At 42.9% G+C, this 1038987-nt stretch overlaps 271 protein-coding genes across 377 annotated transcripts; 118 read left to right on the forward strand and 153 right to left on the reverse strand.

Annotated features, from left to right (window-relative positions):
* Window positions 1–2446: 2446 nt before the first annotated feature.
* BCIN_08g01270 (hypothetical protein) lies at window positions 2447–12454 on the forward strand (the record flags this gene model as incomplete). Of its 6 annotated transcripts, XM_024694382.1 has the most annotated exons (12): window positions 2447–3949; window positions 4021–4071; window positions 4185–4311; window positions 4778–5113; window positions 5374–5478; window positions 5966–6020; window positions 6609–6713; window positions 6901–6969; window positions 9147–9417; window positions 9483–10601; window positions 10890–11570; window positions 11635–11780. In XM_024694382.1, exons 8-12 carry the CDS (start codon window positions 6916–6918, stop codon window positions 11778–11780), a joined length of 2271 nt encoding a protein of 756 aa, XP_024550169.1. In that variant the 5' UTR covers window positions 2447–3949; window positions 4021–4071; window positions 4185–4311; window positions 4778–5113; window positions 5374–5478; window positions 5966–6020; window positions 6609–6713; window positions 6901–6915. The 6 variants fall into 6 exon arrangements, with proteins under 6 accessions (XP_024550169.1, XP_024550168.1, XP_024550171.1 ...); XM_024694383.1 differs by lacking the exons at window positions 9147–9417; window positions 9483–10601; window positions 10890–11570; window positions 11635–11780 and having other exon boundaries at window positions 2447–2980; window positions 3042–3949; window positions 6901–7079; XM_024694381.1 differs by lacking the exons at window positions 2447–3949; window positions 4021–4071; window positions 4185–4311; ... (3 more) ...; window positions 6609–6713; window positions 6901–6969 and adding an exon at window positions 8194–9073 and having other exon boundaries at window positions 11635–12454.
* A 1480-nt stretch (window positions 12455–13934) lies between these two features.
* Window positions 13935–16286, forward strand: BCIN_08g01280 (hypothetical protein). The gene is made up of 2 exons (XM_001548674.2): window positions 13935–14965; window positions 15027–16286. Exons 1-2 carry the CDS (start codon window positions 14323–14325, stop codon window positions 16241–16243), a joined length of 1860 nt encoding a protein of 619 aa, XP_001548724.2. The 5' UTR covers window positions 13935–14322; the 3' UTR covers window positions 16244–16286.
* A 1595-nt stretch (window positions 16287–17881) lies between these two features.
* BCIN_08g01290 (hypothetical protein) lies at window positions 17882–19532 on the forward strand. Its single transcript, XM_024694384.1, has one exon. The coding sequence runs from the start codon at window positions 18267–18269 to the stop codon at window positions 19320–19322; it is 1056 nt and encodes a 351-aa protein (XP_024550173.1). The 5' UTR covers window positions 17882–18266; the 3' UTR covers window positions 19323–19532.
* Window positions 19533–22002: 2470 nt separating this feature from the next.
* Window positions 22003–23543, forward strand: BCIN_08g01300 (hypothetical protein). The gene has a single exon (XM_001548670.2). It carries the CDS (start codon window positions 22052–22054, stop codon window positions 23486–23488), a length of 1437 nt encoding a protein of 478 aa, XP_001548720.1. The 5' UTR covers window positions 22003–22051; the 3' UTR covers window positions 23489–23543.
* Window positions 23544–24473: 930 nt separating this feature from the next.
* On the reverse strand, window positions 24474–26596 carry BCIN_08g01310 (hypothetical protein). Its single transcript, XM_001548669.2, has 2 exons — window positions 25525–26596; window positions 24474–25430 (listed from the first exon to the last, which is right to left on the reverse strand). Exons 1-2 carry the CDS (start codon window positions 26415–26417, stop codon window positions 24839–24841), a joined length of 1485 nt encoding a protein of 494 aa, XP_001548719.1. The 5' UTR covers window positions 26418–26596; the 3' UTR covers window positions 24474–24838.
* Window positions 26597–26606: 10 nt separating this feature from the next.
* Window positions 26607–27763, forward strand: BCIN_08g01320 (hypothetical protein). The gene has a single exon (XM_001548668.2). The coding sequence runs from the start codon at window positions 26864–26866 to the stop codon at window positions 27677–27679; it is 816 nt and encodes a 271-aa protein (XP_001548718.1). The 5' UTR covers window positions 26607–26863; the 3' UTR covers window positions 27680–27763.
* A 6-nt stretch (window positions 27764–27769) lies between these two features.
* Window positions 27770–29117, reverse strand: Bciba57. Its single transcript, XM_001548667.2, has one exon. The coding sequence runs from the start codon at window positions 29051–29053 to the stop codon at window positions 27818–27820; it is 1236 nt and encodes a 411-aa protein (XP_001548717.2). The 5' UTR covers window positions 29054–29117; the 3' UTR covers window positions 27770–27817.
* Window positions 29118–29291: 174 nt separating this feature from the next.
* Bcdcp2 lies at window positions 29292–32967 on the reverse strand. Its single transcript, XM_024694385.1, has 2 exons — window positions 32463–32967; window positions 29292–32312 (listed from the first exon to the last, which is right to left on the reverse strand). The coding sequence occupies exons 1-2, from the start codon at window positions 32491–32493 to the stop codon at window positions 29512–29514; spliced, it is 2832 nt and encodes a 943-aa protein (XP_024550174.1). The 5' UTR covers window positions 32494–32967; the 3' UTR covers window positions 29292–29511.
* An 11-nt stretch (window positions 32968–32978) lies between these two features.
* On the forward strand, window positions 32979–35051 carry BCIN_08g01350 (hypothetical protein). The gene is made up of 3 exons (XM_024694386.1): window positions 32979–33526; window positions 33589–33806; window positions 33853–35051. Exons 1-3 carry the CDS (start codon window positions 33452–33454, stop codon window positions 34541–34543), a joined length of 984 nt encoding a protein of 327 aa, XP_024550175.1. The 5' UTR covers window positions 32979–33451; the 3' UTR covers window positions 34544–35051.
* A 40-nt stretch (window positions 35052–35091) lies between these two features.
* On the forward strand, window positions 35092–37104 carry BCIN_08g01360 (hypothetical protein). The gene is made up of 4 exons (XM_001548662.2): window positions 35092–35350; window positions 35443–35682; window positions 35745–36078; window positions 36135–37104. The coding sequence occupies exons 1-4, from the start codon at window positions 35321–35323 to the stop codon at window positions 36752–36754; spliced, it is 1224 nt and encodes a 407-aa protein (XP_001548712.1). The 5' UTR covers window positions 35092–35320; the 3' UTR covers window positions 36755–37104.
* A 13-nt stretch (window positions 37105–37117) lies between these two features.
* On the reverse strand, window positions 37118–38252 carry BCIN_08g01370 (hypothetical protein). Its single transcript, XM_024694387.1, has 2 exons — window positions 38024–38252; window positions 37118–37949 (listed from the first exon to the last, which is right to left on the reverse strand). Exons 1-2 carry the CDS (start codon window positions 38093–38095, stop codon window positions 37509–37511), a joined length of 513 nt encoding a protein of 170 aa, XP_024550176.1. The 5' UTR covers window positions 38096–38252; the 3' UTR covers window positions 37118–37508.
* A 744-nt stretch (window positions 38253–38996) lies between these two features.
* BCIN_08g01380 (hypothetical protein) lies at window positions 38997–41107 on the forward strand. The gene is made up of 3 exons (XM_001548660.2): window positions 38997–39459; window positions 39506–39853; window positions 39925–41107. Exons 1-3 carry the CDS (start codon window positions 39210–39212, stop codon window positions 40854–40856), a joined length of 1530 nt encoding a protein of 509 aa, XP_001548710.1. The 5' UTR covers window positions 38997–39209; the 3' UTR covers window positions 40857–41107.
* A 54-nt stretch (window positions 41108–41161) lies between these two features.
* Window positions 41162–44935, reverse strand: BCIN_08g01390 (hypothetical protein). Of its 4 annotated transcripts, none has more exons than XM_024694389.1 (2): window positions 44505–44935; window positions 41162–44256 (listed from the first exon to the last, which is right to left on the reverse strand). In XM_024694389.1, exon 2 carries the CDS (start codon window positions 44144–44146, stop codon window positions 41636–41638), a length of 2511 nt encoding a protein of 836 aa, XP_024550180.1. In that variant the 5' UTR covers window positions 44147–44256; window positions 44505–44935; the 3' UTR covers window positions 41162–41635. The 4 variants fall into 4 exon arrangements, with proteins under 4 accessions (XP_024550180.1, XP_024550178.1, XP_024550179.1 ...); XM_024694390.1 differs by having other exon boundaries at window positions 41162–44273; XM_024694391.1 differs by having other exon boundaries at window positions 41162–44281.
* A 1744-nt stretch (window positions 44936–46679) lies between these two features.
* On the forward strand, window positions 46680–49796 carry BCIN_08g01400 (hypothetical protein). Of its 3 annotated transcripts, none has more exons than XM_024694393.1 (4): window positions 46680–47888; window positions 47958–48715; window positions 48773–48990; window positions 49041–49796. In XM_024694393.1, the coding sequence occupies exons 1-3, from the start codon at window positions 46812–46814 to the stop codon at window positions 48798–48800; spliced, it is 1863 nt and encodes a 620-aa protein (XP_024550183.1). In that variant the 5' UTR covers window positions 46680–46811; the 3' UTR covers window positions 48801–48990; window positions 49041–49796. The 3 variants fall into 3 exon arrangements, with proteins under 3 accessions (XP_024550183.1, XP_024550182.1, XP_024550181.1); XM_024694392.1 differs by having other exon boundaries at window positions 47958–48711; XM_024694394.1 differs by having other exon boundaries at window positions 47958–48711; window positions 49183–49796.
* A 5787-nt stretch (window positions 49797–55583) lies between these two features.
* Window positions 55584–57832, reverse strand: BcphnA. The gene is made up of 2 exons (XM_001548654.2): window positions 56494–57832; window positions 55584–56432 (listed from the first exon to the last, which is right to left on the reverse strand). The coding sequence occupies exons 1-2, from the start codon at window positions 57115–57117 to the stop codon at window positions 56184–56186; spliced, it is 873 nt and encodes a 290-aa protein (XP_001548704.2). The 5' UTR covers window positions 57118–57832; the 3' UTR covers window positions 55584–56183.
* A 3548-nt stretch (window positions 57833–61380) lies between these two features.
* Bcgb1 lies at window positions 61381–64408 on the reverse strand. Of its 2 annotated transcripts, none has more exons than XM_024694396.1 (5): window positions 63737–64408; window positions 62919–63637; window positions 62779–62868; window positions 62601–62720; window positions 61381–62480 (listed from the first exon to the last, which is right to left on the reverse strand). In XM_024694396.1, the coding sequence occupies exons 1-5, from the start codon at window positions 63861–63863 to the stop codon at window positions 62460–62462; spliced, it is 1077 nt and encodes a 358-aa protein (XP_024550184.1). In that variant the 5' UTR covers window positions 63864–64408; the 3' UTR covers window positions 61381–62459. The 2 variants fall into 2 exon arrangements, with proteins under 2 accessions (XP_024550184.1, XP_024550185.1); XM_024694395.1 differs by having other exon boundaries at window positions 61381–62527.
* Window positions 64409–65945: 1537 nt separating this feature from the next.
* Window positions 65946–69492, forward strand: BCIN_08g01430 (hypothetical protein). The gene is made up of 4 exons (XM_001553461.2): window positions 65946–67434; window positions 67581–67720; window positions 68135–68798; window positions 69022–69492. The coding sequence occupies exons 1-4, from the start codon at window positions 67381–67383 to the stop codon at window positions 69193–69195; spliced, it is 1032 nt and encodes a 343-aa protein (XP_001553511.1). The 5' UTR covers window positions 65946–67380; the 3' UTR covers window positions 69196–69492.
* Window positions 69493–69503: 11 nt separating this feature from the next.
* On the reverse strand, window positions 69504–71276 carry BCIN_08g01440 (hypothetical protein). The gene is made up of 2 exons (XM_024694397.1): window positions 70915–71276; window positions 69504–70558 (listed from the first exon to the last, which is right to left on the reverse strand). Exons 1-2 carry the CDS (start codon window positions 71103–71105, stop codon window positions 69622–69624), a joined length of 1128 nt encoding a protein of 375 aa, XP_024550186.1. The 5' UTR covers window positions 71106–71276; the 3' UTR covers window positions 69504–69621.
* Window positions 71277–71436: 160 nt separating this feature from the next.
* On the forward strand, window positions 71437–72987 carry BCIN_08g01450 (hypothetical protein). The gene is made up of 2 exons (XM_001553458.2): window positions 71437–71690; window positions 71785–72987. Exons 1-2 carry the CDS (start codon window positions 71640–71642, stop codon window positions 72775–72777), a joined length of 1044 nt encoding a protein of 347 aa, XP_001553508.1. The 5' UTR covers window positions 71437–71639; the 3' UTR covers window positions 72778–72987.
* Window positions 72988–74711: 1724 nt separating this feature from the next.
* Window positions 74712–78915, reverse strand: Bcgcv2. The gene is made up of 2 exons (XM_001553457.2): window positions 75400–78915; window positions 74712–75349 (listed from the first exon to the last, which is right to left on the reverse strand). Exons 1-2 carry the CDS (start codon window positions 78518–78520, stop codon window positions 75249–75251), a joined length of 3222 nt encoding a protein of 1073 aa, XP_001553507.2. The 5' UTR covers window positions 78521–78915; the 3' UTR covers window positions 74712–75248.
* Window positions 78916–79758: 843 nt separating this feature from the next.
* BCIN_08g01470 (hypothetical protein) lies at window positions 79759–80750 on the reverse strand. The gene has a single exon (XM_001553454.2). The coding sequence runs from the start codon at window positions 80577–80579 to the stop codon at window positions 79830–79832; it is 750 nt and encodes a 249-aa protein (XP_001553504.1). The 5' UTR covers window positions 80580–80750; the 3' UTR covers window positions 79759–79829.
* A 47-nt stretch (window positions 80751–80797) lies between these two features.
* Bcnup57 lies at window positions 80798–82622 on the reverse strand. Its single transcript, XM_001553453.2, has 3 exons — window positions 81816–82622; window positions 81123–81766; window positions 80798–81068 (listed from the first exon to the last, which is right to left on the reverse strand). Exons 1-3 carry the CDS (start codon window positions 82315–82317, stop codon window positions 80940–80942), a joined length of 1275 nt encoding a protein of 424 aa, XP_001553503.1. The 5' UTR covers window positions 82318–82622; the 3' UTR covers window positions 80798–80939.
* Window positions 82623–82651: 29 nt separating this feature from the next.
* On the forward strand, window positions 82652–83692 carry BCIN_08g01490 (hypothetical protein). The gene is made up of 5 exons (XM_001553452.2): window positions 82652–82836; window positions 82895–83122; window positions 83255–83302; window positions 83365–83449; window positions 83511–83692. The coding sequence occupies exons 1-5, from the start codon at window positions 82817–82819 to the stop codon at window positions 83598–83600; spliced, it is 471 nt and encodes a 156-aa protein (XP_001553502.1). The 5' UTR covers window positions 82652–82816; the 3' UTR covers window positions 83601–83692.
* Window positions 83693–84011: 319 nt separating this feature from the next.
* BCIN_08g01500 (hypothetical protein) lies at window positions 84012–88307 on the forward strand. Of its 2 annotated transcripts, none has more exons than XM_001553451.2 (7): window positions 84012–84749; window positions 84811–85556; window positions 85616–85952; window positions 86017–86600; window positions 86656–86885; window positions 86933–87276; window positions 87342–88307. In XM_001553451.2, exons 1-7 carry the CDS (start codon window positions 84398–84400, stop codon window positions 87824–87826), a joined length of 3078 nt encoding a protein of 1025 aa, XP_001553501.1. In that variant the 5' UTR covers window positions 84012–84397; the 3' UTR covers window positions 87827–88307. The 2 variants fall into 2 exon arrangements, with proteins under 2 accessions (XP_001553501.1, XP_024550187.1); XM_024694398.1 differs by having other exon boundaries at window positions 86020–86600.
* A 358-nt stretch (window positions 88308–88665) lies between these two features.
* Window positions 88666–90411, reverse strand: Bczuo1. The gene is made up of 2 exons (XM_001553450.2): window positions 89856–90411; window positions 88666–89800 (listed from the first exon to the last, which is right to left on the reverse strand). Exons 1-2 carry the CDS (start codon window positions 90147–90149, stop codon window positions 88754–88756), a joined length of 1341 nt encoding a protein of 446 aa, XP_001553500.1. The 5' UTR covers window positions 90150–90411; the 3' UTR covers window positions 88666–88753.
* Window positions 90412–90600: 189 nt separating this feature from the next.
* Window positions 90601–92856, forward strand: Bcmzm1. The gene is made up of 4 exons (XM_024694399.1): window positions 90601–90964; window positions 92147–92221; window positions 92289–92468; window positions 92525–92856. Exons 2-4 carry the CDS (start codon window positions 92167–92169, stop codon window positions 92623–92625), a joined length of 336 nt encoding a protein of 111 aa, XP_024550188.1. The 5' UTR covers window positions 90601–90964; window positions 92147–92166; the 3' UTR covers window positions 92626–92856.
* Window positions 92857–92870: 14 nt separating this feature from the next.
* Bcecm2 lies at window positions 92871–94334 on the reverse strand. Its single transcript, XM_001553447.2, has one exon. It carries the CDS (start codon window positions 94070–94072, stop codon window positions 92924–92926), a length of 1149 nt encoding a protein of 382 aa, XP_001553497.1. The 5' UTR covers window positions 94073–94334; the 3' UTR covers window positions 92871–92923.
* Window positions 94335–94608: 274 nt separating this feature from the next.
* BCIN_08g01540 (hypothetical protein) lies at window positions 94609–96526 on the forward strand. Its single transcript, XM_001553446.2, has 3 exons — window positions 94609–95088; window positions 95140–95461; window positions 95662–96526. The coding sequence occupies exons 1-3, from the start codon at window positions 94850–94852 to the stop codon at window positions 96235–96237; spliced, it is 1137 nt and encodes a 378-aa protein (XP_001553496.1). The 5' UTR covers window positions 94609–94849; the 3' UTR covers window positions 96238–96526.
* A 2440-nt stretch (window positions 96527–98966) lies between these two features.
* On the reverse strand, window positions 98967–100843 carry BCIN_08g01550 (hypothetical protein). Its single transcript, XM_001553444.2, has 4 exons — window positions 100119–100843; window positions 99870–100048; window positions 99359–99561; window positions 98967–99255 (listed from the first exon to the last, which is right to left on the reverse strand). The coding sequence occupies exons 1-4, from the start codon at window positions 100180–100182 to the stop codon at window positions 99207–99209; spliced, it is 495 nt and encodes a 164-aa protein (XP_001553494.1). The 5' UTR covers window positions 100183–100843; the 3' UTR covers window positions 98967–99206.
* Window positions 100844–100849: 6 nt separating this feature from the next.
* BCIN_08g01560 (hypothetical protein) lies at window positions 100850–103824 on the reverse strand. The gene is made up of 3 exons (XM_024694400.1): window positions 102795–103824; window positions 101574–102740; window positions 100850–101502 (listed from the first exon to the last, which is right to left on the reverse strand). Exons 1-3 carry the CDS (start codon window positions 103341–103343, stop codon window positions 101413–101415), a joined length of 1806 nt encoding a protein of 601 aa, XP_024550189.1. The 5' UTR covers window positions 103344–103824; the 3' UTR covers window positions 100850–101412.
* A 201-nt stretch (window positions 103825–104025) lies between these two features.
* Window positions 104026–107491, reverse strand: BCIN_08g01570 (hypothetical protein). 2 transcript variants are annotated; one of them, XM_024694401.1, is made up of 2 exons: window positions 106147–107491; window positions 104026–106089 (listed from the first exon to the last, which is right to left on the reverse strand). In XM_024694401.1, the coding sequence occupies exons 1-2, from the start codon at window positions 107293–107295 to the stop codon at window positions 104467–104469; spliced, it is 2772 nt and encodes a 923-aa protein (XP_024550190.1). In that variant the 5' UTR covers window positions 107296–107491; the 3' UTR covers window positions 104026–104466. The 2 variants fall into 2 exon arrangements, with proteins under 2 accessions (XP_024550190.1, XP_001553491.1); XM_001553441.2 differs by having other exon boundaries at window positions 104026–107491.
* Window positions 107492–107603: 112 nt separating this feature from the next.
* BCIN_08g01580 (hypothetical protein) lies at window positions 107604–109409 on the forward strand. Its single transcript, XM_001553440.2, has 3 exons — window positions 107604–108365; window positions 108413–108595; window positions 108678–109409. Exons 1-3 carry the CDS (start codon window positions 108021–108023, stop codon window positions 108861–108863), a joined length of 714 nt encoding a protein of 237 aa, XP_001553490.1. The 5' UTR covers window positions 107604–108020; the 3' UTR covers window positions 108864–109409.
* A 205-nt stretch (window positions 109410–109614) lies between these two features.
* Window positions 109615–111979, forward strand: Bcrvs161. The gene is made up of 3 exons (XM_024694402.1): window positions 109615–110053; window positions 110120–110551; window positions 110731–111979. Exons 1-3 carry the CDS (start codon window positions 109940–109942, stop codon window positions 111676–111678), a joined length of 1494 nt encoding a protein of 497 aa, XP_024550191.1. The 5' UTR covers window positions 109615–109939; the 3' UTR covers window positions 111679–111979.
* Window positions 111980–112032: 53 nt separating this feature from the next.
* On the reverse strand, window positions 112033–115016 carry BCIN_08g01600 (hypothetical protein). The gene has a single exon (XM_001553438.2). The coding sequence runs from the start codon at window positions 114278–114280 to the stop codon at window positions 112688–112690; it is 1593 nt and encodes a 530-aa protein (XP_001553488.1). The 5' UTR covers window positions 114281–115016; the 3' UTR covers window positions 112033–112687.
* A 1676-nt stretch (window positions 115017–116692) lies between these two features.
* BCIN_08g01610 (hypothetical protein) lies at window positions 116693–118445 on the forward strand. Its single transcript, XM_001553435.2, has one exon. The coding sequence runs from the start codon at window positions 117073–117075 to the stop codon at window positions 118021–118023; it is 951 nt and encodes a 316-aa protein (XP_001553485.1). The 5' UTR covers window positions 116693–117072; the 3' UTR covers window positions 118024–118445.
* A 21-nt stretch (window positions 118446–118466) lies between these two features.
* On the reverse strand, window positions 118467–119463 carry BCIN_08g01620 (hypothetical protein). The gene has a single exon (XM_024694403.1). It carries the CDS (start codon window positions 119218–119220, stop codon window positions 118708–118710), a length of 513 nt encoding a protein of 170 aa, XP_024550192.1. The 5' UTR covers window positions 119221–119463; the 3' UTR covers window positions 118467–118707.
* Window positions 119464–123101: 3638 nt separating this feature from the next.
* BCIN_08g01630 (hypothetical protein) lies at window positions 123102–124928 on the reverse strand. 2 transcript variants are annotated; one of them, XM_024694404.1, is made up of 2 exons: window positions 124521–124928; window positions 123102–124217 (listed from the first exon to the last, which is right to left on the reverse strand). In XM_024694404.1, coding segments are annotated over exons 1-2 (219 nt in total). In that variant the 5' UTR covers window positions 124523–124928; the 3' UTR covers window positions 123102–124000. The 2 variants fall into 2 exon arrangements, with proteins under 2 accessions (XP_024550193.1, XP_024550194.1); XM_024694405.1 differs by having other exon boundaries at window positions 123102–124464.
* Window positions 124929–126099: 1171 nt separating this feature from the next.
* BCIN_08g01640 (hypothetical protein) lies at window positions 126100–130850 on the forward strand. 6 transcript variants are annotated; one of them, XM_024694408.1, is made up of 3 exons: window positions 126100–126941; window positions 127010–129373; window positions 129429–130850. In XM_024694408.1, exons 2-3 carry the CDS (start codon window positions 127687–127689, stop codon window positions 129917–129919), a joined length of 2178 nt encoding a protein of 725 aa, XP_024550199.1. In that variant the 5' UTR covers window positions 126100–126941; window positions 127010–127686; the 3' UTR covers window positions 129920–130850. The 6 variants fall into 6 exon arrangements, with proteins under 6 accessions (XP_024550199.1, XP_024550195.1, XP_024550197.1 ...); XM_024694409.1 differs by having other exon boundaries at window positions 127017–129373; XM_024694410.1 differs by having other exon boundaries at window positions 127084–129373.
* Window positions 130851–130954: 104 nt separating this feature from the next.
* Bcvms1 lies at window positions 130955–133665 on the reverse strand. Its single transcript, XM_001553431.2, has 2 exons — window positions 133352–133665; window positions 130955–133303 (listed from the first exon to the last, which is right to left on the reverse strand). The coding sequence occupies exons 1-2, from the start codon at window positions 133392–133394 to the stop codon at window positions 131337–131339; spliced, it is 2010 nt and encodes a 669-aa protein (XP_001553481.1). The 5' UTR covers window positions 133395–133665; the 3' UTR covers window positions 130955–131336.
* A 100-nt stretch (window positions 133666–133765) lies between these two features.
* Window positions 133766–136776, forward strand: BCIN_08g01660 (hypothetical protein). Its single transcript, XM_001553430.2, has 3 exons — window positions 133766–134521; window positions 134573–135980; window positions 136034–136776. Exons 1-3 carry the CDS (start codon window positions 134098–134100, stop codon window positions 136449–136451), a joined length of 2250 nt encoding a protein of 749 aa, XP_001553480.1. The 5' UTR covers window positions 133766–134097; the 3' UTR covers window positions 136452–136776.
* Window positions 136777–136933: 157 nt separating this feature from the next.
* Window positions 136934–137779, reverse strand: BCIN_08g01670 (hypothetical protein). Its single transcript, XM_001553429.2, has one exon. The coding sequence runs from the start codon at window positions 137370–137372 to the stop codon at window positions 137037–137039; it is 336 nt and encodes a 111-aa protein (XP_001553479.1). The 5' UTR covers window positions 137373–137779; the 3' UTR covers window positions 136934–137036.
* Window positions 137780–137864: 85 nt separating this feature from the next.
* On the reverse strand, window positions 137865–139082 carry BCIN_08g01680 (hypothetical protein). 2 transcript variants are annotated; one of them, XM_024694412.1, is made up of 3 exons: window positions 138597–139082; window positions 138460–138542; window positions 137865–138394 (listed from the first exon to the last, which is right to left on the reverse strand). In XM_024694412.1, the coding sequence occupies exon 3, from the start codon at window positions 138340–138342 to the stop codon at window positions 138046–138048; it is 297 nt and encodes a 98-aa protein (XP_024550200.1). In that variant the 5' UTR covers window positions 138343–138394; window positions 138460–138542; window positions 138597–139082; the 3' UTR covers window positions 137865–138045. The 2 variants fall into 2 exon arrangements, with proteins under 2 accessions (XP_024550200.1, XP_024550201.1); XM_024694411.1 differs by having other exon boundaries at window positions 137865–138404.
* Window positions 139083–139314: 232 nt separating this feature from the next.
* Window positions 139315–142281, reverse strand: Bcltf5. Of its 3 annotated transcripts, none has more exons than XM_024694414.1 (4): window positions 141880–142281; window positions 141015–141805; window positions 140571–140951; window positions 139315–140519 (listed from the first exon to the last, which is right to left on the reverse strand). In XM_024694414.1, exons 1-4 carry the CDS (start codon window positions 142060–142062, stop codon window positions 139868–139870), a joined length of 2007 nt encoding a protein of 668 aa, XP_024550204.1. In that variant the 5' UTR covers window positions 142063–142281; the 3' UTR covers window positions 139315–139867. The 3 variants fall into 3 exon arrangements, with proteins under 3 accessions (XP_024550204.1, XP_024550202.1, XP_024550203.1); XM_024694413.1 differs by having other exon boundaries at window positions 140571–140957; XM_024694415.1 differs by having other exon boundaries at window positions 141015–141815.
* A 160-nt stretch (window positions 142282–142441) lies between these two features.
* BCIN_08g01700 (hypothetical protein) lies at window positions 142442–143691 on the forward strand. Its single transcript, XM_024694416.1, has one exon. It carries the CDS (start codon window positions 142696–142698, stop codon window positions 143320–143322), a length of 627 nt encoding a protein of 208 aa, XP_024550205.1. The 5' UTR covers window positions 142442–142695; the 3' UTR covers window positions 143323–143691.
* Window positions 143692–147075: 3384 nt separating this feature from the next.
* Window positions 147076–152654, reverse strand: BCIN_08g01710 (hypothetical protein). Of its 3 annotated transcripts, none has more exons than XM_024694419.1 (5): window positions 152192–152654; window positions 151085–151852; window positions 150965–151036; window positions 150699–150917; window positions 147076–150649 (listed from the first exon to the last, which is right to left on the reverse strand). In XM_024694419.1, the coding sequence occupies exons 2-5, from the start codon at window positions 151638–151640 to the stop codon at window positions 148200–148202; spliced, it is 3297 nt and encodes a 1098-aa protein (XP_024550207.1). In that variant the 5' UTR covers window positions 151641–151852; window positions 152192–152654; the 3' UTR covers window positions 147076–148199. The 3 variants fall into 3 exon arrangements, with proteins under 3 accessions (XP_024550207.1, XP_024550208.1, XP_024550206.1); XM_024694418.1 differs by having other exon boundaries at window positions 152054–152654; XM_024694417.1 differs by having other exon boundaries at window positions 151085–152654.
* Window positions 152655–157067: 4413 nt separating this feature from the next.
* On the forward strand, window positions 157068–159815 carry BCIN_08g01720 (hypothetical protein). The gene is made up of 3 exons (XM_001553419.2): window positions 157068–158355; window positions 158462–158648; window positions 158785–159815. Exons 1-3 carry the CDS (start codon window positions 158336–158338, stop codon window positions 159406–159408), a joined length of 831 nt encoding a protein of 276 aa, XP_001553469.1. The 5' UTR covers window positions 157068–158335; the 3' UTR covers window positions 159409–159815.
* A 4014-nt stretch (window positions 159816–163829) lies between these two features.
* BCIN_08g01730 (hypothetical protein) lies at window positions 163830–168193 on the forward strand. 6 transcript variants are annotated; one of them, XM_024694423.1, is made up of 6 exons: window positions 163830–164937; window positions 165187–165412; window positions 165469–165525; window positions 165706–165825; window positions 165886–166110; window positions 166333–168193. In XM_024694423.1, exons 2-6 carry the CDS (start codon window positions 165334–165336, stop codon window positions 167091–167093), a joined length of 1242 nt encoding a protein of 413 aa, XP_024550210.1. In that variant the 5' UTR covers window positions 163830–164937; window positions 165187–165333; the 3' UTR covers window positions 167094–168193. The 6 variants fall into 6 exon arrangements, with proteins under 6 accessions (XP_024550210.1, XP_024550211.1, XP_024550209.1 ...); XM_024694422.1 differs by having other exon boundaries at window positions 165210–165412; XM_024694424.1 differs by having other exon boundaries at window positions 165222–165412.
* Window positions 168194–169888: 1695 nt separating this feature from the next.
* On the forward strand, window positions 169889–173805 carry Brrg1. 2 transcript variants are annotated; one of them, XM_024694425.1, is made up of 3 exons: window positions 169889–172104; window positions 172156–172769; window positions 172842–173805. In XM_024694425.1, the coding sequence occupies exons 1-3, from the start codon at window positions 170502–170504 to the stop codon at window positions 173133–173135; spliced, it is 2511 nt and encodes an 836-aa protein (XP_024550214.1). In that variant the 5' UTR covers window positions 169889–170501; the 3' UTR covers window positions 173136–173805. The 2 variants fall into 2 exon arrangements, with proteins under 2 accessions (XP_024550214.1, XP_001553463.2); XM_001553413.2 differs by having other exon boundaries at window positions 169889–172769.
* Window positions 173806–175672: 1867 nt separating this feature from the next.
* On the forward strand, window positions 175673–176478 carry BCIN_08g01750 (hypothetical protein). The gene has a single exon (XM_001553412.2). The coding sequence runs from the start codon at window positions 175978–175980 to the stop codon at window positions 176428–176430; it is 453 nt and encodes a 150-aa protein (XP_001553462.1). The 5' UTR covers window positions 175673–175977; the 3' UTR covers window positions 176431–176478.
* A 1883-nt stretch (window positions 176479–178361) lies between these two features.
* BCIN_08g01760 (hypothetical protein) lies at window positions 178362–180525 on the reverse strand. The gene is made up of 3 exons (XM_024694426.1): window positions 179910–180525; window positions 179575–179823; window positions 178362–179498 (listed from the first exon to the last, which is right to left on the reverse strand). The coding sequence occupies exons 1-3, from the start codon at window positions 180261–180263 to the stop codon at window positions 178596–178598; spliced, it is 1506 nt and encodes a 501-aa protein (XP_024550215.1). The 5' UTR covers window positions 180264–180525; the 3' UTR covers window positions 178362–178595.
* A 1417-nt stretch (window positions 180526–181942) lies between these two features.
* Window positions 181943–183439, reverse strand: BCIN_08g01770 (hypothetical protein). The gene is made up of 2 exons (XM_024694427.1): window positions 183248–183439; window positions 181943–183187 (listed from the first exon to the last, which is right to left on the reverse strand). Exons 1-2 carry the CDS (start codon window positions 183321–183323, stop codon window positions 182352–182354), a joined length of 912 nt encoding a protein of 303 aa, XP_024550216.1. The 5' UTR covers window positions 183324–183439; the 3' UTR covers window positions 181943–182351.
* Window positions 183440–191923: 8484 nt separating this feature from the next.
* Window positions 191924–194294, forward strand: BCIN_08g01780 (hypothetical protein). Its single transcript, XM_024694428.1, has 4 exons — window positions 191924–192380; window positions 192434–193441; window positions 193496–193669; window positions 193714–194294. Exons 1-4 carry the CDS (start codon window positions 192284–192286, stop codon window positions 193800–193802), a joined length of 1368 nt encoding a protein of 455 aa, XP_024550217.1. The 5' UTR covers window positions 191924–192283; the 3' UTR covers window positions 193803–194294.
* Window positions 194295–194665: 371 nt separating this feature from the next.
* BCIN_08g01790 (hypothetical protein) lies at window positions 194666–196726 on the reverse strand. 2 transcript variants are annotated; one of them, XM_024694429.1, is made up of 3 exons: window positions 196314–196726; window positions 196017–196250; window positions 194666–195957 (listed from the first exon to the last, which is right to left on the reverse strand). In XM_024694429.1, exons 1-3 carry the CDS (start codon window positions 196493–196495, stop codon window positions 194982–194984), a joined length of 1392 nt encoding a protein of 463 aa, XP_024550218.1. In that variant the 5' UTR covers window positions 196496–196726; the 3' UTR covers window positions 194666–194981. The 2 variants fall into 2 exon arrangements, with proteins under 2 accessions (XP_024550218.1, XP_024550219.1); XM_024694430.1 differs by having other exon boundaries at window positions 196304–196726.
* A 2061-nt stretch (window positions 196727–198787) lies between these two features.
* BCIN_08g01800 (hypothetical protein) lies at window positions 198788–201011 on the forward strand. Of its 2 annotated transcripts, XM_024694431.1 has the most exons (3): window positions 198788–199125; window positions 199228–199512; window positions 199567–201011. In XM_024694431.1, exons 2-3 carry the CDS (start codon window positions 199242–199244, stop codon window positions 200619–200621), a joined length of 1326 nt encoding a protein of 441 aa, XP_024550220.1. In that variant the 5' UTR covers window positions 198788–199125; window positions 199228–199241; the 3' UTR covers window positions 200622–201011. The 2 variants fall into 2 exon arrangements, with proteins under 2 accessions (XP_024550220.1, XP_001553457.1); XM_001553407.2 differs by having other exon boundaries at window positions 198788–199512.
* Window positions 201012–202974: 1963 nt separating this feature from the next.
* On the forward strand, window positions 202975–206678 carry BCIN_08g01810 (hypothetical protein). The gene is made up of 3 exons (XM_024694432.1): window positions 202975–203817; window positions 203872–205890; window positions 205963–206678. Exons 1-3 carry the CDS (start codon window positions 203230–203232, stop codon window positions 206041–206043), a joined length of 2688 nt encoding a protein of 895 aa, XP_024550221.1. The 5' UTR covers window positions 202975–203229; the 3' UTR covers window positions 206044–206678.
* Window positions 206679–207129: 451 nt separating this feature from the next.
* BCIN_08g01820 (hypothetical protein) lies at window positions 207130–209467 on the reverse strand. 5 transcript variants are annotated; one of them, XM_024694434.1, is made up of 3 exons: window positions 208080–209467; window positions 207804–208008; window positions 207130–207749 (listed from the first exon to the last, which is right to left on the reverse strand). In XM_024694434.1, the coding sequence occupies exons 1-2, from the start codon at window positions 209291–209293 to the stop codon at window positions 207966–207968; spliced, it is 1257 nt and encodes a 418-aa protein (XP_024550224.1). In that variant the 5' UTR covers window positions 209294–209467; the 3' UTR covers window positions 207130–207749; window positions 207804–207965. The 5 variants fall into 4 exon arrangements, with proteins under 5 accessions (XP_024550224.1, XP_024550222.1, XP_024550225.1 ...); XM_024694433.1 differs by having other exon boundaries at window positions 207804–209467; XM_024694435.1 differs by having other exon boundaries at window positions 207130–208008.
* Window positions 209468–209739: 272 nt separating this feature from the next.
* BCIN_08g01830 (hypothetical protein) lies at window positions 209740–212022 on the reverse strand. Its single transcript, XM_024694438.1, has 7 exons — window positions 211458–212022; window positions 210987–211410; window positions 210784–210935; window positions 210665–210728; window positions 210425–210611; window positions 210306–210372; window positions 209740–210254 (listed from the first exon to the last, which is right to left on the reverse strand). The coding sequence occupies exons 1-7, from the start codon at window positions 211651–211653 to the stop codon at window positions 209890–209892; spliced, it is 1455 nt and encodes a 484-aa protein (XP_024550227.1). The 5' UTR covers window positions 211654–212022; the 3' UTR covers window positions 209740–209889.
* Window positions 212023–212040: 18 nt separating this feature from the next.
* Window positions 212041–214751, reverse strand: BCIN_08g01840 (hypothetical protein). The gene is made up of 5 exons (XM_024694439.1): window positions 214501–214751; window positions 214419–214443; window positions 214276–214358; window positions 212942–214213; window positions 212041–212895 (listed from the first exon to the last, which is right to left on the reverse strand). The coding sequence occupies exons 1-5, from the start codon at window positions 214548–214550 to the stop codon at window positions 212322–212324; spliced, it is 2004 nt and encodes a 667-aa protein (XP_024550228.1). The 5' UTR covers window positions 214551–214751; the 3' UTR covers window positions 212041–212321.
* Window positions 214752–215038: 287 nt separating this feature from the next.
* On the reverse strand, window positions 215039–216334 carry BCIN_08g01850 (hypothetical protein). The gene has a single exon (XM_001553402.2). The coding sequence runs from the start codon at window positions 216099–216101 to the stop codon at window positions 215259–215261; it is 843 nt and encodes a 280-aa protein (XP_001553452.1). The 5' UTR covers window positions 216102–216334; the 3' UTR covers window positions 215039–215258.
* A 1372-nt stretch (window positions 216335–217706) lies between these two features.
* BCIN_08g01860 (hypothetical protein) lies at window positions 217707–220737 on the reverse strand. Its single transcript, XM_001553400.2, has one exon. It carries the CDS (start codon window positions 220260–220262, stop codon window positions 218046–218048), a length of 2217 nt encoding a protein of 738 aa, XP_001553450.1. The 5' UTR covers window positions 220263–220737; the 3' UTR covers window positions 217707–218045.
* A 611-nt stretch (window positions 220738–221348) lies between these two features.
* Window positions 221349–224235, reverse strand: Bcaqp4. The gene is made up of 2 exons (XM_001553399.2): window positions 222485–224235; window positions 221349–222430 (listed from the first exon to the last, which is right to left on the reverse strand). Exons 1-2 carry the CDS (start codon window positions 223799–223801, stop codon window positions 221573–221575), a joined length of 2175 nt encoding a protein of 724 aa, XP_001553449.2. The 5' UTR covers window positions 223802–224235; the 3' UTR covers window positions 221349–221572.
* A 182-nt stretch (window positions 224236–224417) lies between these two features.
* On the reverse strand, window positions 224418–226074 carry Bcprx5. Its single transcript, XM_001553397.2, has 2 exons — window positions 225434–226074; window positions 224418–225323 (listed from the first exon to the last, which is right to left on the reverse strand). Exons 1-2 carry the CDS (start codon window positions 225777–225779, stop codon window positions 224908–224910), a joined length of 762 nt encoding a protein of 253 aa, XP_001553447.1. The 5' UTR covers window positions 225780–226074; the 3' UTR covers window positions 224418–224907.
* A 658-nt stretch (window positions 226075–226732) lies between these two features.
* Window positions 226733–229617, forward strand: BCIN_08g01890 (hypothetical protein). The gene is made up of 2 exons (XM_024694440.1): window positions 226733–227476; window positions 227542–229617. Exons 1-2 carry the CDS (start codon window positions 227096–227098, stop codon window positions 228343–228345), a joined length of 1185 nt encoding a protein of 394 aa, XP_024550229.1. The 5' UTR covers window positions 226733–227095; the 3' UTR covers window positions 228346–229617.
* Window positions 229618–229725: 108 nt separating this feature from the next.
* On the reverse strand, window positions 229726–231211 carry BCIN_08g01900 (hypothetical protein). Its single transcript, XM_024694441.1, has 2 exons — window positions 230516–231211; window positions 229726–230461 (listed from the first exon to the last, which is right to left on the reverse strand). Exons 1-2 carry the CDS (start codon window positions 230915–230917, stop codon window positions 229895–229897), a joined length of 969 nt encoding a protein of 322 aa, XP_024550230.1. The 5' UTR covers window positions 230918–231211; the 3' UTR covers window positions 229726–229894.
* An 857-nt stretch (window positions 231212–232068) lies between these two features.
* On the forward strand, window positions 232069–233358 carry Bcysa1. Of its 2 annotated transcripts, XM_024694442.1 has the most exons (5): window positions 232069–232445; window positions 232510–232544; window positions 232612–232733; window positions 232804–232980; window positions 233040–233358. In XM_024694442.1, exons 1-5 carry the CDS (start codon window positions 232185–232187, stop codon window positions 233285–233287), a joined length of 843 nt encoding a protein of 280 aa, XP_024550232.1. In that variant the 5' UTR covers window positions 232069–232184; the 3' UTR covers window positions 233288–233358. The 2 variants fall into 2 exon arrangements, with proteins under 2 accessions (XP_024550232.1, XP_024550231.1); XM_024694443.1 differs by having other exon boundaries at window positions 232510–232733.
* Window positions 233359–233368: 10 nt separating this feature from the next.
* BCIN_08g01920 (hypothetical protein) lies at window positions 233369–234538 on the reverse strand. The gene is made up of 2 exons (XM_024694444.1): window positions 234235–234538; window positions 233369–234165 (listed from the first exon to the last, which is right to left on the reverse strand). Exons 1-2 carry the CDS (start codon window positions 234325–234327, stop codon window positions 233440–233442), a joined length of 819 nt encoding a protein of 272 aa, XP_024550233.1. The 5' UTR covers window positions 234328–234538; the 3' UTR covers window positions 233369–233439.
* Window positions 234539–234666: 128 nt separating this feature from the next.
* BCIN_08g01930 (hypothetical protein) lies at window positions 234667–237076 on the forward strand. 2 transcript variants are annotated; one of them, XM_001553392.2, is made up of 2 exons: window positions 234667–236566; window positions 236625–237076. In XM_001553392.2, exons 1-2 carry the CDS (start codon window positions 235294–235296, stop codon window positions 237011–237013), a joined length of 1662 nt encoding a protein of 553 aa, XP_001553442.1. In that variant the 5' UTR covers window positions 234667–235293; the 3' UTR covers window positions 237014–237076. The 2 variants fall into 2 exon arrangements, with proteins under 2 accessions (XP_001553442.1, XP_024550234.1); XM_024694445.1 differs by having other exon boundaries at window positions 234667–237076.
* A 76-nt stretch (window positions 237077–237152) lies between these two features.
* On the reverse strand, window positions 237153–237952 carry BCIN_08g01940 (hypothetical protein). Its single transcript, XM_001553391.2, has one exon. It carries the CDS (start codon window positions 237903–237905, stop codon window positions 237345–237347), a length of 561 nt encoding a protein of 186 aa, XP_001553441.2. The 5' UTR covers window positions 237906–237952; the 3' UTR covers window positions 237153–237344.
* A 456-nt stretch (window positions 237953–238408) lies between these two features.
* Window positions 238409–238808, forward strand: BCIN_08g01950 (hypothetical protein; the record flags this gene model as incomplete). 2 transcript variants are annotated; one of them, XM_024698301.1, is made up of 2 exons in its annotated part: window positions 238409–238685; window positions 238762–238808. In XM_024698301.1, 2 exons carry the CDS (start codon window positions 238409–238411, stop codon window positions 238806–238808), a joined length of 324 nt encoding a protein of 107 aa, XP_024550235.1. The 2 variants fall into 2 exon arrangements, with proteins under 2 accessions (XP_024550235.1, XP_001553440.1); XM_001553390.2 differs by having other exon boundaries at window positions 238409–238808.
* A 6949-nt stretch (window positions 238809–245757) lies between these two features.
* On the forward strand, window positions 245758–247765 carry BCIN_08g01960 (hypothetical protein). 2 transcript variants are annotated; one of them, XM_024694446.1, is made up of 3 exons: window positions 245758–246255; window positions 246442–246978; window positions 247040–247765. In XM_024694446.1, the coding sequence occupies exons 2-3, from the start codon at window positions 246553–246555 to the stop codon at window positions 247622–247624; spliced, it is 1011 nt and encodes a 336-aa protein (XP_024550236.1). In that variant the 5' UTR covers window positions 245758–246255; window positions 246442–246552; the 3' UTR covers window positions 247625–247765. The 2 variants fall into 2 exon arrangements, with proteins under 2 accessions (XP_024550236.1, XP_001553435.2); XM_001553385.2 differs by having other exon boundaries at window positions 245758–246978.
* A 360-nt stretch (window positions 247766–248125) lies between these two features.
* Window positions 248126–250685, forward strand: BCIN_08g01970 (hypothetical protein). Of its 2 annotated transcripts, XM_024694447.1 has the most exons (3): window positions 248126–248813; window positions 248870–250078; window positions 250142–250685. In XM_024694447.1, exons 1-3 carry the CDS (start codon window positions 248296–248298, stop codon window positions 250392–250394), a joined length of 1980 nt encoding a protein of 659 aa, XP_024550237.1. In that variant the 5' UTR covers window positions 248126–248295; the 3' UTR covers window positions 250395–250685. The 2 variants fall into 2 exon arrangements, with proteins under 2 accessions (XP_024550237.1, XP_001553434.2); XM_001553384.2 differs by having other exon boundaries at window positions 248870–250685.
* A 21-nt stretch (window positions 250686–250706) lies between these two features.
* On the reverse strand, window positions 250707–253724 carry Bcdao10. Its single transcript, XM_001553383.2, has 2 exons — window positions 252566–253724; window positions 250707–252515 (listed from the first exon to the last, which is right to left on the reverse strand). Exons 1-2 carry the CDS (start codon window positions 253163–253165, stop codon window positions 251664–251666), a joined length of 1452 nt encoding a protein of 483 aa, XP_001553433.1. The 5' UTR covers window positions 253166–253724; the 3' UTR covers window positions 250707–251663.
* Window positions 253725–253821: 97 nt separating this feature from the next.
* On the forward strand, window positions 253822–256470 carry BCIN_08g01990 (hypothetical protein). 2 transcript variants are annotated; one of them, XM_024694448.1, is made up of 2 exons: window positions 253822–254174; window positions 254244–256470. In XM_024694448.1, exon 2 carries the CDS (start codon window positions 254711–254713, stop codon window positions 256373–256375), a length of 1665 nt encoding a protein of 554 aa, XP_024550238.1. In that variant the 5' UTR covers window positions 253822–254174; window positions 254244–254710; the 3' UTR covers window positions 256376–256470. The 2 variants fall into 2 exon arrangements, with proteins under 2 accessions (XP_024550238.1, XP_001553432.1); XM_001553382.2 differs by having other exon boundaries at window positions 253822–256470.
* Window positions 256471–257302: 832 nt separating this feature from the next.
* On the forward strand, window positions 257303–258505 carry BCIN_08g02000 (hypothetical protein). The gene has a single exon (XM_001553381.2). The coding sequence runs from the start codon at window positions 257596–257598 to the stop codon at window positions 258319–258321; it is 726 nt and encodes a 241-aa protein (XP_001553431.1). The 5' UTR covers window positions 257303–257595; the 3' UTR covers window positions 258322–258505.
* A 75-nt stretch (window positions 258506–258580) lies between these two features.
* BCIN_08g02010 (hypothetical protein) lies at window positions 258581–263164 on the reverse strand. Its single transcript, XM_024694449.1, has 2 exons — window positions 262138–263164; window positions 258581–262085 (listed from the first exon to the last, which is right to left on the reverse strand). The coding sequence occupies exons 1-2, from the start codon at window positions 262566–262568 to the stop codon at window positions 259166–259168; spliced, it is 3351 nt and encodes a 1116-aa protein (XP_024550239.1). The 5' UTR covers window positions 262569–263164; the 3' UTR covers window positions 258581–259165.
* Window positions 263165–266892: 3728 nt separating this feature from the next.
* Window positions 266893–271072, forward strand: BCIN_08g02020 (hypothetical protein). The gene is made up of 4 exons (XM_024694450.1): window positions 266893–267571; window positions 267683–267859; window positions 267907–270030; window positions 270228–271072. Exons 1-4 carry the CDS (start codon window positions 267391–267393, stop codon window positions 270239–270241), a joined length of 2496 nt encoding a protein of 831 aa, XP_024550240.1. The 5' UTR covers window positions 266893–267390; the 3' UTR covers window positions 270242–271072.
* Window positions 271073–275919: 4847 nt separating this feature from the next.
* Window positions 275920–278200, reverse strand: BCIN_08g02030 (hypothetical protein). The gene is made up of 2 exons (XM_001553373.2): window positions 277584–278200; window positions 275920–277434 (listed from the first exon to the last, which is right to left on the reverse strand). Exons 1-2 carry the CDS (start codon window positions 278024–278026, stop codon window positions 276618–276620), a joined length of 1260 nt encoding a protein of 419 aa, XP_001553423.1. The 5' UTR covers window positions 278027–278200; the 3' UTR covers window positions 275920–276617.
* Window positions 278201–280046: 1846 nt separating this feature from the next.
* BCIN_08g02040 (hypothetical protein) lies at window positions 280047–281485 on the forward strand. 2 transcript variants are annotated; one of them, XM_024694451.1, is made up of 2 exons: window positions 280047–280622; window positions 280675–281485. In XM_024694451.1, the coding sequence occupies exons 1-2, from the start codon at window positions 280288–280290 to the stop codon at window positions 281267–281269; spliced, it is 930 nt and encodes a 309-aa protein (XP_024550242.1). In that variant the 5' UTR covers window positions 280047–280287; the 3' UTR covers window positions 281270–281485. The 2 variants fall into 2 exon arrangements, with proteins under 2 accessions (XP_024550242.1, XP_024550241.1); XM_024694452.1 differs by having other exon boundaries at window positions 280047–281485.
* A 208-nt stretch (window positions 281486–281693) lies between these two features.
* Window positions 281694–283352, forward strand: BCIN_08g02050 (hypothetical protein). Of its 2 annotated transcripts, XM_024694453.1 has the most exons (2): window positions 281694–282152; window positions 282207–283352. In XM_024694453.1, exons 1-2 carry the CDS (start codon window positions 281773–281775, stop codon window positions 283243–283245), a joined length of 1419 nt encoding a protein of 472 aa, XP_024550243.1. In that variant the 5' UTR covers window positions 281694–281772; the 3' UTR covers window positions 283246–283352. The 2 variants fall into 2 exon arrangements, with proteins under 2 accessions (XP_024550243.1, XP_001553419.1); XM_001553369.2 differs by having other exon boundaries at window positions 281694–283352.
* A 23-nt stretch (window positions 283353–283375) lies between these two features.
* Window positions 283376–284927, reverse strand: BCIN_08g02060 (hypothetical protein). Its single transcript, XM_024694454.1, has 4 exons — window positions 284145–284927; window positions 283680–283996; window positions 283560–283630; window positions 283376–283508 (listed from the first exon to the last, which is right to left on the reverse strand). Exons 2-4 carry the CDS (start codon window positions 283945–283947, stop codon window positions 283494–283496), a joined length of 354 nt encoding a protein of 117 aa, XP_024550244.1. The 5' UTR covers window positions 283948–283996; window positions 284145–284927; the 3' UTR covers window positions 283376–283493.
* Window positions 284928–284994: 67 nt separating this feature from the next.
* BCIN_08g02070 (hypothetical protein) lies at window positions 284995–287414 on the reverse strand. The gene is made up of 4 exons (XM_001553367.2): window positions 286949–287414; window positions 286097–286892; window positions 285819–285900; window positions 284995–285760 (listed from the first exon to the last, which is right to left on the reverse strand). Exons 1-4 carry the CDS (start codon window positions 287069–287071, stop codon window positions 285295–285297), a joined length of 1467 nt encoding a protein of 488 aa, XP_001553417.1. The 5' UTR covers window positions 287072–287414; the 3' UTR covers window positions 284995–285294.
* A 327-nt stretch (window positions 287415–287741) lies between these two features.
* BCIN_08g02080 (hypothetical protein) lies at window positions 287742–289049 on the reverse strand. Its single transcript, XM_001553366.2, has 3 exons — window positions 288513–289049; window positions 288292–288419; window positions 287742–288194 (listed from the first exon to the last, which is right to left on the reverse strand). Exons 1-3 carry the CDS (start codon window positions 288567–288569, stop codon window positions 288050–288052), a joined length of 330 nt encoding a protein of 109 aa, XP_001553416.1. The 5' UTR covers window positions 288570–289049; the 3' UTR covers window positions 287742–288049.
* A 440-nt stretch (window positions 289050–289489) lies between these two features.
* Window positions 289490–292248, reverse strand: BCIN_08g02090 (hypothetical protein). 2 transcript variants are annotated; one of them, XM_001553365.2, is made up of 2 exons: window positions 291044–292248; window positions 289490–290874 (listed from the first exon to the last, which is right to left on the reverse strand). In XM_001553365.2, the coding sequence occupies exons 1-2, from the start codon at window positions 291563–291565 to the stop codon at window positions 289729–289731; spliced, it is 1668 nt and encodes a 555-aa protein (XP_001553415.1). In that variant the 5' UTR covers window positions 291566–292248; the 3' UTR covers window positions 289490–289728. The 2 variants fall into 2 exon arrangements, with proteins under 2 accessions (XP_001553415.1, XP_024550245.1); XM_024694455.1 differs by having other exon boundaries at window positions 289490–292248.
* Window positions 292249–292471: 223 nt separating this feature from the next.
* On the forward strand, window positions 292472–294403 carry BCIN_08g02100 (hypothetical protein). Of its 2 annotated transcripts, none has more exons than XM_024694456.1 (4): window positions 292472–292504; window positions 292694–293283; window positions 293336–293748; window positions 293803–294403. In XM_024694456.1, exons 3-4 carry the CDS (start codon window positions 293440–293442, stop codon window positions 293953–293955), a joined length of 462 nt encoding a protein of 153 aa, XP_024550247.1. In that variant the 5' UTR covers window positions 292472–292504; window positions 292694–293283; window positions 293336–293439; the 3' UTR covers window positions 293956–294403. The 2 variants fall into 2 exon arrangements, with proteins under 2 accessions (XP_024550247.1, XP_024550246.1); XM_024694457.1 differs by having other exon boundaries at window positions 292694–293025.
* A 2678-nt stretch (window positions 294404–297081) lies between these two features.
* BCIN_08g02110 (hypothetical protein) lies at window positions 297082–299541 on the forward strand. The gene is made up of 5 exons (XM_024694458.1): window positions 297082–297225; window positions 297286–297354; window positions 297411–297776; window positions 297839–299250; window positions 299327–299541. The coding sequence occupies exons 1-5, from the start codon at window positions 297147–297149 to the stop codon at window positions 299375–299377; spliced, it is 1977 nt and encodes a 658-aa protein (XP_024550248.1). The 5' UTR covers window positions 297082–297146; the 3' UTR covers window positions 299378–299541.
* Window positions 299542–299549: 8 nt separating this feature from the next.
* On the reverse strand, window positions 299550–302290 carry BCIN_08g02120 (hypothetical protein). Its single transcript, XM_024694459.1, has 5 exons — window positions 301798–302290; window positions 301439–301740; window positions 301259–301315; window positions 300411–301206; window positions 299550–300347 (listed from the first exon to the last, which is right to left on the reverse strand). The coding sequence occupies exons 1-5, from the start codon at window positions 301923–301925 to the stop codon at window positions 299630–299632; spliced, it is 2001 nt and encodes a 666-aa protein (XP_024550249.1). The 5' UTR covers window positions 301926–302290; the 3' UTR covers window positions 299550–299629.
* Window positions 302291–303263: 973 nt separating this feature from the next.
* BCIN_08g02130 (hypothetical protein) lies at window positions 303264–306625 on the reverse strand. The gene is made up of 5 exons (XM_001553361.2): window positions 305478–306625; window positions 305177–305335; window positions 304845–305106; window positions 303890–304707; window positions 303264–303828 (listed from the first exon to the last, which is right to left on the reverse strand). Exons 1-5 carry the CDS (start codon window positions 305751–305753, stop codon window positions 303658–303660), a joined length of 1686 nt encoding a protein of 561 aa, XP_001553411.1. The 5' UTR covers window positions 305754–306625; the 3' UTR covers window positions 303264–303657.
* Window positions 306626–309406: 2781 nt separating this feature from the next.
* On the forward strand, window positions 309407–317865 carry BCIN_08g02140 (hypothetical protein). Its single transcript, XM_001553358.2, has 3 exons — window positions 309407–310062; window positions 310157–313013; window positions 313064–317865. Exons 1-3 carry the CDS (start codon window positions 309913–309915, stop codon window positions 317458–317460), a joined length of 7404 nt encoding a protein of 2467 aa, XP_001553408.1. The 5' UTR covers window positions 309407–309912; the 3' UTR covers window positions 317461–317865.
* A 1-nt stretch (window position 317866) lies between these two features.
* On the reverse strand, window positions 317867–319355 carry BCIN_08g02150 (hypothetical protein). Its single transcript, XM_001553357.2, has 2 exons — window positions 318670–319355; window positions 317867–318591 (listed from the first exon to the last, which is right to left on the reverse strand). The coding sequence occupies exons 1-2, from the start codon at window positions 318747–318749 to the stop codon at window positions 318171–318173; spliced, it is 501 nt and encodes a 166-aa protein (XP_001553407.1). The 5' UTR covers window positions 318750–319355; the 3' UTR covers window positions 317867–318170.
* A 1193-nt stretch (window positions 319356–320548) lies between these two features.
* Window positions 320549–324517, reverse strand: BCIN_08g02160 (hypothetical protein). 2 transcript variants are annotated; one of them, XM_024694461.1, is made up of 5 exons: window positions 323482–324517; window positions 323115–323153; window positions 322847–322900; window positions 322489–322612; window positions 320549–321894 (listed from the first exon to the last, which is right to left on the reverse strand). In XM_024694461.1, exons 1-5 carry the CDS (start codon window positions 323644–323646, stop codon window positions 321800–321802), a joined length of 477 nt encoding a protein of 158 aa, XP_024550250.1. In that variant the 5' UTR covers window positions 323647–324517; the 3' UTR covers window positions 320549–321799. The 2 variants fall into 2 exon arrangements, with proteins under 2 accessions (XP_024550250.1, XP_024550251.1); XM_024694460.1 differs by having other exon boundaries at window positions 320549–322612.
* Window positions 324518–325975: 1458 nt separating this feature from the next.
* On the reverse strand, window positions 325976–328266 carry BCIN_08g02170 (hypothetical protein). Its single transcript, XM_024694462.1, has one exon. The coding sequence runs from the start codon at window positions 327550–327552 to the stop codon at window positions 326602–326604; it is 951 nt and encodes a 316-aa protein (XP_024550252.1). The 5' UTR covers window positions 327553–328266; the 3' UTR covers window positions 325976–326601.
* A 5602-nt stretch (window positions 328267–333868) lies between these two features.
* Window positions 333869–335198, reverse strand: BCIN_08g02180 (hypothetical protein). Of its 3 annotated transcripts, none has more exons than XM_024694464.1 (2): window positions 334965–335198; window positions 333869–334854 (listed from the first exon to the last, which is right to left on the reverse strand). In XM_024694464.1, the coding sequence occupies exon 2, from the start codon at window positions 334697–334699 to the stop codon at window positions 334085–334087; it is 615 nt and encodes a 204-aa protein (XP_024550254.1). In that variant the 5' UTR covers window positions 334700–334854; window positions 334965–335198; the 3' UTR covers window positions 333869–334084. The 3 variants fall into 3 exon arrangements, with proteins under 3 accessions (XP_024550254.1, XP_024550253.1, XP_024550255.1); XM_024694465.1 differs by having other exon boundaries at window positions 333869–334709; window positions 334773–335198; XM_024694463.1 differs by having other exon boundaries at window positions 333869–335198.
* Window positions 335199–360651: 25453 nt separating this feature from the next.
* BCIN_08g02190 (hypothetical protein) lies at window positions 360652–362508 on the reverse strand. Its single transcript, XM_001551876.2, has one exon. The coding sequence runs from the start codon at window positions 362434–362436 to the stop codon at window positions 361210–361212; it is 1227 nt and encodes a 408-aa protein (XP_001551926.1). The 5' UTR covers window positions 362437–362508; the 3' UTR covers window positions 360652–361209.
* A 1059-nt stretch (window positions 362509–363567) lies between these two features.
* BCIN_08g02200 (hypothetical protein) lies at window positions 363568–365282 on the forward strand. Of its 2 annotated transcripts, XM_024694466.1 has the most exons (8): window positions 363568–363816; window positions 363938–364018; window positions 364097–364193; window positions 364241–364337; window positions 364384–364497; window positions 364556–364706; window positions 364776–364881; window positions 364932–365282. In XM_024694466.1, exons 1-8 carry the CDS (start codon window positions 363639–363641, stop codon window positions 365119–365121), a joined length of 1014 nt encoding a protein of 337 aa, XP_024550256.1. In that variant the 5' UTR covers window positions 363568–363638; the 3' UTR covers window positions 365122–365282. The 2 variants fall into 2 exon arrangements, with proteins under 2 accessions (XP_024550256.1, XP_024550257.1); XM_024694467.1 differs by having other exon boundaries at window positions 364556–364881.
* A 2319-nt stretch (window positions 365283–367601) lies between these two features.
* On the reverse strand, window positions 367602–369722 carry BCIN_08g02210 (hypothetical protein). Its single transcript, XM_001551879.2, has 3 exons — window positions 369255–369722; window positions 368718–369176; window positions 367602–368667 (listed from the first exon to the last, which is right to left on the reverse strand). Exons 1-3 carry the CDS (start codon window positions 369428–369430, stop codon window positions 367797–367799), a joined length of 1506 nt encoding a protein of 501 aa, XP_001551929.1. The 5' UTR covers window positions 369431–369722; the 3' UTR covers window positions 367602–367796.
* A 2246-nt stretch (window positions 369723–371968) lies between these two features.
* On the reverse strand, window positions 371969–377708 carry Bcrprd. Of its 2 annotated transcripts, XM_024694468.1 has the most exons (3): window positions 376520–377708; window positions 375663–376450; window positions 371969–375596 (listed from the first exon to the last, which is right to left on the reverse strand). In XM_024694468.1, exons 1-3 carry the CDS (start codon window positions 376780–376782, stop codon window positions 372637–372639), a joined length of 4011 nt encoding a protein of 1336 aa, XP_024550259.1. In that variant the 5' UTR covers window positions 376783–377708; the 3' UTR covers window positions 371969–372636. The 2 variants fall into 2 exon arrangements, with proteins under 2 accessions (XP_024550259.1, XP_024550258.1); XM_024694469.1 differs by having other exon boundaries at window positions 375663–377708.
* A 385-nt stretch (window positions 377709–378093) lies between these two features.
* BCIN_08g02230 (hypothetical protein) lies at window positions 378094–388481 on the reverse strand. Its single transcript, XM_024694470.1, has one exon. The coding sequence runs from the start codon at window positions 387473–387475 to the stop codon at window positions 378497–378499; it is 8979 nt and encodes a 2992-aa protein (XP_024550260.1). The 5' UTR covers window positions 387476–388481; the 3' UTR covers window positions 378094–378496.
* A 338-nt stretch (window positions 388482–388819) lies between these two features.
* Window positions 388820–391620, forward strand: BCIN_08g02240 (hypothetical protein). Of its 6 annotated transcripts, none has more exons than XM_024694472.1 (5): window positions 388820–389085; window positions 389262–389581; window positions 389642–389724; window positions 390003–390428; window positions 390502–391620. In XM_024694472.1, the coding sequence occupies exons 2-5, from the start codon at window positions 389481–389483 to the stop codon at window positions 391410–391412; spliced, it is 1521 nt and encodes a 506-aa protein (XP_024550261.1). In that variant the 5' UTR covers window positions 388820–389085; window positions 389262–389480; the 3' UTR covers window positions 391413–391620. The 6 variants fall into 6 exon arrangements, with proteins under 6 accessions (XP_024550261.1, XP_024550265.1, XP_024550262.1 ...); XM_024694473.1 differs by having other exon boundaries at window positions 389433–389581; XM_024694476.1 differs by having other exon boundaries at window positions 388820–389581; window positions 389642–389951.
* Window positions 391621–391623: 3 nt separating this feature from the next.
* BCIN_08g02250 (hypothetical protein) lies at window positions 391624–393726 on the reverse strand (the record flags this gene model as incomplete). Its single annotated transcript, XM_024694477.1, has 4 exons — window positions 391624–392703; window positions 392758–392868; window positions 392920–392969; window positions 393021–393726. 4 exons carry the CDS (start codon window positions 393724–393726, stop codon window positions 391705–391707), a joined length of 1866 nt encoding a protein of 621 aa, XP_024550267.1. The 3' UTR covers window positions 391624–391704.
* Window positions 393727–396240: 2514 nt separating this feature from the next.
* BCIN_08g02260 (hypothetical protein) lies at window positions 396241–399004 on the forward strand. The gene has a single exon (XM_001551885.2). It carries the CDS (start codon window positions 396893–396895, stop codon window positions 398282–398284), a length of 1392 nt encoding a protein of 463 aa, XP_001551935.2. The 5' UTR covers window positions 396241–396892; the 3' UTR covers window positions 398285–399004.
* An 18-nt stretch (window positions 399005–399022) lies between these two features.
* On the forward strand, window positions 399023–401578 carry BCIN_08g02270 (hypothetical protein). The gene has a single exon (XM_001551886.2). The coding sequence runs from the start codon at window positions 399290–399292 to the stop codon at window positions 400208–400210; it is 921 nt and encodes a 306-aa protein (XP_001551936.1). The 5' UTR covers window positions 399023–399289; the 3' UTR covers window positions 400211–401578.
* Window positions 401579–401959: 381 nt separating this feature from the next.
* Window positions 401960–404041, reverse strand: BCIN_08g02280 (hypothetical protein). The gene has a single exon (XM_001551887.2). It carries the CDS (start codon window positions 403565–403567, stop codon window positions 402344–402346), a length of 1224 nt encoding a protein of 407 aa, XP_001551937.2. The 5' UTR covers window positions 403568–404041; the 3' UTR covers window positions 401960–402343.
* A 37-nt stretch (window positions 404042–404078) lies between these two features.
* BCIN_08g02290 (hypothetical protein) lies at window positions 404079–406981 on the reverse strand. Of its 4 annotated transcripts, none has more exons than XM_024694480.1 (4): window positions 406468–406981; window positions 405179–406405; window positions 404827–405102; window positions 404079–404773 (listed from the first exon to the last, which is right to left on the reverse strand). In XM_024694480.1, exons 2-4 carry the CDS (start codon window positions 405365–405367, stop codon window positions 404393–404395), a joined length of 846 nt encoding a protein of 281 aa, XP_024550269.1. In that variant the 5' UTR covers window positions 405368–406405; window positions 406468–406981; the 3' UTR covers window positions 404079–404392. The 4 variants fall into 4 exon arrangements, with proteins under 4 accessions (XP_024550269.1, XP_024550270.1, XP_024550268.1 ...); XM_024694478.1 differs by having other exon boundaries at window positions 405179–405402; window positions 405755–406981; XM_024694479.1 differs by having other exon boundaries at window positions 405179–405402; window positions 405713–406981.
* Window positions 406982–408582: 1601 nt separating this feature from the next.
* On the forward strand, window positions 408583–411290 carry BCIN_08g02300 (hypothetical protein). Its single transcript, XM_001551890.2, has 4 exons — window positions 408583–409327; window positions 409387–409560; window positions 409616–409987; window positions 410051–411290. The coding sequence occupies exons 1-4, from the start codon at window positions 408995–408997 to the stop codon at window positions 410624–410626; spliced, it is 1455 nt and encodes a 484-aa protein (XP_001551940.2). The 5' UTR covers window positions 408583–408994; the 3' UTR covers window positions 410627–411290.
* A 1021-nt stretch (window positions 411291–412311) lies between these two features.
* BCIN_08g02310 (hypothetical protein) lies at window positions 412312–414598 on the reverse strand. Its single transcript, XM_001551891.2, has 2 exons — window positions 413822–414598; window positions 412312–413767 (listed from the first exon to the last, which is right to left on the reverse strand). Exons 1-2 carry the CDS (start codon window positions 414074–414076, stop codon window positions 412727–412729), a joined length of 1296 nt encoding a protein of 431 aa, XP_001551941.2. The 5' UTR covers window positions 414077–414598; the 3' UTR covers window positions 412312–412726.
* Window positions 414599–415892: 1294 nt separating this feature from the next.
* BCIN_08g02320 (hypothetical protein) lies at window positions 415893–417129 on the reverse strand. 2 transcript variants are annotated; one of them, XM_024694481.1, is made up of 4 exons: window positions 416628–417129; window positions 416457–416569; window positions 416200–416346; window positions 415893–416140 (listed from the first exon to the last, which is right to left on the reverse strand). In XM_024694481.1, exons 1-3 carry the CDS (start codon window positions 416701–416703, stop codon window positions 416227–416229), a joined length of 309 nt encoding a protein of 102 aa, XP_024550272.1. In that variant the 5' UTR covers window positions 416704–417129; the 3' UTR covers window positions 415893–416140; window positions 416200–416226. The 2 variants fall into 2 exon arrangements, with proteins under 2 accessions (XP_024550272.1, XP_024550271.1); XM_024694482.1 differs by having other exon boundaries at window positions 416200–416569.
* Window positions 417130–418243: 1114 nt separating this feature from the next.
* Bcria1 lies at window positions 418244–422204 on the forward strand. The gene is made up of 6 exons (XM_024694483.1): window positions 418244–418593; window positions 418657–418677; window positions 418730–419664; window positions 419752–421251; window positions 421302–421633; window positions 421707–422204. The coding sequence occupies exons 1-6, from the start codon at window positions 418531–418533 to the stop codon at window positions 422087–422089; spliced, it is 3234 nt and encodes a 1077-aa protein (XP_024550273.1). The 5' UTR covers window positions 418244–418530; the 3' UTR covers window positions 422090–422204.
* Window positions 422205–423315: 1111 nt separating this feature from the next.
* Window positions 423316–424537, reverse strand: BCIN_08g02340 (hypothetical protein). Of its 2 annotated transcripts, XM_024694485.1 has the most exons (3): window positions 423716–424537; window positions 423594–423655; window positions 423316–423513 (listed from the first exon to the last, which is right to left on the reverse strand). In XM_024694485.1, exons 1-2 carry the CDS (start codon window positions 424273–424275, stop codon window positions 423607–423609), a joined length of 609 nt encoding a protein of 202 aa, XP_024550274.1. In that variant the 5' UTR covers window positions 424276–424537; the 3' UTR covers window positions 423316–423513; window positions 423594–423606. The 2 variants fall into 2 exon arrangements, with proteins under 2 accessions (XP_024550274.1, XP_024550275.1); XM_024694484.1 differs by having other exon boundaries at window positions 423594–424537.
* Window positions 424538–424777: 240 nt separating this feature from the next.
* Window positions 424778–426529, reverse strand: Bcstc2. The gene has a single exon (XM_001551898.2). It carries the CDS (start codon window positions 426253–426255, stop codon window positions 425266–425268), a length of 990 nt encoding a protein of 329 aa, XP_001551948.1. The 5' UTR covers window positions 426256–426529; the 3' UTR covers window positions 424778–425265.
* A 160-nt stretch (window positions 426530–426689) lies between these two features.
* Window positions 426690–429894, reverse strand: Bctul1. Its single transcript, XM_024694486.1, has one exon. The coding sequence runs from the start codon at window positions 429780–429782 to the stop codon at window positions 427095–427097; it is 2688 nt and encodes an 895-aa protein (XP_024550276.1). The 5' UTR covers window positions 429783–429894; the 3' UTR covers window positions 426690–427094.
* A 91-nt stretch (window positions 429895–429985) lies between these two features.
* On the forward strand, window positions 429986–430695 carry BCIN_08g02370 (hypothetical protein). The gene is made up of 3 exons (XM_001551900.2): window positions 429986–430233; window positions 430319–430427; window positions 430522–430695. Exons 1-3 carry the CDS (start codon window positions 430171–430173, stop codon window positions 430617–430619), a joined length of 270 nt encoding a protein of 89 aa, XP_001551950.2. The 5' UTR covers window positions 429986–430170; the 3' UTR covers window positions 430620–430695.
* Window positions 430696–430771: 76 nt separating this feature from the next.
* On the reverse strand, window positions 430772–432206 carry BCIN_08g02380 (hypothetical protein). The gene is made up of 3 exons (XM_024694487.1): window positions 432180–432206; window positions 431579–432104; window positions 430772–431517 (listed from the first exon to the last, which is right to left on the reverse strand). Exons 2-3 carry the CDS (start codon window positions 432087–432089, stop codon window positions 430928–430930), a joined length of 1101 nt encoding a protein of 366 aa, XP_024550277.1. The 5' UTR covers window positions 432090–432104; window positions 432180–432206; the 3' UTR covers window positions 430772–430927.
* A 193-nt stretch (window positions 432207–432399) lies between these two features.
* BCIN_08g02390 (hypothetical protein) lies at window positions 432400–434768 on the reverse strand. The gene is made up of 7 exons (XM_001551902.2): window positions 434194–434768; window positions 434026–434143; window positions 433438–433976; window positions 433282–433384; window positions 433075–433228; window positions 432826–433023; window positions 432400–432777 (listed from the first exon to the last, which is right to left on the reverse strand). The coding sequence occupies exons 1-7, from the start codon at window positions 434449–434451 to the stop codon at window positions 432513–432515; spliced, it is 1635 nt and encodes a 544-aa protein (XP_001551952.1). The 5' UTR covers window positions 434452–434768; the 3' UTR covers window positions 432400–432512.
* Window positions 434769–435649: 881 nt separating this feature from the next.
* On the forward strand, window positions 435650–437528 carry BCIN_08g02400 (hypothetical protein). 2 transcript variants are annotated; one of them, XM_024694489.1, is made up of 3 exons: window positions 435650–436247; window positions 436376–436407; window positions 436454–437528. In XM_024694489.1, exons 1-3 carry the CDS (start codon window positions 435768–435770, stop codon window positions 437391–437393), a joined length of 1452 nt encoding a protein of 483 aa, XP_024550279.1. In that variant the 5' UTR covers window positions 435650–435767; the 3' UTR covers window positions 437394–437528. The 2 variants fall into 2 exon arrangements, with proteins under 2 accessions (XP_024550279.1, XP_024550278.1); XM_024694488.1 differs by having other exon boundaries at window positions 435650–436407.
* Window positions 437529–437573: 45 nt separating this feature from the next.
* On the reverse strand, window positions 437574–439497 carry BCIN_08g02410 (hypothetical protein). Of its 2 annotated transcripts, XM_001551905.2 has the most exons (2): window positions 438633–439497; window positions 437574–438579 (listed from the first exon to the last, which is right to left on the reverse strand). In XM_001551905.2, exons 1-2 carry the CDS (start codon window positions 439391–439393, stop codon window positions 437643–437645), a joined length of 1698 nt encoding a protein of 565 aa, XP_001551955.2. In that variant the 5' UTR covers window positions 439394–439497; the 3' UTR covers window positions 437574–437642. The 2 variants fall into 2 exon arrangements, with proteins under 2 accessions (XP_001551955.2, XP_024550280.1); XM_024694490.1 differs by having other exon boundaries at window positions 437574–439497.
* Window positions 439498–440315: 818 nt separating this feature from the next.
* On the reverse strand, window positions 440316–442332 carry BCIN_08g02420 (hypothetical protein). Its single transcript, XM_001551906.2, has one exon. It carries the CDS (start codon window positions 442223–442225, stop codon window positions 440543–440545), a length of 1683 nt encoding a protein of 560 aa, XP_001551956.1. The 5' UTR covers window positions 442226–442332; the 3' UTR covers window positions 440316–440542.
* Window positions 442333–442411: 79 nt separating this feature from the next.
* BCIN_08g02430 (hypothetical protein) lies at window positions 442412–443560 on the forward strand. Its single transcript, XM_001551907.2, has 2 exons — window positions 442412–442818; window positions 442925–443560. Exons 1-2 carry the CDS (start codon window positions 442636–442638, stop codon window positions 443444–443446), a joined length of 705 nt encoding a protein of 234 aa, XP_001551957.1. The 5' UTR covers window positions 442412–442635; the 3' UTR covers window positions 443447–443560.
* Window positions 443561–443583: 23 nt separating this feature from the next.
* On the reverse strand, window positions 443584–444107 carry BCIN_08g02440 (hypothetical protein). The gene has a single exon (XM_024694491.1). The coding sequence runs from the start codon at window positions 444070–444072 to the stop codon at window positions 443731–443733; it is 342 nt and encodes a 113-aa protein (XP_024550281.1). The 5' UTR covers window positions 444073–444107; the 3' UTR covers window positions 443584–443730.
* Window positions 444108–444118: 11 nt separating this feature from the next.
* Window positions 444119–445531, reverse strand: BCIN_08g02450 (hypothetical protein). Its single transcript, XM_024694492.1, has 2 exons — window positions 444824–445531; window positions 444119–444771 (listed from the first exon to the last, which is right to left on the reverse strand). The coding sequence occupies exons 1-2, from the start codon at window positions 444972–444974 to the stop codon at window positions 444254–444256; spliced, it is 669 nt and encodes a 222-aa protein (XP_024550282.1). The 5' UTR covers window positions 444975–445531; the 3' UTR covers window positions 444119–444253.
* Window positions 445532–445852: 321 nt separating this feature from the next.
* Window positions 445853–447133, reverse strand: BCIN_08g02460 (hypothetical protein). Of its 2 annotated transcripts, XM_024694493.1 has the most exons (2): window positions 446959–447133; window positions 445853–446888 (listed from the first exon to the last, which is right to left on the reverse strand). In XM_024694493.1, the coding sequence occupies exon 2, from the start codon at window positions 446832–446834 to the stop codon at window positions 446091–446093; it is 744 nt and encodes a 247-aa protein (XP_024550283.1). In that variant the 5' UTR covers window positions 446835–446888; window positions 446959–447133; the 3' UTR covers window positions 445853–446090. The 2 variants fall into 2 exon arrangements, with proteins under 2 accessions (XP_024550283.1, XP_001551959.1); XM_001551909.2 differs by having other exon boundaries at window positions 445853–447133.
* Window positions 447134–448104: 971 nt separating this feature from the next.
* BCIN_08g02470 (hypothetical protein) lies at window positions 448105–450244 on the reverse strand. Of its 4 annotated transcripts, XM_024694494.1 has the most exons (4): window positions 449713–450244; window positions 449493–449631; window positions 448899–449431; window positions 448105–448812 (listed from the first exon to the last, which is right to left on the reverse strand). In XM_024694494.1, exons 1-4 carry the CDS (start codon window positions 449849–449851, stop codon window positions 448199–448201), a joined length of 1425 nt encoding a protein of 474 aa, XP_024550287.1. In that variant the 5' UTR covers window positions 449852–450244; the 3' UTR covers window positions 448105–448198. The 4 variants fall into 4 exon arrangements, with proteins under 4 accessions (XP_024550287.1, XP_024550286.1, XP_024550284.1 ...); XM_024694495.1 differs by having other exon boundaries at window positions 448105–449431; XM_024694496.1 differs by having other exon boundaries at window positions 448899–449631.
* Window positions 450245–450450: 206 nt separating this feature from the next.
* BCIN_08g02480 (hypothetical protein) lies at window positions 450451–452803 on the forward strand. The gene is made up of 2 exons (XM_024694498.1): window positions 450451–450706; window positions 450760–452803. Exons 1-2 carry the CDS (start codon window positions 450629–450631, stop codon window positions 452476–452478), a joined length of 1797 nt encoding a protein of 598 aa, XP_024550288.1. The 5' UTR covers window positions 450451–450628; the 3' UTR covers window positions 452479–452803.
* Window positions 452804–453616: 813 nt separating this feature from the next.
* Window positions 453617–455021, reverse strand: Bcrpl32. The gene is made up of 5 exons (XM_024694499.1): window positions 454966–455021; window positions 454853–454892; window positions 454585–454709; window positions 454345–454466; window positions 453617–454290 (listed from the first exon to the last, which is right to left on the reverse strand). The coding sequence occupies exons 2-5, from the start codon at window positions 454890–454892 to the stop codon at window positions 454182–454184; spliced, it is 396 nt and encodes a 131-aa protein (XP_024550289.1). The 5' UTR covers window positions 454966–455021; the 3' UTR covers window positions 453617–454181.
* Window positions 455022–455153: 132 nt separating this feature from the next.
* Window positions 455154–457228, reverse strand: Bcxdj1. Its single transcript, XM_001551913.2, has 4 exons — window positions 456994–457228; window positions 456882–456940; window positions 455732–456829; window positions 455154–455678 (listed from the first exon to the last, which is right to left on the reverse strand). The coding sequence occupies exons 1-4, from the start codon at window positions 457031–457033 to the stop codon at window positions 455589–455591; spliced, it is 1287 nt and encodes a 428-aa protein (XP_001551963.1). The 5' UTR covers window positions 457034–457228; the 3' UTR covers window positions 455154–455588.
* Window positions 457229–457383: 155 nt separating this feature from the next.
* Bcmse1 lies at window positions 457384–459690 on the forward strand. Its single transcript, XM_001551914.2, has 6 exons — window positions 457384–457752; window positions 457805–457877; window positions 457930–457967; window positions 458023–458436; window positions 458487–458741; window positions 458794–459690. The coding sequence occupies exons 1-6, from the start codon at window positions 457471–457473 to the stop codon at window positions 459568–459570; spliced, it is 1839 nt and encodes a 612-aa protein (XP_001551964.1). The 5' UTR covers window positions 457384–457470; the 3' UTR covers window positions 459571–459690.
* Window positions 459691–459698: 8 nt separating this feature from the next.
* On the reverse strand, window positions 459699–461378 carry Bcrri1. 3 transcript variants are annotated; one of them, XM_024694501.1, is made up of 3 exons: window positions 461317–461378; window positions 461035–461245; window positions 459699–460898 (listed from the first exon to the last, which is right to left on the reverse strand). In XM_024694501.1, exons 2-3 carry the CDS (start codon window positions 461057–461059, stop codon window positions 459862–459864), a joined length of 1062 nt encoding a protein of 353 aa, XP_024550291.1. In that variant the 5' UTR covers window positions 461060–461245; window positions 461317–461378; the 3' UTR covers window positions 459699–459861. The 3 variants fall into 3 exon arrangements, with proteins under 3 accessions (XP_024550291.1, XP_024550290.1, XP_001551965.1); XM_024694500.1 differs by having other exon boundaries at window positions 459699–459782; window positions 459836–460898; window positions 461035–461378; XM_001551915.2 differs by having other exon boundaries at window positions 461035–461378.
* Window positions 461379–461572: 194 nt separating this feature from the next.
* Bcase1 lies at window positions 461573–464984 on the forward strand. The gene is made up of 3 exons (XM_001551916.2): window positions 461573–462164; window positions 462222–462489; window positions 462544–464984. The coding sequence occupies exons 1-3, from the start codon at window positions 462054–462056 to the stop codon at window positions 464496–464498; spliced, it is 2334 nt and encodes a 777-aa protein (XP_001551966.1). The 5' UTR covers window positions 461573–462053; the 3' UTR covers window positions 464499–464984.
* Window positions 464985–465686: 702 nt separating this feature from the next.
* On the reverse strand, window positions 465687–469138 carry Bcdnl4. The gene is made up of 4 exons (XM_024694502.1): window positions 468967–469138; window positions 468259–468910; window positions 467255–468209; window positions 465687–467200 (listed from the first exon to the last, which is right to left on the reverse strand). The coding sequence occupies exons 1-4, from the start codon at window positions 469074–469076 to the stop codon at window positions 465897–465899; spliced, it is 3021 nt and encodes a 1006-aa protein (XP_024550292.1). The 5' UTR covers window positions 469077–469138; the 3' UTR covers window positions 465687–465896.
* A 350-nt stretch (window positions 469139–469488) lies between these two features.
* On the reverse strand, window positions 469489–471480 carry BCIN_08g02550 (hypothetical protein). 3 transcript variants are annotated; one of them, XM_024694503.1, is made up of 3 exons: window positions 470321–471480; window positions 470168–470225; window positions 469489–470027 (listed from the first exon to the last, which is right to left on the reverse strand). In XM_024694503.1, the coding sequence occupies exons 1-3, from the start codon at window positions 470842–470844 to the stop codon at window positions 469671–469673; spliced, it is 939 nt and encodes a 312-aa protein (XP_024550295.1). In that variant the 5' UTR covers window positions 470845–471480; the 3' UTR covers window positions 469489–469670. The 3 variants fall into 3 exon arrangements, with proteins under 3 accessions (XP_024550295.1, XP_024550294.1, XP_024550293.1); XM_024694504.1 differs by having other exon boundaries at window positions 469489–470225; XM_024694505.1 differs by having other exon boundaries at window positions 470168–471480.
* Window positions 471481–472280: 800 nt separating this feature from the next.
* BCIN_08g02560 (hypothetical protein) lies at window positions 472281–474316 on the forward strand. Of its 2 annotated transcripts, XM_024694506.1 has the most exons (7): window positions 472281–472856; window positions 472911–473018; window positions 473068–473278; window positions 473386–473405; window positions 473461–473535; window positions 473596–473933; window positions 473992–474316. In XM_024694506.1, exons 1-7 carry the CDS (start codon window positions 472572–472574, stop codon window positions 474239–474241), a joined length of 1287 nt encoding a protein of 428 aa, XP_024550297.1. In that variant the 5' UTR covers window positions 472281–472571; the 3' UTR covers window positions 474242–474316. The 2 variants fall into 2 exon arrangements, with proteins under 2 accessions (XP_024550297.1, XP_024550296.1); XM_024694507.1 differs by having other exon boundaries at window positions 472281–473405; window positions 473461–473933.
* Window positions 474317–474324: 8 nt separating this feature from the next.
* On the forward strand, window positions 474325–475762 carry BCIN_08g02570 (hypothetical protein). Of its 3 annotated transcripts, none has more exons than XM_024694508.1 (2): window positions 474325–474526; window positions 474582–475762. In XM_024694508.1, exons 1-2 carry the CDS (start codon window positions 474347–474349, stop codon window positions 475044–475046), a joined length of 645 nt encoding a protein of 214 aa, XP_024550300.1. In that variant the 5' UTR covers window positions 474325–474346; the 3' UTR covers window positions 475047–475762. The 3 variants fall into 3 exon arrangements, with proteins under 3 accessions (XP_024550300.1, XP_024550298.1, XP_024550299.1); XM_024694509.1 differs by having other exon boundaries at window positions 474625–475762; XM_024694510.1 differs by having other exon boundaries at window positions 474632–475762.
* A 5353-nt stretch (window positions 475763–481115) lies between these two features.
* On the forward strand, window positions 481116–484807 carry BCIN_08g02580 (hypothetical protein). The gene has a single exon (XM_001551921.2). It carries the CDS (start codon window positions 482077–482079, stop codon window positions 483562–483564), a length of 1488 nt encoding a protein of 495 aa, XP_001551971.1. The 5' UTR covers window positions 481116–482076; the 3' UTR covers window positions 483565–484807.
* A 638-nt stretch (window positions 484808–485445) lies between these two features.
* BCIN_08g02590 (hypothetical protein) lies at window positions 485446–489468 on the forward strand. The gene has a single exon (XM_001551922.2). It carries the CDS (start codon window positions 486246–486248, stop codon window positions 488901–488903), a length of 2658 nt encoding a protein of 885 aa, XP_001551972.1. The 5' UTR covers window positions 485446–486245; the 3' UTR covers window positions 488904–489468.
* A 1708-nt stretch (window positions 489469–491176) lies between these two features.
* Bcedc3 lies at window positions 491177–494099 on the reverse strand. The gene is made up of 2 exons (XM_024694511.1): window positions 493623–494099; window positions 491177–493558 (listed from the first exon to the last, which is right to left on the reverse strand). Exons 1-2 carry the CDS (start codon window positions 493738–493740, stop codon window positions 491541–491543), a joined length of 2136 nt encoding a protein of 711 aa, XP_024550301.1. The 5' UTR covers window positions 493741–494099; the 3' UTR covers window positions 491177–491540.
* Window positions 494100–494394: 295 nt separating this feature from the next.
* Window positions 494395–497622, reverse strand: BCIN_08g02610 (hypothetical protein). The gene is made up of 3 exons (XM_024694512.1): window positions 495791–497622; window positions 495626–495743; window positions 494395–495573 (listed from the first exon to the last, which is right to left on the reverse strand). The coding sequence occupies exons 1-3, from the start codon at window positions 497517–497519 to the stop codon at window positions 494676–494678; spliced, it is 2745 nt and encodes a 914-aa protein (XP_024550302.1). The 5' UTR covers window positions 497520–497622; the 3' UTR covers window positions 494395–494675.
* A 506-nt stretch (window positions 497623–498128) lies between these two features.
* Bcpub1 lies at window positions 498129–501473 on the reverse strand. 4 transcript variants are annotated; one of them, XM_024694514.1, is made up of 4 exons: window positions 500185–501473; window positions 499932–500021; window positions 499235–499882; window positions 498129–499187 (listed from the first exon to the last, which is right to left on the reverse strand). In XM_024694514.1, the coding sequence occupies exons 1-4, from the start codon at window positions 500557–500559 to the stop codon at window positions 498801–498803; spliced, it is 1500 nt and encodes a 499-aa protein (XP_024550304.1). In that variant the 5' UTR covers window positions 500560–501473; the 3' UTR covers window positions 498129–498800. The 4 variants fall into 4 exon arrangements, with proteins under 4 accessions (XP_024550304.1, XP_024550303.1, XP_024550306.1 ...); XM_024694513.1 differs by having other exon boundaries at window positions 499932–500027; XM_024694516.1 differs by having other exon boundaries at window positions 500176–501473.
* A 1345-nt stretch (window positions 501474–502818) lies between these two features.
* On the forward strand, window positions 502819–505432 carry BCIN_08g02630 (hypothetical protein). 3 transcript variants are annotated; one of them, XM_024694518.1, is made up of 4 exons: window positions 502819–503400; window positions 503480–503915; window positions 503966–504109; window positions 504166–505432. In XM_024694518.1, exons 2-4 carry the CDS (start codon window positions 503853–503855, stop codon window positions 505063–505065), a joined length of 1107 nt encoding a protein of 368 aa, XP_024550308.1. In that variant the 5' UTR covers window positions 502819–503400; window positions 503480–503852; the 3' UTR covers window positions 505066–505432. The 3 variants fall into 3 exon arrangements, with proteins under 3 accessions (XP_024550308.1, XP_024550307.1, XP_001551977.1); XM_024694517.1 differs by having other exon boundaries at window positions 502819–502944; window positions 503025–503915; XM_001551927.2 differs by having other exon boundaries at window positions 502819–503915.
* Window positions 505433–505455: 23 nt separating this feature from the next.
* BCIN_08g02640 (hypothetical protein) lies at window positions 505456–506426 on the reverse strand. Its single transcript, XM_001551928.2, has one exon. The coding sequence runs from the start codon at window positions 506245–506247 to the stop codon at window positions 505660–505662; it is 588 nt and encodes a 195-aa protein (XP_001551978.1). The 5' UTR covers window positions 506248–506426; the 3' UTR covers window positions 505456–505659.
* Window positions 506427–506559: 133 nt separating this feature from the next.
* Window positions 506560–507758, forward strand: BCIN_08g02650 (hypothetical protein). The gene has a single exon (XM_001551929.2). The coding sequence runs from the start codon at window positions 506715–506717 to the stop codon at window positions 507558–507560; it is 846 nt and encodes a 281-aa protein (XP_001551979.1). The 5' UTR covers window positions 506560–506714; the 3' UTR covers window positions 507561–507758.
* Window positions 507759–509819: 2061 nt separating this feature from the next.
* BCIN_08g02660 (hypothetical protein) lies at window positions 509820–512686 on the forward strand. Its single transcript, XM_024694519.1, has 5 exons — window positions 509820–510412; window positions 510604–510634; window positions 510690–511035; window positions 511082–511166; window positions 511214–512686. The coding sequence occupies exons 1-5, from the start codon at window positions 510324–510326 to the stop codon at window positions 512259–512261; spliced, it is 1599 nt and encodes a 532-aa protein (XP_024550309.1). The 5' UTR covers window positions 509820–510323; the 3' UTR covers window positions 512262–512686.
* A 615-nt stretch (window positions 512687–513301) lies between these two features.
* BCIN_08g02670 (hypothetical protein) lies at window positions 513302–516619 on the reverse strand. Its single transcript, XM_024694520.1, has 3 exons — window positions 515926–516619; window positions 514368–515861; window positions 513302–514317 (listed from the first exon to the last, which is right to left on the reverse strand). The coding sequence occupies exons 1-3, from the start codon at window positions 516194–516196 to the stop codon at window positions 513596–513598; spliced, it is 2487 nt and encodes an 828-aa protein (XP_024550310.1). The 5' UTR covers window positions 516197–516619; the 3' UTR covers window positions 513302–513595.
* Window positions 516620–516677: 58 nt separating this feature from the next.
* BCIN_08g02680 (hypothetical protein) lies at window positions 516678–520338 on the reverse strand. Of its 2 annotated transcripts, none has more exons than XM_024694521.1 (4): window positions 519722–520338; window positions 519270–519565; window positions 517709–519087; window positions 516678–517659 (listed from the first exon to the last, which is right to left on the reverse strand). In XM_024694521.1, the coding sequence occupies exons 3-4, from the start codon at window positions 518323–518325 to the stop codon at window positions 517314–517316; spliced, it is 963 nt and encodes a 320-aa protein (XP_024550311.1). In that variant the 5' UTR covers window positions 518326–519087; window positions 519270–519565; window positions 519722–520338; the 3' UTR covers window positions 516678–517313. The 2 variants fall into 2 exon arrangements, with proteins under 2 accessions (XP_024550311.1, XP_024550312.1); XM_024694522.1 differs by having other exon boundaries at window positions 519270–519570.
* A 3560-nt stretch (window positions 520339–523898) lies between these two features.
* BCIN_08g02690 (hypothetical protein) lies at window positions 523899–528974 on the reverse strand. 2 transcript variants are annotated; one of them, XM_024694523.1, is made up of 9 exons: window positions 528705–528974; window positions 527618–528653; window positions 527171–527570; window positions 526505–527120; window positions 526275–526437; window positions 525635–526217; window positions 524900–525583; window positions 524769–524849; window positions 523899–524712 (listed from the first exon to the last, which is right to left on the reverse strand). In XM_024694523.1, the coding sequence occupies exons 1-9, from the start codon at window positions 528921–528923 to the stop codon at window positions 524082–524084; spliced, it is 4413 nt and encodes a 1470-aa protein (XP_024550314.1). In that variant the 5' UTR covers window positions 528924–528974; the 3' UTR covers window positions 523899–524081. The 2 variants fall into 2 exon arrangements, with proteins under 2 accessions (XP_024550314.1, XP_024550313.1); XM_024694524.1 differs by having other exon boundaries at window positions 523899–524849.
* A 403-nt stretch (window positions 528975–529377) lies between these two features.
* Window positions 529378–531092, forward strand: BCIN_08g02700 (hypothetical protein). Its single transcript, XM_001551936.2, has one exon. The coding sequence runs from the start codon at window positions 529653–529655 to the stop codon at window positions 530589–530591; it is 939 nt and encodes a 312-aa protein (XP_001551986.1). The 5' UTR covers window positions 529378–529652; the 3' UTR covers window positions 530592–531092.
* A 2012-nt stretch (window positions 531093–533104) lies between these two features.
* BCIN_08g02710 (hypothetical protein) lies at window positions 533105–534559 on the forward strand. The gene is made up of 4 exons (XM_001551938.2): window positions 533105–533518; window positions 533570–533749; window positions 533819–533938; window positions 533989–534559. The coding sequence occupies exons 1-4, from the start codon at window positions 533405–533407 to the stop codon at window positions 534235–534237; spliced, it is 663 nt and encodes a 220-aa protein (XP_001551988.1). The 5' UTR covers window positions 533105–533404; the 3' UTR covers window positions 534238–534559.
* A 402-nt stretch (window positions 534560–534961) lies between these two features.
* Window positions 534962–535842, reverse strand: Bcpet191. The gene is made up of 2 exons (XM_024694525.1): window positions 535550–535842; window positions 534962–535501 (listed from the first exon to the last, which is right to left on the reverse strand). The coding sequence occupies exons 1-2, from the start codon at window positions 535572–535574 to the stop codon at window positions 535146–535148; spliced, it is 381 nt and encodes a 126-aa protein (XP_024550315.1). The 5' UTR covers window positions 535575–535842; the 3' UTR covers window positions 534962–535145.
* A 442-nt stretch (window positions 535843–536284) lies between these two features.
* On the forward strand, window positions 536285–539045 carry Bctgl1. 2 transcript variants are annotated; one of them, XM_024694526.1, is made up of 5 exons: window positions 536285–536337; window positions 536390–536469; window positions 536526–536621; window positions 536673–536968; window positions 537022–539045. In XM_024694526.1, the coding sequence occupies exons 1-5, from the start codon at window positions 536306–536308 to the stop codon at window positions 538678–538680; spliced, it is 2163 nt and encodes a 720-aa protein (XP_024550316.1). In that variant the 5' UTR covers window positions 536285–536305; the 3' UTR covers window positions 538681–539045. The 2 variants fall into 2 exon arrangements, with proteins under 2 accessions (XP_024550316.1, XP_024550317.1); XM_024694527.1 differs by having other exon boundaries at window positions 536526–536968.
* Window positions 539046–539321: 276 nt separating this feature from the next.
* On the reverse strand, window positions 539322–541735 carry BCIN_08g02740 (hypothetical protein). Its single transcript, XM_024694528.1, has 5 exons — window positions 541282–541735; window positions 541214–541218; window positions 541096–541146; window positions 540885–541043; window positions 539322–540824 (listed from the first exon to the last, which is right to left on the reverse strand). Exons 1-5 carry the CDS (start codon window positions 541354–541356, stop codon window positions 539678–539680), a joined length of 1437 nt encoding a protein of 478 aa, XP_024550318.1. The 5' UTR covers window positions 541357–541735; the 3' UTR covers window positions 539322–539677.
* A 554-nt stretch (window positions 541736–542289) lies between these two features.
* Window positions 542290–544849, reverse strand: BCIN_08g02750 (hypothetical protein). The gene is made up of 4 exons (XM_001551942.2): window positions 544254–544849; window positions 543883–544196; window positions 543543–543830; window positions 542290–543486 (listed from the first exon to the last, which is right to left on the reverse strand). The coding sequence occupies exons 1-4, from the start codon at window positions 544471–544473 to the stop codon at window positions 542851–542853; spliced, it is 1458 nt and encodes a 485-aa protein (XP_001551992.1). The 5' UTR covers window positions 544474–544849; the 3' UTR covers window positions 542290–542850.
* An 803-nt stretch (window positions 544850–545652) lies between these two features.
* Bcbxi1 lies at window positions 545653–547367 on the reverse strand. Its single transcript, XM_001551943.2, has 5 exons — window positions 546921–547367; window positions 546820–546864; window positions 546737–546762; window positions 546579–546681; window positions 545653–546530 (listed from the first exon to the last, which is right to left on the reverse strand). Exons 1-5 carry the CDS (start codon window positions 547089–547091, stop codon window positions 546039–546041), a joined length of 837 nt encoding a protein of 278 aa, XP_001551993.1. The 5' UTR covers window positions 547092–547367; the 3' UTR covers window positions 545653–546038.
* An 88-nt stretch (window positions 547368–547455) lies between these two features.
* On the reverse strand, window positions 547456–549548 carry BCIN_08g02770 (hypothetical protein). 2 transcript variants are annotated; one of them, XM_024694529.1, is made up of 7 exons: window positions 549325–549548; window positions 549108–549177; window positions 548934–549050; window positions 548785–548872; window positions 548597–548734; window positions 548076–548543; window positions 547456–548024 (listed from the first exon to the last, which is right to left on the reverse strand). In XM_024694529.1, exons 1-7 carry the CDS (start codon window positions 549343–549345, stop codon window positions 547775–547777), a joined length of 1152 nt encoding a protein of 383 aa, XP_024550319.1. In that variant the 5' UTR covers window positions 549346–549548; the 3' UTR covers window positions 547456–547774. The 2 variants fall into 2 exon arrangements, with proteins under 2 accessions (XP_024550319.1, XP_001551994.1); XM_001551944.2 differs by having other exon boundaries at window positions 549108–549183.
* Window positions 549549–549645: 97 nt separating this feature from the next.
* Window positions 549646–551897, forward strand: Bchsv2. Its single transcript, XM_024694530.1, has 5 exons — window positions 549646–550436; window positions 550490–550528; window positions 550581–550678; window positions 550736–551092; window positions 551154–551897. The coding sequence occupies exons 1-5, from the start codon at window positions 550328–550330 to the stop codon at window positions 551721–551723; spliced, it is 1173 nt and encodes a 390-aa protein (XP_024550320.1). The 5' UTR covers window positions 549646–550327; the 3' UTR covers window positions 551724–551897.
* A 6-nt stretch (window positions 551898–551903) lies between these two features.
* On the reverse strand, window positions 551904–552994 carry BCIN_08g02790 (hypothetical protein). The gene is made up of 2 exons (XM_024694531.1): window positions 552901–552994; window positions 551904–552851 (listed from the first exon to the last, which is right to left on the reverse strand). The coding sequence occupies exons 1-2, from the start codon at window positions 552954–552956 to the stop codon at window positions 551930–551932; spliced, it is 978 nt and encodes a 325-aa protein (XP_024550321.1). The 5' UTR covers window positions 552957–552994; the 3' UTR covers window positions 551904–551929.
* Window positions 552995–553074: 80 nt separating this feature from the next.
* BCIN_08g02800 (hypothetical protein) lies at window positions 553075–555501 on the forward strand. The gene is made up of 6 exons (XM_024694532.1): window positions 553075–553453; window positions 553509–553664; window positions 553719–554095; window positions 554145–554238; window positions 554285–554919; window positions 554971–555501. The coding sequence occupies exons 1-6, from the start codon at window positions 553315–553317 to the stop codon at window positions 555133–555135; spliced, it is 1566 nt and encodes a 521-aa protein (XP_024550322.1). The 5' UTR covers window positions 553075–553314; the 3' UTR covers window positions 555136–555501.
* A 24-nt stretch (window positions 555502–555525) lies between these two features.
* On the reverse strand, window positions 555526–557124 carry BCIN_08g02810 (hypothetical protein). The gene is made up of 4 exons (XM_001551948.2): window positions 556691–557124; window positions 556253–556414; window positions 555811–556193; window positions 555526–555751 (listed from the first exon to the last, which is right to left on the reverse strand). Exons 1-4 carry the CDS (start codon window positions 556874–556876, stop codon window positions 555715–555717), a joined length of 768 nt encoding a protein of 255 aa, XP_001551998.1. The 5' UTR covers window positions 556877–557124; the 3' UTR covers window positions 555526–555714.
* Window positions 557125–557179: 55 nt separating this feature from the next.
* Bctda3 lies at window positions 557180–558777 on the forward strand. The gene is made up of 2 exons (XM_001551949.2): window positions 557180–557824; window positions 557878–558777. Exons 1-2 carry the CDS (start codon window positions 557322–557324, stop codon window positions 558644–558646), a joined length of 1272 nt encoding a protein of 423 aa, XP_001551999.1. The 5' UTR covers window positions 557180–557321; the 3' UTR covers window positions 558647–558777.
* Window positions 558778–559759: 982 nt separating this feature from the next.
* BCIN_08g02830 (hypothetical protein) lies at window positions 559760–560622 on the reverse strand. The gene is made up of 3 exons (XM_024694533.1): window positions 560549–560622; window positions 560281–560475; window positions 559760–560208 (listed from the first exon to the last, which is right to left on the reverse strand). The coding sequence occupies exons 2-3, from the start codon at window positions 560468–560470 to the stop codon at window positions 560162–560164; spliced, it is 237 nt and encodes a 78-aa protein (XP_024550323.1). The 5' UTR covers window positions 560471–560475; window positions 560549–560622; the 3' UTR covers window positions 559760–560161.
* Window positions 560623–560721: 99 nt separating this feature from the next.
* Window positions 560722–562611, forward strand: Bcwbp1. Its single transcript, XM_024694534.1, has 4 exons — window positions 560722–560919; window positions 560993–561103; window positions 561150–561889; window positions 561938–562611. Exons 1-4 carry the CDS (start codon window positions 560778–560780, stop codon window positions 562367–562369), a joined length of 1425 nt encoding a protein of 474 aa, XP_024550324.1. The 5' UTR covers window positions 560722–560777; the 3' UTR covers window positions 562370–562611.
* Window positions 562612–562637: 26 nt separating this feature from the next.
* BCIN_08g02850 (hypothetical protein) lies at window positions 562638–564250 on the reverse strand. 2 transcript variants are annotated; one of them, XM_024694535.1, is made up of 2 exons: window positions 563513–564250; window positions 562638–563434 (listed from the first exon to the last, which is right to left on the reverse strand). In XM_024694535.1, exons 1-2 carry the CDS (start codon window positions 564150–564152, stop codon window positions 562977–562979), a joined length of 1098 nt encoding a protein of 365 aa, XP_024550326.1. In that variant the 5' UTR covers window positions 564153–564250; the 3' UTR covers window positions 562638–562976. The 2 variants fall into 2 exon arrangements, with proteins under 2 accessions (XP_024550326.1, XP_024550325.1); XM_024694536.1 differs by having other exon boundaries at window positions 562638–563458.
* Window positions 564251–564461: 211 nt separating this feature from the next.
* Window positions 564462–566375, forward strand: BCIN_08g02860 (hypothetical protein). The gene has a single exon (XM_001551953.2). The coding sequence runs from the start codon at window positions 564570–564572 to the stop codon at window positions 566142–566144; it is 1575 nt and encodes a 524-aa protein (XP_001552003.1). The 5' UTR covers window positions 564462–564569; the 3' UTR covers window positions 566145–566375.
* A 188-nt stretch (window positions 566376–566563) lies between these two features.
* BCIN_08g02870 (hypothetical protein) lies at window positions 566564–568764 on the forward strand. The gene is made up of 3 exons (XM_001551954.2): window positions 566564–567290; window positions 567500–567753; window positions 567810–568764. The coding sequence occupies exons 1-3, from the start codon at window positions 567034–567036 to the stop codon at window positions 568562–568564; spliced, it is 1266 nt and encodes a 421-aa protein (XP_001552004.2). The 5' UTR covers window positions 566564–567033; the 3' UTR covers window positions 568565–568764.
* An 807-nt stretch (window positions 568765–569571) lies between these two features.
* Window positions 569572–572750, reverse strand: BCIN_08g02880 (hypothetical protein). The gene has a single exon (XM_024694537.1). The coding sequence runs from the start codon at window positions 571523–571525 to the stop codon at window positions 570575–570577; it is 951 nt and encodes a 316-aa protein (XP_024550327.1). The 5' UTR covers window positions 571526–572750; the 3' UTR covers window positions 569572–570574.
* A 7049-nt stretch (window positions 572751–579799) lies between these two features.
* Window positions 579800–582112, reverse strand: BCIN_08g02890 (hypothetical protein). Its single transcript, XM_024694538.1, has one exon. It carries the CDS (start codon window positions 581987–581989, stop codon window positions 580178–580180), a length of 1812 nt encoding a protein of 603 aa, XP_024550328.1. The 5' UTR covers window positions 581990–582112; the 3' UTR covers window positions 579800–580177.
* A 73-nt stretch (window positions 582113–582185) lies between these two features.
* BCIN_08g02900 (hypothetical protein) lies at window positions 582186–584351 on the forward strand. Its single transcript, XM_001551961.2, has one exon. The coding sequence runs from the start codon at window positions 582364–582366 to the stop codon at window positions 583471–583473; it is 1110 nt and encodes a 369-aa protein (XP_001552011.1). The 5' UTR covers window positions 582186–582363; the 3' UTR covers window positions 583474–584351.
* Window positions 584352–586968: 2617 nt separating this feature from the next.
* BCIN_08g02910 (hypothetical protein) lies at window positions 586969–590729 on the reverse strand. Its single transcript, XM_024694539.1, has one exon. It carries the CDS (start codon window positions 589412–589414, stop codon window positions 587777–587779), a length of 1638 nt encoding a protein of 545 aa, XP_024550329.1. The 5' UTR covers window positions 589415–590729; the 3' UTR covers window positions 586969–587776.
* A 6045-nt stretch (window positions 590730–596774) lies between these two features.
* Window positions 596775–600450, reverse strand: Bcrsr1. 2 transcript variants are annotated; one of them, XM_024694540.1, is made up of 9 exons: window positions 598701–600450; window positions 598452–598483; window positions 598286–598312; window positions 597998–598077; window positions 597889–597911; window positions 597800–597828; window positions 597719–597728; window positions 597389–597639; window positions 596775–597224 (listed from the first exon to the last, which is right to left on the reverse strand). In XM_024694540.1, exons 1-9 carry the CDS (start codon window positions 598718–598720, stop codon window positions 597073–597075), a joined length of 624 nt encoding a protein of 207 aa, XP_024550330.1. In that variant the 5' UTR covers window positions 598721–600450; the 3' UTR covers window positions 596775–597072. The 2 variants fall into 2 exon arrangements, with proteins under 2 accessions (XP_024550330.1, XP_024550331.1); XM_024694541.1 differs by having other exon boundaries at window positions 597389–597728.
* A 2132-nt stretch (window positions 600451–602582) lies between these two features.
* On the reverse strand, window positions 602583–605207 carry BCIN_08g02930 (hypothetical protein). The gene is made up of 2 exons (XM_001554654.2): window positions 603929–605207; window positions 602583–603842 (listed from the first exon to the last, which is right to left on the reverse strand). The coding sequence occupies exons 1-2, from the start codon at window positions 604334–604336 to the stop codon at window positions 602934–602936; spliced, it is 1317 nt and encodes a 438-aa protein (XP_001554704.1). The 5' UTR covers window positions 604337–605207; the 3' UTR covers window positions 602583–602933.
* A 42-nt stretch (window positions 605208–605249) lies between these two features.
* BCIN_08g02940 (hypothetical protein) lies at window positions 605250–609430 on the reverse strand. 2 transcript variants are annotated; one of them, XM_024694542.1, is made up of 4 exons: window positions 608010–609430; window positions 607397–607723; window positions 607147–607343; window positions 605250–607093 (listed from the first exon to the last, which is right to left on the reverse strand). In XM_024694542.1, the coding sequence occupies exons 2-4, from the start codon at window positions 607509–607511 to the stop codon at window positions 605873–605875; spliced, it is 1533 nt and encodes a 510-aa protein (XP_024550332.1). In that variant the 5' UTR covers window positions 607512–607723; window positions 608010–609430; the 3' UTR covers window positions 605250–605872. The 2 variants fall into 2 exon arrangements, with proteins under 2 accessions (XP_024550332.1, XP_001554703.1); XM_001554653.2 differs by having other exon boundaries at window positions 607397–609430.
* A 3875-nt stretch (window positions 609431–613305) lies between these two features.
* Window positions 613306–616080, reverse strand: BCIN_08g02950 (hypothetical protein). Its single transcript, XM_001554651.2, has 5 exons — window positions 615267–616080; window positions 615146–615215; window positions 614664–615089; window positions 614439–614581; window positions 613306–614381 (listed from the first exon to the last, which is right to left on the reverse strand). Exons 1-5 carry the CDS (start codon window positions 615649–615651, stop codon window positions 614344–614346), a joined length of 1062 nt encoding a protein of 353 aa, XP_001554701.1. The 5' UTR covers window positions 615652–616080; the 3' UTR covers window positions 613306–614343.
* A 514-nt stretch (window positions 616081–616594) lies between these two features.
* Window positions 616595–618676, forward strand: BCIN_08g02960 (hypothetical protein). Its single transcript, XM_001554650.2, has one exon. It carries the CDS (start codon window positions 617010–617012, stop codon window positions 618144–618146), a length of 1137 nt encoding a protein of 378 aa, XP_001554700.1. The 5' UTR covers window positions 616595–617009; the 3' UTR covers window positions 618147–618676.
* Window positions 618677–621912: 3236 nt separating this feature from the next.
* On the forward strand, window positions 621913–623912 carry Bcpme1. The gene is made up of 3 exons (XM_024694543.1): window positions 621913–623008; window positions 623142–623559; window positions 623608–623912. Exons 1-3 carry the CDS (start codon window positions 622531–622533, stop codon window positions 623750–623752), a joined length of 1041 nt encoding a protein of 346 aa, XP_024550333.1. The 5' UTR covers window positions 621913–622530; the 3' UTR covers window positions 623753–623912.
* A 969-nt stretch (window positions 623913–624881) lies between these two features.
* On the reverse strand, window positions 624882–633847 carry Bcbph1. Its single transcript, XM_024694544.1, has 5 exons — window positions 630801–633847; window positions 630345–630748; window positions 629814–630294; window positions 625402–629762; window positions 624882–625335 (listed from the first exon to the last, which is right to left on the reverse strand). The coding sequence occupies exons 1-5, from the start codon at window positions 633439–633441 to the stop codon at window positions 625303–625305; spliced, it is 7920 nt and encodes a 2639-aa protein (XP_024550334.1). The 5' UTR covers window positions 633442–633847; the 3' UTR covers window positions 624882–625302.
* A 1002-nt stretch (window positions 633848–634849) lies between these two features.
* Window positions 634850–638117, forward strand: Bcser2. Of its 5 annotated transcripts, none has more exons than XM_024694547.1 (3): window positions 634850–635686; window positions 635737–636379; window positions 636631–638117. In XM_024694547.1, exons 2-3 carry the CDS (start codon window positions 636008–636010, stop codon window positions 637822–637824), a joined length of 1566 nt encoding a protein of 521 aa, XP_024550338.1. In that variant the 5' UTR covers window positions 634850–635686; window positions 635737–636007; the 3' UTR covers window positions 637825–638117. The 5 variants fall into 5 exon arrangements, with proteins under 5 accessions (XP_024550338.1, XP_024550335.1, XP_024550337.1 ...); XM_024694546.1 differs by having other exon boundaries at window positions 634850–635405; window positions 635568–636379; XM_024694545.1 differs by having other exon boundaries at window positions 634850–635405.
* Window positions 638118–638226: 109 nt separating this feature from the next.
* BCIN_08g03000 (hypothetical protein) lies at window positions 638227–642313 on the forward strand. The gene has a single exon (XM_024694549.1). The coding sequence runs from the start codon at window positions 638404–638406 to the stop codon at window positions 641971–641973; it is 3570 nt and encodes a 1189-aa protein (XP_024550339.1). The 5' UTR covers window positions 638227–638403; the 3' UTR covers window positions 641974–642313.
* A 5928-nt stretch (window positions 642314–648241) lies between these two features.
* On the forward strand, window positions 648242–650670 carry BCIN_08g03010 (hypothetical protein). Its single transcript, XM_024694550.1, has one exon. It carries the CDS (start codon window positions 649557–649559, stop codon window positions 650622–650624), a length of 1068 nt encoding a protein of 355 aa, XP_024550340.1. The 5' UTR covers window positions 648242–649556; the 3' UTR covers window positions 650625–650670.
* A 22-nt stretch (window positions 650671–650692) lies between these two features.
* Window positions 650693–652451, reverse strand: BCIN_08g03020 (hypothetical protein). The gene is made up of 3 exons (XM_024694551.1): window positions 652081–652451; window positions 651780–652015; window positions 650693–651724 (listed from the first exon to the last, which is right to left on the reverse strand). The coding sequence occupies exons 1-3, from the start codon at window positions 652102–652104 to the stop codon at window positions 650824–650826; spliced, it is 1161 nt and encodes a 386-aa protein (XP_024550341.1). The 5' UTR covers window positions 652105–652451; the 3' UTR covers window positions 650693–650823.
* Window positions 652452–652944: 493 nt separating this feature from the next.
* On the forward strand, window positions 652945–657351 carry Bcimh1. The gene is made up of 4 exons (XM_001554636.2): window positions 652945–653177; window positions 653241–653655; window positions 653708–657020; window positions 657113–657351. The coding sequence occupies exons 1-4, from the start codon at window positions 653169–653171 to the stop codon at window positions 657156–657158; spliced, it is 3783 nt and encodes a 1260-aa protein (XP_001554686.2). The 5' UTR covers window positions 652945–653168; the 3' UTR covers window positions 657159–657351.
* Window positions 657352–657490: 139 nt separating this feature from the next.
* BCIN_08g03040 (hypothetical protein) lies at window positions 657491–660525 on the reverse strand. Its single transcript, XM_024694552.1, has one exon. It carries the CDS (start codon window positions 658857–658859, stop codon window positions 657636–657638), a length of 1224 nt encoding a protein of 407 aa, XP_024550342.1. The 5' UTR covers window positions 658860–660525; the 3' UTR covers window positions 657491–657635.
* Window positions 660526–661579: 1054 nt separating this feature from the next.
* Window positions 661580–665166, forward strand: BCIN_08g03050 (hypothetical protein). The gene is made up of 5 exons (XM_001554630.2): window positions 661580–662654; window positions 662848–663644; window positions 663706–663778; window positions 663829–664069; window positions 664126–665166. The coding sequence occupies exons 1-5, from the start codon at window positions 662482–662484 to the stop codon at window positions 664564–664566; spliced, it is 1725 nt and encodes a 574-aa protein (XP_001554680.2). The 5' UTR covers window positions 661580–662481; the 3' UTR covers window positions 664567–665166.
* A 16-nt stretch (window positions 665167–665182) lies between these two features.
* BCIN_08g03060 (hypothetical protein) lies at window positions 665183–667257 on the reverse strand. The gene is made up of 3 exons (XM_001554629.2): window positions 667020–667257; window positions 666076–666956; window positions 665183–666010 (listed from the first exon to the last, which is right to left on the reverse strand). Exons 1-3 carry the CDS (start codon window positions 667141–667143, stop codon window positions 665639–665641), a joined length of 1377 nt encoding a protein of 458 aa, XP_001554679.1. The 5' UTR covers window positions 667144–667257; the 3' UTR covers window positions 665183–665638.
* A 53-nt stretch (window positions 667258–667310) lies between these two features.
* Window positions 667311–669515, forward strand: Bcspn1. Its single transcript, XM_024694553.1, has 3 exons — window positions 667311–668164; window positions 668216–668694; window positions 668745–669515. The coding sequence occupies exons 1-3, from the start codon at window positions 667547–667549 to the stop codon at window positions 669028–669030; spliced, it is 1383 nt and encodes a 460-aa protein (XP_024550343.1). The 5' UTR covers window positions 667311–667546; the 3' UTR covers window positions 669031–669515.
* A 1062-nt stretch (window positions 669516–670577) lies between these two features.
* On the reverse strand, window positions 670578–673686 carry BCIN_08g03080 (hypothetical protein). 2 transcript variants are annotated; one of them, XM_024694555.1, is made up of 4 exons: window positions 673393–673686; window positions 672403–673254; window positions 671184–672200; window positions 670578–671127 (listed from the first exon to the last, which is right to left on the reverse strand). In XM_024694555.1, exons 2-4 carry the CDS (start codon window positions 672466–672468, stop codon window positions 670939–670941), a joined length of 1272 nt encoding a protein of 423 aa, XP_024550344.1. In that variant the 5' UTR covers window positions 672469–673254; window positions 673393–673686; the 3' UTR covers window positions 670578–670938. The 2 variants fall into 2 exon arrangements, with proteins under 2 accessions (XP_024550344.1, XP_024550345.1); XM_024694554.1 differs by having other exon boundaries at window positions 672403–673686.
* A 7414-nt stretch (window positions 673687–681100) lies between these two features.
* Bcdid2 lies at window positions 681101–682533 on the reverse strand. The gene is made up of 4 exons (XM_001554624.2): window positions 682363–682533; window positions 682182–682259; window positions 681901–682116; window positions 681101–681812 (listed from the first exon to the last, which is right to left on the reverse strand). The coding sequence occupies exons 1-4, from the start codon at window positions 682396–682398 to the stop codon at window positions 681546–681548; spliced, it is 597 nt and encodes a 198-aa protein (XP_001554674.1). The 5' UTR covers window positions 682399–682533; the 3' UTR covers window positions 681101–681545.
* Window positions 682534–682647: 114 nt separating this feature from the next.
* On the forward strand, window positions 682648–683485 carry BCIN_08g03100 (hypothetical protein). Its single transcript, XM_001554623.2, has 2 exons — window positions 682648–682907; window positions 682975–683485. The coding sequence occupies exons 1-2, from the start codon at window positions 682757–682759 to the stop codon at window positions 683367–683369; spliced, it is 546 nt and encodes a 181-aa protein (XP_001554673.1). The 5' UTR covers window positions 682648–682756; the 3' UTR covers window positions 683370–683485.
* Window positions 683486–683949: 464 nt separating this feature from the next.
* Window positions 683950–687501, reverse strand: CND17. The gene is made up of 2 exons (XM_001554622.2): window positions 685980–687501; window positions 683950–685927 (listed from the first exon to the last, which is right to left on the reverse strand). Exons 1-2 carry the CDS (start codon window positions 687152–687154, stop codon window positions 684301–684303), a joined length of 2802 nt encoding a protein of 933 aa, XP_001554672.1. The 5' UTR covers window positions 687155–687501; the 3' UTR covers window positions 683950–684300.
* A 16344-nt stretch (window positions 687502–703845) lies between these two features.
* On the forward strand, window positions 703846–708090 carry BCIN_08g03120 (hypothetical protein). Its single transcript, XM_024694556.1, has 4 exons — window positions 703846–704174; window positions 704271–704502; window positions 704611–707529; window positions 707589–708090. Exons 2-3 carry the CDS (start codon window positions 704273–704275, stop codon window positions 706979–706981), a joined length of 2601 nt encoding a protein of 866 aa, XP_024550346.1. The 5' UTR covers window positions 703846–704174; window positions 704271–704272; the 3' UTR covers window positions 706982–707529; window positions 707589–708090.
* A 2942-nt stretch (window positions 708091–711032) lies between these two features.
* Window positions 711033–715061, forward strand: BCIN_08g03130 (hypothetical protein). The gene is made up of 14 exons (XM_024694557.1): window positions 711033–711427; window positions 711571–711695; window positions 711827–712071; window positions 712206–712343; window positions 712483–712568; window positions 712627–712816; window positions 712908–713155; window positions 713220–713265; window positions 713345–713446; window positions 713523–713767; window positions 713857–714022; window positions 714090–714444; window positions 714512–714607; window positions 714685–715061. Exons 1-14 carry the CDS (start codon window positions 711103–711105, stop codon window positions 714787–714789), a joined length of 2472 nt encoding a protein of 823 aa, XP_024550347.1. The 5' UTR covers window positions 711033–711102; the 3' UTR covers window positions 714790–715061.
* A 983-nt stretch (window positions 715062–716044) lies between these two features.
* Bccsl4 lies at window positions 716045–717095 on the reverse strand. Its single transcript, XM_001554612.2, has 2 exons — window positions 716535–717095; window positions 716045–716466 (listed from the first exon to the last, which is right to left on the reverse strand). The coding sequence occupies exons 1-2, from the start codon at window positions 716991–716993 to the stop codon at window positions 716296–716298; spliced, it is 630 nt and encodes a 209-aa protein (XP_001554662.1). The 5' UTR covers window positions 716994–717095; the 3' UTR covers window positions 716045–716295.
* A 107-nt stretch (window positions 717096–717202) lies between these two features.
* BCIN_08g03150 (hypothetical protein) lies at window positions 717203–719551 on the forward strand. The gene is made up of 2 exons (XM_001554611.2): window positions 717203–718809; window positions 718859–719551. Exons 1-2 carry the CDS (start codon window positions 717534–717536, stop codon window positions 719353–719355), a joined length of 1773 nt encoding a protein of 590 aa, XP_001554661.1. The 5' UTR covers window positions 717203–717533; the 3' UTR covers window positions 719356–719551.
* A 193-nt stretch (window positions 719552–719744) lies between these two features.
* Bcsmd2 lies at window positions 719745–720801 on the reverse strand. The gene is made up of 4 exons (XM_024694558.1): window positions 720674–720801; window positions 720585–720617; window positions 720268–720525; window positions 719745–720115 (listed from the first exon to the last, which is right to left on the reverse strand). The coding sequence occupies exons 1-4, from the start codon at window positions 720694–720696 to the stop codon at window positions 720073–720075; spliced, it is 357 nt and encodes a 118-aa protein (XP_024550348.1). The 5' UTR covers window positions 720697–720801; the 3' UTR covers window positions 719745–720072.
* Window positions 720802–720866: 65 nt separating this feature from the next.
* Bcehd3 lies at window positions 720867–722902 on the forward strand. The gene is made up of 2 exons (XM_001554609.2): window positions 720867–721067; window positions 721119–722902. Exons 1-2 carry the CDS (start codon window positions 720948–720950, stop codon window positions 722574–722576), a joined length of 1578 nt encoding a protein of 525 aa, XP_001554659.2. The 5' UTR covers window positions 720867–720947; the 3' UTR covers window positions 722577–722902.
* Window positions 722903–723173: 271 nt separating this feature from the next.
* On the forward strand, window positions 723174–727624 carry BCIN_08g03180 (hypothetical protein). Its single transcript, XM_001554608.2, has 3 exons — window positions 723174–723676; window positions 723738–726047; window positions 726095–727624. The coding sequence occupies exons 1-3, from the start codon at window positions 723547–723549 to the stop codon at window positions 727300–727302; spliced, it is 3648 nt and encodes a 1215-aa protein (XP_001554658.1). The 5' UTR covers window positions 723174–723546; the 3' UTR covers window positions 727303–727624.
* A 57-nt stretch (window positions 727625–727681) lies between these two features.
* Window positions 727682–728965, reverse strand: BCIN_08g03190 (hypothetical protein). Its single transcript, XM_001554607.2, has 3 exons — window positions 728504–728965; window positions 728253–728355; window positions 727682–728137 (listed from the first exon to the last, which is right to left on the reverse strand). Exons 1-3 carry the CDS (start codon window positions 728654–728656, stop codon window positions 728067–728069), a joined length of 327 nt encoding a protein of 108 aa, XP_001554657.1. The 5' UTR covers window positions 728657–728965; the 3' UTR covers window positions 727682–728066.
* A 3177-nt stretch (window positions 728966–732142) lies between these two features.
* On the reverse strand, window positions 732143–733555 carry Bcyml6. Of its 2 annotated transcripts, XM_024694560.1 has the most exons (4): window positions 733435–733555; window positions 733260–733383; window positions 732524–733210; window positions 732143–732462 (listed from the first exon to the last, which is right to left on the reverse strand). In XM_024694560.1, exons 1-3 carry the CDS (start codon window positions 733516–733518, stop codon window positions 732537–732539), a joined length of 882 nt encoding a protein of 293 aa, XP_024550349.1. In that variant the 5' UTR covers window positions 733519–733555; the 3' UTR covers window positions 732143–732462; window positions 732524–732536. The 2 variants fall into 2 exon arrangements, with proteins under 2 accessions (XP_024550349.1, XP_024550350.1); XM_024694559.1 differs by having other exon boundaries at window positions 732143–733210.
* Window positions 733556–733635: 80 nt separating this feature from the next.
* On the forward strand, window positions 733636–735231 carry Bcmrpl35. Its single transcript, XM_001554604.2, has 2 exons — window positions 733636–734208; window positions 734259–735231. The coding sequence occupies exons 1-2, from the start codon at window positions 733689–733691 to the stop codon at window positions 735014–735016; spliced, it is 1278 nt and encodes a 425-aa protein (XP_001554654.1). The 5' UTR covers window positions 733636–733688; the 3' UTR covers window positions 735017–735231.
* A 557-nt stretch (window positions 735232–735788) lies between these two features.
* BCIN_08g03220 (hypothetical protein) lies at window positions 735789–738632 on the reverse strand. Its single transcript, XM_024694561.1, has 3 exons — window positions 737548–738632; window positions 737191–737494; window positions 735789–737138 (listed from the first exon to the last, which is right to left on the reverse strand). Exons 1-3 carry the CDS (start codon window positions 737898–737900, stop codon window positions 736077–736079), a joined length of 1719 nt encoding a protein of 572 aa, XP_024550351.1. The 5' UTR covers window positions 737901–738632; the 3' UTR covers window positions 735789–736076.
* A 219-nt stretch (window positions 738633–738851) lies between these two features.
* Window positions 738852–740727, forward strand: BCIN_08g03230 (hypothetical protein). Of its 2 annotated transcripts, XM_024694562.1 has the most exons (5): window positions 738852–739199; window positions 739438–739923; window positions 739985–740174; window positions 740226–740395; window positions 740444–740727. In XM_024694562.1, the coding sequence occupies exons 2-5, from the start codon at window positions 739903–739905 to the stop codon at window positions 740522–740524; spliced, it is 462 nt and encodes a 153-aa protein (XP_024550352.1). In that variant the 5' UTR covers window positions 738852–739199; window positions 739438–739902; the 3' UTR covers window positions 740525–740727. The 2 variants fall into 2 exon arrangements, with proteins under 2 accessions (XP_024550352.1, XP_024550353.1); XM_024694563.1 differs by having other exon boundaries at window positions 738852–739923.
* A 230-nt stretch (window positions 740728–740957) lies between these two features.
* BCIN_08g03240 (hypothetical protein) lies at window positions 740958–742682 on the reverse strand. The gene is made up of 2 exons (XM_001554601.2): window positions 741917–742682; window positions 740958–741762 (listed from the first exon to the last, which is right to left on the reverse strand). The coding sequence occupies exons 1-2, from the start codon at window positions 742215–742217 to the stop codon at window positions 741188–741190; spliced, it is 876 nt and encodes a 291-aa protein (XP_001554651.1). The 5' UTR covers window positions 742218–742682; the 3' UTR covers window positions 740958–741187.
* A 357-nt stretch (window positions 742683–743039) lies between these two features.
* Window positions 743040–747793, reverse strand: BCIN_08g03250 (hypothetical protein). The gene is made up of 4 exons (XM_024694564.1): window positions 747182–747793; window positions 747087–747131; window positions 746729–747035; window positions 743040–746672 (listed from the first exon to the last, which is right to left on the reverse strand). Exons 1-4 carry the CDS (start codon window positions 747548–747550, stop codon window positions 743341–743343), a joined length of 4053 nt encoding a protein of 1350 aa, XP_024550354.1. The 5' UTR covers window positions 747551–747793; the 3' UTR covers window positions 743040–743340.
* A 64-nt stretch (window positions 747794–747857) lies between these two features.
* On the reverse strand, window positions 747858–750047 carry Bcsnf4. Its single transcript, XM_024694565.1, has 4 exons — window positions 749562–750047; window positions 749318–749441; window positions 749108–749257; window positions 747858–749057 (listed from the first exon to the last, which is right to left on the reverse strand). Exons 1-4 carry the CDS (start codon window positions 749790–749792, stop codon window positions 748411–748413), a joined length of 1152 nt encoding a protein of 383 aa, XP_024550355.1. The 5' UTR covers window positions 749793–750047; the 3' UTR covers window positions 747858–748410.
* Window positions 750048–752738: 2691 nt separating this feature from the next.
* Window positions 752739–755552, forward strand: Bcvac8. Its single transcript, XM_024694566.1, has 7 exons — window positions 752739–753157; window positions 753219–753304; window positions 753355–753475; window positions 753653–753766; window positions 753815–754060; window positions 754112–754861; window positions 754916–755552. Exons 1-7 carry the CDS (start codon window positions 753127–753129, stop codon window positions 755245–755247), a joined length of 1680 nt encoding a protein of 559 aa, XP_024550356.1. The 5' UTR covers window positions 752739–753126; the 3' UTR covers window positions 755248–755552.
* Window positions 755553–755569: 17 nt separating this feature from the next.
* On the reverse strand, window positions 755570–756425 carry Bcimp1. The gene is made up of 2 exons (XM_024694567.1): window positions 755893–756425; window positions 755570–755827 (listed from the first exon to the last, which is right to left on the reverse strand). The coding sequence occupies exons 1-2, from the start codon at window positions 756274–756276 to the stop codon at window positions 755651–755653; spliced, it is 561 nt and encodes a 186-aa protein (XP_024550357.1). The 5' UTR covers window positions 756277–756425; the 3' UTR covers window positions 755570–755650.
* Window positions 756426–756440: 15 nt separating this feature from the next.
* Window positions 756441–757807, forward strand: BCIN_08g03290 (hypothetical protein). The gene has a single exon (XM_001554595.2). The coding sequence runs from the start codon at window positions 756590–756592 to the stop codon at window positions 757391–757393; it is 804 nt and encodes a 267-aa protein (XP_001554645.1). The 5' UTR covers window positions 756441–756589; the 3' UTR covers window positions 757394–757807.
* A 713-nt stretch (window positions 757808–758520) lies between these two features.
* BCIN_08g03300 (hypothetical protein) lies at window positions 758521–762027 on the reverse strand. The gene is made up of 3 exons (XM_024694568.1): window positions 760482–762027; window positions 760235–760358; window positions 758521–760121 (listed from the first exon to the last, which is right to left on the reverse strand). Exons 1-3 carry the CDS (start codon window positions 760717–760719, stop codon window positions 759416–759418), a joined length of 1068 nt encoding a protein of 355 aa, XP_024550358.1. The 5' UTR covers window positions 760720–762027; the 3' UTR covers window positions 758521–759415.
* A 5644-nt stretch (window positions 762028–767671) lies between these two features.
* On the forward strand, window positions 767672–769275 carry BCIN_08g03310 (hypothetical protein). Its single transcript, XM_001554591.2, has 2 exons — window positions 767672–768437; window positions 768508–769275. Exons 1-2 carry the CDS (start codon window positions 768273–768275, stop codon window positions 768838–768840), a joined length of 498 nt encoding a protein of 165 aa, XP_001554641.1. The 5' UTR covers window positions 767672–768272; the 3' UTR covers window positions 768841–769275.
* A 6419-nt stretch (window positions 769276–775694) lies between these two features.
* On the reverse strand, window positions 775695–777168 carry BCIN_08g03320 (hypothetical protein). 2 transcript variants are annotated; one of them, XM_001554587.2, is made up of 2 exons: window positions 776388–777168; window positions 775695–776249 (listed from the first exon to the last, which is right to left on the reverse strand). In XM_001554587.2, the coding sequence occupies exons 1-2, from the start codon at window positions 776770–776772 to the stop codon at window positions 775999–776001; spliced, it is 636 nt and encodes a 211-aa protein (XP_001554637.1). In that variant the 5' UTR covers window positions 776773–777168; the 3' UTR covers window positions 775695–775998. The 2 variants fall into 2 exon arrangements, with proteins under 2 accessions (XP_001554637.1, XP_024550359.1); XM_024694569.1 differs by having other exon boundaries at window positions 775695–777168.
* Window positions 777169–779917: 2749 nt separating this feature from the next.
* On the reverse strand, window positions 779918–782900 carry BCIN_08g03330 (hypothetical protein). The gene is made up of 3 exons (XM_001554586.2): window positions 781939–782900; window positions 781810–781881; window positions 779918–781759 (listed from the first exon to the last, which is right to left on the reverse strand). Exons 1-3 carry the CDS (start codon window positions 781977–781979, stop codon window positions 780244–780246), a joined length of 1629 nt encoding a protein of 542 aa, XP_001554636.2. The 5' UTR covers window positions 781980–782900; the 3' UTR covers window positions 779918–780243.
* A 2541-nt stretch (window positions 782901–785441) lies between these two features.
* On the forward strand, window positions 785442–786931 carry BCIN_08g03340 (hypothetical protein). The gene is made up of 2 exons (XM_001554584.2): window positions 785442–786644; window positions 786697–786931. Exons 1-2 carry the CDS (start codon window positions 785651–785653, stop codon window positions 786873–786875), a joined length of 1173 nt encoding a protein of 390 aa, XP_001554634.2. The 5' UTR covers window positions 785442–785650; the 3' UTR covers window positions 786876–786931.
* A 42-nt stretch (window positions 786932–786973) lies between these two features.
* Window positions 786974–787965, reverse strand: BCIN_08g03350 (hypothetical protein). Its single transcript, XM_024694570.1, has one exon. The coding sequence runs from the start codon at window positions 787912–787914 to the stop codon at window positions 787420–787422; it is 495 nt and encodes a 164-aa protein (XP_024550360.1). The 5' UTR covers window positions 787915–787965; the 3' UTR covers window positions 786974–787419.
* A 772-nt stretch (window positions 787966–788737) lies between these two features.
* On the reverse strand, window positions 788738–792044 carry BCIN_08g03360 (hypothetical protein). Its single transcript, XM_001554582.2, has 4 exons — window positions 791338–792044; window positions 790966–791158; window positions 789005–790904; window positions 788738–788940 (listed from the first exon to the last, which is right to left on the reverse strand). Exons 1-4 carry the CDS (start codon window positions 791556–791558, stop codon window positions 788879–788881), a joined length of 2376 nt encoding a protein of 791 aa, XP_001554632.2. The 5' UTR covers window positions 791559–792044; the 3' UTR covers window positions 788738–788878.
* Window positions 792045–792201: 157 nt separating this feature from the next.
* On the reverse strand, window positions 792202–798207 carry Bcnup192. The gene is made up of 7 exons (XM_024694571.1): window positions 797832–798207; window positions 797130–797765; window positions 796804–797037; window positions 793222–796749; window positions 793018–793173; window positions 792699–792967; window positions 792202–792640 (listed from the first exon to the last, which is right to left on the reverse strand). Exons 1-7 carry the CDS (start codon window positions 798019–798021, stop codon window positions 792590–792592), a joined length of 5064 nt encoding a protein of 1687 aa, XP_024550361.1. The 5' UTR covers window positions 798022–798207; the 3' UTR covers window positions 792202–792589.
* Window positions 798208–798295: 88 nt separating this feature from the next.
* On the forward strand, window positions 798296–808043 carry BCIN_08g03380 (hypothetical protein). The gene is made up of 9 exons (XM_024694572.1): window positions 798296–798601; window positions 798656–798700; window positions 798768–798807; window positions 798861–800258; window positions 800314–800651; window positions 800700–805197; window positions 805247–806702; window positions 806752–807712; window positions 807808–808043. The coding sequence occupies exons 1-9, from the start codon at window positions 798568–798570 to the stop codon at window positions 807825–807827; spliced, it is 8790 nt and encodes a 2929-aa protein (XP_024550362.1). The 5' UTR covers window positions 798296–798567; the 3' UTR covers window positions 807828–808043.
* Window positions 808044–809971: 1928 nt separating this feature from the next.
* Window positions 809972–811695, forward strand: BCIN_08g03390 (hypothetical protein). The gene is made up of 6 exons (XM_024694573.1): window positions 809972–810204; window positions 810257–810400; window positions 810464–810520; window positions 810568–810641; window positions 810710–811051; window positions 811114–811695. Exons 1-6 carry the CDS (start codon window positions 810192–810194, stop codon window positions 811345–811347), a joined length of 864 nt encoding a protein of 287 aa, XP_024550363.1. The 5' UTR covers window positions 809972–810191; the 3' UTR covers window positions 811348–811695.
* A 402-nt stretch (window positions 811696–812097) lies between these two features.
* BCIN_08g03400 (hypothetical protein) lies at window positions 812098–813250 on the reverse strand. Its single transcript, XM_024694574.1, has 2 exons — window positions 813027–813250; window positions 812098–812963 (listed from the first exon to the last, which is right to left on the reverse strand). Exons 1-2 carry the CDS (start codon window positions 813051–813053, stop codon window positions 812718–812720), a joined length of 273 nt encoding a protein of 90 aa, XP_024550364.1. The 5' UTR covers window positions 813054–813250; the 3' UTR covers window positions 812098–812717.
* A 1646-nt stretch (window positions 813251–814896) lies between these two features.
* Window positions 814897–817092, reverse strand: BCIN_08g03410 (hypothetical protein). The gene has a single exon (XM_001554576.2). The coding sequence runs from the start codon at window positions 816653–816655 to the stop codon at window positions 815027–815029; it is 1629 nt and encodes a 542-aa protein (XP_001554626.1). The 5' UTR covers window positions 816656–817092; the 3' UTR covers window positions 814897–815026.
* Window positions 817093–818758: 1666 nt separating this feature from the next.
* Window positions 818759–820671, reverse strand: BCIN_08g03420 (hypothetical protein). 2 transcript variants are annotated; one of them, XM_024694575.1, is made up of 3 exons: window positions 820322–820671; window positions 820145–820247; window positions 818759–820094 (listed from the first exon to the last, which is right to left on the reverse strand). In XM_024694575.1, exons 1-3 carry the CDS (start codon window positions 820502–820504, stop codon window positions 818863–818865), a joined length of 1518 nt encoding a protein of 505 aa, XP_024550366.1. In that variant the 5' UTR covers window positions 820505–820671; the 3' UTR covers window positions 818759–818862. The 2 variants fall into 2 exon arrangements, with proteins under 2 accessions (XP_024550366.1, XP_024550365.1); XM_024694576.1 differs by having other exon boundaries at window positions 820145–820252.
* A 154-nt stretch (window positions 820672–820825) lies between these two features.
* On the forward strand, window positions 820826–821727 carry BCIN_08g03430 (hypothetical protein). Its single transcript, XM_024694577.1, has 3 exons — window positions 820826–821224; window positions 821285–821505; window positions 821559–821727. Exons 1-3 carry the CDS (start codon window positions 820958–820960, stop codon window positions 821575–821577), a joined length of 507 nt encoding a protein of 168 aa, XP_024550367.1. The 5' UTR covers window positions 820826–820957; the 3' UTR covers window positions 821578–821727.
* A 9-nt stretch (window positions 821728–821736) lies between these two features.
* On the reverse strand, window positions 821737–824653 carry BCIN_08g03440 (hypothetical protein). The gene is made up of 3 exons (XM_024694578.1): window positions 824329–824653; window positions 824009–824264; window positions 821737–823920 (listed from the first exon to the last, which is right to left on the reverse strand). The coding sequence occupies exons 1-3, from the start codon at window positions 824485–824487 to the stop codon at window positions 821771–821773; spliced, it is 2565 nt and encodes an 854-aa protein (XP_024550368.1). The 5' UTR covers window positions 824488–824653; the 3' UTR covers window positions 821737–821770.
* Window positions 824654–824751: 98 nt separating this feature from the next.
* Window positions 824752–826474, forward strand: BCIN_08g03450 (hypothetical protein). The gene is made up of 3 exons (XM_024694579.1): window positions 824752–825176; window positions 825236–825310; window positions 825362–826474. Exons 1-3 carry the CDS (start codon window positions 825112–825114, stop codon window positions 826419–826421), a joined length of 1200 nt encoding a protein of 399 aa, XP_024550369.1. The 5' UTR covers window positions 824752–825111; the 3' UTR covers window positions 826422–826474.
* Window positions 826475–826506: 32 nt separating this feature from the next.
* On the reverse strand, window positions 826507–827574 carry BCIN_08g03460 (hypothetical protein). Its single transcript, XM_001554572.2, has one exon. It carries the CDS (start codon window positions 827298–827300, stop codon window positions 826536–826538), a length of 765 nt encoding a protein of 254 aa, XP_001554622.1. The 5' UTR covers window positions 827301–827574; the 3' UTR covers window positions 826507–826535.
* Window positions 827575–827737: 163 nt separating this feature from the next.
* On the reverse strand, window positions 827738–831063 carry Bcemc1. Its single transcript, XM_001554571.2, has 2 exons — window positions 828149–831063; window positions 827738–828092 (listed from the first exon to the last, which is right to left on the reverse strand). The coding sequence occupies exons 1-2, from the start codon at window positions 831029–831031 to the stop codon at window positions 828051–828053; spliced, it is 2925 nt and encodes a 974-aa protein (XP_001554621.1). The 5' UTR covers window positions 831032–831063; the 3' UTR covers window positions 827738–828050.
* A 1535-nt stretch (window positions 831064–832598) lies between these two features.
* On the forward strand, window positions 832599–835562 carry BCIN_08g03480 (hypothetical protein). The gene is made up of 2 exons (XM_024694580.1): window positions 832599–834154; window positions 834215–835562. Exons 1-2 carry the CDS (start codon window positions 832846–832848, stop codon window positions 835453–835455), a joined length of 2550 nt encoding a protein of 849 aa, XP_024550370.1. The 5' UTR covers window positions 832599–832845; the 3' UTR covers window positions 835456–835562.
* A 5642-nt stretch (window positions 835563–841204) lies between these two features.
* On the forward strand, window positions 841205–843710 carry Bcldb19. The gene is made up of 2 exons (XM_001554567.2): window positions 841205–842320; window positions 842375–843710. Exons 1-2 carry the CDS (start codon window positions 841807–841809, stop codon window positions 843274–843276), a joined length of 1416 nt encoding a protein of 471 aa, XP_001554617.2. The 5' UTR covers window positions 841205–841806; the 3' UTR covers window positions 843277–843710.
* Window positions 843711–843908: 198 nt separating this feature from the next.
* On the reverse strand, window positions 843909–848094 carry BCIN_08g03500 (hypothetical protein). The gene is made up of 3 exons (XM_001554566.2): window positions 845908–848094; window positions 844483–845809; window positions 843909–844422 (listed from the first exon to the last, which is right to left on the reverse strand). The coding sequence occupies exons 1-3, from the start codon at window positions 847928–847930 to the stop codon at window positions 844344–844346; spliced, it is 3429 nt and encodes a 1142-aa protein (XP_001554616.1). The 5' UTR covers window positions 847931–848094; the 3' UTR covers window positions 843909–844343.
* A 33-nt stretch (window positions 848095–848127) lies between these two features.
* On the forward strand, window positions 848128–849478 carry BCIN_08g03510 (hypothetical protein). Its single transcript, XM_024694581.1, has 2 exons — window positions 848128–848389; window positions 848446–849478. Exons 1-2 carry the CDS (start codon window positions 848223–848225, stop codon window positions 849440–849442), a joined length of 1164 nt encoding a protein of 387 aa, XP_024550371.1. The 5' UTR covers window positions 848128–848222; the 3' UTR covers window positions 849443–849478.
* A 1303-nt stretch (window positions 849479–850781) lies between these two features.
* Window positions 850782–853095, reverse strand: Bcpho8. Its single transcript, XM_001554564.2, has 4 exons — window positions 852197–853095; window positions 851644–852143; window positions 851453–851588; window positions 850782–851399 (listed from the first exon to the last, which is right to left on the reverse strand). Exons 1-4 carry the CDS (start codon window positions 852750–852752, stop codon window positions 850867–850869), a joined length of 1725 nt encoding a protein of 574 aa, XP_001554614.1. The 5' UTR covers window positions 852753–853095; the 3' UTR covers window positions 850782–850866.
* A 45-nt stretch (window positions 853096–853140) lies between these two features.
* On the reverse strand, window positions 853141–854509 carry BCIN_08g03530 (hypothetical protein). Its single transcript, XM_001554563.2, has 3 exons — window positions 854374–854509; window positions 854197–854320; window positions 853141–853966 (listed from the first exon to the last, which is right to left on the reverse strand). Exons 1-3 carry the CDS (start codon window positions 854409–854411, stop codon window positions 853784–853786), a joined length of 345 nt encoding a protein of 114 aa, XP_001554613.1. The 5' UTR covers window positions 854412–854509; the 3' UTR covers window positions 853141–853783.
* A 146-nt stretch (window positions 854510–854655) lies between these two features.
* On the forward strand, window positions 854656–865073 carry Bcprp8. Its single transcript, XM_024694582.1, has 4 exons — window positions 854656–861926; window positions 861989–862076; window positions 862398–862528; window positions 862582–865073. The coding sequence occupies exons 1-4, from the start codon at window positions 854800–854802 to the stop codon at window positions 864839–864841; spliced, it is 9606 nt and encodes a 3201-aa protein (XP_024550372.1). The 5' UTR covers window positions 854656–854799; the 3' UTR covers window positions 864842–865073.
* Window positions 865074–868377: 3304 nt separating this feature from the next.
* BCIN_08g03550 (hypothetical protein) lies at window positions 868378–871771 on the forward strand. The gene is made up of 3 exons (XM_001554559.2): window positions 868378–870036; window positions 870091–870207; window positions 870543–871771. The coding sequence occupies exons 1-3, from the start codon at window positions 869269–869271 to the stop codon at window positions 870609–870611; spliced, it is 954 nt and encodes a 317-aa protein (XP_001554609.1). The 5' UTR covers window positions 868378–869268; the 3' UTR covers window positions 870612–871771.
* Window positions 871772–872728: 957 nt separating this feature from the next.
* On the reverse strand, window positions 872729–876126 carry Bcdtc3. 2 transcript variants are annotated; one of them, XM_024694583.1, is made up of 4 exons: window positions 875706–876126; window positions 875515–875635; window positions 875301–875467; window positions 872729–875121 (listed from the first exon to the last, which is right to left on the reverse strand). In XM_024694583.1, the coding sequence occupies exons 3-4, from the start codon at window positions 875379–875381 to the stop codon at window positions 873481–873483; spliced, it is 1722 nt and encodes a 573-aa protein (XP_024550374.1). In that variant the 5' UTR covers window positions 875382–875467; window positions 875515–875635; window positions 875706–876126; the 3' UTR covers window positions 872729–873480. The 2 variants fall into 2 exon arrangements, with proteins under 2 accessions (XP_024550374.1, XP_024550373.1); XM_024694584.1 differs by having other exon boundaries at window positions 872729–875467.
* A 743-nt stretch (window positions 876127–876869) lies between these two features.
* Window positions 876870–878891, forward strand: BCIN_08g03570 (hypothetical protein). The gene is made up of 6 exons (XM_024694585.1): window positions 876870–877193; window positions 877248–877458; window positions 877512–877589; window positions 877653–877782; window positions 877835–878298; window positions 878357–878891. Exons 1-6 carry the CDS (start codon window positions 877005–877007, stop codon window positions 878770–878772), a joined length of 1488 nt encoding a protein of 495 aa, XP_024550375.1. The 5' UTR covers window positions 876870–877004; the 3' UTR covers window positions 878773–878891.
* A 65-nt stretch (window positions 878892–878956) lies between these two features.
* Window positions 878957–879895, reverse strand: BCIN_08g03580 (hypothetical protein). The gene is made up of 7 exons (XM_024694586.1): window positions 879839–879895; window positions 879758–879784; window positions 879564–879650; window positions 879426–879508; window positions 879264–879377; window positions 879154–879211; window positions 878957–879072 (listed from the first exon to the last, which is right to left on the reverse strand). The coding sequence occupies exons 1-7, from the start codon at window positions 879851–879853 to the stop codon at window positions 879061–879063; spliced, it is 396 nt and encodes a 131-aa protein (XP_024550376.1). The 5' UTR covers window positions 879854–879895; the 3' UTR covers window positions 878957–879060.
* Window positions 879896–882114: 2219 nt separating this feature from the next.
* BCIN_08g03590 (hypothetical protein) lies at window positions 882115–883514 on the forward strand. The gene is made up of 2 exons (XM_024694587.1): window positions 882115–882716; window positions 882765–883514. Exons 1-2 carry the CDS (start codon window positions 882224–882226, stop codon window positions 883187–883189), a joined length of 918 nt encoding a protein of 305 aa, XP_024550377.1. The 5' UTR covers window positions 882115–882223; the 3' UTR covers window positions 883190–883514.
* Window positions 883515–884551: 1037 nt separating this feature from the next.
* On the reverse strand, window positions 884552–885237 carry BCIN_08g03600 (hypothetical protein). Its single transcript, XM_024694588.1, has 3 exons — window positions 885180–885237; window positions 885077–885122; window positions 884552–885023 (listed from the first exon to the last, which is right to left on the reverse strand). Exons 2-3 carry the CDS (start codon window positions 885080–885082, stop codon window positions 884739–884741), a joined length of 291 nt encoding a protein of 96 aa, XP_024550378.1. The 5' UTR covers window positions 885083–885122; window positions 885180–885237; the 3' UTR covers window positions 884552–884738.
* A 3029-nt stretch (window positions 885238–888266) lies between these two features.
* On the forward strand, window positions 888267–889534 carry Bccox4. The gene is made up of 5 exons (XM_001554550.2): window positions 888267–888441; window positions 888578–888631; window positions 888722–888880; window positions 889011–889111; window positions 889179–889534. The coding sequence occupies exons 1-5, from the start codon at window positions 888351–888353 to the stop codon at window positions 889353–889355; spliced, it is 582 nt and encodes a 193-aa protein (XP_001554600.1). The 5' UTR covers window positions 888267–888350; the 3' UTR covers window positions 889356–889534.
* A 609-nt stretch (window positions 889535–890143) lies between these two features.
* BCIN_08g03620 (hypothetical protein) lies at window positions 890144–895231 on the reverse strand. Of its 2 annotated transcripts, XM_024694589.1 has the most exons (4): window positions 893875–895231; window positions 892990–893623; window positions 890718–892924; window positions 890144–890660 (listed from the first exon to the last, which is right to left on the reverse strand). In XM_024694589.1, the coding sequence occupies exons 2-4, from the start codon at window positions 893398–893400 to the stop codon at window positions 890159–890161; spliced, it is 3120 nt and encodes a 1039-aa protein (XP_024550379.1). In that variant the 5' UTR covers window positions 893401–893623; window positions 893875–895231; the 3' UTR covers window positions 890144–890158. The 2 variants fall into 2 exon arrangements, with proteins under 2 accessions (XP_024550379.1, XP_024550380.1); XM_024694590.1 differs by having other exon boundaries at window positions 892990–895231.
* Window positions 895232–902423: 7192 nt separating this feature from the next.
* Window positions 902424–904877, reverse strand: BCIN_08g03630 (hypothetical protein). Its single transcript, XM_024694591.1, has 3 exons — window positions 904417–904877; window positions 903610–904344; window positions 902424–903551 (listed from the first exon to the last, which is right to left on the reverse strand). The coding sequence occupies exons 1-3, from the start codon at window positions 904621–904623 to the stop codon at window positions 903030–903032; spliced, it is 1464 nt and encodes a 487-aa protein (XP_024550381.1). The 5' UTR covers window positions 904624–904877; the 3' UTR covers window positions 902424–903029.
* Window positions 904878–905349: 472 nt separating this feature from the next.
* Bcrim21 lies at window positions 905350–908592 on the reverse strand. The gene has a single exon (XM_001553891.2). The coding sequence runs from the start codon at window positions 907871–907873 to the stop codon at window positions 905639–905641; it is 2235 nt and encodes a 744-aa protein (XP_001553941.2). The 5' UTR covers window positions 907874–908592; the 3' UTR covers window positions 905350–905638.
* Window positions 908593–911558: 2966 nt separating this feature from the next.
* Window positions 911559–915989, forward strand: Bcbud14. 2 transcript variants are annotated; one of them, XM_024694592.1, is made up of 6 exons: window positions 911559–912382; window positions 912435–912842; window positions 913413–913565; window positions 913623–913696; window positions 913743–915374; window positions 915429–915989. In XM_024694592.1, the coding sequence occupies exons 1-6, from the start codon at window positions 912355–912357 to the stop codon at window positions 915489–915491; spliced, it is 2358 nt and encodes a 785-aa protein (XP_024550383.1). In that variant the 5' UTR covers window positions 911559–912354; the 3' UTR covers window positions 915492–915989. The 2 variants fall into 2 exon arrangements, with proteins under 2 accessions (XP_024550383.1, XP_024550382.1); XM_024694593.1 differs by having other exon boundaries at window positions 912435–913565.
* Window positions 915990–916287: 298 nt separating this feature from the next.
* Bcste50 lies at window positions 916288–919258 on the forward strand. The gene is made up of 3 exons (XM_001553895.2): window positions 916288–917108; window positions 917166–917327; window positions 917380–919258. The coding sequence occupies exons 1-3, from the start codon at window positions 916844–916846 to the stop codon at window positions 918456–918458; spliced, it is 1506 nt and encodes a 501-aa protein (XP_001553945.1). The 5' UTR covers window positions 916288–916843; the 3' UTR covers window positions 918459–919258.
* Window positions 919259–919532: 274 nt separating this feature from the next.
* On the forward strand, window positions 919533–921784 carry BCIN_08g03670 (hypothetical protein). The gene has a single exon (XM_001553896.2). The coding sequence runs from the start codon at window positions 919814–919816 to the stop codon at window positions 921281–921283; it is 1470 nt and encodes a 489-aa protein (XP_001553946.1). The 5' UTR covers window positions 919533–919813; the 3' UTR covers window positions 921284–921784.
* Window positions 921785–922543: 759 nt separating this feature from the next.
* BCIN_08g03680 (hypothetical protein) lies at window positions 922544–924076 on the reverse strand. The gene has a single exon (XM_024694594.1). It carries the CDS (start codon window positions 924035–924037, stop codon window positions 923066–923068), a length of 972 nt encoding a protein of 323 aa, XP_024550384.1. The 5' UTR covers window positions 924038–924076; the 3' UTR covers window positions 922544–923065.
* A 1242-nt stretch (window positions 924077–925318) lies between these two features.
* BCIN_08g03690 (hypothetical protein) lies at window positions 925319–926882 on the forward strand. The gene is made up of 2 exons (XM_001553899.2): window positions 925319–925861; window positions 925957–926882. The coding sequence occupies exons 1-2, from the start codon at window positions 925734–925736 to the stop codon at window positions 926324–926326; spliced, it is 498 nt and encodes a 165-aa protein (XP_001553949.2). The 5' UTR covers window positions 925319–925733; the 3' UTR covers window positions 926327–926882.
* A 35-nt stretch (window positions 926883–926917) lies between these two features.
* On the reverse strand, window positions 926918–930538 carry Bccdc48. The gene is made up of 6 exons (XM_001553900.2): window positions 929916–930538; window positions 929823–929850; window positions 929689–929744; window positions 929375–929624; window positions 927832–929323; window positions 926918–927778 (listed from the first exon to the last, which is right to left on the reverse strand). The coding sequence occupies exons 1-6, from the start codon at window positions 929963–929965 to the stop codon at window positions 927183–927185; spliced, it is 2472 nt and encodes an 823-aa protein (XP_001553950.1). The 5' UTR covers window positions 929966–930538; the 3' UTR covers window positions 926918–927182.
* A 1083-nt stretch (window positions 930539–931621) lies between these two features.
* Window positions 931622–934101, reverse strand: Bcnde2. Its single transcript, XM_001553902.2, has 3 exons — window positions 933483–934101; window positions 932122–933426; window positions 931622–932067 (listed from the first exon to the last, which is right to left on the reverse strand). Exons 1-3 carry the CDS (start codon window positions 933817–933819, stop codon window positions 931994–931996), a joined length of 1716 nt encoding a protein of 571 aa, XP_001553952.1. The 5' UTR covers window positions 933820–934101; the 3' UTR covers window positions 931622–931993.
* A 549-nt stretch (window positions 934102–934650) lies between these two features.
* Window positions 934651–936372, reverse strand: BCIN_08g03720 (hypothetical protein). Its single transcript, XM_024694595.1, has 3 exons — window positions 936121–936372; window positions 935742–935981; window positions 934651–935315 (listed from the first exon to the last, which is right to left on the reverse strand). The coding sequence occupies exons 1-3, from the start codon at window positions 936235–936237 to the stop codon at window positions 934974–934976; spliced, it is 699 nt and encodes a 232-aa protein (XP_024550385.1). The 5' UTR covers window positions 936238–936372; the 3' UTR covers window positions 934651–934973.
* A 511-nt stretch (window positions 936373–936883) lies between these two features.
* Window positions 936884–940385, forward strand: BCIN_08g03730 (hypothetical protein). 2 transcript variants are annotated; one of them, XM_024694596.1, is made up of 4 exons: window positions 936884–938380; window positions 938431–938737; window positions 938791–939751; window positions 939830–940385. In XM_024694596.1, the coding sequence occupies exons 1-3, from the start codon at window positions 938012–938014 to the stop codon at window positions 939717–939719; spliced, it is 1605 nt and encodes a 534-aa protein (XP_024550386.1). In that variant the 5' UTR covers window positions 936884–938011; the 3' UTR covers window positions 939720–939751; window positions 939830–940385. The 2 variants fall into 2 exon arrangements, with proteins under 2 accessions (XP_024550386.1, XP_001553955.1); XM_001553905.2 differs by having other exon boundaries at window positions 938791–940385.
* Window positions 940386–944007: 3622 nt separating this feature from the next.
* BCIN_08g03740 (hypothetical protein) lies at window positions 944008–945682 on the reverse strand. 2 transcript variants are annotated; one of them, XM_024694597.1, is made up of 3 exons: window positions 945630–945682; window positions 945027–945519; window positions 944008–944967 (listed from the first exon to the last, which is right to left on the reverse strand). In XM_024694597.1, the coding sequence occupies exons 2-3, from the start codon at window positions 945157–945159 to the stop codon at window positions 944270–944272; spliced, it is 831 nt and encodes a 276-aa protein (XP_024550387.1). In that variant the 5' UTR covers window positions 945160–945519; window positions 945630–945682; the 3' UTR covers window positions 944008–944269. The 2 variants fall into 2 exon arrangements, with proteins under 2 accessions (XP_024550387.1, XP_001553958.1); XM_001553908.2 differs by having other exon boundaries at window positions 945027–945682.
* Window positions 945683–946127: 445 nt separating this feature from the next.
* On the reverse strand, window positions 946128–949065 carry BCIN_08g03750 (hypothetical protein). Its single transcript, XM_001553910.2, has 2 exons — window positions 948694–949065; window positions 946128–948631 (listed from the first exon to the last, which is right to left on the reverse strand). The coding sequence occupies exons 1-2, from the start codon at window positions 948792–948794 to the stop codon at window positions 946651–946653; spliced, it is 2082 nt and encodes a 693-aa protein (XP_001553960.1). The 5' UTR covers window positions 948795–949065; the 3' UTR covers window positions 946128–946650.
* Window positions 949066–950653: 1588 nt separating this feature from the next.
* On the reverse strand, window positions 950654–952583 carry Bcap10. Its single transcript, XM_001553911.2, has 4 exons — window positions 951966–952583; window positions 951789–951839; window positions 951499–951728; window positions 950654–951430 (listed from the first exon to the last, which is right to left on the reverse strand). The coding sequence occupies exons 1-4, from the start codon at window positions 952304–952306 to the stop codon at window positions 950841–950843; spliced, it is 1212 nt and encodes a 403-aa protein (XP_001553961.1). The 5' UTR covers window positions 952307–952583; the 3' UTR covers window positions 950654–950840.
* A 1847-nt stretch (window positions 952584–954430) lies between these two features.
* On the reverse strand, window positions 954431–955959 carry Bcvma11. The gene is made up of 6 exons (XM_024694598.1): window positions 955636–955959; window positions 955547–955577; window positions 955408–955490; window positions 955234–955346; window positions 955012–955182; window positions 954431–954945 (listed from the first exon to the last, which is right to left on the reverse strand). Exons 1-6 carry the CDS (start codon window positions 955681–955683, stop codon window positions 954903–954905), a joined length of 489 nt encoding a protein of 162 aa, XP_024550388.1. The 5' UTR covers window positions 955684–955959; the 3' UTR covers window positions 954431–954902.
* A 502-nt stretch (window positions 955960–956461) lies between these two features.
* On the forward strand, window positions 956462–961205 carry BCIN_08g03780 (hypothetical protein). The gene is made up of 2 exons (XM_001553914.2): window positions 956462–960517; window positions 960575–961205. The coding sequence occupies exons 1-2, from the start codon at window positions 956975–956977 to the stop codon at window positions 960722–960724; spliced, it is 3693 nt and encodes a 1230-aa protein (XP_001553964.2). The 5' UTR covers window positions 956462–956974; the 3' UTR covers window positions 960725–961205.
* Window positions 961206–961245: 40 nt separating this feature from the next.
* On the reverse strand, window positions 961246–962467 carry Bcphs1. Its single transcript, XM_001553915.2, has 3 exons — window positions 962121–962467; window positions 961697–962050; window positions 961246–961644 (listed from the first exon to the last, which is right to left on the reverse strand). The coding sequence occupies exons 1-3, from the start codon at window positions 962368–962370 to the stop codon at window positions 961562–961564; spliced, it is 687 nt and encodes a 228-aa protein (XP_001553965.1). The 5' UTR covers window positions 962371–962467; the 3' UTR covers window positions 961246–961561.
* A 2196-nt stretch (window positions 962468–964663) lies between these two features.
* On the forward strand, window positions 964664–965542 carry BCIN_08g03800 (hypothetical protein). Its single transcript, XM_001553916.2, has one exon. The coding sequence runs from the start codon at window positions 965018–965020 to the stop codon at window positions 965408–965410; it is 393 nt and encodes a 130-aa protein (XP_001553966.2). The 5' UTR covers window positions 964664–965017; the 3' UTR covers window positions 965411–965542.
* A 351-nt stretch (window positions 965543–965893) lies between these two features.
* On the forward strand, window positions 965894–967315 carry BCIN_08g03810 (hypothetical protein). The gene has a single exon (XM_024694599.1). It carries the CDS (start codon window positions 966033–966035, stop codon window positions 967209–967211), a length of 1179 nt encoding a protein of 392 aa, XP_024550389.1. The 5' UTR covers window positions 965894–966032; the 3' UTR covers window positions 967212–967315.
* A 94-nt stretch (window positions 967316–967409) lies between these two features.
* On the reverse strand, window positions 967410–969151 carry BCIN_08g03820 (hypothetical protein). Its single transcript, XM_001553917.2, has 3 exons — window positions 968283–969151; window positions 968054–968222; window positions 967410–967999 (listed from the first exon to the last, which is right to left on the reverse strand). Exons 1-3 carry the CDS (start codon window positions 968877–968879, stop codon window positions 967599–967601), a joined length of 1167 nt encoding a protein of 388 aa, XP_001553967.1. The 5' UTR covers window positions 968880–969151; the 3' UTR covers window positions 967410–967598.
* A 2837-nt stretch (window positions 969152–971988) lies between these two features.
* Window positions 971989–973040, reverse strand: Bcaba4. Its single transcript, XM_001553919.2, has 2 exons — window positions 972415–973040; window positions 971989–972349 (listed from the first exon to the last, which is right to left on the reverse strand). Exons 1-2 carry the CDS (start codon window positions 972981–972983, stop codon window positions 972142–972144), a joined length of 777 nt encoding a protein of 258 aa, XP_001553969.2. The 5' UTR covers window positions 972984–973040; the 3' UTR covers window positions 971989–972141.
* A 256-nt stretch (window positions 973041–973296) lies between these two features.
* Bcaba2 lies at window positions 973297–975458 on the reverse strand. The gene is made up of 5 exons (XM_024694600.1): window positions 975204–975458; window positions 974991–975153; window positions 974848–974924; window positions 974551–974797; window positions 973297–974490 (listed from the first exon to the last, which is right to left on the reverse strand). The coding sequence occupies exons 1-5, from the start codon at window positions 975294–975296 to the stop codon at window positions 973487–973489; spliced, it is 1584 nt and encodes a 527-aa protein (XP_024550390.1). The 5' UTR covers window positions 975297–975458; the 3' UTR covers window positions 973297–973486.
* A 1877-nt stretch (window positions 975459–977335) lies between these two features.
* Window positions 977336–979533, reverse strand: Bcaba1. The gene is made up of 5 exons (XM_024694601.1): window positions 978454–979533; window positions 978342–978405; window positions 978059–978292; window positions 977655–977975; window positions 977336–977595 (listed from the first exon to the last, which is right to left on the reverse strand). Exons 1-5 carry the CDS (start codon window positions 979233–979235, stop codon window positions 977467–977469), a joined length of 1530 nt encoding a protein of 509 aa, XP_024550391.1. The 5' UTR covers window positions 979236–979533; the 3' UTR covers window positions 977336–977466.
* Window positions 979534–989005: 9472 nt separating this feature from the next.
* On the forward strand, window positions 989006–991544 carry Bcaba3. Its single transcript, XM_024694602.1, has one exon. The coding sequence runs from the start codon at window positions 990098–990100 to the stop codon at window positions 991418–991420; it is 1323 nt and encodes a 440-aa protein (XP_024550392.1). The 5' UTR covers window positions 989006–990097; the 3' UTR covers window positions 991421–991544.
* A 5284-nt stretch (window positions 991545–996828) lies between these two features.
* Window positions 996829–998229, forward strand: BCIN_08g03890 (hypothetical protein). Of its 2 annotated transcripts, none has more exons than XM_024694604.1 (4): window positions 996829–997083; window positions 997194–997402; window positions 997524–997614; window positions 997860–998229. In XM_024694604.1, the coding sequence occupies exons 1-3, from the start codon at window positions 996947–996949 to the stop codon at window positions 997598–997600; spliced, it is 423 nt and encodes a 140-aa protein (XP_024550394.1). In that variant the 5' UTR covers window positions 996829–996946; the 3' UTR covers window positions 997601–997614; window positions 997860–998229. The 2 variants fall into 2 exon arrangements, with proteins under 2 accessions (XP_024550394.1, XP_024550393.1); XM_024694603.1 differs by having other exon boundaries at window positions 997866–998229.
* Window positions 998230–999400: 1171 nt separating this feature from the next.
* Window positions 999401–1001753, reverse strand: BCIN_08g03900 (hypothetical protein). Its single transcript, XM_024694605.1, has 4 exons — window positions 1001454–1001753; window positions 1001100–1001231; window positions 999919–1000945; window positions 999401–999869 (listed from the first exon to the last, which is right to left on the reverse strand). The coding sequence occupies exons 1-4, from the start codon at window positions 1001640–1001642 to the stop codon at window positions 999670–999672; spliced, it is 1548 nt and encodes a 515-aa protein (XP_024550395.1). The 5' UTR covers window positions 1001643–1001753; the 3' UTR covers window positions 999401–999669.
* A 35-nt stretch (window positions 1001754–1001788) lies between these two features.
* Window positions 1001789–1004469, reverse strand: Bcpka2. The gene is made up of 7 exons (XM_024694606.1): window positions 1003685–1004469; window positions 1003579–1003594; window positions 1003439–1003518; window positions 1003261–1003385; window positions 1002920–1003145; window positions 1002698–1002866; window positions 1001789–1002630 (listed from the first exon to the last, which is right to left on the reverse strand). The coding sequence occupies exons 1-7, from the start codon at window positions 1003860–1003862 to the stop codon at window positions 1002303–1002305; spliced, it is 1122 nt and encodes a 373-aa protein (XP_024550396.1). The 5' UTR covers window positions 1003863–1004469; the 3' UTR covers window positions 1001789–1002302.
* A 3108-nt stretch (window positions 1004470–1007577) lies between these two features.
* BCIN_08g03920 (hypothetical protein) lies at window positions 1007578–1008674 on the forward strand. Its single transcript, XM_024694607.1, has one exon. It carries the CDS (start codon window positions 1008044–1008046, stop codon window positions 1008323–1008325), a length of 282 nt encoding a protein of 93 aa, XP_024550397.1. The 5' UTR covers window positions 1007578–1008043; the 3' UTR covers window positions 1008326–1008674.
* Window positions 1008675–1012605: 3931 nt separating this feature from the next.
* Window positions 1012606–1015109, forward strand: Bcpfa5. Its single transcript, XM_024694608.1, has 5 exons — window positions 1012606–1013059; window positions 1013118–1013529; window positions 1013578–1013704; window positions 1013828–1013868; window positions 1013918–1015109. Exons 1-5 carry the CDS (start codon window positions 1012936–1012938, stop codon window positions 1014834–1014836), a joined length of 1623 nt encoding a protein of 540 aa, XP_024550398.1. The 5' UTR covers window positions 1012606–1012935; the 3' UTR covers window positions 1014837–1015109.
* A 2554-nt stretch (window positions 1015110–1017663) lies between these two features.
* On the reverse strand, window positions 1017664–1019026 carry BCIN_08g03940 (hypothetical protein). The gene is made up of 3 exons (XM_001553940.2): window positions 1018693–1019026; window positions 1018105–1018193; window positions 1017664–1018046 (listed from the first exon to the last, which is right to left on the reverse strand). Exons 1-3 carry the CDS (start codon window positions 1018819–1018821, stop codon window positions 1018001–1018003), a joined length of 264 nt encoding a protein of 87 aa, XP_001553990.1. The 5' UTR covers window positions 1018822–1019026; the 3' UTR covers window positions 1017664–1018000.
* Window positions 1019027–1019067: 41 nt separating this feature from the next.
* Window positions 1019068–1022398, forward strand: Bcrad30. Of its 3 annotated transcripts, XM_024694609.1 has the most exons (3): window positions 1019068–1019183; window positions 1019345–1019676; window positions 1019753–1022398. In XM_024694609.1, the coding sequence occupies exons 2-3, from the start codon at window positions 1019453–1019455 to the stop codon at window positions 1021533–1021535; spliced, it is 2007 nt and encodes a 668-aa protein (XP_024550399.1). In that variant the 5' UTR covers window positions 1019068–1019183; window positions 1019345–1019452; the 3' UTR covers window positions 1021536–1022398. The 3 variants fall into 3 exon arrangements, with proteins under 3 accessions (XP_024550399.1, XP_024550400.1, XP_001553991.1); XM_024694610.1 differs by having other exon boundaries at window positions 1019068–1019696; XM_001553941.2 differs by having other exon boundaries at window positions 1019068–1019676.
* Window positions 1022399–1023334: 936 nt separating this feature from the next.
* On the forward strand, window positions 1023335–1028550 carry BCIN_08g03960 (hypothetical protein). 4 transcript variants are annotated; one of them, XM_024694613.1, is made up of 5 exons: window positions 1023335–1025096; window positions 1025161–1025223; window positions 1025277–1025361; window positions 1025416–1025889; window positions 1025963–1028550. In XM_024694613.1, exons 1-5 carry the CDS (start codon window positions 1024920–1024922, stop codon window positions 1026208–1026210), a joined length of 1047 nt encoding a protein of 348 aa, XP_024550402.1. In that variant the 5' UTR covers window positions 1023335–1024919; the 3' UTR covers window positions 1026211–1028550. The 4 variants fall into 4 exon arrangements, with proteins under 4 accessions (XP_024550402.1, XP_024550403.1, XP_024550404.1 ...); XM_024694614.1 differs by having other exon boundaries at window positions 1025975–1028550; XM_024694611.1 differs by having other exon boundaries at window positions 1025277–1025889.
* A 153-nt stretch (window positions 1028551–1028703) lies between these two features.
* On the forward strand, window positions 1028704–1031791 carry BCIN_08g03970 (hypothetical protein). Its single transcript, XM_024694615.1, has one exon. The coding sequence runs from the start codon at window positions 1028781–1028783 to the stop codon at window positions 1030479–1030481; it is 1701 nt and encodes a 566-aa protein (XP_024550405.1). The 5' UTR covers window positions 1028704–1028780; the 3' UTR covers window positions 1030482–1031791.
* A 1320-nt stretch (window positions 1031792–1033111) lies between these two features.
* On the reverse strand, window positions 1033112–1035788 carry BCIN_08g03980 (hypothetical protein). Its single transcript, XM_001553947.2, has 3 exons — window positions 1035370–1035788; window positions 1035030–1035284; window positions 1033112–1034944 (listed from the first exon to the last, which is right to left on the reverse strand). The coding sequence occupies exons 1-3, from the start codon at window positions 1035622–1035624 to the stop codon at window positions 1033343–1033345; spliced, it is 2112 nt and encodes a 703-aa protein (XP_001553997.1). The 5' UTR covers window positions 1035625–1035788; the 3' UTR covers window positions 1033112–1033342.
* A 197-nt stretch (window positions 1035789–1035985) lies between these two features.
* BCIN_08g03990 (hypothetical protein) lies at window positions 1035986–1038498 on the reverse strand. The gene is made up of 2 exons (XM_001553948.2): window positions 1036706–1038498; window positions 1035986–1036651 (listed from the first exon to the last, which is right to left on the reverse strand). Exons 1-2 carry the CDS (start codon window positions 1037793–1037795, stop codon window positions 1036608–1036610), a joined length of 1134 nt encoding a protein of 377 aa, XP_001553998.2. The 5' UTR covers window positions 1037796–1038498; the 3' UTR covers window positions 1035986–1036607.
* Window positions 1038499–1038987: the final 489 nt, after the last annotated feature.

Here is a 1038987-nt window from a genome sequence, read left to right on the forward strand (position 1 = left end):
ATATCCGTACGTGAGGGTTTATGCCGCGAATCATGCGGTCGTTGAGAGCTAGTTTGGCCGGTCTCGAGGGCGCTTTACTTTAGGCTCTTTCAAACGTCGTCAGAGTCTCTCTTCTTTTTGGTTTCGCGACATATCCCGATCTGGCGCTGATCGCAATCTATTTGCCTTTGTGCTCCTGTGGAGTTTGGGACGAAAGACTCGAAACGATTATCCCGCAACTTGGACTGGAGCTGTTTGATCTTCAATCAATCTATTAACCATTTCCAAAACACCAAAAATAGCTTCGTGTTTAGACGTGTTCCAAGTTATGTTCTACGGCTAAAAGTGCTAATGCAACATGATACGATGTTTCCCAAATGGCCATACTCTATTGAGGTATATTCCGTTAGATAAGTCATCGTGTTGCTCATCTCGGTCTCTCTTTATCAGAGATTGAAGGACTTCGGAAGCACTAAGTAAGAGGATAAGAAAAGAGACATGTTGCAAATGCTATGCCGAGTAATGCATTGAGGTAACCAAGAGTCTATTCGCCACGGGACTTGCCATGAATTCATAATTCCTACTTCGTCACTCGGGTCTCGTGGCGACCCGACTTTTCGTTTGCACGGCTGGATACAGAATGTGTTTCCCGTGGCCCAGGTAGTAGGTTACTTGTACTTGGGAAACTCCCATTGATCGTTATCGCAACTCCAAACTCAAAATGGGATGGAAAATTCACATGATTTTTGCTCGCTGTAAGGTACAAGTGTGTCCCATCGTCCCATGCATATTTGCCATGAGGTTGATATTGACATTTTCCCATGTGGGAACTAATCTAAGTGCAAGCAAGCATTAATGTCGACAAGGAATTGCGAGCTGTCAAACAGGGGCTGGTAGGCAAAAAACGAAAGTGTGCAACGGTTTGTTTTTGGGTGTCTTAACACGCATAGCAGGGGGGGATGGATTCAAGGAAAGTTTTCAGGGTGTTGTGGCGTCTTCCACCAACAGGCCCAGCAGCTTCCTCAATCCTTGTGATAAATTTCCCATGCAAGCGCACAAACCAAATCGTCGTTTAATCGTGCAATGGAGTAGGGATATGCAACCAGAATGGGCGTTGAAGAAATGACGGGATGTTTTTCTTCTTAGCAGGAACTTTTGCCGTTGAGTTTCGGGCATTGCGCGACTTTTTTGCCTGATTGATTTATTGCTATTGGTTCTACGGTCAATGGAGTCAAAACGTTACTTCGTGTGATTACGTGCCACCAGGGCGCATGCGAAATTTACCTCGGTGGCATGATGGCATCGGACCGGAGTCCCAAAAGCTCACAAGAAATGGCTGATCACGAAGAGGCTATCAGCGTAGTTGCGGCGAGAATGTTTAGTTCATACCCGACAGAAAAAATACAAGCTATGAAAGTGATTGTGTAGAGGATGCTTGAAAATCAAGATCCAAGATCGCCATTCCCCCCTTCCCTCCCGCTCTGACATGTCATGTTGGTGTGAGATGACAATCCTCGAGGGGAGCTCATTCTTACCGCGGTCTAATTCTCCGAGGCAGCAGGGCAAAAGGACAGCGTGCAAGGCTTTTCAAGGACCTTGAGGGTCTACAACCCCAACGCAAGCACCCCACGAGTGGTTCACGATGCCGGTACTGGGCTCTTCAGCCTGGGAATCTACCATGGATTAGAATAAACTTAATGGCTCTCAAGATCCATCTTTCCAACGTCACTTGGTGTGAGCCTCAACATCTATCACTTATGCCGTGTCGTGAACTCGGCTCATCTGACGAGCCCGCGTTCAGACTTTCAAAATCAAGTGAAGGAGGGAGAAGAGGTTATTTTGCGCTGTCCGGGTAAAACGGTTGCGACTAGGATCTTGATTGGTCACGAAGGTAGTCCGGAAGCTGGAAGGCATCTCCACACGAACTTGAAAAAGAGCGTCCAAGAGGGAAAGAAAAGGAGACGTTGGAGTGGGTGCAAATGCGAGGAGATAGCGAACGAATCGAATGGCCGGTCTTATTGGTAGACGGCGAGACCGAATTTTGTGATGAAATTGCACTCACCCTTCATCAATCCTCTCTTAACTTTCGGCATTTCAATGAGCGGGTGAGAGCTAGACGTTGCATGATTACTGTACCATCTCACCGTCATTTTGAACACGCGGAATTTTCCTTCGCTCCTTTCTTTTCCGTTTGCACAATGACGGAATTTGACAATGAATTGATTGAGGTGAAGACGGATACCGGTCTCCGGACTTTTTAGGTGCTGGAAAGTAACGGTCGAGGAATAGTAGCTTCTCTGGCTAGTCGTAGATTAAACCCTTTCCGGTCTACGTGATGTTTTGGCAAAATCTTAATCAGAGCTAAGGCTTTAGTGCAGAGGACGCTAGCCTCGATGGAAAATTATGAAAGATAAAAATCGACAGTTCTCACTGCTCGCCGTTTTTCCTTTTCACTGTGACTTTTTACGACTCGCCTAAAAAGAGCAAACCATCGGCACAACGAATCATCACATGCTCCCAAGCGATTGTTTCGTGATTCATACGTGCGAATATCATCATGAAACTTATTTCCAAAGGCTCGCCCTCACGAACCGAAACAGACCAAATGTCACCACGATATGCCAAGGACGCAATTCCAGCATTTTCATGCCATCTCGTACCACTCTCTCCACCACGATTAGCCTTTCAATCCTACCGGTGCTGATCACGTCTCTCGAATGACCGAATAGGGAATATCTCCGATGCAAAGTTGCGCGGCCTTTTGCTGGAAGAATCGAGCCGCTTGCCAATCAACACAACTGTTTCGGATACTGATATTGTGGCTTTTTTGTAATTGGAGTCTGCAGTCCACACTGGAATCGTTCATGCTTATTACCGGTTTTATTTCGAGGAGACTTTGCGCTTCTTCTGATGGTCGAGTGATCGAAACACTCGGATTGATACTCTAAGAGGCTTAGACTTGGATGCCGGTGTCATGCACTCATGCTAACACATGTACTCGGTAGAAACTCTATCGAAACGCTTTTCCTTTCTCACGGGCTAATAGATTGCGGTGGTAATAGATTTTCATCCAAGCCCACCATTGATTGGATGTCGGCTGTCGACTTTGCAAGAGCAGCAGGACTCGATTTCAGATAGATCGATTGTGTCGGCAGACTTTGATTTCAAAGATTCTTACCGTCTTTTGTCTCTTGTCTCTCGAGTCTCGTTCGCCAGGACAAGTTTATTCGACATACCGTAGATGGTAGTGGTAACGCTAATGGGAAAGAGTAAGAACTTGGGAAAAAGTTTACGTTGTAGCAATTTATGAGCGTGTTGATACCGAACTGCCCCCTGATGCCTTTTCTTTGCAATGTGCTGGATGTGACTTTCTTTGCCCTTTTGCAGCCCTTTTGCACTCACTCCCTTCTTGATTCCACTCCCCTTGTCAACCAATTTCTTCCAAAGCTTATTACCACCCATGATCCTGACACCGTTCATCTCCATTTTCATTCAAGGTTGAAGCTGCAAACACTCCACAGTCTTACACCGTCACGTCTAGTGAAGCGAACACTTCTTCATCGTCTCTGTCCATCCCTACGTCTTCCCCTCAATTTTCAGCCCTCTTTGCTTTGAGCCCTTGACCTTGCTGGCCTTATAACTCTAAACCCAAATATCTGGACAACAATCGATCATCCCAGTTTCTCAGCAGAAGCCCTGCACTGCACTTGTCATTTGTTGACAGCTACAACAACCCAGCCGTGGAGGTCAAGCTTTTTCTGCAATCGACGACAAGGATCTCCATAACAAACGGGTGTAATTGCAATCCTTGCTTCCGCAGAGAACCATTTGGCAGAAAAATAAATTATTGATCACCGCCTTTGCGAGATAGCAAAATTGAAGCTATTCGGAACAGTTTGATATTGAGAATCTGCTCTGTTGCGATTGTCCGAAGGTGTAGAACTTCATGTATCGGAAAGAAGTTTGAACTGTGAGTAACTTAAACCATTCCTTACGAATACGACCACACTAGCCCTCCAGTGTAAACTAACCGTAATTCAGTACGTTGCGAAGTGCCTGCACAATCGAAATCGTACCTTCTAGATTCTTGATGTAAGTTCCCCATCCGATGAGAGGCTGCAAACCCGTTAAAGCAACATTTTCCAACACCGATGGCAATCACGACAACAACTACTACAACCAGCAATATTCTAACTTGCTATTAGGCCAAAGAGAGTGAGGTTGCTGCACCCTGTACTTTGACACAGATATCAATACATTTTATTCACACACGGCCTCGGTCTCGGTCCTCGAATCATTGCCGTACGCCGGTTTTATCAATTATATCAACAGGTGAGATGCAATTATTTGTTCCTATTCTCCTGCCGAACCTCTGGAATTCTTCAAGTGCAGTGAATTTGTCGAACGCCTCCACATTTGGTAAGAAGCGCGTCGCGGGCACATACAGCTTTTTTTTTGGATTTAGCGATTCTTACCGGCAAACTTCTTGTATCCCATCACCTCGACCTCGCGATATTTTCATCCTTGTGCAATGTGCTCGGGTTACAAAAGAGTCACCAGCTGTACAACTCATCAACGTGGTATCTCGCACAAAAGAGAAGACGCGCCGTTTTGAGCCAGAGCGCAGAGGTGACTTTTCTTGACCGCAATTTATCAAGCAAGAATCCCATTCAACAAAAACAAGCTCTTCAACAAAACACCTTTCCAGCCCGAATTTTGCGATCGTTGGTACCAATACTTCCAGCCAGCTAGCTGCATGCGACCCTTCACACAAATGCTAACCCTCTGTGCTACCCAGACTCGATCTACCAATATTCCCAAAGATTAAGATACCCCAGTCGACTACTACATACCCGCCCACGATCTTCAGCGGCAGCCATCCACCCCCGAGATACTCGACGAGCATAAACTGTAACCATTCACCTGGAACTTCGGTCTGCGTCTGCGTCTGCAAGCTCGGTTAGAAATTCGATTTCATTGGAACCTTGCCCAACACAAATCGAAAATATCGAGAGTAGGAAATCGGAAACCGCAAGATCGAGAATATAAAAATAATCCTTGGGAAGAGCTAAACGTGGGAATCATTGCACGGCGCATTGCACACGCACACCTACCCACATCCGCAATTAATCCCGTAAGTCGATTTCAATTTACCTTCCATCAAGGCATCCATTTAAAGTACAAGCCGACATTGAATTGCCATCGCGATTTCATCGTTCCATTCGAAGATCTCTCTCTTGCCGCCACCAATCAATATTCAATATTTCACAGCTATTTGGAGGACCAGTTTGCGATAAGGAAATCCATCGAATGCTTATCGGTGAAGGAGCAGGGCTTCTCTCCAAGGACGCTCATCATTTTACATGGGATAGCTATCTAACTAAAATCCTACAGCAAAAAGGAACCCAACCATCCGCCATCTGCAACTTTACGCCCCAGCGGTGGACATCGGCCGGACCTTCACAGTAGCCAGAATTCTTTCGATAGGAAATCCTACAGGTAAGTGTTCTAGATTGAACTCTTTTCATTTTCTCCACCCCTCGATGTACTGTTATTGAACCATTACTGCGAGGTGCTGCGAGGTGCTTCTCATCCTTGCCTCTCTCTCCACCACCACACATTTAGGCGAAGTGTCATCCGCTTGCAAGGCTTGTTGCAGATGACCAGCTTTACTGCCCTTGTATGGGCTGCAACCTTTTCCATATTTCTAATCACGATGTTGAATCTGCTCGTCTTTTGTTTACCAATCGATCTACCCATGTTTCTATAATATATCTGTCCATCCGCCCGCTCTTGGAAGACCTGGTATTTTGCCACGGTCATCGCTGTGCCTTGTTCTTCCGCTATCAGCCTCACTCATATTGTTGCGTCATTATCAGATCTCTGGTTCATCCGTACATTGTGTTGTGTTGTGTGCATGTAATTCTTCTGTTCGCAGGCTTTCTACTATCAGCACCCTTTGAAATATAACTAACATGAGAATCAGAACTTTAAATTCATCATCGAGTTTTACTGTCTTAACTTCGCTCTTCATTAACATTGTAAGTTCCAAACATAGCCTTTATGTTCCCAACATCCAACGATCTCTCCTATGGTCCAGTGACTACTAGCTGGATAAGGCCCCTCGCGTACCCCAGGAAGCGTACCCTGCCAGGAAAATGTCTAAGTTGCGCCACCAAACCCTGCCCCGTCTGAATCCTCTATCCACATCAGCGATCTTGGGACGGACATCGTCGGTCCGGCCCATATCGTATTACAGAACAGGCGCATCAGCTGCTCAAATATATTTGGGGCTTCTATCGAATTGCCTATTGCTCGCCAGCCTTGCCAGCTCCAAAGACTCGACAGGAACAGGAAATCAATTGATTCCATTCAATCCCTAATCGGAAGGTCAATTGAATCAATTATTGGTACCCACATGTACTGGTCGTATCATCCTTTTCTGCATCGGTACCCTATTAGGTTCATCACAACTGGATCTGCGTACTCGGGGAATTCACAATGCGGAAACTTGACGTTTTCCTTCCTTGCATAGCCTCGCACTATGGACGCATTCTCTTTCGACGATCGCATTGAAGTGGCATGAGACAGTTTGAAATAAGGAGAAAAGCTAATATAGAATCTCGCAGAAATAGCGATCTACACCATACACGGAACTCGTTTCATATCCCACCCGTCGAACGCGTCAACAAACCTTCGAGACTCCAACCCGAATCGTCCGTTACCCGTTAACTGTAAGTTGGACCCTCCTTCACTATGTTGCAATCTTGCACCAAGCACGGATGTTGCAAGGCATCGCATGGCATGAATACATTGTTATTCCTTGCTTTACATGAACAACCATTTCCTAGTATTATTTTTCAACGGCTGTCTTTAGGTGGCTGGTATCTTTGACTAAGGATCAAGTGCTAATTGAAATAGACACCAACCGCCAAAATGTCCCATCGTCAATATAAGGAAGAACCTGGCAATGCAGTGAACAATGAACACGTAAGTACACAATTTATTGTGACTTTGACATCGTATTGCATACCCGATGATCGATCATATTAAAGTTAAGATTTATGCGCTGCCTTGTTTTCTCGTCTTGATATCTTTCTAGATTTCGCAAGTTGCACTTCTTTGGATAAGATTACAGGGATAAGCCTCCTCGCTCATAAAAGCAAGCAAGGAAGTACGGCTTCCATAATTTTTCCAGAACATAAATTTAGCAAGACTCGAGTAAATTGTGGATTTGTAGGCTCGTTTCACAATGAACAAGGGATCTTGTTTTCAGCCACCCAATCCCACGCGAAGAAGGCGAAAAACATCTAGTTGGTGGTCGAGTCTGTGTACATTCTCTGCACGGCCTTTAAGCCATTCGCTTGACGGTTAAGATCATCAAGAGACAAGGTGGTTTTAATCTCTGACTGATTATTTTGGGCTTGTGGGTGGAGCCAATCAAGCCTTCATTTTTGATTGGTCGACCTACTTCAAATGGAGATTGTAATGTTGCGCACGTATGCAGCTAAAAATTTATGTAGATCAAAAGATTGGTGTGTACAAGCGGCACCTGATGGTTTCTGAAATTCTCTAGTGTGATCTTTCATCAGCCTCTGGAGTCAATTCTGAAGATGGTTGCATGATTGATTGGATACGAGGAATTGTCTTCTTCATCTCTTGTATTGTATTGGTTCAAGTTGGCCGATTCAAAAACAATTATCAGAAAGATTATGAAAGCATAAGCAGGATATTCATACTAGGCTGCAGTAAGTCTTGAGGAGAGTTTGGTATAGTGGCTTGCCAAGATTACAACGCCGCATCAACAATGGATGGTGTCTTTTTATGCTTCCCTCTTCCATTCCACCTTAAACCTTCTAGTAATATTCTGACACACGGACTAAGAAAGGAAAGTGCCTTTTAGCTTTTTAGCCCCTTGGTCGTGAGTCGTAATCTTTATTATTATTCGGCATTAAATTTTTATTCTTTTCATTTCCTCTATGCAATTTGCGCATACCATACACACATACTATACATAATAACTTTCCCTGCGCTACTCGCCTCGTTCTCCTAAATGAGTCAAGTAAACTGGTTTTGAAGAATTATTATTATTTATTTTCGTATAGTACTACGCAAGTTCATGTGGCTTGCCCCACTTTCAATTCTCAAGCTCAAGCCCAACATCCTTTGAAAATAGACTAGTTGCCTCCACTTATACACACCGCTGTCTTTTCAGGGCCAAACGAACCGAACCTGGCCCGGACCATTTTTATTTCAATTTTTTTTCTTTCCTTGTGCACTTAAAAAAAGATGTTATAAACTGTAAACATCATTCCCCCCACCTCCTTGCCCCTGGCTACTTTCTCTTCCCTAAATTCTATACCCCATCTGGTCTCAAAACCTTGCAACGTCCGCGCACCTTTTTACCTTTTCATGCGATATAACCCTTGTCACGTTTATACCATGCGTTGTCCTTGGTTCCACTGAATAACTTACATTTCCATTCCCCTTGCCCTCTTCCACATTTCTTTTGATCATTATCAAATCCATCTCATCCATCCATTCGAAGCCCTTGTTCTTCAAGCTTAATCTTCCCCATTTCAGACCACTCAAATTACCCTGCCTATCTCCGGTCCTGCTTGTTACAATCATCTACCTCATCAAAAGCTACTTACCCTCGTACGTTATCCTCGCTCAGATCAATCTTCTACCTACCCCATTCTGTTATTATTCTCCGGCTCCTTCGAGTCTTTATTCTTGCTCATCTCATAAGCTTTCCACCCTCGTCAGATCCACTACTTAAAAACTGGATCCTCGGACATTGCCTTCATCGCTTGTGGTCCTTGTCCACTCATCTGAAAAATTTCGTAATAGAAGCAAGGCATCTGTTATACTGAGGTACACCCTCGTTCTATTCCCTTGTCCCAGTCCCGCATCTAAAGATTTCTTGCTGTTTTTCTACCACTATTACTTTGCGCCGCCTGTCCTGTCAGAAGATCTCATTCCAGGTACCGCGCTGCTGCACTTGACCCTCGTCATCAAGGATCGACCACCACTTTTCATACATCTAAAGCCTCAAAAAATACATCGCGACGCGACTGGTTTTTTCTCAATGGTCTCTACATTTTTGACGTTACAAATATCATAAAAGTTGAAGAAACCATAACTAACAAATGGCATCAATGCAGCATCATCCCCACCACGCGTCGCAAGGTCAAGGTCCTCCACCTTCGCACCATCTTCAGCAACAACCGCGACCTTCGAGTATTGTGCACCAGCACCATCAACAAGCTCCTCCACCACCACAACATCCCAACGCGTATCCTTCTGGACACGCTTTACCTCAATATCCACAAACTGCGACAGGACCAGGTGGTCAACATCAGGAACTCCCATATTACCCAACTCACGCAAGTCCTTACAGTACTCCAAGCGCATCGGGTACATATTCATCCGCAGGTGCGTAAACGCGCTTTTTGACGCGTTATACTTCAATTTTAGACTGAACACTAATTTTCGCATAGGTCCAGAAACTCCAGACATCATGGCGGCCACTCAACATATGACTCGGGCTCCATATCCACCAATTTACCAAACCCCCCAATCCAACTCCCCAGCCTCCGTTGCATCGCCTGCACATGAAGGCAGAATGTATGCGTCATCTTCACAATTGCAGCAAAGCCAGCAGATGTATTATCCGCCACCTCAGCAGCAATATCCTCCTCCTATGGCTCCTGGAGGACCATCTCCGTATGCGCAACCGCCCCCGCCCCCGCAGCAGCAGCAGCATCATCATCAGCAATCCATGACTTCACAGCCAACATTGCTCATGTCACACCAGACAAATCAGCACCAGATGCAACCACATCCTAATCAGCATCAACAGCCTGGTATGACAGGCAGTCCACGAACAAAGATGGAGCCACACGTTCCACAAATTGCTAGACCAAATCCACCTTTAGGGGCTCAGCATTCCGCGAACGGTACACCTCAAATGCAGCCCAACAATCCGCCTGGAAGTGGCGGCAGCGGTGTTAATCCCAATGCTGCACCGGGTCCAATTCCAGCAACTACCCCACTTGTTGTGCGACAAGATAATAACGGTGTTCAATGGATTGCATTCGAATATTCGCGCGATCGTGTTAAGATGGAATATACAATCAGATGTGATGTCGAGTCTATAAACGTTGAAAACCTAGGCCCGGAATTTAAAACGGAGAATTGTGTTTACCCGAGGGCGTGCTGCAGCAAGGATCAATACAGGGGAAATCGATTGGTATACGAAACGGAGTGCAACACTGTCGGGTGGGCCTTGGCAGAATTGAATCCTTGCCTACGTGGCAAACGTGGATTAATACAAAGGGCGGTCGATAGTTGGAGAAACAGTAACCAAGATCCAAGATTGAGAAGTCGACGAGTTCGAAGAATGGCCAAAATCAACAATCGTAAAGCGGTTCAAGCGGCTACAAGTCATAATCCTCACATGACTGGTCCAAGCCCAACAGGGATGCCACCTTCTGCGAACATGGGCCCTGGCGGTGCGGGAAGCATGGGCAAACCTAACCTTAGTGGTATGGGTGGTCCCCAGCTTCATCACCACCACGCCCATCCTGATGGAAGTAACCAAGGAGGAGAAGAAGTCGGTATGTTTCACCAGATGTGATGTGCGATTATTATTATTTTGTTATGATACCATTCTTGCGAATATACCTATTGATTGGGGGAAATTTGGGGCCTTAAAGTGACTAGTCACAAAAGCACTTTCATGTATAATACAACATTGCACTTTGCTTTCTGCCTTCTGCGATACCTACCCATTACCCCGCGTTATGTCTTTGTATTACTGTATTGCTCCACATTGCTTGCTTTGTATTGTTATTGCTTTGCTTCCCGGATAAACCTGAGAGGCTAATCAATAAACCCATGTGTAGGTGACGACGAATATATGGATGAGAACACTCACCATCATCATCAAGCTCCGGTTGGGCAATCTGCCAATTCGGGAGACGATGTACGACAAAACCAAACATTCCCCGGTTTCAACAATAACTACCCTTCAAGTTCAGTAGGCGGAGCTTCCATGGTTCCTGGTGCTCACGATGCACGTCCTTTGCCCCGCGGGTCCCACCCAATTGCCACACAATCTAGAGATGATGAGGATGGTGTTGATGTTTTCGGTAATGTTCCAGAAGCAAAGAAGCGCAAGTTCATCTTGGTTGAGGACCCAGTCAAGCAAAGTCGTGTTCGTGTCCGCGTTACTTTGGATACGGTCGATATCAATGAGATTCCAGATTCATACCGAAAGATTAACTCTGTTTACTCACGGTCTTGGTTCCCTCTGCAAATGCAATCGCCCCCTCCATTGGCAAACGGCAGCGACTTCTTTCAAGACGATGATAGCGATGATGAAGTTGAAGGTCGAGGTCGATCTCGACGTGGCAGAAAAATGTTTCCTGTACATTTGCCAAATGGTGATGAGGCCGAGATCCCTATTCCAAGAATGCGCAAGTCTCAGAGAGCGTTGGAAGTCAAGCTTAATGATTTAGGTTACAGAATGACTTGGCACCAAAGCAGAACCTTCGCAAACAAGTCTGTCTTCTTACAAAAAGCTCGTGAGTCATATATCTGTCCTTCACACCGGTCGGTGGAGAAATGCATACTAATTAATTACAACAGTTGATGCATGGCGCAACAAAGTCAAGGAAAACATCGGTAATGCAGGTAGAGATGTTACTTCTATTCCTCATTTTGATACTCGTTCTGGAAAGAGACGCTGGTTGGAGAGCACCAAGAAGCGTGAGCAACAAGAGACCGACCCTTAAACGAGTAGCTACAGGGTTCTAAATCCTCAGCTGTACATTGTACAATTTCAATTCATGACCCCTCGATAAAAAAACGGTTGAGGAAAATATCTTCAAAAAAATCAAGACTCTTCTCAAAGCAATCCGCAACTGCCCTTTTGTGGCGGAGTAGGTTCTTTAATACACGCATTGCTTTGGGGTGTGAATTTTTTGCGTTGCTTTTCGTTACTAGTTATTTGATTTTTGCTTTTTGCTTTTTCGTACCGCCAATGAAATGAGTCAGTGAATGGCTGGGTGGATGGATGGGTGGTTGTTTGTTTTTTGTTTCGGAATCCGGAAAATCGGCAGTAAAATGAATATATTGGTTTGATTGCCGCTGGGTGGAATGAATGATTTGGGAAGGAAGGAAATGATTGGTGCACGCATTACTTTTATGACATTGGTATTTTGTTTGGGAGCCGTGGGTACATAGATGGGATGGAACGGCTGGCTTGGGGAGATGCGAGACAGATTGCGAAAATGATGGATGGGACAAGGGCGGAGAAGGGCCTTGTAATTATGCACATTGAGTACACACTTAGATTAGGAATGAGCACTCTCATTATATCGGGGCAGCTCGGTGAGAGTGTTCGCTTGTTTGTAAAATTGACGAAAAACAAACTGAAAAATTCAGAAAAACACATTAAAAGATATTAAAACATTCTTTTTTGGGGGTGTATGAAGTCTGTGTGTGTGGGATGTAGGTGTGTGTAATGTGTCATGTTTGAAGTGTGTGAGTGAGTGTATAAGAAAGACTTTAATTATGGAAGATCAACCAGTGTGCTACCTGAATTTGGGTGGAAGAATAGTTAAATATGCGCCTTGGCTTTGAGGATTTGAGGGTTTGGGGGAATGGGGGAAAGAGATGAAGCGAAGTGAAGTGAAGTGGACTGGAGCGGAGTTGATGGTATGGAGCTTAAGATGGTGGGTAGAAGGGAAAGAGGGAAATACAGTGTGGGGTGAGGGATCAGTAAGGGTGGTGAAAGAGTGAGCGATATGGAGATAAAGAGGTGAAGGGAAGAGAAGGGAAATGGTAGATTAACAGATGTGGTGTGAGTATAAGGTTGAATTTGAAGTGGTGGATAGATCACGGGGATGTCTGCTTGCTTGCTTGCTTGTTTGTTTGTATGTAGAGGCTTGGTTGGAGGATGGAGGATGGGGGATGGTGAGAAGTATATTTGAGGTTATTAGTTTGAGGATGCACATTGAGAGGGAGAGGAAGACATGGGAAGGAATGGGCTGAAATCAAAGGAAGTACTGCGTGAGTCTGAGAGGATGCGATATGACTAGGTGGGATCAATCCTTCTTTGAAAAGATAGACGAATGCGAAAATTGAGAAGTAAGGGTAAGATGGGTGAGCTGGGCGGATGATAAAAGGATGTTCAGTATGATGTGGAAACAGCATAATGTCTTTGTGGTTTGGCAATCTAACTGATTTGATTCTGGAGAGTTTGCAAAATAGCGAATGTGGTATGCTATAGTAGCATCAAGTTGTGCAAAGCGCTTTCAGTGGGGTCAAATCTGGCTTTGAGCTGAGATTGTTGGTATGATTCATGTTGGCATGTTGGCGTGAGGGGGGGTGAAATGATTGTTCTTGAGAAGTTGGACAGGTTTTTGCTTGACTTGTGATTATCATACAATTGTTTTTAGTATCGCTTAGTGCAATTGTCTAGACGATTGGCGTGTCATGATGTCATGTAGTGGTGTTTTAACTAGTAACTTTACATGGTGGCTCTGGCTGAAATTTTTATATTTACTTAGATGAAAACAATATTAGCAAAGAACGAGATTGTACAGTAGAACAAATAAAGACTAGGTAACAATATGTAACTAAGGCTTATAGTATGCTGGTCCTCACCTGCCAGCTGTTTGTTCTCTTGTTAATCTCGGTAGGTCAATCTCAAGGTGGATTGCTTCTAGATACTTGAATCAAGCGGCTGGTTTGCTAGAATGGTCATTTGTATCTGATTTTTGAAGTCAAACCAGATCATGGTCCCCTCATGTCATATGTCTGATCAGATCACACTAGCAAACAAAGTGAGACCGATACAGATATATCAAACTACAATACAGCTCCCTTTCGTGAGACTTCTTGGTATATAAAAATCACTTCTTTTTCAGATTTCATGAATCAATGATAGATTCACTTTTTATATATAAATACCTGTGCAATAAACATCATAAACCAGAAACATTCAATACTTTCGGATATGGACTGGCCGAGACGGCCGAGCTGTATAGAAGACATCTTTACAAGCTGTCAAATTAAAATTGGTGAATAGATGGCCGCCTCGCTTCGGAAGTCATGCTCAAATTATCAAAGGTACAGAAAGTGAATACTCGGGTCGGTCAACAAAGTAACAATCCGGTACAGCAACTGTCGGCAATATAGTTGAAGAAAGGCTCTTCTCAATCCACAAAGTTCCCAAAAATTCCTACTCTTTCGACATCTGCAATCATCAAATCTTCTAGACCATCTATCTACCTTTGTAGCATCAAACAAAGCGATAACAAGATCCCAATAATGTCTTCTTCAGTTGAATTCAATTATTCCTCACCACTCCGGAGAAGCGATGGCCATGTTTACCACATGCCAAACTTCACAAACGAATTATGGCTCGCAAGAGCCAGAAATGCAGAAGTCCCGGTGCTTATCAATGATGCAATTGGGTACCTAACGGCAGAGGAAGATCGATCGATTCAGATGAATCGAATTCCACCGAATCAAAAAGTCTTCATCAACCAGAATGAGAATGCTGTCTTTACAGCTCAACAGGTTGACTCGAAGGCGATCAAAGAGGAACTACCTAGCTTCGTTATGGAAGGTATCTTGAAGCTGCGAAAGATGTTTCTCCGCCGCGGAGAAGGAAAAGACTCTGACAAAAATAGGTTCGAACAGATTCTTAGATCTGGAAGAGGAGGAAAGAGTCGGACGTACACTATGGGATGGTCTATTCCACCTAACGCGGATAGTGGCGGAGTTGCAACAGCAACGAAAGGTCACATCAAGCATTGTGATGAACTTGCAGAAGCCACCCAATTGATCGCCAAGATTTCACAAGCGATCATACGACACGCCACTCCTGCAGAAGAACTCAGAGTACTTGAGCTACAATCTGAAATCGATGCAGCGTATACAGTTGGCGATGAGGAAAATAGAAATTTCTGTAAGTTCTGATCCAGCAACTTCATGTTTTGAGCCACTTGCCATTCTAACACATGTTTCAGCAACCATTCAGGTTAACTACTCCAATGTGAACACGGTCTCCCTGTCCGTCGAGATGGGAAAGTCTGGATCGCTACACATAGACGCGAAGGACGACCCAGCACGAATGTCGGTGCTCCTGAATCTATCCAATCTTGTTGAAGGTTGCTGGCCTGGAACATTCACTCTAATGTCACTTCGTGACTATTGGGTGTTTGCACCGTGTGATGCCCTAGTCTTCAGAGCAAGACATCCTCATTTTGGTATTCCTCCAAGAATGATGGGAGACTCGCCGAGGGAACCATACGTTGCACCATTTCCTCAATTGGCTTGGATGGACCCACAACTATACAATTACTCGAGATTGGTCCTCGTTTCCTACCCACAGAAGTATTTGATGAATATTGCGCCGGCTTTGAAACGATACAAGATGCCCGTTCATTATCAACAAGAGAATCCAATGGCCACTACCTTTCCTCAAGGAGAGGCTTTCGCACTTGCAGCATGGGGAGCCCTAAGACATCAGCACGAGAAACTGGCAATGCAAGACGCTTGGCATCTTGCTCGCCGCCACAGCAGTGGGTCGTTAGCTGTATTGCCGTCGGCTAAATCAATCGCTAAGCGCGAAGCGTGGAAAGACGAAGACGGAAATCTTGTTATACCTCGAGTAGCAAGAATCCAGGTGGTTTTGGATGGAAATTCCGCACAGTCTCGAGACTCTGATCAAGCTAAAGCATTCGCCAGGCTTAGGAAGATAGCAAAAGCATCACTCTCCCAAGACTACTTCGAGAAACGTTCGACACACACCGATGCTCAATATGTTAGTGTGCTAGGTTCCTCACTCATTAAACCTCCAGATGTTGCACCCGAGAGAAAACTCACAAAAGCTGCCACTCATGCAATGTTTGGAGAGAAACCATATCAGTGTCCACTTTGTGACAGAAGAGTTCCGGATTCCTTTTCTTTAAAAGCCCACTACAAGACTTTCCACAAGAATGACGGTATTGAAGGTCTTAAAAATGTCGAGCCGACAAGAGATCCAAATCATCTCAGGCATCTACAAGATGCAGGGTTTTCAAGTGTACCAGAGAACTCCGAGAAGTATGGCAAACGCCGAAGAATTTCTGACTCGCCGAGTGATGAGCCACCAGCTCGGAAGATCAAGGCCGAGAACCCGGATGACGCTATCGTGATCTCTGATGACGAGGATGATGAGAACGTTGCGGCTGCTTCCACATGACTTAGGCAAATATAGCGAAGTCTTCGGGAATTTGAGTAGTATAAAATGGCTTATTTCAAGAGAACATAGATATCGTATAAGTCGTAGATTGTTCAAGTAGATAGTACATCAAGTCAATCGGATTTCTCTCTTCAACCTATCTATTCTTTTGCGAGGTAAATGTGAGGAACTTTTGCAGAACCTATGGTGACTCCCACTTCCCTGGAGTTCTTATTAATTAGAACTTGTGAGGATTGATTGAATGTGTGCCAACGTATGTAGCGAAGAAAATTCTAAAGTCCTCCTTGGCTGGTAGTCATTTTCCACCAGTAAGCAGTTCGAAAACTATCTTACAACATCACTCATAGCTATTATAGAATTGAAACACATTGGTGCACTTAGGCAGGCTATGTAACGGGTACCCGCGGGGCGGATAATTCAAAGTCTGTGTGGGTAACCCACGGGTGATCTGCGGATCATCTGTGAATCATCTGTTTGAATCCACTTTCACTTAATCTTGAAGCTATTCCCAGATTGTAATGCAGATATCCTCTCCATCATGCTAGGTGATAATCGCACCCAAATGCTCTGTTGTTGTAATTCATCTGCAGATTTTCGAGGAACCCAATGTCCACCAATCTGGCATGATTCGGCGTACAGATATGCCCCTCACTGACACCATCTCACTTCTAAACAGCTATAGCTGCGAGATAAGGACAGGTTTGATGCATACCAGAACATGTTGAACGAACTTGCTCAACTTGTACGTCCTTACAGTAGCGTCTGTTGCATGGCTGTGTGTGAGTAAGTATATCTTATCAAGTATTTTTCACATAAAATGACAGGCACAATTCGCCCTTATCCGATTGTAATGTCAGCATGGAGCTGAAATCTGAAATCTTGACCGTGCTTACAGCCTTGCAAAAATTTCACTTTCTATTCGCTTCTTCTTTACCATGATCCTTCAAATCATCACCAAGAGATGTGATGCTACTGAAGCCCTTCGCAGTATGGTATGATTGTGTGGATTGGGTATGATTTTTCCGATTACCGGGGAAGAACTTTGATGGCGCCAAAGTATTTCAGTACGCCGCACACGTGCCCTATGTATGGTGTCTTTTTGGGACAAAAAGTGACAAAAACTAGCTTTTTAGTGTAGATTGCTAGGTAGTTTTTTAATATAAATCGCTAATTTTAGATATATATTACTAATTTCAATCGCACAATCGCATAATCGCACTGATAATTCTTTTAGAAATTTTAAAAAACTAGCAATCTACACTAAAAAGCTAGTTTTTGTCACTTTTTGTCCCAAAAAGACACCATACTACTATGTAAAATATCAAATTCCTGTACGACCGCAAAGAATGTCTCTTTTCGTGGAACTCTGCATTGTGGTTTGAGCCGGTGTGTTGTTCACTTCCGCTGGTAATATCGAATGTGGCTGGCTGAAATATCAACATGTACCTACGATTCAAACCTCGATGTGCTATGCCAAACGTGGCTGGCTGAAATGCGAACATGTCCCCTCAACAGAGTTTAGTTAACGGTCACAGTATGCTAAATGATTGAGACTAAGAATTCTTTACAGCTGTTTACAGGGCAGCATCATCATATCCCCACTGCTCCAGACCTGCTTGTGGTTATTACCCCTCACCTGGAGCGCCTACTATCACAAAGATTGAAGACAGTAACGTCCAAGAGATTCATGTCCCATGATGGTTGTTTTCACAAGATGAGATACAAAGGCCTGTATAAGATGGTGGATTAATATGCGGGACGACCCGAGTGCAGACTAGATAAGACAATCTATGAAAGCGACTAAAGCATATCTAGAATAAGTTGCAGGTAATGAGCAGATTAGAGGTTGTTCGAATGTGTCAGTACCAGCTAGGTTGGGCAATACATGCAGTGAAACAAGATCAGATTCAAGTATAAAAGGAACCGAAAGGTTGTCAACCCCACAAAGAAAGGAGAAGGTTATAAAACATCAAGATTTGAAACCATCACGCAAAACGCATGCAAACTAGCATCAGTACTTATCATGCGGTATATTTCTCTCAATTCGGCTATTTTCCTATCCGCAAGCCTATATAGGCATGTCTTTGGGCAGGATAAAAAGGAGCAAACAGGCTACATGGAGGCATATGAGCCTGGAATGCCAATGAACCAATTTCATTTTGGGCAGGCCGAGACGCAAGAGACACTTGATATCGCAGCGGCATATCGACTTGGCGTGACTACTGACCAACGCGTTTTTCTGGATGACGAGACGAAACAAGAACCCGAGGCGACTTTGTATGAGACGGGTATCCCTAATGGTGACCTCAAGAACTCGGACGCCTCATCCAACATGAGTGACACCCTTGGCAGCTCCGGAATGTGGGAGGCTTTGGTTTCAGCGTCGTGGCCCAGGGAAGAAGTTGCAGCTTATGAATATAGAGCAAATGGAAGACCATATAAGCTTTTGATAAATGAAGTAAAGCTCAAAATGAAGGTTATCAAGTTATGCGGTGGCTTGTTCTATGCACGCAACATCTTCTGGAAGGGCGGTATATCAGGAAATCACTTGCACCAAGACAACTACTTCAACCAAGCACAGTTCGTTGCGGGCTTGACACAGGCGACCGCTGACACCTCTTTTGGTGCTGTTGTCCGCGATAAGCCCATCGAGATTATGACTGATCGAACGAGCAGTGCATGCAGTGTAGTCTCTTCTTGGACAGACAACGGAAACTGGGGGAAGTTGGGGGACATTATGGACCATTTCATAGGGCTTTGGAGTGCACCGAAAGAAACCTGCGCTATGAGCCCGTCACATGGTAGTGGCAACGGATTGCAATGTGCTCTGCCGTGCGACCCAATCAGTCCGATATGGCTTGAGTCGACTGACAAATACCTGAGACAGGATTTTATTGCTTTTCCTGAAACAGAAAAAGCATACTCAGTATTATATAAATTACGTGGTCGATTCAATAGTGGAGACGGTAATGGGGGGCTTAAAGCACCGACTTGGCTGAATGCCCAATGTGACGGTGATAACTTGTACTTTAAGGAAACTCCAGATGATCCGACATGGGTGGTATTCTGGAAAGAATGAGGGATGGAAGAAATTGAAGATCAACTGATTGATAGTAAGCTTTGATTTATCGATTGGCCAAGGTGAAGTAAGTTCGCTACAGAAGTACAATCTGTATGTTGCTGGAACAGATTATTGTCATTGTATGGAGTCCTCCGCTGAAGAAGTTTCAGCTCGGCTTACAATTACATGGCGGGTTTATATAATTATTATGCTTAGTAACCGTAGTAACCTTAGCAATTTATGACTACTTATTTTCATATCACATAGAGTGTAAGCCAGCGACGTTGCGTGCGAGTTAATCCAGATCTAATGCCTAACATCCAGTCTTCTGGAATCACGACGTGATGATGTTTTTTCGGTAGTAAAATTGAGATGTAATGCACCTCATAATGAGCCAGGTCATATAGTGAAATGAATCACAAAATCTTAGTTTTCTATATATGATATCATTCTACAAGCTACAAATATTTGTCTGATTTCATTTCTGAATTGCTTGAACTATCCTTTAATCTTTTTTTTTTTCAATATTCTTTTTCTTTTCTATTTGTTTATTCCATCAAATGTTTATATGATTGTGGCGATTGAATTTTAGGCATAGTAATAATAATGATATTGAATTGAAATTTATAATCTAAACTAAAGAATATCAGGTTGAAGAATCAAATATAGGAAAGAAGTAAAGAACTTGATCTATCTTTTATACTTCTTGTTAGCAGAGCCTAACTCAAATGATACGTGTAATTGATTTTTTTTCTTTGATTCGTTATAGTAGTCATGTTATAAATTCTTCTTTGTTTTTTCTTCTTTTTCTTAGGTCTTGTCTTTACTTTGTAAATGGTTTTAATACTTCCTTGATATTGAAAAGATTCCTCTTTAATTACTTGAAGCTCTTGAAAAGTTTAGCCGAAAAAATTTGCCCCGCTTAATTTAATCCGATGATACTTTTCTGAAAAATTCATATCCACTTCCAAAATATCCTTTTGATCTCAAACATTTTGATATTTCAGAAGAGGTTGAACACTAGTTTTATAGTTACTGCCTTTCTCAGACTATATATAGACTTCTATAATTTTTGACTCTACTTCGTAAAGAACATTCTAATGGGTTTAAAGCTTTGTAATGCTTCAGAATGATACGAACCAAACGAATATATCAACTGGTCCTATCAGATCGTAACGTATAAATGCTTGCATCTGGGTCCACTAGACCAAACTTAATAATCTAATTGAATAATTTCAAGATAAAGATCTTGTAATGAAACAAGATAACTGAATGAAAAATGTATATTTTCAGCAATTTCACCATGTGAGCACTACGAAACTCACTCGACTAGCCATTGGATAGCCCTAGTTATTGAATAAGGGAGAGCTATAGTCTCAGACCTACCTAGAATGTTACGAAATGCGTTCCGTGTTTAGAGATGCGTGAACCTTTTACAGATCATGTCAGGAATGATGGTTCAGAGTACACATCACCTCTAATTCCAAGCACTTGCTGAGCTAGAGTTTTATTAACCAAACGCTCTTCAGCCTGAGGCAATTATTTGCTAAGGAGTTTCATAGTTCCAAAAACTTTTCAGATTTCGAGAAAGAAGGAAAAATTCTGCTTCGTTCGCTAAAAATCAGGAGTCGTTACCTCATCCGAGTTTTCAAGATATCTGATTTACAAATCTTCACAGATTCATAAGAGAACTACTCAGTGTCGTGCTATTTGTGGAATTTCACACTTCAGTCTCATTCTCAAGAATGATAAATCTCATGTCCGAGTCGTTCGAGTAGGAATTGAGTGTATATTGACCATTTGTCATCACATTTCGACAAATTGACCGCGTCTAGTTCACGTGGATCCATTAAACATTATGTTTGTAAGCAAAACAACCTAAACTTTCGTCTTGACTGTATACGCTCCACGCTAATAGATCTAACACAAGATGTTAGTAAGCAAAACAGCCTAGCTCTGTCTAGTAACTCGCGATTAACTAGAAGTCACTGATCAATAAGCGAGAAAATTACCGTATTGCAGAATTTGACCGTTTAAGCCTGCTGCCTAGTAATGGAATAAACCGTATCAGTGAGCAAAATAGTCGCCTTGCTTTGAGCACTCACGATATCTCACACTAATGGGTTAGATACAAGATGTTAGTAAGCAAAACAGCCTAGTCTCTCGCTTGTAGCCGTATTGAATCTCGGTTAGCTTGTATTGGAAAGTATACGGCATCGCTACTGTACTTCCGCGCTTATTCATTCTGACGCGCGGTAAATCACCGTGACAAGAAATAAACAGCTTTGCTACCGTATTTTACAGATTAAACCCACCAAAAGTCACGCTAAAACTTGAAAAATGGAAGAAACACATGAGAAACCATGACCGTAAACCAAATATACCTAGAACTGATTATCTAAGCTTGAAACCGTAAACAGTCACGTACGGCGCCGCGACTGTTCTGATTTCGCGAGCAGGAAATTGCACATTTCTCATTTGCTTATAAGGGTTTTTTGTGCCCACTGAAATTCTCTTTCCTTTTTACTCGTTACCAAACACTCTCGAGAAGTTGAAACTTTACAAGTACCAACGACTCCTCTCAAACTTTCTCTCAAAAACTCTCACAAACTCTCACAAACTCTCAATTGACATCGACTTTGAATTCAACCAAAACAATTCAAACTCCACCAATCAAAACAATTACAATTCCATCAACGGAAGCACCTACGAACCATCCAAGAAACATCCACGAATCATCATCCAAGATGTCAGGTTCCTTCGCTGTTGATAACGCCACCGCTCAATTCACCTTCCAATTGAAGCCACCCGCTGCCAACAATAACAGCGCTCCAGGCAATGTCGCTGGATCTGCAAAGCCAATTTTCAACTTCACCGACCCCCTATCCAACCAACTAAGACATCTGCATTTGGATTTAGGGGAACATCTTTCCAAAGAACTCGGAGATTTGAATTTTGCTGGAGAGCAACCAGCTTTCATGGCTGGCACAAAGTCGAGCATCAACTCTCATGATGCTAACGAATTCGACCAAGATTTCGAAGCAGCCTGGGGGGAGCAAGCTTCCCAAAAAACCGCTCCCCAGTTTGACATTCAACTTGCAATGCAGCAAGGTATGACAGTCAAGTGTGTGAAGTGCAGAACTATGAACACACATGGAGTTTCGCAAGTTTGGTTGCCCAATTCCAGCCAGCCACGACTCATCGCTCCAAATTCAGCGAACACAAAGAGTCATTTGCACATCGGTGCATGCGCCAAGTGCAATTTCGGAACTTGCTTGGCTTGTGGTGTAGCTCCTCATTTGAAGGAATGCACCTTCTCCGATTCTCGGGCAGCTTGGGAGGCCTTATGTTCTGTCGACGAGGCTATAATCAACTTCCATACCGAGTCGCCACATCTACCAATAAACCACGCAACCAGAGAAATCCTTCCCGCTCTCTTGCAATGTCTAAAGACCCTCAACACCACGGTTGCTAGAAACGGAGCACTAACTTTTGGATTCGACCAACTTCTCCGAAAGAGCATGCTTCTAGATGTTGTTGCGGATTTCATGCGAGACATGACTGTGCAAAACATGGAACTGACTCCACTCCTAATCCAAATCCTGGAGTTCTTGCACATGTTGGCGGAAAACATTACAACCCGCAATTTGTTCTTCGAAAGGCGACAAGTCCTAAAGGCGGCATCACCAGGTCTTCGAACATTGGCCTTTCCTTTGGTCCTTCTTCCCGTCCAGCAAGTATCTTCATACAACTGGAACGATCAAAACGCCAAAAGCTTCACCCTTTGGCCAGTATTGCAAAGATGCCTGAAGGTCGCCCAGCAATACATGCATGAAAACAACGATGATGTTTGGTCTGGGGCTCTAGTTGCTCTCGCTCAGAGAGTTCCTGATGTGTATGCGTTGGTGGCAAGCTCGGTGCCACAAAAGCCCTTGAAGCTCATGTACACACACTATACTCAACATGAGTTAGGATACGCCATCGGTTTGAGAGAACTGTTCGCGGTTGCGGTGGCTAAGAAAGCTGAAGCTAAGAAAGTAGCTGTCCAAGAAGACACCAGCAGCATGGAAACTGAACCACCACTCAAGAAGCGTGGTCGTGCTCGTGCTTGGACTGAAGTCCAGGGCAGCAATGGGGGTGATGCAGGCTGGACAGGAAAGAGAAGAACTGCCGGCAAGAGATAGATGATCTTGCAGGATGGAGGCAGGGGGGTGGAGAAAGATGGCTGGCCACATAGCAGTGTGTGGTGGTAGTCATAGGAATCGTTAGAAACATTATTATCTATGTGTTCGGATAAGGGTAGCTCATCAAGAAATGACTGCCGGGGATATACTTATTACTACTCATCATTATGAATGAATGATATAATATGTCTGGAGACTATGTAGGAATTTACAACAAAAACTTCTCAAAATATTATAGATGCAAATGAATGTGACCAAGTGAACGTGATAAAACAAACTGCTGATATCCTGAATGAGTAGAAATGAATTAAAAATGCTGTGAAGTGAAAATGCTATGAATTGAAATCTTGATATTATTTTGAGGATGAAGTGAAGTTTGCCTAATATTAAAAAAGAGATTTCTTGTATCGCGTGAATGCATAACATAGAGCTTTTTCAGAAGCGAATTCCGTATCTTTGGAATCCCTGGAACTACTAACCTAGCAAAGTTTAATCAGGAGAATACCATAATTTCTCTAAAGAAAAGTGGGGTATGTACCCTTCCTCTTTCCAAATTCTTATAAGGTACTACTAAAAGATTTCTCCTTATACTTCGGCAGTGGCTTTTGATCGCTAAAGCCATCAGACTACCGAAATTTTCCCATTATTTCAAGTAATGTGGAAGTAAAAACCTTGGTGGTTCTTCGCTATGCATCATAACAAAAAAAAAGCGAGGACAGGACAGGCGCTATCTCGTGCAGTAATGTGAACCAAAAACATTTCAAGATTCGACCTCCATGAACCATACCAAACCAGACTTGTCCGTTGCTCTTTTAAGCGAGTGATACATTCCGCCAAAAGGGGTCTAGTAACTACATTTGATTTATGTACATTTCAACAGCTTAATAGCACAAGTAAAACACAATTTTGCGCTATTGTCCGCAAGAAAATTAGCGCAAATAGAGAATGAACAAATATTAAAGTAAACATGATGATATAATTGATTTGATCTCGGAAAATGATTGTAATTATCGCCTTGGTATTTAAGAATGATGTTCTTCGCTTAGCTCCCCGGAAGTCGTTGGAAATCCGAAACGGTTATCTCCTGAGCGAATGATTTCAACTGCACTTGCCATTTTAACTACCGCGCCAAGGGCACAGCTCGAAGAAAATTGAAAGACTGGATTTCGTTGTTCTCTAGGGCGACTGAAGACAATAAGTGCAACAAACAGGTAAAATTGTGGAAGAAAAGCCGATCATTATGCAATCACTGCACACTTTCTTGCTTCTAGCGCTGACTCATAAATGCAAAATTCAGGAACTAGATTTCAATTAATAAGTACGAGTTAAATACCCGAATCTATGATTAAATTATTCTTTGACTCCCCGCCGCTGTTTTTCTTTTCCCACAAGAGATCGTGCCATTGGAGACAGCCAGATGTATGGCCCCTGAACGTCCATAGAACCTCTGTTTGCTTCAATCGTAGCCTCGATTTCTTTAGCAACAACACGATTGCTGCTAATTGTTGTCAATCCAGACGCCCAACCGTACAAAAATACGGACTGATTGACACCAGTCAGAACTTTTGAGACGTTATTAACGACATCAGGAAGCTCGGACTTGATATTGGATACATCCACATCAACTATGGCAATTGGTAATTGCCATTCCAAAGGAATGCTGTACTCGGAAAGCTTTTGAAATTCCTCTGCTAGCTGATCTCTTGTCGACTCATGATTGAATCCAAAAATCAATTCCATTCTTTTCCTTTCGGTGTCTGTTCCAATTGTATCTATGATCTCTTGGGCTCTTGCGACTGCCTCACGAGTACATATGAGCTTTCTGGCACCGCATGCGGGCCAAACAATACTAGGTAAGAGCTTGTCTTCGCTTTCCATTTCCATTTGCTTAATCAAAAACCGGTGATGCCAGTCTTTTGATTCAACTTGGCCATGTGAAAGACTGGATATTGCGTAATTAGCAAAGAAGTAAATGGCTGACCGTTCTGGGAGGAAAATGGGTGCACCCATCACGGGACACAACATCTTTTACTTACTCACTAATAAATGCGAAGATCATTGTACAATCAACGTTGAGGGTTTCGGAGAATTTCTCAAATGGGTCTACTACCATACGCTGGAGTACTGTCGATATCTCAAGGCTTCTAGGGATATCTTCAAATAGCTGCACAGTAACTCCCAATGCCCGAATACCTTGTAAAACACTTGCCACTTGTTTGGGACAGTCTCTTGTGAGTCTAGGAAGTACCATACGGACTGATGGATACCGGTATTTGGTTCTGGCCAACTTAGAAGCTTCTACGAGCAACTTGGCCTGCTTTAAAAGGCCTTCTGACTCATCGTCTGAGTCTAATCGAGCAAAATCTTCACCCTCATCATCAGTTGAATCGTCTTCGGCCCAGCCGGCCTTGGCTAGATCAAATATCATCCTCCGAGCAGTAATTGTATTGACTTTGACCCATTCAAGATCTTCTCCAGCCACAACATCGACTTCCACACTTTTGATATTCCTCTGCGCCGAGAGATCACCCCGTTTAGATTTGAGCAAATTTTGACCAGTGGTCCAAAAGAAACGTTTTCTCAAAGCTGTAATACCTTTACAACCCTTTGCTGTATTCCAAACAGCGGAATAGAATGGAAAGTTCGAAGAGCTAACTGTATGGGCCACCTTTTCATCTTCCGGGTCTAAGTTTGCAAGTTTTGTTAAAGATTTGATCTCAGATTGGAGATTCGTTGAGAAGTGTCTCAGTTCAACTGTCTTGTCCTGCCTTCGCTCTTTCAGAAGAGCCTTGAATTGTTCGAGTTCCGCCATCAGATCTTGAGATTTCTGAAGTAAATCTTTCACTGATCTCTCCGAGTTGGGCTCAGGATCCGATAACTTCATAGCGGCCATACTTTCGGCGATAGTATTACCATTAAATGTAGCCATGGTGGTAAGATCTTCTGTGAGAAAGGTGCTTACAGACGAAGGCAATTTCTAAAGAGTGTCACGTGCACTAGCTTCATGAAATCTTGAGAGTAAGAGGCGTACGATAGAATGGAGTGAATTTGCAAGTCTGAATTCCCTTGTCCAAAGGTCTGTATTGCAGTATTGCAGTATATTTATTCATGACCTCCCGGTGAATGACTCTTCCAAAAAAGATATTGTCAAGACTAGCGGCTAAGTATCGGGTAAATTGTCCTTGTAGTCTCGCTCTAGCCTTACCAAATCTCCAAAAAGTCCATCATCAAATCTACAAAAATTACAACCACAATTTCTACAATTACAAAATCCACCAATACTTTTCCCATTTACCCTTCCCAATCGCAGAAAAATACAGTGCAACGCCATATTAGGACCAATCATAATTTTTCTCTTCAGCAACAATAATCGCGATGCCCTCCGACGACTTGACGAAATGGATAACCTCCGAAGTCGACTTTTACACGCTCCTAGGCATCACCCCCGAATCTTTCAGCGTCTCAGAACTCCGTCGCGCATATCGTAAAACAGCCTTACTCTACCATCCGGACAAGCTAGGAGACGCCTTTGACCCAGATAAATACGAGCAATTCCAGGCCGCGCATGATGTACTCGCGGAACCAGAACTAAAACAGAAGTACGACAACTATCGCAATGCGCGCGTGCAGAAACAAAAAGCTGCTGCGTTATTTGAGGGGAAGAGAAGGAGTATGAAGGAGGACTTGGAGGCGAGGGAACGAGGGGGAAGCCTGGGGAAGAGGAGTAGAGAGGATGAAGAAATGGATGCAGAAATTAAAAGGTTGGCTGAGGAGGGCAGGAAGAGGAGGGCGAAGAGGCAAAGTATGCCTTTGCAGAGGGAGAGTACGCCTCCGCAGAAGGAGAGTATTCCCAAAGAATCAGATGATGATAAAATAGCACGCCTCGAACAACAAATTGCCGCCGCCAAAGCAAAACGTAAAGCCGAGAAAAAAGTCAAATGCTCGACACCAAATAAGACATTCAATGACAAGAAATCTGGCGATTTTGAATATTCGACTCCACAACCGAAATTCAGAGACTCTAAGTCAACATCTACTCCATCTACAGCTCCACCTAAGTATTCCTTTTCGTCCGTTGGGTCAAAAAAGGTGGGAAATGATTTCTCGTCTACCATGGAGATGTTAAGAGAAGCGGGGAAGAAGGGAGTGGAGGCACCCAAATCAGATATACAGTCCACTCTGGACATTTAATCGACTTCCAACATTCTATGAGGTTCTGATATCTAGTGGCGTTCAGATATCCCAGGGCGGATGATGCACATTTTAAATTTAGCATGGCGTTGAGGATAATTATATAGTAATGATAATAAAGTAATGCCTATGATGCATCTACGTCTCAATCCAAGCAGGTGGAAAAGCTCTGACACTGATATTTCTCGAATCTCCCTCCTCCTCATTCTTCGCCTCTACCACAAATTCCTCCCCGGCATCCCCCTCCTTCTCATGTCCCTCCAACATCCACTTACCCATCTCATCCAACCTTGCCAACCCCAAACCTACATTGCCCACTCCACTCAACCATTTTCCTACCGGTCTCTTTCCACCCACCTTCTTGATATTTTCACTTCCCCTCAAACAACTCGCCAAGTCACCTCCTTTATACTCCAGTTCTCCTAATCCAGGCATTGTTTCCCCTTCGGGAACCAACATCATAGGTATAATCCTCTTCCTAATCACTCCTGTGTGATGCGTCCTAATCGTCAATTCCTGACCTACATAGCAACCCTTCCCATAGTCAATACCTCCCATAGCATCCATATTACTTTCTTGCGGCAGCGCACTCTCCCTCAGTATCTCATCCTGGCCTTCGGGAACCCCAATCAGATATCTCCGAACTCTATATATTTCCTCCTCTTGCACCTTCACTTCCTCATCTATATTCTTCAAATCCCTTTGTAAATCCCATTCCCTATCCGCCACAATTCTCTTTCCCATCTCGGGTGCCCTATGATCCGCCACCATAATACCAGTCCCTTCTTTCATTTCAACCCCCTCTTCAACGCCCCAACAACTATAAATTCCCATCTCTTCCTCGCCCACAACTTCAACCTCGAATTTCGCACGCATCCTATATCTCTTAATATGTTTCGCCAATACTTCGACTTCCTTCGCATCAACTTCGATCAACCAATTTTCTCCCTCTTTTCCCTTTCCGCCATATTTCCCTCTATCCGCATACAGATCCTTATAGATCCAAACATCATTTAATACCCTTCCCTTCGCATTCAAAAACGCAGAATAGAACCCCTTCTTATCCGAATTTAACCCCTCTTTATAAATATCATTCGTGATGACTCCCTGCAGATATTTCATCGAATCTGGCCCTCTCAAGGAAATAAGTCTACGACTCGAAAGACGCGTGATGCCTTTCTTGGCTAAGTTATGGAATCCAGATTGGACCTGAGATTTAGTTGACGCGGTCAAGGAGCTTGCAGATGAGGTAGGAGTAGAAGAGTATTTGCGAATCCTCGGTACCGCATGGGCGGAGCAGAAGTTACATATATATGCTGTTGCAGGAACAGTAATTGGTCTTTTTGACATGATTTTTGATATTGGCTTCATCATGAACTTTCGTAGGATTTCCTTTTCAAATTATTGAGGTACAGCTTGGAGTTTGGTAATAATTTTCTGTGGATTGGAAATAATGTTGTGAAGCTTCAATTTATCGTTGATGTTGATGACGTAATAAAGAGTTATCTATACGCTGGTGGTGATTGGCTGAAACTTACGGCATAATATGTGGTTAGGTGAGGGGCAATTATCTGCATAATCAATGTCATTATATCACAACCAAACATTACAGTAAAGTCGTCCAATCACTTCATATTCAGATATTTAGGTGACGTGTAAAAACTGTTTATGATTTTACTACTAAAGCAAGCAACCACATAGCTTCGGCAAATCTGGGTATTTGGATATCACCGAACGAATGCTCCGAATGCTACCAAATCCAAACTCCCAATGAAATGCCAAAACCATGTAAAACAAAAGGAAAAAAACGATACAACCTAAAATATCCTCCTTCAATAGCCTCTGCTAGCAACTGCGTCTAAGTAATTCAATAAGAAGCCTTTGTCGGCTGGAGATATTGGTGCTTGACTCCCACGGCGTGACGAGCCCTCGCCGTTTCCTGATGCCAAACTTCCAACTCTAGATCTAGATGCGGCACTTCTCGTGGCATCTATTAGATGATTAGAAGAAGGTCCATCATGCGAAGATGTTCTAGACATTGAACTAGAAGCTGCCATTGGTGATTTCCCGAATGCCGAACTGGTAGCGGGGGTAGGCGATTTCCCGAATAATGACAATAGAGCATGCTTTTGTTCGGTTGATTGGGGAGCTTGGGAGGTAAAGGATAATGGAGATGCCGATGGGCCAGCCAGATTAGATGGTGCAAGACTCGGCGAATAAGCAGCAATTGTGGAAGCTCCAAGAAGTGGGGAAGCCTTAACTGTATTCGCCTGTGGTCTTTTGAGGATTTGTGGCTGAAATGATTTCTCCGGAGACCTCTTGCTACTGTTGGGCATCTCTGATCTAGTGACCGGTTTCTTGGACAGACTCCCATATGATTTGGTATCTTTGTTTCCATTAGTTGGACGAGCGAGGATCGACGTGGCTCGAAATGGAAGGTTTAATTCAGGGTTCATTTCTGAAATCTCGTGACTAGCTCCACCAATTGGAGCATTTTCTTTGGTAGCTTTTTGTCGTGGAACTTCGGGCGGCGAAACAACTTCTACTGCGCTCAATTCTACCGCTGAAGGTGATTTGGATGGTAAGGCTACAGTAGCTGTTGCCGCTGCCAGCGTTGCCGGTTGAGCTGCAGGACTTTTGAACATACCCAATAACATTGATCGTTGGTTTGCACTGATGGGGGGACGAGCTACTTGGCTTTGACTGGCTGTACCAGAAACACCTCCGTTGATACTAGGAAGAGACTCTGACGATTGGGCAGTCTCTGTAGGAACAGGAACAGGAATAGATCGAGAACTTTCCCCTGGAAGCTCAAGAGCTTCCGGCAGCGTAGTATTCGAGTGCGGCTGAGTCGGGCCTTTAGAAATCGAAGAGTTTGAAGTAATGTTTACATTGACTTCCTCGCGAGTTTTGAACGCGTTTAAAAGTAGCAATGAATGACTAGTGAGTGCAGCAGCCGGCGCCTCCTTTGGCTGCGGCGGAACCATATTAGAATGTACATTGGAAAATTGGGGAGGAGGCACAGGGCCAGAAGTCGTAAAATTAGGGTGCGGAGGTTGTTGCTGGATATGCTGTGGTACCATTGTTGAATGTACCGGACCTCCAGTAAACAAAACTTTCTGGGCATTGGGTGGGAGTGGCTGAGGATGAATCAAAGTGGGTTGATATGGATGACGTTCTCGCTGCTGTGGAAGCTGTGGCTGCATATGCTGCGGGATTTGCTGAGACATATGCTGCGAGGCTTGCTGTAACATGTGCTGTGGCAGTTGCTGGGAGATCTGCGCTGAGAATTGTTGTGGCATTTGAGGCAACATTTGAGCTGGCATCCGTTGCGGTATTTGCTGTGGTATTTGCTGCGGTATTTGATGGCGATATTGCATATTGGGAATAGACCTTGGATCGGGACGAACCTGAAGATCGGGTTGCTGGTAGGAATAATTCTGCATTGGACGTTGCTGTTGTTGCAGTGAGAAAGTAGGTGGAGGTGGTGGATTTGAGATGTGTGAAGGGTAAGGTGCCTGATGATGAGGGGTTTCAGGAAAAGGTATTTGGGTAATGGTATTGTCTATAGGTGTTTGCGGATATGGTTGAGTTGGCTGTGGCTGATCCGCGGGAGGTTTACTGTGTAAAAGAGCCAGCAATTGCTGCCCTGAGCTATGCGAAGCTTGTGATTGCGCAGGGTTAATGGCATTGGGTTGCAGTCCCTGAGTTGATGGTTGAACTTGCATTATAGCAGAAAGAGCCAGGTCGGCAGCATTCCGTCTAGTTCGTTCAGCATCATGCGAGACAGGTGCATTATAATTTATGCTTGGCTCAACCATTTGATCATCCTCAGTGATACCTTCATCGTGACTAATATTTCCTGCAGTTTCCAAATGCTGATTGTTAGCTGCCGTCCTTGCATCCTTTTTCTTTTGATCTAAAATCCATTTCTTAAGTGGAGGTAGGAATGGTGCCACCATGTAAAATTTGTTGGCATTGGCGGCAGCCTCGGGTTGATTTTGTTGCTGCCCTTTCTTCCGATAAGCTGGAAGATCAGACAACCTCCACCAATCAATTTTACTGATTTCTTTGCGAGTTTGTGCCTCAAAATAGGTCTCCCTAGGAACGTTCCTGAAAACGTATAACCTGATCTGTTGACCATGTCCTGTAACATCGATACCTTTAACTAGACTTCGGTCTTTGGGAACAAGCCCTGACTGCTCAAGGTCATACCCAGTCTCTTCGTATGCTTCTCGAATAGCACATGTAAGATCGTCTTCATCTTTATTAATTTTCCCACGGGGAAAGCTCCAATTTGCACCTTTCTTCCAACCTTTTACAAGAACGACTTCATCCATGTCCGCACTCAACAGAATCACACCCCTCACTGGAACTCGGGTCTTGTATAGAAGGAACTCCTCAAAAGCTCGCATGTGTATGCTTTCTGAAAAATTTGAAAGTAAAGGGCAATGTAAAAATATTTTGAGGCAAAAGTTACGCAGGGTCATCGAGGGTAGGCTTGGGTCCAGAGGCCGGATAAAATCTTCGTAGTACCATTGCGCTTCTTCGACTTGAAAGCATATTCGAGGAACGTGTGATAGATCAGCCGCAGGAATATTGATTATGAATCGAACACAAAGGTCGTCCAGCCCTGGAGATTTGGTATGTGGTCAGTCAAAGTACTTGGAAGCGGCTATGAGCATTGTTGAGGATGGACTTGAACGAGGCAAGAGGGCTCTCGAATAAGACAGATAGGGAAAGATAGAAGAGTCTACTTGGTAAAGCCATCTTCAATACTTACAGTCTTCTAGCTGCAATTTTCTGTCTGTCATGTTGTCTTCGCGTCACAAGCATATCCACGACTCGAGTTTCTTTTCGGGGCGGGGGACGCGCAGGAACGCTTAGGCCAAAACAACCTAAAACCAAAATGATACAAATATGAAGACTTTGTGGCAAATACAGAGTAAACGGAATGATTTATCTGATAGGAAAGCTTGCGAATCTTATTCTGGTAGACACGGCGATCACAAACTAATGTGAGTTTACTGCTGTTGTTGAAGGCCGTGAAATGTGGAGTTATGTGTGGATGAGTTGGTTGTTGATACGGTTGGGGATAAATAATGAGGCTGAGTCAAGAGCTTGTCTTCAAGCTTGAAACCCACATAGGGAGCAGTAAAGCCACATTTTCATTTGTACCCAACGCCACAGATCCTCAGCCACTATGCACGTGATTCCATTCACCAGACCTGAGGAAGCTAGATCAAAACAAGTAAAGTCTGCAACCCGGCAAAATAAGCTTTACTCTTCACTCTTCACCGGTGGTCCCTCAGATCTGCAGTTCCAGGTGTCGGATGACGTTTTTTGATACAGGGGCGCAGTCGAATCTTGGACAAAAAAGTTGCCAGCATGAAAGATAAATGCAAATCAAGCTTTATTGCACGCTTTTAAGAAAGGGTTTATGGGTAAATAATTTAAAGGATCAGTACTTTTCTTCAAAACATTTTCTATTTCTATTTTCTATTCATCGAAACCCAAAGACATTCACATTTATGCGTCAAACTGGGACAATCCAAAAATAGTTGATGTCAAGCGCTTTCTGAAACCACTCATAATAAACAACCACCAACGAAGCGAAGAGCAAACAAAGTTTACAGAGAACCCTTAATACAGCCGATAAGACGTTTAACGACTCTCAGTTTTGGAATAACTTCTTAAAGAGAAGAATTTCCTTCTCGAAAATCAATTAACTCTGCATTATACCCACGCTTACTCACACAATACAATATAATTATGACTTCACTCGTAGCAAAGTTCATCAGTAAAAAGTTTCTGGGAGAATCAGTCTCGAACAAGTTTGGATCAGAGGTAAAACACCAATTCACATAACGTCCATCTCTGGAAGAAATAATTTACTAACAGTTTTTCAGGACTTGTACTTTGAAACTGTTCCTGCTTCTCGCTTGGATGGTGTCCCATCGAAGAAGAAGACACAAAGGAGAAGAAAAGCTATACCTGCTGGCATATCAGAAAAAGATGCAAAGATTCTTACCAAAGTCAAGCGCCGAGCTTATAGACTGGACATGAGTCTATTTAATTGTTGTGGGATTAGATTTGGATGGAGTAGCGTCATCGGTCTCGTTCCTGCGTACGTTCTTTGCCTCCCCGTGAAAAGCTTTACTGACATAGAATAGCATTGGAGATTTTGTTGACTTGTTCATGGCGCTTATGGTACTTCGAACATGCAGTCAGGTCGATGGCGGACTTCCGAACGGCGTCAGATCGAAAATGATGTTCAATATCGTCCTCGATTTTGCCGTTGGTCTCATACCATTCGCAGGAGATCTTGTCGATGCAGTCTTCCGCGCCAATACCAGAAATGCGCTCGAGCTTGAAAGACATTTGCGTGACAAAGGTGCGAAAATTTTGAAGGCAAGAGGCGAAAGATTACCTGCCGTTGATGTTACCGATCCGCATGAATTCGATCTTTATGATCAGGAACTCTCAGATGAAGAACCTCCACGATATACATCCAGAGCAAACACGGAGACTGTCAGTCCTCGTGAGCCAGGTGGACGTAATCGTCACAGTTGGTTCGGGTATGGCAGTAGCGCACCCGCAAAGCGAACAAAACAACCCGATCCTGAACAAGGACGTCGCGTTGATAGATCAGAGCGAACAAGACAACCTGATCCTGAACACGGACGTCGCGTTGATAGATCAGAGCGAACAAGACAACCTGATCCTGAACACGGACGTCGCGTTGATAGATCAGAGCGAACAAGACAACCTGATGTCGATCAAAGTCGTCGCGATAGAACAAACGCGGAAGAGTCTCCACTTCCAGCTCGCCCTAAGAAGGTTAGGAAGAGTGGTAGACGTTAGAGGAATTATGATTGCTATTGAGGGTTTGAAGGATGTTCCAGGAATGTTCCATATTTGAAGGGCCCCGGAAAGGTTCTAGGGATGATCGATGTTTTAATGCCGACACGGTTTCCTTTGTTGGTTCCGTAATTGATGACGCCTTGGTTTATAATAAGTAACAAGAAAACAGCTTTGGTTTAGGCGCGGGGGCTTTAGATGTAATATAAGATACCATACCATAGATGCAAATTAATGAAAGTGGAATTCCATTCCTTCAATCTGATAAACACTCTAATCTCCACATCGTATTCCATTGAAGCCTACTCGAATCCAGATGTAGCGATTTTCTGAATCATCATGACTGATTTTACTCCACCCATTATCAAGACTTTCACCAATACTTCACGCGTTACCGTGGTTTCCTATTGATCTTCAAGGATTAAGATCTGATAAGTTTGCTTGGCATTGAGTGGAACTCAATTGAATGAGCTGAATGGTTGATTAAGTGGAATAAGTGGTTCGTGGATCAGTGTACATTGCGTTGCAAATTTCCCAGCCTTTTTTTCAACGCGAACGCGAAACTTAGCGCGTTAATTATTCAGACACGTGACGCGTACCGAAAAGCTCTTAAGAACGCGGTTTCTCTTGTTCATCCTTGGACTCATTCAGACATACACATACATCCTTTCTATTCAATACAACACTCAAAGTCAAACAACTTCTCGACTTCTTTCTCCTGTATATTCCGCATACCAATAATCAAATCTTTCTTCTTTACGTTCAATTTATTAAACCACAATGAGTCTCCAGGAAACTCCCTCAAAGACTGTACGTTTTCGCGCGCCACCCCTCCTTTTATTATTTCCCCTCATTCTATTTATTTTACGCGTTAATATCATACTGACTCGGAACTTGTACAGGCTGCCTCTGGCATCGAAAACATGAAGATGGAATCACCCGTCAAGAAGATCAACTTTGCTGGAAAAGAGAATTCAGCATTTGATGCCGACGCGCCAATCGTCGAAGAAGTCAAGAAGCCAATTGTCGAGGAACAAAAGATTGTTGCAGTTGCTCCAGGAATTAAACCAGAAGAGGCAGACGAACCTCTTCTCCAAGAAAACCCAAATCGTTTCGTCCTCTTCCCCATCAAGTACCATGAGGTAAGTCGCGTCTATCTCTTCACGTGTCTACGCGTATAGTGCTAACACATAATTGCGAACAGATCTGGCAAATGTACAAGAAGGCAGAGGCATCTTTCTGGACCGCAGAAGAGATTGATTTGTCTAAGGATCTTCACGACTGGAATGAGAGACTCAATGACGACGAGCGTTACTTCATTTCCCACGTCCTCGCATTCTTCGCAGCATCCGATGGAATTGTCAACGAGAACTTGGTTGAGAGATTCAGTGGTGAAGTTCAAATTCCAGAGGCTAGATGCTTTTATGGTTTCCAAATCATGATGGAGAACATCCACTCCGAAACATACTCCCTTCTCATCGATACATATATTAAGGAGCAATCCCAAAAGACATACCTTTTCAATGCTATTGATACCAGTAAGTTACAATCATTCCCACTTCACACGCGGCACTCCATCTAACGCCCTCAATAGTTCCTTGTATCAAGAAGAAGGCCGACTGGGCTGTCAAATGGATTCAAGACAAGAACTCCACCTTTGCTCAACGTCTCGTCGCTTTCGCTGCTGTTGAAGGTATCTTCTTCTCTGGATCTTTCGCTTCCATCTTCTGGCTTAAGAAGCGTGGTCTCATGGCCGGTCTCACCTTCTCCAACGAACTCATCTCCCGTGATGAAGGTCTTCACACCGATTTCGCATGCCTCCTTTTCTCCCACCTTAAGCACCGCCCATCCAAGCAAGCCGTTCAGGACGTCATCACCGAAGCTGTAGAGATTGAACAAGAGTTTTTGACCGAGGCTCTTCCTTGTGCTCTCTTGGGCATGAACTCCAACCTTATGAAGCAATACATCGAGTTCGTTGCTGATCGTCTCCTCCTTTCTTTGGGTAACGATAAGTACTACAAATCCGCCAACCCATTCGACTTCATGGAGAACATCTCCTTGGCTGGAAAGACCAACTTCTTCGAGAAGAGAGTTGGTGATTACCAAAAGGCTGGTGTTATGGCCGGTACTCAAAAGAAACACGAGGATACCGAGGCACAAACCGAAGCCAAGGCAGAGAACGGAGGTGACTTCAACTTTGACGAAGACTTCTAGATGTTGTCTTTAAAGTTACCTCTACTTCTCTTTTTGTTTTTATGCCAGGATGATTGGCGTGGCGTTTACCTTTGTACAACTCTTCACTTCTACATGGGGCTTACATAGATGTGTTGCGGGTTGGTGGTCTGTACAAATAGTTCTTTAGCTTGGGGGAGTTGTGGTGTTGGGAAAACTTTGGGTTGGCGACGGCTATGAATATAAATTTTCACAATAAATGTCATTTGGACACAGATGATGGAATGATAGGGATATCGTGGTGGGGGTATACCATGATGGAATGGATGGGTAGGATAATTGATGATATTACTAGTTAGCGTTAACGAACACACTTTTCATATACATGAGGATTTTCTTCGCGCTTGTTTTGATTGAACTGTGATGCAACTGACTAGTTTTGTCATGATTTTCCTGGATAACTTTTGGTATATCTTCTATGACCATAACTCCACTGCCGTCCTCTCCATGCAAACATCCATAGTATACCTACCTACTGCCCGCACGAGCACAATTCAAATCCATATTATATACAGGTTTTCACCCCAACCCTCTAAATTTCGCCAAATAGCAAGGGAGGATCCATTGACGATCTGGCAACTTTTGCGATGCAATACATGATTTTAATCTCTGACGAGGAGAGTTTTGCCGAATGCGCAGATCTTTTACTGAGTCCGCCAATTAAACCCAGATCTTCTTTCTCTTCCTCTGCTTCTTCTTTAACCCCCCTGAACGATGTAATCCCTCAGTCAACAATTCATTTCTTACCCTTCTTCTTCTTTCCCTTTCCACCTTGTGGTTGCGTCTGTGTTTGCGCTTGTCCCTTTCCAACATCCTTCTTCTCATCGACTTCCTCCTCCACCGGCGCCTCAGCCATATTAATCTCGCCTAGTCCCTCTTTCTCCTCCGTCTCGGGTAATCCGCACATGAGCTTTCCGAGTCGTCCCATGATTTGTATGAGGCGCGATACTTCTGCCGCTTTGTTGGTGGTGTACTTGAGGTTTACGCCGGAGTGGGGGTTGAAAGTTGTGAGAGTGAGGGTGCCGCGGGGTTGGGATTCTGGTTTTACGGCGGTGGGGGCTTGAGGGGTGGAGCTCGGTTTGGGTAGGCGCGGTTTGGTGGCTGTGGAATGGGTGGTGGAGGGGGCGTGGGTGGAGGTTGCTGCGTGCAGGAGGGTGTATTTGGTTGTTATGCGAGTCTGTGGGAGAGGGCGAGGGTTAGCTTGGTTGGTTTGATTGGGCGGGGAGGAGCTGAGAGGAGGGGGACACGTACGGTGCTAGGATGTGCTTTTAACAACATCGAAGATTGTGTGAGCCATTCTTGGGCAGTATCTAGATGTGGCATTTTGTTTTTTCTGTGCGCTTGATGGACGCTGAGATGGGATGTATGTATATGTGGTTGGTTAAGTAGATTGGTGGGCGGGTGATGAGCCTTGGTGGATTGGCGCAAGTAGTAACAAAACCGTGGGAGCTTGAAATTAATGAGCGAATCTTAACTGATCAGAAGTTAATAAGTTTAGTTCAGTTCAGGTGTTCCTTAGCGTGAATGCGGGGTCAAGCGAGGATGTGAGGCTCTGCGGGCCGGAGTTTTGCCGATCTCATTCTAAACTTTGGTGTGTGTGCATGTTTTATGAGACTTCACTCAAATATATCTTCACGTTTGCAATATGGGCTGTTGACATGGAAAATATATTACACCAGTATTTCTAAGCAGGCATTGTAGGTATACGAAGTTGTTCGAACTACGAGCAAACATACGAAGCAATCTTCACGTTAACCTTGTGCCACAATTTCAACTTGCCAGTTCAATTGCTTGATGAAGCCATGAGAGGGACACGGGAAGTACCCAGATAGTTTCTATATAGATCTTCTAGTAGATCTCAGAGTAGAAAGTCGTAGTGTTGGCATCAAGACACATCCTTATGTGTACAGAAGTAGCTCTTCAAAGTGTCTCGATGTGCATACTAATAACTTCTGCCATATGCAGAACCTTTTTTTATTTCATTCCTGAACACTCAGTCAAACACACAATATATAAATAAAGTAAAAGAAAGAAATAGTTTACCAATTCCAATATATCTCATTACCGACTAAACGCTGGGTTTCCCTCCGCAAATTCTCATTCCAAAAATCATGGGGAACTCCTTCCTGCTTGAGGATGTAATGCTCTTTCCCGATATGACCAGGACAGTCAAAGCATTTCTATCTTCGCACTTTTTATTCCACCTCACCACTTCCATATCCATGCATTGTTTCTTCTCTTTATCTATTCGCATTCTTCTCTTTTGCAAATACTTTACAGAATCACAAATAGTACGACGTTGGGCGGATTATTCTCCTGTTCATACTGCGAAATCATCACTTACTCAACGCATCATTTCGATAACACTTGAGTCCCAATCAATATTCACTCCTTTCAAGTATCTGTTCTCAATTTATAATTTCCAGCTGTTACGGACATGTCTGCCGCAAAGAAATCAAAAATTCCGAAGTTGAATGGTGAGGAGAAGCCGGAAGTTGGCGTCCCAAAAGGCAACAAAACGACGCGGAAAGCACAGGATGCCAGCTCTGCCATTGAACATAGTGTACAGACGGACGTACTTGCTGCACCTTCTGCAGCACATCAAACCACTCAGCACTTTTCTGAAGAACAGCTTGCATTGGCATTGTCAATCTCCAATGCAAAGCCAGATGAGATGTCCATAAAAGGTACGATCAGCAACTTTCTATCACTGATTAAGCTAAATCAATTTAGACTATTGCAATGAGATCAAAGAATCGATTAAACCTGGGGAGTCAGGAAGTAATCGTGTAGTGGATCCAGAAGAGTTTTGGAGACGACGATTCTATAAACTACAGGAGAGATTGCAAAGTTGTTGTATGCATTGTATGGGATCTTTATCTGGCGATTGTAGAGGAGAGGAAGTTCCGAATATCAACGAGCGTTCCTCGGAGTCTCATGACCAACATTTGGAGCCCGCCCAAGAGAAGAAGAGAAGAAGATATGAGAGTCTGGATACTATTCCGAATGAAGACGATGAAATGGGAACCGATGCATTAGCCCTTGCAAATAATCACGATCATTTGATGGTTGCTAATTATTGTAAGTCGCAATGCTTTCTCTTCTCGCTTTGTTGTATCAGATTTTCTTGTTATTTACACATATTCCTGCAGTATACAGAATCAATAAATTGCGACGATCTCTCCACGCCGAGTCAACATCCGCCTCTTGCCGCGAGCTTATAGAATTAAGTTGGAAGGCAATCTCCGACTGCATTACCAAGTATGTTCATGTCAGAGAAGCAAATGGCCACACAAAAGACGTAAAGTGCCTGGCGCATCTTGTGAGCGAGATCATTGAGTGCCACAAAATCTGCGTCGAGGTTTCAACGGAACATTACAAAACTATCGCTGGGAGAGAATTGGTGAGGAAATCGAATATCATATATTCTTTGTGTTCTTTCTTCGACAAAGCGTTAAGCGAATTGCTTAGGCTATGCATTACGGTATCAGATCGGGTGGAAATTTCTGCCGATAATGATGAGCCCATGATGATGATACGTTACGTTGCCAACCTTTTAATCGGCATCATTCGAAAAATCAGATGGCAAAAGACGAATGACCTGCATAAACAAATATTTGAAGGCATGCTAGCGATTATACTCGATCACATGGGTAGATTAATTTCCATCACTACGTTCAACGAAGATGTTGCCGCTTCAAAATTGCCAGGACACATTAGTTCTGGGAAATTCGTTTATCTATCTCCAAACGAGTATGCATTAAAGTCCAAATATCTTGTTCACTTACTCGAGATAGCACTTAAAGTTCAAAAGGAAAACATGAGTACTGAACCAACCGAAGAACTTCTAAAGAAGGCCCAAAGAAAAATCCGAAACACACTTATGAATAGCACTGTTGGAGCAAGCTTAATGGGGCTGAAGATGCCAGAAATGTTTTCGGAGGAACCAGTTGATATCCCGGGATTGGAAGGGTTGAAGATGTATGGAGAATTGTGGACTTTGCAATGTGTATTCACGATGATCGATATGGATGACGATGAAGATAGTGAGGCAACAGGAGGTAATGGGGAGGTAGTAGTTTGAGATGGTGCAGAGTGAGATGTTGAGGTTGGGGGCTGAATTTGCCGAGATATAGATAAAGAAATAGCAGGAGCTGTGGAATAGGAAGATAGGAGAGTATCCAAATTGCACAAATTGCAAGAGCTGTATTTAGAAATGAACGTTTGACTTGCGGGTCTGTGCTGAGCTATATAAAGGTTGAGTCTAATGTATCACACAGAGAATTATGAATTATATCTTGCTAATACAATGAAACAATTTTGAAGGGATGATAATCTAGTTCATGATAGTCTGACGAAACATTTGCGAGATTTGTCACTGGTTTTAGATGAATATGGTGTAATGCTGTGCTGTGATATTTTCGTGTGCAATGTACGAATGAGTATATATTGCACGGCATCAAGTGCAAGAAGATTGAATTGATTGAATAGTAAATAATAGATAAATAGAGAGCCATATGCGTATTTATCTGAAGAATGAGCTGGAAAAAATCCCCCTGAAACCCAACCTACTCCCCAGCACTCCTAAGTTCATCTAAACCCCATTACGTAGCGCATGCCCCATCCAACCCAGCCATAACCTATCCAGCAGAGTCCATTGCGTTGCCGTGTATTGCATTTCCCCTTGAAATCCGAAAGTCCCTAGAATTCGTCGATGCGTGTCATGTCATATCATATCATATTACGCAATAAACAAAATTCATTCCGATCTGGTCCATCCTATCCATCCCATGTCCCTACCCATTCTGGTATACCTCAGCCCAATCCATGTCCATTGTATCCTAACTCCTCAAAAGAAACGCCTCAATTCCCAGTCCACCCAGCTCTCTTAGCGGCATCTCTAGCTTCCTTCTTTGCTATCCTAGCAGCTTGTCTAGCTTCTTTCTTTGCAGCTTTCTCCTCCTTTCTCGTGACCATTTTTTCCTTCCACGCCTGAATCTTTGTCTTCTCTGATTTCTGCGCAAATTTGGCGTCAGGTTTTTGTGTTACTGCAGCCTTCTTACTCATAGCCAATGCAGCTCTACGTTCATAATCCTCTGCCTCTCCACTCTTTCCTTGCATCTTCAACCATAAAGACTTAGATCTGATTTGTGCCTTTAGAAGTCCCTCATCTATTGGGTTTCCAATGTTTTGTAATGAGTGCAATTGGTCTGCAATAATCTTCTCGACACCTGAAAATTGCGAACCGAGTTCAACGGTAATGCGAGCACTGCGTTTGGCGGCCTCAAGAGTCATATCTCTTGCTGAATTAGTAAGCTGGGCAGTGATTGATGACGCTCGCTCGAGAGCTAGACGTTTGGCTTCGTCGATATTGGCTAGTTTTGACTGGGAGGATTGGCGTACATCCTTAAGAACCTTCTCAGCAGAGGCGCGAACATCTGCGAGAGTTTGACCATCAGCGATAATCGTATCCTCCTTAAAGAATGTGTAAAATCTATCCAAAAGATCTTGCATGGCTTGAATAGAATTGGTTCCGAAATCAACTTGAAAGGTCTCGTTGATGCGTGGCTTCTTGGTTGTAATAATCGAAATATTGAGAATACCATAAGCCTCCTTCTTGGGAAGTAATAATACAATCCCATCGCTTGAACTAAAGGCACGTTCTGTATCAACTGTAGTATTACCCCTAGTGATATTGATCGACATTGCCAGCTTGGTGAGCCAGTTGAGCTTCATTGCCCGTGGAATCCGAATCAAAACCTCTCTGTCTCCCATGATTTCCGCCACACAGGAACTGCACTTGCTTTCTGATTTGGACTTTTGTTGTTGGCCGTGTGTAGGTTTTGAAAAGTCAACTTGAGGTTTTGAGAGTTCGTGCGGAGGCGACGATTGTACAACGGAAGGTGTTGAAGTAAGGGTAGCTTGAGTTGCAGAAAGATTGGTCGCAAATGGTACCGATGTTGGAGTTATCGGGCCTGCTGACATGGTTTTGCTGTTTATAGAGATTGCTGGTTGGTTATAAAATGGATAGGGCGAAAGGATGGACGTGAAAATAGCAAATAGTACGCTCAGGACGACCAAGCCAAATGGAAGTAAGGATCTCCACTCCGCTACATAACGGGACCATTCTGTTCTAACTGGCTTTTCTCGATTTTCAGGGATTGCATAGGAACTGGGATTCTTGATAACATTAGAGGAACTTGCAGGTTCATGAAGACCGGTCAAGTATGCAAGATTTCTGTTCATCTGCCTAGCATCGATGTTCAAGAAAGACGTAAGATCTATGGGTAAACGTTGGTGAATGATGCTTCCTCTGCCATCTGTCTCCCGGGATTCTAAGCACATATGAATAGAATGCTGATCTAAAGACATGGGTTGAGCTTTGTTGAGTAATTGCTTGTGCGAAATAACAATTGATGGTATGGTATGACGACTCATGAACTTTCTGGCAATAGTTCTTGTGCGCCGTGCTTGTAGATCGTCGCTATCGGAACAGTAGAATATTGCCACATGAGGCAACTCCCACTCCGGCTCAACAATAAAATGATCTCTCTCGGGGACGGAATGGTAGCTGTAGTGATCCTCGAGATTTAACTTAATGACATCTGGCTTTTGTGGTTGGTCCTCGAATTCAAGGGTTTGGGCAGACAAACAATCATCAACCTTGATTTGATAACCCGATGAGTGCATGAGTTCGATTTCCGGTGTTTTCTCCGAGCCAAAAGCAGATACAGGCACAACATTGTATATTTGAGATGAGTTTCGACTTGAACGCTCCTGGCCTTCGACAGAAGCAGTGACAGAGCTTGCAATCTTGTGTATGATATCTTGTTTTGCCGAATGGCTGCCTACATAGAGGATGCGGAGTGGGTCTTTGGTCGATAAACCATGCTTGGTCATCGTTTGTCGAATTGTGAGAACTAACTGACTTGGCGGATTGTGCATGTTCAAATCTCTTGCGGAAGCAGCACTTTGCTCTTCAGTGAACTCTGCCACTGTGTGTCTGACTGATACATTCTCGGCCCCAAGGCTGCCAAATGGCTCTTCAAATTCGATAGATTGTGAGAGCGGGGTATCGGAATCGTCATGCAAGACAGCAGAATTTCGACCGATGGTAGGATTATTAAAGGAATTGTTAATCGAGTTATCCAAACCAAAAGCGGGAATGGAGGAATCGTGTGTGTATTGACCTCCACTTTCATCACTATTCTCCGTATCTGCAAGGCTCTGCATATCGTCAGGACGCCCAAATTCCACTGAAGCTATCGATTCGGTAGCATTCTCATCATGGCTCTCATCATCTGTATCGACAAACTCATAAGTCGATTCGGAGAGGTGGCTCTCATCGGATGGAGACTCGCTGAGGGTCGACATATTGTTGTTGGAAGATTGGGTTTCGACCCAAGTAGTTATTCTTGTATCGATGGACGGGGCTGGAAATCGAAAATCGTTGGAATGTTCTTGAGGATTTTGAGATGTCAAATCTAGAGGCGGGAGTCCGCTGGATGACTCCATGTCATTAGCTTTTACGATATTATACCGGAACACCAATCTCGACCAAATGGTAATGCGAAAGAAGTGAAATGTGAATGGAGGTGAGGGAGGTCGAACGAGTAGCTTTCAAGATCACGGGTAAATAACAAAATCAATGAGAAGAGGGGGAAGAGGAGGAAGAGGATGCGGGAGAAAGGAAGAAAGGAAGAAAGGAAGAAAGAAAGAGGGAATCTCCTACTTCTTATTAATCTGACCTTGATCAAGGTAAAAGATGCCGGAATTCAGATTTCTATGGAGAACGTAGACCGAGTGCCGCAGAAGAATAATGGGGGAGCAAGAAAGTGGGAGGAGTTAATTAACTTAGTTCTTGCCGAATCGTCTGCCTATTGGCAAATCGAGGTATCCCGGGCTTTTTGGTTGACCGTAGAGATAGGCACCTTGTAGTTTGGAGTCTGTGAATGCTATCAATATTGAATCCAGATATACTCTTTGATCATCAAGTAAAGTGCAGGAGTTCAGGAAGATGCTTGCGTTGCCCCTCGTACCCAATACGCAAGATGTCTTTTGGAAGGAGTCCTTTTGGGCTGCAACGGTGGTTGTGTTGAATCCACGTTCGAAGGCGGCAGGTTTATCTCGCTGTGTTGGGTTTTGGACTGATTAGGTGAGACCCACTAGTGTCAATGCGGGGTACCCTTATATCCTTATTACGGCTGTGTTATATATATGTGTGTCCGAGCGCTTGGGGTGGTTATCGTGCATTGGGTTACGATGAGGAGGATTTACGACAACTACGCGTATAACATGATTATCTCAACGGTAAATCGTAAATTATACTCAGAGAAGGATATATGTGTATTTACCGTTGTGTCTCTCTTGACTCATCTCCACCCACAATATGTTACAGTCTCCATCACAGGACAGACACACGCCATCTAGCTATCGATATCTAGGTAACGATGTTTTATATGCTATATCTCATATGCACATCCATCTACTGTTAATTCAAAATAGCTCACACAAATTTTACCTCTATAATGGAAGGATAAAAGGATAATTACAGTATCAATGATTATGTAGATATAAAATACCCGTACCTACCTACGGACAGGTACGTCTCCCCTACCAAGACGTCAGCATAAATCCCATCTTCCAAGGGGGTCACTCTCTCTTTCTCAACTAACCTCCTTCAGCTCCCCAGAATCATTCTCAACCACTACCTCCTAGTCTTCTACATATCAGTGGGTCTCTCGGAACTTACATGAACTCATCTTCATCATCTGATTCATATCCCAGCCCCGGTGTTGATTGATCCATATATTACGCATCTATCGTCCTCTCATAAGGATCTCAAGAATCGATCAATTTCTTATCGTCCGAACTTGACGACCATGCCATGCATCAGCCCCACCATACCAGTACATCACATAATGACCGTTGCACGGGCCCAAGTCTGACCATATCCAAGGTGATCATGCAATTTAGCATTCTTTCCATTCGTTCCAAAGCTACCTAGGTAGACATTCTCTAAGACAATAACTGTTTGTCCCTCCACATCTATCTCCATTCTTCTCATTCTCCTCGCTCACTATCCATAGAATGTTTGAAATGTTTTGACTATTCAAAGAGATGATGTAGCTCGCTAGATTATCTGCAATTCTATCTGCCTGCTCGCAAATCTATTACATCATATTACTATAGCAGTCTCCATCATCGAACATACACATAGTTATTCAGCATGTGGCCTATATCACTATATGGCCCACTTCAAAATTATATCAAAATCTACTTTTTTTTAATATTCGTACTTTCATAATTAATTAATATTTTTTTTAGATTAAAAAAGTTTGGTACGCTAATACCAGCGCACCAGAGTAGAGTACCCTAGGTACATATAAATAGCTTCTACATAGTACAATGAGAACTTCGTCTTTCTTTCACACTTTCTTCTTTACATGAGCCACATACTGAAATATGCCACATGCTGATAAACTATATTAAGATACTATTTCAAAAAAAATACTAACGTGGTTTATCACGGAGTGGGCTATATCACCAAGTGAGCCACTTTCACCTCAATTGACAGCTTCAATTTCAATACGCGTTTTATCAACCATTTGTTATACAATCTAATAATAAAGAAGCATATCTACTCTTAGACATTGAAGCTAACTTATTCAAAAAGATAAAAAACTAAGCGTTCGAAAGGCTTTTCAGCTATATAATATGTCTTATACAACAATCAATTATAGAACAAATGGGTCATTTTCTTGACCACTTGTCTCGAATATCTTCCATTGTGCCGAAACGTGATTATGAATTATAGCTGGCAATAGCAAGTCATAAATATAAGACTATCTCACGTGATTTTTTAATGATGGGAAAACAATCACGCTCTTGTACGAAGAGCGGGGTAGACGATAGTTCATATAGACGGAAAAACAAGAACCATTTTGACCTAGCATATAAGGATATTGAAGAAATTCCATGAAGTCATTCCTACACTTTTTCTTCAACATTTCTCGTACATAACGCTCAGCACTATCAAATGGAGCTAAAACAATCTCAGTCTTTTCAAAGATCCGAGACGACCAGGTTTCATCCATTACTATCACATATAAGTGATGATAGTCATGAGGATCCCAAGAGATCAAGTTCGCAGATTGAACAACAAGTCGATGCTTTCTTGAGTGCCCCTATATTCAGCGCAGCTGCCTATGATCTCGTCATTAGGTCTGCGAGCGCAAATTTAACTGTAATTCCAGACATAACGCCACAGTATGGATTACTCGGAATAGAAGTGGGAGAAGAAGAAGGTTGCAGTGTAGAAGCTGGGCAACGACTGCTTCTTGCCAACCTGAATATGCCTTGGTCCGCATTCATCTGCGGTTCACAAGGTGCTGGCAAGAGCCATACATTGTCTTGTTTGTTGGAATCATCCTTGTTAAAAGACAATTCAGCAGGCGAGCTTCCAAATCCTTTGGCTGGTTTAGTCATGCATTACGATGCTTTCACTAGCAGTAATACGAGTCAACTGTGCGAAGCCGTTTATCTGTGTTCATCCGGAATTCCTGTCACAATCATGGTATCACCATCGAATATATGGTCGATGAAAAGACTCTATGGGGAACTTTCATTACATAACAATGGTGGACTTCCCCCGCGTGTCGTTCCGCTCTATCTCGATGAAGACCAATTGGATAGTTCCAGAATTCTTAAACTCATGGCTTTCGATCCGAATTCCGACACCGTACCCCTGTATATGGGAGCTGTCATGAGCATTATTAGAGAGATAGCTATGTCTGGTGTTAAGTTCACGTATACGCTTTTTCGGCAACGGCTCGCGGGTGTACGCTGGACTTCAGGGCAGGAGATACCTCTCAACATGCGACTTCAAATGCTCGACACCTTTCTAGCGCCGTCTACGAAGACGAAGATCATGAAACCAGCCGCAGCTGAAGAAAACATATGGTCTTTCCAGCCGGGATCATTGACGATTGTTGATTTGAGTGATCCTTTCATGAGTACCGGCGATGCATGCTGTCTATTCTCCATCTGCCTCTCCATTTTCCTTGAAAAAAGGGGCGAATGCGGACAGGTTGTCGTATTAGACGAAGCACATAAAGTAAGTGCAGCAAAATATCCATGGATACTAAAGATACTTCGGGTGACGACATTAATATTGCAAAATTAGTTTCTACTTCAGTCGGGCGATGCTAAAGTACTTACAAATGAACTCAAGTCAGTCATTCGACAGCAGCGGCATACAGGAACTCGTGTTCTCATTGCAACACAAGAGCCGACTCTGTCACCTGACTTAATCGATTTGGCAAATGTGACGTTTGTTCACCGTTTTCAATCTCCTACTTGGTATAGCACTCTCAAAAAACATCTAGCAGGAGCAGATCGCGATGATCTGTTCCATGAAATCGTCGCACTTCGAACAGGAGAAGCATTCTTGTTTTGTCCCACGGCTAGGGTTGTGGTGGACGGAAATATAACAAAGTGCAAACAATTAGATAATCTCGGGGAAAAACGTCTGCGCATCAGAATGCGGCAGCGTATTACCGCCGATGGCGGCAAGAGTATTATGGCGAACGATCAGAAAAAGATTAGCTCTATGATTATGGAAACCGTTCGCATGCATGTTGTCACAGGCAAAAGTTCGCACGAAAACTCGGACAAGAAAGCGAGATCTAATATCCCCAATCCGTCTTCTGAATGCTCAAGCTCGAAACTCATTACACCTTCAAAAATCTCGAATGGTCAGAAGATTGAAACTAGCACCGGGCAGGATAAGGGTAAGAGAGCTACAGCAGCCCCCGCGACTGTTACGTCTTCCAATAATCAAGTTGGGAAACGTGATAAAAATGACCCTAGTACCATGGTGAACGGTAATGCTAGTCAAAGCAGTATTCAGCCTAGTGGCCAAAAGTCCAATCACGAATGTACGTACGTTTCTTCCCAAGAATGACACCACTTGTGGTAGTAACCTTTCAATCATATCAGTGAACAGCCACAAACTCATCCAAACTAAGGCTCAGCTTATTTCTTCCATTGAACAACATGTTTCAGTCGCGGTCACTGATCCAACACTCTTAACGACAATTGAAATGTCAAAGACTCAAAAAAAAAAGCTCTTTCGAATTTACCGACAGACTATTGAACTTTTACCTGAGCTTATAAGGATAGACCAAATGAGAGAGATTTTCTTTCAACGTTTTGAAGTAAGCCACCTTTCTTATTATCAACCAAATTTCTAAATGTATGTATGCAGGCAGCCTTAGTGAGAAAGAGAGCGAAGTGAGAAGAATACTCTGGTTGTTACACTGGCATCTAGCAATGAATTTTTTGATTTCGTGGAGGCTATATTCCAAAATAGATATGTACGGCTCAGTTAATGACTAGAAACGATCTAGTGCTCCAACTTCAATATATTCAGAGCAATATCCAAGATTCTTAATGGCTTTAATCAATTAATTCAATTGTTGGTGAATAATACATCTTTAAAGCTGTCAATTGAGGTAAAAGTGGCCCACTCGGCGATAAACTACGTTATATATAGAGTATTATTCTACATCTCAACACACATAAACTATCATCATCAACCATATTCATTTCGACAAGAGCAAAATTCCCATTATATTCACAAGTGTAGCGGAATAAGTCTTTGAAGAACTCTCATATCATGATTTATCAAATGGGTTATTGGGGATTGTATAGTATTTTAGCACTTGTTTGAATACGAAATTGTAAATCCGAGTTGGGTTGGTTACACACATGATTTGCTCTTTTGTAAAGCGGAATTTGGAATTTGGAATTCGTGTTTGGATGCCGAGTGAGATATCTTGTTTAATCACTTGTATGTGTATGATTTCACTGTCTTTCGTAATTGAAGGAAGGAGAGGCGACGATCCAGCGCTTTCATGTTAAGCGGTCTACTCTTTTCAGAAAAATTATTATAGAGAAAGGAGAGGGCAAATTGGAAACATGGAATGACAATATTTCTCATTCATTTCCACTGAACAACCCACTTTCTCTTTTTACAGACTATCATAAGCACAAATAGACTGAAGCTATGGATTCTTCAGCCTGAAAAGGTTCAAGTTGTATCTCCATAAGTGTGATTTGAAGCTCTCCCTAGAACCAAGTCCTCGCGCATTCTCCAAAGGCGTACATTAGCTTTGGTAGTGACCAGAGATCAGAAGTGACAAAATGCTAGCATCGTATACTCAGATTTCCTTGACTCTACTCTTCGCATTCACCACAGTACCCATTGCAACAGTCTCCCCGTCCCTCTAAAAAGAAAAAAACTACAGCCAATAACTTTCGTTCTCTTTTCTAATTCAATATCGATGTAATCGCTTTTCACTAGGGAGTCTCCGAGTAGTAGAGTCTCGCCAGCGACAATAAACTTGCCTCAAACATTTCCATATCCCGCATTGTTTTCCGGAGCCTTATTCTTAGAGAGGTTCGATCTACTTCTGTATCCGGATAATCAGGATTGATGATCGGGTCTAAAATAGTATTCGTATCAGCAATCTTTACTGTTCGATGATTTATGGACAAGAGAAGAACCACGGGAATTGGGATATGGAATCTGTCAAACGGTAACAGGAAAGCAGATTTTTCTCCAAGTTCTAACTACAGGAGCGTAAGGAATGAAGGATTCTACATGATAGCGAGGTCCACTGAGATAGCGGCTATTCGAATCTATCCTATGTACTTCGATGACTTTGACATTGTCGATATGACAAACCACCGAGTGGGATTTCCGTGGCAGTGTTCTGCCTAGTTTACTCAATAATGGGGAGTCTACGGCAAGACGCAACTCTAGGCTTTAAAGCATCTAGAATAATATTCTGGAAACGTAATCATGGAGTTCTCTTCCCACTAGCAAATCTGCTACAACGACAACAACAGGAACCCCAAAAGAACAAGGTTCTGCGGCTGTTCCGATGCCTGATAACATAAGTGCTTGAGCCGTTCGCAAAACACCGCAGCTGCCAATAACCTTTTTCGTTGCCTCGGAATCCTGTCATAAATCACCTAAGTTATCACCAATTTCTATATTATACTTTAGATCTACGATCACTTGAACCACCAGACTTTCCGTGAACACCTGTATCTTTAATAGATTATAACTTGACCTACTAACTGTCTCTGCAGATGTTGATTCAATTCCCCGAGGATGCTAACGGGTCTAGGGGTACATCATCATTTGCATCTAGAATCTAGAATCCACACATTCCCGAACTTTACCAAGACGGTTAGCATCCTGTCTCCAAGCGAGAAACGTCTGGCTCCAGCTGTAGTTTGGTTTAGATGGAATCATCAAAATCATACATCTCTGTATCGATATTGCGATTATAACTCATCTCAACTTCTCTTAAACTACCTCAGCATGCGCTTGTCACTCCAGCGACCGTTTCCAACTTTCTCGGCTCAGTAATTATAATCTGTCGAGTGTTCTCTAGATCTTGTCCACAACCCATAATTCACAGCGCTAAACCCGAAAGTACTTTTCCACCATACTGTACTGTGGCACGGCACATCCGTTGAGTCTATGCTGGATTGCATATTTATAATTCCATGAGATGGGAGTTTCATGTAGATGGGGAGTAGCTGCCATGCTCACAATTTGCAAAGAGTAAATTTCCATTTCCGGCCCGGCTTCGAGCAGAGCCATAGTTAACGTGTGTGTGACCGTCTTGAGATCTTCATAAACCATCACGTAGCCAACAACTTTCCCGCCAAATATCACATATTCGAAGTTGGAAGACAGGAGTACGATTTTAAATATCAGATCATTGTTGGTATAAGTAGGATACGAAAGTACCTACCTAGGTAAGTATTGTAGGTCCGAATTGTCTATGTTGTATTCTGTCAAAAGAGCTAGTTATATACGAGAAGTAATAGTTTATATAACTATAGACCTACTAATAAAAGAGCTAATCTCTTTCGCATTCGCTTAGAATTTTACTACAGTAACCATTAAATTGAAGTCATTCACTGCGTTCACACGGTCATATTTCCGGAGTTGATTTGTTGTTCGTCTGTTTATATGAAATAGGAATTTTCTCCGCTCAGCGTGTCAGTTTTCACTTCAATTGTTACTTTGGATGGATTTGTGATACTATTTCCGTTTTCATTATATTTACAATAGTAAGCGACATAATATTCTTGCACATTTATATATTTCATAAAAACCCACGATACGATGATACGCTTCGAGTAATTGTAGTCTCCTGATACCGCAATATCCATCTCGATACTCCGGATGCAAAACCACAATCTAGCAAAATGGAGAAGAGTGGGTTCTATGCACGAATCTCGGCTCAATATGCAGAATCTAGAACGGATATTCTCTTCTCTGAAATGACATATGCGGCAAGAATTACTCTCAGTAGAGATTGATAATTTCGGCAGAAAACGCGCGGCGGCTTGTATATGTGTATAGCTTCGCGTATATGGGAAGATAGATATGCATGCAGTAAGTACTACGACATAGTGGGCGCAGTGTAGATCCGAGGGTCTGGAACAGTTCGATTTCATATCATCAAATGATGTATTTGGAAAGACTATGATGAAAGAGACATACTCGGGAAAAATCACTCAACATTCATTCTCAGCTTCCCAACCAGGAATTTTTCTACGAAAGTTGTGGATACATCAGATTCTGTGTCATGTAAAATTAACACGCTACCGATATGATATTAGGATTCTTCAAGCCTTTTGCAGATCTATAATCAAAAGATAGAGAAAATGTATTATATCATATTCATCTCCCTACATCTTCATTTTAACAAGCTTTTACTTTCCGGTCCCGAATATTTCCTCCGACTCCATCTCCTCAAATAGAGTGCTATTTATGATTCTTCGAGGAGTATATATAAATTGAAGTCAACTGAGTTTTCTAGCTATAGCATTCCCAGTTCACTTCATTCCTCAGTTCTACAATTTATAGTAGACCTCTCGCTTAAAGGGACTGAGATTTTCAGCTCTCTGATCTTATCTGTATTGGTTTTGCGCTGATTTACCGTTCTGTTCTGTCTTCTATTCTGTATATGTATTGGTTAAAGTGATACATACATACACACTACAGCGAATAAGTAGGCTCGATAATCACTAACTTCTTGGGTAACGGTTGTAGGGAGAAGAAGAACAAATATGATATTTTAGATGAAGGCATAGAATTGTCAAATTCCACAACTGAAAAGAAACATGAGATGAGATACGAAGTTCGAACTTTGAGCTTCGTAGAGTACTACACATGGGTAGTTTGATCCCTATAGAGAAAGGACTCATGAATTTCAATCCAAAAACAAACTCCCTCTTCAATTTGATCATTATGTTAGTATCTCTGGCTCTCTTTTGAGTATGACGGGTCTTTTATTGGTTTCTCGCCCAACTGTGACCTGTCTGTCCTTTGGAATGTAAGAAATTATCAGGGAAACTTTCCAGCAAACACCAAGTTTCTCAGACAGAATGAGAAGATGAAAATGGTAGAGCTAAATTTCGAAATCATGTTATGTTGTATCGTCCCCAATCCCGGCTTGTATCAAGAAACTTCCAAAAAGCCAAGCATTCCCGATTATCCAAGGCTTGCGGTGTGAAAGGAAAGGATTCGATACTTTCATTTCATTTCATCGTCATTGTTAATACCAATTCTCGACTAGAGATTGTATATTCTTTTCCTCGCTTCCCTCTACAACTTCAACGACCACCTGCTAATGCTACCGAGTCTCCACGCTCTCGGCTTTCTTGTGGACATCTACTTCTAGGTATCCTCGCTCTGATTTATCATGAGTGAGATTATTAGGTTGTGTCTCCCATCATTCTGAGGATACGACGCTCAGTGAAGTATGCCAGAGACCGCTTCGAAAGGTTTCCCTTTTTACAAGTGATGTAGAAGAAGAGAGATACAAGACTCAGAAGGAGACTAAACCAAGGACGACTGCTAGCCAGCGTAGAGGATAACTGAAAATCTCTCTTACTGATGAAGTACATCATATCATATCCCAAATTCCTCTCCTTGGTCTTCGTCCAATATTTCAATACAGGAGGGAGCGATTGACAACTCAGATTGTCTTACTAATTGATTCAAATACCGAGTGAGATACGCTAAACAAATAATTATCTCCAACATTCCAAGAGACATGAGGTCAGAACAATCCGCGAGGTCGGATTCATTTTGCATTTGCACGTGAAGCAAATGTAGATAGAATAAGAAACCAGTCAAAGTTTATCAAGTTCCCGCCTAACATCAACGTCAACATCAACATCAACCCCGCAATAATACTAAATAAAAACAAAGCGTCCCGCCCCTTAGTCTATATTCCGCCCCGCCGGGTCATGAAGACGAACATACCATGCAACAAACGATGGATTCCTTATGCAAACTTACAATGTCGAATATCTGCATTGGGATAAATTTTCTATGCTAGATGTAGATGACAGCAGAGTTAGACTAAAGAATCAATTGGTAGTAATGTACATCAGGGTGACATATGTAACTTATTCTATTTTTGTATACAGATTTGTTTCTACACGCCATCGTGTCTTGACCTATCTAGCCAAGAACATTCAAATTCAATAAATATATTATGTCCGTCTCATCCTGCCACTCTGCCATCCACATCTCATTCACATCTCGTCATTCACCTCCTCACGACCTAAAAAAACAAAAAAAACAAAAAAAACAAAAACAAAAACAAAAACTTCTATTCCCACGCATCATAGTCCCTCCCACACACCGTCTTAGGCCGAAAAAAATGACAGCATCCCTTCCGCTCCCCTAAAATCCCCAATTCACACCCCCCAAAAGAGCAAAACGAGAATCACGGAGCAATTGAAGCTCCCTAGCCGGTTCGAACGACTGACCTGACGATAATAGCTATAACTGCAATCGTCCGCTCTACCACTGAGCTAAGGAAGCGATTCTTTTTCTTGGCATTTCGGGAATTTATTTAACTTTATAACTTACACAACACACACATATTACACCACACCTAGCAATCACACCCAGGAACCACACACGCGAATCCGAGAAATATTCTCCAATATTCTCAATGTGCTTTCATGCTATATCTAACACTATCCTATCCTCCAATCCCGAATACTATTTCCTTCCCGCCTAGGTGCGTGCCCCACTTCTTTCCTCTCAAGTCTCAAGAATCTTGAAAATAATTGAAAAGTTCCCTTTCTGTCCTTCTCCTCCACCATCACCACCATCTTAAACATGGATATGCATCTAACCCATCTATCTACATACCTCTAATCCGAAATGATCATGCTAAGTTGAAATTCCCACACTTTCCTCATTCCTCTCCATCCCAGCTTCCAAAACAGCTCGCGAACGAACCACTCCCCGTCTTCCCCCCCTCCACTCTCCATATTTGCTCTAGAGGAATGGTTGAGAAAGCGGAGGAATCTGGAAAGATACCGTCTCTTCCGTCTTTCTTTTCACACCCCATCCAGCATCCCTCATCCCCCTCCCCCATCCTGTTACGACACCTTCTCACCATCCAGCACATTCCTCTCCGAGATCCCGCTTCTTCGGTTATACATACACCACCCACTAGCACTTTCCTCCGCAATCTCAAAGTCCCACAATCTCACAATCCAGATGTCAGAGAAGAAACCTGAGTACTCATGTATAAAAAAAATCAATATCAACATACCGTAAGCATGACAAAGAGTGGGAGTCAAAGTAAGGATCAAAGGTAAAGTCCGAGTAGTAGTACACATAACATAACATCTATACAATAAGTATAAGTCGAAATCACCATCGAACAGAGACAGACATAGAGCATCGAGATAAAGATAAAGATAAAGATAGAATAGAATTCGTAAAGATATATATTCCACCATAAATGTAAATACAACTACAAATATAACATAAGGTGTCATACCATTTCTAGGTATATAAAAAAAATCAAAAAGGGGTTCGAGCTGCCAAGCGCAAGCAAGCCTAGCAAGCCCCATGAATTCTGACCACGCCAAGTCGATCAACCAGACCTCTAAGCCCCATGCACCAAACCGAATAGGCTAAAAGATAAAAGCAAACACACAAAGGAAGGAGTACGATGACTCCTTCCTCCCATCCAAACGCCATCCATCCGATTCCCTAACCCGAGTCCTCGTCCTATTCATACAGTGTAGGTATTCATCTCTTCTCTACTCTCAGAGCGAGATCATTTGACCCTTTTGAATCAATCCCGTGACGTCCGTCTATATATAACGTACAGAATGTAAGAATGTCTTTTTGCAATGCAATGATGCGATGCGATAATCGATGTCATGTATGCTAGCGATGCTAATACAACAAAAGATAACCTCTCTCGGAACCATAAACAGGTACAAGAAATGAAGTATCCTCAAACCATCTTTTCTCAGAATGACAACAGACAACCATCATTTAAAGGACCTGATGTCTAACCAAAACATCCTTCAAAGCTTTCGTATCAAAAATTGTATCATCCGGAATCTGATCAATGATATATGTCAAATTCGCAAAAAGGTCTCCTTGGTTTTTGTAAGCCAGTATGGCCGGTACACCTGCATTATCGAATTCGATATCTTCGTAATGGACGCGTACGAAGTGAACTGTTGGGTTTGCGGCAACGAGGGGGAGAAGTGCGGAGTTGATTACTTGAGAGACGTCGCACTATTGGATTGTTAGTATAAGTATGAAAGTAAAGATGGGACAATGATGTGGGAGAACAAACCTCAGGATCATAAACAAAGACGACAACGACGGTTTCTCTTCCGACCTTTTCAATGGCATCAAGATACCCAAGCGCATCCACCTCATCAAATCTTCCATAGCGACGCACACTAGGACTCGTTCTCCTGTTTCTGATGTCTTTGCCTTCACTCTGCATCTCAACTCGTCGTTGTTGTCTCCACCTCTCCAAGAATTCTTCATCGTCACTCAACCCCTCCTCACTCCCCGAACCGTCCTTAATGAACGTTGCCCTCTTATCCTCCTTTGTAATTGTATTTCCCCTCAACTTATTTCTCCAACCCCCCGTCTTCCTCGCCTCTTCAAAACTCCTCGCATCAGCAATGACCCCCTTGACCCCCGTCGTCCTCCCACTATCAAAGTCTCTATGCGGCAGCCTCAATGGTTCACTGAGTCCTCCCAATCCTCCCGAATTCGATCTGTCAAACAAAGGCATCTTCATTGTATCCTCTATATTGCGGTTATGATGCTCCTCTTCTTCGTCCACGTCACTGTTCCTATCAAAGCTATAATCTTTTTCGTCGTCCGGATGTTCGTGATTTTCGTTTGCAGAAGCTTTTGCAATGATATTGTCAAATTCTTCTTGCGCCGCCGTTTTGCCTGCCATCTTTCCGAAATTTATAATGAAGCAAGGGAGCCACGAGGTCTTGTAGCAATCGAGAAGCTTAGGGATGCTTAGGGCGCTTGAAGGATGTGCGAGGAGGATCGCGTGGAAAGGTAAGGCGTTGGGATGGATTAGACTTCTAGAAGCGGGTAGACCCTAGTAATTCCTAGCCAAGTATGAGACGGCAAGCTCGTGTTATTGGAAACACAGATGTTTTTTTTTTTTGCCTTCTCGCCTTTTTGGCGCTGATGTTGTAGGTTTGGTTAAGCTGAAATTGAATGGTGCGGTTGGCTTGTTAGAGATTCTTGTGCAAGGGCCTCGCGGTAGGGAAAGGCTGGAGAAGTATGACTGAGACCTGAGACTGTATTTTCGAAAATGGTTGCATCAGGCAGAGAAGATCATGTAAGGTCTAGTTTCAAAATAAATCTTACGATGATATGCTTTTTCTTTTTCCTTTTCTGGTATTTTCCGTTGCTGTCTGTGTTTGTGTCTGACCTCACTGCCGTTCTTAGCTGGGAAACTTTTTGGCTTACGTTGTTTCGAAGGATGCACGCCAGAAAGAGGGATAGAATAGACTCAAGATACTCTTTATAGAATCGCTAGTTGCCGAGTATACGTCGGGATATACTCGAACATTGTCTTTTCTTCTTCTGACTTCCATTCTCAGCACAGCCTCTCTTGCGCAAATGAATCATTGAACTGTATTTGATCAAATGCCAGGAAAGGGGCATATGATGGCTACTGCGCTGTTTCTAACAGTTTTCTTTTTCGGTGTTCGCGGCGATTGCAATGGCCACCATGATCGAATCTGGAAGTAGATATTCTTTGATAATGCTGGGATAAGGCATAGCAAGGCCCGTCCCCAGCAGAAACTAATGTGCGTCCCTAGTTCCCAGTACTGCTTCTGGCTGCTAGCTAGGTTGCGTGTGTCCCGACGAGTTTATGTGGGTCAGGGGTTTGGTACTGAACTGGCAAGGTCTCTCGACTCACCTATTGACTGGGCTGGGTTGATGCCGTCGTCTTTTCTTCTGCTGCATTATTCATAGGACAAAGTGCGGGAGGAGAGGAGCGGCCAGGAGCGGAGAGGGGAAAGAAGACAGGCTCGAGATAGGTCACATCTCAGATCATGGGCACAACACCCTTGAGCCTCGAATCCTACCTTACCGCCACCATACTCTCCTGGCCAAATGATTGTCGCCACGATAGCCTCATAGAGCAAGTGACGAGGTGAGTATTTCCTGTGTACATCCTATTAATAGCCATCCTCAAGGATTGCGTGTCTTAATGCCATGAGCTTCTTAGTAATATCGAGCAAACGGGAACATGCAACTCAATATACCAACCCAGCTTGACCCAACATATCAAGCATGAACATACTTCCTCGGGTTTTCTGGAAGTCAGTCCTCGTCCAGCATACCAATCCTCCTCAGCATGAATCTCCCTTCCTACCTCCCTTGGATTTTCTGGAAGCAAACATCGATCTAGCATATCAATCCTTCTCAACGTAATATAATGAACGAAACAAGAAACAAACTCGTGTCGGGTCCCCATCCCATCTCTCATGGTTCATACCTACAACTCTTGCATAGTCATGATCCACATGCTTAAGAAAATCAGACCGTTTCATATCTCCATACATTCGTAACGTCTGACCTTGATATTCCTCATAATCATCCACTGATGAATCATAACATCATCGTCTACTCATGCTTTTCCATCCTCCGAGTCGTCCTTTTCAAACCTTGGATCTCGAATATCAGATAGCAATCTACAGTCTACAGTCTACAGTCTACAGTCTAACCAACAATCGCCATACTCGAATTGCAAAACACACTTTACGCTGGTGTCCACAAAACTTAGTCCCAAGCTATTGTATCACCCACAAGCCTACAACACCAATGTAGTTTTCCCCAATGCATCTGATGCGTCGGCTCTTAGCAAGTCCAGCCTCCAGAAACCACCAAAGTTCGAGCTTTGACTGGCTTTAACCATACTTTGCAACTTTGACAGGTCTGATCTCTATCACATACATACACACACACACACATCAATTCTCAGCTCCAGCCACCTTCCAACATCCAACATGCGTCCATCTCATCCCATTCTCCCTCATCGGCGATCCTATTATCAAACTATGATGATAGTTGTATATTTCCAGACCAGCCTCCAGACTCTCGGACTCGTTCTCCGCAAATCGATATCAATGTCCACATCCACAACATACATCACACCTCACATTATTCGTTTCTTTTCTTTTCCTCGCGATTTCCATCTCCATTTCCTCTCCCCTGTGCATCAGACAACAATATATCCCAACATGCAATCCTCAAACCCATCTGCGAATCCCGACACTATCTATATTCAACCCGCGGAAAATGCCATAATTGCCATCTCCTGAACCTCCCAACAATTAGCCGCATACACACCAACCCAACCCGCCCCATAAATTCCATTTAGCCTACCCAGCCCATCGGTACCCCCTTCTCGCGCGCATAATCGATTCGGCATTGCCGATTACACTGCTGTCATGACATGACATGCCAACCTAGTAGTCAACTCTGCACTACGCTACTCTGCATCCATTGAATCTTCTCTTTTGCTAATCATCCAAATCACTCATTATCAAACACCAATCCAGCATCATCTTTTACTCATCTACACAAATCATCTCACATATTAATCCGGTATCACCAGTGTCACATTCCATCTGCATAAGGCTAACACACTTACCTGACATTCACCTGCTAGACAAACTCAAATACAATCCAATTTTCCTTCTATTTCTTCTGCCCATCACCAATGACTATAGATATCTGACGCACCTGGATCTTGAATCCTGCTCTCGCTCACCTACTAAACCCAGCCTATCCATCAATCGTCACGAATTCCATATGAAGATACCCTCCCTCTTCACGCAGACCACAGAAAAACAAACACATTAAATTCCAATCTCTATACTTTCGAACCCCTCCAATAAATCAAACCAACATCATGTCAAACTATGAACTAAATGCAAACATTCTTCATCTTATAATCTAAAGGAATTACATTCTCTTATGTCAAAATCGCATTCTCTTCTTATATATCATCATCATACAATCTCAACATAGTAGTAATCTTACAATCAAAAGAATAAGCCGGGGTTTTGGCCTCCATGTATCTATCTATCTGTTCTCTATCACTCACATTGTTTATATACATCGAAGCAAACTGTAGATTTCCCTCTTCTCTCCTGCTACTATATCATGTATTTGTTTACTTTTTACCTACCCCCTCACCTCACGCCTTTCAACTCTAGACTCGAAGACAAATATAAAGACAAAGACAAATATAAAGACAAAGACAAAGACAAAGACATCCGAAATCCAACATCCCATCCACCCATCCACCCATCCACCCACCCACCAACCAATCAAAAGCTCCATCCACCCCCCTCTCCCCCCAATCTTTCCTCCAAACCCCATCCACTCATCCATTCACCCGCCAAAAAGACCAAACTTTCCTCTCCTTCCCAATCCACCTTACCCAGCAAACCATTTCACAAATCCATCGACTCCTATATCTCTGCCATCCCCATTCCTCTCGATTCTCCCAGCGCCATCTAAATCCCTACGGTCCTCTTTCGAATTCCACCAAAACAGCCATCTTTTCATCTTCCCACCTCCTTCTCGCTGCCGCATCACACCGTATCAATTGACCACCATCCCCTCCAGAACCACATTCTATTCCCAAACGAATATCCCCATATCTTTCCTACAAGAGCATTTACACTCCCATCACCATCCATCCATCCATCCATCCATCCATCCATCCATCCCACCCTCTAAACTAAACTATAAAGAACCCTCCTACTAATAATCTCAACCTCAATCTCAAACACCCCCGCCCCTCCCCTTCAATCTAGTTCCTTCCCACCCATAATTGCAAATACAAAGATAAGCACATAACCCACTCACTCACTCACCCATTGTATCCATCTGCCTCCCTACCTCCCTATCTACCTCCCTCCCTCCCTATCCACATACATACCATACCCACCTATTCATCTACTAACTACTCAATCCATTTATCTACCTTCCCTTCAAACTCAACTAGAACAGTAAATCTCATCATCCACTAACTCACATACAAAACCTCCTCCCCTCACACCTCCACCAAATCGAAAGTCGAAAGTCACCCCTCCCCTCCTTCCTACTCTCCCCTTTCACCCAATCCCTCTCCCCAAAAGCAAAATCACAAAAAGTGAGAAAATTAACACTCCCAACATAGACTCTTAATAACCCTTATTATTATTGTAGTCAAGTCAATTCAACTCAATTCAATTCTTCACCTAACTTGCTATTCTACAAAAACTTTTTCAACAAAGACTCGATTAACATAACACCACATCAACAACCAACTCCCCTCTCAAGTTTCAGTTCGGTTCCATCCAGACTCCCTATTGCCCAATCCTACACCAAGCCCAGGCAAAAAGACACACTTCGTCACCATGCAAAGAAGAGAAAGAAAAAGTAATAAAAAAGACATATCTATCAAGGGCATTATTAGACTATAATACAAGCTTTGTATGGAACCGACGCCAGATTCAATAATTGTTAAACTTATGCTGCAGTGGTGCTTCACATGCCGATGCATTACAGAGCCTTAGTTATGAGTCCTGTCCCCCCTTGGAAAACTCCTCTCTTCATCCTCCATCTTGACCAACTTTCACAATTGCATATACTAAATGTATGATCTGGAGGTTCACTTTCGAGATGCCAACCCAGTTTGCCAGATACCACATACAAAATAGTTGTGAGAGACTTTCTGTCGACTTCGCTAATCATCACCCATCCCCTTGTATTTATTCTCCTCCTGTTCCCCCACCGCAATCATATAACTGCCCCTCGGAGATTTTGATAAAAGTAAAATAAAAAAAAGAAAAGACACGGAAGAAAATTGGAAGATGTCGTGTGTTGGAGAGTGTAAAGTTAAAAAAAAACAAGTGTCTCTGCAGGATATCGTCGCAAAGTCCCAGTGCTTAAGAACGCTGATGAAAAAGCAATGCAATAGGACCTCCCATAGAAACAAGAACGTCGAAATGAAGAATTATTGTGCACAGAATCTTATATGCGCAACTGGTTGGGCCCGCTATTTTACTGTATCGGAAGTAATCGATCGAGAAGGGCCATCTGTCGCTGAAGTATGATGGATACTGTTGTAAAGACTTCGACCAATCTATGCCGAAAGCCATGAATATTAAGAAGTCGTATTTGGGAGGGCGATTAAGTAAAAATGGGATTGCCAAATGAAAAATGACACCGCATGCGACGAAAATTCGTTATCGTCGAAATAATAGACCAGATCTACATGGCCCAAACCTTGAGCTGAAGTGGGAGTAAAATAGTGTAAGTTATGTGGACCAGAGTTTGAGCTGAAGGGAGAAATGGAAAAGTTAGTTTGAGGTAATGGGAAAAGAAAAAGAACAGAAAGCTATTGCCACTTACCAATGAATCCCACGATCCAGTGCACAAACTCATTCCATCATTACTAACACCCAAACAACTGACACGATTGTCATGTCCAACCAATGATCCGACCTTCTCAGCGCGAGTGATATCCCACACCTAGGCAAAAGGTTAACATCAGGCTTCTATTTGAATAGTTAGGTTGATAATAGCTTACCTTGCACTCGAAATCATCGTAACCAGCGAATAAAAGCCTGCCAGATACAGAGCAGGCCACAGATGTGATACCGCAGAGAATGGATTCATGCTAGATGTTGTTAGTGAGAAGTTCAGGAACTCGACAAGGTGAAAACGTACTCCGTATTGATTAAGTTCTCTATCGGCACGAATGTCAAAAAGCCTGCAGGTAGCATCATCGGAACCGGTGACAAAGGAGTGTCCGTCTGGGAAGAATTGAATGGCGTTGATGTCTGATTCATGTCCTGCGAAAGTTTGAACAGCCTTGCCTGCACGAACATCCCAAAGTTTCGCAAAGGCATCGCAAGCGCCTGAAACAAATGTATTTTGGTTAGTTGGATTAATACTGATGCTCATAACATCACCCAAATGATCTGCGAACTCGGTGACCTTTGATCCTGTCTCGACATCCCACTTCATACAAGTCATGTCTCCTGAAGATGTAAGGATACTTCGGTCATTGATGAATCGACAACAAGAAAGGTAACCAGAATGTCCAGACAGTTCCCGAGCTACTCTTGTAGGTCCGTCACGGTTTGAGTTTAAGTTGTAAATAGAACAAATGTTATCCAATCCACCACATGCGACGTAATTACCACTTGGTGCATAGGCACAGGTCATGACCCACGAAGATCGTAGAGGAATAGCATGGACTTTGTTGGTTGTGTATGCATCCCAAATAATTAATTTACCGTCTTGCGATGCTGATACCAAATGTCTTCTATCGGTTGACCAGTGCATTGCATAAATCTTTGCGAGATGTCCTTTTAATGTCTTTCGGGTCTTCATCATTTGATTCTTGGGTAAAGCTTCTTGTTGAGCCCTCGCAAGGTTCATCACTGCACCATTATTCATTAGTATGCAATCGCAGAGATCAACAACATCAAGGCGGTGGCATTGAATATTGTCGTGAGAGCTGAAAGACAATTGTTACTTACGCGTTGCATCTGCCAAATCATCCTTCTTGCGCTTTATCCTATCCTTTAATGACTCGGCTTCACGACGGGCTTGTTGAATACGCGACTGCATCGCCTCTGGCGATACATCGTTCGAGTTTGACGACATCTCGGTCGGATTGATGAATGTGTGGGTTATGAGATCAATTGAATCTCAGCTTGATGATTATCGTTAATGTTTCAATTGCTGATGAGGCTGTAGGGGGTTGCGACCAAATGGATGATAGCTTCCCGAAATTGATGGGTGACTGAAATTTGGAATTGGCTGAATGTAAGCAATTCAGCTATCGGAGGAGGTATTAAGGAATCTTTCGCTGGATTGGTTTGGTTTGGCTTGGGTTTGGGTTTGGGTTGGTATAGTGCAGTGTAGTGTAGTGTAGTGTAGTGTGGTATAGATCGAACGGTGCTGTTCCGAGAGAGTGAGTGTTTATGGCAATTGCCGGGTATTATTGTAAAGATCTTGCTCTTCTTTGTTGAAATGATTAAAAGGAAGTATATCAAAGTGTAATGAGACCAAGTCCGTCTTCTCCTTCTTCAATTGTGGAACGAGGCTTGTGTGGAAGAGTTTCCCGTTCGTTCAGATGTGATGAGTTGAAGAAAGTTGAGGCAATCTTGACGGAATGGAGAAGGATGATTGATTGATTTAGCAGGCACAGTAGTGCAGCGCAGTGCAAGTAACACCCAGTTATTTTGCGCTGCTGCTTTCTTTTTCTCGGTTAATTGGCCGAGATGGGATTAGCTCTACTGGGCTGTAGCTCTCTTTTAGGTCTGGGCTAAAATCCGAGGGGAGAAGGAAGCCGGTGGGAAATGGCAAGATTTGGGTTTAGTGGAAATCAAATTTAATAACGGGCTGAGGAAGGGGGAAAGAAGGTGGGAAGAGAGCGAGAGAGGGCACGAGAGAAAGAGACAGAGAGAGAGAATCTGAGGAATGTGTTACTATTAGTAATAGTAGTATTTTCGAGAAGGATGAAGAACAGTAGAGGAAGAGTATGTACGTAGGGATGAGTGCCCAGGGAGCTCGTAAGCACCCAGATAGGTATGAGGATGGGTGTGAGGCGCTCAAGTGATTATTATCAGTGATTGCCAGAGATTGTCAGTGAATATCGAAAATTAGCCCCCTCCCCCCCGTTTAATAATATTATGTGAAGAAAAGTAAGAGAAAAGCAAGCAGGTCAAGCCTCAACCTTCAAGATAAACCCAGATCATAGCAAAGGAAGTTAGTTGGTGATCTAACATCACAAGCTACCTATGAGTATACGAAGTAGGCGTTTAAGGATATCAGTTCAATTGCGGACTCTCAGATTCGTCCACGAGAATTTTTATATACATCGTGATTGGGACTCTGCATATCACGGCTACCCATTGGATAATGTATAAAAAGAAAAGGAGAATGGGGAAATTAAATCAACTTAATAATTATTCACTCTCAGTCAGTGTATATGTAGGTATGTTGATACAAAGTGGATTCATTGAATGGAGGATGATATAATTTGGAAATAAGCTGGAGCTACAAGAACGCCGAGGTAGGCAGGTACTAGGTGATACTAATAAGCATGATACTAATAAGTGTGATAATGAGTGTAGGACTAATAACCATAATAATACAAGTATAATAAATAATAGGTGATCCTAGGTAGGGACATATACCAAGTGTTATTATTCGGATGGCAAAGACGATGGTTCAATACGGACTACTGCCACTGCGTATATTGGTTTGATCGTACTGCACACCACCACTAGACTGCTTGGACTGACTTGTACCTGCTTTGCTTTCACTACCGTCCTATCTGCTTGCAGCGGCATTCCGTAAAAGAATAGCTGCAACTTGGATGATCCACCGCCGTACTTCTTATCATTATCTCGCTCTACCTACCTATCTCAAATATGGCACGCAACGTACCTGGGCCCCCTCCTCTTGGCCTTGGTCATTCTACACCACATAATCCGATTCAATAAGAGACGAGAAGAGAAGAGAGGAGAAGATGAAATCCAGATGAAGAAGGGGCAGAAGAAAGAGGAACCTGACTTTCTTTACCTTTGCGGTAACATCTTGCTTGCATCCTGCAGGTCGCAACATGGTTTCCATCGGTGGGACTTTGTCTTCTATATAAATTACAGATGCATATTGATCAGCAGGGCACCAAATGCTAAGGTAAATTGCTTCTGATGGTATGCACATGAGAACTGCGAAGAATCTATTTGCTGTCAATTAATAAGAAAGCTAATGAGAAAGCTTGACCTATAAGATTGAGATCGCACATGAGGAAGATGCATCATTTGTCATCTGATACTACACAATCCCATATTTCCCTTCTTTTCTTCTTTCTTGCAATTTCATCGATGTGTCGATTTCAATGATTCCAATGATTGGTAACAGGTGACTTGTCCCATGAGTTAGTTATAAGTTAGTCCGCAAGCCTGGCTCTCGATTGCGCACCAACTCCTCCGTACCAAGTTACCAAGTCAAGTCCATCCATCGTACAACCTCCTACCAGCGACCTGCGCCGTGGGGAATCCCTTTGGTTCCCGTTTCGTGAAATCTCGACCAGGATAAATATCGGGGACTTGATTTCAAAATGGGTCAAGCATCAGAAGAATCAGGGTCGGGTATTTTACTATTGGGATCGACGGGGGTTTGGATGGCAGGCTGAGGCAGATTCTACTCCGTCTTTAATAACACGCCCCTGCTTCTTTTCAAATGACCATCGATAGCTCGTCAAATTCTCTTCTCTTTTGGTCGTTTGCTAACTTTTAAGCGTTCTTCCCGATCCCCAAGATCCGATGGATCCCTTAGAAACACATAAGGGGACCCTTTCTGTTTGGCCCAAGAACAGGAAAGCCTTCCCGGCAATCTGATCCGTTACATTTCTCTCTATCTTTGTATCCATCTATCCATTTTTTCCATCTTTTGCATCAAATTTAACGGTACGATATCGCGCAATTGAGTCTGTTACCCCTTCATCTACCGCGAGACTGCACAGGGCCCACGACGTCCTCCAGGCCCAAGATCATTTCCAGACCCGGTTACTAAAGATTAATCAAGCTCTATCAAGCTCCTGCAGTGGGAAGCTCTGTGAAGCAAGCATGTTGCCATCGCCGCTCTTGAGTCCTACGATGTACGGACTCCCGAGGGGGTCTCTAGCTTTTGCCAGTAATTATTCGCCAAAGAACGGATGAAACGTTTTCTATCATTCCTATTGGCAGAGTGTCTAGCCCACAATTCTCTCACGATACCCATTTGGAGTACATTCCCATTATGCAAAGTGGAGTGGGGAGTCTATACGCACGAATTCAGCATCTACCGATTCTCAGATTGGAAGATCTCCCGAAGTTAAGTTTGACACTCGTTCATGGAACTTGATTCGTCAGAAGTAAGATTGGTCATCAAGAAGTGCTTTTACTTTCTGGGTTGGCACCAGTAAATTATTGCTGCACAAGAAAAGTGCGTGCAGCAAACAACTCTTCCGCATTTAAGGGAAAACAAACATCCGTAGGCCCCTTTCATCGAAGCCCACACATACACCTGATCGAAAAAGTTAAAACTGAATCTTAACGCGACGCAGGACGCTCTAGATTCAACTTCTTCGTTCATTTGAGACAGGCTATCAAGAAGCCCCTCTTGCGCAATGGACTCATCAAGCTCGGAAGTTATTGATTTTGTATCCTTGCCAAAACTTGAAGTAAGTTTCAGAGGTTACATGCATATTCTATTCATACTGTACATACATACACATATTTAATGTCCGTCAGAACCCCGCCGGATGTTGTTGTCCTAACGGCTGCATGAATGATATTGATATAAGGCTGAAAGATACTTCTTACATAGTTACATGCTCATCTAAGTGGAAGTATCAGTCGACAATGTCTTCATGAAGTATGGCTTCAGAAATGGGAGAGGGGCGAGACTACAATGCAAGACCCATTGGTCGAGATGCCAGTTGGCAAATTTGATTATGATTCTGAGACGTGAGTTGTTTTCTGTTCTACTTATAACTTCCCACCTCAAGTATATCGGGCCCAACAAACCATTGTTTTCATGAGCAATCAAGAATTCGTGGACACCATGCATGCAAGCCATAATAGCCTTACAGGTTGAAAATATTCTTGATTGCTCTCTAGCCGTGATTTCTGGCAGATCTTTCGCATTTGATTGGAGTTTCAAATCTTCCGAGGTGTTCAAATGATTCGAAGTGTTGAATCCATTTGCCTAGAGAAAACCATTCAGGTGACAAAATCGTTCTTGGAAATATCTAGCTTTTCAAGCACTCCGAGCTATCCAAACAACAAGAAAAATTGGATTTGGTCTATTGATTCGAGCCATGAGTATTTTACTTTTTGACCTCGTGCAACCCTTCCATATCTCATATCATGTCTTTCTAGATTCTTTCCATTATTCTCCAAATACATCTACGCTCTCGTCAACGACCTTGCCTCCTTGATCTATACCACGAACTCCGTTCTATCGGATTTTCAAGCAGATGGCGTTATCTATCTTGAACTCCGTACCACACCTCGAGCTATCCCTTCCGCAGGTATCACCAAAGAGATCTACGTTCAAACAATCCTCGACTGCATTGCCCAACACAACACCGCCAATGGTTCCATGAAAACAAATTTGATTCTCTCTATCGACCGCCGAAATGATGCTCAAACGGCTATAGATGTCGTGGAATTAGCATACAAATACCACGGCAAAGGAGTCGTAGGAATCGATCTCTGTGGCGACCCATCGGTAGGAGATGTATCCATCTTCGAACCCGCTTTTCTCCTAGCTCAAAAACGCAACCTCAGAATCACAATCCATTTCGCAGAAGTAGCGCAAGCGTCTACTAGCACGGAGCTAACAACACTTCTGTCGTATAAACCAGATAGGATAGGACATGTAATCCACGTACCCGAAAATCTCAAACCGGAAATTGAAAAGATGGGTGTAGGATTGGAACTTTGTTTGAGTTGTAATGTTCATGCGAAAATGATCGTGGGCACGTATGAAGATCATCATTTTGGGGAGTGGTGGGGGAAAGGCGCGAAAGTGGTTTTGTGTGTACGTATATTGTTCCTTTACTTCCTCTATCTCTATCTCTTTCGGTGGTTTTACTTTATTTCGAACGACGGTGTCTGGGATGGAGGGTAGAGAGCTGGATTATGTGGTATGGAATGAAATGAGATGAAACGAAATGAGAAATAATATATCAGAGACCTCGAGAAAAAAAAAAAAAGTACTCTATACTTCACGAGAAATCACTAACAAGAATACAACTCCACAGACCGACGACGTGGGAGTCTTTGGAAGCAAACTTTCAGATGAATACGCACTTGTAGCAAAATATTTCCATCTCGACAGAAGCGCGATTTGTAAGCTTGCGAGAAGTGGGATTGATTCTATTTTTGGTGGTGAGGGGGACAGAGAGAGGCTGAGGAGAGTTATGTGGATGGGGTAGTGGTGGATCTTGTGTTTGTGTTTGTGAGTGGGAGTGAGGTCAAGAGAAGATGCGGATTGACAAGGGAAGGGGATGAGAGAGATGATGTGGATATTGGGTTTTCGTGAGCTTGAGGTTGAGGTTGAGATTGAGATTGAGATAGAGATAGAAACATGGAATATCGTTTCATTTGTTGAATTGCTTCGTTTTTCTTACTTTGGGGAGTTGAACCCGAATATCTCGATACCACATCGGCTTATTCACATAGAAATGTATAGAATTTCTAGGAGCTTAGTAGAAAGACTGAGCTGTGGGGTAATTTTACGTTTTGGAAACTTCAAATTGCACTTTTATTTTGTATACTATGCTATGCTACGCTATGCTATGGGCTTTTGATATATGATGTATTGCTGTATGACATGCGATGTCCCTTCATGTCGAGGTATCCTACGCAGAAGCATCCAAATCCAACCCAAAAAGTCGAATCGCATTACCCCCCAAAATAGCCTTTTCCTCCTCACTCCCCGCGCCACACGCGCTACGTATAGCATCTTTATTCATGGAAACGCTTAGCCACTGCTTGGCATCTTCTCCCTTCCCCTCTTCCTCCTCATCCAAAGGTGGGAAAAACGGCGCATCGGTTCCGAACATTACTCTGTCCGCGCCACTCACTCCGACTGCTCCTCGAACTCCCACATCCCCGTAAACTACTGCGTCTAGCCAGATATTCTTCTTCAAGATTTCCCAGATGGTTTTCCTTCCCTCGGCCAATTTTCCTTCGGCTTTTAGATGCGCATCGTGCAACACGCAACTTTCTATTCTCCCTGCTAAAAATGGAAGGGTGCCACCGCTATGCGCGAGAATAACTTGTAGATCCGGTACGGAAGAGAATACCGAGGAGAGGATCATGCGGGTAACGGCGATGGTGGTCTCCATTGGGAAACCAAGAGCGAGAGGGAGAACATGCCCGTAATCATTTCCTCTGGGACCGAAGACCGAGGTGGGGAGTCCGTAGTGCGGATGCAGAAAGATGGGGAAATTGTTGGCGGCTAATTCTTTGAAGATGGGAAGGAGAGAGGGGTCGTCGAGACCGGAGCCGAGACCGCTTGTTCCGAGGATGATACCGCGGCAGTAGGGGAGGGTTTTGAGGTGAGCGATGCTCTCGAGGATGGAGGATGGAGAGGCGGATAGGGGGAGCGTGCCGAAGAAATAGAGACGGGTTGGGTGGAGAGCGCAGAGGGAGTTTATTTCGGTGTTGATCGATAGAGCGGTTTCGAGGGCGGTGGTGGGGGGAAGCCAATCGAGCCAGGGGTTTGCGAGGGAAATTATCGAGGTGCGGATGGAGTGGGTGTCCATGAAGGCAATTCTTTCGGAGATGTCATAGCTAGAGGTTTAGAGGATTAGTTGGGATATCGGAGAGCTTGATTTCGGGTGATGCTGAAAGGTAGGGAGAACAGGAGGCAGAGGAATTTTATGAGTCTTTCTCGTGTATATACTACTTAGAAATGGATCTAGAATCGATTGTTTGTCCAATATGAAGTTCAATACTCTGAAATTATATAGCTGGATATACTATCTGGGAGGCTGGTCACTTGACCCTCGACCTCTTGCCAGTCTTCTCCTCTACCACAACACACACATTCCTCGTCAATTCACCTCTTATTTCTCTCGTTTCTCCAAATTTACTGTTGAGATCCCTTAAAATAGCAAGACATATACGAACAGAAAGGTCGAACTTACTATTCAGACCCAATCGGTCGTCCCCTACTCGTACTCGGTGTGTCCTCCGCTGGCAAGATAACCAATCGATGTTCTGTCGCTGGGGGAAATTGCCTTATATAAGGGATTTCATCGCGCGTTTTAAGAAGCTCAATGTAAGATGGCGGGTAGACGTGAGTGTGAATATCCACTATCGGGACCGAGGAGGACATTTTGATGGTTGTTTTTGAGAAATTCACGGAGTAGAGAAAGCGGTAGAATAGGAGAAGGGGCGAGGAACAAGAACTTGTAGAAGACTTTAAACGTGAGAGAAGACAGTCTCATTCTTCATGAGAACACATATTTCAAAACCACTCGATCAATCATGCAATGGCAATCCAATCTAGTATGTAATAAAATGCATGACAATGTCAAGATAGCTATAGATTAAGCTACCCCGCACTAGTACTCCCCCGTCCAGCAACCCCACATCCGAATTAATCTTCCGATCACAACCCTATCTTATCATTCAATCATAAATGCTTATCATGGCTCTTCCCTTTTGGCTCATTTACCTGCCCTTTTTGGAGAGTAGCTGTATACTATCTTGCACCGGGCCGCATGCGGAGAACGGCTTTGGCCGCGTGCAGCGTTTCTGGTGAGGGCTTTGGGCAATATATACTTTCCTAGTGGAAACGGAATTTTGTCTGGTCGTGGTTTTGTTCACACCGTCGACATTGTGATATTGAAGAACAGCATCAGGCAAGATGTCGATAGAAGTGAAAAAGGCTGTGGATGTCGACAATCTCGTCATTCCTGTAAATTGCCCTCCAATTCAATCCGCTCTCCCTTCTCCTCCTCATCTCGACACACATATACACTTACCCTTATGCTAACAATATTCCGCCACAGATAATAAACTTCTCCCACTTCCTAAGTGGCACTCCCTCGCAGCGTATCCAAACCGCTCAATCCATTCTCCACGGTTTCCGCACCGCAGGATTTATCTACCTTTCCCACCACCCCATTCCCCCACCCATCCTATCCCACACCTTTTCCACATCCGCCAAATTCTTCGCTCGTCCCTCTTCTGAAAAAGATCCACTAGCCTGGACTACACCCCTCGCAAATCGCGGTTATGTAGCTCATGGTCGCGAGAAAACCACTACACTCACGGATAAAAAAGCGGTTGAGGAATTGAAAGCCCAAGCACCAGATTTGAAAGAGAGTTTTGAGATTGGGCGAGAAGGTCAAGAACAACTGCCCAATAATTGGCCTTCTATTACTCCCTCAGACCCTGATGCCAAAGAGTTCAAAGAGACGATGTTGAAGTTCCATGATTTGTGCAAGGAGCTTCACATAAATGTCATGCGCGCAATTGCTCTCGGAATGTCGCTCCCCGAATCTTATTTTGACGGATTCACAAGTGCGGGAGATAATACACTCCGTTTACTACATTATCCACCTGCGAAAGCAAGTGTGTTTAAGGAAAATAAATTGCAAGTTAGAGCTGGGGAGCATACAGATTATGGGAGTATCACACTTCTTTTCCAAGATGACAGAGGAGGACTCCAAGTAAAAAGTCCCAAAGGAACATTTGTTGATGCGACCCCGGTGCCGGGAACCGTGGTAGTCAATGCAGGAGATTTGTTGGCAAGGTGGAGTAATGATTTTATTAGGAGTACATTGCATAGGGTTGTGGAACCGCCTCCTAAGGAAGGGGAAGAGGTTCCGGAAGAGGGTGTCTATCCCGCGAGATACAGTCTTGCGTACTTTTGTAATCCAAACTTCGATCGGATGATTGAGGCAATTGAGGGGACGTATGGAGGGGAACTCGGGGACAGAAAATATGAAGGGATCAATTCGGGAGAGTATCTGGTACAGAGATTGGCTGCTACTTACTGAGTTCTACTTGGATTTATGTGGTTACATATCATATACGTTGTAAATTCAATAGTTGAGATTCCGTGTATTGGTTTTCTGTTTTTGGCAATTGTGTGTGGACAATAGAAGATCAGAAGAGAACATTCTTCAAAGTAGGCCCAGTGCCCATGCGGACAAGTCTATCTTACCGAGAGAAAAAAATCATGAGCAAAGGAACCCGTTAGGAGTCGAGTCTTGCTACTCACCAGAAGTCCTGGATATCTATCTGAAGTAACTTATTTTTTGCTCAGCGCTGCAAGGCAAGCACACTCTTCTCGCAAGTCTTATGCATGTTATCATGATGATTGACAGCAGGAGGATTATTTTATCGTCGGAAACAGGTAGCAACGGCAATTCCATGTTTGACAACATCAGCCATCTTCCGACCTTTTCTATTTTCCCAAATGATTATCCATCCCCATTGACAATCAGCATACTAATTCTAAGAATAGCAAGGCTTAATCCCAATTCCAAGGGAACATATGAATTGTTCACATCTCTTGCAGCTATCACTTGTACTTCTTGGTTAAAGTCTGAGATGAACTGTTTATAGTAAAGAAGTGAGATTTCCAGTTTGTGGAGCCATTGATTTCAAGCTGAGAAGACTTGAAAGTCACTGTTTGTGGCGTGGATGTATCAAGGAAATCTATCCAGCAAGGGTCTCATTATCGAATTCATTTGCTGTATTCGGATCTTTCGAAATAATGAACCATTCTGGGTCGAGCAGGAATGAAATCTCAGACGCCGCCGTTGCGCATTTGTAGTTGTTCTATCGAGTCGCCAAAAAAGTCCAACGAAGCGTTTCTGTCAAGCTGGCAGAAGTCTTCTGGGAACACTGCAGCCAAAGCATCGATCACCTTTCCGTATTTCTTCTTGAACTATCCACCTGGCTCTAAATGTACTGCTGGGAGCAGCGTAAATGGCGGAATTTATGGATGCGACACATTTAATAGTTTTATCCTGTCTTTGACTAAGCTAACTTGCCATCCGACTTTGGTAAGCCGATGCCCAGATCGATGAAAATACACCATTGCTGACTCCGTCGAGATCATCAGGCTCACAGGACTGTAGTTGGTCTACAGCAAGGCTACGCCATGATTCTTGTTAGTCAGGCCGAAGAAGATATGGATTAGCAGAGGAAATTTGAAGTCTCAATATCTACAAGCATCTCAATATCCGAATGTATCTCGGGGTATAGACACATCCCAACATTTGAAAGAAAGTCAATTTATCTGGGATCGAAAGCATTTCGCTGTCCCAATGCAACCGAGACTGTCGTAAGCTGTAGGAAATAAACTTACAAGCCTTGATATACGTTAGTATCATATAGGGATAGAATTTGTCTCATGAAGTCTTCGAGATTGGGATCTATTCATGCGGAATAATCTGATGGATCAAGTGTCTCAAGCATTACATACTTATCCTTCGCCAACACGGCGCCGCGTGTATTACATTCGTGAAAGACAGAGATATGATGACTCGATTTGCACAGCAATTATCGAATAGACAAGTCTTTCATGGTCATAGTTGGGGTCGTTAGTGAGTGAGAAAGCTAGCGGCGATAATGATAATGATGATTTGGAAGATGGGGATAAGAATGCAGTGAATCCAGATTCCAAATTAGAGAGAATAAATAACAGCGCAATCAAGTGATCCTTATAATGGCAGTCTGAATCTTTCAAGATTGTTGTCGCCGGTGCTCGATCAATGTCTCTTAGGGGCACATTGCCTACGGATTTCATCTACTCTATACTAAAAAGTTTTGAAGCATAGGAATTTGGATTTCGTACTTCACAGGCCACACCATGGAGCGATCTAAATGACAAGCCATCCCCCCCTTCCCCTAAAGGTACGATTTCTTTTGGGGTTTGCATGCGTGCAGGAGACACTCATCCCATGGTCATAGTGGCTGGGGATGTAATCTTTTTATTTCACTTTGGATCCTGAGATTCAGGCATCCCGTGTCTCAAAGCAGGATGAATCAATCATGACTACACTTTTATGTAAGGGCCAGAAATGTACGAGATATCATTGCTTATATATTTCGCAATTTCTATCTAAATCTTCCCCTTTTTATCCACACAATCAAGTGCTCCCTCAAAGCGATTGATCTATAAACGTCCAAGCAAAATGTAAAATGTCCTCCCATATGAATCATATGAGGAATCATCTATTGGTCCATCCATTCATGAGTCCCAATCCCCTCCTGGCGGTTGAAGCCAAAGAACCCTCTATATGTTTGTGTATTCTTAAACGCCTTATGCATCCCAAGTCATGATCACATCACATCATATCATAATACATGATTGATAGATACCCACAACTCCTCCCAATGTTGAATTATTCATGTTGAAATTCCTTTTGATATTAACCTTTCCTTTTCCACCCGAAAGAAAAGTTAACCATATGCTCGCTAAATGTTAAAATATGCAAAACAAAATGCTAAAATGCAATTATGTAGGTTGTGGAGCCGACACACCGGTGATGCCGTTTTCGGCATCTTCGGTGGCTTCCACGGGTCCGCAAGTACAGAAGAGATTCGTATCACCGTAGGCTGAAAAAATGTTAGCAGATTAAATGTCATCAGAATGTAGAGAAGCTTACCATCATCAAGTCTAGTAACGGATGGCCAGAATTTCTTCTCCTTGAGATAAGCCAATGGGTATGCGGCTTGCTCTCGAGTGTATGGACGATTCCATTCTCCAATGAGGAGATCTTTCTGAGTATGTGGCGAATTCTTCAAGACATTGCCTGCCTTTGGAATAGTGCCATCTTCCACGGCTTGGATTTCTTTGCGGATTGATATCAATGCATCAATGAATCGGTCAAGTTCTTCCTTACTTTCAGACTCGGTGGGCTCGATCATAAGGGTATTAGCAACTGGCCAACTCATAGTTGGTGCATGGAAACCATAATCCTGAAGACGCTTGGCAATATCAATAGCCTCGACACCTGCCGACTCTTTGAAACCACGAACATCTAGGATAAACTCGTGAGCACATCGCGAATTGGCGTTAGTGTACAGGATTTGGTAGTGAGGTCGGAGACGAGACATGATATAGTTGGCATTCAAAAGAGTGATCTTGGTAGCATGAGTCAATCCTCTACCGCCCATCATCTTTACATAAGCCCAACTAATTGGCAAGATACTCGCACTTCCGAAAGGAGCACCACTGACTGGGGCGATGGCATTCTCGCCACCAGTCTTCACTAGTGGATGGCCAGGTAGGAATGGTGCCAAATGAGATTTAACACCAATTGGACCAACACCTGGACCACCACCACCGTGAGGAATACAGAATGTCTTGTGAAGGTTAAGATGACATACATCGGCACCGATCTCTCCAGGTGAGCACAATCCAATTTGAGCATTCATGTTGGCACCGTCCATGTACACTTGACCTCCGTGTTGATGAACAATATCACATGCAGCCTTGATTTCTGGCTCAAAAACACCAAATGTACTTGGATATGTGATCATGATAGCTCCGAGTTCTTCACTATATTTCTCACATTTTGCTTTGAGATCTGCCATGTCGAGATTACCAGACTTGATGTCACACTTCACAGTAACAACGCGCATACCTGCCATGGCAGCTGATGCAGGGTTGGTACCATGGGCAGAAACGGGAATCAAGCAAATATCACGCTTCTTCCCAGGTTGCTGTTCTTGAAACTTGCGAATCACACGTAACCCAGTAAACTCTCCTTGTGCACCTGAATTTGGTTGCAAGGATACTGCATCAAATCCAGTGATAGTAGCTAGATCAGCCTCAAGCTCATCGATCATAGTCTTGTAACCAGTTGCCTGATTAGTAGGAACAAAGGGATGAATTGAGGAGAACTCCGGCCATGTAACTGGTGCCATTTCAGTAGTAGCATTGAGCTTCATGGTGCAGGAGCCCAGGGGTATCATGGAATGTGTAAGGGACAGATCCTTTGATTGAAGGTGATGAATGTAACGGAGAATCTCGGTTTCGGAGTGGTGTGTGTTGAAAACTGGATGAGTGAGGTATTGGGATGATCTCTTCAATTCCGCAGGAATCGAATCATCAAAAGAAGTTTGCAACTCAGTAGTTTTCTCGAAAGATCCCGATCCTGTCTTGGAAAACTTGGCGAACACAGATATAATGTCCTCGAGGTCCTTGATGTCAACCGTTTCGTCAATAGTGACACCAAGACGGCTGTCATCGAACTTTCTTAGATTGATCTTGAAAGTCTCGGTGGCATAGTTAAGGATTTCATCAGATTTACCCTGCCCAACATCAACCACGACGGTATCAAAGAGAACTTTTCCGTCGGAGCCCGTTCCTCTGGAGTTGGTCTCAAATCCAAGGCTCTTGAGTCCATCCTGAACAAATCGAGCTCCTTGAATAGCTCTCTCAGCAATAGCCTTGAGACCTTCTGGACCATGGTAGACTGCATAGAATGCACTCATGTTAGCCAATAATGCTTGAGCCGTGCACACATTGCTAGTAGCCTTTTCTCTGCGGATATGCTGTTCTCTAGTTTGCAAAGCCAATCTCATTGCCTTGTCCCCTAGTCTATCTTTCGATACACCAATGAGACGTCCTGGGATCTTTCTCTTATATTTGTCACTAACGGCGAAGAAAGCGGCATGTGGACCACCATAACCAAATGGAACACCAAAACGCTGAGCATTTCCGAAAGCAATATCAGCACCAAACTCACCAGGCGGTGTGAGAACAGTGAGAGCTAAAAGATCAGTAGCAACACTGAAAGTAGCGCCTTGAGCATGAATGACATCTGCTAGACCACGGAAGTCTTCTACGCCACCCTCGGTATCAGGGTATTGTACCAAAGCTCCGATGAGATCATTTCCAAGTTCCTTGAGACGAGCTCCGCCATCTGCAAGGACATCTCCAACTTCAATCTTTATATCAAATCCATCTGCTCGGCTTTGTAAAACTGCTAGTGTCTGTGGGTGGACTAAATGGCTAACAAAAAATGTCTTGTTCTTGTTCTTCTGTCTAGCAAGTGGAAGGGCATTCATTGACAAGGTCATGGCTTCGGCAGCGGCGGTGGATTCATCGAGTAGCGAGGCATTGGAAATTGGTAATGCCGTCAAATCGGAGACAAGTGTTTGGAAGTTTAAAAGCGATTCTAACCGACCTTGACTAATCTCGGGTTGATATGGCGTGTAGCTTGTGTACCATCCTGGACTTTCCAACACATTTCTCTTGATAACCTCGGGAACTCGAGTTCCGGCGTATCCACATCCAATATAACTTCTCATAATTGTATTTTCGGACGCAATAGACTTTAGTCTCGCAAGCAATTGAGATTCCGTGAACCCTTCTTGTGACGATTCTGATTCGGCGTCGATTTTGAGATCTTTAGAAGACAAAATGTCGCGAGGTAAAACTTGCTCTACAAACTCGTCCAAACTTTTGACTGGCGGATCCAAAGCTTTCAACATCTGTTCTGTAGATTCCGCATCGGGACCAATATGTCGGCGCGCGAAAGTATCCAAAGGGGCATAAACTCCTCTGGAACTTAAAGTCGAAGGCGAGTTGATTGTCTCATCCTTCGCAGAGCTTTTGTAGAAAGTTCGTCGTCCAATTGGCTTCAAAACAGTTGCAGAGCATGGCGATTGACCAGAACTCCATGGTCGTGTGATGGTTGAGCTTCTCAGAGAAGAACTTCTCGATTGAAGCGCCACTCGTGCAAATCTCGCACGAAGTGCAAGACTTGAGGCAACCATTGCTCGTGAGTTTGCAGAAATCCGCGAAGCTCTTGAACCTGAAGGCTGGTTGCAAAATTTAAGAAAGAGAGTCGGTGGATTTAGGAGTGAGCTGGTCGAGAAGTGAAATTCGGGGGAGGGGTCCGGAAGTATTAGGAACAGCTAGGATCGTGAGGGCACCGATTGTCACAAACCCCACATTCAGATAAGATGATAGAGATAGTATCAAATAGGAGTGAGATACGAGATTTATGAAACAATAAGGAAAGACGACAATGAGTATAGACAAATGGAAAGATGCGGGATGAGTCTATTATATATGATATCTAAAGGCGATTTCACTAGCAACTTTTTTTCCCAACATGATAGAACTAGAGGCGGGATAAGGATTTATGACAAGATAAGTTCAGTCAAGCCGGAAAAAAAAGATTCACTCAAAACAGTGATTGATGAGCCACGAACCCGTTTCCAGTTTAGTGCAACAAGAAACCTTAAATGTTCTAATTACGCACATGGAAGTAGTAAGCAAATGTGACGGGAAGAAAGATTAAAATTCATAATTGGAGTGTGTAAACGTCAACTCATCGTCGACCTCAATACTTCAACACATTCACAATTCCATACCACCAAAATGTTCGGAGGACGTAGGTGACATCTCGAATTCATATCGGCGAGCTTTTCTAACTCCAATTCTAGCACCACCACCACCATCCGCGGCCGAGCTGAAGGCTCAAGAGGAGGAAGCTTCCCTCACCGTGCAACGAGTCATTACATGGTCTATTCTTCTTTATCTTTGTATGTTTTACACTTTTCTATTAGTACCTTGTTTGTACTGACTTTACGATAGCACCTTTCGCCGTCAAGAGCATTCAAAACCTCATCTAGGATTGCAAACGAATAATGCATCATGACCTGTACAACATAAGCGCATGAGAAGATCGAGGAGGTGTACAATATGATGGGAATACACATGGATATAATGTACAAGAGCTGCATGTATGAATTGCTGGCAGTGGTACTTATATCTCTTTCGTGCTAGAGAGCAAAAATTTCGAGGATCGAGAGGGGATCATAAATATACTCTATTAAAGGCTCCAGAAGCGTAACTCTGCTCTTCAAGGCATCTTAGCCAAAGACGAGAGAGGCTATCAAAACGAATTCACACATGAACAAGAACGTTTCTTGTAATATCCCGAATACTGCTACTACCTACGTCATACAAGATCATGTTTCTGTGTATCCATCGAATCAAGTCTATATGGAACAGAAAATCTCTCCCTCCTATATATTCCCTTCTCCCACCAGATTCGCCCCGCCTCTCATAGACTTTCTAGTTTAACTTTCTCAGCAACTTCTCCCTGATCTCCTCCACCTTCTTTTTCTGCCCTCCCTCCTCATCAAAATTCTCCGCCTCCAACCACTCCACTAGCGCCTCCTTGACCACCTCCCATTCCTCCAAAATCACACTCCCGTACCAACTATCTCTCCTCCGTCCCCTCACAACCATATGTCTCCTAAAAAGCCCCTCCTCTACAAATCCCAACCTTAGCGCAGCCCTCTTACTCCCCATGTTCTCCGCATTGCATTTCCATTCCACCCTCTCATACCCTAGTTTGAAGCAATACTCCATCAAAACAAAACAAGCTTCCGTCGCCTCAGTAGTCCTCTGCAGTTTCTTCGAGAATAGCACATGGCCAACCTCTATTCTCCTCTGACTCGGTACAATATTCAGCAGGCTTATGATTCCCACTGCTTCTCCACTTGGTAAGATGATTGCCCAATTAACGAAGCCAGATTCAGGGTGATTAATGAGCCATGCGAGATATGCTGTGAAGTCTTCAATGGTACCAAAGGGTCCGCTGGGCATGTATTTGTAAAGCATGTATCTTTCCGCTCCGCCGACATGTTTCCAGAGGTCCGGGATGTGGTCTGCAGAGAGCGGGATGAGGGAGATGCGATTTGTGACGTGGGAAAGGGGGGTCAGAGAGGGGAAGGGAGGGGAATTAGGGGAGACGGCAGGGAAGGAGGTCTCGAAGTCGGCGGGGTAGAGGGAGACAGATGAAATTGGGGGTGGTGACATTTTGTGTGAAAAGTTTGCGTAAATCGATTGGTCGTTCGATACTACAGATGAAGGATTTTGAATTTCGGCATCAAATGAGATCTCTTATCTTTATAGGAGATTGGTCTTGAGCTATGAGTCACTTGGCCCCATTTACAGAAATGAAAGGGCGTAATTTTGACGTGTGCACAAACCTAACTTTCAAAATCAATACATTATAGGCAGTTGTTTGCGATCGATTTGAGGTGAAAGAGAAATTACTACTATTAGTCTGTAATTAAGCTTCCATATTATACAATGCCTATCCTTTTTTACATCCCAACCAACTCCATGAAGTCTAAAGCACTTCCGATCAAATTAACCATGGGTATTTCGCATCAATCATCGGCCGAATCTTGTCCTCGCTGCTATTTGTGGTGGCTGCTCTTTCTCCCATTCGACATAATCTTTATGTACCCTATCCAACTCCTTTTTCAAATGTGCTAATTGAGTTTGATAGTCTTCGAGAATCTAGTATGTGAGTCAGCATCATATCATTACTTCGGTAGAAACTATGACAATTACCTTCTTGCATCGCGCGGTCATGGTGTCGTCCAAAATCTCTCCATTTTCTTGCCCAACCTTCTCCAGTTCCGTCCTCAATAACCGACCTCGTTCTTGGACGTTGATCATTCGAGCCCAAATCTCTTCTGCTCTGGCACCCAGTGCCGGATCACTAGCCCCCTTTTCTATCTTGATAAGTTTAGCTTTCAGGTCCTCCTCGTCTCCACTAAGCGCATAGCCTCTGTTTCTTAAAACCTGCACTTTAGTCGCCAATGCAATGCATCTTTGTTTTAAGACCACATGTTTCCTTCTCGCATCCATTGCCCGTATACTTGTCCTCGTGTCGTGATTTTGAAGTAGGTTCGACAAACTAGCATTGATATTATGTAATCGAATGTTGAATGCTGCAAGATGATTTTGCTGAGCTTTGATCCTGTCGCCCATCATTTGGAAACCGATACATGAGACTGGAATATATCCAGGTCCTGGCTTTTTTGAAAGCGCTTCTTCCCAAGCTCTTGGGTCTTCGTTGGGTTGTGGTTGATAGAATGGTGCTTCGTCCACACCAACGTTATTATAGAAGAAATATTGGAAGGCACAGTCCTTGCTTCCTGTATCCCATTTACCCACAACCGTCTCAATCTGGTCTATCACACTCTTTTCTCCTACATCAAAATTAGTTCGCGCTGTGAATGATTCTCGATAGGTACGTACGAGGTCTCAGCCCATTTGTGTTTGTATTTGTGAACAAAGAATTTCCAAATTGTCCTTGTGACTGGCCCAAAGCTTGCGACGATTGCGTCTGCCCAAATAAACCAGTCTGTTGCTGCTGCTGCTGCTGCTGGGCCGCTTGCTGCTGCGCTCCCATAGTCTGTCCAGAGAATAATCCTCCCGTTTGTTGCTGCTGTGGCTGTTGTGCATTTGCTCCGAATAGTCCTCCCGCTTGAGGCTGGTTCTGTTGAGTGCTTGCTCCTAGTCCTCCACCGAATAGTCCACTAGCCTGTTGTTGATTTTGTTGAGTATTTTGCCCCGCGCCGCCGAAGAGCCCTCCTCCCTGATTTTGAGCTCCGGTAGTTGTAGTCGAGCCAAACAATCCTCCTGGCTTTTGCGCAGTATTTGTAGATCCAAATAAACCACCTGAAGGTTGTGCGGTGTTTGTTGACCCGAATAAACCTCCGCCAGCTGGCTGGCTTTGACCGAAAGTACTTCCAAACATAGCTGTCTCTGTATGCGTTCGGGGTTGTAGAATTGTCGAGATAGAATCACCGAAGGAAGATGCAAGTAATCTCGAGGGAACTTCAGTACAATGCAAAATTGCAGCTACTTAAGAAAATGTTGACTTTGCGAACGCGCTTGATAGTATATTATTGGGATTGTAAGATTTTCTCGGATATACGTTGCGACAATTCAAAATTTCTAAACTAAAACATGAACAATAGAAATTGATTGGCGAGAGGTACTGTTCAATGTTGAAGCTAGTAGAATAATTTTCACAGTGTGAAAGGTATAGAAAGTGAATTCTTATTTTGCTGGAACATAAATTCGTTGTCGGGACGAAGCTCTTTTGATCGGTCGCGACTGCTGAGAGGTCGGCTGATGAGCCAATCAACTTCCTCGTTTTTGACTTGACCTTAAAGCTTCATACTGCATTGAACCTCCAAAACACTCAATTACGGGCTTTGCGAACCCAGTATCTCCTCACAACATATTTCAAAATGGCCGCCCGTCAACCTAGGTATATTTTTATGCTTGTTCGTTCCCGTACTTCTACCTGATGCTGACCGCGATCACAGATTCAATCAGCAAGTCTTGATTGACACTACCCCATTACCTGCGGATATTCCACCCGTCACAGAGATTGGTAGCAGTTCGGCGCCATTATTGTCCGCAAGTTTCTTTATCGGTGCAAGATGCAGACCCTACAATGACGATTTCATGCAATGCAAGAACGACAACCCCGGAAAGGGAGAAATCGATTGTCTGAAAGAGGGCCGAAGAGTTACCAGGTGTGCGAGGAGCGTGTAAGTGCTACTCCTTATGAGGCTACGGATGTGCAACTTCGAACATCGATGAAGGGGTTTAGGATTTGGAGCGAACCCTGGCTGGATACTTGGATTTTACCAGTAGAACTCTAGGCTAATCGCCAATCATAGAATTGAAGATGTGAACAAACACTGTCTTGAGGAGTTCAGAAAACACTGGTAAGTTACACTCTTATGGAGTCCGGATGTGATGGAATTAGTCATATCTAATAATGTTGTAGGAAATGCCTGGACAATAACAACCAACAACTATGGCAATGTCGACCACAAGAGTGGAAGCTTAACAAATGTGTCTTTGACAATCTGGTATGACACGTCTCTAAACCCACGATGAAGAGCAGCCACTAATCATATGGCGTGTGCATAGAAAATCGAGAAGGTTATTCCAGATACCCCCGCAGGTGAAACCCCTGTGCACCTACGTAAAAGACAAATTTACGCACACTACGGCCCATGAGTTATTCATGTGGCATCGTGTTTCAGTGGAGGTGAGGCGCTATTAGGAGAATACATGTATATAGTGTTGAGAATCAAACTGCACTTCTTCCAATACCCATATTGTCTTTGATTGCTCTGTGTCTTGTTTCAATTGCGTGAAGCATATTTCAGTAGCTTGACGACATGGAGCGTCTCTTGCTATGGCAGCTTATGGTTGGACGAAATTTCTATACATGCTGCAACATCGTTGTCAAGTTACACTATCTATCTAGGGCTATTTCAACTGGAGGGATCAAAATGCACTTCACCAAAAATCTGAGCCCACGTGCTCATAAATTCCCCTTTATGTGCCTGCAAACTTTCTCATTAACACTTGTCTCCTCCGACTTTATACCTTCTCTCTCCTTCAACTCTCAACTATCTACCTTCTGCTATCTCAGAGCTTCTATTGATCTCCATGATAGCCCCTCTTCGGTTGCTTTCCAGAAGGTCAAGCTTACTGCTATCGATTTTTTTCTTCGCACCAGCGTCTTAGATCGATCGCCATTGCTTCATATTATTGCTCTCACTTTTGATTATTCAAACTCACCTTTTCGCATCTGAAATTAGACGCTAGTGCTAGCGCGCCAGTGTGGGCTTCTTCTTCTCACTTTGTCTTGCACCTCTTCCCCTTCAACTAACCTTCATTCAATATCTACAACCTCCGTTACAATCCTCGATGCTCAATCCTTTAACCTCTTTACTACAGTTGGTCAACCTATTCAAGCCTTCTTTACTGTCTTGCTCATATTCCGAGACAATCTTCGTGACCTCAAGATGGCAGACTTCGGTGTCAAACTTGAGGCTGAGCAGTCGCCTTCACCCAAGGACAGTCCAGTCTTCGTGGGCGACGATGAGAATGATACTCCACGTAGCTCATCTCCATTTACATTTACTGCTCACTCTCCCGGGCGCAATCACTCACCATCACCTACTCCCTCATTCGCAGACGAGGCTCCCAGCCATACTATTCCAACATGGCAGCGATGTGGCAATCTTGAAAGGTCGACACAAGTTGATATTAAGGAAGAAGCCGTTAAAAATGGTCTCACTACACTCAAAGAATTAGAAGCTGCTCTTCAGCACCACCCAGAATTTTGGAGTTCTACCAAGTGGCTGGAACGTATTGGTAAGCTATGGTTTTCTTTGTTTCTTCTCGTACAATGTGTTGTCGCTGACAATTTTCATAGCGGCAATACGTGCAGCTAAGAAAGAGTGCCGAGTTCTAATTGGGTTTCTCGGAGTTACTGGGGCTGGAAAATCCACCCTCATCAACTCCGTTCTCGGCCTTGAGGATCTCTTACCTGCCGATGATGAAAAAGCTTGCACCGCTGTCATCTGTGAAATTTCGTGGAACCCTAGAAATGACCCAGCTACTGCCTATGTGGCTATTATTGATCGCATCAGTAAGGAGGACTGGGAGTCTGAGCTAGAAAATCTTTTTCGGGACCTTGCAGATAAGATATCTAACAAGGATGGAGACATCGAAGAGCCAGATCTTGAGCGAGATGAGCGGATCAAAACTGCCTTCGGCAAAGTTAAGTGTGTCTATCCGTCCATCAAAAGCCTTGAGGCATTGCAGCGTCAAACTGTTACCACTCTCATGAACCATTGTAATGTTCGGGATATCCTGGGCCAAAGCAAGACTATTAGGAGCGATGATCTTCTAAAGTTTGCTGATAGTATCAAGCCTTACATTGATAGTAGCAATTTCAAGGAAGAGAATGGCACCTATGAATTCGCCCAGTGGCCTCTTGTCAAGCTTGTTCGCCTCCAAATCAAGGCTGAAGTTCTCAAGACTGGCATCGTTCTTGTCGATCTCCCAGGTTCAATGGATACCAACACAGCTCGTGGAGCCCTTGCCGCAACTTACACGAAAAACTTGACACTCAGCTGTGTTGTTTCGCCAACGAGCAGAGCAGCTTCAGACAAGCCAGTTAGTTACTTTCTCCCTCTACCCCTCCTGGTGTGCATATATGCTAATGATCTTTTAAGGCTCAAGATTTACTTGGATCTATCACAAAGCGTTACTTGCAGTTGGAGGATCAATTCTCAAGCGACCATCTCTGCTTTATCGTTACCAAGATTGATTCATCTATGAGTGTGGCCCGATACATCAGGACCCATCCGGAAGTCAGCAAACGACTCACAGATGTTTATGAGAAAGAAGCAACAAATCAAAAAGGCATTGAATTTATGAGTGGCATCGAGGCTAACTATAAGCAAAGTATAGAGGAGAGTAAGCAAGATTTTGCTGAACGCAATAACAAGATAAAAGAACTCGGAGCACGTATTAGGAATTTCAAGTCAAAGCGCAAGCGTGACGATCAATGTAAGTCCTCTTATGTCACATTAAAGGTTAGAACGATGCTAATTGCTGTGTTTTTCTATTTTAGCAGCTCCCATTGCGCCTGGATTAGCGGCGGAGCAGAATCAAAACAAGACGCAATATTTTGAACTCCAGAGGGATACTCAGGAGCTTCAGAATAAAATCAATGGTTATGAAAGCCGGCTCTATAAAGCTCAGAAAAAATTGGCAGAATTCCGTGATAAAGAGTGGATGCTTGAGTCAAGAAAGGTGAAAGCATGTATTCAAAACCGAAATGCAGTTTCCACTACAGCGTTACGAGATGATTTCGAGGCTGTTAGGAAGCAAATGGGAGAGAAGAAGGCAGAAAAGCCCTTGCAAGTCTTTTGTGTTTCTTCTACGGCATTTTTTGACCTTATGATGAGACAGAGATCGAAGCAGGGGTTTTTCATGAAGAAAGACACTGGAATTCCAGCTTTGATAGCATGGCTGATCGGTGCTACACTGGGTACTCGTAGCCGGAATGCTGAATCATTCCTAGCGGATATTGAAAGTCTAGAGACTTCGCTGCGATTATGGGCCGCTGATACCACTATTGAGTATAAACTGCCCGACGCTCAAAAAGATGAAATTGAAAACGCTTTTGATGAGCAAGTAGATGTTCTATGCAAGGTATGTATGGCTATTCTGATAATGCAATGACTGGTTACTGACTTTAGACTCATAGAAGTTAAAAGACCTTAACACACGCACAGTCGATCAGATTATGAAGCATTTCGAGAATGGTATCTTTAAGCATATGCCACTAACAGAGAAGAAGGCTGTTGTAAAGAGTGAGATCGCTGTTAGAGGTTGGGCCCAGCGACCAATGGCATGGGGAACACACCGAGCTTGTAATCGCAATCGGGGAGATTGGAAGAGCAATACTGGTACAGTACATCATTGGAATGATGATTTGTAAGTGATTTATTTCTGGATCATGTTGCTCTTCTAACTTCAAGCAGAGGTGCCTTGTACCTCGATGACTACATGATCAAGCACTGGCGCAAAACAGTTCACAAGACTTTGCCCGAATTTCATCAAAAGTACAACCACTCACTCGGCGTTGTCATCAACGGATTCGTTGATGATGTTGTGAGTGCAGCTACAACCATCTGTCCTCAAGTTGCCGAGCCTTTGGGCCTTTGGAAGCAGAGTGTCATGAAAGGTGCTAAGCCATTGAAGGATAACGCCGAAGAAATTTTCCAGACCAAAATCAAATCCACAGCTACTGATGCACATCAGCTCATCGTTCCAAAGATCCGAGAGATATGGTTACCAATCTACGAAAAATGCGGTGAAGAATTTGGTATGTTAAACATATTTTTATTGGCACCAATATTGAACGACGCTAACACAACGGCACTTTTTAAGGCAAAGGCCATTTCAAGCGCAACATGGAGACCCATGTTGAGTTTATTCAGAAACACGGTCGACCCGTGTATAAGAAATGTTCCAAGGTAGTTCGTGGGCTTTTTCAAAAGCTTGGTACCACGCTTCCAGACGAATTCTCCAAGAGTACTGATACAGCAACCGCTAAGATCAAGGAAGAGTTTTGCATGATGATGGATAATCATACAATAAAGGATACCAGCCCGACAGGCGGAGCCGGTGGAGTTTGTCCATCCAAGGTTAAGTTGCGGGATGCGCTCAACTTAAGTTTCGCGACTCTGCACTCTGCCTGGGGTGAAGAAGCTGCAGAAGCAGTTGTGGAGGAGGAAGAAGAAGAGGCCGAAGAAGAGGAGATCGACATATCCGAGTTTAAGGCAGAGGGCACTGAAGAAGACACCTTTGTGGTCTCCGATATCAGTGATGTCGAGGATGATGCAAAGGATGGCGATTACGTTCCAGGACCTTAGAATGTTTGCTCATTCCCCAGCCCTCAACCTCGCAGTTCACATCATATTTCCCATTTGTTCCTCTATTTTGCATCGTCCTGCATCAGACGAGCTTCCCTGCCAGCGAGTACAACTTCTTATCAGAAGATCGAAAACTGCCATCTTGCTCCGCTACGCATTCACGCGTGTTTATCAGCATTCAATTATCAAATATTCATTATCTCACGAAGTTACGAATTTACGGCCTTGCGAACAACAAATCCCAATATCAATATATTCTATTCCTAGAGCATTACGTTAGTTACCAGATCTTTGGATCAGGCATTCAACAGTGATATTAGACAGGAGACAACCCAATAGTCACAGTTTTACATCTACGTTTTTATTACCAGATCTGAGCTGTCAGATGACGACAGGCACGATCTCATATCATCCCCTTGCTACTTCTCTTTATTTCCTTAGTTCTTTAGTTATCTAGCTGCTAATTGAAAATTGATAAACATCAATCGTGCTGCCTACGTGAGATGGGATTCTGATATACTAGATGTGATATAATGTAAGGCGAGGTTGTGCATGATGTAAACGGCACTATATGAATGTGGAGAAAGTTCGAGAAGAGGAAAATGTGGTTTAGAAGCAAGTGATTTAATGAGAGTATTGTGCATATCGCACAGACTCAAAAAGGGGCAGGAAAGGGAATAATTCACAGGAATTCCATCCAAAATATCGGTGTAAGCTGGGACTACGATAATATGAGGATTCGGAGAAGTAGCTAGCTCGGTTGATTGGCCCCTGAGGGCACATTTGTGAAATGCATAATACGTAAGAGCACACACAGGCACACGAGATAAGTCGAGAATTGCTAGAAAGGTCATGAAGTTTCATTCTATATCTAATTATTTCTACCACTACGCCCCATCATGTACAAGTACAAGATGCACCCGAACTCTAAGCAAGGTTCTTGGCCTCACCCTCCTTGAGCTTACCAGCACCAACCAATCTCTTGACCTCCTCGCTCCAGACATTCTTAATTTCATCAGCGATCTTCAAGCCGTTGAGCTTGCCAGCTAAAGCAGCGCACTCATCAGGATCGATCTTGCCTTGAACCAACTCAACATCGTTCAAGACACCGTCAATAGCAGATGCTGGTGCATCTCCACTTCCGGCAAAGTAGTTGGCATCCTTGACACTTCCCTTCAAGATACGTCTGTTCTTCTTGACGGCTGCCTTGGCGGCTTCCTTGGCCTTCTTTCCTTGCTCCTTGTCGGCCTTAGCCTTCTCCTCAGCTTCCTTGGCCTCCTTCTCGGCGGCCAATTTTTGAGCTTCCTTCTCAGCCTTGGCCTTTGCCTCGGCTTCCTCTCTCTCGAACTTCTTCTTGTTCTTCTCCTTGCTTGCTTCTTGTCTGAAACGCTTGATACGCTCATCAGCAGCGGAAGCATCATCCAACAACTTTCTTAGACGAGCAGAATCTTCGGTCTTCTTCTTCTTACGTGCGTTGTTGTTCTTACGCTCCATGTGACGCTTTTGATCACGGTTCTCGTTGTCATCTGGAACATCCTCATCTTGGTATTCGAACGATCTCCATGAGTCGAAGTTGTAGAAGAAGTTGTAAAAGTTCTCGACGTCCTCCTTGGAGCTGTTGATATCACCAAACTTAGGGACTGGCTGGACCTTGGAGAAACGACCCTCGGCCTTGAAACATGAGTTCCACTTCTTGTAAAAGAGTTTCTGGTCCTTTTGGTCTTTCTTGGATGGTGGTGCAACATCGGCGGCTTCGTCAACGGAATCGAATTGGCGACGCTTGACGGGATCGAGGAGGAGATCGGTGGCCTTTTGAATGCACTTGAAGAAGTTGTCATCTTCGGTGGCACCTGTGGCAGCTCTCTTATCAGGGTGATGCTTCAAGACCTTCTTTCTGTGTGCCTTCTTGATTTGGTCTTCAGTAGCCTTGTATCTGTATTTGCTGAGACCGAGAACAGCATAGTGATCTTGGTTCTATTGGTCGAATATTAGCAAAAGTATAGTGGGGTTAGCAGATAATTGAATTTACCTTCCAGTCCTTAGCATCCCGGGACAACATCATTGGGTCCTCAGCTTCGCTGATCTCACCAAGGTCATCGTCTTCGACTTTCTTGACATTGTTCTGGGCTTCGAGACGGTCATCCTCAGAGAAGGTACGCTTGTGACGAGCTCTGCGGGCGTGAGCGAGAAAGTGAGGGCCAACAGGCTCAAGGCTTCGTTGAGTTGCAGCAGAAACGCTACCAACGGCGTTGAAATCCTTCTCGGCGGACCATCCTTCTGGAAGGACAGGGAGGGGTAAAGCGACTTGAGTATGGGACGCCATTTTTAATTATTGAATGTTTTATTTGCAAGTTGGAGGGGAGAAAGAAAAGGCTAGAATGCTGGGATCGAAAAAATTGTTCGCTAAATTCACCGCCCATGTTTTATGCCGCGCAGCCTCTTCTAGATAACACTTGCTTGCGACTCCAATCATGTAAGATCTTCACATTCGACATCCAAGTAGAACCTAGAATTCGATATTAAATCATTTCCATAAGATATTGGTGCCATTGTTTGAAACTTCATGCTTCACCAGCTTGCTATTCAATGTGTGAGAATTTTTTTTTTAATTCAATGCTCTGCATGTGCCAATGAAAATTTACAAATTCGGTGTACATTATTGGCTACGGCCAAGGGCGCTGCATATTACTATCAGATCTCAGGTTAAACAAGAATATGAAGAACTGACTTATTATAACTGCTTGTACTGTAAACCATGTACTCTGTTTAGACATGGCACTCTGTGTCGAATATTGAATGCGACTTCAAGAGGCCTGGTGGTTGACTAAAAGGATGCTTAGCTAAGCAGTCCAAAGTCTTTCAACAAGAGATATTTATTAATTTGCTTGAACGGAATTCCTTTGCTGTATTGAGATCACGCCGCATCACTTTCCTTGCGATTTCTAATAGAGATTTCAGTCTTTTTATCTTCCTCACAGTTTTCGAATTTGATCTCTCATTTTCATAGAAACTAATTCCTATTGAGGCCAATCTTTTGAGTCTCCTGCTAGTATTCGACCAAACTTCAGTCTTCTCCTCACTCTCGTTTGTAGCCGGCCGTAGGCTCTATATAACGAACTTTCGCCAAAGTTTTTAAAGGTGCGTAATATAGCTCAGATCTCTCCTCCTTCAGCTTTCATTCTCTCTTGTTATTTTCTCTCTCTTCAATTTTTTTGGAGACTCTGTTCACGGGGCGTTTCGTCGATACTTGCTAGGGGATTGTCGGAATGTGAAACATGGGAACATATCCCCAGTTGCAAACATATGTCTTCTTGCTGTGATGAGTATTCAAACAGCAAGACATAAGGAGCAGCTTTTCTGTCCAGTCGCATCCTCTTGATTCCATTGGTACGTTTTCGGCTGCGTTTTGGATGGACTTCTTCATCAAGGCCCGCCCAGATTATGGACAGTTGGTCTTGGGGCTCTCTGGTAACCTTAGTTGGACTGTATTTTTCAAGGCTTTTGGTTTCTGCTGAATAGCTTGGTCTTGTTTGACATTTCGCTGGGGAGCACGGTTTAGTTCCATTGTGTTCTTCAACGAATCCATGTCCTGCTGGAGAAGCTAGGCTTCTTGGATTCAAACTTGGACTTTCAGATGAAGAACTTGAGCAAGTTGTGCATTTATCTTCGTTTTTCTCGCGCCATGCCGTGGTGTGAGAGGCCCGAAAGACCGGGCTGGACGCTGTAGACGTGAAAACCTGCTCTTGAAGGTCGTTGGATATCCTCATGGGGCTCATATACTGTCTACGAAAAGCCCCAATCATAACCTGTTCCTAGACAGTCGGTGTTGTAGACGAGATATCTCTTGTACTCAAAGTCCGGCGGCTGCGTTACCTTCGATTCCCACTGTTTATAATGTCGTTCCATATCATGGGTTATGTAAAACGCCCTGTGGAACTTGCAGTCCCGTTGCAATCCTGATAATCTGGATACACCGATGTAGTCGGAAATGTTTTTCTTGTAATAATAATTTGGCCATGTATTTTGTATGTCTCCTTAAAAAATTCCAAACTTCGAAGGCTGCACTATAGTCTACATCTAGCAGTTCTATTGACCTCTTTGCATCTATGTTTTTTTGTTTTATTTTTTAAAATCCGTGAACAGAACTCACAAGATGCTTGCTTTCTGGCACAAGGCAGGGTGTGGCGCAGTTCCACTTAAAACTGGCCTTTGAGATAGTTATCACTGCCCAAAAGAACTGACAAATAGATGTATCAATGTCGTAGCGTCGTTCAATTTTCTCATAGGATAGAAGTATGCTGACCAAAATATGCTATATAGTTTTACAGACATCAAAAGCCATGGCGTTAGCAGCCTACAGACATCTTCTTCGCGCGACTCGAGTCGCCTTCAATGGTTCGTGGTCTCTTGCGCATCTCATAACGATACTTTCAAGAGCAGCCAGTATCTAACCCCCTAGTAGAAGATATTACGCTCCTCACTTCCGCGCGTAAACAAGCCCGTAGCACTTTCCTCGCCAATCGATCTCTCGCTCTCGAATCACCAGAATCTATAGCTGCCATTGCGCATGCAGAAGATGTTGCGCAATTCTTGAGGCGAAATGTGGTGCAGGGACAGAAAGTAGAGGGTGATGAGAAATACAGTAGGTCCCCAATCTTCGCAAGATGGAGAGATCAAAAGTTAGCTAACAGGTTACAGAGTTAAACATTCACGAACATACCGAACGAGGAGATAATGATACGATCAAGATGCCGAACGGGAAGAACGTTACCATTGATGGGAAGACGTGTAAGGACTAGGTTACCTGAGGATACATTGGTTTCCGAAGACAATGAGACTTAGGGATAGAAAAGTGGATTGGTAAATAGAGGACTTCGAAGTTGGTATTGAGAGGGTCAAAGGGGTAACATGCATAGCGAGGACATTTTACAGACAGATTGACACAGAGTAAGATGGGTATATGTCGTGACCATAGAGGCCACAATTGTCATTATATGCAATGTATTTCTAAACATACAAAGAGCATTCCACTTCCCAGACCCGTTGACTTCCCAACTCCCAAACACCCGAAAGAACAATTCCCATTCATCGGTCCCCTTAATTACCGGCCAAACTAGCATATTGCACGTCACCTGCACCAGGTGGAGCAGGAACTGCCGACATACTAGCCAAATCATCCCGAGGAGCTGCAACTTGTGAAGCACCACCCTCAGTCGTTCTTCTCTGTGAACCCGAACCCGAACCCGAAAATGCGGAACGTCCCTCCCTGCCGGTAGCTATGCGCTCATCCTTATCCATGGTACCAATGGGTCTGGGTCTTCCCCACTGCACTCTCAATGGGCAACCTGCAATTATAGCCTTCCCTTGTAAGGCTTCTGCTGCAGCTTCGGCTCCTTCCCTCGTCGCATAATTAATGAATGCGCAATGCGACATGTGCGAACAGACCAATGATCTTAATTTCCCATATGGCGAGAAGAAATCCCTAATCTTATATTCTGGCAAATCGTCTTCAACACCAGTAATAAAAAGCGAAGTTATTGATTTGTCGGAAGGTGGTAGGATGTCTTGAGGCCCTGGTGGTAATTGCGCCGCACTAGGGAAAGCTCTCCCTCCTCTGGCCCCGCCTCTACCACCCCGACCAGCACCCCTGCTCGGTTGCCCATCTCGTGTTCGTATCGGTCCTGGTCCTTTGGTTGCCAATGCTATTCCCTTCTCACTTTGACTTCCACTTGCAGCACCACTACCACTACCTTCTCCATCTGTGATCATCTTTCTCCCCTTTCTGAAATAAGGCTGACTGTTCGCCAACCTCCTCAAAAGTTCTCTAGCCTTCTCATCCGTCTTCTCATACTCTTCCATTCCCTTCCCCTCCTCGATTTCCTTCTCATGATTCTGCGCATAGTATTCCCTGTTGACCTCACTCTGCGGTCCCGGGGCAATCATCTTCAACGCCGCATCTCTAACCACTATCGGCAATCCGAAACTCAAATCTAACATACAGCATTGACAACAATTCTTCAGCCGCGCGCATGTGAGGCAGATATTGGTGCGTTTACTACGAGCTGTACGATCAGCTTTCCATTGAAAGACGGTAAAAGGTCGTGTGCAGAGTTTGCATTCTTCGCCGTGGTCTTGTTTAATCATTTGTACGAAAGGGTTATCGGGAAGACAATTTTCGCAGACGGAGGGGAAGTCGGTGGTTTCCCATCCGGAGCGATTGAGATCTTGTTTGATTTGTGGTGGCATAATTAAGGAACGCGTATGTTGTTATGAGGTTTGTAGGAAATGGTATCGATATTGTGTGATTCAGCGTGTCTTTTGCGACAAAGTGACGTTGATATTTTGATGACCTGATGATAGAAGCTAGGAAAGGCTGAAGAAGAGGCGAAGAAATTCGAAATCAGGAATTTGACTAATAAAGGTGGACATGATACACGTGATAAGGCTGATACACAGCCTTACCAATCAAAACAATAGACTTCTTTACCTCTTCCTACCCAGCGAATACAATCTTTTTACCTCTCTCAATCCTGATACCTTTCAATCTATTTCCCAGCCTTGTTACGAGTGAATGCTTTGAAGCATTCTGAGACCTCGGTCTACCCTTCATTCACCGTTTCTTTCCACTGCCTATGTGTTCCAAAATGCCAACGATTCTATTGCCCAGCCTTTCGAGTCTAATCTGCACAATTTGCTGTCCCGCCGCCTATCGAAAATTCCCCATTCATGGCTGAGGCTCAATGACCAATTGGAGGCTTGAGACCCCTTACATTTATCAATTCGGGCTTAGTACACGAATACGATTCGCTATACGACTAGGGGTAACTAAACTACCCTGGCCATAATTTCAATGTGTCGATAAATATCTATCAGAAATTCCCCTTTCTTCAATAACCTAAACTTTTAACCATTCCACTTAACTTTACTTTACCTTCATTTAATTCTTCAAAGTTCGATCAACTCGAATACCTCTTTCTTTTAATAATACGTCTTCTAATTCACGAATTCAATTAAGTATTTACAATGGCTCCCAGCAAACTTGAGAACGAGGATCACTCCCGCGATGCTGCTTTCAACAAAGCTATGCACAAGGATTCATCCAATGCCGAGGGTGGTTTCCGTGCCATGATGGGAAAGGACTCTTCAGCTCAAAAGGCCGCTGTTGATGAATACTTCAAGCATTGGGATGACAAGGCTGCTAAGAACGAGACCAAAGAAGACAGAGATGCTCGTGTTGCAGAATATGCTACTTTGACTAGACAGTGAGTTATCCCATGAGCCTCGAGCAAGACTCAATGCTAATATATGTATAGTTACTACAACCTCGCAACTGATCTTTACGAATATGGATGGGGACAATCTTTCCATTTCTGTCGTTTCGCATACGGTGAGCCCTTTTACCAAGCCATTGCCCGTCACGAGCATTACCTCGCAGCCAAGATTGGTATCAAGGACGGCGACAAAGTTTTGGATGTTGGATGCGGTGTTGGTGGACCAGCAAGAGAGATTGCCAAGTTCACTGGGGCACACATCACCGGTTTGAACAACAACGATTATCAAATTGAGCGTGCGACCCGATATGCGGCAAAGGAGGGTATGTCTGATCAATTGAAATTTGTCAAAGGAGATTTCATGGTATGTTCATCCTTTCTTAATTTCAAACAACGGAGATATGTGGAGTCTATATGATGCTACGCAATTTTAAAGTATTTGCTACTTCAGAGCTTGAGAAATCAAGCCATGAGACAATTTTCACCATATGCACTGATAAAGACTTCACATATCTTCATTGACACTGGCTTTTCTCTCTTGTGCCACAACTAACAGTTTGGTAGCAAATGTCTTTCCCAGAAAACTCTTTCGATGCTGTTTATGCAATTGAAGCAACTGTTCACGCCCCATCCCTCGAAGGTGTTTACTCCCAAATTTTCAAAGTTCTCAAGCCTGGTGGAACTTTCGGTGTCTACGAATGGCTCATGACCGATAACTACGATAATGAAAATGAACATCACCGTGAGATTCGTCTCGGTATTGAGCAAGGTGATGGAATCTCCAACATGGTCAAGATTTCCGAGGGTATCGCCGCTATCAAAGCTGCTGGTTTCGAACTCGTACTCAATGAGGATTTGGCCAAGAGACCAGATGCTACTCCATGGTATTATCCTTTGGCAGGTGAATTCAAGCATATGGGTACCATTGGAGATTTCTTCACCATTGCCCGTATGACCAAGGTTGGCCGAGGATTAGTGCACAAATTTGTTGGTGCTTTGGAGTACATTAAGTTAGCACCACATGGAACACAAAAGACAGCTGATTCGTTGGCTTTGGCTGCTGATTGTTTGGTTGCTGGTGCTAGAGAGGATTTGTTCACACCTATGTATTTGATGGTTGCAAGAAAGCCTTTGGCATAAGGTTTGGGCGTTTGTTTGGATTTGGGATGGGGTTGAGTGATCATGAACTAATGCTTCTGTGATCCCTCATACAATTCACTGGTCATATATATAAAACATATATTGGCTGAGGCTTTTCTCTTACTACGGCACTGGACTTGATGTTTGGGATGAGGATATCTTGATCCAAGATGAATGCTGGGATGATACCTAGCATATGCACATTATAGAACGATTGTAATACTTATGAAGAATATAAAGATAATAATGCAATACCAGATGATCTTTTCGAATTTGAATCCCGGCCCAGATATCCTGTGATACTCGATTTCTCTCGGCTCCTCAATAAGGTGGAGTGATTGGACAACCATGCGCAGAAGCATTGAATCGCTGGAGACTATGTGTTGGATATGATAGGGAGGGTATATATTGCATAGTGGTATTTTTTGATACATTTTCTTAAAGAGGGATGGGATATGTTCGTTTGTGCTTTTAATGGAGTGTATATTGTGCTTATTTTAGAGGGGGAGGAATGAGATTCGGGGATGGGGTTTAGAATTGAAGAGTAGATGATGGATACGGGAGCGTAGTTTTGTTGAGGGGTATTGGGATAGGGAATGAAGTGAGAGTTTGGAAGTCTGATTGGTAACTTTGTGGATTTGGGGAGATGTGGGAGGGGAAGAAGTAAAGAGGGAAAGAGGGGAAAAAATGGGATACATGATGTTATGATTTGATGTGCAGTTGGATAATGAGGGTGGGTTTGTAGAACCGAAATGGACTTGAGATATTGCATTTGAGTAAATGTAATGGTGTTTTTCATCACCAGTACCTCGTTTTGAGAATGCCAATTTAGAGCTCTGATTGGGCTCTCGTATGGTCTGAACGAGGTTGGAACTTGGAAGAGCTCCAGTGGCTTGTCTGCGTCGTAGATCTGGTACAGGGGCTCAGGTTCACGTCTTGCGATTCTTACGAACTTTTCTTGCAAAAGCAAAGATATAAAGGAGTTGAGCGGATCGCGACATGGGTGTGTCGAGAGATAAATAAAATGAAGAAGACTTTTCATCCTGTGGCCAGTTGAAAAGCTACTACAGAGTTTCCTGGGGGTGGTTGTAGGCTCGTTCCTAGAGATGTCAGTACATTCTCGCTTTGGGCACTAGCACTATGAGGCGAGAGATAGATTGTTCGGACATGTGAAGACTTGTCGTGAATGTGTCAGTCGGTGCTTTGAAATGTACGCATTAGAGAGATCTCCGCATACTTGAGTAGTTGCGACATAAGTGAGAACTCTGATGGTAATGGAAGGATGATTTGGATGCCATTTCCGAAAAAGCGCCGGGTGATGCAGTCCATCTGAGTTGGCCGATGAAGATATATAGTTGATGGGAAATAAAGGCTAAAGATAGGCAGAGGAAATTCATTTCTTCATCTGTGTGCAGGAGGATGCCATGAATGTACGGCGTCATGACATCACAAGGGAATGAGGATTCGGGAGATGATGAGGCATTCTCACACTCCGAAGTGTCAAATTAGCAAACAGGCTAGAAGTGGAAGCTCACGATCCTATGACCCTCTGAATACAGATTGATATCTCACTAAACTCAGAAATTTGTATTGACTGATGGATTCCATGAAATCTAATCATTCAAGAAGAGTGCGTGTTCCAAGGGAGTGAAGTCTTTCCCAACGAACTGGAGGTGCCAAATATGTTTAGGCATCAAGAACCACCCATTGTTGGACTTCAGCAAAGATTGTTGAGATCTCCGGAGAACATCGCGGGGGGGAGGAGTTCATTCTGTCAATCTCGTTTCGAATCTTGTATTCTCTCGTGTGGTAAGAGTATGGAGCTACAAAGCTGCAACAGATCTAGGTCGACACTAACCTTCACTTGCTTCACCCTGGAAACCACATTTGAACATTAAAATACCAGACTTCCAAATGTTATACAGCAAGGACCACAGCAACAAAAGGCAAATCTTGCAATGGTCCCAAGACAAGGAAGCGCTTGCTTGGAGTATGATGTCGATTTTGGATGCAAAAATAACAACAGATGTAAGAGAGTCATCATGCTCCTAGGAAGAGAAACTCTTGATTCTGCACGAACTCCTGATACAAAATCTTCTTTCCGAGATACAACGAGCTCGATGTTATTGCTCACATGCACTTCACACACCACACCTCTCATACCGATTGAGAAGTTTTCTCTCTCCTTGAACACCAAATCCCCTCCAAGGAGACTCCAATTTGAAATTAAAAAAGTCCCCCAGAACACACTATCATCCACAAACAAACAGGAGTGAATCTCAAACCATCCAAACTAAACCCTAGCCCCTCCAACAACCCTTTTGTTGCACATCTGCCCCATCTCGAAATTGACGTCATCCCATCCTTGCAGCCAATAGATTCCCGAGCGCAAAATAACAAACTCTCAATCTGAACTAAATACCAAACTTATATCACCTAGACACTAGTGAATAGGAATTAATATTCCCGAGCCCTGGTATAAGTGAATCCGGGCGGATTTAGATCCCATTCTATAGTATCAACCGCAGTTTGTTGCACATCTGAACGATCCCGAGATTGATATCATCGTGTTATGGGAACCAATGAAAACGCGAGCGCAAAGGATTTCTGAGGTTTCGAGGAAGCTAGTCATTAGTAGGGTGCGCTAGTATTGATTAGATGATACTAGTTATTGTTAAAGTGAATCATTGTTTTACTCTCAGCCTTAAGTAAAGAGTTAATGATGAGTATGACACGATGAATACTGAAGTTTCTCTAATTGCTTGAGCTAACATTTTTAAATTACGTGCCTGGTATGAGATGGGGAGACCGGAAAGCGCTCACAAGTATATGGCACATGTATAGAATTGTCTTAAGAACGGGTATTTTCATTGGCAATAGAGCTAGAAACTATGCCATCGGTGAATTACCAATCTCCATCATGGTAGTGAAACACCATTTTCATGCTTCCTCCTCTACAGCATTATCAATCATCTTCTTCCAAGGAAATCAAACTTTCCGACCGGTACGCCTTCCTTTCTATACACACATCCGTGTTAGCTTATCTTCGAAACTACTTCTCAAAATTCCTCCGCCTAGTCATCTTTCTATCTCCAGAGAAATAGATATATTAAAAACATACCTCAAAATATCATAAGCGGTAACGACATGGAAGTAGAAGTTTGGAGTCGCAAAATTAAGAACATAATCCTTGGCAGTGAATTTCAGGTCTCCACTTGGGAGCTGCAATACTACCTCCGAATCTTCCTTACCATCTGTACAGGTAGAGGGAAGGGATTCGAGAATCTCGATTGTGCTGTTGATGCGCTTATAGAGACCGGCGAACTGTAGAAGTTGTTAGAATGGTGGAATCTTGTATGATGGAGGGCTCGAGAGATGAGCGAGATAGGGAAAATGAAATGTGGCAGGCAAAAGGTAAGGAGCTTCGGGCTGTGAGTGGAGGCCATGTGCCTACACAAGCTCTTCTGCCCCGAACCTTAGACTTTGGCCGAATGCCATATCTCAATTGATGCACTTCTACACACATATAGGTGATTATAAAGATGCAAGCTCATCACTCGATGAACTTCTTTGTTTCCTGATAACCCTCATCTCTACTTGAGAAAAAATTAAAAATTTAAACTCAAACTCACATCCGTCTCATTGTCTGGCAAAGCAACGTTTTCCGCACCACCAACCCGGACTGCCAATCCCTTAGCAGAGTCGGAAACTCTTTGGACCTGGAAAATCAGATCTCCCATGTCATCAACCAATTTTGCGTTGATAATCTTAGATTCATCTTCAAAGTGTGCTTGTCCTTTTTCGAGCAGTTCTGGAGATGCTGTTAATAGATGTACGAAGTGAAATGGAGAGATAAAACGAATGAGATAGGCAAGACTGACTTGTTAATGTCTTGAGGCTCTTGATGAAAGGGACAATTGAGATATCGTAGAGTGTGAGAGCCATTTTAGATGAATGATTGAATGTACGTTTGTGAGTGCAAGTGCTTTGTGACTTTGAAGTAGGACTGTTTGTGAACGGCAAGAGATAAGTGAAGAAGACTGGTTAGTGAGTGTTTACATGTTGCATGTCGTCGAAGGTAGCTCATTCCTTTTATAGATACCAAGGTGGGTGGATGATAACACAGGTACAACAAGTATCTCCACATTTCTACCTGTGACTCGTCTCCAAGTCCGTCTCCGTCTCCAGTTCCCACTCGTATTTTACATTCCACCTTCTTCCATACCAATCAGATTATTACAAATATGTCCATGATGGCCAGGTGTTCACCCCTTTTCAGCCGCCAAAGCTGCAGCGTTGTGTTGAGTAAAAAGCTAAAACACTTGAATTTGTAATCAACACCCTCATCGCCCCACCGCGGGAGGGGTTATGATGTTGGCAATCACGTGTTACACAAGTACTCAGTGCATTGTAACTCCAAGAGTGGTTAGATTTCAGCAGCTGGATTGCTTTGAGTACTAGGTAGTCTGTTTGCATTTCAAATAAATCGAAACATCCAACGTCAGCTGCAGATCATAAATACTAAGATTGATGCACAATTCGGCGGAGTTGTGCGAGATGTGGGGGATGAGGAAGTAGCCATTGTGTAAATGAAATCAAACCCGCCGACAAGTCGGCGGGTTTTTTGTCGGCGGGTTTGATTCAAGTAAATGATTCGACAAAGAGGAGAGAAATATATCAAATGAAAACCCAAATAGTATAAATTTTACTGGCATAAAATCCTGCAATCGTATCTGTTCATTTATCCGTATCTTTCATGTCTTGTTTTATACTCCATGGTAACAGAGAAGTGGCCCTTTTCCCAATCCATGTACCGATCACGCAGCCGCATTTCCCATAAACCTGAGCAACGAAAGAAAGAAAGATGAGAAGTTCAGGTGAGTTGTACGCAAATGCTTTGCGCTTTGAGTGCGACACGTTTAACCCAATACAAAGCTGGGAAAGAAAGAGGACAATATACACCCATTCTATCGCATGCTAAACCCAAAATTATAGAACATAGGAAACATCATTGCGTCAAATTGCCTGAGAGGAGCGTATTTGCGAAGCGTAGTTGCGAAGGAGATTGGTGATGCGAGTCATTAGTCGTGATGATTGTTGTTCCCTAGGTAGGTCCTACGACTAATGATCACTTGCGTTGCGGGTAACATTCATCAAGGTACGTAGCCCGACAACTCATGAAACACTCGCATGTATCAAGACAGGACCTACTCTTTGGCCGTGTTGGGATTTTAAGGGTGCAAGAGTATGGAGGGGACATCGACGCTGTAAACACGACAATCGTTAGAGCCTTTTCTTCAAACTAAAGGGATGCCTAGGTAGTCATCAACACTTACCATTTTGCATCGTTTAGCTTTGCGAGTAGAATGAGCATGTCTCGTAGCCCAACTTGTAGCAAAAGATATCAGAAATCCTATGAATCCTAGAGTTGGGATACTAGGTAGAAACTGATCGATTTTCAAGATGGTAGACATAATCCAAGGGAAGAGTTGAAAGCCAGTAAAGATAAGTATTAAGGAAAGTAATAAATACATCAACATCTTTTGATGCTTCGGGGTTTGTCTGAACTTCATCACACGATAGGGTTCATGAGTTTCAGTAGCCTTGTTTGCTCCCAGAGTCAACGCCCATGCATATCCATTATATCGATTCCCACCTGGTTGTGTGGAATCATAATTGTAGGAATCATACGTGGAGGAATTAGGACTTGGGTACATATTGCTGCCATCACCATAAAAGATGTTGTTAGCGTCACTGCCGAAGTTCTGAGTCTCATTAATGTGAAAGCTGAGTCCTGGCCCGAAAGCTGTATCTGTATAAGAATCGTCTGAAAATATTGTGGGTATATCGAGTCCAGTATAGGAATAGGATGTTCTAGGCGGAGGTTCGGGTGGATATTGACCAGTTCGTATATAGTTTCCACATATGAATAATTTCACTATACCACCACAGCCACAAGTGTAAGAGGCAGTTACAGAGAAGCATCGAGTGCAAATACATCTAAAACAAGGATCAATGCGGGTGAACTCGAAGTGGCTGGCTTCAAAATGTGCTTGTAAAGATCTTTCATCAAAGTAGGAATGCTGACACTCGCCATCAAGGAAGTAGCATTTATAAGTCGAACGATCCCAGACGCCAAGAGGAAATTGACTACCATGTTGGAAGGGGGAATAGTGCATTGCAGCACGGGTCTCAAGACTCATGGGGTCCGGTAAGCTGTTTTCATTTTGGCTTTGCGTAGCCTCCAGATCAATTATGGGCGAAAGGATCAAATCGTGATCGAGGGATATATCGGGCGCAACATCAAACTTCTCACCAATACCCTGTAGTTCATATTGTACTTGTGAAGTGATTGGTGTAGCTTGTCCAGAAGGGGTGTTTGCAGTTTGAGAATCGTTAATAGGGGAAGTCGAGTTGTAACGCTGTGAGTTGAATTCTTGTTTGCAAGAACTTGATTGGAGGGCATGGTCTAGGCTTTCGATGTCATGATGTTCTAAAGGGCACTAGAAAGAACAATTAGACAAAGTATCAACAGGAAGGGGGCTGCTACCACATACTTTGACATTACGTTCTCTACATTTATCGCAAGCCCCTAAATGTCGGATTAAGGCCGTTTTGGCTTTCGCCACAGGGCCAAACCTTTTCCTTTTCCGTTGTGACACTGGGTTGCCTTGATAAGAGATTGCTTTGTTCTTTGCTACAGATTTGACCGAATGCTGACTGCCGGTCTCGAATGATATCACCGAAGACCAATCCGAAGGGGCTGCATCAAACGAATATGCAGTTTTAGAATGAGATGATCGAGAGGCATTGGTGAGAGGTCCAGGAGCACCGAATGACACATTGCTACTTGGCGATGCTGCGTTAGGTTCTGGGGAGCGTAGCGCCAATCCTTCTTTCATCCGGAACTTGCTATATAGCTTTAAAGCACTTTGGAATTTCTCCGGAGATATAGGCTTCTTTTCGACGCTGGCAGTATACGGAGATGAAGAGGAGGATGATGTCTGGCTTGATGAGGTGTTTACCGATATTCCTTGTCGACGAGATCGAGGCCCAGACGAAGGTGGCCGCAAATATGGATGTGATGATAATCTTCCATGAAACATGTTTGTAGGCTGATCTGGACTAAGTGTTTTCAACAGTTGGTTGTGACTCTTAGGTGGTAAATGTTGAATTGAAGTAAGACTGAAGCCTAAAAGATTGGATCGGAAAAGGTACAGAACAGAACAGAACAGGACACAAGGATATTCCTGTGCTAGTAACCCGTATATTATGAAGAAGTCACCAAACAATGAATGAAGAAATTGACAGAAGACAGTTGCCAATTGAAAAAAATATATCTTTACACGGCCGGTGATAGAAGGGGGAGGGGGTGCATGCTTGATATGTATTCGGCGTGAGATGAGGCTGGCCACAGTTTATCCAGCGCCCCAAGCATGCTAAACGAGCCTATCCACTGCAGGGATTTCGGTGAGGTATGTGACGTTAACGCCAGTAAGTGAAGAGTATATTGGCATTGAACATGAAGAAATTGACACGAATCAATCAAATGATGTTGATGTTTGGAAAACAATGGGACTAGCTGCCAAGGGACGGTGAAAGCTTGCTTCACAAATGAAGGCGGTGCAAGTGACGACTTGCTCGTTCTGATTACTAGCGAAATTGGAGTGGAGATAAGATGTTCTGGAAGTGTGGCTGATTCAACCTGTACTTTGAGAGACAAGGTATATTCTGCCATCATTGGAAACACGGTACTTATTTAATACACCAAAAAACCTCCTATTACAATTCAACCGTAAGATAGCTAATAAGTCTCAATCCGATTCCTAGGTACGAGGCAGGATCACGATACCCGATACATGTAGCGTTTATTCAAACGAAAAGCGGCGACAACTACTTGTGTGGCGAAGTAATTTGTTATTTTGTGGAGGAGACACGACTGTGCAGTTTGAAACGTAGAAGGCTGCCCTATCAACGCCCTTAAAGCAACAGTGCCCAAGAGTTCCCAGGTCATACGAGCTTTTGCTACCTCCTCGGTTCGTCACGCACTGGAGGTAACCTCGTGAATGCGGTTGGCAGATAGAAGCTCATAGCTTTAAAAAGAGTATTCTCATTTGACAATCGGCGTTTGACGTCAGGACGAAATGGCTACTCCATGGGTTCATTAGATAAGTAGATAGTCTTAAAAGTCTGGTGGGGCAAGAGATAAGGCACAGATAACACGGTTCTTCACGACTGCTGTATGGGAGGCCTCCACGACCCAAACAAATCAAAGGATTCTCTGCTCCATGGCCCTTTGACGCCTCTTTCATTCCCTGAATTCCCTGAACTGTCGTTCGTAGTGTTCCTCCCGCGGCCGTTCCTGGAGGCCTCGGAAGCGGGAGGACCCATTTGATTGACAGGTGGAGATAGTGCGTGTAGGGTTCTCTTGGCAGTCTTTTGAATTGACATTCCACGAGTTGCGGGGTTAATGAGTCTAGGCCGTGAAGGGCCCTGATCCCCAGAAGTGGAGGCCTCTGCAGTACGATTTTGTGTTTCTTTCTCTACTATCTGATTTGCCGATACGAATCCACTGGTTTCATCATTTCTTGTTTCTTCGACGGAAAAAATGGCTGGAATTGAGCTTGGTGATTGCTTGATTTCGACATTGGGAGATTGTGCCGCTGTAAGGAGAGCCGCAGTTTGGTCAATCAGGCTGGAATTCGTCTTGACCGGGGACCTCTCCACTTGATGCTGATTTTGTGTCGGTACTAGTTTGGTCATGAAGCGGCCAGTCGCATTGAAAGTAGAACCATTAGATGTCATGCCTACTAAAATCTTATCCGAGTCGATCACGTTCGAGCGCATTCCAAGTGCAACAGCAGCGTTTGGTGCCAAAACATTGGAATCATTTTTGCTCGTAATATCGGAATTGGGATGCGTCGCAGTTTCTGGAACCGCCAAGTTGTGTTGAAGGGCGCATGACGCAGAGGTTATCTTTTCTGCTGGGCGCGATGTTATAATAGAATCGTTATCGGGTGGATTAGGTTTGTAGATACAGTTAGAAATTGCTGTCGTATTATTTGCTGTAACTAAAGGTGACACATTGGATCCTAAACGCGTCTCGGCATTTTCAGTTATTGAGACTTGATCCAAAGCAGCGCCCTTATGCAGGCCAGTAGAATTTCTGGGTTGCTTCCGGGTAGTTTTTGACGTCTCGGGTAGATACTCGGGTGATGTTTGTAACATAGGTTCACGATCTTGAGTTGTCTGTTCGGTCACCCAAGAAATCTTCTTTTTCAAGGCCGAAAGATGCTCTAAGCCAGACTGTCCGGATGTCTCTTTGGTGTTCTTTGAGTGAGATTTTTGTTTAATTACTGAACATTCTCGATCTTCTCTCGTAGCTGACGCGACCATGGGTATAGATTTCTGAGCCTCTGGCGGACGAGTACGACACAGAATCGCATCTATTGTTGGATGATCGATGCCAATGTTTCCCGGAGAGAACGGAGGCTCTTCGAGATCACTAAATCTTAGACCACCCGGAAATTCTGACATTTGTGGTCCATCAATTCGATCTTCATTTACCGAATTGTTACCTGCATCAATATCAATCGACGGCCTGCGAGGCGAAGATGACCTCACTGCTGGCAAGACAGCGTCTAGCTCGGTGGATCTGGTGGCCTCTTTTTCTAGTGTCAATTGGACGGATTGGGTGCTAGAAGATGGTATCGCTGGATGAATCATGGAATCTAACTTTATTGATCCGCTGGCTCCCTGTAATGGAGAAGGCCGAGGGCTGAGTTGATCCATACACAGCAACATCTTATTGCGTGGGCGAGACTTGATACGTAGAGACGAGTGAGATCTTTCCTGTGGCTTGTTCAGTTGCGAAGCATTTTTATGAGACTCTTGCCTTGTACTTGGTACTTTTGCTACTGGTTTAGGTACTGGTGTGATTTCTGATGGCGGGGATGATAATCGCGCTGTCTGCTCAGATATTTTGGGTACAAATATCTTCTCCCGGGCAAATTCTCTCGGCTTTGTCACTATAACTGGGCGGTCATCTTCATCAGAGCTTGTATCCATTGACAAGTCGATTGTTTTCGGTTGGTTCTTCTGCATGACTACATTTCTTTCTATATTTCTGGGCGTAGCTTCGCGAAACGACGAAAGCGACAGAGATGCTCCAGTAAGGTTGCTAGCATATCCACTTTTTTCGGGCTTATCTCTCTTTCTTGCTTGTATTCGACTTTTAGAGGAATTCACATCCCTAGTGGTGTGGTCTGCCAAACCCTGTCTTCCGTTTGACAAGATGTCTTCATTATGGTCCCCGTTTTTTTTGGTATCGTTAATATCTGGTCGCTGGACTGTCTTTAGCTTTAAAGAATCATATCGTATAGGTCCCGTTCTCGATGGTGTTGGCGTGAATGACAAAGTAGCCCCCATAAGATTTTGCGCAAATCCATTTTTGGGTGGCGGCTCATTTGCCTTTCTTCTTTTTGTAGGCCTAGGGCTTTCGGCTTCGCTAGCATTTCTAGCGTTTAATATCTGCCGTTGTTCGAATGGAGATGTTTTTGACACAAGTGCCTTTCCATAATGACCGGAAGGTGTGCCGAGTATAGAGTTGAGTGGTTTCGGCTTTAGATGAGCTGCAGCAATAGTTTGCGACCGAATAACAGATGCTGAGGATCGTGCTGGTGATGAGTCTCCATTTCTTGCAATAAATCTCTCCTCCCTCTCTCTAACTCTCTTATCGATGAGTTCGGTAAGATCTTGGTCCTTCTTCTCTATGAATTCCGATACTTCGACTAATATTCCATTTCTTTCCAACTCCAACTCGGCCCCTTCATCAAGTGGTGCTTTTTCGCGCCAATGTGCATCTCCTACTAAATTTGATCTTTCGTCAAACACCATGACACGCTTATTGAAAGTGTGATATTTGAGTCGGCCATCTTGCCAACGCTTCTGTTTTCGACGGGTATCAGCTGTATAGAGGCAACGAAATTCGAGGACTGGAGCTGTATTTTGATCTTGGGGGACGTCCATAGACATGGCAATACTGGCGGAGGCCGTCATTTTTAAAGTATTGAGAATAATCGATATGACTCATAGCGCCGAGGGCATGTCAAGCGGCAGGCATATTTCAGGGGAAAAGTCGCTGTCGTGCCTGAAAATCAATCTTTGGATTTCGCTGTTTCCTTACGTGACGCGAAACCTAGCAATGATACTCTGATCTAACGCGCCGACTCCCCGCTAACACGTGCTGATAACCAGAATTCACGATAACGAATCCGCTAAATGGTGTCGGTCATTGAACCAAAATTTGTAGGTATTATGACTGGTCACTAGGCGGAAATCTCAAAAATTGGAATACGTTAATAATCGAATCGGGGATATTTTACCCTAATAGTAACAATCTAAGAAGGAGAAGAGTCTATTCTAAGCTATAGCCATATCGACATGATTAGATTGGGGGGGAACAGAAGGATGAGCAACATAAATGTTTATTAGATTTTCATCGTTCAAGATTGAATTGAATGATGAAGTCTGAGAATTTCAAACTTAGTTGAGCTCGGGGTGAAAGTCAGGGGCTTCCCCCTGATGATATCTTCATTTCGGGACCGAGTTCTCAGACCCTGCGGACTATCTACGCAATCATTATATTGCTACGCGTTTCAACATATCCAATGATTCATATCTTAACTGCAGGGGGGATGCTTAAGTCTATTTAAGCTGAGAATTGAACCGGATAGAGGTGTGGTTAGTTCCTCAAAATCCTATCGTTCATCTAAACTTTCATTATGTTGACCCCTTTTGCCTCGTCGCTTGTGCTGCTCTTGCCAGCTCTGGCAACCGCTCGCGTGGCACATCAATCTCGAGCTCTTGTCAATAGCACATCATGTGCTCCAATCCATTTGATTATCGCCCGTGGAACGACTGAGGGCTACCCTGGGACTCTCGAGAGCTTGGCCGGGTTGATAACTGATGCCAATCCAGGCACTGATTACGAAAGTGTCATCTATCCTGCTACGGACGAGACTTCCACGAACAGCTATGCTGAAGGGCTCGTGGCTGCTAAAGACCAGTTCACTGCTTATGCAGAGTCGTGTGAAGATTCGAAAATTGTCTTCCTTGCCTACTCTCAAGTACGTTGTCTTTCTAGAAGATGTTACATCTAGTCTAATTCGAATAGGGTGCTATGGTTGTTGGAGACATGCTAGCTGGTGGAGGCGGAGATGAGATTCTTGGTGCCGGAAATGGGTCACTTCCCATTAGTTCGAAAGTTGGGGACCGCATGACAGCTCTGGTTCTATATGGAGACCCAAGACACATCCCCAACGAGAGCTTTGATGTTGGGAACAACAATGTAACTGGCGTAAGTGAAGCAAACAGAGCCATGGCATATCATGACATAGGAGCCGGAAAAATGAGCGAAGAAAATACTGACCAATTCCTAGAAATATCCAAGAACTGCTTCACAAATTTCGATCCTTGAAAACCAATATGCCTCAAAGATTGCAGACTACTGCAATGTTGAGGATCCAGTATGTGCTAGCGGTACTAATCTTACAGCCCATCTTGTATATCCTCAAAATTGGGACACCACCGCTGCTGCTTGGGTTCAGACTATGCTAGAAGGATAATCGATGCCTTACTGCTTGTGTCGCGATATGCAAAACCCCAAGAAAAAACCAGAGCAAGGACGTTCGATGTAGCATATTCACTAAGCAGCCGACAAATAAACAGTCGTTGGATGGGGATAGATCCGAGAAATGGTACCCACTAGCTTATATAATGAGAACCCCCTAATCCACTAAACCATGGTTCAAAAGTATGGCGGGCCGTTCCAGACTACTTCGTAGTATTACAAGATAGTTCATATACCATGTGTTATGATCGCTTCACTATGTTTCAACCAAAATGTTGCGAGAGTTGTGACTTTCATATGGGATATCTATGGACTCATTTTAGACACATGTACCTTCTAGAAAAGGAAGGAAGGATCTTTAACAAACTGCTAGTTTCATGGGTCAATTGATATATCTGACGTGATCCAGAGACTCGTTGTCCTTGAAACAAGAAATATAGAAAGCCGCTTTTACATTCAACAGGGCTGAAATGGGGATTCTCGTTCAAAGTTTAATACGGATCAGGATACGGATTGAATATTAGTTTAGCAGTCTCAATCACTTTGGAAAAGATGCCCCTATAGACACGTACATATGTTGTTATTATCATAACGTAAACGTATCGTAATTGCATTCGTATGACTACCCAGCAGGTGAGTACTACCTGCGTACTATTATCTGGGCAGCCAAATTATGTCACTGGCGAAGTCGGGAGGCTGGTTTCCGTTTGGGGAGGCACAGGCCATTCATCTCAACCCCGCGAACCGGTTTGAGTTTCAGTACGTCTTTCTGGCGCTGCTTACCTGGGTAGTATTTCCAAATCAAATCCTACAATACAACCAACTCCCAGGAAAATCATTATTAGAAACACTCGCTCTACTAAACTTTCTTTAACGGGGCTGTGTTGTTTGAACTTTGGAGATCTTATCAATTGATTTATTGACAGCTGTCCCTACTACTGCGAGGTATCAACATTCAACATCTCAACCTGAAAACCAACTACGTGGAACTCATTCGTTTCTCTATCTTGTGGGGATAAGTGGCACATATTGACTGTTACTATCTAATTGACACATTCTTTCATAACCAAAATGAATTCTATGCACCGGCAGATTGGCAAGATCAGGCATAAAGGGCCTGGAGATACTGCTAAAGTATCTGTACTGCTGAGCGATTACGAAGATGCGAATAAGATGCTCAATATGGTAAATTGCCTGAACATCGCGCCATTTGCTACCGCCATAGAGGACATTACTGATATACCTAAACAGATAATAGAAGCTTCCAAAGCATGGAGAGACGCATGGGTGTCTATACTTTCCTCTCAATTAAATACAGCTTTAAGTTTCGAGGAGTTATATCAGCCCATTGTAGGCACCAGCGATGCTCATCGAGACAATCCGGCTGTTACCCCTCGCCTACAAATGGATCGAACTATCAAATTGAAGGATACATATACGGAACTAAAAACTGATTTATTGGAAGAAGTTATGATGATGGATACTCGAGTTACAAAACCGGCTACGGAAGCAAAGGACTTTCTACAACCCATTCGAAAGACGATCAAGAAGCGAGAAAACAAAAGGTTAGACTGGGAGAGATATATAGATAAGGTCAATAAAGGGTCTGCGAAGATGAAGAGGACTGATCGAGAGAACGCTGCTTTGGCAAAGGCTGAAGAGGAACAAGGCAGGGCAGCAGAGGTTGGTTCCTAAATACCCCTTTCATCGCCGGAGGGACAGCTTTTTTGAGGCTTCGAATCTGCATCTACACTACACCATTATAACATCAACACTTAAGAATGGATCCTCAAGAGAATTGTCCCTCCCGGCGGTGACAGGGACATCGTCAACAGATGAGAGTAGTACTAATTGATATCCAGGCATTCAAAGATGCAGACGCTCACCTCCGAGAAACATTACCGCCTGTGATCGCTGCAGCTTTCTCCATCCTCCCACATTTACTCGCCGTACAAATCATGATCCAGAATACGCTCCTCGCCCAATACTACACAGCGCTACACAACTACTGCGAAGATGTAGGCCTGCCTTCTCCTCCACCTCCAATGGAAGACGTCATCGCAGTCTGGAATCAAGACTATCAACCCATAAAACAAGAAGTCGAACTCATAGATTGTGTCCGCCGCGGCAAAGCCGTTCATCAACCCATGAACATCGGCGAAGAAAATGCAAATCCAAGCTCAAGTTCAAAATCTATAACTGGTCTCAATGTCCGTAATGGATTTTCCCGTCGTCCCTCGAACCAATCTATGAGCACAAACCGCGACCCCTCTCCAAATCCAAGCATCTCAACCACATATTCCGACGCGCGATCTCCTAGGCCCGATCGTCCACCTCCTATTCGCTCCGCTTCTCGTCCTCGTATTCCCTCAACCCAACACACAGTCCCCGTTTTCTCGCCCCCTACAACCTCGGATAACGACTACAACGAACCCCTTCAAACCCCCACTCCCAGCGACTATTCCAACCATCTCACACCTGTCTCCACGCATTCCTCCTCTTATGCTCCCGCAGGCCCAGCTCTGGATTATTTCCAGCGCGGGTCGACCAACGAAGGCGTAGCAGTCAATTCCGCAATCGGAAAGAAGAAACCTCCTCCCCCTCCCCCAAAGAGACTGGGTTCTTCTCATGGAGGCGTTTTTGTGGTAGCGCTCTATGATTTCGAGGGCCAAGGAGAAGGGGACTTGAGTTTCAAAGAGGGTGATAAGATTAGGGTTACAAAGAAAACAGGCAGTACGGACGATTGGTGGGATGGAGAGTTGAGGGGGGTGAAAGGGAGCTTTCCAGCCAATTATTGTAAGAATGCTTAGATGGCTTGAAAGGGAAAGGGGAGTAAATATTCGGGCTGAGTAGCTGGAGCGCGTGGGATTTATGGTGAGAACCGCCTGAAAGAACGGCGGTATGCTTGCTATATGCTATATTCTGAGAGAAGCAAGTATCTACCAACCTAGCTCAAAAATATACGGGCGGTGTTCGGTCTCCTGGATGGATGAAATGGATGGACAAATCGATTCAATAAACTTTTCTAAACTACCTACCTATATATACTATTAATGATCACTACACTTTGACGACAATGAATGAGAATGAATTTCGAGAGAGTTTACAATAGAATGGGACGTTTAGTCATCACATACATCTACATCCAAATGGTGAAGAAACCATGCTCCCGAAACAAGGCAGGAGGAAAAGAGTTTAATTCAAAGGGTATACTATGCTTTCGCTATGCTCATTCGTTCGCCATGCCTGCGATACCTGTAATGCCATGCTATGCCCAAATTCCCACAGGTATATCCGAATACGCTGCAGTACGCTACGCTATTTTATGCTATGCTATGCTATATCTATAATGTCTGCACCACCATTTAAATGTGAATGCGAGAACTGTCGAATCAAGTGTTTTGTGCCATTGACAAAAGAAATCTTGTAAAAGGGGGGTATCTTTCCATTCCATGCGATCATTCATATAAGTATCTTCCTGCTGCAACCATACTAGGCTTCCTGTCCACTCTGTACGGCCGTGCTGTATTATTCGTCATCTGCTGATGGGGCTTGAGAGTTGAGTTTGATGCGGTTTTTCCATCCGTCTAATCTTGGGGTTCTGGTTCGAGTTCGGACTCCATCAGATGAATCCCATGCAGCCGCCAAGACATCCAACTTCGCCAAATGAGAGAAATAAGGGGCAATTTCCAATTTTGAAGCTCCTGAAATCATACCATCTGACCATGCAAATGTAAATTCGATCTTAATATCTGATTCCAGTAGGAAGAGAAGAGCAAACAGAAATATCTTATCCACTGTTAAAATCCGACGATAAAATCATCTCTGTCCCATTGGTCTTCCAAAATTCATACTGGGCTTCATTTTCAACAGAACAGGTCCCGGTTCATCATCCTCATCATCCTCGGAATCATGTCCTTCTCCTTCCATACCCCTCCCGTCATCACCTCCACCACCAATCGATCTGTTGCGCGCTTTTTTCATTTCCAAGACCGGGCTCAAACTGCCTGCGCTACCGGTAGGACTAACTTCTTTACTACCCGGTCTTGAGTTTTTGACTTCTTCCAATTTCTCCGTAAGTGCTTCGAGGAACAATTCATCCCTGGCCGGAACATTCGTAAGACATAGTGGGCCTGTTAAAGGGCGATCATGGACTTCTTCATCTTCTTCGTCTGGTTGTAGTCTATCAAGCGCGATTCGTTCGTCCTCATCCGGAATTGGCGCGAGGGAACCCCGATGAACAAGTCCATCAAAACCTCTTGGTGTTTCATCCCCTTCCGCCTCTTGAGACTCTTTGACTAAATCGGAAAAGCGTGAAATGGAATGGTTAGGCGTGTGACCCGCATACATCGTCAATCTCTTATTTTCTGGTTCCAAATGTGGTTTTCCTAAACTCGAACCAACGTCTCTTGCTGGCGGCTTAACATTTGGACTCAATCTCGGACTGGCAGACCTGGGACTCAAAACATGTGCAACGAATACTGGATCCACAGCGCTGGCTTTGATGGGTACACCTTCGAGATGTGGAGCAATTTTTGATATATCTATACTATCAGCTCCTATAATATCACCATTGTTGCTTTCGGCCTTCTCCCAATGTACAGCAGAATGATGTGGATATAAGAGTTCCGGTGAAGTGTATTGAGAGGACCCAACAAAATCAGACGGAGTTAACTCCTGAATAACTTGAATTGGTGTTTGTCTGGGCGCATGAATATCTTCGACTCTCAGGGCTTCTGATTCTGCTGAAAATGTTCTCGTGGGGTTTTGTGGTGCTGGTGCGTAAAACGGAGATCCATCTGCATTTCTTCCTGTTTCTTGTTTGATTTCTGGGTGACCGTGCGATGATTTTTTCGATTCTGTACTTCCACTTCCTGGAGATGCCATTGCTTTTGTAGGCCCTTTAACGATCGGTACGCCAGTTGGACTCGTGAATACGTTTGCTGCTGGGCTGAAGCCTAAATTTGCCAATTCCAAATTGAAGATTCCAGCTGGTGACACAACATCCCCTTTCTCTTTCAATCTTGCTTCGAGTTCCCGAATTCGAGCGATTAATATTCCTCGTTCCTTATCCCATAATTCTCGTTCTTCTGCTATCACTTCGATTGCGCGCTGCCTGTCTGCCAAGATGTGCGCTCGTTCCCCTTCGAATTGTTCTCTCAAGCTGTGCGAATATCTTCTGAAGTCTTCGACTAACTCGGCGGCAGTATTTTCTGCAGAGGCGGATCGAGTATGAGGGGGAGAGATCGGACCACCGCTGGGAGACGAATGATATTTATATTGTGCTGGCGAAGAGGTGTTGGGAGGGAAAAAAGAGGTGGGAGCTTGACTGAGGTGGTGTAGATGGCCCGACATTGGCGAATTGACTGTCGAGCCGGAATGAGAGAGCGGTAATCGAATTAAATGTGCCATGTTTACAGCAGTTTTGGGAGAAGGAAGGAAGGAAGGAAAGAATTGGTAGGTTGTTTATGTATTTTGGGAAGGGTGGTGATGTAGGTGTGGTGATGTAGGTGTGGTGATGTAGGTGTGGTGAGGTATGATATGGTGAGGTATGGTATGGTATGGTATGGTATTGTGTAAGGTTATGAGATGGGTTACGAATAAGTCATACCCGGGAAATTTCTTGTGACGGAGATTCGTTTGAAAGAAGGGATTGAATGGATTGATGGAATGGATTGGATGGATTTCAAAAGAAGCAGAAGATCCAACGTAGTGGCTACCCAAGGACGGGGTATGGGTGGTTATAACTTGTTAGTTATAGGTCAATGTAAAACTTGTCGCAAGCTGATATCAAAATCCAATCTGGCTCAGGCTGATCGTTCTCTGGTGCAGATGGGTGTGGGTGTGGTATATGGTGTATGGTGTGTGGTGTGTGGTGTATGGGCATGGGCATGGGCAAGGGTATGGGTATGGGTATGGGTATGGGTGTATGTGAGAGAGCGTGTGAGTGTGAGTGTGAGCGTGTGTGTACTCATCAGAGTGTGTGTGTGACTTGAATAAGGTAGCAATTATCAATTAGCAGTTATCCTCGGGACGGGGTTATGACGGAAGAGCACGATCCACTTCCTCATCCAGTCAGGCAGGATGCGCAAAGGAGGAAAAATAAAAAGAAGCAAGAATTCTTTTCTTTCTTTCTTTTGTGTCTTTCTTATCTGATCAGCATCCTATCACCTGGGAACAAAGGCTCTTCTCTTCCTTGCTGCTCTGCGCTGCTCTCCTTCAAATATCGGTGTGCAAAGGAGGGAGCGCAATGAACAGATGGACAAATAGACAAATAATAGACAAATAAACAAACAAGCAAACAAACAAGTAGCTAGTCAATGTAATCTCTCAAAGTTCTTATACAATCTTCGACACTACCATGTACGGGATCTCGCTATCGATCTGCCCATCTATATACCTTGCATCTTGCCTCTCTGCCATGCCGCCCTTGCCTATATCTGTTCTGGTGTGTTGTCATTATACATCAGCTTTTCGTCGTCCTTCCTGCGTGCTGTCGCCCCGGCGGTTTATATTTCTTCGCGAGCATATGCAAATGCTGCTGGTGATGCATAAAATGCACTATTCCGGTACTCCATTCGGCTTGTGGCTATCAAATGCGTCGCGCGGATTGGCTCGCCGTCCCTTGGTCAGTCGAGGAAGAGCTGCTGGGGAGGGCCTCATACATCATGCCAATGGCGAATGGCGGATCGGTCCGTGGATGGCAATGGCTTGAATCAAGGGTCCACGGTCTTTAGGATATTCGGATGCTTGGATGCTTGGACATTTGGATAATTTCTCTTCTTTTTCCCGTCTTCTCTTCCTTTTTGCCCCCTTTCTCCCTTTCTCCCTTTCTCCATGCCCTTTCTCCATATTTCCCCTTTTTCTCCATGCTCCCCATGCTCCCCCTCCTTTTTCTTCTCGTCACAAGATCGATGCGTCCTCCGTATCAATGTCACTTTAATATATCTACCGGAAGATCTCCTTTTACCATCCACAAGAGTAGCCGTGTGTTTCCAGAGATCAGTCATCCAGTTCTCAATAATAAATCCGTCAATCCTACTTTCCCCATCTCGCCCATGCACATTTAACCCTTAAAGTCAGCAGCGGCCCAAAGAAGAAGAGAGGATTTTCAGGGCTCTGCCTTAGCTTCTCTTCACTCTTCACCACAACCCAAGGGATCCAAAGAATCCAAAGAAATTCCAAAGAAATCTCCCCTGAACACGTCACAGGCGATCCATCGATTTTCTGTCGAGGATCAGATTCGCCCGTCATCTCCACCACTTCTCCATTTTTCTCTCAGTAAGGCTGCGTGAGTGCCTGAGCACTTCCTCTTTTCCACACGGAATAGAGAGAAGAGCCGATAGGTACACAATTCTTTTCCTGCCCCCCAACTTTACGAACGTGTTGCCAATCGCTCCGAATGCTTTAACGTCCATATTTCACATCGTTCTGATTGAATGGCACTCGTACGGTGTACAGCCGTTCGATGGGCGAGAAATCTGCATCAAATGAGATCAAATGAGATCAAACGAGGCGCGAAAAATAAATTACTCTACATGCTCGCAACGTGAACAAGGTGGGTATGTTCATAAATGGAAAGGTCTAGGAGGGTCAAATTGCCAGCGAAGTCGCCAGTGAGAGAATGGAGTAATTGGGAGAAGGGGCCACAACAGTTTGGGCAGAGATACGCCTCCAAAGAACCAAACGAAACGAACGGTGAATAGTCACGTTTCCATGATGTTCTAAATAGAGCCTCAATGTCTTGCTTTTGGATCCTTCTTTCTTGAAAATTCGATAGAGATGATGGAGTTGTTACGATGGTAACATGGAGATTTCCAACTCGGTGGTCGTTTAGTATTATATGGGTTCTCGACTTTTAAAAGGTCCAGAAAGTTCTCCTTTCTCTGTTCAATCATTTTCGTTTTCGTGTTGCTTTGTATGTATCTGAATTGCTTAATTTTGGCCAATCCACATCTCTTGTATTAAGTGTTATACTTGCTTGTTACTTGCTCACTTGCCAACGTTTGATTTGACTTGCATATTTCCTATCTCTTTCATTCAATTTTCACTGCGCCGCCACTTCATCATACATTTTTTATTCAATCACATCTTTTGTTAAAGACCAATCCACACCGCAACAACGATCTTCCTTACATACAGCCATCACCTTTACAAGACAATCCATTCGATACCTCAGACATCCAGGCTTAAGCCAATCGCCAATGTCACCGCCACCATCACTTTATGTCTACCCAGAAGGTAAACGCGAACGTAGACGCACACGTACACAGACCCATCATGATTCTTCTACCCGCAGCCCGTCAACGGCATCCACCCTCCACTCTCCAATCTCCAATGATAGTGTCGATTCCTTAGCCAAACCTCGACTCGCTGATCAATCTCACCATCGATCACATCGATCCCGCCATGCCCGTCCTCCTTCCCACACCACAAACAATACATCCAATGAACGTGTATCGCGTTCCCGCTCCCCCGCCGCTTTCCCCTCGACCATAAACCTTCCCACCCCTCAAGCTTCAGCTCCTACCCGTCTCCCTCCTTCTCCTCCATATGCCATTTCATCCCCAGCAACTTTCTCAAGCGCTTCCACACTCCTTTCCACCCAAGCACCTCCTATTGCACTCGAATTCCTTAATTTTTTAGATGACCTAGGAATCTTGATGCTATGCAAACCGCTTCTAGAATTATGTAATGTGGAATGGATTTCATTGTTTGATGATATGGGAATTTTTTACTTGTGTGAGCCTATTGGGGCAATTAGGAGGGTGTTGCGTAAATTGAGAATTGGGAGGGTGGATAGGGAACGAGGGGGTGGAAGTTGTTTGGGGAGTAAGGAGAGGGATACAGCGTCGTGGATTTCGAGTTTAAGCAGTATCGCGAGTGAGGTGAGGAGTGTTAGTGAGAGGAGTAGAGAGAAAAGACATTCTGCTAGTAGCGGAAGAAGTAAAGGGAGTGAGGGGTTGAAGACAAGGAGTAAGAAGGAGAGTCCGAGGGGTATGAGAGAAACTGGGAAGCAAGCTGAGAGTATAAACGGGATTGGAAGTGGGAGTGAAAGGATTAGTGGTGCAAACCGAAGAAGAAGTGAGAGGGCGGCGAGTAGTATTGCCGCAAGCCATTTGGGACAGAGCTTGAGAGGGGCAGTGCCTAGATAGAAGGTCGTTGGTTGGAGAGAAAGACGATGGAAACGTATTATTTGCCATTCTGGAGAACTTGGAAACAGGATCTTTTCGCAAGACGAAAGTTTCGGAGAAATCTGAAAATCGAGTAGGAATTGATGGAAACGTCATTCTTCCTCTTTTTCATCGTCATCTCGAGAGATTCAATCGACGGGTTCTTTTCATTCGACGATTTCGATGTCGTTTTTCATTCATGCTCGTTTAATAGCGATATATATCGCGGTTATGAAATGGTTCAACTCGCAAGCTGAGAGAGAGAAAGAGAGAGTGTGTGTGCAGCGAAACCATCTCCAGGAACCTTTTTCCATTTTTCGACTCGGCTCAGACAGATATATATCACAGCTTCCTCTATACGATTCAATCAATGAATCCTGATTTTTTTTTTTTGATTTTTTTTACTGCATTCATTTATTCGTTTATTCATTTACTCGTTTATTCGTTATTTTTCATCTCTTTTCCTTCTTTTTGGTGTACATTGAGTGTATACTTGGTTGGAAATTTTGTTCGCGTTTATTGTTTGTTTGGTTGTTTATTTGAATGAGAGCTTGGATTTATTATGTTGTGTTTGTTTATTTTTTATTTTTTATTTTCAAAAAAAAAATTGGGTTTTGTGTTTTGGTGGAGATTGAGATCGAGAAAGAGAAAGAGAAAGGGATGCATTTAATATCTAATGAAGGGTTTCTGGTATTTTGTGTGTATGCATTGTTTATAGGGGATAGGGGGATGGCTTGGACGGTACAGTGTGTAGTGTGTGGTGTGTGGAAGAGAAAGGAGGAAAAAGGAAGTTTTAGCTGTGTTATTTGGGGGATGTGTGTTGGGCTTGAGTGTGAGGTTCTTTAAGCTTGAGTGGGAGCTTGAGTTTTGATTGTGGGGAGTGAAGAGAGGAAAGAGGAAAGAATTAATGGATGGATGAAGAGGGGGTGAATGAATAAGGGATCGAAGGGATCGAAGGGAATATGGGGGTATAATGATAATAGGATACAAATTCGCATGGGCGATGTAGGATTGATTCGGGTTTGGTTTTGGTTTTGGTTTTATATGGCTGTATGTATATATAGTTTCGAGGGCGTGAAGGTTGAGAAGGGGTTTGCTGAGTTGGAGATGGTGATGCAGATGCAGATGGTGATAAAGATGGAGATGGTGATGGAGATGGTGATGGAGATGGGCTTGCATCTGGCCCGGTCTGGTATGGTATGGTGTGGTATGATATGATGTGGGAATGGTTTGGGGATGATGTTTATGGATGATGTTTATGGATGATGTTTATGGATGATGTTTATGGATGATGTTTATGGATGATGTTTATGGATGATGTTTATGGATGATGTTTATGGGTGATGTTTATGGATGGTATATATAAATAAAATAGAATGAAATAGAATAAAATAGTATTTGTATATATGGATATGTATATGCGTATATATAGTTATATATATATTAGATATCTTTTTTTTATCATCATCATCATCATCATCATCTTCTTCTTCTTCTTCTTCTTCTTCTTCTTCTTCTTCTTCTTCTTCTTCTTCTTCTTCTTCTTCTTCTTCTCGTTCTCGTTCTCGTTCTCGTTCTCATTCTCATTCTCATTCTCATTCTCATTCTCATTCTCATTCTCATTCTTGAGATGTGATGTAATATAATGTGATAATATATATATATATATATAACCTCGAGAGAGATTTTGTCTTCTTGATGTTCCTCTTGATATTCTTCTATTTCTTCTATTTATATTTACATTTATACTTATATATTTATATCGAAAAAAAAGAGAGAAAAGAGAAGGGGGGGGGGGAGAGATATTTATCAAATTAATATAACTAACTAACTATACAATGATATTATTATTCAATCTAATAAGAAGAAGTAGAATATGGAATATAGAAGATAGAATATAGAAGATAGAATATAGAAGATAGAATATAAAAGATAGAATATAGAATATAGCTTCTATCGAATCGAATCGAATTGAGTTGAATTGAATTCAATCTAGTAGTAATAGTATTAGTAGTATTATTAGTAGTAGTAGTGTAAATCAAATCTCAAAATCTCCCAAGTCTTAAGTCTATATACTATAACATTAACATTAATATTAACATTAACATTTCTATCAATTTCTTATTTTATATTTCATATTTCATACATCTGTTTATTTATTTATCTATCTATCTATCTATCTATCTATCTATCTATCTATCTATCTAGCTATCTAGCTATCTATCTATCTATTTATCTATCTATCTATTTATACAAACAATCTATTAATTCATTAATTCATTCATTCATTCATCAAATTTATACTTTCCCTATCTTCTTCTCCTTTCTTTCTTTCTTCCTTCTCTCTCTCTCTCTCTATTCCATCCTCCTTCTAACTAACCTCTCAACTACTAACAATTCCCAACTCCCAACTCCCAACCTGGAGTAAATCACCATACTAATTCCCCTAATTCGCCTCCCTTCCTTCCACACTGATCAATCTATCAATTCATCAATTAGTCCATCAATCAACCACTCCTCTTACAAACCGTATAAAGAATCCCAATGAGAAAAAAAAAAAGAAAAATCCCAATCTCAATCTCAATCCCAATCCCAATCTCCAATAATCCTTCACATTTTCCACAAAAGAGTCCATATAGCTATCCCTTCTACTTATCAGTCGAGAATCCAAATATCATCTCACATAGATAGACTATCTCTTCATTTTTCATTTTCATTTTCAACGTCGATTTTCATCCCATCTTCATTATACACAAAATACACACATACCACAAAAACATATATCATTTCCCAGCCAGCCAGCCGGCCAGCCGAATACATATAGAAGTCTATACTCTGTACAGAGTACATTTCCCAGCACCTAGCCAACCACCAATAAGTGGGTCAAAAGGGGGGTGGGTGAGCGAGCGAGCGAACGAACAAGGTAATCCATCCCATCCCATCCCATCCCAACCAGTGCCAACCCAACCCCAAAATTCTCCGAACCGAACCGAAGCGAACTAAAACCCACCAAACCCACTACCAACAAAAAATTCTTTTACTCCATTCCTCCACTCCCACCACACACACCCACACCTCCAAATCTACAAAATATATTCCCACATAAATCTTCCCGCCGCAACAAATCATACCAAGGATAAATAGTCTTCGTGGCTCAGTTGGTTAGAGCGTTGGTCTCATATTCCTATATGAGGTAGTTGAAAACAATTACTGTGCCATCCAAAGGTCGAGAGTTCGAGTCTCTCCGAGGACAGGATTTGATTTCTTTTGATGAGGGGGTTTTTTTTTGTTTTGGTGAGAGAGGGGGGTTTGTATTTATGAAGAGAGGGGGAGGTTTTGTTTTATGATTTTGAGTGATTGAGTGAGTTGGTTGGCATTTATTTGGGGGTATCCGGTTCATTTTTCGCGAGTATTGAATGGATGAAATGTTTTGGGAATGAATGAATGGGCTTTGAGAGGTTTGGCATTTGGAAAGAAGGGATATGGATAGAAGAATGGATGCAAGATTTCCCTCGATGGGAAAAGGGAGAGACAGAGATTTCAGTATAAAAAGGAGATTTCGGGAGGTAGGAATGAAGAATCGAGAGGGAAAGGATCCATCCACATTATCTATTTCATTATTCTTTCCCAGGAATTAGTGAGCAATGTCTAGTACAAAACTAATACATGTAAAACTTTCCTTTTTAGTATAGTTGGATAAAAGGATGAAGAGTCAAAGGTCGATAGTACTTTTCCTTTTAGTAAGGTGAGGTTAGGCAAGGCAAGAAGAGAAAGGAATGGAAGGAAGAGAAGTGAGGTGCGGTATATTGCAGTAAATCTAGGAGGCATTAAACATTCTTTAGAACAGCAACATGCTAAATAGAATAAGGCAACCAATCATTTCATTCCGTTTTCATACCAAGTGTAATCAGAACGGTTGGCTACAATTATATATATAAACCGACGCTGTTGAATTCTGTATGGATCAGAGCGTAATGAGCTACTTTCATTCTTTCATGGCTACTGAAGATGGATCAAGCGTATTGTATTATCCAAACACTGTAGTGGTTATTATCATTGTGCTTAGCACATACTTCTAATAAATTTCAAGAATTCAAATACACAATGATCTCTTCGTCTCTCCTAAAGCGGTGGGTATCAACCGAAGGGAAGCTCGATAAACATAATGTAGCGTCATGAAGCTTTCAACCTATCTCCACTGCTATAGATAGATATTCAAAATGTAAAAGATAATTTGGTAAAGTATGAGGTGAATCAGGCGTAAAAGGCGAAAGAACTATACAAGTTAATGAATATTCAGATATGCGACAAGATTAATGATCGCTGACAATAACTTGAATATTGACTTCCTTATTAGTGAAGATATCAAAGCCTGGTGAATAAAACATAAGATAAGCAACAGAAGAACTGGTTTGAAAGCACATAATAAGTATTGATTTGGGTGATCGTGTGACTGAATAAGAAATTACCTCGTTTCAAGACCTCTTCAGAAGGAGACTCACCGACTATTTCAATCAGATGAGGAATGTTGTTGAATGTTGAGATGCGCATAAACATATAGGGGCATAAAAGAAACAATTAAAGACGCTGTACGTAGATACTGACACGGTGATAGATCAACAACACTTTGGTGAATATGAAAACCCGCAAGCAACAGAGCATCTCAATAACCCAAAACCCACTTTCACCCCCACGCATCAACCTGAGATGGATATTGCATCTCAAGCCCAGCCTGATCCATGTTTCACAAAACTGATAGTATACTGCAAAGAATAACGCATATAGATAGAAATGGCAAAAGCAGGTGCATATGCATCAAGCAATCACATATGAAATTATAAGCATAGGAACAACGACCCGAGGTCCGTTGGCAATCTCCACGAGTATCCTGCGATTGCCCGATCTCGGCTCAATGCAGATCATCTAGCAGAAAGGAACTTTCCATACCGATAGATTCCTCAAAATAGGTATAATGAGGGAGTGTAAAGGTAAGAGGCTCAATTTCCAAGCTTAATCAATATTTCCTCTCTGACAAAAAATAGTGAGAATATTTCACTGCATGAAAAGCCAATCAACCAAAATTTCCCTACATGTATTGTTGACCACAAGATCAGATGATCAATAGTTCGGTCATACCGAGCCACTCAGACATGATTTGGCACGCGGCTTATGCGCAAAGAATTGCATAAACTTTATGCATCTCTCTCTCGCACACCAGAAAAGGTGGAGTTCTAGGCTTAACAGCTTACCATCAGCCTGAGGCGTGTTAATTAGAGATCACCAATGGTGATGGATTAGATAATACGGGAAGGTATGGCTAGCAACATTGACTAGAAAATACGGTCGGCTTAAATGCCTCACGAAAGGACTTAGACACGCGTTATCCTTTCCTTTGTTGGATGTAGAGAGTTTTGCTTGCAACATTCGCGGCGTAGATGGAGGTTTCTAGGCCAGACTATTCCGGTTGACCGCTTCTTGATAACTTTCTAGAGGCTTTCAAACCGAGTACGGATGAAAGTGTCGTACAAATATTGGATAATTGGATAATGTAAAAGCCACTGTAAATTATCAGGCTGAGAAGTTGATAGATTGAGACCTTGATAATTCTAACATAAGTACTTGATCGTGATGCTAAGCCTAGACATTGAACATTGAAGATTATGACTGGACGTGAACTCGAATTGTGCTGGACTGTAGGCTTTGTTCAAAGAACTGAAAGATTGCCTAGAGAAGACGGATGCCCACGAGCTTCAATGATTGCTCCGGAATGAAAGCTGACAAGTCATAAGAAGAGGCGCGTGGTGCTCGAAGCGTCGAGTTGTGCGGCGATCAATCTATTGGATGACATATAGCGAAGGGTCCAAGGTTCTCCTCCAAGATCCAGCTCCATCTCGTCGTTGGTACGTGTCACCCAAAGGTCTTGAATTCCAAGCTCCATGTTTCCATTTGACGTTCCCTTTCACTCACTACAGTTGGTGGTGGGGTGTCGTCGATACCCCGCCATGGTACGTGCATCCTTTAGTGGGTTATCGGCAGTCCTCAAGGATGTTTGACAATCAACTAATCCTAATCGAGGTCTAAAGTCTAACTGTCGCCCCATCCCATTTGTGGGGAAGGGTCCTTCAGACTGAAGATGAACATTTGTGCAAGTATCGTGAGATCCGAAAACCTCGCGCCTTCCAAGACTCACTAGATTAGCACGACTACATATTGATCAAAGGGCCTGTCGAAAGGGTAAGGGGTAAGGGGCAAAATGATGACCGCCCGGCATAGAAGCATGTGGTGACACCGCACTTGACCGACTTGCAGGTCTTGGGATTTTGCCATCATCGCCAAAATGTGATCTGAAGTCAAATACATAACTGCAAGTAGCTGTCGTCTCTCATAGAAGTACCAAAACGTACTCTACATATGAGCGGCCGGCTTTTGCTTAATTTCAACCTTGATGGTCCCGTGTTGTGACAACGAAGGAGGCTTACATTTGAGCGATTTTCAGACCCACTAATGTTGTGGATCAGTTGTACCCGTTGTCTGTTGTAAAAACAGAGAAGGTTCAGGATTGCTGAAAAGAAGAGGGATTCCGGTATCACAATAACTATAACCGCTCCATGCGCAAAGTCTCTTGGGCGAATCTTAATTTGACAAGGTCAAGTAGCGACTTGTTGAGATATTTAAGAAGCGAACTACTTCAAGGGTGTTGATGCAGGCGTCAAGATATATCAATCGTAAAGACCGTGAAATATACAGTGGCCAAGTTTCTGCCTGCTCCTTATGCCTTATGAAAGTCGTTCAATGGGTGTGGTATTGTTCCATGCCTATCCGGACACGACTTTTCCATTTCTCCTAGAGTACAGGCGCTGGCTGACAAGTAAGCTCGGTAGTAACTCGTTGAGTTACTGTGATCCCACGACATTGTGAAGCACCTGTGACTCCTTCAAAAACCAAGAGATGAAAATGATCAACAGTCTATTTTCTTCTTCGGGTGACTCGGACCTAGAAGCAGGCATGGCGACGGACATCAAAAGGCTAGAAATCTATTGCATGCACATCATGCATGAAAAGACCCCTTCTTGGTTGTAGACGATAGAACAATTTGGTGACACCCAGATTTTCTAGCGTTCCTCATTTCTTCTAACCCATACACACAAGATCTTCTCGGCATAATATCTAATGTAGATAATTCTTCCGTATGGTTGGACTGTTTAGGGCGAAAGGTCTGGATGCACTCGATAACGTCTGAAAGTAACATTGGAAACCAGTTGCCAGGAAGATGGATAGACTGTTTGTTCAAAGTTCAGACAATAACCAATGTATCATCACTTGGTCAATTCTATCTGCAGAGACAGGCCCTTTTCGTGATGATATCGTCTGCTTCATTTCTGATATCCGGTTCGATGACAATGAGGCCTTGGCAAAGGTATACAAGGCGTCCCTCAATCCGCTGTTCATTCCGTGCAATGCAATACCGACGGCTATTTTTCCCTTGGCTTTCATATTAAGGAGCAGATTCGAGATCTATTATCGAAGATTGCCTGCCTTGGCGATTCAACAACTCAACGTCCAGCGAAATGTGAAAGTCAACTGTACCATCAGCTTCGAAAACGAGAAGTACCATTCGTGTACTGTACTATTGAGCGTTGTACTTTGGCTTGGCTCATACAATGTAGTATCGAGGTAATATTCTTTTCAATGTAACTAGCCTTGGAAGAAAGATAGGCGTACTCGGAAAGAAGGTCGGTGAGGTAAGTGACAGTGTTGTAAGAATCAGAAGCTGAAGGAGCCGTAGGACTTATTACGTGGGATATACACGAATTGATTGGAATAACTTCATACTTGACTTTAACAAGTTATGCGGGTTTGGAAGGATGAGATAAGATACTGGTAGTGCGCAGGCAATGTAACCACTAGATACTTTACTCCTGGTATGTACCTACACATTGAAGGGCGGAATTAAGGCGGAATGATAGGAAGGAAGCAAATAAGCGAAAAAGGGATCGAAAAAGGTCTCGATCCATCGATAACAATAACATATCAACATGAATATCAATATCATATCCAGACATCTTTCAGCTCAATCCAGTGCACTCTTTGACATTATCTGCATGCAGTATGTGTGTAGCATACAACCCCCCACTTCACGCCGGCAGAAAATGGGTAGAGAAATGAGAAGGGGAAAGCTTTTGAATCATTCCCCCTCCAAAGTCCAAGGGCCAGTCTCTCGGCAAGGGATTCCCGTTTTCTTGTCTCTTCTCAATGAAGAGCAATTGAATATCGCCATTCCATTATCGACCAATGACATTCAATCCACGGACACTTCCCTTTGTTCTTACTTCGGACATATGTTGATAAGAAAAGTAAAAACACAACTCAAGTAATTTCGACAATAGATCACGTCTTTCCGTCGCTGGATATCCGGTAGAGGCAGTGCGTAAGTAGAGTAGATATCTTTATACAGGTACACGTAAATTCAATACCAACATATCATGGAAAGCTAATACAGTGGAAGTCGACGGTGGAAGAATCAGAAAGCCAGAAAGCCAGAAAGCCAGAAAGCCAACCAAGAGTCATCATCGTCGGTATCTCGCACCCCCCATAGAACGCAAGCAAAAACTATATTGTTCGCAAAACAACATTCTTCTTGGATGACCCAGAGACAGCAAGCATTGCTATTTGCGACCAGCCCGCATATTTTAACGGCATTACTTATTATTATTACTATTTTGCACACACGCCCGCACATGCAAAGCTACCTATCCTTGCTTGCATTTGCCTCTGCCTCTGCCTTTGCATTTCCCTTTGAATCAAGGTACCACGAATCCATATTTCGCCATTCACCTCGTCCTGCGCCTTCTTCTCCACATCAGCCAACATCTTCTCCACACCTCTCTATTCGTTCAAATGTAAGATATATAGATACGTTTTTAAATGTTTCCCACCCCGCACCCTTCTTTTAATTCTCAACAACAAGTTTGCAGGTTTATTGCTTCTACCAAGCCTTCGGTGCATCAGCCCTCGTCTTCGCGATTGACAAGAACCTATTAGATCCATCTCCCTCCCCTCTTTTGACCACGGTCAACGACCTCTTCCCAAGAAGTCATCCAGTCCTTGGAGTTGGGTTTTCAATCGGATTCAAACTATATCATTGCCCCTTTTCTTTCTCATCAACGAGATCATTCTGATCCTTTTTATTATGTTTCTTTTATCTTAATTTATATTTAATCCCTCCCGGAGAGAAAGCGAAACCAGCCAATTCCATCGCATTGTTCATACTGTCGAGAAGACACACTTCACGAAGACACTACAATACAATTGAAGCAGGTTGGAAGTTCTAGATCGACAGAAGTACTAGTGAACGATTACAAGACCGTTAAACCGTCTTGCAGATACTGCCTTCTCTCATCGACCAGGCCAAAACCAGATCTAGCCTTTCCCAGAGAAACTTTATCCTACTTGCTACTCTCAACACGCTACTCGACTCAACTGGCTCACGAGTTCAATTAGTATTATATACTAGTGATTGAACTACCAGCAAAAGCTTTCAAATTTCAGAATTCAAAACCATCAAACTTCCACTCGTCATTCGCACTTTCCCAACTCTTTCGTGATTGTCTCAAAGGACAGTGTCAGCTCGCCAGATTAGCAATCATGGCGACCAGCACTTTACCACTTACTCACCCTACATTATCATTGTCTTCTACTTCTCCTAATATCTCGAATCAATTACACCATCTTCCTCATTTTGAATCAAACTCTGCTTCTGCAGAATCAAGTCGACCTTCCTCGATAGATTCTCGTCAAGTCGATTCCATTTCCGAAGAATACGAGTACGAGACCGGCAGTGAAGCTATCAATGAGCCGGTAACTCCCACAGAGTTCCAAAATCCTCACCAAAACCCCAAATTACTCACCGGCAGGGATATTTCTCATGATCTCATTCGCAAGCTTCCTCCATCTCCAACTCAGCTTCCTACAGTAGCCAATACCATTGCGACTCCTCCACCTCGATCGAACGAGCAGACACCATTCTCCTCTCCACAATCCATCAGAGGAAACATAGACCCACCTTCTATTCCAGGTATACTTTCGAAAAGACCAACTTTTCCTACAAAAGACTCGGGCTTGAGAGGCAAAGTTTCGAAGTTCTTCAAAAGGTCAAATTCTCAAATTGGAACCTCAAGTACAACTATCTTGAATGACCAGACCAATCTTAAAAATCCGACTACCCTGAAAAATAACAATGGTTCCGATCCAATGTTAGGCAAAGAGCATCGGCGTATGTCGATTGGACGAGCATCAACTTCTACTACAGCGCTTACCTCCCGTACGAATACACCACCTTCACCCAGCACTGCATCAGAAACTCTATCGTCGCAGGAAAACTTGTTCTCAAATATAAGACCAAACGAGAACCTCAATATGTCTAAGAAACAAAGATCTTCGACGGGTCTAAGCATGAACCTGATGAATGTATTTCAGAATCATGGACCCAAAATTGTCTTTGATACATCGGCATTAGAAGACCAATCCAAAGCTCCTCAACGTGCCACAAGCGTTGATTGGCATTTTAATAATGTCTTTGCAACAGAAGGTGTGCAGCAGATGTCACGAGAGCCTTGGGCAATGCCAGCTGAGACTGGAATTGGTTTGAAATCAAGACGTATGAGCATGAGTCTTCCAGATGACCTCCTCGTTGATGTCGTGGAATTGGATGAAGAATATCATCAGCAAACTACATTCATAGGACGTCGTGGAAAACAGATCGGTAAAGGTGCTACAGCTCATGTGAAACTTGTTGTCAAAAATGGCACAAGCGATGTATTCGCAGTGAAAGAATTCCGCGGTAAGTCTACGACGGAAAAAGAAGAAGACTATGAAAAGAAGGTCAAATCAGAATACTCGATCGCGAAAGCCGCCCGTCACCCAAACATTGTACAGACATTTCGACTTTGTACACATAACGGTCGGTGGAACCATGTGATGGAGTACTGCGAACAAGGAGATCTATTCAGTCTTATCAACCAGAAGTACCTCAACAAGGAGGACCACTTAAAGGATCGTCAATGTTTATTCAAGCAACTTGTTCAAGGCATTCAGTTTCTTCATAGCAACGGAATTGCTCATCGAGATATCAAGCCCGAGAATTTGTTGATCACGAAGGATAGCAAGCTCAAGATCACCGACTTTGGTGTCTCCGAAGTCTTTGCTGGTATTCATCCTGGTTTCAGAGCCGCCAGAGGTGAATGTGGAAAGGACATGACTGAAATCAGACTTTGTGCTCCTGGCATCTGTGGTAGCCCTCCCTATATTGCCCCAGAGGTTCTTGAGAAGCAAGGTACGTGAACACGTATCCTACTTTACAGTATCTCCAATATTAACATTCTTACTAGGTGAATATGATCCAAGACCTCTAGATGTATGGAGTGCTGCTATAGTTATGCTCTGTATGACCGCCAACGGCTGTCTTTGGGAAAGAGCCAAGCCCAACACTTCCCCCCTATACGACGAACTTGTACGGGGCTGGGACAAATGGAATGGTAAACATAACGACTGTTCTATAACAGACTCTGATTATCCTCACGTTTCCTTTTTCGACAAGCATGTTAATCCACCCGCTCTTCGTCGTATACTTCTCACAATGCTTAATCCCGATCCTAAACAAAGAGCGACTATTGCAGATGTTGCAAAGAATCGTTGGATGAAGAACGTTGAGTGCTGTCAGATTGATAGTTACGATGAACCCACCACAATCATCGATGCTAGTAAATGTTCAGGCTTAGGGAATAGGAGTTTGAATAGAGTGGTCGGCCATAATCATTTACCGCCTAAAGAACATCATGGGCATAAATTGGTTAGGTTACCTGGTAGTACAGATATGTAATGTGGCACTTGTATGTGCAAATGATCCAATGGAGTTGGGGAGTACTGAGAGACAGAATGAACGGCCAACGACTCTTGACACTTTAGCTGGATTACATGTCAAGGGGGTAGTTGCCAAGCGAATGTTTAAAGGGAAGAACTGCAAGTTGAGGAGCGGAAGCTGGGTACTCATTGCACAACTATACTTCGACGAATTTCTTATGTTATGCGGGGGATGGGATGGGTAGTGTCTCGTCGGGATGTTGTTTTTCACAAACATACTAATGAGTCGATGATAATGCGTTTCGAAGAAGCAGTGTTGAGGATGGTATAGGGAGGTTGATCTCATACGGAATTGGAGATTTGAGATCTGAGATTCGATAATTATGAAAGATGGCCGGAGTGGAATTCTGTCATTAGCGTGGTATGTGATGGAGTGGTTGCGTGTGTATATTTTGGTGGCTGAGATTTTGGTTGCGTGGGTTGGTCTTGTAGCTTGGATAGGATGGGTTGAGTTTATAGAGTGGCGTGGGCTGGATTCTTTTGGTGGGAGATTAAGTTTAAGATTACGATAGTCGAAGGGAAGGTGGAAGATACACTAGAAGAGAGCTGAGGTGGTAAATAAGGGATGGATAATGAAGAATGGGGAATCAGATTGTGCATATATTGCATTTTACGAGATGAAGCTAAATGAAACGGATTCGGTGCTCAGTCATTTTCATACGGGGAACTGATACTGGGAAAGAAGAGTGCCTTCGTTTGAGATGGAGGATATGGGAGAGAGCAGAGAAGGTCGAATCAGATTGAAATGGATTGAATTGAATTGAACTGAGAGATACATTAAGCCCTTTGTTGTGTTGATTACCTAGAACTATGTAGATCGTTGGTGATCACTGTATTGAGAGTGAGAATGAGAATGGGAATGAGAGAAGCCGTTATATTTACCCAGTTTAGTTTAGTATTTCTCCTTTCTCCTTCCTTTTTTCCTTAAGAGGAGGATTCTTTTTAGTGATGTGGTGTATATATATATATATATATATATGTGTGTGTGTGTGTGTGTGTGCTTGTTTAGTTGATAAATAGTGTAGTTAGATAGTTTCTCGAGGGGTGGGATGGTAGAATGATGGGATGGATGGTAGGGGAGTGATGGGTAGAATGTGAGTAAATGAATGGGTAAGTAAGTAAGTAAATAACCAAGGAGAAGAAAAAGATTAATGAATATAATTAAAATTTGATATGAGATTACAAAGGAGGAGAAAGAAAAAGAAAAAGGAAGGGAGGAAGAAGGCTAGACGAGGCCGTTTAGGTGAGAGATGTAGATATAGATTACGACTTCTATCTACCTAGCTATCTATCTCCATCCATCCATCCATCCATCCACATCAAACATCAAAATAAATATCTAACCTCTACCTATATAGCCAACAACTAAACAAAGCCTACCCCAACCTCTTCATTCTTTCCTCCGCAGCTCTTGCCCTCCTCTCTCTCTCAACCCTCATCTTCATTTCCGGCGTCATATCTCTCATTTCCTGTTCTCTCTTCTCCTGTCCACTAGCCTGTACGCCCGCCCCTACAATCTTTCCCTTTCCGCCTCTACTACTAAATTTTCCTCCTCCTTTAAGATTTCTCTCTCTCTCCCTCTCCTCCTCCTCTTTCGCTAACCTCTCATCGTCTAACCTCTTTTCTTCCATTTTCTTCTTATTTTCCTCTTCCTTTTCCCTCGCGTCTCTTTTTCCCGCTTCTACTCTACTCAGCCCTGAAGGAACGTTTGAGTTTTCCCAATTATATCCTTTAGGAGAAGGTAATTCGTATCTACAAACTCGGAAAGCATCCCTCGTACTTCTCTCCCCGCATAATTCGAAAGCCGTTTTCCCATCTCCATTTTTAATTGTCGGATTCGCATTTCCTTTTAGTAGTAGCCCCTCAACTAACAATTTTGAATTCAAGCTTGCGGCTAAATGTAAGGGGGTAGGAGCATGATAATTTTGTTCTTCGGGTTGAAATTGGAAGTTTGGAGATACGGAGTTTGTTTGGAGGTAAGATAATAGAGCGGGAAGCTTTGAACGACGGATTAGGGATTGCAATTGTGATGTATGTAGAAGTGCTGTTTCTTCTTCTTCGGTTAGTTTCTTGGGTTGAGGTTTTGATGCTGCTGCTGCTTCTTTTTTGGCGGCGAGGGATTGTTGTGCCGAAATAATGGCTGCACGTTTAGCCGCGAGGGCTTCTTCGTCTACTTCAAGAATTTTGACACGCGTGAGTTCGACGAAGGAGCGCATAAGTTCGTTTTGCGTGGCTCTTTTCGTGCTAAATGGGAATCCACGAATCCGAGGATCATTTTGTTTTAATACTTGGTCATCATATGGTCCAAATAGAGTACGCCGATTAGTGGTACCAGTGGCACGAATGAACAGCAATTCAGAAGTGTCTATCATGCCTTTCCATGAAGTGAGAAGTTGTCGTACTTCATCTTGTAGAGCTTGTTCGTTGTAACGACGGAGACTAGATCCAGCACTATGAGCGGCTCCTTTTGCGGAATCATTGGCAGACTGTGCTCCTCCTTGTTTGCGACGGGTAGTGTATCGATGAAAGGTTTTGTGAGCGAGTACCACTGCTTCTTTAGTCAATGGACCAGTTGTAGCCTGTGGGTTCTTGACTTGTTTAGGAGCAAGAGATACGACCATGGCAGCAAAATGACCACCTCCTATCATACACATGAAGATATGAGGACCTTTGTAGGATTCTGGTAACGGAACACCTTCACTATTGACTGGCACTTTGATCTGAGGTTTCGGAGAGAGTTGCTTTCGCTGAACAATTTCATGCATTGGGATTTCCTTTTCTAGCTCTTCATTTGTAAAAATCGCCCGGTATATCCCAAGGTAAGTGTTCTTGGGCATCGTAGGTGTTGTAAACCATATCATTGGAGCCTTTCCAGAGCCTCTCGTCCTTTTCCTTAACCCGGGATTGTCGTCAAATTCATTGCTCGTTGATGCTATAACAGCTTGCTTCTTGAGCAATGAGCTCAGTGTCGTTTCTTTGCGCCCCCCGTCTTCTTCATCTTCCTCCGTATCTGATGAATCAGACCCTGAAAGACTTTCGTCGAGGTCTCCTACCAACTTCTCGAACTCAATTTCCGTAACAGCTTTTGCCCCTCGAATCTTTTGCTTTAAATTATAGTTATGGAAATCCGATCGTACATGACTCTTTTGGTCCTCCACGGTATAAAAGTTTACACCGCACAACGAACAGGACTTTGATCCCACATCTCCGGGTTTAGTTTGTGTAACTCGCTCGATCGTGTCTGTAGGTGGATTGGCATCTGCTTGGTAGGTGTCGTCATTGGAGTCATTGGAATCGTCTTTGCGCGCGAGTGTTGCTAGAATATCTTGTGGAAGGTCATAGACTATTGCTTGTTAGCTTGGAAACTCGCACCAAGAGATCTACTTCCTACCATATAATGGTCTTCTAGTTATATCCTCCTTTCGTTGCTCCATGCTGACGATGCGAAAGCGGTTCGTTTGTATGGGTGGGGTGGATGGATGACTGATTGACGTTGAGATTGTGCGCTTTCTTCTTATTGCTGAATGGATATTTCGGTGTTGGCTGGCTTTATAAGTTTCTATGCCGCTCAAAAGCACAGAGACAAAACTTGAGAATATTGTTTTGGTGTGAGGATCTGTATCTACGGACAGCACGTATTCGAAAATTAAAAATGTTAGCTACTGCGTACAATCTCAATCTCATCCAGGCTGGCACCTTATCTCCACGTGACTGTATGATTATCACGGCCTTTAGTTTATCCTAGCGTCAACGATCCATGACATCAACCACCTTTGATGACGTACGTGCACTGTAGATTATTCTAGGCCCCAGCCTCAGTTGGCTGAGCAGAAGAGGCGTTATCGTCATTTATTGTCAAACCACCAAAACAACAAAAGCAAGGAAAGGTGTCTCGGGAGTCTTTGCTCCCTCAAGTTCTGACACATAATTATCAATTGAAGAAATACAAATCAAGTAGTAACCATTTCTAACCAATTGCAGTTATTGCATGACTGTGGAGTTGATCTACATTGTATGCAGCTTGATCCCGTCAACAATCCAATTCTTCAGATTCCCATATTATCCTCAGACTCCAGATCCCTTCAATCTCAATTCTCCACCTCCAATTCTCCACTATCACCATCATTATATCCCAAGATGTCTTCATGTTTTGGCTCGAGAAAGTCAAAAGGTGATGACACTCGTCCATTACTGCCTCAATATGAGGATGATACTTCATTACAGAGAACGGTGCATCAGAAATTGCACACGTATCAGATGATTAGAGCTTTATCCAAGGGATTCATGCCATCTACTGAACAAGCTATAATCAATATAAGAACTTTACTGGCATCAGATGTTTTGAACCCGGACAATCCAGAATTGACAGATAGTGGCAGGCGATTGATCAAATTCTCGAAGCAATGGCTTACGGAGTTCATTGAATTGTTACGAAATAAGAATGACGGAGATCAGATTCAAGACTTTATATGGTTTTTGATACACTCAAGAATCTCTGTCAATACATCAGATCTTATCGAAAGAGCCACAAGCACAAGAGCAAAGGCAGATGCCTCAGCTGGTAAGCATTGTCTATCATATATATAACCTCCCGATAGCTAACCAATGACAGCATATGCAAGTATCAAAACTGTCGGTAGTCTTCTATTGACAAACTCCGATTTTCGGATATTCCTCTCAGACCTCAATACCATTGGTCGACAGGTCTTTGCAGATACAGCGAAGACGGTATCAGATGTTGCAGACGATGCTGCGAATAAAATCGAGCCTTCGAATGTCGAAAATGAAGCAATGAAGAAGCCAGGAGAGGAGCGAAGCGAGCCTATTCCCAAAGAAGACCTCCAAGCTGAAGCAAGTGAGATAGGGGAGGTTGTCACGAATGGCTTGAAAAAGGCAGGTAGACAAGCAGGTGAAAGTTTGAAGGAAAACATTTCTGGGGAGCAGAGAGAGACTCTACGGTATCGTTTGAAAGAAGCGGTTACGAAATTGACAAAACGAAATGATTATTCAGATTCGGTCGACACAATTGGTCTTCTCATTCAAAGATACGCCAAAGCTTATTCCAGAGCTGTGGATGAATCAATCAGTGCTGTTCAGGATGACGTTGAACCAAACCCAGCCCTTGATCGTGCAGTGAAGAATGGTTGGTCTTTAATGAGTTCTTTTGGTGACAAAGATGCGTGGAAAGAACTTGAGAAGCGATTCAACAAAGTGATGGAGCACTCTCAAAAGGATCCCGAATTCGAAAACCTCATGGGAGAATTGGCAAAATCAATTCAACAAATGCTTTCCGATCCAGATTTCTTCGATGCTGCGGCCAATAAGGCCGATGAATTGAAAGAGAAGACCAAGGAAGTGGGCACCGAGTCACATCTTCGAAAAGATATTGATAACCTGCTCAAACAAGCACGCACAACATTTGATTCGGTAATGAATGACCAAGACGTCTCCAAACTGGTTCACACAACGTTGAAAATATGGAACATTCTCAACCCACTCAATAAAAATTCTAACACCGAACTCTTCACTGATTTGTCTACCGTCTTAATACCCATGTTCATCTCTGCCATCCAATATGTACCAATTCCTCGTCTCGAGATATCCGTCCCAGAAATTGATCTTCTTCTGGAGAACCTGATCCTCGAACCCGGTAGAACTATTAATCATACCAGTTTTCTACCTTATCGACTCAAGATCCAAACCTATAATGATCTCTCCATTCAAAAAGCTCGATTCCGTACTTTTTCAAAGGTTACTTCTATGGTAACAGTCAAAATTCAAGGGCTCTCAATCAGAGCAGATGAGGTTGGATTCTGGCTCCGAGCACACAAAAGTTTGTTTTGGCTAGCCGATGAAGGAATCGCTTCTTTCGAGCTTGACGACAGAGGTATTGACATCGAGTTCGATGTTGAAATTGGCCACAACAAACTTGAGAAAATACTCACTTTGAAAGATACACGTGTTAAGATCCATCATCTTTCATACACACTCAGCAAATCAAAATTCGCTTGTTTAGCCTGGTATGTCCCCTTTCATTTTTAATCCCTCATCAATATACTAATTCAGAACCCAGGATTTTCAAACCTCTCCTTCGCCCTATCCTCCGCAAAACTCTTGAATACCAACTATCCACTGCCTTGGCCGATTTCTTCCACGCTGCTAATCGCGAACTCCTCTATGCACGTGAACGTCTTCGTGCAACGAGAATATCCTCGCCAGATGATATTCAAACTTTTATTAAAGCAATTATCACGAGATTGAAGCCAGAAGAAGATCCGGATCTTTATCTAAATGTGGGAGTTCAAGGGGGCGCAGAGAGCAAAGGAAATGTTTTCAAGGGGGTTTATGCGCCAGGTAGTGTGGTTAAGCTCTGGGATAGGGAGGGCAGGGATGCGGGGGAGATCGTAGAGGCAGAGGCAGAAAACAATGGTGGTTGGAGAAATGCAGTATTTGATGTTGGAGGGCAGGGACAGGGGGTTATGGGCTGGTAGGAAGCTATGTGTGTTAGTACGGAACGGCGGTATACATGTCGCAAAGGCAAGTCAAAGCCAAGAAGGAATCAAATTGTAAGATAGATGATCGCAGTTCTCATGTGGATTTGGGTTTTAGCGATTAACCTTTCATTTTTCGCTTTTTTTGTCTTACTGACATCACACGCATCATGGGATTTAGACAGTGTGGAAAGTACACAATTGACATTAGTATGGTATGGTGTTATAGTACCGGGTTATTTATTTCAAACATAAAACATAATGAAAGTTAATTTCAACCATATTCCAAGTCTAGCCAAGGGAATATATGAATGTGGAAAGTGAACTAGTTAAGTAACCGCTCGCACACAAATCAATGGCTAACATATGACATGAAATCCAAATTGGGAATTGCCTGGTTCCATCACTTCAAATGGCAAATTATCCCCAGGCAGTTCTAGATAGATGCAATATCAAAGAACTCATGAATTGAATCTTTCCTTTCCAATACACAGACTGACTTCATTCGCTTCATCGCATATTTTGGAAACCATCTACCATGGTAGCAGTACCACGTTCTTAACTCTATATCCCACCTTCCAAACCCTATCTCAAAGCAGTTTTGAACCCATAAACCTGCACTTTATCCCAGTCCCACACACCACTCTTGGTATATTCATCCTGACGAAGTTGCTCCAAGACCTTTTCCTTGCTCTCCGCATAGGTTAGAAGCACTGTTCCTTTTACTCGGGGCGCCTCGCCATCTGGCGGTAGATCATCAAAGAACGCGCCTCCGAAAAGTATGGCTCCGGCTTCAGCGAGCGGCTTTACGCCGGCGAGATGCTTGGGACGGGCTTCGAGACGCTTTTCAAGCACGCCTGGGTGGTCGGGGAGAACGACCAGCCATTCGTGTTTGGCGGGGGATGAGGCGGGGGGTGTCATGGTTTTTTGGGATTGAATGCTGTGGGGTTTGGTTGTAGGGAAGGGGAAGAGAAATGCGAGGAGAGTGATCAAAGATGTAGAGGTTCATCTTGTACTCCTTCTGAATTTAGTGCAGGGGCTGTGGTACATGCGGCACAGAGATTTTATTTGTCATGTGTGCTTACCTGGCACATTATCTAATTGACTACATGCAATGCAATAGCAGAATTTAACCAAGATGGATGCGGATTGCAAATTGTGATGCTATCAGTGGGTATAAAAAGTGACGGGACACAGCAAAGATTTACTTGATAATTTCTCTTGAAGCCTTGGTTCGGATATCTTGGAACTGTTGCAATGGTCCCTTAAATATTGAATAGTGAAGAAATGGATTCTGATATTAAACAAATGAAGAACGAATTTGCTGCAAGTTTTGAAATGTGATGATAGTGGAAGAACATATTTCAAGCTGAGAGTCGTGCGAATCACAAATCTTGTTTACGGTGCTAAAAGTGGACTGACTCTCTTTTGTCTTCAGACTACCCATTGTGGTGTACATAACTCTTCATCTTTAATTCTTCCATCTTTCATCTCTCATCTCAGTGATATAAGAATATGTTGAACAGATATAAAGATTGCCATTATGACATGACGCCAATACAGTGTTCCATGCGGTATTGAACGGGTCGCAGATTTACCAACTATCCCCCCCTTGGTCTTCCCGAGTGAAATCTCTCTTCACTCTTACGGTTCCGGGAACAGCATGGAGTTCTTGTCGGGAGTTGATGCTTGAAGATCTCCTGGCCACTATTACTTCTCTCGTGCTAGCCAGTTTATAATTCACAAGAGAGAAATTAGCCGCATTGTCATCTTCAATTTTGGTTGTTCCTTTTCGACTAGCATTAGATGAACGAGTCCAAGACACCTCCATTAAGCTCACGTAATCCGGAATATGTCTCAAAGGCTTGACAAGTGGTGAATAGGTTGACATACATGCCACAAAACAGCCCACGGCAGAATCTATCACCGTTCATGAAAACTTGCTGATAAACCCTGTGGATCCAAGTCAGTGACAGCTAATTGATGGGCTTTCGGATCTGAAACTCACAAGTGATATCTGGCAAAGTTGGGCCATATTCCAATACTTCGCTCGAGACAACAGCAAGACGGATAACCGCGATGATTATAGTGCTTTATTAACGGTTAACTCAGATTACAAAGTATGTGAGAGATAAAGGGACTTACAATGCACCGACTGCAAAGATTGACATCATGTCCGTTCTGTTGCGAGGTGAAAGGTGAAGCATATAAATAGGGTTTATTAGGAGTGTTAAGATGCATATCCCGAAGGAAACGTTGAAAGCCTGAACACCCAAGACAAAGTCGGTAAAATGAGACATTCGCCTGGGCTATTTCGATTCAGATTTTCCGGATAGGCCTGCGCTGAGGCTCTCAAGATAACCCAAAGGATGATCAATGTGCCAAGGATAGTTGTGGAGACTCGGAAACTCCGTGTTATGAATATGCGACGGTACAAAGGGAGAATAGAAATCTTTGTAGCACCAACAGCAACACCAAAGGTTTGCCAGAGGACGAAATAGCCGTAGCATGACTGTAAAAATGGAGAGCGACTTCATATCTGATCCTTCAAACTACTCATCTGACTTGAATTGATCGGTCCTAAGAATATTATCACCCGCTCTCAATTATGAGGCGGCACACGAATTGGCCATTCAATCAGTGGTACAGACACTCTGAACTATGGATACTGAATCTAGTGGAAATTGTATCCACGTAGCTGTATGAGTCTGCTCCAATCAAAAAATTCTTGGTAGCGAGTTAAGCAGTGTGTTAATATTTTGTGCTAGTGACTCGGCTCCCCTTCTTGGAATGAGATAACCGAGTTTTCGCAACCTTTTCGGATTATCTCCACATGTATTGCAGTCATGGAAGAAAAAACAGGTGGCGCTTTTGTACTCAATATTAAAGGGAGAAATTCATAGGCCCCGGTATAAGATCTAGGTTTTATCGAGAGGGAATAAATTCCGTCTGCAACACGTGTATTAATATTTGTATTCCATACGACGGCGTTGCGCAACAATTTGAGCGAGAAATGGCCGCTTCTAACATTCTATTAGTACTAATAATGACTTCTGCCGAGGAATATTCGTGCCATGTAAACGGAGATAAGAATTGCTTTTCCTATTTTCTCATGCCGCGCAAGCCCTAATTTTTCTTTCTCGCCAAAACATAAAATACTATTGCAAAAATTTCCTTTCCTTTCCTAATCTCGTATTTGTAACCCAAATTGCTAACGAAACAGACAAGCCACATACATAGATTGCGATTCGTATAATTCGCTATATTTATTCTTCTTCTCTGTTCAATCCTTCAGGGTGATGTAAATTTTATCACCGGATGTACACATTCTTGCCCAGAAACCATATCAATCAGCTTTGTAATGTTCCTCCCTACAAATAGCTTAAACCCATGCTTTATGGTACTGAAAGATTATATCATGGCTTGCTTGATTCCTTGATTGGAAAATCAAGTATGTAATGAAGGCTTTGCATAACTCTTTTCTCGAGTGGCCGATGCAGTGTAGAAGCATTTTTAGAAGACCCTACAACGCCTAACCCGGAGGATAACATCGACCAGTTCGACTGTATACCTGTCGCAAATCTTTTTTGTATAGAACTGATCGGTTGAATATAGGTGGCTCTAGTACAAACATCAATGACTTCATCCAAAAGAGACCTTGATTTACTTCTCTGGTGATACATGAGATTATCCAGTTTGCTTGGCCAAGGAAATAAGATCTTCTTGGTGATTTCCCGAAACTTTTCTGTAAATATTGCAGCCACAGGGAAGCTTAACAGAGATTGCTCCAATACCTCTGTGGCAAGTTTAACAGCTTCTTCATCATTTTTTCCCAGTTCTCGGTTGATCTTGGGGAAAAACCGAACGATGACATCTGTCAGGTTTAGTATAGCGAACACTTGTAAAACGGGCTGATAGGCACAACTATAGTGAGCGCGATAGCTATCAACAACAGCAAGACCTTGCTGTGTATGTTGCCAAACGATTGAGCTTAGACAAGAGGTATCGAACAGTCCAAGGTCCAGGAGTGGATAGAGGAGCTGAACAACAGCCGTAGCGTACAACAAACTGGTCATTTAGTGAGTGTGCAGTTGTATTAAGAAGTTTTTGGAGCCTTACTGAAGCGAAAGCACGTGTGGCAATATCTGTACGTCTTTGCTATCTGTCTTGCTGATGATACTTGGCAGAAACTCACGCCAAGCTACCAATCTGCCATAGAGATTTAGAATGTCCGAGGCCGCTATTTGAGAACTGTCGGTATTATACATTAGAATATTAATGGTGCGAATTATAGCCATAAGATTCATTTTCTCTCGGTTGGTTGTTGCAACGAGGCAGTGGCGCTTCGCGACGCTATCATCATCCTTGGGGAATCTATACATTCCCCACATCATACCATCAACTTCGGCTTCGTTTTTCTGGATTTCCTCGATGGATTTCGTTGCAGGAACCTCTATAATGAGAGCCGCTGGCATTCTGAACGTTACCTGGGCCCACTCACTGAGGCTGTTAGTTATGTTAACATGCTCAATTGGGTAAATTGTTACAAGGCTATAAACTTACATGTTCAAATTATTAACGCCAACGACGGTGTCACGCCAAACTTGCCGGTACGCATCACTGCCAAGGCCGGTATGCTCAAAATTCATTAATGAGGTGCTTGCGACTTCCAAGTATGCTGAAGCATGCATTCCATGTCCTTGTGCACAGTCTATCAAAAAGAGAATTGCAAAAGCCTGTATAGTCATGAGACTAATGTCTTCGGCATCGATATTGTGCTTTACCACATCAGCAAATTTTTGACCTAGCTCTTTGTAATTCGTCTTGTCGCTTTCCAAGATCGTATGCAAATAGCAAGCCATAGTGCATATAGCATTGAACAAAAGGGACGAGCAAAATTCATTGGAATTATTATGCATGCTATTCACAAAATGCTGTTCGTTGAATAAAGAATGAGAAGGATGGACCCAAGTAAAGTATAAAGATAGTAAGTGATGGAGAACATCTTTGTCGGCTGTTACTGTTGTCCAATGGAAAGCTGATGTCTCTAGACCATCAACTTCATTGTCAATGATTCGTAACGTAGATTGCTGCTCTTTGACATCGACAGTGGTTCCTAGCCATTGTGCTATATCTTGAATAGAGTCCTTGTTTCTTATTCGATTGAGGACTTCGCGTTCATTTCCCGCTACTGCAAGGCTTTCAAACACCCTTTCTGCCATGCGATTGATTGCATGACTCTCATTGAGCGATTCGACTAGTTTCTCTTTTACAATTTTGGTATGAGTTCCATAGAAGCATTCTCCAGTTTGAATTCTTCTAATACAACGACTGCAAGGTCGTTCGCCATCACACTGAACGGAACTGTCAGTATACTTAAGCTTTGGTCTGTAGTGTTCTTGCTCTTCCGATGTTGGAGATTATGTACCTTTGATCGGGCTGTTTTACAACTGCTGCATGCATTTGTCGTTATCAAACATCCTCTTTTACGTTTAGAAATCTTCTTTCCCTCTCCATCGATACCATCGGATGGTTGTGGGTTGGCTAAGTTTTCATCCTGAATTTTGGATATGCCCTCGTCTTTTGATTGCGGAAGAGAGTTGCGAAGCATTGTCAGGATTTTGGAATATTGCTTTCAGTCGGAGTATGCGACAACCATCTGGCAATGATGCGAAAACATAGTTTGCTATCATTTCGGGTTTTAACATTTTTGAACAAGAATCTTTATGCAAGGTCGGGCTGCTCTGTGTAATCATCCGTTAATAATTGATGCCAACCATGAATCCGATTGCGAGCCTGCCAAATGAATGCACCTGTCAACTGAACGATCTAATCTGTCTAAGCGAGCACTCTAGTAGACTAGGTCACTACGAATACCCATCAGAACAGCGTTGTAAAAGCGGCGAGTGTTGTTCAACTGACAGGTGGTAGGTTACATGTCTATATCTATTGTTATTATGAAATACCAAAAGGTATGAAAATGTTATAATGTTTCGTATATGAGGTCCCTTGGTAACGGCTAAGTATCTAATAAACAAAGGTCGAAACGCAAGTCAGATGTTCATTTTACCGACTGAAGTCTGCTTTTTTATATTTCTATATATAAGATCACCATCGTGGAAAGAGCTTCCCAAGGCTCTAGTGTCCCCACTCATAAATATTATTTCCCACTTTACCAAGCACGATACAATACACAAAATTGAACCAACTACAATTTTGGGCATCTTTCATACTACAGCATATTATGATTGGAAAATTAGGAAAGCCTTCGTACGGCACGCTGTTTCAGTGCACTCGAAGCAGTGTCGTAGCTCTTGCCACGAAATCAACGGCCTTAAGCCACCGTCAAATTCACATGACACCCTCACCATCGCTCAACTCGTCATCGACGACACCGCCCACTCCCCTCGTTGGCCTTGGAGTATTTATCATCCATCCCACTCACCCACTTTCCACCCCCGAGAATCCTATGTATCTACTCGGTGAACGTATCAATTCGACTGCAGCCAACACGTGGGGTCTCCCAGGCGGCCACTTAGAATTCGGCGAGACTTTTGAAGAAGGTGCATCCAGGGAGGTGTTGGAAGAAACCGGGTTATGTATTCCACCCAAAGAACTCAAGTTTTTCCGCTGTAGGAATCTGGTCATGAAGGAGGAGAAAAGACATTTCGTGTCAATTTTTATGGTAGGAGTTTGGGATGGGAAGGGGGAAGGGCCAAGAGTGATGGAGGAGGAAAAGTGTAGAGGGTGGGAGTGGGTGAGCTGGGGAGAAACGAAAAAGTGGATTGAGCTGGAGAACGCTGAGAGAAAGCTATTTCCAGGGATGGGGGGTTTAATTAGAGAACTGAAGGGTGTGGCTCCTTCACTGTGACATGGATTTTATAGGGATCGTTTGGGCATCTGGGGAACCCGAAATCGTACAGGCCAGGCCGTATTCAAGCTTATGCAGCGATTTCAGGCATTTCCCGTGCGACGACCAAATGCGTAGTAGTGTACACAGCATATAGGGTCACATCGAGAAAGTCATGCCATTTCTACCCAGAGGCGATGGTGCCTTGAATCTCATGGTGCTCTTCGAAGTTGTCAGCAGCAGACTGTCCACTATCGATCAAAATCATTGCAAAGATTCTCGGAGTGATGAATAATCACTACCAAGATGTCTCCTTGTACCGACAAATTTCACTACGACGATCTGTGAGAGGCTGATTCAATTCGCCTTTTAATCCTCCACCTAGGCACATTAGGATCCCCAATTCAAAGCGATCCCGTTCACACAACATTGCATGGATGTCGCTGTGACACTCATGATAATTACACGGCTCTTTCTTATGTTTGGGGCGATGCAAGTGATACAACATACATTGTTGTTAATGGATTTCGATTTACTGTTACCGCGAATCTCGCCGCAGCTTTACATGATTTGTGCGACAAGAAGCGTCAGCCACGGTTATGGGCCGATGCTGTTTGCATCAACCAGACAAATAACGTTGAACGCAGCCAGCGAGTTGGCTTGATGGAGGAAATACATAGCTTTGCATAGAACACAGTGATTTATTTAGGAGCTTTGTTAGAACATACGAAGTGTTTATTTGAGCTCATGCAACAACGAGATCCAGATAGAAGTAAGCTTTCAGGAATGGCCGATGACGCACTTAATGATATCGTGTCACGACCATGGTTTACCAGGGTCTGGGTATATCAAGAACTAATTCTTTCCAACATTGTGTTTGTGCAACTTGGAAGAATGCGAGTTCATTGGGATGATCTCTGCGAGGTGTTTCTAGACCAAGATAGAGACCGGGGAGACCGAAATCTTTCTTCCAAGGACAGGATAATGTCACCACATCCTATGATATTGGATTTATGCGAGGATAATGAGCTGGAAACAGAATCAAGAACCTCCGAGTTGAGCTCGATGGATCCAGCTATGCGCGAGATACGACATGATCATGATACACAAAATTACAAGCCACTGTAAAGTATGTATGAAACGAGGACAAATTATCAGAATTGCTTAAGGTATGGAATTAGAGTGATCTCTCTCCTATGTGTTCTGGTTTCTCGGAGCTTCAGAGCATCGGATTTGAGAGACATAATATACGCCTATTTGGCTGTTGCGGACCTCCAGCTCAAACACGCATGAGGGAAATATCGGCTCCCCACCATGGCCATTAGTTCGCAACTGGAGCTTACAAGAGCATATTCTAGTTGTAGATTACAATAAGAGCGTGGAAGATGTTTTCCTTGAGGCCGTTTGTTTTGCTTCTTCTTTTCAGTCTGTAGATGAATTACTGAAGGTGTTGCATCATGATGACGTGAACGCATCATGAAATCGAAGAAGCGGTCTTCCATCTTGGGTACCAGATTGGACGGCAGATGAAAATAGCCTTCAGGGCTTTCCTTGGTTCTTTGGTAACACTGATACTCGGAGTACTCCTGAAATGACTCAAGTTGAAAGATGGCCATTATCATCAATAGATGGGGATTCGAAAATAATGTCTTCTATGAGTTCCATACCCGTGATACCCTTGTATCCGCATATTCTGTCTTTTATCTAGTGACGTGATGATTATCGACTAGAAGTTGTTGAAAAAGCAGTCTAAATAGTAGTGGTGGATGAGCTGGCATACATATCTGCTAGGCAGAGATTGTTTGACTCTGTCAAAAACATCTTCGAATTGACAGTCAAACAGAATTCGAGATTACCACCTGCTGAATCTAATGACATTTTTGGACTGATTAGCGCTCTTTGGAAAAACTTGGGAAAAACAGATATATACACCATTTTGCCCGAAGACTTTTTTTTTTTTTTTCGGGAATTCCTACATCAGAATGTGTACATAGCTTCATGCTAAAGTTGAGGGAGACTTCTGACCCTTCCGAAAGCCGCAGCAGGCAAGATCTAAAATTTCTTGTTAATATAAGTGTCATTGCCTTGAGATGTAGAACTAGCCTGGATATATTTCGTGGAATGAAATTTGCATGATTTCGCTCTGGTCGCGTCGGTGTCGTGCCTCTTGTAACGGAACGGGGTGATTTTGCCTTTACCGATCAAAGAAGCCGCCGGCCAGAATTGCTGCATATTTCGCACAAAAGAGGATCACGAAAATGAAGCATGCTATCAGGGTATCTGTGCAGAGATTGATGCGGGTGACAAAGTCATTCCTGTACAGCATTGCATATATCTTGGTAAGGCATGGGTTGAGAAGTCCCCATCATGGAGAACACCTGTTGAAGATGAGGAATTCTTCAATATACCCTTTGACATAGCATCAGATAAGCTAAAGATCATCGCTATTCATTGAAATAGATAAATGCCGATGTGTATATTTGCAATGCATCACACTCACATGGTACAACCAATGGTTCTATTTCCATGATAAGCGTATCGATTTGGATTTATTCGCTGTTCGCCTAATCTATGAACCCAAGGTTCCCAATTGATGCGCAAGATTTCATAACCTTCCCATCAACCATCATGTGTTCCTCAATATCACCTACTGACTCTTATTTACCTCTACAAACAAATCTATAAATACTTCAATAATCCTCCACTAAAAACTTTCTGCCTTCCACCACACCCACCAACTCTTCATTCCTCAGTATCACCTAGCAAGTCTCCGTCTCACTCCCCACACATTGAACTATGTGTCTCAACAATGATCAAGTGCACTTCTCAAAACCTTCGATCTTTAATCAAATATTCCGTGTCCGCCTCAACTCCCATCTTTACATATAGCTTTACACCATCATACATCTCCCCTCAGATCTCCAGCTACACCCCATTCCCCCATCTCATCTCACCCCTAGACCACCCATCCCTTCACCCCAGCCCAATCACCCAAGAGCTATCCTATGTCTGCACATCCATCCAACAACCAAATTACCCCGATACCATCGCCCGCTCTCGCTAAAGATCGATTCATAGTGAATTATAAGATTAATCGATATATGATTTCACCCTCTCCTCTCCTCTCCTTTCTCCTCTCTTCTCTCCTCTCCCCTCTTCTCTCGTTTCTCAATTCCAACCCCCCTTTCTCTCACTACATCATTACACTACACTGTACCATCAATCCAGATCTCCAATCTCCAATCTCGAATCTCGAATCCCCAATCATCAATATCAAATAAAAGTAAAGGAAAGCCAACCCAGCTCCCATAACTCAACAACTCACAGTAAACACAATCTCCCATATCTCATCTTCACCACCTTCACCACCTACACCACCTACACCACCTTCACCACCCCCCCCAACCCACTCACTCAACACCCATCTAACCATCTAGAAATACTTATAATGAATGAATTAATCATAATATATTATATTATAATACCATACCATATGATACAGTATAATCCATCTCCATACATATACACATATACACATATACACATATACACATATACTCGATAGATAGATAATCACTTGATTTACTTTTTATGAATATATATAATATATGATCCTAGAAAAATAAAGAAAGGAATGAATAAACAAACGATCACTAATAGTCTAAAGTTCCATAGTATTAATGGAGAGAAACTTTTAACTTTTAGAAATACTCAAGATAAAATGGCAATTACCACCACGACTATCACAATGATCGGTCTCCAATTCGGGCAACTTGCGTTCACATTCACATTTGTAAATCACCTCACCTTGCCTCACCCAATCCCATCCATTGAAATATCCTATTTTGACAATTTTTTTATTCTTTCATTTCATTTCATCTATCTTCCACTATGCATCGCTTGCTGTGTCGGTATCCGCTATGTTCCGCACATTCACTGGGTATGTAAAATTCCCCACCCAGTAGGTTATTCCCTCATTCACACTCTCATATTCATCGCTTGCTATGCTCGCCCAGTTCTTACGCATCCATACTATAAACATACACACGAGACCATTCCATTTCTTCCTTATCATACGCTGCTTGCCTTTCCTCGCTGGCCTCATTTACCATCCATTCATACCATCCCACCCAACCCGAATGACTTGAAAAAAAACAAAAACAAAAACAAAACCACAAACCCCACTCCCGCTGAATGCCTTGCTGACCGACCACCCCCATGTCGCCTCGCGCCATCAAAACAAGTACTTTGCATGAAGTATCGCATTTTTTGAGCTTTCCCTATGTGTATGCATGCCAATTGTATATCAAAGAACAACCCGACCAGTCGAAAACCCATTGTGCAAGTTTATGAACCCTCTGACCAAAACAATAGCAAAACTTAAAATTGAAAAGCACAGAAAGAATCGAAAACAATCCCAAACCAGAAAAAGTCGCCCGGACCGGAACCCAGAACCATATCGCTTTGCAAATGCGTAGATAGAAAACCATAACAAAGTATCCATCTGAATGAATGAGCTTTTCGAAAAAACTCTCTTTTAATTTTTCTTCTTTTCGCCTCCATTGGTTGACCACGTGTCGAAAGACATGAAGAGGAAATCTATAATAGTCGTAAAACACGCTTATTCGATAATAGCCAAGGAGATCTGATATGCAAACAAACTTTCCCTTGACCTGTCCTCCATTTTTTGTTGCAAATATCGCAAATTCATTTGCAGATGTGTGCAGCCTTTTAACTCCATTCAAGATGCGCAAGGTAAGCCGCTTGCCTTATAATACGTCCACAATTAGTTGAGAGAAGCCTTTCACTGGAACTTTGAGCACCTATCAATCCTCTAAGCAACTCTCAGCTCGGCTTTCACCTGATCAAGTAGATTGTTATCTCCAGCTACCAACAATTTACCCACCCTTACGTTCGCTTTCGTTGACAGGGAGCTTTTCGCCATGCGAATGACCACCATTAGCATTCTTAGCCTCAGCAGGAGCACGCCCCTTTTTACGCTGAGTTTGTTGCCATTTTCCAGAAGATACTCCGGGCCCACCACCCTCACTTTTAGCAGATCTAGTATGCCCATTTTGTTTCAAATTGGATGGAAATTGCTTGACCGGCTGCTCGATTCCTACTGACTGTTTTGGGATTGGCCTTGAATGATCAATTTTATTCTTTTCAATGACAGCAGGTCCATTCAACTTCAGATTCTCAAGTTTTTTATTGATGGTCGGTGAAGGTGTGTGCGTTTCGTAGACGGGTGAAAGATGCGAGAACTCATTTGAGGGGGTCTCATTATGACCGCTCGCAATGTTAAGGAGTGGGATGCCGCCATTTGGGACATTGCGGGCGAGCATATTCCTTGAATTAGGAGACAACCGTGAAAACCCATCAAGACCCTCTGCAGGTGACAATCCGTTTGTAGTGATTGATTGATGGTTATTGGTGCCATTTGGGGGAGTCGGATTAGGACTAGATCCATTAGCAACCAAAGGAGAAACCTCGCTTAGGCCACTTCGTGTAAATTTAGGTGTACGTTGCCCAGAAAGGTCTTCCCCTAATGAGATATCACTCTCAGTAAGAGAGGCTTGGGATATTGATCCAACAGACCCTCTTCCGTGGGAAATCTTATTTTCAAAGACTGGCCCTTCATTTATCGGAATAGAATTGGGGCCTGGCGCAGCAGAAGAACCGTTCACTACTAATGGACCATGGGTGTTCAAGTTACGAAGATTGGAACTTGACATCGTATGTTGACCTGGAGAAGATTGAGCCAGTGAGAAGCGTCTATCGTTACCGAGTGGAGATGGCGACCGTGAAGGATTACGCTTAATTCTGTCACGAATTGATTGTGGCAATTGATCAGTTGACAGTCGCCGTCTATTCCCAGACATGTCTCCGAACGAAGGTATTGCCAAGGGCAAATCTCTACGAGTGTACGTGTGAGTTGGCTCATTGACGTAATATCCAACATACTCCTTTGGCGTACTGAGCTCTGGTGGAGTAGTGGCCGTTCGCCTTGACTCATATCCTTGCTCAGTGGACTCGTCTGGAATGAAATTTGGGATAGGAACACCGTTGGCCTGTGGTCGCATGGGTTGGTATACCCCAAGTCCATTAGTGCCATGAGCAGGATGTCCATTTCCTTGCAACAGAAGAGGCGAAGGAGCGGTACGAGTCCCGGGTTGTGAATGTGACCTAATAGATCCATTCGATTGAGCCATGTTGGAACTCGAGCCATTTGTAACAGTGGACCGATGAATACCTCTCCTCAGCTCTGGGACAGCAGCACTCAATTGCGGTGATGAGGGATTTGTATTTGAGGTTGGATATGCATACATTGGTTGCCCATTGTATTGAAGAGGATAGAAATACATACCATCTGGTCGTATAGGCGCTGTTAGTGGCCCTTGATCAAATGAAGAAGTTCGATTTCGATCGGTGGCTTGTTGCTTGATTGGCATGCCACCGCCTTGTATGCGACCATGAGACTGTGCATACGCTTGAGCCTGAGCTTGAGCCTGAGCATGAGCCTGTTCCATATACGTTTGTTGGACCAATTGCATCCTTAGAGTGTTTTCTTGTGCCTGTAAGACCGAGTACGTGGCGTAGAGGTGGTTGTGCAATTGTGATTGCGCTTGCTGCTGGGCAGCCCATTGCTCTTGTGTAGAAACATTTGACGGTATCCCATGCTGTGGGTACATGTGGTTATCGTAATTGCTGTTTGAAGATTTGCGGCTGCCGTTGGACGAGTTGCGATTAGAATGGTTGTTACGACCGCCACGATGACCTCCTCTGCCATTTCTATGTGGCGGATGACTAGCAGTCAATGTTGGCTTTTTAGACGGGGGTGGCTTTTCCCAAACTCGCTCCTGCTCTTTTGGAAATATATATTCTTCGCAACACTCATCCAGTTTGCCGTCAGATATTAACTCGAATGCCCTCCTCATTTCCAAGTGAAGTCCACGAAAGGAGAAATCATCCGCGGTATTTCCAAGATTCCGTTCAGTATTGAAAGGTTCCTCCACGCATAACATGTTGTTCGTTGCTATTGCCCATTTCTTCTCCTCCTTCGAGATTTGCCTTCCCATCCGGACCGAAACTACCTGCTTGTCATAATCGAATTCGTGCCCGTAAAATCGAAAAAATTGAAACAAAAGTTCGCCCAAGGTTGATTTGTTCTTTTGACCAAACCCTCTCAAAGCGTCAATATCGTCTGCGAAGCTGCTTTCACCCCCTTCCTTCGTTGGTAACTTAAGGTGAGGCCGTTGATGTAGTGATGGTAACACGGGAGGCTCCCGACTCTGCAGAAAATTGATGATCATGCATATCCATGTATATGAGCTCAATGTGCCACCGACTATAAGATGTGAGCGAAAAGGGTCGTTTCAAGGAGTTCTTATTCTTACCAGCATCATTGATCGCCCTTGACTTTGTCCAATGCTTAATTATCATAGCCAAGGGCCTCACACGGGGATCAATCTCGATGTACGTTTTTATCATTCGGGTATTCTCTAGAGCCTGGGTATTGTTGACATTCATATCGCAAAGCAACTTGAGTTCCGGATCAAATATCTTGACGATCGGAACCTTAGCAGTCGATACACAAATTACCTTTTGCATACCATCTAAAAATGTCAGTTACGTTGTCGTTGGCTGGGCTCGGGACACTCACTCTTTGCGAGCAATTCCGCAATCATGCATACGCCCTCCATCACCTTCCAGTCAGTCGTTATGCAAATATCAACTAAAATTATCAGCAGAGTCTTCAGCCTTTAGCACCTATTCAACTTACCATCTGACGCATCAGTACAAAGCAAATTGCCTGATGAACCGAAAACATAAACCCGTATATCGTGCCCAGGCCATTCTTTGTTAAACATATCTTCCAGCTTCGACACCAGCCTCCTTCTTCTCTCGTCAGTTTCCGCCGTTGGCAATAAACCATCATATAACTCGCGCATATCTGTGGACAATTTTCTCTCTTCTTCATCTGACAGTTTGCTTTTCACATCAGAATCGTTCAATTGCTCCAATCGATCAGCCCCAAGACTATAAGGCATGCGCCGCCTTATGGAGGCCATGGCTGTTTCGTATTGACATCCTCTTCGTGGAGCAGGAGGTGGTCTCGAAGGTAAAGTTATATTTGATTCGGAGTATGCCGATCTAGGGGAATGGCTGCCAGGGGCATTCGGTGAAGGTTCTCTCGACTCGCCGAAGGAGAACTTCCTCGGATGCTGATGTGGTGTAGAAGGTACGGAATTCGATTCTCGAGACAATGTAGAGTTTTGATGTTGTGCAACTGGTCGTGGGGGGAGTTGAGCTGTTAACTCAAATTTCTTGCCCGGCATCGCTGTTGATGTCTCCTTCTCTGTTATGAGCGCGCGCTCGCTTTTATTAAATTTTCGTACGTCCCTATTCCCATGACCGCCCCTCGCAGCAGGTTTTGGTTTTCGTTCTGGGGTAACGCCACTGGAGCTGGATCTTTGTCCGGGCACAGCCTGAATGTGTTGTGCTGAAAGTAGTGGGGGAAGTGGTGCAGTTTGCAGTCTAGTGTTTCCGCCTGAAGAAATGAGCTTGTTGTACTGTTCAAGTTGTTGTTGGTGAAATAAGGGCTGTTGGGGGAGTAAAATGGGAATGAATTGGGTTGGAAGCTGAGGGAAACCAGGAATACTCGGCGAGGAGCTGGAATTTAAATCGGCGTGGGTGTTACGCCGCACGAGTCGCGACCACTGTGCAGATTGATATTGATATTTAGAATTACCTGTAGAAGGCTGGCCCTCCATCAAACTTATGAATTCCTTCTGTTGTGGGCGAGGGATTGTCGTTCTTCTTGACGATGTGTAGAGAATGTCTCGACTCTAAACGACAGACGGGGGAATCGAAGCAAAGACAAACGGACCTTGGTAAAAGAGTAAAGACGATGGAGGTAGCCACGCGACTATGAAAAAGGAAAGAGAATAAAAGAGGCTCCCCAACACAGGAAGTATATGTAATTGTGCTCTGGAAACAAACGTCGTGGGTGTGGTCGTAATTCGTGGATTCAAAGAAGGAGAGGTTGTCGGAGGTTGATTTTCCTTCTTTCGAGATTGCCCCCTTCTGATATTGAGTTGTGAGTGTGGTCCTATGTATTGGTCCCTCGCTATTTTTTTTAATTCCGGACCATAGAAATTCGTATCGAAATTGAAGAGTGGAGAAAAAAAGGGAACTCGTTGCTTTGGCAAAATCGAGGGTATCTTTTACGAGTTTCTGCTGTACTGTGTGCACATAAACATAAGAGGAGAATTGCGCCTCTCTGCTCTCTTTCTTGCGATTATTAGGAGAGAATGAAATTGAGCCAAAGTGGTCGTGAACGAGTGAGAAACGTAGTTTGGTTGGTAGAAAGAGAATGGGGGGGGGGGGGGGGGGGAAAGAAGATTTATTTTGGGAGGGCTTTGTTCTTCCCCAGGTGTATCACACGTCTACGCACTTTCACACAATAGAGTGTCGTTGATGCTGTCTGTACTCTATTACTTTGCTTGTATGGTATACGGACTAGGTCGTGGTAATTAAATGTACGGAGTAAAGCAGCACTTTGGGGGGCGTGGATGTGGTATGGACGTGTGTATTGGACTTTCCTCGATTCACACAGGAACGCTAAGCATGGTTATAGTCCCAGCAACGCAACAACAGGGTGAGGTGAGAGGCAAGAGGCAAGAGGCTGGAGGTTAGAGTCAGAAGTAGGAGGTAATCAAGAAGGGGAGGTCAAGAAGACGGACGAAAAGGAAGTAAATTGCTGCTTGACAGAAGAGAATTGCACTTTCCCTCATTCTCACTCAATATTCTCCTATCTCAACGGTCCCATATGATTCGCAACTACCTAGGTAGGCATAGGTAGGTCGGCAGGTAAACGCAGATGCTAGTTCGAACTGTATGGGATTGGTACTGATAGTGGCTTCATAAATAGAAATTATAATTGGAGAATCGAACTGGAAAACTCAAGAATTGAACGCCCAGGACCATTTTTTGGAGTTGCTATTCGTAGTATTGGAGGGAATGGCAAGCAACGGAGTGTGCCTACTTTTGTTCATATATTCATATTCATGTGTACAATCAATCCTCCATCCATTTCACACTTCCCTCACCCCTCTTTCATTATACGGACAATTCTCAGATTATTCAATGGCCTACCCACCTGCGACTTTATTACTTGTGCGAGTATCCATCTCAAGAAGTGCGTGATCAGCCATCTTAGGATTTGCTCATCAAACTACTCCTTGACTCCTGGTGAATTTGTTTAGAATACAACATGCGGTCGATCTAGCTGCAATTCCATGGACTTACTGGTCGTGCCTATGAGAGAACCTTGAGAGTCCCATGTGTGTGTATATATGATACGAGTACTAACAGTGGCCAAGTCCTCTCTACTCTCCTCTTGTTCCAAGTCCGCACGCAAACTTTACTTTTTGGCTCTATCCCTCGTGTCAGTAATCACTTCGGAAAATATAAATCCATTTCCTTTGTGAGCCTATTCCTTTCGCCCAACCGTCTAGCCATTCACATCTCATGCCATACCGAGTGTGACTGTGTGACCTCAATATAGTATGTGCCCACCCAAGTTGCATCACAAATCCCCAGTCGAGCATGGAATATCTCCGCATATTTAGATTTGGGCACAAAGAAGTTTCCCAGCCGTTCCAAGCTTTCTTCTTCGCTGGTACAATGCACTTTCATAGAGCACAGAATCACCACGGAGGCCAGGCAATTGGGGGAAAATGGTCATGAGTTTCAGCCCTGGAGAGAGTCTCATTCCTTTGAGGGGCAAGTGTATCTTCAGCTCCTGTATCTAAAAGCTTCGTCACAATTCCCCATCTCGTAGAATCTTCGACGTGACCGTGGCCCCTTGTACTGGTTATCCATGTGCATCCAATCCAGTGTGTGGTGTGGATTGCATAACGGGACAGTTTTAGGTCCTAGTCCGGTGCAGCGCAGCGCAGTGCAGTGAGCCTGTGCCTGTGCCTGTGCCTGTGGCATTCTTGCGCTGTGCGGGTACTTGTATGTACGATGCTGATCTTCGGAATCCTCATATCATCCATTTCATACTCTGTGCTCCTCCCTCTACGCCATCGCCAATCTGACACGAGGCGACATTTACAGCTTACCAGAAATGCAGCCCAGAATGAAGCCACGAAGCATATTCAAGTGGGTGGTAGGGAAACGTACAGAGCAGAGGGAGTCCAATACAATAGTACAAACACGGTCTGACCAAATCTATGTACACACATACGGAGCATGCAAGCTTTTGTGAACTGAGCTAGCCCCAAATCCAAGACGTTTTGTTTCCTTCTCGAATCGTTCATTCTAAAAAGAACCCCGCCTGCAGGGCTCAACCACAATCCTTAATACACCAAAGTCAAATTCCTATGTCTGAGACGAAGGGGTTCAAGCTTCGACCCTTCTACAGTCTAGTCTCTGAATCGTTCTTCGGCACCCCGATTCCTCGATTCGATCTATTGGTCTATGTTTCTCCCAAGGAATCACTTCACGAATGGATATCTATCCATAGATTATAACCACCCAGGAACTTGAGGTTGTTCATTAAATTGCCAGGATCCAGTAGGAACCGCCAAATCTCAATATCCATCTCAATATCACAGATGGTTCACTTGCTTACCCCTTAAATCCGCGACCAAACCTTGTGGACCTTGGCGAGCTCTGGAATAATCCAAAAGGCAAAGAAGAAACATGAGCATCAGGTTGATGAGCAGGTAGACGGTGTGTGTGCCTGGAACAGCATCTTCACTCAAGTAAACAGCTACTCTAGAAACGCAAAAGAAAGGAACAGGAAGAATTTCTCTGCAAGTCTCTGAATCAGACGATCCTGCGAAAGTGTATTTCCGGTTAATTGAGGTTGAGGGGTTCATCAGGGTCCTCCTCCTGTCGGTTTCTCCTTAAATGTCCAAGATTCCAGAATCCTTCCGACCGATACGATTGATCCAATATCCGACGTCTTCCCAGAGAACATTCATTGTTCCTCTCTCTCCGTGATCAACGCGCCGCCATGAATGAATCAATAATCAATCCTGCCATGCACTTCCCCCGATCCACCAATTCCACGAAAGAGAAACGTGGGGAAAGGCGGCACACCATTGCCATTCTTCCACATTTTCTCCCACTTACCAATTAATTCCATTGATGCATTCTTCATTTCTTCCTTTCCATCTGGATATCAGTGACATGTATTCTCCCTGCATTCGGCAATTTCGTCTCGTCGCCCTGCTGAACCGCTGAACCGCTGAGCCGCTGAGGTGTGAAGGGATCGGCAAGGACCTTGAGGTTCTGTCGTGTTTTGAGTTTTGGGGGTTGGGGGGTTGGGGGGTTGAAGAATCTTAGGGATCTTCCGCGGTACATAGATTTCATTTTCCCGACCGATCCCTTTTTGGGCTTTCTCTGCAATGGCAAATGCATCCACAGCCACCGCCACATCCACACCCACATCCGCATTCGCACCCTTTTCCTCGCCAACCTCAAAGTGCCGACATGTGCTAATGTCGATGTAGGGAAGCGCGATTCAAGATATCGACAAAGTAAGGTTGCCGGAGACTTTCTGTGACGTGCACTCAAGAGATTCCTCCAAAATGATATTAGCACTACGCTGCAACCTCTCAGACGACAGTCTTTAATTTTAATAGCTTTGAATCTAGAATTACTGTATGGTCATCATCTTCCTTTGGCTGTTCCGCACCATGCCACACCTCATTCTCATGTTCATTCTCATGTTCATTCTCGGTCGCTCTCCTCTTCGTCTTTTCCCTTGTCAGCGAAACAAAGACTCGGTTTATCCACTCTGTCCCATCCCGCCCGGTATCGTACCACTTATTGAATCATGCCAGGCGCCAGGGCACATTCAAAACAGTGTCTGCTCTGCCCAACTTCCAAATCATGAAGTCATCTTCTTGGCGCTTTGGGGGACTTTCTTTCTTTTTCTTTCCTCCCTCCTCCCTCCTCGCTGCTTACTGCTTACTGCTCGCTGCTCACTAATCCGCCTTTCTTGAATCTCGATCACGATTGCTTCTCCACCAGCCAATTTTTACTCCATAGTGCATCTCGATTTGTACGTCCGATGGCCCTTGGCATCCACATCATGAGGTAACATCTTCTCTCCAGCATCGCGCCTTGAATTGTCTAGAAGCCTCTTAGATCCGTCAGCTCAAGTCCTTCGTACACATGTCACATGGGGCTCGCCTACTCTTCCGCCTTAATTGCGGAGCCCAACTCCCTCTACGCTGTGCGCGCGAAGGACTCGTATAACAAAGCACCAACGCAACTCTGGTCTGGAACTCTTTTCGCCAGTCACCAGTGACAATTGAAGAAGGAAAAGAAAGGCATCAAGTTGTCCGCTTTGTTCGTCCCAGCACAGCTGTTCTTTCATTTCCATCCACTCTTACACATTCCACCCACAATCAGCATCATTGGATCGCTGTTCCCTTGTCCACGCTCCGAAAGACTCAGACTCACTCCCCGACATAAGGCTATTCCCAAGAAGCACCAACACCAACCCACTTAACCTTACTGCGACTCGATGATTCAATCATCTTTCGAAAAAATCCCTAAACTCCGAACTAAATCCTCTACCCGGCCCTTCCGCACTTTCCATCTCGTCGCTAAAAGGCCCTTTGTACCAAACCAAAATTCACAAGCAAGAAAATTCTTGACACTCTAACCCTCTAAACGCCTAGTACTCATCATCTAGCACCTGTCCAGAACCGCCTCGTCACATCCAATCGGCACACACTCCCGGGTGTTTATTGTAGATCTAGATAGAAAGCACCTGGTATCCATATCCTCCCGTCTTTGCCTCTAGGGCTTGAGGACTGGATGGAGGACGTCATTGGAAACCCGAATTAAGGTTTGAGAACTTATGCACCATTAGAAATCAACATCCAGCGTGTCGTATCGTACGTGCACACGATGATAGATTGATCCATCAATACTTGCACACAATCGCAGCATATATATTTCCGTGTCCTCTTCCTTTCTCTCATCATACCTTCTCGTCTGACCACCATCGATCTCATTATCGCCGTCTTCACCCAAACTCCCCTGGCACGCACAAACCGCAAAGCCGCAGAAATCCCAGCACCTACCCACCAGGTACCTAACAGCACATTCCCAGACCGGCTATCAACACAACCGGCATCCGTCTAGCCCAACTCCAACCCCTCACAGCTGTCTTTCGCTCTCGGAATCCACGGAAGTGTCACTTGTGTCCATTCTCCATTGCCAACCCATTTCAAAGCAGACAGACAAACAAGCCAAACCACATCTATTAAAAAGCAAAGAAGAGAAAGAAACTTATTTCCTTACTTACTACTACCTACACACTCTCCCAATTTCTTCATCTATTCATCCTCGCATTGCCACCATAAATCTGCAATAAATTACATAAATTACAAGAAATATAAATAAATTATCCAAAGCAATCGCTGTATTCTCTTATATCCGCTCTATCTCCTCATTACATATCTCACATCCAAGTATCGAATCAACTTGGAGGAAAAAGAAAGGAAAAAACAAAAACAAAAAAAGCGCCAGCCTGCGTGAAAACGGACTCTTGCATTTCTGATTTCGATTCTTCCCTTCGCAGAGGGGAAAGTGTGAGTCTGAGCATTGCATCGCTTTTCTTTGTTGTGTATCTGGAGATACATAGATAGGTATATATACTGAGCTACATACGTATATCCTTTACACATATATATACGACTACGACTACTACTCCTACCACCACCACCAAAGTAAATCTTCTTTGGCTAACGGCTTGGGATTGAGGTTCCTTCACATTTACATTGTTCTCTTCGAGATCGTTTCTGCAGTGCATTGGGAACGAAATCGATCTCGACATCAAATTCCGAATTGGGATTGAAATTGCAATTGAAACCGGATTGGGGATTTGGGGGATTGGGGAATTCGATTTTCTCGTCGACGGTATCGGCTGGGGATATCTTTATACTTTATTCTTATTTTTCTATTTCTGTTTTATTTGTTCATCGATTTATATATACCAGCAATGACACGATTACTATCAAGGTATGGATAATCTTTTCCTTTACCTTCCCTACTTCCCTGCTTTCCTCAACTCTAATGCATACTCCACCCCCCGCTCTAAATCTCTCCCATATCTAACACCCCTCAGGAGTTCTCTCACCTCATCCCGCTCCACGACCCTCCTAATCGCTTTCCTCTCTCTAACATCCAACACCCTCTCTTCCATCTTCTTCCACCAACTTCCCGACGAGCCATTCCACCTCGCCGTTAACTATGGATTGTATCTACATTTTGCAAATGTCATGAGTGTTTTTGGGGTCATTGGGGCTTTGAGGGTATGTATATTTCTTTCCACCTTTCTTCCTTATGCCTGGCCCGAATTTCCCTTTTTGAATTTCGAGAATCGATATCGAGATCTCTGGATATATTAAAGAATTATAAGAAAGAAAAATAAATTAACAACCCTCTCAGAAACACTCCCTCTCCATCCTCTGTTTCTCAAACTATCTCCTCCTCGACACGCTCCTCAGCGCCATCCCCCGTCTCCTCCTCCTAACTCTCCTCTCCAATTCCTCTTCTATCCTTTGCACGCCCTCCTCAACCACCTCTCTTGATTTCGCCACCGTCACCCAACCTCCACCCCTGTCGCAAGATTCGCAAGAAATAAGTCTCGCTTCCTACAGCATCTCTACCAGTATCCCCGCATCGTCGCATATGGCTTCGTTTGCGGATTTTGTCGGCAACACCGGAGGGGATGATGGATGGACCGAAAGTGGATGTAAGAGGATTATTACGTTGGGATATATAACGTTGATTGCGGGGGTGATGGTAGCCATGGGACTGCAGGTTTTGGGCGCGCTTTGTGTGAGAGATTACGCGAGGGTGTTGTTTGTGAATGAGGAGATGAGGAGTGATGGTGGAGAGTGGGAAAGGGAGATGGGGGATAGGGAAAGGGAAAGAGGGGACGTAGAGAGGGGGGAGAAGGTGAAGGTGGTGGAGAGGGAGGGGTTTAGACCACTCTTGGTATTGGAAAGGGAGAGGGGCGAAGACTTTAGGAGGATGACGCCGATTGTGGAGGAGAGGGAATACTTTTAAATGATGAAAGTGATTGAGGAAGTAGTGGCGGCAGGAGACGATGAGACGAGAATCTCTATTTACATACCCAAGGGGTACATCACCCGAGGATATGAATCATGCAGTCAAACGAGACAGGAAGACATGAACCCGAAATAGTGAAATTGTATTTTACGAAAGAAAGTAGAAGAAGCCTGCAGATGACGAACGACACACGAAGCGAGCTTTGGATTGCCATGATTGGGCCTGTATATATCATTGGAGGAAAACATATAGCATATAGCACGCATGAAAACACGAAGTATGAATATGGGGAGGGGATAGGGCGCTCATTTAGATACCATTATATTACTACCGTTACCATTGGGGAAGAAAGAAAGAAAGAAGAATAAGCGTAATAATGAATTAAGAATATGTACATGTATACATGGAAATTTTGTTTGCTACATGATATAAGTGAAGTTGTTGGATGGATAAAGAGTTCGTGTGTTTGGTTGAGTAATGAAATGAAATGAATTCAGTGTTTTTGTTGGAGGTTGGGACTTTGATGGGTAAATGTGTGTAAAAAATCGAATCATATCATGATGAGAGATGGAGATGGAGATGGGTACGTGCGTGCTCTTCCGCCTCCCCCCCTCCCCCCAAAACAAAACAAAACTGCCGGTCGTTTAGAACGGATGTAACTTAAGTATCTACCTGATTAATGAATGGTATTGATGGTTAATGTGATGAATGATATATACCTCTGTATCCTTGCTGGGCAATTGCTTGTTAGACTTTGATTTATCTCATCGATTTTTTTGAGGGGGGATGGTGTGGTGATGGTGGGGTGATGAGTGGAAAATCAATAGAAGATGGAATGAAGATAAAAGGAAAGGAAAGTAAGATGAAATGAATGATTCATATATACCTATTCTCTCGCTTCCTGCATGCACAGAGCAATCGATTATTGGGATAGATGGTGAAGTTTGTGAGTGGGTTTGAGTAGGAGATTTGAAATATATAATGCGTGAATGAGTAGATGAGATATATAGTGAATGAATGGAGGTTGAAAAGAACAGAGGGAGAAAGAAGTGTAAAGAGAGGGGAAGGATAGAAAAAATATGATAGATGACGAAGACGACAGCTATGATGAACCAATCTTACTTTCCTACCTAAATCCTCAACTCAACTTCTTTACACGCTCTAGGCTTGAACATCTTGTCTGGCTTGGGGCTGCGGCGTTGGATATTACGCGTTGCGCGTGTGTTTCAACTCCCCGAGTTGCTACTGCGTATAGTTTACTTCTTGTAGAACTTGGAAATTGGGGAATGGGGTTTCTTGGATATGGTCGTGTAGTATCGTAGTTTCGATGTGTTTTGGCTTGGGGTTGGGGCGTGCAAGCTCCAGAGAAGCCAGAATGATAGGTGAGACGAGCGAGAGTCGTGGATGCATGGGGCATAGTGACCAACGTAACTCCGTGAGGAAGAAAGGATATGATTCTCGATATCGTGTTTGAGCAGAATCCAAGCAACTCGGGAACCTCATATCGACGTCAGAGCAAGGTATTGGGACATCGTGATGAGGGATTCGCCGCTCGCAAACCCCACTGGATGGTTAAATTGATGGTGGGGTAATAGATAGTCCGATAAGTGAAGATTTTGTGTTTCCTCGTGATGATAAGAAGTGGTGAACTGATGAACTGGTGGGAGACGAATGTGGATAATATCCATCGTTGTCAAGAATTCAAGTATATGCCTCACTGGTAGGCACTGCGGAATCGATCCCGAACCTTCAATATTCATTTCAGACAAGAAATGATGCAAACTGATCATTTGAGAGGCACGTCGCCATCTTGACTCTACTTGCTTTTGTATATGAAGCTCTCGCATCTGATACGCGAGGAAGAATTGTTTCTTCTCTTCTGAAAGCATACTGCGTGTAAAAAGGCTGCATGGGACGCATGGTCACTCATCACCGATGGTGCACGATATCGGGCATTCGAAAGCTCCAGTATTTGTAGCCCATTCCAGTCCGAACTGACGGTTAGAAATAGCCTTTTATATGAACGACAAAAGTGTGACTACGATTTCCTGTGGGAAGAGCCGTGTGAATGAGGGGGATGTTGCATCAAAGTTTCCCTACATAGTACAACAAACCACACCAACCCGTTTCGACCAATGGTGGGGTGAATTTGGCGACGGTATTACAATCTGCAGATGCGTGGCGTGCACTGCATCAAGTAACCGGTATTGGCTGGGGTGTGATTTGAAGGCCCAGGTGTGGGATGCATATCTTCTGCAGTTTCGTTGGGCCACCTTACAGATTTTGTTGTTTGTTCCCCCTTCTGTGCTTCGGTTTCCGGCGGGAGTTTCCAATGCTAGTGGGGATTGCCAGGTGATGCTTTTGTTAGAAGCAGCATCTATCCGGTCTGCTGACATGGGAAATGTTTTACTATAGAATGGTTGGATTCCAGTACTGTACTCAAAGCTTGGCCACATTCAATAGGAGAACTGTTTCTCAAGAACAAGTTTTGCAACCACGGTAGTATGAAGTTTCTTGCATCTCTCCTCTTGTCTGTGCTTTGCTATGTCTCTCCATTTCGGCTCGGCTGTTGAACTTTGACGATGCATGTAAGAAAAGTGCTCGGAGTTGTGCGAATAATAAAGCAGCAAGACAGATAGGTGCGAGGATCCTGGTAAAAGGAGTGCCATATACAAAGTAGTGCGTGTGGTGCGTGGGTGCGGTGCGATAAGGAACAAGATATTTTTATTCTTTTTGGATATTCTATTGAAGGATGAGTGGTTCCCTGCAAATATTTGTTATATCAAGCAAGTCCTTCTCACTAAAGGATTTTCACCTCATCCGTCAATACCGGTGCGCGAAGACTCTGTCTCGCCATGGAATCGCATTCCAACCATTTTGAATAGGGGTAAAATGATGTATGAGATCTTCACGTCTCTTTCTCTCTTATGAATCAATCCCACGAGAAATCTCGGGACGAGACAACTTCATCCAGATAGCCCGAGACTTATTCAAAGGTTGTCTGTCGTCTGTGGCTTGATCATTGACATCTAGAAAATAAATTATACAAGGATTATCCGCATATCGCGCTCAGCGAAATTGTGTTCCCCCTGTTTGTTGCACGTCCATGGGAATTGGTGGTGGAGCGATTGAGTGATTCGATGGGTACATTCGTTAGATGCTTGATGAAGCATAGAAGGCAAGAGAACAACACCTCCTTCTGCGAATATGGCTTGCCAGTTAAAATCCAGAGGGTTCAGAGTGATACCTTGGGACTGTGTGAAATCAGAGACATAACGTGCACACTTTGGCGGGTTATCGTACGGTCTAGGGCTCTAGGTGTGTTCCATTACGGAAAGTTGTTCGATAGATGAGTGGAAACTCCCAGAGACCCAGAGAACAGTGGAGAGGCCACCAGATGGATGTGGGGTGTAGCGAAAGAAGCTATCGCTAAATATCGAATTTGATACACTTTGGAGCGTTGGATAGTCTGTTCTGTCCGTGTAGATTTGTGGAGGTCATTTTATAAAAGATTAGGGCCGAGTAGTAAAGATGGAAGAGGGAGGTGTGTTAGCATCAATCAGCCAATCTTGAAGCTCCGAGGACGGATTCATCACTTTGGGGGATAAATGGGATGAATGTCTGGGAACTTGGGAAGAGAAGGAACAACATCTAGAACCTGCGACCAAGACTGAACGATGAGGCTGAACAGAGACTATATCTCATGATGAACCAAGTGATACACTGTCACCACCGTCAATCTTGAATAAATGAAAATCAGCCTTACACACGGAAATGGATGAGCAAGGCAGGTCATAATGCTCCTTATCAACGGGTTTTCCTGCACAAACCCATCTTCATGTAGAGAGAGACGAGGGGTCAAAATTTGGTACAACCACCCCCTCTTGTCTTGATCCGATTCGTTTGATGAGCACGATGGCCAAAATAAAATCAAAGTTCCTGTCATCCCGAGTGGTGATGCAACTCTCCTATATCCATACCAAGCTCCATAACCGCGTACTGATATCAACGCTTGATAGGTGTCAAGAACACGATCGGGGAAATGAGTTGGAAATGAAGGATGAAAAAGGAAAGTAGATATGATACTTTCTGCTGAACTAATATAGTTCTTATGTTACGGAGAATACTTAGGGAGTGGTTTGGTGCCTTTCATATATCTGTAAAACTAGTACCACAAATAGTTAGAGAGGAAGCACTGACACAACGATAATACTTAGGAAGAAAATGCATGGGGGGACTGGGTCTACAGGAAGAGGGACAGCAAGAGAACCGTGACTGTACGATCCAAGTATTTGACGAATGTGTGGAAAGCGACATCAGCAGGCAGTGGTACACACCCTCCACAAGGCAGTTGTGCCGCGAGCAAAGAAAGATGGCCAGGAAGGGAGAAGATGCATGTGTATGTGTATGTATATATAGAGCAGCTTTATGTCGACAGAAAGGGTTGCGATAGAAACGGAACACAGTGCTCCAATCAATGACTGTCCATGAAGAAAAGACGACGAGGTACCGGGTAGGTCTGAGTGTGAATCTCTGCATCGGACCGGTGAACTTCTACGATGGATTGATTGGTAACGAGCAATCATTGCGCATTCACCTCCCTCTCTCCCTCTCTCCTCTCCTTCCCCTCTCCTCTTCCCTGGTCAGCAGAATACGCATCCACTCCTCATACACACACACTACTGCACCACCACCCGAAGTAATCAAATTATCGCCAGTTTTCCACCACTCCCAACTCACGGATCTGCCAAAAAGAGATTTCGCTAGTCGCAAGAGTTGGATCATCCTCGATTCCCTCATACCGGCTCTTCCCACCGAAAAGGGCAACCATTCGCCATTTTGGGTTGAACCGCCCGCCCATCAAGTGACCACGGGAATTCTTATTAGATGATTAGAAAGGCAGAGCGAGATTGTTGACCTGTCCATGGACCAGCTGGGGGCAAGGGAGCGCGAAGGGGAAGAGGATGTGAAGCTATAAACTCGAGTGGTAAACTTGTAATAAATCCCTTCTTGGCTATATTTCCTATTTCCCTCCACCCAGCCAGTTCGATTCAGTTACGATATCGTATTCTCTTGTACCCTAGATTACGATTCCAAATTTCATTACTTGACTACCCAGGTACTTATTACTACTAACCGTTAAACATACCTCCTACCTTAGTATCATCTATCGTACATCCACCAAGAAAAAAAAAAGATTAATCTCTTTCCATCCTTTTTTTCCTTCCCTCCCTCATTATCATCACTTGCCTAACAACACGATTTTGCACCTCTTTTCGACCTCTTTCCGACTGCTCAAGAACGCCTTGCCCCCCGACACCAACGAAAGAAATAACGATATTCATTAGCACAAGTGATCCAGCGATATTGCGTACACGTATACACATATATATATATAAATATTGGCCGGTCGGAGTAGTTTTGGTTGTTCCTTTCTCCTGCTCGAATCCGAAGACTTGTTGCTTGATTCCACCAGGTGTTCAGTCTCAGCCATTGTTGTTGTGCTTGCCGGGTTTTCATTTTTTGGTGAGTTGAACTTTTTTTCCCTCATGAAAAAAAAAAAAAATCCAGTAGTGAGACACAAATTTTCTCTTGCTTCGCCTTTTCTTTCCCCTCCTTCAAAACATCCACACGCCGCTTTCGCTGCTATTACAATATCAATTTTCAATCCTCGGCTACATACTTCAAAGCGTTTTTTTCTCCTTGTGTGCGCTCCAATCTTCGAGGGATTTTGCCTCCAAGCATCATATCGGGAGGTTATTGACTTTACTTCAGTCGATCATTACTAATAGCACGAGATCATTATACAGAATTCCATACTCACGACAATCTCAGTCGTATACGTTCCTTTCAATCAGATCGAGCACCCTGCTGGCCTTCAGTTCTTCCGAAGCATCTATTCGAATTGACGATATACCAAAAATGTCTTATTACGATAATCAGCAATGGTCTGCCTCCGGGCAACCTTCTTGGGAGCAACAAACCCCACCTGCTCGTTCTGGTATGTTTGGGAACTCTTGATGTTATCGCCAGAGTGTCGATTAACAGGTCTCACAGGCGCCAGCTCAGTAGTTCCGCGCGAGGACTCCACTGCTTTCAGCACACAAATCGAGGGTACGTTTAATGAAATACACTGGTCGTTGCAATTGGTCTATTCGCCTGTGTGTCTTGCGCAGGACAAGATTTTGGTGTTTGAGTCATGATGGGAATGATCTATATCCACACACACGGCCCCGATGATGAATGTGCTGGGAATTTCATGATCCAGAAGCTGATGAGTTTAAAAAAATATAGAGGTCGACCGTGCCATTGACAATCTGGTCAAGAGTGGAAAAATGTTCAACCTACCAGCTGGCGGTCGTCGTGATTCCATGCCAATGGTTGGTCCTTCGAGAACCTTCCCGGAACAATTCGGTATGCTTTATCTTCAGAGAGGACAACTTGAAACTCTTCAGCCCTAACCATTGATTCTAGATCCTCGAATGACTGCTGGTCCTCCACGACACCATTCGGTTAGCGATTTCGGTGATGCTCGGTCTTTCTCGGGATCCAATCTTCAGAATTTCTATGCCAACCAGCGACACCAACCATCGAGATGCGCAAATGAAGCCGAACAAGTGATGCAGGCGAAGAGGAGAATGGCGGCTCAGCGTGAGAGAGAATTGCGCAACTATCATCAAGAGCAGCAATATAATCGAAGTAGGCCACCCTCTTCCAATGTATAAAAGTCCTATTTGTCAAATACCCTGTACCCAGCGGCTCTTACCCAGTGGTTCGTTTTTATCAGTCAAAATTTTGTACATGACTTTTTTCATGATTCTTTTCATCTCGCCCACAACTGTCCAGTGTGAAATTGAAAGAAAAACTGTCTTTGTTATTCATCTCTGAGGTCTATTATGCACATTTACTGACTGGAATAAGGCGTTACAGCTGAGATCTTGGGAGGCAAACCAGACCGTATCGCAAGCCCAGGTAGCGGTATGAGCGAGGAAGAACGTCGTGAGTTGATTGCCCGTCAGCGAAGTGCTCTCTATGGAGAGGGACCAGCCTTCAATGCCGAAAATGGCAGCTTCGATGAAAATGGAACCCCACGCCCAACAAATCAGGGGTCCACCTCGCAAAACCTTAATGCTGCACCAGGTGCGATCAGAGGACACTCGCCTCTTGCCTTTGAGCACTTCAATTCTCAAGCTAGCCAGGCGGAAAACTCGAATCAGCAAAATGCTACCGAGTCCCAATCCGCTGCAGCAGCACAGGCTCCAGGTCAACAACGATCTCGCGCTAACAGCACATCCTCCCCATCATCCAATCCTACCAGCTTTAGCTTATTCGAATCTGCTGCTCAACAGTCTAGTCGAACTTCGACTTCCTCCCCCGGTGGGTCCCCACCACGCCAAGGAGGAAAGGCTCCCGCTAGCGGCGTGGCTCCAATTGGCACTAGACCCAGTGGTCAAGCTGCTAACCCAGCTTTAAATAAGCGATCCACTACCCCTTTGCCATCTCCACTAAGCTATGGCTTTGCTGCCAATGATTCAACTACTGAATCTAAGGATGCAAGAACGACTTCCGCTTCGTCAAACCCCAACCCACAAGGACAGACTGAAAGTGGACTAGGCTGGGGATCCAAGAGCGGTGTTTGGGGCAACAAGAATCTTGGTGTACAGGCTTCGGTATGGGGATAAATTTGGCATGGGAATATGAATGAACATAGAACACAGGCGCGAATGGACAGGGGTATGATTGATTGATATCTGCATATGTTTGCGCGTGGTGGGTGGGAATGGACAAAAAGAATATCGATAATAAGCTTGGCATGGCAGGCGTATGGAACCTTTGCAGAATTTATCGGCAGGCAGGTTCTGGACGGAGGGGAGCGAGTTTTTCACCACCTCGCTATCATGCTTTGCTTTCAGCACATATTGCGGGAGTCTAAATGAATCTCGGCAACGGCAACAAGGGAGGAGTCTTTTACTGTTTTTTTCACTCTCGGATGTTCAAATGGTAATAACGGGTAGGCATGGATTCTGCTGTTTTGTTTTTGTCTCCTGGCATTTACGGCGAAACAACAATCTGGGGGTCTTGAAGTGGGGTTCGATATCTTGCAAAGGTTTTGGTATGGGTGTTTGCTTTTCGTTTCCTACACATGGGGTGTTATGTTTCGAGGTGGGAAAACTATATCAAGGAGGGAGTAAAAATTAAACAACAAATGGAATAGTGGGATGAAATTTGACGATCTTGGGCATGGAATGGAATGGAATTAAAAGTCTCTTGAATCACTGGGGATGAGCGCTTTCACCTTTCGTTTTGTGTGTTGTGTGCGTGTGAGATTTCCTGAATTTACTTCGCTCGCTTGTGGTCCTGGTTTTGCGTGAGAGCGTTCTGCTGTGACGTCTCATGGGGTTAGGTCTGGGGTATGATGTGTGATGGTATGGGATTGGCATTGATGGGATCAGGATTCTCTTTTTTGTAGGGTTTATTGAGGGGGAGGGGTTTGTAATTAAGATGTTTGCGTCTTTGGGAAATGGGTAATGGTATTTTAGTGACTTGGGAGGGGGCGGGTCAAGAGGAGGGGGCAGGTCATCAGGCCGGGTACAATATTTGGATGGGTTATATACGGAATGGCAAATTAATTCGAATGGAACACAATTTGGTACATATACATAAGTTTGTTTTTGTTGTGGATGCAATTTAACGTTCAAATGGTTTGATCTGGGTGAAGTGAATGTATGCATGAGTATTGGTAATGTAATGCAATGAGATGGCCATTTGTAAATGTCCGGCAGACTTATATACGTTGAAGAGTTTGTGTCACGCTCAGAATTGGATTCTTCTACCGAGTACTTTAACCTCACTTCCTTTTTAACTTCTTTCTGTGAGAAGGAAGGGCCCATTGATTGATTTATATGATGCGTTTGCGATCGATCTTCTGCGCTGGATTCCGGTATGTGTACGTGTGTGTTGGGTACGTATATGGCACGTTTGGTCGAGAGATAGAGATCGAGATCGAGATACAATGCAGGGAGCTCTTCTTCATACTGCGCGTGCGCGCGGCTTGCTCGGGTTTGGCTTCAGTCTTCACATCATTTTTGGGTTTGATTTTGATTTTGATTTTGATTTTTGATTTTTGATTCTATTTTTATTAGGGGGGGGTGCAATATAATATGTAATATGGAATGACGAAATGTGAGTAGAATACTCGTAGGGTGGAAAGGTATGGGTGCCCAATGAAAAGTTAATTATGCGCGTCGTCCACGGGGGAGGGGCTGATTGAAGATGGGCGGAGGGAGGGAGGTGGTGGGTTTGAGTTTGGGTATGGGTATGGGTATCGGTATGGGGAGCGTTGATGTGATGTGATTTTGTGTGATGTGATGTTGTGTGATGTGAGTAAGTGAGTGAGTGAGTGAGTGAGTGAAACATTGATTCAGGAGGTACGGTACTTAATGAGAGGTGCTGGAGATGTGGTTGGGGAGGAGAAAGATTGAGAGACATCATACGATTTTTAAAGGAATGTCTGTTATGTCGTGTGTAGTGTGTGCAGGGTTGGGAGGTGTAGTGTAGTATAGTGTACGAAGTAGTGTACGAAGTAGTGTAGTGTAGTGTAGTAGTGTAGTGCAGCGTAGTGGAGGGGGAAATGGGATATCGTTGCCCGTGAGATAGGGCGTAGAGACCATAGAGAGCTTGGATATGATATGGTGTGCGTCTTCCACGTTTGGGGATCGTCGTTGCGCGAGGTTCTAGATGGTTGTGTGGTGCTTGGGGAGGAGGGATGAGTGGGTGAGGAGGGCTTGCTGGGTTGCGTGCTCGATCTGAGGGAGGAGTTGGGGCGTGCGAGGGGTTGGATGGGTGCTCTGTTGCTCTGCTGCTACTGCTGCTGCGGCGGCGGCGCTATGGGGTTGCTTAGCGCAGTGCAGTGCAGTGCAGTGCAGCACCGTGCAATGCAATACTTCCGCTTTCTGGTGTGGACAGAAAAGATCCTGGTTGTGGTTTCGCAGGGCTTGGTGAGTGAGGGCTGGACAGCTGATTGAGGGATTCGATTGGGAGAGAGATGGGGGGAGAAAGGCCTCCGAAAGCGAGCTGGGGAGTTGTAGATCTATGGCCAGAGATCGAGGTGGAGAAGCAGAAGCAGAAGCGGACGCGGAAGAGAGAGAGAGAGAGAGACTTTGGATTGGGGCACAACACCCGCAATAGGCAAAAAGGAAAAAAGAGCAGGGGAAATGATGTGCCATTGCTTCTTCTCCTTCGCCTTCTTCTTCTTCTGCCGGGGCCATGTTCTAGCTAGCTCGTCCGATTCGGTTCTTTTGCTTTTATGGAGTAAACAAATGGGCATAGACCAGTGAAATTAGATTTCTGATAATGTGCTGGCGTGGGAGAAAGGCGAGATTAGCAGTGATTAATCATTCGGTGCTTCTTGGGTGGTACGGAATATTGAGATTTGCATAGCAAGTTACGATGACGAAGATGGGAATGGGATGGAAATGGCAGGTAAGGTTGCTAAGGTAGATAGCTATATAATGCGTATTTACTACTCGCGGTCTATCGCTCCGTTCTGGTTCGTTGATGCTATTTACTCGGTCTGTATTTGGCTTTGGCTTTGGATTCTGGATTCTGGATTCTGGATTCTCCATTCTCCATTCGCCATTTGCGTTTTGCGTCTTGGACTGGACCTCTTTCCCTCTTTCCCTTCCCGATAATAAATAAGAAATAAATGTTTACACTGCGACGACAACTTTATTCACTGCATCCGCGATACCGAGCAGTTACATAACGCAGCCAACCCACGAAATCAGCGCCATTGCTGCACCTCCCCTTCTCCCCTTCGTCCCTTTTACCCTTCTACCCTTCTACCCTCTACCCTCTACCCTCTACCCTTCAGTCAAAACTTTCCGGGTGCCGCGTGTAATCATTGTACAGCATTATATTTGACCCTTCAACGACCTCACGCGCATCCAATAGCTTTCTCGAACAAGTTTCACTCATCACAAAAGTTCAATATTCCGTTCAATCTCAAAAACCAACGGAAGGATTTGACGGCTTTCCTTTCTCGCAAGGCTTTCAGGCCCGAGAAGAAGAACCATATTCAACGATTCCAGATGACGATAGGGGATTTCAAAACACGATTGAGAGCGAAATTCCATCGTCGGCATTCACATACTTCCTCGGTCGGATCCGCGAATAATGACGAGGAAAGGAATCCTGCTCGAGAGGGAGAGGAAGATAAGAACCATCCATCGATAAGTCGAAGTTTACGAGAAAGGGCGAGTTTCAGATTACATCGAACATCGATATATGGAGGGTCAACAAATGGGTCGTCCAGGAACGGCACGGGTACAGGTTCTGGTAATCGCAATAGCATGGTTGAAAGTCATAATCAAAGTCCAAAGGAAACATCAAGGTTTGAAGACATAATTCAAGTGGAGGCTCTCGATACTGATAATGATATTACTGGTATCGAGGGAGGCGGCGGGGACGGAGGGGGAAGAGGAAGAGAAGGCCGCCAACAGGGAGATGGAATTGGCGCCGAACTAAGGTTAAACTTTCGAAATAGCACGAGTAGCGATCTGCAACAACAACAACTTTATCAACATTCACATTCACATTCACAGACAACTTCGCCATCAACTCCCAATTTCAAACAACAGCCTTTCACCAATTCACAATTAATTATCGAGGAAGAGAACAATAAACACGATAGTTTTTCCACCTCGGCAGATTTTCCTACTCCAAATACAGATATACCGAGGGTTTTGGAAGAAGAAAACGAAGACGAGGAAGTCGAAGCAAAGGATGAAATTCAGGACGAGCCGCATCCAGAACCTAAAGACGTGAAACTTGGTAATTCGATACCACAAAGCCCTATCAGTTCGAACAATACTACTCATCAGCCTACACCCCGAAAACCTGAATTGTCGCGACGACAAAGTTTGCTTCCACATCAACAAACAAAATTAATCAAGACGTTACTAGAAGCAGAATTGCCCGCGCCACCTCAAGTCAACAACATACCCACGGGAGGAATTCTTGGTGCTGATTATTTTTCCAATCACGGAGCGTTAACGATAAGCGCAGCGATGGTTACTCGAAAGATATGGGTTAAAAGGCCTGGCGCCTCTGCGACATTGGTTACAATACATGAGGATGATTTGGTCGATGATGTGCGAGATATGATTTTGAAGAAATATGCCAATTCGCTGGGAAGAAGTTTCGATGCTCCGGATGTTACATTAAGGATTATCCCAAGGGAGCAGCAGAGGCAAGAAAGAATTTTAGGACCAGAAGAGCCGATGAGTCGAACACTCGACGCATATTTTCCGGGTGGTCAAACAGTGGATGAAGCGTTAGTAATTGATGTACCTGTTAGAAGAACGCCAAAACCATCTCCTAGGCCCAATGGACACCCGGTATACTATGAAGAAGGGCGGCCTACTGAAGCTGGATCTGATTACTTCCCACCAATGCCATTACCGGTTCCCTCTCCAGGCTTATCGCACAGTGTCCCAGTCCCTAATGGAAACCAGAATACGGCTCCCTTGATAGCACACGCTATGTCCGTACTCACAACTGGTCATGTACCAGCCTTACCTTCTCCGTCGGCTCAAAGGAGACATCATAGTTCGAGGCCAAGGATAGGACGAACTCATACTTCCTCTCCTACAGTTATCAGTGGACACAGCCAACCCCCTGTTACAAATAATGGTACGCAATTTCAACGTGGCCCAAGATCAAGAACTCACTCAAGTGCCTCAGAAAAATCCTCAATTCCCCCTCCCCCACCACTTCCAACACCACCCGCTCCGAACCAGGAACTTGCGCCACAACGAGTCGCTACACCTCCTCCCAGGGTATCATCTCCGCGACCACAAAAAAGAACTAGGAAGAAAGCTGGTGTCGATCATCCTTCTTTACCAGCAGGTATGCTCAATGGCGCCGTTCCCCCAATCAATGTCCTCATTGTCGAAGATAACATTATCAATTTAAAACTCCTGGAAGCTTTCATGAAACGTCTTAAAGTCCGTTGGCAAACAGCAATGAATGGTCGCGAAGCCGTGAACAAATGGAGAGGCGGTGGTTTCCATTTAGTACTAATGGATATCCAACTTCCCATCATGTCTGGACTGGAAGCCACCAAGGAAATCCGCAGACTGGAAAGACTCAACAGCATTGGAGTTTTCAGCAGTAGTGCAAGTAGTAGTGCACCTAGCGAAAAAATGTTGGCGGAAGAGGAGCCAGAGGAAGATGACAAATTGCCAAGTACGGTACTTTTCAAGAGTCCTGTTATCATTGTGGCTTTGACGGCTAGTTCGTTGCAGAGTGATAGACATGAGGCGTTGGCGGCGGGTTGTAATGATTTCTTGACAAAGGTTTGTTTATTCCATTGCACTTTATTTGCATATGTGATCTATTCAATGATGTACTAACACGCTTTTAAACAGCCTGTTAACTTCGTTTGGCTTGAACGTAAAGTCATGGAATGGGGATGCATGCAAGCATTGATCGATTTTGACGGTTGGCGCAAATGGAAAGATTTCAGTTCACAACAAGCCGCGGAAAAAGAGACCGCTGATTCAAAGAAGAAGGATGCTCAGAGCGTCGTGAAGACGAAGAAGAAGAACAGAAACTCGATGGGTAGTTTGGGGGCATTAGGGGGTCAGGGAGGAAGTAGTTCGAAATTGAGTTTGTTGGGTCAGGGAGGTGGAAGAGTAGAAGGGGAGGCTGTTGGTGGATGAGTCGAGAGGGTTGAAGAGATAATTTATGTATGAGGTTGAGGAACAGGTGGAAAGTTGGTTTTGACACAAACACGACACTAGCAATCTAGCACGGGTAGATTTTCTTTTGTTTCATTTTTCATTTGTAGTAGCATTACTTGGAGGGAGGAAGTTTCACTTTTTGTTTGTCCACTGAATTTTTGGGTTGAGGGTCGTGAATTAAGCGTTTTGGGTTCGGAACATAACGGGGTGGAGCTCAAAATATACATTTGTCGTGAGACAGTAGGACGACTGGCGTTTAAGGCGTGGGTAAAGTGTTGATTGAGCTTTCTCGATTAAATTTCTTGGGGGGTTTCTCCGTATTTTTGAGGGCGAGCTTTAGGTGGAATAGCGGTTGGAGAAAAGTAGCTTGATGGATGTCGAAGCGAGAACAGAAGCGAAAGTGGTTGAGTAAAGTGAAATGAGAAAGAGAAGAGCCGATGTAAATTCAGATGAGGAGATGGGAGGGGAGGTATGAAATAGGGAGAGTCGAAGTAAAGTGAAGTGGAGTACATATCAACTGTACGGATAGAAGAGCGAATTAATCAGCACTTGAATAATTATTGATCTGAAGGGGAAAGAAGGATGAGAAATGGAATAGGACGTGATGGGGTTGTAGATGAATATGAGGTTGAAATTCAGTATTTGATAATTTGTTTGATGATTGTGATGTTGTGATGTTGTGATTTCTCTGTTCTTTGCTCGGGTATTGTATTGATTTGCGAAGATCATGCGTGAATGTGAATGTGAATAGGATTAGATCGTAGGTGGTGCTCAAGCAACGCTTGTCGGATTGTGTATTGAGTGGGATATTATCTATCTACCACCGCATGGATGAATGGATATTAGATGGAGTGTAATTGTGACGAGAGTCTAGAGCTCGATTGGTTGAATAAATGAATGAGATGATGTACTGATGGATTTGGGAATGGGGGGATTACATGTGTTATTAATGAGAACTGGTTGGTTAGTTGACTGACTTCCACTTCAGGGAGTTTGGTTATGTTTTGAATAAGGATGGAAATGGTTTCTGGGGTGGGAAAGGGGGGAGGGGATGGGAAAGGGGAGAGGGGATGGGAAACGGGAGAGGGGATGGGGAGAGTGTGGAATTGGATAGTGATTTTGGAGGAGAATGGGGGGGGGAGAATGCGCGGATTGAGAAGGAGTGGGAAATTATGGAATGTTATGTGATGTGAAGTTATGTAATAATGTTAGTGAGTTGACTTAGGTAGTGGAGTGAGTGTATGTGATGAGATTAATCTTTTTTTTTTATGGGGGGGGGGGGGGGGGGGATTTCAAAGGAGGAGGATTTGGTTATTGAGAAGACTTTGAGTTTGGTAGGGAAGAGATTGCCCAGATGAAGAAGGGGGTGGGGAATCGTGGGAGTTCGAGATGGCTTCTTGACTTAGGAGTTGGACGTTGGAAAGGTGCGTTTGCTGTGGGAAAGGGGGAGGAGATGGGGGGAGAGGGTTGTAGGATATACTGCTGGGTGAAGGTTTGGGATGAGCATTGTAGAGCGATATATATAATAATATATATAATAAGAAAGTTGAATGATTGATAGCAAAATAATAATATTTGTTTAGACTATTTCATTTTATCAATTAATCACTACTTACTCTTTTATTTTCTATTCTATTTTAAAGAATAACTTTGTTTATATAGTTAAAGATAATTAATAAATTATTAGAAAGATGTAACACGTATATCTTGTGTATATATACAATATCTTCCTCTTGAGGATTTAGATTTAGATCACTATAGCAATTCTATATAGTCAATAATATATATATTCCACTAGTCTACTCTCTTAATTGTAAATATAAATTATATATATATATATATTACTCCTCATTAAGCTACTATAAATACTAAAGAAATTTCTATATTAAGATGAAAGCTTTTTAACTATTTAAAAGATCGAGATATGATATTATTATACACTTAATTATATCTAATATATTTGAATACTCTTTCGAGTTATTACTATAAATAATGTCTTATCTCCTCCTCTTTAAAGTATTTCAATTTAAAAAAAAAAAAAATTATTATGTTCTTTATTTATTAATCAATTGCTAACTAAATACTCATCGAATATATAGTTATTATATTTTTAATAATTACTGTTACTTTCTATATCTACTTACTATACTATTAAATATATATAAACAACGAAGACGATCTATTTAAAGATTAGAATTTACTAGAAAATTATTAATAAATATAACAAATATATTTCTGTGTTTTTTTTGTTTTTTTTTTTTTTTTTTTTTTTTTGAAAACATTATTAAATGATTTTAACAAGGTTATTATGTTTTACTTCTAAAATAAGAAATTCTCATATCAGAAATTCTCAGATTCCTGATGTTCTGATTGGTTGTAGATCCCTGTATAAGCGAGGTGTCCTCTGTTGGCAGTCTAGGGGATAATATCACGACTAGCAAACTATCCGCTGAACATGACAAAAATACGAGACCAATCGTGAATCATCGAATTGAATATGGCGATCATCTTTTCTTGCATGCAATACGGTACTATCAAGTAATTAACAATGAGCCAAGTTCCTCGAATATGCCTGGCTTTGCATTCAACAATAAATCTCGGGGAGACAGGGGAAACATGGTTATCAATTGCCACGGATTCTTCCCAGGAAATTGTACTACGAAGACATATAGATAATTCGAATTCTGGTCCTATCAATAACGACTACAAGCGCGAAGCCATCTGAGCTTTTCAACCATCAGACACCTGGACGCGTCGTTGTTTGAAAGAATCTTGAGCGCCCAAGTCAGTAGTACCCTCTCGTCTATTGGCAGGTTTATACATGGATGAAGAGCAGAAATTTGAAGTTGTTGAGGAATTTAGGGCCTTCTACTCGGAGTCAGAAAAGGATAAGAAGTTCCGTGGAAGTATAGGATCCAGGCATAAACGAGTATATCTTTTCCACGGAGTAGGTGGAACGGGAAAGTCAAGCCTTATTGTGGCTCTAGCCAACCATTACAACCTGAATATATGTTACGTCGACCTGAAGATGTCGGATCCGAATAATATGGAAGTGATTTTACTAGATCTTCCTAAGCCTCCGATAGTCGTTCACGAAAACATTAGGGCGAGTATGTTTCAAGGATTTAAATCCGAATCGAAAATAGAAGGATTGCTAATGAACAACCTTTTCAAATTGCTTGATAGTCTTACATCCCGCAGAGGTTTCATTAGTATCATGACAACCAACGATCTTCCAGAACGTCAAGGCTCTTCCTCCAGAGTTGATTTATGAAGGCAGGGTGGATAAGATGATCGAACTCGAATACATTACGGAAGAACAGGTAGCAAAAATGTTCTGTCGCATCACCGGCTCCACCAATCAAAATCTGTCCCCAGAACTTGCAGCCGACTTTGATCAGTTCTTCCACGGAAAAAAGATAATACATTAATATTCTGCAGCAAAGCTGTATCTTCTCGATAGGAAGAATGACTTAACAAGTGTATACGATCACGCTAAAAAAAAAGGATAGAAGATAATTTAGCTAAAGAAGCCAACAGAATCAGTAGTCAAGAAATATAAGAGTAAATGAAGTAGTGACTGAAGTGATGAGTGAGGTAGTAGGCGAGAATAAGTTAGTAAGCGAAAATAAGGTAGTAGGCGAGAGTGAGGTAACAGGCGAGAGTAAGGTGGTATGTGAAGAATTGAGTGGGGTAATAGGTGATTTAATAGTCAATGAGAATGAAATAGTAAATAAAGGTGAAATATTATTTGAAGTAGTGGGTAATGTAGTGGGGGAGTTAGTGAGTAAGTTAATAAGGTAATAGGTGTTCTGATAGCGAATAAGAGTGAGGTAGTAGACGAGAATGAGGCAGTAGGCGAGAGTAATGTAGTAGGTGAGAGTAAGGTGATATGTGAAGTGGTGGGTGAGGTTATGTAGTCGAAAGATGTCGGAATATGGCCGCAGAGTTGAGTTGAGGAAAGCCGAGGGTGCGATTGAAATTGAAGAAAACTAAACAGTATTGAATATCAATTGCTTTATTTCATATTCCTTTAACATAATGCCTATAAGATCTACACTGCCTACGAATTCTCCTCCATCGAGGCTACAGCTATTCCAATGCAATGCCTAACCAAGCTCGAGCTTTTGTCCGTTCCACCAGACCTTCGATACCATACTAGTACAAAGCAACATGCCCCCGAGCCCTTAGGTACTAAGGCAAAATACAACATGCACACTTTGCGATTAAGCGTCCTTGTAAATTTGCTCGTTAAACTTTCCAGAATGAAAATTTCATTCCGAACTATCAATCCATCCTTCATTATTCCTGAAGCAAAGCAAAACCATTCTTTTTCAATTCATTCTGCTTATACGTCAATAATGATTGTTCTTGCATTTGGAATAGCCAAAATAAAGGATTCTTATCCTCTAACATAGTTTCAATTCCTTTCATTATATCCACTGTCTCTGTACTCAAACGAAATTGATTGTAAGAACTAGAAGACAGGTAACACCAAATATCGAGACCAGTTTCAGCAATCAAGTCACCATCCTTTGGTATAGGGATTTTCCATTTCTTCGCCCAGTAAAGAAGGATATTTCAAGCACGACTAGTAAAACCATGACTGCCACTCATTTCTGTAAGATCAGAGACTTCCAGAGAAGGGTTCAATCATGCTAAAAGACAACTTGGCCGTTACATGTCGTAATGTACCTAACGTATTCAGACACCTCCTCTTCGTGAAAGTAGTATAGTGAGGATACCCCCAAACCTACATACTATGGATTCATGCCAGTGGTCACTACACGCAAGAAAACAAGATTACTCAACATTTCCTCTTGGCATCTGAGATTTCCAAATGTCCAATCCTCAGTGTCTCACTTTTATTTGTAGTAGTAGCGCACTGCCGCCACTACTGATACTTATGACTTCAGGAGAACCAAAAAGTGCAAAAATGATATCAAAAAAGAAAATGTAACAGTGGGAATTTGCTGCTTGTTAATGACCCAACTATTATACTACCGACTCAAAACCTTTGTCTTGCGTATCGGACGGCATGCTCAATTCTACTTGACATGGTCGTATGTGATAGTATTTGTTGTAAACATAGATAAATAACTCTGTCTTGTCGCTGATTATATAATCATATATAGTGTTGAAGTAATGAACTCTTACAGGGAATGTTGGGAAGGATAGGGTCAGAGGTCGAGGGCATTCAGACTGTTCCATTGTCACTAGAAAGTAAAGATTCTAAGTTGTATTGAGCTCACTTATACGAGTGAGCTCAACCACTCCCAATCGGGACTGGCTCCCCTTGCCGTAATACTACCAGACCCATACTCCAAACTTCGCCTCTCAACACACAGTGTTAATATACAATAAAAATCTTCGGCAAAAATTTAATTCAGTTCTGTTTTATAAGAGGTTTTATGTCTTAATACTATCTAAGTATACATCTTAGACTTCATTGTTGTTCATGACTGAGCATATCCAGGATCCTCCATGACTAACAGCACAGATTTTGTCCTGACTACTTCGCCATCCCCCGAGACCAAGCAATTTTCCATTGACTACAAAATAGGTTCCGATAAGAGGATACTGTACACGAACACCGGAAGATTTCAGAACGAGATTATACAGATGCGGAAGAATGCGCCGCTGAATTACACAGGCTTTGGAAACAGCCTGAGAATTCAGCTGAAATTTCAAGGCAGATATCCATTCTTCCGATTCGAGCTCGTCACCGAACACAATCCCAGCTCCTTTGCCACTTCGTATTGGCTTCAGAAGAAAATCGTACTGCAGTTTCGGGAACTGCTGTGAGAGGTAAACAAGTCGCTCTAGTTCTATTGATCCAGGAAGAATAGTATCAGCGATTCCTTGATCAAGGACTTGTGCCTGTGCAGTAGTGATCACCTTGCGTGAAACAAGTGATTCCAATTCCTGCTTCACAATACCGAGCATTCGTTTGTCATGTGTTAAGAGAATTGAGCGAAAGTCGTTGAAGCAGCGGAGACTGATCTGACGCAACATTTCAGGCTCTAGTGAAAGTAACTCTGATTGATGTAGTTCGAGGCCGACTTGGTGGATTTCCTCAACAAGCTCCCCTTCATCAGTTCGCCAGGCCAAAGGAGGAAGAGAAAAGTTTCCATTCTCCTTCACCACAGAGCAGAGTCTATGACCACTCCCGTGCTCGAGGGGCACGAGCCTAAGGTCTGCGGGCGTGATCAGTCTAGGTGTAATTCCGAACCGCTGCTGGATGATGTGCAGGAGCATATGGATATCCATTCCTTTCTCTCGGCCTTTGAGAAGGTGCAAAGGAGAATCCGCCCGGAATAGACCGATAGTACCATTGAGTAACTGCTGAATGTCAATAAATCGATCGCGAAAAACTTCGCGTCAATAAGTCCTTGTAGATGATTTCAGGAGCCCTCACCTCTACCGGATCTGTTGCGCATTTCAATCCATTGCTTCCCACCCCCATATCTTGAAGCCCCTCGTGTGCAATTGTTCCGAGAATAAAAGCGTTGAAAGAAAAACGGGCGTTGATCTCAGTGATGCGGTAGTTCTCTACTGACACACCCGTCTCGTCAAGCACATCCTCAACGAGGAAATCTGGTCTCCACGAGCCCCGACATTCACGGTAAATAGGAAGTTTCTTGCTGACAACTTGTGTTTCCATCCACTATCAGTGAATTTAGTCAAGTTTTAAATGATCAAAAAGAGCGCAAATCATAGCTCTACTCAGTAGCGAGGAGCTGGTAGACTCACCTGCAAAAGTTCTTCTTCTTGTTTCTCAAGAGGCATACGGTCCGGAAAGCACGCATCCTGATCTGTCCACCATCTTTCAACAATATCCGTAATAGCTGCTGTCAACGCATCGTGCAGGTCTCTCAGATGCTGCTGATGCCTTTCGTGAACGAGAATGGGCCGAGGACATGCTGTTTGGTAAGCTCCCCCAGGCCAAAGGTCCGCAGGACATCTCTGTAGAAGGCAATTTTGGAACTTCTCATGCTCTTCTATATAGACACTATTGTCAACCTTACACTCTGTGACAACCTGAGTGCTTCTGGGCCCCGGCCTGACGTGTACCTGCTGAAGTAGGTGAGAGGTGGGCTTATCCATTTCAAAGAGCCTAATTCGAAATTGCGGAGTAGCCTGATTAGAGAAATGCGTTGAAGATTGATCTGTGCCATCTACCTGCTTATAGCTTCCTCAAAATCTGCTAGAAATCGTGATTTGGCCGACCATATCTGAGCGACGATCAATCCGAAGGAATATGATTTGAGCCAGCCACAAATAGTCCACCTCGCAGTCTACATAATGCAATGCATCATGCAGCAAGGTAGTTCTCCGAAATTGCCACTAGACGGGATGTACGAAGATCTAGGAAGTGTTGTAATCACAAGATAAATCTCAGGGACATAGCAATCTTTTTCGCGTCTTGCGCCATAAGCGGACACTATATTTCCTCTTTTGTAATACGCCTTTTCTCTCCATTTAAATAACGTAATGAATGTATCATGCAGCAGCACTTTTCTGAAATTGCCACTAGACGGGATGTACGAAGATCTAGGAAGTGTTGTAATCACAAGATAAATCTCAGGGACATAGCAATCTTTTTCGCGTCTTGCACCATAAGCGGACACTATATTTCCTCTTTGGTAATGTGGCTTTTGTTGCAGTTTGTTCAACGTAAGTTCAGTAGAGCACGCGATTTAACAAAGTATTGAGTACTAAGTTCAGTACCCTACTTTTGGGCCACCTTTTTACATCAAAATTGATAATTTGATCTACTAATATATCCTTCAAAATTCGATATTTTTTCATGATATTAAATACATATATAATATTTATATTAGATATTAATTGATTTTGAAGCTTATAGATTTTTCATAATTCTTTCGATTGAAATTTAGAAGACTGAGATATTAATTTTTAGATTTGTATAGAATTCTCATACAAATCTGAAAATCAATATTTTAATCACTTCTTATTATAAAAATTACTAAAAATCTGCAATTCTCAGAATTAGCTTATATCTATATAAAGAATTCACAATCCAAATGCCATTCAATAATATCAATAAATAAGGAAATTAAAAATCGGGATTTTCGTTGTTTTTAGTGTAAAAAAGGTGGCCCAAAAGTGGGGTACCGATCTTAAGGTTACATCTTCCGAAACCCCGGGTTGAGGCTACCAATATGCAACGGGACAGAAGGGTGATATGCGGCGTTTCGGTTGCAGTAGTACAGCAAGGGGTTGAGATAGTTGTCTGCATGTCTCTTTTTACTCGATAGTTAGTTCTAAAATGACGTACGTACCTGGAAGTGGGTCATGTGTCATTAAACTCATATCTCTCTATTCGATCTCATTCTACATGCTATATGGTGATTTATAACTATTATAGACTCGCTCGAATTGTTACTACCCTTTCTCGTATCTTTTGCAAAAGCTGAATTCAATCAGATCGGCCTTCTGAGCATGATATGGCTTCATACGTCTATACACTACAACATATAATAAGTGAAGTAAATGGGAGCATGCGGTGTTAGGATAAGAATGTCTTCCTCGATACAGAAAGTAATTTTATTCCCTGTGATATGACTAGAATGGCCCATCTACAATCAATAATCGAGTTCCATTTCCCGATATTTTTCGCAATTCCGGCTTAAAACCCTCATACATCCATTCGAATCCATGGCTATTGGAAGTCCAGTCGCTACTCGATTTAAGAGTCTATAAATCCACAAGTAGTGTATATGAATCGATTGAAAGAACGCAGTGGTTTATAATGATACAATTGTAACATATCAGATTTAAATCGCCTGAGCTACTTCTCTCAATAATCCAGATATTACAGGATATCCAGTGGTCATTAGTTGTGAGATCCATTATACTAGAGTATTCTCTTCTGCATTCAAAAGATTCTAAGAAGATTTGTAAGATGAGGAGCATGATTATTTTCCAGTCATACGATTATGAAAAAAGACTTCGGTGTTTCAAAGTAACGGGCAGCACTTCGAATAGAAGTAAATTCTTTATTATATAGACTTTTTATAGCTCTTTCTACACTAACTTTTGATTGAGAACGGTTTGAGAGCCGTTGATTCATTTTGTATTGAATAAATGAAAGAATGGAAGGGAAGAATGCATAAATGCGTCGCAACCAAATCTCTCCCCTTACACAACACTTCAGCACACCAACTAGACTCATGGACTGTAGGCTCCGAATTGTGTGGCATCCCATCGAACTCGCCTAAGATGTCGCTCGGGGTCCTTGACCTCATTGCGTGAGTGCAGCCAACGTCGATTATCCATCATGATGATCGATCCTCGGGGAAGGATCTCGGGCCTCAAATGTATCGTCTCTGCTTGAACTATATCATTCTTCAGAACATCTTTTAACTCTGCCAACGCCTTGCTAGCATTCTGAGTTAAAGGAACCGTAATATCCTCCCGAAATCTCAGGTTACCAACATGCATTTCCTCTCCGCTCGCAGCGAGCAGATTTCCTACGATATGCCGCTCTCCGCCTTTTTTAACGAATTCGGGAGGAACAGTGATTTTGTATTCACGTTGGGACAGCCATTTCCGTGCAAATGGGGAGAGCAAGGTGAGAATTCGATCGACGTTCAGTACTGACAACGTCCCCCCATTATAACGATCTGGTTGAAGGACCTGAAGGGCGAAAAATCGAGGCGGGTCAGTTTCATAGCTACAATCAGTATGCCAGTCAAACAAGAGCATCGTTTCTGATCGAGCTTGGTGTGCATTGCTTTGGAAACTCGACGGTGAAGGTCGAACATCCCAAAACCACCCTCGCTCGGCGCTATGGGTTATCGGGAGACCATGATTATGGTTAAGGTGGAGATTGTAAATCAAGTCTCGAAGATACAGACTTTCATTATCATCAAAACCAAGTTGCAATTGAAGAACTCCTTTTCTTATCAGAGTCTCGTGGACGGCTCTCAAGTGAGAGGCGTGAGAGGCGAGACTCGGCTTGGCAACGTCTATCAAAGGAATAAGACTTGATATCCTACAATCTCCTTGTTTGAGTCAGTATCATACCCCCAAAGTGTAATAGAGATAACAGGGGCGAGCCATACTGATAGGTGCAGTTTGAGGGAAATGACTGGCAGCCACCGTTCTGGCCGTATGGCTACCACGAAAGATTCGATGCATTCTACGCAGCAATATACCACTGCATTTGTCGGTTATGTATGAGGTTTATGAACTAGTTAAAGGGCTGACTTGATATCCTTTGTAATGTATACTCCATTCAATATAAGAGTCTTAGCTAGTTAATATAATATACTCAATAATCAGATACATAGAAATAGATTATAAATTTATACTAAAATTAGTGGCTAAAATATATCAACGTTCTAGACTTGTAAACAGAAAACATGTTCAGCTGAGGTTGACCCAATATGGATCTCAGCTCCTTTCATCCCAGAATCATATTGCTATTAATGATTTTATGTTTCGACAATATGCAGCAAGGATTCTACGATGTCTTGGTACTGCTTCTAGCTCTTTAAACAATGCACGAAGGTGAGCTGTACTAATTCGTGTTACTATCTCTCGGCGCTTCGTGCGGGGCTAGCTGCAGAGGTGGCGCTACATCTACATGTGCGTTAGCTGAACAAGTTAAGCTAATCTCAGCGACACTGCACTAGGTAATCTGCAAGCTGATGGATGTAAAGATTTATCCGTAAACACAATTTGAATCTTCTTAAATTTTCAATATCTAATCGAAAATACAATACTAATTAAATTAACTGAATAGATTTCAGAGAAGAGAGTAATTCAAATAATTTTAATTTTAATTTCCTTTTCAAAACTCTTTAAATCATTTTAATCAAAGTTAATAAATCTCTCTATATTATGTTATAGTAGAGTTTATTATAATCTTTCGTCTTTTTTTAATATTTTAGAATTCTTTAATTTAACACGCGTTTATAACGATTCGATCTTAAGTCTTAATTAGGTACTTATTTATCTTATTAGATTGAGTAAATCATATTATCTAATCTTAATCCTATTCGATAGAATCTATAGAAGCCCTCTTTAGGCTTACTCTTTATTTAATGCGATTTATTAGTATATAACTCATGATACTATATGATCTATTTTCATCTTAATTTATAGTTTTCTCTTTTAATATATTTTATTAATAATCTATAATAAACTCGAATAATTAAGAAGCTTATAAACTTATTATTATTAAAGTTATTTAGAAAAATAAAAAAATTCGATATTTAAAAGATTATTAACATATATAATACTCTATATATAATATATAATATTAATATGAATTTTATAATCTTTTAGAGCTAGAAGAGGATATTATTATGTTACGACGGATTGGTAACAGGTCAACAGAAGTCACGGGACAACAGATCAATCTTGGAATTAAGAGGAATATAACTTTGCAAACTTCTCGCGAAGTTATATTTAGGATTAGAAATGTCCTAGGGGACTAATTTCAGGGATAAGAACGATAAGCTAAGACATTGGAACTCACATGACTTGGGCACGTGATGGAGCGTCAGGGAGCGCCAGCGCTCCTGGAGCGCAGTGCGATCCATTGCGATCCATCATGTTGAGAGTATTCGGGGATTAGCATACTGAGGACGAAGATCTATATAAGGGAATGGGTTTCATTATAATGTAGAGCTTCGTGCTCAAGAACAATCATTAGTTTCATTACTATAGTTACGAGAATTGCAACCCGTTACAACCTTATTGAATTCCTACTTGAAGTCTAGTCTAAAACCACCTCGAGAGATCTCTAGACACTTCCACGTGACCCTAGAGGCAGCTCCTGTAACACTTTGAGCACCATTTCTGCTTCAAGTACCGATTCGATAACCAACCGCTAATATGGCATCCAGAGCTACCGCCACAGGTCAGCCTACCGGAGATACCAACGACATCGAGATGACCGATGCCCCAAAGGAGATCACTATCAACGAAACCCTTAAGATCGCCTTACCAGACAAGTACCAAGGTAGTCGACAAGAGCTCGATACTTTCCTCTTACAACTTGAGATCTACTTTCGATTCAATGAGGACAAGTTCACTACCAAGGAATCCAAGAGTATATGGGCCGCATCATACCTTCGAGGTGAAGCAACCAAATGGATCCAACCATATTTGCGCGACTATTTCGAGCATGACGATAAGGATCGCATGCAACCCACCCGAACAATCTTCAATAGCTTTGAAGGATTTAAGACAGAGATTCGTAGAATCTTCGGAAATTCCAACGAGCTAGAGGTAGCGGAAGATAAGATCTTCAACCTCAAGCAGACAGGATCAGCATTGAAATATGCTACGGAATTTCGAAGATACGCTGGAACAACCAAGTGGGACGAAATCGCTATCATGAGTCACTACCGCAAGGGACTCAAACCAGAAGTCAGACTGGAATTAGAAAGATCTGCCGAGAGTACAGATCTGAACGATCTAATTCAGGACTCCATCGAATCAGATGATCGTCTCTACAGATATCGACAAAGCCAGAGATCATACAAACCCCAAGGAAATCAGAAGCAAGGGCGTTACCGCAAGAATGAGGGTAGACCACGTTACAATCCACAAAGATACGGAGACCCCATGGAACTAGACGCTACGCACTACACAAACGGGAACGATGACTCAGAAAAGAGACGAAGACGAGAAAACAACTTATGCTTTGAATGTGGAAAAGCAGGGCACCGAGCAGCAGACTGCCGAAGCAAGAAGACAGGAGGAAAAAGGGGCAACTTCAAACCTAAGTTCGGCAAAGGCCAACTTAACGCTACCTTTACAATCCCAGAAAACCCAACTAAATCCGAAAATACTGAGACTTTCACCGTTGAGGAATTCCAGCAATTACTAAAGGAATTACCACGAAATAAAGAGGGCATGAATGCAATAGACTTATGGGAACAAGAGTATTACAGAACCCCAACACCCTCTGTGACAGAAGAAAGTCACCAGGACGAGGCAGAAGCGGACCACGCCACGATGAGCTGGACAGCTTGCTATGATGAATTCTGCGGAATCCATCGATCAGATAAAGAAGCAACCGGATGGTTCCCCAAGAAAAGGAAGACGAAGAACCATCAGAATAATGTAACATGCACGGATTTAACTTCAAATATAACTTCGCGAAAAGTTCGCAAAGTTACCCAGCAGTTGAATGCTACGGGACAAGCAGGACAGATATACTGCAAGGTTCAGATAAATGGACACATACAATCAGCCATGATAGATTCAGGGGCTACAGGAAATTTTATTGCACCAGAAGCTGCAAAGTACTTGGAAATACCACTTCAGACGAAACAATACCCCTATCGATTGCAGTTAGTTGACGGACAGCTAGCAGGGTCTGACGGAAAGATTTCGCAGGAGACAATCCCAGTACGAATGGGCATAACCCAACATACAGAGGTTATACAGCTTGACGTTGTGCCATTGGGCCAACAACAGATCATCTTAGGAATGCCATGGTTGAAGGCACATAATCCGAAAATAGATTGGGCACAAGGAATTGTGACATTTGATCAGTGCAAAAGCGGTCACAGGGACACGCTAGAGGCGTCCGCGAGACGTAACACGCGCCAAGGAGAGTTGAACGCGAACAACACCGGCGACGTAGGACACCCAGTCCAGGGTCCTCCATTAAGAGCGAAGGCCAGTACACCTCCTCTACAAATGCAGAAGCCAACGACACGGCACGAAATCGCAATCGAGGCAAAAGAAAGGCCTACGATACCAGAACAGTACAAGAAATATGAACATGTTTTCAAAGAACCAGGGATCCATGAGGCTTTACCGGAACACAAGCCATGGGATCATGAGATAATATTGGAGGAAGGCAAGATGCCTGTGCACACCCCAATTTATTCAATGTCAGCCGATGAGTTAAAAAGGCTCAGAGAATACATCGACGACAATTTAGCCAAGGGATGGATCAGGGAATCCGCGTCCCAAGTGGCCAGTCCAACTATGTGGGTACCCAAGAAGGATGGACCCGATAGACTAGTTGTAGACTATAGAAAGCTTAACGCACTCACTAAGAAGGATCGATATCCACTTCCATTAGCTACGGAATTAAGAGATCGATTAGGCGGAGCTACGATATTCACCAAGATGGACCTACGTAATGGTTACCACTTGATCAGAATGAAGGAAGGCGAAGAATGGAAAACCGCTTTCAAAACAAGATACGGGCTATACGAGTACCAAGTTATGCCGTTCGGGCTAACCAACGCACCAGCTACTTTCATGAGGCTTATGAACAATGTGTTGTCACAATATTTGGATACTTGCTGTATATGCTACTTGGACGACATCCTAGTATATTCAAACAACAAGGTTCAACACATTAAGGACGTTAGCAGCATCCTCGAAAGTCTATCCAAAGCAGACTTGCTGTGCAAACCAAGCAAATGCGAATTCCATGTCACAGAAACAGAATTCTTGGGATTCACCGTATCAAGCCAAGGGCTCAAGATGAGCAAAGACAAGGTTAAGGCAGTGCTCGAATGGAAGCAGCCGACCACAATCAAGGAAGTACAATCCTTTCTAGGATTTGTCAACTTCTATAGAAGATTTATCAAGGGTTATTCAGGGATTACTACACCCTTGACCACGTTAACCAGAAAAGATCAAGGAAGCTTCGAATGGACTGCCAAAGCACAGGAGTCATTCGATACACTCAAACAAGCAGTGGCAGAAGAACCAATACTGTTGACTTTTGACCCAGAGAAAGAAATCATAGTGGAAACGGATTCCTCAGATTTCGCTATAGGAGCAGTTCTGAGCCAACCGGGCCAGAATGGAAAATACCAGCCAATCGCATTCTACTCCCGAAAACTATCACCAGCCGAGTTGAATTACGAGATATATGACAAAGAATTACTGGCGATAGTCGATGCATTTAGAGAATGGCGAGTATATTTGGAAGGATCGAAATACACAGTACAGGTGTATACAGATCATAAGAACTTGGTTTACTTCACCACAACGAAGCAGTTAAACAGACGACAGGTCAGATGGTCGGAGACCATGGCCAACTACAATTTCAGAATTTCATATGTCAAAGGATCAGAAAACGCTAGAGCCGACGCTCTTAGCCGAAAACCAGAATATCAAGAAAACAAAACGTACGAGTCATACGCTATATTCAAGAAAGACGGCGAATCACTGGTCTACAATGCACCACAGCTTGCAGCAACACACCTGTTGGAAGACAACCACCTCAGAAAACAGATTCAATCACACTACGACAAGGATGCTACTGCCACACGCATACGCAAGACAATAGAACCAGGATTCACTATAGAAAATGATACCATATACTTTCATGGAAAAGTATACATTCCGAGTCAAATGACCAAGGAATTTGTGACGGAACAACATGGGTTGCCGGCACATGGACACCAAGGAATTGCAAGGACATTTGCAAGAATACGGGAAATCAGTTACTTCCCACGAATGAGAACGATAGTTGAAGAAGTTGTTGGAAATTGTGACACCTGCATACGAAACAAGTCATCACGACATGCTCCGTATGGTCAGCTCCAGACCCCAGACATGCCTTCTCAGCCATGGAAGTCCATCACATGGGACTTTGTGGTCAAACTACCACTCTCAAAGGATCCTACTACAGGAATTGAGTACGACGCGATACTCAATATAGTAGACAGGCTAACGAAATTTGCATATATGATACCATTCAAGGAAACATGGGATGCTGAACAACTAGCATATGTGTTCCTAAGGATCATAGTAAGCATACACGGAGTACCAGATGAGATAATCTCGGATCGAGACAAGCTCTTTACCTCAAAATTCTGGACTACCTTATTAGCACTTATGGGTATCAAGAGAAAGCTATCGACATCTTTCCACCCACAAACAGATGGTCAAACAGAGAGGACCAATCAGACAATGGAAGCATATCTTAGATGCTATGTAAATTATCGACAAGACAATTGGGTAGAACTATTACCTATGGCACAATTCGCATATAATACATCGGAAACGGAAACCACGAAAATCACACCAGCACGAGCTAATTTTGGGTTTAATCCACAAGCGTATAAAATCCCGATACCACAAGAAGTTAATGCCGAATCAGCAATAGTACAAGTCGAACAGCTGAAAAATCTCCAAGAGCAACTGGCTCTTGATCTAAGATTCATATCTTCCAGAACAGCAGCGTACTACAATACGAAACGTAGTATGGAACCTACGCTTAAAGAGGGGGATAAAGTTTATTTGCTACGACGAAACATCGAAACCAAGAGACCAAGCAATAAACTCGACCACAGGAAACTAGGACCATTCAAGATTGATAAGGTAATAGGAACGGTTAATTATCGATTGAAATTACCAGACACAATGAATATCCACCCAGTATTCCACATATCCTTGCTCGAACCAGCACCACCAGGAGCGCCAAATGCGCCATTTACAGAAATTGAACCAGTCAACCCAAACGCCATATACGATGTCGAAACAATACTAGACTGCAAATACGTCAGAAACAAGGTCAAGTATTTGATCAAATGGTTAGACTACCCACATTCAGAAAACACATGGGAATTCAAGGAGGATCTCAGCTGCCCTGAGAAGCTACGGGCATTCCACCTGAAGTACCCACACCTGCCAGTAAAGCCTCAAGATCCGCTTCGGACAACTCAGGCAAAGAAGGATCGAAGAAGTCGAAGGAAGAAGAATCAATAGGAGTAGGCGCAGCATCAACGTTTGCTGTTTCTTCCTCAACACGCTCCTTTTCAATCTTTTCCTTTTCTAGTCTCTCCTTCTCCTCCGCCTCCACTAGCTCATCGAGAGTTCGTAAACCACGGCGAAGCATCTCAGACTCACGTTTCAACAGGAAACGTTTCTGCTTTCGCAATCGCAGGATTTTAGCCATTGCTTCCTGAGAAACACTAATCGCGCGTTCCTCCTCCTCATCCAATCTGGCCTTTTGACGATCCAGACTATCCCAATCACTCTCCACAGGACCACGAACGTCACATTTTCGCCCTTGACGGATACACTCGGCGCACCGCGAGGAATCTGAAGAAGAAACAATGCATTTACGCCCTTGGCGTTCACACAGAGAACAAGAAGACATTTCGAAACCACGGGATTCAACGAGACGAGCTAAACGTAATCTTTCCTTTCGTTTGTGAAAGTTGTCAGTCATATTGAATAAAGAAATACCATACAGCGACAAATATCCCAAGTGGGGTACTACGTTCTATATAGACGCTTGGGACAAGCGCTAGGCTAAGAAGGGGATAGTGTTACGACGGATTGGTAACAGGTCAACAGAAGTCACGGGACAACAGATCAATCTTGGAATTAAGAGGAATATAACTTTGCAAACTTCTCGCGAAGTTATATTTAGGATTAGAAATGTCCTAGGGGACTAATTTCAGGGATAAGAACGATAAGCTAAGACATTGGAACTCACATGACTTGGGCACGTGATGGAGCGTCAGGGAGCGCCAGCGCTCCTGGAGCGCAGTGCGATCCATTGCGATCCATCATGTTGAGAGTATTCGGGGATTAGCATACTGAGGACGAAGATCTATATAAGGGAATGGGTTTCATTATAATGTAGAGCTTCGTGCTCAAGAACAATCATTAGTTTCATTACTATAGTTACGAGAATTGCAACCCGTTACAACCTTATTGAATTCCTACTTGAAGTCTAGTCTAAAACCACCTCGAGAGATCTCTAGACACTTCCACGTGACCCTAGAGGCAGCTCCTGTAACATATTATCGATTATATTGTTATAACTGATTAGTAATAGACTAAAGAATCACGAGCATATAGGCTATAGTAGTTATAAGAATTATAATTAGTTGTAATTTTATTAAATTCCTATTTAAAATTTATTTTAAATTATCGTAAAAGATCTCTAGATACTTCTATCTGACCCTAGAGGTAGCTCTCGTAATAATAATCTATAATTTTTTTTTAAAAAAAAAAAAAATCTTTAAAGTCTATTATAAGTTCTTTATAATCTTAATAGAAATAACATTTCGAGATCGAATTAATAATTTAGTTCTATTAAAAGAATATCGATGAGTAAATTATAAATTACTATAACTAGAAAGAGAAGTTATTCTTTAATATATTCTCGATATTTATAGAATATATTTGTCAGGGAGTAAAACATAATAATAATAAATACAAGTTATTTCATCGTATACTACTAGTTTAATCAAGACTACTTTGAGGCAGAGGATATAACGTCATTTTCTTTTCTTTTTGAATTCATCGACGAGCAGATCGATCGATCTTGTGTTCGTAACTCTCAGCTGGCTAGCGGGAGATCCCATTGACGAATGAGGTAGGCCAATTCATAAATGGGCATATTTGTGGAAAAGGAATAACAGTACTAATATGCACTCGTCTGAATACAGTCATAATGGGCATCTGTTTCAACCCACTCGTTAATAAATCCCTGTGCGTGCATACACCGGCGTCCCCGCGTATAAAATTTTTAATCCTTGTGAAGATTTTGGCGGATCTATCCCCAGCTATAATGCGGCATTTCAAGGGTTTACTGGGTACAGGGGATAAGCACTAGTAAGTACTTCTGGCTAATAATCAGATGGAGCTATCATTTGCGATCTGGACAGGACATATGCCTCTATCAAGCTTATGGATATGCAATTCTTTTGGTGGTGCTGCTGAAAATGGCGATCGTAAGTATCATGCAGTCTTCTGCATCTGGATCTATTCGCGAAAATCGGAGGACGTCCGAGGTGGCCTTATTATTGGTGCATTTCCTCCTTTGAGCGGTGTATCCGGGTGATACTCAGGGTGACATTGAGCAAGATGATCTACACGCAAGGCTACCAAATTTGTAACGTAATGAAAACCTCTCAGTGACGAAATGTCACGGAAAGGGTCTCACGGTGTATGAGCACCATGGACACCCGACCACCATGCACTTTCACGCACAGAACAACCAGATCAGCTAGGAATGCATTATTCACGTCATACTCCCACATATACTAGAAGCGGTATCATATAGAAGGTGGTTATTAGAGCATGTGTGGGCATTTCTATGTACTGCGGCTTCCTGAATTTTCCTCAAAATCACAAAAAACTTTCTCACTATGGATGATTCCCACGAAGAGCCTTTACCCATAGGCTTTCGATGGCGTTCCTCAAAGTGGTTCGTTCTCTCGACCATCGCAGTCGCATTGTTTGCCGGTATGTCAGCCCTTCCTTCTAATCATGCTCAGCACCTAACTAAGAATACCAAGAGACTTTCCTCTATGGATTTCTGGTCCCCATCCTTGGTTACATGTTGCAAAAACGTCTGCATGTTGAGCCCTCTCAAACCCAGAAGTTGTTCTCCACTGCACTGGCCCTCCATGGCGCATTTGCTGTCATTTTCAGCCCCATAATCGGGCACTTCGCCGACAAGAGTACTGGCCGTAAAAAATCGCTGTTGTTATCACTTGGATGCTGTATAGTAGGCACCGTTATGGTTGCTGCCGCTGGCTCAGTAGCTATGCTACTATTGGGTCGTGTGCTGCAAGGTATTGCGGGGTCTGCGGTATGGATTATTGGCTTTGCCACTGTCTCAGATATCTTGAACGAAGACGATATAGGCTTTGGAATGGGTTTGATGATGTCATTTGCAAATGCGGGGACAATCACCGGACCTGCAGTCTCGGGTTTGCTTATAGAGGCTACAGGCTATTGGGTGACGTGGTCGATTCCGCTCATAGTCCTCACAATAGACCTTCTAGCTCGGGTAATCATGATCGATAACCCACACAAGATTTCCCTCTGTTCCGCAAATAGTGATACAGACGGCGCGAGTCCTGAAGATCTACAAAATGTGCCCGGTGCGGGCAATTTTTGGCGTGTCATGTTATGCGATGGTCGAGTTCTAACTTGTCTATTAATTACATTTACGAGCACATCTGTGACTACCAGTTTACAAGCGACGCTTCCTCTACAAGTTCACCACAAATTTGGATGGGGTCCCAGCACTGTCGGACTCCTCTTTGCTGGTCTCGTCATTCCTGGTGTTCTGATTGGTCCTCTCGCAGGTTGGGTACGCGACAAGATTTCGGCAAAAGGCCCAGCAATAGCCTGTTCTATTCTCCAGGCACTGGTTCTAGGGTTACTGGGCAACGCTGGCAGAGACGTTCTCTCGGAGAATATCCCAGCTACTGACGGTACATTATACATAGTATCCATCATTACAATAGGTAGCTTGCGGCCGTTTGTATCTGGTATCGCTCCGGTCGAATTAGCCGGTAAGTCCCGTCTCTTTATGCTATAGATATAACACTGACGAAAAGGTTATGCAGATGCAGCCAAAAAGCGGCAAGAAAAAGCCCCGGGCGTTTTTGGGCCTCAAAGCGGTTTATCACGAGTATTTTCTATGATGGATGCTGCGGCCTCCCTAGGAATGATGATTGGTCCGATCATGGGCGGTTCTTTGAAAGAGCTCATAGGCTATGAATGGATGAATTGGACATGGGGTAAGAAAATAGATTTCTATATTGTGTGTCACTAACATTGATAGGTCTTCTTTATCTTGCCCTTGCTGTCCTCATATTATGCTTTTTAGGCCCCAGAAGAGTTACTGGGGCTGCCCATACTGAAGACGCATAGTAACCAAATATACTATACATCTACGCATCTCTCGGGGCCGGGCGGTTGAGCTATCTAGCAGGAGTATATTTTGAGGTTGTTTGAAGCCTTATATGATGGTGGTCTCATTTCACGGGAATCAATCTGGGAGCTTTTAGATAGGACGCATCTCGTTTTTATTTAGCGTTCATTTTGTCTTCTCAACTATATTTCTATACAACACTGGATGAAAAGTTCGAAGAATCCAAGCAGCAGAAATAGTCATAATGATCATATCTTTAGATCAATCTTTCCAAAATATTGAACTTGTTTAAATAGTTTTGCTGATAGATGCTCATCAACTGCCCCACATTCTGTCCCCGAAAATCATACTACCGACTTCAATATGATCATATGCAATATATATTAGATTTTCCAGATGCATCTGGATCTTCTCCCGATCTACAGCCTTAATTTGAGCTTCTTTAATTGAACTTAGAATTTAGGCTTAATCTGACTTTGCGTCTGTTCCTAGCTAGTATGTCTGACTGTCTTCAGGTAGGGGTAGTGACTGGAGGTTTGGAACAGGGGGATGGGGCCCGGCATGCCGGTTGCAGGGACACACTCAATAAACGATATCCAACTTTAGATCTCCGCGTATAGAGCGGGCAGGCAGGGAGTAGCGGTGGACAAAATGTGGGGTAAGGGTGGCCACCTCATCAAAATTTGAATAGCATAACCACGATGCGTCAAATGTATATAAAAACTACTGATATCAAAAGTATAAGAGATATGAAAGAAACTGAAAACATACTAAAGCTAAATGATTATATGCAACGAAATAACACTCTGTGGTACTAAGACTAATGATACAGCTGATAAACAAATGGTTTCTATTTGGGAATTGCATATTACAGGTCATTTAAGAATGACGTTCACTGGAAAATACAGCGTCTACGGGTATATATATTTACTATTGGTAGGAATTAGCAATGATTGTGTATCAACTCTTGGTAAGAATAGAGCACAGTAACCACATGTAACTATTTGCTATTGTATATCCTGCTACTGGAATTGAGCGGCTGACAAGATCGATGATTCCAATATGAATCAGTATATTCGTGGCATATGATGATTGACATGTATTCTTCATAGTCTCAAACTTCCTCCGTTTTCTCGTGCATATAATTTGGAAAGACACCTGCAATACGCAAAGCCAACTCAATTCCACCGATCAACAAATTTGATAACTTTTCTGGAGGTACCGCTTCGCTCAAAGCCTTCCAGACTGTCTATGAACAGAATTCGTATCAGGTGTTCATTCTCTGGTAACACGACAAAAAAGAATTCCAGTGACTTCCTGAGAGCTTCGTCAGATACAACTCCACCTCGTGGAGGCGATCGTAGCAAGCGGATTTCCAAGGTTGACTGTGGCACGCCGATAAGTCGATCCAAAATTATTTGCCATTGCAAGATGCCATTTTGCTCTTCTTGCATAAAAGCGTCAATCTTCGGGAACTCAAAATAAGCACCATACCACTTGAAGCTAAAGCGATGGTCACGGCCATGCATGCGTAACACACGCAGATGCTCCCGATCGGCCTCAGGAATCATAGCATAGGCTGCATTCGAAAGAGGGTGAATGGACCCAACATCACCAGAGATGTAACGTACCAATGGATTACGCAATCTTTGGAGTGAGGTCTGTACGATAAGCCCTGTTTTTCCTTCAGAAAGCAGATGCATATCGAGCGAAGTTGCATCATCCATAACGGATGGGGAAAAGATCTCGATTATAATGCTTCTTGTGTCAAAGATGAAGTCGGTGCTATTGCTGTCAAGGCTTTGCTCCCCAGTAAGTTCGGGACTGCTGATTGCCCAAGGGCCCATCTCAGCACTGCCCATAATGGAAAATATTTTAATATCTTTTAGAACGGACTTGGTGAACACTCGTTGAGGACTAGTAAGAGGCTCCGAAGTGTAGATGATCTTATTCAAAACAATACGCTCACGATCCTCTTGAGGCAGCAAAGATATTTGATGAACGACCTGAATAACCTGACTCCCATCGCCGGTAAGTACGTTTATATGATAATTGGCCAGAGCCATGGCAACTTCAGCATGCGGCATGTAACTTCCGGCACTGAAAACAGTCGCCCCCGCATTTTCCATAATTTCTGTCGTGAGATCGAGTGACCTTGAAATTATTTGTTAGATGACCTGCATAACCTTTTCTTATAATTTATAATCAAATACCTGTAAAATCCTCCTGACGAATGAGTGGATAACACCACGTCTGTAGGATTAATAACACTGCACAGGCTGAGAAAATCACCCATCCGAGCTCGCTGTCGTCGATTCTCATGAACATCCACAGCAAACATCATAGGTATCCCGCCAGAGCCACCACCAGTGATGCTCATATATGAGGCTTGTCGATAGGTATTCTGCGGATTCACATCATGTGTGAGTCGTGCTATTGCATGGTACCTAGCGAACAGAAGTTAGTCCACATGCATCTCTATGTGATTAGGATGGCCGACATGTTCCTACAGTTTTTTCTTGTCAAGCAATGGCTGCTGCTGGAAGTTGAAATCTTTTTCTCGATCAATGGCCAACTCGCGATACTTCAATATTGCAGCTGAGCTGGGAGGGTACAAGATATCTTTGTTGTAAAAAGGGTGCACTTGAGCAACGGTCTGTACTTCTGTCAACGTGTAGATTTCTGGAGCCATGTCTGCAAAAATCCTGCTGAGCTCAAGAGAGAAAGTATCCTAGAGAGAATGCGACAGGAAATTAGGGTCCGATTCTTGCATACTTATTCAATTGAATCTATGAAAGCCATCTCGTTCGAACTTTGCCCTGTCACAACACAGCTACTAGCCCCCTCGTTGCTATGTTGCTCATAATGCAAATTGGGTAGTATGCAGAAGTAAGTTACATTATCCGGATGCAAGCGAGACATCAGATTGGCGATAGTGGGTAATGTGATCAATACTCCGTGGCACCATAATTTATGGAGCAACACACATCGAAATACCGTATTCTTTTGGAATATCCGTCCTGCGCTAACAAGGATTGAAAATTTGAGCTCGTTGTGGGCTAGGGTTGTGGCAAGCACTGGAGGTGATTGATTCGTTCATTCGTTAGATTATTCATCAAATGCCTTGAATTTCTGTTGGTTTATGCTTTTTTGAGGCGTTTTACTCCATTCAAAAGGAGGTCAATTGGCCCTAAAAGTGCTGATCCTTGCTAGCGCATGACGAGTCCTCCAGAAGAACATGGTATCGATTGCAGATTGCTAAAAAAGCTTAGCTCTCCCGCTTTACGATACCCACTGGGCCACCAACGCGAGCTGAAATGACAGTTCTCGGGGTTTTGTAATGCTATTGTGGATATCCATGGATTACCAGCCACCATCGTACTAAAGAAACTACGTGCAGGAGTAATAGGATATAGCGGCTAGCTGAAAACTCGGCCGTAGTTCCCGAGATGAACAGGGGATCTTAGTATAGTCGGGTAGTAATTTTCTAACAGTTGCTAATTGTATCATTTGGTTCTAGCGTGAGCATCGATAGAATAATCTTTTTACATCGAATCTTATAGTCGATTTGAACGTTATAGTAACTCTGTAGTAGTAGATTTAATATATTACGAAAGAATTATTTTGTAATCGTTATAAATTTTATTAACATGATTTATTAGTATACGAATTGTATTAAAAAGTATACGAGCTATTTATTTTATATAAAAAATTTGTTTATACAAAAGTATGTATTTTCTTTATTTATTAATAGAATTTTCTGAAAATTTAATATAAAATATCTAAATATATATGAATTATAAAAATCTAATTAGTTTTAAGAGATTTGAATTTATAAAGTATTTATCATAGAAATAGTCTTTTTGTAACGAAAATTATAATAATTTCTACTATTTTTTTAAGAATATAATAGGAACATTTATATAAAAAACTATATTATTATTATTATTTAAGACTCTCTTTTATATTTTAAAAGGCTTAATTTAAATAGTTTTTAAAATAACTTGCATAAAAATATATATAATCTAGTTCTCATATCTAACGAAGCTTATTTTAGTTGATAGGATATTAGTAATTTTCTTGATTTTTGAAAGCTTAATATAATCATTTAATCTAAGATAACTATTATCTATTAAGTAAAAACTTTTTATTTCTTTTGTTTTTTAATTTCTTTTAAAGAGAACAACATTTCTCTTATTGTTCTACTAGATAGAGTAAGATGTTTTTATTTGTTTTTTTATATAAATCTATTCGAATAGGACCTAGAAAAAACCTCTTAAAGATTACTTATCTTAATTCTGTATTATTATAGTCTTTGAATTCGATTAATAATCAGAATTCTTAAATATATAAGTTAGAACTATGTTGCGCTCTTATTTATATAATAAAAATTTACATGAGGATTTATATTAACTTTCTTTTCGTCTGAAATATTAGATTTATTACTACAGAGTAACCGGTAGAACTTTTTTCTCGTTTCCCCCTCAATTCTCCAACCTCTTAAGTCAATACCTAATTTCCCAATCACACCCAGGGATACCTACTCCTCTCTCTCTCTAGAAACCTAGTTTAAATCGTGTAAAGGGAAAGTGTCATCACAATCAAATCGCAGCTAGTTGAGTACATATAGACTATCCCTGAATCATCACACACCCCCGAGAGTGACTATCAGTCTTTAATCTAACTACGATTTACTCTCAATAGTAACATAAGCATAAATAGCCAGTCCAACTCTCGACCCGACCCTCGAGCGAGCCCACACAGGGAATCTACAGCTGAACCTAGGACTTAGTGGGTCCTGAGAAGCTCTTCAGCACTTCCTTGAAACCCCTACTAAAGATGTAAGCTGAAATCAGAAATGTTGCCATTGCACTAAACGCTACCGAGCTCACAATTTCGAAGAAAAAGTGATGTCACAATCAGATCGCCGCTATTTGAGTACATATAGACTATCCCTGAATCATCAAAAATCGCTCATAAATAAGACACGAAGATGTGTCTATGTTTGCTTTACCTTGCGTGAAAACATTGTCTTTTACCTCTCACCCCAAATCAAAGCAATCTACAATTCATCCCCAGTACCTATACCTCAAGCCAACATCATCACAGCACATATAGTCTTCACTGAGTCTGTTGTGTTGAGCGTTGCTCTGATAGGTAAACATCTCGCTTCCCCCCGCCCACTCGTGGAGAAACTTGTTGTACTTCAAGATCAACAAGAGTATTGTTCTCTTTCAATTTATAATTAGTTATTGTCTAATTCGAAGCGAGCCATCTACCGATACAGACCACCCTAATACACTACCGTCTTTTAAAGCACAAGTATGTCACTGTTTTTTCCATCTCTCACCTACGGTTTTCTTTTTAAATAGAGCGCCAGCACCCACCAGACAAATATAAAATTTCACAATAACAATCCTCAAGATACACAAGAGGATATGTCACCTACTGCCATCACTATCCTTGAACCGAATCCTACTTTTGAAAGTATCAATGCATCCTATGATAAAGGTTCTTACATTGAACTCAATGGCGCAAATATTTCAAAGAATGTTATTGGAAATGCTTTGAAGCAGAGGGTGGAGAGTATTGATCATAATATCTGCGAAGCTGGTGAAGAAGATTCATTCTTTGTAGTTGATCTGGGCGAGGTCTACAGGCAGCACATGAGATGGAAGAAGAATCTCCCTAGAGTTAAACCATTCTATGGTAAGTCTCGACTCACTCGCATTTAATCTTGTCAAGTTCTAACATTTGAGATAGCGGTGAAGTGCAACCCCGATCCTCAAGTTATCCGCCTTTTGGCAGAGCTGGGCACAGGCTTTGATTGCGCCTCGAAGGGTGAGATTGAGCAAGTCCTTAAGATGGGCATTGATCCCAACTACATCATTTACGCCCAACCATGTAAGACGAGCTCTTACATTCGCTATGCTGCAGACCAAGGTATCAAGCAAATGACATTTGACAATGGCGACGAATTATACAAGATCAAGAAATTATTCCCAGATGCTGAGCTATTCCTTCGCATTTCTACCGACGACTCCTCAAGCTTGTCCCCCTTGAGCTTGAAGTTTGGTGCTGCTATGAACGCGACCAATGATCTCCTTGCACTCGCTAAAAGTTTGGGTCTTAATATTGTTGGTGTCAGCTTCCACGTTGGATCTGGTGCTTCCGACCCTTTGGCTTTCCGAAAAGCCGTTCAGGATGCTCACTCCGTTTTCGAGCAAGCTCTCACTCACGGTTATCACCTACACACTCTTGATATTGGTGGGGGTTTCTGTACCGAAATATTCGAGCTTATGACTGATACTCTCAGCAAGGCACTAGACGAATTCATGCCTAGCCACATCAACATCATTGGAGAACCAGGACGTTATTACGTCTCCAAAGCATTCACACTTGCTTGCAACATTATCGCTCGTCGCACCATCAAAGATCCAGTTTCATCGGATAAGAGCTATATGCTTTACTTAAACGATGGCCTTTACGGCAATTTCTCTGGTATCGTATTTGATCATCGAAACCCTGTTGCCCGAGTTCTTCGAGCCGGCAGTTTTACCTGCTTTGACTCTTTGACTAACCAGGAAACCGTTGATGGTATCCAGTACTCAATTTGGGGTCCCACTTGCGATGGTATTGATCGTATTTCTGCCAACATTTGCTTCGATCACAACCTCGATGTTGGGGATTGGCTCTACTTTGAGGACATGGGCGCGTATACTAAGTGCTGTGTTACGAGATTCAATGGTTTCACTGATAATCATGATGTCATATATGTTTCTAGTGAGCCTGGTACTAGGGCCTTGCTCGGAATATAAATTTCTAAAGTCATCTTGTAGGAAGGTTTCAAGGAATCATAAAAGTTGTATGGACTTCAATCGTGTATCCAGGAGGGAGGTATGGAGGAAGAAGAAGCACATGCTGATTGGAGAGTTTTCATTTTCTTTGATAGATTTGAGTTTTAAGCTGCGTATAGAAATGAATCAAGTATATATGAGTTTATTCTTGTTCTAATATAATACGTAGGATTGTTAATTAGATCATAGCTTTTGTATTTACAATCATGACAGGCGTTGGGTATCGCTTTGTTCAGCTAATATAAAGATGAATATGACCTCCATCAGGCATTTCTACGCCAGATACGACTCCTCTCTCGAATTACAACAAGTCAATAATCCACAGCCGACCAGTAGGTACACAGACTCACAGGATGACGTAGCAATAAAGTACAATTTCACACTCAAATTTATCAACTTCAAGATTCAGTTGAAATTCAAAATCCAACTTAATATTACTAAAATTGATATATTATATTTTTCAGATATCAGAAAATGATGTATATAAAATTTATCGAAAAAAGAATATGAAATTTGAGTTCAAAAGTTTAATCATACATTCTTTTATTAAATGTTAAGAAATTTATTCAGATAGATTAGTATTTGAATATCACTAGTCGTCGGGGGAAAAGAATTTCCAGACTATGAATTCCTAGAATTTCTTTTTTCTTATTAATTATTATAATGACTTGTACGAATTATTTATATATATATATGTTCCAGTTCCAATTCTAATTTTATTATATAAGAGTTAGTTCTCAAACCCTTCATTCGCGCTAAGTTCGAGTTTAAATATTAATTTTATTAATTGATTTAAGTTATATAGACTTTTTCTTAAGTGTTCTTGTTCATTTAATTAGAACAGTTCTATTTTAGTATTAGTATATTATTTATAGCTAATTATATAAGGTTTTATAAGTAATTAATTATGAAAGTAGTTTGATTATATAGATATTGTAAAAGAGTAGAAGGTGGTAATGGTTACACAAGAAAAGCCTTCGCATATACCAGTCATAGAATAAGTGGCTACACATAGTAAATGGGGTGAATCGCTACATCGCGGCAGCGAGGTGAGGGGTACGGCTTAGAGTAGATCACTCAAACTTCAGGGGTCAACTTATTAGAAGGTGGGAAATTCGATATCATTTTTGGGTCTACAGAAGAGAAACTGTAAATACTAGATACTGATAGCACGTGACTTTAAGATCACGTTTTCCGCGCATGTTACAGAAAATCCTATATAGTTGATAATACATGCATTCCACTAGCCTACTCCCTTAATTGTGAACAGCTCATGTGATAAACTCAGAAAATGTCAGCTAAATATCTGATCGACTGAATAAGACTCTTCGAGGAAAACGTCCTTTGGAACAGAACATTGATTTGGCCCCTCATGATGAAACCTCCAGATATTGCTCAGCAAAATACGTATACGCTCCATGATACTGATCTTGAGCAACCTTCCCATTTTGATGAGTATCTTGTATGCATTTCTGGCGGTCATTCATATGCAAGTTAAGTATGGGAGTTTCGCATTGCAATCCAGGTCAAAACATGGTTGACGTTCGAATCGGAACATTCAGGGTCCTTATCGGTCTAGCCTTAACAAATATCCGGCTTCGGGTTGAACAACTAGGGCACCCGTCCCGCTCCATATACCTAGCCGATCAAGAAGCCTATTCCCCCCTATCTTGCTTCCTCGGGGCAATTCCCCAATAAGATGAATTGAGCAAAGAGTCATCTGTTCACTTCAAAATGATGCACCGAGTAGGAACGATGTGAAGCACATCAAATGATGTCAGCCTTGCCCCGTATATTAATTTTCCTACTCTCACTCGTACCGTCAAGAAGAGATCTAGAGTTTCAAAGGATTGCAGTTTCATTTGCAGAAGGCGCACGGAATGTGAGTCATCTGCCGTATAATACCAAATGATAAAACGATATTCTAGATCTGCAGGGAACTAGATCCGTTTGTGCGCCACTCTTGAGAGGTCTATATATATTAGCTAGCATGCCCGCCCTCGAAATTTCCGATATCATGTAGGGGAACTTGTGATGAGTGACGGATGAGTGACGGAGGAGTGATGAATAAATGCAATTGATCAATCATATCTGTCCATTAGAAAGTTCTGCCTGTCTGTCTGATTGTTACGAGAACAAAATCATGGGGAATGGAGGACGGCGCTTTTCCTGATTCTGTTGGCCGAAAAGGCTGTGCTAGTCAATCATGATGGGAACCAATTATGTTGACCTTATACGATCCACATTGACTCGCCGGTACAAAATAGGCTTAGCGGACTGACAGGGAGTCATTGGAGTCATTGCGACCTGCTTTGATTACTTTGAGTGAGATGAACCTCGAAAAAGTCATATTAGAGACAATTTTTTCCTCTAAGGCTTTCAAAACTTTTCGTCTTTCCCGTGAGATTCATCGATTCCAATTCCAATCGTCCAATACTCCTCGTCGTCCATTCTCTTCTGTGAGTTCAACGGCAAGTAGAGTCACTCCGGAACGAACACAATTACCAGCCCACACCTCTTACAAATCAACTAATCGATAAGGCTGTACGAAGTAGTCAATTGATCAACAATGTCCACAGGAAATCAAATGCCTACTTTCCACTCTTTCACAATTACTCAACCCTTCTTGGGTGCACCTCTTCAATTCCAGCCTGCTCTTGGATCAAAAGAGCTTGAGGAATTGATCGATGCCTACGTTGTTGGAGATGCTTGTAAACAAGATAAGCTTTCCACCGTGACAATCGATTTCTACAACCATGCAACCGTCGATATCAACACCGGTTCTCTAGTTCGTCGATACGATGTTATGCCATGGACTTTTGGGCAAAGTCCTTCCCAGTCACAATCTTCAGGATTGAGCCCTCCAATGTTCACTCCTAGCCCTGCCTCCTCAGCTACCTTTGCCGACTCTGCTTATAGCTCAATAAGCACCCCGCCAAATCGCACTAGGGGGTCACGAGTTGCAAAAAAGACGAAGAAGGATACCACCAAGAAGTCTGCAGAAGTCAGACTACCTGGCTTTTCAATCATGACTAAGGATGGTATCGATGTTACAAATTCCGCTGGCCGTGGAACTAAAACAAAAGAACAGAGAGAGCATGCACATCTGATGAGAATCATCAAAGCTTGCGATGGGTGCAAGCGAAAGAAGATCAGAGTGCGTGGCTCTCAATTTTACTCGACAGTCGAACTTTTGCTAATTGAACTATAGTGTGACCCATCTCATAGGCGTGCTTCTCACACAAACACACCCAGAGCGTCTACGTCAAGCGGGCCTTCTCCTCCACAGTCAAACCAAAGTCCTGCTGCATCAACACCTTCATTATCTAGAGAAACAACACACGGCTCTGAACAAAGCAGTCCTCCTGTTGATTCATTCTCAATTGAAGATTTTGTGCTTTTTCCAGAGGACGACCTCAACCAATGGAACCCGGAAATGTCTATCCCAGGTTTCGATACCCAACACCACGACTTTAGCATGACTAATTACGAAAATTTCTATGATTTCGATACTACCTTCTCCACACTGAATGATAATATGTTATTCGACTTCCCAACATACGATCAATCCTCATCTTTTAGTCCTCAGCAATTGAATAACACTAGCCAAATACTAAGTTATCACAACACACAACCATGCGGCTCTGCAGATGTCAACTCGCAATACATCTCTCCAACTCAACCACAACCCGGTCTAGATTTCTTCGAATCGTTTAGCGATATACCGAACTTTTCGCCAACTCATACTCAACAAGCTCATCCACAGGGCTTACCAAATGAAGATCCTGGGAAGATTGATAGTTATTATGTACATGCGCCAATTGCGAGATCTCAAGCTCACAACATCTCATCGGTATTACCAACCGCAAATACCCAGACCAGTGGTGCAAATACCCTAAATGACTTCTCTACGACATTCGGCTTCTCCCCAACTGATAGTTCTTACCAATCACAAGGCTCAGAAAACGGCTTCGTAAGCACCGGTCCAGATGATGCATATGATTGCGCTACTGGCTCGGGTGTCGATTCGGGCATTGAACAATCACCACGATCCGAATCAAGTGATAGCGGCCATGAGACGGTATTCAGTACCAAGAAGGCCCGCTGTCGCAGCCAATGCAACAGACACTCAGTACTTTTGGAACGTGAACGCCAGCGCATTGACGATCATGGCCGCCAGCTTATGAGCGCTCTCCTATCCAACAACGGCAAGTCACATGTTCCGGGTGGTACCACTGAACAACCAGTTTCAAGCCCGGGTGTTTCGCATGGCGGCGACGGCTTTGTAATTGCTACGAACCCCCCCAGGAGCTTTGTTTCTAGTAGTATGCCCATTCACGAAGAAACCCCATGGAGCTTTGAATCAACGCTCTCTTCATTGGCTAGATCTAGACCGGAAGTATCACAAAATGCGATGGAAAGCGACCACGCAGAAGCCGTATTTGTTGCTGCGAAACCACACGAAAACCCTGACGGCTTTGCAAGATCAGAGAACTCGACGATCATTGATGCCTCTCTAAGTAGTACTGTACGACTTGCTGGCGATAGTATCTCGTCTCGCCTTGCAAACTTTGCCACGAACAGCTCGGACAAAAAGACATCCAGTGCCAGCATCGACCGTGTATCTGCACATCTAGCTGCAAGATCGACAATGTCAAGTCTAAGATCCCAGGTTTTAGTAGAAAGCATGCCAACGGTAATATCTACTGTAGTTTCTGGAACTCTACTTGTACCGGACCAAGTCGGCGTTGTTTCTTCTCCTAGCATCTTACTTGCGAAACAGCTTTCAAAGACTTTGTCTACTTCTTCTAGCAACGTCAACAATGGCTCCTTGGATTACAATGGCGTTGAAACAATTGTTCAAATGGCCCAGAATGCTTCGGCTGCACAGCTATCAAGCCCAAGGTTGAGCCTCCACGCTTCCGGATACAACTCCACGCTTTTCAAGAATGGCACAGAAACTGTAACTACACCGGTAACAACCACCCTCGGCAATGTCTCAACGCTCGTAGCACTAGCAGCACTTGGCCTTGCTACTACCGTCGCAGTATCCAAATATGCTGAAACAGCCACGATGGTACTGGTAATTTGTCTACTTGCATCTGTATTCTGTAATCCCCGATCGGTTATTCCTGAGTCTAAAAAGTGCGTCACGAGCACCTCCCTCGTTGCATTGATGTGGAACTTTTGGTCCGATATGATACTCAAGATCGATTGCGGAAATCAACGTGTAAGTTTTCCTGTGCAAGAATCTCTACTTTATTAAGGTCGTGGAGAATATTTTCTAATAGGTCTGCAATAGGTATTGAAAAGAAAAAACAATGGATTATTTGGTGCGGCTGGAGAGATGATGAAGAAGTTTTCCTCGAGAATCTCAATCTAGATGTTGGCATTCATGCTGGGGATTAGGTTTCCGAGACACATATGATTAGAGGTTTGAGGAGACGACACTTCACCTTTTTTATGGATTAATTGCTATTTGGTGAATGGTATATCGGTTGCGACATGATGCCTTCTGTCTGGAATCGCACGTTCTTTAAGACGAGCAAGACAGGGAAACATCGGTGTGTAGAACTTGGTTAGACGAGGTTGAAAAGCACATTGGAGTATGGTTTATTTTCATGGCGCATGAATACAGCATGGCATATGTTTTTTTTATTTAATGAAACTACGTATGTATACGTGGGTATATCCTAGATGGCGATATAGAAATAATAATTCTTCTGCCACTTTTTACTTTTTTCTGATCATTGATTTGTGTTTTCTGACTTGGAAACTTTGTTCGGATGTTGATGTGATGGCTTCTGTATCTGTTCGTCTCCCCATCCATTCGTCCATCTTACTCATATCCCAATCATCTTATTCTTGCTTTACTGAAACCCCGAGTCGACTATTCCGTATCATCTATCTACTTCTCGTCTGTTCCATCTCATCTCAGCCTAGCTTATCAACTCCATCTCATCCATCCAGTTCTACTTAACATTCATCAGACTAGAAATCAAAATATAAAAGAATACATAAAAGAAGAAGAAAACAAGGAAAAAAATAAACAAATAAACAAATAACTAAATAAGTTAATTAACGAATGAATGAGTACAATACATTGTACGTTGTAACTCTAGTATACTCAAGTAATACTGCGAATGAAGTTTTTGAAATTCGTTATATTGCTTGATATATGGAAGGTATGGAAGGATATTTGGGAATGATGTGTAGAGATGAGATGATTTATAGGGGAGATGTGTCAGCAATGTGAGTAGAGGTATTGGAATATAAAGATATAGAAACAGAGGTGTAGGTATGTAAATGTGATATACATGATATTGTATATTAAGTGTATCATAAGATTTTTCTTTCCTTATTTTAAAGAAAGTAATGGAGAGAGAAAATCCTCTTGAGAACGTGAGGCGAAATATAAGGGAAATGTACAGGGAAAGGGACAGAGGGGACGCTCCAAATAGAGCACGGATGAGTATATGTGTAATCTTTAGGCAGACAATATAATTGTTCTATTAGAAATGGGTTGAAGTTAGAAATATCTCAGATTTTCTTTCATTTCAATTCTCGCTCTCTGTTGCGTGAAGTTTCAGACTACGTAGATAGGTATATGCATGCATATCTGTATGTTCCATCCATCATCAATCATGCCCAACAGGCAATTCATTTCTCATCCGCTGCTCTCCACCACCTTTCCCCAGCAATACCCCCGCGTTATCCAGAACGAGGAAGTATCAAAGTACCAATGGATAAAAAATATGCTTTCGATTTCGAAATTGCGATCAAGTAAAAGAAAATAGTACCTTGGATACTTAATAATACAAATACAAATGACAAGTTGACCAAGCGGTCCCATCCGTGAATACAAGCTCGCTTCCCAAGTAGACGAGTAGACACTGTAGTGTTTGGTGCCATTTTGCTCTAGTCATGGCGGAAGTAGAAATTTGCTAGTACTGCAGCATCAAGCAAGATAATGGAGATTGAGTGAAAAGAACAAGGGAGAAAATAATCAAAGATGATAATAGCACGTAGGAAGCATGGAAATCCGACCGCGTGGAAGGCCTCCTTGAGACGTTGAAACTTTAGGTACTGCTGTCACAGCATCAGTTTCGTATACATCAAGCGAAAAGATAAGATTTGACTTACAGATTCCCAAGTAGTCGGGAAATGGGTCGACGATGCATTTTGCGATCTCGTCTAAAAGAGGACGAAGAACCAGGAATTTGGTTTATGCAAACTATAGTCCAACGCACCAAGGAATTATGTTGTACCCATGGAATCCAGACGAAAAACCAAGCAAAAGCTTAATTAATCATTTATCGGTAAAGGAGTCTTTGAATAGCGTCCCGTTCTTTTGTAAAAAAAATCTCAGCAAATGTCCTTTTCTAATTGCGCATCGAAGAGCATGGTGGGTAGCCTCACAAATAGTCCCTCTCGAATTCCGCATCTAAATGAACGGGTACCCTATCATGATCCTCAGAGTCATTCCTCTTGTCTCGTTCTCTCTCTTTGTCCTTGTCTTCTGACTTGTTTGCCAATAATTGCAACAGCAATTTGTTATTTTGTGAGACGATAAATTCAATTTTGTCGACTTTGCTTTCTAACGCCCGCAGTCTTGAATCGTTGCCCATTATATCGCGCCAGTCTTCTTTGCTCAATTGACCTTCTACTACGACGCGTCGAGGTGGAGATTGGGGATGAGGAGGCGGGATTCGATATTCTGGGGCGTAGGGAACCATTGGTTCTTGGTGAACTTGAGGTGGTGGGTGGGGTTCGTTATTCGTGGTTCTTCTTCTTTTGTGAGGACGAAATCCGTTTGCATCGCCAAATTCTCCATTTGGGGCTGATTGGTATACCATTTCTTGACCAGGAGGAGGATGTTGAGATTGATTTTGTCCCATATCTGCGACTGGCTGTGGAGGGGCAGGACCCGCGACGATTCGCACACCTGGGCTTTGGCTTTGCATTGAGCTTTCCTGCGCGATTACTTGTTTCCTGGCTTCTTTCCTTGATTCTTCTACCCTTCTCCTAGCATCAACCTGTCGCTGTCTCTCGGCCTCCGCGTCCGAATCTTCCACCTTTAGAAACTCAATCCATTCATCCAATAATGTGTTCAATTCTCCACCTGGCTTATCAGGGATAACGCCATTTTCCCAATCGCATACTTGTCTCCTACGAGCTTCTACCAATCTTGCGACAGTCGCGCTCATTTGCGCCAGAACTTTATTAGTAGACTCGTGAAATTGTGCGTTAACTCCATTCCAAAATTGACTCTTTGTTCCTTCTTTGAAATTGTGTTTTTGAGCAATGCAAGCTTTCAATGCTTGAATTTGATCGCGCTCATCTAAATTCTGCCTGGGTTTGCGCGTCGCACTTCCACCCCCAATACTACTCGCGACGGAACTTTCTCTTAATTCTCTAGCTGGAGTCATCAAACTTCGTGGGATGCTAGGAGGATGCATGCGCGATTCACTGCTTGGAGTTGTCATGGTGGGAGTTTGAGTTTGTGGTTGTGTTGAAGCTGGGGTTGAAATATTGGGCGATGGACGCGAATTTGCTGGGGTGGATGGAGGTAGGATGGGAGCGGGATGCGGCGCGGATGATAGCGATTGTCGGGATGAAGCGTTTTGCGCCATTGCTGGAACGAGCTTGAATGTGTGAAACGCTGATGGCATAGGTAAGTTGAAGTTGAAGTTGGATCGATATCTGAAGATGTGGGAGAAGTTTTTGGATTTGGTGCAGGGCAGGGTGCGAATTTGAAGCCAGAGCGGATTCATGGTTCGAGATGAGGCTAATTTTAGAAACTAGTCTTGATACGGAATAGCTTACCTGCTACAGTTTGATCAATTGCAACTGGGTGGTAAACGACCCATAAAGACCATTTTTGGCTTATTTTGGTCAAATTTATTGATTGCTTGGTTCAAGATCTGGGAAAATTCCGAAAATGAATCAGTGATTTGTAAATTATCGAAGAGATAGTTATTTTAATGTTTAAAGAGCGTGTCCCTTTGCTTAATATACGTCTTTTCCCCCCTCGTATTTACTTTTAGCTTCCTGATTCACTATATTCAAGTCAAGGCGTTGTCTCCTTAAAATCTCAGGTAGCTAAGTGAAACATGTCCTGTTATGGAGTTTATTCGATTGCACTAAATAATACCTCATCAATTAGACAAACATTGGTAATAGGCTAAACATATCAAAGAGCCCTGCTCATTATTTCCTCCCCCAAACTCTAAATATGGTACTCAAAGTCCAACTCTCCATCCCCAGTCTTTACTTTCCTGTTATCCTCAATCTCTCCCTTGCCAATCTTCTCCTTCATTCTATTCTGACTCTTCACATACCAAACCTTTACTACAATTAGTACTTGCGCAAGACATAATGCTCCCAAAGAGAAACTATTTCCAAGAACATAAGGAGAGGTTCGATATATTTGGCCTGCTACAATTCCAGCCGTGTTGGCAATAGATTGCTGAACACCAATTGCTGTTGCGCGTCTATAGTGCGGTGCTACGTTGACATTTAGCCAGGTTATGTTAAGTCCAGGACCTGTATAGACGGCGATAGCACAGAGGAAGGTCGCGAAGAATTTTACTCCTAATAGTATTTAGTTTTCTGCTGATAAATGTTCTGAGAAGTTTAACCTACCTTCATGCTTCACTGTGAGCAGCAAAATATACCCAATTATTCCGAAGATGTTGGCGAAAAATAAAATCTAGAATCTTAGTTAATCTTCGCTTCAATTCAAGAATCTGAGATTGGCTTACAGGTCCACGCATACTAATCTTGTCCGATGCCCAAGCCAAGAACAAGAAACTAATCGCACCCCACATATACACTGGTATAGTAAGATAATTTGCTTGAAGTGTATTGTAGTTCATTGCTTTTAGAATGGAGGGCAAGAATGTGCTAAACCCATACAGCAAGCAGTCTTGCATAAATTGTATCGCAGCACTGGAATTCTGGTTAGCCTAAAGTTCAGTTAGACTTAGGACTTCTATTCGTACCTGATATAAAGCTTGGGGTCTTTGAGCTCGATTCGGAATTCTTCCCATGAGAACTTTTCGGACCCTGCGCATAAAGATGAGCTGAAAATTCGTAAATGTGACGAGAACCGGTTGCATACCCATATACTTCTGCCTCTGTATAGCCCTCAGTCTCATCATCTCCCTTTCTTCTGCGTTTAAAAACCATGCATTGCCAGGGTCTGTCGGAAGACCGAACCAAACGACTATAGCGACTACGACACTGAACAGCCCCTCGATAATATATACCCATCTGAAACTGTTAGCTCCTCTCAACTCAGTCTTTCATGAAATCAGAACAAACCTCCAGCCCGCAACTCCTGATACGCCATCCATTTGGAGAATTCCGTAAGCTAAAAGACCTCCAAAGGCACCGGATAAAGCAGCGCAGCTGAACAAATATCCAACTCGCTTAGCCTGCTCTTCTCGACGATACACCATCGTCAAATACAAATTTAGACAGGGAAATAAGCCTGCTTCACAGCATCCAAGAATCAATCTTGTGGCATAGAGACCTCCAATATTTTGAACAAATCCGGTAAAAATTGTAGTGAGTGACCACACGGCGCAAAGTGTAGATAAAATCACGCGAGGAGTGATCTTCTTCATCAATACCGCTGCTGGTGTCTCGAAGGTTACATAAGTTGCGTAGAAGATCGATACAGCGGTAGAAAACTGCTGGTCCGTAGCACCGATGTCTGTCAACATACCGGCCACTTTCACATTGCCTAATAATAGTAAGTTCCTAATCATTTCCATAACAAAGCATGCTTACCTATGTTGGAACGATCTAGGAAACATGACAAATATACCAACATTATCACTGGAGTGAAGGCAAGATCAAGTTTTGCGAGTAGTTTGACTTCTTTTGCTGGATCAATGTAGACGTCGATATCTGATTCATCTGTGTGGCCTAGAGCCCCGGGCTTCTCGTGAAGTGACTCCATCTTCTCACTATGGGGTTGTTCCATCCTGACTGATTTGTGTTGGGTGTCGCAAAAAGTGTTTAGATCAACTGAAGCACAAGGAACAGTCGATATTGACGTATATCGATGGCATCATAAATTTAGTCAACACCCTTATTATTATATATATAAACATAGTGTCGAAAATCGCCAGGGAAATATGATGCTACCCTGTTTACGGCCTTGCAGTCCCGCGCGCGGGGTTGTCCCGATAAGACACCTATCAAGAGGATTTGTGCAAGATCATCCTGCTATCTGTACTTATCTGTACCCATCCGTGCGAACAATAGTTAATCTTCGTAAACATAACCGTTCAGCTAGTGGCACGTATGCAAGGATTCAGAGTTACTTCGCGTGACCGATAATGCACCCGACGGTGGAGGAACTCCGCTATGCCATGCGGTCCCACATTTTACCAACCCCATAAATGATGTTTATCTTGTCGGGAAGATAACTGATTAATGTTAATACATGGAGACACTAATTCTAATGCTCATTAAAGCCCATACATTGACTTTCGATACGTTGATCGGGTTTTACATATGAATCCCAAATGAATCAAGTGGGTTTTCATAGACAGTAGCCGAATTCAAATAAATTTGAGGTCCTTGAGACTACGTAGTACCAAAAACAAGATACTCATGTAATGACTCGAATGTTGAGATAAAGCATATTCACATATGCGGGCCTAATCCAGCGGGCCATGTTGAATAATCAAGATCGCTGCCCATTAAGAGGTCGAAATTGATATCGTTCATAGCAAGACTATCCCAGTCAACATTGTCGGAAGAAACGGTGGTATCAGCTCCAGAATCAAGAAGGCCCATCATGAGATCAAAATTCCCCGGAGAGGTCTTTTGAAGATCCTCTGTCGATGGCTCTCTTATAGCGGCTGTAATCGCATCTCGGACTTGTTTTGCGCATGTCCACGTCAACGATACACCGTCGATAGCTTCTAATATTTGATCCAAGGGTCTTGAGATTGTAGGTTCTTTCCAAGAAGATCCTTCGATAGACCTTTTCATCAATAATATACTCGCGGCTGATGCGAGGGTATGAACAAATGTGATGGGAAGATGACTATAAGGGTAATTTTGAAGGTCATTGGAGTGCATCCGAAGAAGTTTCATGATGATATCCAATGACTCGTAGCATATCTGCATATCCTCGGTTTCTCCAATTCCTGGTTCTTTAAAAGCAGCTCTTGGTGGGCGGTGAAGAAGTATCATTGCTGTATGATACTGCATGCTTAATAGTGTTAGTAAATCTCAAAATCACAGACGTCTAAGCTTACTGTAGATGGAGTACAAAACGAGGCACATTGCCTGCAGTCCATCTTGTCCAGTGAAGTTTCGCTGGCAAGTTCTTTAGCCATTTTGTCAGGGCCACATCCACTTCTCTAATTGAGGTCTCCAAAATCGTTGAATCGGTATTAACATTTCTATTTTCGAATACTTTCGTAATCATAAGATGTAAGATTTTGCAAAGCTCGATTTGATGAACCCATGAAGCGACTAATGCAAGACCATCCTCATATGCAGTCTCAGAAGTGCCCTCCATTATGTATTTGTTGAGAAGAGATTTCCATTCTGGCGGATAAGGTATCCGCACAGTGTCATGAACATCTGATTCTGCAGGGTAAAGCGCGGGTGGTCTTCCAAAATAGAGACTCAGCTGCTTATCCGCTATAAAAGCAGCCCAATAAGCTCTCCGTAAGATTTCTCTGTCGATCCAGGAATCGTTAAAACCTTTCCAATTGGTAGGATCGAGATGCAATCCCATCTCATGAGCAATTCGAAAAGCCATGCCTGAAAATAGCCATCCCTTGGAAGTCTTTCCATGTCCAATTTCCCGGTGACCAAGAAGCAAAAGAGCTTGTAAAGTTGTAAGGTTGGGAGATTCAAGTGCAGTTCCATATAGGATTTCTTGAGCACGATTGGAAAATATATCGGATAGTTCTCTCTGCGTTGTACTCTCACTAGCGAGAGCACCCATCGAACAGACGGCATACATGAGAAGATCTGAGTAGTATGGCCCCGTACCAGCGTCGAAGTCTCTAAGAAAATATTCCCTGTACAAGCACATGTGATATTGGTATTGGTTTTGAAAGAATATCCTCATGAGACATTTGCAGATATCACTCCGAGGAGAAAAGACCAAATGCTCTTCCACCGAATCTCCAGTTGTATTGAGGATTTGGGTTGTAAATGACTGCTTGACTTCAAGCTGCGGTAGTATGGTAGATGGAGAAGCATCATCTAGATCCTCTGACGGACTAATCTGGAAAAAGCTAGTTGCGCCATAAAATTCGGCTGAATTACCATCTTTGAGTTTCCTGAGGTGACCAGCCCTTGATCGTACAGGAATTCTCTGGGTTTCCGGTGGGCTGGGTTCTGGGTAAGTAGAAGACTGTTTCGGCTGTAGACTTAGATGATTCGTGGAAGCACTGAAATCAGCTAACATTTCGTCTCGCTTGGAAGCATCTGCGGCAATAAGTTTGGTAATAAATAGTTCCAGAGAAGCTATTTGACCTTCGAGTGCTTGTACGTAACCTTTTGGCACAGGCCTAGACTCGAGTAAGGAAATGAGCAAGAGGCATTTTAGTCAATGACATGCATGTAAGCATACCTCGATTTTTCCGATTGAGGATAAACACAATCATGATTTCCTTTCCGACATGCAGGGCATGGCTGCGTACGATCACACTTGATCTAACTTGTATCGTCAAACACACACGCCTTCGTGAGGAGATATCCACTGAAATTACTTACCCGCCTATATCGGCATCTCTCACATCTGTAAAATAGACATTAGTACTTCCGTTTGTGTGACCAAATCGCCAATTAAACCTACGAAACTTTTGACGCTTTTTGTCCAGGCAATTTACCTCCTGAATGACTCATTGCGGAGATATATACTGCGACAGCTTGTGTCTTCTCGCAGGGCTGAGGTGTCGATGCAGCACAAGCGTGTAGACTAGGGTAATCACAAAGATCCGATATCACTGAACTCAAAAAGATAAAACGTGTTAGATTTTGTGGGAAACCGACATAAATGTATCAAAATTGTATATATAGATTTAACGCGTTATCGTATTCATATCCAGGTGAAGGTGGTGATGATGTGTGAGGATTAGCCTGGTTCTACTCAGCTTGAGCTCAGATACGTCCGTCTAAGCCCGAGCTAACGTTTAATATGTTTACCCCGTTTTGTGATAAGCAGCTCACTCTGCCATCCAACCGTCTAACATAGTCAACCATAAGAGAACCAGGTAGACATTATTCTTAATTGAAAGATTCACAATGCTTTTACTCGATTTACATATTCTTCAGACTTCACTTTGAACAATTTCGATGCCATTCGTAATCCAAACTGTCACTAGCTGTAAAGATGAGTACCGAAACACAAACTAGGAGTTCTATTTGGCTATCGATCTTCGACTCCTGGAAGTAGAACAAGGCCAAGTAGTTGGTTTGTGAAGTGAAAATTGGAACCATTAAAGAATGTTACTAGGTGTTTTAGCCCTGAGCATTGTTCGACTGAAATTTATATTGAGCCATTTAAGAGTCTTACGAGGATGCATTTCTAGTCTGACAAACCTCTATATCGACTCAATTCTTAATAAGATCGCCGTCTCTGCAGTCTAATACTAGCATATGGCCCGGTGCATGACCCATGACGGTTCCCTCCAAGCCAGCGCTGACAACAGCGTGCTGCGGGGTAACACCACATCCCCAAAACACCGGAACCATTTCGTCGTCTAAACTCAGCGGGCTCCCATTATCATTGACAGAAGCATCTCCCCAATCTGGTTTAGTAATGTCCCGAATTCCCAATTTCTCGACGGCATTCCATCCCCAAGCAATTGGCTCCCCGTGAGTGGCTATAAATGGTCTTGTGATTTCTCTAACTTTATCGATGACATCCTTTCTGTATGGCCTCATAGACACCACGTATGTACCCCGGTCAAAAACTCCAGCAGGACACAACGGTATGTTGGTCCTGTACATCGGCACATTTCTATGGTGTCTGATGTGTAGTGGCATCAATCCACCGCTAATGAGAGCACCTTCAAAACTGTAAGAACACCCGATTAAGAACGCTACATGATCTTCTGTCCAGTGCGCTTTTATATCATCAACATGGTCGCCCAACAGCTCGCCATTCTCGTAGACCATGTATTTTGGAATGTCGGTTCGGATATCTATGTTTGCAGCCAGATCTACATCTGCCACTCCCCCTATCCATGATTCGAGAGCACTATAAGATCCTACTGTGGCAGATTTGGCGATTAGAGGGCATGGTACTGGATTTCTCTTGCAGAATCGCTCAAAGTCGCAAGCATAGCGCGAAGGCAGAACAATAAGATTGGCCTGAAGATGGGAAGGCGCAAGAGCTGAGGTCTGTCCTATCTCGCATTTGCGTGCCGATTCTCGAACACTTGCGCCGGACATTGTTAATGTATAATGTTATGTGTAACGATTGAAGTTGCGTTAACGTGTGGAGTCTGATGGTCGGTGGACGTCGTATTTTCACTGATAGCTAGCAGAAACATGAAGAGAAGATAAAAAAAAGAGAGAACTGGAATATACCTACCTAAATACCCACCTAAATATTTGGTTTTGGTGACTTGCATCGAGCTGAGGGCATCACATCTATGAGACGGAGTTCAATCTGCGCTTCAAGCAAAAGAGAAAGATTCTGCCACATGTGAGGGAAGGCGGTGAGTTCGGCTGCCACTTTTCTTATCATTGGCTGCGTACTTTTCCTATTCCTGTACAATAATTGAAGATAAAGCTAACTTATTATATCCAGAAGAATGATTTTCGATTTGCACAATCAATTGATCACCATTAAATGATCCATCTATCTACAGTTAACAAAGGCTCCTTTTTCGAATTCATCAAGGACTCCTGATGGTTGATTCCTTGCAAGCATTTCAGATTTTGGATGGAGAGAATGCTCCTAGACTTTGTACCCAGTCCAGTCTCGGAAATCTACAAGCAGGTTTGTTTATCAAAACAAGGAGACACAGTGCATTCGTGTGCACTGCTACTATCTATCAGTTTAGCTGATGGTGCAGCAATTTTTATGTGAACGGTGAAGATGTCAACAAACACCACACGAGGTCCCGTATCGTTGGCTACTAAAGAGAGATGAAGTTTAGGTGACCAGAGGAACATAGTTAAAACGAGGTGCCCGTTGAATATATGTAGTCTGCATACAAACGAAAAGACGATTGGTTGAGGATACATATATATATACATGTATGTATTGCCTATCGACATACAAATATGTCTGCTGTTGACAACCGAAGACTAGTGGGCGTTTCTATTGTCTATTTAAAAGGATCTCCTGTTATAGTCAAGAAAAGGAACTCCCAACACTCTATCTTCCCGATTGCATCCTCTGGTTCGAATTTGATATCGAACAGCGACATAATGAATACTGTAGCAATTTTTGAGAAGCTGGTGGTCTTTTGAGGTATTCTTTGCCACTGTCGATAATCCTAAGCACCGGCGCCAGTTTATCGAATCTCTGCAAAAGTTTCAATTTCCGAAGCAGCCTTTTCATGATCTACAGGCTTGTTTTTCGTAGAGAGTTCCATCAATGAAGTTGCCGGGAATGGATTGCAAAGGCTTAACATCTTGTGGGTAGCCTCCTCAACATCTGCTATACAGCTATCTACTTTGCGTAAGACTGGCATCAGCAATCCGAAGGCGGACTTTCAGCATTGGGGTTGCTATTTGTCATTTTGTTCCATCGCAGATCTTTGGCCGGCTTTGATAGCGCAAGTTGTTCCTAAATATAAATATGGAAAGCCGATTGTTGGGGTGCTCCGTGTTGATTGTACAGCGGATACATTGAAATAATGGAGGGGCGTGGAACTTGGCGTTCTGAAGGTAGGGCAATGATCAAAATAAAGCTGTTCGTCCAAACTATAGTTTCTGAGGCCTTTGTCCTTATTGTTGATCATGAATCTTCGTTATGGACGAGTCCTCCTAGCATGGAGAGTGAAAGGCGTCGGTTGATGACATTGCCTACTCCCTAATTTTTGGTGGCCAAGTTCACAGATCAGGAGCATTCGAAAATACATCATGGTTTGCTTTTATTGTATTTGCTCCATATACCTGATCTATTCTACTCAGAATCTGAAACTCTCTACACTATATATATCCGAATCCAAACGCCATAACATTGTACAACACAACCGGTGTACAGCCTGTATCCAAAATTTCAAACACAAAGTCGGAAATTTTTGTAATTTTCCCTGGTAATTACCGTTCGCAGAAATCCTATTAAACACCAAAACTCCTTCCAAGGTATCACTCCAAGAAATAACCAATTGATTTCCGAACAGTCTACAAAAAAAGACCCAACAATTTACATCCCCCTCACTATCTATTCCACTCGCGAGGCTTCCACTCATCATCCATCGTAACTCCACTTCTAATCAACCCACACTCCAGCGTTCCCCATTTCTCGAGATATACTCCTCTTCCTAAGGTGATAGTCATTTGAACGGCCTTCTCAAAGCCATCTGCATTGCGATAGTAAGGTTCACCTTGACCTCCTGATTGCTGATGTTGCCATGTATTTCGACCATCGCCGCCTTGGGAGTACTTAGCTCCTACCATGTCGTTGGCAACTTGCAGCAGCTGGTAATAGGCTGAGGAACCGGGCTCGTCGGTGATCCATTCTGAGTCTGAAGATGTGGATGAAGAAGATGCGGTTGGATTTTCCGAGGCTGACTTTGAGGCAGCGTCATGATGAAGATCCTCTAATGATTTTGTTTGAGGATTTGCTGATGAACCTTCCAGATCTCGCTTTCTGTACTCGCCTACATTTGAGTAGGTAGTTGAAGAACTGGATTCTTTCTCCTCTCTTTCCTTTTCTTGTCGCAATTCTTGCTGTTTATCTGACGATTCCTTCAACTCAGCATTACTACTTTCATAGCCTGAACTGGCATAGGTGTTAGTTTTTGGATGATCCATAATATGACCTTCATTCTGGGCCTTTTCTTCTTCCTGTTTCTTGATCTCTTCTGCCTTATTATCAAGCGTAGCTTGCTCTCTCATCGCCTGGGCTTTCACCTGTTCTTGCATCGCCTTTGCATGCGCTTGGGCATTCTCGTCATCAATCGCAGCCTGTTTTTTGTTTTCTTCAGCCTTTCTCAGGGCCTCTTCTTGCTCTTGAGCTTCTTTTTCCATCCTCAGCTGTTCCTCGTTATGCTTGCGTGCGGCCTCAATATCTTCCGGTCTGGTCTGATCCGTAAAACTAGCTTCTACAGTATTCTTTTTCCGGTATAGAACGATCAAATCGTCAATGCTGTTCGCAACATCATAAATGTATCCACGTCCAGCTCGATCCAATCCGTCAAAATCATTCCCAACTGTTGTCATTAGATGGCGTGGCTCATTCATCTCATATCCAGCCATAGCCAATCGATCGTACATATCACAATCAGTATGATAGAAAGGAATAGTAGTATCGAATCCGCCGATCGATTCAAAAGCCGCTCTGTTTACCAAGGTTAAGTAATCAAAGGCAAAGAATCTCATCGCCCATGGCCTACTTCGATCCGAGGAATTCGGGTCCGGGCCAGGTGATTGAGCTGATTTAAGAACTTCGACAGCATGGTGATAGATAGTTTTATGCCCGGAGTAGTTATCGGATGCAGAGACGTCATCTTCGAAAGTGATAGGAACGATATCCATGTGACTCCAGAAATAAGTCTCGAGGTCCTTCTCGATAGCCGTCCAGAGGAAGAAATTCTGCAATTGGGCGAATGTGTAAAGGGTAGGTGTAACTATGACATTTACACCTAACATATGAAGTCGAGTATGATTTAGGAAAAAGGGATTTTGGAGGGAAAGGCGACCAAATTCGTTAGATCTCATCGTACCGGTGTTTTCAACGACATATATATCTTCGGCAGGCCAACCTGATGTTATCCAAGAGACGACAGTTTGCTGGAGTAATGGCCAGTTTCTGGTGAAAGCAATGAAGAGGGGCGTTTTCTCTTTTACGTGAGGAGTCGGAGGTTTGTTCCATGGGGGAATGGGAGGTAGGTCGGCGGCGGAGCGAGCGTTCATTGCTAATGGGAAATTATCTTTGATCATTGGATTGAATTCTTGCTGCTGTTGCGGCTGGTGCTCTTGAGATGAAGTACTATGCTGTTCATTACTTTCTGCTTTTGGAGCCTGTGTCTGCTCCGAGGAAAAATGTTGTCTTGATTCCGTGGCCTCATTTTGAGCCGGCTGGGGTTTGGATAGCTCGACTACTTCATGTTGCGTAAACGCTGGTGTTGGTGAAGGCGTCGATACCGTTTGTGAATCCGTCACTACCACAACTTCAGGTTTCGACGTTGTCTTCACTTCCTCAACCGTACTTGTCGTCGAAGTCGTGGTCACCCGTTCGCTCTCAGCCTCAACCTCATCATCGTGCAAAATCTCGTTGTTTTTCTTAACTTGTTCCCAAACATCCGGTGGTATCACCATCTCCCCTCCATAAACCACATTGTTTGAATTCCTCGGCAGGAAGAATTTCCATGTGTAACAAAACAACAAGATAAACCCAAACAACACCAAGGTCCTCAATCTTTGAACCACCATTTTCTCAAATCTTTCCTCCAAATCTCTCTACAAAAACACAACAAAAATAATTAGAAAAGTGTGAGAATGTTATGCAATCTGATGTAAAAACGAAGACATTAAAATTGGGATTGGAAGGCCACCATTCTATAAACCCCAAGGTTGGTTTCTTTTAATTCACAGCATAAGGTTGGAAAAGTCGACCCCGTACGTTTTGTGAGGAACAAAGCACCGGATCCACCAATGTCGGAGAGTGGAGCATTTGTGGTCGTACTACTTGTACGATATACAGACCACACAAGACAGACAGATTGCTCGCTGAAGTAATAAGCGCTATAAGCCCGTCTTTTCGTCATTGCCTAATCTGCTCCTACATAATCAAATTAGGATGAGTATCTAGGTAGCGATATCAAATCTGCGGTATGAGCAACGAGTAAATATTGCGCATCCAAGATTTACGTCATCAATAACTAGATAATTATGATAGACATCACCCAATAAAGTCTATCAGGACCTGCACATGCAAGATTCCGTTCCCAGAGAACCATTTACATCCAACTAGAGTTCTAGGTCCTTCCAGGCTAGCACCCTCCAAATTCTAGGTTGTCTCTTTGTGTCCTGGCGCTAAGCGAGCCACGCAATCGCAACTCGCAAGCCCCCTGGCGCCCCTCTAATTTTCAGGGTCACGAAACTGCCGCGAATATGTGGATACTGTACCTTAAGATCTGCTAAAAAACCAAGCCTATGACATGCGATGCCAGAACTTGTGACAGGCTTGGCACAATATATGTGAGAAGCAACTCACGCTACTTTGTACCAATGCAACAGATGAAAGTGAAAAAACAAGGTGAATCTCTGAAGATATGCTCCACCTCCAGGAAAATCTGAAGCTCAAATTAGATTTCTCCGATGTGCGACTCTGTGATATATGCTAGTGTGTGATCGTCACTGATTTGATTTTCATTGGTGTGTTGATCGATTGTTGAAATGAAACATAGTGTTTATTTGCGACAAGTGGATGGTTGCTGGAAGGGAAAAGATAGACTGATTACGACGTAGGTCTGTTTGTTCTAAACTGCAAAAGTAATTTTCGCGGGGATCATTCACTGAATTCTAGAAGTTTAATTATTTTTCCTCTCTTTTCCAGGATGGGGGAAATGGTATCGTTGCTACGCTATGTTATGATATTCTCTAATTTATCCCTTTCAAACTTTCTTCTCAGACTATACCTATATATACCCATCAACAACTTACAACTAAATATTAGTAGCTCTCAAACTCCACTGCACTATCAACTTCATACAAGATTCCTCTCTATTGCCATCTAAAAATTACTGACTCTCTTTCCACCTTCGATATGCCTCATCCTCACCCTTCTTCGCGGGCTTCATCTTCCTCAGCCTAACACCCCACTTCTTTCTCCACTTGTGACCGGCCCTCTTTATCCTCTTCCGTGGATAATTAACAGGACTTTCACCACCTGCAAAGATTGCAGCATCATATAAGAACGCTCCGAAAATAGCACCCAGAATCGGCGCACACCAATTTCCCCATATCCAATATACATCAGTGAAGAGATCTTTTCCATAGCCAAGTGCTGCGAGCGCAAGTCTTGGACCAAGATCTCGAGAGGGGTTTAAGGCAGCGCCAGTATTGTAACCAAAAGCCATACTGAGAACGGTAATCACGAGTCCCAATATAAAGGCTGACATACCAGCTCCTGGAGGTGCGTTCATGTCGTCTCCTAGTGCTAGGACTGCGACTGCTAGAATTGCGGTTCCGACAAATTCGGTGAAGAATGATGTACTAGCGTTGATCCAGGGATATCTGGGGTATGTAATAAAAGCTCCCATAGTATCGCTGGTTTTCAGGTCGGTCCCTCCATATTCGACAATGTTGGTTTGATAGAGACCGAATGAGATCAATGCTGCGATAAACGCTCCTAGTATCTGTGCAAGAACATACATTGGCACTTTACGAAGAGGGAAACCTCGATATATCCAGAGCATTATGGAAATGGCCGGGTTAAGATGAGCTCCGGAAATACCACCAGCAATGTAGATACCAAGCATTGATGCTAGACCCCAAGCCCAATCGGTAGTAGCTTCATTCCCTGCAGGTGATGCATTCTTGCCTGATGTTACCACCACTAGATCGGCACAAAATCCGAGTGTAAGTTGGCAAGTGACCTATAAACTTGTCAGCAGGGGGAAGAGTTTACTTTTCAATGAAAGAGGACTCACGGCCAATAACTCCGCAAGGGGTTCTCGAAATCGTAATCGTATAACGGACCAGTGCGTATGAAGATTGTGGATTTCGTCATCGTAATTGGGATCATACGCTACCAACGGTATCTCTTGGCCAATCCATTCTCCATCTAGGTCATCCGGGCCTGCAACTTCGGTTGCCACGGACTCTTGGTCATCATGGTCGGAAAGAGCAGGGAAAGGCTCATTTTGTGAGTTTTGTGAGGTCTGCGAGGGACGACCATCGAAAGAGAGGGGAGGGCGTGTTGGAGGACGTTCTGGAGATGTCGTATCTGTATTTGTGGGTTTATCGGCTAAATCCTCTTCTTCAATGACCTGTGACGGGGCGGTCAATGGCTCCTGCCGTGATGCCGTAGTTTGTAAATTTGTCGGCGAAACCAACCCATGTGCTTCCATGAGGTTATTTTCACGTTGTTGTCTAGCATTTTGAAGTGCGGTTGAGATTCTGGACAGTTTGAGGGTTGGTTCGATCCTACCTTGTTCTAAATCTACATCCGCCTGATTCTGAGGCTGCTGTTGCTGTTGCTGTTGCTGTTGTTGTGCCATGTTGATTTCCGTACGTGACGGAATCATACCTGGACGTACCACACGGGGTAAAGGCTTGGCCAAACCCCATACTGGCCTTACGTTCTCGGGTTGAACATAAGCAGGGTTTAGATGGGCGTATCCTGGATCAACGTAAGGCTGGTTCTGCGCCGAGGTTTCGATTGGTGCAGGTCCAGCCAACGTAAAGTTATCTCCGCCTCCAACATCGGCTCCTGAGGTTACAGCTTCTAATGCAACAGTTGGTCTTCTTCGGATGGAGGGTCCTCGTTGACGACTTGTCGTGCTCCTGCGTGGGCGAAGACCTGAAGCTTGAGTGCGGTCGGAGACGCCACTAGGACGAGATTCTCTCTCCGTGGTAGGAGGAACGGGTCCTCGTTCAGGAATGGAACGCATTCTATCTCCGCTTTCTCCAGAAAGGACTGAGGTCCCTCTCCTAAAAACTTGTCTCCTTGAAGATAGATCATTGTCTTGAGGCACCTGGCCAGTCAGAGTTCGTCCGCGTCTTCGGGTATCTGGTGAAAGTTGACTCCGCCGTGTTGGTAGTGTATCAAACCTTTTCAGAGGTTTGACCCCTTGTTCTCCTGTAGATTGTGCTCGACTGGATCCAGCTACAGGACTCAACTCACGAGGCGTTTCCTCTCTCGTACTAGGTAGATTTGGCAGACTAGTCATTCCATGCTCATGTTCATTGTTTTGTCCTCCACCAGCCTCAATGCTGCTCGTGGGCTTAATTTCTTCGTCCGCCATGGTCTATGACCAATCAAGCTCACTACCAGTGAAATTTCGACGTAGCAAATAATTGTGCTGTGGCACGTAACTAATGCCGTGAATCGCAAACAAAACAGAATATTATAACAATAACATTACTGATGACTGCAAAAGAGCAGAAAAAAAGAGGTAATCAGAAGAATGCAGATGTAGAGATTATACGAACCATATGATACTGCAATCTTGCACCGCGGGCAAGACTCTGGACCGGCATTTAAACTTTTCACCAAGCTTTCCTGACGCCTCAGCGAGGATCCGCCATAGATCCACAACTTTGTAGAACGAAAGGGCCGCGAGTGCAGTGAGAAAGGGGTCAAGCATCATCGCGAGCAATATTATTCCATGTGAAATTCCACTTTTCCGAGTATTTATGGAACGTTTATGAACGAAATATCGGGAGATTCAAGGAATACTGGTGTTGTGAGGTGGTATGTGGAGCTCTTATTTCGTCAGTTCATCAAAATCAAAACGATCTAGGCCATATACGGAATGGTGTTGTCAGGGGATTAGACAGAGATTGTCGAATCACGTGCTAGGATGTTATCTTTCTTAGAGATTTGATCGGGAATTCGGAACTTTTGTACGAAGTTAGGGCTCAAGGATTCAAGAAGCATCCGAAAGAAATTTTCAGATCTCAACGTCATTTTATTAGTGATGAGAGTACCATCTCGTTTCCATCTATTGTAGAGACGGGAGTACTCTTCTAGCTCTCATTGCCCCCCCCACCCGAAACGATATGTCTGACGCCGTCTTCTACAGACAAGTCCTTTGTCTCCGAACTGTCCGAACTGGCAAGCAACCGATTGGCTAGCGACTTGTTGGTGACCTAAATGCAGATTGTGCATGCTGTGAAACGTTGGACCTGCATCAAATAGCACATTCTCGATCCAATCCAAGGACAAATGCAATATCTCATTACTCGCAATCTGTGAGATCATCACTATATTTCCTCGTATTCCCGCCCGATGGAGGTCTTCTAGTCATCCCAACCGAGTCGCCGAATTTCCTCGACATTAATTGCGCCCCATAACTCCACGATCAAAATTCCATGGCTTACATCAATATCATGGATATCCTCCAAGTTTTCACGAAACACCCACACTCTTGCACGCCTCTACCAAATCGGGTATCTCGTCAGCACTCTTACTCGCACCACCCCATTTTATAGTTCCCATCTCATCTGTAGCCCAGCTTCCACCCACCACCCATCGATTACCACTCGGATCAACCTCTCTTCCCCAATTCCCCTCCTGTTTCCCCAGTTTCTGCCGTGCAATCTCGGTCCATGGGTTCAGCAAATGCCACGTAGTGCTCACTCCCAATCCCCAATTGGCATAGATTTCCCGATCTTCATCGACGACTACTTGAACTGACCATGCTCCCCCAACTTGCTGCACCCATTTATCCGTTGCTTCCTTGGAGTTGTGAGATATGGCGATGAAATTTAGATTCTGATGCTTATTGGCTAAGCGACGGAGTTCGATGAAGGTCTTCTCTGCAACTGAATGGGAAAAGGTTAGCCTTCAGACCAGCCTGATTCTCTGAATTTAAGTATTCCAGAACGGGTAACACGGCTCATGAAATCACAATACGACTAATCAAAAAACTTACAAGCACATCCACAGCATCTCAGAAAGACAAGCACGCAAGCCTTCCCATCCCCCATGGGCAATATCAATTTCCCCGTGTTTGGCGCCTTCGCTCCCACTATCGGTGCAGGGGCAACTTCTACTATCGGCGGTGGAGGATTTCCCCATGATTTCCAACTCTTTGGGACATTGACATCTGAGGTCATATTTGAGAAGGTTTCTCCCCATGTGGCATTGCTGTTTCCAGACTTAGGATTGATGGATTTCTGGTCGCCATTATCGAGGTTTGTGATTGAAAAATTGGAAAGAGTACTTGTTGGGAGACCTGCTTTTCGAAGCGCAATCTTGGTGGTGAGTTTGCTGAACATGGTTTAAATTGATGAAGGTGAAGATGAGGTTGTGGTTGGGTGTCATATAGTGGCAAATGACACTATCGTGGTGGTACAAAAATGATGCAAACTGAATTGGAAACTACAAATCAAGAGTTAAATGAAGTAGATATACATCCATACATACATCTCAACCAACTACAGACAAGTGCAAAGAACTCCTTCGTACAAGCTCTCAGGCTTGCATGAAACTCCAAATTGTCTCAAGTCCGCTCAGACCTGGGCGTGTTTGCGCTGCTATGATGTCACGTGAGACACTCATCTCTTTTCGTTCATTCAAACTTGTTCATGCTGACTTCGTTCATCCGAGGTTTAGAAATACTAGAAATTACTTTTCAAGCATTACTCACTCAATTAGTTGACTGTTTATTCTTACTCGTTTCGATTCATTATGCTTGACTAGTCACAAACCTACATATAGCAAGGGTTTCGACGAAAGGGGTTTTGTCAGACTCGAGAGAGATCGCTTAAGTCCTAATTAAGACCATTGTATGAAAAGCGATTTCTTTCCAATCCATAGAATAATCATTCTCAACAACAAACCTAGAGCGTGTGCTCTGCCTGTAAAGTTTGGAACAGAGAGCGGAGACTACAGAAGGTGTGATGATGACACCGTCAATATCAGAGAATGGATTTGAAGTTACGAGTAGTATGATACTGATTAGCTGGGAGAATGTGGCACGAGCGTGCCCCCCTCATCCCTAGAGTTCGAGGCAGCTTCATGATATCATACCATAGCTGCATGATGCAATGATACTCAAAAATATGACCACTACATCACATGTCAGAATAGAAATGGGTTCTTGATTGGTGTCCAGTGTCCAGAAATCCTTCACTGCCATTTGTGGCAGTTCGTACCTCAGTACCACAACAGTGATTCAGACTTATGGAATTTCTTGGTTTCAAAGTTTACTCTTGTCAAAATATCTTTCGATGTATGGACTGTTGTTTATGTATGGCCAGGCTGTGTAAATCGTGGGAGACTTTGAGCTGATATGCAGTGGAACGTGAATGAACAGGTGAACCCATATAAGGTGGCTTAACAGCGTGTGAGGTTTAGCAACAGAAAATAAGTATGTGAGTAGCCGCCCCCTCCTCGGGATTAGCTTTGCTATACATATAAGTAGGACAATTACCATTTTTGTAATGGTCAGAAACAGTGGTTATATAGAGGCTGGCGAAACCCTCAAATAGGTAACAGTTCTCACGCCTGGAATCTTCAATTTTACTTCCTTCTTTTATCTCTAAAAAAGATCAAAAGGACAGACGCTTCGCAATTTTGAGATCACGATCATATGGATGAAAATATGCCACATCCACCGGGTAGTGCTTATGTGTCTGGCTGCCTAAATCATAATGGCAACAATAATGTACGTGCGGAACTCGTTGCATCATCAAGATCACTAACAGCGGCACATCATCAAGCGCCTGTTTTTGAAATATCATCCAGAGCCTTTTTAGCACCAACTCCCTTGGACCTACCTAAATGGCCAACGGGTCCTCAAGCTGCAACTTCTTCCTCGCTAGCTACTATATTTGATTCATTATTAGATGTAATATTCTTAGCCTTGTCTACGTTGTTTCTTCTCTTTGGACTTAGAATTTACCACGAGGATCAAGTTCCTATCGCCAAGTTCCCGCGCGAGACAGCGGCTCTTCTCGAAGCGGCTAAATATGTAACAGAACCCAGTGACCAATGTGTCGCTTCGGACCTTGAATAATTTACTAATCATGGCTTTAGGGTCCAACTGTATTTCCCATTCTCTTTGCTTCTGTCATCGCTCGTGCCACCCATGCAATATTAATCTGGCGCTTGGAAAAAGGAGAGGATATTGGTGTACTCGACGTGCTTGCAGGTAGCACTTCACTGGCCAGCACCGTCATCTCGCAGTTGAAGTTACGTATTTTCAGCTTCGTTGGGATACCGTTGATAGTCATTTGGGCATTGTCACCAATCGGCGGCCAAGCTTCTTTCGGGCAACTGACCATAAGTAAGAAAATGCTTCTCGATTCGACGCAATCATATTATATGATTTCAACTGGCAGTATGCCTTTCCTGCAGTTTCTCCCAATTATATCGTGGTTTTCTATCGTGAACGCAATATTCATGTCATCCGTCATGGGTCCGCCAACCACCAAATCTAGTCCTTCTGATATATGGGGTAATGTCAAGATTCCTTATATCGAGAGGTATGAAAATGGCTCAACGCCTGACAGCAAAGGATGGTTTTCAGTCAACTCTACCAACAGCATATATTCATCACTGGTAGGAGTACCAATTTCTGGTCTAGATTCCTCATTTGCCGACTCAACGTACACTATGAACTTAGAATCAACATACCTATACCTTAAATGTCCAGTGCTATACGACTCATCCCAGAGGACACCTGATAATGTAGCGCGCTTTGTCAACAAAGGACCGGACGACAATGTTCCTTACCGAGGACTTCTCGGCCTTTACCTAATGGCGTCGATCCAATCGGGGCAACGGGGAGCGGCGCTTCAATTTGGTCCTTTGACAATAATACTGAGAGAGTCAATCTAGATCCGACTTCTCTTACGAACGTTCACTTATCTTTCATGGGGACCCACCGCTGGTTCCAACTGCACCATCACATCTACATACGTTGAAGTAGTCGTTACATGTCGCTCATCATCAACCTGTACGATCACCAAAATACGCCGCTCCAGACTCTCAAATCCGCCTGCCGCTTACTCGCTTCTCGAAACTAAGATGAAGCCGTTTCCCAACCCATATGGAGGGAACAACAACTGGTGGCTGTTCTCTGCCAATTTCGTCAACTCAATAAATGACTACGGAGCATCCGACACTACTGTCGTTCAAGGCTACCTTCTAAACCCGGACAATCCTCTGTCATCTTCCATGGGCATCAATGGAGTGCGTAATGACAAATCGACTGTAACCAACGATTTCTATGCAGAACGTCTTGGTCAACTAATGAACACTTACTGGACTTGTATGAATGGATTGCATGCGATTTCCGGTGGTATGACTACAGCAACTGCTTTCATGCCAGGTGCAAACTTGAGTGACGAGAACGTTGTCCGGGTCAACTCCTCCTCGACCAATGTCGTCCATAGCAGAAGTATTGAAGTGATCCAATGCCAAATCGTTTGGATGATAGCTCTATTAGCCACATCTACGGTTCTCATTTTAGCTTCTCTGGTGAACCCCATCATCAGATATTTCCTCGCCAAAGTCCCGGACATTGATTTGAATATTAGTAGTTTGGCAACAAGGAATAATCCATACATAACGCTACCTCCCAATGGGACATCTCTAGGCGCATCAGAGAGATCAAGGTTGTTGAAAGATGTGAGAGTTATGTTTGGGGATGTGAATGGCACTAGAGAAATAGGGAAGTTGGCGATAGCTACTTGCGAAAATGGGAGGCTGTATAGATGATCTGAAGTAAAAATAATCCTTGCTTTTTTTTATTCATTGTAATTCAGAAGGCTGAGTGCTGGAGCTATATGAGAATCGTGAAAGAACTGAGCTTGAAATATATCTAGCAAATCCCTAAGTTTTGACGGATGAGAAATGTGGGAAAAGGTCGTAGGAAACTTCCCTCTCTTATGGGAGCTTCAAGGATTAAGTAAATAGTACAAAGATGATTGTATAGGCAAATTTCATAGTGGGATGTGATCTAGTTGGCCTTTCTCTGGTGCATGTATATAATATCAAGACAGGGTTTACTCGACAAAGATTGTAATATTCAGAACCTCTCATGCGGCTCATCTTAATTGTGGCATACCAAATTGACTTCGATTCCTTTCTAAGATGAACTAAAGATCAACAGCATATCATTCAAGATTTAATTCTTTAATCTGCTATTTCAGTTTGAACAATTATAAATCACTAGTTGATTATAAATGCAGATTCATTTGGGTGTATTGTGAAAATTGTACATCGACTAAACGGAGCCGCGTAGCTTTATATTCTTTCTATGGAAAAACGATTTATGGTATTAACTAAATTACCCGTATATTTTAACCTTATATAATCTAAGTCTTTCTCCCCTAAAATAGAAAAAATAAATAAAAAACAAATAAAAAAATAAACAAAAAATAACTCAAACATTCAGTGCCTCTCGCAAATTTGCCATCCACATATATGGCTGAGAAAGCCCATCGCTACTCCCCGCATCAAAGTACTCCCATCCATTAACACCTCCAAAATTGGGATATTTGTTTCTCAAACTTTTGATCGTATTTTTAAGCGTACTGATTGGAACCCATCCACTCGCATCATTTGTTGCAGCCGAAGCTAGCATTACGACTCTCGAGGGATCCCAGCCAGCGCCGATAATAGCATCATAATCATTAGTGCCTCCTGCAGATCCCCAGCCATTGGTGAACTGAGCATTGTAGAACGATATCATCGGTGTGCCAGTATCTGGATCTCGTGCTTGGGCATCGAGATCAGAATAGGAGAACCCCGAGAGACTTCCGCCATGATATAGAGCTGAAGCTACTGGTGCCATCGTTATGTCAAAGTCGGGACCCATATCGGTGTAAAGCTGCTTGATTAGACGGAGAGCTACAGTGATATCCACGAATTGCTCAACGTCAATGTCTATACCATTAAGGTTATATTTTTTGATGAAATTATTGAGGAGAGGATCGTAGTATCGGTGGAACTTGAGAAAAATTAGCAATGCATATAAAACAGTGATTATGGAGTGTCAAGCTACATCATCGTCATCTCCGGTAAAATAGTTCCAGGTCCCAGGAGCAGCGCCACCCATCATACACGATACTCTTACTCCTGCTGACTGAAGAGCTTTTACCTGATCCCATAACTCATCGTACATCGGAGCATCAGGAGGATCGTCATTCAAATGAATAACTCCTGGTGTGCTCATGACATGCAAGGCCGCGAGGATGACGTGGGTTGGGAGAATGTCTTCACCTAACAGAGGTAAGAGAGATAGATTCGTGTCTTTATTGTATTCGTCGTGATACGTTTGAACGTAGACGGCGAGCCGTGGAGTTGTGGCTACATCACTGGTAGAGTTCTGAGCAGCTAGTGGCTCGATTGGAATCGCTTGAATTAGGGGCAAGAGTGAAACGGAAAGGAGATTAAGAAACTTCATCTTGAATGCTGGGTGATATCATATCAAGCCATTCAATTAATCGAGGAAATGTCCAACCTTTAAGAATGCCTTCATGTTTACCAAGTGATACTTCTTGCAAACATGTTGGTTTGATTCTGCAGTGGCATTGAGCAAGGCTCGTGAGTGACCCCTGTGACTGACACTATTTATTGGTATCTGTACATCGCCGGCTCTCTCGTTGTATAAGCGCGCAGAAAAATAGAAAGAAACCCATCTCCTCCACCGACAGAATGAAATTCTAAATATAAAAATCATCAAATGACTTCCATAGAATACTTCACACAGAATTTTTTTTTCGCACAAATGGAGATTTAAGTTGAGCCATGAGGAAGAAATGAGGTGTTACCAAGTCTTCCTTTGGTCATCAAAGGTTGCACCGACATCCAAATATCAAGGTTTAGATGCTGAATAAAGCATACAAATTGAACGGCATGACTGACTAAGCCGACCTGTTTCCACAAGATCCGCCGAAACTAATAAGCATGTGTGAGATAAGGTTGCATCTTCGGGGTTCTGGGCTCTGTTCAAGGCCAGCGCTTGCTAGATGGATACTACCTTGCCCCTCCTTACTCTTTTGGGACAGCATAGAAAGTTCGCGCTTGAGAGAAATGCACGAGAGTGCACAAACTAGTGTCATGCTTCTGTCGCATGTTGGTGGTCACTTGTTGGAAGAGACTGTTTTCGATAGGGCTTTGATAGTTGCACCGCCTGATATAATTTTAGGAAGAATGATCGCTTTTTCGGGATGCGCTAGCTAGAAAATGCTTGGCAAGGCGTTCATGTGTTGACTCTTGTTGCAGCGACACTAGGGCACAGATCCAGTTCAAGTAGTACAAAAACGAAGTGGTGGAAAGATTTACCACGTTGGTTTTGGGTATTAAGGTGCCAGAGCAAACGGTTGCCAGAATGGGAGAACTGGAGCTTGATGAGGGCAAAGTTGTCGACAGAGGGGTTTTCATTGGAGAGTTTTTCATCATCAGAACATTCAGAAACTGCAACCATCTGCCAATGTGATAGATGAATGAAGTCTATCTTGATTGCTTGAATGAAGCGTGAGTTAACAATGAAAAGTGCCAACACATTTCATCTTGTCTCGCATATACCATCCGATAAATGCTACAACCAACGGTGACAACACAACAAAAATGGTTCTTCTCATTGTACGAGTCTGCCATGAACAACTTCATAGATTCTCAGAAGAAGAAAAATTGCATAAGCGTGAGATTTCGTCCATTGATAGGTAAAAATGGTGAAGAGGAAGAAAAATAAAAAGAATGATCTCCATAAACTATCCAACGCTAAAGCTTCGACCAAGCATCCCGCATCACAGCTACAATCAACGACGTCAAGATCTACATTAGGACTTTTACATCAAAAAGTATTTGATCCAAGACAACCTCCCATCTCCGTTTTTGGACTTCTCAATTTTGCACATTTACCTTTAATTCCCGATTCCCATATCAGAATGTCAATTGACAGCGCAAAAGTCTTGAAAACAGAGCCATTGGTAGAGTATTCCTTTCATGCACTCCAAATGCCTAAAACCATTTGAAATACTGACTCCATAGCAGGACCCTGCCAAAGCAAAATGGACAAAACTCGTTTTGTACGTGTTGATCTGCTTAGTGTGAGCTGCCAGAATCATTGCAGCTGATGCCTTTGCGAACATTCAGATCAACGTATCGCGACCCTCGAGGAAAAGTTCGTGATTGGGAACACGCGGAACGATCTACTCGACCGAAGTCATCCGAGATAGATGGTGTTGGAATTGTTGCCGTAATCCAAAAAGCGACCGGTATGCAAAGACATGTGGATGAAACTACACTTAGGTAAAGAAAAACAATGTTAACACCAGTGAAACTCAGGCCCGGAATTAGTATTACAGAAGCAATACCGCCCACCATTAGATAGAATAGTGATTGAAGTGCCAGCCGGACTTATCGATGAGGGGGAAACTGCAGAGGAAGCAGCTCTAAGGGAGTTGAAAGAAGAGACTGGTTATGTCGGGGTCTTGAGCGAGAGTACGCCCATAATGTTTAATGGTAAACCCCTCTCTTGCGTTCACTTGCATAGAAATTTCCACTAATATATACCCTCACAGATCCAGGGTTTTGTAACACAAACCTCAAAATGGTGCATGTTACGGTTGATATGTCTAACCCAGCCAACCAAAATCTAGTGCCAGAACTCGAAGAGAACGAATTTATAGAAGTATTCACTTTACCTTTGAAGGATTTATGGGAGACATGTAAAAAATGGGAGAAAGAAGGATATGCAATAGATGCCCGAGTAGGAACTTTAGCTGAAGGCATTGAAGTTGCTAGGACGCTGAATTTATTCTCGAAATAAGGAACGAGCATGATGTTTCGATAAATAGATGAATATAATAAATAATGCACAATACACATCGAAAAGGTCTATATGTAGTAATGCGGCTTGGGTATTCAAGGTAATGTCATTCAATTGAGAAGCTATAATTTCGTGCATGTGATTCTAAAGTTTCATAGCTTTCCTGTTCGCTTCAGCCCGTCATAGAGAGCCCAAGCAGTCAAGGCCTTACTGTCCCTCCCGCCTTCCTTCCACAAATCCTCCAACTTCACGAGTTTGAGCGTGATCTTCTCACCCTGGTCCCTTAACCCCGTAAGCTTTCCTGTAGTCTCCTTCAACTCCTCCCTTGAAATCTTCTTCTCATGCAAGAAGATTTGGATATACTCATCGCAGCCCCCGGCACTAGGAAACATTGCTCTCGGCAATACTTCTCCCTCTTTGTTTGCCCCGCCACCAATAGCCAGCTCGCTCAAGTTAGTCAATTGGTCTGCCGGTATTGTCCAGCCCAGCTCCTCTTCAATTTCCTTTGCAGCTGCACCTTTGAATGTTCCATCATCAACCATACCGGCTGGTAACTCAATGAACGCCAAACTCCCTGAGGCAGGTCGAGGTTGAACAGTCATCACAACCCATCTTTCCTCATCAGGTTTCTCGGCGTCTTCAGGTTGAACAATGACCATCATTCCGACACTTGGGCCTCGGAGGAAGATATCCCCGGGCAGAGACTCGCCTGCTTCATTTGTGATTTTACTACTGATCTTGATGAAACCGATACGCTTGCCCCAGCGGTCGAGTGATTGAATTTTAACAGAGCGGAGCTGATAGGGATCGGAATGAAAGGGATGATCAGAGGTTTTGCCTTGTAGAGCGAGAGATTCGATCAGGCGATTATGCCATGACTGTGAAAGAGACAATGTTAGTAAATATCGCAAGGGGAGTAACGGAAAGAGGGGGGCAGTGATGTGTACTTTAAAGGCTGGAAAGCTCAGGAGTTCATCCTTGGTGATACCTTCACAAAGTGTGACTTCTACGTTACTATCTTTGATTTGGAAAGTAGACATTCTGGTAGCTGTAGTTTGGTATCCTCTATGATGGAATCTAGAGAACGTCGGGAATAGCCTTTTGAGGATGAGTGTTGTAATTGAAGACTTCAAGGTAATTTTATGCATACGGAGTACAACCTTTGTACTTTACGACTACTATTAGTCTGGAGACAAGCCGATCCATTACTACAACCTCTGCCGAACATATTGGATGAATGGAATTATTGTCAATGATGCCCAAGCAAGGAAAGAGGTAACCTTAGTAGAATTGTAGCCTCGCAGCCTCCCCATGCGCCACCGAGACTGTGGCTGTGCCGTAACCTAAAATGATCCTCTTCGATTCATCTTTTACCTTCCGAGTACCTATACACAATATCCATACCACATTTATTATACTATCTTGTGTCTCGGAGTGTCATCAAATTGATGCTAGAACTGAGAATATACAATAAAAATAGATACAATTATGATTGGAAAATCGTCGCCTCCCTCACACCTGCACCCGATGTGAAAATTCCGCAGCTTCTCAATGCGACCAACCACTGGGCCTTGCCGGGTCATGGTATGGCCAAGTCCAACGATGAAGGGGCGGCCTTCGCTTACATTACCTCAGTGCCATAGTTGGCCACTTGTTGGTTTGGTATTGCTGCTGCGTGGTCCAACATAAACTTCCTTTGTTATAGTAATTGCTTCGCTTTTTTGGAAGCCAATTTCGAGGGCTCAAGCGCGGAACCCAGATGATATGATGTAGTTCAGGTTTGATTTAGGACTGGAGGATTGGAATCTATGTGATTCGAGGCTGAAGCTCCCAACAAGACAACAGTTGCTGTTGTTGGTGTACCGCAATGCGAGTTTGAAGGCGGCATGGGCGGCGCAAGCTTCTCATCGTGTCATAAACACACCCTGGTCTTCCATTTGATTTCTTTCTTTCCTTGGGCTTGGTTTTTTATTTGTTTCATTCTAGCAAATTTGCTGTAATTCATAATGGTTGCACCAATATCGTTAAAGTCACGACCAATATCATTGATCTTAGCCCATTTTATTCCTCTTGCATCAGCAGGTTCTAATGCAATATCTCTTCAATGGTCAAACAGGACTTATGGCCCTGACGGACCATGGCAAGCAGTTTCTGTCGGTATCGGCACACCTACTCAAGCTATTGACCTTATTCCAGGTGGATCATGGACAGCTAATATCCTAAGTACTTCGATTTGTTCTAATTCCTCGGGTTGCCCGTCATTGAATGCTGGACTTTTTGATATTCATGCTTCCACTTCTTACACCCAAATCAACAATACTGGTGTCATTGCCAATACTACATTTGCAAACCGGGCCGGTACATTACCCGCTTCGACTGGTGCCGCTCAGGTAGGACTTGATACCTTGACAATTTCCAACGGAGCCGATAGCAATACCATCGAGAATTTTGAACTGCTTGTCATTGAGAATGCTGACCAAACTTTATCAAATGGAACAAAATACGCACCTCAAGTCGGGTCCCTTGTCCTAGGTGCCCCAAACATTAATCAGACATTCTCTCCAAATCTTACCGGGCAGTTTCTCTCCTCTGGCTTATACTCCCAGGCTAAGATCCCGTCAAATTCATTCGGCTTACATGTTGGTTCTGCTTCTATGGGTATTCGTGGAAGTTTGGTACTCGGAGGATACGATCAATCTCGAGTTTTGACGCCTGTCACTACGCAAAAAGGCTACAATGGTACATTCTTCGTGTCACTGGTTGACATGTCAATCGGTACTATTGATGGATATTCACCTTTAAACTTCAATACCACTAAATCTGGACTTCTCTTTAACAGTGCAACTTCCGCCGCGTCTAATGGCTTACTAGAAGTGGATGTCGATCCTTCAGTTCCATATCTTTACCTCCCAACATCAACTTGCGATATACTTGCCTCTCACCTCCCTATAACATACAACGAAAATCTAAACCTCTACCTCTGGAACACCTCATCCCCACTTTACCAGCCTATCATCTCTTCGCCTACCTACCTCGCCTTCACATTCTCTAATGCAGACTCAGACAATCAGAATACTCAAATCTCAATCAAAATTCCCTTTTCCCTCCTTTCACTTTCGTTAACATACCCCCTATCCAACACCTCCGATTCCGTCCCTTACTTTCCCTGCCAACCGTCCTCTCTCCCCTCCGGTTCTTGGGCTCTCGGTCGTGCATTTCTCCAAGCTGCTTTCTTAGGAACCATCTGGACTGATTCATCCAATATCACTTCTTCTCAAGGTACTTCATTTTTTCTTAGCTCAAGCGCCGGGTCCTGATGTGCCCGGTGAGAACTTAGTCAACCTCCAACCTGATTCTACTTCCCTCGATGCCTCAACCACCGTATGGAAAGATACATGGTCATCCCATTGGACACCCCTCATCACCCCTCTAGATCTTTCCTCGTCATCGTTCTCCTCGCCTCAGTCCCCTGTTCCATCCTCTTCATCTTCTTCTTCCAACACAGGCCTACCTACTGCGCAAATGGTAGGAATCTCTGTCGGTAGCGCCACAGCTTTTATTTCTCTCTTAGCAATGATTTTCTGGATTTGTAAACGCAAAGCCAACATGGCACGAGCAAACAAAGAAAAAGATAGGGAAGAAGCCATTTCACGGGAAATGGAAAAGAAGGAGAGGGAGAGACAGGGTATCGATTTGGGTTGGATTAAGTTGGAAGATGATCCTTGATTTATGTGATGAATTTGCGCGCCGGAATATAATGGAAAAGTAACAGGAGTTTTATGTTTAGCATTGAGATTATAACACTGTCACTACAATAAAGCTGATTTGTGTTTGACTACAGACCAAAACTTCTCGGCTGTTGAGTTGCGTGAAAAATAAAGTGTATGGTGCTAGGCAAAATAGAATTTATGGAATACAGAGGGGTTTGTTTACATGGTTCGCGATACGTTCCATCCTCAAAGTATTGTAATATTGCATTTTGTACATTCATCTTCCCATCCACGTCTTCATTCTCGATATTAGATAGAGCATTCCAGCTATGAATGCTTGATACAACCTACCATGGCACAGCTTTTGGTCCCGTAACATCCCGCCACTGCCCATCCGTCTTCACTTGCTCCTTCCTCGTCTCCCTGTCCTCCCTCTCAAGCCTATCTGCCTCCTCCTCCACTTTCCTCTCCCACCTTTTTCCCATTTTCGTCTTACTAAATCCCCATTTCCCTACCCACCACAGACTACTCATTCCCAAGACTCCTATGAGCCCCGTAGGCGCAACAACCCACCCTATCCCCGTCGCAAAACTTCCAATGGTAGTAGCAGATAGCGCTGCGACGATGGAACCCACAACTGCATACTTGGCATACCGGATAACACGCCAGAATATAAAGACAGTTATCGAGTGAAGGGTCCGAAGAAGAGCGCGGGTACGAAATCGAACGGGTTTTGGGGAGGTATGGGAACTGGGAGAGATAAGGTATTGGATGTTTTGGGTGATAGAGGTGAGAGCGCTGGAACTGCGGAGTTGAGCGGTTCGCTCAGTTGCAGTGAGGGACTGAGATTGGGGTGACGTAGATGAGGGTGTAGGTTCATCAGTTGTATTGCCCCTTGAGGGCGACATGCTTGCGGTTATAGTATACGGGTGTTTTGTTGGTGATTGTATCTTACATTGAAAATGCAGCCTTTTGTCGTACAAACAAATTATTTGTGCTACGTCATTGATGGTTAGGTTGATGGTCTGTGCGCTTGCGACTCCCATTCCAAACCTCACTTCAAATCCTTCTCACTCTACACACTCTCTGCGATGCAATATTTTATAATTACCAGGATCTATTATTGATCCTCGTGATATCGACGCCCCGACAATGGAAGCAAGACTGAATCTCACGTATCAATGCGGAGTACGGGCTGGAGCATTCTTCGAATCCGAGAGTAGATAGCTAGAAAGGCGAGACTTCCAGCTGCGATCAATGATGGAAATCGCGGGAATCTATTCAAACTACGTGGAGTGCAGGGTATTAAGTAAAGGGGGAAATGGCCGCTATCATGCTGTTTATGCTTCACTGCGAATGAAGGTTAGACCAGACCGGGCGGTTGACAAATCGCCATTCACTTGCCTCTTTGATGGGCTTTGAAGATCGCTGCATCAACTTCCTGTTGATTCTCGCAAACGTTACTGGGCTGCTATATGTCAATGTCCGAACCTCCAAATTCTACAAGGCTCCAGACCATTGTGAATCCTACACGATCGCATACATGAGACGAAAGAGGGCTGAGGGACAAGACATGCAGAATGCAGAGCACGGACGAGAAGAAGGCCGATGGGAGAACTTGATGGAATACAGACTCCGTACCTATCAAATATTGGAACAAATAATGAGAAATGGGCCATTACTACTGGGTATGAGACCCGAAGTTTGAGAAATTGAACCTCCCTTTATGCTCTCATTTCCGTCTGGTCTCACATATAGACACAGAATTGCCAGGAAACTATTCAAGGGTTGTAGTTGGACCGGGGCCATGACTGTATTCCCAACAATACGGTTAATAGTTAGCATCACGACCGTGATTTGCAGTACGGCTCATAACACCAAGGCTACATGATTACCTTTTTAACTTCTAGGACATCCTAGCTACAATCATATGCAAATTGCAGTGAAAGACGTTTGCATATCTAGCACAAGGATGTCTGAAGCCGGCCATTTAAAGCGCAGGCAACAGCAAACCTCAGAGCATACCAACAAAAATCCAGGCTCGAAAGTCTCACAAATTCCACCAAAGCATGGTAGCATACAGCGGCTAGCCCAAAGTTCACGACCAAGCGAACAATCCCTCTTGAGGTCCCTGGAGCATGAAGCCGAACAAACCCATGAGGAACACACGACTGGGTTCTTGTGCCTCATTCTCGCAAAATTTCCGCATCTCCACTGGTCAAAGTATTGATTTCTAGTTCTCTATTCATGCATTTGCTAAATTTAGTAAGAATAAAAGAGCGACGGCTGGCGGGGGATCAATTTGCATACGAAATCTGGCATAAACCACGGGAGGAACTCGATGAATCGCCTGAACAAAAGGGATGCCTGTGTTGTAGAAGTTTTTGCAAATGCCCTGGGGCATGGAGATGGTGGCTTGGATGGGGTGGCAATTAAGAGTCTCAGCTGGTTTTAGTACCTACTTGCACTATTTTCAATAGTATGGTAAATTACAGAGCAACTAATTGAGGTTGGTCTTTAGAGGCGGAGCGGCGGGGCGGAAAATCGTTCGTTACACGGAACAGCTACGTACTTAAGGATTAGTCTAAGCATACCCTCGGAAGAAATTGTCAAACATACATACAATGCTCGTCTAACTTGAGCGTTATGCATGGTGTGAATGCAGTTTATTACTAAATTTTAGCACACTCCTGCATGATAAATTGATAGTTGATTTCTATCAACTATCTGGAAAGAGATAATCGGATATCAGCTGTCAGGTGAACATAGTCAAAATAGTTTGAAACCTGTACCCTGTGCGTTGTTATTTGTACAGCATGCAAATAATTCATATTTCACTAAGAGCCAATTAACGGCTCGGCACCCAAGCTTCTCAACACTCTAGTCCAATCACCGTTTATCCACTGGGTCCCTTTCTTTAGCGAGTGGACCACGTATATAAACAGCATCCCCTTGCAAGAAAATCGTCTAGAAAACTGAAACTGTGCAACACGAATTCGACACAATGCATTCTTCTCAGCTATCCAAAACTCATCTCTCAAGTGTTAAATCATGACGAATACAACTCATAAATTCCACGATGTTCGCTCTCAGATCCAGAAGTGCGGGGAAAGAACACCTGACAGGCAAGGGATGCACGGAACTTACTCACATATTTTCCCCGCACATGATTCACCATCTTGACAATCCACTCATCCCATGGGCATGATTCCAGGAGTCAACCATTTCGCGACAGCACCGACGACGACGATATGGCAAAATCATGACAAGAGTATGGGATTTAAGGAGCTTCGGAGAGCATCGCCATGTTCATCGCTACGCCAGCTATACATCGAATCTCAGCACGGGAACTGCGGAGATAGGTACACACCAACTTTACGTCGTGTCAAGAGTTTTTACAATCCACCCAAAGACTTTGCGCTTGTTTTCGCAATGTCGTTTTTGAATCATAAAGATTCGATGGTCGAGGTAAAAATTGATACGTCAAATTTCGTGATTACAGTTGAAGTACCATTGCGTATACATAATCCTTACCAGTCAGTGCCGATGGGGAAAATTCTAGAAACGGAGGAATTGGAGTGTCCGGAATGCGGTAGAGAATTTATGGGGGAATACGGAGTAGAGGATCTGGCATGGCATTTCAATAATGTGCATTGGAAGAGGAGGGTTGAGAGAAAGAAATGCTTGAGTATGGGGTAGGGAAACTGGTGAAGCGAATTGACCACTACAAACAACTACGGAACTGTGGATTCTAGACTATCTTGGACTGAGATTACCATGGCTTTTTTAGCGGGTTTTTTATCATTTTTACTTTTTTGCTCCCCAAAGTCTTGACCCTGAGAGTCTACTTCTCGCCGTGAGAACGGAAGGCACAAATCTTCACCCTCCGCACCTATTCTCAGTGAAAGTTCGACCAGCTTCTATATGAAATGAACGGGAACCAGCTATTTCGCTACTTGAGAAAGAGCGTTTCTCACGGGGTCAGATAAGAAAGGCGCTTGTGTCCATTGATTATTTCCATACAATGTTGGAATGACTTCAGAAATAACCATCTTCCGCCCTAAATTCGTTCACTCTTACAACAGCTTACACACATACATATTGACTTCATTATTGAAATTCGAAGGGTTTGAGCTCGAATGTACTATTTAACATGTCAAATTCTGAACAGTGTATCCTTTCAACACAGGAATAATCTCTCAAAAGTCATGGATCTTGCAGAAGGTCGCCCATGTACGATGGTGGACGAGAATACCACATCTGCTTCTACCGCAAAATAATTGCAGGCTCAGTTAGGTTTTAGCGGCATGATGGATGATGGTACAGGTGAGGATGAGATTGATGAAGACGTCTGCAAAAGGCAGTATGGCCTTATAGCTTGTTCCAATCGGTTAAAACAAGGCGGTTTCAACTGCAAGGAATGCCAATTGCAGATGTATTGCGGTACGCATTTTCATGATCAGCCGCCACCGGAGCTGAACATTTTTAGGTCCCATATACGCAGAGAGACATTGGCTAGAACACAAACTTGCTTGCGAGCGCCTTAATTATGTTTCGAGCATTGATATATACCCCCGGATATATCACAAGATTCGGCCTGGTCGCATTATGTCCTGTCCAGCAAGCGCTACCTTTGAGGACTTTTACCAAGCACTCAGCCTCTCCTTACCTTGTTTTCGACCTATTTACCACTTTGACATTTATGAAAAGGGCCGGATATTTGAATGGGCGATCCGTTTTCCGCGGTCTGGAATGATTATCACAAGACCGAAAACATACACTGATGTATAAAACACTACCCTGAGTTACGACCATTACAAAAAGACAGTCACCAGGCATCCCTTGCTGACGTTTTATGCAAATTCCCATCTGGGCAGAGCCAAAAGATTATTCATTACACTTGTCGAGACGCCAGAGGTCGGAATTTCTGGCAGTATGTGATCTTATTCATGGAAAGAGCACCGGTTTCTCCATTTCTGATTTTGTGGAGTGGCGCCTCTCTATGTATGGAGAATTATGGCAAAGGCCAAAATTCTGTGACTTTGAGACTTGCATACGAAACCTCTGAACCAACAAAAGAACAGAGGGAATTGCTTCATTGGTAGGATTCACTCGAAACTTCAAAGGCTAGCAGAGAAAAAGCCAACCAAGCTGTGAGTCAGATCCGAACTTCTCTGCGCCCCGCCAATATCGGTTCTTCGCATAACGAAGCAGAAGGCTTTCCCTAGTTGGAGTTTATGGTTCAATCCGGAACAGAAAAAAGAAACATGCCAGCTTCATTTTCCTGTGGTGGAAAGAGCATGAGAGAAAGACTATGGAAATCCAACCTGGGATGGTACAACTTGAGCTGAGTACTTCATACATGCAATCCAATTTGGGTCGGTGAAATTACAATCCCAGCCACAACTGTTTGTTGTACAAGGTCTATGATGTATACATATAAAATATGCCAGCTTCAGAAGAATAGAGACATTCAGTATGAATCAATATACACAGCCCCATAGAATCATTGCATCCCATTATTACACCTTGCTCCAAATCTTGCCTCGATTAAGTGATAGAAGAGAGTGGATCGCTGGTTATTTGATTGTTTGATTGTCCAATTGGCAATTCCGCCTCGCCGAATTTTGACAGCTGTGAAGTGAGCTTGGTGAGGAAGGTGCATATCGTCAATTGAGAGCAAAATGAGACTTACTATAAAACCACGCCAACATCGAGTTCAACTTCAGTCCTACACACAGACATATAAAAATGCTTTGGTAGAATCACTGTTTGCATCCATGAATTATCATGAATTGATTACGGACCTCTGCTTCGTGCTCCCTGGGTTCGATGTGCACATTAACAGTAGTTGAAGAGCTCTGTACTTCAACCATTTCCGAGGTAACCTCGAATAGAGAGACGCGAATGACTGTTTGCATGGATTATTAAAGCAGTTGCTACAAGCTAGTGAGAGAACTATGTAACTTACATGAACTCATTCTTCCTGTAACTGGTGAGTATTCGTATCGCTGTAAAATTATGCATTGCTTAATGTCGTCACTAACTTGGGACCGGGTCTCAACTGCCTTGGTAAGAGCTTTGAAGACATTCTTCAAATCGCCATATCCACTGGCGGGTAAGACAACGAATCCATCTAGAATAGCATCCGCGAGAGCGGCGTGGAAAGTTTTAGAGGAGGCACTGATACTTTTGTTCTTGATCTCACTCTTGGAAAACGATATCCTAGTTGGTCAATAAGGACGGGTGCTTCACAGCAATGATCACTACAATTGGGGGTATTCTCATTAAGAAGTATTCTTCATATCAAATTATGCTACTTGAGCGGAGTAACCAACCCGCTTCGCAGCCGATGTTACGGATTCGTCCTGAGGCACACTGGTAGCGCCGTAGATGACATTCCATCATTTGAGACTGGCCCAGCTACGATAGGCCAACACAGCTTTCTCATAGTTGATCAAAGTCTTATGAGCTGACTCTGGGATATCCCGAGGAAAATCGATATATTGGACGGAAGTTCCAACTTCCCGATCTTTTTTTGGCTTTTTCGAGAGTCTGATCTGGGTTTCCATCCTTAGTAGGTGGCATATTACCAAGGTCTGAAGAAGTAACTGGTAGAACAATGGGATTATTTGCGGTAAAACCCGAAGAAATGATGCTGATGATGATGCTTGGGGCTGATGATGTTTGATTGACCTCTGAAGCAAAAACATAGGAGTGAGGCTATTAGATTATCACTTGCCTGCAAAGATCAATCTTCATGTTGGAAGTGCCACCATTTATATTCTACGTTTAACATACCATCCGATAAACCGAGAATTGTTGGTAGTCATCCACGTAGCTAGATGCTAGACTAGGAGTAGTGGCTGCGGTTCATAGCTAAAAAGTGCATTGCAAAAAGAAAAACTTGGTGTCAGGGCCTGTTTGGTTGTCAATCAAGCAATAAATGACAACGATATTTAATCTGTCTGCTTCGTCAACCATATTGTCAAAAGTCACAGAGAGCGCATGATAGATAACCCCAATGCAAATGGTCTTTGTGTCTCCATCGGAGTGGAAACACCGTAAACAAAAAGGTCAAAAAGAGCGGCTTGCCTCAGGGCGAATCAATAGACGCTGGGTTCGAACGAAGTTCACATTGAGCAAGTCTCTTTGAATTTTTACTTCCGAGCTTCTCGCGTTAAACCTTCGTGTTTGGATCGGGGAGAAATCCAAACTATTGAATCTTTTCGGATTTGTGAATGAAAGCGAGGAAAGACAATTGCTAAAATATCTCCTTGTGGCCAATTATCGTGAGGATGAAACGATTGTTCAAGAAGAGATCTATAAGGTTCTACCAAATTTCACTTATACGGACTGCGTACCGGCAAGATTGGAGGGAACTGCAGAGACTATTGCTGAGATCTTCACCATGACCAGGGAGTCAGGCCCTACTACTAAGAGGTTCTGGGATCACCTATGTGAGAGACAGCGATATTATCTTCGACCTAGTGCATTTTCAATCGGCATTCCTTACCCTCAACCGCTCCAACGGCTTCCAAGTTCTCAGAGCCTACCGGTTTCTGTTTGAGAAGGCTAAGGATTACAAGAATCGAGATCCTGTGTCGTTCAGATATACATTTTTATGCAGCCAATTTCAACGAGGATAATTTTTAACCCGTAAGATAAAGCATTGATCCCAAGTTAATTGGCCTTGGTCGAAGACTCGCGGATATCTACTTCCCACCATTGATTTGGCACTCGCACAGGAAGAACTGAGGTATAAACAGAAATTTATATTTCTAGTTATTTTTCTCGTGTATATGCAAAGCATATGCGTGTATGAGGATTTAGGGATCTCACGCGTACTTCGGTGATTTTGAGTCAATTTTGAATCATTTCTTTGGATGGCGGGGAAATTCCACGAAGGAACACTAGTAATTCAGAAAGTTTTATGAATGAAGATCTCTGACACTCAGGATGTTTCTGGAAGTACTAATCTTCAATTGTCTAAAAGATTCTCAAGTGTGATTTACAAAAGTTTCTGATAAAGTAAACGAGTGCCTTTCAAATTCAGAATTGCTAAATGAATGTATGTAATACTTGTATCACTGCTGCCATATGAACTAACATTTGTTATTGAGACGAAAGACTCACGAATTAAACCCTTGGACATTAAAAATGTTTGCCACTGACAAGCAGTACGCAGCAATGCCTCCAGATATATTCAGTTTCACTAACCATCCTTGTGGACTTGTCAAACATCAACAGGCGTCATCCAACATTGAATCGATCACAGGATCTTGAACAATAGACTGTGCAATATTGCAATCCAATTTAAACATAGAGTGAACGCGATTATTCGAAAGAAAAAGTGAACATCCAGTTTGAATGGATCCCGAAGCCTACAGATTCCCGTTCAGAATGGTTACGGAACAAGATGATACCCCACGGTGGTCAGATAGCGTGCCATAGTCATTGGCTAGAAAGAGAGAACTCTATGGATGAGATGATCTTATGGGTATTGGACGTGCTGAGAAATTTTACGAAAGTACAAAACTCCTAGAAGCTTTTTCAAGATCTAGGGTAGTTCTCAGAAGCAATGTATTGCGAAACATTATCGTTCATCAAAGCTTTTTTTTTCGCAGGCGAAAATCAAAAACAGGGACTCGGATACAACGAACTCCGGTTGGTTGGAAATACGAATCGTCAAACGAGGTCTAGCCAGCCACGTGCCAGCACAATTGTAAGCGACGTTCCGATCTCATCACGTGCTAACCAGAGTGGTTCGGATTCGTTTAGCGAGCTTGCTGATAGGTTGAGATAAGAGAAAGAACGGATACTTGGAACCGCTTAAATGTGAGAAATGAAATTTGCTGGCCGAGCTGGCTCGCAAGCCCGACAAGGCGAAACATGAAGTCTTTGTTTTGATTTCTGTCTTGTAGCGTCGTGTACCAGTTCATATTTGAGTGAGCGAAATAGCTTTAGAACAACTGATCATCAGCCTTAGGAAACTATTAAACGTTATTTTCGCTGAGATTTCCTTCAATTTTGAATCAGAGAAGATTCTATCACTCCAACAAACGGAGTAGATGCCTAGATGCCGCTATTCCCATTGCGCTAGTCAGTACTAAGTAAAACTTGACGATCAGACCCATGCTTGCTCCGAACGCCCATCTCATTCCTCCACTTACAAACATGGGCTTGTTCCCTCAGCAAAGCGACTGCAGTGCTGTCTACAATCCAGTTAATACGTAAAAAAATGCTGACAATTCCCACGTAAGTTTCTTTTCTCTTTTACCGTCTTTCTGGCAATTTAAGGGAAATTTATCTCTTTCCCATATCTGATATCATTTTTGCCTCCGAACGGGAACGGGAATCGTTTTCACGCCGTGTAAGATTTTACTTGTCACTTTCGCCGCACCCTTACGTCTTACTTTTTCCCTCGTATATTGATATTCTCAGCCTTTCACCTGTTGAGTCAGTCTCCGGACACTCTTTATTATCTGGCTTTCTATCATCCCATAAACTGAGGGACAACCTTCATCGATATTTCATTCTCGCACTATCGCCACCATGAATTTCCTTCTTATGCTTCTCCCTCGAAACAAACTCGATAGATTTGCGGATTGCACAGTTGACACATGCCCGATCTCTACATCATATTATTTTTATCGTGTATCAATAGGCGCAAACGCGGCTTTTCTCGCTCTTTTTAGCATTTCATTCCTTGGATTTGTCTTTACATATGCATTCACTCGTCGCGCAACCGCCTTCACATTCGCTATGTGCGCCGGTGTTATACTTGAAGTAATCGGCTATGCGGGTCGCATAATGAGTTGGGAGAATCAATGGAAACAAGATGGATTCTTAATGCAGATCGTTTGCCTAACAATCGCGCCGGCATTTATGGCGGGAGGAATTTATTTGTGCTTGAGAAGAATCGTATATGCTTTTGGACCGGAAAATTCAAGGATTAGTCCTGAAGCCTATACCAGAATTGTATGTTCTTGACACATCTTCACCATTCATCCTTCCATAGACAACGCTAATTATCCCATAGTTTATTCCATGTGATCTTATGTCACTTCTCCTGCAAGCTGCAGGTGGTGGTTTGGCATCCGCAGCCTCACACTCCGGCAAATCTCCAGATACCGGTGATAACATCATGGTAGCTGGTCTCGCGTTCCAAGTTTTCACGCTATTCATTTTCATGATCCTCTGTGTCGATTTCGCAATACGCACACGCTCCCGATACCGCTCCCTCGGTACCGCCGCATTCGATCAAAATCCCGCTTTCATAACACTTCGCTCTTCTAAAGGGTTTAAGGGGTTTTTGATCGCTCTTGCCCTTGCTACAATTTGTATCTTCTGGAGATCTGTATACAGAGTCGCGGAATTAGCGGAAGGATGGACTGGAAATCTTATCAAGAAACAAAATCTATTCATCGGATTCGAAGGGGTTATGGTTATTGTGGCCTGTTTCGCACTAAACCTATTTAACCCTGCCATTACCTTCAAGGAAGCAATGACTGGGTTGGGTGGTTTAGGTACGAAGAAGAAGATGAAGAAGTCAGGAGAAGGGACCAGTGAAGGGGTCAGTGGCAGCAACAGCGATCTTGAGGCTGTTAAGGTAGCCCCTGTTTAGATTGTCTGTGCGATTTGACTTAGCAACAGTTTGGGAATGTGTTTACGAATGACATCTCATACCATTTTACGAGCGTTCATAGTTTTCTTCTAGATAGCATACGTAGATTAGAAATATATTTATATTGATTGAGGGTTTGTAGCCCCTCGGGAATACATTGGTGATTCTGCATAACCGTGGTCTCAAGTGGACTGCTTGCATCAGGCTTTTCTTAGAAAGAAAAAAGAAAAAGTGTTGAAGAGTAGCTGGCATTCCTTTTTTTGTGCTCTTTCATACTGTCTGTTTACTCGCTCCATCTGAAATGAATGTTATTCAATGATTCTTTGTCCTTCAAAGAACCGTGAATATTCTCATTAGCCTATTTGCTTATCATTTGTTGATGTTATTCACTATGTTCGAGCTAGCTATTCTTTTTTTTTTCTTTGAGCGAAGATCACACAATTTGCTATCCTAAAGCAGAGTTACTACGATACAAATTCGGTAACTATCTTGTAAGGCAAAGAGACATACTAACTTAGAGCTTTATCGAATATATCTCTTGATGCTAAAAGAAGTGTGAGAATCTTCTTCCTCAGGAAATGCATCATTCTATCAACGCGCTTTGCTTCTTATAAGTCTTCTAACAAGATTTTCCTTTCCGAGCAATCCTTGATCAAAGCACTTGCCGTGAAATGCCTTCGGCGTCCCCTGAAGATATACACATGCTGGCCGTTTCGAAAAATGCCATGAACCCGAAGGGTATCCCTTACAAAGCCATGAATATCGGCTCTCATGAATTTTACTCCACCCCAGAAGCCGCAGTTACAGAGACTCGCGGATCCGTTCAACGAGGTGTTTCCTGGCACAAACAGCCTACCTATATGGTTCTCTTCGCCTTTCTAGGAATCGCGTTAGCATTCACCCATCACGGTTATTATTCACATCTGGATGGCAAACAAGGGACCAACAATTTTCAGAAACAGTTTTCAGTAACACTTGGAAGTCTCCTTGCTTTTTCTGTGGTCTCATCGTTTCTTGCAGCTAATTCTGCTGCTTATCCACAATACCTTTGGATGTCCATACGCAATAAGGCATTTACGTTAAGTACATTGGATAAGATGTTTGCGTTGACGTCGGATCCGATGGGATTTATGAGCGTAGAGATATTCAGACATGCACCAGTCGTGGCCCTTCTCGCATTGGTCTATTGGTAAATGATATGAAACTCCATCGTAATATACAAGCTCGCTGACTAACTGAATTTAGGGCAATGAGTCTTGCAGCAATACTGCCTCCTGGTACATTGATAATTGTTAATGGTCTTGCGGATAAGACCTCTAATGTTTCCGTGCCTACCATCAATTGGTCTATTGCCAACGCTTTTCAAGAGGATAATGTTTCAACTGTACCTGGCACTGTTATTATAAATATTGGCAGAAAAGCTGCCGAGAGCTCCGATATTGTTTCAATTGAAGGACCAGCGCCTAATTCATATTACTCTCTTGATATTAGAGGCCCTTATGTCCAATGCATGGCACCTAATGATACCGAGAAAATTTACTTTGATCAATATGTAGAGGATCTTGCTCAGAACAACATCTTTACTTCGACTAGCTGGACCACGCATTACCAAAATGCTTCTACCCTATCCGACTCTCTTGTTTCGCCTTGGCCGTCTATGGCCTATCTATCTGCTTTTGACCCGTGGATGTATCCCGGCAACGACAGCTTGGGATGGTTGAGAATCGGTGAATTGGACACTTCATCTCCCGATCAATCTAATAATTGGGATGTCAGTATCAGGCGAAATATATCAGCAGATCTCAGTAATACCAACAACAAATTCTTTTCGGTTCAACCCAAGCTATGGGTTTTGACGGCTAATGATAGTTTTGTGTACGGGCTAGTCAACGGCACAAGAAACGTCCATTTTAATTTTATCGATGGCACACAGCATATAAGCTACGGTGTTCTTTATGACGTGGAAGATGTCAACATGCTATGGACGAATGTTCCCGGCTACCCTGGAAGTTTGGGAAACACACGCCATCGCGACATCGCCCCCTATGTATCTCTCTATCAATCAATGATTTCAATGCTAAGTGGAAACATAACCGCCCAAATCGATACATCAGATATGAGTTCCTTGGCTCTGAACACTGTTAGATTCGGCCTACCAAGTTGTGTTCTTTCCACTGGTTTAGCGGGTTGTGATGACTTCCTTAACGCATATTGGAATGATAATCCTCTGGTAGGAAATGCAGACTGCTTGCCCGCTGTGAGGGGAACCACAGGGCATTGCGTGTGGCGTAATGCATACACGGCTTTCAACATCAGCCGGTTGACTAATATCTATAATTCGACAGAATTTTTCACAAAGCCTGCGTCAGCTTGTCGTAATCATAGTCTGGCGAGAGGCATCGAAGATTTGGCTGCGAATATTACCATCAGCTTATTCAGCGAACCTAAACTTCTGTAAGTTCACTGCGACGTCTAGGTCACATAATATCAAGGATCTCGGAGCTAACTTTACTTTAGCAAACAAAACGCAATGAATGTCCCAGTGACTTTCACGCATTCTATTAACGTCTTCTCGTATTCCCCAAGATATCTTTACCTCTTATACGGCATCGCAACTTTTTTTTCTTGTCTTGGTACAATCCTCGGTTTATACGCCTTCTACGCCAATGGTGTTGTTCATAGCACAGCACTGTCGGCTATCATAGCTACAACGAGGAACCGGATCTCGACATTCTTGCGGGTGAAAATTTTCTGGCTAAAACATCATTAAGTAAAGATATTGGAAATCTGAAGTTAAGGTTGGGCGTGATGAGAGGGGAAAGACCAGGGGAGGAGAGAGTGGTGTTGGGCAGACCCGAGGAAGTGGGGGAGTTGGAGAAGGGATGGCTTTGAGACCCGGATGGGCGACTTGCTTGAAATTTGTTATAGATGATGTTTCTTTACACTATACTGGTAGTTCTGGGCAACTAAGTTAAGCTTGCGTTTGAGTTTCGTTAAATGGAGATCTTTTGCGAAAGATAGACAAATTATCACCTGCAATTCGACTCATTCAGATGTTACACAACTTTAAGAAGTTTCCGAGTGAGCATGCATATTCCTCATTATAGGGCAGGCAAAGATGCTTGATTTAGCGATCGTTGTATAGTGCACTTATGTACTACAAATCAAAACACAACATAGGCCACACAGAAGGGGCGCAACCATATTTTACACAAATTCAAGTAAACATGAAAAGGAACTCAGTAGATCACCACTCACTGTATCATCTTTTGCCTTTCCTCTCAAATTGTTTCTCCAAATTCAAAACAATGTATGAATGCTCATTTCATTTGTGAATACCTCAATAAGCTATGAGCCAAAGTCTGGACTTGCTTGAATGAATGAAAAGTTCAAATGGGCTGGAGAAAATCGCCGTAATAGATTCGATGAGAAGGAATAGAAATTCGGCATATGGCAGTAGATTAATTTTTTCGTCAATTGTAAAATTATGCCGGCGATGATCATTGAGCTATCGGCAATACCAGTATGAAAAGGAAGAGACTAAATGTTCAATCTCACTTCAAAATTTGGCGATAGCTTGTGATACTTCAACATGATAGCAACAAATTATAGAACTTCAGGTAACAATGTTGTATTCTTTTTGTTTTCAGGTCATCAAGCGAGACTGTCTTGCAAATACTAAATTGTGCAATACATAAGATATCAAGGGTGGCCTCAAATTTAGAGAACCCGTAGTGCGTAGATGAAGAGTACACACGAGTAATAATTTTTGTCTCTACTCCATAACCCCATTCATCTCAAGTAGCGATATTGATGAAATGAAATACAGACTCAACATTCTTCAGCTGAGGACTGTGTTACCAGATAGTTCCAACAACTTAAGGACAATGCTAAGCTGGTAATTTGCTACTATAAGCTAGTTTCAGGAAGCAATGTGTTTTTATCCACCCATATTGCTTTAGCTAGCTATGTGCAGCCGCTCTCCATTGCAGTAGAGATGGAACAGTGTCAGAGAAGTAATGGAAAGTGAAAGGGTCTCTCATTGCTTTGTAGCTTTCTGATTTCCGGTACCAAGGATATCACCTTGCTCTTCGCTTCCATTCTTGGCCCGATCTATCCTCTCCTGAGTCGTCTTGAATAATCGTGGCACACCAGTTTTCTCGAACGGTACGTCTTCTGAGACCATCTTGGCAACTGCTTTACCCGAAAGCCAAATGACTGGCATACCATGACCGTTGAACCCGGCAACTACAAACTGATTGGGCTTTCCAGGTACCTCACCAACGTGAGGGTTTGAGTCGTAAGAATATCCCATAACTCCAGTCCAGATATTGTCAACTTTAGCACCAGAGTCCTCCCAGCCATTGTAGGTTTCCTGCATGTAGTTGTCATAATAATTTTTTGCTGACTCGATGAGAACACTGTCATCAACATTATTGTACCATTGATCTTTATGAGATTTGAATTTCGCTGCGGCACCACCGACGATGATGCTGCCATCTGCTCTGGGTATAAGATATGAAAGGGTGTTGTCTTCTGTTCGGTTGATATAAGTGTTGTTTAGAAGTGGTGCCGTCTTGCCTTCAGGTACAGTTATACGGCAACAGATACCTTTGCAAGGAACTATATTTTGATCGTATTCAGGAAGAAGCGCAGAAATATATGCATTGTTGGCATATATTATCTTGCTAGCATGCGTATTTCCTCTGCTTGTCCCGACAGTGAAGCCTCCATTGGCAGCACTAGTTATACTAGTTACTGGCGTGTTTGTCTGCAAGTTAACTTTTCCGGTTGGCAGGATTATTTCGAGAAGCCCCAGAATAAACTTGTAAGGCCACATACTTCCAGCTGTATATGAAGCACAAGCCTTGGCACCCTTGACTCCACAGATCTAAAAGAAAGTTAGAGATAGATCATTCTGATACACTGAATCTCACTTACGCCCTCAACTTCTTTACCTGTATAGAAGATGACATCATCCATGTACTCAAAATCGTTCTTTACCATCTGGTCATACACTGCCTTGGCTTTCTTTGCCATCTCCTCATTGCACCACACATCAACTGTCCGACAGAGACTAAAGTCGCAATCTATATTCTCTTTTTCGATAAGTTTTTTCATCTCCTTGACATGAGCAATTTCAAACTCGGCAATCTCAGCTCCTGCGCGTGGTCCTCCTCGCTCAACGTAAGTTGGAATATGGCCATACAAATCTGGTCTTAAATGCCCTCCATTTCTACCAGTTGCACCCGAACATGCGCCTCGTGCCTCTATAATAGTGATTGATTTGACCGAGTCGCCGCCCTCCTTAACAAGATGATATGCGGTGCTAACTCCAGCGTACCCCGCACCGACAATGACTACATCGCTGTGTGTTGGGAGATCCTCTGTAGAGCGGTGATCATGCAACCTATGCTTTTCAGATTGCCAGAAACAATCTCCTGGGTTAGAAACAGGTAGACACTTAGACACTGCTGAGTTTGATTTCGACGGCGCGACCGAAATCGAGAGGTCATTCAAGGTTTCGGAAACAGTCTTCATGGTGTTGATAGTAGATTTCGTTTCTCAACTTTGACTAGGGGCTCTAATGGAATACCAGTATGCGTATATAGAACCTTAAGTGATTCTTTTAATCGTTAGGTAGGATGGTAGTGTTGTATATTTTGGCTGTGTGTGATTCCGCAAGTGGTTGTCCCGGTACTATATACAAGTGAATTGTCGGGGCACTGTTCTGGTTAAACGGAAGTAATTGATTGACTGTGAAAGTAATTGACAGCTTGCAGTAATAGTCGAGGCAAGCTTATAGTATAGAGGAGATGTCTTGATGATGAAACGTGACATCTCCTGGTCTCTCCACGTTCTTATCAGATCTCAACGTCGCTCGGCCCCTGTCCTCCAACCTTATCAATCGTGCCACCAGGCCCTTCACAATCTTATCATCCCACTACCGATATTTATCTCAGCAATTTCACTTAGTCAATGAAGTCTTAAATCTTCTCAAATCAGGCTGATTTCAAGTTTCTTGACATTATGGCATTATTATGTGACACCTTTCATATCTAAATCAGATGTTTCTGGCATAAGGTTACGAAGTATGGCCAAGAATTTCGCGGCATTTGCAGACGGGATTGTAAATCTGCAAGCTTACGTAGTGAAGTGGCGGAAATAAATTAGCCGCCTCATTTTTAATATCTTCCGCCATCCAGAATGGGGATTCCGAAAGAGTATTTCTGTATTTGGTTCTTTTATCCAAATGAACTCACATACTACCCAGCTACCCTACAGACAGTATATTCGAGATCTGGCTGAGCTCAAAGCCATTGGTCAATCGCAAGCACGAGAGTTACGACGTATCCCACAATTTGCTTGTTTTTCGGATGGCTGTCCCATAATCTGACCTAGTACAGGTTGGAAAAACACGATCTCCATTTTCGTAACCTGGGATTGATCAACCCTCAAAGGAACTGGACAAGTCACTATCTAGCTAAGTTGACACTTGGATGAATTACGAGGAGGCTATACTACAAGGTATGAAGGAGGTGATTCTAATGTAAGTTTTAAATAATGCCAAACTTCCAACATATCATTCCATACAAAACATCATCTGAAGTATGTAAAGAGTGCGTACAACGGTTTCATGCTTATCAGCTCTGCGGGTAGAGGACCCCGGAAGCTTAGCACGCAATTGGATAGGACACAGCTTCAACGAGTTGGTTTGGCTGAAGCGATGTTATCATTATGTGGATTAAGCAGGGGACAGAGCCGAAGGGGCATTTGGGTATCATTGACTTAGCGGGGTAGCATCCAATTGCGGGTATACATACCCTTTCTCAGTTCTGGCAAAGCTATGATGCAAAGTGCTTCGAGATGAACGAGAGATAACTGTTATCATGATAAGAGACTCCTACTTGATACACTTTATCTACAGCTAGCTCGATGTGGCTTCCCTACCAATGCAAGGTAGAGGATTCTGTGATCTGGAAAGAGTACAAGATAGACCAGAAATACTCTGTGTCAAGATCCATTATTCTTACACAGGAAAATTTGTCCTTCATCCCTCTTAACTGATATTGGGATCTGTTAAAGATGTCCTCAGATCATAAATCAGACGACTACGAGCTCGGTCATGGAGGCTCCAAGAACGAGGCTATCGAACAAGGGGACATCGAAGTTCACTCTGGTCAATATGGGAATGGAATAGTAGTAGAGTTTCAGGAGGTGCAAGCTGTCAAACAAGGCCTTCATCAACGCCATATTCAGATGATCGCGCTTGCCGGAACAATTGGTACTGGTCTATTCCTTGGTTCTGGACGAGCAATTGCAAGATCCGGTCCTCTAGGTGCATTTCTGGGTTATTCGGTGGTTGGCCTCGCTGTTTCGAGCGTAGTGTTTGCTGTTGGAGAAATGGGAGCCTTGATTCCTCTCACTGGAGGACAAGTTCGTTATGCTCAGCACTTCTTCGACCCTGCCATGTCTTTCGCCAACGGCTGGAACCAAGTCTACTCATACATTGTCTCTATTCCCTCCGAGATTGTCGCCGCCGCAGTTTTGATAGAATTTTGGACGACCATCAATAATGCTGTCTGGATCACGGTTTTTGCCGTTCTCATGATTATGACCGCAGTCACTTTCGTTCGGGTCTATGGTGAATTGGAGTTTACATTTTCTATGTTGAAAATTATGCTTGTCATCGGAATCAATATCATGGCTCTCGTTATTACTTGTGGAGGAGGTCCGAACCATGAATCGATAGGCTTTCGTTACTGGAGGGACCCTGGAGCTTTCGTCCAGTACTTGGGTATTGGCGGTAGTTTGGGTCGCTTCCTTGGGTTCTGGACAACACTCAACAATGCTTTATATGCATATTCTGGAATCGAGAATATCACCGTAGCTGCTGCCGAGACGAAAAATCCAAGACGAGCAATCCCCATGGCCGCTAAGCGCATCTTTATCCGAATTCTTTTGTTCTACGTTCTGACAATCTTCATGGTCGGCCTTGTGGTTCCATCCAATGACCCCAGTCTTCTTCAATCTAGTGGTACTGCCTCAGAATCACCGTTTGTTATTGCTGCGAAGAATGCCGGTATCAAGGTTATCCCATCGATCATCAATGCTGTTGTACTTACCTCCGCTTGGTCTTCCGGAAACTCCAGTATGCTTGGCGGAACACGAATTCTCTTTGGTATGGCTATGCATGGACATGCTCCCAAAATCTTCACTAGAGTGAACCGTGCCGGTGTTCCTTATATTGCAGCTGCTTTGTATGCTCTTTTCATGTGCCTGGGTTACATGACCTTGTCGAGTACTGCTAGTACAGTTTTCACTTGGCTTCAAGATCTTGTCTCAATCGCAACGTTGGTTAATTGGATATCCATCTTGCTCGTATACCTCAGGTTTCAAGCTGGCTGCAAAAAGCAAGGAATTAATCGCCACACTGAACTTCCATGGGCCGCACCATTTCAGCCATACACGACGTGGGTCTCTCTGGCCCTCTTTGTCATTCTCCTCTTTACCGGAGGATACGTGACTTTCATTCATGGTGAATGGGACACTGAGACATTCATCTCGTCATATTTGAACATTCCCCTCTTCCTGATTCTGTTTTTTGGTTATAAATTTTATGCCAAGTCAAAAATGATCTCTTTGGAGGAAATGCCTATTCGAGGATTCATTGAGATTTACCAGCAAAACCCAGAGCCAGAGGAGGAGCCCAAGAAGGGGCTTGGAAGATTGAATATTTTGTGGTCTTGAGATCTTCTGCAGCAATTTTGTCACATAGCATGTTTAGCATTATTATTACATAGTTACTCGAACAAGATCATAATCAAAATTTTACGTTTTTTGCATTATAGATTTAGATTTCTGTTGAACCAGACAGGGATGTGATATGGCATGTATTTGTAGCAATATTGTTCATTCGCCCAATAAATCTGCAATCCTTTAACTCTGGTTTAGAACTTTGCCTATCATGATTTGAAAATCCCAATTTCAACGCAATTCTATATCGCCACCCACTCGACAATAGGCGACACAACTTCCAAAATTGGCAAGCACTGGCGACGACCATTCCGAATCATCCTCTCCATGGGCACTAAAATGATGGAATACTCAATCTTATTTTCAACAGATATGCAGATAACAAGATACCTGGATACAACGTAATGTAGAGTTTGCGGGAAAGGAACCCCGTAGATAAGTGCCATACCCGAAGCTTATCCGACACCAGCCCCTGAAGCCGACGCCTGTAGTCTCGCAAAGTTGCGATAAGAAGCGACCATACATATGTGAAGTATTATAAATAGGAGATGCTATAATAGGAAGATGCTGCAGATAAGAAGACATCTTGAGTGGGATAATCGTTCTCGGGGTTTCAACTCTAATGCTAGTTTAGAAGCCGAATATGGAGCAAAGAAGGAGGGGTGTGCATCAAAATGAAACCTACCAGATAAGCCGCCAACATAAGATAAACTTCAAGAACTATCTTCAGGAATCAGGAGATACTAGAACGAACTTCGGGCGAGATCGGACATGCTATTAGATTGCAGTCGTAGTGAGGTTACATACAATATGGAGACGGTGCCAATGCGGGGAACCTATTATTGCGAATCACATCATGTACATCATGGGGCTTCCCGCGATTAGGAACCCGTAGGTGGGATCAAACAAACATTGAGATAGGAGCTCTGTCGACAACTACATTGCATTTTGAATGACACATACAATTGTATCACAAAAGTAACAATTGAGTTGGAATCACATATCGCTGGAAGGTAGAGAGCAGGAGTCTAGTCGCTCAAAGTGCAAAGGAGATCCCACCAATTATTTCAATCTGTACCTAAGTCTCTAGATCAACAAATCCAATCTCTCTCTGCATTGTGACATTTGACCAAAGTAAACCGTCCGGTTTCCATGAGCCAGCAAGCAATTGAACACTGAAACAAAATAGCCAAATAACGAAATAAGCACGAACAATGGGCGGCCAAAAACAAGTCGTCTTCGACATCGTCGGCACCCTCGTCTCATTCGACGAATACCACGCGCAAATCGATCGAGCCATTGGCGAAAAACTGCGCGCCCACAATATCACCGCAAAATTCTTCGGCTACAGCTGGATGACCGCTGCCGAGCTCGAATTCACATTCCTATCCATTTCCGAGCGATATAAGCCCTACAAAGGTATCCTGGAGTCAACATTCTACCGCACATTGTGGTTCGCAGGAGTCGAAGACCCACGAGCTCTATGCACCGATGAAGAACTCAACGCGTGTGTTCAAGGGTACTCTGAGCTACGATTGAGACCAGGCGCCAAGGAGTGTTTTGAGATATTGCAGAAAGGTGGTTTTAAAGTGTGGTTATTGACCACGGCCGATTTGAAGCGCGTGCAGGGATATTTCTCAAAGGGAGGTGTTGAAATGCCTGCAGAAAACTTCATCTCGTGCGATAGCTCTGGAGTTGCCAAGCCGGCGTTGGCAGCGTATAGAACGGCCTTGGATAAGTTTGCTGCGGATGATGAGACGTGGTTTGCAGCGGCCCATATGTGGGATGTTTCGGCTGCAAAGAAGGTTGGATTCAAGGGTGCTTATTGCACAGAGTATGAGAAAGAACCGTGTTTGGATATCTTTGATACAGATATGGAGGTTATGGCTGATACCTTGCCGGAGATGGCTGAGAAGATTGTGAAAGCTGCTTCTTCATAGGGTACCGCCATATCATCAATATAATAATTTTTAGTGATAACATTGACATGAGCTTCCAAGTAATGAAAGAAGTTCAGTAGCAAGATCAACATCCAAGCAGCAACTCAAGACTATCAAAAACAATTTCCTTGTGATTCAGCCATCGTCCCCCAGTCACAGGTAATCATGAGAGTAAACGGCAGCAGAAACATAGATCACCACGAGCTAACTGAAATCCATTATTCACAATCAAATTCACCAAGAAAAAGTAGGCACAAAGTAAAAGTCACCGCCAAATCTATTTGCGTTACCTACTATCAATGATAGTAACCCGGTCTCTCGACCAGTAATATTTACAAGTATCTACACTCCTTGTCGATCAAATATGTACAATCTTTCTTTTCACTTCTTTTCCGAGGCCCTTTTCCTCCATCAATCATGTCCTGGTACATGCGCACCTTCTATTCCCGAATAATGCAATGCAATGCGACATAAAGCAAACCGATTCCACGCTCACTGTGCTGGGAAAAGGTAGCCTCCTCCAAAAAAAAAAAAAAAAAAAAAAAAAAAAGCAATGAGAAAGAAAAACCTGGGTATCCATCCGTCATCCAAATGTATTGTTTCCCCCAAACCCGCCAAAGCCCCCCGAAGCCCCAGATCCAAACGGATTTTCTTACAAAAGAAAAAGAAATCGTAGAAAATGTAATAAATGCCAAGTTAACGCCGTTCCGTGTTTATGTTTCGTTGCCGTCCCAGGTCCAATCTAATGTTAAAACTTGGTAACTTAAAAATATGTGTCGCTGTGTCGTATGAGGTGTTATTTGCTCCCCGCTAATGCCAATCAGGCGGAAAGTATGTTGCTCGTTTAGATACCAGCTCCAACTGGCACTCTCTGCATGACAACAGGCACGTCACTAAAATCCAGCCCCCACTGCTTGGACACGTCGACTCCCTTTCTTCCTCCATTATTCATCATCCCGCTGTTTCTCGTTCCCGCACTCCCGCCTAGACCGTAGCCGGGCTCAAATCCATATCCTAGACCTCCCGCATATCGGTCCAGTACTAACATATCCTGCGTTGAACGCCCCATCTCTGGAATTAGCTGAGGCTCTTCAAAAGACGAATTATCATATTCGCTGGCTAGAAATTCACCGGATAGATCGTGAAGATTAGTAGAAGAGCCATAGGTGTGATCATAAGCCCCGGCATGAATCTCCCACTCCTTTTCACTATAAAGACTCGCAGCTCTTGAATTATTCCCAGACTTTTCCTGAACATCGAAGCTAAAGTGATGAAGAGGGATAGGTCGATGGTATTGTGTAGCTGGTCTAGCGCTTTGAGATCTTATCTTGGACGGCCTTTCAGCATGACCAATTTGAAGTTGAGCAGGTATGACTTGCTCTTTTGAATCAAACCAAACTTCTTGTCCCGACACCATGGATCCCTGACTTGGTACCTCTCGGATGGGGGGAGAGGTCAAAGATCTTGGAGGTGGAGTGACTGATTTTTGATATGAGGAAGTCATTGTTTCCGGTGATAATGGCTGTGAAAGAGGAGATTGTGCCACTGGTGTAGATCTCAATTTTGGCAAAGCCAATTGCCCTGAAGCAGGAACTGGAACGGAAACAGATTTTCGCTGATTCTGGAAAGAGACAGGTGGGGGACTATTAACCCTATTGGTTCTTGCTATAGATAACCTCTTCACATCCTCCTCGGCCGTGCGTCTCTGCGATGGTAAATCCCGAAGAGTGAATGTGGAGCTTGATGAAGTAGCTCTTGAGCTTGGTCCAGTACTACTGAGGTCAAACGGGTTACCGCCCACAAGCTTATTGTAAGAGTCCTGGTCCTGGCGGCCATTGATATCCGGCCTTGATAGGGGAGGTTCCTCGGATTGAGATCGAATCAAATTGGTGTGCGTAGATTGAAGTTGCGCAGCCGCACTCTTCATCTTAGGAGCAGGTGCACCCCTTGGTGTAGCTCGTGGAGGCGTCTTTTCCATTGCCGTAAGTGCCAAATCATAGGGAGATCCTCCCAAGCTATTTTTGATATTGTCAAAAGATGTGAGATGGTTCTCAAAATCTGTTTGGTCCTCCTGTGGATATGCATTCAGAGAAGTCGGGGCGTGATACGGTTGTAGTGCATATCGATTCTTGGGTGTAGACGGAGTTGATGGAGCATACGAATGTCTTCGTGCGTTTGGTGGTTTCCAACCAGTATGGTAGTCCTCTTCTGGGATGGATGAAGGAATAGGAGGGATTGCATTGTGTAGCCTATTATATGTGGACTCTACTTCCCCAGGCTCCAGAGACGTTATGGTAGTTATGGTCTCTTTCGAACTAATCCTTCGCATTGCTTTGTATTCCATGATTTCATCCACACTGTCGATATTTTGAAATGAGGACGCAGAAGGTAGATGCATCTCACTCCGTGATCGAGATTGCGCTGTGAATCTTGGAGCGCCAGGGTAGAAAGATTGTGGGCGTTGTCTCTGTACTCCCCACTGTGAGCTTGAAGTGTCACCAGCACTGAAATTTTGAGGCTGGCGTGGAACCGCTGGCATGCTCTGTCTATAACACATGGGCTTTGACTGTTGGACTTGAGATTGATAACTCGAACTTGGCAGGGAGACATTGCTCAATCTGCTCATCTTTTGAGATTCTATGCTAACCATCGGAATCGCATGGTTGGCAAGAGGTGGCGCTTCTGTTGTCTTGAGGGATATTCTCGTCGGTGAGACTCGCGCTGTTGAATTCCTTCTGGATGTAGATGAGTTGTATCCACTGTCAGTTGTTGCCAGCTGTTTTGAGATAACGTCTTGTTGACTGTGGATCCGGCCTAAAGTTTGCTGTTCTGGTGTAGCAGGTGATGGGCCGTAGCCAGAGTCAAATGAACGATTATCATTACTGTAAGAAGAATCGAGCGTAGGTGTAGTCATTTCAGCCTCGAATAGTTCATCATCTACAGCAGTGTTCTTGCTCGTAGCTTCTAATGGGGACCCGACGGGACTTGCAACAAAAGAAAATGGACTTAATTGAGGAGGAAGAGTCAAAGAATGAGTGTTAGTAGGAGATAACGGCGAATTAAGTGGAGATGTAGTACTCGGGATTTTAATAGTAAGAGGATCGTGAGAATCATTTTCAATGGGAGATTGTGAGAGAGATGTTGGTGCCCAAGGACGTTTCATGGCTTCTGCGGGCACAGAAATGGTATAGCTTCGATTGGCAATACCTTGAATTCTGGAGCTTGCTTGCAAAGCAGCAATATGTTGATCGTTAGATGGGAGACTAGCTCTTCTTTCGTCGGCACTAGGCGTAGGACTTGCCGAACCATTTGTAATTCTCAGCGAACCAAGCTGAAATGAACCAATGTGGCCAAGATCATTAGGAGTAGAAGTACGTGCACCGTGATTTTCGTTATCCACATTTGTTCTTAATGTCAAAGGTGCCACAGACCATTTTCCAACATTGTGGTACGAAACTGGTATTTGATTTTGAAAAGATTGAGGATTTGATATGACGCTATGTCTTGTCGCTACACCGTGTTGAAGAAGAGATTTTCGACGAATAGGTGCATATATTGCAGGGTCTGATTGAGTTCTCTGGCAGAATGGGTCCGACAACTGCCAATCCATCTCTCCAACATGTTGTCCAGCCAAATGTGTTGCGATATTTATTGAATCTGGTCTCGGAGGGAGGCCTTCTGATACGAGGGAAAGGCGATTATTATTATTATTTGATGAAAACGGTACATGTGGAAGCGATTTTCGTGAACGGTGGAATGTTGGTCTGCCATTTAATGAGTACGAATTCTACATAGAGAGCATCTGAAGTGACTTACCTAGGACTTTGAGCACTCCATGACTTTTCCTCTGTCGCCTCAACAGCATCAGAATTCACAGAATTACTTCTTGTAAATCTGCCCGTATTTACTGGTGGAGAAACACTCGGCACAACGTCAACACTGGCATCCAATTGAGACTTCCCCATATCCTTCTTTGAGTTCCTTGACCTGAATATACTCATTCTCTTCTTCTTCGTGGGTGTTGGCTCTGGTACATGTTCAAGAGACTCAGTCTCAAGAACACTAACCAGTGTGCCATGGGGAAGAACCGAAGCTGCTGCAGTTACAATCCCCTTTCCAGTAACGGAGTTTCGACGACTCGGATTTGGGCTGTTGGAGGTCGATAGCGGTGGCCCGGTGGGCTTGGTTTTTGGTTTCGATAACTTCTTGCCTCGTCTTGGGCCCTGTGCCGATTGGCTGTTCCCCATATTTGATGCGGAAGAATGATAATCGAAAGACGAGAAGGCTGAAGCTTAATTATTATACATCTGGCGATGTATATTATATTGCTTCCATTTCGCTCCGATTATACTTTACCAAAATCTTGAATTAATGAAGATCTTATGGAAAGTATGTAATATAGGGCAGATTGGAGAACGAGGTTTAATGTCGGTATACCAGGAGGAGGTGGAGGAGGTCGAGAAGGTGGAGGAGGAAGGAGAGGAGGCCGAGAGTTTCGACATGAATGCTGATATGCCTCTTGTATATATCAACTCTCGATACGAAGGGAAGAGAAGGCGCGATGTTCATTGGAGAGTAGTACAGGGGCTTGATCAAGGATTAATGTTGGATAGCAGCCTTGACAAGGTTTCGTAGCTCATACCATGTAAATAGAAACGGGGTAGCTTTGAAAGAAATCAAGGATACGTGAGGAGGTTAGATGCTGCCGCTGCCAATTGGAAGGCAGGACACGGGGGACAATCAGGACAGAAACAGGAATGAATGTGAAAATTGCTCCTTTAGGATTAAGTGAATGTATGAATTATGCGCCATCCAACTTATGCATGGATTTTGTTCAAATGCGCTTGAAAAATGCGCTTGAGTGGTGTTTCAAAGGATGCAGAAAAAAAGATGCAACACAACTAATTTGTACGAAGGATGGGAATCTCTTGTACGAGTACCCGCAGCCCAGAACCATGAGGTGACACTTGCGGTATGTGAAAACTCAATTATTGATGGCTTGGTCTACATCACCAGAATGCGTCCAAGCTGACGACGATCGAGCAGCGGGATGAAAAATGAGTGCTATTGTGTATGGTATGATGTATCTCGCTTCTTGGGTTTGGAGTGGCTGGCGTGGGCAAAAAGAGTCCAGTCTAGGGATACGACGAGAGATGTCACGGCTCGCGAGAATACGTCCAAGTTTTACGAAATGCTTTCGTTATACGGATGAAACATTATTACACGATCCTTTCTGATATCCAACAAATGGACATTTACATCATCGTTTTTAATATCAGAGAAGCATGTACCATCCATTGGCGTTGCAGCGAGATATGCACGGCGATAGCGTAAGCTACATACCAAGTATCAAGCATATGTTATGTTAGATAGAAAGAAAGATACAGTGCCGTGCCGTACTGCCACTGAATGAAGCCATCACGCCATTTCCTCTCTCTCTTCTTTCTGTCTCTCTTCTTTCTGTCTCTCTTTTCACGATAGCTTTCAAATGGTGACTTGTTTGATCTCTATCGGTCTTCCCCAATATCACGAAATCTCCGTAGATCCACGACTCTCATTTGCTTTTTTACCATCCTCCCGTCGTCCTTCACCGTCGCCCCTTACCGTCGTCCTTGACCGTCGTCCTTGACCGTCGTCCTCCACCACCACCCTCACACCAACACAGCCAAACATCAAGCCTCGTTCTTGAGAGCGGCAAATACTTGGTTGTTGTTCTCAAGGATTCGAAGGCCACGACAGGCTATAGTGTGGTAATGTGGAGATACATCCAATTGGAATCTTCTAATCTCCAAACGGATAGAAAAGATCGGCTTGGCTGATGCATTTGCATTAGCGGGCGGCATAAGATTTGGTGGCATTTCCCTTCTTCAATAATAATGTTTAACTTTAATCCAAGGATTCGAGATAATTAAAGAGGTTGGCCCCGCTGGTAGTGGCTGAGGCTCTAATCATCCTCCATGGCGCGTCAAAAAATTATCAAGTGGAGTGTATAACTTGATCTTGAAATTGTAATCGTATGTGCGTGCACAAGTGGAAGTTTATTCATTCCACTTTCGAAAGCTTGAAGACGCTCATTGAAATTGTGATCAGATCCACTAATTTGCTATTTTCAGACTCCTTGATCACGATGAGATCCTTGTGGCGGAGCACCTATCTTGTTTGTCAAATATACTGTTACTGATTGACTGCCTGGGAATATTATATGCTCCTAATGCCCTTTTGTATTCTGTCGCGCGCATAGGATTGATTCTACTCTTATCGTCCCTAGATCATGATGGGTAAAGAAGAAGAAGAAGAAGAAGAAGAAGAAGTCACCCCTAACTAATTTCGATACTCACCGTGTAGAACACGAGATGAGACACAAATCGAGTCTCATCAAGAATCTGTTTGAACGCGAAACTCCATCTATCTTGATACGCATATCATAGCCAGATCTGACGTTCTTCAATAGTTCGGAGATCAACTCCGTAGTTGGTACCATAGCACTTGAGCCAGGCTCTATTTGAGACTACCAGTGACTACGCAAACTTTTGGGCATTTTCCGGGCCAAACGTGGTTCCATGGAACTATGAATGATATACACAATAGATCGACCGTGGCTGGCTGTCAAATGTCGTTCTATGGAACTATGAATGATACACACGATAGATCAACAGTGGTCTTTCTCGGCTGTCAAATGATATTCATGAACCTGAATCACTAAAGCTAGAAAGAACATATGAATACGCAATCAAGAGCGTGGTAATGCAAGCCGGCAACCAAATTTGTTTGAGATTAGATTATGAACCCCTTCATCCTCGTCCCAATCTGCATGAAACTAAGCGAAAACCAACACCTAGAGCTACATAGAATGTAAAAACAATAGCCCTCTCAACAATTATGAATTCATCTAGAGGCCATTTTTCTATCTACCCTCCCTGATCTTCTTGTACCTATGTTGAAATTGTACCATCAAACACTAGTGCAGATATCTAGCTTGGCTATCCTTAACTACGCTGAATCGACCATTTTGCGACATGAGACGAAAAGCTAGATCGTCGGGAAATTTTCTTCAGCCAGAATTAATTTTGATTCTTTGGCACATCTCAATCAACGCAGGCAAGGCATGGAATCATCAGCTTCCAAATAAATTAGAAAATTTATCGGAAACATTAACGTCACGATCTCCACAAGTGCGCACAGTGAAGCAACAGCTCAACGGTATTGCGGCGTTTCGAAACACAATCTCGAAATACCATCTCAAGAATGAGAACAGCCCACATCACGATTAACTGAATGGTGCCCCAATTTGAATTTCAGCTATGGTGAGAATGTTTGTCGTAGGAGCCGTCCTATTTCTAGAAACAACACGCCACGTTGTTTATGCCACCTATTTAAGCTCACGTTTGAACCAACATCATACTCGGTACCGACAACCATTCGACAACAGCGTGCCTGTTGGAGGATCTTGTCAAATCCTTACAACCTGCAGATCTAGCCAGCAGCCATCTTCCCCTGGAAATGGATTAAACCACCACGATTCCTTCTGCTTGTACAAGACTTCAGGCGCGCTCTACTAATCCGTCGTGCCCAAGGAAGTACAAAAATGACAATTCAGCTCACAAAAGGATGATCTGGCAGCGGAAAAATATTCACTTCTTGCATGCATAATCTCTACCCAGTATGGATTTGAGCACAGCACAATATAGAAGTACTGTCGAACCAAACCACGCGTTAAGTCACAAGATGTATATTGGCACTAGAAGCCTGCATGATTTCGACCAACCGAGGGCTTCTAGGCATTCGGTAACATAAATGCCTTCAATGCATGAGAACGCATTGCGCTGCAGCGGCACAATGCAACTTTCCCAGATTCCCAGCGTTTTCTACTCCAGGTTATCGCCAGCATTTGTAATCTCAGCTTCTCACGTTACAGTCAGGCGTCGTCTATCGTGTTACCACTACTAATCTTTGTGCATGTGCTGTCGAAGATACTGGTCCATCATAAGTATCGTTTCTCTCCGCTATATCTCCTCTAGTAGGCTCAATGCTTCACGATAACCTCATCTTTTCCGCCATTTGCTCTGACGCCTCACAATGTTCTATCATGCGTGTATGTCCACTTGGGAAGTTCCGGACGAAACCAATCCGTTCTACAGATAAACGTTCCAGAATCCAGCTTTTCCCACTAGCCACGATCACACGAACTCCCCTCCCACCGTTATCAACTTATCTATTCAACCCTCGGAAACTGCCCGCTGCATTAACCTATCAGACTTATCAGCATGACACTACAATACGGATCCCCGTTAGCCCTACACACTTCTTTTTCCAAATAAGAGATACACAAGTGAAGGTTATGTAACAGAAAAGAAGAGATTGGACGGTGGGTGTTGTGACAATGATGATGATGATGATGATGATGATGATGATGATGCTTCTGCTTCAATTGCCATAGATACGAGCGGGATAGAATTGTAAACCTTGAAAGAGTCCATAGAACGGAAAAGCATATGGGATTTACGGTTTCTCTATCAAAGCTCCGTACGAATCGAATGTGTGTATAGCATGTACCATGTTTGAGTGCGAGTAGATGAACCTTATTATTAATCAAGAAGCAATCATGTCAACTCTCGAAATGTTTCTTTTTTTCACCATGTCCCAAACTTCTTCTCCAATCATTGACGGCAATTCACGTCCGATGGTTACATCTACATCTTGGTTGGGTATCACTCGCTATCATATCATCTGCTATTTACCCCTGTAGTGATACGCTACTTCATCCTCTCGGGCGACTTCGCTCGGCTTCTCCACAAACTGACACATCTAACTCACCAATCAAAATGACAATTAATCTATGAATCCGAATCTCAGATTCTCCTCCTAGACTTCCGAATCAACCATGGAATGTATCTCCTGTCATATTTTTGAACAACACATCAAGAAGATCACCATCACCAGCAGCAAGATCAGTTGTGCGTGCAGCGAGCTTGATTCCAGATTCCAACTTGATCTCCGTGGGAAATTGTGAATCAATATTCCAAAATCGCTTTCACATCCACCGATGTATCTTCCTAAGAACTCTTTGAGATGGAGACGATAACAATACCTTCTCCATCGGCATTTCTTTCCTCTCCTGTTCTCAAGCCAGCACCAGAACCACCTCCACCACCCAAAAAACGGAAGCAATCTACTTCCAAGCCATCCGCTGCTCAATCTGCAAAGAAAGAACATAGTATCAACAAACCTAAGCAATCGAAAAGTCGGAATGGTAAGCTTTGGATGCCTTCATTTTCATATCTCTTATCTTCGTGGTTGATAAGAGCTTCTGTGCCCCGCAATAAGCTTCACATGCTGACTGAAACTTCTTACAACTTGTTAGGTTGCATAACTTGCAAAGCAAAACGATTAAAATGCGATGAAACAAAACCTTCTTGTCAGCAATGTCACAAGAGGGGCGTTTCCTGTGGAGGATATAAGAAAGACTTCAAATGGAGGCCATTCGAGGAGGCTACGTTTACAAACAAACCACCACCGCCACCGGCCGCTAAAAAAAGAGGTACTACAATGACTACAAACTCTATAGACTGGCTCTAATATTTCTAGGTTCAATAGCACTGGACAAAGCCCCGGATCACTCTACAGCTGCAAGTCCAGGGGCTTCTGATGGAACGGCTTCTACCCCCGGTGGAGAGGATACGCAGATGCAAGACTCGTTTTTCAATGCCGCAGTGCCTTCTCCGTCTACCTTTGATGTCTCGACTTCACTTCCGGAGCTTCATTCGGGATTTTCTCCTATGTTTGATATGAGCACGCCTACTTTTGGTCAGGATGACTCTCAGCGTTCCCGGATTGAGCCGGATTCGGTCACAAGCAGTCTAAGTAGCATGTTTGAAGACACTGGTCTAGTCACACCAACAAGATCGAATTTCTCTGGTCAGTCACCAAGATTGGCAGATCTATTACAACCTGGGTCGGATCTGAATACAAGGCCACCATCTATCTCCATGGCTTCGTCCATTTCTATGACATCAGCAATGATGGGTATGCCAATGTCAAGCCCTAATATGACTCGATTTCAAATGACAAATGATTCATCTCTTGAAGATGATATTGAGGAAATTATTCGAGAGCCTCCCATATCTGATGCTGATATGTGGTTGGCTATGAGTCCCTTTCAACCTCAGTCAAGATCTCCGAGTGTGTCTCCTAGGAGTTTTAGTCCAATGTATCGACAGCCAGATGTGCCAGCCGGTAGTCCAGAGATGCTAATGCTTAGATTTGATAAGCAGACATGTGGCATTTTGTCTGTCAAAGATGGTCCTACAGAGAATCCATGGAGAACATTAGTTTGGCCTCTCGCACGGGATTCCCCTGCATTGTATCATGCTATCGCATCCATGACCGCCTTTCATACATCCAAAGAGAAGCCCGCCCTTCGCGTCGACGGCATGGAACATATGCGTCGTAGTATTCGATCTCTCGCGACAGGGATTGAAAAAATGCGCACCGATACTGCACTCGCCACAACACTGGTCCTTGCATTTGCTGAATCTTGGGATCAGCATATCTCAACTGGGATCGAACATCTCAGAGGTGCAAAAATCTTGGTTAATCAAGCACTCATAAAGCACAATAAGAGGAGTCTTGTGGGTGATGATCTGGCCAGATTAAAATTTCTTTGCAATACTTGGGTTTACATGGATGTTATTGCTAGGTTGACATCGATTGATGATGAAGATTCTACAGATTTTGAGAATATTCTTTCGCCGCTTAATAATCTCTCTACCAATTCCTTTTCTTCTGCTTCTTCTTCTTCCGCCAACATCACTCAAATGTCAGAAATCGACCCACTAATGGGCAGCGCAGCAACACTATTTCCTTTGATTGGTCGCGCTGCAAATCTGTGTCGCAAAGTGCAAAAATCGAAATCAAATTCCATAGCCATAGTATCACAAGCCATGGAACTCAAGCAAGAAATCGAGCAATGGCAGCCTTCAACAGCATTCTCAACTCCTGAAGATCCGACTTCTGAAATCCAACACGCCCTTCAAACCGCCGAAGCCTATCGTTACGCTACTCTTCTTCATTTACATCAAGCTGTCCCTGAGATCCCATCTTTGACATGTGCAGAACTTGCCAAAAAAGTCTTAGTTTTCCTAGCTACGGTACCGCTTAGCAGCCGCCTCGTTATCGTTCAGATATATCCACTCCTAGCCGCAGGCTGTGAAGCGAAGGATGCCGAAGATAGGGCTTGGGTTGACGAACGATGGGCCAGTATGGGAAGAAGGATGTGGATTGGGAATATCGATCGATGTTGGGAAGTCATGCAAGAAGTGTGGAGAAGAAGAGACGAAGTTATCAGGAAAAAAGAACAGGAATTAATGAGGAAGAATGGTAGTAGAATGGGAATGTCCGGAATGCATGGCGGGCCTAGCGATAATATGAGAAGGTTCGAGGAAGGAATGGAGAATGGGATTGGTAATGAAGAGATTTCATATTCGGATTTGTTGAATCTCAATGAAATGGGAATTAGGGGGCAGAGCAGAAGGGCTTCACCTGTGGGAAACAGACAGAGACACAGCATTTCGGGGCCGTCTCAAGGATCATTTGGAGAGCTCATGGCCCAGAGACAAGCCGCAGGTCTTATTACGGAGGAGATGGACCAGGAGCTGACGGTTAGAGGGAAGTTGCATTGGGTGGGTGTCATGAAGGATTGGGAGTGGGAGAGTAAGTCTATATATTTTTTTCATTTGGTCTATTTAACTGTCTCCTATATTTCCGCCATCCTTTCCAACTGGGTATATCTTCATCAAATTCCCATCCATATTTTCTCGTCCCCTCCCACATCCATCTTGTAAGAAAGGAAATCGTTGTCGTTGTGATATTTATGATATAACGCTAATGAATGACATTAAAACAAACAGTCCTACTTGGCTAACCCACAATTCTGCAACCAACTTCTCGTTCCAGCAGCGTCTGATCTTCGGAAACCTTGCTGCCACTCGTCGTTTGCTTTACGCACAGCTCGCTTGTGTCTTTCCCGTCTATCCTCCTCTTCCAATGCATTCTGCATGAAGGCTTCGTAGGAATCGGGATGTGGGTGGTTGTTGGCTTGTTGGCTTCTGGATGGTTGTTGATATGAAGTTACTTCGTTAAGAAGTGTAGATGTGATGGACCAATTCGTCGCAGAGGAGTTGCGATGACGAGGACAATAACTATTTTGTTCCAAATTGGATTGCTGGTATTGTCGTTGAGGTTGGCGCGTTCGAGAGGAAGATTGATGACGCTTGTTGCTATTTGATGGGGTGTTCTGTCCTCTTTCTCTCCATGATGATGAGGAGGAAGCCGAGGATGAGGCAATCTTTCTTTTGATATTGGAAATCATTGTATGTGAATGAATAGGTGAGATTGAGGGTGTGAGGTTAAGTAGCTGATTTTGGTCTGGGATATTTTTAGGTCCGATTTCTGTGAGGGGATGTTTTGTACTCGGGTCCTATGTGGCTTGACCTGTGAATCGCAATGTGATTGATGAGAGGGCGTGAAAATGTATCCTTTAGCGAGGCGTCTGGGTGGCTTTTTGGTGGTCGAGGAGATAAATGGCGTTTTATTTGATGCTTTTAGAAGCCGTGACTTTGTCAATTGGTTTTCTCCTATATAGATATTGATGTTGGATTTATATGGTTGCTTTGGACCGATGTTGATGAAGTTTGAGATGAGATATCAGATTAACTTGATATTTACATATATAGAAAGAAATATCAGCCAAGTAAGATATAAAACCGATAGCTATCTTGCCACTGGAGCAAACAGACACGTAATGGCTTGTAATGCGTGTAACGAAAAATCTTGCTTGAATGGAGCAAAGACGTGAGAGAACGGTAATGTGAATAATATGTTGTAGGTGCTACAAAAGACAGAACCTGAAACGAGGTCTTGAATAACGAAAAAAAAAAAGATCGAGATTAAGCCGATAGGTCTGTTTTAATCGAAAGAGATTCTCGTGTTGCGATGATGCTCTCTCTGGAATTTCTGTGCAACGTAAAGACGGTATGGTATGATGCTCGACGATGCGAATAGGCGAGAATGTGATGTGCTGCGGGGAGAAAGACGTGATGAGATCTACAACCAGTGACTACTTGGCAGAATTCAAAAAGGTAGATAACACCTGAGGAACTTGCGTGTTACGACGATGGATTTCGATCTGATCTGATCGGTCGATGCAGAGCAAAGATGAGATGGAAACGGATTTTATTTTATATAGAGTGTTTAACGGTATCGTGTAACTTCTCGATGGCGACAGCTAGATTCTCTCGAGAAGCGTAGCAGGTCTCGATCGAGAACGGAGGGGTTTGGATTTCGTGGAGTTTCTGGATCGAAGATGGATGAGCGATGTGCGGGTATCCTATGCGTCGGGTGGTCAAGTTGGGGGTTGGGTGATGGGGGAGAATTGGATGGTCGAGTGCTACGGTGTGGGATCTGGGAGGGAGAGATCCGAGATCTGATGGATGACTAGGTAGGTAGGTGGGTAGCTGGATGAAATTGGAAATTGGGTGTCAGACTAGACTAGACTAGACTGTGCTGGTATTGCGTAAGATTTGCGTGGATGTGTGTGTGTGTGTGTGTGTGTGTATGCGAAACTGGAATGCAGAGATGGAGTCGGAGAATGTAAATGAGGATGTAGGACGGAGAGATGAGACTATTTATGTACAATCGAAATGAACAGTTATATAGATACTAAGTTTCACGTGGAGAATAAAGATGGGATAGGGCGGGTATTGTGTGGGAGTGGAGAATGGGACGGTGCTAGTCAGAGTGTATGTGTGTGTTTCTGATATAGATCTTGATGACCAGTCTCCCTATTGGATACTTGTATACACCGATTCCACCGTTTTGGTAAACTTGCTGATCGAATCACTGGATCCTTCATTCTTGTTCTCTACTCCCTTGGCTCTTGCGGTCTATGATGATATATTCTCTCGGTAAACGCTTCTTCGCGAGTAATTACCCCACCCCTTCCTAACACTCTGTTGAATAATCGAACATAGAATCATGAATGATCACCCCAGATCTGATGCAGATTTGCGCAGCCAGTCCCTGATCCGCCAAACCTTCTCGGGTTTCCTATAAACGTCCGGAAGCTAACTCCATTGAGTATCCCGAAACCTGGGGGATGACGATCTGGGGTCTAGAGAGAGAGCACGACATATGCCGGACTTCACCCGGCTGTGATTTTCCGGGGCATAATCGGAAAAGTGGATTCATGGTGGAGGCAAAGAGAAGAGCTTTTGAAATGTATGGTGGAGAATCTCTTGGAGGGGTGATAAGATAAGGATAAGGATATTAATGTCGAGTCAAGTACATTGGAGAGATTCATGTAAAGCCTTGTTGAAGGGAAGGGATCGGTGATGCCGACAACTTGGAGACGAAATGGTAGAATTGCGAATGTCTAATCTCAACCCATACGGTCGTCTAGTGTAACAAACTACATCGTTCTTGCACTCTGATGTACATGTCTTACCATTTCACCGCGCCAGTGTTAGCTGAGCTATCGTTTCAAAGTACCAAGAAACCTGTAGATAAGAACACGGAGCCCTGAGCCTTGCTCGTAATTCACACCTATGGGTTCACATAAATGCTCGTATGAACAACAACATGAGCAGTAAATCAGCCAAAAATAGAAAACAAAAACAAAAATGAAATGCTTAGAATGTACACTGCCTTTCGGCGAATGCCACTATACTGAACAGGTCTAATATGTCAATATATCCAAGTAGGAGGAACCAAATGTTAGCTTTTGATAGCCGATCGATCACTTTTTTCACTGGTGCCCAAGTGTGTTCTGTATACCTATTGATAGCAGTCAGCGAGAAAGTCGGTGGGTGAACATTACAGGTACTCAGATTATAAATTCCATGATAGATATGTATGTATGTCTTGCAGAAGCTGCAGTCGTTGAATGTTGCATATCAAGGCTATCAAATATATAAGCATAGGTACTCAGCAAGACATACTTATGCAAACCAATATAGTTACGTATGAATGAATGGGCTGAAGAAGCACGCAATATGCACAAGACATTCGACATATTCTGGGGCACAGAATACAGCAAATATATATAAGTTTAACTGATGTACGCGAAATGATAGATGTTGTATGTGATAAAATCAAACAGATCTAATTTTGGTTTGGTACGATGTATTGACCACAAAAATTCATTTACTAGAAATTACAAAAAGATATTCTTGATTCAGAATATCGAAAGACTTGACGCGAAAATATATCCTAGATCGCAACAATGTGGGAAATAACAAAAATCAAGCTATGGAAATGGTTCGAGGGTATCTACTGAGGTGAAAAGGGCGCTAGCTAAGGAAAGAGGAATATGGATATCTTGCGGTCGTAAAATAGCGTTATAGTATGCATTGTTCGTTGTGGATGCAGGTAAGTCGAGGAGGTAGAGCTTCAAGCTCGAATTTACACTCGGATGGGGATAATACGGGTTGTTGGTTGGATTCGAGGTTCGTGAAATCTTTCGCCTTTCTTAATCTCGTGTGAGACAAGCCCGCCGAGTTGTCCTTGCGTTGTTCATGCAACGGCCACATCTAGAAGTTGAGATTGGAGTGGCCAGAAGAGTTCGCGTTCTCCTTCCACATTGTGTCTTGTACTCTTCGAAATGTACTGAGGGATTTCTGGCAAGTTGCGCATATGCGTATTGTGTCTTCGTTTCCTCAATTTATTTGTATGTGATGTCGTGTCTTCGTGTATCAAGGGTTCCAAAAAGGCCGGCTTTCTTTTCCTCCATTCCGTAAACAGAGTGAGAATGTGAATCTACAATTCACCTTTCTTCTTTTTGTAACCTCACATCCTCCTAGCCCACGGACTTAGGTTAACCTCCTTCCTCTTTTCGGCCATCTTCTTCCTCTTTCTTTCTTCTACATCATCTGCCTTTCTACACTTTTCCAGATATTCTCTGAACTCTCGTCCTTCCAGGTTCTCGTCCGTCCTATTATTGATTTTGGATGCCTCTTTAACTTCTGCGCAAATGCTTGTTTTACGCGGAGACCTGTGGGAACCATTTGTAGAGATAGTTGTGGACGGCGACAGAGGGTTTTTGTGTTCAGAGTTAGGAGTTCTGGGTGACTTGAGATGTTGATGCTTTTTATCGTCCTCTGGAGGAGTCTTGGAGTTTAATTGAAAGCGAAGAGATCGAAGTTTCTGCAGAAACATCTTTTTCGGGCGTAAACCCTCGATCAGGCGGGCGTATGAGGGTTATATTTATAGAGAAATCGCTCGAAAAACTTGTTGCAGGATCGGGAGGATGAATCAGTAATGGCGACTTTGGCGCAGATTGCAAAGTTTCGAATACGGAGCTGTAGATATCCAAAGTCAGAGGTCGGGGGTCCGAGGACGACTTTGTTTCAATTGTTGAACAGACTGAGTGGATGCTTGGGGTGTTGTTGCTTTTGGGTTTTGATTTGGATGTGAGGATATCAAGGATACTAGCAGATTGAAAGTTTGTTTATCGAGATTCGTTGGAATGATCGAAAGGTCGGTTGATGGGTACTGTGGAAAGCTTCTTTGTTCGCAAAATCAATTCTCAGTAATGAATTGCAGTGTCTGAATGGTCTCGTGCCTCATCGAGTGGTGGCGCTTTTGGAATCACTGTCTTGATGTCAAATCAGTCACAAAATTGAATTGTGAGGAGGTGTAAATGTCGGTGTCGTGCGTACGATAAATACTGCTTATCGTTTGCAAATCTGGGAACATATGAGGATGACAGGGTCCGGTATTGGTGCTCCTATCATAATTTGATACCTTGAAGCTGGAAGGCCGTCCAATGCTCTCTTCACGCCAGTATATCAATCAGGGTGGTATCTGTCCAAAGTCTCGCTGGAAAGATATCGTCGATATGCTGAATTGCAGCAAAGATTGAAAATTTGGTTCCAAGATTCTTTGTTCTCCTTGGTCTATTGTCTTTGTGCGTGACAAAGAAGGAGCCAGTCTAATTCTCACAATCTCGGTTCCGATTTCCCCTTTGGCTTTAATTCGTTTCCCCTTTTCTCGTATCTGTGTGATGTTACAATTCAATCGTTTCTGTTGTTCTTGTTGTACAAATCACTTTGATCAAATGTAACCTCGAAGAATGCCCCTTCTTGGCAAAAGTCCCCCAGTCCACATTAACAATTTTGCATTGAACCATAAAAGGAAGCTAGAAGAAAGCTTGCATTCATTAGTCTAGCATAAATTCTCTCCGGATACTCCAGTCAGTTTCCACTTGCTGATTCGTGGTTAATCTACAAGTGGTCTGATTCTGACCCGTTCGGACCCGTCTAGTTGGTTTTGCGTTCCCTTTGAGTTCGATTCGACTTTTTTCAACGCACTAGAAAATGACTAGAGAAAGGCAAGGCCATCACAAGCCTGATACTCCGCAAATCAGTGGATTCGGGTGGGAATAGTGCACATGTCAGCTTTTTTAGCTCTGCAAACCTTTCGATTAGCACGATTCAAAGTTTTCACCAGGACAAAGTGGAAGGAAGGCCGGCCTAGAATTCAACAGAAGATTGAAATTTGATAGTCACACATGTGGCGATAGGGTGAGTGCAAGAAATATAAAGTGTAAGGTTAATGTAAGATTGAAAAGATAAGGACTTGAAGACGGGCTAAAAGCGGGGTAGGCTTTGCTATCATCACGTGTAGGGCGAGAGGGAGTTGGGATCAGTGAGGAGATTATGATGTCTTGTACATTTGCACGCACCTACTTCTTGACAGCGGCCACCAGGACTTGAGAGTGAGTTCAACGTTATGCCTTTTTAAGATCTCACAGTGGCAGGCTATACTCCTTCATTTACATATATGCTCATCTCTTCACTCTCGAAACAAGTGAGCTTGGAATTGCACGTGAGGTTATTAACCTGTCCTTTGAGTTTATAAACCCTAATTATTCGTCGTTTTGTATCATCTAATTGGCTAGGAAATCTGAGAGCTATATCATAGGATTACCCAACGAGGCAACTCCAAGAAGAAGACTCTGAGTAATCCTGAATAAATTCCGAGAATTACCTACGAATCCATTATCCATTATATTCGAAACCATGTCGAAACGAAACTGTGTGTCCATTTCCACCCAGCCATGAAATAGGCAGCCCTAGAAAACTCCAAATATGAACCTTCGAAAGACTCGACCCATTAACAAGCTCCAACTTCCTAAAAACTCCATATGTGCAGTGCAACCTTCAAAAAAACCACCCAAGGTAATCACCCCCTTCAATGGTCCCCAACTCCGCAGACGATGCATAGTCAAAATCACTTGACCTTTATGCTGGTAACTCTTTAGGTCCGATGGGATCGGCAGGCATCTCATGAATAACCTGATCAGCATGCATTTCGAACACAGGCTGATCAGCATAGGCGCTATGTATACTTGGTGCGTCACCCGGTACCATGAGACTCGGACTCATGCTTGGACTCATGGCGCTTGGAGTCAATATTCCACCGGTATGTATACTATCATCATCAATTTTCGGACTGGCAAGTGGACTATCCACATATCCCGTTGGGACATATGCTTGGTTAGGGCTTCCGGGAGGCTTCGACGACCTGATGGAGTGATGAACTGATCCCGCTTGAGTAGCACTCATTGCGTTGGGTGGGACATGGTCGTCGGAAGAAGAATGTCCAGGATCGAATGCAAGTGCTCTGCTGGCTCTTTTCTTCGACTCTCTTCGACGATGAAAGAACCAGGCAAGAACCCCCAAAATCGAGACAGCACCAATTCCACCGACAATTCCACCAATGATGGCACCCAAGGAATGATTACTATCTGAAGAATCTGTATTGACAGTGTTATCACCTTCGTCGCTTGGGCTTCCAATTGAGATGGTCAGTGTGCTTGAACTTTTTGATGGCAATGTAGATTCCGGCGTTGCTGACGTTTCTGAAGTTTCTGGCGTGGTTGACGTTGTTGAAGTGGTAGGAAAATTGGTAGCAAGATCTACAGAAATTGGTGTGACAAAAGTAGCGTCCCAAGTTTGCCAGCTTTGTTTATCACTACATGTGATGGATGTATAGACATATGTATCCGATACGAGATACCACATCGCGCAATAATCGTTTCCATCTTTGTGTTGGCCGCTGTTAGATTTAGATTGTCAGTATGGTTCGTTCTAGAGCCCATTCCAATCCTTGGATTCTTTCCCCTTTTATTCGACCTTCGGATTTACCAAGTTCGGTCGTGGATTTCGCAATTTTCAAAATAATAGACCTATAGAAAGCTCACATACCAAGTTGTAGCATCAATATTTGGAACTGTTGTTCTTCCACAACTACTTGTACAAGCATGGCTGTCGACGCAGACTCCTGGCCAACCACATTCAGTCGGATTTGACATATCAGCAAAGCAAACTCCAAACATTAATCCATTTTCGTCGACCTGACAAGTTTCTCCGTCATATAACTCGAGATCAAAATTTGGAATTTGGTAGTTCCCGCATGACTCTACCACTGTTATTCGTTTGGCGACTTGAAATTTTGGATAATCCAATTTTTTCGGAGGAGTGGTTGGCGCAGGTGCTCCTGTGGAGACTTTGATGCTTGTCGAAATGGAAGTTTTGGTTGGAGAAGAATTCTTAAGCTTGAAGCCAGTAAGCGCAATCTTTTTGGATGTGACGTTATTTGCAAAACAAATGGCAATGATGAAAACAAGGATCAAAATATTTCGAGACATGTCTTCAATCTGGGGTTGTGGTGTGGAGATGTTATTCGGACATCTTCAAAGGTCGAGGATGTTGACAAGTTGAAAGGAATGAAGACGCTACTGTGCGAAAAACAATATCTTGTAGTCGTAGTAACAATTATTCACTTCGGAGAGCTTTCTCATATGTTATTGTTATGGCTGACCAATAGGTAGATAGGGTTGAATACCAACAGTTGGTACAAAATGATCGGAAATTACATTACCGATGAAGACAAAGTTTGGACAACAGCATTCAAAGAGATATCTAGATGAGTAGTCAGTCTTTTCAAATCACCTAAAGAAATCTTCTTGGGCTTTCAATGATAATCACATTCAGAGCAGAGACTTTTGAACCAGATAAAACAGCTTCCTACTGATGTCAAATAACAAAGCACAAGCTAAGAAACGTTTCAGTACACAACCTACCATACTCTCTTCTACCAGCTCACTTCCTGTCTGCCTACATCTACTTGTTGCAGGGCAATGAAACTGTTCTTCTATTGTCAAGTAACATTTTACTCGAAGATGAAGTGCAATTTTCATCTCATCGTCATCATCAGATGGCTTTCGAGATTCACATTCTTGAATTCACTACTACCCGAAGCACAGAGAAACAAAATTTAAAAAAATTTAAAACTCTTGACCAAAGACTAATAATCAACGCTAAAACACACAAAGGGCCCGTGATGCAAAATTCTGAGCACAAAATCAAGAATCAAGATCTTATCCTCTATCTGAGATTCCCTTGGAAACCCCCCTCCCCCCAATTTTTCTTCCTACCAGCTACAACACCAAGAATAAAGAGTTTTCTCTCTTTTCTTCAAGGTCCACAATGACTCATGGACATACAGACCAGGTCCTACATACTTCCAAACTGACAACGAGTTTGAGAAACCCGAACGAACGTCCGCCTTGTTTCGTTTCTACCTGTACTACCTCCTCAAACAATCCTCCAAAGACAATAGGCGCTTTGTTCAAGCCATCTATCCAGCTCTTCTAGTTGCACTACTGATGCGTAATCTCGAATGTGTTCTCTACGAGCAGACAGAGATGGGTATTTCATTCACGAAGAAAACTGCCACGGTAGATTACAATTGAGATCTAAATCATAATCAGATGGATATGGGAGAACTTTGACAAGGTCCAAGTTTACTGTGTTTGCGAGTGAGCTAGCTGCATAATATCGGCGGAAATCGTATAGTAACCACAATACATGCGGACGAATTGTGGTACATACCTTTCTACCGACACATGTCCCTCTACGAATACACCCTCTAGTCTGCCGTCGCAGCGTTTTAGGTTCGTGCAGCGTCCGGCTGCTCCAAGTGGACTTTCCAGTTTCAGGAAGTGGAATGATGGACACTAGGTTGAACTTTTGACAGTAGCTGGTGAAATGTCTCGAGAATCGTAGGCATACGGTCTGAGTATTGACTCGCACTTGATCGGACGAGATATCGATATGCAATCAGGCACTGTGTGAGAACGATGATTAAGATAAAAACGGCGGCAACAAATCGCGATGGCTTGAGAAGCATTTTAGTGGCATCAAACTGGAGATGATAGTGCAGGAGTTTTGATAAATCCAGCCTGATATTTGTAGCTGAATTGAAGACAATTGGCGCTGAGCGTAGGGTGCGTGATAGAAGTTTGACGCATTGCATCGAATGGCGGCTACAGCTTGAAACCCATTTGCGCCGCTCGCAAGCGCAATCAACACGGGGTTATGCTTAAAATTCCATGGTGGTTTATATCTTGCAGTTCCCACTATCCAATGAATCTTATCCTAAATTAAGCTTCTGTGACGAGTTTGTCCCGGTAGTTTGGAACCGAGAATATGGGTGCGTCGTAGGCGCCAGGAGATGACTACTCAATTAAGCAATTTCTCCGGCCAAGATCGTGAAAATATATTTTTTGTTTCATGTGGCATCAGAAGATGAGAAAATGTGATGCCATGACGATTTCATCTTTTCAGAATCGATAATTGTTACTCTGAACTTGAATGTTGGCTCCCGGAAGGCTCAAGTATCTTCTTACCCAGAGTCAGCAATCCGTTGTTCCTACGGAAGCAAGCATTACATTACACGAAACGTGATCGAAAGATGTTTCAAATGTAACATCAACGGGCTCCCGCATGAATGAGAACACTCTCTCTTCATGTCTGTAGAACCAGGTCTCCTCCCTATGCTTCTTTTTTCTTTCGTCATGGTAACTTCTGAATTTGGATTGCACTCCCTGGCGGTCAACAGGCAAAAATGATTTCACTGGTTTTTTGGGCTCTGATTAATAGTATCAATGCTTCACTGGTCGTATTACCATCACCCATCCCAGCTAATACACTCAAAGTGCCAATCATACTGGAGAAACGCCAAGTAACCACTTCCGCAGAGACATGTGGGTACGCCAATGGAAACGCAATGTTTCCTCGATCCGCGGCACCTGGATACTTTTGCGGCAAAGACATTCAGAACAGCTTATGGGGCTTCTGTTCAGATGCTGTTACTGCTGATTGTGAACTATATGGGTACTGCTTTGATAAAGGGGCATGCTCTGCTGGTTGCGGGGTTTCCGGGTTGATTTCTACGACTTGGTATGTATTGCTCTAGCCCTAGCTATAGGATGACACTGAGTTATTCAACTAGCCAGCCTTATTGCTTTTCGGAACTGCTGGTGTCTAATTACCAGACCTATACGCACATTACGTGCGCAAATGCTCCTGGCTCGGCCATTTGGCTTGCCGTTCCCACTATAACATCTCCCTCACCAACAACTATATCTTCCTTATCACGAGCAGCAGTAAGCATATCAACTCTGGAAAGAACAGTAACTGTGTCTTCTTCGTCATTCGCCACGAATCCTAAAGTGTCAACTTCCGCACCTGCTACCATATCATCAACCACAGCCCTCGACCCAGCAGCTACATCTAATACTGGTATAGCCTCAGTCAGCACAGAATACTCATCAAGCAGCATGCCAGTAGGGGCTATCATTGGCGGGGCTCTCGGAGGTCTTAGTCTCATCCTTCTTACAGTCATCGCGCTTGTCATGTTGAAGAGACGACATATATCTACCCCAAAAATCGTAAAAAATGAGCCAGCTAGCGAGTTACCAGGCACGACAGCTAGAAATGAAATCTTTGAGATCCATGGTGGTCAAGTTGATAGGCACGCCTCTGTGCTTTGGAGCCCGAGTATGGTACGGGAAACGAGTACTGCTGCTTTTTCAGAAATTCATTGAAGAATGGTTGATTTGCTACTCCGTCGTTAAATCAGGATATCGATCTCGCATGATGAGCAATAGTTAAGATAGTGATGTTTAGAAGATGTAGAATAGTGTGATAAACTGCAGGACCTCGGAGTTCTTATTCAGTAGATTTAAGAGTAGATCGACAATTTGAGACGATTTCAGTAGTTAGAGGGTTCAGCTCCAGTTCCGAAATACTATTTGAAGGTAGTGGGTTGTAATTTTGGACCTGCATAATTAGTACCAACTGTTGGGCGGTTGGTGACTATTTTAGCCAAGCACCCAACTAGCCGGTACCACAACAATACCTCTAGCCCTATTAAAAACGCCACCTGTGTTACAGAACTGCGAGCGATTTTTTGATCTTTAATGTGGTAGCAATAGCCGCCGTTGTCGTAAATGATAATTATCATATTATGAGGGCTCCCTCGTTGCAATAAGTTCGATCTCGGCTTGAACTTTTCGGAATTTTCGCTGGTCGAAATGGACGACATAGCATGGTAGTGTGTGTAATTTGTCATTTGAAGATGGATTTGTACTTCTTAATTTTCTTTATTTGCATGGTTTCAGGTGCCGCACATATTATTACTCCCCGAACAATAATCTCAACTGGCTCCCCTACAGCTCTCGGGTTACAAGCTCGACAGACGACAGCATTTGCCACTTCCACTTGTGGCTTTCTGAATGGTAATGCAAATCAGCCAATAATTGCAAATAGTGGCTCAGAGTGTACCTTTGATCCAACTGCTACGCTATGGGGCATATGCAGAACCGGATTAGCACTCACAGATTGTGGGTTTGGTGGTTATTGCGTCGACGCTGGACTTTGTTCCACAGGATGCGGGCCAACGGGGATCGATGCAAACACATTGAGTTGGTACGTTCAGGAGCGCTAGATATGTTGTAATGTAGTCTCTAACGGAATCCTTAGTGCAAAACAAAAAGGCGCTAGCTTGTGTGTCTCAAGTCTCCTCCTTGTCGGCGCAGATCAAACATATACACACATGACTTGTGCGTCCCAAACGAATGCGAGCCCGCCTGTTTTTCTGTTTACAGCAACTACGACCGCTCCAATACCAGCGTCGACTTCTGAACAAACTTCGTCGGCTGCGAGAACAACAAGCGAATCGAACGTGCAATCGAATTCGGAGTCTACCACCCCATCCACACCAGGTTCGGCCACAAACACTGCTACTAAAGCATCAGTATCTGGGCCGGCTTCGAACTCGGTCTCGAACTCGGTCTCGAACTCGGTTTCAAACTCGGTTTCTTCTGGTACCATCGGATCTCAATCATCAGATACTACACCCTCAAGCGAACCATCCCTAAGAGAATCCATTTTCACTGTGTCCGGTTCGCTCGTCACCTCCTTCTTTGGTCAAACAAATACCGTGGGAGTTACAGTATCAATTACCACCACTGCCAGTGGAATCTCGTCGCCCAGCCCCTCCGATTCTACCGCTCCCGCACCTAAGAACCCCCCCAAATATAATCCTAAAACATTAATCGCCATCGTGCTCGGAGTTATCGTCTTCCTTCTCCTCCTAATCTTCACTCTCATCTGGATCGGAAAATACCGACGAGCGCAAAAGAGCAAATCGACTACCCCAGCAGCTGAAACTCCTACGAACTTCTTTTTCAGTAATCTCCCAGAAGTCATGGAGCCATTTGCAAAAACCGATGGCGTCCATGAGATGTATGATGATCACGGAGAGTTGAGGGAACTAGATATTGCAGGGGCGGTTGCTGGGAGGACAGGAAGAGTGAGTCTTAGGGAATTGGCTGCTACGCCTGTGGTGGGTGGAAGACGAAGTGGCAGAAGAAGCGCGAGAGAGATGGAGGGAGACATGGTTTGGGGGAGAGGGAGAATAAGTGTTAAAGAATTGGATGGAGGTGTATTTGTAAGGAATGGTCGGAGGGGTGACAGCATGACGCAGGTGTTTGAACTTGATGGACAATCGTACATATGATGAGATATGATTAACGCCATAGCACTTAATTAATGAGAAAACGACCAATGAAACAATCCAGAGAGTGATAGTCTTTAGTAATCTTCGGCACTAGCCAGAAAATAACATATCAAGGTCAAGTAGTATCAGATGAGATCGTCAAGTAGTGCATCATAATTCATGACATTGCCAATTGTATTTACAAACAGTAGGTAGACTCCATAATCCATTATCCCATTATCCAATTCCTGTCAACTGATATCCCGCTCTTATGCGGTTCCAGTCTATTAAATAGTTAGCCCTATTCAAATGCGTGAAGACCTAATGTAGCATACCTTTCTCTGTCCAACGAAGAATCCTAACCCGAAAGTTTCGGTAGTAAAGGTAATTTTGCTTCCCTTTGGAACTAATTTAAGTTAGACTATAGGCTTCCAAAGTATTCCTGCGCAACTTACAGTAGAAAACATCGCCCTTGGTGGCATGAACCTTCTGTCCAGTTTCGTCACTAATATCAAACTCTCCATCAACGATAATCTTCATCTCGTGGTATGTGTATTCGTAAATCAATGGCGTGCCCTTTTCTAATCTGTAGAAGCCAGCTGATAGTGGTGCAGCTTCGTCGGTAGATACGGACACATCGCCGAGGAATGCATTCTCGTTGGCAATGAGAGGAGGCTTGAACTCGGTTTGAGCATTGGCGTGGTATGTGAATGGAAGAGACATTTTTTCAGCTTTTGATGAGGATTTGGATGATTTGGATGATTTGGCTTTGCTGATTATAGAACCCATTGTTAGTCTTGATGAATAGATAAAGAGGGCGATGAGGGTGAAGCGGAGATGATGTAGTAGAATGCTATAGAGTTCATATGTGGTGATTTAGGAAATGGGAATAGTGAAAAGGATCATGTCCGTATTCATACCTTGAGTTCTTATCTTCTCGCAGTAACTTGCACAGTGTTTGAATAGAGCTGATTCGTGAATATGAAGTTATCACAAGGTATATCTTGTATTCTGCAGATGATAAGAAGAGTGTGTGTTGAGCTGGAAAGATTCGCTTTCTTCGTCCATGATGCCTTCATCTTATATATCCATCTCTACTGTTAGCTACCGATGATGCAAGACCACCAAGGTGTTGAGCCATCCCACTGTAGCAAGAACATTTGCCATATGAGGTATTCTCAATGTACTCCATGGACTGTATTGCTGAAATAGGAAATGCGCGGGGTATGATATTCCTTTCTGAGATCTAAGGAGGGGTACATCTGGAGCAGCTCGGGAACGACAAGAAAGGCATACGGGTGGATTTCGGATTCGAATCCAGATTGTGTTTACGATAGGTATCGAGATGTCTTAGCTATCGCTCCAGAGATTGTTTGGGGACATGGCTATCTGTAGATGGAGCGTGCATGGTCGGTATCTCTGCATCAGATATCTCAAGAGCTTGACCGGCTGATTGCCTTTAGCTCCCGTAGCTAATGGATTTCCATGCATCGAAAATGGCGAATGTTGAATGAAGGGGACGTCGTTGATCTGAGATAAGGAAGCGATGGAAATTTTGCCCGAATGTAGTTAAAATGAGGCTTCTTGTTAGTTGTGCCCCGCAATTGTCGGTTTGGTGCCTTTCTGTCAACTCGATTCTAATTCCAAACGCAGGAAACCTTTGCATCAGAACGCCGTTCACGCGCTTCAATCTCAGTACAAACGAAGGGAAGGGGATAATTATGAGAACGTCGTTGATCTCTCGTTCTTCCCGCAGTAATACAATACAGGTGGCCAATGAAACGGCTAATAAAATGACATGAAATTGTCGGCCCTCGCCCTTTTACTTTACCACCTGACGCCTCGGGCTTTCGCGCCCTTCGCCCTTTCCTTCGCCCTCTCGCCCTCTCGCCCTACGACGTGCAACAAAACTTGAATAGTCACATGGAACGGTTTCCATTGGCTGATCATTACGAACGTTAAGCTACTGATTGGTTTGGGCGATATCGACCCTGCAGTGTATTGCTGCAACATATTTCGGGCTTCGGACAAACGCTTATGTTTCAATTACAATCCCCCATCCACACTGCATCATGGATCCCAGGGGCCTTTCGCCCTAGAACCCGTCAGAATATCTGCTTCACCGTTCTCTCTCACGACAAAAACATCTTCGTGCCTCACCCCAAACTTCTCTTCAAGGTATACTCCAGGCTCTAATGTGAACGCCATGCCTGCATTTAGGGTTTCCTCGATATTTCCTTTGTTCAAATAAGGACTCTCGTGTGCCTTGATACCGATTCCATGGCCAACGCGATGTGTAAATGCTTTCTCGTAGCCGGCATCTGTGATGACAGTTCGAGCCGCTATATCTACGGAAGCGCATGATGAATGCGGTCTCAATGCATCCAGAGCTTTAGTTTGTGCCTCGAATACTACATCCCAGATCGCGATTTTGTGCTGGGCAATTCGTGAAAGAAGCGAAAAATCTTCCGGTTTCGAAAAGAAGGGTGGAAAGAATGTTCGGCAAATGTCTGAAGAATATCCATATAGATGAGAACTATTGAGATATCGCATCAGCTTAGATACATTCAAGAAGTGAAGTGCTTAGAGCTCACCCAACATCAATTAACACGAGGGTCTCTTCTTCCAGGATTTTGCTTCCATTTGGTCCACCATGTGGCATTGCAGCATTCTCATCTATTAGAAGATTAGTACTATCCTCTATTATGCTTCAAACTGCTTTCTGCCCAATTGAAAAATGTGAGGTAATTAGTAAATGCACACAATTGATGTGCGTCACAAGCCAGTTCCACACAGTGGAGGCAGGTGTAAGACAGGAAATACTCGCAGGCCATCTCCTGAAAGAACCTTTAAAAATCAACTATTGGCTTACCAAAGAGCACGATATCAAAGAATGGATCCATCCCGCCAGCTCGCATCGTACTGTCAAGTCCATCCATGACCTCATTTTCAGTTAAGCCCGCCACCATACACTTCCTCATAGCTCGCAATGCTTCGACAGTCCCTGTATTGACCGCCCTGAGGATATTTACCTCACCAACTGTTTTCGTTTGCTTCACTCGTTTCACACTGCCAGCAAGTCCCACCACTTCGAAGCCATTTTCACCAAGGCCTCTCTGTATGAAGTCTCTCATTTCTTCGTCGACCATCACCTTTGGCACTTGAGTGGGCCCTACATCTTTCTTGCCGATGGCAATATGCCAATTTTTCAAAAGCGTCAAATAAGGATTCCAGTGTTCCTCCCAAGTAACGATGTACAGGTCCTCTTCGAAAGGCATACCGAGCATTCTTACTCTCCCTTCCTCGAAATGGGGTGCCAGAAATGATGTTTTTGCAACAACTCTTCCCAAACCTTTGTCAAAATGAGGTGTAATGATCATGAGAAACGGTCGCTCTTCAGGCTCCCAAACTTCCCAGGCCTTTTGACTAACATTAGCATAATACTGAAATGTATATCCTGGCTCAACGATAAATGCATCTATTCCATCATTCTCAAGAGCGACAGCTAGATTATCCCTCCGCTGGACGAATTCTGAGAGTGCAATCGGTGACGCTGTTTCTAGCCATGGCAAGCCGGTCTCGAGAAATGTATTTACAGAGCATCTCTGAAACTTTTCATATTTGGACAAACCAATCTCTCCGGCAATCAATGGTGTCAGTTGCCAAGACTACTTGCTATAAATTAATAATGACTCTATCTTTGAGGCTTGTGGCGGACGCTTACCACGAAGTTTGGTAGAAGTTGTACGACGAAGATAAGGACAACGAATGCAGTGAAGCCAATGACGTGTCGCTTGGAGGGCTGTAGCCAGTTTTCCGGAGACTTGAAAGACTGAGAATTTTTCATTTTATGACGAGACACTTACTTCTTCAATGTTGTGTATTTGATTCATGCGAACGATGGACGCAATCTCGCGGTGCTGATAAGGAGTGTTCTTAATATGGCGGGGGCGGGGTCCGATGCTACTTCCACCCTGATAACAAAACTACCTCTCCTCAAGACTTTCTCAAATATTATACTATCCTCTTTTAATTATCCTGTCTATGCATTGCTGAGATATCTGAATTTAAAACAGCTTTTCCAAGAAGGCAGACAGGTCCCGAAGATATTGTTATCAATTTAGTACAGGTATTCCAAATGAGCTCAACATCTAAAATGATTTCAATGTTGAGAAGGGGATTGGATGTTCTAAAGATTTTGATTGTTGGTCTGCATTTCGGACTACTGGTACATGAAACCTAAACTTATTATGCTGGTGACCGCTTTTGGTGTAATTATCTTGGATTCAGGCCCTCCCTCCAAGCTCTTGTTGACACATTTCAACTTGCTTTTCCGATAAAGCAATCTCGAATCATTGGACGTCAGGAGTGAACTAATGAGTCATGTCCGATGAGAGTAGTTCTCTACCTGTCTTTAGGTATCGAGGCCATATTCAGATTATTCACATCATGGTTGTAGGAACAAAAATGACAACGAATTGCCGGTAGTCATAGTCTTTTGTCATCGTTGAGCTTCATGTTATATGTATCTCATGTCCAGATATGATTGTTTTTGCTGTCTGGTATTGAAGAAACATAAAGTCGATCACGATCATTCTACTCCCTGAGAAATATATGAGAACTGTTAGACTACGATTTTCTATTTAACAAGGTGGACTTATAATTGGGTTGACAACTCGTGAGTCTGTGATTCACGTGGAAGAATACTTTGAGAATAACCATTCACCGGAATATCAAAATGTATGCTGACAATATGCGCTTCATTAGATATCTAAACAATGCAATACAGATAAAGAGTTTAAGCCCCTCGTGCAAACCCCTTAAATTAAGTCCTGCTGAATCCTCCAGCAGGAGTGACAACTCTAACGTCAGGTGGCGACAGCAAAAACTCGGCTTCCTTGCTATCAGTCTTGTATGCTTGGACATAAGCACTCTCCTCGTGAGCCTTGAAAGCCTCCTCGTCTTTGAATCTGTAATATATGGTCAGCCCATAAATCAGGAACATATGAAAGGAGAGGAGAGAAGAGAAGAGAAGAGAAGAGAACGTGTGACGGGCAAGTTACTTACATCATAGCCATAACAATTTGCTCTGGGCCATCACCCGACAAAGGCTTGGTCTTCGATACTTTGTACATAATACAGCCTGGCTCAGCATCCTCAACCGCTTTGGCGAACTTAGCACTATGAGCGATAGCCTGTTAAAGTATTGCGTTAGAGAATGTATGTAGATATACGAAGACATTAAGAAGATGATTTGGAGATTGGATGGAAAGAATAGGTAAACTTACTTCCTCCATCTTTTCTGGCTTGGGAGTGAAGGTGACGACTCTGGAAATAGGGCTCATGATTGCGGTTATTTGAGATTTGGATTGTAAATTGGTAATGCTGAGGTGGTTGACTGGTTTGTAGTGATTTGGTTGTGTGTTGTAGAGCAATGAGGCTGGCTTTCTTGTCCTTTATATAACCCGAGGCGGCGAAGATCTCCGCATTAGACATCTCTCAATGTCATGCCCGTGATACTAATGCATTGACAACTTGTAAGTAAAAATAGCTTCGGATTACGCATTTTCGAAAGCTGTCCGAATTCAACAATTGCTTGAGAGTCCGAGGAGGTGGTGGAACAGACGTGGCACGGGTCATTGCATGAGCATTTTCCCCACAACTCAAGAAATCATAGCGGAAACTTCATGGATCGCCTTTGTTTCGATTCAACCCCTATACGATCACAACCTCCCATTTGTTGACAGCACAGCCATAGCATGATTTTCGTGTTGAGGTACTCAAACAGTATTCGATGACTGACTTGTTCTCAAGCACTTATGCTCGGAAGGAGATTGTGGGGTGCAACGCACGAGAAGATTGGATGGCGGATTTTAGTTTCATGTTTGAGCGAAAAAAAGCAGTAGTAGTCGGCTCTTAGAATGACCGAGTCGGCTCTTTAAATGGCCGACTTGTTACCACACTCGATCACTCAAGTAAGGCCATTGAAAACACTTATTATATCTCAGGAAAATATAATATATGTTCACAACAAAGAGAGCCGGCCAATGGAATGCATGCATTATTGACTATGGAGAGTTGAATGTAGTGTTTTAAATCTAAGTTAAGAAGGGCGAGAAAACTCAGACTAGTACGGGGGAAAAGTTGAGAATAGTCCGCCTCAACGACAGTGGCCCTCGGAGAGCCAGCGGAGCTAACACATGCATGATTCTATAAATCATACGATGTCTAGCTACCTTTCCTTTGTTTGTTGGTAGTTTCAGTCTTCCCTACTTCGCAACTGCTGAAGCTACTATTCTTCAAAAGAATCGATGGTTTCCTCAGAAAAGAGAATTTGAGGATTTAGTTTTCACCCTGATATGATTTTAAATAATGTGGCACTATCAAACGGTTTAGTTCACTTTTTTATTTATTTATCAGACAGTTCATCCACAAAATTTTATGGATTAAATGAACAGCCCGTATGCTGCCCCGAATTGGAAGCTACAGAGTCTGATTCACATGTCAATTTGTGTCCTTGGCCTCCTTTGCCATCGAAATCATCTCTGCTCCTAGATCCGCAATCGCGTATAGTGAAGCTTGAGGATGGCCCCCAAGTGGCGCTGGAAAAATACTTGCATCCACAACCCTGAGTCCTTGAACACCCTTTACGCGTAGCTCAGTGTCGAGTACCGTCCCAAGTGCACAAGTCCCTGCCATATGGTAATGTGGGCTTCCAATCGCACGAATCCGGTCTTCTATGTCCTTATCGCTGCTTTCCAATGTCAATGATGACAGACCAGGACCAGGGCTCATCTCGGATTCTACCACATCTTTCCCAGCCTGAGTGAAAGTAAGAGCCTGCAACAATCGACGAACACCATGAATCAACACTGCTCGGTCTACTGCTGTAGAGAAGTAGTTTGGTCGAATAATGGGTGGTTCGTTTGGTGAAGCAGACGCCAACTCTAGTGAGCCTCGAGATGTTGGCAGCGTGAGCATCACAGAAGTAGCGATGAAACTGCCATTGACAGGAACTCCGGGTGCAAGAGGGTTGTATACTACCATGGTCTCAACATGAGTCCTACTGGCATCATCCAATCCATGTGAATCCGATGGGTCCCCATCCTCAGTTAAAGCTTTCTTAAGCTGATCGGCTGGCAATGCTTCATTAACAATCCAATCAACAGGCATACCCTTGAAGAACGCTGGATCCGCAAGGGATGGGTGTCCAAGAGAAAGTCCGCGTTCCGGATCGCGTAGTTTATAAACTTGAAAGAGTGCAAAGTGATCAAAAAGGTTCTGGCCGACAGCTGGAGAATCATAGATTACTGGAATACCATGACGAGAAATCACGGAGGCGGGGCCTACTCCTGAGAGTTGTAGCAACTGTGGTGAGCGTACGGCACCAGCTGCGATTATGATCTCTTTGCGAGCTTTAATCTGACGGCCATCCGCAAGTAACACGCCTATGGCTCGCGGCTCTTGGTTCGGAACTTGCTCAAAATTTATGCGATGGACGAGAGCTTCAGTCTTTACTTGAACGCCAGATAGATCATATGCTAGATGGGATGGTTGGCGAACCCCATCATCAAAGTTTTCGAGAAACTCGGATAGACCAGCAAGCTTGCCAGCATTTGATGGAACCCGCTCTACCCCGATTTCTTTCCACTAGAAGATCGGAGTATCAGTAATTTTCTTTTTATGGTCTGCTATTGGGGAAAGGAGGGGGGAGCCAACTCTCTGTGGAAGTAGGGATAATGCAGTTGATGAAACTTGAGAGTAACAAATTGAGGTCGGGAAGAAAGAGCCTCCAAATTCAAAAGAGAGTAATCCTTACAGCTTTTAGTAACGGCTCACGTAGCGGATACTTTCTTTTCGGATCACTTCCACTGATACTTTTCACCTTCATTGGACCATTCGAGCCGTACTGCTCTGAGTTTGCTCCTGCATCATTGAATGCCTCGCTCCCTCTAAAATATGGCAGGAGACCATTATAACTCCAACGCTTATCATCTAGCATTCTTGTCCACGCATCGTAATCACTCGTATCGCCACGTGCCCAGCCACCATAATTCAAAATACTACTTCCACCCAGCGTTTTTCCAGCGTTGAGAGTAATAACGCGGTTCGAGATGCTAGAGATAGGTGTGGTTTTATAAGACCAGTCAAGTTCAGACCCAGCAAGGGCAAATCCGCCTCCTAGGCTTGCCGAATTGGGATTTGATGTAGGATCTGGACCAGCTTCGAGAACGAGGATGGATGCAGATGGGCCGAGGCGCTTGGATAGGTGGCTTGCAAGCGCACAGCCGGTGAGACCTCCACCAACGATTATATAATCTACTTCTATAGGAATCTGCATAATGTGCTATTTCTAATGAAGCAAGAAAGATCACTGTCGAAAGATGGAGGCAGTTGAGTATTAATTTATCTTGAAGTCTGGAGTAAGCAAGTAGGTTGGCATATGCTGTGCCGCACGCTGTCTATTTACGCAAATGTATGCCACCGCAAAGCGTAGAGACTAAGATTGCACTTCGAGATTATCTTTAAACTGATATCGTTCCGATTGGTAGTGTGCATTTAAGGGCTTATGTTTAATGAATGCTATTGATCGCATGGCATTGGGAAGCAATGCATGCGCGTAGTGTCTACGCATTTTCTTCCTGGAATGTAACCAATTTTTCTTTTATCTGAGCTAGCCCCTCCAGTATTGGACTAGCACATAAATATACAAAGTAATCATCGGCTTCTTTTTCTTTCTTGGCTATCCCTCTACAAGAGTTCGACTCACAATCTTAAAAAGAAAAAGAAAAGAATGTGGCCCCATTGACATTCCCTTGTTAGTCAACGAACACCAATTCTGCAGCGAGATCCCATTCAGATTGTGTGTTGTTGCAGTGAAGATGCCCCCGCGGGTGTGCTCCTGCATCTGGCAGCTATATTTCAAGAGTCAACATCATTTTCATTTGGTGTCTCGATTTTTTGGGTTGCGGAATCAGTGTTGGTGTTTGTGTTGGTTGTTTTTCCGTTAATTTGCAAGAGTCCATAAAAATATCACGTGGAGAAAATCTCTGCCAATGAATTACTTACATGAAGTAATTCCAACAATCTTACTGCATTTGCTTATGATGATTTTTTCAAGATCCTAGGAGTCAAGCCATAATGCTTGATTTGATTTGCCCAGACCATCTTGTATGCTGTGCATCTCCGGTTGCGATTGCGGCGTCCTACTAAAGAGTGACCAAGCTTTCCAAGGTTCTTTTTACATGCTTGTCAGATATTACTCTGGCCAACGTCCTTTGTAAGTCTTACAATTGTATCATTTTGTGACCTTTTCAATTTGATTGTTTTTTGATGACCCATGGGTTGCAATAGTACCACTGATTGAGCTTAGTTGATTGATGCAATTCCCAACTTTCTGGTTTTTCTGACTGTTGGGCTACGATTAAAGTCAAAGTAGTTAGAAGGGGGCTAATTCTCTAATTTCTAGGGTAAGATCGCCAATCGAAGGCCAATCGAAGGCTCACCTCGCTTCGTTCATGCTCTGTATAAATCATACTGATGATTCCTCCTCTTGGGCGAACAAATACATTCTTGCTTACTTGTCCGTTGATTGTCCAAACTAACCCAATCATGTCTTCAGCACACGATAGTGGTCTCTCTCTCCACGCGGCCAAGAAACTCTCCTTGTTGCCTCCACGCGCATATCTGGCTGCCCCAGAGCCTGGCCTTATCCATCTCAACCAAGCTGAGAATTATGTGATTCGACCAGAACTCTTGGGAATTTGTAAGACAGCGATTGACAAAGAATCAACCGAAGAGGTAAGGATTCCAATGTCACATTTGGGAGTTTGATGATCTGACCGACGATCCTAAAACGTTCTGCTATCCTCCCGGGTTTGGTGGTTCATCTCCCTTGCGTGCCGCAATAGCTTCTTTCACAAACACGTACTTTCAACCTTCGCTCCCAGTGACGGAAGACCACGTAGTGATTGGAAGAGGCTCAGGAAATAATAGATACACTACTTTGTGCTATTTGTGATCCTGGAGATGTTGTTTTGAGTCTCGCGCCCGTCTGGAGTTTGTACCTACTGTATACCCCAGGAAGATATGTGTTGACTTATCTTTGCAGGTGGATTCCATCTTTTAGCCTCAAGATCTTCCGGCTCCACGATTCTTCAAGTTCCTTCCCCGATATTTCAGGAATCTCTCTCCGTCGATTGCGTTCAGCGTTTGATGGCGACGTATGATGCGCATCCGGAGAAATTACGAATCAAAGCTTTGTTGATCGCAAATCCCCATAATCCGTGTGATAGCGTTCACGCGCCAGATACTATTCGCAAACTTATGAATTTCTGTCATGATAAGGGCCTTCATTACATCTCTGATGAGGTATCTGCTCTCACGGCATTTAACACTGATGCTGATACACCTTTTACATCGGCTTTGAGCTTGGTCAATGATGGTAAAGGCGGAATTCAAAAGAGTAGGGTACACGTGGTATCCAGCGCGAGTAAAGATCTTGGGAGTCCTGGAATGAGAATTGTAAGTATTTAATTCCTCATTGCAGTTGCAACTAGCTGAAATATCCGAAATTAGGGATGGTTGATATCACAAGCAAACTCGGACCTACTTTACAGCGTAGGCTGGAAAGCTGTATGGCAAGTTTCGAGCCTGAGTAGTCTATACATTACCGCAGTACTCAAGTCCGCCAAGCTTTCGGATCTGATAGTATTAAGCCATAACGGTTGAGAAGTGTATATAAGCTCTTGACATTCAGGTTGGAAGCATGGGGTGTAGAATATATACCTGTCAAAGCTGGAGTGGTCATACATCTACGTGTTGCTAAGAACGCTCAATCGTGGGAAGATGAGGCAGCGGTGTTGGCGAAAATCAAAGAACAAGGCGTTGTTATTGGGTCGGGGAGGGCTTATGGTATTGGAATGGGGTGGGGGAGAATGTTGTTTTCTGTGAAGGAGGAGTTGATGATGGAGGTTCTTGGGAAGCTTGAGAAGGTACTAGGATAAGGATAGATTTATGATCAAATCCATTGGGCATACTTCTCATACTCTCCCCTCGCTGCGTGCTAGCTCTATCTAATGCAGTACACTGGAGAATTGACGTCCTTGAAGTAATAATGTAGCTCTAGAAGTTTCACTTGAAATATGAGCTACTAATTTTGGAAAGTCACAATGCTACAGCACCCTCATTCTACACAATGACTGCGCCGGCTAGCCCTCTTATAAGATTATTGCTAGCAATTTCTTATAGTTGACCTTGTACGCTCCCATCCTCAATGATCGCTGCTTGATCACTCCAATTTCCTCCATCTGGAGTCTTTACTTTGCTTCTACAACCCTCTCGGGTATAGGTACCTGTTTCTCTTGATCAGTTTTAATCTTTCCGGCTTCAATACCAAGTTGTGTATTCAGTTCTGGTCGCAATAGGATATGTTTCTCCGCTCAAACTGCAAAAAGCTCTGTACATCCCAACGCACTAGCACCAACCCAGATGACCCTAAGGGGCCCACGATAGACAGAAATGAATTGTTGCTGAACAATCGGCTCCAAAGACTGGATATACCTGCCACTCACAGATTAATATGCACGTCCGCCTGACAGTTGTTGACGGAAAGTAGCGTCTGCAATGGGCGTGGAGTAGCGATCAAATTTCGAGTTGAAAATGATACTAGGAATTGTAATACTCTGAAGGAGCATCGAAGATATGAAGTGGATGTAGAAGCCTGCTACCGATGTTCGATTCCCGAAGGTATCGACACTTCTTTGCAAAACTTGGGCGGTCTCCATTCATACATATGAATGCCTACCCATCCGAGTGCACCCAGCACGATTGGAATGATTACTCGCCAGGAAGACCATGGAAATACGGTTCCGCCAAATATTAGGCCAATGATTAAAGAGCACAGATAGGTGATGAAGAGCGTATTTCCCACTCAGTCGATTCGCAGAAGTGCTCGTGTCCACGTGGATTCTTTCTCAAAATAAAAGTATCCGATAGTCCGGACTGCAGTCCAACAATATAAGGTTTTGAACATCCAAAGGAAATTGGAATTCTGAGAATGGTTCAATGTTCCAATCAAAGTCAACATCTCAAATGATTTAAATGTTCCGATCAGTTTGGAGATTTGATAATCTTCACTGTCGAATTGCAGTCTGGACTATATTGAACACTCTGCTCACAATGAAAACGATTAAATATAACTGTGATAATCACTAGAATATCGGAATTCAGTATTGCCTATTGGAGCAAGAATTGGAAAGAGAATGGGGAGATAGAGTTGTATTAAAAAGCAATAGACCAGTATATCTTGAAATGAAAAATTGGAGGTTGAGATCGGGTGGCAGGATTAAGTATCGAGAACAAACGGATAAGTAAGCAAATTGTAATGGCTAGTAAACCCCGAAATATGGAGATTCAAATAGAAAATCCATCTCTGATTAACATCCGCAAGAGCTTCTCCTATAAGCGGTCCCAAAATAGCAGCAACAGCCATTGAATACATGACAATAACCAAATATTTCCCTCTTTCCCTTAGCGGAATAATATCGTGCTGGACGACCAGATGTTTCACAAATCGTTCACGACCGAATTCGTTGATGAATATCACGAGATTGAGTGTTGCGAAGTCTATTAATACGGATGGACCAAGTGTGGAGTTGCATAGTGGATAAGCTGGGTGATGATAATAGGTGTTTGGTGTGCATTTTACCGGACGGGGTGGGAGGCATACAAAAATTCAATCGATCTTCACTATTCGCCCTGCCCCTCTTTCAATCAACTGGCAGAATGAAGATAAAATAGTAAGCCCACCCCCACCCATTTATCCCGCCAATCCTTCCCACCAACAAAAATTTCAAACTCCCACAACTCTCAACTCTTTCAAACTATATCAAGTGCAAAATGAAGTCTGAGCTACACAGGGATCGAACCTGTAATCTTTTGATAGAGAGAACTGTTATTTCTAACAGAAATCGAAGTCAAACGCGTTGCCATTGCGCCAGCAGCCCTGTTATTGGATGGGTCAGAGTGGATCTTTTTTGTATATATTTCTTTTTATTTGTGTGCTTGAAATTAGCCGAAGGATTACACCCCTTCCAATCCAAATGAAGATCTAACAGGAAGTTAGAAGCGAAGCTGCCAACTTAAGCGAAAAGAACTAGCTAATGTGGCTATCAAAGCCGATCACGTGCTTGCAGAGTCCGTGCGCTCTCACATCCTATTTCAATCCACAGCTCCACAACATACTGCTTCCATTTTCATTCACATTCGCTGAACTCTAAACTCAGTACAATGGATGGGCCAGATCGAATGTGCTGGTCTCAAGTGGAACCGCCGTATCTGGCTTGCTACATCCAAGCTGTAGCTATTCCCAAATTGCTTCCATGTTACTTTCTTAAATCTCACTCATGTATCACGAGAACAATCTTTTGGTTCCAATTTCTCCACATTCCGGGCCGCTGCTACCGACATATATCGGCAGTATTCTTGGCGGCAAATATCCCATATTGAAGATTCATTTTACCCACCCTATCATAACGATTCCCCTGACATTCGGCAATCTGCCTTAAACCTTTTTCAATGATATCTTCACTTCACTCCCGGGAGCCCCGTACATAATAACCCTTTAATTCACCTCGTGATATATCTTTCGAGCCATGAAGGGGCGGAAGATCTGTTACCGAGTGTGCGGAGGTTACATGCTGAAGTTTTTAGTATATGAAATTTTAATTTACGGACGGATCCCCTACTCAGTCTGGCGATTGAAGTGACTTCTATGGCCCGACGGGATTGTTATGGGATCATTTTCGATAGTAATGGCAATATGCGATAAAGTACTTAAGATGATATTGTCCCATTGATATTAATCTGTTAGAACCAGTTGTCTCTAATCTCCCTGTATTGATAGAGGTCTCATTGACGCCATGAAAACTGCTGCAATTTTCAGCGTGCTGTCCTTGGCAGTGGAGTTAGTATACTCCCAGGCTGCAGGATATACTCAGTGTAAATTTCCACCAACATATATTATCATTACTTGATACCTAGTTACTGATTTGAAGATAGGCGGTGGGAGTAGTTGGACTGGGGCAACTACCTGCGTTACTGGATATGTTTGTCAATATCAAAATACATGTAAGAATCCCATCAAGTTGTAGATTTATATGACGAAGAAACACTCATTTTTGTAGTTTACTCTCAGTGTATTCCGGGTACTGCTACCACTACAGTGCCAACAACTCTGACTACGACAACGAAGTCCAGTACTACATCCGCAACCTCCATACCAACAACATCTACGACCTCTAAGCCAATCACATCCACAACTTCATCCTCGAAAACTAGTTCGGCGGCAACCTCAACGGTCCAATCAGCCTGCACTGCTGCATTCACCCCAGTTACTGCTTCTGCCGCATTTGCTGCATTGAACCCAGGGTGGAATCTCGGGAATACGTTGGATGCTGTCCCAGATGAAGGATCCTGGAATAATCCTGCTGTCACTCCTGCTACCTTTTCGGCAGTGAAAGCTGAGGGGTTCAATAGCGTCAGAATACCAGGTAACGATTCACTTTAATTACATACTCATCTATGGTTTAAACAGCACTGACAAAATTCATAGTAACTTGGGCATACCACTTTGTGACTTCTTCCCCCAGCTGGACCGTCAATACCACTTGGATGGACCGAGTTGAAACGGTCGTAGATCAAGCCCTTGCTACTGGATTGTACGTCATTCTCAATGTCCATCATGATTCTTGGATTTGGGCAGATGTCTCTGCAGGTGGTGCCAATCTTACCATGATCGAAGAGAAATTCTCTGCCCTTTGGTCTCAAATCGCAACGAGAATGAAATGCAAATCTAGTAAATTACTTTTTGAAGCTATCAATGAGCCACCCGGAACAACACAAGAGAACGCGAACGAACTTAACAAACTCAATACTATCTTCCTTGCAGCCATCAACCAGGCTGGAGGTTACAACCCTCAAAGAGTAGTTTCCCTTTCAGGTCTTCAGATGAATTCGGTTTATACTCAGCAATGGTTCACCAAGCCCACAACTTATACAAGTCAACCTTGGGGTCTTCAATTTCATTATTACTCACCCTACATGTTGATCTTTGATGCTTGGGGAGATACCATCTGGGGTTCTGATGCCGATAAAGCCACTTTGACATCAGACTTCCAACAGTTCGCAGGTAACTTCACAGGCATCCCGACATTGATTGGAGAATGGCAAGCTACACCTAACTTTGTTGAGCCAGCCGCTAGATGGAAGTATACAGACTTTTTTGTGAAAACCGCCAAGAGTTTCAATTTTGCTCATGTACTCTGGGACAATGGACTTGATTTCTACGACCGTCCTACAAATACTTGGATCGATCCTATCTCCATGTCAATACTTTTCAACGGCGTTAAAGGAGTCACCAACTCCCTTGCAGACAGTTCAACAGATTATCTCGCTACATCCTGGAATTCCTCGGCTTATCTCTTCCATAAAGTTGGCGATGCTGTCGTCGCACAATCTGTTCCTTATCTCTTGAACGGAAATACCTTGACATCTATCAAAACTTCCACGGGCACAACATTAGCAACCACCTCGTACAGCATGTCCTCATCCGGTGTTTTGACCTTCACTCAAGCTTATCTCGCAACCCTCTATTCCGCTACAACAGCCGCCGGTATTAAAGCCACCCTAACTTTGACCTTCTCTGCCGGTGCTCCTTCCCAACTACAAATTGTGCAATGGGCTACTCCAACCCTCTCACAAACGTCCTTCACCAAACAAACTGCTGCAGACCTCACAATCCCAATTAACTATGCGGGACTCCCACAAGTCGCAGCTATCAAGGCTTTGAATGCAGATGGTTCGTACATGGTTTCTGGTGATGATTGGACCCAGTATTTGGGACCATTACAGCAAGCTCGATGGACCTGGGGCTCTTGGTCAAGTAGTAGTGCTGGACTGACCATCCCTGTTTCGGGATTGACTGTTATCAGTAGCTCTTCTCAGAAGGTTACTTTGACACTTGAAGTAAGTTTTTATCTAGAGTTTTGGAATACCTCGCTTCCCGTTTAAGCATACCGAACCAATACTAATGCCGATATAGTTTTTCCCGAGAATTCAAGGACAGAACAGCGTGAACATCACTTTCACCTAAGCGTGGAACGAAGAAGTGGAGTGAGAAAATCAGCAGAGTGAATACAATATAGCGTGTAAATATCTTGAATCATCGAGCTCTAGTGTGCATACATATACTATATGGTTCCGACGATTAAATTGAGCTGTATATATTCATGAATTCAATACATATATTACTTTCCATCAGAACTTGAAGAAATTTTCAAGAGGCATACCATTGGCACCAAATGATTTATGAGCCCATTTTCTCTATAGTATCAGCTCAAACAAATCACCAATAAACATCCACCCCCACCAAATCCACCGCATAATCCACCAATCCTCCCGCCGCATTGCTAAATGTCAAAACGTTACTCCCAGCTTTCCATCCACTGGTCAATACCCCAAAGATACCCGTATCCTGCCACCCCAAAGTTCCAAATAATTCCGAACTCTTCCCACTCAATGGGAATTCTGCGCGTGTTACTACGCCATTAACGCTAATCGTCATGTTTCTTGTATTGGTGCCTGTAGTCCACGATGTACTGAATGCGATATCATTATTGCAAAAGTAGACAGAGAGGTATTTGGTAGAAGAAGTGGCTGTAGATGTTGAAGGGGAATTGACGGTAATGGAAGCGGAGCCGCTGGGTGTTAAATATCCGATTTTTGTTCCGCTTGGAGTACAGTAATTGGTGTTGCATGTTACGTGCGTGGCGCTGCCGGAAATACTCATGCTGGATGAGGAATAGAATGTGGCAGGAGGAGATGTGATGGTGAGAGAGGATGGGAGGAGAGTGGAGGACGAGGCTATGGATAGGGTGTTTGTGCTAGATGCTGTGAATGAGAGAGAGCTTATGGCGAGGGATGTTGAGCCGGCGGGAAGAGTGTATTTTTTTGAGGCGATAGTGAACGCTGTTGAGGAGGTGGACGTGGTATTGAAATGTAGTGTAGCGGTGTAGTTAGAGCTCGAGGTTTGGGCGTAAATTTTAGAAAATGTGATGTTTGAACTACGATTGAATTAGTGGTCAAATACCAAAGAAAAAACAGATAATTACGGTGAATAAACGTACCCAGAAACAGTAGCATCACTAGCAGCATATGTACCCGCTGCTGTTGTCCCCCCGAGTTCCAGAAGCATCGTTCCATGGGCATCCACATCCGCAGACCACGAGGTCAGAACGTTCGTCGTACTGATATTGGCCCAGATATTCTTAAGAGTACTTGCCTTTTGCAGTCCTACATCTGGAAAATTCAAAGTAAGTGTCTTCGCCGTGTTTTGAAGATTAATGACCGCGACAACAGTGCGACCTCCACTCAATGGTCCCGCCCATACTTCATATCCATCTGTTGTCCATCTCCTTCGGAAACTTGCTGCAACGCCCAAGCTATCCTGGTTGTAACTTATAACATCTTTGTTACTAAGAATAGCCAAAGATGCAGAGCTAATACTGGTCAACGAGTCCTTTAACGCGGCTCCGATGACCAACGGGCTTTTCAGAATCGCCCACAAACTAAAATGAGTTTGTTCCTCAGCAGTGGTAAAGATATTATTGCCAACCTCCAACATGTCAAGATCGAGCCAATGCCCAGGGCCGGCGAAAGATGTTTGTGGTACGGCCTGGTTCAAAATTCGTGAAACAGTGGGATAGGATGGAATAATATCGTTGGTGATACGCCAGGTGTTTCCCATCGCTGGAGCCCACGTAGAAGGAAAATCAACGCCCCAATCGCAAATTTGGAAAAGAATGGGTTTACTGAGAGTCGCTAAAGCATTGGTCATATTCTGGTATCTGATAGATGGAGATGTCGAAGGTGCATAATTGGTATTTGGATATCCAGTTGCTGCATCGGAATAGCAGTTATCATCTGAAAGCGTTAGCTTGAATCACAGTTGTGTTAATTTGGATGTAATGTGTACATTTCAGTAGGTCTGCCCCCCATGATGCGAAGGTTTGTGCATCTGTTAGCTCGTGAACTTTTGGTTGTCAGTATTCATTCTTTTCACCTGAATCCTTCAATCAAGGAAATGGTCTTAGATGGCCCAGTACTCAATGATTCTTTCGGCGATCCCAATCCTAATAATTGGTAATAAACTTACATAGACTGCCCACTTGTGCCGGAGTTCCAGTCATACACATTTGCACCCCGGAATCCGAATAAACTCCAAATCCCAAGCCCAACCCATGAATAAAAGTTCCCAAAGCTGGAAATCCACTTGGAAACCGGTCAGGATTCCAAGTCAATGTCCCAGCAGAAGTTCTATCGGGCAAAGTCCATCCACAATCAACAGTTACATAATGGTAACCGAGAGTAGAGAGACCAAGAGAAACGAGAGCTTGTGCGTTACTATGGATAATGGTTTCATTGGGGGAACAAGAATAATGGTTATAAGAGTTCCAACTGGTTTTTGGTTAGAAAAGTTGAAAATGAAAGCAGGAGAGAAAGGGATATACCAACCCCATAGGTGGAGTGATAGCTAGTCCATTGTTGATTCGGGGGTTAAGATTTTGTGGAAGTGCAGTGATGGATTGAGAAAACAAAGAGAGAAGTAGCCATTGCCGCCCACAACAATTGATAGAACGCATTTTTAAAATCAGACCACGATAACTTCAAAAGACAAAGATGGAAACTGCAGTTTGTCTACGATATTTCTAGCATTCATATTCCTTGGACTCTCGTTAGCCTCCGGACATGCAGCTTGCAGTGTCATTGAACCTATTTCTACACTTATAGTTTTTCCATCCTGCGAATCTCCAACCTTTCGCATCAATCAGATACCAATACTGCAGACTGACATGAGGGGTAATATGGAGAATGCGGAAAATTCTACAAGTGTCCCCCGCATCTTCACCGGAACTTGGATGACGAGATGCGCTCCAATCATCTTCTAAGAGGGCATAAACTCCGGCACTCCCGTTCTGACATATAGTCTTGGCAGATGTGAAGGCTCTGAAGAAGATCACACAGATCCTTCCTTTGGATCTCATCAATTATCCTTCTCCAATGTTTTAAGCAGTCAGCTGGTGTTTAATACTCAGTTTGGTCTCGTGAAAAGTCTTCTGAGCACAATACAATTGTATGCATGAATTCGAAAATTCCTGCGTTCCATATTCATCCGGGCTTTTGATAAATAGATATTGTTTCTGTCAAATTCAGCCGCAGAATATCGTAAAACAATACATAGCAGATATCTTCCTTCTCGTACCATACTACAACAGTTACTCCCACCACGCGATCCAGCCCTAAATCCTCCATCCGTAAAACTGCCACTGAAAGTCATGAGTGTTACCTATGGATACCCAAGTTTCTCCTGGCTTTGGCTATTTAATATTAGTAATAATAATACGATGTCTCATCTTCGCACAGATTTCCGGCTCACATTGATGTAATAAGATTCACGCCCCTGAATGATAATTCTGACATTTCGAAGCACTGGCGATTTAGTAACCACCGGTGCTTCGTATCTATGTGTATAGCGGCAGGGGGCACAGCAACACAACCAAAAAAAAAAAAAAGCCCCTGCATCCGTCTGACTTACAGGAGATGAGATATCTCCCCTGTGTTTGACAGATGGAACTCTTACCTTTGATCTCCACTGGCAGTTTGAGTCTGACACTGCATTACACACAGAATGATCTTCTCAGCCTTATCAGCCACCCTAAGGTTCTTTTCATAGTAGTTTGTGATAATATAGGAATAATCTATTGGTGGCTATGGATTGTACGCTCCAAGGTGTGTGTTTATGTGTAAGTTTGTGCAAGTGAGAATTTCAGAATCTTGGTGCCGTCAAGAGAAGGTTCCATTTTCAGTTCCCGAATAAGAAGAACCAGACTCTATATTTGAAAAACTCACAAGAAGCTGGAAATCTTAATTGCAGTGTAAGGCACACCAAGTCAAAAATACATCTAGTCAAAAGGCAATGTGAATTTGAAAGATTGATGGCATTTGTATAAATTCATCTATACATGTCCCTTCTTTGTCTTTTTTTTTACCGACTTTGGTCATCCTCTCTAAAATATATACAAGAAATATGTAACGACATGTCCACCTCCCATGTCTGTGTACAGCTCGAATATCTCCGATAATTCATCCCACCTAGTATAATCGATGTTCTTTCTAATCGCCCACCATGAAATTCAGCCATTCATAACACATCGCTGAATCAACTACTCCTACCCATATCCCGTGATAAATTATCTCCCTCCAATCTTACAATGTGACAAACTACCTGCAACCATGCAATTATGCAATTATTCGTTTCCCCAATAACTTAATCCTAAACGCCAAAACGCAACCCAATGCTTTACATAAGGGTCATCAAGAGAAGAAAAACAGCGACGATAGCAAACAGGCGGTAAGGATTGGGCCTAATGATGGTGATGTGTGAGATGAGAGAGATGAGCTGGTGGCGGATTGGGTTTTGTTGACATTCTTCATGGGGGTTGGGCAGAGCGTGGTGTTAACCAAAAGGGACCCAGGTATCCAAACCTATTTTAAAAATTAGCACTCGTAAACATTACGCATATGCGTTAAAACTATATAGACATACCTGTGGCTCTCCGCTAGTCAAGGTGAGGGTGAAAGCTCCACCGACTCCCGCGACAGTGCTGTTACAGCTCAAGATCTCAATGAGGAGATTTCCTTCGCTGAAATTGGTGTCTTCGATGTAGTAAGGCCCAACAGTCGCTCCCTCGGTACCGACATTGGTGATAGCTGTGACGATCGAATGGACCAACCCTTTCCTAAACACCAATACGTCGTCTGCTTGCTTTATGACCGATGCTTTGTATGCCCAGTAAGGACTCCAATTAGAGTAATTGGTTGCTATCATGTAATTGTTGACGGCATTGCGGGCAGTATTCATGGTTTTGATATGTTGATACAGAACTGCGGTAGTATCATACCCGGTTGGATTTAGCCAAAGAGCCCCACGGTTTTGAGGATCGTTTTCACCGTCAAGGCCTTGCTCGGCTCCGTAATATACAATAGGAATGCCGTCTGTAAAAAAGTCGAACGTGAGGGCATTTTTCCTTTGAGACACGTCACTCGTGTAGGATCCAAAACGAGCAACATCATGATTCTCACTGAAAGTACCAAGAAGTGTAGTATCGTAACAGTATTGCTGGGTTTGATCGAATTGGTAGCTTAAACTTCCCATACCATTCGTTGAGTTTGAGAGGATAGACGTAATGTAATACCAGGCAGGATAATTTAGGACAGAAGAGAGAGCATCGACGGCCCATTCGCATGCATTGGTAGGCAGCTCGTCAAAAACTTCACCAATAGTGAATGTATTAGCGGCCTGTTGGAAGCCAGGCCAGAAAGGCTTGTCGACGTGTTTGGCGGCATCGATACGAAGACCATCAACTAAAGTTCGAGATTATGTTAGCCCACTCTTGTTGCAATGGAATGTATTGTGCATTAATATTCCCCAGATTTTCCCCACAGCCAAGACTTCCAGAAAGAGCAAGGGGTGAGTGAGATTCATGATCAGAAGTACATACGAGAATAATTGGCCACCATTTCTGTTACCCAGGTTTCCCATGTTTGCTTGACAAAATCAGATTCGGTATCCAGATCTGGCAATGAAACTGTATCGTCTCCCAGCCAACAGTTTTGAAAGTTTGTTGCGTTGGAATAATCGGTAATGTAACAGAAAGGATGGAAGTATTCTTTTTTGTTGAACGGAACTAGAGTGGAGTAATCGACTGCGCTCCCTTTCCCTGCGTATGCCATGTCGTTAATGACCGCATCGATCATTAGATACTATAATGCGCACAGTTGAGTTAGAGCTTATGTTCCATGTGATTGGGTTGCGAATGTGAATGCAGCTTACCATGCCACGATCGTGCAAGGTTGACGACAAGAGTTTGAGATCGTCTGCTGTTCCGAAATGTTCGTTGATCTTAGTGATATCTTGACTCCAAAATCCATGATAGCCTTGCCCATATGCCGTTGTTTGGTTGATATTCTGTACCACCGGTGAAATCCAGATCTAAGTTTGGCATTAAGTCAGTTCACGATGTCTAGGCTGTTGGATTTTCCCATCTTTCGTCGCGACGGTCGTACGAGACACAACAGAGAGAAGGATCGTTCGTGCGAAGAGCGTAAGGAGAAGCTGAGATAGACAAACTCACAGCCGTAAATCCCATATCCTGGATGTAATCTAGCTGGTTGATAATTCCTTGAAAAGTTCCACCGCAATACAGCTGTGCTGTGTTGTTACACGCATAGGTAGTCGAGCCATCCGTTCTGGCGAATCGATCTGTGATAATTTGATATATAGATTGGCTTCTCCAATCGTCTGAAGTGGCAGCGTGGACATCTTTCACGAAGGATGTCAACAACACCACCCACAACATTGACCAAGTAACGAATGCCGTCGAAGTTTTCCTCTCCGACGTGGTCAACATGATTTCAAATCGTAAACTCGTAACGCGATGCCGCCACTATCTTGAATATCGCATACAAACAAAGATGGCTGAACCCCCAAAGAAGAAGCTGATTAGATTGGCGTCGACAATGTAATCAATTTGCTTTCTCTGACGCAGAACACAATAACGAGTGACAATCGACGCAAAAACTTGTCAGTGGTCTACTACGACCCGAGATAGATAGAGATAGGATTTTCTTGGCAAGGTGGATGTCCTGACGCTTGTACTTGATGCAGTCTAGTATAGGAGATCCTCCTAATGGACTACCAAACGGGCTGACTTGTCCGGGAACTGGTTTGGAAGGACAATGGAATCAGGCTAAAATTGGGAGTGTGGAAGGGTAGGAAGCTGTAAAAATAAATTTTGGGGACATGGGAAAGGTATAGTAGGAGGACGAAGAACCAAGATGCACACTGCAGTGCCACCAACACAACATTACTGGGTATTTACCTACAATAATAGCAGAATTATGGGTAACTATGGCGGGAAATGAACATCCGCGATCTACCCTTCTTACCCAGCAAACGGCCCTCTAAGTTCTAAGCTTCTAAACTTCGATTTGGACATGCCAATCTCAAGATCTCCGAAAGTTCTCAACTCCCAATTCAGCAATTTGAACCCAGATTGAGGTGTCATGTGTAAAAGAAAGGTCTTGTTGAATTCGCTGAACACCGTGGGGGACCTGGCAGACTGGCACGTCCTTGATGAATTCGACAAATTAGCTGTTCGTATATGAACCACTTCTTAAGCCACTGTGCCTATTTCAACGTGGATGGTAAATAGATCCCCGCCTTTGTTAATCTTAATCCTGCACATAATGACTTGGCGGTGCAAAAGATAGGGGAGGTGCCAGGGGTGGGAATTTTCTAGTCAGGGGTAGTGGCCACTAAGGTACCGACTACTGCGTACAATTAGTCCACATTGATTGCACTCTGGCCTGGCATTTTACTACTGAGGGGGGAAATCTCGGTGTACAGACAATACAGCACTGCTTTTTTCTAGAATTGATTAATACAATAGTCGCATAATTTAGTAATATTGTTTGCTAGGCTTTTGGGTTAATTTTGGTGATTTTTTACTGGAAATCGATGGAGCCAGACCGCCGCGGGCAATGGCATAGAGAATCGATATAAAGCACCCGTACCTATATTTGAGGAAGCTATCGTAGCCGTCAGATAGCTCTCGAGCTAGAATTGATCACTGTCTAAAGCATTCCGAAGGGTTCTGACTTCAGTACGAGGCTTGGTGGTTTGGTAGGTACCTACGATGTACTAAAGGGTGCGGACCGAAGGACCATAATAGTTTGGTGCTGATCAGGATAGGGGTTCCACGGATCAGAAATCGCCTTCTACCAAGATTCCCTATAACCTCGGACAAAATTCCATCTCTTCTTGTAACTTCTCCATTATTTCATGCTCTCGTGTTCAACGCCCCTCTGTGGACCAACTCTATACATATACTCACTTCTATTCCTTCCGTACAGCCTCAGATTTCCATCATTAAGTTTAGGTTTGACATTAGGTTTGTTTGTCTCTTTCCAATTTTATTGTTGATCGATGAACTGATCATCACGATTCCAACTACAACGGTCAAATCCGTTTTTCATACGAGATGCAGTGGGTTGAAATTCAAGGATCGCACGTCGGTAAAGTATCTTTATCATTGTTGCATTGGATATCGGCATTATGAGGAAAATGAGACAGATCGAGGCAGGGAAGGATAGCTGCAGGAAGAAGAGGAGGAGGAAGAAGAAGAAGAAGAAGAAGAAGAAGCAATGTGAGCTAGGGAGGAAGGGACGGGAATCCTGCAGACATGACATTTCATTTCTTTCAGCATTGCAGCATAAAATTTACATAAGCTTTTATACTTGTACTCGAAGTAATTCAATGCCTTGGCAATTTTAAGCAAATCTTCTTTTAGAGTTTCATTCGTCGGCGAAGCTTTTCAACTGATTTCTATTACCTTGATTCATCTACCTAGTGAGTATGTGTTCTTGAGCTAGAGAATTTTTTTGGTTTGTATGGAAAGTATTACAAAGCGGCATTGCGGTGACTAGGCTCGGCTATCCTTAACTCCATTATCCGGCATGTCGTTTCCATCTCCTTCATCGACTTTGCCTTGCTAGAACTCTTCACGGAGCACAATGTCGATTTTTCTTAAACATCGTCTACTTTTGCTTATCAAATGCCCGAAACAGGCCTCATAAACAAGGGAGTCAGTCAGGACTTAGAAATTCAGATTGAATCGTGGTTGGTGCGCTTTACCCTGTCTTTCGATATTCTCCCGCCACACCTTAATTGAACGTATCATTCTCCTGCAATTTATCGCATCCCATGCTTATCTACAGACTACAACCATAGTAGAACTTATCCGTCGCTGTTGATAGATGACCAATCTACATGCAGCGATGTACAGATGTTAGTGCAGAAACAGATTCATCCCATCTCCCATTAATGGCTACCAAAAAGTAATGAAAATTGACACATGCGGCATCTGAATTTATACCCAAAATTTCAATGGCACTCTTGTTACACTTTACACCGCATATGAGTCAGTAAATATGGGAAAATGCGAGAATAATGGTTAAGGGGCACAAACTTTTGATCTTTGGAGCTTATTTACAATGCGAAAACTTTTCACAGGGACGGATCGTATTCATTCAACATTGTGTCCAATTATTGTGGATTATCGGTCGCACCCATCTGCTCGCTTATTTGGCTTGACTTTATCTCACGAATCGTACAACTGCCATACAAAGGAGAGCCATTCCATCCGTTTATTAATCATTACATATCAAGCCTAGTGCAGTATCTACTCTCTAGCATATACGTATAATATATATCTCTCGGAGAACAGCGTGAGAAATCTCGTATCTTCCTCTCGCCCAATTCCCAATCCCTGAACACCATATCCTTACACGGAACCGCTACCCATGCTCGAGGCCCTCAGCCTTCTAATCAGGGAAACCTGATGTCTCACCAATTAGCCTCCCAGAGCCCCGGTATGTGGCTGTTCTTCGCCCTTGCCAATTTCTCACATTTGGTATACAGTTTCGATATTGGATTACACCAAACACCTGTGTTCAATTGTACTCTTTCATATCTACCGGCAAAAAAGCTATTTCATTGAATCAATGAGCCGGATCGCTAGCAAATATAGTTATGCCGATAGCTAGCTATGGCTCACCATTGGAACGACGAGCCAGACCATTCACGCTTTTTTCCTAAAGATCCTTACGTGATTCGGTAAAGTTTAGTGCGGCGTGGCATAGATACTAGATCCAGTTGCGTTAGACGAAAACTCAAACCAATGTTTATACGGTGGTATCTAGAATGCCACATTAGGCGTTATCTCTCCAATTTTTTTATTATCATTGGTCGTAAATCGCACGCGGAAAAACAACAGTGGAACTCGTGTTTGGGGATTATTTATTTGAGAAAGATATCTAAAGTAACGGATCAAAGTCGATCCCCACTACTTTACTCTCTGAGTTACTGGCCCGTCCAATGACGCCCGTATGGATTACCCCTGGCTCCCAAGACTTTCGTGCTCTCAACTAGCATGGCAGCTCGTGTCAAAATTCAGTTTACTGCCCTATTAGTCCCACTATGTTCCATTTCTGGATTGCTTACGATTAAAAATATTCCATCTTAACCTGGACTGTAGGCTTTAGGCATCCGGTATCCTTAGGATAGTAAGATCGACCTCTAGGGGGCAACAACACCGAGTTGTCCTTAGTCTTTAAGTGATCTTTTTACACATTCACACTTCAGCCTCCTACCTCTCGTTCAAGTATCTCATCATAGACATACCACACTTTGTTTTTTCAAACATCTTTTTCGTCAATCTGCGATTTGCGGTCGACTTTCACGCTCGTTATTTCTCGTTCTTGTCCGCAAGCTATTTGTTGTAATTTTTTTGGTGTTGAAGAACGGGCTCAATCTAGGATTACTTATCTGTGGACATCTCACGAGCAAGCTACATAATACCTGGGAATATTGGAGAAATCCTTAACATCTTGCTGGTCTCAAACAATTTGAACTCCTAAACTTTACATACAATCCGGCAATAGTTGATGAAGAAAAATTCATGATTTTGGTCACTTGAATATCGTTTCTGGTCGGTTTCGCTTGTCACGATGCTCGCGCGAACTTTCGTTGCCTTGTGCAGCGTCTTGTTGAGTACACAGGTCGATGCTTTACGTTACGAAGAGGAGTTTGTGGGCTACAATCTGAATACAAATCAGACGGCAACATCACCTTTTGATTACTATGGAAAATGGGAAGATGTACGTGAAAATTCGTGGCTCTTGGAGCGTTAAAAACTCCAGTGGTGAATTTTTGAATATCCAGATGTACATTGGCTGACCTATCTTTTCGTAGCACGAATTTTTTCAATCTCCAGATAATTGGCGTTTTCCCTTCTACTCTTTCTTTCTGGATAAATTCGTGAATGGAGATCCAACGAACGACGATATCAATGGAACCAAATTCGAAACTGATTTCATGCAAACCCAATTACGACATGGAGGAGATCTACAGGGTCTCATTGATAGTCTGGACTATATACAAGGAATGGGAATAAAGGGAATTTATATTGCTGGAAGTCCTATGATCAATGCGCCTTGGGGCGCTGATCAATACTCTCCTCTGGATTTCAGTCTTCTCGACCAACATTTCGGAGATATCGATTTGTGGAGGAAAACTACCACTGCCATCCATGACAGGGGAATGTATGTGATGCTCGACAACACCATGGGAACCATGGGAGACTTGATTGCTTTCAAAGGCTATGAAAATTCTTCGACTCCGTTCACCCTGACCGAGCACGAAGTCCTTTGGCGTAATGACAACCGCCAATATCTGGATTTTTCCTTCGGGTCGAAGTACAATGAGACCTGCAACTACCCTAGATTCTGGCTTGATACTGGATATACCGTCAAGGAAGATGTCACTGACCTCATGAATGGGTGCTATGATTCCGAATTCGATCAATATGGTGATACCGAAGCTTTTGGTGTCTTCCCTGATTGGCAACGTCAGTTGTCAAAGTTCGCCTCTGTCCAGGATCGTTTGAGAGAATGGGTTCCATCCGTAAGAACTAAAATCGAGATCTTCACTTGCATGATCATCCAACAATTGGACATTGATGGACTGCGTGTGGACAAGGCGACACAAATTACGGTCGATGCATTGGGAAGTTTCAGTCACGCAATCAGAGAGTGCGCAAGAGATGTGAACAAGACAAATTTCATGGTTACTGGTGAAATCACTGGTGGAAACACTTTTGGAAGTATTTACCTCGGGCGTGGACGTCAACCTGACATGTTACCGTCCAGCATGGCAGATGCGGTTAAATTGACCTCCAATTCTAGTCTGGCATATTTTATCCGTGATCACGATCAAAACGCGCTCGACTCTGCTGCTTTTCACTATAGTGTTTATCGCACACTGACCAGATTTCTGGGAATGGACGGAAACTTGGCAAGTGGTTATGATACACCAACTAACTGGGTAGATGCGTGGAACGAAATGCTTGTAACGAACGATTTTGTTAACCCTAATACTGGAGTGTTCGATCCAAGACATATGTACGGAGTCAGCAATCAGGATGTTTTCAGATGGCCAGCTATCCAGAATGGCACACAAAAACAACTTCTAGGGTTCTTCATCACGACTATACACATGCCTGGTATTCCTTTGCTTTTGTGGGGTGAAGAACAAGCATTCTATGTCTTAGACAATACAGCCGACAATTATCTCTTCGGTCGACAAGCTATGTCTCCTTCTCAAGCATGGCAGACTCACGGATGCTACGCCCTTGGCAGTGGTACATATTATCAATTCCCCAATGACTCTTGCACTCGAGGTTGCAATGATGATTGGAACAGCCGCGATCACAGAGATCCATCTCATCCAGTTAGAAATATTGTCAAGGCAATGTACCAGATGCGAGACAACTATCCAGTTTTGACCGATGGAGCATTTTTACGACAACTTTCCAACCAGACAATCGAAATCCTCTTACCAGGTAGTAACGGAACAGCTACTGAAACTGGAATGTGGAGTACCATGCGAGGTCAATACGATGGTATTCAAGATTTATCTAAAGCTGGTGGTCAAGCAAACCAGTCTGTTTGGATGGTTTACCACAACAATTATGACACAGTTACATATTCTTTTGATTGCAGTAGCAACGAAACCTCGCTTGTTGCTCCTTTCCTTGACGGTGTCACTGTCAAAAATTTGTTCTATCCGTATGAGGAGGTTACATTGAAAGCAGGTCCTTTTCAGCTAGGAATTGCAAATCAGACTGGCTTCAATGGCTGTCTCGATAGTCTCACTCTCGTTCCATACGAGTATAAAGCGTATGTGCCAAAAAAGAGCTGGGTTGGACCTTCGCCTATGATTACCTCATTTTCACCAGGACACGATGCACGACTTGTTTCTACAGTTGCTCCCGGAGAACAAGAAACCATTGAAATTGAATTTGGCTTCAGTGCCGAAATGAAGTGCTCTGATCTCATTTCGAAAATGGTAATTACCTCGGCAACAGAAGACGGACAGGTTGCAACACTAGCCAATGCCACCGGTGAATATTCTTGTACTTTGCTTCCAAGTGCGGTCAATGTAACCGAATTCGTCGGATCAATTCCAACCATGTGGACTTTCAAAGGAAATCTTACCAATGTATCCAACGGTGTCCACTCAATCACTCTAGCCAATATCACCAGCAACTCTGGAAATTCCTCAACTGGAGCCACAGATACATTCTTGTTCCGTGTTGGACAAGTTGATAATCCTATCGCTTTCCCCGGTTCCGCAAACTTCACAAGAGAATTACTTCACAAGTATGACAATGGCACATTGTATGTCAGCCACAAAGCTGCTGGAGCAGATCGGTTCAAATATTCTTTGAACTGGGGAAGTTCATGGTCTGAATGGTTACCATATGTTGGTGGAAATACCACACTTGAACCACAGGCTTGGACTGGTACAAGCAAACAAAAATGGGACGGAGATCACGTCATCATGCAATATTGGAGCAAACTTACTGGTAGCAGTGATGTAGTTCAACATGCTGATCTAGAAACCAACAAATGGTCGCGTCGCCTTCCGCACTTGTTTGCTAATGGTCCATACAACCAGTATGGATATGATACTGGTATCGATAATGGTTTCACTTTGAACAAGAAAGACAGTCTCTGGGAATATAAGTTTATGACTGAATGGCCAGCCGGTAAGTTGTATCTTCAATCCGATGTATCAAGGCACTCTAACAATTTCTAGTCATGCAAGTGAATGTTTGGGGTATGAATCCTGATGGGCAACCTGACGAAACTATCGTGTTGGGAGATATCGACAATGATAATATCCTTGATCGTATGCCACCTTCATCGCTATCCACGGCGCTCATCAACATCACACGCGTGCCACCATCACCATATCTCGGATACAAAATTGCAATCGACGACGGTAATTATAGATACTATCAAATCCCTTACGGAAATCGTTCCTACCAAATGTTGATGGTTGTCCTTTTCTGGATTGTCCCTGTACTCAGTGGTGGTCTCAGTATCTGGCTGTTCATGAAATCTTTCTACGCCGTCAAACTCAACAGTGTCGGTGTCAAGGAGGCAAAGAACTATATCCCATTAGCCTTGCGCAGAAAGCTGAAGAGAGAAAAGAAAGAGGACCCATCTGAGAAAGAAATGACCGTCATGGGAGGATTGCACTCAATGTTCCACGAAAATGCCACACAACTTGGACTGCAGGCTGATGTTGCAGCGACCGGACGACGAACTGTACTTATTGCTACTATGGAATATGATATTGAAGATTGGGCTATCAAGATCAAGATTGGTGGTCTTGGTGTCATGGCACAATTGATGGGAAAGAATTTGGGTCATCAAGATCTCATTTGGGTCGTTCCTTGTGTTGGTGGTATCGATTATCCTATCGATCACCAAGCTGAACCTATGGATGTCACAATTCTTGGAAATTCCTACACTGTTCAAGTTCAGTACCATACTCTACGAAACATCACTTACGTTCTTCTCGATGCACCAGTTTTCAGAGCACAATCTAAGTCTGAGCCATACCCAGCTCGTATGGATGATTTAGACTCGGCCGTTTACTACAGTGCTTGGAATCAATGTATCGCTCTTACCATCAAGCGTTTCCCCGTCGATTTGTATCACATCAACGATTACCACGGAGCCGTTGCACCAGTCCATCTTCTTCCAGAAACGATTCCATGTTGTTTGTCCCTCCACAACGCCGAGTTCCAAGGGTTATGGCCCATGCGTAACCAGAAAGAGAGAAGTGAAGTCTGTCAAGTCTACAACATTCCAGAAGAAGTCGCCATCAAATACGTTCAATTCGGAGATGTGTTCAATTTGCTCCACGCCGGAAGTTCTTATCTTCGTATTCATCAAAAGGGTTTCGGTGCTGTTGGTGTCAGTAAGAAATACGGAAAGCGTTCCTGGGCAAGATATCCTATTTTCTGGGGATTGAGCAAGATCGGCAATCTTCCTAATCCTGATCCTTCTGATACTGGAGACTGGAATGGTACTCAAGATTCAACGGGCAAGACAATTGTTAACCAGGATTTTGAAAGTCAAAGAGCCGACCTCAAAAGACAAGCACAGGAATGGGCCGGTCTCGAACAAAATCCTAAAGCCGAACTTTTGGTTTTCGTCGGTAGATGGTCGATGCAAAAGGGTATTGATTTGATTGCTGATGTTATGCCTGCTGTTTTGGAGGAGAATCCAAATGTTCAACTTATTTGCGTTGGTCCTGTTATTGATCTTTATGGAAAATTCGCCGCTCTCAAACTCGATGTCATGATGACAAAATACAAGGGCCGTGTCTTCAGTAAGCCTGAGTTCACTGCTCTTCCACCATTCATTTTCTCGGGAGCCGAATTCGCCTTGATTCCATCTAGAGATGAACCTTTCGGTCTTGTCGCTGTAGAGTTTGGTAGAAAAGGAGCTTTGGGTATTGGTGCTCGTGTTGGTGGTCTTGGTCAAATGCCTGGTTGGTGGTTCACTGTCGAATCTACTACGACAACCCATATGCTTCATCAATTCAAACAAGCCATTAAGGAAGCCTTGGCCTCCAAATTGGAAACTCGTCAAATAATGAGAGCACGATCTGCAAAGCAACGTTTCCCAGTCGCTCAATGGGTCAATGATCTTGAGATATTGCAAAGTAAAGCAATCAAGATTCACGATAAGGAAGAGGCCAAACATTCTGGTAGACCAAGATCTAGAGGAAGAGATGGAGGAAATATTTTCTATTCTTCCGCTAAGAGATTATCGAGTTTTGGTACCAGTTTTGCTAGTACCTCACAACTTGATGTTGCCAGTACCATTGGTGGCTCTACCAGACCATCATCGCCAACTCGTGTTGAACAGCCACCGGCAGGAGGTGGACTGAGCCGAAAGCTTTCTTTGGGATACAGAGCTGGCCCGGGACATCGCGTAACGAAAAATAGATTCAATGGCAGTAATGCACCGGGTGCTGGAATCAAAAATGACGAAGGACTTACCGATGTGGATGAGGACAGCGATGATGAAGATGCCCGAATTCGTGACGACATATACGATGAATACGTACTCACCCCTGAAGAACTAGAAGCACAGAGACAACAAGAGCAATGGAGAGGACAAGCTGAAAGTCCCGCAGCAGGAGGCGCATTCCTCGCACCACAACCAGGATTCTTGGATTCTCCACGCAGAAGTCCAAGTGCCAATACTGGTAGTTTGCATATCAACGATTCCGAACTGTCGTTGCCACGTCTCAAGGATGGCTCAAATATTTATTCCACCCACTCGATACCTGGCTCTCCTGGTTTAGAGTCACCTGGAACTCCGGGAGCACACGATTCTTTGCTTCCTCCTCCATCAATCTTTGGAGCCGGTGGTGACAACGCAAACAGAGCTTCCATGCTTAGTTTGAGTTCCGTTATCGGAGACAAGACAGATTTCAAACTTCAAAAGGTCGATCCATTCTTCACTGATACTCAAGGAGAATACTATCAACAATTTGCCAGGAATCTTGATAATCTGGATGGAAAGAACAGTGAAGGACAATTGTGTATCGAGGAATATCTGATCAAATCTGAAAAGAAATGGTTTGACAGGTTCCGTGATGCAAAATTGGGAAGAAACTCAGTTGCACCTTCGTTCTCTGCCCTTGGAAGTGGACGAAGATCTCACGATAGCCGTGGACGATCCAACAGTCGGGATAGCTTTACCAACGATACCATTACCCACTCAAGGCAAAATTCTAGTCAAGATAACATGGCACTCACTGGCGGATCTACTGCCAATGATCAATTCTTACTTGGCAAAGATTATAAACCACCTACTGGTCTTCGTCTGGTCATGCAATACCGCTTCTTTGATTGGCCTGTCTACTCATTCTTACTCGCCTTCGGTCAAATCATCGCAGCTAATTCTTATCAAATCACTCTTCTTACCGGTACTGTGGGTCAAAGTGCAGAGAAACTTTACATCACAGCAACGATCTATCTTGTTACCTCGATCATGTGGTGGGAAGTCTTTTCCTTCTTCAAATCAATCTACGTCCTCAGTATTCCATTCATCTTTTACGGATTGGCCTTTTTCCTCCTCGGCATGGCTCCTTTCGTAGACGGTGCTGATGGAAGGGGTTGGGTCCAGAACGTAGCTACTGGTTTGTATGCTGTTGCCGCTTCATCGGGTAGTATTTTCTTCGCTTTGAATTTCGGAGATGAAGGAGGATCTCCTGTGAAAGCCTGGGTTTTCCGCGCCTGCATCATTCAAGGAACACAACAAGCTTATGTCGTCATTCTCTGGTTCTGGGGATCTTATCTCAACAGACGTCAAGCTGATGGTCTTGGAACTTCCTTCACATCTGCTAGTCCCAAAATGTCTGCAGTCGTTCTTCCTATTGCCGTACTCATGTGGGCGGTTGGTCTCATCACTTTCCTCGGATTGCCAGAATATTATCGACAAGCGCCTGGAAAAGTACCATCTTTCTACGCCTCGCTCTTCAGACGTAAGATTGTCATGTGGTTTTTCGTCACTGTTTTGATTCAGAACTTCTTCCTCTCGACGCTCTATGGTCGTAACTGGCTTTATCTATTCTCCTCTAACCATGCTCCTACATGGGCCATCATCCTTCTCATCATCTTCTTCTTTGGATTCTTATGGGCAGGCTTCCTCTGGTTCTTCGCAATCTTGAGTAAAGATCACAGTTGGGTTCTACCAATTTTCGCCATTGGTCTCGGAGCTCCTAGATGGTGTCAAATGCTCTGGTCTTGCACACCGATAGGACAATACGTACCATGGGTTGGCGGTGGGCTTGCCAGTGCTATCTTCTCTCGATCATTGTGGCTTTGGCTCGGTATGCTCGATGCACTTCAAGGTGTGGGATTCGGTATGCTGTTGCTTCAAACTCTTACTCGTGTTCATATTGCTTTCACTCTCATCGCGGCTCAAGTTTTGGGTTCAATAGCTACTATGGTAGCCAGAGCATGTGCACCAAATAAAATTGGACCTGGAACTGTCTTCCCTGATTTTAGTGACGGGGCGGCTGGACTTGGAAATGGGTGGTTTTGGATCGGGTTGATTTTACAACTCGTTATTTGCGGTGGATTTTTCACATTCTTCAGAAAAGAGCAACTTAGCAAGCCTTAGAGCTATCTTGCGTTTTATTTTTGGGTAGAGGTTATCGCAAAGGGTGCAGAGCAAATGGGGTGGTATAAATGCATGCATGGTGGGCGGATGTTGTGTGCACGAATGAGGCGTTTTTATATTCTTTTTGTATAAAATGGTGCAGATTTGCACGCAATTATTGTATTTGGACATTACCCCTTTGGTGGGATGACTAAGTAAAGATTTAACACGATGGAAACGATACAGAGCGCACAATATAGACTTTTGATTTTAAACGTTCGCTATCGACGAACTGGTATTCGGTGGAGGGTTTGGGAGGAGAAGCACTCTTTTTTTCTTGTGCATTTGAGAGTGGAATGGGCATAATACACACGTAGTTGAGATATAACTTAAAGTTTAATGAACTTGTTACATATATATCGTTCCATGGTGCTTTTCAATATTGAACATGTGAGTGGTTTTTACATTTCTCTTTCGTCATTGGAGGAGTTGGGAGCGGTACTGTTGTCTAGAAAGACAGAGACAACATGAACTGGGCACATATCAAAGCATAGTAGTGCATTATGTATTTGTAAAGGTAGCCCAAGAGGGTATCTCAATTAATTCTCATGGCGTCAGGCAGAATCTCTCCTTCCCTATTACATCCATCGCATCATAATCTCATAAAGCGCATCGCATCATATTTCCCTTTCTGCCACTTCCATCTCAAACCATCACACAAGCACCCCACATTACATCATTCCTACAACGCCCAATCCAGCCGCAACGGCCACTCCCATAACTCCAACTGCAGGAACACCGGTCACCGCAGCCGCAGCACCTTTACTGGTCTCACTTGCCACCTTACTCCACACACTCGACTCAACCTTGTCAACATTACTCAAGTAAGTGCTGACAGCCTTCTGCACATCCTTTGGAGCCTTCTTGGTAAACCAATCAGCAGAGACGACATCATCGTAGTAGAAACCGCTTTTTGCAATCGAGCTGGCCACGGCGGTGGGGGCTGCGGATTGAATGGCTTCGCGGAAGGATGTGTAGGCGGCTTGGGTAGTCCAGGAGTTTTCGACAGAGGCGAGGGCTGTGGCGAGGGTGGAGAGAGCGCCGCCGGGGAGGGTGGGGGTGACGGTGAAGAATTGGGAAATCACGGATGCGCTGGGGAGATGTTAGTTTGGGGATTTGGATTTTGGGAGAAGGGAGGGGGAGAGGGAGCGGTTATGGAGGGTGACATACATATCAACGCTGGTTTTGTCTGCGGAGACGAGCGCTGGAGCTGCGAGAGCGAAGAGAATGGAGGTGTATGAGAACTTCATTCTGATATATTTGAGTTTGTTTCTTGGGAATTGAGTGGTGGTGATGGTTTGGATATGGATTTTTCTCTTTCAAGAAGCTAGACAGTTTACAAGAGTGAGAGTGATATCAAATTTAAAATTTCTCAAATTACAGAGCCGGAAGAAAGAAAGCTCTCACTTTCGCTTATATATCAATCTATCTATCAATGAACTGCCGTCTAGCTACTCCCATCACAACATTCAAATCTCCATCTCGAATGCGGCACAGTTTAGGCAGCCCTGTCGTGTGATATATTCCTTTGAGCGTTTCCTCGTCTCTGAAGTTGAAACTTTGGCAGGACCCATCAATATTCAGTATTCCATCTCCTTTCTTCCAATCATCTGTGCCTGTACCTCGCCGCGCCGCACATCCGCATACATGCCCTGTCACAAACCCGTCCGCGTACGGTGGTACCTGACATTTTCGCGTCTTTATCCGTCGTGTGTATCTCCTCATCCAATAATTTCTTCCTCCCTGAAGAAAACCAGCCTGCAAACTCGGTGAAGATGATAGATACCTAGTAATTACGTCAAACATTCTTTACCATTTTTTTTTATGACAAGTGAGTAGTAAGGTAAGTTGTTACCTCGAAAGCAAATCCAAAATAAGCTTCACGATCAACCACTAATGAGCACCCCGAATTCCCTTCCCCACCTTCTGCATCACACAGTCCGGTACCTAACCTAAATTCGAAGCTTAATTGTCTAATCTCGCAAAATCGATTGTCCTCCATGCATCCTATCCGTTTTATCCGTTTTCAGACTTTTGGTACTAGTATAAACAGAAATTCAGAATAGCCATGCTATACTATACCCAAATCACATTCGCAAAAGCAGCGTTACAGTCGGCACGGGAAATCTTACCCGAGCGCTAGGTATAATATTTCCAGTTAAAGGTCCGTCAGGAACCCGCTTTGCTTAATTCTTCGATAAGTACTAGCTAGACGAGCAATTGTTTAGTTAGGTTGAGGCTCGGAGACTACGAGATATTTTGAACACTAAAACAGTGATGGTTAGAAAGAACGGAAAAGCTAGAGATAAGAGGCTAGGAGCCGTACGGAGATATTTTACATCCTTCGCTTGAAATGTGCCGATTTCTGGCTTTGGAATACTTTTGAAGAGACGAAGGAAGTGCATATTTCGTAGGTGGCTTGGACAAGTGCAGATAGCTTACATGTGTTGATCGTGTAATAGAAACACGAGATTTATTGATTCGTGAAGAGTTTAGAAGGTTAGCTGTGTTTACTAGGAGACGGGAGATTATCTGTTTTTGTATATTCGATTCCGTGGTGAAGTGGAGAGGATTTTATTTTATTCTAGGCGAGAACACCAATATGTCTGTCTGCCTATCCTGAAATCTTGGTTAGATCTTATACGAGAGATATTATTAGGTAGGTATGCAGCATGTCGTTAATAAAATCATGCATCTCCAAGTTTATCCATTGCACTTACCTACCTAGACTATGATGTACCTGACCATTTAGAACTCCTGGACTTCGTATCTAGCACTCATTGCCAACTTATTAGTACCTACATACAAAGGGCATTCATTCAACAGGAACCAACCATATTACCTTGCTCGATACAATACGAGAATACTTAACTGCCCTCGCGACTGTTAGAGATAGTCAAAAAATACTAATAATGATAAATATAACATATCGGATAAATATAAAATTTCTAAATTCAACCGCAATTGTATTTTATATTTCAATTCGATAAAAAAAAATTGTACCTAGATATTCTACGCTATCAATTCCAGCCAATTCTTCTCAAACCCATGAAATCAAAATCATGCCGATAATGCTACGATGTAACCCGATTTTCGCCTCCAGCTTTTCTCAGGCTCGTAAGCTACATACTATACTCAATCAATCCACAAAACTAGCCACCTACGTAGTATTTTCTAACCTTTACTCTGTCTCGAGTCTGTACACCGAGATAATTCCCACAACTCGACTCACGACTCACGACTCACCCACCATAACAGCAATAGATAGCGAACAGCGCAGCACGCACATCCATCCATTCGCCTCCACCACGCACCCACTAAAATCCATCCCACCACATCTCCCCAATCTCCCACTCAATCCACGAGTCATCACCCTGGAAATAAAAAGCGACGATATGCAACAAAACTTACAAAACTTACAAACCCAAAACATACTCTCACTTAATAGCATTCATCCCCTTTGGTTTATATCGATAGGGAGCAGCCATTATTACTCGTACTACCTATCGTACTATTGGATGGATACCCACCCACCTACCTACCTACCTACCTATCAAGAAAGATAGAATACTCAAACATATCAAGAACAGCTCAGGATATCGATGGACATTCAATATTGAACCAGGTAACAAGGTAACAAAAAGCGAAGATATAAAAATATGCCACACCACAAAACAAACCGATCAATAAACGAGACCTGTGAATTTCACGGTCAAGGAGAAAGAAAAAAAATAGTCACCATAGCCATTTGAGTGCCTGGGGGTGATTCCCAAGAAATCGATCATGGGAATTTTTGTTGTGAAGTTCGAACTCGGCGGTCTGATTGCTCTAAATAAGAATTGAAATAGATGAATATGTAGATAGTAAGATGACGATACCCCAACTCCAAACTCCAAACTCCATTTTATCCAACTGTATATTTAGAAGTTTGTATTGTATACACACATATATAAAATAGCATTCTGATATCCAACGCTATCCCTCTAAGCTTCGACACCTTGCTATGAGTATTCCACAAGTGTGTTATTTTTCGAACCATCGTCTTCTCGTATGAAATCGTTTTGGGGACAGGGGACGGTTGCTTCCTTCCCTCGAGTCTGTTTGGATATCTCCAGATATGATTTCCTCGCTTCCTTCATACACCCGTAAGCATCTGTATCCCTGCTCTCCTCATTCTCTCTTTGTTTCCCTTCCAAGTTCTCCTATCCCACCTGTCCCCCTCCTTCCCCCTTTCTCCTCATCTTCCATCCCTCCAACCCCTCTCCTCCCACCCCCACGACCAAACCAGATAACCCCTCCCCTAAGAATCACAAATAAAATCAAACTCCGCATTCGAACTCGTGAGCACCTGAAAGTTCGTCTGCGTAGCCGTCGCTCCCGCCGCAATACACGATGCTGAGGTTGTGGAAGAAATTAGCTTTCCTTCTTTCTTTGCATATCTCCTATCTCATATCCTCTTTTTCATACAATCAACTATTGGGTTCAAACAGCTTCTGTGTCTTCTCTTTTCTTTCCTTTCTCTCTCTTCCTTCCCCCTCCTCTTTTTGTCTACTCGTTCCCCCTTTCTTCTTCGTCTCCTATATATATGTATATATATATCGCTTCTTCTAAAAAAATAAAAAAAAGACATTATCATAGATGATTCGGGACCAGCCCTTCATCTACCTCAATCTATCTATCACATACAAACTTCCCCAACCCAATCCATTACCATTACCACCGTCTCTCCCCCCACAAACCTAATCCCAATCCAAACATCAAACAACTCTCCTCTCCTCCAACCCTAACAAATCCCCACCAAAAAGCCCCCAAAAAACAAACACACAAATCCAAAGCTCCCCAGAAAAAACAACACCACACCCCTCAAAACCCCAAACAATCTACCCACCCAAACCCCATGAGAAGAACCCGCATATCTTTTCACCACATGCGAAGATGTATGTATAGAAGGAGAAGAAGGAGAAGAAGAATTAGAAGGGATAAACATACACTCCTGAGTTTGACAACCCTCCACACTTAAATCTGCTGCTGCTTTTGCAGGATTGTTGGCTGCGTCTGCGCATTTGTTGTTTTGATTGGCGCAGGATCGAGAGATGGCGTCGGTGAATGCTGGCTGGAGGAGAGGGAGAAGAGGTTAGCTTCTTCTGTCTTTTGCTTGAAGAAAGAAGGGGATGTGGAAAGAAGGGGGGAGGAAATCAGATGTTCGAAGAAAAATAAACGAGAGCGTAGTAGGAGAAGAAGAAGAAGAAGAAGAAGAAGAAGAAAAGGAATAACAATCATCACAAAAAACAGAATAAGTGAAAAAGATATATCCCCATTAACAAGAAATCAAAAACTCCAAACTCACAAAAGTATCTCCCGCAACCATGTACGGTCTCGAATGATCCCCAGAATTAGTTATCTGTCCCAAATCCACGTCAGTAAATATTTCTCCCTCGTTTAACTTCACCTATGCCTCGATATCCATCCTACATCCATCCAAACTTCTTATAGAAATCTTTTCTATAATCACAATCACAATCCCTTCTTTCCCTCCCAAAAACCACACTAACAAACGAGGAAGAGAGAGAGAGAGAGAAAGATACGCAAGCCTCTCGAAACGAAAAATCACATACCGGATCCGCCGACACACCACCCAAAGAACCCGTAAAGATCTAAAAACCAAAACCAAAAAGTCAGTTCGAATCCGTAGTTACATAGGTACGTATGAATATATTTCCCGACCCGTATTTTCCATTCGAGGAATTCCAATCATGCACTCGCAGATAGGAATTTCTTTGTCCCCGATTAAATCTTGTGTCTTTTCTTCACATCATTGCTTTCCGCCTCTTCTGTGCTCTCCCTTGTATTCATCCCTCCTCATCCATTCCACACACACACACACACACACACTCTCTCTCTCTCCCTCTCTCCCTCCCCATCTATCGCCCCAAACCTCAAAACCAAAACTGCCTCACAAACCACAAACCAAAACCCACATACCTGCAAATTACTCAACGCCCTCCCCCACACCCCTCTAAACTCCCTCGCAAACTCTCCTTCCAAACTCGCATCCGCGTTCGCATGTCCCATCTCATCAGCATGCACACTTCCAAACAACACCACCAAGCAGAAGCTGAAATTCAATGCTAGAGTATTGAATTTCATCGTGTTGGATTTGTATATTTCTGTTGTGTGCTGATGTATATTTCAGATATATTTCAGATAGATATGTCAAGGCCCAAGACAGTAGAGAGGAGAGGTTTCTCAGCGTATGCAGCGAATAATTTCGATTTCGAGCCGGCGCAATCGATTCGATTCTTCTTTGGTCAAACCCCAGAACTATCTATCTTTCTCTTCTCTTCGTGTTTGTATTTGTATCTCGATTAATCTTATTGATTTGACTTGATTGCACAAATGAATAGATAGATAGATGAGCGCGTATAAAAATCGTCGTCAAAATCTCAAAATCTCAATCAATTCCTTCTCTTGACTTCTCCTCTTCTCTCTTCTTCAACTCAGATTATAATTTATTTTTTGTGGAGAATAGTTAGCACGCTCGATTCGTCAATTTCACTCTCACTCTCGCTCTCCAATTCCCAGGTCGTAAGAGGTCGTTTGTTGATAAAAAATCAGTTGCGCCGTTGTGACATCCCGATCCCAATTCGAATTCGAATGACAATCCACAAATAGATAAATAAATAATCAATTTCTGAATGAGTTAACGTTATCCAAAACAATCAAATCAAATCAAATCCATCCCCCCTCCCCATCGAAAAATAAGCGCTCAGCACAAATTCTCAAACAACCCCCTTCTTTACCCGCACCACCAATCCCTCACCAAGGGAGAAGGTCACAGCAAAGGTTTGACCTCAAACTCAAACATCAAACATTTTCCCTCCCCTACCTGAGACCGCCATCCTCAGAATCCTCCAATCAGCAATCCGCAATCTCTTCTCACCACATCCCTCCTCCATAAACCAACCAGCCGTCTTTCTTCTCTCCCTCCCGCTTTTTCTCTCCCGCTGTTTTCGAGATCGGAAAAGTGCACTTGGATGAATTGATTTTAAAACATTTATGCGACGGTATTTGTTGCATGTATATTTATACTACTCGTATGGTACGAGACGTCCCCCCCTCAACTTTCAGACTATCAACAAACAAACAATCAATCAATTCCAACCAACCATCAACCATCAAAACCTTAAAACACCAAGCAAATCACCAACACATTAGACAAATAAAATCCCGGTCGACACACAAACCATTGATTCAAACTATCCATCTAACTTATTACTTGACATCTGCATCTAACCTACCTAGATACACCACACCACACCCACAGCACACGATTGAACCCATCAATTGCACATGATGTAATCTAATCTAATCTAATCTAGTCCAATCTCCCTCCATCCACGCGTACGTTCTCAAGCACCTCACGTACCTACCTATTTCTCTCCTTAATACAATTAATTGTGCAGCCAGAAAGTACACACACACACAACTCTGCTGCTGAGAAAACCAGCCAAAAGTCTTGACCATCTTGTAGTTAGTTAGTTTACTATCTTACCATTAAAAAGTATTCAGATAGGTAGATAGATAGATAGATACACAACTTGTATCTGCCATCTGCGCTCTGTCATCTATCATCTATCATCACATCACCATACATATATATATATATATAAATATACAAAAATATACAAAAATATCCATAAAAAACCCCCCCCCTCATTCTCACTCTTTAACCCTCTAACAATTCCCAATCTCCTAATCTCGCAACTCTTAAATTCTTTAATATAGAGAGCTTTAAAATATAAAACAATCTACATATCCTCTATATATTCAACCCATTCAACCCATCCAACCCATTATATCTACCCAACCCATCCAACTCATCCAACTCCTTATATCTACCCAACCCAAATCCCAATCCCAATCTCAAAATTTCATTCATTCATCTAGGTATCTATCTACCTATAATAACAACAATAACAATAAACAAAGCCATAAAATCCAGCCAACCAAGCAAATCATTCACTTCCCCTTCACTTCCCCTCCATCCCATTCTCTCTCCCCATCCCCATCCCCATCCCCATCCCCATCCCCATTCCCCCACCTCAACCCCTCAATCCCATTATCTCTCAATCCAACATCAACATCTTCTCTACAACCACTCTCAAAATGATGTTAATTTGTTCATTTACTCACTCACTCACTCACTCACTCACTATCCATTACACCTCAGTATTATCCCCCTCTCCCTCACCTCACTCCTCCCACTCCTCCCACTCCTCACTCCTCTCACTCCTCCTCCCATCAAGCCCATCTCATACACACCTTAGACCTCTGATACTCCATCCCACCCCATAAAAACAATATAAATTATCTCAAATAGCTAATCCCAAAATCTTATATTGATTGATTCCCTCCCCTCTCCCTCCCTACTCAAAAACACCATCACTCTACTCCATCATACTCTACAACATCACAATACATCACAACACAACAATACACTACAATATAAATCAATAAAGTTTTCTTTTCATCTCCTACCTGCCTAATCAACTAACTAACCATCTATCCAGTATCCAACTAAATTTCCTTAATTCTCACTTTTACCCCCTGTCAATTCACGCTCGCATACATACATACATCAAAGGTATCTCAATGCATCCATCCATCCAACACTTCCACTCCATCAAAAAAAACATGCAAAAAAGACACCATGCCATTAATATATAATAACGCTGTAAATAAATCAGGCCGTAATAAAAAAAAAGGAATGGAAGGCATAGAGAGGTGCTTTTTATAACTATAAAAAAATATGTAAAAATGCTAATGATGTTGGTGTTTACCAGTGAGGAATCCCATTCCATCTAAAATACCACACCACCTTAATATCCCATTGCAAAAAAAAAAGGGGGGGAAAAAAGAGAGATGAATAATCTCTGACTCGCTGGCCAATATACTCCAATCTCCCATCCATCATGCATCCATGCAATGCAATGCAATGCAAACCCTTATCCATCTGACATGTACAGCGAAAGAATTTTTCACAATTGAAAAACCAAAAAAAGTATGTCCTCCCCAAAAATGAAAAAATCAAGAGATGATAGTTTAGAAGTTCGCCGAAACATTTCCTCTTCCAGGTTGATGATAACCTTCCAAAGTAGTTTGGAAAGGATTTGGAGCCACACCTCCTTCATTCTTCATTTCGTGACCAGCAGACACTGGATCGTAACCTCCCATCAATCCATCATTCTCATCTTCCTTCTTGTTGCGTCCCCAAACTCTCCATGCGACAATGAATAATCCTCCGAGAAGAATGGCACCCCCAATACCCACGACGACACCAATGACTGTATTGCGTGTCTTGGTTGACATACCCTTGGAAGAAGATGATGAATCACTAATAGGAACAGCGGTCGTAGTAGTATATGCAGCAGGAGTAGTAGAAGTAGTGTATTCGGAAGTAATAGTACTTCCACTTGAGGTTGAAACGACGGTTACGACGACTTGAGTTGCTGATGGGGTAATGGTAACTTCCGAGATGGTGGTAGATTGAACGGTTGATGATGAAGAGGTAGAAGAGGTCTTGCTACTCTTGGTGCTAGATGTCTTGCTGGTGGTTGTTTGAGTAGTTTGAGCATCTTCGGAGTTTTGAGCAGCAGTTGTTTGAGCTGCTGTCGTTGCTGAAGAAGATGTTTCAGGGACCGATACTGGAGTTGATGCTGAGGTTGTAGGGGTTGTTGCAGTGGTTTCTGCTGGTGTGGTTGTTGAAGTTGTGGGTGGTGCTGAGGTCGAGGATGTAGATTCGGTGGTTTTTTCTGCCGATGTCGTTGGAGTGGCAGATGTTGTTGGTGCTGGAGTGGAAGTCGTATCTGTATCTGCTCCGCTTCCTCCGGCACTGGTGGTGGCAGCACTACCACTACCACTCCCACTTCCTGATGCTAAGGCGCCAGTACTGTCTGCTCGTCGATTAAAGACACCACGATCAATCCAACCGGCTTGAACGATGGCAAAGATGATTGCCAATACTGACAGTAATTTTAATGACCGGGAATACATTGTAGAAGGGAATCGATCGCTCTCCCAGGTGATTGAAAACGAAAGATTTTGTTGAGATAGGTTGAGGAATGGAAAGAAAGGTGTATTCCGTCTTGGTGATAGGGTTTTGGGTGGTGGATGGTATGTTTAAAGTCTTGTTGCTGATTGATTGGTAAACTCGGCAGAAGGATGTGGAATTGTCGCAAATAGATGAAGAAAGTTTGAATTTTGGGGAGAGTGTGAATGTCAATGTCAATGCCAGTGTAAGCGTCAAGGGAAATATTTCGCCCAAGAGGAAAAGGAAAAGGATAATCTTAATGTTTTAGATTATTGAATTGATATTGATCTTAACGAAAGTCTGTACGCAGGGCAGGATAGAAAATTGGGAACGAGGGGATGAGATGAGTGAATATGAAAAAGAGAAAGAGGAGAAATTTGGGTGAGAGTGTGCTAGATTAAAGACTAGGGAGGGAGGGGGGGATTGAGGTTAGATAGTGTCAAGGGAAGGAGGAAGAGGAAGGGTCTGAAGTGGGTTTCCAGTTTCCAGTTTCCATTCAGGGCTCCATTCAGGGCTCCATCAAGGCTCAATCAAGGCTCAAGGCTCAAAACCCAAGGCCAAAGCCAAAGCCAACGCCAACGCCGCGCACAAAGCAAGACACATAAGACACACACTCGCTCACACACACACAAACACAAACACAGGGCACGCCACACGTACATTGAATGCATGGGGACAAATGGAGATGGCGATGCAGAAATACAGATGACCGAATGATGAGCCAAGAGCCAGACCAGAAAGGTGGGTCACGGTCACGCATGCAGTCTTTTCATTGGAGCGTCGATCAAGGTACCACCATCTCCTAGGTGGGGATAACGTACGGTAATGATGTGTAATGGATGGCACTGGCACTGGCGGATGAAGGGCTAAAGAAAGGATGAGAGTAACTTGTAAAGAGTGAAGAGTGAAGAGTGAAGAGTGAAAAATAAAGAGTAAAGAATAACAAGTGAAGAGTGAAGAGTGAGAATGAGAATAAAGAGTGAAGGCTAAAAGTAAAAACTATAATTGAAGACTGTCAACAGTGAAAACCCACCTAACTTACAAAAACCCCCCCAAAAAGTGACGGAAGAATTTATTAGAAAGGGTTCCCCTTCTACACACTCCGACTAACAGAAACTGCCCTGGTGACTTGCATAAGTCCCTCGCTCGGAGTATAATCTTTCCTAGCGACTTTATTTAGTAGTACCTATGAGCATCTCACATCTAGTCTCGACAGGTACATACATATATATATATACATACATGCATAGTACGTGTATAATCTATATATAGAATCTGTTTGATGATGAGTTTTCCACATGTAATATTATATCATATCATATCATATCAATACTCAACACATTCATTCAATCTATTTATATAAATCTTGAGCATTCTACTTTATGTGTGAGTATATATATATATATATAACTACCTAGGTATAGAGTGTATTTTGTATCAACAGATATTCATTCTCGAATGGTTCCTGGGATGTGTCATGTGATCGATCATATGATAATTGATCCCTTTTTATCTCATCTAGGTTGATCAAATTGCCAATTTAATAAGGATTCTTCAAAGAGGTCACTGTCTCAGTTGGGATTCGATTCATCCTTTCAGGGTGGAAGGTCGAGAGTATTTTATTACATCAAATACAAATGATTCTCTTTTATTGTAAAGGATTTATTATTTAGTCTTTCCGTTTTTATCTTTGTTTCTTTCTCCATCATTGTTATCATTATCATTATCATTATCGCCACCATTATTATCATCATCATTATCATCATCATCATCATCATCACTACCACCACCACCACCATCACAACTCCCATTTCCCTTTCCATCAATATCTCTCAACTCCCCTCCGGATCCCCTGTCTATCACTCCCCAATCCATCTCCATCCATCTCCCATCCATCCATCCATCCATCCATCCATCCATCCATCCATCCACCTCTCACATTTCACACATTCAGAATACATCTCAACCTCGTATTTCGGCCACTTGCACATACATACATTACTTGGCCTTTTCTTCAACCCACCTATTAGGTAGACATTTCAATATCAATATCAATATCAAACCATCCATCAAGTATCATCCATCAATCACCCATCAATCATCCATCAATCATCCAACAATCATCAATTCCCACCATTCCACTCAATCCCCAATCCTCACTTATATTCCCCATGATTTGATTTGATTTGGTTTGATTTGATTCCATGACTTCCACTCTGTATCTATTTCCATCTCCATTTCCAAAACACAAAGAAGGAGTATTGACTCACCCAGATAATGAATATAACATCATGATTAATACGATAAGATATGATAACTATGATAACTACAATGACAAAAAAACCACACAACACCTCCCTCGTGCTTCCCAACGAATCTACCTCGGATAAACATAAACATATATGTGGCAGTGCAGTGCAGTGCAGTGCAGTACCATCCACACAATAAACACAGTGGCGTAGCACCGAATCATAAAGCACGTGGGTAGTACCGATCTAGGTACTCCTGCAACAACCTCAACTCAACTCGCAGATACCTACAATACAATAATAAATACCTCAAACCTCAACAGTATGAAACATACATACCTCCATACATATGCACCCCCAACCGTAAATAAAAATTAAAAAAAAGTCTCCTAATCTCCATCTATCCACCACCCACGTGCCACTTACACATAAGAACAAAGTATACAATGAAAAGAAAGCATGATCTACAATTCCCGTCTCCATCTCCATCTCCATCGCGACGAATAACTCCGAACGAACTTCCGCTTTCCGTGTTATGCGATCCACCCGGAGTTGCCGATAACATGGATAGGTTACCCAAGCCAAGATACTAAGAGAAAGATTTCTTCACATGTGATTTTTTTTTTTTTTTTTTTGATCTGTCTCAGTTTGTGTGGATGTGTAAAGGAAGGAAGGAAGTATATACAAATGAATGAATGAATGAATGAAGTATAAATAATAAAGAACACGTGAAAGGAATTCCAGAGGGATTAATGAGAAAGTCTAATGTAGTTAGAGAGTAAAGAACGAAATATAGAATACGGAATATGAAGTACACTTATTATACTAATAACTGAAATATCTACACTCATTACTATAACGTAGTTTATCAGTGCGTGTATCATATCAGTATGTACACCACTCATTTTACATATAAAATTCGTCTGTGTGTAACCGTGCACTTTCTTCATTTATAGATTAAAATTTCTGAAAATTTAATGTAAAATATTTAATTATATACAAACTATAAAAATCTAATTAATTTTAAGAAAATTTGATTTATAAAGTAGTTATTATAGAAATAACTATTTTGTAATGAAAATCATAACAATTTTCACTTTTTCTAAGATTTAATAAGAATATTTATATAAAAAGTATATTTCTAGGAATCCATTTTCGTATAATTATTTAATATCCTTTTTTTTTTTTCAAAAATAATAATTAATTATTAAAATAAGAATATTAAAAAAGGTCTAATTTTGATGTATTTTGAAATGGTGCATGTACTGATATGATGCACGCACTAATAAACTACGTTACTTGATATATTATTACTATAATATCCTTACTCACGCTCGAATTTACATTCTGAGTTATAGGTCTGAGTATTTTATTTCGTATAGTTATATCTCCTTTTCTTCTATCTCATCTCTTTTTTTCTTTATTCTACTCTATAGTACTCTCTCGAGTATAATATATATAAATATAATATATATAAATAGATAGATCGATAACGAGATAAAACTTATAGTTATATCATTTACAAAAGCCGCCTCGAGCTCGAGGAATATCACATGAGAAGATCTAGAGATCTCTCTCGAGGTAATCTCGATCTCGACCAGACTTTCAATCGAAGTTCTAAAAATTAAATAAAAAATTAAAACTAAATTCCAATTCTCATAACGATAGTATAAAACCAACGATTGTTTTTTGAGCACGAAGCTCTACATTTTAATGAAATCTCCTTCCGTTATATAGACAGACCTTCCTGCTCTGGAGTTCCTGGGAGCCCTGAATCCGGGAGACCCATCACATGATATTTGTCACGTGATATTTTATTACCCGCTGTCACATGTATGACGGAATGTAAAATGAAAATAAGAGTAGAAATTACAAAGGAATAAAATAAATAGATAGATATATCTTTTCTCTATCTACTTGTTATTATTTAATTACTCATGTATAGTTATTTTTAAGTATAGTCTTTATAGTTTTTATAGTTATATATTTATAGGTGTGTAATATCGATTTGTATATAGTAAGTATTAGAAGTAATCCACTTTCCTATTAATTCATAAAAGTATAAAATATTCCAAATGTTTTTGAAATAATGAATCTATTATATATATTCAATTAGATAATTGCTTTTTAATCTTCATTTTTGTTTTATATAGATTTATTTAATATATATTAATTAGAAAGGAGTTAATAACTTTATGAATATAGAATATTAGAAATACAACAGTTGTAAATAAATCAATTATCGAGATTGAATTCAAAGTATAATTATCTTAATTCAAATTTATATGAATAAGAATCTTAGAATAAGGTGTTTTTGTATTTGGAATATAATATTAGAAATGATTCATTTTTTTATTAATTTATAAAAGTATAAAGTATTTTAGATATTTTTAAAATAGTAGATTTATTATATATATTTAATTAGATGATCGCTCTTTGATAGTAAGTATAGTTTAATATATATTATTTTTAGAATAGTTATATATATAAAGAAAAGGAAAATGATTTTTTTAAAGTAATTATAATTGTTTGTATTATATATTTATAAAAAATGATAAAAAATTTCTTTAAACTCGGAGTAATAAGCTAATTTGTTATAATTTATAAAAATAAAAATAAAAGTCATTCTTATTATTAACTTTGATAATAATCTCTTTGCTTTTAGTTTTTCTTTAGATTTTTCAGTTCTTAAGTTAATTACTCTATTTTCTAATCATTCTTGTTTTGAGTCACCTCTTTATATCAAAAATCGCTTTTTTGACCTATCAATATCTCATTCAAAATTTAATATTATTATATAGAATTCAACATAATGAATCTTTATATTGATATTAGTAATACATTAGGTTTTTAGAATTTTGGGATTTTTCTAGATGGAGAGTTGAAGCTTTCAAATATCGATTCTTAAATTTGTATATAAATTACATGTGTCACGGCGCCAACTACATGATCTGTAGTTGCCTTCGTGCCTCAGGCATAGACTACTAGCGTGCCCTACTTCCTATAAGTAGGGCCTCACTCTTTCATAGCTCTTCTATTCTTATAATATAATATAAGTCTTTACTCGCATCTTAATAATATACAAATTTAAATTCTAATTAAACTATAATAAAAATGAAAGAAAAGTAAACTCTTTATTTTTTTAATAAATTTAAACTTAAATTTATATAGAAATTCTATAAAAAAAATTATAAAGAATTAAAGTTATAAATATAAATCTTTTGTAAAGATTATAGATTCCTATAATTTTGGAAGTATTCTTATATATATTTATTTAATAAAAATTCCAATATATTTTTAATTTCATTTTATTTATCGTAGGTTAAGGGCATATAAGGGGTAAATATATGAATTACAGATAATTAGACTAGTGATTTAGTCTAATATCGAAAGCAGGCTCGGGTGAACGACTAAAGGATTATATAAGCAGTATGATATGTAATTTTGATTGAAAAATTATTTGAGATTAACTTTCTTATTTTATAATTTAAGGGATTAGATCTCTTTTTATGCTTATTCGCTTAGAATCAGCTTTCTTTATTTAAAATACCTTTTCTAATTTAGTTATTCTTTAAATAAAGTATCTATTATTCCTTTCATTCTTTCGAAATAACGATCAAATAATTAACTATTATTTTATCGATTTTATCTAATCGATTTATATAGCTTTCAATCTTTCATTATTAAATTATAATTCGAATTTGTAATGACAATTATTTTATTCTCATTTGAATGTATGTATACAAATTAAAATATATCAATATTATATTATATTATTATTTTTATTTATAAAAACAATATTATAAACAATATCATCAAATATACTCTAACAATATAATAATAATAAATTAGTTTATTTTTAGGAATTTTAATTGAAAAGTTATGAAATTTGTGAATAGAACTTTGAATTTGTATTTAATTTATATACAAATTTAAAAATCGATATTTTGAGGTTTCAGATCTCAATTCAGAAAAATCCTCAAAGTCTAAAAATTCATAATTGAGTTTAAAACGATCTAAATTAGATTTATATAAAATCTTACTAAATTATATTATATTTTGATAGAGATATTAATAGGTCAAAAAAGCCACTTTTGATGTAAAAGGATGGCTCAAAACAGGGGTGGCCAGAAAGTAGGGTGGTTGACCTAACTTGTTCTTTTCTAATTTTATAAGGGATATCTATTAAAACAGCTCTAAATCAGTCACAAAACTATATACCAATCATCATCATTAGTACGTCAACTTATAGTATGATTTTCCCTTGCCCAGAAGAAGTTGAAGACCACTCAAAGTCAGGGGTGGGACCTGCTAGAATTTTGGGCGAAAATACTTGTTTGTGCATTTGTGATTTAAAGTCGGAGAAAAGCCCGGTCGAATCTTTAAGATTGCCCTTCTTTAAGGCAAGAAAGCATCGAACCGAGAGCATTATCAGTGGGGAATCAACCCAGCCAGTCTCACAAGGCCCCAAACTGAATTGGACCACTTGAACTGGCTTACTACATACTGCTAACTTTACATCAGTACGACCATTCATATTTCCAGAAATGATCTTGACTTGATTTTGTCCCCTTCCGAGATCTCCCATTTCTATTTCAAACAAGGTGTCCTCGCCCATTTCAACTTCTCTTTCCCTACCGTTTGCACTTGCCTTCTTCCTCAAATTCTCGTCAGACTCGCTACCCAATCTTTTTCTTGCATTCACAATCGAAAAGGATCTGATATTGCTTTTCGAATGTGTAGTAAGTCGCGCGAATAACTTCAGTGATAGAACGGACTCGACAATTGAAAAGTTAGGAAAGTAGTGGGAGGTAAACTTGGCGAGTGAGGGCATGCAGGAGCAAATTATCCCCATGCACATTTATACCAGGCTGATTAAGGAGTAAGAAAGTGCTGGCTATAAATGGACCAGGCAAAACGAAGTATATACTTACGCGCAAATGATAACAGGAATAGAGCCCCAAGCTGAATCAATAGTAGTAAGGCGCGTTTTGTAGTAGATACTCAGGGATGATGCTATACAAGCGCCAATTGAAGTCAGTTTCTCCTTCAAATATCTCGGCGTATACATAGCTTGAATAGATAAATAAATAAATAAATCATTGAAGGAGGCCTTAGAAGCATACCATAGTCCCGTAATAAAAAACCATGAGAACTCCAATCTTCCTCTTTCGACTTAACTTCAGCCCCGAGACTCCTGCAATTGGTACGATGAAGGTATAAATATCAACAATGAAACTTGTCACTGAGATTGGAACCCTAATTTTTAAAACTGCCATGTCTCGAGGGTCTTGATACATCTCTAGCCGGTTTTCACCTGGATGAGGTACGAGAAGAATGATCTGAGCTAGAGTGAAGCCAAGGAAAACAAGAATCGTGACAACCATTCCAAGGTATATCATGTATCGCAAGATGTGGTTGGGTGAGAGCAAAGTGAGATAGAACAATAGGAAAGTGAGTTTGGCTATGCCGAGTGTGACAGTCGAAAGCCAGTTCTCGGTGAACGCAGTCTGATATTGGACAAACAGATTAGCTTGGAAGGCAAGTTGAAATGTTAGAATTATATCAAGTGGACTATCACTTACCCATCCTAGCCAGGGGTTAACAATTTGTAAAACTGAAGTATCTTAGCCGTGACGACCGAACTTCCCAACCTGGATACCTATTGGAAGTCAAATAGGTCAGACATCAAGCCGACATTCAAGTATAGAGAGGAAAAAGGGAAAAGGACCAGGAGTCGGTACCTAGGACCTGATTGATGTAATAAACAACTAGACATACAGCACACCCTGTAATAACAGAATCCGCGATTAACAAAGTGGCCGCTTTGTCAGCCTAAGAAAATCCTCAATATTTTTATAATGTATTGAAAAAAGCGTTTTTAAAATATTGATTAGGTGTATAATTTCTTTGTAAATGATTAGAAAATTTTATTTCAAAGGGATTTAGTGACATTTTTGAATTCTAGCTTAAGATAATCAATATTTTATTTTTATTGAATTTAATATAAATTAGAGTTATGTAATATTTGTATCTTTATACTATATTCTATATAGTATAGTATAGTAATAAAGCTTTTGATTGAAGAATAAATTGAAAGTGATGTGAGCGATTTATATCTCATTTCTTTTTAAGCCTTTGACTAATGCCTTTTACTCATTTCATAGCTTTTACACTCGCTCCCCTCCTTCTCCTAGCTTTTATGCTCACTCCCTTTTTCTTTCTAGCTTTTATACTCACTCTCCTTCTATTCACCTTTTTATAACTTTAATATTTATCGAATTCTGAAATCTCTAAGATCTTTCAAACCCTTTTTTTTTTTTTTTTAAAAAAAAAAGATTAATATTAAATAGATTTCAAATTATATCGATTCTATTTGTTATTAATGTATTGATTATTTCATTAATAACAAATTGAATATACTATTATTGTAATATATATAATAAGTTTTATATGGGGATTTATATTAATAGTTTTTTTATCGAAAGTATTGACTTTGCTATTACAGGTATGTGTCAACTGCTATCAGTTAAAATACCTTTTCACATCAAAGATTATCATTTCTATATATAATTTTTATTATCATTATTAATGTAATATAATTTTTTCTTCTTATAAATAAGTTTATTTTTAATAAAATTTTAGTAAAATGAAATCGATTATTTTTTAGATTTTTATTTATTAAGTTATATAGATAGAACGTTAGAGTATTATCAAAATAACTCGATTTACTAGTAAAATAAGTGAAAATCAAGTAATTTTTCTATTGTTTTTATTGTTTATAATATTGTTTTTATAAATAAAAATAATAATATAATATAATATTGATATCTTTTAATTTATATATATATATTCAAGTAAGAATAAAGTAATTTTCATTATGAATTCGAATTATAATTTAATAATGAAAGATTGAAAGATATATAGATCGATTAGATAAGATCGATAAGATAATAGTTAATTATCTAATTGTCATTTCGAAAGAATGAAAGGAAGATTGAATTCTTTATTTAAAGAATGACCGGATTAGGAAAAGGAATTTAAATAAAGAAAGCTGATTCTAAGCGAATAAGCATAAAAAGGAATCTAATTCTTCAAATTGTAAAATAAGAAAAGTTAATCTCATATAATTTTTCAATCAAAATCATGTGTCACACTGCTTATATAATCCATTAGTCATTCACTCAAGCATGCTTCCATCTTATATATATATATTATATATATATAATCACCCTTCATATGCTTTTGACCTACAACAGTTTTAATTCAATTGTGTAAATTTTTATAATATAAATTCCTCAGAATTTCGAAATATCAAAAATATCAATTATTACTATAAAGACTTTCTGAAAATAAAATTTAAAAGAATTTAAATAATAAATCATAGAGATTTTTATATTTGAAAATATAGTAAAATTTCGATTTTTGATATGAAAATGCTTTTCGACTGATAGCAGTTGACTATTACTGTATCTATGTAAGATTGATGACTATATTAGCTTCTTCAATTTCCAATCACTTGATATAGTTTGAAGGCAAAAATTAGATCTATTACCGTTGAAGCAAAATATGATGCTGTGTAGCATACAATTAGTCTATAGATGCATATACTATTGTTCGAAATTCAAAGAATCAATCAGTAAATCAGAAAACATACTATCATCCCATGCAATTTGATGGAGGACCCTCAGTTTTGTGACCAAACGTATCCCTACAAAAAGAGCAACAAAAGGTAGTAAGACCCCTCCTATAATGATGAAAGCTGTTACTCGATTTGGCGGATCGACGAAGTTTGATACAACGCCCAGGGGAGGCGGGGCTATGGGCGTCTGGGCCAGGACAGAGTTAGGTATCCCATTAGTTGTTCCGTTCAAGGACATCGCAAAAGCAAGTCGACCGAGTATTGATTGTAAGAATAATCTTGAGAGTATATGGTAAAGCAGCCGATGAGAATAAAATTTAATTTCAAAGATAGGATCAATAGGTATTTAAAGTACAAATATTTGCCTACATGAGAGTGTGTTAAGCTGCGCCGTTCTTCCCATCAAGATTTCTTCAGGATTTCTTCATGATTATCAAGAATAGGAGCATAATTTTCCTTGGGCCAGAAGTCAGCTTGAACTTACACTCTGCTTAATTAATATGAATGGGATGAAGGGTGATAGTGAATTGGTAAGTCAACTACATCACTTTCTAGCCATCCCTCTTTTGAACCATCTCAAAAGTTCTTATTGGTTTGAGCAATCTATCTTTTTATATTCCAGATAACTTTATAAAATTTTAACTAGCCGTCGGGGAAAAAGAATTTTTCAGACTATGAATTCATAGTAGCTTTTTTTTCTTTTTTTCTTATTTTTAAGATATATAAAATTTTGATTTTATTTCTTTAAATCTTTATAAGAGGCAATCCCCAAGTCTCTGATTCTCGCTACACTCGAGATTTAATAATAATAATAATAATAATAATAATAATAATAATAATAATAATAATAATAATAATAATAATAATAATAATAATAATAATAATAATAATAATAATAATAATAATAATAATAATAATAATAATAATAATAATAATAATAATAATAATAATAATAATAATAATAATAATAATAATTTATAAACTTTACTAATCTCTTACTTCTAGCTTATATAAAGATATTAGAAATGTAATTAAATTTTAGAACATTAAAATCTTATAATTCTTTTTTCTTTTCTTATTCTCTTTCTAATTCTTTTTTCTTTTCTTATTCTCTTTCTAATTCTTTTTTCTTTTCTTATTCTCTTTCTAATTCTCTTTTATTTTCTAATTCTCTTTTCTTTTTTAATTCTTTTTTCTTTTTTAATTCTCTTTTCTTTTTTAATTCTCTTTTCTTTTTTAATTCTCTTTTCATTTTTAATTCTCTTTTCATTTTTAATTCTCTTTTCTTTTTTAATTCTCTTTTCTTTTTTATTTTTTTATTTTCTTTTTTATTTTCTTTTTTATTCTCTTTTTTATTTTCTTTCTAATTCTCTTTTCTTATTCTCATTCTTATTCTCATTCTAATTTAGATTCTAATTTAGATTCTAATTCTGATTCTCTTTCTAATTCTCATTCTAATCCTGATTCTAATTTAGATTCTAATTCTGATTCTCTTTCTAATTCTCATTCTAATTCTCATTCTTATTCTCATTCTAATCATGATTCTAATTTAGATTCTAATTTAGATTCTAATTTAGATTCTAATTTAGATTCTAATTTAGATTCTAATTTAGATTCTAATTCAGATTCTAATATTGAAAAACGTTTAAAGCAATTGTACCTAAGGTATTTACACCCCCTACTTACTAATACATCTCCAAATCCATTTTTATCGATTCTTTCAATTCAATCAATTGATTTCATTATTATTATAAGGCTTACCCTAAAACTAATTAAACCATTAAAAAGCTTTCAATTGTTTTAATCTAATTACTTCTTTCTCAATCGAATTTTCTTTCCTTTTAAAGTTGTATACTAGATTGAAATGATTTTATATAGTTTTTCCCCCTATTCGACCGGAAAAACTAAGCTCCAATTAATAGAAAATTTCATATATTACTTATAATCAATCAAAAGAGGTTTTATAAATCTATAAATATGAAAATGACCTACTATATAAATATATGAAGTACATAATTACTTGGTTTGCTTTTATGAATTCATAAGATTCATTTAATCAATATTTTAAGAACACTTTTTTTAATATCTTATAAAAATATTGAGGATTTTTTTATATTAATGAAGTGGCCACTTCGTTAATCACGGATTCTGCCACTACAAGGGTACCCGGATGCTGACTAGTGGACATTTCGAAATACCTCGTTCGAGCATTCTGGTCAAAAGCTTTTGCAGCTTTCATATCATTAGACCAAGGAGTAGGAATCTTGTAAGTCAGTTTCCAGCTACTGTCATCGAAAGAAAAAAAGCTGTCAAAAAGGTCAGGTTCAATTTCACGGAGCTTAGGTTCAAAAAAAAAAAAAAAGAAGTCGTGGCTCCTTCCAGAAGAGCTTCTCTGGTCCACTCAAGGAGCGACACGGTACGGGAATTGGTCCATGGCGTAGGTAATATAATTTTCGAGGTCATTTTGTCCCAAGTCATAGAACTATGAACGCTGGAGAGAAACACGTGTTGGAGCTTGTCAAGCCGTTGGCCGGGTTGGAGTTGTTGTCGTATGATAGTTTCGGCAATATGCGCAAGTGGTTTGTTCGGAGGCCAGTTGCCGCCTACTCTTTTGAGCTTTTGGGATGAAGGTTCCCATATTTTTCCTATGGCATGTGGTGTAGCTCCGAACGAAATCATCATATCAGTGATATAATCATCAAATGTCAATTGTTCAGTATTTCTGTAAACCTCATTCACGGCGAAGATGGATGTGATTATGTAGAGAGTTTCTCCTGCTGCAGCGATGGTGAATGGCTCGCGAGTGTTGCGAAAGTAATTTCTAGCCTGATGTTAGAATCCTTATTGTCGGGATAGGGATCATGTGACCGTGCTAGCGCTTGCGCTAGCGCCTTTCGGCATTACAGCAATACATTTCGTAATCCTAGCTTTTAGAACCCTAAGCAATATTACAATAGTATGAATTATAATATTATATTGACTTCACTATTCTTATAATGATATTAATATTGATTAATGATATTATAAATCAGGAATTTGATATTTTAATTTCAAATGCAATATATATTTTGTTACGACGGATTAATAACAGGTTGTAGAATCACCAACGTATAGGCTATAATGGTATTATAGGCCTCAGTAATTCAGCTGCAATATACCGAGGGACATTAGACATTTAAGGAAAGCCTCAGATATATATATAATATTAATTATAGAATATCCTAGAATGTAAAATACAATTCCTAAAACAATAGATTTGTTACGACGGATTAGTAACAGGCTGTCGAATCACCAACGTATAGACTATAATAGTATTATAGGCCTCAGTAATTCAACTACAGTATACCAGGGGACACTAGACACCCAAGAAAAGTCTTAGGCATATATATAATATTAGTTATAGGATATTCTAAAAATATAAAATATAGTTTTTAGGATAATAGATTCTAGGAAATATTGAATATAACTTTACAAACTTTTTATAAAATTATATTAATAAGATTCTAAAGGGTTAGTTTTAGAACAAAACAATAAGCTAGGATATTAAGAGTTATAGAATTAATATCCTATAATAAATAGCTTAAAAATAATAGTGTTTTAGGAGTGATCAGTTATTTCAGCTATCCAAGTGAAATAAAGATTTATATAAGAGAATAGGTTTTATTATAATATAAAGCTTTATACTCAAAACAATAATCATTAGTTTTATTATTATAATTATAAAAATTACAATTAATTATAATTTTATTGAATTCCTATTTGAAATCTAATTTAAACTATTTCAAAAGATTTCTAAATATTTTTATATAATTTTAAAAGCAGCTTTTATAATACTTTAAGTATCATTTCTATTTCAAATATTAATTCGATAATCAATTACTAATATAGCATTTAGAGATATTGTTATAAATCAATTTACTAAAGATACCAACAATATTGAAATAATTGATGTCTTAAAGGAGATTATTATTAAAGAAATCCTTAAAATTGTTTTATTAGACAAGTACTAAGGTAGTTAATAAAAACTCAATATTTTCCTTTTATAATTTGAAATCTATTTTCGATTTAATAAAAATAAATTCATTATTAAGGAATTTAAGAGTATATGAACTGTATTATATTTTTGAGATAAAACAATCAAATAGATTCAACCATATTTATATAACTATTTCGAATATAATGATAAGGATTATATATAATCTATTCGAATAATCTTCAATAGTTTTGAAGGATTTAAAATAAAGATTTATAAAATCTTTGGAAATTCTAATGAGTTAAAAATAGTAAAAAATAAAATCTTTAATTTCAAATAAATAAAATCAATATTGAAATATACTATAGAATTTCGAAAATATACTAGAATAATTAAGTGAAATGAAATCACTATTATAAATTATTATTGTAAGGGATTCAAATCAGAAATCAAATTGAAATTAAAAAGATTTATTAAGAATATAAATCTGAATAATCTAATTCAGAACTTTATTAAATCAAATAATCGTTTTTATAAATATCAATAAAACTAAAGATTATATAAATCCTAAGGAAATCAAAAGTAAAAACATTACTGCAAAAATAAGGATAAATTATATTACAATCTATAAAAATACAAAGATTCAATAGAACTAAATACTATATACTATACAAATAGGAATAATAATTTAAAAAAGAAATAAAAATAAAAAAACAATTTATATTTTGAATATGGAAAAGTAGGGTATCAAATAACAAAATATTAAAATAAAAAGATAAAAGAAAAAAAGGGCAACTTCAAATCTAAATTCAATAAAAATCAATTTAATATCACCTTTATAATTCTAAAAAACTTAATTAAATTCGAAAATATTAAGATTTTCATTATTAAAGAATTCCAATAATTATTAAAGGAATTATTATGAAATTAAAAGAATATAAATACAATAGATTTATAAAAATAAAAGTATTATAGAATTCCAATACCTTTTATAATAAAAGAAAGTTATTAGGACAAGGCAGAAATAAATTACACTATAATAAACTGAATAGTTTATTATAATGAATTTTATAGAATTTATCAATCAAATAAAAAAGCAATCGAATAATTCCTTAAGAAAAGAAAAATAAAGAATTATCAAAATAATATAATATACAAGAATTTAACTTCAAATATAACTTTACAAAAAGTTTGCAAAGTTATTTAGCAATTAAATATTACAGAATAAACAAAATAAATATATTATAAGATTCAAATAAATAAATATATATAATTAATTATAATAGATTCAGAAATTATAAAAAATTTTATTATATTAGAAGTTACAAAGTATTTGGAAATATTACTTCAAACGAAACAATACCCTTATCGATTACAATTAGTTGATAAACAACTAATAAGATCTAATAAAAAGATTTTATAAAAAATAATCCCAATATAAATAAGCATAACCTAATATACAAAAGTTATATAGTTTGATATTATATTATTGAATTAATAACAGATCATCTTAGAAATATTATAATTGAAAATATATAATTTGAAAATAGATTAGATATAAGGAATTGTAATATTTGATTAATACAAAAGCAATTATAAGGATATATTAAAAGCATTTGCAAAATATAACACACATCAAAAAGAATTGAATACAAACAATATTAACAATATAGAATACCCAGTTTAAGATTCTTTATTAAAAGCGAAAGCTAATATATCTTCTTTATAAATATAGAAGTCAATAATATAATACAAAATCACAATCGAAGCAAAAGAAAGATTTACAATATTAAAACAATATAAAAAATATAAATATATTTTCAAAGAATTAGAAATCTATAAAACTTTATTGAAATATAAACTATAGAATTATAAAATAATATTAAAGAAAGACAAGATGTTTATATATATTCTAATTTATTTAATATTAATTAATAAATTAAAAAGATTTAGAGAATATATTGATAATAATTTAACCAAAAAATAAATCAGGGAATTCATATTCCAAATAGTTAATTCAATTATATAGATATCCAAAAAGGATGAATTCGATAAACTAATTATAGATTATAAAAAGCTTAATATATTTATTAAAAAGGATTAATATTTATTTCTATTAATTATAGAATTAAAAGATTGATTAAATGGAGCTACAATATTTATTAAGATAAATCTATATAATAATTACTATTTGATTAAAATAAAAGAAGGCGAAAAATGGAAAATCGCTTTCAAAATAAGATACAGATTATATAAATATCAAATTATATTATTCAAATTAATTAATATATTAATTACTTTTATAAAGCTTATAAATAATATATTATTATAATATTTAAATATTTGCTATATATACTATTTAAATAATATTCTAATATATTCAAACAATAAGATTCAATATATTAAAGATATTAGTAATATTCTTGAAAACTTATTCAAGGTAGATTTGTTATATAAATCAAATAAATGTAAATTCTATATTATTGAAATAGAATTTTTAGGATTTATTATATTAAATTAAAAATTCAAAATGAGTAAAGATAAGATTAAAGTAATATTCGAATGAAAACAATTGATTACAATTAAGGAAGTATAATTCTTTTTAGAGTTTATTAATTTTTATAAAAGATTTATTAAAAGTTATTTAGAAATTATTATATTTTTGATTATATTAATTAAAAAAGATTAAAGAAGTTTCAAATAGATTATTAAAGTATAAGAATTATTCGATATATTTAAATAAGCAATAACAAAAGAATTAATACTATTGATTTTTAATTCAAAAAAAGAAATTATAATAGAAATAGACTTCTTGAATTTCATTATAGAAATAATTCTAAGCTAATTAGATCAGAATAGAAAATACTAGCCAATTGCATTCTACTTTTGAAAATTATTATTAGCTGAATTGAATTATAAGATATATAATAAAGAATTACTAGTAATAATTAATATATTTAAAAAATAACAAATATATTTAAAAGGATCGAAATATATAATATAAATATATATAGATTATAAGAATTTGATTTACTTTATTATAATAAAACAATTAAATAAATAATAGATTAGATGATTGAAGATTATAATCAATTACAATTTCAGAATTTCATATATCAAAGAATCAGAAAACACTAAAGCTAATACTTTTAACCGAAAACTAGAATATCAAGAAAACAAAATATACAAATTATATATTATATTTAAAAAAGATAATGAATTATTAATCTATAATATATCACAGTTCATAATAATATATTTATTGAAAAATAATCACCTCAAAAAATAGATTCAATTATATTATAATAAGAATACTATTATTATATATATATATAAGATAATAAAATTAAAATTCATTATAAAAAATAATATTATATATTTTTATGGAAAAATATATATTCCAAATCAAATGATTAAGGAATTTGTAATAAAACAATATAAATTATTAATATATAAATATTAAGGAATTATAAAAATATTTATAAAAATATAGGAAATCAATTATTTCTTATAAATAAGAACAATAATTAAAAAAGTTATTAGAAATTATAATATTTATATATAAAACAAATCATTATAATATACTTTATATAATCAATTTCAGATCTCAAATATATCTTTTCAATTATAAAAGTTTATTATATAAAATTTTGTAATTAAACTATTACTTTTAAAGAATTCTATTATAGGAATTGAATATAATATAATATTTAATATAATAGATAAACTAACGAAATTTATATATATAATATTATTTAAGGAAATATAAAATATTGAATAATTAATATATATATTTCTAAAGATTATAATAAATATATATAGAATATTAAATAAAATAATTTCGAATCGAAATAAGTTTTTTATTTTGAAATTCTGGATTACTTTATTAATATTTATAGATATTAAAAGAAAGCTATTGATATCTTTTTATTTATAAATAAATAATCAAATAAAAAAAACTAATTAGATAATGGAAGTATATTTTAAATATTATATAAATTATTAATAAAACAATTAAATAAAGTTATTATTTATAATATAATTTATATATAATATATTGAAAATGGAAACTACGAAAATCACCTTAGTATAAGTTAATTTTGGATTTAATTTATAAATGTATAAAATCCTGATACTATAAAAAGTTAATATTAAATCAGTAATAATACAAATCGAATAATTAAAAGATCTTCAAAAGCAATTGATTTTTGATTTAAGATTTATATCTTTTAAAATAGTAATATATTATAATACGAAATATAATATGGAATCTATATTTAAAAAAGGGGATAAAGTTTATTTACTATAATGAAATATTGAAATCAAAAGATTAAGCAATAAATTCGATTATAGAAAACTAGAATTATTTAAAATTAATAAGGTAATAGGAATGGTTAATTATTGATTGAAATTATTAAATATAATAAATATCCACCTAGTATTTTATATATTCTTATTTGAATTAATATTATTAGGAATGTTAAATACATTATTTATAGAAATTGAACTAGTTAATTTAAACATTATATATAATATTAAAACAATATTAGATTATAAATATATTAGAAATAAGGTTAAGTATTTAATCAAATAATTAGATTATTTATATTTAGAAAATATATGGGAATTTAAGGAAGATCTCAATTGTCCTAAAAAACTATAAACATTTTATTTGAAGTATTCATATCTGTTAATAAAGTCTTAAGATCTGTTTCAAACAATTTAGACAAAAAAGGATCGAAGAAATCAAAGGAAGAAAAATCAATAGAAGTAGATATAATATCAATATTTATTATTTCTTTTTTAATATATTTCTTTTCAATCTTTTCCTTTTTTAGTTTCTTTTTTTCCTTTATTTTTATTAATTTATTAAGAGTTTGTAAATTATAATAAAGCATTTTAAATTTATATTTCAATAAAAAACATTTCTACTTTTACAATTACAAGATTTTAATTATAACCTTTTCTTCTTTTTAATTCAATCTTTTCTTTTATTAAAACAAACTTTCCCAATTATTTTCAAATAGATTTTGGATATTATATTTTTTGTTATTACAAATACATTTATTATATTATAAAGAATCAAAAGGCAAAATAATATATTTATAATTAATATATTCATATAATAAATATGAAAATATTTCGAAACCTTTTTATTTAATAAAATAAGCAAAACGGATTTATTCTTTTCTTTTATTAATATTTAAAGAAAAATATAATAAAGAAAAAAAGAAATATTATAATTATTAGATATACAAAAGGGAAGATATATTAATATAAATATTTGGAATAAATATTAAATTAAAAAGGGAATAGTATTATAATGGATTAATAATAGACTGTTGAATTACTAATGTATAGGCTATAATAATATTATAGGCCTTAATAATTTAGCTATAATATACCAAGGGATATTAGATATTTAAAGAAAGTTTTAAATATATATATAATATTAGTTATAGGATATTCTAGAAATATAAAATACAATTTTTAGAATAATAGATTTTAGAAAATACTGAATATAATTTTGCAAACTTTTTGCAAAGTTATATTAATAAGATTTTAAAAGATTAGTTTCAAAATAAAACAATAAACTAGAATATTAAAAGTTATGGAATTAATGTTTTGTAATAAATAGCTCAAAAACAATAGTACTCCAAAAACAACCAGCTATTCCAGCTGTCCAAATAAGACAAAGATTTATATAAGGGAATGGGTTTCATTATAATGTAGAGCTTCATACTCAAAATAATAATCATTAGTTTTATTATTATAATTACAAGAATTGCAACCAATTATAATCTTATCGAATTCCTACTTGAAGTTTAATCTAAACTATCTCGAGAGATCTCTAGACACTTCCACATGACCCTAGAGGCAGCTCCCGTAACAAGATTCTAGAAAATATCGAATATAACTTTGCAAACTTTTCACAAAGTTATATTAATAATATCCTAAAGAATTAGTTTTAGAATAAAAGATAAGTTAGAATAATAGAAATTACAAGACAAATATTATATAATCAAAAGCTAATTGATTTATTAATTGATTTGTCAATCGACTTATTAATCAACTTCAGAATAAAGATTTATATATAAAATAGGTTTTATTATAATATAAAACTTTGTATTTAAAAACAATTATTAGTTTTATTATTATAATTATAAAAATTACAATCAGTTATAACCTTATTGAATTTCTATTTAAAATTTAGTTTAAATTATCTCGAAAGATTTCTAAATACTTTTATATAATTTTAGAAATAACTCCTATAATATTTTGAATATTATTTCTACTTCAAATATCAATTCGATAATTAATTGCTAATATAATATTCAAAGTTATTATTATAGATTAATTTATTGGAAATATCAATAATATTGAAATGATTGATATTTTAAAGGAGATTATTATTAATAAAATATTTAAAATTGTTTTATTAGATAAATATCAAGGTAGTAAATAAGAACTCGATATTTTCCTTTTATAATTTGAGATTTATTTTTGATTTAATAAGAACAAATTTATTATCAAGGAATTCAAAAGTATATAGACTATATTATATCTTCAAGATAAAGTAATCAAATAAATTCAATTATATTTACACAATTATTTCAAATATAATAATAAGAATTGTATATAATTAATTTAAATAATTTTTAATAGTTTTGAAGGATTTAAAAAAGAGATTTATAAAATCTTTAAAAATTCTAATAAATTAGAAATAATAGAAAATAAGATCTTCAACCTCAAACAAATAAAATCAATATTGAAATATATTATAGAATTTCAAAGATATATTAAAACAATTAAGTGGAATGAAATTGCTATTATAAGTTATTATTATAAAAAACTCAAATCAAAAATCAAACTAGAATTAAAAAGATTTATCGAAAATATAAATCTAAACGATTTAATTTAGAATTTTATCAAATCAGATAATCGTTTTTATAGATATCAATAAAGCCAAAAATCATATAAACCCCAAGGAAATCAAAAGCAAAAATATTATTATAAAAATGAAAATAGATTACATTACAATTTATAAAGATATAAAAATTTTATAGAATTAAATACTATATATTATATAAATGAAAATAATAATTTAAAAAAGAAATGAAAATAAGAAAACAATTTATATTTTGAATATAAAAAAGCAAAATATCGAATAGCAAACTATCAAAACAAAAAAACAAAAGGAAAAAGAGATAATTTCAAATCTAAGTTCAATAAAGGCCAATTTAATATTACTTTTACAATTCCAAAAAACTTAATTAAATTTAAAAATATTGAGATTTTCATTATTGAAAAATTCTAGCAATTATTAAAGGAATTATTATAAAATCAAAAAGGTATAAATATAATAAACTTATAAAAATAAAAGTATTATAAAATCTTAATATCTTTTATAATAGAAAAAAGTTATTAGAACAAGGTAGAAACAGATTATATTATAATGAACTAGATAATCTATTATAATAAATTTTACAAAATCTATTAATTAAATAAAGAAATAATCGAATAGTTTTTTAAAAAAAGAAAAACAAAGAATTATTAAAATAATATAATATATAAGGATTTAACTTTCAATATAACTTTACAAAAAGTTTGTAAAGTTATCCAGCAATTAAATATTATAGAATAAATAGGATAGATATATTATAAGGTTCAAATAAATAGATATATATAATCAACTATAATAGATTCAAAAACTATAGGAAATTTTATTACATTAAAAGCTATAAAATACTTAGAAATACTATTTCAAACAAAACAATACCCCTATCAATTATAATTAATTAATAAATAATTAATAAGATTTAATAAAAAGATTTCACAGAAAACAATCTTAATACAAATAAGTATAACCTAATATATAGAGATTATATAATTTGATATTATATTATTGAACCAATAATAAATCATCTTAGGAATATTATAGTTAAAGATATATAATTTGAAAATAAATTGGATATAAGGAGTTGTAATATTTGATTAATACAAAAATAATTATAAAAATATATTAAAAGTGTTTGTGAGATGTAATATATGTTAAAAAGAATTGAATACAAATAATATTAGTAATATAGAATATTTAGTTTAGGGTTTTTTATTAAAAACAAAGGCTAATATATTTCTTTTATAAATATAAAAGCTAATAATATAATATAAAATCGTAATCAAAATAAAAGAAAAGTTTATAATATCAAAACAGTATAAGAAATATAAATATATTTTCAAAGAATCAAGGATTTATAAGGCTTTATTGAAATACAAGTTATGGGATTATAAAATAATATTAAAGGAAGGCAAGATATTTATATATATTTCAATTTATTCAATATCAGTTAATAAGTTAAAAAGGCTTAAAGAATATATCGATAATAATTTAGCTAAGGGATGAATTAAGAAATCCGTATTCCAAATGGCTAGTCCAATTATGTAGATATTCAAAAAGAATAGACCCAATAGATTAATTATAAACTATAGAAAGCTTAATATATTTATTAAAAAGAATTGATATTCATTTCTATTAATTATAAAATTAAAAGATTGATTAGATGGAACTATAATATTTATTAAAATGAATTTATATAATAATTATTATTTGATTAGAATAAAGAAAGACGAAAAATGAAAGATTGTTTTCAAAATAAGATATAAATTATACAAATATCAAATTATATTGTTTAAGCTAATCAATATATCAATTACTTTTATAAAGTTTATAAATAATATATTGTTATAATATTTAAATACTTATTATATATATTATTTAAATAATATTCTAATATATTTAAATAACAAGATTCAATATATTAAGGATATTAATAATATCCTTAAAAATCTATTCAAAACAGACTTGCTATATAAATCAAGTAAATACGAATTCTATATTATAGAAATAGAATTCTTAAGATTCATTATATTAAATTAAAGATTTAAGATAAGTAAAAATAAGATTAAAACAATATTCGAATAGAAGCAACCGATTACAATTAAGGAAGTACAATCCTTTTTAGGATTTGTTAACTTTTATAAAAGATTTATTAAAGATTATTTAGGGATTATTATATCCTTAATTATATTAATTAAAAAGAATTAAAAAAGTTTCAAATGGATTATCAAAGTATAAAAATCATTCGATATACTTAAATAAGTAATGGCAGAAGAATCAATATTATTGATTTTTGATTTAAAGAAAGAAATCATAATGAAAACGAACTCTTTAGATTTCATTATAAAAGTAATTCTAAATCAATTCAGTTAAAATAGAAAATACTAACTAATTGCATTTTATTTCTAAAAATTATTATTAATTGAATTGAATTATGAGATATATAATAAAGAATTACTAATGATAATTAATATATTTAGAAAATAACAAGTATATTTAAAAAAATCGAAATATATAATACAAATATATATAGATTATAAGAATTTGATTTACTTTATTATAATAAAGTAATTAAATTGATAATAGATTAGATGGTTGAAGATCATGGTCAATTACAATTTCAGAATTTCATATATTAAAGGATTAGAAAACACTAGAGCTAATACTTTTAATTGAAAACTAAAATATTAAAAAAACAAAATATATAAATTATATATTATATTCAAGAAAGATAGTGAATTATTGATTTATAATATATTACAATTTACAATAATATATTTATTGAAAGATAATCATTTTAGAAAACAGATTCAATCATATTATAATAAGGATATTACTACTATATATATATACAAAATAATAAAATCAGAATTCATTATAGAAAATGATATTATATATTTTTATAGAAAAATATATATCTTGAATCAAATGATTAAGGAATTTATAATAAAACAATATAAATTGCTGATATATAAATATTAAAAAATTATAAGGATATTTATAAAAATATAGAAAATCAATTATTTTTTACAAATAAAAATAATAATTAAAAAAGTTATTAGAAATTGTAATATTTATATATGAAATAAATTATTATGATATACTTTATATAATCAGCTTTAGATCTCAAATATATCTTTTCAATTATAAAAGTCTATTATATAGGACTTTGTAATCAAATTATTATTTTTAAAAGATTTTATTATAAAAATTAAATACAATATGATATTCAATATAATAAATAGACTAACGAAATTTATATATATAATATTATTCAAGGAAATATGGAATATTAAATAATTAGTATATATATTTCTAAAGGTTATAGTAAATATATATAGAATATTAAATGAAATAATCTCGAATCGAAATAAGTTTTTTATTTCAAAATTCTGAATTACTTTATTAATATTTATAAATATCAAAAGAAAGCTATCGATATCTTTTTATTTATAAATAAATAATCAAATAAAAAGGATCAATTAAATAATAAAAGTATATTTTAAATATTATATAAATTATTGATAAGATAATTAAATAGAATTATTATTTATAATATAATTTGTATATAATATATTAGAAATGGAAATCACAAAAATTATATCAATATAAATTAATTTTGAATTTAATTTATAAATATATAAAATCCTGATATTATAAAAAGTTAATATTGAATCAATAATAATACAAATCGAATAATTGAAAGATCTTCAAAAGCAATTGGCTTTTGATTTAAAATTTATATTTTTCAAAATAGTAATATACTATAATATAAAATATAATATGGAATCTATATTTAAAAAAGGGGATAAAGTTTATTTGCTATAATAAAATATTGAAATCAAAAGATTAAACAATAAATTCAATTATAAAAAACTAGGATCATTTAAGATTAATAAGGTAATAGGAATAATTAATTATCAATTAAAATTATTAAATACAATGAATATCCATCCAATATTCTATATATCCTTACTTAAATTAATATCATCAAAAGCACCAAATATACTATTTATAGAAATTAAATCAATCAATTTAAATACTATATATAATATCGAAATAATATTAAATTACAAATATATTAGAAATAAGATTAAATATTTAATCAAATGGTTAGATTACTTATATTTAGAAAATATATGGGAATTCAAAGAAGATTTTAGCTGTTTTAAGAAACTACGAGTATTTTATTTGAAGTATTTATATTTATTAATAAAGTCTCAAGCTTTGTATTAGACAATAAAGATAACAAAGGATTGAAGAAATCAAAAGAAGAACCATTAGGAGTAGATATAGTAACAATGATTGCTATTTCTTTTTCCGTATACTTCTTTTCTAATTTTTCCTTTTTCAATTTTTTATTCTTTTTAACTAGATCAAGCTTTTCTAGTGTATAAAGATCTCAACAAATCATTTTCTTTTTATATTTATAAAGAAATTCTTATTATTTGTGTAATCGAAGAATCTAGATATTAATCTTTTGTAATTAAGTGAAAGCCTTTTCTTTTTTCAAATATAATAGTTCTTATTATTGTTTCAAAGATTTATAGTTTATAGATATCTTTGATTCAAGATAGTAATAATCTTTTTTATAATAAATACATTTAGTATAATATTATAATAAATTATTATCAATAATATAATGACAATTGGATTTGATATATAAATTGCAAGAATCTCTTTCAATATTAGAACACTCGATATAGCGAATCAAGTTAAAAATATCGTAAATAGAAGCTATTCATATAGAAAATATATTGAAGAAGAAAACATTACAATTATTTAAATAAATGAAAGAGAAGATGTATTAATATAAATGTTTGGGATAAGCACTAGGTTAAAAAAGGGATAGTGTTATGATAAATTAATAATAGACTATAGAATCATCAATATATAGGCTATAATGATATTATAGATCTCAGTAATTCAATTATAATATATTGAAGGATATTAGGTATTCAAAAAAAGCCTTAGATATGTATATAATATTAATTATAGGATATTCTAGAATGTAAGATATAGTTTTTAGGATAATAGGTCCTAGGAAATATCGAATATAATTTTGCAAACTTTTCACAAAGTTATATTAATAATATCTTAGGGGATTAGTTTCAGGATAAAAGACAAGTTAAGATAATAGGAATTATAGGATAAATATTATATAATCAAAAATCGATCGATTTATCGATCGATTTGCCGATCGATTTATTGGTCGACTTTAGGATAAAGATTTATATATAAAATGGATTTCATTATAATATAGAGCTTTGTATTCAAAAATAATTATTAGTTTTATTATTATAGTTATAAGAATTGCAATCAATTACAATCTTATTGAATTCCTATTTGAAGTTTAATCTAAATCACCTCGAGAGATCTCTAGACACTTCCACGTGACCCTAGAGGCAGCTCCCGTAATATATTTGTGATTAAGGTTGATATTTCTTTGAAAAGATATAAGCTTTTATATCAATCTATTGTGATTTAATATTTGCTTTTGTATAAATAAGAATTGATAATAATATGATGGTAGTTTTTATATAAATATTAATTTAATATAATTTGATATCTATATTATTAAAAGAAGTTGATAATATGATAATAATTTTTATATTAATTTTAATTTATATTTGATTCTTTTTTGTAATATATATTAAAGAAATAGAAATCAATAATATCAATTTAAATTTAATAATATTATATATAATATAATTTTATAAACTTTTTATAAAGTTGTATTTCATTTATATTTATATTATTGATTCTTTTATTATTATCCATTTGCTATTTATGAAATAATAGGAGTTTTTCTAGAATCCTCTTAAATGAAAAGAGATGTTCTTAAAAATCCTATTTCAAATACTAAATCGAAAATAATGTTAATTATTGTAATTAAAGAATATAAGAAATTATTATAAAAATGAATAAATTATTTTATTAATATATAAAATATAAATATAAAAGAGATTAGAGATTTTATTAAATATAAAACTTATAAATATTAGTATTAGAAATATTACAATTAAAAATTGTGATTAGATTATCATTTTATATTCAATAGATTTATATCAATATATTTTTCATAAGTTAATATATATATTTTATATAAGTTTAGATATAAATTATACTTGTATAAAATATATATTAATAAATCAAAAGAATATATAATTCAATCAATATATAAAGCTTTAATTGATATATATTGATTATCTTATAAAGTATGGATATTTAAAAAGATTATTGAAATGATTTTCAAAAAGGAATTTGTATTTCAATCGAGAAATATATAATAAAAAATTGTAATTGAAAAACTATATATATTATTCAAAAACCTCGAAATGTTTTGAATAAAGGATTTATATACTAATTCTTTAGAATTCAATAACGTGGTTTATCAGTGTGCGGGTCATATCAGTGAATGGGTCACTTCATTTTATATACAAAATTCGTCTGTGCGTAACCGTGCACTTTCTTTATTTAATAATATAATTTAAAAAAATCTGAGAATATTGAAATTTAATTATATAAATATTATAAAAATCTAATTATTTATTAAAAAATCAAATTATTATAATAGTTATTATAAAAATAATTTTTTTGTAATGAAAATCGTGACAATTTCTACTTTTTTTAGAATACAATAGAAGTATTTATAAAAAAACTAAATTTATAAGAAGCTAATTCTTTATTGTTATTGAAAATTCTTTTCTTTTTTCAAAATAATGATTGGTTATTAAAATAAGAATATTGAAAAAGGCCTAATTTTGATGTATTTTCAAATGACCCGCACACTGATATGACCCGCACACTGATAAACCACGTTATATATATTCTATTATAATTATTTTTTATATTATAGCAATTGAAAAAATTTAATAAAAATAAAGATATTAATATTGAATATAAAATATCAATAGAATTATAATTAAAGATATTTTTATAATCAAAAATATCTTTACAACTTTCAAGTTTTATATTAAAAAACAAATCAATTATATATGAATATTATAGTTTTAGAAAATTATTATTATTTTCAATATTTTAAGAATTCATTGACCTATTATTAAAACTATTTCAAATCAATTTTGAACAATCTTCAAAAGTATTACCTTTTTATTATAATAATTTATTATTATAATAATTATTTTAATAATAAAAACAATATTATAATTAATATAATTCAAATTAGTAATATATATATTAATATATATATTGGAATAAATATCTGAATAAAGAATTAAATAATAACAATAATAGTTTTAATAATGATAATAAAGATAATAATAATAAAGGGAATAGAAAAGAATATAATAATAATATTCAGAATGATTTATTTAAAATATTATAAAGAATTATTAATATTAAATAATTATTAGGAAATCTTATAAAGTTTTATAAAAAAGTCAATAAATATAATAAATAAAATAATAATTTTATTTATAAGTATTCAATATTCATTAATAATTATTAATGAATTGATTTATTTGAATATTTATTACTAAAAGTATTCTCTATAATATTTATTGAGATTATATTTAACTTCTATTATATAAATTTAAATAATATATCTAATATAATGAAAAGGATTTATTAAATGATAAAGATTATATTTAAAGGTTTAAAATATAAATATAATTTTATATAACAATAAAAAGGTATTATATTTAAAAATGTTATGGCAAAATTAGATAATATTAGTAAATCGATAAATCATTATCTATAATTAATAATAATAAAGTTTTGTTATTTATATAAGGAATTCAATTTGATAATAAAAACTAATAAATTATTATATTAAAAGATTATTAATATATTGTCGGGATAGGGATCATGTGACCGTGCTAGCGCTTGCGCTAGCGCCTTTCGGCACTACAGCAATACGTTTCGTAGTCCTAGCTTTTAGAACCTTAAGCAATATTACAACAGTGTGAACCATAGTACTATATTGACTTCACCATCCCCATGGTGATACCAACATATATATACACCAATATTAATATATTCTATTACTTGTTTTTATTTTGTAAAGAATATACCAAATCTTTTTAAAAAATTATAATTAATTATAATAATATAGAAATAATTTTATATAAACAAAACAACAATATTTTATATCGATTATAAATATCAATATGATTAAAAAGGGTATAATTAGAAAGGTTTTGGGTATAACAATTATCGCCTATTTAAATTATAAATAAAGAAAAAATGTTTTGTTTATAGAAAAAAAAATTGTTGATTGATTTGGTATAACAAAAAGAAATGTAACAAATCAAAAAGCAAACATAAGAAATAATTTAAAAATAGAAATAATTTTGATAAAAGCTTTAAGCAATTCTTTATCGAATACAAAAAACCTAATCAAAATAATGATAATAATACCAATCCGAATATTAATAATAAAATAATAATCTATTTTATATAATTTGAACTACAAAAATCACCTATACAAAAATTACATTCAAATTTCATTACCTATATTAAATCTATAAATAACAAAAAGATTATAATAAATTTAAATAATAAAATCTTTAAATATACCTTAATATATTGAATTTATAAAGAAAGAATAATCTATATCAGTAAATATAATGTAAAAGAATTCCAAGGTATTATTATTGATATAATTGTTGTAGAATAATTTATAATTGATTATAAGTAATATATAATATATAAAATAACTATTGAAAATATATTACTAAATAAAAACAGAATAGAAATCATTAATATAATATTCGAAATTGATAAAACTAAATCAATAGATTTATTTCATTTCGATTTATTATTAAAAACTATTGAATTCTATATAATAAATATAAAAATACTATTTTTATTATTATTTAAAAATATAAATAAATTTAATATATATTATAATAATATTATCGGTATAATAATGGTAAATAAAACAAAAAGGAGCTTTCTATATATTTATTAAAATAAATATATAATGCTTTTGTAATATATAAATATACAATAATTTGTATAATAAATTATTAATAATAATAAATACTATTTTACTGATATAGAATTATATCATTTACATTATTACTTTAATTATTCATCAACCCACAAACTCTTACGAATATTATAATGAATTGGTTATAACAATATCTTACAATAAAAGATTAATAAACTTATCAAATTCTATCAATATTATTAGAAATACAATAAATCCTTTAATCGATTCAAATTCAATTTAAAGAATAATATTGATTTCAATTATTCTATTATAATAAATATAATATATATTAATACTAATTCGATTTTATATATTATTAATAAAGATATATAATTTCAAATAATATAATAATTAATGAATATCAATATAAAGTATACATTTGATATACTTAAAAAATATTGGATAAACATTTATATCAATTTATTGAATTATATTATATATAATATTGAAAAGAATTTTATTAATAAAAAGTTTATTTAGTATATAGCAATTATATTAATAAAAATAAAAAATGTTCTAATTAAAGCCTATTAATTAATCAATATAATTAAACAATACTATATAATCATTAAATGTATATACACTATTATTATTAGTAAATTAAAGAATTCAATAATAAAAAAGATAATAATATAAATAACTGTAAAGATAATAAACGATATTATAGAATTAAATGAATTGATTCTAATACTCTTAGTTTTTAAAGCATATTCTCGAATAGCTAATCTTGATTTACCAGCATCTATAATTCTATAATAATAATTTACAATTAAAAAAGCAATAAATGAAATTAATAAATTACAAATTATATAATAAGTTTCAAATGCTTTAAATCAATATAATAAATTATTTATAATAGTTTTATACAATTTATTTATTAATTTGAAGATTTAAGTATAAAAAGAATATAAAGGTTAAATGGGATTACATTATTTATTAAATATTAGAAATCAAATATATATTGTGAAGTTATTAAATAGATTAATAGAGTTTTGTATTATCCAGATTAAGTTTTATATTAAAGAAAAGTAGGATCGATTCTAGAAAAAATCTAAATATATCAAATCTATATAACAAAAGGATAAAGGAATTATTTTACAAGAAAATATTAATGATATAATTTTACAAAAAGTTTGTGAAATTATATAGCCTTTTTATAATATTAAAGAATCCTTTTCAAATAAAATTAATAGTTTATAGGGTTGTAATCTTTTATAAATCAGAATTCTATTAATACAATTATTACAAATCTATATGAATATACAAATATTCTTTTTTAATAAAAACAAAAAATACAAAATATTATTGAATTTAGTATTTTATTTTTTGAATGAAAATGAAATTGATAATATTGAATATATTGAATACTATATAGTATTTGTTGTATTCTTAATATTTATAATTTTCATTAAATCAAAACAAAAAAAGATTAATAAATTAATAAAGAATAGTATATTTCGATTTATTAAATTTATAAATATATTTGAAAATATAAGAATATTTAGTTTATAATTTATTGATGAAATTAAAAATAAAGAAATTGATAAGGTATTTTCAAAATCTTGATTAGTTATATAAATATAAAAGGATTAAAGAAAGAATATTGTTTTGATATAATTATTTATTATATAATGTATTAGTTAATATATTATATTATTTATAATAATAATGTTATTTAAGAATGAAATAATTATAAGTATTTGCAATATTATTTAAATATATATATAATTAATATTTAATTTAATTTGAAAATTTTATATATAATTATTAGTAAAAATGAATATCCTTAAAAACTTTATTTTATAAATTATATAATCATTATATAATATTTCAAAAACAAGTAATCATTAATTCAATATTTATTATAAATATTATATTAATACTTTTAAAATAGTATAATCAATATATAATCTATATTTTTTATATATAATCAAAAATAATATAATATTTGATATTATAGAATTCCAAATAGATAATATTTTTATTATTATTAATAAAGAATTTATAAATTGTAAGTAAATTGAATTTAAAAATACAAAGTTTATAATAAAAAAATATGAAATATTGATATCAAATATATCATTCAAATTTAATAAAGATTTAATTATTTAATATAAAAATGAATCAATTTATTTTAATTAATAAAAGTAATATAAGAATTTACAATTTATTAAAATAGAATCTTTTAATATATATAGAATTTATAGAAAATTAAGAAAATTAATAATAATAAAGAATTAATATATTGTATAATATATTTATAAAATATATATTATAATTATATATCAATTAAAAGTAGTTTTCGATTTTTCCTTTATTATATAAATAATTAATTTAAAAGAAAAGAATATTAATATCTTTAATAAATATATTTAATAGCAAATCAACAATTCAAAAAAAGAATTACAATTTATATTATTTTATATAGATTCTTTCAAATTAATTGTATTTATTAATATTTCTTTTATTAATAATAAAGATTTATTTTTTCAAATAGAATATATTATTATATTAATAAATAAATATAATAAAATTAATATTATTTATTAATTATTAATCAAATATAAAAAAGTTATTAAAAATGTATTGGCTTTAGAATTCTATAAAATGGTTTTAGGATTTAATATTAGTATAGTAATTAAAGATATAATCGATAAGATCTTTTTAGTATATAAGATATTATTAATTATATGTATTGATTTTAAATTATTTTATAATTATTTTATAAAGTTTAATATTATTAATAAAAAGAAATTAATAATTGATTTTATAATAATTTGGGAAGTATATAAAAAACAAGAGATTATAAAGATTAAATAGATTGATAAAGAATCTAACCCTACAAATACAATGATTAAATCAAAGCTATATCAAATACTCAAAGATCTGATTAATAATAATACTATTATAATTAAAATTATAAAATAGATTAACAAAAATTAGAAAATATAATAAGGGAAATATAAAACTAAAAAGGAAGATAGTTATATAAAGGAATTTAAGGAATTAATTAGAAGAATATATTACTAACAATTTTAAAGAATTACTAATATTGGGATAAGGATTATATAATTATATTAGTATTTGTACTAATATCTTTCGATATTATAATAATATGTTTCATAATTCTAGCTTTTAAAACCCTAAAGAATATTACAATAATGTAAATTATAATATTATATTGACTTCACCATCCCCATGGTGATATCAATACTTATAGATGAAAGGAGGTTTTTTGGCGCATAGTCCAAGAAGTGATAGACAAACCTGCCATTTGCAAACATGCCGTCGGAATCATTGAAGAAAGATACAGCATGTCCTGGAGAGCAATCATTAGTTTTTGCTTCATTTTATTCATCTATAATGAAGATATACCCAAGACTATGCCCGCTGAGTCAGTGAACTTGATCATTTATTATATGAATGAATAAACATACACGGTATCTAATATGGTAGGACTTGAGATCGATTGGGGTATAACCACGGTAAAATGGTAAATGGCCAGATTCTCCAAATATATAAAGTCCAAATAGACTGAAAACAAGACTGCAGAGCACAGAGATAGTCGCGGTTTGGCCTTGGAAGGCATTTAGATTACTCCAAAACCGCCCCTCAAATACTCCGGATAACATTGTCAGGCGGAGAACAAAAGTTGGGCAAAATTCAGTTCGTAAGGTTCAATCTCAATAATGGATATAGGTGCCTATCACGTAAATATAGTAGACTTTATACCAAGATCGCGTTCGTGTATTAAAATAATTGAAGAGAAGATAATTCGCACAAGCCACTAGAACAATAAAGAAAAGATACAAAAGCCATTGGAATCTTAGCTCGCTTAAAGAAATAACTACACTGCAATCTATATTGCTAAATCTATCTCGATGCAACATCCATCTCACCTAGGCAGCCTTCCTTCGCTCATTCTGAACTTGATTACCAACAGAACCCATGTGTTTCACGTCAACACCTAGTTTTGCAAGCCCCCAGCGCATGCTATTCTTAGCAGCCTCATCAATATCGACAAGGGCGTACCAACCAAGTTTCTGCTTTGCCTTGCTTACTTGATAAGTTCTGGTCATACAAAGGTGCTCTAGCTTTGAACGAATCAAAATTTTAGGCCTTCTTCTTCCCTGGTACACAATCCAGAACCAGTACTCAGTTAGCCAAGCCAGCATAAACAAGATCCACGTAGGAATGACCCATATTGTTTTCGGCGGATGCCCCGCTGCCGTATAGAACTTGCGCATATAAAACCAGAACGGGGAGGGAAGGTCGTCTGTGATATTGAATGCTTCGCCGCAAATTCGAGATTTAGGTGGTACTGCATCAATATCTTCATCCCTATCCTTGGTGTAAGCGATGTCCGCCTCTACCTCCGTCAAGAGAGCCTTTGCTGCCAAGACATGACCAAAAACCGCATTGCTGACATAAATCGGATCAAACAGAGTTGTATTGTCACCCAATTGTAGAAATGACAACCCGTAGCGTGCTAGTTGTAGGCCAAGCATTGTCATATTCTCGTCTCCTTCGCCGTAGATACCTGGGATCCGGATACATGCAGTTCGAAGATGACTGTGGGAGCACTTTCCAGCAAGATGACATGGTCTAGAAGAAGGGTTATTGGCAGCCAACACCAGTGCATCTGCAAGAGCCTTGCTTTCGGTGTAGGGGTTGTATTTGGTAACTGGGCCGTTGAGAATGGGGTGAGATTCATCCGCGTTAAAGATTTCACCGTTGACATCGTACTTGTATATGGTCAACGAAGATGTATAGACAAGGGCTACAACTGAAGGTGCGGAAGAGGCGCATGCGAGCAAGTTCTTAGTACCTTCCACATTCACCTTCTGATAAGAAAGATGATTGGGTGGATCTTGGTATGGATCGGGGGAGGCGGCATGAAAGATGATACGCGGTTGGATATCCTTGAGCAAATTGGTAACTTCTTCAACAGACGTGATATCGCCAGCATAGTACGATGCTTCAGGATAACGGTTTTCGCGCGGACTACGGCTGAATACAGAAACGTGCTCTACGTTTGAATCATCCAAAAGAGCTTTGACAAGATGATGTCCCATGAATCCACACCCTCCAATGACTAGAACATGACCTAGTGCCTGACTCTGCATAGCTTGTGCCTCGTGATGGTGATATTGGTATTGGTGTTGGTGGTGGTGGTGATGGTGGTATGGAAAGATTCCACTGAAGAGAAGAAAATACGGAATGTAAGAGAACAAGCAAACATAAGATTGCATGTTATTAGACGGATAAGCGGATGCGGGTTGCATGGGTATTATTGAATTAAGGCTTACCTGACGTTACCGACGCTTAATGTGGCCTGCAAGACACCCCACACATAGTCACCGAATGACAATGTGAGTGAGGGATAGAGACACACCTACCTCGCTTAGCCATCGAAACATCGGTACACCAGCACATCAGCACAAGGATTAATGAGACTAAAGATGCTTTAGGGAAATATGAGACCTAATTGATTATACAGCCGGCCCTAGTCTAGTGTTTACGTAGACCCACTTCTGGTCCTTTCGCCTTTTTGATTGACTGATGTAAGCGAGGACCTCCTAAAGGGTCTAGTTGGCCGTTTCCTAAATCGCATATTGTGACTACTATTAGAATATATATCAACTTTACAATTATTATAGTTATAAGTAATTCAATATATGATTTCGAATCAACAGGTTGAAGTAATTCAAATCTAGCTTTTGATTTATTCTCTAGTTCTCTTACAATTCTAAATAGTAATAGAGTTGATTTGATAATTTCACTACTATTAATATTAATTTTTAATATCTTTCAATCTTTATTTTAATCTTTTATATAATTAAAGTATTGAACAACGTAATTGGAATACTAATTAAAATAAATTGTTTTTAAGAAAAAAAAAAAAAAAAAAATTAATCTAAATTCGAGGTTTTTGAAAATCAAAGAGATTAGGGAAATGCAAATTAAAATAAGTGATTATAAAATTTATTATAAATTTTTGAGATGGTTTAAAAGAGGGGTGGCCAGAAAGTGGGGTAGTTGACTTATAATGTAATTCGCTCGCTTTTTGTAATATCAAACGGATTCTTTATCCTTAAAAACTGTTGGAGGAAAATCAATATGAGTGTATCTATCATATCATACATGCATGCATGCAACCCTACACTACCCATTTTTAATCCCTGTGCTGTCAGCCTTTCGGTCAATTCGAACCCGTGTTTGTTTTGGGAAACTCATTTATGTTTGTTCTGTTCTTCGAACTTTCAAGCTTCCACTGAATCTTGATGCACTGAGCTGGCCGTAAATTTAAACACGATCACAACGAAATATGACGTCCCATGCTTATGACCATTCCAGGTGCAAATCATCCCAAAAATGCAGCTTCTGTTCAATCGCCGATGGATCAGAATATGTGGCGCCTGGTCTCCAGGCTTCAATTAAAGAAAACATCTTGACAGAAGCTAGCCGCGGATCATCATTCAGTGGCAGAATTTGGTATTATAATGGTACGTTGTGAATCTTTTATACTCATGCGAATTTATCACCTCAAGTCTGATGATTCTGGTCTTCTGCAATAATTGGCCCCTTCAATTTAATCACCTCCCTTCTTAACATTTAATCCGGCAGGTTGGAAATCTGTGAATCTACGCGCGTTGCTAAAACCCTCGGTCTTTGCGGCATCGACTGCGATCTTTTTTGGTCAGATAGGTGAGTAAGCCCAGCTCTTCACGTACCCTTTCACACGCTCACTTGTTCCGTTACTCATTGTCATTTTGCCCTTTCAAGCTCGCGAGCAAGATTTCGCCTCGTCACTGATCCGATATGCTCTCGATATGGAGCTTTCTGACAATACGCAACAATATGTGCCCGTTTTTATCGCTCCGTAAGTAGACTCAACAACCTCTGAATGCGCACGAGTTGACTTGGAAGAACCGTCCATTTCATCGTTACTAGAAATGAGCGCGCAAAGCATACATTAATCCAGCGACTAGCTCTCGCATTAGAGCAAGCAGAAGAAGAAAAACTGGTCTGTAACCCCATATTTCACAAAGAAAGCTGCTAATCGTATTTAGCCCAAATTCTTGCGGACCGCAATTGTTGCTCCTGGTAAAGAACAGGCCAAGTCTTCGGTTGTCGCTGAAGCAATTCTGTCTGAATGGCTCAAGCTATCAAATCAGGCTTTACTTGTTAGTGATTCTAAAACAAAAATATACCAGACAGTCATGTACTGACGAGGATATGTAGATTCTTACTCACACAATTGTACAAGCCTGTGTGCAACTGGATCTTGAATCGCTACGTCGAGAGATTGGAGACCCTAAGTTGCGCACATATGAAGGTCTGGATAATCTACCTTTGCTGCATAGGGTTTTGGAAGAATCTTTAGAGGACTATTGTGAGTACGCATTTTTGCAAGGACGTGCCCCTCGCACATTTCTGATAAGAATTTTAACGTCTGCAACAGTCGATATTCTGAGGGATGTAGATAGGCAAGAGGCTACAGTCGCAAATTCAGTCAATCTCCTTCAGGATTTCTCTCCTCATCACACTGGGGAGAATTGGCCATCAACGTGGGTAACATCTCGGATTCATTGCTACATTAAACTGACATGTACCACAGTGTAGCAGACGCTAGAGCTTCCATACTCTTGACGTCAAAAATTACGCTTGCTTACCTTCTACCTGTGTTGAACATTCAGGTCGACCAAGAGACGGCTTCGAGATTCAAAAACCACGATCAAAGTTTGTTGTTACACCACGTCAAGGTTGCTGTACGTGACCGGACCTATGTGGAGGAGGATTATTTCTAGTTCGAAAAGGATAATAAGTTAAATATTAGAGAGTTTGTAATAAACAGATTGATTTTTTTTATTCATTCATTAATATATACATGCACCTATTAGAAGGTTCGTAAGGGATTATATGAGTTTAGAATGTATTCGGATCACTTTTTCGAAATTATTAGACCTCAATTATCAATCAATTTTATATGTTAAATAATTCAAATATTTTCAAATATTTTATTAAAGATATTTATCGCGGGGTCGTAAGTGTTGTGGGGCTGTATTACTACTATGAATGATTGCTGCTCTGTGGAGCTATGCTTAATATAAATATAAAGTACACGACTACTCCAATTTATTAGGGGCTAGGGTATAATTAGTCTAGAAGCTAACGGGCCTCTTACTATTATAAGAATATGTTATTCTCATTGGAGAACATTATTTTCCTACTCATACAAGGGCCGGCTTAGTCTAGCGTGTGCATTGACCCTCGAGGCGTTCGGTTATATAATTTTTTATAGCTCCGTTAAAAGAATCTAATCGGTCATTTCCTAAATATAATAAATAACACTCGCATTTAAATCATTTTTTAATGGATTCGTAGAAGTAAATGAAGTGGAAAAGTACTAATGTATTATGTAATCATATATCTATATAGTAGATCATTTTCATATTTTTAGATTTATAAAATCCCTTCTGATTAGTTATAAATAATGTGCCAACGCTAGGGTAGGGTTGTTTCGATCGAGCAGAGTAGTAGATTTTACGAAATTCTTTCAATTCAATATACAATTTTAAAAGAAAAGAAAATTCGATTGAAAAATAAATAATTAGATTAAAGCAATTGAAAGTTTTCTAATAATTCAATTAGTTTTAGGATAAGATTTATAATAATAATGAAATCAATTGATTGAATTGAAAGGATTGATAAAAGTGGATTTGAAAATGTATTTGTAAACAAATATGTAATATCTGAGGTATAGTTGTTTTAAACGTTTTTCAATATTAGAATCTGAATTAGAATCTAAATTAGAATTTATGGAAAAGTTTAAGAAAGAGAATTAAAAAGAGAATTAGAAAGAGAATTAAAAAGAGAATAAAAGAAGAGAATAAGAGAAGAGAATTAAGAAGAGAATTAGAAAGAGAATTAGAAAGAGAATAAGAAAGAGAATAAGAAAGAGAATAAGAAAGAGAATAAGAAAGAGAATTAGGAAAAGAATTAACTTCAATATCTTTATATAAGCTAGAAGTAAGAGATTAGTAAAGTTTATAAACTATTACTAGCTGTCGGGGAAAAAAAAGAAATTTTCAGACTATGAATTCGTAGAAGCATTTTTTCTTATTTTTGAAATAAATAAAATTTTAATCTTATCTCTTTAATCTTAATGACGGCCAGCCCTCAAACCTCCGATCCTCGCTACACTCGAGATTTAATTATAAATAATAATAATCTGCTTATATAAGGAATTATAGTTTTTATTTAAATATAACTCTTTATAAAATACAACGAGAAACATAGAATAGAATATAAGGATATTCAAAGATTAATTCTATTAAGTGTAATGAAGCTAGCTATGAAAGAAAGAGTTATAATATAAACTCTTACTAGTACTAATTAAGACCAGCTCCCCCTACTCTAGTATTCACATGAACCATACTTTCAATAGAATTTCTAAAAAAATCATTAGTACGATTATGCGATTGTACAATTGTACGATTGTAAAATTGAAATTAGTAATCTATATCTAAAATTAGCGATTTATATTAAAAAACTAGCAATCTATATTAGAAAGCTGGTTTTTATCACTTTTTGTCCCAAAAAGACACCATGCCACCACTCCGGATGGAAAACAACGTAGCATTAGGTTGCTTTTTGTAGATATTTGATAACGCTATCAGTATTGTCGACACGTCTTGCGTGCAGCTAGGTTTGACTACGCAGGCCGGTGAAAGACATTCTTGGACGAAATAGTAGGATAGAACCGAGCTGATATAGGTGGTGCAAGAGGGGCATGACACTTGCTTTGGAAGAAGGCGTTCTAGAGTACTACATTGAATTGAACTGTTGCCATTTGTTGAAACTGCCAAAACTGCAGAGACATGGAAGAAAAGAAGAGTTCGAGTGACTATAAGGGAGAAACGTCTGAAAATGGATAACATTTTGTGTATTCGAAAGAAGCTTCACCGATGAGTTTGAAGGTCTGTCCTACATCATTGCGAGGGAATTTACTCATATTTGTACTCATATCAGCTCTCGCAGATGGAGCAAGATGCGAAGAGAATCCAACAAAGCCCTCGATACAAGGATTGTATTGAGACAGCCAAACAACGTGGCGAAGAGGATTTCACCAGGGTCTGAAGGTTTTCCGGGGGTGCCACGAGCTCAAGGCAGGGAGGGTACTTTCACGACCTAGTTGATTTAGAGTGACTATAAAAAGCCACAATAAAGCAGTGGTCCATTTGTTTTGGCTGGATCACAATTTTTATGGCATGTTTTGGTCGAAGTTTAAATACAAAAATACACTTATCTTACTCAGATTTTAGTAGCAATTTGATATAGCACGCTTACAAATACTACCTGATGGTTCTTAAAAGAATGATTCTGATTCTGCATGAATATATTTTCCTAGTTTAAAGACCACACACACAGCCGGTGGAGATTTGTGTACTTCGTGTCTTACTATACACCCTTGAGGTAACATTTAAAGCGTGAAAGACCAATCGCCACCAGCCCATCCCGCTCTGGGTTTGAAGTCCACCAGTACTTTCTTGATTGGAGGATTGATGATTAGGGACAAGTTGCTACTATCAGCTCCTGGATGAATCCATGCCCCACCAACCGGCTTGACATCATAACGCAAAACTAGCATTGAGCATAGAAACGATATCTCATTCATGGCATAAAACCTCCCTGGACATAGATTAATTCCGCCACCAAAGCCTCGGAATGCACCTGGTTGATATGGTTTACTTTTCATAAAACGATGAGCATCGAAATTGTCAACATCTGTTCCCCAGGATGATTCATCAAAATGGTAAGCTCGATTCGGCATAAAGATGAATGAATCTTTCTTCAATAGATATTTATCGTCAAGCATGGTGTCTTGAAGCACGATTCGTGTTCCGGTACCATCCGCATAATGTCGCAGCGATTCGTGCAGAATAGATCTGATGATAGGCACATCCCTGATCTTACTGATATCCATCTCGCGAGAAAGATGTCCGTTTTTCTCTGAAGTTTTAACAAACGGCTCCACTGCGTTTCGTACCTCCTCCACAAGTTTGGGGTCTGAGAGAAGATGGAAGACAGTCCAGAATGCCGTGGGGGTTGTGTTGGCTAAGATGGCGTGCCCACTAACAGCGTCAATACGAGCTCTATCGAGGAGTGAGATTCCAGAAGTGGTAGCAACTCTGTCCTGAGATTGGACAATGTGAGACGCCGTTTTGGTACCTTCATCCGCATAATACTTGAGAAATGCATCGACCATCTTTTCGCGACCTTGGTACGCTTTTCGACATGTGACTTTTGGCAAAGGAAAGGAAATGAGTCCAACAGCATTGTCCTCAAAGTCTCTATCATGAGTTAGCATTTGATCTTCTATATTGTTACATTGATAAATTACCTGAACGCTTTTGATATTTCCGGGTCTTTGTATGGGTTTCTAGGGCCATAGAAACTACCCGTTACGGAGTCCATGATCGTGTCAACAATCCATTGATTGAGATCAATCCTAGTTATTTCTTCTAGTCTCGAAACAGTACGTGCGAGCTTCTGAGTACCATCCCTGGTAATGTTCAACAGGTGTTCACCCGGTTGCATCTCTTGATGTTGAAGCGTCATGCCCGACTTGAAAAAACTCGTTCCCTCTTCTTCGCCGTTCACATTATGTGTGACTATCTTCGCTGCATGCGGGCTCAACCCCGCCATGCCCACGGTGAAAGTTGCTTCGACGTGCCAGAATGAGAGCTGCTTAGATTGTCTTTGGACAGCAAGAACAAGTTCGGGTGAGTTGATAATGTAGACTCGACCACCAGGCATACCAGGTATGGCAAGACCAAAGATACGCAACTTGTACTTTTCACTGGGTCGCGAACGCGTTAGTTCAAAATGCCTGAAAGATTTCGCTTTCCAAAGGAAAATGATGAAATGAGAAGCAAACCTAAGTGCGATGTAATATCCATACTTCTCCCGAAGTAGTCCCACAGCATGTCCAATGATTGGGAATTTTGGATCAATGTATGGTGGTTCTTTGGAATCGCGCTTTACTCCAAATACGTAGTGCAAGAACCAGACGAAGCTTACGATGGCTGCAAGCGAGGCAAATAGCAGGTTCATGTTGTCAGATATGAAATAGAAAACCAAGGCAAAAAATTGCTGGGGAATGCGGATTGTTGAATTGGTTTGTGATGGAAGACAATTTGAAATATTTGATTTATTGTGCCTTATTGTGCCGCATTGTGCCTCGTTGCGCGTCATGACAGAAGCAGTCCCCCGCCACGACTGCGCATTTAGTACCTGTTCTCATCTGCAAGAACAGGTTGATAGCGACACACCATAGACAAGGATTCCAAACAAAGGGGGTAATGTTAGGATGATAGTCTGGTAACAGTAGATGCATGTCTCCGTCGTAATGTTCGACCATGTGATTCTTAATTCGGCGGAGACACGGAATACATTCTATCGCTTAATATCACCAATAAAAAGGGTGGAAGGGTTTAAAGTGGGCACACCCTGTGCTGAGCCGCCTGAGCGCATACAGTAGAACGTGTTTATACGGGCACGGGCTATACGGGCATATTTTTTAGATTTCCAAAAATTTATATGATAAATTTGACTTAAACGGGCATATCTTTATATAAGAGCATACAGTCCTAATTTCCCTAATGATCTTATAAAAAATTATAGAAAATTATAAAAGTTGATACTAATGACTTAAGTTTTGACCTATCACATAATGAATTCATAAATTCACATAGCAAATTTAATAAAAATAGAAAAACTGAAAGTATAAAACGAGGCTAAATGATGAGGCTGAAACTGAATATACGGGAAACTCCTTTATACGGGCGTCTATGTCTCGAATTTTTTAGGCCCTTATAAACAGGTTCACCTGTATATGCAGTCAGTATTATACTATTAATGAAGGATTTTCAATATCATATTCATACTTATATCCAGTACAGTGAATTGAACTTATCATATGTAGGCTGTTATAGCCCCCTGTTGTGTCTAGGTTGAGACCATGTAATCCATTAGCGATACGACGCAACTTATCGAATTAGGATGCGTTCCGATCGATTTTGAATTAATTTAATGAAATCTTTCATAATGTTAAAACAGCAAGGGTATTCAGATTAATATATTTGAACGATATTGAAAAGTAATAGGAACGAATAAAAATAAAATTTTGTTAATTATTTTTCAAATATAATAAAAATCTATATTATAAATTATTTAATAAATATAAGAATTGTAGTCATAGCTCATCGTACCCTTAGCGGAAATAAACCAAAAACCATCATTTATTCACCTTCTAAACCCCCTGATAATATGATATAATATGAAACAAATCTTATTATTTCTGTTGAAAATGATTAAAAATCATTAAAATCATTCAAGAAAATGAATGAAATATTTTTATAAATTTTCTTGGTGGAGATACAGAGTCTCAAAGTTGAAACTTTCATAATTTTCAGAAACATTAATTATTTTATATAATAAAAGCGTTACATATTAGAAATTTCTGAAATTCTCAGGTTTGAGACTCTATACTTCAATCAGAAAAATTATTAAAAATATTTCATTCATTTTTTCTAAATTCTAATCTATTAAGTTATATTACATTAAAATTTCAAATTGAAAATCTAATAATTGGAAATATCGTTTAATATTTAATTTTATATAGTAAAACATTATTTTTACGAGAATTTTATTACGAATTAATAAAGAATGCGACGAGCTATGATTATAACTCTTATGAGAATTTTGAAAGCATTTGTTATTTTAAATTGTTTAGATTATTTTAAATATTTCATAAATATATTTATTTGTCAAATGATTTCTAATAATTTATTTTATAATAGATTTCAATACAAATAAACTATTTATATAAAAATAATTATCTTAGATTAAAATTTCAGAAATTTATTAAGTCTCTTTGAAATAAAATTCTTTGATTATATATAAAAACTAGTCGTCGAGGAAAAAGAATTTTCAGATGACGAATTCATAGACTTCAAATTCTTTTCCCCTGACGACTAGTTTTTATATAATATATAATAATGATTATATATATAGGAGCCAGTCCTTAAACCTTCGATTCTTATTATACTCGAGTTTTAGTTTTCTTATTATTCTTATTGAATAATAATTTCTCATTTAGTTTCTTATTTAGTTTTTTATTTAACTTCTTATATAGATTCTTAAATAGATTCTTAAATTCTAATATTAAAAAATGTTCAAGACAATTATATTTCAGATATTCATTTCTCTACATACAAATACATTCTGAAGTACTTTCTATTAATTCTTTCAATTCAATTAATTAATTTCATTATTATTATAGGGTTTACTCTAAAAGTAATAAAAGCATTTGAAAGCTTTCAATTATTTTAATCTAATTATTTCTTTTTTAATCGAATTTTTTTTTTTGTTTTAAGATGATATATTTAATTGAAATGATTTTCTTAGATTTATTACTCTTTTGTTTGACTGAAAAAATTAAGTTTCAATTAATAGAAAGTTTTATATATTATTCATGATTAATTATAAGAGATTTTATAAATCTGCAAGTATGAAAATGACCTGTTATAGAGATATATGATTATATAATATATGAAGTATATAATTACTTGATTTGCTTCTACGAATTCATAATATCTTTTATCTTACTTAGACTTTAGATTTAGATCACTATAGCAATTCTACATAATCAATAATACATGCATTCCACTAGCCTACTCCCTTAATTGTGAACACAAATCTTTAAATCCTCATATCAAAAAAACAAAAGATAAGTAGTCTCACACACATTATCATTTTGATTAATAGCACACGCATACACACACACAATCAAATACAATCAAGTATTCAAACCCCTCAATCCATTAACATTTTAACATTCAATTCTCCACATCAATTTCAACCAACATCAATCAAAAAAATCCATAAATCATAATTGTATTCTCAAATACCAGCCAACACACACTTCCCCCCCTTCCCCCTCAAAAAAAACCCCCAAAAAAACAAAGGGTATCCTCCAACCAAACTAACCAACTACCCAACAAGTCCTATTCTCAATCCTTATCCTAAAAGAAAGAGAGAGCGAACCCCCCCCAAAACGCCATATTCAATTCTTTCATTCACGACTAGATACATATCCAGCATTAGTAGGTCCTACTTCGATTCGAAACTTAGACCTTAACTCCTCCTATCCCTCCCATTCCCTTCCACCCCCACCTCACTCCTGATTTAACAAAATATCCCAAAGATACAATGCCATAAGATAGTTACCCGGTTGATTACCTACCCCCTCTCAAAGTTCATGAAAAATCATCATCATCATCAACCTTAACCTCACTCTCAATTTCCTCATCCAAACTCCCCATCCCCACACCCTCATACGCCCTCAACTGCTTCACAAACCCCGTATTCGCTTTCAACATCGCATACATAGACCCCTCCACGGGAACCGATCCATTCTGCTTCGCTTTCATCAGCGCAAGCTGAAACCCCGCCATCCACCATGGGAACGTTCGTATCTTATCGCTATAATTTCTCTTTGGTTCGTATATAGCATAGAGAGCACTTGCTCTCAAAAGTGCCCACGTTCCCGATTTCGATTCGAAGTCTTGATCTGGCCATGCTGGAATCAATTTGCTGTTTTCAAGAGGTTTGATGGCGCAGAATTCTTCAAAGCATGAATCTCGAATTGGTGCAAAATCGGGTCGGGACTCATCATCGTCAGAGGTAAGTCTTTTAGATGGAGTTCTTCTGAGAGAACCATTCCATTTAGTTTTGACTCTAGCGATATCCTCATCCAATTGATCGAGAAGAAGTTTCCAATCAGCTGCTGTTTCGCTTTCCTCCAATGTTACATTTTCGCCTATCCTTACTTTTGCCTTGATTCTTTGATCCTTGTAGAATTGAGCCAAAGTGGAATCATATTGAGGTGGAGGAGGACTGATGCTTGTGCGAAGCTCATCAAGAAATATGTCAGTTTGTACCTCAACCACATTCGTCATTTTATCAAGAATATGACCTTTAAGCTTTTCCCTCTCACTTGGATTTTTAAACTTGTATGCTGGCTTGTGAGGTGCACCCACACTTGCAGTTATATGCTTTTTAACCTTGCGGAAATGCTGCTCTGTGAAAATGTAACCTTGCTTCCCCTGATCAACCAAATTGCTAAGCAAAGTTGACAAGAATGTGATTTCTGGCTTATCAAGATCACCAATCTTGTACTCAATGTCTTCCTTCCAAGCTGTACATTGACCAAGCATACTTTGACACATATTAAAGTCAAAGCTGGCATTCAGAAATTTGTTCGTGGGATCAGAAGAGCCCTTAGTTAACTGTGCGTAAGTAGTTTTGTCTTGCTCAATGTAACCCTCTTCGACAAGATCCGGGACTTTGGGAACATCTGCATTGGCGAAACTTTCAACAATAGCACGATCCCAACAAACCCATGCAATATCTCCATCATAATCACCACCTGATAGTTTATCGGCTAAAGCTGGATATCCTTTAGTAGAGAAGACAATAACATCTTTAAGATGCCTTAATTCGTGTTTGTTAACGGCAGTGACTCGTTGAATATCGCTAGGGTAATGAGCAGGGTTTCTAGCAACGAGCACATCCATATCTTCCAGTTGAATATCAGATAATCCAGTTTCGTTATCCACAAAGCTCGAGAAATCCAAATGAACCTCATTAGGCTCCAAGACACCCCAAAAGTCCGGAACCATGTATACTTTGGTGGATTTAGCGACAGTGATATTGAGGCGTTCCTTCAATTCTGCGCATTTCATATCGAAAGATTTCTTGACCAAATCCATGACATACTGCAGTCTTCGGGGATCAAAACCAGCATCAAGAAGCAGATTAAGCTTATCTTCATTCTTTGTGGGTAAACCTCCAAGCCATTGAAGAGTACCATTTTTGACCCTGTCTTGGAGAGAAGAATTTGTGAGTCGATTCCAACATCGAAGTTCTTGAGGAGAATTTAAAGCACTTCTCAGTTCTTCCAACGATTGTTTTAATCCTTCTTTCAGTGCACCCACAATTGCATTTTCCATCGTCTTTGGATTTGTGGCTTGATGCATGAGAATTGGAAGAAGCTGAGTGTTAAGATCCGCCGTCTTCAATGGAGCAGAATGTCCCACAACTTCAAAAGTGCGATGGGAAGGGTGACCATAGTCATGACTGCCCTTTTTTCCACGTTTCCATTTGCATTGTTCGCCATATAGTTCAATCCAATCGTTTTCGATATCCTGGGTACGATCAACAATCCAAAGGCCTTTTGCTTGACCAAATCTTCCCTGAAATGCTGATGGTATGTATGCCAACTCGAGTTTGAGCACTATCTTCCTAGCCAAAGCTAACGACATTCTACCGGCACCATCTGTCATAACGTAAGTCTTGCTGGGATCGTTTACATCCGGATTTCTAATATCCTCTTTGCGTCGAATCTGAGTCTCTTCAACAGTAACAGTTGCCCGATTCCTAGAAACAACTAAAGCGGTTCTCGCAAACAGCTTCATATATGGTTGGTGGTCATTCTCCGAGGTTGGTCTTATGCAATTCAATAGCTCCTCGACTGTCATACGAACAAGGACATTGGGCGCGGGATTTCTCATTCTACTTCTCTTGACGAAACGATGGCCATCAGTCGCAAAGAGGAAGGCACGATAGGGTATAGCAGAACTATCCTCCTTAGTGTCCGACTTCAAAGTGCTCTTCTTCTTCCTTTCGCCGCATTTCAAAAAATATGACTTGTATGTTCTGCCCAGAAGTTGATGATCCCCATTCACCAGCCAAGACTTCAAGGCGTTCCACGCATCGGGATCTGATTTTGACATCGCGGAACCGTTTTTTCTACTCTCCAAGTGGGGTATCGCAATTTCAAAAAACCTATCACTACCGAATCTTCGCTCGAGACGGTGAGTCAAATCCAATCTCATAGGTTTTAGCTGAAACGAGAGTAGGGGCCCCGGCTCCTTTTTATTTTCAAGCAAAGCAGCGGTAAAGACCACTCCATTAAAACCTCGAATGTATCCTTTCATAGCAACATCCCAAACATTCGCTCCACATCTTTCCGGAAACTTTTTATTCTGGAGAATAGGAAGGGCTTTCAACATATTCCAGAGTTTGTCATATTGTTTCCACTCTTTAGCGTATGGCAATGTGAACTCGACCATGGAAACCTCGACGAATAGAAAAACGCGAGTGATTTCATAACTGACAAAAAAAGGGGCCTCTTCCAGGCAACGTGGTAATATCGCTATAGTGAAACATCAGCAATCTTGGGCCTGGATTGCAATGTTGTAAATAGAGTAGGTACACTTACGCAGTATGTCGTTCAAGCACTTTTCCGTTTCTTTTTGGATTGGAACATCCATGGCCTGATTGAACATCTCATTGGCTATTTCCTGCTCTGTGTCATCAACCATGTCACCAGCCACTTCATACTGAGGTCCAGCTTGCGACGACATATTGACACCAAAACTTTCCGTCACCTGGCACACCCTCTCGGCTTCTACAGCATCAAAACTACTACCGAAATCAGAGCTTTGTGCGTTCGACTCTTGATCATCAGATGAGTAAGGTTCTATCCGTAATTTCATTATCGGCTCCGGTTCTGGCTCGGTAGCTTGGGTGTTAACGAGTGTGCTACTATACTCCTGTGAGAATATGGTGGATGCGTTTGTCGTAAAACTTGTATTCCAATTTGAGTTTCTATTGCCTTTTAGCGGCACCGTTGTTTGTTGATGTGTCTCTGTGAATTGGGGCTTTGATAGATTCCATTGCGACATTGGAACCCTAGAGGGGCCTTCGTAGCCAGACGACTTGACTTCCGGTACTTTTGCCTTCTTGATACTTGTATCGATACTAGGAAATGGATCGAGGAGATGTTTGCCGTCCATTTTCCTAGCGGAGTTGAGCGGAAAAGCAAGAGGACTATCGTCAGGCTTTGGCGTTTTCCCAATTGAGCGGATAGGCGTGTAAGCTCTCGACGAGCCACCCTGACGCGACCGACTTGCTGTGACTTCGTATTTGAGGTCTAGAACTTTCAGAAGTTCTTCTTGTAGTTTCCTTCGTTCGTCAGATGTTATTGGGCGTGGCCTATGGCGAGTCCTGTCAGGTAAAACGCCTCGATCAGCTTTAACTTTCAAGACCCATCCACCATATAGCGTGTGAGCTTGCCTATCGAATGTTTCAAGAGCATCAAACAGTCCCTCGGGGTATTGAAAATAGAGAAACTTGATTTGGGCCACAATCTTCTTCACACATTCCTCCTCTCTTGATCTGTATCTTAAGTTGCGCTCCTTGGGTGACTCGAATGTGTTAACCGGAAGCCTCAAGTCCCATTTAGAATTGCGACCCTCAAGAATGAGATCGATTTCTTTTGTGCTGCGGCTCCCCTCGCATCTGTCTGCCAAACTTGGTGTCCTCAATACAGTAGACATTGTGCAAGTATTCTCCTCACAGGTATTTACCCCGCGCAAATTCTTTCGGACCCTTCCCCATATATTCGATACCTTTCGCTTTGCGCGTTTGCCGTCCCCAATCCAAAAAAAATACGTGTGCCTCGATTGGGCTTCGCGGCGTTTCGTGCAGACGGACAGCTGCGTTTTTGAAGGCGGGGTTTTCTGTACGTTTGAGCGAATTGCCTTTCGAAGATAAGACAGATGTATGGATGCCTATACGTCGGCAGCCCGAAAGAATCGCAGAGTAGTAGCTAAGCTTATTGGGCGCGAAACAAACGGGACGAATGCGACACAATTGCGACGTTGAGAAGGCTGAGGAGAAATGGTTGGAGAGCAAACGAACTTCATTGAATTGCAGGAATAGCTACGAATGAGTGAATAGCATGAATCAAGATAGAAAACAAATGAAATGCAGCAAGCAAGCGACGAAAGAAAGGACTGGAAAAAATGCGATAAAGCAAAAATAGCAAAAGGAGATAATAATTGAAACTATGCGATGCAATTGATTGATCGTGCCATAGCGATATTTTATTACCTGGTTCGGATTGACTAATTGAAAGACTTGAAGGGTGTCCATTTGTGGAGTACGTCTGGTATTAACGCAGACGGGTGGGTTATCAATTCTAGCTGATATCGTCCATGAACATGAGGGGATACTGTACTTTGAGAATACAACATGAGGATATACTATCCTATCCGATGATGGAATTTAAAGAATCCTGAGGCATGGAGATGCCGATTAGGGAGGTAGTTGCAGTCTTCCTGATATCTGAGGACTGTTTACAAACAAAACTAGGCTCGGTAGCGATCCCTCCTATGATAAGATCTCCACAAGCTAAGAACAACACCTACACAGTGAGGGTGGTGGCCAAAACCCAAGCTAAACCACCTTCATTTTAGTGTCCAAATATTCTGAATCCCAGACCAAAACCGTTACCTTAGCTTCTTCAATGCATTCATTCAAAGTCTATTCGTTATATTGTTGCACATCTGAAGATTTCGGCATTGTTATCTTCGAACTTCCGGAACTTCCGCACCGATAATACCCATTCCAAATCTAGAGCATTCAAACTACCAGCTACTACATTACAACATAAGTACATCTCCATCTATAATGAAAAGACTAGGAAAGCCCGAAAGCCCCCAAAAATGCATTAATTCTCTCCAGCGGATTTCTTGTCCAACAATGAAAAGTTACATATGTTGAAATAGGCGAAGAGATCATAGTCCTCGATTATAGAATCACGACATCAATCATCAATCTCCAATCTGCAACCATATGTAAAAAAATATCAAACAATGCTGTAACTCTCTCCATTCATTCAATTCCCCTATCTATCTTCTATCTACCTACAGGCCACTTTTCCCTCTATACTATAGTACAAATCTCACTCTGTCCTCCCATTCCCCCATCACACACACAATTATTTTCCCCATTAAATTCCCCATCTATGTACTATCAAAATAATCGCTCCCTAGAGCGAGCCCATCTTAGAAAGAATCCCACGAAAAGTCCGGTCAAACACCCTCCCCCCTCACCAACATCTAAACACCTTTGCAATGCACGCTAGATGAAACCAAAGTATGACACATAAGTAAGGTGTACAAAAAGACAACAAGAATCAGGGAATTGAATATTCCTCTACTTTTACTTTTCCTCTCATTCCATTTCCTTCCCATCCAAGCTCTCAAATTACAACCTCCCTAGCAATGACTTGGCTTTCTTTCTCCCCTCAATATGCGTTACCTCCCCTCCACTAGCGTCCGCATCCGCATCCGATTCCTCGTTTCCCCGCCCATGGTCAATCAAACTTGGGCTACTTCCCACTGCATCCCGATGATTAAGTGGATTTTTCTTCAACCTATGCAGTGTATTTACCATAAATGCGCCAGCCGAAGAATGAGGCCTCTCCATTGCATGTCCCTCAGTACCACCACTTCTACTAAAAGGTCTCAACGAGCTTGCATCCCCATCATTTTCTCTACTTGCCGGGGTCATCGTGAATGATGCTTGATAAGGGGGTCTTGAGCCTTGTGAGATGCCAGAGTAAACGCTACTGGATCCACTTGCGGGAGCTTCTACACCATTCCGACTAGATGCAAATGATTTTCTTCTCTCGCGACTTTTCGATCGATCATTTTGACGACTTAGTGATCGATCGGAATGGCGGGTTTCTGTTGGGCTGATGGCAAAATTACTGCTCGCATCGCTATTGTCGTAAGAGTCATCGTTGCTGGATGGAGGCTGACTGAGAACAACACTGCTCGTGGCCAATTCTCTTAAACGACTTTGTTGTGCTACGGTAGGACGATGTCTAGTAAATTTATTGCCTATGATGGCTCCAGTGTGTGATATCAATGCGCGAATGACATCCTTTTTGAGAGCGAGGGCAAGGTCAAGGTTTGACCAGGTTTTATTTCGGTATTCGATCGCGGGCAATCGGAAGACAAAATCATGTACATCCTCGATATTCCGGTCACCTTTACCCTTGTAACTGAGACAAAGAACCACACTGGGAATTTTGACATAAGCGAGGGTCATGTACTCAGATGCACGACTCATCATTTTGGTCAGGTCATCCGATGGCTTCTCTTTATTTGTCTTGCTGCCACGAACACCAAATCGTTTGCCTTTAGCATCCCCGTTCGTTGACGCTGAATCGTTCATTGTTGAAGAAGTTCCTGCTCGTGTTATGGACGGTTTCAATGATTGACCGGACTGTAAGCTTTCCAGCGAAGGCTTCTTTGAAATTGTCGTTCTTGTCGATGATCCTCTCCTCGACGCCGTAGAATTCTTGTTGGATTGGAAGAGTCTGAAATGATGACCGTCACCGCTGTGACCTGAAAGCATACTGCTCGCTCTACTTTTCGTAGATGCAGACGTCGTTGGCCTATATTCGGAGGTCATTGTTGGATGTAATCGAAGTTCCAGTGATCCTGGTCGAGTGCTCGATGTAGAGTCGGCATTATCCACATCAGTAACTTGTAGGTTGATAGAATTGCTACCCGTGGTGGTATCATTTTCATCATCTTCATCATCCATAGGCATCATATTTTTTACCATGAACGGAGATTTGTTTTTGGGGGCATTCGAGGTTGGCTTGTCGTCATTATGCCCGGGAAACATGTACTCGAAGAGTCTTTTACCAACCTCACGCTCAAGTTGGATCTTCATTGGGAAAAGGTTGACCTCGAAATGGTCCATCACCGGTATACCAGCAATAGCTTCCAACATATACCAGTAAACTCGTAGCATTTGTTGATTTCCCCCTTCATTAAATGCTCCACGTTCAGCAGCATCGGAGTATGGAGCAAACATCTCTGGATATATGGCATCCGGCATCAGATTGAGCCCTACGATGTTTCCGATCTGCATGAGGTTGATGTGAGAACCATCAGAGTTGTCAGTACGATCATATTCAGCACGCTGAATTTGGAACTCCATCAAAGGTTCGTTATTATCACGAATGAGATGCCAAACAATTTGATCCGAGGAGATGTTCCATCTTAGGAGACCGCTGGTTTGCGTACCATCATACTTTCGCTGAGAAGTTGTGATGGCCTTCATCATAAAGAACAGCTCATCTTCACAAGCGGCAAGATCTCGATCCAACATGATTCTATCTTCCCAACCCTTGTCATCTAGCGACTTTGAATGGATTTGGAATTGCGTCTTGATCTCATCGAGTTGTCTAATCCGTTCTTGGAGACGAATAACCATCTCGGGAGCCCCACGCAAGTCGCTGAAATCAGACGCGAGCATAATCTTTTCGAGGCGTTCATTTCTCGTCTTTTCAAGCGGCTCGCTATACATAAGTAGATCCAATACAATAATGTACATGGCATAATATTGCGATGAGTTGCATAGAGCTTGAATCTTTGGGAATTCTACCCACAGATTGTCTATGCGACTCTCCATTCCATTGGGACCGGAAGCATGGCCGTTTTCGTTACTGATCTCATCATTATATTTGAGACGCAACGTATTGTATTTTTCGTAGCGTAGACTTGCAGAGGTCTTTTGTACAACACGTTTGAATCCAAATGGATCAACTTGGAAGTCGAACATAACTTCCATCGGCACCCAAGGAGGCCAAGCGGACCCAGCGGTGGTACCGTAGCGGCTATTGGAATACAACGCCAAAAGCTGAGATGAAAACCATTTTTGGTGTGTAACAAAAAATTGCGTACTATCCATTTCGACAGAGAAGCGACGTTGTACAAGACCACTAACATCATCAAATATACGATTGTTATCCATGACCTCGACGACTTTTAGCTCCATTCCTTTAGCCGTTACCATTACGACAGACTTCGGATTCTTCTCACTTTGAAGTTGTATCTGTGGTGCGATGAGGCGGACATGATAGCTGTTTTGTGGTGTAAATTCAGAGGCCATGTTAGAAACTAGTTGATCAGTTGACACTCCGTGCATAGATTCATGGCCTTGAGGATCGTTCGCATTAACAAATTTCTTTCCATCAGCCAAAATCTCTTTGATACGATCCTCGACTTGCTGTGTCGCTGCCACATTTGCAACATCATCTGGCGTTTGAGCCGTAGATGCAGATTTCATAGAAGGCTCTCTTGTTTGTGCTTCAGTCGGCCTGGGGTTCTTGGCTTTGTTTTGTTCTTCGACAATGTCAAGTATGAACTTTACTGCTCTCCGAGAGAGATAATACACAAAGCCTCGTCTTTGGCTGACTTGGTGAATATAACGAAGAATGATGTTTCGCAATAAATTGTTCCATTTCAATTGCATGTTGTGGATGACGAAACGGTTGTTAAAATCGCTGACGAAATCACCAGCAGGAGAATTGTCATCAATCGCTTCTGACTCGATACCATAGTCATTTGGTAGACTTTCACCTTCACTACCAGCATCTTCGCCGCCATCAGGAATGATTCGTGGATCATTGGTATTTACACGCTCTAGCATACCATGTTTCATCGATTCCAAGAAGATTTTCTTATTGCGCAAAAATGGGCCATGAATGCTCAATTGGTCATATTTAGCTTTGAGGGTCGGATTTTGCGGGTCTTGTGAATATGCCCACTCGGCTGACTCGAGGGCTTCTTGGTGATCTTCAATCTGCTTCTCAAGTTGAATCAATCGGTCATTGATAAGCTGACATTGAACTCGTCGTGGATCGTCATCTTTGCTCAGGATACAGAAATGTGTTGGTTCGTTACCGAAATGGCTTGTTCGCTCTGGGTCACCAGCAATATTATCACCGTGATCGGTTTGCCTGAAATATGTGAAACGTGGAGCATATGCTAAGGGCAAAATCTTTGTTTCTGGGTTTGATTCGGCTGGAAGTATCCAGTCTAGTTCAACGAAATCATCCATATCAATCCAGGTAAAATCATTGTCTGGGATATCAAAATGTGATAGATCTGTTTGACCTCGTTCTAGTTGAGATACCAAAGTAGGGGCAGACGCCTTTTGAAGATCTTCCGGTGTCGTTCCTGCAATACTAGCAGAGATTGCACGAATGTCTGCCGACAGCAAATCTAGTTGTGCTCGATGTAATTTCATGGCGCTTGTTGTGGTTTGAGTGTTTCGGCCTTTGTCCTGTGTCATGAACTCCTCTCTTCGTTGATGCATGTCGAGCATAAAGCTATCTAATCTCATTTTGAGGCCAGTAGCAGATACGACATCTTCAGAATAGTCCTCTGCATCTTTATGTTTGTATACGTGACTAAGAAATAGAGGTGCGAGCAACAGATTGTACTTAATTGTGGCAAGATGTCTACCAAATTTCTTGCTTGACTTCTCGATTCCTGGCCACAATGAACCTTGTCGAATTGGTAATGACATTGTACCACCAAACATTGACCACCAAGAGAAGAAATGGGTGAAAAATCGAGGGGTAAGATGTACAGTGTTGTAGCTTCTTGAAGGCTCCACATTCGATACAGACCACTCACGGTCAACCGGTGCTTTGATTGCAATCGACATATGAATATGGTGACTGCGGAAACCACGGAATGCATCATATTCCTGACCTGGTGGACCTTTGCAGTATTGAAGTTCCTTTGTCACTACATTGTAATGCGGCTCGAAGTCGAAGGATCGTGTCCCATCATCGAGATCTCTCTCAAACATAAGGCCGACTAACCATTGAACATTGCCAGATAATTTCATGACTACTTTTTTGAAAGTCGCACCATGCCTAAAGCTGTCGGAGCTCAACATGCTATCATTATCGGTCTGTTCTGAGGCAGTGGCGCGAGCTTGATGACTGAAGTCTGGTATAGCGAGGATATACTCGCCACTATCCACGGTGATGAGTTTACGTGGATCATCATCTCGACATACACTCAACCGCACATCGTTGCGCCAACACATGAGAAATCCAGCACCATCTCCAGTGACGATATAAGGATCTCGAGTTCCTTTCAATGTGAGATGAACATCTCCATCCCCCTTCCATGAAACGTCGATTCTGGAATGGAAACTGAGACGAAGCTTATCCCAAAATCCAGTTCTTTCAGAAGGATCGACTTGTGGTTTTGTAAATGTTTCAATAACCATCATCATATCCTGAATGGCGGGTTGATAAGAAGCACCCCAAGTTATACGAGTAGGCAACTCAGTATTAATGTTCACTTGTATGTCCGAATAGGATTTGACAGGTGAAACTGTCCTGCGTACATCTATGGCAAATCCTCTTGGTTTGGGCGTTCCTGGCTCATGACCAACTGGGGGAATGATATCGACTTTTACGTGACGAACAGACTCCGGTCCTCGGAACTCTTCAGCTATAACAAAGTCCGTCTTAAGGGACCAAGCTGGCATTCTTGGTGACTGGCCAGCCCTGATTGATGGTACGTGCAAAAAAGGTAACGGGTAATCACGCAGCGTCACTCGTGCTTCTCCCATATCGATTTGGACATTCATCGGCACAAGAAGTGAGTACTGCATATCTCGCGGCATACCTTTCCCCATTTTATGAAGAAAATCAGGAAGCTGGCTCATAGGGAAAGATGGTTTATCGACCGTTATATGCAGGTCACTAATTAAAGTGCTCATTAATGCTGGCCGCTGTGGAACTTCCAATATATTTTCAGTTTCCTCCATATCGTCTGGTAGTTCGTCGGGTCCCCAAAAGACACCACGTAGATTTTTCATGCCATCTTTTGCAATGCCATAGACTCTGTCAATTCTTCGTTTCCAGCTTTGGGCGTTATGGCGTCGGAGCCTATCATGTGCTTCAGAGATTGATATTTTTGCGGTTCCACTTATACCGCATGTTCCTTCAGGATCGTAGCGGAACTTCCGGCCTCGTTGGACTTTAGGTGAGCGCTCTCCCTGCAAGTCATCGCCCGCGCTCTTGTGTCGTCTTGAGGAATCTTCCTTGTTGTTGCTGCGACCACGAGGATGTGCTGATCTGTTTCGATAACGATGTGTATCTCTGCGCATTTCTTCCTCTTCAATCTTCTTTGCTTTTACATCGAATGCCGCTTCTCGTGCTAAGCGTTGCTGTTGCTCAATCAGACCAGCTCTGTATATGGCACCCAGTTTCCACTCAAAAGCTCCGTCTTCTACCTCAAAAAGTAATGCTTTACTACGTATTGACAGTCTTGGGATGTGCTTCGGGCCTTCTGGATTCTTGTCGAGGATGTATTCGTTGGTGCCCGTTTTTATCCGATGATGAAGTTGTTCCACAGCTTTGAGTGTGTTGACAACGTTGTCAACAACTGTGTGCAGAATGAGCTGATGCGGTACCGCCAGCCTTATGGCACTTGTTGTGATATCTATTGTCTTCTCTTCATGCATCTCGCCGGAACTACGCATGTGGCGTTTTTCGCGAAGGTCAATTCTAGCCGACTTTATGCTAGCAATTCTAGCCCAAACCCTCTTCATTTGAGGAGCCTCGGCATACAAGCGAATTAGTTTCGCATGAAAGAAAGGCGCCGACCACCTGTGGCGACCAGCATCGGCGCCGTATATTTGGATCATTAGTTTAGGATCCGATGGCAGATGAGCCTTGATTTGGATCAAGGTAGATCTGAAGTCTACAGTGACCAACTCCTTGACTCCGAAAGCAAATTCATGGTCATCCTGTCCAGGCCACGAGAATCCACCAGGGGAAGTCACAGGCGATAGAAGTGTGGAAGGATCAGATTTCCATGTTGATGCTGATGCACTTGCTGCCTTCTCGGCTTCTGCAACATCAGCACTTGTGCGAACAAAGGCCTTCATAAGTACTGTTAAAGCCACACCGCAAGCATAGTGTCGGTATAACGAATATTGCACCAAAACACTTTTCACGTGCGAGTTGAGATGGAATATCGGTCCTTGATTGTCGCTCGAGGTCGAAAGAGCAACCTCAAACTTAGGAATTGCAACAAATGGCTCTACTTCCCATTTTTCCGTTGACTCGACGACAAATGCTTCGAAGCCACGAACGTGGACTGCTAATCGCCTACCATCGGTTGGGTGCTGATCACGCCTTTTTCTAGGTGAGGGAGGCATGGTAAGGAATATTTCAGGATCCGGAGTAAGAGAACGACTTCCTGCACGACGACGAATTCTTCGTTCATTCGACTCAACTTTTTGGGCTCTGTATTCGGCCGTCCAAGATTCTAGTTGTATTGCAACACCACGTGTGTCATCTGCTATTGACGCATCAATTCCAGCGACTTCCGCGCTGAAATCAGAGCCCTGTAGTTGAAAATGCAACAACCAGGGAGGCAGCGCCCGGATAAAATTTGGGTCTCGAGAAGTTTTAGAATGAGGTTTCTTATCTGGTTCAACGTTGAGCCTGAGTTGACGAACAATTTGGCGAACACCATCACTAATCTCGGGCCGAACCATATGTACCGAAAATGTTTGAACATTACCCGTAGCGACAACATAAACTTCTGGATTGGCACTGACCGAAACTTTCAGATCGAGTGTTTCAATTTGAAGCAAGTCAAATCGAGATCCAGAACAAGTCTGGTAATAGAGATCTTGGGACTGTAGTCTTAACGTAGATCCAAGACTATAATGCAATTCTCCCACCGCGGAATGCGAAGACTCTATATCCAGAGATATGGAGGATATAGAAGATATGATTAGATCGAAATCATCTTCATCTGCGGTTTCTTCCACGGGAGGTAAGGCAATCCGAAGAACAGGCTCATGCATCGATAACTTAACATTGGCTTTAGGTAATAATCGGGAAATTAATATATGACCCTCTGGTGTGTTATTTTTCTTAGATTTTGGCTTTGATTTCGTCATGGCTAAAACAAGGGGGAGATGTCTCGGATCAAGATCAATAGAGGGTGATGTAACGACGGCGTTGGCGAACAAAATATTTGCGTTTCGCTCATCCGCACTGTTATCCGTAGCAAATTGAACGGTTTTTGATAGTGATGTAGTTCGAATTGTGGTGGTTGCCATTGGAACATAGACTAGTCTGTCTAATTTTCCCCGGCCATCATCAACCCCGATAGAGATAGAAAGGGCAGCAACAAGAGCTTGATGGGCAATATCTTTGGAGGAAAAATACATTCGGTGGGCAGGAGACTTTTGATCCAGACGATGGAGATCCACTCCAACCTCCTTCATAGAAGCATTGAGATACATTGGTGAGCCTGAGGGTTGTATTGAAGTGATTTTCTTACTGAATCCAATGTAGCTCACTGCAAATTGTACTTCCTTTATGCCCCGAAGGATGGAACTCGCAAACTCTTTAGAATCCGATACCGTCTGGACAAGATTTTCCTCTTCGCTGCCAGGCCTTTCGAGTTCCCCGACAACGCTTGCCACAGATATCTCCTTGGGTGCAGTTTTTCCGTCCTTGGATTTGTGCGGTTTGCGACAACCCTTATATTTGTCTATACACGTACTTATGTCGTCGTATGGTATGTGGACTCGGCCTAATTTCAAAGCGATTGCTGCTTCTCGCAGACCATCAAGCTCCTTGTATAGTATTCCGTGTATGTTCAATGTAAGGTGATCCAGTACCTCCAAAGATTCCCCTCCTTCTGGTGTAAATAGAACGCTGCGGATGGTCAGCATCCATTCTGCTGGACGCTGATTACCGTTTGCCTTCTTCACATGCGTAAACATCCTTCCACGATCAACCGTTTTCCTCCTGGTGTCCACTGCCAATGTAAAACTTCCCAACTGTATGTTGCCAACATCAACTACGGTGATCGACGAATTCGAGGCCACGACATCCACCATGCGAATCCAATTTATATTTCGGTGTAAGCGTTTGATTCGATTCTTGATGCTCGTAAGTTGCTCCCACATCTTGCTGCGCTGCGGCTCGAAGGAGGTGGCACGCCGAGATAGTGGTTTGATCTCAGACTCGACTTCGCGACTCGAGCCATCTTTCTTTTCCTCTTCCGCCCCTCCATTCTCCTCAGGAGTACGTGCCGATTTGTCTCCATCTAAAACCTTCAAGTCCAGAGTAACTGCCAGCTCCGTCAAAACAATACTAAGCCATGTCGGTTGTGCGAAGGTAGGCCGATGGATATTTATTCCCAGACCTCGAATCTCAAGTTTGATACCATCTTTCGGGGTAAATGCGAGTCTCCTCAGGGAGAGGTAACCGATGCGCTGAATAGATACTCCTGTTATAATTCGTATTATGGCGAAAAGTACAAAGGAGGCGAGGTATAGGAGGACTATCACCCCAAAGATGAAGGTGGGATTTAACAATGCCATGGCAACTCAAGTGTCAGTCGCAAACCGCCATTCGCATAGTTTCGTCGCCGGGATAGAAGTAAAAAAAACCCTCAGACTTCCTCCAACAAAGATACTTTTGAATTTAGCAAGAAAGTAAATTCCATTCGCGCGTTTTCATTGCTGAGAAACAATTGTAAATGAAGTTCTGAGTGGGGAATTTGGGCAAATTGAGCTCAAATGTGTCTAATTGGAATTCCCAGCTCCCGAATATGTCGTCTGAGCAAGTAAGCCAACAAATCAAGCTTATTGCGTAGGTAAGTGCGAAGGAGAGAAAAGAAGCCACAAAGAATTTTCAAGCAGAGATAGAATAGTAAAAAGTTACTGGCTGATAGATTTATTTCCCTTGAGCTATTTTTGTAGTAGTTTCTAAACTAGCAAAATAGGTATTAGGGAGGTCGTAGGCACATCCGCTTCTTACCAAATCAATGGTACTTACTCACGGTAGATACTCGTAGGCACTTTATACTCGGCGGAAGACTCTTGACCGTTGACGATTGCCTATCTGGTCCATTCCTACATACATACATACATACATACATACATACATAGGGCGGTCTCCTTTATATCTTGCTTGTGCATTGTGGGTGGATGGATATGGATGGGGCGAATGAAATGGCTACAAAGCCATGGGTTTACTTTTCTAGACGAAATTGTGTGCTAATTCGTATTGTGCGATGTATACTAGCTACCCCGTCCATGTTCACCAGTATGTATCTGTGAATTTATGAATACTCCGCATGCGTGCGGCGTATACGAGCAGAATGCGTATAGAATGAACTTGGATGCATTCTGCATTCTGGCATGGTGGGTGGACGAAAAGGGATGAAATGATGTAGATAAGATCCAATTCGGCGATAAGTGCCCTTTTCTCCCTATGGGCAATTGTGGAGATGGATCATAGAAGAAGGGAAAGGCAATCTCGAAGTAATATGAAGGAACATCCAAATCTCAGTGTGGGACTGACCCAAATTTATTTATTCCTTCCAAAAGAAAGGGTTCGTTTCGCCCGCAACTTCACAAGATCCCCTTGAAATTGGTTCTAGAATTTGTTTTGATTGCCTGGCTTATGTTTCAATCATTCCAAGCAAACCGGAGCAACTGGAGCAACTTAAAATGACGAGATTTCAGCTTGACAAGGGATTTTCAAGACCTCTCCTGTCATGTTGAATGAAGCAGCCGATCAAAGTACAACGTCGGAGTTCACATGTAGAGCTTAAGCATCTCCTTGTAGCAGGCCTCGGGGTGAACGAGATAAACGAGACACCAATAACAAACTCCTTTTTTCTAATTTTAATAACTTACATGATTAACAGATTAATATTCGGCTTTGAAAATATAATATATGTAGTTATATGAATTGGAAACGATCAATTGTATGGGATCTCAAGTCTCACTCTTGTCATATCATTCACACACACTTTTATCGGTGGATAGAATTCGATATCCTTACCAGCCTGCCACATGTTGATATACGAATAGACGAGCTATCATACCTCGAGTAGTACCACACGTACTAACATACGAACTGCTTGCTATGCGGGCTAACTATGCAATTGATCTGAGGTCACTTAAGTATTTGACAAAGTCAGGTAGGCGCGACTCCCTTCCCAGTTCTTTTGTTGATATCACAATTGCAAACTCTCCCATCATCTATCTCACCCATTTGCTCCCTTCTCAAAATTTCTATTTAACACTGCCACTCAACATATCTATTCATCGCCAGGGACTAGTAAACCACACCGTGCCCTAACATCTGTTCACTCAGTCCTCACCATCTCTAAGCCCTTCATTTCTAAGAACAAAATCACAACGTGGCCCGAAATCTGTTCATTCAATTCCTATCTCCATTTCTGACTCACTCCATTCCAATTTCTCGCAATGATAAAATGAAGGCTTCTTCCTTTTCCAATTCCAAAAATTGAATATTGCAACCTAGATCTTGAATATCCATACACCACCAGAAATCAAGTCTCAAGCCTCAATCATGAATCGTCGTATCGTTATATTTTCAGGCGGAAGTGCCGCCAACAGTCTCGTTGATATTTTTGGGAAAGTTGCGGAAGAAAAGGGATGTTCTCTGAGTTAGTAAGTGCAAATCTACCTCATGGAACTGCGTGTGAGGAAGAGAAATTAATGTTTCTTCAGTGTCATCCCGATTAGTGATAACGGAGGCTCTTCCTCTGAACTTATTCGGGTATTTGGTGGCCCTGGTATCGGTGATGTGAGAAGTATGTTACTATCTCATATATCTCGGGTTAGACGCGTCTCGATCTACCTTCAGGAGCAGTTGGTTCTCTGTCAAACTCTTTTCGAGTCTTGATGAAGACCCCTAATCTAAGAGGACGGTTTCGGTCACGTGATGTAATAAGGCCCAGCCTGCCTCGAGCCGTTGTGCTATCAAGCGGACAAACTTATGATACTACCAAGCGGTTGAGCCCATGAAAATTACAATCATGCAAACTACACTATCTAAGACGTTTCAAACCAAAAACTAACCAATATCTAGGTAGGCTTGTCCGACTCATCCCCGAAGATTCCACTGGCGCCAACCCCGAAAGATCTGCTCTAAGCACCTTCTTCAACCATCGTCTGGACCCCTCTCCCCAAGAAGCCAAACATGAATGGCTAGCCATAGTTGAGGGTCACTCTCCTTTGTGGAGTGATATCACCTCTGCCAAGCGTGAACTAATTCGTTCCTTCCTCAACACCATAAACCTCGAGATTGTCAAGCGAGCTCGTCCCACCTCTGTTTTTAATTTTCAATCAGCTTCTGTAGGCAACTTGTTCTTAACGGGTGCTCGTATTTTTACGGGAAGTTTGGAAGCGGCGATTTATCTTTTATCAAGTATCACCGGTGTGAGAGATAACGTTGAGGTTATCCCGGCAATCAATAGTAATTTTTCATATCATATCTCTGCAGGATTACGAGACGGTAACACCCACCCAATTAGCTTTCATTACTCACGTGGAATCCCCATCATAGCCAAATTCTAACATATTCTTAGGTACAATAATTGTCGGGCAAAATAACATCTCTCATCCCATAGCCCCAACCTTTGTCCCTACGCAGCCCGTCTCTCCCGCAACCTTTCACAAGCGTCAATCCATCGACCTTCTATACCATGACCGTATCGAAGACGCCAATCTCCCCGGCTCCCTTCCCACCCTTCGCAAACAAAACATACTCTTTCAAAAATCTCACACTGAGGAGCTCTCCTCCGCCATCGAACGAATTTGGTACATCAACCCCTATGGCCAAGAAATTCGTCCCACGCCCAATACCAAGGTTCTCTCTGCTCTCCAGGACGCTAGTTGCGTAATTTATAGTATTGGATCTCTATATACTTCTATTCTCCCTTGCTTGATATTAAGGGATGTAGGACCTGCAATTGCGGATCCGAAGATTAAATTCAAAGTACTTATTTTGAATGGATGTCTGGATCGTGAGACGCCAGGATATACGGCGAAAGATTTCATCGAGGCGATAGTTCACGGGTGCACTGGGAATGGAAAGGAAGAGCATGATCACGAACACGAACATAGTGAAAAGGTAAAAGAACAAGACTGGAAAAAATACATCACGCATGTAGTATATTTAGAAGGCCCAGGTACACCGGTGGTAGATAAAGCGGAGCTCAAGAGATTAGGTATTGAAGCTGTGAGAGTCTATGGACGAAGATCGGAATCTGGGAGAGAGGGACAGGGCGTAATATTGAAGAATCCAATTATTGATGCAGTGAAGAGTGAGGATGTGGGGAATGCAAATGGAAATGGAGTAAGAGAAGATATTGTGAGGGCAATAGATAAAGATGATAGTTCGGGAATGAGGTACGATGGGGCTGGGCTGGGACAGGCGTTGAATGCTATTTTGGGAGGCAAACCGGAGAAGTCGAGGAGATATACCTTTATCGGTTAATTTCTTATTGAATAGCCAGTATCTCGTTAATACTGTTTTTGGGGGCAATTCTTTTCTGAGAGTTGATTGCGGATAGATTGGAGATGGATTGTGTCTTATTCCCATGCCACGAAATTGTACCTTAAAACCTGGAAAGATATCTTTACGTTTCTCATCTACCAAGCATCAAAGTATTAAGTACAAACACCAAATTTAATTTGCGTAACCAAACTATCATATTAAACGGACATGCCAAATTTCCCCTTCCTCCTTCTTTTCATACCCAACCCCAAACACACAAGCTTCATCACCCTCATCCCTCATCCCCATCACTCCCCAAAACCTCCGACCCACTCATCGCCGTCTCATCCGCATCCATTTCGGGATTCGGAATCTTCATCCCCCAATTATACGTCTCCGGATCCAAGCCCGCCTCCAGCATTTTCCAATAATTCTCCTCTCCCATCCACATATGACCCAGGCGATCATAATACTTCAAGAGACCCAAATTCCTCGCAATCCCACCGGGGGCTTCTATTCTACGATCCGGAATATTCACGCTGGGTCTCTGATCGATCTTGGGTGGGCCATGCAGATATCTTTCCGGAACCTGTGGCTGCGAGCGCGGATACTGGTGGTGTTCGTGTTCGGGCAGATCGTCGCCGCCGTAGACCAGATCCACGGTGTATTCATAGGATACGGGCCACTCTGGGGTTACGGAGCGGGGTGTGGGCGGCCATGCGAAATCGTCGATGCCGTAGTATGCGCAAAGGTCGCTCTCCCAGTTGGGTTGCGGGGTGCGGAAATGAGGAGGGGCTAACTCTGCGAGGGCGAAGAGAGGATGGACATATGGGTATTTGACTATGGGTGCCCCGGGCTTAAAAGCTTTCTTTTGGCTGTGCAACTCGCCTTCCTGTGGTCCGGGGAAGTCGGGATCGTTGTGATATTCGTCGCAATCGCGGAAGGAGTCGTGGACGTAGTAAAAGAGATTTAGGGGACGCGGTCGAAGGCTGGGCTTTTCCATCATGCAACCCTCGACGAGTTTTATTAAACGCGCGCTGTATCCTGTAGCTCCAGGTCTGTTTACTCTTTCTGGGCCCTGTGAGAGTGAATATCCATACGTCCTTGGCTCCGCGTTGGAATACTCTCCGAAGTATTCGTCGCACCAAGCTGGATCTTCGGGATGTAGCTCGCGTCTAGCCCAGCCTTGTCCATGCATTAGGAGGCGAATAATGTTCGCAAATTGGAATATGTTGCTACATGTGCCATGGTGGAATGGATGTACATGCTCTGTATCGCCGATGACTTGTTCCTATGGTGACATTATAAGTATGCTGAAAAATACAAAGGAGCTCGTTTAACTCACGGGAGCCCGGTAGCCCGGTCGACCATTAAATTGATTTGGGAAACTATACCTACCGGCGCGTTGTTGCTCATAATACTGAGGAACTTGAATTGTGTCCCCGAAATCACACAGCTGTGAATATTGTTACTCATTGCTCTCAGAGGCAGATATAGTAATACAAACTTTAAGTACCGGAACACGGTCTTTCTCATAATTCTTATACCCAATCAAGACTACATTCGATGTCAGAAAAGCCAATCACCAAGTTCTCCAAGAAAACTTACTATTGCCCGGGTGGATATCGTAATGGCACATCTCCATCCGCTCTGATTCCCAAAAAGACCGCCTCTGACGAACATCTCTCGGAATCTCACTGCCACAGTCCAACATCAGAATCATCCTCGCAAACTGCTTAAAAATGTGCCATATATCGATCTCTTGAACATGTGCATCACTAAAATAATCGAAGACTTTCAAGTCATAAAACCGAGTCTCCTGTTCGGCCGATTGAGTGATCACAATACCAGGACAATATTCCAATAATGAGACCACATTCCGATTGCCCAATGGAACGTTGTCATCAGCCGGCGGCACCATTTGGTCACGATAATGCCTCACAATATTATGAGGTCGGTCGGGTATGCAGTCGCGATTAGTATAAGGTTTCCAACCATAATATCCCGAGATTAATTGGAGAAATTGCCCTTCATGGGCGAATCCTGTATAGCCTTCCGGGTAGCCATTGGGTCGACTTCCTGAATCAGGCTGTCGCAATTGGATCTTGGCAACTACATCCTTGGTGTGAGGGGGATCGTTGTCTTCAAACTCCCTGTCTTCGTATCTGAAATGTGTAACGATTGCTCGATCAGAGCTGTGGATTCGTCCTTGGTATACCCATCTGTCTCCCAAACGGACGTCCCAATTTGGCTCATTTCTCACAAATTCTCGAAGCCCGCCTCTCAGTAAAATTGGATCCTCCGCCGCAGTCATGATGAGAAGTTTGTGAGTTCTGGAATTTATACGGATTTGCTGGAAGTGATTTGGTATCTTCAAGGAAAGCCAGTATAAAATGTTTTGCTTGAAACAAAGCCCACATGAAAATAATGCTACCTCAATGCAATTCTGCAACCGGTTGATATGGTACAAAGCAACTTGCTCGATATCAAAAACGATTACCGGATGTGGCGAGTCCAAACAAAGAGATCCAAAATTTACATTGTACGAACTTTCATGTTTGTCTTTTTTTCTTTCGAGCAAACTACGCTCGAAGGATGATGATCATACTGTAGACACAGTATTTAGGGGCGCAAATTCAAAATTCGACATCTCCTCAGGGTAATATTAGTTTATTGAATAAAAGCCTTCACAAAGACGGAGTATTTTCCAGATATCCTGATATTTGGAGTATGAAGGATGAAACTGTTCAACATTTATTAACATCCAAGTGCCAGTATGCGTAAGATGACGAAAATTTGATTCCATAAAAATCATCTTCGGTTTCTGAGATTTGAGCCCACTAGGAACACTTATATTCAATAATTTCAGATTTGTATTGAGCTAGTATGTATACATACCGGAAAGCTCGACAGTCGCTGACTCTTCACAATAAAATAGGTATAACATGTCAGCGTTCACATGCCCTGTTGTAAGTGTAATTCCTACTAAATTATAACCCCGTGCCTCTTACCTTTTCTTTTGCCTTTGACTTCACATTACCAGATTTCAATTCAACTGATTCCCATACACATTCAATCCTTACCTATCTTAAAAATCTCTTTCGCCGCACCCGTACTGTACTATATGTCTTGACTGTGCTATGTTCCGTGTATCAATCAGTACAATCGCTAATCTCTCACTCTCCACTATTCCACACGTGTCAAAGCAACCAAGTGGAGTCATGTCAATTTTGAAACATATACTAAATTTACCGTCCTCAGATCATCAGAACAACAACTGATACAGCCCGTTTGGCTTAGCGGTAAAGCGCATCACTAGTAATGATGAGATCCTAGGTTCGATTCCTAGAACGGGCAATTAGAACACGACATAATTCTTTTGCGTTCTTTTTGCATTTTTGCTCCTCGGTTTCGAAAGGGAGAGAGAGAGGAGGTGGGGTAGGGATAGAAACGAACTGACGAGAAACTTTTTAGATTGATTAAGAGAGAATGGTTGTGGGGCGGTCTATTGCGGATGCTTGTGGGGGTTGGTTCTCTTTATGTATTTTCGAAGTGCTAGCTTATTTATTCATCTATCATCATCCATCTATATTATATATTTTTGGTATATTATATACCTGAGCAAATATTATCTTAAATAAGACACTGAAATGTGATAACAAGAATGTCTCTAAACGTTCCTTCCGATTGATCACTTTATATCTCTCCATCCTTAACTTCTATTCAATTCCCTGCTTTCTCTCTCTCTTTTATTGTTCCAATACGAGCATCAACAAAGAAAGCTCTACCAGACCAGGAAGCTCGGGTGACATCTTGTAAAGCTCAGATAAATCTAATATTTTATTTCCCTAGCATGTGTCCTCTCATGTTTCCTACAAAAAAGTAGATGATCAACTCACTTCATCTTCAAATCCCCAAAAGCTGTCCAATTACCCCATTATTAGCCAACCTCCAGAAACTCTCCATATCAACAGCGAATACCTACCTACATCTACATACCCCAGCCCCGAATCTACCTATGAGTATCCATCCCACTACCTAAATTCCCACTATCCAGAACAGAATTCAGACCCCACATTCCCAGGAAAAGATATAGACAGACGAGCTCTTTCATTCATACTGCATTTGCGTTCGTTTGCCTCCGCCTGTCTTCCCAGCACACTAGCATATATATCATGGGAATACATCCATCCATCCAGTTCTTGAATCTGTCTTCGAGAGAATTGATAATAGCAGAAATACAAATGCATATTTTACAAGACGAGAATGTGTTGATTGATAATATTACAATAGATGTATGTATGTATATATATGTATATATACATACGTGAAATGGTGGGGTAATAAATGTACTTTCTCGCTTGATGATAAGGGGGTGGGTTTTTATCGTTCGACCTTTAGCTACCTACGTGGAACGGGAATGGGGTAGAGAGTCAGGATATCATTATCATAATTACCTATGGATGAAACACCGGGCGATGGGCAAATATTAGCTATCGTCTTTCCTTTATCGTCTCTTATTGTTGTATTCTGGAAGAACTTAGTACTTACTGTGTTATATCAATCAGGAAGTTTAATCGAGAAATTCTAGAATGAGTATTTTTAACGCTCTTCTTTACGTTATGATTCACAGAGTAGAGAGGAGAGTGCTACCAAGAATCCTGCAAGGTACGTGGTAGGTATGCTCTCTAGGAACCTGAATCCATTCACACTTACACACAAGAAAGATTGATCTCCCTACTCTTATACACGCGCAAACATAGGAAGGCGAAATATATGGACGTTCAGAAAAAAGAACAACTTGTAAGTTGCTTGGTGAATATAAATCGATACAACCGTCCGAGATCGGATTATATGGCGCGTGACTATGGATTGGAAAGAGTCATAGATATGTTGTTGTGTACGCAAACACGAATCCAAGCTCATAGAAAATGCGAAACTGTTTCACTCTGTTGTCGTAAAAGACAGTCGTTATAGTATTCACATATAGGGGCAACTAACCCCTCATCATCTCCGCTATTTCTGACCAAGCTGTCTTTTCCGTTCCTCCTTGATCTCCATCAATAATTGTGAATCACAGACGAAGTAAATGAATTTCCATTTCAACCCGCAAGCCCATGACATTCCCTTATAAAATGACCACCGCATCTTTACCCGACATCAGTGAATACCGTGGCGCAGTCCGCTCATCTGCTTTCCATCCCTCCGAAAGTACTGATTCACGAGCCACTGTATCTGCACCCGTACTTACACCTCGGTCTCTATAAGAAGGAGTTCAGATGGCTTAAACTCCATGCAACTTCCAACTTCCTTACACCATCAGAACTCCGAATAACGTTAACTCTCAAGCAAGTTGCTTTCAATAACACTTCTTAATATCAACAAACAACACACTGACTTACCTTTCTTATCTTTATCTTTATATTCTGCTTCCTCTCACATATCTTATATCTACCACCACATTTTGTGACACCAAAAACATGACTCACGGTTCAGACACAATGTCACTTCCTGACAACATCTTCTGCTGCGACTGTTGCACAGAAGTCGATACTCGACACTCCGACAAACCTTATCATGATCCTAACAAGCACTTTCACAAAACCATCTACCAGTCATTCCTCAATTTTGCAGCCCGATTGTCGGCAACCAAAGATCACCTTGAAATGATCCAAGCTCGCGAAGATGTTGAACGTCAACGCCAGGCTGCTCAGATTTGTGCAGCAGTCATCTCGGATCGAGAGGAATCGGATCTTATCTCAATGACGCTGTCGGACTTGATCCGAAGTTATAATCCTGATTACAGAAAGGCTAATGTAGCCCCCCCTGCTTCATTGATTTCCACCAAATCTCCTACTCCTCCATTAGCATTCAATAGTGCATTCAGGTTACCCTCTTCTCCTCCAATCTCTCCTTGCATCACACCGGTCAGGCCCATCTTAACCCATAAACGCTCAGGCTTTCGCTCTTTATCAAATAACAATGCGGTATTTGACACAGATCTGATGACGCCGCCACCTTCACAACCATCTTCAAAGCCCAACTCTAAGGAGTCATCTTTTTCCTCCGGGATTGGACAATCTTTCGTGGAATTGCTTAGAAACAAACCTAATTCTCCCCCATCATCGGGGATCCCAAATCTCGGATCAAGCATCACCGACTCAAAGATCCCCGAGTGGAGATCCCGTGTGACAATGCAAGCCATGCAACCCCTTACGCAGTTCTCCACTCCTCTCGCAACATCCCGTCTTGGAACATCTCCAAATTCTCCTTGGGCATTTGAGCCAACTCTCTCTCCAGCTCTCAACGAAACGTATGGGTCATTTCAGTCTTCGATAGACACTGAGATGTCGGGGCCGCATCAATCCCTAACTTTCATTAGAAATCTTGGACCACCCCAGTTATCACCTTCCTTCAAACCTTTCGCCGACATTTCTTTCGATGATTTCAGAACCGTCCACGTACCATATTGGACACAAACAGAACCAGAACCTTTCGTTCCTCAACAAGTTCTTTCTCCGTCAAACTTAATTAACAATCCACTCATCACCAACCCTCCCCCAACATACGTGATTCATATCACTTCCCGTCAAGACTACGGCAAAACTGAGTCTCATCGATATTTTGTCTGTCCCACAGATCTAACATCTGACTGGCCGGAAGTCAGTCTGCTCCAATGGTTTGCAGCTGGGGTTGGTTATGACGTCAAGGCCGAGAAATGGGACCATAAATGTTTGCAACATCAAAGATTCTTCCGAATGGTCTTGAGACCCAATTTAGCGATGCGGGAATGGGGTTTGGGTAGACCATTAGAGGAGCTGCAAGCCGAATTAGCAAAGCTGAATGCAGCTGCAACACCGGGAGGTGTATAGATTTGAGCCATGGATGTTCGCGTACATAATTTTTGGGATTCTTGGCTATTAGCGAAAGTCGTTGGATTTTTCTTTTTGCGGAATATTTGAATCTGACAGATGATGAATGGAAGAACTTGGAGGAGTCAATACAAGGAGAATTGAAACAGCGTTGCTGGCGATGCTTTTGCGGCTCAGATGAGTCTACCTTGGAGTAATATTTGTATTGGGCTTCCGTATAGATAGACTATCCGCTTAGGTAGTTTTGCATACTACCATATGTTCGATGGTGATTGCAAGACCTTGCGGACTAAAGTCCAGATCTTTGAATTTGCGCGTTTCTTATTGCGATTAGGCATTTTGAAAAGTAATGCAAAGCGTTGAATCTATTTGGAGTTCGACTTCATTGTGATGTGATTCTGCAGGGTGCTTCCTCGAAACGTGATATAGCTTCCTTTTCATGGAGCGATAACTTCATAGTGAATCATCTGAAAATAGTCTCGCTACTCACTCGTAGTTGGTACGTCCCAGATAGGGTGAGAGAGGAATAAGAGATCTTGAACAGCTCAAATAGAACTACAAGCAAACAAGAGTTCCTAGTAGTGATAATTGCATCGTACCTTGTTCGATGGCACTTCCTGTAGTCAACATACGTAATAACATTCTCTCACTCCTCACTCACTCTATTCTCTTCTTTTGATTTGCAGCAATGTGGACATCTAATAATAATAATACATAACAACTGCTCATCTCTCCTCTGAAGTTACGAAATCAAAATAAAGAACCGAGCTTTACCCTGGAGATAAGCTAAAAGCTAGCAAGCTCCCAGCTCCGAACCTCGGTATTATCGCGTAACATCTACTCCCGACCTTGCACCTTATCCATGTTCACAGGTATCCATCCATCCAAATGAACAAAAACTCGAATTAACTTTATTTCTCGTCTCTCCCCGTACATCTTTCCAAACTTACACATATATCTTTTCTACATACCCAAATCTATATATCTACATCTACAACACCCAGCATGTCCGAAATCAGCGGGATACCACCCGCCGAAACCTCCCCCGCATCTGCTCTCCCTCTCCCCATCCCCACACCTCCTCCCCCACAGATTCCCACACCACAGGCGCTGCAAAGCTGGCTGCCCTTATACCTCTCCAAAACCGACAGCGTGCTCACCCACCTCTCCAAGCTCCTGAGTACCCCCTCCGGAACCGATGTTCTTCTCTGCACAATTGGCTACAGTTCCCTCCTGACCTCCAACCTCCTTTCTCGTCTCTCCCTCCATCAAATCCGTCAAGCCGCTCGTCTCCTGATCGAAAAGGCCATTGCGCTTCCTCCTAATACTACCATCGTGCTCTCACCTTCTACTATTCCCGTGCCCAGTTCTCGATTATTGCTATTGGCGACTCGATTCAAGGCACTGAGTGCATTGATATCCGACTTTAGAACATTTGGACGTCTTTGGGGACTCCTCGCGATTTACAAATGGGCAAAAGCGACGTGGAACAGTCCACCTGAAGATACATTGATTAGAAAGATTGTACAGATCCAAGTACTTGCAAATCTATGCTACCAAGTTTTGGAAAATGGCGCATATCTCAGTTCCAAAAACATACTCTCTTGGGATAAAACTAAGCAGGCGAAAGCGGGGATCTGGAGTGTGAGATGTTGGATGGTACACGTGGGACTTGATATTGTGAAGTTGGGAATCGAGTATGGAAGAAGAGACAAGGAGGAGGCGGAGATGAAGGGAGAGAAAGAGAAGGAACATAGAGAGTGGATGGAGAGGTGGAGGAAGAGTTTAATTGTCAATTTGGCTTATGCACCATTGACTGTGCATTGGAGTTTGGAAGGAGGTTTAGTGACAGAGTTCTGGGTTGGATTGTTAGGAACTGTGGCAGGAGGAACAAGCTTGAGATATTTGTGGAAAAATACTGCATAGCTAAGTTGTGGAGGCGATGGAGAAAGAGTAGAATAGGATGATGGTCAAATTGGAAGAATAATCGAAGAACATGGCTACGACAATGCCAAAAGGAGGAATCGGGTTGAAGACGATAATATGGAAACAAGTGCTTACTTACATCCAATGCACTGCATGTAGTATGTATACAAACATCCTTCACACATCACAAACCTCCATGAGCAGAAGATATGCCATACACAAAACATACCCACCAGCAACATCGCAACAAACTTTCAACCCACGCACCAAGCAAACCCCATCTCCGCATTCTCATCTTACAGCTTCTCCAATGCCCCAATCATCCTCCAACAAAATTCCCTCACATTACCATTTTTCCACCCTGCATCTTCCCGCGCTGCATTCCCGGTGAATATCATTCTCTCTCACTGGTAGGTGCAATGATATCATACCATACTACTTCATCACCGCTCCACTCACTCTATTAGTGGTCCCAAGTATTATTTTATGCCTATCATGTCAGTACAGATATGTGAAGAAAGAAAGAAAAAGAGCAAGCAAGCAAAATCGGCATAAAAAGGCGACCTGCATGTATCCTTCCACCACAGCACCTATATCCCACAGCAAACATACCTACCATCACCAATCCCCCTAACAATCCCCAACACCCAATACCAAACCGCAAAAAACGTCGCACAAACCACATCTCCAAGTCGGAGGAAAAGAAGAAAAAAAAGTGTGTGTTGGCAGTGGTGCGTGTGACGCATGGATGGGAGGGAGCATTCAATGTTGTAGCTACTACGCATGCGTGTTATATCGTATCGTGTCGTGTCGTATCGATCGCATGGTATTGATTCATATCGAATTATATCGAAATCTATCTATCATCTTGTACATGCACACCTGTATACCAATCTCACCTACATACCACACTGGACAATCTCGAACCCTGGAAACCTATCCATCCATCCACCCGCTCCTCGCCCAAACCAAAGACAGAAACGGAAACGGAATACCCACCGCTCGGAATTTTCTTTTCTTCCCACGCTTTGTTTGGTATGGGTGTGTTGGATCTGGATGGACTGTTGATGCTCTTTTTTTAGGGGGAGGGGAGGGGAGAGAGAACCAAAAAAGGAGAGAGAGAGAGAGAGAGAGAGAGAGAGAGAGAGAGAGAGAGAGAGAGAGAGAGAGAGACTGTACTACTACAGACATACATGTATATCAATATATATATATATATGCATACAAATCCACACACAAATCCACAAACCATTAACCGGCCATTCCTCTTCCTAAGAACCTAGCATATACCAATATCAAATACTCTCTCCGTATATCCATCCACCCATCCATAAATATCCAAAACCTTTATTTACATTCTCCTATCCATCTACCTATTCACATAGAGAGATATAGATATATATATATATATATACATACATACCCGCGAGATTTCTACTCAACTTCACATTTATTTTCAGAGCCGGAGTTTCTTAGCATGTGATTTATAGGAAAGAGTTTTGGATGAATATAGAGATATATGGATATATCGAGATTAATAAGATTGAGATATAAATTTAAATAACAACAGACTAACAACTAGCACAGTAGTATGTATATAAATGCAATAAGTATAAAATGAATTGAAATGAAATATAATAAAATAAAATATAATAAAATAAAATATAATATAATAGATGGATAGATAGATGAATGAATAGCTCAAATCAACACAAATAAACAAACAGATCCAAACAAAAATATACATACTAAACAATATAACATAACATACTAGCATACAATTAAATAAATAAAAAACACTATCAGCTATACTATTATACTATACTATACTATACTAACTACGGATTGACTTGACAGACTTCCAGAACATGATATTCTTTTCCTTCATTTTGATGCATTGTAATTTATTTCAGAAGAAGAAGAAGAAGAAGAAGAAGAAGTGAAATCACCAAATTTTTCCAGTCTGTCCTATCCTATCTTATCCTATCCAACCATCACTGGAAGATTTTCCTCTTATTTCTCCTCTCCGACCCCCCTCTTGCTCATTTCCCTCTTTCCCTCCACCCATCACCCATCATCCATCATCCATCATCCATTCCCCACGCCCACCTCTATCCCTCTCGCTCCCCCCTTCTAAATAATCCTATACCCCTCCCCATCCGCCTTCCTCCTCAACCCCAGCAACTCCAACAACCCGGTATGAATCTCCGGATGATCCTCCACACACCGAACATACATCGCAAAGCCCTGCAACTCCTCCCACAAGCCCCACCCCTTAATGTATTTCTTCAACCACTCCCTCAACCCCTCATCCACTTTCGCGCTCATCATAATCGTCACCACGATGCCCGTCAACGTGCTCCCACTAACAATATTATCCGAACACTGTTTCTTCAACTGCGCGAGCGATTTCTCCATCACGCTCTTGATACCCAAGGAAGAAGAAAGAACATTGAGGGTAACGAGATCATGGGCCGAGGCGGAAGAGAGAACTTTTTCTTCATTGATGCAGGAGAAGAGGGAATCGAGAACCGTGTTTGGAATTTCATCCTCCTTCTTCTTTTCCATCATTTTAACGAGCGAATCTTCGAATTTTCCTTGATCGGCTAGAAAAGATTTGCGGCACGAATATGTTTTCCCGCGAATAACGATATCTTTTGTGGGAAATCCATATTCTTTCTTGTTACTTCCTCCACTACCCCCGCCTCCACCTCCGCCTCCCGAACTAGATTTTTCCTTGCTCCCACCACCGGAAGAAGACGATGTAGATTCCTTATGTCCTCCACCTCCGGAGCAACAATGATTATGCAAATCCATCGCATGTGAATGTCCGCGATTGTCATGATGACATCCCACAGCTAACGGCGCAAGCGGCAAACGTAAAACTTCACATTCGTGACAGGGACATGTATAAGGTTCCTGTGTACAAGCCCCTATACCCCCTCCTCTCCACGGATCCCTGAACATAGCCGACGGATCTACAACTTGTACCTGCGGTGCGTGTCGCATGCGCGGATCCATTAGCGAATGACCGTGTGCGTGTGGAATTCCATGGTAGGAGATATCCACACTTCCTCTCCTCATTGGCATGACCATGTTCATATGCATGTTCATATCGTTGTAGTTTCTTCCAGCGCCACCTCCACGAGCAAGTGCTCCATGTCCGGCCCGGGCACCGAATACAGGAACGGGTATCATAGCGCCACCTCCGAGGGCATTATAGCCATTATCGAAAGAATTGCGGAGGAGGGGTCCGTGATGGGCGTTTCCCCGGGCACCACCGGGATATCGATCAGACGGTGAGAGAACGCGTGCTCGTGGGGGAACGTATGGGGATAGAGGTATCAACGCTGACATTGCCCAGAGTGATGTTGAAACTGGGTTGGCTGACTTGCGAGTTTTGTGAGTGAAGCGAGTCAAAAGCAGAGTAGTAAGTATTGGGTGGGTAGTGTATAGAATGAGAGTTGTAAAGAATAAAAGTGAGTGGCGAAGAAAAAAGCGTGCGTTTGTTAAAAGTTCAAGCAAGCTCCAATGTATTCGTTCAAAAGGTGCAAACTAAAATGATGTAAGAAGTAACATATGCACCAAAATTTTGAGATACTGAGAACCGCTTCGACTTTATCCTTATCCTTCCCCCCTCCATGGCTTTGCCCCTCAGCAATATCGTAGAGCACCCGTTATTGTAATCATATGCTGTGTTTGAGTGTTGACGACAAATGACCGAAATATGACTTACCTTTCTGTCTTCATGTCATGTAGCAATCGCATCCCACAAAGGCGACGTGTTAAATAACTGGTTGCCTTCGGCAGATTGCTTTTCCCAATCCACCCAAGTATTACCTAGCATTCACATTCAGATGGAAGAGATTGACAAGCAAACGCCCATTCATTTCTACTTATAACCAATGAAATCGTAAAAACTATACAACAGGTGAGGTGAGGCTTTTTACGTGGTATTGTGCCCCCCGAGAAAAGAGCAAGCAAGGCCTCGCATGGACCACAAGGATATCTGCAAGCGGTCGCCACCCATAACCAGTAAATCTGACCTCGTGCCAAATTGAGATCCGTGAACCGAAAATACATTATGATAAGGAAAAATTTGCGACAATAAGCACAGCCGAATTTGGTTCATGCTGTGCTAGTTCATCTTAATGACCCCCTTCCCCTTCGTTCCTTCGTAAATTAGTAGTCGCGTTTCTGTCCTGGTCCTCCCATTTGGCCTCCCGGTCCACTATGTGGTCCAGGGTAGTCGTCGGGTCTTCCTCCTCTAGTCTCTCTAGTCTCGTCGTAGTGTCTCTTGCGAAGAGCTGCGAGACGCTTCTTCTTTGTGGTCGCATTCACATAGGTTCCGATAGTGAAAGCAATGACGTTGAAGAATGGAACCCAAGTGTGCTCGGGAAGGAATTTTTGTGCGAAAGCTAGAGCGAGAGGAGAAGTAATCCAGCTGACTCTCATAACTGGCATAAAGCCAGCTCTCCAAGTCGCATGTACTTGATGAATAGTCTTTGCGCCTGCAATAAGTGCCATTGAGATCAAATACACTGTGTTTTGAATTGGAGCAACCTTTAATCAATCGTTAGCTTTGTTTACACAACAAACAAACGAGGTGAACCTACAACTAAATTGCTCAAAAGAATCTGAAGAACCTTGGCCTTCAAACTCGTACGTCCAGCAAATATCTTTTGCAAAATACTAATCAATACATGGCCTAATGGAGCACTGATGAAAGCACCGTATGCCGCCATTTTGGGTACTCGAGATGTGAAATAGTGGCCGTCCCTATTGCGATCCTTCGCGATCCATGAGGCCAAAAGTTCTTGTAAAGCCGACAATGTGCCAGAAGTAAGCATTTTCGTGCGAAGAGGATTGGTCTGTAGCTCTTTGAGATACAACTATTGAAAGATAACATGATTAGTGACAGAACGAATGGATTGCGCGATGGGTGGTTTCCCAAGATCAATGGCTCACAGCTAAATATCCTGGCGTTCCTTCATTGGCTTTGCCTCCAGTTAATGCGACACCCACATTGTGTCTTAAGTGATGGCCTGGTAGATGGTGATGATGGTGAACTTCTTTGACATCCATGGCCGGAACGCCTTGTATTCCTGGAAGAGGACCGGTGGTTTTTATGGTATCTTTCTCGAATTTGACCGACATTGTGATGGGTGAGAGGTCATTCAAACCCTCGGAAGCTATTTAATTGAACAATTAATTAGTATGAAAATTCATGGACATTCGTGTATGCGACTTGTTTGATTCAGACGGCAATATCGGGAAGTTGAAGAAATGAGGGAAGAAGAAACAAGCTCTCTCTCTCTCTCACGCTCGTTGTTTGTGATGCGGAGCCGAGGTGAGCTCAGGTAACAGTTAAGAGTTCTGGATCGAGGCGCAGACAGGGCCCCCTCTTCTGCTCTCAAGGACTAATTGCGCAAGAGGATGGATAGATGGATAGATGGATAGATAGATTTTATAAAAGTTCTCTAAATATCTCTCTGTACCTACTGCTTGGGAAATAATGCGGGGTGTGGATTAAAGCGAACTGACCTTTTTGTCGGGGGGGATATTATTTATTATTGATGTACAAGTAAAAGCAATGGACGTAAAATTTGTTGACACGATGTTTATTCTCTTGCACAACCAATTGAGATTTGTTGGCCCAAAGGGTTTTAGTCGTTGGAGGCTGGGCTGGGTGAGAAAGAGGAGAGAGGAGAGAGGAGGGATTTTTGGTGGCAGGAAAAAAGCAGCTGGGTAGGTAAGGCAAGGTGGTGAGGGAGCTTTCCAGGCCAGGAAAAGGCTTTTTCGGGTCGGATATCAACAACAGGGTGTAGGGTAGATGAGGCAGGATGGATGGATGGGTGGCTTGGTTGATTGGCAGGTACTTGGTAGAGATGTAATATCATATATGTATTAATTGTGACTGGTGACTGGTGACTGGTGACTGTTATCGACCCGATTTGAGTTTGAAGCACGAATAGTGCCTAGTACGGAGTAGGCGATACTGTGTGAGCTCGATCAAGTAATAACGTGCCGGTAAAATTGGCATCAATCAATATAGGTTGATTTTGGTTTGGCTTTGGTTTGGAATGTGAATATGTGAATATGAATGTGAACCCGAATCTGAAGGGCAATTTGATTAGGATGGGACGGGATTAGGACACGATGGGATAGGATGGGATGCGAAGTGCGGAGATTGATCTAAATTGTTTAGCGGGTTAACCAGGATTGGGTCTGGCTCGAAAAAGGTATCAATTACTCACCGAATAGAGAATCTATGCAAGGTGCAAGATGCACGGCGCGAGATACAAGATACACGATACACGATACACGATACAAGAGAGTTATGAGAAACTAGATGGTTATGCGAAACAGAGATGGAGCACAAGGGGTCGAGTCGAGATAAGAGCAGGCAAGAAAGCGTGCACGAATAAGGGTCGAGGGGGCGATTGAATGAATGATGCTGGCGTTGATGCTGGCGTTGATGCTGGTGACGACGACGACGATGACGATGATGATAATGCTAATGCTTCCCTTCTCTCTCTTCTCTCGTCTGTGTCTCTTCGAAATTCCGATCGGCTTCACTTTCAACACCGTCCAAACACCGTCCAACCTGTCTAACGCCGTGCGAAACGAGGGCAGAGACGGATGTGGATGTGGATCTCGAATTAGGAATCATAAATTAGAATAATGTCTGATGAATAAATGAAAGTCAAAATCCTTTCGCCGCCCGCATGGTCCTTTGCTGAAAATTAATATTAAAGATACGAAGCGGTCATGTTTGGAGTAGACGGACGGTCCGAGGTACGCACTGAAGGTATTTAAGGGTATCCAAGGTACAGGAATTACAAGTGCGTGCTAAGGATAGAGACTCCGTAAGGTCAGCATTGTGCTTTCTTTTAATTAGTTGTCGTTTCTGGTCTCCATATAACGTTGTGTTAGAGTGTCGCTAGGTCTTCAGATTTGATTCATATCATATCACATCATTTCATTTCAATCATTCATCCACATCACCCAGCCCATCCCATCCCATCCACCAACTCTCATCACCTCATCCAGCATACTCCTGCTCCTCCCTCTCCACTCTTGCTTCCTATCATCTCTCCCTCTCTCTGCTCCCATTCTCCACCCACTCCCACTCCCACTCTCTCGAAATGGACAAGTCACGATCATTCCGCTCCCAATTGATATCTACTCACAGAGATCTACCCCAGGTTCGTGCATTGGCCAGCTCAAGTTCAAAAAAATTCATTGGTACATCTCCATATAAATGCCTACTCGCTGCTGAAGTCTAGAATTTTATGAATGATGGGATGATCAAATGAGAGACATGTGTGGGACTTGGATAAAAAAAAGTGTCCAAGTTTTGAGACATCACAGTTGAAATCTCTGCAAGTTGGAACTGATAAAGCACTCCAAAACCCAGACACCATTATAGCTTCATGCTAACGGAATCATACATCGATCCATACAGGGCATTCGTCCTGTCATCATGTATGATTACGTGTTGTGAGGTACAGTGCCGTATGCTCGAGTTTCTACCCTTACAGAATGGCAATTTATCTATGCTGACACTCGTCCAGATCTTTCAACCGTTCCCTGAATTCTGCGTTGCATTATGAAGCATAAATCTGCATTTTCATAAAAATATCCATGCATGGAACTCGAGCGTTCTCAGGTATATAAGAATAATTGCAACTTGCAAAAATAATTCCCCCAGCACGCTCTTCGAGTGCAGATGTCAAAGCAGCATAGGTATTCAGAGCAGGCAGGTTCAAGGAGCATTGTTCCAGCTGCCATTCGAAAAGAAGATCGGCTCAAGCTTGCATGTTGACAAGCCTAGAAGAGCAAATATACAAACACACCCTGCGCTCAGCAGAGCCCTGAGAGATGGTATTTCAGAAGCTCGTCTCTCCACAATCGCATCAAATATATACTTAAGGAGCATTAATGATGATTTGCGAGTGGGATTGAATGCTAGAGTTCAACAGGGAAAGTGCACCAAGTAAGTAACTGCATCAAGTAAATGCCGGTTGAGATTGGCTGAGAGAAGAGAAGAGAAGAGAGAGAGAGAGGGCAGAGGGCAGAAGATAGAGGATGGAGGATAGAAACAATGGCCATGTCTGTCCTGTCCCTTCCTCCCTTGAATGAATTAAAATCGTCAAGACCGATTTTCAGTCTGGTTGGTGTTTTGATCAGACCACTTTTGAAAGTCGCTTGTACTCTTTACTAGAATGGTAGGTACGATTGTCTCCTACACAGCTGGTTATGAGCGTCGACATGATCAAATATATCATTTTTGAATGCAACACTTTCCCTTTTCAAACTTCCACCGCCCTAAAAGAGCCATGCAATAGTCGTCGTGATATTGTTAGTCCGTCTCAACCCAATTCACATGGGGAGATAGATTGTTGAAGCTATCATTCACTTTTCACCTTATAATTTTCAATTTTCAATTTTGGTATCTTCTTGTCTGCGTGCCGATTGGTTACAACTTCTTCGAGGAAAAGCAGGCAAATGCACATACTTTTATTCTCGAAGCGAGTCAAAATTTACTGGTCTGGTCTTGATTTGGTAGTGAAACGAGCAAGAAAGACTCTTACAACCGACTGATAAATTCAATCAATCAACCTCGAGTTCGATCTCGTTACATCCGTCTCAAGAACTTCATTCCATTGCAAAACTTCAATATCAAGCACTTACAAGGGTTGGTGGTGAATTGTTCTCTCATTCAAATTGAAAATTGCTCAAAGTGTTTGTTGGAGCTTCTTGGTCTTCCCCAACACAATCATGGCAGCAACCAGATCAACCAATACTACAACAAGATCCTCGAAGTTGCCAGTAAGACGCACTTCAGCATCTACAGCCAGCATTATCTCCTCAATGACGACTACAATGCCCACCAACACAAATCGGCACTCTTTACCTGCTTTGGCAGAGAGTACCAGGCGCGCTGCACAAGTTACGAGAAATGTACAATGTACGCATTTGACTACTACACGACTCTTCACAAAAGAGTTTCGATGTGGAATTTGTTTTCGAGAAGGTTCCTTTGGATGGGTCTGGAGATGTACTCAAGATCGTGAACTTATGTTAGAGGATGATTTGGATCATGGACACGCAGTAAGTTTCACCAAAATATCACCTTTTCTGTCTAGTAGCGTTTATTGACATTGATGAAGAGTCAAGAGAAACTCGATGATCTCTGTGATATTTTCCCAAGACCAACTTCTCCTCGACCACGTGGACCAGAGGCGCGTAGATCAAGATTCAGTTTCCTCGACGAAATCAACAGCAAAGACCTCAAAGCTTATTCGCCCTCACAAATCCAGTTAATCCTCAAACAACGTGGTCATGTAAGTCCATGACAACCTCTCGTTTCTCGATAAGCTTTCTAACATTCACAATCAGCTCCACGATGTACTTGCCGATTGTGAGGAGCCTGATCTTACACCATCAAACTCTTCCAGCAATATCCCACGATTTTTGTTCAATCCTTTCTCCCGCACATCTCCAGCTACCTCTCAAACAGTTCCGAATTTGAGAATGACCAATCCACGCCCGTGGTTGCCATCAAGAGGTACAGAGTGTCAATTCAAATGCTGTCATACTTGCCGACCCACACTCCTTGATCGCAGCTATCTCAGTCTCAATGCCATTGCAAATGATGACTTGCCCTGTACCGCCACCACTGGATTTGGATTCAATTTACAAAAGTTTAGACCAGTGGGCAATGCTGAGGTCGTTAAAAATTTGGGACTGAGACCAAATCCAGTTCCTGCTGTATGCTCTCCTTTCGAATGATTAAGTTTATGGCACACAAGAAAAAAGACTAATATGATACAGGAACCAAATAGACCACGATCCCGAAACTTGCGATATCAACGTCGAGCAACTGATCTTGGTCTTGGTGTTTTAACTGATCGATCGACTATCACGTCTAACTCCAACAACATGAACACCAATTCTTCACCTCCTCCAACAAATTCCTGTAACGCAGTAACACAATTTTCTACGCCTTACTCTCGATCTGATTTCTTCTCCGAGCCTCCTTCCTCTACCACCGGATCATTCCCATCATCTTCTTCCGACAGCACTTCAACATCTGATGGATCCAACTCTTATCCTTTCCCTTACGTTGGGAGATTAGCCCCTGTCTACAACCAAAACAATAATACCAGTTCATTCAGAACAGTGAGCTCCAGCATTGTTCAAAACCATGCAGTACTCATCCCCCTTCCTCCACAAAATCCATCCGAAGTCTCACTTTTAGTTACACCTACCACACCAACTTTAATGGAAGAAACCGAGTCTGATGGTCATTTCTTTGGCGCGGAACCATTGGAGGTAGAAGATGGAGTCGCGGTCATGGAGGAGGGTGTTGGTCTACATGTTCCAGATGTTTTAATTACACAATATTAAAACGAAGATCTGGAGAAGTAGATTCAGGGAGATGATGGTGGAAGTGATAATTTAGTTGGATGGACAACGAAAATAGGGATCTCGATTTGGGGTTCCTACAATACGTATAGGACGAATAACACAGAGAAATAAAGATGACTGGCTATGGTGTGGGCTCCATTGCACTGACTTGCAATTGCACTATCAAAAAGCGAATTAGATTTCTGTTATGAAATTGAGTTTGTTGTATGCAATGGATTACGACAGCGATGAACGGTGCAGAGACTTGTATGGAGTATAATATGGGACTGGATCCTTACACTACAAGACGAATTTGATATGACATGATACGAAAAGGATATATCGGTCGATGACACGAAGGATATAGGTGAAGCTTTCAAGGAGTATAATGACAGGGTGGATAAGAAAGTGTATAGCGAAGGACATTGCAGGAAGAAATTGAGATATCTCGGGATCCTAGGGGTAATCACAATCCATATGCTGCGAGCAGAAATGGTATTTGGTATGGACATGTCTATCTCACAGGTCAAAATGCCCGTTCAGAGTTCAACAGTATCTACTCTCAAACTCTTACAATTAGCTGGCTAGCTCAATACACAGGTAGATAGATAGATGTCATTTTGTCTATTAGATAGCGGAAATAGAAGATATTCTACGAAAGAAACTTTGAGATGTGGTTATATTGTATTGTTTTGTGCTGTATTGATGAGCGTAGAGTTGATTGACTGGCTGACTGACTGACTGGTTGATGAAAAGTATTTTGATCTTGATCTTGAGGTTGAGGTTGAGGTTGGTATTGTCATTATCATTAATGTAACGAGGTATCTATATAGATATTTTAGCGATATGTATATGTATATGTATATATACATCCCCTTCTTTCCTCCCTTCTTCACCTCATCTCTCCTCATTCAGTGGAATCTTGATCTTGATGCATACTACTCTTTTTTTTTTCCTTCTCTTTTATTAGATTTATATTTTTGTATTTTTGTATTTATATATATCCCCTTCCTCTCTCCTCATCTCATCTCATCTCTCTTTACTCTTTTTCTCATCTCTTCTTTCTTCTCGCTTTGCCTTATGTATTCTTTCTTCTCGCTTTGCCTTATGTATTCTTTTCCTCTCTCCCTATTTAAATCCTAATATATTACTCTTTTCCTCTTTTTTTGTTATATATATATATATATATATATATATATATGTATTTAAACTTGTATTTGTATGTAATATGTATTTGTAATTATATTTGTGTATATATATACACACATTCTCTTTTTTCTTCTCCTCTCCTCTTCCTCTCCTCTCCTCTCATCTCATCCTACCTTATCTCTCATCTCATCCTACCTCATCTTCTTTACCTCCCATCCCTTCTTCGCCTCTCCTCTCCTCTCCTCTCCTCTCCCCTTCACCTTCACCATCTACCATACCAACCCATTCCTCCTCTCCTTTCCATCCCGTTGTATTTTTCTTTCTTTTCTTTTCTATTCTGATATTTATTTATCTATCTATTTATTTCTTTCTTTTTTGTTTTCTTCTCTTCCAACATATTGTTACTTTATTATAGAATAGAATAGAATTAAATAAAATAGAATCAAACAAATCTAAATAAAATAGAAGAAACCAAGCAACTCCTCTTCTCAAGTCCCACACCCTCCCATACCCTTCCATACCCTCAGAACGACCCCTTAAAAAGACAGCCAGCCCATAGACAAGCAAATAAGTATACAAACACACAAATACACACACAAAAACCACCAAATACAAATACAAATATTGAATTCCGATTAACATTTACATCTCATCATTAGTTTCGTTTCGTGTCGTTATTATATCAGTCAGTCAGTCAAGCAAGAACAGACTTTCTTTACTTTCATCCCAATCCCGCTCCGCAACGCCTTGACTAGGTAGGTTACCCATCACAATCTGCCTCTGCACCCATTGTCTGAATCCATACTCCCACTCCGATTCCCGATCCGCGCTCGCAGGCTCGCAAGCTCGTTGGCTCATATCTACCAGCTTATGTACAATTCCTAACGCTGGATACTAGGAATGCTTTCTCTCATCTTATCTTCTCTTCTCTTGTCATCTCATCCCATCAACTCAAGCACCCAAGCCTCCCTTTCTCCTCGCCAATAAACTCTTACATGCTCCCAGCACATTAACCAATGCCCCTTCACTTCCCGCGCAGAACTTGAAACTCTTCTCCTCCCCAATCACCTGAAAACAATATCGTTTCGTCCTACTCAACGGATCGATTTCTACTACATTGATTACATTTTCCATTGGGAGAATCATGACGGGCGAGTATTCCGAGTCGTTTTTATAGAAAGATAGTGAGCGAGGACGAAGCACAACCCAGAGGTTTTTCCAGGAACGAATACCATTTTTCGAGCGCAGATAGAGGAGATACCCTTGGTACACTACACGTTCGGGGTCATGTTCGGGGAGGGGATTGGGGTGCGAGAGGGATAACTGCGATGTATTGCGGCCGAGGGGAAGGGTGGTAGCGGGAGGTTTTACTTCGAGATCGGGATTGGGGTTTGGAGGAGGATTGTGCAGATTCAGAGAGAGCGTCGACATTCCGGGGATACGTGAAAGATCGGTGTCTGAGAATTCGGCGTCGGATACGAGTTCGTTGCCGGAATATTCAATCGTGTTTGAGGGACGTCTTCCTCCACCCATGGCCGACATGTTTTGTTTTTTATTCGCGCGTGGGATGATGGGTTCTGTTGGTTCTGGGGAACTACTTCCGAGTCTTTCATCGTGGAGGATTTGAGCTTCGGTTTTTCGCTGGAGTTGTTCGCGCGCCATGCTTTGATCGAATCCGGGATAGGTACTATTTACATTACCAGAGGGACTGGCGAGTAACATTTCTTCCTCTTCTTCTTCGTCGATTCGTGCTTCTTTGCGGATGAGGTCGACCCATTGTTCAGCATCGCCTTTGGTGGTGGCTTCCAGATGATAGTTTCGAGAGGGAGTGAAGAGACCGAAGACATTGCGCCGCTTTTGTTTGGGATCTTTGAGAAAGGCGACGGCTGTTAGATCTGAGAGGTGAATCTTGTGACGAAGTTTATCTTCATTTTGATCTTTGTAGATGGAGAGGTAGTTAGGTCTCAGGACGAGAAATACAGGTTTCCATGCCTGCAAGAATTGTGTGAGCAAATGCAAATGTGAATGTGACCGATGAAATCATACCTTTGTCTTCCTCGTTCGTTTCTGCAGAAAGCCACTCTTCAATACACGGTCAAACTCGAAGCTTCCATTCTGGTTGACGGGAGAAAAGGTATCTAAAGCGAGATGCGAATTTCGAATGCGATTTGCAGAGGCAGATTGAGGTAATGCTGTAGCTGGGGGTGCTATCTGCAAAGGGGTGTCCTGTCCAGGGATTGCTCGTGGCTGACTTTGTGGAATAGCCGGTTGCTGGACTTCCGCCATGATGATCCCAGGCATGTATACTGTAGATGTTTGAATCTGCGGTTTGATGAACGGGCGATGATTTGAAGAATTTCAATTGTGGAAAATAGGGTATGCGTGGAGTGTGATATTAAGTTGTTTGGCGCCGTCGTCTATTATTGCACCGTAGATGAGGTTGCAGAAAGAAGTGCTCGAGCTAGTCTTTTAGGAAAAAAGCCCCGATTCCTAGTGCAATCTTGCGAAAAATGTTCTGGTCTAGAGTTTGAGGATTGAAGTTTCGGCTCTGTTCAGCCACCTCGATTTTTGTTTTGGAGGGTGGATGATGTTTGTGATGTGGTTTCGTCTGGCCGTCGGGTTGTTGATGAAAAGATAAAAGGATCGTCACCGCTCTCTGAGATGTGATGAGGATGAGGGTAAGATAGACTGCATTATTCGAGGCAACACGAATGGGATTCAGAATCTACTTATTGTTCTTGTCAGGAGAACAGCAAGACGGCTTATATTTATTTACACAAAGGACAAAAGCATTCACACGACAACTCCTTTCTTTTCTTTTCCTGTTGGTTGGTGGTTTTATATTATGAGTCCGATATTAAGCTCTTAGTATTACCTAGGTATTATTATTAAGTGGTCTGGTCATTGGCATCTGGGCCTTATTTCGAATCATTCCATTCTCCTATGAATGAATCGATGATGGTGAAACCGGATCCCTCAAGGATTATGATGGGGATAAATCGACATCTGCAGCGTCGGCTGCATTGTAGGAACAATTAATTATGGAACATTCTTTAATTTCGCAGTATTGATTGGGCGAAGATCTTCCAAACACTGCTTTAACCGTTACAAGGGCGGTTTGGCCGTGGTATCTGACCACGGATCATTCATCTGATGAACGCCAAACTGGTTTCGAACCATATGGGTTGAACTTTGCTTGGACGGGTTAGATGATAGGCAGGAGAGAGCATTTGGAGACTCGAGGCTGCGGACGAGCAGATGGATGATACCCATGATTCCCATCCCTCGAATACACCTATATATAGCTAATCAAAAGATGTTTCATGGCAATATGGAGATGGGTAAAATTAGAAAGAAAGAAAAACCCGATCAATAGCCTCAAGATCTTACCTCCCAAGATGAACAACTATACTCGGAGCTTTTTCGACGTCTGCTCAAGCCGCACATTGTGAAAGCTTGATCTGGACAGTTTCCATGCTGGTTCCACCTTCGTTTCTACCCCCCCTCCCCCCTTTTTGGAATTTGATTTGTTGTCTGTTCAAAACTTCAGCGAGTGTCCACTATCAATGCTTGTTGCAGTCGTTTGTTGCTGTAATTTGTCCCACCCTTGAAGATGCTAAGTACTGCCGGCATTCGAATTTGTTTCCATGTCTCAGAGTATATCATCATCGGTAATATAATTACGACTTTGACGTTGATGGGTAAAATCTCAGAATTTCATTTCGAGAGCGGTACTTCGAATGGATTCTAATCCTAAGATCATCATTCATGAAAACCTTCTGCCTCTTGAAATGGATATCATCATAGATATATCCACTGCGACTTTTATGCATTGAATGCTGAATGTACGGGTAGCCTTCTGCCTCTTGAAATAGATATTTCATATATATATCCGTTACGACATGCATGCTTTGAATGCATGCTTTGAATGCATGCTTTGAATGTATGGGTAGCCTTTGGCGATTTTTTTGGAGGTTGTGTGGGGATTGGGGATTTTATATCTCTCAGAAAAACACCAAGAGCGAACTAGACAGCTAGTCGTCGCTAGTGGTAATGCATCACGTGCTATGACTCACTACACTACTATCACATCATACATGCTTCAATTTAAAGGTCATGCGAATCAAACATTGATATCTTTGAATTCTTGACCATACAAGCTGACTTTTGGACAATACATAGATATGACACCTTTCCTCAGTTCCCATGGCCCACCCTTCTGCTGCAAGATATCTTCAAAGCTGTCCTCCAAATCACAGTCGATATGTCGTCGCAAGCTAGGTACAACACTTAGTTTTGTTGGCGATGGCTTTTCGAGAGAGGTAATGTTCCCTCCAACCTCCTGTTCCCAGCGACAGTGTATTTCTGAATTCCATCAGCACAATGCATCAACGACACGACAAGGTTATTTATGCCTAATATACCTCATTGTAGCCTGCTTTGTCAGAGAGTCACCAGCCCGTTTGGCCGGTACGTTTTCGTCGGGTTGGGCGAATTTTGTTCGAAGAGCTGTTCAAGCATTCTCTCTTGGTTGAGGATTTCGATATGGACGTTCGATCGCTCGCTCGGTTCTGTAAAGAAGTATGGGGTAGCCCAAGCATTTCGTAACAGGGATATGTATGTTCATCAACGGCCGAAGCCTCAGAGATTTGTGCAACTCAGCTTCTCGGGCTACCCTTACCTTAATATATGATCTTTCACACTTTATCACAACGCGCTGCATACAGTATTCCACGCTACTGCGATGATGGTTTTGACCAGTTAAATTGCAACGGCGAGGCGAAAATTTGCTGGCTACAAGTGTGTTGGTGACTTGTCAATAGTTGCTTGGATGGAAATTGTATTGACTTACGTGGTGAAATACATGCATCTCTGGTACCAGCGAGAGGCGGTGGAAACGATGACGAGGTGGTCTTCAACAATGGCATTGTGGCAATCAAAGCTCAGCCTTCACTCAGTAGAGAATGAAATAGCATAAGAAGAAATTAGTATTGAGACGAGTTGATGAAAAGGAGATGGAGGAAAACAAAGAAAACGGGCAATTGTCTACTCTTATATAGTCGGTACTTAACGTCTACAGGAAAGAAGGATACACAGTGAGAGGTCCAATGGCAATGACGGCCATTGCTAGTCTCCTTCTTTCAATTCTGGGAAGTCACGGCGATGGCAAGTCAATAAACTGGGAAAGTGCTAGGCGAGATTCTGGGGGGATGAAGGAGTGCATTTTGGATTCTTGAACATGATAGAGAGTCGAAAATTTACAGTATGAATGGCAATTACACGTTAGCTATATAAAAAGAAATCATATTATGAAGTCGTGGCACTTCGTCTAAACATTTATTTCCAAGTGGATCAATTTGATTCAGCATTCTACAATTTTTTTTTTTGCCGACTTGATATTCACTAAGGTAGTCGTTAACGTTTCTATGAACTTTTCATAGTCTTCATCTTTGTCAAAATAGGATAAAAGTGGAAGGTATAAACAGCTCACCTCATAATTCTTAGTCTAATCATCGCTCGAAATGTGTAGGAGATTAGCGAGATACCCCTTCATTATATCATCACTGCTCTCTCCTGCCTGCCGCACTCACTGCGGATGTCAGTTCATCCGAAATACACTATTTTAGATTACTTCAAGCACACATTCAACGGTGCATTCGTCGCTTCTTTGAATACCTAAGGTAGGCACACTTAAAGAATAGCTTCAAGTCACAAAGTCCAGATTTGTACGGAAACCACGACATCATTACTAGCATGTCTACCTTGTACCGAGTTTATGTGGGTATAATCATTGCATCTCTCTCCACTCTATATACTCTTGTTCTTTTCTGCTTGTGTATCAATAAGTTCTCACAGTTTTCTTTGAACGGTGAAAAGGGCGGAATCCCCTTGTAAGTTGTATAGATCAAGTCCAACGATGACAAAACAAAGAGACACTTGAGATAGTTGAAGGTAAAGTTGCATTTGTACGATGCTGTTACTTCTTAGCAACAAGTATGTGTACCGATTGGTCCATTAGTGACTTTTTTTCTTGCACGCGATGGATGATATATATCCCATACCAAATGATTTCCCAAACTTTCGTTCTTGAAGAGCTATTTGATGGTCAAATTTGAACTCGGATATTAGAATGCTTTCGGATCTGATGAGCTATTATATATATGATGATCAAATCTGAAATTAGACGTTGAAAAGTATCTTGGGTTCAAGCATGAAGGGCCATGTGGTTGTCAAAAACGAGTTGGGACATTAATGAGTCTTACAGAGCGTACCTACTACATGACAATATAGCTGTACTCGAATTTGGTGAGAGATTGAATTCAATATTCAAGCACGAAACCACTAAACGATCTATCCAATAGCATGCGAAGTGATAATTGTTAATCTTTGCGATTTGGCGGGGTTCGGTGACGTTATGAAAGCTCGGAGGAGCGGCCGCGTCTGAAAATAATACATTTTCTATCATACGGGCGAAGCTCAAATACTTTACTATATCACACACTATCTCTCTCATCGAAACATATTGAATCATTATGAGTCATTTTTTTGCGCATTAAATATCCAGTCTATACTTCCTAGAAAGGTCTTCAAAGCTCAGATAAATATAGAGACATCACTTCCAGTAATCATCCACTAGACAAAGTCGCCCCAAACAGGTAGACTCGACAGGAGATAGAAATACTCTTTGCGCATATAATTTTCGCCTCCAATATTTCATTCATATCAAACACATATATTCTACCTCCATATACGCAATGCCGATTGTGAACCCAGAAAAGCTAGTTGCCCTGCAACAAAATGCGCCAGATATTAGAAATGTAGGTCTTTGGCGGGGTAGATTTTGATGTCAAGACTCCCAATGCTAACAACATTCTCTCAAGATATGCATATTAGCACATGTTGTAAGTACATACCCGGTTCTTATATGTCTTTGCCCATTACTGATATCTTTAGGATCATGGAAAAACTTCCCTTTCAGATGCCTTGATTGCGACCAATGGCATTATCTCTCCAAAACTCGCAGGTAAAATACGATACCTCGATTCTCGACCAGATGAGCAGACGCGCGGAATTACTATGGAGTCTTCTGCCATTTCGTTATACTTTTCCATGTTAAGACGAAATGCACCAGATGCTACACCCGAAAAAAAGGAATACTTGATCAATTTGATAGATTCGCCAGGACACATCGATTTCAGCAGTGAGGTGTCGACGGCCTCGCGATTATGCGATGGAGCTGTTGTCTTGGTGGATGCTGTAGAAGGTGTTTGCAGTCAGACTGTTACTGTTTTAAGGCAGACATGGGTAGAACATATGAAGCCTCTATTGGTAATCAACAAGATGGACAGACTTATTACAGAACTGAAGATGACACCAGCGGAAGCATATACACACTTGAGCAAACTATTGGAACAAGTTAATGCGGTACTTGGAAGTTTTTTCCAAGGTGAGAGAATGGAGGAAGATCTGAACTGGAGAGAGAAGGTTGACGAGAGAATTGCCGCTGCCGCTGCGAAAGAACAAGAAAAGACAGCGAATGACGGAAGCACCTCGATTGATACCGAAGCTATCAACGAATTCCAAGAAAAGGACGATGAGGATATTTACTTTGCGCCAGAGAAAAATAATGTCATATTTAGCAGTGCCATTGATGGGTGGGCATTCACGGTCAGACAGTTTGCCAGCTTATACGAGAAGAAACTGGGAATCAAGAGAACTGCAATGGAGAAAGTCTTATGGGGAGATTTCTATCTGGATCCAAAGACCAAAAAAGTCCTTGGACCAAAACATCTCAAGGGGCGAAATTTAAAACCATTATTTGTCCAATTAGTTTTGGAACAGGTATGGGCTGTTTATGCAGCAACAACAGGTGGTGATAATGGAAAGGGGTGCGTGGATTTCTATCTCTCCTTTAACTTGTTTATACATCCAATCTTATGCAGTCCAATTCCCAATTCTAACTCTACTTCATTTAGTGATCCTGCCACGACAGAGAAAATCACAAAGTCATTAAATATTACTTTACCTCCACATGTTACACGTTCCCGCGATCCACGAGCGATTCTTACGACATTGTTCTCGGCATGGTTGCCATTATCAACTGCTTTATTAGTTTCTGTCATTGAATCTTTACCCGCTCCTCCAGTCGCCCAAGAAGGTAGACTACCAGCACTTATTGATGAATCTCCTGGTGCATCGCATGTAGATCCTAAGGTTAGAGAAGCAATGATAAAATTTAAGACTTCAAAGGAGGAGCCAGTTGTGGCTTATGTAAGTAAGATGGTTTCGATCCCGGAGAGCGAACTACCCGAGAATAAGCGACGAGGAGGTGCTCTAAGTCCCGAGGAAGCCTTGGAGATGGGTCGACGGAAACGAGCAGAGATTGCAAGACAGCAGGCTTTGGAAGAAGCCTCATCATCTGTTGATGGAGTATCTGATGCGCTTGGAGCAGTAAGCCTTGAAGAGCCCGCCGAAGAAGAGAAGAAAACAGACCCAGAACATCTGATAGGCTTTGCACGAATTTATTCAGGAACTCTATCTGTGGGGGATTCTATCTATGTGTTACCACCAAAGTTCTCACCTGCAAACCCACACAACAGTCCTGAACCAAAAAAGGTTACAGTGACTGCTTTATACTTGTTGATGGGTCGTGGATTAGAGCCACTTACTTCTGTTCCAGCAGGTGTTGTATTTGGTATTGGAGGCCTTGAAGGTCATATCCTCAAATCCGGAACCCTCTGCAGTCAATTGGAAGGTAGTGTTAATCTAGCAGGAGTTAACATGGGCTCACAACCTATCGTCCGTGTCGCTTTGGAGCCAGCTTGGCCTGGAGATCTCGACAAGATGATCCGAGGTCTTAAGTTACTCGTTCAGAGTGATCCTTGTGCTGAGTACGAACAATTCGCTAGCGGTGAACATGTCTTACTTACAGCAGGAGAATTACATTTAGAGCGTTGTTTGACGGATCTTCGTGAAAGATTTGCTGGGTGCGATATTCAAGCAGGAGAGCCAATTGTACCATACCGAGAGACTATTGTTAAAGCCGAAGATATGAAACCTCCGGCGGACAAGGAGCTTGGAAGAGGTACTGTTGTATTGTCAACTACATCAAAACAAATCACTATTAAGTTACGTGTAAGACCTCTTCCAGTTGAAGTCACAGAATTCCTGGGCAAGAATGCTGGTGCCATCAAGAGACTTTATTCCGACCGTCAAGCAGAGGAGAAGAGCAAGAAGACTGGTGATGACTCTACACAAGAGTCAGCCGAGCAGGAAGAAGTTGATGAAGTATTGGGTGGTGAGAAAGTTATGTCGTTGAATGAGTTCAAAAAAGAACTTCAGAAGACTTTCGAAGGGGTAAAGGGTCAAAAAGACATTTGGGCTTCAGCAGTAGATCAAATCACTGCGTTCGGTCCACGGAGAACTGGACCCAATCTTTTGCTGGACTCCACAGCAGATGGGATTCTTGGAAAATTGTAAGTTCTAGTCAAGGTTGAATAAATCGATACATACTAACATTTCAAAGCCTCCGCGAAGACACCACTGCCGATTCTCAAGAATCAGCAACTCAAACCCAGGCTCTCCAAGCCCGTTCCTTTTCTGACAAGATTAGTTATGCTTTCCAACTCGCCACTGCCCAAGGACCTCTATGCAATGAACCTATCCAAGGTATCGCTGTTTTCCTTGAGGAGGTCACTATTGCTCCTTCCACCGATGACGAATCATCCACTCGTGATAACTTTGGTAGATTGACTGGTGAAGTTATCAAAACGGTTCAACAAGCTATCAAACAAGGTTTCTTGGATTGGTCCCCAAGACTTATGCTTGCCATGTACTCTTGTGAAATCCAGGCTAGTAGTAAGTTACTCTCACAAATCATAAATTAATCAAGACTTTGAAAGTAAATCAGATGGACTGACACAAGCAACAGCCGAAGTCCTCGGTCGCGTTTACGACGTGCTCACCCGTCGTCGCGGACACATTCTCTCTGAATCCCTCAAAGAGGGTACCCCCTTCTTTACCATCGTATCGCTTCTTCCCGTCGCCCTCTCCTTTGGTTTCTCGGATGAAATCCGTAAGAGAACGTCCGGAGCAGCTAGTCCGCAACTCATCTTCCAAGGCTACGAGGTATTAGATGAAGATCCATTCTGGACACCATTTACGGAGGATGATCTGGAGGATTTGGGAGAATTGGCGGATAAGGAGAATGTGGCGAAGAAATATATGGATGGAGTGAGGAAGAGGAAGGGATTGAGAGTTGAGGGAGAGAAATTGGTTAGGGATGCGGAGAAGCAGAAGACGTTGAAGAGATAGGGGGATTGTGGAGTTTAGTGGGGAATGTTTTGAGGAATCTTCGGAGAGAGGTATACGAGGTTATCTATTTTTGTAGATCGTATATTAGATTCAAGCCAGAGTCTTCTCGTTCTCAATGCATAATGCCATGTGATTTTTGCCCCCCAAAAAATGAGCACACCGCAATGATGTATTGAATTGATTGAATGAATGAGCGAAAAGAAAAACCAATACGCATCGCTACGAATAGGAGGAGGAAGCGGGCGGGGAATAAGAAAGATGGATTTGAAACAAAACACTCGGGTTCCTTGAATCGCTGATTAGGGAGAGTAAGAGTACCTATGTAGGGTCTTGATTTTAGAACAATATATTTCGCTAGATTGGAGCAGGTGGAGGGGGGAGGGGGAAGGGGGAAGGGGGGAGGTGAAATGATAATAATATCGACTTATACTATTGTGTTATATCATATATTGTATCGAAATATATATCAGGTTGTAGTAATCATTGTTTTAGGGATTTAGAATTACATATTATTAATCAACATCTAGTACATCAGACGGACAAAATCTCAATATAAAATTAAGGTCCGTTATATTCACCCATCATACAATATCACACAGCCTTACACGATATATCTGTCATGTTGAGTTCGAAATCCTAGTGGAGGGGGGAGATGGAAATTTGGAAGCACTTACGCTTCTTTCTAGATAGACACTGGGGATTTTTTTAATTTCACCTTCCAGTCTTATGCATGTTAATCAGGTGAGTTATTCCTTCTCGAAAAAAGAAAGGAAATCCAGGGCTGTAGAGATTTATTCGTATCCATTCATCACGGCGCAAGAGATTGCTTCTAGATCAGATATATGATATTCTACAAGAAGAGTAGAGGGAGATAGAAGGGCGTGAACTATATGGAATATGGAATATGGATGTCAAGATATCTACATAACTACGCTACGAGTCCGTGACGCCTCTAAATCGCTACGACTTTGATGTATCTCTAAAATTCGGACGAGTCGATTCGTTGTCGTTCTTCCCGAATAGCCTGCATGGCAAGCGCAGTGGTAAACCCCCGATCGTAAATTTCCTTCCCCACAATCGGAATACTATACAAATACCCCTTTTCCCAGCCCCCGTCTTCACACTGCAACTCCGTTAATCTTTGCATGTCCTGATAATTCTGCGCATCCACAAAATGGCAAACCGTCAGACGCATGGCTAGCGCCAACGCGTCACCAGGCATGTCATGGTTAGCTTTTGTTTCCGGGACTTTTTCCGAAACTTTCTCGGGTGCTTCACATATGGGATTCCGTCAGGATTTATATATTTCAGCATATTGTCGAGCATTGAGGTAATCGTGTCGTTATCGGGTGGCATAACTTGCAGCGCTAAAGAAGTGGTGTCGAGATCATTGGGTGGATTCATGTTTGTGAAACTTGGTTGTTCTGGAACATTTTCAGCATCTTCTTCATAGTGGGTACTCATGTATGAATATGTAGACCGATAATAATCATAAAGAGCCTACCAATGTAATAATTTCATGTTGTTTGGCGTATGTAATCTGGTTTTTGTAGTATTATCAGACTCCTTTACCGGGATGATTAGTACACTTTTCATGTGTGGATTCAAGTTATGCGAAGGGCGTACTCATCACCAGTGATATCCAAGATGAGCAATTGTACAAAATTTTCTACGAGGACAGTACCGCAATCGGTTTCGGGATGCAAGCGTTTTGCGTTGCGATTCAAGAAGATATCTCCCCGGATCAATGGATCGTAGAATATATTTTTCATTGTTCTGGAGAGGGCAGGTAGGGTTTTGTAAGGAATGGTATGTATCCCTAGTGAGCACGCGGTGACTAGATTTTGCACATCACTATCTATAAGGATTGTTTTTCGGGGGTCTCTTCCAGTAGCTTTAGTAACGTGCCGATAGAATCCTAGGTTTGGCTGACGAATGCCAATGGAGGATGAAGTGAAAGTTTCATCGAATGTTGAGAATAAGTCGTCTCCCCATCGTTTATACAGGGTGGTGTGCTCTGGGATTGGAGTTCTCCATATAGCAATGAATTTTAGTAATCCATGCGTCTCTTCCACCAGTCCACGAATCCAGGAAAGAATCGCCGTGTCGTATTCGAAAGTATCTTGTGCTTCAGACATAACTGTAGTGATTGCAGATGGTGGGAGTCCAAATTTCTTTCCTAGCATCTCGTAGCACTACGTTTCATCAAGCTCACCACATTCGTAACGCATCCAAGCAGATGTTGAAATCAAGCGTCGGAGGGTCGGTATGGGAGCTGTTTCTGTAGCTCTAGGTGCTTGAGGAGGCATCTTGATCATGACATTCCCCAAGTCGAAGACGATAGCATCGAAATTGAAAGTCGATATAGAACCCATGGTTGATATTCAAAGTAGCACTCCAGCTAGATGGTACTCTCTTTGTATATTCTTTATGTGAGAGAATGGAAGCTGGAAAGAAGGTATTATTGGAAATGTAGTCATTGATACGGATCTAAAAGGAAGTTAGAAGCGGAGCTTCTAACTTATACTAAAAGACTAGCTAATGTGGCTATTGTAGCCGGCCACGTGTCCGTAGGCGTACGTTTGCCCTCACACTTTATATTCTTTATATTCTTTTTCTTTTCTTTTCTCTTTCCAATGTAGGTATCTACGAAACGATGAAGTGGCAACCCAGAAACTTTTCTTTTGTTGTATCACTAATATGCATCAAGCTTTAATGACATTCGTTATGCGAAATGGACCTGGAGCATGCTGTGCTACCACGCATGTTGCTAGTATGCGTTTGGATCATAATGATCTATCCACACCAGAACTCACTTTGCTGGGGAGTGAAGAGTCATGCTGACGCCTCAAGTATGCATGGTCAACTTTACCACTCGATCTCCAGCAGAAGTAAGGTTCATCACAATCATGCCACCTATCACAGCATTCAAGAATTTGCATGCTAGAAAATTGAAATTCGATAGCTATCGCCGAGTCTCAAGTTGACGTAGTAGTGATACATAACAACAAATCTCATTTGTATATTTCAAATCCAGCTCATAAATCAAAGCCATTCGGTAGCACCCTCCCACCATCATGCAACTTTATTAACTTAACAAATATTCACGCCAGCTGATTCATGCAGCTTTCTCCATTTGAGGCTATTCTTGACCATCTGGTGCCAACCATTTGACCTCAACCTTGGCTGTTCTGACTCTGTGTAAGCATTTGGGGAAGATCACATTCGGAGAGACGATAGCGAGGTAACCAATTAATCGCAATGTAGCCGTCAATGTAACTGTTGACCACCTTGAGCATTTCCGGTTTTGAGGAAAACAGCAATCTCAATCTTCTAATACATTCCACCAGACTAGCAGCTATGTCTTCTAAAGCTTTGTGAACTGTGAGACCACGCGCCGCAGAATAGTTGTACACATAGTTATTTCGTTCCGTAGAGACTATCGATTCTTTATAGAATGAGAGGACATCATTCATGGATGCATTTAACTCGAGAAGATCGGGAGTGGCCAGAAGATAGTGTTGCAGACACGTTGCTTCAGGAAACACTTTTTCAGGAAATATGAACTTGGCAAAAGGTTCCAAGATCCCAATCTTTGAGCGGAGGTAGCCGGGGAAATTGGGGGCGTGTGGGCCACAATGAAAATTTCCCTCCATTTCACTTTCAAAGACGACCATAGTGATGACCTCAAAAGTACTGCTGTACATAAAATCCGATGCGAGGGGCCCGTAATAGGTTACGATTTGAGTCAGAACCTTCATCCAACCATCCAAAACGGGCCCGTTGGACATTCCTGCGAGAAGGTTTCGACGAAACGCTCGCAAGTTGGGCAGGAGATCCTGGACGCAATCATCGATGATGAAGAAGTAACCAGTGAATATGGCTATAAGATTTTGCAGCGTCTTCTCGTGCCATGGATAAAGTTGGGACACAGCTTGCACACTTAACTTGGCAATCTGGGGGATTTTCTTGAGATCGAGATGCTGAACGCGCGCTACTTTCAGTAATTGTTCGAGAACGAAACTCTCTAGATCTATATCCTGAGGCGTCGTGAGAGGTTTGTATGATATATCTTGGAGTAGCTTTCGTGCGATAGTTTCAAATTGAGCCTTAGTTACAGAATCCGGATCAAGCGATGCTTCGTTGAGTGTGGACGTGGGCGCCATCTTTCATGCCAGGGCTTTTAGTTGTGGATAGTAGAGAGTGTAATGAAAACGAGATTCAAACTGGTCCTTGTGGAGGTTAACCACCAAAGAAACTAGAAATCTTTTTACTTTAAGAGTAATAGAATTGCGAGATCATAACCCTTCCCGCTCACGTGTCGCTTTGCTACAACTTACACTACACATTTGGTGATTTGTTGCGTAGAAAGTAGTGTATCACGAATAGTGCATTGTGTACCATGCATACGTGGCAAGCAATTGTGACATGATCACTATCAAACTGCAGTGAATGGTGTCGTAGCATCCAAGCTAGTGTAGCACAAAAATCAGAATGTCGATTGCCACTAGGCATACAAGGTGCAAGGAATCCAGTGACCAATCTTTCCAATTTCGACAGACGTGAGAATTGAATTGAACTGATGTGATACCTGACTCGTTTCCACGCCACTGGGCGCCAGCCAAAATATTTCATATGGTTGTTGAGTGAAAAGCATGGAGCATTGTGGTTATTGCATCGAAGTACCTAGCATTCAGATTACTCCGGATAGCCCACTAAGTTTTGTTTCAGCGTGAGTTTTCAATTGTACAACAAATCGAAAGCGCTGTCAAGTTGATCTCGCCGTTCAACTAGATATCTTTAGACCTGCTGGAATCGAAACTTTGCAGCTCAACTCTATCAACTGTGATAACAAGATGGTTTTGATAGCAGCTTATTATGTCATTATGTGATGTTCGCCTGGTCTTATCCAATATGTACATTTATGTACCTTTTCTTTTCCGTCCAACCCTTTTCGATTTGTCCATCGTTCAATCTTCAATCGATGAAAAACTTCCTATGTACCTCATAAAGGTGGTAAGCCTTCCCTACAAATCGGGCACTGTAAACGATACTTCATCCAGCCCACCAAACATTGGGTATGGAAAACATGTCTACAAGGCGTTACCATATAACTCCTCCTGTCCCACGCTCCCAAGACACCCTTAGCACCCTCTTCCTCTCCTATCCCTACAACAGGAACCTCAAGAATCTGCATGCATATGGCGCAATCCACTGTTCTAATCCCAGCTTTACTATTATCCCTCTCATCTGCACTCATATCCGTTTCCTCAAATCCTGGCGTTGTAGGAGAACCCAATGGGACTTTCACAAGACCAATTGGGAGACCTCCAGACTCAACGTTATCTTCTCGCAGTACTGGATGATAGTCCCAGCCTTCCTTGTACCATCCGAACCGTTTTGGAATTGCCCATCTGGGACCAAGAACCTCTTGGCTGTACAGAACCACAAGCTGACACCAGACCCACCCTGTTAAAACCATCATTGCCGTCCAGCTACTCTCACTGAAGAGAAAATTATCCTCATAGAGAAAGAAATAAGCAAAGGGAGATAACCTTAGCAAACTCTGTACTATGACGAAACGCCAAAGAAGTGCTTTTCGACAATTACGCGTGATGTTGCGTTTTATCTGAGGAATCCAGAGGGACATGTAAGTAAACGAACAAAGGTAGACATATGCTGTGCGAATAGGGACAGGCCAGGTAGTGGACATGATGGAGAGGAGAAGTATCACGGTTAGAACGAGAATGAACTGGCCATAGTAGGGGGTTATGTCGGAGGTTACTCTCGATTGTTGAACGGTAGCTGGAGTTCCCGTTGGACGAGGTACTGCGAATGTCGCACTGACATTTTCAGCTATCTCCGCGTCAATATCTTGATCTGAGGGAACTATAATGGGAACATTTTGAGATGTGTTTCGAGATGCAGCCTGAGTTGAAGAGGCGACAGGTAAGGGTAGGGTATCTACACCCGCTGCCGTGATAACCGGTGCTGCTCGCACAGCAGCAGGTGGATTTCTAGCTTGTAATTCTGACAAAGCAGCTGCTTGTGCTCTTTCTTGCTCCAATCGTTCCGGTTCTTGAACTCCATAAATATTTACAATAAAGCGAACTCCAAGTGCTACAGACATCAAGCCGGCAAATGATGTCAACAACGCAGATGGAAATATACTGGATAATGTAGCGCTCGCCAGCGACATTGTAAAGAACAGCAACCCATCTGCTAAAAGCATCATAGCAACAGTGTGGATGCTAACGCGGCCTACAGTTGATGGTGTAGAAGCCTCTTTACATTGATCCTTCAGGATCAATGCCTGTCCAAGAGCTACCGCTGCAAACACCATTAACCAAGAACGAATAGTTTCTAACCAAACCTCTTGCTTCATACCAATAAGGTGCTCTCCATCCACGGGAGCGAAATCTGGCGGCCCTTTCGATTCAAGCATGAATCCACAATCAGGCGAGAATATTATTGTAGATAGCTGTAATTTCGGTGCCTGAGGAGTAGGAGCACCATTTGGGAACCGAAGTTCGTTTTCGAGTTCTTGGACAAAAGTATGTGCTCTAGGTGATCTATCGTCATATTCAAGGCCATTAAACTTCAAAGGCAGTACTTGAGCAAACAAGATGTATTCGCAATGAGGTGTTGGCAACCCATCGATTTGGCCCGAATTTGGCTCAAGAAGACTTTTCGGATTTTCCTTCGCAGATTCCTCAAGTTTTTGTAGTCTGCGATAACAAATTTTCTTCATAATCTCCGCACTGCTTGTGAAATGGTCCTCATCAGTGGTAAAATGGGGAAGACCAAAAGCCCCTGCGAACTTATCACTGGTAGTTGTTAGAAGAACTCCCCCTTCATTTGGCCAATGTACGCCATGCATCCTCATTTCATGTCCATCTCCACTGCTACTCTCATCTTGAACTGTCAATGTGGCCGCAATCTCCCGTACAAGTATATCTGTACCCGGCTTTGCGCCAATTTCAAGATCGACCCTCTCAATCCCATCAGAAATATCCCTCTTCTCAACCTTTGATTCCTTCTTCGAGGGTTCTTCATCAGTTTTCGGTGAGCTTTCGCCTTCGGTGAGATATTTCTTGGTCGCCTGTACAATCATCTCCTCTACAGCAGCCTCGTCTAACCTCAACATAACTTTCCCCTCCCTCCCCGTCACATTCCTTGTCCACAGCTCCTCATCTGTGAGGGCCCAAGCAACCCCAGGTGCAATAACACTTAGATTTAATCCGCTCCTCCTCTCCTTCCCGCCTACCAAACCACTCATGTACCTGGCCCAGTTCCCCCTCACCACTCCCGTCACATTGGTGTAAATCCTGCCCTCCAAGCCCCACCCGCTCTCTCTATTAAAATTCGATTCGTCCTGCACCCCTCCCGCCCATTTCCTCAATTGATCGCTCCTCTGCTTAAACGCACTCAACCTCTCCCATCTGTATCCATCCGCTGCCTTAAACCCGGTCAAATTCAGATAACTTGGATCGTCCGATTTCTCCGGAGCAAAATCCCCATAGCTTGTTGTATTTAACACTCCAAACACATGCCTATTATGTGCCAACTGCTCTTCTGCAGTGTTCTGCGAATCCCCGAGGTTGGATGGGAGTCCGGTGTCATTGGACGCAATCCACCATAGAACCATGATGACGAAGAATATGAGAGAGACATCGCCGCGTTGAGGTGGCATATTTGCGGACTATTTATCCTTTTGTTCTTATTATTGTGTGGGAGTGTGCCATATTCTATTCAGCCATGAGAAAGATGAAGAGTCATTTTGCATCTGCAAAGTTCGGGAAATCATGAGTTTTATTGAATTTGATGGTTCGTTTGCTGTGATACCATCTATAATCATATTGAGGCATCATCCGGCACATTCCCCTCTTAAATACCGATCTTCACTGACCACTCTTACACGCTGAAACCTTTGTATTCATGCACCTTGACATTAATTGCAATTTCTCACTCCTCACTCCTCACTCCAAAACAAAATATTACACTGACTGTCTTTACCTCAAATTCTGGACCATAGTAACGCCTTTTTATCTATCTACAAGATCATACCGACTATCATAACCATGGCAGCAAACGACATCAAATCCCCAAGCCTGAATCGCATGTCCACCATCTCCACCACATCTGTCAGTAAACACCACTACCCTATCCGTAGCACCGCCCTAACCTCAAGCTTCCGTCCTCGTAACTAACAATCAAACCTACCCAAAGGCAGCAACCGATGCTTCAGCCACTGCTGAGCTTTCTCTCGTTGTAGATGAACTTCTAAATTCTCTCTCAAACAAATTCGCTGGCGTTTCGAGCGAGATTTTCGCAAAGAGTGTGTTTTTCCTTTCTTTTCCAGCGCAACACTCTTCTTCTTGCAAATGCTTTTGGATTATGATGGAGTACAACGACTAATTATATGTGAATAGTGGATGAGATGTCGCGACGTCTAGATAATCTCGAGGCTACACTGCAAAGTAACATGGATCCGAAGGGGGATGGCCGAGGCAGTCCTACGAAGATGTAATTTGCCGGGTACAACTACATTATCATATTCTTGATCAAATTCTGGAGCCGATAGATGAAGGGGTATATAGATTGCAGTGTTGCCAAACGTGGGTTGATTTGCATACGGAAGTTTGATTACAGTTGTACAAACGGGCGTTGAAAGGGAGGGCATGGGACGAGATACCAAGGTAGTTATTCAAAAGTATATGATTCATAAAGTGTTTGTTCGCATACAGTTATCTACGTCTCCCGAGAATAATCCAGAACAAACTTTTAGTGTTGAGATCAAATCGTTTACCCCCTTTTACATTGAACAACTTAAACTTTCTACAATTCAGACTTTCCGGTCGCCTTCTCGATGAATCTTCTCAAGATGTTGGTCTTGGTTGTGAACTCATCCAACTTCTCTGGTGCCAAGCCTCCCTTCTTGATGATACCATCCAATCTAGCAAGCTCCTTTGCGGCGTAGTTATCACTCTTGCTCAACTTGTCAAAGACCTTGACATAGTACTCAGCGTACTTGGATTGAGCGCCCTCCTTGTATTCTTGAGCAGCCTTGGTAGCTTCTGCGGCGACTTCAGCAATGCTTGAACCACCAGTAAACTTGGTGACGAGAGCGTCCAAAGCCTCGATAGTACCAGCAGTGGCATCGAGTCCACCGCCAACAGCACGGTGTGTACCGGCCTTGCTATTCATGAATTCGACAATGTCCTTCTCGGAACGTCCACCAGAGTATGCTTCGGCTTCAGTGCTTCCCTTGGGGAAGAACTTAATGGTGGGGTAAGAGGTAACGCCTTGGTCCTTGGCTGTTGCTTTGGAGTTTTCTGCTTCGGCATCGACCTTGGCAATAACGACATTGGGTTCATTGGCGAAATCCGAAGCAACCTTCTCCCACACTGGCGCCAAAGTCTTGCAGTCTGAAGCAAAAAAAGTTAGCAAGTCATTGTAATTGTCAACGCAGATACTGGGTAAACTTACGGCCACACCATGGTGCAGTGAAAGCAACAATGACATCCTTATCACTACCAATTTGCTCCTTAAATGACTTATCGGTCAACATCTCGACGGCACTTGGGGCAGCCTTCGCCTTCTTTGGCTTAACACCAGTCTTCTTTGTGATGAACTCTGTTAAGCTATCGATATCTCTACCTCCATTGTAATCCTCAGGGGTTTTGCTCTTTCCGTCGAAGTATTTGATGGTTGGGAAACCTTGAACACCGAATTTCTTGCCCAAGCTCTTCTCTGCATCCGCATCGACTTTCGCAATTGTGACCTTATCCTTTGCAAATGCAAAGTCCGAAGCAAGCTGCTCGTAAACTGGCGCAAGGGTCTTGCAATGTCCGCACCATGGTGCAAAAAATTCAATCAAGGCTGGCTTGCCCTCGAAGGCAAATTGGTCGAAGTTCGAAGGAATGAGATCGATAACGGCAGATGAGGCAGTAGCAACTGTGGCGAGGCCAGCGAACACGAGACTTTTTAAGAGAACCATTTTGATGATTCGATTCTGATAAAAGATGTAAGTATCTGTATGATGGAAAGAAAACTCCTATTCTGGAAGGAGTTTTTGGGATTTAAATACCTAGTTTTCGGGAGTTGGTTTGATTTCTAATAGAGAGGAAGGACAGCTTGCTTTTGCAGTGGTGTTCATTAATCACAAGTGGCTAACGATAAGCGATAAGGAACTAGTAATCCGGATCGTCCTGAAAACCCCACCCGTTTTGACGTTACCGATGAGGTCGCTTGTTTCCATGTACGGATTATTGCTTTCACAGTTCAATAGACATCTTGAAAATAATGTTTGAGGTCCAGTCTATTTCTTTCACAGAAGCTGCAAGGTTGATTTATATCTTCGTTTCTCATTATTCAACTGGGTAGATTTCTTCTATCTAGCTAGTTGTAGATTACTGCCATACTAATATCTTCGTCTATGTCCTCCTCCATATGATGGGCGAGTCGAAGTTTGATTGTAATACTCTGCTGTCCATGCCACTATCTGTGCCACTTCATTATCAATTACTTTTTGGACACCGGCATTGACTTGTCCGTTCTTCAATCGGAGATCTGAACAATGGAATCCGCCAGGAATGATTTGTACTGGGTGTTTCGCAGTAGACTTCAATTCGCCACCAGGTCTAAATTGAGAGCTGACACCGGATGTTCTCCATGGGTCATATTGACTATCGATATGTCAGCATATTATTAGCAATTTGGACAAAGCCACATACCCATTTGTCCAGATAAGACGAGTGGTGTTCTCGAGGTCCCATCCTTTAGTGACTTTGTTGACTCGTTTCACGGTTGCGCCCTTAGCACTAGCATATGTGTAATTACCCTCAGTTGGGAAAAACAAAGCACATTGTCGTTGCCAGTAGTTCGCATCGACGAGACGGGAAACAATTGTAGGTCTGTTCTTGGGTGCTCCACTGCCAAAAGTGTCAGCCCTAGCAATACAATGTCAATTTTGCAATACATACTCTTGCCAATAGCCAAATGGCTCGTTGCAAAGCATCCAGTTCCACTGTCTATCAATTGCGTTTCCGACACTATAGTCTCTGAACATCAAGTTGTTGAAATCGTGTGTATTCAAACAAGATAAGTCATCAGCATCGTAGCCAAAGCCTTCACAGTCTATTCGTTTTTTGTTAGTGCCTCAATACCTTGATTGGAAATCAGATACTTACAGCCAGGTATGTAGCTCTTGGTCCATTTGGCATAGCCTTCTAATGCGGTAGTAAGACCAACACCATTCGCATCTGGAGTGACAGCAGCTCCGGCGGTAACGTTCTATTATTGTTCAGTTAGAACTTAATTAGCCATTAAGATAAAAGGTGGCTCACCTCAATTGCGTCACAGAATTGGTAGAAGCCTGAATAGCCTGTAGAGAAACTGTTTGACTGCCACAACCAAGGACCGTTTTCGAGAACAGCCATGAAGTCGTCATTGTGTTCTACGGATTCCAAGCCAAACTTAGTCTTTAGTGCGGTTACTGCACTTTTGTTGCCATGGGTCAAGACGTTGTCCATGTAGTCAATGACCAAAGACACGTCTTTGCTGCAGTTCTTTGGCATGCCATCTTGAACGGGGTAGAAGTATTGCCAATAATCGTCGATAGCTTGCACTGGAGCACTGGATGCATGGTATGCCCAGAATGTACCAGGGCTTGTTGATTCGGTCCAAGCAGATAGTGCACCACTATAGCTACCACCTGAATTGATCCAAGGCGCAGAAGCTGCATTACTGCTATGGTTTGAGTCGAATGGAAGGTCAACTGTCTTGGCAAAGTGAACGAAATCCGCAATAGCTTGTTTCAGAGTGAGAAGTTGTAGGTTGGTTGTTGTCAGATTGTCATATGGAGAAGATTCGCCCCAGAAACGATCTGTAGAATAGTCAATATATCTCCCAATCTGAAAGTGCAAAATACGTACGCTCAACCATAACAACAGCTCCTTTAATTTCCTGTGCAAAGAGCCCAGTAACAGTGACGTTAGTCAAATAGGCACCGTAGTTTGCGGCAGCAATTTCACCAGGAGTGAAGAAAACGATCTACAATTATCAGTTGAAGCCCAGTTACTGAAAGTCGTGGTTGTCCTTACTGGAGATCCTGGTCCGGCCCAAAACTCGGAGTTCCACCAAAACTTTTGTTGGAAAGTCCCTTTGGAAGGATTGTCATGGTCCAAAAGTTGGGTGAAGAATGCAGAACCGGTAGTGTTTACAACAGCGGCATTGGCGGAAACAGGAAACTCGTCTTCTGCTTCAACCGGTGGGATTAACCTCCCTTTGCGAAGAAATGGGTGCTCAGCAGCTGCAGATGCAGCCAGCAAAGAGATCGCGGATACAATTGACCACTTCATGATGAATACTGAGGACTTGGAGGAACTCGAGCCCAGAGACGTAGAAGAAGGACAAACAAAAGAGGAAGGGGAATGGAGTGGAGGTGAACACTGCCACGGATTCACCTCAAGTATTCATACAACTTTTTTCTCGGGAGGCCAAACCTCCTGGTATCACCTACCTTATCTGGAAGACATGCATACGACAAGACCCATGAGACTAATTCGATATAGTTTTGTAGATCCCCATTTCTCGAGAGGATAACAGTCGATAACAATCACCCATGATAAAGGAATTGTAAATGGAATCCATGTAGACTATGAAGCCGAAGATAACCACAAAAGATGATTGGCGCTGTACCTGACCAGCAAACCAAACAGAGCTTCAGAGCCCTAGGGGTCTAACCGTTATCCGGCAACTAAGCCACTACTAAAAGCTTGGTATATCTTTCGTACTTGAATCATGGCTAAAGAAAAGGCGAATTGTGTGTAGTCGAGATGCTGAATCCGTGCGGGGATGGTCTTGGAAAGAGCTTGGGACGATGGGGGGGGCTCGGGCGGGTCAGGAAATTTTGTTTGTGAGTTGCCTTTTATGGTAAAACGTCAGTCCCACTTTACCGGATAAGGGAGGTGCTTCGATGTCAATGACCAACCACATCATAACCGACTTTATTACGAGATATTCGTTGTACTACTGCTACCCGGGCCAGCAGATACATACATGTTGAAGTCGTATCAGGTACGTGCCTGATTGACCGACTGCATGCATGCATAAAGAAGTCTCTCATGTACAAGATGTTCCCAAATAATGGGTTATATTCCCAACAATCTGACAAGCTCAATTGAAATATCCAACCGGGTTCCTCGAGCTTGATATGCTACTTGCTGAGGTACCAAGCGTTACTTTGTCAACTGTAGTCTTCTCTGGCCACACCTATTTTGCACAAACCTGATTGACTACGAGCGGTCTACGCGATGACTCGCTTCACGGCCAGACGCTCATTGAATTTCCCGTGTTCTGTGTTTATGATTGTTGTAAGCCAAAAGTTTGCAGGATGCTATTTTGCATTACAATCAGACAGCTCTGATCTACGGTAGTGGTAGTGACAGCCGTTCGTGCGTGTTAAGGTAGGTATCCGTGGAACTGTATTCGATTTATGAAAGTACTATTTCTAGGAATCATTTTGAGATAGGATCTGGCTTATCACACAATCTTAGTGGATCTCGGCTACCAGCAATTGGGATGAAAGTGATAGAAAACACGAAACTGTTCTCGCCTTACTTTCCGTTCCTGGGCTCACAAGTACATTTATGTTTTCATTCCAAATACAGCTACAATGATGTATCGAGTTTCTCGCACTGTCACCACGTGTTTCCGCAAGAAGCCTCTGCGGATTAATATCCAATACCGCTCATTCACCAAATTTGACTCATTTGGAGATACCCCCATTCCTGCTTCTAAACAGCGTTTTGTCCCAACATCTGGCACCTACCCCAAAGGATTCTTAGTTGGTAGTACAAATGTCGGAATTAAACCATCGGGTTTATCACAGCCAGACTTGGTTTTAGTGACGAGCGAGGAGCAATGGGAGACATGTGGCGCTGCTGTTCTTACAAAGAATGAATTCCCAGCTCCTAGTGTACTTGTTACTAGGGAGTTAATAAAAGAAAGTCGCGGAAGGGGGGTGAGAGGTGTAGTTGCGAATTCGTGGTGTGCAAATTTACTTACGGGTGAGAAAGGGCTAGAGGATTCGAGAAAGATGAGTAAGGAGGCGGGAATGGTTTTGGAAGAGGGGAGCACGAAGGGGAAAGACCCGGTAATGGTGATGCATACAGGCAAGTTGGTATTCTGGAGGATTACTCACCTTCATCGCCCTAAATAGTGAACTACGAAATACCTGCATCCTTCAGTTCCTTCCTATACATGAAAACAATGAACTAACAGAATTACTCGGACCTAGGTATGGGTGGCCAGCGGTAAGCTTTCTCATACGGTCATTCTTCATTCACTAATATTAATCAGACTACCTATTGATGACATCATCCAAGGCTTCCCAAAACTCCATCAGAATATGGGCACCGCTCATAATCACTGGCTACAAGCCGCCAGGGGCATCTGTACAACTGACACCTTCCCTAAACTTTCGTCCCGCACCTTCACTCTCCCATCTTTACCAAACACCAAATTCTCTATCGCGGGCATCACTAAAGGCGCTGGAATGATCCATCCAAACATGGCTACCACACTTGGTATAATTTGCACCGATGCGCCCATTACACCTTCTGCTCTTCAACAACTCTTAAGCACGGCAGCTGATAAGAGTTATAATTGCATCTCTATCGAGGGAGACACAAGCACTAATGATATGGTCACTATGTTCGCAAATGGTGCGGCTGCACCTACACATTCTCCAATTGACTTCGATATATTGGCGGCATCCCAATCCGCAGATTTCATTGCTTTCCAAAGAATTCTCATTGAGTTCATGGCTGATCTCGCAAAGCTGGTAGTAAGGGATGGAGAAGGCGCAACTAAATTTATTACAATACGAGTACGAGGCGCGCCAACCTACCCAGCAGGCAAACACATTGCATCTGTTATCGCGCGTTCTGTCCTTTTCAAAATGGGGGTCTATGGCAAAGATCCAAATCCTATAGGTGTCTTGGCTGCTTTAGGTTACTCGTTGATGGATACGGAGTTTGCTGGCAAGGGGATCATCAATCGCGAATTAACATCTGTAAGTTTTGTGCCGGCTGATGGTGCTGAGGAATTGAATTTTGTGAAACGGGGAAAACTGATGGAGGTTGATGAGTTGAGGGTTAAAGAACTTATGGAAAAAGAGGACGTGGAAGTGGTGGTGGATTTGAGGGATGATGGGAGTGGAAACGGAGAGGAAGCTATTTATTGGACGTGTGATATCACGCATGAATTTGTTACAATAAATGGAGATTTCAGGAATTAGACGAAATATTGCGGGTGAAGTTCTCTACACATTTTTTGGCTTCGATCCGAGCTCGCCATGTCGAAGCAAAAAATTCCAAAAAGATTCGAACTTGGAAGAGAACTGTTTAAGACGCTAGTAATGCCATTGAATACACGATTTGTTTGAATTCTATTTTTCCCAAAAGGAAGTATAATTACCTGTGCAAAGTAATGACGTCATTAACATGGGAGTACTTTTCGGCAATCCAGCAATATTCAGTGCAGCATATTATGAGTCAACACGATCCTCAATAGCCACCGAAGCTATTGTCTTAGAGTCCGACAACTTAAATGTCCATTTTCCATCCCCAACCTCTTTCCTTTGAGATACTACTACACCAATATCCGTATCCGGTTCCATTATCACAGTAGTCACATTCGTATTATCAGATTTTGGCAATTTCCAATTTCCATCAACTGGCTTCATATCAAATCGCATCACGAACATTGAAACAACGGCCAATATTTCATTCGTAGCAAAGTGACGACCGGGACATAAAGTAGTGCCGCCGCCAAATGTACGAAATGCGGCTGGATTGGGACGTTTGACATTTCCGTCTTTGAGAAATCGTCGAGGATTGAAGTCTGCAACGTCTGATCCCCAGATTTTGGAATCCATATGAATAACACGACCAGGCATTTGAATGATGGAATTTTTCTTCAGTAGCCATGTATCATCCAGCAAAGTATCTTCCATGACTTTCCGGACAGAAGTCCCAGCGGATCGATGGCGAAGAGTTTCCTGAAAGGTCGATAATAGAAGATGACATTTTGTCTTCACATTCGTGACATCGAGACTTCGCACCACAGTTCCATCTTCGGTAATACTTGTTTCCACAATCGCCTCAATCTCACTACGTATCTCTTCCAGGAGTTCAGGGTTCGAAAAGATGAAGAATATCAACCAGAATAGAGCAGGTGCGGTATTAACAATAATGGCAACTCCGATGACAGTTTCATATCTGGCAACATCTTTGATTGGAACACCATGCTTGATATTGACCTCCAGGCGAGCTTGCGCAAGCAGAGAAGCATCCTTGAAATCACTTGCTGAGTAATATGATTCAAAAGCTTTTGTGACTCTTCCGCGTGCTGCAATACCTTTGCGAGCAAAGACAGAGGGGAGTATTCCGATTAGCAATCTCATCATCTGACTCTCCAATTCCCTAACGCGATGATTAGTTTTCAAAACTTCACACAAGTCACCAGAGAGAAATACCAAAAGCTATCCTGAACCTCCACGGCCCTGTAAGGATTTCTCGGTCCATAAACTGATTCCGTTGTCGCCATGGTAATTAAACTTCTCAACCACGCATGAAGTTCAATCTTGACACTCTCCTTCTCCTCTCCAATCAATCCATCCAAGCTCTCCGCAACATTCCGGACCATAACCCTATTCATGCCATCCAAGCCTGGTCCCGGCGCCATCGCCTTCTTCATAACATGTGTCGCCTCCATATTCAATCCCCAATCCCCCTCATCTCCATTAACATTAACCGCCAATACATCCCTCGCTTTCTTGCTAACCCCACAAAGTTGATTTGCAAACGCTGCCGAAATTGGCGGAAACGCTAGTTTTTTGTGTAGTTTTTGGACGGCCTGAATGAGTTCCGGTGTATTCACAATGTACATTTTGGCGCCTGGAACACGTATTGTGAGGATTGGGAGGCGTGTTTTCTGGCTGAGATCAACATAGTAGTTGAATTTTCGTCGTCCAAGTCCAAGGAGATGGCCGATGTATGGAATGCGTGTTGTGACTATGGGAGGCTCGAGGGGATCGGAGACAGAGCACATGAAGTTTAAGAGGAGATAAGTCAATAAACTGAGGACTGTGACGATTATGAAGGATCTGGGGGGTGAATTATCGATATCTGACATAATGACGTTATCATCTATAGGTTGTTGAGAAAGTGAGTAAAAAGACTTGGATACGTTTGGAATTTCAATATTAGGAGCAATTCTCCCTCTCCTCGATTGCATTTGATAAAGAATTAAAGGGTAAGAATCTATCTTCTTATAGATATCTTAAGGCATCTCCAATCTGAAGTCGAGATATATATGGGCTCACTCTCCCAATATACTTCAACATATTGAAAAACACATGCGGTCAAGCCAATCTAGAATGTAGAAGACACTTGTTAGCCGGCGCCCTCAAACGGCAACTTCCATATATTGCAAATCTCGTAAAGCAAGAACCTATATCACCAACCTTGAGATTCCCATCACAAACAACGGCCGTGCTAACTAAAAATAAAAAAAAAGAGGATTCAAACCATCCTTAGCCAGCCAATTTAGTACCGCTCGCAGCCACATCTCAGCCAGCCGTTCGGGTAAAACACTCATGATTCAAATTTCCCCACACTTTCCGCATATCCTCGAGCTCCACAAGGTCTCTCCTATTCATATGTGTAGTCGTGTTTCATAAACATCGAATCCTCAACTTCCTTGTGTCTCGCAAAACTATTTGATTTCCTCTGCTCGTTCATACACAAATTAAAGTTTTATCTATTCGTTAGCCATACAGACCTTTGAAAAGGAGGTAAAAAGTGGCAGAAGGTGGCCCTGTTTGTATAAATTTTGGGATGTTGAAGGGAAAGGAAATTTGAATACTAAACATTCAATATGACCCAGGTGGATTGCTACAATGAATGTTTGTACTAGGAATAGATATTGAAAAACAGAGATTTGATAGATGTGACCAATATAACATCCCGTATTGCGAATTTTAATGATAACAATGCTCTGATAAAAGAAAATTGGAATGATTTTGAATATCATCAATATTTGGAATGCACTAGCATGAGTATCCATCCGGCGTGCTGTGAAAAGTTTGTGAGATACATAAGATTCCGTCATTAAACAGAAAAGCAAGATAAAGCAAAAAGAGTGGTAGTATAGAAGCTGATTCTCGAAGATATTCTCCGGAAGTTTCAGACAGATGCCTATGGAATGAAGCCTTTTTACCACAAGTTGATGTATCGTCCAATTCTCCCCCAAATCACATTTTATACACGTCTTAGTGCATATTGAACTGTACACAAACTACCTAACTAGTGAAACAAATTCTACTCATAGATTAACCACAAACATTGTTTTATTAATATCTTTATACCATCTAGCAACAAACTTCTAATGCGTACACACCAACCCCTCAAACCCGTGCGTCCACTTAAAACTCCCCATAATTACCACCATCAAGGCCAACCCCCCAATTACACTCGCTAACCCATATCTGTAACCATGAATTCTCCTCAACGAGCTCAACTCCACCACCCATGTACTGACCGTGGTCAAGCATCCACAAAACCCATCTTCTATCCCCTGCAGCACTTGGCATCCAATTACACCTCCTAAAGGTACATGTTGTAAATCATACGCCATACCCATCATTGCCGTCCCAAACATATTGACTGCAAATGTTCCCAGTGGAAATGAAGAGATTTTGCCATTTAAGTAAAGAGAAGCGTAGAAACGGGCTAGACAACCTATAGGTGCGAATATGAGGGCAAAAACCGCGCGACCTCTCCATATCTCAGGCGGTGCATCATCTCTATCAGGTGGGAAAATAGCCATAAATATAGCACCCAGCCAACAACCCCATGCTAAAAATACCGCAAAAGGATCTAGATACTTGCGAGACTTATGAAATGATATACTTGGTGTATATGGTTCCATAAATATAGCAAGATGAGCACCGACAAATAACGCTGCCAAGCACAATGAGACAGTCGTAATGATAACAGCCAACGTTGCCATAAACGAATATCCTCCATTTCGACTCACCGTACTCGTTGTGCTGGCCATTGTCGGACTATAATCCTGAGGATGATTTAGGGGACTCGGCAAATCATTTGAAAGCGCCAGAAACGTATCTCGAATGAACGATGAAAACGATGTAAAACTACCACAAAAACCCGTTGCAAGACCTATATACAAAGGAATGGTCTTTTTAGTTGCAGCATGTGCTTTTTTGGCAGCCTGTAAACCAGGTATTTGTTCTCCAGCTGGTGAGCTTGCATTCTCTTCATCTTTAACTTTGGCTTTCCATTCCTGAATTTTACTGTGGTACGTGGCGGTTCCCCATTCTTCTTTAAACAACATCCTGTCTTCACCTAGAAACCCCATGAATAAACTTCCTCCGACATTTGCCCATAGCTCGCTGAAGATTATGGGAGCTCCGGGGTAGAAGGTAATAGCTTGGAGACCTAGTCTAGCCAGTGTCCCAAATATCGAAAACAAGATTAGGTAGGATATAGTATATAACTGTGTCGCGGATTTTGAGACCTTTTGGGGATTGATATCTTTTTTCTCCTCTTCTGGTGGCTTCTCTCCTCTAGCAGTGTTATCTCGTTGGCTGTGCTCTTGCCTCCTATGATCTCGTTCATATTCTTGCTCTTCGTCTTTAGCCTCCTCCAAAGATTTATGTTGATATGTCGAAACTTCATGGCGATTCTCCACAGGTGATGGTGTGGCAAGTTCATCTAGATGGGCATAACTATCTGGGATGTCGTATTCGCTATCGGTTTTAGAAGCTCGACTTGCGCGCCGGCGTGTTTTTTGCTCTCTGCTAGACGTATGCCCTAGAGGTTGACTTTGTCTCAATTGGTTCCCATCCGTGTTTTGCTTCGGCGCCGGCGCAGTGCCTTCGTCGAGTCGAGAATAGCTCCTTGGTAAATCATATCCCGCATCTTGTGCCTCCCGCATGCATCGATCTTGCGATGGTCTGTCTAGAGACTCCGAATGGGTTGAATTGGTTTTGATGTCGTAAGACTCATTTCCAGTATCTTTGGTACCTGCATTCTCCATTGGCATTATCTAATTGAAGGCCAAGGCCGTGACACATCCGTTGATATTATCTAAATCCCATTATCGAAGGGAAAATTCCGACGTCACTTAGTAACATGGTGAGTAGTTGCCGTCTTTTTAAAGTTAGATTGATGGGAGATCCACTCGGGGACCGCCCGTTTGCGATTCGACTGATAAGGTCTGGGTTCCACTGATAAAATGTGGGCGGTTGGGCTCGGCCTCTAGCTGCAGGTGTGAATACATAACACATAGCTTGCAAACATCAAGCAGGTATCAACGTCCACTCTTCTATAAACAAAGGAATATAAAGCTTCACTTCTATCATTGACTTTGTATATTTGATCGACATCCAAAAAGTATCTACAGCATCTTCACAATCTTCACAGTCTGAGCAATAATCGTGCGAAGCTTCAAAAATGAATGAATCAATCCCACCCAACGTTCACATCTCCACCCATCCATGTCTCCAAGCCAAACTCTCACAATTACGATCCAGCGAAGCTAATACTCGCGAAACAAAAGCTCTTGTTAATGAAATCTCATTGATAATAGGATGTGAAGCCACAGCTGCTGGACTTACTGTTTCCAAAGGTCCAACTGTATGTGTATCCATTCATCCATTCATTCCTCCCTCCCCCTCCATCTTCTTCCCTTCCCATTGTTTCTCCATCTCACCCCCACAACCAAACTAACAAACTCCACCAGGCCAAAACACCCCTCGGATACACCTATACAACGACTACCATAACTCCCGCCTCCATCTCCCTAATCCCCATTCTCCGTTCCGGCCTTTCTATGGTCGAAGCTCTCCAAACACTCCTCCCCTCCCCAACCCCAGTCCATCATCTTGGACTCTTCCGCGAGCCCACCACCCTTGAACCAGTCGAATATTACAACAATCTTCCCTACCACGCACCCGCTGCATCATCTCCCTCAAACACCCCCAACTCCTCCGCTTCTGAGCTTGCTATTCTGCTCGATCCCGTTATTGCTACAGGTGGAACTTGTGCTGCTGCCATCCGTACATTGAGGGAATGGGGCGTTAAGAAAATCATTGTATTGAGCGTGTTGGCTGCATTGCCGGGCTTGCAAAACGCAGCTCGAGAGTGGCCCGAGGGGACGGAGATCTGGTGTGCGGGTGTGGATGAGGAGGTTAATGAGAAGGGCATGATTAAGCCGGGTTTGGGAGATGTGGGTGATAGGCTATTTTTGACCATCGGAAAGTAAGATGCTTGGAATGGGTAGTTGAGTTACTTTCTCAAGATTTGCTGGCGTTACATAGCGATGAGATTCCCTCAACTTGAATGAGATACCACCAGCTTCACCTTCTATCATATAACATTTATTGTACGTGATTGTAATTGTGATATATTTCGAATTGAAGATAATTAATATTAATGGTGGATGCTAATCTACCTCCACCTGGCAGGTATTAAAAACTGTAGAAAAAATATATACAAAGTAGGGTATCATATCTAACACGCTCTAAACAAATGCATCCTAAGATATACTCAGAATTGATGGCCCGGTGCTCCAAGATCGTCATCCCAAGGTATAAGTTGAATGAGAAAGTACGCAATATTCAAAACGGTCGGATAATACTGTAAAAATATTATAAAGAGGCCCAAGTAGAGGGTGGCAGATAAAACCAGGTAAGGCGTAGGTTCGAGCAGGAAGTCTTTCCATAGCTCCATTAGCCAGATTTCCGTCTCTGAAGCTGCAGCTAAGTGCACTGGTCTGTATACATCGCGAAGTCTTGGACGAGAAGGATAATCGTTTTGTGGCCTTCGCTCGGTAACAGAAAACTTCGCTGTTTCGGAATAGTGTCGACGAGACCCTGATATCTGGGCCATTGTTGCTGCCGAAGATATCTCGGGGCTTATAAATCGTTTTCTCTCCTGGGATGATTTTGCATGACTCGAAACTACAACCTTCTGCCGCATACGCACATAACTCCGTAGCCCCTTTTCCAAAATGTGTGCTCCGCGTTGTCTTATCCTCATGCATTTAGTCGTATCGTCGTGTTCTCTTTTCTCATCGTCCTGGTGCCAAAAGACCCCTGACTCTCTCAATCCTTTGAACTGCGCCTTCAAGCCTTTCCAGTCGTTTCCTCTTTTCTCCATCTCTTCGCTCCAAAATTTCAACTCGCTCTTCGAGTTTCGCCCTTGCCTTTCGTTCCGTAGCAACCATTTCATTGGCTTGTGTAAACAGCTGTGCCGTCAGTTCTTCCAGTTCGACACTGGATTCATTTAATTTGCCCTCCGCAGCCTGTCGTAGCCCCTGCTCCCTTGTCAAGGCAGCTACTAACTCTGTTGTAGAAGGCGTTGGAGGTGTTGGCGGTTGCTGAGCTTGTAGATTCGGTGTGGACTTGCGAGATAGCAGAGAAGAAAGTCGATTCTGAACAGGCAGATATGAGAAACGACTCGGGCTTCCAAGTCGGTCTTCAGTGTGCACTTGTGTTGGTGTTGTTGCGCGCTGAGGTTCTGGGGTTTGCGGGTAGTGCGCCCTTTTAAGTGATTGGATTTCGTCTTCGTAGTCTGCCCATTTATCCACTGGTGATATCATTAGCCCCAGAAGATCAAAAGTTTATCAGTAGAAGCCTACCTGCGGCCGTCGCTTTCTCTGTCAGTAACTTTACTTGAGCTTGTAACTCCTCAATTTCTTTCTGCGCATCAGCTGCAATCTGCGAACTGTTGTGCGGTAAAGCCATTCCACAATTAGGACATGCAGATTCGATTCCTGACGTCTGCGCCATCGTCAAAGTTATTGTTGCCGACATGAGCTCGTCGTGTGTCGTATTATGATCATAAGACAATGTATTGGTGAGGTAGCTATGTGACTTCCGTGATTTGGCGTGATGAGTATCAGGTGTTGTTGGGTACAACTCTAAACTGGTGAATGCAAACTCTGTTTTTCGACTGTGCGACGGTGCGACGAAAGTGGCCGGCTTTGTATTTAAATCGAAGAGGGGTCAATAGATATCGGACAGGCCTTGCATAATGAAATCTATATCCAGCATTATAGGAGTTTAATTTCAGCAAGGCGCAGGCTGTGCCAGTAAAATAATACATACTGTAGGCGCGATGGAGATCCTCATGGTAACCATGTTAACGGCATTCTTCATCCCTGTTGGTGCCGGCAAGCCCCTAATAATAGGTACATCTTCATGCTTCAGCAATGCCATTGTTGATTGTTATAATGCTGACAATCCAAGATGGGTGGCATCCACAAGTATCGTTCTTGGTAAGAGGTGAGGACTGAAATGTTCCAGACATCTGCTACTGTCGATACCCTCGCAAGAAAAATCGACTCGGGAAGCTTACGCAAGTATCTTCCACTCAATCTGAGCACCAAACATCAATGCCACACTTTCGTTGGTTGAATGGATTCTTTTGTGGGTACGACTATAACTTTGACGTCGGAAGTTTATCGAGGCGTTCTAAATTGAGTGGACGTTTCGGAATGATTGCATCTCATCATGAATCCTTCTTCCTTCAAATCTTCTGCTGTTTTGGCGCAATTTGTAAGGTTCATCCGAAGATTCCATTTCGTTTGATGTTTGTTTGAGAATGAAGCTCGTTCTTGGATTCAAGACGAAACTTGGCTTCTAACAATCAGAGGCGACTAGAAGCCTTCCGATTGTTCATCTGAAGTTCGATGATCAGGTGGATTCGCGGTCGTGTATTAATTTCGAGAGACATCAGTGATGTTGTCAAATTGATCCCCAATTAGTATATCTGCAAGTGCAGCCGTAATATGCAATGCGATGACTTTATGCCCAGCTGGTATCAAGATCAAGGAAGAGATATCTTTGCTTCCATGGAACTCCTAAACAACTTTGCATATCCACTCCTAGTATATACCATTTAAATCAATTTGCAAAAGGTATATTGAAAGAGATGGTGCTTTGCAGATATCTCTGAATCTTCAGATAAGGTTGATTCCCCGTCTCGCACCAAGCGTCGTGTCCTTTCTCTGCCATTTCCTGTCGTGCCATTTCCGCCTCGTCAATTTCCATCATTCTGAAGGCACCATTAAGGTAGTTGCGGCACCAGAGGTTTTCATCGATACCCTTATGATTTTTAGGTGCCTTGGGCCTCAAGGATGGTGCTCCGTTTTTTCCCACCTTTTCATTTACAACGACAACATAGATTGCGGGGTTGTCGAGGCGAAACAAGTGGACCGCTTGTCCGTCGCATTCGACGGGTCGGATATATCGTTTTTCTAGCTCGTCCTTGAACATCCAACGTTTCAAAATATCACTGTATTGTACCTCAAGTTGATCGCAAAGGTAGCTGTATCCTGCAGCGACTTGTTCGGCGGGGAGGCTTTCGCTAGCCTCACTGGTTGTGAGAGAGGGTTGACCAGAGGAGATAGTGGGAACAGTACTGGTAGGAGCGACTCGAAATATGCCTTCACTATCTCTTCGATTGTTTATTGGTTGGATGGCAATGAGGAATCTTCTTCCAGTTTTGTCGGTTCTATACATGCCATGTACGGGGGTTGTTTCGAATTTTATCTCTTCGAGAGGCTTTTCCCCTTCGGGTGACTTCTTCTTTGCTTTGAAGATGTTCCACATACTGGAGACTTCACAACAAGTAAAAGGCTTCTTCATTTTGACGAATAACAAAGTTTGTTGGTTTGGAGTTTTCGTCGGATGATAACGGTACTATTGAAAATTTTTATTAGAACTAGCCACTACAATCTCGCAATGCACAGGACTTGCATCGTCTACATACGATTTAGCTAGGCTATAAGGTCGTGCTATGAATATATGCGTGTGTGTATGTTCGATATGGCTTCAGATATATGGTCAAGATGTCGAAAGCAAACGTTGTTACAGTAATATATCTGTTGGTGCAAATGCAAGAGCAATGAAAGGAGAAGGGAGCGAGCTGCTTAAGTACAGATATCGTTTTATAGTTTATCTGGTGCATTTTACTAAAGCTGTCATTCGATGTACTATAGCTGAGAGATAGCAAGTTTTTAAGAAGCTAGCGAGCAGCCAGGCTGTACTTTATTTCGTAGCGTTGAGATCTTCAACGATGATTCAAGATAACCTCATCCTTGGGATTGCTCGAGAGACATGGTATTCTGATGACTGAAGTAATGTATGCAACTGTGGGATCTTCCCTTCAGTCTATAAAAATATCCATGAAAGAACTCGATTCATAAATTTACTTTAACATATCTTGACGCACAAAATAAAATTGACCAACCCGATCTCCCAGCCCCACTTCTTCTCTGAAGCTCAGTGTGGGATTAGCATACACACCTCTGGGGTTTTCACACATGTCGTAATATTTCCGGCTAGCTTACACATAAGCTTCTTCCATATGAAGTGTTAGTCTTGAGCTGTGTTACATGCTTGGGAGATTGCACCATTACAGGAGGTTGTTCTTATAAGAAAAGTGTGGTGTATATTTCAATCCTCATGTTCAGTACATTCAAATAAAAATTCTCCTCTCAATTTGAGAAGAAGAAGATATTCATCAAAGCTTATCGATAGTAAAGATAGAAGGCCCTGTGCTCATTCTCATTATTCAAGATTCCTATTCCAATAGTATTGGATAGACCACGAAGTATCTGTCATCAAGATCGCACGATCTACCTACTTAATATTAAATTTAGTGAAATCAAGTACGCCTACAATCCTACACTTTACACGCTTGTCAGGATGGGCCATGTAAATGAGATATGTAGATGTGCAACAAAACTATTCATAAGAAGATACTTCGACGTCACTATTTAATCCTTCCTTTCAAAGCATCATTTTAGTCGGTTGGCTAGTAACATTTCTCAGAGCCTAGACCTACCTGTTTGCGCAATACTATAGATTGTCTAAAGTCTAAAGCGTGTTGATCAAGACTGCCGTCGTTAGTTAATGATGGTGATAAATAATGAAGATGCAATTCTCCAAACCTATGTCTTTGATCTGGCATCTATCTATACTATATATTGCGGGAAACAACCAAGATTCTAGTACCACAAAGCCTTATTCCAAAAACGAGATTTGGCATTGGCTAAAGAATCCGCTTGCAAATACATAGTTGTATTGAAAACAATTTCCACACCATTGGTACTAGTATTATATAAAGGCCATTCTATTTTGTCATTTGGCCAAAGGGTATTGGGATTGCCAGTCAATGCAAAAGACAAAAGATACTTTTGCATGATCCGCGCTGTGGTGGCATTGACTGGATTTGTCTGAATGTCCCCTGAGAGAGCGTATGTACTGTACCAGTAATAATCCTGATCAGTACCATGAGGAGCTTCACCTAATGCAACCATTGCATTCCAAGTTTGGTTGTGAAGGCCGTTGGTCAAAGCCAAATTGTGCGAGGTCAATTCGAAGCTTTGCTCTATGTCTGAGAAGCGAAGTCCGGGTGAGGTGTAATCACTTTCGGGGTAGAGAGCGAGGATTTCATTGACGATAGTGTCAGTTATGACGGGGAAGTACATGAGTATTTTGTCGGCAACATCAGCGGTGCTATTGATACCGCTTGTAACGTCGCTATTCTTCTCGTGAAGCTCGTGGGTGATGACTAATGACCCAGTCCAATTGTAGTGACCAGCATAGAATTCCGCTTCGTCTGTTTTCAGAATACAATATCAGTTAGCAATGTGTCAAGTTTGAATTAGAAATCGAAAAGAAAAAGGCTTTGATGGCAAAACCTACAAGTATCACTAATTATATCACCATCGACTCGTGGTTGTAATGTGTATGAATACAAAGATACAACATCGTTGACGGCGGTGTTGAGAGTTGTGTAATTGACAGCACGCATACAATTCAAACTGCCACCACTACAACCAACAGTAGTCGAGACATTTTGCCAGAAAGCCTCGGCTTGCCGGTGACCAGCGCCAGGGACTGTACCTGGGGAAGTGAGGTACGCACGAGCAAACAGCTGCTCAGCATTGCCTCCATAAAGTGTGATTTGATCAAGCGTTTGCGAGGAACCAGCCGAGAAAGCCAAAGCAACGACGTTATCGGGATCGCCTCCAAAAGCACTGATGTACTTGCGAGTCCACTTATAAGCTTGTTCTGTATCACGAACGGCAGCATTTGTGGCGCCTCCTTCATGAGTAAAGGTTGGTCCGTTAGCAACACCCGCAATACCATCTCGGTAATTGTGGGTAACAAAAATGAAGTCTTTGCTGAGATCATAGAGACCTTCGGGCGTAGTATGGGATTTGTTCGCTCCAGCTCTGTATGGGTCTTCTGTTAGTATTTTTCGGTATATAGTAGCAAGTATGGAACATCACTTACCCATAAGTCCATTGCAAAATAGGAAGATTTTTTCCCGTAGCATTAGCTGGTACATAAATATTCATAAACAAGCAATCCTCAGTGGTGGTACATGCAACATTTGATGCGGCAAGTGTACCATCGTTGACCTCAGTTTCAACTGGTGGTCATTGGGGGGCAGCAAATCAAAGATCACCCAAGGGAGCAGCAGCAATTCGAACGTTTTGGTATTTATAGATACCAGCCGAGAGATTTGCAGCAGCAGCTTGAACGGTACAATAGTCTAAGGTAACTTGGGGCATTGAGGAAGAGACATTAGTATTCTGTGCTGCAACCAGTGTCGCTCCCAGTGGAGCGAGAATAGACGAATAAAGGCGCATTATCAAAACAAAGCAATCCGGAAGTTGAATTGGTCAATGAACAAGTGAAACTAGGGAAGCAATGGTCTAATCAATCAAATAGACTATACAAAAGTATAAGCACAACTGGTCCAACACCAGACTTCCCAGAGAAGGGGGGAACTAGCCATCGGTTGGTTGGTGAGCTTTCGGTCCCGATGTCCCCTTTATCAAGATCTTCACCCCATATGCATACGAATGGTTGCTTGGCGCAAGTTGCATCATGACGAAAAACGATGGAGAAGGAGGCTTAGAGAATACCGGTATAATATGTCAATTATACGTTAGGAAAACATTATGTATTCTGATAGAAATAGAATACATAGGTACGAAGAGACCTAGCTAGTCCAAAAATAAGTTAATAGTAGAGCCGGCATATAACGTTACATGTCAAATAGTGTATTCTTGATTGGAATAACTTGTGCACACGGTCTACTCGAATGCAAAACTTTATTTACGCGATCCCTACTCGGAGGTTTCGGTACTTATGTAAGACTCGTCATTATCCGCCCGTCATTCCCCCTCCCCCAGACGAATTCCACAATGTTCACTTGTTTGCCCCGTAAAAAGAACCACCCCTTGGTCGGGGATTACAAAGGGGAATCTTTAGTTGAGGATCTGAATCTCTATGAAAGATGTGTTGCCGCGTAATCTTCATGATGATATAGATTGTGTGGGGATTGATGATTACGCCTTGCGGCTAGGGAGACTCGAGAAGAGGCATGTCTTGAGAGTCCATCGCAAACGCTAAGGTACAAGATGAACATCCAAAACACAATTCAGTATCCCTACAGACATACGGGCATGTATATATGTCTACATGTTTCTGGTGTCTATGTTCTTCATTCCATCGATCTCATTACATACTGCCTACTCTCTTTTATAAATAGTTGATCAGCGTCACTCTCTTCTCTTTACCTGTTCCCATCTTCCCTACGTGTTCTCCGCCCACTCAATCCTTCTGTAAAGTTTCTTGTATCTTCCTCACAACGGTTTATGCCCCCCTACTCGCTGGTCTTGCAGCCAGTCGTCTCGTCTCCGGAGCCGCTATTCATAACCGCGCCAGCCGCCAAGTGACCACCTCTTACGGTATACTCCAAGGTGGTATTTCCGAACTCAACAGCAATGTCAATGTCTACAAGGGCATTCCATTTGCTACCCCTCCAACTGATGAATTGCGGTGGACTGCACCTACCTCGCCTGCCCCCTGGTCCGGCGTCCTGAACGCAACAACCTTTGGTGCTGACTGCCCTCAAGGTGCTAGCGATGTGGGGCTTTTTACGTCTGGCAATACTAATATTGCGGAAGATTGTTTGTATCTGAACGTCTGGGCGCCCGCCAACGCAACACCTACCTCGAAGCTCCCAGTCTATGTGTGGATTTACGGAGGAAGATTTGAGCTTGGGTCTGGAAGTGTGCCAACCTATGATGGTACCCACCTCGCATCTAAGGATATTGTGGTTGTGACTTTAAATTACCGTATGGGACCATTTGGATTCCTTGCTCATCCTGATCTGTCTGCCGAGTCGGGAAATAACGCCTCTGGTAACTACGGTCTCTTGGATCAGATCCAAGCTTTAACATTCCTTCGTTCGGAAATCGCAGCTTTTGGTGGTGATCCAGATCACATGACTGTTGGTGGTCAATCTGCTGGATCCGCTAGTGCTTTGGACATGATGTACAGCCCATTGACCGATGGAATGATTGTTGGATGTATCCCCGAAAGTGGCGCCCGAGGTGTTCATGACCCCGAGACATACACTCTGGCTACCAGTCACCGGGACAAGGACGTAGCAGAAGCAGCTGGTGTAGACTTCTTATCGACCTTAAACGTTACCACAATAGCTGAGTTGCGCAACATCAGTATGGAAACTCTTCTAGAATACAACTTGATCTCTGATACCGTTCTCGTTGGTACCGCTTTCGAGAACGTGAGTTCTTTCATGGAGCCCCCTGCTTGGCGCCCTGTTATCGATGGCTATGTCCTTCCCCACAACTACGGTCAATCATTGTCCTTGAATGCTCACTCTGATATCCCTATCTTGACCGGAAACAATGCCGATGAAACCGGCTCAGGCCTCGCTTTGGACGACTTTACCACCCAATTCACCGAGATGTTCGGGAATCTTTCTACCCGGTTTTTCGACTTGTACCCCGCCACCAACGACTCCAACGCCGTCACATTGACCAAAGAAATGTACCGCGATTTGAGCCGCACGTCAACTTGGGACTGGGCCACGGCGTGGTATGCAGGCGGAGCCAAGAGCAACGTCTACGTCTATTATTTTACTCATTCCCCACCTAACCAAACCGAGGGTGTCTATCACGGTGCTGAACTATGGTATGCTTTCGGTAACATCCCCACCTACTACAACTTCACCTGGACCAAACAAGACTATGCTCTCCAAGATCAAATGTCCGGATACTGGGCGAACTTCATCAAGACTGGCAACCCTAACGGAGGAAGTCTTGCCGAGTTCCCTGCAACTACCTCCGATGTGAAACAAGCCATGTGGTTGGGAGACACAACCGGATCGTCCTACCTCACTCCCAGCGATGATAAATTCAGTTTCATGCAGGACTTCTTCGCCCAACAAATCGAATTCTAGGCTCTCGGAGACCTGCTCTGTGTTTAAACGTCTTTTGTGTCAATCATTACTTTTTTTTAATATGCTAGATGAGTACTAAGGTACTACATTGTCACCATGTATTCAAAATTTTCTTTCTCCTGCACGAGTAGCTTGTATCAACAACACTTGGTTCGACTGCAGCCAAAATTATCTCATTTTAGGATAGGATCTATAGACTTTTATTTGGATTTTATATTACTTTCTCTTTGCTCTTGGGGATAGTTTGGTGTAAATTGCAGCCAATATAGTTACTTAAAATGCATAGAAAAGATGTTTATACTATCTGAAACTTCGTCACAAAGTACTCTCTCTGCGTGAACACCCAGGCGTTTCGGCTAAATATCCCAAAGTTACTGAAAGCATGGACATCATGATTCATAGTGCCCATAGAGTAAACTTCGAATCTGATATTCCATTCATCCAATCGATTCGTACTTGAAGTTCGAGTTCTGATTGGTTTCAGCATCACAAAGCGTCGCCCTCGGCTAGTCTTTCTCTCATTGATCGCTTTCTATCGGCAACTGGAACACTGCAATAACGACGACTTGCCCAAGGAATATCTATACCTGCATTGAGAACACTTGTTTTCTTTCGTAATTAAAAGGTAGAAGCGGGGACTGTGGCGCAAGATGGCAAGTCGATCCAGACAAGCAAAATCATGAGGTTATTGGGTCCTATTTAAGAAGATTGGATACGACTCGTTTTTGGCAGTTGCATCAAGCAAATGGTCTATTGTAAACGACAGCTTCGTAATTGGAGCTAGCGAGTGAACTTATATTTTATCCTCTTGACCCTTAGTTATCGAATCGATGTGCAAGGGAGCCAAATAAGAAACCTGACGTTAGGAAACTTCAGTTATGGCTATACCTGGGAGTTTAAGTACGGCAAAAAAAAATTAGTAGGAAGGATATGTAAAGAGTTGCTAGATGGATGTTTTAGTGACGTAGAGCCATATAGTTCTAGATTTTCCAAAAAGCACACTTGGCATAGGAAGGAAGAATTTTCCCCAAATTGGTTGCATTCATAACTGTCGTGAGATACATGCAACGTCATAATCGGGATTGATGACAAAACAGACAATTCACGTGAGTAGGCAAATAAAAAAATAGGGGAATAATGGACGAAGTTGAATAGTCACGAATTCACTTCGATTCATAATTAAGTTGCGATGCTTTCAGAGATGACAGGACGATGACTGATACAGGGAGACAGCTAGGCAGTGGGAGAATGTAATGAAGCACAACAGGGTATTTGAGACTTGCTGGACGTGTAGGGTTTTGAACGTGAAGGGAGAGGCCCCATTTGAATTCGTGTCTATAATGTTCCCAAAAGCGCTGTGAATTGGGTTGCCCCTAAAATTCCTTGAATAAAATTCGGAGTGGCCACTCCCCAATGCAGCTTTTGGTAAACAGACCGCCTGCGAACGCCATAGAAATATTTTCCGAACCTTCACATATCCGGATTCTTGGAGGGCGAGTTCGGAACATCGTGGAGATCATAGGTAGCGTATAGAAGATCCGGTAGGAGAATAATCATCACATGTAGCGATTCGTGTGATGGTCAGAGATTTGCTTAAGGATCTTCATTTATCAAAGAGCTTTTGCTATAATTCTGCAAAGCCCTTTGCTTGTGCTAACAAGCATTCCCATCCCAATGCAAAATGCCCAAACAAAACCATCCGCTTAAACCTCAGTAGTAACTCTGGCCTTGGCGTTGGTAACCTTAACACCAAGTGCCTTAGCGCGTGCAACAATCTCAACTCTCTTTCTCGATGAAACGGCGTGGGAGATCCTAAGATTTTGTTAGTGCCAGATTTGAATTCGTCCTGTAATCGTTGAAACCTACTCTGCGGCGAAGGTCTTGTTGTGCATGAGGAGAAGCTCGACGTCGGATGTGTTGTTGACGAGGAAAGCCTTGTGTCCGGATGGCATCATGTGGCGGGTCTTCTTGTTGGAACCGAAACCAATCTGTATCCTCATCAGCCCTGCTCAATTGAAACCCTACTATGCATTGAATGCTCTCGAATTCCAAGCCAAGTTGTTCGCGAGTGTCATTTCAACCACAGCCACTTTCAATTCCACGTACCGATGGCATAACCATTTGTCCCTTGAAACGTCTTCGGACACGGTTATCAATACCCTTAGGCTTTCTCCAGCTTGCGTCGACACATTTGTAGGTATCGCTCTGATGTCTGTGGAAACGCTTGGTGCCTGTAACAAAATTGTCAATCAACCATTCTTCGTAATCCTGTCTAGTCCTTTTCATTCGCAGAACTCAGTGCCGACCATAACTCTTCATCGGTTCCAGGCCATGCAAGTCGAATGTCGAGGATCGATGAGGGGATTAAACGTACGCTTCTTGACGATAGGAACGTGCTTCTTAGCGGAAACCATCTAGAGAATCGTCAGCATAACAGATTTCAGGTAACTGCATCTTGCCAGAAGATATGGTAATAGCAATACACACCTTGTCGTCGGGTTGTCGATTGTTTGTCGTTGGTTGATACAATCTCCAGCGAAATCTTTTTTGGTAGTCTCATAGTTTAAAGCCCACAGAAACTTAAGCGAATCTACGTACCTGAGGCAGCAAAGTGTTAGGGCTTCCATGCTAATCACGTGAGTCCGGAAACAATCTGCGCATCGAGCTTCCAACAATGTAAATTGTATTTAATAATAAGTGTAGTTGAGAATATGGTCATTCAGGTTTCAGATTATTCGAAATTTGTCATGTATAAAATTCAAGATGCAAAACTCAGTTGGATCTAGGTATCGATAATCCTGCATCACTTCGACAAACAACAGAATGGATACATGCTACAAAATAGAAACAGATGGCATTTCTTCGAAGCAGTATCCCTTTTCGATTATGGAAGGTGCAATATTTAAGTTGTAATGCGGAAATATGGCGCTTCATTATTGGGAATTTCTTACAATGTTTGCTGGAACAAATCCCGGAACGCCATGCCTTCCACAACTTCTTCTACCGCAGTCCCATTTACCGCTCTATATCCCAAGTGACCCAACCCAGAATGTGCTACCAGTTGGTAACTCGAGTCTTGACGCGCATAATTCTAGTCTATTTCCAAAGGTTTATTGGGTAGCACATTGAGCACCTCCTTCATCTTCTTCATCATCTTCCCATTCGCCACCAGCACGAGGGTCTCCAGAATTTGCACCGAACTAAATTGCAAGTTAGCATGTAAAACAGCTGAGAGTTGATCAATAATACTTACATCTTCAATGTCGGCATCTGAATCGTATTCCACCTCATCAACCTCCTCGGCCGTGATTGGTGGCTCAGGTTTAGGCAAAACTGATTGCAGAGTGGAGAATGTAGCCGCATCTTCTGTCCAACCATTCTGGGGAAATTCAATTTTCACAATCAAATACAAATCACCCTTGGAGTCGCTTCTCTTCAAAGGCATACCTTCGCCCTCTATCTTCAAGATTTGCCCGGGCTCCAGTACCTTTCCTGGAGGATGGTTTATCGAGATACCACGTCCATCTAAATGTTTTAAGACCACTCTTGAAAACCCTGTGAGGGCTTCAGCTAAAGTAATGCTGAGCTCTGCAGAAAGATCATCGCCAGCTCTCTGGAACGTTTCGTGATCTTCTTCATCAAGAATGAAGACGATGTCGCCAGGCGTTTGATCAGGCACCTGATCAGCCTCACCCTCTAAAACAATTCGCTCTCCGTCTCTGGCACCTCTGGGTATATATAACTCCAATGACTTTTGTTCCTTGGTGGTACGTTTTCCTTTGCACTTCTTACACTTGTCCTTCTCTTTATAATTTGTACCAGCTCCTGAACAAGTGTCGCACGTAACTCTTTCTTGGGTAACAAGTCCTGGTCCAACGCTTCTAAGACCAACGGTGACACCACTACCCTTACACCTGCCACAGGTTTCTGGCTTGGCTTTCTCTTTTCCTCCACTGCCTTTGCAATGGCTGCAAATTACGTTCTTCTTGCTCGTAAATTTTACAGTTTTTCCTTTGTACAGGTCCTCGAGGGTGATTTTGTATGGTTGCTCTTCGTCCGCTCCCCTTCGTGGTTTTCGTGGGCCTCCGGGTCCCCCAAATCCAGGCGGCATACCTCCCATACCACCCATTCCCCCACCGAACATCTGCGCCAAAATGTCATCCAAATCAACCCCGCCTGCTCCCATACCAGGTCGACTTCCATCAAATGCAGCCATGCCGTGAACATCGTACATTTCCCTCTTCTCCTCGTCAAAAAGAATTTCGTAGGCTTGGCTCACTGTCTTGAACTTCTCGTCTGCTTCCTCTCTTTGGTCTTCTGCTACCTTATCGGGATGATGCTGTAGCGCTGCCTACAAAAGTCAATGAGAAATCTCAATGTACTAAGTGCGGGGTATAACATACTTTGTGGTATGCTTTCTTAATCTCAGACTTTGTAGCATCTTTACTTATACCTAGGATGGCTGTGTTATGTGTATTAGTATGTGAAGTCAATGGCTTCAGTAGATCAACTCACCATATAGATCCGTATCCTCCGATGCGCCGTTGGTGGCCATGTTGAAATTTCTCAAGAATTGATGGCGGGGAACTTTGATTGTTCAGCGAATTGTAGAATTTTGTAATCTCAGGATTTGATGTTTTTCTATGCTTTTAAACAAACAAGGAAAGTAAAACACCTCAGTAGATACAAATGTTATGTGCAAAATGGCAAATAAAATTTGTACGAAGAATGAAAATGGAAGTGGTAAGGCTGAAGAGATTATGATGAAGATGGCTTTTCTATTATTTTTATCTTAGCGCCTTTCCAACTGGAAGAAGCTCAAGCCACCTGGGCCTCGGCACACGTGGCTGAGAGGTTGTGGCTGATGATCTTTTCTTGTCCTCCAATCAATTACAAAATCTTTCTGGTCCACCGTCAAATATCGAACTGAACTCTCCAAGATTTACCTTTTATTTCTAGAATTACTGTTGTCACAGTGAAATTAATTCAGAGATGAGGTTTCTCTCTCTGCCAGTGACAAGGAATACTGGTCAGAGATTATGGAAAAACAATGTTTGTTCCATATGTAAAAGACATGCGTCCACCCAAGCAAATCAGTATCCTCTGTCCGTAGCCTCGACCAAACTTCGTGCTGGCGGCCCCGTCAGAACTCGGTTTGCTCCATCCCCAACCGGGAATCTGCATTTGGGTTCTATGAGAACAGCACTGTTTAATTTTCTGCTCGCAAAGGCTACTGGTGGTCAGTTTCTTTTACGTATTGAAGATACGGATACGGTAGGTAAAGTATAGAAAGTCTTTGCCGATAGAATCACACTAAATGAAGAAGGATAGAACCATCCCTGGAGCTGAAGAGCGTCTATACAGAGATCTAGAATGGGCTGGTATCCAATGGGATGAAGGTATCTTAGCTCGATATTGAATTCTGACAATGAGTTTACTAAGAATTTTCAGGGCCAAAAGTTGGTGGACCGTTTGCCCCATACAGGCAGGTACGTTGATGTCTTCTCATTCCATGATATCAGACGGTAATACTGATATCAACAGTCAGAACGAAAAGCAATGTATTGGGAACATGCTCAAACACTAGTCGAGGCAGACTTAGGCTACAGATGTTTCTGCTCATCCAAAAGACTACACGAACTACGGGTTTATCAGAGTAGCAAGGGTCTCCCACAGGCTTATGATGGAACCTGCAGACACATTCCAAAGGATCAATCTGATGAGAAGGCATCGAGGGGAGAGTCTCACGTGATCAGAATGAAAGTTCCAGAACAGTGGCCAGGCTTCCAGGATGAAGTTTACGGCAAAATCAGACCAACGTTGACTCGTAGCCCTCAATCGGAATACAAGGAATTTCAAGATCCAATAATGGTAAAATCAGATGGGTTTCCGACCTATCATTTGGCAAACGTTGTGGACGATCATTTCATGAAGATCACACATGTTGTTCGAGGATCAGTACGTGACTTCCATCCTCGTGACGAATTCTGGCTAACCCTAGCTTCAAGGAATGGATCCCATCAACCCATATGCATGTTGCTATGTATCAAGCATTTGGGTGGGAGCCGCCTACCTTTGCACATGTTGGCCTCCTTTTGAATAAAGATCGAAAGAAGCTCAGCAAGCGAGATGGTGCTATTGATATAAAAACCTATCGAGATGCAGGATATTTTCCAGAAACAATAACTAACTTTGTCGCCCTTCTCGGATGGTCGCACGATCGATCCTACGATGTAATGGGTATGCAAGAACTTATTGACAATGTATACACCTCTCCTCTCTGATATACAATGGCCATCTACTAATCCAATTCAGGCAAGCATGAAGTATACCAGAGGTGACTCTGTGGTAACATTTGAAAAGCTTAACTTCATACAAAGAAAACACGCCGCAAGATATAAGGAATTACGACGATCGGATGAACCTATCCCACCTTCTCAAGATCTCCTAGAATTAGCTGCAAAGCCAATCCTCAATGGTATGAAAACTCTTCCAGAATTTGAAGACTTGATCTTCTACAACTGTGAGAACAACGACGCCGCAAAGGAAAACTACATCCTCTCCATAATCAGCGCTGGAATCCAAAACTATACACTCCCTGAATCCTTCTACTCCAACCATAAATACTTCTTCACAGCCCCCACAGCTCTCGATCTTGAATCTAGAACTCCGCCCCACAAGCTCCACTCCGCTCCCGAGGGGGTAATCTACGCTATCCCCTCCGACTTCATCAATTCCTTCGACGCTTTATCCTCCATTTCCATTGAAAATTGGAACGCCCCCGAACTAAAGGGCTTCACAAACCTTGTCGTCGATCAAGGAACCATGATGAGCACTGCTGAATTTACTGCTAGCGGAAAACCATACACCGAAGATGCACAAAAAGTTATTAAGAAGAGTTGGATGAAACTCGTGCACGCGTATCTCAGGTGGGCCATTGCAGGAGGTCAAAGTGGGCCGGATACGGCGGATATCATGGCTATTTTGGGGAGGGAGGAGTCCCTTAGACGGTTGGAGGTTGCGAAGGAGATCATGGAGGATCACTTGAGGACACTTGAGCAAGCTGAAGGGGGCTCCGTTGTGGAGAATTAAAATGGTAGGTTATTGATACATAGATAGTATATCAAAAGCCTCGATTGTACAGCTGAGAGTATAAGCATATTACAGATGACTAGTCACGAGTGTTGTGGCAAAATTCAAATAGAATTTGTAGTGGGAAATGTAGAATAGATCATATTGATGCCGTGTGTCATAACTTCATTTCTTTCCACTCTAAACTACTGTGGCCAGTGTATATTTAAGACCTTAAAACGCCATCATTAACCCATGCGCCAAAGCAGTGCTCACTAGAGCTTACCAAATATCAGGTGTCTTTTTAATCCATTATTCAGCCACTGGAACAGCTGGAACAATTGGAGCAGCAGGATCAGCAGGATCAGCTGCAGTCTTTGGCGCCGCGCCTAACCCGTTGAACAACTGCGCTTTGACCTCGCCAGCCTTCAGCCCTGTCATCTCTTCCCCAGCAATTTTGCTACTATCCTTAACAACCTTCACTAGTTGTTGATCCATTCCCTTGCTCAACGATGATCCGGCAGTTGTTCTTCCATTGCGACTAATACCGGAACTAGCTTGTCGAATCTTGGAGCTCAAATCAAGCATCTGTTTGCTGCTGTATTCGCGGTTGGTGAATAATGGACTTTGGCTCAATGTTTGAACCCAATATTTGTTCCACAGTAACTCCAAAAGATGCGTATCTAATGAACTCTTGAAATGTGAGACTTCTAAAGAGTAGTATCTGCTGCTGTGTGCGCCAAAATCCTCAATCTTCGCCAGCGGAATTGTTTGGTATCCATCTCCAGATCCTGCATCCGTGGGCTTGTAGTTATCGGGATAAGTTCTGAAAGCGCCAATTTCGACTTTTCCAGCGGAGATGGTGCGATCAGGATCGATGACCACAGCCAGGAAGGGGTCCGAAAACATTTGTTGCGTAGCTTGTGTTCCGACATCGATACCACTCAACCAACATCCATAGCCTGGATGACTATGATACCATCCCACCGCATTCTCTAGCTTTCCCTGATCTCTACAATGTTGTAAATATTCGACCATGTATTCGTTTGCTTCATCCTGGGCATTGACTCGGGTCTCTGTTCCTTCGACGGGTAGACGGAATGCATCTGTAACAATGATGGTATCGCCTGCGATTTTCCCTTGCATTAAACCCATGACTTCAATGGAACCACCTGATCGTGCGTGCATAACCATTTTTAAGAGGGCAACAGCAGAGATCCGAACGTTTTTGAAGTGGTTGGGATCGGTTTTCCAGGGTTTGGCATTTTGAATAGCCTTTTGTTCCTCGGGGTCGTAGGTGTAGAGGGCGTCGCGGTTGGGATCCACGAGTTGGACATTGTTGTCAAGCTCTATATTTGATAAGGTAAGCTTGGGGAATTAGGTAGCGTGATGGGTACATGGTGGGGAGAGGGGTGGCAGGTGCAGCGGCAATGGCAATGGCAATGACGTGGATGAAGAGAGCTTCAAGGCTAGAACTTCACTTACCCCAGGTCTTGAAAGCAGTATCCATGGCTGATGGATAACTTCCTGTTTGAAGGAGTTTCAGTCGGAAGTATCTGGTCCTTTAAAGTTGTTTGTGATGACCGGAAGGCTTAAGGGCAGCCGTGTGACACCGTTTCAAGTGATCTGTTGACCCGGATGATGTAAGGTGGTGGTTGGAGAGCTTTGATGGTTGAAGGAATGACGGTGCTCTTTCCTAATGAATGGCAGCCTTGTGAGCTTTGTTCGGTACTCAGATAGCGTAATAGATGTCTCTACCCTACCTACCTAACTACGCGGATGGTAAGCTTGATCTCTTTCTTGGTTGAACCATAATCGTACACGGCCTCTAAAAGGCGGGGGGTCTTTTTTTAGCCATCTGCGCTAAGGAGCGAAATCCTTGCTTATCTAATTATATATCTGGTAATTTCTACCTTCCAGCCAATCACGTCTCGTCTTTGCCATTTTAATGTTTACGTCCGTCAAACTATCGCTCTAGCAACAATTATCCAGCCTCAATTTTACTAAGCGTAAATACAAACCCGGTTCTACCAAACTATTTCCATTTCTTCCATGCGAATCATTTCTCCATCTTTCAGACCAACGAACCACTCAACTTCATACAAAGCACAACTCAACCAGGTACACATAAGAAGTGTACACCCACAAGAAATCTTTGAACCTGGTAATGAGAACTGAAAGAAACATTCCTCAGCATTTGGTTGGTTTCGTGGTCGCAGCAAGAATACGGGTAGAAGAGAAGAGGGATCACCATATTGAGGAGCTGAGCATTGTTCAATTGTTTCGAAATTCGGATTCTCCACTCTCAGTCCAGTTCCTCCCTCCCTCTCCACTTCTACGAGACAGGAATTCTCTCCACGGTCCACAACCCACAATCTTCCATTCTACCTCATAACTGAACTTCTCCTTTCTTCAATCAGGGGCTTCCAGCCATCTCTTTTTATTCAAGCTGCTTCCCCCGCCGAAGTAAGGTGCCTTCGCATAGGAGTGGCTTATATTACACAATGGATACTAGCTACTTATCGTCGCAGGTCTCGACGATCATAGATCAGCTTCATGGCTTGTTCGACGAAATTGGTGTTCCGTCGCGGGAACGAGAGAGTCGAGAATCAGAGGTATGTAGTGTTTACTTGGCTTGGAAAGAAGAAAGTAGTGAAACCTAACATTTTTAGTTATTCGCTGCCCTCTCCGAGACCTTACACAACCAAGTACGATTGGTTGAGACCGAGAAAAATGATTTAACAGAAGAAGCTCGCCGTATTATTACAACAATTAAGCAGATGGAAGCTTCCCTCGATGATGATAAAGATCACCATGAATATGAACCCGAAGATGAGGATCTCCAAATTACTTATCCCTTGACACAATGTCTACAAGTATTAAAAGAAAAACACCTTCATATGTCAAAGATACATAGAGAGAGATTTGAACAGGTCAAGAGTAAGTTTTGAGTTTTCCTTCACTTTGACACTAGACTGTACTGACACATCGTAGAACTTGTTCAAGCTCTCGAGTCTTACTCGTCCCATTTAGAGCCATCGTTCATTAAAATCGAACTCCCGCCCACATCATTGAACGCGAGTATTCCTCCCACATTCGACCTTTCAAATAACTATGTAAGCGATCTCGATGACGAATTCACCCGCGTTTACGAAGAGTACACCCGCCGCGTCGCATTAGTAAAGGCTACTGCGGAGAATATTATTCAGCTATGGGCCGAGCTTGGCACGCCACAGGCTCAGACCGACAGCGCAATTGTTAAGTACTATCGCGATGCGCCAGAGCAACTTGGTTTGCACGAAGATGATATTTCCAGGTTGCGCATGAAGCAAAGCAAATTGGTAGAAGAGAAGAAGAGTCGAGAGAAGCGCTTGAGAGATCTACGTACTACAGTCGAGGCTTTGTGGGCAAAGCTGGGCATCGATGAATTTGAACAGAAACGATTTTTGAACGGTAACCGAGGGTGTGGCCTACGACAGATCAACGAATTCGAAGATGAATTGTCAAGATTGAATGAGCTCAAGAGACAAAATCTACATCTCTTTGTTGAGGATGCCCGATACAAATTACAAGAGCTATGGGATGGCCTGTTCTTTTCTGAGGAAGAGATGCTCGACTTCACTCCCGCATTCTCGGATGTCTACAGTGATGCTCTTCTAGAGGCTCACGAACAAGAAATCGGCCGTCTTGAGGTCCTCAAAGAACAACGCGCGCCCACTTTAGCTCTCATCGAGGAACATCGATCACTGGTCAAAGACAGAGATGATCTTCAAGCATCATCACAAGATGCAAGTCGTTTGATGATGCGTGGTCAAAAGGGCGAAAAACGTGATCCAACACGTTTGTTGCGCGAGGAAAAGATGAGAAAGAGAATCGCTAAAGACTTACCAAAGATTGCAGCAAAATTGAGAAGTGTTCTAGAGGAGTGGGAGGAAGAATATGGCCGTCCGTTTATGGTTCATGGTGAACGATATCTTGATGAATTGGAAGCTTCTGAAGCCAAAACTGCTCCAGGACCACGTTCAAAAACACCAGCTGGTCCACCTCCAAGTACCATGAAGCCGCCTCCAAAAACTGTTGTCAAGGCTGGAACATTGGGTCGCTCCAACAGCGCACCAAGACCTGCCCCACCAAATAGATCCGGTGCCAAAACACCTACCGCAGGAGGAACAATCAAAAGACATCAATCTTCCGCCTCAGTATCCGCAGCAAGTGGTATGAAGTCACCTTCTAGGCTCCCAAATCGTATACCTTTGTCAAGTCTTAAACTTCCCAGCTCTCCAGAGCGCGATCGACGAACTGGATCTATCCGTCCCGAATCAAGACAAGCGACTAGCACAATTCGGGGCAAAATGGGTCCACCGCCATCAAGAGCTCCACCCCCAAAGATGCGTGAGCTATTTGAACCGCCACCTTCAGCTCCTCCCACTCAAACATATTATCATCGCAATGAGAGCTTTAACTCTTCAACTGGTAGCGTTCGACCAGTCTCTCCCGACGATGTATTCGAGGCACCAAAAGCTAAGGAAAGGCCTCAATCATATCAAGACTTGAGAGCATCAATGCGATCAAATTTCGGCCAATCGTTAACTTATGGATCCGCGCCACCTTCTAGCAGCCGTCAACTTTCCACTACATCTAGCTCTGCGAATACCGGCTCTGGCTCTGAGAACTGGGAAACGTATGGAGATGTATCTGAGACTGAGCCAGAAGAAGACTCGAATGAGGATTATTTTGCGAAACTTCGAGCTGCTAGAGCAAACCGATACACTCCAGATGATGAAGCTCCTCCATTTCGTGGCAGTGCTACTATAAACAGTAGTATGATGAAGAAAAAGGGCTATCCACTTTACAAAGGACCTGCTGGACAAGTTCTTAGTAACGATAGATTGTGCACACGAATTGTTTCTGGGAGTGAAGCTAACTGGACTGATGAAGATGCTTTTTAAGCGAATAAGATTTTGAGCACAAATGGCGGTTGGCGTTCGTGGGTTTCTTCAATTGAACTATTATAAGTCTTTACTTACTTACTTGTCGTTAACGGCTTCAATTGGCCTCGACAGATTTCATTTCTTGTACTTTTTCTTCTTTCAAGCAAGCATAGGATATTTTTCTGGTACGACTGTCATGCTTCGTGTATGATTGGAACGGCCTATTTTTTTTCTACTGATTTTGTTTCTCAAACATACCATCTTGCGCTTTCTTTGCAGCAACATTTCATTTTTGTAACAGGTCTGGGAGGGATATGTAGGAGTAAAATGGAGGGATGGATCAGTGAGAGATTGGCGGCATGGCCTTGGATTGGATGGTTGGGTTGGATTGAGGGATGCATTAGGCGTTTTCCTATGAATCACACATATTCTATGAGATGAGTGGATGTGGATATCAAGGTCTTGTCATGTAGCTAAATATCAAATATGAAATGAGATATCACATGAAAGTTTTCGTTTGGATGTGATTTGGATTTGAATGTGAAATTGCGAATGTGAAATGTTCGAGGTTTTCTTTTCTCCTTGAATTGGAGAGACTTTTGCTTTTCGATAACTATTTCAAACTCTCGCGCACTGGTATTGTTTACATGTATGTTCTATGTATGTATCTATGTAAGATCACATCCATTACGTACGTATGACAATCTCCTCGAGCTCTCTTTGCCACTCTAACATTCCTTCTTTCAATAATAGGATGCATGGCTGAGCATGGATTTAGTTTCCATTCTCTCGCTTGTTTACTGGGATATATTGCGGGAAGCTTCTCTTTGGGAAAGGGAAGAGACCGAATTCTTTTGCTTTTTATTACGGAGTACAACTCCCCTCCCCCCCTCTATACGTCTCTATTTCTCCCTTGCGAGATTGCGATCTTTGTGTGTGATATGCATATGCATATGCATATGCAGTATCCCTTTTTTTTTGTTTCCGTCTTATTTTTTGGGTACTTCTGATTGATGTCCCTGGTATACATGTGGTGCACTGGAACCTAGATGTTCGTTGTTGAATAGTGGGTTCGTAATGCTGCGCGCATCGTATGTAGATGAGAGGGGGGAATTTGGTGAGTAATAAGTGCGGAAGGAAGATATTACCGTGTGTGAAATATTGAGGTAGCTCTGAGAGTACTGTTTTGGAGGTTTCAAATTTCAATGAATTGATTGATTGTGTGCATGGATTTTATGATGTCTTCATAATTTTCATTATAGTTTAGTATGATAGTCACATGTTTGGGTAATGCAATACCCCCTATTAGCATTTCCGAATCCGGACAACTGGTATCTTAACTTGATCGGATTTGCCAACTCCAGATATAATGACCCCCCTCATTGAAATCCAACCAACCCCTAATTCACAAACCGCTTAAACCAAATACGGAGCTTCATCCACTTTCTTCTCGTTTTTCCAGGAATCGCGGATCCATCTCCAGCTCAAAAGATACGGTGAGCATGCGCCGAGTTCCTTTTTGATTTCCCTCAGTCTCTCCTGTTTATCGTCCGCGAAGAAAATATGCGTAACGCCCTCCTCCCTAACTTTTCTTTCAATATCGATATTTTCTTCCTCCACAATCTTCCCACTGGCAATCCTGAAATGTTCAAATTCGATCCGCACATTGAGATCCATGTCAAACGTCATTAATTCCCCCACCACAAAAATTGCCTTGCAGCCCCAAAACATGCTCCCTTTAAATTCCGTCATATCCACGCCTTGCTTCACCAGCATATCTTGTAGATATTTCGTCAGGGTTTTGCCTTCAACTCGAGCCATGCTCTCTATAATTCCTTTGTATTCCAGCGGTCCCACGTCCCGGCAATATGGATCACCATGTTCATCCGAGTTTGCTTCGATCTCTTCAGTGTCTTCTTCCCTGCAATATAGCATATGGATCATCTCGAACGGAATGATGAATCTAGATGTTCTCCCCTGTGCAGCATCTGATTCCCTTTGCGCAATGGCGTGTATTACCCATTGCGGTTTAACGATACTAGTCTTCTTGGCGTTCATGAGAGCGGCGACTTTAACCACGCGTTTATCGGCTATGACGATTATATCTTCTTTGGAAGCTGGAGATTGATAGATACTTCCTCCATTTTCCTTGATGAGTTTTTCGACTTCAACCTTGGATTTCTTGGAAGGATGAATCATCTCGCTTAAAACGCAGAAGTTGAGTCCCTTGAATACATCCGTGTTTGGTCCTGCATATTCTGTTTTCCCAACATCTTCTGTGCCCGCGATAATGCGTTCTCTCTTGACTCGCTTCGAACCTCTTTTCTTCTTATCCACTCTGAATTCGTCTTCTTTTCCCTCCTCAACTTTGGCTTTTAATTCCATAAATTCTTCAATTGAAAGTGCACTCTTCCAATCTTTGTCCGGACGTAAACGTTTGAAACGTGGAAATCGTAATGTGTAATTTGTGCGGAAAGAGTCGGATATGCCTACTGATGCAGCTTTGACTTCAACAACGATTGACTCGTCGGCTTTGATCCAGACATCTGGTCGTTCTCTTTCTTGATGAGAGCCGGCTAATTCTATGAATTCTGTAGGTGGGGATTTGATGTCCCATTTATGCCATTTTCCATCGGTTTGATGACGGATAGTAGCATAGTCATCTGTATTAAACCCACCGCCTACTTTGAAGAAGGAGAAACATTTCATGGGGTTTGCTCCTGTTTTGTGATTTAGTTTTCGTTTGCCAATTGTAAAAGGGGGGGCAATCATACCAGTTTTGATTTGTTTCTCATCAACACGTAGACCGCACAAGAATGATGATAAATTTCCTCCACGATGACCTGATCCATAATATCCACCAATGATTATGCAATCCAAAGATTCTCCAAATCCAGTCATGTATTCAGGTTTAACCTTCATCCAATCGTCATTACGACTGTTAAGTCTATACATTGATTGTGGATTCTTCAACACCAGTCCTTCAGAGCCCTCAGCCACGATTTTCCGCAAAGCAGGATCGATTTCAGAAGCCGATTTAGCAGGTTTAAAATCGTGTTTTTCGATTCGACCCTCAACATTATGGACCGCTGCCTCCAATGCGTTTCGCCTATCCCTCAAAGTATGTTTTGTGATATTATCACCATTCAAAAATAAGCAGTCGAAGACCTTGAATACTGGTCTAGTAGCTGTAGCCGAGAATGGATCTTTACCTCCTGATATTGCGGCTGTCTTCAGAGTGCCAAATGCCACTATCTTGTTCGTAATGGGGTCCCAGGTGATCATTTCGCCATCCAATATAATACTAGTTACTCTTGGATCAAAAGCCTTTTTCATATGTCTTGTCAGTGCCGCATTGTCATCTTCGAAATTATTTCCATAGAGATATGTATAATCTTTGCCTTTTCGAGACCACCATGTGAATCGGCGACCCCCTGGCATATCATCATTTTCTTCCATGTGCATTTGGATTCTTTCGCCGTCTAATTTCTCTTCGATCCAAAATTCGACCTCTTTACTTTTACCCTTGGTATCTTGAGGGCACATTTTTTCCACCATTTTATCAAATGAAGGTGCCATAAATTGTGCAAGTTGAGGTTGAAAACATGATCCCAATTCCACGCCTGTCTCATCAGCTTCCAAGGTGACATCGGGATCTGTGAGTTCCCAACAAACTCTACGGAGACTAGAAGAGACATTAAAAAGCGCTTCTCCATCTGGATGCCAAAGCTACAGAAGCAAATTAGTAAAGCCACAGAAACATTCGACATCGACTTACATTAAGAAACGTCTTTTCCGAAGCCCCGATTTTCATCTGTCGAAGAATCATTCGAATTAACCAGACCAATTCAGTCGGATTCATCCGCTGATAAAATTCTCGAAAAATGGGCAACTGAATATCTTCTTTTTGCGCCGAAGCAAGTTTATCAAGCATCTCATTAACTTCCCCGATAGTCATATTTCCAACCTTCTGTCGCATTGGTCTTTTCGATAAAACCTCATAACATCTACCCGGAAAATCCCCCGAATTAGCACTCGGGGGACCTCGCGCCGGAAGCTTCCAATTCATAAGATTATACCCATCATCTGAATCCTTAGATAAATTTAAAAGCTTGATAATGAGTTTTGCAACCGAAGCTTCTTTGAGCCCGTACATAACTCTATCGCGATCTTTTTCCGGGATAATCAAGCGTAAAGCAGGGAAGAAATCATCGCCAACTTGGTCGCGCCATCGCGACATAAATCGAATGATGATGTTCCTTCGTATTTCATTAGGAGAAAGGTTATTAGGTCCATGTGGTCCTGATTTTTTGCGTGCAGTGGCTGGACCTGGCTTTTTATTCTTGTTGGCCTCAAGAGGATCGAAGAGTGATTGGAATAACTCATGAAATGGTAATGTTTTTCCATGATTATGAGGACGATTTGGATATCTTTCTTTCTATTAGATTTTAATTATAACTAGATTGAACTGAATTGCTCGACTTACTTGTCGTTAAGCTCCTCTTTACTAATGGCGCTATGAGCATATTGACGTTCATCGTCGGCTATAGCCTCAGCGTCAGGCCTTTTGTTTCTATTCTGTTGACTCGAAGACATGATTCATGGTGTTGAGTATAATCAGAACTGAAATGATTGAAAGTTGATGCTTTAAGAAGACCGTTTCGAGACCCAAAAGCTTACGGTTGCCTAGCTAAGCGCGAAATTGACAGGTTGTCACGTGAACTTTGTCGTCTGCTCGCGGCTCTTCTTCGGTTCCAACCACTGAAATAAATACTTTAATAATTAGAGCTTTGTGCCAGTCCATACCAGAACCATTTTTTCCCACGACACTCACTATCTCTACTAAAAGTTTAGTACAGCATTAGTACAGCATTTCGACTCAACATCCGTACCAGCTCTTTGTAATATGATCTTTAACCTACTACTCTGCTATAAGGTTACGCTTGAGTGACTTGACAGGAAAAACCCCCCCAACGTGATATAAACTGTAAAGAGATACAGTTTGATTTGTACATTCAGAGATTGCGTGTCGAAACCTACCAGTGAAGGAAATGTCACCGAGAACTATGAGTTGAATGGCTACTTCCGGTACTTTACCCAGCCCAAGCTGTTTATGATTGTGTTCTGGGTAGAGAGGCAGTATGGTTACCTCCAGTTTTTCTGACTAGTATGTTTGGGAAGTCAGGGTGGCTATGCAATCATTGCAATGCAATCTTCAATGTTCTCTAGTTGCATGCATACAACCAACTTGTTGGTTGTATCACGATTTGCTTTGATCTGCTTCTCACACCATTCCCACAGCTCTTTTCCCTTGCCCTTCTCAATGACCTCATAGATATCCTTCCTAGGATTGATCTCTTGCACTCTCCCCCATGGTATGATGTAAGAACCTTGGTTGGCCTCCGTTATCTCCTTGCTCAAACCTGCAAATAGCGTTGTGTAAGCTCCCATTTTTGGGGGGTACAAAATCCTGTTCACAAACAACATCATGAGCCTGCTCTGCGTGTGATAGATATTTGTCTGCAAGTTGCCTGGGTTTTGCACCACCTAACGAAATCAAGGTCAGCATCGCCATCTCGATAATTTATGATGCTTAAACCGAAATGGAAGAAATTCCAATTCTAGGTAGAAACTTCTGTCTGGGGAGAGGGGGTGGGGACTCTGCCAGTGGAATGAATATAACTTACGCTGATAACGCTATCTTTACCGTAGCGCTTACTCGTTTCGTTGAAATGATCACATTCGCTGCTTTCGAAACGGCATAGTTGATGTATGCATCTTTTGTCCCGCCAGCTTCAAGATCTTTGAGGTTATACCCTCCTGGTGGAGAACTTCCTTACATCATCCAAGAACTTGTCCAGATGACTCTGACGCTGGCTTTTGGTGAGGATGTAGCAGCTGTGCGAAGCTGTGGGTGAAGAAGCTGGGTCAGAAGCAGCGGAGCAATGACGTTTACTCCTATATGAAGCTCAATTCCTTGCTTTGTCTTCGACCCTACCGGCTCGCCACCAACACCAGCGTTGTTCAACAAGATATCTAGGCGCGTCTTTTGCTTGGCGAATTTTTGGGCAGCGCTCCGAACGCTGTTCAAATCGCTTAAATCGAGATGGAGAAATTTGAGGCGCGAGGCATTAGATGGGTCACTTGATGTGATTATCTTGGTCGCTTCTGCGGCTCGCTCTTCGGAGCGACTAGCCATATAGACGGTGGCACCGGTAGGGTACAGCATCTTTATAAGCTCAAAACCAACGCCTTGATTGCCACCCGTGATGATAAAGACCTTGCCTGTTTGCGCGCCGACATCTTTCTCTGTGAAGGTAGGAGCAGGTGGAAAATATTGTGTTTTCATAGAAGCAAATACCATGTTTGAAGATTACCGACGATCGTGTGTTCAAGAAAGTGGCATCAATTTTCTGAATTGGTGGTGTAGGAATTAATGACTTGAAATTTTGGAGGAAACAGATGAAGAGCTACAGATACAAGGAGCTTTCGGCAAGAATGTCCTTTGTTGTAGCATGTTGGCTTGTGGCTACAGTCATTTATCCCGGCCCTGCCTGTGTCTAGAAATGGTAATGTTGCCGGCGCTAAATAATGGCATGCTGAACAGGAGAGGCGTTCGGGGCCATTCAGCCACGTCGTTTTCGATAGAAAATTATAATTAATCATTGCTACCTTCTTAGAGTTAATCGCAGTTCTTTCAATTGAGAATAGATTGCAGCACCTTAAGTTACATCAATTTCTGCAAGTCCGGGGGATTGGAAATATGGTGTATAATTGGAGCAAGGTAGCATTTGTATCCGAGTGCAGGACCCCTGATGCCCCCTTCAACATCACTGATGTGGGGCCCAAGCTTTTAATGTGTAGGGCTAGCGAGAAACCTACCTAAGTAGATAGGTAACCGGCGCTTCTACTACATATTCATGGTCGAGACGAGCTACATGAGGCACAGTGCAGCTATCATTGACAGAGCGCTCATATTTGGCAGATATTGAGGCACTTCAGAGGCGAAAACAGTATTCGAATCAAAATTTAGCTAAGCTAGAATTAAATGAAAGTTTCTATTTTCCGCACGGCATCACCAACGGGAAAGATTTGCACGTCGAAGGATATCACTGACAGGTGATCTCGTATCACTACTGATGGTCTAATTAATACTATAGTATCCTGATGGAAGAATTATTTCTGTCGTATCCAGAGAGAGCTATAGCTAGCACTGTAACCACACCACTATGATTTCAGAAGCATAGGTAGGTCGGCTCGACGGCGATGACTTTGTGGGTTGCGTATCATTGTATGATTTCAAGGCACAGCTGGGGGTTTCTCTAAGCTCTCGTAGTGCTAGATCTGAGAGGTTAGAAGGATAAGGCTCCTCTCTACGTCTCATAAGCCCTGCAACAGCCTGCCCGGATTTTTTTGCGTGTTTTCAAGTTTCCACTCTCCTTTGCACTTTCCAAGATCTTATTCAAAAAAAAAAAAAAAAGGTCATTATCTTTCTGCCTTAGTATTGCTATCGGTAGCTGTAGTTGCCTTTGCTTCTCCATTCCACGATGATAGCAAATGTCGACTCCTGCCTGGTGGCCCCCAGTGGCCATCTGTATCTGACTGGTCCAAATTGAATTCAGGCGTAGAGGGTAGACTGATTGCCACTGTACCCCTTGCCAGCGTTTGCCACAATCCCACGTACATCGAGGCTGAGTGTCTTGCACTTCAAGAAAGCTGGCCGTTTTCTCAGACACAGTACGTCTTCCTATGTATTGTTACATTGCACACGAGCAATGGTGAATCAATCCCTCTTATTTTGGCAACAAAATTCAATCGGAACTGAGTGCCGAAGAAAGGGTGATCAACACTGTAGAATTTCCAAATGACAGTGGTTTATCCAAGAACATTGCAAGTAGTCTGGTCGTATCCGGCTGGTCCATTGAACACCATGCTGCACCATTCACAAACATCTAACCCACTGTCATTCTCTTGGTTGTAGAGAACCATAGCTCTAATACACTAACAGGCATCTGCCCCGAGGCGTGGGATACACTTCAAAATCTTTTTGGTCCACAACGCCAAGTTCTTTGGGTGACGACAGGGTGTCAAATGGAAGTGACAAATCCAGATGACGCCCTTGTTCTAGGGGTCATGAGAACCGTTCGTGCCAAAGAACCGACTGCAAGTTTAGTGACTCTAGATGTTGCAGGTCTTTCGGAGCAAGCAACTGTATCATCTATTGATAGAGTTTTGAAGAATGTGAACCTTTCAGTCCCACCGCAACTTTCAGACACAGAATACGTAGAGCGACGCGGAGTGCTACACATCAGCAGAATTGTCCCTGATTATCTCATCGATCAAGCCGAAAAGAGTAACACATATGACGCAGAAGCGGTCTTGAAGCCTTTGCATGAGTAGGAGACCTGTGTCAGACTTATTAACGATCAGGTCGTCGCATTAGATACTTTACACTACCAGAAAGTGTCAAAGGAGGAAATTCCTTTGCCAGGCGGATGTGCGGAAGTGGATATCTATGCAGCTTCGCTCAATTTCAAGGTATGGAGGATTCTCCACGTATTTTGTATTAGTATTGACAGACACAAAGGATCTAGCAATCGCAATGGGTCTCTCACAAGCCAATGAGCATCTGCCGGGCTTGGAGGGAGGTGGTATTATTCGACGTCTTGGTCAGAACACTGACTCATTGAAAGTTGGCCAGCGGGTAGTGGTCAGTAGAAAAAGCAGTTTCGCAAATAATCTTCAAAGCCCCGTCGAGGCAATCTATCTATTGCCAGATGACATGCCATACGAGACAAGTGCCCTAATTTTGTAAGCCAAGCTAGTATCAAACATACTGAATAACAGGATGCTTCTACTCTCCTCGGTGTATAATTTGCTTGTCTCTACGGGCTCATTGATCTAGCCAATGCCCAAAAAGGCCAGGTAAGTCACAGACTTTAGATGTTCAGTTACTTGGAAACAGAGCTGACAATGACAGAGTGTTTTGATTCACTCAGCAGCGGGATGTGTAGGCATTGCCGCAATTCAGCTTTGCAAGTATCATGGCACAGAGGTAGGGAGTAAAGGACAGAGCTGCTATGATCTAAAAAAAAAAAAAACCCGACGAATACAGATATTTGCCACTGTTGGCACAGAGGAGAAACGAAATTTTCTAATCCAAACATTTGCTCTTGCATCGGATCATATCTTTACTTCACGATCTATAGCATTTGAATCAGATCTCATGAAAACCACACATGGAAGGGGTGTAGATGTAGTGCTGGATTCCTTATCTAGCGATCTCCCAGATGCATCATGGCGCTGCATTGCAGATAATGGAACATTTTTTGAGATTGGGAAGAAGGACATGGCCGACAGAAACAATCTCTCAATGGAGCCATTCTGTCGCAATGCATCGTATCGCCCCATAGATATGTCGCTCGATAGTGTTCCATTGTCAACGATTGCCAGGTATGTTCACAAAATACTTGAAGTTCTTGATCTTGATTCGATGCTTACAGACGAGCAGACTACTTTCGCAGACCTTCAGCTTGATAGAGCAGGGTCATGTAAAGCCTATACAGCCTCGCACCAAATTTTCCTTCAAAGATATCGGTGATGCATTTCGCTATATGCGAAGCGGTAATCACATTGAGAAGATAGTCATAACTGACGGCGAAGACAGAAATGTCAAGATACTTGCAGGTTTTATCATGCACCGTCAAGAGACACACACTAATCTGTATACTTCCAGATTCGGCCATCAAAAATATCACTAAAACTGTGTAGCGATGCTTCTGACTTCATTGTTGGTGGATTGAAAGGTATATGTGGTAGTTTAGCCATGTACCTTAGCCTCCTCGGAGCTGAAAAATCTTGTCGTCATGCCAAGAAGTGGTTGCGATGATGACATTTCCCAAAGCGTTCTATTCCAGTTGAAAGCTCTGGAAACAGATGTAGTAGTCATAAAAGGCGATGTTGTGAAGCTGGATGATGTGCGAGTTGCTCTCCAGAGAGCGATAAAGCCTATCGCTGGCATCGTTCAAGGAGTTATGCTTCTGAGAGTAAGTCATTTTAACCATTAATCACGTTCAATTGATAGACTCCTGGCAATTGTAGTATAAAATGTTTACGTTCATGAGCGATACTGAGTTCAGCGAAGCAATAAGACCAAAGCAACAAGGCACGTGGAACCTTCACAATACTGCTTTTCAGGAGGGTCTTGTGCTGGATTTCTTCACGATGCTCTCAAGCATATGCGGAGTGGTTGGGCAGACAGAGCAGGCCAACTACTCGGCTTCCAGTTCGTTCCTCGATACATTCTCAGTATACCGACAAGAACTCGGCTTAAAAGCTCGTTCCATTGATTTGGGCGTAATCGAAGATGTTGGATACGTAAGTTCGAACGAAAATGTCTCAAAGAAACTGAATACTCAACACTGGACACCCATAAACGAAAGTCTTCTGCACAAAATTCTGCGTTTCTCCATTCTTCAGCAAACATCCGCACCGATCAGCGCCAATAGTACCACTCAAATGATTACCGGTGTTCCTGTCCCTCTACATCCCGATTCTTCTCTATAACGCGGGGATATGTTAAGAGATCCTCGCTTTGGTTTCCTCTCCTTCCAAGATTCTTTAATCCTTGCCACGGAACAGCATGAAAGCTCATCTGACGTACGAGTTCTATTTTCTCTCATCAAATCAAAAGCCAAGGGTGATGTAGTATTATCGATGACAATAGAAGTGATTAATCGACAATTCACAAAGAGCTTGAATCTAAGTGAGCCCATAGAGCCGACAAAGCCATTGAGTGGTTATGGAATTGACATTTTCGTGGCCGTCGAGTTTAGGAATTGGGTGCGAGTGCAGTTGGGCGCGGAACTCACGACGCTGGAGGTTATCAATGCAAAGACTTTGGCAGCCTTGGGCGCTGGGGTTGTGACGAAGATTTCTATTTAGTCATAGTTCCTTTACTGATATGAGCGCTTGCGGAGGCAGGAAATCATGCATGTTATTGACAAAGACGAGTCCTACGATCAGACATAAGATTGAAATCGGTCTGCTCGTAAATCAAATCGCTTTCACTGCACTTGTAACTTTTCTTGCCTCGATCTCTTTGATTGTTTCAATAAACAAAAACAATCAATTGACAAGAACAATAGAGCGAAGAACGCAAAGAATCAAAATCTCTCATCCATAGTCTTCCATTAGTATTACCCCTGAATCACCTCTCCCTTCCCGAACCCTCAGTCTTCCAGTCTACTCCCCATCACCCAATAGAAATAGGAAAACGCGCAGAAGCCACATGAGACTACGAGCCGTGCTGTCTTCCAGAGTGACAAACACCTAGGAGGAAGGGGAGGAGGAGAGTGAAAGACTCTCTTTGAACAGACCGAGTTGTCCTGTAAGTTCACCCCTACATTTCCTCCCACTTTCCTCCACAATTTCCGCCATCCCAAGAATCGAAACCCAAACAGAAGAAGGAGTCCAAAGAAAAAACTTACCGCCCGCCCCATCATCTGTCCCCATGATACATCAACACGCAAAGCACCATCCACACAAACTCAGAACCCCCATCCACGTGCATGGTTAAAGGCTTCTACCAGAAGAGCGAATTATATGCATGCCAACTATTCCAGCCTACACATGCGCGGTCAATGATCCCCAAAATGGCATGGTAGTTTACATACATACACATGAGTATAGATATACTCCCCAAAAATGCCAAGTCTCCGAATCCAACAACACCTCTCTCATAAACATCATATCTCTCGCTAAGTTTTCCATCCTCGCCATCCCATCTGCCTCTCTCATAGTAGCAATCTACAATAATCAATGCACCTACATCCGTCCCCTACCAGGCAATCGCTCGTCTTTTCTCTGCGACAACTCGACCAACGAGATCCCATGGCCATGGCACATCCAGCAAGCCACGTCCCCCCTCCCGGCTTTCGAAATCCTCTAAAACGACCAGTCCCTGTAGCCCGGCACCGGTACAAATATGCCACAAGATACCACGTCTCTAACATACTAATATCCAGCTCGGGCAATCTAGAATAGTATGACAGGATCCCCAATTCCGATCCGTCGAGCACGGTGCAGTATTCCAACATCCAGTTCCAATCTCCGAACGCATCGGATTCTGCTGATAGATATCTCCTCAATATCCAGATCCACGGGATTGATATCGCGTCTTCGGAATCGATTTCCACATAGAGCGCGCGGGGTCGGATTTCTTTGAATGCGTTGCAGTTGCTGTTGATAGATATGACGGGCCGATGAAAAGGTTGCGTGGGATTGTGTTCATATCGATTCTGTTTTTCTTTATAGGATTGACAGGTTTTTCGTTAGTGGAAGACGTACTTAGGATGTTTTTGCCATTGATCGATCGAGTAGTAGGCGATATTGTTTGTAATGACAATGGTATCTATACTGAAGACTTTATTGCTGTCTAGAAGAAGCTACCTTTGCAATTCCAATTCCAATTCCAATCCCACTTATATTTCTTTCATCGACCACTCACCCATTCATTCATCTCAATTACAAAGCTAGAAACCCCATATACTATACTCATATCCACAATTTCAGAGACACCTCCACCCATCATTTTCTCCAACTTTAAAAATCACCAGCACACAAATGCCAGCCACTTGTGAGAAAAAAAAAAAAGCTCAAAACATCACACCAATCTCCAGACACAAATTCTCTCTTACTCCCTACCAGCAAGACCCCACCTCTCTAAACACCTACAAAAAAAATCCTCCTCCTTCGACGACCACCTTCCCATCCCACCGCCCCCTCCTCCCCAAATAGCAATCCAGACCTCCAGACGAAATCTCACCCAAACCATCTCTAAAGAACAAGCCACCTCGCACCCAAGAGCATCGCGATACGACGAGCCCAAGACCGCAGCTTATAATTCTCCCAAGTAACAAGAAGATCCGGATTTGCGAGTTTCAATCGCGCGATGCATATTGCATTGCATCGCAGCGTGGAATGTCTATCTATCATGGGAGCACCAATACCAATACCAATACCCAATATCCAATACCACCACACATACACAGAAACAGCAATGAGATATCAAAGGGTACAACGCAGCCTCTGATAGATTTTCCAGCCCGTATGAATGTGACGACGTATGGGGACAATCCAGTCAAGTCACTTGTGCTGTGCTTATTGTCGAGAGTAGGGGATGGAAGGATTTGGATAGGATGTTGTAGAGTAGAGTAGAGTAGAGGGTATGTGTGTTGTTTAACAAGCAGACAAACAAACAAGCACATTTTCCCGGGTGCTCCAGCTAATCCTTTATTGTATATATATATATATTCTTTAATATGTATAAACAGGAAAGTACTCCTCCAGGAGTGAGTTCAGATTTTTATAGTTAATCGCATCTCGCTCATTTCGTACTCCATACATCCCATCGAAGAGCAAGGGAAGATTGTGGATTTCAATGTTTATACACAGTGCCCTTTCTCACCCACCAGCTCCTTGATCAGAGTGTGTATGTAAAGCAAAGATAGAATGGATCGTTCGAATGATTTAGTAAAGTAAAGTAAAGCCATGTTATTATCAACTTATGCTACGATTTACATTACAATCCTCATAGTATACAAAAAACACGTTTTCAAATTCTATACACTCAACCAAAAGTGGAAGCACGAAATCCTGAAGCTCGTCTCAAAGATCTGATATCGTACATCACGTGAAACATCATCACGAGGACATTCTTCGACGCCAATGGTTCACCTGCTACACGCCCCCAACCTTGACGCAACTGTGATTGGTAACACAAGTCTGCACACAGCTTAATCATTACGATCAGCCCCCAACAGCACCCAAATGGTAAGCCGACCAGTTCACGAGGACCTTTCGAACCCCAGATTCGCGTACGAATTATAAGTCGGTCCTAGCCGATCCACGAGATAAGCAATGCGAGGATCTTGGCATGCCAGTACCGACGGGATGGTGAAATGTCTTATCTGCCAATTGCCATCCCTTCATGATCCTGTCGAGAGACTGGAGATGCAGACTTCGGCATGTAACCAGAGAGGTTTCTGGTGCGACCCACGAAATGAGCTATCACGTTCTCCTGGGCATACTTGACCAGCACACCTGGGCAGAAATGCAACGATCGTCGATTTGCACATTATATTTCCGACGAGGCGAGATGCGAAGATGGTTTTTGAAAATGTCATGCTTCTTCGAGAACAAATGAGGAAGTTCGAACTCTCTTAGTGCCTGGAAAGTGGATCATCTTGAGCGTCTTCTATCCTATCACATCTTATTGATAACAGCATTCCCTAAGCATACACTTGCAGGAGCCTCTTCAGCTCTTTGGGGTTCTTGGACGGGAAGGTTGAACGTGATATCGTGGGGAAGAAGGGAAAAGTCTGACATGCCATTTGTTGTAAGCAGACCATTTTGATTACTTTGATTGCTCTAGGGGGGCTTCAAGGGTAATCCATGGGGAAGTGATTCAGAAAGCTCTGCTGATCCCAACTTAAGCCTTTTTCAAAAGACCCTTGGTTTTTGCATGTTTGTGGGTTTGTGGGTTTTGTGTCGTGAAGGAAATGAAAGCCATGCGAAGGGTTTGAATTTGGGAGTTGTGAGGCTATCCTTAGTGGGATTTGGATGAGATGTGGAGAATCTAAAGTTTCCCCGTACAGGATGCCGGAAAATCAGCATCTTTATCCTTGGTACACCGGCACTACAAGGGCTGATAAGACTTTCTTAACTACGAGCACGATGTAATACATACAAACAAGGACAAGGAAGGAAAGAAATCCTTCTCAATATTGAAGGAAAAAAGAAGAAAAAATCTGGCAAGAAAAAAGACCTCGGTCGTCGGGTCGGGAGTCATTGTCGGAAGTCATTGATTGATTGACTGACTGACTGACTGACTGACTGGTTGAATTTCAATTTCGGGTAATTATTTTGTGCCGTCAGAAACTCTTACGCCCAACAGGCGCGACAACCTAACCATGAAAATGATGAAACAAATGAAAGATCAGAAAAAATCAACAGAGCGGATCAGTTGACTGACGTGGCCAAAGAGTTTTCTCGTGATAGGGAAGGAGACAATCGAAATGCAGATGAAGGGCTTTTGATGAAGCATGAAGGATTTCATAGACCCACCGGACCACAGGACCACATTGAATCTGAAAAGAAAAGAAAAAAAAAAAAAAAATAGAAAATTGTCCAACGCCCAAGAACCCAAGAACCCAAGAACCCAAGACGCGCCAATGTAAGTCACCAATGTATCAACGCACATTGTACATTGTACATGATGTTCCCAGGTAGGTATCCATCGGCAATTTCGTTGTTGAGGAAACACAGCATTCAATTCCACTTCAGCTCATACAACAGGAAGGTGGATATAGGGCGAGATTGACTCCTTCTCTTTCTGCGTATTCTGTACCGTAGTGCAGCAGGAAGTACAGTAGTGAGAAGGCAGTTGATAGGACAATAAATGGCTGGGTACAAACACCGATGCAACAGGATGAATGAACACCTCCAAAGTGGCTACAGGCTGAGCTTGGATTGAGATTGAGATTGAGATTGAGATTGAGATTGAACAGATTCATACACATATACATATCCACATCCACATCCACACCCATATCCATTATGCACATCCGCCTCCAAGTGATGTATCCGGACTTCCGGCTAAGCTCGTGAATGTAATATCACATACCTCGTAGCGCGCACCTATCTATAGGAGTAGCGAGAGAGGCGGCAGCATGCGAAGTCCAAACCAAGTACGTACCTAGGTCACATAACTCTGCACTCTCTGAATGCATGGATGAGTCGAGTTGAGCTGGAGAGGAAGAAGGCGATGATGATGAAGATGGTGACTGTCCCACGAGAAGGCCGTCTTATCACACACAGCAAGACGAACAACTCAACAGCGACACGCAATGGCAAACAACGATATAATTGATCATGTGATTTCAAATAGGACGACGATGCTGATAATGATGATGATGATGATTCAGTTCTTAGGCGAATGTAGGAAAGTATAATAAATTGGCAGATACAGAACTCCATAACCGTTGAAGAAAAATCACCACATTAGGAAAAAGACGTGTGTGGATGGTGAGTAAGCTGTGATGGACACAGATCCAGCTGATACACCCACCGTACAGACATTATCTTGATTCTCCACACACCAGAACAAAACAGCATCATCGTCCTTTCACCTCATCCTGGCACAGTCATAAGCTACGGTCCCTTCGTAAGCCTTCTCGAAGGACGTTCCTCACGGCGATCAAGGATGTATGAATGGATGGATGGGTGGAACAAGAATGGATCAGGGTCGCGTTTTTGCATCTTATCCGAAGCATTATGCTTGTGTATGTGATACGGGAGAGAACCAGATACAATGCTCGTACAGAGAGAGCCATGTGTTGACAATTCATTGCTTCACATATAGACAGGCAGAGAGTTCTTACTCGGGCATGTATGTACACACATCTACACACCAGTATCTCGGATGCATTTCCATGATTTAACTTTCCAATCGAATCCATTCTGTCCAATCTCCTTGGCTTGGACTGATTCCAAGCCTTGAATTGGGTAGATCCGTTGACAACAATTGACGTACTTCTGCACTTGAATCGTTTCTCACTGCCCAAAAGCTTATCCGATCTGCATGCTAGTGGCCATTCGACAGTAAACACTTCTCTTAGTTATTACTCCAGGTTTCCCTTCTTCTCGGAGCTGGTGCCAATTCTCATTAGAGTCATCAGTCAAACCAGTCTGTCAATCAATCAATCAGTCAATCAATCAGTCAATCAATCAGTCAATCAATCAGTCAATCAATCAATCAATCAATCGGTCAAATCAAGTCAAGTCTGCTTCGTACTTCTCCCTCGGGATCTCAAAGTGGTCAAGTAGATTCATTATTTAGCATCGCTTATCTCCTCCTCTCCTCTCCTCTCTTCCTGCCGTCCTGCCTCCTCTCCTTCCTAGCTTATCTTTTAATAAGGCTATCGGCCCCCTCCTCCAAAGTCATTCTTGCCAAATTACGGCCGTCCGGTATCTTAGCCTTCATTTAAAGTACCTAGATAGGTACCTAGTGATTCACTGCAAATCAGCTGAACGCGCTCTCTCGCGCTCGCTCTTGACTTGTGCTTAATAAACATACATACATTCCTCTTCCGACCTCTGCTCATTCTCCCCTGCTGTCATCGCACGACAACTCTTCACACAGCTTTGGAAATATCACAAGATCGAGTGCAATACACTCCCCCTTCTATCAAAGCGACCATATACTGCTGTCCCTTCACTTGGTGTTATCATACCGACATCCACACCCGACCGTTATCCGACACTCGTATCATGATAAGCTCTTGAATCACTGTACAATCCGAGTGCTGTGATCATTGACCTCCAGTCTCGTCCATTTGGAAATTATGCAAAGCAGCTCGATATCTCTTCTGATAAGTTTTGTTAAATTATTTTCTATCCCGAATTCTTTCTACTTTTGCAAGAACGAATCCCGTTGAAGGTATTATTCAAATCCCCGACAGATTGGGTTTCTATCAAGTAATAAATACACACAACTGGTTTATGCGGTAACTCTCAGGGCACGCGAGCAAACAAGATGCCTACCTCATTCTCATTATTCACAACACAAAAGCCGAAGCCCAAACCTACCACTTCCACTTCCACTTCCACTTCAACCTCAACCTCAACCTCTTCTTCTCCCAACCCAAATTCCGATTTCAGTTATGAACAAACCTCAGATATCATGCCAAAGTCAACTTCCGGTACTGAGGTTACGACCACTTTCACTTCTTCGCCAGTGGTGATTCCCACGAGAAGTCACCACGATAGTTTCAAAAATGGTTTGGGATTTGAGCCAAGGAAGGATCGTCGTCAAACCACCAAAAATCACTCTGTGCGATCGAGTCGTCGCCCTTACGATGCCCATTCGCCGGATGCCATTCCCCCCTCGGTCGCTGCCTTGCTGGCGATTACAGCCATTCCGCCTCCCAGATCAAACAGGAGTGCTCGCACACATGGTACGTCGAGACAAAGATTGACGGTAGACGCTATATTAAAACATACTGCTGTGTCGGAGAAAGAACTCAGTATAACATTTGGTATGAGTCCCATGGAATTATTGTTGAGCCCTCCAGAAGAAATCGATTCGACCGATTGTTACAGTTCGGAGAATGGTCCGGGATCAGTCATGTCAAGCAGGACTACATCGAGCGAGTCTGTACCATCTTTGGATGATGCTTCCCTTAGTGATGCATCAACTCCGCCAAGTTCAATAATGACACCGAGTTCAAGAGGGAGGAGGTCTTTACCAACCAGGAGATACCAACCAACATTTGCGGGCGAGGATACTCTGCACGACCATCCTTTATCAGATGTCGATGTTGAAGAGCTCGACTTTAGAGTCTTCCAAAGACCATCGGATTTACCCAAGGACCAACAAGATACGACCGGCGTCGAACCCCCACGCCGCAAGTCCGCGTTCAAATCGAACTTAACTGCATCACTGCGTGCTTTGAGGTCTGCGGCAAAATCATTCTCGAGTCTCACAACACCTATGATTACGCCTGATGATTTTCTTACAAGATCCATCATGTCAATTGACCCGAAGGTCCCATTTACGGATGAAAGGATGCCACCTCTCCTGGTCGATGCACCCACCCCAGCACTGCGTCGGTATCTCAACCCCACAACAAATGCTCCCACGGATGCTCATGTGCCAACATCTCTTACCCAAACAATGAGTGCTACACAATGCACAGCATCTATCCAAATGCAAACATACAAGGTTTCCAAGTCTCCAAAAGGCACTCCACCAGCCGAACTCAATAGGCGCAGACAAGGAAATTCCGAGGAAGCCTTTGCCGAGGTCGCGACCGGACCAGTTGCACGTCAACGCGACATGAGGGAGAACAGTGATTTTATTCGGATTGCAGTTATGGAAATGGCCATGAGAAAAAATGGAAAGTTGGACGACCGCAAACCAGGAAGAGCAAGATGGGCTTTACCACCCAGGCAAGCATCCAGCAAACCTTACGAAATTGGAAATGATGGAGTTCCTCTTCGATGGACTGCAATCACTTATTAAACAGAATTAGATATTCACATCATTGCACATCTACCTCGCACAATGTATGCGACACCTTCCCCGACAAGATTTGGCTTCTCAGGACCTTATTATTCAGTGGCACTGGACTGGTACAAAATCAATGATTCATGGTTTCCGACCGACGGATCTCAAGCGGTATTACGCTTCAATACCGGACACACCTCTTTTCATATACCGAGCTCCGACCTTCTAGAACCACACTAGTCCCACATGTTCGGATTCCCCCGATCGGTCTATGGGTGGGTGTGTCCCCATCGATTTATTCAATTTATCCACTTCTACCCTGGAGCACGAAAAAAGGCTGTTCGCACGATGACACATGAAATCTTGGGTGTTTTGCTTTCGATTGAAAATTTTATCAGTCGGTAGAGGAATTCCGACTACAAAATTTTACTTGGCATTGTGATAGATTGGCTCTTACGCATTATATTACATACCTGGTTAATCAATCCAATAGCAGCTTTTGGTTTGAAATTTCCCTGGAAGGACTGTCAGGTCGATGGTTGCATATGGCTGTCGAATGTCGTGTGTATAGACTGGACTTGGAGATTCTCCAGCATGGCATGGCATCGTGAAGAAAGCCAGGTTCGAGCAGATCTTTCACAAAACGCAAGAAAAAAAATGGAATTGGAATGGCGGGTAAAGTCGGAGTGGTCTGATGATTCTTTGGGCAGGAGGTTAATAACCCTAGTGATGAGGAGATGGGAATTCTCGAAATCCAGCTGTGCAGGCGGAAATGCAGGTCCAAAAGACAAGGACCCACCACTATTATCTCATCCCACATGCGAGAATGAAACTTGTTATGCACCTAGGGTCCGAAGGCGTGGTTCTGCATACCAATTACGAAACATAAATGCGAGTGTTAATTAGCGGTGGCGGATGAATAACTTTCATTTTACGACTGATTTTTTTTTATGAATACATTGGAGGAGTTTGGGATTTGAACTTTTCATACATTGCGCAGCGATAGCGAGTGAGCGGGTTAAAGGAGTTTTCTTTAGAAACGGCTCGTCCAACACGACATCGGTTGTTTTATTACTTTTCTTTCAACATTGGAGTTATGTGGATTGGGGTTTCAGATGAGGGATGGATGGATGGATGGTTAGGGCATTGGGACGAGGTTGACATTATACTGGCTGGGAATTTTCCGATACCTACCCTGGGTGGAATGGGAGGAAATAGAATATAAGAATATGAAGAGAGATTAAAGATACAAACCACACTTCTTGGGTATTTTCGTGATGATCATGCTAGCTCAATATTGAGATTGGTTGTGAATGAATGGATGGATGCATGGATACATGGATGCATGATATGCGTGAAGAAAGAATGGTTGAAGTGATATAACTGTTCCAGGAATCCGTTTGATTGTGATGGTTCTTGAAAGTTTGTAATGAAAATCATTTTTGGTAGGTATCTGAAGAGACTGGATGTGAATTTGATGAAATGCTCCATCTCTATCAAATCATGGATATATAATCAAAAATACGGACCAGTAAGTAATATATAGAAGAAGATTAGGTGAGATGTACACCAGAGTGAACTTAATAACCAATATCAAACGTTCCCCGATAATGTACAGAGTTATAACAAAATTGACAGATGGATGGATCCAGAATATGTAGAAGTCATTTTTGAGTTGTTATTGTTATGATATGGAAATGTCTTTTTTTTTTTTTTTTCCCCTTCCTTTTTCTCATAGGGCTGGATTGGATTGGTGAGGAATGGAAGGAAGGAAGGAAGGAAGGAATGGAACACCAGAAGTCTCTCTTTCAATCTGCCACCGTTATTAATCTATTTTTAGGCTTGGCTGGTTGCTGGGCTTAGAGTATTGTTTTATTATTATTATTATTATTATTAGGGTGTGTTGTTTCCATGCTACTTTACTTACTACAATGCGCCATGCCTTCCTAGCTTTAGCACCTGGAACCAATGATGATTACCTAGCTGCAAACGTGGAGGGAAGAAAGTTTATTTATTAATCTCTAGATTTGATTTCGTAGCAGAGGAGAGGAGAGGAGAGGAGAGGAGAGGAGAGGAGAGGAGAGGTTGCATGTGTGCGTGCGTGCGTGCGTGCGTGCATGAGAACTTTTAGACGTGAGGTTAATAATAATACATGCATTTTGGAAAGTTTATTGCGACGGTGGTTGATTGTTTGATTGTTTGAACATTTGAACATTTGATTATGAGGAGGGTTGGCCGTGTTCACTCGGTTGGCTTGGGGGTTTTGTTAAAGGGAGACTATTAACAGTTTGGATTGAGGGTAATAATCAGTGTAAGGTACTGATTGATTGATTGATTGATGGGTGTGGAATTGATGGAATCTTCGGTTTGACATGTATGTCTCATAAGCAATGATCTTATGACGGACGGGATTATCAAAAGACTCCACTCTCCTGCGAATACTCCAATCGATACGAGTACCTTACATATCTCTTCCTGCCTGCATACCTAATTATCTCAATTACCAGATTGATTGTGAGATTCATGAAATCTGAGCTGCGAATTACTGGAACCAAAGTATCCGTCCCCATGATCTCGACATTTCAATTCTCTGCGTCGCGCGCTTTACGAATGAAGGGTGCGCTCTAGCACGGTGCTGGATTGCATTGCGTAGGATAGGAGAGGATATTAGTGGATAGTTCGCAGTTACTGGTACAATGGCAGACGCGCATTCAGATGGCAGGACGGGCAGTACGACTCCGGGAAAGATTACTCGACCGGAAACTACGGGCACGAAGAATACACACTCTGATAATGCATCGACATCTGCCCCTGGGAATTCAGCATCGGCATCGGCATCAGCATCGGCGTCGGCTTCGACTTCAACTTTGCATTCGAATTCGAGCACGACGACATCTTCTCCGCAGCGAATGATAAACCATAATCCGAGTACAAGTTCGCTTCGAAATATAAATACAGGAGGAACGAGAATAGAAACGGGAACGGGAAGAGGAACGGGCGCAGTGCAGAATGCGGCGTTGACGGGCGCTGCTCTGGCTTTCTCGAATGCGATGGGCAAGGCGACGCCAGTGGTGCCGAATAAGTTTGCGGGGAAAACACAATTGGGAGGGAATGGTTTGGGGGGGAAAGATGGGGCATTGGCGGCTGCTACGAAGGTGAGGGTTGGAGGGGGAGGGTCCCCTAATAATGGAGGAGGGAGAACGAGAAGTCCTTCTAAGGTTTCGGTGACGGATCCGGGGATGGGAGGTGAACAGCAGATATACGGATATCAAAAAGTAGGGAGGGAAAGGACAGGGGAGAGCGAAACAGATGGGGGAAGTGTTATTAGTGGAGGACTGGAATATCAAGGGGGGCAGAGAATCCCTCAAAAACGAAATCAAAGACCGAATGGACATTTACTACCTCCATTTTCGGGTACATCGGAAACCAGTCCGAATGTGAAAAATAATTCGGCGGCGTTTATGGCGGCGAATTTGGCGGCAAAGAGAAGTAGGGAAAATAGTCCGAGTCATACGGGTCAAAATTATGGGATGGGGATGGGAATGGGGAAACAGGCAAGTCCATTGCCGAGTAGAAGACAGAGTTATGCGAGTTCGATTGATAGTACGGATAGGAGGGTGGATTTATCGAGTATTCCTCCCACGTCTAATTTGGTGGAGATGTGGGAGCAGCCGGATAAGGGAGTGAAGAAAGAAAGAGGACTTGTCAGTAATAGGGGAAATGAGATTGTGAATAGACAGGTTCAGAAAAGACCGGTTTCGAGTCATGCGCCTATACCTGTTTTGAAGCCGGCAGGCCTGACCAGACCGGTTTCTTCTCATGCTTCAGAATCTTCAGTACAATCTCGAATTGCTTCTTCGCAAGCCCCTATTTCTGAGCAAGTAAAATCGAAGCCGAAGCCTGTGATACACCCGCGACCTTCTTCTTCACAAGCTTCTGTGCCTGGGCCCTCGAAACCTGTGTCAAAGCCTGACGTACAGCCTCCGCCTGTTTCCTCCCATACTACTAGTTCCGAAGCCCCCAAACCATCTCCAAAACCTCCAGTGCAGAAGCCTGCCATATACAATACTCGACCTGCTTCTTCTCATGGCCCAGTGCCTAATCTTTCTACAAAGCCTTCAATTCAAAAACTCTCCCGGCCGGTTTCTTCTCATGGACCACCGCCTGCGAAACCGTCAGCCAAGCCCTCGCTACAATCTATTCGACCTACATCTTCTCATACTCTTGAATCTACTGAGTCATCATCGAAGGCATCAGTACAAAAGCCTTCTTTACCACCTCCACGACGTACACCTGCTAACCTTTCTGTATCGGGAGACCAATCGACGAGCCTTCCCATGCACGCGCCTCAGCCACGTTCAATGCAATCTCCTATATTAACGACAGCTGACAGAACTGAGCCAGCCTCAGAATCTCCCACTCAATCTCCAAGGAGTTCTTCTACCACCAAAACTCCTCGTAGATCTTCCAAACCCACACTACCGTCTAGACCACCCGTGTCCAGACAATCCTACAACAACGATGCTGACGATGATGAATCCTCAGATGATTCTTTCGTATCCGCGTCTTCTCAACCTAAACCCAAATCACCCTCCTTTCGTGCAAAGATAGCAGAGCAAAAACGACTTCAGACGTCCACTTACGCCCCGAGTATGACTGCCAAAACCCTTTCCAACGCTATGGTAGCTGGATACCTTGCATCATCACGTGCCTCTACTCCTTCTATATCCCCTGGAGTTATTCAACCTCCAGCTCCCCCTCCCCCTCGACGACTCAAGAAATTTTTCCATTCCGAACATTCAAGAACACCTACACCTCCTCAGAACACTTTATCGGCAACTGGAGTTCCAACTATGAAAACCACGATGCGGAAACCTAAGACGGAGAAAGAATTGAAGGAAGAAGAAGGAGAGGGGGAGAAGAGAAGAGCTAAGAAGCATTTGGTTAAGAAACATCCAAATAAACATGATGAGGGAAATCGAAAGAGATGGAGAGATGAAATTACGGAGAAAGAGAGGAAAAGATATGAAGCTCTCTGGGCTAGTAATAAAGGTCTTTTTCCCTACACGATGGATCCTCGTGGAGAAATCATAGAAATTGAAGGGGCGGCGGATACGGTGCCGGGAATGGTGGTGAAGGATCTGTGGGAGAGGAGTAGATTGGGAGGAGATGTGTTGGAGGAGGTTTGGGAGTTGGTCCATGGAAAGGGATATTGGGGACGGCAGAAGCAGAAGCGCTTTGGGAGATTGGAGAGAGATGAATTTGTGGTGGGTTTGTGGCTTATTGATCAGAGGTTGAAGGGGAGGAAGTTGCCCGCGAGGGTTAATCATAGTCTTTGGGCGAGTGCGTCGTAATGGGTGGGATGAGCTCAATGGGTGGGGGTGTAGGATAAGTATGCAGATTGATTGATGGGTTGGTTGGTGGGTTGGGTTGGGTAACAGATGAATTTGGTTGAGTCATATGAGCATGAGCTTGAGCTTGAGCTTGAGCAAGAGATATATTTGCATCCAGGAAATTAGAGAATGAGGACCTCCCTGAAGGTTAATAGAGTAAGAGTGAAAGAGAGGATTAGAAGTTCTGAAGAATAACTCGCAAGAGGGGGGTGTATATAGATAGATTGGATTAAAATGGATTTGGATTTGGATTGGGCAAAGTTGTAAGCAAGGCAAGGTTGCTTGTATGAATAGATGGACGGATTGTATTATATGGGTGGAAGGATGAGTTTGTGTGGAATGGGATTGCATTAGCTTGCACTTGATACCTCTAGCGCGTTGAATAAACAGTATGCATGCATGCATATATATATATATATATAACGGGATTATTAATACTTTAATCAGTAGTGCGCAGTAGAATCAGAATTGTTTTTGTATCCTAGGACTTGTGTATAGTGGATAAATGGATGGATGTGAGATTCCAACAGTCGACTCTAGCACGTACGTCTCTGCAGTGCTGAGTGAGTGAGCGAAGGGGAAAGGGGAAAGGGGAAACCACGTTTGCAATTCATATGTATGTGGAGAAGTAGGAGGGAGAATGGTGGAGGTTTTTTTTTAATTTTTTTTTATTTTATTTTTTTTTTTTTTAAAAAAAGGGGGGGATTGGATTGTGCATTTGATTTGGATTTGGATGGGGGGGGGGGGAGGATGGGTTGGGTCGGGTTGGGGATGAGAGAGCTCTTGTGGTTTTGTGGGTGGATGGGTTGGTCTCTCTCTCTCTCTCTCTCTCTCTCTCTCTCTCTCTCTCTCTCTCTCTCTTTTCACTTTTTATTTTTCACTTTTCACTTTTCACTTTTCACTTTTCACTTTTCACTTTTCACTTTTCACTTTTCACACCTACCTCCTACCTATCTCGCCCTCCCCGTCTCCAACTACTCTTGTCCACTGGTCCCTCATCCAACCCCCCTCTCACACCACTCCCACTACTCGCCTCGCCTCGCCTCGCCTCCCCTCCCCCCCTCATAAACATTATAATTATATCCTCTCTCGGATTCGGATTATGTGTCGAATGATATTGATACTACGTCAATTATACCACAAAGCCGAAATTAGATCCTGGAGTTTTATTATCGAGGGGGGGGGGCGGAAGATTGGGATTGGGATTGAGTGAGTGAGTTGAGTGAGTGAGTGAGTGAGTTGAGTGTATTATGACACCCACTGTAGATTTACTTAGCACAGCACAGCACAGCACAGCTAACTAAAGTGTTGATTTCGATTCCGATTTCCATTTCCAGTTTCGGGAACGCTTGTATGTGTATGCATATGATGTCATATTACATTACATTACATTATATCACACATATATAGTACTTATTATATTAGAAGCCTGGATATATTCATATTCATATTCATATTCATAATCAACATCAAAATCAAGATCAAAATCAAAATCAAAATCAAAATCAAGATCAAGATCCACCCGGCTACGAAATGAAAATTCTGATATTGAAATTGAAAAACACGTTTTCGTAATAAAAAATATATAGATATCATATCTAGAATTCGATATTCGAATATTGTGATGTGATGTGCATATATACACATATATACACATATATATCTCATATCACATAACCAAAAAAATAAATAAATAAATAAAAATTCAGAACAAACCTAAAGTTTACAAATCCTCATTCATACATACATACAAACTACAAAATTCAAGCTCACATATAGAAAATATACAAATACACAAACACACAATCTCATAACCTCCCCATCTCATCCTCATCACATTAAAATAAACAAGTACCCAAATATCTACCCCTATTCCTATTCACCACATATTCACATATTCACATCTTACCGAGATACACATCCACATCCATATACCCAAGAACCATAAAAATATATTATACTACACAAGTAACAACAACTCAGTATATGTTAAACTTATAGTAGATATATACATATACATATAAGAATATGCGTAATACAGATCATCTACATGAATCGAATCATTGATACTCAATCCAATCTAATAATCCCCCCTATAGTTATTTCATTTCCTCCACGAACCTAATACCTTCGCATCGCATCGCATCGCATTGTCATATTTGTATCGCAGAACTACCTTTTGTCAAACTCATATATCAGAACGATAAATCTCACTGTTGCTAGTCCCTCAAAAATGAAAGAAGAAAACATCTATTCCACTGATAAAGATAAAGATATTGATATTGATAACTATATCTATGTTTCTCATTTCACCCCTTCATGCCATCATCTCATCTAAGAACAAGTAAGCTATTTGTATCTTACCATTTCGTTTCATTCATTTCCATCTTCTCATCTTTCAAAGCCAACCAGCCAGTTAGCCATGCAGCAAACCAATGCTAAAAAATATGCAACTATAACGCCATTACAATGCTATTAATCCCATTCCACTCCCACTCCGAAATTTATGCTTTTGATCCCGTCCCATCCCATTCACGCACACCATATAATAATTAGTCTACCAAGAAACGAAGCTCAATCTCAAACTCGAACAGAAGTTCATGCAACTACCGCACCACTTTGAAATCTCATTCCCAATACCCAACTGCCCTCAAACTCCACTCCCCTTCTGACCCTCGTACCAGCTTTCTTCCAAACTGCCATTCCAAGTCCAATATCCGCAACAAAAAGTTGCCATTCCACACTCGCTTTCGCGTTTGCACTTGTAATTCCCAATCCTGCTTTCTCTTCATCCCCAACTCCCTCACCCATACTCATTGCTTCTAACAAACCCTTCTTGGGTGCACCCATTGCAACAACATATCTCGCAAAAATATATAATTTTCGTCCATCAATGACACTGACCTTTCCACTCGTGGGATCAATGCCCGTAGGAACATCAATGGCGAGAACAGCTGCTTTACTTCGGTTGGCCCATTCAATGAGTTCGTAAGCTGCAGCCTGGTCACCTGTTCGTAATTCTTCGAATGACATTGTAAGACCAAGAAGACCATCTATGATAAGATCGATAGGTGCGCCTGAAGTTTTGATAAAATCAAGAAGTTCAGTCTTGGTAAAAACTTTACCACCGAAACCACGGAAAACTTTTATTTGACACCTAAGTCCAACCAAAAGTTCGGAATCACGTTCGAGCCCGAGGACACAAACGACAACATTGAGACCGTGGTTTCGGAGATGTCGACCTGCTGCTACAGCTCGGAGCCCACTCTTGTTGTTCCCGGCGAAGACTACGACCGTTGGGACGGTAGATTTCTTGCCTTGGGTCAAACCACGACCTCCGGTGTTCACAGCCGACAATCCAACTTCAGCAATACCGCGTCCTGCATTCTCAGTCATCATATCTTCGGTGAGGCCAAGTTCAGCATCTGCGATATTCTCAAGGTTAAGCATCTGAAGCGCCGAGATAGGTTCACATCGACGATCTGAAGGAACAAGATATAACATAGGCTTTGACGGTGCGACTGGAATATTTCGTGATGGCTGGGAGCTTGGAACAGTACTTCCTTTCCGTGAAATAGGTCTGTGGTGGTTACCTATTTTACTCTCTGGTCTTCGTGCACGAGAGTTTCTACCACTCCCTGAACCTCTTTGACTACTTATTTCTTGGATGTCGGTATCATCAGCATCACTCTTCCAAAGTTCGGGAGCCTTTGTAGCACCGTTTGGCGCATCCAAAACGTTCTCGGTAGGATGAAGATTCTTTCCCCCATACGTTCCTGGTTTTGCCTTGGGCAAGCGATTGTGTCCAACTAAGCGGTCTGATTCTGCTATAGCATCCTCTGCCTGCATTTGGTTGAAAACAGATTTCTTGTCAAATTTTGCTAAACTACCAGCAAAATCAAAATCTCCCATCTCTTGCACATCGGTTGCTTCTTCAGTAGCCCATCCATTCTCGTCCATATTCCTGTTACCCCTCCTCTGAGACTTCTTCAATGTTGCAAATGGTTGGAATGAAGTAACTGGTTCTAGCAAAGGAGTTTGTCTCCAACCTTTTGATCCGGGGTTGTTTTTCGAAGGTCCAACAATTGGCTCCTGGAAGACACGTTCTACAGGCTTCTTTCCTTGATTCTTTCTCCTGCGAGTTCGTTGTCGTCCCGATTTGGCCAAAGCCGGCTCTACCGACAACCCAGCTAGTTCTGCATCGAGTTCTTCCTCCAGAATCTCCGCTTCTTCATGCTCCAGCTCTGCCTGATTGTGCGTTTCCTGACTCGTCAAACTATCGGGTAAGGTAGATGAAGTATTCTGTTCTTTGCGCCTATTCTCACGACCAACAACAGTTCGCGCCGAACCATCGCGTTCCATTGAAGCACTCTCCAATTGAGAATGTGATTGAATCGATACTGCAGGAGAAATCACCGATCCAGGTCTCCTTCCCATGCTCAGAATCGCCGGATCTTCGAACTTTTTCGCAACCGACGCAGGTACAACCGCTGGCTTCTGCTGTATAACCGGAGAGGGCGGCTTGACATTTTCATTCCGAGCCTCAATCAATTCCGTAATTTCCGCCGCGTTAATTGTAAACTCAGGGACATATTTGCCATTAGATGGGCATGTAACTATGAGACACTTCGCGTTAGCCAATGCAATGAATTTGTTTGCCAACGTTACGTGAGCACCAACCTTCTCGTAAAGTCAGGCTTTTACCCGGTTCAATGCTACTGACAATGCCTCGCAATTGTGCACCAGGCGGAGAACTTAACGTCACCAACATGGTAAGCCCAATAAATTGGTTCGACATGTTGGGTTTCGTTTCTTTGGCAGTTCACCACTGGCTGAGAAGAGAGTTTTGTGATATGCAGTAAGAAATGGAGGGTGGTATAAGCGCGTAGTTTTGGGTAAGTAGCTCTGAATGGATGAAGATAGAGAGAACTGTTGGTGGAATTCTGATTCGAAATGGGTGAAATGGGTAGAAGAGAAAGTGTTTCTCGTGAAACAAACTTGACAAACTTGACAGCTTTGTTAATTTTTCTTTCTGATGGTTGGGAGTTTACAAGGGTAGGTAATAGCGAGTCGCGAGAGTGAGACAAAAAAGTATATCGGGTTTTAGAGCTAGTGATAATAATCGCCGCCTCAAGATATCCTCCCCGCCGCCTTATCGATAGAGAGATAGGTTGGTAGCGCGGGGTGAATTTCAAGGTTTGTTAGGAAGGTCTCGTTGTAGATCCCAGAAGACGAAACGATCTCACTGGGCCGTCAATCATGTCGTCAATACACCAAGGTAAGAAAGAGCGTCATTGCAACCAAATATATTTGAACACAATTCTTGGCGATGCTCTGGATAGTCGTTTTAAGAAGCACTAGATCGATATAGTTGAGGTGGCGCACGTGGGTAGGCATGGAGACACGAGAGACATTACACATCCTGAGCATTCTTCAAAGTAAAAATATTGTATGGGCAGTAATAAGTAGGGGATGGAGTTGATTCGTTTTGTATTAGCTATTTTACAAGAGGTCCTTGCAACTTGGTAGGTAAAATCAATACACATGAAGATGAAGGGTATAATTCGTACTCGTCTGTTCATCCCATACTTAACAATGGCGCCGTGCAAAGTCAGTCCCGTTTTTGCGGGCTCAATACCTATTCATAGATCGCCTACCATACAACCTTTACAGCCCAATCGAGCAAATCTAAGTAAATCCCAGTGACTCCTGCAACACCCCCAAAACCTGCCATCATGGTTCCCATTGACGCCCGCCACTCATGAATTGGCGTGCAATCTCTTCCCCCTCGTCAAAGAAATCATCGTCTTGCAATGGCTTGATGGGTTTCGTTGGTATCTTTGGTGGATCTGCTCTCGCAACCCTTGGGTGTGCCAAAGCTTTGTTGACGCTATACAAGCTGTTGTAAAATTCCGCAACCCTTGGGTGAGCCATAACTTTCTTTGGATCGAAATTCTGAACCTCCAAGCCAGCCTGGCTTGTTGCCCGACTCAACGCAACATACGCTTGACCGTTCTCGAACACCCTTTTCAAGTCAATCTTGACACGCTCCAGTGTTTGCCCTTGTGCTTTATGTATGGAAAGTGCCCAGGCAAGAATAAGAGGTAACTGGCTGCGTTGTGCCTGGACCTCTCCGTTGGGCAGTTCGATCTTCCAATCCTCGGGCTGAACAAGAAGGTCTCTAACAGTTCCGTCTGGAATGGAAAACCGCACCAGTGGAAACAGCCTTCCATGATTGGAGACGCCGGTGATAGGTAGCTCCTTATTAGTCTGTTTGAACTTTGCGAGATCTGATTGCCGGTGGTTTTCTTCTTCGGCATCGGAAAGTTCTTTTTCGTTGAGTATGTCTGGGTTGGCATCGTAGATCTCGAACGATTTTTCACTCATAAATGCAACAACTTTCCCAAGTGATCCGTTCACTAGACCGTCGTCCATGTTTTTGATTAGCATGACTTGAGCACCCTTCTTCAGCTCAATCGATTTGGGGGCCATCATGTTGGAAAGAAGTTTTTCCCTCATCCCTTCATCGGTAATTGATCCAGAGTCGGCAGCTTCAAACCTGTACGCCTTGCCATGTAGATTTCTCAGTCTGAATGTATTCGAGTTCTCGACCTCATTTCGGGTTGGAAATCTGACAACAGTTAGCAATGAAAAGGCTTGATACTGCACTTATATACACGCACAATTCTGTAGCTGTCAAGTCGTCTTCATAATTTATGGCGCGTTTCATTTCAACGAAAGCTTTTATAGTGTCTTGAGAGACCTTCCCCAGTCGCATCTCGTTTAACATATTTGCAAACACTATAAAGTGTTAGCTTGATTGGGTAGATATAATAGATCCAACTTACCAGGGTCCTTCTGACGAAAAACTTCTGTTAAACCAATCGTATGGTGAATTGCAGTGCCCCAGGTAGCGGCGTCAAATGCGAATTTGACACCTCGACTTTTTTGATTGTAATCTGGAACGGGAGGTAGTTGGAAAAAATCTCCTGTGATCACAAGTTGTATACCTCCAAACGGTCGTCCATTGTTACGCATTCCTCTGGCAATCTCTTCTAATTTATCGAACAAATCGCCGTCCACCATGGAGATCTCATCAATGACCAAAACCTTAGTTCTTGTCCATCGAAGCTTGGCTTTGTTGTTTTTCTTTATTTTCTTTATAAGAGTAGGTACATCCTCCTTACCCAGTCCAATACCACCAAAACTGTGAAGTGTCACGCCCCCGATATTGCAGGCAGCTAAGCCTGTAGAAGCTGTGACAGCAACTCGGTCACCCTCGCGGACATACTTCTTTTTCAAAGCAGCAATGATTGATCTCATCAAAACGGATTTTCCAGTACCCGCAGAACCAGTAAAAAAGACACTTTTGCCCTGATCCACAACAAGGTCCTTGACCCGAGTTTGCTCGTCAGTCAACTGTATCGGGGCCAATTTAGCAGTTCTAGTACGCCCATGGGACTCCGCTGCAGCCTTTTCAGCCTTATCGATTTTTCTCTTTCGCATCTCCTTGACCGCTCTCCTCTCCTCTGCAACTTTACTTGCGGTGGTGTTCCACGGCATATGCTTATCTTTCTTGTCGTGAGGTAAAGGGGAAAAAGCCCATTCGCTTGGCTTTCCCTTTCCATTGGTTGGGCAGTTGTTGGCATAATGTCCGGTCTTTCTACATTTGAAACAAGTTGGGGCAGCAGATGAGCCAATCCCTTCAGAGCTTGATTCTTCGGCTTGTTCTTGTTTATGCGATACCTCATCTTGCTCTGACAGTCCCAGCTTCCATGGTAGTGTTCGTCGTTTTGACTTTGGTGCCTCGTCATCTTCAACAACTACGACAGACTGTGCAGCCAATTGCTCTCGCTCTCGCTCTCGCTCTCTTCGTTTCAAAGCTCCAGGTGGCGTTCCTTTATTTGCGGGTGGGGAGGACGACCAAGTTTGCGCGCTACTACTTGGGGCACGTTGTGCATTGAATCGTTCGGCGAATGGGGACGAGGGTATTATTGGGTAGGTAGGTTTTGGGGGTGCTGCCATGGAAGCATTGGTAGACAGAGGTTGTGTAGGCAAAGTATAACTGTAATCGAAATCTATATCATCGTCCTCGCTGAATTCGTCCGCAAGTTGCACAAGATCAAAGCTGCTATTCTGGGTATCTTGAAATGCGTCATCTCTGCTGAATAATGAACTCATACGAGAGCTGTCAACACTTGATATAACAGTCGATTGGCTTTCTTTGGGCAGCAACTTCCCATTTGCTGAAGCTGGCCTCAGGGGTTGTACAAATCCACCAATTGCCTGCGAAGGTTTTGGTTTCAATGACTCTTGAATATTTCCATTTCGTGTCAAGTTATTTGGTGTGGCTGCTGCCTTTTTTGCATCGTTTTTCGAATTCGGAGGTAGAGGCTCTGTGGCCTTAGCTTTGACCGCTCGTTTTAACATCGCGTGCGCGATAGAAGAGTATGAAGCTCCTCGAGTTGGTGCATTTGTGTTGTAAAATGTTAAAAGAGAATGCGCTCTCCAGCGTTGCGCGAAAAGACTTCTAGTGAGTGAAGAAAGTGCTGGAGGAATGGTGATGCCAAATGGCATAAAATCGTTTGAGGAAAGTGCCAACTATTGGCAATGACTTTGGTTTCACCTGTTCCTGTTGTAGATAAGTAGATATAGTACGGTACTGGGTGACGAATGGAACAATAGAAAATTGTTTTGGCATTTCCTCGCGTCACGGGAAACCGCGTTTGGAAGGACCGCGTCGTATCAAATCAATCAATTTAGCTTACCCCACATTGATCTATGCAAGGGAATTTTATGGGGCAATTACCATAATTGTGTGTACTTTTGATAGTTCAAATTGGTTGAGTTTATCAGCACATCAATCGATCTCAACCTTATATTAGCCAGGAACCATTCATTGGGCCAAGACCTCTAATAGGTAGGAATGTCCTTAGTTCATCTGTTCATCTGTTCATCTGTTACTTAGGTATTAGTGCCTACTAAGTAGGTATTTTGCTTGATCATCATATCTAACCTAACCATGTGAACTTTCTAATTCAATGTTTTCAAATCTCAGTCTTACAAGAGCCAGATACCATGACAGACCCTCTTGGTGGATCATCCCAGCCTTTGGGCATCTAGATTAATCTATTGAATTATCAGTCACAAAGCAATCTATTTCTACTTCACCATAAAAAAAATATATAAGTAGAGAGAGTCTGTAGTATTCATTGCTGACGTTTGACAGCATTACTTTTTAATAGGTAGCTGTGAATGTTTCTAACTCTACAGTGCCCTCGTCCCATTTTGGCTTCCTACCTGCCAACCAAATCCTTCGATTCTGCTGAAAAATCTTAGGACAAACCTATCATTTTCATTACAATCTTTCGTATAACATATTTTATGTAACTGCCAGCCATATCGATAATGACAATGTTGACCAAAAAGAAGAAGTGTCATGGCACAATATAAACGGGGTAGTCGCTATAGTAGATTCGTGGACTCATGAGGAGAAAAGGCGAAGAACGAGAGACCATAAATCAAATGCAAAAAAAATAATCCAAAGGCAACGATAACCTAGAAGAGAAGAAAACAACTTTTTTGATGGACGTAAAAATCACCTTTCCAACACTAGGCAACATAGGAAAACTACGGATCAAAAGAAAATTATCTTGAAATAGAGCGCCCTATGCAACTTCAATGCTGCTCGGCCTAGCCGTCAAATAAGAGACCAAAGCACAGATGCGGAAATGAGATTATGCCACCAAAATTTAATATCCCGGCTCCCCATAGGACCATAAGAACTTGACAAAGCGAAATACACCTGAAAATAGTTGCTCCAAAAGAGGTCATAAATGCATGCAGCCGTATAGAAAATTAGCCTTGGTAACCACCAAAGCCGTTCCCGTAACTTTGCGTAGCGGGAGCACTCCACTGCGCGGTTGGTGTTGGTTGAGCACCACGACCATATCCTCCAGCACTGGCAGGGCCACCATATCCCATGGGTTGGTTGCTGTATTGAGCTGGAGATTGAGCTGGAGGACCACCATATCCTCCTTGTTGACCAGCGAACTGGCCTGGAGACTGCTGATTAGCCATGGGTCCAGCTGATTGAGGTCCAGCTTGCGGAGGCATTCCACCGTATTGTGGGAAATAAGCGTTGGGTGTACCTGGGAATCCACCAGGAGTTGGTCCAGCTTGAGGGCTGTAGCTTTGCTGAGAGCCATCGAAGCCTGCTGAGGTGGGTGCTTTATCCTTACCCCACTGGAAAATCGTTAGCATAGAAAAGATGAAGGGAAAATCAAACTTACACTACACTTAAGAGGACGACCGTTGACATTGTATCCACTCAATTGACAAATGGCGAGTGCGGCATTCTCATGAGAGTCCATCTTTACAAAAGCAAAGCCTCGATCAGATTGGAAACGAGTCTCGACAACATATCCAAAATTCTGGAACAATGGGACAAGATCTTGTTGTGTTGTGTATGGTGTCAAATTTCCAACATAGCAAGTGGTTTGCCATTGAGGAGTTTGTTGAACAATCATATCATAGCTCTGAACACCATGGGTTGGGAAGTGATGATGGCCAAAAGGTGTGGTAGGAGTCATGCCCATGGCAGACATGGCTTGCTGTTGCGAGATAGATGGCTGACCCTTCTGGTTGGCCCAGTTGCAACGAATAGCTCGGGAGCCCAGCCATTCACCATCCATAGAGCTTAGTGCCTTCTCGGCATCCTGACGTTCGCGGAAAGCAGCAAAACCATAGCCCCTAGATCTTCCCGTCTTCATATCCCACATAACACGTGCCTCGGACACAGATCCAAAGGCAGAGAAAGCCTGTAATAGAACTTCATCATTCACTTCGTTTGAGAGGTCTCCGACAAAGATGTGGAAGTGGTTTGATGTATCTTCCTTGTTCGATGTGTTCGATTGGTAAGCCCAGTTCACTCGGATTTCCTACGTGAAATTAGCTTGTTGCTTGAAGGACCTAGAGAATGACACTTACAGCCTGGTGGACACGTCTTCCATTCAAAGTTTGCATGGCTCTCTCAGCTGCTCCAGGATCATCATATTCGACGAAGCCATAGTTGAATCCCTTTGACTGAACCTCGATTAGCATAATGTTAAATTCAAGTGCGATGTATGGAAAAGCAAAGAGTTGAAACTGTTGAGCCCTACGAAGAGATTTCGTAGGCTCCGAGAGCTCGAAGCCTTGGGATATGACGGTAATGGAAAAGATTGATACTGACAGCACCTACATTCTTGTCAGGAATGATTTTGACATTTTGAACATGGCCAGTTGTCTCAAAAATCTGACGGAGAATTTCTTCAGTGACTCTTGGGTCAAGACCTCCAACATATAATGCGCGCTTGTTTGGTTCTGGTGCAGCTCGGCGAACAAATCCACCGGCGCTGTCTGGCGACATTACCCCACCATTTTCGCCCATAGGAGATGTAATAGCAGTTGGGATTGGATTTGTGTTCTGCGGAATGATAACTGGTGGAAGTGGTGGCGGTGGCATATGCGAGGGATTGCCCTGGCTATTGTGGCCATTCTCATAGCCTGGCGCACCAGCAGAAGTCTGCGGTGGTGGTGGGAGCTGAGCACTGCCTGGAGCACCGTTGTCTGCCATTGTAAAATATGATCAAAGATGGTACTTTAGATGGTTTCTTCGAAATACTTGCTCGGAGGAAGCAGATAGACCTAAAAATCGGAAGTAGGAAATTGTGTGGAGAGGATCGTAAAGAGATCGATGATACAAGGAACGAAAAAAGTTGAGATTCGAAGGTGCGCTGATTTACGTTCTGGTGTAACTTGAACGATAAGAAGCGCGTGAGACTCGAAAATCCGATAAATGACTTGCGAAATAGATCGATGGAAAAAGTTAAATAAGCAACAAGCTGTTTATGACTTGTTGTGTGAATGAATAATTGAACTTTGGAATTCAAAGTGAACAGATGGAGTTCGAGGTGAAGCTCAGGGTAATGCAGGAGTAGCAGAGAGTAAGAGACCGATAAAGGAGGGGTTTTCTGCGATCAAATCCCAGAATACCGCGTGAGAAATAAAGCCTCCTGGATGAGACGATGATGATAGATGGAGAGGTGTGAATATGAAAGAAATTAATCAATCACGACTGCAGAAAAAAAGACGAGAGGAAGAGAGAGGAGACAAACACCACTCGGAAGATCCAGACGCCTTGTATCGACAGGAGATTGAAAAGGAGAGATGGAAAGAGATGACGCTGCAAATGATTCTTCTTGCACACAGTAGGAAAAAAAGAGGATGAACTGAAGAGAAACTGGGGCGGGGGGAGGAGGAAGTAGAAGTTCGGCGCAAATTACTTTTACTGCAAGTTGAATGAAGGAGGGTCCTTTTTCTGGTAAAAACGGTAGGTTGTAGCTCTTCTTTCTTTCTGTTAGTTTCTACGCTAAGCAATGGACAAGGCTACTAGGTACGAGATAGGGTGCGGGTAAGCCAAATGACTAGCTGTGATACGATGCGCTGCGTGCATTGCCGGTGCCTGAGGCTGTCAATTTTCCCTCATCCATTTTCCATTATCCATTATTCATCCTTCCGCACGAGGACGGCGATGGACTGGCAGTGACGGCGTGGGTGGTCTATCTATATTCACACGAGCATCCTCGCCACTGTTCGCCCTCCCATCCCTTTGGGCGCACGCATACGCCAGCCGGCCTGCATTTTGATATTCTTTCTCGTTCAATATGTGCTGCCGGGACGGACGTGCCTGCTAGGAACTGATGTGATTGACTGCGCGACTGCTCATTTCCGCCTGCTTCTTTCGCTTATGTACGGAGACTCCTTCCTTTCAATGCAGGTGAGCCCTTTGGGACAAATTCAATTGATTCAATCGAGAGGTTCGCCTTCAGAAATCCATTATTTCCGCATGTTTGTATGGTATGGTGGGGTGGGATGGGGAAGAGATCTCGTCGTGGATTGGATGGGATATTATCGTCCATAATTCCTGCTCATGGGTCTTCCTGAGTGCTCCAGCTGCTCAGCGTCGATTGGCTTGGATTTCTATCAAGATTCTATTGAAGTATGTAAGTCATACACATGCCAATAAGCAATATATACGCTTGCCATTTATTTTTATTGCGTGTATTATATGATGATTATGAACAACTCGGATTCAAATCTTGCCGTCCGACGATTGAGGACATGTATCATAGGTACGGTCGCCGTCAGCCACCTACAGGATATAGATTCGCTTCCTTGATATCTGTTTCTGTAGATATCTTTCCCCCAAATCTTGATTCTTTCCCACATTGCTTCATTCAACCCCCTCCTCCCATCAATTGGCGAATCGTTTGATTGGTTGTTAGATACCTGTCTCCTACCTACCTGGGTTCAATCTTCATTGGCCGTCACCTACAGTCAGGATATTGTGCATGAACTGTCTGTGTGCAAACTACCAAACAAAACCCCCCGTTGCACCGCACGGAACGGAATCATTACTCTATTCAAACGCTGCCCGCTGGAGCGGACCGAGAAACCTACTGTGAGAAAGTCGATGATGCTATACCGACGGGAAGGAATATCAAGGGAAGCCGATTGGCAAGTCACTCAATCGAGATGATAGCACAAGGTATTATTGGTCAACGTCTTGTGGACAGATCATCCCATCTTTTCTCGAAGTTAAACTTCCGTGCGGCCCCAGGCATGAGCATTGAGCAGCGAGCAGTGAGCACCACACAGACATAGAATCGAAGCTTATCTCGCAATCTCATCAGAGGGGTGTAATCAAAGTTTACGTCCCGACAGTTCTAATTTTGACGGGTAATCCATTATCACGATAGTTCCGACAGGCTAAAGACGGATAAGAAGCTGGTTTATTAAGGAGATCATCTAACAGATTCTAGCAACCAACCAAGCGTCGTGTCTTAGGTATGAAGCAATTATGGAAGCTCTCTTGAAGGTTATTAGCAGGTTCATCAGATACTGTACCTGGATTCAAGGATGCTTTTGGAATTGTCTCGGCCACTTCCCATAGAGCGAGGTACTGTCGAACCTCTTTCTCTTTTTTGCTTCCATTGGGCGATTGGTAATATCTTAGGCTGACATTGCTTTGCTTGTCAGGGAGGTGTGTTTTCACGCCTCATTGGTACCTCAAAAGCATTGAAAATGGCAACATGGGGTTGCCAGCAACTCATTCGTCAACATAGCTCCATGCTGTTCCAACCTGAAACCAACAGCGAGATATCACCTGCATTGCGTGAACATATTCCTATCACAACGTTAAGGTCTGAGAGCAACAGATCTCTACATCACGCCTATTCACTCACCATTTCTTTTGCTTCATTACCCCTCCAGTTTTGCCATCCTACTTTGAAAATCACTCCTGGTTGGTAGGTTTGCACAAGCCTCATGAACGTCTTTGCATGCGGTGAGGCATCGAAACTGCATCAAGGAAAGACATGACTCAATGCTTATATTTCGGGCTAAATATGTATGGGTATGTAATTTAATAGACTGACTGATTTCCATATGCTTGATGGCGATTGTGATTGTGATTTTAACCATTCTCTACACAGGCCCGTCCGTACCTGCCGAACTACAGGAACGAGGGGACGGGACAAAAAGCTTTGATTAGCATCAATTATTATTAGTAAGCCGCGCAAAGCTCAGGATGAGCCGTGTGAGGTTTATGTAAGTTTGCTACAGTGATCTTTAAAGTGGGTATGAGCGGAACAATGTTCGCCGAGCCTCCAATGACTTTCATCTGTACTATGATGAAACCGCCATTGTAGACCTTTTGAGAAAAGTCTACCAATATTCACCGCGCAGATATCTTTTCTGGACAAGAAGTTTGACTCTACTTCCTTCTATGATAAGTTTCAATACTGTTCTTAGAAAAGTCTTCTACCAACCCTCACCCTAGCACACCCACTCCCTTCTGACTTGACCATGGCTCAAGCACAACAGCCCAAAACTCCTTTGGAAATTCTGCAAATCCAGATCAATGCGATTGTATGTACTGGGGTTCCGATCATTAACTCATAATCTAACATATTCATCAGCTTATAGAGACTGGCAAAGCTCTTCGCGCCACAGGTATAGAGGGAGGTAAATCCATGGCCATTTCCGCTATAAGATTACACTCGACTATTCCATCTATAACCGACAACTTCCACCGAGCTTTGGACGACCTTGAGGCCGAGATTGTAAGTAAAGTGACTTCTCGAATCTCTAGTTGTGCAGCATTAATATGAGACTACAGATACGAGCAAAATCTGTTTTGGGTCGAGATTTAGAGGAATTGCGATCGAAACGAATTGCGGCAGAGAACCCGCCTGCTCAAAACGTAGAGAACCCCGTCCCACATGAGCCCACACCACCTCCGCATATCCCATACGAAGATGTACCTTCAGCAATAAAGCAAGAGACGATTCAAGACAACAATCCCACGCCAGCAATTGCGAAGGAAGAGGAAACCCCAATCAAAAGTGAAATGACGAAAGAAACTAGAGATGAGGAAGAAACGAAAGAGCCCTTGATTTTGTCACCACCCAGTACAAACGACAACAAATCCCAACCAATTGGCCTTGGAATAAACACTACACTTCCCGCCTCCACAGACGCCCCTGAACCGGTCACAGGGGGCGGACAAGATTCTTCGATCGATTCCCTTTTCGACAATCCAGACAGCGCTGTCAATGTAGATTCCGCAGCTCTCAACTTCGACAACATGGATTTTTCAATGCTGGACGCAGCCACTAATACTCAAAGTCAAGATAATAACCACACACAAAATACCGACTTTGACCTATCCACGTTTGGGAGCAACCCTCAAGATTTCAACATGAACGACTTACAACCTTCTAACGAGGCTTCTTCTAATAGTAATAATAATAATAGCGCAAACATCACTACGACAGCCACTAAAGGAGATATGATGGATGATATCCTTAACATGACTGCTGGCAGTGATACGAATGACAACAATAATAACAATAATAACAACATGGACATGGACTCAAATCTGGATAATATGGTTGGAGCCGATGAAAGTGTATTTGATAGTCTATTCTTTGGGAATGATGACGATGCAAATGTTGGAGGGGAAATAGGCGAAATGGAGCATGGTCAATTCGATAATGCATTCTTTGGTATTGATTAAAAGCTTGTTGGGTATACACCATTGGAAAGAGATATAATTTTCAGAACTTCAAAAGAAGAGTGTAATTATAGAGACATATTTTTGGGGCATAGGGAAGAATATAATACCTACATCGAGGATCTTGATTGCTCTAACGTTCTTTTCGGAAAATCATCCAATGTAATCAAGTTCTTACAAACTATCAGAGATGTTTTCAAGCGAAACTTACTGATATTCTCAGTTTTCTTGACTGTGGCTCGAGTTTCCACGAATCTATGCATGGCTATACACAACACTCTTCTCACCAGCTCAGACTGCAATCTGTTAAGGCGAAAGTTCTTGATATTTGTATCACTTCATATTCAGTCACTCAATTATGTGTTCCACATGGAACGTTAAATTTATCTACAATGTCAAATTTTGTATTTAATTTCGAAAACTAACAGTTTTCTAAAGAGACCAGTCTCTGAATCTGAAATGGTACGAGAGAAAAAGATGTTAACACGATGCGTAAGGAAAAAGGAATTCTTCCCATCTCGTTCATTTATATGCGATTTTCCCACTCGTTCCTCGGAAAGAAAATCGCCATCTCGATCCTCTGTCCAGGATCCTCGCTCAATTTCGACACCATTTTTTCTTCTCCCAAGTAGCCCAGCCCTTTGCTCCCTCGTCATCGAGATACTCGATTTTCTTCGCCGGCTTGAAATATCGCTCTCTTTCTCTCTTCTGCGCTAGATGCTCTTCCATGGCTTCGATTCTCTTGTAGTTTTCTCGGTTCTTGCGCCGGGATGTCCAGCATTTCTCCCAAGCTACTGTGCGCGCAGTTTTGGGGCGGATGTCACCGCTACCGGTGTGGACTTTTTCGTTGCTTTGGGAGAGGAATCGGGCTTGTCGGGTGGGAGATGCAGAGCTCCAGGCTCCGCCGTGACGGAGGGGCTGGGAGGTTAGTGCGAGGAGTGATTCTGCGGTGAGCTGTTTGGGGGGTGGAGAGGGTTGGGTACTTGTAGGGATTATGATGGTGGGGGAGATGAAGCAGAAGCGACGATCTGGATCTGTAGGGGATGCTGGCGCAGGAGGAGATTTATGATCTGCTTTCTCCTCGAGTTTGGGTTGGGAGTTGGGGGGTGATGGGGTGGTGTTTTTGGTGCCCTCGCTTGGAGTGGGTATTGGGGGGCGTTGGGAAAGGGAATTTGGCCAAGGCATTTTGGAGAGGCTTTTAAGTACTGAGAATTTGTGTAGGGATGTGCTTTTGCTACTTGTGTGAGATTGGAATGTCGTAGTGTGTACGAATCCCAAGGGGCCTGATAATCAATCCAAATTCTACAGTGATGCTATAACCGCAAGGTGTTTCTTTATCCGATGGAGAGGCTTGAAATTCTATCCATATATAAAGAAATAATATGACTTTATGAGATTTAATCGGCATTATTCTGACTCAGTTTGGTTTTCAGAACAAAGGAACCAGCACGAGACATTCATGTAGAAACTTCAAGGACGAACGACTACACAAACAAAGAGAATCGAAATGCGTCCTGGGGTGAGTTATAGCACAACAAAGAATAACGAACCGGATACTTTTTCTTCGGTCTCTTGAACCTTCGAAGAAAGTATCTACATTTCCTCCTCGCACAGCCATAATCAAACCCAGAAATAAACAATTCGGAGCAAATATGCCACGAGCGGGCCAGAAAAAAGGAGATCGAGACGATACATACAAACCCAGCAAAGAAGAAGAAGACATCGTCGACGTCGACATCGACATTTTGAAACCCACCAAAGCAACGTCCAAACCATCCAGAATCACCAAGCCTCCCCCAAAAGGGGCTTCAAAACAAGCATCCCAAAAAAACACACCTAAAAGCACTCCCAGAGGAACACCCAAACACACACCGCGTTCCACTCCGAAGCCACCCTCAGCAGGCGCCTACAAAAAACCCTCACCCCCACCCAATACCCGCACTGCCGCCCCATCATCCAGCACGATCGTACCCCCCTTACCCAAGAACCCGTATTTCTGCTGCCGCAAACCGCTGCCACCGCCCTCATCCTTCCCTCCAGCTCTCCAACCTTTCTACACTTTCCTCGTCGATTCTCTCACTACCATCTATTCCGCTCCACCTTTGGATACCCTGCCGGCTTGCAATACCTACTATCGCTTCTCGCATCTTTCGCTAACGACATGCACGGAAGTGCATCGATATTTTCTCGCGTTAGATCCGCACCATCCAGAAGAAGGGTTTTTTGTCGAGGGGAGCGAGGAGAATATATTAGGCAAGGCCGGGGCGTTGGATGATGAGGATGGGGTGGAGAGGAAGCAGGATGTGATGATTTTGAGTCGGAATGCGAGATGTGAGGATCATATGAAGGAGGGATATTGGTATGTTTTGATGAAGGTGGAACAGGTTGTTGAGAAAGAGGAGCGGAATGTTAATGTGGGGTTTGTGGGGGTGGACACGCAGACGGAAACGGAGATGGAGGAGTTGGATCATGAGATTGATTTGGATTTGTATACGTAGAGATTGATGGGGGGACTGGTTGGGATCAAGTAGAGTAGGAGATGGAAGATTTCGGGGCTGGTTATGTTGAGTATGCTTTGTGTTGTGGTTTCGAATATACGTACGTGTCTCCAGTGTTTTATAACCAAATTGTTTATCCCAGGAAATCAGCAAATATGAGCTTCTGTATCTTCTGAAAATGAATCGAAGAATTCTCCAACCATGGGGATCGGTTAAGGAAATATTTTATATTCATTTGTTATATTGTAACCATCTGGGATATAGAATCTTATCAGATTCAAACTATGGTAGAGATCTATGGATTGACGTCATCTAGACTTCAGCGCGAGTTATTTTCGTTGAGGAAAGATCGCGAGTAAAGAATCCTACATCCTATCTTATTTTCCACACAATATTCTTTCATTATTGGCTACTTGGCTATGGAGAAATCTAAGAAGGGCTTCTAGATTTGGGGTTAAGATTAATTCGTGAAGCTGGGCAGACGATGATCTGCAATAAGAGCAAGCTAGCTTCTACCTCTTTAGTATTGTGGCTAATATGGCAAGTTGTCTACGGACGGTAAGTATGCATCTAAGGATATAATTTGAGTAGCATAACGTGAAATGATAGTGATAGTAATGCACTTGGTATGACTCTGGGGTAGATAGACGAATAATTAAAGAACCTCGAGACGTTAGAGGGAGCCTGGCATCTTACTATAACAGCGCAGAGGTATTAGATGATAAGAATGGCTGAGAAAGAGGGAGAAATGTAATCTGTGTTGTTACCAACCTTGTCGGCATGCCCAGCTTAACTTCTAGCTAGTAGAGAGATGTTACGATGTCAATCTCGACACACTTGAATAGCTTGGGTACGATCTTGCAATCGTCTCTGTCTTTTCATGCTTGAGACGAACAAGATGTTTTGTCGGTTATTTACTATAATGGGGAAAATGTAACCATTGACACATGATAGGGAATATGGGAACGCCGAGAAACTTTCAGGAGGTCACACGACCTAGTGTTACAAGAGACGAGTTCTACACTGAGGCGAGGTCTCAGAATAGTGGGGAAAGGGTGTGCCGGATCTGAAAAAGAGCTGGAGAATTAAGCCTAGGCTAAGGGATGGCACTGTGAAGGGGGTGAAGCGGATGAGGCGGTTGAGAATTGTATTCTCAAGTGAGCTCAAATTCAAGAGGTCGGTTGTCAAGGCAATAACAGCACAGGGCTTCTCGAAGCAGCATTATTTATCCGTTGATGTGCAAGCAGCCTAGAAACTCAGCCGCAGTTGATTTGCGTTGCGTGGAACAGATCGGGTCGTTTCAAGATTCAAACACTCGTTGAAGAATCTCGACACGATACTTGTCGTCTAGTCAAGCAATAGATGAAAACCGAAAACGCTCAATTCACCGCCACAACAGGAGGTGCGTGTCGTGGGTATTATTCGGTCCACTTTTTCTCGTCAAATATCGTGACGAACAAGGCGATGCCGAATGTTCCGTCTAATGTAGGTAATGGATTCGGACGAGTTATTTCAGAGACTATTTCGAGAGTGAAAGCACATATACCCAAGCATGTATACTTGCTTGGTATATATCACTCTATAACGGCACTTTCTGATTGCCAGCGATCTTTCCGGGTGCATACATTGGGACACTTTGCTTTGCTTGGGCATCAGATACCGTAGTATTCTGAAATGCAAGCTTTTGCGTCCCAAATTTTGCATCCTTCTTGGGGGTGCACACCCATTTGAGTGTCAGTCTCGAACAAATATAGCTAAATGTAGAGGCTGTTATGCGCCACTTGGGATGAAACTGATTCTGCATAAATACGGAGATGCCACGGAGGAATACCAAGTGTGCTCCATACGTGGAATCCTCAATGGCTCGAGCTTCTCATGGCATGCTGATCTGGCAATAGCCAGGCTCGATAATGTCTTCGTGGCTTCAAATTGTATTTTCCCTTTGGTTCATATTCGAAACTTCATATTTGTATCGAGATGGAAGAGAGGGTTGGTGGAAGTATTATAGATGCAAATCCAAGGTCCGCTGGGTTAGCTGATTAAGTTGATAGGTTCGAGATAAGTCCGAGATGGATTGATTGGCTAAGCGGCTTACTCATATAGGTAGTGACTGCCGACGGGCGTTTGACTCTTTTCTAACGCCAGCTTGCTGCTTTTCTATCATCTAGCGTTCTTCGTTGATTTAGTAAAAGTGGCAACGGCTGAGCTAACCACTGTCAACTCTTAGTGCTTATTCGTGGGCATTCTCCACTCCCCCATCATCTTCTTTAGCAAAATTATCTCTTCCAATCATCCAACAATTCACTACAACAAGCATTGCTCCATCTTACCTATCTATGGCCAAAATCAGCAGTTAAAGTTTGAGTCCTTTTGCGTCTAGAATGACCGAGTACTCCATCAAAGTACATCACAGCATGTGCAAACATATCATTGGTCGTGTCTTCTGAACTATCTGTTGGCAAGGATCGGGGAAGTCTCGCCGACGAGTGTGGAATAGGCGCTGCTTCCGTTCTAGGGATGTTCTTCGATACCAGCCATCTGGTCGAGTATGCAAATATCCTGAATGTTTGGAGGGGTGCTTGAACGGCATGTTAGAAATTTGTGGACCATCATCCAACAATGTGCGAGAGTGCGCAAGAGTGTGCGCTTTAACCGCCGATTGGACTCTTCATTCTAATAAAGTTGCTTTTTCCTACCTGCTGTGAAAGTACAAGTAGAATAGTCCCCTCGTACTTTGCTCGGTGACCTGTTTGTATATTTATCATGTCGAATTTAGCGAAATCTGATATCGAGCGCCTAGGTCGCCAAAGACCGCCTCAGTTCAAGACAGTATGGACTGAAATCGGATTTGTGTACGTCATTTTACTCTCCTACCTTGTAGAATTGCTGTGTTCCAATAGTTCCATTTGAATCTTTCGGGTGATGTTGATCCTTTAAGGGGTTCTTCCCTCAAACGACCCGAAGAGTCAAAACACCACCGAGAAGAAGATAGTGTCTCGACCTCAACTGCCCCTTTTCAGCGCTGATTTATGAGATGTCTCAGATTTTCTACTTGTGTTTCTCAAGTCCTTTCGGTATGTCAAGAATCAAACAGCGAGAGATGACTACGTTCTTACACCTTTCGCACAGGAGTATTTCGTTAGCGGATTTGCCGTCATTGTTCCATGCCTCATGAAAGATCTCAATATCCCAATATCCTCATCAACATGGCCAGCAACAGCCTATTCTCTGATGGTTTCATCTGTAATGCTACCCTTTGGTAGGCTGGCAGATATATACGGTGGAAGACGAGTTTATATCGCTGGTCTTGCGTGGCTCACGCTATGGTCATTGATTGCTGGGTTTTCGAAAGATCAATACATGCTTGATATATGCCGGGCTTTGCAGGGTTTGGGGCCAGCTGCATTCATGCCATCTGGGATGATGCTACTAGGTCGAACTTATCGACCAGGACCAAGGAAGAATCTCGTTTTCAGTGAGTAACCCTTGATGGAACCAATACATATCTGACCGCTTCTCAGGTATATATGGCGCATGTGGGGCTGCTGGATTTTTTATCGGCATTTTCTTTGCTGGAATGACTGCCGAATATGCTAAATGGGCATGGTATGTACAATCAGATCTACTCAATGGATTCAATTAACTCGTTTTAGGTTCTTCTGGGTGGGGGCTATTTTGTCTTTCATAAGTGTCGCTTCTGCAATGCTTTGCATTCCATCCGAAAACGATAAGCGCGATGACCTTCAGATGGATTGGCTTGGATCGGGGCTTCTAGCAGCCAGTTTCATACTTTTCGTTTTCGCCATAACGGATAGCGCTTATGCCCCGCAAGGATTCAAGACCTCATATATCATTGTTACATTTGTTTCAGGGATTGTTCTCTTCGCAATTGCTATGTACGTCGAACGATATGTTGCAAGTCAGCCACTCCTACCCTATTCACTCTTTGCCGTCCCCAATATGAAACCTTTATTCGTCGCCTTATTTTTCACATATGGAAGTCTTGGTGTCTTTCTTCTTTATGCTACATTCTACTGTACCAACATATTGGGTGCTTCGAGCCTGCAACTGGTTGCATGGTTTATTCCGCTCGCTATTGGCGGATGTCTTATCGGTACATTTGGCGGCTTCATACTCCATCTCGTTCCTGGCACAGCTCTGATTATTTTCTCTGGTATATGCTGGATCATTGCCCCTTTACTATTCGCACTCGCTCCCATACATGCATCATTCTGGGCATGGGTATTTACCGCAATGACCTGTGCAACTCTTGGCATAGATATAACATTCAATGTCACCACCATCTTTATCACCACTTCTCTACCTTCATCTCAACAGGGCCTTGCAGGCGCCTTGATAAATTCGATAATGCAATTCGCTATCGCGGTATGCCTAGGTCTCTCTGAAATCATTGCAAACGCCGTGCAGAACAAAAGCGGAAGTTTGCGAGATAGTTACAGAGCCGTATTTTGGTTCGAGGTCACATGTGCGAGTGTCGCACTGTGTATCCTGATTCCATTTTGCAAAATCGACTCGGCGACAGCTGGACTAACGGACGATGAAAGGAAAGATTGCGAAGCGGAAAACAAGGATGCAAACAATCCTTCTGGGGAAATAGAGAGTGTGGATCAGGGTATTCGTGGGAATCATTTCGAAACACCATCTTCTTCTTCCGACTCACTGGGTCAACACGCTTGTTGAACCTGGTTTCTTTGGTGCAAGCTCTTATTGGTCAAAATCTATATTTGGTATTCTCGTTTTTTTGTGAAATTAGGGACAGGGAGGATAGTATGATTAAAAGCGAGGAGTTGGAACGGATGGAATCTCGGTCTAGGAAACAGGAGAGGTAGTTTGGGAGTATCGAAGAAACTTTTCTATTTATGTATGCGGGGAGGGTTACGATGCAATTTTGAGCCTCTAGATTCTCATGGAGGTTGCGAGTATAACAGGCACTAGGCTGAAGATCGTGGGATACGTTTAGATTGAATATTTAAACATGGCGTGATTAGATAAAATCATGTACACATCAGTATCTCTGTTTCAGCTACGATAAAACTATTGAATGAATGTACCCCTCATGTTATATTACGAACAGGTGCAAGTTTGTGAAACAATTTTCACACACATTTGACTGAAAAAAAGAGAATTTAGTATCACATGGTCTATCTACTATATCAATACCAGAACATACAAATTTCACCATTAGAGAAGGGACGTCTACACACACACACACACACACTCTCTCTCTCTCTCTCTCTCTCTCTCTCTCCTTTTCCTCTCTAGCGAGCGGAAGAGCGCAGTAATAACAACAACAACAACAACAACAACAACAAACCAAGCTCTAAAGCAATATATGTAATACATGCAATACAATACAATACACTCCACTCTACTCTACTTTCTAAACCAACAAGCAACCGCCCTGATTCACAACCTATTAATACGTAATAAAAAGGCACTGAATCATATATATATATCTATACATATGCATTACCTAGCTACATCCACACATTTCACATGTAAGTTATTTCTTCTGAGATGCTCTTGCTATCCCCAGATTCTAGCATGATAATTCATACTCTTACTTAAGCACATACATATACCTCAACACTCAAAACTCAATGAAAATTGAAAATTGAAAATTGAAAATTGAAAATTGAAAATTGAAAATTGAAAATTGAAAATTGAAAATTGAAAATTGAAAATTGAAAATTGAAAATTGAAAATTGAGAATTGAGAATTGAGAATCCACAAGTCTCATTAATAACGATTCCGGAAAAGCCGAGCGACCTACCACCATTGCACTCTTCTAGAGTTGTTTGTAATCATAACTCCAAATTGGAAAACACACTAGCCATCAGGTACATATCACCAAGAGCAGACAGAGAGAACATCGAGAAACAAGTAAAGCAAGTGAGCGAAATCTGTTCCTTGTATACATGCTATACCATACCATACGTCTCTGAAACCCCGCTAAATCCCTATCAAAAATGACGCCATCATAGCTAACCATATATTTTCCTTTTCACGTGTACCTAATTTTCCTTTCCTTTATCCGCGACGTTACTTTTAGCCACAAGATCTGCTTGCTGTAGATTTCCCTTCAGGACTGTCTCCCCTTGACTCTTATTTGTACTTCCTTCCAAGCCCGATAATGATTCTTTCAAACCGGTCAATTGAAAACTATCATTTCCCATAGGACTTTCCTCCATCTTTACACCCGAGTCCACAAAGATTGGCTCCTCCTCTTCTTTACACACCCCATTTTCGCAGACAAGTATCTTAGTCTTGTCGCTCTTCCCTGCATCCTTCAACAATGGATTTCTCTCTCTCAACCACTGGCCATTTCCCCCCGAAGAATTTAACCGAAGAATCGATCCCAAAGAGCCTCGGGGCTTCTTTTCAAATTCTTGAACCCATCTTCCCCCTAAATCATCACCAGCTGCGTCATGAATCACCACACTCTTTACACCCAAGTGGCTAGCTACAATTGCCGGCATGAAACTAGGGAATAACCACGGATATTGTAACATTTCGGCTTCAAAACTTTTCACAGTTTCTTTCGCCTTCTTTGCATAAGATTCGTCATTGAACATTGAAGATAGGCGATACAAATTTGAGGAAGAGATACCATTTGTAGAAGGTTCGGAAGAATCCATGGCATCTTTGAGACGAAGGATCACGTTTGGAGCAGAGACGGTGGTCGAGAAGAATGCGCCTGTGCCATTTTTGTCGTAGAAAAGATTTATTTGTGATTCTATTGATTGCAATTAGTATTATCTATCAACTGAAAGAAGAATTACTTACGTTGAAGTTCGTCGGCCCATTGAAGCCACTTCTCATCGAAAGTAGTTTCATATAAATCGATAAGTCCTTCAATCAAGAATGCATAATCGTCCGCAAATCCTTGAGTATCACCTCGTCCTTCACGCCAAATCCGGTAGAGAATCTTAGCTTTATCATCATATAAGTTTTTCTTAATGAATGTAGCTGCTTTGAGGGCTGCATCTAGGTACTCTTGAGCCTTAACTGGGTCAAACCCGTTGATAACAGAGGATAATCTAGCCAAAGCCCCTACTGCAATACCATTCCAGCTGACAACGACTTTGTCATCCATAGCCGGCTTTACCCGGTCAGTTTCTCGACGTCTTCTTAATTGCGCTTTGCCTTCCTTGATAACTTTTATGATTTCAGACTCCTTGATACCAAATTGGCTTGCTAATGCAGATGGAGTGCTTGAAATGGCTAATACGTTCTGGTCCATAAATTCGTCATGTGGATCATTCTCCTGCCCTACATTACCATGACCAGTGACGTTGAAGAAAGCTGAAAGTATTAGTCCACGTTCGCTGCCAAGGATATTTTCAAATTCTCGTTTAGTCCAAACATAATAGGCGCCTTCTCGTTTCTCGGAATCGCCATTTTTGTAATAACTATCGGCATCTTCGCTTGAATAAAACCCTCCCTCCGAGTGTGAAAGAGTGGTCGTCAGATAATTCGCGATATCGTATGCGACTCCTAGAAACTCCGGGTCTCGCGACAAAAGAAAGCCATCCAAATAGAGATGTAGAAGCTGTGCGTTGTCGTAAAGCATTTTTTCGAAGTGAGGAAGAGACCAATCAGCAGTGGCAGAATATCTAGCAAAGCCATTTCCAATGTGATCATGAATTCCACCACGAGCCATTTTTCGAAGAGTCGTAATAGCGATTTCTCTAGCATTTTGACAATCAGGAAGTCCAACAATGTCAACTACAGCTTGTGGGAATTGGCCCAAACGGAGCAAGAAGGCAATTTTCGAAGGGGTAGGAAATTTTGGAGCTGATCCAAACCCTCCGTTTGCCTTATCATAGCTACTAGCGAAATGTTCAGTGACTTCTTCCAATAACTCGAGATCAATATTGTCCACACCCTCCCCCAGCCTGTTACTCAAGGTACCCTCATTGGCGAAATCTTTCAACTGCTGCAGACTTTGTGCTGAATCCTGTCTACATCGTGATTCTTGCTCTGACCAAACAGTACTCAATTTATCCAAGATACCTAAAAAGTCGACCTGATCTTCGAAATCTGTCGTCTTACTTGGTCCCCGCCAATATGTACCCCCAAACACTGGCTCCAGACTTGGTGTCAAAAAGACATTCAACGGCCATCCTCCAGAACCAGTTGTGGCTTGTACAAAATTCATATAAATTCTATCAATATCCGGACGTTCTTCGCGATCGATTTTGATGGGTATAAATGAGCTATTTAGTATCGCAGCTACCTCTTCGTTTTCGAATGACTCGCGCTCCATTATATGGCACCCTTTGTTCCATATCGTGAGCCCTTGATCGTATCTTTGGCAAGTTTCAAAGGAGGGAGAACTTACAATGGCAGGAGCTGTAGCCAATGCTCACGAACAACAATTTATTTTCCCGGCGCGCCAAGTCAATTGCTTCATCTCCCCAAAGCTGCCATGCCACCGGATTCGCAGAATGAGCGCGAACATATGGACTCTTGCTTTCACTGGCCCTATTGACCAGCTGCACTATGTCATTCCTCTGTTCCGGTACCGTCGTGGTGGCTTTTCCCAACATACCCTTCAAAGCCTGACCAATGCCTTGCGCCTCCCCCACCCCACGCATGTTTGAACTCATCATGCCTTGAACTCAAATGTATATCTTCGAATTGAAAAGTCTAATAGTCTTGAAGTGGACCGAAATCTGTATGTTCAATCTCAAATGGGAAGGTAAAATTTGCGTGCGCGAGAAGTGGAGTTGAGCTGTTTGTGTTGTCGAGTTGACTCTCAAGGTCACTAACGGGTGTCTCGTTATCCCGATTGAATAGCACGCTTTCGTATTCGAAGAACGACTTTGTTTCAAACAAACGTAGGATATAATCTAAGATATCTTACAATCAAATGGATGCTTAAAAGTGCTCAACGCATTTAAAGAAGAGTGCATACACTACCTGAATCCGGAAAGATATCTATCTTCATGTACCCAATATTGTGTGATGATAGAAAAAAAGTCGAGACGTTTCTAGGCGTATCGCCTTATCGTCAGTATTCCATCACCTCTTTCTTGATTAAGTCAGATGTAGGCACGGACCGTTTTATCCCACGCTGCCACTGCCGAAGACTGACTCATTTTTGCCAAGCTTTATTCATCCCGCACATATCTCAATCACACCTCACTTCAACCATGCATCTATCGTCACATCGTTGTAGATCCGTTTGAACTAGATCGGATCAACGCCCAAGAACGCGGGTGAGGGTTAACGAGATTCTTCATTGACCTGAAGGTAATCGATGAATCATCTTACACTCTGGCAGGTCTCCAAGGAAGGCAAGGAATGCTAAATCACCATCAAATCACAAGCACAGATGCAATCAGGAACCAATGAAGTTTTGGAAAAAGGATCTCAAGGACCTGTTTAAGTTCAACTATGTACAAGAACTGAATAATGAGCAGAAGAATGCTAATACGTGCGAAATAACTTAAAGCAATTAGGAACCCAGGTCTATCAAGGGGTATCTAAAAGGCGCAACGCATAAAGTCAAGAAGGTCGTCAAACACCCAGGGAAGACGCGAGATTCATCCATTTCCGTCCATTTTTAATATGATGTCATTAGATGCGTATAGAAGGTAAGGAGTTGCGGTCCAGAGCTAGGCAACAATACCCCCCTCTCAATAGAAGTTCATACATGAAAGGTTAGTTAAGCTCCAGAGCTTAAACGCCAAGAACTCCTTTATGTGCAAATGGGCATGATATCATTTAAGAGAGAACGTTGGTGGCGAATTCACCGATAACATTTCCTGCTGGGTAGTAGTTGCAGACGCTGTACCAGATGTACATGCCTGGGTAGATGGAGTTGTCGGTTCCGCAAGTCTTGACGGCACATCCAACTTGGTGGGATCCTTGCCAGACGATTTGAGTGAAATGCAAGAAGTCACCAACAGCCTCAGATGGGCTGGCGACACCGTACAAGGATCCGAAGAGAGATTCCTCCTCATACCATTGCTTGATGTGATCAGCGAGGGCAGCTTCGGTAGTAAAAGCACCTGAGTCAGAGTTTCCGGAAACAGCGATGTTTTGTCCGTATCCACCACCACCAGCGGTCCTATTTTGTATTAGCATTATACTTTGTTATACGAGAGAAGAAAACTTACAAGTCATGGGCAAATGTGGTGCAACTACCCTCTTGAGCGGCGTAGTCAGCAAGAGTTTGATTCCAGGTCATGGCGCTAGCTTGATGACTAGCACGAGCATCGTTGTGTGCAGCGACACAAGTTGGGCTGAGAGCATCGGTGGCAGAGGCAACAGCAGCAGTAGTAGCTTCAACGGGGGCGGCGGAACTTGTAGTGACAGCAACAACCTTAGCGGCAGCAGCTTCAGTGGTAGCAACAGGGGCGGCGGCAGCTTCAGTGGTGGCTGGAGCGGCAGCATAGGTAGCTGGAGCTTGGGTTTCAGTAACGACAACGACGGCGACAGATTGGGAAGTTGTGGTTGGTGCCGGGGCAGGGGCGGCTTGAGAGTGAGAGTGTCTGTGAGGTCTAGATTGAGCTGGGGCAGAGACAGTCACGATAACGGGAGCGGGGGTAGGTTCGGCTCCAGCGGTAACGGTGACGGCCTCTCCAGTAACGGTGACCATGACCACGTTTGTAACGATATCAACTTGTGTCTCGACGACTTGAACGGCAGCGCCGATCTCAAGACCCTTCTTGACGAGTGGGGAAGCAGCTGCAAAGGCAGCGCAGACGGAAGCGAGAGCGATTGAGGAACGCATTTTGATTGATGTTGATGGTAATGCGGGTTTTAAATTTCCTTGTGTTGAGATGACTTTTGGAATTTCGTTGCTTTCTTCGAGAAAGTGAGTGAGTGTACTTGGACCGGGAGTTTCGTTATGAAATTGGCGTTAAAGATTGGCAGCACTGCTGTACTCGTGAGGATATATTCTTTCGAAGAATTTCAAGCTGCTCGAAGGAGTGTAAGTGTCTCGAGAGACTGGTTGTAAGGAATGTAAAAGTTGTGGTGGTGGGTAAAAAGGACAATATCCAGATTGGCGGAAAAGAAGGTGGTTTTATTTCAACGGAGTAAAGTTTGACGGATGGGTGAGACTGGGGTTGGTTTACTGTGGAGCGATGCCAATAAGATTTAGTGGGTACTTTTGAAAGTGCTTTGGTCCAGGGTTTCTTGTGGAAAGTAGAAGGATTGGATGATGATGTTTAACAAGGATATTTTCTAATCAAAATAACCCAAAAGGGTAATGAATGAATAAATGAGCGAGTGAAATGGAGAGAATATTCTGGTGAATGAAGTTTAAAAAATTGAAGGGGGAATTGGATTGATATTAAATAACCCAGGGTAATTTCCGTACACGGCGCGCAGAAAGATGGTGTCGACGGATTTCTTTGAGGTTATATTGAGATATCAGACTTCTCTTCTTCTCTTCTTCTCTCCTCTATCGGCAAGAGATTCCCTTTAGCGATCTTTCCTCGAACTCGTCATTCAGCCACCAGAAAGAGTGAACGGGATACGATAATAGAAACTAGACAATCGCGTTAGATCCATGCTTTGTTCCTCAGAATAGAAACACACAAAGGGAAAAGACAAGGACATTATTTACGCAAAGAACTCTCTTGTCAATGTGATAGCGTACGGGATAGACCGAAGATAGCGCATCCAAGATACTTGAAGCCATCTTCACTCGTGCCACATTCACTGACTTACCTTTGAGATTTCCCAATCGCGGTGCTAGCGTGTTAATATTTCTTTAATGATATGAAGACGCAGTACGTGGAGCATGAAAGAAATCTATCTTTCTTTCTTTCCTTTCTCTCGTTCCTTTCCACACTACACTGTACCTAGCTAGGTAGGTAGCCACGAACGAAAATAATTAAGATGAACTCAAGAGCCAGCCAGGGGTGGCTTGGACGATTTCGTGCGGATTGGCAGAGACTAGACTTTTTGGAGGAGGAGCGGTTTTGCTGGGGTTTGATCTTCTTCCGCGCGCTGCAATTGGTTCTCTTTCCTCCCGCGGAGGGTTAGCAGACGAATCACGGTGCGCGAGGATGAGGGGGGGGGGTAGGGGTGCTCGCTGTCATTCTCTACTCTGTCTGAAACACTTTATACAAGCCTTATTTGCTTCATCTCGGACAGCCGGGACTAGAGACGGTACGTACCTTTTGGGTTTGGAGGGAAAGTGGTGGGTGGTGCTGGGGCTTTTCGCGGGTAGGTAGATGCTGCTAGGGGTAGGTAGGTAGGTTGGCAGCGGTCAATGGTGATGGTGATGGTGATAGATATGAAATTATTATGTGAAGTGATATTATGTGAAATGATATTGATGCGAGTAAAATTGGGATTTGGACGTCGAGAGAGCAATGTAAGATGAGGAAGCAGGAGCATAAAAAGTCTGGAGATTATAATTTCGATTCTGATTCAAGCACCGATTTATTATTATCGAGGAAGGGCAAGAATGAATGGGCGTGAGCGCTTGCTTGCTTGCTTGCTTGCAGGTGAATAATGCGCATGAGACGATTATTCAGAATGCGATGACGAATCAAATCATACCATCGATTGATTACTTCCAACACGTTTTTTCTCTCCTCGAAACAATTCTCATTCACGAGCACAACCGTCGGGGAATTTTGCGCTCTTGTACGATGGGGGAGAGAGAGAGAGAGAGAGACAGAGACAGAGAGGGATAGTGCCCTGGTGTTTCGGTTGAAACAGTTTCGTACAACGGCTCCTGTGGACATGCTTCTTTTCATACCGGTCTGTGAAGATCTAACGTTTTCACAATATTGAATTTTTTTTTTTTTTTTACCAATGCGAGGATTCGATTGTGTCTTTGGTCGTGGAGAATTCAATTCAATATACGTTAGCTCGCGACCTACGTACGTACAGTAAGGGGAATCTCGAAACGCTGGAGGCAGAGACAGGGAAAAGGAACAAATCTGACGGGATTTTCTGGGAAATGCTGTGAAACCCGAAACCAAGCCTCCGTGTGATGTATATTTACCAAAAGATCGTTCCTGGAGGATCAAAAAGGTTGGGCTGAAGGGTTTGGTGGAGATCACCGTGGCCGTTGGGTGTGAGCCTTATTAGGGTCGGTGGTCGTTGTTGGATTGTCGATGGACAGGTATGAAGAGCCTTGCATAGGTAATGACCCAGACCAGAAGGATTCATTCACCGATCGATCAATTGATAGATAGCGTAGATCGAGCAAGGGTGCACGAAGAGCGAATTGAGTTATTCCAGCAGTTAATCAAGTCACCAGGCCACAATCATTCATCTATCTACTGTAAACTCCCGATCCATGGCCATATCACTTCACATTATATGAGGTATTTAGCACTGCAACCAAACGACAGGCTCATAACCACACACGCATCTCTTGCTTCCCGTCCGTCCCACGGAAACGCACGTCGAAACGAAGAGGTATAAAACCTCATCCAGCAAACGTGATGTCATATCGACGGAGTCCAGATTTCACAGAAGCACGCGGCAGTTCATCTCGTATTGATTAATGAAACGAGCGTGTGGGACCAACAAGATTCCCAACAGGGTCTCGCATGAATTTCGCTCCCTGAATGATGCTGGTGCTGCTTGTCAAGATTGCAAGAACGAGAGTCTGGGGATGACATGGATGAGCAGCATCTCTCTGCTCGATGCGTTTGTGTTTCGTTTCTGTTTTACCTCGCTGGCAAGAGCTACAGCATAGCTCAGCTCAGCTCAGCTCCGAAGAGACGCAGATTGTCAAACTCAAACTCGTAATAGTAATAATAATAATATACACACGCCAAATACTAATAGAGTGAAAACCTCGCCAGTTAAGGAATTGTGAAGGTTCCAAGATTCTTGGACGAAGGTCTAGAAACCATTTCGACAACCCGTATCACATGTTGTGAATCATATTCCTGTGGTCAGAGGAAGAGCAAGGTCTAGAGTATGCACCCATTCTTATTGGATTTTCGATTCGCTCGGCACGCTTGGGAGAATCTGGTACCTGCATTAGATCTCCTCACCATAAGCAGGAACTAACAATCATAGCCGAGCATTTTTTTCATCACGAGCGTCTGTCTGGTACGCTGAGCGGATAGGTACGGTACATACCCGGGAAGAATCAGGGGCATCAAAATTGATTCATTGGGGAAAATAACTTTCGTCTGATTCGTACAGAGAAATATGCCTCGCAAGTTGTGTGTGCTCCGTATAGCTCTTGAATTTATTGTACGACTGTTTCACTCCTGCCTACACGTACCTACGGGACCTACACGTACCGACCCTATCTATCTATCTATCTATCTATCTATCTACCTACCAATCTATCTATCTACCTACCTACCAATCTATCTCCCTATCTATCTACAAAATATAGCCAGGAGAATAAATTAGTCAACCCCAAACAGCAAGAAGTAAGGTTAGCCTTTTCTTTTAACATGTTTGATCGTAAAGCTTGGCACAACGGAGGAGAGGGGGAAAGAAGGAAACAAAACAAAAGCACTGATCTGATAGCTCGCACGGCTCGGAGTTTTTGATACACCATTCATAGGGATGAGAGATTACTGTTTTACGATAGCTATCAGATCTTCATTGCAATACGTTAGCTAGGTGCAGTGCGTTCCGCAGATCGTCACTGCCGTGTTTGCATTATTGTTGCATTACTGCATGCACAAGGCCAATGTCCATGTCCATTTTGGTGATTGGATCAGGGAGCAGGGAGATTGGAGAGCAGGCGTGGCTCTCTTTCTATGGAGATGCTTGCCAATGTTACCGTGTTTCCTCGCAGACTTATTTTCCAATTGAGTGTGAGTGAGGGCGTGTATCCGTTTGTAGTCGTAATCCGCTGCATCATTTTGTATTCACCGTTAGATTGCCTACCAACAATTTGGAGTCTTCATTCTTCTTTCGTCACCGTCCTCGACTTCGCTCTCAGAATCGAAACCTGAATCGAGATCGAAATTGTCGTGGCCGCGGAGTATACGGAGCACACTATAGCATCAGCATCAGCATCCAGAATCATTGCAGTATGAGAAACGGTACTGCCGGTACAGTAGTGGAAACTCTCAGCCAACAAATCTCCTTACCCCATCGACCCCATCGACCATTAAATGATCCTTTACGTGTCCATCATTTTATTTCCCTCATTCAATTAAATTCACACACTCTCTCCTTCTCCATTTCATAACTCACCTGTTATATTCCCGGCTCCACGCACCCTTAGCACGAACCAATATCGTCCCAATCGTTCTAGAACGCAAGGGAATCTTTGAGGGGTTGAGAAAATTGGCCCTACAGGCCTACATGCCCTGGAAACCCGTGTCCCGATTGCTATATTACCAGGATTTCTACTGGGGCCTGACGTTCATGAAATGAGATTTTGATTGCGAGTTTGGGTACAGGCGGTCACCACGGTGTATGGATGGACAGGACTCCACTGCGGCATCTCCAATCCCATCTCCCTCTTTCGTCTAGGCAAGGGCAAGAAAGGTATGTAGGGGAATCCCTTTGTTAATATCAGGTCCTTGCAAAACCACAAAGTCCAGAAGAGATCTGCATGAAAGCTTAGAAATGGGAAATGGGAAATGGGAAATGGGAAATCCAGTCGATGCCGCAATGGAGGAGGTGTACAAAGACAAATTGAGGATATATTTCGCATTACAGTACAATGAAATTTATTTATACAATCGGAGACGCCGCGTCGTCATGATGTTCCTTTGAAGAAAGAATCCTTGACTCAGCCTCAGGAAGAGAAAGGAGAATTTATGACTCGGATGGTCTCGGACGAAACATGAAATAAAGGCAAGTTTAGCCGACGATGGGCCGATCAGAAGCGTGGGCGTGGATAGCCTCGAGCAAAACATCTTCTGTTCATCACGATATCAAGTCTTGATCATTTTTCGGTTTTCTACAAAGCGTTCCCAATAAGTTTATTGTGCTCAAGTGTTGTGTAAAATGCATTTCCCGTTGTGATAGCTTCAACACGACGATTTCATCTCCACACTTGATGAGCTTTGCTCCATTCCATGCTACTGCGTATATTGTAAATACCGCTCATATGAACCATTATTCTTGATATCCCCTTCTATTTCAAAGAGTGGTCGGCAACGCTGTGCTTCTGAATAGAGTTGTGGTTATCAGAAGAGGTCAACATGTGATGGTAGTCCATAACACAACATTGACAGGATGCAATGGGAATCAAATGGGGAACTGAGTGTGCTACATGTAATGGGGACCGGTTGGGCTATGGATAGATTTCAGTATGTATGTATGTATGTTGAAGGATGTTCACAGTCAATTGTATTAGGTGTGGTGAAAACTTCCGGCATGGGTACTAGTGTATGCCACGCTATGTATACCACGTTACAGATATGTTGAATGATATATATTAAAATGAAGCTAATCGGCAATTTAAGGATTTCCTTTGTTTACAAGTAAGAGAAACAACAAAAGTAAATAAAGAAACTCAGCTTTACTCAACAAACTACACATAAAAGAAACAACAAAGGCAATTTAAAAAGCTTAGCTCCACGCAACACACTACACAGTGCTCTCTTTCCCAAATCCTTTCTCCCACAGTTCCTTGAATAGCCCTCCCTCTTTTCGGATCAAATCCTCCGGCGCCCCATCCTCCACCACACTCCCCTTATCAAGAACTAAAACCCTATCGTAACTCCTAATCGTTCCCAATCTATGAGCTACAGCAAGCACTGTCCAGCCCTTAAAGTCCTCATCCAAAATCCTCAACATGATCTCTTCACTAGCAGAATCAACATTGCTCGTCACCTCATCGAGCACCAGAATTCCATGATCCTTATTTCCCAGCGCCACTTTCCTGATTAATGCTCTTGCGATGCAGAAAAGTTGCTGCTGACCTTGACTCAGAGGCGTTGCGTTCATGGGTACTTCTAAACCTCCGTTATTGCATATTATGTCCCATAGCCCAACACGAACAAGCGCAGTTTGGATTGCTTGGCTGTCTAAAGAATGAAACGGATCTGCATTGAAGCCGACAGTGCCAGATAGAAAGTAAGGTTCTTGGGGAATGGTGATGAAAGAACAGCGTACTGATTCACGGCGGAGAGTAGAAATGGAAATGTTGTCAATGAGGATATCTCCTGTTTTTAGCTCGAGCATCCGGAAGAGTGCTAATGTTAGAGATGATTTGCCACTGTGGAGAAATGTGTTAGATCTTTAAACGTGGATAACGGATTAGAGTAAACTCACGACCCAGTCCTTCCAACTATACCCAGTTTCGTGCCACCCTCAATGCAAAATGAGACACCCTTCACAGCAGGATCGTCGACACTGTCAATACGGTTAGTAGATTACATGTAACTTCCCTAGTAGGATCTTACCCATAAGCTGCAGTCACATCTTTAAACTCGACTTTAGCTTTAACAGGCCATTCCGGTGGCGGTGGATTGACTTCCAAAGAACCGTTTTCCGACAAAGTATTCATCTCAAAGCTCTTCACTCTGGCTACAGCACCAATAGAAGTTTCTAGCTGAGTCCATTTTCGAATAAGAAAACTCAACGTCGAGTTGAATTGTAGAATATTTACTAACGCGATCCCGAGAGTGCCTGCACTGGTAGTTCCACGCATTTGTGTTGCAAACGTGATGAGAATAACAGCAATACCAGCAATGACGAGATCCAAAACAAGATTGAGCCATCTCTGTATGCAGTAAAGTAAGTAGTAGGGTTTCTGCGAGACGTCCAGAAGTTCTCGATTCTTCTCGGCTGATTGGGTTTGCCAGCCAAATGCACGAATCGTCGTGAGTCCGCTGAGCGTTTCTGTAAAGTGGGAGTAGAGCGGTGATTTGGATTCTAGATCTAATAACCGGAGTTGTCTCGATGTCTTCAAGTAAACTTTCTGTAGGATATAAAGGGTTCCGATGATTAATGGCAGAATGACCCCGACGTATTTGGCTCCAATGGCAATGAGTATTGCTTGAGCAATTGCCATGAATGAACCTGCGAATGTGTCGACGATTCCTATTAAGAGCTCCATGTCGATTAAACTCATGTCTTGACTGAATCTATAGAGTGTCAGTTGATATTGATCAGTGTTAGAGAATCAAGTTACCGACCTATTTAGGGTTACCCCGCTATCAGTTGCAGTGAACCAGGAATATGGCGCCGACATGACCGTATGCAAGAGCGTGCGGTGAAGATTAATAGAAGCATATGGGCCTGCAGATAGCAATGTGACGCATAGCAATCCCCCGATTCCACACAGAGCCAACACGGATAGCATTGCATATAAGCCCATATACATATTGGTGTAGACACCCGAATGATCCGTCTCCGCTTTAGACCATAGTTCTAGGAGAACAGCTTGGAACTCGCTAGAAAACGTATAGAGAACCACTGTTCCGATGAAAAGACAGAAATAGATCCGGCCTACTGACTTTGCGAAGTAGAAGTAAACACTGGCGTCACCATCTTGACGATTTATGTCGTTGGGTTCAAGTGATTTTGGTTTGGTCGGTGCATTTTTCATGGCTTCTGCGATGGGGATTTCGGCTGATTTCATGTCTGGACTTTCATGCAATATCAAGTCTTTGACATGGCTATCATTGTTCTCGCGAAGTTTACGAAAATGTCCCTGCTCGAGAATGCTGCCATTGTTGGATAGAACAATTATGTTATCGGCAGATTGCAGATGTTCAACTATATGTCGTCAGCTCAATTCATTTTGTTTGTGATCTTACTCGAGTTTGCGCTTACCTGCATGCGTGGCAAGAACCACAGTTATGTTATGCAATTTGCAAAGTCCTTCTTTACCAAAAATATTGCGGAATACAGCTTTATTTGTCTTGTAGTCTAGACCACTGAAAACATCATCGATCAAAATTAAGTCTTTTCTGGAGTATAATGCGCGTGCCAATGCCTGAACACGATTAGCCTCAATCTAGGAAGTAGATCAATGTCTCGATATAAACAGTAAAGCGACTCACCAATCTCTGCTTCTGTCCCCCGCTCAGAGCCGCCCCATCGCTACCAACTACTGTTTCCTCGCCATCGGGAAACGTAGCAATATCCTGATTTAGTACACAGGCTTTGAGCACCGCATTATACCAAACCTCATCATAGCTCGACCCCGCAAGCACGAGTTCCCGGAGTTTGCTATTGGGCAACCATGGCGTCTGAGAACAAAACGCAATGTTTGAAGTATGCGTAAATACAAATCCTTTGCTACTTGGTAATTCTCCAAGCATTGCTTTTAGGAGACATGATTTTCCACTTCCAATGGCACCGATAACTAGTGTTAAAGTCCCACGAGAAATTTCAAGATTGATGTCTTTGAGAACTGGCGTGCCTTCAGATGAGAAATTGAACGATGCGTCTTTGATTGTAATGAGATCTGTTTTCTGAACGTGGGACGCAGAGGCAGGCATGACTGAACGAATTGTTTGCAACTCAATCTCATGGGGAACGAGATTGGCATCGTCTCTAGATTCCTCAGAAATCGAGATGCGTTCAGAATCTGGACTGGAAAATCTAGGATCGTTACGGTCTTTTGTCCTGATATAAGTCTGGATTCTTTCCATACATCCCATTGCGGCCGCAAATCTTTCTCTCGAGTTAGTCATGTCTATTGAATGCCCATGAAAATAACATACGTAGGAATAGTCTGAACCATTTCTGAAACCGGCGCACTCAACAACGAAATCAAAGACAAACTAGTGAAAGCCTGTCCAACATTCAACGTTGCCGATTCTTTAGTTCTTTGAATCAGAATATAGACAATAAACGTTATAGCTGGTCCGCACAGGGTCGTGATATTAGATGTCACAGCAGTGGCAATAATGTTCCTACGAAACGGCTTCGCATACTCGAGTTCCTGGACACGAAGCTCCTGCAAGGCTTCAGATAAGCGAGTTGTGAGTCCCTGCATCTTGATCCCCCTTATGGATTTAAGTGCGGAAGATGTAATCGCCACGCGTTTTTGCACCGCTTCGACCCATTCCTTCTGAGTGTGTTTCGCCCATTTCATGATTGAGAATGCTCCAATCGTGCACGCTACAGATGTTAGGGAATGATATTCTAAAATTTCTAACTTGGCTCACCGAGTGAAATAATGACAGGCGCGATACATGCTAGGCCCATTTCCCGCTGTAATAAATATGCCGCAATGCCAGCTTCGATCGGGCCAGCCCATAAAATATCAACGCTACCAAACCCAGTTCCAATGCGTTCTATATCTGTACTCATCAGTGTGACTGCTGCAGAATCGCCTGCAGAGTGTGCATCGAGAGCTAGCGTTACATTATAAATAATGCAGACTAATCCGCCTCTAATCATGGTGATGACTCGGAATATCTGGTGTTGATACTGGGCAGTGCTAATCGCCAAGCCGAGATATATAAGAGCTGTTGCGCCAATTAACGCATATCCGATATTCTGGTTTCCCGGCGTCTCGGGAGTTTCAATCAACGAGATGGCTCGATTTATGAGCAATGGCTGAGAGAATTTGAACCCAATTAGGCAAAGACGCGGAAAGACAAGTGTGAGCAGAGAAACCTTGAAACTTGTAAGGATAGCGAAGAGGAGGGAATATTTCCCATTGCGCGATTGCTTTTGCCATGCATTTTGCATTTTTGTCTCTAGGGAAGAAGATGACAAGGCTTGATCGGTATCAAAAAGATCACCAAGACTGAGCAGATTTCGGTGCCCATTTTGAATGAGTATATTGAGCCACCAGAAAAGACTTGCATTTATAACTCCTGCCAAAGCTTCGGGGGGATATCTGTTGTATGGATCCTTTAGAAAAGATCTTTTCTCGAACACTTCGAGACATAGTAGAACTGCTTTGGCTAGCACACTAGATGTAAATAATGCCGATGATGCTGTGTTTCCATGTTGCAACCAAAGTGTTCTTGTCTGAGCTATATCTAACAGTGTGGAAAGGAGAAGATAAGTGCAAATTACTAATGAAGGGCGTATAGATCGATTATTTTCCAGGTTCGATAATGCTGCGAGACCAATCGTGGCAATTACTGACAGGACGGCTGCTGGAATAGATACGAGTGTTTGTTGACCCTGAGAAACTATCCATGATGCCAAAAGAGCAATTTGAAGACACAAAATCACTGATATTACAATCTGCCGTTGTTAGAGCCCCGCGTATGGTAATGATGGATGGGGTAAACTCACTAATTTAAACCCCCAAAGTGAATTCGGCAGTGTTTTTCTCTTCTCCCGATATAGCTTCGGTATTCTCAGAGAAAGAAGTACGATAAATATTGCAGATGGACCGACGGTGAAAACGCTCTGCTCGAAAAGTAACGTGAAGTCGAATTGTCTGCGACATGGATCGACCCGAGGACCAAAAAAAGCATCTGCATCTGCAACACAAACGCTAGAAGCGTTCATGACTAAGAAATGTTTCTACGAGACAAACTCATGCAATGCCGAAAAGCAAGCAGGAATGGAGAGTAATACGGGCTTGGCAGTCGAGATGTAGGTCGGTTTTGTTGGATGTCGTTCCGAGTTACCGGTACCGATATCAGGCTCAGGGGTATGCTGCAGTTTACCCGAAGTGGCTAACAGTTCCGAGCCTAAACTGTATGGGCAGCAAGAAAGCTAGGGTTTTCTCTCTAAACAGCTGATAAGCATACTGTTCTCGAACCACTACCCCAAAAATAGCATTGTTGACAGACTCGAGATAGATAAGAAAATGCTTTTCTATTAGCACTCCCGGATCTCGGCCCAAAAGATCAAATATAGTTAAGCATGAGTTGTTTGAACTGGCCATTGGCTAGTGCTTATATGGCCATTGATTCACGCCCTTCCACAATCATATTCAATTCTTGTGACGTGCTCTCAAGGTACTTTTGCGTGAAGACTTCCCATTTTTCTGGAGATCTCTGTAGAAAATCTTCAATCAGATGTATGGGAAGCTTAGCGGTCGTTGATCATGACTACGTCCGAGCTTCGCTTACGCTCAGGGAAGACGGCCTGACTCAGAGACCTGACAAAGCATCAATAGGGATGAAGTATATGTATGGATGCAGTGGCTTGGAAATTTGAAGAGCGTCATCGTATACCGCGCCCCATTGGAATTTCGCAAGCCGTGAAGCCTCATAGCTTCATATCCTCATAATGTCTTCCTCAACCCCCACTCTTGTCAACATCGGCACTCACTCACTCGCCCTCTACACCCACGGCCCAGAGCCCATCAGTTCCAAAGATCCCGTTGTATTATTCATAGCAGGCGTGGAAAGTACCAGTCGCATTTGGGCGGCTGTGACGCGGTTACTTTCTCCCTCTTTACGCAGCTACAATTACGACCGGTCTGGCTATGGCAATTCCGAGCTCTCGCCTCTCGCACCCACAGCCGAGAACATTGCGTTAGAACTCTCTTATCTAATTAAGAAAGCTTCTATTTCAAATCCTCTAGTTCTCGTTGGACATTCTTGGGCCGGTGTACTGATAAACGAATTCATTGCCCTTACAGGAAATGGCCCTCATATCGCTGGTGTAGTATTCGTCGATGCCAATCACGAGACTGCGCTACAGGTTTTAAATCCTAATGATGCAAATCTGCAAGCGATTTCCGAAGGCGTTGACTTCTTTTCTGGTATTGGTATCAGATCGGAGCATAAGTTCAGCCCCGAAGAATGGGATGCATTCGATGGCGAGGGAGCAACAGAGAAATATTTACTACAGGCAAAGAAAGAGGAAGATGAATACGCCCCGAGTTTTGAAACTTTGCTGAAGAAAGAGCTGCGGGGAAAGCAGCCGCTGCTTGGAAACAAACCGGTTTATGTAATTGGGGGCCTGAGGAGCAGGGATTGGAGTGGGTTGTATAAGGCTGGTGTTGAAAGGGGGAATGGAACTGAGGAGCAGAGGATTCATGTTAGGAACCTGATCAAAATTGCCGATAAGAAGAGCGAGGGGCTCATGAAGGAACATTTGAAACTTTCTACGAGGGGAAAGCTCGTGTTTGCTGACGAGAGTGGTCACTTTGTCCTGGTAACTCAGCCGGATATGGTTGTAGATGGAGTGAAGTGGGTCTTGGATGAACTAAAAATTTCCTAGATGGGGAAGATAAGTAGGGAAGGTTTTATACTAATTCATATGTGAATCTACGTAATTGAGCTGCGCTTTATGTGTACGAAAAAGGCCGAGGGTGAAGGTCACGTTGAATCATGAGTTTTGGAGTCAAAGTCGACTGATGCATCTAAACACGATTAGTTTTTTTTGCAGTGTAATGTCAGTTGATTCCTCCACCAAAGACATTCAACGCCTTATTCTTTGGTGTGGAAGCCACTATTGGAACGGCGAAATGCTTTCCGAATTATCATGATAGAGGGTTGGGATGCTTTGAAAGATGTAAGAATATAAGAATTAGAAGGGCCCTGCGGGAAAGTGCTTTACTGTTGTATTTGTCTCTAGCTTAATAGATTTTGAGGGTCAACTAGACAGAAAGGGTGAAGAACTCGGAGACTTGTGGACAGTATTCATGTTATGCGCGAGTTCTGAAGCGAGAAAAAGCTGCAAAAGTCCAATGAAGCTAGAATGCCTGGAAAGAAAGAGTCACATATTTTGAAGCCTAAGGCTTTGAAGCGTAAAGTGCTGCACGGTAAAAAAGAAATTTGGTCCAGTGTTCGAGTCTAGGAGATTGGAAAGGGGTATCTAGCTCCGATATTGAAAATAAAGAGGCTGATGTATCTGCCACTCGTGAAGCGTCACGCACATAACTACTCAAAGCAAAGACTTTAGAGTCATCGTGCAATGCCAAAAGGCTGCCCAATCAGCTTCCAAAATATAGCGACGCTATTGTTCCACTGATGAAGATTGAAATTGCGGATGTAGATCTATTCTCAAGATTAAGACTTGGCGAGTGATTGTACATCCAGAAGCTACTTCATTACTGTGAGCTCTTCATATTCAACTCCTTCATAAAAATGCTCTCCATGCCTATTGGAGTAAACTATAAAAATAAGACTATTGGATAGCAGCATCATGTACGGATCAAGAGTTTCTTAGCTTGACCCTGAACTCATTCACATCATTAAGGGATTCGGTATCCATCATATGGCTCAATTTCATAGCCAAGAAGAACCAGTCGTTGCCATAAAACACAAAACAGAAGGTATGCGCGTGACAACCGAGAGATTTGATTATCCCACACAAATTCTTTCCAAGGGGAGTATTGCAGCTGTTGCAAGTATCACAAGTCACGAGGTAAGTTTTCTGGACCTCCTGCTCGTTTGTATGTCTTTATAGCCCGAGTTGTTACTTTCTGGGCCCCCCAAAGACTTTAAAATTCATATGAGTCAATTGTACCAGATGGTTAGGTGTTGAGAAGGTCTTCTTGTCTTCTCTAAGTCCAGATCGTCGCAGCTTATTATTCAAAGGTGTGCTGTACTCGCATAGCTATCATCACGTAGTGTAAATGACTGCAAATGACTCGAGTTCACGATTGATAGACCATCTCTGCACCATCATCCACAAATGCTTCCGCCGGGCCTCCCTGATATATATCCAAACAGCATTGTACGAGTTCCGCCGCAGCGTTCCACAACAACAAGGTCAAGTTTTTCGCGCCTAAAAATACACACTACTAGACACGAGTCCAGACTGGGGACGAGCTAGTGAAATGTTAGCTCGAGTTATTCTTCGTGGGGAACGCACTATATTTGAACGTCGTCGTAGAGCGTGTTATATGACTAATGCAATGATAGAGATACAAGATTTTAGAGCTTGTATATGAAAAACGGTGGAGAGTACGCTGGTTACTTATTCAGGGACGTTTTCCAGGGAGGTGGAAGCTAGTCCAAGTTCATTCACTATGGATTTGTGCAAAGCCGATATATACGAGGAGATACATGTAAGCAGTAGCATGGAATGGTCTGAATTATCTTTTTGATTAGCCACTTGCGATAATATTTATATATATTCTCCCAGTTTCTTCTCAATCGCACAACACATTATGATTACAAAACACTTCGAACTTGCTTCCACCACGAAAAGAAGGAAAGAAAGAAAGGAGGAAAAGCTTCAATCCAATCCAACCAACCGGCAGAAGAATATGCAGCTCCTCTGGATATAAACTTCTAAACCCGGCCCTCGTAAATCCGTCTCTGTAATTGACTTTGAGCGACGCGGAAAGGCCGAATGCATGCACCTTTTCCACCTGCGCCAGACGCTCGATGAAGAAACTCGATTCGGTATCCAATCACATCCTCAGCTTCTCGCTGACTCTGCAGATAAAGGACGGAAGAATAAGAAGCTTAAGTTCATTAAGCAAAAGACGGTCCACACACGTGGATTCCCAGGCCAAAAGTGCGCGCAACGAATATGGTAAGCTTCGTCATTTTATGCGTGTGTGTTGAAAGGCGTCGACTAGGTCCCAAAGTAGTTTGGTTTTCCGTGGATGAGTGATACAATGCTACACAAAGAAATTTTTCTTTGCACTTGTGTGGTCTTCCACTCACCGACTGAAATAGCAGTAAAAGGTGATGTCAGACCCTGTTTCGACCCCTGAAAAGGCGGGCATTAAAAACTTTCCATCGATTATTCTACCGGTGTTCTGTTTTGCCGATTCGGATATGTAAGCTGGATTTTTGCATGGTATGTGTGGTGTGTGTGATAGATATAGCCTATTGAAAGGCTACCAATTTAAGCTGCGCAACACTCTACTGCCGCTGCCTAGAGATTCGGGAATATGCGGCGTTTGAAGCTTTTGTAAGCTACTAGAGTCATTTTTGATTACTGATTATATATACTTTCGAGTCCTTCGAGACTTTAAAATCATAGACAAAGCTTAATCACAATAACAATCGTCCTAACAAACTTCAAACTTACGCAGAAAATTTTATAAAAGCTAATCATACGACTAATATTCAATGGCAATTTCAACTCCAATTTGGTATTCGCCTCCTTCGCCTCCCTCTTTGACATTTGATCAAGACGCACCGTGTGACTTAAATACCGAAGCATTCGGATCTGCCTTTCCATACGTATGTTCATCCTTTAAACCCATTACAGCAAGATGATAACATAAAGAACAGACAACATGTACGATCCCACAAACGGAGAATACATATACTATACCGCCATATCCGAGTCCATACCTCGATACCATTGATGTGTCTATGGTGCCAGAATTAGAACAAAGCATTTCGACAGAGAAAAGTAGAAGTTATGAATCGGAAAGGAACGAGATGATCAATGAATTATCAAGCGAATCAGTAAGTTTTTGTAATAATGTCTTGAATTGAAGAGGCTTCCTTTTGCCTAGACTAACAAACAAAATATAGAAACGAGGCCAAAATCGAGCTTCTCGCGAACGAAAGACCAAATCTCAAGGTAGTCGCACACGAGAGACATCGCATGATTCAACAGACTCGTTAACAGAAAAGACACCCGCACAAAAGATGGTAAGAACACTCTTCTAATTTGTAGGCTCATTTGACCTGACAAATTACAGCGTCGGCTTGTACAAAATCGCGTGTCACAGAGAAATTTTCGGAAACGTCAAGCAAACGAGCGTCAGCGACTCGAAGACCAAGTGAAGATGCTCAGTACCGAGTTACATAACCTTGGTGATATGTATCAAGATCTACTGAGTCGATACGAGCAGGCACAGCGTGAAAAGTTGTCGAGTAGTGAGCTGGTAGGAGGATGGGTGGATGGGGTTGGGACCTTGAGCCAATTTGGCCTTGGTGGGCTTGAATGAAGAAATGATTAGGATGACTTGGGATTCTGTATATTTATGGGTTGGGGATTTGGTGGCAACATAAATGTCCTCTCTGCGAACTTAATTTATGGCGTTGAGTGTAGGATGGATGGGTACAACTAGAGCTAATCGTAGTCCGATAGCAGGGAAATGGCAGATAACAAGACCAGAAAGCTTCTGAGGCAGGGATAATACAAATCAGATGTTTGCAAAACTAAGAATTGTACCGCAAGTCCAATGGCCGAAAAACTTCTTTCGATATCTCGTGTTTCAAACGTTCAGTTCTAGAATCCGACATTGGGCCGCTTTTACCGAACTTGCAGCGTGATATAGATTGCCGAATTTGGACATAGGCAACAAAGGTCGCTGTACTACAGATGCAAATAGAGAGTGCATGCTCGCACTCATGCAGCAAACAATCAATTGCCAGTCGACCCCCTCAAAAAGTTGTGGCCGGTGTTGATGGAGCAAGTCTTTTTTACGGCCGATAACCCGATTTGAACGCACGCTCTTTCGTTTCTCTCAATACCTATTCTCCGTGAGTCACACCGGAAGTAAGCAGCCTTGCCTGTGTAGCCATAGAAGTTTGGATCCGATTTACCGGTTGAGAGAACCCATCAACCGCAAACCCCGCTTCAATCCAAGAAAGAAAAACCAATGACAGCATGACGGACCAAGAGTTCGCCGCAATGATATCCCTATCCCGGAGACCGATGTATAATCATGAGTGACGTTTGTGGGCTTGAGTGGATTTTCCTTACTATTTCGTTATGATAATCAACCTTGACCGTGTAATGCTTTTGATATACATTGCCTGAACGCCTTCCAATGCAATATGCAACCCCAATTTTAACGGGTATAAAACGCAATACCCCAATGGTCCTTGCTGACAGTGGGTGTTTGTTTGTTTACTCCTTTCTGTACCTCTCGTTCTCCAACTGCCTCCAGTCCTTCTCTTCGGGTTCGTTTCCGCTTGTCTCTTTGACCCCGCTTTCAAAGGCTGGCTTTCCAGCATAGAGCATATGTCCACCGGTATTTCTCTCTCCCCCTCCCTCAATCTCCTTGCTCACAGAAATTGGTTGATTGCCTCTGAATCGTTTGCGCATATCGACTAAGCCTCGTTTGCATTCACCGTAGCCTGTCTTCAATTGTTGACACTTGGTAGGCATGGTTTCGAGAAGCGGAGCCCGCAGACAATCGGAAGGCTTATTGCGATAAATCATGACACAGTCTGACTCCTGGAGACATTGTGCCAGTGCAGCTCCTGCGAAAATTTAGCGGGGCACTGAGGAGAGGAAAGGAAGGTGCGAACGGATATCTTGACAAGAACTCGGCATACTGAATTAGTCGTCTTTGTGCAGATTTGTGTTTTAAATACTTCCAGTCGAGTAAACAGTGTACAGGAAGGAAGAGTATGAAAGTTCTTTGTAAAAGAGCTTCAATTCGCAGAATGTAGGTATTGTCATGACATTTCTCGGGTACAAACATAGCATTAATAAAGTGCCACTTTCAAAAGTTCTTGGGCGGAAGCTACAAATCCCAATCCCGTGGATTACCCGACCTAGACCAACCTTCAAGCTCCCGCCCTCCCGCTCTACCGCGCGCAAATAAGTAATAAAGCATTTAGAGACGACAATTGCTAATTTGTCATCTGATGAGATAGTTTCCATTGTATCTTTCCAACCCTCCTCTCCCTCTTTATATATTTTTCTTTGATAGGTGTGAATTGAACAACCATCTTCAGCCAACCAACTCTTCATCCTCGAGGCGTGAATGAAGTGAAGGCAAGGCGATGCGGATTGGCATGTGAAAGTGGATGTGACATCAATGAAGGTCGTAACGATTGGACTCTACGTGTATGCATCTTTACACTTTAGAGCTCTGTCCACGTCAATAACCTAGCTTAATTAATACCGTTTCTTTGCAGACCCTAATATTCTAGACCTTCTAGGGCAATTAGCTGCATATATCAAGCCTGCATCGGTTTTGCGGTCAAGATCGCCTCCTCAGATGTTATAAGACTATCTCACCGCGCAAATAACGTCCTGGATAGAAGATAGTCAACACAATGTATCTTCCATTTCTCGGACGGCTCTGCCCGTAAGTTTTCTGCTTAATTGTTATATGTGACAATTGCTGATCAATCATACAGGAGCGAATATTTGGCACTGATAAGCTCGTTCTTTCTTGTTGGGTTAGAAGCAATAATTAGAATATTGACATTGGCACTTCGTATGTTCCACCCCACTATTTGCCATCGTTGGAAGGACCATCTAACAATGGCACAGCTTCGACGATTATAACGCTATGTTATCGAGGTTCGAGGCGCCTTTTCAATCGATTCACATCTCCAGCAGCTAAGAAATCAGAGACACGAAAGCAAGGTTGGAGCAGTCTTTCAGTAGAATCTGAACGAAAAGGACTGACAAACTCAGATATATCCACCTCGATTCGAAATGCTTCAGATTTTGTAGATCTCTGCGAGTTAGCTGGTTATTATGCCGAAGAGCATGTCGTACAAACCAAAGATGGCTATCTGCTATGCGCTCATCGACTTGGTTGGAAGAAAGGAGAAGAAAATATGAAAGTCAACAGTGGACCCGGTAGCATCAAAAAACCTGTTGTATACCTACACCATGGCTTGCTCATGAATAGCGAAGTATGGGTTTGTTTGACTGATAAGGAGAGATGCTTAGCCTTTACCCTGGTGGAAAGAGGTTACGATGTTTGGGTAAGTTGGGTCCATGTCACCTTATGCACACATGAGAGACTAAAGATTTTTAGCTTGGAAACAATCGTGGAAACAAATACTCCAAGAAGTCCATCCACCATTCACCTACAGACACAGCTTTCTGGGACTTTTCTATGGATGAATTTGCCTTTTATGATATCCCTGACACCATCCAATACATTCTTGACACAACCTCTGCGCCATCATTATCGTATGTTGGATTCTCTCAAGGAACTGCCCAGGCTTTTGCAACTTTGGCTGTCCACCCGAAGCTCAATGACCAGATCAATGTATTCATTGCCCTTGCGCCCGCTATGTCTCCAGCTGGACTTTCAAATGGTATAGTGGATGCACTTGTCAAAGCATCACCTCAGGTTCTATTTCTTCTTTTCGGTCGTCGCTCTATTCTATCATCGGCTACTATGTGGCAATCCATACTTTACCCTCCGATTTTCGTGCGTCTCATTGATATGGGGTTAAAATTTCTTTTCGGCTGGCACGCCAAGAATATGTCCACATCACAAAAGCTCGCAGCGTACCCTCATCTGTATTCTTTCACTAGTACCAAAGCAGTTGTTCACTGGTTTCAAATCATCCGCACGAAGTCATTCCAAATGTACGATGACGAGCCCCAACCTGTTTTGGGTGGCGTAAACAAATACACCAAAGTCGCCAAATTTCCAACCCGCAACATCAAAACACCAATTGTATTGCTGTATGGTGGCAGCGACTCACTGGTCGACATCAATGTAATGCGAAAAGAACTTCCGCCTCTCACAACTCACATTGAAATCTCCCACTATGAGCATCTCGATTTCTTATGGGCTCGAGAAGTCAACACTCTAGTCTTCCCGCATGTTTTCGACGCTTTAGAATCCTTCTACAATGCAGAGCATTCGAAAGAGGAGTATGAACATTATAACCGCGCCCGTACCAACTCAATTCGCATTGGTGCCATGAACCCCAGACCATTGACTTATCTTAGTGAAGAAGAGAGTGGAAGTCGTCAATCCTTAGGAAGTGGAACATATGTCGATGTAGATCAAACTACCATGTTACAACCTGGCGACGAATCATCGGCCGATCTCGATACACCTGAAAGCACATATAACCATAATAGTGCACGGAAACGCGCTAAGCTCCATTCTAGGAACTCATATATAGACGATGACGCCTCAACCGAAACCTCGCCTGTTGGCGCTAATACATCTAATACTCCCTTTCCCCAATTCGACAGTTCGCATCGTGCCCTTAAACCCAAACCTCAGCCACATCCTGAAGGCGGAGAGGGAATACCTTCAACACCCCCATCCCATTCACACTCTTCTCAACCAAACTCCCGCATCCCTATCACAACCCCCTCCCCACAAATGCATTCCCAATCCACTCCCGCTCGCTTTAGGAAATCTCTACGCAGTGTTTCTATCGGCAGCAATATTTCTTTCGACACAAAAGGAAACAAAAGTAGACCAGGAAGCATAGGTGGAAATGGTATTAGTCTAGGCGTAGGACGTGCTGTAGGGGGCGTTGTATCAGGGTTAGGAGAAGGGAGTAGGAGTAAAGAAGATGTGTATATTAGTGATGGAGCGAGGAGTAGGGGAGACAGTAACGCAAGCGCGAATGATACGGGGAAAGACAGTGGGGGGAGCATGAGGGGGTTTGGGGGAGTATTGAGAAGAAAGTCGGAGAAGAAGGGGAGTGAAGGTGTTTAGCATTGATTAATGAGAGAAGAGATTGGATAATGGATGTATGAGTGTTGGAAATTGGTAATTAAGGGAAAGTACGATTTGAAGACTAATTCATTCATCAGCATGACGGATTGAACGATGGAGAATCCTGATGCATCTGTATATAGAAAGAAGAAGCAAGAAGAGACGATATGAGATTAGAATGATCGCACTCTCTTATAGGAACAGGCGTTTGTATTGGGTTGGAATCTGTTGTAAATGGAGGAAGAGGCTTCTTGATTTTTGTTTCTGAAGCAAGCGAGGTACATATGGCATATCTACTCGAGCACATACATATACACATATGACATGCATAATATATATAATCTTACTCACCAACGAGAAAAACAATAGCGTCAGTCTGATGTTTCCTAATGATTTTAGAATAACCCAAGCTCATTGCGAAAGAGCATTCTTGGTGAAAATATTCGAAGCTCGCCAGGACTGACTAGCATTGAAAATAACTGGACTCGTCATTTCGATTAATAAACGCAAAGCTCATCGAGACGATTCTTTCCCTGCAGATTCCGAACTATGTAGTTGATTTCGCGAACTTCTCGCTAGGTAGGTTCTGCAGAAATGACAACAACTCGTCACTGTGTCTGTGAATGAAGGAAGTTATTAGGTTATTCAATAACTCATTTCCGTGCTCTGTTAAATTCATTCGCATAGCTAGGTATTTTACTTATTAGAATATCTTCGCCCAATACACCCACGTTCTTTGCTTCTGCCCTTTCTTATTCGGTTATTTGATAGTTTATTAATACATTCACTGGAAAACATCTCCAATCCTTCACTCTCTTTGCAAACAATTCGATATAGATACAATGCACCAAAGGATATCTTTAACTCAAATCCCCGATTCGTTCTCTTCAATTATCCAAACCTGGATATGCTCGGTGATTCGTAGCGGCCCAACGACAAATGCAAAACCAAAATTCTTATAACAATACAGTGTCAAATATCGAGGCTATACCCCGATCTACAACTCCCCCACTTCCCCTTTAACATCCCCAATCTTCTTCCCTTTCTCCCCCCCTGGAGTCTCTAATCCAAAAGTAACTAATAATGCCACCCCCATAAGTCCCACACCTCCAATACTATACGCCACTTCTCTTCCCGCCCACCAATAAACACTTGTGAATAACAATGGTCCTAGCCCTCTTCCAAGTTGACCCCAACTTCTTAGGTTTCCCAACTTTCCACCCCTTTCATCCTCGCCTGCTTCGAATGAACTAAGTGCATTAAGACCCGTGACAACTGTTGCAGTTGTGACGGCCAAGAGAGTAGTGGCTAAATAGAGACCTGCAACGGTATTGATGCGAGCGAGGAGAAATAGTGCGCCGAGACATGAGACTACACCTATGCGAACGGAAAGAAGAGGCGGAAGACGTCGAGTTACTCCTCCTTGAAGAAGAGATGCTACAAGCCCCATATATCCTAAAAGACGACCATTGCGCGAGGATGTATAGCCGAAAAGGTCGTATGTCATAAAAGGAAGGGAGAATTCCATGCCAGAGAAGAACAGAATGAAAGAAAGATGGGTAAGGTTGAGTAGGAAGTGGGAATTCGTTCTTCCCTGCTTCTTCACCCCATCAGTACTCGAGGATACCATTTTAGCTTGCGTCTTCTTAGTCGAAGAACCAGCTGCCTTGGTAACCCCATTTGTAGCAGCCGGCTCCCCATTCAACTTAGCCTGCGCAACCTTACTAGGTAATGTCTCTGGCAAGCACATATACAAATAAATGGTTTCTGTCACAATCAAAAACAGAGAGAATCCAGCCGCTGTAGCAAAAGGATTTGCCTGTACAGTACTGATTGTACTAAGCCAAGCACCTAATGCAGGTCCAAAAGTAAAGCTTATGCTGAAACATATTCCCACCAACGCCATTGTTGCACCACGTTGTTTCTCGTCCGATATATCTGTAGCGATTGCAATTGCGAGTTGAACATTGCCTTCTGAGAGCCCGCCTACGACGCGCGAGAGGAGAAAGGTTCGGAAATCGGTAGCGCATACCCAGAGGAGGACACTGAGGATGTTGCCAGTCATACTGGCGAGAAGCGCTGTGCGACGACCATACTTATCTGAAAGGGTGCCGATTATGGGGGACGCGAGAGCTTGGAGAAGACTGTGACGAAGGATATTAGCAAAGCCGAGACAAAAGGGGCAGCGAGTTATGATTGCGTACGAGAATAAACTCCCAAGAGCTCCGCCCAGCAACACAATATCATATCGAGAGTCGATTGGTTTCGCGAATGATGCTTTGTATGTATTGAGATATGTGAGGATATGTGCGAGAAGAGTAGGAGGTTCGGAAGAAGAAGAAAAGGCAGTTGGCGCCTCAAGACTGTTTCCATATTAGATATCTATCCGGATAGTTAGAGACCAGATAAACGTACTTCCTATAGAATTCCAGCAGCTTTGGAAATAGAGGCAATATGAATGTGAATCTGCCCAGGTAGCGTGTTAGTTTACTATCCTTATGCCTACCCGTTTTATGCGGAAGGTATATCATACGAGATCTAAAATTGGTGTTAGCTATTTGCCATGTTTCGCGATCGAATCTGCCCATTGTGTAGACGCACCAAATCTAATAACAGCGAAAAGAACACCACTTTCAACACCTTCTTTCTGGTCGCTGGATCTACCGGCGCCGCCATTCCGAAAATATGTTGACTTGTCTCTCAATGTGTCAATTCAAGCCGCCCTGATGTCGCTGCCAAATTTACCCAATGAAGAATTTACCCGTTATCAAAAATCCACTCCGGTTCCAAAACCAATGAAGAGTTCACCAAAGGTATTTCTACACAGTAGAAGCAAGAATTTAGAAAGAAGGAAGTTGAAAGACTATCAAAGAGAAATGCAAGAGGTATATGTATGATGTATCATTGTTCAAACTTATACACAAACACCAATACGGTGGGACCTGCCTTAGAAGCTTGCCCTGACATTGTCCTGTCATAACCCAGACAGTTACTCCTCACAAGCTCCTTCAATCAACCCTTCTCCACAGGCATGGAACATTTCGCTCCCGAGCCCTTTGAAAAAATAGTTCACACAGAGTACACGTCCACTCCTCGTAAACCTCGGACTCAGTATGCACACTACACTAAAAAAAGACCATGTTCGCCATGCCTTTCGCCTTTCTGCAGCCACGGCCCCGCTCAAAGTACCGGTCATCCGGTATCTATCTGAAGATTACCTATTTGTTTACAAGTCCGAATACGTCGATTTTTGATTGGGCTGGTAGCAAAGAGAGTTTGGTTTTATGTTTATCGTGCATATGGGTAGGTGGTATGAAAGCTCGTCTAAGGGTAATCAGAATGCTTGATACTGTTTCTTGAATTTAGCAAATGGTCACGAAAGCATCTCTTACCACTGGACACTTGGGGGAGATTCTAGATTTAACGTGATGAGCCAGCCCAACCACGCCACCAAAGTCAAAAGAAGAATTCGTCATTCTGAATTCGTTAAGAACCTAAAGGGGGGAGGGCCAAGGACTTAAGAATGATAGTCGAATCCCATCTTCTCTTGTATAAGTAGATGCAATTCCCAACAGCTCATCAGTCCCCCCCTCTCATATCTTGTGCCTCTGTACACTTTACCCAATCCCACTTCGACTAACTCAACATTCGTGCTCTTCGCAAAACTAATCTGTATCATTCATACTAATACATCTGCTTCTTCTCCCATCAGGCATCAGAAATATTGGCCCTAATGTCACATCCAACCATCGGTGTTTCAAAACACCAAAGCTCTGTCCAAAGCTGGGCATAATCTTTTCATTCACATCTAATCCACATACATAAACACATAGATACAATAGTCCCTCCCTTCGCCACTTTCAAAACCAGATCATCACCATGAAGTCTTCGAATGATATGCAACTCCTTGAAATGGAAATTCGATTGGAATCTTTCCTTTCCTTCGTTCAACTTTTCATAAAATAGGAAACGGGTATGTTTTATCATCATAACTCTCCAAAAGCCAGCCGGTATCTCCCGATATCTTTGCAAAAATAAGAAATCCCATGTCATATACCACGAATAAGAAGCAAGAAAAAAATGACATTCCTCGCTCCCCAATTCATCATGCTCTTGTTACCCATACATCGGGAGCAGGAAAAATCACGTATCGGAACCCTAGCATATTTTCTAAACGCCTTTATCACAACCAATCCTTCCCAGCAATTCCTTTCTATCGCTGTGTCCTGGGATGCTTACGCCACTTGCACTGCTCGTAGTCTTCTTGTATCGACTATTTTTCGATGTTCTTTTCTCCAAATTCAATTCTTCGACGCCGACTTCTTCCTCATATGGCTCTTTTTCTAACAGAGGAACTTCCTCGGGAAAGGGTTCCTCATCCAAATCGATATCTTCCTCTTCTTCCTCTTCGTTGTCACTTCGTGTATCATCTGCTTGGCCACCTCTGATGACTTTGATAGCAACTTGAACAATCATCCAGAACCACATTAGTGTGATACCTTGAAGGAAAAGCAAGGCACTAAGGAAGCCCCATTTAATGTTATTATTCCAACAAACAACTCCGACTGGATCTTGAAATGGCTTGAAGAGGTGTCCAAAGCGATCAGGAGGCGGGAAAGGACCTGAGATAGAACCGTTTTTACCCTGGTAACAACCATAATTGATCACCCTTGGAATATCCGCCCAAACCGAATAGCAAATGATAAGATAGAAAGCATGACGGGCTGTTACCCACGAGAGCATGAAAAGTCCGAACATCAAATCGCATAATCTATCGTATCCGAGGTATTTGAGACATTTTGCAACCTATGGAAGATTACTGTTAGCTCTCGTTAGGTAAAGGGTGCAGGAGGGGTGCTTACTGGAAAGAAAAGATCTACTACGTCCATCAAACAAAGAATTACATTTGCAACTTTCGTTTGATGATAACCATAACTTGTGAAAATCAACGCAGTTGTAACGATATGGTGAGCAAACATTTGCCAATGATCCTTTCGACGTGCCTCGATATTGATGACAATAATCTGCTGAAGCCAGAAGGCATATTGGACGAGGATATACCATTTTCGAAGCCCACCAACCTCTCGATTAGGCCAATTAGTCCATAGCTCGCTCAAATTCCACCAGTAGTCTGAGTTGACGTATATATACTATACGTGTATTAGCGAAGAGGTTTTCAAAGGGTTTTAGAATCCAACTAACCATTCCCAGTGTCCAGAACACAGAATAATAGATCATAAGCCAAGCCTGCTCAGCAAATCTCGTCTCATCCCTCGCGTTCTTCACCCCACCCTTTCTTGCCAATGGTCTTAATACATAATCCATGAAAGCAGCGCGAAGTCCTGTGAAGATAACAATCCAATAGAACACTAACCAAGCATCATTCCAACCGGCGCAATACTCGCCAGATTCTGGATTGTAGTAGGAAAGCTCGAAGAATTTGCGAGTATGTCTGCGGGCTCTTGGAAAGCACATGTGCGTTAAGGAAAGGAGCATCAAAAGATTGACAGATAGTCCTAAGGCTCAATATTAGAGGAGAATCCCGGAAAACGAATGAAGTAAAGGAATCTTACCAGTTTGATGGTCCACAACAAATTTGCAAATGATATCCAGGGGACTATCATCTTTCCTTTTGGCCTTTCTTTTGCCCATCATTGGACGAGCTGGAAATTCCGTTGAATTATCCAGTTTCTTCTCTATATGAATAACAGAGTCTCCATTTTGATGTGCCCACTCTGACGCAGCTTCGTTTGTCCCATCTTCAATCGTATCGATTGGAGAAGTAGAGTTCATGGCGACTTGAAACAAGTAGAGAGGAAGAAACGTAAATTTTGAATTGGTGGTTAAACAATTGTTGAGGTTCAATTGAGTGAGGAATACATATATTGCTCTCTCATTTGTCCTTTGGAAACCCGAAATATCAAATGAGTGATTATATCATAGAATATCTTACTTCTCGTATGTTATATGAGAATGCAACCAGTCCGGATTCGAGTCAAAACGAATGTGGGTTCGAGAGAGTATATAATTGAAAGGTGGATGGGACAGTTTTGAATTATCTGGCAGTGAGCAAAGAAGAAGGCGGTGAATGAAGTGAGTAATTGACTGTGCTCAGCGAGTATTGTACAGTACTTGGTTTTTTTTTTTTGACGAGCGATTTGCAGCAACCAGGTGGGTTCAGATTGGATCCAATTTGAGTGAGTGGCTGCAGCGTCACAGTAGCAAAAAGAAGGGGTACGTTTTACATTTGAGAAAAAAGGCGGTCCGATCGACGAATCAAATTAACGATACTGTCATCGTGCGGACGGGTCAGATTCGAATAGAATGCATTTGTGGATGTGTGAACTACGAAGGCTCAGGCTCAACAGGAGACGATATCTGAACGACAGATACTACAAATTACCAAGGTGTTCAGAGATAAATGTATGCAGTGTATCGAAGATGTTCTATCATCTCTCAAGTGACTCAGCTCAGATACTACTAGGAGGGGACTCGGGAGGGGAAAATCCCTTGGTAAACGAGGAAGGAGAGAAAAGGAAGAGAACAAGCACCTTTGCACCTTTGCACCTTTAGATCCTCTCTTTTCCCCACCTTCATGTTTCCAAAGGGGTTAAGTACACCAAACAACGGCCCACGATCAGCATTAGACTGGCTTGAGTGGTTATCTTGGCTTCTATCTGACTTCAACGACCACTTTTTTCTTCGGGAATATACTCTACGGGAGTCGAGAGACCCTCTCCCCAACTATGCACTTAGTGTTCAGGGTTTAGATTAGCTCACAGCCGGTATTTAGAAAGCCAAGCTATCTAGCTAATCAATAGTTTAGTTTGTCAATTGATTCAAGAAGGTCTCAGTATGAAGGGCTGTCTTCTAGACGCTACAAGGAATACATCATGCAAGTATCGTACCGCACCAGCATGTGCGCACTGCACACAACACAATAACTTTTTCGTTGAGGAGGTTTTTTCGGGATGGGATGTTTCGTTACCCCTTCGGTATTAGTTAGACCCCTGACCCGAATAGGAGGGGGCGATTCATCAGGATCAGACCTGTCGTACCTACACATCTTCGGTCAAAATTAAATGGCAGAAAAGACTCGAGTTTGCATTTTGTGAACCGACAGCATAACATTGAATATGAGTTTGCTTCATGTAAAGGGGAAAGAGCTATCGAAACAAATAAACCACCCCCGGAAAGATCCCAAAAACCCCACAGGAATCTCATCCTAATAGTACCAGCTTTCAAATTAACCCATAACCCCATAATTTTTTTTTGCCCATTGAAAGTTGTATTTAAAAGCAAGATGGCATCCTACTTCGGTCATTTCCCGATGCCACTATCTGACCATAGCATCCTCTCTAGTTATTTTGTTGGCTGTTGAGGATTCGGAGAATGGCCAAAAACAGGTTGATGATGTCAAGGTAAAGACTGATAGCTGCTGCAATCTCCTCCTCCACGTGAGAATGTCTCATAATGAGCTGGGTGTCAACGAGAATGTAGCCGGAAAAGATAAGAGCGGCGATACCAGAATAAATCAACTCAACCGTACTGTTGTTTGGGAAGAACATGGCCATGAATCCGAAGAGAATCAATGCCCAAAGTCCACCAAAGAGATAAGGCATCCATGACGTAAAATCATATTTGGTTTGGCAGGCAAAGAGTGTCAGCGCAACAAATATTCCGGCGGTAAGTAAGACGGCTTGAAGAACAATGCGAGAATCAAATGTCGACACGATAACCGATATCGAGTATGCCTCGAGCGCTGTGAATCCTCCAAGAAACAACAAGTTGGTTGGGTATGACTTTCGCTTCCAGTAGGTCAAGAGCATGAAACCAATTGCGCCAAACATCTACAAATATCAGCATTGCCCTAGTGTTGCTAGAAGAATCTAACATACCGAAGTCCATAACATCCAAGTGTTTGACTGAATCCAAGTTTTGTAGGATTCGCTGAAGAAGGAGACAGAGCTTAGAGCGGCTGTGGCAATGAGTTGTACAGAGCTGACAAGGAAATTAGCACAACAAATTCATGTTGGTAGAGTTGCGCAATACTAACAGGATAGTGTAGACTTTTCGGACAAACTAAAAGGAATGTTAGAAATTAGACAGTCTGGTTGTTGATGAGCCAGCTCTTCATACCTGCATTCGTATCTCGATAGTCGCTTCGGCGACGGAACCTCCAAACTACACCTTTGTTAGATTATATCTTGCGAATGTTAAGCCGTAGGTCTTTTGTATACCTTGAAGTCATCCGGAATGTTGTCCTCACTGCTTCTTGGTCCTCCTAGGAGAGCATCATTGTCCGCAGATGCAGAAGGTTCGGCATAAGATGGAGGGGCTTGCGAATAATGTACGGGATCATCGAGCGAGTCCCGTTGGGAAGCGGGAGTGTATTTTGTGTTCGACGCCATAGTTTATTGGTGTCTCGAATAATGGTTGTTGATGATTTGCGAATGCACTGCGATAATGGCGTTGAAAAGTTGAATAGTGATGTTGAAATGATTGAGTCTAGATGAGGCGCTGCGGAGAGGCACTGATTAAAGTACCGAGGAAGCCTAACGTAATGTATGTAATGTCATATGATGATGGGGTGTAACTGTATGACTAGCGCCGCCTCCTCAAAGGAAAAATGTGCGTGATTTGTATAGCTATCTAGGTAATTGAAACATGAAAATAATTGTTGTCGCAGTATAATTAAAGATGTCTGTCAAGTATTCGTGGTGAATCAACATGTCAATTTACGACATCAAAGTTTTGCACCCATGATATTCGCCATACTCAAGCACAAGACAAGAAGCACATCACCGAAATTATCATATACACCAAGGTAGCTATGTTGTTTTCAAAAATTATTGACCTAATAAGAAATAAATATCGATTTAGCTGCACATTAGAAGGCAATAAGAAACTACGTTATTAGCTTTTTGAGGAGCCAGAATAAATGCAGCGCCGTCAACGACCTGCAAAAAAGAAAATCCCCAGCCCCAGAAATCCGAACGAAAGCGTATGCAGCAATCGACAGGCCTCTTCATCGCCACCAGTCATCCATCCATGTTTTTACGCATAAACACATTTCCCCTGTACATCATCACCATTAAGCTTCAGCGTCCGCTGACGTGTGTGTTCCATTGGTTGCCTCGAGATGAGCAGTTTGCTCGCGTTGCATTCTAGCCTCGATCTCCTTTAATTGACTCTCGCGAGCCAATAACTCTTGTCTCTTCGCCTCAATCTCTCGTTGCACCTTGATCTCAATCTCTCTAAGCTTCTCCTCCTCGCGGCGGAGTTGCTCTTCCTTTAGGCGGACAGATTGAGAGGCCAGATCCTCAGGGTTCATAGAAGCATCACTGTAGAGCTATTAGCATTTATCAATCATAATTAGAATGAATAAAACATACCCTCCACTACCACCGTCAACACTCTTGCTAAGCTTCTCGGTACGGTAGTTTTCGTAAAGGAAATCGTGGGTTATTTCCTTCAAATCTGCTAAATGACTGTGTAGAAGGGCACTTCTAATGGCAAGGAAGTCGGAATGTCTTGGGTTATCAACCTCTACAACACCCCATGGATATTGTCTTGCGCGAACTTGACGTCCACCAATCTCAACAACATCCTCTGATCCCACGATGGCGAATGGCATCAAACCACGAAGCTCAGCATTCTCCTCAACTGTGTCCTCGTCGTCCTCCTCGATATCATAAGGGAAGTTGTAGACAGGAATTCTATAGTGCTCGATATCCTCCATGACAAGCTTTTTTGATTCTGCAAGTTCGGCGGGTGTCAAGGAATCAGCCTTTCCGATGACTGGAATAACATTAACTCTAGGGGAGAGACGCTTCATGAGCTCGATATCTAATTCGCGAAGGCTATGAAGTACGTCAGCTTGAAATTGCGAGGTGAAGATTGAGATGCGACATACCCGTGGCCGGTAGGGGTGATGAAATAAAGTAATGCATGGATACGATTGTCGCGGAAACGAGGATTACGCTTGATACGGGATTCTTCTGCCAAAATATCGTCGTATTGTCTCTCAAGGTAGCCAACAATCTCTCCAAAACTTCACATCTGTCAGCTAGAAACACTCATGTTGTAATTTGTCTCTCCTACCTTGCCTCATTGTCGATTTGGTCTCCAAAGCCAGGTGTGTCGACAATTGTGAGTGAAATACGGGTTCCTTCCTCGTCCAATTCCAACTCTGCAAGAGTGTCAGTCAATGTTCAATTTAGATATACTTTATAGATCCAACTGTTGCTTACCAACTGTGGTTGGCTTAATCTTGACACCTTCCTCGACATGAGCATTTGTCACATCGTCGGCATCCTTGCCAGAGAGGACCTGTTTGCCGCATAAAGTGTTCACGAAAGTGGTTCGTCCTGTGAGATCCAGTCAATACCGCCCATGATATCCATATGTGCATTGTGCTATCGTACCTGTGCCTGATGCACCGCAGACCATCAAACAGAACTGGATACCCTTCTTGACATTCTTCTTTTTTCGCATCTTAATCTAGGGAAATTGCTCAGTTAGTCTTGACCAAACTTCGAAAGATGAGAACAAACCCCAGATGTGAACTATTGGGGAAGTTGCGGTCAGATTATCCAGACTTTGGACATAGACCAAAAAAGTTGTTGATAGGGATAAACATACAGCATTGAATGGAGACGACATGATTGTCTTATTATTACGAGGCTTAAGCCACGAGGGAAAACGATTGAACTGGCCTTTAAATTGAAGGGGGAAAGATAGATTGAAGAGGAAGAATTGATGGAAAGAAAATAAGTGCTTTCGCTCTGTTGAACTTTGGAAATTGAAGTCGCGGATATTCACCCTCTCGTAAACTATCGGTCGACAAGTCGTTGCTTCTTCAGGTCAGGGGAATAAATTAGCGAAATATAACGCTTTACCTAATTAAGCAGCGGGTGATAGAGCTTGTGCAACTCAGTGCGAGGCTGAGAGGAGCAATTTTCTGGGGTGTCACAGTTTATCTTGGGGATGAAACATAAATCATGCGTCCCTCTTATCAATATCATCAATATCATCAATATCAACGACAAACATCGCATTCGGTCGAATTGAAGGGAGATTGCTATACATTCACTCTTCCTGCACCGCACTGTACTGTATGTACATGATTAGCGCCGAGAGCGAACCCCCAAATTCCTAGGCGCTGAAGCCGATCTGTCATGGTTTCAATACCCTTAATTGATGGTTCAACAAGTTGGAAAACATCTAAACCTGCCCACTAGGCTCGGGACAACGCTGAGAAGGGCCCCCTAGTCTTTTCATTAATTACCATTACGAACGGCGGACACCCACGTTACCGTACCTATTATCGTGCATAGGTAGATAGAGATTGCAGGTGATTGACAGCCTGGTACTGTACAGAGTATGCCTAGCCCGCTGCAATAGCGCAGTCATATCCACACGCGCAGCAGCATATAATACAGTGCCGCGCAGCACAGTATCTACTTTTAAATATTTATATCGAGAATATCGTAGTTGTCGCAAGCCATCTCATAATTCAGCACATCGAGTCTCGAGAGTAGTGAACAACTCCACAAGTTGGTGACCAATTACACATCGCTTTCTACGTCACATCTTTGGAAATCGTTGGGATAAACAACATTGGAGCACGTTATCGCTATCAAAGATGAATACCAGACCCTTGATAGAGAACTCAAGGAATCCTACAGCCTTATCAGCGTCTTTTAACCACGATGCTAGCTGTTTTGCTGTTGGACTCGATACAGGATTCCGTGGTATGTCGCAAAAGAGTGTTCTTTTTGAAGAACTTCCTAACTATAAATTGTAGTGTTCAACACCGAAGCATGCCAACAACGAGTTGCCAGAGGTAGGTCTCAAACCACAATCCCTTGACTGATCAGTACTGACCACGGAGGTAGATTTCAATGGCGGGGTTGGAACAGCACAGATGCTTGGGAATACCAACTACATTGCTCTAGTTGGTGGTGGGAAACAACCAAAGTTCGCTCAGAATAAGGCGAGTAGATTCAAGTGGGGAGGATTAATTCATGTTTGCGGCCTAACACTACTGTAGGTAATCATTTGGGATGACTTGAAAGCAAAGGTTGCTGCACAAGTATCGGTTCTTACCTCTGTTAGAGGAGTTCGAATCACGAGGACTCACATAGTAGTTGCACTTCTAAACAGCATTCGTGTTTATCATTTCCAAAGCAACCCTACACTATATCAGGCTTATGAAACTGCAAGCAATCCTAATGGGCTGTGTTGCTTGAGTGCCAGCATCTTGATATTCCCCGGTAGGACAGCCGGGCAAGTACAAGTGGTCGAACTCAATAGTGGAAATGTTAGCATTATACCTGCTCACACGGGAGCTCTTCGAGCTCTAGCTTTAAGCCGTGACGATGAGATCATTGCAACTGCCAGCGAAACTGTAAGTCTTTTTGCTCATTTTTCATGTTATTCTGAAAATCTCGAAGCTCATGTGAATGTAGGGTACGCTGGTCAGAGTATTTGCAACCAGCAATTGTGCAAAGATAGCTGAACTCAGACGAGGTGTTGATCACGCCGATATTTTTTCCATTTCCATCTCCCCCTCAGGACAGCTCCTGGCTGTTACTTCTGACAAAGCTACGCTTCACGTTTTTGATATTCCACATCCCTCAAAACCTCCACGATCAGAATCAGCGACTGGTCATCGACGGCTCACATCCCTTGGTGGCGGTGGTAGTCCAACGACTCCAGATTCCGATGCAAGAAACAAGTGGGGAATTCTAGGGAAACTACCTTTGATGCCCCGATTGTTCTCGGACATATATTCTTTTGCAACTGCCACATTTTCCATTGGCGAGGAGCCTTTGTCCACATCTTCTAACCCACTAACAGCAAGCGACGCTGGACCTAAAGCCTCGAAAGGTGTCATCGGATGGACTAGTGACGAGAGTCTAATTGTAGTTGGAGCGGGCACTGACAGCCGATGGGAAAAATTTATCATTGCCGAAGGTGAAGATGGCAAGCGTTACTGTATACGGGATGGTTGGAAGAGAATTATGAGAGTCGAATAAATACTGGTCGTTTTTCATGTATGTATGACACGACATGGCAAGGAGCCGAATACCCCTCACGATTGGAGTTAATTAGGTTGCATTATATATGGATGGGCATTGAGCGTGTATTTGGAGGCTATTCATGCATAAGAACTTGCATATTGAGTCAACTAGGTCATAGAATCTCTTGCAAGCCAATGTTAAGGTTCTCTTACACTACATTACTAATGCCTCCGCCTATCATGCTCGTACCCCCTTGAATCATCTCTTTTTTCTCGTCGCTCACTGATCCTACCCATGTCCCTACCATCCCGTTCATAATCGCGACGCCTTGGCGCATCTTTTTCTTCATCTCTCCGCGATCGGGAACTGTATTCATCACCCTCGTCCTCCCTTGGTGACCTTTCTCGCCGTGACCTCCTTACTTTTCCATCATCGTATGGGGATCTTCTCCTAGACTCGCGATCTCGATCCCGGTCTCTATTATAGCCATGAGACCTATGCCGAGATCGATGGCCATCATCCAAATCTTCCTCATCCTTGATCCGCCTAGATCTATGGTGATGTCTATGCTTTCTGCTCTTTTCAGACCTCTCAGATTTGCTTCCTCCTTTGGCCTTTGCCAGTGCTTTTGCGACCTCTTCTTTCTTCTCCTCGATGAGAAATGCTTTCATCGGATCGTCTTCATCATGGTCCCTGATTAGCAGCGCCAATTCCCTCTCCTCTTTGAGCATTGGTCTCTGTTCTTCTTCGTCTTCGCTATTCTCACTCTCCCCATCGGTCCTTCTCCTCTTCCGCCTCTCATCTCCTTCTCCATCTAGCTCCTCATTCAGATCCATTCCAGTATCTTCTTCTCCCTCCTTCCTCTTGTACCTCGTATGGTCTACTTTCAGTGTCCTGCCCGCAATTACTGCGCCTCCCAAATTATCGACAGCTAAATCCGTACTCCTCTGATCCTCATATTTCAGGAATGCAAACCCTTTAGATTTTCCAGTTTCTTTGTCCCGTATTAAATTGATATATGTAGGCTCGCCATATTGTGAGAATATAGTCAGGATATCGCCTTCGGAGAGCTCAAAGGGAAGACCGCCTATGTAGATGTAAGCTGTGTCGCGATAATCCGTATGCCACGAGGCGGATGGAGAACTAGAGAATAGTTAGTTTGGCAACGAATTTAAAATAACTGCTAACTTACACTCCATTCTCCAATTCACGTCTATTAAGCTCTTGAATCTGACGAATGCTATTCATATTGTTGTGCGTAAGGAATGAGTTGTAACAAATGCACCAGGTAGGTGAGGCGGAAGAAGCAAGGACAAGGCTGTAAAATAATAAATTTGGGCCCCTGCCTCGCGTGTTCCACTGCATTGATTTACGTTCACAACTTTATGAAGCTTCCCCAAACCACAGAACTTGATGAGGTCTAGAATAGCCAATGCGATAAATACGGAATTCATTGATCTTTTACCTCCCATATATCGGATGGGAAATTTTGGGGCCGGGAGAAACCAACGACAGTTACTCAGGCTTCAAAGATTGTCCTACAAACTGCATGGTTACGAGTGCAATACAGGGGAAAGGAAGTAAATAAACCTCCAAAACAGCGGATATGGCAAACAACAGGGCATCGACGTATACGCAAGCTACGACATCAACGGATGATGAGGAGAAAAAGGATATGTGGTCGTCCATGCTGGATGGAGTCGCAAGTGGAAAACGATTACCGGAGAAGAATATACTTGTGCTAGGTACTGCTGCAGCATCCTGAGTGTGCCAAAGAGAGGATATACTAATATGAAATAGGAGGAACAGCGGATTCACAGAAAGAATTTCTAGAGGCTTTGTCAGTGGATGAGACCAGGAAATCTCAGGATAGACAAAGTAGCAAACAACCTCCTATCGCAAACAACTTTGCTTTGGGATACACATATCATGATGTTTTGGATGCGGATCATGAAGGTATGCTTCATTTGGCGCAGTTGACTACTTCAGCGAGAACCTAACTCTATCTAGATATTTTGGCTCGATTGTCCTTATACTTACTCGCCGACCCTTCGCCCTCCTTCACGCCTCTGATGCAACCACTTCTCACACCACAAACAATCCCAAATACTCTTATTGTCATATTACTAGACTGGTCGCAACCATGGTTCTGGCTGAAAGAACTGCGGGACTGGATACGTCTTCTGCGGCCGTTACTGATATCCCTGGATGAGGATTGTAAGGAGAAAATGGAAGAGGTAATGATAAGTTGGAGGGATAGAGGGCGTGGTGGAAGCACTTTAGATGGTGGAGGGAGCACTGCCACCGAGGGGGATGTTAGCTTGCCGTTGGGTCCTGGAGAATGGGAAGAGGCTTTGGGTTTACCACTATGTGTGGTTTGTCAAAACGTAGGCTCTTTTCTGCAGGCGCATATGTGCTATATTAACAGGTGTCTAGTCTGACAAAATCGAAACGTTGGAAAAGGAACGGTCTTGGAGAGAAGATGAATTTGATTACGTTCTACAGTTTCTGCGCACAATCCTCCTCAAGCGTGAGTTTTCTATTTACAACAATTCAACACATGCTAATTATATTAGATGGGGCATCCCTCATATACACAACGCCAGGGGTTATTAGTCCTCTGCAAGGCTTAATACACTCCTCTCTCGGCATACATTCTCTTCTCAAAAGGCAACCTATCAGACACAATCTTATTGATCGCGACAAGGTAGTTGTGCCGCCAAATTGGGACTCTTGGGGTAAAATCAGAGTCCTGCGCGAAGGTTTCAATGTAGAGGAAGTGAACAAAGGCTGGTCACTTGACATCGAAGAAGATACTTCTAGCGATGAGAGTAGTACACACTCACAACCACCGTTGCCAGTGCCTGAAAGTGCGGTATTGGCATACGAAGAAGTCATTCGAGATCCCAGTCTCGATGCCCTGCAAGCCACATCTGCAGAATCACAAGGTCTTAAGTTGGAAGTATCTAGCCTTGACGCTCAGAGTTTCCTGGCTTCTCAAGTCGAAATTTTACACACAATTAGTCAAGGGCCAGATGTCTCGAGTGTAGATAGCAGTCGCTTGGTTAATGGTCGCAAGGTGTCTAGTGAATACGGGAATGGGGAGGAGAAAGTATCTGATGAAGGAAGAGTTAGTGAGCATATCGGCCCGGTACAGTTTAACATGGGCGGTATTCAGGTCGATGCCGATGACATGTTGCAAAGATTACGGGTAAGTGCTTTTCCTTACCTAGAGATTTTGGGCAAAACTAACCAGGCGCAGGAACGACAAGCATATTCTTCACCAGAGTCGGCAGCACCAGGCAGTCGTACTGATCCATCGGCGGAAGGCAAAGTTCAAAACGAAGCATTGGCATCTTTCTTTGCCGGGTTAATGAAGCGAGGCGGGAGCGCTCAGGGTACTCCTAAACCAGGAGCTTCGTCTTGAGTGTAAACTCTGCCTTTTCAGAACAGCACAGAAGGCACAATGAGCCAGAGACTCTATCCTGGCATTCGCCGAGTCAATGTTTGAAAGCAGACGATAATTGATGCGGGAAGGGAGCCGTAGTTGAATGAGGAAGAGTAAGTGCCTTTTTGCATGATACCCGGAGGGCTGGTTAGATGTAAACTTATACATTTGTTCATTTGTTCCATATCGGTGGATCTGATTCAGACAGTTCGTGGTATGCTTCTTGTAAAGATAAGGTGATATGTTGGAGAGAAAGACATACTACTCTAATTGAGGTGGAGAAGAAAAGCCGCGTCCTGTGACTTTCAATTAAAGTCAATAAAATCACGATAATTAATTATTTCAGATATGCAACAAGACTTTTCCAAGTGAAAGGACAAACATATTATTGGCTGGTTCCTTTCACCAAAAGTGAAGATCGTGTTTGCTGGTGAACCATGATTGGTCTGTGTTCATGTATTCTTCTCTAGTCTTTCGTGAAAAGAGAAACGCTATTCTATATTTATGCTTCGTCCTGTCCTTTTCCATCTACGCCTTCTATCACACATGGCTTGGAACCTACTCCCGATATCTCTGCAACAATTGATCATCCCAACTATTTATATCACATCAGTTTCTAGCTGGGTTTTCATCTTCGAGACTAAAACAACTCACCTTAAAAACCTCCCATTTAGCCCCTCATCCCTCAGTTTTTCATCGCTAGCCAACCCAGCCATAACACCACCTGGCTGCTCTGCTTTTAACAATTTTCCCCCTTCATGTAAGCCAAGGAATTTCTCGGCATCCTTCTTATCCATTACTCCGTTAGTACTATGACCCCGTATCTCCTTTTGCATCTCTGTATCCACAACTCCAGGTCTGATGGCGAGACTGGTGATCAAAGGTTCTTCAACTGAAAGGGTTTGGGCAAGATGATTCAAGGCTGCTTTGGAGGAACCGTAGGGGCCCCAGGTACTATAGGATGAAGTAGCTGCGCCGGAAGAGGTGAGCAGAATAGTGCCCTGGGTGGTGCGGAGATGAGGAATTGAAGGGGTTATCTGTGGTATGGTCAGATTTTTGAGCACGGAAGGGAGAGGAGAAGGAAAAGGGGACAAACGAATGCTAGGGCACTGAAGAAATTGACGTCAAATAGACCGCGCCATTCTTCGGGGGTGCTGTCGGCTATACGTTTTACTGGGGACAAGGTTCCGTGGTTGACGATCAGACTGTCGAGTTTGGAGAAGCGTTTGATGGTGGTTTCGACGGCTTGTGGTCCTACCTGGTAATGGAGGACTCAATTAGTTGCAGGCTCTTGGGTCTTAAAAGTTGGATTGCAGGAAGAAAGCCAAACAAAAATAGAACATCTAGGTACGATATATTCATGTCGCACTCTCGATTAAAAAACACTGCAGTCAAAACATCACCAGAGATAATCAAGGCAGACAACTAATTGCCGCTGCTCTTCTAATCATGTCCTCACTAGAGTACAGTAATCAACCCATAACCATCCAAATTTAGGAAATTTCCAACGATAAACGCCCTCCCCAATACCCACCTTGAAATCGCTCAGATCCCCCACAACAACTTCCACCTGTTCCGGATACTGCTTCTTCAATTCCTCCATGGGTCCTGCAGTCCTAGCTACAAGTACCACATTGTGTTTTTCTCTCAGAAGTTTTTGGGCAATGGCAAGACCAATTCCGCGACTTGCGCCTGTGACAAGAATCGTTCTGGGTGCCATTCTCTATTTTCATGTATCAATGGTTTTATCAGTTCGCTGTTCAAACGGTATGGTGTGGTGATTGTGTGAGTGTGTGGGTGTGCGGGTGGTGAGAAAAGCGTGATGTCCTTGGTGGGGCAATTGAGATCTTCCGTTTATTAGATTTGGAGCTCCGATCACTATGCATGCGGAAAGTTTGAGATAACAAAAAGTCCAACTGTTCATGGTCACCTAGAACTACCATACGCATTATTGTCAGCTAACATATCTGTTTCACTGTTGCCAACACTCAATTCGCATGTAGCAGAAGACTTCACTATCATTGAACCATTACGTCATGCCGATTTCGGAGTAGGACAAATGGGCGTCGTCACTTACTCATAGCCTATCAGTTCTGTATGATTTACTAAGCTCAAATCTTGCGTGTATATTGATTTATCGCAATCCCACCTCCAGAATACTCAAAATGTCCGACACCGTAATCCTCGGCGCCGGTATAATTGGCCTCTCAACCGCATACTATCTCTCTCTCTCCCAGGACCCTTCCACCATTCAGCTCGTAGACCCATCACCCACACTTTTCTCATCTTCTTCAGGCTACGCAGGTGGTTTTCTTTCTCGCGATTGGTTCTGTGACGAATCATCTAGCTTGGGGCTCTTGAGTTTCGAGGAACATAAAAAGCTTGCCGAGGAAAATGCCGGTGCTGAGAAATGGGGATACAGTGTCAGTAGAAGTCTGAATTATGTGAGCCATATTGCTGAAGAAAATGCGAGAAAGAGTGGGAAGAAGGGAGTTAGAGGGGATGATTGGCTGAGAGTGGGCGGGAGTAGAGCTGAGACAGCTAGTGGTGGCGATGGAGGAGATGTGAAGGAAGCGGCAAGTATTACCGAAGAGTGGCCTAAGTGGTTCAAAAAGAATGATGGTGATGAAATGGAACCTATCAGTAAAGAAGGAAGTACAGCTCAAGTGTGAGTTTATCCTAAAGGACCTTTTACTCACAGAATCACACTAACATATCAAGTGACCCTCTCAAGTTGTGTCAGTTCCTCCTTGCTAGCTGTCTTGAGCGCGGCGTACAACTTCATCACCCTGCGACGGCGTTGTCCGTTCACCAAGATATGAGGTCCGAAATGTCTAGTATACGTATCTTGAACACCTCCACAAATATCGAATCAGACATTCCTTGTACAAAGATTCTGATAGCAGCAGGATGTTGGTCACCTGAGGTATTCTCTACCTTGTTCCCAAAATCAACGTTTAAATTGCCAATCAATAGTTTGGCTGGTCATTCTTTGGTGGTGAGAGCACCAAATTGGAACGAGGAGCTGGAAGAGAAAGAATGCCAAGCTGTATTTGCTAGTGATGAGGAGGGTTATTGTCCTGAAATATTTTTGAGGAAGGGTGGAGATATCTATGTCGCGGGTCTAAACTCCTCCACTGAACCATTGCCAAAACTTGCAACAGAGTCCAAGTTTCAAGAAGATGTTATACAGCGGTTAGAGAACACAGCGAGAAGAATCTTCGGTGTTGACGAAAGATTTGAAATCAAAGTCGTTAGAAAAGGTTTATGCTTCCGACCAGTTACGAAAAGGGGAACGCCGATTTTGGCGAAGGTAGTAGATGATAATTTGGGTGGAGTGAGTACTAGGAAGGATAGAGATGGAGGAATCTGGCTTGCTGCAGGGCATGGACCTTGGGGTATTAGCATGAGCTTAGGTACTGGGAAAGTAATGGCGGAGATGATACAAGGAAAGCCTACGAGCGCTGACGTCTCGAAATTGGGTTTCTAGTAACGTATAAACTTATGAAAAAGAAACATTCGGAGAGCGAAATATTCGAGAGCATATTCTAGTAATTCAAGAATCGGTGAATTTGCTCTGAATGCGAGCCGCAATGATATCCCATCGTGAGCTGCAAGACAGTGAAACGATGCTGACTAAAACGATGCAAGTGACTATAGTATTTACTCTTCGATATGATGTGAAATAAGCTGTGTTCTATCAATTAGCAAAGTCTCCTTGGATTTTAAATCAATCTCGTGGTTTAGTGGTTAGAGAACGTGGCTCTGCCGATTACAGCATTGCCAACTCGATGATAAAAGTATGTATCGAGACCAATGATGTTACCATCAGGCAACCTCGCATGGGAACCCCAACAAGAGTACTCACAAATTGAGGAGGGGGGATACTAGAATGGTATTGAATATGTTTCACTTCTCAAAGCTCTTAAGGATTTTGGTGTTTTTTTTTTTTTTTTTTTTTTGAAAGCAGCAATAAGGGGGTGGAGAAGAGAGGTGAATTGTCGTTCTACTATATGCCACAAGATAAACGGTGCTCTATCAGTTACATATCTCCCTGAACTTTGGGTCGCCTGGTCCAGTGATCAGTCTCAGGACCCATAGATTCTGACAATTACAACACTTATACACTCCTTCAAAATAGAGTGTTGTGACCAGGAAAGAATCCGAGATGCAGCCTGACGAGGTATTCCCTAACGAGGGAGCGCATAAATTCCACCCAAGAGTTTAAGGTTTTGCCCTCCAAGCAAGCAGAAACGATTGGTTGGTTCTTTGGGAGGAAATGATGTCCCATGATGATTGAATTCTACCATTCAGTTGCAAGCATAAAAGAAGGGGGACTGGCTGTCTATCTGTGTGCATATATAAATAATTGTGTAGAATTGAAATGATCAGGAAGTTTTTCTAGCTGTGCATTTCTTGCCGTGCTTGATTGCCCATGGAGAGGATATTGCTGGACTCCACTTGCCTTGCGGGTATGGATAAGCGGAGGTTATTCCTCTGAACAATTTGGCGCAATTCTTTGACTTTTACTCTCATGGGCCAGAGAATTCATGCTGATTAGATGGGCGCTGATCAAATAACAGAATAATAAACATTGCAAATATTAAGAACGACGGTACAGAGTAATGAATTCGAGGAAAGCACTTGCGAACAGTTATGATATTCTTCACATCAATAGCCAGTAGATGGTATTTATTATACCTAGATTTTGTATCTGGGCTCTTGACAAAAAGCATCTAGTCGTCCATAGCCAAAAGGGAAATGCGATCATTTTTTGAGGCAGGGGTAAAAGATCAATCTTTCGTCTTCCACTAGAAATGCAAATATGATACCCTACCTCAAGTTTTCCCGCTGAACAGTCGCACTAATTCGGACTAAATCATCGTATTGTTTTGCCAGTGCGTTACGATATCATTTGTAAAGGTATTCCCTCGATTCATTGACGCCATTCCTATGTACAAACACGATTGTTTCGTCCGACAACCTTCCTGGCCTCCATAGAACTTTACTCGTCATCGTAACCACTCAAAGGTTTTCTTGGTCCAGAAGGCACTGCGCGAAACACATTCATTAGTAGTTGCAAACGTTGTTGGCTTTTGCAATCGAATTGGTGCATCAACGTACTTGGATATGTCAAAGGGATCTGCGGTCTTGGCCCATCCCCGAGTCTGTGACGGATCTTTGGTACTGTGAGAACGAGAACTGGTCCAATGCTTCCGACGACTATGGAGAAGAAGATAGCGGGCTTTTCAATGGCTGCCCATCGCATGTAGCGAAAAGGTTGAGAGAAGAATCGTGGTATTGTGGACGACATTTTGTCTATGATTATTAGCATATTCCTAGAAACAAAACGGCTTCTTCTTCTTGGATGATCGAATCTCAGGCGACTTACAAGAATTTATTATTGTTGATTTCTTCCGCGGGGTTTAAAATCACTCAAGGCTGGAAGTTCGACGTTGATGTCGCGAGATTATACCAGCATCACGTGTAGCTATCAGACACTAATCAGAATCCCTGTCGCCGTGGGATACTCTTGGCATTGCATACGTTTCCTAAAGCTTCCAAGCCGCGCAATTCACAATTTTGAAAGGAAGAATATTGAAGTCAACCACAACAACAATATGAGGTGGATTCTTTCTTTTCTGCTACTGGGCTTGCTCAGTGCCGTCTCAGCTTTGAGCGCTGGCGGAAACAAATTATTAGTTGTATTAGAGGAATTGTCTGAGAAGTCGAAATACTCGAAATACTTTGGAGATCTTGAAGGTATGTTGTAGCTATTTGTGGTAGCAAATTTACAATTGTGATATCCATTTTACTAAATTATATGCGCATATAGCACGAGGATATGAATTAACATACGAGTCACCAAAAAACGAGAAATTGGGACTTTTTGAATTGGGAGAGCGTTCCTTCGACCATCTACTCGTCTTGCCATCCAAGTCAAAAGGTATGAGTCCTACCTCACTGGAATGAGCCCAATTAACACGTAGCAGGTCTGGGACCAGCTTTGACTCCAAAGCTTCTTCTCGAATTCATTAATAAGGGCGGAAATATCTTATTAACACTCTCATCATCTCACCCTACCCCAACTGCCCTTGTCTCATTACTCTTGGAGCTCGACATCCACCTTCCAACGGACCGCAATTCTCTTGTTGTTGATCACTTCAACTACGATACATTGAGTGCCGCCGAGAAGCACGACGTCGTCCTTCTGCCACGACCAGACGCTGTCAGACCAGATGTTAAAAACTACTTCCGTGGAGATGGCAAAGGCGGGGAAGTTATTGCTTTCCCAAGAGGTGTTGGACAGACTTTGGGCAACACCAGTCCATTATTAACTCCGCTTCTCCGAGCCCCAAGAACCGCATACTCTTATAACCCTAAGGAAGATGTCGAGGGTGTGGAAGACCCATTTGCAGTTGGACAACAATTATCACTCATTACCACCATGCAAGCTAGAAACTCTGCTAGATTCACAGTTATTGGGTCATCAGAGATCCTTGAGGACACATGGTTTGATGCTAAGGTCAAGCGTAGCATTGGAATGGGAGGTGTTGGATCTGACGCGAAGGAGACCAAAACTGCCAATCAAGAATTCTCAAAAGAGGTTACCGGCTGGACCTTCAAAGAAATTGGAGTTCTCAAGGTTGGAAGTATCAAGCATTACCTTCATGAAAATGGTGTCAAGAGCAATGACACCAACCCAAAGATCTACAGGATTAAGAACGATGTGGTAAGTAACGCAATTGGCATTATTGACACATAGCTTACAATTTAACAGACATATGAAATCGAGCTTTCTGAGTATTCATGGGACAAATGGGTTCCATTTACCCCACCAACTGGAGACTCCCTCCAACTCGAGTTCTCTATGCTTTCACCATTCCATCGTCTTGTGCTTGAGCCATCAACTGCCACTTCCGAGTCTCAAACATATACCACAAGCTTCAAGCTTCCAGATCAACACGGTATTTTTAACTTCAAGGTCAACTACAAGCGCCCATTCTTCACCACTATCGAGGAAAAGAACACCGTCACAGTTAGACACTTTGCCCATGACGAATATACCAGAAGTTGGGCAATCAGCAATGCCTGGCCATGGATTGCCGGAATTGGCGCCACAGTTACAGGATGGGTTGCATTCGTTGCTCTTTGGTTATGGAGCAAGCCTGTACCATTGAAGTTGACGACTAGTGGAAAGAAGATTCAGTGATGTAGTTAAAATGGATGCGGGGGCTATTTGTATGATAAAATTAAAAGTGTATAGGGTATACATAAATGAAATTTCATCGTAAACTGTTATGTATATATCTTGACAGAGGGATTGAGATAGATACGAATTGTTCCAAGTTATGTTGATTTTAGGAATTAGTACTCAACGGGTGCTGGTGTTTTCCAAGGCAAACCGGAACAAGTGTCATCACAATATAGAGTTGGATACTGAAGATGAAAACAAAAGTTTGAAACAATGTGAATTTCTTTGTGTGGTTGGTATCATGGTATCATTAAGCTAAGTAACCACCCCCCCCCCCCCCCCCCTTCCCCCATATCAATTTGACCCCTATCTTATCATCTCATCATAGGTAAGCAGCCCGCTGCTCATCAATTTTCAAAGTCGCACGAACAATATACTCCTCGACGAGCTTCCTTCCTCATGCAAATATTCACACTAACCTCCGGCAATGGCTCACCACCTTTCTCGGGTTTATCTTCAACAACACCTCGGCAACAGCGGGTGTGAGTTACTCCAAGCGATTCTGAATCTCTCCATGATGATTCCTGAATGACTGGATCATCACGTAGATAGATAGAACACAGACTTAAACCGCATAATAAACATCCATACCCACATCCTCCACGGTATTAGCCCAACCTGGAAACCTCGCCTTCGCCCAAAGCGTTACCACATCACCGATTTTCAGGTTGCGAATGAATTCGCCATTACCGGTTTCTCGTCCTCTACCTTGTGCTTCTAGTTCGTCTGCTTCGGGACTTTCTGGATGTACATCATCATTGAATCTCCATGTTATCTTATGATCTTCAAAAACCCTTGTTGCGGTTTTGTTTTTCTGAAGGATCTTGTTATCGGGGTTAAGTGTATGTATAAACATGTGCGGGTATTTTGTGACCGGATTTGCGTCGTTTTCACGATCATAGCTTGGGTTGTTTTCAACATCAGGGGAGATGGTTTGTGTACTGCATCTAATCTCATTCGTCGATTCTTGTGTGTCGGGGTTAGAGTTGGAGAGCCGGAAAGAGGGGCTTTCAGGGATGTGTTCTGGTGGTTTGATATTTGTTAGATCTTTATAATTAGATGTGTTGTTGATATGAGCCTTGAAGAAACATGTTGAATTACCTCTTCTCGTGGCATATGTTCTTTCCAGACCAACGTCAAACCACGTGTAAGATCCTCTGTATGTCCCTTTATCTGCACGGTCACCTCCCCACCCCTGATCATGACTTCTGATATGAAACACGATTTTCTTGCAGGGGAACTCCCCACGAATTTGTGATGTCTCCGTCCACTTATTGAGGACTTCCTCTGTGGCATCTTGTGGAATTTCTCGATCTTTTGGCAAAGGCTTGGGTATCTGTCTAGAAAACTTCCATTGATCTTCTGAATGTATTTGACCAGATGGATTATTGTTGTTTCCTTGAGATGGGGGACAGCCGATGGGAAGGGTCCGTAAAAGGAACTTATTCTCTGTTGGGCCCCCGGCTCTGATGGTGACTTCTCGTCTAATGATGTTGACATTCTGATCACCCTCTTCCTGACCTGGAAAGAAAAATCCTTTGGTTGTTGTATGAGGCCAATATTCTGATAAATCTATTATGGCATCGATGAGCTCTAGAGGTAGCGGGGATTCTGGGCGTAGAGTGAAGAGGGTGTTTTTAACAGTGAGCACATCCTCTAAAGATGGCTGATATCGTTCGGAGTCATAAAATTGCATGTTGAGGGGTAGCTCTGATTCTCTGTTCTGGTCTGTTCCTGACATTATGTTGGAAATGGTATTGTAAAAATCTTTCCCGAATTGAAGCATGTTTTTGTAGGTAAATTGGGTATGAAGGTAGCAGGTTGTCATTATGCCAATTCAGTTGTGCCGCAGTTTGCCTCCATGACGTACCCACCTGAGGGGTCCAAGCATTAGCGCAAGGCTGCAGAATATTTGGCATGGGGAAAAGTAGCAAGGCTTCAGCCTTCTACGTGCCAGCTAAATGTCACGTTCTAGCACGCAATTGGCTGAAAGAAATAACAATCCTATCTAGAAGCTGCATTGTAAGCCAATAGTGGCTGCTTTTATTTTGACCGAAATCGCTGACAAAACAAAACTGTATATTAATTCTAAAATGTAAGTTGATTTCTCAAACATCAGTAAGATAATGATTTCTTTTTAATCTACAAACCATCAAATATGAGCACTGCCAGGAGCCTTATCGCAACTGCGAGAACAAGTGCGAGGAGCACGAAAGCTGTTCCAAGACCTTGGACAAGACAATTGGCCTTTCAAGCTATTGCCCCTCTCCAATCATCCTCACAAACCATCTCAAGATTCTACCATGGATCTAGTTCACGGAATGCTGCTCAAGCGTCATTGGCCGAAGCTTCCAATCCGGCAATGGCATTCCCTTGTCTAGATGCTCTCGAAACCAAGTCTGCGACCTTAGAAGCTCGATCCCTTTCAAGTGGCCCAGAACCATCCTATACTAGCGGAGTAACACTTAAATTTCACTGCGACGATCCTTTGTTACTCGATTGGGGGGGAGTTTTGCGAGAATTCGACATTGCTTATGAATCATGGGGTGAAATGAACGCAGACAAGTCGAATGTCATTTTACTGCACACTGGATTGTCTGCATCTTCACATGCACATTCAACAGAAGCGAATCCTAAGCCAGGGTGGTGGGAAAAGTTTATAGGTCCGGACAAAAGCCTTGATACGAACAAATATCATATCATATGCACGAATGTTATTGGAGGATGTTATGGTTCGACAGGACCGTCGACAATCGACCCAGCAGACGGAAAGCGATATGCGACGAGATTCCCAATTCTTACCATGGAGGACATGGTGCGGGCACAGTTTCGATTACTTGATGGACTAGGAGTCACCAAACTATATGCGAGCGTTGGTTCGAGTATGGGTGGCATGCAATCATTGGCTGCTGGGGTTCTGTTTCCTGAACGAGTTGGTCGAGTGGCCAGTATTTCTGGTTGTGCGCGAAGCCATCCTTACAGCATTGCAATGCGCCATACTCAACGGCAAGTGTTGATGATGGACAAGAATTGGAATCGAGGATTTTACTACGATCATATTCCCCCCCACGCAGGTATGAAACTTGCGCGTGAAATTGCAACTGTAACATACCGTTCGGGGCCTGAATGGGAGTTAAGATTCGGTCGTCGAAGAGCCGATCCAAGCAAGCAGCCTGCCTTGTGTCCAGACTTCCTTATCGAGACTTATCTAGATCATGCAGGCGAGAAATTTTGCTTGGAGTACGATCCCAATAGTCTACTATACGTTAGCAAAGCTATGGATCTCTTTGACCTCGGAGCGACAAATCAACTGGCGGCTTCGTCACGAAGGGCAGAGCATTTAGCTCGTAAGGAAACTGGGTCAGAATCTGTATCTTCTCTTGGAGATGCAGCATGCAGCCTCACTCTTCCAGATAGCCCATACCAGGAACAACCAGAAGCAAATGGGACAACAGACATCAATACACCCATTGAGCCATCTTCAGGGCCCCCCGCGGATTTGGTATCCGGGATGAAAGCCATGAAGGATCACCCTACTCTAGTTATGGGTATTTCTAGCGATATCTTGTTCCCTGCATGGCAGCAAAGAGAGATCGCTGATACTCTGAGAAAGGCAGGGAATACCAAAGTAAGTCATGTTGAGCTTGGAGAAGACGTGAGCCAATTTGGACACGATACATTCCTATTGGATGTAGAACATGTCGGCGGGCCACTGAAGGAGTTCTTGGGTTGAGTGAGATACTGCACATGCACACGTCTCCAAAACCCAGGTGTATATCACGAATGAGACGAGACATGGCTTGATGGCGTTTGTGGAGCTGTAAAAAGTGGCGTACATATTATATTTTTGGAGACTAGATATCCCACGTACTTCTCAATTCCCATGTGTCAGACATTCTTCACCGTCCACGTTTTCCTGCCACTTTCTCAGTGTGTTCACAAACTTATCCAATCCACTAATCCAATTTTATTATCAAAAAACTCTTCATTTTCTTCATCGGGGTTGTCCGACCCCAGTCTAGGCTCACATTATCCCGCCCTTAGCTTCGGACGATATCCTGGTTATTGCAGACATTGATCCAATCACAAACTTTCTTTTGACGAACTCTGCTTGTCAAATGGATCCACTATGCACCTCATGCCCCACTATTTGATAAATGGAAGCTTATCAAAAAAGTTAAAGGATTCTGAATTCCCATCACTGATTCTCTTCTTTTCCTTTCGCTCTTTACTGAATTTCTCCCATGTACGATATCGGTCAATGAACCAGATAAGATAATTGCCATAGTGAGCGACTTGAAGTCTTTGCGCTCACAATTTACAACGGTGGAGGAGTAGAAAGACTTATTAATTAATTTGCACCTTGGGAGAATCGACGATACGATAAGCCGATTATAACTAGTACCCCTCCTTCGATCAACGTCATTACCACCCAAACGACCACCTTTCGTCAAACTAAGTACTGCAAACCCTTTTCAGCACTAATCGTGGATCTACAATCGAGAGTCGGACTCTTAGAAGACACCTTTCATTCAGACTCAGACTCGGACGTCAATTCTGAATATCAAGACGAGGGCCAGGATCAATTGGAATTCGACATAGAAAGGGTCGGGAAAGACAATATGAGTTCCAAGATGGGAAATGATGTGAAAGTTGCTGGGGTAGAGACCAATGTCGATGCTTTGGAAGGGGACAGACATACAAAATCCAGCGATGGTGCTCAGGGCAGTGGAAGCTTTGGCATGGCCAGCGATAGAGCTGCGGGAAACCAAGTCGATGGAGAGGTTTTAGAACACGCCATTGAAAACTTAGAGACCAAAAATCAAAAGTGGTGGGCTTATTTGCTTACAAGAGACTTTTGGATTATTTTAGTCCTTGGGTAAGTTGTTTCCCCTTTCGCTGTTTTGGCATAAGATGGCGACGAGTCCATATGATGTTTTGCAACTTTAAAGTATTTGCTACTTCAGAGCTTGGGAGACCAAGCCATGAGACAACTAACACCATTGCCCTGAAAAGGACATCTTACGCTTTACCTTATGCCAATCAGTTTTAGCACATTATTTCAATTCTAATCTATCCATTTCACAGACAAATTCTTTCCCTTTGTATCACGGCTACCAATACATTCACTACACTCCTTGCGAATAAGGGAACCTCGATTCCAGCTTTCCAGACTCTCTTCAACTACGTCGTGTTGTGCGCTATCTACACGACTTACACCATCTACAAGTATGGATGGAGAGATTACTTGAAGCTTCTCTGGGTAGATGGCTGGAAGTACGTCATCTTGTCTTTCATGGATGTTGAGGGAAATTACTTCACTGTGTTGGCTTATCGATGGAGTATGTATTCCTAGTTCCTCAACTATGCATAGTGTAAAGTTACTAACATCCTACAGCCAATGTCCTCAGCGCTCAACTTATTAACTTTTGGTCCATTGTTTGCGTTGTAATCGTCTCGTTCATTTTCCTCGGTGTTCGATACAAGTGGCTTCAAGTCATTTCTATTCTCGTTTGCTGCGGTGGTATGGGTATTCTCCTTGCATCTGATCACATCACTGGTTCCAATGGAGGCAATCCACCTACCATGTTGAAGGGCGATCTTTTTGCATTAGCTGGAGCTACCCTCTATGGCCTCTCGAACGTTTTTGAAGAGTGGTTCGTTTCCAAACGTCCTATGTACGAAGTTTTAGGCATGCTTGGTCTCTTCGGTATCATCATCAACGGTATTACGGCTGCCATCTTTGATCGTCACTCTTTCCAAACCGCCGTCTGGGACGGCCAAGTAGGAGGCTATATTGTTGGATATACACTCGCTCTTACGCTCTTCTATACCCTCGCTCCTATCATCCTGCGAATGGCATCTGCGGCCTTCTTTGATATTTCGCTTCTCACGGCCAATTTCTGGGGTGTGGTTATCGGTATCAATGTTTTCGGATATACCATCTACTATCTGTATCCAATCGCATTTGTGTTGATTATCCTCGGATTGTTCGTCTATTTCCTCTCGGGAAGTATGATGGGAGATGCGGTCAAACCCTGGCTGGGCAAGGATCAACAGGCTGGTGTTGCGGGCGTAGGAACAGCAAAGTTAAAGGCTATTAATGAAGCGAGGAGAGAGGGCCTGCTTAATTCTGGACAGGGAATGGCTTAATTGTGCGTGGGAATCTGGAATCTGGGTTAATATTTAATGAAAGGATGTTCTTGGGAGAAGAAGTGGGATAGAATAAGATGAGATGAGATATAATGATGCTATGAACAGAAAGCATAAATTCACAATCATATAAGAATCAGAATTTCTCTGAATAATTTTGGTATTGTACAATTCGAAAATGTGATGGGCTATATATGTCATGATAATGAGAGCATCGTTGACTCTGACAAACGAGCATCTCGTCTGACTTTGAGACTATAGTGCCTGCGTGTCTATCATATGTGATTCCATGACATGTAAGAGAACACGTACACATACATATACATAATTTAACATACACACTATACACTCTACATCCAATACATCCACCACATCCAACACAACACAACAAAACCCAAACCCCAAACCAAAACCCAAAGTATCCTCAGCTCAGCTCAGAGCATGAGCATGAGCATTAGCATTAGCAGTAACATCAGTAACATCAGCATCAATCGGTATTAGATAGATAGATAGATAGACAGCAGTATTCTCATAATAGCAATAGTAACCTAACAACCAAACAACCTAGCAACATCAACATCAAAATCTCGCTTGCATGCATGCATACGAAAAGGGGGGGGAGAACGAACGAAAGAAAGAAAGAAAGAAAGAAAGGATTATCGGCTAGCCCGCTAGCCGACTGCTTATTTCTGTATTCTGTATCGATTGCGTAGATTGTGTACCGGTAGACTGGACTGTATGAATAGATTAGCGGGGTAGATTTACGGGATGGGATGGGATGAGATGATAATATATCTATTTGTATATAACACATACCTACTACACATACATAACCCTACATGAGATGTATTTACAACTTACTATTGGCCCATCATAAAATATAATACAATACAACATCAGCACATCAATCATCAATACATAATCCCCTACACATGATCCATCCACTCGATCAAAGTTCACAGAGTGATAAAAACATACATCAAACAAACTCACACAATCATCAAAAATGCTTAAAATGTATCGATTCCAAAGTTCTCATGAAAGAGAGACTATCTAACTTTCCAACCCACAACGCACTAATTACGCACTGTGACACTCTATATCTGTATGTATCCATCCTCAACTTTCATTGATTCATCCATCCATTCAATCTCATACAAGATAAATTCTCGAGTTCTCAAAGGCCATAACTATTCAATCTAATGACATGCCATGCCAAACTACACTGTGCATTCATTGTTGTGTTTCTCTCCTTCACAAACCTTCCAAACCAATCCAATCTGTACGCACGTGGAAAAAATCCGCCCACCCCATACCCAATGCAACCAACCAATCCCCAAACGAGCCCCATCCATCCATGCCATGCCATACCCCACAACCAGACCATTCATAGTCAATGAGTAGAGTTGATACCACTCATATATCAATAAAAACGCCCAATGATATTCCCACCATCCAGGTGGTCAATCATATTCCATGAAACAAACTAATCCATCCTATCTAAAAATTGAAGAAGAAAAAAAAAAAGGAGAAATCCTCCATAGTGTTGAAGATGTATGTATCCAGACTTTAAAGTCACAGAAGAATGAGCAAGAAATGAGACACGCTGGAATATAATATTCCCCTGCCATAAATAACAAAAGAAACGAAACAAAAAATGTCGTGAGAGAGGAGCTGGGCAGGCTCTCTTGGGTATCAAAGCAGCCCGATGCAAAGATAATATGATGTTGATATGTGTGTATGATATGATATGCACCAGGCGGAAAATAGAAAGAAAACAGATGTACCGAGTACCATATGCTTGTAAACTGTGATGTCAAGAAAAGTTGAGTCCCAGTGTAAGCGAACAACCGTCGCAATGCAGTTAAAAACGATAAATAATTCATGAAGGAAAAAGGCAGGCAAAGGTCGTAATCGTGGCTCGTATACTGGTATGAATGCCAGTAGAATCATAGTGGTAGGTGGTAGTGTTGAGTGGCGAAATTTGATCAGCCGACAAGAGTCATCGCTCTAGGCATACTTCTTGACCCATGATGGATTGAGCCAGCCAACCTTGTCAAATGCTTGCCAAAGTTTGCTAGCCTTATTGACATCAATCTTGCATGCCTGTTGAGCATCTGTCTTTCGGAACTCCTTTCCGACTCTCAATGCTTCAATTCGTTTCATAAAGATTCGACGTTTGGATGTGAGATAAGTTGCACAATCAAGACGAAGATTGGCTGCAAGAGAGACCTCGTCGGGATGGAGAAGATGGACGTTTGGGTCGCTGCGGAGATCAATTGGAGCTCCCTTCCAATCCACTTTTAATGAATTAGGTTTGTTAGGAAGGCTGGTAATTGGTGGACAGTAATCTGGAAGGTTCTCAAAATCCTTATCTTCTCGAGCAACTCGCTTGACGTCAGGACCAGGAGTTGTCGAGGATACTGTGCGTACACCTCGGGGTGTCTGGGTAGGGCGAGGAGGGCGTACTGTCTTTGTGACTCTTGTAGCAGTGTTGCCTAGAACTCTTGTGCTTCTTCCCACCGCAGGAGCAATATTTGTCCATCGTCGTGCACCAGATTGTAACTCTCGATCTCTCCTCAGATAAACCATCTCCCTTCGTAACCAAAGAGCCGGATCTTTTGACATGATCTTAACAACTTGTGATTTAAATTCGAGAGCGAGCTCGTACTCATCACGGCGTGGCGGGGAGGCTTCTCGGAACATGCTAGCTTTCCTGGCTGCAACATGCCCATCGACTACACGGTGTGCAACGAGAGGATCATCATTGTCTGCGAAGAGGGATGATTGAGTGGCAGATGCGTTTTGATTGTCGGAAAGTGGATAGAGAATTGGATCGGTAATTGCTTGTGAACCAGCGGGCTCTTCTGGTGACCTAGCCTTGGTCTCTGGAGACACAGGTGGCGATATGGGAAACGTCGCACCGACGATTGAATGTAATTTTCGCATCTTTGAATCCATTGTGAATGGCAGGCACGAATGTGTAAAGTTATCGAGAGGAAGTGGCTCTGGAGGTGACATAAGCGTATTGGCGATGTCAAGCTTATTCTTACGTTCCATATTCATGGGGCGAGAAGATGCTGCAACAATTGGATTGATGGATTGGGTTGAGTGTTTAGGGGTAGAGGTGGATGAATGGATGAATGGTTTTGTAGTAATTGGTGAGTGTCTGAAATCGAAGGTAGTAGAAGGTTGCCGGATCGAGGTGAATGTTTTGTCATCCATAATCGTTTGTTCGTTGCCCCGCGCCACTCTGGGTCTAGCAAGCAAATGGGAATCGGATATCCCGCTTCTTAAATCCGTGGAAATGATTTCTGGACTGGAGGGAAAGTTCGGGGACTGAGACAGATATATGGGAGACGTTGTCAAGAAGGCTGTGTAGAAGTAAGTGTTGCGTGGTGTTGGTCAGCTGAGGATTAGGCTGGAAAGTTCTTTGTGTTTGGCTCCCAATCCAATGCAGAAGCGTGATCGCCCTCGTGCTTATTGCAGATGGGATTTCAATTGAGGGATGGCGGGGTATTGCGTTATTGTTGTTGGTGAATGCAGAGAGGAATGCAATCAATTGTGAATCAAATACGCAAAGGAGAAGACTCTAAGATGGATGCTTGACGACGAGATGTTAAACAACAAGAAGCAAGCAACGAACGAAGGGGGAAACGAATTGCATGTGCGAGAGCGAGATGGGTGAACAATAAATAGATATAATGAGTAAGGTATGATCTAGTGTGGCCCTTCTTTTTCAATGGAAAAGGAGTGAGGAGTGAGGTGTGAGAGGAGGTATAAGTGTGTGTGTAGTGTGGACGGAGTGTGTACGCAGCTGGATGGAGGCGGATGACTCTAACCAGTCAGTCATTCCCAAATACGCAGCGGACGGTTCGTAGGCTGCCACGAGGTGATCAATTCAACTGGTCATGCACTAATAAGCGCAATTGGAAGACGGCACTGTGTTAGAGGTATGGAGGGTAGGGTGTTATCCTAGTTCTCGGGTGTGATGATTATCAAGTTTTATGCTGCTTGATAAAGACGGTGGTGGTGATGATGACAATGCCAATGATGATGGCAATAATAATAATAATAATATAATAATAATAATAATGATTATTATTCTTATTCTTACTAGTGGCAACGCAAATGCAAAGGGAAATGGAAATAGAAATAGAAATGAATAAATAAATAAATAAAACTCTGGTAGCGGCGGGGACAGAGACGAGAGATAATATAATAATAAAATGATGGCCAATGACCCCCAAAAGGAGGTACCTAGGTCAGTGTGAATGAATGTGAATGCTGTTTTAGAGCGAATTTGCTTCTTGGTCTGGTCTGGTCAGGTCTGGTCAGGCCAGGCAGCGGTTAGACGTGAATGTTTCTTTCGGCCGGTGTGAACAATCCTCATTGGCTCCCCTGGGTCTTGATCTTTGTTTGCATTGCCCGATTCTTCTTTTTCTTTCTTTTCTTTTTTCTTTTTTGGCCTACCGGGGATTCAGTGTTTTTGTTTGGAGCGATGGCAGGTCCTTAGTCCGTAGGTAGCTGTGTGTGCGTGTGCTCGTACTAGTGAAGGAGGCGGGCAGGACCGGGAAGGGGAGCGTGGAAGAGGAAGAAGAAGTACATGTACGGAAAAAGTAAGAGAGCCAGAGTGGCAGATGGCGAGATAGAGACATACCTGTCTGCGGCCTGCCTTTTTCTCGTGCGCTGCCCAGGGAGACGTTACCAGGAGGAGACGGACATTCATCAATTGGCCAATCATGTGTTGAGACGGTGGGATAATGGTATAAGGATATAATGGTCCAACAATTCGTCAGCGAGATATGTTGAAGGGCAGAGGCAAAGGCAAAATCAAAATAAACTCTTTGCGTTGGGTCGGTGAGAACTATTTGGAAGGGGGGAACAAGATAAAAGATGCAATGCAATTACTGTACTCACACTCACCACCATGATACTCTCATACTCACACGCACTCGCACTGATACTCACCACTCCGTTGTCTCATTGCAATGGATACAGATCAATCAATTGACAGGTCAATCTCTTATTAGACTCCAGGAGATGATCCATCCACCGGTATCTTATTGCTTCGGCCGTCCATGGAGCATCGAGCCCTCTTTTTTCCTCCCCTTCATGGATTCCAAAGTCTAGTCGTTCAGATGAGTTGGGTTGCAAAAAAGACGATTGAAACTTGTGGTTGGTCCGTATGGATGGATGGATGGATGGATGGGTTGGTCGAATGAACGAGGCGAGAGAAGTGAAGGAAGAGGTGTAACAGAAGATGTGACTCACCTGGAGGGAACTTGGAAGAAGTCCATGGTTGGGTTTAGCTTGGTGGGATAATGCATTCATTGGCTCCCTGACGGGCTGGCGATGTGACACATTATACCCCATGAGGCTTAGTCGCGAGGTCAGGCTGCCATCTGGACACGCTAAGGAAAATGCACGCGCATCGGAAAATCGATTATTGGAAATCCATCTTCTTGGGTCGCCAGAGAGGTTGAGAGGGAAGGGAGTGTTGCAGACTCCAGACGACCGATGGATTGAAGCGGCGGCCGCGGATAAATTTATGCACTGGGACGTGAATGATTCTCTCTCCCGCTGCCTCTTCACCATGATTGCATAAGTGGAAATGGAAATGGAAATGGAAATGGCCAACATAATCATGGTGAAGATGCCGTGGATGCTGGATGCTGGATGCTGGATGCTGGATGCTGGATGCTGGATGCTGGATGCTGGATGAAGACGCATGTGGGGAAAGCTGATACTCTCTCTATCTACGCTATCACATCGTACATGCGGCCTCACTTCATTCACTCTTCATGAAGAACTCACACTGCTCACATCTCGTACATAACAACTCAATTGATATCAATTGGCATCAATTGGCATCAATCGTCTCAATCATCGTCCAATTCATTCTTATCATTCGTATCCGTATCCATTTGGCACCATCATCGGCTTATTCTCTCACTCAATTGGTCCAAGACATCTATCCCATCCATCCCATCCACCCCCGACCAACATCATTTGGAATCGGCGTGTCAAAAGTCGTGATTCCTTTCATGCAATTTTGAATGTGTCTCGTCTATCTCTCCTCACGGTCGCCAATGGCCTCTTTGCTACTCCCCTCCCCTCCACTCTATCGTACTTCGCCTCAATTGGCTTTATCCTGTTCTAGAACTATGATAGATATATGTTTGGTCTTGCCTTGCCTCGTCTTGCCTTCCGTTGCGTTGCGTTCCGATGCTTTCCTTCGCCTCCCTTTCCTTGCCTTGCCTTGCCTTGCCTTGCCTTTCCCTTCACAACTCAACAAGCATAATCATCTCCAGTTTCGTTACAACCATACTCCACATCATCCTCAGCCCAATTCGCAATTGAGTTCTGACAAATTGCCTCCTCCTCCCACAAGCCTCCCTCAATTTCCTTTCTTCAACGTGTTTCAACCTTACAGCACTTTCCAAGCACCCGAGCCAGCTAGTGAGTTCATCCTTTGACCATCGTTCGTACACGTGTTTCCACCCCATTCCCAATCATCTCCTACTAGCCATCTAACCTACATCTCCCTACATCTACCTAACCCTCCTTCTCTCGATATCCGAAAGCCCAATGATGCACAGAAGAGGCCTCTGTAAACAACTGGACTTTCGCAATTGGCATCTCTCTAATGCCATGTCCCATCTCCAAATCGTCGTGGTGGACCCCACTCTCCTACAGGAACTTAATGAATTCTGGTGTACAACACAGTACTTTCCACCGTGCTTGAGTAGCATCGCTTCTCTTTATTGGCGAGAAATGCGCGCTTCTGTGCTCGGAGGTGGAGAGTGCTGTACTCTTCGCCTCGTACATGCAGTTTGGATGTAGCACGAATCTTTTATCTACACACCCCCTTTTCCGGCGTGCTCTTCACATTCACTCTGTTCGAGAGTCTAGAGGGATTTGGACAAGCTTGACTATAGATAGACGTACTCGAGACTAGGTAGGTACGAATCATGAGTTGAGGGAAGAAGGTTCTCATGAAATGATCATCCGTCCCTTTTGAATCTGCCATGCAAGGGTTAAATCTCCATCCCCCCCCCTTCTTCACCAATAACAAGGTCATCTGCACCTCCAATTATCTCTCTTCAATTCATGAATCAAGATTCTATTCTTGCTAATGGCGCAGAGAAGCGCAGAGACCAGCATCCCTATCATCACATGCAAAGATTGCGATCCCATCTTGTCTCACCACCCCACCATCCCATTCTCTCGCCCCGATCATATGATGCGAAGTCATCACCTCACCCATTCTACAAGCACCTCTCCAGCCAAACTCTCTCGCTCGCCTCCCTGATCTTCGCAATCTCTCCCATCTCCCCAAGTCTCTCCAATCCTCTCCTCCCTCACTGTCGTGTTCCCGTCCCCCCATCCCGTATCCCCAACCCCTCTTGCCCAACCCCGAACGCATCCGAAAAGCACTGAAACATGCACCTCTCAAAGCCTCTAAATGAAACACCCAAACACCAAACACAACCCAAACCATCACAAAAGCATCTCCATGCATGCATTCCCCATTCAGTCCGTGGCACGCACATCCCACTTCCTCCATCCATTCTGAGTTCCGCCCGCTGCAACCTGCACAGAACCAGAAGCATAAACACGACATCTCTTCCCTCCCATGCACGTCCAGTAGATCCAGTATACATGGCATGCATACATATATCAGCTTTGCATAGGTACCATCCGAGCCATCTCGCTATCTGTCTACATACTGGAAGATTATATCGCCATCCGATCCTATTTCTTCCCATCGCCTTCTGCAACCCTGCGCATCTATGATCCTTCCATCTGAATCTAGTGATCCCCTATGTAACCACATACTCAACATCTTCAACATCAATTCCCACATCTTCGACCCTCCCATCTCATCCCATCCCATCCCAAGCCTTCCCAGTTTCGCAACTCGCCTCGTAAACTCGTAATCGTATCATAATAGATCATACTATACCACACATACCAAGCTGAACACCCATCCCCCATCCGCATCCCCCCATACAATCACAAACCCAACCAACAAAGATCACACGTACCCTCAAGCATCAAACACCCCATCCAAGAGCATACGGATGGGATGGTATCTACCCTCCTCATCTATCTCCAAAACATACACACATACAAGACAATTAAATATGCCATTTACCCTTCAATTACCCTAGAGAAACATCCATCATCTAAACCAACATCCAAACCAAAAATCTCCCTTCTCTCCATCACAGAAAATCAAACCCCTCATAATTCCCATCCCCAATCCCCCGCCGCAAACGCCAATCAACCCAATCCCAATCCCAATCCCAAACCAGCCCAGCCAGCCCAGCCAGCCACCCTTATCGATAAGAACAATAGAGGGGTAATTTTCTAATCGCATAGAGGGGTAAATTTTCTAATCCTCCCCCCCCTTCCCCCCCCCCCCCCCCCCCCAAAAAAGAAAAAGACAATGATGACAATTGATAAAGAAAAATTCTACAGGGATGGCTTGTCTTCACTGGTTTTCATAGATAGATAGATAGATAGATAGATAGATGAATAAGGGAGGGAGATAGGGAAAAGTTGGAAGGAATGGGAAAATGGGAATGGGAAAAGTGGATGTGTGATTTTTGTTTTTATTTATTTATTTATTTTTATTTGCTTTTTGATTGAGCTATTGATTAATAGATCTCGGTTTGTTAGTTTGTTGGTCTTTTTTTTTTTTTTTTTTTTTTTTTTTTTGAGGGGAGAGGGGGGGGGTGGTGGATTGTTTTCTTCTTGAATCTGGTGAGGAGAGAAGAGAGAGGAGCGGTCAAGATGTTGGTTCATTGATTAATTAATCAATCGATTAGTTATTTAGTTAGTTAGTTAATTAGTGTTTTTCTTTCTTCTCTTTCTCTTTGTTTCTTTCTTCCTTTTCTTTCTTATTTTCCCCTTCTACTTCTTCTTCTTCTTCTTCTTCTCCTCCTTACTTTCTTGGCAGGTGGAACGTACTTGAAGTTTCGAGTCTTGAGTCATAAGAGAATGGAATCGAATAGAATTCGAACAATTGATTGATGGGATTCCCATTCACCTACCTACTACCGAGTATAGAAACAACCAAGACGACGCAAGACGCGAGCTCGTTCGAAATTTCTCGGGACGGCATCTAGAGAGCAGGTTTTGTCGACAGATAGATACATAGATGCCACTGCACTTGTAGTTTGTAGTATGACGGGATAGTAGATTGTGATTTCTCTTCTTCCTGTTGTCTAGATGGCTACAAGATTTTCTATCTACTTACTCTATATGATGGGATTGAGATGGGTTTGTGAGTGAGCTTAGTTGGCTCTGTATATGTGTGCGTGTGTGTGTGTGTAGTTATGGGTTCTTGCTATGGAGTGAGATCGAACGGACCTTTCGTCGGATTGGAATTTCGGTATGCTAGATACTAGATGGGTATTTTCAATCCAGATAGGCAGGTATGCGGTATATGTATATATCATTAGAAGTCTAAATATATATGCATACACAAATATACCAACTTCGGATTCAAAGTCCCAACTACAAATGTGGCTTCTTACACTGGTCCATAGAATCATATCCACCCTCGCAATTTGAAGTGAGAGCTCGATATCAAGTCTATAGTACATATGTAGGTTCAGAATATATCATTGAAAAGCGAGATGACGGGGAACAGATAGACAATATACAATACATGTAATTTCGAAGTTCCAATCATGACCTATTCTGAGAATTCTATTTTATATTTATATATCATAATAAAATCAAGTCACCAAAAAAAGCCTGTCAAAACTGCACAGAATATAAGAAAAAATATCATTTAATTCAAAACACTTACCTACCTACCTCCTAGAGCAAGAAATCGCAAGTCTACTTACTACGACAAAAGAAAGATGGAAGAAATTACCATTGTATTTGCATCTTCGTCCTCGTTCGTTTTTTTTCTTCTTCTCGAAATTCCACCTGTGTCGGATTCCCCGGGAGAAAATTGCGCAATTACAACAAAAGAAAGATGGAAGAAATTACCATTGTATTTATATCTCCGTCCTTCATGCTCTCTCTCTAACCTCTCAATCTCCTATCTCTTCGACTTCTTCTCATTCTCCTTGCATCCGCCGCAGACATTGTTCTTGCGAACAGTATCCCGATGGTAGTAGGGACAAGTGGTGGGTTGGATGTTGAAGCGACGAGCGTGGTTGCATCTGTCGACCCAGTAGCTGGGGTGGCTGCAGCTGGAAACGGTTTGGATGGATTTGCACATTTTTGAGATGTTTGTTTGTCTGTTTGTGTGTGTGTGTGTGTGTTTTAAGGAATGAAGAGGAAGAATAAATGGGGTTACTGGAAGGGAAATATATACCTTCGAGCGAGGTGTTGTTGAGGAGTTGTTCTGAGAATGTTGAGATTTCGTGAGAGGGGAGCTGTTCATTCTTCCACTTAACAAAGTGTGTATTCCGTCTCTCATTGTTGAATAATTTAGCTAAATTTATGAAACAATATGGATAAATATCCAAAAGACTTTCTGGAAAGAAATCTGCATTTAGATCGAAGGTCATATGAAGATGTAGTGGATTTAGCGACAGAATACGGTAAACCGATAGATTCAGTTAGGCTTCCCCCTTGTTCAAATTTTGGGTTCAGTGATACTCAGGAAACTTCGAGAGTGCGAGGATGGCCTATGTTAATGTTTCGTCCAGAAAGATCATATGAATCGTTCCTGTATGCCGCCCCCTCCTTCTGCCAGAGAGTGAGCGCAAGAATACCAAACATTGCACTTAGCCAGATTCTCAACACCACACTCAGAGAAGAAACTCAATTTCAAAAAAATACAATACCATTCAAGGTGACGAGAATAAGAAAAGAAGAATATGTAATGTCAATATCTCCTATAAAAAGCACGAAACAAAGACTGTTCTTTCTCATTCATTGTTACCCGTCATTTTTCTTTGTCTTTCTCTCTCCTATCTCAAAGAAAGAATATTACTTCTCGCTTCAGATCCTTGCCCATTTTAATTTTAACTTTCCATTTCCATTTACATTTCCAGTAATACAATTCTCTAATGTATTAAACTCTCAGCCTTGCGAAGCAAGAGCCTAGTCTAACCCTTCCAAGTATTTCACGTATAACCTCCCGGTATTACTCATGGTAGCCTACTAGGCTACAGTACATCTGAGACACGGGGCGACTACGAGTATTCGATGACGACATCTATCCACATGTATATATAATATAAAACTAGTCATACTCTCTGGATCCAAAATAGGTGTACATTTAGCAACCGTACGCGTTCATGATGATCAAATAGAAGTAGTATTGCCTGTTCCACTTGACAAGAATATAGAAGATAGACTTCTATCTGCGTAACCTTTAGTTGGGAACCTTGAGAAGCCTCAGTTTTAATGCCTGCCAAGTATTGCCTAATGTCTACCAAATAAGCAGAGTTACCTTGCGAGAGCCTTGTCTCAACATATTCAAATCTCAAGAGGTGTAGATGGAAGAAAAATGACGCTTTCCCTCTTCCCATAGATGGAGATATATAGAAGGGGCACATCTACGTATATTAATGAGTAGCATGTCTTCCACATTTCCACTCCAGATCCTTCACGTCCTTGTATATATGTACAACATTATGTAAAATCATATATAACCAGCCGCTGTTGTATACACCCATTCCCCATCCCATCTCTATTAACTTCTCTCGCGACCAATCCATTCTCACCATGCGCATTTTTGAGCAATTGCCCACTCGCTTCCTCTTCGTTGCTCTCGCACTCACAACCTGAATCTTCCTCGCTCGATTTCAGCACTATGACCATTTCCTCATCAAAACCAACCCAGATTTTCTTTTCCAGATCTTCTCTCATTTTCCTCTTCTCGGTATCATTCATGTTTCTCCCTTCCCCTTCTCGACCCTCATCGCCACTTACCCTTTCTTTCCCCTCGCCAACCCTCACGCTCCTTTCCACCCTTGAGCCCTCTCCCTTTCTAAAGATGCCCGGTTCCAATTCCCAAACCCTTAATTCACCTCCTCTTTCACTAACACTTACAGCCTTACCCCTACTAGTAATACTTGCGAAACTAATTGAGCTTGTATGACCAAATAATTTTTGGGGAGGGGAAAGAGTAAGCGAGGTGTGTGTACTAGTGCAGAGGTAGAGAGAAAGTGTATTATCGGGATGTGTGGCCAGGATATAAGGGTGTGCGTAAGAAAGAGATGTTGGACGGGGAAGAGAAGGGCGTGGGGTAGAGGAAGTTAAGGGTTGAAAGCCCGGCGGGAAGGAGGAGGTCAGGCGGGAGTTTGTTAGGGTTGGGAGTTCAAGTGAGGAAAGAGTGAAGTGAAGTTCCTGAATTGAGATGGTGTGACCGCTTAGGTAGGTCGGAAGAGTGTACACTATTGAGGCGATGATAGTGGATGGCGTGAGACGGATGGATAGAGACAATGGTGGCCATGAAGAATGTGATTTGAGAGATGTCAAGAGATATGGACTGATTGATCTATCCACATTCTCCTCTATACTAATGCTCTTGTCATCGTCTCCAGACTCTTGTATCGACCCGACAGGACTAAGCGTGTAAAACGAAAGGAGCTGCCTTTCCGTGATGCTCAGCACGTATGGATGTGCGTAAGCTATAGCACTTAACATCCCGTTACTGCTCGGTGGATGCCTGTATTTTTTCACAAACATCTTATTTTCCACATCGAGTACCCATGTTCCCCAACCTCCATCTTCAAATCCCACCACAATCCCTAGTCTTCCTTTCTCCCCATATTGATCATCGACGGCTAAACAAGTAGGTATTCCCTCGTCCAATCCACATGTCGTAATCAATTCCCTCTCTTTAAGACCCCAGGCCTTCAAACCCTCCAGCTCACCAACCGTAACTACCACTCCTCCTGCCAACCTCACCAATATATTCGGCACATTTCCTCTCTCCGCAATTTCAATCTCCTTAACCTCACATGCACCCCTCGCCCAATTATGCCTCAGTTTATACTGCCTCTTCCAATTAGTTTCTCTCCCATCACCTCTACTTCTCAACCCTTCCTCATCCAACCATCTACTCCTTCTCGAACTAAACCGAAACCTTTCTTCACTCCCAGATTTGTTTCTACTACCTTCTTCCCTCGGTTCTCCTACGACTCTTTCTTTGTTCACTTTCTCTCTATTCTTGATACCCGGAATGCGCAATGCGCGCGGTAACACAAATCGAGAATAATATAACGATTTCCATAGTTGCGAATCGTGAGTAAGAGTATAGAAGTGTTGAGAAACGGAGTGACAGGATAAAAGAGTCTCAATTGGTAAATGATGAAGGATGCGGATGAGGAGTTCGGAGGAAAGATGAGAGATGTGGTCGCGTTCATTTGGTGGGAGGCAATGTTTCTTCGTTATTGGTAAGTCATTCTGAGATGTACTTGACCTTCGGCGTTTGGGCATGGCGTACTATGAAGTTTTCTAGAAGAGAAACCGTAGGGGAAAATCTAATATACCTCTCTCCTTCAGTACTTTGTCAGTACCTAGGTATGTATCTGAATATTTGCCCTCGCGCTTCGTCTTATCAATTTTGATATACAGGGATTAATGCAACGGAACGCGGAAGCTAACTTATCGCCGACCCACCACTAAAATTCACGTGCGTGTCCAAATCTGGGGCCGAGGCTGAGGATCGAAATTAAGCTCCAACCCCCCTTTGCGACGGCATATCCAAATCCAACCTTCATTCACTACCAACAAGCGCGTTTCACCCTCATCCTCTCCACAAAATCTCTTCAGTCACAACGATCGTCTTATCTCATGAATAGTTCTCAGTCATGGACTCCCTAAAAAGTGTGCGGGAGAAGATCCCTAACGCGCTACACCTCTATTCCGACTTCATCCTCAAAAATCAATCTTCCGTTACCCAAATCGAATCCGCTTTACGCTCTCTAACATATATAATACCCGGCCGGTTTCGCGATGCCGAACTTGCATCTGAATCCCTACATTCTTCTATTCAGTTGCTCTCACTTTACCATGACACCCTTCTCTCTCGCGCCCTATCCAAACTCCCCGGTATGCCTAGACAAAATGCGCATAATCGATATACCAAATATTGGGTCAAGGGAAATCGGATGTATAGAAGAATTGCCATGTTATTGAGTATGATACAGTATACCGAGTTATTATGGGAGATGATGGCCAAGAGGAAAGGAGAGAAGATTAGATGGAGAGTGGTAGTATTTCTTGAATTCATCAAGGCAGTCTGTAAACTGCTACTCTTGAGAATCACCAAAGGACGACCACTTGTTACGCCACCTCTTCCCGAACGTGATATCATACCCGAGGAATCACTTACGGAAACCGAGGAAATACCCCCTTGGCTCGATACCGACGACACGGCAGCCATGCGAGAAGAGGAGAAGCTCCGCAAGAAACGCGAGGGAAAAGAACACAAATTGAAGAGAACAGGCTTAACACTCCCAAATCTCCCAAATCCAAGCGATATCTCAAACTATCTACTTTCCAAAGTTCTCGTCGCCGAAGACATCAAAGCGCCAATCTCGCTTCTTAACCCCCTTACTCTCCCTTCTCAATATGCAGAATATATGCACATTCTCCAACCCGTCATCTATGCCATTGCTCTCTCTCATTACCGCAAGAACCCTAAGTCCTGGAAACCCTGGGCTATTGGTCTCAGCATTGAATATGCTGCACGCCAACTCCGCAGCGAGAATTATAGAACTACTCCTCTTGAGAAAGAACAGTGGAATAAGCGAGGCTGGGCAATGGGATGGTGGGCCTTACGAGGTGCTTTCTATGAGAATGTTACTAAGGGATTCTTGCATAGAACAAGCAACCGCTTGCCAAGTTTTGTTGGGGGTGTGGTCGAGGATTATTTGTGGTTGTGGGATGAGTATTACTTCAGTACGAGTCAGGATTAGGGCTGCGAGGTAAAATGTAAGAGAGATCTACAGTTTCGCTTAGATTATCAAGGAGACGGATCAGGGAGACGGAAAATGTAATCATCAATATATCATGCTTCTATACTGTTTTAAGACTAGGAGCTTGGAAGGCGTCGGGTCTAATCTGGAAACAAACAAGATTGGAACGGAATGAATGGATACCTACACCTATTATGGAAGACGAAGAGCAGAGAAGAAGACTCTGAGATTGGAGAAGGGAGTTTGGGAAATGAATACTAGTATACCGATAGATATTTTTGTAATTACGATAATGAGTTTTTGTTCACCCGCGGAGTTTGGACTGGAAATTCTGTTGTGAGCTTGGAAATACCTGTTCTCTGAATAACAATGGATAATGGCGTTAATATTAATCCCAAGCCTTACAAGATTAATAATATCAACACACAAGTAACAGGAGGGCTGGGAAGAAACATAGAGAGGGGAGATGTATGAGGAGAGACCTTCATCACCACGCCGAGTAGATGGATGTCACATATTCCCAACTCCTAACCTCTCACTCCCTCCTAGAATGAAATAAGAGCATATTCAATATTTCCCAAGCGTCTTCAAAAGTACAGGTACGGTTACAGGTACAGTTACCACCAGCTAGCTACAAGCATTTGAAACCACGAGACTGTATCATAGAGTCTCAGGACTCGAAGGGTATCCGCGCCGAAGGGAGGAAGGGAGATGGGAGGGAGAGGAGAGGAGAGGAGAATTTGTGAGGGTTTCTCTGTTGCCTTCTTGATTCCATTATTACTCGATTGCTCGGTTAGATATACAGAAACATATCGTATGGTCGATAGAGATAGTATCAGTTATTTATATATATATAGATATAGATAAACAAACAAACAAACAAACAAACAAATCTACATACATACATACATACATACATACATATAAAACGATCAAGAACCCGTTTATTTATTACCCCCTAAAACAACAACCATCAACACAGCGCAACACAAAACCCCCAATCTTTCTCATCACCATCACCACTTCGTAGCTTCTCCCCCCCCTCCCAGTATATTCGATCGACTAGGACGTGGCGGCTCTTAGGGATACAATACAATACAATCCATATACATAAAAAAAAAAAAGTACAAATCTACCGAAAAAAAAAAAAAAAAAACCAACAACGCCCAGGAGATCCAAAGAAAAAAAGAAAGAAAAAACTACGCAGATTCCGGATGATGAAATTTCAAGACTAGAGTATGTATACATACACTACACGAGTTAAGTAGTGCTAATCCCAATTCCAATCCCGCATATTCCCAGCATTCCCTTCTCCATCACCTCACGAATCACGAAACGCATCCAATCTATCTATCTATGTATCTATCCATCCCTCGATAATCCAACAACGAAACAAGAGTGAAATCAAACCCCAACCCCAACCCCAATAGCGCTGCCACCACTCAACCACTCACCAAATCCCAATCTAGTATGATTGTACTTATGAATGACCTCCCCAACCTATCCATCCATCCATCCATCCATCCATCCATCCATCCATCCATCCATCCATCCATAAAGTCCACAAAGTTCACAACCACATCCACACCGAGAAAGCAAAGAAGAAAAAAATAAGAAAAAAAAAAGAGGGAAAAAAAGAGAAAGAAAAAAAAAAGCACAAATAGATCCAAACCTCCTCACACCCCATCCATAATCTCACCAATCCTGCAATCTCTGCATCTACATCAGCATCAGCACCAAGGGGATAAATAGAATAGAGAATACCCAGCATTGCTATGTGTCAAAAGTACCTGCAACGCTTGGCTGTCGCTAAACATCTCCGCATCTATTGTCGAGAAAGAAAACAGAATAATAGACCAAGGCAGCAGCTAGCTAACATCCCTTCTAGAACATCAATCCACCAATGTTATTAGACATATACAGAATGTCTCGAATGTCTTGCAGTACACCGTCTACATCGCTAGCACGATGCAATTCATTCTAGTTCAAGCTTAAGGTCAGGAACTTGAGAACAATGATATCCCACTATAATTCAAGACATTCAAGCTACCACATCACGGTGATCCTGTTGGCAGATCTTCTGCAGGACTTTGATGCCCGAGCCATTAGACTAAGAATGCTTGACATGAATGACACTTTCACTTTGTTTGCCAAATTTGAATATAATAAATTACTCAACAAAAAACTAAATTATGGTATCTTGTGCCTAAACGCTTACTATATAAAGCATGAAATCCATGCACCATCCTGAGCAAAAGTTGCTTCATGCACCATGTTAACCTCAACCCCTTATTCCAAACAATCATTTGTTTTTGTGCCATCGGCAACGACAAAGGTAACCTCGCACAATGCTAGAGCTATGTCTGTTGAATATATTAGCATATGAGTTGCAGATGAAACCACATAAAGTATGCTGCTAGCAAAAGTGCCTCAGGTGAAAGATGAAAAGTCTACGTTGTCTTCCGCATTAGACACAAGTCTATCGGATTTAGCATGGAATGTTTTTTGCATCATCGACAAATGGATGATTGTCCATTTCAATCAGAATAAAAGAAAATGTTGTAATTACCTGATTAGTATAACACCGAAAGTTGACGTGAAAATTGTGCTAAAAGTTCTATAAATCCCAATATTAGTATAATATTCCAGGACCTGTATCAATTGATGTTGAAGAAGAGTTCAACCAAAGTACTATCAGGTAATCGAACCAGTTTATTCGTCATTGTTGATCTGTATTTGATAGTACATGTTTTGTTCATCACTGTACTTTGGTTGAACCTGCTGTTGAACGTAAAGGTAAAAGGATGTAACGTACAGTTGGCATGTCATCCCATGGTGGGGTCGTAGAAATGTTGGTAGCAAAAACAAACCGAAGTTGGCGCAACCATCAGTTGACGGTGCAAGTGTGCAAGTGTCAATTTCCCAATCTGCAAAACAATTAGCGTCCAGTATTCAAAATGAAAACTCAAGTACAAGAAGAATTGTGCAATAATTATCAGAAAGTCCGTTTGGTTAAGACAGGTTAATCACCACGGGAGCATAAGCTCGTTGGTAAGATAGGGGCGACACGATGTTCATCATAGAATGATTGCAGAGGGAGATTGAAAGTTGAAGGAGCTTACCATTGATGAAAGAGTCCTCCTACCATAATTTGTGGCGGAGGACCATTGTGTCGTTGTGTGTTTATGTTTTCTGTTGGAAGAAAAAAAAATCAGATTTGAATTGAAGAAGAGCTTGAGCACAGGAAAAAAATAAGCGAAAATGCGGTTAGCGCCGGCAGGTTCCGTTAGCATCACATGAACAAAATCGAATGTAGGCACCCTGCAATCATTCTTAGCTTCAATCCGCAATCCGAGGTAGGTACATGATAAATAAATTAAAGCCAGCCGAAGCCAGCTTTTAGAACCCTGTAATAAATGTTGAACCCACCCTTGAGACAGATAGGTTGATTCAATACTCTCGTCTTATATCGTCATTAGATAAATATTTGTTTCATGTAGGGAAGCCAAAGTCATAATAAAATCGGTATGCTAATTCAGTAGCTAGCCTTACAATAACAAAGATGCAAGGATTGCTCGTAAAAATCTTTAGCGGTATTTCGATCCAGTTTCAAGATCAAATTTGTTGTGAACCGGACTCTAAAGAAACAAAAATGAAATCTTCTCCTTGAATGCCAGAACGCCCATTATTGTGAGAATATGCCAAGCTAAAACATATTGCCTTGGATTTGATATGCCATCCATTACATGGCAAGTTCCATTTATGTAGATGCCCAGATGAATAACGAACTGTTCCGACGCCTTTTCCATCCCCTCTTTTACTTGCTATGCATGAAATCCATCCCGTTTACCCAGACTGATGGTAATAGTACTCAAATCATGAGCTAATAAGTACCAACTCTTGCAGGCCAGCCAGCTTGCGCCCTTGAAATCGAAATAAAGTACGCCCGATGCGACAAATGATTGCAAAAAAATACCAGGGATCATAAAGAAAGTCCATTAAAAAAAACACCATGCCAAATGCGTCCCTCCCCTTTCCAGCTTCTGCCACAACTCCCACAATTGCAACAACGCGATGGGGAATCTTATGATCGTGAACACCCCGCTACAAAAATGTAAAATGCAACCTGATGCAGCACCGTTGGACTCCCCATTGACGAACCCTAGTACAAGACAAAATCGAAGCCATCACTCTACCATATCTGATAGGTGCAAATAATTAATCGCAGCAAATAAAACTCCCACAAATGACTGACTACATTGTTACACCTGTAACTCTCACCACATGCAGTGATTCCCATCGTTTATCGTCCCATCATATATGCAGGAGGGAACCCGCCATTAGAGCCGTTCATCATTGGTGCTGGGCCACCAGCAGCCATAGCTGACGTAAAACCTTGACCATTCCAATTGTTTGGTCCCCCAAATGAAGTATTAGAAGCATATTGATTACCACCCATAACGCCAGAATTCATCGCAGCAGCGTAACCCATTCTACCTGGTCCCAAACCAGGTGGTGCAGAAAGACCTGGAGGAGGTCCATTCGCAGTGCTGAAAGATCCCCCTAGGCCACCCATCATAACGCCGTTCATACCATGTATGCCTCCTGGCACATTTGCAGGGCCTGGCGATGCCATTCCTGGGCCAGATCGAACACCAAGAGGATTCTTCGAAAAGCTCAGGCGAATCCCACCCTTGATGCTGTTGTGCAAAGGATGCCCGTATAATTCATGGAGAGCTTTCGTTGCAAAAGAAGTGTCCTCGAATTCCACAAAACACATTGGGCCATTTTGCTTGGTCCTGAAACAAAGGCGCTTGTAGCCACGCTGCTTTGAGAACATGGATTTAAGCTCATCTTCCGAAGTATCGATTGGAAGATTCCCAACATACAAAGTGTTGCATGGAGGATTTTGGTCCGCAGGATTGACAGGTGGGAAATTGTGGCGGTGATAGTGCTGACTTCCAAGTTGGTAGTGTTGAGGTGGCTGTGATACCGGTGACATGGTATTTGCATTTGCCATGGTTGGCATACTCTGCTGGGACGCGTAAGATGACATGGAAGCTGGACCTCCAGCATTATTCGTCGCCAGAGATAAGCTTGCCATACGGGCGGTGATGGGAATTTGAGGGTTAGTCGGGCGTCGAGTTTGAATAGATGCAGCTCCATTTTCAGCATAAGCCACCGGGTCTTTGAGAAGTTCACCTGTCTCGTCATCTTCGCCTGAATCATTATTGATCAACGACTTTCCTGTAATGCGGGGGCGGTCATTGAGGTGATTTCCAATAGGAGATTGAGGAGAGAAGAGATTTTGATAACGAGCACTCGACTCGGGATTTGGCAATTCATTGTTTGCATAGTTTCCATTGTTATTTGTGGGTGAAACTCTTTGTGCAGTTGTGAAGGAATTGTTGAATCTTGAAGATTGTCGAGGGGTCGGACCTGCTGAAGAAGCCGTGGAGGAAGTGGAGCTGGATGGTCCAGCGTTTGTGTTCGTATCGACAGTATATCGACGTGCGGTAGTGGGACTTCCATAAAGGATTTCCACCACCATATTCGCATCATTTGCAATATTTGGTTTTCCATCGAGCATGTTCTTGGCCTCGAGTGCGCCCGCATGGGACTTGAAGTGGAGAACAGCAGCTCGGAATCCTGCATCATCAGATTTCTCTGGAGACAATACTTCAGCTTCAGTAAACTCTTTAGACCATACTACCATTGATCGTAGTGCGTCTTCAGTGGTATTCAATGGTAAACGTCGGATTAAAATGGAACACGGTCCCGATGTGAATGATGCGCCACCATTCGATTGTGGAGCACTTTGCGACGAAGTGTCTACTGCAAAGGCATTCATTGTAGCCATCGATAAGGATTGATATGGTTGTTGGTTGTTATTGGATTGACGAAAGGCCTGGCCTTGTGGGACAAACACCTGGGCGTTCATGGCATTCTCTGGTGGTAAAGTCGTGTTGAGGTGTGATTTTGTGATTACAATGTCGAGGTTTGTAATTGCTTAGAAACTCGAGGTGTCGCAAATAAAGAAGATGGGCCGAAAACGAAAACGAATAATGATTGGATTTTTGTTTCAACTCTTTCTCTGCAGAAGGGCAAGTTGTGAACGTGTGGGAAGATCACAAAAGGCTTGGGTACTTTTGCGACCGTAGTGCTGGTTGACGCGCTCGAAGGTTATGTGGTGTTCGGGTAAGAAAGTGGTAGGGGGCGGATGCGGGTGAGAAGGTTGATTATCGAAATAAGATTAGAGTGGAGAGGTGATCGTAACGATAAGGAAGCTTTCGCGCAAACGGGTTGGCTGGAATTCCTGGCTGTTAAATATGTGTGTGGAATGATGGCAAGTGAAGGGTGAGGGGTGAGGAGTGAGGAGTGAGGAGTGAGGAGTGAGGAGTGAGGAGTGAGGAGTGAGGTGTGGTGAGGTGTGTGAGAGGTGTGTGTATTATTGCGGGCTGATGAGATTTGCGCAATAGATGGTGGGAAGAGGAAGGAGTGTGGTAAGAAGGCCTTGCGGTGTGATCTTGTTGTTCTTTGTACAAATATCGTAATTGTATTGATTTTATGGTTGGAAATCTTTCTTTCTATTGGAACAAGATTCGTACGAGTTGACTTGTCAAATATGCGGTACCTGACGATGAATGACGACCGTGCGATGTACCGGCCGAACGAGGAAGTTTAGGTAGGTTTCCACTATCCTATCCCACGGATCCCTTTCAATCCTTTCGCGCGCGTGTATCAGACTATAGCTGCAATAACGTTTATATCAATCTGAGGAGAGGGATCTTGCGACCTGAATCGGACGACAGTTTCCAATTGTGTATGATTTAATTGTAGAGGCAAAGGTTGGGATCCAAGTGCTGTATCAAGTGCGTATGTAAGAATGACGGAGATAATATTGCGATGGATTGATAAGAAAGTTGGCTGGTGGTGGTGGTGGTGGTGGTGTTGGTGGTGGTGGCCTTTCTCGACTTTTACAATTAAAGAACAGAAGGACACGAAGAATTATGTGTGACTCGATGAAATGAGAAGAAGTGTGGAGGTTGGCGTCAAAAGTCTTCGTGGAAAATGGAATGCAGAAAATGGCTGGAGAGCTGCAATTGTCTCTTTCTTCTCTCTTTCAAGCCAAGGCAAGGTGATGTGATGTGATGTATGGAAAAAAGAGGTTTGAGGTAGGTGGTCTATTCAATCATCGAAATTTGAGGGGGGGGATTGCTAGGGGCTAGGTGCGAGGTGATTACTTTGGGGATTCCAGGAAGATTGTATGGAGAAGAGAGAATCTGAGGGTTTCTATTGGCTGATACTCGATAAGATACACTGGAGCTAATTTAGTTCGTGCAGCATGCAGATAGCGGGATTTCTTTGCACACACACACACACACAGACATACACACACACACTGCAAGTCTGCAACTAGAGAGAGACAGAGACAGGTGTGAGAACAAATATGGAAGAGTGCGTAGGTGGAGGTCGCAGGCAGGCAGGGGAGGGAGAAGTGACCACCCCCTCGTCGAAAAGAGCATCGCCGTAATATAATACAACACAAATAAACATAAATTCTGAGGTAAGCGGTGGTTCATCGTCAGGGGAAACAAACAGAAATCCCCTGGGCCTGGTAAAGCGAGTGCCTAGACAGGACAGAGCAGCAATTTCACATTGAGAAGTGCGGGATGGGATGGGAATTGGCATGCGGATGGCGTATTTGTAGATGTAGATGCACTAGTTGTGGATATGGATGCAGAGTCGCAATGGATGCAAGTGAGGGAGGCAAAATGTGCACACTAATCCTGGGATATAATCGATACCTAATAAGGCATCTCTGCTAACGTTTCTCGTTGCTTGGTGACTCTGGGTATATTATATTATATACACGAGTAAGTAGGAAGTATCCTGGGTCTCCGAGAATGCTAAATATCATTCACGCATTGATGGATGGAATGGATGGTAGATGCTGATGAAGCATTCAAAGCTCTACAGCAAATGCTTGTCTGTTCATTCGTACCCAATGATACCTAAGTCTTTTCCTCATCTCCGCCCTTCTTCCTTGCTCCCATCTCTTCTTTCCGAGGACTAGGTGGTAATAAAGAGGCGATCACGTCTTCCATGTTCCATGTTCCTGATTGTCTGATTTTCATGCTCACTCGTTTGGAATATGGGGAAACTTGGGAGAGCTCTAGATTGCTGGTCAATGCAGAGATTGTCTTTGTAATACAGACCGACCGACCGACCGACAGATAAACCACATCATCAAATCTCTACTTTGTATTTCATCTACTCAAAGTTTCTCTTCATTGCTGTATCGGTAAGTATTCGAATCAAATCAGATAATTCCCATTGCCGTTCAAGGAAAGGAACAAATAGAAGCCGGCCGGACAACTACTTCTAATGTACACACCCATAACCCTTTAACCCTTTTCCTCTTCCGCTCATCGTCCAGTAATCTTACGAGCCCTTTCCAAAAAAATCCTTGATATCCTTGGACCCTTGAAGCAGGGCGACACACATCATCGAAATCTCCAATGATCGTCAATAGTGATATCTCGAGGTTGTGAAACTAGTCAATTCTCGGAAACTTGATAGAAAAAAGTTGGTTTCTTCTCCGATTCGTCCCAATTCGGATAATAAAGAGATCCGTCAATCATCTTTTCCTTTGTGACACCCCTCCCTCTCGACTATGGTTTTTTTCGGTCGATGTTTCTCTTCCTTTTAGCGTGGGAGTATTCCCTCTCGGGCAGTCCGGAGATTTCAGTGATAGACAAATATCAGTAGAATCGAAAATTATTCCTATGCTAGACATTTGAGATATTGAAATGCCCAGACTAGTCTCGGTGCTCGCAAATGAATATGGATATGGAATCTCGTTTGTTGGGAACTATCCAAACCACTTGCTGCAATGAGATGTTGGTCTCGTGTCTCACAAATGCTGCTAATCCAACCTTTCGTTGCAGGTATAGGCAACGTGCATTGAATGATTTTCTGGGGATGAGCTCGACTCAAGCCAGGATGCCACGAGTGATAGCAGGAGGGAGAAGTTGTTTGTTACCGTCACACCAAACGGATTCGTGATGTGATAAACGCTTGAGCACTGTTGACAGGTTGATTGGCTCTCCAAGACCAGGGGAATGCAATTCAAGAGTGAATGTTCTCAGGGTTTTCGAATGCATGGAGTTGCAACCCGTGGGAGTGTCTCAGAAGGCCAAAAGTTTATTTTATTCGTTCTTCGTTTGATTTGGAACCGAGTTTCGCAGGGTAGGGGGATTGATTTTTGATGTGAAATATATCTTGATGTCATGAGAGGAACCTTGCATCTCACCCTCGAACTCGAACTCAAACTCGGACAGGAAAGCAAAAGAGAAGGGGGGAGAAGGAGGGAACGAAGGTGTCTTCCGTATAAATTCATATCGGCAGAAAGCTGTTGATCATGATGATATGCCACAGGAAGGATAACAATGAATCCTCCATCTATCGCGCACGTCCCAATATGCGGACCGTTTCATTTTCATCTCGCCCATAAGTCTAACGGAGGCTACGGAACAATTATCTCGATTTTAATTGGGGCCAAGAAGCTGCATGAGGAAAAGATGTGAGGAATCAGGATCGTTGGAACATTATTTAGTGTGGGGGAAGGATGGGAAGCATACAAAGAATGAACAGGAGCGAGGGACCGAGGGGAGGGAGCTTTGACTCTTGGAACCTTTTGACGGCCGGTACAAGCAAAAGCTCGAAGGCCAAAAACCCTGCAGATGCAAGCTTCACCCATTTCTACTAAACCTTTTCAAGACGATTCTAGGTTCAAGGATTGTCAGCCGGAAGATGGACCCATCCTTGCCATTCATTCAATTTCTTGGTTTTCTCTATCCTCTTTGACTACGAGAGTGGATGCTATGCGATACAAGGCTTGAGAAGACACAGAGAACAAGGGGGGATCGTTGCAGACAAATGGTTGGGTCGACGAGATGATTGTGAATGGCCGTGAAGAATTTATATCGTCCCGCCATTCTGGCATCTATCGTTCTGGTCGCAATTTGATCTGCTGACAAGTTCACTGCCAGATTGATAGAAAGGTTGATATGCCGAATATTGTGAAACTGGTCACTTGCATGGTCGTGTTGGTCTGGACTTTCGTCATACAAACGAGCATCCAAACCCATTGTCGAACATTACTGCAAGTAAGGTCCATCTTCTTACCGTGGTCAAACGGTTGGATCACTTACTGCGCGGACATTATTTGGGCACTCGGGTACGTACCTACATTTACCATCTCTTTTCAAGCACTCGCACTGGAGTGTATTGACGAGCTTACCCGTCTCTTAGATACGAAAGCTAAAGAAATTACAGTGGCGGTTGGCTCGAGTGGGATGGTAATATGAGGGGTATTTTCTGCATCAGCTTATCGTCATTGGTGTCAGGTGCGGCTGACGATAGTTTCCCCCGGGTGTTCATCCACTCTTCCCCTGAGCAAGGCTTTCGAGCTCATGCTTGGCCTTCAGGAATCAGAAACTCTCTCCCCAGGAATAGCATTTGGGATTGCGAGACATTCTGTGGTCGATATGATTGGCAGCCTTCCGCCTCGTCGTCCCCTGCTTCGTATATTGAATCGGTGTTCAAATATACCTCGGAGAATAAGTAAGATCCAGTACTCCAACCACTACACGATCAATCATACCAGTGGCTTTTCAGACACTGTACATTGAAAAGTGGTTTCCATCTGACAAAATTGAGACAAACACAAACCCTTCAATCGGTACGGATATTCACATAGTCATGATTGCATCATTATTGTGAGATGACAACCTGCATATCTATATCTTCTTAAGACGAAAGTATTGAAATGGATGAGTGATCACATCAATCGTGAAACCAAAACGTATCATTTTCAAGTGCAAATTTGACATTAGATAGCGAGTAGATTGATAACATTTCCTCTCATAATGATCTCCCACATGTTTCGCAAAAATCATCTCATCTAAATCTGACAATCATATACATCCATCCCGTGCATTCGTCTCTATCGCGACTATCCTGCAATTGGCCCAAAGTCCGCTTCGCAAACCACTCACAAAAACTCCTCCATCACAAAACCATTCTAGTAACTCGCTTCATTGAGGTGTACACCCACAACTCGAGTCAATTAGCCAATCACAACAGTTGATTGAGTAGCTCTTTGTCTTAATGCCTCATCACTTTGTGCTCTATTCATATATTTTTATTCACCAACCCCTAACATCAAATCAGGCAAACAACTTGATTTCCTAGCTAGCTTCTGTGGTCCAATGGTTAGGATTCCACCCTTCCAAGGTGGAGGTTCGTGTTCGATTCACGGCAGTTGCAAAATCTTTTTTGGGGGTTTTTTTGGGGGGTATTTTGAAAGCGCATCCAGTGCAGCAGAGGTGAAACTCGAGAATTTGAGTACGAAGCAGTGATCTTTGGAGATTTCACTTTTCGGGGGGCCGGTGGGGAGCTGGGTGGTAGAATTGCATCGGCTTATATTCGGGTAGTGAATCAATCAAAGGACCTGCTTTAGGTGGGTGTTCAATTGCATTTTACTTCATTTCTTCTCCATTCGGAGAAATAAACTGTCTTGCATGTTCTTCCGACGGTCATTTTTCATCATACACCACCTCCTCCAAGTTTCAGGGTCAGAGATTTGAGACGAAGATGAAGCCAGTATCTTTTGGGAAGAGTCGATTGACGGGTTCCAGACCCTGGAAGTGGAGAACCAGATGTCGCAGTAGCTAGCTACATCGTAGTTATTAGTGCATTGGCTTTGGGTTGGGTAGTGAGTGGGTGGGGTTACCTGATGATCGATCTCTTCCAAATCCAAAATGTACATCCAAGAATTATTAGAGTTTTGAATACGTTGACATGGGATTCGATAGTTTGGTCTCGTAGATAGTTGGATACTTTTTCAATATTCGATATTGGTTGTTTGGTATCGGTGCTAGGGAGAGTAGTTATCTCTCTATCTATCTATTGGGTTTGGGGGCTAGTGGGCTGGTGGGCTGGTGGAATTGAATGGTTGGGGGGTCGTGTTATACTGTGCGAGTGTGTGTGTGTGTGTGTGTGTATGGATGGGTATGTACAAACATGTTTTGAGTAATGTACGAGTGGGTGTGGGATATTAATGCAGATATACAGGTAGATGTATGTCATCCACCACACGGCACCCATCACCGCTCGATAATGGTCGATTTTATATAGTGTTTACTAGATAGATAAGGTCGGTTGCATTTGAATGAATATGTATATATATATATGTTGATTCATAGAATACATGGAATATCTATACAAAAAGTTCACCTCCCCTCACTTCACCTCACCAGTTAAGTTAAGTCGCTACCAGCTCATATCTTGAGAACGCGCTCGAGAGTTCGACAAGGTAGGTAGATAGGTAGGTAGATATGTAGATGTGTATCTCCAACCTCGAGAATGTTCTTATATCTATATCTATATCTATCTATATCTACATTATCTCCGAGCAGGCCAACTTCCAAAGCAGGCTGCTGGTATATATGTTTATATATATGTTTATACAAGTCACGAATTGAATTGAATTGAATCGGATGGGATGGGATCGAATCGAGTAACTCGAAGATACATGATATCGATATCGATATCGATACAATTTTTTCACAGAAAATCAAAATCAAACCCAGAATGCGGTGTCAGAACTGCATATCGGTCGTTTGACTTGCTACTTGCTACTTGCTACTTGCTACCTGAAGATTTGTATTCGGAATTAGAAGGAAGGAAGCAAGGCCTGGGCCTGGGTTGATAAATGTATATATATATATATACATATATACATGACTCCTATAGCTAGGGAGTGGTTCGTTTGTAGGTACTAGGTATGAGGTATTAGGTATCAGATAGAACTCAGAGGAAAGAAAAGAAATCCGTGTTCATTCTTGTTCTGATTCTGGGGTTTCCTCGTATTGGATTCCCTCGAGTGTCTCTCTCTCCGGGAATCAATATCATCACAGTGGGAGAATATCGTACAGACACGCATTCTCTCTTTTCTTTAAATGGTTTTTTTTTTTTGGTTTATTCATATCTAGGATCTTTTCTAATACCCGCCCCCCCCCGCCCCCCCCCCCCCCCCCCCCCTCTCTCTCTTCAACCCGATGACCTGAGGCTTGGTAAAGGATACCTTTTTGGGGGGTATGTTTATTTGCCGTTTAGAACTCCTGGGGCCAGATACATACATAAACGCATTACACATGCACATGTATATGTATGCCCCCTCCAACTCCAAACCATTCTCAAGCATCCAAACATCAAACTCCAGAAACGCAGATTGCCAAAAAAAAAAAAAAAAAAAAAAAAAAACCATCACCAAAGACCTTGATTCTCATTATCTCAACATCTCATCTTTATTTCAAGACTCTATACATAAAAAAAAAGACTTTTCTCCTGATCCTTCTACATTCCCTTCCCTATCTCACGCATTTCCATCCCCTCAATGGTTCGTAATCTTCACATCCCTTCTATATCCACTCATACATACATACACACCCAAACATATTCCTTCCACTCTAGACACGCCAATCATCAAATTACCACACCCACCCATTGACGCCCATCCCATAAAGATAATCATAATATCACACATCTCCCCAACCGTCTCATCCGATGATGTCTTTTCTCCACCGGCGAATTGACTTCATCTTCGACATCGGGCGTTGATCGATTATTATCTCGACGGATGATTTGCCTGCAGAGGTCAATGAAGACTTCATCTACATTTGCTGTTTTTCATTTTCATTAGCATGGGGTTTCTCGCTAACTTCTGTCATCTTTTTCCTGTCTCCCATTCCCACTTTCCGCCATCGACCCTTCATTCTTCACTCTCAAGATCATATTAATCCCAACAAAGAAAAGGGAAGAGAAAAAGGAAAAGAGAAAAACTCACCCCTCCTCCTAGCACTCGTCTCATAATACGGCGCATTCCCCCAACTCTGACTAACATTAAAAGCCGCCTGTCTACTGACCACACGATCTTGTTCCAGATCACTTTTGTTCCCGACAATCACTATCGGGACATTTTCGTCATCTTTTATACGTATGATGGTCTCGCGGAGTTCGCTGAGTTCGTTGAGGGAGCTTTGCGAGGTGATACTGAAGACGAGGAGGAATCCTTGTCCGGTTTTCATGTAGAGTTCTCTGAAGAGGAAATGTGAGTGGGGGTTTGGGAATGGAGGTGCGGAAGAGAGAAATGAAATTAGGATTGCTTGGTATGTACCTCATGGCGGCTGAAAAAGTGTTAGTTTGTGTGAGTATGTGTGTGCATCATGTGATGAGGACAATGAGGAGAAGAACTTACTGAATTGTTCCGTACCCGCGGTATCTAATCTACGTTTCTCCATATCAGTATCGTCACCTTGGACCCATAAGATGGCAAGATAAACTCACATCTCCAACATGCATTGTCGTCCCTAGTGTAGCAAAAAGCCGCGTTAGCATCATGATCATGTGTCTCCACCTCCATGCCAAGACGGAGAAGAAAGCTCAAAATACTCACATCAACCTCGATGACCTTGCGGTACGAATCCTCAATCGTTGGATCATAACTTTCGATCCAAATATTCTGAACAAATTGTGCTAGCAGGACACAAATCACATATCAGCATCTTCACTGCGTATTTTGACAACCCCTTCCTGTTCCCGATAATTCCCACGTCTCCATCTCGTTCCTTTTCACGTGTCTCCCCACTTCGACCTTCAAAATTTCAACCCTCCCCAAACTCAACCTAACTCTCCGGAGGAGAGTGGGTCAAGGTCTCGGCAAGTAAGTAAAAATGATCCTTACCGGTTAGACAACTCTTGCCAACACCACCTTTGCAGAGGAACAAAAATAATTAGCACAATACTCCATCTTCAATTGAAACATTTCTCTCTCTCCATATAATCGAACATTCTCTCGAATCGAACAATTAAATACAGAGGGAAGAAAAACAAGGGAAAGGAAAACTCACCAGCACCCAATACCACAATGTGATAAGTTCTCCTAAAAATCACCAATCACCATATCAGCCAGCTATCTTTTCCGAACACCCTCCCCAGCATAAAAACTTTACCCCTGATTCATACCTCCGTGCGTTCCATGCACCAACCACCGACCCCAAACCTCCAACCAAAAAAAAAGATAGAAATCAAGAAGGCAAGAAAGCAAGAATGAATGAAAGGAAGAGGAAGAGGAAGAGAAAGAAAAAAAAAGACCTTACTGTGAAGTCCTCGTCGCCATCTTGAATTAATGTCTGATAATCGTCTTTCCTCCTCAAATCCCTCTTGATATATATCTATGCAGATGAATAGATAGATAACCCTCGTATCCACGCCTGTACGAATGATTTTCCAAAAATTCAAAAATTCAAAAATTCACAAGAGACGTCCAATATCTAGTGAATTCACTTCTCCCCTCTCAATAAATAAAAAATATATCGCATGCAAAAACAAAATTCCTTCTTCACCACTTTTCACCTTAAGATAAAGCAAAAAAAGTGTCAAGAGATCTCGTAGCGTCAAATGCCCCCCCTCCAAAAAAAAAATACAATCAGAAAAAAATAATGTATAGAGAGAGATAAAAATAAATCGAGTCGTAACGTAACGTTCTCCAAGTCTAGTACAGAAAACCAAATCGGGTTGTAAAAATGGCAATAAAAATAATAACAGGAATAATAATAGTAATGGTCAAAATAAAGGGTCAATAAGCTCAACAGCACTTGTTGGTGGCTTAAGGTAATATATATATATGTATATATATATATATGCAAGTTGGACGTTGAACGTTGATGTGAGGGAGAGGATCGTTTGAATTCGTTTCGTTTCGTTTCGTTTGACGCGTTGCGTGGTGGGCGAGGGAGGGTTCTTCTTTTTGAATTCCCCGCCAATAAGTTCCCGCTATTAATCTTTCAGGGGTGTGTTCGTTCCGTAGGTAGGGAAGTGTTTGATCGAGTAAGAATGTTCAAGCTTAGTGAGTGGTGGTGGGTGGTGAGTGGTGCAATGGAAATCTTCGCCTTTCCCCCCCCCAAAAATACCTCGGACTCGGAGGGTTTGTTTATATGGAAGGTTGGGGTGGATGGATGGATGGATGGATGGATATATAATATGCAGGTAGGATATACCTGGGTCTAGGTAGGAATGGAAAAGATTCTTGCAGATACGTATTCTTTTTTCGTAAGATCAAAAGACCAAAAGACCGAAAGACGAAAGGGCCAAAATTAACAACGAAGCGAAGGGAGAGGAAGTGAAATGGGAAGATTGGAGAAGTTATATATGGATATGTATATATGTGTGTGTGTGTATTGTATTTGACAGGTAATAATGATATGATCTAATACCAAGAGGATCGAATCGAATCGTTTATGAGGCCCCAAAATCCGTCCCGTTTCGTCTGGCTGACTCTTGGGTTGCCCGGTGGTGTATGTGTTATGCGATATTTTGGGGGGTGGTCCAGTTGATTGCAGTAGGTGGTAATTTGTCCGGATCATCTATTTTTCCTCCCGGGCGGGTGTATACCGGTATGTCTGGCAAATGTAGGTAGATGGGTAGGGAGAGAGGTATCAAGTTAGGTATGAATGAATAATAAGACTCTCTTATATTTCGGGTGTTGAATGGAAGTTTGTAAAATTAGATATATGTGTATAGATATAGATATGGGACACAGACGATGGTTTTGGAGTATTGTGCGTCCGAAGAAAATAGGAGAGCGAGTGTGGAAAAGGAGTAAGGGGAGATGTATATAAGAGAAAGAGAGGAGGGAGGAAATAGCAAATATAATCAAATAATAACAATAACAATGATAGCAATAAATACAGCCGGTCAGTTTAGTCAATCACTCGCTCAGTATATTCCATCAAATAAATAAAGAAATCGATGAAAAGAGGTAGGTAGTCGACGCCACCTACTCATTTTCCCCAACGCCAACCCACCGAATTAGAAAGCACACTAGAAGAGAAAAAAAACGATATCCTCAAAAGAAATTAAACACAAAAATTAAACATCTTTCCATGATGCGACCCTTATTTCGTTTGTCCTCTCTTGACTCAAACCTTACCCAACTTTAACTTTCTCCCATTATTCATTCACGAGTCCTCTCGTGCAAATCCGTACCGACCGACTTCTCGATCCATTCATTCACACATTCGTTCCCATCCAGACCGTGATCGTATTACCCGAGATACATACGTACATACATACATACATACATACATACAAGTGCTCAGGTAGTTAGGGACTTGTCAACCAATTTATCGTCGCATCTGCAAATGCACTTTTCAGGTACGGGGCTCCCGGGAACGTGTGTACTGGACCCTGGATTTTTTATAATCCCTGGTGGGAACCTCTTTTTTGCTGGGTAACATGCACAGCCCTAACGATGGATCACACCATGGCGAGGAAACCTGGACGCCACGTTGTGTCTCTATTCTGTTCTATTCTCTTCTTCACCTTTTATTCCGGGGAGGAACGCTGTAGTGCCACTGTAGAATGGGAGTGGGAGTGGGAATGGGAATGGGCATGGGTGGGTGATGGAGTGAAGATCGAATAGTAGAATGAAGAGAAGAGAAGATGGAGGTGGATGGGAATAGAACATTCCCGTGATCTGATGGAATGTGGATGGAATCTGGAATCGCAACTCCTTATGGATTAGATTTGAAGGAGAATATTCCTCTGACCATCTAATCCCACAGGAGAATCTTTCTTTTGTCAACAGGAAGGAGCACTAGGCAGATCTTGCTCCCACTTTCTCGTACGATTTTCCATCCACACGATGTGCTTTTCATGTCTACTCTCCTCTCTCCTCTACGCCCTACCACACCACCCATCTGGTAATCCCTCGTCTATTTCGTCATACATATGCGCCTTCGCCTCATTTGATAGGAAATCCAGCCTCCTTCAGCTCGACAGCACCTCACCCCTTCCCAAAAGGTTGTGTAAAGTTAGGAGCCTTGAAATTCGGCCCTTGGGGTATAGTTACTCGGGTTCCGGTGGTATTTCTCATCTCGGACGAAGTACCATTTCTGGAGATATCCAATGCAATGTATATGCGGTGTCACATAAACTGTCTTAGCTTCCACATCGTTTCGTTCATTCTTTCATGTTTGAGCTGTGTATGGATTTTTTTTCTTTCTTTCTTCGTCGCTCAATTGAGTCGCGCGCGTTTCAATTGGGGGTTTTCGCCTCGAGTCTGTGATGCTTGCGCTGGACAGGGGATCTTTCAGTGCCAAATGATCGTCCTAGTCGGAAAACCGGATGTATATCACAGCAACAGTTGTGAGTCAGTCTCATTGTCCTGGAAGTATCTCCTCGGAGGACAACCATTTGAACGGAATTGAGTTCTGCATCTGGAAAAAAAAAATCCCGAACTGCTTTTCGTCAACCATATGTCGTCACATTAGATTTCCGCACGTTGTTATAACATGATATCAGAATCCAGGGTTAGGGTTCCCAATATTGGGTTCTTCAAGATGATACTGCATGCAACATTAGCCTATTCATCGCATCTCATCCTTCAATTTGCCAGCTATACATCCATCCTTATCACAACATCCAAGCAATCTTACTAGCGAACCTCGCGTCAATAATATTTGATATCTCAATACTCTCGTATCCCAACAACCTGTAATGAATGTATCATAGTATTCCAGCCAAGAAATAACCATAAACTTCCATGCATATCATAAGATGCCAGTGCTGCAATGCCATGTGCCACCCATGCTTACATTGCGCACAAGGTCGCATCTGCCAGAAATAGACGGGTTGGAAATGAGACAGAAGACGGCACGTTACAATACGGTATTTGCTTTCGCAATTTGTCGCAAATTTTGTTTCGTTCCCCGGTCTACCTAGTTTACGTTATCTGCGTATGTAGGTAGTAGGTATTGCAATGTGTTGGAATGATATAACCTGGGGTTTGCGCTTGGTTGTTGATATTCGGAGGGGTGAGTTGTAGTATTGATAGTGTGTTTTTGGATGTTGTATAGGTACTGTAGCTTTCGAATGATACCATGCTAAGTTTGGCGGCCAATCTTGTATGTGCAGGTATTTGGTATACGTATGGTGTTAGGCGATAGGGGGGTTCACGAGCCGATAATTCCACGAACGGATAGATCTTGGGCAAATATATTAATTCCATCAATGTACAGAATGAACCTTAAATCGAAGCGAGCATGTATATGCACGTGTTGTGTAACCCTATCACTTCCATAGATTTTCTTGCTATATTGTTTCTATGCATATCGTAATTTTCGTCTCATTGTATGATGATGACATCAAGAATGTCTTGTGTTAAACGTTCATACATACATTCTCATCCTGAAGAGTCTTACCTATCCTGACCCCTAAGATCACAACCGATACCAAAAATCCATTGTATGCAAAATATTAAGTATCATGCATATGCATATGCACCTTACCCCCCGTTTACCCTCCTCTCCCCCCTCATTCAAACCTCAAACCTAATAAGGATCCCACTCCAACCTCCTCTCCAACAGAAAAGATTCCACCGGCACCCCCCTCCACTTCTTCTCTCCCGACTTCGTCACATTGAAAAACTCCACCTCAAACCCCATCACCTCTTTCCAGCCCCTTATCAAGCGTCTCCAATAGCACGTCTCCGCCGCCGGCGTAAGATATCTCTCTCTAAAAAGTCTCACACTCCTCTCCGCAATCTCTTCGACCTCTTTCTGATCCTTCTTCTCAATCAATTCCACCATCTTGTTTTCCAACCCCTCAAACTCTCTATCCACCTCAATATAATTCTGTTCCGGCCCATCCTTCTTCATCAACGGATGGAAAAATTCCATCCACTCCAATTTATGCGCCACGATCACCGATCTACAATTCCGCAAATATTTCAGACGCGCGGAATAGGAATTCCCTTCGGTATGCGCCAGAAACTTGTATTGACAATGTTCATCCATACTCTTCAAGTCATTCTTCATACTCCCCTCATTATGCCAATCCAACGTCTTCACATCCGCCCACGCCTTTCCTTCCGTCACATTGACAAATTTCTTGCGAACCTCCAAATTCATCGTCGCGCCTCGCCATAACAATTTATCAATCTTCCGACTCCATGGCCACTCGCTCTCGGTCAGGATGGCTTTCATTTGCATTTCTCCGTAACTACCGATTTTCGTCTCGGGCCAGGACCAAAAACCGTATTCGGGCATGAGCCATGTTTCTTGATTTTTGGCGACTCGTGCATAGAGCCATTGAGGATGTCCTTCCATCTTATCGTCTACGTTCATGGTGAATTCGATGTTGGGGAGGGGCTCGGGAGAGGTGAGCATTGCGCGGTGGAGAGCATGTAGGGTGGCGATGCCGCGGGAGTAGATTTTCCCAGAGGTATCGATTATGTATAACTATGTCCCTGTTAGTTTATATCTCATCAAACTCTCCTTTCACTGTCTACAAGATCGTTGATAAAGAAAGAACCAAAAACACAAACCTGCTGATCGAAAATCATCGCCCTGATAAACCCATTCAACGCTGGCGTATCATCCAATTCCTTCTTCGTCACCTTCTTGTTCTTCCTCAACTTGACCGGTCTCTCCACCTCCTCAAACAGTCCCGGGAAAGCGACATCGCATTGCTCTTGCGTCAAGAACAAATTGCGATAATCTCTCGTATAGTTCCACGTCCCGTCGAATCCAAATCGTCCACTGATATACTCCGAATCCTGCTGCACATCAGATCCATGGCCGACAGTCGGGGTATATATTCTTGGAGGCGGCGCCGGGGAAAAAGTTTGGGGGCCAGTAGTATAGAGGAAGACGAGAAGCGTGAGAAGAAGCGCGAGGACAAACGGATAAGGACGTCGCGCAGTCGCTATGGCCAGATCGTTGAAAATCGCCATGTTGATACCGATTCTTTTCCGCACATGAAGAGGAGAAGGAATGCACCACGACGGAAAATAAATAAAGGTGCAAGATAATCAGATGAGTAAGTAAAGGTAAGGGGGAATGACAATGCAACCTTTACGACAAATCCCATCCGTTACCCGAAACACAAATCCCACGCCGCAGACGTACATAATCCACCAGTAGCTCGTACTTTACCCTTCCTTCACGAGCGGCGATTGTGGCGGGCTTACACTGATAACCGCTCCATATCTGCATGGATACCTACATCCCTCCCTCACCTATTGCCAGACAGAGATAGAGCCAAGCAAGCACATCAAAGACCGACCAGAAATTTTCACCCAAAGAAACACGCCCACCACCATGTCCGCATCCTAGACGGGAAAAAAAAGAACAACAAACTTCGTATCAAAGGAGCCCCTTGAACGCATTATCCACAGTAATGAGCCTCCTTCCACCTCACCCCCACTCATCCTTACCTGGTACGGACTGATAGAAACAGATCCCTTATCCCCAATCCCAGAATCCAACCATGTTCCCAGGCAGGCAATCCATAATCCCGTCCACGGCGAAGAAAACTTGATTTCTTCATCACTAAATTGAAGATATTTTTGTGGAGTGAGGGAGACTTTAAAATAAACATCCAACGTTAATCCATCACAATGGTTTAAATTTAGGGACGTCCGGGACTTAAGGTTAATTCCCCATGCGTCTTTTCCCTACTTTGTACATGATTTTCGTCATGGGCCGAATACCGGTAAATCTAAGATCATAATTTTGGGAAGACTGGTAACATCTAAAATGTAAGAGCGAGTTCCCTCGTTATATGCATACAGTACGCAAGAATGGTGCGCATTGTGCAACGACAGATAATTTATTCGTTTATCAAAATTGTTGCTTTCTACGCCGTGCCGCAAATTCGCAATATAACAAATTCTGAAGCCAAGAGATCTCCAGGGGAGAACTCGGGGGCTTTTCATCCGTTCTACCAATCGGATATGTACAACATGCAGTCGAGTTAGTAATAAGTATCAAGTGTCCAAATTACATCTGTTGTTAGGGAGTACATGGAAAGAAAAACTTCAGATACAAATACTCATCATGTACCTCAGGTCATTAATAAATAGTGTGATGAGATAGTTCAGGCCCAGATAATTTACACTTCACCATTTTTTTTTTTTTACAACCATGCACAGGCTTACCAACCAGACCTTATCAATTACTTATATTGCATGTAAATCATGGGGGTGCTGATCTTCCTCGCTAATCATGATAATAAGCCCTTCTAGAGGTATTTCAAAAGCTCCATTCCCAGATGCAATCATTCCCAAAACTCCGTAGCCAGATGTGCAACCGATTGACTCCCAATATCCATGACACCAATAGCAATCCTGTTCCAGAAACGCGCCTCTGATGCAGTGATAGAAACGATGCGCCTTGGAAACACTTTTGTTCATCGTGCATATCTTGCTCCTCTCAATCGATCATATATGTACAAACTATGCGTTGATTTTTCGTATATCGCATGCAAATTACTTCATGGACTGTTTTCGCTCATGTTTCGGTAATGTCCTAGGTTCTAAACTCCTCGCTTGGTCTCGTTCGAGCAGAAGCGAAAGTTGCGACTTGCTTTTACTTAAAGGTCCTGAAGGGCTTGATGCTAAGCTTCCTGATATAGGACTAGAAGGAGCCGCTTGCGAAAATGATTTCTTTGTAAAGAGATCTTTCATAAGAGCTCGAGCTTTGCCTTTGCTTAGTCTCTCTGGCGACGCGGGTACTGCTGCAATTTGGCTACCATTTCCTAGATCGAGGTGACCAGTTGCATCAGTCAATGTTGGCGCCGAGCTGACCATGCCTTTAGACTGGTGTTGTAGAAGATTTTTCCCACTCGATTTCCTGTAACCAGGGGGTTTACCATTGCTCGAATCCTTAGACGTGGTCGAAGCCGGAGAATTTGGGCTTGAAGTTTCAGGTGGCAGCATGCTGGCTGTTTTAACATTGTCGTGAAGCATTCTTTGTACCTTGAACTCAGCCTCACTGACTTGAGGTACTGAAACCTGGTTGTTTGCTAGTGTCTGAAGGTTGTCGGAAGGCCCTGGCTGAGTGGGCTCAATCTCAACAGTCTCCTCGCGAGTGCTTGCGAGTTTGCGCGCACCACTCAAAGTTGAAGAGGCTGACCTAGAAGGATTCCGCTTGGTTGGCGAGGTTGTAGATCGCGGTGCAGCATTTTCTTGCGTGTTCTGGTTTCTGACTGGTAGTACAGATAACGTCGGCAGCCTCCCCAAAGTCCTATTCTGTTGTCCTTGCCCACCTGGAACTCTCGCTGAGCTATCGTTAGAAGACTGTGAAGTTTGTGAACTCTGTCGCCTGACAACAATTGGTCTCTTCTTCTTGGAAGCTGAAGCAACAAACTTCTTACTTGCCGGTGCAGGCATTAACTTTCTATCAACCTTCTCCTTCTCGATTTTCTCCTCGATAGGAGCCGCATGCTCAAGAATTGGCGAAGGTGATTGTACAACGCCCTTGTTTGTGCTTGTGCTACCAGACTCGTCTTCTGAGGCTGGCGGAGATATGAATCGTGCCGTCGGTCGAGGACCGTTTGCAGAAGGACCTCGAGTCTTTTTCAATATTGGGGGTGGCATGGGAGCAGGTGTCCGGGTGACTGATGTCAGCGTTGTACTTGATCGGCTATCGTTGCGAACACGAGCAACAGAAGTAGTCGAGGCAGTCTTTCCAATGTAGGCTGCACTATTCTGATGATTCGAAATTCAGCATGGCTCCACGGTTCATTAATAGATTTGCATACCATTGGCTTTTCATTTTCATAGCGATTGGGGGGTCCTCTAAGTGGCACAAAAGTGTCACCCTCTGAGATATGTACGAAAAGTCGAGCAACAGTGGAAGCATCCAACTCTCGACTTCGACTCCCCCATATTCGCCACCAATAATTCTCTAAACGCTCAGCGGTAGGGTCGAGAAGTCTTCGTTTTGTTGTGGTATAGACTAGAAGACAATAAGCTTGATGTTTTACTTTTCAATCAAGGTATGTGAAGTACCTTTCCAAAATCTGGCAATGTCTGCAAGATCCAAAGGATCATTCTTGATTCTCTCGATGGTGCTTCCAATCTGAGGAGAATTGACCACAATGCCCTTGGGCAATATCAATGCCATCTTCTTGACGTCGCCAGAACCTAAAGTTGTAAAGCGACTGCAGCTCTTCTAAGGCAGGCAGCTAGCCTACCCAGAAGTTGCTGCGTCACCGTGAAGGAGAAAGAGGCTTTAACAGCTAAGAAAGCTGAAAACTAAAGTAAGGAATTAAGATTTGGTAAATATTAAGTATTGGCCGGTTATAGAAAGGGACGGGAGATCGGTGACAAGTGATTCTGTAGAAAGACAAGGTTGTAAGGAAGAGATCCAGGATATGGACGATGAGAAAAAAAAAGCTAGTGAAGCTAAGAAAGATAGTAAAGATAGTATGAGATTTTAGTTTATGAAATTCCAAAATAGAAATTATAGAAGTATTTTTTGGTTAATTTTTTTTTCTTCTCCCCAGCTTCCAATTAAGAATCCGAGCCCGAGGGAATAACAAAGCAGAAAGAATAGAAGATGGCTAATAGCTAGGGTTTTGGCTATGTGTACTTATTAGGTGGGTATCAGTTTTGTACGTACCAAGGGGGAGGGAGTTGATTAAAATGATAGAAAAAATAATGCTATTGGTTCGGAAACGATCCGAGGAATGAGAATTTGTTGAATATGTGACTGTGTGAGTTTGTGAATTTGTGAACTTGTGAATCTGTGTGGATTCGTGTGGATTGGATTGGATTGGATTGGATTGGATTGGATTTGACGTGAGGAGTAGATAGGTAGGTCGGTAGGGAGTTCGGGGTTCGAGTCCACACCGGTGAATATTTGTGCGTGTATAGTGTGATGTCTCCTGGTTGATTGTTTATTGCATATATCTCTGGTGGAAGGCATTGACTTGTGTCAGGTAGGCAGGGCGGCAGGTAGATGTTAATAAGTACCTGTGTCGATGGTCGTCAAACGGTGGAGGGCAGCCTTTTCATTCGAGGAGGGAAGAAAGGTGCGAGGTGAAAAGATCAAATTCTCCAGTTTTCCGTTGGGTAGGCTGGGAGGTAGGGCAGGGTCAGGCAGTGTCCCTAGTAGGCATCTGGTAGGAGGGCATGGAGATATGGAGATATGGAGACATGTAGACATGTAGGTACACACGGCACTGTTATGAAATGCACCAAGTCATTGATTGTTATTATTGTGGTGGTGAGAATTGTGAGAATTGTGAGAATTGTTTTCATTTTGGCTCCCGTCAGTCGAAGCCGAATAACGTATAACGTGCACGGGGTACTTGCTTCTTTGCTTCCGTACACTGCACTGCACAGCACTGCACAGCACAGCACAGCACAGTCCAGATATTAGAAGAGGTAGGGACCGGCCAGCAGATATACGCAGGAAGTATAGTATATGAAGCAGGCGTGCTTGGATCTCCGTCGAGAACGAGGGCAATCCAGTCCAGTCCAGTCCAGTCCAGTGCAGTGCAGTGCGCACACAGCAAACAGTAACTCGAGTCGGTAGCTATCGGTAGGATTTTATGAGCAGTCCTGAATTTTTTATATGATTAATTAGTTGAAAGTATTTGGTGAATTATCAAACACATTGATTGATCGGCAATTAGCCTCGGGGAACCACAAGAATGGAGTAGTAACAAGGAGCAAATCTTTCTTTTTAATTTGGAAGAAATAGCCTACTTTGGGTAGCGTATCTCTCTTCTCGGTCAATCTGCATGATCTGGATGGATACGATGTGATGGGCCCGGTGCCAGGTTGACGGACAATATGGGTATGGATGTGTAGATGAAGATGAATCTGGATATGGACATGGACATGGATATGGATATGGATATGGATATGACAAGGCGGCTGTTGTTACTGTTGGAGACTCTGAGGCTTTTTTGCCTTTTTGCGTTGGCTTTTACATGAGCATGTGTGTACAAAACGGTGCACTACTGTACAAAGCAATCCATCGGAAGACTGCTCGAGTCCGGAAAGAATGGCCAGCAGGCATTGTGACGAGCAATCATTTATGTAATAAACTTCATCTAGCTCTCTCTATCTATCTCTCGCTCGCTCGCTTGCTCTCGATAACATCTGCACTTCCCCACTCCAACAACAGCTCTCACAGGAAGAGCAATAATGGATTTGGACTCTTCTTCATAAGACATTCGCTTTTAATCAAATTAAAACGGTGGAAACCTTAAGGGAGTAGCCGGTGCTGGTGCTTAGTAGAGAACTTAAGCCAGGGTTCTTGCCTAGGTATCACATTCTACTCGGCCATCATCTCGTCTCTCTTTCTCTGGAGAGATATGGCTATCATTGGTATCGTGATTCGTTAAACGTATATAGCACGGTGGAGATGGGGGCAGACGTTGCAGAAGGCAAGAATAAGAAGAGTGTGGTAAGGGAGGGGAGCTGCGAATGCAAGCCGTTTGCCTCTTTCCCAGGATGCAGCTTCCTTCGATACCGGCACCACTCATATGCTCCTTTCTTTTGCCAAGGATGTTCGATTGTCACAAGAACTATTTCGTGCGCACCTATCTAACATAACATGACTGCGCTACACCTACCTGGGTAGGAAGAGGACATACATTAGAATGCTTTCGAGTTTCTGAGAATCTCACTTCATTTGCACGAAGTGTGCGCGGACATTACTGTACAACAAGGATTGCGGCGCCGTTCCATCTTCTTGACTTACTTTGGCAACTTAGATATGTATCTGAAAAAAAAAACATTTGATGGGCCCGAGAATATCTGTCCAATCCCAGTGCCACAAACAACACAAAGAATGCCGTGTTGAGTGGCAATTGCTACAACTCATGACTTATGACTTGCTTGGGGAGCATCTAGCCATTCTGCGGAAAACATGAAGTTGCACCGTATGCCTTTTCTACCCTTACACTGCTGAAAAGCATTGAGATGTTATACATGCCTAATCTCATAGTACTACTTGCCCATCGGAAGATCAATGCAGGTGAATTGGACGTGGTGAGATGAGATGAGATAAGATTGGCATGGAAATTGCTTCATCTCTTGTCTCAAATTCTCAATGTAGAACACTCGCATCATGGTCGTGGAAGAGACGCGGCCCAGTTCCTGCTTCCTTCTACGGAGGACGCACTCCGTGCTCCGTATATTCCATATCGAATAAGCCGATGATGACCATGTTGGTACTCGCAATCGGTAAATAACATGTTGCTACCTAGCTCAAACTATATTCAGGGGCTTTGCGACATGCATAAAGGCACGAGGCAAGGCAATATGAATGGCATACAACGCGAGACCGGTTTCTCGCCTTGAACCCGCCCCGGCAGTGACAATCTACGGCACGACTCGTAGTTCTCGCGTTGTCAATCTCGCATTGGCACGATACTCATGGTACATCTCCTATAAGTCTTACGGTTGGGCTGGCACACTTCATAGCGTACTGTTATTCTATCTTGCCGACCTACGCGACGATTCGGACTCACCGCTGTCGCAGGACTCTAGTATTCGCCTTACGGTGGGAAAACGCATATAATCACTGACCACGAACGAGTCATTGCGCGTTTTCAAAAGCCAGCAAACAAGCCCGAGACAAGCAAAAGTCAGGGCAGAAGAGGGAGAGGATACAGCCAGACAAGGCCAATCCTTCCACCCGAGACAATAATCCCAACAAACACTCGCATTCTCCATGCGACAACAGAGTCTCTCGGTCCTCGTCAGCACAACAGAAAAAGTTACCTACCTTCCTAATCGATATCCTCAAGGTACTAGGTAGCCTTGGTCCAGCTTTCCATCCACATGTGTCTGCAATACTGGAAAACGTCGCGGAACCCTTGCCGATATCCAAGTACGGAACCGTTTATGAACATCTGACCTCTTTTTATCTCCCCGCCTCAATCTAAGGAAACGTCGTGTGACGCTCACTGTTGCTGGCCCGGAGGATGGGGAGGGTGCTGTGTTACTCTCTCCAAATCCACGAATCTAGACTGGCAATCTGGAGTAACAATGAGAATGTGCAATCCCAACAGACAAAACAATTTGTGATCCAGGACGACTCTTCTCGTCAACCATGGCGAGCGTCGATTGGAGCTATCTGAACGTACCTAGGTGGACATGCCGACTCGCCATATCCTTACCACGCCTTTTTTATATTGCATCTAAACATTGAAATATCTAGACCAAAGTTACCAATCCCCCGGATTTTGGACCCCACCCGGTACTTCTCCACACCACATGACTTACAGTACGATATATTACAACGAACAGCAATGTAGGCATTCACTAGTCCCGTGCTAAAGCAGCTTTTGCAGGATAAGCCGTCCATCAAGCCTCGATTGGGAATTGACTCGAGCCTCAAAGCCCCAAGCCTCATGCATTCGTTAATTTACTCTTGAGCAAGGCGGGAAAAAAGGATCTCTCTCATCCAACCACCCATCCCGCGTGTTTATCCCGAGGCCAGCAGAAAACGTGCCCCATCTTCCCCCATTCCAACCATCCAAATCACTGTCTCAGAAGAAAAGCACCCAACGACGAAGTCCCAGACCGTCCGAGATTAACATGCCACAACCCAACATCTAACAAAGCAAGGCGAAGCAAAACAAAACAAAAACTTTACAGAACTCAGGGGAAATTTCGTCCATCCATCCAAAGCAATGCCGCCGAGCCGCCCCCTGCCCTGGTTTTTTTCCCTCGCCCACGCACGCTCTGTAGACGGAGTATACATACTCCACCCCATGTTCCATGTCTCACGTATCCTGACCCGAGAAATCGCAAAGTGTTCCTTCCAACCTTCTAGCTTCCTTCCTCCCACTCACTAAAATGCTTCTAGAAACACAGTTCCCGTTTTCCTTTTTCTTCTTTCCCTGCTCTTTTCTGCGTGGGTGGCGCCATCCGGGCGAAAAATCTCCCCTTCCTTTTTGAAAATCGCATATCAAATCATCTTACCAGTATTTCGAAGCACTGCGTATAATGAATGAATCTTCAACCCCCTATCACATTAGAATAAGAACTCACATAATCATTTGAATATCAAAACAAAAGTAGCATTTTTTATTTATTTTTCTTCGAAAGGGGTATTAATTTTTGGGGGGCGAGTCTTGGTCTGGTGTCCCAATATAATATTTGTCGCCCTGATAGTAGACGGATGGATGTTGATGAGAGGGTGGATGATGCTCCTCTTCTTCTGCGCAGAGCAAGCATCGCAATATATTAAACTTTTCTTCGCCCTGGCCCCTGCTACGCTGGCGGGCTGGCGGGCTTGCGAAGGACGTCGGGACAACAAAGGTTTGGAATTGGGCAGCAATCAGCATTCGGTAATCTCCTCTCTAGGTGTCGGTGTTGGTGTTGGTGTCTGTGTCTGTGTCAGTGTCGGTGTCTGTCTACCCAGCGCACACGCATGTGAGTGAACGGAACATGGTCTCTTCTTTTAGGCGAGTCTTATGTTTCTTCATCGTTGAAAGCTATGGATGGATGGCTTCAAGTTTTTTCGTTCCCCCCCCCCCCGGCTTGTCTTCTCTGTTCTGCTCTGCTCTGCTCCGCTCTCATCAATATCAGATGCACGCCGCTGAGAATCAAGCTGCAATGCAATGCAATAGTAAGAAGGCTCTACGCCAACTCGAGAAACACAAGGGCCATTCTATCCCATCGAACCAATCAATACTTGACATCCAACCACAACATCTTCAACAACAGCATCCGAACGGGAACAGATATATCACCTAATAAATATGCACGCACAGAGTATGTATGTGCATCATCGCCCTCGGCAATTTTTCCATTCTCCATCCTCGACTCTAGAAGCACAATCGACATATTCCAATAGGTATCGAGGTATTTCAATTTTGCAACCCCAGATACAAACTCGCAAGTGACATCCTATTTTGAAATCAATATATTAGGATTTTTTCTTCGATACGTAAATACTATAATTACAATTGTAGCTGTAACTGTAACTGTAGCTCAAGACTCGGACTCGGACTTGACTCGGACTTGACAGATACCTACCTAGGCAATATTCAATATTCAACACTCCTCATTCTTCATTTGAGTAATCAATCCCAAGTCATTTGACTATTCATATCCCTAGATACCTAGCTATCCCTCGAGCGTGTAAGATCTATTTCGATCCATCCACAGCCTACCTATTGATTCATTCATCCCATCACATCCCACGCCATACCATTCACACAACCCCCCCTTCCCTCCTCTCTCCCCACTACAATCCTACATAGCTAGCTACAAGGACCCGGCGACCGCACTCTAATAGAGTAAAGTGAGCAAATCAAGACTTTCTGTTCTTTTCCATTCTATTTACCTATCTCCCCCAACTCCCCCCCTCCCTGCCATCGCTATCAAAACCTCCATCTACATCCATTCATCGTTCCCCATCTCATCCATTCCACTCGCTCCCCCCAGAACTCATTCAAATCCAACACACCCAGACCATTCCGTTCAGTACCAATCTCCTTGAGAGAAAGAATCCCCCCCCCGACCTTCAAGAGTTTACAAAGTCACGAGTTCATTCGGAGAATTGTTTTTTTGCTGCTGTGCATTGTGGTGTCATGTTGGAGACCGAAGTGTATGCACCAGCAAAGGGGAAGAGAAGAGATCTTAGGTGGGGGTTTGCACGTGATATCGTAAGGGATGGTTGCAGAAGTCAAATAGAGAAAGATGGATGGATGGATGATCTTGTGATATCTCAAAATATTACACGAGTGACGAGCGGGTATGTAGGTAGGATACGTAAATAACATCACACTGAATGTCAAATTGGAGCCTGCTGTTTAAAGAAACTTCATAAAGTTCGTCATGCTACATTAAGCCGAGTAGGAAGGGGAAGGAAGCAGTAAGCTAGTTCCACCCATATGACTCGGGTTCGAAGATCTAATGCTTTTGTGAACATAAGAAAAGGCGCTATAAATACGCTTGATGACCCGTTGAAGAACAAGGATCGATTATGTGAGAGTGTAACCTCCGTCTACTCGTAAATCGGCTAGGATGATGTCAGCAAGTTGATTAAAAGGGGGTTTGCGGAGAAAGATGTTCTTACCTCCAGTAACGTAGTTAGATGCATCTGACGAGAGGAAAGTGACGGCGCCCATAAGGTCTTCGGGCTGACCCATCTTACCCTGTGGAATAAGGGAAGTCCATTGCTTCTTCAATTCTGGGTTTTCGTCCAAAATCTTCTTGGTTCTATTGTTTCCGTGGTTAGCAATGGCTTGCACGAAAGAAAAAATTAAACCCCCACGGGGTCTTTCTGGGGCTCAGATCTTACAATGCAGTCAGCATATATCCAGGGGAGATGCAGTTGACTCGGATGCCAGCGTGAGCCCATTCGACAGCCAAGGATGAAGCGAGATGTCGGACAGCAGCCTTGGCCGCGTTGTACGGAGCTTGAGGTTGTGGAACATTGACAATGGCACCGGACATACTGCCAATAAACACCATGCTTCCTGGAGCCTTACGCTCTATCAAGTGTTTTGCAACGGCAATTGCAAACAGGTATGTTCCATCCACGTTAACACCCCAGAGTTTTCGAACTCGGTCGATTGGGTAGTTGATGGCTTCAAAATTCTCGGTGAAACCAGCCGATGTCACCAAGTTATCAATTTTTCCGTGCTGGGAAATGATTTCGGCAATAGCAGCATCAACGGATTCTTGAGAAGAGACATCTGCGTAATGAGCGGTAACCTTTGGAACCCTAAAATGATTTGTAAGCCTTTGGTTACAAGATCAAAGTAACAATGCTCTTCCTACTTTTCAGCTCCTGGGTTCTCTCTCTTGAATGAAGCAACAAGTTCTCCTGCTTGCTTTTCGGCTTCCTCCTCTGTTGCATTATTAGCACAACATCAGCTTGGCACTTGTTGATGGCACATACTATTCATATCAACAATTGCAATATCAGCACCACTAATAACCATGGCTTGACTCATGACAAGTCCCAAGCCTCTGGCACCTCCGGTAACGACACCAACTCTTCCTTCTAAAGAGAAAGATGCAAGGGTACGCTTGAAGTGAAGTCCACCTCTGCCTTGAACTGGCTTACTGGATGGCAACTCATGTTCTTCTGGATATTCGACATGTACAGAGGAATCAGTTCGTGCAAAAGAACCTTCGTGGGGTGGATCGTCAAGCTTCTCGCGAAGAGAAGCTGTGTTGTGAATTGGTCTTGAGGATAGAGCTGGTAATGTGCGAGATGAAGCTGCCTTTGTTGAAGCTCTGGCAGCACGAGCTGTATGTCGAAGAAGTTGTGTTCGGAACATCGTCGATGTGTTTGTTAGAATGTAAGTATGCAATAATTAAGAAAAGGTCCAAAAGATGGCGCCCAAGCTCGATATATAGTCTGAGACGGAAAACTGATCTGGTTGAGGGGATTACTATATTCAAGAGTATTTGTTCAAAGTCAATTGAAAAATGAAAAGGTTTAATGGATATTGAAAGCTCTTGTACGAAATGAAAAGTGTTTTCAACAAGATTGGTACTTAGCTCAAGAAAGTCCTTGATACTTGGACGTAGAGTGAAAACAGCAATGATAGCTACCTACTATGTACCAAGGGTTGTTGACATCATCTGACAGTGCAGCTCCCCAAATCTCTCCACTCAGAATGGATACAGTTGGTATTTCAGTGGGGGTTGCCCATTACTGAATCGATTCGGTCTGAGTGTTGCTACACCGAAACTAAGGGAAACCCAAAAAGGCTCGATGCCCAGACTCCAGAATGAGGAAAGGATATGGAGAAAACAGTGGCAAAAGTATGGAGAAAAAAGTTCAAGCAGAAATACATCGTGAGATGTGAGTGTTGAGGCTTCAATACTTGCAAGAGGAATGCCCAACGAGTCTAGACTCGTCACTTCTCGCGCTGCGGGTTGCTTAATGGCATGTACGTATGCAACAAGAACGAGACACATACCCTGGATCGTACATTTCAACATTTCAATAGTACAAGACGCGAATGTAGTCAATCACATATTGAGATTCATGCATCGTGGGATTTCGTTCCAATACCCACAAAGTACCTGAGCTCTGTGCTGGGAAGCATCGGCGAGTCGGAATCTATCTTTTCTGGTACTTCGCTTGAGAATGCTGATAACAATGATCAATTATATAATCATGTCTTATCGGCAGCCACAGGTCCGGCAGCCACATCACGTGTACCGCAAACAGCAAATGCCGAAATCATCCTCTGCCTTACGCTAAAACCCCGTGCTCAGTCTATTACATACTGTAGTAGTTTAATTACGGTGTGCTTAGCCTACCTAGTAGGTAGTGACATTTATGGAGGCTGTGCTGTGCCCACCAGTGGAACCTCGCCGCTTCCTTTCACCATCGTCCCTTTGAGACGCTCAGGCTTGACATGAAACTACAACTTCTCTTCATCTTTTCGCCATCAACCCAATAAACGCACCTACCTATACTTCACTCACTCACTCACTCACTCACTCACTCACCCGCTCACTCGCATTATTCTCGCAAAATCTTACATATTCTGATCACAAGAATATTCAGCAAGACCTCATCAGACAGTAGCAGGTCTACCGGTTTCGACGAGATATATCTCCTTTCACGGCAAGCAACACAACATTACCCCACGACACTCCCAATTTATCGATCCACATCACTATGCGATTCACCACACTTGGAGCGGGGGCTGCTCTTGCAACCCTTAGTCAAGCATTTCTATTACCTCCAGCCATTTCGGAATCTGCTAGCGATGCTATAAGTTCTTTATCTTTCGATGCTGCTGTCGAGGCAGAAGGTCGAATGTTGGCTGTCGACTGTCCTGGTTGTCCAATCGCCACCCAGACTTTCGATTCACAGGGACGTCGACTTGGTCTGAAGGGATTGAACAGACTCATGTTCAATTTTTCCGTCTCACACGACAATGGTCTCGATCGTGTACTTCTTAATGGACTCCAATTCTATCCCATCGATATGGACTCCAGTCTCGAACGTCTTTCAGCTCCACAAATGATCAAGACCTCTGACAACAAATGGGTCGAAGCCGCAGAACCAGACCTAGGCTATGCTTTACGCATCCATAAGCCGATATCATATTCTAAACAAGATCAAATTGATCTGGTCATGGCAACCCTTGAGATTCTCGAAGTCGGAAATACATTCGTGGATAACGTTAGTAACATCGAACTTAAGATTCTTGCAACCCCAAGTGGAAAGTTGATGATTGGTGATGCACAAGTCGTCCCATCGCCACCGAAGAACCATCTGTCTAATTCAATCGATGATGGACAAGAATGTACGACGGTGCTTTGCAAATGGAGAGCAATTATGGCCGATAAACTATCAGCTCTCAAGAAAGGCTGCGGTGGCCAAGCCCAACCAACTCCTCACAACAACAAACCTCAAGGTCATGGACGCCCCCGTCCTTACGGTCATCATGGAGGACACGACGGCCACAGAGGTCATGGTGGTCATGGTGGTCATGGTAGACCTCATCGATTCTCTCACAAACACCACGGCATCACTAGATTCTTGCGAGGTGTTGTCCTACACGTCTTTATTCCAGTCATCATTGGTGTCGTTGCAGGAATCACTGCCAGTCTTGTTGGTATGGTCGTCGGCCATGTTGTTATCTTCATGTGGCGTCTTTTGTTCCGTAGAGGGTCTCAAAGCCAATACACCAAGGTTCAGCAAGAAGATGCTAGTGTTGAAGAAGGCATCGAAGAAGAGAAAAGCCTCATTCAACACCAAGGACCACCCCCGGTTTACGAAGATATTGTCAGGGAAGATAAGGAATAACCAATGAAACAGAAGAATGCAATTAAATTGAAAAGTGGTCTCGGCTCTCAATGACCTTGCCACAATCTTGATAATCGGAGGTGAATTTGGGAAGATGTGTTTTTGGGAGTTTATATGGCGAGATTGATGCGACTGCAGGAAATGGCATACGGGCTTAAGGGGGTGTAAGGGGTCGGATAATGAGCAACTAGTGACTTTTTTTTTTTTTGCAACATGCCAATTAAATGAATATATATCAAGCGATCGTCTATTGCCTTTCAATGTTTCAGTATCTTCCATAACATATCACAACTAATTTCATTCACACGTTGCTTTGGAGAGTTGAATCAAAATTTACAATACTTGCTACACTGATTCAGTAATGTAGAAATTAGTAAATTGGCTTGCCTTCAAACTTACCAATGGTATGAGACAGGTAGAAAACTCAGTCTGGACATCCATATTCCTCTTCTTTTTCACTGGCCACTTACTTGACTCCCTTTTCCTTCTCTACCTTCTTTATTATCCGCATCCAATTCAGTCCATTTACACTAGACGTACATAGGCTTTTCTCATCACTACATTGATCTCGTACACTGTTGTATCATACGCTTCGTAATATTGTCTTTGAGAATATTGGGCCAAGGTTTGAGGAGTGGCTGAAATCTGATATGCGAATTCTTGGACTTTTTGATGGGTGAGTATCGGACTGTTCTTGTCTGTGAGTTGTTTTGAATGCGCAATAGATGAAGTTGGATTGATTGCTATAATGGCTATTTTTTGGTGTTGAGTTGAGGTGGGCCCTAGCCTCTAGGAATGTATGTATGAATGGGAGTTTAGATGTGAGTATGGAGGTGGTGGATTGAACGGGGTGCGGTGTATAGAATAAAGAGAGAGGCAGAGAATAAATGATAATCTGTAGATGTGCTCATGTTCTGCGACTGCGCTTTCATATGGGCTGGCTTGGATATACGATGTCCAGTTGAAGGGGATCGTGTGTCTTCTTTCTGCATATGTGAGTTTGTGAAATATAGGTTGTTGGAATTGGGAAATGGAAATTTGGGGATGGCTAGATATGCGGTTTCGAATTTTGGGCTTGGGAAACTAAGCTATGTGTAGTGATGGTAGGGGTGGTGTAGATTCAAATTCGGATGATATGATGAGAAGATATTGAATGGGATAGAGGAAGGGGATGGTGGGGGTCGGGAAGAATTCAGATCTATGGTTTGTTAGTGCTATGGGTGAATACAGGCGAGGGTTGAGGCGCAAGGGAAGTGGAATATATGGTATAGAATGGAAATCGACGACTGGGAGATGGTAATCGTGAATATAGCAATGGATATGTAGAAAAATGTGCGAGAGATTGGAGACTATTGAGTAGGCTTTTTGTGTGAGCTTGCTTTGGAAAAATGAATGTGTTGTTGGGAGTATGAGAAGAGAGGGAGGAACTCTTCGGGGAGAGTTATTATAAGCGAGGAAAATGAGAACGTAAATTTCTAATAGTGGAAGATACTGAGCTCATTGGTTGATTTTGTTTGGTTACTAGAAGAACGGTTATATACTCTGAGAAATTTGACTCAATTCGACTTATAACAGGCTGTTGACATGTAGTTTAGGTTAAGATGAGAGCTGCTGTGGAGTGGATGTCTCGCGTTGGGAAGGGTTGAAATAAGGTGGGTACATGAAGGAGGATGAAGAGTTAAAATGGGAAAAATCACAGTGAATGATTTACTTCGTAAAAGAAAGTTGATTATTGGAGAGGGTTTGAATTTCTGAAGCCGCTTGAATATTTCAGATATATTGAATCTCTGAAATAATTTACATGTGTGAAAGTATTTCAGATTCGCTGAAATATCCACGAATTTAGAAGAATTTGAAAGGCCATATAATGGTAGAATTGTGTGAATTTTTGAATAGTAATGAAGGAGTTGAGACGATATGAGTATTTGAGTCGCATGGCACCAGCAAAGATTTTCACTTCCGAAGGCCTCCTGCTATAAATCCTATTTCCCCAAGTCAAACTGATAAACCCAGGGTAGAAGCTTCTTTTTTGGTAAATCCTAACTATAAATTCTTCATGGCTTTCCGAGTCGACTTGACGCACTTTCACTACCTTTGCAGTCGTAGCATAGAGGGTCCTCGTATCCAACCGATCCAAGTCCCTGACCAAGCTGATTGTGCTGATGACGGGGTACGTCATATTTGAGTCCAATATTCTTTTTGGTACTTGAAGCACATCCATTCTTAGACTCTTCGTTAAGGCTTTTTGATACAGACTCCTCTCAAACAGCACAGCCTAACGTCGCTATGTGATTATCTTAACATCTGTTCTTTCTTTGATGTGATTGCTATACCCAAGGCAACTCGTTTTAAAACCCGAGTCACCGAGTGGGTTTGACTGCCCAGACTTCTTTCAACGATAGGGTGGTTCTGGATGCAACGTTGGTGCTTGGGAAATTCTAATTCATCTTTGGAAAATGTATTGGCGCCAAGAAATCGAGAATATCGTGGCCATGCTAATATTGCAACAAGAGGAAAACAAGATGTCGGTTTTTGAGATTTTGTGGAGGATGGCAGAGGTATGCACCAGTTTTTTGATACTGAAAATTGATTAAAAAGTCCACTTAGACAGAGATGTGAGAAACGGAGCTGAAGTCTGAAAGAGGAAGGCACTGGCGGTATTTATTGGCTGCTTATCACACTACAGAATGGATAAGCGAAGAATTAAAGAAGATGAAGGATACCAAGAAGCTGTTGAGCAAATTCCGAGGGATTTTTCTCTCTCTCTTGTGCCACTTCAACACCTGGATGTTCACCGATGTTGCTAGCCTAGTGGAGGGCATGAAGATTATGGCAGACTCTTGCACCCATGGACATGCGGATTAGGGGCTGCTCACGATGAACAAGATATAGTCGTGTCAAAAGTATCAGGTCAGAGTGTCTGTCATAGCTTTAGATAATAGACGACGATGTCTCATTCCACGGAGGCAATCCCTCATCGACAGTATGGTGAGTTGTTAAAATGTGGCCTAGGTAATGATTGGAAGTCGAGGGTGGCTCTGAACTGATATCTAAACACGTGGGGAATGAAGGGTTTTCACAAAAATGTGGGATCGAACGTTGCTAAAATGAGGAGCCTCTGAAGCCAGACGAGATCTTGCCATCCACTGGGACGAATCGGCTCCCGTGCCTGATTAACACATGTCGGATGTGCATGATGGATGCGATAGCAGATGCATGTTCAATGTACGTTCGCATGCCTTATGGGTATGAACAACTCGGGCTGAACCCATGTAACCTAAGTGGGTTTTTAAACGGCCACTGTCCAATATAGCGAAAACCCCATTGAATTTCCAGATTTATCGTTTTCCTGTCTTGGGTGCATTCCGATGTGTCTATACCAAATGAGTATCTTTCTGCATCAGCAGCATTTCGCCGGCGTTGTTGTGGGACGAAGGCTGTGCGTGAACTTTAAAGGAAAGCGTGATATTGTTGATGATAACCTTAGATCTTTAGGAAGCGGTAAGACTTCGCGTTTTATGAGGCTCGGTGCCGGCAAAACTGCTAGCCTCTTTTCTTCAACCACTTCGCCTGCAGGCAGCATCTAGATCTTTGTTGTTACAAAGATACAATAATAAAGTTTGCTTTTTGGTTTACAAGCGTTGTTCTTCCATCGAACTAGTAAACATGGCCGTATAAACCAAGCCAACTCTTGCAAGCTTAGGCGGTGAGACAAAAATGGTGTAATACTTTACACGATGAAGCCATCTCTCCAAAACATGCCTTTGACCCATATGTCCATTGGAAACAACATCAGATGAAGAATACGAGAAGCGTGCTTTTAATGCAGGCAAAGATGAATACGTTTTAGCGTGACATACATATGGACGTTCTTAGCTTCCGCGGCGTGGTACCTTGCAAAATTGCTAGCGGGTTATCATGTAATCTGCATTGCAGGAGATCTATCAGGGTCTTGTCCCAAAGATAGGGAATCGGCACCGATACCTTTTACGCAGCACTTCATGTCTGATGAGATTTGCAGCCCCGAACACCGCCTGCCCGTTGTAACAACCGTGCTGGAGTCACTCATTTCTAAATTGAAAGTCTGGCAAGCTCGGAAAGACAAGGTCTTGGCTTCAAGTCTGGCCACACCCATGCCGCAGTTCAGAGGAAGCCCTCAATTGCTCGTGTACGCTTTCATCCATCTTTTCATCTATCTGGCCAAGTCATTGATCCATCACGGAAAAATACTCACTACCTTTGGCGGTGCATGTGACACCTTCATCAATGTTCTTGCACCAATCATAGATGACATAGCTTAAAGTATCCAAGTATATAACACCAAGGGTTTCTCCGGAAAAATCGTTCTCAATAACAACCGCTTCCTCTGCATACATCAACTATCATGTATTCCTTAATCCCAATCCTTTCCTTTGCGGCCACTCTTCTAGGAGCAGTCTCTGCCGCTCCTCTAGAGGCACGAGCGGTCTCCAGGACCTCTGCACCATCAGGTGCTGTTATTGTCGATGCAACCGGCAAAACAGCGGGATCGTACACCACCTTTCAAAAGGGAGTGAATGCCCTCTCCACCACTACCACTACACCTCAATATCTCTTCATCTACCCTGGAACCTATACCGAACAAGTCTACGTTCCAGCTCTCAATTCCAACCTCACAATCCAAGGATACACCACAGATGCAAGCACCTATGCTGGTAACCAAGTCACTTTGACTTACAACCTTGCACTCAAAGATACTACCTCCGATGACTTGACAGCTACTTTACGTCAATGGAACAAGAACACCAAGGTCTACAATCTCATTATCCAGAACACATTTGGACATATCTCTTCCAACGGTCAAAACCTTGCTATCTCTGCCCGTAAGTTCAATGGCTCAATACATTCTTCACTTATTCTAGCCTGCTCTGCTAGAAACTTTATCTTCTATCATCTTTCAGCTTCGAAGTCCCAAGGTTTTCATTAAAGACAATTGCTAATCTGCGCTATTCATAGACACCACAAACCAAGGATATTATGCCACCCAGTTCATCGGATACCAAGATACTATCCTCGCCAACACCGGAACTCAACTTTATGCTAAATGTCTCGTCGTCGGTGCCATCGATTTCATCTTCGGCCAAACCGCCCAAGCCTGGTTCGAAAACAACGATATCCGCACCATTGCCGCCGGATCCATCACTGCATCTGGACGTGCCGATGACAGCAATCCATCTTGGTATGTGATTAACAACTCGAACATCCAAAACATCAATTCCAGCGTCGCCACCGGCAACAATTACTTGGGACGTCCATGGAGAAACTATGCCAGAGTCGTTTTCCAAAACTCTTACTTGGGAAATAACATCAAGGCTGCTGGGTGGAGTGTTTGGAGTAGCTCTACCGCTAATACTGATCATGTTGTTTTTGAAGAGTAGGTTGTCCGTCTTACTTCACATAGGAAAATACTAACTTTCAGTAGATATGGCAACACTGGACCCGGTTCCAATTCTTCCGGCGTACAAAGAGCAACCTTCAGTTCCGGCATCAGCAAAGCCATTCCTATCACCACCGTTTTGGGAAGTGCTTATTTGAACGAATGGTGGGTTGATAGCAGTTATTTGTAAAGAGATAACTATGGGCTTTTCGTTCAAAAAAACGAGATCCAAACCATTGAGCATGCAAGGGCCGTGATGAATGAATTAGGGATTCATTCTAAAGATATAAAGTTGGGGTCTGAAAATATTAGATAATGAATTGATGATTAATGATTCACGTTTATTTTAATGGTTCTGTGTTTTTTGCTATCATAGTGGTGCTCATATTCTTCTTCAAATCCTTCTCATCTCGTGGATCTTTAATTAGTAGACTCTCAGCGGCTCTCGACCACGATTCATTCGACTGCGCCAAATCCTCTACTACCTAGGCGGTTTTGTACATGACCTACTTATTATACTTATTAATCCTCAAACTCATTTTATACTCCAGACTCTAGCATCCCATCTTGGAACCCCAAGAAAATATTCCAACTTCATATCATCCCCTCATTATCATCCGGTATGCATATATACAGCAAACCCTCAAGATCAAATACCTATCGATATATACCAATCACGATATACAACAAAAACAATCCAGATATCCAATAGTACATTAGGTACCAACCATAGCAACAACACATCGCTCCTCTCCCTCCAACGCATTAAATCTAAGCAAGCCCTCGAAATCAATCAATCAATCAATCAACCCAAACACAATGATAAATAAGATACAAACAACCCCAGCGCCGAAAACACCCACCCCACATTATACAAACCCTTTATATTTTCAAACCCCGTCCTCTCTCTCAACAAATCACAACAACGATTCAATCCGAATTAGTGTAGGGGTTAACATAACTCGCTTTCATGACCATCAATCATTACATGATATGTTCTGGAGCCGAGTAGCCCCGGGTTCGATTCCCGGATTCGGAATTTCTCTTTTGCATTTTTTCCTTCATCTTTCTATCATTTTATCTTTTTGGAAATAGATAGATAGAGAGAGACATATCTTTTGCTGATATCTGAGCGAGAATATGATTTAATCAGTATTGCCACTTTTTTATGAGGATTTGGGCGGGGTAACGGTAAGTGGTGGGGTAATATAAACACGAGCCGGAGTTGAGCCGCGCCGCCAATGGGAAAGTTGTATATTCACAGGCTCGATTTGGTAACGAAACGAGCATCAAATAAAAAGAACAATTGATAAAGAACTTGCAACTTTGATACTCGAATTCATAATTTTGGATATCTATCTATCTTTTTACCATGCAAGAAAGCACACGCTACATACATACATGTTCCTCCCTCCTCGCAGCTCCTACTACAGTCGCCTCATAAAGCAATGCGAACAAATGCTAAATGCTCCATCCATCTCTGCCCAATCTAGGAGTTGAACCTGGATCTACTAAAAACAAGAGCTTTGTACTGATTGTGAATACATTTTTGCAAATACACAGATCCAGGAGCAAGAAAGGAAAACAAACGCCCTACGCCTCGCAATCCTCATGACGTCTTTTGTTCTTTTATTCTAGGCAGTGAAGATTTGATCACCATAGTACCTCACCTCTGCTCTATGTATGGACTATCAATTCTATGCTTGACTGTGTATCTTGCTTTGTCTCATCCTTGCTAGTCTATCGTTCACGTTGGACTAACGTCCATTCATACTATGGATATCATGATTAGCTTCCACCCCCATAACATCAAGAGAAAGAAGAAAATTCAAAACTCACCACTCTTCCCTCTTCATCCCCAGTATAAACTCCTTTCTCCATGGGCACCACGCAAGTAATACCCGCCTCCACATTTCCGTTGATTGTTGTTCTCCTCCCATGCGGCCCTGTCGACCTATTGACACTCGCATCTCTCCTTACTTCATCCACATGATCTAATCTCTTCACTAATTCTAATTCCCATTTCCCACTTTGTTTACCCACGATTTTACGCCATATACATACTATTCCTCTTTTATGCCCCGTGAATAATAATGTACTCTCCAACCATTCATTCCCAGTACCTTCGTAAAATGCACAACTATGTACGTAATCATCATGTCCTAGATCTGTACAGACATTTTGCTCGAGTAGTGCTTCGCCGTTCAAGGTATAGAGTGCAACCTTTTGACCGCGACATAACATAATGTCACCAGTTACGTCATTAATACGTGCGCACTCGACAGCACGACCATGAGTAAGTTTGCGAACGAATTCTAAACGATTAAGATCCCAGAGAAGGACAACACCATCGGACGATGCGCTGAGCATTGTACTGAAGGATTTGCTGACTGCGAGAGTAGTTACGGGTGTTTTGTGTCCGAAGAGAGAAGAGCGAGGTTGGAGATCAACAGTTTTTGACGAGGATGTTATGATCGTATGAGCGGAAATGACACAATCTTCGCCGGCTGTGATGAGTGTTTGCGAAGACGCAAAAATGACGGTAGATAATTGGCCTTGATGAAGATTTTCAAAAAGTCCAGCGAGCTTTTTGGAATCATTGAAGTAAAACCGGACGCTATTGTCAGCGAAGCCCCACTCTAGGTATTTATCATAGCTTGGAGGAAGATTTAGACGGAATGCTGTGGCACAGAGAAGTCGATCTAACTTAGCGGAGTAAGTGAGTGACGCGACACGTTCGTGACTTTCTATCAATGGAAATGGTAGTCGTGTCAGAGATTCTGCTGAAGTATCCAGTCTCTTTGTCTTTTGACGCATATCTTCTCGAGATTGATGAGGTTTAGAAAATACTTGATGAGGTGTTTGACCAAAATTATGAATGATTCCAATCGTTGCTAGTCTTTCGACTGGATCTTCGATAGTATCAAGATTCTTTGCACCGTGATATGAAAGGTGGTGGAATACGTTCACACTTTCTATAGCGGCTTCTCCGCGTTGCTTGCAACCAAAGATAAGATCGATCCATTGGTGTAGATTCTTACTCACAAATGGGCTTTCTAAAGCCTCGCGATGTTTAGCAATGAATATCTTAGGATCGCCCTTAGCCCACGGTGGAAGGTCAACAGTATCTATACCACCACCGTTCCCCTGCCGCAAGCCAAAATTGTATCCGTTGTTATTCGTGAGAAATTCTGGAAGGTAAAAGAATTCTGGTATGAGCTCTCTTACATCAGACATGTTGTTTCTGGATGCAGAATCCCAAGCTTTCGCGATTGAGTAGAACAATCTATCAGGATGATCAAAATTACCTCCTTGAAGTAGCAAGTAGGATTGAACAAAGGGTTGAAGTCTGATCAAATACGATGTAACAATCATGGCCGATGAGTAATGAGTACCATAATGAAAGGCGGGGGTAGTGTTATCCATTTCTGCAAATGTTTTATATCTTTCAATAAAGTCCGCTTGACGGGAATTGTGCTGCGCTCCCATCGGTTTTGATAGGTCCCGGAATGAAGCAGGATTGTTCAGATCTAGCTCTTCACTAGTGTAATCGGCCAGAACCCAAGGGAAGACAGGGTATTGTGTGAGATCGTTAAAAGTACGACCAGCCATTGTATTAACGAGCATCAAATAGTGAAAATTTGATATTTCTCCTTTTGCCCATCGTCGCATTGCTGGATTCCAAGCAGAAGAGTTGAAGATGTTACCAAATTTGGAACCAAAAGTAGTAGGTGTATCATCCGATACCTTGAGAGCCTCAAGACGCCAGCCATCTTCTGGATTTGGCAAACCAGAGCTACCATTAGTATGTGGAGCTTTTGAGGAAAGTTTTGAAAATAGATCATCTCTAAGGCTGGCTGAGATAGCTGTAAGTAAATAACTGCGACCGTCTGTGAAAAAGACTTCCACAGCAACATCTCGAAATAAGAAACGACGTTTAGAAATACTAATGACATCGCTCCACTTCCAGCTTCTTGATTCTTGCTCAGTTCTGAGAGGTTGAGTAGTTTTCTCGCTTGCCTTGTGACCAGCAATCATCTGTAGATAAGGATCTCGTTCCTCCTTGGGAGCCATCGTAACATTCACAATCTCTCCGTCAGATCGTTGGAAGACGTTATCAATCAGATACAGGGAATCCTTGCCTAGAATCAACAGGCCCTCAACTGCTTCGAGTCCAATGATTCTAGAGATGTTGAAAACGTGTTGCACTGAATCTCCTCTTTGAAGACTACGCATAACCTTTCTATTTTTGTCTTCAAAGCCATCATCGCCATCGCCAGGCTCATTCGGATCATCAACAAGCTCGAACTCCTCTTCTTGAACAACATTATCCGGATTTTCATTTTCAGTTTCCTCTGATGGATTCTCAGTATTCCTCTCAGATCCAGTCTGGCCATCAAAGCCCCTAGGCGGTGTCACTGCAGACCTCGGTGTCGAATCGATGTGCTGAGACGGGGCGAGGCCTCCAACTTTAGTGTTAACCTGTAACACGTCGTTTGTGTTTGTCTCAGTGGGACGTCTTTTGGGTTTGTAATCATAATTTGGAGCAGCGCGATCTGGTAGCATACGAAGGCGCATGCGATTGCGACCCTCGGTCCTGTCCAGTTTCCACTTCAAGGGAACCCCCCGATCAAATACTGCACAGGGTCTATGAAGTTCTCGGTCCATCTTCGAAAAAGTAGAAACAAGGAAGCTGAAATTATCTTGTTGATCTTGTTGTGCTCTTTGGTGCTTAAGATGTTCGGATGCATAAATGTTTTTCATCCATAGGTTTGATGCGAGATCATGACGAAACAATATATCTTCGTCATTAAGATCATCTGCATGCCACTGCCTGAGCTTTTCGCGTCGCTTGGTAACGCGGATTTTAAGAGTATCTTCGTTCCTCTCATTTTCTGCGTTAACAAAGTCTTCCCAAGCACGAGACATTGCACCAAAAAACAGAGCATCGAGCTCAGCTCTGTAGCTATCAACCCATTCCGCAAAGGTCTCATTGTCCAGCTCGGTAAGCTTCTTAAATCCCGAATCTAAATATTTGTATTGGCCAGGCATAGCATGACGTAGCATATTAGATGTTTCTTCGGGCTTCTGAACAAGCAATATTCGCCAAAGGTTTGCAGCTGCCAGACGTATACTTTCTTTACTATCCACTAATTTGACATAAAGCTGGTAACAGATGAGTTTCAAGAAGTTATCTTCAGTTACATCGGCAGACAGGACTACGGTTTGCCAATAGAGCAGCTTATCCATGAATGCTAATGCTTCTGACTCGGAAGCTTCTGGCACATCAAGCTCAGATAGACGAAGTAGAGCGACCCTAAGGAAAACGCTTTTGATCGAAGCAATGGCTTGGCTACATAGGCGGACACTTTTGATCTTGGACACTTCAGGTCGCTCTAAGTATTCTAGTATTGTTCCTGCAAAGTCCAATAGTGTTTCAGCACCGCCAAGAAACCAGCCTTCGAATACAGCTTCACCAATATGGAGAACAAAACGAGCCATGTTCTGGATGACTCTAGGCTCCCACAATGACTTTTGGTCCAACTGAACAGTAGTTCCGAGCTGAGATATCATGTTACGCAGCAAGTATGATTCAAAGTACGCCTGATGTTCTTGGAAACCAGGGGGAACTTTGAGAAACAATCCAAATCCGGGAAACTCTTTACGGGCCATGACTTGGTCAATGAAGACGTTGACAACTAATTCTAGCATGCCTTCAACTATTGCGTTACTAACTTTTTGTGCGGCAATTCTTTTCTTGGGCGACATTATCAAACTAAGTCTAGCAGAAGACGGGCTGTACTCCGAGGGGCGAGATGTTAACAATACAAATGAAGATCCTCGGCGAAGAGGTTTCGCTTTGAGAGTTGTAGGACTAGGTGGAAGGAGAGTCTCTACTGTTGAAGTACGGACAATAGGTGTAGGCATGGCTGATACGCGAGACACCGGTCTTATGATGACATCGTCGCCTTCGAAAGTCAATGCAGAGTCACGAGAGTTCAGTTCCGTCTCCGGACTAACAGCATCTGAACTAACAACTACTGGGAATAAAACCGCAAGCAGATACCTGACATAGTCTGAAGATAAGGCGAAATCCCTAAAGTCTTGAGATTTGCTATGTAAGTCTGCGAGAAATCGGATGATTGTGTGTAGAATAACAACCTGCTCTGCCAATCGTTCTCTTTTAGGCTGCTGAGATTCTATTCCATAGTTAGTACAAGGCTTCATAAGAACGTCAGCGATAAACTTACGTCGAGACTCAAGTTCTTTCGTAAGAGACATTGATCTATGCCGAGTTGGTGGTTTAAGCGTATCTGTTGGCGAATCCTGATCTCTCCCATTGCCCTTGTCATGAAGTGGCGAGTCAGGGTCATCTTGGTTCCGCAGAACATCCTTCAAACCATGTTGCATCATCGCCATAATTACGGGCAGCACATTGGGATACACAATTTTGCCTGTGCCAAATGTGTCCAGAAGATTGTATAACTCAAATGGCTGATCGAAATCAATATTCGCGACGTCATGTCCAAACAAAATGCCAAAACAAATGGGCCATAATGTTGGGATATCCCACCACCTCTTCAATCTGTGACGCATGATAGTAAAACCTCCGGTTTTAGTCGAGAATTTTAAAGCATAGTTAGAGCCATGGACGACCAAGAGACGGGCTAATATTTTCGAACCAAGAACCACAACCTGTGGGTCATCCTCCGTTAAGAGATGTAAGAGCCACTAACAATGTTAGGAGAAAATCTCAATGAGTAAAAGCTTGGAATAAATACCTTGTTCGTCACAGTCCTAGCAAATTTGCGAATGTTTGAAGTGGTGCCTTCCTCACACAAAAGCTCAGTATACATTCCAAGCACAGAATTTCCAAGCTGCCTCTTAGTCATTATCTGCGAAGCTATCTCATTTGCATCGAAAACAGTGCTAATAGTTGGTCTTCTTGGGCCTCTTGATATCGTGCCAGATCGTGTTGGAAGCGTTGACCCAGGATTCTTGGGGGTTCTCGAAGCAGAACCCGTAGGCTTGTGATATGCATAAGTGATGAAAAGAGCAAGAGAACGAAAGACTTCCGCTGTCATATTACATTTGACTAAACTGGTGAGTGCTTCCATGAAAGAAGGAAACACATCTACGGGGAACAATTCGGCCTTTAGAGCATCTAGGAATCTTTTTACAATTCCTGCGGACAATTAGCTAAGGTAATCAATCTTAGGTGTGTCTAGTAGACTTACGCATTCGAAATAAACGACGAGAATTGAATTCATGATACTTGCTGTTGACGCCAAATGTGATAAATTGTTTATAGTATAGCCTTTGAGTGAGTGAAGCTGTCTTCCGCCACATATCAAAGTCGACGAGTAAGATCCGATATGCAAGAGGGTTGATTATAAATGATTCCTCAGGTGTCTCATGGCTGTAGCCAACAAACTCCAGTACCAAGCTCAGCAATTGAAAACCAAGTTTATCGCGATCATCTTCGCTCATATTCGAGGTATCGGAGTTGCCTGTCCTTGTCGCAATAACAGTTCCGGCACCCATCTTGCCACGAAGAAGGGCGCCCAATATTGCGTAGCCGTTTTCTCGCTCCATAGCTTCGCTGTTTCGCCAACTTGCGTTGATACTCTCAAATAGATTTTCTACAGCCCGAACGATACTCTCTTTTGTATTGGCGGCTTCGACCAACTTCAGCCCAATTGCAGTAAACCCTCCAAGCCTCCACATTGCATCGTCCAGAGCTTGGGGAACAATGACTACTGGTTCACCTGTCAAAATCGCAGTGCCATGGGCTCTAGTCAAGGCATCATTGATGGCAGGCGTGGATCCATTGATAGCCACGGAGGTACCACTGTTGTGTGTCAACTGGAATAAGTTATTTGAAGCTGTTCGATTCAGCCCCCTTGACAGTTGAGATTCTGGTCCTTTTAGTCGGTCTTCCTCTCCAAGAATAGCAGTAGGCAGAATGCTTAGTAGGATGCGAGACTCCGGTACTAATATACTAGCCTTTCCTCGTATAGCTTTGAGGATGTCCGAATTGTCTTCCTTCCCGGGGTGCATGAGCTCCTGACGCATTCCCAAAGCTGCGGATGCCTCATACGTTTGGAAAGATCCCATGCAATCTTGAAAATTTCCATTATATCGCGGTCCTAAGCGATAGTAGACAGCCACTAAATCGTCGCTAATTACATCCTCAATGAGATGTGCTGAAGCCAAAGACCAACGAGAAAAGACAACGCCACGTCCGAGGCGAGTAGAAAGATCTTGTGGAGTTCCAAGGAAGGCTTGAACTGGATGTGCTTTCGCACTAGTTGAGGTGAAGGACGCGAAACTTTCTGTGCTAGCATTTATCGGTGGCGGAGGAGCCGGATATTGGCATTTGACTTGCTCCGCAAATTCCCCATCGACATAAAGAATTGCTTTACTCGAAGTCATCGTTCTAGGACGTCGATGAACTATTGCAATATGATACCAACGGCGTTCTTGAAACGTTGTCGACTTGAACCTGACACTAGGTCGCGACGAGGAAATAGATGTTTGTAAAATGAAATTGTGAGTATCCTGCTCAAGATACGCCAGTAGGAAACAGGTTTGAGTCTCATCATAGGCCCCGAAGATGGTTGTATGAGCATTTGGATCAAATTTATCCACGAAAATCCAGGCTGTGAAGGTATAACCTCCCACCGTTGATGGTGGTGGAAAAGATCTTGCTAGCGTGGGAAGTTCTATTGAAGCAAAGCCATTTAAAGAAAGGTCAAATTGAATATACGCAGGGGTGTGAGATTTCTTCATCGTACGAAGCAAGAATTCGCTGGCAATAGGAGACTGGCTAGAGACTAGATATTGGGCATCATTCAAGGAGCTTATACCGAGTGACATCAAAGAACCGCACAAGTTTTCGACGGTCTGTCTCTCGGTAGTAGCAAGGGAAGAATCAGAATCGAAAGCAAGCGGAAGCAGAGTAGATAGTACTCCCGTCGAATGCAAAGCCAGCAAACTGTGATTTGAAATTGAAGAAATTTTGGACAATGTTAGAATGACAACCAATGCAGCTGGATTTACCGGAACGCTGGAAACTCGAGGTATGGTCTTCCAGAAGTCTATGATAACTGGAACAATATCTGCATGATGTAGCAACGAACTCTCGCGCAGGATGGCTTGTAAACGAGTCTCCACCAACTCGAGAACTTCTTCATCGCTCTTGATGTTTTCAGACTCGCGTTCCAAATCTTGGGGTGCGATTACTGTGTATTTGAAATCCTCAGATAGTACGGGATCATTCGACTCGGTTCTTGAAGGATGGTGTTCAGCAGCAATTTGACATAAAGTCTCAAATCTCTTGTCGTCCAAAGCGAATGCAAGAAGCCGCCCAAAAAGCTGTGCTTCGGTCCATATATCAGACTCACTACCACCGATACCAATACTAGCTATTATTTGCTCTAAAGCAGCCCATCCTCCTCCTTCAACCCGACGCTTGAAGTATCTCCTATTCCCATGATGATCACGAAATGTTTGTGCCAACACCCCCAATATGTTTTCGAGAAGATCGAAGAGTCGAATCTTATCTTGCTGATCCCTCTTGAAAGGATTATAGAATCCCGAGAACGCTCGAAGGGTGCTTAATAGGATTTGGTACCCATGGAGATGTCTAAAGTCGTCTTTTGATCGCGATGTTTGCGAAGATGCTATTAGAAACACCCGGATACTCTGAACTTGTTCAACAATGGATGGCAGGTCGGGATATGCATTCTCAAGACGCTTTTGGAGGGCCGTAGATAGACCATCTAGGAGGACTTGTAGCTCTGCGGTAGCTTTTGTTGCTTCTGGGGGATTTGATGCCGCAGTCGACGAGCGATGTCTTCGGCCTCGTGTCGACATCTTCCACCCCGCCTATGTCCAGCTTGGGGGATCAATGTTTCTACTTGCCCCGCATTAGTTATTGGCTTATCTCGGTTTCTAAGGATTTCGATCGATCCTGCGTCCTTTTGAAATATTGGAATCTAATGAGTTGCGATCAAGGTTGACTTGCATCGAGGTTGGGCTTTGTTTGATACAGGTACGCGAGGTGGGGATGCACGAAACTGGGTTAACAGTATCAACCCAATCTTGATACTTTGTAGAAATGCGAAGAAACGCGAGATGCAGCGAAAATAATCTCAATTGTCAAATTAGCATAAGTTCATTGTAGGTAGGTCCAACGTTGTTGCTATTCACTCCATTCATAGTGTCAGCCTTATGAACATCATCGTCAATGGCAAGGCCAGCCAGCTTAAAAGTTGTAGCCTTAAAACTAATGCCTAAATATTGAGAATGTGTGCAAGCCATGATTGAGGTGAGGAGGAAATCTACAAAAATCAACTGTGAACGATTCTTTTCTTGATTCTTTTGGGATTTCAAAGTATCTGTATCTGTATCTGTATCTGTTTGCATCGAAATCCATGGGCGTGGAACAATTCCTGGTCAAGCATTCCGGCAGCCATTACCAGAACAAACCCCCTTTCGGAGCCTTTGAGCTATGAGCAATCTCATCAATCCAAAACCAAGGGTCACGTGCGGGCTCTACAATCAGCCTGAAGCCGGAAAGAGCGCTGACACATGCTCAGCGCTTCTGACTCAATATTGAATTTAGATTTATCGATAGAAATAGTGATAGAAATCATGCGGAGGATTGTCTCACTAGGGGCGAATTCAGAAGACGAGACACAGGAAAGGTTGGAATTAATAGACAGGAGGCTAGGAAGCTAAGAGGAACCGGTATGCGATGACTCGAAATGCACACGTTTGAGTGGTCTCGTGTGAGGTTGACCGTTTCGATTTGATCGTGTGGATTTACTTTACAGCGACACTGCTTCTCCTGCCATCCATTAACGATCAATCACATCATGATGAAAGCCACACCGAATAATACCGAATGGGTGGTGCATGGCCTTCCAGCACGGTTTGAGACTGTTCTATCAATCGTTATCTTCATATCTTCGCGTCTTCACATCTTCACATCGCCTCTTCATATCACCGAGAGAGCCACACCGAATGGGATTGACAAGTAGGGTACGACACCGCCTCGACCGCCTTGTTGTTTAGAATAGCTCGAGAATAGCTCGAGAATAGCTCGAGAATCGATCGTAGGTATTGGTAGAATTTCATTGATTGACCCCGAGTTTCGCTACTCTTCTCGTACCTGAATGATATGTGGAGACCCAGCCGGCTTATAAATAAATACGTACCTGGTTAGATGCTGCTAGCTGACTGGCTCGAGACTGGCTCGAGACTGGCTCGTTCAGACCCTGATGGAGCGCAAGCTGTTGGTCGCCTTAAACTCTAACATCATAGGCAAGAGCAACATACATGGGCGTGGAAGCTCCCAAAGCTGGATCATGGAACAGTTCCAAGGTGGGAATGAAACCAGGATCATCGCAACTTCCCTATCTGATGATTCAAGGGATAGGACTGGATGACTTACTCGCACATCGTCCATCGTCCATCCTTCACAGCATCCTGCACAATCATCATCATTACCGCGGTACAATCACATGATTCACGTCCAGAGATCTTCATGCTATGGTTGAGACTAAAAGCGATGCATCTCTTGCATACCCGCACCCCTTTGATAGTGAGGCGCCGCCATGCTCACATTTCCCATCTAACAACACGGCATTTTGAGTTTCACGACATTGTTTGGCCATTGCAGCCAGAGATAACACGATAGATAAATAGATCACGATACCGATGCCGACAGATCACGATACTGCAGATCCGTGTCTCCCTGGTAAACTTTCGGTCTAAAAGGCCCAAAGTACGGGGGAGAAGGAAAGGGGAGAGAGAAACAGTACCTACATCGGAAGGTAAGACAACAGCGAAACCAGGATCCAGAATCCAGAATCCACAATCCATAATCTGTACAGAGCAGTCCATCATCCATTATCCGTTATTATACCCATCCTCTTGCATTGTTTTGTTTACATGATCGGATTGTCTCACACCCTCACACCCTAATGGATTACTAGAGCGACGATAGCTTTCTTACCCGTACCCACATCCATACCACACCCATACCACACCCCTACTCTCCCTTCTGCGCCGACAAGCCTCCCCAAATTCCCTCCCTTATCGCTTCGTCAGTTCGGTCTGCGTGATCCATTCGTCACTGATAAACTCAGACGCTAACCCCCAAAGTGGCCTAGATCCAAACGAGCATCGCCCCCGTAGTTGCCTAGTGCATCTTTGTCGGTTCCCCGAGCTTCGCAGTTCGTGTAGTACTTCAACACCTCTCATATCCTCCATCATCATCCATCATTCATCATCTTCTTCTCTTCTCATCAATACTCTTTCTCTCGAAGACAGCATTATCACTGTTCTTCATCAACCACTCTTATACCACCCCTAGTAATCCAAGCAAGCTTCATATAAACTCTTTGTTTTCTCTCATACATCACATCTATTCATCATGCGTGGAATCTTCAGCGTATCGCTTTTGCCGCTATTGGTCTCTGCGGCACCATTCAGCACCGAAACCATTCACGAAGGCGCTGCTCCTCTTCTTTCATCAGCAAACTCCGTAGAGGTCCCAGCCTCCTACATTGTTGTATTCAAGAAGCACGTCACCGCGGCATCTGCCAGTGAGCATCACAGCTGGGTTCAAGACATCCACTCCACTGGCGAAGCTCAACGAACCGAGCTCCGAAAGAGAGGGCAATTCCCAATTACCACCGATATCTTCGAGGGTCTCAAACACACATATAACATTGGCAGTGACTTCTTGGGTTACTCCGGTCACTTTGATGACTCGGTCATCGAAGAGGTCCGCAAACATCCCGATGTAAGTACAATCCTTCTTATCATTGCAGCACCAATTGCGTGCTTTCTACCTGGAATTTCGTTTCCAATTGGGTTCAAAACATCCTTATCTTGATGGTTCCCTTGATCCCGATACTTCCAACAAAGCCCACACAAGTCCATTGTTGCCGGCTCATTCACGTACAGCGATAAACCCGCACGTGATGGCTCATTATCCTCACTTCATGGTACATTATTTTTACGTAACAATTGTGCTAATCATTACTCTCGCAGGTCGAATACGTTGAGAAGGATTCCGTTGTAAACACATTAGAAGACCCTTCGGGCGAGGTTGAGAAGAGCGCTCCTTGGGGTTTGGCTCGTATCTCCCACAGAGATTCCTTGACCTTCGGCACATACAACAAATACTTGTATGCCGCCGATGCGGGTGAGGGAGTCGATGCTTATGTTATCGACACCGGAACCAACACTGAACACGTTGATTTCGAAGGTCGTGCACACTGGGGCAAGACCATTCCATCTGGCGATGCCGATGAGGATGGAAATGGACACGGAACTCACTGCTCCGGTACCGTTGCTGGTAAGAAATATGGTGTTGCTAAGAAGGCCAACGTCTACGCCGTCAAGGTTCTTAGATCAAACGGTTCCGGTACCATGGCAGATGTTGTAAAGGGTGTTGAATGGGCTGCCAACGCCCACACTGAAAAGGTTAAGGAGGGAAAGAAGGGCTTCAAGGGTTCTGTTGCCAACATGTCTCTCGGTGGTGGCAAATCTCCAGCTCTTGACCGTGCCGTTAACGGTGCCGTTGATGCTGGTATCCACTTCGCCGTCGCTGCCGGTAATGACAATGCCGATTCTTGCAGCTATTCTCCAGCTGCTGCTGAGAACGCCATTACTGTCGGTGCTTCCACTATCGATGATGCCCGTGCCTACTTCTCTAACTATGGTCCTTGCAACGATCTCTTTGCTCCTGGTTTGAACATTCTCTCAACCTGGATTGGTAGCAAGTACGCCGTCAACACCATCTCTGGTACTTCCATGGCCTCTCCCCACGTCGCTGGTCTCTTGGCCTACTACCTTTCCCTCCAACCATCTAGCGACTCTGCTTATGCTGTTGCTGAGATCACCCCTAAGAAGTTGAAGGAGAACATCATCGCCATTGCTACTGAGGGTGCTCTTTCTGAAGTTCCATCTAACACTAAGAACGTTCTTGCATGGAACGGTGGTGGATCTTCCAACTACAGCTCCATCATTAAGGCTGGTGGATACGTTGCCAAGGCATCCAAGGATGTTCCAACAACTGTTGAACTCTTGGAGAAGGCCATCGAGAATGACTTCAACGTTCTCTCTGGCAAGGTTGTCAAGGGCACTGAGTCCATGGTTTCTAAGACCGAGAAGCTTTCCAAGAAGATCCAAAAGATGGTTGATGAGGAAATCAACGAATTTTTTGAGGAATTCAGCTCTTAGAGTTAGATAAATCTCGCCACATATTTTGGCATAGATCTCGATGGACATTGTCCTTCACCATTTCTTTATGAGTTTGTTACGATGGTCATGGGTCGGAGCTGGATGGATGTTTCTATATGCATCTTTTGATTACTGGAATTTTCATTGCGTTTGCGGATAGGAACACATTAAGGGGGTCTCGTCGTAAGACTAATTAGACCAGTATTTGTATTAAATTGTATCAACTCGTTATTTCTAATAGCATACCTTTCATGATAATGTATTATTTCGTGACTTTTGAGTAGTGACTTCCAAAATTTGTTTATTGAGAATGGCTTGATGTAGTTACTAATGGCCGTTGCGTCCATGCCTCTTTCCTCAACCAGCGTTGACGGAAAGAACTCTTGTTACCTTCCCTCGTATGGCCTCAATCTCTCCTTTTCACATATCGTGTCTTGTCTTCTGTTGAAAGTCGGCATTCACAATTTTTTTGGTTCAATCAACTTTTGGTTAATACATGCATGCATGTAATAGCTGTATCACGCATTTAATTTCGATTCATTCAAAATTACCTCCTTTTGTAAGCATTCCATAAAGGACATGCTCCGTCGAAATAGTTCTAGTCGACCTGTTCGAAGCAAATCAACATTATCAACCTATCCAAAACACGATTTTGTCGACCCTGAAGAGTCTCGTATGCATGCTCATGCTGCAGCAATGCATGCTTTCAATAGGGCCCAAGAGAGGAATGGCACTAGTTATGGAAACAGGAACGGTCTTTCACGAAGCAACACTACAAGTCAAGAAAGTCAATGGCGGCCGAGTCAACAAAATAGTTCTACAAGTCTTGATAACCCAGGGCTCAAGCGTCAGCAGAGTGTTCGATTTGCAGGCCCAAATGCGGTAAAGAGGCGCCAATCAGCGGGGAAAAGGACGGACCCGCCAGCACTGAACCAGAAACTAAGTACTGCTACTTTGGGACCTGTTGTGATGACCACAAATACTCCAGTCCCAGCAGTGTATCGTCCACCCAGTCGTTCTTCTTCAATTGGCAAAGCTTCACTTAACAAATCAGTCGTTCGAGACTACTCTGCTCATAATTACGTTACCAACTTAGATTTCGATGAATACTATACGCAAGAGAACGATGTGGCCTCGACGCCATCTTCATATCGGCGAATCAGAAAGTCGAGGTCTATGTTCAGCCCCTTGTCAGCGCCAACCAACATCTTCTACAGCAATGGCAGCCCTGATCGCACCAATTGTTCATCCACTCCGCGGACGCTAGAGAATAATGCTCCATTACGGGCTCCAAAATCAATGAGCTTCCTCCGAGGGGGGCGGGACTATTTCAAATCTACATCGTCTTGCGAAAGAAATGACGATGCCGTCCAAATGGCCAGAGATAGATTTTTTGTTCAAGCCAATCAACAAAGACTTCGGGAGCAGCCATCTTTTCTCTTCAGATCGAAGGCACAACGGCAAGAGAAGCCTTTTCGAAAGTCGGTTCGAAGCAGCAGCGGAAAGTCTGCAGCGACATATGATTCGGCCGAATCTATGAGAGAGGGTGGCCTAAGAGCCAAAGCTCGCAAGGTATCCCAAGGATTAAAGAGCAAACTCCGAAAAGTTTTTGGCCGCAGCAAAGACGAACCCGTCGCTATCCCTAATCAACAGGTGGATGCCATTGAAACTCACGTTCGAGAATACGCTGGACAATTAGCGTCAGATCATGAGTCGTTCGATGATATTCCTATACCCGATGAGGCCGCATTTGCTCATGTGGCAGCTAGAGTCCCATCATTACGTGCTATTGCTTCAAGCCAGAGACTCAGATCACAAAGTGGTAGTATTCGTAGCTTACGAAGTGATCATAGTGATGAAAAGTCCAGAGTAACAAGCTGGACCAATAGTACAGCTAACAATACTGTTACCAGTCAAGGATTGCGTCCTCCGCCTAGCAGAGACCAAAGACTTTCTATAATCAATGAATCAGGCACGCATATCTCTAAAGCAGCATTTCATCGCCCAAATGTAAAGAATCAACATCCAGCTTATCCTGCATTTCATCGTCCTGGCTATATCCAATCAATTCGACCAGGAGGTGTAGATAGCGCCAGACTTTGCTCTGCTTTGATGAAGCGTCTCGACGAGAATAGCCCAGAAGCAATACTCGCAAAGTCAAAGAAAGCCAGCACTGAAACTCTCGGACTTGAGAAAGTACCTAGACAAAGTAGCTCCTTTACCAATACTCTTTCACGGCCCAAGCCATGGATTAGACAGGTACCTCCTGACTGTGACCCAGGAAATCAGAGCCAAAATCAACTTCCTAACGTATACTGTTCGAACAACGCTGGCCCAATACCCGTCACGAGCGGCGAGGAACTACCTGGTCAGGCAATCGACTCTGAGTATCAATTCAAATCTGCAGGTTTACCATTACATAATCCACAACTTCAAAGCCAAGACGATGTGTTTTCCTCACTCCCAGGATCTAGTCATGGCAACTCCTTTCACCACGGTAGCTCATTTCATGAAGACAACTCATTTCATCAACGTGCTCACCAGCGTAATTCAAAGTCTGCACACAGACGCCACTTATCCGATATTGATGCCGCATATGACCCTGTGCAAGACCCTTCAGGTCTCACTCCGCAGCAAGTCGCACAGCGGGACGATCCTATAGTTCCCAAACCAAAAGTTATCCGCGAGGCAAGGTCTGCATTTTTCGGAGGCACGACATTTGCAATTGACAGAGTCGGAAATACAAGTCCGTATCGTCGCGCTTTGGCGGAAAGCGACAATTCTGCTGCCTACAACGAAGTGAGTATGGCACCGGTAAATGATGACGTTTATAGTGAGAGTGTTTACTCTCGAAGTATTGGCCGTAATCTTTCGGAGGCTATGAGTAGTGATACATCGGTACCGCTCCCAAATGTCCGTATGCCGTCATTGCCCGTCGATGGCTCAACTCCCAATGGTGGCGCTGTCATTATCAACAGCACAACCTATCGTCCAACTCATCCAAGACAGCGAGGTGACAATTCCGGTGGTTCTATTGAGTGGCAAACATGGATGTCGTCTGAAGTGGCAAAGTTGGAAAGACCATCTGAAAACGATCGCGTAAGCGTCAGCAACATCGAACAATCACTATCACCCACGCCTACGATGTCAAACTCCTTTCACATTGTGCACAGAAGAGAAAAGGCTCAGATGGCTGATGATGATACGGATATCGCTCAGAAGAAACTTCCTGCTGGTAAACAGCCGCTTGGTCTCATTCAACAGAATCTTAATGCCCAAGTTCTTCTGAAGCCGATTTTGAAAAATCGCTCGACGACATCTTTGCCTGAAGATGATTTCATTGATAACTCTAAGCCGTTTAATATTCCTTCTGCACCACCACTTCCTCTTAGATCGATATTAAGACCAGCACAAAGCAAAACGAGTCTGAAAAGTACCTCGAACTCTCAACACGCACCAACCCCAAATCCCGTCACTCAAACCCAGAATCCAAATACCAGCGCTCGCAACGTCTTGCGCAAACGTCTCTCATCTACAACCCTAAGAAGCGCACCAACAACACCTAATCATGGTGTAGAAAAACAATCCCCGAGTACGCGTAATGTACTCCACAAACGAAACGTATCGGAAGCCACGATGAAAAGCGGCAAGAGTATTAGAAGCGTGAAGAGTTTCGATACGAGTGGAAGTCAAAGCCGTAGCTTTACCACTAGTCCGGCGAAATTGGTCAAGAGGAGTGGGAGACCGGTGTATAATTTTACGCCGCAGAGTAGTCCGGGTACGGGTATTGGGGCCGCGGTGGAGAGACAGTTTGGGAGTGCGAACGCGAAGCCGAATGCGAATACGAGTGGAGGTTTGTATGGAACGGGGAGATCGAGAGTGAGGGCTGGGGGCAGGGAAAATGAAAGGGTCGGTGGAGGCGGCACGGATGATGTTTATGGGGTTGAGGGAAGTGGGGTGGGGGATTCGAATGGGTTGGGGTTGGGGTTGGATCAACAACAGGTGGGTAGTAAACAGATGGTGGATATGTTTTTGAGTAGTAGACGAAAGAGAATTGCTAGTGTAGGGACGATCGCGGGGGGGAGTATGGGGGGTGATGGGGGTGGGAGGAGTGATGGTGGAATGGATGATGGTGCGGTGTTTCTTTAGGCGTGGGGATTGGTGTATGAGTATTGGGAATAGATGAGAGGGTAACGAAGTCATGACTTATGGATTTGGGTGCTTGAGACCAGGATTAGGATTAGGATTATGTATATATTTTTAGCGGGTATATCATGTATTATACTTGGTGACTCGGTTACTGGGGATTGGAGAATAGAACAATAAAGCGCTTGTGAGAGGGCTGATATAGTATGGATTAGGGTCGATGACATTACTTTTGCTTTTCTTTTCTTTTTTAGAAAATTAGAGTTTAGTGTAAGTAGACAGCTGGTAGAGTAGTGTAGTGTAGTGCCAGTATGAATGGTAGTTGAGGTATGGAAAATATTAGAATTCATTGGAATGTTTGTTTATTGGGATGTGAGATGTGAGATATGATTGATTAGATTGGGTTTGGGCTTTGGAGGAAAGATGTAAAGATGTGAATGTTTGTCTTGGGAGTATTTGGGGGTTGTTGATGGTTGTTGATGGTTTTTAAGAGAGAGGAGAGGTGGTTGGGGGGTAGGGAAATGGTGACGGTATCGTAGATGCTAGACGATGGGCGGAATACGGTGACGGAATGATCTAGTGGCGATTTCATGATATTCGAGGAGAGAAGGGGGATTTTCCCCTTACGGAAGTGGAAGAGTGTCTGAGATGGGAGATGGCGCTATTTAGTCTAGTCTACGAGTATGCTATGGTGTTGTTTCGCACTGATTGTTGTTTGTAAGGATAGTGATGGGTGGGGGGTAGGAACTCGAGAGTAGAGTGGCGTGAAACTTAACTGGTTTAGGAAGTCGAAAGTAGAAAGTAGAATAAAGTGAGCTACTACTGTGGTTTTCCTCCGTACTCACGAAACCTGTTCGGGTGTCTATGTATGAGATGTCGATTGTAGGTTGTATTGTGGTTGTTTGAATGGGTAGTGGGAATTTGAAGACTAGATTTCTTGGCGTGGGTTTGGTTTGGTTTGGTTTAGTATGGTTTAGTATGGTTTGGTCTTGTGCTTGTGTTTTTTTTTGGGGGGGGGGGGGGTTGGAATCTAAGCGCGGAATAGTATGGGGGGATGGGGGGAAGGGGGCTTTCCTTTGGTGGATGGGAAGTTTTGCCTTGTGAGATTTGTGTGTTTTTTTCGCGGCTCTTGATGGGTTTGGAAGGACGAGATAGTGTGGAGGTTTGTTGTGGTTGGATTACTTGGAAGTTTGAACTTCGAACTTTGGTGAGATGGACGTCTTTGTTTGGAAAGTTAAGTATAGATTTTCCCTTGAAATAGTTTGTAACTCTGCTCATTACGGTGGGATGCTTATTTCTTTTCTCCCGGCTAGCTGCTCCCTGTATTTTCTCTCCAAATGTATGTCCTCGTATGCTTCTATGTGTTATTTTTGGGAATCTTGAAGAAACTGAGGTTCGGAGCAACGCTCGCCAGTAAATTATCGTACTTTTTGTTTAAATTCGGTTTGAGGCTTGCGGGATTCTCTACTCTTTGACTCAAGGTGTCTCGAAGGTAGTGCGGGATGGGCTCTGTTGGCATATGAATGGTTAGTGATGGATAAAGTTGAAGAGTGAGGATGGAGCTTACGTTTGTTATTGCGTTTGTACTTAGAGACTATGATGTTGGCATGACTAAGAATGGCATGTTGGTTACGGATTATATCAAATCAAATCATCAATAAACCTCGAAGATCAATGATGTAATCTAAGTCTTTTGATAGTACATGATTAGCGTTGTCATTAAATAAGAGAGGAGAGAAGAAAAGAAAAGCGGAGTGCAAATAAAGTCCATATCAATTCCCAGTGGTTGACTAAGGTGTTGAGTTTTTCTACACCATGTCTTCAACAAACTGTTCCGCAAATCAACCATGGTCCATACAGATGTATCTTTCGACAAGCTTGTATGTAACACAGAGTCAGCAATGCACCATGCGCGTTGCCCTCAGTTAGCAAGTATATTCTTGATTGTCGTTTTACTATTTTTGAATTTTTGGATTTCTTTTTGTAAGAGAGCGTAGTTGGTTAGCCCTTTTAACTGTGGAGAATTTAGGATTATCATTGGTAAAAATAAATGAGTTATGTAGGGAGTTTGAGAGAACTGGTACTTCTGGATCGCAACATGTGATGGGCCTGGATAGAGGAGGTTCATAGAGAGGTTTCCAGGCGGGAAGAGTGGAGTCACTTCTGGTCTACTTCTTTGGCTGATGTTCATTGATACCCACAGAGTGGGTAAGTATACTGGTCAAATCATAGGATTAAGACCTCCATGTGTAGTTGCGTTTGAACTTTTCGTTAACAGACGGGAGAAATCGTTCTAGGATATGAAGTAAAGAACAGGTTCAATGGGTAACTATGAATGCATTTGGATGAACCCTTCTAAATCAAAGTAGAAAAAGAGCTGAATACTTACTATTCTTCAAATGAGATCAGAACTTGTTCACTAAATTTTGCCGTAACTTTATGTGTTTGAAGTCCTATCCCACTTCTTCCATGCATATCAAAAATCCTAAATAGTTGGTCCTCGATGTAGAATTAGTAAATGACACTATACACTTTTTGGTTCTTACTTTGAATACCCGAGATTATGTACCCTGACAGAATTTCAATCTCCTAGTTGGTACCTCTTGTCCTTACTCTTCGAAGCTCTTCCTTTTTGGAAAATGCCTCTTTGTAAAAAATGTTTATCTCTTAGATTTTATGCCTGAACTAGCTTGGGCAGTGTTCTTCTTGGTTGACAAAGAAACTGAAAGCTCGAGGGCTCAGTGTGTGATTGGTGAAGAAAGAGAAAGCTTAGGATGTATTATTCGAGTAATTCATTGGGATGGGTAATCATAAAGAAGCATGGAGTAATCTATTAGCGACTGTTTATCTTTCCGAATTAACGCCTTAAATTTGAAAAATTCCAGGGGATAAAGAAGAAGTGAAAAGTAATTCACAAGATACCTGCAGTGTATCATACCATAAGTTTCTTCGAAGTGTTTATATTGCCCGCACAGGTGGGCCCTTCAAGGAGCAAAGAAAATATCAAATTAATAATTCTCATAATTCAGAGATCACATGCAGAGTGAAACGTATAGTCCCAGCTAAAAGCAGCTCCTTCACCCATCCTCTATCGCATACGCCGGGTTGGCTGTGTGGTTAGACTCTCTGACTATAGTAGTAATGAAGACTTCAGCCCGTCATACTGAATGCTTTGCTCTTAAGTTACAACTGCGGCCAGAGAGATTAACCACGTAGACAACCCAGCGTATGCCATAGAAGATGGGCACCAATTTTTGTTGCATTTTTCATGCTCCTCCACTTCCTTTTATGCTAGGGTGGATCATATATTTTAAAAGATAATGTTATTGGATGGAGGAGGCTGGGGAGAATATTGGGGTTTACAATATGAGAGAGTAGTTGGAGAGCTAGCTCACACTGTTATCAATATATGGGAAAGTCATGATATTGAAAGCTTTACTAATTTCAGGCGAAAGAAAGGTTCAAGCTTATCAACATTAAAATTAATGATCACACAAACTCAAGCTATCTATACATAGGACATGTGAAAACCTACAGAAATATATGACAGTGGGGGCAATGAGAAATTGAAGCTAGATTCTGTCTATTTCAAGTTCCTTTGGTCTTGATCTGGCCTTTATTCAGCTTGGCACATTTTTTTTTCAGAAGAATTGTGCGCTCTAGGATTGAAATAATCTTTTACAAAGCCTCAAACCATGTCAAAGTTGATGAAGACCATTTGATATCGGAGAGCATAAGACTCTCATAGTATTCTTTCATGCCTTTCAGATAAATTAATCATAAAAATAATGAAAATTTATACACCCAACGTCAAAATCTTCAAAAACAGCTTTTGTCCTTGTTCTGTCATTCATTGTTTTTTGATCCCGTGATACGGGGTAGCGAGAATTCGAGGGGTAAACCACCAATATCACTTTAACAGTTGACACATTCAAACTTTATATATTCAATTAAAAGAACTTTCAACACATATCTTGCTAATCATTAAATGGCTAAAGTTGCTTAATCCGATCATAATCTGGCTCTGAAAATAGGAGTTCATCAATGAACTGTCAATATTTTCTCACCAGCCATACCAAGAATTTGATGCAGGTTACGCAATGTTGATCATTCCTTCAAAGAACGGGCTGTTCTTTTTGATCCACTCGTTTTACAATAGGTTGAAGTCTCCTAATGTAATTGGAGGAGTTGAGACGAGTAAGTTGCGCCATGTTCGGGAGTTTTCTTGACCTGGTAAACTACTTCGCAATTCAGCGCATGTCAAACATACCATGATGTGCTGCGAAGATTAATACAAACTCCCAATATAAAACGCAAGTAAGATCCCAGAGTCTATATACATAGCTAGAATTATCGAAAAATCACGTCAATCATGTGGCATTTGCAGCGCCTACTGGATATTCTTGCGAAACCGCACTCGACACGACAACTGACAACCGGCAAAAGCCATGCTCAATACCGCACAATCTGGAGCAAATAAGAATCAAAGTGAGATCTCAATATGCTCTACTCTTTGCACTGCTAATCATCTCAATAGAAGCTCGAAGTGAGCTGCATCCCAACATTTCGATCAAACACGGCTCATACAATATTCAAGACACCAGATCCAACTGAGCCCAACAACAAAAATCCTCAAGTCTCCGAAAGCAGCGAAAAATCAAAGTGTGCGATGGTACAGAGAGCGAATAAGAAGCAAGGGCTAAAATAATAAGAACAAATTCAGGCAATGGGAGGAGTGGTAGTACTTGTGCCCCACGAAGATATCTCGCAGACTAATAAGATAAAAATCGAGAATCTGGATATTATGATTACATTTTACAGGTGGTTCCGGCATACAAAGAAGATGGAAGTACAAAGTGCATGGACATAGGCAAAAGCAATGAAGAATGATACTGACTTGGAGCCGGTTAAGCTCTTAAAAGATTTATAGACAACTTCATGATTACAGTGAAAGTATTACCACAGATTATCGCACATTTTTGGGAGCTTAAGAAGAAGGATCGATAAGGGTTCTCCACTACCGTTTGAGAATCGATGTTGGTGAGGGCCACAATATTGGGTCAAAACTATGGCCTAAATCCTAATTTTTCAACTGCGAAATTTCGCTGGCTTTCCCTTTACCACGATCTGCCTGAATTGAGTGATGGAAATCACCCTACATGCGGACAAAGAGTGGTCTTAATTTAATATGGAGGTTATAGGGGGAATTAAATAAGTTGAAAATATCGGATTAAGTCTTCCAGCAGAACAAAATGTCACCAAGAGGCAATGGAGACTTTGCAAAAATATTGTGAGGGCAACAAACATACATACGAGCAAAGTTTCATATAAGGTGCCATGAATAATACGTAATCTACAAGAAAACTTCAACAATCGAACTCCAACCAGCCATGAACATGGCCACCAAGATTATAATAAGCCATTCGTACGAGCGTATCATCTCATGATTCGAAACGCTGGGGTTGAAGTTTGGGCCGCCCAAAACATGTACGTCTCTATAATTGTGATGAGAGGAATATATAAGAGACCTGCATACTGGATTACTGTTCGGCAAACGTTCCACAGATATCTATAATAAACTGCATGATTCCACGCCATACACTACATATCTAATCCTTCAACCAACATGACCTCAGACAGAAAGTCTCAGAAATCTGCAACCAAACCCCCAAGAAAGCCCACCCAAACCGACCTACCAACACAATCAGCATCAACATCAACAACACCCAAACATAAGATTCCCGGGATTTCTTTAATATCCGGTAGCGAAAGAGAAGAGAAAAGACGACAAGAAAATAAAGAAGCAAACGATGTTATCGATTCTATAAAATTTAAAGAGATGGAGATGTCTGGAATGAGGAATCGAACAATCACGAGTCTGCATTCTCCAGGTAAGAGGGAAGTTAACAGACTTTGGGCGGAGTATGAGAACGCCAAGAAGGAAAAGAAGTAGGGAGTGCAAGCAGGGAAGCATAAATCGTAGAGAAAGCAAGGGAATGCGAGGTTGAGATAAGCGATCTTGGTGGATGAGGAGGAAGAGCTTCTCATGGAGTGCAATAACGACGATGCTGGGTGTGTTTGGAATGAATGCAGGTATTTCGAGACAGAATGAGAGGAATCTAGATGCCTTTGAATGAATATGGGGTAAAGATCATTATTTCTCCTGCACTAATGTCAAAGAGAAGCAGAAGTACTTGCAGTGTTAGAAATGGCAATGTAATTTCATTATTCAAGTAATTCTTGCATGAAAAAACTGCTCATCTGCTTTCTTGAGTAGCTTGAGTAGGTAGAACCAATAAAGTGTGCATCCCAAACTGACCCGGGATTTATAGCTTACCTATGTTATTACTAATACTAGCTAGACAAAAGATCTATTCCAATAATGTCTCTGTGTAAAATGACTCCATGTACCTTGTATTCATTCAGAGTCCTTCACTTTTCTTAGCATTTCACCATTACACTATCTCATCATTCAAAAGATTCTCAAACCATAACCACATACTGATCTTCACATTCACAGTCCCTCACCTTCCCACTCACTTCCAGCCCATCCACAAATCTTCCTCTCCCTCACCTTCATCTTAATCTTCATCTTCATAATCACCAAACCACCACGAACAAAGTCACACCACATCACAGCACAACACGTTTCACTTCCATGAACCAACCACATTTCCCTGTCGGCCAAGATGCACAATTCACTTTCCACTTTATATCCCTTCACACTATCCAGATCATCCAAATCCTCCAAACCCTCCAAAGTTTCCTAAACATCAAAGTCCCATTACAAATTCCCACCCAAACCAATAAACCAAACCCAACCAAGCTAATAAACCAAAACCCCAACAACCGTCTCTCCTACCCTCTACAACTCCCAAAACTACCCAGATCCAACATCCCTAATAACCACCCAATAGCGAATCAGTCAATCAATCAATCACTCACCATTTCCCAAATCCCATCTAAATGAGAATTCCACCCTAACAACCCAGCCCAGCCCAATTCAATTCAATTCAATTCAATTCAACACAATTAATTCACCCCTTTTCCACTCTCGCTTCGAGATCCCCAAACCAAAAAAAAAGAAAAAAAAAAAAGGAAAATTAACAATTATTCAAACCTAGATATTACAATAATGACCACAATGACAATTCCAGACATTCATAGCAATATTAAGCATATAAACTATAAATCCAAGAAGAAAACGATGAACTTGCCTCTACCACTATACTGCAGAAAGCATTTGATCGATCAAAGAGACGTTTTGGTATTTTTTCAAAGACTTTAGATTGATCATTAAGAACATTTTTTTTTCAGATACTGATTGGATTGGATTGGATTGGATTGTGATTGTGAATGCCAGATCTGCCTATTTTTCTAGACAATTCATTGTTTTGAGAGAATAAAAGTGTTGAAGAAGAAATACAAGTACTGTATTCTACTTAGATACGGTGCAATATCTCTTAAAGAAGAAGCTCAAGCAGCAAGCACCTTCAAACAAGCACACCACCCTCTCAAAGCTCCTACGCGGTACAACTGTGCGATCTTTCGAGCTTTATAGCATATTGTCGATCGTAAAAGTAGCCATGTTTCGCAATTATCGCAGCAAGTTCATGGAGGAAAGTGAGAGATTGGCCGAATCCAAATCGGCAGCGGGGAAAGAATCTCTAGACGCTCCTAGAGATATCTCTAGAAAAACGGCAACAGCAAGTCGAAGATCCAGACGAATGCCCAGCATGGAGAAGATGGAGGTACCTGTTGATTTTCTTCGATCGCCAGAACCAGAATCGCGACGTGAACCACGCACTCGACGTACATCACGAGAGCCCCTACGAGAACCACGACGAATTTCCAGCAGAGATCAGATGCAAGATTTCGGTATACTTCCTCCCAGATTAGAAAGACACAAATCGAGCCAAAGATCGAGACGAGCTCCAAGTATGGAGCGAATGCAAGTCTCGGTTCTTTCTTCTGATTCTCCAAGACGAGTCTTGAGACCCGTACCAAGACCAGTGTATCCCATCGCTGCTTCTTCCAACCCGGTCAATCTATCTACCTCAAGCCCATCTAGTTCGATGAGAATGTCAGCCGATGATCTAGAAGGTAGCGAATACCTCGAACCAACATTGGCGGAAAGTACTTTTGCACGACAGAGTGTTTCTAGCACCGCTCCCAATCCTGATTATGGCACTGTAAGCGCGTCGTTGAAGCCGTGGAGAAATGCCGCGAAATATATGGAATGGGGAAACGTTGCACAATATATGGGCTTGAAAGGCGGACGCAGTGGAGCGGAGAACAAGAAGTCTGTAACGAAACAACCTCGTCCGAATCGTACACCCGGTTATACACCACAGCATTTCGAGAGTGATGGGTTCGCATTCCAACGTCCGTTGACAGCCACGGAACAAGAGTTGCGAGAGCGTATCGCAAGAGAGGCTAGGGAGAAGGAGGAGAGGGAGAGACGCGAGACCGAGGCTGAGGATGCCGTGATGGATACTATACAGTTTGGACCATCAATTCCACCTTATATTCCGAAGTATCAATCTTCCTTTGTCAACCGCAAGGGATTCTCTTCTCCTAGTGGAAGTGGAAGATTCTCAGCTAGGGGAGAGAACTCGCGGAGAATGAACAAGGACGAAGAGAGTAATTTATAGTTTTGGGAAGAATTCAGCAAAGGTTACTGAATTATGGATTATCACAACTCGATGATCATGGTACTAATTGGCTAAAAATAAAGTGATAATGAATTTTGGGACGGCAAATTGCCATCTGATGGATAAGGTACAAAAGGGAATCAAGGATATGATATGGCCTGTAGATAGCTCATAGTGAAATAAGATCAATTGCCACAAGTTAGACTTTTTTGCGGGTTGATTTGGGCCGTCCCCGTTTTGGTTTGACCTCGACCTTTTCTTCCTCCGACTCCTCTTCATTCTTGATATCATCGTGATCAATATCCTCACTCCCAGGTGTATCTTCAGGATCCTCTGTACTTCTATCTTCGAGCTCAGAATGGGTTTCTTCCTTTACGTTGGTATCCTGGATCTTTTCCTTCATTTCTTGTACGGCCTTTGCAGCTTCATCTTCCTCCCCATTCAAGGTCCGACAACCAAAGCATCTCCACTTCCCTAAATCTGCCAGGGATTTTGTACCAGGTGGTGCTTGACCATTGACAAGTCGACAGTTTTTGCATATCAACGCCATGCGATTCTTTGGATGTGTCTCATCCTCGCCCAACAACAAATCTAATACTCGATCGTACCAGTGTCCTTCAGCGACAAACTCTCCACTCTGAGCATATTGACCTTGTGCATATTGAGATGGACCCGAAAATGCATTTGGTGCAAATTCAGCAGGGCCTGGCTCACTTCGAGGAGCAATAGGCGATGGAGATGGAGCGATAAATGAAGGAGGGGTCCTGCTACCAAGTGGTTGAGGGGTAGAAGGTTGACTCGGAATTTGGTTAGGGCGGGGTATATTTGCTGTCGCAGGTGGGCCCATGCTTGTTCGTGGGGGTTGCGCATCTTTATTCTTTGGAGTCTTTTTCACAGATGCAGTTCTCTTCGGTGCAGGAGGTTTGGGTGGAGCGCCACCATATTTCTCTAGAAGCTCTTGTGTGGTGTTATATTTCGTGGCAGCCTTTAATTTGTCGATGGTTTTTGTTCTCTCAGCTTGTTGTTCCTCCAGACGACGCGCGATGGATTCAACCCTGTATTCATAATATCTCGTAATGCCACTTCGAATGAGATAGATTCTAATGACTAAATCAGTATATGATCAAGATAATACGTTTCTTTGGTGGTACTAACATCAAGGGGCTTCCCGCAAGACCAGTGTACTCCAAGACTGTCAAATCCTTCCAGCCGATCACTAAAAGTGCTATGACGAACACCACCATGTATGCAAAACTCGAATATAATGTCCATAATGCTTTCACACGTCTGCCACGAAGTCTCCGAGAATCTAGCTGTGACTGTGATTTCGAAATCTTCTCTGCCAACGCGGACAGTGTTTTTTCAAAGGAGGCAGGAGAATTATCCTCGCGCTACGAATAAGATTCAGGTTAGTGGACGGCCTAAACGGACAAGTTCAAGAGGAAACATCGCATACCTTCCAGGGCCACAGTGAAACCATTTTAAAGTACGCTTTCGGAATTTGATGATCGTAATAGGAGTTGTGTGTCACCTCATATTGACGTTCACATCAATAGGCAGGGAAACGGTAGATGAAAGGAACGAGAGTGTTCTTGGTGGGAGGGGATAGATTTCCAAGGTAATAGCTTCGTCACTTTTGGCAGCTAAGCTAGCAAGCTGCTGACTCCTAGGACAAGGCAATTTCGGTGATTGGATGGACGGAAAGCTAATCAATCCAGTCAACCCAATTGCTACACGCACCCAGCAGGTATATATACATCCATACGATATATATAGTACTCCTTACCCTACTCGGGATCGCAACCTCAGGAACGCGAGAGGGGCTTCGAAGGGGTAAAGTGTCCACGGATTTGGTTAAAGCTCCCTTCTACTGCTAGGGGGTATGGAGTCTGCCGAGCCCCGTCGGGCCGTGACACCCCTATAAAACATGCACTCGTGGGTAATTATTACGGGCATTAGAAGCATTTCGAAGCATTCGACATGGCACCAAATTGCACCAAACTTACCCAAGGGCTCTAGAGAGTATTGCAAGCATTATCATTGCCTCTTTGAGCGGACGCACCAAGGACTCGTATTGAGGTACGTTTCTGGCCCATGTATCCATATATCCATATATCCATATATACCTGGGTGCCAACCTAGCTGTACCTACTCTGTATGCAAAAAGCATCCAAGGTAGGGGTATAGATACGGGGTAAGAAGAGGTTCAGTCTTATTAGTCGTGAGCATTGTACGTGCTGTGCTGTAAGGCTATGAGGCGATGCGGCTATGAGGTTCTCGCTTTGTCCTTTACGACCATCATCTGTCTCTCATGTACCTAGGTAGTTTTAGAAGTTGACAAGTATTATTATTGCCATTGTTAACATTATTATATCTTCACTTTCTGCTCAATTCTCATGCAATACCATTCCCTTCCAAGCGGCTGATTATGATCATTAATGCTTCACGAATTCACTTGTGTCCAAAGTCCTCTTATAACCTTACAATAATTTATTAATTGTCTAAAAAAGTAAAGACTCCCTCAACCCACCATATGTGGAAAGAATGTTCCAGGTAAGTTCACTCTTTAAATATGGACCGCAACCTTGCAGATAAATTAGCTGACGAATTCAAAAGAGACTTAAAGCTCAAATAGATACTCGTATCGAAGAAGAAAAGGCACGATTGAGCGCAACCAATCCCAATCTTCAAAGATCTGCCTCTACATCCTCAACCTCGAGACGATCCGCCAACGAATCCCCTTCAAGAAAGCCACGAAAGCCAAGGCCAAAGGACGATAATGAGATAGGTGGCAGAGACCCAGATCCGGCAGAGTTTGAATCTACTTTTGTAATTGAAGACGATTCTGAACCCTCAACTCGAATTGGGACTATGGCGGGAGATGCGAATAAGCAGTCGGGCGGCAGTTCTCCTGCTACCAATGGCAGCGAAAAGACTACAAATGCCACTCCAAGAGCCTCTGCTGAGCTTTCATCAATAGAAGTTGAAAGAAAGCTGCGAAAGCTGGAAAAGATTGAGGGTCAATATAAGAGTGTGTTTCATTCATATGGTTTCAGTCTACGATTATTAATGCCATATCATAGTTCTCCTCGATTCTTATCGAACTGCACATGCGCGTAATAAGTTTATTGAACCTTTCGAAAAAATCCTCAAAGAGTATACACCTATCGGCTCCATTCAAGAACCTGATTTGTTGGCTGGATATCTCAATGCACAGAAAGAAGAAGGCAGGTTGGTGAAGGAGGAACTTGCGCGTGTAACTGCAGATTGCAATGTTCATAAAAAGAAGTACCTGGAGTCTGGAGAGCAAAATGCTAGTCTTCAGGAAGAACTCACATCGCTTCGAAACGCTTCTACTATTGGCGGCGAAAGTTCCGCTACGGATCCCACGGAAACCCCAGGGAAGAATGCCAAAGAAGTTTCGTCGCACGACGATGAACTGCCAAAATTACAATCGGAGATCAAAGCTAAGGCAGCAGAGATCGACGACTTAAAATCAAAATTATCTTCATCAGAAAAGGACCTTTCCGCTGCTAGAGAATTGGCTTCAGGGCTAACGAAAGATCTGGAAAAAGTAAAGCTCGAGTTGAATAATTCTATCAAAGAGGTCAAGGAGGCTGCCGGACTTGCCCAATCCCGCCAAGAACAATTAGATGTCAAGGAGGGAGAGATTAAAAAACTTAGTGATAAGGTACAAGCAACCGAGAACCAGCTCGCCGAAGCCAAGAAGTCCTCGGAAGCTGAACAGAAAGAGCATTCGGAGAGTCTAGACAAATTGCAAAGCGCTGAAAAACAGCTCGCCGAAGCTAAGAAGGCGTTGGAAACTCAGAAGGGAGAGCAATCAGAAACAATGAGTAAATTGATATCTGCGGAAACAGAAAAAGCCAAACTTGAGGAGACCTTGGAAAAACAAAAGAAGCTGAGCTCGGATAGTTATTCAGTTCTCCAATCGAAACTCAAAGATCAAACTTCCAAGGCAGAGAAAACCCTCAAGTCCGAGTCGGATGCCCGTAAAGATGCCGAAAATCAAATTAAGCTCCTCAACAATCAGATCAACCAACTCAATGAATCCAAGAAGAAAGAGTTAAAGTCTCAATCTGATATTCGAAAAGAAGCTGAACAACAGAAGAAGGATCTCGATGCACAAATTGAAGAGCTTACCAAATCAAGGGATCTCAAAACTAAGCGCGTGGAAGAGCTTGAGAATGAGATTGAAGTAATGAAATCCAACGAGGAAGCACCCCCAGCAAATGAAGAGGTTCCTTCACCCGAGCCAGTCACAGCCTCGACACCAGCACCTTCTGCATCCAGTAGGAAGAAGGCCAAGAAGAAGGCGAAGAAACCTGCTACTACCTCTGCTAATCAAGAACCTGCCTCTGTCTCTGCAAAGGTACCTGATGTTGATGCTACTATCTTGCAAGCTGAAATCAACAAACTCCAAACTGAGATTGCTGACAAGGACAAGCAAATAGAGAAATTACAAGTCAAGCGCAAGACAGAGGATGATCTCAGGGAGGAGATTGAAGATCTTCAGGATAATTTACTTCTCATTGGTCAAGAATGTGTAGTCGCTAAGGACAGAATCAAGGAACTTCAGACAGAGAAATCTGATCTTGAAGAGAAGGCCAACAAGTTAGAGGCTGAGATACAGAGTCAAGAAAATGGAAAGACAGCTTCAGACGAAATGGAAAAAGAGAAAACTGCTCTAAAAGAGCAGCTTGCCATAGTAGAGTCTAAGCTACAAGTCCAGGCCGATTCCAACGTTGCGGCTGAAGAAAAACTGACTAAGTTGGAAGAAGAGAAGACTGCCCTTGAAGAAAAGGTTGGGAGGTTAGAATCTGAAATCGAAACTCACAAGACGGCTTCAGCCAACCTAAATTCTGAAATTGAAAGTCACAAAGACGCCTCGGGCAAACTACAAGAAGAAAAGATTGCTTTCGAAGAAAAGGTTGGCAGCTTGGGATCCGAAGTTGAAAGCCACAAAAAGACTTTGGTCAAGTTAGAGGAAGACCTCAAGAAGAAAACATCCGAGTGTGAAGAATTAGAGTCAAAGTTCAGCACGATGAAAAAGGATCTTGGTGCCTCCGAGCAATTGGCCACATCACGTTATAAGGAGATTACGGATTTGAAACAAATCCTAGAAAGTGCTCAACCCGAAATGAAGACTTTGCGCGCCGAGAATGCAACATTGAAGAGTACCAAGGACGAGTTGAACACCCGTACTTCTGAACTGAGAAGGCTAGAAGCACTCGAGAAGGATTTGAAGGGTGAAGTTACTAGCTTCAAGAAGCAGATATCCGAGAAAGACGATGAGATCCGATCTTTGAATGAGAAGGTTGTTCAAGAGACGAATGGCCGACTTCGAGCCGAGAATGAAGTTTCCACCGCACGTCGTGATCTACGAATGTCCGAGGCTGCAAAGGTTCAGTTGGCAGCTTCAGGTGAAAAAGCTAGGGGGGAACTATCCAAAGTCCAAGAAGAAACCGGAAAGTTACGCACTCGTGTTCAAGATCTCGAAGGACAGGTTTCAAAACTATCCACTGAGAATAAAGAGCTTCGCGAGGTGGTCGAAATAAGAGGTTCTGAATATAAGAACGTGCAAGGAATGCTTGATAGCTTGAAAAGTCAAGAAGCAGAGCTGATTGCACAGTTGAAGCAGAAAAGAGAAGAAGCAGAGAGTCTCGAAGAAGAGCTCGGTGACGCCCAAAGAAATCTAAATGACCGAGTTCGAGAGTGTGAGACTATTCGTAGACTCATGGCCGTTGAGAAAGAGGAGAAGGGAAAAGCTGAAGCCAGGGTTCGGGAAATGAGAGAAGAACGCGATCGAGCAGAAGATGAAGCCAGCACCAATGCTCGTCGCAGATCTCGAGAAGTAGATGAACTCAAGACCAAGATCAGAGATTACGAGCGAGATATTAAGCGAGCAACTGATGACCGAGATGAATTTGAGCAATCACAAAAGGAGCTCAAGAGACGCCGTGATGAATTTGAAAGTTTAGCCGAGAAGTCATCCCAGGAAGCTGAGGAGACACGCTTGGCAATGAGCGAACTCCAGAATACTTTGAACAGTACCGAAAAACAACTACGTGCGGCCGAGAAACAGAAGGCGGATACCGGAAAGCTTCTCGAGGACGCAAACCAACGATATGAGAAACTTCAAAAAGAAGTCAAGTTATTACAGATGAAAACATCCAGATTAAATGACGGCTCTTCGAGAACAAGTATTGAGTCTGGAAGATCCAAGAGTCCGGCCAATGGCAGGAAAGATGCTGGCGCCACACAGACAGACGTCAAATATACAAAGGCGGTTTTGTTAAAGTTTTTAATGGAAAAGAATAAAAAGATACAGACGGATTTGATCACGACGATTCTGGCATCATTGTTACAATTGGAAAAGTATGTTTAACCCCTACTACCTCTTTTACTTTCTAGTAATGAATTCTTTATTTGGAGTTTAGAGGATTATTTACTAATTTATTGAACTGTAGAAAGGATCAGGAAGATTGGATTGCGGCGATTGCGACTTGGAGGTGAGTTGGTTTGATTTGATGGGTTGGTAGGTTGGCGCTGGAATGGAGGTAGAAGGAAGCACTGGTGAAGTTATGATTTCGGTATGACTTTGAGGAAGTGGTATTTTTTAAATGAAGATTTGTATATTAGAGGGAGGTTTGGGGAAGTAGGGTTGGAATTGTGTGGTAGAGTTGGTTATTGGGTGTTGAGAATAGCAGGGGGGAGGGAGTATTCTTTTGGGGGGATGAGGAGATGAGATGAGATGAATTTCCAGAACGGGAGTTTCTTGGATGATTATGAGGATAGAAAGAAGGGGAGAAAGGAAGAGAGAGAGAGAGAGAGAGAGAAATCAACGTTGTATATCATTGTGTTGGTGTAGTACCCTAGTATTCAGAGTATTTCTATGGTCGCTACACGCATACATACATACATATTATACAAATTACACAAATACACATCCCTTCCCACTAATAATAAATACTAAACGCTCAACCAACCCCCCTATTCCACATTCCTCCACTCCTCTCTCGCCTTAAACCCAAACATCTTAACCGCCGCCTCTAAACTCCTCTCAATCGTCGCGCTCCCATATTCCCTCATCTCCTCTTCATACATTTCGATACCATCTTTCGCGCCCCTTTCCTCAAGTAACCGCACGAGGTTTCCCGCATCGCGCAGCGCAGTTACGCAACCGGATGCGCCGGTGGGAGGCATGGCGTGGGCAGCGTCGCCGAGGAGCGTGATGGTGGGGGTGCTGGGCCAGGAGGGGAGGGGAGAGGGGTGCGTGGAAATGGGGAGGAGAGAGGTGAGGGTGGGGGTTTGCTGGTGGAAGAGTGGGTGCAGGGTGGGGTGGAAGTGGGTGGTTAGGGAGAGGGAGAGGGTGTGGGGGGAGGAAGTGGAGAGGGCGAGGGGGGCGAGATCGATTTCTTGGGTTGTGGTTACCCAGTATATGTATGGGGTTGAGAGGGTGACGGGATCGGGATGGGGATGGGGATCGGAGGAGGAGGTGGTGGTGGTGGGAGGGTTGAATGTGATGGGTTCGAGGAGGGTGATGGATGGGATTGGACCGTCGGGATCGCGGATTATAGACATGCCTTTGAGCATTGCGGATGGGAATGTAGCTGTGAGGTCGGGGGAGAGAGGAGTTTTGCCATAGATGATACGACCACCTGTGTCGAGGGGAACGTGGGATGGAAGGAATTGTTTCCGAACGCGGGAGTGGACGCCATCGGCGCCGACGAGGAGAGTACCGGTTGCAGAGGTGTGGTCTGAGAAGGTGATGGTGATGGAGTCAATACTATTTGTAGTATAGTGAGAAAATTCCTTTCCGAACGAAACGTGATTTTGCAATCCGGTCAAGAGGACATCGCGCAAGACGCGACGGTCAACCGTGCGAGCATTTCGGAACATGGGAGGGGGTCCCTTGCCCTGTTGTTGGGGTTGAGGAGGGAGGATCTCGCCCGTCTGAGGATCGGCTTGGGCGCCGGGCCCGAGACGCGTTTCGGCGCATGTGTCTTCGAATAGCTGGTAGATGTCACGGGGTAGACATTGCTGTAGAGCATCAGTGCCTTCGGAGTGGATCCGGATTCGATAGCCTTGCAATCTGTAATCTGATGCGTGGTCTCGCTCGTAGACGTGGAAATCTATGCCGGCTTTTTTGAGGCCTTGAGCTAGACAGAGACCGCCGAGGCCTGCTCCTGCTATCAGGACTTTGGGTTGTGACATTCTGGAGTCGGGATGCATATGCTTGACGAAAGAGGTGTTTGTGATGGAGGTTAATGTATTGTCAATTTTAGCACTGCAAATCACAATGATGAGGAAACCGACAGCAATCACTCAAAGTTTGAATGAGATGATGATAGATTTAAGAAGTAGAAGAAGCTGGCATTGACAGTATTTGTACTCTTCCTACGTTCCAACATCAAGGCAGAATTGCTCCTCGGATAGACATCTCTGTTGCCTGCTGCACATTTGCTGAATCCGTATTGGAACGATAACAAATCGGTGCCGTCGACATAGAGTCGGTCCCGTTTTAATCCACGGAACCGATCTAGCTAGCTTGTGCACGTAGAAGGACTTGCAGGGACAATGACACCGAGATGAAGCGAGCTTGGATCAGATAGTGCTTGAGGACTTCAAGAAGCAAGATATCGGTATCTTATGTCCGGCCGAGAAATAACCGTGGATATAAGCTGCTCGGGTCTATGATTGGGTTCTGATACTTGTTGCCCAAACAGAGCTGGATATAAATTTCTCATATTCAACTGACCTCCTGACTTACGGGAGAGGTTCGAATCGTTCGAATCGTTCGAATCGTCTTTTGGTCATGAGTGACTTTCAAATGCAAGATGGCCCTTGTCAGTGCGTGCTGGAATCGATTTGGATGATTCTGATTTCGAATGGCCACACTCATGGGATTTCTAACCGCCTAAAACATGTCTAAAAATCAATCACCAAACAGGCCCAAAACCCCCCCGGATATCCTCATTGGGAAGAAATGACATCGGGATTGTGAAATTTTTCACGTCACGTCACGCCTAGCTATAGATGGTAGAAAGTCGGTCGTGTACTTTCGTTCCTAACATCTTGCCAAATAATGCGATGCGATGCGATGCGGCAAAAGCTGTAGTCCACGCTTTTCCGCACGTTTTCGCATTCCGAACTGGACGTGGAAGAGGTGGTTGTTTTTGTGGCCATGCATTTGTTTACTTATTTGCTTTTTCGACATTTTCTCAGCACGGGGCTGGGTATGTCTTGGATTGCCCCTCCTCGGATGTGAGATATGAGGGGCAAGGCTTTGGATTCAGGATTCATCATCGAAAGGTGTGATGCTTTTTTTTTTTTTTTTTTTTTTTTGCTTTTGGTTATGATATGGTGGTTTATTCGAGAGATGCACATGTCAAATAATTGAAGGATCGGGAAGGATTGAGAAGGAGTCCGGAATCGGTGAGGTTCCTGGTGTGGCTTGGAAATTGATGGGCATTGGAACAAGGATACGATGCAGTGACAGCATCGATGGCGGTTTTCCTTTGTGAGGATGGATGCTTCGATGTGGTGTGTAGCTGCAATGGATGCTGATATATATCATAAGTCTTCACGTGAAAGGGTCCAGAGGAGATGGAGCGATGCGATGAATTATTTTGATCGACTTGGATTCTACAATATTGGACATTGGACGAACGATGAGTGGGTGTTGAGTGTAGAGCGTAGATAGAGTGTACGGAGTAGGTGTGAGGGGTACGTTCTCGCTAGTACTAATGGAAGTGTAGTGTAAAAGTATAGGATTCACATTTGCAGTATCTTGTACTTGGATCTTCGTATTTACATATTGAAACTCGAGATGAAAAGAATTAGATAAGTTATTGGCGTCTTTATCTTTATTTGAAAGGCCGCGTACATGGTAGGTAGACGAGGATTATGATTACTATCCAGACATGAAGAAGATTATCATCTAGACCGTGCTAGCAGTGTGAGGAGAGTAGTAAGTAGCACGAGGTAGATCAACATCTAAAATTGATAATTCATTTGTTACCCCTCCTTCCCTCGTTGCCTCTCCCCTCCAAGATGGCGCTCCCGAGACCCCTTTACCATACCGGATGAATGAGTGGGTGGATGAACTCAACTCAATGATATCAGAATCAGAATTGACCTAAAACGCTCCGTTCGTGCTATTCAATCTAGATCCCATTTTAGTTTGAATCTAGACAACTTTACAGGTTTTAGACAATCTAGGACAGTATAGTAACCTTCATGCTCTGTTCTCATTGTGAGCTTTTCCTTTTATCTCTCGCGCATCATCACATCATGCTTCTTCTTCTCTCTCTCCTTCCATTCAGCCTCCTTCTCACTGCCTCGTAATTCTCTGTGCCTCTTCAGCTTGACCCATTCAATTGATTTGCATTTCTCCATAATTTGACACACCGAAATATTGATGTATACGGTCAGGATAACTATATGATTGCTTAATTCTTGTTTCTCTACTTGGCCATGTTATGTTTCAATTCTTTCCTACCATTTCATATCGCTCCCCTCACTTGCCCATCTCGTCCAATCCTTATTATACGTGACTATTCCTCACGGTACGATTGATGTATGCATATAGATGTGTACATTTAAACCCCAGATAAAATACCTAGATGGTGTTGCATTCTTGTTTGGCCGTTGCAAATTCCCACTCACTCCCCACTCACTCCCCACTACTCTCTCTCGTTGCATTCGATCCAATAGGAGGTGTAGGAGGTATAGGAGGTACAGGAGGTATAGGAGATAGAGACATTACATATCGTCACTTGAAAAGATCCAGCCTGAGATTTAGATGCTCGCTCACCCACCTGCAACCTATCACCATCTCTCACCTTTTGCCAAAGAGGCAAATATTGGAGAAGATCCAATCATCAAACCATCTGGGCACGCTGGGCACAAGCAAGTAATAATAGCAAGTACATGGATAGACAGGAATCGACTTAACTTTATTGTTATTTTGGGTCGAAGCGCCCTCCTATCAATTCGTCATAATGCAAATGAGAGCAAAGCAAGCACGCAAGTAAGCAGGCAAGTTAAAATTTGACTACCCACTTGCTGGGAGTCCTCCTCCTCGTCGGCCTCTTATATTACTCGAGTATCAAGTTGCGGTTGCTATTGCTGCTACTGGTATTGGTATTGCTATTGGTATTGGTATTGCTATTGCTACTGCTATTGCTACTACTGCTACTGCCGCCACCACCAACTCCCTTCTCCTTCTCCTTCTCCTTCTCCACCTCCACCTCCTCCACCACCCGTAAATAAAAAAAATCCAAGACTGGCCAACTCGCTACACGCTCGGGGGAAAGGTTTACATCGATCTACTTATCTACACTTTGCTAGCAGTCTATACTTATCACGACTGCTACGCCTATCACCATACATCATATCATTCATACACTCTTACATCTATCTATCCCATTCACTTCTTCACCTCCTACCGACTATCTCTTTCCTCTTCCCTCTCACCTCTTCCCTCTCACCCACCACCCACCACCCACCACCCACCACCCACCTCCACTCAAATCCACTCACAATCAACTCCACCAACCCAGCTAATAAATGCCAATACCAAATATCAATACCAGTACCCTTTGACCATCTACCATCCACACCCATTTCCAATCCGAATCCTCTCCCCTTCTCCATCAACAAGAGCAGTCAGTCAGTCACTCAGCCCGTCAATCCGTCAGTCCGTCAGTCCGTCAGTCAGTCCGTCAATCCGCTGCAGAACAATTCACCAATACACACCACCCACCCAATACACACACCACCCATTCCACACTAACCCACCATCTAACCACCACCACCAACCCACAACCGAATAATGAACGGAGATCGGATAAAGGCGTCTGCAATTGCTAAAGCGAAAGAATCTATAACTAAAAATTCAAATGCGCATGCTATGAAAAAAAGAAAGAAAGATTCATTAAAGCCAATCATCACAACCGAGCAAGACTCTGAATCTTCCAAAATGGCTTCTGTTCAAGCCCGTGCAGGGTAAGTCACCCAAAATGTCCCACTTTCTGACCTTCCAACCCTCCTTCTGTGTTTAAGATGCAGCGCCTCGAAATATAAACCACCCTCCCCCTCCAACAAGGTCGCGCAAAAATGCTGCACTTCACTTGTATTCATTCAAGATGATGAGTTCAATGCTTCAAAATTTGCTAACTAAAATCGATGATGGAAATAGATCGGCTTCGGGAACAAATCGCGATCCATCATCGTCTTCCTCGAGAGAAGACGCTGCGGAGACGACTGCCGACGAGGAAGACTCTGAAGATTACTGCAAAGGAGGCTATCACCCCGTCCAAGTGGGTGAAAACTTCAAAGATGGCAAATACACCGTGGTTCGAAAGTTAGGATGGGGCCATTTCTCAACAGTATGGCTTTCCAAAGACAACGTCACTCAGAAACATGTTGCTCTGAAGGTTGTACGATCGGCAGCGCATTACACGGAAACCGCCATAGACGAAATCAAATTACTCAATAAGATCGTTGGTGCTAAGCCAGATCATCCAGGTCGAAAGCATGTCGTTAGTCTGTTGGATTCTTTTGAACACAAAGGTCCAAATGGCACGCATGTGTGTATGGTCTTTGAGGTTCTGGGAGAGAATCTGTTGGGTTTGATCAAAAGATGGAACCACCGCGGAATCCCCATGCCTCTTGTTAAACAAATTACAAAACAAGTTTTGTTGGGTCTGGATTATCTACATAGGGAGTGTGGCATTATACATACAGATTTGAAGCCTGAGAACGTCCTGATAGAAATTGGTGATGTGGAACAGATCGTCAAAACATTCGTCAAGGAGGACACGAGCAAGGACAAGGAAGATAACAGAAATGGCCGAAGGAGACGGCGAACCCTTATTACTGGAAGTCAACCTTTACCAAGTCCACTGAATGCTAGCTTCAACCACGCAGATTTGATGAGGTTTCCTGGCAGTAATCCAGGTTCCCATGGAAGTATAAACGAAATGCTAAACAATAGTAAATATACTCCATCGGAAATCCCTGGCAGTGGACAGTATTCTAACGGTTGGTGCCATAGGTCGTTCTAACAATTCTTCGCCCCAAAAAGAAAAGGCAGACGAGGAGAACCACGGAACAAGGGAAAAGACTGCGTAAGTAGCTACCTTCATGCCATCACATACCGCTTCTAACTTGATTCTAGCGATATTCTTACAGATAAGGTCTCTGGCATATCACTCGACAAAAATTCGGGCGAGAAGAAAAAGGCAGAAGATGCAAATCAATTCGATATAATATCAGTCAAAATTGCCGATCTGGGAAATGCTTGCTGGACTGGACATCACTTTACAAATGACATTCAAACAAGGCAATATCGATCACCAGAAGTCATATTGGGCTCCAAATGGGGTGCTTCTACAGATGTTTGGAGCATGGCTGCTATGGTATATTGATGCACTTCCCCTTTCCCAACACTATAGCTAAATTTTGCAATCATCAGGTCTTCGAACTTATCACTGGTGATTATCTTTTCGATCCTCAATCCGGGACCAAATATGGCAAAGATGATGATCACATTGCTCAAATAATCGAACTCCTGGGACCCTTTCCCAAATCCCTTTGTTTATCTGGCAAATGGTCACAAGAAATTTTTAACCGAAAGGGCGAATTACGAAATATTCACCGATTACGACATTGGGCCTTACCAGATGTGTTGAAAGAAAAATACCATTTTAAAGAAGATGAAGCGAAGAGAATTGCAGAATTTTTAACTCCGATGTTGGAGTTGACACCAGAGAAGAGGGCAAATGCCGGAGGAATGGCGGGTGCACCGTGGTTGGAAGACACGGCGGGCATGAAAGGGGTGAAGATTGAGGGTTTGGAAGTAGGGAGCAAGGGCGAAGGAATCGAAGGTTGGGCATATGAGGTCAGGAAGAGATAAGAACTAGCGATATTCGAGAATGATAGAGTGTAAGGATTCCTTTCTCATGAAACTCAGGCGCAGATGATTGGGGTGGGTTGGGTGATGGGTCATCTGTTGGTGGTCATCTTATGGGATTGGATTCACGCAATTAAAGTCTAGGGTGTGGACGGGATGGGGCGGTGCCATTTGTCATGCATGTAGTATGGTATCACGAACCACGACTTTTTTTTTTTTTCACATATTGGTATGAATGAGTAGTGAGATATGAAATGAGATGATGGAGAATGACGATGGGAATGGGAAAGGATGCTATGGTATGTTTGTCTGTATGGATGGATGGATGGATGGATGGATGGATGGTGTTGGTTGGGAAAGGGAGAACGAATGGATTACTAGGAGGAATGGAAAAGGAAATTTATGTGAAGGAAATGGTTATCGTGTCTTGATACTGTCTCTAGATACTATTGATACGTGATGATGATCGATCGATCGGTTTGAGAGTGGAGTGGAGAATATCTTATTGGGTTGTGGTGGGATAGTTGATTGGTAGGTAGGTAGTAGGTATAAGGCAGTAGGTAGAAAAATATATGGGACGATTTATAGATGGTTATATATATATGTCTTTGGGCGAGAATGGGATGTGATGTGATTATTCGAATGTGTGAGCTTGTGTATGCAGGTGCTTTACAATACGTAGTAACATGCAGCATGTAACATGTGGTTCGAGCTCCAGAGAGTAGGAAGCAGGTAGACTAGCTGTTATGTATAGTATACGTATACATATACGCTGAAAAGTGAAATGATATCTATCATAAGCTAGCATTCCACTACTTCGTTCATGACTCCCAACTCCTTGACTCCTGTGCTGGCTGCTATTGTGGTATCTAGGTAGGATGATGTAAAGATCCTGCTTCATGTATTACCACCCATCCACCCATGCATGCATGCATGGATTCTGACCTCTTTCCTTGCCTTGCCTTTCCTTTCCCTTCCCATCCAGCGTGCCTGCCTAGGTACCTATCACAAAAATATCAAGAAACTATTCCAAGCCATATCTAATCTCGCTACCCCTGATTGCCCAAGTAGAACACTATTCCAAATATCTCCTATCCCCCTTACTCGGACTTCTCCCCTTACTCCTCCCGCGGTTCTTACTCGGACTCCTCTCGATGGTTTTAAATTCCATCTCTCGCTCTCTGTTTCCAAAAGTGCTTCGCTGGAACAATGCTCTTTGAGCAGTTCCTGCTCCGGTAGGCCAGGGCTCATACGGACCGAAATGTGATTGGGGAGTTTGGGGAATTCCCCAGGGATTTGGTTGGCCGAAATAGTTGGGGTGTTGGGGGAGATGTTGCTGAGGATGGGATTGGGGTTCGGGGTGAAAGATGGGGGGTTTGGATCGGAACATTCCAAAGGCCATGTTGTTGACGGCGATGGAGAGGGTGAAGATCAGGGCTACAAAGATCTAGAGGTCGATGTTAGTTTGTGGATAGAAAGGGGATGGGGGAATGTAGGAAGGAGTAAACGTACCATGGCTTTATAGCTGATAGGCTGGATGAAACTATCCAAAATCTCTGCGAATGTTTTCGCACTGATTCTAGCTCTTCCGACAGCATTGGGGTCCATAGACATGCAAGCATCCCAGTTGTTACAAACAGTTTCCAAAGCAGGTAATCTCATGCTTGGTTCACATTTGTTTTCTGTGTATTGTTTTGCGCAATTGGCCATCTCCGATAGAACTTCCGCGGTGGCTTTTTGAGATGCTTGGTCAACGTCGCTTCGGATTGTAGTCCAGAATGTGTAAACCCCAAACATTATTAGTCCGACGACAAAAGTATTGAGCGTTAATTGAGCGTAGTAGGAGAGAATGTTAGGAAGATTGGGTCGCGACTCGATACCAGATAGGAAGGAGGAGAACCAGCCTGGGTTGTTGCCCGCTTGCCTTCCTTCAGTCGATCGACTATTTGGTCTTGAGTCTCCCGACTCACTCTCTGATTCCGAAGCCGATCCCTTCCTATGATGTCGCACTATTCCCATCGTTTCATCTTCTCGTTCATCCCGATGTTGACGCTTTCGCTTTTTAGCTATAGGTTGGCCTCCCAATTTCATTCTGCGCAAATCACTACGAGCGCCAGGACTAGTTCCTTTGTAATTTGTGCCATATTTGCCAAATAGCGGTTTGCGTGAAGAAGCATTTGATGAAAAGGCCGTCATGGTTTTGCTGGAGGTTTTGGGAATCTCAGGTGTATCCTCTGCGTCGGCAGTTTCGCCGGGTGAAGATTCGATTCCCGAAGCTTCGGAGTATATATCTGAATTATATGGTTTGCGGGGTGTTGTGAATGCTGGATTTCGAAATGCTGGAGCTGGCGTAGAATTCTGTGCTAGGAAAGAATTGGTCGGTTTGGCAGAATCTAATTGCCTTATTAGTACGCATGTAACTTTTTGTTCGACGGTACGAAAGTGAAGATACTCACTGTTGTCAAGCTGTAAAGGTTTGAATTGTAGAAAGGGTGATTTTGGGTCCATAGGGCCACCTTTCTCTTGCCATTCAAAGTCCATAGGACCTTCGCCCGTCCTTCTTGAAGTGTTACTCCACATTGTATTATTTCTTTGCTAGCTGATAGCAAAATTTGGAGCTCAAACGTGAAGATCTGGGGAAGTGAGATGATACGGCATTTAGAAAATCCAAAGTAAACAAAGAATCGGCGCTCCTGAGGCAACCAAGATTTTTCCGATTCAACACTAACCTTAACATCCACTAGCTGGATTTGACAAAGCTTCAATCCATATACAACTTCAGCTTGGTACAACGCGAGTTGCGACGAAACATTTAATATAATTTCTTCGCATCTGTCCAATTCTACAACAACCACTACAACTCAAGATCGATACCATATCGACAATCGACTTCTGATTGACGCGCGGACAACATTTTGAAACAATTCAACGTCGAATAGATAATACCACAAGCTTCCTTTGTCCTTTTTCACAATCTGCAAATATGTCGGATTCCGACCTCGATTCAAAGCCTACCACGCCCCTTCCAGAAGCTGGAAATGATGCTGGAGATCCAAACAGACCCATTTCACAAGAACGGGACACACCAGAACCTCCTGTGGCCAACCCAGATCTCGACATGGATGATTTAGATAACGCAGAGGACGGCGGCGCTGGATCCGATAATGAATCAGATCTTTCTGATGTCGATGAAGCCAATTTTGATGATTTCGATGCAAGTAAAGTTGCTTTGGATGAGAGACCCATGGTTGGTATCGATGAGGATATTGCGAAGACGTTGAAGGCCAGTAAGCGCAAGCGTGCGGAAGGTGAAGCAAAGAAGCCAAAGGAAGGAAAGCGAGATAAAAAGAAGAGGCCGCGCAGAGACTCGGATGAGGATCCCGATGGAATGGAGATTGATGGAAAGAGAATCAGAAAGCCCAAGAGAGTTGAGGGTGAGGGGAAGGATAGGGATAGAACCAAGGAGCGAAGAAAGGCAACACCAGAACCAGAAAATGATGAAAATCTTACGCCGGATGAGAGGAGACGTAGAGCTTTGGATAAGGCTATGGATGCTGCGCTTAAGAACCCAAACAAGAGAAGAAGAAAGAAGGATGAAGTGGTATGTACATGTTTTCTATTCTGAGAGATATAGGATCTAACTTTGTGGCAGGATTTGGAAGAAGCTTTCGATGATGAAATTGCAGCGTTGAAGCTTCGAATGGAAGAAGCATGTCAAGCCGATAATGCTGCTCGAGATGCCAATTTACCCGCAACTAGAAAACTTGAAATGTTACCAGAAGTCGTCGCTCTTCTCAACAGAAACACCATTCAACATTCCATCGTCGACCCCGACACCAACTTCCTACAGTCCGTCAAATTTTTCTTGGAACCATTAAACGATGGAAGTCTTCCAGCATACAACATTCAACGTGATCTCTTCCAAGCACTGGCGCGTTTACCGATTGAGAAGGAAGCACTTCTTAGCAGTGGGATTGGTAAGGTTGTTCTATATTACACGAAGAGCAAGAGACCAGAAATTCAAATCAAGAGAATTGCTGAAAGATTACTGGGAGAATGGTCACGACCAATTTTGAAGCGAAGTGACGATTATAAGAAGCGTAAGGTCGCGACAAAGGAATATGATTTCCAGTATGTATATTCAATTCAACACATGTTGTTTCTACTAATATCCTCTTCAGAGCCGCACAACTTGCAATCCGTCCCTCCGGCTCTCAATCTTCGCAAATGCCTTCCTCCCAAAGAACACAACTCACGGCCCGTGATATCGAGCGTCAACGTCTTCTCGCACCAAAAGTCATTAGCAACAGAGCTAGAATGGAAACTTCAAATACCAGTTATTCGATCGCTCCTAGAAGTAACTTCGATCCAAGTAGAGGGTTGGATCCATCTTCCAGGCCTATTGGTGCGGGTGGTGTAGACGCCTTTAGAAAGATGACGGCGAAACAAGGGAAGAAGAGATCATAAGGCTGACTGTGCAGCTATGGCGATCGTGCGATCGAGAGGACTTGTATTATTGAATGAAGGGAGAAAGGAAGGTATGCAAGGCGTTTGTAACTTCGTCGGAATGCTAACATAAAGGACGTTTCATGGGTATCATAGGAAGGAATAAAGAAAGAACGAAAGAAAGATAATCATGCATACGCGGCGTATACTAGGTAGTCATCTAAATCAAGTCAATTCGGATCACAAAATTGAGAACTTCAATGTATCCATCCATCTCCTAGCGCATGTACTTGAACTTTTGTTTCTTTGTTTCCCGAGTGCGAATTGGAAAGTCGATTCGAGAATCAGATGATCCTCAGGAGATACTCACATATACACCCAGTAAACGAAGCCGGGTCCGAGAACATATTGAAGATGATGACTGACACAAGCGAGGTCGTTGTTTCATCACAATAGATGGATGGATGAAGGATAGAAATTACAACGTCTCATCGCATCGCATTGCATCGCATCAAAGCTCATCTAATATTGCAGTACCTCAATCTTAATAATGTAACGAACGGAACTAGTTCCTCGTCTGTACCATTGCTTGAGCCCCCTTTTCATACCGCAAACTTCGTATAGAATGGGCCTCGTTTCTTGGATGGAATGTATCTACTGAATTTTTATTCACATAGGCGAAGTCCGTCTTACGAAAAGTGAAGAGCTGAAGGTTGGAAAAATGAGGGGATTTTGAATAACGTGATTCGGATGCGAGAGATCCGAAAGTTACCTATGGCGGTGTTGGGAGGTGCATTCCGTAGTTTTCCGAAAAATGGTTACGGGCGTAGTGGGTCATTGGATCTAGTAGAAGTTCTTTGTGCTTGACATTCGTGTGTCTGGCTATTGGTGCTTGGATCTTGGGTTGGCTATTCCGCGGTTTTAGTGCCGGTATTTGCTTTCGGCTTTTTGGGCTTGCGTCCTTGTCTTACTGACATGATTGGTGAGAGGGTGGCGTTGAAGTTGCAGGTTGGAGAAGAAGTACTCGAGTCGCGGATGTGCGGATCTGCGGATCACTTGGATTAGTGAACTAATACTGCGCGGGTCGGGCCAGTCCTTGAGCTAGGCAGAGATAGGGCAGAGATGGGTGACATGTATGTCGGTAGCTACTAGCGGAGTCATGGATGGTAGTATGTCATGGTGAGATGTAGCTAGTCTGTGTATATGTGGGAGCATGGACAAGTGGATGCTAGTATTAGGGGATTGTGAATAGCGGTCTGTTCTTTTGAAAGAGGTTATTGACCTTTAGATGAGCCCTTGGATATCTTTGCATACTGTTCGTTCCAGTGTTCGGAGCGGAGAAATCTTAAGGGGAGATGAGTATCTCGGCTTTGCTAGGGGATTCGGAGGATTCAAAGGAAGCATGATTTAGAATAGACGCTAAAGACAATGAGCTCGGCCTGATGTCTGGTAAAAGGTCTAAATCCTCATTTCTAGCACTAAACTATTCATTGTCGTATCAGCTCAAGTTAGTCATTGACAAGAGCACAGTATCACCATTTGAATAGAGTAGACCAAATCACAAAAGTTGTAGATGAGGAGAGAGAAAATGTGCTTAAGAATCTAATTCAGATTTGATTTTGATTTTTCTTCATCAAAATTTCCAGCGAGCAAACCACTGTACTGAACTTTCTGAAAATTTTGTAGAAATTTCCGGGTATCCTTTTGCTGTTCCGCTAAATCCATTCATTCCTTGCCTTTCCTTTTCCATCATTGTTCCACGAATAACGCCTGTTCCAAAGTGTCATGAAAATTTTCGATTTTTTTCTGGAAAAATCCGCTCCAAACACCATTTGTTCTTTTTACAATTCTTCCTCCCTTAAAGTTTTCATTACCTCCTCTGACTTCAACATTCGTAGCACTCGTAATTCACGAGCCCCACACTAGTGTTCATGATCCATATCTTCCTCTTTGCATCCCGTTGGTTTGTTGCGGCGCCCCATTTTGGGACTGACTGGACATGACTAACATTTCGAAAGCTTCAATGCGGGATTTAAGAGCTGCGTTTTCTTTTTGGAGGTATTTGTTGCGTTTTTCGAGATGGTTGATGTATTCTGTTGCTTTAGATAAGACAGTTGCCTGTTAAATTCATTAGATTCGAAGTTTTACCAAATTGGATGTCTGAAAGAACATACCTTATTTAACTTATGTGCTGGAGTTAGACCTTGTAAATCTTCCTCCTCGTCATCCCCATTAATATGATCATCGCCGTCTTCCTGTCCCCTCGAACATTTCCTGGTCATTACTCTCAAACTAGGTACGCTGTCCCTTAATAGAGCAATTTTATCATTCAAGTTCGTTCGGTATCGCTTCTCGATCATGTTATGGGCGGTCTTCTTGATGGGTGGGTGACGGGCGGGCACCTCATCTTCACCGTCGGAATTCGAATCTGAAGAACAAGCTGATGATTTGCGTTTCAAATTATTAGAATGATTTGAATTTGACATTGACTGGCGTGTGGGTCTGGAGATTGGAGAATGCGATGGCGAACTTCTGGAAGAGGTAGGAGAAGTGGGATATGCAGAGGTATTTTGAGCTTGTTGAGGCATAGCAATAGCGCGAAGTTGAAGTTCTTCTTGAGGAGTAAGAGTGCGGTTATAAAGTATAGATTGCTGCTGCTGAAGATTGGGGATGGTTTGTGCGCGACGGAGGTTGATATTTGAGTTCATTTGGGGTCGTGCCCAGGATAGAGGGGTGGAGTATAAACCATCCCTAGATGGAATATCGATAATTGGTGAATTCATGAGATTGCTTGGTGTGGGCTGGAATAGTTGTTCTCCCGCGTCGACTAAATTGTCGTCACCAAACACTGCTGCTTCGTCGATACTGGAAAGATTGCGGGAAAGCTCGAGACCGCTCATATTAGGCGAGAGGGGCTCAACTTTGAGTTCTGGGAAGAAATCTGAGGTGGGTGATAAGGCTGCTTCAGTTGGATCGTCCCAACGCATCCAATCCTCGAAGGTACCGAAGTCAAATGCTTGGCCTGTGGATGATTTGCGGTTGGTATTCTGGAATGATTCTTCTTTGGGGAGTATATATGAAGGCTTGGAAAAAATCGGGTTGGATGAGGTTGGTGATGGAAGAATGGAGTCACAAGAGTCTGAGTTATTGACAAGTGCAGGCTCACTATCCCAGGTAAATGGGGAAGTGCTCTGCTAAAAGAACCAGCTGTCAGTCAATGCTCCAGTGGGGTGATTGTTGGAGGGGAGAAGATGAATAGAGGGCAATTGCAAAAGGTGGAATTTATCCACATGACATATCCGAAAGACCCGGATAACTTGAAGAAGTTCTTGCTTCGTAGCCATCATTGGCTTCGTGTTGTTCTTAGTTTTAAAGAGACAGTATACTACTTACTTCAGTTTGCTGCCGTGACAATGAGAAGTAATCGACGGCAGGCTTCTGGCAAATCACACTTGCCATTGGGGAGATTGATGATACCAGTTTGATTTTGAAGTAAGTCGAAGCTTACACCTTGATAGATATTATAGTTGAGCTGGAGCTCTGAAGGAATATATCGGAGGCTATGTTGTTGAGAGAATGCCGAGGTTGTTAACACAAAGCCCGACAAAGGAAGTGATTGTGAGTAAGGTATCTGATACTATGGTTGATGTAAAGGATTATCCTTGAATTGAAGTAACGTGTTCGATTTGTTGATATTTTGATATCTTTATGATCTGGTTGTGGCGTAGAAATGACGGTTGTATTTGGGGTATGGTCCTTTAAATAGAATGGTAGAGGGGGTGAATCCTCACAATTTTGATATAAAATTTGAAAAGTATCAATGACCATGTGGTAACAAGACGTTTCCAAACTTTCAAGCCTCAGTACCGGTTCATCTTCGTTATCATACGAGTATCACGATTTGTATGATGTGATGTTAGAATGAATTGTGGAGATCGAAGCCGAATCCAGACTTTATTTTTGCTCACTGAACATAGGCGGGGGACTCCGGCAACATTGAAAGGTAAAAGAATGTAAGAAATAATTTGAGAAGCAACAGAGAAACAACTGGGCACTGCTAGAACTAATGTATTGGACGAGCAAAGGCAATTAGATGGAAATAAAAGGAAACACTTTGTGGAATTAGATGAAAAAGAATAGAATAGAATGGCAAGCCTAATATTGAACATACAGTAGTACCAGAATAGTAATAGGTAGAAATGCATCCAAGGTTTCATACAGCATCAACGTGATTCGATAGGAAATCTGCATTTATGCATCAATATCAAGCTTCCCAAGCTCCTAAGCAAGCACAAGAATGAATCAATCAACAAATTGGGCAATTCATGGTTGAGTTGCTTGGATATTTCGGAATTAGATGTACGCATACAATCCATTACTTACCGGACCCCAATCCCGTATGAATATTTCTAATTCCGTAAAGCTCCCCGAATGTCATCGAGATCCCAAAATGGAGCCGTGTCTATGACTTTGTGTGTGGTTTGCATAGAAGAGCAAACAGTTGATTGGCTAATTGAAAAGGTTGTATACCCTGGGTATGAAGTTATGAGGGCAAGGCACATGCCTTCGGCTTCTCTTTTGGTGAGAATCAATGGATATTCCTTGGGTTAGAGACATTATCGAACTCGAAATGTGTTAGGATGTAAGTTTTCAAATGCTATAACTGACGAGAATTTCATATAATGGGCTGATTTTTTGAAAGTTTTCATGCACGTTCCTCAATGTCCCATCGAAACTTACCCAACCAACCAAGCCTTATAAACCACCCATGCATACTTAAAACTAGGAAGAAGTAATAAAGAACTGGAATGGCTGTTTCTAAACCAACCAATTTAATCCAAATTAGTTTACTTATGTAACCCAAATCCCCGTCGATAGAACGGAGCGAGCCGGATCAGCCTTAATTAACTTTTCCGGGTGTTTATTAATGGTCATTTCTATCCTTATAGCCCTTACGGACGTTGAATGCCGCTTCCACATGTAAAAAGTGTGTGTACATTGTACAGAGTTTCACCAATCACCTTCATTCTATATATGGTCACCACATCAATAAGTTGCTAATAAGAGTAGCATTGCATCAAAACAGCGTTGATTCGAAAAAGCGGGAAACTTTTGAAGATCCCCAGGAGTACAAGGGTACGCAGGGAGAACTTCCGGACTGTACAAAATCCCCGACGTATATTGACAGATGTTAACGTCATCCCTTGCTCAATATGTATATCTTGCCTACACCTCCAAGATTTCAGGAACGAAAGAACGGTTTTCATCGACGATGATAGTTAGCTATCAAATCACACAGCAATACAGCGTGGCATGTATTTGATATTTGAATTTATGTTAGGGGGTTGAACACTTTCAATGGCAATCCTTCCTTGAAAGGTCGCTTGTGCAGAATCGTGCATGTTTTTCAGGGTTCAATAGGCTCTCATCTAAACCATTCTGGTAACCATATGCGCATCCGGAAGTTGCTTTCAAGCTTTCCGTTATTGAATCTGTTTTTTTCTAGACATTCCGTTCGTTTCTAGTTTCCTTTTCTCCGAGCACTGAAGTGCATATGCTCTTGAGGTGTGGAGGAGATATTGCGATGACCACAAGTGTGTTTGTTGTTTTCACTCCGAATTCCAAGATTTTGTTCAATCTTCATGAAATAGTATTGACACTCATACAATTCGCTACATAGTACCTACCGTCTACGGATAGTTCATCGAGTTGATGAGATCACTACATACCATAGCTGCCCACTGCCTACGCTGTGCTCTTGTCGTCTTGCTGTGCGAGGACCCCGAGAGCGTTTGCTTGTTACCCCGCATTTTGTCAAACCATCATCGCAATAGATTCACCCCTTATCTTGCTGGAAGAATCCCAAATCAATGGTCCTGCTCCAACGGTTAATTACATTATCTGAGCCTACTTTTTCACCACGGATACCTGCACGACCCTTGTTGGACAAAAGTGCCTCTTCGTACTACACTTCTCTCTGAATAACTAATCATGGGACTATCAAAATCAGGTCAATGCTGTAAGCCTCATCATCCTTCAGCCTTCTCATGCATTGTTATGTCGGAAACGTAGTACTGCAATGTCACAAGGAGCTCAAACATGGACTTTTTGATATAAACGTCATGGACTTTTTACTTCGCAGTTCATTTCTTCCTTAGTATGCAAATTTCTGCGTTGCTGAGGGACAATATTGAACTAATGTACAAACAATCAGTGGTTATGCCGCGAAACCCCGACATACTAGATGCGTTAGGCAGTGTTTCAATAGGGAAAATATGGTATTACATGAGAGTTCTCCGGGTTGAGTTGCAATAGACCGGGCGGCAGATTGAGAGTCTGTTTGACTTTCACTTGATCAAAGACAGAATCCTACTGGATTTTTCCAATATTTTTTGCAAAATTAGCTAGCAGGATTGGCCCCCACTTCTGGAGCGGAAGCCCACAGTAGCCCCGCACTAACAGTATGCAGTATTCTGGCTTAGAGAAGATAGTGGGTATGAAGAAAAGTCTCGTTTGAATCTTTGATAGTAGGGGATTTGCTTGCTCCATCGATGGTGTTCGGAGACTCGCAAGTCTTTCGGGGTGTTTGATATTCGGTATTCATGGATCAGGCAACTTCTCGGCGAATTCGGTGAAAGCCCCAGTGGGGCTGGCTGTGCTCATTAATGAAGTGCACTAGGGATTTGCAGACAGATAGATATAGCTTCGGAAGGTGTATGATGACAGACCCTGAAAGGCTCATTCTCCACTTCAATATCCATGGGAATTGTTTGTTTTGGAGGTTATTAGACGAGATATCGCCGTTTCTCAACAAGGGGGCTGACTAACAATCCAGCAGACTCTCTTTGTTGCAGGTGTAACAATTTTCTGGCACTTCCATATGCAAATGAAAGTGTTCAAAAGTCTATCTGCAGCACTATTGGCATACTAGATGTCTGTGCGATATATCAGATGAACTCTCTTTGGAGACGATTGATTCCGAACAGGAATAAAGCTTTCGGTAGAAGCCTATTATACATGTTGTGATGGAATATAGGTCGTGGCCCGCGTTAACCAATCTTTGTCTGATCATATGAAATAGTATCAGAAATCAAATCTGTCGTTCGGGGATCACACTCTGGTGAGATGTGGTATGTGAAGCGGCTTGAACTTTCTATATTTATGGTGAATCGTAAGTAGGGGTCGCACTTCCTTCAAGACGATCCAGAAATTGGGGCATCAGAAGATTTTGACACGGGTTCAAGTACTTTTTCCAAGACATCTCAAGATTTTCTATTCTTTAAGATGACTCAAATTCTGACGATACACATGTTTTTCTTTGTTGTTCAAATGACAACTATTCTGCACCGGTATCCTATAAATAATTCACAAGTGGCACATTAGCTATATTTCTCTACAGGATCTATTGATACTGTGCGCCAACTTTTCTCATACATTGGTATCAGGCATTCAGACGTTCAGGGATACCCTTCTCCAGAACATCCACCAAAGAGAAGGAAGGGGCAATAAGAAAGATAGAAAGACATTCAAGAAGCCACAAAAATATCTTAACCAAGATAAGGTTTAACGTGAGAGCTCGACGTAAGAGCACTCTATATTGTCTTTCAGAGCCTCAAATCGCTCCAATCATGTCCCGTTAGACAGAAACGCACTTTTATAAGCTCAGGTACTCAGATATCTAACATTTATTTTCCTTCCTACCAACGCACTTTAAGCTTCTAGCTCTATGCGAAACAAAAATATCAAACCCCTATAGATACTGAAGCCATGTCAAAGCGAGCATTGGAACTTTCAATTCTCACTCCACATCCTGTTCCTTTTGTGGGAGAATAGTAGCATTAGCTAGCATTGAGCATTGAATATATTAGAAATAGAATTATAAAATACCACCAGTAGAAGGTCCAAAGCTGGGGTGTTCCAAAAACCCGAACAAAGCTAGATCATAGCTGGCGAACAAACCCCGAATGCATAGGTGAAAATAAAGGCCCACAGACCCCACCAACACCGAATGCACTCCAGCTTTTTCAACAGCAACATACAACCATGATGAGATATGTAGATAGATGTACTGCTAGGTTCATCTAGGATAGGATAGAGATAGAGTCCTAAAGCAAAAGATCGACTACTGAACACATCAAGATCACAGGCAAAATCGAAGAAAATGGCAAAATATATGTCTTACGACACATTGAATGACCAGACTGGGGCACGATCCCAGGACCTTGTCCGTATTTAACAGGTGTTAATTGTTAAGGACACGTGATAACCAACTACACCATCCGGCCTATTTGTATATCTGCGTTATGATAAACTCAAATTATATACTCAATTTGAATTTGAGGGAGTGAATGAAGTACAACATAGTTTGTGAATTTGGTGGGGCAGAAAAAAAATCTCGGATAGTGGGGTCCTCTCGGCTCAACCCCTTCATTTTCTCGGTAGTCTAGTTTTTTCATCAAAAATTTTCAACAACTCAAACCATCACAACCCAGATAGAACCCAGAGTTTTGCTAACTATGTGTTTTTGAATCATCTTTCTTCTTTTCTCCACCTTTTTAAGCTTGTTATATTATATACTGAGCTGAGTGGCAGGTAGTATACAATATTATATGATTTCCCTGCTGGCGCAATGGTAGCGCGCAAGACTTCTATCAGATATATCTATATCTTTAAGTTCATCTTGAGGCTGTAGGTTCGAGCCCTACGTAGGGAGTTACCCTGAGTATCATCGGTTTAAATCCGTTGCTTGAAATCACTATTTTTGCCATTTTTATCATTTTTGAGGTGACCTTCAAAGGGACATGGATGGAGCGCTCTAGGGAAACATTTTGTCACCTCGTATGAAGATTTATAGTAGAATAAAATAGTTTCCATCTATAAGTTCTCAGCATAGAATTTTGGAGCAATAATATTGGTCAATTTCATTTTTGTTCTTATTCTTGGTTGGCTGTGGGTAAAACCTAGAATTACCCCGCGCTGGGCAAAAAAGTCCTTTTTTTTTTCAACCAAAAAAAAAGTGCAAAAAGATTAATTGATGAGAGTGGGATTCGAACCCACGCCTATTACTAGACCAGGAGATTGTAAACAACCGTTTGTTAAGAGTTAATCACCTTAACCTGGCGCCTTAGACCAACTCGGCCATCTCACCATAATTGATGGAGGCGAAAGCGAGTTTTCAATATATATTAAGAGCGTTTGTTGTTGGTGGAGAAGAGGGGGGCTGCCCCACTTGTTCATTCGACGATGATCCATATCTCTGCTACCTAAATGTCCTGAAAAGATCGAAGGTTTATTGATTGTTTGGTATTCAATAACCGTCTAAATGATCCCGGCTTTTAGTGTTGGCGTGGTACATTTTTGTATTTGGAGTTGATCTACAGGGGAAGGTTATTGTGTGAACGGAGTGAATAACTTCAATTCAATTGCCACTGTAATATAGCAACTGTAATAAAGCCCTAAGCGAATGCGAAAGAGACTAGCTCTTTCTGTAAGCCTTTATAAGGCTTACTACTTTCAATACGTAGCTAGCTCTTTAGACAGAATACAATTAGACATACAGGACCTACGATATTCGTGGGTGCTACGTCTTCCGTATCCTTCTCGTACCAACAGTTATATAAGGACTTATTATTAAGTTAGCATGTTCACCATTCATCTAGTCACAAGTAATGTGAACTCTCCAATATCAATGTATTCCTAAAGAAAAGAAGCTTTTTCAATAAAACCTATCACATAGTAGACATGTTTTCAATCCAAGCCCGTTATACGATTCATTGCCCGCACACCAGGAGAAATCTCTTCCTTCTCATCTCAACTCTCACTTCTATATTCGAACTTCCGGCTATTCAAGGACAAGTGTTCTCCAGCTTTTCCAGATCTTCGTATCTTAGCATTCAGTTGCAGCGATGGGTTTCCGTGGTGAATAACTGGTGGTCAACAATTTGTTTTTTCACTGCGGTGAAATCACGTCATTTGTGTTGTCTATGAAGAACCAAAGATGTTAGCTAATATTTTTCGATCGACTCTATAAGGAGGGATATATACAGACTAGAATCTGTAAAGTATGCCGGGAGTCCTCTAGCCCAGAAATATGCCACAATACCAGTTTCTACATCACGCATCAACTACATCTAGTCAGTTTCTCAGTCTTGATAATGATGAATCAGTGACAACGAATCACCTTCTGATGCAAATTATCAACACAGCGATCTATCACAACCATCAATATGAACGCCTTGACTAAGTAATCATGTTCGAGACTCACCAGGATGACATCTCAATATCCATTACATATCTATCTATCCAAGGTTGCGTTTTGACTTTACAATAATCCTCATATGAAGCATATCGTAACATATTCAGACAATGCAGCTTGGTCCGCAGAACAAAAACTATTGAAATTAGCCCAAACTTATGTTCACGCATGAAATATCCAATAGCTTCTGTAACTAATACCTCTTTCCCAACTTGCCTGATTCTATAACACCCATCAACGAGAATAACTACATCCTACCTGGCATCAAATTTGAACCAACAAGTTATTGACTCGTTGAGAACTCTTGATGGCCAGATACACCATAAAGTGAAAGCTCACATCTTTACCTGGAGCCAGTATATTTTATCCTAGAACACAAGGCATCGTCGAACCGTTTATCACCAAAACTGACCAAGTCGTCAACACCAGTTTTTCCAAATATAAAAGCCCGCAAGATACACACGAGGCTGGCACAAATGCTGCTGCTGTCGATGCCAGTTTCTCCATGTATGAATACAAAGCTACATAGGCAGCAGGACATGAGAATCACTGCAGCCATTCTCCCTACTCTCGGATCTGAACATGAGATTTAGACCTTGCAAATCAGACGAAGTAAAAATAATGGCTAATCGGCTAATACATATCTGCACTTTAAAGTTGGTAGAGATGCTTTCGTAGTTTTGACAACCGAAATTGGGTGCTCCATCATAAAGATTGAAAGCTACATCAGTAAACACTCCCACGCTTTCTTTGTTTCCTGGGGGTTTGGTGGATCAAATAAATTTGTGCCCTGTTTCACTTGACTACGGATCTGCGTAAGTGGATGTGTTCCCGAAGGCCAACACCGTCACTGAATACTTGGTATGTATACGGATTTGTGGTGTGAGACTGAAGATCGGCTTGTAGATTCCACCCACTTTAGTATGTATGTAGAAATTTTATTTCTAGAGTTACTCGTCGACTCGACCATTCGCGAAATTAGGTATTGCAGGTCATACATCATCTACAAATGACTTTATATAATGTTTCACACGGCAGGAATTACAAAAACCTTCTGGTTCGTCATGGATTCCGGCAGATGGCTCAATGCGTATCCCTGATTTTGAATTTGTCATACGTAGATTGGATGCTGCAAGTATATTTACTTTGCACTACACTCCATGTGAATCTAAAGTCCGAACTGTCAACAATAAGTATTGAAACCCGCATAGATGGCAGGTTAGCTTACCAGCGGATGTGTGAATCCACTTTCTAAACATTGGACGTCGCTCATAATATTTGCATAGCATAACTCGCGCGACTTGTTTGATATGGTTTGAAGATGGATTGGAGAAAATAAGTAAAGACAGGAGAAACAACTCGACTGGTCGTACGAGCACGACGTGAGTACTGAAACCACTAGAAGGGGCTTTACACTTCACGACATTGCTAAGAACCGAAACTTACGCAGGAGAATTCTGTAAGTAATAAGCTGACAATAATTCACAATGCTAAAGGGCAGGCATCTATTGGCTCAAAGTCCAATGGCATGCTCAAAGTAGAATTCTCCACAAATTACCTGTATTCGGGTCCTTTATCTAGAGATCTTCACATGCTCGCTTCGATTCTATGCCGGAAACATATCCTCCATATAGCCTCTGGGAAAATCAAGATATTCACTAACATTTCATGAGAAGATATTCCTATTTTTCTAACACTTCCAGGGACCAGGAATTCAAAATTTACATGGATTGGGAAAAACATGCTTATAAAATCATGAAAAGATTCAAGAAGTAGAATCCTTAAATCTATGAAATCAACACACCAATTTATACTTAGTGTAAGAACATTCGAGGATGTGAAACAAGTAGTTATGAAATGAATGTGAAATTTGAGAAATGAGTGCGAATAGGCAAAGTTGTCATGTAAATGATACTTGCCAGTTATAATGAAGAGAGAAGCGTCGAGGAGCTTCACTTGAAGCTCGTAGTAGAGCTGAAATCGCCGAACGTCTTTGATCTTCCTTTAAACGGTGACTGTTTTGTAATTTGACAACCTTGACATACGTGCACCGCCTGGATTATAAACTAGGCCAATATACATCGCTGAAAATTTCCTACCAAAGTCAGGCACCCATCCATATCTTCATGTTTCTTGTAAGCATTCTAATTTCAATACGCTCAAAAGATCCACAGATAAATACATCCCGAATAATAAAAGGACACCCTATTCGCCATTCTTTATTCTGTTCTTATCCACAACGCCTATACCCAAACATCTTTCTCCCTATAAGCGTAGAATTCTACGATCTCAAGGCCCTTAGTCTTTCGCCCAATCCATCCTCCTCTACTTCAGTTGGATTCGATTTGACTGGGGTCGCCGCTTCTGGACTCTTCATCTCTTGGTTCAACTCAATTCCAGCCTCATCCGCAACTTGGTTCATCAATCTATCAACATCTTCTTGAGGAGTTGCTACCGCTGTTGCGGATGTAGTTGCGTTTTCGTAATAGCCTGTTGCTACATCTAAATCTTCGAATTGTGTCTCGAATCGATCCATTACTGCTGAGATCTATAGATTTTGTATTTTGTTAATTAAAGTTAAAGTTAAAAGTGGGGTTGAGTATGGAGATCTGATAGTTGATAGAAAGCAAACTAACCTTTTCCAAATCCATAGCTTTCATAGCTTGATCCATTCCTCTTACTACATTCGTCATACTGCCGGTGACTTGTCTCATGGTAACAGCAGTCTGTACTCTACTGGCCACGGCATCAATTCTACTGGCTAATCTCAGTAGATTTAATTTCTCATTTTGTTTGCGGATGGCGTTTTCGGCATTGATCTTTGCGATGTCAGGGTGGCCTTGTTGGATTGCCTGGAGAGTGATGTTAACGAGCTGTATTTATGTGGATGTATATGGGATGGAAAGGCGCAATATACCTTCTTGAGTTTATCCTTCTCGGCCTTTTCTGCTTGCCCAGCCTTGTTGGCTTGTCTGTTGATTTGTTTTGCGGTGAACTGAATGTTGAGTTAGCTTGAGGATATATTTGTGCGCAGAACAGTTGACGTTGAAGTGCGATCGATGTGCGCTTTTGGGTGAGAGATAAGCAGAATGACGTACCTTCAAATTGAAGAGGGCCTTCTCGAGTCCTGACATGATGGTCTTGAATGGTGGCTATGATCTTGAAAAGTAGCAGAATGTTTTTGTGTAGGTATCGCGATGACAATAGACAGAATTTGGGTGGATGTTCTGTAGATGGAAATCTACTTAGCCTTACGAACTTGGATCTTCTTGCACATGTGTGACGATTGCGGGGGCGCTAGGCTTAACCTTAGATTGCTTAGTCATCACACCTTAGATACTCGTCCCTTCCTACTGTGCATGAACCTAAACCCCTCCATTCATGAAAAAGTATCCAAAGTACATCGTTGATATTGTTTATCTTTCTCGAACATCATACAATTGGATTCGATCGCATTAACATCTATCTATCCACCAAAGCCTCTCTATCAAAATGCTTCCAAAACCAAGACTTAACGTCCAAAACTTTCCACGACCACCTCTCCTCGAGAAAACATCCCGTCATCTCGTTGTGAAATATCGAGGTCAAACCATCGCTGAAACAAGTGATGCATATTGGGTTTTGGAAACATATCATTCACCCAGTCAATACCCCTTTTGCATTCATGACGGCTCTAGCCTCTCTCCATCCAAAACCTAACATAAGAACAGCATATTACCTCCCCGCCACATCCCTATCTTCAGAGTTTCCTCTAACCCCCACCAACAAATCCACTTTTTGTGAATACAAAGGCTCGGCCACATACTACTCGATCTCATTGCCTCCACCTTTCTCTCCTACTCCTGCTTCCGCTTGTCCCTTTGAAGATCAACTTGTGTCACCCGAGCCGCGAAAGCATGAAATAACCAACAGGATTTGGTCATATGAATCTCCCACGCCACAGTATGCTGATTTGAAAGGTTATTTGAGTTTCTATGCTGGACCATGGGATTGTTTTGTGGATGGAGAGAAAGTTGTACCGCAGCCTGGAGATTTTTATGGTGGTTGGACTACGAGCGAGCTCGATGGCATCATCAAGGGGAGTGCGGAGACAAGATGGATGTGAAGTCTGGCTATAAAGATAGATGCAGATAGGATGTGTATTTCCGGCGTTCTGGTGTGGCACATAGTGAGATTTGCAGATAATCATGAAGCAATACGTCTCAGCATGGAGATTTTTCAAAGTGAGGCAGAAGATACATACCATAAATGTTTGTCCAGTGAGTGAAATCCAATTTGAAATGAACGAACACTTCAAAGGTACTATTCGAGACGAAGACCCATTAATATTCATGATCTTTGAAAATCTATGGATGAAAGTCTAACATCCGATCTTTCAAATTTATGTGGAACACCGTTGACAAACTCCTGATCAGCTACCTCAAGGCATTAGCACGGCTGAAGTGTTTTAAGATGCTCTCACTTCGCCAGTAATCATTTGATACAATGGCTACTAATCTACAAAACACAAATTCATGGTGAGCTAGAAAACATTTACAGAAATTATAACCTCAACTACCTGATTGATAGGTCAGGTGTTGGAGGCTTGGAGCGCGAGTTAGGAACTGTCATCCCATGGCGAGTTGACTTCATCGAGTCAAACAATTTTGTTCATATAAAATCACATCACACACAGAAAGGCATTTTAATCACACAAAAAACACAAACGATTAAAGGGTAACTCTTTATATATTCTCTCAAAGGAAAAATCTATAATTACAGTGTTGACAACACTTTTTCTTTTCAATTCCCCATCCATTACTCATGATCATATTACGATCCAGCATCCCCTCCCAACCCTCGTGTGTACCATGCCAGACTGGCGTAACGTCCATAAAGATGGAACAAAGCTGATTATGTTTTTCCTCCAAACAGAAAATCAGGTGTGAACTAATGAAATTGGTATCGAATTGAACGCCTCCCGGACTTGATGCTATGCATGATTTCTATAATCTTGCTTCAACAAAATGAAATATGAATGACTTCGAATCAATCGCTTACAAAGCAAAGATTGCGACGAGAGCAGCAGCGATGAGTCCGCCAAAGCTGCTAGTGCTCTTGATGGCGCTGCCGGTGAATGGAACGGAAGCGGAGGTGGTAGCGGCAGGTGGAACGTTGGTGGCTCCTGCAACACCGGAAACAACCTTGGTACTGCTTGATGGAGCAGAGGTGGTGTATCCAGCGGCTTGGGAAGCAGCAACGGTACCTGGGATAAGAGCAACGCTAGCAGTTGCTGATCCAACTGCTGGAGCAGTGGAGAAAGCAACTTGTGGAACGGTGATAGCGGTAACAATAGTGGTTGTGGTGGATGAAGATGGGATGACTGATCCGGAGAGGGAACCAGTAGATTCAGTGCATGGAACGACCAAGGTGGTGCTAAGAGTAACAGTGGTTACTGGGGTAGAAGCGACACCTTGGACAGATGAGGTAGCAACGGCACTGGAAGCAGCTGGGACATAGACGGTAGAAGCAGCAGTAACGATAGCTGGGTTGGTAGAGACGTGAGCAGCACAGATACCTTGGAGGTACTTTTGAGCGGCATCAATGTCAGATGCGGAAACACCATATGCAGAAACACATCCGAAGACGCTGTTAATGAATGCAGTATCTGGGCAGTAGCAGTCTGAATCAGTGTTGGACTCACAACCGACCAAGTACATCCAGGTGTTCAAGCATTGAGGCAAGACATCTGGGCATGAAGCGGTCTCAGTTGGGGTAGTGGCAGAAACGGTAGTAGTGACACCTTCAACAGAGCTGGCTGGGGCTGTAACAGTGATGACACTGGAGGTGACAACAGTAGAAGAAGCAAGAACGGTTGAGGTGGTTGAGGTGGTCTCGAAGCTGGTAACTCCTCCGGTGGTGTGGGTCAAAGTAACTGGGCAGATAGTGGTGGATTCTTGGACAACGACAGTGGTGTAAGCAGTGGTTTGGACGCTAGTGACACTTGGAGCTGGCACAGATGTGATACCCTCAGCAGATGAAGAAGCAGCGCTGGTTGGGACAACGATGCTAGTGATAACACTGGAAGTAACAACTGTTGCTGAAGAGCGAACGGTGGAGGTTGTTGAAGTGGTCTCGAAGCTGGTAACTCCTCCGGTGGTGTGGGTCAAAGTAACTGGGCAGATAGTGGTGGATTCTTGGACAATAACGGTGGTGTAAGCAGTTGTAGCAAGGCTGGTCAAGCTAGTGGTTGCGTAGGATGAATTTGGGGCAGTTCCAACAGATGTACCGATAATGGAAGAAGCAGCGGAGGATGGAGCAGATCCGGAAGAGACTGGGCAAGCAGTTTGACCAGAGAGAACTACACCAGAAGAGACACATGGGGCAGTGGAGGCAGCTGGGGAAGAAGCTGGGGAGGAGGCAGCAGTTGTACCGATGACGGAAGAAGAAGCAGCTGGGGAAGAAGCTGGAGAGGAGGCAGCAGTTGTACCAATGACGGAAGAAGAGGCAGCTGGGGAAGAAACAGCTGGGGAAGAAGCTGGGGAAGAGGCAGCTGGAGAAGAAGCAGCTGGGGAAGAAACAGCTGGAGAAGAAGCAACAGTTGTACCGATGATGGAAGAAGCAGCGGATGAACCTGGAACCTCAGTGGCGGTGACTGGGCAGATGGTAGTAGAAACGGCAATACTATATAATTTATTAGATAAAATTCAGAATGTGGCAAATATATTGAACTTACACGACAGTAGTCAAAGCAGTTGATCTAGCTGGGCAGTCGGTGACAGTGGCAGCGCAAGAAATGATGGTAGAGACAGATGTGGCGTAGATGGTAGAAGTAGTCAATTGGACAACAGATGAAGATCCAGATCCAGTGACGGATGTACCAATGATAGAAGAGGCAGAGTTTCCTGGAGCGGTACCGGCTGGGTAAGTGTGAACAGAGGTTCCAATGAGGCTGGTAGCGCTTGAGCTTGGCTTAGCTGAAGTCTTGATGCTAGTCTCGGCACTTGAACTTGGCTTGACTGAAGTTCCAATGATCGAAGATTGGGTAGAACCAGTTCCGACAAGGGTGTAGGAAGTACCGGTAGCGGAAGGAGTACTCTTAACCGAGGTAACCTTGTTGGAGGAAGCCAAGGTAGTCTTGGAGGATTCAATGGAAGTGTGCTTGGAAGCTTCGCTGGAGGTTGTCTTGACAGAGGTAGTCTTGACAGAGGTCTTGGCACTAGCAGTGGTGGATGGGTGTTGAGTGGTAGATGCCGAGCTGCAGTCGAATCCAACGGAGCTAATACCAACACTGCAAGAAGCCTTACCAGTAGCGGCGGTGTGTGTTTGACTTGCGGAAGAGTAAACAACGGTGACGTTCTTAGCACCACCACATTGAGAGTTGTAGATGATGGAGCCTCCACTTGAGCAAGAAGAAGTTTGCTTGCAAGTAGATCCATCACCCATACCATAGTGGAATTCTAGATCGCAATCGAATTCGGTGGTAACGTGAACGGTGGAGATGGAGAAAGCGGAGATATCTCCAGATGATCCAGATGATCCAGAGTGACCTGATGATCCGGAAGAGCTAGATTTGGAGGAGCTACCGCAGGAGAATTGAGGGCATGAGCCATGGTCTGAAGAAGCTGTACCAGAGATGCATTTTCCGGAAGTTCTCCTTGGGAACTTTGGGTTGTCACGTTTGCCGAAAGAGTTTGAGCATGTGAATCCAGAGAAGGAGAAAGCGTCATAGTTGCTGAAAGATCCAGATGTGAGGTCGCTGAAATCCCATCCGCTCTTTTGAGTCGAGGAGCACTCATTGTTGGTGTTTGAAGGACAAGAAAAGCTAGACTTGTCTGCCCATCCGGTGGCAGCAGCAAGCTGGAAGCCGGTGGCCAAAGCCGCGAGGGCGGAGAGGGTTTGAGTCTTCATTATTATGTAATAAGTTGATCAACGAGAGTTGGTATGAAACGAAAAAAAAAAAAAAAAAAACGAATGGTTTTTGATGCTGAAAAGATAGAGAGTAAAGAAGTGAATGACTTTAACTCTCAAAGGGCGATATAATTATAAGAGAATGGGTAAAGGAAGAATCGTAATGAATGGAGTATAAACCTAACATGAGGATTCTCAGGATCTGTTATATCTTGAGAAACGGTTGGGCCATGACCTTTCCCACATAGCCTCGATCCCTTTCTTGGGGTCTTCCGTGTTGAATCACCCAGAAACTAGATGGAATCCTTGTTCCACAATCATCAAGGATTCTATAGACGAGGAGAATCTTTGAAGAAGCTAATACTAGACAAGGCCATATCCTTCCAGACCCATGCATGCGCGCGCCATTTCGTCCTTTACTTTTGGTGTGGAGTCTGAACCTCCCTAGCTTAAAAAACGTAGTTGGTTAAGATACGCCAAGATGGTCTCTGTAGAAAGGCCATGCTTGTTCAATCGAGGGGTGCAGATGCGGAAAAGAACAGGTGAAACTTGACCATGCGAACTACTGCAGGTACGCCGTCCTAGTCAGGGGCAACTTCATTTTTCCTCGTATTTAGTCGTGCATCGTGATGATGCCCAGAATTCGCAAGGTCAATGCTTATTGCTTACATTCAATCAGACGTAAAGTTCGGACAAAAGAAATATTCTTAGCATCCGCCCACAAATTATCCCACGTTATTTTCGTGCCGATTTGGAGGTTGGACGATTCGGCCTTCTTTGAAATTGTCAATATTGTATGCCTGAAGCTCGAGCGCATATATTCCAGAGCCATGATACTCTACAACAGCACACACACACACACACACACACACACATTGCAGAGTATTGCAGAGTTGTAACGCTCAGAAAATGTGTTTGGATGCATGCTAACACACAGCCGAGCGGCAAAGGAATGATTGGATGTTGAACATTGAAGAAGTTATGCAACGTATCTTCAGTGTCCGATTCGGAACTTTACGTTTATGCAGGGTGTCTGGAAGCAGTCATCCATTAATTTGGTTGGAGGTCCAACCATGAGGTGCCATTCGATTTGGCTTAGATCAATCAGATTAGGCCCACAGATAGATCCTTATAGCGGTTCCTGAACTCAGATGACACTATCATTGGATAAACCACAATCATGATCGGATCAAATCAAGGTTGAGAGCGCCATTTAGAACATTTTAGGGGTCGATGAACTTTAAGTCTTTTGGAAAAGGCAAAGTCATTCAAAATGGGGTTCGCGGAGTCCATTGGATGTGATCAGTGTTTCATCAGTTCTTGCACAGCCCCTCTGGTGGAGCCATGGAGATCATTCAGACATCCTGACCAATACAATGGCTTTAAAAGCTCGAGACACAAACATTAGATAAACATCTTGAAACGACCTAAATACAAATGCCCGTATCATTGATATGAGATGAGGTAATCGATCAGGATCCGAGAAAGGATTCCCATCATTTCATTCAGATGCCATCACAACTCATTAAGATTTGCTTATACTATGCAAAGCGGCTCAAGTTGTACTGAATGACACAACTATTCGTAGCATTCTCATGATTTATATCTGTTCTTAGATATCTACTGAGAGACAATGCAACATTGATGTTATCCTTCGCATCCATCATTTAACTTGCAAGCTATTAATATAACGGATGCATTATGAGGTTGCAATACAGAACAGGGGCTAGATCATACAACTCCTCCGACTCAGTTTGCAATCAGTCGATATCATTTCTTTTCGAAAGAAAGAAAGAAAGTTTTGGCAATGAGACCATATGTGATATCACAGACAGACGTTGAAAGAGAATGTAGTAAGTGGATTTGGTGGGTTCTAGAGGTCGGATGTTTTCACGCCCCTGTATTTACCGCTTAGTACTCCGTACGGGGCACATTGAATTTATTGGCTACTAGAAAACACTAGGATCACTGGGTTTACAACTATCTTTTTGAGCTTGTTCTTAAAAACTGGTCCTTCAAATCTAGTTATAACTCCAGGTTAATATCTTCCGAAAAGAGAAAATACAAATTACAAAGCTCACACATATCGAAACTTTGTTGTTTCGCGGTAGATCATTGACGGCTTTTGTTACTGAATGAGAAATTGCTTTTCTAGCAACGAGGAGAAGTCTGGGATTATTCCAGAGTCAGGTTGAAAAAGGAAAATGCAATTCCGGCAAAGTAAGTCAAGCTACCCCGTAGTGCAAGAACCATTCAGGAGCAAATACCCGGATCTTTCGATTTCTGCGGAGTGACATTCTGTTCCGTCGAGTACGGCAAGGAAACTCATGGGAAAGCTCCTGGCGAGACTCCCACTCTTATTCATCACAGAGACGGAAAGGGTGTACATCCCCTGCAATTCACATCACATATATCCATATCTAGACAGAAAGATCCGAATCTAGAGATCTTTCACAGCACGACCACGTCAATTTGTGACATCCAACCCCCTTTCACAATCTTTTCACGAGTTCAATACTTCCTGGCAAGCTGGTAGACAAATACCACCACATGAAACGATGACGGCTTGGCCAAAAAAATACCGATAGGTTGTGGGGAAAACACTTTCGCATGAAACAAGCTTAGAGCGCCATCAGAACGGAAAATTGTTTAGTACGATAGTTATTCTATGCATCATCTTCGGTAAAATCGGGTTACCAGTATGTGATGTGGAATAAATGGCTGTTTGTGGGAAACGCCGTATAAATTTGTTTCCGATCAAATGTGTGCCGAAAGTAACAGTATGGAGGTCTGAGCAACACGTTTCCTGACCCTATACCCCTTCATTGGTTCATTTCTCTTACCGAGATATGAACGACAATAATTGCTCTCCATCTTTTGTTTGTAGACCTACATATGCTACTCGATATGCTGTAGGTGCTCAAGAGTCTTCGGATCTCTATAAGAATTCAGGTCAATAGTAGCGGGCCTCAATAGCCCCGGAAGATCAACACAAATAAGGCTTAGATGCCCAGACTTACCAGAAATTTGCTTGTTGTCCCCATCCGATGTAGTATCGGACGACATCAAAGACACGAAAAACATGGACAGTGGAGACAACTTTATCCAATACAAGACCGTGCGCGAGGACAGCGGAAATTTGGATGGGCTATTTTTGACTATTCTTTTTTCAAAACGGGATGGTCTTTGCCGTGAACTTGAGATAGCAGATACCACAGGGAAACACACATTGCTGCGTCGGCAAGGGATCTTTGGGTCTTCACGTTTGGTAATTTCACGTTCGTCCAGAAATTCATACTCAAATTTGGTGTCAATGATAAGTCATTGCATGCATTGATTGGAAAGGCTGTGCAACTTGAAACCACAACGAACACGAAGGAGTGACGAAAAGTTTCCTCTTGATTGGAGAATTGCATTGAATTGAAGTGACGGGGTGTGGCCAACAAATTCATGCTATAGCAAACGACGAAATGATATAGCCCAAACCACGCTGACTCGGTATCCACAGTTCAACTCAAGACCGGATCTGCGAACTACTCGCTTCGACTAATATAATGTTTGGACGTTTTGGGATTGGACATTGAATTCAACGATAGTGCGAACGTACGCGGTCAAACAGGCTTCGAGATTTTGAGTTCAGGTATAACGGCTTTCAACATTCAAAATGCTTTATTTTAAATGCTCCGGTGCCAAAGTTGCGTCTACCAATTACAATAATGTCAGATGAACTCGACGTTTCGGATGGAATTCGTATGCCAAAAAAGCTCTCTTTCAGACCGTATTTCAAAAATCGCTAACCAACCTCGCACTGGGCTTTTGTCAGACTGGGGTGATATGTCAAAACAATGAAAGTTGCAGAATTTCAACATTATCTTTGCAGATGCACAAGAGTCAAAACAATTCCATTAATACATACCATAAGCTGGAAAATAGGCATGAGTTTCATGGGAACCTTTAACGGTCAGCGCAGATATTGAAATCTCCAACACCTCCTTGAGTACGATACATTGGGCATAGCAAATCTCGTAGGATAGTCTTCGTGCAGACACGGTACACTACCTGCCTATATTGTGCGTAAGACTAGTTTGGGATAATCTCATGATCCCAAAGTATTAGTTCAAGGCTAGCCCTAGCCTATGGAGTGGCCAGTTTCTCGTCTCGTTGATTTGTTGTGCTCCTCCCTTTGGAATGTTCTTATTTCTCATCCTATCAAAGTCTCAACTCACCTTTGTCTTTCTATGCTCTCTTAGTTTATTCGCTCTTCCCTATGAAGTCTACTTTATTTCATGGAACTGAAAGGAGTTATTCTCGAGAAAAGATAGGTTTTACATTTCAAGATAGATGGAATTATGTGGAAGAAACATAACACAAATAGAGTAAGCCTGACCCAACCCTTCGAGTTCCGCCAAACTTATTAGAAATAACGGTGCGGAAAAGTCAGTTCGACTCCAAGATTCTCTGCCAGTAGCCTTTGTTATCACTATCGTATTGTGTCAAGTTCTGCCCAAATATATTCATATTGCAAAGGGATTTGGTGCAAATTCAAGCTTCTAATTGTCTACTCTTAGTACTTCTTTGCTTGCATTGTGCTCAGGTTTAATCTCATCTTCTTAATGCCATAGGCTAGAAGCCTCAATGTTGGAACATAAAACATACTAAGAACTAAGTCGAGATTTAGGCTTTTCTTGCAATATTCAAATTCTAGAACAAGTGTCGAGTCAGTGACATTCATTTATGTATTCAATCATTCCACAGTGCCAAAAAAAAAAAAGCTCATGCTATTTTTCATTCAAAAAAATTCGTCCTAAGATCACATAGATCTGGCCACTTAGCTTGCTAGGTTGTTCTGGGAAACGTCAATTCGCTGGTTTGATCGACAAAAATTTTAAGCCCAACATCCAAGCCCTCAAAATGAACTTCGGACCCTCGTAACCTATTCGCTCATAGATGATTGAACTATTTGCCCAAAGCACACAATGAAAAAAATGTAGTTCGTGTCATGGAATTTCTTTATGCTTAACCTGGGAGCTTTCGGGAGATGCTCACCAGAGACTATTTATTTATTCTCGGGACAAGATAAGTATTCTTGGTATGTCGAGAGATTTTTTCATAGATGAGCCCGTTCTTACCGTCTGTCTATCTTGAGCAGGCGACATGATGTTCTTTAGCAGCCTACAAGAGAAGGAGAACGGTGGAACTAAACAAGGAGGCACAACTTGGTTCCTCCCTCCCACACTGTCGCTGCGAACATCTCTAGCAATCTCCTGGATTCATCTAACCACACGATTTATACGCCAATCATGAGCTCTTCTTCGATTCTTTTTTTGACATCGACAAGATAGAATTACACCTTCACGTCTTTGCTTCCACTTGAAAAGTTCCTTGATCTTGAATTATCTTCATTGCCAAACCAAACGCGAGACTGCTACTTCTTTATCAAGCCATTTGGTGCACATTATCCGAGCATATTTCATTATATCATGGTTTATTTTCATTTCAATTATTCTTGGATGCTTGTGCTTGCTAGAGAGAGGTTTCGTTGAAGGGAGTTGGGGGGACTTGGTGTAAGGTGGGACCGATGGAGAGAAATAGATATACTGGGGTGATGAATTGTGAGAGAAATGATGGGCGAGGCCTGATGAGATACTTGTCCTCTTACTCGAGAGATAATCTTCGCCTATTTCCCCTAGAATTGTGTTTTGATTATCCTTTGAAATCGTGGCACAGTATTGCTTGGCTTTCGAAATCACGATTGATGAACATATCAGTCATTACATATGGGAAGCTTTGAGTATTATAGCACAGAATATATTCAATGCACATCTTAGTCTTTGGAATACTATCATTCAGTATGTCTACAAAATGGACCATTTTTGCCCGTGGTAGTGACATTGACCGGCAAGGTTCTCGTGTAGTTTGCGGAATCGCTGCTTAAACTGACTTCAAGTTCTCTCTATAAAATCATAAGAAATCATGATATTTACACGTTGAATTGAATTGGTGAAGTACACGCCTAATTGCTGATTTCATATTATGTGGTTAAATTTGACGTGATGTTCTATAGAATAATGTTTTTTACTCTATATGCTGACCATTTGAAGCAATTTCTACAGAAAAACATTCGGGTATTAGACCTTTAGTATACAGACTTGCGAGTGAAGATACTACATTGAGCTCACAAAATGCGAGCACATGATTATCTCCGATAATCCGAGTGATACAGGGCTGCAAGCTAGCCGTTCATGATGGGTGCATAGTGGGTAAGAAGCTTGGTGATCGCCGTGGTAAATTTTTAAGAGACGAAGGCATAAATAGGACGACTATCTGGTGAAGAGATATGTTTGGCAAGCGTATGAGTGAGGTTTAAAGGTAAAACTGTGAGGTTCATATACATGATTTTCAAACACAGTCAGTCGTATTGTTCTCTGCATATCCCTAGGCACTTTTATCTAAGTATAAGGCTTGTGCAACTCCTCATTTGATCAGACAGGAAAACGGTCATCTTTAAGCCACTTTTTAGAAAGAGAGTAATATATCTTAAAAGATGGAGGTCATTGTAAGAGAGATCATTCAGGTAATATGTGCTAACTCTGTGCTTGGTGTTTCACCAGCTTCGACACAATATCAAATACGACCTACATGGTATTAGCTAACGACAGTCTGAAGAGTGGTAATACCGAAAATCTGTAATACCTTATGACGAACTCCCAAGACTGTAGTTTCCTACAAAATGAACCAGAACCAAGATCCTACACACCATGATAGATAGCACAGCACAGGCATGTGATGATGCTACACGAAAACTGCCACATAATCTCCTCATAGGGCCATGACTCAATCATATTTGCTTGGTGGTCAAAACCAGCCTTATAATAGGACGCGCTGTTCATAGTATTTCGTATGTCGCATGCTAAATGTTCTTTCTTCATCCTTCCATCACGGCGCAAAATTTGAGTCACTCATTACTACTATGCTACGATGTTGAATGAGATTTCTGTTCCGACTCAATCGGTGTTTAATGAGCTCTAAATCCTAGAACATATTCTATTCAAAATCAAAGTCACACATACTTTTACACTTTACCAACAGCATCTCAATGAATCAGTGCTAGCCTTCAGAAGGGCCTCCCTTCAGGCAAGAGCTTCCATTGTATACTGGGAAGAACCACCGTCTCAACCCAAGTGATACTGGAGGCTTTAAATATCTAGTATTCTCGACGTTCTGAAGCGATATAACTGTTGGTACGAGAAGGATACGGAAGACGTAGCACCCACGAATTTCGTAGGTCCTGTATATCTATTTGTATTCTATCTAAAGGGCTAGCTACGTATTGAAAGTAGTAAGTCTTATATAGACTTACTGAAAGAGCTAGTCTCTTTCGAATTCGCTTATGGCTTTACTACAGTAGCTATATTACAGTGGTAATTAAATTGAAGTCATTCACTTCGTTCACACAACAACACTATTTAGGCAATATAAACTCTCGTGGAGAGAAGACATGAGAAGTTCAGGAACCCTAAGCATGATTGTCCAGACTACGATCAAGTGTTCGGGTGCTTCTAACTCTCACCTCTAGTCAGAGTGTGATGAGTTCCTATCTCATGGCACTTGTCTAAAGTCTAAATGTTACCCATCCGTCTCGACTCTTGCCATCTGGACAATTCGCGGGCTCGTCATAGAAGCTCTATATGACCGAGGTATCACTTTGAGCAAGATCATACTATGATACCCTTATTAAGGCTTAAAAAAAAACACAACCAATGGACACGAAACAAACCTAGACAGCATTGAATGAGTTGAATACATGTTTAAATCTATTTTGTTAGCACTCTCCAACATAAGATCTCTTCAAAAGACTTCGAAGAACAATCACCATTCCTCGCTAAACACACAATCAAGTTTCATCCGAAAACGGCTGAAGCTTTGCTTCTATTACACCATATTGTGCTAAGAAAAGGCAACAACCAATTTTTGCACAGCTTCCTTTGGTTCTATTTGCTGCTGAGTATAAAAGATATTGGCCTTTCAACATCGGCCGATAACGCACGAGAAAGCCAACAGCGTCTAGCTACTTCAAGAACATTCGAAAAGAGCCTATTCACGCCCTACCCTGAGTCCCCGACGGTGCACGGGGAGGGGAGAGTGGGGGATCAGATGGGGATATCATCATGATGTCATCGCGAAAGCTAGCTATTTAGCTTCTAGGTTCGTCTTTTTGTGTGTCTAGCCGAGCAGGAGGCAGTCTTCTCCTGATGCCTACATATTGACTCGGTGTACCAATTAGTACTCATGATTTCTATCACATGCTTTTGGTCAGATCTACCATCCGTCGAGGCTCAAAAGAAAACAGGCGTAGGATCTGCCTAGCAACGCATCACCTAGGCAAGTTACTAGCCACTAGATTTCTTTAAGATGTTATATCGATGGGCTGAGAGTCATCCACATAGCAACAGTCGGCGGCTAGGCCATCTTGACACGAGGCCTCTTTTCATGCAAAAGTTTCTGAATCAATTCGCCGAAGTTGTTTTTTTATCGGGTATTTACAGACTGCTTAAGAGGGCTGATTCGTATGCGCTCATCCGATTGGCATTATTTGCACATCACCACCCTATAAATTAATGTTGTGTTATCCGCCTGCTTCATTTTGACCTTAGCCATGCCAATTGGCGTCGATAAACAAAAAGATGCCTGGGTTGGTCTACACCCCGCTTTTTAGAATAAAATTGGTCTTTACTGGCGTGTAACATTGATGCATAAGTCATGCCACTATTTACTTTTCGCCTACATGTACAATATAATTATGCTGGCAAAATGGTCTTGTTTGTATTCGACCTGGTTATGCCTAATGACCTGGAATAATGAGGCTGCGATTCGAGTCCAGCATCACTTTTGAAACCAAGGCTGAAACCATCTCCTTGTCGAAGCGAATAGGAGCCTATCGTCAGCCAAAGTATTCAGGCCATTATCCACGATTCATGTGGTTATCAAACTCGCAGTTTAATGCCTCATTTCCTAAAATCCAGTCATAGAATTCGAGCAATTATTTGTCTTATTTTTACTTCAAGGCTGGAACATGGAGCAGGGATTAAGGTTAAGATAACAAATATTATTTTCAATTATCTCGTCATAAACGCACCACAATCGCACATTTTTGACACAATGAAATTGGTTGCCTTACTGCATGCTACTTCTATTTATCACTTCATTGCGCTTTGGGTGACGCCTTTAATCTAATTCGGGTATTGCTTCTTGTTCGGCTGGGGTTGTGGTCAGATACAAACTCGCCTTGAACTGTAATTATTATCAGGTGTAACTACGGAAACGGCTGGCTGATAGATGGTTGGCGCCCTGAAATGTATTGCGTTCCCAATGAACTGTCTGATCTTAACCTTTATTTGGAATTATCGACCATGTGTAGATCATGTGCAGACCATTTGCTCTTGATTCGAAATAGATCTAGGACGAGGCTTTCGAACGCCTTCCTATCAACGCATAACTAAATCAATATTTTATCTCAACTTCTGACAAATCATTCCTTGAATTATACCAGGGATCTAGAATACTCCGGTTTGAGAGGCTCTGACTGCAGCCTACGATCTCTACCTAGCAATTGTTAACCTCGAGACGGCAATGCTATACTACTTGACGCCCTACGAACTCACCGACGATGCGAATATCGATTGTAGGCTGTTCAGATCTCGGGGTAGCCTGACCCAGCGTTGCAGATAGCGGACCAATGGGCAATTTCATGGTTGCACGTGTAAGTTTGACAGCCAGTGTCTCCACGTCCATGTTTAAGGCGACATGAAATGCATGACTTTAGGTTATACACCGAAACCCAATATAGAGAAGTCATTGATCTGAAAAGCGTCGCAAACTAGCGGTGAGAGACTGGGCAAGACAACACTGCAAGAACAGCGAGCCACAATGCAAAATAGGACAGGAAAGCCTGCAGCCATACACCTAGGTTGCGTTGGCAAACTTCAGGAAGCTTTCAACTTCAAAACCCTTCCTCGCTGGCTTCAGCCCAAAAGTGAATTATTGTGGTCTTCTCGGGCATGATTGCCAATCACTGGATACTCTTATAAAAAGGCAATTATTCACCCGATAAGGACCCGAACAGATTCTAAAGCGCAGGAAAGTTTGGGTATAAATCATTCAATTGAAAAGTACACTCAGGAGAGGCACCCAGTACAATTCAATGGGGCCGTCTCAAAGAGACCCGGACCCTAAGTTCGCAAGAAGATGCCCAATGCCCCAATGTTGAAAAAGATGTTCAATGAGACACCATCAGGCACATAACTGCATGATCTGTCCAAATTTGCCAGAACATCTGAATGAAGAACTGTTGAACCTTGCATCGATATGTTGATTGTTGATTGTTGATTGCCGTATGACAAACCTCGAGACATTCGACATCAATTATAGAGCCGATTCGCGATACTTTCCATGATCATAGACTCTTTGGGTACCCTTTAGTACCCAACGTACCCAACTAACGTAAGCATCTCAGCGCCCAAAACTGAGTGGGTAGAGAACCTTATAGTCACTTCAATATCAAGCAAATATCGGAGTGCTACGAAGCATAGTAAATGCATTTGCTATAGCCAACATTGTGTAGTCGTGATATGTATTGTATTGCACTTCGTGTCGGAACACCGAAATTCAATATTACCCTCTCTAGCCTAGAAAATGCGAATGATGTCTACCACCATTGGAGAAATCAGATCCAGATTCACCTCATCGAATAAATTGGATTGCAATCATACGAAAAGGCAAATCGATTATCCATTCATTCACGGGAAGAATAGGGGAAACGAGCTTCCAGGTAAACAACAGCCCTGTCTTGTACCCCCTATCAAATCATGAATGTATTGAAGAAGAAATGAAATGTAAATTAATTTCACAACTCAACAACTATGATGAGATGCAGAAATAATGATTTCCCGTGAACAACTGTTGTATTCGTTTCATCCTGCCACATGCATTGATTGCGCCGAAGTGCTTGGGATCGCTGTGAGATCGTTGATATCACATCACGCTCATGGCCAAATCATTTGAATTTTTGTGGACTCCAATGCCTTCTCTCACTTTTCCAAGACTACTGTGGTACGCGCTCAAGTGCTCACTCGTGGATGTGTGGATGTCAATACATACCAAACTTTGATTTTGGAGTAAATCTGAATTCCCCGAACACAAGAATTGTTCTTGTTAGAATCACGTGATTATGTTAAGGTTAATTTCTCGCCACCAGTGAGGTAACAACGTGATCGGTGAGAACATTTTTGGGCGTCGCTTTGGGCGTACGAACACGATATCAAAAATTGTCGTTGAATTTGCGATAAAGCCCCCCCCTCCACCTACATATTCTCGCCATATCACACACGATCTCAGTTCATGTTTCAATTCGCCGCTTGTATCTCAATCGATAACTACTACGTCAATGTTATGCATGCACAACATTGGAGTTCAGTGCATGAACGACAATGCTGTACATGTCGAACTGGTTCAGCGTTCTGTAACATGTTTCTCCAACTTGATACTGTACGACATTTGTCGGGCTGTGGGTGTATCTACATGGCACCAGTAATAGCAATTCAGTTTGATAAACGTCCAAAGGCAGAAATTTGGTGCTGCATGAGGCATTTTCGAGTGTCATGTCTTAATTTTTGTATGTTGAAGGATACAGTGTCCTACCTGGTACAACGCAGTCTATCTCCGGTGCTGTTTGGCATGCAGCATTTTTGTCCAACGCGCGTGTGCCATACTGTAGTGCACATGTTATGTTGTGTAGGTTCTCCTTTGTGCTAATGTTAATCCTCCAGAGCCATAAAATGCATGAACTTTGGCCACTAGATGGACCCAAAACTGGTGCGGTAGGATCAGAACGATGCTGTGCTCAACCCCGCGTCCCGGATAGTGGAAAGATGGCGGATTATAGCTAGGCTTATGTATGGCAACATTATAGGGCGGGTAGATATATTCAGGCAGTTCCTCTTTCGAAGGAGATCTCAACGCAGAAATTTCTTCAATGGGGATTCTTGACCCCACACAACCCATACCTTCAGTGGTATAACGGGTAGTTTTGTGGTAATTTCCAGCTTGATGGGGCATGAACTACCTTTTCTGTCATTTATCACATTGGGCACGGTCACAAGTATGCAATATCGGAAGAGCTGTTTTAACACAACGCGAGGCAAATTCTCTAATGCTAATCGGGCACCAACTTGTAGTAAAACGAATATATCATCAGTGCAAATGAAACAGCAGACGCTATCGAAGCCGTTTGAACCCGATCGAATGTTGTGATGCCATTCTCTCATACTTTTCTGTAGAACAGGGGATTTGTGCATCTAGGGCAGCAAACCAAACACCTGCAATCTCAGGCTGTCTGTTACTACTAGCGGTGTTACAAAGCATGAGCCTGGGGTTTGAGAGTCTCGAGATTTTTGAAACTCAAGCATCGACCAAGTACTGAGCATAGGTGAGTAAATTTCTGAGTGGTTTCACAATGCCAGCCAGGCAGGCTCAATATCCTAAGGGGAAAGTTTGTTCCTCACCAGAGTATCTCTAGCCTGGATTGTTGAAGGATTCGTAGAGCATGGGTTTTGAAAATTCATAGCCGCTTATACGGATAAATGCGTTTATATCTTCCTACTAGCCACTTAACAATCACACAATGCCTACTGGCTCTACAAGCTATCTCCACAAAGCCTCATTTCCAACAGTCATATTGAAAACACTAATATGGGGCTTCCGCATCGTGGAACTTAGAAAACCACATTCAGCAGCTTGCCTTAATGAGTCATAATGACTCTCAACTATGTCAGCAACAGTTTCTAGTGGCCATTCGTTAGGAAGCTCAAAGATCGGCCAAGATAGTAACACCGAAGGCAATTTCACGATGACGGGAGGCTCCATAAACGTGATCTTTAGGTCCATCGGCCTCTACACCATCCCAGCTATGTTGTTGCCTACCTCGTTTCCACTCTTGTCAGCTGCGAAGGACATTTCGACGCGCAACAGGCATCTCGATGCGACGGTATCGCAAAGGCAAACGAGCTAGCAAGCCTAGACGGTGCGATGGTGCACTATCGATGTTCACCGTGTGTGGACAATTGAGACATTGGCTGTGACTGAGCGCGCTTGAAACGAATACGATCTTCGGCCACACCCTAAGCAAGCCGATATTGGATGGCAAAGTTGGCGATAGCGAATTTACTGGATCAGAGTCATCCGAAGGTTGACAAAGATGACATTCTCAGCGTTGATCTCCAGGGACCGTGGTATAGTTATCTAAGCATTGGTATTCAACAGTCAGTAAGTCTTGAGAACATGATTAGGCCTGAACGAACGTTTGCAAAACAGGGAATTGCTTACCGAGCGTTGCCTGAGCTTTCCATGGGCGATAGCCAAGCTGTATGAAATTAAGACCACATCTTTCGGTCAGCTAGCTGATCGGGAATGCAGTATGACAAACCAAGAGGGAGCATCGAAGCAAGACTGAGGGGTGATAAGGTAATCAGATGTATTGGCAGATCAAAGAGTCGCTACAAATTACAATATAATTTGAAGGCAGTGTGCTGAAAACTTTCATTCTCAGGAGAGCATCCCACTGTGGCGAAACGCCACATACAACCCAAGCTCAGCGGAACTTGATTACCAGCGTAGGAGTGAAAAGATGATCTTGCCAATATCATGATTGTCGTATAATTGGTCTCATTGGAAAAAGATGAATCAATCTATGGATAGATCTTCAAATTTTTTGAGAATTCGTAAAATCTTCGCCTTCCCACAGCCTCAGAGTCGGGATTACCGAAAGGGATTGATTCGTTCCCTCATTGGATTACTCATCAATTTTGGAGTTTAGAGCAATTTAATTGGCTGCCCTGCAGAAGACCATCAGCCACACCATTGCGCGTTAGTGCACAAGACTCACATTTTTTCGCCTGTACATGAATCACTTCGCTTGGCCGATTGATCTTCGCAAAGGTATTATGAATTTGCAGCGTGCATAGACGGAACGTTGACTCCCCAGGAGCGGGAAACGAGCGGAGGGAAATGTGAGATTAAGGAATTGTCATGCAATTCTAGACAGGAGGATTACTCCCCTCCGGACTTCACCGGTACGCTTAAGTCCGCGAAAACAGGTGATGCTTACCATGCCACCATCACGATATTATAAAGCAAAATTCATCTTTCTACTACAAGGCAAACATCGCTTATGCTCTGGAAAGTCTCCAATGGAAATCGGATATAAATAGGGGAGCTTACAAACCGAATCGTGACAAGAAGCATGCTCCCGTGATTGCTGACCTGATGCGCCAGTTATATGGATGACGGCTGGAAACATGAAATCATACACGTACCACGAATAAAAATCTGGTAATGATGGGTAAGCGCAGATGCCCGGTATGTGCCAATGGACCAGCGCGCATAGACGTGCATATCAGGCCTGCGCGTTTGTCGCGACAAGGAAAGAAGGGAAATCTCTAAGGTATCATTCTTAAACCCATTCTAAGTTTCACTATCATGAAACGTTTGCGTCTCAAATGGGGCTTTGTCAAACACTTGCGCAAGTTGGTGGCTGAAAACATGCAAACGCAAACTTTTACCCAGCCTCAATATTTTCGTGGACAGCTTATGAAGCTCGACAAAACTCATTATCTGAGAGGATTCATTCTGGGCGTATACTTTGGATCATCCGTTTTGCTGTGTCTAAAAATGGAAAGCGAGCCACGCATGAGGCTCTGGATCAACTGAGATACTTTTGTCCGATTAGACCTGAGATTCAGCCCGAGCCCTGTAATCTAATATCGCCCGGGAAAAGAAGCAATTTTGCAAGCAATCACGATAGTCTAGGATTTTGGGACACGGCGCACCCCTCGAACATTTTGAATAAGAAAGCATAGTATCAACGCTGACCTTAATTTCGGCATGATATGCCAAAGATGTCTGAAAATACGATACCGAGCTGCGACACTTCCACATCTACTTTGATGAATTTCCAGCCCAGAATAAGGCATCAAAGACTCAATTTCTCAGAGCGGTGAAAACAAACTTTATTCACTAACTTTGATCACTGTCTCCGTAGCGATCTGTGCTGCACTTGCTCACAGAGGCTCATGTGTAATGGAGGATTGAAGGCAGACAAAACAACAATTTTAAAGTTGCTTGAGTCTTAGAAATTGGTCATTTGGTAAGCGCTTTAAATTTCAAGTTTTGGCGTGAGTAATGTAACTAGTCACCAGGCAAGGGCTCGGTAAAGACTCCTCCCGAAACAGTGTCATAATATGCCTAAATTCCTGGGCCTAACATGTGAACAGCGTTAAGAGATCCATGGTCTATTCCCACACGTTTCTAAAGTGCTAAATGCGTGTCTTTCAATGGAAGAAATGACCTCGACGAAGAAGCAGTTATGGGGTTGAAACATGCTCCGCCATCAAGGCGCCCGCTCCTGATCATCTGAATCCTTCTCGATTATGACGATCCAACTGTAGGTAAGCAGAGTGAGTCGATTCCTACATTTCTGTGAGGAGAAAGCTAGTTTGGACTCCAACGAGTTTGTTCCAATCTGGAGGATGAGATGTGAGATCGTGTTGCTGGAAAGCGGCATAAACGAAGAAAAGTTCGACAATAGTCGTGTAACGCCAAAGATAATGATAATCGTAGAGCTGAGCATCTCATTGGAGTACCCAGCTACAGCACGTACAAAAGGTAGGTCTAGCTCGCTGGTGGATTGTCTTACTGTATCTCTGCTCGTAAGTCGTAAAATGGTGAATAGATTGCGAGAATGTGAATGTTAGACTTGTAGATGGAAGATCTGATTATGAAGAAAGGAAGAAGAATAATTAAATTTGAGCCCTTGGGCAGATATCTAGAGAGGTCTTATGTCAAGTCGAAGATACGGGAGTTCAAACTACAATGTCAATGGTTTGGACAACAAAGGCGAACCTCAAGGATGAAAACGAAGGACTTTAGCCTCATGAGAACATATGATGATACATCCAAGGCTCTGGCTGCACAGGCTTGACACAACGAGAGGCTGAAGACTTTTTATATTTGCAGGCCGATTTGGAATCCTGCCTGGGTAGGTTATATGCAATAGATAAAATCTTGTGGAATGCCGTAGATAGACTGTGCCCAGTTAAGGATTATTGGTTCGGGTAAAGAGAGCAATAGCAATAGCAATTTGGTTGGATATCATATAGATCCCTCTTATTAGAGGGGTGACATTGAAGGACTCAGCTAGACGCAACTTTTCATGCAAGAACAACTACTTGTAAAATAACAAACTGAATCAGTCCAGGACATATTACGAGCTATCTGTTTGGATAGGAAAGATAGTCTTTTGTAATATAACAAACAATAGGACAGTAATCACTTTTTGTGAATTTGGAGTACAAGTTCAGTGCCCTACTTAATTTGAGCCACTTTTTTACACTAAAAATACAAAAATCACGATTTTTCAATTTCTTTATTTATTAATATTATTGTTCAAAATTTAAACTATAAATTCTTTATATATATAATTTTGTTAAAATGTATTCAGTTCTGAAGAAGAAATTAATACATCAGAATAACTAGTTTTGATGTAAAAGAGTGGCCCAAAAGTAGAATACTAAACTTATCGGTGAGCGATTCCGGTAAGAGTAATAAGTACGAAAGAGAAATGTAAAAACAGTTTCTCTGGGGGAGGGAGTCTGCTCACCGAAGACTAAGACTGTGGGTCGCAAAACCCATTGCGAACCATCGCCTCATGTCAAGAGCCGCAATAAAAACACATAAATGTTATCAACAGTTTAACATCTCTCCCTCATCCAAGGAAGCCAATATTCCTCCTCATAACTTCATTGATTTTGGATTCCGAATTCCAAGTTTATTCAATGAACCTCATCGCAGACCAATTGATTCACTACTGCTACTGTACGTATTTGTCATTCTGGAACCTTAGAATCCAGGCACACAACCCACACATGTACTTTGTCAGTCCATTGTGTCCAACTCCGAACCCAGCCCGGTATGTCAATGCCATGGTGAAATATCTCAATAATTCCCCAGATTCTAATGATGTCTCGACGACATCAATCTCGAAATGGGACTAACAAGAATCCAGAAATGAACAAATCAAAAGCAGATGTAAGCGATCTATGGATACAGCACCAGCGCAGAAACACAAAATCAACTAAGTCTTGGGCCTGCATATATTGTCCGGAGCGCAGGATTTGTCTTTCCGAAACAGACCTGTGGAACCATGCAGAAAAGGAGCATCAGGATAAGATTCCATCGGATCAAGAGGAACTTGATCGATTTCGAAAATCATATGAGAGCAACAGCGCACTGAAGAGGTTAGTAGATCCGCTGACAATCATGTCTGTATTTCTGTGGGGGCGAGATCATGCAAGGCTGTGTGCTGCCAATCAAAAGACAAAGTAAGGCTGACCTGAAGTGCAAAGACCGACGAAAGATGGTCCTCAATCACGGAAACCGTCAAATAATGAGGCTGTCGCTACTCAAGCAGACACATTGTCTCCACACTTACAGTCTAAGAGACCCCTAAACTCACCCCAGCCCACTCGATCGCTTTCTGGCCTTCAGGCTTTGAACCTGGGATCAAATGAGGATAATACGGTGGAGGACGAGGAAACCACAACAGATCAGCCACGCAAAAGAGCTGCCGTCGGAGATGGTATATCAGCAGGTTCAGCATCGCCATTCCGCGAAAACTCAGGTTCACCCCCACCACGAAGATCTTTAGCTCGACCGACTTCTGGACCAATTTCCGCAGAAGACACGGAGACTCGGCGACAGGCAACCAAGGGACAACTGTGGACTCCGGATCAAAACTCCCCATTCACGAGGTCATCCTTTGATCCCTCCAACATTGCTTCGATCCAAGCCTCAAGATCTCGAGCTCAAGCGTACAGACCGGCGAATCGAAGAACCGCGAAACCATCTACTCCTCAAAGTACATCTCGATCAGCACCACAAACAAACCACCATCAGCAGCAACAACAACACCATAATCATGCTCAGGCCAATACCCCATCCGCAATCTTACCCAATAGGACTGTGCCGGAAATTGATTCAAGACCCCAAAGCGAAGAGTATAATATTATTCTTCAGCCAGAGACAAGGCCCATCTCTCAAGAGCAACTTGTAGCAGAGGTTAAAGGCATATATGCTGGACTTGTAATGGTTGAAGCCAAGTGTATCGAGGTTGATAACAAGCAAGCCACGCTTGTGCAGGGTGATCCTCCCACACAACCAAGGCTTAACAATGAGCAATGGCAAGCCCTCATTGCGTTGCATCGCACTTTGCTTCACGAGCATCATGACTTTTTCCTAGCCTCTCAACATCCATCTGCTAGTCCTGCTTTACGTAGACTAGCATCAAAATATGCTATGCCTGCTAGAATGTGGCGGCATGGTATTCATTCATTCTTAGAATTGCTTAGACATCGACTACCTGCTTCGCTTGACCACATGCTTGCATTCATATATTTAGCATATTCGATGATGGCACTGTTGTACGAAACGGTACCGGCTTTCGAAGATACTTGGATCGAGTGTTTGGGAGATCTAGGAAGATACAGAATGGCCATTGAAGATGATGATATCAGAGATAGAGAGGTTTGGACTGGTGTCGCACGTCATTGGTATTCAAAGGCCTCCGATAAAGCTCCAACGACCGGTAGGCTATATCACCACCTTGCTATTCTAGCACGCCCAAATGCTCTACAACAACTGTATTACTATGCAAAATCTTTGTGTGTTGTAGTACCCTTCACCTCTGCACGAGAATCGATACTTACACTCTTCGACCCTGTCCTTCATGCTGAGAATGGACATGGGCAATATCGATTGCCGCCTTTAGATACTGCATTTATCCGAGCTCATGGACATTTGTTTACAAACAGGGCAATAGAGAGATTTGAACCCGCAGTACAAGAGTTCCTCGCATTGCTTGATAGCCAAATTGGTCGAGTAACCAAAAAATTTATGGAGCAAGGCTGTCACATTGCTATCTCCAACAACGTTGCAATGTTAGGTTTTGCGTCTAAAGAGAATCCTCTTATGGTAGCTATTGCGCCTTCTCCAGCTAAAGAGGCCGACGTTGATATGGATGAGTCTCTGGACGAATCTTCCCCTTCTATGATAGCATTCAGGCACGCACAGAACCTCACTTATTCTACCTTGGAGATCGTATTGCAAAGAATAGGCGATCCGAATGTTCTTCCCTTTATTCATGTTTCTCTTGTTTTCTTGTTTCGCATGTCTCAATTTTCGGGTGCAATGGATCTTTTGGCACCGGCGTTTCCATGGCAATCTCTAGCAATCATGCTCAATACGTTACTCAAATCTTACAAGTCCCTCAGCCGTATTGAGGGTGATAATTTCCCACTACCAGAGAAGGATGACGTCCGGCCTTTTCCCGAAGACTACGGAATGCGCGGGTTATTATGGTCAGAAAAATACTTTCCCGAAAAATGGTTTCTCAATGAGAAAACTGATGAAGAAGAGAAATATCACGAGCTTGCATCTATGCTCGAGCAAAGAAAAGAACGCATACTGTGGTTAGCTTGTCGCATTGCTGATGCTGGCCCATGGATCACCTTCGATAGTTCCAAGCCAGAATTTTCTGTCCCGGGTAGTGATGCAGAGTTGGAATTTTCAAAATTTCGATCCATGACCTTTGCTTCAGCAACTACTAATGCTAGCCTTCCAAGAACAGAAACTTGGTCAACTGTAGAAACCAATCTTGATGCTGAAGAAGACATGTCGTCTGCCACGATGACTGCGGCAGATACATCTCCAAAAGATTGAGTAGCAGAAGCAAGGATAGCAATCAAAATCCGAGCAAGCCACAGTACTGGGAGGACATTATACAAGATTGATGATGATAGTACTCTAGCAAACTGTTGGTATGCGCTACCGCAACGTAACTTCAGAAGTACGTTGAGCCTGATGATATGTGCAGATTACTTCATGAGAAGTCATTCAACACACTCCTGAGATACAAGGAATATATCAGTGCCCAGAGAGTGGTCTTCGCGGACACTTTCTGTGAACGGTGGTGGTGGTACAAGCTTTCAGATATCCAAATAACATGTGGTATTTTATTTGGTGTCGGGACGGGGGATTTGATTTAATTCATGATCCAAATATCGAAGCATGCTGAGATGATCATCTTCAATCTCCTATGAGCATAAACATATCATACGTTTGTTTCCTTTTTCGATTCTTCTTTTCAGTCTTCTTGGCTCTGGCTATTGAGACTGGTTTCTCATATTTCAATTGTAATGCAGACATGAGAATCACGATTGATGAATTTACATATTGATAGGTTTTGAAATTTGGTGAAAAGATTTTGAGTGAGTTGCCGTGAACGACCTGTGTGCTCTACGGAGAATTGCTTTACTGATTTACTAAGCAAGCAACCCTACGCAGCATGAACCCAAATAAAATAGCTTCAAATTTATCTATCAAGGATGTAGGATGATACAAGGGCACCCAAAGCAACACCGTCCTTGCAATAATCTCACCCGAATCACGGAACACCAAATGCGAAGTTTAGACCGAAGTATCAACCGATGAGGCAAACCCGGTTAATCGGCTGATTCGGATAATTTGTGCTTAACCGAGTGGAACCATTTTCACCAAATCTATCATTTTACATACATTAGCTCAATTTATAGTTAAAGATGTACCACCAAAAATTTCTTCTTTATAGTAGGCAGCAATGATAGTTGACTCGAGTTGCATTAAACTCCTCCAATCCTCTACCCACAAGTTATATGTTTAATCTTGTTGGAGGACGATGGCACCTCGAATCCTAGTCTATTTATCTATTGGGCTTTAAATGACGTGGTGCATGTACACTATAGAATAGCTCGATAGCCTAATCATCGCACTTTTTATTGGGGCAAAAAACAACTTAGGCAAACTTAAGTGCATCTCTGATCTTCTGCTTGTCATCGCGTTAAGTACCCCGATACTTCTGGCTAATTAGAAGTGTCTTCAAGAGTCACTGACAATGCGCGATTTACGACACGTCAATGTGAAGAATTTATCTCACCACCACCACCACCACCAGTAGGATTCTACGATGCCCCGAGCTTCTAAACAGGAATAAGGAACTGAAAGTTTCGTTCAAATTTCGTTAAACGACATGCATGTTTATTTGATTGGAAAGCAGCATTTTGATGTATTACAGAGGCTATCTTGGAGAGCATCGTCTGTTTCATCTATCCAGCCTTCTTTGAACTTGTGTTCACGCACTCACGTTTCAAAAGTCCATGGATACGCGAGGCTTACTGGATAGTAGAACCTCATCGATATGGGAGATGGTCGCAACTTTGAAAGCTTCGCGAAAGTTTATCTCAATTTATCCCCTTGAAAGAAGATGTACCTCGAGAATCGACGTTACAGTTTATAGAAAAATTCTAGAAACTTTTAGGCTAAGCTTTTTCTTCTCGAAGGGCTTGCCTTAACCGGATGTAAGGTGGGTTGAACATCCAGCCTTGCCGCGTCATTCTTCAGCACACAAGAAGCGCACCAATCCAATTATTTATGCTCTTTACTGAAAGCGGAAGCTCTAATTATTCTCCATAGAGCCAAAGAATGAAGGTAAACAATCGCAAATCTTACTTGTATTGCAGGAATAGATCTTACTATAAGCTCAAGGCTAGCTTAAGCCAGGCGACTTATGTTTCCTCGCTCAAGAAACTTCAGAGATGGCTTTGTAATTCTGTAATCATCCAATTGTGCCTCGAATATACTCAGAGTCGATGCCGGATTTTTTGCCTTGCCTTCCTAGTCGGCTTTGTCAGGTTGAAGTACAATCTTGAGATGGCAACAAGGCCGTGTGGTCGAGTCGAGAAGGCTGCATCGTCATGAATAGAGCCCCATGACCATTTTAGTGCTGGATTTCCCCATCTTGTGGCTTTCTTATTGTAGATTCATGTGGATAGGGCGGGGTAGCAACCGAATAAGGCTACCTCAGTGATGATCAAGTGATCGCTACTAGATGTCAGAAAAGGACATAAGGCTGATCAAGATATCGACTCGGCACATTGAATCAACTGTTGACCGAGATGTCATTTTTTGAAGTTTTAAAAGCGATATGAATATGTGTTGATTTTCATCTATATCAAGCAAATCATATCGCGAGGTCTTCCGTTGTGTGCTGTCGAAGTCAAAAAAGAGGGTTCAAGCCCCACACTTTGGGCCACGCCACGAGTTTGTCGCGTGTATCTATAGATCTCAACGGTATTGCATAAACTATTTGATAGGCCATTGATTATCGATATACGAATCCAAAAGCTGCAAGAGGGCCATCACAGCCCGCTTCTTTAAATAGCAGAATCATTCTGCACTGGAAGATTTCCGGGAGTTTATCCTTGCTCCCAGGCGAATGGACTTTAGATAAGACATCGCTTTCGAGGCGAAACAGGAATATAACTGGGTCGAGTTACATTGAATTTCTTAAAGCTTCGTCAAATTTGCCTAATTTGCCTAATTTCATGATTGTCGTGGAATCTCACACTTTCCGCCCGTGTTAATAGGAATTTGTATAAAATGGTGTCTCACACGATGACAACATAGCGGTCAGTCAGATGATCCTTCATTCTTGCCATCTACAGCTTATTTACTACGTCAAATTATTCCATCATGGTTGTTATCAATCTTATCAAGACCCTGATCAAAGCCTAGGCCTCATGATGGTCGGATTATTGGGGGCGTTTTCGTGTAGCATTACCATTATTAATTAAAGAGGCAATTAAGGCAGCCATTGAAGCCCATATGATGTAAGCTGACTGCGTCCCCCTCAGACAGCAGGAGGAACTTCGGTGAACTATTTCATAACAACAAAATTATCCGGTTTTGTAGAAACATGAAGCCGGACGAACTGAGGGATAGAATCACTATTTAGGTATGCTCTCCGGACCCCAATTGATATAAGCAAGTCAGTTGAAAAGGACTGATGAGGGGTGCATGTGAGATCGAATGAATTAAGGCGGGTCCTTCTGCGGGTCCAACCCCGGAAGCCCGGAGAGGTGAGGCTCTTGTGGATATGATTGTAAATCATTTATACGTTGATTACAATATATGCTCACTGTTCGCCTCGTTTTTTCTATCGCCGACACGGGTGAATTGTTTGCCTTAAGAACATCTGCTCAACTGCTGGGCGATGGCACTGTGCTGATCTAAGACTTCTGAGATTTCGTGCTTCCCCGTAGAGCTATAAGGCTAGGAGAAGAATCGGAGAGACGGGGCGGCGCTAGTTGTCTAGAAATTCCTCATTTCTTTGTTAATCAGGCCTGCGCAATCATTGATAATTTTCCAGACGCCATAGAATAACTTAATCATTTCAAATCTCGAGAAAATCTTCAATGCCTATGTATAACGTCGCCCCCAATTCTTAAAATGACGGCTAAATGCATATCTTTCGATTCCCGAGATCATGCATCTTCATCTGATAACAAATGACGTGCATGAGTAACACTTATTGATCCGGCGTGGTCATGTGTCGAACAAGCGACACAATTTTTTCAAAGCACCCGTGTCACACTGTCTCAAATTTTCAGCTGTGAAGATCCTCATGGCGCGCACTATTAATTAACAGAAATCGCACAACTTCCTTCCTTTCTGGTGATGTTATGCCTTCTCCCAAGACAGTTTACTGGATCGGATATGAAATACAGAGATGGTACGCTTCTCAAAATAGGGTAGGTTGCGAGCCAAGCTCAGCTTGGAGAATATCATGAACATATTGGTCAACGCCCGCATTCTCTCTTGTAACTGCGTGATATGTGCCACGGAAGTATAGTTTGCGAGTGTTGGTATACAGTAAATTGTACAATCCCACAATGTTGAATCTCGCAGACTGCGGTTTTATGATACCACTTTCATGTTCGTCTCAGGTCCCAGAATAGACAATCAATATGCTATTTTCATTTCTTACGCGTCGCTCGAAATCCAAGACAGCCAGTGTGGAAATCGAAGTAGACGAACGCTCGACTCCGAATGAGGGATCATCTCACGATGAAAAATCCCGCCCAGCCACGACCGGTTCCCCGGTTCCCCTTAGTCTTCCCCCGTCCCGCCACTCGCTCGATCCTAATCTACCTGATTCATTTCCCATCCAATCAATGACGTCCCGTACAGCCATTTCGCCAGACCTCGATCCCGAGAAAGATTTGGAAATACCTATTGATATCTCGTTGAACTCACCGTATCCGCAAGTTCGCGCTGCGGTGCGTAATACAGGTAGGTATCTGTTCATACAATCTAGCTTTACGCTTGAGCTTGGAGGAAATGGGGTTGAAAGAAGCAAAGCCGGATTTGAGTCGCGAAGTGCATGTTATAGTTTAAAATTGAAGGTAGAAAGTGATGCTAAAGCATGAAAATAGACGATGAATCGCTCCCATGTAACACGATTCGAGCATGGTGTATTGGGCTCGCGCTAACGACGGTGGGAGGGGGGATCAACTGTCTATTCAGTTTGAGAAGTCCAAGTATTGCCATTACGACTGTTGTGAGTTTTCTTCTTTGAATTCTCCATAGAAAAAGAACCCTTCCTAGCACCCGATAACCTTCCCTCACGTATTGAAACTCCGAATCCCATCACAAGAAAAAAAACGTACTGATGCGAATCTCAAATACCAGTGCGTCCAGCTAATTGCCTGGCCCCTAGGCAAAGGCTGGGATCTCATAGTGCCGGACTGGAGCTGGGAGTTTCGTGTCCCGTTCTGCGGGACGAGCATGTGCAGGATTCGCTTGAAAGAGGGGAAGTGGAATATGAAGGAACATGCGATTGTGGTTGTGATGGCGAATGCCGGGTATGCGGGTGCGTCGATATATGCTACTGACATACTAATTTCGCAGCAGGTTTTTTATGGCCAGAGTTTTGGGTATGTTTCTTCCCTTTGTTGATATTTTTTTTTTAATAAAGTTTTATTGCGTGTATTATCTTGAGGGCTGTAACTTGTGAGATAGGGTATTAGGGATGGGGAACTGGAGGGCTGATGTTATTGTTTTTGAATAGATGGGCGTTTCAACTCCTCTTTGCGGTTACGAATCAAATGTTGGGGTTTGGACTTGCGGGTATTTGTAGGAGGTGGTTGGTTTGGCCTGCGGCGATGATTTGGCCAAGTGATTTGGTTAATTGTGCGCTGATGTATGCGTAAGTTATAATCTTCCCTTTAAGCTTTATAAGAGTATGCCTTGTTGTTAGATGTTGGAAAAGCAAAGACAGTTCTCCGAGAACAAGTATTTATAAGTGAGGATGCTTGCTAACTCTTTCTCCTGGATCTGGATCGTAGTCTACATGATCATAGTCCCTCCGATCCAGCGAGAACAAACGGTTGGAGTATATCGAAATATAGATGGTTTGTGTATATCATGAGTGGTATGTTTGTATCTCTTACTGAAGTTAGCACGCAGAAGGTATTTATTCAATATTCTAGGTTCATTCGTATGGTATTTCTTCCCTGGCTGGATCTTCCGAGGTCTTTCATACTTTACCTTTGCATGCTGGATTGCACCGAGAAACCCAGTTGTCAACCAGCTATTTGGTGGTGTGACGGGTCTGGGGTTAATTCCTATTACGTTTGATTGGACTGTCGTGAGTGGATATTTGTATTCGCCTCTGATACCGTGAGTGAACTCCTTCTTAAGCGATATCAAAATCGCATCTACCAGTATCGATCGTATTGTAAAAATCTCATTCCATACTAATGTACACTAGCCCCTGGTATGCCATCGCCAATACTCTAATCGGTCTTTTAATCTTCGTCATCATCAGCTCGCTAGGTGTCCACTATACAGGAACGTGGTATGCGGATTATCTTCCCATGAGCGATTCGCACAGTTATGATAATATGGCAAAGAAATATAATGTCAGTCGAATCCTCACTGCAAACTATGAATTTGGTGAGGAATTGTACGAGAAATACTCGCCGATTTTTTTGTCGACGGGGTTTGCGTTGAACTATGGTGAGTTTCTGTTCTAGTGTGCCTCTGAAATTTGGATGGAGTTGATTAAATTTTGTTCTTGTAGGATTCTCATTTGCAGCTATCAGTAGTGTCATTGTTCACACAATTTTGTGAGTCTATTAAAATTGAATCGACGAACTGAGTTGAAGCGGAAGTTTTGAGAAACTAACTTGTTAATAATCGACGTAGATACGAGGGCAGAACCATTTGGAGACAATGGAAATTTGCTCGAGATCAAGATTATGACATACACATGAAACTTATGAAGAAGTATAAAGATGCGCCGGATTGGTATTTTGCTTTTCATCATTGCTATACTCCCAATTTTCAATTTAAAGTCCCACAATACTGATGAAGTCACACGTAGGTGGTATATCACACTCGGAGCTGTCATGCTCGCACTGTCATTCGTGGTCATCCTCGTCTGGGACACCCATTTCCCATGGTGGGCTTTCATTGTTTGTGTTGCTATCCCTGTCATCTGGACAGTACCTGTTGGCATCATATTTGCAACGACCAACATCCAAATTGGACTTAATGTCTTTACCGAGTTTGTCATTGGGTACATGTTACCTGGCCGCCCAGTGGCTTTGATGCTATTTAAGGCTTATGGTTAGTTTCCATATCCCACTAGGAAATTATATGATATAAAACTCATCTTCAGAATCCTCGTTCGATCTGGTTATTAATAAGTATTATAGGCTACATAACGATGACCCAAGCACAGTTTTTTCTCCAAGATTTGAAACTAGGACATTACCTTAAAGTCCCTCCCAGAACAATGTTTTCCGCCCAGTGTGTAGCTGCTTTCTGGTCATCAATCGTGCAGATTGCCGTAATGAATTGGGCACTTTCTCATATTCCCGAGTTAGTGTGGTTTTCCTCCATCTCCAACTCAGAAATAATAAACATATTCCTAACATCCCCATCTCAGAATCTGCACTCACACCCAAAAAGATTCCTACACATGTCCAGGCCCCTCAATGTACTTCACCACCAGTATAATTTGGGGCGTCATCGGCCCCTCGCGTATTTTTTCCGCACCGGAGTCTCTTTATAAACCTTTACTCTATTATTTTCTAATCGGTGCTTTGCTTCCAATCTTGACATACTTTCTAAGCCGAGCGTACCCTCGCTCTTCGTTTAAATACCTTATTGTTCCTGTCATATTTGGAGGTTTGCAACTGATACCTCCAGCCACTGGCTATAATTATATGTGTTGGGGCTTAGTGGGATTTGTGTTCCAGTATTGGATTAGGAGAAGGTGGAGGGGGTGGTGGGAAGGTTATGTATGTTTTATCTCTGTTGTACCTTGGGGATTTCTGTCATAAATGCGGACTGATCATTGGTAAATAGAACTACATAACTTCCGCCGCTCTAGACACCGGTCTAATTCTCTGTACTCTTTTCATTTTCTTCACGTTAGAACTTACTAACGCTAAACCACCTCAAGTAAGTCCTAACCTCTCTTTTGAAACCATAAATACGTCCAGAACGATTCTCTTACATCAGAATCCTAACAAATACAGTGGTTTGGAAATGTAGATGTATTCGAGACAATGGATATGCAGGGTACCGCAGTTCGAAAAGTACTTGCCGAAGGGGAAACTTTTGGGCCAGAGACTTGGTCTTAAATATGACGATAGTTTAAAGGTAGAATAGGTCAATGAATAAGGGAAGATAAGTTATGAGGCAACGAGAAAAAGATTCTTTTCTAGCAGAACTTCAGACCAATGCACCTTGGATGAACTTTACACCATAGAATTGCTTTGTTGCATATTGACGACCTTCAAAAAGAACAGAATGAAATGGCAAAAAAATGCTCAATCTACCGGTAACGCGGCCGTGGAATCAACAGAAAAACCAGACACGAGCTGGTTGTGCTAATGGTGATCTCCCATTGCCAGTTGATATCTGAGTGTGGTATCACTGCACCGCTGTCCAAGCCATTCTCTATACAGGGAGAAAGTTAGTTTGAGGTTATAACATGACTTTTCTCGGGGCTTAGGAGTATTAATAAATGCGAACGGGATGAGTGAGCTACCATGTGTCAAATGTACTTAGGGCATGGGAATACTTCTGACATTTGGCTGAAGTGAATGTAAATTGAGATGAGCTTGTAGTCTTTTGCCGACAAAGTTTTATCGGTCTTAAGTTTGGTCTACCAGTATTAATTTGACCTGTTGGAACAGCAATATGCGTAGTTTTTCTCGCCAATTGCACCTTTTTAAATTTGAAACGTAAAGGACTCTGTACTGGAAATGCGATGATAAATTCAAGACATAGATTATACAAGTATAGATCTTAGAAAGCTAAAGTTCAAGATTCTCTCCAAAGGTGGCAGGCGGTGGATGAATACTACACTGGCGCCTGGGATATCGGTTGTGTACGTAGGTAGGATAATGGAAGGGACTTCGTTCAAATACTATGAGTATGTTCCAAGCTATGGACGAATGGATGAAATCGCAATAAGCAAGACCCATGACTTGAGGACGAAGATGAAAACACGGATATGTAAACATGAATACGACTGAAAATATAACAGTGTGACCATTCCACGCCTCTCCACCCGGATATAGCCAGGGCAGTTTTCCGGTTATCGGATATGCACAAGATTCAACAACTTCAAAGGAAAGAAACACAAATGCGTTCAATGCGTTCGCAGAATATAGATTTTGGGTTTGAGATACCCGGATACTTCGTTTGACATGCATTTCTAGAAATAACCTGTGGTCTAGACTGCCTTTTGGAATCAATGCGTGCATACCTAGGTAATTATGGCTCTCCAATGGATCTTCTGGCGCAAGAGAATACACAAGAAATGATGATAAAGACGTTCATGCTGATCCCACTTGAGGATATACATGAACAACGAAATCCAACAAAAACTGAGGAGGAAAATTCAGCTACTAGTATATCTTCTTTGCGCCCACCCATTTACTGCCCAGCAAATTCATGTATACCACTTTTCTTCACCCAGCAGAATAGAAGCACCAGACAGCGAACACGAAACACCAGATCATAAACTTTGTGTGAATTGGTATATCCTTATATCCTTATATCCACGAACGCCTCGACGCCATACGCTATGCTTATACATACAACAGTTGCCAAAAGACCTGCTGCCCCTCTCCCGCAATCTAAAATGGTTTCGCAACTTTTCTACTCTCACTCGCTCCCGTTTCCGGATCCTTGTATTCCTTCCAACTGACCGGATACATTGCATTGCCAGCCTCACTCGTCGCCATAATAACTCCTAACTCATTCTTCGCCGTGCTGAGGTAATAATTCGATTGATCACCTAATGAGATCTGCCATCATCATACCATTAGCGCATATTTCTCCTAGATGGCATCCAAGCCCCAGGAAGAAAACTTACCACTACAGCTCTCACAATATCCCCTGGTCTAAAACTCTCAAAAATCTTGACCTTGTCCTTCTCCGTAGCCCTCACATCTTGCACTCTGATCAAGCCCTGCCATTCGCCCTCCAAAACCGTTTCGCCTACAACTAATATCGCAACTGTTGCCTGTCGTGGAGTAATTCTTGTAACGCGACATAAAACTGTGCTGTTCACTTCGGGTAAAATCTCCGCCTTGTCTCCAGTAAGAGTAGCTCTTTCAATAGAGATAGTAGAGAGAGGCACGGGTGCCGCAGGCGTAATCTTCGTGGCTCGTTTCTGGGGATAGCTCGGCTTGGGCGGTGCTACTGTTTTGATGGGTCCAAGGATCGAGGCGTAGAGATTCGAGGAATGGATATGTGTGCCTGGCCCTGGAAGATATTCGCTGCTGGAGCCGAGAAGTTGGCCTGGCACGGCTACGAGTGGGATTTGTGACATTGCGGTGTGTTTGTTGTCTCGGAGTGAACGGGAACGAGAAGCTCACAAGAATCGCGGTTGGTGGATGAAGCTTGAATTGAGCTTATGAAATTGAGGATCTTCAGTGGCTCGGAAAAAGATTTTGGTACCCCCACGGTTTTGCCGGCTCGGACCCCCACGAGAAGATACGTGCCTGTCGCTGATCCTTGCTTTCCACCCCGCATTTCCTTGAATGCCCCGCTTCCAATTGTTGATCTTTTGGACCAACGCGCCAACTTGTGTAAAGAGTGCAGTGGTGTGATGAAAGATATGCATAGTTAATCCGTCTTGGCTAGCTTGATTTGCCCCTTCTGTTCTTTGCTTTTCCTCGAAATTCTGACATCTCTACTCTCTGTCTCCTGCAGCAAATACCTAGTGTTCATCCAACAGCTTTTCTATATATACTTTGCAGCTCTCCCATCAGAATCCATAGCCATCCTTTGCTCCCTCTTCTATCCCCTCCAATCCAAGCAAACTCTGCCAAGAACCCTTCAATTGCCATCCTCAATCACAATATAAACAATGGCAGCAAAACACTTTATTCATGATCCCACTCTCCTAGTGAACTCCGCTCTCCATGCTCTCACCCTCACCAACCCCTCTGTCGCTCTCGACGAAGAAAACAAAATCATCTACAGACGACCAGGCCATGCATCTCAAGTGTCTATAATATCCGGTGGAGGCAGTGGTCATGAGCCTAGTTTCGGAGCCTTTGTGGGCGAAGGATTACTCGCAGCATCTGTTGCGGGTACTATATTTGCCTCACCAAGCGCCGAGCAAATTCGCAGATGTGTGATGTCAAGGGTTGATACCGAGAAAGGAATCTTGATTACGGTTATGAATTATACAGGAGATGTGTTGAACTTTGGTATGGCGGTTGAGAAAGCGAAGGCTGCGGGATTGAAAGTCGAGATGCTGGTGGTTGGAGACGATGTGGGAGTCGGTCGTGAGAAGGCTGGAAAGGTTGGCAGAAGAGGTATTGCAGGCACAGTACTAGTACATAAGATCACAGGAGCATTAGCAGCAACGGGTGCTAGCTTGGAGAACGTTTATAAGGTTGGAAAATTGACAGCAGATAATATCGTCAGTGTGGGAGCTTCCCTAGACCATGTTCATGTTCCCGGCCGAGCACCTCCCAATCCGAATTCCGAGGAGAGCCTGGCTTATGAAGAACTCGAGATTGGAATGGGAATTCACAATGAGCCCGGTAGCGGTAGGGCCAAGGTTGATCTGCCCGAACTCGTCCGAAGAATGCTTACGCAATTGTTGGATTCGAAGGACAAGGATCGAGCATTCTTGAACGTGAACTCGAACGAAGTCGTTCTTCTAGTCAACAACCTTGGCGGTGTTAGCGTACTAGAGCTGGGAGGTATTACAGCAGAAGTTACAGGTCAGCTCGAAAAGTCCTATAACATAAAGCCAGTTAGAATCCTTGCCGGAACTTATATGACAAGTTTAAACGGTCTTGGGTTTAGCATATCGCTTCTCAATGTTGTCAACACAAATATCGGTGGACCCAGTATGTTACAATTATTGGACGCATCGACTGAGGCGACTGGATGGGCAGCTCCTATCAGGAAAGAAACTTGGGAGGCTAAATCTACAGAAACTAGAACTGGCTCTGCTGGTACTGAAGAGAAGGTCAAACCCAGTGGTTTAAAATTAGACCCAGAAACAACAAAGACAGCTTTGACCGCTGGACTTGAGAGAATCATTGCAGCAGAACCCGATGTTACTCGATTTGACACGGTAGTTGGGGATGGAGATTGCGGTATTGGTCTTAAGAGGGGAGCTGAATGTGAGTGTACCAATTTCGCGAATGTATTACGAGCTAACAAAATGTACAGCCGTGTTATCAACGATCTCGAATGAGAACCTATCCGGCGATGCTGTTGTCGATCTTGCAAAGATTGTTCAAGTAGTCGAAAATACCATGGATGGCACTTCTGGAGCTCTATATGCTATCTTCCTAAATTCTCTTTTGGCTGCTCTCCGCGAAAATGCTTCTGCTGGACAGGCAACTCCAGAAGTTTGGGCAAAGGCATTACAATCCGCGTCTGAAGCCCTTTCAAGATATACACCAGCGAAACCCGGAGATCGCACCTTGGTAGATGCCTTATATCCATTTGTTGAGACACTAAGTAAAACAGGAGATATCAAGAAAGCAGCTGAAGCATCCAGAAAAGGCGCCGAGGGCACAAAGGGAATGAAAGCTAGTTTAGGAAGAACTGTCTATATTGGCGGTACTGGTTTCGAACAGGTTCCGGATCCAGGTGCATGGGGTTTGAGTGAGTTCTTCTTGGGACTCGCCGGGCTTGGAGAGTCGGAATACGAATTGGTTTGAAATGATGGAAACTTTACTGTTTTATTAGCAACATAGCGCTCAATGAGTATGGATGATAAAGTTTGAATTCGGGAGCTGTCTATTTATTAGGATACCAACGGAGAGGTTTCTGCCTTTCTAGTGATGTAAGCGACCAATGAACATGTATCATGCAACTTATAATCTCGAGAGTGGTCTGTAGGTATGTGAATTGTCAGTTTAATTCTGGCGGCATGTGATTTTGTGATGTGCGATAGTTAGGTTTCAAAAGCGTTCAGGAAAAAATTAGAGTTGTTGTTTTTTAGTCTTCAAGGTATGTAGATACCATTAAGGGTTAAAAAGCTGTGATTTGTTCATCACAATGCTGATAGAGGAAAGCAAGTAGGATATAGAATCAAGTAAACTAACCTTAAAGAAAATAACTGACTCGTAATATTTACATCACGAAATCAAGTCACCAGCAATATCATCCATCTGAAATTTAAAGAGAGTTTCTTTCTTATCTGACATTCCTATTCTCCATAAAATTTGGTTCCCTGTTGGCATGAACTTTCTCATGCATCCTTTGAATTCATAGCTATAAGCTGATTTGGTATGCGTTGATATTGACAACGCCCTATGCTATTACATTTGTTTCCTCCACAGATCCTGTCCGTTGTTGCTAGTATTCAGATATTAATCCTTAGCTGGTCCCCTCTTCTATCCATCCATATATCTTGAGATGCGAATGTCGACCGTTCAGCTTAGAAGGACTAGAATGACGGAATCTCCTCTTAAGAACCTGGGAAATTGAGATGTATTAGCGGCATTCTCCCGATACTCTCCATCACCTGATACGTAGGGTGTTTCGTGGCTTTTTCTTTGTATTTCCCCGTCTGATCCTGATCTCACCGTCCGCCTGAGGGCAAAGTGACAAAAGTGTAGAATACTCACATCTTACTGATGAATCTGTCCTTATTTACTGGTCTTCCCTTTCCACCACCGCTCAGTCTTGGAGTCTCAGTCCACATCTCTTTAACATTCTCCAACACCATATTGCAATGACGATCGAAAGCCTTGACGCGCGCAAGTAATTTTCGGTTGTTACGGCAGGAAATCAGCACCTGTCCATGGGAACGGACGGCAGCTTGGAGAAGAGAGAGGGGACCGGATGTGAATTCATGCTCTTCTATTTGCGCAACCTCGAACTCGCTGATGAAGATTAGTACGATAAGCTTGGGGGATGATTAGGAGGGAGGTGTTGGACATACGTGAGCTCATTGCGAGGCTTGGCGAGAAGCTCTCTGTAAAAGCAATTAGTATTTGCAAGACATAATTTAGAGAAGGATGGAATTCCTACTGTATCTTTGCTGCATCTGCCATGATTCAAATGTTAATGTGGTAGATTAATTAACCAACAATTCAATCAATAATCTACGTCGTCAAAGTTTCCAGGCACCAAAAATTCCCATCACGGTCGCGAGCTCCAAGAATAGCTTAGCGCATAACCTTAAATCTGCCCGGCTGGATTTTGCGCGGGGACAAAAATAACCGATGAGACTTTACTTCCGAGGTTCTGAGAACTTTGTCTTTCTCCGCAATCCCTTAAAGTCCAGTGTATCCCCCTTTTCTTGATGTTCGGAACATATTTGGGCGGTAGAGCTGGAGCGGCAGTTCGCTCTTGTGGCTCGAGATTTCCAACTATGCCTTTGAGAGCTAAGATTATCAATCCTGCATTCGCGGGGAGAGCACAGGTTTGGGGATTTTCTTGACTGTTTATAAGTGAATGCTAATGTTCAATATAGATGGCGACGGCCTCAGATACCCCTTCATACGCCCAAGCAGAAGTCATTAAGGAGCTGGAAAGTGACGAGAAGGAAGATGTTCTATTCAATTCTTTATATGGCGTGAGGACGATCGAGCTCAACAGACCCCAAAAGTTACATTCCCTCAATGGATCGATGATTCGAAAAATCGTGCCGAGATTACAAGAATGGTCAAAATCAGACATGGCGAATGTGATCATTATTAAAGGATCTGGACCCAAGGCTTTCTGCGCTGGTGGAGATGTAGCAGCGCTCGCTGAGGACAATAAAAAAGGCGAAGAAGGACAAGCTCGATCAACAGATTACTTTGCTCTCGAATATAAACTCGATCACCTTATTGCAACTTATCAGAAACCCTATGTTGCTTTTATGGACGGTATTACCATGGGTGGTGGAGTTGGATTAAGTATACACGCACCATTTCGAATAGCCACTGAAAGGACGCTGTTCGCTATGCCTGAAACTACAATTGGATTCTTCCCCGATGTTGGAGCTTCATTTTTCCTACCCAAGATGTCGGGATCTGTTGGAACATACCTTGCCTTGACTAGTGATCGGCTGAAGGGCGTCAATGCATTTTATTCTGGAATCGCAACACATTACATTCATTCGACTTCTTTGCCGGCTTTGGAGAAACGTTTGGCGGAATTACGATTCAAGGATTTCGAAACTTTGGCGCAGCGAGCACAATTGATTAATAGCACTATTGAGGAATACTGCACTGGACTGCCTCATGACGAACCAATGCTTATCAGTGGCGAATTGCGAAAGGCTATCGATCGTAACTTCAGTAAAGCAAGCGTCCCTGAAATCATTACCGGTTTAAAGGCCGAGATTGAAGTTTTGAAGGCTGGAGCGGAGGAAACCGGGTTGGAAAACCCACTCCAGGCATGGCTTGAAAAGACTCTTGCTACCTTGCACCAGAGATCACCTACGAGTGTTCATGTAGCACTACGTCAAATGCGCATCGGAAAAGATTGGTCAATTACCGAGACTTTCCAGAGAGAATACCAAATGGCTGCTAAATTTATGCGTCATCCGGATTTCACGGAAGGCATAGATTCATTACTCATTCGCAAAGATAAGAATCCTCAGTGGAAACCCAAAACTTTGGAAGATATCAGCCCAGAGGACAAAATTGCGGACCCATTCTTTGCAGTTGAAGGATCACAAAGGATAAAACTACTCAGCGACCGGGATTATTATGAGTATCCATTTCAATTTGGAGTTCCAAGAGAAAGTGAAGTTGAGAAGGTTGTGAGGCAGGGTGGAAAGTCAGCGTTCCAAGTTGTCAATCACTTCCTTCAGGCAACGGAAGGGAAGCAGGGCGTGAAGGAAGTGGTAACGGAGATTATTGAAAGAAAGACTACGAAGAGCGGGCTAGGATATCTTGAATGGGAACAAGATAAAATCTCAAGTCCTAAGTCGTCAGAGTGAGGGCTTTTGTTAAGCCATGTACATGTTTCTAATGTATGATAAGGGTATTTGTGAAATGGTAGGGGGGATACAAGGCATTGCCAAACACAAGATCACTTTATGTTGTCGATAACTTATTAGCGGTCGCATAAAAAAAAGAAATGCGAACAAAATGTCAGAATCATATTAGAGGAAAATCATCATGTGATGGTGGCCTATCGGATCAAATAGGGGCTGAGTCATTGATTTCTCGATTAGACGGGAGATCAAAAGATTCCTTCATAGCCGAAAGTATATAAAGATACGGATATCCCCCGCTGATTTGAAGTTCGTAATCCTGAATCGAATGTCTTGTGTTCTTTTCTGGCTGATGTGTGCTGCCTTTCTTCTCGCTACATCATAAGAGCGAGCCGAGTGTTCCACTGACGCAATTCGAATTTTCACTTTCGTAGCCTTGCTGCTTACCTGGTTCGCTTGGAAATCATTGGCCAATAGCCTCGCACTAAGAAGCAACATTATAGCTAGGGCACCCCTGCTTGGCTCGTTCTTCAATCATTCGCGACATCTAGACTGAATTTGTGTTCAATACAATTGAACCTACCCACGCTACCATACCTAGAGACATTCAAGATACCCATTTGTTAAATATTCACAATTAGTTACTTATACTCTACTTACGCAGACTGCACAATTTTGAGACATCGACAACAAATACCGACTTTATTGAAAATCCCTTTGTTTTACATACAACGAAGATCAATCTACAAGTTACCGGTTTTCCTCTTAGCGCCAACTTCATAAAGTTCTCAACGCGTAAATAGCGGTAGCGGTACACACGTTTGGACGCGAAAATTACCTAGCCACCAAAACCTCTCACGTTTCATCACGACCTTTAATGGATGACTTTACATTCTCTTCGGCAATCTTGATCAACTCCCACAACGATTCAATACCTCAGGAGCCTAGGTGTTGAAGCAGAGGAAAGTTCACAATGTCGTCTCCGGCAGGGGTACCAATGGGAAATCCTCAATTACAAAATCAACCACCTCAAGCTCCTCCCCCGCCGCCAACAAACAACAATGACCCCAGTGAAAATGGAGTAATGGTTAGACCGATGAGACGTAGGTACATTGCTATAGAGCTCTGATCTGACTACAATGCTTACAATGGGGGGTCCAATAGTCAAGGTGCTCTATACTTTCGATGATGGGTGCAAAACCAATTGTTTGGCACGATGGCCACAGGTACTTCAAATTCAATCTATTGCCATGGACGAAACAAATTCAATCGGAGTAATCGAACTTTATACGTGTTTACAAGCAATTATTGAATGCAGCCCGGAACTGCTGCCCCGACCAGGACGAGATTTCACAGTTTATGCCTACGATTATTCTGAAGACGATAGTCCTTTGGTAGGGCAAGGAATGCTTTCTAGAGCTTTGCAATCACCTCCTATGCCGAATAATCAACATCAATCACAAAAGCTTATTACTGGACGAGTATGCAAAAATATCATGGGCTTATTTGCAAATGGAGTCAAGGAAACGTTGGAGGTCAAACTTCGTCTGGTCCCTCAAATGGTTTCTCCAATGGAATATACAAACACCATGGGAAACCCCAGTCAACATATGTCAACACCGATGTATGATCAGAACGAATGGAACTCTCTAATGCAACAACCGCAGCAAAACACACAACCCCAAATGTCGAATAGAACCCCCACCCCGGCCACTATGTCGAATAATAAAGGTACCACCATGGAAGCGGTTAACCAACTTCTTAGTCCGAGCATTCCGCCGAGGAATAATTATAACCAAGCTTTACCCCCAGCGCCTACACCCGCGCGCGAGGAACCAGTAACGATCGCTCCCAGAGAACAGAAGATAACTAGGCCCGCATCCAGGACAACTGTCAAGAGGGGAAGACGTGGCCGCCCTCCAAAGAATTCCCGTCCTGAGGTAGGAGGAGGCAATACTTCTGGGTATGAAGAGGGTACAGAGGGAGAAGATGGACCAGCTCCGAAGAAGAGGGCAAAGATTACTCAAGCAGACTGGAGTAGCAAATCGGCATTTGGTTCAGGGTCTGACTCACTTCGAGTTACAGCAAGCACTGCAGGCTCTATACGTGCTTTCAGACCGCTAGCGCCATCTGGTGGCATGGCCGCAGGCAATCATTTACAGGAAATACCTCGAGCACCTACACCAGTCCCAATATTGCCACATCCACCAGTCAATCAGCAAGCTAATCAGCACAGACCACAGTCACAAAGTGGGCTCAGACAGGGGTCAATTCCTCACTTGGAGATGCCTCAAGCACACTCTCCAGCCTATTCACAATTAGAACCCTCGCTCCCTCCAGAGGATCGTCTGAGGCTCTCCATCGAATCAGCCCATCCTTCCCCGGACAACATTGCCAGCCCAGGAATCACACCTCAAGACATAGCATCCTCCCCACCGGTCCTTCGAAATGCAACACCGTCAATACGATCTAGCCCTCCTTGTCTCTCGAGCCCCTCGCTACCACCTATGCCTAGGCTAGATTCCGGCTTCATGAGTGGAAATCTGGACGATCTCGAAGACCTTTTCGGAGAAGATGACGAAGCACCACGCCCAGTCGATGAGGAGGATGTTGCTGTTGTAAAGAAGAGCACCAGGCGACGAGGTCCTCGCAAAACACAGCCAGGAAATTCAAATGCTAACGGTGGATTTCACATCCAAGAAGAAACGCCAGGTCCTATGGAATTATTACCAAAAAGAATGCTTCTTAGTGAACAGGCCAAGCCGAAACCCAAGGCAGCAGTAACACAAGCAAAATCTAGACGAAACAGTGTCATGTCCGAGGATGGGCAATCACTACCCCCCCTACAGACGAATAGTCGTCTTAATTCCAGACCACCTTCCGAGTCTCAAATTGCTCCTAGTGTGAACCCACCACCACCGACCTTACATCTACCAACTCCGCCAACCAGTGAGTTCACGCAACTGCCGACGCCACAAACACATGCCCCTGCAGTACCGCCACCACAACCTCGTCCTGCATCTGGAAACTTTTCTCGGACTGCTTCTACTGGATCGATGGCCCCCCAAACCGTTCCTGCAAGTGACCCTATCCCTCCGCCGACTTTCCAGCGATCTCAGACCTGGTCCGAAAATCCACATTATATGACCGAAGCTCCGAGTGCACCTACCCAGACAGAAGCTAAGAAAGCTTCTATTAGACAGAAATTGGAGAACGCCCTTAGAAATGGACAGATGCCTCAGTATTGTGAAAATTGTGGCGCTATAGAGACTCCAACTTGGCGTAGGGCATGGTCACAGGAATGTCAAGGTGCTCCAGGCTACCATGAATACTCCGAAGAGCCTGGGAGAGTTACAGCCATCAACATTCTTACAAGAGATGATGCGGGTCTCCCTACTTCATATCTCCTTATCAAAAAAGCCCTTGCTGCTGGTGAAGATCAAAAACAGTTCAAGGCATTCAGTCTTTGCAATCGTAAGTCATATGTAGCCTTTTAGAGATTGTGTCACTAATTATTATAGCTTGTGGTATATGGATGTCAAAATATAAGTCTCAACGTCCAGAAGCCAAGTGGGGTAAAGATCCAGATTCCAAAAAAAAGCGACCTTCTAAAGCCAAGGCAGCGGCGATTATGCCCACATCAGAGGCAAACCTACCACAATCAGATACCAATTTCCCCCCATCCGAGGTTTTCTATCAGCATCCTGCGGCCCCCCCTGGCACCGACCGCCTGTCTCCAATTGATCTTGACGGATTTGATTCTACCAATCAAATACTTACCGACCACGATCGCCCAAATGGAGCGCGCCGAGCAAACAGTCTTCGTCCTTCTAAGAAGCTGAACGCCATGACTTCAGATTCTGCTTCGGCAGCATTGAGGAGAGCTTTACAATCAAGTCCAGCTAGGTGGACACAAAATAATCATATCGAAATAGGGGAAGAGCCAGAAACAGACACAACTCGAAGGCTCTTGTTTCCTTCTCCACGCAAAGATTCATCACCCAAAGTCCTTGGCGAAGTCACAACAAATGTTGTTCAGGTCATTGTTGATATCCACGGCGCTAAAGATGCAGTACTTGGAACCATGAACAAGGAGAATTGCTCGGTCCCATTTGATATAGAAGAGGATGCTGAACTCATGAGATTGATTGAGGAGCAATTTGCCCGACCAACCACACCAGACCAAAAAACACCTGGCCCAAATCCATTCAAAACACCCACACGCCCAACCCCGAATCACAGGCCTATTACTAGGAGTGTAACCAGGTCTGGTCGCTCAGGAAAATCCCCAGGTCATCTTTTGCCACCTCCCAAAACACCAAGTAAGACTCCTGGATCAAATCGTCGAACTCCTCGTGGCAACGGCATCTTTGAGTCGCCATTTACTGCCCAATTAAATCAGCTCATGTCTGATAACCCTATTAACTCTCCCTCTCAACACCTCGATTTTAATAATTTACCCGATCTCCCTAATTTCGACCACGGATCTTACAATCTTCAACAATATGATGAAGATTTCTTCTCAACAGATGTTCCAATGCCATCCTCACCACCAAGGATGTTTGCTGAATTCAATAATACTTCAGCCGGAGGACCTCTTGATTGGGGGAATTTTGGTTTCGATACTGCTCCAACACAAAATGAAAAGGCGACGGAAAAGGAAAAGGCAGGAGACACAGAAATTAAACAGGAACCAGTGGAGGAAGCAATGACGAATGAGACGACTTAGTCGATCTCCTTCACTTACGAACAAGAATAAGAAAGCGGATTTGTAGTTTCTCATGATTGATGGATTGCATTAGTGGGTGTTTGGATTATTAGGAATGGGAATACATATGAGGAAAATGCACTTTCCAATAGCATGGCGTTATTTGTCATATCGCATATGATAAATTCTGGGAATTTTGGAATAAGTATTGGTTGGGTTACTTCATGATTGTATAGTTTAGCTTTTGTTTGTGATATCGGCGAGGTTTTACGAGTTTTCTTACAATGTTCCAGTACTACGTCTAGCGAACATAAGAATAATGAAGAGTTTATGATAAGATGCATGACTGTCTTTCCCCTTGTACTTGTGAAAACTGTGAACAAGCTATGTATGACTACCATGAAACATGTTGAGTAGGTTTCATACGTTGTATTGTTTCTATGTGTATTTTCTCGATAGGCTTGCCATCAAGGCATTCCACTAAACAGAGGGATATGAGGCAAGCAGGGTTTGAAATCACAGCAACTTCTCTCTAATATCTGTTTCCACCCTCGATCCCTTCGGTTCTTTCTAACAAGTAGCACCACTTCTCATTTTCTTCTATTCCTGTTGCCCTGTAGAATTCCATAAAATATCATATCCTCTCGTAGTATTCGTATCTCTACCCCATTAACTCATTCGTCTATAACGAAGGCGTCTGATCCCACTCTAGATCCATTATCATTTCTGTGTCTTTGCTTTTCCTCAACGTTGTCGAATACAGGTAATAGATACTTGGTGGTTTCTTATCCCTCGGTGTACCAGATTTCCTTGTATCGATGGTTTGCGTCGACTAGGGCGTTCATGGCTGCGAAATCTGAAGGGTGTGATATTAGGTTTGTTTTTGTTTTTTTGTTTCTCTTTTGTTTACTTCCGGAGGGGGGAGAGGAGGAAGGAATGAAAGTAGGAAAGGGGGGAAGAAGAGATCATACCGAAATTCGTGCCGAAATCAGTGGCTTTTAGTACTTTGACGCTTAGGTCTTGGTTTACTTTCCCGACGATTTCGACGGCGTTGCCGACTTGGAGATGGGAGTCCTGGGGGTTTTTTTAGTTTGAGGGTTTTGGTGGGAGGTTGGTTGTGTTTTTGGGGGGGTGAGAGGATGTGGGATAAACGTGGAGGGAAAATTTGGAAATGGGAGATATAGAGATCTAAAGGAGGGAAAAGACGAGAAATAGAACATACCCGGTTCAGAATCACAGTAACAGCACCGTCGCTCTCAATAGTTGCCTCGTCACCTCTTAACTGCGTCACTTTTCCCACCATACGTACGGTGCGTGAAGTAAAGGAATTCAAGTACGGAGAGGTAATGCGGGGGGTGGTGAGTGTTTCGGCCATGATAAGATCCTGAAATTGGGATGGTGAGATGATGAGATTTTTGGATTGGATGGAGTCGTGTTGATTTACTTTGTCGGGTTGAATTGAGTGATTTAGTTGGTATGGGAGTTGAAGTTCGATATTGGATTCGATATTGCTGACGAGACGAGGCTGAGTTGGTTTGAAAACAAATCCACAAAAACGCGTCTATGATACGTTAACATGTGATTTGCTAGGTTGGTTAGCGGTGGCTGAACTTTAGTGTGGGGTGGATGTTATTTGACGAGGGGGTGGCGTTTGACTTCGCATATTAATTTGATAGTGCCCCTCAGTAAATTAGGAGAAGAGAAAATATAACCAAAAAAATAATAGAATCTTTTTTGAGATCTTGAGGGAAAGCATGATTTTTGGGGCAATTCGAAATAAGCTTGGTGAATGATTCATACGCTAATATACCGATCGTGAAGTTTGAGACGATGATGTCGTCGATAGGCAATTTCCAAACGAGGATGCTTTTCTCATTTAGTCTGTGGCTGAAAGGGGAGAATTCGAAGTGGAGTTGAGACGAGTGCTTCTCATCGAGCTTCTGACTTTTGAATGCAGCTGCAGTGTAGCAAGGTCGAGAAATTTGCCGAACGAGTGCCATGAAATTAGAACACTAAGTTGCTAATGCAAATTTCATGAATACAAAATTCTGATGTTATGGGCGGACTAGTGTTTGCAGCTAAAAGCTCAGTACCTCACTTGGACTTGGATTTATGGCAAGAACCGTGGGGACGATTTGGTATGGGCATTATTGAACTGTTTCTCGCACTTCAGAGTTAGAATCGGCAAGAAGAGGGTCTTTGAAAATTGCTGTTGGATGATATATCAGGCGAGGGTCTCACAATAAAATTCTGGAAGTGCACAATGAAAATAAATCATGGACGGAATGTTGCCTGCCTAACTCATAGATTTATTGGCAGCCATTGGAGCATTCGAAGGTGTTTATAATGCTATTAGATGGTAGTTTTTGAGGTAGGACATGAGATAGAAGAGTCGGATTTTTGCAGCGCATGGTTTGAATCAGAGCACCTTAAACGATAGTCTGCGAAGAATCAATCAAAGACATTATCTGTATGATATTAAACTCTTGAATCCCAAATAACAGGCGGAGAACGAATAACCACAGGCTATCTCTCGCTACTCGTACACATGTATCTTTCTATTCATGATATACAGTTAGTGCCTTGTTATGCCAACACTAACGCCAGTTGCGCTTTTCCGCTCTTTTTTCCGCTTCTCTTTGGCCCTTCACGGTTCCAGTCACAGTTCCTGGTATATATAGCTGCTTTATATACTCTTTTTGTTCGTTCAAGTGACGAAAGAATTTGCCCTTGTATGCAAGTCCAGGCAATTTTCAAACTCCAGTCCACGCTTGCAGAATAGAATTCCATAACTGCTATTTTCGAGCTTTTAAAACTCCATCGATTGCCTCTTGCAGCTTTCTTGAGTCTCTTTTGGTAGCACTGGGCTTGATCTATGGCCCAACGGTGATTGTGTATTGGATCTCTACGCATAAACCTTCCATAAATGAAACGCGTCCGACGTGAATGCCCCCTTTGCGTTTTTTCTCTCTGCCATCAATGAACAGGAGGCTGGAGATGTGCTCTCATTTTTTCCTTCAAGACATCCATACCATATTGCACCCAGTGTAAATTTCTTTTGTCGGTAGGGGAGTACTCTGTGTCAAACAAATGAGATTTCCAGATCTTACTGCCCTTGCAGTGAGACAAGGTCTTCGCATCAATCGTCTTAGGGTCGATAAAGCTCTTGAACAAAACTATGAGTTTATCAAGGTTGGGGAAACGAAGAGGTAGGCCTTTCCAGGTGCTCAATGACCGAGTTCGTTTAGGATGCTCGTTGTAAATTGCAAGATAAGTAACTCTATCGCAGCCGCTTGACGCATGTTATTTGTCAGAAAATTGAGTTGCTCCTTGGTACAGCTGGCACGAGGATAGAGAATGTTTAGCTTGAAATTGACGTAGACCGGTATATAAGCTCCTCTATGGGTGATACGATTGTGTAGCACCTCATAGTCTACGAATTGGACTTCGACTATCAAATGATAAGTTAGCAACCCTATACAGTAAAAGCCAATTAACCGAATCACCACTTTCACTTGCCCACAGAAATTTGAGAATGGAGAACTTCTATTTGCAAAGTCTAGATGAAAATCGAGGCAAATAAATAGTCCAAAAACCAAAGCAAAGATGAGTAAGTGCGTACCTAGTCGTTGTTCGATTGTCAATTCCCAAATCATGTTTCGGATTTCGGCAGGGATTTTCATGAATTTGAATCCTCCCTTTTCTGGTAGTGGTAGATATCTTGATTCTGAATGAGTCTTGTTGTAGAAGAGGCTCATACTATGGTAAGTAATGCCCAGCTCTCTAGGTGCCGCATTGCTAGAAGGGACTGACAATGTTTTGCCGTAAAGTAGATAGAAAAACTTCTGTTAAATAAATACTACTTTATTGGAAAAGCTATCTCTCTATTGAAGAAGAATTGTAAGTAAATCTGATAAAGACGTTTAACTCCTGGACTTGATAGACAAATGATTTTATTTGAGGCTTTAAGCTTCAAGTGTTTAGGCTCTGTTCGAGTCGCGTCCGGTTGCATAAATGGCTTTAGATGAACTTATGTTTCCAAAAGCGGATTCATGATGAGCTCTAGTATGCCAGAGGTAATAATTTAATGTTTGAACTTCAAGTAATTATCGAGACTAAGGAGCTATCACTGTTAACAGAATATCGAATATAGGCATGGCAGGATTTTCACGTGGGCTATCCACATCGATGACGCTCCTTTGATTTAGCGAGAACTACTCCTCTATCAGAAGAAGGCAAGTCATTGGGACAGTGAGATATGAATGTATCATATATGGTTTTGTTCACGAGACTGAGCCGCGGATAAATGAACTCACATAAGATAATCCAAGAACATTTCTATTACCACTGCCAATCTGTCTTGGTTTCCATCAAACTAGTAAGAGCTTTGAGATTCCTGTATGTGCCATTATTCAACTTTAATCTCAATATTTTGATTGAGTTCTTCTTCTTAATCCTGATGCAAAAAAAGAGTTAAAAAAGTCAACGTAACCGTGCATCTGGTTCCATTTCGCGGTGTAAATGTATAGTACTTGAAAAGTCACGCCGGATTTGATAACATTCATCGTAATTTCATGAAATAATTTGTCAACATATCACCAGCCAGCTTGGTATTGTCGAGGACTCGAGATAACTCAAAATAGCTGCTTCGTAAACCTGCTTTTAGGTAACAAAATCTCGTAAATTGATTTCAATTTTCCCCATTTGGGTCAGCGAGTGTTGAATAACGTTCTAGTTAGCAAGGAATGAGGCTAGTTAAGCAATTGTGCGGACTTCAATGATATACAGATCAAGAAATCCAGAAGTTCAGAAGGATAAAGGAAAGGCAAGAACGATATCTTTCATTTCGCTAGGTGGCTCATGGTATGGGCATCTGAATGAGAGTGTATAGAGTTGAGAATTGGAGCCTGATGACTTGTTCGATATTTTTAGGCCATTCTAACGAAGTCTATGGGGAATTTGGCGAAGAATTAAAGAAAGCCCACTTGAACGGTTCCAAAGATAATATCAGAATTTGTAGATTCATTCAGTTATCTGGAGATATTGACTTGTTGACAAATCTCATATACCTCCTGCAACCTGCTATATTGCATTAAAGAGCATGCGAGACAAAGACCTGCGAGATAATGACCAGCGCCTTAAGCAATGCATACACCTTCGAGCAAAGCAACGTGTTTTCATCTAGAAATTGTTACATTTTTCGTACAATACTCTATACACAAGAGAAGAGCAAATATATTACCATAGCTCATTCATCACGCAGCACTCCTGACCTTCTTCACGAGATCGCTCTGGTGCTCTTCCAACATCTGATCCAATGCGCTCTTCTCTATCACAACCCTCGACAATTCCAACAAATCCTTAACATCCACTTCGTTCACATCCAACACCGTCGCATCATTTTTGCTCACGACGCTGGACAGGTTCTTCCTGAAACCACCCGTCACAATCAACGTCCTTCCGTTGTTCTTCCCCCATCCCAAATGTTCGAAAACTCTCTTCGCATATCTAGTCTTTGGGTGCTCGAATTCCATTCCATCTTCACAGACAATCAATTGTCCTTTTCTATACCTCCAACTCAGTGCCGTCCGCCACGCAATATCGTACATTTTTCTCGGTAAGTCTGTTCCAAAATCTCTTGGGTGAGGACCGAATGATTTACCTCCTCCGACAATCAATGGTGATTGTCTCCAACCAAGACGAGCACCACCGGTTCCCTTTTGCGGGCGAATCTTTCGATGAGAACCATGGACATCGAAACGGGTTTTAGAGGATGCAGTTCCTTGACGGGTATTGTCGCCTTCGAATACTACAGCGCGGTGGAGGAGATCTCGACGGAGAGGGAGGTAGAGGTGTTTACTTGGGTAGGATTCGAATCGGACGGGCTCCATGGTAGGGAATTTGTAGATGGTGGTTAAGACTGGGGGGTCTGCGGGGTGTTAATAGACAGACCAAGATATTTGGCATGAAATATTTACTGAAAGGGTCAGATACGACATCTGATGTTTTTGTAAGAATACTGGGCTCATATTCCTGAGAGATACTAGACGGTAATGGCGCCTCTGTTGCCATTGTCCTCGTAAACTGTGGTGCTAGACATTGCTACAATAAAATCAGTACTCTGTTTCTCAATCTCCAATCAACACAACATACTGTCAGAGGATCCCTAGCACTATTTATTGATGTGCGAAAAGCATTCAAGCTTTTCGTAAAGCTTTGAAGTCCCTTCGTCGCCATATTTGAGTGACTTTAATCCTATAGGGTCGCTGTCGTCGTTGAAATCGATGAATCTCGGCGAGGCTAGGCCAAAATTAAATTTCCTCGGCAATTCTTCGGCATGTCCCGCCAATATTTGATATGGCCTTCGATAATTTTGTCGAAACATCACATATCAGCACCACATCACCATGCCTCCTTGTCAGAAGGCCGTGGGGCCCATGGCACGATGCCTACAGAACACTCCGTCGTTATACCTATCTGCAAGATCAATACGAACGTTCACGAGCTCCACGACATTCAATGCAGAAGCTGCGGCTCAGGAAACAGCGCCTTCCGGTCTCGACCCGGCAACTGTTGTAAGACCAGAAAATGAGAGGAAGTTGATGAGGCAGGGTATTATGCCCATAGGATCAAGACGTCGTCGTGCGGCGCTCAAGACTTCCGCCAACATCCCTTTCGAACAATTACCATATCAATGCTTCCAGGAAGCTAGAAAGGTCTTACAAGCGGACAGAGAGGAAAAGCTAGAGATGATCGCGAAGGAGAGATTACGGCTCAAGAACTTGGAGGCACAGGATGCATCAGTTAGTGGGGGTGAGAAGCAGAAGCAAACCAGAATAGAAAGTATAAAGAGGTACTTGGAGTACTTGAAGATCCAAGCAGATATCAATGATCCTTTGATCAAGAAGCGATTCGAAGATGGTGAAGGTAGGACAATTGCAGAGTATCTTTCCTTTTCGCATTACTAAAATTCTCAGGTGATATGAACAAACCAATCTACCGCTACCTAGCAGATCGAAAGTGGCGCGAATATCAACGTAAAATAATTGTCCAACGTTTAGAACAATTTTCGATTGTCCCTGATCTTCTTCCTCATTTCGAACCTACCGCCGAAGTTCGTCTCGCGTTCCAAGCACGTAATGTTCAACCGGGCGATTATGTGGACTCCAGAGTCAGTGAATTTCCAGCTAGACTGAAGGTCCAGGTCTTCGACAAAGGAGAGAGACTCGTCAGTGTCGTGGTTGTTGATGCAGATGTTCCAAACGTAGAGAATGATCACTTCAACACGAGATGCCATTACCTTGCTGCCAACATTCCAATTTCACCGGTACAAGATTCGTTACCACTCTCCAGAGCAAATCCAGAGAGCCAATTGATCCTGCCATGGCTACCACCATTTGCGCAAAAGGGATCGCCATATCACCGATACTCGATATTCGTGTTAGAGCAAAAGCCCGGACAAGTTCTCGATGTAGCAGCACTGAAAGAATTATATCAGCGTGATCGATTTAACCTCAGAGGTTTTAAAGATAGACATGATGTACAGCCCATAGGATTGGGACTTTTCAGAAGCGAATGGGATGAGGGTACCAAGGGAGTTATGCAGAGAGCAGGAATCGAAGGATGGGATATGGAGTTCAAGAGGACGAGAATCCCAGCACTCAAGCCAAAACAGAAGGCTAGAGGTTGGGAGGCACGCCATGCTAGTGATAAGTATAAGTCTTTGAGGAGATGATATTTATGATAGCTAAAAATGTATCATATTTGTAATACCTGCTGATTTTGCTCTTCATGATACTCGAGCCGAGTATAACTGTTGCATACTATCTATGACTGAGACTATTCTATGTGTGTTAGGATCTACAGGCAAGATCATTGCAAATCTGCATCTATCTACGTAGGTATCTTAGCTGAATGAACACGAGATTGTCAACTCTCCACTCGTCTACATTCACTTATTAGTGGGTGACATAACCCAGTCTCCGCATCTCGAAAGAGAAAAACAAACAGGACATCTAAGCTACAAAACCGAGATTCGAATAGAAAGAGAAAGTGATTCTAGCCCGCCTCTCCTCTCCTCTCTTCGTTTCAATTTCTCAGAAACTCTCAAACGCAAGCTAGACATTCATTCATCTATTCCTTCCCTCCCCTTTTCCACGACAGAATTCCTTGCCTCCTCTTCTAGGCTAATGTGCAGATTTCATCTTATTTACAAAATCCGATAACACAAACTCGTTAGACTTATTAGTTAATACATTCAGAGCTTCCATTCCAAGGAGTAACAATTCAATGGGAGTTGGCCCTATCCTCGAAAGTATCTAGTGAGCTTTCGCGCAAGGAGACGGATTAGTTGAATTTTCTTTCTGGCATCTATCTATGTTGAACTTTCTGATCTTGGGGAGTCGTGTGCTAGGTTTACTCTTGTTTCTTTGCGTGGTCTTTCAGAATGAATTGACAGTTGGCTAGAGCGGAGTTTGTAAGTACCTATCTACCAGGCAGAGATACATTGTTAAGTCCAGAGAGCAACACCAACAAATTTCAAGCGAGATACTCAGACAATAGCTTCTATAAATTCTTAATTACGTCTCGTCTTATTCTAACCTAAAAATGCACGCATGAATCCCATTTCCCGTGTGTATTTTATAACGCCAGCCCTAAGAGCTTGTGGTATCAGGTTTATCCCAATAATGACAAGCAATGCAATGTAGGTCGTCCGAATGTATGTCCATTCGCATATCCCATCCCCCTTTGCACATTTAATGCGTCACTTCGTTAAGTTGTCATCGTATCATCATTTATCCACCTACAGCCATCTCCATGAACAACTTCTCTCTCTTCAACAAGAAACTCAACAGTAACGTCAAGGCGGCACCAGCTACAACCAAGTAATAAGTTTTATCAATTGCCTGCACGATTCCCTCAATGGCTTTGTCTCTCAGTTCTTGTGATACACTTTGGAATAGTGCACTTTGGGATCCAGCAATTGCGCTTCGGATCTGGTCTGCTGAGAAGCCTTTGCCCGCAAACGCGGCGTTGACATTTTTAAATGCTGTGCTTTGGAAAACTGTACCGGAGACTGCAAGACCGATGACTACACCACCGATTTGAGCTACGTTGATGTATCCAATAGATGCAGGAACTTCTTGGCCACGACCATCGCGGCCTAAAATAGCGGGGGCAATACTGTAGGAAGCTTGAGTGATCATACCGCAGCCAATGGCGATGAGGATACTCCAACCATAGATGGAGCCTGCATTTGTAGAAGTGGTGACTGTAGTCATTGCGGCACCTCCAGCGAGAGCAAACATACCCCAGAGAACGAAGAAGGGCCAGTAGTAGCCAATCTTTGGCATAAGTATTCCTTGCGACATGACGACTACAATGTAAAGGACAATAAATGGCATGAGTCTGACAGCGGCTTGAATACCATCATCTCCTTTCGAAAATTGGAAGAAGAGGGGGATGTAGAAGATTGGAACGAAGAGTGCTGTTCCTGCTGCTGCGGTACAGATGAATAGGAGGATCATGGTTCGTGATTTGAGGAATTGTACTGGGAATAATCGATCTTCGGGAGTGGTTAAAATGCAGAATTGTTGCTGGACTGCGAATAGAATGAATATAACACCACAGACGACGAATGTGGCAATAGTGCGTCCGTCGTTCCAGGGCCAGTTGGCACCACCGAAGGTAAGAGCAATGACGAATGAAGTAAAGAGACCGGCATTTAACAGAGCTCCAATCCAATCAACGTGCTTAACTTTGTGAAGTACGTCCAGATCAGGTTGTGGATCGAATGATGGGATTAAAAGGAGAGCTGGTACCGCAATAGCGAAGATGACTAAGTTGATGTAGAAGGCCTAAGTGAATGGTTAGTTTTTGTAGACAGAGGCTAAGATAGAGAGTACTGACCCATCTCCAGGTCGCTCCTGAATCTGCGAAGGCTCCTCCAATGACAGGACCAAGAATCGTTCCAAGACCCCAAGTGATACCAACACCTCCTAGATAGAGAGGACGTTCTGTAATGGTAGTATTGATTGCGACCAAGTTTAAGGTTCCGAGATACATTCCAGCTCCTCCTACACCGGCAATGACTCTTCCAACAATAAGTGCATTCATGTTAGGAGCCGCACCGCAAATAGCACTGCCGACGATGAAGATGACGACAGAAACGACATGGGTCCACTTGACATTGAAGGTGCCATATGCTTTACCACTAGCAATGAAGTTAGTTTTTGCTTAATCATATTACCCATAAGTAGTACTAACATAGTAAGGATCGTAGCGATAGAACCCAATGGGAAACCAGTACCCAACCAAGACAGCTTCGAAATATCACCATAGGTTCCAAGGACAGCAGATTGAATATCAGCAGCGATAGTGTTGTCCAAGCCGTACAAGAAGGTAGCGACATAGAACCCTACACAAATGACAACCCATTTCCAACCAGTAACTGTCCTTACTTGTTCGAGCTCAGGCGGGGGACTGGTAGTTACTGGGCCCTTCTCTGAATCTGTTGTAAAGGCATCTTCTGATCGTTCAAGTCTCTGAGGCTTGTCATCTATGGACGGGGCTGAAGAGGATGGCGTGGAGGGGGCAGCTGGTGCTGTAGCTGACGACATTGTAAAATCACAGCTTTCACGATATGTGGAAATGAAAGGTGTAGACAAGCTTGGGGAGATCGAGGGTGATGAGGATAATGAAACATGGGAGTACGAAAACCTTATATCACTATATAGGTAGACTGTGGCATGACATGGCAAGGGTACTTCCAGCCTGTTTGAAATGTACAGAACCGAACGGCATGATTCCGTGCCAGATTTGAAAGCAAAAGGAGTACAAATGAGTTGAATCGGCCATAACGCCCAATAGCCCGAAGAATTTCGCGATTCTTGTTGATGCTGATAGGGCCAGATGAAGTCTTGGAAGTGCACTTTCAAGGTACATTCCCAAGGGTTGGAGAATTAGGCGCGTTCTCTGCGCAACATTTGCAGGAGATAATGTGACTTGATGGGGTTTCGGAGATGTTTGTCGGACTAAAATCTGACTAAAAATCGGAGTTAGGTGATATTGTAAGATTAATCACACAACTGAACACCCAAAAGGGACCATGTTTGGCTGCATTCAATTGGATAAATGGAAGAATATTGAATATTCCGCGGAGTTGTCAGAGACGTCTTCTATGCAAAGAATGCATAGTCATTGCTTTTTCTGAGGCTATTCTCTTTATCCCCTTGAACCCCTTGATATTCCTGACTTCCTGACACCCTTGACACCCTGATCTCCACTTGGGTAATCAGGATTTGTTGTTCTGACATGGAAAATGAGGTGAGAGTAAGGTTAGAAAATTGATCGGTGTTTGTGGGGAAAGATCTCCGAAAGATTTAGACATGGCGCTAGCTATAATAGTGCTAGCATACCCGTGCAAGCTAACATCTGCCACATCAAGCCACCGGAGCGTCATGAAAAGCACGGAGTCCAACATGATAATAACAACACATATTGTCATTAGCCGACCAATTTGTTATTCCATGGTCTCAGACCTATGGACCCGAGTTGGTTTTCATTCATAAAGAGTCCCTACCTAGGGGCTTCAGGAGTATAATGATCGCTTTTGCTATGGCACATGTGGTTAATCTTATTCTCACCGGAAAATAATCTGAAGAGTCGTGTCTGGTCTAGTATACTCATTCACACGAATATTTTGAATCCAAACAGTTTATGTAATAGGATGAGTATCTACGGAGTAGTATCCGGAAAGTGATCTTCACTAGGACTAGGATCACATGCAAGTCATGCTTTGCTTTGCTTCATTCTTTGCCGCAGTTACTACGGGCTTCTCTTTGTCCACTGAGAATGCCATACGCGAAGGGGCATATTGTGAATCAGTAATCAATTCACGGTGCCTAAGGTGTTGATGAGTAAGTACTCTTTTACATTAGACAAAGTACAGTCTGGCAGCGAGGGGAATTGCTTCATCGTTTGCCCAGATATCAAGAAAGCTCTATAGATTTGACACAATCCATGTTTCTCGAATATACTTCACAATGTCAGATAAGAAGCTTGTAGTTGTTCTCGGAGCTACTGGTGCACAAGTGCATTTATTACTCTTACAAACTCCTTGAGTTCAGCGCACCATACTAACGATTCTGACTCAAGGGCGGCCCCACAACCCGTTATATCCTCAAGCGTCTTTCTGATACTTACCGAGTGCGGGCCGTAACCCGTGATCCTACAAAGCCATCCGCTCAAGCTCTATCCAAAAGTGGTGCCGAAGTTGTCTCTGCCGATTATGATATTCCTGACTCCATCAAGGCTGCTCTATCCGGAGCCCATGCCATATTTGCTATCACTAACTTCTGGGAACAAACCTCACTTGAAACTGAGGTGGCTCAAGCCAAAACTATTAATCAGATTGCTTCCGAACTTCCTCACCTCGAACATTATATATTGAGTAGTCTGCCCGATGGAAGGACATTAGCTGGATGTCAATTTCAGAACATTTTACCATATAACGCTAAAGCACTGATCCGACATGATTTGGCTGAGAATTATCCGAGTCTGTGGAAAAAAACTACAGAGGTGTTTGTCGCGTTCTACTTTCAAAATTGGGTCAAATATTCAATGGTCTTAGGTCCGTACAAGGTGTGTTTATCATTTTTCTCGACTTTGAATTGAAGGGGTGGCTTACAAGAAGAATGACTAGGCACCAGATGGATCATTTGTGCTCTCAATGCCATATCCAGGTTATACTAGGGTTCCTTGCTCCGATGCCGAGGACACAGGAATGGCAATTGGAGAAGTCTTGAGAGAAGGGAAGAGATTCTTTGGAAGACAGGTTGTGCTTTTTGAAGAACCCATCACGGAAGAGGAAAGACTGAAAATATGGGCTGATGGTAAGTCTTTCTTGCGAGTTTCGTAGCCCTGGCATTTAACATTATTCACAGAACTCGGTATCAAAGCCCGATTCGAGCAAGTCTCCCCAGAGCAGCATGCAAAACGACTATCGAGCTACGGACTTCCCGCAGATGTTGTCATTGCCAGCACAGAGCTCGTCGAGGCTTCACCGTACAAAGAATCGATGTTAATGAGTGGGAGACACGTACAGACAGAAGAGGTAAAGATTACGATTTATCTCAGAGACTTCTTACTAACACACGAGTAGTACCTCCCAGATGGTTACAAATTGGCTACTTGGGTAGATTATGTTAGGAAAGAAGACTGGTCATCTTTGATAGGTGCATGAACTGCTTGGAGTTACATTCGTGTGTGGTGGGCAATGCAGCGGAAACCCCCTAATATGGTGATTGCAATTCAATGCTGTTTCTGCTTGTATGTGCTTCGCAAATCTATCTTTCGATCAGTAATCCAACCACAATAATAAATACACATCTCTGCCCAATCAGATTCCTTCATACATAATCCAGACACCAAATTTTGACATGCACATGGGCTTTCTAGGGTTAGGTTGGGATGAGTGAGATGGGTGTGTTGCAATGGAGGATGAAAAGGATTGGAAATTGTTTGATTTGTGAAATTTGACGCTGAGAGCAAGGGTGAGATTCGAAATTTAAAATCCAGTCTTATCCCAAACACATGTAGACTATCGCGCGTAGCTTAGTTGAGTTGAAAGCTTCAATAAAAGGCCTCTCTCTTCATACACATGCAAAAGTTTCACATGTATTGAGAGAAGGTAGTTGATTGGAGGAGTCATCTACGAAAATATACCCCATATCTATCTTCTGTTTATCACACGTACTAGAGACGTCCTGTCGATATCAAATGCATCCTGAATGCTCAATCTCCACCACAAACTTATTCTTTGCACCCATTCATCTATCCACCAATCCAGTCAATTCCAGTCCTATCAACATCCTCTCCTTTTAACAAATCCCGCAATTCCAAATTCCTAATACTTCAAAATGCCCTCCGCATCACAGAGTTCCTTCCACGATTTGCCCGCCCATTTATTCATCATGCCCGCGTTCGAGCGATTAGTCGTCTCGTACAATAACTCGAGTCTCTCTTTCTTCAACACTCCCAAAAGTGCTCTATCAATCATCACACCTCTCTTCTCTAATCCCTCCAATTCCCTAATCTTCTCCCCTACTCTTCTTCTTGCTACATCAATTTCCCGCTCCCTCTTCTCTCCCTCCCTCTCCTCTCCCTCCTCAAGCCCATCCTCCGCACACCCAGCAATCCCCACCTCCACCCCCTCCATAACCCTCCTATTCCTCCTACTCTCCTCCAACAGCCGCTCCAACCTCTCCACCACATCATCCCACTGTTGCAACTCCCTCTGCTCCTCCATTTCCCTTCTCTCCATCTCCTCAACACGTTCTTTAAAATCCATCGCGATTTCGTATCCACAAGCGAGTAGTGCATGGTGAGAGAGGATAAAGCCCATCCAGCGCCATGGAGCAGGAACGGCGTATTTGGCAATGATGTATGCGACGGGGATGGCGAAGAGGATATTGAAGAGAACTAAATGTATATATTAGCTTGAAACATTGGATCTCCAGACAGAATGACTTTTGTGATCCACAAAAAAAGTGAAATTGTAGTGAAAATGTGCAGTCAAAGTCAAATCAAATCAAGAAAACAAACAAACAAAACCATAACCAAAAATAAAACATACCCAACCCAACACTAAGTCCCCATCTCTCCCAATCAAACCACGATTTCCCTTCCCGGTCAATTTCCTTTCCATCCATTTTCTTCTTCTCCATCTCCATCTCCATCTCCTCCCGATACATCCTCTCCCTCTCCTTCCTCCCCGCAACCTGTCGATCCCTAATCTCCCTCATAAAAATCACTTCCGAAAAATCATTCACCTCCCCTTCCCCCTCCGCCGCGCGGGTGCCTCCAGAAATCGTCTTTCTCCCCGTAACCGTCCTCGTATTCCTCGTCATCTCGGTATCCGCGTTCTTCAAGGGCATCCTTTTGAAGAGAACCCCAGATTCGGCCACTAGTGCTCAATTCGTAGTCCCTATGCTGTATCTCCTCTTCGTTTTCCGTCAAGTCGCAAGATTCACAATCGGCAGATTCAAGAAATGAATCCGCAGTAAACAATTCGATGCTGTGTTGATTGTGATTTCGATATCGAAACCAAGGCCCCGTTTCTTCTCCGTTCTTTCTTTTCTTTCGACACCAAAACTATCAACAAGAGAAAATGACTTCCTCCAAAGCGACCAAATTTTTAAAAATCAGACACCTTGTAGGTTAGAAATCCAAATCCGTAAAAGCGTATTTCAATTTTCCTTCCTACCTCTCGCGCACAACGTCTTCTATTTATAAAACGAAAGTTCCTCCTTTGGCGGAAGAATATGATCGAAGAAATCAGTAATCGAAGAAAGCAGCAACCTCTAGCTACCCACAGACGATTGACTGTTTGTTTGTTCGCCAATATTATAATGATGTATTATAATGTGTGTTGTGAGAATATCAAAGACGTCGGAAGATCGATCTAGATCTGTCTCCCACGACCTCGATTCTTTTTCAATGTATGAAACGAAACGAAGAAAATTAAAAGTTGAAGGACACTAGGTTGAAAAAACTGTTTGGTATGATATAAAGTTCAATTGACATAATCAATTGGCTAACTTTTGAATGATTTCGATGATGGTTGTTGAATTGGAAGTGGTGCATTGAAATTTCGATTTTCTATATGATTTTCAATCTCCTGAGTCTTCGTGAGAACTACACTGGTAAGATACAAGCTATTGAAAAGTGAATATTAAAGAATAATAATGAAACAAGCATAAAAAAAAACTCTAAGTGAATGCTGAACTCATATCTAACATATAATTTCGCTATTCCCGTCTAATATCTATCTATAAAACAAATGAATATTAACTCCCGTCTCATCCACATGATATTGTGATAATTCTCCTCAAAAGTTCTATTTCCTGTCTCTCATACTAAGAAAATATGAATATAATACAAGGAGGAAACAAAATTGGAGTCTTTCTGATAGCATCGCACATCGCTCCGTCCCTTGTTCAGCTCATCGCTTTTCCTGTCAGTTACCAAAGGGGAACTTCAAAGCAAAAATACAACTCATCAATCCTCCCAACTTTTAAGACCATCTATAATGGAAAGTGTCTGGTTTGCCCAATCATTATGTATAACTCCATCCGGGTTGATATCCATACAAATTTCACTTCCATCCTCGTATCTTCCGCTCCTCTCTCTAACAACGGTACCATTGCTCCCAGTGCTATCCTCCGAACTCATCGTACCAGTCATCCTCCGTCTCAAAATTAGTCTCCTCGTACCGCCATCAACACTGTATCCCCTTCCTTGTGAGACAATGTCACCCTCAGCTTGAACATTCTTAGCCTGATAGATGAGTCCTCGTTGCTCTTCCATCCTTGAAGTATTCCTAGCCTTAACAATGTCCATCAGCTCTAACTTTCTCTCGGCTCCTTCAGCCCTTCTTCGCCACATCTCTACCTCCTCTCTCGATTCTCTCAATTGTTCCGCCAATCCAATATGCTCAGTATCAGAGCTGGATCTAATTTCAAATCGTCGTTGCAATTGTCGTACTTGTTCAGTTTTCTCATACACCTGTTGTTGGAGACTGCGTATTTGCGAGTGTAAGACCGTGTTACTACCAATCAAAGTATTCTTCGAAAGCGTTATATCGTGAGCAAGTTGTGATTGCGATTGTAGAAAACTATGGGCGGCTTCAAACTCTGATGATGTTAAAGACAAAATGTCAGAATTACCAATACTACTATATGCGCCATCCATCCCAGCTTTTCTAATCAGCATAGGTGGTTGTTGTCCCACTGGCTTCAATGGAACGGTGAGAGAATTGGCAGTAGAAAGCGGACGTTTCAATGAAGCTACAGAGTCTTCGTGAGAATTCTCAGTTATAACTTGTGGTGGGATAGGGTCTGGTACGAAGTCTCTCAAGACTCTTTTTGGGGCTGGCATTTTGGTGGGCAATGAATGTTCTTGAGCTTGCTGAAAGCGCTGAGCTAAGCCCGTATTACGGAAAGAACGAATGGATTTTCCGGATTTAAAAGACGCGATTGACCTTGTTGGAGATGGTGGCGGATTGATAGTATAAGGCGAAACAACACCCTCACCTCTTCGGTTGTCGACTGATGCTGTAGATACTGGAATAGTAGATTTGGCTGGAGATGGTGACGATAGAGGAGGAGGTGTTGCCTTCACAATATCGAATTTCTCTGCCATGGCCCTAACACTGACCTTCTTGGGTGTTCGAGTGGGTTCGGGAGTGGGAATCTTTCGTGAGTGAGGTTCCGTGTGATGCTCTGTGACTGGCCTAGAAAGTTCGCTCTTTTGGTTATCTTCGGCTGGTTTTGATGATCGGCTGTCAGACTTCCGCTTTCGAAACATTTCTCTGATCGAAGCTACTTTTGACAAGGTAGCAGGTGAAGCAGTTTCATGAGCAGGTCTTCCTTTAGCTTGTGTAACTTTAGGCTCCACCAATGTTGTAATGACAGGTGCAGCAGAATCAGACTTTCGCGAAAGATTACTCTTACTGTCAGATCGGTCATCGTGCCCATGAATCTTGGCGGATTTTGGTGTATCAGAAACATTATGGCGAGATGGTTGGGGACGTAAAAATTTTGGTGTGCTAGGTTTCTCCAATTCTATTTTCTCGTGAAAATCCATACCTGAATCATGTTTTGTTGGGTTATCAGGTTTCTCGGTAGACTTTACCGACTTCATCGATATACCAGGCGATTCCAGAACCTGCCCCAGCACAGCCAAGGATGCTAGGTCATCCTCATGTGAGACCCGAGAAAGAGGATCGATAGGACTATTTCCCTTGGAGTAATCAGAGCCTGTAAAGCCTTTACGTCTTCGAGAATCTTTGTCATCCTGGACATGCGATGTGCTTGGCGCAAACTTGATGTGATTTTCTCTGTTGGATGGGGTGTTACGATAACTTGACGCAGGGACCTGCATATCTTTTTTGTTGTTATCGTGTAAGTGAGAGGATGAGCTAGTCGTTTTTGTCATCTTCGAACGCGCGTCTGGTGATAGTGAGCTTGATTGTGCGTCCAATGTCTTATTATGTCCCAATTCCTTGAGATCTATGACAGGTAACAGATCCTCAGCTTCAATAGACTCGCTCTCGAGCCTTCGAAAAATGCCTTTGACACGAAGTTCAGTAGTATGTTCCACGGCCGGACTCTTTAGATTATTCTCTTTTCCAATTCTGATAGATGAGGGCGGCTCAATACTTTTTGGGGTTTGCTTGAGACTCAGATTACTATCTTCAAAATCATTCTCATCGGGATGCTCCTTTACCAGAGCTGTGGAAAGAGCACTTGAAGATTTTGCATTCTTAAGAACTTCTCCTGCTGATAATCTTCGGCGCGATCGTTGTTTTGTGACTGATATGGCATCAAACTGCAATGGGTTCGTATAGTCATCAAGTGCCTGCTGTCCTGTGGCCTGCTGGTCAGTAGTATCTCCGCTACTATGCCTTGGACACGAACGAGGTGAGGGTCTGCGCTGTGGTGGCGTTGGAGATTGACTCCTGTCAACATTCTTGTTGGGTTTGTCATATGTCCAGTCGGGAGGCTTCCGTAAAGAGAAGGATTCTGACATCGAAGGACGTAAAACAGGTGGTTTTCTTCCCCGAATGCCCGTAATTTTGCATCCCTCAACAGCTGTGAGGGCTTCTAAATTCTTCATATGGCGAACTACATCACGCCAATGAGTAATGAGCATTTCCGTAATTTCGCCGGCAACTTTGATTTTGTCAACTAAATTATTGAAAGTGACACCTTCTTCTGCACTTTTATGTTTTTTCCTTTCCTTCTTAGTCTTTGGTGGACTCAGAGGAGTGAGGACCAGACTACCGTGGCCATTGGCCAAGCGAATATTGTAGTTGTCCATTAGATCGCCCACAAGTAGGGGACCAAAAACAATCCCCAGTGGTTTATAGCCCATAAGATCTGAAGTAGGAAGAGGCCTGCCCCGATCGTCTTCCCTTCGCGCTGTCTCTGCTGCACGACCAACCATGCAGAGTAATCCCAGGACTGCACAGATAAGTTCCCGCCTATATGCTGACCTTAAGGTCGAGATAGACAAAGCAATAAGTCTCGCTCGAACCTTACTATGCTTAGTTCGTGTCATCTCTGGATCACCCCTAAGGCGTGTTTGGATAGAGACGAGGGCGTCGAATAATGGAAGTGACCCCAAAATACCACCAGGGATACCAGAGAGAAATCTCTTGAATGCAGATGCAACGTCATGCACATCACAGTCAATATGGTCTGGTAAAGTCGGACATCTTACTGTTCCGGCAATATGTCCTTCGTCTCCTTTCGAACAATAATGTTCATAAATGAGGCCGATTGTGTGTTGAGATCCTGGTACACGAAATACGCCACGGGAGGTAGGAGCTGCACATCAATTAGCACACGAGAAACAGTAAAGCTGAATGTAATTTCTAATATACCATGCTGTATCAAATATTGAGCTGTAGCACGAATACAAGTAGGTAAAGTTAAGCTGCTCGCAGCATATTCGGCTGGAAGGTACAACAGACTTGATCCGCACAAACGAACAAGTTCGACCAGATCTCTATCCTTGAGTGAGTCTCTTCTGACTTTCAGCCGTAACGAATCGCTAATGCTTCGCATTTTCTTGAGATCTCGTCGTTCTGCTTTCTTAGATTTAACAACTGGCGTCTGAGATGAGGATGTCCGCCTGAAGAGCTTTCTGGATAGCCAGTTACCATGTTTATCGGGTCCGTCTTCGATACACTGATTCTACAAGTAAGCACTTGAGATCATCGGACGTAATGGCCAACTTACAGGAACATCCTCGTACTCACTGGGAATAAATTTCCGTACGCCATGCTATGGGCCATCAGCTATCTTCAACATGCTAAAACGATCTACTTGCATACCTTATCCGCCAATCGATTGAATTCTTCTATAAAATGTGTGCGATCATCCAAGTCGTCGTTTTCAGACTCGCCCCCTGCACTTGAGGAAGTCCAGGTATTACTGCTACAAAGGCCGCGTCGAATCCTTGGTTGATGCACTATGTCTGAAGGCTCGCCGGCGATCGAAGGGCCATCTCCTGGTGAAGCTAACGAAATATTTGGATCCGATGGAAATGCTCTAATGGATGCTCTTCTGATAGGGATTACTTGACCTCGTAGTAAGTTTTGGGCGATACTAGAATCATCTGCGAATAAGGTTGCGATATCTTGCTGTCGTCTGAGGGATAGGGTAGCTGATGATGCTCGAGAATTGAGACGATTAGGTCGCATCTTGACTGTCTAGATGATTCCTAGACAATCAACAATCAACAATTGTCGCTTGTCATTTGTATAAAAAGAAGGCTCTTCGGGAAACATTCTTGAGGTTTCGATAAAAATTGCAGATTTGACTTTCAGGAAGATTGTTCTCGCACAAGGAAAACCACTTACTAGGCAGGTGCAATTCTCTATCATCAACAAAAGAAGAAACCGCGACTTACAAATTACTTGGTAGCCAACTTGGGTGAGGACCCCAACGAGGAACTGCAGGATGTCCAGTTTTCGAAGTGCGATTCAACAAAAACTTTTGATTCTTAAATGTATTCGAAGGATTGATATAGCCCGAAAGACTGGATTCCGTTGGAAGATTATAACTAACTGAAAGGGCAAACCTATTCGGACGATCAAAGAATTCTTAGAGATCACTACCTGTATAGCATCTCAGACATTCATAGCTCACATCTGGTCTACTAGTCCAGATTATTGAATACCTACTCGGAGAACCATTATACAAGCTCGATCAAAGTCGATCCAGCCTTCTGAATGTTGAATCCATAAAAGAATCATCCCAACTTGGCAGTATTTTGAAATGCACAGTGTTCCATCAAAAGATTATAAAAAGGATAAATTTCCTGAATCGTAAGTACTTTACTGCCCATCATCCATAAAATATTCACAAGCCATTCCCCAAACTTGCCATGTTACCCCTAGTCCGCAGCCGATAAAATGGTATTAACGAATATGAATCAATCGCCCAATCACATCTATTTGTGGCCATTTTATGACCAGTGAGATCAGGTTTGTGCCTGTACGCCAAATCGCTATGCAACGCCCATCCGTCCCCGTAGTATCATTGCCAATATCGAACAGGCTTAATCGTCGTCTTCTCCGTGTAGGAGTACATACTGTAGAATATCGGATAAAGAGATCACTCCCTTCAAATGTTGCTCTTCATCTATAACCACCAATCGATGCACTCTAGATTTTCGAATCGTGTCAAAGATCGAATTTAATCTGTCTTCTTCGCTGCATGTATAAATCCCTGCAAAATCTTCTGCTCTATTCGCCAGAGCCTCTCCCACGGTCAAAGTCAAACCATCATATACTCCACCTTTGATGATTGTGATTACATCAACAGCCTCGAAAAGGTTAAGGACTCGTGAATCTTTATCAACAATGGGAACACTCGAAATGCTATGTTTGACCATCATGTGTATTACGTCGATCACCGGGGTGTCCATATTTGCGGTTTGTAAGTCGCCATATGTTCCCAGCTTGAGTTCCAAAACGCTTTTCTTCAGATATTCCGTCTCATCGACGTTGACACTAATAAATTTTAGAATGCGGTATTGTGTGATCACACTAACTACCATCTCTTTTCCGGTTTCGTCATCGACATCAACCAGCGGAATACGGCGGGCGCGGGTTTGTAGCATTTGTCGACAGGCGTCATAAAGAGGTCTTGCAGGGTGTACCGATACTGTCTCCAAAGGCAGTACGCCAATTGCCTTTTCAATATCTGTGATTCATTCAGCCTAACGCTCAACCAACCCTAGTCGTAAACTCTACCTCTTAAACTGCTCAACTTGAATTGGTCTATTTGATTGAGAGCTTCTGGATTCTGCCAATAGTATTGGATGACGTTTATGTAGTCCGAAGTCGTAAGAAGGCCAGCAAAAGTTGAGGTGTGCGAATCCCATAGCGGGGCTGAAACGATACCTATAGAGTTCAGAGATCAGCAACGAGATGTGACCTGACATGGCCTGGATTATTGTATACCATTTTGTAGGAGAATAGTCAAGCTCTTCTTGACAAGTAAATCGGTATTTAGAATAATAAGTCGAAAGGAAAGAGGTAGAACGTCGTAACTTGTACGGCGCTTGAGGAAATCTCGAATCGATTTCTGTTGAATTAAGTATGTCAGCTCTGTGTGCGACTCGACGTGCAAAAACCCCACGAGTATCCTATAGATGACTGTATATAGCCATTCTGATGGAACAAGCGATAACGGGAATCATCTTACCAGACCCTTTTGCTGGTCCTTGTCGAGCGCGCTCATCGGCTTTTCCGGCGGCGTTTCCTCCAGCGGCTTTTCTTGCTGCATCTCGGCGACCTTCACTCTTGGGAGGAGGAATGTTGAAGGTTGAGCTATGCGCGACTCGTGATCATGTCTAGCGACAATCGGTGGTTGTGATGTGAAGGTGTCTGCGGGATTGGGCGCCGCTGGCTGCATCTCTTCTGCCATATTAGACATGGATTATGCTTGGGACAATTCGTGGGGAGCACATCGATATTGGGGGGGAGGGACAGAGATAAAGTTGGCCGAAAATCCAATAAGAATTAGATTGAAGGAAGAATCATGAGAAAGGTTGTATGTTGTACTGTGAGAAGATGGATGATATTGAGTCGCAAAGCTTGGAAATGGTGGGTTGAACTTTGAAAGCTAGAACAAAAGTCACGAAGGTGGGGCAGATTTTCTGGGGAATTTTATATACATGATCAGCCAAACATTGACCCGTTTCAGCTTCTGCATTGTTGTGTTACTTTATTTACCGTAATATTGGAAGTATGTGAAGTTTGACATCGAGGTGAAATACATTTACCTGCTTAGGTGGGTAGGTAGGTATTCACCGATCGTGATCATCTAGAGCGGTGCGAGAAGGCCTCCACGGCAGTGACCCAGCGGAGCGTCATCACTTGTTAAACCCTCCTGATCTACCAGTCTCGAGTCAACGTATTCGAGCAAACACAACTTATCGAAAACCGACCGTGTGTGCACGAATATCGAGAATTACCCCTTCATCATTGCACTAGACACTTGCTCGAGTATTACCTCCCAGACCGGTATATTTGTTATTAGTCCAAATGACTTTATCCACCCTTCCTTACCTATACTCAGATACTAAATAGGTAGATATCAACATCTTTCCTCTCGAGATTGAGGGGAACCTTGAGTGTTTCGTCATCTTTCCAGATGGCTAAAAATGTGTGTATACAGCCATCCAGCACGCATCTAGCTCTTCGTCATGGAATGGAAGCAAGCCTTCATGTAAGAGAATCCCAACGATGTCCAGATTTTGGCCAGAGATTATAATCGAACTTGCATAAAACTGTTTGAGGGAGAGCAAGCAGCTTGATCTTCCCATCACGACTTCCTCGGTACATATATCTCCAGAATCAAGTCTATACATCATCACGTTCGGTTATCATTCTGGGTCTAATTATCCCTTTTCGGATTCCCATGAGAGACTCGGTTCTCTTCCCCGGATTAGTCTTTTGAGTATCCACTTACTACACCATTTTTGAAATGCAAAGACATTTTCTCACGATGCCAACTCATCCCTCGCACCGAAGTAGTTGAAAATCTCTTCACAAGAAAGAAAAAATCATCGCCCAAGGCATGAGCTTGACTTGATATGCTTCTATCGATTGGGCTATCTCAAAGATGGCATGGGGCTTTTCTATGTCTTATCTAAAGTTCGGTGGGACGAGTATTTGTAGTCATAAGTGTAAATCAACAAACCCCGGCAGTTCAATTGAAAAGACTCGAAGCTCTCAAAGAGCTTCAGAACAATCTTCTAGAATAAATCCTCCCATGGACCCTCCGCTCTTGAATGACGAAGAGACCGTTTGGATAGTAACATACCTAAGCGTTCACTCATCTTGCTCTTCTAGGATGACCAATGCTTGTCGAGGTTGCTTTCCCTGTACTTGGACCTACATGCATGAACTTGAATTTGAGAGTTTCTGTGGCTAAAAAATACCTGCATCTGCCTCGGAAAATAAAGAGGGATGGTGGCTATCTCCAAGTTGCTTGATGACAGGATGATTTCAGTATCTTGCATAATCTGAAGTGGAAGATGTCAATGTGTGAAACCCCTCTGTCCATCCACCTCATTGATCTTTGAGAGTTAGAACCATCGCTAGGGAAACACGTCGATATAAAACAGTTCGCTGTTGCTGTACCGGTACCCGGCCTCGAGATTTAACCATGTCGAATCCATTGGCTATGTTGGTGAGGCTTCAAGTGGGTGTATGCGTTTGCATCTTTTTTTTAATTGGGGCAAAATATCGGTGTAAATGGATACTTCGTAGAGTGGTGTACCAGAATTGAAGGTGGATACGTGATAAGTCGAATTGGAAAGGTTTTCATTGAATCGAAGAGTTGTTTATCCCAGGATAAGGAGTGTTTGTCTTGTGTATGAATTTTCTCGCATGGAGCAATTGAGTTGTCAGGACTCGAATGCTATGTATGCTGTGTGTGCATGGTTGTGTTGTGTTGACATTCTAGTCTTTGTGATTCTAATCGATAGCCTTATGAGCGCACTACCTAGGTTCAGGGGCCAAAAAATAGATGGCAGTATGTGTGCGTGCTAGGGAAATGGCTGTTGGATTGCGATGTGTCGAGATGGGGAGAGAGGAAGACATGGCCGTGTGGTCGTATGGCACCATCGGATAAGGAGTGATCATGAGGAGCGAGTGAGGAGTCAAGACTCAAGAGGGAAGAGTGGAAGTGGTTCTATAATTACCTACTAGGTGACGGGGTGCAGGCGTAGTATGTATGTTGACTTAACTTGATTTTATATCCAAAATCTGAGACACCGGGTCATTCTCCAATGGAAGAGTTTTCCATTCTTCTCGTCGCTGCTCCGTACCTACCTATCTATACCGATAGCGATATGGATAAACCTCCAGAGCATATCGTCCGCGCTATCTATTGGGTGTCTTTAGTCACCTTTAGCCGCGAGGCTCCATTTTCGTTCGTTGCGGGAAGAGGAGGCTGGAGACTCGCAGGGGATCGACCAACCCAAGATGTAGCGGTACATGTTGATTGATGCTGACCGAGAGAGCCCTCCTGCTGCTGTTGGGGTTGGCAGGAAGAGCGCGAGGTTGCCATCCTCCTTCGCACGCTGCTGGCTTACCTGCCTCGAGACGGCTGTTGCAGTGTTCGTGAGACCTTTTGTTGTGTGTAAGAATGGGAAATCCATGCCTCGCTCATTTCTCGAAACCACCACTCAAAGCCAACTCAAACCCAGTCGTCCCATGCCTCCTTCGTACCTAACAAGCAACCTAACAGACTTGAACAAGGATCCATGTATGATTCTTCCTCGCCCGTTGCTCTTTCCGTAATAGTGTGCGAAGTACTACATAGGCCAGTGGTCCGTGCGTGGCCTTCTGTAGCATGTAGCGTGTACAAGCCGGCGGTGGTGGACAATTACCTAAGGAAAGTAAGTGAAAGACCGAAGCTGTGTTAGAAAACCAAAAAGCTTCCCGCCAACTCAACTCACCTCACCTCAATCTCAATCTCAAACTCAAACTCAAACTCGACTCATCCATCCTCAATCCTCGAACATTCCTTCCTTTTATCGGCACCCAGAACAGTTCATTAATTCCCATCGCTACTCCCCGACGAATGGCCATCGAGCCTTCCATTAATATAATCCGATTTCGAAATCTACGCCGTTTCCCCTTCCTATAGCTTCGCTTTGTTCGATCCATCGCCCTCATTTCATCTCACTCCAACAAAAACAATTTGATCCCGACCCTACAGTTTACAGTCACCAGTCCTACGGGGCCAACATCAAGAAATGGGAGGTGTTTGCTCTTCTTGCTGCGGAGGTATGCTTTGAAAAAAGAATCATGTCTTGTGGGATTATTTACTTATCTTTGGACTGTGCAGGTAAATCCCGAGATGGCTTATATGAACCGGTGCTAGCAGAAAGCGAAAGAGAAGCGGTGGCAGACCTTTTACAATACCTAGAGAATGTAAGAAAAGCCTGGGCTAATATTAAATTCGATGTCTAATGATCATCCAGCGCGGCGAGACCGACTTTTTCTCCGGGGAACCTCTACGAGCTTTGAGTACATTGGTATTTTCTGATAATGTCGACCTTCAGCGAAGTGCTAGTTTAACATTTGCTGAGATAACGGAACGAGGTACGTCTTAATTATATACCTGGATGGATGCAAGTACACAATGTTGGACTCGGGCAAACTACATGGCCTGTATGAGTAATGGTCCGCCTCGCATACAACTACTTGAATGGCGGCGCTTTAGGGCGGACGGGATTGAATTACCGTCGATGCAGGGGATTTATTACTGATGCCTCCCAGATGTTCGTGAAGTAGATAGAGACACTCTCGAGCCGATACTCTTCCTTCTGCAAAGTCCCGATATCGAGGTACAACGAGCGGCTAGCGCAGCTCTTGGAAATTTGGCAGTTAACAGTAGGTTAGGTTCCCCTATTATTTGAGTCAAGCTAACACATGATGTAGCCGAAAACAAAGTAGCAATCGTGCTTCTTGGGGGGCTTACGCCTCTCATCAGACAGATGATGTCTCCAAATGTCGAGGTGCAATGTAACGCGGTCGGCTGTATCACCAACTTGGCAACACACGAGGATAACAAGGCCAAGATCGCACGATCAGGGGCATTGGGACCTCTTACTCGTCTAGCTAAATCTAAAGATATGCGTGTGCAGAGAAATGCTACTGGCGCTTTATTGAACATGACACATTCTGGTAAGTAGTTTCCTTTTCGATATAGTATCCACAAACACTGACATTATTTAGATGAGAACCGACAGCAGCTGGTCAATGCTGGTGCCATACCCGTACTAGTACAACTCCTCTCGTCTTCTGATGTAGATGTGCAATACTACTGTACAACAGCTTTGAGTAATATCGCTGTTGATGCTAATAACCGCAAGAAGCTCGCCTTGAACGAGAATAGACTCATACAGTCCCTTGTGAACCTGATGGATTCCTCCTCACCTAAAGTCCAGTGTCAAGCGGCTTTAGCCTTGCGAAATCTTGCTTCTGATGAGAAGTATCAATTAGAAATTGTGCGCGCTCGCGGTTTAGCTCCATTATTACGACTTTTACAATCCTCATATCTACCATTAATACTTTCTGCTGTCGCTTGCATACGCAACATATCGATACATCCATTAAACGAATCTCCAATCATTGATGCCGGCTTTCTAAAACCATTAGTAGATCTACTAGGTTCCACCGATAATGAAGAAATTCAATGCCACGCCATATCGACTCTTCGCAACCTCGCTGCTAGTTCTGATCGAAACAAGGAGCTTGTCCTACAAGCTGGAGCTGTTCAAAAATGTAAACAACTTGTTCTGGAGGTCGCCCTTAGTGTTCAATCGGAAATGACTGCTGCAATCGCTGTATTGGCCTTAAGTGATGATCTTAAGACTCAACTTCTCAACCTAGGTGTATTCGATGTCCTTATTCCGTTGACAGATTCCCCGAGTATCGAAGTCCAAGGCAACAGTGCTGCAGCTCTTGGTAATTTGTCGTCTAAGGGTAAGTTCCAACAGTGGGATCATGCTTGAAGTTTTCAATGCTAACTAATTATAGTCGGTGACTACTCCATTTTCATTCAAGCCTGGACAGAACCATTCGGAGGTATTCATGGTTATTTAAAACGCTTCCTCGCTAGCGGAGATCCAACTTTCCAACACATCGCAATCTGGACATTGCTACAACTATTGGAATCCGAGGATAAAAAATTAATAAGCTTGATTGGAAAATCAGAAGAGATTGTGCAAATGATCAAGACTATTTCCGATAAACAAATTGAATCAGACGACGAAGGCGAAGAAGATGGGGAGGGAGAAGTTATTCAACTTGCTCAAAGATCATTACAACTACTTGGACAAGGTGGGAAGTCTTCCCATATCGAAGGTTGAACGGTTTGCACAAGAAAAGATTTTTTTGTTATTTGCATCTAGCTATGGGTAGGGCACGGTGTTAGGAGTATAATCAAAGGCATAATAGTTTGCAGCGAGCATATTGGCAGAATGGGGAGGGCGCTGCACTACTTTTATTCCTGTGTTTTCATGACAGACCTTCAGAGGTTTCTGTCATTACAATATATCTTTTCACGACGTCTCCCTTCAACAACTTATTACAGCGATATGGAACTTTAGTTGTTATTCATGTAATTAGATAGGACATTATGATATCCAAATCCAGTCATTGCTCGAAATAGTCAGAATCCTCACATGACATTGATCAGTTAGTAGAACACCATTATTCAACCTTTTAGGAATTGGTGATTCTTGTTATTTTTTTCGTGACTACATCAGAATTTCAACAGTCATCTACCACTGGTTTCAGATCATTCTCGAACCATTTTCTCTCGCTCCATGGTAGGACTCTAGCGATAATTTTCCCCTTAATCAAAGCCATAGGTATCGGACCAAACATCCTTGAATCTCTCGACCATTCTAAATTATCCCCCACTACCCAACAATGTCCCTCGGGGATCTATAAATCATTAGCCCTTGCCTTATACCCTCCTTACGCGTTCCCTTCAAGCCTTGAAAACTCACTCTAATCATCTGAGTCTCTCCACTCCCCGGCGTCCCCATCATAACGCAATCCCCCTCCAAACCCAAAACCCTCTTGAAAGCCTTTTGACCGGGCTCAACGACCGATTCAAACGAAACGATATCGCCAACCTGGACGTCGCGGCCGCGTCGATACGCACGCGAGATGAGAAACCAATCGTTGGACACGGAGATGGTCGGGAGCATCGAGGGTCCAGATCCCGTCTCGAGTGAATAAAAGTACGTGTGGAAGAGGTGGTAGATGAAGAGCGATTTGAGTGTCCAGGTTAGGATGCGCAGGGGGTGAGCGGCGTGCTTGGGATTTCCGCTTCCGCTTCCTTTTCCTCCTCCTCCTCCTCCACTGATAGTGTGTGGGAGAAGGGACATTCGGCGGTTTATGATGCCATGGTTGTGGATGTGAGAGGGGACGCGCAGGGGAAGAGGTCGGAGGAGTGTTTTAAATATCATGACATGCTTTTTTTTTACACAAGGTACTTTATTAAATATGCGATTTTGCGCGGATTGTAAAGAAAGTCGTTTGTGAATATTTTGATCCCCCCCCTTCCCGTGATATGACGATGCAGAGTGAATATGCTTACATAATCAAGCATCATAATAAATTCTTCTTGTCTGGCATCTACAACACACGCTTTCTCAAGCTCCATTCCAGCCCCATACCCCATCCATACAATCAGCAAATATGGCAAATCCTCGCTGCGTCTTCAATGCAGCTTCTGCTCTTCGTCGTGTATTTCTCTCGGGACTCCCTACCGAAACAACCCCATCCGCATCCACATCCCTACTACGCAGCACCCCAATATTTCCCTCCTCTTCCTCTTCCTCCTCTCTGCTACAAACCCGCATTCAAACCCGCAGCATCTTTAAAAGCACCTCTACAGCCGTCGCCGAACAGCGTCTTCCCCGCGATAACGAAATCACCGCTCCCTATCTCCGACTCAAGAATGCCGAAGGCAAACTCGACCCTCCTGCTCGCACGGCGCAGATTCTCCGATCTATGGATCTCAAAACGCACATGTTGGAAGTAATTGCATTTTCGGACGAGGGACTCGCGCCCATTGCGCGGATCGTGAATAAGAGGGAATTGTTCCAGAAGAAGAAGGAGGCGAAGAAGTCGAAGAATCCGGGGACGGTGACGAAAACGATTGAGATGAATTGGGCGATTGAGAAGAATGATTTGGGACATCGATTGGAGAAGATGAGGGGGTTTTTGGAGAGGGGGAATAAGGTGGAGGTTATTTTGGCGGGGAAGAAGAAGGGGAGGAAGGCGTCGGTTGAGGAGGCGGAGGCGGTGATTGTGAGGATTAGAGAGTTTGTGGCGGGGGTGGAGGGCGCGAAGGAGAGGGTCAAGATGGAGGGGAAGGTGTTGGGGATGGCGGTGTTGAGTTTTGAGGGGAAGGTGGTGAAGAAGGGGGAGGGGGAAAGGGAGAGGGAGAGGGAAGAGGGTAGTAAGGAAGAAAATGAGAAATTGAAAGCAGCTAATTAAGAGCTGAAAACCAAATCTCATACCTGGATTAGCGACACGAAAAAAAACACCATTATAAAAAGATCTCTACATCTCGATCTCCAAACCACTTCAATCACTTGAGAGAAATCAACATCTTCCTTCATTTGAAGTACCACCACATTTTGTCCACGGCTACAATACCACCTTCACAACGATATCTATGCATAGTGAAGAGGACTATACAAATCTTCGCTTGAACTTGTAAAGGGATAGGTAGATTGATAGATGGATATTTCAGAATCTAGCTATCTTGGGATATTATATCATATCACTCAGAAGAAGAAAGCTTTCTACATGTACAAAGGAATTAGAAGATTGTATTCAATCAGATTTAATAGACAATAGACAATAGAAAATAGAGAATCCAAATCCAAATCTAAACACAAATTCTCAATCTCACATCCTCTCTCCATCTCTCAACTATTCAACACCTAATATATACACAAATGTACAAACACACAAGCACCCTCTCACACATCTCTATTTATATCTATCCAGCCCCCTCCCCCCTCCCCTCCCTTATACATAACTAATGAATAAGTAACTAGCCAGCCAGCCAGCCATCTATTCATCTATCCAACTAAGTACCCAAATCTAACTCCACACCAAACCACACAACCACACAACACAACCCAGTATCTCAAATACCTAAAATCTAATAGCTATCATATACTATCCTCTCCTATCCTCTCCTATCCTACCTACACAACCAAATAGAATCAATTCCCTTTCACTTTCCCTTTCCCTTTTCCTATCCCTTCCCCTTCCCAGCTACAACTCCAACTCCAACTCCAACTTAATCCCACCAACAAGAAATTCAAATTAAACTCCAATCTCCAATCTCCAACTCCATATCCATATCCATATCCATATCCATATCCGCTTTAACTCCCAACTCCCAACTTAGACTTAGACTTAGACTTAGCTCAATCACATAACAACTACCTACCTACCTACCTATCTACACACTCCATATTATCCCCATCACCGTCAGTATAAGTATCAGTATCAGTATCAGTATCACTTTCAAAAATGTATAATCATAAACACAGATACATATACGGATACAGATACAAACACAGACACACATAAAACTCACACACGCATGCATAAACAGCCTCATGAATATGAATATAAAACCTATAATGAATTCCCCAAGCGATTTTTCATCCTCTGCTATACTATACTATGCTATCCCAAATCAAACTCTAAGCATCTCCAACCCCTATCAAAGCAAGATGACGCTCATCACACATCCAGCATTGTCTCCAACCCATTCCATTCCATTCCATTCCATTCCGCCCCACCCCTCCCTCCAATTGATAATTTCTCCAATTCCATGAGAAATCCCATGTGCAAGGTTTGAACTTGGCCAGCAACGCCAAACCCTACCCAGATTCCCCTCTTCCGCACCATAGCCAACCCACCCCAACCCAGATTCTATCACCATGCCAAAACCAAAAGGAAAGAAACAAGACAACCTAAAAGCACCCAGCGCAAGAGAATGCAAAAATAAAGCTAATATACCAGCACTTGGTATTTAGGTCTGATATAAAAAGAATGAGTAGAGTGTAGTCAATTCTTATTGATTGACCCATGTGAGATGCGGTAAAAAAAACACTATTGGATATCGGATTGACAAAGGAAAAGGGGCCGTGAGTGATTCGTGATTCGTGTGATTCATGTCGAAACAAGAAGAGTGAAGAGGTATCTGAAGCGCGATGAATGTTGAAAGAAGAGTAAAAAGGATATCCGATACGTGCTGACGTGTAGAGTGATATTTTGTGGGGGAAGTTCATGCAAAGTATCAACAGATACTTTTTTTGATAAAGTGTGGGGAACCGGATGAATGATGCGGGGTATTTGGATGCAACTTCTCAATGCGAAATGTCCGATGCATAATCTTGTAAATCGTGATCGAAGGAGTTGATCGTTGTCCGGAGATGTCGGAAGAAACCGTGTGGCTGAATACCCCATTCTGTTCAAGAATTCCGAACTCCTTCAAACTCGAGCAGCTGGTGAACTTTGCCCCTCTCGTCTTCGTCTTTCTTCTTCCATTCGAATCATTCTTGCCACCGCTTCATTCTCCATCAATCCACCTTCAGCCAACCCACCAGATCTAATTTGTCCTGCAATCAAATACCCAGAACTTTCTTCCAATTCAAATGGTGTAATAGGACCAGGACTACCGAGAGGAAGTAATCTTGGACTGATAGGCTTGGATCCTGGTGCGGATTCACCGGGACTAGAAACGACTGAAGCATGTACCATGCGTGCTTGTTCGATCATGTCTTTTTGGTACTTTTGTAGTTTTCGTTTGACGTCTGAGGATTTCCTTTGATGATGTGGATTTGCAGGTTTTTGACGTTGGCTTTTGGCAGGAAGTTGAAGATTGCCACCATTCAATATGGACGGAGGGATGCTCGTGAGGGGTACCGGGAGAGGAGAAGTTGGCGATGGCTTATAGTTTGAAGGATAATATTTCCCTTTGGGGATGACTAGAGTTTCTGGTAGAGTGAATGGAGAGTTGACGATCGAAGGAGGTCCACGAACAGTGGCATCAGAAGATGGCGAATCCATGGGCGAGGACATGGAAGATATGGTGATTGGGTGCATTTCTGGAGAATTCCTAGAACGTGAAGTTGATAGTAGAACGGTTGATTTGAGAATTTCTGGGTTTTCGTCTGCAAATCCGGGAAAATATCCTCTATAAATCATTTTGTCAGAACAACAATGCCAAAATAATATCCTAGCATAGTCCTTGCTATGCTTTCATGCCCAATTCAGAAACATGAGGTATGACATTCAAATCATGCTTACCCTGGTAATTCTCCACGACCTGTCAATGGTGTATAAACTCGCGCTCTTCTTGTAGACTGGCCGCAGGAAATTGGAATCGAGTCGCTTTTCTTTGGAGTATCGAATGTAGTAGATATCGTTTCAACTTTATAGTTCCCAGATCACGAGTTAGCTTGGACCGTTTTATACCAATAAGTCATAGGTGGTGGCGGGGCAGGTTAACAGAAAGCGGGAAGGGCTTGCACTGAAAAGTAAAAGCGTAACATACCATGTGTGCCGGGAGTGCCGTAACGTGGAGAGTTTGTACTACTATTACTAGTACTCGTGATTTCTCTGGTCCTTGATTGTATGGCAAGATCTTTTAGAGATGCAATAATATCTTCTTCCGAGGAAGATGATGAGTAGGATGGTTGGGTCTTGGTATTTGTGTGAGGACGACGGGAAACATCTCTACCCCCATTTGTAGGAAAGTAAGAAGAGGTCTTATAGGAACGATGGCTGGCCATTTTGTGTAAGAGGATAGACAAATGGTCGGCGGGTAATTCTCTTTTTACATTCATTCAAATAACTAGGGAGGGAGGGAGGGAGGGAGGTAGATAGGTAGGGAGGTAGGGAGGTAGGGAGGTAGGTATTTAGTTCGAATTTGAATTTCCTGGGGCAATGCAGATGGATGGTCTCTCGTTCTTGGCGGAGGATTCGCTTGTCCGTTTCGTTCGGTCAGTTGGTTATGTATGTGTGTGTGTGTGTGTAGCTAGTAGCGGTGCACCCAAGTAGCTACCCAGCTACCTTGGATCGTAAATTGAGTTAATTCGTGTATCGTGAATCGTGATCTACCTAAATGTAGACGGAGGGTCTTGCGCAAGGTAATCTAATCACACTGGGGCCATTCCAATAGTTGATCGAATGATAATTGGTGGATTTGATGAAACTTCCAAGTCAAGTGATGGTGCGGTACCGACGAGTGCTCGAGTACGAAATTGGGTTTGGTAAGTGGTAAGTAGGTAGTCAGTCAATAAAACTTGTCCAAGGGTTATGGTTCAGGTGTGGTTATTGGCGTTGATTTTGATTTTGATTTTGTAAGTTTCGTATCTTTTTTTTTTGGTGGTGTGCAGCGTGTGAGGATTCGTCGTTGTGTGATGTGAACCATAGGGTTGTATGTGGATGTCTATGCGGATGTGGATGTGTCTATGTATATGTATATCTCTCTCTCTCTCTAATAGACTTTAACTTTCTCTTCTACCTCGTCTCGTCTTGAATGTGACTGCCTCTGGATTTATTTTTGTTCACAACGTTGGGGAAGGAGAGAGAAAAGGTAAGATCGTCGTAAAGTCGTAAGTCCGCAAGTCCCAAGTGATTAATTAGATCCTCTTTCAGGTATTATTCGTTCGTTAATGCTTATGAAAATCCAAAGGTCTAATCAAGAACAGGTAAAGTGTGTGAGGGAAGGAAATAACGGCAAAGCCCAATCTGATTTAATGTTTCGGATCTTGGTGCCGAAATCAAATATGAGGTTTATGTTTTTTTCTCTGGGTCTTTGCTATCTGATTGATGGATATTGTGATGTGATAAGTGGTGGTGCTGGTGGTGGTACTGCTGCTGCTGCTGCTGCTGCTGCTGGTGCTATGAAGGGTTGATTGTGTTCCTTGGACTTTTGTTGTAGAGGATATCTAAGGAATGGACGATAGATAGGACAGATAGATGTATGAATGAACGTTATTAATGGGGAGGAGGGTAGGTCATAAGCAGGTAGGTATGAAGAATATATGTTGCCGTGTCAAGGACGAGTGAGAGATGCTAGAGAGGCGTGTGAAGTCTACTTTAGTAATAGAGAGAAGAGTAAAGTCAAGAATGAATGCCTATACTATGTAGTTATAGATAATATATCTTTTATTGATTGATTGATTTGTTATTTTTATCTTCGTTGGCAAGTGAAATTTTCTTCCCTTTTCCTTTTCCTTTTTCTTCCTTTCTTTCCCTTCCCTTCCCCTCTCTTCCCTCTGTCGTTTTAATTAGAATGAGTCAAATATGAGAAAATATGGGTGAAAAAAAAGTCGTATCATCTCTCTTCTGATGAATCTCCGCAAGATCTGCAGAAAGGGTCAAGGGTTGACTGAAGGGTTGAAAGACCTGGCGGTGCTGGTATCTGGTGCAGAGGTTTGAGGTCTGAGGTCTGAGGTCTGAGGTCTGAGGTCCAAGGGAGGCGTAGGCGTTTGTTGTTTATGGGTCAGCGTGGGTCGGCAACTTCTACTCTGTCTGCACTCTGTCACTCTGTCACTCTGTGCCTGTACGAGTAATACTTCTTGTCGTGGTGACGATGATGTCAGCGCACATGGAAAAACGAGATGTATATGTATGCCCGGAAGATTGACGCGCTTGATGCAATTAATCACTACCCGACTATAAATCGTTTTAGGAATGTCATACAACGGGTGGATGGATCAGATATTGCAGAGTCGTATTCACATGATATCGACTACTTCGATTTCGAGAGAAATATACTTTCAAAACATTACACTCTCGACGAAAGAAAGCATAATATATTTACATGTATATGTATATCTATATTATATGTATATGTATATGTATATCTATATCTATCTATACACACACACACACTCATACCCAGGTACGCCCAGTACATGTTTTATGCTCCAAGATCACATCACATCATACATCACATCATACATGATACATAATCTTACATTACGTACTTGAGTATCATCCATATCCAAAATGCCCCCTCCTCCTCCTCCTCCTCTCCTCTCCCCTCATCCAATATTTATCAATAATGTCTCTCAATCTGACCATCCAGTATTCCCCGTTACCTCGTTTGGATCACCACTGGTGGATGATTGATAATTGGTGATTGATCTTCCAACTTCACTCCATATATGGAAGTGCGAAGAAACCCTCGGTCGCTCTCGTCACTCGTGGCTGTACTCTTGGACGAGACGATGCTATCTAAAATCCTTTAAACAGCTTAATCTGTGGGTCACCTTGCACTTCCTTTCGTTTCTCGAAACACAACGCGGCTGTGTTGTTTTCTGATCTATCTACATAGGCTCGATAGGTCCCAGCAGGTGAGGTCGCCACCTCTCCCTTCTCTCTATTCCTTCTTGGTATGGCACATACTCCGTAATACCAACATACCATACCGACTATTCTTCCAAGATTTACGGGTCGTAATTTGGTACATATTGTGGCGGTCATGTATGTATCATGCAAAGACCCTACTTTCTGCAACATATCACAATGCCCAACATCTTTTAGAAAAGGTTCATGGGGGTGTGGTTGTACATCGTAAGTAACTCTACTTCCCGAAAGATCCACAGTTGATACCATATCAATGTCGATTATTGCCACATGCAGATCCGCCAACATTGGTGTTGCAACCACCACGTCGCTATCTTTTCTACTTTCGTGGCGTTAAGGCTATGACATCTCATACCTCGCGGAGTTGAACCCTTAATTTTTTTCTTCTTACCAATCATATCTTAGTGGATAGTTGAAACTTGGAAGATAATAGATTGTTATCATTACCAATATGAATACTCTGTTGATCTGCCGCTATTAGGTTTGGTTGGGCGCCTTGTCTCACGGTAAACCTTACACCTTCATTCAATGCATCTTCTTCCGGAGTCATCTTCTCTTGAGGAAAGGCTGAAGAAGATCTCGTAATTTTCCGCATTAGTATGCAGCCTCGCCAAGTTATAACGTTGAGTTCAAAGTGTGGTATCTTCTCGTGTCGCGATCCGACTCGTGGTTTCGTGGCACAGATATACGCAAGGCGTAGTGTCTCAAGGTATCTCAGGGTATTATCCAAAAGATTGACATTTACACAACATGTTTATGTTAAAGCATGAACCATCACCTCTTGCGCTTGGGTCTCATCACCGCTTGATTTGCATCATGAAACATGAAGGAGGCTCCCTTGCCAATGTGAATATTACGATTTTGGATACTGATATGTATAAGGAGAAAGCTTCTATTTGGACTGCCAGGTTTAATTTGGGTAATTCATGTCTATCCTGGAGATCATCAAACTGAAGAAGTACATACAATAACCATCAAACCGCGAGTGCCGAAATGGATTGATTCTCAGTGAGGTTGTCTCCATTAAAGCTGTCTGCAAATTTGCCACACAACCAATGCTTCTCCATGACCCGGACTACTTCTCTACATCTCGGACTCTGACAAAAGATTTGAAATTGAGCACATGTGTAATACTTTGGTTGAGGTCTCCGACAACTCCTCGGTAGTTTTCAGCGCCGTCATGAAGTCAAAGCACCAACCTTTAAATCGGAATTTAAAGTCATTCGGCCAACCAAGTGCACGAATAATTCCTTTTTAGTCAGTCTGATGACATAACTTTGAATATCTTCAATATCTGACCACCGGTGAATATCTTGAAGTCAGAAGGACATCCCTGCTATTTGTCAGAGGAATTTGCGAGGTTACTGTTCTCATAAAATAAATTCATCATGCACTTCAGTCGGGAGTATCAATTTCTTTCTCCCTAGCATATCAAAACTCCAAGTCTGAAATGGTGGAAACACGGCGTTGGAAGAGATTCGACCAACCCAGGTGAGTTGACACTACTAACTGCAGCAATCACAAGACACAGAAAACGTTGAACTGCAAGGACAATAGTCTCAATACTGAATTTCGTTCATACATTGAAGCTACACAGCAGACACAATGGCGAGAAGAATATGGAAAGTTGAACATGAATGGTAATATAATATATCCAATGCTGCAGATCTTTAACAAATACAATTGGGCGTCGTGACGGAGTGGTTAACGTGATTGACTAGAAATCAATTCCTTTCGGGGGCGCATGTTCGAATCATGCCGACGTCGATATCTTTTTGACAGTTTTTACATTTTTTTTTGGAATTTTCAAAGCCTGATTGACTGATGATAGATTTGCGAACAACAAGCACACCCTTTATTTCCTCCTCGTACAGAAATTTATTCATGTTAATCTCGGATTTCTGAGTTGTGGAAAATTTGAAAATGAAGGTGGAGAAATTTAACATCGTGGATACGCTTATGGATACAGGTATGGGTACAGGTATGGGTACAGACAGATATATGGATACTTTGTTTGATATTTTGGGGTGTTGGGGATTATGATAGGATTAGGATAGGGCTTTATGATATGTAATGTATCAAGTATGGTTTATCGATTGACATGAAGGCGTTATTTTGAGTGGGATAGAGTTTGATTTGGTTTGGTAGGTAGGTAGGTATATAGGTAGCTACCTAAGGTTATTTATAGTGAGAATTGATCATTGATAATTGATGTAATATAAAGTGATTTCTTGGTGATGTGAAGATTCTCTCGAATACCTATCTAGCTAGGTTAGTTAATGGACTCCTTTGTATATATGTACGTACATACGGAGTACGGAGTATGGAGTATGGAGTATGGAGTATGGAGTATGGAGTATAGAATAATTAAGGGAGAATTGGAGAATCTAAATCTAATAAATCTAATAAGTTTATTCTTTCTTTCTTTCTTTCTTTTTTCTTTTTTATGTTTATGTATTTAGTTACTGGCTAAGAAAGAGGCTAGCTACCTACCGGTAGGTGAATAGGTATCTCATATCATATCATATCATCTCATCTCATCTCATCTCATCTCATTTGTGAGAGCACTACAAAATCAAAAATCAAAAATCAAAAATCAACACACACATACACACACAAATATATTATACTTTTTCTTCTTTTTCTTTTTCTTCTTTTTCTTTTTCTTTTTCATTCCTTCATTCGCTCATAGAGTAAGTATATAGATAGGTAGTTATTAGTATTAATAGCATACCTACCTAGCATAGGTACCCAGCCCAGCATCCATCATCAATCAATCAATCAATCAATCAATCAGTCAGTCGGGCACACCCGTCCCTCGTTCCCCGTCCCCCTACACACACATAGTATAGAGTTTATTATCTTCCCTCCCTCCCTACCCGAGCTACCCTACCCTACCCTACCCTACCCTACCCCTACCCTATCTCGAGCCCCATGCAGAAAGAAAGAAAGAAAAAAAGAAGAAGAAGAAAAAAGTATAAAATATTACAATGGAAGAAATGATGACGACATATCTATCGCTCTTGAGTTTTTTATCGAGGTGTTTATTTATTTATTTGTTTGTGGCGGGTGCGTGGGTGGACAGGCGGGCGGATCTGTTGGTGGTTCTCCCCGGTCGAAAGATTTGGTTAGTTCGGTTGGTTCGGTCGGTCAGTCGGTCAGTCCAGCTCCCGCGGTCAAGTCCACCTCTGGGAATGAAATGGAAGGAGAGGAGAGGAAAGGGAAGGAAAGGAAATTTTTATGGCTGTTGGTTTGGGTGTGTGTGTGTGTGTGTGCTTTGGGAGTGGGATGGTTGGGGTGGGGTGGGGTGGATGGGATGGGATGGGATGGGAAATCATTATATCGCAATTTCATATATGTCATGATATATCATGATGTAGCATTGCATTGTGTATCAGATGGAATGTGATGTGATGCGATGTGATGTGATGTGATGCGATCTGATGTGATGAAATTTTGGGTATGCTATAGCGTTTTAATACACAAGGGATAGATATGATGGGAAATGGTTGGGTGGGATGGAAACATGGGATGTTTATGAGTATGAGTGTGGATGTAGGTGGATATGGATGGATGTGGAATTCATATACTTTTTTTATTTTATCTATCTATCTATCTATCTTCTTTATGATCGTAGGTATGTATGTGTGTATACCGCGCAAGAGAAAAGAAAAGAAGGCACGAGATTTCAAGGGTTGGGAAATCGATTGGAGATGTTCTCACCTGTTCTGTTCTGTTCTGTCCTGTCTATCCTGCCCTGTCCTGTCCTGTCCTGTCCTGTCCTGTGGATTGGAAGTTGGAGAATGGAGAATGGAGAATGGAGAACAAGAGACGGGATTGTTTTCGTGGTTCGTTCGTCACAACTACCTGACTAAATACCTAGGCTCGGCTATGTGACAGCATAGGATGTATGACAGGAGAGAAGAAGAGAGGATAGGATAGGATAGGACACAATAAAACACAACAAAACAGGGCAGGGCAGGGGCAGCTACGGTCAATTTTGGGGTCTTGTTTTGACAAAAAAAAAAATTCTTTCTTATTTTTACAAAAATAAAATCATTTCATTGGTGAGTGGTGAGTGATGAGTGATGAAGGATGGATCTGGTTATTTGATTTGCGGGATGGGATGGGATGGGATGGCTGGATTGGATTGGATTGGATTTTGATGTTGGAAGTTGGAAGGTTGGAAGGTTGGTACGTTTTATGTGTAAAAACAAGATATTGACTGGTTGGATGGTTGGATGGCTGGCTGGCTGGATGGCTGTGGTTTGCGGTTGGGTTTGATTATATGGTGAGGGGTAGGTAGGTAGGTACGCTGTTGATATATAGAAGGAAGGGAGGGAGGGAGGGATTCCGTAGTTTATTGTTTTTTGTCGTTTTGCTTGATGTTGAGAATAAAATTTATTGATTTTGGAAATTTTGAGGTTACTTACTTGCTTGCTTTCACGGTTGGTGTGGTGCTTAAAAGGATAGGATAGGATATATCGAGTGAGTGAGTGGTTTTAAATGTAAGGAGGGAAGGAAGGAAGGAAAGAGAGAAAGAAGGTGATTATACGATTGCTTTGGTTTGGGTTATTTACTTATGATTTTGATTTTGGATCTTGCTTTGGAGAATACACAAGAAGATTAGAGATTATATCATCGTGAGGATTTACGGGTTGAAGGAGAGGATAGCAAAGGAAAGGAAAGGAAAAGAAAGGAAAACAGGAAAAGGATTCATTCACCTGTCTTATTAACAAGAGCATTTTGTGAATACCTTCGAAAACGTCATACGAGGATTTGGTACCAGAAGAATTTCTATCCATCCATCTATACATCTCTTCGAATTCACAATCGACACGACGACTGCGTATTTACCAACTTCTACACGAACTCAACTCACTTATACACTCCTCACTCCAAATACAATATACAATATACAATATAGAACATACCAACGCACGAAGAGATAAGCAAAGAACCAAAAATGTCAATCCTCGAACGTATCAATCCGCTTGGATACGGCGTAGGACGTACAACACATGCCCTCTGGCGATTTCTCCAATTCGTATTGGCACTCACAGTCATCGGATTATACGGAACGGATCTCGCAAATGCGAATAAGCAACACAAATATTCAGATGGAAAATGGGTATGTTCCCTTCGCTTCTCCTCCCTCCCCTCCCCCCCAGATTCCTAGCAAACTAACCCCCCCCATCCAGGTCTACGCCGTCATAACCGGCACCCTCTCCGCGCTCACCTCACTCCTCCATCTCGTCCCGCTCTTCAATCTCATCCCCGTCCTGTTTCTCTGGGATGCTGTCATCTTCATTCTCTGGATTGCCCTCTTTGGTCTCTTTGGAAATATGTATATAGGTGAGAAAGCGGAAGGCGATGCAGGCGTACAGAGGATGAAAAACGCAGTGTGGGTCGATTTGGTAAATGCGCTGTTGTGGGCGGGGAGCGTGGCGGGGATGGTGCTTTTTTGGAGTCGGGAGAAGAGGACGAGGTGGACGGGGAGAGCGAGGGGGAGGAGTGGAAGTCCGGGGGTTTGAGGGGAGAGGATGCGGAGATGCGGTGGGATGGGAATGCTATCTTAAGGTTCGGGATCGGTTAGGGGCGAAAGAGTGAATATTTCTTTTGGTTTACTATGGGTTGGGTGTCATGGATGGATACCCCGAAATTCATAAAGTACACGAATCGTCTCGGAGACCTACCTACCTACATAGAATCCAACAACTGGAGATCGAGGTTAAAGACATCGGCGAAGGGAATGTTGGAGAGAAGGAATTTCTTTCGGTTTGAATTGCGAAATATACCATTTTGATAAGGAAAGGAAAGGAAAGGAAAGGACCTCAACGTTAGATGGATACCAGAATAGTTTTGGTTTTAGTTTTAGTTTGGTTTAGTTTGCTTGTTTCGATACCCACCCTTTGTATGAATGAAGTATAAGAAAGAAATGAGTTTATTTATTATGTTTATATTTATCAACATTTTATATGTTTATTATACTTTTGCGCGGTACGTACTTGATTGATGAGTATGTATTCTTTCTATTCATATTATCTAGATATTCAATCAGCTCAGTACCCATCCAGACCCTCCTTTCCCCATCTCCCTCCCTCCCCACCAATCCCCCCCCTCTCCTCAAAACTTTCTCTCCATCTCCATCTCCATCTCCAACCCCCAAAACAAAAACCTCCTCCTCCTCCCTAAACTACAAAAATCCTGCAAAAAAATCTTGGAATGGATGGATGGATAGATAAATGAAAAAAGCAAAAAGGAAATGATCCGGAGATCGAAGTAATTAATTGCCCGTTCTAGGAATCGAACCTAGGATCTCATCATTACGTTACTAGTGATGCGCTTTACCGCTAAGCCAAACGGGCTGCTGAATTCAGTTTGTGCTGAATGTGATAGGTGGGTGGCGCAGAGGGAATTATGTTTATGTGGTTTTGGGGATGTGGGGTTTCAGGGGGTTGGGGAGGGAGATGGGGGATTGGAAAATAAAGAGGAATGGAAATAGAGATTTGATTTGAGTTGAGTTGAGTTTTGAATGGTTGGATTTGGATGGTTGGATGAATAGATAGATGAGTGAATGATATCGAGGGGGGGGTGGGGGGTTTAGATTGTTTTGCTTTCTTTTGGTGGTGGGTGGGTGAGAGATATGTTGATTAGGTGGGTGGGTAGGAATTCGGTGGATTGGGTTGTGTTGAGAGATGCTGAGATGCTGAGATGCTGAGATGAGGGGTAGATGTTATTTTATATTTGGGGAGTAGAAGTGAAGTAGGTTGGTTGGGTTTGGGTTTGGAGATGGGGGTTTTCTAGATCGTTAGGTATACGTATACCCAGATGGACGGGTATTTATTTTGATCAATTCGTGGTATTTGTTCATGGGGTTATTAATATTTTGTTTGTGTGAATGGGATCCCCAAATCTCGCCAGAGGATCCGCGTAGCTGGATAGGAGAATATTCGATCTTTGTCGTCGCTTATACATCTCAAGATAGGTGGTAGGTTGGTGTTTGAGGTTGGAAATCGGGGTGGTTCTCCGAGGGAGGTTCTTGATGCAATTGCGTTTGATGGTCTAAGTGAATGTTGTAAAACTGGTCTTCTTTTTGCTCATGGCTACCTAGTAAAGAATGACGGACCATTACCATCTCTATCCATCCTCTCCAAACGATATATTGTAGCCTATTTCATGATAAATCCCAAGTTTTGGTTACCCGGGCAGATTTCCATCGTAGACAAGCAAGTTCACGTTCAAAAGTATGATATAAATACCTTGGATTATTCTCATCATGTTCTATGATACGAACATCAACTTTCTACTCTTCATTATTACCCAAGACGACAACAAAGATCTCAAAGCTCGAATGTTCATTATCACGATTTCGTATACCTAGATTACATTTTTTTTAGAATATCGAAATTCGGACTCGATATCTTAATATCTCGAGCCTTGTACCAAAACAATGCCTCGACGACATCATGGCGGAGCAGCCACGGGATCCCAAACTTCCTCTCTATCGTCTTGTGAGAAAGCACGGTATTAGAGGGGTCACGAGGGAGTGAGCGCCAAGAAACCGTCGAGAGGCTTAAGCAGATCGTCAGCGATTTGTAACCTGATAACCAACTTTTCTTGAAACCTAGTGGGGATGAATGGGAACTAATGAGTCTACTCAGCCTCAAAACCGATAAATAAATAAAAAAGATGTACGAGGTTTTGCAGAAGGTACAACAAGTGAAAATAAGACCTGAAGACTAGACGTTGATGGTGGCTTAGCGGAAAATTATACTTTCCGGTGGGCAGTGATGGGTGATTCGAATAAGACACGCGCGAAGCACGCGAAGCAGCCACGTGCTAGGCGGTTCCGGGAAGGATAAGAGTATGGATAGGACATGAAAGAAATATATACAGTCATCGTAGATATACCCCAAATGAACAGCAATCGAAAAAATTAATGAGAGAAAACTGGATGGTAGGACTGCAGCTGAATATCTGGGATACAGGTTCCCATGCAAGATGTCTTCAACATGTCCCCGTGGTGTAGGCGAGGAGTAAAATATATTCCCCAGCTAATTAGACCTTTCGTATTGGAGAGATGAAATTAGCCATACTATCTTCTCTCTTCTTACCCGTGTAGAAATGACATCTAATTCTTGGATAATGAGTATCGTGTATCCCGTCCTCTGTATACTCAATACCTTTAATTTGGATTCCATATCGATATCGATTTGAGGATAGTAGAGTAAGTATGAAGAAATTGCAAGTTCGCATCTGGGCATCTGGGTCTCAGGGATCGCTAAGTCGTGCTCTGGGTCTGTATCGATAGTGAGTCTGTAGATGCGAAGCAAGAATTTCGGATGCGGAAAGAGGTGATGGGGTGCCTTTGATTGATAATGGGTTTGGTTGGCTTATTCGGTCTGTTGGGAATGCAGACGGAATATCTTCTTTGCTTTTCTGTCTTCCTGAGTATTGTTTTGGGTGCGGAATCATATGTGAGTAGCTGTCTATCATTTGTGTTGTGTGGAAATGATATGTGCATGTATGCTGATAGTAGTATTGTAGATAGTCCGGTTCGCTAGCCAATCTTAACATATAAGGAGATTGGCAGTTGTGCTCCAGCTGTAGAGCAGTGCTTTGATATGAGATATTGAGTTAAAAAGCTTCGATAAGTCTAATACCAGCTCCACAGTAGGGGCTTTAGATTGAATATAAACTCCATAGAATATAGTATATTGAAATGAATTTACTTATATCTGGTACCTCTCTGCGTCCACACGTATTCCCAGCTTTCATTCCTATTCATCCACTCCTATAGGGGTATTTACTACCTTTCTCTATTATTCCGGTTATTCTCATTCTTATTAACATATTTGTCATTTGTCATTTCTCACCTGTGAACAATTCAACTCTAGCTAGAAGAAGAACCATGGTTGGTTACAGACACATGGTGAAAACAAGCAGGAGTTCCCACTTGATGACTACCTACTTTAATTACAACTATAACCCGTACGCTGTTATCTTAATTTTCTTCACCCCATTCATCTTTCTTGAGTACCCATGTGGAGAGAGGGAAAGTTTGACTCCGTCGTGGGATTGTAGTTGTTGTCAATCTTCAGAGGACAGTTGGAATTGTGCGATGACAACAAATGGCCCATATTGACAATTATAGGCGAGTTCATTTCCGACGTTCGATAAATACAATGTCGCCATGCCACTCTTACTGTCATTTTAATACACGAGATTGTACTTCTTTAGCACCGGATGATTCGACATCGAAAGGAATCGCTTAATTCGACTAGAAGATGGAAACTCTTATTCCCGTGCAGAATTGATGAGAGCTTTCTCCCTGACTTCATTTGATAGCCCTCTATTAATGGTGCTTTTAGATCTATCAAACTTGTGTGAATGACGAGTTTCGAGAATAAAGCTGCCATTTATATACTTTCGCCATACCATCTGGACTGCTCAACTATCGAATACTGGGAACGAGATCTCAACTGGAGTGAATAGCGTTTCAAGTACTCCTAGTCTCTTTTGTAGCTCAGTACAGTCAAGGGGTTGAAAAATTATTCGATATGGTATATAAGGAAACTTGCCGGCTCTTTGATTTGAGAGATGTAGTTGATAGATAGCGCCAGCGAACATGACGAAGGACATTGACGCTTGATTTTGCAATCGAAATATTAACGATCGAACTGATAATATTGGCCACTTGGCTGACAATCTGAACTATTGTGTATGTTGGATATCTTTTTCGTTGAATTGCACTTGGTATTTCTAACATGTAATGGTTATTAATGTCGACAAAATCTATTGCAATCATTCCCTGGCTGTTGGGCTGGTAGACTATGAAAAAATTCTTCTGAGAGTTATAACTTGCAGTAAATGAGTGTATGGATAAAAGGGACTGGAAAGGCCCGGAACAACGCTGGTGTTATTTTGGTCTTTCTTGCCCCATCCCTCCAATTCCTACCACGATATACCCTTGATCTGCATTCTTCATTACTCTGTTAGAACCTGCATGCTACTAAGACTTTTTTTTTTTTTAGGTAGCCATGAACTACCCGAATGCTAGTAATTGTATAGAATATCTGGTATGTGGACTTGAGGGGTTATGGGGTGTGGATATCATCGTAAACCACCAGTTTCTTGTCTTCACATGTATTGTTTCCGCATCGTCAACTATATGATCTGGAGGATATTCACTCTCAACTGTGTATCTGACCTCCAAATCATAACCGGGTATATAAAACTTGCAACTTTTTTTTGTAAGGCGCAAAATCGGCGGAGTAGAATCGCTCAATTTAGGTAATGAGACATTCTAAAACGAGTCAGGTAACAAAATCTTGCTTGCAAAGCCACTGAGAAATTTGATAAGATGGACGCTTTCGATTTAATCATTGAATGCTAAATCTGAACTGTTGTTGTTCTAACCACCCGGTTGTTAATGGCGTCAAATTTCAAGCATGAACTACTACCATTGTCGCACTTGGAATTTGATAATAGACAATATTGACAGGGGAGGAAAAATTCCCATTTCTTGAATTCAAACTTGCCCCAACAAGACGTAGTATGCACTGCTACAGTATATTGAAAGGCAAAGGAAAAGCGTTCATGTATTCTTGAATTTAATAAGAACCTACGTCAAACACGGGGTCAATCTCATTATTCATACTCAACAACACGAAGTCTCACGAATCTGACAAAAGACGTCGACATTAAATCCCAACCCATCCCAGCCTCCTCTCCACCACGTACAATACGACGCGAGAATATCTGACACAAATCAAAACGCAGAGGAAGAAGAAGGATTGATCCTCCAAGACAACAGCTCGATGATTCAGATAATTCTGAAACGTATGTCCCATCGATCATTACTATGTTCGTCGTTCTCGGGTTGCATGCTGACATTTGAGACGGGGCACTCAGGGTATAGAGATTGAGGTAGGCATGTCACATGTCCTTCTATTTAGATGCGACAGTATGCATGAGCACTTGCTCAGTAGAAGGTTTGCTGGCGAAAGAAAACTATTGTGCCAGCTTGATTATGAAGGATGGTTCGCTCAGCCGTATATGTATATATTCCAAGCCATTGAATCCATGAACTACATCATTGTGGCGGGGAGACAATATTTTCTTCTTCGATTCAAGAACTCAACAAAAACGCAAAACCAAAAGCAAACATGCCCATAAATGGAGAAATCTTATCAGAGCCATGTGAATCAAAGAGTAAAGAAAATCAGCACCGTATATTTATTATACTCAACACCGAATCTTCCATTCATAAAAGCGGAATCTCCTCAGCCCTAAATACGATCTCCTTCATTAATCTCACACCCGTCGCACAAATCTCCCCAGCGCCACACAACTCAGGTCCCAGGCACAGAGTTTGGATACAGCCCGTAGGCTATAATGTGTACAAGCCCTAGTCGGAGCGTGAAAATGCTGTGATCCGTAACTCTGCATATTCAGTGCATGAAAGTCTGATTTGGCGGGATGTAAATGTTACCCCTGGCTAATAAGAAAGTATGTATAACTTTTTGATCTTGAAAAAGAGGAAGCGTTTATTGTATTATGAGGTGTGTTCTTAGCAGAATTCGGTGCTTATCACGAGATCAGGCTAGCTATTTAGGCATTAAATTGGCTAAAAACACACCTGGAATAGCCTAATACCGCACTCCGGTAACGTTTGTATCACAGGTGCCTTTCCGTGAAATTGATAATGGTAAGTAAGGTTCCAACCAAATGCTAATTGTTTATTAATCCATCTCATCAATATTCCACCAAAACAACAGATCCCTAGTAGATATACACATCATACACATAGAGCCCCTACTCATCTAGTCCAGACAACAAACTCTGCTTTATACATCCCACAAACTCAGGCACAATAACAATAACAATAACAATAACACAACAACCCAACTCCCCTCACAAAAGCTCGCACAGATCTCTCCTCCGATCACCAATTACCCAACGAGCAATTTTAACCATAAACCATATCTGTGGGCCATGGAGCACGATAGCTCGCCGAACAAATCTCCACATGGCGTGCTAGTCGGTTCTACAGGGGAAGTTTTACGGGTACCTGCTTGCACACCGGCACGAAAATTTTAGAAGAAACCTTGATTAAAGGTGGTGCTATTCTTTAAGGTTCTTTTTCTCCTCGTGATTGTGGAGATGCTGGGAATGTTAATGTGTTTGCTTGCATCTTTTGTTAGTGGAGAGTGTGAGTGGTTTGGGGAGCTAGGGAATGAGAAGTGGAGGATGTGAAGGGAAGGGGGGCGTTCATGCGATGGGAAATTGGATAGCACAGTTGCTATTGTTCACCATGATTTGAGTCATTTTGATCTCCAGAGGGGATCTCGTTTGTTTGTTTTCACGTTTTCACCGATAAACATGGAAAGATAGATAGAATAAGTTTACCAAATATTAATATTCTCCCAATCCATTACACGAATATATTCGTGAAAAGTAATCTATAGCTGTTCTCGTTCATATACGTCTTATCGTACAGAATAAAATCTCAACGACGCATTCACTTTTTTGACAAGATATTCTCGAAGTAAATGTGACCAAAATACTCAAAACCAAAATACAAATTCCAAAAGTAACCCTCCAACCCCTATCCTGCGATATCCATCATTACACCATCGACTCTGTAATCATCCTTCTCCACTCATCCCTCAATTGACCAAAATCTCTTACAAGAAAAGAGCAGCGGCACCAGCCAAAAGACCGACCATTGGGATACCGGTGGCGGCAGCTCCGTTACCAGATGCACTGGCGCTGGAGCTGGAGCTGGAGGAGGAAGAGCCGGAGGAGGTTTGGCTAGCAGCGGAAGCAGAGGTAACCAAGCCAGTTCCAGTGGAGGTGGTGGTACCGGTAACGGTGGTGGATGAACCGGTAGAGGTGAAGGTGGAAGTAGCGGTAGAGGTGGTGGAAGAAGCGGATCCTGAGCTCGAGGTTAGAGAGCTGGTTCCAGTGGTGGAGGCAAGAGAACTCGAACTGCTCGAGCTTGCACTCGAGGAGGAGGAGGAGGAGGATGATGATGAAGAGGTAGAAGAAGCTGAAGAGGAAGTAGAGGACGCACCAGTGTAACCTGCAAGAGTGCTGCTTGCGCTGGAGGCTACTCCATTGACGGTGAATTGTTGGGATTGAGCCAAAATTTGCTCCGCCTTTCCTGGGCTGACGAAGTTGATCTGGTAGTTGCCACCGGTTGGCAATTGGAGACCGGAAACACTCTCGGATCCCTTGCTGATGTCAACGTTGGTGAAGAGAACATCACTGAGAGGTGGGTTCGATGCCATGTGGACGAGGTAGATATCGACGGTTTGGGGATCAGTAGAGACTGAAGTCCAGGTGATAGTTTGAGCACCATCGCTGAGATCCCATTCTCCGTTGGTGGATGGGGAGGTGATGTTGATAGCTTGAGCAATTGCGAAGAGCGCAGTGAAAGCGAGAGCGTAACGAGCCATTGTAAAGGTATTGTGTTTTGTTTTGGGAGAATTAAAAATTGGTAATAGTAGTTGAGCGAGTGTTGATTAGATTGTCACGAACGAAGGACAAGATTTGTATGAACAATTAAGATGTAACGGAAAAACGAATGTCTGTTGTTTAAGAAGCTGAGGCGGATGGTGGGATTAAGAATGAAAGAGGATTGAGTGAAGTAAATGTAGTAAAATGCACGAAAATCAGATACTCATCTAGGATAAGGTAGGATTAAGGCGGGAAACTATTAAAAGTACTTCGGGATAGGAACACGAGATTCTGAACTTCGCCCACTCGGGCAATATTCATGAGTTTCCAACATATATCCTTGCAATCCCAGTCCTCTTGGCAGGTACCGCGGACTTCGTAAACAAGCCATCATCTTTTTCTTGCTTGTCTGTCGCTTGCTTTTTTCTTCTGCTCTTCTCAAAATTGCCTAGGAGCAAATGGCTAATCTGATCATCTCATTAACCGTTCCTATGAGAAGAGGCGTGATTCTCTCGTATTGATTTCTGACATGCCAAGTAACCGATTCAGGGGAACGAAAATCGCCGTATTGGGCGAGAAGGCACGAAGATGTACCAGACGAGTGGAATAGCATACTTCGTACGGCACGCAAACAAAGCTATCCCTATGCAATGTCAGGACTCCGTAGATGATTGCCAGTTCTCTTCTCAGTCTTCTCAGTACGAGAGAGTTTTTCCTGGGATATGTCGAATGCCAAGCTTCTTAAGAAGCTTTTACGGAGTAGACGAATTAATTTCATTTGAGGTCCGTCGTATCAGAAGATTCTTGAGCAGGCTTGCAAGCTTGCGGGAGAACACATGCGGTATCTTGCTTACAAATCACAATATGATTGGAGCACGTAGATTGAAAATTGATCGTTATCATTCTCACCACAGGGGTCAAATGTTCGAAGAACCACTTATAAACCCTACCATCCGTATTCAAATTTCCATTTCCCGTCAACACCGAGCATTGAAATTTCTGGATAAGTGTCATAAGCATAATTTTAATGCTTGATTAGTGTGGGTGATGATCAGTGCCCTGATTCCCTGAACTCTCATTATCAACCAAGCTCGGCCAAGTTGAGTGGTAGTGGCCGAAAGGGATCGGCATTTTGCATCCCAAATTTCTTGCTAAAAGGTGTGCTAAACTCTCAAAAGGATGAGCAAAGTTGTTCTAAGAAGTCAAAGCAAGGGTGATAAGGGTGATAAGTGTCTAGTGATAACTATTTAATCTACTCGCCAGTCTCACCTAAACCATTCTTCGGGCTTGCTCGCTTGAAGCCTTTGGGTTTGAATGGACGAAGAAGAAATCCGCAATTACGATGTCCAGTCGTTTCTCCTACTGTGGCACACCGATTCGTTGGATGCCTGTATCGTATTGCATATTGTTTCAATGACTATTTACTTCACCCGCTGAATGTATCAAAAAACTTCTAAAGGTTCCACAAACAACCGGCTGGAAGTTGACAGCTAATCAATTGTTTTACCAGTAGTTGCTGTCAAGTTTGCATTTGGTTACATGAGGCTCTGATTTACGACGCCGGTGAAGATTAATAGTATCTCAAGCTTATCTACGAAACCCTAGATAGATAGCCGTAGGGTCGGAGAAGTGCGACCATTCACACTTGGCTCAGCCATGCAGCCAGCCCGTATCATGAATCGGATACAAGTACTTGCTACATGATCCATTTTTAAACCTCGTATCGGGCTTCCTACTCATTCCAAAGCGCATTTCGAACGTTTCCTACCTGCCATTATCGGGGTTTCCAGAAATCGAAATGCATCATGTCCATTTACAACATTTTCCATACCATCCATTTCCCCAACGCTAAAAGAACACATGACCCACAGATAGGCAGCATAATCCTCAAGTCTTCCAACCACCCCAATGTGTTTCTCGTATTGCTTTTTCCCCGGCTACTTATTGAATCTTTAAATCTATATCCCGATATTACAATCTAGAAGTCGAGTATTTTTAAGTCTAGAGTCCCTCGTCCCTTAAAATAGCCTATATCGTATATTCTTCTAGACGTTTGAAATGCCATACGATACCAATACATTCTGACTGTAAACTCTATTCTGACACTCTCCCCTTGACCCAATCCAAGCCCTTCATCTCGTATTCTACACCCACACGATCACTTTGCAGCACATCGCGAAAATGTTCTCAAGCGATCAATCCTGACTCACCTCGATTCCTCTCAACTTCATGCACTCTTACCACAATCACTAGAGCCCCTACATCTAATCGAATCTTAACTATAAATGATTCTCCAACCTCACCATGCTCAGCAACCTCATAACGGGAAGAAAACCACAGATCTTCAGCTCTAGATTGGGAATATATACTACCGAATTCACCGCCCTCACAACCTGTAATCATCCAGAGCCCTCTACCGAGATTTCCTCTCTATAAATTTCTTCACCGCAAGAACACCATGCCATTTACTCGACTATAGATATACAAATTGACAATCACAACGTGAAAGATAGAGACATCGTTATTGTCAGACTCAAACCCCAAGAACAACGATGACTCTCAATCATCACCACACCTCTTTTTCTCCTTCTCGCTTCTCTCTTCTCTCTTCCCTCTTCCCTCTTCCCTCTTCCCTCTTCCCTCTTCCCTCTTCCCTCTTCCCTCTTCCCTCTTCCCTCTTCCCTCTTCCCTCTTCCCTCTTCCCTCTTCCCTCTTCCCTCTTCCCTCTTCCCTCTTTCCACTTTCCACTTTCCACCATCATCCAATCCCCATCCAATCCCCATTCATCCCCATCGCTTATTCAAAACCCCCCCAATCCCACACCATCCCACCTCGTATACCTCGTGAAAACATAATTCCTGAAAGAACCATTCATCGCTTAACATCTCCTACTTAATAGTGGGGATAAAAATATCCGCTGGTGTTGAGTGCTCACTTTATGCTTTACTTGATTCTGGGTGAAACTACTAGGTAGCGAGGTATCAATGGCCATATCAGGAGCTTGGGATTGATTGACTTCTTGGACTTTAGATGTCAGATTTGATCGTTCGGATTCCAGGAGCTAGACGCCAGATTTTAGACTTCTAAATCTATTGGCATACAGTCAAATTCTACACCAGACACCAGACACCAGACACTTGCATTTGAGTATGAGTATAATTAATTTGATAAAATATCGACATATAAAAATTTATTTGAAATCCCGTGTTATGGGATATAGTATCTACCGTAGTATTCAACCAAACAATATCTGATTCCCAATGGGACCGTTTCGAACTTTTGCTAGCCCATATTCTTCTTATGCTACCATGCATGGCCTACCCATTCCTATGCCGTCTCTATATGGACGTGTCCAACCAATACCAATACATCATTAAGATATACAATGTAATACAATATAATATACAATACAAACTTCCCCTCCTCATCCCCTACCAACCTCAAAAACAAATGAAATCAACCCCCTTCCCCTAAACCAAATCGCTGGTATCAAACCTCTGCCCCCGACTCGTCATTGGCGTCAGAACCTCCACGATCGTCTCCCCAACAATACTTCTTCCCCTCCCTCTCCCCCTCCACTCCTCATCCTCAACACCCTCACTTCTCCCTCTCCCCTCCCTCGAACTCTCCCTGCTACTCGCCGTGCTCGCACTCGAATAACTCTCCTGTCTGCCGTGTTCCGATCCCGCAATCGCGTTTGAATTACTAAACGGGCTTTCTCTCGGACGATCAAAATCCACCGCGCGTCCTTGCACGCTCCCGCTGCGGTTTCTCACAGCGGATCCAGAGGATAGCGTAGGATCATAGTGCATCTGATCTCTCTCGCGTGAAATTCTACGTTCCTGTGTTTGGAGTGAGGCTTTGCGAGACATGCGGAGAGAATCGTGGGTGCGGGATATTTGGCCATGGGTGTAGGCGGTGGAAGGAGTGCGGGAATTAGATTTATAAGCGGGGCGGCCGCGGACGGGGTTCACGGAGCCGGAACGGGAGAGGGAGGGATCGTCGAGGATGGATGTTCGGGTGGTGATGATAGAATTGGCAACGCTGGGTTCGCGGTAGTGGGTGTAAAAGTCGGATTGGGATTCGGCTTCGGAAGGCTGAGTGGGTTGGTAGGAGCGGGATTTTTGGTTGGGTTGTTGTGGTTCTTGTCCGAGGAGGGTGGCGGGTTGGTAGGAGGTTTTGTAGGGAGAGGGGATGGCCGGGACAGGTAGGTCAGGGGAGGAGGATGAGGAGCGGTCGCTGCTGGAAGATTCTTCTTCGGGTGATGTAGATCGTGATCGTCCGGAGAATCGGGGAGGGAATCCAAAGACATGGGTTGGAGCTGGTGCCGTGGGGATCTTGGGAATCTTGGCTTGGTTGTGAGGCGACAGTTCGGCGCTGCCGTATATAGATCCTGCTTGGGATCTAACGCTTGAGTGCTGACCTGCTAGGAACATGAAGTTGCGTGGAACCTCTCCTTGGTAATGTAGTTGAGATACCTCCTCTTCGGATTGAGTTCTGGTCGGAGGCGATTCAGAAACTGAGCGTTTACCAAATTGAGCTTCAACTGGGTTCGATTGCGGCTGGGCCTCCTTGATTGGTGATGGTGGTATGTATGAACCTCCAACATTAGGCAAAGCAGAGCGTCTGATTTCCGCTTCAGAAGGCTGTAAGCGGAGAGGTGATGGCTTATGCTTGATTGATTTGGAAGCCGAGACCTCGCTGGAAGGTCTCGATAAACTAACGTCACTGCTGCTAGCAGCTGACGGACCTCTGATAGCCTCAAGAGCTCTGGAAGTCTCTGTCAAGTCGACCGCAGTTGTTGAGGGTGGACCGAACATTGACTGGGCGGGAGAGTTGCTTCGAGATTGTGAAACACCTCCGAAGAAACCCCTCTCGATTGCTCTAACACCAAAGAGATCACCTTCACCAAGCTCCTCTACATTGAGTCTCTCCTGCGTGCTGTTTGCCTTCTCAAGTTCCTCGATTTTTATATTTTTTGCGAGCCTGGAAATACATTTAGCAAAAGCAACCTCAGTTTGAAGCTTTTATCTTACTTTCTTTTATTGAGCCATACTTTTATCAGGCCAGCGGATAATACGATGAAGATTGCACCACCAAGAACAATGCTATAGAAGATCTATCAGACATGTGTATGTATGAATGTTCATTGTCAAGAGACTTACCCAAACTTGGAAGACAAATCTTGGTTTCCAAACCACCCCATTATGAATAATATTAAATAGCTTTGGTAATTGTGGAAGTCAAACAATACCCATTAAGTGTTTCGAAGTTTAACACGCAATGTGGGAGTCTGGTGATATGGAAAGGTTGAAGAAATCTGGATTCCCTTTTAAAGCCCCACAGGTCGAAAAGTAATGAATGTAAGAAGAAGAAAAAGTTCAAGATGAGAAAGCAATCGCGATGAGCACAGCTTTTATCGGATATGCCAGTAGTAAAATTCCAACGGGACTGCACGAAAACTTAGAAGGGGTCTGAAAGGTCGATCTGGGGCCTTGGTAAAGAAATCGGAATCTTTGAAGCGCGGACCGTGCTTGTACCTGACAGTCAGTTTTTGATGTTTTGCGTTTCAGATGGACGGTTTATTAGATGGATCATGGATAGCCCAGGCGTTGAAAGTGGATCAAATGTGTCTTTCTGGGAATCTGGATGGTAGAGATTTTTGAGGAGGCGTTGAACTTTCAGTGAACGAAAAATATATGAAACGACCGACTGCTGAAGCTCGTCACGATGAGCGAAAGGTAGTCCAAAAGATATCACTCCCCTCGACCTTTACTGATAGAGGTTGCAGCCACAACTTGAGGCCGATTGATGTAGAGATTAGGGCCGTCTGATAGTTATTCACCAGGAACGTGAAAGAGAGAAGAGATATTTGGTTTAAAAGAGTGGATATTTCCCATGAAGGAATAGTTGAAGTAAAGGGTGACGAGTAGAGAAAAAGAAAAATCCAAAAGGAAATTTGAGATTGAGAGAGGATCAGCAGAGCTATTACAACCTTTTTAAAAAGAATACACAGCATCGACTAGATACCGTGCCATGCAATCCTTGAAGCATGTTGAAGTTTGATGGGAGGACCCAACATAAGCAGGGTCGTCTTCCAAGACCAGTCAATGGTCACCCACACTTCACGATGAATGTATAGATTTAGATACAATCATTGGAGTGCCGTCTCACATAGCAAGGCATGTCTGTTCCACAAATGCCACACTGTGTTCGGATTGCTCATCTGGCCATGTTGTGGGGGGAAGCAGCGCTGTGACTGAATAACATCAGAATGTTTGTCCAAGTTGAAGCGATCGCCACTTGAATCACTGGAGATGGAAGAAGTGCCCTGACGCTATCTTTGACCAAGCGCGAGAGCAGATGTGACTAGATGAATTCTTTGGCTGCTCTTTGACTTTTTGCATGCTGGCAGTTTCGAATCATCGTTAAAATTCTTACTTTCGAACGGCGGTAGAATGGCGGTTAACCCTTTTAGTGTGTCGCACCACATGCACATTTGCATGACCCTTGTGGAGATCCAATTTTGGTGTAAAAGAGTAGACACCACCAGCACCAACCGATTCTCTTTCTTTCATCATGGCGCTTGCTTGACCATCAAACATGTTTATTTTGGGTGTGTCTTGTAGCCGTTACTTGATTTGTGGTTGCGATTCTGCAACACCAGAACGCTATCCACGAATCAGTTGGGATGAAATAGGAGATGTTGATCAATGATTATGTGTCGTAATTCTTGAGGGTGCAAGAGCCAACCAGCGGATTCGATCAGATTCACGAGGGAGATCGATCATAGTGGACATCATAGTGGATCTTGAATTTCTTGGCTTCAAGTTCAGTTGGCTGGCACGGCTGGCTGGCTCAGCTGGCTGGCTATACTCCGTCTCGAGTCTCGACTCCTGACTCTCGACGAGTCCGTACTCTGTATGTAATCCAAATGGAGCGTTTCCAGAGAGAAGCAGAACAAACGGTATATCATATACCGTACAATATACCCCCTCCTGCGGAATCCAAACCCTATTAGCCTGCTACTCAATAGTGAAGATTACAATGGATCATAGCTTAAGTTTACCAGTTGGCTGGTTATAGCAGAATACAGAGTATCTGATATCTAGTGTCTGGTACGTAGGTAGTATCTACCCAAAATAGAGAATGCCTCGTCCTTGGAAGAAGCAGTTTAATATATCTCCTCCTCCGAACACGATGGAGCTGAGAGATCATACTTTTAATGCCCCCATTTTTGTGCTATTTGACGATTCATGTAAATATAAAGTCCATACCTCTGCCGGAACATTCAATGACACTTTAATGATGATTGATGCCGTCCCATTCCCAAGCAATTGAAATGAGCTGTACCTTTACTTTGTTCGTGTTGTGCGCACAGATGTGGACCAATTTCGGGCCCGAAATTTCCAAAAGCATATATGTTCGTTTACCTTGCTTGGTAATGTAACCAAAATTCATACATTTGACTACTTGACTACTTGACTACTTGACTACTTGACTACTTGCCAAACAATCTTCCATCCTTGCAGTCAGGAGAACAAGCCTCTATGAGACCATGAACCTCGATCGTACTGTACTATGTGCTATTCTTAGCATCTTCTGGATCTATAAGAAAGAAAGAGCAGAGCCTTTCCAAAAGCCTTTCGACCTTTTGAACTGCCAACAAATATGGCCTGTCCTTTTCGATGCTCTTTTAAGGCCGAAACTTATCTCGCCAAAGTCCACGACGACCTTTTGCAGGGCCGGGACAGTACAGTATCAACAAACACAAAAACATGTAATTTTCATTTTTTGCTTCCTCCATCCCACAAATGCTATTATTTTACATTGGTCCAACCCCCCTTTCCATTTTCATTGACGGAGCTACCTCGTATTGTTTTTCATAAGCCACATGGGATTGTCAATGCTGCTTGGGTCGTATCCTTTTGGATTGGAAGGGTCTTCATACACCTGAATCCCAGCTCACAAACGTTCCTTTTCGTACAACTTTGTGCTTTAATTGGACGGTACCATACCAATCACTGTCTCAGTGGACAGTGACCCGTAATCGCTGTTTATTCGATCTTTAAACGTGAGATTGATGATGAAATTGTTGAAGTTGGTCGTGGTTATGGTATTACCATCGTTGCTCTTTTTTGAAAAAATTTCATCGTCAAGCTCCAAGTGGAGAGTACAACCATGAACCTACATACTACGGGAGATGGTTTCTACAACCAAGTATTGTGCGCGTCCCTAGAATGATCGACATCTTTTCATCCTGTGCGAAAACTTGTTTACGTCGTCTTGGTCTAAAATAGCGCCAGTGGTAGTCTTCTACGGGTGCCCATCGAACGAACGGAGAACTGGAGAGTGCTGGAGAGCCTGTTTCCCCCCAGGAAGGAATTCTCGAGATGATGGTAGATTTCTTTAAGATCTCTTGTAATCTATCTACAACATCCTACCGTGTACTGACGTTAAGATCACTAACAACAATCAAGTAGCAGATGAAGCCCTCGGGAGGCTCTATTTGCAAAATTCCTATTTTTTTTCCCCTCTGAACGAAAGATTTTCTAGTGCAGAAAGCGTTCAAAAGTTGAATATGAGCAAGAATGTACAACGTAATTAGCTTCAACTTAATCTAGACGCTATAAATTAATAGTACTGAACTTTTCGCACAAATCAAACTGAAAAGTTTTCTCTTCACATTCAATCCAAACTCTCCGTCTCTATTTCCAAAAACATTCCCTTCAATACACACTCTCATCTCCAGTCCATAAATATTATCCATTTTGAGTGACTCTCCGTCTCCAATACTCAGATCCTATCTATTTCAATTATACTCTTATCCACATTACCCATTCCCAAATCTCGCCGATTTCCGAATCTCTACGAGGCATGTTTGCAGCGATGAGCAGTAATGTTGAACGTACTGCGAGACGAGATTCAATCTCATCCTCCGTCCCCATTTCAAACCCTATAGAAAGAAACCCTGAACCCGCGACCACTGCCGAGACACAGCAACACTCAACGAACAACAACGCCCTTCGGGAAGAATGCGACAAATTGCGCGAGAAGTTAAGCGCTACGGAATCAACTCTCCTGAAGACAAGAGCCCTTGTGAAGAAATTAACACGTCGTTTGGATGCTGCTAATTACCAATTACCACATGGCGTTGGTGGTCGTGCCCAGAGTAAAGACGAAACCTCTGCTCACGAATATTCTGCAAATCTTTCCCGCAATTCGAAGGGGGCAATAATACTTCTTGGTTACCTTAAAGATGGAGCCTTTAGTGATGAACTTCTTTCCGCTAGGATTCGCCATGAGAACCGTACGTATATTGAAGATTCTCGCAGCCGCACTGATTCTCTCGAAATGCGTTGCAAACTTTGCCAAATAGGCCTTAGTCATAAGAATTCCCTGGAGAGGTTGCGTCATGGGTTAGCGCTGTCAACAGCTACAATTGATCATGCTACGTTTGACCTTAAGCTGGAAGACCAACATCGAGAAAATCTGAATGCAATTCGCTTGAAAATCATACATGAGTGTTTTCGGGCTGGAAATGTTAGAGAAGCCGTAACTCGAGGTGTTAGTTTAGAACATGATGAGAGAGCCAGATATCAACGTGCTCGGGACGAGAGTCTTCGCCAGCGGAACGCAAAATTCAAGGCTCTACATAACAAATATATTGAATGTTATCACTGGCCTTCATCTCGTGATGGGAAATATCGAAGTTATCGGGAGTTTCTTGAAGCGAAAACTGCGGAGGTGCAGTCTCACCCGTACGGGACTAATCGAGAGCGGTTGCATCGACAATACCGGGGACAGGCTAGACTTCATCGTAATGTATCAGTGACTCTCGCTGCTACTGGTAGTAGAGATGCGAATAATGGTAAGAGCTTCGGTGTCCAAGTATCATCTATAGTAAATGCTAACATCAACAGGCTCACAAGTCAGTATGCAAGTTCATCATACCCATCGCGACCAACAGCAGACAAGAGCAATCGACAATACCAATGATAGGCTTGGAGAACCTGAACGATATGGGAGACATCAAGAAGCTCAACTCCAACCTCCAATTTCTGCTCCTACAAGTTTCACCGCCTCGCAATACGGAATTTGAGCGGAACTACAAGCCAGACGAATATGATTCAGATGGTAGTGATTCCACAATGAACATAACAGCCGGAGTGCATGGTAGTTTCAGACTTATCATACCATTGAATTCCACATATAGTAATGATTCCGCACGGAAATCAACAGTTGGAATGCGTAGCGGCGAGGGCAACAATCCCTCATAAGTATCAAATCAAATCGAGGGTTATAATCACCACAATGAGCGTGCTAATCCTGCGGGGCCCTCTAACATCTCTGATAGCTTGAATTGGACACGTTCATCGCATCCCTCATTGTCCTACCACATATTTTCACAACCCACCTCGCTCACCACAACTTCGGCTTCGGGGTCTACCCCAATTCCCCAACCCTCCGCACCAGGTAACCTCGGTGTCCCAGGAAGTTCCACACAACCCCCTCTCGATCCCCTCCAACGCCCATCCAGCCCTCCAGACCCATCAGCATCAATCCGCCCCCACTCCTCACAAACTGCTTTCGAGCTAGCCATTCACTCGAACATAACCAGAAACATGGATCCCAGCCCCGCCGCCTCACCTCCTCCACAATTCGCAATTGCCCACGATCTCTCCCGGAGCCCCAACCCAACAGCCAGCACCCCTCAACAACAATCCCCCGTCCGCAGAATCACTGCGGGAATGTACCCTCTCCCCGATTGGAGCACCGCCGATCCGCGCACCTGGATGTACGAAACCCTTGTCCACCGATGCGGTATTACGGAGTTCGACGCCTACATCATGGCCATGCGATGGATGGGAGGTGGGGTGATTCTGCGTTTCATGAGCTTGCTCGATTGGCAGGTATGCACCACCTTGAAAGATGGATGGTACTTTTGTCACAGGATAAATCAAGGAGTCAAGAGCTTTGCTCTGTCGTTTTGCATTCGTGATCGGTGCTTCGAGATTTCGATACTTTTCGATTGAATTTCCCTTATCTGCTTGATTAAATTGACATCTAAATATTTTGGGGGTTCTCGATGAACTACATAGCGAAGTTTGGAAACCACCCGATATGTACACTAGGCGCATTATGCGTACTGTCGTTATACAATATATAGGGATATAGCTATTACCATCATCATTTTTATTATTATAAGGAATTCGAATAGACGTCTCGTGAATATTAATATCCTCCATCTACGTAACTAGATTTCCTAGCTTCTACCTCCCAACACTCTACACGAGCTCTTCCATCAATGAAAAACACCCTTCAATGACTCGAATTCTCTCTCCCTCCCTCCACCCCTCGTCATATTATTTCACCTCTTCACACAGCCCATCTTCAAATCCAATCTTTTTCAGAGCTTCTCCTCTTTTCTGGCTCCACAACAACAATATAATAGTAACAATACCCTCCCTCCACAAAATCTCTATGTCATTCTCCATCTGTTCACTCACCCCACCTTCAAAATCATCCAAATCATACCCAATACACCTCCCCCCTCACCATCCATCCATCCTCACCCAAGATATTCCAACTAACCTCTTTCTCTTATGTATTTCTACATACCTACATACCTTCATACCTATATACACAACCCTCTCCCCATCAACCCCACCCACCGCCACATCCAACTTCATATAAAATAAATCATTTCTCAATATCAGAATATAACCCGAGCTGTCTGTTATCTTCATCCTAATATTCGAATAAATTTCCACACTTCCGGACTTCTTTCTATATGTAAGTATATTCACATCAAACCGAGTATGAAAACTTACCGCTAATATACAACCGTGTATGAGACAATATCATAGGACTACATTCTATTCGGCAAAGAATTGTGCATCCAGATCTTCACAAGAAACTACTTCAGGCCCTCTCGCATCGAACAAACAACAAATTTGTGAGTGTTCTTTTTTCTCAACAATACTGAAATTTTGATAAAATATTTATATTCATAAATGCATATCGACCCATCTTCGTGGACGTAAATCCTGACTCCTTACAATGCCAACCATAACTCCCACATGCAATACATTACCATGCCTTCTATGCTAGGTACGTATAATGGCCGCCGTCTTCTCGCTCGATATAATCCTTTTCAATTAATTCTTCAAAAACTATTAGCCCTTGTATCCTCAGGTATAATGTTCGATACTAGAAAGGAAAACTTACTCTCAATATGTTTCTTGATTTCCGCCGGCTCCACAGCACCTCTCCCTTTAGTTTGATTAATAACCTCCGCCACCAAATTTTGATGCGTCATCGTCTTTCTAGACTTCATGATTCTAACAATGGCAGCTTGAGTTTCAAAGCTTCTGTCTTGAATAACCCTCTCGTGCGTTTCTTTGTTCTCCTCCTTGGTCTCTTTCAGTTGAATTTGATTAATCTTGATTCTATATTTTGGATCTGAGAAATTGAGATTGATGGTGAAAGTGTCAGTATCATTGATATCTCTGCCTTTAGGATATTTAGCCAAGGGCCGAATTTTGGCGCATGCAAGTGACTGGAGGGTTCGTTTTAGTTCAACATCGACGAGACCCGTTGCTTTAGATATATCCTTGTATGAAAGGTGACCGCCATCTTCAAGATCATTGAAAAGAACAAGTACTATAGCTTGGAAACCACTAACAAGGAGTTCCTTGACACTTTTCTTAAACGTTGCTTTGACAACGCTGTGTGCTAGAGAATGTTTCCAAGTTAATCGGCGCCCACTGTGTTTGTGCTTATAATGCCGGTCGTACTTTTCGATATGTCTCGCTACTTCGGCAGGAAGATTGACTTCAATATCCGGATAAGTTGGCCAAGCAGCAGACGAGAGGACACTAACTTGTAGATCCAGTGTTGTCTTGCTTGTATTGCTTAGAGACTGCTTGTATGAGATCATTTCATCCCGAGAAATATCTTGATCTTTGAACATCTGTTCGAGGTTATGTGTGAAGCTGTTACCGCATTCACCTCTTAACTTAGCAAGCATATTCCTCTCAGCATCTTGACTTGCACTGCGTGCCATCAACAAGCGACGAGCCAAATCTTTCTTGTAAAATGCTTCAAATACGTCTTTCCCTTCAATGAAGCGAAACAGTTCAAGACCCTGTTCTAGTTGACGGTCCAATTCTGCATCCTCATCACCGGTACTGGCCTGTCCATTCTTCTCAGCCTCATTGCGATCTGTGGCATCGGATACCAGAGAACGAGGTACAGCCTTAAGCCCCCCACGCAGTAAACCATCCATGTATTTCGCAATCATTTCCCCAACTTTAGAGGTATCTGTACCCCATGCCTTGGCAACTTGGCGGTCATTTATGAACTGTCCAAATGCATCCCGAAGACAGAAAGTAAACGTCCCGTCTTTGTTGAAGGCATCACGGATGACAGTATCCAATGACCGTTTCAGTTCGAGCAGACGAACAACCATCTCATCGCTCCTTTCCTTGTCCATTGCAATAGACGATCCAACAGATTTTATATAATATGCGAAAGGCTTTTTGAGCTGTGCCTGTATATCCGAAAGTCTCAATAGCTGATATAAAGATTTCAGTGATGCCATTTCTTTGTCGTCCAGGAGCTTAGATACAGCTACCGTTTCCAGGAGGACATCGGCACGTTTGAGGACCAAAATATCGTGAGCGTTGTCAAGTAACGTTTTTTTGGTAGTGCTGTCAAAGTTATATGTATCACAGCGGAGACTCTCTCGTCGTAACAGATCGTCGCATGAGGAAATGTATTCTCTCAGTGGCGAAGAGCTCCGTTCTGATGCAAAATTCTCGAGGTAGGCTGAAGAAATATCCTGGAATCGTTCCTCGAAAAGACTCGTGTATATACCAAGTATGTGAATTGTGGCGATGGAGGCTCGGAGAAGAGCCGAATCGAACAAATCTAAAGACTTCCTATCATACTTTACAAGTTCACATATCCCTAGTATGGTTTGTGCTCCTGTTTTGCTGATCTCCTTTCCTTTAAAAAACACAATTTGGCGGAATTGACGTATACCCATATCTTCGAGCTGCGGAAGTGTCTTCGAGTTCAGCAGATATGATCTGTCAAGATAGCTGAATATGGATCTCAATAGAATCTGACCTCGTTGTCAGTATCTTCCTCTAGATTGGTATAAGTCTAGATATTTGCAGGCCTACCAATTGGGTTCTCCATATCCCCCATACAGTCTCCACAGCCCGCAGAGTTTCTACAGAGTTGGAATCTCCTTTGCGTAGAATATCTGGTAAGAGTCCATCCTTGATATGTGTGTGACAATGCTGTTCTAGATGTCTGTACAATTGATCCGCCTTATCTTTTCCACGCCGGCAAATCGATTCGACTCCACGACATCTGCAATATTGAAAAGTCAGTAGTTGCCTATTGAGAAAGGTGAGATGCAATATAATTGAACATTGAGCAAGACTATCAGAGAGGGTGAGGGATGGAAGCAGCGGCATTAGGGGAGAAAATAGAAGTTACCAAGAGAATTGACAACTGGGGTGCAATATGAAAGAGTCAATGAAGCTTACAGAACTTCCAATGGTGTTACTGGCTGTTGGTTGCTAAATACTGATGCCAAAGCACCATCCAACTCGTCCCAGGTCTTCTGGAAATACTGCTCCCCATCGCTCGGAGAACTTATCCTGAGGTTCTTAATCACCAGTCTCTTCGCTCCAGTATGCGGTTGAAAATTCGATGGCCTCGTCAAATCCACTACTCCTGGACGCGAAAACCCCATTGTCTTGTTCATGTTGGACCGTAAACCCGGACTTGTTGACGATGAAATTGGCCTTAGCTTTTTCGAAGAATGACAATCAACCTTGGATGTACCGGGGGGCGTGTTCGCTGAGCTTGGATTGGGACCTTGAGGATCGCGATGTTTTCTTTTAGCGGGTGAACTGGAGGATGTCGAGGAGAGATCAACTGCACGATCGTGTGAAGGCCACATCGAAGTGAAGTAAACACAAATGATATAGTTTCGCCTTTCGTTCTCTTGTGAGGTGAGGGGTCGATCTTAGTGGCCGCAAAGCTCGGGGAGCTCCTCCCTGGATTGGAGATTAATTGCTGTAACTCCTAATGCAGCTCTTTCTACGTGTCAGATCACAACATTAATGCTGATGGTGCATTAATGACGAATATACCTTTTCTGTTTTCCCCTTGTGTCTGGATATTCCCGTGGATGTTACATGAGGGGAAACAGAAATAGGAATGTTGCACGGAATGGTGGATATGCATCTTGTTGCTTCGGAAGGAAGCTGTGAAGTATGAATGGGCAGATTATTGCTGATAGGCGATAACGGCGATAAGAGTTTTTCTACGTTCCGAGGTTTCTCAATTGATGCACCAGTAGCTATGAGATTTGTCTTGATATAAAGCAGCACAAATCATTGGAATGTACCTAGTATGCATATATCTAGTATGTCAATGCTGAAGGTCTAATAGTAAAGGAAGGCGAGAGGTTCGAATGTTTGCTTTAACAGTCGTGTTAGTAGTAGGTAGTTCAATATGGAAGTCAAATCGGCCATTCATTGATCCCAATGCTAGAAGAGAAAGATGGCGTGAACGATACGTTATGGTGATGTTAGATTCCGGATCGATAGACACGAGAGATTTCATGATTATAGGATTTGATCAATTCACGATACTTGGCATATGCATTCTAAACTCTATACATGAGCACCAAGTCATCTTTCCTCTCTGATTAGGCATTATCATGTCCAGTTCCTGTATCGTCGCCCACATCTCCTTGATACACAAGATATTTAATCCAAACTTATTTTCTCAAGTGAAAGATCTAAGAGTGGGTCGTTTATGGATAACTGTCTCTTCAAACTAATAATGCTATTAGAGGTCGAAAGAACGAAGGTCATGGAAGGAATTTTTAACTTACGTCGACAAAGCGAGTTATAGTCATGAGTAACATGAACGAGTCTGATATATCAACAATGCTCTGCTCTGCGGAGTCATTTCCAGTCCCAAGTCCGGCCGACTTTTTGAGTACTGCCAATATGGCAGCTCTGTTGTCGGCCAGGAATCTCCTCCCTTGGTCCAAACTTTGTTCGTTTTGCAAGCCGCGACTGACGAGAGCACAACAAATGACCCTCATGATTGCCGCAAGTAAACTATAATGCCTACTGACCGCCTCCGAGTCATCGAAATCTAAAGTACTCTTAGCATGTGCATAGGATCTACTCGAAAGAGTAACTTACCAATCTCGAGGTCGGTATCTAGGGCGAATAGCCCGGAGGCTAATATGGCATGAAACAGGCCCGAATTGAGGACGGCAGTGGCCCCAGAGCGAGTTTGTGATATGTGAACAAGAAGTGCCAATCTAGCATAAAAATCGGAAAGAAGTATAGTTGAATCTACATCAAGTTAATGAATATCCAGCTTTACTAGGAATACAATCTTACCTTCGCGCGACGTCTCCTGTAGAATACTTGCCAAGTCCCCAATGGAGTTTACCAGGATACTTATAAAGTTAAGACGGTTAAGAGATTCAATGATGTAATTGGAGTTTTCTTGCTTGGCCATTTTCACCAAGGCCCCGAGAAGTAGCAATGCTGCAATTCTGCAGTTCTGTTCACCGACCAAAGCATCATCACAGATTATATCTATTAATCGATCACCAGCCAGTTTGACTGTCTGCGTACTATGCGGTTTGCGTAGCCCAGGAACAATGGCAGGTTGATTGCTTCGACCGGCACGATACGTGCCGCCGTCGAGGCTATCTGTTTCAGGAACAGTCGGAATTTCAGTTTCTGACGTTCCTGTAAGATAGCGATAGCTGATACTATAGAAAATTTCTTTCAAGGAACCGTTAGCACCGACGGCATTTATAGCTCTAAGCGACAATTCGAACACATAGAAGAGCTTATCGCTTAGATTTTGTCCCAGGTCACCTTCCTTGAAAGTGTTGGAATCTAGATTCAGGCTGAACAAGAGTGCCTTGGTGAGTTTAGCTAGCTCTAACGCATCAGCTGCATTTTCTAGGCAGTTTTCTAGCCTAGGTAAAATTATTTGCAAAGTCTGCAATACAAAAACCATCTTGGTTGGTTCGTCATAAGACATGGTCTCTACCATCACGAGTAATAACTGGACCCAAGATTGTAGCGCCTTGTGTCGAGCTGCTCTTAGTTCCTTCAATTTGTTATCGATAAAATAGTAGTTGAACATCATTTGGGCTTCGTTATTGAATGCAACTACGTCTTGAGGATTTTCAAGTCTCTTCAGAGCGGCGAGCTCAGATCTTCGTAAAGTCAGAAGCTCTTCAAGTTTCATCATGTTGAATAATGGAGGGAGATCGGCATGGACCTCCTCACAGGCGCTAACGTCGATATCTTTGAACCAGGATAACGAGCCAAGAGCGATCGTTTGGTTCAAAGGTATATCCATGAAATCGAAAAGATCAAAAACAGAGCAATTATCAACCTGTTGGCCTTCTTCCACGATTGTTGATCCAAGTAGTGTGTTAAACATTCGCTCCTTTAGAGAAGGCAGATGGCTGAGTGCTATCTGGCGTAACTCGGCAGATGTGTATTGCAAGACGTTAGCGCGTTGATTTAAAAAGTTTGAGAGGCAGGAGGCAGAAGTTGCATCCAAAAATTCAGGATCTGCGAGATCCCGACCATCCCACAGCAACCCTGGCGTAATCAAAGTTTGCCTGATAAACATCTCGAAAAACGAATTATTGGCCCGCATCTCTATCATAACGGGGCTTGATGAAATGGGCGAATGCCATAGCTGTTTAAGCAGCCGCAGGCATTTGTATCTTAGAGAGACCAGCCATGAAGAGATGTTTCCCTCACCCTCAAGGGATATATCGTTAGCCAACCTCAATATCGAATGAAAGAGCGAAATTCGACGACTGAAAAGGGAATCCGTATCGACTTCTAAATGATCATCTCTGCATTGGAAACCGAGCAGTAAATGAGCTATTGTAGTCTGACCTGGACATGCCTCGAGACAGGCGATAAGGAAGTCCAGTATTTGGACTTTGATGATGTATGAATCAGACGTTTGACCTTGGGTCTCGTCAATATTTGCTTCAGTCTCTTGTAGAAGTGCGCGTGAGATGGCCTCCGCTGCATTATTTTCCTCTAATGCAGCAATTGCTTTATTACGATCAATCCTTCTGCTACCTGTTTTAGGAGCAGGGGCAAGCCGTGGCGAGGCGGAAAGCTTTTCGAGCAGTTTCAGAGATGCTATCACCAATTCTGGATTGCCGGAGCTACAGTATAAGCCTAAATCGGGAATTATACTTAAGTGATTGAGTACTCCGTCCTCAAAAGATGCATACGCGGTGTTTGGAACTGGGGCACGGCGATGGCTAGCCTGATGCTTAATTAGAGGTCGAACAATATCTCGATAAGTTGGTTGCAGATCCATAATCAAGGTGACTGCACGTATTCCTTGGAGGAGGCACATAATTGATGGTGAATCGGGAGCCGCACTGGCAACTTCGTTAACATCTTGGTGAATTGCAGCAAATATCGCATCCATTACGCTGGAGTTGTACATCCACTCCATTACCCTAGAAAATGGATGTAATAAAACATAGGTTTGTAGATCGGAGGTTTTTATAGCAGTGTCAACTGAGATGTTGGAACGATTTGCAAATATCACGAGATCTTCGTTGAAAGTCTCCAAGCAAGTTGTAATGAAAGTAAGACAAGTCAATTGCAGCAGTCTCAGCTGTATGGGGTCCATTATCTCACTCATTTTAGATCCAAACACTTGACCAACGGCGAAATCGACATATGGATCTATTCCAGGCATGCGATTGGAAGTTCCGAGAAGTTCGGGGAATGGTAAACCATCTCGCAGGGCACTATCTTCTTCGTAAGGTAGTACAAGAGCATGGAGAAGTAGGATGAATGCATCTGGTTCTTCGAAGCCTGTGCCAAACTTGCGGAGAATTGCGTCAGGTGCGTAGGACGGAGGAGCTGTATTTCTTTGGGTGCTGGGATTATGGACGTATCCCCCAGAAACCCAAATGTCAAGAGCTGTCCACAAGTACTCGGCTGCTGCCTTTGTTTTGTTACTTAATAAAGAGCGCAATGCTGTGAAAGCACCAGCTCTGAATCGCGATGGTATCGAACTGGATGCAAGTTGGAAAAGCAGGTCTGTAAGCTGATATGATGGATGCTGCATCAAAAACTGCCTGGCGACCGCACTATGCGAACAGAGTTGAGATATGAGGCGGAGATAAGACTCTAGCATAATATAAGATTCTGGCTCTAATTCTGCTTGATCGTGGCTTGGCTTCCCATGGCGGTAAGCCTGGGCTTGTGGTACTGGTTGATCTCGAAGTTTATTGGTGAAAAATGTTAGTTCTTTGAATATCTGATTCCACGTGAGGGCATGAGCCCGTTTCATTTTTCCGGCTTGAGGGCTTTCGTCGAGCAGAAACTCGTGCGCAGCAGTTGCGCACTCATCATCACCCGAAATGGCCTGGAGCATTTCGCAGAATGCCGAGACCAGCGGAGTTGAAGCACGTCTCGAAGCCCAGTACATGAAACCGATTAACACACCATCTGGAACATCCCAAAATCCATCCAAAGCAGCTTTTGGGCGCCCATCAAAGGCATAAGAGATGACAATTATAAATCGCTCTAGGTCTAGATCGTGCTCATGCTCATGACTAAGTTGACGTTGCTCGTCCTCATCTATCCTTAACTTCCTCAACACGTCTGGCAAGTTCGTTATGAAACTTTCGATAAACGTCTGGAGTTGCTCCATAAATTGGTCTTCAAAGAAATCAGAGAAAGATACCGAATCGGACAAAAGCTGAGGAGCTTTTCTCTGTAGCCACAACCGAAATCCTTGACGTGACGGTTCTGTCCAGCTTGCGGCTTTGACATCAGCAGAAAGAGACAATAAGAAGTCGAATGCTCCATCTTTCAAAGCTTCGTTGAACTGTTGAGATCGCTGTTTGGCCTCTAGTGTTTTCATTAGATCAGTTGGGAAACGAGGAATTCAGGTATGTAACCAACCTTCTTCAAGATTAATGCCATGTGGTAATCCATCATGGTGTTCCACATACCACCCACTATATTCCGCCAACCACCAGGCTCGAAATGCTGCATGAGCATAAGGTAATACCCATGCATTCTGGTCGGTTTTAACGTTAATCTTCTTGTCCAGCGCTCTTGCATCTTGTATCGTTGATCCACCTTCTGGAGAGCCAAAGCGCCAAATATAAGCAGCTAAAGCTGGGAAATGATGCACTGTAATGATTTGTTAGTTGGAATTATACTGCTGGAACACAGAAGATATCTTATAGTAGCTCTGCTCCCAATTCTAAAATTAAATAGCTTACCCAAAACATTATCATACTTGTCCGCTTTCTTCAAGACTCCAAGGAGTAGCTCAAAATCCTCCACGCTAGAATGATCTGCTTTCACCAAATAGAGTACAATGACGCCTAGTAACTCATGTTGCTTGACAAGACTGTGTCGCTGATACTCCATGATTTCCAAAAGCTCCGGCTGTGATGGCTGTCCTAATACAGACGCACTGCTAACTTTGTCCGAGATCTTTTGAAGCCATTGTCTGATATCACCCATGGCAGAAATACACTTTGAAATGAATGTTGGCGCATTTCTCGTTGTGTTTATATTAGTGGCCGTAGTTGGAGATTGACTACTGATCGTTTCTTTGATGATATGTTCTAAGAACATCTTCAGTTCCTGCTCCTGTTCTGAATTGCCTTCCAACTCAGCAATCTGTTGAAGCGTAAGACGCAAGCAGTCCAACAGAAGTTTCCGTCGCTGATGAAAGCGTATTATGGAACAGGACAAAACTGAGCGTCCTGTCGCATCGGCATCGTCTTGTGCGTCGAAAAAGATTTGGGAAGCTTCAATCTCATCAAGATTCAATTCATCTGCTAGTTGAAAGGTTCCCTGCTGAAAGTCCTCGTTGATCTTGTACATCTGCCCATCTCGCTCGAAGATTTCTATTGTGGTTATATTAGTTTTAGTTTTTTTTAAAGGGTTGTTCGTAGCCATAGAAAAGTACGTACCATTTGTGATACTCTGCCGGCTTTGCTCATTTCGATTCTTCTGGTTCAGGAGATTTCGAAAAGCTGTAATATGAGCTTCGAGTTCAACGGCTAATCGGTCGAGGTTCGAAAGGCGGGAGTTTGATAGTGCAAGAAGGTCTGAATGCAAGGCCTGGATTTCATTCAAGCTACTACTGGGTTGCTCCGCCATGGTTGAGAAGGTTGCGCCGAGGCGTGGGATACAGGGAATCGATGTGGCATGGAACTTATGAAAGTTCAAAAGGGTAGGTTTGTCTCTCTTTCATGGCAAGTTGTAATCGTTTCGTTGTCGCAGATGCTGTAAGCAGTAATTTGGGCTACCTGTTACATAGAAAATTATTTGATGGAACAAACAAGCGATTAATTTTGAAGCTGTACAATAGGTCCCTGCACACGAAAAATCGCGTCGCGAAAGGTCAGAACTTGTGTGTACAAGCAACCACCAAGAAAAAAATAAAGTCGTTCGACGATTTACTGATGCAATTTCAAGATGTCCTAGTTCCATGGAGTTGTCTACTTCTGCGAATCTCAAAATTGTGATGCTGCTCAATTCAAAAACACTATTTTTGAATTAATCTTTACTAAACCCTTAATGTATTTGGAGCCCCTCTCAGATTCCTACACATTACCAAGCTCGTCATATTTCATATCCACAACAGTTGTGAGAGCTTCAAGCTAGGAATGCGTCCAAACCTGTGTCGTCGCATCTCATCTCAATATGTCTGCAGAGATAACTTTAAGGCAGGTCATGGGTAATTATGATTCTCGATTGGCAGTCATCGACACAAAAGTTAAATAAAACTCAGGGACCCTGGAGAGTAGAAAGGGAGATTTCACGAAGTCTTTGAAAGGTAAACCCATTGAATCCAAGCCATGGACCTGCTTGGCAGATTCGCAGATGTTGACTGCGGGATACAGATCTCAATGACATGTTTTATCCCCACAAGGCTGCTAATATGTAAGTCAGACATTCATTTGATATTGGAGGCTTTGAGCTAACTTAGACATCAGCGGCCAGCATATCAATGGACAACTTCAAAACAAGACATACGACAAATTATTCGAGATTTTATTCGGAATTGTCATTGAGGAGAAGCGAAAATATCTAGGCAAGTCGAAAAGGCCAACCGTGAAAGTATCGGTCACTAGGCTGGAACTATGTGCTAAGGCTATAAATTACATTGTCGCTGCTGGGGTACACAGGTTCGAGAAGACGACTGTCAACGATTTGATTGAGCACATTCTTGATACGATTCCGATATCAAATACAGATTACTGTCAGCCGATATTAACTGACTATCTCAGAACACTGGGCTGTTTGCTCGGGCAACCAGCAATTGTAGCAAGCCTCAAAGATCTTCGGGTCGAACTTATCGAATTTTCCATCATGGGTATCGAATTCTACCTCGGAGACACTGGTGAAGACCTATCACAGTCTGGCAACGGGACTGGTCACACATCACTGCCTAGGTCTTCCTCTGGACTTGGAAGTATACCAAAGGTACAAAGTTCGGTATCTCAGCACAACGTAGAAGAATTTTGCCAAATTATCTTCACGCTTCTCTATTCTACCAATAATCCTTCATTTATAATTGTTGAGAGAGTGGCCGCCGTAATCATGCGCTTGCTGCAGTACCATATTTCGAGTGTAAGCAAGCTACATCAAGTAGCATTTTCAGTCCTTAATATCGTTTTATCATGTTTCAGTGAAGATCACACCTCATTTTCGTTTTCAATTGGCCGAAAGTTGCTTCCTATGATATGCCGATTTTGGCAAGTTAAAGCGCTGCACAAAGACGAAATGGTTAACTCTGTCCGAGATGAAATGCTGATTAGTTTGTACTGCACTCATCTACACCTGGAGAGCAATATCATAAGCGATGAGGACGTCGAGCTTCATAGTAATTTGAATGATTTGCTTGACGCCTTAAGAGCAGATTACTTTAGGCGAACAGACAATGATCAGCTTCAATTGGACGATGTGGAGATTCTAAATTTGAGTTCCCGAAAGATAAGCTGCGATCCTTTTCGTCTACATTGCTTCCGACTGAAATCTCACAACAATCGTACGGCTGAGCGTAATTGGGCAAACCTACTCGCTCTGGCCGTCCTAGAACGATTGGTGAGAGTCAAAGAGCACGTACTTCAAGTGAATTCCAAATTAGGAGGTGACTTGAATAATCATCCACGGAAGCGTCAACGTATCTCGCAATCATCTGAAAGACTACTCGAACCTCTAAAGTCCGGCGATCAGAAAGTACTATTGGCCGGTTTGCAATTGATCCCATTCGTACTGCAAAACTGCAAACTTCCAGCTTCTTCTCTAGAAGAATTACTTGATCAACTGAGCAATTTTGCTTTGGATAAGCGTGGTAACATTGCATCATGGGCATTACTTGGTATAGCAAGGTCAGTCAGTGCCATGTTATCCTTGGACTTATTTTGACTGACCACAAGATCACAGTTGTACTTATCAGGTATGTGCTGCAGGCGAATCATTAGTAGACTGGAAACAGCACTGGCATAATGGAGCCAAAGCGCTCACTTTTGCGGGGACCTGTCGTGCCGCTGCTCTTGCACTCCATACAATTCATGCCAAATGCCTATTAGATTATCGTGATATTGAAGACAGTGTGAACGCCATCATCACCACGGCTGATATCAGTGGCCCGCCAGTCCTCTGTGACTCGTCAATTTTCCTGATCAATCACCTGTTGCAAGTTAAGGTTAATGAAGCTCCTGGCGCGAGCCTGGCTGCCTGCCAGCATGTGATCCGTTGGTTTTTCGGAAGATGGAATCCAGGTACGAAGTCTACTGTATTACATCGGATTAGAGCTGACACAACTCAAGCTGATAGATTATTTATTGTTCAATACGGGAAACATTTACACCCTTTTAGCATCATTGCATTGATAAGAACGAGCCTTGGCCTACCAGGATTGCCTGATGAGTCAGATAGCCGCCAAATAGGAGGTGCGCTGTTTCAGGCATGGCAACAACACTTAGACAGAGAAAAGGTCCTTCGTTATCTCTTACTACTTGATACCGATGAACCCGTCGAATTAGACTTCGCCTGCCAACACTGTCCGAAGTCTACGGCTGATTATGATGTTATCTTTCGATTGGACAGTGCCCACTTTATTTCTACCCAGAGAATGATACTCGAGTTCTTGTCCTCAAAGTGTAGCGAGCTTCTACTATCTTGGAGAGGCTTCAATACGGAACGTTCGCAGGTTTCAACTGATATGTATCGAGGCTCACTAAATACATGTGTCACGAGTCTTCATTTACTACCACATTTTGCCGAAGCTAATTTAGAGCAACTATCTCTTCTAAAGGATGACCTCCGGGGCCTGAGTGATGAGTTGATGGAATACCTCAGGCGATCAGATGCTAAAGACTTTTCCGCCACCAAAGAGTTTATTCATACTATCTTGCAAACAATCCAACCCCATCTACCCCATTGTGACACTGCTCAATTCAAGCATGTCGTAGAACACAATTCTCAATTGCTGCAGTTTCTATCCCTTATCTCGGGATATATCAAGAGTCGCCGTTTAGTCGAGGAGTCAATTCCAGAGCGTGATGATGATCCCATGGATATAGATGATGAAATTTCTAGCCAGATAAGTCACTTGTCAACGGAAGCACAAAAATTGAACATTCCAAGGCGAGCCATGGCGCTGGAAATGAGTTCTTCGTCCTTTTATATAGATACAATAGGCCGACTGATATTGGCCGCCGACTTGTACGAGTCCTCTGAAAGCTGTGCGGTGCCAAATTCGTTTATTGAGGAGCTGATCTCTATGAAAGATGAAGAACTACTCTCGTGTCGTCCACTTATGCGCAGTGTGATTGACTCGGATCTAATTCTGAATGAAACAGATGCGTATCGCATATTCGGGCGCGTGGGGCAAATTCTTTCATCAGATGATTTCCTCGCCAGCGAAGTTGCCATGTGTGCATGCTTGGACGTAATGATAGGACTTTTGCCTTTCTGGTCAATGGAAGAGCAAAATTCTTTTGCAAATCATGCTAAACAATTGTATGTTTGGTTTTTACAACGAGTCCAGCGAAACGCCGATTCCACAACCGTGCAGCTAGGCATTGCTAATATGCTATTACAACTTTTGCGAGCAAACCAGAATTATGGGAGTGCCCCTTCTCAGCCCTCACCGCGTACAAGTCTATTGGAGCTCCTCGAGAAAGGCAACACTGCTACTAAATTCTTAATTGGTGATCAGATTTCGACAATATTCGAGCTCTTTACGCTAAAGGAGCATGACAAAATCTTTGTAGATGTGCTTGCACTTCTGCCTTCTGCACCAGAACTGTGGGAAGGCATCGCGTTCCGACTTTATGTCCTGGCAAAACTAGCTTCCCGTTGGTCAACTCTTCTGCGAAGATGTATTTATCATATTTTCGAAATTCCGGGTAGAATTCCGGGTACTATTCGACATGCTACTCGGTGCTTGTCCGATGTTGCTTCTGCGCTCGCGGTAGACTGTCCGAAGGAGCTCTTCGCATTGTTTGCGCCTCAGATACTCTATACGTGGCTCGAGGCAGAGGCGATAGAGGACATACCATACCAAATCTTTGGCTTCGACGCTCTCGGTGACTTATTGGTATCCGTCCAGGAAGAAGTTTCCGCCTTGATAATGATGCGGGGTGATGAGGCTCAGCTAGAACACCTCGCCGAACTGTTGAAGATTCCTGTTGTCCAACTGCTTGAGAAATGTTTTGCCAAAGTCACAGCATACTGTATTGCTAACGAGATAAGCATATCACCTTCGAGTGGCAAGAAACACAAAGGCGAGCATCGGCTGAAAGCCTACCTCGGTGAAGAACTGTACTTGGAATGCGTCAACCTGCATTTCACAGATATACTTGCAACCCTGTTTAATGTTATAGATCAAGAGCAGCATGTGGAAAAGTCATTTGCCAAAGAGGAGAGCTTAGTTTATGCCGCAAAAATAATGGGAGAGATCAAATCTCTGAGCTCGTCTGAGATGATCTTGCCTCCCAATCAGCAGCCTGCATTCAAGGCAAAGTACCTTTTCCACGAAATCAAACTCTTGTGTAAGAGGACAGTTCATGAGACAGGCGATCTATACACCCCAAGCTTAGTAGCTTTCATTGCTAGAAGACTACTGAAGACTATTCACCCCGCACTTGGTTCGCTGCATGCTTGCTCTGTGTTGCGAAAGCTTCGTGTTCTTATCTCGCTTGCCGGAAGCGCTGTGACTAGAGGCTATCCTTTAGAAATGCTTCTTCGATCCATAAGACCCTTTCTCAAGGATCCTGAATGTGCTGATGATGCTATTGGCATTCTGCAATATCTACTTAGTCATGGCTCTGAGTATCTAAAGCTCTCCCCATCTTTTGTTGCAAGTATTACCCTTTCGATACTCGGATCTCTGCTCGTATTCATGCAGGAGCGTAGGTCTAGCACAACCCAGGAAAGTCAACACCAAGCGACAATGTCCAAAGCCCAGAAATTTCACATCTGGGTTGGGAAGTATGCCTCACGTTATGAATCTCCTGTTCTAGCGGGGTCTCTGAATTCAAGTTTCAAATCTCTCATTGCCTCTGCCCAGGAGGTTCGAGCAATTGGAAGTGCTGAAAGGGGAACAATAGAGAGTACACTACTGGACCGGCTACTAGAGGACGAAAAGAATGGAGGCGCGTTACTGACTCCGCCCGCTCGGAAACTAGCGCTCAGTATGCTATGCTCCGAGTTCGAATGCCCTTCCTCTTACCGGAGCGATATATACGGTGAGGATGCAGCTGCCGAAGGAATGGCTGCTGTTGTATGGAAGTCCTGCAGAGGAAATTCTTCCAACAAGCAATACATGTCTTGGGCTGCGCGGGTTCTCGGAAGAGCCTTTGCGGCTACCGGGCATGTACACCAGGAGCTTTTGCAAGAATCCACGTTGTCAAAAATCAAGGAACTAAAAATATCATCCAAAGCTAGTTCTTCATCAAGAGCATGCATATTGAGTCTCTTACAATCTTTGATCTTGGGAGATAATGGCTCGACGGTGGGAATTGTCGAAACGGCGTTGCGTATTATTGTTACAACTCCAGACGCGCAGATCTTGGAGATTGGTCGTCAAATTTTATCGCCCCCAGTATTTGAAGCGTCAGCGTGGAATCCTTATCCTGTTCCTCCATGTGAGATGGCAGGACCTACAGATGATAAGGATAGCTTAAGGAAACATCTCGAGGCAGATTGTATTCTTTCTCCTAATTGGTTAAGAGATCTCTCTATTGCATTGGTCAGAGCTGTCCCTAAAGATCCCATACTTTGCGCCTTAGCACCAGTCCTTAGAAACGTGCCAGACTTTGCTGATCAAGCATTTCCCTTCATTCTTCACCTCGTTCTCTCTACAGATTTGCCTGCACAAAAGAACAACCGTAATCAAATATCTAGTGCATTTGCGGCGTGGTTCTCCAGAGGCCAATCCGTTGAAAGGAACAATCTAAAAGCTATAATTAATTCGATTCTGTACCTACGGACGCAACCTCTGCCCCACGAGAAGTCTTCAGCGGATCGTCTGCATTGGTTGGATCTTGACTACCTCAAAGTCGCCACAGCCGCCATGCATTGTGGAATGTTCAAAACGGCCCTGATATTTGTTGAAGAACACCATTTGATCCCAGTAAAATCGTCTAGACGGTCTTCAACGAATAAGGATGTTGGTGAGGCACCTGAGATACCCACAGACTTGCTTCTCTCAATTTATGAGAACATTGATGATCCAGATCTATATTACGGGGTGCAGCAAACAGCTAGTTTGAGCACCATATTAGCGAGACTAGAATATGAGAAAGATGGACCTAAAAGTCTTGCTTTCAGAGGTGCACAATATGACAGCCACGTTAAGCAGCGAGATCCCAGAGCTACGCAGGATGCGCAGTCTCTTGTTAGTGCATTAGATATGCTTAGCCTGAGTGGTCTTTCTCACTCTTTGCTACAAGCACAACAGGGTTCTGGAATAGCTGGTACATCTTTAGATTCTATGTTTCGCACCGCACGTAAACTAGAACAATGGGATATTCCGGTTCCTACCAGTGATAATCACTCAGTCACTCTCTACAAAGCTTTCCAAGCAGCTCATGTTGCTACAAACCGCGGATCTTTCATGAAAGTAATCAACGAAGGACTTGAGGGGACAATGGAACGACTCGTGCGAGATGACCTTAGCGCCAGTGCTCTTCACGAGTCTCTTAGAACCCTAGCGGCTCTTTCTGAAATGGATGAAGTGCTTAGCTCTCAAGGATCCGAAGAGTTCGAAGAAATTCTGACAAGATTTCGGAATCGATCTGAATGGATGAAGACAGGAAGGTAAATATTCCTACACACTCTACCATAATCATAGCTAATACTGAGATAGGTTTGATGACATTAGTCAGTTGATTTCTTGTCGGGGGACAACTTTAAGCACCCTAAGCCAGCAACCACGTCTTCGAGGCATACTCAATCTCTCCTCCAAGGATACAAGACTAGTCGAGGTACATGTTGCACTCATGGCTTCATCGCTTAATCGTGACCACGGTGCCTTACAAGAATCTTTATCTCTGACAACTTCTCTGATTGATCTTATTGAACCGTGCCAGTCTCTTGGTTTAAACATTGAAGCTGCCGTTCATATGGAGACCGCAAATGCCTTGTGGGAGCAAGGCGAAATGACGTCTTCAATAGGTATATTACGAGCTCTGGACAATGCATCCTTTTTGAAAGCGCAGACTATATCCGTTGGTCGTCCTGATCTCTTATCAAAGATCGGTCACCAAGTTTCCGAGGCTAGACTTGAGAAGCCTGATCGAATCATTGAGAGATACCTAAAGCCTGCCCTCAAGGACTTAAAAGGTTCCGATGGATATGAAGCCGCGAAAGTTTTCCATCAATTCGCCGTATTTTGTGATCAACAACTGCAGGACCCTGATAGTTTGGAAGATTTGGAGCGAATGAAGAAGTTAAGCGAGATGAGATCTAATGATGTTGCCGACTACGAGGAACTTTTGAAGAATGCAACATCTTCGACAGAGAGATCCAGACATCAGAGTTATCTCAAGAAAGCCAAGACGTGGCTCGGACTAGATGAGCGAGAATACCGCCGCCATTGTTCCAACAGGGACGAATTTTTACGCCAATGCCTGGAGAATTACCTTCTCTCTTTGGCTGCTTCGGATGGTCATGATAGTAATGCTCTACGTTTTACCGCCTTATGGCTTGAAAACTCTGCAGAAAACTTTGCCAATGAAGCTGTCGCCAAAGTTTTACCCAAGGTCCCTAGTCGAAAATTTGCTACGTTGATGAACCAGCTAAGTTCTCGCTTACTCGAGAATGACTCAAAATTTCAGCAACATCTCTTTGGTCTAGTTCTACGAATATGTATGGATCATCCATACCACGGTATGTACCAGATATATGCTGGGTCCCACAGTCGGCCAAACACCAAAGATGAAGTAGCTGTTTCAAGAAATAAAGCAACTCTCAAGGTTTCAGAGCAACTACAAAGAGCTGAGAGCTCGCGGGCAATTTGGACCGCGTTAAATTATGTCATACAGCCATACACTCACCTTGCGGGCGAGAAAGATGATCAGAAATACAAAACGGGCAAAAAGCTTTCCATTAAAGACTCCCCTTCAGGTTTGAGACTCAACAACATTCTAAAGAAGTACCCAATACCTCCTCCGACAATACACATAGATCTTCGCGCAGATAAAAACTATTCTAAGGTGCCAAAAATGGTGAAGTTCGAGTCACAGATGAGTATAGCATCCGGAGTAAGTGCACCAAAAATCATCACTGCTGTGGCGGATAATGGAGCGCGATTTAAACAATTAGTAAGTATCCAAAATAGTAGGTTTCACTATCATAGTTAACGTATATCAGGTAAAAGGTGGCAATGATGATCTGCGTCAAGATGCCATCATGGAACAGGTATTTGCTCAAGTCAGTGAACTCTTGAAAACGAACAGAGCTACTCGACAAAGAAACCTCAGCATCAGAACGTACAAAGTCCTACCATTGACCTCGATAGCCGGAGTCATCGAATTTGTGCCAAACACAATTCCGTTGCATGAATATCTCATGCCAGCACATGAGCGTTTCAATCCGAAAGATCTAAAAGGGAATGTATGCCGTAAAGAGATTGGGGAAGTCCAAGGTCAACCAACGGAAGTAAGAATCAAGAAATATAGATTGGTCATCGATCGTTTTCGTCCCGTTATGCATTATTTTTTCACAGAACACTTCAACGATCCCGACGAATGGTTCACCAAGCGTCTAGCATACACTCGTAGCACAGCTGCTATATCGATTCTAGGTCACATTCTCGGATTGGGCGACAGGCATGGTCACAACATTCTTCTTGATTTTGAGAGCGGTGAAGTAGTACATATCGATCTTGGTGTGGCCTTTGAAATGGGTCGGGTTCTTCCGGTCCCCGAATTGGTACCTTTCCGTCTCACCCGCGATATTGTCGACGGAATGGGCATAACAGAAACCGAAGGTGTATTCAGGCGGTGCTGTGAATTCACTCTTTCTGCTTTGCGTAAGGAAGCTTATAGTATCATGACTATTCTTGACGTTCTGCGATATGATCCATTGTACAGCTGGTCTATATCACCCGTGCGACTTGCAAAATTGCAGGTGGCGCAAAGTGTTGCGCCGGAACCTGGTATGGGGCATCAGAGAGGTGGCGAAAGGCAAACTGTCAACCAACCGAGTGAAGCTGATAAAGCTCTTACCGTGGTCAACAAGAAATTGTCAAAGACATTAAGTGTAGAGGCCACAGTCAATGATTTGATCAATCAAGCGAGAGATGAGAAGAATTTGGCGGTTTTGTATTCAGGTATGTTCTACCCCCCCCCCCCCTCTATCTCTCCCATTCTTCATCTAAAATGCCGATATTATCTCTTCACAACGAACGCTGATTGATATCTATAGGTTGGGCTGCATACGCATAAAGGGTAGTAGCTAAGCTGTGTACCATATATGCAGCAAATATTCATAATCTCAATTTATTAATTAGCGGGCATAGCTTGGTGTTATAGATTAGTAAATCTCTCCAAAATAATATCTGCGATATATGATCATCATTTTAAAGATTTTTAACGAAGTGGAACTAAGTTTCTTTGAGTTCTGAGAAGTTGGCGGATCGAAATTACCACTTTTAAAATGCACTGTCAACTATCTCACAAACGTTATTCACTATGATGGAATGAAGTCAAATATAATGATGGAACGAGGTCACTGAACCTTAAGATCAGAATAGGGCTTCGTATTGCACTGACTAGGTATTACTAGGGAACCTCTAAAGTTGAACACCGAAGAGCCTTCTTTCGTTCCTATTTCGCAAAAATACACCCCTTCCGTTCAGCCACAATTCTCTCCTTCCAAAATCTCAAAGTAATAGTCGGCTTGCTGACTAGTCATTGGGGTGTTGCATGAGCTGCACATAGGTGTCTCGTCACCGGTAAGTAGGGTGGCTTTACAATTGGAGCAATACCAAAGAGCCATGTTGAATTGAATATGCGAGTTGTTTTGATTTGGTGCTTGTATGTATGTGTTCTTTGCGGATATGCTTCTGGTAGGTTTTGAAGCTTATGAATAGTAATTTGGGGAAGAGAAGATCAGGCACTTCTTATATACACATACTGTACACATTATTCACGGAATTTCTGAATAGGAGCTGTGTGAATGATTGCAGATATCCCATTCATACTGTTGCTCTTGTATCATTTGTTTTGATTCCATTCGAGTAACATACAAGCAGTACTCGAGATTCACGACTTCGAATAAGTATTACAATACTAATCATGAATTGGCCCGCCCTAGACACCCAAATTCACTCTTTCACATCCCAATTTCTTTTGTTGCATATCTTATACGAATCGGATGAGTTTTTTATTGGCTGGATCAAGACCTGCGTCTCAACCCGAACCCCATATTCGCCCTTGTGTATGTAATCTCGATATCACTAGTGGGATTTGCAATTTATTGGTCCCGTCAAGATGTTTATATTAACTCTTAAATCTCAAATCTCAAATCTCTAATGAACATTGACACTTCCATAAAAACGGCTCTCCTCTGGCTTGTTTGAACGGTTTTGCTTATCAAGTATTCCATTCCAACATTCCTGTCGAGATGAAAATCGGTGCTAAGAATTCCAAAAAGGTCCAATTCACATTAACTATTTTCTACAGGGTACGTTAAGCATATCTAGCAAGGAATTTTTCAACCCTATATACATTGTCAACCCAGGGCAAATTCCTATGTTGGCTTAAAGGCATCAATGACTCCAACAACTTGGAGCTTTCAGAGTTATGAAATCTCCCTTTATATCTCGACACGAATGAGATATCAAAAAATGAGATGCCAAAAATTTATCCTTACATCACAATCTTTCTTCCCGATCATCTATTGGTTCGTACGGACCCTGTCATTGGCATGTGGGTCTAGAATCATCAATCCTTTTGAGCATAGCCTAAAAAATTCTCTTCAGTGCTTCTGCACAACCAATCATAAGCCGTATTTTCGGTACCGACGCGGAGATACACAAAGGCCGGCTCGGGAGACACTCGTTGCCCGCTCCCGATGTCCGTTTGAGCAAGGGCTTCTCAGCCCACATCCCTCGTGTAAGCGAGGGAAATGAAATTACCAAAGGGGGCGGAGTCTCATTGTCTCATTCCATGTGTCAGCCTTACGGGTCTTTACACTGTTTACCAACTCTTATCGACCGAAGAGCTTTTCCTGGCATCTGCCTATCGAATTGCAGAAGGTGACTGAGCGCGAAGCACGAAACAAATATGTAATGGCTTCCCGATGTTCTTTCGCGAATGTGCATTGACCCATAGGATCTCGCTAAATACGAGATTACGAGATTCATCCCGAATTGTTCCAAAAAGGGTAACGAAGAAGTTCGGACGCGTCAACGCATGGGATAGGAGTGGGCTGTGTCAGAATGAAATGCTAGCTCGTTTACACGAGGTGTGCTGTTGATATATGCATATCGACATGTTCTCTTGCATGGATCTGAGCTTTGGTACAAGATAGGCATCTAGAAAATGAATATATTATCCTCCGTCCCCTTCTCTATCATCGGTTATCAGATTCTCCATAATAGGCTATTTTTGCCGTTCCGGACTCTCCAATTTTGTATACTTCAAAACAAAGTCGCTCGTTACTATTAGGTATTTTTTATACTATCGAATTTTGATATCGAAGTTAGACTTGAATATCCAGAACTCGTCAGATCACCACATCCAAAAAAAAAAAAGTTACGACCCTCCTTGTTTTGTATCTAGCTCTTGAAAACATTCCGTGTGAAGATGCCCTCCAAAAGTACGTCTCCCAAAGCAAGCCAAGTTCTCAAAAACTTATACCTATTTCACAGATTCTAGTTATTACGACTACGACCCGTCAAAAGGGGCTGCGATTGCTTTTGCCATACTATATACAGCCAGTTTCATATACACAGTTGCCCAGTACATATGGCTCAAAAGCTGGTTCTGGTTGTTCATGGTACTAGCAGCAGCTAGTAAGTTTTACTACGTCCCAGAGAAAACATTAGAAGCATAACACTAATACATATACCCAACAGTGGAATCTGTCGGATACATAGCTCGAGTAGACTCAGTATATAACACCGATAACAGAAGTGAGTAAAGAAACACGGTATGAATCATTCAGATGCTAACAAATCAGACGCATATATCATCCAATTTGTTCTCATTTTCCTCGCGCCTGCGCTTATGGCTGCGTCTTGCTACATGGCAATGGTGCGTCCCTGTCTCTCCATCTTGCCCATCACATTATCCTTCACGACACCAATCTAACAACACATCAGGGCCGGGTAATCCTCCACGTCACACCCCTTTCCTTCCGCAGCGTCAAGAACCTCTGGGTGCCACCCCGCTGGATGACGCCCATCTTCGTAACGTGCGACATCATCGCCTTTTTAATCCAAGTATTCGGCGCCACGTCCGCCACCTCCAAAGATTCAAAGACTGTTCAACGCGGTTACAATGTCATGAAAGTCGGTCTGGTTATCCAATTAGTCTGTTTTGGATTTTTCCTGCTCGTTTCTCTGAGATTCTATTTCGTTTCGAAGAAATTTGAAAGTTCGTGGCCGGATCGACAGTGGAAAAAATTGCTGATGGCGATTAATATTGCTAGCGGGTTAATCTTTGTACGTCTTCGCCTGTTGGCTCGGGTGCGTCAGGGTTTGAGTACTAACAGATATATATCCAGGCTCGTTCGATATACCGAATGGTAGAATTCACAACCGGCTTCGATGGATATCTCTCGGTCCACGAATGGAATTTCTATGTGTTTGAGGCTGCGTTGATGCTCCCGGTTTTGGTGCTGTTTAATGTGTATCATCCTGCGAAATTCTTGACAAATGTCGGTTGGAAACAGCAGAAAGAAAAGTCGCATCTTCCTTTGAGTGGATCGAGCTTGCAAGATCTGAGTTCGCGGTATTGAGTATTGATTAAGGATGAATGTTAATGGTTGATTGGGTATGAATAGGTTGGGTAAATACATTGGCATGGATAGAGAGATTCAAGAGGAGGATGTTTGTTTCAGCATGGTTTATAGATGTTGTACACTTAGGTTGGACAAGATATCGGAATCACATTGGAGATTTCAGGTTTGGCGTTGAATCTGGTTGATGTTTCACGGCCTTCTAACAATGCTTTCGGGGTTCGATCAGAGTGTTCAATAATCCCTATTAGTAGATTAGTTGTGAGTATTGTGGGTGTTTAATATCAAAAGCAATTAACAAGTATTAGACGTGGTGCCAATCCTCTAAATCATTATTCTCTTTGTACAGATAGGCTGGATAAAGTTTTTTTTAGATATCCCAATTTACTGTGATAGTTCAAGATTTGTTCATACACCACCATGAAATGCTAATAGCTTTTTCGTTCCAACAACATTCTCATGATACTCCACTAATAAGTGCTCACATCCTCACATGTCACTTGCTTTGGTGTATTCTCTAATTAAGGGTTGAAATCATCTAGCGGTGATGTATCCGTATCCCCTGAAGCCTAACTTTCTACAAGAGTTCGATGATATCACAATTTGTATGTATCACAAAAATTTGAAGCCAATATGAATGACTTGGCTTCTTAAAATTCAATTCACAAGTGTGCATAAGACTATATCATAAGTCACATACACAAGATTCGGAATTGACCAAGGTCCTCTTGTCTGAAGTGAGATGTGAGTTGTTTTTTTTTTTTTTTTAACATCAGGCAAGTAAGCTTGCAAATAACCCCCCCATTATCCAATCCTACACTTGCCTAATCCTGTGACTGAGTTTCTAGTCTCGTTCTTCTACTTCAAATCTGCAATGAGAATTATCTCTGATATTCCTCCTCCCCTCTTGATCTTCATTCTCTGATTTCTTTTCTATTGGTCCAACTCTATGTCATGGAACAAACCCTGATTTATGCGTGGGATTAATCCTCTCTCCACGTAATCCTCTTCGATTATTTTCTGTCATTCGGCTCGTTTCTCTCCCCAATTGGCCCTGTCATTCGTATAAGTTTCTCTCCATTCTTGAATTGCGTTTTCGACTTGCTCCTTTTGATCATGTATATTCAAGCAAACGACTGATGAGATTCTTTGGGGCTCCAAAAACGGTATCTACACAGATATCAAAGTAGACAGGGTACAGATCAGCTTTGTTTGTTGTTGTTACCAAATTTTTGTCGTCATATAATTCGTCCGGATAAGCTACAGAGACTGGGATGACGATTGGATTATCTAACTGCCGTGTGGAGCTGAGAAATACATAGACCAGTTGATTTCTTATGCTAATCACTCCTGCATGGTATTCACGGTCTCTATAACGTTGCAATTCGCGGTTCCTGTTGACTTGTCTTAAGATTGTCCATTCCTGACTCCATTCTGCTCGGCGTCTCTGGGGTCGTGATGCTCTTTATGTCACAGGGACCGCAATTATCCGTAGAAATATTCTCCTTCGAGTGAGTTGAAAGGCCACCGTCCATCTTTGATTGAGTCTTATTTTGAGGAGCTGTGGAAGTCTGTCTTCCTGAACTATTGGGTGATGCAGTTGCTGCAATTTTCTTCTACAACCATTGTTAGTATAATGCAATGTGAAACTGCACTATTGATGACATATAGGTGCTAACCTGTTGCAAATTGGGTAGAATCTGCATATTTCTATAGAAATTGATATAATGTGGTCTTCAGAAGACTGGTGGAGCAGATTTCAAAAGTGTTCGACGGAACATCATCTTGACCAGGTGTAAATGTATAATCGGGGAGAATGGTACCTATGTGAATTGAGGTCTCCGGATATAGTTCTTATGATACCGGTAGTTATGATATATATGTGTTGGGAGATGAAGAGTTCTTAAAGAATAAATTTGAAAACGGGATCAAAGGCACTGACCCCAGATTTTCCGGAAAACGCACGAGCCACATGTAGGGCTGCAGCGGTCACTGTACCAAAATACGCTAAGCAGGGATACAGCAAATCACCTGGGTATCTAAATTCTAATTAGATGTCTGTTTGATAAATGTGGGCAACGACAATCGAACATGGAATTAATTCAATTCAATATAAATGTCCAGCATTGATGAATAATGTAGTGAGCCAACGAACGAAACACTCTGCTTCACCTGCTTCACCGTTTCTCGCAATTCCCACATAAGCTTTATTTACTCAATCTATTCTTACCTACCTAGGTAGTATATATTAATTTCAATTTGATCTCTTCTCGCTTCTACTCAAAGACATAGACCGTAGGCGATTTGTACATTTACAACTTGAGCATCCAGAAACCACTAGAGCAAACAAGCACCTATTCGAATCACATACATTTAAATCGTCAAATCATGCCATGCATGGCATACTTCTCACACCAGGTAGATTTTCGAATCGATCCTTCAAAAGCCGCAACTTCCCCCAAATCTAGGTGTCGTTTCGGTCCATCAGTGGGTGCATGGGCTGACAAAACACTTCTCAACTCTCGAAATTAATTTTTATTTTATTTTAATTCTTCAACTATTTGATATGAGAATCTATTCTTTGATTATTCGATCTCTAATAAATCATTACAACAATATCTTAAATATACAAATCAATATCTATATCTCAAGAGATATTTTTAAGTCTATTTTCGCCGTTTCCTATTAGTTCGTACAGACTGACAAAACCCAGGAAGACCCTCGCTCGTCCTTTAAGATTGACCTTCTCCCTCTTCACCGCAACAAAAGACATTTTTGATCAGAACATCACACATACCCACAACAAAAACAGCGATTCCCACAACTACCACCAGACAAAACACCCTCCACATATCCCAGATCCTTGAGTCCCCCAAAAAATCCAAAAAGAAACATACAACAGTGGGGATTCGCTGGTGGTCACCCACCCAACTACTAATCCACCGATCTGAAGCTTGTGTATGGCAGAGCGGACGGGATGCCCAATTCTCTTCAGTCTATGGTCGTATGTGTCTGCCTTAGCCACAATTTAGACTATATTACTGTTATAAATATTGGTATGTGAGATATACCTCCTCAAGACATCTTCTCTCGCAACAAATGAACAAACGAACGAGGAATATGATATAATATAACGTATTTGCGCCCGTCGAGGTTGTAAAGTATAAGAGAAAAGAGGGGAAGAAAGGAATTTGTTTTTTCAAATTGCACGAGAATGAATGAGAGTGTGTTTCCTGTGCGAGTATCCAGATTTTCTTTCACTTTCACTCGCTTAAGTATGGAAAGACTGTTTGTTTGTTTGTATTCACTCAAGTTACAGCTCGCGTATTTTTATTTTTGTCTTTGGGGGAGGGGCGGCAAGATCAAAGTTTCATGGGTTCCTGTTAATATTGTTATGAAGTTGGATTTCAACCGTGAGGAGGTAAATATTTATCTCACATCCTTTGATAGGATTGTTCCGTGATGAAACATTGTCTTCAATATTATATATAAACATCGTGTATGATGAATAAATAGACAAAAAGAGGCATTGCAAAATTCACCCCATCTTGCAAATCTCAAACCCCCATAGATATGTTTATTAATTTTTTGTAAAATTTTAATTATTTATTCTAATTTCTAAGCGATATCAATTTATAATTTATTAATACATATCTGAAAACATCTCTCTTCCCCCTTCTTAATTCGCACTATAGCTCATTTGTCCACACATTCCATTCGAAACAGTCAAGGTAGTGGAACTGCTTGCGTATGACGAAGTCCAAAATTTGTTGGTCACGATGCTGTTAGTGGCACAAGTTGAACTTGGTGAAGTCAAATAACAAGCGCCGCTGTTCAGATAGACCGAACCACCGCAACCGCCTGGAGCGGTCTGACATGCTACACAACAGTCATAGGCAGAGTTTGTCTTCAACGAAGAGAGAACACTTGTGAGAAACTGGACTTGTGAGATGGGTGCTCCGTTAACGGAAGAGATAATGTTGTTAGCGGCACAAGCGGCGTAGCTGGTGGGGGTTGCGCCGGAAACTTCGCGGACGGTTTGGGTGGCTGTGAGGGTTGTTGTAGAAGTGGCTACGATGATGCTTGAGATGGTTGAATATTCGGTAGCTACAATGGTGGTGGAACAATCCTCTTCCAGCACACTTGTTGTTGTTGTTATAGTGGAGGTGGAAGTCTCTGTGACATAGGGAGTTGCAAGATTGGTAACCATTGCTGCTGTTTCGGTGATTGTGGTGATAGACCCGATGTTCAAGGTCGAGGTGCATTCAACCGCTGCTGGGTAAGATGTGCTATAAATAAGGGTAGATGCGGAGCTAGAGCTGATAGTTGAGTTTGCGCTTACGGGGGTGAAGTTTGGTCTGTTGGAAGGGATGACACCAGTTGGCGCGTACATGGAAGGACTTGGGTCTGCGCTGATAACGTGGGTGAAGCTGGGTCTACCGGAAGGGATGACACCAGTTGGCGCGTACATGGAAGGACTTGGGTCTTCAAGTGGGCTGACGTCGCTACTGATAGCTGTGCCCGCAGGTTTACTGGCCGATGGTGCATATCCAGAGGCACCAATGTGGCTAGATGTGGTGTTGTAGTAATGATATCTAGAGTAAGTTCTAGATGGAGCAAATTGAGCCACTTCTGTACTATGCTCCTCAGGTTTTGAAGCAGATTGATGGTCGGTGGCAGTTTTTGTGAGAGACTGCAAGGTGTTTGGCCATTGGTGATTCCAGTCGCCTGGCTTTGTTACAGTATAGTACACATCGTTTGAATAAACAAGGGTAGATGTTACTGTGATTGTAACGGTGAGTGGTGCTTGAGAAGGCTGAGCTGGTCCACATTCATCACGCTTGGCTACCTTAGGAATAGCTGAAGCGATCGGCGTGAAGCCATATGGAGATGCGATGTAAACGGTTTCTGGGCTTGCACTGATTGTAGTTGTAGCAGTATCGGTCTCCGTCTCAACAACAGCACTAGTGATAGAGGTTGTAGCAAGATAAGTTGATGTACTATAAAATGTATCGGTAACTTGAGGAACAATAGTTGTTTCGGTGGTGGTGGCGAATTCTCCCACAGTAAGAGTACTTGGTTGAAGGGTCAAGGAGATGGAGGGAGTATAGGTGACTATACTTGTATCGATCTGGGTTGAAGTCTCTGTCTTGGAGGATGTAAGAACATTGTATGGTGCGATTGCAGCAAATGAGGTGGTGCATGTCAATTGTTCATCAAGTGCTGGAGTTGGGTATGTGCCATTTGACAAAATGGTAGAAACGGCTGGAGTCGCAAGGACAACTAATGGAAGGAGCGTGGAAACCATTGTAACGGTTATTGTGACTGACTGAGAAATAAAAGAAGGATTCAAAAGTCTAGGATATCGATTGAAGGAGCTATTGGGAAGACGGAAAACCACTGGAATAAGTACTTTTCAGAGGTCTATCTCCGTGTTAGGACTTATCAGAAAAACTCCTGCATTCGGATATGTCCAGGGATGCTGAACCTATAGAGAGCTTCTCGTCAAGTTCAAACGGCAGAGAAACAGTGTTGAAGGCTGAATGCTGCTGTCAATATCAATAGCTTGAACTGTGGAGTTCTGAGCCGTGGCGCTACGCCTTAATCGGCAGCGCGTAGGCTTTCTCATCCAGACGAACGGAGAGAAAATGACCACTGCGCCTGTGCATTTTCAGATGACCTTGATAGAAATAAGGTGCTGGTAGGGTTTCCCAGATGTATACACCATGGTCAAAGTTTTGCTTCATTGGAGAAAGAGTCAGGAAGCGGGTATGGAGAAATTGAACCCCTGATCTAAGATCTTCAAGCAAAACAGATTCATGTCTCTAGATCTATTTGAGCTTAAGCAGACTACTGTAGCGCGAAGTTTAACTACCCTGGTATCGACGCAACTGAAGAACTTTCCCAAGCGCAGGGTTAGATAATTGTGTTAGATTACTTGTGAGGAATCTAGATCCGAAAAGACTGAAAGGTCGATACTCTGCACGTACCACAATGGAACGATGAGATAGCAAAAATAGGCATCTAAACACATAAGCGAGCTGAAAGCAGATTACTTTCGCTTCTTCTATCCTGTTCATCCCAAATATAGTGGACCTTGCAGTTGACGATGCCGCTGACTATTTCTGAAGTAGCTAGTAAACGAACGCGAGCAAAAAACGTGGGAGAAATTCCTACGATTGGATACCATGGAATAAAATTGGGCTTACGGGCCGTGCCTTATCTTGCGAGCCATTTCCACAGCACTCAGAATAGCGGATCATGATCTTTGTCGATATGGAAATATCTCTATCAAAGTATAACTTCTAAACTTCTCACAGCAAAGACGGGAAGTATAAGGCCTATCGAATGAAGGCATTCAGACCATTGTACACTGATCCAAAAGGGAAGAATCGGTGAAGTAAACAAACTCTGGTGTGTCAGATCTCTACTAGCACTAACCCTAACTGGGACTAGCCAAGTACTCTTGCGCTCATCGAGGAACCATCGCATCATAGAAACAATTCTGTCAACAACATGTCGACAGGTAGGTATAGCTTCATTATCTTCAACCGATGGCTCTGTGTCGTGCACTGCAGATTATTCGGAGATACATACTGAATGGCTAACCACGCGAATCGGAGTATAGTCAATGCCAACAAGAGCAAGCAAGCAATGAACGAACCATCAAAATCCCTAAGGAATTCGTTCTATAGCCATCCCATCCTGCATGTAAATCTACGTTCTACTTGTCCCATTGTACCATCTCATCCCTTTTTCATTTTCTAACTCATACAGAAAGGAGTGGAATAAGCTTATCCCTCTGAATTCTAACCTTCTTCCAATCCAGCTGAAACCACTTTTTAGAGTTTCAACAACCCTATTCATTAGAGTTTTCTCCCTTATTTTAGACTTCTGATCCCCCGGAGCTTCTCTGAACCGATTTTACGGTACAAATACCTGGGAAAGAATGGAATGTTGAAACTCTGAAAGAAATTGAAACTTTCACCGAGAGAATATAGATGTAGATATAAGATTTCGAAAAAGGCTGAGAGGCTTTAAAGGTAGAACATGGGTGTATACCAGGTACAAAGGAACACTTTCTCTCGAACTTATTCGAAATTCCCCATGTGAACAATCTTTACTAGCAAAAGTGTTTTTCGAAATACATTGTATTACAGACAACTCAATGGTAATACAAACCTCTTACACATGATGTGAAATAGGTAGTGATTCATGATTGGTAACAAATTAAAGTTCAGATCAACTCAAAAATTGGGAATAGCTTCATCTTGCTACTTCGTTTATTCCCCTTACCGCTTTTTGTCGATCTTTCCAACGGTTAATCGTCATAGACGTACATCCCTTTTCAACGTCAAGATACATTCTTTATTTTTGCGGATTTCTTCACACAATTTCCTTACAGTTTTGCTGTCCAAACTTTGGCTTTTTTGGTCGTATTGTATAGTAATCTTGGATATCTTCAACAATCATTCATTTTCTTAGGTTATAGTATGTTGATGTTCTATTTCGTTCTCATCTATACTTTTCATACCCAATCTCTTCTCTAATCCTTGCCTCTACTTTCTCTATAGTGGTACTATCATATACATCCTCTACTTTCTTTCCCTCCTTGAATACAAGCTTCTCGTGTTTTGTTGCCTCCTCCCTTGTCATGCACACCAAGTCTCTCGCCCTGACTTTGCTTACTTTCTGTCCCTCAACACTCGAATCCAGAGTGCTTCCTTCTTCAGGTTTCCTCCACCTCGTCAACGACAATCTTGTTGATACCCCGCTCAATGCTGACTTTCCCTTATAAACTTCTTCAACTATGTATCCCACATCGGCAGATGTTAATGGGACCTTCAATCCCTGTGCATCTTCGTGTTCAGTGGTAGCACGGGCCAGCTTCTCTTCAAACCCTTGAAGTTGGGCGAGTATTCCGTCATACATCTTGTCCCGACCCTTGGCTGGGACGTATTCGCATGGATAACCTGTGATTTGAAGGATCAAATGGTTGGCGACTACATATCCGAAGACAGCGGGCATAGTGCCTAAAACTGGCAATATTCGTACGCGGAAATCAGGTAATACACCAAGATCGCCAACTGAGCCTTTCTTGAATTCCTCCTCGGGTAAAGGTAATAGTTGCGCCTTTCCTGGTCCAGGCTTTTCTGTTGAATATACCACATTGATTCCAGATGTAATTCCTAGTAAACGGAGCCTTCTTCGAGTGGATCGAGAGAGTGGATCATCGGTACTAGCAGAGATATCTCCAACGAAGACTCTAGTAGGGTCTGATTTGCATCCTGCACCCATGGACGAAATCACTGGCAATTTGTTTTTATAACAATATTCCAGCAATTCTACCTTACTATCAATGTTATCAATGGCATCCACAATATAGTCCGGCTTTCTACCATCCCAATCTACAAGCAGAGAATCGGCCGATTTGGCATGGAAAAGTTCGTTTCTTAAATCGAAATTTACCCATGGGGCAATTTGTTGTAGACGGTTTTTCAAACATCCCACTTTCGGTGTGCCAACATCTGCAAGCGTCGCAACAGCGTGTCTGTTGAGAGATGAGAGAGTGACTTGGTCGAAATCGATAAGACGAATATGGGAAACTCCTGAGCGCGCGAGAGCTGCCGTGCAATGCGATCCAACGCCTCCACAACCAACCACAACCACAAATGCCGAGCGCAACTTTTGTAATCCGTCATCTTTCAAGAAGACTCGATTTCGGGCCAATTGTTCTAAAATGAGTTCTGCACAAATCAGTGATGCTCATAGTATCTTGTAGAAGAATCGAAAGTACCATCATCGTAATCGCCCCTTCTGGCTCTCTCCGCCAATGCAGCACCCCTCTCATCTTCTTTACTCATGCCCGTACCCTTGGGCGCAATCCCCATATCCGTAAGCTTCACTTCTCTCGTCAGTATAAGCACTTGAGTACAATCTCACTCGATTGCCAAGTGGCAGATCCGGAACATACCAAATCAGCATGATGATCTCGTCCCAAGCTAGGTATCGAACTCTTTAGATCTTCCACTTTCTCCTGCCTTCTCAGGGCCTGGTAACTAAAAATTGCACCTGCCACTACCGCACCAGATACAAGCGCAGTGGCTGTAAACTGCGCTTGTGAGGAACTTCCCACGCGATTGATCAAGTTCGACATGGCGGATTACAACAATGATATCGTCTGTCGCAAGAGGGACGGAGTCGTGGTCTTCGTAATCTTCGCAATCGTAATGATGGAACTAGGCTATGTCATGTATGTGCCTCTTTGCAACTACACACAAGCCATTGTACAATTCATTGCATGTTATTATCGCCGTTGTATACATGAAACTTTTTTTGAAATTCACAAAAAGCTGACGGCAATCTCCGTCGCGGGGTGCCTCGGATGTTGATTGGTGCGATATGATACAAGGATGACATGAGCAACTCTTCGGGGAAGGAAAAAGCAGCCGAAAATGAGTACTGTGCACACCACCAAGACACACCAAGACAGTACGTATTTTCGAATACTCAATTTCGGCCTGTTGTTGCTTCGCCGAAGAGAGCAATCAGCTATAAATGTGTCGTGCTCTATTCATGATTTGACAACTAAAATTCACGGTATTTCATTATGTCTATGTTCACAAGAAGCATTCCGAAATTGATCAACCATACCAACCTTCAACACATTCGAAAGATGACTTTTACACCAGCAGCACATATCAAATCCCTCGATCACCTCGTCTTGACTGTCGCCTCCATACCCCGCACAGCCCAATGGTATAAGGCGAATCTTGGCATGCAGGCAGAGCAATTTGTCTCAAGTGCCACACCAGATATCACTCGTCATTCGCTTCTTTTTGGTTCACAAAAAATAAATCTACATGAACTCGGAAAGGTAACTTGTATTCGACACCTTTCTTGGGATATATGGTCTCATCGCGCTGAAATGCATTAGGAATTTGAGCCCAAAGCTCAAAATGTGAAAGATGGAAGCGCAGATTTGTGCTTTATAACGGATGACAATGTTAAAGATGTTCGCCAACGTCTAATAGATGCAGGTGTAGAGATGGTTGATCTAAGCCCAGAGAAAACTGACGAAGGCATTGTGGTACGCACTGGTGCTCAAGGCAAGCTGAGAAGTGTCTATTGTAGAGATCCCGATGGGAATTTGATCGAGTAAGTTATCATCTTCCTTGAATTAATGAAGCATATATTAATAAATGTCGAAGGATCTCTAACTATATCTAAAACCCCTATAAAATATTGATGTGGAAATTGAACCTTTCTTTCAAAACGGGTATATGGCGCCTTGTTACTTTTCCGACCAAATCCTCATGAATCATCATTGTACAGTTTGTATCCAATACCTGACCAAAAACACTACGAAAAAACTCCACAAAATTGAAATGAAGAGGGGGGGCGGGAGAGAAAGATGCCACTATCATCTGAGATTCATGAATTGATCCCTTTCAGCCTGCAACTGTTTGCTTTCTTCCTCTAGCCGAGCTTTGTCTTCTATATGTGCAAAATCGCCCGCCAGAAACTTCTCTTTGTGAGTCAAATTTTCATGCCTTTTGGCAGACTGTAACAAGTCTCTCATCGCCCAGGCTCGACTGGTAGCTTCAACATTGCGTGTGAGGAGTTCTCGTGCCTCTTCCTCTGATGTCGGCACAGGCATTGCAGTTATATCAATAGGTGACAACGGAGGTGAAACGTCGTATAAATCTCCGTCTTGAGCATTAAACGATTCATTCCCCGAAATGGAGGACACAGCAGATTCAGAGTCATCAATAAGGTCGACAGCGGTAGCTTCCAAAGACTCAGTAGTATCTTGGGCCATCCGATCCGTTGGGCTAATTTGTGTTTCGGCTACCCGGGAGGCATGTCTCAATCCGGCTTTTACTACGTTCCGGAGTAGTTTTGCTTCGTTCTTTATATAGGTCTCGTAGAATGACTTATCAACCATTGCTGCCGCATGAAGATCCTCGAGGTTTTCGAGAAGTGAGAGAATTCGGAGGCAGACAGCACTTTTTGTTGCCTCTTTTGCTTTCTCGGCTTCAACAACACACTCTTTTATGCTAACGTGTGCGGCTAGTTCAAAGATCTCTTCTGGAACCGTATCTTGTGGATCGTCACCTTTACTCAAAGCCCATCCATGTTGACCCGAGACATCGTGAAGTGTAAGACCTATAATGGTATTCGAAATATCATTTATTTTATTTCTAAAATCAGGAGCAAAATCACAAACACCAATATGAGTTTGGGGTGGACTAGGCATCAATCTCAGGCAGTCGATCAATTCCTTCAGACTGCGCTTCGGTGATGGTTTATGAGAAAGAGGAGAAACGCCCAATTCGTTGTAAACTAGCATAAGCCAGCCTAGATTTGTGGCATCGCAAGTATGGGATCTCCTTGGACATCGTACCGTGGAGAGCTCAAGTGATCCTATATGAACTGGTCTCTCTGCGTTCTGCCGTGGTGGTTGAAGGTATCCATTTATAACGCTCGCACAATAATCCAGGATTTGCTCCATGTATATAGCCCTGCGTGTTCTGATAGTGTTCTTGATAGCTTGTGGCCAAAGTTTTTGACCTTGGGTCTCATCGTCACTATCTTTCAAGTTTAAAATGATGCTCCTAGAGATACGCGTGAACAGATCTCTTGCGCCAAATGTATACGCGATAAGGAGAAGTTCCTCGGGATTGCTTTCAGCAGCTTGAGATTCCCATTGAGGTAGCCATTGATACTCCACTTGCAACTCTACTGGCGATGTGCACCTGTACCTTAAACATACATCTGCAATACTGACGAAAACTGGAAAATCAATCCGTGGAAGCCTTGGAGCGTGCCCATGTATAGCGTGGAAAAGAAGTGCCAGTGCCTCATGGCTGTTAGGCTCCATCTGCGGCATACGGTAGACATTTGCTCCAATACCGTCCTTTCCAAAGATCTTAGTTGGTGCTTTGGGGAGATCTTTCATCATATCTGGCGGAACCGTTGGTCCAGGGCAGAGCATTTGAGAAAATAACGGTGATACGTCGTCTGGGCTTAAAAAATGGGACGACACACGAAATCTGATAACCGGAAGACTATCCGAGGGGCGGTTTGCAAATTCTAAGATTGTGTCTCCATTTTTATAAATGATAGATTCACGAACGACTCTGTTTGGTGTATGATCCGTGTCGAACAAGCTTTCCGACTCTTCAATATCATGCTTCAGTTTATCGAAGTTCAAAGATCGTATCTTGTACTTTTCGAAGAATTCCGGCTTTTCCGACTTCACTCTACGAACACTAGTATCTCGCCATTTTGCAATAACACTTTTCCGATGCTCCTTATCTGTTAAGAAGATTTCAAGCTGGCGTTGAGAAGCATCGGGCTCGTAGGCAGCATACGTCACTTCAAGAGAAGTACGAAGGGTAGTGGCAAGTTTTTCCTGGAAGGCTTTATAATCACAGATAGCTGATAGCCACGACTTATTGATTTGAAATGGTAGAGATGCATCGTCAACTGATCCACTGCTGAGAGATGATCGCGCGTCTAACGGACCTATGCTGGATTCGAATGATGGGTTTCGAGCATGATGCACCTCTGGATATATTATTGGATTTAGTTTCAGGAGCAAATGGATTGAACTTATAAATAGGGTGTATATCGTCCAGAATAATATAGGACTTACGCGATTTCTCAATCAATTTTCGGCAATGTTCCAAAGATTCCTCTCTCTGCTTTTTGTAAACCTCCCAAGCGGCATCTATATTTCTAAGTTCCGATCCCACCAGTGCTCTACGCACCTTCCTCACATTTTCTTGCAATTGAATATAGTTAGGATCATGCAATGCGCCGATGAAGAGATCTTGCGATATGTTGGATTTCGTTAATTCGATTTCCGGGAGAATAACGGGCGAGCTAACGATTAGATCGCTGTGCGGGGGCTACGGAGATGTTAACGAAATGAAGGGGTTGACAGAGCACAAAGATAGATATTTCGGAACGTACATCAATCATTAACCCAGAACCACTAGTTGTAGCAGACTCCTCTCTCGCGTCACTCTTATTTGTTCTCCTCCCGGGCCAGAGTGAGAAGCGTCCTGGCTTTGGATGCGAGTGGGAGTTCAAACCACTCGCATACGATTGCTGTCGCCCCATTCGCGACATTTTGATGTGGAATCTGTCGGGCTTCCTGCGAACAGTGTATCAAGGTCGAGTTTCTTGTTGATCATTATGGACGGCGCCGCAGAGGATTACAATGAGGTATCAATTTATGTAAGGCTGTTGACAAGACATTCTCTTGCTAAGGCAGTGTAATGCCAAGGTCTGGACCGAAGATTTGTGGAGAGGCTGAGCGGATCAGTTTGCGGGGTGAGAATAGTTCATGTGGTTGAACTGGCTCGTGCTCGTGCCACAAATATATGCTCCATCGATAGGATAGCGCAATGTACCGGTATTTGAAAAAGAATTTCGAGAATAGTTTTTGAGCACGATACTGAGAGCAACGTACTGACAGCATGGTATCTTGATCGCTTTCGAGTCATAAGTTGCTGAGAAGCTTGTGTATACGAGCATAGCCGCATTCCAGACACCTTGTTCGGCCAATGACTCATTCATGTTCACCAGAAGCACAAGATCAAACGATCTTACGGATTGTATGATTTGATCATGCTCTTTATAACAGCCTTGAGATCATTGCTGTCCTTTGAGTCTTGTAAGTAGGGAAGCAAAACGTTCAACACGGCATATGGTAGCTTTACTACACCCACGACAAAGCCTACAGACGCGACAATGGCGAAACCGACATCACAGAAATTGGTGAAGCTTGATGGGAGAACTGGTGAAGGTGGGGGGCAGTGGGTGCTCCAGTACTATATATATTAGCTTTGCACGTTTGGCTGATTCTTTTTGGCAGACTTGTTAGGATCGCGGTTTCACTAGCTGCTCTGACCGGGACTCCTCTCATAATCACGAATGTGAGAGGTAACAGGTAAAGCACTTATCTATAAATTCAACCCGATACATTAACTCATAATTAAAGATTCGGTAAAAGGAATGGCGGTCTGAAATCACAGCACGTTTCTGCTATTAAATGGCTCGCGAAAATTACATCTGCCGAGACAAGCGGATGTTTCGTTGGAAGCAAGACAATTGAGTTTAAGCCTAGCTCTTCTCATCATTATACGGTTGATAGAGATATCAATATCGATGCAAATTCCGCGTCCAGCATTCTACTTGTACTTCAGGCAATTCTTCCCGTCCTTTTATTTGCAAATAATGCCGCGGCCCTTCCAATCAGGCTCTCGATCAAAGGAGGGACTAATGGGAGTTTCTCTCTATCATATGAGTATCTCGATCAAGTGCTATTACCAACCCTTGAAAGGTTCGGTATTTATGTAGAGCGACAACTCAAAGTTAGAGGATGGTCACATGGACCTCTGAAACTGGGCCATGCAGAGTTTAAGATACATCCCACACCTTTAGGCCAGTCTCTGAAAGTCCCAAATTGGCCAACTGAACGTGGAAGCGTGAAGGAAATAGATATCTCGATCCTAGTACTTGAGACACTTCAGGAACCGCTTGAAACTTCCTTGGCTACACATATTAAGCAACGCTTTCCTGAAGCAAAGATCAATATTGTTCTAAGAGAGAATACGCATCGGATATACACACTTTTAGTAGCTCATACCTCTACTGGACTAAGATTTGGGCGCGATTGGTTGTACGATAGAAAGACAAAGGATAGGACCCCAGAAGACATATCGGCCGACATAGCAGAGAAGGTAGTTGAAGACCTTAATGCGGAGTTTGAAAAGGGTGGTTTAGTAGATGAGTATCTTCAAGATCAACTGGTTATTTTTCAAGCACTTGCTGATGGTCGATCAACAATCTTGGGACATGAGCTCTCGCCTGATCTAAAAAGTCGCCCGGATCGTACGGACGAGCCTTTTGGGGATGGGAGTAAACATACCACTACTGCTAGATGGGTTGCTAATCAAATGCTTCCGCATTTGAAGTGGTATGATAACGGGCAAACATGTGAGGGAGTTGGTTGGAAAATCAATGCTAGCAATTCTACTGTGCCGCCTAATGATTCTTGATGGGATTTATCAGTTTATTATATAAAAAAAAACAGAATTGCCAAATGATCTCATACATCCACACTCGATGATTGCATTGCTTTAACCCTATTGCCGGAGCATCATTGTCTGCAGCTACGCAAGCAACGAACCGGAATCACTTCTCACAACTGTTCCCGTCACATTACTATCCTTCATCAACCACAAATATGACTCCGCAACCTCTTCTGGCAATGCAACATGCTTCGTCAACACATTACCCTCCACCGCCTTGAACAGCTTCTCTCTCTCCTCCTGTCCCATCCCATTCCATAGTTCCGTCTTCACCGGACCAGGACTCACAACATTAACTCTCACAGGCGCCAAATCAACCGCCAGACCCCTCGCCATCCCATGCAACCCCGCCGCAAAACTGGTAACAACACTCCACCCCTTCATCGGTTTATCGGCCGTCGACCCCGTCGTCAACGTAATCGAAGCCTGTGGTCCCTCACTAAGGTACCTACTCCCAACTTTCGCGACCATCAATTGTCCAAAAAATCGCACTTGTCCCGCCTTCTGCATAGTCTCTAGCGAAGCTTCCTCTAGCGGGACAAGAGATAATGCATCACCGGCTGTGAAAACTATATGATCTACTTTCCCCGTCTGTTCAAACAATTTCTCAACATCGGCTTCGAGCGTGGGCTTGGAGAGATCGCATGGATATCCGGCGACTTTTCCATCCGGATAACTATTCTTGAGTTTCTCAACTGCTTTGGCGACGCGATCCCGAGAGGACGAGGATATTGTAACGGATGCACCACTTTCGAGTGAGGCTTCTGCTACACAGTATCCGATCCCGGAGGAACCACCTATGACGAGAACGTGTTTGGAAGCGAGCTTCTGGTATTTTCCAGGCATGTTTGCTACTCGAGTATTTTATTTGATAAGGTATGATAGACGAATGAATGGAAGAGATAGGAGCTGGGTGAATGAGTATCAAACCAAAGTGCAAATAGAGTGGTATATAAATACAGATTTCAAACAAAACTCAACATCCTCTTACGTATATGGAGTATCTGTCTCTTAAAAGCGATAAATCCGAATGCATCAACAAAGCCCTCCCTCTCCATTCCACAATAAACAATGGACGCGGAATTTAGGTGGAGATACCTATCCTGAGACTAAGGGAATCGATGACGAAGATAAAGATTAATTGTTCTCCACACCATCCCCATACTATATGAATTACTAATACTCTCAGTTCAAACTCCCGTTGTCAAAGCTCAGCTTGACAATCCATCAAGAAGCGGCTTAGTGTACGTAAATTCTCTATGTTAATCTTCAGTTAATAATGCTGATACTGGGGCAAGGTGAAGAAAAAGTTTAATTTTCATCCGAGGAATGCTAATACCATGTGTGTTGCCCCAAGATATAGATTAAACGGGGGAACAAAGTACGTTGGCAGTGATAAAGTTAATTACAAATCTGCCGGAGTGGAACAGCGTGAAAATATGTCAGCCAAAATTATAAATCAACATTATTTATCATTTCATGTGGTTGATAGCAACTCCGTAATGGCATGAGTGAACTCCGGATCTTTAATGTGAGTAACCCCTTTAACCCTCCTTATATTATCATAATTTACAGAATTCTATAACATCATCATCATCATGCATTCAACCACCTGCCATTGATTTGTTTCCTCCTCACCTATCAAAATATTAGCAAAGCACTCTTTAAACAATGAACAAAGTAAAATAACTCACCATAGGCGCTAAAATTGTAACACCAACTCCCAATGCCAAAACAGTAGCCACTAAACTCAGCTTATTGAACGCCTTGCCTAGAATATCAAAAGCAGCGCTAGGAGTAACTCTTGTTCCGAAAACATCAATTCCATATGCGAAAACCAGGCTAGTACTTTCTAGTATAGCAGGGCTGGTAATAACACCCTTGATACCAAGAACTTCACGTTTATGACTGATGATAAGTTTGGGGTCAAATTCAATGACAGGCGAGTAACGTAGAAGTCCTTCTTCTTGTTCGGCAGGGATAGGGTCTCGGCCAACTGGTCGACGGGGATCAAGAAGATAACGTGGAATACCAATGATGGAATTGGATGCCAGAGTACAAAGAAGTTGACGAGTAGTAATCCCTTGGCGGGTTTGGGAAACAGACATGTGGGTTATCGCTTCAGGTACCACGAATGATTGGCTAATAACATGAGGAAGAACTGGGCCAGCATTTGGTACGTCCGATGGGTCAAGACTTGATGCATTCGCATTCGAGCCGAGGGTTCCGCGGTCGTTTGGAATAGGAGACTCGTAAAGGTCAGTGACGATAAGCTGATACCCTTTTGATCCATGTAGAGAAGTGGTGGTTGATAATTCATCGCTCCATAAAGAATATGCGAACCAGTTCTCGGTGAAAACAGAGGCAATGGGTTTCTTGGTGTCCACACCTTCGTGATTTGCAGAATAGAGGACATCGCCAGAAACTGTATCAAGAAGATAGAAGGAGGCAATTGAGGATTCATCGGAGACGGCTGTAACCAAAACAGTGTTGGGATTCAAGTATTTGTACATAACTGTACGATCACCAAGAACTCGCCCAATTGACGCAACTGGATCATGTGCGGGTTTAGAGACTACCTCGACGATCCTTTGGCCAGAAGGTGGTTGAAATGACCAGGTAAAGAGAGGTTTGGCATCAGCACCTTGAATGTCAAATTTCAAACCTTTGACTTCGCCATTCTCACCCCGAACCACAAGCATTTCCTTTGGTGCCCAATCTTTTGGTAAATCGCCAGGATTTCCATTGGTACCAATAGGTAACACCCACCTGCCAAGGTTGCTGTCAACGACAGCCGCGCTCTGAACAGATGGCCACTGCCCAGGGTTTATGGCCTCAAGTCCCATTCCAGTTGTAGTGTTCACGATAATATATTCTCCTTGACTACCTCGAACGGTTGTTGTACTTTTAGCATTGTTGACAAATATGGACCTAACGTCCCACTTCTTGCCAGCTGGTATATCAAAAGCTTTGGAGCCCCATACGACACGCCCTTGAGATCCAGCATCAAGTGCATACAAACGACCTCTTTGGGTTGCAACGATAACTAACTTGTTGAAACCAAAGTTATCTCGTTCTAAAACACTTTCATTCGATGTAACCAAATCTCCAGGTAAGATAGCGCTTAAAATTCGGGTTGGTAACTTTTCCAAGTATGCAGGAAGGTATTGTAAATCGTTGATATGACGATTGACTCGATGAATATATGCTTCCAATGGGTTGCTGTGAGCTTCTGCCTCAAGTGTCTCTGCCAACGATTCAGAGGCTGGGATTTCAGCCCATTCAGCAGCCACAACACCAGAGAGACCCTCGACGCGAGACCAAGCTACAGCACCATTGCGCACCAGAACCCAGTCCTGTTCCGCGCTCACCATAGCTGATCTTACAGCATAAAAATCAGGAGCTTTATGGACTACCTCTGATGCACCGTAGAGAAATCGAAGTCGGTCATTTTGCTTCTCTGCTTTAACTGGCCATCTGCCCAGAACTCCATGAGACATTGAAGAGAAGATAAAAGTCTCTTCCTCGGTAAAGCGAGTGAAGTAGACGTCGGCAGCTTGCGAGCTAGTTGAGAAAGCACCGCTGCCTGCAAGCTTGGGGATTTCATATGCTTTGCTAATGCTACCACTTTTCATATCGATATGATAAACATCTGCTCTGTTTGAAGTTGCCGAGTGACTGTGTACCAAAAAATGTGGTAAGGATTGCGCCGAACTAGGCGCGTGAATAGAGACCTTTGTAAGCTCCCCATCCGATTCTTTTAGAGGCAATGTCTGCAAGTCACTTGGTTTGCCCAGGATGTTGACCTTGAGACTCTTCAGCGACCTATCGGTCCAAGCAATGATGGGAGCAGCAGAGTTCGCTCCGACAAGTAAGACATCCTCCGGTGTATGAACATCTCCCTTGGTGGAGAGTGTGTATTCAGTAACTCTTTTACCCGTCAAATGATCAAGAGTCGTAACTTTGACGCTATAGCCTCCCCAGGAACCGTGAAGAGTGACAACAAAAATGTCTCTAACATTTGTGCTGACTTGCAGAGGTAAATCACCACTTGCATCAACATATTCCCAAACGACATCTCCATTATCTCCGTTAAGTTTTCGTACCACGACTTTTCCAGCATCTTCGAATAAAGTCAGAACATCCTTGATATTGTCAAAGCCCTCAACAACTTCCACATCTTTTGCTTGTCCTGTGAAAGTGTTTCCCCATCTTTCCCTTCCACTCTTCGCATCCCAAGCATCAACTCTGCTGCCCAAAGCACTAATAATTGTACCAGCTCCCTCAACTGGTCGCAGAAATCCTTCTCCGTGATTATCGCCATTCGCCAGTAGTTGTCGCCATCGAACGTCCCCCGTGCCTGGATTGACAGCTCCAAGGACGCCAAGATCACTCAATGTATATAATAGCGCGCCATGTTCAGTTTCCCTGGGTTTGTAGAAGAAGGTTGTGTCTGATTGTGGGAGACCTAGTAATTCGTGATGGTAGTCAACCGTGTAAGCTTCATCTACGAAGACTGCGAATGTTCTAGGAAGTATTGACAGAGTCAGGCAAAGCAAATTTAGAGGGAGTCGCATAATGAATGATGTCGAATGGGGTATGGACCTCCAATGTGGCATGAAGCTCTGGAGCTTTGGTTATCGTGAGCTAGATTGGGAGAATCTCGGTTCGGATTAGGTAATCAATTGCTGATCAATTGCCTGCCCACTTGAATTTCAAGCATCCAACGGATAGTATACCTCGAGAGAACCTCAGGAGTACCTTTTCGGGAGAATTTTACTGGCAAAGCACAATGAGCATGGGTACACGATTTGAAACTTACAATCACATCCCAATTTCTAGTGAAACCCACATCTCCATGTCTCTTACATTGACGAGGTGTTATTCCACTCGTGTTAGTGCTAACATCTCTTTGAACATTGCTTACTGTTCTCATTCTTTAAAATCACATATATTGGCCAAAGGGAGCACTTCTTCATAGGATACACTGCTAGAAGCTTTCAAGCCTTTCTATTGATGTGCTGTTTGTCTACATTCACAATGTTCACAGCTTAGCTACTCAGCATTTTTCCTGAAATGAGCAATGTGTGGTCTTTGTTGAGCCTGAAAAGTCCCCAGGCCCGTCAGATCCCATCCAAGAGAAGTCATTCTGATGATCCTTATAAAATTCATGTCTAGAACGCGTTGGTATGCCTTGTGCAGATCCTGGATTCTGTAATGCAATTTCTGGAAGCACGATTCCTTGCAACTTGTTCCTATACCTCTTTATGTATACTCATGTCAATGTACTCGCTTTTCCTTTCACATAAACCCAATTAGACTTACCATCTTTTAAGCCATTTTGTTGGTAAATCTGTTGTATTGACTCATCGGAAGACTGTAATCTGCTGAGTATTTCTGCTCTATTAAAATTCATCATCATCTCATGCTTCTCATTGTACGTTCTGTTCTTAGGTATTTCAAAGCCACTCATGCGAAGTATATTTTAATCCAATTCTTACTGAATCTCTGTTGATTGATAAAGTATTGTAAATACTCAGTCGATCGATTTCCTCTGATTGTTACATCACTCGAGTGCAAAAATAATGTTCATCGTTCAAGGAAGCTCGAACATTGAGTTCTCGCAGCGGTGGATAGTCATTCTGCGATTTATAATCTAGTTGGACTTTATTCTGTAGCTTTTGAAACCATTGTCTCCCATAAAGATACATGCAATAGCTGTCTATAGTCTATTTACACTGGCGGGCTAATTAGAGGCTCTTCTCCAATTCATATATCGATTCTTAATCTTTTATGTAAGATATCAACAACAGCTCTGAATATTATTGTTATCAATAACTCTGAAATTAGAACCCAAACCTAACATCTTTTCCTTGGTACAAGCACTTAGTATTTCGACAGATACACAATGAAGTTCAATTTGCGACAAGTATATGTATATACTACACAGTTAAAGCAATCACCTCGTTTTCAATTCCACAGAATAAAGCTATACCACGTACATCAATCAGTAGTAAATCCACATCCTTATTCTCAGTGTAACTACAGATCAACTAATGACAATTTTCCAATTTTTTCGTGTAACAAAAATGGATGTGTATAAAAGAGCCCATTTGTAATTTTTGCACTCCGTTTGAAACCCTCGATTTGTTTGTCTATCTCAATCAGTTACAAAAGTCTATATAAACCCCGCATGCAATAATGTTACTCATTGGACAACTTACCGGGAAGCTGGGGGACAAGACTCGCGCCAGCGGATGCATGCATATATGCATGGAAGTTTATAGAACAAAGCTATCGCAACATCAAACGACTAATATCTACTAGCACCTCCCCCCTCCCCCCGACGGAGATACTTGTTCCTGGACGTCATCAATGAATACTGATCATAATGAAGAAATCAAAATCAAAAAGCACGCCCGAGTTTGCATTACAAACTGGATTGGGTGGAAATGGCGATCAAGTGGCTGCATTGCAAGGTCTAAATCGACGAGGCAATACGAAGGAGCAACGGAAAAAGGCTCCAGCAATTGGTCCAAAAAATACGAGTCCCTTGAAGAAGGGGGTGGCTATAGATGCATTTCAGAAAAAACTGAGTTCTGTTCTGCCATCCTCTTCTTCCTCTACTTCTTTTACTCCTATCATCACTAAAACAATTTCCCCCAAAATTGAAGGCGGGGCAAAAAGTAAAGTATTTCAGGCCTCGAAAAATAAGTTAGGAAGAAGTAAAGAAAATTTACAGCGCCAATGTATCGAAAACTCGCCTAACGACAAAGCCAGGAATTCTAAGGAGAAAAATGTCGCCTCTCCAGCTATATGTGTGGTGGATTCAAAGTCCTTCCCAGGTAAAGGTAAGGGCAAAGAAAGAGAAAAAAGTCCAGAAGAAAATGGTATACAAGATACTATCTTTTACCCTCACCAACTCAATGAAAATAAACTATCCATTTTCCACCTCCCCACCACCACTTCCAAGACTCCATCCACGTCAAGCCCCCCAAAAACAGCACAACTTCTATCCAAATCCGCACCAAAAGGTCAATCCCAATCCAAGAAACATCATTCCCCAACACTCACGACCTCACTCACGATCTCACTTCCACTTCCACTTACATTCCAATCTCCACTCCTCGTTCCCGTTGCCCCTAAACTCCTCAAACGATTCTACGAAGCGCTGATTCTCCTCACCGTCTTTGGCTCTAACCGAGGCTCACGCATTCTAGAGGAAGAAATCCCAACCGATAGTCTCGACGACGAGACTTTGGAAATTGATATTAGCATCAGTGTTCTAGATGTGAATAAAAAGCACGAAATGGACGAAATTAGTCGAACGAAGCTAAGGAGATCATTTACGAGACATCTAGCCTATTTATGTGATTATGAAAAAGGAGGCGATAGCACGACTGCAATTGCGTTGCAGCAGATAGAGGGGGGAATTGTGTATCATGTTGCTTGGAACAAGATTTCGCGGCCGGAAAATGGTGTGGAGTTTTTGAGAAAGGTGTTGGGACTTCTGGGGTGTGCTGGATGTGATGTGATCAGGGATTCTGAGGAAAAAAGAAAGGAGATCGTGGATAAAATATTTGATTTGTCGGTAAAGCATGCTGAGAAGAGAATTTCTAGCTATGCATCATTTTTAGCTCGAGATATCAGGTTTTTGTTGGGGGAATGGAAGATGGATGGAGAGGATAATCAAGATGAAGGTAGGTCATTTCATATGCATTAAGTAAGTATCTTCATATCTAATGAAATCAATATTTTAGATTCCTCGACTCATCTTCACACATGGCTTCAAGGACTTCTCACTCTCACCAAGAATCTATCTCAACTCTGTCGTTTCTGTCACAAAACATGTACAACAGTGTCGCAAGAATTCGCATACCTCGAACTACTCATCCAACTCGGCTCTCCATTTGCCACTCGATTTGCTCAAATTCGCCACACTATTGGCCGTCTAAATCATACCTCAAAAGCCATCCAAATCCTCCTGCCTACCCGCATCCTACTACCTCATCTCTTCACGCAAATCACCATTTCCCTCCTCCCCTCCTCTAAATCCTTCCCCCCTCCCCTTCAAGAACGTAACCCTACCCTCTCCGCTCTCATCGGACGAACCATGAGCGACCCAACCGCCATCTCCTTCTATCGCGCCGCCCTCACAGAAATGGACCACAAATATCAACTCTCCACGCATCTCTCCTCCCACTGCACGAACCCCAACTGGCGACCGAAAATTCACGCTGAGTTACTCCTGCTCCAGCATTTCTCCTCGCGGAATTTGCTTTTCGTGGATGAGGATCGCTATATCGCGTGTAGTAAGCCGGCGTGTTATTGCTGTTATCATTATATTCGAGTGCACCCCGGAAATTTCGTAGTGCCGGGGAGTCACTGTAATCATTATTTGAAGTGGAGAGCGCCAGATGTGGAGGAAGGAGATAAGAGGGGGGAGAAGATTAGAGAGGGGGTGTTGATTGAGATGTCGAGGGTTTTTAGGATGGAGGTTTTGAAGCAGATTGGGGAGATGAGGGGGCCGGAGGTGTGGAAACCGGATTCTTTAACGGAGATTTCGGAGGTGAGATGGGGGCGGATGGAGGGTAGGGGGGATTTTGTAGAGAATGAGATGGGTGGGGGGGGAGGGGAAGGTGATGATGTTGAGGAAGATTGTAAATCTTTGGTGGGTGATGATGTTCAGGAGGAAGATTGTGAGTCTTTGGTAGGGGAATATGATAAGGAAGAAGAAGAAGAAGAAGAAGAAGAAGAAGAAGAAGAAGAAGAAGAAGAAGAAGAAGAAGAAGAAGAAGAAGAAGAAGAAGAAGAGGAGGAGGAGGACGACGACGACGAACAAATGATAAAACCTCATCATGACAGAAATGAATATTTTGATCTATCTCAAGCGAGTAGAGAGAATAAGAAAGCTCCACATCAGCAAGATCAAGACATGTCAGAAGCGGATTATAACAGTACATCTGAAGAAGAGGAGGGAGGTGTATCTCTGTACATTTGAACTGAGAGAAGCAAGCTACAGTAAATGCTCGAATAGTATAATTTCATATGTTGATACCTAAAATATCAAATTTGACATTTTACCTGAATGTTCTTCTAGAAATGACATCTTACTCGTGGTACTTTTCTTCGAAGAAGAGAATACAAGTTGTGATATTTGAGATATCGATGTGGAAAGGAGTGTTGTTCTAGGTTTTTATTGCGGAAAACGCTATACATATTCAATGAGGTGGGAGTGAGGAGTGAGGAGAGGAGAGAAGAAGAAGGATTGGGAATGGAAAAAAAATGAGATTCAAATCGTTGTTTACATATAACAACAACAGCAATGATTCACCAGCTCCTATAGCTACACGACGAGACGCTCACTCACTCACTCACTCACTCACTCACTCACTCAGGGTAAAGATGAAAACATCGAAAAAGAAGAATGACTACACACTCCTTCTTTACTACTTTCTCTTCACTAGAAGATAATATATATAATATACATCACATACAAAAGATACATCTCAAAAAATCCCCTCCACACAAACAATTCCTCCCTAAACAAATCTTCACTCACTCACTCACTTACTTACTTACTTACTTATTTATTAATTAATCATTATACAAGTTCCTCTCCTCTCCATCCTCTACATCCCCTCCCCTCTCCCATTTCCCCCACCCACACACACATTCACTCATTCATATATCTCCACCCCGTCCCCCTCCCCATCAAAATACACAAACAAAAAAAACTCGGCCTGCTGGCCCAATGGCAAGGCGCTTGACTACGATTAATCACCCAATTGATCAAATCAAGAGATTGCAGGTTCGATCCCTGCGTAGGTCACGTGTTACTTTTGTCATTTTGCTCTTTCTTTTTTTGTTGGGTGGTGGTGGAATTTTTTTTTTTTGGAGGGGTGGTGGTGGTGCTGGTGTGGGATTTTTTTTTGGAGGGAGGGAAAGATAAAATATGTGTCACGTGGATGCATTTTTATTTTATTTTACAAAAAATTGTGAGTTGATTTATGTGGGGCAGACAGGCAGGCGGGCGGGCGGATTGACTGAGGGATGGGATTTGGTGGGGGAAAGTTTGGAGAGGTTTATGTTTATTTCCGATTTATTTATTTATTAGGTGGGAAATTTAGTTAGGCGGGACAGGAAAGGACAGCAGGACATGATAGGGATTAGTGAATTAGATGGGAGCGAGCGAGCGTGCGTTTGTTTGCTTGCTTTATTAGTGGTTTGATGGGTTTTGAAAGGATGTGAATTTTAAGAGAGAGAGAGAGAGAGAGATAGATCAAGTTCAAGTAAGTTTGCGAATTGATAGTCGATTCAAGATGTACCATTGTGTTAATTCCTGTCTGACGATTCGATTTTCCATCTACATCAATTGTCAATCATGGGGATGACAAAAAGCATGTGCAGAAGTCCGCTCAATATTTGCATCCCTGAGCTCGAGAAAGAGAGGGTGTTTTAATGTTGAAAAGTACATGATGCTATGTATGGGTATGGAATATGAAGTGTTAAAGACTACCACCTACTTACTGGAGATTACCCACCTACTGATGATGTAGCTGACCATCACAACGGAAACCGGCGCTCGCCCGGCAGGTCTACTTCCTTCAGAATGATGAAGAATGCAATATCCTGATGTCAAACGGTGGAATGGTATCTTGTTGCGATAAATGTTAGAGGTCAATTATGGTCTGAATACAGTACTACTGCGTGAATAAAGACTGTATAATAGACCAGAGGGCTATTTCGAAAAGACTCTCTGTCGACTTTGATACTCTGCCCATATGCATCTGGACTCTCACTTGTGGAGATGGCCAACGATACACATATGGAGTACATACTCGGTCACCTGTAACATGCCAGCAACGTTAACTGACACATCCATCACATTCAAAACCGTCTCGACTCTCAACACTCTACCCACCCATACTAATCCCCACCTGCTACCGTTGAAGAAAGAGGAACAAAAAAAGCTCACAAACCGATCATCATTCGTCTCGTAAGAACCACATCCCCCTGCCCAGACTCGACGTTTCGTTTCATCCATCATGATCTGTCAATTGCAAGTTTGCAATGCAACCCTACACGTACTCCATACGTAGCAGGAAAAAAGATCCACTCCTCACATCCATTCAATCATTCACACTCCAATTCTTCAAGTATACATTTTTCACCGTTCGTTTCCACAGTGATGATGAATCTTCAATTCCTGAAGCTTGCAAAAATAGGGAACATGGTAAATCAATGAGGCTTTTTACCATCTAGATTCTCGAACCCCGAGACTCCTATTTCGGGCTCTCCTTGCTCTCCTTTTCAATTGTGGAGGTAGCAAAGATCCACAGAATCGGCCTTGATCGGTGAGCGAAAAACGAAGAAGAAGCTTCAATGTTCAAGCTTCGCACCAAAATTTTCTGGCCTGCTGGTCAAAGAAAAATTTCATATGGAGCCAGGAGACAGCCGCCGAACCGGGGAAGGATTTGTGTGTTTTCCCCCTGAGTCATTAAAGACCAAGGAAGAACATGCCCGAATCCCTATGATCCAATCGGAAGATTTTGTCACGCCATGCTGCTTCGCTTTTTCTCGGTAGAATTCATCTCGCACGCAAAACATCAGATTTCTAGAAAAGTATAATCGAGGGTACATGCGGTACACGAGTGGAGATCGCAGCAAGCCGACTTGGACCGTGAGCAAAAGCGACGGGAAGACTAAAATTTCTTTAAAAAATTCTCCTACTAATTTAGTATCATCTGGAAAGCTTGGAAGATCTGAATTTTTCTGGGTGTGTGTTCCATTGTTCGAAAGTACACGATAGTGGATACTTAAGGTACCTGTGGATCTCATCGAGTAAGTCTTCCCACCTCGCCGTGATTTTTCCACTCTTGAGTCTTGACGGTGATGAGGGCATAAAAAGTGGTGAAGGATTCGACGAAATAAGGTTTGATGTTAGGTAACAGGTATTGGATGTGATCGAATAGGATTTGAGAAAGTCTTCCGAGTTTCATTGGACAGCGGAGAGATCGGTCTGGAATTGAGCAAACGCCATGAAAGCCATGAATTAAGATGGAGGTTCGTTGCACGATGCGTTTCCAGTTTGTGCTCGTACGAAGTGTGTGATTTTTCTTACTCGATGGAATCACATGGGGTTTTGCGGCTATTATCAGATTCCGCCGGATTGGGAAGGTATATCCCGATTTTGGAGATTTTCCTCGCGCTGGAATGGTCGATGACAGTTCCCGGTGTATCACGGTGAGGAGTGGAAAATAAAGCCATGTCGTCGCTTGTGCTCTCCCGTGTGCATGCATGAGATGAAGCCACCGAACCGATGGAGAGGATCAAATGCGAAGGCGTCGAGCACATGATTCCCTCCGAGGAGATATTCAATTGTGCAACGCCATTCTGTGGGGGGATTGGGATTTAACCCCAATATACGAGTCACAGACTCCTGGATAAATGCTAGGTGATTCTCAAAAGATGCACGCGTTGGACTCTCTCTGTACAGTATGGAATTGTGTCATTTCCCCGCATGTGTTGGAATTGATTGCACCATGAGTTAGTAGGCATTCGTAATTCCATGATGCATGTTGCTGTCGATGGTTAACAGCAGAAGCATATTGCGAATCACCTTGACAACCAAGAGATTCTAGAAGATCAAAAAAAAGTCGGAGTGGGCCGAAATGGAGCTTGGTTTGACGGATGGATGAGATGCTCGCATGTTGGTTCATAATGTGAATGATCGACCAGATTCTCCATATTTCATTTGATGGCGTGAGCTCCAAGCCTTATGGCCTAAGAAGAATATCATAATCTGGATGATGATCGTTGACTGGCTCGAGATTGATCAAATGTTGTCCTAATCCTAATCCTAAGGGTGATTCATCATGTGGTGATATCACCATCGTATTCTCCGCGCTGTCACAATTTTCAAGTAGAGTTTTCTTTTTTAGCGGCGTGGAACAGGAATGGGGAATGGAATTGAAAATGATCGTATTCGTGAAAGTTGCCATCCTCCATATCAATGTCAATGTCAATGTCTAAGCACTACCGTCCACAAGTGGTATTATGAACTCTTCATCTGTGTGTAGAGTAGTAATTAGTGTGGTATGTCTCTTCGCCCGTCAAGATCGCTTGGCATTCGAACCCTTGGACATCCTGAAAATCATCCTTGGATTTCCGTCATTGTGCCTGGGAGAATCGCCATAGAGTGATACATCATTGGCGAGGGAGAACAAATGCGAAGGTTGCAATAATATGATGCTCGTTTCTTAGCATCGAAGACTCAGGTCCGTTAGCGATCTGAGAATAGCAAGAGGCCGAGTAGCTGGCTACCTGGGTCGTGTCACAGATCATACGAAGTAGAGTCCTAGAGTAGAGTCCTAGATGCATAGACTCATACGAAGTCAAGTCCTAGAACCATAGACTCAGACTCAGACTCAGACTCATAGATCCATACACTCCTAGACGCATATGAACTTGCTGACGTGCTTTCAACCACCATACAGTCCCGACCCAAGCACGCACACTCAACCAGTCATCAGCGCAATTGCTCATCAGCTGTTTGAGCTTTTGAATTTGACTGGCTTGGGAAAAAGTTTGACGTTGAATGCAGCTGATCCACAGGGCGTACCCCAGAAGAAGCTAAACGTAATTCCTTACCAGGGAGCTGTTTAGGAGTATGTAGGTACATGCTACTTTATAGGTACCTGATACTGAAAAAGGAAATACAAATTCTTTTTGCTGGAGGATGATGATGGTGATGATGAGTCAACATTGGATAAGTAGGTGTGATGCGAATATATGTTTTTTTCTTCCCCGTCCTGTAGAATTTGATATTCCCATGTAATAGAACATAATGTCACATATATAACTCCCATCACTCGAGCGTAGGTCATGTCATAAGACCCTTGGCTGGGAATATTAAAAGCTTCATGTTCACGGATGAATATAAAGCATTCGCGTCAACTTCAGTCCATGCCTACCTGGGTATTTGAAGAGCTCAAAGGGTTCGAAGAGTTCACAGCGTTTTTGACCATGTACAGGTAAGGGACACACACACAGACACAGGACAGACACATCCGACCTACATCCTTCTACCGGTACATCCTTCATTCTGCGGTGTAGCATGGCAATGGTTCTAGTCCATGATCTACGACTCATGCGATGTTTAACCGCTTGAAATCAGACAGAAGAGAGAAATGCAAAGTCAGAAACATCAAACAAAACGGTTGGACCAAAACATACCATGTACGATGACTAGGTAGCAAGTAGTAACAACCAGCACACACAGACGAATACCTTAGCCGGAAGAAGGATTTTTCTCTCTTTCTCCATAGCAAGAACAAAAATAAAAATAAAAATAAAAATAAAAAATAAATTTCCTATTTTATTACAACAAGCAGCCGCAGAACAGGAACAATGCACCATGGCCCGCCCCACAAGAACCCACAAGGATAAATCGAATTTTCCCATGTGAGGGGCAATGGGCTCATCTTTTTTTGGCATGTGTACCTAGTAGCCAGGGAAAAAAAAGATGAAATCACAGACTGCAATTCAAATTCTGGTCGACTAGAAATCCATTTGACACATAGAATTCCTCGAAGGGTAAAGGGAGAAATGCGAGAATTGGAGAATGCGAGAGCAAGAGATGTATGGCAGCACCGTAGTAGTTTAGCAACCGTCTAGTAGCAGTCTAGCAGCAGGTTTACTTTTGACGAACCCTTTCTTTACGTGTGTGCATTCTTTTTTATATACTTGGGATAATGCTCTGAAGTATCCACGACGTATACATACATATAGCTCAGATCCTTTTGCCAGCTTTCTCCCAACAAGGTGCTTATTACTCATACACATACATATACTCATACTCACACATATACTTGATATCAACATATAACATCACCACTTCATTCATACATATATATATATATGTATATATATACACACACATACAACATACACACACACACACACACACACACATATATATACCCTTTCACTTCTCCACACAAAGAATATAAAAACTCTATATCAAGTTTGCCAAATACCTCCTTAAAATACATACCGACACTACACTACACATTATACATTTATATATATTACCTCATCATCCTCTTCCTCTTCTTTCTGATATATCTCACCCTCACCCACACCTCACACCTCACGCCTCTCATCCTTCTCACCATTCACTCTTCCTTGCTAGGGCACCTCGGAACCAACTACCATCGAATGAACGTTTATTATTAAAAACAGTATAAATACTGTTGCGCGGTCACCAAACAAAAGAAGAAGAGAAAAAAAAAAACTCTATTTCCCTTGTCCAAAACGCCACAAAAGAGACCCACCAATGCCTGCCACAATGCAGCACGTTACGTCGTTCTTTCGATCTCATTCGCATCCATTTGATCTACCAACTGAAGGAAAGAAAACTTCCAGAAGGAATTCAAGCAGTAGACCATCTTTGAAAAGTCGCACACCATCTTCATCAGCCTCTTCGATAGCAGACGATAAAGCCGCAAAGATGCACGACCTTGCCCTCCCACACAAACGCATTTCGATCCCTGGTCTTCATTCGCCCAAAACTTCTTCGAAATCCATTCCTCAATATCATGGTGCCACACTTGACTGTGCCATTGAGTCACCCCCATTGGTTCTCTACGGCTCTACCAGTTCGAGCACCGGCGCATTACTCTCGGGTCAATTAAAGTTACACATTCACGATGAGAAGTTTGCAATTGAGTCTTTCAAGATGCGATTGGCATTGGAGGTTACACAAAAGAAACCATTCCATGCGCATTGCCATGAGTGCACCCACCAGTCAAAGGATTTAACTACGTGGAATTTCCTTCAAGGTCCCGCCACACTTCGCAAAGGTAATTACTCATACATCTCATCTTGGCTTTCACAATTCTAATTGAAAATTACAGGCGAACATGACTTTCCATTCAGCTTTCTCCTTCCTGGACATCTACCTGCAAGCATGAAGGGTAGCTTGTCTAACATCGAATACGTTCTCAAAGCTACCCTGGTCCCAAAGACTGGCGAGCCAATGAAACTCTCCCACATCCTCAACATCAAGCGTGCTATTATCCCTTCCGACACACCACGAAACTCGATCCGAATCTTTCCACCAACAAATTTGACTGCCAACTGTCAACTTCCTCCCGTCATCTATCCAATTGGCGAAGCAAACATTTCCATGCGCATGGATGGTGTTGTAAATCGTAATGTGGATGCCAAGACACAGAACCATTGGAAGTTGAAGCGTTTGACATGGCGTTTGGATGAAACTCATAGAGTCATCTCACCAGCATGCCCCAAACATGCCTCAAAGGTGACCAAGGAAGGCGAGAACAAGAAGGGTGCTGCTCATCAAGATGCTCGTACTCTAGCTACTGAGGAGATCAAATCTGGATGGAAATCAAATTACGATACAGCGGATGGAGCCATTGAAATCGAATTCCCCATCTCGATTCGTCCTGATGCAAAACCAATTTGCGATATGAAAGCTGAGGATGGTACGGAAGTTTTCCATACTCTCATTGTCGAGATGATTGTTTCGGAAGAATTCGCACCTATCAAAAAACCAACACAAGTAACACCAACTGGAGGCGCAAGAGTTTTAAGAATGCACTTCAACCTCACAGTCACCGAGAGATCAGGTTTGGGCATCTCATGGGATGAGGAACAACCTCCTCTATATGAGAATGTACCCGCCAGTCCCCCAACTTATGTCAACACGGAATTATATGACGGACCCCCCATTCCTGATTATGAACACTTGCCAGCATTGGATGGAGCAAATGGAAGTGACCACGGAGCTCATTAATCAGATATATATCTCATGACTCATGAATATTTGAAAATTATCGGCGTTTGGGAAATTAGATGCATACACATGCATAGAGAGAGTACTGGGTAGTTTTACGGGAAAGAAAAAAAAAGGGGATTTTACATTTGCTTTGGGCTAAAGGCGTACTTTGTTCGGATATACCCCCCTAAAATACGGATGGATCTTCATTGGCATATTTGTTTATGCTTGTGAATTGAACTGGGATGGAATCAAAAATGGAGTTTTTAATTGTTGAAATGGGAATACATTCTACTCTTTATGTGGATGAGATGAGAAGAGAAGAGGAGATTCGTAGGGTTATTAGTAATTACATACAGATACCTACATATACATATAATTACTGAAATAGTATTGCTTAATTACTTAATTAGCTGTCTAATGGAAAAAATTGAAATGAAATGGATCTTTCAAGATTTTATTTGCATGTTTTTGGAATTTGGTGATGTGCTTGTTTTGTTGCTTTGTGAATATGTACTTGGTGAAGATTATTTGTTAGTTGGCGTTGAGTAGGTCAATGGGTAGGTAGGTAGGTAGGTAGGTAGGTAGGTATGTGAGAGTGGAAGTGGGAGGGAATAGCTTTATGTGTGTGTGTATGTATGTATATCGATTGATTCTGTTCCATTCAGCTAGTGCTAATAAATAGATATTTATCTTTATATCTATATCTCAAGATTTCTCTTCTTCTACCTCTTCGTCTTGCTCTTCTCTTTTGTGATTATTAAATCTCGTATGATTGAGTGAGTAAGTAAGTAGATGTATGTATATATATATATATATCTATAGGAGTAGTATACAATATGTAATATAATATATATATATATATATATATTACACGACCAACTTATCCCCTCCCCTCCTTCAGATATTTATTTAATCTTCCTCTGTCTGTCTGTCTGACTGGCTGTCTTTTGACTTATTTATTTAACCATCTACCTATCTTTCCATCCATCCATGCACCTCACACCTCATAGCGAGCGCTCCCACGCTTGACTCCCGCCCGCCAGCTTGTGATCATCATAATCCCTTTCTTGAAAATACGATATTTAGGAAAGAAGTTCCTTAATATCTTCGATTCTCTGAAGTTTCTTTTCCTCATCACTCATCATACCCAGCGAACTCGCACTATGAATGAAGTATTAGCAACGATTCCGCTTCCCGCCCCCCAAAAATCATCAAACTCACATAAACTTCTTCCTCTCCTGCACCCTCAACATCCTCTCCTCCACACTCCCCTTAACAATAAACCTCTTCACCACCACCTCCCCCACCTGTCCCATGCGATGCACTCTATCAATCGCCTGGGCCTCCACCGCAAAACTCCACCACGGATCCATCATAAAAACTCTCTTCGCCATCGTCAAATTCAGACCCACTCCTCCCGCGCGCAGACTAAGTAGAAGCACAATCCCCTCCCCACTATCCTTATACCGAGCCAACACCGCCGCTCTCGCTTTCTGCGGCATCGAGCCATCCAATCTCAAAAACGGAATCGAAGACCTCGCCAAAGCCGGTTCGATCAAAGAGAGAAAAGATGTGAATTGACTAAACACGACGGATTTCATCGATGGCGATTCTTTCCTTATCGATTTGAGATTCGATAGTAGAGCTGCGATTTTCGCCGATCCATTGGAGCCGATTCGCTGAAGACTGATTTTTACTTTTCCACTTCGACTTTCGGGATGTCCTTCATCTTTTACCACTTCGAAAATGTCATGCGGATTGATGCGTTCGCGACAGCTGAAACAACGGGGACTTTCACCTCTGTCGGTTTGATGTTTGATGTAATCTAGTAAACATTTCTTGCAAGCTGAATGCCAGCATCCGGTGACGGTTTGTTCGATCATGGGTTCTTCCGAACAGATTGGACATTCATTTTCTGCCTCGTCGCGGATTTGTTCGAGAACATGTGCACCGAAGATGTTGGTATCGATTGATTCTTCGTTGAGCTTGAAGCGCTCAATGAGATGTTGCAAATCCATGTCGTCTGAAAGACCACTTGCAGAGTCTGCAGCTTCGGCAGCATCTTCTTCATCTGCTACTAGGTTTTGGTTACGGGTTAGAATGGGATGACAGCATGATTGGCGAAGTCGAAGGATTTGAGCAAAGATACTTGTGTAAGCTTTGAGAACTGTGCCTGCTTCGATGTTGGCCGAGAAGGTACGTTTGGCTCTGGTGAAGATGTGATCATAAACTTCACGCTCGGGTTCCGATAGCTCGATTTCGACAATATCGATAGTCTTTTTGGGTAAAGGAACTAATGCTTCACCATTTGGTGTTTTCATGTCTTTTGTTCGACGGAGTACTAGAGGTTCCAGGACCGTTTGAACGACATCGAGGGCACGCATAAAGTCTTTCGATTCAAATGGTATTGTAATGAATGTTTTCCAAAAAGAGAAATTGCTCCAGGGTTCTACTCTTAAAAATCGAACCAAGCTGAAAAGATCCTCTAATCGATTAACAATCGGCGTACCAGTAAGTGCCCATCGATGCTCGGCAGCAATTTCATAGCCTAGAAAGTTGGGTCAGCGTTAGGGTTCACAGAATGTTAAAAATAACAAGACAATTGCTATTATTCCTCGGTCCCATAATATGGCCAGATTGACTTACATGCTTTCGCGGTCTTAGACTGCCTATTTTTAATATAATGAGCTTCATCCAAAATTACTCGGAAAAACGAGAGCGAAAATAAACCTCCATGGCCACCTTTATCACCATTCCTAGCAGTAACCTGATTGAACTCAGACAAAATGACACCATAACTTGTAATAACGACATTGGGAGCCGATGCAGCGTTAGCTTCACAGCAAAGAGCTTGAAGATTTGTTGTTTTATCACTACCATAGTAAACAATACTCTTCATGGTTCCGTCCCTAGAAGCATTTTCAGCTTCACTTTGCCATTGAGCAAGAAGGGACATTGGTGCCACGACAAGAGTTGTACAAGGTGCCCTTTCTACAGATGATGAACTGGCTGGAAGTCGAGGTAAATTGTTTACTGATGTCGCCTTTGAGCGTTTCTCATCGAGTCGCATTGCCACATCAGACTTACTAGAGTGGATAAGACTCATCATCTCAATAGTCTTCCCTAGACCCATCTCATCGGCAAGAATGCCTCCAAGACAATGTTGTTCTTGAAGAGGAAAGTCTAAGGAGAGTGCACCGGAATATGGATTGATGTAAAATTTATCTTGATCAGCAATTTGAATGACCTCCTTGTCATCCATATCCTTCAAAGGCCAAGCGTACTCTTCCCACAGAGGATGCATCGAGGCCTCTTTTTTATGATCTTTCTCATCGCGTTCTTTTGCCATCATCCAATACAATGCTTGTTTTTGATATGGTCGCAAATCCATTGCAAAACTTTTTGCTGGTTCAGCCTCAGGAGCATTGAAATCAAAGGATTGAGCTTTGCTATATAGAGTGTCAAGTTGGTCCTGCTCCAGTTCTTTTCCTTCCTCTGCCTCTTCAGACGGGGGAGTGGAAGTACCTGAACCAGGAACTTTAGATTCATCTTTATCATAATGTTCAGCTGCCTCTGCAGCACTCAAAAGTCCCTGACGCTTATGTTTTGCAGTTGCTTCGCTCGTTTGTGTAGGAAGCAGGTTAATCTCTTGGAATAAATTAACCAACGCGACCTGACGGAGTCTCAGATCCTTTTCTTCGGAACTTTCTTTCTCTTCAAAAAACCCAGTAACCCGGTTATCAGATGCCTGAAAACTGCGGTCATCGAAAGCAGTTCTTAACAATGAGCACCTGAGTTGAAGAAAGACGGTATCATTGGTACGAATTCTTTCAGGCGCATATACACATGTACCCTCGAACTTGCATATCCTTTGATCAATTAAAGTAGAAACCCAATTTGCTGTTTCCTGAGGAAGACGACCAACTTCAAACCCCTTTGAATTGGTAAAACGTACAATGACATCGACGCGCCGTGCTGCGGCACTATTAGGTTTTGGTAATGTTTGAGCCACTGATGTTCTGCCTTTCCCCCTTCCGGCCGGTGCTTTGGGTGGTTGTATCTTTTGACGCTCTATCCGCACAACTTCGCCATGTTTGATTAGATTTGTTCCACTCTTTGTAGCCCAGCCTCCAACCCCAAAAGCTCCTACATACCGGTATTCTGGCATAGTTCGATAAGGCGAGACTGTTCTTGATGAGACGTTTGAATCTGCAGAGGTTGGCTTGGAGCTATCAACAGTACCGCTATTGGCAGACTTCACAAAAGAACTAAAAGGACTTCTGACGTTTGACGAAGATCTGGAGAGACCCGAGACAAGCGCAGGTCGTTTCCAAGATCCATCAAAGTACATGTTCACAGCCTTCTCTATATCATTTCCAGACGCCTCTCGCAACCCTTTCAGTTCTTCCGGAGTTACTTTGTCGCCAATGAAGTTCTCGAACATTTCCTGGTCGAATACAGTCTGCGAATCTTCAGCAAGTGTTCTTTCCTCCAAAACTGGATCATCCTGAGGATTCTGGTCTGAGATTTCGTTTGTGGAGCTGGCAATTGCTGGAGGCAGCGCGTCGATTTCATCTGGTACATTTGTCGCCTCCTCACCTTGTGAAGATTCCAAACCCTCAGCTATTTCCGCAAAGAACCTTCTTCTCTTTGCTGGAGGTCCCTCCATATCCGCAGAAACTATGGAAGTCTCACACGAAGTAAATTTGGCATCTCAAAATAAGAACAAAAAGTAAGGGCAATTGAGTAATATTCTACTGCTGATTTGATAGAAACGCGCAGTCACGCGATGGACGGACGCGACAAAAAACAATTAAGATATTTAGTGACGTCGGGGTATCTTATCTTATCCTTGTAAAGTATTTTGATTTTGTTGACAGCAACCATTCAAAGAGGGTCAATTATAAAGAATTTGCAATCCGCAATTCATTCATTAGTCACACACAACAGCAATAACTCCAATGTACAAATCCCAAATTCTGCGACGGCTTCAAAGCTGTCCCAGGACATATATCAGTTCGAGATGCGCCTATGCTACTACTTCGTACAGTACACCTGCGCCATTTGCCTCCCGGTTGACAGAGGAAGATATAAATCAAGCCAGGTCATATTGTTCCAATCTTATCCAGTTAGTTCTGCGAGCCCTGTGAGTTTCTCAATTCCCCGTATCTAATTAATTTCTAGAAAGTTTGATTCGCCATCATATACTCTTCAAACCTTTATTCCCCCCTCGACAAGAGATGCCTACCTTTCGATTCGTGCTCTCAATATTGAATTGGCTCGAATACCAGATATTGTATCGAATCCAACAGTTGGAGCATTGCGCATGCAGTTCTGGCGTGATAATTTGAACCGAACATTTGCGAATACGCCCCCGAAAGAACCTGTTGCTATCCTTCTACATCATGCTCTCACGTCTCTTCAATCGCGATATGATGGAATCAGCACAAGTGTGATGAAGGGCTGGTTTATGAAAGTGATCAATACAAGGGAACAATACATGGATAACCGACCTTATACAAATATGGATGCGCTTGAGATGTACGCGGAGAATACATATTCAACATTAATGTACTTGACTTTAGCAGCTTTACCTCTACAATCTATGGCGGCCGATCATGTTGCAAGTCATATCGGTAAAGCAGCTGGAATTGCTGCAGTCCTAAGGGGTTTGCCACTGATAGCATTTCCACCACCACCAAACCATCATAGCAACAATGCCGCTTTTGGTGGCGCTCTTGGTGGTAATGCTGGTGGGCAACAAGGAGCAGTCGTTTTACCATTGGATGTTATGGCTGAAACTGGCGTTAAAGAGGAAGATGTATTAAGGCACGGGGCAGAAGCTCCTGGTCTGAAAGATGCTATTTTCACAGTGGCGACCAGAGCAAATGATCATCTGATTACTGCCAGGGAAATGTTAAAGAACCTTCAAGCGGGTAAAGATGCAGGTCACGAGTTTGAGCATCAAGGTGAGGATGGTCACTACTATGCAGAAGATGATAACACCCAAGTCAGCGATATAGAAAGAGGTTTTGGCGTATTTATGCAAGCAGTCCCTACGAGATTATGGCTGGAAAAGCTGGAACAACTCGATTTTGATGTATTCAGGCCAGAGCTCAGGGCAAGAGAGTGGAAATTGCCATACAAGGCATACTGGGCGTATACTAGACGGAAACTTTGATGTAATAGTATTCACAATCAAAATGTTTAGCTAACAACGCTCGCTGGTCTGTCTCGCTACAGCAAAATCTGTGGCATAATGAACTTGAAGTTCTAGCTATTTGAAGATATCTAGATCCAGGTCATATCTTCATTACCATCAAAAACTCCTGCAATGTACTTCTAAATACCAATTTTCGACACTAACATTCAATCCTAAGTTCAACCTTGATTATGTACCTTCATCTTGGACTTCGTCCTCCAATGCGTCAAAAACCGTCCTTGCACAGCCAATCTATATCAGCCCCCAGTCTCAAACCATCATCTACCAGGTGATCACATTCGAGCTTTCCATGTCCAGAACCGCACCATCAATACCTCCACCCTACCCCAATTCTCTCACTTCCCGGCCCATATCTCGCATCCCTTTCTCCGCACCTCCTTCCTGCAAATAAAATCCCATTGTTCCTACATTCCGAAGAACAATACCCATTAACATATTTCGGCCGAATATTCCAGCGATTCGGTAAACATTCATTCGGGAGTTCGAACGGTAAACCGGGTCGTGCTAATTCTCGCGGATCGTTGATGCGTGCTAATTGCGCGTAGAGAAGGCAACAGTTGGGTCCTGCGTGGAGACTGCGGTGGCCGCAAAGAGGCTCTATGCTCCAGTAATTGCACATTTGGTTGATTTTGGTTTAGATGGGAGGTTTGACTAAATATGAATCCGGGCCGTTAGAACTGAGAGCTGGAAGGATAGAGGACGGTGATCAATTCGAATACGAAGGGAGGAAGACCAACGATCACACCTACAATACAATACAAAAAATTGTTCAAAAGAAGACTTCTGGATACGAAGCTACAAGAAGTATACTTATACCGGAAACACAAGCTCTCCCATGATTCTCCCATAACTCAGAATTCCCATCATTTATTAATATGACACACCTACTCTTCACAATATGAGTCTTCATTTGCTGTACGCAAAGAATACTCTTCGTTGTAAGGCGGGCCATCATCCCCGGTTATTCAAACGGCTCAATATTCATAGAAAATCCTCCGACAACAAGCAAAAGATGCGAGCAGGTAGCTGATCCCCAAATCGGGTTTTCACCATCGTATCGATTGCAAAAATATGATATTGATGCTTGAGTTTGGCATTTTGCAAACCTCAAACAGCTACACAAAAAGATGAGATAGTGGGCCCTGCGTCAGCTGTTTGTTGAACCTCTGACCGTGAAGAAGATTGTTTCATGCAGGGTATTAAGGGAAGAATGAAATTGGTACGGACAAAGAGGATTTCGTGTTACTCTAGTCGGAAGAAACAGTTTGCTAAAGAAGGTCACGGGAAGCTAGGATCTTGCTCAACAAAACGTTGAAACAATCTAGTAAATTTGCAATAATTCTAGCTCTAACAAGAATTGCTATAATGAAAATGACAAGATACTATTGTGGCAAGTTCTTCTTGAGCCTTTCCTCGTATCGTCCAAAATCTGGAACATCGGGGGTTGAAGCTGCTGAGAGACTTTGACCATTAGTCTTGCTGTTTAGTTCTGCTGTGATTGCATCAACGTCAACATTGAGATAATCTCTCAAAAATTTGCCGACTTCGATATTTTCGTGGTTTCCACGAAGAACATCAGCACCATAGCCATAGATGTTGACATCAACAGCAGAGTGGCCGTGGGTTGACCAGCCGATCTGTGCTCTACGGCTAATGATATCGGCAAAAGCATAAGCAGAAAGCGCCGGATTGTCAAGTATGCGATCAATCTCTTCCTCAGTCGCGTCCATGATCCCGAGACCCTTTTTGACGAGATCTTCTTTCACGAATCGCCTGCTGACGGGGCGTCCTTTGGTAACTGCTTCTTCTGAAGCAACATGAGCCCTTAGAACCCTAGAAAGATACTCTGATGAATGGGAAGCATTTGACAACACCTCAGGGTACCATAAATATTGAGGGTATGAAGGGTTAAGTTCTGGATATGAGATTAGCAATAGCTCGTGGGCATGGCGAGCCGATATATCTTACGTCTTGCAACAGCTAAGCCTCCAGTTTCGTGGTCACTTGTAGCAACAAGAGCACCTTCAGTATCGCTCTTGTCTAGGAAATCAATTACACTTTGGAAAGCTCGATCATAGGCAAGTACTTCGTGGACTTGGGCAGCCTACAAACACTAGTCAGTCATGCTACTCGCCTCAAAGTGCTCCATAAAAACTTACTGGATCGTTTCCATGACCGGCATGATCGATTCGACTACCCTCAATCATGAGAAAGAAGCCCTTATCACTATCTTTGGCTGCAGCTTCGAGTGCGGTCAAAGCTGTTCTTGCCATTTCATCAAGGGAAGGATAGACATCATTCATGTTTCGTCGATCAAGCTCGAAAGGAATGTCTGTATCAGAAAAGAGACCCAACAATGGCAGCTGAACCTTCTTTCCAAGCTTCAATTTGTCAAAATCCTCTCTGGTATCAATGTATGTCCACCCATATTTGTCTTGCGCCAGTTTTGTGACATCGCGACTATCAGCTCTGCAACTAGATTCTGATGTATTGGGCAAAAAGTGACACCGTCCACCGCCTAACATCAAATCAACAACTCGATGTCCGAGAGGATGTTCTCCAACCTCCTGTAAAGCTATCGAGTCCTCCTGCATTCGGTAATCAACGTGTGAGGCAAAGCAAGCTGGGGTCGCATCCGTTATGTCTGTTGTAACAACCACTGAAGAGGTTAGCATTTCAGCGTCTGAATGAACATGGCAGTTTGTCACTTACAGCCCGTGATATAACCGGCTCTTTTCGCAGCTTCAAGTACAGTGCCACAAGGGGTGTGATCAGGCAACATAGAAATTGCGCCATTATAGCTTTTTCTTCCGCAACTGAATGCAGTAGCTCCCGCCGCACTATCTGTGACAAGACTGCTGCTTGATCTCGTGCGCGACGAACCGATAAAATGTTGATCCAGTTGAAGAATATCATTGATCGGTAGATCTCCTTCAAATTGTCGGAAGCTTCTCGTCAAACTCAAAGATGCCGGGCCCATTCCATCGCTCACCATGAAAATAAGATTGCGCTTCCCATTTTGCTTTGTCTTCTGCGGAGCTTGTTGGCTTTGCGACAATAAAACGCCTAGGACGATGACAGCAGCAGTGGCAACAACAGCCCAGGTGAAGAGCCCAATCTCTCGCCAGAATCCAGGTCTCTTGGCTTCGTAGGAATTCTTTGGTCGATTACCAAGAAGCGCATCGTCCTCTGCCGCAGCTCTTTCTTCGGAATTAGAAGAAGAGGGTCTTCCTGACGCGAACAGCGGACTGTTTTTATTCGGCGCCATTAGATATTGCACTGAGGCTGTCAAGTTGTATGTATAATTAAGATTCGCCTATTGTTGAAAAGTATAAGTCTGCAGACAGAAACCTACCACTTGGGTTGGCAACTTAATGATGTCAACCCGGTTTTGAGTCAGAAGAGCTCACTAGGCACGGCAAGTGTCAGGGCGTTGTTTTGTCTGGGCAACCAACAGAACGGTGTACGAAGTGTCAGGCGGATCTTCGCAACACACCAATCTCTCAATCCGAGTACAAACATCAATAGCAGAGCTTCCGAGAACTTACTGTAGGAAACGATGTCAACCTGCCGATAAGACCTAATCTTTTTGAAATTTTGTGAACAGTCGATTATCACTTGTTACAAACCTCGTTAATGCAAGGTCGCGTAAGTTATGTTAATATGTATTTTGAACTGCGACTAATTAATTACTTCCTACTACTAGAGGGCATGATGTAATTTGTTATCTTTGGTCTCCAAGTATCTAGAAAGAGCGACTTGTGCTAGATGAATGTTCATGAATGGATTTGCAGTTGGTAGGTAGAATCTGCAGCGTAAAATTTGAAGAAAGGAGAGTTGAGATAAAAACAAAATCACGAAGCGGAAGTCACGACGTCACAATGGTGAAACCTATGCATAGTTCCAAGAGGCTGCTGGGGCTGTGTTCAAGAGAATTTTCTGGCTCGGTATTGAAGATGTACCTCTTCCCCGTTGTCTGACTTGTCGAATGGGATTCATCATGGGATGATACATTCGGCTCACGTAGTCGTAGAAAAAGGCGAACATTGTCTTTGCAATATCTTCATAAATTGCTCGAAACCCCCGATTAATTGCCTGCTTCACTAACCGGTGAACTGATCCAAATCGAACCCCATTCACTTTAATGCATTCTGACGCCAACCTCACAATGGACGGGCACTCAGTATAGTCGAAGCTCATGAATTGGTGGAAGCCCTGAGATTTATACAGCTATTTCCTGCTGCGATTCATTCCAGCCTTCCCAGTCAAACACCAAAGGACCCAGAACTAATCAACCGCTTAACGCTTCTTTTGTTGAGACTCCTTGAGAACCTTCTTGACAATCTTTTGCTCCTCAATCAAGAAAGCTCTGACGATACGGTCTCTAACGCAGTTGGCACATCTTGATCCTCCGTAGGCACGTTGAACAGTCTTCTTTGGGCGGGAGATCTGGGAGTATTCGCGGGGTCGGAGAGCTGGGATCTACGGGAAATGAATTAGCATTTCCACAACCAATTTTCTACAAGCAAAAGTCCTTCGAAATCAATCGTCGCCGCTTTCGAGAGCCTGGAGTCCATATATCGACCATCGCTGAGTGACAACTGGTGCCATGTAGATAGATGTCTCGCGCTTGTATTCCAACTTGGTGAACGATTTTCGAGTTTTCGCTTTTTCCTCCTCCGTTGTAATTTAATCGAAAGATATCAACTTACACCTGGCAATTTGATTCCGCAGTCACCGCACTTTGGTGCAGTACCGGCCTTCTTGATGTGGAGATAACGAAGCTCGCCGCCGGGGGTCTTAACAACTCTGACCTTGTTGGATCGAGTGTTGTATCTATTTTAATTAATATATGGCTCTTTTAACAACGTTGTATAGTTGAAACTCACGGGTTTCGGCGTCTGTAGGTCAATCTGTTGGACGACATGTTGGCGAATTTCTGATTCGGAGGTCGATTGAGGTCGTTGGCGTTGTCGATTGAATCTTGAGTTTTGTCAAATTGAACAAATTCTTCGTGCGCGATAACTCGCTAGAGCTATCACGCTTAGAGTTAGACTATTCACGTGCCAATCCGACAGCCCTTGTGCCTCGTGCTTACCTCAGCACCTCAAAATTCAGGCAACAAAAATTAAAGATTAATTGAAGGGATGCGCTAGCGGGCATTTCCTCAAGCTCTCCGTGTAGCGTTAAAATTTATCTAAACGCGCTCGCGACAACACATTTATCAACTTTATATCCATCAACGACAAAGTGAAGTTCTATTCAGAAGGAGACTTGTTGATGGAATTTGGGACTTGGTACCCAAGACATTGAAAATGTCATCAATTCCACCACCTCCCCCGCCTGGATGGAGCTCTTCTGCGCCTCCATCCATGCCTTTGGGCGCGCCACCTGGTGCTCCTCCTCCTCCAGGTTATCGACCACCGGCGGATCCACATGTTGCGAAGTTTGCACAGAAGAAGAAGGATTGGTTACGAACACAGCGCAATCGATTCGGCGAAAAACGAAAGGGTGGTTTTGTAGAAACACAGAAAGCTGATATGCCACCAGAGCATCTACGAAAGATCGTTAAGGACATTGGAGATGTATCACAAAAGAAATTCAGCAGTGATAAACGAAGTTATCTCGGCGCACTTAAATTCATGCCACATGCTGTGATGAAATTGCTGGAAAACATGCCAATGCCTTGGGAGTCTGCGAGGGAGGTAAAGGTGCTGTACCACGTCAACGGTTGCCTGACTTTGGTTAATGAAATACCAAGAGTTATCGAACCAGTGTTTCATGCACAATGGGCTACGATGTGGATTTGTATGAGAAGAGAAAAGAGTGATAGACGGCATTTCAAGAGAATGAGATTTCCGCCATTCGATGACGAAGAACCACCCCTTTCATGGTCGGAGAATATCGAAGATGTCGAACCACTGGAGCCAATTCAACTGGAACTTGATGAAGGAGAGGATGCTGCTGTCTTAGAATGGTTTTATGAAAATCGGCCACTACTTGACACGCCACATGTCAACGGCCCGAGTTACAAGGAGTGGAACCTTACTTTGCCTCAAATGGCGACTTTATATCGATTGAGTCGACAATTATTGAGTGACTTGGTCGACAAGAATTACTTTCATATGTTTGAGTTGAAAAGCTTTCAGACAGCCAAAGCTTTAAATGTTGCTATCCCTGGTGGCCCACGTTTTGAACCTCTGTACAAAGATGTGGATCCTAACGATGAAGATTTCGGAGAGTTCAATGCAATCGATCGCATCATCTTCCGAGCTCCAATTCGAACAGAGTATCGCGTAGCATTTCCTTACTTATACAATTCACTACCTCGCAGCGTTAAGCTATCCTGGTTTTCGCATCCGCAAGTGGTATATGTTCGTGCTGAGGATCCAAGTTTACCGGCATTCTATTTCGATCCCGTTATCAACCCAATCTCTTCCAGATCCGTTGCCCCCAAAAACATCACTATCAGCCACGAAGACGAAATATTTGGTCCAGGTAGCAATGAAGAGCCAGAAGAAGACGCTTTCAGACTACCAGGTGATGCTGAGCCATTTCTCGCGGACGAGGAGTTATATACTAGCGAAACAGCTTCAGCCATTTCCTTGTGGTGGGCACCTTTCCCTTTCGATCGAAGATCCGGTCGCATGGTTCGGGCACAAGATGTACCTCTAGTCAAGCAGTGGTATCTTGAGCATTGCCCTCAAGGTCAGCCAGTAAAGGTCAGGGTGTCGTACCAGAAGCTTTTGAAGACTTATGTCTTAAACGAGTTGCACAAGAGGAAACCAAAAGCACAAAGTAAACAAAGCTTGATGAAATCGTTGAAGCAAACGAAGTTCTTCCAGCAAACAACAATTGATTGGGTTGAAGCTGGACTTCAAGTCTGCAGGCAGGGTTTCAATATGTTGAATCTTCTCATTCATCGCAAAAACCTTACATACTTACATCTTGATTATAATTTCAATTTGAAGCCTGTCAAGACCTTGACAACAAAAGAAAGAAAGAAGTCTCGATTCGGAAATGCATTCCATCTGATGCGAGAGATTCTGAAAATGACAAAGTTGATCGTTGACGCACAAGTTCAGTATCGTCTCGGCAATATCGACGCTTTTCAACTTGCAGATGGTATTTTATATGCTTTCAATCACGTCGGCCAGCTGACTGGAATGTACCGTTACAAGTACAAGCTGATGCACCAAATTCGTTCATGTAAAGATTTGAAGCATTTAATCTATTATCGATTCAACTCTGGACCGGTAGGCAAAGGACCTGGTTGCGGCTTCTGGGCACCTGCTTGGAGAGTCTGGCTCTTTTTCATGCGTGGTATAATTCCATTACTTGAAAGATGGCTTGGAAACCTTCTTTCTAGACAATTTGAGGGACGCCATAGCAAAGGTGTTGCAAAGACAGTTACAAAACAACGTGTGGAGTCGCACTTTGATCTTGAATTGCGAGCATCGGTTATGGCCGATCTTCTTGATATGATGCCGGAGGGTATCAAGCAAAACAAGGTTCAAACTGTACTTCAACATCTTTCAGAGGCATGGAGATGCTGGAAGAGTAACATTCCTTGGAAGGTTCCGGGCTTACCAGCACCTATCGAGAATATCATTCTTCGCTATGTGAAGAGTAAGGCGGATTGGTGGATTTCCGTCGCTCACTATAATCGTGAGCGCATTCGTAGAGGAGCGACTGTCGATAAAACGGTTGCAAAGAAGAATCTTGGTCGTCTCACGAGACTTTGGCTGAAGGCCGAACAAGAGCGACAACACAATTATATGAAGGACGGTCCATACGTCTCCTCCGAAGAAGCTGTCGCCATCTATACAACCACTGTTCATTGGCTGGAGTCACGAAAATTCTCACCCATTCCATTCCCCAGTGTTTCATACAAGCACGACACCAAAATCCTTATTCTTGCATTGGAACGTCTTCGTGAAGCATACTCTGTCAAGGGACGACTTAACCAGAGCCAGCGTGAGGAATTAGCCTTGATTGAGCAAGCTTATGATAGTCCTGGAACCACTTTAGAGAGAATCAAGCGCTTCCTATTGACACAGAGAGCTTTCAAGGAAGTCGGAATTGATATGAACGACAATTACAGCACGATCAACCCTGTTTATGATATCGAACCCGTGGAGAAAATCAGTGACGCCTATCTAGACCAATACCTCTGGTATCAAGCCGATCAACGCCATCTTTTCCCTGCCTGGATCAAGCCTTCCGATTCCGAAGTCCCACCCTTGTTAACCTATAAATGGGCTCAAGGTATCAACAACCTCGACAAAGTTTGGGAGACTGCAGATGGAGAGTGCAACGTCATGATCGAAACGCAACTATCTAAGGTGTATGAGAAGATTGACCTGACTCTTCTTAACCGTCTACTTCGACTCATTATGGATCACAATTTGGCTGATTACATATCATCTAAAAATAACGTTCAATTGACCTACAAGGATATGAATCACGTGAACAGTTACGGTATGATCAGAGGTCTTCAATTCTCAGCTTTCGTTTTCCAGTACTATGGACTTGTTCTTGATCTCTTATTACTTGGTCTACAGCGCGCTAGTGAAATTGCTGGCCCGCCAGCAGGCCCTAACGACTTCCTTCAGTTCCGCGATCGCGAGACGGAAACGAGACATCCCATTCGTCTATATACTAGATATATCGATCGCATCTGGGTATTCTTCCGCTTTTCGGCCGATGAATCACGCGATCTCATTCAGCGTTTCCTGACAGAGCAACCGGATCCTAATTTTGAAAACGTAATCGGCTATAAGAACAAGAAATGTTGGCCAAGAGATTCTAGAATGCGTCTTATGAGACATGATGTCAACCTGGGACGTGCTGTCTTTTGGGACTTGAAGAATCGTTTACCAAGATCTGTTACTACAATCGAATGGGATGATACATTTTCAAGTGTATACAGCCGAGATAACCCTAACTTACTTTTCTCTATGTGTGGTTTTGAAGTTCGAATTCTCCCCAAGATTCGTAATCAAAATGACGAATTCCCAGTCAAGGATAGCGTATGGTCCTTAGTCGATAACACCAGCAAGGAGAGAACAGCACATGCATTCTTGCAGGTTACTGAGGAGGATATTGCCAAATTCAACAATCGCATCCGTCAAATTTTGATGTCCTCAGGTTCAACCACTTTCACGAAGATCGCTAACAAGTGGAACACTACCTTGATCGCCCTCTTCACATATTATCGTGAAGCTGCTGTATCCACAGTCAACTTGCTAGATACCATTGTGAAATGTGAAACTAAGATTCAGACCAGAGTTAAAATTGGCCTTAATTCTAAGATGCCTTCTCGTTTCCCTCCTGCGGTTTTTTACACCCCCAAGGAACTTGGTGGTCTTGGTATGATCTCTGGATCACATATCCTCATTCCGACAAGTGATAAAAGATGGTCTAAGCAAACCGATGTTGGTGTTACGCATTATCGTGCAGGCATGACTCATGACGAAGATACTCTGATTCCTAATATTTTCAGATACATCATACCATGGGAAGCTGAGTTCATTGACTCTCAGCGTGTGTGGACTGAATACTCTCAGAAACGTCAAGAGGCAAATCAACAAAACCGAAGATTGACACTCGAAGATCTTGAAGATAGTTGGGATCGTGGATTGCCTCGTATTAACACTCTTTTTCAAAAAGATAGGAGCACTTTGAGTTTTGACAAAGGATTCCGCGCACGTACTGAGTTTAAGACATACCAACTTATGAAGAGTAATCCGTTCTGGTGGACTAGTCAACGTCATGACGGTAAATTGTGGAACCTCAACGCCTATCGTACCGATGTTATCCAAGCGCTTGGTGGTGTCGAAACCATTCTTGAACACACACTCTTCAAGGCGACAGCTTTTCCATCTTGGGAAGGCCTATTCTGGGAAAAAGCCTGTCTTGCGTGGGATACGAAACTCTTACGATACGACGGTACCGACGTCGTCGTTCAGGACGTTAAGGAAGGGGATCTACTTCTCGGTCCGGACGGTGGACCCCGTCGGGCATTCAATATCGTTAGTGGTAAAGACAGGCTTTACCGAATCAAGGTTGGTTCACGTAAAGAAGACCTCGTTGTCACGGGAAACCATATTCTAGTCTTGCACCGGGAGAAAGGGCACGGCAACGTCTACGACGGACCATCCGTTGGGGGAAATCGTCAACGTTTCGTCGATCAACTCGGTGATCTGCCAGTACCGAGCTCTAACCCTGCTGATGCTACACGTCCTAATAATCTCACGAAGGTTCGTCCAGACTTCTTAGCAGCTCTAAAGAGTGCTATTGCTTGGGCATTGAACGCCGAGCGTGGGAAGAAGGGTGCTGACACTATTCGCAACACACTCAACGGCACAACCGGGATCACTTCACGCCAGGAGAGCTATATCGTCAACATTCCCGTTGGAAAAGGCACGAGAGCCGAGTATGCCACATTCGCCTGGGGAAACCCAGATCGGACAGTGAAAGGCCACGCTAAACACCCCCCTGAATTCTTCCCGACCAAGGAGGATGCATTTTCTGCTTCTGTTGCTAAGAGCAGGCAGATTCATGACAAAGGTGACGTGACTCTGGCTACACTACGCCGTCGTTTCCTTGACAAATCCTCAGATGGGAAAGGGGGGGAACTTCGAATTGACACAGGCTTGCCTAATATGTTCCTCCTTTGGAATGCAAACGGCGCGAACCTCAAGATTCGCGTGTATTGCTCTCGCAACTATACCAAGTACGGGCGATCTTATACATTTCCATCTCTACCAGACATAAACCTGTCTGAGGCTGGTTCTGATGACTCAGATGACAACGAAGAGACCGAGAACGAAGACGACGAGACCGAGGACGAAGACGACGAGAGAGAAGAAACATTGACTCTCCAGAATTTCCAGAGTACCGCCTCCCGAGACGTTTCCTCCGCCGAACGCTACGACACGGTTCTAATGACGGCAACCCAATTCGCAGCACTGGACGAAAACGAGAGATCTAAATACAGGCTCTTTCGTTCTCCTGGATTCGAGTTGCCTGAGCAAGATGTCCCAGTCAACCCCTACTTTCTTGGTCTATGGTTAGGAGATGGCAGCCGTAGCTCAACCACAATCTTCAGTAATCACGAGCAGGAAGTAAGGGAGTTTCTCATTTCTCACGCTGCTGAGCTAGACCTTCACCTCGTTTGGCACGGGAACCTCTCGTATGCGACTGTTGGCAGGACTCGCATTGCTAATAGACCCTTACCGAAAGCCAACATCGACGTCGTCGATCGTCCATCAAGACGCTTTTCTCGACAGACCATCAAAAAGCAACGCGAGGCTGCAGAGCTACCCTCAAGGCCCGCTCCAGCTGTGGCCAATTTGAAGCATGGTCTCAATAGTAGTGTTCCGAATTCCCCACAACGTCGCTTACGACAACGTATCGACGACGTCGATGTGCAGAACCTTGTCGATGGTATGGATAACTTAACTTCATCACCTATTCCTTCGTCACCACCCGTTATCCCAGCTGAATCGATTCCAACTGAGGCTCTGCCACAGCTTAGATCCGATAGAAGCATTATGGATATGGCTGGTCCGTCTGTAGTTCCTGAAGAACCTGTAGATGTCAATAACCTGCCCGAGGATGAGGAAGATGAGTTTGATATGGATCTTATTGAGACAATGAGCGACGACGAGGACGATGTCACCGAGTACCAAGTTGAAAATGACGAAGGATCCAACGTCGGAGCTGGGGATAGTAATCTCTCGGACGACTCTGTCTCTCAACGACGAATTCATCGCCTGCAAAGTGGACGTCGAGCATATGGTGACTTGCAGCCTGAAGAGCAAGACCAGCTCCTGAGTCAGATAATCGACACGGTCGATTCTCCAGTCGGTTCTTCGTTCGATCCTTCGGTCAGTCATAATACAGGCGTTAATACCCTTCTACGTGCCCTCCAACATCTCGGTGTCTCTTCTAACACGACTGGATCCGAGACCGACAAGAAACACATCCCATCGATTTATATGAAGAACACGCGCGAAGTTCGTCTCGCTGTTCTTGCTGGTCTGATTGATTCTGACGGCTGGTACGTGTATCCCGAGAATATGCTTGGGTTCGCTCAGAGCGAGATCTGGCATAAGACTCTCTTCTGGGACGTTGTCGCGCTGGCAAGATCATTGGGTCTCAGCGTCTGGACCACGAGACGTATGATGTGGGTTCCGAGCCATTCACGAAAAACTCCTATGCTCGTAGCCCAGATGTTTGGCAACGTGAAAGAAGTGCCCTGTTTGCTCCTGCGCAAGAAGGGATCTGAGCGTTATATTCCGCAAATGCACAGCTTTATGATCAAAGACATCACCCTTGAATCAGAGGCAACGAATTGGGCTGGGTTCCGAGTCGATAAAGACCAGCTGTATCTTCGTCACGATTACCTTGTACTTCATAACAGTGGGTTCGAAGAGTCAGTCGACCTCCTTTTACCCCCAAATACATGGCAAAATTGGCTAATTTCTTGATTTTTAGGTCTATGAAGTTTAAAAAATTGACAAACGCTCAAAGATCGGGTCTCAACCAGATTCCAAATCGTCGATTTACTCTTTGGTGGTCGCCTGTAAGTTATATCATTCCAATTATTGTCTTGTCTGAAAGGGTATTTGATTGTCAAATTCAATTTGAGATATTCAATGTATTCTCAGGCAAAGTTGCTTTACAATATCCTACCCGATTTGGAATATTGAAAGTATTCTTAGGCGGGATTTGCTTTACAATGTTCTACACAATTTAGAACATTGAAAGTATTCTCAGACAACATTCGCTTTACAATGCCCTGCCAAATTTTGAACAATGAAAAGCTTCTGAGGCCAAATTCATTTTACAACATTCTATCTAGCTTTGAACATTAAACACAAGCTGACATGTAGTTCAAATTTAGACAATCAACAGAGCCAATGTTTATGTTGGTTTCCAAGTCCAATTAGACCTGACTGGTATTTTCTTGCACGGCAAAATTCCAACTTTGAAGATTTCTCTCATCCAAATCTTCCGCGCCCATCTTTGGCAGAAGTAAGTTCAATATGCTCACTAATTTTACCTTCATCACTAACCTCATCTTACAGAATACATGAGAGTGTAGTCATGGATCTGGCACAAGTATTTGATCAAGAATTGGAGCAGCTCGGCATCGAGACCGTACAGAAGGAGACTATCCATCCCAGAAAGTCTTACAAGATGAACAGCTCTTGTGCTGATATTCTGTTGTTCGCAAGCCACAAATGGAACGTCACTCGCCCATCTATTCTCTTTGACACGAAAGATGTAATTGAAGCTACCACAACGAACAAGTTCTGGGTAGATGTCCAACTTCGTTACGGAGATTATGATTCTCACGACATTGAACGATACGTCCGCGCGAAATACCTTGATTATACAACCGACAGTATGAGTATTTATCCTTCTGCCACTGGCCTCATGATTGGTATCGATCTTGCTTACAATCTCTACTCGGCATATGGACAATACTTCCCCGGTCTCAAGCAATTGGTGCAGCAAGCTATGGCCAAAATCATGAAGGCAAATCCAGCTCTCTACGTCTTGCGTGAACGTATTAGGAAAGGTCTTCAATTGTATGCGTCCGAAAGTAATCAAGAGTTTTTGAATTCTCAAAACTACTCTGAACTTTTCAGCAACCAGATTCAACTCTTCATTGATGATACAAATGTTTACCGTGTTACTATCCACAAGACATTCGAAGGTAACTTGACAACCAAACCAATCAACGGAGCTATTTTCATCTTCAATCCTCGTACTGGACAGCTCTTCTTGAAGATCATTCATACAAGTGTTTGGGCAGGACAGAAACGTCTGGGACAATTAGCTAAGTGGAAGACTGCTGAAGAAGTTGCCGCACTCATTCGATCATTGCCTATCGAAGAGCAACCGAAACAGCTCATCGTTACGAGAAAGGGTCTTCTTGATCCGCTTGAAGTACATTTGCTTGACTTCCCCAATATATCAATCCGTGCCTCTGAGCTGCAATTACCTTTCCAGGCCGCCATGAAGGTCGAGAAGCTCGGTGATATGATTCTTCGTGCCACTGAACCTCAAATGGTTCTCTTCAATCTTTACGACGAATGGTTGAAGTCAATTTCTTCATATACCGCATTCTCTCGTTTGATTCTTATCTTGCGTGCTTTGCACGTAAATCAGGATAAGACAAAGTTACTCCTTCGGCCTGACAAGACTGTGATCACTCAAGAGCATCATATCTGGCCCACGTTATCGGATGAGGATTGGATCAAGGTTGAAACCCAACTGCGTGATCTCATTCTGAATGATTACGGCAAGAAGAACAATGTCAACACTTCCAGTCTTACCAGCAGTGAAGTACGTGATATTATTTTGGGTATGGAAATCAGTGCTCCATCGATGCAACGCCAGCAAGCGGCCGAGATTGAAAAGCAACAACAAGAGCAACAGCAGCTTACAGCTGTCACGACCAAGACTCAAAATGTTCACGGAGAAGATATTATTGTCACAACTACCTCGCAATTTGAACAACAAACCTTTGCATCGAAGACTGAATGGAGAACTAGAGCGATTGCAACTTCTAACTTGAGGACGCGATCTAACAACATCTATATCTCTTCGGATGACGTCAAAGAGGATGATCACTACACTTATATCATGCCAAAGAACATCTTGAAGCGCTTCATCACAATTGCGGATTTGCGAGTTCAAGTGGCTGGATATCTGTATGGTTCATCTCCCCCAGATAACGAGCAAGTGAAGGAAATCCGCTGTATCGTAATGGTACCTCAAATTGGTAGTACACGTGATGTACAATTACCTCAACAGTTACCACAACACGAGTATCTAGACCAAATGGAACCTCTCGGAATCATTCACACCGTTTCTGGTAACGAACCACCATACATGGCAGCCATGGACGTCACCCAACATGCACGTCTCATGAATGCGCATAAATCATGGGACAAAAAGACGGTTACTATGACTGTTTCATTCACCCCCGGAAGTGTCTCACTAGCATCATGGGCGCTCACACCTCATGGTTATAAATGGGGTGCGGAGAACAAAGATCTCGGCAGTGACCAACCACAAGGCTTCAGCACGAACATGGGAGAGAAATGTCAGCTTCTGCTTAGTGACAAGATCCGTGGATACTTCTTGGTGCCCGAAACCAATTCATGGAACTATAGTTTTATGGGAAGTGCCTTTGGAAGCTTGGAGAAGAAGCCGATACATGTGAAGATTGATACGCCTACGCCTTTCTACAACGACCTACACAGACCTTTGCATTTCCAGAACTTTGCTGAATTGGAGGATATTTGGGTTGACAATGAGGACAAGCTTGCTTAGATTAATGATATAGGGTGTTGAAAAAAAAAGAGAAGCAGAACAATATGGGAAGGAAGATTGGAACTGGAAGGATGAATTAATCAGCGTGCATCTGTATCAAATCGGGCTGGGCAATGGGCGTTTGATGCTAACACGCATTGTAACAATGTATATTTTTTGTAGATGAATAATATGGTAGCAAAATGAAATGAATTTGATCATGCCACGACGAGGTGTTAATTTTGAGCCTTCAAAACCTTCATGAATGCTTCAGTTGAGATATCCTGTTGTTTCACATTTTCTTCGAATGTTCAAATCATTCTAAATGTTCGAATTGCATTCAATCCTCGAGATCCTTTGAATGCCGGAATTATTTTAATTGTTCAATAGGTTTTGAATATTCAAATTGCTTATTAGATTGCTCAGAATGCTTGCTTGACATGCTTTGAATCTTCAAATTGTTCTCAATGCTCGCTCGAATTGCTTTGAATGCTTTTAATCATTTTTAATATTCAAATTAATCTCGACCTTCAGGTTGCTCTTAGTCCTCGAATTGTTTTCAATGTTCAGACTACTTTGATTATCTGAAATGCTTTGGGTGTTTAAATTGCTCTAAATTCTTGCATTGTTTTAGATGTTCAAATTGTTCGAAGTATGTTTTATTAATGCTCAAATTGCATTGAATGAACAAATTATTTTCAATCTTCAAATTATCATGGAATTCCAAATAATCCCCATGCCCAACACCAGATGAATATTCCATCTTCATCTGCGTAGTTGATTGAACGACGCGGACTTTTAGCTTGCTACTCATATGACACAGCTGACCTCCGTCCATATCTCTGCTGTTCCATACATGCGTCACTAACACGAAACCCACCCACCCTTCACTTCTTGTCTATACACTTTAGCATCTCGAGTCTCGACCATCTAGTGTCTACTGCCGGACCACTTCCATACCGCCATCGCTCGAAAATGGAGTCTGGTCCCTGGTTACACAACGCTCTCGGTCGATGTTTGCCTCCTTACTACTGCGCCTTACATATCATATCACATGTATGATCGACAGTGGGTACAAATCACTGCTGCATCACCAATGCGTTTACGTACTTGCGGCAAAGGATGGCTTTATTATTTATAGAACAGAGTAACATCAAACGAGCCAAACGCAAAATTTGTAATGGATGCGTCGCCAGATTCGAATATGGAAAGATCATACACACACGCAGATGAGTAAGGGCTGACCTATCAAGAAATGCCGATCCACCCAAATCTTGGTTCGGAGACTTTCGCTGGTTTGGGAACGTAAGGCTTGGGCCGACCGACCAGTGACACTTTTTTTTTTTACTTGTGTGGGCGGGACCTGCAGACAAATCGGTACAATGACACCAGTTGACAGTCGCATCTTCCCTCCCTTGTCGTACCTACATGTTCCATCTGCCGTCTGCGCGCCAATCAGGTCCGTCCCATTCCAACGTTTTTATCGGTACTGCGGTGTTTTCTTTTGGGGGGAGGGGGGGGCAGTGGCAAGGTGTCTACTATTACACTCCTACACGTCCAATACCTACGTACCTCTCGTGCCATGTTGGCTGCTCTATACAATTGGCACACAGGAAGGTGGCGGGAGGAAGTACACAGATTGAGTTTGAAAGACAGATCTATAATAGACATGATGCAAATGATTCGATATGGTGTGAGTCAAGATATGTATGTACTCAGGACAAATATAAACATGATGAGGTCAATAGTGGCTCCCCCTTCGCTTTTCTCCGAAAGTGTAAATCAACACCTAGGTAATACGTCGAGTATTTTAATGAAATCCAAATGAAACTTCTTTTCCTCTTTTCCTCTTTTCTTCTCTTCTCTTCTCTTCTTTCCTTTCTCTTTTCATCCAATGCCATGATCAATACATTCAGTCGGCACGTCTTCCCCTTTCGTTTCGTTCCGCTGGATCCAATTGATCCATACCCATACCTCCAATTGATCGATCGGTAGAGGACATACGCGCAGAAGAGTGTCAGGAGAAGCAACAATCGACAGCAGAAACCTTGTCACCATGACCATACGTACAGCTTGTCAATTGCACATTCCCTCTTCGAGAAATCCAATACTCAGCTTGGTCCATATTAGTATCTGCCCTGGCTCCGATCATTAATGCTGACCTCGGGGTTTGCGCGAAGAAGTCGCGATCATGCCATTTGAATTATATTGCTTTTGGAGTGGGTTACAGACCCTGGTTGTCAACATCAATGCCTTAAGAGCGAAAGCCAAAAAAAAAAAAAAAAAAAGCGCAGGTGCGACGCCCAAAGAAGCATGAACGGGCAATGTCGCGAAGAACTCCATCAATCTCACCAATGTGAAAGCTAAGCAGGGCTTTTACGTCTCCATTCCTGGCTCGATTCGAACGCCCCCTTGGCCAAGTACACAATCGAGTCTTGTTCCTTCGGCACTTGCTTGTCGGGGCCGTAGCTGTGATCTATTACACATTGAATGTACACATCGAATGTCACTGCCAGCAGACAGCCCAAGCCTAGGTGGGTAGGTAGGTAGGTAGGTAGGCCGGTAGGGAGGTAGGTATGTTACATACATGCACCACTTCAAATACGAAAATAAGTGTCGGAATCTGCAAGGTGGATCTGGATCATCATTGGGATCTTTGAAGAACCTTCTGACATTGTTCTTCAGCCTTCTTCGCTGGGGTTGAGGTTACGGAACAGGGTCGCTGTCGATAAGGCCAGCCCGAAGCCAACCCAACTCATCCATCGTTCCATTCCAATCCGAGAACCGAATCAATGTGATGGTCCCATTTGCTGAAATTGTGCCCTTTACGACTTCAAATCTCCGCTGCTTGCGACCCATATACCCTCATCTCACGCGTCATTTCAGTTTCTGATTGCTTTTCAATGGGAATCGTCCGATGAATGGACGGATCAATTAAAAATCTCCCACGACTTAAGTAAGTACGTACCAGGGGTAGGAAGAAAGGGGAATTCCCAGCAGTTACGTCTCGGAGATTTTATATTTATAACCCTTGACAATCATATGGACGGGAGAGGGCGGGCGTGGCTGTTAAATGGCTAAATGTGACCTCCAAGCATCGATGGCAATCTGCAACTCGGAAATGGGAATTGAGAACTGGAAAATGGGAATTGGAGAGCATTCTCAGGCCAGTGTTGGCTACCTAGCTATCTTCGTCGCCCGTCTGCTCAAGGGTTCCTGGGGATTGATCAGTCCCCATCCGGCCAGAGTCGTCCTATTGACATTGACATTGACATTGACATTGAGCCTGGCAATTCTTGCATGTCTACCCGAGTAAGGTAAAGCAGCCAATTTGATAAACCAACGCATTATTTTGCCATTTAATTCATCTCCGTTCTTCAATCGTCATGGTCCTATCACATCCTGCTGCGATCCTATTTTTAATCCCATAATCCCTGAGCATTAAAACAAATTTTGTTATTATTCATGCTTCAAACCCAGAAAGAGGTCGCAGCGCCGGTGGAACATGGCCGTACTTCTCCACACTTCAATAGCGACGAGGGTCTTTTTTTAAAGTTGGCTCGGAAAGTAAAGTTCATCCAGGAGTTAGTTGAGATGGTTGGGTGAAGTGGGCCCAAATCCCTGTTGCCGGTTTCTTATTCTCGCCACAACCCATTACTTGTTTCAAAAGCTTCTATCCTCCTTCCAGAGCTCTCATGCCCTGAGAACCCAACACTCTTCCCATGGCTGTCCACCTCCACTCTGCCTAACTTTCGATACCAAATCTTCTTGGCGGGTCTGCTCATCACCCCCTTCCTTGTATGTCAACACTGTCAAGCCTTCTTTGGATAACCATGCTCTGAGCATTGCAAGCATTGGCTCGGGATCTTCTCACCTTGGAACCCTAATTGGGACGCCAGGCATAATCAACTTCCTAAGTCCCCGGCAGAGAACGTTGCTAAAGTTCTGCCAACATGCATCATTTGCATTGCGCAACACGGAAGCTGTCTCGTTCGATGTAAATCTCTGGAACGCTTTGGTCATTTTAATTACTGCTACTGCCCTACGCCATTGATGTCTATGCAAGCTTTACTTAAAAGTTCAGACGATAGATAAATCCAGATGCACCCCCTCTCTCGAGAATATTTTCCCTTCCTTTTACCACTTCATCAACGGCTCTAATCTACAGTGGTTCGTTCATACAATCAGCTGCCGAAAAAGTTTGAAAATTTTTTGGTCGTCGGTCAATCGCATATTACCAAGGTATGCATTATTCGGCTCTCACCTATATCACGGCATTATATAGATAAGTTTTCGAAACGCGCACAGTCGCATCTGTTTTGTAAACAACGGTCAACAAAACCACAACAAGCGTTCTGGAAACATAACGCGCTGCGGCAATACTTCAACACCTTTTAGAATTACCCCCAGCGACCTGCGAGAGCAGTTCGCTGTGGAGGAATCCATGTATGTCTGGCTATTCACGCCACAATCCAGGGCACGATCCTTATATCAATTATGCTGCTCAATCCGAAGAACATCCAGAGCGCGTGTACGGGTCGCATCACCCAGAGCTCCAGCAAGTTGGTGCGCAAGGTCTCGAATCCCTTCAACTTGGAGGGCATCATCAACAGCAACAACAACATCAACAACATCACCACCACCAAGTATTGCTAGATCCGCACGCCATGGCCCACCATCAGTCCCCTCAGTATGGAGGTGGGCAACACATCGGGTATATGGGTGCGCAAATACAACAACCATCTAGTGTAGGGAAAAGGCCAAGAACTCATGAGGACTTGGATATTGGGATGGGAAGAGTATCAGAAGGCCAAATGCATGGGCAGATGCAAAGCATGTCCTCACAAATGGCTCAACAAACGATGGGTGGTTATGGTGGTGGACCTCAGGCTTTTCACAGCCATGCATTGCCTAATCAAGGACCTCGGGGTGCGAAGGTTCCTCGTCTTGGCGAAGGGCCGGAATCAAGTATGATGTCGCAAAGCGCACCTAGTGTAGTTGGTACTGCCGGAATGCCGATGCCTGCAGCGAGACCGCGAGGTCCAAAGTTGAAGTTCACTCCCGAGGACGATCAGTTACTAGTAGATTTGAAAGAGAATAAGGCTTTGACTTGGAAGCAAATTGCGGAGTTTTTTCCAGGGCGTTCTTCAGGGACATTGCAGGTCCGCTATTGCACAAAATTGAAGGCCAAGACAACTCAATGGAGTGATGAGACGGTAAGATACTTGAACTTGGTCTTTTGAAATTCAATAATTGATTAAAACTTTCAGGTTCAAAAACTCCGAACAGCGGTCCATGATTACGAACAAGAAAAATGGCGCATTGTGGCACAGAAAGTTGGGACCGGGTTCACATCTACAGCCTGCAAAGATAAATGGACTGAACTGGTAAGTTTCTCAAAATCAAGATGCCCAATAGTCCAGACTGCAGTCCAACAATCAGATGCTTTCAAGGTCTGGATTCAAATAAACTATTCCAATAGTTTGAGATGGCAAATCTATTTTGAACATTGTATTGCTTTTAAACATTGGGAGGCTTTGATTGTTGGACTGCAACTCGGACTATTTGAAACCCTGCCCAAAAGCAATGTCAAAAGCAAAAGTCCCTGTTTACCCAAGTTGGTGGCATCATCAATGCGCTCGTCACAGCCCAATATTCCTTTTCTTTTCAGCCTCAGTGGCACAAACACACCAAAGACTAACTATTTTATCTCACACCTTAGATGCACCCCGATGATTCCGAATTACAATCTCCAGATCCTGAAAATCTTCCTGAAGATTCGGAATATTAATTTCACGCAGACCAATTTTTGTTAAGTTTCTTTTGCATCTCAACTACCTATCAGCACAGACATTGCATACCTACACAATACTCCCCAAGCCAACACAGCCGATTAGACTACCGACGCGACTCAGATTTCGCTTTACAATTTCATTTGTTGCACTACACACATCTACACATACCCAGCATACAACATTTCCTATTTCAAAAATCGAAAGCAAGAAATTCACAAATTAATACCGGATAAAAGCGGCTGGATCGCTTTTTGTCTTATTCGTCTATTCATTTATTGCTTATTTCTGGACTTTAATGGTCAGCTACATTCCCATTTCTTTATATTTCGTTTTAGGAAGGAAGAAAAAAGGGAGGAAAGGAGGAGCACATATATACATGGAAACTTTCGAGATTCGGATACACACACACACACGCACACACCAAAAAAAAATACTATTCATGATGAGAAATGGAAGGTGTAATTGCACAATGGTTGGGTGGGGTTTTTACATACCTAGGGGTAGATGGCTGATCGTTTGAGAGGGGGAGAGAGACATATATTCTGGATAGTTGCTTATCATGTTGGACATGGTTGTTTTTTTTGGAGAACTTCATATACCCCTTATTTTGATATGATGATGGATGATGGATGGGCTGAGGCAAGGGGTTTTTTTGGATGGAATAATGGAATTTTTTGGAATATACATACACTATTGTAGTATTGAGCTTTATTTTCTTTTTCTTCTTCTTATTGTTCTTGATATTGTTTGTGTTCTTGTTCTTTTTGCTTGATTGATTGATGTGATGATGAGGGTGGTGGTGATGGTGAAGGTGAAGAGGGGCGAAGAGTCAGTTTGAGGATGGATGGATGGATGAATGGATAAGCGGGGTTGTGTGAGGGGTTGATGTAAGGGAGAGGGAGGAGGGGTGTATAGAGATAGAGATGAGAGGGATGTGATATAATGTGATGGACGGTAGGTATTGGTGTATGGATTACGTTTATGATGTAGTGAATGAAGAGAATTTCTAATTGTTTGTTTTGAATGTTTTGAATGTTTTGAATATGAGGGATATAGTAGTGTGTGTGTATATATATATATATGTATATATGTATGGTAAATAAAGTAGATGATCTATCTTGGGGGAGCAATTTAGTAAGTAATTGGGGGGATTTTATTCTGTTTGATCTGATCTCTTCTATCTGTCTCTTTGTGATGGTCTTGTATTCTTGTATTGCATTGTATTGCGTTGTATTTTATTGTATATTGTATTATTATTGTGTGAATATATATATCTACATACATGTATACATATTTGCGAGTCAAAAAATAGATGATGAAGAAATTAGATACACACACTCAATTCATCACAACGTTTGATGGTGAGATTCGAGTATTATCTTATTTCATTCGTGGAGATTTTGGGGGGGGGACGAGGAGGAGGAGGGAATGGGAATATCTCTGTGGGATTTTTTGTGTATCGTGTTTATATTTTGTATGATGTATGATGTATGATGTATGTATTCTCAACGAGAAGGAAATTCGAGACTCGAGACTCGCGATCGAGGGGAGGGGGGAGAAGAACAACAACACGAAACGAAATAATAAATGATTTAGAAACTTACTCGCGAGCGAGCGAGCAAAAAATGGAATTTTGCATGCTGCATGCTGCATATGTTTCTTGTATATTTCATTTGTGAGGTTTCTGATATATTGAGGGGGGGGGGAGGAGGGGTATGTAGATGTGGTATGGGTAGATGTGTGATGTGATATGTGCGTGATTTATATGTAATCTATATGGAACGGTAACAGGTGGGTGGGGCGTCGGGATGGGCGGGGGTGCTAGTGGGATTGGATGGGATGGGATGGGATGGGATAAACTCGGAGGAAGGGGTTGGTGTTTCGAAATTTGATTTGGGAATTGGAAATTTTGGGAATTTTGGGAATTTTGGGAATTTTGGGAATTTTTTGTTGGAGGAGGGAGGAAGGGAGAGGAGAGAAAGGAAGGGGAGGGGAGAGGGGGGGGGGGGTGCGAGGGTGAAATGGGATGATATGGGTTAGAATGAGATGGGATGGGGTGGAATAGATGTAGAATATGATGAGATAGAATGAAATGGGATAGAATAGAATAGAATAGAATAAAAAGAGATATGTTTTGTAAAATATTTAAGTAGGTAGGTATATTAATAAGATATTTGGATGGATTGATAGAGAGAGGGGGGGGGGGAGGGAGAGAGAGAGAAAGATGTGAAACTAGATTGTGGATTTGAAGAGTAGATTCTGGATGGTGATGTTGGTGTTTTTATATGAATCTGTGAATCTGTGAGTGAGAGATTGATATTATTTGATATGATATGATATGACATAGAATAGTATAACATAGTGTTGGATTTTTGATTGACAGATGGGATGAGATTGAATGAGATGGAATGAAATGAGATATAATGGGATGGTATTATATGTATCCATCGGATATAGGTATCAGAGTACTCTCTTTTACCTAATAGGTTGTGATATTTGCATCTTCCCGGTCTGGATCTTGCTGTGGAATGAAGTGCGAGATGTGTGTTTGAGTTCGAGCACACTTTGTAAGAGAGTGCGAGGCAGTTTTACGTGTTAATATAGGTGGTCATAGGCCTTGCTAGTGTTATCGATGGCGAAAATTACTGTTACTGTATTGTATGTACGTGTGGAGATGCTAATTCTGGTTTTGTGCTTGAATTTTCTTCAGTCTTTATTTCGGTATGTTGCTTGGAGAGAGTAGAAGTCTAACAGATATCTGAACGACAACGAGTGATTTACTAATGAGAGCAACAGAGTACACAACGAATTGGAGAAAGAATGTCATAACAAACCAACAATCAAACCCTCAGAAAAGAAAAATGTCTACACCATCCTACTAGCAATATCTCTAGCAATATAGATTTGCCCATACAAATCCGTTACATTGACGAAGACATCCAATACACCTCTTAACCGCTCATCAAGCAAAGGTCTCAATCTCGCTTTAACGATGAGGAGACATTCACGCCCATACTCTGCCATTTCCATCAACGCGCCTCTCCTCTCTTGCAGTTCTGCCGAAGTCTGCTTTTCCGTGGCGTCAGAAGACATTGGAATTACGCCGCAGTCTTCAAACTCGGGGAAATCCATGCTGTTAAGGTTTCCTTCCGCCTTGTCGCGCGCCAACGAGCCATAACTATTATACATGCGACACATCACTGCTAGATGCTGACCCAGCTCTGCAGAAAGATACTTTGTGAGCGCGGTTGGAAATGGTTCGTCTCCTCGCTCTGATGTCATTCGACACGATACCCAGTCCCATGAATAGGGACATGATGTATGGACGGCAGAAATACTGCGCACCCAATCCCAGTAGTTTCTCGATGCTGGGAATGTGACGGGGAAGTCGCTATCATGTCCTGAAAGTTGCGCGAAGCGAGAATTGTCGGTTGAATGGGTGAGATGGGCGAGTAAAAAGGCTTCCAATTGCTCACTGGGGTGAGCTAAAGATATATCTGAAGCTTTCTGAATGGAAGGATGGTTTATAATGTACTCCTTGAAGCGGATGAAAGTGTCTTTTTCATGATTTGTGGAATCATCTGGTAAATCATCGTCGGAGCTTACTGGTGTTATGACGCCACGATCTAGCAAAGAACTCTCCTGACTCGATAAAGGATCATTTTGAAGAGTTGTTTTGGAAAACAGACCCCGGATTAAATGTTTCGCAGAGCCATGGTGTCCAAGTACAGCCTCCATGAATTCGTCTGCCTGGTAATTTAACATTGAGATGACCATCATATCCCAAATTAGGTTGATCTCAAAGAATATCCCTTTATTGTTACAACCAGTCCATGTGGAAGGAATATACTGCAGATACTTATCGTCTGCCATGTTTCTGCGAGGGAAGATGCCCAAGCGAATTCGACGTAGTCGTGGAAGAAAGAGATACCCTTCCATAATAGGGGCAGTGAGCTTCCATGAGCCCTCACTCGCGAAGGGAGGAATCGCAGAGAAAAGCTTGGCAAAATTTGCGAACCTATCGATGGGAATGTCGAGGATATTGTGAAGTGGTTTCCATTGTACTGAGTTTGTAGGATAGTTTTTGGCTGCATGGGTCGCTGCCACACAATATGTTCTGGACAAAACGCTTGATCCGTAACTGACTTTTTCAACCCAGGTATAAGTAATCTTATCCCAACTACCTCGGTGTTGGTTCAGATAACTTTGACCTGTACGTATGGCTCTAAGCACTTGCTTATCATGCTCTCTGGCCCAGGGAAAGAAAGTCGCATCAATTAAAGTCAAGATGCCATACGCAGTTATCTCGCACGGGATCAAAGTACCCCAAAAACCATTGTTATTTTGGGCATGCAATGTGCGATGTAGAATCTGTAATAAAATTACAGGAATCTTGTCTTTCAACTGTTCTTCTGGAAAGTCTGGTGGTGCTCCATTGTCCCAGACTATCACAAGTTTTTTGAATGTTTGGGCTAAGAGCATCATCGAATACTGCAGAGAGAGATTCTTATCCAGTTTGTTAGCACAAAGACAACATACGTTTAACATGACAAGTTAATAAACATGTATACCCATTCATCATTGATCTTTCCAGCCGACCATGAATTGCATAAAAACTCGGTTGGGCTGAGGGTCTACCCGGTGTATTTGTTGGGCTCATTGATATGTAACAAAGCATTAAGTACATTACAGTTTGCACTGATGCTTCCACTTCCCTCAAGCGCGTATTTCTGAAAATGGGTTTTGACTTCAAATATCGCTATCATTTGTTCTGCCGAGACTAATCTTCCGACCAAGCACAGTGTAAGAATACATTTTGCAGTGTCATCAGCATCAGCAAGTAATGAAGAGGCTATCAGAGTTATTACAAGGGACTATTTCCGGGCAATTTCGACCTACAAAAACCAATAACTCCTTGTCTGTGACTTAGTTCTTGCTGGAGGTGGTCCACCAATACGCTAAGATTGTACTCCCCTAACTCTTCTGGGCTATAACCTGCTTTTAGAAGCGTAGAGACAATCTAGATAGATCGTCAGTTCGACTAGTACAAGTTTCGATTGGAAGGTTCAGCTGGAGAAGATGCGTTTTACCAGGAAGTTCACAGACGATGTTATGTTACTCTAGCATTCGTAAGATCGCAGGGACAAGAATCTAGAATCCAACATGAACACAGGATCTGACATTCCAAGTCTTCAATTGACTATCTTGTGCTTTGATTATTCGGGAACCAATGTTAGGCGGTAAAATGGAGTAGGAGAAATTATTGGTAGTTTGATGAGATACAAAAGCCAACAGAGCCGCCATGGTGTTCAAAATTCCATCTACTCGCGACGAATAAGATTCTCAGGAGCCATCTTGAACCTGAGCATCGACTATGTGCTGGAAGGCTTCTAGAAACAGCCAATGTCTAACCCCGTCAACATCCTTCGATACCATGGAGACCCATGCCGTGTCATAAGTAGACATCGATCCAGAGCCACGAGCCCGAAAAGACTCATTGGCTAAACTGCCGACTAGAAATTCAGCCTCTAATACATCGAAGTGATCCATTTGTTCTGTTTGGAACCTTTCTACACAAGAACGGGAGAAATAAGATACACAAGGTATGCAAAAGATTGATTGAACCAAGGGAAAATAATGTACGTCTAGAGATGTACATCCAAATGTCCTCTACATCAAGTCCAATGACATGTATATACCTGAAAATCATCTTTGGTTTGAGACCATAGTAGGCTTATCCATTACAAACGTACCCTGATAAGTTCAGACCAGCAATGACTTCCGATCTCAGGGGAAATAGACTCCAGAATTGGCAATAGCTCCTTGAAGATAACCAAGAGCGCTTTTGCGTAATCGAGGCATGTTGATTGCAACCCCTTTAAGGCCGGAGCGGGGCAGTTAATCTTCGAGTCTGGCAACTTGCGGGGGAAGGCTTGCAGGGCCATGAGTATGATACTGCTTATGACTTTCTTTAAATGATGTCCCTTTAGTGTCAATCTCTTCTATCACTCTCGTATAGTTGCAATGGGGAGTGACAGGCGACCGGTCAATGGATGAAGAATCGGATGGAAGGCGAGAATGTAAGTAAGGCAGCTCAATGCGACGTGGCTATCACTGCATGGGCACATTTCTTCCATGTACGCCAGAGGCACAATTATATTAAGCAAACTGGTGAGTGAGAATGAGGAAAGTCCAATTGTTGGCTTCAGGGGGTGATGCGGCACGGGTCCTATGGTGTGCTTGTAGTATCATTCGATATGGACACCCCCTGAATCTCAATGTAACCTTTTGGCACACCAACACTCCAGCATCTGGCACTTTGAGCTTTTTACTTCCGACTCTGTTTCTTGAGGTGGCTTACAAGCTTCTATTGATAAGGAAGACAAAAGATGCTGTCGATGATTTTAGCGACCATTTTGGTCACGGCTTTTACTTCGTTGTGTTTACTCGTCATTCGACCCACAAAGCAACAGGGTCAGATACCTCGCATCGGCCAGAAACCAGGTCTCTTGGGCAACACATCCGATAGTCATTTTTTCAGACATAGCTTGGAGCTCATTGAAGAGGGGTATGCAAAGGTATAGGCTAATCCTTCAATTATTATTTCCATCTGTTTTCTGACTTGTGAATAGTACAAAGACTCTGTGTATTCATTATGGACGACAGATATGGATAGGGTCATTGTCTCTCGGAAGTTCATGAAAGATTTCAATGCTCTTCCAAGAAAACAAGTGCGTCTTACTGCATCGGTTCGACACGCTGGTCCGTACACTGGCTTCGATATCGCGGAGGAAAGTGATCTGCAGTTCCTTGTTTGTGCAGGGCAACTATCCCAAAACATAGGTATTGGAAGCTAGATCTCATTAAGTTATGTATAACTCACTTACAATTGAAAGGCCGTCTTGCTCAACCTACATACGATGAGATATTATTTAGGATAAACTCGAAACTTGAAAAGACCGGGAGCAAAGATGGTGAGTAGAATTGTTTTTTACATGTAACTTATCTAGTGGTCAGCTTGATTGACAGATTTCCAGGCAATTATAGCTTTCCGCTATTTGGTCTCGCCATTGAACTTATTACCAGCGCTAGTGCTCGTGCTTTTGTCGGGCCGGAACTATGTAGAGATGCAGAATGGTTGGCTACCGCAACCGGCTATACTATAGAGTGAGTTGAACACCGTCTTTCTCACTTTTTTACTAATTAATTTCATTTATAGCTCTGGAAATGTAGCTACCGATCTCAAGAAGCACTATAGATTTCTCCACCCTGTCATTGCTCCTTTCCTTAAATCCTATAAACAGATCCGCAATCGGTTTTCTGTGGCCCGCAAGCTTTTACTTCCACTCATACGGGAGCGCAGGTCAACTTCCGCGAAAGAGCATCCGGATATGGTACAATGGCTAATCGACTCTGCTCGTGGATCTGATGCAGAAACAGACAAACTAGTAACACGAATGCTTTTTCTTAACGCAGCTGCGATACATACAACTGCAGAGGTCGCGACGAACGCCATACTAGATCTCTGTGCTAGACCTGAGGACGTCAAAACTTTGAAGAAAGAATTGACAATGGTAAACGAAGAAGCTGAAGGTGTTGATATCAGTGTTCGGACGCTGTCGTCTCTCAAGATGATGGATAGTTTTATAAAGGAATCACATCGCGTGAATACTCTTGGATTAAGTATGAACACCAGCATAACTATTGAAGTCGCAATGTCTAATATATACTCCTTGTCTAGTGACGTTCAATCGTCAACTTGCAATACCCGTAACACTCTCAAATGGAGTGACTCTACCCAAAGACACATATATCTCCATGACCCATTACCTCATCAACAAAGACCCTGAGCTATATCCCTCTCCAAACACATTTGATCCTTTGAGATTTTACAAACAACGACAAGAACTGGGCCAACAAGAGCGATACCAATTCTCTTCTTTGAGCTCGGAGAATCCTTCTTGGGGGGTGGGAAAGTTCGCTTGTCCGGGTCGTTTCTGGGCAAGCGCTCAAATAAAATTGTTGCTAATGGTTCTCTTAAACGAGTTTGAGATTAGCTATCCGGAGGGGCAAACAGAACGCCCACAGAATGTGGTCAAAGGTGAAAAGAATCAAGTCAGTTTGGGCCAACGAATTGTTTTGAGAAGGAAAGAATGAAAGGCGTGTAATTATATTATTCTATGGCCATTATGAATCAAATGATGGATAAAAGGTCAAAGTAAATATCGAGGAGAATTAATTGGATAAAATGAGCTTTTATAATTCTGAACGCCGCACACAATATCAAAACAAAAACGCTTCGCTTTTAAAGGAAATTCTCGGCTATATGATTATTTTCTCCTAATATTCTTTTGCCTGAGCTATATCCTGATAAGCTAGCATACCCGACATTCACAAAGAAGACGTGGATAATGACCTAACAATCACCATGTTTATTTCTTTGATCTACCAGAGCTTCTTAGGGTACAATACAGTCATTAGTAAAAAGACAGCCTGTGAATATGTGGAGAGTATCCGATGAATCCGAGGCAAACATACGGTGAAGAATACCGAGAGCACCAGCGAGAGAGCAGCAGCTGCGTAAATGAGGATATATCTAAATAGTTTTAACCTCGAATTGGATCGAACACAAGCAAAACTACACTCACGTATCTGTCAGAGCATCAGCAACGAAACCTACCCATCTCAAAGTTGCAGAGCTATCTGTAAAGGCACCCCTAACTAAGGGTTCAATAACAGACCCAAATCCCCAAACCAAAGCACTTCACGATTCGTTAGTTAGCACCAAAAGTATCTCGGGAAGCACCTACAAACATTCAATATATTCTATTGTTTCCTTAGGACTAGTGTTGACCGATATCAACGTGAGAGCTCCAAGGTACATCCCAGTGCCCTGTTGAAGTGGTCAGTGATGGTTAGAAGGAGAACTCTGTGTTACATACACTAACCCCTCTTATCACACGACCAAAAATAAGTGCTGTAGTATTTGGAGCTGCACCATATATGATGGAGCCGATGACGAAAAGTAATGAGAACTTTCAAGGTCAGAATTTGGAAGTGGAAGAGCCTCATCGTAAAAGTGCAAACCGCGATGTACAAGATCTTGGCGTTGAAGGATACAAAAAGCTTTCCATTAACTAACACCGTGGCTGTTACGGCCATCAAGAAACTTAGAAAAGTGTCAGATAGCTCATCTTTAGAGGTGGTAAAGATCTCATATTACCCCACGGAAATCCATGGTAGATTTTGAACTTCACCGAAATCTTTGACGATGACTTACAAAATATGGTGGAAGTTTGACGCACGATACTTGTTTACTTTGGGAGGAAATATAGGTTGAATCACAGCTACAATTGTATTATCTATGGCATAGAAGCAAAGGTTCGAGAGGATGGCGACAACTAATGGTACCCACTAAAAGGTATATTCTCATCAGTTCTCGCACTAACATTTAGGCATTACTCCACAAGGTCAGTTTGAAGGAAATGGCTTTGAAATACTTTGATGCCATGTATACTGTGGGCAGTTTCGCTGTTTCTTTCTCTTCATCAGTTGTCATAATAACCGGTTGGCCGTTATCTTTGACGGCACTAGAAGCTCTTGGCACACCTTTTGGATTGGATTCCATGATATCTAGACTGGTATTGGTACAGGGTAAGAAAATTGAGCGAGAGTATTGTAAGTTCACCTGAGGTGTGACCGCAGTCATCTTAGGCTTGTTGTTCCTATATACACCACTACTTTCTGTCTATTCCATTTCTAGTAGGTAGCACCAAGTTGGAAGTATGTTGGAAAGTGCGGGGCGTGCGATCCAGCAAAATTTGTAGAATATGGCATGGGGTAATGCTGAGTCAATGTATCCCTTGATCGCTCGCAGATCTGTTTATATCCACGCCTGTAACACACCAGAATTTAATCTGCTGTACTTTAAAATGACCGTGTAATAAGGTGAGCACTAGCATGGAGACTTTCGGTTGTAAGATTCATGTATTTCCTTTTAGCCAATCGGATCATGAAAAATATTCCGATATGGAGACGAGCGGCAATTATATACCAGTGTACATTATGATGACGTTATTATATCTTGGTATATGTATGCATTACTAAGCCCATTTGCCGAGAATTCAGCATGATGTCTATTGTCTCTACCATATTTTCAATATTTTGTACCAAATCAAACAATTATAACACAGATTGATATGACTATATAAGTATTGAAATATGAGTATTTTCATCTATTTGGGCAACTTAGTGTATCTCTTTTTTGTCCATACGAAGCCATCAAACTTCTATACGAACCAGGAATACACACTAGGTGGGTAGTGACAAGCACAAACGGAGTACATATCTAAACAATATTGACACATGACAATTGCGATTGGTGAGAACTTTGAAGTATCCTTGTTAGCCACGCATGAAAACACTACTGCCACTGCAGAAGATGAACGCATATGTACATATCCTATCTCCACCTCATCATATCACGTTGCGAAGGGTTCGTGCATTGGCAGGAAATATATGGAGCTAGTGCTAGATTGGGACAGTAAGAATATGAACCTTAGATTCAAAGGTATTGCTAGCTCAAGGATGTAGAAAGTAAGTGCGGGGGAGAGCATTGGAGGTGAAGCACCGTTTATATGCTATCGAGTGAAATTACTGGACTTCTTGAGATACAGACCGATCAGAGTTGAAGATTTTGATCAAAATTGACATCATAAACTTCACGGCTTATGGAGAGGCTTCAACAACAAAATCGGCATTGGCATTGGTCACAATATGCACCATTTTATTAGGCTCGTGACTCAGAACTGTGCTCTTTCCCCATGGCAATGCTGCAGTAAAAGCTCCCATTGTTGGTCTGAGATGGGCCTACCCCGCGAGGTTTCAGTATCTCAGCAATGCAATGGGCCTTCTTCAAGAAGGATATAATCAGGTAAAGCCTGCATCTGCTCCCTCGATGACTGTAAATCGTTTTTCTGGCAATCACTTAGTACAAAGACCAGCTTCAAAATAAACGGGAATGATATGTCAGTTGTGCCTAGCAGGTACGTCAATAAGCTTCAAGCTATTCCGGAAGAAAAGCTCAGCTCTATGGTTGCAAATATTGAGGTGAGTTATTCATGAGATTTCTGATACTCCGTAATGTAGTCCGACAATCAGAAGTTCTCACCGTCCGAGTCCAATTAGATGATTCAAATAGTTTGAAATGTCAAACTCGCTTTTAATAGTACACTGCTTCCAACTGTTACAAGCTTCGTACTAACCTGTGTGTAGAATTTCCAAGGTAACTGTAACATCATCGAGATTTTGCTGCGTGGGAACTATCACACTCATGCCATTCATACGCGGCTTACCCCTAAGCTTGGCCTCTTCGTGCCTTTGATATGTGAAAAGATGAGACGGGCGTTGACACAAGAGATACCTCGGTGCAAAGGTTCGGCTTCTACAAGCCACTCTAAATCTGGCAACTATAGTAAAATAATGTTTTCCAGACAGATAGGTTTCCATACTTGGGTTCGAAACTATAGTAAGATTTGTTGTGCATGATTTCGCACGAATATCGGTTGCTTCTTTGGAACGTAACAAGTAATGGATGGAAATTCAAAGAATGTTCCCGGAGAACGTCTTCCGAGTTGCAATTCAAATAAGAGTCCTTCCGCCCTATCTTAAACGAATCTCATCATGTCTCATGCCCGCTTCCTGGGCCGTCTCTCGGAATCTCCACAACGCGCAAAGACTAATCATACCCATTTTTGAAGAGCGCAGGCGAATGGAAATAATTAACGATCCAGATTATAAACCAATAAATGATTTTCCACAGTGGTTGATGGATGAGGCTTGGAACGAACGGGATGGGCAACCGGCAGAGCTAGTTCATAGACTGCTTGTTTTGAGGTTGGCGTCTGTTCACACAACTTCTATAACGGCAACTCAGGTTCTGTATGACATTATAGCTCATCCAAAATACCTCGAACCGCTCCGAGAAGAGACCTTACAGGCTCTAAAGGAGGATGGCGGTTGGCAGAAGACGACGCTCACAAAAATGAGAAAGCCTGACAGTTTCATGAAAGAGTCACAAAGATTAAACGGTCCCAGTCTTAGTAAGTTTTTGTAGTTGCTTTATATAGACATGTTCCTGACGCGCTCAGTTGGCTTCAAACGTGCTGCAATGGAAGATATAAAGCTTTCTGACCGCACGATACTTCCAAAGGGTGTTCATATGGTAGTGCCTGTTGTGCCGATTATTCTCGAGTCTGTAACACCCGATCCAGGTGTTTTCCAGGGCTTGCGCTTATATTACGAGGGGCAAAAGCCAGGACAAAGCAACCTTCATCAATTCGCCATGACTGATAAGAATAACATGCATTTCGGTCATGGAAAATACTCCTGTCCAGGCAGATTTCTTGCAGCACATGCCATCAAAATTCTGATTGCTCATCTTATTCTCAATTACGATTCCGAATTTCCAGAAGGCAAATCTCGGCCAGGAAATTTGTTAGCTCATGAGTGTTGTTTCCCAGACCCTACAGCACGTATATTAATGAAGGAACGAGAGAGCCCTTGGAGCATATGATTCTTCTTCACTTTTTAACTGTCATGCCAATTTCTCTTGCCGCTTACATACGGTTGGAGGATAAACTAACCCTTAAAATTGAATGGTTTTAATTCTTCTATCTAGATTTGACATTCACGTACCTGGGAACCCGTGCTTTTGGGGATTCGGTCCAACTCAACTTTGGAAAAAATGAAGGATTTTTATTCGTGCCTTCTCACTCATATATCTACATTAAGAGTAGATTTAATGCCCAACAGCAAGCCTTGACTGCGTATATTAACCATTTAACTCTATAATATTTTGCCTGAAGAGGCAGTTCCAACGGCTCTACTTTCCTATTTCATCGGCTACATAAGAAGATTTTGAAATACACGTATTCTAAATAAATAGTTCTCTTTGAGTGATTTGGTATACCGGAAATTCGCCTATGAAGGGGGGGGGGGGGGGGGGGGGGGGGGGTCGAGCTTTGAGCCTTGAACAAATGCACACCTCTGTCTCTTGATATATTCTAATACATCCGGAACTTCTCGTACAACACGCTCAAGTAATAGTATTTTCCAAGCGGAAAAAGACCTCTAAGAATGGTGCCTATGCAGTTTTATAAGAGTAAATAGTCAGGAAATCGGAGATTCAAACAAACTCGGTATGAACAATCGCATTGTGCTTCATTACAGAATTGCATGAATGATGAGTAGGGATTAGACGAATGAAACACTCAGTCACAATCCTCGGCATTTGAACTCGTCTATATTCAAGTCAATAGAATTCTATCGCATTGCTACCTAGTCGGTGCCGTACTTGTATAGTTGAACCTGGACAAACTTGGCGCTTAAAACATGCCCTTCTTCACCTCAGTAGTTCATCTATACTATAGTAGTAGTTCTTCAACAAGAAGCTACACATAAGCACTAATGCACAAACTATTAGAGTACGTATTGCAACCTTCTATTGTGTATATTTGTGAATTTAAATTTTCTACCAGATACATGCACTGCGCCGCCTGATGTGTTCAATTTGCAACATGTTCGTGACAGGAAGAAAGCTAGGATGGGATGGTGGTAAATGTTATCATAACACTAGTCATTCCTCAGACAACACTAATGTATCTCCAGTTCTGATCGTTTTCGCGCTAGTTTGACTACCAACAAGAGAGAAATGCGAATTTCTTGCTTATACCATCTATAATTTTTCGATTACCAGAGCCACTTGCTTCATTGTTGGTCACTACCACTCAATCCTTTTTTCATTCGCATAATAGCTCAGAATATTTAGACATCGAACATTATGGAATTGCACATCACGTTTGGGACCTTCTCCCACTTCACTAGAATAATTAGCTGGTAGGTTTCAGAGATGATCAAGAAGAGCGCTCCAAATTAATGGAACGATAGCTCCATGGAATTGGGGATATAATGTGGCCTCCAGGAATCTTTTGTGCGAAAGTTTCCATCTCGATGTATTATTTATCGATCTTCGGACCAATCAAAGCCTTTCGCTGGACCGTTTATGGATGTAGCTTGTCTCGCTTGTCTTGTCAAACGCTATGTCTGATTAAGCTTTAGGTGTATTAGATAGGTGGGTCAGCAATAACTGTCAATATATGCCCATCGATACTGAATTTCTGATTCCCTTCTATGCCTGGGTTTATGAGACGAAGTCGGTGCGTCTTACCCGGATGAAAATGAAAACTGGAAAGTCTAGCGTTGGCTTTACAAGAAGCATTCACAGTGATTGCGCTACAATTAAAATCCATCTTTCCGTTGATCAGATTATTGTTGGCTGCGAGTGGATTTGCAGGCACCGAGAAAAGTCGTTCCACCACCTGATAGTAATCTGCGTGATACCCATCATGCTGCAATCTAAGATGAGCCTAAGAATATGAGATATCGAATAAGAGTTCCTTACGAGCATAGCCGGACCGATAACAATATCATAATGAACGTTCCCAGGACTATTTGAACGTCAGCAATAAGACATTAGGAAAGACCAAGAGCGAACGAGCCCATACATGACTAATAGTCTGAAAATACCAGCGCCGTATTGACCACTGTAATGACTGTGATGCCATGACTTGAAGATGTTGATTAGACTAGAATCTCATGGGGAAAATCATTACTTACAGTGCCATATTGATCTGCCTGTAAGTTTGTTAGAACGGTTTGCAAAGACAGGTATTAAGCTCAACATACTCGAAAGCGATACTTGAATTGGCTGCCAGGACTTATTGGACATTGGCTAATTCAGGAACGCTATCCATCCAAGGTGTGCCGCTCTGCAGAAGTCCGTGCCAGTCAGTGGATGGTAGTCCCTTCACCTTTGATATGGTTTAGAACAGTGACTTGGATCATATCACCCTAGTTAGCATCAAGAAGTGGCCCATGAAACTGCCCATTAATAAGGATGACGCTATTGCACTATCTCGTTAGCAAACAAACCTTGCCATGTGACTAAAAATATCTGTCTCGGTGCACCTTTTATTTACTCCGTCAGGAGCTATATCTCCTCTAGTCATGGTCAATTCATAATACACGGTAAGTTTTGTGTTTGGAATCGCCCCATAAATGTTCTGCGGCGATGTTTGTGGCTCCTAGAATGCTGTTATTAGTCTCGGTAGACAGCCAAGATGACATTTAGAGAACACATAATTGTTGAGTTATAGAGAGGTAATTTTGGTACATCGAGCGTCCCCCATAATGACAAGCCATTACTCTCGAGTTGATATAAGCTTGCCACAAGCAGAGTTGTCGCTTGGGTGATGAAGTCGGCGAATCGCATTTCTAATGGGGTTTGGAGATGTTGCACGACCCCAAAAGACGACTGTTGTACAACCAAATAAAGATTTGAAGTGCCAAGCAGGAGACTTACACTTCTACTTGTGCTTGCACAAAGAAGAACAATCCTGGCTAGCCTTTGCTAATATTCCAATTGACAATCCAAGATTTGGAAGTATGCAGGCGTGTGGCGATATTATGGAGTGTGGCTCTAAATTCCACATGGCCATCATGTATTTGAATCACCGCCGTATTCTAGTAGCAAATGAGAATACCGTGTTGGTGACAAGGTTACAGGGAAGATAAATAAGAGTAGGTATGGGTATACAATTAACCCAACGAAATTTTTTTTTTTAAAAAAAAAACACCAAAAAACATACGCCAATGATACCGATAGCTTGAGTTTGGTTACACCCAGGAAATCTGCGATTCTTCTCGAGACTTGAGCTGACATATCTTAGCTGCTACCTCAAGGGCATAGTGTAGCCTCCGAATCCAATTAGCGAGGGTTATGGCCATTTGTCTTCTTTTACTCACTATTGAAGAATTCGTTTTGGCAGATGCGCCCAATACAAACATTCGAATACAGGCTCCTAAAGCAATCCGGGAATATCTTGCGACCGAATGCGACACTAAGCTCGAGATTCTGGAAATTGCGGCATCTCTAGGCTATATGTACGTATAGTGTAAGCCGTAAACCTACAATAATTCTTCTATCCAAGTGTTTTTTGGTATATCATAATATATGATGGTATTACTCCCGCTATAATACTCTTTTCGGGGTTGTCAATCCTTTTTAAACTGGGTCTCTTCTGTTCCAATTCGAGGCTTGGAATGGAGTGGTCGGGCGACTCGTGGTGACTTTGTCTATCATATATCCTCATAAGTGAGGGAAGTGGTTAGTCAATGAGTAGCTCTTGATTGTACTGTTACCTTGAAGATACTAACGATCGCGTGGTTCAGAATCGAGTTTATGTTATAAAGATGAATGGTAATGCATATCACGATTCTATGTCAGAGTGAATGAGGCGATAGTCTTGTGAAACTTACTTGACTAAGTGGTCTGTGATGCTAGCCTTGTGCTTAAATCAAGCATACTTGGTATGTTACTCACATCTGATTATTCACTAATAAAACATGAGTGATGAAGATGAAGGAAAGGGAAAGGAGGTCTTCCAATCCTTCAATCACTACTGTTTCGTTTCAAGTATCATGTAGCCACTAGCTAAGAACACAGGCAACCAATAGCCAAGACGCGGGAGCTTAACGTCTAAAATCAAGTACTTCAAGTAGATGCACTGAAATCTTGAACTACGTTCTGTGCGGCCGGAATCTTCAGCGGGTTTCTGTGCGGGTATAGGTCACAAGCCCACAGTTGGTATATCTTCATCTTAGCACGATTAGTCGAATAGAGATAAGACAGTGGGCGACTTCAAGTGATATAGGTGAGTGCACACATCTGCACTTCTATACGATCCCCTCGTTTCGCAGCCATTTGAGTAAAGCTGCATTCTACAGATGGGCAGTGTTCTTCTCGAATGGCCCATGAAAACTAACTAGCCCACGACGACCTACTATATCGGTGAGTTGAAGAATTTCCATAATCATCTATTATCCTGAACAACGAACGTGCGGTCAACGATCTGCCATTCCCACATAGCAAAGAGCTTATGAGAGTGCTCCTCTTTAAACCACTTGAATCTGGTTGTGTAAACCATGCTCTCTATCTGGCATACTAGGCATGTATACCAACAACCGAAAATATTGCTTACGGGAAAAGTGACAAAAATTTGAAGAGCTACTTTCACTGGAAACTCAACATAACTCATACTGCATATCTGATTTCGGTGACGATGCAGTTGCGGAGGATAATGCCATTGGATGAAAGTAACAAACCAGCGGGTTTTTTCTGTGCAATACAGAGACAAGCGCCAATAGCAACTTGGTAACTTGCAGCGACTATAAGTAAAAAAAAACTAGATGAGTTCGTTCATCTAACCGACCTCTCACTGAGAGGCTCTCAGTCCTCGGAGACTACTCTTCAGCATTGGGAAGCCATTCCAAATACTATCTGGAACTTCTCTAATCCGCAAAAATAAAACAAAGTGTGGATTGAAGAGAGAAAGTAATCTTCTATTAGAAAAGCAAAGCAAAATCATGACTGACAGATTTCCCACCGCATTTCAAAATCTCATCTCAATCACCCGCAAAAACCAATCCAAGCTTTCACATCACCATCACCAATCCCCACCTTCCCATTTGATTGCACCACACACGTGATCCTCAATCCCTCCCAACCTAACTTACTAAGCACACCCACTAGCGGCTCACTCCAAGCAACATCACGAAATCTCCAAAAATACCTACAAATCGTACCACTACCGCATCTTCAATTGACACATCCCACCATGTTTCTCCAACGCTCAGCCATTGCTGCTGCTCGCAGAGCAGCCGTCTCTCCCGTCATGAGACGCAGCTTCACATCTAGCATCATCAGAAGTATGTTTATCCTCGTGTGTTGCATCCCGAAAACTATTCGACCTCGGGTACGGAAGAGCCTGGGGTTGAAGCTTGAGAAGAAGATGGACTGTGAGAGGATGGTTTGAGAGACGCATGGACTAATTGTGATGGTTAGGAGAAGCCGCACCACCGGCCGGATCGAGCGACCGAAAGATTAAAACATTCGAAGGTGTGTTTATTCGCGAAGCCGGGGCGCGGGAAAATGGGGAAGGGAAAGATGGGGACAAATGGACTGATATATAATGCGCACCACGTGTAGAAATCAAGACCGAGGCCGATCTCGTCGGACCCGGTGCCGCGCCAGGAACCATCCCTACCGATCTCGACCAAGCCACTGGTCTCGAGCGTCTTGAGATCTTGGGAAAGATGCAGGGAGTTGACATTTTTGATATGAAGCCTTTGGATGCTTCCCGAAAAGGTACGCTTGCGTGAGTCTGCTAGGAGGAATGTCAGGCTTGGATTGTTGTGTATGAGGTTTGGGAAGCGAGATGAATGCAACGGATGGGATCAAACCAGAAGGATTTTGCTGATCGATGAGGAATGTATAGGCACGTTGGATAACCCAATCATTGTCAAGTCTTTCGGTGATGAACAATATGCTGGTTGTACTGGATACCCAGTTGACTCGCATGTTACTATCTGGCTTACAGTACGTCTAACAACCCCTTCATTTTTTTCTTTTCACAGGTCACTTTTCAGTACTGATTCTTCCCCAGATGTCCCGCGACCGCCCCGTTGAGCGTTGCCCAGAGTGCGGAAACGTTTTGAAGATGGAATATGTTGGTCCACAAGAAGATGCTCACGACCACCACCACGACCACCACGATGATGGACACCACAACTACGAAGAGCCAAAGACCTTTGCTGATTTCGTTAAGCCAGAATACAGATAGATGGAGAGGGAAGGGGTTTCGGATGTGTTGACAACGTTAGACGAGGGTAGGAATGTAGAATAGTAGAGCGTGCGAAGTTGACATATTCTCATAACTTTCCACTAGTCGTGCTCGATTTGCTTACATTGAAGGTGCGCTTTCATGATCGATTTTCAATACCTAAAAGTTTCAATTTTGAACTGCCTACTTTTATTCTCATTCGATTATTTTGTTTGGTGTGGAATTGCTCCAATATTTCTATGTAAAGCACAAATTTTCCGTATCATTTTGTCCACCCCGCCCCCCATTCTTTTTTGAAGCGAATCAAAACCCACGAATTTCAAGCAAACTAGCTCCAAGCTCACACATTCCCATCTCCATATCGCAAGCCAGCCCATTTCCGAGCTCAAATGTATAATCCGGTTGATAAAAAAAAAAAGAGAAGAAAAACCCAATCGCTAACCTCCAAACATGCTTCATTTATGCTTGAGTCGTGAATCATCGTCGCCATGTGCATGTGCATATGAACAGCTGGACAGTAAATGCAGAATTTTGCCAGTTGTGGGAGGGGTATTGTATATGATGCCCATGAATTAATCAAGGGCAGATAAGCTCAACGATGCTCAATGATAAGAAGCATACCAATCCATTTGCACTGAAGTGACATGGAAGGAGCCCCTTTGCCACCAGTACATGCAATTTGTAACGGCGGCCGTTGAGGAATATGTAGTAGAAGAAGAATGTCTTCGTATTAGTTTGAGGCAATTGGGAAGACACTCGAAATGAGGCCTCAAGATCAAAATGTCATTTGTCGATTGATTGTTTTATGTCCTTGAGGGTGGTCTCGAACCGCCACTTTTGTCGGCACTCTTACTTCCGTCAAATTTGTCGTTTCCTGTTTGCTTTTCCTCATCTGATTTGGGGCCATCTATGTCTGAACTAGAACTAGATTTAGAACTAGAACTATCATCATTGATTCGGCTCTCCGCAGTACGAGCAAGAGCTCTTGTCGCTTCCACTTTAGTGCCAAGATTTATATCACTGTGGTGATCTGTCTCGTATTCGCTCACGTCCATATTTCCACCTTTGATCTTGCTAGAGTGACTGGCGGGAGTCTGAATGGAAGCTGCTTCACTGAGAGCTCTGGCCCTAGCTACCATCTCGGATGCCTTCTCAGCTGCTCGTTCGGCTCTGATTTGCTTCTTCCACATCTGCGCATATCGACCTTTCTTGAGTAATAGCTCACTATGAGTTCCAGCTTCAGCAACTTGTCCAGCATGAAGAACCAAAATTTGATCTGCATTTGTGATAGTGGACAATCGATGGCTATAATTTAAAAAAAAAATTAGTGAAATGCGAATGAAAATTAATCGGAATGCTTACGCAATGACTAGCATGGTACGGCCCTCGGACAAGGTCTTTAATGCTTCTTGAATGTGTTGTTCAGTATCAGAGTCTAATGCAGCAGTAGCTTCATCAAGCATGATGATTCGAGGATTTTTGATAATTGTTCGTGCGATGGCTACGCGTTGCTTCTCACCACCACTAAGACGAAGACCTCGCTCACCAACCTTCGTATCGTAACCATCCGGAAATGCAAGTATCTTGTCATGAATCGAAGCAGCTCGACAGGCATTGTAGATATCTTCGTCCGTCGCGTCTTGGTTGGCATACCGAAGGTTATACATGAGAGTCTCATTAAAAAGAATTGTGTCCTGTGGTACAACACCAATGTGATGTCTTAGCGAGTCTATGGTGACATCTTTAATGTCGTGACCATCTAGTTGAATACTACCATTCTGGGTATTGTAAAATCGAAAGAGTAGCCGGAAGACGGTGGATTTTCCTCCTCCAGACTCTCCAACAAATGCTGTAGTGGTGCCTGGTTTGCAAGTAAAACTCAGGTCCTCCAGTGCAGGCTTACGGGTATCATAAGAGAATTTAACGTGATTGAAGTCGATTCGGCCCTCACATGCTGGCAGTGGCTTCGCACTTGGCTCATCAATAACAGTCGGCTCTTCTTTGAATAGTTCAAGGAGACGTTCGCCACTAATCATAGCGCTCTGGACCCCGCGATAGAAAGAACCAAAGAAATTCAGAGGCTGTTGAAGTTGGCCCATATAGGTGATGAGAGTCACAAACTGTCCCACTTGACGTTTACCAGTTGTGACTTGGTATGCAGCGATAAAGGAAGTTACAAGAAGTCCAGCCATGAAGACCAAGTTTTGACTAATGTTGAGGATATTCAAAGAAATGGTCACTTTGAATTCCATCTTTTGAAATGCCGAAACCGCTTGTCGGTAACGATCAAATTCATAAGTTTCAGCATTGAAGTATTTAACAGTCTCATAGGACGTCAAGGAATCATTCTTGACAGCATCCTCCTCGCGGCTGAGGTTCTGCATTTGCCGACGTTGATCTGATCGCCATCTTGCCATCCGAATGGTAAGATAAAGATAAGAAAAGGTGATGATGCTAACCACGAGAGCGTAGTATGCGTCAAAGGCGTATGCGAAATAACCGATAGCAACTCCGAGATCGAATATCATTGGAAGAACCTGAAAGGTCACTTGCTCCAGAAAATTATTGATGGCGTTACCCTTACTAAGTGCTGATAGGACTTCTCCAGTGCGCTTTCCAAGGTGGAAATCTAAACTCAGACCATGAACGTGCTCAAATGAGGCTGTGGTCAAGGCCTTGTATGAATACTGAGAAATTGGAATCCACAGAACCGATCTAGCAGCCCCTAGGATTCCAGAAGATCCCTGAAGAAACTTGAAAGCAATGAGAAGAGAAATGGACAACCATGGCATCGTAACCTCTTGATCATCATCGCCAGTGAGCGCGTCAGTGACCCTTCCGACTTGCAAAGGAACCGCGATGTTGACTATTCGCTGCATGACGACAAGAAGGAAGCAAACAACTACTACTATTTGCAAGCGAACGGATCTAGCTGGCCAGAGGTATGGAAAGAAGAGTGAGTATCCCTTCAAATACTCCCACCACGTTTTCGTTGTAGCTGTTGTGGGTTTATAAAACGCAGGCACTTCGTCCACACGCTGCTGACCAATCGGTCTTCCTTGAATGTCAACGCCCTGTGCTGCAGAACCATTCGCAGTCGCATGTCCATTCAACGATAAGGAGTCTGCAGCGGACGCATTTGCAATTGAGCCATTCCCAGAGACATGGCCGTTTCCATTCGCTCGGCCATTGAAAAGAAGAGGACTATTCTCATCAGGCTCACTGCTGCTCTGCCGGCTTCTACTTTTGTCTTTAATTGAACGTTCCAAAGTGAATATGCAATAGAAAGCTACACAGAAGAAAAGTAGAACTACCCGAATTGCATCGAGTACCAGCTCAACAATTTCCCATTGAGTTGCGTATTTGTGAAAGTCCAGATCGAACTTGAAAAGCGAGTTGAGTTCCCGGTGAGCTGAGGTGTATAGAGACAATGAAGCGGTAAGAAGCACAATCTCACCGGCCAGCGCAACTAACCATGTAACCTGGTGTGCAATCGAAGGAGATGGTGTTGTGTCGACCAAGGAAATGAGAAAGACACTATAGAAAAAAAGAGAGGCGCAGACGTATATCTGCATGAAACAATGATTAGTATTGACTTCGTCCAAAATGCTAAGTCGAAAAAGTGAATGCTCACAGCAGTTGCTTCGCCACACCACCAACCATTCTCCCGTTTGTCAAGAGCGTGTACTACGATGTTGATCGCATTCCCGAGAAACGTTACTAGAACACCAGCTGAAAGCCAAAGAAATAATAGCTTCTGAACAGGAGTGAAATCCTGCAGTTTGAGCTTATCCTTATCTTGTTTTGTCCTCCTAGCAGAGCGCGGTAAAGGTTTTCCCCCAGGACCTGTGAGCATCGGTCCAGTTTCGTCGGTAGATTCCGCAGTTAGAATGCTGTGTGTGATGAATGATATAAGAAAGACGACGAGAAGAACCCATGGATAATTGAAGTGCGTGAGATTCAATATTGTCGCTGTGGTATAAGTACCGTTTCCATTGGAGTACATACTGGAGCTTGCGCTCAAGTATTCATCGACACCCGCCATTACAAGTTATATTATGTTTGAAAGACTTCCCCTTCCTTCCTTCCTTCCCTCATCAGTATACCGGATTTAAAAGCGATCGTAGACGGCTCATGACCCTTTCGATTGGGGCGAGCTGTAAATTTCTGGGGGGAGTTTGTATGTCGAGGGAGCGCGATGTCAAAGTAGCTGTGGCTGGCTGTGTGGCGATACCGAGGTATAAAACGATTGAAATTGGACCTGATACCTAAAAAGGAATTAAAGAGGAATGATCAGCGCGAGGAGTTCGAGTTCAAGTAATTCATCTGCGATTTGCGGTGTAACCAACAAATGCAGTTGTCGAGTTTAGAAGGAGAGGGATGGATGGGCTTCAACAAATAGTAGATGTGACTGTGGAGTTGTAAATAAAGTGATGGTGGCGGAGATGATGGTGGGGAATCTTCACTCAAAAAATGCTTTAAATAGTTTCGTGTACTAACTTAAATACTGAATACCTACTTTGTGTTTTTGAACCATGAAGTGAGGGTGCGAAGGGAAGAGGAGTGTGAATGGAAATGGAAAGGGGAAGAGAGAGGGGACGAGGAAGAGGAAGAGGAAGAGGAAGACGAAAAAGAGTGAATAATCTGTGGGCAGTGGTGATAGAACTCGAAGTAGAACTCTGAATGAGGTAGAGCTAGACTAGACGTAGAGCTAGAACTCGAAGGGGGAGAAGACTGATGAGATGAGATGAGATGAGATGAATTATACAAGAGGTAGTAGAGTAGTGAATTATCAGTATATGACAACTTGTTGGAAAGTCAAGCAAGATATCAGGTACTAATAATGAGTATGTATGTGGTATGTAGTATGTAATATGTAATGTGTAGCATGTATGTATGTATTGCAATTCTGAGGGTTTCGAATGTTGAATTTTATAAGAAGAAAAGTATAAAAGACATGAGATTCTCAAAGGATAAGCGAGAGTAAGTAGGTAGAGAGGTAGAGAGGTAGAGAGGCAGAGAGGTAGAGAGGGACGTATGTGTAGGTGTAGGTGTAGGTGTGTAGCTTCTTCTGGTGACGGTTGATACTTTGTATCGGGAGGGGGCGGTGTTGATGATCCAAATAGACAAAGTTCAAAGAAATATAAACATTTTTTTTATCTTACCTTTTGCTCTTGTACTTTCTAAAACCTTTATGCTCTCTTTGAGCTTCTTTCCACTCTTGGCTAAAATCAGCTTCTCAATGTGCCCTTCTCAACAAGTTGTACGTTGTCTGTCTGGCTGTCTGGCTGTCTTTCTCAATGCTTCTTGGCCGGCTTTTATATCCTAGATCTGGCACTCTATCACATCTTCTCAACTTTTTTAAACTTTTTTGATTGATCCAATGATTGGGACCCGGATACCTGTCTTCGGGAGTGTGATTGCCGACAACAGGTGCGCCAGGTTCGATGCAGAGGGGTGGGTGCAGGTGTGAGTGTGAGTGTGAGTGCAAGTGCAGGTGTAGGTAGGTAGGTATCGTTGTGAGTGGTAAAAGGGTGCAGGGACTTGGATAGAGAGGCACATGCAACATAAAATAAAATAAAGCCAAAACTAGAGCCAGAGCCAGAGCCAAAGCCAAAGCCTAAGCCTTGAAATATGTGGTATCCTGTGTCAATCAACAATAAAGTCTAGACGAAAGAAGAATGAAAGTAAATGAAACGGGCGATTCAGTCCTTCGAATTTTCCCTGGTCGATTTAAACTTTGTTTGGCATGTTCAATGATTGGGGGAGGGAGGGGAGAGGGGGTGAAGGGGTTGTTGACGGGGTGGAAATTTCTTCTATTGCAGTGCAGTGCAGTGCAGTGCAGTGCAGTGAATGAATGGATTCGGGTACCGATCGATTGTGAATGTGTGAGTGTGTGAATGTGACTGTGACTGTGATTGACTGTTCTTGTTCTGGTGGGCATCATCTGGTTGTGCTAATAATAAACATAGGTATAATAGGTAAGGTACGTACGATGGCTGTTTCGTAGGTGCGGTCAGAATGTACGGAGCACAATGCCAAATATAATCTCCTTTAGACTTTCGAGTTCCGCTTCTTTTTGGCTTGTTTCTGTTTCTTCTCGTATTTTCGTCTCTGTCGCTTGTTTCGTACTATGCTTCTAATGGTTGATGAATCATGAGAGCCTCCTCATTTCTTTGACCGCCAGCAGAGCACAGGCATGATATTCAATCAAGGCATAGTGTGCTTCGGATCCAAATCAATTAGAGCGTCGGTACCGGTATGATGTCCGCCAATGGGGGTTAGGAGGTGCTGTGGGAACTGGCTTGATGAGGGTGAGGGTTCCTCTACGCTTTGGATATGCTCCATCAAATGTTCAAAGAGGGAAAGTTTCCTGAACGATGAAGGTTGGGTTGGGACTGGGAAGATTGAAAGGAAAGCTAGGAGACAGGCTAGAATTCACTCCACATAGAGTTTAAGTCGTGGTTTGGCTATTATACACTGCATAACTCGCCTGCCTACCATTCATCTCAAGGATGCAACCCATACATCATCAATTGTGAAAGTATGCAATATGTATCATGCACCGATATATGTGGATGACGACTCGTGTCACAGATACGAATAGTCGAAAATGTTCTTACTATTGCCCAGATATATAGGCTGAAACTACTAGGTGCCCGATATTTCGCTACTTCACAAGCGTTCTTGGACCCTGATAATAATTGAAAGAGAAGGGGTTTAATTGCGGAAAGAAAAACAAGCAGTGATGGTCTATTAGGTTGGATTTTAAACTTTCCTGCTTCATGAGTATGGGGATTAGCAGCTTCATATTATAAGGGGGCCAACAACGTTACGGAAGCATTCACTAGTTACATAGGTACTTTGTACACCAACGCTATGATGAAGCAAAGTCTCGGTAAGTCTCGGTAAGTACTCTTGCCTCCCGTTTGTCTCGTTTTTTTTTTGGATTGTCTTACAGGTGATACAAGAAAATAGTACGAACTTCAAAAATAATTATAATCTATACACTGTAAGTCTATCTGTCTGCAACGTGGAAGTTGTGTCTGATTCCGGTCTAATTGTGTCCGGCTACTGGGTGGCAACTTACGGGTAGCATCTACAATCTACCGTCTACAGAGGACTGCCCAAGGATGTTCTCATATCCCTACAAATTTCTCTACCGGTAATATCACTACAACCCCCCCAATATGGATGAGGCCTAGACCTCTATGATCGAATGGCACCACAATTGGCACACAACCCGAAGCCACAGAGGTCTGAGCGTTCATCTACTTATCCTCAAGCTCCCAAAATTTTCTTACTACAGGAAAACCCCACTTCATCCCTGACACTAGAATTTCCGCTAAAGTACTCGAGAATGAATCAGGATCGACTGCATGTCAGATACTAGGTTACTGACACGTGGTAGGTCATGGCCTAGATGTATCCATGTACTGTTGAGAGTGGAGCAGTTCTACATTTGTATCTACATGTTGCCGGTTTACTTAAAGTCTTCGGGAAGTAACGGTGTAATCTATAATCGATGTATAATATCCATCAGGCCCAGGTAGTTATGATACGGACGACTACATGATTACTACTCTGCTATGCTACTATAGAATACACCTTCGAGGGCTATACGATTCTTCAACCCTACTTATCCAGCCGGGGAAACGAAGCCGTGAACAGCACGATAATTTCTATCCAAACAAATTGCTGACAGATCCGAGTCATACATGTGAATATCTGCATCTTTCAGGCATTAAGCATCGGTATCGCACATGTGTATTACTGTCAAAGTACGGCACTGCACAGGACAGTGATGATTCTGGTAGCGAATTTCGATCTGGCTTACGGCAACATCCTCTCCGAACATTGGCATTCCACGCCCCTCGTCGTCCCTCGCCAAAGCACCAAAGAGATGGCAGGCATCTCCTCATGTACTCTCGTACCTCTTTCATTGCCAATATGTCAAGAAACTATGATTTCGACACGACGCATGACTGCCGTCGGGCAGATATCATACATGCCACACATACTCGCGGAATTGGGCAGAGCTGCCGTGACACTCGGGCCGGCCGCGCATGTTCTAATCCATCAACTTAGATTACATACAGTACTTTAATAATATATGGATACCCTCCAATAATGCGAACGGAGGTATGTATGATTGTGATTGTCAACAAGCCCTCCGTGGTCATAAAGTAATCAATAACGGCACGCCACTTTACCTCAGGTTTGATCGAGATTGGCGGTGAGAGAGGCGTTCGGGGGCGGCTTGTGGAATGACCGAGTAGAGATGGTGCGAGTGGACTTCCCTTGTCAGGTTTCGTTTCATTCTTTTAACTTCATGTACAATGTTATCATCTCGAGTGTGCTAGACGATATACCTTGAAAAGTATCTAAGCGGTGCTAGGTATGCTTCGTCTAGGTAAGTTCGAGGCAGGTTTGAGGTCGGCTCGAGGTAGGTGTATGTGGCTATCTTCGAGAAGGAAACGAAGACTATTGTGGGGTACGGGACAACATTATCTTTCCCCATTAGCCACAATATGCCTGCTACCTCGTATATATTGTCTGTTTTCTATTTGCAACAACGGACCGGTGAGCTGAATTTTGACTTTTCACGACTCACGAGTGCTCAAGCTCCAAGCCCATCTATCTCGTAAGTATGAGGTAAAGAGGGGGGAGGGGTTTCGAAACAAGGCGAGTGAGGATCAATCCTTCTCTAAAGCCATCTTTCGGCTGGCTTTACCTCGCCGGTCTCTGGTCCGGAGAAAGACAATATTCATTCGGCGATCAATGTGTGATCAATGTACAATTATCACACTTGATCGAGAGATTGGATCTGATCAATTGATCTTTCATCATTACACATATTCCTCATCTTGTCGGCTTTGCCGCTCGCTCATATGCTAGCGACTAGCCATCCTTCCTGCATTTCCGTCGATATCACATTCTCAACACATGCTTCTAGACAGAAACCTGTCCCATCTGGAGAATGAGCTTTTCGCCTTAAAATCAGCATCCTAGTTGTAAAAAGTACCTCCAAAGAGAATAGTTCACAATCAGTTGATTCTAGGTCTTCATAGGCCCATAATCCCTACCTTCCCCATGGTCTACCATCGAACTTATCCTTTGAGTCTGACAGGTCGAAGCATAGCAGGATATCTGCATCAAACCTTCCATTTCGACGTATTCTTCGTTTGACTTGTACTCCGACGCGTACCCTCTCCCAATGGATCCCACTGCGGAGTTGTTGAAATAATTGCAAAACGTCATTTGACGAGAGCGTGTGAAATCTTTCGATTCATTACAAATTTCTCTCCAGGAACATTTTCTGCTGCATATGGCTCCAAATGCTACCTTACCTTCACATCCACACCTTTTCACAGCGCTCCATGCTGACATCAGCGCATACATATTGCGAAGCCCCCGTTCTCCCCACGAACTCCAAACTTCGCGATCTGTCCCTGCATATATGACAGTCTATTTAGCCTCAACCTTTCAATTCCTGGTTCGCATCCGCATTCCTCATCATACATGAAGGAGATGAGGAGAAGGTTACTTTACTGCACGAAATATTTTAATGACAGTTCGTATAAACCCAGAAATCGGCCATGGCAATCCCCAATGTGAGAAGCCGACCGAAACATAAAGGCCCCCAATTCAAATAGGGCTCAACAATTAAGGAAAACTCTTTGTTAATGGCTCTTGAAATTGCCAAGCTACCGATATATAGTTTGCGCGCTATGCACATAAATCACACCCTTTTTGTTCTTACTCTGCCCGAGAACCAGTACCACATTTTCAGGCCCTACGGCTCACAGAGAAAGCATTGTAAGAAAGAGGCATAGCACACGACGTCTCGGCCAACCGTTGCAGTCCATCCAGCTACCCGGCGAATTGCCGATCCTCACACTTCTCTCGTACGACATCTGAATCACTCAGGTAACACGAAGAGGGTTACACCAGGAATCGCGAAACGACTTGCATGGTTATTTCGCAAAGCCACGCCAGAAACCGCTAAAACTCCCACTTCGGTGTCCCCATGTACTTTATCTTGTGGGACTGTCTCGAGAGCGATCCATGTAAGCATGTCATTGCGACAGAAGCCACAATATCGTTTCATGTCTCTCAGAGTCCTGTCATATTCTCTCGTGTCCTCTACATTGAAGTTTGCTATCCTCTCACATCAGCCATTCCTCGAGTCTTTCCATATGTCGCTGTAAAGCCTTCCTTCGCTTGCCGAGTGCAAAGAAACTACCTGATTGTACAAGTGTGATCGAATACATACAGCCTTTTCTTACATTTGTGATATCTTTACCGCCGTTTCAAAATTGCGCAGGTTTTGTGAGTTTTGCATTCAGCTACAGCGTTTGAAGTTTGGTGAGAGGTTGAGCCGCATATCAATGCGGAGGTCCATAGCATCGACAATTAGGTGCATGGAAAGTTTCCGAGAATTTAGATCGTTGTGATGAGGACTGAGGAGTAATTCATTATGGTGGAATGAAAGATTCCTCGATGTCTTTTGAGACCTGGGCTTTTGTAAGAAGCATCTTGAAATTTGACAATGTTGAGCCATGCTCCGATTTGTTCTTTTCATGGCGAAAGGTGTAGTCTCAAATCTATCATTAATAATAATCGCATATAATATCACACGTACAATAAAAGATTTGCTATCAAGACACTCAAAATACAAACAGTCCATCAGAGGATCAGTTGAACATACTCAACATTTACAAAGAAAGTCAATCTGAAATATTGCATCTACACGTCTGAGATCACCACCATACATCACTCTTGTTCCCATTATCATTCTCCTACTCAAAGATACATATCCTCTCCCCTCGACCTTCTACCCCATTCCACCCCACCCTCACCCTCACCAGTACCAAAACTCCCATCCCATGAACCCCTCAATCCATGAAAATTCCCTTAAACGTATCCCACAAAATATCCAACACGGCACATACCCACAACCAACTCCAAGCAAGACACGATCCGGGAAAGAATCCAAGCAATCCCATTCCGTCCCACCCACTAGGACCTAAATAATTTCCATGAATCCTCTTTTTAAGTTTCGAGCAGACCCCAGACGTAAATTCCATTAGGGGGGCTCTTGACTAAGCGGGAAAAGATTCGTTTCGTTGCGAATACTCACGATCCGATTCCTCGTTTAGATCTCCGACCTGAATACCTCTTTTTCTTCATTTGCCTATCATCCATCCATCCATTCATCTGCTTCCTATATCTGATACCGAATATGTACTTGAACTTATATCGTAGCCATGTAATAGGAATCTTGCCCTGTCGGTTTCTAGACTCGGATTTGCAGTTTATGTAAGTGTGGGCTCATTCTACTATGGGTGATGTGGTATAATATAAGTAACATGATTTGTTTCCCTCATATACTCTTAACAAGTGTACAAATATATATATATATATATATACACATATACATACATATATTTCCAACAATGACCATCACTACAATTACAACAACATCAAATTAATCTAGATACACAATATCAGCAGCATATAGACTATCTCAAACACAAAAATCCAATCTCACAGCCGCAACTCCCACCACAATATTCTCCCTATATGTATCTCACATTCCTCCCCCCCCCCCCCTTCCCGGAATCACAATCACTTTCCCATTCATCCTCTCTGACATCACTCCAAGACGAATTGAGAACGATAAATTCTACGAAGTGAATCTGGATTATTCGTGGATGGAGGATGTTGAAATTATCTACATGCGTGTAGTATTCTTTTCTCTTTCTTCTCTATGCTCTCCTCTCCTCACCTCTTCTAACCTCACACTATCTAACCAACCAACCAATCAACCACCCCGATCCCCCATCTCCTGCCTACCCCAGATTTATCCCTCTACTCTACCCTCTACCCTCTATCCTCTATGCACATCAATTTGTAGAATTCTCACTGCTCAACCCAACACCTCACAAAATCGCAACAAACCAAGTTTCCAAACCCCGTTAATCTATAACCCTCTCCCTCTCCCTTCTTCCTCCTTCTAAATAAACGATCCCAGAGCCTCGTCCCCCCCAATACCATATACAAAAACAAAACAAAGTAGAAAGAAAATAACTGCATATCCAAAATTCTCTTCATACCTCATTCCCATCATCACCGCCCTAAAACTCACCACATCCACATCCACATCTACATCTACCCAACACACCAAAACAATCATGCATAACCTGTACATACCATACAGTACACAGCACCCTAAACAAACAAACAAACACCCACTATCCACTATCCACTATCCATAATCCAGCATTCGAAACCTCACAATTTCCCAGCCACAACCCCTCCACATCCCCAATCCACACCAAAACACACCAACCCATATGAATCCTCCCTCTTCCCTCTCCACCCTTCACAATCCCAATCCCAACCTCGCCATTCTACTTACCAACCAGCCAAACCAGAGCGAGTCCAAGAAAAAAACAAACAAAAAAACATACAAAAAACATATATACATATATACATACATACACACATACAAATCAACCACCAAGCTAAACTACCAACCGCCCTCGAGAGATAACCTGCTCGTAAATCTCCTCTTTTCCCCTTTCTTTCCTCTTGTCCTCTCCATATCTATATCAACCCTTCCAATCTCACATCCCACATCCCACATCCCACACCCCCCATTCATTTATTTTTAGATTTCACCTATCCAGATCCATCTACAATAATCAAACTCCTCCCTCCCTCCCTCCATTTCTCTCCCCCCCAAAATCTCCCCTCCTCTGATTTATATGATATCATACACCATCCCTATCTGCATCCCCAAATCACCACCCCTCTCCCTCCTCTTGATAACCAGTTCCATCACCAATTCCATCACCAATTCCATTTCCAATTCACAAACTAAATTAACTACCCACCACTCTCAGCATATCACACACTACATACCACACATCATTCACATCTAACTACTTATCCCCTCCCATCCCAACCATTTACCAACTTCATTTCTCATCACCTTCTACCTCTCTCCTCTCTCCTCTCCATCCTCGCCTCTTTCTCTCCACAAAACAACCACAAACCCCCTCCACACAACAAAGTCCCCAACAAAATTATTGAATCCAAAAGGAAAAGAAAAGAACAATATATCATAATATCATAATATAATTAAAACTACATATATTTATCCATCCACATCATCCACAACCACAATCACAACAACAACCACAACAACAACAACAACAACACTCCTCCCTCAAAAATACCCCCTCCACCCCAGCCTACTTTCCAAAATCCAAAATAAACAAACAATACAAGAAGTTCTCCCAAAAAGCGATTGTGTACACGAAAATATCCCCTCAGCGATAAGTCATTCAGTAGCTAATATATACATAAACCCCCGCCCGCCTGTACTCATAAGCGACCATGTACCACCGTGAAGATTGGTGATGAATCCATATTGCGTGGTAGTTGTACGTTAGCATTAATCACGAGTATCATATACTCATATCATATCTTCTCCTCCAAATCCACGACTCTGAGATGAGACTCCCATGGATATCTGACCTCTCTGATTTCGACCCTTTTCACCCGTCCCCAGTTTCTTCTAATTTCCTCAAGTATGTAGTTCCAAACCCTTACTTCTGCTCTAGTCAAATCTTATCCTCTCCAACACGACCTTCCAAAGCCACGTTAAGAATCCAACCTAACATTCTCCTTTCTATTCGTAACCGCATCTGTCTTCAATTCAACCCCGGTACCCCTTCCATTAATAGAATTTCCATTCAACTTAATCTTTGGTCGAGGGGTCTCCTCCAAAACCTTCTTAGCAGCAATGGCATCAACCCCCTGTTTTGCCATTGCATCTAATCTCATTTCCTCAGCCAATTCGCTCTCATCGTCATCCGATCTGTCATCTCCCAAATGACTCATGAAAACGAATCTGTAGGCGATGCGCAGAATGTAGAAGAGCCAGAAAAGATTTAGAGCTTGCAAACTACCAAGAAGAGCGGTAGAGATGACGTGTGAGAGTTCACATTTATATTGTTCGGTTTCCCAGTTCAATTCATAAGGACCGACGGTTTTGAATTCATTGAATTCCGAGTAGAGAATTTTGAGGTTGAGGTAATGACGGAGGTAGACCCAGGCAGCGATAAAGAATGCGAAGTAAGGTCCTACAAGAGGGTGATCTAAGTAATTGAGAGTTTTGGATGTCTAAAAAATTGTTAGTCCAAGTTGTACGTTTTAGGACACAAGGGAGTTGTAGACATACCGCTAGGAAGAAATCACTAATATCATGAGTGATATAAACAGCCAAACCCATATACGTGAAATGAAAACGGTAGCTCAATCCAATAAGGAACAAAGACACAATGTGATGTCCAACCAATTCCTTATAATCCTTCCTAGGCTTCTCCAGACCCAAACATAAAACTAGAGCCTGTTGCGCCCAGTATGCAGCCTGAAACAAGTAATAGAATTTAAATATTCCCTCATGAGTCTTGTGCGGGAATCCCTCATACATTCCGCGTGTATTGAAATACCAAACTGGGGTTCGACTCATGACGTATAAACCACAAGGGCCGAGAAAGCCAAAATAGATCGCAGTGTACATTTGTTCCATGAATCTTGATTGTTTAGCCCTACTCTTCAATCCACTCTTGCGAGCCAATGGTCTCAGGAATTTCTGCATGATGAATTCGCGAGTGAAGGACAAAACCACAATGTAGAAAGAAACCAAAGCAAAATCCCACGGTCCTTTGCCATATTGAATTGGGGCTCCTGGGTCCGACCCTTCTTCGCGAGGCAGTTCGTAAGCTGGGAAAATGAAATAGTGTAAGGGATTAGATTTCGTAGGATTGATGGCGTATAAGGAGAGGACAGCTGCGATGATAGCGAGAGGTGTAACCCAAGTGTGCTTCAATGCATAGCGTTTATATTTTTGCAATAGTGTCTTTGCTTTCCGCCTTTTCGAGTATGGTTTCTTTCGATCTCTATCTGCCTGTGCCTGGATCCCAATACACCCATCAGTGTCTGCAATCATCCGCAGAAGGGAAAACAGAAAAGAGAAGATACTGACCTTAATTGTCCCGGGAGAGGGTGGTCTAACATCGACCGTAGCAAAAGCCGGCGCACCAGTATCTCCAGCTCGAATTTCACCACCTAGCCCACTAGAACGTCGTCTTATTCTCGGAGTTTCAATACTGCTCGGCGCATTGAGTGGTGTCAATTTGTCCTGCTTTGCTGTCGATACCAGCTGCGGGAAAGATTCCGTCGTAGAAGGCATATTAGGGAACACGACGAACAATCAAAGTAATCTTGATGAATCAATGACCTTTCCTCTCCGCGTAAACCGATCTGATTTACAGCTTTGCAAATAGCAGAAAAATGTGGTCAATCACAAAAGAAGTATGTGCAGTGGTTCAACCAATCTTAGGAAACATGCAATGGTTTTATAAGAAGATGTAGAAACGTCAATGAATCCATGAGCATCCTGAACAACAACTCGGTACGTACAACACGCTCACATAAAAATTCGTCTAGGATCCTCGGACACTGAACTCCACCATCCGACATCATTTTGGGCACACTCCCCTGCAATCATTCATCAAAGGATAATTCCACAGAACAATGCAAACTGCAAGATTTTACATCATCAATGCCATAATTGTATTCCTACTCGGTCATATCTAATTCGCAAACGGGTCTTCGAATCTTCAACATGCATGCACATGCTCGAGATCGTCCCCCCAAACCGGTACCAGGTACACTCCAATGAAAGAATGCCACTGCTTGTGAGTTGTATGCCTTCCTGAGAGGAGTGTCCACCCGTGTTTTCAAAATGCTACTCACTGGTCTAGTCGTAGTTTTGGCCTCGTAGTTTTTGGCCTCGTCGTTTTTGGCCTCGTAGTTTTTAGACTCCAATTTCACATTTACAAATCGCAAATGTCAATTCGATTACGTAGATGTTCTTGGCAAAATCAATGATCCAAGAATAAAAAGGGGTATCTGTTGAATTTACATCAGATCGGTTTGCTAATTCTTCACTATGCTTGAAACAGGACTCCATCATGAGATTCATGGTATCATGTTTTGATTACTACTATATGTAAACGCAATCGTAGTTCGTATACATTGTGCTGTGGTATCTATATCCATATCCTTTTCCCTCCTCCCATAATCCGCCCGTAATTTTGGGAAAACTCCTTTTTGGGTGTCCCTAATGCCAATATACAAATATTCAAATCCTAACGCCACGCTCATGCTCATGCTTAAATCAGAATCATACCAGAATTGCCATGTCAAGGATTCTCCACCCTTGGCCGTCGCGGCGGGGCCGGTATAGTTGTTACTGGTAAACCATCTATAATCGGAGGAAGAGACGGTGTGACAGGACTTCGGACTGTAATAGGACTACTTCGTGAACTCGAAAATGTAGGGGTTTGACGGCTCCCTACAAGAGTCGGCGAAGCAGTGGCATTTTCAACTCGCTGATCTAGTTCCGGTTGCACTGCAGTTGCAAATGATATACTCCCGCGATGTGTAATCGAATGTTGGTTAAGGCTATCTGGAGTGTAAGGATCGGTTGTTCTGGCAGGTCTATCTCGCCTCGAGGTGGTAACCTCTATATGAGAAGATTCATCAGGCGTTGGGCTGATTGAATCTGTATCCGATTCCTCCGATTCCGTCGCGACAGCACGTCTTCGACTTGGTGCTGGTATCACCGTCAGAGGAAGCGGGTCTGTATCGACTGTAGGGCGTGTTTTCTCACGGAACCTTTCTGCCTGGGTTGCCGCGAAACCTTCAATTCGAGCACGCACGTCCCACTTATTCGAAGATTCATGACTACTAAAAGGTGTTGGAGGCTTCGCAGTATGCAAAGAAACTTCTGCCGGAGGCCCTTGAACTCGATGCTTAAAAGGATTAAGGGAATTCCATTGCCAATTATGAAGCCCTGCCGCGACTGCAGCAGCTTGGTTCGTCTGCTCCAGAACAACCGGCTTATCCGAGTCGACCTCCTCATTACTAATGGACCTGCTAATGGATATAGCTTCACTGTTACTTCTTGAGAGTGTTGTATCCCCACTAATGATTGGTGGAGTTGCTTCGCTTATGGGATGGTATCTCACTGTATATGCAGTGCTCTCGGCGCTGGCTGTATCCGCCCTATTAATAGGTGTAGCAGCAGGCTGGGGTCTGGTAGGCCAAAGTGGAGGACGGACAGCTAATAAATGCCTGCCTGTGCGTTGACCAGGAACAGACCCAGTCTCGAGATCATTCGTGGCATGAGATCTATAGCGATTAGCCAGCCCAGACATTGCTGGCCAAGTAGAACCCGTAGCAGTCCCTCCCTTATCATCATTATCTTTACGGAAACGCTTTGTCCAATCCGATGTTGGAGTAACTTCTAGCATTTCATCCCCATCAAACACTTCCCTTCCGAGCACTCCGTCCTTTTTCTCGTCCCTTTCCAGAGCTTCAATTCGCTCGACCCACTCCCATACCACTACACTGGCTGCAGCAGCTCCAACCCATCGTACGTAATCACCCCATGCAGCAAGCGTCGGCTTTGATATATCGAGAACGAAGAAGACGACAGGTACTAGCACTGATACCAACGATAGTATTGCGACCAAAAATATATTCCGCATTTTCGGATGATAAAAGGCGTAGCGCTTCTTGGAAATAGCATAGTATATGACCCAAGCGCAGTACAGCAGACTTAGGGCAAGTTGAAAGAGGTAAGCTAAGGCGGGTACAGCATCTGTAAAGAGGCGGGGTCGTGAATTGCCGTTGTAGACAAAGTTGTTGAGGAGACTGAATAAAACATCGAGTGAAATCAGAGCAAACCCGGTCCATTTGATTATAATTTTCTCCCGCTGTCGTGGAAACAATCTTATCAGAGTTTGGGCTTGCGCTAGCCACAGGAAGGTGTCCGATATGATGCGAATGATCTTGAGTTCCATGCCACCCTCGACTTCTTCTTGTAGGGCCGACGCATTCATAAGTCCAAGCTCATATTGTTGTTCCGCGACACGGAATGTGTCTGCTGTCGCGATAGTTAAAGAGATTGCGACGGTTAATGCTGCAACCTTTTGTAACCACGGTCGGCCACCGATGCCAATCCCAGCATCACTCCCAGAAGGACCATTGGTGAATCCGCGCCGTCCCAGAACCACGGCGCCTTGGACCAGAAATGTTCTTGGGGTAATTAAAAGCATTATGACTAGCATGTATGCAATCACGGTCGTGGCGGCGAGGGCGTAACATGCCGGTATCGTGGAAGCGTAGAAGGGATCACGAAGATCGACGAACGAAGTGGGAGTGCCTGCACCGGTAAGGACAATATCGGCCGTACCCGTACATTCGGGATTGAAGATAGCATTGGTTGTGAGAGTGAAATACTCGGATGCACCCAGATTAATAACTCCATTGGAAGGAAGGGTGAAAGGCGTGCAGTGAGGGTGAGTGGCGGTTGCCGCTGAAGTCGAGGAAGGCTTCAAATTGTTGATTAATTGTCTTGGGTCCATTTTCATCGGTTTGGGGGGCGGCCCTGCCGCTAATCGTTCATGCAAACTCAATGAGAAGTTATCGACATGTTAATAATATTTCGATGGGTTTGATAAATAATCGGTATTGGGCACTGCCGTTTTGTTCTGTTTGCACGATTGCGTTATATATAATTGCGCTGCGTCGTGGTGGTCGCGAATTGGTGAGTGGGAGATGGATGGAAAAAAGCTGGGAGGGGAGGAGGTAGGTAGGTATTTGGCTGTCTGTAGGTAGTAGTGTCCGAGTCGCTCAGGCTTTGTTGGGTCGGATAGCACGGTGCGGTGCGTATTCGAGTAATAATGATCAGAAGTCCCGGTCAATCGTTAGGGAGAACGACGAGTCCGACGAGAGAATGCAAATCACAATGGCAGTAAAAATAACGATGGCTTATTCACGCTCCCTCTGGGGATTTTTATGAACGGTGCAGTCAACGTGTACAGCAGAGAGAAGGGAGGAAAGTCAAAGAGATTGACCTCCGAAAGGCAGGAAAAGGTTAAGGAGCGGCTGCTGGTGTTGATGAGTTTGGATTCGTGAAATGTTCGAGATCAGTTTCATTGACTTGGATTAATAAATTGGTGGCGAGTCGTGACCAACTGGGGATAGATCGCACAGAGAATGGGATGGAAGGAGCAGAAGGGACAGAAAGCCATGTAAGATCACACATATATAAGAGAAGAGATAAGAGTCAATTAAAAGAAAGGGATTCTGCATAGAGAGTAGTGTGCTGACGGGGTGGATGGATGCTCACATACATTATTTTAACTTTATTTTGTACATCCACCCACTGCCACCCACTGCCACCATCGTATCGAGTGCATACCGGTACGTCCCTTCTAGGATTGCGCGCCGGATCTCTCATGTTTCCCTTTCCTCTCTGCTCCCCTTGCACCGGCATTCGACGCAGCATCTCACTCGCTGTACTCGTCCACCTCTCGAATAATGCCCAGGTAGGAGATCTCTCTCGTTGAAATACCTGCACCTGGACCTGGACCTGTACCTGTTACACGTTTCCACGTCGAACTCAAATCCGCACCCGTCCGTACCAACGTCCTTCCCAGTTCCCAGGCCATCCTCGATCGACACCAGCCAGACGCAGCCAGAGGAACCACGGAAAGCGATTGATCAGAACTCTAGATTGGAACAGCCTCGGACTGGCTCATGTACTAGTATCAGCATCGTCAACATGATCATGGACACACTACTATTTCTTATGTTATCTAGCTTTACCCTGCAGCGGTCTCTGTGTTGCAGTTTGTGTCGCCCGGTACGATCCTTCCTGCGCTCTTTACCCTTTACCCTCTAACCTCCTGTTGCAACTTGCCATCCATGGGCCAAAGCACACCCGATAACACATGGGTAAGCCAGCAAATCTAGAGCCCAAGCTAGAGCTAGACGCTCGCAGCATAGGGAGTTTGGTATGATCGTTCCATCGTGGCCGGCAAAACTTTGCGAGGGCTTGCAAATTTCACTCTGCTCGTTTCGTTTTATTCCTCATGGGGTTACATTGGGTATCAGAGAACCAAAGTTTCGTGCCATGAGCGGAATCACATTGACGTGCACATTCCATCCTTATTCTATTCTTGTTCTATTTTCATTCAGGACCTTCCGTCCCTTCACCACTGTTTGAATGCGAGTTCGAACGGGACTTTTCATAATTGTAAAACTTGAGCGAGATGTTGCAATGGGGTTGTCTCAAATTCTGTCGATGAACTATGGCTACGATTCCGCAAGGAAGCGTGGCTTTTCTTCATCTCATCGCCAAGGAACGGTGACATGCCTTGGAAGAAAGCTTGGTGCTAATAAGCTATCGGGGGGGGGGGGGGGGGGGGGGGACAACTTGGTATTGTGCTACAGAAAACTTGGGGGAAGTTGGGGGAAGTTGGGGGAATTTGGGGAAGTCTGTTGGATTCCATCTCGGTACGTAGCACGTTTAGGTGGTGCTTCCATAACTCATTCGCTGGCGTTGACATTGGCAACGAAATCGCACAGCATGCATGATTTGAAATGATTGATCCACCATCGGCAAGATTAAAAGCTTAAGTCACTTTCCTCCCAAATGTGTATCGCCAAAACTAACTCGGTTCAATGTAATCGGCTACTATACTTTCGGCCATCAATCAGCCATCAATCAGCACTCCACAACTCTCTTTCTTACATTTCCTCCAAATGGCCTCGTTCCGTCTTTCATCCATCGTCCTGTCACATGGAAGACGGGAGATCCGGTCAGGGATAGCATCTCATCACTTGATCGGGAATGCAAAGAATGACTTTTGTTCACTGGCGCATCGCATGGCCAACCTTACTATGTCGGATAAATCCGGATATTGATGTAGGCAGCTAAAGGTGGCAGGAGGAACGTCCATACATCTGCAGCCCAGCGTTTTCTCGTGCAGCGTAGTGACACCATGCCAGCATACTAATTGGTGAGTCCCTAGCAATTGAGCATTCGCGGGGGAGGGGGGCGTCAAACTTTCCATGATAAGCGGAAAATCCTAGGTGGCTTCACACATGTGATTATGACAACAGGATGATCCAAAGTTCGCTTTTGGTAGTACTCGAGGAGAGGAATCTTGGAAGCCCTTCATCGTATGTCGTATATGGAACAGGACTTCTCGATGGACGATGGACGATGGACGGGGAACGAAGGAAGATGGAGAAGAAAACCACCCCCGAGGCTTTTGGATGCTTGGGATTATTACCGGTAGTAGTAGTAGTAGTAGTAGGTGTGCAGGCAATTTATCTAATTGTCAATCATCGATTTGATTTGATCCAGCTGCATTTGATTATCGCGGCATCACGGTAATTTATCTATCCGGCTCCGACGAAGAAGAAAAAAAAACATTCTTCAGCCACAGACGATAGCCACAGATAAGATCGTCTGGGTGTGGCTCAGCCTTTCATCTTGGGCTGATGTAAAATTGATGGAGTGGGGAGGCGAGGAGAAATGAATTATGGACACTTGCACAGGTACATGGAGCTTTTTGTTCCTTGCTTCTGCAATGTGTAAAATTGGTTGGAAGGGGAGCATTATCCCCTTTATTAATAGCTACTATCAAACATGACACTTTATTTTATGCATGATGGATGTGATGGACATTGTCGGTACAGTAGCTGTTAGACTCTTGGATGACTTCACTTTGTGGTGGATGTATGTATATATTGGTATCTATGTATTATATCTATCTATCTATCTATATCTATATATATATCCAGATCCTAAGAAGTATCACATATATATACGTGTGTCCACACACACACACACATACAGTCCATCGACTTATTCGATACCTACCATGTACCAGGTAGCTAGTCTTCTTTGAAACGAATTGCGCATTCCAAAGCCATACCACCGTGATCGACAATCGTCGGTACCCGCACACAATGAAATACATCACATATGATGGAATCATAGCATTTGCGAGTAGGTGCTAGGTGCTGGGTGCCAGGTCCTTGAACGCACACAACAAGGACTATTGAACGCGGGGTTAGCAGGAATTAGATGGCAATTTGATACCGTGAAGTGATACCGCATGTTGCATGTACCAGAGAGATGTGCTGTAAGGCGGAATCGACGCTTTCAGCTCTCATTGGGCACTGGAGTAACTCTGCCACTCCTTTCCTCCTCCTTCACCCCTTTCGCTCCTTCGCTCTCATCCCATCCCATCCTCTCCAGACCAATGTTCCAATTAGCTATACTTTTCCTATATATACCTGTCCACCCATGGCCGGTATATTTGTCAGGAGCAGAGGTCTTGGCACTCCCTCGGCCGGCAATGCATAACTTCTTATAGCTGATAATAATCGCAGTAAAAATTGATCGTAATCAAACTGAAACATTTGGGTAAATAATCAACCTCTTTCAAGAATTTCATCCAAAAGTTGTTCTAGATTGATTTCCTCTGCTGCCCTTCCTTCAGTGTCTACCGCTCTACCTACTTGCGACGCATTATATCCATATCCATATCCATATCCATTGCCATCATCATAATTCCAATTGATTACGTTCTGATCAATACACCCGTCGCTTTTAAACTTTCCACCCGCCTCTACTTTTCGAAACACTCCTTTCTTGATTCCCATTAGAACCAAAGTCTCTTGTTAATGACCTACTGCGTTCAAAGTCGATCCTCCTAATCAGCCCCCGTGCTAAGGCTCGATTGTCATTTCATTTATTTGGTCTCCTAACCTGAAGAAAAAAGCAACCCTGGAAACAACGCAAGAGCTGCTTGAGCCGCTCGATTCTTTTGGCCTCTATAACAATCACTCGGTGCTCTTTTGCCACATTCACTCCCTTTTAAACACTTAGATGTGGCAGACCAATCTTGCTGGGTTTCATTTGGATGTTAATCGTAATCTCTGTGCTCGTGCCTGTCACAAATCATCTCATAAAGTGGTAATTAAATAAACCACTGCCAGAACCAGATTTGTTATTCTTTAGAGGTCTGCGACCTCACGATACAATAGAGACATGACGCGCCCGGAAATCATTCGCGCTGGTTCGTCCCCGATTGTCTCACTGCCTCCCTTTAATGGTAACTGATTTCACAGATTCAATTGACCTTCAGGACCAAAATGCCCCATCGGCGCAAGACCATACGAAGAAACATGCAAACACAGCACCGTTGGGCACTGGGCCGCCTGCTCCACACCAGGCCGAAGCATTGCGGGATGTCGCAGCAGAAGTCGCAGACGAACAACATAGAAGTCCAAGAGTTTCAAGAGAATGGGCCAATGGCGAAGGGCAAATGATACAAGACTATACGAGTGACGATTCGGCTGCTGGAGGCGACGCTGCAATGAATGGAAACAGTCAACAAGATGATTTGGCAATTGCTCAGAATGGCGGGTTGTCAGGCTCTGGGGGCGAGGATGGAGATATGGCGGACGCTGAGGGAGATGATAGCATGGATGATGACATGATGGACAAGATCTCAAGCTCCCCGTCAATCGACGATGGTGGGTATTCTCTTCCAAAAATTTGGCCTTCTAGGTCCGACTCCCTTTCCCGGGCAAGCTCCTCGTCGTTCTCACAAGCGTGCGGCGAAAGTTCATCCCCTTTCGTGGAGCCACCCACTTTCTTTCCATTACAACCTATGAGCGGCCAGCTAGATATGGACCTGAGCCAGGTGGCTCACGAAATTCAATATCATCATCATCATCTAGGTGAGTATCTCGACCGGGCAAATAGTACTACGTCGAATTACGACACCGATGCGCCCATACCAGTGACCCCGGAAAAGTATGGACCTTGCGTGGAGAAACACGGCCAAGACTATAATGAAGAGTATTTCCATGACCAGCTCATAGCAATGCATGATTCGGACCAGGATATTGCGCAAACTTCGGCTTTCGATCCTTACGACTACGACGAGGCAATGACCATACCATACGAAAGTTCCGAAGACGAAGAGGGCCAACATTACGAGGATGATGAGGATGATGATGATGATAATGATGATATTCCATATGCTGCTGACTCTAGATTTGTTGATTCCGGATGGGGTGGAGAGTGCTTACAAGAATCAGAGGACATCGATTTCGAATTCGTCTACGCGCTTCATACTTTCGTCGCTACAGTGGAAGGCCAAGCCAATGCAACTAAAGGAGACACAATGGTTTTGCTAGACGACAGTAACAGCTATTGGTGGCTCGTCAGGGTAGTGAAGGATAGCAGCATAGGCAAGTCACACTACCCGTTATCTCTACAATGATTGCTAACGCTCTTGCCAATCACAGGTTACTTACCAGCAGAACATATCGAGACGCCCACTGAAAGATTAGCACGACTTAACAAGCATAGGAATATTGATGTACGTGATACTTTTTGGAATTTCGAAAAATTACTAACACGAACAGCTTACATCGGCCATGTTGGGAGATCAAGCAGAGAAGTCAAAGAACCCCCTGAAGAAAGCAATCCGTCGAAGAAATGCCAAAACTGTGACATTTACCGCGCCGACATATGTTGAGGCTTCAGATGTTGACTACTCTTCTGATGAAGATGACGGCGATGGGGGATTTTACGGGCAACAAGAACAACAGGCTGAACAGCAAGAGCAGACCGTCGATGATGATGAAATTGTTGCAATAGAGCCACTCAAACCGCGCAATGAACTTCGCGAAGTCAAATCTGAAAGTCCAGAACGTGATAATTCACTCGCTAAATCCAGCTTGGACACAACTCGAAGCAGTGACGAGATTCTTGAAGGGAAGACTGAAGGTAGCAAATCTAGAAATGGTACTCTACGAAACACGGATTCATTCTTCAAAGACGATACAGTGGAAACTCGAAAAATTACACTTACGCCAAATCTACTTCGCGATGATTCTAGCACTTCCACTCGGACATCTAATGATTCGGAGAAATTGAAGCAGAGGCCGAGCCTCGATAGAATTGAGAAAGATCTTGTGTCAGACAAAACTAAGGATAAGAAAGACAAGAAGGAGAAGAAAGACAAGGAGAAGAAACCAGGAATGCTTAGCGGGCTTTTCAAACGAAAAGACAAGAAATCGAAGCACCAAGATGATGACCTCGAAGATTCAATGGCATCAAGCAAACATTCAGGCGAGAACCGTGCATCATCTCCATCCCCTAGCAAGGACTCGGATCTCGCATCGGTCGAAGAATCGAGCCCAGAAGCGCAAAAGCAGCCCGGCAAGTTACAGAAACAACCGCGACCAGAAACATCACCAAGTCGAAAGCAGAGCTCGAGGGAAGCAAGGTCGATAGAACCTCAACTTGCAACGATTTCCGAGCGTGCAATCGCAGCTGATTCGGCGCCAGGGCTTTCGTTGCGCTTGGTACAGCCTGAGCCACAAACAGCGGCCCCAGACCAACAGGAAAGTCCCAGCTCACCCACAGTTCCGAGTCCCAAGTCACCCGGGCCAATATCCAAGATGTTACATTCCGCAATTTCTAGCAGTTCAGAGCCAAAACCTGTCAAAGCCAAGAAGGCAAAGGCCCGAGTCGAATTGGATGACTTTGATTCAACTTCTGAAGAGTCCGAAGCTGAAGAGCCTCTTCATTCTCCAGTTGAACAGGCTCAACGACCTATTCCGGGTAGCTTCCCCGATAGTTATACCGCAACTCCTGCAACGGAGAATCGTGATGCCATGGAAGAGAGACTGTCGGAATCCCCAGTACAAGTTTCTCCGATCACACCGACGAATTCCCATCCACCAGCACTCATGGTCGATACGTCCAGTCAAGAAGAGCCACCATCACCTATGTCGTCATCGCATTCACCTTCACCTGAACTTATCGATGCAGATGATGTTAAGAAAGGCCCTGGGAGCTCTACTACTTCAGCCTCGACACCTACATGGAGTGACTCGCATCTTAGGACATTTTTTGACGATGACACAGATATCCGAGATCTACTAGTTGTTGTCTACGACAAATCAGGAGTAGTACCAGCAGGATCGGATCACCCAGTTGTGGGTAACCTTTTCAAAGAAGAGAATGCCAAATTGGCGGATATAACTAACGTGAGTTTTGGTGAATATGTGAATCTACATGAAATTATACTGACTAGATTATAGCGCTTGGATGGAATGCTTGGTGATTGGTTAGCTCGCAAAATGAGGACACAATCCTCAAGATGAACGCTAAACAAAATTGTATATCTTACATGAATCAATGAATTTATGATGAGGCTGGACTGGTTTGGGCACAAATTCTGGCGCTACTGGGAAAAAGGAGGGTTGGTTTGGCAATGGGGGAGGGGATACCTTATACCACAACATTGGATCTTTGAAAGATTTGTTCATTCAGCATTGGCAAGGACACCTTGTACATAGTCCTTCTTGCATTGTCGGCTTGTTATTTTTGATTGGGTTTTTTCTTTTTCACTTTCATAATGCTCTTGATGAGTTTATATATCAGAAGATTCCTTTTAATTGCGGCTACACTCAAGGTACACACATACACATGATGTATTTAGTATAAAGTTTTCGTCCACTTCGGGGAAACCTGGATTGACTTTGATTCAAGTGCTGCATTACATGCATTGTTTTTCTGTAGGTGATGTGGATGAAATGATATTAATTACACAACATAGCCGTCAAACGAACAATCAAACGGCGACTATCGCGCGAACTACAGCTATTTTCTTAGTACTAATGAGATGATGGTGAAGATCAATACCCATTTACTCTAAATACTGAGGGTATTTATGGGGCCGTTCCCCTAGGTAAATTTTAACGCTCGCGATTCCAAATTGGGGAATGGCCAATTAATTTCTCCGAAGTACTATTCGTTGGTTAATGTGTAGATCCCAGTCTGAAGCAATGTCACGATTTCATTGGATATTGTATACTTCTGTCTGTGGCTGGTTGGGTGGGAATTCGAGGAAATTGGAAGGCCGTTCATTTATTATATTGGATGCAAACATTATACACAGAGGGAATGATCCCAACTTACCATACTCGCAAGCCAAATTTATGGCCGTGATATGGTACTGCTTGTGCACTTACACTCTCGGTGAAAATTCCTACCTAGCTTCTTGACAATCTGATGTCAGCTTTTGTGGCTTCAGATGTGTGATACCAAAGTTGTTTTGAATACTACCATTCATGGACATCTAATCCTGATACATTTTCGCCCTCATAGGACGACACTACGACCATTTAGGGCGTTCACACATTTCATCCACTGAGAACCCCGTTCACCCGCCCGCGTCACTCTGAAGCATCGATTATTACTTTGTGCTCACTCTGCGACCCAGCTCATCAGCCATCAAAAGAAAAGAAGAAAGCTAACTTACCGGCAAACCCACCACCGGCTTCTCACTCATACTCCATGAATTTAAGCGCAGAGCTTTGACCTCGCCTTCATAGAAGGTTAAGCGACTTCATCTGCACCTACGATTCTTGTAAGGAACTTGGTTTGAATCGCCGCGACAAAGCCTTTTGCCCTATTTTGCGCAACATTACCATTTTGCTCTTGAAGTATAATTATGGCATTCGAGTCCGGCACAGCATATCCGGAATCCGATGCAGACGACGAGTACGAGAGAAGTGTGCATAACAGTTCCCCAGTCCTCGCCAACGATTCAGAGGATTCCGATGGCCTTTCTTCCAGCGAACACACCCCAACTACATATGGTAACCATGGCATCATGGATTCTTTACCAGATGCCATCATAACGGACTGGACTGCAGATGATTGCGCCGATTTTGTAGGTAGTCTGGGACTGCGGCAGTATGGCGATCAATTCTTAGGTATGCTTTGGAGCAGTATTGGTTGTCCTTAACCTCTTATCTAATTGAGTGGGATAGAAAACGAAATTGTTGGGGAAGCATTGGTAGCATTACAACACACCGACCTAAAGGAGATGGGAATAGCAAGTGTGGGACATCGACTCACGATTCTTAAGAGCGTCTACGACATCAAGATTAAGCAAGATGTGCCTATTGAGAGTGACCACTATGTGCCACTTTGTGAGTTGGTCGATTGGACAGCACCGAATAATCAAACTGACTTCATTTGTAGCAGCGGATGCCGAGGCCCAGTATGCCACTGCGACACTCAAAGATATCAAAAACCTGGTCGAACAACTAAGATTACGAGACGAACGAATGAGCATTGCAGAGATGGAATTACGAAGGCTGACTTCTGAGTACACTCGATTGAGGGAAGATCTCTTACCGGTATTTCGAATGCATAAGGAGGGGCAGCCGCTACCTTACCACCCTCCTGGGACCAACAATCAAAGCCCATATTCTTACGATAATAACAATACGATATCACCTCCCGCACCTACACCCTCTTCAAGTCAATCAGGAGGACTCTCGCGAAAGTTCTCAACAAAAAAGCTGTTTCTAGAATCAACGCCAAAGAATGCATCTCCTACATTTAATTTACAATCTAGCCAGGATAGATCTATGATGGAACACGCTCTCGATCCTGCAAATGCTGCCGAGCGGGCAGTCCTCTCTTCCTCACACCTTAATGCTATGAATAACGGCTCTCAATCACTGTCACCTGGACAACCTTCGCCCAATCAACCCTCCCCGACTTCCCCTCCTTCCCATATGAGTGGATCCACTCTAGCCTCACGCTCGTACCGATCAGACCAACAACCGACACCAGGCCGCAGCAATTTCCCTCAAAACGATAACGACCAATATCCCCCATCGACATACTCTCGCGATAGTACCAAACCCGCGCCTTCACGGCGAGCCCAAACACCGGCTCTTGAACCACCTTCTGGTGGGGGTGGTGCCTCAGTCGAAATATTCAAATCATTCCGCGTTAGCATGGAAGATCCGTGCTACAAGGTTTTACCTGCTGCATTAAAAAAATACAACATCAATGCACCTTGGGAACAATACGCTTTATACATCGTCTATGGGGATAAAGAAAGATGTTTGGGTATGGAAGAGAAACCGCTGATTCTATTTAAGCAATTGGACAAGGAAGGAAAAAAGCCTATGTTTATGTTGAGGAAAATCAGCCCCAATACGGAACCTGGAATACAAGATGTCCCTGGAAGTGCAGGCCTAGATGGTAGAAATGGCGGGCGCGGTGGAAACAATTCCATATACGACCCTCCTGGCGGCATTATATGATCTAGTCGATATTTTGGATTGGACATTATTTCTTGGAGTTACTGCACTGGTTTACACTGCATAGCGAAAGTAGGCGATATGACCAATTTTTGGGATAGTGTATGTGTATTGGAAAGGGAATTTTGGAAATTACAATTCAGGGTAAATCCAGTTTATTATTTTTTCGGCTAGCTAGCTGTTTTGGTATCTTTTGGTCATATTTTTATATGAGGCGTATCATGAGATGAATGGTTGAATACTCGGTTTTTGGTCGAATTCGACTGTGGGAGGGAGTTCTTGGATGAAACTCGTGGTTGGGACATACGGGTAGCCGATAGGGACAAGTCAATCCAGGGAATTTTCCTTGGATCAAGCTGAGAGGGGCTGGGTTGGCTTGCGTGGAAAAGGAACACTAGGAAATAGGAAGACATTCAAATCAAATACAGAAGATTTATTGGATATCCAACAGAAATCTATAGAGATTTACGGAGGTTTACACAGATTCATCAATTGTCAACTTTTCTGTCTTGACTTGAGTCTTTAGCTAGGTTTCATGTTGATTAGTAGGGATTAACATTCGACTAATTGATCTGGGTATCCTGTCTATTAGACAGTCAGCTTTGAAGCACTTGATAAACATTTGGAAAAGTTCTCATGCAATGCGTTGAGAAGCCTGTCTAGATTGAAATCGGAAGCTAATCAGTATACGAAGGCTCCCTCGGGCAAAAGAGTACGTAACCTGAGTATAGCATCATAGAGAACCAAACTTCGAAGCAGCGAATTAGCGAATTAGCATGCTGAACTCCCTGGTGATGATACCAATGATATACATAAAGAAGCTTATATAAGCAAATCGATTACGATACCAAAGGATCAACGATGTAAAAATAGAAATTGACTATGGGGATAACGATGCCGAAACCTAATCGAACCAATAAACGTTTATGAAGCACAGAATTGTTTGCAGATCTGATTCATCAAGAAATGTTCCAAGACATGTTCTTTGCTCTGTGCAATGGTTTACGCGTGGTGAATGCATGTGAGCGGGAAGGCTCAGCCTCATCCACGGGAACTTCAGATACTTCATAGCCCCGTGGAATGGTAATGGATACCCACCTTGCGCATTTGAGTTGATACGTTGAAGTTGTAGGCATATCATATATACACATTAACTTTGTACGAATCGTATTCGCAGTGGTGCCGAGATCCATCGTATCTACCTAACCACCACTACTAATTGTGTTTTGTGTTTCAGAGTGATAATCAAGAAACATCCAACACATCGTCCATTTGCCCATTTGCTCCTGAACGATTTGAAAAAGCCTTGAAAGACCAACCACGCCCTGTAGCTGCCCCCTCAACTCCATCAAATCATCATGCTTGACGAAAACCTCCCCACCTTCTTCTTCAAAGCTTCGACCGATACCCCTCTCTCCACTCCCATCTTCCTCCGTCAAGATGGCTCCGATCTCCAACCCGAATACCTCCTCCGCAGACCCGATACCAATCTGCCAGCCTCGAAAAATTGCTACGCCGTCGCCCTCTACGATTCTTGCAATCCCGACGTCCTCTACGCCGAAGTCTTGGTCCAGCCAGAATGGACCCAGCCCACTCTCTCGCAGGCCGAAATTCGCGCGCAGAATGGCATTCCTCCCCCGCCCGTCCCAATCGTGCCCAACAGCTTCGCTATCCAATTATACAACCCGGATCAGCAAGTGCTGGTGAAGCAAATCTCGGGCTCGTGGAACAGTTCGGCGTATTGGGAATTCGAGATGCCTCAAATTAGCTTTCGCGCCCCGTCGGCTTCGGCGCTCGATCGAAGCCAGAGTGATCCTGCATTCTCGGATTTTACTCCAAAGGTGGCGTTTAAGTGGAAGAAGGATGGGAAGTTCTCGAAAGATTTCTCGTGTTTCCTCTCGGGAAAGACGGCCGAGGGGAAAAAAAATAAGGAGCCGGATATCCCAGTGGCTATGTTTAAGGGGGGTAAAGATCTTACTATTTACCAACCCAATATGCATCGAGTTGATGTGGAAGATTTCAAGGGTCTGGAAGTCGTGCTTTTATTGTCGGCTGCAGTCATCAAGGATGTATTCTTCAATGCTAGTCGCGAAATGTTTAATATCAGTTCACCCAATGAAACTCCAGGGGCGTTGCGCAAGCGCAACAATAGCGGTCCCGTCATTCGAGAAAATGGCAGGCCTTCTATATCTCCCGTGATGTCTGGGGGAATCATGCCCGGTCTTCCGCCCCGTCGTACTTCGCATCCGCTTCCGACGGGCCCCTCTCCACCACCTACAGTAAATGCGCGTACGCAGTGGGAGATTGACGCCGAAACCGCGCGTCTAAAAGCGTTGGTTGAAGCTGAGGAGCGGGAACGTCAACGCATGGAATTATTGGAAGAGAAGCGGATCAAGAAAATGTTGGAGGATGAAGAAAAGGAACAGCGGAGGAGAGATGCCGAGGTTGCAAAGGAGACGGAACGATTGAGGAGACAGTATGGCGTTGTGTCTGTGAATGGAGATGCGAGTGCGGGTCAGGGTCCGAGAGTTCAATTTGCGCCGCAGCAGATGCCGCCGCAGAGACCGACGATTACAACGCCTTATAGTGCGCCCATGCCCGCGAGACCGATGAGTACGGGGCCCGGTCCGGCGGGCTATGCGGTCGGGAATGGATGGGCTGGGCCGAGTGGTGCTTCGTCGTCGTCGTCGTCGTCGCAGGCGAGACCGCAAGCCCAGATTAATAGTCCTTATTTGCAAGCGCCGGGTAGTGGGACGGCTAGCTCGAGTGGATTTTTTGGGGGCAAGAAGATGACGAAGATGCAGAAGAAGAGAAGTGTTTTCTTTTAGGCGTGAGGTCTGAGGTGTGATTGTGGGTTTTTGATAGAGGAGAGTTGCATGGTGCATGGTGTGTATGTGGATTGGAGTGGGATGGAGGGGTGAAGAGATAAAATTGTGACTTATTTTGTTGTTGTCGTCGTTGAGATACCTAGCATATATTTATGGAGTTGGGGGAAAAGGGTCTAGATTACTTTTATCGGGGGGATATGATATGCCATGTCTCGTTATCAGGTACTTGTTGCGTTACTTTCCATCCTTGCAGTTGAGTTTTGCATTTTCAAACGTTTTTTTTTTTCTTCTTCTTTACATGCTTGTGTGTATGTACGCATGGATTGATGGATTGATGGATTGATCGATATGTCTTTCTTTTTACTTTTATTTTGTCTTTGGAGAATATTTATAGATGTAGATACAGGTGGGTGGATGAGGGGGGAGAAGGGAGAAGGGATGGGGGGGTTGGTGATAGATAGCTAGCGTAAATATATGAATACATGAAGTTATGACTATCTATGACTGACTCTCTTGCGTGCTATCTGTTGTGTTGTGTTGTGTTGTGTATTTGGAAAATTTTATATCTCTTCTTCTTCTTCTTCTTCTTCTTCTTCTTCTTCTTCTTCTTCTTCTCACTTATATTGAACATTGAACCAAACAGCCAATATTCACCATTTTTATATCCATATCCCCAGATCCCCATTCTCCCATCCTTCTTCCTCACTACTTCGAACTTCCTCACCCAAACATCCGCATCCATACACATACAATCTCCAATCTCCAATCTCAACCCCATCCCAAACTTCGGGACAGTAGTATCAGTATTAGTATTAGTATTAGTATCAGATGTAGATGTAGATAGATTCTGGGGATGTGATTTATTATGTGGTATATATACACACATATAAACAAATAAACAAACAAATAATAAATATACATACACACCTCCAGCACCTCCAATACACAAACTCACAAAGCCACGACGCACACATGCACACGCATTCCGCATTCACAAAAAGAAACGAAACGAAACGAAACCAGGATACAAAGAGCAACCGAACTACTCACCTACTCACTCTCAGTAGAGGTTTTTCTGAACGGAATGAGGGCGGAAGACACGATACGATGACGATGACGATGACGATGACAATGACAATGAAATGGACAGGAAAGATATATATACATCTATAATAATAAAATCGAAATGAATATCTATCTATATATAGACACAGCATCCGTTCGCTCGCTCATCCTCGTACTATATGCGCCGCGGGGTATTGGCGAGATGTTGTACCTTCCTTGCTTATGAAATTTTCCATTCGAAGACGATATCTGTATTTGATATTTGATATATTTAATTGCTTACTTGCATTTCATAATGAATCTTACATATCTGTTTCTGTTTCTGTTGTATGAAAACATTCCATCTCATCTCATCCCATCCTATCCTATCATATCCTATCCTCCTATGTTATCCAGTATCACAATCCTAGTATCCAGACCTCAACCCATGTATCCATTCATTCCATCTTCCATATCCCATACCCATCTCCCTACATGATCTCTCAAATTTGTTCATAAAGTCATAAAATAATATACACATCGCGCCAGCCATGCTCTGGTAGTGCCACACCCCTCCATCTCTTTCTAATTCAGTATTCAATCCAAACGACATGATAAAATCTGATCTGTCAAATCCCGCGGCCCTCTAATCGTACAAACCACAAACAAAACAAACCCCACAAGATTTGTTATAAACATTATCATTTCCCCAGTCCCATATTTCTAATCCACCACATCTCAAATTAGAAACCATACACCCAACCCCCCATAAATCAACACCACGCCCGCTATCCATCTTTGTGATATTTTACCAAAATCGGTTGGCAAACTACCACTATTCGCATCGATATCAAACGGGCTTCCACCCCCACTAATCCCATTCCCATTCCCATTGTTCGAAGCTGCGGTTGATGTCGTTGTTGGTTTTGATGTTGATGCTACGGTGTTTGTAGATGTGGATGTAGAGGGTTGTGTTTGGGTCGTGGTTAGTGCTGTGCTGGTGCTTGTGTTTGTATCCGTATTGGAAGAAGTAGACGTTGATTCTGGGAAAGTAGATGTTGATTCTGAGGAACTAGATGTGGTTGATTTTGAGGAAGTAAAAAATGACGAGGATGATGTTTGAGTATTCGACGTTTGAGGAGGACTCGAAGTCTGCCCAGTCGTAGATTGTGCCGTCGTAGGAAGCGCAGAAAATGACGTTGTAGCAGCAGTAAAACTAGAGCTTTGGGATGAAGTCGAAGTCGGAATTGACGCGGTACTTGAAGTTGAAGTTGAAGTTGAAGTCGAACTCGATTCCGAACTCGATGATGTAGTACTCGCACTCAAAGTCGAAAATGTTGTCTCCGTCGTAGTCGTTGTAGTCGAGGATGATCTCGATTTCGTAGTAGAAGATTTGATATTCGGACACAAAGCTGCAATGATTCCACCACCTTTAACGATTCCTAATAATGTATTGGAGCCTACATTGTCTTTCGAACAAGCATTATTAACACATGTAGCCTTTGCAGTCAAGGCTGATTGGCAGTCGAGAGAACACCCATCGTTGAAGTCTGATAATTTACAGACTGAGATCGAAGTACTATATTCCACAAAGCAACCTAACGAGACCGCAGTCGGTGAGACCAATTGAAAGTTCGCAAGTGACAAGGCGTTTGTAAGACGTAGAATACAAAATAAGAAAGTAATAGTCGTTAAAAGATGCCGCCGCATCTTGAATTGATTGGTGATATCTCTGCAGACCTTCAGGTCTTGCAAAGAAAGGGAAAAAAGGTTCGAATGTATCCAAACCTGGATCACCGTCCTGGTGGAGATCTTGGGGTGGATGATGTATCCAATAATTAGATCGTAACAATGATCAGAACAATGCTCTCCAGACAGTTCGTGTTGACGGGAGTTGACAGAGTTTACTAGGTGTTGAAACTTGTCACGTTTGAGATCCTTCGTTTGTACTGGATGATCCGACTTAACACACCACAATAGCCTTGCTTTCGCGACGTAATTTGTCTGATACAACCCAACCGAGCGTTGAACTTTACTATCATGAAAAAAATAATGATACTGTTTGCGGTAGTTCGTGCCAGAACGGCACCTGTCGGCTGATGACGCAGTTCTTGAGAGGAAAGATGGGAAAAAATGAAATCCCGATGTTCTAGTGTTTGGTTCCCGTTCCGTTATAGCAATGAGCTGTTCATTTGATATGAAGTGGCAACGGCACTGTGCATAATGAATGCGGGTGCATCATGACAGGGACGAAAGAAGAGACAAGCAATACAATGAGAAAAGACATCTCCAGAGAAGAAACAAACGGCGAAGGAACAGAGGAATGAATATATGGGAATGCCAAAGTACAAGGAGTAGTACAATCAACCGGAAGAAGACGATCCAAGGAGCAAGCTGATCAAACACTCCGGAGAAAGGTAATAGGTAAAGAAAGAGAACCTACATCATTGATTCGACCTTGCGAGCATCTGAATCCAGTCTTTCAATACAGGAATACCGTGGCTTGTAAGAATTAACCCAAGTTCAACATGGCACTGGATGAAGCGCACATTTCCATCGTCTAGGCACAGTCATCTTCTCGCCCAATGGATCGAAGCAAAGCGATTGAAAAATAAATGCGAATGACATAGACTTTGTGTGGTTGTTCACCTATGAAACTTGTGAAAGGGTTTCATGGTTTCAGTTTGTGGTGAAGTGTGAAGTGCGAAAATAGTAGGACGATCCATTGGATCATGAAATGGTTCACGGGTGTGATAATAATAATACGCTTCGCCCATGTAGAATGTATTCCTGGAACTGAGGCTGATTCAGCTATGGATATATCGATGTATAAAATAAGAACATCCGGATTGAAGGAAGATAATCGAAGTGAAGCCATGATTAGAACTTTGAGGTATACGTAACACTTGTAATAGAAAGGAAGATATACTAATAATAATACGAAAGCTGGAAAGCAATATGTGAATATATATATAAATACGTAAATTTGACGATAAAAGCAAACCCCTCGTTCACCAAACTGACTCTATCAAAATACTAACCCCACCCCACCTCATCAGCAAGCCCCCATCCGATCACCTCATTGGTCCAACACACAAACAAATTCAGCCTTCAATCCAGCCTCGCCGACGAGGTCTCCAAAAAAACATACACACCAAGCCATCCATCAATTCCACATCCCCAGTCCAAGATCTACCCAGATCTACATTCTTCCTCTGAGAACCTCACCCCCAAGTTTCCTTTTAAATTCTACACTATCAATTATCTATCCATCCATCCCATCTTAACCCCAATCCCCTACTCAACCTCCCTCATCCTCCCATCCATATATCTGTCTATCTTCAAGCGCACCACACCAAACCCGCATCCATCCAAGCCCAACTCCAGCTCTACACACCCCATCAACATGGCCTCCGAACCCACCACCCCAGTGCGCGTATCAAAAAGCGCCGCGAACTACACTCCCACAACCCAAGACGCAGATTTGCGCTCGCAGATAAATTCGATATTATTAAAAGACGGTCATGTTGCCAAGTACGTCTTTGCCCTGCCCTGCCCTCTCTCCTTCCAAATCAAACCAAATCAAACCAAACCCCAGCATCTAGATAACCACTCACTCCTCGCAACAGAATCCAAGAAACCCTCCTCCACTCCCTACACTCCTCTCCTACAAATTGGCCAACTCTAATCCAGAACCACGCGCTTTCCCTCCTGCGTTCAGGACACTACACCACATTCCCGCTGCTCATCGCCAAAGTACTTGAAGACATCCGCGCCGACACAATAACATTTTCTTCATCCGACGCCTCGAATTCTTCTCCTCATGCCTCCACCAACGGATCGTCAGACAAGAAGGAAAAGGAAGCGAAAGAAAAAGACGCCGCGCCCAAAGGCAGAGGCGAGAGGGGACAAAGTCTCGCGTTGCCGAAAAGTGTCGTGGATGAAGGGGTGAGGATTACGAGGGAGTCATTAGAAGCTGTTTGTGAGGTGGTGGAGTGAACCCCCGAACGTCTGGGGGGTTGCATTTTTGGGAATTGGGCAAGGAGGGATGATGAGGAATCGGCATTGGTGTAAAGGGGGACGGAGAAGTGGGGAGGGATGTATATCACTGGTAGCAGCCTGCGTCTGTTCTGGGACCCTCTCGACATAACCACAGGAATTTAGTGAAAGGAAGTGGTGGTGGATTCAATATGGATGTATGGACAAACCGGAATCGACTTCTAAGAGAAATCTCCCAGGCCCGCCTCTTTTACATCATTTATCAACAAAGACAAAGCAGAGAAAAGGAAGAGATGCATAGGTGGTCAGTGTGCAGTATTTCTTCATTATAAGTAATGAGTGAACTACCTGTGGAGTATACTAGGAGTTTAAAAGAACATTTGGGATTTGGGAATGATGAGGGATTACAAGGCCGGGACTGTTCTGGGCGCATACGTTAAATTTATTGCACAAGAGAATCATGGACGAATATCATGTAGAATGATCGAGGCTCCATGCATACCCAAGCGGCGTTTTTAGGATTAAAAATTCATTTCAGCAGGTCTTTTATAGATCATTATATATCCTACCAATCACTTCATTTTACATGCATGCAGATTCGAACTGTAATGAAATATGTTTTTATAAGGTATTCTATGCTAAGGGCACCACCTTGGCCACATATCGCCATGAATGAAACTCTCCATACCTCTCCCAACCCTCCATGCAATGACTTTTAGGGGTCATAAATGCAACTTTGCTCTGTAGAAATCTCTAGACTCTACGTCAAAGTCCACCGGGCCAAATGCCCTCCCAATCGTTAGCTCCTCATGTATGCTGTAAAATGACGTAAAAATATGGTATTAAGAGTACAAATTTAGTCGTAAAGACTGTCGTCGTTGCCAGCATCACCGAATCCAGCAGCACCTCCACCGTTAGCCTCAGCGGCCTCACCAGCTTCTGGGAACTTGAAGAAAGCTCCAGGCCCAGAGCTCTTCATGCTCTGAGCGAATGCCTCATATCGGCGGATTTCGACATCAGAAACGGATCGTCTGGCTTGTGACATGGCCTCCTCGAAATGAGCCTTGGTCAATTTTGGAACTGGGTCCTCAACATCTTCTTCCTCCATGTCAACATCGCCACCGGCAGCCTCAAGAGCCTTGCGGCGTTCGATATCCAAAGAAATGGATTCTTTGATGGCGAGCTTGACGGCACGTTGGGTGATGAATCCCAAATCAGCACCAGAGAAGCCGTGAGTACGGGATGCGATGTAGCTAAGATCAACATCATCGGCGACTGGGGTCTTTCTGAGTTGTGCCTTCAAGATACCAGCACGAGAGCTCTCGTTAGGAAGTGGAACGTAGACAAGTGTGTCAAGACGACCAGGTCTGCAAAGAGCGTTGTCAAGTTGCTCAGGTCTGTTGGTAGCACCAATGACGAAAACGTTCTTTTTCGAGGTCATACCATCCATTTCTATGTAAAAATTAGCTTCCACTCACACGTGCTAGAAAGACGAATAAACTTACCAGTCAAAAGTTGGTTGACAACACGGTCAGAAGCTCCACCAGCATCGCCGTTAGATCCACCACGAGACTTGGCAATAGAATCCAGTTCATCGAGGAAAACAACACAAGGTGCGGCAGCACGAGCCTTGTCGAAAATATCTCTGATGTTGGACTCAGATTCACCGAACCACATACTCAGCAATTCTGGACCCTTGACTGAAATGAAGTTGGCGGAACACTCGTTGGCAACAGCCTTGGCGAGCAAGGTCTTACCAGTACCAGGAGGACCGTAAAACAAGACACCACGAGATGGAGAAAGACCAAACTTGAGGAACTTCTCTGGGTGATCGACAGGGTATTGCACGCTCTCGATGAGCTCGCGCTTGACCTCTTCCAATCCTCCGATGTCGTCCCAACGAACATTTGGAACTTCGACAACTGCAACTTCGCGAAGAGCAGATGGGTTGGAGACACCGAGGGCGAAACGGAAGTTGTCCATGGTAACACCAAGGGAGTCGAGAACCTCGGCGTCGATGGTATCTTCATCAAGATCGATAAGATCCATCTTTTCACGAATTTGCTGCATGGCAGCTTCGGAGCAGAGGGAGGCAACATCAGAACCGACATAACCGTGAGTCTCAGAGGCGATTTGCTCGAGATCAACATCCTCGCCCAACTTCATGTTCTTGGTGTGGATTTGAAGGATTTCAAGACGACCAGTTGGATCAGGGATACCAATGTCGACTTCACGATCGAAACGACCGAAACGACGGAGAGCAGGATCGATGGAGTTAGGTCTGTTTGTGGCGGCCATGACAACAACATTGGATCTAGCCTTCATGCCGTCCATGAGTGTAAGCAATTGAGAGACAACACGACGTTCGACTTCTCCGTTGGTCTTGTCACGCTTTGGTGCAATAGAGTCGATCTCGTCGATGAAGATGATCGCAGGGGAATTCTTCTCAGCCTCTTCGAAAGCCTTACGCAAATTCGATTCGGATTCACCGGCCATCTTTGACATAATCTCGGGTCCGTTGATCAAGAAAAAGAAAGCACCGGTCTCGTTTGCAACGGCTCTAGCCATGAGTGTCTTACCAGTACCTGGTGGACCAAACATGAGAACACCACGAGGAGGCTTGATACCGATAGACTTAAATAATTGGGGATGTCTTAATGGCAACTCAACCATCTCTCTGATCTGTGCCATTTGCTTTCTGCATCCTCCAATGTCGTCGTATCCGACCTCGTTCAAATTGCCTTCCTCGTCTTCACGCTGGATGGGCTCTCCTTCGCAGTGGATGACTGTATCTTGAGCCACGATTCCGTACTCGGGAGGGTCGACCTCAACAACCTTGAATTCAACTTGTCTCATACCACCACGAACTGTGAAAAGATCGCCTTGTCGTACAGGTCGGTAGGCTTCGCGGAAATATGGTGCTAAGAAAACATCAAATAAAGATCCTGTGAGACCTTCGACAGTATCGGCGATAGGGAGGACTGCAATGCGCTTGGCCTATCGACATATTAGCATCTTGAAGATGTCCGCAGACTCTTTGATACTCACATATTTGATATCCGGACATGGGTGAACGGTAATAACGTCACCGTGCTTAACACGGAGGTTATGTCTTACAACACGGTTCATACGTGCGCTTCCATCGTCGAGATCGTCATCAGCAAGAACAATGAGAACAGTGTCCTTGCGTTTCTTTCCCTTAACTAAAACGGTATCTCCACGGAACAATTGTAAAGTTTCCATAGTATTGTTAGAGAGAGCGATAACAGAGTTATCATCGTTGATAGCATCAGTAACCCTGTTGCCACCGCCTGTCAGTTCAAATCTTCGGCCGAGGTGGGGTGTTTGTTGGATATACTCACATCAACGAATTTGGCTTCTTCTTCTTCTTTAAGATAGCGGTTGCAATATCATCGTTCTGTAATTTGAAGATTTAGTAAGTTTTCGATTTCGATTTTGTTATCGTCATATAGTGGCGGTTGGTAGATCAACTTACGCCTTTGTGCTCAGCACCAGATGCATCACTAGCAACCATGTTAGTATTGTGTTTTTCTCCCGGTAATGAACTGGCAGACGCGGATATGCTTACTTGAGATTGACCTTCTTCTTGTGCTCGACATGGTCGGGTTCAGCAGACATGTTGACAGAGAGTTGAGCTTGACAGTCGTAACAAATATTCAGGTCCGTTGGTAAATTGTCCTTTCAGATGGCGACAGAGTTTAATATGAAAGGTGACTTTATCAAAGTAAGAAAGAAGAGGTGGATGAAAGATAGATTGAACTTTCCGGGAGGATGGATGGGTTTTGTAGGAATTTATGGAAAGAAGAGGTTGTGTTGGAGATCAAGACAGCTCTAAGATGGCTGTATTAGTTAAGGTAGCCGTGGTAGCGTCGTTAGAATATGACGGAACCACACTAAATTTGGTAGGTTGAGCTTTTGAATCTTTCTATTGGTTTCTTCCGCTTAAACGCAGCGTAGGAGACGTAGGAAACGTAGTAGGTTGGGGTACAATCAAATCAGGATGGGTGAATAATCGAGAACGTCGGGGCGTAGGGGCGTAGGCAGCGAGAAGGCCACGCATATAATTCAATGCCTGGTACGTAGCGGAGAGGACAGAGAGATGGGATGGCAGGTAGGGAGGTATTGGCAGATGGTATGATCAGTAATGCAATAACAAGTCAGCCTCGCATGGCACAGAATGTCGTAGAATCCATAGAGAGATAGAGAGAGAGAGAGAGAGATAGATGTATTGTGCTATATAATATAATATGACTTTGCCTCTCAACATTCCATTTCCCACTGCGATTGGAACATCATCTTTACCTGTGCTATGTAGACATTCGATACCTATCGATCTTTACCGGCGATAGAGATGAAGCTCAAACCACATACCCGAACCGCCCAGATCCAACAATCCCTTTGGACCCGAGTCACGAAAGGCCATGCAACATCAGTATGCCTCAACAATTCAAACATATATCAATAGGTTTAGAACCCCAACTTCCAACTTTCAAACCTTTCGAGTTCATTAGTGTTCCCATCTGTTCCCATCTGTTGCCATTGAAGTTCGCCAGCAACACCTGTAGGACGAAGAACAAGCCCGCCATACCATACCGATCCGACGGTACACTAGAGAGAAAGACAAACTTCCTTCCCCCCCTTTACCCTCAGTGCCACACCCAAGACACATATATAAAAGCACCCACGCCTCTTGTACAACGCCCCAGGCCAGAAAAGTCTATTATGGTTCATGTGTTCTGGAAAGTTCTAGAATACCGAATGATTGCAAATATTGATCTGCATGATGTGAAGGGATGTCTATATGTGGCGATTTCAGAATCATCATCCGCGCTGGTGATGTTCACGAGAATGGAGGTATTGAGGAAGTAAGTGGTCAGATGGATACGGTTTCTTGCCTGCACGAGTGAATGGCATCTATTTTCTTCACGATTGATTCTACAAGCATTTCACATAGACAGAGTTGAAGAATGCCAATGCTGGCACAGTGGCGAAAGAGCCTCGTTCAATTTTATCTAACATCATTCTATAATTGGAGAATTAACCATAGTAGAAGATGAGGCGAAGAAAGAGCATAGTGGAGTGGAGCACTCGATGTACGTATATGTGTTTTGCTTCCTCTGATCCGCGCGCTTATTTTAGAGATTGATGGGAGGGAGGGGCGGACTACTCGGTACAGCCAGTCTACTAGGCACTCGTAATACCGATGAGGCTGTGGCACTATGCATGAGGATTGCTGGGGCAATTTATATCAGGAGGGAAGGATTAATAAGTTTATGGTTAAAAGAGGAGATGATGGGGCAATTCTTACTCTAGCAGAAACCAGCATCTATGTAGAAATATATGCTATGCATATTTCACCTATCAAACAAATCACCCTCCTAAACATTGAAACCGCATATTAGAAAGAGAGAGAAAATGATCATATTCATTCAATCCTCAAAGTATAGTATAGCAGCGCCCTCGAACTCCCCGAACGACTCTCCACGAGCTCGAGCCGGAGATTCTATAAAAAACACCAATGCAAAGTTCAAGAAGGAACCAAAACCAGTCTATCCCGGAAATTCGTTATTTGTTACACGCGCTCCTCATTCCCATCTACCCGACCAACCCGCCCATTTTCTTTTTTTATCTCCTCCCTCTTATCATCTATTCTCTAGAAACATCACGTCCGAAAGCCTTAGACTTGAGCCAATCGAGGACCACCAAAACACGATTGCGTGCTAGAATCCATGTTAGTCAAAATGAATGGGAGACAAGGGGTTAGTGGAACTTACTGCTGAAACACATGCTCAAGTATGCACTTCTCCAGAACAGGTATGTCAAATTACCACCGGTAGCAAAGTTACCATTCAACCAGCTAACATCTGCAACAGCTCTTTCACTACCAATGTATGCCATGGAACCTTGATGTGTGTAGTGGAAAGGCTTGATGTCCTTAACTCTTCTCAATTGCTTCTCATGCGCTTCAATATCCTTAGCAACTTGGGCGGCGTTTCCAGGCCCAAGGTTCAAAGATGAACTCAACTCTTGGATTTCGTGTTCGATGGTATCGGTCTTTGCCATGGTGTTAAAGAGACGGGCTAAGAAAGCTCCTTCTTGTGATGCTACTTGAGCTGTTGGTGCATATCCTGCAACTGCGCAATCACCAGTGGCCCAGATGTCCTTGGTTCCTTGAACAACGAGATACTCGTTCACGGCGAGACCTCTCCTTGAGTCTTTTTGAGCGGGGATTTGTGCCATGAGGTCCCTGACAACAGGGCGGACGGCATTTCCGGTGGCCCAAACAAGGAGACCGTAAGGCATGACCTCAGTGAACTTCTTTCCATCTGGTCCAATGGCCTCGGCTTCGACGGTCTTATCAGTGACTTTCTTAACGGCCGTCTTAGTCTTGATAGTAATTTTCTCCTCCTTGAAAGTTGACTCGGTGTATTCGATCAATTGCTTGGAGAACATAGGAAGAACATTTGGAAGAGCTTCGATGAGAGTAACCTTGAACTTGTCGCTAATTTCTGGAACCCACTTCTTGATATCTTGATCGAAGAAATCTTGAAGTTCACCAGCGAATTCAACACCAGTAGGTCCACCGCCAACGACAACCATGTGCAAAAGACGTTCAACTTCCTCTGGGGATTGGTCCTTGAAAGTGGCAGTCTCTACACAGTCCATAATCTTCTTTCTGATTGCTTGTGCGTCACCGATCTCCTTCAAAAAGCAAGAATTCTCTTTGACACCAGGAATTCCAAAAGTTGCGTTTTCTGCACCAACACTGACGACCAACATATCGTATGAGACCTCGGTAGTGTGGGAAGCTCCTTTGACATCAGAGTTGTCGTTGATGGAGATAGTCTTCTTCTCGGGGTCGATTTTGGTGGCTTCGGCTTCGTAGAATTTAACAGCAGCTTTCTTATGTCTGGTAATGCTTCTGATAGGCTCCATGATGGATCTGTGCTCGACGGTACCAGTTGTACATGATGGCAAAAGAGGGGTGAACAGGAAGTAGTTTCGTGGGGAGATAACAATAACATTGTAGTTTTCCGTGTCGAGTTTCTTCAAAAGAGACACAGCACCCCATCCAGTACCTAGCCAATTGATGTCAGCTATCCATATGGAAAGTGGAGACACGTATTGTGCGTACCAAGAATGACCAAGTTTTTCTTGGTTGGATCTGGCTGGAATTGCTCCTCTGGATGTCGAAGTTCCCAAACTTCATATCCAAGATAAGCGGCTCCTCCGATCAAAGACAAATACGTGAGACGCCAACTATATCTCAAGAATCTAAATCGCTTTGGCTTCTTCACAATAACAGGAGCGACATCTGCGTAAGTGCGTTGGGCAATTTGGGAGATTGCAGTCTTGTTGGCATTGACTCTGGCATTGGGTCGCGCACTGGAGAGAAGGACCCGATTTGACGTCGCATATGATCGTTGAGCGATGGTTCGAAGACCAACAGCTGAGGCCGGCAACCTCATCATTCTTGTCGCTAACGCCATACTCCTGGAACTCCTGAAATGGAGGAGGTGAGGGCTGTAGGGGAATGCGGAAAGGAATGGAGAAGTATAGTGAAGTCAGAAATATCAAATTATCAAACTGAAAGGGAATTTTTTATTTTGATAAAAGCTAGGATTATGATTCCAAGCTAAAATGTACAGGGATAAAATTACGCACCGGAGCCGATAGAAAGATAAGCTCAACTTTTTACCAACGCTTCATCACACAAGATTGATTTGATTTGATTGATTAATTGGCATGCGGCCTAAAGGAAAAAAAAAACCTCGGAATCAAATGCAAATTGCAGCTGGCCAAGAGAAGGTTGTCTGGATAAATCACTCACTCACACCTCTGGGGAGGCAGGTATACTGAGGATCGAGGAAGAGGACCACTTGACCGCACGCATTAGATCATGGACGTTGAAATACAACTACAAACATCTTTCCCTGGGCAGCACTATATGGAAAGAAAAGACGTCGAAAAGACGTGGATTTGTCTGCACATTGCCCAAGAGTCAAGACACGCCCACCACCTGCCTACACATCGGATATTGAAATGGTGCAATCGTGGGTCTGGTTAGGTGGTACTTCGGTGGCACTGTGATGGAGACGATGCTTTTCTTCACCACTTGTATTTCGGGAAATGTCAATTCGGTTTGTAAAATTTGGTATGTGGAGTCCGCCACAAAATCAGACTCTTCGGCGCCCTCTCTTTATTGTGGTTCATGATACCTCGCACCTGTGAGTAGCAGTTGGCCAGACTCCAAGGAAGCCCAGATACAGCAATTCGGATGAAATCATCCTTTATACAGGCACTGACAGGTCAATTGGAGTGTTATGATTCCTACCCTGTACTATCTATCCTATCTACCAGGCACCTGAACATTGTCCCAGTCATTTTCGGTCTGTTCGGAGATTTTGGAAAGTTTACCGGATTTCCGAACCACCGAAAGTGCCAATGATGATTGGACAAACCATGCCATGCCGAGTCTTGGGACACTGGAGTTCTCCAATTCATTAACACAGAAAGGTTCATCTAATCCGTGCCTATGAGGCGAGAACGATCACACCGTCATAATTTGACGGGGTTTAGCGAAGAAGAGCGACCGTCTAGCATCTACAAAGATAGAGGCGCATTCTCACACATCCTTTTTAGATCCTTTCGAATCTGTTTGTGGTTCTCTAGTCATACAATAGATATTGCAAGTATCACCTTCATCGTCGCAAACCATCTTCTTTTCAAAATGGAATCCGAAGGTTTCGTATATCTTCATGTTGGGAACATCCCGACTAGATTCAAGATAGCATCTTTTTCCTTCTGCGTCAGCAATGCTAGTTACTTCCTTGGCTAGCGCCTTTCCGATTCCTCTTCCTTGAGCGTCAGGATGAACAACCATTATATTTAGAAAGTAGTAGCCTTGAGGGTCGGTCCAAATATTAGACTGGGCTTCTGCTTGCCTGTCCTTCCAGATGTAATAACGCTGTGGCGAATCTACGTCAGTATTCTTCCCAGGACTGCTAATTTTCAACCCTCGAGATATCGACCTCCACCTAATGATAGCACTTGGTCGTCTCATGAATCTATTAAAAGGGTATGTAACAAAGATAGAGAGTATTTAATTGGGGATGAGGGGAAACATTCAAAAGCGTCAGGAGTAGGGCTGGCTTAGCCATTGCTTATATGACTTAGTTTGCTGCTTGTAGAACTTGGCAACCTTTGTCTAGAGTCTCATCTTCGGAACAAAAGAACCCGTCAAACAAAATGCCAGTAGTAGATAGCTTGAAATTCACGCCGACAAAAGAAACAGAGATAAGGGCAACACAGGAAGACAAATAGCACTCATGACTTTGAGGCACTTGCGCGAAGGAAATGAGACAGAATATGCGATATATTATGTCTTGCTTACCTTCACATTTAGGCCACCTCGACCGTACCAAATATTCACACCGACTTGTTGAGCCCACATGGCCCAACTGTCAATCCATTCTGCCCACGTCTCCGGCGATCCAGCAGATTTGGGTGGTAACCACATTGCAACGCCCAAAACCCGATGACTTTGAGAGTCTTTAGCAACATAGAACAAGCCGTTTCGAATTCCCCATCGACAACGAATGCCAAGAGATACCGAGTTTCTGACCAGGTTCAGCTGTCAAAAATTTGTGTCAGTGACGAACAAACGAGATAATAGCAGGTATCACGAAACACGCCTTCGTGATGATTTCAGCTGAAAGCGAATCGGAACCAATACTTGCTACGGCGCTTGAAAATGCGAAGAAAAACTCTACCTTTGATCGATCATTGTAAATCCACAGGTTGTAAGGATCTTCTTTAAATGCTTCCTGAATAGTGTTCACAGCTCCAGGTATGTCATCTTCTGTAAGCCGAGATATGGTGAAGGCCATGGTGAGAACTCGAACTGAGATCAAAGGAAGAAATAGCTAAGTACGGTGGTGAATGGGTGTGGGTTAAGAATTTTTACAGCAGTATTTACATGACTGTCCCCATTCTCAATGTTGTGCTAGACAATGATGGTTATCAGAGAGAAAGCTGGACACATGAATTGGTGTTCGTTATCTGTGAATGGCTGCAGCCGCTTTAAAGACATGTTCTTTCTATTCTATTTTCGGCCATTCTCGCCATGGAATCTCCTGCAAAATTAAAGTGGCAGCCATGTCGGAACCGAAATGGACTTCTGCTGAAGCCACGATACTTCCAGTGGGTGGCTGTGAAGACGGATCTTCAATGGAGTTTGGGGGAGTGCATTGAGATGTAAATTGCTTTTATATTTGAAGATTTTGGCAAGTTTTGGATGGCATCCATCCTAGGTGCTCTCGGATACCTAGGGACCTAATACGAGAGCAGGTGTTGCATCGAGTGCATGTAGCAAGCACGCCTTCACAATTCGGTAATATGCATCAGCCCACGCCCCCCCGACCCTCTGATTCACAGTTGTCGTCCTCTGGAACTTCTCAGCCCCCTCACCATGGCTCAAATGGTATGTATCTACACAGCACAGCAAATCGCTCTCTACGATGCAAGCTTATCCTCGGAAAATTGGTCCTCTTTAGGTCTAGCGTTGGCAATCATCCGTGTGTACGGAGGACGGAGTAAGGTAAGCTCGCTAAGGTATCAAGATAGGCCATACTATGCCATGTTCATTCAGCCTTGCGAAAATCTTGGAACCTCCATTTCTCTTAATTCTCTCCAACTCACGAACCTCTCTGAGTTGCAACAGCAAGATTTATGCCCTCAATACTGTATACTCACTTTTCTCAATGGCTTGAAGCTATATTTCAATGGTTCAGAAGAACCCTAGAACGAACTTTGCCGTTCTTACCCTTTTTTTGGTCTTCCACAGATATCAAGCGAGTCGTGCGGGTCCACGATGAAACCAGGGGACAGTGCGCGAAACACTCTCTCCGTCCCAGATATCATCAAGTTTTTCTATGCTATGTCGGTCCACCGGTCAATTTCTGTAGCATACCGTCGCGGAGTTCCTGGTCTTATTGCAATGATCTGCCGTATTCTCCCTACTTCTTAACAGGGGCATCGAGTCTCATGTCAAACGCAGTAATGCTTGAGATACTGCGCCCTAGCCTCAATATAGTTTGGACCGCAGTAGAGGAGCACGTTATTGCGAGTGTAGTGCTGCTCTTAAATGCGTTTTTACCTTGTGGGTGACGCATGTACCAATCATTCAATGTGGCTTTGTATTATGTCTATTATGTACAATTCTCGGTTGGTCCCCAGATTCAAATTCAATACATGACCATTCCAAGAGTAGCTATAGAACGTCCACTTCTCTCAATTGTCTGTCCACTGCCAAACCAGCATGTCGCGAATCTCTTCTCCACTCTGTTAGCTAGTCTCGAATCTTTCGGAGGTCCAAGATTCTCGACTTGGTTACCTCTTGGTTGCTTTCACTTGTCCACCGTTTGTTCCCTCACTCACGTTCTACACACGGCTGGATCGTGACGTTCTTTCTTTGATCAATACTTTCAATCAGATCTGGTATCTAATTCCCACACTCACTCTTTTTCTACAACGACGACGACGACGACGACGAAGACGACAGCGACAACGAATAATACTCATCAGTTCATGTCCGTATCCAATTAGCTTCTGTCGGTCGGCGATACGGGGCAGCGGCGACTCGGCGGAGGGATGAATACGACAATGGCACCAATGAGAGATCAACCAGAAGATTACATGAACCGACTGGTTCAAAGGAATGTTATGTTAGACGATCTTCAATTAGTAAAAAGGGATGGAAAAGACAATGATAATGAGAATAAAAAGAAAAACGGCGAACGGGGTGGTGACTACGATGATCATCCAGATAGACAGGTCGATTACCCACCGACGCCTACAGCTGTGGTCACAAGGACTGCGTGGACCCAAATAACAAATACTGCTTGGACTACACAAACTGCCACTGCCTGGACCACGCAAACTGCGATCACTACTTCATCAAGTGTAATGACTGTCGTTGTTGTTGCTACGCCAAGCTCCACATCGACGTCGGAATCTTCAAAATCAACTTCGGTGAGTTGGAACGGAAACTGTTTGTGGGTGGGTGTACTGACTATCGACAGATATCAATTACGTCTGCCATATCTTCATCGCCAACAGGGGCTGTCACATTTTCCATACCAAGCTCAGAGCAGCCAGGAAGGAAGGGATTATGCACCCTTTCTAATGGAGCTCCGTGCGAAAGTGCCACGGCTACCACATCTACTGTCACTGCCTATGAGGCCATCAGTGCAAGCTCTGCGCCGACTGCTCAAGCAGATGAAGATGGATCATCTTCCGACGTACCACCTCAATTTCGTAATGGCCACGGACCTGATGGCGATCTTAGCCCTTTGGCGGAGAAACTTCTAATAAGTGCTGGATCAATAGGTTTGTGATTCAGAATCGAGTGATAACCAACTGTTGCTGACCTTGATTAATAGGCATATTCGTCATCATTGGTGCTATTATATATCTCGTTATCAGAATGAAGAAATTAAATCGATTAGCAAGAGGAGAGATATCAGAAGAAGAAGCTCGTTGGTATGGATGGAGAAGAAACAGAGGGGACCCAGGTCGTCCTCCCAGTTATGCTAGCGGCAAAGTTTCACAAAATGGATATCCTATTGATGAAAAATTCGCTGAAAGGGAGATGGGTGGTTTCTATAACTCCGACAACAAATCGTCACTCGAACGCCCGGGATCGGCAACTGTAAACTTACGAGGACTGCGTACAGATCTCCAGAGGAAAAATTCGACCAGGAGCAGTCATTCAGGATCGGGTATGTCTGCCAGTCCAGTTTCCGGCCCAGGTCAATCATACGGACCTCCAAGCAATATGGACTTCTATTATTCTCAAACGGGAACTATGAGGTCTCAACAGTCAGGACAATCTTCAAATGCCTATGATCCTTCTCAGAGGGAGGCCAATCACATAAGCTACTTGTCTTCAATATCGTCAGGATTTGGTGACTCACTTGTCATGCCTGATGATAGTGCACCTCCTCAAATTCCAGTCTCTAGATTTTCTTGGACAACGGCATCTCAGGGTGCGCCACAGAATCGAGACACTATATACACAACAACTTCAGAGGAAACAGCGCCACGGTTTCGCACTGTCAATTCATGGGTAGCTCAACAAACAGGACGGGTAGAGAGGAAACAGCAAAGTGACATGGAAATACCAGCGATGCCAGAAATTCCTATTTCGTATACCCACCGGTCACAGGTTCCCGATCCTTTATTTGCCGAGGGCCATCAACGCAATATGAGCGAGAACCCAGCTTTTAGACATCACCCCGGTGACGAAATCGAATTGGGAAGAGGTTCACGTGTTCCGAGTTCAATTCTGGATAGAAAGATGGGAATATAATTAAAACAACAACAGAATAACTCAAACAGAGAGTAAGTGTACTATACGAAAGATGAAGCTCTACCAATTTTGTATGTATATATGTCTAATTGCCTATACGGTCGTTCTAGCCTGGTGCTTGATTCGATGAGATTTGCATAGCGTGGAGCGGGGAGCATTTTTGTACGTTTTTGGGCATTTGGTGGCTGGTTGCTTGGATGTATGATTTATTGATATTTTCTGCTTCATGAAGAAAGGGGAGATGAGAGATTGACAGATATAACATATTGTAATATCATGACGAGAACGAAGCGAGAAATAAAACGAGCAGGACAGGGGAGTGAAATGAAATAAAAATCGATGAGAAAGCAAATCTGGGCTGGACAAGAAAGGCTCCGCTCAGTGCACTGTCGAAATTTCATGAGGCTTGGGCGCATTGCTTTTAGGCAACCAGCGCATGAATGTGTGATAGGAGGTGAGGCAACGAGATGAGATGAGAAGAGAATGTGATAAGGTGGACTTCAAAGAAGAAGGGTGGTCAAGAGACGATGCAGGGGCGGCGCAGAAACGATGAGGGGATGCGAAGGTGTGGCGGTGAAGATATAAGAGATTGTTTTCTGTCTGTAGCTTTGTAATATATAAGTGCAGTGATATAGTTTTTAAATATATGAGAAAAGTTTTAAATCAATGAGGTGGTCTCATAATCTACATATTGACGCTTGCTTGCTGGTCTTGACTGGATAGAATTTCTCATGGGGATTTTTTATTCATAATAAATGTACCATCCGGATACTTCACTTTGAGGGATTTTGGATTTGTCTTTTGATATTGATTGATTGTTGGGAAAATTTCATGGAGTTGAGATATGATAGCATGTAAGATTCGCTAGCATGCCCACTCCATCAAAACAAGCTGACTTGACCTCCTCAGATCAGCATGATATTTTTCGGTTAGAAATCGAATGGCATTATTCATTTATACACCCATCTACTCCTTTGTTTATTCATTTAAATACCATTACTATAACAATATCCTAGTCTGCAGAATCCTTCTTTTCTCGTTCCCCTTTCTCCTTCCAAAATTTCCATTTCCATCAAGTCGACTCTTAACTGATCCACTCCCAACACTTCCGCACAACCCTAACAAATCTCTGCATCGAAAATTCTCACCCTCTCAAATAAATTAAAAGTTTGTAGCCTACCCGGGTGCTACCAGGCATATGGAGCCAAACATGATTGGACCTCGCAAGAAACAGGATCGGATGAAAACGAAACGCCGCGCCACCGCACTGGTGAAATTCTCTGCCTGAAAAAGTGCTCAAGTGGAACGCGCATTGTGGCATTTGAGAATTGGGTTTCTGGTATATGGGTTGAGGATGGGAAGGTTTGGGAAGGAGATTGTGGTGGATGTGCTTGTTTGGATTTGGATTATGCGGATGGGGAATGGAGGTGGTGGGGTGGGAGGAGGGGAAGGGAAGGTAAGAGTCTGAGGGTTTGTGGTAAGGGGCTCGGAAGGAGGTGAGCGTAAGTTTTTACTTTGTTTTATAAAAAAAGGTTAGGCTTGCGTCTTGAAAGTATGGGAAGAGGAGGTCATAATACTTCAGGAAAAGGAAACTTGTGTGTCGTTCAGAGTTTGGGGAAGGTGCGCGGTTCGAAATGGAATGAGAGGCCGAAAGACTCGCGTCTACGGGTGCTAACACTCCCGAATAGTCTGTTTTCAATGACCCGCTAATGTTTCTGTGGACTGGCTTGGGTACTTGATTTATCTTCAACTCGTGGGGAAAGTTGTTTTTCCTACCCAAATGCTGTATTGGAGGAACTTCCACGCAAAGTGTTTGGTGTAGCTTGACGCTGTTCGCACACCAACTGTCAACGTTATGCCATTTCTACTTGAAACGAAGAGAGACAATGTATAATCGTCATCAAGAACCAATCATCGAATACATGATTTCTCCAGAAGAACCCTTTGGACTCCCACTAGGATTTCTGAAGTTGAATTCAACATACGACAGGAAATTAGATGGAGAAAGTTAAAACCAAAACCCGAAAATCATATCCAGTTCCAAACCTCCACTGCAATTCTCGTTACAACTTAAGAAACAGTGCTAAGCTGGCTGAGAATGTCCTGCCGTACACTTCGCAGTATTGAAATCACCACCAGCTCCTTCACCATCATTTCATGTACCTCTGTTGGCAAGGCCCAATCACCAGTATAGTATAGATACGCCACTGAATAGTCTTAATAAGAAGCATAGTTTAAAAGGAACATTAGGGTAATAGCAGGGGCAAGACCTAGCTCTGGAGCTTAGTGTTGTTTTTGCTCTACGGAAATATCGCTGTAGAAGAGTCAATCAGGCACTTCCAAAATGTACAGAGCGTTTTCCCGAAGATTTTAAACGGCGATATACTTGGTTTTGTGGTCAAATACTGATATCTCAGGAGAGCAAAATCAGAAAAGAGGTTGTTAGAAAATTAGCAGTACTGGGCTGCGCAGTGGATATCCGTGGAGCGGATAATTGCTCTGACAGATAATCCGCAGATGACCTGCAAATAACCCGTATATCTGCAAATAATCCGCGGATTATCTGCAGATTATCCACGGCTACAGATAACTTAGGCTTGAAGCTAAAGTTGGCGCTCAAGGAAAAATCGACACCATCAATAGTAGCAGCAAACAAACGTCTAATCGAAATAACGAAGACACGTATCTACAAGAGATGGAGTACACTACCATTAAACCACGGCTTTGCGCGAGTAGATTTTCTGCGAGATTCAAAGACTGTTTCTGAGCACACCACATCCCATGAGAGTGCATTACTGCTTCTAAATGTTTGATCTCTTCTTTAAGCAATCTTTAATGAACTTTGAATAAGTCTAACGTCATCGATTAATGAAATGAAGTGGGTGCAGGCCTGGTTGAAAGTCGGCTGGAGTAGACATTCGGTTAGAAAACCTTCCGACTTAAATATGTTCCGCACAATCTTACAACGATCACAGTTGTGTCAAGTACTATGAATGAAGATTACAGTATAGTTGGGCTTGATCTTCCTTAACATATCGGGAGAAGAGGACTCGCAGGAAAAAGTATACAATTAGTTCTCGGGACTGGAAATCAATACCGTGAATGAGAAATCATGAAGAGAATCATATCTTCTACGGCTGGCTGAGGGATATTGCGAACAAAAAGACGAACCCAACAGGATTGCTGGACGCAACGTTGAGTTATAGAAAACGATTACCCGGAATTATACATATATCTATATTCCATATTCTCAAATAATCCAGCCAGCTACAAAAACACAGCAAACCCTACAGAAAACCGAACACACAAACAATCTATACCAGAAATATCCAACTAAACACCAAAAATCTCTGCGCAAGACAGGTGGTATATATATATATATATATACATACTCGGCTAGAACAATACTTTCGACCCCTAACCCAAGCGACAAACAGGGGTATAGCACAGCACATCACATTATCAACACCACCACTCGAGTTTCAATCATCAGTTATCCCTTAGAAATCGTGGTGAATTTTCAAAATAAGCTTATTAAACTCCCAAGAGCCAAAATTCAACAACCACAGCCTGATATAAAACATTGTTTAAAACAGACGTCAAGATATCCTCATATAATTTCACATAATATAATGCAATACATGCTCCAGTACTAATAATAGTCAACTCTTTTATATAACCTGATTAATTATACTAGATTCGAGATTCAGTTATATGATTCACACACACACACACACACATATATACATCACTTCGCTTCACTATATACATACATACATACATACACACATATACACATAAACCGCTCATACCACCTTTGACAAATACACCAAATCTTCTTGAAAATTTTCAGATAGGTAGACAGGAAAATAACCACTACTTGCCCACCCATCCAACTCTTCTAATTCTTCTAATCCTCCTTAAAAGCTACCTGGCCTTCACTATTCGTAATCCCAATTCCAATTCCAATTCCAACCTCAAAACTAGCAAACATGTTTTTGCACGTGCACTTACTTACACTTACACTTACACTTCTTACCTGCGCAAGACAGCAATATTAATCCGAAGGAAAAGAAACGATAAACCCAGTGAAAAGTATTACCGAGTGCGGCGAGCGGAGCGCGATGATCTGATCTGATACATGCTGGATTTTGATCGAGCCTTGGATTTCCAAGTTCTAGTAGGTATGGCGAATACTTATTCCTTTGGGAATGATCACTCCAATAGAGCAGAGGGAATTCGACCTGCTTGATTACAGGAGAAGAAAATGTGATAAGCAAAAGTCAGATGCGTTCAAAGAGAGGAAACCCGAGTGAAGATAATCTGATAGCTAATAAGTATTAACTCTAGTTTCGATCTACCCCTTCTCACAGACGCCAATGCTCAAATTTGAGAAACCTCGCCCAAACTCGCAAGGAAACGGTTAGCCAGTATCCTATAATCCTACATAATGAAAATATCCACTCCATATTCAATAACATATTCGAAAGGAATTACTATTAGCTTTCACATCCCACCCACCCCCCATTCAACTCCGTAGCCAAACACTCTTAGTTGGATTTTTTCCCCTGCAAATGCCACGCGAAAACCTTTTCAAAGATCCCTTTGCCATTCCCAACAATCGTATCTCCATGACAAGGCACGATATTCTCAAATCCCCACGTATTAATTCTCTTCACGCTCTGGTTGAAACCCTCCCTATCACTCTTACTGAACAGATACCACAACATTCTTTTTTGCCATATCGCCGAACCATTGGCCGTCTGAAGATGACCAAACAACTTTGTTGCAAATCCCGAATTGGGATCCTCTCCCGTCTTAGAATACTGTTCTGTAGCCGGCATGTTGAACATCAGATCCGCTTCAATCAACGTCCTATCCGGTTTATAATAAAACACCAATTCCTTGTTCGGATGCGAATCCACAAATTCATATTCAAAGTCTGTATCGAACTCCGGCGAGACCCGAATTTCAGTCTTATTTTTCTTGGTAAAAATCGTTTGGAAATGGACATTGGTGACCTTCTTGTCCGACTTAGCTTGCTCGGCACGTTTCTCGGCAAGACCCTCGGGAGCAATGAAGTGGGCGTTTGGATAGGCCTTGTGCCACTCGGAGAGAAAGATGTGGTGCTCGAGATCGGGGGCTGCAACGTAGGCGACGCGGTTTCCGAGCGATTGGAGTTTGCTTGTTACCGAGGGGGTGAGGGCAACGGGAGAGAAGACGGCGAGCTGTCCAGATGTGAGACGGACTATTGGAATGATCGGTTAGCATTTGTATGTGGTGAGCGCGCGGAGAAGAGAGATATACCAATTGTCGCTCGACCACCGAATTTGATCATGCCAAATCGTAAGAAAGGCACTGAGAGTGTGGTAATATTTGGCGTCAAATCACGGATAACCATGACTTTCTCTGGATCTGAAGGAACGAGTTTGTCGGACATGGTGAGAATGTGGTTGTGAGGGTATGCGGATGTTGTGATGCTAGAAAAGAAGTTGTACGAAGTGATATTGTTGTACTCTTCGATGACGATGGATTAATGTGGTGGAGTGACTTTCCAAATCCGATGACGTTATCGCATGCGGAAAATATCCCGTGACTATGCCTTATCGTTCTATCGTCGGTGTTTATTTGATGATGGCTGTTTGCAGAGTGACAAAGACGAAAACGTAGGTAGGTAACCTTACTGAGAATGGATTTGATATGGAAAGCAGATATGAATATGAGAGAGAAAGACGAAAGAAAGAAAGAAATACTTGGACCTTTATAAAATATTAATTGCAATCACTTCGATCATTTGCATCTTGAATTCTCTGTCAGCAAATGGACCATTTGGAATCTGGAATTCAAATCCAAAGTCTGGACTGAAGAACGAGATGGATGTTTAATAAGCGACGCACACAGATACCGTACCGAGGCAGTTTGTAAAGATGGAGAAAGACCATGCAAAGGGTCTAGACGCTAGGATTCATTCCGAAAGGATATTGTAATCATTTCGAACAATTCAAAGATCATGTAGATTCTATAACTAACTATGCGTAAAGAGTAGAAGCCAACAATGTATGAGTGGCTGATTTCATATTGATTTCTACAAAAGTGTGATGATTTTCTACTTCATGCTTCGCTTTCATGTCAAGATCAGGATAGCTTACGGATGACATATGTACATATGGCATGACAGCATGACGGCATGACGGCATGATGAGAAACAGAAAGGATAATCAAGCAGTGCAGAGGTAGTTTCAACCCAATTATTCAGTTCAGGAACATCAAATACTTTCTGTCTCTCACAACATTCATCCCTCCTTTCTGTCATTGGACAACACGAAAAGTGTACAGAGTATTGATATTCATCTCTTCTCACATCCGGACTTTCCGAAAGATGCATCTTCATGTGAACAGTGTCTAAAATGAAAATTTGTTTTATTCAACACATTGGTGCTAATCCAATGCTACTATCGAGCCACCTCAGAAACCGACGAGCAGACATAAAACCGTATATTATCTAGAAGTATAGCGGCCTTTTGTACCATCTCGAGGCTTCGTATTTAATCCCCCAATTTACGCTACTTGTCCGAGTAGGTGTGTGTCCAAATGAAACAAGCAGAAAAATACATCAATGTGTGGAACCAGAGCCACGAGGAGAAATTGTGAACATGTTGTTCTTTTCGTAAAGTAGTAAGTTTAGGATATTCCATCCACCCATCCGAAACGCCACGAAGGAGGAATAGCACCAATTACACAGAGCTATGTATCGCGTGTGCTATGGAAGAAACTCGGCAAGAAGCAGTATTTCAAGAGAAGCGAGGCAAGAGGTTTATCGAAAAGAAGAGTCCTGCTCGTCAAACATAGAAGCCATGCATGATAATCATGCTCCAATTCTTCAATATATCTTCCCCAAGAAGTATGAACCCACATATCACATGCGTACACATCAACCAGGGAACTGATATGCGACAGGATAGCCCATAAGCTCCACAAGTTCAAACCTCCATATGTCTAATAGACGAACAACACGTTGAGGTAAGATTTGATTCATACCGAGGAAACCACTACCGCCGCGCTGCACAATTATTTGGTAAAGCCATCTACGAGTAGAATCGTTTTCTGCAACCCAAATTTTGCGCTCATAAGCAACCGCGAGGAACAACCAAAGTGCACTGTAGAACACCGCATGGAATACCAAACCCCAAAAAGTATCCCAGGCATTTGGCAATCTTCCACGCTTTGGATTGAATAAAACAGAGAGAAGTTTAGGTCCAACTCTGGGTGGTTTATCAACATCACCTGCGCCAGAACCGTCGCTTGCTTCAGACTCTTCGGAATTGGGGTCGTCATCAGGAGGTGATATATCCCAGGGGTCGCGTCCAGTGATCTTTGCAGGGACCCAACTAAGAAGAGCCAACAAATGCTTACACCAATGGAAGAAAAGGATGAGGAAATTGAATTCGACCAAGAGCCAGCAAATGACGGGATTGTGAGCGAATACTCGGAATGGCGTATAACGAATTGGTCCAGGGATATCTGCACCTGGTACGTCGACTTGTGTGATAGGTCCTGGCACAGGTACTTCGCGATCAACGTATTGAATAGGACCAGGAACCATAATTTCTGGGCCGGGAATGTAAACTTCTCGAATCACTTCTACTTCTTGAATCCGGATTTCAACCTTAGGACCAGCATCAGGGCCATGTCCGCGACGTCTGGTTTTTTTGTTGATGACTTGGAGATCGGGAATACCTTCTCCTTCTACCCCTCCTTCTCCTTCTCCTTCTCCTTCTCCTCCCTCCCCTGCCTCATCTTCGACTTCGTCTTCAGAGGAGCTGCTGCTGCTACTCTCGCTAGCTGCGCTGCTGCCTGCGGTTGAATTTTTACCACTGTCACCGTCATTGGGTTCGTAAGTTCCGGGGGCTGGGTTGAAACCTGGTTCTTGGGCCTTTCGAGCGTCTACAATCTGTTGTATGACATTGCGGCACATCTGAACATATTCTGACATCAGCTTTTGCGCTTCTGGTGATACTCCAGCTCCTCCTTCGGCCACAAGCTCTTTGTTGACCTTCTCAATCTTCTCAAGAAGCTCCTGCGTTTCCTGCTCCTTTTGCACCAACTCCTCTTGCACCCTCTTGCTTTCTTTTTGAATTGCTCTAGCATCGTTTCTGAAATCTTCGAGTTTTTGCTTTTCAACGGCCACACGTTGTATAAGCCGTTCGTTTTTGCTTATATGTACCGCCATTTCGTCCTTATAGGCAGCAAACTCAAAACTCAATTTCTCATAATCCGCCTGAGCGTCGTCGTGTCTAGTCTGCATCTCAGTCATGTAATTTTCGGCTTCTTGTATCTCGTGCTTCAGATCCCGGTTTTCTTGCTCGATAGCTTCACATCGCTGGTCTCTATTAAGGCACTCCGCTTCCCTGCCATTCATTTGATTTTCGACATATATGATATATTTTTCCTTCTCGGAAACTAAATTCTCCAATTTTTCAATCTGCTTTTCAAGCTCCAGTATAGTAGCAGCATCATTTCTTTTTGAATCGGCCATTTTGTCTTGTAGGTCAAAATGTTTCTCTCTTAGATTATCGTACTCGACGGTTCTCTTTTTCTTCTCTGCGGTATATCTTGCTTCGAGATTCCGCTGCTCTTGAATAAACCTTTCTTGGAGAGCTGTGAAAGTTTCGTTCTTCCTCTTTTCTTCGATATAGCCTGCTTCCAATTTCGCAACGATAGGTTCGAAAGCTGCAAGATCGATATGTGCCGCTTGAAGTCTTTGGTCGTAGGATTCGAGTTGGGCGACTGTTGTCGACACCTGCTCTTCCTTTTGTTGGACCAGCATGCGCGCTTCTTTGAGCTCCCATTCAAGCTGTGTTTGCTTTGTTCGATGTGCGACGCAATCGGTCCTGAGACAAGGCTTCAAAGGTCTGTACATTCCAAGGTTAGCATTGTTACACTCATCACGTGGATTTTAATTAAAAGTACTTACGTTCCATTCTTTTGCTTCTGAGATGATGCATCGTCGAGGTTGAATGTAAAAGTCGCGCCCTCAATGGCCGCCGACTGAACATTTCCGAATTCCATAGACATTGTTTCGTTGGTTGTTATTGATTTGTATGATAATTTGGATTCTGGATGTAGAATACGGAAGATTCAAATTTACGAGAAGAGAATCAGATGTGCGAATTTATGCCATTCGATTATCAAGCTATTATAATTATGATTTTCTATCGTATGGCTGTAGTTTGTTGGTTGGCTGTATTGACTTTCTTTTTCTTACGGTAGGGCGTTTGAGTTGTCGTCGGATTCACTTTTGCCTGGCGAACGTGACTATCGAGTTCTGCTAGGTATCTTGGCAAGCGATTAGAGTGAATAGTAAGTGGAATCTACTTAAATCTGTCAATGGCAACCAACAGGTCAAAATTAAGCAAATGTGCATGCTGGGCTTGGACTTTGACTTCCGCCCATTGTGACATCGCCTCTGATGTTCGAGGCAACCTTCGAACTTTAAAAGCACCAGTCTCACCTTCCGAATATCGTCCATCCAGTGACTGGAGTGTAAAAGATGATAAATTGATGTAATCATAACGCTTTGGGCTTGAGCTTTTGAACGCGGAATCTGGTCCAGAACATCAGGAGGTATCAGCTGTTAGCTTTGGAATCTGGATTCTAAAGCTAAGGGCACAACATTCATATTCATTCCCAATAGATAACTAGATATATATATTTATAACCAGAACTAATTCCGCGATAGTCCAGACACTCAATTCTTGACAGCCGTTGGCTATAAATCACGGGATTAGCATCTTTCATATGCATCATGCGAAGAGTTGATGTCAGACCTTTAAGACCAAGATCTATTTTTATATATCGTATTATATGAGGTGGGAAGCAAGATAACGGTTATGAATGGAAGGAGATTCACGGGAAATAGAGATGCAGTACAGATTATTCCCAAAGAGGAAGGTGTCTTACAGCCCGAGATGCTCAAGTTTGATTCAATACATTGAGTATCAGAGATAGTCAGAAAATACGACATGATCACATTTATTATTATTTTTCTATAAATGATACATTTTGGCATATCTGGGAAAGAACTTCTCTAATTGAGGAAAGAGAAAGAGAGGGGGGGGGGGGGGGGGGGGCTTATAGTCGCACCATTCCTATCTCCCTCCTTTCCTTTCCTTCCCATCCTTTCATTCAAAAATGTATACATTCGAACCCAAAGTAAGAAAAAATTACACAGCGAACAAACATACCGCATAAATCTCTACGCCTCAAAAGGGAACACAGTAAATCAGCAATTCCAATTGCATTGCGCACCTGACCAGGTACACGATAACACAAAAAGCCCCAAGTATATTCACACCCTCATCTCCCAGCGAGCAAGTATACATTCCAGTGATGAGAAGAGAAGATCAGTTTTCAAGATCCCTCCTAACTTCTATTTCTCAGTAACCATTTACTGGATTAGATTAACTTCATACACGAATCTCAGCCAGTGTCTATCAAGTGTCAAGAACTGCCTAGGAGCCTTGGCTCCCCATCTTCCCATCTTCCCATCTTTATATAGTAAAGTTTAGCAAAAACGCCACGTCCTCGAATGTCTAACTAGATAGCACCAGTACAGCTGAATTCACGCTTAAATTTACAATTGATCTCTTGATTGTATCTTTCTTAAATCTATAATCTGTACCCGCAGCCAACCCTTGACAGTATCTCAGAATACTAGATACTTGCCAATGCCAATATGAATGGCGCTACTACTATTGTTGTTGCGCTGGCACTTAAGACGTAGCACCGAGCTTAGCTCTTAACATAGCTGGAGGGGAATTTACTTCTTCACTCCCCCCCTTCCTCGTTTCTCCGCCAATTACAGCACATCATACCAGGAAACAGATTTCACACACACAACATCACAAAAACAACTAATAAGACAGAAGCGATATTGAAAAGTGTTTGAATTATAATAAAGAAAAGCAGCCGAATACGACGACATCGAGAACCAAGTTTGCAGAACCTCCACCCGCAGAAATCAAATCCAAATCAGATCTCTGCTCCATCCATCAAGTCATTCATTTCCATAATTTCATACTCAGATCCCTAGATCCATCCCATCATATCATTCATGCTTTCTTAAGCAGAAGCGATAGTAGCGAAACCAAATGAAGGTCCACTCTTGTCAAAAACACCGTAGTAAGCATTGAAGAAAACATCTCCATAAATGCTCTGATTACCACCACCCACACTTTGAAGCGAGCCATAACAAGTATTTCCAGTCGCGACTGCGAAATTCATCAAAGAACCCGGGATTGTCGCATAGTCAGTTGGGCCGATTTTGAATGACAAGGTAGGGAGAGTGACACCGCAAGGGAATACGTATCCCCCATAAGAGCTGGAATACATGGAACCAGGTACCTGGGCATAGTATGCAGTATTGACGGCGTCGCTCATGAGGATGAGTGTGGTTCCTGTATCGGCAATACCAGTGAATCCTGATAACTTGTGAGTGGTAGAGCCGACTTTGTAGGACGTAGATGGGAATTCCCAGAAACCGTCTCTGGAGTCGACGGGGGTGTAGGTGATGTTTCCGCTGTATTTGGACGAATCGGTGTATCCGAAGTCGTATGCTCCATCCGCCCCTAATGGGAGATATGCGGCGAAGAGTGGAGAACTGAGAGAGCTCTCGGCATTGTCAAAGAAGGTGGATTGAGATATTGGTTGAACTAATTGTACGTGAAGTTAGACGATACGGTCTTCTTGTCGAACGATTATCTAGGTCGCGAAGACTTACCAGTGTTAATCTTGCTGAAAGCCATACCAATGAGTCCATCGGATTCATCAGAGACAAATGAAGAAGAGACTCTGTTGGCAAGTTCAACTGCTTGGCCAGTGACTGTAGTCTCACCAATCTTAACGGTATCTGTGCCTACAGTGCCACTGGCTCCAGATCCATCGGCATACTGGATGCTCCAGGTGTAACCTGGGAGATCCTTGAATGTGGAACTCTTGCTTGAGGTGTAGCTAAAGCACTTTGTTAGCTCTTGACTTCTGCTGTCTCACTTGTTACGAATGATTACTTACATGTCATGACCTTCGCGCGAGGAGGCAGCTAGAAGAGAGGAGAAAACCCATCTGGTGAAATAGTTAGTAAATTTTACAAAAATAAGATGAGATACATTGATCGCCACTTAAAGTAAAAGCGAAACTCTTGGATTGAGATTTGCAAGATAGAGATCTCCTGGGAATTGTGGCACTTACAAATCTGCCGAACCAGTGTCCAAATCAAGGTTGAGAGTTTGACCTCCAACGGTAGTGGGAACGAGATACTCAACACCATCGACTGGAAAAGCTGGAGCAGAAGAATCTTGCCTCTTTTGGAGTGCCGACATGAAGGCATCAGACATTGGCTGGGTAGGCTGAAGGTGGTACTTGGCGTAGGCTTTGAGCAAAGATGCAGTACCGTTGCGAACATAGTTCGGATTGCGAATTGCTGTTACGCTGTGAGACGCTGAACCGGAAGAGGAAGCTGATGGAGCTGGAGCTGGAGCTGCTTGAGCAATGGCTCCAAGAGCGAGAAAGGCTGTGATATGGGAAAACATCTTTGATGAGTTCCGAAGGCGATGTACAGATTGAAGGTAGAATGGCAGATCTTGGGATTGAGGACTCGATGAAGACTTGATAAGGAACTGGTAAGAAGAGGATTCAACGTCTTCTTATACATACCAGGAAACACAGATGCGCCTTGACATTGCCTTTAGATTTAATCGTCCTACGCAACCCCAACTACTCGATCTGTCTCACAACGAGTGGTCAATTGTGCCATATCAAAAAGACATTGCAAAAGCACCTAGGCAAAAGATCCCGTGGCCGGTAGTCAAGCAAATCCAAAACGGCTTCAGATATGGCAGATTGAAATCATTCTGGTCCAATCATGGGACAAACCTGCGACCATTGCATAGGGTACAAAGCTAAAATCATCGCATTTCTCCGAGGACGGTGAAATTCCTTCTGATAGGCAGAACTTGCATGCAGTAACAGATTCAAAAGCGCAGAAGGCAGGCAGGAAGCCCGTGACAATAGGAGATTTATTTCGGGGCGGAGAGTCACTTCACCGCAAAGAGGGATCTACACTTTGTCCCCCAGCGAAAAGATTGTACTGTGCCATAACTACAAAAACAGACTAATTTACTTTGTGAAATAATGAAGAAACAATCTCAAATGCCGGGTGCCGTGTGCAGCAGTGGCTGGGAACTCAAGGACCCAGAGGAGTATACGTAAAACGACGCAGAAGATGCACTTGTGGAAATAAGCTTCAATTTAAGCCCTCGTGAGCTTTACTTGTACCTGATCTACATCAGCACGTGAAGCAGGGATTGTATGAGCACGACCACGTCGACGGGGTTTCCACTCCAACAGTTGATCATGCACACTATGCCAAAGATGTCCTCAACCTTAAAATCCATCTAATCTTGTGAAGGAAGTCGAGTGCGAGATAGAAACACTTAGCGACATCTGGCAATTGAGGGTTTGACCAAACACAAGATGTCGTGACACCTGACCATAATACGTCCGCAACTAAGCAAGTCCCGGGGGTACTTATCGCCTACGACCGACTGGATCACCGAGGAAGAGGAGATACAAAATTGGCATATAATAAGAACATCTTGCAGAACGGCTAGCTCATGGTTGTAACACCTCAGTTTGTACTTCGGCGAGTCTAGAAACACTAGCATGAACTCACTACCGTTATCTTGGGGCTCGTGTTGCGGGAGGAGGCTTCGAGATTTAAAGGTGTGGCGGCTGTGTGGCTGATACCCGCTGCTAAGATACCGATAACGTTTGGTTCATTTTCAGCAAAAGTTTCATGCTGTTTGAGTAAAATAGAGATTATATGTAGTGATGGACTATGTCGTGGAACAGCAATCAGTCACAGTGACAAAGTATAAGTAAAAGGGGACAGGAAGCGAGGAAGTCAATATGTCGTCAGTTTTATCCAATGGGAGATTTCATTCGCAATATCACAAGGCAACTCCAGAATCTACCCATGACTTGACGGGTTCGCGGCCATCCGAAGATAGGGATTGGCCAACGGGATTAGGTATTCTCCAATGAATATTCCAGTCAATGGGAAGTTTGTTTTAGATTGTGATAAGTTTCATTCGACTATGTTATTTTGGTGATAGACGGGTATTACTCTTGCATTGTCCTTTGTTAGTTTTACGGAACATTCAAGTTGAGCTGAATATCCACAAGAGGTTGAGTCTTCTATTCAGAGTGGTCATGGCTGTCACGGTTGTCACGAGTTGGAATTTTATATCAACCTGCTTCATTTACGTTGCAACTCAACGTATCGTTTTCGGCTTTGGATATGGATATCAATCTACTGTAGTATATGAGCCAATGCCCAATTCATCGTCACCTTCACGAAAAGACCTTGGAAGATGGCTTTGGAACATATGAAGCTGGCATGGCAAGAATTTTTGTTATCTCCTACCGCCTCTTTCGACAATAACTAGACAGGCAAGGCAGGAAGTGCTTCCTACACTTTCATAGTATTCGATTCCAACGCAGAATGGCTGCAGCATTCGAGCCTTGCTCGTGTGCCGCGGCCATGCGCCCAACTGGAATAAGAATTGCTAGGTAAGGTACATCGACATCATCAAGATGATAGCCACTCCCGGAAGGATATAACCTGTCAAAGTTTCACGTAAAAATAACAAAAATGCACGAGAGAACACAAGGAAACACCGATGGGCCCTATTAGCTGGAAAAGTGTACCGAGAATAAATGATAAGGTACGAATGAATAGTATACAACGTTGGCTAAAGATGGTGTACAACCACACAGAACTTGATGGAAAACCCACTTGACCAGAAATGGAATAACCCCTCTGAGGCTGTGGAATATGTATGCTGCGCGGGAGGTATTTTTTGCGCGTGAATACTGAACGAAGATCGGGCGAGTGCGACAAGTGACATTTGTAAAGCGCGAGTTCGCCGTCCGGTTGATAATAGATTATAATCGCGCTTGTTTTCGTGAGATGTTGTACACAGTAATCGATTTTCAACCATTTGCAGCATGTTTGTTACAAACTACACACGACCCAAACTCCAAGCAATGCCGTCACTTCATATCTAATCAAGTAATGTCGTCGTATGACCGAAAAAAGAGGATATGCTTCTGTTGGTTGAATCTCTAACCCCTGCTCTTGGTATTGAGAATGAGTGCGACAATCAAGCTAAGATAGCGAATTAGTATGCAGCCAATGTGACAGTTTGAGGATAATTTTGTGAAGTGGGCCTACCCGTATAGTCCCAGGACCTCGCCGAAAATCAATATCAAGACCATTCCAACAAAGATTCGTGACTGTTGCATGTATGATCGAACGCCCATATCACCAACTACACCAATTGCATAACCAGCGGCTAGACCCGTTAACCCAACCGACAAACCGCATGCCAAATGCATGAATCCACTATGAATACGTCAGTATTAAGCGGCACAAAACCCTACAAGCTGTGCATACTTGAACAAACTGTAACTCTGGCCAGGAGGGGGCCCCATATCTCCAGCTATAAGAACGGCGATGACGAGAGAGTAGACTGCAATGATACCAGACATGACGACAGGTATGAGAGACTAAACAGAGCACCAAATCAGTACGTGTAACATGTATGAATCGTCTTGGGTGATTGCGTACTTTCATGATCAAGTCAGGTCTAAAAGTACCAACACCTGCAATTCCGATGCCAGACTTTGCTGTACCATATGCGGCACCAATACCTTGAGGCTGTTAGTGAACTGTGGGATCCGTTGGAGTTTGAGAAGTGATGGCATACATCCGAAAGTCATCGCAAAGGCGATACCAGCCTGGAGAAGCTGTCAGTATAATGGCATTGACAAGACGGCAAACGTTGGAGCTTCGTACCATTCCAAAGAAGGGGGCAAACTTGGGGGCAAGATCTGATTCTGCCATGATTGATTTACTCTGTAAGTGTGTTGATGTAGGAAGGTTGGATGGAAATCGACAGTCGATAGTTGAGAGGTTGCGAGGTTGCGAGGTTGCGAAATGAGTTGTTATTGTTTGATGCAAGCTATCAAAATCCAGGCTTCAGTTGGGTGGAGCTAATAAGTTAGACAAGCGCCTCTTCTCTTTCTACTGTATCGCACAGCGTACAGTAAAGTAACAAGTGCTGGTGCTGCACCCGGTGCGTGTGTGCACTGACCGACAATCTACAGAGTCACCTCTATCATAACCGTACGAGGCCGCTTAGTCACCTGAATGACACCCGGATTCGAAAAACATCCAATTGCTCCAGTCAATCCCTCGTAGAGAGAGAGAGGTATGGACCTGGTATCATGAATGCTGTAATGATAAACACAATCCTCGTCCCAATTCAATTATTAGAGATCCCGCGGGACAGACAGAGAAAGTGCTGATCCTCCAGGAGTTCCCACCACTGCTCGACCCTTGACTCCAAGTGCGCCTTACTGCCCATTCTCCAGCTTTATGAAGTGTTGATTGAGACTTCCAAGCTTCGACAAGAAGAAGGATTCCTCTCTCGCCGCACCCGAAAGCCACACTAATAAAAGGATACGGTACCATTCAATGCTCCGGCGCGCCGCCAAAAAGAACTTGAACTAGCCAAAAATTTACAGATACACAACAAAAACAATACATTGCACCACAATTCAGTCCAGTCAGTCCAGTCGGTTCAGTCCAGTCCAGCCAGTCAGCCAGTCCTTCACAACTAGGGATTCTACTCCTGGTTACCCTTCTAGAGTAACCTTGGAAGGCTCGTAAGATTCTATTGAGCCTATCAAGGGAAAGAAGAGGGAGAAGAAGCATACATCTTAACTTTGGGCTCATTCTTCAGATGCTTTTGATCCCATTTGTTTATCTTCTCCTGCGAACAAGATAAATAACACGCAATACCACTCTAGAAAGGCTTGCTGATCATTCATTCGCTTGAGCTGATCAACTACATACAACCCCAACTCATCCTCCGACTCCGAAACAACAAAGTTAATCATTATCTTACCCGTATCTCAACCTCAACAACCACCTCAAATCAATTCGACATTGGAATTTTAAACCCCGTACTAGTGGATGTTATAGTAGGGTCCATAATATCATCGGTCTTGAGGTTGTCCCGGGGTTAATTCCCTCGGCTTCGAGTCTTGGCTCCTCATTCTAGGCCAACAGAAGAATCAACGAATAGAGTTACATTGCATTCACACAGCAAAAATACTCTTTGGCACATAAAATGGCAGACTACCAGCAAGGGCGGGGGAATAATGGTCGCCCGAATGAATATGGCCATGCTTCGAACTATCAACGGGAAACTGCCTTCTCAAATATCTTCGGTGCTGCCCCTCCTCCCGGCCGATCGCAAACCATGACTTCATCCGTGTCTCCTCCAGTTATGCCTCAGGGTCGCACACAAACGATGTCTTCGCAGATGTCAGGAATGCAAGGTGGGATGCCTCCCAGACAAGCTCCGGGCCAGGGCGGATATCGGCCTCAACAGGGGAACAATATGCCAAATGGAGGTGGCATGGCCAATGGCTATTATCAAGGACCTCGACAACCACCTCCTGGACAAGTACCTTCTCAACCACAACCTCATTCCTTACCACAGCAGGTTCGTAGCGATCGAAGACCATATCCTACTCCTCAGCGCATTGCACCCCAACAACCATTTCCTCCTAGACCTCAACAGCAGCGATATTACTCAGGCAATGCTCCAGCACTCGCCTCCGATCCCTATCGGTCTCAATCGATGGCGAGTATGCCTAGGCCACAAATGTACCAACCGACACATAACACTTTCAATCAAGCCCCCGCCAATGCTTTTCGGCAAGCTCAATACCAACACCAACCCGCAAAAACAACCGCTCTCGGCCGCAATATTCCAGAGAGACCTGATGAGCGCACAATGTCATTGACTAGCTATCCACAAGATCGTGACCAGCATCAAACTATGAGTGGACGAGTGATTCCAAGTAGACGGACTTCGGGGAATGGGCCGCAGGAGCTACCAGCTTTTTCTATTCCGCCCCCTGTTCCAGCAACTGCAACCCGAACTGCCAGTATGGCTTCTACTGTTGCGCCAGATATGAGCCGATCGATGTCCATGGCTTCGACTATTGTCCCACCGGAGCATTCGGATGTCTTAACGCATCGGCCTTCGGCCAAATCAATTAGCAGCACAGCTGGAGGATCATCAAGACACAAAGCTCCTCTGGTATATCCCGCATTGTTGTCGCGGGTTGGCGACTGCTTTCGAGAAAAAATCAATGTCGGTGATAGAACGAAGAACGATCTCACATACAAAAATGCTTTCAGTGGAGCGGAAGCGGTGGACATTATTTCGTATATTATCAAGACTACAGATCGAAATCTTGCCTTGTTACTTGGACGAGCTCTTGATGCCCAAAAGTTTTTTCACGATGTGACTTACGATCATCGATTACGTGACGCTGCTACAGAGATGTACCAATTTCGAGAAACGATGATGGACGAACCTCACGAAGCACCAGAAGTCAATGGTGTGTTCGTTTTACTCACTGAATGTTACTCTCCAACGTGTACTAGAGATCAGTTGTGCTATTCAATAGCTTGCCCTCGTCGACTTGAACAACAATCTCGATTGAACCTAAAGCCACAGCCTGGTCTTCGTCGCGAAAAGTCCGAAGCAAGTCTGCATGATGTCGATGAACCTGACGAGCAAAAACTCTGGATTAACACAGTCTCTCAAGAAATTGCGGATAGCGTTGGTGAACGGGAGAAGAAACGCCAAGAGGTCATTTCAGAGATTATGTACACTGAAAGAGATTTTGTAAAGGATCTCGAATATCTACGAGACTTTTGGATTCTTCCATTACGCTCAATCAATCAACTCGCTCCATCACCTATCCCAGAGGCTCGAAAAGAGAGAATAGTCAGAACTATATTCTCAAACATTGTGGATCCGCCTAGTATTCATGCTGTCAGTTCTAAATTTGCCGAAGCACTCACAGAACGCCAGCGGAAGCATCCTGTTGTGCAATGTGTTGGTGATATATTCCTTCAGTTTGTACCCCAGTTTGAGCCTTTTATTATATACGGATCAAACCAACTGGCAGGAAAATTTGAGTTTGAGAACGAGCGATCTTTGAATCCCTCGTTTTCTAAATTTGTAGACGAGACAGAGAGGCGAAAAGAGTCACGAAAGCTTGAACTGAATGGTTATCTAACGAAGCCGACAACAAGACTTGCCCGTTACCCACTCTTGCTAGATAATGTTCTTAAATATACCGACGATGGTAACAAGGACAAGGAAGATATCCCGAAAGCTATGAAGATGATTCGCGAACTGCTTACAAGGGTCAATGCCGAATCCGGAAAGGCCGAGAACCGCTTCAACCTAAAGCGATTGCACGAACAGCTCCGTTTCAGACCTAATGAGCGTGTAGATTTGAAGCTTACTGATGAAAACCGAGAGCTTATCCACAAAGGACCTTTGAAGAAGACACCAACAGATCCAACTGATATTCAGGCGTATCTTTTCGACCACGCTGTTCTTCTCGTACGCGTTAAGACAGTGGCAAAGAAGGAGGAAATTAAAGTATATCGCCGCCCAATTCCTCTTGAACTGTTGACCATTCGCGAAATGGATGAGTTTATGCCTAAGCTTGGAGTCGTGAAACGTCCATCGTCAAGTTTGATTCCTAGCAAGACTCCTACTAATGACAATAGTAAGAAAGATGGGTTCCCCATCACCTTCAGGCACCTTGGTAGGGGTGGGTATGAATTGACATTGTACGCAAGCAGTGCAGGGATGAGGAACAAATGGATGGAGCATATAGGTGAACAACAAGCCATATTACGTTCACGAGGCGATTTCTACAATAAATCTATCATTTCTAGTAACTTCTTCACGACCGTGAATAGGGTCAACTGCGTGGCACCATTCGATGGTGGACGTAAACTGATATACGGTACGGACTCGGGCATCTTCGTGTCTGATCGCAGATCAAAAGATGCTGCTGCGAAGCCACTTCGAGTATTGGATGCTACCAGTGTCACACAGATTGATGTTCTTGAGGAATACAATCTATTGCTGGTTTTATCCAATAAATCTTTGCAATCTTATCCTCTATCTGCGCTGAATCCGAATGAGCCTGCACTTTCGAAACGACCCAAGAAGATACAAAGTCACTGCAACTTCTTCCGTACAGGGATATGCTTAGGCCGCCACCTTGTATGCTGTGTTAAATCATCGGCTTTGTCGACTACTATCAAAGTATTTGAGCCTAACGATGCGATGTCCAAAGGGAAGAAGCAAAAGGGGTTCAAAATGTTCAGCAATGGTCAAGACGAGTTGAAGGCTTTCAAAGAATTCTATATTCCAACAGAATCTTCGTCCATACATTTCCTCAAATCAAAATTATGTGTAGCTTGTGCACGTGGTTTTGAAGTAGTATCTTTGGAAACTCTAGAGACTCAATCACTCCTTGATCAGGCAGATACATCTTTGGACTTCGTTGCTCGAAAGGAGAACGTAAGACCAATACACATCGAGCGACTGAACGGAGAGTTTCTTCTCAACTATTCTGAATTCTCCTTCTTCGTCAACCGTAACGGCTGGCGAGCTAGACCTGACTGGAGGATTGATTGGGAGGGACTACCACAGAGCTTCGCGCTTTCTTACCCTTGGATACTCGCCTTCGAACCGAACTTTATTGAAATTAGAAATATTGAGACTAACGCTGTTCATATTGTTCCTCATAAGAGCATTCGTATGCTGCATACGAGCACTCGAGAGGTATGTGTCATCCTAAAGTCTATGCTTGAATTCTATAAAAATACTAATTAATTGTAGATCATATATGCTTATGAGGATGAGCGAGGAGAGGATATCGTTGAGGCTATCGACTTTTGGCCAGCTGGACGTAAGCCTGAAGGACAGCCGGTTTCTAATGGTGCTGATTTCCGTGACGGGGTGCATCTCCCAACATCCTCACGTCATTGAGCTTGATTTTAAGCCTATCCCGTACAATTATAATAATATGAATACCCACGCCATAATCATCCTCATCTCGATTCTCAGGTTTAGAATTACATGACATCTGATAAGTTTCGATCAATCTCTTCTATTATCTCCTAGGTGTGCTGGACACGCTGGTTTTACAGCCAAAGTCGTGCATAATACTTCGGCTCATTTTACAATCTATCGACTTATTGAAGAAATGAGATACCATTTCCCAAGCACGTGGACTTTTATTTTGCTAGCGGTGGCTGAAGTTGTTCCTCAAAGTGAAGAGCAAAGGATTCTTATGAAGTCAAGGAAAGATGTTAGGTTACGGGAAAGGGGCGACAGGCGTCAACCAGTGGAAAAGGGAGGAGGAGATGAGATTCCTTCCACTACATCTTTTGATTCTCAGCTTTTTAACTTTTGACACTCGATTGGTTGAATAAAGGCACGCATGATATCTATGTTTCTGTACATTGCAGCTGTAGTCTTATGAATAGAACATGTGTTTCTCTACTCGTTGATATTAAACTTAGTAGTGAGTCTATTTACTTGTGAATGTTATTTCAGTAAAACTACGTAGAAGTTGGCATATGATAATGTATTCGAAATACCTTTTTGTAGGCCGCAAGATTCGGTATAATCTTTGCCTTCTAATCAAACCGTTATCATGTACAAGTTAGAGAGAGGTAAGTGGACTTTGGAGTTAGAAAAATCTACAAATTTGCGCAACCAACCAACTTTTCTATTAATGTTCCATTTTTTGGTTGCTCGGACACCATCCAAACCGTTCTAGCCCCCCCTTTTTTGATCTATAATCTATGCGGATTGAATACTCTATTCATCTTTCAAAATCTCTCGTTGTGCTCGCAAAACCTTACTCCTCTGCTTAATCATGTGTGTGAATAAAATATATGAACCTGCAACTCGTTAGCATCCCCATATCTTCAAGATTGTCACCACAAAACATACCAGGAATGTAAATCAGTAAAATTGCTTTCAAAACCAAAGGATACAGTGACCCATATATTTCTCCCGCAGGTTCAATAGCCTTATAAATCAACCAACATTCACTACTGATCCCCAATGGATATAAAACGAAGAAGGTATTATAGCGAAACCAAGTGACGATGGCGGGCTTATATCCACTAAGTGTGATAACGAAGTAAGAGTATCGAATCACTTCGGTGACACTCCATGCAATGAGCATTGTAGAGTACCCGGTGCTTTTTGCGACCCATGGGAAAGGGTTGACGATGAACCAGACGAGGAGGAGTCGGCTAGCTACTTGCATGCCGGTTGTGCTAATGGGCGCTCTTACAACTCCTGGAGATTCAGAATTAGTATTTTCTCAATCACAACCGCACATGAAAGGACGGTGAGAGAAAGAACGAACCAAGAGCAGCATGCACAACCTCCAAAAGTGCCATAGTCTGTGTCCATTTTACAAAAGTGCCAACAGCAGGATATAAACGCCCGAATCCGACGAGTGGGACGAGGAGAAGTACTCGACCCAAAACGACGAGCCAGAGAAGTGCGGACACAAAGTTGTAGAGGATTAGGTATTGGGTTTTGCGATTGGAGGACTGGAGGGGTTTCGGTCCACGCTTTTTGACGGAGGGTGAGCGGGTGTCTTGGGGATCCATGGTTGTGTTCGCAGCGGGAGAGAAAGGGCTTGTATTGGATAGAGAAGAGAGTGCGAGTGAATGAAAGAAAAGCTCGTTGTTGACCTTGAAGCTGAGCTGAATGAAGGAGGGAGTGTGGTGTTTACGTGTTGAGGATTGATAGACAATTTTTGGAGCTTGGGCCATCTGGTACACCGAGGCCACCAAGCAGCTTGAGCGAATGTGGTAGATCTCGAGGTAGATGTCGTCACCATTTTGTTGTTCCGAACAAATTCATAATTCAGACTCTACTTCACATTTTTTGCTTCTTCGGGCAGTGCTTGATTTGGTTGAGGAGTTGGATACAAGTCTCGAAGTTTCACTCGGCGCCGTCGTGTCCACTACTGACTGGAGAACACATTATACTCCTGGCTGTGTACATATGTGTCAGCCTCTTATTCTTCCCATCAAGGAGATATCACCATCTCATTGTTTTAGGTTGACTAGAACATTAAGAGTGGTTGAATTGTGCAGAGTGCATTGAATGTTCATTTCATGGTCTCAAATCAACCCATGTTCGTGATGAAGGATTGGCATGGAAGCATTATGTCCCGTCTAATGGGCAAACTCATGGTCCTAGGTAGGCTCGTCGTTTTTCCTTCTTGCGTTTCCTCGACTTTCTGAAGAATACTATTGTAATGTTATTTGTGACTTTTCGGCCTTTCAGCTGCAGAATCTAAAGTTACCCCAGGCATATCTTCTCTCTTATGTGTGTTACTCCAAACTTACCTGTCCTAGTTGATCGTCGTTGGAGACCGAAGCGTTGGTAAAAGCTCCGTGCTCCAAGCTGTGACAGATTCCTTTTCCAACCGATGACAAGATGTGCACTCGCTTTGCAACCGAGATTGTGCACAAAAGAACTTCGCCAAAAGACACAGTTTCGGTGGCCGTTGAGATCATTCCTGATTCCAATGAAAGTCAAGAGCGGAAGGATTTATTGTCCTCATGGCGTCCGTTAGCTTTTGGGCCCACTCTTGACAAGGAAACCATGAATTCTATATTCAAGCAGGTTCGACTCGAGACAAGTGTTCTTCTCAAGATTTAGCTACTTACAAGCACATAGGCAGATTCTGTTATCATTGAAGACCATGGCGATGTCCGACCTGGGAGATGACCGAAATACAATAGATTAAGTAGCTCTGTGCTACGCATAACTCGACGTGGCCCCGACGAGAAGAATTTTGCGATTGTAGACATACCTGGTCTTTTTCGTGGTAATTATTAGCATCATTTACTTATATTTACAGAGCTGATAGTGTATACCAGGCGACGCTAAAAACACGGAGCATCAAACAGCCAAAACTCTCGTCCATCATTACATGCATAATCCAAGAAACACCATTGTGTACGTCCTGGCCCTTAAAATTATCTCACCTGGCCATTCTACTTACGTTATCAAGGGCTGTTATTGATGTGATCGATCTCGAAAGACAGGAAGTCCTGCATATGCTCGATGACATAGAGGATAAAGAGTCTAGGATAGTTGGAGTTATCAACAAGTGTGATACCAAGCAAAAGCAATCACACGACTGGGTAAGTTGGCCTAATATTCCTATACAGTAGCTTATCGACAACCTTCACAAGGTTTTTGAGCTCATCAAGAATGATGAACAATCACCACGATACCTGAAAGAAGGGTGATACGGCTTGCGTAACAGGATACCAATAGAAGCCAACAACAGCGATGTAGAAAGAGATGCTATCGAGGATGCCTTCTTTTCAGGCGATGAATGGAATCGATTGAATTAAAAGAGGCTTGGCAGACATCATCTACGAAGCAATCTGATAAAGATGCGAAACAGACATGTCAAACAAAGTATACCCAGTCTTCTATCCGAGATCAAAGCAAAGCTTGCCCTGTGCAACGATGATATCTCCAAACTAGGGCCACCATGCGATACCAATTTCCAGCAGTTTACTTTGATAAATGGAATTGCAACAAAGTACTCTAAAATGGCCGAAAATTCTCTAAATGGCAACTATCGGGGGCTGAATAAGTCTGACATGTTTGCGAGAAAGCTAATTCGAGATGGACTTGACAAGTTTTGTACTACATTACAGGCAGAAGGTCCAGTGAAGCCCTCTGTAACTTGTACAGCCGTAGCGATGCTTATCCCTGCCGACGACGGAATGACATGGTCTGAGAAACTTATGAAAGATATCTATTAATATTAATATGAAAAAAAAAACATGGCAATGCTGACATTGATCTATAGATCCAGCCTATGGTTGGATACCTCAAGTAGCTGAGAGCTTTCGCGGGACCAAATTTCCTGGTGACCTGAATCCATTAGTGGTCGACTTTTTATGGAGAAAACAGACCACAGGTTGGAGAGCCATCGCTGAGCAAGCTCTTGTTAAGGCGGAGAGCATTGTTGAACGAGTAAATGAGGCATTATATCAAAGTGTTTGCCCAGATGATGATCTTAGAGTAAAGTTGCGGGACTGGGTGCATGCCGATTTTCAGAAAGCATCAGTCGACGCCGCGAAGGAGCTCGAACGTTTGATCGCAGATGAAATTGAAGGCCATCTTTTTACCTTGCATCCCCATTTCACAGCATTGCGGACGTATAGGCAGCAGAACAGAATTAACGAAGTTACAAGCATTTTGGCGAAGAAAAAGGCGTGGATGAAACAAGAACAAGGCGGTGCCCTGATTCCTAATCTATCCATATCATCGGATAAAATTGTTGGAACCGAACTATATCACGACAAGGAATTGGCGGTAGTTTTGAATACTCATGATAGTCTCGAGGCCTACTATGAATTAGCTAGGTATCGATTCACCGACAACGTCGCAACTCAAGTTATCGAAAGGCACCTGCTTGGCCCGGATGGACCATCGCGCCTTTTCTCCCTTCAGTATGTATCAGAAAAATTATATGGAGAACAAAATGAGGATGCGTTAGAAAATTTGGTTGGCGAGCATCCAAACAAAGCCCAAAAGCGACTTGGCCTCGATTCTGAGAGGCGCAGTCTCGAAGAAAGTATGAAGAGGCTTCAAGCTTTCAAAATACTTTGATGAATCTATTGGTAGGAATATTCCGTGCGAAATCGTGATCAGGTTTATAATTTTAAAATCGCATTCTTATGTATCACTTATCTCTCTATTTCCTCTCTCATAATCCCTTATGCGCCGGAGTCTGGCCATTCACGACCGCGACCCGTTTAGAAAAACAACTTTTGGTTCAGCTGAAAATATCTCTTTGGCCATGATGCCTAAATGTGCCACATTTCAATTAAATCCAACCTTTGCCATTAGGCCTGCCACAATAATGTTGTAGGTTTAGTGCGATGGTCGGATATTTGTCTTATGGATGAATTTTTGTTGGTCCCCTTGAGTATTTGAGATAAGATGCCGTCCTTTGTATTATACAAAATCATCTCGCCATCAATCTACAACACACAGCATCCAGTCGAATCATAACTTTAATCATTTCTCTAAACTTTCATCCTCTGTCTCTAGAATCGCCATGCCGTTCGAAATATATTTAACCAGTTTAACGGGTCATATCAAAAGCTGGATCCCGGAAGAAGACCATGGGAAATATAATTTGAAGGATTTCAAAAAGCTAAAAACGATAGCAGGGGAAATGGAAACGGAAACGGTATCGAGTGGCAAGGTTGAGATTGTGAAAATAAGAATGGATAGATACGAGCATAAGAAAACAGGACAGCTTTTGCATGTCTTGATTCCTACTGACACAATAGAGGAGAGTCGCTCTGTTCATTCGGGTGGTGATCGTGCGTGGAGTCACACATATCGTAGAATTAAAACAGTTACTGAGTGGGGCCAAACAAAGCCTTTTATCAGCTTTACTTTGGGAGATTTTTACATTGGGAAGAACAATATTGTTCGCCACAATGGAGAGGGAGATTTTGATACGAAACATAGATCTGGAAGTCGCGGTGGCAATGGGCGGAAGAAACATGAAAGTCGCGGTGATGGTTTGGAGGAGGAACATGGACATCTGGATGGAGATGAAAAGGAGCGTCATCGAAGTCAACGAAATCGTCTGCATCGGAGAAGCGGCGATTATCAAGACAACAGAGGTACCTCTCGCGATCGTCAAGAAGTTATAGATCCTCCACAAAGACATAGAAGCCGCGCTCGTGAAACCTCTCGTGGAAACAGAAATGAGAATGGCAGATCTAAAAATGGAAGGGATACTAAGCGCACCTCGAAAGAAAAAGGGCGTTCTCGTACACATCATACACAGAATGACTCGGAGTCTGAAGACTCTAGTTCTGAGGCAGAAATTTCTATACACCCTGGAACAGAGGTGTCTACAAACCAGTCTGTAGAAGGATATAGGTCCAGTGATGGCTCTGAACAAGGAGAAATTTCAGAAGATTCCACAGAGATTGATGTTCATTCCGAACGTTCTCAAAAGCTGCTCACTTGGAAGGGTTCCCCCGTAGGAGGCTCTGTAAAACATGAGTCCAGGGATAGCTCTAAACGAGGATCATCTTCTCGAGGGTCGCTTAATCAGAGCAAGGCTTCGTCAAAAGCTCAATCTACGAGAGGAACGGGATCTGTAACATCTGCCCAAAGAACACCCACTAGGAGCAAGAACTCTTCAGTAGCTCAATCCATAATTGAAGAACCGGGATCACCCGGACAGACTGGTGCCATACCTAATCTCACGCTCCGGCTAACAAAACCAAACTTGAACCTTTTACGCCAAGAGGGGGATTCCCAGGGTGGTCGTAGTTCGACCGCAGGGCCAGGTTCGGTAAGCCAAGACGGACAAAGCTCTGTTGATTATGAAGAAAGTGTGAGATCAGAGAAAAGACGTCACCGCCGCCGTCGTGGCAGATAGAAAGATGCGGATTCATTTTGTTAGTTAATCATCTATATAGATATACAATAGAGGTTTAAATAAACTTTGAAATAGCGGTTTTGATTTGTTTGATTTTTTGATCAATTGAATTAAATGTTTTCCTGAGGAGTATTAGAATTCTATCTTGAATTATAATAAATTAAATGTCTTATATGAAAGTAAGGGTTTCAATTATACTGAAAAATCGATTCTATAGTTTTTGATAATAAAAACAGAAACATATATTATATAACCTTTTTTATTGGAGAAATATATACATTAAAAACCAAAAAAAATTATCAACATTATCACTTGTCAACAAATCCTTATATGTGAACGAGTTGTTAAAGCTCAATGCATCATCAAAAAATATGCCAGCCGGGCTGATCACAATGTGTTTCCTGCCGAGGTAGGGACAGTGTTCTGTATCGATGAAACTGCAGCTGCCGAGACAATGTTGTTCTTTCCTTGGAAGAGATAAAGGAAGCTCGTGTCTGAGTAGCTGAAAGCACCCGAGCTAGACAGACTATTCGAGACACAGTTACGACCAAGGTAAGTCGCGCATTTGGACACATCAGCAGCGTTCGAGGTGAATAGACGAATCGAAGAGCCTGGTTGCACCACCGTTGGGACGCTCGTGAAGTAGTTGCCTTCGTACAGACCCATGCCATTCTTGTCTCCTTCGAGCAAGTGACCGGAGTTTGAGGACCAGACATTGTTCACGGCGTGGAAAAGGGTGTTCCCAGAAAGTGCAGGGGTGCGACCAGAAGTGTTATAGACGTAATTTTCTGAGTGTAGTGGTCAGCTATATTTCCAGGGGGATGAATTCGGGAGAGGCATACTGTAGAATGTAATTTGATCCCCTGACCCTACCAGCTCCAAACCCCAGTATGAGTGTCCGTCGCACGTAGCAGAGTTTGCCGTCTTGCCATTGATAAAACTGTTAGAGATTGTAACTGCGTTGTTGGAACCGGTGCCGAAGCTGTAGTGCTGACGGCCGAGACTTGATGTCTACGTTAAGCAAAAATTAGTCGGGTTTACCTTCACTACCAGCATTTCAGAGAAACTCACAGTGACATGATCAATCCATATGTTGTTGGTATCACTTAAAGTTAGCGCATCGCCACCCCAGACGTACTTGGGGTTAAGATTGGTGATGGCGATGTTCTGGATGATGATGTTCGAGACACCAACAAAACGCAAGCCTTTGCCGTTCAGCGTCGCGCCGTTCTTACCGACAAGTGTCTTCTGTGACTTGACATTGATACCTTGATAACTAGCAGTATCGATAGACACGCCGTATGTTGGGGTCGAGCCGCATCCACCGAGGGTGTTGAGCAGCGCCTGTCCTCCATTCGAGGGCGTGCATGAATATGAATCACAAGCTGTCAATGAAGTTGTGCCCTCTGATCCGATAAAATTGAAAGTTCCGGATATGACGATATTCTGGGGCTCGTCTGAGGTGAGGTAGGCCTTTAACTGCGCGATGGTGGTCGGATACACAACTGCTGCACTACCGCCACCCGTGACGGCAGAAGCCATGCCAATTGGTGTGCCTTTGACTATGGAAGAGATAGCCCGCTTCTCCGTGCTTTCGACTGGTGCTGCCACTGTCAAAGCACTAAAGGCGGCTAGCATCACCGCCGAAATGAATTTTAAGTTCGTCATCGTGTTTGTTGAAGAGAAGCAAAAGAGTGTGAGAGGAATGAACGAGAGTGAGTAGTCTGACTGTTTCGAACAATTTGTACCATCTAACGTCAGCCGCAGCCGACTTTATAATTTCAATTTTCATTTAGCCATCGAGACTCAGCATCCCGTAACTCTCTCAGACTGGCAGACATCGGCCAGAATAAGATCACACGGGGCGCGTCCAATTCGGCGAACTAAAAAACATCAGCCAAAAGAAGAAAATGAGGGAGGGGCACGTCCCCCCCCACCCCTAAAACGGGCAATTAATTTAAACAGATAATATACTCCAAACAAAACACCCACTTAAGATTAATTGTTAGTCTTCGCTTAATCTTCCTTAGACAACCAAAAGTTCAGATGAACTTCTAGTTCTCCCGTAAGTTCCATGTGCGTACCATATATCAAACAACTAAGCGCCGTTAGACTCCACCTCCTACCTTATTACCACCGTAAACACTTTATTTTCGTATAGAGCAATCGCTTTTAAGATTAAGGAGTCTAGGGTCGCCAATCTGCGACACCACCTACCGAGTCTGGCTTCTCCCGGAAAGGAGCAAATGGCCCAACCAGTTTTATGCTTAACAACACTACCCAATGCGGCGGGACTGTACTACACACGTGACTTCACCAATGCGAACTCCACAGTTCCGCTAGAAACAACTACCAGGTAGTTCTAAACATTCAGTTCCTCCGGAGCGCTTCGATAATCAAACTCCAAGAAGTTGCCCGCCCGTGTCGGTGAGGTGATAAGCTAACTCACCAATCGGTCTGAATATTTGGCATCATCTTCTGACATCATCCAAAAATAGCCTGTTATTATCGGGAAAAAATGTTTGCCATTTTTACGCAACATGCCAAAGTAAGAGTTATCTGTCTAATGCACCCCAGAGCGCCACAATGATTGCGGGGTACATTCCCTCACGTCAATGAGCCTCCTGTAATACAGACAGAGATATACTCATATATACTGCAGAATTTTGTAGCTGTTACGATAGCACCTACTGTATCTAGGTTTAGTAATTTTGGGTACACCTCCGCCTGGACGGCGAGCCTGGCAATTCGGGTTCCACCAATTGTATGGTTTACCCGCGGTGGATCACAAGCCAAGATAAAAACCCATCTTTTATTCACATGTAGTTCCCTCCCGGATATACACCTGCCAGGAGGACAAAAACGCCGGTCTTCCGTTTATCCCATGCTTCTAATGTGTAGTGTTCGTATCTGCAAATGTTCACGAAACACCTCTAAAGTTTAAACCCTCGCCAATCTAATTCAATCGTGTGATACATGCATAGTACTTCCACCTCCCTTTTATCTACGTCATCCCAGTCCTCCCGGCTACAAGTCTATTTATTTATCCACCAAATATCTGAACCGAAATGCTGTCCCTCAGTGACCACCTTCCAAGGGCAAGTATTCTAATCACAACCCAACTTGTAATATTAATAAATGCTAATCAAAGCTATATTATAGATTTAGCAAGACTATTATATAATTTTCAAAATTTGTAAATTCACATCTTATAATTTTTTGTAATCAAATATAATATTCGGTAAAACAGTTTTTTCCAATTTTGGTATTAATATAAATTATTAGATTATATTAGCTTTTGTAATTCTCCCGTTCTTGGACAAGCTATCGCGTCTGCTGGTCTCCTGCTCCTGCCCGAACGCGCTCTAGATCCCATAGTACTCCTAATAATCCTGTACTCTTATCGACTTGACGTTTAACGCCTTCTCGCACAGCCCCCCCCCCCACGCACCCCGATCTGGCAGGACATAACGAAATCGACGCCGAGAGGGGGTAAAGTGATCGGCAGTTCATTCAAGCAGACGGATGAAGAGCCCAGTGGTACAATGTCGGAGGAGGATGGGGCGGATAGAGGCAGGTTCTAGAGATAGGTTCCGGCCGTGATTTAAGCTTGCGAGAGACAAGTTCCTTGCGGTGTTTCTCATACTCTCGTACTTGTATTTGTAGCATCGATCCGGCGTTAGTGGCCTGTTCGTGTTGTGGATCTGTGTATTTTTGCGATAAACTGGGTTTTATCTTTCAGCTTTATCCCGCTTTTATTCTGCGGGGGAAAAAAAACCATATATTCTATCGACCTACGGAGGCACATGGGATAAGTTATGTTACACCGCCTTTGATTTGCTATCAATAGAACCATTCTGCCCATACAAACTGATCACCCTGGCTAGCGAAGGCGGTATAACATGACTTATTCCATGCACCTCCGGATATGCCATTTCTATAGTACCGGTACCTAACACATGGCGCAAAACTAGCCTTCAGGCGGACAGGAGTTTTCCGTAGATTGCCTCTTCACAAGATCGGTACTATTCACGGCCGACCCCGCGAGCTAAAATCTGCAAGTGGAGGTGCCTGGTCTGCAAAAACATCCCCAAGCATGCCGTGTTCTGGTACAAGATCAATACCATCTAACTTAGTGCGAATCATGATGGCAATACACCAGTTCCTAATGACTATAAGACCACGTCTAAGGAACGTGAAGCTGCAAAACGAGCCCTGCTCACTTCCCCTACATGAGGAACTGCAAATTTTGGCTCACCATCTCGGCGTTTCTGCGGAAAGAGTCTTGGCTTACGGTCTTGACAAGGGCGTGGCACTGTACAAAAAGACAAACATACTTTATACTTTATGCGGAGCGGCCTTTCCTTCCCCGGACACGTACGACGTTGTAGTTGAAGTCTAGTGTGGAGAAGAAACTTTCCGCATATTAGCCTTAAATCTCCCGAGTATAGTGTAAACTAGGCTCTCCGCGGAAACGGGGTACGCTCCCACATTATCTTGGTGAGTCCGCGAGTGTCACTTCAAGGGATACGTATTTCGTAAGTATGAAATCTGAATCTGCAGATGAATAATACAGATGAATACCAAGTATAGCCAGCCAGATTCGTCTCAAACTCCGGAGGGACTAGGAAGCACCCTGTGCTGAGCACCGACAGAAGCGGAGTGAGTGAGTCAGGTATTTGACGTCTACGTCTCTAGTCCTGACCGTGTAAGATCTTTTGCAGATACATACGCACAGACGTATTCTCTCGGGGAGAGTCAAAATATAATCTATCACTGGCAGCAATCCACGAGAGTGGATATCTCAAATTGAATGATGGAGTTCACTAAGATAGTGGAGAACTCGGAAGTAAGATTCTAGATCATAAACTGGTTTTCCTCATGAATATCCCGAGGCAGAGCACAGAATTGGCTTGGCCATCCACTTCATCTAACATCTCCATCCGCCATCAATGCTAATGTCAGCTCCTGAGATATACGTCGACTCATCACTCAACAGAAATGCAACCAGCTGAGCAACCTCCTTAGCTTCTCCGTCTCTCCCCAGTGCAATTGGTGGATAATTTGCACTTCCAGGCTGCAGGTGAAGACCAATCGAGTTTTCGGCAGTCTTTAGCATTGGTGTAGAAATGCGGCCCCTAATGCTAGTCTTCAGAACTCAAAAACATCAAGGTCGAGATAAGATAGAGCACAAATCACTTACGGACAAATTGCATTCACTCTAATTCCTTTCCCACCTACTTCCTTTGCTGCCGTTCTTGTGAGCCCAATAATCCCATGCTTAGCTGAAGAATAAGAAGCATTTTTTGCTGCCCCGGTTAATCCCCGAATCGACGAAGCGTTCACGATCGAGCCGTTGTTAGCCATTACTTTCAGCTGAGCCTTCAAACTGTTCATTGTCCCGGTCAAATTGACTCCCAAGACAAACTCCCACTCGTCCAAGTCTTGTTCGACGATGCCTTTTAGTCCAATAGACTCCGGAGCAACACCAGCCAGATTTGCCGAGCCATCTAGCTTTCCGAAGTTGTCTATGGTCTTGTTAATCCATGCTTCCACCTCTCCAAACTTCCTTACATCGACCTTAGTGGTAATCACGTCCACGTAGTACTCTGATTCCAGCTGCGCTTGAAGTTCCTTCAATTTGTCTTCTTGGATATCTGCAAGTGACAATCTCGCTCCACGACTTGCAAGTAACTTTGCTGTTTCTAGGCCGATGCCCGAAGCTGAGCCTGTGAGAGCGATAACTTTGTTCGTGAATGGTTGAGAGGACATGGTATCATGATATAGCGAGATGAGGTATCAGCTTTCAGGAATATCTTACTTTAATTCTGAAGGATTGGGGATGTGATGTTTTATATTAAAAAAAAATTGACTAGCGACTGCAAATGCAAAGATAGACTTGTGACTCCTCTCTATATATGACGCGATTCAAGTCCTATACTGCTATATAGGTCCAGTGGGGTAGTATCTTGTTCTCCGTAGGGCCCTCTGCTCCTCATGAAATTTAAATGTTATCACTCTTTGTTTTAATAGCAAGAAGATCATTTATGAAGAACTTATCAGTATAGTTACTCTCGAATATCGGCGTTCTCGAAGCAGCGAAAATGCAGAAAAATAAGTAAAACCATTATCACATGAAGAAAATGTATAGACGGGTTAAACAAATGGGGCTATCACAATATCGAACTACCAAAGCAGCTCAAACCAAATGGGAAAAAGAAAAAACAATGGGAAGCCCAAAATTCTTGCTTGAATACCGGATTCACCGGACCATCCTATCTAGGAACCTCTTTTAACATGACCCACATATCGGGCTTATTCCATGTTTGGTAAACTTTCATGTACTTACCCGCACCATCCATATCCCAGAGTTTATTGGTTTCCCCATGTTCTCCCGTCGTCACCAGTGACACGTCAAAGTTCCAGAGTAAACGGGAAGTAATAAGCCTCATTTCAAAAAAGGACAAATTCTTTCCTATGCATCCCCTAGGTCCAAGACTGAATGGCTGAGACGCATTCAGTTTGTCATTTACAAATCTCTCATCGCCGAGCCAGCGTTCCGGAATAAATTTTTGAGGGTCCTTGAAGTTCAAAGATGAGTTTATGGCAGCCCAAGGTGCTACAGCGACTGTAGTTTTACCGGGAACGAAGTGTCCATCGATGACAGAGCCACCTGGAGGAACAATTCGCTGCTGATTTGCAGGCGCTGGCGAGTACAAACGAAGCGCCTCACTGAGTGTTGCGTGGAGGTAAGGCAAATCTTTGACCGTTTCCCAAGTTATATCCTGCTCTGAGTTGAACCTTCCCCTAATTTCGTCTGTAAGACGTTTGTAAACTTCAGGGTGAGTACAAATGAAATACGTCCAACCAGTGAGTAGACTCGCAGTTGTTTCTGTTCCTGCACTTATGAGCAACACCATGTTAAGAATGATTTCTGTTTCCGACAACGAGTTCTTTGCCTCCTTGTTCTTCAGAATGTGGTAAATGAAGTCCTTATGCTCACGATTTCCATCTGCGAGGCGGCGGAGCGTTTTTTCGCGAGAATTCTGGAAATGGACCTTTCTCCAATTTGCAGCTTTGGATGGGATAAGGAGTTTCACCATCAACTTCTGAAGCCACGTATTTACACCGGCTACTCTACGTATAGACTGATCCCATGCGGCAGATTTAAAGACGTTGATAACAGATGTGGACCACTCTGTGGCCCCGCCTTGATCTAGACATCCAAATGGCTCTGCGAAGCAGAGATCACCCATCATATCAAAAGTTGTATATGTGTCTATATACCTCATCTATCAGTTAAAAGTATCGGCATATGATCAAACGAAGTATCACTTACACCAATTCGAAAAGTTTATCGGCCTATTCTCCGCAATAGTTTTCTTCAACTGTCCCACGAGTTTATCGACATGACTTCGCATAATTTCTTCTTGTTGCAATAATGCTGTATTGGAGAAGACATGTGCCAAAGCTCTACGCTGCCGAGTATGAGCTTCATTTGGTGCCAAGCTAATACCTGTCTGGCCGTCCAGAGGAGAAACCGCCCCTATGAAAATTGGACTTTTCTCAAAATTGGGACCTTTTTTCTGCTTTATATCAGTCGCTATGCATTTAATCATGATTCAAATTCACCCACCTGAACCCCATATATGTCATCCCACGCACGATCGCCAATAAAGCTGAGCTCATTTGGGGCAACTCTCACAACTGGGCCTGAATTTGTTTTAGTATGAACTTGTTTCCCGAAAGAAGGAGCAAGGTACAGGAATAGTTACTCACCATATTTTTCATGAAGCTTCCGGTAATATGAGTGCTGCTTCCCAGTTGCAATAACCCACGAGCCGGGTATTTCGGATATCCTGTTGAACCACGGCCCTGGAAAGGCACTGAGCGGGTGAAAGAAAATTTTCCAAAGGACTTGTGCAATAAGGGCTACCGTGACCTGGTCATGTTAAGGAATTACCCTCCCTCTGGTATGAATAATGGACTCACTAGAACGGCAACAGTTGTTTTGAGTGTCGACAGATCTTTGACATCGAGCAGCATGATGTATTTTTCAGACAGGTCTTTAATGCTAAGCAGCATGATGTCCTTTTGGGACAAGTAAATTTCATAAGAGTGATTGTGAGTAGTTGTGTTCGTATTACAAGAGTTGCGAAAAAAAAACGCATAATCACCGCAGGATTGAGGAGGATGTACTTTCAAGTGTATATGCTTACAGGAAACTCTAAACTTCAGTTCAACGTCAGAGATAAGGCTTACGATTGGGCTGGAAGCAAACTTAAATCCGTAACATACTTTACACCTTGAAATGTTTCATGGGCTTGGCGACTTTCGATCTACATACAAGACTCCGCAGTGAAACCCCGCAATATCCAAACAGATTAAGTTGTTTCTAGGGCTGTCAGACCCATAGTGGGGGTCACAATCTAGAGTTTACTCAGCCCCACATCCTAGCCTTTTTGATTCGGTAAATACCCGAAGGTTTGCCGGAGGGTAGGTCTAGACGGGGGGGTCGAAACGGGAGGGTCTAGACGGGAGGGTCTAGAAGCTCCTTTTCTAGATATCGTGTGGAACACCTGCCTAAATATTAATTCACATGCTAACTTTCTTAATTTTTAGAATATAGGAGATCTACTGACTGATTTAAAAAGAGGAGGTTTAGGAGATCTTAAATATATATTTAAATATCTTTCAAGTTTAATAAAGTTTACAAGATTCTATTCTATAGATTTGTTAGATTTTATACTTTTTAATTTCAAGTTAGCTATTTCTTATATTGTTTCTAATAAATATTATTTCAATATTAAAGAGACTAATATAATAATAAAAATAAATCATTATTATAAAAAAGTAAAAATCTAATATTAAAAAGGAAAACATATATTTTCTTTATAGTCTCTGTATAACATATAATACTATTAATATCGAATAAAGAATTCTTTATTAGCTCTTTATTAAAAATTATAATTTATTATTTTGAATAATTTGAAAAACGACATATGAGCTAGTTTGTGTGCGGAATGACATACGTAATAAAAAATTTACTTTATTATAAATCAGATTTCAAATCGACGTAGTACAGAATATATTACGAATTCTATAATACTACCTCGCTTAGCCTATGACCCCCTGCTCAGCGCTTAACCCGCAATATCTCAAATTTTATCTAAAACATCTTTGAACTTTTTAATAAGAGCACATAAGTTTTAGGATATTACTGAAATATATTTAATCTGCCTCGGTATTTTTATAGCACTCCGCAATGTAACCTCGCATTGTACGAACGAACTTGGTTGTTTCTAGGGCTATCAGACTCATAGTTGGGGTAAAAACTCCGATGCGGGTATTCCCTAAATCATGACGTTTCACTTAATGTTCATTCGCCACCTCGTAATTGTTCCACTAAATAACCTTCGCTCAGGGGACAGCACATGATTTTTCATGGATTGCTTATCAATATGCCTCTACTTAATCTTCATGTGAATATCACTTCACGCACGTTAACACTACATCGATAACTAACTTGTTGATCACTTATGATCCCATGTTGTTCTGATTTAGCTTTTTTATTGCATGTCAGTTCTCGAAAGTATACGTTACAACCCTACTATCTCGGCTACAGTGAAACTAAAATCTCCAGGATCTACTGAATTCCTCTATAAGAGGAAGCTGGTTAATCTCTCCGTACTTGATGTGCTTTATCCACTCCAATTTAACTGAGAGCGGCGGGACAGGGTTAGGAGGGAGATAACGCGTTCCGGAGTGAACTCTTCTTCCTTCTTCATTTACATAGTCATATCAAGTTCTGGAGATCAAGATCGCTGGACGGCCTGTTGTAGTCTCTGCAAGAACATGTGGGGAATGATGGCACCTTGGCTACTACGTATCTGTGCCCATGGCAAATAGCAGATAGCAAATAAATGAGGCTGGAATTCCGTAATCGACACAAAAACTTAAATAAATGAATTGGGCGAGAGGATTATGCAATCTGAACACAATGATTTGAAATCCTAGACCTAAAAATGAAGTCATTGGCGAGTCTCGGAAGCAAAGGAGCAGTCAAATTTCACAACAGGCGGCGCCTTCTATCGAACATGAAAAAGTACCGCTGGACAGAGGATTGAGATATTCAAAACAATTGCTAGAGTGCATTTCCATTGTACTTGCATGAGTCATGCAACTTTGAGATAGCTAAACTATACTGCTATGAACATTTGATTGAGATTGAATATTCAATGAATCTCCCATTGCGCTATTTGTATTCTGTTCCCTCACTTTCAGTAACTTTAACAAGCATGTTTGACTCAAGAAAGATTCCATAGCTGAGGACATCACATGGTTTGGCGGGACTCAACAGCTGGAGGTCAAAGGCTCGCAGTATCTGGAAAAAAACATTCAAGTTAGCTCAAGATTTGTGAAAGATTATGATCAGCTACCAACCTCAAAGATGGATTTGTTCAGCTCCATGAACGCGACTGTTTTTCCAACACACATGTATTGACCATAACCAAAGGCAAGTTCCACATTGCGCTCCATCTCACCCCTCTTCGACTTTTCAAGCTCCATGAAACGTTCTGGTCTATAAACTTCTGCATCATCCCCAAAAAGAGCAGTGGATCTCAACAGAGAAGAAGTATTCATACAGATTGCTGTACCCGCTGGTATGAACATTCCATGAAATTCTTCCCCGCCATCTGGGACAATTTTAGGGAAGAGTCCCAGAAGAGGAGGACGCATACGAATGCCTTCGTAAATGACAGCCTAGCCGTTAAAGTAAGCACCTATCATGGAGGGAATGAAAAACAGAATGGTTTTGCATAGTCTGGAGGGAAATGTAAACTAACCTGAAGAAATGGAAGCAACTTTGCCTCTTCGAGTTTGATAGGACTTGAAACTTTCCCCTCTTCGACGGCGAGGTTGATCTCAGTCTTAAGCTTCTGATATACACGGGGACAGGTCATTACATGCACCAGTGTAGAGCGAATAGCAGATGCAGTACTTTCTGTTCCGGCGACGATCATGAAGAGGCCTTCAACTTCGCACTCCTGCTGATTCAAACCATGTCGAATGAATGACCCCTGGAACTGTGTTAACTCTCATCAATCTCTACGTAGTCTAGATACTCACAAGCATATCTTCCTTTTTCTTCGCATCTGGTGCAAATCTCTTACCCACATGATGCTCTGCTACCCTATGTGTTGTTAGTATTGCCAGTGTCAAATAAAGGGCCTTCACTTACGCCATTAAAGCACCGAACCCCGTTTTATCAGTAGGCTTTGGGCCAAGAACTTTGAGGAAGGGGGGAGAAAAGAGGAACTTTCTAATCCAAGGAGTATCGGCTGATGTTGACATACGTGGCCAGAGTTCGCGTACCTCACCAAGGAAGCCGTATTGATCGGTTTCTTCCTTGAGGTAGCCAAATTCCTCACCAAAGGCAAGCCGAGTAATCACATCCATGGTAAAAAAGCACGACACTTGGCCAAGATCAAGCAATGGCTGATGAGGTTTGACAGTATTCGATGCGTATTTTGAGCGCATCAGACCGATGAGAGTTTGCAGCTGAGCATTAACACCGACCTCCAAGTCAGGCATATCGCGTCCGCTGTATGCTGCAGCAGTTCTTGCTTTTGCCTTGGCGTGAGGTCCTGGCTCCAGCATCGTGAACATGTTGTCATAATATGGATTGAATCGACCGGTCAAATACCAGTCCCCTCGACGGTGAGAGCTGCGAGCTGAAGATATCTTTTTGATGATTTCAGGATCATCAGTAATGATGTCTGTTGGTCCAATTCGTACCAATGGGCCATATTTCTTGTGTAAGTCGCGCTGAATCCAGTACTGTTTTCCGCTGTAGGTTGTTTTGGCAAGCCAAAGATACGAGAATGTGGCAAGGAAGGATGGTGCTGGTATCTTTCGTAGAGGATACCACGCTAAGACTGCACTGATAGTGTACCAAAGAACTATAGACCCCAAGCTCAGCAAGCAAGCGAAGGAGCCTAGGTTCAATATAGAATTAGACATGGCTTTTGCTTTCGTAGGAAGGCCAGTCGTCCACGATGTTGAATGATACAAAGATCTCAAAATTTTATCAAGTAGACCATGCAGGAAAATGTTCAGGAGAGTATTGTAATGGATGTTAAAAGTGAAGAAAGGATTGTGTTATCGCAGAGAATCAGGCAGTAATATCTTATACCACGCAATCTTAAACTAGAAAATATAATACGTAGTTCGATGTGGCTAAGAGTACGAAGATCTCTCGAGAACGCAGATCCGCGAGTGGTGATAAGTGTGCATGATGTCCACATGTCAAATGAGAGTCTGGCTCCAATGACTTCTACAAGAACACCTATCATAGCGAATTATTAACTGGACCTGTCAATTTCCTATTTTGAAGATGGAAGGTAGTTCGGCTAAATTTTAAGCTTTCTGGACGGTTACACCCGAAAGTCTAATTTGAAATCGGGGCAGCAAACTTCAGGTGGTGACGAATACAAGATGGCTTTAAAGGGCGAAAATTTCCTATGAACCATATCAAATTTAACGTTCATGCACATAAGCAATGCAGCTGACGGAGTTAATTATCAGAGTAGTTAGCCCACATTATGTGAGACAAGACTACTGTTCTCCAGTTTCCAATGGAAAACCTAGGGAAGTTACAAATGAAACTAAAGATACTCTTGTGTTACTGAGTACAGGGAAAAACACAAAAAGTGGCACTAATCGGAACGCTTGCGACACGATCGTGTTTGGGCCAGATCAGTTGATTTAACACATGCAAGGGTAGTTACACATTTCTCCAAGGGCTTCCTCTATTGTGATAATCACAGTGATTGGGCACGTTTGCGTAGCTATACTATAAAAGCGATTCTACATTATATTGTACTGATGTTGACTCATATCTGGCGGTAAGGAAGGTATGACGCGTCGTAGGACATTTTTGCTCAGAATGATTTCTTTCGCCTAATATATCATTATTCAACTTTGAAAATAATCTGGAACATATTAGTCAATTTCCTTTTCACCCAATATTTTTTTCTTTTTCATCTATTATATTATTTATATTAGAATAACGTAGTTTATCATCGAGTGGGCCATATCATCGAGTGGGCCATATCATCGAGTGGGCCACTTCAAAATACACCAAAATTAGCCTTTTCATAATATTTACATTTTAATCATTAACCAATATTTTTGGAAAAGAAAAAAGATTTATCAATAAGAAAAGATTTCTTATACAAATATTTAATTTTTATATGAAAATTTGTATTATATTCTATAAAAATCAGAAATTGTCACGATTTTCGTTACAAAAGTATTATTTCAATAATAACTCCTGTATTAATTAGAATTTTGAAAAACAAATTAGATTTTTATAATATTTATATAATTAGATCTCATTGTTACGGGAGCTGCCTCTAGGGTCACGTGGAAGTGTCTAGAGATCTCTCGAGGTGGTTTAGACTAGACTTCAAGTAGGAATTCAATAAGGTTGTAACTGGTTGCAATTCTCGTAACTATAGTAATGAAACTAATGATTGTTCTTGAGCACGAAGCTCTACATTGTAATGAAACCCATTCCATATATAGACCTTCGTCCTGAAGTCGAATCGACAAGTCGAGTCGGCAAGTCGAGTCGGCTTTGTAGTCACATGACACTTGTCCTGTGACTCTTATTGTCCTAGTTTGTCCTTTTGTCCTGGGGCTAATCCCCTGGGGTATTACTAATATAACTTCGCGAAAAGTTTGCAAAGTTATGTTCGGCGTTTCCTAGAACCTATTGTCCTAGGAACTGTATCCTACGTTCTAGGATATCCTATGACTAATACTATATACATGCCTGAGGCTTTCCTTGGGTGCCTAGTGTCCCCCGGTATACTGCAGCTGAATCACTGAGGCCTATAATACCATTATAGCCTATACGTTGGTGATTCTACAGCCTGTTACTAATCCGTCGTAACACTCATAATTTCAAGTTTTATAAAATTATATTATTAAATGAAGAAAGTGCACGGTTACGCACAGACGAATTTTGTATGTATTTATAGTGGCCCACTCGATGATAAACTACGTTAGTCATTAATGATTTAGTATTTATAGATTATAAGAAAAAAATTTGCTTTATTATTATTAGAAATAGAAAAAATAAGTTTATTATATATATGATTTTCAACACGCTCTCTTAAATATTATACTCTACAACTCTTTCTTAGTTAGCTTTTATATATCTATATAGAACTGAATTGATGTCAATTTCGATTATATATAATCATATTAATCTCTTTCTTTTTCAATCTAATGGTAAGTCATTAGGTGTAGGTTTTTATATTATATAATCTCAAATTATATTGTCAGGGGTGATCCACCTTACCGCTAACCCACAAAAGCGCGGAGTGAGTGTTCCGGAAGCATTCTGTTACGACGGATTAGTAACAGGCTGTAGAATCACCAACGTATAGGCTATAATGGTATTATAGGCCTCAGTGATTCAGCTGCAGTATACCGGGGGACACTAGGCACCCAAGGAAAGCCTCAGGCATGTATATAGTATTAGTCATAGGATATCCTAGAACGTAGGATACAGTTCCTAGGACAATAGGTTCTAGGAAACGCCGAACATAACTTTGCAAACTTTTCGCGAAGTTATATTAGTAATACCCCAGGGGATTAGCCCCAGGACAAAAGGACAAACTAGGACAATAAGAGTCACAGGACAAGTGTCATGTGACTACAAAGCCGACTCGACTTGCCGACTCGACTTGTCGATTCGACTTCAGGACGAAGGTCTATATATGGAATGGGTTTCATTACAATGTAGAGCTTCGTGCTCAAGAACAATCATTAGTTTCATTACTATAGTTACGAGAATTGCAACCAGTTACAACCTTATTGAATTCCTACTTGAAGTCTAGTCTAAACCACCTCGAGAGATCTCTAGACACTTCCACGTGACCCTAGAGGCAGCTCCCGTAACACTTTGAGCACCCTTTCTGCTTCAAGTACCGATTCGATAACCAACCGCTAATATGGCATCCAGAGCTACCGCCACAGGTCAATCTGCCGGAGACACCAACGACATCGAGATGACCGACGCCCCAAAGGAGATCACTATCAACGAAACCCTTAAGATCGCCTTACCAGACAAGTACCAAGGTAGTCGACAAGAGCTCGATACTTTCCTCTTACAACTTGAGATCTACTTTCGATTCAATGAGGACAAGTTCACTACCAAGGAATCCAAGAGTATATGGGCCGCATCATACCTTCGAGGTGAAGCAACCAAATGGATCCAACCATATTTGCGCGACTATTTCGAGCATGACGATAAGGATCGTATGCAACCCACCCGAACAATCTTCAATAGTTTTGAAGGATTTAAGACAGAGATTCGTAGAATCTTCGGAAATTCCAACGAGTTAGAGGTAGCGGAAGATAAGATCTTCAACCTCAAGCAGACAGGATCAGCATTGAAATATGCTACGGAATTTCGAAGATATGCTGGAACAACCAAGTGGGACGAAATCGCTATCATGAGTCACTACCGCAAGGGACTCAAACCAGAAGTCAGACTGGAATTAGAAAGATCTGCCGAGAGTACAGATCTGAACGATCTAATTCAGGACTCCATCGAATCAGATGATCGTCTCTACAGATATCGACAAAGCCAGAGATCATACAAACCCCAAGGAAATCAGAAGCAAGGGCGTTACCGCAAAAATGAGGGTAGACCACGTTACAATCCACAGAGATACGGAGACCCCATGGAACTAGACGCCACGCACTACACAAACGGGAACGATGACTCGGAAAAGAGACGAAGACGAGAAAACAACTTATGCTTTGAATGTGGAAAAGCAGGGCACCGAGCAGCAGACTGCCGAAGCAAGAAGACAGGAGGAAAAAGGGGCAACTTCAAACCTAAGTTCGGCAAAGGCCAACTTAACGCTACCTTTACAATCCCAGAAAATCCAACTAAATCCGAAAATACTGAGACTTTCACCGTTGAGGAATTCCAGCAATTACTAAAGGAATTACCACGAAATCAAGAGGGCATGAATGCAATAGACTTATGGGAGCAAGAGTATTACAGAACCCCAACACCCTCTGTGACAGAAGAAAGTCATCAGGACGAGGCAGAAGCAGACCACGCCACGATGAGCTGGACAGCTTGCTATGATGAATTCTGCGGAATCCATCGATCAGATAAAGAAGCAACCGGATGGTTCCCTAAGAAGAGAAAGACGAAGAACCATCAGAATAATGTAACATGCGAGGATTTAACTCCCAATATAACTTCGCAAGAAGTTCGCAAAGTTACCCAGCAGTTAAATGCTACGGGACAGGCAGGACAGATATACTGCAAGGTTCAGATAAATGGACACATACAATCAGCCATGATAGATTCAGGGGCTACAGGAAATTTTATTGCACCGGAAGCTGTAAAGTACTTGGGAATACCACTTCAAACGAAACAACACCCCTATCGATTGCAGTTAGTTGATGGACAGCTAGCAGGGTCTGACGGAAAGATTTCGCAGGAGACAATCCCAATACGAATGGGCATAACCCAACATACAGAGGTTATACAGCTTGACGTTGTGCCATTGGGCCAACAACAGATCATCTTAGGAATGCCATGGTTAAAGGCACATAATCCGAAAATAGATTGGGCACAAGGAGTTGTGACATTTGATCAGTGCAAAAGCGGTCACAGGGACACGCTAGAGGCGTCCGCGAGACGTAACACGCGCCAAGGAGAGTTGAACGCGAACAACACCGGCGACGTAGGACACCCAGTCCAGGGTCCTCCATTAAGAGCGAAGGCCAGTACACCTCCTCTACAAATGCAGAAGCCAACGACACGGCACGAAATCGCAATCGAGGCAAAAGAAAGGCCTACGATACCAGAACAGTACAAGAAATATGAACATGTTTTCAAAGAACCAGGGATCCATGAGGCTTTACCGGAACACAAGCCATGGGATCATGAGATAATATTGGAGGAAGGCAAGATGCCTGTGCACACCCCAATTTATTCAATGTCAGCCGATGAGTTAAAAAGGCTCAGAGAATACATCGACGACAATTTAGCCAAGGGATGGATCAGGGAATCCGCGTCCCAAGTGGCCAGTCCAACTATGTGGGTACCCAAGAAGGATGGACCCGATAGACTAGTTGTAGACTATAGAAAGCTTAACACACTCACTAAGAAGGATCGATATCCACTTCCATTAGCTACGGAATTAAGAGATCGGTTAGGCGGAGCTACGATATTTACCAAGATGGACCTACGTAATGGTTACCACTTGATCAGAATGAAGGAAGGCGAAGAATGGAAGACCGCTTTCAAAACAAGATACGGGCTATACGAGTACCAAGTTATGCCGTTCGGGCTAACCAACGCACCAGCTACTTTCATGAGGCTTATGAACAATGTGTTGTCACAATACTTGGATACTTGCTGTATATGCTACTTGGACGACATCCTAGTATATTCAAACAACAAGGTTCAACACATTAAGGACGTTAGCAACATCCTCGAAAGCCTATCCAAGGCAGACTTGCTGTGCAAACCAAGCAAATGCGAATTCCATGTCACAGAGACAGAATTCTTGGGATTCACCGTATCAAGCCAAGGGCTCAAGATGAGCAAAGACAAGGTTAAGGCAGTGCTCGAATGGAAGCAGCCAACCACAATCAAGGAAGTACAATCCTTTCTAGGGTTCGTCAACTTCTACAGAAGATTTATCAAGGGTTATTCAGGGATTACTACACCCTTGACCACGTTAACCAGAAAAGATCAAGAAAGCTTCGAATGGACTGCCAAAGCACAGGAGTCATTCGATACGCTCAAACAAGCAGTGGCAGAAGAGCCAATACTATTGACTTTTGACCCAGAGAAAGAAATCATAGTGGAGACGGACTCCTCGGATTTCGCTATAGGAGCAGTTCTGAGCCAACCGGGCCAGAATGGAAAATACCAGCCAATCGCATTCTATTCCCGAAAACTATCACCAGCTGAGTTGAATTACGAGATATATGACAAAGAATTGCTGGCGATAGTCGATGCATTTAGAGAATGGCGAGTATATTTGGAAGGATCGAAATACACAGTACAGGTGTATACAGATCATAAGAACTTGGTTTACTTCACCACAACGAAGCAGTTAAACAGACGACAGGTCAGATGGTCGGAGACCATGGCCAACTACAATTTCAGAATTTCATATGTCAAAGGATCAGAAAACGCTAGAGCCGACGCTCTTAGCCGAAAACCAGAATATCAAGAAAACAAAACGTACGAGTCATACGCTATATTCAAGAAAGACGGCGAATCACTGGTTTACAATGCACCACAGCTTGCAGCAACACACCTGTTGGAAGACAACTACCTTAGGAAACAGATCCAATCACACTACGACAAGGATGCTACTGCCACACGCATACGCAAGACAATAGAACCAGGATTCACTATAGAAAATGATACCATATACTTTCATGGAAAAGTATACATTCCGAGTCAAATGACCAAGGAATTTGTGACGGAACAACATGGGTTGCCGGCACATGGACACCAAGGAATTGCAAGGACATTTGCAAGAATACGGGAAATCAGTTACTTCCCACGAATGAGAACGATAGTTGAAGAAGTTGTTGGAAATTGTGACACCTGCATACGAAACAAGTCATCACGACATGCTCCGTATGGTCAGCTCCAGACCCCAGACATGCCTTCTCAGCCATGGAAGTCCATCACATGGGACTTTGTGGTCAAACTACCACTCTCAAAGGATCCTACTACAAGAATTGAGTACGACGCGATACTCAATATAGTAGACAGGCTAACGAAATTTGCATATATGATACCATTCAAGGAAACATGGGATGCTGAACAACTAGCATATGTGTTCCTAAGGATCATAGTAAGCATACACGGAGTACCAGATGAGATAATCTCGGATCGAGACAAGCTCTTTACCTCGAAATTCTGGACTACCTTATTAGCACTTATGGGTATCAAGAGAAAGCTATCGACATCTTTCCACCCACAAACAGATGGTCAAACAGAGAGGACCAATCAGACAATGGAAGCATATCTTAGATGCTATGTAAATTATCGACAAGACAATTGGGTAGAGCTATTACCCATGGCACAGTTCGCATACAATACATCGGAAACGGAAACCACGAAAATCACCCCAGCACGAGCTAATTTTGGGTTTAATCCACAAGCGTATAAAATCCCGATACCACAAGAAGTTAATGCCGAATCAGCAATAGTACAAGTCGAACAGCTGAAAGATCTCCAAAAGCAACTAGCTCTTGATCTAAGATTCATATCTTCCAGAACAGCAGCGTACTACAATACGAAACGTAGTATGGAACCTACGCTTAAAGAGGGGGATAAAGTTTATTTGCTACGACGAAACATCGAAACCAAGAGACCAAGCAATAAACTCGACCACAGGAAACTAGGACCATTCAAGATTGATAAGGTAATAGGAACGGTTAATTATCGATTGAAATTACCAGACACAATGAATATCCACCCAGTATTTCACATATCCTTGCTCGAGCCAGCACCACCAGGAGCGCCAAATGCGCCATTTACAGAAATTGAACCAGTCAACCCAAACGCCATATACGATGTCGAAACAATACTAGACTGCAAATACGTCAGAAACAAGGTCAAGTATTTGATCAAATGGTTAGACTACCCACATTCAGAAAACACATGGGAATTCAAGGAGGATCTCAGCTGCCCTGAGAAACTACGGGCATTCCACCTGAAGTACCCACATCTGCCAACAAAGCCTCAAGCTCCGCATCAGACAACAAAGGCAACGAGGGGTCGAAGAAACCAAAAGAAGAACCACTAGGAGTAGACGTAGTAACAGCGGTTGCTGTTTCTTTCTCCGCACGCTCCTTTTCCAATTTTTCCTTTTCCAACCTTTCATTCTCCTCAGCTAGATCAAGCTCTTCTAGCGTACGAAGATCTCGACGAATCATCTCCTTTTCACGCTTGCGAAGAAATTCTTGTTGCTTGCGCAATCGAAGAATCCGGGCATTAATCTCCTGCGACTGAGCGAAAGCCTTTTCTTCCTCCAAGCGCAGCAGCTCCTGCTGTCGCTCCAAAGATTCATAGTTTGTAGGCATCTCTGACCCAGGACGGCAACGACCTTTTTTATGACGGATACACTCGGCACAACGCTGTGATAAACTATCGTCAACAATGCAACGACGATTGGATTTGATGCACAAATCGCAAGAATCTCTTTCAGTACCAGAACGCTCGACGCGGCGAACCAAGTTAAGAATATCGTGAACAGAAGCTGTTCGTGTAGGAGGCATACTGAAGAAGAAAACATCACAATCATTTAAGTAAACGAAAGGGAAGACGTACTAATATAAACGCTTGGGACAAGCGCTAGGCTAAGAAGGGGATAGTGTTACGACGGATTAGTAACAGGCTGTAGAATCACCAACGTATAGGCTATAATGGTATTATAGGCCTCAGTGATTCAGCTGCAGTATACCGGGGGACACTAGGCACCCAAGGAAAGCCTCAGGCATGTATATAGTATTAGTCATAGGATATCCTAGAAACGTAGGATACAGCTCCTAGGACAATAGGTCCTAGGAAGCACTGAACATAACTTTGCAAACTTTTCGCGAAGTTATATTAGTAATATCCCAGAGGATTAGCCCCAGGATAAAAGGATAAGCTAGGACAATAGGAATCACAGGACAAGTGTCATGTGATCAAAAGCCGATCGACTTATCGATCGACTTGCCGATCGACTTATCGGTCGACTTCAGAACGAAGGTCTATATAGGGAATGGGTTTCATTATAATGTAGAGCTTCGTGCTCAAGAACAATCATTAGTTTCATTACTATAGTTACGAGAATTGCAACCAGTTACAACCTTATTGAATTCCTACTTGAAGTCTAGTCTAAACCACCTCGAGAGATCTCTAGACACTTCCACGTGACCCTAGAGGCAGCTCCCGTAACACATTCAGAACAGTGGATCTACTATATATACCCAATCAGGTGATCGCTCCCTGACATATATACTTTACTATTACGTCGCTCAGGCTTATAATCTATTAGAAATAGTAAAAGAACTTTATTATAAGTATACTACTTAATATTATATATATGATTTTCAAAAATTATAATTTAAATTCTATAAATATATCTTTACTACTTTCGATTCTTTTATATATTATTTTAATAATCAAAATTTGAAATATATAGAAATGTTTTTTTAAAGATTATTTATTATATATATAGACATTAAGTTTTAAATATAACTTTAATATTATAAGAGGTGTCTTTAGAGTTATATGAACGTATTTAGAGATTTCTTGAGATGATTTAGATTAAACTTTAAATAGGAATTTAATAGAGATTATAATTAATTATAATTCTTATAATTATAGTATAAAACTAACGATTGATTTTGAGTATGAAGCTTTATATTGTTATTAGAAATAGACAGCAAGTTACGTATATAACATAATATATATTAAATATAGTTAAGTCTATTTATTCGAAAAGCTCGAAGGGGAGAGTTGTATAGAAGTATACACGTGTTACATACGTGCTACACATGTGATTTCCAATAACTGTAATGAAATCCTATTTCTTTATATAGATTTTTCTATTTTGTTATATAATTTGAATAGTTAGAATAGTTATACTTTCTAGGATAGCTCTGAGGTCTTTAGTAGTCTATTATATAGTGTTTAGGTTATATTAAATTTTCTTTCTATTTCTAATTTTTAAGAAAATATCTATCTTTATAATTTAGTTTTATTTTGAAATAGTAGGTGAGATGATATATAGCACTTTTTTGTTAGATGAGAATATAGATTAAACAATATTATCTGATATCGTTATGAGCAAAAATGTCCGTTTGACGCGCCACAGTAGGGATTCGCAAGCTCACCCACCACCTTGATATTATCTCAGCTTCTTGCTACTGAATGTATGAGGGATTAAAATTGCTTCATAAACTGATAGCCAACAACTCTGACTGGTGGAATTGCAGATGAGAGAAATGAAGCGTCATGAAATAGCCAAGAAAAGAAGGTTTCAACCATGTAGATACATCAAAATCGGCGAGCAAAACCATTGCACCAACACGGACGAAGGGTATCTCTTTCCATCGACCGATCCGATGTATACTTTCCACAGAAAGGTCGATTCCAGGCTCTGGAGATTATACTTTCTGCCCAGCATTTCCCCTGTACACAGATATTCGTCAACACAATGCGGAGTCTAGGGTTCAGATAGAGATGTTACCAATGTATGTCCTTGAAGAGAAGACCCGATGATGACCCCTAAATGACCCTGTTTATCTGCTATAGATCATTCTTCACATGTGATAGACACAGGTGAGATCATCCTCAAGAGTCGCAGTTCATAGAAACGATCAGCTAAAAATCAATTTTATAATTTGAAGTAAGAGGGAACCGCCTTATGAGCCTTGGTCTGGATTTGGGCAGAGCTCGATCATCGTAATGCAATCGTTCGTCAAGAGAGGGGTAAGTGGAGATTTGAAGGAATCATAGAGCGAAAGAGCTCTAGCAAGAATCAAGCTGCATACGACTCAATGAGTTGTGCAATCCTCGAAATAGTAATCGGAGCAATTGGAATTCCCGAGTGGCAATAAACTACCTCCGGCGTTCTACACCATTGGCTCAGGCGATTGGAGGTAGGAGAGTTTGTTTGAGCTTCTTGATGTATCTAAGTTCTCCAAAGTGCTTATATAGTTGATGAAAGTGCTCTCACATCGAGAAAATAAACATCAATCTCAGCTTCTATTCAAACTTCACACAAAAACTTCATTTTTATCACAACCTGTATCTCGAAAACATGCAGCAAGTTATTACTCAAACGCTTGTCGATGATAGATTCATTCAAATCTCAGATTCGAAGAAGAGCGAAGGCCTAGCCACCGACAGTACCAAGCGTCAAAGTCAAGAGCAGCCTATTCATGATAAAGACCCCATCAAAGCAGCAACGGCAGCAATGGCTGCCACCCCCCTTGTCAAAGAGCATCAGGACACCTGGTACTACCCTCCTGACATTGCGAACGATTTGCAATCTATCAACCTTCCGGCCGAATTGAAGGGAGAAATCTTTGCGTGCGCATGGGAATACACACGCTGTGTTATTCCTAACTACACAAACTGGAATAGATATGTGGCCTTCATGCGTATCATCATCATGGGTATCATCGCCGAGTTTCGAGGCGAGATGGTGGATGTCACTGCCAGCAACAACCTCCTCGGTTACGATTTGGACGCTACTCTTGCGGCTTTATTTGAGGGAACCCCAGGGCACAAAGAAATGGCACGAGAGTACAAGACTTTTCTGTTAATCACGGCGGACAAGGCGAGTGAAAGACGAGATGGGGAGCTTTTCAGACGTTATGTAAACGCTCTCGCGCAATCACCGAGACACTGGTTCCGCATGCGGGATTGTGATGCACTGGCCAGATTCACGATTGCCTCGGCTCTAGCATGCAACGATCTCGACGACATCTGGTTCACCGAAGATCAATTTGAAATTTTGACCGAAATTGGAGACACTCTGTATGATGCAGTGGCTTTCTACAAACATCGTGCTGAAGGTGAGACAAACAGCACATTTGCCTACATGCCGGAGGACTTGCGCATCAAAGCCTACAGCGAGTGTCGCGAGATACTTTGGGCCCTTGACGCCGCCTGGGCACGAAATCCTAAGCTGGCTAATGTTATTAATTTCGTGCGCTTCTTTGGTGGACCTATACACATGATGATGCGCCGTTACCGATTCGTTGAAGAGAATTTGACAATTGGCAAGTCAGAGACCGACAAAGTCGTTGATCAAACCCGGAAGAACTTCAAGCTCTGGAATCGAGTCGATGCCAACAAAAGGTCTGTTCTTAACACACAGCGGTACAAGGCCCTCATCGCTCGTAGTGAAGAGCTTATGTTTCCGGGGCTTGCTGAGTTCCTTGAAATGGGCGGTGATGGGATTTGTGACAAATGCAAATATCGCGAGTCCTACGGTGCAGAATTGTCACACCAGTTTGGTGGTGTTGAACTGTGCAGCGAATGCAGACTATCGTGGAGAAAGTACCTAGAATGTTTTGTAGAGCGTGCGACAAAGGTTTTTCCTGAGCTGAAAACACATTTTGAGGTTCCAGTTTGAGGATGGCGATATTTTCAAGTGGCTTAAACTTCTACAATGGCGATATGTTAGATTGGTCGAGCTTTTAGTTAGGTAGATAAAGTTTAAAGTCATATTACTAAAGAAATCACCCACCTATTTACTAAGTCCTACTCACAATCTTAAGATCTTCAGTCTTTGAAGCTTCTGTTACTACCCGCCGCCGTGACACTTACTATTCACCATAAATATACTCTGCCGGCCAGACTGACAACTTCTGTAGAGACCCGATTTCCGGTAGAAGATTGTGAATTTGCTTGACGCCCTCAAATCCTTTGACAGTATATAACCAACCTAGTCCTTCGTAAATTACACCGGAGAATAGCTTGTCGCATAACATTGATTCACTGAAGGCTATCGTCATCGATATAAATAAACCAGATAGTGGGAGAAAGCATAAGCGACCTCGATATTTGTTCTATCACCTCGCAAACACTGGGCGTAGTAGGGGTTCGATGTTGAGCATGTTGTCCCAGCGACGCACTTAGTAGGGTAGGCCCTGTATAGAAGCTGCCACCACACTTACTCTGCGTCGCGCTACTGCCAGTCGGAGCGCTTGGGGTGTTTGCTGTGTAACATGTCACGCTTGTTACGCATGTAGTAGTAGTTGCAACTTTGGTAGTTGTAGTCACTCTCATCAGTCCAAATCAATCCAAGCACCTGAACTTCATGGAAGAAGACAAAGTGGCCTACTTCTTGCGCACCGTACTATAGCCTACGAGTTTGCTTCCATCTTCGTAGACAATCTTCGTGTAACTAGTCGCCGGGTTTTTAGTGCAGTCATAAGATAAAGTCAGACCTAATACATTGCTCCATCGGGCAAGTTGATCTTCCAAATTCTTACATTGAACCAAAGAATTTGCAGTACCTTCTCATACCTGCATCTTTGGTCGTTGGCCGGTGTACCTCAGGTACTCGCTTCGTGCAAGGTCACCCCATTGCTGGGGAGTGTAGTTTTTTAGCCCATTTGCACAGCTTGTGTCCAAACTGAACGGGGTGGATGATGGCGCACCCTTCCAGCACGCGGTTGGAACACCAGAGAATCACGCGCAGCCGGCGAATACACCAGGGTACGCTGCGGGCCGGATGAATCGCTATGATACGTTTGAAGCGTATATTGTGCCATGCTCTGATCCGCCATAAAGATGGAGCTAGCACTGCTAGACAAAAGACAGTAACACCGAAGGCTTTAGTATTTTTAAGTTTATTCATAAGCCTATAGATATCGTTCTATGTCTCAATTTGCTATACCATCTAAGTCGGAACAATAGAACATGAAGCTCACCTCATCATCACCTTCTACCGCCACTTGATGCTGGCACCCTGCATTATAACGCAAGCTACGATTGGGCCAGAATAGCTTCTCAAGAAACACAGGTCGGCACCGAATAATAACTCATCCTCGGGATTTGCGTCTGATTTCATGCAACTAAATATGCATTAAGGGCAGCGCGATCGCTCCAGTCCAGAAAAACGACTGTATGATTCTAAATGAAGAGAGCCTTCTAAAATTATCCCAGCCACAAGAAATCGGCTTGGCAAACCGTTCTCAGGCCTTGAAGAAAATTCGCGTTGTGAATCAACTGCGACAATGTTTCCCGAAATCTCAAAGGAGTTGCAAGATTTGCACTCGAGTTTTTTCAAGCTTCTTATAGCCGAATCATGATAGCGCCGAGCCGAAGTAAAGCCGGTTAGTACAGCACACCTCCAAAAGGCACACATGTTCTGTAGCATCGAACGTTCTCAAGGATTAGCTTTAACTAAATCCGATATTCTTGACCTTCACATCTATACACCCCTACACTTGTTACAAAATTGACGGGAATTTAGGTTTAACGCGAAGGTGTGTTTTAACTGATAATCGAAAAGAGTTGTGTTGGCGGTGGGTAGAATCCAACCGCCTCTCTTGCCTGGTTCTACAAAATCACCAACTCAGCTTCTCCGTCCAAGAAGTCGAGTGCGCTAGCAAAATCCATAGCAGCTTCACTTATACTCATTGTAATACGCCAAAAGTCTAAAACTGAACCGTTCACAAGGCCAAACTTCAATTTTCTCGCTCACCGACTCTATACAGAATGAAGGGAATTTCTGTGATGTCTGTAAATGCTCGACCTCACCCTCATTTATCAGCAAAGCCTGAACATAGGGAGATTCAAAATTCTGGATGCATCTCTTGGCTGCAGGCCAGATCTATCTCGGAATGTATGGTGTGCGTCATGCAAGACCATTGTCGCCTTAGCCGATGAGCACGTCACCTCCCTGAATGAAGCTCTTAAACAAAGCTTTCAGACGGATTACGAGTTGAGTGCCCATTTCATGGATCAAGCGTCCAGGTTATGGATTGCTTTTGGTTAATCAACAGCACCGAAGGCAGATGCTAGTGCAAGAAGACGGCATATGACAGAACTCGGGTTCATTTGGCTATTTTTTCCTGAAGATGAAATAGCCAGGGAGTCAAGTGTGTGGCCTCTGGGAAAGCCTTAATTATTTGATTCAGTGAAGGTGGACACGGTCAGAACATTGAATTCGATACAGCAATGTGGAAGCTGCCACGACTAAAAATGCCAAATTTTCAACACATTGCTCGGCAAAGGCGAAGTATAACCAAGTTTTATAGACGTACAGCAAGAGTGCTTGGTAACGCCAGATAAAGACCTCGACTATGTCGCGTTTAGCTATGTATGAGGCGCAGTAGAGAATCTGCGAGCAACAAAAGCCAACATTTCCGAGCTCATGAAGCCCGGTAGTCTGTCTATCGGCAGTAGAAATATGGTACCAAAGATGGTTCGGAATTAAATGGTGCTGTGTGCTGGACTCGGCAGAAAATTCCTTTGGGTGGATCGCGTTTGTATTGTGCAAGATGGATTATGAGACGAAGGCGAAGCATTTGAAAGCCATGGGAACAATATGCGCAAAAGCAGAATTCGCGATTGTGGCGGCTAATGTGATGGGAGTCATGCCGATCACGGCTTAACTGGGGCCTTTCAATCTGCTGAAGAGGCGGAGAGACAATTGGTGCCGTTTCCAAGTAGGAAGATGATGCGAAGGACGATGTGGAGTGCTGGGACGAGTCATTTGTCCCAAACTATCTGGTCTGAAAGAGCGTGGACATTCAAAGAGCATGTGTTCTCTAGAAGGCTTCTGTACTTTAACAAATTTGTAAACTGGATCTGCTTCTTAGCCCGATGGAAAGAATCATGGAGATCTTTTGTCGAACCTTTGAAAGGTCGTGAAATAGAGTTGAAAAAAGCAGAAGAAAGTGGTAAACTTTACGCGTTTGACTGGCCATCACTGACCGAGTACGCAAGCATGATTGAGCAGTAAAATTCTTGTCATTTACAATATGATTCTGACATAATCAACACATTTGAAGGGTCATTTTGTATATGACCAGAGGATTTCCAGCTGGCTTCTGCGGCGGTCTTCCAGAATTTTGTTTCACCATCTGTTTGCTGTGGCAGCCACGCAAAATCCTTCGACCGCGTACTTAGCAGCCAAACACCAGTCGTATTCTCAGTTGGTCCCGGGTGGGATGGTCTGGATCATTGGATCTATCGATGTGGATATGCAATATCGACACTGCGCTTCCAGCCGCTGATTATGAAGTCAAAATCTCTCCCCTGGTGGAATAGTACAAGCTTCTAGATAAATCGACAAAATTCGACGACACCTGCTTTCTCGTTCGGAACCACCTCCTACTTAAAAGTGCAGCACCTCCACACGGTTGGGAGAAGCATGGCAGCGACGAGGCCGATGGCACAGACACGTACTACACTTACCATGGCTATTTTGGGAATAACCACATCAGCCCCGACATACTTTTCCGATATCCAATACCTCCATTTCAGCGTCCACGAGACGTTCGAGGAGAGTTGAAACACATTCAGTACCTCTACATCAGGACTTAGCGAGCTTTCTTCCATATCGGAACTCCTGCAGCAGGTGCACTGATACGGCAAGCCGCACACTCTGATGGCAACACTTACTGTGCCATTGATATTCTACTCGTAAATCGCGATAGCTTATGGGCAGGGTCAATTCGGGAGGTTCTCTTGGCAAGGAATTTCCAACCAAGCACATCGAGCTGATTCAAATCGTACAAGGCTCCGTGCCTGTGCACAACAAAACCTCCATGATTCTAGAGCAGCGTGTGAGAGCAACTGCCACACAGGCTAGTCGTGAACTGGAATTAGAGCATCCATTCAGGGAGTGTGTAGAACGCGAGGAATTAAAGAATGAGAGTATATTTGACTTATATTTCGTTTTGTGGATTGAAATGAAGAGAGATATCGCAAGAAGGAAAGCATTGGGAACGGTGCAGATGCCTGCTTGAAATAAGTTATCTCCTTAGGAAGTTGATACTATTCTGGGATAGAAACTTCTAATAACCTTCATAATTTGTATCAACCTTTTTCATTGGTGTCAACTCGAAAAAACCTTCATATCTTCAAATTTTATAACAAAAATACCAATTTTTAAAATTTTCTACGAATCTGTTACGACGGACCTTACGGAATACAGTGTCACATGATTATTAATACGTGATGGAGCGTCAAGGAGCTACAGCGCTCCTGGCGCAGTGAGATCCTTAGCGACCTAGCATACAAAGAGGTCTCAGGGAATAGGACAGAGAATGAAGGTCTATATAAGGGAATGGGATTTCATTACAATATAGAACTTCATGCTCAAGATAATCATTAGTTTCATACTATAGTTACGAGAATTGTAATCAGTTATAGCCTTGTTGAATTCCTACTTGAAGTCTAGTCTAAACCACCTCGAAAGATCTCTAGACAATTCCACGTGACCCTAGAGGCAGCTCCCGTAACAGAATCCCGTAGTCTGAAATTTCTTTTCCCCAACGACTAGTATAATCATAAAGTTGTTTTAAATATTCAAATACTACATAGTTGATATTCTTCTGAAATTTTTCAAATCTTATAAAAAGTTAGATATATCTTATCTAATACTCATTTGTATAACGTAATACTATATTTTTAATATTATTCTTAAACTAATAATAGTCGCTAAGCTATAATAGTTTCGTAGAGTTTCGTACTGGAAATTAATTGCTAGTTTTAGAAAATTTATAAAGTGTTTCTATGATAGCTTTAAAAATATATTAAACTATATAATTTGATTATTTGTATTCATTTCCAAAAAATCATAAAGAATCTATTTATCATTTAATTCACCCTACTACACCCGTGATATCAACAATTCAGGGTCTAGGCTCAATTGACATATAGCGAGATACAATATCCCTCTAGATTGCGTGATTCCTAGGCGAAAAGATGTATTACAGAGGATATATTAAGATTTATAAGCTAGAGCCCTTATTGGTTCCCCACGTTTGGTGTGAGATCCACCCCCACCTGCCCCCTCCTCACGATTTCATCGTCCATGTTGTGAACAAACAAACCAACAAACAAACAGGAAAGAAAATAAACACAGACTACAACAAAATAACGCAGAATTCTCAGGATATCTCACATTCACAGATTCACAATGTTGATCACAGGAATCGCCCATGTAAATCTTACGGTGCTACCCGGCACTCTCCACTTGGCCAAGAAGTTCTACGATGAAGTGTTGGGATTCACCTCGGTTCCAGTACCGGTCTTGCAGAAAGACCACCTTGCTTGGTATGGCCGGCCCTCCTCTTCCTTACTGTCTCCAGCAGTATCCTACGATCCTCTCTATTAATTCAACCCCCCATCTCTACTCATGGAATTGTACTAACAGATCTCCCAAGGTTTGACATTACCCCTCAAGGCCAACAGATCCACATCTCGGATTCGGCATCTCCTTTAGAGCCAAAGTCTTCTCGCCATCCATGTTTCAGAGTCGCGAGTCCAGAAGCTTTGATTGAATTGCAGAAGAAAATTTGGACGTTCTATGAGAGTGAGGAGGCTGGAGAGGCGAGACCAAGAGAAGCCGATAAGCCTGGTGAGGTTGATAGTGGTGAGTCTTTCACGTGCTTTTTTTTTGGGCAAAGAGGGAAGTGAGTTTGGGTACTAGGGTGAAGAGAGGGAGCGAGGAAGAATAGAACGTATGAATCGTTGGTGGTGACTGACTTATTCAGGAGCGAAAGGAGTTGAATATCCCATTAGATTCTTTGCTAGGGATTTTTCTGGAAACAGGTTGGAATTTAGTTTGTGATATAAATGGTTATTGTAAGTTTACCCTTTTCATCCACATATCAATCATTTTCAATCCTATCTAAAGTCATTATAAGCGACTTTATAAGCTTTCTTTTCTTGTGCAGTGCCAAATATGGCATTCATTGGGTTTGGAGCAAATCATCCGTGTGCTCATCTTGATCCTTTTCATCTATCTTCCCTTGAATGGCTCATGGAAAATGCGATCTTTCACATCGACTGTTTCCATTTATCGAGAGTTATCAGCTGATATTTACAAGCTTAAGTCCTAACTACACAGATATAGGCATGGTGCCGATTCGCGACCATAGATCTTCAGGTCTCGTCAATTTCATTACGTGATTAAAACACACAAGCGCCGGCGTTTAATTCTAGAAAGGATGGAACCAAGAATTGAAACTGTACTGCAATGCGGTCGGGCCGGTTTATGTTTTGCGTTAGCCGCCGTGTGGGTTTACCACCATCTTTGCGGCCCGAGTTTTTCCAATTCGGGACAGCCTAGCAATTCAATGGGATCTCTATGAGGCCGAATAACATTCATGTCCGTGGCAGTGTTCGTGTGACATTCTTGGTGTGGTAGGTAGATATATAAAAGGAATGAACAAACCAACTGCGAAGTGTTGTTTGGCAGATTCTCCTGGTTTTATCAAGTATGATGTGAACAGAAGTTTCTGTATTTTTGTATATTTATTCACTCATTTGTTTGTCTTTGAAGTGCTATCCATCCATCTATTGTCTTTCATTCACATCACATTCATTCCACCAAGATCACATTTTAGATTTCTCAGCTATAGGCATTGTTTTTATATCAACCATCCTCAACCCTCTCACATAAACACTCATTCCATTACCGTCACTTCCATTTCCGAAGCCATGCCTTCACTCGTATCCCGTCTATTTCAAGGCCGTTCTCCCCTTCCCCTCTCAACTCCCGAAGCCCCCGATATTAATTTCATACCTACGCAAGAACAAAGGGACGAGTATAAAAAAATATTCGAAAATTTGCCAAAAAAAAGTCAGAAGAAGTTGAAGAAACTACAGAAGGAACACGGGTTAACAGAGAATCAATTGATCTTGGCTGCGTTAAAGCAGTTTGCGCCGCAGTATGTGGGGATGTACAAGACGGCGATGTTTTTTGGTATTGTGTAGGTTTTGTTGGTGGATGTGTGTGGGCCGATGTGGTAAGAGGAAGAACGAGGTTGAGTTTTGGTCCAGAGAGTGGTTGATAGACGGTCTCAAATTCTTCAAGTGGTCTAGCTCTAGAGAAATTGAAGGAAGCATACATACAAGAGCAGACACTTTGGTTCATCCTATTTTTATCTTATACCAAATATGCGTAGTATCTTTTGAATGACAGAAACGTAAGGTGATTGATGCGGATATCTTTTGATTGGCTACAAAAACAGAAGAGGGTATACCATTTCTTGATTGCTGGTGACAATATGAAGAACTCTCCACACACGAAAAGAACCGCAAAAAGTAGAGACAAACAACCCCAAGCATACTACGAGGGGGAGATTACATTCAGCTTCGAGATTGAATTCTGCAAAAGACACCTCGATGTAAAATAAGATAAAAAGACAAAACAATATGAATCTAGTAACAGACAAAACAACCAGCTTGTCCCCGAGCTCAGCAAATATTGTAAGCAGATGTACCACCCATTAGCTGGTCTTAAGTATTAGGCGAATATGGCTGGCTTGTCTCGGCAAAGGGTGTAGGCAGAAGAAATACTGTGTATTTCTCCAAGCTTGGGGACCTACCAAGGAAGCAATAAAAACCCACATTATTGAGAGAACTTTGACTTATAAAAAAGTTAACCCGCAAGAATCGCTAATGTTTGGCGATATGGCAGTAGTAGTAGTAGTAGTAGTAGTAGTAATGGGTTAACTAGCTACCAACATTCCAATACATATCTGATGAACACACCAATCCCATAGTTCCCAATTGAAGATTTGTAAAACCGGAAGCTCACGCTCTATTTCTATAAAAACAATAACTCCACCCATAAACCGCAAACCATTTGATTTCTGCACCACAAGTCACACCCTGCTATGTTAGATACGCTGGCTACTCCCACAACTTTTCCGCTTCCTCTTTACTCAATCTTCTAATGTGGACTTTACTGGCCATATCTGGAATATTATTCCATCCAAACGACCAATCTTTCAATCTATCCATCTCCTTCCAATCGTAGTTCATGAGGAATTCAACCAACATGATCTTCTCAATCGTGAGAGCTACGTAGCGGCCTGGACAGGCATGACGACCTAGGATCGATTAGCATTATTTAGGACCAGAAGAAACATTCAAACACACCATATCCGAAACTCATGAACCTTTCACTCGGGTTCGAACCCGCTATCGTCTCATCCCTAGTTCTAAACCCCTTAAACACATCTGCATCTTCGTAATGCTCAGCATCTTGATGGATAGCCCATGCCATTCCCTCAATCCTCTCTCCATACGGAATATGAATAACCCTTTCCCCATCTTCTCCCTTAGCAACAAAATCCAATCCTTCTCTCTTCGCCACCTTCCTGCTACCCAATGTATATCCCAAGGGATGTAGTCTCTGACTCTCCCTCATAAAAGCATCCAAGCTTTTCAACTCCCCGAGACTTTCTCGATTCCACACCCCTTCAAACTTCTTCCACACATCTCGAATCTCCCTCCTCATCGGCTCTACATATAGCTCCTTCTCATGCCCAACAACATCATAAAGCACGTGCGTAAAAGTAAGCGTCGTCGTATCGACCGTCGCAAAAAAGAACCTACAAATCCTATTATTCACCCCCCACAGCAATTCCTCCTCCCCCTTCCCCTCAAATGCTTTCTTCCCCCTGACATCCTCCACCAACATCGGCAAGACAACCCCCCTCTCGTACTCCGCCCCCGTAACATCTCCCCTAATCAACCCCCTCACATCCTGCGTGATCATCCTCTCAATAACCCGAACCTGCTTCGTCGTCTTCATCCACGGCGCCACAACCCCATGACTCCACCTCGGCAAGCGTCGCAACAACAATCCAGAAAAGAAAATCCCCCGCGCAAACGTCGCCACATTATCAACCCACACCGCATCGCCCGAATATTTCTCTCCACACAGGATGCGCGACACGATTTTCGCCAGCGCAACATTCACATGCCGAAACAAACACGTGTGAGTCCACCCCTCCGCATCAATCTCACTCGCGCCCCCCGGCGCAAAATTTTCTCGAAACGCCGTCGTGGTTTCCGCGAGCAGGAGCGGGATGATCTCGGGAATCGACCGGGTTAGCTTGGAAATGACAAAGGTCATCATGTCTTCGCTTTCGGCGGAGATGAAGGGTCGCATGAGGAGGAACTGTTTCGGAGGGTCAGTTCCACATTATTTCTTGCATTTGCCTTGCTAGGTTGGATGCTTTAGGTCGAATTGAGCGGAATTGTATCAGATCAGACCAGACCAGACCAGACCAGACCAAGATATAAAGTTATCAAAGAACAATCAATGAACATACATCTTCAATCGCCTCATACGGATCCAAATCTCCCGTCCCCATCTTCCCCGCCTGCGCAAAAACAGAAGTAGGCAATGCCCACTGAGGACCCAGCGGTCCATTCATACGAAACGCCTTTCCATTTTTCGAGTACTAATATTCATCATCCATTAGCTTCCACGCAACTTTTTTTTTTCTCCAATCAAAATAAAAAATCAAAATAAAAAATAAAAAAACTAAAAATAAACCCCCAATCCCAAAAAAATCACACTCATTCATTTCACAGAACAACAATATAATCCCACAATCCCACAATTCCAATAACCAGAGGCAAAACCAAAACCCCCAAAAAACCCAAAAACAAAACAAGCATACCTTTTGATAAGCACCAACCAACAATTCCTTCCCCGACAACCCCCTCCGCGTCAAAGTTTCCCACCACGAATTCCCTATCAATGGCGCATCTGCATTGTAGCGGCGTGAGCGCAAATACGAGGCCAATTGGGACGATAGAATCCAAGTGATGAAGACGACAAGCAGTGATGAATACAGAGAGAGTTCCATTTTGAGGGTGTGCAATTGGAGTATGTGCTTGGTAGGTAGAAAGATAATTTACAACAGAAACGGGGGCGAGGCAACATTTCAATGTTGGAAACCATCGATGATTTTAAAATCTATGGAGAAGTATTCACTGGTTAATAAACGTATCATGCATGGCTGAGGCTCAGATACTCCGCATTGTTGTATCTAACTATTTTCCCCCGAGCATCCGTGTACTCCATATCACAATGATTTCCGCAGACAATCTGCAGACGCAGGTATTCCCGAGCTGCAAGACAGGAAGTGCATCGCTTAGAGCTTCGGTTCCAGATGCGGATTAAAATTTCAAAGCAACTCAACTCGGAGGAATCCACAATTAATATGGGGACAATCAGGAACCCAAATTGATAATGTCTTAGCTTTCATAACCCTAAAAGGTAAAGTTCGCAAAAACTCGTCCATATATACCCGCTATCTCATTCCATCTCCATAAGAAAGTGTACAAGCGATATCATGACATGTTCCCCTGATCTCTCCAACCGATCTCTTTAACCGACCCATTATCGTACCCGAAGAACGCCATTTGCAGTATCTAAAACCTGCAAACCAATCCATTGATACAGCCGTACACCAATCCCATCCTCGTCCCAACGTTCGCCAATGAATCCACATTTGGGTTATAATCTAAAAACCCTTGAAACAATCATCGTATTTTGCCGCGAGCTCCTCTGTGTATGGTTCTCTTCCTTCTTTTTCATCGGGATATAAATCGAAATTTTGAGCATCGCCAGGATATCTCAAAGGGGGTATAATCGGACCACGGTATTTCCTGTAATATACATCTTCCCAGATCACTCCTTGAAAAAAAGGGTGGTCTTTCACCCGTGCAGCGCCACCGGATATGTTTCCGAGACGATGTGATCGATCGAGCGTGCAAAATTGGCGAATGATATCTTTTGCCGCAGGTGAAATGGCAGGTTCGGCAGGGAAAGAAACTGGCTTGCTAACAATTCTAGACGAAGCTCTGTGTCAGATAATGTGCAAATGATTGAAAGACAACGAAGAAATGAGGTACATACTGCTTATAAATCTCAATTGGGTTTGAATGCCAAAAGGGTGGATATCCTGTGAGGAATTCATATATTAATATGCCCAAAGCCCACCAGTCGACGGCGGTCGTATGGCCTTTTGATTGAATAACCTCTGGCGCAAGATACTCTGGCGTGCCACATAAAGTATATGTTTCCCCTTCATTATTGTCAATAAACGGCCAACAGAGCCCTCGAATTTACGCAGCTTACTGTTTCCTAAACGTTTTGCGAATCCAAAATCGACCAATTTTATGTGTCCCTCAGCATCCAACAGCAGGTTCTCCGGCTTCATGTCTCTATATGCAACGCCTTCTTGTTCATGTAAAAATTCAAGAATCAAAACTATTTCCGCGGCATAAAATCGAGCTGTGTTCTCGTCGAATCGTTTGGCTTTTCGTAGATAGGAGAATACTTCACCTCCAGGGCAGTAGTCAAGCTTGGTAGAGATAGAAGTCAGTTTCAGACCAAAAAAAATAGAGTACGCAGATATCCAATTGATCATGGAAGATGGAAGATGGGATTTTGTGGTAAAGGGAATCCTATGAGCATACCAGCATATACAGTGAATCGTGATCAGAAAAAGAAGTAATTAATGTAGTAATAAAAGGATGTCCAGCAACATCTGAAAGAACCGAACGCTCGTGATTGACATGGTCGACCTGTTTAAGTTTGATGACTAGATCTTGTCAGTCAATGGAATCGACTCTGCTTCTGCAATTCAACTCTTACCCTCGACTTTCCGCAGGACCTTCAGCGCAAAAACCTTATCACGATCCTCTTCAGCAGGATTCGCAAGGCGTACAAGCCAGCTACACAGTATAAAATCAGAATATATTCAAGCGAGAGATTCCTGAGAGTGAATATCGTACACGCGAGCGAATGTGCCTGTTGAATGAAAATCAATTAGCATACATTACGTGCAGGCTCCGTCATCAAGCTACACAGCACAGCACATCGCATATCATCGGAGCGTACCAGTTCCTAAAGTCCTCACCAACTCAAAGTCTCGCACGCTCAAATTTCTCGAACTTGCTCCCAACCCTTCTTTCCTTGGATTTTTTTTGATTTCATCGGGGGGCAGGATTTTCTGCTCTTTGAAGTGAGCCACTAAGTTTCTTTCTTCCTCAGCCGCAGCCGTCGTGGTCTCAGCCATTGTAATTTGAGGTGACGGTGAGAGTCTCGCGAGAAGGAATGTTATGGTGTGCCTCTTATTTTGGAAGACTTCGCGGGCTTATTGGAAGCAGCAGACTGCAGTAGCCATGCGGTTGGCGCGAAACTTGAGGGACTTGATTTCGAGGGGTGGTGGGGCTCAGTTGTCGAGATGGAGATTCCTATAGATATACCGATATTTGTATTATGCGACGACTTGGGACCGAGCTTTATGATTGACTGATAGTGTACATGTAGAGTACTGGACAGTCCGAGCAAGTCTTACTCTGCAACCACACACAGTCTTTGTCTGTGTATGCTGCAGCAACTGAAAAGGTTAATTCCGTCGATTATGGCCAATTGATTCTGTGAAGAGAAGTTCTTCAGACACAGAAGAATGCCGGAATATGGAGAAGAGTGAGGAGTGCAGGGAAGTAGGGAAGTAGGGAAGTAGAGAAGTAGAGAAGTAGGGAAGTAGTAAGTAGCAAGTAGCAAGTAGCAAGTAGTAAGTGGATGGATTGATTGATTGATTGCAGTATCTTCTCCTTCTTCTCGTTCTTGTTCTTGTTCTTCTTCTTCTTTAGGACTGTACCCGTCTGTATCCATCCATCGTACATAGTAAGTAGTATAGTGGGGGGGGGGGGGGGGATGGGGAGGGGGGAATTTGGTCGGTCGGTATGTATCATGACGTTTTTTTGGGGTTTTTGAGTTCGGCCTTCCCATCAATTTCATCCGATTAGAAGAAAAAAAAAGAAATCTAGTTATCCATCCATCGACACCACCAATGCCTCCTTCCTCCCCACCGCAGCAGATCAACCGGCTGCGAAATCAAATTCCCTACATATACGGGGTACCTTTTCATTTGCATCTATCATCGCACGAACGACATTTGAATCATGGGAGTGTCTGTTTAGAACTTGACGATTCTAGAAGAATGATGGGCATGGCACCAAATCATAATCATAATCATAATCATAATCATTTCGAATAAAGGGAGATGGATGCGAGTAGATGGAGAAAGAAATTCTCTCGATTGGTGTTTCGAATGGGATTCTCATGCACGTGACTGACTGATTACTCACCAAAACAAGGGGATTGAAGATTCATCGACATATCTCCTTACACCACGTTCTATGTGTGTATACCGTATATTTACCTATGCACACATGTCAGGCTGTTCTGCCGCATGATTTGTCTATGGTTAGAATTGTATGCTCCGTCTAGGTTATCTCTCCTGATCCGCTACTCGATACATGCATATACGTATACATGTACTTACTACTGAGGTAGGCATGCAGTCTTCAGTCCAGTTTCATACCTATATCTACACCTCAATCCTAGAGTATGTGATTCCAGACACATTTCCCGTCAAGTTTACCGAGACGGTTGAATGCAATATAACTCTGATCGTTTGCACAAGTCGTGGTATGGATGGAAAGTCGTTTTTAATGTTGCACCGCCATATAAGGTTTCCCATTGGACGAGAATGCGAGCTTGCAGGGTGGCGGGCCGAGACCTTGAGAAGCCGAAGAGGGATTGCGGGTGAGGATGTGGGATCTATACATAACGGATAGTGTGATGGTGACCTCCTCAAAAAGATTTCCCTGCATAGATTGTGTTCCCTAAGACAAACACTATCTTGATACTTTTTCAGGATCACGAAAGGTAATCATCCCTGATATGTCTTCCATGATTGTCAAGCCTGTCGTTCTAAGTTATTATCCTTTCAATTTTTTTCAAGATAAATTCAATGTTAGTATACCGGATCCTTTGGCAATCGATGTGCCGTCCATATCGAGGGGTGAATTCTAAGTAGGTGAAATAAGAACTAAGTCTTGTGTTGGGGTCGCAGCAGCTCCGCCCAAAAGGACATCTAAAGAGGATCTTACGTGTGGGAACATGTTCCTTTGGAGACTGATACGGTTTCTTTTCGCGGCGAATCCTGCCATGAATTATTATTGACGAGACCAAAAACTACTTTGAAATTCGTAGTGGCTGTAAAACAAGGCTGAAGCGAGCCACAATGCTGATCGGGATTCAGGAGGTGCTGATAACACTCACTCGTGGGGAAATCTCATTGTTCCAAAATGACAATTTGCGAGATGAATCACTATGATAATAGCTTTGTTATAGTAAAGTAAGCAAAGGGGTGGCATTCATGTATTTGCGAGGCACATTGCTCTAGATCGATGGCGAATTCAGATAAAAGCGAATATCTGGGTAGAAAGTGACGCCTTGTCTGATCTATAGATCAGATCACATATCGAGATAGTGTTGCAGTGAGCCAGCGACCAAAATAGTTGCTGCAAGATTCGAAGGCTGTAGAGGGTGGTGTGGTAGAGCGAAGAAATCAAGACATCTGAGAAGAGCAAGAAGGTACTAAGATACTTCCATGAAGCACACCAATTTCATTTCAACACCAGAAAAGTATGAATCAATATACTCTAACAATGCCATTTCGGGGCAGCCTCATAAGAGCCGCAACACGTGCAGAGTGTGGCCGAGTATAACGTACCCCACCCTCAAAATCTCCCCACCAATACCATGCTATGTCGTCAAAACTGCTAGCCGTAAGATGAACTGCCTTTTCCAAATTATCTCACCGTGTTAGCAAAACCTCCAATTTAAACTATGCCCCAGAATGCTTATATCTCGTAATTCGCCCTATGCAGGCGATCTTTGCAAGGTGGATTCTTGCCTGAACTTCGGTGTATCTAATCATACTAGTGGGATATTGGTAGAATGAGTAAATGCCCTCTATAGAAATATCGACCAATTGTCTATTATATTTTGGTCAGCGAAAGGTAGGTCCAACCTCTGGACCCAGGTAAAAGCCAATTTTTCCACCAAAGCTCCAGTGACTGGCGTCATGCATGTTAATATGACTGACACCTTGGTAATGCAGGCATTGCTGGTATTACAAGCCTAATTTAGAGCTTGTAAGGCGGATAGGAAGTCCAGTGAGGGCAACCATCATGTCAAGTGGAAGTTTTGAATCCATTTCCCGCTTTTCTCTCACGGCCGCGAGCAACCTTGCCCATAATCTAAAGCCGGGAAAGTTTGCCTCGACCAATCGGGCGGCAGATAAATAGGCAACTTGTCTATACTAAGACACCGAGGAGGTGGTATCAAGTCATGCCATCTAATCAATAGCTTGGATGGTCTTTAATGCGTACCATGTTTGAATGGAAGAAGTGTACGTAAGCATTGCATTGAGCTTATATCATATCAAAAGAGATAGCTGGCCCCTTCTTCAGAAACAGTAATTTTCATGAAAACTAATTTAGGCCTTCTCAAAAGTTTGAAAATAAGGCGGTACTCGAAATACGAACAGGAAACCCGAAATTGTAATCCCTCAGCACATGAGCCTATTCTTGTTCCAGACAATGACCTAGACCTATCCGACAATCCAAAGAAAGAAATTGAAGCCTAAAATACGGAGACGATCATCCAAGGTGTGAATCATGCATGATATCCTATGCAACGCGCGGCGCTATGCAAACAATAAAGACGATTTGATATCCCAATATCATGACGGATGAGTAACAGCAAAAAGAAACGAGTCAAACTGTGTAAGCACTACCATTCCATAAAAAGACCCCCCACTGGCTCTCCTTCCCCCTTTTATTTTTACACACAACTTCCCATGCGGGAATACAAGGATGTATTACCTGCGTTTGGATTAGCTTCAGACTCGTTTCAAACGGCGCTCATTAATTGAAATTGTTACCCACTAGGTTCCGACTCGCCTTTTAATCCAGTCAGTGGTGCAATTTCCACATCTTTGATGTTCGCATGATGTACAGTGTGTGTTTAGAACGGCCGTCATAGCTCCATGACCATTCAAACCACAGTTACAGCAATACCAGATCTCATCGTAAACGTATTGCGGCTCACTGGTGAGCTGTCCGCTGCTTTTACTGCCATGGTTGTGTTTGCCACTGCTCGAATGTTTGTGATAAGAATGGCCGCGACTAGATTCATGGCCAGCCTGTAACGATGGTTGCGTGCGTTTGCGATCATGATTTGAAGATATTGCTACCAGCGATTGAGAGTGCATTTTGATAGCAAAAATGCAATCGAATGGCCAAGCGGGTAAGAATGCGGAGATTTGAAACAACTTATAGACGGCTTGTAGAAAAATGAAGAAGATCTGAGGACTTGAAGGGTGGCAACTGCTTTTCGATGGAAAGGAGTTCAAAGATTCTTAAATATTCAAAGATGTTCGACGGCATCTTGAAATTGGTTGCCCTCTATAGTAATTTGACACCACAGATGCCGCCCTTCACAGCCCGGAACAAGGTCCTCTTACTCTATACTGATACTGTGAGAGATGCTTTCCAAAGCTTTCCCCCGTATGATAGGTCACAGCTGAAATACTCTGAGTTCACCGGAAAATCAATTGATGCCCCATTCCGCCCTTCACAGCCCGGAATAAGGTCCCCTTGCTCCATACTGAAACTGTGAGAGATGTTTTCCAAAGCTTTTCCCCGTATGATAGGTCACAGCTAAAATACTCTGAGTTCACCGGAAAATCAATTGATGCCCCATTCCGCCCTTTGAAAAATAGTGGCATCTCGGGGTGGCTGTGATAATTTAAAAGCAAAGAGAAGGCTATCTTCTTCCAAGAAAATATCTCACCAGGCATATACTACTCAGAAATATGATGGAGCAGATTGAAATCCTGCGATGGACCAGGCTCCGAGATGGGGAATGTATTTGCTTAAAATCCCGCTCTTTTCGGCTTGGCAGTCATAAGGAGGAAAGTCTTCAGACAAGGTTAATTGGAACGATGCCATCATGATCGATAAGGTCATTTTTGCATCGCGAGACCATGGACACAAAGATAGAAAAAGGAAACGTGGCTGTATCAGGAAATAGGCAGAATCACTATGTCTACAGGGCGGGCTTGCAAATTGGATGTAAGCTTTTATTTATTGAAAGAAACTCAATATTGAAAGTAAATTTATCGTCTCCAGTCATCTGAATGTTCGCATTGAGTTCAGAATTAAAATCCTTTTGTCATCGGACTGCCATCTTGACTATTGAAAATCCCGGGCAGAACCATACAACAAGACAAAGGATGAAAATACGATTTACACAACTAGAGATGGTTTTTATTTTTCTGTGTGAGAGCTTTCCACGATGACATTTCACATCCAAGAATTGATGTAAAAGGCATTTGCATGCAGAAAAAATCCATGAAGCAAAAAGTTCAAATTCTGTTTGAGTCTATGATATGAAATCTTCTCCAAGTAAAAGTCTATGATGTATGAAAAGCGCAAGCTTCAAAATCTAAAACTCCATCCCAATGCAAACGTTTCTTGAATTCGGTGACATATGAGAAAATGCAACCAATGACTTAAACACCACAAATTTTCCGCGTAGAAAAAACCCTTGTGAATCTGCCTCATCTCTCCTTAATGCATTTTATCTAATGCCGATAATCCAATACAAAGTATGCTTCGCATGTTGTCTGCCATGAAATACGAAATGACCGAGGTACCACTTTGTCAACTAGGTGATATGTTAGAATGAAGATATGCGCAATAGATATATGTACCAACGTACTTATTAGCCGCGCTGGCGAGATCTGATTTTGACCCATTCCACATGACAATCATTGCACCGTACGTGTGTACATGCCGGACAGCTTATAATTTGTGTTGTCATTCCAGAGGACGTGTAATTACCACTGTAATCACGGCACCAACAGCAAGACCAAATACACACATTGGCTTTTGGAGCTGGTACAGCAGGCATCTTGAAGAAAAAAGTTTGGTGGGTTCGAAGAGGAATGGAAGCGAGGATATAACAATCTGAAAGCACAGATGACGAGGGGATTGCTTGATCTTCGACTGCGAGATATAGTAGCTCAATCAAAAGAGGTAAAGAATCAATCTGTAGCAAACTGCAATGCTCTGGACGATTTTAGACGTGGTGCTCGTACGAAAGATATAAATTTATGATATTGAATGAAAAATTAAAGGAAAGGCAAAAAAAGGAGAATAAAGCCTCCGTTTTAAGAGAGTCTTCGCCCGAAGAAGATTTCACCGAAGAACTCTTCGGTGTGCTAAACTGTTGAAGTCGTGCCCAAAACATTATGGCTTAGCATTTTGACCCCAGCCTCTAAGTCACAGAAGACTACTACCCCTATGATATGCGGTGAGGTACAAAGAGATGAATCATTGTCTGAGAAATCACTCATACACCCATGGATAATTGAGCGAACCCATCACGGAAGAAAGTTGCTTCGATAAGAATGAGTCTTGCTTGGGGTACCGCAGCGAGATCCAATCCGACCAGAGGATAATTTCTAGCTCAACGATGCTCTCGGTGAGTCTTAAGCCCTTAGTGCAGTTACCTAGATTTGTCGGAGACTGTATTATGCTTCATTCCCTACCAACGGCCCAGTTGAATAAGGCAGAAATAAGAATTAGTTAGTAGCGGCTACTTTCGACAATGACTTCCATTTGACTTCCATAAAATTGAGCAATGTGACTCTGCAAAGGAAATGATAGTATGGTTAATCAACAAGGCTGGATGTTAGCATCAAATCAGCCCGTGAGAGCCCTATTTAGGCATGAGGCTCAAAAAGTGGGTCGGTTGGGGCAGCGCAAGAATTCGCTCAATGCCTAGAGACTTTCCCCTAGGCAGTATAATTGCGAGTTCGGCGGATTATACTGTATGGTTTGAGATATTGAAGAATCGAATCTGAGCCCGTTCCAAAGGCCCGGGAACTAGACAGTGGGAAATCGAATTCCTGTGACTGGGTAGTTGAGAGGAACCACAAGGGATCAAGAAGAGCCGTCAAAGTAGACAGTCGGGGCGGTGGTGGTTCGGGTTTGGCAGCCGAAACATCGGTGAAGTAAAGCTCCAGCAATTGTTGGCCGAGATACTAGCTTTCCTATGATATTGAATCAACGATCCATGCTACGTGGGTTGTGTTTAAAGTAGCTGTTTACACAGAGCTTCTATAAATGATTTGAATCCAGAAGTAAAGGTTCTGAAGTTGCTGAGGTCGTTCCATTTCGATATGAATAAATCGAGAGTGTAGAATTGGTTGTAACTTTATCATGGCCCATGAGATATCTTTTAGTGTGGAGGACGAACGAGGTCTTAAGTCAAGTGAAGCTGAGTTCGACGAACCCTCCAAGTGCACAAGGCCCCACGACAAGACTCAAGTCATTGTACGAATAGACAGTATAGTTTCGTCTCGTTCGGTCACGCTCCAGTAGAGTTCCAACCTCCTGAATTGTAACATGATTCAAAAATTGCCTTGATCGATAATGCTTTCAGAGCTTGATAAGTTCTTGGTGACTACTATGCCAAAAACGCTCAGTAGGATTGCATCGAAATGTGTTCTGGGGGATGAGGTCTGATCTGGGGCATAGTATAGCCAACCAGAGCATCAGTAGAACAACCGAGTCCAGATCTGTTGGGCTAAAGAACGTTCTATTTGCTATCAGACCATTGAAAGGAAGTAGATTTGGTATCGTTGAGTGGCCTATGGACAGTTAGTAAGGCCGTATAATTCTTTTGATAGAGTAGAATAGTTAGGCACAAATGATAATGGTTGTTTGTATTTGATAGCGCAGGCCATCCCTTCAGAATACCACAGGTTCCAGTGAAATTTGGAAGTTTCAGAATCTTCTCATTCTAGAAATGAAGCTCCAGTAGGTTCACGCATTTATGAAATAAAAAACGAGGGAGTCTCACTGTCTAATATAGACAATCAGATTCGGTTATGAAATGAATTTACGTACTCCAGCTACACACAAATTGGTGATGGAGGTTTAAAAGAGCCGCATTTGACTCATAACATCCTCTGATCAAGTTGCCTACCATATTTCCATTCGAGGCATCTTCATACTTCAAGAGCTTTGGACCTTCTTGTTATGATTGTATGATTATATGGCTAAAGGGGAGAGCAGGTTCGCTAATGGTGCGCATGTTGTCGTTCCCTTCTAGTATGGATCACCCATGTTAGTGTGACCCTCATCATTTGAAAGAGTCAAGGTGTTGGGTTTAAAAGGGTGTGAAGGGAAGTCGCCTGAGAAAGACCAAGACCAGCTTTCTTACATCGCGAGAGATGCTTAAACAATAAGTAATGAAGCTGGGTCGAAGTCCAGAGTATGCCCAGATGCGATACCAAAATGCATGAAAGGGTAGATATCCAACACCTGTATAACTTTCCGTCGCCCAAGGCGTCCGATTCAATTAAAGGTAAGATATTTGCCGCCAACGTGTAGGGATAGCTGTTTGTTTTCAGCTTAGCTCTAGCCGTTGTAGTCAGGCGACGATTGTTCTACCAAGGGTAGAGTAGGTTGAATGCACATGGCTTCGCTCGCCGAGAAGAAAGATTTGGAGGTGTTCTTAGGTCTCTCGAGTAACTTTGTGGATGGGAAGAACTGAAGGGACATGTAGGATTTAGAGATTCTGTGCAATGAAGACCCCGCTCACTCTTTGATCAACATGTATGTTGTCAACCAACGTAGGATCCACATGCATCTATCGATAGCTTAATATATCGCAACGACAAAGTCCCTTCTGGAGGGCTGGAGGATTGAATGGGAGATTCGAACTGAATTGATAGATTCTGTGTATATTTTGTCGAGAGCAGAAAATATATGTCTACAAACGCGAGGGATATTGACGGGCGTGAATGAAATTATTCACGTGTCGTCGGGTTCAAATTAAGCTTACCGGTAGTGGATATTACAAGTAATTAATAATAAGTGTGCTGCGGTGCTGTGGATCAATCGTTCATTCTAATCTTAGACCACAAACGCCAATCTCTCGAATCTCAATGTTTGAAAACAGAAACCTCATTTCGCAGAATCATTTTGTAAATCGGCATTCGTAAACACCTTACACTTATACAGGTTTCCAATCCATCGCCACTTTCCAATATCCCATACCTTATCGCGAGAGAGATGTTTGTATACGCTTATTCAACATCACTAGTCACAATACCTTCAGCAGTATACATACTCAAGTATCTGTTGTAATGAATCGCCATTGCAGGTCCGGACATTACTCTTACTATTGGCACTCGTGCCAGCGACCATTTTGTCATGTCGCACAATGATATTGAACGCAATAAGCGCGTTGCGAACATATGGACTGCGCGTTTTATGCCCTTCGCACTTACGGGCGTGGTTGGCTATGTAACGTATGTCATGGTGGCCATTCTTTGTGGTAAGGGGAAGAATGACATGAGCAACTCAATACGACTTGCTAACATCTTGCTTTCCAGTAAATTTTCTCTTGGTGAAACAGAAAAGTAAGAGCGCCGCAGTGCCCATTCTGATAATATATTTTCTGTTGTTCGTCCTCATGGCCTCGTCCTTTTTCCGAGTTGTGTATCTGACGACATTCGATCCTCCCTATGCACCACTTGGAGCCGGAGCTGCTGGGATTCAACGTAATAAGAAACGAGCGAATGATGATATTGGTGGAGGGGAATATACTCCAGGGGATTTTGATGGATCCAAGAATGATCCGGACTCTCCTGGACTCGAATTATTCTACACAAAAGACATCTTTTGTGTGGAGAACGATGGGAAGCCTAAATGGTGTTCTGAGTGTTGCATTTGGAAATTGGATCGCCAGCACCACTGCAGTGTTGTAGGAAGATGTATATACAAAATGGATCATTTTTGCCCTTGGTACGTCCACTGTGGTTGCTTTCCTTCTTTGTGGCTAACAAAGTGTAGGGTAGGAGGGCCTATCGGCGAGAACAACTTCAAGTTTTTTATTCAATTTGTTGGATACACCTCTTTATTCTGTATAAATGTGCTTGTAGTGATGGCGGTATACGTTCATCGACAGCGTAGCACTCAAGTATGTTTGGCCCATGGACTTTCATTTTCTCAATCTTTCAAATGCAATTAAAATTTTGCACTTCATCAAACCAGGGGGCTTGAAACCAGAACATTGTTGACATATACTAATTTTGTCAACCAGGGCGTGTCTGTTAATCACCATTTCATTGCCGTTCTTGCACTGTAAGCTAGTGATCCTCGTGATACGCTTCATTACTGACCAACAATTCAGCGCTGCATTTTTTGGCCTGTTCACTGGGACGATGTTCCTGACATCCGTGAGGCTCGCAATCAATAATTTGACACAAGTCGAAGACATTACTAGGCTTGGAAAGATCCATCGACTAGCAATACTAAAGCCCTCTCCACAGAGGCTAGCGGAAATAAATGTAACAGCCGCTTCGACGCAAACTTATTCCGAAATAACATATCCGCTAGATATTCCGGCCCCTTTAGACGGCATTCCGGTAAACCGCCCGTATGTGAAAACTATCAGGCACGATCGCTTGTCCGAGCCAATCTCAGTCAATGATGCAAGGCGAATGGCTGGTCTCACAAATTTACCTACCAATGCAACAATCGAGCCAGCTAACGGGAACGTTCAATCTAGAGATGAGCTTCCGGAATCAACAACAGCAGGCATCCCTGATAATTCATCAAACACATTTCCGTCATCTCAAAATATTGAAGCACCAGCAATTCGAGGGCTCCAGAAACCGACAGAAAACATTTGGCGGTTTAGTAGAGACCAAAGGGCTGTGCGTACCTTTGCAATACTCGAAACACTAACCCCCGGCGATAATCCTTGGGATCTCGGATCCGCCCTATTAAACTGGGAGACTGTCATGGGAGAACATTTTCTTGACTGGTTTCTCCCCATGAAGAGAAGCCCTTGCTGCAACCACGAGAACACAGAAAGTCATTTCTCGATTGGCCCATCTGTAGATCGTATTCGAGCCTCGGTTTGCTTTATTCCACCTAATGAGGTACGCCCTGAAGGACATCGTCAACGGGCCAGGCCAAATCGTCATAGGAAAGACAAACCGAGTCAATCAGGGCGACATTTTAGCCCAAATGATGAAGAGATGGGCCGAAAAACAGATGAAACAGAACTGCGAGATCTCCGTGCTCGTAATTCACGCCATAGATGATATGGGTTCACTCCTTTTTTAATAAATTTACAAATTAATGGAAATCGTCCTGGCTTGAAGCGAACTGTACTACAAAATCAGCACTCGCAATATATGAAATTGGCGTTAGGTATATCACGATGCCAGTATATAGGAGCACTAAATGTAATAATTAATCTAATTCGAGTTTAGAAAGGCATTGGAATAGACAGTGATACCTTTAAGCTCTCCGAGCACTCACCCTTAGGAGTCTTCTCAGTTCATTGTGTTCGAAATCCAGAACCTCACGCATCATGATCCCGATCATCAACCTCTTAGCTGGTTCTGCTAACCTTCGGAACACTAGGAACAATAGTCGCGTAGGTGACGAGACAAGAGACGCGCTAAAAGTATAGGCCATTTGATCCCTCATCTTGAGATAGCCTATACGGGATATAGAGCATTGTAATGTGAGTTCAGTTATCACGGTTCGTTTTTTAAGAGGAGTTTCCGTGCTGTTATACCAGTCAACAGATTGATACTCAAACACGATAATACTCCTGATATCACTAACCGAAGGTCTTGGGTATATGGTACGGCATAAGAAAGAAAATAAAACATAACTCCTCTAACCATAATTCACGGAGCCAACCAACCTCGCGAACTCCATAACCAACCTCAACAACTTTTTAGTACCAAACAAAGACAGAAACGAGCATCCTATCATTCAAAATCAAATCTAACAACCCATGCACCCCGTTCAACCAAAAAAAGATCTCAAATATTCCATTTTATCACTCTTGAAAACCGCTCGGTAGCTAACCACCCCCTCTCTTTCCAACTCTGTGCCATAGTACCCTCATCAATCGATCATGTCCCATGCGAATTTTCAGCTATTATTCGATAACAGTCGGCGTCTAATACCAAGCCTGTTGTGGAGGAACGGAACAATAGGTGCAGCAGGGATGCGAGCAATCGGGACAGTACCAACCCCATGTGTTGGAATCGATTTCTCGCGAGCATGCGCAGCATGACCACCATCCCTCCAGGCTCGGGTTATTTGTTGCAGTATATGTAGGCATTGTGGATCTGAACTATCAGCGAGTATTCCAACGATCAAAGCGGCTTGAAGACTCGAATACCTTGAGCTTTCTTTGATTACTGTTTTATTGGGAAGTTTCAATTTTCTTGGTGAAAGAACGAGGAGTGTGTTTCGGTGGAAGAAGTCGGTGAAATGTGAGAACGCTGAGTTTTGTTTCTGTCTTTGAATATTGAGGTAATCGTGATGCGGGTTAGAATTGTCTTGAGGAAGCAGTACGTTTAAGTACTTCGAGAAATTGACGTTCCGCAGACTAAATCAAAGTTGTTCACCTTTCCGACGCCCCTATGACTGATGTCCCAATATCGCATCTAAACGATGGGCGCGGCGCCCCTCAATATCTTCGTCGTTCATGGCGACTCGAATTAGAGTTTCTCTCGGATGATTATTAGGAAGTGGCGTAGATGGCATCGACGGAGAAGTTGTTTCTGTCATAAGTTGCAATGACACATTTAGAGTCTGCAAATCTGTCGTCGATGAAGGTCTTTTTGTGTAACGTCACTCTTTCTGGAATCCTTCAGGAACCGCTCCATTGGAACAAGGCACATCTCGCGAGGTCGTATTTCACCGAAGATCTGCTTAAATGCCCTTGGACGTAAAGGAGAACATTTTGGAAGGTGCGTGGAAGCTCCTCAATCGATCCGCCGGTGAATAATGGGCATCCGAGATGGTTGAAAAAAGTTAAAAAGACTCTAGTGTAGGGCACTTGAGAATTTGACGAGGTTAATGGCCAAGTGAGTGCCAAAGTCTTGCCCTTGCGGGCATACATCCGAAATGGCCTGCCCTTGAATCCACGGAATCCTGGAACCCCTAGGCACGCTTCAATGATCGGTCACAATACGAGCTTTAGCAAGGTAGCTGTTCAACTGGCCTCCCTGGTGTAGTCAATTGGATTTCAATTCCTAGAACCATAGTCAACAAGAATAGCTCAAGGGAAGTAAAAATCACTACTGCAAATCTTAGGAGAGGTGACATGTCTCTATTTCTTGACGTGTGTATCTTCCCAACTCCTACAAGAAAGCAATGAATCCTTCGACCTGTCTTTGTGACCGAAAATTCTGGTAAGGCTAGTAAAGAACCGGGAGTTGTATGTAGTGATGCATACGCTTATCCTTAGCCCCAGCGCTTTTATTTGCGGTGCTGAGGCTTGTGATGAATTACTTATTCCGAATTTGAACGGTTGGGGCTATATCTCACCGCACGAGGAGGAAAGCGAGAAAAAACGAGAGTAGTAACTGGGTGATATTTGCTAGCAAAGAGTCCAAACTCACTTCACACTTTAACCAAACCTTGGAATATTGCGTTTGGGGGAAAGATCTAATAATATTCACAGCCTCGTGTCATTCGCGTACATCAGAGTTGAATCCCAACTGAGCAATAAGGATTTTACATCTGATCTGTTGGTCTGTTGTGTGACATCATGCCACTCCGTGGATTTCGACAGAAGATCCATATTCTGACTGCAGAATCAATCCGTACGAAGTAACATTGCTTTCCTTTTGCCGCACCATCCTCAAGGAGCCGCTCTTTGAGCCGCAAATACTTTGATAGATGAGTACCATGAGATATACAACTGATGCTGGATAAGACTAAAATGAGCATGACAACTGCAGCTAGCAATTAGGGTCACTTGCTCTCGGGTAATCTTAGTACATGTCACACCAGTCAGATCAACATTTGACCCAAGACTGAAGGTAAAGCCGGCGGCCAGGAAAGCAAACCGATCAGACACCGGTGCTAGAATAATAGGGTAGGCATCCACACCAAGAATTATAATATTCATCATGCATTCTTGAGGTTCTGAGTGAAAGATCGTAACAGCGTCTCTCAAATTGGCTGATTTTTCAGCTCAGTATCTTCGCCCAATTCTTTCATTTTCACATCTCAATACAAAAAGAGCCTCATGTGCGAGGGGTGAAGTTCTTTTAACCGATCAGCATCCCAAAAAGCTCGCATGCGTGAGGAGACTGCACGAACGGCCATCGTTACAAGCAGTCTAGTCCTGAAAAAGATGCAACATCCCCAAGAACACCTATCACAGATCTGAAATCTGATTTATGTCCTCTTAAATTGGAAATGCTGAGATCAGATTTCATCTGCCGGCTAATTACGTTTTCTTCTCATCCCTAGCTCTTTTTCCATAATATTGTTCCCTTCAGAGAACCATGTCAACATTGCAATTCTTTTAAATGATATCTTGATTGGTCTTACATCTTGTTTCCATTTGGTTTCCCTTCTAATCTATCAAGAGCATCCTCAATAAGTCCGATATGTCCTCTCAAGGTACCTTCCAACTCATCCTGCAAAAGATGTGTTAACACAGTGAGGTTTACTCAGCTCGAAGCGCAAAAATCTGGGACAACGAGCATGGCTCGGTGGAAGAGGAAGCATAAAGATCCCAAATTGACCAGTATCTTCACGGGTCCATCCAACGTCTGATGATCTGTTGGAGGCTAATCATTTCCTAATTGTAAAACCCGTTTGAAAACAGCTTTCAAGTCGAGATTAACAGCATGGCCGTTGATGTAAGAGGCCGGATTCAGCTGCAAATATAGACTGTCAAGGAAGGTACAACCGCATGGTTACATTGAAAATCATGAACCTTGTTTGTATATGAATGCTAGACTGATAGTTGACCTGATAAACGGAGATTGTGCCAACTATAGACAATCCCCTGTACCGGGTGATGGGTATCCTCCAGTGTGATACTGTGATGCTGCGACAGTAGCCTTGAGCAACCAACATTCCCTAGATGCCATGCCATTATCAACCCAAAAGATATAAAAGTTTCCCACGCACCATTCTTGCTTCATGATCCTCCGAGAGCTCCACCATATGCGATCTTAAGTTGTAGGTGCTTCCCACAACACCTACCAAAGTAGTGAGATTTAGAGCAAAAAGAGCTGCGGGATTTCGTAGAAAAGACATGGCTAATTCGAATTATTGAATGCAGTTGAAAATTAGATGAATTAGATCAAAGTAAATAGGTTAAAATAAATAGGGAGATATAGTTACGAAATGTACCATAACGAATATATATCATATGTGTGAGCTCGTGAGGCACAATATCATGAGCTAGGTGGCTAGGTACTCTACTCCACTACAGAGTCATGACATCAGCACGGAGTAGTTCGAAAACGCGGCACATCGCGCAATCACGTCTCCCATTACAAAGAAAATGGAAAATACACGTTAACGCGTCCACCAGGTCTATACCATTCATCAACCTCTTCAATCAACGGTTGAACTGGATGCTGGATTGCTCCAACAACAAGTACTTTTATCCAAAGGTAAGACTGGAAGCTATTTCACTATCTATCCTGGTGGCAGACGTGTGAGATTACCAACAAATACCCTTCATTCCACTCTAATGTTCAACTCTCGATTCGACCATTTCAAAATGAGAGGAACACTACGCAATTGCTTTACGACATCAAGTCTAATTTCTCAGGCTCAGAATATCTTTCCAGTGCTTCAATGGTCGCATATACAAATTATGGCCACGGAATAGCGAATCTACTACGTCAAAATCATATCTCTCGAGCGAAACCCCAGAGTCATGTCTTCCCCGCAACCTTTTATGCAATCGTCCCCTCTTCAGGCCTCGCCGTCGCGTCGCAAGAAGAGTCGGTTTACGTATAGACACCTCGCACAGTTGGCTCTTTCTGCTACGTCATGCCCTCTGAGGGTGATCGCGCATCTCGACCTTGACGCATTCTATGCGCAGGTTGAGATGGTAAGATTAGGAATTGAGGAGGACAAGCCATTAGCTGTGCAACAATGGTGAGGATTCTTCCTCAATGGTTGGCCATCATGCTTCTCGAGGGTCTGCTGAAGCTAATACGTGGATTGAACATAGGCAAGGTCTCATAGCTATCAATTATCCAGCCAGGGCATTTGGTCTCAACCGTCATATAACTATTACAGAAGCGAAGAAGCTATGTCCAGATCTCATATGTCAACATGTTGCAACTTGGCGCGAAGGCGACGAAAAATGGGCTTATCACAACGATGCTTTTAAGAATATTGCTACACATAAAGTCTCTCTCGATCCTTACAGACTCGAATCAAAACGGATATTGGCGTGTATAAAAGATTGTCTACCAAAACATTTGCAGAGAGTTGAGAAAGCTAGTGTAGATGAGGTTTTCATGGATCTATCTGCCCAAATCCATGCGACGCTTTTGGAGAGATATCCTGAGTTGAAGGGTCCTGCTCCTTATGATGATTTGACAGAACAACTGCCGCTACCCCCCACGACTTTTCTCGACTGGAAAGCCGATGCACTCGTGGATCTAGATAAGAATGAAGCGGAAACTGATGACCCTGATTGGGATGATATAGCAATGCTGATTGGTTCTGAAATCGTACGCACAGTTCGGGCCGCAATACGTGAGAAACTCAAATATACTTGTTCGGCCGGCGTTGCCCAAAACAAAATGCTTTCTAAATTGGGTTCCGCGCATAAGAAGCCAAATCAACAAACGGTTATCCGGAATCGGGCAATTCAGCAATTTTTATCAGGCTTCAAGTTTACTAAAATTAGAAATTTGGGAGGCAAGACAGGTGAGGAAGTGGTCAAGCTATTTAATACAGATATGGTCAATGATCTGTTGCTTGTTCCCGTGGAGCAATTGAAGCAAAAATTAGGAGAAGAGACTGGGACGTGGGTCTACAACGTCATTCGTGGAATTGATGTCAGTGATGTCAATTCACGAACTCAGATAAAGTCGATGTTATCTGCAAAATCGTTTCGACCTAGCATTAACACACCCGAACAGGCTAACAGATGGCTCCGCATTTTTGCGGCGGATATACAATCCCGATTAGTGGAGGAGGGGGTTCTAGAGAACAAGAGAAGGCCCAAGACGATCAATTTGCACCATAGACATGGAGCCCAAAGCAAATCTCGACAAGCGCCTATTCCGCAAGGAAAGCAGATGGATGAAATACTCCTTTTTGAACTTGCCAAGACACTTCTGAATCAAATCATGCTTGATGGGAGGGTTTGGCCTTGTTCTAATTTGAGTTTAAGTGTCGGCGGGTTTGAGGATGGAGTGCCCACTGGTAACATGGGTATCGGGGCGTTTTTGGTCAAAGGTGATGTAGCCAGGGCTCTAAACAATCCAGCTCCGCGAGCCCCGAACGTATCTGCGGAGAGACCTGAAAAGAGACGCCGTGTACTTGATGCAGGAATCCAGAAATTCTTCGTCAAAACAGATAGCGTCGAAGAGCACGATGATGATTTTGGCGGTGAGCAGAGTTTAGCCGGGCCAGGCATCGTATATGAGGAAAAGGGGCATTCGCTTCCCAAAATGGATTTCAAGGCTGCACGTTTACCACAAGAGAATGAGGCGGCCAGAAGCCCAGAAATACCAGCCAATCCCTCTGCCCCAAAACAATCACAAATTACGGAATTTCTATGCACCCGTTGCAATCAGGCGCTGGATTGTGCAGAGGCATTTCAGAGTCATCAAGATTGGCATTTCGCTAAAGATCTTCATGATGAGGATCGTTCAAGGCGTACACCGCCAGCTCCTACTCCTTCCTCCGCCAGCAAAAGGGGTGTGGCATCGAAGAAACGAGGCAACGGACGTGGTAGCCGACCAGAAAAGGGTCAAAGCAAGTTGACATTTGGATAATGAAAAACAGATGAAACAACTCTCTCCGACAGCATTTTCACCATATCCTGAAGTGCCACACGATACCTTTGACTTGTAGGTGAATGCGCCGAGATTTTACCACTCGTGCTGATGGACAGAGCCCTATGGTTCCTTCCAGAGGGCGGCCAATTCATGCTCGAACTATGCTCCGGTATACTGTGCAACTGGAACCATGTGCTCACCGGGATCGCACATGTTGGATGCAACGTGATGTCCGGATGTACAAGCACGATTTTGCGGTATGAGCTCCATTGGACAACGAATTCGTAGAATGTGATCTTTCTGAAGCTACGAGTAATGCAATAACGACCATTACTGCGATAGTATTCCTTCTAGAGGTTCAGCTGGAGCCGGCCACCCGGCCATAGTATGGCCTCACAAATGATAAGCAGGTTTGCCATGGATCCAGGCTGTCAGATTTTACAAGCAACACTCGTACTTGGATCTTCAGGACGGTCATGCGCAATATTGGAGGCATCAAGAACAATAGATAATGTCTCACCCACACAAAGCACGCCTATCTGGATGAGATGAGAGACATGCCGTTAGCCCTACCAAATTTGAGTCGTTCGTCTCTCGTCAGATATCCTGATCGGCAGAGTACATCATCAACTACTGTACATATACAGTAAGACGCAAAGAGATCCAGAGCCTCGTGGTGGTGAGAGGAAGTAAAAGAATAAAAATTATCGGATTATCGGTCGGCCTGTAGTGACTCTAGACAATCTACAAACGCCAGTCGCATGGATTTGTTGTCAATGTGCCTTAAATTAATCCATGTATAAAAGTATCATGATGGCTTCTCGAAAGACAAATGAAAATTAACTCTGAACGATTGTGAACCTGTGAAATTGAACTTTATATGGGTTAGGCAGCATTTTGCTTGCGTTAGGCTGGGATGCATCAATACCCAACCCGATTGAATTCGCGCCACAAAAAAATCACAGACCACCCAAACCACCAAGATCACAAACCTTGCCAGCAAAACTGCAGGAATCGCTGGCTGCCCTTTGCTTTTTGAGATCTCATTCACCATCACCATCACCATCACCATCGCCAGCGCCAGTTTCTGTTCCTGCTCCTGCTCCAGCTCCTGCTCCTGCTCGTTCTTCGCAGAACATTCAAGCCTTGAGTGTTTCTGGCGTGCAATTCGAGCGTCGGCATTGGGCGTCCAATCTCATCTCCACAATGGGTTCCTCGGTCTAGCAGATTGAGATGTTAATGTGATCTGACAGGTAGAATCCTGCGCACAACATGTGTGGGTAGTAAGTATAGCACAGGGCATCGCATAGCATAGCATATTCATGTAAGGTCAAGGTAGGTGGAAAGGGCTCTGACACCGATTCGACCACACACTTTGATTGCAATAAACGAAGAATTGGTCAAAGGGACCCTCGGCGTCGCTCATTACAGGTTGGGTATTCTCCTCTGATGTATTCACGCGTCATCTTCGATCACTTTACACACCCATTGTGCCATCCATTTCCTTCCTTTCCCGCTGTAGTAGCAAGGAAAGGAGTTCCACTTTCTGGCAAAGTCGGCGAGTCTATATTCCCCAGAACCCAGAATTTACATTGGGTCGTTGGTCGTAGGACCGAATCATCATGGAACGGCACTGTGATAGACTGGCTTTTGAACCCTGGATAGATCCAATAGTTCAGGCTTGAGAAGATGGGAGATGATGATGGGTTGATGGATTGATGAGCGGATGGTAGGGCGAGATACCAATTTGTTTGATGGACGTTTTCTAATAAGTATACCCAAAGATGCCCTTACCAGAAAGAAGGTTTTGGTTAGAGTTTTTTTTAATGAATCATGTCGACATTTTTCACTATACTCCTGACATGAAGATATAAAACTTTGAACCCGCAACACGAAAATCTAATTTTTAATTGGTTTACTATTGAAACTTCTTCCCACGCCTAGCTATAACGAGGCATATCTATCTCTATCTCTATCTCTATCTGTCTCCATATCCGTACATAGCTAGGTACATGAACCTATCTATCTACCTATATACCTCCCTTGAGTTGCCACCGCCGTTGTTGCTGCTGCCCCTCTTTGAAACCCCTTCGGTGCCGTCGCTATCTTCCACCTTGCCATATCCAACCTTACGCCACACTTGTCGACCCATCCCATATTCCAGTCATCCTTCCTTTAGACACTCTCGTGCGAAAGTGCCTCGGAGGAGCAAGAAAACAGGGCCGGCTCGATCACGCTGCCCACATTTGGTTTTGCATTGCGCTTGCTATTCGTCATATCCCGTCCACAGTGCTTGACTACAAGAACAGGAATTTGGCATTGTGACTGCATTCCATAGCCAGCAATATATTAATTACCTTGGATAATCTAAGACGAAAGGAAAGAGAAGAGACCCCTCCTGCGCTGCTTCCCCTTCTTTTGTCGTCTCTCCCTCCTCAGCAAAAAGAAAGTTCGGTCATTTTCCTGAATGTCAGATCAAGCCAGATCCAGTCAAATTCATTAAACAATCGATCGAGAAAGATCTTCCTCTCCAAACACAATAATAAGCATAATCCCGTCACCACTCTTCCCAAATTCCACGCACTCTTATCAATAGTTAATGCTCTTGACTGGTTGGGCGTTGCACGATATATAAAAGCGGCCAGTTTCAAACCATTGTAACTGCACCATTCCTAAACGGACACTCAGCTATAGTTGCAGGCGACAGGGGGGTGAAAAAAGACACACACTCGACACACACCACCCCTCGTAAACCCAGCCTTCCTTCGCTTTCGCCACTTTCTCCCACTCTTCCTCTCACTCACCGTCTTATCTAAAAAATCAATTCTTCCTTGGAGTGAAGTGAGTGAGTCTTTAAGAGTCAAAACGTCCATCGAAAGAAAGAATCACCAGGGGAACAGACAGATCGCCAGCTCAGAGAAAACATCCCAGTCACCATTCGTCTAGAAGATTAAATTGTTTAGTTGCCTCTTCCTGGAGCACAACTTCACATTACACGACATCGTTATACCAGCTTCCACGTCTTCTGCGTTACCACTCTCTGGGATTGGATAGGACCTTTTCAAGTCTCACACCCTCTTCCCACACGCTTTCCAGACTCCAAAAGTTACTCAGGACCAACCGATCCCTTCTCTTACTTCCACAGGATTACTTCTTCTCGAGGCTCCCGTTCATACCCCCTCCCGGACATTGAGAAAGTTTCCCACTTCTCCAAACAGGATTTTCTTCTAGCCCGTTTTCTGACTCTCCAATTTGTCACCGGTTATTTTGTGTGCTACCACATTTATCCCCTAGGCTGACTTGTGTGTGATTTGCATTCCAAAATCCTCACTTCTGGTCCTTCTCTTTCTCTTCCCACCAACTCTTTCCTGGATTATCATCATGTCGCGACGTGACGATAGAGATAGCAGAGCTTCGCGCTCGCAACCGCAGCCAGCACCTGTTGCCAGAACAGGCCAGTTTGTTATTGACGCTGAAGGTATCGACAGAGAAGTTATCACGGCCGATATCTGCCGGTATCTTGGTAACGATGCTCTCGTCAAACCGGGTGACGTGGAAGTAAGTCGCCTGCAAAATTTTCAGACTTGAATCCTCGATGGAAAACTAATATCTTCACCTACAGGACCCGAGAACGAAACAACTTAAGCCTGTCTACGTGATCACAGCTTACAGGAATCTTACAAATGTAATGTCGCGTTATATCGATTGAGTGATGTCGCTGATGAATTCTGGGTGTAGGCAATGATATTTGATTTAAAGCAGGCGTCTGCAGACTGGCGAGCTGAGAGACTTGCTAGATCTAATGCACAATACCCTACAAACGGTATCTCTTTAAGGGATTCGAACGAGATGGTTCGAAAATCTAACACCCCTATAGTAGTGGACTACAGAAGCTCAAATGCACTCGATCAATCTATTGCTCGAATGGATAGAATGGATGCAACACAGCCTCGACCTGCTGCACAACAAGGGATGTATAATTCACCATCGGCTGCTGTGCCCAGTTCCCAATCATATCAACCAAGTGGCCAGGGTTACTCGGCGGGTTACAGTCAGCCCACAAGTTACCAGAATGATGGCTACACCCAGCCATCATCACAACCGTATGCTCCTTCTACCCAAGGATACCCTCATGACTCCAGGACTTATATCCACGGATCCAATTATTCTGTTGCTGAACCACCCGCTGGCCGCGGCGGATCTGTTCCTCAGTCAACTCCTAGGACTCAATATCCACCTAGTACATCCTACCAAGCACCTGCAGCGCAGTACTACTCTCAATCTGGACCACCTGCATCAACTCCAGCATATGCCGCCCATGCACCAACAGATCCCTACTATAGTAGTCGTGGTGCGTACGCCCAAGTGCATCCATTTTCTTAATTGTTTTTATTCTCGCAAACGAACGTAATCTAACAATTTAGCTGCTCCATCAGGCAATTATGAATCCACACCGGAGATATACGACAACAGAGCGTACCCGGAAAGTTCAGATTACCAGATGCAAGATGCCGGATATACTGAACCAGGCTCATCATACCAGGAACCTGTATCATACTCTCAGCCAATGCCATCTGGACGAAGTGGCACCGCCACTTCTTCATCTCAAAGGCCGCGTGACCGGGACAGTAGGGATGACCGTGACAGACATCACCAGCGCCGCAGGAATTGATCTTCTCTCTGGGACGTAATTGATTTGTGCGATACTGTTTCCTCGGACTTTTATCATGTCCTGGCGTTTTTTTCATTGCTTTATTCCCTGGATTTACTGGAACACTGGACCAATCAAAGGAATCTCCTATATTATGGATCCAGACGAGACTATGGGTACTTTACGACTTCACTTCATCGGAATCTTAATAAAAAGCCAAGAATGCAATAGGTATTGCATCTTGGAAATCGAGGTATGGTCTTTATATTACCAGGATTTTTTATCATACCCATCGCTAGACTACTACCAACTGGACCGAATACGGAATGTATTATCGGAGAATTACCGCGGATATTTTATCATGAACTTTGCATGTGCAGAGCATTTATCCCAGGCTTAATGAGCTTCGAAGGACCAAATGAGGATAATGGATGTGTTTTTGCCTTCTTGCATTTTTTATCTGTCAGTTGCATCAGTTTTTGCACACGCACAGGCCGTTGGTGCGCATTATGAGTTTACGTTTTCTTGAAAGTTTCTGGATTATCTTAGGATACCATCCCTCATACTTGCTGTCTTGGACCCAAATTCCGGAAGCCTCGCCGGCTGGGGTTTCCTCCATACCACGTTTCGTGATTTGGTTAGTATCTTAATACTCGTTGGAGCATTCAGGTCTGGGTTCAGGCAGCATTGTAGAGGAGTTTGTATATACATCGACAGCAGCCACTCAAAGGATAATTTCAACACTTCAAAACAATGCCCATCCACTTCATTTCATGGATTCCCTTGTGGTCAAGACCCGACCATGGATTTTCATCACTGACTTTCAAGCATGGATTCACAGCACAGGTATAGTGAAACCATCCGGTTTTGGGACCTCTTTCTGGATTGGCCTTCTTTTTATTTGGACCTGGATTACTACCCTTACGGACTACCGTCTCTTGGATCTCAGAAGTTCAAGCCATTGGACGTGCTATCTTTCGATATTCCCTCCGTTGCGTTTATTCGATTCAGGTGTGTATCAAGGACCAATCAGCTCGATCAAATCTCTTTTCGTCGCCTTGTCCATATGAATCTCATCGCGTGCCGTAAGACCGGAACATCTGACCTTTCCATGGGTTACAGAAGGTTGTTGTGCGCCGCTTTGACACAGTCCCGAGTAATAGGGAGTGTAGCTCACACAAATATCAAAACATCTAAGCAACATTATGAAAGGGCCTCGGAAATCGACGCATTGCAAGCATATCCGTGGCTTGAACTCGACGTCTCAACTCAGGATCCATCTCCAAGTGACCTTGAAGAGAGACACATAATCCATCCAAATTGGTCACCGAATACTCCCGAGGATTATCTAAACCTTGCAGTATTTTGCCATATCTCGCCTGATCTCAGCACTTTCGACAGTTTTTTGCATGGCTTCAAATCCAGGATAGCAGACTTGATCATCATCCAGCTTTTGTAAAACATATATACGCTGGATGTTCAATACCGTGGTCATTTACTAGCAGCTGTTAGCCATTTTTTCTGAGGACGGACAATCCAACCACGGGGCAAAACGACCGAATCGCACATCTAATCTATCGTCTTCATTGACTTGCGGCAGCAATAGGAGATTGCGTGTCAAAACTGGGAACCTTCGGAAAGGTGGTTTGGCTTCAAGAGATTTCAATAATTCAGGGTGGCAATAGTCTGTTATTTCATTCTTCTGATACTCGGCTCACGTGCTGGCGGGCCTGAGTTGTACGATTGAGATTGGTTTCATTCTAGTTTTGTGGAGGTTTTAAGGACTTCATATTCGTTTCCAGTTGGGTTGTGAGGAAACATAATACGCATGGCGGTCAGGTTGGTCAGTTGGTCGGTGGCATGGTGTGGTCATTGGCACATATAATCATTTGGATCATCTCGCAAAATGGCATAGGTGGCATAAGTTTAGATATTGTTACGCCATCGGTGCTCATGGCTTTTTAATTACTAGTTTTCGTTTCATGTTTATTTGGATTTCTGTTCGCTATGGTGCTGTGATGGTAGACAAATGGACGGTGTGCAATGAGATAAATGACGGTCGAAACTGCAGCTTTGTGCAATATTTAGGAAAAGAATGAAAGACCCTCTGGAAGACTAGATTCGAATTGCATAAATCTAAATCAACTGATGTTATGGCTCTTGGCTCTAGGCAATGTAGAGCTTGTGAAATGGTGATTTACCATACGCATACTATGCCTGACGGCAGCAATAAAGGGGCATATCGATGATTGTAGGTAGACGTTTGGGATGTTGATATGTCTAAGATGTTAATCTCTTCTAAATGCCAATTGTGAACCTTATCCATTTTGAGAATGTCTTTACAAATCAAAATTATATCCAGATGATATTGAAGGTTGTTGAACGAATCGTCTTGAAATGTGAACGCTCTGGATTTGTTGAATGCGTATCTTTACAGTAGGTATGGGAAAGCCTAAAAGTTGATATCTGGGGCAAGTTATCGTACCGAGGCTTACCTAGAATGTCTCTGTGCATGGATTCATTCATTCATTCATTTACTCGTCGACATCATCAATTACATGCATGCATTATCATACTTATAATAATTCGTGATGCTACTGCTTTCTTTGTGTTTAATTCCATTGATTTATACTTCTATTCTGGTATCAGGATGGAATAATTACTGGGCTGAAGGTTTCCAGGTGCCGTTCCTACAGTCAGTTCAAGCTCCATTACGACAATGGGCCTCATCACCCAAAAGCTCTGGAGGCGATGCAGCCATTACTCAGAGTCGAACTCTCACTCTGCGAAGCGTATATCATCGCGGAACCAAAGAATATCCTGACTTACATCGACGGCTCAAAATCAATCCCGAGAAGATAAGGAAAGCGGCTCTTGAAGTTAGCGATGGCGAATCTGAAATTGGGCCGTTTACCCTTCACACAGCTCCAATAGGCATCCACAGACTTCGAAAGCGAAGTGTACAAGATATAGAAGCTTTCAATCAATGGCCTGCCGACTTGCCTGCATCGGCATGGTCTGTTGATGATGTGTCGGCGCCAAATGTGACGGACAAATCCACTGTGGTCAACTTTGCTGTCATGGCAGCAAACACCTACCAGCGAACTCCAGATGACCCTCAATGGGAAGACGTAAAACCTCCCTTCAATCTTTCATCTTCCATTGGATGGGAATCGGATGGTTTGCGGGGGCATGTTTATGCCGACGATACAAATACTACAATCGTTATCGCGTTGAAGGGTACAACTTCAGCTGTATTCGATGGGGCGGAAACAACTACAAATGATAAAGAGAATGATAATCTGTTTGCGGGATGTTGCTGTGGACAAGGTGGATGGGGGCTACGAAAAGTATGCGATTGTATGACGGCAACATATACATGCAACGAAATGTGTGTTTCTAAAGCATTAAAGAAACCGAATCGCTACTATCAAGCTGCCGTGGAACTTTATGGAAATATTACAGAAGAATACCCCAATGCCGATGTTTGGTTGACTGGTCATTCTCTTGGAGGACTTGTCACTACTCTCGTTGCGTTAACTTTTGGTCACCCTGTACTGACTTTTGAGTCGGTTCCTCAAGCATTGGCAATCTCTCGATTGGCTCTTCCTACTCCACCAGGATACAATTCAGCCTCTGAAGCTCGTGATAATGTAGGTATCTGGAATTTCGGACACACCGCTGATCCAGTATATATGGGTACGTGCAATGGGGCCACATCACTTTGTGCTTTTGCTGGTTATGCCCTCGAGTCGACGTGTCATGCAGGATTACGATGTGTATACGATGTTGTTACAGATTTTGGCTGGAGTGTATCTCTATCGACTCATGGAATCAGAGCCTCCATCAGAAATGTATACAAGAAGTATGATAAAGCCCCGACGTGTGTTGCCGAGACCGATTGTGTTGATTGCTTTAATTGGAAACGAGAAAAGGGGCCTCACTCTACTTCATCAAGTACTACTGCAAGTACAAAATCAAAGCCAAGGACTCGTACCGAAACTTGCAAAACTCCTGGCTGGTGGGGTTGCTTAGATGAAGGTAGTGCAAGTACAACGTTCACGTCAACGACAACGATAACCTCGACATCTTGTAGGAGTTATGGGTGGTTTGGGCGATGTATAGATCCAACTGCTACTACGTTCACCTCTAAAACCACCGTTATCGAGGCTTCGGCAGCTATTCAAGAGGTTACTGCTACTGTTACGAGTAGTGAGGATCTCGCTAGAGGACTCAAGACTCAACCAGTCCAAACACATCAAATCACTGCCTCTCCAAAAGCTCCGACTTGAGAAGAACCAAGTATAATACACGTTGACACGAATTTGTGATTGGATACCGGATTTTTTATCATACCATTGTCTTGTTATAATTGGAGAATATAAGATCTCCCCGCTGATATCTTTCGGGTGATCTTTATCAAAGAGTGAAGTCTGAGCAAGCAACAGAGCGACTTCTAGGCTTTGATTCGGATCTAGTTTCTCAAACGCCAGTACTGGGCATCTAAGCATGCTACCACCTCACCAACTTCAATCATTATTACCAAGCTCCTCATGCAAGCATCATGGCTCATTACTGATCAAATGGTGGCCCGTTTTAGGTTTCATTCGGGCGTCTATTGAAAAAGATTGATTCGTGGGTTCATTTCGTCCATTCAGTGTCCGATCTTTTGAAGGACAGAAGAGGAAGCGACTGAAAAACTCTTACAGAAGCATATATTCAAGCACATGTATAGAAGGATACTATTACGTTTGTAACATTATTTAGGTAGAATAAATCATAACACTCAGAATGCATATTGTTTGCTATTTATACGATACGCCGTTCATTTCTCGTGGTCGCGAAAGTTCATTCAAGATCTCACTGGGTTCCGCGGCGCTTCCTGATAAATAAAAGGGGCATTTTAAGTGCGTTCCAGGCAATTGAGAACGGTAAGATTGTTTAAAGCAGGGGATGATATATCGTTAAAGGAAATTGCAGTAGGTGGTAAGTCTAGAGGTGTTGGGAAAGGGGAGATTGATAGTGGTATTGGAAGTGGAAATGGAAATGGCGCTGTTTGAGGGAGAAGTGGTGTTAAGAGGCAATATTGGGTTAAGAATGAGAGAGGAAGAGAATAGACTCGAGATACAAATGAAGGAAACGCGGTTATTAAATGGACTTTTCTATTACAGATTGATGTTTTTTTATGTGATTCATATTATAGCTTCGCGACTTGGGATGGGAATTCTGGGATTGTAGTACAAACTTGGTTTCCTCTCCATGAGGTGGGATTTGATATCTGGAATAGCTGGTGGAGAAGCAGCATTTGATTTTAAGGAAGATGGATAGAGGTAGAGGTAGAGGTAGGATCGGGTTCATCTCTAGTCAGTGATCGGTTGAAGAGTAGGGGGGATATATGTATATCTCCCTCTCTCTCTATAAAAAGGTTGAGTGGGTTTTCAATCTCATCTAGAAGAATCTACGGACAGACAGACAGATGGACGGACGATAGATAGATAGATAGATACTATCCAATTTATTCCTTCACAAAACACCCGTTAGTTAATTCTATCTCTGAAAATGTAGAATATCCTTCCCGTTTACCCACGCACATATCCGCCTAGCCATCAAAAAAAAAAAAAAAAAAAAAAAAAAAAAAAAAAAGCTACAAAACAAAGAGAACTTCTCCAATATCACGTCAGTAGCTAGCTAGATCGAGGTGGTACGCGAATGCTCGCTCATTTTAGATACATCCATCCATCCCATAATGCAAAGATTCCTCCTTCCTTTTGATAGCTCTTCTCCTTTACACTCGGAATTCAGATTTGATTGTACATGTATATATATAAACAGCCACCCACATTCATCTCAACCAGTGATATCTTCATATTTTCTATCTATTCACTCACTCACTCACCATCCCATCTCATCATAAATCCAAATGCGATAGACACAATAGTAAATAAATGGCATGATGAAGAAGAGGTACACAGATATATATGTATATGTTGGTATATATATAAATATATCTATCCAACCCTTCAAACAAAAGCCAAAGCAAAATCCCCCCTTTCCTCTCCCCCCAACAAACAAACAAACCAACCAAAAACAAAAAGAAATGCGTTCGCCGGGAATCGAACCCGGGGCCCATCGAGGTTGTTTCGCACTCTCTTGTGAAGAAGAGAGATAGATGGCAACGATGGATTTTACCACTAAACCACAAACGCGCTTTGATGATTGGATATTTGATGCATGATGTAGAGATATCTAAATATATATCTCCACGCACGTATTTATCATTGAGTGGCACAAGAGAGATGAAGAGATTTGTTTGTTTGTGGGGGGGAGGGGAGGGGTAGTGGATATGAGAAGTGGGGTTGGAGGGGTCGGGCCTCTGCTTTGGCGAGATGGCAATGGAGTTTGGTTTGGGTTGGTTTTTGATGTGTATGTCTTGTCTTGTCTTGTCGTGTCTGTGTGGTGTAGCCTCTTGACTGTATAATCCATATCTGTATTGATAATTTGCATTTGGATAACTGCCAGATGTTACTGTTCCTATTACTTCTCTCCTTGCCGTGTTTCTAATTTCTTTTTTTCTCCCTTCTTCCTTTTCTCATTTCCCATGGACTGACTCTACCTACTCGCTCAATCTCCCCGAGCAATTTAGTAATCTACAATAAACCTACAGCTAGCTCAAATTCAAAAAGGGAGAAGTGATTTCATATACAGTCACTCAGAACCTCAACTTTCGTGTGTACAACCTGCCGACTATTATCTCCGTTCCCGATTTTGATCATTATTATATTCCGCTTCATAAGGGTAAAAGAATCAAGAGAGAGAAAAAACCCCCAAAACACATGTTGATGCAACCCACAGATGAACATCTCATCAAGTATGGACTAGATGAAGATGTATGGTTTCACGTAGACAAGTTGTCGAGTGCGCATGTTTATCTTCGAATGAATGAGGGAGATAAATTGAATCACATTGGGAGACTAAATTTTAATCGTTATAGATTTGCATACTTTCGAGATTAGCCTGTCTCGGGGAGGAGGGGTTGTAATTAAAGACTCTGCGTGCGTGCGTAGAGATTGGGAGGAGTACTTATTCAAAGCCATGATTCTAATTTCGTTTTCCGAATTCAGATATCTGTCTACTCTATCAATCAACCACTGTCTTACTGTTCCCCTCCGCTCCCAATAATCCATTCTGCTCTCTCCTTCAACTTGAACTTCTGAATCTTCCCACTAGCCGTCTTCGGATACTCATCCATCCAAAAGATATATTTCGGAACCAAATGCCCACTCAAATGTGTCCTCACATGGTGTCGAATTGCTTCTTTAGTGAGTGTTGGGTTTGGCCCCTTTTCCCCCTCTGTGATTTTAGCTTCGGTTTCGGCTTTTGAGCTCTCATCATGGTTGCTCGCTTTAATTCCTTTCTTCACAAGCTTCTCGTAAGCTTCCCAACCCATAAAATCATTCACCACCCCCGCGTCATCCGACGATCGACTCACACCCTGCCTAGGTACAATCCACGCACAAACTACCTCTCCATATTTGTGATCGGGAACTCCAACCACACTAACCTCCCTCACATCTTCCATACCAAAGATACAGTCTTCGATTTCAAGTGGATGGATGTTTTCTCCTCCCCGTATAATCAAATCTTTAATTCTTCCTGTAATCTTTACATATCCTTCTTCGTCCATACTCGCTTCATCACCTGTCTTCATCCAAACCTTCCCATCTTTATCAGTGATCAAAACTTCTGCAGTGCGATTTGGATCTGCATAATATTCTTTCATAACCAAATATCCCGAGACGGCCAATTCACCGCGTTGACCTATTTGCAGAACTTTATTGGGATCAGAAGGTGAGATAATTTTAGTAGATACATGAGGTAACTGCTTTCCCACGCTATCCACTCGCTTTTCCATTGGATCAGTTGGAGTCGTCATACAAGAAACTGGACTCGTTTCTGTCATCCCATAACAAATTGTCAACCCAGTAAGATTTAATTGTTTATGAAGCTTTTCCATCAAGGAGGGAGGAACGGAAGAACCAGCTGCGATCCCTGTGCGTAAATGTTCAAAGCCAGTATGAGGAATAGCACCCGTAGAAAGTAGTTCGAGTTCGGCGAGAAACATAGTGGCAACACCATAAAGGGCTGTGGCTTTGTTTTCTTGGACGCTTAGTAGAGTTGCTGAAGGATTGAAAGCGGGAGAAGGAAACAGAATTGTGCTGCCATGGGTAGCGGTTGCCATATACCCGAGGATAGAACCGAAGCAGTGAAATAAAGGAGGCGGACAACAGACTACATCTGATGGTGTGAGAGCCATACGAGAGCCGATAAAATAGCCATTGTTGAGAATTGAATGATGGGTCAAGCAAGCTGCTTTGGGAGTCGAAGTTGTACCTGATGTGAATTGAATATTGATTACATCATCCTTATGTAACTCCTGATTTGGAATGACTTCCTTCTCTTTATCTGATCCATATATCGACACCATCTCTTGAAAATTAATAGTAGCTGGAAAACTCGCAAGTTCATCATTCGAATTGTTGACTAGAACAACGTTCTTCAAACTTGGAACTGCTTCACTCTTCCACTCATTTGCTAGTTGCCCGAGATCCCCAATGATATCTTTCAGCAAAGGTGTATTGTCTCTAGGGGGCTTAAATGGTAAAGGTGTTTCGTGGCCAATAATTAGGTGTGAAGCTTCTAAGTGGTTCAATGCCGAAACCACTTGTTTCGTATTGAATGCTGGATTTAACGGTACCTAATTTAAATCGCAATTAGCATCTCTCATATCTTCCAGAGTCATCTCTACCTCTTCTAAGATTCCCTCATACTCCTCAACCTACCAATACAGCACCCAATTTCCAAATTGCATAAGTGATTGCTCCAAACTCCCATCCGTTCCCTAGACTAACGGCTACCCTATCTCCCTTCTGAACCCCCAGATTTCTCAGCCCATATGCTATAACATTACTCTTCTCGTCCAACTCTCTATATGTAAGTTTTACGTTTTGAGAGCGAGATATGAGTGCAAGGTTGTCGCCATGAGCGTTGACGATGCCGCGGAAATGCTGGGGGATAGTGTGCTGGAGAAGTGGCGGCTGGAAGGAAACGGGTTGTTAACTTGGTGGTCATAAGAGATTGGAGATAGATGAATGGAAAAAGAGAAGAAAGAAACCCAATTACCTCGCTAGGCCCAGCACTATAACTCTCTGTCAAAAGACCTCTCCTTTGAAAGCGCATTCCAAACCCAGACCCAAGCCCAACCCTAATTCTCATTGTACTCCCAACTCTCACTCCGCTTCCCAAGCTTCTCGCCATCTCACTCCTCAACCTCACCCCCAACCTCACCCCCAACCCATCTCCACATCTCCATCCCCGCATTCCAGCTCTAGCTGCCGTTCCTGTTTTCGCTCCCGCAACACAAATTCTAGTAGCCATATTATCTGTTAGAAACAAGAAAATCACTTACTCTGAAAGGGAAACCAAAGCTTTTCAGCTCATGGCATACATGTAACAGACCAATATGTGTGCACTGTGTAAACATTGTAAAATGCTGTCCCACTAAAGCACAAAAGTACAACAAGTACTACAGCTCTCGGTCCAGAAAGGCGGGGTAAGCTCCGCGCGACTTCCGCTTTCTCGACCTGTGATGGACCCATAATTTGTCTGTGTAGTATTCCTATTGCTGGAAAAGCTACCCCTGAGTCTTGGCTACATATTAGATCTGAGATTTATGTCATATTTAATATATCTCAAGAGACAAAACGCACCCAAAAAAAGTTACATCGCAAAGACAAAGTGGCATGTTGTGATAATGATTGCTTCCTTCTCCTTATTTACACTACCAATAGTACAATTATATATACAACTCCACCGCCGTAGACTCTCCACCCATCTCCGAGTCCTCCTGTGGGATGGGAGCACTCATTGATGATATTTTATCCGTATCCCAAGTCGCAACATTGCTTCAGCGATTCGACTATTTATTCCATCTCTCCCCAAGGAAATCCAGAAGTGCAAAAATCCAATAATACACAAAATTCAGCTCTTGAAAATCCTTGTCTTCTACTTTTGGCATTCCAGCCAAACATGGAAAATTCGGCGCTTGTTTCCACATACACACTCTTTCCCCTCAATCCTTCTTCAACCATCCAAACAAGGATGAAACTTTATCCCAATATCCCAAATCTCAAAGTCAAACTCCATGCTAATAGATAACCGCAAACGCAGAGGTATTTTTTTTTAAGGACAACCATTCTATGTTTTCCCATCAAACAAAAAAAGAAAAGAAAAGCATTCCATTGTGCTCGTCAGTGTGCCACTCATGCATTTGATGCTCGCTCGAAATAGACTGGTGTATGTGCTGTGTGCTCATGATTTTTGTAAGGAAAAGTATCTGTCATCGGGAAGCGAATATCTATTTAATTTGCTCCAACATGTCGTTCGTTCTCAGGTTTCCATGACCCTAAATGATTGGGTTAGTTGATGTGTTCATTGAAGAAAGATTTACTAGACAAACCTTCAAAGTCATGCTTCACAAAAGCCATAGGATCATCATAATCGTTTGCATTCATTTGTCCAACACCAGGACTGAAACTCGTTATGGGCAAAACAACCACATCACCGACCTTCTTTGCTGATACGATGCCTGTGAAATCTCTCCATGTGATGTTTCCCTTGCTTGTCGTCATGTCAAAATACTTTTCATCGTTCAAGAAGTCGAAAATAGTATCAGTCCACAGGGCGGGACCAGTGAATGTTACAACATTCTTATCATCAAATTTCTTGAGAGTGCCATGCTTCTTCATGTCCAAAGTCTGTTGAGTGATATTGGCAACGATTTCGCGGAGCACAGGATGTCCAGGTTTTGCTTGTATTGTCCATTGACAAAACTGAATTCTTCGAGAGTACCATTCTTGCCAATCTGGACGATCTGGATCTGCCTCAATGCCAACTACTAATCCAATAGCTTCGCGTGGCACACTCTCAGGAAGCCATTCCGGGGCAGGTTTCAAGGCGTGAGTATCAATATCGGAGTAAATTCCACCTCTGGCCAGCAGAATTAGGTAACGGAAGAAATCGGCCTTCAAGACAGGCATAGGTAAGGAATTGTAAGCCTCCAAAACTTCCGGCACAGAAGCATATAAATGCTTTAGCAAATGGACTGCGACTTCGTCTGTGATAACTTCGTGTACGAATCCTGGGTGCTTTTCTGACCAACTTGCTTCCGCCGGACGAAAAGCTTCTCCAAAGTGTCCAGATGCTGGTGTGTATTTCCATGTCTGCCAAATGTATGCCGGAAACTTCGTCTCTACGTCGTATGGGAACTGATATGCGAGCTTTTCTCGTAAAGGTGCTCTTGACAAATCTTGTAATAGTGTTTGGGAAACTTGCGTATTTTTTTTTGGTGTAGATGGGACCGCATTCGTCGAGGCTGATGAGCCTGGCTTTGTTTTTAAATCCGCTTCATTCTTCTCTCCTGATTTGGGTGCCCCCGTATCTTGTAATAATATATCGTTTGATGTAGGTTGGTTGTGCGATCGTGTTACCAGAAATACCATGGTAAGGAAGAAAGCCGCAGCTATTAAAGCTCTCCTGAAGGTCAACATCTTTGCGCAAATTGGCAGAATTGCTATCTGCCGAGTAAATTGCTACACAATATCTTAACTCTCCGAATGAACTCGACCCTTATCCGAAAAGTGCCTTTGACCGTATCGTGAAATGATCTCGTCAAGAGGTTCTGGTCGCTGGACAGGCCGGACTCCAGGAAATTTCTGGGTAATCAATTCAATGCCAAGATGGGAACGCACATAGGCGTGTTTGATAATGGATTGCGGAACCAACAGATAGCTAGCGTTTGATATGCGACTAGAAATGATTGAGAAAAAAAAAAGATGAGCCTTGATTCGATAGTCAACCTGGAGTAAGGTAGGAAAGATATTTATAGCTTGAGAGTAGAGGCCGAGGACAGTCTCTTGGGTGGGTTGTATGAAAAGGAGTAAGAGAATGAATGGATTATACCCAAGGGGGGGATTGAAAAGTAGATATATATTTCTCGTACCAAGTTTCGAAGGCTAATTGGCAGACAATTATTCAAAATGAACAGGTACAGCCGGCATAGAGAGAGATGGAGGTATACTTTGCACTGTCATTGATCGACCTCTTATTATTGTTGATCCTTTTTCGTAATAAAATGAATCCGAGTGAACCTTTTTTTCCCTTCTCGTTCTCTCTGCTCTTTGCTCTCTTTGCTCTCTTCGCCAAAAACCCTCGAGTAAGTAGTGGGTAGCGAATGCTTGAATGCTCTCTGTCTTTATATCTTTTTGGCTTCTTTGGATTTATCTATCTCACTCGTCAATCGAATTCGATTGGATTGGATTGGCCTGGCCTGGCCTGGCCTGCATTGGATTGGATTGGGGGATTCTTTCCTCCAAGGCAAGCTTATCATTACAACCGCCAACCATGGCGATGTACGGCCTGTGGTACTAGTATTACTGTATGCGTCGTGAAGACTTTGACACTAAAACGGTAGGAATGGGCCGAATCCAGTGACGAATCATCCCTGTAGATAATCTTCAAGAAGTCAAGGAAGTGCTGGGAAGTGCTGGGAAGTGCTGGGAAGTGCTGGGAAGTGCTGGGAAGCGGAGGAAAGAGTGGAGGAGAGAGCAGAAGGAACAGAGAGAATGGGACAATGGGAGAAAAGAACAGCCAGCTGAAACCAAAAATAGAGCCAGGGAGCATGAGAGCACGAGAGCATGAGAGAAGGGGGGGGAAGGGGGGCGTTAGTAAGGAACCCTAGAA

This window comes from Botrytis cinerea, chromosome 8 (genome assembly GCF_000143535.2).
Source record: "Botrytis cinerea B05.10 chromosome 8, complete sequence".
NCBI lineage: Eukaryota > Fungi > Ascomycota > Leotiomycetes > Helotiales > Sclerotiniaceae > Botrytis > Botrytis cinerea.

Excerpts from the sequence above, each read along its gene's own strand:
- BCIN_08g01280 (XM_001548674.2), top strand. The coding sequence starts at position 14,323 with ATGTCTTCTTCAGTTGAATTCAATTATTCCTCACCACTCCGGAGAAGC. Across the intron at positions 14,966-15,026 it reads TGAGGAAAATAGAAATTTCT|CAACCATTCAGGTTAACTAC; the intron begins GTAAGTTCTGAT and ends CACATGTTTCAG.
- BCIN_08g01290 (XM_024694384.1), top strand. The coding sequence starts at position 18,267 with ATGCGGTATATTTCTCTCAATTCGGCTATTTTCCTATCCGCAAGCCTA.
- BCIN_08g01300 (XM_001548670.2), top strand. The coding sequence starts at position 22,052 with ATGTCAGGTTCCTTCGCTGTTGATAACGCCACCGCTCAATTCACCTTC.
- BCIN_08g01310 (XM_001548669.2), bottom strand. The coding sequence starts at position 26,417 with ATGGCTACATTTAATGGTAATACTATCGCCGAAAGTATGGCCGCTATG. Across the intron at positions 25,431-25,524 it reads ATCTTCGCATTTATTAGTGA|TCTTTCACATGGCCAAGTTG; the intron begins GTAAGTAAAAGA and ends CGCAATATCCAG.
- BCIN_08g01320 (XM_001548668.2), top strand. The coding sequence starts at position 26,864 with ATGCCCTCCGACGACTTGACGAAATGGATAACCTCCGAAGTCGACTTT.
- Bciba57 (XM_001548667.2), bottom strand. The coding sequence starts at position 29,053 with ATGATGAAGCCAATATCAAAAATCATGTCAAAAAGACCAATTACTGTT.
- Bcdcp2 (XM_024694385.1), bottom strand. The coding sequence starts at position 32,493 with ATGACAGACAGAAAATTGCAGCTAGAAGACT. Across the intron at positions 32,313-32,462 it reads AAAATTGCAGCTAGAAGACT|GGCTGGACGACCTTTGTGTT; the intron begins GTAAGTATTGAA and ends CCAAATCTCCAG.
- BCIN_08g01350 (XM_024694386.1), top strand. The coding sequence starts at position 33,452 with ATGACTTCACTCGTAGCAAAGTTCATCAGTAAAAAGTTTCTGGGAGAA. Across the intron at positions 33,527-33,588 it reads CGAACAAGTTTGGATCAGAG|GACTTGTACTTTGAAACTGT; the intron begins GTAAAACACCAA and ends ACAGTTTTTCAG. Across the intron at positions 33,807-33,852 it reads GTCATCGGTCTCGTTCCTGC|CATTGGAGATTTTGTTGACT; the intron begins GTACGTTCTTTG and ends GACATAGAATAG.
- BCIN_08g01360 (XM_001548662.2), top strand. The coding sequence starts at position 35,321 with ATGAGTCTCCAGGAAACTCCCTCAAAGACT. Across the intron at positions 35,351-35,442 it reads AGGAAACTCCCTCAAAGACT|GCTGCCTCTGGCATCGAAAA; the intron begins GTACGTTTTCGC and ends GAACTTGTACAG. Across the intron at positions 35,683-35,744 it reads TCCCCATCAAGTACCATGAG|ATCTGGCAAATGTACAAGAA; the intron begins GTAAGTCGCGTC and ends AATTGCGAACAG.
- BCIN_08g01370 (XM_024694387.1), bottom strand. The coding sequence starts at position 38,095 with ATGCCACATCTAGATACTGCCCAAGAATGGCTCACACAATCTTCGATG. Across the intron at positions 37,950-38,023 it reads TAAAAGCACATCCTAGCACC|ACTCGCATAACAACCAAATA; the intron begins GTACGTGTCCCC and ends CCTCTCCCACAG.
- BCIN_08g01380 (XM_001548660.2), top strand. The coding sequence starts at position 39,210 with ATGTCTGCCGCAAAGAAATCAAAAATTCCGAAGTTGAATGGTGAGGAG. Across the intron at positions 39,460-39,505 it reads AGATGAGATGTCCATAAAAG|ACTATTGCAATGAGATCAAA; the intron begins GTACGATCAGCA and ends AAATCAATTTAG. Across the intron at positions 39,854-39,924 it reads TTTGATGGTTGCTAATTATT|TATACAGAATCAATAAATTG; the intron begins GTAAGTCGCAAT and ends ATATTCCTGCAG.
- BCIN_08g01390 (XM_024694388.1), bottom strand. The coding sequence starts at position 44,287 with ATGGAGTCATCCAGCGGACTCCCGCCTCTAGATTTGACATCTCAAAAT.
- BCIN_08g01400 (XM_024694394.1), top strand. The coding sequence starts at position 46,812 with ATGGAGCTAAAACAATCTCAGTCTTTTCAAAGATCCGAGACGACCAGG. Across the intron at positions 47,889-47,957 it reads TATTAGACGAAGCACATAAA|TTTCTACTTCAGTCGGGCGA; the intron begins GTAAGTGCAGCA and ends TTGCAAAATTAG. Across the intron at positions 48,712-48,772 it reads CCAAAAGTCCAATCACGAAT|TGAACAGCCACAAACTCATC; the intron begins GTACGTACGTTT and ends CAATCATATCAG.
- BcphnA (XM_001548654.2), bottom strand. The coding sequence starts at position 57,117 with ATGGCAGGCAAAACGGCGGCGCAAGAAGAATTTGACAATATCATTGCA. Across the intron at positions 56,433-56,493 it reads TCTTTGTTTATGATCCTGAG|TGCGACGTCTCTCAAGTAAT; the intron begins GTTTGTTCTCCC and ends ACAATCCAATAG.
- Bcgb1 (XM_024694396.1), bottom strand. The coding sequence starts at position 63,863 with ATGTCGTCAAACTCGAACGATGTATCGCCAGAGGCGATGCAGTCGCGT. Across the intron at positions 62,869-62,918 it reads GAGAACTTAATCAATACGGA|CATGAATCCATTCTCTGCGG; the intron begins GTACGTTTTCAC and ends AACAACATCTAG. Across the intron at positions 62,481-62,600 it reads CTGGATCGTGGGATTCATTG|CTCAAGGTTTGGGCCATGTA; the intron begins GTAAGTGGCAAT and ends CTCCCACTTCAG.
- BCIN_08g01430 (XM_001553461.2), top strand. The coding sequence starts at position 67,381 with ATGGACTCATCAAGCTCGGAAGTTATTGATTTTGTATCCTTGCCAAAA. Across the intron at positions 67,721-68,134 it reads TTTGATTATGATTCTGAGAC|ATTCTTTCCATTATTCTCCA; the intron begins GTGAGTTGTTTT and ends ATGTCTTTCTAG. Across the intron at positions 68,799-69,021 it reads GCGCGAAAGTGGTTTTGTGT|ACCGACGACGTGGGAGTCTT; the intron begins GTACGTATATTG and ends ACAACTCCACAG.
- BCIN_08g01440 (XM_024694397.1), bottom strand. The coding sequence starts at position 71,105 with ATGTCCTCCTCGGTCCCGATAGTGGATATTCACACTCACGTCTACCCG. Across the intron at positions 70,559-70,914 it reads CGACCGATTGGGTCTGAATA|CTATGACATCTCCGAAAGAA; the intron begins GTAAGTTCGACC and ends CTAAACCTCTAG.
- BCIN_08g01450 (XM_001553458.2), top strand. The coding sequence starts at position 71,640 with ATGTCGATAGAAGTGAAAAAGGCTGTGGATGTCGACAATCTCGTCATT. Across the intron at positions 71,691-71,784 it reads TCGACAATCTCGTCATTCCT|ATAATAAACTTCTCCCACTT; the intron begins GTAAATTGCCCT and ends ATTCCGCCACAG.
- Bcgcv2 (XM_001553457.2), bottom strand. The coding sequence starts at position 78,520 with ATGGTTGCCTCAAGTCTTGCACTTCGTGCGAGATTTGCACGAGTGGCG. Across the intron at positions 75,350-75,399 it reads CGTTACTAGACTTGATGATG|CCTACGGTGATACGAATCTC; the intron begins GTAAGCTTCTCT and ends ACATTTTTTCAG.
- BCIN_08g01470 (XM_001553454.2), bottom strand. The coding sequence starts at position 80,579 with ATGTCACCACCCCCAATTTCATCTGTCTCCCTCTACCCCGCCGACTTC.
- Bcnup57 (XM_001553453.2), bottom strand. The coding sequence starts at position 82,317 with ATGTTTGGAAGTACTTTCGGTCAAAGCCAGCCAGCTGGCGGAGGTTTA. Across the intron at positions 81,767-81,815 it reads CACAAATGGGCTGAGACCTC|GAGAAAAGAGTGTGATAGAC; the intron begins GTACGTACCTAT and ends ATTTTGATGTAG. Across the intron at positions 81,069-81,122 it reads TGACCGCGCGATGCAAGAAG|ATTCTCGAAGACTATCAAAC; the intron begins GTAATTGTCATA and ends CTCACATACTAG.
- BCIN_08g01490 (XM_001553452.2), top strand. The coding sequence starts at position 82,817 with ATGGCCGCCCGTCAACCTAG. Across the intron at positions 83,123-83,254 it reads ACCAGGTGTGCGAGGAGCGT|AATTGAAGATGTGAACAAAC; the intron begins GTAAGTGCTACT and ends CGCCAATCATAG. Across the intron at positions 83,450-83,510 it reads AATGTGTCTTTGACAATCTG|AAAATCGAGAAGGTTATTCC; the intron begins GTATGACACGTC and ends GCGTGTGCATAG.
- BCIN_08g01500 (XM_001553451.2), top strand. The coding sequence starts at position 84,398 with ATGGCAGACTTCGGTGTCAAACTTGAGGCTGAGCAGTCGCCTTCACCC. Across the intron at positions 86,886-86,932 it reads CATCATTGGAATGATGATTT|AGGTGCCTTGTACCTCGATG; the intron begins GTAAGTGATTTA and ends AACTTCAAGCAG. Across the intron at positions 87,277-87,341 it reads AAAATGCGGTGAAGAATTTG|GCAAAGGCCATTTCAAGCGC; the intron begins GTATGTTAAACA and ends GCACTTTTTAAG.
- Bczuo1 (XM_001553450.2), bottom strand. The coding sequence starts at position 90,149 with ATGGCGTCCCATACTCAAGTCGCTTTACCCCTCCCTGTCCTTCCAGAA. Across the intron at positions 89,801-89,855 it reads GGGATGCTAAGGACTGGAAG|AACCAAGATCACTATGCTGT; the intron begins GTAAATTCAATT and ends TTCGACCAATAG.
- Bcmzm1 (XM_024694399.1), top strand. The coding sequence starts at position 92,167 with ATGGCGTTAGCAGCCTACAGACATCTTCTTCGCGCGACTCGAGTCGCC. Across the intron at positions 92,222-92,288 it reads GACTCGAGTCGCCTTCAATG|AAGATATTACGCTCCTCACT; the intron begins GTTCGTGGTCTC and ends ACCCCCTAGTAG. Across the intron at positions 92,469-92,524 it reads AGAGGGTGATGAGAAATACA|AGTTAAACATTCACGAACAT; the intron begins GTAGGTCCCCAA and ends AACAGGTTACAG.
- Bcecm2 (XM_001553447.2), bottom strand. The coding sequence starts at position 94,072 with ATGCCACCACAAATCAAACAAGATCTCAATCGCTCCGGATGGGAAACC.
- BCIN_08g01540 (XM_001553446.2), top strand. The coding sequence starts at position 94,850 with ATGGCTCCCAGCAAACTTGAGAACGAGGATCACTCCCGCGATGCTGCT. Across the intron at positions 95,089-95,139 it reads TATGCTACTTTGACTAGACA|TTACTACAACCTCGCAACTG; the intron begins GTGAGTTATCCC and ends ATATATGTATAG. Across the intron at positions 95,462-95,661 it reads TTGTCAAAGGAGATTTCATG|CAAATGTCTTTCCCAGAAAA; the intron begins GTATGTTCATCC and ends ACAGTTTGGTAG.
- BCIN_08g01550 (XM_001553444.2), bottom strand. The coding sequence starts at position 100,182 with ATGGCTCTCACACTCTACGATATCTCAATTGTCCCTTTCATCAAGAGC. Across the intron at positions 100,049-100,118 it reads GAGCCTCAAGACATTAACAA|AACTGCTCGAAAAAGGACAA; the intron begins GTCAGTCTTGCC and ends CAGCATCTCCAG. Across the intron at positions 99,256-99,358 it reads ACCGCTTATGATATTTTGAG|AAAGGAAGGCGTACCGGTCG; the intron begins GTATGTTTTTAA and ends ATGTGTGTATAG.
- BCIN_08g01560 (XM_024694400.1), bottom strand. The coding sequence starts at position 103,343 with ATGTTTCATGGAAGATTATCATCACATCCATATTTGCGGCCACCTTCG. Across the intron at positions 102,741-102,794 it reads GTAGAGAACGTAATGTCAAA|TGCCCTTTAGAACATCATGA; the intron begins GTATGTGGTAGC and ends TGTTCTTTCTAG. Across the intron at positions 101,503-101,573 it reads AAGCTAAACGATGCAAAATG|CGTCGATGTCCCCTCCATAC; the intron begins GTAAGTGTTGAT and ends TCGTGTTTACAG.
- BCIN_08g01570 (XM_001553441.2), bottom strand. The coding sequence starts at position 107,295 with ATGACGGCCTCCGCCAGTATTGCCATGTCTATGGACGTCCCCCAAGAT.
- BCIN_08g01580 (XM_001553440.2), top strand. The coding sequence starts at position 108,021 with ATGTTGACCCCTTTTGCCTCGTCGCTTGTGCTGCTCTTGCCAGCTCTG. Across the intron at positions 108,366-108,412 it reads TCTTCCTTGCCTACTCTCAA|GGTGCTATGGTTGTTGGAGA; the intron begins GTACGTTGTCTT and ends TAATTCGAATAG. Across the intron at positions 108,596-108,677 it reads GGAACAACAATGTAACTGGC|AAATATCCAAGAACTGCTTC; the intron begins GTAAGTGAAGCA and ends ACCAATTCCTAG.
- Bcrvs161 (XM_024694402.1), top strand. The coding sequence starts at position 109,940 with ATGAATTCTATGCACCGGCAGATTGGCAAGATCAGGCATAAAGGGCCT. Across the intron at positions 110,054-110,119 it reads CGAATAAGATGCTCAATATG|ATAATAGAAGCTTCCAAAGC; the intron begins GTAAATTGCCTG and ends ATACCTAAACAG. Across the intron at positions 110,552-110,730 it reads AACAAGGCAGGGCAGCAGAG|GCATTCAAAGATGCAGACGC; the intron begins GTTGGTTCCTAA and ends ATTGATATCCAG.
- BCIN_08g01600 (XM_001553438.2), bottom strand. The coding sequence starts at position 114,280 with ATGGCACATTTAATTCGATTACCGCTCTCTCATTCCGGCTCGACAGTC.
- BCIN_08g01610 (XM_001553435.2), top strand. The coding sequence starts at position 117,073 with ATGTCACCGCCACCATCACTTTATGTCTACCCAGAAGGTAAACGCGAA.
- BCIN_08g01620 (XM_024694403.1), bottom strand. The coding sequence starts at position 119,220 with ATGCAAGCCCATCTCCATCACCATCTCCATCACCATCTCCATCTTTAT.
- BCIN_08g01640 (XM_001553432.2), top strand. The coding sequence starts at position 127,687 with ATGGCGACCAGCACTTTACCACTTACTCACCCTACATTATCATTGTCT. Across the intron at positions 129,374-129,428 it reads AGAGGTTCTTGAGAAGCAAG|GTGAATATGATCCAAGACCT; the intron begins GTACGTGAACAC and ends CATTCTTACTAG.
- Bcvms1 (XM_001553431.2), bottom strand. The coding sequence starts at position 133,394 with ATGGAGCAACGAAAGGAGGATATAACTAGAAGACCATTATATG. Across the intron at positions 133,304-133,351 it reads AACTAGAAGACCATTATATG|TCTATGACCTTCCACAAGAT; the intron begins GTAGGAAGTAGA and ends AACAAGCAATAG.
- BCIN_08g01660 (XM_001553430.2), top strand. The coding sequence starts at position 134,098 with ATGTCTTCATGTTTTGGCTCGAGAAAGTCAAAAGGTGATGACACTCGT. Across the intron at positions 134,522-134,572 it reads AAAGGCAGATGCCTCAGCTG|CATATGCAAGTATCAAAACT; the intron begins GTAAGCATTGTC and ends AACCAATGACAG. Across the intron at positions 135,981-136,033 it reads AAATTCGCTTGTTTAGCCTG|GATTTTCAAACCTCTCCTTC; the intron begins GTATGTCCCCTT and ends TTCAGAACCCAG.
- BCIN_08g01670 (XM_001553429.2), bottom strand. The coding sequence starts at position 137,372 with ATGACACCCCCCGCCTCATCCCCCGCCAAACACGAATGGCTGGTCGTT.
- BCIN_08g01680 (XM_024694411.1), bottom strand. The coding sequence starts at position 138,692 with ATGCATCTTAACACTCCTAATAAACCCTATTTATATGCTTCACCTTTC. Across the intron at positions 138,543-138,596 it reads ATCTTTGCAGTCGGTGCATT|CACTATAATCATCGCGGTTA; the intron begins GTAAGTCCCTTT and ends CCGTTAATAAAG. Across the intron at positions 138,405-138,459 it reads AACTTTGCCAGATATCACTT|GGTTTATCAGCAAGTTTTCA; the intron begins GTGAGTTTCAGA and ends TTGGATCCACAG.
- Bcltf5 (XM_024694413.1), bottom strand. The coding sequence starts at position 142,062 with ATGCTTCGCAACTCTCTTCCGCAATCAAAAGACGAGGGCATATCCAAA. Across the intron at positions 141,806-141,879 it reads GTAAAACAGCCCGATCAAAG|TGTGATGGCGAACGACCTTG; the intron begins GTACATAATCTC and ends AGTTCCGTTCAG. Across the intron at positions 140,958-141,014 it reads GGCGTTAATAATTTGAACAT|CCTCAGTGAGTGGGCCCAGG; the intron begins GTAAGTTTATAG and ends CATAACTAACAG.
- BCIN_08g01700 (XM_024694416.1), top strand. The coding sequence starts at position 142,696 with ATGATTGGAAAATTAGGAAAGCCTTCGTACGGCACGCTGTTTCAGTGC.
- BCIN_08g01710 (XM_024694417.1), bottom strand. The coding sequence starts at position 152,075 with ATGGAGGGCCAGCCTTCTACAGGTAATTCTAAATATCAATATCAATCT. Across the intron at positions 151,037-151,084 it reads TTGTACTGATGCGTCAGATG|TTGATATTTGCATAACGACT; the intron begins GTAAGTTGAATA and ends TGATAATTTTAG. Across the intron at positions 150,650-150,698 it reads AAGGGCGATCAATGATGCTG|TCGGTGGCACATTGAGCTCA; the intron begins GTAAGAATAAGA and ends CACATCTTATAG.
- BCIN_08g01720 (XM_001553419.2), top strand. The coding sequence starts at position 158,336 with ATGACACGATTACTATCAAG. Across the intron at positions 158,356-158,461 it reads ATGACACGATTACTATCAAG|GAGTTCTCTCACCTCATCCC; the intron begins GTATGGATAATC and ends AACACCCCTCAG. Across the intron at positions 158,649-158,784 it reads GGGTCATTGGGGCTTTGAGG|AAACACTCCCTCTCCATCCT; the intron begins GTATGTATATTT and ends CAACCCTCTCAG.
- BCIN_08g01730 (XM_024694420.1), top strand. The coding sequence starts at position 165,334 with ATGTCTTATTACGATAATCAGCAATGGTCTGCCTCCGGGCAACCTTCT. Across the intron at positions 165,413-165,468 it reads AACCCCACCTGCTCGTTCTG|GCGCCAGCTCAGTAGTTCCG; the intron begins GTATGTTTGGGA and ends CAGGTCTCACAG. Across the intron at positions 165,826-165,885 it reads AACCTTCCCGGAACAATTCG|ATCCTCGAATGACTGCTGGT; the intron begins GTATGCTTTATC and ends CATTGATTCTAG.
- Brrg1 (XM_001553413.2), top strand. The coding sequence starts at position 170,502 with ATGACGATAGGGGATTTCAAAACACGATTGAGAGCGAAATTCCATCGT. Across the intron at positions 172,770-172,841 it reads GTAATGATTTCTTGACAAAG|CCTGTTAACTTCGTTTGGCT; the intron begins GTTTGTTTATTC and ends GCTTTTAAACAG.
- BCIN_08g01750 (XM_001553412.2), top strand. The coding sequence starts at position 175,978 with ATGGATGAAGAGCAGAAATTTGAAGTTGTTGAGGAATTTAGGGCCTTC.
- BCIN_08g01760 (XM_024694426.1), bottom strand. The coding sequence starts at position 180,263 with ATGGATAAGCCCACCTCTCACCTACTTCAGCAGGTACACGTCAGGCCG. Across the intron at positions 179,824-179,909 it reads AAGAAGAAGAACTTTTGCAG|TGGATGGAAACACAAGTTGT; the intron begins GTGAGTCTACCA and ends ATTCACTGATAG. Across the intron at positions 179,499-179,574 it reads GCGCAACAGATCCGGTAGAG|TTACTCAATGGTACTATCGG; the intron begins GTGAGGGCTCCT and ends GACATTCAGCAG.
- BCIN_08g01770 (XM_024694427.1), bottom strand. The coding sequence starts at position 183,323 with ATGCATCGAATCTTTCGTGGTAGCCATACGGCCAGAACGGTGGCTGCC. Across the intron at positions 183,188-183,247 it reads CCCTCAAACTGCACCTATCA|GAGATTGTAGGATATCAAGT; the intron begins GTATGGCTCGCC and ends GACTCAAACAAG.
- BCIN_08g01780 (XM_024694428.1), top strand. The coding sequence starts at position 192,284 with ATGGATGATTCCCACGAAGAGCCTTTACCCATAGGCTTTCGATGGCGT. Across the intron at positions 192,381-192,433 it reads CGCAGTCGCATTGTTTGCCG|AGACTTTCCTCTATGGATTT; the intron begins GTATGTCAGCCC and ends AAGAATACCAAG. Across the intron at positions 193,670-193,713 it reads ATGGATGAATTGGACATGGG|GTCTTCTTTATCTTGCCCTT; the intron begins GTAAGAAAATAG and ends TAACATTGATAG.
- BCIN_08g01790 (XM_024694429.1), bottom strand. The coding sequence starts at position 196,495 with ATGGCTCCAGAAATCTACACGTTGACAGAAGTACAGACCGTTGCTCAA. Across the intron at positions 196,251-196,313 it reads TTGCTTGACAAGAAAAAACT|GTACCATGCAATAGCACGAC; the intron begins GTAGGAACATGT and ends TCTGTTCGCTAG. Across the intron at positions 195,958-196,016 it reads TCGTCAGGAGGATTTTACAG|GTCACTCGATCTCACGACAG; the intron begins GTATTTGATTAT and ends AATAATTTCAAG.
- BCIN_08g01800 (XM_001553407.2), top strand. The coding sequence starts at position 199,242 with ATGTCACCTACTGCCATCACTATCCTTGAACCGAATCCTACTTTTGAA. Across the intron at positions 199,513-199,566 it reads TAGAGTTAAACCATTCTATG|CGGTGAAGTGCAACCCCGAT; the intron begins GTAAGTCTCGAC and ends CATTTGAGATAG.
- BCIN_08g01810 (XM_024694432.1), top strand. The coding sequence starts at position 203,230 with ATGTCCACAGGAAATCAAATGCCTACTTTCCACTCTTTCACAATTACT. Across the intron at positions 203,818-203,871 it reads GCAAGCGAAAGAAGATCAGA|TGTGACCCATCTCATAGGCG; the intron begins GTGCGTGGCTCT and ends ATTGAACTATAG. Across the intron at positions 205,891-205,962 it reads TCGATTGCGGAAATCAACGT|GTATTGAAAAGAAAAAACAA; the intron begins GTAAGTTTTCCT and ends GGTCTGCAATAG.
- BCIN_08g01820 (XM_024694435.1), bottom strand. The coding sequence starts at position 209,434 with ATGAATCCGCTCTGGCTTCAAATTCGCACCCTGCCCTGCACCAAATCC. Across the intron at positions 208,009-208,079 it reads GAATTCGAGAGGGACTATTT|AACGGGACGCTATTCAAAGA; the intron begins GTGAGGCTACCC and ends TTTTTACAAAAG.
- BCIN_08g01830 (XM_024694438.1), bottom strand. The coding sequence starts at position 211,653 with ATGGAACAACCCCATAGTGAGAAGATGGAGTCACTTCACGAGAAGCCC. Across the intron at positions 210,936-210,986 it reads TCAGGAGTTGCGGGCTGGAG|ATGGGTATATATTATCGAGG; the intron begins GTTTGTTCTGAT and ends TAACAGTTTCAG. Across the intron at positions 210,729-210,783 it reads ACAGAGGCAGAAGTATATGG|GGTCCGAAAAGTTCTCATGG; the intron begins GTATGCAACCGG and ends CTTTATGCGCAG.
- BCIN_08g01840 (XM_024694439.1), bottom strand. The coding sequence starts at position 214,550 with ATGAGTCATTCAGGAGGTAAATTGCCTGGACAAAAAGCGTCAAAAGTT. Across the intron at positions 214,444-214,500 it reads CAAAAAGCGTCAAAAGTTTC|ATGTGAGAGATGCCGATATA; the intron begins GTAGGTTTAATT and ends TCTATTTTACAG. Across the intron at positions 212,896-212,941 it reads CGTTTTGTACTCCATCTACA|CATGCAGTATCATACAGCAA; the intron begins GTAAGCTTAGAC and ends AACACTATTAAG.
- BCIN_08g01850 (XM_001553402.2), bottom strand. The coding sequence starts at position 216,101 with ATGTCCGGCGCAAGTGTTCGAGAATCGGCACGCAAATGCGAGATAGGA.
- BCIN_08g01860 (XM_001553400.2), bottom strand. The coding sequence starts at position 220,262 with ATGGTGGTTCAAAGATTGAGGACCTTGGTGTTGTTTGGGTTTATCTTG.
- Bcaqp4 (XM_001553399.2), bottom strand. The coding sequence starts at position 223,801 with ATGGCGGACGAAGAAATTAAGCCCACGAGCAGCATTGAGGCTGGTGGA. Across the intron at positions 222,431-222,484 it reads CCCTTGCGGAGTTATTGGCC|GTCACTTGCCAACTTACACT; the intron begins GTGAGTCCTCTT and ends ACAAGTTTATAG.
- Bcprx5 (XM_001553397.2), bottom strand. The coding sequence starts at position 225,779 with ATGTTCAGCAAACTCACCACCAAGATTGCGCTTCGAAAAGCAGGTCTC. Across the intron at positions 225,324-225,433 it reads GAGATGCTGTGGATGTGCTT|TTGCAGAGAAGACCTTCATC; the intron begins GTAAGTTTTTTG and ends TTTCCCATTCAG.
- BCIN_08g01890 (XM_024694440.1), top strand. The coding sequence starts at position 227,096 with ATGGATGAAAATATGCCACATCCACCGGGTAGTGCTTATGTGTCTGGC. Across the intron at positions 227,477-227,541 it reads TTCTCGAAGCGGCTAAATAT|GGTCCAACTGTATTTCCCAT; the intron begins GTAACAGAACCC and ends TCATGGCTTTAG.
- BCIN_08g01900 (XM_024694441.1), bottom strand. The coding sequence starts at position 230,917 with ATGAAGTTTCTTAATCTCCTTTCCGTTTCACTCTTGCCCCTAATTCAA. Across the intron at positions 230,462-230,515 it reads TTACCGGAGATGACGATGAT|TTCCACCGATACTACGATCC; the intron begins GTAGCTTGACAC and ends ATTTTTCTCAAG.
- Bcysa1 (XM_024694442.1), top strand. The coding sequence starts at position 232,185 with ATGGTGAAGAGGAAGAAAAATAAAAAGAATGATCTCCATAAACTATCC. Across the intron at positions 232,734-232,803 it reads CGTAATCCAAAAAGCGACCG|GCCCGGAATTAGTATTACAG; the intron begins GTATGCAAAGAC and ends AGTGAAACTCAG. Across the intron at positions 232,981-233,039 it reads TACGCCCATAATGTTTAATG|ATCCAGGGTTTTGTAACACA; the intron begins GTAAACCCCTCT and ends ATACCCTCACAG.
- BCIN_08g01920 (XM_024694444.1), bottom strand. The coding sequence starts at position 234,327 with ATGTCTACTTTCCAAATCAAAGATAGTAACGTAGAAGTCACACTTTGT. Across the intron at positions 234,166-234,234 it reads TGAGCTTTCCAGCCTTTAAA|TCATGGCATAATCGCCTGAT; the intron begins GTACACATCACT and ends TCTCTTTCACAG.
- BCIN_08g01930 (XM_001553392.2), top strand. The coding sequence starts at position 235,294 with ATGGTTGCACCAATATCGTTAAAGTCACGACCAATATCATTGATCTTA. Across the intron at positions 236,567-236,624 it reads CAATATCACTTCTTCTCAAG|TCAACCTCCAACCTGATTCT; the intron begins GTACTTCATTTT and ends GTGAGAACTTAG.
- BCIN_08g01940 (XM_001553391.2), bottom strand. The coding sequence starts at position 237,905 with ATGTCGCCCTCAAGGGGCAATACAACTGATGAACCTACACCCTCATCT.
- BCIN_08g01960 (XM_001553385.2), top strand. The coding sequence starts at position 246,553 with ATGAATTTCCTTCTTATGCTTCTCCCTCGAAACAAACTCGATAGATTT. Across the intron at positions 246,979-247,039 it reads CTGAAGCCTATACCAGAATT|TTTATTCCATGTGATCTTAT; the intron begins GTATGTTCTTGA and ends ATTATCCCATAG.
- BCIN_08g01970 (XM_024694447.1), top strand. The coding sequence starts at position 248,296 with ATGCCTTCGGCGTCCCCTGAAGATATACACATGCTGGCCGTTTCGAAA. Across the intron at positions 248,814-248,869 it reads CTTCTCGCATTGGTCTATTG|GGCAATGAGTCTTGCAGCAA; the intron begins GTAAATGATATG and ends AACTGAATTTAG. Across the intron at positions 250,079-250,141 it reads TTCAGCGAACCTAAACTTCT|CAAACAAAACGCAATGAATG; the intron begins GTAAGTTCACTG and ends ACTTTACTTTAG.
- Bcdao10 (XM_001553383.2), bottom strand. The coding sequence starts at position 253,165 with ATGAAGACTGTTTCCGAAACCTTGAATGACCTCTCGATTTCGGTCGCG. Across the intron at positions 252,516-252,565 it reads CAGGTAAAGAAGTTGAGGGC|ATCTGTGGAGTCAAGGGTGC; the intron begins GTAAGTGAGATT and ends ACTTTCTTTTAG.
- BCIN_08g01990 (XM_001553382.2), top strand. The coding sequence starts at position 254,711 with ATGTCCTCAGATCATAAATCAGACGACTACGAGCTCGGTCATGGAGGC.
- BCIN_08g02000 (XM_001553381.2), top strand. The coding sequence starts at position 257,596 with ATGGGCGGCCAAAAACAAGTCGTCTTCGACATCGTCGGCACCCTCGTC.
- BCIN_08g02010 (XM_024694449.1), bottom strand. The coding sequence starts at position 262,568 with ATGGGGAACAGCCAATCGGCACAGGGCCCAAGACGAGGCAAGAAGTTA. Across the intron at positions 262,086-262,137 it reads TGGAGTGCTCAAAGTCCTAG|ACCAACATTCCACCGTTCAC; the intron begins GTAAGTCACTTC and ends ATTAAATGGCAG.
- BCIN_08g02020 (XM_024694450.1), top strand. The coding sequence starts at position 267,391 with ATGGAGACGATAACAATACCTTCTCCATCGGCATTTCTTTCCTCTCCT. Across the intron at positions 267,572-267,682 it reads GCAATCGAAAAGTCGGAATG|GTTGCATAACTTGCAAAGCA; the intron begins GTAAGCTTTGGA and ends ACAACTTGTTAG. Across the intron at positions 267,860-267,906 it reads ACCGGCCGCTAAAAAAAGAG|GTTCAATAGCACTGGACAAA; the intron begins GTACTACAATGA and ends TAATATTTCTAG.
- BCIN_08g02030 (XM_001553373.2), bottom strand. The coding sequence starts at position 278,026 with ATGTCTCGAAATATTTTGATCCTTGTTTTCATCATTGCCATTTGTTTT. Across the intron at positions 277,435-277,583 it reads AATATTGATGCTACAACTTG|CGGCCAACACAAAGATGGAA; the intron begins GTATGTGAGCTT and ends TAAATCTAACAG.
- BCIN_08g02040 (XM_024694451.1), top strand. The coding sequence starts at position 280,288 with ATGATTTCACTGGTTTTTTGGGCTCTGATTAATAGTATCAATGCTTCA. Across the intron at positions 280,623-280,674 it reads GGGTTGATTTCTACGACTTG|CCAGCCTTATTGCTTTTCGG; the intron begins GTATGTATTGCT and ends TTATTCAACTAG.
- BCIN_08g02050 (XM_024694453.1), top strand. The coding sequence starts at position 281,773 with ATGGTAGTGTGTGTAATTTGTCATTTGAAGATGGATTTGTACTTCTTA. Across the intron at positions 282,153-282,206 it reads GATGCAAACACATTGAGTTG|TGCAAAACAAAAAGGCGCTA; the intron begins GTACGTTCAGGA and ends CGGAATCCTTAG.
- BCIN_08g02060 (XM_024694454.1), bottom strand. The coding sequence starts at position 283,947 with ATGTCTCTTCCATTCACATACCACGCCAATGCTCAAACCGAGTTCAAG. Across the intron at positions 283,631-283,679 it reads CAAGGGCGATGTTTTCTACT|TTCCAAAGGGAAGCAAAATT; the intron begins GTAAGTTGCGCA and ends AACTTAAATTAG.
- BCIN_08g02070 (XM_001553367.2), bottom strand. The coding sequence starts at position 287,071 with ATGAAAAATTCTCAGTCTTTCAAGTCTCCGGAAAACTGGCTACAGCCC. Across the intron at positions 285,901-286,096 it reads CTTTGATATCGTGCTCTTTG|ATGAGAATGCTGCAATGCCA; the intron begins GTAAGCCAATAG and ends ATCTTCTAATAG. Across the intron at positions 285,761-285,818 it reads CTCGTGTTAATTGATGTTGG|TTCTCATCTATATGGATATT; the intron begins GTGAGCTCTAAG and ends ATATCTCAATAG.
- BCIN_08g02080 (XM_001553366.2), bottom strand. The coding sequence starts at position 288,569 with ATGAGCCCTATTTCCAGAGTCGTCACCTTCACTCCCAAGCCAGAAAAG. Across the intron at positions 288,420-288,512 it reads AGCCAGAAAAGATGGAGGAA|GCTATCGCTCATAGTGCTAA; the intron begins GTAAGTTTACCT and ends ATACTTTAACAG. Across the intron at positions 288,195-288,291 it reads CAAATTGTTATGGCTATGAT|ATTCAAAGACGAGGAGGCTT; the intron begins GTAAGTAACTTG and ends CATATATTACAG.
- BCIN_08g02090 (XM_001553365.2), bottom strand. The coding sequence starts at position 291,565 with ATGCAGATTCCTATAGAAGTAGATTATATAATCGTTGGTGGAGGTCTC. Across the intron at positions 290,875-291,043 it reads GTGAGCCGTTACTAAAAGCT|TGGAAAGAAATCGGGGTAGA; the intron begins GTAAGGATTACT and ends CCGATCTTCTAG.
- BCIN_08g02100 (XM_024694456.1), top strand. The coding sequence starts at position 293,440 with ATGGCGACGTATGATGCGCATCCGGAGAAATTACGAATCAAAGCTTTG. Across the intron at positions 293,749-293,802 it reads GGAGTCCTGGAATGAGAATT|GGATGGTTGATATCACAAGC; the intron begins GTAAGTATTTAA and ends ATCCGAAATTAG.
- BCIN_08g02110 (XM_024694458.1), top strand. The coding sequence starts at position 297,147 with ATGAAAACTGCTGCAATTTTCAGCGTGCTGTCCTTGGCAGTGGAGTTA. Across the intron at positions 297,226-297,285 it reads GGCTGCAGGATATACTCAGT|GCGGTGGGAGTAGTTGGACT; the intron begins GTAAATTTCCAC and ends ATTTGAAGATAG. Across the intron at positions 297,777-297,838 it reads CAATAGCGTCAGAATACCAG|TAACTTGGGCATACCACTTT; the intron begins GTAACGATTCAC and ends CAAAATTCATAG.
- BCIN_08g02120 (XM_024694459.1), bottom strand. The coding sequence starts at position 301,925 with ATGCGTTCTATCAATTGTTGTGGGCGGCAATGGCTACTTCTCTCTTTG. Across the intron at positions 301,316-301,438 it reads GGCACAAGTGGGCAGTCTAT|TTCACGAGCTAACAGATGCA; the intron begins GTAAGTTTATTA and ends GACAACCAAAAG. Across the intron at positions 301,207-301,258 it reads GGGGGCAGACCTACTGAAAT|ATGATAACTGCTATTCCGAT; the intron begins GTACACATTACA and ends TAACGCTTTCAG.
- BCIN_08g02130 (XM_001553361.2), bottom strand. The coding sequence starts at position 305,753 with ATGTTGACCACGTCGGAGAGGAAAACTTCGACGGCATTCGTTACTTGG. Across the intron at positions 304,708-304,844 it reads AATGGTGGCCAATTATTCTC|TTGATGGTCTTCGTATCGAT; the intron begins GTATGTACTTCT and ends CTCGAACTTTAG. Across the intron at positions 303,829-303,889 it reads TGACTAGCGGAGAGCCACAG|GTTTGGATACCTGGGTCCCT; the intron begins GTATGTCTATAT and ends TTTTTAAAATAG.
- BCIN_08g02140 (XM_001553358.2), top strand. The coding sequence starts at position 309,913 with ATGCTCGCGCGAACTTTCGTTGCCTTGTGCAGCGTCTTGTTGAGTACA. Across the intron at positions 310,063-310,156 it reads ACTATGGAAAATGGGAAGAT|CACGAATTTTTTCAATCTCC; the intron begins GTACGTGAAAAT and ends ATCTTTTCGTAG. Across the intron at positions 313,014-313,063 it reads TATGACTGAATGGCCAGCCG|TCATGCAAGTGAATGTTTGG; the intron begins GTAAGTTGTATC and ends AACAATTTCTAG.
- BCIN_08g02150 (XM_001553357.2), bottom strand. The coding sequence starts at position 318,749 with ATGAAGTTCTCATACACCTCCATTCTCTTCGCTCTCGCAGCTCCAGCG. Across the intron at positions 318,592-318,669 it reads GACAAAACCAGCGTTGATAT|CGCATCCGTGATTTCCCAAT; the intron begins GTATGTCACCCT and ends ACATCTCCCCAG.
- BCIN_08g02160 (XM_024694460.1), bottom strand. The coding sequence starts at position 323,646 with ATGAAATTCAATACTCTAGCATTGAATTTCAGCTTCTGCTTGGTGGTG. Across the intron at positions 322,901-323,114 it reads GTGGTGTGTCGGCGGATCCG|ATAACTAATTCTGGGGATCA; the intron begins GTATGTGATTTT and ends GATTTGGGACAG. Across the intron at positions 322,613-322,846 it reads TGGTTGCGGGAGATACTTTT|CCAGCATTCACCGACGCCAT; the intron begins GTGAGTTTGGAG and ends CCTCTCCTCCAG.
- BCIN_08g02170 (XM_024694462.1), bottom strand. The coding sequence starts at position 327,552 with ATGTATTCCCGGTCATTAAAATTACTGTCAGTATTGGCAATCATCTTT.
- BCIN_08g02180 (XM_024694464.1), bottom strand. The coding sequence starts at position 334,699 with ATGTGCATGGGGATAATTTGCTCCTGCATGCCCTCACTCGCCAAGTTT.
- BCIN_08g02190 (XM_001551876.2), bottom strand. The coding sequence starts at position 362,436 with ATGCAGAGTCAGGCACTAGGTCATGTTCTAGTCATTGGAGGGTGTGGA.
- BCIN_08g02200 (XM_024694467.1), top strand. The coding sequence starts at position 363,639 with ATGACGTCCCATGCTTATGACCATTCCAGGTGCAAATCATCCCAAAAA. Across the intron at positions 364,498-364,555 it reads TATCAAATCAGGCTTTACTT|ATTCTTACTCACACAATTGT; the intron begins GTTAGTGATTCT and ends GAGGATATGTAG. Across the intron at positions 364,882-364,931 it reads GGGGAGAATTGGCCATCAAC|TGTAGCAGACGCTAGAGCTT; the intron begins GTGGGTAACATC and ends CATGTACCACAG.
- BCIN_08g02210 (XM_001551879.2), bottom strand. The coding sequence starts at position 369,430 with ATGAACCTGCTATTTGCCTCGCTTGCAGCCATCGTAAGCTTCGTCTGG. Across the intron at positions 369,177-369,254 it reads GGATATTACATCGCACTTAG|TGAAAAGTACAAGTTGCGTA; the intron begins GTTTGCTTCTCA and ends TTCGCGACCCAG. Across the intron at positions 368,668-368,717 it reads GAAATATCAAAAGCGTTCAG|AGACTTTGAGGACAATGCTG; the intron begins GTAATTTATCAA and ends AACTCATGATAG.
- Bcrprd (XM_024694469.1), bottom strand. The coding sequence starts at position 376,782 with ATGTCTACTGTATTGAGGACACCAAGTTTGGCAGACAGATGCGAGGGG. Across the intron at positions 375,597-375,662 it reads GTGCTTGAACGACATACTGC|CGATATTACCACGTTGCCTG; the intron begins GTAAGTGTACCT and ends GTTTCACTATAG.
- BCIN_08g02230 (XM_024694470.1), bottom strand. The coding sequence starts at position 387,475 with ATGGCATTGTTAAATCCCACCTTCATCTTTGGGGTGATAGTCCTCCTA.
- BCIN_08g02240 (XM_024694471.1), top strand. The coding sequence starts at position 389,481 with ATGAATCGTCGTATCGTTATATTTTCAGGCGGAAGTGCCGCCAACAGT. Across the intron at positions 389,725-390,002 it reads TGGTATCGGTGATGTGAGAA|GTAGGCTTGTCCGACTCATC; the intron begins GTATGTTACTAT and ends ACCAATATCTAG. Across the intron at positions 390,429-390,501 it reads CTCTGCAGGATTACGAGACG|GTACAATAATTGTCGGGCAA; the intron begins GTAACACCCACC and ends ACATATTCTTAG.
- BCIN_08g02260 (XM_001551885.2), top strand. The coding sequence starts at position 396,893 with ATGACTCACGGTTCAGACACAATGTCACTTCCTGACAACATCTTCTGC.
- BCIN_08g02270 (XM_001551886.2), top strand. The coding sequence starts at position 399,290 with ATGTCCGAAATCAGCGGGATACCACCCGCCGAAACCTCCCCCGCATCT.
- BCIN_08g02280 (XM_001551887.2), bottom strand. The coding sequence starts at position 403,567 with ATGTCAGCGTTGATACCTCTATCCCCATACGTTCCCCCACGAGCACGC.
- BCIN_08g02290 (XM_024694480.1), bottom strand. The coding sequence starts at position 405,367 with ATGTCGGTCAAATTCGAGAAAGATACCATAAAAACCACCGGTCCTCTT. Across the intron at positions 405,103-405,178 it reads GAACGCCAGGATATTTAGCT|TTGTATCTCAAAGAGCTACA; the intron begins GTGAGCCATTGA and ends ATCTTTCAATAG. Across the intron at positions 404,774-404,826 it reads TTCTTTTGAGCAATTTAGTT|GTTGCTCCAATTCAAAACAC; the intron begins GTAGGTTCACCT and ends GATTGATTAAAG.
- BCIN_08g02300 (XM_001551890.2), top strand. The coding sequence starts at position 408,995 with ATGGCAGCAACCAGATCAACCAATACTACAACAAGATCCTCGAAGTTG. Across the intron at positions 409,328-409,386 it reads ATTTGGATCATGGACACGCA|AGTCAAGAGAAACTCGATGA; the intron begins GTAAGTTTCACC and ends ACATTGATGAAG. Across the intron at positions 409,988-410,050 it reads GACCAAATCCAGTTCCTGCT|GAACCAAATAGACCACGATC; the intron begins GTATGCTCTCCT and ends AATATGATACAG.
- BCIN_08g02310 (XM_001551891.2), bottom strand. The coding sequence starts at position 414,076 with ATGCCTGGGATCATCATGGCGGAAGTCCAGCAACCGGCTATTCCACAA. Across the intron at positions 413,768-413,821 it reads AACGAACGAGGAAGACAAAG|GCATGGAAACCTGTATTTCT; the intron begins GTATGATTTCAT and ends CAATTCTTGCAG.
- BCIN_08g02320 (XM_024694482.1), bottom strand. The coding sequence starts at position 416,703 with ATGCCATTGTTGAAGACCACCTCGTCATCGTTTCCACCGCCTCTCGCT. Across the intron at positions 416,570-416,627 it reads AGATGCATGTATTTCACCAC|CCAGCAAATTTTCGCCTCGC; the intron begins GTAAGTCAATAC and ends ACACACTTGTAG.
- Bcria1 (XM_024694483.1), top strand. The coding sequence starts at position 418,531 with ATGCCGATTGTGAACCCAGAAAAGCTAGTTGCCCTGCAACAAAATGCG. Across the intron at positions 419,665-419,751 it reads GGTGGTGATAATGGAAAGGG|TGATCCTGCCACGACAGAGA; the intron begins GTGCGTGGATTT and ends TACTTCATTTAG. Across the intron at positions 421,634-421,706 it reads TTGTGAAATCCAGGCTAGTA|CCGAAGTCCTCGGTCGCGTT; the intron begins GTAAGTTACTCT and ends CACAAGCAACAG.
- BCIN_08g02340 (XM_024694485.1), bottom strand. The coding sequence starts at position 424,275 with ATGCTAGGAAAGAAATTTGGACTCCCACCATCTGCAATCACTACAGTT. Across the intron at positions 423,656-423,715 it reads TTGGATATCACTGGTGATGA|GAGTCTGATAATACTACAAA; the intron begins GTACGCCCTTCG and ends ATCCCGGTAAAG.
- Bcstc2 (XM_001551898.2), bottom strand. The coding sequence starts at position 426,255 with ATGGCGCCCACGTCCACACTCAACGAAGCATCGCTTGATCCGGATTCT.
- Bctul1 (XM_024694486.1), bottom strand. The coding sequence starts at position 429,782 with ATGCCACCTCAACGCGGCGATGTCTCTCTCATATTCTTCGTCATCATG.
- BCIN_08g02370 (XM_001551900.2), top strand. The coding sequence starts at position 430,171 with ATGGCAGCAAACGACATCAAATCCCCAAGCCTGAATCGCATGTCCACC. Across the intron at positions 430,234-430,318 it reads CCACCATCTCCACCACATCT|GCAGCAACCGATGCTTCAGC; the intron begins GTCAGTAAACAC and ends ACCTACCCAAAG. Across the intron at positions 430,428-430,521 it reads GAGCGAGATTTTCGCAAAGA|TGGATGAGATGTCGCGACGT; the intron begins GTGTGTTTTTCC and ends ATATGTGAATAG.
- BCIN_08g02380 (XM_024694487.1), bottom strand. The coding sequence starts at position 432,089 with ATGGTTCTCTTAAAAAGTCTCGTGTTCGCTGGCCTCGCCACAGTTGCT. Across the intron at positions 431,518-431,578 it reads CACTGCACCATGGTGTGGCC|ACTGCAAGACTTTGGCGCCA; the intron begins GTAAGTTTACCC and ends TTTTTGCTTCAG.
- BCIN_08g02390 (XM_001551902.2), bottom strand. The coding sequence starts at position 434,451 with ATGAAGTGGTCAATTGTATCCGCGATCTCTTTGCTGGCTGCATCTGCA. Across the intron at positions 433,385-433,437 it reads AATTCTGTGACGCAATTGAG|AACGTTACCGCCGGAGCTGC; the intron begins GTGAGCCACCTT and ends GAACAATAATAG. Across the intron at positions 433,229-433,281 it reads CAAGAGCTACATACCTGGCT|ACTGTGAAGGCTTTGGCTAC; the intron begins GTAAGTATCTGA and ends AAAAACGAATAG.
- BCIN_08g02400 (XM_024694489.1), top strand. The coding sequence starts at position 435,768 with ATGATGTATCGAGTTTCTCGCACTGTCACCACGTGTTTCCGCAAGAAG. Across the intron at positions 436,248-436,375 it reads GCACGAAGGGGAAAGACCCG|AATTACTCGGACCTAGGTAT; the intron begins GTAATGGTGATG and ends ATGAACTAACAG. Across the intron at positions 436,408-436,453 it reads CTAGGTATGGGTGGCCAGCG|ACTACCTATTGATGACATCA; the intron begins GTAAGCTTTCTC and ends AATATTAATCAG.
- BCIN_08g02410 (XM_001551905.2), bottom strand. The coding sequence starts at position 439,393 with ATGCAATCGAGGAGAGGGAGAATTGCTCCTAATATTGAAATTCCAAAC. Across the intron at positions 438,580-438,632 it reads GAGGTTCAGGATAGCTTTTG|GGAATTGGAGAGTCAGATGA; the intron begins GTATTTCTCTCT and ends TCATCGCGTTAG.
- BCIN_08g02420 (XM_001551906.2), bottom strand. The coding sequence starts at position 442,225 with ATGCCAATGGAGAATGCAGGTACCAAAGATACTGGAAATGAGTCTTAC.
- BCIN_08g02430 (XM_001551907.2), top strand. The coding sequence starts at position 442,636 with ATGAATGAATCAATCCCACCCAACGTTCACATCTCCACCCATCCATGT. Across the intron at positions 442,819-442,924 it reads CTGTTTCCAAAGGTCCAACT|GCCAAAACACCCCTCGGATA; the intron begins GTATGTGTATCC and ends AAACTCCACCAG.
- BCIN_08g02440 (XM_024694491.1), bottom strand. The coding sequence starts at position 444,072 with ATGGCCCAGATATCAGGGTCTCGTCGACACTATTCCGAAACAGCGAAG.
- BCIN_08g02450 (XM_024694492.1), bottom strand. The coding sequence starts at position 444,974 with ATGGCGCAGACGTCAGGAATCGAATCTGCATGTCCTAATTGTGGAATG. Across the intron at positions 444,772-444,823 it reads AGAGAAAGCGACGGCCGCAG|TGGATAAATGGGCAGACTAC; the intron begins GTAGGCTTCTAC and ends TGATATCACCAG.
- BCIN_08g02460 (XM_024694493.1), bottom strand. The coding sequence starts at position 446,834 with ATGAAGAAGCCTTTTACTTGTTGTGAAGTCTCCAGTATGTGGAACATC.
- BCIN_08g02470 (XM_024694494.1), bottom strand. The coding sequence starts at position 449,851 with ATGCGCCTTTATTCGTCTATTCTCGCTCCACTGGGAGCGACACTGGTT. Across the intron at positions 449,432-449,492 it reads ATTTTGCAATGGACTTATGG|AGCTGGAGCGAACAAATCCC; the intron begins GTAAGTGATGTT and ends AGACCCATACAG. Across the intron at positions 448,813-448,898 it reads TGATATAATTAGTGATACTT|ACGAAGCGGAATTCTATGCT; the intron begins GTAGGTTTTGCC and ends TTCTGAAAACAG.
- BCIN_08g02480 (XM_024694498.1), top strand. The coding sequence starts at position 450,629 with ATGAACATCCAAAACACAATTCAGTATCCCTACAGACATACGGGCATG. Across the intron at positions 450,707-450,759 it reads TACATGTTTCTGGTGTCTAT|TTGATCAGCGTCACTCTCTT; the intron begins GTTCTTCATTCC and ends TTTTATAAATAG.
- Bcrpl32 (XM_024694499.1), bottom strand. The coding sequence starts at position 454,892 with ATGGTTTCCGCTAAGAAGCACGTTCCTATCGTCAAGAAGC. Across the intron at positions 454,710-454,852 it reads CGTTCCTATCGTCAAGAAGC|GCACCAAGCGTTTCCACAGA; the intron begins GTACGTTTAATC and ends ATTTTGTTACAG. Across the intron at positions 454,467-454,584 it reads GACAAATGGTTATGCCATCG|ATTGGTTTCGGTTCCAACAA; the intron begins GTACGTGGAATT and ends ATGAGGATACAG.
- Bcxdj1 (XM_001551913.2), bottom strand. The coding sequence starts at position 457,033 with ATGGCCACCAACGGCGCATCGGAGGATACGGATCTATATG. Across the intron at positions 456,941-456,993 it reads GGAGGATACGGATCTATATG|CCATCCTAGGTATAAGTAAA; the intron begins GTGAGTTGATCT and ends CACATAACACAG. Across the intron at positions 456,830-456,881 it reads TTAAGAAAGCATACCACAAA|GCAGCGCTACAGCATCATCC; the intron begins GTATGTTATACC and ends TGACTTTTGTAG.
- Bcmse1 (XM_001551914.2), top strand. The coding sequence starts at position 457,471 with ATGAGGTTTCTCTCTCTGCCAGTGACAAGGAATACTGGTCAGAGATTA. Across the intron at positions 457,878-457,929 it reads TGGTATCCAATGGGATGAAG|GGCCAAAAGTTGGTGGACCG; the intron begins GTATCTTAGCTC and ends AAGAATTTTCAG. Across the intron at positions 457,968-458,022 it reads CGTTTGCCCCATACAGGCAG|TCAGAACGAAAAGCAATGTA; the intron begins GTACGTTGATGT and ends TGATATCAACAG.
- Bcrri1 (XM_024694501.1), bottom strand. The coding sequence starts at position 461,059 with ATGGATACTGCTTTCAAGACCTGGG. Across the intron at positions 460,899-461,034 it reads TACTGCTTTCAAGACCTGGG|AGCTTGACAACAATGTCCAA; the intron begins GTAAGTGAAGTT and ends TATCAAATATAG.
- Bcase1 (XM_001551916.2), top strand. The coding sequence starts at position 462,054 with ATGGATACTAGCTACTTATCGTCGCAGGTCTCGACGATCATAGATCAG. Across the intron at positions 462,165-462,221 it reads GAGAGAGTCGAGAATCAGAG|TTATTCGCTGCCCTCTCCGA; the intron begins GTATGTAGTGTT and ends TAACATTTTTAG. Across the intron at positions 462,490-462,543 it reads GAGATTTGAACAGGTCAAGA|AACTTGTTCAAGCTCTCGAG; the intron begins GTAAGTTTTGAG and ends GACACATCGTAG.
- Bcdnl4 (XM_024694502.1), bottom strand. The coding sequence starts at position 469,076 with ATGTCTTCGAGTCAACAGAATAGAAACAAAAGGCCTGACGCTGAGGCT. Across the intron at positions 468,911-468,966 it reads AAAGAGGAGCTTAACGACAA|ATATCCAAATCGTCCTCATA; the intron begins GTAAGTCGAGCA and ends ATAGAAAGAAAG. Across the intron at positions 467,201-467,254 it reads TGAGAAACAAATCAAAACTG|GAGCAAACCCCATGAAATGT; the intron begins GTATGATTGCCC and ends ATCACAAAACAG.
- BCIN_08g02550 (XM_024694503.1), bottom strand. The coding sequence starts at position 470,844 with ATGGTATTTGCTTCTATGAAAACACAATATTTTCCACCTGCTCCTACC. Across the intron at positions 470,226-470,320 it reads TGGACAAGTTCTTGGATGAT|CGAATGTGATCATTTCAACG; the intron begins GTAAGGAAGTTC and ends TTTCGAAAGCAG. Across the intron at positions 470,028-470,167 it reads GTAAAGATAGCGTTATCAGC|GTGGTGCAAAACCCAGGCAA; the intron begins GTAAGTTATATT and ends TGATTTCGTTAG.
- BCIN_08g02560 (XM_024694506.1), top strand. The coding sequence starts at position 472,572 with ATGGAAGTGACAAATCCAGATGACGCCCTTGTTCTAGGGGTCATGAGA. Across the intron at positions 473,406-473,460 it reads CCAATGCCCAAAAAGGCCAG|AGTGTTTTGATTCACTCAGC; the intron begins GTAAGTCACAGA and ends TGACAATGACAG. Across the intron at positions 473,934-473,991 it reads CCATTGTCAACGATTGCCAG|ACTACTTTCGCAGACCTTCA; the intron begins GTATGTTCACAA and ends ACAGACGAGCAG.
- BCIN_08g02570 (XM_024694508.1), top strand. The coding sequence starts at position 474,347 with ATGCCAAGAAGTGGTTGCGATGATGACATTTCCCAAAGCGTTCTATTC. Across the intron at positions 474,527-474,581 it reads AAGGAGTTATGCTTCTGAGA|TATAAAATGTTTACGTTCAT; the intron begins GTAAGTCATTTT and ends TGGCAATTGTAG.
- BCIN_08g02580 (XM_001551921.2), top strand. The coding sequence starts at position 482,077 with ATGCCTACCTCATTCTCATTATTCACAACACAAAAGCCGAAGCCCAAA.
- BCIN_08g02590 (XM_001551922.2), top strand. The coding sequence starts at position 486,246 with ATGGCAGACGCGCATTCAGATGGCAGGACGGGCAGTACGACTCCGGGA.
- Bcedc3 (XM_024694511.1), bottom strand. The coding sequence starts at position 493,740 with ATGTCGAACCAATTTATTGGGCTTACCATGTTGGTGACGTTAAGTTCT. Across the intron at positions 493,559-493,622 it reads AAGCCTGACTTTACGAGAAG|TTACATGCCCATCTAATGGC; the intron begins GTTGGTGCTCAC and ends AGTGTCTCATAG.
- BCIN_08g02610 (XM_024694512.1), bottom strand. The coding sequence starts at position 497,519 with ATGCCATTTGGCATCACCATTCCTCCAGCACTTTCTTCACTCACTAGA. Across the intron at positions 495,744-495,790 it reads TTTTCGTCAGAAGGACCCTG|TGTTTGCAAATATGTTAAAC; the intron begins GTAAGTTGGATC and ends AACACTTTATAG. Across the intron at positions 495,574-495,625 it reads GACTTGACAGCTACAGAATT|ATTTCCAACCCGAAATGAGG; the intron begins GTGCGTGTATAT and ends AACTGTTGTCAG.
- Bcpub1 (XM_024694515.1), bottom strand. The coding sequence starts at position 500,559 with ATGGCAGACAACGGTGCTCCAGGCAGTGCTCAGCTCCCACCACCACCG. Across the intron at positions 499,883-499,931 it reads GAAGACGTGTCCACCAGGCT|GAAATCCGAGTGAACTGGGC; the intron begins GTAAGTGTCATT and ends AATTTCACGTAG. Across the intron at positions 499,188-499,234 it reads GTCGTCCTCTTAAGTGTAGT|TGGGGTAAGGATAAAGCACC; the intron begins GTAAGTTTGATT and ends ACGATTTTCCAG.
- BCIN_08g02630 (XM_001551927.2), top strand. The coding sequence starts at position 503,853 with ATGGCTCAAGCACAACAGCCCAAAACTCCTTTGGAAATTCTGCAAATC. Across the intron at positions 503,916-503,965 it reads AAATCCAGATCAATGCGATT|CTTATAGAGACTGGCAAAGC; the intron begins GTATGTACTGGG and ends CATATTCATCAG. Across the intron at positions 504,110-504,165 it reads ACGACCTTGAGGCCGAGATT|ATACGAGCAAAATCTGTTTT; the intron begins GTAAGTAAAGTG and ends ATGAGACTACAG.
- BCIN_08g02640 (XM_001551928.2), bottom strand. The coding sequence starts at position 506,247 with ATGCCTTGGCCAAATTCCCTTTCCCAACGCCCCCCAATACCCACTCCA.
- BCIN_08g02650 (XM_001551929.2), top strand. The coding sequence starts at position 506,715 with ATGCCACGAGCGGGCCAGAAAAAAGGAGATCGAGACGATACATACAAA.
- BCIN_08g02660 (XM_024694519.1), top strand. The coding sequence starts at position 510,324 with ATGTCGAATTTAGCGAAATCTGATATCGAGCGCCTAGGTCGCCAAAGA. Across the intron at positions 510,413-510,603 it reads TGGACTGAAATCGGATTTGT|ATTTTCTACTTGTGTTTCTC; the intron begins GTACGTCATTTT and ends GAGATGTCTCAG. Across the intron at positions 511,167-511,213 it reads GAATATGCTAAATGGGCATG|GTTCTTCTGGGTGGGGGCTA; the intron begins GTATGTACAATC and ends AACTCGTTTTAG.
- BCIN_08g02670 (XM_024694520.1), bottom strand. The coding sequence starts at position 516,196 with ATGATGAGTTCAAACATGCGTGGGGTGGGGGAGGCGCAAGGCATTGGT. Across the intron at positions 515,862-515,925 it reads TGGCTACAGCTCCTGCCATT|GGTGCCATATAATGGAGCGC; the intron begins GTAAGTTCTCCC and ends TATGGAACAAAG. Across the intron at positions 514,318-514,367 it reads ATGGGCCGACGAACTTCAAC|AATCACAAATAAATCTTTTC; the intron begins GTAAGTAATTCT and ends TGCAATCAATAG.
- BCIN_08g02680 (XM_024694521.1), bottom strand. The coding sequence starts at position 518,325 with ATGCGTTCCTCAATCGCTCTCGCTTCCGTCTGCGCTGCCTTTGCAGCT. Across the intron at positions 517,660-517,708 it reads ACCACATTTGCCCATGACTT|GACCGCTGGTGGTGGTGGAT; the intron begins GTAAGTTTTCTT and ends AATACAAAATAG.
- BCIN_08g02690 (XM_024694523.1), bottom strand. The coding sequence starts at position 528,923 with ATGAACGCTTCTAGCGTTTGTGTTGCAGATGCAGATGCTTTTTTTGGT. Across the intron at positions 526,218-526,274 it reads GGTTCTTGCCACGCATGCAG|TTGAACATCTGCAATCTGCC; the intron begins GTAAGCGCAAAC and ends GACGACATATAG. Across the intron at positions 524,850-524,899 it reads GATGTGACTGCAGCTTATGG|TGTCGACGATCCTGCTGTGA; the intron begins GTAAGATCCTAC and ends CCGTATTGACAG.
- BCIN_08g02700 (XM_001551936.2), top strand. The coding sequence starts at position 529,653 with ATGTCTTCCTCAACCCCCACTCTTGTCAACATCGGCACTCACTCACTC.
- BCIN_08g02710 (XM_001551938.2), top strand. The coding sequence starts at position 533,405 with ATGGCAATTTCAACTCCAATTTGGTATTCGCCTCCTTCGCCTCCCTCT. Across the intron at positions 533,519-533,569 it reads TCGGATCTGCCTTTCCATAC|ACAACATGTACGATCCCACA; the intron begins GTATGTTCATCC and ends CATAAAGAACAG. Across the intron at positions 533,939-533,988 it reads AGACACCCGCACAAAAGATG|CGTCGGCTTGTACAAAATCG; the intron begins GTAAGAACACTC and ends GACAAATTACAG.
- Bcpet191 (XM_024694525.1), bottom strand. The coding sequence starts at position 535,574 with ATGCCGAGTTCTTGTCAAGATATCC. Across the intron at positions 535,502-535,549 it reads GAGTTCTTGTCAAGATATCC|GAGCTGCACTGGCACAATGT; the intron begins GTTCGCACCTTC and ends AAATTTTCGCAG.
- Bctgl1 (XM_024694527.1), top strand. The coding sequence starts at position 536,306 with ATGTATCTTCCATTTCTCGGACGGCTCTGCCC. Across the intron at positions 536,338-536,389 it reads TTTCTCGGACGGCTCTGCCC|GAGCGAATATTTGGCACTGA; the intron begins GTAAGTTTTCTG and ends TCAATCATACAG. Across the intron at positions 536,470-536,525 it reads AATATTGACATTGGCACTTC|CTTCGACGATTATAACGCTA; the intron begins GTATGTTCCACC and ends ACAATGGCACAG.
- BCIN_08g02740 (XM_024694528.1), bottom strand. The coding sequence starts at position 541,356 with ATGGCGGCGCCGGTAGATCCAGCGACCAGAAAGAAGGTGTTGAAAGTG. Across the intron at positions 541,044-541,095 it reads CTGCTGGAATTCTATAGGAA|TCTTGAGGCGCCAACTGCCT; the intron begins GTACGTTTATCT and ends ATATGGAAACAG. Across the intron at positions 540,825-540,884 it reads GCTCTTGGGAGTTTATTCTC|TCTTCTCCAAGCTCTCGCGT; the intron begins GTACGCAATCAT and ends CCTTCGTCACAG.
- BCIN_08g02750 (XM_001551942.2), bottom strand. The coding sequence starts at position 544,473 with ATGAACTCTACTTCTCCAATCGATACGATTGAAGATGGGACAAACGAA. Across the intron at positions 544,197-544,253 it reads TGTTGTGGACCATCAAACTG|GACTATCTGTCAATCTTTTG; the intron begins GTAAGATTCCTT and ends ATTGAGCCTTAG. Across the intron at positions 543,487-543,542 it reads TAGTAGATCTTTTCTTTCCA|GTTGCAAAATGTCTCAAATA; the intron begins GTAAGCACCCCT and ends AATCTTCCATAG.
- Bcbxi1 (XM_001551943.2), bottom strand. The coding sequence starts at position 547,091 with ATGGCGTCGAACACAAAATACACTCCCGCTTCCCAACGGGACTCGCTC. Across the intron at positions 546,763-546,819 it reads CTATCGAGATACGAATGCAG|TTTGTCCGAAAAGTCTACAC; the intron begins GTATGAAGAGCT and ends CATTCCTTTTAG. Across the intron at positions 546,531-546,578 it reads CTTGGATGTTATGGACTTCG|ATGTTTGGCGCAATTGGTTT; the intron begins GTATGTTAGATT and ends TGATATTTGTAG.
- BCIN_08g02770 (XM_001551944.2), bottom strand. The coding sequence starts at position 549,345 with ATGTCGTCTCCATTCAATGCT. Across the intron at positions 549,184-549,324 it reads TGTCGTCTCCATTCAATGCT|ATTAAGATGCGAAAAAAGAA; the intron begins GTATGTTTATCC and ends CAATTTCCCTAG. Across the intron at positions 548,544-548,596 it reads ATCACCCCTACCGGCCACGG|CCTTCGCGAATTAGATATCG; the intron begins GTATGTCGCATC and ends CGTACTTCATAG.
- Bchsv2 (XM_024694530.1), top strand. The coding sequence starts at position 550,328 with ATGAATACCAGACCCTTGATAGAGAACTCAAGGAATCCTACAGCCTTA. Across the intron at positions 550,437-550,489 it reads ACTCGATACAGGATTCCGTG|TGTTCAACACCGAAGCATGC; the intron begins GTATGTCGCAAA and ends TATAAATTGTAG. Across the intron at positions 550,529-550,580 it reads CCAACAACGAGTTGCCAGAG|ATTTCAATGGCGGGGTTGGA; the intron begins GTAGGTCTCAAA and ends CCACGGAGGTAG.
- BCIN_08g02790 (XM_024694531.1), bottom strand. The coding sequence starts at position 552,956 with ATGAATAGCATTCGTCAGATTCAAGAGCTTAATAGACGTGAATTGGAG. Across the intron at positions 552,852-552,900 it reads CGTGAATTGGAGAATGGAGT|TTCTCCATCCGCCTCGTGGC; the intron begins GTAAGTTAGCAG and ends ACTATTCTCTAG.
- BCIN_08g02800 (XM_024694532.1), top strand. The coding sequence starts at position 553,315 with ATGGCAAACAACAGGGCATCGACGTATACGCAAGCTACGACATCAACG. Across the intron at positions 554,096-554,144 it reads TATGTGTGGTTTGTCAAAAC|TCTGACAAAATCGAAACGTT; the intron begins GTAGGCTCTTTT and ends ACAGGTGTCTAG. Across the intron at positions 554,239-554,284 it reads GCGCACAATCCTCCTCAAGC|ATGGGGCATCCCTCATATAC; the intron begins GTGAGTTTTCTA and ends TAATTATATTAG.
- BCIN_08g02810 (XM_001551948.2), bottom strand. The coding sequence starts at position 556,876 with ATGGCACCCAGAACGATTCTTGTCACAGGCGCAAGTCGCGGAATTGGT. Across the intron at positions 556,194-556,252 it reads TCTTCAGTGCCCTAGCATTC|ATAACCCCTTCAATTCCTCA; the intron begins GTTTGTCCCCTT and ends ACCATACCACAG. Across the intron at positions 555,752-555,810 it reads CTAAATGGGAGGTTTTTAAG|TTGGGATGATCAATTGTTGC; the intron begins GTGAGTTGTTTT and ends TGATATAAATAG.
- Bctda3 (XM_001551949.2), top strand. The coding sequence starts at position 557,322 with ATGTCCGACACCGTAATCCTCGGCGCCGGTATAATTGGCCTCTCAACC. Across the intron at positions 557,825-557,877 it reads GAAGGAAGTACAGCTCAAGT|TGACCCTCTCAAGTTGTGTC; the intron begins GTGAGTTTATCC and ends TAACATATCAAG.
- BCIN_08g02830 (XM_024694533.1), bottom strand. The coding sequence starts at position 560,470 with ATGTCGTCCACAATACCACGATTCTTCTCTCAACCTTTTCGCTACATG. Across the intron at positions 560,209-560,280 it reads GATCCCTTTGACATATCCAA|TGCCTTCTGGACCAAGAAAA; the intron begins GTACGTTGATGC and ends TGTTTCGCGCAG.
- Bcwbp1 (XM_024694534.1), top strand. The coding sequence starts at position 560,778 with ATGAGGTGGATTCTTTCTTTTCTGCTACTGGGCTTGCTCAGTGCCGTC. Across the intron at positions 561,104-561,149 it reads CTTGCCATCCAAGTCAAAAG|GTCTGGGACCAGCTTTGACT; the intron begins GTATGAGTCCTA and ends AACACGTAGCAG. Across the intron at positions 561,890-561,937 it reads ACAGGATTAAGAACGATGTG|ACATATGAAATCGAGCTTTC; the intron begins GTAAGTAACGCA and ends ACAATTTAACAG.
- BCIN_08g02850 (XM_024694536.1), bottom strand. The coding sequence starts at position 564,152 with ATGTCAGGAACAGACCAGAACAGAGAATCAGAGCTACCCCTCAACATG. Across the intron at positions 563,459-563,512 it reads AACATATGCCACGAGAAGAG|ATCTAACAAATATCAAACCA; the intron begins GTAATTCAACAT and ends CTAATTATAAAG.
- BCIN_08g02860 (XM_001551953.2), top strand. The coding sequence starts at position 564,570 with ATGAGCACTGCCAGGAGCCTTATCGCAACTGCGAGAACAAGTGCGAGG.
- BCIN_08g02870 (XM_001551954.2), top strand. The coding sequence starts at position 567,034 with ATGAGTTCCAAGATGGGAAATGATGTGAAAGTTGCTGGGGTAGAGACC. Across the intron at positions 567,291-567,499 it reads TGGATTATTTTAGTCCTTGG|ACAAATTCTTTCCCTTTGTA; the intron begins GTAAGTTGTTTC and ends TCCATTTCACAG. Across the intron at positions 567,754-567,809 it reads TGTGTTGGCTTATCGATGGA|CCAATGTCCTCAGCGCTCAA; the intron begins GTATGTATTCCT and ends AACATCCTACAG.
- BCIN_08g02880 (XM_024694537.1), bottom strand. The coding sequence starts at position 571,525 with ATGGATTCAAAGATGCGAAAATTACATTCAATCGTCGGTGCGACGTTT.
- BCIN_08g02890 (XM_024694538.1), bottom strand. The coding sequence starts at position 581,989 with ATGCCCAAACGCCGAAGGTCAAGTACATCTCAGAATGACTTACCAATA.
- BCIN_08g02900 (XM_001551961.2), top strand. The coding sequence starts at position 582,364 with ATGGACTCCCTAAAAAGTGTGCGGGAGAAGATCCCTAACGCGCTACAC.
- BCIN_08g02910 (XM_024694539.1), bottom strand. The coding sequence starts at position 589,414 with ATGAACGCCCAGGTGTTTGTCCCACAAGGCCAGGCCTTTCGTCAATCC.
- Bcrsr1 (XM_024694540.1), bottom strand. The coding sequence starts at position 598,720 with ATGGCGACGAGGACTTCACA. Across the intron at positions 598,313-598,451 it reads CATTGTGGTATTGGGTGCTG|GTGGTGTTGGCAAGAGTTGT; the intron begins GTGAGTTTTCCT and ends TCCTCTGCAAAG. Across the intron at positions 597,829-597,888 it reads CGACAATGCATGTTGGAGAT|ATTAGATACCGCGGGTACGG; the intron begins GTGAGTTTATCT and ends GGAGAAACGTAG.
- BCIN_08g02930 (XM_001554654.2), bottom strand. The coding sequence starts at position 604,336 with ATGGCGATTTTCAACGATCTGGCCATAGCGACTGCGCGACGTCCTTAT. Across the intron at positions 603,843-603,928 it reads CGATGATTTTCGATCAGCAG|TTATACATAATCGATACCTC; the intron begins GTTTGTGTTTTT and ends ACAGGGACATAG.
- BCIN_08g02940 (XM_024694542.1), bottom strand. The coding sequence starts at position 607,511 with ATGGCATTGATATTGCCCAAGGGCATTGTGGTCAATTCTCCTCAGATT. Across the intron at positions 607,344-607,396 it reads CATTGCCAGATTTTGGAAAG|TCTATACCACAACAAAACGA; the intron begins GTACTTCACATA and ends ATTGTCTTCTAG. Across the intron at positions 607,094-607,146 it reads ATGAAAATGAAAAGCCAATG|AATAGTGCAGCCTACATTGG; the intron begins GTATGCAAATCT and ends TCGAATCATCAG.
- BCIN_08g02950 (XM_001554651.2), bottom strand. The coding sequence starts at position 615,651 with ATGTTCCGAACACAACTTCTTCGACATACAGCTCGTGCTGCCAGAGCT. Across the intron at positions 614,582-614,663 it reads GGATATATGCTGACTGCATT|AACCAAGAAGATTTTGGACG; the intron begins GTAAGATCTGAG and ends CGGAAACAATAG. Across the intron at positions 614,382-614,438 it reads ATCTAACTACGTTACTGGAG|CCGATTTACGAGTAGACGGA; the intron begins GTAAGAACATCT and ends ACATCATCCTAG.
- BCIN_08g02960 (XM_001554650.2), top strand. The coding sequence starts at position 617,010 with ATGCGATTCACCACACTTGGAGCGGGGGCTGCTCTTGCAACCCTTAGT.
- Bcpme1 (XM_024694543.1), top strand. The coding sequence starts at position 622,531 with ATGTATTCCTTAATCCCAATCCTTTCCTTTGCGGCCACTCTTCTAGGA. Across the intron at positions 623,009-623,141 it reads AAACCTTGCTATCTCTGCCC|ACACCACAAACCAAGGATAT; the intron begins GTAAGTTCAATG and ends CGCTATTCATAG. Across the intron at positions 623,560-623,607 it reads GATCATGTTGTTTTTGAAGA|ATATGGCAACACTGGACCCG; the intron begins GTAGGTTGTCCG and ends AACTTTCAGTAG.
- Bcbph1 (XM_024694544.1), bottom strand. The coding sequence starts at position 633,441 with ATGTCGACACGAGGCCGAAGACATCGCTCGTCGACTGCGGCATCAAAT. Across the intron at positions 630,295-630,344 it reads CTAGGACTGTGACGAACAAG|TGGCTCTTACATCTCTTAAC; the intron begins GTATTTATTCCA and ends TAACATTGTTAG. Across the intron at positions 625,336-625,401 it reads GGGATGAAGAGGGAAGAGTG|TATGAATGGACGTTAGTCCA; the intron begins GTGAGTTTTGAA and ends TGATATCCATAG.
- Bcser2 (XM_001554643.2), top strand. The coding sequence starts at position 636,008 with ATGCGTGGAATCTTCAGCGTATCGCTTTTGCCGCTATTGGTCTCTGCG. Across the intron at positions 636,380-636,630 it reads AGGTCCGCAAACATCCCGAT|GTCGAATACGTTGAGAAGGA; the intron begins GTAAGTACAATC and ends TTACTCTCGCAG.
- BCIN_08g03000 (XM_024694549.1), top strand. The coding sequence starts at position 638,404 with ATGCTCCGTCGAAATAGTTCTAGTCGACCTGTTCGAAGCAAATCAACA.
- BCIN_08g03010 (XM_024694550.1), top strand. The coding sequence starts at position 649,557 with ATGTTTCGCAATTATCGCAGCAAGTTCATGGAGGAAAGTGAGAGATTG.
- BCIN_08g03020 (XM_024694551.1), bottom strand. The coding sequence starts at position 652,104 with ATGGTTTCACTGTGGCCCTGGAAG. Across the intron at positions 652,016-652,080 it reads TTTCACTGTGGCCCTGGAAG|CGCGAGGATAATTCTCCTGC; the intron begins GTATGCGATGTT and ends TCTTATTCGTAG. Across the intron at positions 651,725-651,779 it reads CTTGCGGGAAGCCCCTTGAT|AATCTATCTCATTCGAAGTG; the intron begins GTTAGTACCACC and ends TTTAGTCATTAG.
- Bcimh1 (XM_001554636.2), top strand. Across the intron at positions 653,656-653,707 it reads GATTGAGGGTCAATATAAGA|TTCTCCTCGATTCTTATCGA; the intron begins GTGTGTTTCATT and ends GCCATATCATAG. Across the intron at positions 657,021-657,112 it reads TCATTGTTACAATTGGAAAA|AAAGGATCAGGAAGATTGGA; the intron begins GTATGTTTAACC and ends ATTGAACTGTAG.
- BCIN_08g03040 (XM_024694552.1), bottom strand. The coding sequence starts at position 658,859 with ATGTCACAACCCAAAGTCCTGATAGCAGGAGCAGGCCTCGGCGGTCTC.
- BCIN_08g03050 (XM_001554630.2), top strand. The coding sequence starts at position 662,482 with ATGAACGGAGATCGGATAAAGGCGTCTGCAATTGCTAAAGCGAAAGAA. Across the intron at positions 663,645-663,705 it reads AAACGAAATGCTAAACAATA|GTCGTTCTAACAATTCTTCG; the intron begins GTAAATATACTC and ends TTGGTGCCATAG. Across the intron at positions 663,779-663,828 it reads GGAACAAGGGAAAAGACTGC|CGATATTCTTACAGATAAGG; the intron begins GTAAGTAGCTAC and ends ACTTGATTCTAG.
- BCIN_08g03060 (XM_001554629.2), bottom strand. The coding sequence starts at position 667,143 with ATGTGGAGTAACACTTCAAGAAGGACGGGCGAAGGTCCTATGGACTTT. Across the intron at positions 666,957-667,019 it reads ACCTTTACAGCTTGACAACA|ATTCTGCCAAACCGACCAAT; the intron begins GTGAGTATCTTC and ends TAAGGCAATTAG. Across the intron at positions 666,011-666,075 it reads CTATCAGCTATAAAGCCATG|ATCTTTGTAGCCCTGATCTT; the intron begins GTACGTTTACTC and ends ATCGACCTCTAG.
- Bcspn1 (XM_024694553.1), top strand. The coding sequence starts at position 667,547 with ATGTCGGATTCCGACCTCGATTCAAAGCCTACCACGCCCCTTCCAGAA. Across the intron at positions 668,165-668,215 it reads GAAGAAAGAAGGATGAAGTG|GATTTGGAAGAAGCTTTCGA; the intron begins GTATGTACATGT and ends ACTTTGTGGCAG. Across the intron at positions 668,695-668,744 it reads ACAAAGGAATATGATTTCCA|AGCCGCACAACTTGCAATCC; the intron begins GTATGTATATTC and ends TATCCTCTTCAG.
- BCIN_08g03080 (XM_024694555.1), bottom strand. The coding sequence starts at position 672,468 with ATGGCAAGTGTGATTTGCCAGAAGCCTGCCGTCGATTACTTCTCATTG. Across the intron at positions 672,201-672,402 it reads TGTCACGGCAGCAAACTGAA|AGCACTTCCCCATTTACCTG; the intron begins GTAAGTAGTATA and ends TTCTTTTAGCAG. Across the intron at positions 671,128-671,183 it reads CAGCACATAAGTTAAATAAG|GCAACTGTCTTATCTAAAGC; the intron begins GTATGTTCTTTC and ends TGAATTTAACAG.
- Bcdid2 (XM_001554624.2), bottom strand. The coding sequence starts at position 682,398 with ATGTCAGGACTCGAGAAGGCCCTCTTCAATTTGAAG. Across the intron at positions 682,260-682,362 it reads AGGCCCTCTTCAATTTGAAG|TTCACCGCAAAACAAATCAA; the intron begins GTACGTCATTCT and ends CTCAACATTCAG. Across the intron at positions 682,117-682,181 it reads AGAAGGATAAACTCAAGAAG|GCAATCCAACAAGGCCACCC; the intron begins GTATATTGCGCC and ends ATCACTCTCCAG.
- BCIN_08g03100 (XM_001554623.2), top strand. The coding sequence starts at position 682,757 with ATGCTTCCAAAACCAAGACTTAACGTCCAAAACTTTCCACGACCACCT. Across the intron at positions 682,908-682,974 it reads GGAAACATATCATTCACCCA|CATATTACCTCCCCGCCACA; the intron begins GTCAATACCCCT and ends ACATAAGAACAG.
- CND17 (XM_001554622.2), bottom strand. The coding sequence starts at position 687,154 with ATGAAGACTCAAACCCTCTCCGCCCTCGCGGCTTTGGCCACCGGCTTC. Across the intron at positions 685,928-685,979 it reads ACTGCTTTGACTACTGTCGT|TATTGCCGTTTCTACTACCA; the intron begins GTAAGTTCAATA and ends TAAATTATATAG.
- BCIN_08g03120 (XM_024694556.1), top strand. The coding sequence starts at position 704,273 with ATGAACAAATCAAAAGCAGATGTAAGCGATCTATGGATACAGCACCAG. Across the intron at positions 704,503-704,610 it reads AGCAACAGCGCACTGAAGAG|ACCGACGAAAGATGGTCCTC; the intron begins GTTAGTAGATCC and ends TGAAGTGCAAAG.
- BCIN_08g03130 (XM_024694557.1), top strand. The coding sequence starts at position 711,103 with ATGCTATTTTCATTTCTTACGCGTCGCTCGAAATCCAAGACAGCCAGT. Across the intron at positions 714,445-714,511 it reads GGGGGTGGTGGGAAGGTTAT|AACTACATAACTTCCGCCGC; the intron begins GTATGTTTTATC and ends ATTGGTAAATAG. Across the intron at positions 714,608-714,684 it reads CTAACGCTAAACCACCTCAA|TGGTTTGGAAATGTAGATGT; the intron begins GTAAGTCCTAAC and ends TAACAAATACAG.
- Bccsl4 (XM_001554612.2), bottom strand. The coding sequence starts at position 716,993 with ATGTCACAAATCCCACTCGTAGCCGTGCCAGGCCAACTTCTCGGCTCC. Across the intron at positions 716,467-716,534 it reads ATATTGTGAGAGCTGTAGTG|ATCTCATTAGGTGATCAATC; the intron begins GTAAGTTTTCTT and ends TGATGATGGCAG.
- BCIN_08g03150 (XM_001554611.2), top strand. The coding sequence starts at position 717,534 with ATGGCAGCAAAACACTTTATTCATGATCCCACTCTCCTAGTGAACTCC. Across the intron at positions 718,810-718,858 it reads TCTTAAGAGGGGAGCTGAAT|CCGTGTTATCAACGATCTCG; the intron begins GTGAGTGTACCA and ends CAAAATGTACAG.
- Bcsmd2 (XM_024694558.1), bottom strand. The coding sequence starts at position 720,696 with ATGGCAGATGCAGCAAAGATACA. Across the intron at positions 720,526-720,584 it reads AAGCCTCGCAATGAGCTCAC|CGAGTTCGAGGTTGCGCAAA; the intron begins GTATGTCCAACA and ends AATCTTCATCAG. Across the intron at positions 720,116-720,267 it reads GACAGATTCATCAGTAAGAT|GTTCTTAAGAGGAGATTCCG; the intron begins GTGAGTATTCTA and ends TCAATTTCCCAG.
- Bcehd3 (XM_001554609.2), top strand. The coding sequence starts at position 720,948 with ATGTTCGGAACATATTTGGGCGGTAGAGCTGGAGCGGCAGTTCGCTCT. Across the intron at positions 721,068-721,118 it reads CATTCGCGGGGAGAGCACAG|ATGGCGACGGCCTCAGATAC; the intron begins GTTTGGGGATTT and ends TGTTCAATATAG.
- BCIN_08g03180 (XM_001554608.2), top strand. The coding sequence starts at position 723,547 with ATGTCGTCTCCGGCAGGGGTACCAATGGGAAATCCTCAATTACAAAAT. Across the intron at positions 723,677-723,737 it reads AATGGTTAGACCGATGAGAC|TCAAGGTGCTCTATACTTTC; the intron begins GTAGGTACATTG and ends GGGGTCCAATAG. Across the intron at positions 726,048-726,094 it reads GGCATTCAGTCTTTGCAATC|CTTGTGGTATATGGATGTCA; the intron begins GTAAGTCATATG and ends TAATTATTATAG.
- BCIN_08g03190 (XM_001554607.2), bottom strand. The coding sequence starts at position 728,656 with ATGGCCGAAACACTCACCACCCCCCGCATTACCTCTCCGTACTTGAAT. Across the intron at positions 728,356-728,503 it reads TTACTGTGATTCTGAACCGG|GACTCCCATCTCCAAGTCGG; the intron begins GTATGTTCTATT and ends AAAAACCCCCAG. Across the intron at positions 728,138-728,252 it reads TGATTTCGGCACGAATTTCG|ATTTCGCAGCCATGAACGCC; the intron begins GTATGATCTCTT and ends CACACCCTTCAG.
- Bcyml6 (XM_024694560.1), bottom strand. The coding sequence starts at position 733,518 with ATGGCGACGAAGGGACTTCAAAGCTTTACGAAAAGCTTGAATGCTTTT. Across the intron at positions 733,384-733,434 it reads GTGCTAGGGATCCTCTGACA|CAATGTCTAGCACCACAGTT; the intron begins GTATGTTGTGTT and ends ATTTTATTGTAG. Across the intron at positions 733,211-733,259 it reads TGTCGTATCTGACCCTTTCA|ACCCCCCAGTCTTAACCACC; the intron begins GTAAATATTTCA and ends AACACCCCGCAG.
- Bcmrpl35 (XM_001554604.2), top strand. The coding sequence starts at position 733,689 with ATGCCTCCTTGTCAGAAGGCCGTGGGGCCCATGGCACGATGCCTACAG. Across the intron at positions 734,209-734,258 it reads GCGATTCGAAGATGGTGAAG|GTGATATGAACAAACCAATC; the intron begins GTAGGACAATTG and ends TAAAATTCTCAG.
- BCIN_08g03220 (XM_024694561.1), bottom strand. The coding sequence starts at position 737,900 with ATGTCGTCAGCTACAGCACCAGCTGCCCCCTCCACGCCATCCTCTTCA. Across the intron at positions 737,495-737,547 it reads ATCGCTACGATCCTTACTAT|TGGTAAAGCATATGGCACCT; the intron begins GTTAGTACTACT and ends CTTCATTGCTAG. Across the intron at positions 737,139-737,190 it reads CAGGAGCGACCTGGAGATGG|GCCTTCTACATCAACTTAGT; the intron begins GTCAGTACTCTC and ends CCATTCACTTAG.
- BCIN_08g03230 (XM_024694563.1), top strand. The coding sequence starts at position 739,903 with ATGGTCTTAGGTCCGTACAAG. Across the intron at positions 739,924-739,984 it reads TGGTCTTAGGTCCGTACAAG|GCACCAGATGGATCATTTGT; the intron begins GTGTGTTTATCA and ends AAGAATGACTAG. Across the intron at positions 740,175-740,225 it reads ACTGAAAATATGGGCTGATG|AACTCGGTATCAAAGCCCGA; the intron begins GTAAGTCTTTCT and ends CATTATTCACAG.
- BCIN_08g03240 (XM_001554601.2), bottom strand. The coding sequence starts at position 742,217 with ATGCCCTTGAAGAACGCGGATACCGAGATGACGAGGAATACGAGGACG. Across the intron at positions 741,763-741,916 it reads GGGACTTAGTGTTGGGTTGG|TTCTCTTCAATATCCTCTTC; the intron begins GTATGTTTTATT and ends ATATACATTTAG.
- BCIN_08g03250 (XM_024694564.1), bottom strand. The coding sequence starts at position 747,550 with ATGCGACCTAATCGTCTCAATTCTCGAGCATCATCAGCTACCCTATCC. Across the intron at positions 747,132-747,181 it reads TCAATCGATTGGCGGATAAG|CATGGCGTACGGAAATTTAT; the intron begins GTATGCAAGTAG and ends GATGGCCCATAG. Across the intron at positions 747,036-747,086 it reads GTGAGTACGAGGATGTTCCT|TGTATCGAAGACGGACCCGA; the intron begins GTAAGTTGGCCA and ends TTGTAGAATCAG.
- Bcsnf4 (XM_024694565.1), bottom strand. The coding sequence starts at position 749,792 with ATGTCTAATATGGCAGAAGAGATGCAGCCAGCGGCGCCCAATCCCGCA. Across the intron at positions 749,442-749,561 it reads AGGACCAGCAAAAGGGTCTG|AAATCGATTCGAGATTTCCT; the intron begins GTAAGATGATTC and ends TTAATTCAACAG. Across the intron at positions 749,258-749,317 it reads GACTATTCTCCTACAAAATG|GTATCGTTTCAGCCCCGCTA; the intron begins GTATACAATAAT and ends TGAACTCTATAG.
- Bcvac8 (XM_024694566.1), top strand. The coding sequence starts at position 753,127 with ATGGGAGGTGTTTGCTCTTCTTGCTGCGGAG. Across the intron at positions 753,158-753,218 it reads TTGCTCTTCTTGCTGCGGAG|GTAAATCCCGAGATGGCTTA; the intron begins GTATGCTTTGAA and ends TGGACTGTGCAG. Across the intron at positions 753,476-753,652 it reads TGCTGAGATAACGGAACGAG|ATGTTCGTGAAGTAGATAGA; the intron begins GTACGTCTTAAT and ends GATGCCTCCCAG.
- Bcimp1 (XM_024694567.1), bottom strand. The coding sequence starts at position 756,276 with ATGTCCCTTCTCCCACACACTATCAGTGGAGGAGGAGGAGGAGGAAAA. Across the intron at positions 755,828-755,892 it reads GAGAGACTCAGATGATTAGA|ATCCCCGAGGGACATTGTTG; the intron begins GTGAGTTTTCAA and ends AATGATTTATAG.
- BCIN_08g03290 (XM_001554595.2), top strand. The coding sequence starts at position 756,590 with ATGGCAAATCCTCGCTGCGTCTTCAATGCAGCTTCTGCTCTTCGTCGT.
- BCIN_08g03300 (XM_024694568.1), bottom strand. The coding sequence starts at position 760,719 with ATGGCCAGCCATCGTTCCTATAAGACCTCTTCTTACTTTCCTACAAAT. Across the intron at positions 760,359-760,481 it reads CGGCACTCCCGGCACACATG|TTGAAACGATATCTACTACA; the intron begins GTATGTTACGCT and ends GGAACTATAAAG. Across the intron at positions 760,122-760,234 it reads GGTCGTGGAGAATTACCAGG|AGGATATTTTCCCGGATTTG; the intron begins GTAAGCATGATT and ends AATGATTTATAG.
- BCIN_08g03310 (XM_001554591.2), top strand. The coding sequence starts at position 768,273 with ATGTCAATCCTCGAACGTATCAATCCGCTTGGATACGGCGTAGGACGT. Across the intron at positions 768,438-768,507 it reads AATATTCAGATGGAAAATGG|GTCTACGCCGTCATAACCGG; the intron begins GTATGTTCCCTT and ends CCCCCCATCCAG.
- BCIN_08g03320 (XM_024694569.1), bottom strand. The coding sequence starts at position 776,772 with ATGGCTCGTTACGCTCTCGCTTTCACTGCGCTCTTCGCAATTGCTCAA.
- BCIN_08g03330 (XM_001554586.2), bottom strand. The coding sequence starts at position 781,979 with ATGGGGTGGTTTGGAAACCAAGATTTGTCTTCCAAGTTTGG. Across the intron at positions 781,882-781,938 it reads GATTTGTCTTCCAAGTTTGG|CATTGTTCTTGGTGGTGCAA; the intron begins GTAAGTCTCTTG and ends GATCTTCTATAG. Across the intron at positions 781,760-781,809 it reads GTATGGCTCAATAAAAGAAA|GCTCGCAAAAAATATAAAAA; the intron begins GTAAGATAAAAG and ends ATGTATTTCCAG.
- BCIN_08g03340 (XM_001554584.2), top strand. The coding sequence starts at position 785,651 with ATGTTTGCAGCGATGAGCAGTAATGTTGAACGTACTGCGAGACGAGAT. Across the intron at positions 786,645-786,696 it reads TAGTAGAGATGCGAATAATG|GCTCACAAGTCAGTATGCAA; the intron begins GTAAGAGCTTCG and ends TAACATCAACAG.
- BCIN_08g03350 (XM_024694570.1), bottom strand. The coding sequence starts at position 787,914 with ATGCGCCTAGTGTACATATCGGGTGGTTTCCAAACTTCGCTATGTAGT.
- BCIN_08g03360 (XM_001554582.2), bottom strand. The coding sequence starts at position 791,558 with ATGAACAAGACAATGGGGTTTTCGCGTCCAGGAGTAGTGGATTTGACG. Across the intron at positions 791,159-791,337 it reads GTAACACCATTGGAAGTTCT|ATGTCGTGGAGTCGAATCGA; the intron begins GTAAGCTTCATT and ends TCAATATTGCAG. Across the intron at positions 788,941-789,004 it reads AATCAAGAAACATATTGAGA|AATTAATTGAAAAGGATTAT; the intron begins GTAAGTTTTCCT and ends TAGTTTTTGAAG.
- Bcnup192 (XM_024694571.1), bottom strand. The coding sequence starts at position 798,021 with ATGGCGGAGCAACCCAGTAGTAGCTTGAATGAAATCCAGGCCTTGCAT. Across the intron at positions 796,750-796,803 it reads TGGCATTAATCTTGAAGAAG|AGGCCAAACAGCGATCTCAA; the intron begins GTTGGTTACATA and ends TGAAAACACTAG. Across the intron at positions 793,174-793,221 it reads ACAGGAGACGTCGCGCGAAG|ATTCAACTATACTTCTTTCC; the intron begins GTAAGATTGTAT and ends AACTTGATGTAG.
- BCIN_08g03380 (XM_024694572.1), top strand. The coding sequence starts at position 798,568 with ATGTCTGCAGAGATAACTTTAAGGCAGGTCATGG. Across the intron at positions 800,259-800,313 it reads GCATTACTTGGTATAGCAAG|TTGTACTTATCAGGTATGTG; the intron begins GTCAGTCAGTGC and ends ACAAGATCACAG. Across the intron at positions 805,198-805,246 it reads GAATGGATGAAGACAGGAAG|GTTTGATGACATTAGTCAGT; the intron begins GTAAATATTCCT and ends ATACTGAGATAG.
- BCIN_08g03390 (XM_024694573.1), top strand. Across the intron at positions 810,401-810,463 it reads CATGGTACTAGCAGCAGCTA|TGGAATCTGTCGGATACATA; the intron begins GTAAGTTTTACT and ends TATACCCAACAG. Across the intron at positions 810,642-810,709 it reads CGTCTTGCTACATGGCAATG|GGCCGGGTAATCCTCCACGT; the intron begins GTGCGTCCCTGT and ends ACAACACATCAG.
- BCIN_08g03400 (XM_024694574.1), bottom strand. The coding sequence starts at position 813,053 with ATGCAGATTCTACCCAATTTGCAACAG. Across the intron at positions 812,964-813,026 it reads TTCTACCCAATTTGCAACAG|AAGAAAATTGCAGCAACTGC; the intron begins GTTAGCACCTAT and ends CAATGGTTGTAG.
- BCIN_08g03410 (XM_001554576.2), bottom strand. The coding sequence starts at position 816,655 with ATGGTTTCCACGCTCCTTCCATTAGTTGTCCTTGCGACTCCAGCCGTT.
- BCIN_08g03420 (XM_024694575.1), bottom strand. The coding sequence starts at position 820,504 with ATGTCGAACTTGATCAATCGCGTGGGAAGTTCCTCACAAGCGCAGTTT. Across the intron at positions 820,248-820,321 it reads GAGATCATCATGCTGATTTG|CTTACGGATATGGGGATTGC; the intron begins GTATGTTCCGGA and ends AGAGAAGTGAAG. Across the intron at positions 820,095-820,144 it reads AAGGGGCGATTACGATGATG|AACTCATTTTAGAACAATTG; the intron begins GTACTTTCGATT and ends TGATTTGTGCAG.
- BCIN_08g03430 (XM_024694577.1), top strand. The coding sequence starts at position 820,958 with ATGTCTATGTTCACAAGAAGCATTCCGAAATTGATCAACCATACCAAC. Across the intron at positions 821,225-821,284 it reads ATCTACATGAACTCGGAAAG|GAATTTGAGCCCAAAGCTCA; the intron begins GTAACTTGTATT and ends GAAATGCATTAG.
- BCIN_08g03440 (XM_024694578.1), bottom strand. The coding sequence starts at position 824,487 with ATGTCGCGAATGGGGCGACAGCAATCGTATGCGAGTGGTTTGAACTCC. Across the intron at positions 824,265-824,328 it reads GTTCTGGGTTAATGATTGAT|CCCCCGCACAGCGATCTAAT; the intron begins GTACGTTCCGAA and ends ACATCTCCGTAG. Across the intron at positions 823,921-824,008 it reads AAAATTGATTGAGAAATCGC|AGGTGCATCATGCTCGAAAC; the intron begins GTAAGTCCTATA and ends TAATATATCCAG.
- BCIN_08g03450 (XM_024694579.1), top strand. The coding sequence starts at position 825,112 with ATGGCGAAACCGACATCACAGAAATTGGTGAAGCTTGATGGGAGAACT. Across the intron at positions 825,177-825,235 it reads ACTGGTGAAGGTGGGGGGCA|ACTTGTTAGGATCGCGGTTT; the intron begins GTGGGTGCTCCA and ends TCTTTTTGGCAG. Across the intron at positions 825,311-825,361 it reads ACGAATGTGAGAGGTAACAG|ATTCGGTAAAAGGAATGGCG; the intron begins GTAAAGCACTTA and ends TCATAATTAAAG.
- BCIN_08g03460 (XM_001554572.2), bottom strand. The coding sequence starts at position 827,300 with ATGCCTGGAAAATACCAGAAGCTCGCTTCCAAACACGTTCTCGTCATA.
- Bcemc1 (XM_001554571.2), bottom strand. The coding sequence starts at position 831,031 with ATGCGACTCCCTCTAAATTTGCTTTGCCTGACTCTGTCAATACTTCCT. Across the intron at positions 828,093-828,148 it reads TTACAATTTTAGCGCCTATG|GTGAGGAGGAAACAAATCAA; the intron begins GTGAGTTATTTT and ends ATATTTTGATAG.
- BCIN_08g03480 (XM_024694580.1), top strand. The coding sequence starts at position 832,846 with ATGAAGAAATCAAAATCAAAAAGCACGCCCGAGTTTGCATTACAAACT. Across the intron at positions 834,155-834,214 it reads AGAGGATAATCAAGATGAAG|ATTCCTCGACTCATCTTCAC; the intron begins GTAGGTCATTTC and ends TCAATATTTTAG.
- Bcldb19 (XM_001554567.2), top strand. The coding sequence starts at position 841,807 with ATGCAGCACGTTACGTCGTTCTTTCGATCTCATTCGCATCCATTTGAT. Across the intron at positions 842,321-842,374 it reads TCCCGCCACACTTCGCAAAG|GCGAACATGACTTTCCATTC; the intron begins GTAATTACTCAT and ends TGAAAATTACAG.
- BCIN_08g03500 (XM_001554566.2), bottom strand. The coding sequence starts at position 847,930 with ATGGAGGGACCTCCAGCAAAGAGAAGAAGGTTCTTTGCGGAAATAGCT. Across the intron at positions 845,810-845,907 it reads GTCTAAGACCGCGAAAGCAT|GCTATGAAATTGCTGCCGAG; the intron begins GTAAGTCAATCT and ends CCAACTTTCTAG. Across the intron at positions 844,423-844,482 it reads CAGGAGAGGAAGAAGTTTAT|TGCGAGTTCGCTGGGTATGA; the intron begins GTGAGTTTGATG and ends CTTCATTCATAG.
- BCIN_08g03510 (XM_024694581.1), top strand. The coding sequence starts at position 848,223 with ATGTACAAATCCCAAATTCTGCGACGGCTTCAAAGCTGTCCCAGGACA. Across the intron at positions 848,390-848,445 it reads TATTGTTCCAATCTTATCCA|AAAGTTTGATTCGCCATCAT; the intron begins GTTAGTTCTGCG and ends ATTAATTTCTAG.
- Bcpho8 (XM_001554564.2), bottom strand. The coding sequence starts at position 852,752 with ATGGCGCCGAATAAAAACAGTCCGCTGTTCGCGTCAGGAAGACCCTCT. Across the intron at positions 852,144-852,196 it reads AGCCGGTTATATCACGGGCT|TGGTTGTTACAACAGACATA; the intron begins GTAAGTGACAAA and ends TAACCTCTTCAG. Across the intron at positions 851,589-851,643 it reads CCGGTCATGGAAACGATCCA|GCTGCCCAAGTCCACGAAGT; the intron begins GTAAGTTTTTAT and ends TAGTGTTTGTAG.
- BCIN_08g03530 (XM_001554563.2), bottom strand. The coding sequence starts at position 854,411 with ATGTCGTCCAACAGATTGACCTACAGACGCCGAAACCC. Across the intron at positions 854,321-854,373 it reads ACCTACAGACGCCGAAACCC|ATACAACACTCGATCCAACA; the intron begins GTGAGTTTCAAC and ends TAATTAAAATAG. Across the intron at positions 853,967-854,196 it reads GCGGAATCAAATTGCCAGGT|ATCCCAGCTCTCCGACCCCG; the intron begins GTAAGTTGATAT and ends CATTTCCCGTAG.
- Bcprp8 (XM_024694582.1), top strand. The coding sequence starts at position 854,800 with ATGTCATCAATTCCACCACCTCCCCCGCCTGGATGGAGCTCTTCTGCG. Across the intron at positions 861,927-861,988 it reads CATAACAGTGGGTTCGAAGA|GTCTATGAAGTTTAAAAAAT; the intron begins GTCAGTCGACCT and ends CTTGATTTTTAG. Across the intron at positions 862,077-862,397 it reads TTACTCTTTGGTGGTCGCCT|ACAATCAACAGAGCCAATGT; the intron begins GTAAGTTATATC and ends GTTCAAATTTAG.
- BCIN_08g03550 (XM_001554559.2), top strand. The coding sequence starts at position 869,269 with ATGTCTGGCTATTCACGCCACAATCCAGGGCACGATCCTTATATCAAT. Across the intron at positions 870,037-870,090 it reads CTCAATGGAGTGATGAGACG|GTTCAAAAACTCCGAACAGC; the intron begins GTAAGATACTTG and ends TAAAACTTTCAG. Across the intron at positions 870,208-870,542 it reads AAGATAAATGGACTGAACTG|ATGCACCCCGATGATTCCGA; the intron begins GTAAGTTTCTCA and ends CTCACACCTTAG.
- Bcdtc3 (XM_024694583.1), bottom strand. The coding sequence starts at position 875,381 with ATGATAGCGATATTTGAAGTCAAAACCCATTTTCAGAAATACGCGCTT. Across the intron at positions 875,122-875,300 it reads GCATCAGTGCAAACTGTAAT|AATCTCTCTCTGCAGTATTC; the intron begins GTACTTAATGCT and ends AAACTGGATAAG.
- BCIN_08g03570 (XM_024694585.1), top strand. The coding sequence starts at position 877,005 with ATGCTGTCGATGATTTTAGCGACCATTTTGGTCACGGCTTTTACTTCG. Across the intron at positions 877,783-877,834 it reads GCAACCGGCTATACTATAGA|CTCTGGAAATGTAGCTACCG; the intron begins GTGAGTTGAACA and ends TTTCATTTATAG. Across the intron at positions 878,299-878,356 it reads CGTGAATACTCTTGGATTAA|TGACGTTCAATCGTCAACTT; the intron begins GTATGAACACCA and ends CTCCTTGTCTAG.
- BCIN_08g03580 (XM_024694586.1), bottom strand. Across the intron at positions 879,509-879,563 it reads TTGGTCGTGTGATAAGAGGG|GGCACTGGGATGTACCTTGG; the intron begins GTTAGTGTATGT and ends CCACTTCAACAG. Across the intron at positions 879,212-879,263 it reads GCTGATGCTCTGACAGATAC|ATATATCCTCATTTACGCAG; the intron begins GTGAGTGTAGTT and ends AAAACTATTTAG.
- BCIN_08g03590 (XM_024694587.1), top strand. The coding sequence starts at position 882,224 with ATGTTCCCGGAGAACGTCTTCCGAGTTGCAATTCAAATAAGAGTCCTT. Across the intron at positions 882,717-882,764 it reads ATTAAACGGTCCCAGTCTTA|TTGGCTTCAAACGTGCTGCA; the intron begins GTAAGTTTTTGT and ends TGACGCGCTCAG.
- Bccox4 (XM_001554550.2), top strand. The coding sequence starts at position 888,351 with ATGTTTCTCCAACGCTCAGCCATTGCTGCTGCTCGCAGAGCAGCCGTC. Across the intron at positions 888,442-888,577 it reads CACATCTAGCATCATCAGAA|GAGAAGCCGCACCACCGGCC; the intron begins GTATGTTTATCC and ends TGTGATGGTTAG. Across the intron at positions 888,881-889,010 it reads TTTGGATGCTTCCCGAAAAG|GCACGTTGGATAACCCAATC; the intron begins GTACGCTTGCGT and ends AGGAATGTATAG.
- BCIN_08g03620 (XM_024694589.1), bottom strand. The coding sequence starts at position 893,400 with ATGGCGGGTGTCGATGAATACTTGAGCGCAAGCTCCAGTATGTACTCC. Across the intron at positions 892,925-892,989 it reads GGTGTGGCGAAGCAACTGCT|ATATACGTCTGCGCCTCTCT; the intron begins GTGAGCATTCAC and ends TGTTTCATGCAG. Across the intron at positions 890,661-890,717 it reads CGTACCATGCTAGTCATTGC|CCATCGATTGTCCACTATCA; the intron begins GTAAGCATTCCG and ends TTTAAATTATAG.
- BCIN_08g03630 (XM_024694591.1), bottom strand. The coding sequence starts at position 904,623 with ATGCCTTCTACGACGGAATCTTTCCCGCAGCTGGTATCGACAGCAAAG. Across the intron at positions 904,345-904,416 it reads CCTCTCCCGGGACAATTAAG|GCACAGGCAGATAGAGATCG; the intron begins GTCAGTATCTTC and ends ATTGGGATCCAG. Across the intron at positions 903,552-903,609 it reads TTAGTGATTTCTTCCTAGCG|ACATCCAAAACTCTCAATTA; the intron begins GTATGTCTACAA and ends ACAATTTTTTAG.
- Bcrim21 (XM_001553891.2), bottom strand. The coding sequence starts at position 907,873 with ATGAAAATGGACCCAAGACAATTAATCAACAATTTGAAGCCTTCCTCG.
- Bcbud14 (XM_024694593.1), top strand. The coding sequence starts at position 912,355 with ATGACGCGCCCGGAAATCATTCGCGCTG. Across the intron at positions 913,566-913,622 it reads AGTGAAGGATAGCAGCATAG|GTTACTTACCAGCAGAACAT; the intron begins GCAAGTCACACT and ends TGCCAATCACAG. Across the intron at positions 913,697-913,742 it reads ACAAGCATAGGAATATTGAT|CTTACATCGGCCATGTTGGG; the intron begins GTACGTGATACT and ends TAACACGAACAG.
- Bcste50 (XM_001553895.2), top strand. The coding sequence starts at position 916,844 with ATGGCATTCGAGTCCGGCACAGCATATCCGGAATCCGATGCAGACGAC. Across the intron at positions 917,109-917,165 it reads GTATGGCGATCAATTCTTAG|AAAACGAAATTGTTGGGGAA; the intron begins GTATGCTTTGGA and ends TGAGTGGGATAG. Across the intron at positions 917,328-917,379 it reads TGACCACTATGTGCCACTTT|CAGCGGATGCCGAGGCCCAG; the intron begins GTGAGTTGGTCG and ends CTTCATTTGTAG.
- BCIN_08g03670 (XM_001553896.2), top strand. The coding sequence starts at position 919,814 with ATGCTTGACGAAAACCTCCCCACCTTCTTCTTCAAAGCTTCGACCGAT.
- BCIN_08g03680 (XM_024694594.1), bottom strand. The coding sequence starts at position 924,037 with ATGCGGCGGCATCTTTTAACGACTATTACTTTCTTATTTTGTATTCTA.
- BCIN_08g03690 (XM_001553899.2), top strand. The coding sequence starts at position 925,734 with ATGGCCTCCGAACCCACCACCCCAGTGCGCGTATCAAAAAGCGCCGCG. Across the intron at positions 925,862-925,956 it reads AAAGACGGTCATGTTGCCAA|AATCCAAGAAACCCTCCTCC; the intron begins GTACGTCTTTGC and ends TCCTCGCAACAG.
- Bccdc48 (XM_001553900.2), bottom strand. The coding sequence starts at position 929,965 with ATGTCTGCTGAACCCGACCATGTCGAGCACAAGAAGAAGGTCAATCTC. Across the intron at positions 929,851-929,915 it reads AAGAAGAAGGTCAATCTCAA|TGATGCATCTGGTGCTGAGC; the intron begins GTAAGCATATCC and ends CATGGTTGCTAG. Across the intron at positions 929,745-929,822 it reads CTGGTGCTGAGCACAAAGGC|AACGATGATATTGCAACCGC; the intron begins GTAAGTTGATCT and ends TTCAAATTACAG.
- Bcnde2 (XM_001553902.2), bottom strand. The coding sequence starts at position 933,819 with ATGATGAGGTTGCCGGCCTCAGCTGTTGGTCTTCGAACCATCGCTCAA. Across the intron at positions 933,427-933,482 it reads GAAAAACTTGGTCATTCTTG|GTACTGGATGGGGTGCTGTG; the intron begins GTACGCACAATA and ends TCAATTGGCTAG. Across the intron at positions 932,068-932,121 it reads CTTGAGCATGTGTTTCAGCA|CACGCAATCGTGTTTTGGTG; the intron begins GTAAGTTCCACT and ends CATGGATTCTAG.
- BCIN_08g03720 (XM_024694595.1), bottom strand. The coding sequence starts at position 936,237 with ATGGCCTTCACCATATCTCGGCTTACAGAAGATGACATACCTGGAGCT. Across the intron at positions 935,982-936,120 it reads TTTACAATGATCGATCAAAG|CTGAACCTGGTCAGAAACTC; the intron begins GTAGAGTTTTTC and ends AATTTTTGACAG. Across the intron at positions 935,316-935,741 it reads GAGGTGGCCTAAATGTGAAG|CGTTATTACATCTGGAAGGA; the intron begins GTAAGCAAGACA and ends GATTCGCCACAG.
- BCIN_08g03730 (XM_001553905.2), top strand. The coding sequence starts at position 938,012 with ATGGCACCAATGAGAGATCAACCAGAAGATTACATGAACCGACTGGTT. Across the intron at positions 938,381-938,430 it reads AATCTTCAAAATCAACTTCG|ATATCAATTACGTCTGCCAT; the intron begins GTGAGTTGGAAC and ends GACTATCGACAG. Across the intron at positions 938,738-938,790 it reads AATAAGTGCTGGATCAATAG|GCATATTCGTCATCATTGGT; the intron begins GTTTGTGATTCA and ends CTTGATTAATAG.
- BCIN_08g03740 (XM_024694597.1), bottom strand. The coding sequence starts at position 945,159 with ATGTCCGACAAACTCGTTCCTTCAGATCCAGAGAAAGTCATGGTTATC. Across the intron at positions 944,968-945,026 it reads CGGTGGTCGAGCGACAATTG|TCCGTCTCACATCTGGACAG; the intron begins GTATATCTCTCT and ends TCATTCCAATAG.
- BCIN_08g03750 (XM_001553910.2), bottom strand. The coding sequence starts at position 948,794 with ATGTCTATGGAATTCGGAAATGTTCAGTCGGCGGCCATTGAGGGCGCG. Across the intron at positions 948,632-948,693 it reads CAGAAGCAAAAGAATGGAAC|ACCTTTGAAGCCTTGTCTCA; the intron begins GTAAGTACTTTT and ends TGGAATGTACAG.
- Bcap10 (XM_001553911.2), bottom strand. The coding sequence starts at position 952,306 with ATGTTTTCCCATATCACAGCCTTTCTCGCTCTTGGAGCCATTGCTCAA. Across the intron at positions 951,840-951,965 it reads GACACTGGTTCGGCAGATTT|ATGGGTTTTCTCCTCTCTTC; the intron begins GTAAGTGCCACA and ends CTATTTCACCAG. Across the intron at positions 951,729-951,788 it reads TCGCGCGAAGGTCATGACAT|CTACACCTCAAGCAAGAGTT; the intron begins GTAAGTAATCAT and ends AAAGTGCTTTAG.
- Bcvma11 (XM_024694598.1), bottom strand. The coding sequence starts at position 955,683 with ATGGCAGAATCAGATCTTGCCCCCAAGTTTGCCCCCTTCTTTGGAATG. Across the intron at positions 955,183-955,233 it reads CAGAGTTACAGTTTGTTCAA|TGGATTCATGCATTTGGCAT; the intron begins GTATGCACAGCT and ends ACGTATTCATAG. Across the intron at positions 954,946-955,011 it reads GAGGTCCTGGGACTATACGG|CTTGATTGTCGCACTCATTC; the intron begins GTAGGCCCACTT and ends TCGCTATCTTAG.
- BCIN_08g03780 (XM_001553914.2), top strand. The coding sequence starts at position 956,975 with ATGGCAGACTACCAGCAAGGGCGGGGGAATAATGGTCGCCCGAATGAA. Across the intron at positions 960,518-960,574 it reads TGCATACGAGCACTCGAGAG|ATCATATATGCTTATGAGGA; the intron begins GTATGTGTCATC and ends AATTAATTGTAG.
- Bcphs1 (XM_001553915.2), bottom strand. The coding sequence starts at position 962,370 with ATGGATCCCCAAGACACCCGCTCACCCTCCGTCAAAAAGCGTGGACCG. Across the intron at positions 962,051-962,120 it reads GGTTGTGCATGCTGCTCTTG|GAGTTGTAAGAGCGCCCATT; the intron begins GTTCGTTCTTTC and ends CTGAATCTCCAG. Across the intron at positions 961,645-961,696 it reads TTTACTGATTTACATTCCTG|GTTCATATATTTTATTCACA; the intron begins GTATGTTTTGTG and ends AACGAGTTGCAG.
- BCIN_08g03800 (XM_001553916.2), top strand. The coding sequence starts at position 965,018 with ATGAAACAAGAACAAGGCGGTGCCCTGATTCCTAATCTATCCATATCA.
- BCIN_08g03810 (XM_024694599.1), top strand. The coding sequence starts at position 966,033 with ATGGATAGATACGAGCATAAGAAAACAGGACAGCTTTTGCATGTCTTG.
- BCIN_08g03820 (XM_001553917.2), bottom strand. The coding sequence starts at position 968,879 with ATGACGAACTTAAAATTCATTTCGGCGGTGATGCTAGCCGCCTTTAGT. Across the intron at positions 968,223-968,282 it reads TATGGATTGATCATGTCACT|ACATCAAGTCTCGGCCGTCA; the intron begins GTGAGTTTCTCT and ends TGCTTAACGTAG. Across the intron at positions 968,000-968,053 it reads GGATCAAATTACATTCTACA|AAAATTACGTCTATAACACT; the intron begins GTATGCCTCTCC and ends CACTACACTCAG.
- Bcaba4 (XM_001553919.2), bottom strand. The coding sequence starts at position 972,983 with ATGTCCTCTCAACCATTCACGAACAAAGTTATCGCTCTCACAGGCTCA. Across the intron at positions 972,350-972,414 it reads AGAGTGAATGCAATTTGTCC|GGGCCGCATTTCTACACCAA; the intron begins GTAAGTGATTTG and ends GACTAGCATTAG.
- Bcaba2 (XM_024694600.1), bottom strand. The coding sequence starts at position 975,296 with ATGCTGCTTAGCATTAAAGACCTGTCTGAAAAATACATCATGCTGCTC. Across the intron at positions 974,798-974,847 it reads ATGACATATATGGGGTTCAG|AAAAAAGGTCCCAATTTTGA; the intron begins GTGGGTGAATTT and ends GATATAAAGCAG. Across the intron at positions 974,491-974,550 it reads GATAAACTTTTCGAATTGGT|ACACATATACAACTTTTGAT; the intron begins GTAAGTGATACT and ends TGAGGTATATAG.
- Bcaba1 (XM_024694601.1), bottom strand. The coding sequence starts at position 979,235 with ATGTCTAATTCTATATTGAACCTAGGCTCCTTCGCTTGCTTGCTGAGC. Across the intron at positions 978,406-978,453 it reads GGGTTCGGTGCTTTAATGGC|GGTAGCAGAGCATCATGTGG; the intron begins GTAAGTGAAGGC and ends AACAACACATAG. Across the intron at positions 978,293-978,341 it reads AGAAAAAGGAAGATATGCTT|GGGTCATTCATTCGACATGG; the intron begins GTGAGTATCTAG and ends ACACAGTTCCAG.
- Bcaba3 (XM_024694602.1), top strand. The coding sequence starts at position 990,098 with ATGCAGCAAGTTATTACTCAAACGCTTGTCGATGATAGATTCATTCAA.
- BCIN_08g03890 (XM_024694604.1), top strand. The coding sequence starts at position 996,947 with ATGTTGATCACAGGAATCGCCCATGTAAATCTTACGGTGCTACCCGGC. Across the intron at positions 997,084-997,193 it reads CAGAAAGACCACCTTGCTTG|GTTTGACATTACCCCTCAAG; the intron begins GTATGGCCGGCC and ends AGATCTCCCAAG. Across the intron at positions 997,403-997,523 it reads GCCTGGTGAGGTTGATAGTG|GAGCGAAAGGAGTTGAATAT; the intron begins GTGAGTCTTTCA and ends TGACTTATTCAG.
- BCIN_08g03900 (XM_024694605.1), bottom strand. The coding sequence starts at position 1,001,642 with ATGGAACTCTCTCTGTATTCATCACTGCTTGTCGTCTTCATCACTTGG. Across the intron at positions 1,001,232-1,001,453 it reads TGGTTGGTGCTTATCAAAAG|TACTCGAAAAATGGAAAGGC; the intron begins GTATGCTTGTTT and ends GATGAATATTAG. Across the intron at positions 999,870-999,918 it reads GTTCATGAGTTTCGGATATG|GTCGTCATGCCTGTCCAGGC; the intron begins GTGTGTTTGAAT and ends AATCGATCCTAG.
- Bcpka2 (XM_024694606.1), bottom strand. The coding sequence starts at position 1,003,862 with ATGGCTGAGACCACGACGGCTGCGGCTGAGGAAGAAAGAAACTTAGTG. Across the intron at positions 1,003,146-1,003,260 it reads ACGATTCACTGTATATGCTG|CTTGACTACTGCCCTGGAGG; the intron begins GTATGCTCATAG and ends ATCTCTACCAAG. Across the intron at positions 1,002,867-1,002,919 it reads CGCAAAACGTTTAGGAAACA|GGGAAACATATACTTTATGT; the intron begins GTAAGCTGCGTA and ends ACAATAATGAAG.
- BCIN_08g03920 (XM_024694607.1), top strand. The coding sequence starts at position 1,008,044 with ATGGAAAGGAGTTCAAAGATTCTTAAATATTCAAAGATGTTCGACGGC.
- Bcpfa5 (XM_024694608.1), top strand. The coding sequence starts at position 1,012,936 with ATGTCGCACAATGATATTGAACGCAATAAGCGCGTTGCGAACATATGG. Across the intron at positions 1,013,060-1,013,117 it reads CATGGTGGCCATTCTTTGTG|TAAATTTTCTCTTGGTGAAA; the intron begins GTAAGGGGAAGA and ends CTTGCTTTCCAG. Across the intron at positions 1,013,530-1,013,577 it reads ATGGATCATTTTTGCCCTTG|GGTAGGAGGGCCTATCGGCG; the intron begins GTACGTCCACTG and ends AACAAAGTGTAG.
- BCIN_08g03940 (XM_001553940.2), bottom strand. The coding sequence starts at position 1,018,821 with ATGTCTTTTCTACGAAATCCCGCAGCTCTTTTTGCTCTAAATCTCACT. Across the intron at positions 1,018,194-1,018,692 it reads AGGATCATGAAGCAAGAATG|GATGAGTTGGAAGGTACCTT; the intron begins GTGCGTGGGAAA and ends CATCTTTTGCAG. Across the intron at positions 1,018,047-1,018,104 it reads AAACCAAATGGAAACAAGAT|GGAACAATATTATGGAAAAA; the intron begins GTAAGACCAATC and ends GGTTCTCTGAAG.
- Bcrad30 (XM_001553941.2), top strand. The coding sequence starts at position 1,019,453 with ATGTCTTCCCCGCAACCTTTTATGCAATCGTCCCCTCTTCAGGCCTCG. Across the intron at positions 1,019,677-1,019,752 it reads CCATTAGCTGTGCAACAATG|GCAAGGTCTCATAGCTATCA; the intron begins GTGAGGATTCTT and ends GATTGAACATAG.
- BCIN_08g03960 (XM_024694611.1), top strand. The coding sequence starts at position 1,024,920 with ATGTCGCGACGTGACGATAGAGATAGCAGAGCTTCGCGCTCGCAACCG. Across the intron at positions 1,025,097-1,025,160 it reads TCAAACCGGGTGACGTGGAA|GACCCGAGAACGAAACAACT; the intron begins GTAAGTCGCCTG and ends CTTCACCTACAG. Across the intron at positions 1,025,224-1,025,276 it reads CTTACAGGAATCTTACAAAT|GCAATGATATTTGATTTAAA; the intron begins GTAATGTCGCGT and ends TTCTGGGTGTAG.
- BCIN_08g03970 (XM_024694615.1), top strand. The coding sequence starts at position 1,028,781 with ATGCTACTGCTTTCTTTGTGTTTAATTCCATTGATTTATACTTCTATT.
- BCIN_08g03980 (XM_001553947.2), bottom strand. The coding sequence starts at position 1,035,624 with ATGGCTACTAGAATTTGTGTTGCGGGAGCGAAAACAGGAACGGCAGCT. Across the intron at positions 1,035,285-1,035,369 it reads ATAGTGCTGGGCCTAGCGAG|CCGCCACTTCTCCAGCACAC; the intron begins GTAATTGGGTTT and ends GTTTCCTTCCAG. Across the intron at positions 1,034,945-1,035,029 it reads GGAAATTGGGTGCTGTATTG|GTACCGTTAAATCCAGCATT; the intron begins GTAGGTTGAGGA and ends GATTTAAATTAG.
- BCIN_08g03990 (XM_001553948.2), bottom strand. The coding sequence starts at position 1,037,795 with ATGTTGACCTTCAGGAGAGCTTTAATAGCTGCGGCTTTCTTCCTTACC. Across the intron at positions 1,036,652-1,036,705 it reads TGTGAAGCATGACTTTGAAG|GGTCATGGAAACCTGAGAAC; the intron begins GTTTGTCTAGTA and ends CCAATCATTTAG.